This window comes from Chrysemys picta, chromosome 3, assembly GCF_011386835.1.
Source record: "Chrysemys picta bellii isolate R12L10 chromosome 3, ASM1138683v2, whole genome shotgun sequence".
In the NCBI taxonomy this organism is placed as follows: Eukaryota; Metazoa; Chordata; order Testudines; family Emydidae; genus Chrysemys; species Chrysemys picta.
In genome coordinates, this window is record NC_088793.1 from 58,830,399 (window position 1) to 59,983,831 (window position 1,153,433).

Here is a 1,153,433-nt window from a genome sequence, read left to right on the forward strand (position 1 = left end):
CTCTCATCCTTAATTTTTAAAAAATGTTTGTGCAGCTCTTATGAGGTTTAACTCTCATGATTACGGTATACATGTAACATTACAGTTTCTGTAGTGCTGGTATTCACTTTCTGCTTAAGAGCACCTACATTTATGCCATAGTCTGTTTTGCCTTGCCTTGGAAATATTGCCACCAACTTTAGTGGGAACACTAATTGGCTTTTAGTTATACCTGGTTTCCATTTCTGTGTGCAATAGTATGTTTTTAAATTATCACATGAAGTTTTTTTTATTCCAAAACTGACTCCATCTTGCAGTCACTGCATACCTAAACATTTCATTGACTGTAGTACTGGGTCCAATGTGATCTCTGTTTTTGTATTTTGATACTTCCAAAAGGACATTATCAGCAAAGATAGAACAATTAGTAAACATAGTCCATATTTATGTAACCTACTGGAAGGTTTAGGTAAAGAATTAAGTAGAAGTTAGGGCTTAAGTTAGCCTAAGTATAGAGGAGTATGGAAAATTGGAGTTGCTAGTGTGAGAAAGTTGGAGATAAGTTGGAGACAGCAAGACAGGAAATTTGAATTTAGCAAGGACATGATCTAGGGTTATGTTGCTGCGATGTTTTGGTTATAACTGGTTTGAGCAAGGTTTTTAATAAGTGTTTTGAGAATTTTGGAATGTTGTATTAACATGCTATCTATATTGATAGTATAGGAAGGATATTCATGTAGAAGTGAATTTAAATAATGTGTGAGGTAAGGAGCCAATAAGGAAATGGTGGAAATATAATTATGGTAACGGGTAGTTTAATGTTAATTAATATTATAATAGATTGAAAAAGACATAGCCTTGCAACATTGCAGGGGAACGTCAATTAACTGTTAGATTTCAGGATTATAAAGCTGTACTTCACGCTGTTGTCAGTGGACTAATTACCCACTGATATACACTATTTCATCTTTGAACATATGTATAATTGTAGTATTGTGTAAGTAGTAATTGCATGCCTGTTTGCTTACCTAATCATTTTCCTTTTGAATAAAGTCTGCTTGTATTATTTAAAGTGTTGCCCAATGGTCCTCTACTAAACAAATTTTCTGTAATTACAGAATTTTCTATAGCCTGAAAACTCCCTGAAAACTAAGTTGGGGTTTATTACACCCTTATCTTTAGCAACTTAATATTAATTTGGAGTATTTCAAAATAAAGGTTACAAAAGGTTACACTTTCTAAACGATGGGCATTTTTGAGCAACACTTTCCTCTCATTATAATAGCCCTTTGAAGTCCATGAAAAATCTCTCATTGACTTTGGTGGATCAGGCCCATCCTGTGTAGGGCTCCTGGGAGAAATCCTGACCCCATTAACATCACTGGTAGTTTTGCCACTGACTTCAGTGGAGCCAGCATTTCACCCTAATACTACAATCCTTACTTAATCATCTTTATTCTTGTTGTCATTGGGACAATGCCTGAGGACTTCAGGATTGTAACCATAGAGTGTACTCCTGTCATCTGTTTTTCCATCTTTGTTATAATCAGTATATTACATTAAACTGTCTGCATAAGAGGAAAATTGTTAAAAGCTTTTAAATCATAAAAAAATTGTAGTTTAATTCTCAGTTTGAGATGAGTGTCTTTCTATAGACATTGTAAGAAACAGTAAGAAGAAACATTTTTGTTTCTTTTCCTGTATGTCTAGCTGGTGTGATTTCCTGGCTGAGGTGCAGAAAAAGGCGCGCATTAATGCCATACCCTTTTGCTACTCAGATGCTGCTCATTTACACTCTCTTCTGTCTCCATGACAGACAGAAGTTACAGCAGCTTAGGCTCTTTTACACATCCAGTAGAGTGTGGATGTCCAACAAGTAGGTGAGGAGTCCAATTTACACAGCCTACTCATCACCTCTGAATTTGGCCCTAAGAATTTAAAGTGGTTTAACTTCCTTATTTGGGATAAAATATGTTTATTCAGTACTTAGGGGTAGATGAACCTTGGGGTACTTGACTAGTTTCTTGTAACTGAAACCCTTTCCTGATGTGTTCCCAAGAGTTATTCAGTTTTTAAATACACCGCACTTCCTTGCCCATTAAGCAGGAGACTTTTGGTGCAAAGGAGTGGGACTGAGTATGGTGATACTCTGCTTATGTAGTTGAGCCACAATCCCAGGGCAACTGTATATTTCTGCTAGAATGATCAACAGTGAAATAGTTAGAGCTAACATTTTAAATAAGCCAGTATTCCTTTTAGTTCTTTTTCTTTTCTATTCAGCTCATTTTGTGTATAATGTAAAAGAGAAAACCAAAGCCAAATTACATTTATACAATTGGAATTCTCTTACATTTTGTACTAATTATTGCCCTTAAAAATCTGTTTCACAAGCAATTCTGTATATTAGCTAGTACCATTCAGTACTAGCCTTTGCCTTTCTTTGGTATGCTTCTGTGAAGGCTTGTCAAAATAAGAACTGATGATTGAGGGGAGGCTGTGCATGACACACTGAGTTACTTTACTAGCTTTTCATACCCTGACTTCACAGATAAATTGAATTTGACAGCTGTCATGTCAGACTCCATTTGGGTACATCCCAGAATTGGACCAATTTGCATTCTGTGCTCGAGATATACAGAGGACTGGACCAGTAAGAGCTATTTCTGTATAAATATAAATATGACTTATGAGTGTGTAATTTCTTATTTTTGATCATTTAACTCTGATATTAGCAACATTGCGTTTTTTATACTCATTCAGATAAAAGATTTCAGCAAGCATTTTAGAAAGATTTTTGTTGTTCTGGAAATGATTGAAATGTCATAGCAGAAAAATTACTTCACAGTATATTTAGAGAAATGAATAAATAGATTACTTTTCATTTTAAATATTGACTCAAAAATGTTAAAAAATCATGAGTTTGTTTTCCTTTTTTGCTTTTTTATGATATGTTATAAAGACGACCTCAACGTTTTTTTCCCCCTTGTTTGTTTTTCACATTAGAAATTCAGGTCCTGTCTAGGCTTCAAGATTTTATGGTTATAGTTAAACTATAACTAGAACTAGAACTAGAACTGGTGATATCACAAGTGATGAGAGGAGCCAAGTGAGTGAAAGTTGAGCAATTGACAATAGAAGGGACATTTATTCAGACTGCTTGCTTTTATTAACACTATATATTTAACTTCAATGGCTAAGTAACATTTTGGCTAAAACAAGCCTTTGTTAAAATTCAACAGTCTTGTCCCTTTCAGTTAAAGTGTGAAAGCTCTCAGTAAGCCTCCCTGAGACCTTCTAGAAGTCTTTCACCAAAAGCAGGAAAAACCAAACTTGACATAGTTAAGGTAGAAATACAGAAAATAGTTTTAAAAGCTTTCACACTCCTTTAAAAATTATAAAGAAGCAAAGCAAAGCTAAATAAATAAATAAATCCACAAAAAAACAAAGGCCAGAAACCCATTTTTTAAAAATATCCTTTGAAAGTTTCCTTAAAATGAATACATTTTCTTTTGAAAGAAAATAATGACCTTATAAGGACCTGAATTTCTCATATAGGTTATACTTATAGCTACACTTTAAGATGACTTCAGGTTTGGGACACACAGAATCCTCACTTCCAAAATTTGAATAATCTGCCTGTATACTAGAATGGGCACCTCAATTAATTGCTGATTTGGAATTAGTTGCATCTGTATAAAACAAGCTAAGATGCTTTCAGAAATCTGATAGGGAATACAGACAAACAACATCAGAAACAGAGAGACAAGATGGGTCATATCTTGTATTGGACCAATTTCTATGAGTGAAAGAAACAAGCTTTTCAATCATACAGAGTTCTTCTTCAGGTCTGGTCTGAAGAAGAGCTCCCTGTGTCTCGAAAGCTTGTCTCTCTCACCAAAAGAAATTGGTTCAATAAAAGATATTACCTCACCCACCTTGTCTCTAATATCCTGGAACCAACATGGCTACGACTACACTGCATACATCAGAAACATGTTAACTATATCTGCATTTGTTATAAAATTATAATTTTCTTCAGCAAAATATGAGCAAAAAAATCCTCCCCCATTTTTTTAAACAGTAACATATAGATATGTTTTTCCCCAGAAGTTAAGTAAAACATTTTACTTTAAATAAATCAAGTTGTAAAACTCTTACTTCCAAACTAACGTCCACTTGTGAAAACATACAGTTAAGTTCCATAGAAGTAGGAGGGACCAGTGTCAACCTTTACTTTCTAGCCTGGGATGTGGCCTTTGTGATATCATCCACTTCCTGGAAGGCAAGAAAAGAAGAGTTGGAAGCTTATCTTCACCTAGGCAAGAATTAAGGGGTCATTCACAGTATGTATATATGGAATGCTGGGCAATCCTGTTTGAGGTGCCAATCATTACACTATGCCGACCTCACATTGAATTGTTGGGAAGGTTCAGCAGAAACAAGAATTCTTCACTACATAACTGCCCAGCTTGTATCTCTGGGACTTATTGTTCCTTTTGTTGTGGAGGCCCTTCTTCAAAGCACTTAGCTCACTGTTTTACACTGAAAGTAAGTTTAAGAATGTGAGAGATCTTGACCATCCCAGCTTCCTTCAGTCAACTTGCTGTGGAAACAGGATGGAGTAGGTAGATCACGTCCAGTTAATTTACAGGCTTCTCTACCTTTCAGGTCCTTATACCTAGTGAAGGAATTTTTCCCAGGAATAGAAGGGGCAGTCAAGAGAACATGCAACGTATTGCGTTCTCTTCCCTATTTTAGTATGGGCCAGAGGCCTTAGGTGAGCATGAATTGTTCTGTGCTCTTGACAGATGGTAAATGACAGGAGTTTCATCCATGCCATCAAAGTTTCTTAGGTGGGTGCAGCCTGCTGGAAATGCTACTATGGGGGAGGCTAAATTTAGGAGGAGAGACTCCACCACGCAGCCAGATGTCCCTATGTTAGGTGAAGAAAAAAAAATCAACAATTTGACACAAGGGAAGAGAACAGTCCTTCAATCCTCAGCTCCTGAGGGAAGGCCCAGGGGAAGGCAGGAACTTCCCTGACAATAATTGTCCGAAGGTCTCTCTCTGAGAGAAGAGAAGGCCTGATTCTAATACATCCTGAGAGGGAGGCACTTCCCGCTCTCTCTGTTACTAACTCTGTTGATTTGCATTAGTTCCCCTTGGTTTTTGTTTATGGACTATCCTGAAAGGGGAGAGACTTTGAAGGAACCTGGCTGGAGGGCCAAGTCACAGAAAGAGGCAGACCACCACAGCAGTGGAGAGAGAGCTGCCATGCCACACCCCACCTCAAGGAGGTGCGCGCGGTGAGCCAACCCATTCACACACCAGCTGATGCTGTGTTATGTTCACACATGGTAATCAGTGTGGCTACTAGCATGAGCACACTTACTCATGTCTGAGTTTGTAGAATCAGATCCAAACTGAGTATAGGACATTTTTTTCCAGTTTCTTAGAGGGGTCTGAAAATAATGAAGAATAAAAAATAAACATTTAAAACTATGAAAATTACTCAACTGTGTCTTCTAAAGTTAGATATATGGCCTTATAGCGAATCTTGCACTTTTCATTATATAGTGACAAGTAGTAATAACCACATAATTTTTCAGTCAGTTTGGCAATCACATTCAGGGGTCAAAGATGAACATCTTAATTTAACATTATAGCTGAAAGGCTGAGGTTATACTATAAAGCATTAGTAGATATCTTATTAAATCTGTATAGCTGAGTTTGGTACCTGGAAAAAACCTAGACCTACACATCGAGTCTGGAAAAAAATTCTCTTTTGTACAGCCTGCATGTGAAAACGACAGAACCGTTATATTTAAGTCAAATTGTGAGCTCTGGATAATTTGTAAAGATGTTAAAAGAGTTTAAGCATAAAATGAAAATAGTATGGAAATTACAAGAGACATATTTTGACCATCATTAGAAGAATGATTTTTTAAAATATTCTTGCTGGGTCAGTTTGCTGCCTTCATGTGATTATTGAGCAGTTATTTATCAAACCAGCAAAACATCTGGTAATTTTAGTATGGATATTTAGGAAAGTTTCCTTAAATGCAAATAGAATTTACTTGATTTTAATCAAGATAACTTGCCAGTACTTAATACCAAAATATTATTTTTCAAATACTATTTGAATTTTCATTTGGATTGAGGAAGAAGCATTTATCTATTATTCTAACTAACAAAATTTAGATTTATTCTCAATTAGGAAAATGGGAATTGGTGAGCTACAGTGCTGTAGTTCAATATAGATTTTACATTTTTCAGTCACTGATGTTTTACTTTCGTATTTACCATGGTGCGACAGATTTTTAAAATATCCCCCTTAAACATGTGAATAAAGGGGACATCAGAAATGCAGTTCGGTCAGTACTTAGTACCTGAATGCTATTGGTTTATATATTTTGACTGCATGTCTCCATCTTCACTGCATGTGACCATCTCTCTGTTTCTGTCCATTCTGTCCAATTCACTTCCATGTTTCCAAAATTTGTGAAGAACAAGGACGCTGGAGTCTTGCATTCCAAAACAAGACAGTATAAACCACCTAAGTGCTAAACCTGGAGCAACACAGAGGTATCCTTATTAAGTCAAATTTTAGTTCCAAGTAAATGAGTTATTGATTCTAATTTATGAACAGTGAACAATTTCCTTCCCTGACAACATGCTCTGTTATAAATATTTTATTTATTATGCTTTTTCATTCTCTTTATAGCTAAATATACATTATAGCTGTTTGTTTTTTCATACTAACATATTTAACCTCTTTATATAGAGTACACTAAGTGGCTAAATTTGCACATGGAGTAAGTGCCCACCGTACACCCCTGTGTGCACTCTGGACATTGGGTACAGGCATTAAAGTATAGGTCAGGTGCACAGCTCCCACTTATTTGCCCCAGGCAGTAGCTTATTCCTGTCTGTGTGCCCAGCACATAAACAGGTGGAACCAGGGCTCTTCCTATTCCCAGTCCTTCTCTTCCATCTTGTTTGTAGTGAGGAGAATCAGGCACTGATTCTGGGGGGCACTTCTCCCCCCCCACTCCCACCACCACACACACACACACACACACTGCACCAATAGTCACAATCTGAGCAGGGCCAGTTGGGAGTAAGAGGAAGGTAGTCTTACTCTGCTGCATAGTCCTCTAAGGGCTGAGACATCTAGCCCATGAGTAGCCCCATTGAACTAATTGAACTCAGTGGGGCTACTCAGATACTTAAAGAAAAACACATGCTTCCATGCTTTGGGGCCTTCAAAGACAACTGCAGCATCTGTAAAGAATCTTAACTACTAACACAGATCTCCTGATTTATGCTGCTTAACTTTGGCTGCATATAGGAGAGTAAAAGAATTATGTAAGGAAAATAAATGCAACAGAAGTTTAAAGTACAGAGCATGGTGGAGGAACAGGATTACACCTGTTAACTAACTAATTTTTTAGAGTATTTTTGTGTAAACCTACATGATTTTAGTTACTAGAATAAAACTGCTAACAAGATCTTCATGCATGCAAAATTATTTTGTTTAAGATGTGTTTCCATTTTCTGTTCCTACCTGTGAAACATACCATATAATGGTTTAATCCTAATCAAACATTGCAATAGCTTGAGGAGAACATGAAAATCATCTGTGATCAATTATTTTAATTATAATGTCATTTAGTTCTAATGTCTGTATACACAATTTCCAGTTCAGACACTGAGTTTCTTCTCATTTTCCCCAAGGTCTAAAATACAAATCTTGAAATGGTTCTTTCATCTTACTTTTATTTCTGCATTTTACCTGTCTAGCTTAGTGCATGAACTTGATTTTATCAACATCAATTCCTTGTGCATCTCTCCAAGTCTTATTTCCTATGTCACATAGAATTTGGGGTTTGTCAACATTCCTTGTGCAACAGTGGGCAAACAATCAATCTCTCCTTTTTTTTTTTTTTTACTACATTTGAATGGCAGTCTGCATTGGTTACCTCTCAGGGTATGTCTACACAGGATTTTGGAGCAAGTTGCCCAGCTCGGCTCAACCAACTCAGGTTAACACTGCTTGCACTAATGTTCTAAAAATAGCTGTATAGAGAGTGCTTTGAAGTTGTGGTCCTGTTGACCAGGGCTGAGAGGCTTACTCCCCACTCACTACAAGATGCCCTGAAGACTAACCTTTGTGTATTTAAGGGAACGCTGATGGCCACATCCTGTAGAGAGAGCTGGATATCAGATGTTTCCTGGCCTCATTCTGTAATAGCGTTAAAAATGCATACAACTCCACAAAAGCAAAGAGCGTTGAACCTATAAAATGTCTCTCACACACGTGTTTGAGAGGACCTTGCAGTATAGCAATAGAAATTAACAGGAGCTGACTTGTAAATACTGACACAAAGAATTATAAATAATAGTGAAAAGCGCGTTCCACAGATGCAGAGCCCATGTAGAGATTCCTGATAATATATTTGCAATCTCTGGATTATGATGGTGAAAACATGCACGGAAAATACTCTTCAGTTAATGGGCTTGCCTCCTCCTCCTCCTCCTCCTCCTCCTCTGTATTACAGTGGCACTTAGAGCCCTAGTCATGGACCAGCACCCCATTGTGCTACATGCTGTACAAACACAGAGCAAAAAGATGATCCCTGCCCACAAACAGCTTACAATCTATGTATAAGTCAAGAGACAACCAATAGATACAGACAGATGGGGGTGTACAATCATGTATATCAAATTGTACAGTCACATTTCTGCCTTTGACTCTAATAAAAGGGGGCAACAGATCAGCTGTTGATCTCTTTATGTCCTCAATTTGGCTATCAACTGCAAGTCCATAATTTTTATCTTGGGCTCAGCTGTATTTCCCCCTTCCTGGGGCAGTCCTTTTCATGGTGCCATAGTCTGCAATGAGATAACTTGCACATAGAAGGCCTGAATCTCTACTTAAACAGTTTTATGCTCTTGTAATTCACTGACTTCAGGCAAGTTATTCCTGATTGACACTGGTATCTGTGAGAGTAGCACCAGACCTTATCTACCTTCAAGGCTGAACTTTTTGTATAAGTTGCAGATAAATGGCAAGAAAGCTGAATTTGGTGATTTTCCCAGACACCCACTGCAATGTCTTGAATGAGAACAAGAAATCCCTCTTAACTTCATGAAAATATGGAGATATCTCATAGAACTGGAAGGGACCCTGAAAGGTCATTGAGTCCAGCCCCCTGCCTTCACTAGCAGGACCAAGTACTGATTTTGTCCCAGATCCCTCAGTGGCCCTCTCCAGGATTGGACTCACAACCCTGGATTTAGCAGGCCAATGCACAAACTGCTGAGCTATCCCCAGGGCCCACGTTTTGTCCTCAGTGACATTGCCATAACAGTGCAGAAATTGCCCTGGTATCTCCATATTCTTCTCTATAGAAGTATTTTTATTTTACACAAATTATAATAGCCAGGTCAGACACAAAGAATAGTACTAGTGTGCAGGAGAATTTTCCTGCAAACTTGATGTCATTTACATAATTTTGCAGGCTTGAAATGACTGTTCATTGGCCTGGACATCACAGGAAGAAAGGTAAAACACTAGGAATATGGTTTAATGATGGCAACTTTAGTAACACATCTGGGAAACTATCCTGCAGTAATTCATCCAGTGTCCATCCCCAAAACTTTAACCTGCTCCAAGCACTGTTGCTGGGACCCTATGGCGCTCTGCTCATATGAAGGTTGAGGGTGTGGAGGAAATCCTCACCCTACCAGATAGTAGGAAACCCAGCCTCCTTCCTCATCTTCTTTAAGGGACACTCTTTGCTAATACTAATTCCAAGTCAGGTTTATTAGGATCCCCTTACTGAACAAGTACCTGCACTGGACACTTATCAGATAGTGACAACATGAGCACCCTACAACCTACCCTGTTCACCAGCTCCCTCAGCTGCTGAGAGGAAGCCAAGCACAAACTACCCAGGTCAGTGATGGGAAAATTCTTTCCCAGCCCGAAAAGGTGACTAGTGTAATGCCCATAGCAAGGTCACTGAAAATCGGACCACCTCTACTGCTTAAGGAATAGCTGATCTAGCTTTCAGCTAGGTTAAGATAGACAAATTAAAATATGGCCCAGCAAATGCACGTTTTATATAATCAGGTCAAGAGTTGACTTTTGGAAACAAACACAATTTCAGTCTCAGGTCTCTTCTGGCTCTTTGTGAAAGATATATATGGAAAAGGTATAAGGAAGCTAACTAAATTTACATGACCCAATTACATATTTTAAAAAAATGGGTTTAGACATATGTTCTGATACCAACCAGTTAATATTTGATGGAGAGAGAGTATTATTAAATTGTTATAGAAGTTTTCCAAAAATTTGAGCGATGTTGGTACAGTAAAATAAGACAAGGTTTTACTAATATGCAGTTTAATTTATACTTGATCTTCATTACAATATTTTGTTTTCTTTGTTACTTGAAAAAGGGATTTTAAAACATTTTTCAGATTTACATTTGAGTCTTCTATTACTTCCCAGTCCTTTCTGCAACCGCTCTTTCTTGCAGCACTATTTTCTTGCCAAGGGAGGACCTAGGAGCTACTGTAGGTGTCATTTCTAATCCTCAAAAAGAAGAACAGGAGTACTTGTGGCTCCTTAGAGACTAACATTTCTAATCCTGTGAGAAGTCTTGTTAAAAAGTGATGCAACTAGCTACGTACCCCAAGAGTCTGAACTAATTATCTTTCTCTTCTCTAGCATTGAGTGAGGTCTCCTATTTGGCAGCCCACTGCCTCCACACCAGCAAGCCTGAACTAATTTAATGCAATAATAGAAAAGGATCTTGTGAATTAAACTACTAATTCAACAGCCCATTCATAAAGATAGCTATCATTTTTCCATCTGTCAACTACTTTTCATTATCATTATAATACATAATTAAAGCTTTATTCTTCATATTTCTGTATCTTTTCTTCTTTTTTTCATTTTTTGACATCTCATTTCACAGGCAATCCAGAAAAGTGGAAAGATATAACAGCCAAAAACAGACTAGGAAAGACTCCGCATCTGAAACAGAAAGGTAGGATTGATGCTACAATACGCAGCAATTTTCTCTCTTAGTCAAATTGATTCCAGTGCACCTGCTGCTACTTTAAATGTCACCTGTAAAACACTAAATGTATAAAATTACTAAAACAAATTTATGCTGCCTTAGTTTAAAGTACTGATAAACTCACATCTATGTTACAAGATTGTCATTGCCTGGTATGTTGGCCTCATATATGTTATGTCATAGTATAGACGTTTTCTGGCTTTCTTCATTTATGGATAAACTCATAGGCCAAGATCAAAAGTCACTTTTCTGTAAATTTAATTATTCAAACCCTTCACACATTAAGTCCTGGAAGTTTTGGCACTGGGTCTCTATGATCAGGATGTATAATATGTGGAAGCCGTGAAAGATTGCTTTGTTATTGTACTTCACCATTGATATTTCTTCCTGGTTTTTTACATTTTAAAAATAATTTTGACAGACAAATCTATGTACAAAATGTGAAGCTAACAATAAATAATTACAAAACAGATTCTCTTAATATAACGTAAAAGTTGCACAATTGAAGTTACAAAAATTAAAGAATTGCCACATTCAAATAGCAATGTTAATATGGACATGCTGTACATCCTTTATTTTCTAAGGTATCCATTTCACCTTGTAAATAGAAATATATTAAAAGACATGTATAGAAAATACTACAGTTTGTAATTATGCAATGTTAATATTGCTGCTGGAATTTTAACTTTTGCTTTTATTGAGTTTTACTGTGCATTTATTGTGATTTTAACTTTCACCTTCGATGCTATTATAATATAGGAGTTTGCACCCAGGTTCTTCATTTTAACAAAAAAAGGTCAAAGAAAAGCAATATATGTGCTTAATAATGGTAGTATTCTACTGATTCCAGTTAGGTTTAAGTGCACATCTTGATGAGATAGTGAAAGAGGGGTAAGATCCCACTTTTGCTGGAGACAGATTTCTGTAAGGCAGAGTCAACAGGGCAGCAGAACCCCTATTTACACTATGAGAGGTGAATACTGCATTAAAAAAAAGATAAAAAATTAATTTTGTTTTCAAACAAAAAGCTTATAATTTGTATAATGTAGTAAAAATTGCAGACAGATTGCAGATTCCACTGAATCTTTGATTTTTTTCCCCTGATGCCTATGATTTTCTATGCTTAGTCTAAAGGTAGGAGGTTTTTTGCTTTTTTTATTGTTTAATTTTATTTTATATTTTTTTTATTTTCCTGTCCCAGTAGCAGCTCCTTTGCCAGGACAAGCACAGATAATATGCATTGTAAATGGTACTATGGCCCTAATCAAGTCAATAGGCATTTTAGCATTAATTTCAGTGGGGCCAGGATTTAACACTATGTTTTGAAAAAGGTTCAGTGCTTTATTATGCTGAGCTAAAAAGCTTAATGGATGCCCACTGTGCATACTCAAAACTTGCTTATATGCTTATAAGTTGAGTTTTGGTTTTCCCCTGAAGATAGACGCATCATACAATCCTTAGTGAATAGAATGCCCTTGCTGAATTTCAAATTTCAGCCATTTTTGCTGTAGCCTTGTGCTTGATATGTTTGTGCTTTACAAGAGGGTATTTATATATTTTTACAATGGGGAAAATGTGTATGTCTCATGTATTGTAAGAAAGAGAGAGATTTGTCCCCATGCTTTAAAAAAAAATAATTCAAGCAAAGAGTAAGTACAGAAATTAGTAATGATAGCTATCATTTCCCATGGCTCTCAATAGGACTGAAGCCAGATTGTCCTCAGGGAAGATGGCCATCTCTTATGCTATATGGTTAAGAAACTGGACAGGAAACTGGGAGGAAAGACACTGTGGGAGAAATGATGGAGACTTAGGTTACAGGGGGAATAAAGGGTGCCAGAGAGGGAAAATAAGAGGGAAGGATAGGGAAGGATAATATGCAGAGTGAGCAAATGACCATAGGAGGCACATGGGGGAGAAGAGAATCTGAGGGAGCATGGAGAGGGGGATGGGAGTAGTCAAGGAGGTGTAATGGGAGTAAAGAGAGATAGGATGTCGCTAAGGGAATGAGATGGAGATAGAATGGCTTTTGCTATCACAACAGGGAATTAGACAGGGCAAGTGAAGTCCCTCTCTGCTCTAGCCATTGGGCAGGCCCGTATTTCTGAGTGTGTATTTAAAGGTGATTTTGAACCTGAAATGATCATACACAGATTGAGGGTGGGCTGCTTCCTTCTAAAGGATCAAAAATCATAACACAAAACAACTTCCCCACACCTCCCCCCACCACACCTGATTTTAAAACATCTAATGGTTTGTGTGTTAATCATGATTGGGGGATGGGTCTGACTCATGATTTTTGATCACTTGGGATTTGCAACTATTTCAAATGGAGAGAAACTGTTTTGCAGAGAATGTGAATCTGGTGTATTTTGCTGGACGTCTGAAAGCTACAAATGTAAGCTTATAAAATGCACTCTGCTTTTGCATTCTAAGAATGAACACACTTGTAATTATATTACATTAAGATATAATATATTCTATGTCTACAACAAGCTATTTTTCTCCCAATAAGGAATTAACCTATTTCTGAGATCCAAACTTTACTGACCACTTTAAAGTTTTGATAGCACTTGCACAAAACACAGGAAACATAAAATGTTTACACATTTAGTTAGCCTTCTTTTATGTTTTTGTGAGCAAATTTGAGACTGGGTATATCTGTGATATATATAATAGCTTTGCATTGATTTATAGATAAGGATTTAATGGATTTATAGCTTGGTACTGCAGTGTCATGGCCTCTGTTGTGTTAAAATCCCTTCCAATTATCCAGTAGTCAGTCTCCTTATAGCTACAACAATCACCACTTAAAGTGTCTGAGCGCTATTTTTTTACTAATGTGACGTTTGTTATTAGGGGAGGTCAGGAAGATTATAAAAACCATTCTGGACTTTTTAAAATATTTCTTTACCTTTTAAAAAGCATCCATGTCACTAAGTACTCCTTACGTCCTGGGAATGACAAAAGCATAGGCACCGACTCCGTGGGTGCTCCGGGGCAGTCACCTGGCATGGAAGATTTCAGCTGAAGTGATAGAAGCAGGCCAAGTTATAATGGGAAGTATCTGGCAGTCTTAATAATAAAATAAATAAATATTATTGTTGTTATTTATATTATTGAAGCACCTAGGAGCCCCAGTAGGACCCCATTGTACTGTACAAACATGTGCTTTCAAATTAAGTATAAGATGAGCGAAAACAGAGGGATGGCAACAAATTCGGGATTACGAGGAAACAGTGACCTAATATCGTCTAAGACAGACAGACAGACACAGGGTGGGGGAAGGTGTGTAACATACAAGCAGAGTGATCAATGTGATGGCAGCAAATGGGATACTAGTTCCACAATTATTATTTTGGGAGGAGACGGTTATTTAGTAGGGGAGTAGCTAAATGTAAAGAAAGGGGAAGGAATGGGTAAGGAGGACAGAAAAGGGAACAGGAGGAGGGACAGGTGCAGAATGAAGCTGAAGGGAAGGGATGGTGAGAAGGGAGGAGAGGGAGAGGGTTAGAACAAACAGCCAATTAGAACAGGACAGAGAAAATCACAGCAGATTCTACAATTCTGACTGGAATGTCCAGAGGTCCAAAGGTCCCTACTCCCCCCCCCAGTGGCGTTTGTATAGCCGGACTGAGGTGTTAGAGGAGGTTTTGGAAAAAATTAATAAATTAAACATTAATAAGTCACCAGTACCAGATGCTATTCACCCAAGAGTTCTGAAGGAACTGAACTGTGTAATTGGAGAATGGCTAATTTCAGCTTCTGTGCCAGATGACTGGAGGATAGGTAATGTGACTCCAATTTTTAAAAAAGGCTCCAGAGGTGATCCCAGCAATTACAGGTGGTGAGCCTAACTTCGGTACCAGGCAAATTGGTTGAAACTGTATTAGAGAACACAATTTGTTGGGGGTAGAGTCAGCATGGCTTTTGTAAAGGGAAATTATGCCTCACCAATCTACTAGAATTCTTTGAGTGGGTCAATACGCATGTGGACATGGGTGATCCAGTGGATATAGTGTACTTAGATTTTCAGAAAGCCTTTGACAAGGTCCCTCACTAAAGACTCTTAAGAAAAGTAAGCTGTTATGAGATAAGATGGAAGGTCCTCTCCTGGATCAATAACTGGTTAAAAGATAGGAAAGAAAGGGCAGAAATAAATGGTCAGTTTTCAGAATGGAGAGAAGTAAATAGTGGTGTCCCCAAGGGTCTGTACTGGGCCCAGTCCTATTTAACATATTCATAAATGATCTGGGGAAAAGGGTAAACAGTGAGGTGGCAAAATTTGCAGATGATACAAAACTACTCAAAATAGTTAAGTCCAAAGCAGACTGTGAAGAGTTACAAAGGGATCTCACAAAACTGGGTAACTGGGCAACAAAATGACAGATGAAATTCAATGTTGATAAATTCAAATGCACATACTGCACATTGGAAAACTTAATCCCAACTATACATATAAAATGATGGGGTCTAAATTAGCTGTTACCACTCAAGAAAGAGATCTTGGAGTCACTGTGGATAGTTCTCTGAAAACATCCACTCAGTATGTAGCGGCAGTCAAAAAAGCGAATAGAATGTTGGGAATCATTAAGAAAGAGATAAATAATAAGACAGAACATATCATATTCCCTCTATATAAATCCATGGTACACCCACATCTTGAATACTGCGTGCGGATGTGGTCGCCCCATTTCAAAAAAAGATATATTGGAATTGGAAAAGGTTCAGAAAAGGGCAACAAAAATGATTAGAGGTATTGAATGGCTTCCGTATGAGGAGAGATTAATAAGACTGACTTTTCAGCTTGGAAAAGGGACTACTAAGGGGGGATATGTTTGAGGTCTATAAAACCATTATTGGTGTGGAGAAAGTAAATAAGGGAGTGTTGTTTACTCCTCAAAACACAAGATCTAGGGGTTACCAAATGAAATTAATAGGCGGTAGGTTTAAAACAAACAAAAGGAAGTACTTTTTTATACAACGCACAGTCTGTGGAACTCTTTGTCAGAGGATGTTGTGAAGGGTTCAAAAAAGAACTAGATAAATTCATGGACAATAGGTCCATCAATCTCTATTAGCCAGGATGGGCAGGGATGGTGTCCCTAGCCTCTATTTGCCATAAGCTGGGAATGGGCGACAGGGAATGGATTATTTGATGATTACCTGTTCTGTTCATTCCCTCTGGGGCACCTGGCATTGGCTATTGTCAGAAGATAGGATACTGAGCTAGATGGACCATTGGTCTGACCCAATATAGCTGTTCTTATGTTCATATATCTGTCTCCTCTCTGCAGCCCACATGGTGGGAGGGAGGAAAGGTACTGCCTGGGTTCTAGTGCCCCCACAGTGTCAGGGTCTCCCCGGCTCAGTTTTGGGTCCAGCAGGGTGCTGGGAGGGGATGGGGGAGAAGAGTGGCCCTGGCTCGGCCTCATTTTACTCCCTGCAATCTGCTTCTACCAGATGGAGTCTCTGGCTAGAAATGCACAACTCAGTCACCCAAGTAACCTTAGCTCTGGCCTGTTGTTCCATCATGAAATAAGCATCTGATTATGATTAATGTGTTATTGTAGCTGTGTTGATCCCAGGATATTAGAGAAACAAGGTGAGTGAGGTAATATATTTTATTAGACCAACTTCTGTTGGTGAGAGAGACAAGCTATCAAGCTTACAAAGAACTCCTTTTCAGCTCTGTGCAAGATACTCAGAGTATCACAGCTAAATACAAGTTGGAACAGTAATTAATGCATATTGTAAGAAACTATTCAAGGTGAAGAGGCCAGTTAATACCAAGCTCATCAACAGAACCAAACTCCCCACAGACCAGAACCCACCAACGCAAAGTGGCACCAAACCCTTCCAGAACAACAGATGCAAAACCTGTAGACATGTCTCCACAGCAATGACAATCAATACTTACCAACAACACACCTTTCAAGATCTACACATGCCTATCACAATACATGGTACACCCCAGTAACAGCTATGTTGGTAAAATGAGACAATCACTACGCTCTTGAATGAACTCACAGAAAAATGATAAAAGACAAAAACACCATATTACCCATTCACAACGCTATCACTCCATATCTGACCTCTCAGCACTTAGCCTAAAAGGAAACCTGCAAAACCTTTGTGAGCCTATGAACTTAAATTCATAACTTTGCTAGACACTAAAAATCATGGACTCAATAAAGACACTGGACTTAATGCTTATTTCAACAACCTGAAACCCACTAACTCCCAGTTTTGTCCTTTAACGGCGGTAATGTTAATTGTCCACTTCATCTTGGTTTCTTTCACCAACAGCATGTGATCCAATAAAAGGACCCACCATGTCTTTTTGATTATGACACACATTTTAGTGTGTTTGATCCCATATTAGATTGAATTGATTGAATTGATACCGAATGGGACTGAGGCCACTGGCTACCCTCTGTTAACAAAATGGACATTGTCCCCCATTGTTCCCAATGAAAATAAAGCCAAGCTGCCCTCAGGAAAAATGGTAGCCCTTTATGATTTATAGAGGTGAAGATGAACAAGTGAATGGAGGCCGTGGCCATCTTTACAGTGGGTACTCAGTTACTTAAAGGATGATTTTTAATTAAAGTTTACCTCATAAATTCTCAGAAAATTCATTCTATACCCGAGAGCAAGTGGTATAATTTTGGGGAGGATATACTTTATTTTTCCTACATAAAGAAGCAGAATATCTGCATTAAGTGTAACTCAAGTTTAACTGTAGTTGGAGTTGTAACTGGGCTTCCATGAAATATATTGTTTCTCTAGAGGTGGCCCCAAAGCCAAACTATAAGTAGCATAGCATAGTACATTTTGGCACTACATAAATAATAGCAAAAAAATCTAGACCTAAAAAGATTATTAGTATATAGGATTCCACCAGAAATAAAAGGGAAACAGGTACGTGTGTATTAGAAGTGGGCAGGTGTATGGTCAGTCCTTTGTTTATGTTGGGATTTTTAACTTATGAATGGGTGCCAGTAGCTGTAGTTTAGAAATCTGAAAAAAATAAATTAATTAGCAAATAAAATATTGTAAACAGAAGTAGTGAGACGGCTCAATTCAAAAGTGTCCTAAACAACAATGCGTTTTATGGAATATCACACAGTTGTGAAAAGCAGAAAATAATTAAAAAGGCACAATTTGTTAATTTAAAAGTTAATTTTATTTGCTTACTTACTCATAGTTCAGGTGATTATATGTAACATTGCTATATTATATTTAACATTGTTATACTGAGGCCATTAAACAATTGTACTACAGTTTTCATTATCAGTCCTGAAGAATTGTATCTCTAATTTAGAACCCAGTTCAGCAAAATACTTCAGCACATATCTAATTTTAAGCATGAGTTGTCCCCAAGAGGCTAGTGAGATTATACATGTGCTTAGGTACCTTACTGAACTGGGACCTTCATGGGAATTCAGGTAAAATTTTAACACCAATAAAAATGTGCATTTTGAAAACACGTGTACTGTGGTTAAAAGTAGGCTTTGATTTTTTTTTCTGTAATGGTGGTACTTCATCAGAGTATTTTCCAGATGTGCATTAATCTTCATTTGCTATGGTTAAAGTAACTGAAGATGAAGCTAATATTTTTTGCCAACCAGCTGGTAAATTCAATGCAATTTATGAACTACACGTTTACATGGCATAGGTATCTGCAGTGAAGGTTTTTCTGTTTATCATTTTGAAAACAGAATTGTAGGTTGAATTAATCATATTTCAGAGTCTGAAAATGTGAGCATGTGTCTTATTAAGCAGGCTTTCGGTTGCTTTCACTGGTGGAGGGAGGCATGGGGAAGCTTATGTGGAGCTAATGACTGAACAATTTCTTTTTGGCCCTAATGTTTTAGGGTTCTGCTACCATGTCTTTCTAGAAGGGGACTTCCAACCCCAAGAACAACTGAGCAGCCAGTCATTAGGGGAAAACATCACACTCGCTCAAGGTCGAGTGAGCATTCTAGTATCAGACCATTATGCTCTGTACATCATCTAGTTCCAGGAGGGTCGGCGCCACCTTCTCCACTTCTGACAAGGTTCCTATTAAATGTACAGCACAGCATTCATGTCCTACCTCCCAGATGTCACTGTGGTGTTGTACTTTCCCGAGTATATACGGTGCATTCACTCTTTCTAGCACGCTGCTATAATCCTTTCTCCATGGTACTTACACTTCTCCCATATCCTCTACTCCGTCTATCTTCACTGTCCAGATGGTGCTTTTGACTGTTGAATTATACAGTTATGGAACATGAGAGTTAAAATTTGACTGTGTTTTGTCCTTCCATTGTTTTGTTTATGTACTCATATGAAAATTTGCAAAATATTTTGTTTTTAAAATGTGTTGTAAATAACACACAATTTCCACACAATTAACTCTTGCTTTACAGCAGCAGGTTAAGAGAAAGTAATTTGGCCTATGAAATGCTAATTGCTAATATTCACCATCTGTAATTTGTTTAACTTGTATTAATGTTTTTCAGATAATAGAAAAAATTGAGAAATTATATATGTGTAACTTCAATATATTAGATAAATGTAACATATTTAGAAAATATAATACTGTACCTGGCAATGAAGTTTAACAATTAAGCCCTGTCGGTAATCAAGCTTTTTCTCATCTATGTATTTTAGCTATAGTAATCCAGGTTACCAGCAATGGCCTTAGGAATTTTATATGTACATTTACTTGAACTTCATAGATATCTGGTGTGTTAAGCTCAGTGTGTCTAAAAGAAGCCAACCTATTTAGAAATTATGCTAGTTAAGTTAATCTATCCACACAGTCAAAGCAAATGAATTGAGAATATCTACTTCGGTAAGAGTATTAAAATTCTGTGGAACTGCTCTAAGAAGTTGCATCTATTATCAAACACACACACTACAAAAATTAACAGAAACAGTGCCAATAAAGATCTACACTTCTTCAAAAGAAATGTTCAGAAAAGCCACTTTACCTCTATAATATTAGATACTTGCAACTTAATTCTCTGTTGCCCTGCACCATGTTAAGTTTGACACTAATGCAAACTGGGTATAAAATATCAGAGGGGTAGCCGTGTTAGTCTGGATCTGTAAAAGCAGCAAAGAGTCCTGGGGCACCTTATAGACTAACAGACGTCATGACATGCATCTGACGAAGTGGGTATTCAGCCACGAAAGCTCATGCTTCAATACGTCTGTTAGACTATAAGGTGCCACAGGACTCTTTGCTGGGTATAAAATGTTACCAAATTAGAATGGTAATATTTTACACCCCTTTGCATTGGTGGAAATGACTGTACAAGGTGGGAGACAATGGTGAACCAGGCCCTTAGACTCCTGTCTGCGGTTTGCTGTTCCTGTCTAGAAACATTGAAGAAACATTGAGAAACTAAAGATGAAGCTCTGTTAACTCTCCAGGCATTGAGGACTGTATGAGTAGGACAATATGGCATACATAACATTTCTGCATCTTCCATATATGCATTTAATATAGGCATTAACTTTACCACTCAAAATATATTGATTCAGATTTTATTTGGATTATTTTATTTTATCTTCATTCCATCTGCAGAATACACCAACAAGGAAGTCCAACTCAGTCACCTCCTGCAGACACATCATTCAGCAGTCGTAGGGGAAGACAGCTTCCGCAAGTTCCAGTAAGAAGCAGCAGTGTAGAGCAAGGTATCAAATAACGAGTTTATCATAATTCAGAATCTTGGATTTCCTTCCTTACCTTATTTTACTTTGTCTTTCATAATAAAATGTTCAGTGCTTTATTTATTTCTACCCACAAAGGAATATATTTGAATGAAAGAATAATGGTAGATTGGAAAGTATTGTAGAATTTGATTGGTTGATTATTCTATAGTCTCCTGGCTTGGTTTGGTTTTTGATGTATACCTTAAAATTTCTATTGCAAACATTCCATTATCTTAGTACATACCTACCCATGACCACAGATTTAGTTAGTGTTCAGGTCACAGAGCTCAGTGATGTTACTTCTAATACCACTTTGCTCATGTTCTGTTAACTTGGATTTGTTGGATGAGATTAACTGTTGTACTTTGATGATAGAAACTGATGAAAGTCAGATAATGTCAATCTGTTTTTTGTTCCCTGAGTCAGACAAAGGCCTACTGAACAGAGTGAAAACACTTAGCTTAAAAATGTGAAAGCATGGGGTCATGAACTGGTGCATATTTAAGGAAACAGGTGGTCAAGCAAAGAGAATTTTTCCTTATTGAACAGTCCAAAGTTGAGCTAGGTTGCTGTGAGAGGTGCTGTATCCAAACATATCAAACAAGTGTTAACATAAGTGTTTCCTTTCCCATCAACATACTGCAGCTCAAGTGTTGGTTACTATATTAAAACAAAACAGATTTAAAATATGGTTTAATTTCACCTTGGAAAATACGTGTAAATTCAGTTCTCTATTATTCAGTGCATTGACTATATCTGACAACTCAAAACTCAAATTATACTGCAGATCTTTCTACTAAGCAGAAACTAATGCATGTAAGAACTTCTAATGTTTGTACTTCCTGTGTTTCCTGAAATATTGTCAGACACCTTCCAAAGCAGATGGTGTAGTTCGCTTTGACTTCTTTACCAAGCTAGGTATACCATATACTTTGAATGATAATGAATTAATTGACTGGTTACATGAGCTTTATGGGTGAGAGCCATCATTATAGTACATGCTCACTGACACATGAAAATGTTTTCCTGTTCACTATATTTATTTATTGTGAATATTCAGTATACGTTACTGAGTTTGACTGGTGGATTCGACTAACTCTGAATTTTATATTCAGTTCTTCTAATTATATCTCTGTAAGAGCTAAGGACTCTCTTGGTTTTAAACTGGTGGCAAACTACTTCTGCAGCTTAAATTTTTATGTTGCCCAGTGTATCTCTAAGTTGGGAGCTTTGTAAGAATGAAAGTATGATATGATTTCATACATTCTGTGCATCATAATTCTTATGTGATTCCTGCATTTGACACAATACATGAAAAGAATATACCTGATCTATCACTTTTATTTTGACTAAGTATTTTTCTCTAGTGGATATTCACTTATTATCATTATCGCTAGATAATGTGTAAGAAATAACATTCCAGTTTATATTATGTTGACAGAAATTTTAAATGTATGCAGAACTTTGTATGAGCTGTGAGACTGAAAGGAGGGAGCTGGCAGTTACATAGCTAACAAGAAAAAGTTAAACAATCAAAACTGAAGCTAAAATTAGCATATGTTCAGAGGATTAATGATATTACAAGTACATATGAATGGAGTATTGATATTTCAAGCTGTGACTACTTATTTACACTGGTGATTTATCCTCTCTCATCATAAGTATGCAAAGGTTAGCACATCCATTTTTCTTGCTATTACTCTAGGATTGCATGTTATATTGTTCATGTCAGTGAACTGACAATGTGGCTGGAGGTTGAAGAGAAGACCTCCTCCTTTACATACTGGTTTTCTTTTTGTTGTGTGATTGGGTTGCCATTTTATTGAAGATATCTTTTCCCATTTTTTCCCTCTATTTAACTTACGATTGTGGTTGATAGTGGTACTACTTTGCAAACACGCATGAAAAATGTTAGTTTAGATGTTGTTGGGTTAAATACAGACATGATTACATATACATTTCTCTGACATACAACTCGATGAAATGTAGGCTATAAAACCAAATACTTGCTTTGATTAATTGGATCAAATTCTGCCATCTGGTACAGCTGTCCAATCCACATCAAGCCAATTTCAGTATAAAATGGAGTAACTAAGAGTACAATTTGGACCTAATGTAGGGTGTAATCCAAAACATATTGAAATCAGTGGAAGATTTCCTATTAACTTTAATTGGGATTGGATAGGTCCATAATGACTTCAGTTCACAGTCAGCAGGGGTACATGAATGTAGATGATGGCAGGATCCAATGCAATCTGTTAATGTTAGGGGGAGCTGCACTTCTGGGTTCAATATTCTTTGTATTTCCTTCAGTTGTAAATAAAGCCAGGTTGTGTTGGGAAACACTACATCCTACATTTGAAGAGAATACTGTATGCTATGATGTTATGAGTTTATGGAAGGTCGTGTTAATTCTCCTGAACTAAGAGGGGTGAAAACAAATGGTTTTACAAAAAAATCCATTTTGTGGACTATATTAATCATTGTAGAAAGGTTATAGCAATATATATCAACTGTAAGTGATAATATTCATCATGATTTTGCATAGTCAGAAGACATACCAGCTTTCAGTAAAACAATTTTAGTATTGTGTAAAGCTCTTGCTGTCAGAGAGGGGAATGGATTTTGGAATGAGAGGTGGGTGGCGGTTTTATTTTTTGTCTTGACAAATAATGTTATTGTGGAGCTGTTTATTCTGTAGTAAATTATGATATCCATACTAATACCTCTTTTACAGGATTTACACAGTATCTCAGTATCCAATTTTGGTCATTATTAAGTTAGGACTGGAAAAAAAAGTAGTTCTGATTTATTGCCTGTATCAGACAATGACTGATAAGTTAACACTCCTGGAAACAGTTTCAATTTGAAGCTGATGGAAAGCCAACTTTTGAGCCAGTTTGTCAGTTTAGAAATGCCCATAATTGTAGAAATACTACATAGAAAATCCTATAGAAGAAACCTCAGAGTAAAGGATGGTGACAATCCCATTGCATCATAGAGGCAGGGTGATACCTGTGGTCAGGTACAGAGGAGTTCACAGAACACAATTTTACAGGTAAGGGGAAAATTCCAGTGTAAGATATCTTTTTATTCCTAAAATTCCAAAATGGCATAATTTTTTAAAAAATGAACTTTTGGGGGCCTTTAGTTCTAAATGGAGATCAATGCCTTCGTGTGTTTAAAAAAATAATTATCTAGCAAGTTGTTTATTTAGAAGAGCTATAAGACATGCAATAGTATTTTTCAACCCATTGCAGTATGTAAAAATTTTAGCACTTGGACTCAGGGCTATGGACTTCTCTCAAGCAACAGAAATTTGAGTGAAAGTCATGATAACATTTGAGTCAAGTGTTTGTATCTGTGCATTGAAATGCAAATATGGACCTTGATATGCAACTATGCCAGCAGTATCATGGCAAAAATTTCCAGACTCCCGTGATCAGGTGGGTCTCATTGCAGGATCAGGGCCTGAGAGGTCTGCAAGTGAAAACTACTCTCTACGGGTGTTTTTACATAATTCACATTTCTAAACATCTGTAAGTATTTGCAAATAAGCTACCATGCAGTGGTCATTACCCAGACTTGTAGTATTTTGAAATATATCATTTTTCTTTCCTTGTTTTAATTGGCAATATTAAAAAAGTATATAAAAATAGCATGGCGATTTTTTGACTCAATGGTTAAATTAATGAAATTCTAAGCCCTGGCAAAGAAAAGTGCGTGTGCTCAACTTGTCACATTGTGCTGAGCGATTGTAAAACGCTTGAATCACTCTTTGTTACTACAGTACACAATATTTAAGTGGCAAGTAAAGAGTGGAGTTTCTGTGTTAACTATGAATTTCTCTGCTGTTGTATCACAACTTTTTATACAGTTGCATAGATTTTGTTGTTAGAGTCTGTCTGTAGTCTTTACTCAGTCCTTTCTCTATTGATAACAAGAACTGACTTAATGGGAGTTTGACCTGAGTAAGGATTTCAGGTTGAGCCGATACATCGTTATTTGGTAACTATTCACCCTTATTGTTCAAGGAAATTCATACAGGTTGGTGTTCCACAGCAGTTTTTTTCTAAGGCCGTCTTTAGCTGAAGTAGGTTGTATTCTGACAAATGAATAACTGAGAGGCATGTGGTTAAGAAAAGGTGTATTAGAGCTTATCAAAATTTCTGAACCAATGAGACACATGGATGATTGTATTTATTATGTAAACTACTTTTCAAGAATCCTTTTAGACAAACCAGATCGCTGTCCCTGTCCTCACTCTCATTTGACTCTTGACAAAATGATTTATTTTTCATTTGGTTAACATGGTTTCACATTGCATAGTTCTTATAAGGATACAGTGTGTGATATTGGATATTAGATTTAATGGGGTTTTTTTTGTTTCTTCGTTGTTTTTACATTACTGACCTGTTGAGTTGTACCAGTTTACACTTCCATAAATAACTTTGTGCCTGACCCAGTAGCACTTAGAAAAATTTCCCACCGGAGAATGTGAGAACAGTGCATGAATAAATATTGCAAGAAATGACCCTGGTACTAACAGAAATCTAAACCAGTTGGCTTGAAATTTAGATTCAGGTCGGAAAGCAGGTTTTTATCCAGAAAGTGGGTACAAAAATTGTCTCTTGATATCTTCCTTTAAAATCAAAATAGTTCTTTTTTATACTGCATGAGAGAAAACTATTTTCCATGTCTGAAGTAAAACAGAGGAATGTACTTAAAGAAAAACAAATGAATTTTCTGACAGATGGTGGTATGCAATAATCAGAAATTAATTGTATTGTATATATTTTCAAGTTAACTCTTAAATAACTCCATCTAACCAAAGGGTCTCTTATTTGAAAAGAGTTTAATGTCGGTGTTAATATGATATGGGTACAATTTATATAAACTAGATTGAAAAAAAAATGATAAAATAGACTTATAAAGATCTCCATTGCATGGAGAAAGAATGTATACTGACAAGTTATTTTCATTGTTACCTGTGGACAAACAATCATAGAATTTCATATCAAAGAATCGCAATATTGTTAAATAATAAAATTGAGTTGCAACTATAGTTCTCAGAGAATACAGAATACTGGTTTCTGCAATGCCATTGCAGCCAATGGGCGTTTTGCTTGAGTAAGGGCTGCAAGATTGGACCCTCTCAATTAAGTTCTGCTCTGAAGTACACTGGTATAAATTCAGAGTAACTAAGAGCAGAGTATGAGCTTTCTAACAAGAGGCTAATAAAAGAGGATACTATTTCAGTTTTCAATTCCCGGCATTTAGCATTGTTTTTGTTTTGTCTTCATGTCCCTAGTTTCATTTAAAATTGTTAGATGGCATTGCATATTCGGTGCCAGATTGTGGAACCTTTACTCATGCTGAGGGACACTCACTCACATGAGTAGACCCTTTGACTAAAATCAGTGTTGCCAACTCCCACAATTTTATCACAAGTTTCATGATATTTGGTGTTTTCCTTAAAGCCCTGTTTTCTAGTGTCCAGTGATTTATTGAGAATTGCAGCTTTCAATTCAACAAGTAAGTTTCTAGCGCTCATTGTGGAGAAAATATGAAGTGAGTTCACCTTTGAAGCTCAGAAATCAGAAGACAAATAAACAGAATCCAAAATTTATTATTTTAAAACGTGTCTCCATTTTTGGGGGCCTGACTCATATTTTTTGGACACTTGGGATTGGCACTACTGCACTCAGCAGAAGAAACAAGGACTTCACAATCTGACCATCAGTAACTTCATTGTTACCCATAGTTTTAAATAAATATTCTGCATTCATAATTTGTCATGGTTTATCATCCTGGTTTTCCACATTACTTTTATGTATGCTCTGATACAGCCTATTGTATGTGCCATTGTCAAATGCAATACATTTCTTTGTCTAACTTTAAATTTGCTGATTTCTTTCTTTTGTTTCCATCATTCCGTGCATTTAATTCATTGAAGAACAAGAGAATTATAACTCTTCCTCAAAAGGTAAATATTCATGTACATTTTACAAACACTTGACAACTGTGAATTGTATCTTCCTTCTCCCTCCCCATTATTTTCCATGTTAATACATTTCATTCAGTCATCAATGAAAATCAACTAAAAAAAGGTTCCATCTCAAATATCTAGCTGTTATCTGGTTTATCCCTCTTTACGACTTGAAAATGATTTGATGTGTGATCTCAAATTTTTGATTAAAATGGGGCATAGCGTATTTAACCTGAGTCCCTTGCTATTATGTGCAGTAGAGAATGTGCTACTTTGGGTAGAAACTCAGTCCAGAGGCACCTCTCCCCAAGGTCCACAAGTTGGCTCTGTGCATGTGAAGGCACAGAGGAACAGCCATGGCACCATCCTGTCCTCTCCTCCAAAGCCCCTGGACAATTGGTCCCCAATTGGGGATTGGTCCTGCTTTGAGCAGGGGGTTGGACTAGATGACCTCCTGAGGTCCCTTCCAACCCTGATAGTCTATGAGTCTATGAATGCTTCATAGGTCTGAGGTGAGACAGGAGGAGTGGTTGGAGAGTCGGATGGCCAGAAGGACGACAAACATTATCCCTCTTTCAGATGCCAGGAGATTCTGAAGAAAGGATAGTACAGTTTGGGGTTGTGTTATATATTCTTGGTATAAGGCTCACCACCGCCTGGGAAGCCCTTAGTAGCACAGCTCCTATGCTGCCAGGAAGCTACCAGGGCAAGATGAAATGCAGAGGCACCCCATATGGTTTTGGCCTCCCATGGACCCACCATGATTCCTGTGGCTTATTCCAGGAAGTGGAAGTGGAATAATACTTTGCACCCAGGGCCGGCTCCAGGCACCAGCGCAGAAAGCAAGTGCTTGGGGCGGCCAATGGAAAGGGGCGGCATGTCTGGCTCTTCGGCAGCAATTCGGCGGCAGGTCCCTCAATCCCTCTCGGAGGGAAGGACCGGCCACCAAATTGCTGCCAAAGAATGAAGCGGCGTGGTAGAGCTGCCGCCAAAGTGCCACCGATCGCGGCTTTGTCTTTTTTTTTTTTTTTCCTTTGCCGCTTAGGGCGGCAAAAAAGCTGGAGCTGGCCCTGTTTGCACCTCCCCAAGTCAGGACTACGTGGGGGGCAATTCTGGCTTTTTTTGAAAGAAGAGATGATTCAAGACAAAGTCTGCTTGAGGAGACAAAGAAGAATTCAAATGAACCATATTTAACTCTGACAGTAAAACACTGCACTAAATAAACAATAATAGTAGTGATAAGCCCAAATTAGAACATCAGATTCAAGTGCTCCCAGATTCTGAAAAATTCTGATCTGAATCTAAACTTCATAGACTGTGGCCCAACCATCAGAGATCTGATCAGATTGGATATTGGATTTGAACCAGAACAGCAAATACCATCTGCTTTGAAGAAGTTTGGGTCTTAATCTGAATCCCATCTCCAAAGTTCTAGGCCATCTTGTACTAACAGTTCAGGACACAATGCTGTGCAGCAAGTTTTTAGTCTTTTCACGGCATATATTCAACTTTTATTTTTCACTATCTGAGAAAGTGCCATAAAAAGAGCAACCCCTTCTTTGTCCTGTGTTCACTTACTAGGTTTTCACAGAACATACTGTATATGGCCCAATCATGCAGAACTTATCTAGGCAAAATTCCCACTGTCTTCAATGGCAGTTTTATCTGGTAAGAACTCCGGCATCCATTCTCTTAGTCAGAGGCATATTTTCAGCATAATCTGAATAATTCAGTGTTAAAGGGACACTGTCTACTTTCTAAAGTCCCCAGGTGCAGACAGAAGTTACATCAAGATTTATATGTTAAGAGCAGGCTAGCGTTTCAGTATTGCCAATCCTGTGGCAAGATTGGCTTAAAAATCACGAGATTATTTTTTATGGCTCATGTTTTGGACTGTTTTCTGATTTGTAAGACAGAGGAAGTATCACCCCATTTCTGTGTATGTATATCCGGAAATTCGACCTAAAATGAACAATTGGAGGACTTCGTTCCTTTTTTTCTGGCTGATAGATGAGACACTTCATAATCTTCCCCTGATCGCTGGTACTGCCTTCAGCTCCCCCTCAAAGCCTCATGCCTCCTGCCTCACACTCTCTCCTTCTACTTGTGATTGCACCTGTCCAGCTCCCACTGTAGGTTTAGTTTGCAACTCTGCTCCTTCCATTTCTCTGGATATTAGAGCAGCCCCAGCCCAGTCAACCTCACCCCTTACACCCTACTGCTCTTGACCATCTCCCCTCCATACAGTAGCTCAGCAGCAGTGGGGAAATAATGGACTCCTGCAGGCTGGAGCAGGTGGGTGGACATGCTCCTGGAATCATTTCTTTCCCTCTTCTCCCAACTCCCTTCGCCCCCCGCTTCCCATAGCTCTTCTCCTAATCAGCACAACACTAAGTGAATGTAAGAAGGGGCAAGCGGGAGCTGCCTCTGCTCCCTTTTGTAACAGCTTCCGACTGCCTCATCTGCCCCAAGGGCTGCTGCTCCCATGATGCTCTGCACAGGCCGTGCAAACAGGGGAGAAGAGATTCCACAATAGATTGAGCAGTGGCCTTTGCTGGTGGCAGCCAGGCCTGCAGCCTAGTGCCTGTGATACAGGCTCCCAGTTATATTATCTGGTGACTGTGGCCAGAAATGCATCATCATTTATAGGTCAGTCAGAAATCCAGAGCTATGAGGAGCTTCTTACAAGATCAAGAGGAGACGATAGTACTGTTATAAAACCACAGGACTTGAAAAAAAAAATTACAACAGTTGGCGAGAGTGATGTTTTCCATGTGCTAGAGCGATTTTGCACTACCAGAAAAAGAGTTCTATAACCACAATGACTTTTTGAAGAGCACGGTTTCTCTTTCTGTCATATAAATGCAATAATATGCACTTGGGTGGAAGAAATGAGACATCTAGTGGCCAATGAGAATGGGAATTTTTTCAACCGATTGCAAAGAAACTCTCGTTTTCTTATATCAACTATATTCCTGGCCAACATAGGGAGTGAGTTATGGTACTGAACCCAGTGTATCTAAAAAAAACAAAAACAAAAAACACCATCATATTACTAGAAAGTACATTACAATTTTAGATTCACATACCTTCTTAGACCAAAATTGGCTATATTGTTATATAGTCCCTATAGATATAACAATATAATATTCTTCTTCAAACAATTAAAAGTTTTACCATGTTGGTAAATAGTAAAATTGAAACTTTCAATTAGTCTTAGACTCCTAAGTGCCTATGTTACTTTTGAAAATTGGATTTAACCTCTGAAGTAACTTAGGTGCTTTTGAAAATTTTACTCTAAGGTATAAAGGGTAAAAATCAAAGGGGAATATGTGATATCTACTAGGTAAGGTCTACAGCTCCCTGAATCTTGTGGCCAGTCTCTGCTAGTCCTAGCTTAGGTTGAAGCAGCCTAGGGCAGTTCTACCCTATGGTCAAAAAGAACTGTATACTCACCTAAGGGTTGCTGAAACATGCAGCGCAGCCACAGTTCCTTCCCTATCTCCTACACCACGGCCTGCAGATGGGCCAGCATAGGAGCTCTATATTGGTATGATGCCAGAAACCCCAGCTGTGGAGATACGAGCAGCAGAAATGAGATTGACCACAACAGCAAAGCTGGGGTGGAATTGGCCCCAAACTTCTTAGAGCAGTTCTGCCATTTTGATTCCACTATCTGTGACTTGGACTGCTTTCTACGCCACACAAAGGGAGAGTTAACCTGAAGTGAATGCAGAATAGATAAAAATAATCTTCAAATGGTTTCAGATTAGTCCATGCAGCACACTCAAGTCTTTGAGTACTGGTGTGGGTAGTAAATTTGCTTTGTGTTCATTATGTACACTCACCAGTGTTCCTGCATTGCTTTAATGACTCACAACATTTATTTATAGGAGCATAAAACTGAGTGCTAATACATAAGAAATTGAAAGCTTACACGTAGACTGGGGCAGAGACTGTCTTCTTGTGTACAGGTGGATGATCCCTAGCGTTTTTTCCACTGTTTGGATATACATGCTTTAGCTCCCTCCCTCCCAGATGGTTAATTAATTATGATTCTTAGTCCTATCCCAGCAGCTGCTGTTAGGACAGAAAGGGTAGATGTATACAAAAATCTGTAATTTCATTGGGGATCCTCTCTTTAATAGTTAAATTTGAATGCAAGATAACTGTATGAATCATCTGAGTCCAAAATTCTTAGTTTTACATTCTAAAAATATATGGAAGGCAATATAGTTTGTACAAGAAACTGAAGAATCCACAGGCCTGAATTTGTCCAAAATAACTCTTTTCAAATGTAAAATGAAAACCATTCAGAAAAAGTGAGGGTGAACAATGAGGGTAGTAAAATAGTAACTAAATATTTCATTAAATAAATTTCGCAACACTTTTCAATTGAAATATTTGTAAATTATTCACCCAGCTCTCATGAACATAAAACTGAATCTGATTTTGTTTTTCATGAACATCTTCAGTACATTCTCGTTATGTTAGTTGGCTGATTGAAGAACTCAAAGGAGACAAAATATCATGCAGAATTAAAATAGTAAATTGCTGATTATTTCTTTTGGGTCTGATAAAGAGTGAATTGGTTTATATTCTCCCAGTACCATTTGGGGCACTCTCACTAATGATATCCCACATTTTAAAGTGCTAGACCAACTTTTTCAATGGGCTAAATTACCCTTCAGAAATTGCCTACTCATTGTCTCTGTTCTTTCTTATATATATATATATATACTTTCCTTCAACAATTTGAATAGGAAATTGTCTAAACATTATTCATGGATTCATAGATTTTTACTCTAGAAGCTATTATGATTGTCTGGTGTGAGCTCCTGAATAACAAAGGCCAAATCATTTCACCCAGTGATTCTTTGCATCAAGCCCATATCTTGTGGCTGAGCTAAAGCATATTTTTAGAAAGATATCCTCTTTTGATTTGAATTAAAGACATCATGTGATGGAGATTTTCCACATCTCTTGGTAAGTTGTTCCAATGGTTAATTACCTGTTAAAAATGTACACCTAATCTCTGGCCTTAATTTATCTACCTTCAATTTCAAGATCTTGTGATACCTTTATCTGTTAAATTAAAGCGTCCTGTGTTATCAGAAATCTTCTCCTCATATGTAGGTAATTATAGACCATGGTCAAGTCACATCTTATCATTCTCTTTGATCATTCAGCTAGACTGAACTTCCCAAGACGGTCACTGTAAGGCAGCTTTTCCAGATCTGGAATAATTCTTTTAGCTTTTTCTGAACCCTTTCCAATTTTTCAACAACACTGAATCTGGAATACATAGACTCCCTGAAATAACTGCTCCTTTTGAAGTTAGATAAATTGAGTTGTGTGTGGTTTTCAATGTATTTTGAATGTCCTAAAACTGAAGGTCTGTTTTGCAATGTGTATTGAAGATTCCTGACACCTCCCTGGTGTCCTTGGCCAAAATTTCCCTTGCCCACTAGTGTTGTTCTGTTTGCTGGATGGCTGTTAGTCTCCACCCAAGAGATGATGCAATTTCAGTATTCTTGTATGTGTATAGTTGTGGAAAGTTCTTTAGTTTGGAATCTGGTGAAGGGCTTGAAGATGGCCACTCACCATCTCCTGAAATAGCAGTATCCTGTGTAGTGATGTCGTCTTTATAATAATTCACTGCTAAAATAATTGTAATTCCTCTTTCAGATAAATGTATGTGTGTTTTTTTAATGTTGCTCATTGCCAGGATTCCAAACCTGCAAAGTCTGCATAGTGTAGTCTGTCTATGTTGGTTATTGGTGTATGTGAAAGAGGTGCAGGAATAAAAGCATAAAGTAGGGAATCATAAGCTAGTGATAGAAAAGAACCACAGCATCTTCTCCATCCCTGCTAATGCGATATTGCTACCTACCATATATTCCTTAGTATTTAGATGGGGGTAGATCTCAATGCCTCACACATTGGGAAGACCACAGTTTTTCATGGGAGATTGGTCAGCCATCCAATGGGGTTTACAGTTAAATGGTTCTTGATACATAACACAAATTTTCTTCAGCTACATTTCAGCCTATTACTCTCACTTCTTGATATTTACACCCATTATATAGCTAATGGCTAATCAGTTTATATCTCTTCTTTGAATTCATTTTAATTTGTCAACACATTTCTTGCATTAAGGTTCTCTGAAACATAAGCAGTACTAGATATGGTCTCTTTAGCATTTGATACCAAGGAACTCTGCTGTCTCCTTGGTCAGTGATATGTGACCTGATATTTACAGCTCAAAACCTGCTTTGTTTTCTTGGTATTCACATAGCATTGCAAGCTCAAATTTAGATTGCTTTGCTTTATCATGTTTGGGAATATTTTTAAAAATATCTTTGTTTATATTTTTGCAAGAAGAATCTCGGTTTATTATTTCCTGCCCATTTTTTTACCCCTTTGTACTATTTTCATGTCAGCATTGGTGTTTGCAATATCCCTCAATTTAATAAAATCTGCAAATATAAATGTATATGTAGTTTACCCCCTCCAAATTGTTAGAGATGTTAAATAAATCCAGACACAAACCCAGGCTCCGGGGCACTGCTGATTATCATTACTGGCCTTCGTTTGCAGACCTCCCATAGTTTTCAACCTGTACTGTTCAGATTACTTCAATTTGAATTAATTTAAAAATAAGATTTCATGCACTATTATGTCCACATTTTTACTAAATTCCAGTATATTGCATCTACTGCATTCTGTCCATTTATTAATTTTATAACTTGGTTAAAAACAAATCTATTGAATTTATCTGCTGTGGTATATTTTATATATGACCATACAATTTATTGCTCATGGTTCTATTGTTCTGTAGAGGCACTGGGGCATTTGGAGGGCACTCCTCCAAAAATTCATAGCTGGCATAAGGTCCTTTAAGGACTGTCTTAAGTCATAACAATTCTTGGCCTGCTCTAATTTTTTCCAGGGCTGGGACTAGAGCAGTTGCAGCTTGAGAATAAGAGAGCTGTAACCAGCTCCCTAATGTGTCTTCATCTCTTCCCCTCCTGCACTGAGCAGATATTTGTGCCAGAAAGATTCCAGTCCATTGTGAATTTGGATTTAATTTTTGTTTTACACAAGCAATTTAAACATACAGATACTATAAATACCACAAAATAATAAATGAGACTTGTTTTTCTTGTGATGAAAATCTGAAACAAGAAGTATATTTAATTTTAATTGTAGCTTGTTTTGTAACAATAACAGAAGAAATATTTCCATCTTTCAAATTGCTATTTATAAACCATTACAAATTATTATGATGACTTACTCTTCCACTGCATACATACCACAGTTTGTTATTCTGTATACTCAAATTAGAAGTCCAGCTATATAGTTTTACTTCCAAAATCTGACAGGGTTCAATTCTGAATCTTCTCTGACACATTTAGATCACTCTGCTGTATTTGGGTCTCCCTCAGTGCAGAAGTCCACCCACCTGGATTTGACTGCATGATCAGGGCCTTATTTGTTAACTTATCTTAATAAAACAATTTCCAGTCATTTCCAGGTAAAAATGTACATAAACTAGGGAATGAACTTTACAATATAACTGCATGTCTTCACCTCCACTCAGTGAGCAGCACAACCCTGTGTAAAATATGGCCTAAAAATGTTAGGTAACAAAAGTTAATATAAATAACGAAAAGAGAAAATTCTTCAGGAAATCCTTGGGGTATACTGGCAGCACAGTGACCTTAACTCTTGTGGTTCAATCTGCCCTTGGATGGTTCATGTGACTTTAGGGGGAGCCAAATATTTAAACATGCAAATGCAGAATTTCTTTATGTTAATAGAAGACACATATATAATATCCTGTGCAACACATTAAATATATATCCTAAGGCTAATGTTTCCAAAAGAACTTAAGGGAGTTAGGTTCCAAACTTCCATTGAATTCCAGAGGGAGTTAAGCACTTAACTTGCTTAGGTGCTTTTGAAAATCCAAATCCAAATTTTTCTACAGGAATATATAAGCAGTAATCTATTAATACAGTATCATTTTACTGGTACTGGTTAGTTTAGGGCTTACATTAAATTCCACTTCCTGACTTAGTGGGATAAGACTGGCAGGGCAATTGCTACACCCCAAGGTCCAAGTTGGTGGAAGGATGTGCCTCCTTTTCCTCTTTCCCTGCTCAGAATATATGTAGAGATCATATGTCAGTAAAAAGAACAGGGGTACTTGTGGCATCTTAGAGACTAACAAATTTATTAGAGCATAAGCTTTCGTGGGCTACAGCCTACTTCATTGGATGCATCTGTAGCCCACAAAAGCTTACGCTCTAATAAATTTGTTAGGCTCTAAGGTGCCACAAGTACTCCTGTTCTTTTGGCGGATACAGACTAACACGGCTACTACTCTGAAACATATGTCAGTATGGTGTTGAGCATAGTTACACATTAGCTAATTCAGGTAGGTAGGGGAGGGAGCAAAAATTGGCCCCAGCAAACCTTCCTTCTTGTGTATTTAAGCATTCTGGGGCACAGAGCACCCATTCTTGCTACTTATAGCTGTCTTGCCCTGGTCCTTCAGTTGGTGTAGTTGTCAGAGCTGGGTTACCAGGTTTTCTCTGGATCTGATCCAATGGCCTTTTGAGATTAAAAAGCATTTTTTTTATCTCTTCTGGACAAGATCAGTAAAGGTATCTGGTGGGTTTTTCATCCTCCTAACAGCATCCTGGAGGTATGATACGTGGGGGTAAGAAAATAAGAGGATGAAGAAATGTATGTCACTAAATATTGTCACAAATTGCAGCCAGTGCCCAGCATTAGAGTTTCACAAGGCCAGCTCTTGGGGTGAACCTAACCACGGGACGCAGGAAAGGTATGAGAAGGTATTAAATCTTTGCAGACCAGGCTCTCTCTTGTCTGTACGGTCATTTCCACCTTCAGTAGGTGGTTAGTGGGACGGGACAGTGGGCTGAATCATGAAGTGAACAGGGGTATTTAGCAAAGGGAGTCTGGCTTCATTCCTTAGTGGTATGGTGAGAGGCCATTCAACCCCACACTGGACACAGTTAATGTCTGGCCATTTGAGGAAGTGGGGATTCATTGCGTTCTTGTATGTTAAAATTGATAAAGTTGAGGCTTGACATTTTAAATTCTTTCACCGGCCTTTGATTGGCTTTATGCTTCTTCATGTCCTGAATAATGTGAATCATTGCTCTTCAACTCTCACATAGTTTACCCAGGAAGAGCCTGAAAATCCCTTATAATACAAGCTCTGGGCCTAGACCTGCAACCCCATTGTGAGTAATCTACTTGACTTCATGAGTAAGGACTTTAGAATTTTCCCATAGCCATCTGGCTAAGAGAGTACCTCTGAGCTATACATCTATGGATTTTGACCTCTTCAGCTGCTGAAATGGGCCATGTAAAAAAATAAATAAATGCATAGGCCAAAAATAATTGTAATGCTCTTTGGGGGGGGGGGAATAAATGCATACATAAAAATAGGTTTCTCCAAAGCACATAAAAATCCTGATAAATGAGTATAATATTAAGAAGACATATAAACAATTAATGTAATTGACATTTTTAGACATATGAACAGTTGTCTGTGAAATACTACAACCAGAACTGTCAAACTGTGCTTCCTTTTGGGGAAAGTGAATGAGAACTAACCATAAAGTCCTGATGAAAGTTTCCTAGTGCAGTTCCCCTCTCCTAATATGTTATAATATTGACTTCTTGCCTGAGTCAGTGGGTGCTGATGAAACTTGGGATATGTCTACATGGCAAACAAAAGGTGTGTTCTTAACTCGGTGTAACTAACCCTTGTTAGCAAACTCAGGTCAAAATAACAGTGAAGACATAGCAACTCCCATTTAACTTGGGTTAGCAGCTTGAGTTTAACCTGCTCCCCTACCCCAGGCTCTCAATTAAAAGCCAAGTTGCTTTGTCTTTATTGCTATTTTAATCCTTGTTAGCTAATCCAAATTAAGAACACACCTTTTTTTGCAGTGTAGACCTACCCTTTGGCCTTGGCTACACTTACCCGGTAGTTCGACGGCTGGAAATCGAACTTCTGGGTTCGACTTATCGCGTCTAGTCTGGACGTGATAAGTCGAACCCGGAAGTGCTCGCCGTCGACTGCGGTACTCCAGCTCGCCGAGAGGAGTACCGCGGAGTCGACGGGGGAGCCTGCCTGCCGAGTGTGGACCAAGGTAAGTTCGAACTAATTCGAACTAAGGTACTTCGAACTTCAGCTACGTTATTCACGTAGCTGAAGTTGCGTACCTTAGTTCGAATTAGGGGGGGTAGTGTAGACCAAGCCTTAGTGTGGGAATTCTATCAGGTGTGGCTTACACCATTGAACACAGAGGGTGACATCTTGGCCCCATTGAAATTAATGGGAGTTTTGTCATTGACTTCAGTGTGGCCAGAATTTCACGCATAACATTGGAGTAGCACTTCTTATTTTGTGTAACTATTGCTGATGATGAGGTTAGAGGTCTGTGACTCTAATGCTTTAAAATGTAAATTAGTGTATACTCATAGTGCTCAAGATTGCTAAAAAAAAAAAAAAAATACCCCAAACCCCAACCCTTTGAACATGCACAAATTCTAAAAGGACATATACCATATTTCTCTTAGAAGCAGCTGTACATTAAATGTTCATATGAACTCTGGGTTACCTAACAGCACTTTTCCAATAGACTAGTTACATAATCAAGTAACATTTTTGAATCTTCACATCTGATTGAACCTCCTTTCAGAACATTCAGTTAGATGCATAACAGATATGTGTTTGTTTATGCATGGCAGACAAGGTACAAAGTATCATAGTTCTATTTTATGTATAAGATATGCATTTTACACATTTCCTGTTTAGGAATATAAGAATAATGAATCTGTGAGCTTAATACCATTTTCTTAAATTATAAACAAAGCCAAATTTATGAGACAATTTTAATTCAATTCACAATCCTCACTGGGTGGTTCTCATGTAAGCTTATATAACTATCAATTTCAGGCATAAATACTGGGATTAAGATGTCAGTCTTTGATGGCACATACAAAATAGGTAGGGTAGTGATCTAATTTAATCCTCTCATTTCTCCCCACAATTTATTGCAGATTGAGAATAAGATGCCATCTTTAAAAATTTAATGTAGAGAGCTCAATTTTGCCTCAGACACCTCCATGCAATTTCCATTTAAGTCAATTGGAGTTGTACTTGCATATCTGATGGTAAAACTGAACCCCTACAATTAAGGTACACATTTCCCAGCATAATTAGTAATCCAGAATACTCTGTGGGCCCAATGTGGCATTCTGCATGTCTAGGATTTGCCAGATTGGGCCCACCATAATGTGTGGATATTAAAGGTTACAACAACAACTTTGACTTTTGCATTTCTTGCCTTTAGAATTTAAAATTATAACTATATCAGATCAGTAATGTAATTTGTTTTATTTAATTTTCCCATTTTTAAAAAATAAAAGTAGAGGAAAAGGGATGTTCAAAATTGTGCACCTGTGCATTTGCTTGTACTCCGCCAGCGTATAGACATTCCATGATTTACACGCGCAAGTGCAATAGATAGGTAGGTGCACAATCATTGCTTGGGCAATTGCTCACAGTTTTGAACAGCTGACCCTAATCTTCATACTGATTTTTGTATATTTCTATACTTGCAAAGTCAAAAATGTAGGCATGTATAGAACTCCACAATAAAATAACACAAAGCCCAACAGCCTCAATATCTAGAGAGACAAGGTGGGTGAAGTAATATCTTTTATTGGACCAACTTCCGTTGGTGAGAGAGACAAGCTTACACAGATCTCTTCTGCTAGTTCACAGTGCAGACTTGTAAATTACCATAGTGTATTAATTTTGAACTTAGTTGACATTCTGAATTTTATGCTTGGAAAACTTATGTTTTTCAGTGACTTATAACTCGGTGCTTTTTGTTTTGATTTGTTTTGTTTTGTTTTCCCTCACTATCCTGGGTATTAACCCTCAGGGATTAATTACCTGAATTTTTTTCATTTTTAAAATTCATCTATATTTGAGAGATGCCTGTGTAAAAAAGAAATTAACATTTTGACATCAGAAAATAAATGTATAAAGCCATGTGTAACTCAAAAGTAGGAGAAAGGACTGTGCTCAGATTTTTCCAAATTAAAAAATCATCTTTGCTCTGAGACAAAGCAAGAATATTTCAGATGAAAAGGAGAATTTTTGCAGAAAGTTATGACCCTGTAAAAACTGACAGTCAGAATGGAAGTCTTAGTGTAACTTTAAGTATAGTGACCACTACAAGATTATTGGGGCCTAGTTCTACCACTTGTACTCATATTATGTAGTACTATATTCTGAGAGTAAACTCATTGATTCCAGTAGGACTACTTGTGGAGTAAGGTGCTACTTAATGTGAGTAACGATGGCAGAATATATAGCCCATTAAGAGAAATATATGTAGCAGTTAATTTCTTTTACTTTTTTTGACTGGAGAAACCTTTTTATACAAACAGCCACCAAATACTGAGCAAAAGTAATGGAATAAATGTGTTCTTTCACCCAAACCCACACAATCTTTCACATCTTGTCTCCTTTATTTTTTCAAAGGTATATCTGCAAATATATTCAGTACTATCTGTGCTAACTACTTTCAAGGAAAGAAGATAATGTTCTCTATAATACTACAGTTCTTAGTTTGTTTGTTTTTAAAAAGAACAGTAAATATTACAGTGGGAAAAAGTAAAAATGCAAGAAAACATTCTTCATTATTATTATTATATTATTTATTTGCAAAAAAAGGAAACATGGGAAAGCAAATACTATATTTCTAAGGTCCATGAGGCACAGCAAGCAAAAATTATGCAAATTATTTTTGTATGTTTTATAGTCAGAGAAAATTGTTCCTCCTTATAAATGTTTTAGTCATAGTAAACAATTACTGTGTTTGAAGATAATGGTAGGAATTAATAACTTCTTATTTAAATATTTTTAGTATTATCTGTTCAGTGTATTAACACTTAGAACACAACAACAACATTTTTCACAGTCAACAAATGTATGGTTAGAAGCATATGTATGCATATCCTCTGCATCCAGACGACTTAACAAGCTTATAGTTCAGCCTATCAATTTAAATTCTTTTCTCTTTTGACATCTGTTACACTAGCTTGATAGTGTATGGGAAATTTGGATATCTATCCATTTTCAGGTAAAGACTCTAGGCAGCTGAAGTGCTTGATTTATTAATATTAGCATTCCTCTGTTCAGTGTTTACACCCTGCTTGTTATTGTACTGTATGTATATTTCTTTGTTTTGTTGAGATGGAAATAAGATCAAAATTGCTGCTAAACCATTTATTTCTTTAGAAGTTTTTCACCACTTTTAATAAGCTTCCATTATGTGTTTTCACAGCAAGCTTAGTAGTGGAGGAACAAACGCGACAGATGAAAATGAAAGTGCATCGTTATAATCAGACAACAGGGTCTGGTTCTAGCCAAGAATATGAGCGTGAGCAATATACCAAGGTAAAGTTAGTAGTATTTAAACAATATTTTGTTTGGAAAGGTGAAGGAGTAACATGGCTTCTTAAAATATTATCCAATACTTAAGGATATAATGTTTTACATTTGAAGGAAGCTTTTTTGAATCGAAGCTTTATTATATCACTTTGACCCATAGTCAGAAAAGTGTATTAGACGTCAGTTTTTGTAGTAATCTAAAATGGGTTTGCACAATACAAAATGCTTTTGCAGATGCTTGTACAAGATAACATTTTTGCTTCCTAATATTGCTACAGACGTAATCTTTCCTGCTTGGAAATGCATGAAGGGATTTTGTTTTCACAGTGACTCAAACATCAGTTGAGTTTTGATCTTCTTTTCTAATTGAAATGTAAAATTTTCTTTTGAGACACAAATTTACATGATAAAAGTTGCATTAAAAAGTTTTAGTCCAAAGGTACCATGTGGCAAATTTTCTTTATTATACATATATGTGCTTCCACAGCCATTTGATCTTTCTGCTGAATAGGTCTCAATTAGAACACAGAAAATGACTTGTAGTGTTCTGTTATGCCTTTTACAAGCCAGGTCATAGAGGACAGAGTTGTCCATATGTGCATAATTGCTGAAGGCATATGGCCTCCTGGAGCACTGAGGCAGGAAGGATGCTTCTGGAGGTCCTGTGGGAGAGGTACTTAGAGGTAGATCCTATGATTCCTTTTTAGAGAGACAGTATTGTTTCTATTTAGTGTAAATAAAAGACCATCAAAGGCAGAACCAACCACTCTGCTGCTGTACTAGAAGCATTCTAACAACAAAAGCATTGAGACTATTGTATAACAATAATATGCTTACTATGAGCAGCCATAGGGTGACAGTATGAAGATAAAAGCATACTGTAGGAAGTTGTAAGTACACAGTATTACCAGCACCACCACTATAGACTAGTCAAAAATCATGAATAGGCGCCTCAGACTCATGAGATTGTAAATAATATATTTTGGGTTCCTTTTATTTGCTTTCTGGCTTTTGAGCCTTTACTGTTCACATTTTTAAGCTTTGATTCACATGGACTAGAACTTTAAAAAAAAAAAAAAACCAATAAAGCTGGGATTTTCACTCTCACTCCAGGCACTGGGGCTTCAAGAAAAATGCCAAACCTTGCAGTAAAATCACGTTGTCATCGCTAGAATGCTTCAAACATGTACTCCACAAGCACGGGTATCCAACTGCTAGACACATTCCCCCCACCCTCTCCAATCCAAAATACATCTCTCAGTGTTTCTGAGAACATAGCAACTTCCAGTTAAAATTAATGGGAGCTGCTGGGTCCTTAATACTTCAAAAATCAGGCCACACACTTAGGCTCCTAAGTCCATATTTAGGTTTGAAAACGTTGGTCTGAGTATAATTAAACTGGAGAGCATATCAAATATGGGAATATTTGTATAACTGGGATATAATTTGTCATCAAAAGTAGAGATAAATACAAATAATCCCAGGAAGAGGAACATAATATATTAGGCTACTGGTTGTCAAATTAATACAGATGCTGGTGCTATAGCACTTTTTGCTGAATATTTCCAGTCAAATCATCTGAAAAACAGCCCTACTTTTTGGGTAAAAGTAAAATAGCTCATTTTATGTTGGGTTTATATTGTAGATCACATGCAACAGATTCAGTCAACCAGATACATGGGAGAAATACACATGTCCCATGTGACCTATCTCAATCAATCACAAACTCAAAATACAGCATACGCAGTAGCTTGTTAAAAATTGTGGGTATCCAGATAAAAGGAAGAGAGTTCCCTCTAGCTTCTTTGGGCACTTCATAGACCTACAAAAAGTTTTGTCAAATCATTATTGGTTCACAGCTGCAAGTCAAACTTCAGTCATAGTTGGTTTGTTCTAACTACATATACAGTTGAAGCCAGAGGTTCACACTGCTCTAAATATACCCAATTTTCATAATATTTCAACACAGATATGATAGACATGTATTTCTCAATGACAGTGAAATACTTATTAGATTACCTACGTCTCAAAGAGGATCATGTGCTTTGGTTGGCGTTTGCTGTCAGCCCTTCAAATTCCTAGCTCTCCCGCCAGTATTGTATTTGTCACGGGGCTGATATACCCCATAATCCTTTGGTGGTTGGAGAGAGGTGCATTACAGCCCTGCAGTTGAATCGGTAGGACTGCCCACAGTCTCAGGGTGTGTGGCCCTGTGACCATAGTCAATAGCCTGGCCCTTGCGCTCAGGGCAGGGCAGCCTAGCAGCCAGAGTCAATAGTGTAGGTGAGCTGAGCCACCACCCCAGAGTGGGCGGTGGCCAGGTGACCGGGCCAGGTGACTGGGCCCACACTCTACACCAACTCCCAACCCAGGGCCCTGTCGGTGGCGGGGTTTCCCACCACCAGCTCGGCAGGGATCCTACCGAAACACACCAAGCCCGTCTCCAGTTCTACCACCGTTTCCCCAGGTCACTTCCTACCTGATTCTCTGCAGTTTGCCATCTCTGGGTCTCCACGGTCTCTCCCCTCTCTGTGGTGTCCCAACCCTATGTTTTGCCGTCTGTCTCTATCTGGCTGGCCTCCACGTCCTGTAGTGCAGGCATTCCTCCCCCAGGAGTCAGCAGTGCACCTCCTTCCTCACTGGCAGTCAGCGCAGATTGAGCTGCTCTGCTGCCTTTTATATCCTGTCTCCAGTGGGAGCATGCCCAGCAGAGCTGAGGGGGCGTGACCTCCTTGGCCAAGAGAGAAGGGTTAACCCCTGCTGCACCAGTGTGGGGCTGATACACCCCATCACAGTATTAATATGGGGAACTGAGGCCACAATTAAATGATCATATCTTAAAGGAAGCATGGTGTCCATCTATTGTATGACAGGGTTACTTTTTCTGGGCATCTTATGTCATTACAAAGAAGCTGAGCTTTTCAAGATAAAACAGTTGAATGTAAAATGAGTAACTTGTGATGAGCTTGAAATCCAAAATATCCTTAACGTGCACCTGTTTAATGTTCCACCTAATTAAAATCAGATATAACATCCAAGCTGATGATCATATGTCACCTGATTCGGATATATGGGTGGATAAAGTTTTACACTGTGACCCGTGATTTGAGGGTTTTTTTAATCTCAGTTATTTTTAACTTGTCACTACTATATTGTGGTTTTTGCTCCAGTAACTTTGTCATTTTATGCGTTAAGGTCATTATTGCACAGATAATATAATCCAGACTGTTATAAATGTTTAAGGTATAAGGTTTTAACCAAGTTCATTGTTCAACCACACCAGAAAAAAGACAGGAGGCAATGGATGTCATTTAATGAGGCTGCAACTTTATTCACTTATAATATGTGGGAGTGCCCAGCAAGAAATTTTACAGTGCAGGAAGAAGCAGGATCAGTTTCCTGCTTTTCCAGATGTAGGAGCCCCAAACCCCTTCCTCAGCTCCCATAAAGGAGTCTAGAATAAGGAGGGTGGTCGGTTCCCTGCTCATGAGATGTAGGAACTGCAAACCCCACTTACTCAGCTCCCTTAAGAGATGCTTTCCTTCAAACTCTTTTCCAACACATTATATCCAGTAACCATATCCATTCTATTCTGAGTACGCCCAGGACATCTGCCACAAGGAGGCACCAGCAAAATGCTTGGCTGCCTCCCCCACCTCTGCCTGGTTCCCAGATATTCACTGATTTCTACCTGTTTTTGTTTTTAACCAAAGTGAACCATATTTGTATCCGGTGTCTGCTCCCAAAGAGTGTACAACACACATCAGCAAGTCCAATAGCATGCCTCTGCTTCCATGCCAGCTCAGGCTTGCCTTACTCTCTAGGCCCAGATGTGAACTGCTCACCAACCTGGAAGTCCTGCCTGTGTGCCCAGTATACAATACTGTGCCTGCAGGGCCACACCACTGCTCACCTGGCCTGCTTGCATGATTCTGAAAGTGGAAGTACAAGAAAATTAACTCTGATTTTCTACCTGGGGTCTCACATACATCTTGTGTACACTTGAATGTCATTGCCTGAATTGCTGTGGCCCCTACCCTAGGTGGGACACAACCGTTGCATGCCCTATCCAGAAAAAGTGGGAACCAAATTCTTGCACCAGTAGCCCCAGCTTTGAAAGTCCCTTTTTGAAAACTGTAACAAAGTTGTGAAGAGCCTTCCATCACCAGGGATAAAGAGGGGTCTTACGAGTCTCTTTATTGTATAAGTCCTTAATGTTCTTACTGGGCAATTCCTTGCCTCAACCCACAGCTGTAGCAATATAGACTCACCTTGCCCCCTTGGAAATCCTCATGGTTTTGAAAACTGATTGCACTTCCCATTGTAAATCCTTCCATTCCAAAGTCCTTCCAAAAGTATCCCTTGCTAACTCAGGCATTAGTTCACTGACTTTAAAAGCTCCAAAAATTGCTACCAGGAATGCAGTTTTGAACAAGGCTGCCTCCTGGCTGCTTCTGCATATTTGATTGAGAACTTGCACCAAATCTCTAAGGGCATGTCTACACTTAAAATGCTGCATCAGTACAGCAGCACCGGTGTAGCTGCAGTGCTGTAGCGCTTTAATGAAAATGCTCTAAACTGATGGGAGAGAGCTCACCCATAGGCTGAGAGCTCACCGAGAGGTGGTAGCTATGCTGGTGAGATAAGCTCTCCCACTGACATAGCTCTGTCTATACACGGGATTAGGTCAGTATAACTACATTGTTCAGAGGTGTGGATTTTTCACAACCCTGAGCGACGTAGTTATACTGATATAGCTCTGTAATGTGGACCGACCTAAGTGTTTGAACAGTGATGGGAGAACGTGGATCTTTTCTAGGACCCATGTCCGGAGATTACTTCACTAAAAACCTCTGCACTGAGAACCTACCACAAGAATCTGGGTAACCCCTCATTCTATTGGCAATATAAGGCTCAATAGGCAACCAGAGATGGTAGATGACACTACTGGAGTACAGCAGAGTAGGCCATATCATTGGCAGACCTTCTAGCCTCTGAAATTTCACAAAATCATTAATATTCCTGTCACAGGCCCTAAACATTATGGCGCTACTGATCTCTGACTACCCTGAGAGCTGTAATACGTCAAAATTCCAGAGTGCTACCGGCATCTGTTCTGGTTCCTGATTGCTCCCTGGTGCTAGTCTCTGATATTTGCCCATCTGAAATCAAGACAACACATTGGCTATGTCATTAGCAATCCCGTGCATATACTTGGCAGAGAAACATATGTTAAGATTTAGCCACTAGACTCCAAATGCCCTTACCAACTTCATGGTCCTGGGAGATCTGGAGGACCGGTGATTGTTAACATGTACCACGGCAATGTTGTCATTACAAAACTGCACACTTTTGTTTCCAAAATATGTTCCTCAAATAGTTACTGCTACCAAAATGGGAAAGAATTCCAAGAATGGTATATCCTTCACTATACCTTTTTGTATCCAATCTGAGAGCCATTTCTGGGCATGCCACCTGTCTTGATAAAATACTCCAAAACCTATTCCTCATGATGCATCTGAATGTACCATTAAATTTGCCTCTGTCATCCTTTCCCCCCTCCAGAAAGACACTCTGTTGATACAGAAACTGCTCCAAAACCCTCAAATCCTCCTTCACCTCTTTATTAACCCTTATCGTTAAAATGGTTGGACTTTGCTATCCCCATGACAAAATGCCCTGGGGCCACCACTTGGCAGCCAGATCCTGGTAAAGAGGACCTATCCACGGCTGCATGGGGTATAAATACACCCCCACTCGTCTGGTCAGCAGGAAGGATAGTGCAGTGCCCTTCTGACCTGCCCCTACTGCTTCCTGCCTTTCTTGTCCATCCCTGTAAACTTTCCCCTTTCTCTCCACCTCTGGTAAGAAGCTCTTAAAGGGGCAATGCTCTTTTTCTTCCAGCTAACCCTTTGCATGCTGGTTGTGGAGGGCACATTCTCAGCATTTTAACTTTGTAGACATTCTTCGGTGATGAAATTCATTACCCTGAACTACTGTAATCTATCTGATATGTATATTGGTACAGGAAGCAGGTTGACTCTTAGTGCTATAATCTTTCCTTGTCTACAGCAGTTTTTATGAGACAAACAAGAAACCATAGACTAGACAATTTAATACCAGTTGTGATAAATATCTGATAAACCATATTAAGGGATATGATAGCTCTTAATTTAAGACTAGCTAGTGTGGTCTTTAGCAAGAGATGCCCATATTCAACAGTCTTACTAGACTTCTTTAAAAATCTTATTAACATGGTATAAAGTGAAAAACAATGAAAGCTATAGAAGATGGACTTATTTTTATGGGTAAAGACAAATTGTTGAGGTGATCTAATATAAATTTTAAAATTCTGAATGTGAGTGATGAAGTAGTAGATGTAAAGAAATTGTTCATATTAGTTGCAAGCATATAGTTTGCCATCCCAAAGCAAAACCAATTTCCCCCATCCTGCCACCAGTAGAGACAATGAGACATATGATTATTGCTTCAGAGAAAGATGAGCCACTCTCCCTAGTGAGCTCGTGGCCAATTATGAGGTGCTGTACATAGGGAAAATATTCCTTCCGGGGTCCTGTAGTAATCAGTTGACACCCCAAAGCATGAGATTTGATTATTCCCCTTTTACCATATGTAACTGTAAATGTTCTGTTGGGCACAGAATTATCTAAATGCTGTTAAAATCCTCAGTGTTCTGCTGCATCATTTTCTGCAGTAGTGAATTCCATATGTGAAGAAGTATTTCCCTATTTATTTAAAATATGCTTTGTATTATACATAAATTATTTTTCTTTCAAGCTGTCAGACTGCGACAAGGCTGTACAGCTTCCAAATTAGATATATTCATGGAGATATGTCCATCAAGGTCCATTAGCCAAGATGGTCAGGGACATAACCGCATTCTGTGGGTGTCCCTAAACCTCTGAGTGGCAGAAGCTGGGACTGAATGCCTGGGAATGGATCACTTGTTAATTGCATTGTTCTTTTCATTCCATCTGAAGCATCTGACACCAGCCCCTGTCAGAATACAGAATACTGGCCTAGATGGACCATTGGTCTGACCTAGTATGGCCGTTATTATGTTCTGAGCTAAAACTGGTACATTTTTTCCAAGCATGCAGTTCTCTTCATTCTGGTGTTGGGATTCTCATTCACTCTCACTATATGGTTATTTTGCATATTCGCAGTATTCAGCCATTAACCAGGCAGCGTGTTAGTATTTGAATAATCACAGTCCGGCTATTTTTCAGTAAACATACTGTGAATAAGCAAATCTCTGCATGAGGACTACTATAATCCTTCTCTTTGTGATTGTCTTTTGTACTCTGAATTTCAAGCTGTTTTGGAAGCCATGTAGATGCTGGTTCAGCTCCTTACTGGCTTCAGTTAAAATGGAAAAACTCCATAATTAACATGAAAGGATTAAATGAAAAAACAAAGAAAATGTTGCTGTGAATCTAACGAAAGGAAATTTTTTTAAAACAAAGTTTAAAGAATTATTTGACTCATTTCCCGCTTCACTATCTAAACATCAGTAGGGCTCTTGTCCCCAGAACAATAATAATATGTTTGTGTTAATGCTATGTTTTTGTTACATGTGGGAGACTCACAGGCCCTGCTATCATGTGATTCTGGATTTACACGGGTGTGAAAGAAGAATTTGATTCAGAATCTTAATATGCGTTTGTTACAAATATTACATACTCCACATATGCACAAACTCCAAAGCTGTTCTTGTTCCAGTCAACGCACAACACATTTTTAAAAGAGGTGTTTATTCCAGATGGCTACTGATGAGAGCTTTATAGTAATCATTTAAAAGGATGCCACTCTAGATTTAGGTACACTGCTAGCTCAGTTAACACTTGGAGTCTTTTGAAAGCATTTTGTTTAACATAAACTTATTTTTCATTGAAGCCATGGGTTAAGACTTAATCTTTAAGAAAGCTGCAGCACTTGTCATATCCAGCTCAAAAAAGGAGATATGACATTTAACAGGGGCTTTATTTTAGGACCAGGCTACATAGATTTTGGTCTACAGTTTAAGTCTTCCAGGAAAGGTGGATTGGCCGTTAGCTTGGGATTTGGCAGACCTGTGTGACCCTGGGCAAGTCACTTAGTTTTTCTGTGTCTCAGGTCCACATCTGTAAAATGGGGATAAAATGCTTTCCTACCTCACAGGGTTCTTGTGAGGATAAAGATTGTGAGGCACTCAGATACTATTGTAATGAGGACCATATAAGTCCCTATGATAGAGAGAAGCCTTACAGAAGGGCCGTGAACTGAGCAACTGTGTTCAGAGCTTTGCATGCCACACAGAGAGAGTCCATAGAGGCTGATGTATACAGTGAGCTTTATTGTGTGCTGCAGGAAAGCCACAGGATCTTGACTATGAAGCTAAATCCTAAGCCCCTTTATATTCCATAGTAGTAGGGAGAGTGGGGAGAAAGAAGTAGAAATGAGCTTTGAACCCACTAAAAGATTAATGAAATGATCTGTGAAATTTGCCCTTTAACCAAGAAAATATTAATATCCCAGTAACAGAACTGGAATAACCTCCAGCAAGAACATTCTTTTAGTTTGTGTCTCCATTATTTCTACTGAAGTTAGTGTGTCTGCAGTTCATCAACCCCCTTTTTCTACTTTCACTGACACAGTACAGGAGCGAGTACTCCATAGGTGGCAAGTGAACAGAATAACTGCAGTACAAGTTTACACTTCAGATAGTTATATTGAAAGAGTGCTATATTTTTGTAACCCAAAACAGGAGTTATAACTAATGCTGTTACACAGCAGAGGGAATAGACTTCCCATCCTTGTTACTATTAATGACTAAAAATAGACCTACTGCCTAGTAGTTGTTATCAGAACAAGTACCATATTCTGCTTTTGGAATGAGCAACACATTTTGGGAATAAAAACACCCTAAAGTACCACATATGGTTGGGAGAAAAATAATTGTTGCAAAAAATTCTCATGCTTTAGTTTATTGAAGCTTTACAAATATATTTCTTTGATTCTTTTTTTGCTTTTGTGGCCACTTAAAAATGTGAGAAGACAAAAATTGATTATATGAATTTTCTTAAAGAAGGTTCAGAGTCCACTCGGACAGCTGAAAGTGTATTGGGATTCTAGATGAATAAAAGCCTCCTTCAGACTTCTGCTGGAGAATGCTTCTGAGCATTACTAGGCATTATAAAATGTGTCTAAATTACTGTGTATTTACCCCCAGTGCTAACCCCTATTCTTTCTTTCTTTCTAAATAGCAGATTTATCCTAGCCCCTTGGGCCCTATTCGGGTTCTCTACCAAATTTTAAATAAGAGTAATAAGTGTGTCTCTTTCAGTCCATGGCACTTTTCTCTGTAGGGCAATGCCATGTGTCCTGCTCTAATATAATGTTATTGACCTAAATAGCATTGATTGATTGTTAAATGAAGTAATATAATATTCACAAACAACATTCCAATTAAATCTGTTGTTGGAAGTGCTATTTACTCCTGTTCCTAACTGAGAAAAATCACTTTTTAAAAATCATTGAAATTTGGCCTTTTTGGGTAGAATATGGCTTTTTCTGTCTTTCTTCCATTCATCTTGTTTATCCTACATTAGCAAAATACCCTTTCAAATACAATAAAAAGGGCATTTGATTGGCAACAACACAATTTACTCATTTTGTTTTTTCTGTGTGGGAAGTTCATTAAGAACAGGAAAAACGGAACACAGTGTTTTCACTTGCACAGCCCACTGGTTGCAATTCTGAATCCAGACTACTCCTTCCTGTGGGAAGTGGCCAAGGGAGGTAGAAAGCTTTGTGAGGGTCTCCCACAGAGTCTTCTGTGAATTTTCTCTTGGAGAGGATACCCATGTTTGCTTCTTTCCTTCATGCAGAAAATTCAATGACCATCAAGTATAATAAGGTATCCTCTCGAGGCAGTAAGCCATCTGTTTGGGGCCCTGTGCCTCTGCACTGGCTCTAAGGCCATTGGCTCCTCTTGGGCTCCTTGTCAACATAGGTGCTGGAACTAGGGGTGCTGCTGCACCCCCTGGTTTGAAGTGGTTCCCATGATATACAGGGTTTACAGTTTGGTTCAATGGCTCTCAGCACCCCCACTATATAAAATGTTCAAGCACCACTGCTTGGCAACAATTGCCTAGCCTGGAGCCACTCCTGGAAGCTCCATTTAAGGGGGCTTCCATAGTGCAGAGAGTATCTCACGTAGAAGCTAATCATTCTCGGGCAGAGTGTTTTCTAAAATGGCTTATGATTTCCTCTGGTGGGGCTTGAGTATTGGGGGGATATTTTTGGCTGTATGTGTTCTAATAAATCCGTATTTATTTAAACTATGTCCATGCAGCATAAGGAATAGAACCGTCTGCTTTAAAATGCAGGCCTCTCTCACTTGGGAATAGTAGAGGATCCTTATTAATGTCAGTAGCAGTATTTACACCTTTTTTGTAGGGCAGTCACTAGGAGGCAACAAGTACCACACTTCAGCTGGTCTGACATTCCATCCAGCCCTGGCCACTGTATACCTACATAATCATGCAACACTGAGATTCCTTAGGACTACTGTTAACAAAGCAAAGAAAGGAATGTAGTCAGTGTATATTAAGAGAGAAGCATACATGGCAAAAGAGGAAAGATGGACAAATCCCAAGGTTGAGAAAAGATACGTGATCACAACATTCCAGTGATGTGCACAAAGTACAATAAAGGTGTTGCAGTCCAGGAAACCAACACACTTGAGCCACTCCTGAGATCCTGCTGCTCTTTACTATATGGAAACATGGAATAAAAGAGACTTATTATGTTCAAAACACATTGAGAGACTTTGGATGAGCAGTGTGGGGTATCAGTGGTCACTGAGCAGCTAGACTAAGAATATGTGCTGGGAACTATGGAAAACTTATCTGGTATCAGGCAGAAGCAAGACTCTCATCCAAGTGAAAAGCAGAAAGACAGGGGACGGTTGTTGTGCTAGTGATAACTCATCAAATGTCTCAACCTGGGTTTCCTATTCCATCAGTCTAGAGAAGACACCAGTCTCCCTATTGAACAGAAATCAAAGTTTCAGTTTGCATAAGGGATCCACTGTCACATTGTAGCTAGTTACAAAAGTTTTCAAAGGACATGAAAAAGAACTTACTAACTTTAAACTTTATTTGCTCCTCAAAGTTCAATCCTGGGCAGAAAAATCATGATTGAGAGAACAGATTTGCCACTCCTACACTGGTAGGATTGCTTTGAGAAAATTGTAAAAGGCACTTGTGGGCTATTTATCCTATTGAAGATACTAAGAGTATAAATCCTTGGATTGGAGTGAGAATTTACATTTATATTTTAAACAAAAAATTTTATAGCATTGCCTGTTGGGAAATCACTCCTTGCTTTGGCTTAAACACACATGCAGGGTGAAATTCTAGCTCCATTGAAGTCAATGGGAATTTTGCCATTTATTTAAATAGGGTCAAGGTTTCACTTTCAGTTGAAGTCAGGAAGATTAGGGCACTCTATACTTTTTAGATGGTACCTGTTACATTCTATGGGAGTTTTGCCATGAATATCAATAAGAGCAGGCTGAGGACCTAAGTTTGTAACAGAAATTGGATTGGGGGAGTGGGGGGGCAGTTGTCCAATTTTTGAGCCTCCGTGAGTGTTACATTTAACTACAGTAAGAAGAGAATTCATTCCCACAACTTATTGCATTGAGCTTCTGCAAATGTGAGCGTGATGGGAGGAAAATGTAATGGTATTTAATGTTGTGTGATTCTTTGTGCTCCAAGCTATTACTCATCTCTTCCCATGTTTCCGCTCAGGGCCTTGCTGGTTTCACTACAGAATGGAGCTGAAAATTCACCTTTCCCAACCCAGTGCTTTTTCTGTCCTTTTTCATTTGCAGGAATTCACACACTCTCTCTCAGCTGTTTTTACACAAACCACCAACACCCTTCTCACAAACTCCAATTATAGACTGAAATTCCCAAGCAATTATGTAGCTGTCCCTAGATCACACAGTGGTCAGTATGAACCCTTCAGTGTTTGATTCATAAATTGGTTTGCAAACAGGATTGGTTCACAGTAGTGAAAATTCAGAAAGCTCTGACATTACAAGCACAGGATAAAAACCTTTAGATGTAACACATTTTATTTTTGGGTCAGGTGCTATTGAACATCTTTATTAATGACCTGGATGTAGATACAGAAAGCATACAGATCAAGTTTTTGGATGACACAAAGCTGGGGGAGAGCGTTGCCAATACTTTGGAGGATAGAGCTAAAATTCAGAGGGATCTCAATAAATTGGAGAACTGTGCTATAGACAACAAAATGAAATTCAACCAAGACAAATGTAAGGTGCTTCACTTAGGGAAGAAAAACCAAATGCACAAAACAGAATGGGGGGAAATGGCTTAGCAGCAGCACTGCTGAAAAAGATCTGAGATTTGTGATAGATCACAGCTTCAACATGAGTCAGCAATGTGATGCTGTTGCAAAAAAAGCAAAAGCAATTTTCAGTTGCATTAACAGCAGTATAGCATGCAAATCACGGCAGGTGACAGTACTGCTCTACTCAGCACTGATTAGGCCTCAGCTGGAGTACTGTGTCTGATTTTGGTCACCAATGTATAGAAAGGATGTGGAGAAACTGGAAAGGATCCAGAGTTGAGTGACAGAAATGATCAAAGGGATGGAATGCAAACCATATTAGCAAAGGCTGAAGGAACTGGGTATGTTTAGTTTGGAAAAGAGGAGATTAAGGGGGGACATGATAGTGGTCTTCAGATACTTGAAAGGCTGCCATAAAAAATATGGTGAAAAGTTGTTCTCTTTTGCCACAGAGAGCAGGACAAGAGGCAATGGGTTCAAACTACAGCATAGTAGATTTAGATTAACTCTCAGGAAAAACTTCCTAACTATAAGGACAGTAGGACAATGGAACAGATGCCTACGGAGGTTGTGGAAGCTCCTTCACTGAAAGTTTTCAAAAGGAGGCTGGATAGCCAACTGTCTTGGATGGTTTAAACACAACAAATCCTGCATCCTGGGCTTAGACTAGATGACCCTTGTGGTTCCTTCTAACCCTATGATTCTATTATTTTATTTTTATACTCTAACTAATGTTACTGATAGGCAAATACTTGTATGACTGAAAGAAAATCAGAGATTTATTTTCACTTCTCTCTTCACAATCAAAACAAAAAGAATATAAAAGTAAAATATGGCATGCTAAGGTGTGTGGGGGGGGCAATCCGCAATTTTTGAAGTCATCCCTCAATGCTAGATTTCTGTAGTTCTAACTGTATGCCTGTATACAACTTTGCTGTTATGAGTTGGCTCTCTAAAGGTATTTCACAGATATGGCATTTGGAAAGTTGTAGATAGTCAATTAGTTTGTATAAGTGTGTATGCATATGTGCACATACTTGAGAATGTGTACATGTCTGTTTATACATATATACACACATGCATAGTGTAGATCACAGATTATTGAAGAACAAGAGCCTAATAACAGACTTCAAATTTTCAAATGGAAGAAATCAGCATAAGGCAAAGAAAATTCAATCACTAAAATCCTCAAGCAGTTACCAGTTCCTTATACAGTATAACACCAGTAAGCGCTTAATATGAGGCACATGGGTTTAAAATACATAGGGTCTAATCTTGAAAAGTACTAAGGACTTGCAACTTCCATTGATACCTTTTGGAGTTGCTGGTCCTTAGCAACACTCAGGATGTGTGCAGTACAATTGAATATTGGTGAAAATGACACATCCTGATTGTCATCGGATTCATTGGACAATCTGATTCTAGTGCAGTAGTGTTATAAAGCATCTGAGAAATATGATACAAATATATTTAAGAAGTCTATCTTGTATCACAGAGGCTACAAGCAACAAATTATTATCTATTCTTCCTTCCCTTTCTTACCAGCAGATTTGTATGTGATTGACAGAGAATGAGGGGGAGGAGTTTCCTTCAGCCTTGCATTCTGGATTCCTGTTTACTCTTGCAACTCTGAGTCCTCTTTTTCCAATACCCACAAATGTACAGGAGAAGGTGCATTTAGTGCATGAGCTATTTACAGCCCACACAGACAGTGTCTGTCACCCACCATGATGCTTTTGACATCTAAAAGCAGAAACTACAAAGTCACTCCACAAACTGAGCTGGCCATCCCCACCCCCGGCCAACACCATGAATTTCTATCAGAAATCTAAAAAACGACATCCTTAAGTGCCCTGAGCTCAACAGATTGGATTTTCAAACTTGACTGAAACCCTGTGGATGTGCCATGTTGTAGTTTTTAAAAAGGAAGTCCTACTTTGGTAAAACCACATAATGAAAAGCAGGCAAGGGGTTTATTGGGTGGAAATTTCTTCATTGCTTTCCCATAAAGTCAGATGAGGTCTGACAATCAGAAGAGGGTGATATTTTTAACATAAAGTAGATGGAGCAACATGAAAATTCTAATTCAGAGCCTAAAAGAGGCTTCATCTTCCATTAGCATTCTTTGATCAAATATCTTCAATATCATTTTAAACACTATTTTTCTTGCCTGAGTTTTCTCAAAATAATAAATAAGTAGATCACAAAATGACATTGGTATGTATGTGTTACATTATTTTAGCTACTGTGCTCAACCAATGGACTTTCCAATTTATTCAAGTACCTTTTCTCAGAGTAAGGTTAAGGATTCAGATATCAAGTAATTTACCACTTACTATTTATTAGTGAGGATGGATTTGTCAATCCATAATCTTCTTTTGATACATTCCAATGTATCCATCTTTGGCACATATAGAAACTTCAAAAGAGCCCCTAGACAGTTTCACAGACACCACAGAAATTTCTAGAGGTAAATAAAACATTTTATTTGTACAAATCATAATTTGGTGCACTAAATAACAAGAAAATAATATTCTAGTGTTCCGTGCATCACAGTTTAGTTCTTTCATCTCAGCCATACAGACGGAGCCCATCTGCTTGAAGTAACCTATAGTATTTTCAGTTTTTTCAAGACATTATTATAAATATATGCACTTTTCTGAAGTTTTGGGGACTTTGTTGGCTATTTCAGGAGTTTAAAAGAATTGTCCTCATCATTTGTTGTCTACTATATTTCACATTTTGAAAAGAAACCTCACACTTTCTTTTTTTAATCTTTAGTATAACATACAAACAGATCAGTACAGAAGTTGTGATAACGTCTCTGCCAAATCATCAGATAGTGATGTGAGTGATGTGTCAGCCATTTCCCGTACCAGCAGTGCCTCACGCCTCAGCAGCACAAGCTTTATGTCAGAGCAATCTGAGCGCCCTAGGGGCAGAATCAGGTGAGTTTATGATGCTATTTTAAATGTATAACATTTTCTTGTTTAGTGTAAAAATAAAATATAAGAATAAAAATAAAACAAGAAATATAAATATTTATGATCTATATAATAGAATATATTTAAAATATCATATATATATATATATATATAAACACACACACATAAACATACACGTGATCATCCTAAGTCTTTTGTGAAATGAACATATTTTTCCACCTTGGCATCCAGCCATTTAAACAGGTAAATAAAAAATTCAGACAGGGCAACAACGAATTTTTATATTTGTGCAAGGAGAAACCCAAACTTGGAGCAAGTTGGAAATTAGTACTTTAAAGCTCTGATCCAGCAAAGCACTGAAGTGGCACTACTTACATGCTTAAAGTTGCACATGTGCTTAAACGCTATGGTGGACTGGGGCCTAATTCCTTAGTTTGTGTTGCCACAGAGGTCTTGATGCTGCCCAGATGCCCATACCGCCCTCTGTGCAATATCATGGCCAAAGGGCCTATTTCTATTAAGATCAAAGGCAGCTGAGAGAACTGTCTACCTAACAGGATCAGGGTTATTAGAGAGGAAAGTCAACTAGCTATAGTTTAAAGGGAAATTACATGGCCATCAAACAACTACATAAGTGAAGGGCTGTTTCTTGAGGTTGTGTAAAGGAAAAAAATTGTTCTTCAGAGTGCATATAAATGGTAATATGTCAGTTTGCTGCCCATAGTACTGTTGCTGCACTTCGCATGTTCCATAAAATGATTTAATTTTGCACAAAAAAACAATCGAAACGCAAATTAAAAATCATTAAATGTTGGCAGATTTACCTCCTTATTTTACCAATAAATCAATATGTTTGGTTAGCTTTTTCTCTCAGTGTGTCTTTGTTGTGAGTGTCCATGTGCATGTGGGCACGTGCAAACGCACACTGCCCCCTGCAGATAGGGAGGATTTTAGATGTAGCTGTGTAGTTTTAAGCATCAGTAATCTGCTTTGCTGTGATTTGGCCATAATTTAATCTCATTACTATACAAATAGGACTTGTCCAGAAGTATTGATAAATTCTTTCAGTTGTTAGGTTTCCACTTTGCGGAGTTCATATGGCAACCTAATCAGCGGTTCTGTTTCCTTTCATTTTATTCGATTTTTTCAAACACAGATCTCTTTGTAGTATTTTTATAACTACAAGTGCTAGAGCACTTTGGAAAACAAACCTTTAGTTTTCCCCAGCTTCTCCTGGGGGTGGGGCTAAATTCTGCTCACCTTTCTCGTGCAAGTAATTTCACTGGAGTCCATTGACTCCATTGTGACTTTTTGCTTACATAATATGAGTGGAGATTGGATCTGTTTAAGGAGACTAATTTTTACTTCCAGAAGCTGGTTTTCTTTCACAGTAGATTTTTTAAAATCTGATTACCTTTTTTGTAAATCTGTGATTTTAAGAGCCAGATTTAACTATTTGATACTACTTGGGGTGCAAGGTACTATTCAACATAGGGTAGTAGAATGTGGCCCTAAATGAGGAATAAATTTGGCTTCCTTATATTTACTTTCAGTCAGTGTCTCTTTTAGATTTCTGAACAACAAGTGTATCAATGGGATATGAATACACCTTTTGGTACAATAGGAATTACAACTCTACCCCGATATAATGCAACCCGATATAACACGAATTCAGATATAACGCAGTAAAGCAGCGCTCCGGGTGGATGGGGCTGTGCACTCTGGTAGATCAAAGCAAGTTTGATATAACGCGGTTTCACCAATAACGCAGTAAGGTATTTTGGCTCCCGAGGACAACGTTATATCAGGGTGGAGGTGTATAGGACAGGTTCATGCTATACTGAGCATGATTTGAATCTGAACCTGAGATTATTTTTAAACTAAACCCTTTTGATGTAAACACTGGTATATAACCAGAAATTGTCTGAGGAATAAATTATTATGTTAATATTATTGTTTTCATTATTTACATGTTAATGTTTTCCTTTCCTAATTCAAATGAAGGAGCACAGTCCTGGCTGGTTATGCCTGTGAAGCTATAGGGCATGTGAATAAGAATATTATTTCTGTATCTCAAAAATTATAGCCAACATGTTGTGGTATTGATTAGTTAAGATCTATTTTCAGTTGAAAAAATTAATAAAGTCTAAAATATCTTGCAAACACTGCATTTCCAACTTCCATAGAGCTCCTCACTACGGGGTTTGATCCAGCTGCACTGAAATCACTGGGAGCATTATGGTGTGCGTTCACCTTTAGCTCCCCCTTTCATGTCAGGAAGTGCCATTGCAGGGATTCTTCCTCTCTAGTAACCCTCCTGTGTTTTGGTTCTATAATGGTCTGCTCCTTCTCTGGCATAGCATGCCGGCCAGTCCCCTTGTGGGGCTAACCAAAAACAAATCTCAACTCAAAATAGCTACCTGGTGTTAAAGTCCATAATATAAGCACTAGTCCTTCATAGTGATCCAGGAAATATTGACCTCTGACCATGCCCAAGTTCCTTTGGGTACGGCAGGGAGATGGAGCCTTCCTTGTCCAGGCTTCACCCAGAACTGGTCTCTTCTTATATTATAGTACAATGAGCAAAACATAAAATCATTATAAGGCAACTATAATTATAGTGTTGTTCAGTAAAAAATATAGAATTTTTTTAAAAGCGTTTGAAAAAAATATTCTTAATCTGAACTGCTATTCTTCCAAACTGAGAATCAGATCTTCAGTATCTTGCACTCCTGAAACTCTCATTAAAATTAGTGGGAGGTATCAGAGGAAAATTCTTGCTCCACTGACTTGAGCAGGGCAGGATTTCATGCCAGAATTGCAGGATCGGACATTATGATTAGACTGAATTTTGTGATATTATCTATAATTATCACCCTTTTACCCTCTTCAACTCTTTGAGCCCAATCCTACAAGAATTTGCGCACATGACTAACTTTCCTGAGGTTAGCAAACCTATTCATTTTAGTGAGACTGCTCCCATGATTAAAGTTATTCACATGCACAAGTCTTTGCAGAGTCAGGTCCTTATTCATGTGAATGTTCCTTGTGCATATAAGCTCAATGAAGTCAATGAGACCAGTCACATGAGTAAACGTTGCAGGATCAGACACTTACTACTTAATTATTAATATTTTTAGAACAAACTGTATCACTTTTTCAGACTTTCCTCTTTCTCACATACTAATAATGAATCAGATCCTATGGTATGAAATCTTTAAAATTAAATAACCCATAATTCCTTTTCAGATGTAACTTACAGTTGGTTACTGTAGTCATTCAAAAAGTGTTTCTTACTGAAATTTAAAGTCATTTTAATTTAATGTTGAAAAGTGTTTCATCAGGTGAATCTAGAGTTAGCATCTGTAGTTCATTATTTTCAATTTGAGTTGTCTACATTTAATTTTGCATGCCTGCATGTTATGACTATGGAAAGGTCAAAGTCCTTAGAGATCTGCAAAAATGATGGCAAAAGAGAAAGAAGGATATCATGGGAATTAGATGACCAAACGGGGCACAGTGAAAAGAAATTGGATATGGAAGACAAGAAAAAGAGAAGGCATTCTGTTGCTGATTTGAGGTAAAGGTTAGCTTCCTGTCCTCATGTGTGTCTCCTAGCTGCCAGCTCCTTCTAGTTTTAATAGTTCAGCAGCCTGTGTGCTATACAAACCAACATTTTATGTGCAAAGCTTGCTTATCAAATGGAAGAGCAGAGGAAACTCATCCAAACCACGTTCCCACCCCCACCTTCATCAGTTAACATAATTTGCATCAACTTCTTCCCAGCGGCCATGTAAAGTGTGTTTTTGTAATGTTGTGTATGAGGGTAGAAAGTATAACACATCTAAATGATGTGAATGTAAGCATGAAGGAGGGAGGGGAATTTACAAATACAGCGGATGCCAACTGATTTTAGAGATAATGTAGCAAATTAGATTCCAGCTTCCTAAGGTCTCACAAGAATTAGCAACGATCCTGCAAGTTAACTTTTAAGATACTTATTTTAATCAAACTAAAGTTTTTAACTGTCTTGAAGTGAATTCTCACCACTCTTCCTTGTATAACCCTTTGATGAAGCGAGAGACTGTCCAAGGTGTGGCAATTCTGACTCTATGGATTCTGGAGCTCTTATTGGGGTCAGTGTCATCTCTAAAGGTTCCCATGGGATCTTAGCTTGTAAGTCCTTTTTCTGTGAGACAGTTTGGAGGGGAGCAGCCTACTGGATGCTTGTCAGATGAAAGCGCTGTTTTATACACAGGTTTTGTACCACTTTAACTATAAGGGCCTGTCTACATGGCAAGTTACCATGTGCCAAGCCAGGATGTGGTTCTACAGCTCACCAGCTTGCTGTGCAGCATGATCCTGTGTTGACTCTGTTACAGCACAGGTAAAGTCCCACGGTGCGGCTTGGTGTACAAAGCTTTCAAGTGTTATTCCAAGCTGCACTTGGGAATTTTCACTATACTGTAGCAATATTAGCATGGGACTGCATGAGCGTTGTAGATTCACACCGTGGCTTTCTGCACAGTAATTTCCTGGGTAGCTAAACTCTAACAGATTAGACAATTAAACTTACACTTACCAAAATAAGTTATACCAGTGGAAGCACCTTTATAATGGTATAACTGTGTCCAGAGTAGGGGGTTATACTGCTTTAACGACATCTGTTTTCTAAATTGATCTTGCTTTTTATCTGGATAGAACTAAACCTTTCCATTCCTCATTTTGTCTATTTGTTTCATATGTGGACTGAATGAAGGGGCAAGCAGCCTCTTCACAGACAAAGGTAATTACAAATCTGTATATTGCCTTTGTATTATAATATCCAGTATCATGATAGCATATGAAGTAGCCCAGGCTACACCTTCTCCAGCAGTATGAGCTCATTCCACAAAATCTCAGGCAATGTCAATGGCATTTCTAAGTGACATTCCTATATTAGAGATTTGGAGGGCGACCTTTTGGACCCATGTGCATACTTTGCAAACCATTACGCCATTACAGCTGCATCCAGATCAGATGGAAATTTGGGAAGGCAATCCTTCAGTCCTTCTTTAAATGGACTCAGAGCCTCACCTCCTGCGAGTACTTGCATGGAAGCCATCTGCATGGAATACAAGGCTGCATCTACTAGAGGAAGAAAAAATGCTTACCTACTAGTATCTGTTGTTCTTCATTATATGATGCAGACATGGGTTCCACAGCCCACCCTCTGTCCCCTCTGTATCAGAGTCTGTTCTTCTGACATTCGGTACAAAGGAACTGAGGTGGTCAGAGTAGCTCAGCCCTTATATGGCCAGGGACAGGGGCTAGGCAAAGTTCTCTGGTGCATGGGGCCGCTGCATCACATCTCAAAGAACAACAGTTACAGGTAGTTAAACTTTTTTTCTGCCTCCACCAGGTAGCATGGGCCAGGCCTGCTGCACCAAAACCAACTTTTGAACCAAACAATCACAGCTTTCTTAAAGCCTTACTTACAGGTGTTCCGGTTGGGTGCACAGGAGCCAATAGGCTTATGCTGCAACTTTCTGTCCAACAAATCAGCCACAGCACACAGCCCCCCAAGACAGGGAAAGGAGGGTTACAATTCTTAAAGGGGCCAAGTGTTTTCTTTCCCTTGCTAGCCAAGACAAAGCCCCCCACATCTGAGTCTGCAGACGGATTGGGGGTGATACTCTGGTTTCAGGTCACTGAGAAATGACCTGAGTGCTGACTGGCTGGCATTACACTTTTGGACAGGAAAGAGGAGTGAAAATTCACTCCGAAAAAATAAAACACAGGGAGTGCAAGGATAGAACGGTCTATTCCTGTGTATCATGGGTGTGAACATTCATTGTCGTCAACAGTAGAAGAGATAAAAATATTATTAATAGCTAAACAGGGCCTTCTATAAGAACTACTTGTGTGAGTAAGAGTTGCAGTATCTTTTAATACGTAGTTGATATCTAGGCCCCTAATATGTAATGGATGTGGCGACCTAGTCAGTGTCTAGATTTTTGCATTTAGGTGTGCGTTGTTTCAGTTCCCCATTTTGTTTCATACTGTTTATTGTACAGTTCTCATATATAAAATGCTCTGTGAGCCTGATCGTGCACCGTGGCAGTCAGTAGGGCTGTCACTCCAATTTGAACATGAATCAGATTCAATGGGAATGGGATCAGGTCTCCAGGAGCAATCTTATCTGATAAGATGTAACCACAATTGGACTCGTTGATTTGGAAATAGTTTTTCCCTTTTGGTTTTCCGCCCGCCCGTTGGGTGCTAGTGCTGTACTGCAATTAGTACAACAGGAATACTGCATTACAAAGCCTCAACATCTAAATTTCTCCTCAGGCTATGCCAGCCAAGGAAAACATAATGAACCAAAGGCATTTAAATATTTTTAAATTGATGAGGTTTTGCACTGTGTAGGTTTCAGAGTGGTAGCCGTGTTAGTCTGTATCAGCAAAAAGAAGGAGGAGTACTTGTGGCACCTTAGAGACTAACAATCATGCATCTGATGAAGTGGGCTTTAGCCCACGAAAGCTTATGCCCAAATAAATTTCTTAGTCTCTAAGGTACCACAAGTACTCCTGTTCTTTGTACTGTATAGTTTCACATTAATTACAAAGGTAATTACAAATCTGTATATTGACTTTGTATTATAATATCCGGATACACTATGGCTGTAGTTAATATTTTTCTCTGTGATTAATATAGAATAATTAAAATCTAAAACCTTTTAAATTTTTATTACAAGGACTTGTAGACAGCAATAGTAGAAGTGATAACAAAAGGAAGCTGTTATGAGAGTTTGTGAAAGCTGTTAAATTATTTATAAAGCAAACAAAAACAAATAATCGCTGGTGGGGAAAGGGAATAAATCCACAGCCATGATCAAACTGGAGTGACATTTTCAATGCATGGTCTAAGGTATTTGCCATCCACACCCACACCAACATATAAGTGGGAGTAATAGTTACTAAAATCCTGAGTAGTGTTATTGGCTAATGGGGACTCATCAGTATCACAGTTGGGCTCAATCCTGCATCCTTTGTGCATCTGGCTTTCACTGGGAGTTTGACCCACAAGCAGAAAAAGCAGGATTGGGCCCATTATATTAGCAACAGTATTCATCATTTAGATACTGTACTTCAGCACAGCAGGAACCATAGACTGAAAATGCAAGAGCTGGGCCAATTCCTACATATATGTGTACAGATTCTCAGTTTTTTACAGACTATCTTTTCTAGTGATGCTACATGCCCTCATCTCAGATTACTGTCAGTTGAACTGAGGGCTCTCAGTACCTCATAGTATATAAAATCATGAGTGATGTGGAGAAAGTAAATAAGGAAAAGTTATTTACTTATTCCCATAATACAAGAACTAGGGGTCACCAAATGAAATTAATAGGCATCAGGTTTAAAACAAATAAAAGGAAGTTCTTCTTCACACAGCGCACAGTCAACTTGTGGAACTCTTTACCTGAGGAGGTTGTGAAGGCTAGGACTATAACAGCATTTAAAAGAGAACTGGATAAATTCATGGAGGTTAAGTCCATTAATGGCTATCAGGAGTAAGGAATGGTGTCCCTAGACTCTATTTGTCAGAGGGTGGAGATGGATGGCAGGAGAGAGATCACTTGATGGTTACCTGTTAGGTTCACTCCCTCTTGGGCACCTGGCATTGGCCACTGTTGGTAGATAGGATACTGGGCTAGATGGACCTTTGGTCTGACCCAGTACGGTCGTTCTTATGTTCTTATGTTCTTACATAGTACAAGCTCAGGATCTTGAAGGTTCGTGATTTTTCTATCAATTAGGCCTTGATTCAGCAAGAGATGTGCTTAACATTGCATTAAATACATGAGTGGTCCCAGTGAAGTAATTAAGTATGTTCTCTGGTACATTGCTGGATCAGGATTTCAATAACTCCATTTGCAGGTTTGTGAAATACATGCCAGAACATCTCAAAATGTATACTTTATAGAAGCTATGCAAATTGCATATTAGACCATATTCTTTTGCTGAAATACCTCTGAAAAAGATTCTGTTTTAGTAGAAAATTCAGGGTGATAAATGTACTCTACAGGTAAAAAAATCACATTACATTTAAAGATTACATTGGTTCTTGACCTAGAGACTTGTGCATTAATCTGTGTTATTAATACTATTATAGAAATTGATAATTTTTTACTTTAACACATTTCACCTATGGTATTTTTGCTTTATATAAAGGATTATATCTGTACCAAACTGGTATCTTATACAAGATGGAAAAGTCCTGGGTCTAGAAAAATACACTTATTTTCTTTATTTGACCCAGGGTCCTTAGAGTTACAATCTGTTTGTTACAGCAATTGAACTTTTATTATATATTTTGTACAAAGCAGATTTCAGTAACCAATACATCTTTTAAACATAGCACAAAATCAAATAGTATAAAAGATAAAACAAACTAAAGTTAGGAAAACTGCCTTTTAAAATACATATAAACACTCTTGGAGGGTCATAAACAGTTTTATGACCAAGGAGGTGTTATCTTCCTGAATCTTAGCTAACTTTTGGATGACAGAAAGAAGCCTTCTGTAATTTCTTTGATTAGCTTGAACATTTTATAGCATAACCAACTAAAGTATAGACAAGTATTGTTACATTTTTGTAGATATATATTTTAATATTCAGTAAAGGACCGAACAAGTTTGTAATGGCCTAACATTATGAAAATAAGTTATAATAATGTTATTCATATTATTTTTGCATCAATATTGAGGTCTCTCTACCACACCTTGCTCAGTATGCTCGCTTCCATAAGTGGCAAAAATAAGCTTCTTTTCTATTCTGTTCATAGGACCACAGCAGATGTTAGTATTAATGTGTGGTTCATTCCTCTTTTGAGGACTCTGGGTGTTTGAAGGATGGCCCAGTTGCAAATGTAATATATGTGTCACCTGTAACATGGATATCATGTTGCTGTCATATCAATAATAAGCATATCTTGGAACTTGCATTTGTTCTCAGATGCTACCAGTGTGGTGCTCTGCTTTCTCCTATGTTGATATCACTTGGCTGCATGCGTCTGTTCCCTCTGTGTGCTGCCCCAGCTTTGCACAAGTAGCTGACACAGCAGACCTGAAGAGAACCCCCAATAACCACAGAGTCTAGTAAGATGCAAAGTCACGTTGACTACGTTTATTGCGACCTTGGACACAATTGCAGTTCCCCGTAGATTACTTAGTCTACCGGGCATACTACGAGAAAGTGCCTCTTGGCAATGGACCCGGCTCAGTGGCGGGACTTTCCACTGCCCCCGTGGCCGGACAAAGACACCACCCCAGGTATACATTCTTATACACAGGTACAAACAAGTTGCACATCACTCCTGACGTATTGAGGTGCAACCCCTCTACGTAGCAAGGTGCCGCCTCTCACCTTGTACAGATTGGTTCGATCAAAACAACTCTATCCATCATTTTACCCTTTTGCCCCTGTCATTGGGATGGGTCGGCCTGTTCCATGTTATCTGTGGAATGTTCCGGTATAGTGTATGTTCTGATATCTGGTGTCCAGTACCTTTTAGGTATGTCTCTTTGCAGCATCAGCCCTTTCCTTGCCAGCTTCTGTGAGCAGGGCCTGCCTCTGGCTCACAGCTTAACTTTGCTTTATGTTAGCAAAGTCTTGACCATTTCTTTAGTTCAGGCCTCAGGCATCATACTGGGCCTTTATTAGGGCCTTCACTTACTACAGCATGCATTTCATGCATGCCATTTAGTGTTTAGATCTATGTCCTCTAATTTGAGCATGGACTACTGGCCTCATGATAGATCTGTCTCTAAATGGTATTACGTGTCAATTATACACAAGGGACCAGATCTTCTACTGTAAATTGGCATATTTCCATTGAGTTCTGTGGAGCTATGCAAATTAATACCAACTAAAGATTTGGCCCTTGATCCATATTCATTTCATTGTGTTGCTAATTTACATGATTGAATGAACCCATATACAGGATTTCAATATGTGCATCAACAGAACTACATTTCAGAGTTCTCAGGCAGGCAGTACTACAGACCGGATAGTATATGTGCAGCAGTAATAAAACTGATACATACTGCTGGGTAAATATTCACATCTCTATCAGGTGAGATTTCATCTTGGACATGTTTAAGTCAATTCTTTTATTATCGGTTGGTATATTTCTTAGGATTCTGGACTGTGCTCCCATTAGCTATTTATCTTCATATTCTTACTGTCTTTCTATGAGCTTCTTTAGATTTGTGCTATACATGATAGAACATTCATATTTTACTTAATTGCTAGGACTATAGGCAATGAGCTAAATATTGGGTCTTCTAGAGTCATAAATTAAGGTGATTTTACTAACTGTTTTAGTACCTATAGCTACCCTCAATGAAACCATACTCATTTATTCTCACAAAGCAAATTGGCATGGATTTGAGAATGTTATAGTAAAGTTATACATTTCTATTTTGGAGAATCTTTTCCTTCTGAGTGATTATTTATATCCATGATGATGTGCAAATTCTCTATTTCTATTTCTAAGCTTGTGCTTCTTCCAATTTACTTTTACTGAAGACCTGAATATTTCTCCCCATTCCCCATGCCAGGTAGTAGGCCCTGTAATTTTCTCTTACTTGGTATTTTGAAAATTACCAGACTATCTCATTCAATTGTGAGTCTTCCACCAGGTCCATATTCTTCTCTTTACCAATCTACCATCCCACCACATTTGGGTTTTTTGTGTGTTTTTGAACTTGTTTTCTGCGTCTCAGCTTTCTACTGTTTCTGACATCACAACTGCGTACTGGAGGCTACTTCCTATGTTACTGTTCAATCTACTTGCTACAATTTAGTTTACCTCCTCAGATAACAGACAACTATTAATGACAGGTTTCAGAGTAGCAGCCGTGTTAGTCTGTATCCACAAAAAGAACAGGAGTACTTGTGGCACCTTAGAGACTAACAAATTTATTAGAGCATAAGCTTTCGTGGACTACAGCCCACTTCTTCGGATGCATACCGAAGAAGTGGGCTGTAGTCCACGAAAGCTTATGCTCTAATACATTTGTTAGTCTCTAAGGTGCCACAAGTACTCCTGTTCTTTTTGCAGACAACTATTACTTAGCCATCATCCCTGTTTCCTGTATGCACACAGGACTCAGTAAATCTGAATGAGCCCAGAGATGGTTCAGATCCGTAGGAAAATTCTAAATCCACAGTGTTGGCCTTAGTACAAAGACAATGTGAGTATGTAAACATGGCAAAAAGTTGCATTACATTTAAGAATTAGATTGTGATGATGATTGCATTGATTTGTTCATTTTAAACAGTTCAGTTTGGCCATATCAGTGGTCCAGTAATTAAACAGAAATAAAACAGTTTAACAGAGCATGGAGGATGGGACACCAATAAGAAAAGAATTGGAGTGAATACTGTGCTCTGCTGCTGTATTAGAAATGGTGTGTCAGAATGAGGCGTGTGACCCTGAGTTGTATATGAGTGTATTATGCTAGGAGTTAATCTAACTCCTGTGAGAGTTGTCTTTTACTATTTACAATCATTTATTCATTGCAATAAAAATGACCAAAAAAATCTCCTGCCCAAGGAAGCTTCCCAACAGGAGAGAAAGTTGTCAAATGGAATTCACTTCAAGATAACTAGTTTGGGGGGTGGTTCTTCTATATAGTTCAATAATCTGTCCAATTTACCATAAAATACACCAGTTGTAACCTAGAAGCTAAACAAAGTATGTTCTAGCAATAGAAAGTTAGTTTGTTAATTACACCAAATGAGTGAAGTTGGAACAATGTTAATTGTTCTCAGCAGCAAGATATATTTTTGTGAAGGAGCCAGCAAAAGTAATAATAGCATACTCCATCTAGTGTTAAAAGCATCCATTCACCGTGTGATATTATTTAGTGGGAAATCCATAGAATAGACAAGTTTGGGGCTAACTACCTTCACAGGTAGAAGATAAAGAGGACTGTAGTCTAATAGACAAAGGCATAAGAAGATCCAATTGCTGGAAGCTGAAATCAGGAAATAAGATGCAGATTTTTAACAGTGAGGATAATTAACCACTTGAACAGATTACCAAGGATTAAAACTTGTTAATCACTAGCTATTTATACCTTTTGGTCCAACCTTGAAATGGCAGCAGTTGAAGTCATTCAGCACTTTGCAAGGAAGCGCTGACTCAGCAACTGGCAAGCTTCCACTAATTGCTCTGGTGTACAATTGTCATTCCCCTGGCCAAAACTAATTTCAAAACAACTATTTGGGATTGAATATAGGATTAATAATTAAGTGCAAACTCTAAAGCTAAGTGTTGGGCCATTATTAGAACACAGAGTTACCCTTCAGAGACAATTATGACAAGGCTAATAAGCATTTTAATTGATAGTTTGAGTTTTTAATGCTGGAGTGAAGCTTCAGTTTGGTAACAAAGATTCTGTAAATACCAGCAAAAAAGACTGCAGTATTTATGACATGAAGTATATTACAGACAGTTTGTCTCCAATGCAGTTCTTATTTAGCTGGTTCTTTGTAGCCTAGGTTTTGTATTATAAACAGATAATAGAGCATTTAGGTTCATCCAGTGTGAGGTTCGCTTTTGACTTAAGGTAATAATCAATACTTGTGATGCCAGCAGTTCAGTTGTTTATAGCCTATCATTGACATAATGAGATTAATTAGCTGATATTTCTACAAAGAATGTACTGCATCCACAGCTGACTACGTCCACAGCTGCAACTAGTGGTGTTGACAGACTGCAGACTTTCCATGGCTCTTGTTATCATTACAAATAAAATAATAAAAAACCTGCATTGGACTCATAGGCCTGTGCCTTTGCCATGCCTTCAGAAGCTTCCTTTCCAGCTTGGAATTTTCCATTACATATTACTTTTGTAAAAATAGTATATTTAAGTTATATTTAAGTTTTTACTATGTACATTTTTTTCATTTATTCTATACACAAGATCTCTCAGTGTTAATTGATAGGGGGAATTGCATCTGGAGTATCACTGAGTCCATATTTTTTAAAAAACATAATATTCCTTGAGATAATTTGTAGAACTTAGCCCACACTTTCAAATTCATATTACTATAATAAAATAAGAGGATGTTAAAGGTGATAGAAACATTTTAGATTCAAACAAGCTCTAATAAAGCATTGCCGTACATTTATATATTATACATTTATTTATTTTGGCATGGGTTTTCAAAGCTGAGTGACTCTCATTTGCACTAAATCAGATGTTCATATGCATTTGCATGGATACACGTGCATAGATATGGGTGCATTGTAATCCATGATTTGTGTGTTATGCAAAAGATGTACATAACAAAATGTGGGTTGTCTTGTCAAAAACAAACAAAAGCCATCTTGAATATTTTACCCCAGTGATAACTTAATATAAAAGCTGAGTTTAAAGTGTGGTTCAGTACATTTTTACACATCCCATTCTACTGTGGAACGTTGTTAGCTGAAAAATAATTTCAGAGTAGACAAAGTTACATAGCACGCTAAACTTTTTAGAACCACCTTGTACTAAAAATAGTGATCTGTTTTTGTTAGGTACAGTTTTAGAAACTTTATTATATTATTTACAGTTATTCTCTCCAATTATTTAGAGCTTAAAGGTCTAGAAAAGCCTAGCATAGGATTTTATTTTTTCAGCTCATGTTACAACCTTGCACAAATTCAGTTGTTTTGGCTGAAAATTTTAACTATTTAAAATGGGTTTTGGCTCTAAAGATAAAGGAAAATATACCAGGAGTCAAAAAACAAAACAAAATATGTCTCACGTCACCTTTTTTTTTTTAATACCTGCAGTTATAACACGTTTGTCTGTTATTAAAAAACTTGTTCTTTTTCACTTTTATCCAGCTTCTTTCATGGAGGAAAGAAGTTAACTTACAAACATTTTCCAACAACTAGGAGTTTTTTAAAAGCAGTTTAAATAGTTTCCTGCTTTTAAATTTAACCAGCAAAAGTTCAAACTGATTGAAAAGTTAATCAGGTTTGAATATAATATAGCTGAATTCATATCCAGTAGTGGTGTTCATTCATAGTGTCTTGCAATGATTTAAAACGGAGAACTAAGAATAAAAGAAACAATAGTCTGAGCAGTGTTTAGCTGAAAGCCAAACTGCCAAGACGAGACTTGAATTTATTTGAATATAGCAGTGCATTCCACTGCCAAGGTGAAAAATGAAATAATGCCATACCTACAACCAAAGCATTTCAAATTAAATGGAGGAATTGTTAATAGTACATGACTAAGGAGTTGGGGGGAAAAAGATTAATGAATTAAATAAAAAATGTCCAATTTAAAAACTGATACAAAGAATTGTAAAATCAATATAAAATGCTATTATTGAATTACTGAAAATTTCAGGGGTTACATATATGGCAGGCCTATCATTAGCATGGAATATCTCAGATGCTGGAGATAAACCACAGCCTGTAAATACATTTTATTAAAGGCCCAGCAAAAGAGTGATGCTGTAATTGAGCTTCAGTCTAAGGTGTGATCTAAATTGGCCATGAGAAATAAAGGAGCATGCTGTGTCCAAGTCTGTGAGATGGTGGAAGATTTAATTCTGGCAAAGGAAGAACCCTCTCCAGTGGCCTTCCAAACCATATAGGCAGCAGAAGGCTGCAGCAGATGCTGGCTGCCTTCTACATAAAGCCCAATGGAATCAAACCCTGTCTGTTATGGAACTTCTAACTAAAAATGGTCTGCTTTAATAATAGGTCATCTCTTTGGCACCCCAATTACCTGGAAAGTGGTAGTGCATGCTCTTCTCTATCAGTTTTGAAGTGGAGGTGGGAGGTATATTTGAGACAACAGTATCTTTTCTTCTACTCCCTACCTCTCAGGTACAAAGCTGTTAGCTAATCAGAAGGGATTTCTTTACATTGTGTTGCCCTTTTAAAACTCTTTCCTATCTGAGTGACATTCTATTAGCTATGGAAAAGCCACTCTCATGTTGGGACTGGTTGGCTATTGCTTTCAAGAGCCAGTTCACCACAGGAGTAGACAAATGGGTTAGGTGGAATCTGAGGGCTGGTCTTCACTACCCGCCTGGATTGGCGGTAGAAAATTGATCTCTCGGGGATCGATTTATCGCGTCTCGTCGGGACGTGATAATCGATCCCTGAATCGACGCGCGTATTCCACCAGCCCAGGTAGGAGTAAGTGCCATCAATGGGGGAGCCGCTATTCGCGTAGCTGAATTTGCGTATCTGAAATCGACCCCCACCACCACCCCTGTAGTGTAGATGTAGCCTGAGTCTATCCCTGGAAAGGTGAAAGGTTTTGGTTAGCTTGTTTCATGAAATTCAATAAAGACAAATGCAAAATATGACACTTAGGAAATAAAAATCAAATGCACAACTGCAAAATGGGAAATAACTGTCTAGGTGGTAGTACTGCTGAAAAGGATATGGGGGTTATAGTGAACCACAAATTGAATATGAGTCATCAATGTGATGTAGCTGCAAAAAAGGCTAATATGATTCTAGAGTGTATTAACATGAGTGTAGAATGTAAGACACAGGAGGTTATTGTCCCACTCTACTCGGCGAGGCCCCAGTTGGAGTACTGTGTCAAATTCTGGGTGCCACAATTTAGGAAAGATGTGGTCAAATTGGAAAGAGTCCAGAGAAGAGCAACAAAAATGATAAAAGGTTTAGAAAACCTGACCTATGAGGAAAGATTAAAAAAGCTGGGCATGTTTAGCCTTGAGAAAAGATGACTGGGGGAGACTTGATAACAGTCTTCCAATATGTTAAGGGGTTTAGAAAGAGGATGGTAATCAATTGTTCTACACATCCATTGAAGGTAGGGCTTAATCTGCAGCAAGGGAGACTTAGCTTAGATATTAGGAAAAACTTTCTAACTATTAGGGTAGTTAAACTCTGGAATAGGCTTCCAATGGAGGTCATGGATTCCCAATCATTGGAAGCTTTTATAAACAAGTTGGACAAACACCTATCAGGGATGGTCTAGGTTTACTTGGTCCTGCCACAGTGAAGGAAGCTGGACTTGATGACTTCTCAAGGTCCCTTTTAGTCCTTCATTTCTGTGATTCTATGACAAAACCAAAATTGAGCATGTTCTACTGAGCGAGGAATAGACATTTGAAATAAGGAGAGGTCTCCACAGTTCTATGTAACCAAGGAGAACCATGTTATTTCTTGCTATTTATACTGGTTTACCCATCCAGATACTTATTTGGCCCTCATTGCCATAGTTTCTTCTATATAGCTGCAGAAGTGCTGAAACAATTTTTATAGTGGGGATGCTGAGGGCCATTGAACCAGAGTGCAAACCTTGTATATAATAGAAACCACTTTGAGCCAGCCCCCCTAGTTCCCACACCTATGTGTAGATGCACAAAAGGACTTAGGCATGGCAGCACTTGGTTTTGTGGCACCTAGAATCTCACAGGAACTGCACTGTGATTCACAAAGCCCGAGTTAGGTGCCTAGGTTCCTATACAATTAATGGGGGGAGATAGGTACCTTAGAATGCAACCCACAAAAGCCAGTATACTCGACAGGGAGCCTACTACACTAGCCACTGGAGATGCTAATGAAAGATGTGTGCTAAGCCCTGCCCCTCTCATGGAGATAGGTACCTAAGACTGGGTTGCAGGGAGGCACCTGTCTCTGCTTGCGATCCTCTCCTGAAGTTGGGGTGGGGAGAAGAGGAGGACCTCCCTCATATCTTTTAGCCCAGTATTTAGTGTACTTACCTGGGTATGTGGGAGACATCCTGCTCAAGCCCTCCTGATGGAGAGAAGAGATTTGAGCAGAGATCTGACATCTCTCTGGTGAGTTCCCTAATCACTGGATTATGGGATATTCTGATGTGAGGGTTCTCTCAGGCTGCAGAGTGTATGCCCAGTGGCAGAAACATAGGTGCCTAGGCACCTTCTACAGCAAAAAACATAGGTGTCTAGGAAACTTTTACAGTGGACATTTGAATGCTCAGTGAGTTTAGGCACCTACAGGATTGTGAATCACAGTGATGCCAAAAATAGGATTTAGGCTCCTAATTTCTTTTGTGTGTCTGGGTCTCAGCATTTCTGTGGCATCATTCATGAGAGCTACCTTCTATTCGGCAGGTGTTTTTTTTTTCTGAAATGAGAAATAGTATTTTAGTAGAGCTTGATATTTTTAAAAAATTAGTTATTCAGTTATTCACAGTTTGACCCCACGCCCCCTGAAAAGTTGACTTAAGGATATAGTTGGAGCTGGAATTCATAACTGAAGCGAAAGAATGAAGGCATCAGACAGAATAGAAAAGAGAAATCTATGTTGATCAGTATAAGTTATTAAGAAGTGGAAAGTCAGAAAAATATGTGTAATATGATACTCAGGATGGGTGGCCTAGCAATGCAATATTCTCAGACTGATAATGTCCAGGAATAGAGTAGAACAGGGGTCTCAAACTCAATTTACCTTAGGGCCAGTGCCAGTCCTCAAATCCTCCCAGCGGGCCAATAATGTCACTGAAGATGGTGTTCAGAAAAGAAACATTTATATTGTATTTTTTATTTTGAATTTCTTAGAAATAATAACGCTGCCATACAACTTTATACAATTCTTCACCTGCTAGAGAGTTTTTAGTGTTTGCCAGACACCTGGCAAAGCCGCAGTTCTGACAGTTTGTTGAGGTTTGGCCTCAGTGATTGAGCAGTTGAAACCTTCAGGATTGCAGTAAGGTGTGTATCAGAGAGTTGTGTTCAGTCCACTTTCCCACACTCCATGCTCTGCTGACAGCAGGACCTTGCTGGGCACAAAAGCAACTGAGGAGGAGGTACCGTTTCGGTCTGCCCAGTGGTCAGATGCAGGGGGTGAGGCGCATGGCTACTACCCTAAAGAGATGGGGCAGTGGGTGGTTCTACTCCTCGCTGTGTGTCTGGGATTATGCTTCCATCAGGTTCAAGTGCCTCCTGGTGCTCCAGCTGAGATGGCCCTCTCCTACACAGCCTACCAACATTACATGGGACAGTGGGTAAAAAAGTAAATAAAGGGCCTCATTTCATTACACAGAACTGCAGTGCTAACAGCTAGAAATAATCTCTTTCCGTTCTTCTTATCTTCAGTTTATTTTATCTGCAGGCACCAGGCAGTTGCCTCCGTGCAGGTTTCAGAGTGGTAGCCGCGTTAGCCTGTATCAGCAAAAACAATGAGTACCTTGTGGCATCTTAGAGACTATCAAATTTATTTGGGCATAAGCTCCATGCAGGCGCCGTCCCCCGGAGCGCCCATTGGCTACAGAGTCAGCGCTTGGGGAGGGGGGACGGAGGCAGCGTGCCCCCTCACTCTGTCATTGGAGCCTCCCAGCCCGTTTCCCACTCTTTTCCCTCCCGTTTCCCTTGGCATCATGCCACCCCAGCTGACTCTGCCTGGCAACTAATAATGCTGCCTCCATGGCTGACTCTGCCCAGCAACTAGTGATGCTGTCTCTGTCCCTCTCCCCCAGCCAATGGGAGCTGCGGGGGGCGGTACCTGAATCAGACAGAGCCCACAGCTTGGCTGCATCTCTCCTGCCCGCTCCCCTCCCGCCCCGCATCTCGGCCGACAGGCACATGAAAGAACTTTTAAGTTTCTGCGGGCCGCAGTGGGGAGGTTCTTGGGCCGCAGATGGCCCGCGGGCCGGGACTTTGAGACCCTTGGAATAGAGTGTCATGCAAAGGGATCTGAAAAGAAATCAAAATGAATTTAAATCACCAAGGATCCTCAAGCTCTAATACTCCACAGATAAACAAGAGTAAGGAAACATAGCTACCGGCAGCTTCAGCCCTTTATTAACTACTGGTTTTCCTACTCTTAATCCCCTTGCAATTCTCATTTTAGGTCAAATTCTTAATAAAATTTTACCAGGATTGCCTTGTATCTCACCTTTTTCATACATTAGGCTAAAAAAAGGAAACTAAAACATTCTATTGGTGTCTGAGACTGACGTGAATATGCATGCAAAAAAATCAGATAAATTATTTAACAAAAGTATTGTTCATTTAATACATTAATCAAATAATGGTATTTGACCAGTTTTATTGCCTATACATGAGTTCATATAAACAAATCACTGAAATATGATAAAACCCCAAATTAATACCATATCCCTACTTCAGAATTATATAACTTGGAGGAAGTGGATGGCTCATGTAATTATTAATGAAATACTGTACACAAAAAATTATGTTCAAAGAGCATTATAATTGCAAAGTCAAGCACTCAAAAGTTAGGGAATGCCAAAATTAAGGCTGCCTGTGCAATCTTAATTGAGGCCTCCTGGTGCATATGTATTATTACAGTCATGAATTACATGATTATATAGTATTTTCCCACAAGATCCATGCCTCATTCAGTACAAGATGGACTTGCTCTGGGAATGAATCAGGGTCTCATGTGTTGCAGAATCTGAAAGGTGTATAGCGATTGCACCGGCGGCTCCAAGCACCAGTGCTCCAAGCACGTGCCTGGGGCAGCAAGCCGCGGGGGGGGCGCCCTGTTGGTCCCTGTGAGGGCGGCAGTCAGGCCACCTTTGGCGGCATGCCTGCGGGAGGTCCGCCGGTCCCGCGGATTCGGCTGCAATTTGGCGGGGGGTACGCCGAAGCCACAGGACCGGCGGACCTCCTGCAGGCAAGCCGCCAAAGGCAGCTTGCCTGCCGTGCTTGGGGCGGCAAAAAAGCTAGAGCCGCCCCTGAGTGATTGAGGAAGTAGTTCAGGAAGAGAAAGGACTGTCTCATGGTTAAGGTAGTTGAATGCTGCTCTGAGGAACTGAATTTTGTCCCTGCCTTGGTCACAGAATTCCTGTGTGATTCTATGCAAGTCCCTTAAACCAAATTTTTGCAGTTCATCATTAATTGTCTATTCCTCATTTTCTGGGTGCCTGATTTGAGACCCTGGGGTCTGATTTGCAGAAGTGCTGGGCACTCACCCCTGCAACTGAAGGCAATGGGAGCTGTGCTGTGAACATATATATTACTATATAATGCTAAGTACTCTGTGCCTCAGGTCCCCATCTGTAAAATTAGATAATAATACCTAATTATCTCTGAGGGGTGTTGTGAAAATAATTATGTTTGTGAAGTATTCATCTATTATAGTGATGAACACCATAGAAAAGATCATGAGGAAGTTAATAATTCTGTCTTCAGTGTGGGGTTTGTATAGTGTACACTGGGGTCACATCTCGAACAATGAAGGCAGAACAAATGATTGAGTAGCTGCTCATTAACCTATCCATCTTGTGCACTGAATGAGGCCGGGGTCCTGTGGAAAAAATAGAATGTGATCATGTAATTACAGACAGTATCAGAATGCATATGCATGGAGATGGGTGTGTGTGTGTGTAGGGTGAATTAAAGTTATGGCTACATAATTAAATTTCCCTCATTGGGGCCCAGTATCAGTTTATGCCCCCCATCTCCCAGTTCCAGCTTCACTTCCCCCCCTCCACCCAGTCTCCAGGTATGTCTATACTAGAGCTGGACGGTGTACTTCTCCGCTCACGGAGACCTGTGTTAGCTGTGATTGAGCTAGTGTACTAAATATAGAGTGCAGCCATGTCAGTGCAAGGTGCTAGCTGCTCCAATTACATACATAATGTCTTGGATGGGTAGATATATGGGGCAGGTAGCCCCTCCCCCGCTCATGCTGCTCTGTTTTTAGCTCACTACCTCAGTATGTCTCCTTGAGCTGAGAATTACACCTTCTCAAACTGAAGTTTACACCTCCAGCTCAAAGTGAAGACATACCCTCAGCCTCCTTGCCCAACCATACCAGTTTTTGTCTCCCCACCTATTCCCAGTCAGCCCCCAACTATTTGTCAGTTTCTCTCCCTCTGCCAGTCCCAGTCTCACCAGGCTTCTTGCCCCAATCTATTTCTTTCCCTCTCCTTCCCCCTAGTCAAGCTCATACCCTCTGCATTTGAATCAGACAGCGTCCTCCTGCACTCTGCCTGGGCACCAATAGGAGGGTCACTGAGAGCACAGCAGCTACCGGCTCCCTGCTCTCAGTTCCAGTGCCTGATACCATGCCCACTGCCTCCAGCCCAGAGTAGCTGGGATCAGCAATTACAGGGAAAGCCTGGTTTTGTCCCTGTAACCGTGAGCTGGAGCATGCTCAGTCACCTCTGTGTGGACAGCACAAGCACAGCCTAGTTGTGAGGCCATGGAGGCCATTAAAATCTCCAAAGTTTCTGTCTCCACGGAGCTGTGAGGCCATGGAGTATGCTCCGTGGAGACAGAAACTTTGGAGATTTTAATGACTAAACTTCTCTGTCTCTACTGAGCACGTGCAAACTTCAAGCTTTCAAAGATTCATAACTTGGACAAATCTGGGCAGGTTTTCAAAGGAACAGCAAAAGGCACATCCCCAGCACAAAGGCCACCCCATCTGCAAAGTCCCTACTCCAAAGTTAGGGGGCACTAGGTTGAATTTTTTGACAGTGCAATACAATGTATTTTCCCTACTCTCCTTCTCAGAAATGACTGAATAATTGCAGCCGGAACTTTAAAAAAAAAATCACCTTAGGCAGACACCCAGTATGGAAAATTTCAGCCAAAATGGTAAAAGTTTGGCACAGTTATAAGCAACTGAAAACAGGGTCTTTATAATGGGCAGCCTTAATAGTAGGTGTCACTGACAGCCTCACCTATAATAAGATCTTTCTTCTCTAGTCCACCAGTTGGGATCTCCCATAGGTCAGTAGTAACTAAAAGTTCCTACCAGATAAAGGTTAACCAGACTATGTGAAACGAATTAGTGGTCTCAAGTTGATTCCTGTTGTCCACAAGTTACTGTAGTTCAAAAATCAACATCAGCATTGTGCTCACTACAACTGAATGCAGTGGGTCTTTGTCTGGCAGGGGAAAAGAAGAAGGAATCCTTGTTTCTTTAAGGATCGCCTCTGCGTTGGATTGTGAGGCAGGGAAGAGAACATACCCGAATGGAGCCAAGGGGGGGAACAAGAAGTGGCTGGTCCAGGTGGGAACAGCGCCCCTCCAGGTGCCCAAGATGGTCTAGGTGGTATTTTTACCCAGGCAGGTCCCTCTCTTTCATCAATCATGGGCTAGCAACATCTACCTTCCCACCCATGGGACCAGAGAAGGACTGGGTTTTATGATCTACTGTGGGCATTGTTCTAGTCTCCTTTTTCTTTGGGGCTGGGCAGGAATTTTTCCCTCACTGCCTGAATGGCTGAGATAGGGTGGGGTTTTTCGCATTCCCCACGGCAGATCATGAACCCAGTGAGTTAGGCAAGGAAATCAGGTCAAGATGCTGCAACTTAGTAGGTAACGTGTGGTAGATGTACAGTGCAGGATGTAGTTCCAGTGAGGATGTAGTTCCCTGATAAACAGGAGTTGAAAGGGGATTTAGGAGGAGGCATCTCCGAAGGAAGCTGGGTAAAGGGGTTTCAGGATCCTAACATCTGGTACAGCAGGAAGATGCATGCCCTCACTTCTTTTTCCACCTCTCCCCTTATCCCTCATACAAGGGGAAGGTGGCAAGGTCCCAGCTGACGACCACCTTCCCTAACAGGCAGAAATGATTAAGGAAAGAATGGTGACCTGCACTGTACAATTTATTGCCGTGTAGTCCTAGATCAATTAGTTGTGGTCTAGTTAAAAATCCATTGCATACATTAAGATCCATTGCATCTTGTCTTTGTTCTGGCATGGCTGGGACAATATTTCATTAACTGGCATCTTTGTTGTCAGTTTTATTGAACAGACTAAGAAATGAGTGGGCTTGGAGACTGACTAATTTACCCCTACCTCGTTGGGTTGGTTCACACATTGGTGGGGTGATGTGACTGTCACAGCTATTCCTGTCATAGGGAAAAATAGAAGATGTTAGTCTCCAAGATTACTAATGTGGCTGGCACCTTTAATAAAAAATAAATTTACCTCAGCCATTCTACCTCTGCCAAAATAGTTTATTATAGAAAAAATACAGCCTGGCTCTATGGTCATTTCCATATAAGACCCAAGGTGAAGCTAGGATAATTAATGCTCTAATTATTCATTATCTAAAGATAATGATTTTTACAAAATCCTTCAGTGTGAACTGTTTTATGTGACTGTCAGAGAGAGAGAGAGAGATGAAGTCTTTAATCCCTTCAGAACATCTTCACATGAAAAATCTAGGATCGGGCACTGCATGTGAATTTTAAATTATCTAATTACCTTTCTTCTTCTTAAGAAACGGCTACATTATAACATTTTTAAAATTGTAATTTATATTATTAGAATTAGCTAGTGTCCATGATATGTGACATCAGAAGTATTCCCTCTTCTCTTCTTCACCTCTATCCTTTCTATTTTTCTCCTTTTCTTCATCTCATCTCCCTTTCCTTCTCTCTCCCCTTCCTTTTCCCTACTCCTTTTCTATTTTGTGTCTGTTATCAGTACTATTATTGCTGTTGTTTATTGTTTAAAGACCAAAAAATAATGTGCTTGGCTTGGTACTGACGATGCATCTGTATTCCATAAAGAGCAATGAGATCACACACTCTATGTGCAGTTCATCTACTGGGGACAGACAGAAACAAACATAGGGTTTTATTATGGAGATACAAATCGGTTTTATTAGGGAGAATTATTCAAACAGCAAAGGAAAAAAATGTGATTTTAGTGCACTATTGGTACTGTTGAGCAAGTTTCCTCAGTTGTTTTGACAAGTAGTAGTGTTTAAGAGTTACTTTAGTTCTCACTGAAGGATGCTGGCCAGACTATTAATTTTTTAGGATCAGTGCTGAATTGAGCTTTATCTCTGTTCAAAAATTGTCCACAGAGTGATTTTTAAAAGTGAGTTTGTTCATCATTTGTTCAATATAGTATTAATATTAACACATTTCTGGATGTTTACAAACACTTCATTAAACTATTGCTTTATATGTTTCATACTTGTATTTCGTTAATTGGGCTGTGTGATTTGTCGCCTAACTCACATTGTATTGTAAGTATGGTTTCACTTCCTAATTGGATAGCTTCCAAACTCTCAAATAGCTTTCTAGATAGCATTTAAACATTTCTAGCATCAAACTCCTGCAAATATATATTCACGCGAGTTTTTGACTCAGTTTATGTGAACAAAATTTAATTTCTGGCAACAAAAACTAACTTATACAAGTATTCTTGGAAAGCATATTAAACGAGATTGCAAATATGCAATTCTTATGTAATGCCCATAAATACTTTTTGAATTATTTTCCCCATTTTACTGAAGACTGACAATTTCAGAAATCTAAAAACAAAAGAAGGTCGCAGTTAGTACAGACTGTACCAAAATTACTGAGTATTTCTTTGGTCCAGCTAACTTCCATCTGATGTGAAAAGAACTCCGTTTATTTTAGTCTTAGCTGGAAAAAATTTCAGGAAAGAAGGATATGTTATCCCCTGTGTTTTCTGAGAAACCAGAATATTTGAATTAATCTATTAAATGCTATATTTTGTAGAGGCATGAATCTTACAGCAAATATAATTTATCTTAGGTAAATATATTTCTAAAGTTGACAAAGCAATATAGACAGACACTTTATAGTTTGGAGATATTGAAATCTGAGAAACTTCTAATAAAAAGAGTTTATTTTTTTGAAATGTGATATTCGTTCTCATCTTTCCCTTTGGTCCAAAACTATTGTATGCTTAGATAGTTATTAGTATTAATGAGCTACTTCATTGTAAATGGTTGCCACGAGGGCTAAGAATTACTACATGATTCTGCATTCAGCAGAAAAGGCAAGAAGCTTACTAGCTTGTGCTGGTGCAGGCTGGTGATTCTAAGGATTCAAGTCATTACATCTATGTAAAGACAAGCCTTATCTTAATTTCTTCCATACTGCAAGGAATACTAGAGATTATTTACTTACTGATGGCTCTGTATATTGGAAAAACAAATGGAGTAAAGATTGGTGATTATGAACATATACATCTAAAACATCTCTTTATGAACCATCAATATGCCTAAGAGGATGAAAGAAACATGATTTTAGCTATGATCATGACTAATGACTAGCTTGAATTTTTAACAGAATTTATTTACATAGGTGATATTACATAGGTGAGTTTATTGGTGAAGCATGTTCTAATTAGCTATGCAATGTTTACTTTTCTTTTTCATGTGATATAAATGTATGTATGGCTGGTATGCATTTGATACAACTACAGAAAAATAGTCAGGGTATCACTAACTTGGGTTGAATGTGTGTTTCTAAATCGAAATTATTGCCTTATCTATGCAATATGTATTAAAACACTTTAAATATATGTAATTGATCTCTGCCTCTGGTTATATAGATTGTTTACATAGTGTCTGTTCAGTGTTCATTTTGCAGGATTTCCTTAAGGGTTATTTTTTATGCCAGTTGGTTAAGAACATACTATTCTCTGAATAGATATTTGGGTCCTCATGGTTTATTCTTCATTCAGGTAAATACCAGTGAAGTACAACTTTCAAATAAATACAATAGATTGCAAAAGTACTGTTTTCATATTTGCTTCTGGCTATTGAAATACAAGTTGATTTACCGGAGTTTGGTAGGGATCTCATTTTACTTACAATCCATTTCAGTTACATAAATTATTGTTTTTCATTCATCAAGTAAACATTCTGCTCCTGTTTGGCACTTAATATGACTAGAATTTAATAATCTGTCATGAGTGCATAGTGCTGAAGGACAACTCATATAGTGTGAATTAGGGCCCAATCCTGCTTTCATTGTAGTCAATTGGAGTTTTGTTATTCCATTTCAGTGGAAGAAGAATCAGATTCTTCATTTTCAATGCTAAAAATGTTTAAATGTTTAAAAGAAAAAAAAACAAGAATAAATAATAAAACAAAATTACAGTTATTTTTTGGTCTAGTTAAAAATGGTTTGTTTCTACATTTGGTGGATAAAATCTAATAAATATTTAAGTCAGTTGTCTGCCATTAAACCTATATTTTAATTTACATTTCTATGTAAGCCTTATTAACGATTCATATAAATACCAATCTGAAAAAGGCACGTAAAAGTACAAATCAAAGAACTAGACGTAACCAAAATGGTTACAAATTAAGACCGAGCTACTACTTATTTCATTCATTCACCTTCATTCATTTGTCATGTAAAGTGCAAAAACTATTACTAAAAAATCAGTATTTGAAGATATCTGAGGTCCAGTGTTTTTAAAGTAAATAATATGCAAATCCAAAGAAATCCTAGTATATGTGAACTGTAAGAAAATGGCTTGAATACAGGATTTTATCATTTTTTAGATCTATTATGGATGGCTTTTTAATAAAAGGTATTAAATTAAGTTATTACATAGTAAAATACCAAGATTTTCAAAACACAGAAGTTCTGTCTATAATACAGAAATACATTTAAACTATCTGTAACTGGAATTATTGTACACATTCATGATTTTTAGTTTGTTAATACTGTTTGTGAATCAATATTTAATCATTGTTAATTATACTGAATGGCTGTAGCCACTGTAGTAATGGTAACAGTGTTGCTATGGTGATAATTAGAAACAACTTCAGCTTGGTGCTGTAAAGATGTTCATCTGGAGTAGTAGTTACAGAGAAAAAGATGCTCAGAGAATCTTCAAGAGAAGGTTAGGTGACTTATGTCTCTGAAAATCAGTTAAGTATATTGGTCCAGACTCTGATCTCCATTACCCTTGTGTTAATCTGGAAAACTCTATTCACTTCAGTTAGATTTACACTTTGATAATTGAATCTGAATTGACATCTTAACTTCAGAATCTACCAATTTATGTTCCAATCCTGCAAAAGAATTCTGTACATGCTTAAATGTAAGTGTGAAAATAGTCCAACTGAGTCTTTCCAGAGTCATAGTATAGTAGTATCTAATATAAGCATTAAGGTGACATGCAAAGGGAAAAAATTGCACTTGTGTTATTTTTTGCTTCTTTATGATATATAAAGAAGGCTGGAAATGTGTTTCCAAAAACAAAATTGGGGGGGAGGGTTTATGTGTCTCTGGTCTCAGCTACAGCCTCTTTTGTGTCACTTTGACCTTTTCCTAGCTAGCTGTATACCACCTCTCCGTTGCCAATGGCAGCAAGCAATGTAGCAAGAGAGTACTGCACTCCAGTGATCCTCAAGGGACCATTGCAAGCTGGCAGAATTTAGAGCAGCCCTGCAGTCATGCTAAGTAACGCCGGGGTTGATTTAGCCAAGGCATTCGGAGAGCACAAAAAAGGCTTCAAACCACCCTTTCCCCTCCCTTTTCAGCAGTGCTGAGTAGAGGTCTGGTGCAGCTGAGGATCTGGCCCTAAAAACTTTGGGTCCTGTATCTTTATGTCCTTGCCTCCACTAGTCTCTGTCTAGTCTATTCTGACAGCTGTTCGCATTGGGGCCCAGCAGCTGTGGGACAGCAACAATGCCAGCATCATATTAGTGAGAATTTTTAGGAAAAATAAGTTAAGGTAGACAAGGTCGATGATGATGGAGTTTTAATGAAAGGTTGACACCACAAGAGTGAAAGTTGAGCAATTGATAGGGGATGATATTTTTAAGTGGACTGTTTAAAATTTTGTTTTTTGCTTATTTTTGTTAACACTTATTTAGCTTCAATAATTAACAAATGTTTTGGACAAATGCCATTTCTGTTAAAGATTTAGTAACCTAATCCCTGTAGTTAAGGTGTGAGAATTTATAAATATGCATCTCCTGAGACCTCCACAGATTCCTCCAGCCAGCCCAGGAAGACAAGACTTGAAATTTCTAAGATAAAACAAGCAGAACCCCAACACCAAACTTACCCCATTTTTCTCTTTAAGAAGAATCTTTGATGTTCTTTATATATCATAAAGAAGCAAAAAGAGGAACTACCCTAGTTTTTAATGAGGCTTTTACAGGTCACTAGGAAATGTAGTTATAAGTCTCGAATTGTTTAGGAAATATATATATGAGAAATATACAGGATTTCTTTTTAAAATTACTAAATTATAAAGCCACATTTCTTTATGAATTAGAGGAAATTATTTGCTAATAGATTTTATAGGAAAAGATAATGAGTCATAAAAATCAAAGCACAAAACAGTGGGAGTGTAGTAACAAAAACATATAGGCTTGCTCTAAAAAACCTGAAAAATCTTCAGATTCATGTTTGTTTACTTCAAAAACTTCTGGAAAATGGTAGTGCAAAGGTCACATTGAAATAAATGTGTTTCCTTACTTCAAGGATGAATTTTATAAATTAATACAATTAATCAGTTGATATTCATTATCAAAAATGACACATTCCTGTAAATTAGTATTTCAAGTAAATACATTTTAATGTGTTTGTAACATTTCAGCTAAATGTTAACAAACACTGTGAGCACAAGTATTTAAAATTTCTTAATTCTTTATTACATGAGATATTAATTTCACTCTATTTTAGACTATACTTATTTATAAACTAAGAGCTGTACAATTGTATGGGGCTGTATAGCGCACAGCAGAGATAAAAGTGCTACAGAACATTTCACCAGCAAGCATGATCTGCAGAAATTCTCACTAAAATTCAAACTGCAATGCTAGTGTAGATGAGGCTCAGGCATCTGGGCCCTAGATACACAATAACATGGAGCCCCCATGGCTCTGTCCCTATAGCCCCATCCCTGCAATGTGGCTACACCTCAGACATGAAATGACAGTAGTAAAGCTTCACCCTCCCAGAAAAGAAAAGCAAGGAACATTGGGTCCCCTTCTTGCCCCCACAAATGGCAACCAGGGCCTCTTCTCCCCAATAAAGGGGCAGTAGATGGACTCCTAGAAGCCTTGGTATATCTGTGTCTGTGGGTAAATGGGCCAGGCCTGCTGCACTGCCATAAACTACTTTCTGCTGGGGTACAGTGAGCCATGGGGTTAACACCCTATTTGAATGTGTGGGGCAGATCACACTACTCAGAACTATTGTGTCAGGGTCAGGCTGTCTGCAGACTCAGGCAGATAGTATTGCATTGGTTACACTTGGGTTCACATTCTCTGTCGTTTCTTTTATAACCGTGAGGGCTAGAAATTTACTTTTAAAAAACAAAATGAAAGAAGAGATCCTGAGATAATCACAGTAGCCTAGGAGCTGGGTCTCTGCCACAGGCCAATAGGGCATATCTCATTTCTAGCCTCATCTGGCACTTGGGAGCATTGTTAAAGCTTCTGGTGACTTTTTGGTGACCTGTGTAAAATGAGTTGCCCAGTTCAGTTCAGATCTTAATTGCACTAACTGGCAGCTGATTGTCGTTTTAGTAGAGAAACTAAAAACTGAGCTATCATAAGACTAACTACCCTCAACCAAGAACTTTGTCTGCACTAGAGAAATTTACCATCTCCCTAGAACATGTGTACAACATTTAATGTGCACCTCCCCGCAACTCATAATGATGATGTCTATGATTCAAAGAACAAGTTGGAATAGACTAGGCTTTCAGAAGGTTTAAAATATGGCTTACACTGAACCAATGTACAGCCAGTGTGATGTGGGTGTGCTGAAATGGCTCAACTAATTCTCTCGCCACTTTCCCCCAGTGCACCTTTCAAAATCTCCTCCAGGAACTGGGCTAAGATACCCAGAAAATATTGCGACAAAAATCGTTTAAAAGAGCTAGGGTGAACAAAGGGAAAACCTGTTATAGTTCCTCCACCAACTCAGCAAGCGTGATGCGGAGGCAGTGAACACTTTATGATTGACTTCAACCACTTCAGTTCCCTAGTATAGATACAGCAACAGAGGCAGTCCCTTGCAGGTCAGAGTCAAGGTAAAATGTTGCTGACGCAGTGTGGAGAAGCGTGCGCTGCCGCTGCCTAAGAGGTACATGTTCTATAAATAAATGGAAAGTTCAATGTGCCGTATTGACAGTCTGACACGTTTCATGAGCCCTGAATTCACTATTTTTTTTTAAATATGAAGTTTCAAAACTTCCAAATATAACCTTTAAAATGCTATATTTTACTGAAGTGGGCTAATTGTCCTGGCAACCTTCAGTTACAGAGCTAGAAAATATACACTTGCCTTCATGTTCTATAATTCAAGTCTCAGAGAAAATCCTAATTTGTATTCCCTGTTCACAAAAGAAGTTTCTAAGTGAATTTTGTAACTTTCATTAGAATATTTCTAATTGGTTGGTGTATGTATAGTAAATACAAAAAATGCATTAACTACTGAATTCCTATGGGTTGGGTAGTCCTGATTCACATTCATTTGGCACTGAAGTATTTGTGGGAAGGAAAAAAGGAACAAAATGTGTGTGTTATATGAAATAAAATATGACTGTTAGAAAAGATATTTTGAAAGGCTGGATTTTATGGCAGTGAAATAGATCTCATTACAGAGAGGTTGATCTAGCAATAAAATAGTAATAGCAAGTGAGGTAGAGTATTTAGTTTATGAAGCAATCAGCATGCTTGTAAAACAGTTTGCTTGGGTATTGAGTGCAAGAGGGAAAGTCTCTCTCTCCTCACACCACACACAAAGGTAATATTTTGGTTATGTGCACCTACCATCATGACTGGGGTAAAAAGGAAAAGAATGAATCTGTGTGCAGGTATGATGGCCTTCATGTATGCCAGCACCAGGCTTTGAAGTGGGGACATTTAGAGTATAGCTACACTGCAGTTGGAAGCATACCTCCCAGCCCGAGTAGACAGACTCACACTAACTCAAGCCAAACTAGAGGACTAAAAATTGCTATTTCGGGTGGCAGCTCAGGCTCTCACGCCCACCCAACCCCCTGGGTCTGAGCTAGGTTGGCTAGCCTGAGTCTCTGCCAATGCCATGACATCCACACTGCAACTTTAGCACGCTGGCTTAAGCCAAGTGAGTACAAGCTCGCCCCGAGTTGCAGTGTAGACATAACATCAGTACTGAACGCATGAGTCTACAGTTTCAGATTAAAAAACAGGCTCTGTAGGTTTAGAGCTGTATCATCTGTGAATTGGGTACAGAAGAGGACACCACTGACCACAACATTTTGGCACCTGAGGCGGGGAGCTCAAATGACGCCCCATGTCCCCTCGCTTGGGCCAAAACTTTGAAAGGTCTCAATTCTGCCTTCTTCCTGTTCTACTCCTCTCATGGTACTGCTCTGCTACCTACCCCCAATAAAGGAGAACTAACAACTTAAAATGCCTTGTTCAAAAATGTTAAGTAACACTTAACTTTCAAACGCCTGAACAGCAAATGTAACTTTTCTTGTCTGCATAGTAAACACTGGCATTTTTATCTGTTTGAATAATTAAAGTGGTGCTTTCCGTGCCTTCTTGGTTGCAAAGATTTGAACTGCTTCCTGAAGGTCCACAGTCTGGGCCAGCTCATGCTTTATTGAGATGGTTGCAAGGCCAACCAGCCTCTTCTGTGCCATTGTGGAGCGTAGATGTGTTTTTATTAACTTCAGCTTGGAGAAGCTGTGTTCTCCACTGGCAACTGTTACAGGAAATGTTAGAAGTATGCACAGAGCAACAAAAGCATTTGGAAAGAAGGTGGTCATCTTATTTGTGCGCATATATTCAAGAACAGCCTTTGGAGTTGATCCTGATGAAATGTATCTTGAAAGGGCTTTCAGTTCATCACCTAAATCACTCACATCAATATTGCACATGTCATCATGTGTCAACACTGTCTCTGGTGCCCTGCATTGCTGGTGTAGGTCTTCTTCAGGCATAGTGAGGAGTTTTGGAATATCATATAACATCCCAAATATACTGCTGTGTTCCTTGAGCTGCATGAAACGTTCTTCAACTGACTGTATTGCACAATCTAGCACCTGGTTAAAGAATTCAACTTTGAATTGTTGTTTGGGGTCTCTTATGGGATTATCCCGTGCCTTGTAATGAAAATGTCTTCTTCTTCGATGATTCTTGTATTCTTGAATGGGTGGGAAAATAGCTTCAGTGTGAAGTTCCTCTGCCAACTTCTGTGCACTCTTCAAAACATTTCGAAATCCCTCATCTGACTGGTAAGACTGTAGGTATGACTTTGCTTTGTCCAGTTGTTCCATTGCTCCAGATATATCAAGGTCAACACCTTGGAGTCTCTTGCTTACAACATTTATTTCAAACAGTATGTCATGCCACAACACTAAGCCACACAGAAATTTGAAGTTATGTATGTTTCTGGTGATTCCATTTTCCTTTGCCACTGTTCTCCCATGAACAGTTCCTGTCATAGCATTATCCTCCATAATGGCAACTATGGCATCATCTATCTTCCCATTTTGGTGTTTGATAGGCTTTATCGCCTCCACTCGACTTTCCCATTGTGTGGCACTCAGGGGTTTCAGTGTCAGAGAGGATGTTCCCAGATGTTGCTTCAAAATTTGCCATTGATGAGTTGATGCAGAGAAAAATACATAGATGCTTTGAATTATATTAAAAAATTCAGCAGCCTCACTAGAAGCTGATGCCGCATCACTGATCACCAAGTTCAATGAATGAGAACTGCATGGGACAAAAAAAGCTCAAGGGTTTAGCTCCTGGATCCGTGTCTGCACTCCTCTGTTCTTTCCTCTCATGTTGGCACCATTGTCGTAGCCCTGACCTTTTATGTCAGCTATCGCAATTCCCATATCTTCCAGCTTTTTAAGAAGCACATTTGTCATACCAGCTCCTGTAGTATCATCAATGTCAATACATTCTAGAAAATGCTCTCTGACAGTCACCATTGCAGGGACATTTTCACTAGGTTCTGTTGTTGTTACAAAATGCACCATTAAAGTTATTTGTTACGTATGGCTGATGTCAGGTTTGCAGTCCAAAATAACAGAGTAATATCTTGCTGACTTCAGATCTGCCACAATCTTCTGTTTGACTTTTGTTGCCAGTAACTGTATGATCTCATTTTGAATTGTTTTTCCAAGGTAGTGGTGTGTGTACATTTCTTGGGTGGTGATTCTTCTTAGCCCAGGTCTACACTAGCGGGGGGTCGACCTAAGATACGCAACTTCAGCTATGTGAATAGCGTAGCTGAAGTCGGCGTATCTTAGGTCAACTTACCTGGCCGTGAGGACGGCGGCATCTCACTGCCACTCCCCCATCGACTCCGCTTCCGCCTCTCGCGAGCTGGAGTTCCGGAGTCGATGGGGAGCGTGATCGAGGATCAATTTTATCGCATCTACACTAGACTAGACCTGCCCTGAGATGCTCCTGGAGTACAGCATCAAACTCAGCCATCAGCTCCACAATTTTAAGGAAGTTTCCATTGTTTGGCACATAAGCTGATCTGAAGTGCCACGCAGTGCTAGGTTTTGGGTAGCAAGCATTTTCACAATGGCAATGAGCCTTTTTAGAACATTTTGCCAGTAAAGAGACTCTGATGCAATCTTCTCTTGATGCTGATCATCTAGGGTGGCCTTTAACCTTAGTCTCATCTCAAGCTCTTTCCACCTATGGAATGCTCTCTGGTGATTTGCTGCCTTCTCATGGTAGACCAGATTTCTAGCCAGATTTTTCCAGTCCTTTGTTCCTGTAGAACCCAATGCGGCTGGAACATTAGACTGGAAGAGTTTACAACAAAAACAGTATGCAGCATTCTGGGTTTTTGAGTACATAAACCATGGCCTCTCCACTTCGTCACCATTGGGGATTTCATGCCAGTAATGTGTTGGATGGAAACTTCTATTTTCATTTTCTTTGGGGAACATGAAGTTTTTCACTTGCTGTGGCCCATGCAGTACAAGGAGGTTCCTCAGGTTACTGCTGAAGTGGGTCCACAGTCCTGGATCATCTAGACTTAAGGAACTAAACTGAGCAGCAGCTGTTTCTTGCGCCTCCACCACACTCTTCTCTGATCTACACTTTTTTTCGGAATGTGCATGATTACATCCATTTGAGATGGAGATATGGATGCTGCAGTAGCTGCCAGGTCACCTGCACTCTGACTAACTGGAAGATCAGGCATCTCCTCACCACTCACATCCTCACTGGGACTGGAAGGCTCACTGGGAACATTTGTGTCTATGTATCTCAGGAGAGCTCCTTCCTGCTTAATAGAAAAGCTTCCTTTGCTTTCTTTCTTTTTCTGAATGTTGCCCCAGAGGGGCGTTTTCTTCTTCCACTCATGACTGCTGTTCTGTGCCAGCTATAGTGGCTCTCAACACTCAATTGAAGGGGACAAATAAGCAGGCTGGTAGCAGGGCCTGAGTGAGGGAAGATATCAGCGTCTTAAGGGTCTAACTGGCTCCTGCTATTTCAGTTGACTGCCTGTTCTCCTCAAGTGGGTTCAGGGAAGCAGCAGGAAACAGGAAGCTCCCTGAGAAGCTGGTGTTAATCAGTCCCAGCTCCTGGGGTGCTAGAGAGGTACATAAGAGGCTCCTCCTCCTCTCTCTCCCTGCAACTCCTGCTGCTTTCTGTTATTCCCTCTCACCTTTTCTCCTGCCTGCCTGTTAAGTCTCTTGTGCCCTCCTTCCTCCAGCACAGCACTCCACCATCTCTGTGCATCTAGAGCAGAGAGAATACATATGCACCAGCAGCAGACACAATTTTCTACACTCTGGGTCCTAGTGGCACCCCCCCACCCAGTCTGGCACCTGAGGCAGCCACCTCAGTTCGCTTCATGGTAAGGCCAGCCCTGACTGGTTACACATTAGTTGAATTAATATTAGTTTGGCATATTGTGCTGAATTAATAAAGAGTGCCCTCCCCATATTGCAGGAAATTTAATTGTTTATAAAGTCTGATCTTGTCTGATCTTGTCTGAAAAAGTCATTTTATTTTTTAAAAAGTGCTGGTAACACAAATTCTTTGACAAAAGTAAGTTCCATTATTAGCAAATTTAAATAAATGATTAGATTGATACGAAGGAACATTTTCAAAGAACATATTTGTTTGTTCTCAGAGAAATATGCAGTCTGCCCAACTGCTTGAGAATTGTGTTGAGAATTGGATCCATGGTTGAGCCACATCTGTATTCCCACTATGAGCTGATAGGATATAAAGAGCTAATGTTTTAGGCATTCTTTTCTGACTATGAGACACAATGCTCTTAGAATCCTCCTTCCAGCTATTTCAAAAGTGCCGTGATTGAGGCTCGCTATGGGTGTGTTAAATGCCCCATCCTTACATCCAGTGTTAATGCATCGCACAATAGCGCATAGATCTAACAGTAAACCCAAAAAGTGCATACCCTGACCAGATTGGCCTAATGAAATAGAGATTGGTTTTGGCCATGGAGAAGTCCATGGCGTGGAGATGCCTGAGGTAATTTTTTAATTGTATTTATTTAGATGTATACAAACCATTGAAAAGCCAGGAGTCTTGTGTCTTGTCTCCTATCCAGGAGACTTGTGTCTTTCCTAGTGCACACATGCAGTCATTTGAAGGCAGGCATTATAGAATCCAGATAACTAATTACCTGATTTTCAATCACAAATGTTATTTATATTAAAAAATCAGGTAAGTAATTATCTTAATTTTGCTATTTGCACCAGCTGCAATTTGACTGTACATAAAACTGGGGGCACAAATTCAGAGTCTATTTTAGAAAATGTGGCTCTTTAAATTATTTTATTTGAGAGGTCCTTCCTGAATAGCAGATCCACCAAACTCTTACTCATTCAAGAAGTTTGAACTCCTGCATTGAAGCTGGTAGAACTTCTCCTATATGTAAGAACTACTCAAATGAGTAAGGGTTTGCAGACTCAAGCACTTATTCACAAATTTAACTTAATGGTACATATTCATTGCAGTAGTTACTTAAAAATAATAATAGTTCTTGTCAGTAATACTCAATCCATTGAATTTTAGAGTTTGTTACATGCTTTTATGAAGACAATATAATTGTAGTAACATCTTGTACATGGATCCTTTTCTCTGATGTTTATACATTTTCTGTAGAACATCTTTTTGTGCAATGAAAGTTTTGGAAAAAGAGAACAGTTTATTTGAAAGGGACAATGTTTTCTTGATAACTGCTGCAGGTTCTTAAGAATTCAGATTTGTTAAGGATTGAGGTTTTTATATACAGCATACTAAGAAATATAAAACAATGTTGTATTGGAAATATCAGAATGTATGTGTCCTTCCCATATAAAACAAAAGTGTTTGCTACATGGGGGAAAAGGGGACCTATTTTAAGCTCTTTGTGCCTCAGGTAGTCCACTAAAAAGTCTCTGTGAGTGCTGCAATGCAGCACAGCACATTGTCTAAGACAAGTGAATATATGTTTTAGTTTCCACATAAAGTTTCTTTCAAGCTTACAATAACAAGCTGCTGTGTGATAAAAGGTGATCAACAGAGAATCACTTTTTAATACAAAATAATAGTTTTCTTACAAATATTGCAAGATGTTATTTTTCCTGTTTCTTGTATCTCACAGTGACAGAGGTTATTATGTGTGCTATTTATATTGTGAGAGATTAACAAACCTGGATAAGTGGCAATAAAAACATTCTAGATTTGTATTTATTTTATACTTCTCTATGATCACTGTTTGGACAAAGATGGATTAAGGCTTAACGATGCCCAGATCCATGGAAACACCAAGGCCATCACAGAAGTCAGGTCCTCCCCACCTAGGAGGAAGACTCTTCTTCCCAGCCCAGCCCAGCCCCCTTCACTCCTGTCCTGACAAACTTTCTTGTCTATCTTATACTTCTTACTGCTTGTTCTTCCTGCCAAGTCAGGTAGAGAAGCCCACCTCTCCATCCAAAGGAGGCTGCCCTAATCAGCCCCTTCTTTAGGGTGCTGATATGTCATCATGTCTCCTTCTGAGGAGGCCCTAGCAAGTGAAAATCCAGTTCATCAATAAATTCCACTTTCCATTTCGAAATGGAGATTATAAAATACTCAATTAACCATCCTTCAGACTTATCCCACTGTGTTTTGTTTGTACGTTACAGTAAAGCTAATCAGTAGTAATACAACTAAGATCAAGAACCCAGACTGTGTTAGTCTAATTTAACAACTACAAAACATACATTTTAAAAATAAAAAATTAAAAATTTAATTTTAAATAAATTAAATAATTAATGGAGATATCCCATCTCCAGGAACTGGAAGGGACCTTCAAAAGGTCATAGAGCCAGCCCCCTGCCTTCACTAGCAGGACCAAGTACTGATTTTGCCCCAGATCCCTAAGTGGCCCCCCTCAAGGATTGAAGTTACAACCCTGGGTTTAACAGGCCAGTGCTCAAACCAGTGAGCCATCCCTCCCCCATAAAGTGGGTCAAGTTGCAGTTTAAATTCCTGAGTCTATATGGGGATGATTGCCAACTTAGCACTACCATTAGAGATAAGATAACACCTAGTATTAGGAATCTGAGATGTTAGCCTTTATTAAGTAACTTAGTCTGTCCCTTTGCTGAAGTGGGATTGTTCCCTAGAGTATAGTTCCCAATGCTCTGTCCAGTCCTTGTCTGCAGCATCAAACAGGAGGTTAATAAATTGAGAGCACTCAAATTCAAACAGGTTTTTGCTGTTTTATCAAATGAAAATGAAACAAACAAACCTGGCTATGTGCTTTGCTTTTTGAGTTAATTTAGTGAAAGACCCACTGGTTGATGGGCAAGCTGGAAAATAAAACTGACTCATTCAGCATCAAATGCCCCAGCAATAACTATATGGCTGAAACCAGACAATCATTATGCTCTCCAACGAACTCACACAGAAAAATGATAAAAGACAAAAACACCATATCACCAGTGGGCAAACACTTTTCACAAAGTGATCATTCCATATCTGACCTCTCAGTACTCATCTTTAAAGGAAACCTGCACAACATCTTCAAAAGACAAGCTTGGGAACTTAATTCATAACTTTGCTAGATACCAAAAACCCTGGATGCAACAGACACTGGGTTCATGGATCATTACAACAGTTTGTAACACACTCCACTGCTTGCTGACCCCTAATTGCCCACTTCATTTTAAGTGGTCTCCCACAACATGTCTTAATCCCTAATGGTTAACAATCTGTGTCCACTTGTATTTAGCTCAGACACTCTGGTTTCCTTCCTCAGACCCTAAGAAGAGCTCAGTGAAGCTTGAAAGCTTGTATGTTCCACAAACAGAAGTTGATCCCCCAAAAGATATTACCTCACCTACCTTATCTGACTCATTTATGACATTCTTAAGACTATACATTTTCCTCCATAGAAGGATTGTTGCATTTACCTGAGACAACCAATAGGAAGTCATAGAAAATACTCAGATAAATTACATCCTTGCTTACAAGGGAGCCGGTCACATTTGGCAAGCTACTCAATTGACCTTTGAGGTCCTTGGAATACATTGTCCTATAATAATGAATAGAGTTATTTTAATGGGGATCTGGTTATTTATTCTCCTCTTTTAGTAAAGTGTAGCAGGTAACAAATAGAGTGTCCTATGTCTAGTGACAGCCCAGTCCATTGCAAGCAATGCTTATAATATATGTATATTAACCTACCTGTGTTTTGTTTAATATATTTGTTTATGTTGGCAGTAAAAATTACTAGAGTATCACTGTATATATTCAGTGGTCACTGTATATATTCAATGGATGCATAGAGCAAGACTCCATGTAATTGATACATCTCTGTGTTTGTGTGTTTCCACCTCTTTGAAGAACCATCATGTTTATTTTTTTGTAGAAGAGGTGAAGGATAGATTACAATGTAGACAGCATATAGTTTGAGAGATGTCAAATCAATTATATATTTGGATACCAAATAAACAGAGTTATAATAAGATTTTACTTTAAAATGACTGTTGAATTAATTTGCTAATAAAATGAATTACGTTTTGGAGACACTGTTACACATACACTTAATTTAAATGTTTTTACTTTGTAAATATAGTACGTTTACCCCTAAAATGCAAGGCAGACGGATGGGGACTTCAGGGAGAACCATCACAAAAAGCACAAGTGTGAGTGGAGAGATGTACAAACTGGAACATAATGATGGGAGTCAATCAGACACTGCTGTCGGGACAGTTGGAACAGGTGGGAAGAAAAGACGATCCAGCCTCAGTGCCAAAGTGGTTGCCATAGTATCTCGAAGGAGCAGAAGCACATCCCAACTTAGCCAAACAGGTGAGTGACATATACTCAAATTGAAAACAGGTCCCTTTAAATATTTCAGCTTATACTTTACCCATGGCATATGGACTAATCATATGTGTATGTCAGAATGTAGTCCACTGAGAAAAATCTCTTTCCATCTCAGAAAGAGTTTTTGAGTCATTTAATTTTGTCTGATTTCTAAACTTGGCAAAGAATCCATACAGTGATGTTTTAAAAATACGTATTATAAATCTCTTCTGTCCTGATGAATGAATGTGTTTATCTCTCAGAAGCCTTGATTACATGTAGCAAGGAAATGCAAAGAGACATATGTGGGTATCAAGAGTTTATGGGTTAGACATGAATGACATACTGCATGTACAAAATCTTTTTTGACAGAACAATTCAGTACAAATGCAAGACTTGTAACCTGTAGCATATAAAGGTCAGTTATATAACAGGCATAATTTTAAGGTGTAGGTGTAGCACCTACAGTATCAACATGTTTAATATTATTTTTAAGAGATTACATCTCATTTCTCAATTAAGAGAAAACCTAGTGTTTTCTATTTAAAAACAACACTGGCAAAATGGGGTCAGTGAATTCAGATAAATTAGAGTGCAGCATGATGCTTCATTATGCGCTTTAGGGGTTCCAATTCTTTATTGCTACTTCAGAAATCTTAAAAGCCTTGTATCTGTGTGGCCTGAAGGGGAAACAGCTCATACAGAAAGAAGCAAAAGGAAGAAATGTTTTAAAGTCCCCAGTCCTTCTCCTGCTGAACTCACTGAGTTTTGCTATTGACTTCAGTAGGAATAGGATCAAGCCCTTAATGTCCTGTGTTGCTTAAAAAAAGGAAAGCTTCAGAATAGCCGAGCACTCGGGCGTACTGTAGTGTTTCTATCACACAGTTGGGATAATCCCAAAGTGAAGGTAAGTATCAATATTGTGTATTTGTATTATCAAGTCTCTGCTTTTCCTTGTTTTTCTTTTTCTCTTTTGTGAGCAGTAGAAGCAAGTTTGTTTTTATTGAGATTTCAGGCAGTTTCAATTAAAAATGTATCTATTCATCTACTTCTAGTCTCATGTTTTTAAACTGAACATGCATGCTAAATTATGCATTTGAGTCAAATGATAGTTGTAATGGGATCATTTGAAGTCCAGAATTAGAAGTTATGTTAATAGTCTGTTGTGCTGCTCAGAAATGCAATAGGGTCATTACCATTCAGTCTCATTAATCTAAGTAGCAAACAGATTGTTACTTAAAATAAACCATATTAGTTCAGATCAATCCAAATCAGCTACTGTAATTTAAAATTTAAAAGTGGTCTGGCAGTATTCAAAGTGTCTGTGCTGATATATTCCCCCTTTATTAAGAGCTACATATTTTAATTTTATTTATAATTATTATTTTATTTAAAGTTTATATAATTTGGTTTGAAGCTGCATTCCTTCTGGACTTCACCCCCCAATGAAACAGGAACTAACATACTGCATTAGACCTGTGATCCACTTAATAGTCTGGTACTCTGTCTTGGGCAGCGGCTGGAACAAGTTGCTTCAGAGAAGGGTACAGGAAACTCCCCAGAAAGCAGAGGTGGAGTAATTTGTCTGCCATGAAGGTCTTGCCCTGCTCCCTAATAATTATAGAGATTGGCTTAAACTCGGAACTCTGAAGTTTTATATCACTTCCCATAGGGTTTATCTTTGTCTGTTTAGGATTTTTTAACACATTAATTACTTGTAACTCTGGATATTTTTGTTATCCATAAAGTATACAATAACTCTTTGAATCTTGTTCAAATCAAGTTCAAATTTCAAATCAATTGGAGTTTTAGGTGTGTCAGGAATATAGCATCAGGCTGTTAATTAGTAAAGTTTTAAAAAGATAATATTAAATTCAGCCTGAGACTCATGTTATACTATAATTCTCTACAGTACACAATGTCTTCCACTGCAGTGGAGACCATTGCAGTGACTTTTGCTAGCAAAAATATGGTTGTGTAGTACTTTCAGCCCTAAAACAGTGTTTAATGTGATTCTTAGTTTCCCTTATTGTAAACTTAGCTAGTTCTACTGTAAGGTAAAATCTAAGCAAATTCTGTTTATTACCTGTGATTTCTCAAAATATTCCCAACAATACAGAAACTCAGTATCAGAATAAAAAGTAAGTCATTCCAAAAGGACAGGAATCAAATATTGACCTAGTAGACAGAATTGCTGACATTCCTTTGAAAAAATTCAATAGTGGAGTTCCAGGTTTCCTGAATGTGAAAGGACAGTGAAGAATAATGTCTAAATGTATACAGTTCAATAATGTAAAAATCCCAAAGTTCCTTGTTTGGGCACATATTTTAGGCCTATATAGAAATATAACTTTATGTGCTTTCAGTAAAATATATGTCAGAAACCACTGAGTTGAATTAATTGTATTTTATTGGATTAATTTAGGCACCTAGGTATAAAGCCTAATGTTCTCTTTCCAAGGAAAACCCATAGTAGGGGACTAAGTATTCAAACCCTGAGTCCTAACTCACAGAATTGTTGTCACATTTTCTCTCCAGAAAAAGGGGTTTGAGGCCACACACAGAGGATGGTGGAAGCAGGGGTTTCAGTAAACAAACCCTGAGGAGCTTGAGTGAACTGGGTGGCACCACTGCAGGTCTCAGTGCATTTGCAAGGAGAACTAGCCATTCTGTGTTGGTCCCTAAATTATTTCTTACCTTGATAGTCCACCAACCCTACGCTCAAGTATAAGATATGCTGTTCTAATGCCTAAGTACGTGTATATATTAAGACTATATAGTTCTTTATCTATCTATAGCATTATATATCCATCCTATACATATGTATTTTGAGTGACATCATTTAAATAAATGTAGGGTCATACAATATATAAAAAAATTACTACTTGTCTACAGGAAATAGGGTAATTCAGGCCAAATAAAGAAATCCACAAAGCATCCTTAATTTATTTTCGCACCTGTTATACTTTAATAACTCATTATTGGCTTCTCTATTTAAAATTAAAATGTATATGTTGCTGATTAAGTAATGTAAACTAGACCCTTTACAATACATGTATAAATATTTATCTGTTACTAATATTTGAAAATCAGCTTCAATAGATAGACTTTTTCACAAAAAGTTGTAAATTTACATCACTATTGATATTGTGCTGCCCTCTAAAAAAAAGTCAGATATGCGTTTATGCTGTAGATCTGTAATCAGCCAATTGATAAATGCACATTTATTAAATTAAATAAATGTAAAGATTTATTAGTAGCTTTGAATAGCCTCGCCTGTGCCACTCAGGTCAGTTTAATACAATGGTTGTGCTATTTACCAGAGAATATGCAATCTGAAGAAACTACTCATGACTTGCATATAAATTTGCTTCTAACCCCACGCCTTCAGGCACTGCCCCCACAGCTCCCAGTGGCCACAGTTCTCAGCCAATAGGAGCTGCAGAGCCGGGGCTCGGGGCGGGGGCAGCATGCGGAAACCCCTGGCATCCCCTGCACCTAGGAGCTGGATATGCTGGATGCTTCCAGGAGCCGCATGGAGTCAGGGCAGGTAGGGAGCTTGCTTTGGCCCCGCTACGCTGCCGACTGGACTTTTAGCAGCCTATTAAAATCTCCATGATTGCTTACAATAGTCACTGGGAGATCGATGCCGATTCTGGTAGATTCCCGGCCAATCTGGGAGGGTTGCCAACCCTAGCTCTATCTTTTAAAGCACTCACAATCATTACACAGCCATCTTGCCACTATCTCTGCTCCACTTTCCCTATACTTGAGGTATTGTCAAGCTGTATTTCCATGATGCTGGGCATCTGTCAGACTAGATCACATGTTTTTGTATCAAATAGGTGTTATTCTGGGCCAAATTGGCAGGGTGTTTGCCTTCCTCACAGCATCACGGAGGCCCAATTTTAGGTTAAAAGGAGTGTGAATAGGAATTTTTAATGTTAAGAAATAATGTTGAAATGATTGGTTCATCATTACTTGTATTCAGTGTTCACTGAGGATATTGGCTGAAAGGGCTGGTGCCCAGAGAAAAATATAAAAGATCTTGGATGTAGCTGATGGACCTTTCAGTAGGGAGAAGGGGAGACCTTAAATCTTTGCAGACTGAGGTATCCTTCAGAGATACCCTCATTCCCCATCATAGAGGGAGGGAAGAGAGGATCTTGAGGTAGGCTAAATCCTAGGAGTTTTTTTGTATTTGGGGGTGGAGGGAGAGGAGGGTCAGATACCACTTCCCACTATAGTTAAAGTTGTATCCTGCTCTTTAAAATCAGTCTCCTTATCTATGTTTTATTTGCCTAATTTTCAATATTTGAAATGTGTCAAAGTGTCAAAGATCTTGAGGCAAACACTTTATACTGCAGTAATTTCTAGCATCCTGTTTAAATGTGTATAGATTATGTATGGATATGTGTGTGCCTAATACCTAATCCAATCCCTTTAAGGTCAGTATAACTCCTATTGACTTCATTGAGAGTTGGAGCAGGCCCATAAAGAATACACCGTGCTGTGATGGTGATGGAATAAAGTTTCTACTGGTTTGAACTGGCAATAGCTATGTTACTCATAAGTGACACATCCAATAAAACCTTTTAATGAGTCCAACCATGGCACATATTTCACACAAAAAACTATTTCAGAAATGTTTTAGAGGTTTATTTAAACTTATAGGGTGATCTTCACCCTCTGTAAAGGGCCAATATTGGGCCTATACACACTTTGTTCCTATTTTCACCCATGAATATGTTGTGAAAATTGTGTAATGCAGAAAATGCCATTCTTTGTGCTACTCCATAATCCATGAGAGGCAAAGCTATGTTCATTGTGGAAGAATCGGGACGATGTGTTACAGCTGCATGCTTGCTGGTCAAGAACAAGAAATGGAAGAAATTAAATTGAATGGTTTATATAATGTAGCATATATTCTCCTCCATTCCTGCCAAACAGGTTCATGAGAACAATAAAATTCAAATTTTTTTTTAAAGGCCAGTTTCTGAGTGCCTTTCGATTAGAATGCCTAAGTAGAGATTTGTCTCCTAGGAGTCTGATTTGTCTGAGGTGCTGAGCAGCCGCACCTCCAAACATAAGAATCACGGCAGTACATGGCAGGGAATCATGAGGAGTTATTTCGTCATAAGAACCAAAGTTACCTATTGTCCCTGTTTCGGTTTGCAAAGTTGCCCTCTGGAAATAAATCAGACTTTATTTGAAAAGGAATCTTCCATCCTCCAGATGTGGAGGATGTACTGTGGGATGGAGCTGTAGTCCTGAATTTTCTGAAGACAAAAGCTTTGAAAACCTTTGTATACATGTTTTTTTGACAAAAATGAAGACACTGCTACAGAAAGACTCTGTAGACCTGAATATACACAGGATAGCTTTAAGATACTGGCATGAAACAAACATAGGTGAGGCATACCTATGTGTGCTCAGTCAAACCTAAGACTGTTCTGCAATTGAGAATTATTTCCATCAAGAAGTCACTATCAAATGTGAGCAAAAAGACTTGAGTAAGCTTGAGGGAATATCTACATTAGAACTGCAGGTGTGCAGCCTGTGTAGGTGTACTACTCTAGCTGTGCTCTAGCTAGCTAAAAATGGCACCATGGATGTCACAGCACTGGCTGCACAAGCTAGTACGTACGCAGTGGGGAGACAGGCAGTCTCATGCAGCCTGTGCTGAAGCCTGCACTGCAACGCCCTTGCTGCTGTTTTTAGCAAGCTAGATAGAGTACAACTAGCATGGGTATGTCTACACATGCTGCAAATCACACTCGCAGTTGTATGTCTACACTATGGTTAGACATAAGGGGCTGTTTAATTGTGTAGACATTCGGGTGGAGCCTGGGCTGTAGGATTCTGCAACATGGGAGAGTCCCAGAGCTCGGGCTGCAGCCTGAGTCCAATTATCTACACTGCAATTAAACAGCCCCGCAAGCCTGAGCCCCATAACCCCAAGCTAGCTGGCACGGGCCAGCCGTGGGTGTCTAATTGCAGTGTGGACATATCCCGCCTAGAGAATCATATGATCTAGTTCTCCCCCATAAGCTTTTAGTCTTCCCCACCACATAGCATGAGTAGAACCTTCCTATAGTCACCTGAAGTGTTTCCCTTAATTAAGGGATAAAGAGAATTCCCATACATCCTCAGGAATTCAGCTTTGATATCCAACATGTCAGTTTCAGAGGACAATCCAACAGTCCACTCCTAATAATATTGCACTATCCAGTTTAGCAAGCTATGTCAGTGGTCGTTTTCCATGCATGCTCACAGAAGCTGATGTGAAATTCCTGCTGCATCTGTTTGATCTGCAAGCAAAGCTGATTTCTGAGAATAATGCTGAGACCCATGGATACAGATGTCATTCTCTGGTTACTTTGTTGAATGACTGAAGTTGGGTAAAATTTAGAAAAGGCAAACCTATTCAGTAAATACATGTGCATGGGCTATAATCATCCATCGGTGCAAAGACAATAGCATACCCAGTCATTGACTGAATGCAAGTGGGCATTATTCTTCAGTGGTAAAAATAAGAGTGGTTGGGACACTTGAAAGGTAAATAAGCAGAGAATAGCAGTCTTCCAAACCTAGAGCCACATACTTTCACAACAGACACTGAAAAAGATGATGCCAGTACTTCATTTTCACAGTCCTCATGCCAGCCTGAGTGTAAATTACACCTGCAAAGAACATTCCAGGCAGAAAAGAAGGTCTATGGATAATGTTCCACCTGTCTTGGCAGCTGTACTGTGGCATACCAAGAGACGGCTTGCCAGACAAGATATTATTAGGGACAAATTTTAGGCTTTAATATTTTGGAAACAAAATATTATTTAATAAAGAATTTTGTCTAGTAAAACTCTACAATTCTTCTGACATTCCATCAGTGCCAGAGTCCCATTTAACTGTCAAACACACAAATAGCCTTGTGCTATTACCACTGCCTATCACATCGACCAATACTGTCCCACTGTTGCTTTGTACTCCCTTGTCAGTCTGTATCCATCTATTCTCTCCTCTTGTAATTAGGTTGTAAGCCCCTTGGGGGCAGGCACTGTCTTTTGTTCTGTGTTTGTACAGTGCCTAGCACAATAGGGTCCTGGTCAATAAATAAGAGTTCAAAACTGAAAGTGAAAAAGATTTCCCTACCCAATTTAAATTACAGAAGAGATCTAGGCAGGCAGCTGTAATTATCCAAACTGGAATTTTGCAAGAAAAAAGTGGACTAATATTCCCTCCTTTGCTAAGACTGCTGTTGCATCTTCGGTGATTACAAGTGACTCGAGAAACTCTGACAGCAAAGGGACACCATAACCTTTCCACTACTCCACCACACCAAACTCCCTACCTCTCTACTAGGATGTCAATTCAGTAATGACTCAAAGGGAAGAGTGCTATCTCCTTAACAGCATCCTGGCCTTTCCTTGACCAGTTCTCAACCAAGTACTGAACAGGCGCAACCTGCTTAGCAGAGGAATACATAAAACCCACAACTTCCCTCTATTTTACGGGCCGTTATTTTGCTATCATTGTTAATTTTTTTTAATTGTTTTAGTTTTGAATGGCTTTGTTTCTTAACCCCTCCCTTTGTGTATTTCTGGGCTGCTGTATTAAAGGACAGTTCATTAAAAATGTCAAATTGTCAAGCTGTATCAGGAATATTTGGTGGCCCAGGCAGTGAGATAGTTAATTTTCTTTTGTTCTACAGTTTGACAAGACACGGCATCATGTCTGTGTTTTTATAAAATTTCTAATATTTTTGTTCTCTTTCACGATCATCTTTTATTTGTCCAGATTTGTTACTGTAAGACCTTGACTGTTTTGATAGTAAAGTAGATTTGGGGAGGCTTCCAAGAAACAGAGTTACAAACTATAAAACAACCCTCCTGGACGAGCATTTCCTTACAGTTCACTTGTGGTTAATGTTACCGTATGGCATAGAAGAGCAATTCCAAAGTACTTGTTTGCGTTGTCTGCTCACCGCTGCAGGAAAGCCTGTTTAATACTAGTGTATATCCTCCTCTACCCCTAGTGTAACTCCATTTTGTTAGTCTAAGGATGCAAATTTCTGCCATAAAACTTCCATATATACTTTCATTATCTTGTGTACTTGTGGAATAATTCATGGTAACCTGGGGAGTAGTATCTCTTTCCTCAACATTTCCGCTCTCAGCCAACATTTAGCTCACTTTAATATTGCCCTAGCAGGAGCCTGCTTCCTCTGGTTATTGTTAATTTTCACAGACTTAGCCCTTTCAGGCTATTTCAGATAACTGAAGCAAATCTCTGAAGCTATTTACACTATCCAACAAAAGAAAGTATAGAGAATGAGGAAAGGGCATGACATCAATGTGGGTTTTCCTTTTCACCCAAACTGAAAAAAAAATGCTTCTAGAATACCAGCAATGGATGCTGATGGTGCCTTGGGAGAGCTGTCCAGAATGGGGCTCTAAACCTGACAACTAAATAGTAAAGAATATTTTGTTGAGAGGAACAAAACCTTCATTCAGATGTTGCTTTAACTCAAATAAATGCATGGAGGAAAAAACCACCACCATAAGCTAAAGAATGATATTAAAAGAAAAGGAAAAGAAGGGAAGGTAACACAAATTCAACACATCACCAGCTTATTTCTGTGAGATGAACACTTTGTTCTTGCGATGATTCTTAGTTCTTTGAAACTAATGACTGAATGTAAGCATGTTCTTTTTCATTTGCTGTTGCCATCTAGCTGAGGAATTCACTACCGTTAATAGAAACATAATTCAGTCTGAGTTACTCATCTTCCGAAAGATTTCCTAATAAGGGTTAGTATTTTCAAACAAAGTCCAGCCTGCTCTGTTGAATTAGTGTTACATATGGTTCTTTTCCTTTTTCCTGAACTATAAATTTTGAGTTTGATGATGTTTTGCACTTGGTTGAATCAACGTGAAGTACTGATTTGCGGTGGTATTTATTAGCACTTTTTTCCCCCTGGATTTTTTTTTTTACACAGATTCCTGCAGAAAGTGAACCCCCGTCATTATATTTTTCGTTATTACCAAACTATAATGCATTTGTTTTAAAATTCATGCAAGTTTAATGTCAGAAAATTAAATTATTGTGAAACAGTACAGCAATCCTTTTATCAGTGAGTTTGCATGCATGTAAAACAGCATTTTAATTAAAAATATTTAAAATGTATTTGTTTAAGGAAGGAAGGACTTTGTTCCTGTTCTGTTTCTATTTTGTTATCAAACAGTGAAAATTAAATCACTGTAAAATAGTTCTCATTCATTTATGAAATATAGTAAAAAGTGATCTTACTAGTAACGTTTGCTGTATTTTCATTCAGTTTTATTTAACCAGGACTATAATTTGCTTTATCATCTGACCAGTGAGCTCCTTTCATACTTTGGTCCCACATTCTATACAGTGTAAATATAAAAAGATGTATTGAGGTAATATCAAAGTTGTGACACAAATTGGCAGGAGATAGAATAATGACTAATTTCTGTCAATGGAGAAAAGGTTAGTACCATCTTTCGGTCAGGATTTTTTGACACAGATGGGTAACAGTGTGTCATCCTTAAGCTTGAATGTCATTGCTTGTCACATCCTTTGCACCTGAGCCTGCCCCAAATGCGTGGCTTTCTGAGACACTGAAATGTCTCAGAAGCTAGCTCTGCCTGCAATCACCAAAAGAAAAAGCACTGCAGTTCTGTGTCACAGAGTCGAATGGCTGCCTGGGGAAGAGAAAACGCATCCAGATAAACTTGCTGTTTCCCATGGCTATAAGCATCTGCCTATAGTTGGGAACATGTCCATCTCTCCACATGAAGCAGAGACCCTGCAGAATACCATGAAGCAGTCCAGCTGGAATAACTGCCCTGCACAGACTAACCAGTGCAACTCCCAGTTAGATAAAATGGGGCTTGCATTGGTATGACTTACTCCAGTAAGTTACCAATATAAGTTGCACCTGTGTAAGACCCATTCTGTGCCAGTGCAGTGTTTTTTTTGCACTTAAACCCAGGCCCGGATTTACACCTTACACCTAGGCACAGCATCCCTCCCTGCTATCCCCCCACCTACAGCTGACCTTCATGTTTTCCATAAAAAAAATGAAACTTTTAACACACTTTTAACTTTTAGGCACCCCAGACACATGCCAATGGTGCCTAATTGGAAATCTGGCCCTGTTTAAACCACCAATACAATTATACTGGTGCAAATTTGTCTAGTTTATATAAGCCCTTAGTGGTGAGACAAGCTAGCTGTGTGACCAACTTTTTAGAAGTTTCACGTGGTATCAAGAGAGATCTTCTTTCCTCTGCTACCTGCCTGGCTTCCCACGTAGGGTTCCCTTCATACGTTGGAGGAATTCTGAGTTGCATAGTTAAGGCAGTTTTGAAACAATCCTTGTGCCAGTGGAGCAGTGCAGAAGTGACTTAACCAGGCCACAAGGACCTAAATCTTTAGAAAAAGTCCTGGCCCACCTGCCTACACCCTTCCTCAGCAAATGTATCCCAAAGTTTTATAAAACAAAACAGTTTTGATCATAAGCAACTTTTGAGATCATGCCAATACATTGTGGTATTTCTTACAAACCACTTATAGTATTTTATGAGTAGTCTTTTCATGCTGCTGGGGAATATTCAAATTGCAGTAATTTATTGATTCTTTTGATGAATTGTAACTAGCATAATACTGTAACTATAAAGAAGTAGAAGCAGCAAAGAGTCCTGTGGCACCTTATAGACTAACAGACGTATTGGAGCATGAGTTTTTGTGGGTGCATGTAGTGGAAATAAAGAAGTAATAACTTAGACTAGTGAAGAATGATCAAAAACATGAGTGGATTGGGACATAGATATAATTATGGACGTCATATCTCTGGAGCTGTTCGGCCATGGGATTATTTAGCTCTGGATGTTTCAGAAAATACAACTGACAAATTTTCACCCTCCTTAAAAAAGTTGCAAATGAGAGCCAGAGAGAGAGAGAGAGAAGATTGGCTTGAAAAGAATCATATCTCTGACATTAGCTACATTAGGAAGGGTTTGCCAGTATAGCTGTACCAGCATAATTATCCTGGCAAACCCTCCTAGTGTAGATGTAACTTACCAAAAGGTGTTTTTTTGCTTGTTTGTTACTGGTAGCTTATACCAATCCTTTGAGCAAAATAAACTATACTGGGAAAAAGGACTTTTTTACTGTTATACCTGCGTCTACACTATAACATTATAGCTATGTCACATGCCTAGCAGAGCTCAGCCAGTGTACATTTTAAGCATAGTCTGGGTCTCCGGTGTAAAATTGGTATCTGTTTCTGTGAAAATAGACAGAAGTGCATTTTACTGAATAGAATTAGATATTTATGATGCAGAAGCTGTAGATATTTTAATCTCTCATTTAGTTCTGTTGCAGCTATGAATCTGAAGAGAGCTGTGAAGAAATCTTTGATACTATTCTCTGTTTTGGCCAGAAATAGTTCCAAAATCCCAGCAAAAAGCTCCATGACCACCTGAGACAATGTAACACAGTAATGCAAAGAAAAAAGCAGTAGACTTCTCTTCAATTATGGGGTGATATCACCTGCTACTTTCGTTGCTGCTAATGATGATGTCAATTTTCATTAAATTCTGAAATGCAGAGAATTTACAAGAGGCAGACTGGAGGTACTATGAATTTTCAAATCATGCAGTGTAGAGAGGGAACCAATAAGGGCAAAAAGAGAGCAGTACTGTGGAGGGGGAAAGCAGCTACTCAGTAGCATCTTCTCACCAGCTGCTGTGTGGGAGCTCAGCATGTGACTGGACAAGAGTCTGGGGAACAGCTACTCTGCACAGTATGTTTCCCTCTCTGAACACACTAAGGTACAGTGCAAAAAAGTAAATTCAGTAACTCCCTTCTCCATGGTTTTTACACATCTTGAAGAGGGTGTGGGAGTTCATCTGGCAGAGACGTAGATAATGGCAACACTGAAAAAATATGGTTGTGTGGTGAAAAGGCTGGAGAGGAGTAAGGACAGGCTGAGATCTACAAGAACTGGCCTTGTTCCCACATACCTCAGTCTGCCACTGTAACTGCTAACCATGGCCACTGACCATGATGTGCTGGCCTTGTTACCAAGAGGGAGAACTGCTGTAGAGCAGCAATCAAATAAAAACAGTGTGACAGTGAGATTTGGTGCTTCCTTTTGGTGCAGTTTTACGTGTAGTGGGGAGCTTACTGCCCAAAGTCAGCTACTGTGATTTAGAGGGGATGTAAATCAAATTAATAAAAAGTAATAACGATAATAATAAGCAGTAACACAGGAGGGGGCCAAATAACCCCCTCTGATGTTAAAAAAAAAAGCCAGTGGCTTTGAAGAGAATTTCTCTCCTGCCACCACCACCAAAGTGATCTGAGTATGGAACCCCTGCAGATTTGACCCCACCTTCCAAAACCCTGGATCCTGAGGGGATTTCCTAGAGGCCAGGTTCATCCTCATATTAACTTGCTGAACGTTTTACTATAATGTGACAATCTGTTTAGATTTTCAGGTTGCAATGGTAACTTTAATCAAATGATATTTAGGGCAATGCAATAGATTCTGAGTAAAATATTCAAATACTTCCTCAAGTGGGGGAGAAGAAATGTTATAATTAAAAAATATAGATATTTGTTGTGTTCTGCTGCCAGGTTATCTTGTTTGATGGATGTTTTGATACTATCTAATGCTCATTGATAGATACTTGTTCTCCTTTCTATGAGTTTATAAAATATGCAGTTTATTTTATTTTAAAATTACCAGATTATACTGCTTAGTATATGCATAAGTATTGATATGTCAGAAACCAAACTTCAGGAATGAAGATTTTTCTGAGACACAGAGACAACAGAAGCTGTGAATGTGACAATGGTACATGAGAAATCCACATATGCCAGAAATCCAAGAATTTAGGATTCTCCTGCTAGTTTTGCTGGATTCACATTTTTGGTTTTTCCCCAAAAAAGAAGAAAAAAGGCAGGTCAGTCACTAGCAGAAGGCATTGTGAGACATGGCTTCAGGTTGTCAGTACGGATGAGGTAAAACCTGCTTCTCTAGCCTCCAGCCTAGTGTGCGGTGCTGTGCTGCTGTCTTCTGTACAATTCCCTTCTTGGTGTCTCTCAGCCTCAGAACTTGGTGTGACAAGGAGGAAGCAAGGGCTAGAGCTTGGGGAAGTAACTGTCACTATGGTTTAGTTTGCTTGTTTTTGTGACTTGTGCAGGACAAAGGGGAAATGGCTAAGGATATGAGGTAAGCACAGCTGTTTACAGAGATCAGGATAGACTGCTTTGGTTTTAAATAGTGTCTTAACAATACTGATGTTGAATGGTTTTGAACATTTTTATATGGGTTTTTTTGTCTTTGGAGAATATTAAATTCATTTGGGGCCCTGTGGTTTTGGTGTGCGTATACTAGTATTAGAACAGAACATAATTTGCCACAAGTTGACACTGGATTCCAGATAAATGCAGAATAGACTATCATTTCTACTGACTTTTTTATAATATCTGAAAATCTTTTTCATTGTACCTGTTCAGTTTTTCCAGGGGAGGACCCCTGGTGCCACTGTTTTGCTTTGGTTTGCTTTCACCTCTGCACTAACTGACCAGAGGTCTCTTTATAGCTGTTTAGCTGAATGTAGATTTGATGCCACAAACTGTTCTTTCTCTCTGAGTTCAGGCAAACTGAAACAATGAGCTATATTCAGATGTGATCTAGGATTTGTATATGAAAATAGATAAACTTCAATCATCACTCTTCCTAAGAATGCTCCTCTGATGTCCATCTCCTCCCTGCCAATCCTGTCTTTCTCTTGGGGCCAGGGTTGTGGGGAGAGATTTCATTGGCAACCCATTCATCTCTCGTTAGTCTAACTGAAAAGCCACTGTGACATTAACAAAGATGTTGAAGCCCTAGTACTGAAAATAAACTGACAAGGTAAATATGCAATGGGATTGACCTATTCTGGTTACATACTAATACCACTTTGTTACAAGTTCAGTTTTTAGTGATAAAAGAAGGAATACATTAGAGAAACCATCTTGAGGGGCTTATCTATTTTTATAAATAAATCCCAGTCCCCATCTGCCTCTGACAGACCTCCCCAACAGTTCCAGGTTTCGTGGGACTGTTCCACTTTGACCCTCAAAACTCCCTGTCCCAGTTGAAACAGTGCCTGTCCCATGGGGCTGGCTGGGCTTGACTCCTTGCTTAGGTTGTTGCAACCTCGCCCTGGTGCCATGGGGTCACAACTCTGTGCAGGTTCGGCTCCGACCCCCTGACAGCGGGATGGCTGGGTGAAACTTGAGTGAGTTGATTGCAACTCTGTGTGCCAGGTTGCAACACTCCAATTTGGCCCAGCTGCCCCCAGACCCTGTTGAGGGGGCTGAGCCAAACGTGGGCAGAGCTGCAACCCTGTGTGCCGGGGTCAGGTTGCATTAGTTGGAACGAAGAGCTAAGCCCAGCCTGCCCTGCTATACAGGAGCCACTGATGTGCAGTGAGCTTGCTCTGCAACACCCTCGCCTGCGGACCTCCCCCCGGGGGCGGGACCTGTCCCACTTAGCCACTTTACATGTTGGGAGGTTAGCTATAAGCATATGTTAAGAGCCAGATTCTTCTATTCTCACTAGATATAGCTGCTTATGTGTCCCTCATCACCGTAGTGTCTGAATACCTTGTATTTAATGGATTTTCTCTTCACAATGCCCCTGTGAGGAAGGGAAGTATTATCCCCATTTTACAGCTAGTAACTCAGGCTAGTGACTCCGTTGAAACAACTAAGAGGACAATCGTTGCCTTTTCTCCCTCCCTCAAACTGCTGCCCAGGCGAGAGGCACAGCTTGGTTGTATTTTAGATACGTTTTGGTGTTCACTGTACTAAATGTTTTTTACTGTATGAACTTTCACAATGCTGGGCTAAGCAAAAGTGATGCTTCCTTCAAACTGCAGCTTGTCACTTAATAAGCCGTGAAGCTGCAGCAGGTTGTGTTTCACTTTTTCCTGAACAGTAGCAGAGTTCAGATTACACATTCGAGCCTTAAAGTGTTTCTGGCCAATAGTGACCAGACTCTCAGTACATCTTCATTACTCTTTTTCATTGTAGTGGAGCTGCCTCTATTTAAACAGGGACTTTTTTGTTTGTTGTGACCATTCTAAATTTCTGATAATACTTTCATAAGTAAAGTATTATGTCATATTATTAAATTAATTGGTGATTTCATTTCATTCTCTAATGAACAGGGGGGAGGGATAGCTCAGTGGTTTGAGCATTGGCCTGCTAAACCCAGGGTTGTGAGTTCAATCCTTGAGGGGTAAAAATCTGTTGGGGGATTGGTCCTGCTTTGAGGAGGGGGTTGGACTAGATGACCTCCTGAGGTGTCCTCCAACCCTGATAGTCTATGAACAGATATCCACATCATAACTCACACTACTTGCTTGGTAGAAATCTTACTAGTCAGGCTAAGGATTGAATGAGCATGCAGAATGAACTAATATTTAGCCTTATTAGTCCTGGTGAAATTTTAACCCATCTTTAAAGAGCTTTGTATATATTGTTATCATTAATCAAGCTTGGAGCATTATAAGAAGATGTTCCTATGGTTTTTGGTTTATGATGCTAATTTTAGGTAACTTAAGAATACCTTATTTACTGACAGCTTCCTTTGTCAGATCATTAGAGACACAAGGTGGGTGAAGTAATGTCTTTTATTGGACCAATATCTGTTGGTGAGAGAGACTAGCTTACCTAGAGCTTTCCTTCAGGTCATGTTAACCAGAATAATGGACTATTCTCTACAGAGCAAAATTAGACAGCAGTACTGTCACATTCTAGAAGATGGAAATTTCTCAATCTCAGTCTAATTTTCTAGTGATTATCGGACAGAGTTAGAAAATGTATGGTGGTATTATCTCTTTAGTGCTGGCAACATGCTTGGTGTTGTATGCTATACAAAATAAAGATGGCCTGCTTAGTGGCACTGTAGGAACCTTAACCTTAACTTTCTTGACTTTTTTAATTTGAAACAGTGCATCCATGATATTACATTAACGTCCATTTTGGTGTGTAATTTGCAATATTCTTTTTTTAAAGAAAGAGGAAAAACCACTCAGACAAAATGCACTTCAGTTGGCCCAAGTGGTGAAGGAAAACTTGAATCTCCTGCCAACGTCAATGACTGGTCACAACAAGAAGTGGGAATAATGCCATTTTAGAGTAACAGTTTGAAACCTGCTGATCTTCCTTATGGCTTACCTCACTTGTCTCTTTCTTTGGGCATGTCTACACTGCAAACTTTTGCCGATGCAAGTTATATTGGCATATTCCCGCCGCAGTTAGCATATTGCTTGTAGGCATGCATACTTGGCTCCTTGCATCAGTGCTATACTTACTCACCAGGAGTTCTTGTTTTGATGCACGGTGTGGTGCACCATGGGTAGGTATCCCAGTAAACAACTTGCCCATGTCCAGCACACTGTCATTTGGGAAGTTTTGGCAATGCATGGTGGGGCAGAAACAAGTCACGCAAGGATGACTGGGACTGCAGGGTCAGGTTTGCATCATGCAACATTCTCTACCCATAATGCAATCTTATCCCATAATTTTTGCTCCTGTTTTGGAAATTCCACAAATTTGTGCAGGACTTGTCACTGTCTTCTATCTCTGACAGAAACATGGAGACTGCATAGCTCTGCGCTATTGTCATGAGCATTGCAAGCACAGGACGCATGATCCTCCAGGATTTGCAGAGCCACAGGAATAGCCACGGGGAACATGATAGTTTCCTAGAAGTCAGATTGATGTGGACATAGCAAGAATTCAAGATTGCTGGTGGCATTCGCAGAGCAGGTGCAAATAGTGGAGCGCCACTTTGGGCCTCAAGAAATGAACACTGACTGGTGGAATCACATCATAATGCAGGGTTGGAATGACACGCTGCAGCCGCTGAACTTTCAAATGTGCAAGGCCACATTCCTGGATCTGTGTACCAAGCTCACCCCCGCCTTCCAGAGCAGGGGAGTCAGAGTGAGAGCAGCTCTGACAGTGGGAAAGCGGGTGGCAATTGCACTGCGGAATTGCAATACCAGATTGCTGCCAGTCATTGGGAAATCATTTTGGAACTGCGGGCCATTGTCATGCAAGTCTGCAGGGACATTAATTGTCTCCTGCTATGCAGCATTGTGACTCTCAGCAGTGTGCAGGACATCATAATGGATGGATTTGTAGCAGTGGAGTTCCTGAACTGTGGTGGAGCAATAGACAACACACATCCCACCTTGCCACAGAGTACATCAACACATTTTTCTATGGTTATGCAAGTGCTAGTGGATCACCAGGGATGCTTCACCAACATGTGTGTTGGCTGGTTAGGGAGCATAAGAACGGCCATACTGGGTCAGATCAAAGGTCCATCTAGCCCAGTATCCTGTCTTCCGACAGTGGCCAATGCCAGGTGCATGACTTTCACATCTTTAAGAACACAGGTCTGTTCAGAAAGCTACAATCAGGGACTTTCTTTCCCAACCAGGGGATTACCATTGGGAATGTTGAAATGCCAATAGTGATCCTGGGGGACCCAGCCTATTTCTTGCTGCCCTGGCTCATGGAGCCAGACGCTTGCCACCACAACAGCACCAAGGAACTTCCGGCTCGGCGGGTGCAGAATGCTAGCTGAATATGCTTTTGGTAGATTGTAGGAGTGCTGGTGCTGTTTACTCACAAGATTGGAGCTCAGTGAGAAACAATATCCCAATGGTTATAGCTGCCTGTTGTGTCCTGAATAATATCTGTGAAGCAAAGGGGAAAAACTTGCCGCAGGAGCGGAGGGGAGAGGTGAAGCGGCTGTCTGCTGAGTTTGAACAAGAGCTATCCAAAGAGCTCAACGCAGAGCTATATGGCTCAGGGAGGCTTTGAAAACACACTTTAACTGCAAGCCACAGTAATGTGTTGTGGTATACCGTGCTTTACCTGTTCCTACAGTTTGGATACCGATTAAGAACTGTATGGTACTTGGTGGACATCTATAAATATATACAGTGTAGTTGTCTCTGATCCTATGAGTTGTGTCATAGTGTACATAAAAAAAAGAATGCCTCACTACCACGAGGCATTCTGCAGCATATGCCGGGAACTAATAAAGATGAATTACTTTCCAAACAGTAGGCTTTTATTGAGTAACTAAAACACTTTTTAAAAAATTCTGTGCAAATTAAAAGGAAATACATTAAAACCTCAATAAATTTATGGAGAGAAGCTTAAAGAAGGGGAAAGAACATTCCTATCAATTTTAGCTACACATACATCAACAGTGGCTCTCACGGGTCAGTGTATGTGAAGCCGTGGATGGCATTAAGTTGTGAAGTGGTAGGAGTAGGGATGTGGCTCCTGGTGCCACATGGAATGTTGGGAGGGTGTTGGAAGGGGTTGTATTGGAGTTCTCCATGGACAGCAAAGGGAGGTGACCCCAGGATTGTTGAACCTGCAGGTCCACAAGAGTCTGCAGCATCTGTTTGCTGCCAGAGATTATATCCTGGTGCATCTCCCTCTCCGATTCCTGGGCCTTTCTCCTGTCCGTTCTGTCCTTCTCCAGACAGCCGCAGCATTCCTGTAGCATTGGTTTGCAGGATCTCTCTGAACATGTCATTCCCGGGCCCCTTCTTTGTTCTCCTTATCTGGCTCAAGTGTTCTGCAGGTGCAGAGGGGCAACCCCTCAAGGCTGTAACAGCAGCATCTGTAGATAAAATACACAGAGGTACCATTGTCATGGTCACAACAGAAGGCGAAAGTTAAGATTCAGAACTCCCTTCACTTGCTCCCCTACAGTTTTAAACAAGACATGCTTATTGGCATTTCTGCTTCAGAGTGTTTGTGCATGGCGCCACTCACAGCTCCAGCTGTGGTGAGTATGGTCCACCAGTGGCGAGGGAAATGAGGAGGGACTTGCTCGATTGCATGAAACTGAGCATAGGGCAATGGCACTGAATACTGGCACCATTTTCCACCAGCAGTGGTAATTGTAGCTAATATCTCACTCCTGAGGGTAACAAAGGCACAGAGCACGCAGCTGCTGCTGGCATCCTGAAGCCACTTGGGGCTATATGCTGGTCGCCTGTTTACTGCAATGGTGCCTGCAGAAGTTATCGCTGACTGGCATGGGAGAGTGTCCTGCTGGGGAGGAAGAAATAGGCTGCCATCCCTAGAAACATTTGGGAGAGGATTGCAGAGTACCTCCATGAAAGTGTCATCAAGATCTCTCAGGAAGATTCAAGGGACATGCTTGCGTACATAAACAAACTGCTCTGCATGGCTCCGCCCCGCCTAACTCTACAGAGTAATGAAAAGCAGAACTCTACCTTTATTTGCTGTACCGCTACTTCTACAAGTCTGAGTAAATTAATGAAAACTCAATAGCTGTGTCCTGCTGGGAGGGCAGGGGGCATTACTATAATGGGAAATAAATTTAGATACCTGAGGTTCCTTTCCCTGCATCTGGCTCACCCGTGCTCGACTGCTGGGACAGGTCCTAGCTTGCGGCATAGCTGGAGCCCCCAGTCACATATCCCCCCCCATCCTCTGCCTCTTCCTCCTCCACTTCCTTCTCATCCTTCCTGTCCACAGCAGGGGCCTGTGACTTGGACTCCTTGGAGGTACCCATGGTGTTGTGGACTGCACCAAGTATGACATGCAGCTCTTTGTAAAATCTGCAGGTCTGCAGCTCAGCACCGGACTGATATCTGATATGCCTGCAGCAGTTCTTTCGCTTTCGTGCAGCACTGCTGCTGATCCCGGTCATACCCCTTCTCCTGCATTCCCCGTGCAATCTGCTTGTAGATGTCCATGTTTCTATGGCTGGTCCGTACCTCTGTTTGCACAGCCTCTTCTCCTTACAGGCCCAGGAGTTTCAATATCTCCTGTCTAATCCAGGCCAGAGCATGTCTGGAGCATGTAGCTGGCATGGTCAGTGGGACTATTGTACACAAAAAGGGAGAGCTGCTAGGTATGCAGAGATCTGCTAGGTGTCCTCGCCAAGCTGGACAATCGGGATAAGACATTTCAAAAATTTGCAGGGCTTTAAAAGGCGGGGGGAGGCCCTCCAATCTCCTGGGCAGTGGAGTTCACAGTTGTGGCCAGAGCAGCAGTTTCAGGCATTGTGGGACAGCTGCTGCAGGACTGTTAGTGTCGACGTAAGTAACACTGTGTCTACATTTGTCCTGCGTTAACCTCAATACACTGGCCATACCTCAGTGCCGTTCAGGGAGGTGGTGTTACTATGTTGGCATAATGGAGAGCTTGCATCCGTGGGAGACAAATTTAAGTGTGGACACATGCAAAACTAAGTCAGTAGAAGGCAGCTTTGTAAACCTAACTTTGTAGTATAGACCAGGCCTTTGTATCTGTACTTGTGTGGCACCCATCACCATAGTATCTGTCCTCACAACACCCTAGTCGGGTAAGGAAATATTATGATCAGGTTTCACAAGTGTAGAGGTGAGACATTTACGAGATGGGCTTTGAAGTCTGTGACAGAGTAGGGATTTAAACACTGATCTCCTGAGTCCTAGTCTGTTGCCTCAATCACAAGACCATCTTTCCTTTCTGCTGTGTTTTCATCCAGCTTTACCATAGCCAGATACCAGACTTCTTGTCCTCCTGTTATTACACAGAATAATTATATGCAAAGTAAGAGAGCTTCTGGTTGTCAAAGAATGTTTAGTTTTTGATTGCTTGGCATCTGTAATTATAAATTATAAAGATATAAAAATAAATGTCAAGAAAGGGGTAGCTTGAAGACTTTGTCTTGAAGGTTTGGGGGCTGAATGCTGTTGATTTAAGGGTCTTCAAGGTTTTGGCACTTGATATGGCTGTTAGATTGAAGAAATGGGTGATCTCATTAGACTGTTTTTCTACTAGCCATATGAAGTCTTATTTTCCTTCTGACCTCACACTGACAGCAATTTGGATAACCATTTTGCATCCTTAACTGCCAGCAACTATGTACTGTGTATGAAAATATGTACTTTTGAATTTTGCTTGGTAGTGAAATTTATTTGATATTTTCTAAAATAACATTTTTACTTCTATAGTACCTGCCATTTGAGGCTCTCATAGCTCTTTAATTATAATAATAATATAATAAATAATGGTATTTTGTTTTTATATAAGGATTTTTATCCATAGGTCTCAAAGCACTTTACAAAGGAAGGGTAAGTATTATCATCCATATTTTACTGATGGAGAAATTGAAGTGCATGAAATGACTTGACGAAGGTCACACAGTCTACAGCAGAGTCAAGAATAGAAACCAGACCTCCTGACTCCCAATTCCATGTATTAACCATAGGAACATCCTTCCTCTTCTAAATGTAATTGCCTAATGAAAGTGCTTTGGGATTAATTTATTTTAAAGGATTCCAAGCATGTCCTAAATAATATATGCAGAACCACTGAAATGCTGCCAGCTCTGAAAGGGATGGCAACCACCAACTGGTGCCCAACATATTGTTCATCAATGCAGGAGAGAGTATCCTTAGCTAAGGACAACACTCTCTAAGCAAAAAGTGCCAGGGGTTCTCAAATGTCCATCCAGTAGAACTGTCCACACAGTAAACCTGCACAGAACTCAACTTGGGTTCAAGGACAGAGTCAACCCCTACTGGAATTTGGATTTGTGGCCAAAGGGAATGTAAGTGTTTAATACCTACAACTTGCATCACTAAAACACATCTCTGGCCCGGTGATATCTAGTGTAGTCTGTGCCTTTGAGCTTGGGTCAGGTTTTTTTATACCATTATTTTGTTTTCTGATATTTAATTAGTGAAAATGTGCGTGTGCTTATATTTAGCAACTATTCAGAGATTTAAACTCAAGTGTTTTGTTTATCAGAAAGGACTTCAATTTATAATGTGCTGAAGTAGATTACTCTCTGCATCATAGAGTTAGTTTAATTATGAACAATTCATGAGCAAATAGTGCTCCTTGCACTTCATTACTTGTAGTATTTTGTGATACTGACACAGTTTGTTAATTACAATCTGAATCAAGGTTCTACAAAGAAAGATCCTTAAAATCTTTCAATCTGGTCACTTTGTTGTACTGGTTAAGAAAAATCCTCATATACATGCATTATGCAAAACCTAAAGATGGTGTTTCAATGCCACCAAAAGTATTTGTTTGAACACTCAATTATTATTCAAAATTAATGGGAATTGGGCATCTAGTACCCTGGCAGCAATGAAAGTCTAAGTGTATACTCACATTCTATTGGTCATTTTTGCAGTTGATGTTTTGTGGTTAGAACAAAGAGTGGTTGCAGTTGTTATCTTCTTTGATATCATCTGCTTACACAACGATGGTCTCACTTAACAAGGTCTTTTTGTTCAGATTGCCAATACTTCCATCAAAATATTAGCTCACAGTTGCCCTGAGGAGCTCCTGAAAGCTACCTGAGCAGAACATGAATAATTACCCTTTCTATTGTAATGAACAGGAAAGCAGCATGGGGGTCACTTGCTGTCTGTTTTTGCTTAGGCAAGCACTCTGGAAAGGCTCTATAAAGCCAGGAAACTCAAAGCACCCAGGAAACAGCTTCCTTTCTCTTACAAACCTCCCCCCTTCTGCTTTCAGCCTCCTAGCTTTATAGTGCTGTCCCAGCCCTTCCCCAGCAGGGCTTCATTGTTAATTAATCCTGGCCCTCCATCTCCCAGGTGACTTAATTGGCCTATCAGGCCCTCGTTAACCCTTTCAGGGCTGGTGTGGGCTGCACACCCCATCACAGTATACCATATAGAAATACGAAGTTATATGAAATATTGTATAAGTGCTGTTACCAATGTATACTGCTAAATATAATCTCCATGTCCCTCTGTTAAAATACTGTCTGCATTACAGTGAAAACATGTCAGTATTTTTATTTAAATACACTCTGTTAAAGAATGGCATGGCCATGGGGCCAAACCCTATTTGTCTTCTCAATAAGTGGTCCCAGACGAAGTCATTGTGAGCAGGCTTTGGGTGACATGAAACTGAGAATGATTATATAAGAAATTAAACAAAAATCTCCTCCCTTTACAGACGGGGAGGATCTAGGCAGAAGAATGCAGTCACAGTCGGGCTGTAGGATTTGCTCTATGGTACACATGCACATTCAATTCTGCTGCAGGCACTGAGCTATGACACCTCAAGTTCCTCTCAAAAAGATAGGAAAAATAGTGAAAAGTTTTTGGTACTTTTAAAATGTTAACTCTCTTTATTACGTCTTTCATTCCCAAGGTAGGCAGACACAGAGTTGGGTCCTCAGAGAGAGAGAGAGAGAGAGAGAGAGAGAGAGATTTCTAGTTCTTCTAACAATAGCACTTCCAGTACAGGGATCAGAATTGGCACTTTTTATTTAAAACCTTTTATTTAAAAAACAGACTGTGTATTCCTTGTAAGAACTGCTTCGCTCATCTTAGTCTTATGGCCTGAGCAACATGGCTACAGTTTTCCTTTAAGAGGTGATTTTTGTTTTTAAAAATTGTATATTTGTATTAAAATGTATAATGAAGAGATCATTTGAACATGTGGGAGATTGAAAACTCCATGAGATCAGCTCTGTTTATATAACATAAAAATACATTAAACCGAGGAAAACATTTTTGGGGCTTCAAGCTCCTTGGAGTGGTATTGAGTCTTATCCTACACTGAAGTCCATGGCAAAACTCCTTTTGACATAAATGAGAGAACATCTACAATAAAAGAAGTATAGAAGGAATATAAACGTTCATGCTTCAGGCCAAACCACCATCCAGCTGGAGCTAGAAAGAAAGTTTGCCTCTGGGCAGGTTCATTTTTGACTAGTTTCCTCCTTTTTAAAAAATCGCCTTTCTAAGGATAAATGTCATCATGTTAGTTACTGGGGCAATACCTCCCCCAGGGATGTTGAACTTAATTACATGTGATGATTTTTATTTAATGGCTCAGGTGAAGTTACTTCTTGAACCAACTCCTGTGTGGTATTCAAGATTAAGTCTAATTGTTTTCTTATTCTAGCAATAGCTACTCCATTTAAGATGTCGAGAGATTGCTTCCCTTAACCTTGTTGTGCTGTGATGCTTGATGAGTTTCCATGCAAGTAGTTGATGTCACCAACTATTACTGTTTTATTAGCCTTTGTTGCTTGCCTGATCCTTGACCCTAAATATTGAGTATCTGTTATGCTTTACCTGATCAAGGGCTGGGAGAGGAAGCAATATATTTTTATATATATGACTTGAGATTTGTATCTATACACATTTTACTGTTACTCTCCACTCAAATCTTCTATCTCATTAGATTCTATGGAATCTTTTAGATACAGTGCTACTCTCCTACTTCTAAATCCTAATTTACTCTTCTTGTAGAGTTTATAGTAAGGAATTAGAATATCTCATTGATATTTTTGTCCATTCCACTGTTTCAGGAATAATTATAATGTCAATATTCTATTCCAATGCCAAACATTTTAGCTCATATATTTTTGCTTTTAAGCATCTCACATTATTATATAGACATTTATATTTGGCCAGTCATCTATTTTCACTTGTATCAGTCTGATATCCTGCTATTTGTGTGGAATTTACCTTTGTGTTATAAACTACTTCCACTTGTTCAGCTGGATATGGATACCTTTATATTACTGCTATCCCTTCTGTATAAATCTGACAGTTTGAACATACCCAAAAAGAAGCACTCTAATTAATGATAATAGTAATCCTGAGTAATGAGTAAGGCTTTATCTCCCATTTCCATGAAAAATTAAATGCTATTTGGAATAATAGGTAAAATATACAGATAATAAGAGATTAGCACATCTGTTCCATAGAACCTGACCTTCAAACTGTTAGCTCTGGTAAAAGATTCAAGCATCATGATATAATGCTTATATAAAAGGGCAAGTCTGTTCTACCATTGTATTTTCTGATCTCTATCATTGAATGTACATTAAATGAATTCCCTTGAAAGATGTAATGCTACTCAGTTTGGGTGACTCCATGCCAAGAGAACATAGCTGATTCAGATAAGAATTACTACAAAAGGCAATCCTGCCCAACAAGGGTTAGGACTGAGACCCTGGAGACAAGGTTTGTTTATTAATTATATGTTCATCTTGCACCCTTTTCCATTAGACCAGGCCACTGTGCCCATCTGCCTTTATGCCACATGCAAGCAAATTCAGAACTCTCAACATTTGCTTTGTTCTGTAATTGATTCCAGGAGCTCTTTGTGGCTCATTCATAATGGGTTGTTTGATATGTTGCTTCCCCTTTTCCTTTTCTTCAATTCAGATGTTGATATGAAATTGTCAGTTTCCTGTATATTTACAAAACTGTATTGTCTTGGTTTTTTTGTGATAGGTTTGCTGGTGCCTTCTACCTTAAAACTGCAAAAAAGCTTAAGATCAGTCCTAAATCTCTAGTTCTGCTTTTGCATAACACAAAAACATGAGAATTTGCCGTTAAACAGTTTTAAGCTATTGGAGTAACTCAGTTAGTTTTATACTGTAATCTCAATAATATAGCATATGTACAAGTAGGTGGGTATTGTATTGAATCAATAAGTGTGAGAATGGTAATTATTTTTAAAAAAATAATATACCTGCATTACATTTCCAAAGTACAGCACAGGCAGCCCTACTTTGGTAGTTCATATGGAGTCTTTGAAGTGTATTTACTTTAGAGGGCTAGACTTTCTTTAAGAAGAATAATCAATACAAAATAAGCGCCATTTCATTTTATTACAGGAAAATCTTATACCAGCTAGGAATGCCCATGTTTGGACTGGCTTTAAAACTTGATAAACAGTTGGTGCCTTGACTGGTCTGTTTTAATTTGTTGGCAGTAATCCAGACACTGTCAATATTTGTTTATAGTATACAGCTAATTTCTTCTCTTTCTTTTATTTTCATTAGTGTACCTTTCATATGTTTAACGATGTATTATACACAGAAACATTATCAGACAAGCCAAAGTCATAATAAGGAAATCTTGTTTTGCAATGAAAAAATAGCATAATTTACCTGGAGAAAGCCCAGAACCTCGTCTCTTCTGTGTATATTATTACCCTCTTTTCTCTGATGTTATCTGTTATCTTGGATAAAGGAGATGCTTCTTCAGTATGCAAGGTTTGCAACACAAACAGGAGTGCTGAGCTGAATGAAACATGATAAGCCAGGTGGAGTTACAAAAATAACCTGCATTTATTTGAATAGCAAAAGGAAAGGATGCCACATGAGCTCCTGCAATCTCAGGTCTTCACCTTCCATGCTGTAAGACAATGATGTTAATCAAAGCAATGTTGTTGCTGCAGCTATTTCTGATTGGTGTTTTGCATATCCAGCACAGTTGGAGTGCATGAGATTGTGTCTGAATGGTTTCCTTGAATGCACATCTGAGAATGGGAATAAAACAGCAATATTGCACATCCTCAAGTTATTCTTAAGCATCCATTTGGGAACTTTGGCAGAATTTGTTATCTTTGAACATGGTCTTTGGGCATAGTTGTCCACTTTGAATAATATAAGTAAAAATGGAACAGTGATACTATTTATACTACTACAGTATTTATAAAAACATGAGCCTTTTACCCAAGTCTTTAGGCATATTTACATATTTAAAATCATAATTAATACAAAAATGTACAAAACACTACCAACAGCCAACAACAGCAATCTTAAAATGAAATACCCAACATTATCTCCATGAAGTTTCTCCATGACTCATTTTCTATCCTAACCACTACCCAGACACAGGCCGCTTTAAACAGATGGGCTTTGCACCATAATCCTGAAATTCAACAGACTTGGTTTAGGGCTGACCAACAAAAGGAGTGAGTTTCAGAGTGTAAGTCCTTCCACTGGCATTTTGCAAAGTTTAAATTTTGTGACTGTAAGTTGTCTTGGCTGATTTCTAATGTCAGGAGGTTAACAGAGAAAAGGCAGTCTCTAATGTAGCCAGGACACAGAACATTACACTTCCACAGTTCAATTTGTATTCAAAAGCAAACCAGTACAGCATTCAGAGCACAAGTCTAACATGCTAACTTGGCTATTGCTGCTAAGCAAGAATGCTGTCATGTTTTATAGTAGCTGAAGTTTCAGTGTGATCTTCAGTGATAGTTCCAAAGCAGAGCGTTCATGGTTCCTAAACTACAGATAATAGAGCCAGTATCCAATCCCCTGAGTTTCGTAAAATTGGAGAGAAAAGTTCAGAGGACGTGGTCTCAGGACACAACCTGGTAGTTCAGAGGAGAAACCCAGACTTCTAACTCTATTTAGGGACTGAGATTGGAGTTCTAAGAACAGAATGGGTTGCAACTCCCTTTCGTCTCAGTGTTGAAGGATCCAGCCGAGCCTGTGTGCTTCTAACCAGCCTTTCTCTTACTGATCCAGAAGAGCAGGGCAAACTGGGACTTGAAATCCCCAGTGTGTCCTTGAGTGTAGTCACGTTTCTGGCAAGGATTTTAGAGAATGGAGGCAGGTATATAAGGAACTTCCTTCCCTCAAAATAGGGAGAGAGAACTGGAAGGCGCCAACCTGGGCTAATGGTCTCTCTGGGAACATAGGGCATGAAAGCCTCTCCCTCTGTGGGTTTGCTGTTTTCTTTAAAACCTTTGTTAATTTCCCCTTTGGTTGGCCAGCCTAAAGAGAGTCCACATTAGGAGGAAATTTGTTATACACTCAACATAGGGGTGTGTCCTTTTGTCTTGAGCTGCTACAGACAGGCTTAAAGAAATACCCCAGGCATGAACAGACCTTGCTTTTGATTGGTTTCCATACACATGCTAGAGGTGTGCATATTTTGTTTGGATGGCAGTGTGAACATTTCTTTCCTGGAAGGAGTATTGTACTGTCCTCCTAAAGACTGCTTTTTCTGTGGGGTTCTTTAATTTGGTTTTGTCTTAACAATTTGTTTTAAGTCAACAGAAAACCTCAAAGCACATCACTACAACAACAGTACTCTTTTACTCTTACACCCAAATCTGTTGATTTTTAGCAACTGGCACTGCAAAAGATTACCACTGATGTATTTATTAACAATTACAGTATTACAGTGCATCTGAAAGTATTATGTCCTATCAAAGGGTGTTCATCAGCAGAAAAAAATACTTTTTAGAAGTCTCTACACGGGCCTGACTTGAGATGCACCAGGCCTCCATCGTACATGAGATCTGAATCTGTTGGGTGCTCTTGTAACTTCAACTCCACTGCAGTCTTTAAGATCAGAAATCCTGCTAATCTCTGAAATGTACAGAATATTTTTCTCATCAACCATTTTAAGGCATTCTTTCTCCTTGTAGAAGATATCTATGCAGACAGGCAGGAGCATTTGAGCATAACTGAAACAACTTCCTGTAAGCAAAAATGACAATATCCTGTCCTTTTTCATAAAATCATGGAACCATAGGGTTAGAAGGAACCGCAAGGTCATCTAGTCTAACCCCCTTCCAAGATGAAGGATTTGTTGTGCCTAAACCATCCAAGACAGATGGCTATCCAGCCTCCTTTTGAAAATCTCCAGTGAAGGAGCTTCCACAACCTCCACAGGCAGTCTGTTTAAAGCTTTTGCTGTTCCTTTACTTCTTTTCCTTGTAGTACCTTCTAGAACATTGAAATATCTTTTTCTTCATCCCATTTGGTCTTTTTCCACTAGACAAATATTAACCAGTTGCTTTTTTTTTTTAATGGAAGAAACCAACCTAATATTGTTTGTTTATTTATTTTCTCTAAACCAACATCATCAATGACGACAGCAAAGTTCTGGGAATAGTTTAGTTTGTGTTCCCCCTACTTTCCCTGAAAAAGTGAAGCACAACATCTTAAATTATAGGCCCACTTAAATAATGTCTGTTTGTTTGTTTTTTAGTTTCTCAAAAACTGAGTGCTAGGCTTAATACTTATTAAAATTCTATATATTTAAATTCAGAAGCATTTTATACTGGGCTTTAATAATCAAGATAGTTCATATTTTGGCCCCAAAATATTTTGCAGTGACTCTTGATGCTAAAAGAAACAGTCTTTCAAGTACATTCTAAAATGTCAAATCTCTCAAAAGGAAGATTAAAGGTAAAATTTTCAAAAGTGACGTTAGAGACTTAGGCTACATCACCACTATGAGCTAGGGTGTAATTCCCCTGCTTGTGTTCACATACTCGTGTTAGCCCTCTTTGAGCTATCATGCGTATAAATAGCATTATAGCTGTGTTAGCTACAGGTAGTAGTGGCGCCGGAGGCATGGCTGATCCACACACCCACTGGTTTCAGGCAGGTTTGTACTTGGCAGGCTCAGCCGTGCTGCCGCTGCTACTACCATGGCTACGCTCCTATTTACATGCAAGCTAGCTCAGTGAGAACTAGTGCAGCTATGTGCACATGAGCAGGGGAATCAAACCTCTAGTATGTTGTGTCGCTTAGTCCCTAGGCGCTTAGGCGTCAATGGGATTTAGACTTTTAAGTTGCTTAGGCACTTCTGAAAATTTTACCCTAAATTACTTTTGACCGTGCTTTCCCAGTTCGGAATTCTTTAGATCCTGTTTATGCTAAAATTCATGGACAATGAGTCAAAATCCTCAAGGTTTGAGAATAATAGAGAAATTCATTTCTAAGGCCAGGTCTACACTACAGACTTATATTGGCATAACTACGTCATTCGGGTGTGAAAAATCCACACCCCTGAGCAATGTAGTTATACCGACCTAACCGCCTAGTGCAGACAGTGCTACTGCCTCTCCCAGAGGTGGATTAACTATGCTGACAGGAGAAGATGTACTGTTGGTGTAAAAGCACCTTCACTTAAGCCCTACAAACATTTTTAGTGTAGACCTGACCTAAGTTTGTTTGACTTACCTTGTCTAGATGGAGAACAACTTTAAAAAAAATCAAACCACCTGCTAAGAATATGTTGTGCTCTTCACAACTTACACATCACTAGAACTTACACTGCCAAGTGAATTTTTAAACCTTTCAGCAATATTTTATGAAATATTAGCTGACAGGTAGTTCAGTTCTTTTTCACTCCAAGGCCCCCTAATGTAATCAGTTGTAAAAAGAACTTGTGACTGAAGCAACTTGATCATTCCTTACAGTTGCCAAGTGGTTTTTTTCAAAAGCTACAGAGGAAGCTCAGAGATTATTCTACCCAGAAACAGCACAAGATATTTAAACAAGGTTGAAGCTTCCTTGGCTTCTTACTGCTCACTAAGGAATATATTACAGCTGATGTTTAATTTTGCTTAAACCTAAGAGGTAAGTCTGTATTTGGTGCATTTTGGTGTGATTAGCATACAGGTTAATTTGATTAGCAGTGTTTTAATATATACCTATAACTGTTCATAGCTACCATAGGTAAAAAACAGAAAACTAATTTACTCTGTTGATCTGATCTAGAGATAATTTCTAAAGAAGGTTCATTAACATTGTATTTTTTTTTAATCTGTTCTGGAGCTATTGGATATCCTACAACCAGAAGGGTTCAAAATCAGATGGATCAACCTACTGAATAAAACTTGTTCTGAGTAAGAAAAACTGAGTAAGAGTACTATTGTTGAAGCTATAATATTTTTGATTTGATCAATAATATGTTCATAAATTAGTATTGTGGTATTATTTGGAGATCTTGCAGCTGTACAAAAAAGGCATTTAAAATGTTTCCTTTTTCTCAAAACAATTGTTTCAGAACCATTTTAAGAGTATTGACTTTCAACATTTACGTATATTTTATAAAGAGTATATTTTGAACTTTTATTATTTATCTGTCATATACTTCTCAGCAAACATTGTAAGAAACATTAATATTATTAGGTATCTTATTAGTGCTCATGACATTGTTTTAATTTTCTAATTATGAATGACACTGTGTAATTGTGAAATTTGTTTAGTTGGATAATAATTATAGTTTCACTCCTGAATCTGCCAATGGGGGTCAGGGAAGTTAAAGAATTTTGGTAAGAACTAACCTTGAGCTTATTTTCATAACTCCCCTTCTTCTCATTAAAAAGACAATCTCAAAAAATACACCGAAAGAGAAAAGGAACTGATGTAATGGTCCATAAACAAAATATTTAAAACGAAGACTTCAGGATGTAACAAAACTAGTAGATGGATATTAGAAACCACTTAGCATTCTTCAACAAACAGGATAAATGATGTACTTCAATTCACTTCTTTATATAAATTATCTTATGCTTTCGTCTCCATTCTAATCCCAGCTCGCCCTCCTACACTGACTGGCAGCTGCAGCCCAACACCTTTCTGATGGGCAAATATCATGTCTGGACCCTATGCCAGTTTTGCTCTGAGAATCGTCTAGCAAAAGATTGTAGACCAATATCTAGCCAGCCTTCAGTCTAAACATGTCATCTGCAGAGTGAAATCAGTTTGCATCAGTTTCTCATCCCTCTCCACTTCATTACCTCCTTCCCATAAATCCTATGAGGCACCAAAGTATGAGAGAAAATAGGTGTTTGTAAAATGTTTAAAAATTTGTATACAGTAGATAATTTGTAGACAGTGTGGTCTCATTGTGTTTTTAATTCCTCCAAGAAAGTAAATATTTAGCACTATTTGAATATCACTGAAATAGGCATTAGGAGTTGGAAAAAATGTGCATTTGTATATGGTAGCAGTTTGCATCTTATTAATCTTAGATTTGCACAGCACTTTAAATGGCCAAGCAATTGATACCTGGTTATTTTCATATCAAGGTAAACTGCCTTTTTATTCCAGCAGTAAAAGCTCACTAGCATGCATCCTTAACACAAGGTTGTCTCTCTTTGGTTGACAAAATGTTGCTAGTTTCATTTAATACAGGGCAAGTGTTTTGGGGGAGGGGGGGTTAAGCTACAGAGGAAGCTCAGAGATTATTCTACCCAGAAACAGCACAGATTCCTGGAAATAATAAATCATTCAATGCTAATTATATTGAAATCTCAAGTAAATGGATTTGACACACTTTCTAGATGGTTTCTTCCTAACAGTTTATTGGCAGTGAATTTGTTATGCTACATTCAGTGTAGTTTATACATGTTGTGTATCAAAATGAACCCACTGTAACTATTGCTTTCTTCATAGTTGCTGGTGATATTTGGGTTTTGGGGGAGGGATATTTTAAGGATTATAGCAGTGGAGGGTTTATGCTAAATATTATGCTTAGACACTTTTCTTCATAAAGTGAAATAGCAAAAAGGTTGTGCAGCTTTACTAGAGGTTTTTAAACTTGGGGAATCTCATGTTTTCATTGAATGTGCTGTGTGGTCGCTATAAGAAACAGTCTGTTGGATTGATGAAGACCCATGATATGCTGCTTGAAAGTATCGCCTGGCTTAATCTAGCTAGTGTCTCACAGTCGGTGTGTGAACCACTGATGTGGTCGCACTCCCGGCAGATCCTGTCAGAGATGGCTTGGAGCTGTGGTCCTTTTAGGTTTTCTTCTCTGCATCCATGAGTATCTTTGGCAAGAAGAATCTTTGGTCCTTGAGCCATGCAGTGCTCCTCTGCATTATTGCCCTTCATTCATAGACTTAGCAATGTTGTATGTTTTAAGTTTTATTAAAGTGTTCATTTGACTTCTTTAGGTTACATTTCATTGACTTAGTTGTCCACAGAGAGATCTTAGGGAATCTTTAGTTGAACTTCCTGATGGTATGGACAGCTTAGTTGACTGTGTACCTTTATGTCTTAGCTTCAGTTCCAGTAGTAACAGCCCTTTTGATCCTGGCTCTTAAATCTCAAGATGGTTTGCAGGCAGGGGAAGTATCAATTCTCTTGCTGTTTTGTGCAAGTTTAAAATAAAGTAGTGAAGGCAAAATTATTACATGGTGAACTTTCTTTTTGGTCTGAAGCTTTATTCCTAACCTGTCTGTAAGAAAACCAAAGGCAATGTTTCCCCTTCAGCTCAACAGAGACATCACTGGAAAGGATATTGTCTTGATAGGTAAAATGGGATACAAGAGCCATCCAAGTTCCTTGGTAGGAATGGTTGGTGGATTGTAAGGGAGTTATATTACAGTAGCTAATAGTTTACACAAGCTAACTGTGTTATGCAGCTGCAGATGGCTGCTTTGTGATCTCTTGGAGATCCTTCTGGACCTGTTATTAAACCTGCAAAAAGTATTTATTATACTTGATCTTCACTCATCGTTGTTATGCTACTTGTGTAGATGCAATTTGTGCACACTAATCTGAGTTTTTGCAGATGGAAAGCCTTAGATGAAAGTGTTTATATAAGCTTGGAAGCCATTTTGAAGCACCTTTGAAAATTTGGCCTTACACGTCATTCAGGAATGAACCAATTTGTCCATGGTCTTCACAATGGATGTAATTTAATTCACACAACATAGGAAAATACCTATAACATGAAACTGAAATTAATTATCCATGTCAAATAATAATAAAAATCAGAAGCTGGCACCATAGCTTCTGAAATAAATTTCCAGGCAAAAGAAGAAAAACTTCTCAGTTATAACACTGCATAGGTATCTTTCTAAGCTATTTTAATAAGCCTGTACATTCATGTAGATGCAGTCTCAAAAGTGTATGTGCATAGGTGCCAGACCTCAAACACTCTTCTAAGAGGTGAAAATAAAAGCTTTAAACAAACCAACAAAAAGAAAAAAAACCAGCCCACCTGTTAACTGGCCAGATCCTGCAATTCATCAAGCAACTGATGCTTGATCCCAAGTATGTTTTATATCAGAGACCAACCTAAATTTCCAAAGGAGTTTCAAAAATACTAAAAGGCAATGCAATCCCACTTTAAAGTATCTTGTTAGAATTAGCTTTGCTGAGAATTTTTAAAGAACATGCCAGTAAAATAAAGCTTGATATCTTCTTTTTGGCAGTATGAGTGGAATAAATAAAGGGTAATGCATATAACTGGCTAGTGTAAGACTTGGAAAATATGTGAGGTATGTGTTTGAGCTTATTTATCTTGAGTGAAGACTATTCTCAGTATCTCAAAAAAATCTGTTATGTATCTTACCACACTATTTTAGGTTACTTGTATGGTATATTTCTGATTATATTGCAGAATATTTAGAATTTTGCAGGATCTTTAGAATGTAATTGTAAAACGCAATGGAGAGTGGTGACTGAGGGAAAAGGGAGGAAGCCAGAACAGTTATGCAAAGAATAGTGACTTAGAAAATGTTCTGAAAAAGTTCTTCACAAAGCGCACAGTCAACCTGTGGAACTCCTGGCCTGGGGAAGTTGTGAAGGGTAGGACTATAACAGGGTTTAAAAGAGAACTAGATAAATTCATGGAGATTGAGTCCATTGATGGCTATGAGTCAGGATGGGTAAGGAATGGTGTCCCTAGTCTCTGTTTGTCAGAGGATGGAGATGGATGGCAGGAGAGCGATCACTTGATCATTACCTGTAAGGTTCACTCCCTCTGGGGCACCTGGCTTTGGCCACTGTCGGCAGAGAGGATACTGGGCTGGATGGACCTTTGATCTGACCCAGTATGGCCATTCTTATGTTCTTATGTTCTTATGTCTCTTTAGCCAGTTCAATGCTCACAACTCAACAAGAAATCAAGCCTGTCAGAATCATATATGGCTGGGGCCAGGCATACTCCACAGTACAATGGGATCCCAGTCCATGGTGCACACCCTTAAATTCCATGGCAAAAATCACTACATTCAGTGGCAAGAACACCTGTATTCCATGGCAGTGGTAACTTATTCTATTCTATTAAATACTCTTCGTTCCCATCCAAGCCCATCCCTGAACAAACACAGCTATGGCTCATAGCTAGAATCCTCATTACTGTAATCAGTGGATATTTTCAACCATGATTATTTTCAAGGATGGTTTTATTCACTATACATTACATGCACCTTGACTCCACTCCCTAACCCTAACAACAGCATCCTCAGTCCTGGCAGTCCAGATTATAATCTCCTTCCGCCTTTTGTGCCATGGGTGGGAGGAGTTTGTACCTAGCTTCAGTGTTTCATCTGTCCTGTTTCCAGGGCCTTAGCTATTGCACTGTTCTCAGGGCAGCCCGGTTCACCAGCCTTCTTTTCTACCTGCAAATTGGTCTCCGGCGTCCCAGCCTGGCCAGCCCTGTAGAAGAGTGGTGGGAATATGCGGTGTAATGTAACTTCCCCATGTGGATACAGCTGGAGAGCGAGGGCAACTGCAGATCAATCCCAGCAGTGCAGGGAGAGAGGAAACACAGGGTACGTCTATACTTACCTCCGGGTTCGGCAGTAAGCAATCGATCTTCTGGGATCGATTTATCGCATCTTGTCTAGACGCGATAAATCGATCCCAGAAGTGCTCGCCGTCGACACCGGTACTCCTACTCCATGAGAGGAGTACGCGGAGTCAACGGGGGAGCCTTCCTGCCGCATGTGGACCCATGGTAAGTACCTTGTAGTTCGAACTAAGATACTTCGACTTCAGCTCCGTTATTCACGTAGCTGAAGTTGCGTATCTTAGTTCGAACTGGGGGGTTAGTGTGGACCAGCCCAAAGTATCAAGCTGTTGGCTGCAGCATATGGTGGAATTCTGCTGAGTCACAGGGCTGTTTATATCTCCCAGAGCTATGATTTCAGGCTCTCTGCAGACTCATTCCACCAGTTAATGTGGAAAACGTGAACCCAGTGTCATTTTTACAACTATAATGGCTAGAAACATCATTTATTTTAAAATGAAAATTGAGATTCTGGAGCATAATTCTGCAGAAAGGGGTAAATTCCCTGGCAGTAGACTCAGAGAACACACACAGTCCATATTGCTTCCAGAGCCACCTATGCACAACCCAGGAATGGAGTGTGTAGCTCTGCGTCACACAAACACTGATGGGTAATAGGGGATATTTTCTCAGCTAATGCATAGCCAGGCATATTAAATGGACTGCATTGCATTTAATTGGCAGGAACTTGCATCTGTTGGCTTTAAAATGGAGCAAAGAACTCCCACCCTAGTTGTGATCATTGGGGATAGCTGATTTCTTCTCGGCTGATGGATAGCCCAGGGTATTGAATGGCTCAGGTGGCCAATCCAAATTCGAGCAAAAACCTCCCCATTCTAGACAAGAAGCAGAGAAAATCAATTGTTTTGACCAGGGCCGGCTCCAGGGTTTTGGCCGCCCCAAGCAGCCAAAACCAAAAAAAATAAATAAATAGCCGCGATCGTGATCTGCGGCGGCAATTCGGCGGGAGGTCCTTCACTCCCAGGCGGAGTGAGGGACCGTCCGCCAAATTGCTGCCGAATACCTGGACCTGCCGCCCCTCTCCGGAGCGGCCGCCCCAAGCACCTGCTTGAGAAGCTGGTGCCTGGAGCCGGCCCTGGTTTTGACTCCAGTTCAACTTCCAAAACAGGTGCTTTTGGAACTGGTCCCCCCCTCCCCAGATACTGCCCTAAATTACAAACAGACTGAGAAATGGATGTGGTGAGGTGTGTTCCCCCATTTTGGCTTTGAATCAAGGTGCTGACCAAAAGTAAGAGCATTTACATATGAGGGAGAAGTACAGAAAAATGATTCTTCGTGCAGTCATATGAACGTTTGCCAAACATAGTACTTCATGAAAGAGAATAATGTTACCAGTGAAATCTGAGGCCTAGTAGAAGGCACATGAACTAACAGAACATTGCAAGTCTGTAGTCAACAAAAATTATCAGAGCAGCAAGAGACTTGTTAGAGGCATTTCTGATGAAAGATTTGTGAAGTCAAAAGTAATTAATTATGGAACTTTAATTATGGAATTGGTCTGAACCAGCCTCATTTTTCCAGCACTTGTCATAACTGTAGCAGAATACATTTAACATCAGTGACTGTATTGTCACCTTCAAAACCTGATGCTGGGGTAGACTCAACCATCATATTTTGGGACTCCAGTTGTTTAAATATGAAGAGTCATTCTTTGTTGTGAAATTCAAACTTCATTTTAAGTAACCTGTGATGGAAGCTCCTTTGAATGGGGCAATTCATAAAGGAAATATACAAGTACATAATATCTTTGTGTAACATGATGATCTCAGAGTTGCAGCCAGAAGGCTAGAGTGTTTCCATTATCTTTCAAGTGGATTCCATCTGAGAGAGACCACCAACTAGGGACTAGAAAAGAGAGATTATTTACATTTGATTAGAATAATCTGTTTCTGATGTCTTGTTTTGAATGGAAATGGGCAAATTGTGATCAGACAAAAATGTGCAAGAAAACACCTGATCCTAGAACGCAATGCTAATGCTTCCTTTTATTTTTCTACTTTCAGAGGCTGGCAACAAGAAGCTAAAAAGCACGATACAGAGAAGCACAGAAACAGGGATGGCAGCAGAAATGAGGAATCGTATGGTTCGGCAGCCAAGTCGGGAGTCCACTGACGGCAGCATAAACAGTTACAGCTCTGAAGGGAAGTAAGTGAAATTACAGATATGTAGCAGTGCAGAAATACATAGGATTTTCTTATCCTTACAAGAAAGCTGGTTGAATACTAGTAAAAAACAAACCACCTGATATTAAAGGTTCCAGATTTGGTTCCTTATGGAATTGCTATTTGTACAAAATCTTGCACTTGTGTAATTCTTCGCAAATCCCAAAACTTTCAGGCATTTACGTTAGAAAAGCGCTTTCTTTAGACTATTCTTCTGTTTAAAGTTTTTCCAGTCATCCAATCAGGCGGCAAAAATGATAACCTGTCCCTTAGGTGACCAATCACACAACACAAATAACAATGTGAATAATCGAAGGGAACAGTTTGAGAAAAACCCCGAGTCTGAAAATTCTGTGATTCAGATTATTCAGTAAATATTTATAAATAACAAAAGATGATTACAGAAATCAGGATTGCTTTACTAATCAAAAACGAAGCTACATTCATAACAAATATTATTTGAAACAAGACATTTGGCCACCTTTACTTTGCACTGGTGGTGGGCCTCTGCTTGGATCAATCCTGAATTAAACTTCAGATGTTTTATGTTAAACTCCTTGTTATATGAAACTGTGTTCAGTAACTGTGTATATAAAGAAAGTTTAGTTTGGAGGTGATCCAAGTACTGTTCTTATTGAAAACTATAAAGTCTTACTGCACATCAGCTAAAATCAAACATAGAAGCCTGAGTACTCAGACAGTTCTCTTCTTTCACCGTTGTCATTGCTAATGACTGCACCACAACTAAAGGTGGGGCAGAATTTGTGTGGGCTTACCCAAAGAAGGACAGCTCTGCTTTGTGGTTGGGGGGGGGGGAGAGAGAGAGAAAGAAGGTCAGAAACTGCTGCAAAAGGTGCTCGGTGGTCAACTTTGCAGCAATGACTCCCCCCTCTCCCCCCCCCCAGGAATGTGCATAAAGGTACGAAACCTGGGTGGGGCAAGTCTCTATATGAAAGCAGGGAGGAAGCTAGCAGAACAGGAACGGGCTAGGGCTCTAAGGTTTGCTGCAGGACCACGTGGAAGCAGCATGGCCCCAAGAAAGCATGGCTCCAGAAAAGCAGCAAACAGCATGGGAAACAGCATGGCTCCAGGGGCACGGAGAAGGGTGAGCTCAGGAAAACAGGGGGGCTATTACCCCCCTGCCCCAGCCCCAGAGACAGGGAAGGGCAGGCACAGGCAAATTACAAAGAAAGGGGACAGTGCAAAGAAGGGGAACTAGCGTCCCCTGCCCCAGGTACTTGATGTTCAGTTCAGGTACTCCATAGGGAGGGCAGCCAGTGACCAGATAAATGGCCTGGTAAAGAACTTAACAGAAGGTACTGGATAAAGAAACAGAATGGGGGAGGGGGTTCAGGGGCTCCCATGACTGGTACGGCAGGGAGCCAAACCCCCTCCCCCTTCTCATAGCCCTCTTTAAGCCTCTTGCGAGGCTGGTGGATGGTAAGGTCCAAGCCGTGGGTCGGCTCGGGGACCTGGATGGAAACAAAGGGCGTCTGGTGGAAGCCCTGAAGAATTGATTTGAATAAGCATGGATTTGCCTGCACTGTACACTTTATCTGCCAGCTAGTCCCAGACATCTATATAATAAAATTGTGGCCTGATTAAAACCCATAACAAGTCTCCTGTCCTTCTTGCGGTGTACCCAGACAATAAGTATGTAGGAAGAGAGAACAGAGGCAGACCCAACACAGAGCATACATTCATATGCCAGCCTCCTCAGAGGTCTTAGTGGGACTACTTTTATTGTTAACTGCTGAAACAGCACTGTCTTGGAGACAACCCAATCCTCCGACAATGAGGTCTAGTACTGAGAGGTGAGCAGAGATAGACCCAGCATAGCATACTTTCAGACTGCATACAAAAAAAGCTACATTAAAAGCATATGAAGATGGGATGCTGATGCCAGGGCTAAAGGGGTGAGAGGCCCTGTGGGGATGTTCCTGGTGAGCCATAGGGACCTGGAGCAATTGAAGAAGGGAGAGTGGGATTGGTGCAGCCAGGAGCTGGGGACATTTGGGCTGATCTGTATGGTAGATGGACTGGAAGGTTGGGGCAGCCTGCAGGGAGTAAGGAATTGTGGAGAGCAGAGGGAGTTTGCAGGGAGGGATGTGGTTTGGAGAATTTTGGCAGGGTGATGTTTTTGTGGAGGTTAATTTGGGGGTTGTGATATGGGTGATTTTGTTTGGGGAGATGGGGGTTGGTGTGGTGGGGAGGAGGGATGAGTGGGGGCTGTGGCAGGAGGAAGTTTTGTGGGGTTTGTGGGCTGTGGGTTTATTGGGTGGGAGGGGTTTGGGGTGTTTATTTGGGGTTGTGATAGCAGGGGGCTGGAGGGTTTAAGCAGGGTGGGGGCTGGATGGAGAGTTATTTGGGGGTTGGGTGGGGGCTGTAGCGGGGGGCTGTAGGAGGAGGGTTATTTGGGGTTCTATGGCAGAGGTTTGGGTGGAGATCTGTGGGATGGGGTTATTTGGGAGTCTGTGGCAGGGGGGTGGGTGGAGGGTTGTGGGGTAGGAGCTGGGAGCACAGAGAGCTGTGTGGCAGTGCCAGTGGCCGCAGCTGGCTGTAGTTGTATCTGGCTCCATTCTCCACAGCCCCTTCCTCTCTCCTCCCTCCCGCTCCATCCTCCCAGCACCAGGGAGGGATGGACTCGCTGCCACCACATCAAGGAAGGTCTCTGGGCACTGAAGGGATGGACTCTGCAAGAGCAAGCCTCAGGGTGGGGAGGGAAAAATTCCAAAGTGCTGGAGCATCGCTGTGTCCCGGACCACTCAGGAAGCACTATCCCCCCGAAATAGTGGATGTCTGTACTCAGTTAGTTTTAAGAGTTTTGCAGCATTTATAATAATTACTCATTACTTTAACAAACCTCAGCAAAACCCTGTCTTGTTCTTGATGATTCTACATATACCAAGAATAAAAGCTTTATGCACCATTTTTAATATATTTCCAGCACAAAGCATGCGGGAAGTAAAGACCCCGTTAACATAAGGCATAGCCTTTAATAATACATTAATTTTGACTAAATAGTTTTGGCTCACACACCTTTATGAGATATTACCTCCTGGTATAAGCTTCCACTGCAGACATCCTTTGGCAGAGCAGTCCTCTAAGTACCCCACTATTCCTTGCACCCTCCTCCTCCTCAATGAATACTGCTTGTGATTCCCCTCAAGTGCAATATACATATGGACCATCACTTGAAAAAGAAAGAAAGGTTACTTACCTGTACAATAACTGAGATGTGTGGTCGCTACATATACTCCATTACCCACCTTCCTTTCCCTCTGCTGTGGAGCCTTATCCTAGGACTATTCACAACAAAAAGGTAACTGGAGTGGCAGTCGGTCCTCTCCGCTCCTTATGCCCTCAGCTCAGAGCACAAGGAGGGGTGCAAACCAGTGGATAGTGCTAGCAAAAAAATCTTCCACTCTTAGGTGTACCCCAAGTGGAATACAGGCAGGGTTCACATATTCGCAGAGCTCCTGTTACTGTATAGTTTAGTAACCTTACTTTAAGATGACGAGGGCTGTTCACTCCCCTCCCGACTATTGTTACAGGAAGTCTGCAAACTCAAGCTGACATTGCTGAATCAGTTAACCTTGGCAATGGGAACAGAATTTTGCTTCACAACCATAACAGCTAGAGAGGCCTTTTTTTTTTTTTTTTTTTTTTTTTTTTTTTTTTTTTTAATGAAAGTTGAGATCCTGAAGAATAAGAAGATAGCTTTTAAAAGATGCCACTCTGCTGGATACCAACCCAGTTCGTGTCCTGAATACTTAGACTGACAGCTGATTTAGATCATATGAACATAAGAACAGCCATATTGGGTCAGACCAACAGTCCGTCTAGCCCACTATCCTGCCTTCTTACAGTGGCCAGTGCCAGATGCTTTAGAGAGAATGAACAGAACAGGGCAATTTATCGAGTGATCCACCCCTGTTGTCCTGTCCCAGCTTCTGTCAGTTAGAGGTTTTTTTAAGTTATGGTAGTGGAAAGTAGTGTCACAGGAATGTACCCAAAGACAGGTCATTCAGTGCAATAGCAGGTTTTGGTTTATTTGCTACACTCTATATTATCATTATATATGGGGCTCGGCACTGGATCAGATCAGGATCTGGTCAGAATAACAAGAATCTGGCCAACCAGTGGCATTAGGATTAAAACAACAGCACTATGATTATGGGCCAGTTTGCTAGTGTGGTAAGCAACTGCAACATATATAGTTGCTTTCCGTATATAGTCTAACTGTTTTGAAGGTGGTTGGATATAGACATAGATCAGCGTGAGGCAGATGCCTGGCATGGAAAATTTCAGCCCAAACAGTTGAAGTTCCGCAAAGTTATAAGCAGGGCTACAATTTTACCACACCAATTTGTAATAAATTTTATGGCAGAGGTACAGGAAAAGAACTATATGTCACAAAAAGGGGGGCAAGGAGTTGGTTGGGAGAGAGTTTTGGAGACTGAGCACACCCCGCATTCACCCTGCAGCAGCAACTCCTGTCCCACAGGGCTGGGCTCCAGGTGTTGTGACCTAGCTCATGCGGTTACAATGCCAATCAGAGGATAGAGACAGAGGGGGGCAGAGGGCCAAATTTGGTTGTCATTGAAACCTAGTGCACAAGGTCACAATGCCACACAGGTTTGCTGCATCCACTCCTTTGTCTCCATCTATGTAGGTGCGGATATACTAAACATGGGTGGTGTTGCGATCCTGAGGGCTAAGTCACAATGCTACTTGGTTTGGGTGCATTTCACAGACTTTATTCAAATTCATGGTTTCCGTGATCACCATGATGTCAAGCACAAAATTGTAGCCTCAGTTACAAGAAACTGAAAACAGGGTCTTATAATTAGACACGTTGGGCAACCATAATTTCCAGCCAGGGCCTAACCCCACAGATAGTGATAATATAAAGTCTAGCAAATAAAACCAAAAACTGTGATTATGTTAAATGACCTAGCTTTGGCACTTTTCTGTGGCACTACTTCCCACAAACATAACTTAAAAAGAAACTTCCCAAAATATTTGTAGATCGGACAGGCAGGTGCAAGACAAATTGACTGCAAGTAACAAAGATTAGCAATTCCAGACCATGGTTGGAAACATACTTCCTTAGGAATTATTTGTGATTTTTCATTCAAACTGATGCAGTATGATAAAACTAATTAAATTTTTTAATGACTGGAATTTAAAATTAATCATAGCGGGATAGGATCAGCCTCTGGATTTTTTTTTAATCACAATAGCTTGTCTCAGGAAACTCTTCTACTGTCACGTGGCATTGGTAATGGACTAATACATATTTATTTTTATTAGCTGTCTACTTCCTTGAATTTCTCTTTGGCGTAAAGATATCATGATGCTTCCCAGGGGTACCCTGCGTTGTGAGGCACCCCATTACCACCTGCCCTTAGTGTGAGGAAGTCTCGTGTGTGCCTGCTGGGGGTCAGCTCCCCAACTCCACCAGTCACATGCAACACAACCATTCCCCTCTAGGCCTAGATAGGCCCCCCTGTTTTTCTATAGGTTAGCGATAGGCACACTCCAAGCCTCAAGACTTCCAGGCATCTCCCTGGAGAGTCCAGCTCCTGTCCCACTGGAGACTTGCAGTATTCACGGATTCTCTGCTTCCAAAGAAACAGTTCACCCCAATTTACCAGGACTGGCTCCGCATAGCGCTTAGATATGTTTATAGTGAAATCAAGTATAAGTTTATTTAATAAAGCATAGAGAGTCAAGTAACAGTAAGTAGAAGTATTGGGGGGATGGAGGAAATGGTTACATATAAAACAAAATCATGACATGCATCCTAGAGCCTAACCCTAGAAAAGTCTAGCATTTGGCTCACCCAAAATCATTGAAATGAGTTTCATCTAGATGTGGCTGTGACCCTCCCTTCATGAGACAAGTACACTGACAGCTTGACTCCCTCGTGAAGAATTCATTGTGTTCCTTTGCCCCCAAGATATATAAGTCCTATCCTTTGTCTTCATTCACAGAGAGGACACCCCTGCTGTTTTGTTTCTTCCTGTACATTTTCTTTCTTGTAGATTTCACAATCTCTCACTGATACCTGGCTCATTATGCAAATAGGCCTCAATTGTGAGGCAGACAATACACATATGATCAGACAAAGAGATAAGCGTCTGTTACCTCCTGCTTGAAAAGAATCAATCTGAGGCATGTGACCTCCTGGTGACCTGAATTAACTCCAGCACCTTAAAAACATTATTATCAGTATATAAATACATAACTCCTTAAATATTATCCACACATGCATTTTGCAATGATTATGATGACCAGTGGACTACTGGCTCTCGGTAGATTAGGTCAGTAGAGACCTTACATGCCACCTATTGGTGAACTATTATGCATATTTCAGATCCAGGTGATCCCTTGTAAGCCATATGCACCCCCTGTGTCCTCTGCCAGTTGGCACCAAGAGGTCCCTGCATTACAAATGTGTATTTTAAAAGTCTCTTTTTAAAGAATGATTATTGAGCAAATAGCTGGCTTAGAGCAATGGAAAGAACCACAGAAACTTTCACCCCTGAAACATTTGCTAGGCAAACTTGAGAGGCAGAGGCAGCTAGCAGGAGAGTTTTGGAGGTAGCTAGAGACTTTGCGGTAACAGGACTTGGTGAGTGCTGCATTTGGTTCATCGGTACACTGTTTGTGTGACTATTCATTTGTTCTGTGTATGGGCTGTGTAGATGGGCGTTTGACCCCTGATAAGCAGCTAAGACAGGTCTCTTTGTTGGTACCTTGGTAAGGACCAGGTGGGTCTGATCTTTGGAGCTTTGATCAGACCCACTCTTTGAAGCCTATAGGTGGTTAATCACTCACTTGTGGAGCTGAACTGAGCTAAGCTAAGCAGGGGGAAATGATGTAAAAGTCATTTGCTAGGCAAACTCGAGAGCTGAGAACCAAGGAAGCTAACAGGAGAGTTTCTGAAGATATTTGGAAAGGGAGTGTAAGAGGCTTGCAGGTTCAGCTCTATGTGCGATTCCATGATGGCCAGTGATGGAACAGTGGAGGTGACCTGCAACAGCTGTGCCATGTTTTCTTTCCTGCCTGAGCCAAAAGTGCAAGTTGGGGGCTGTACTGGAGGAAAAGATTCTTGGATTGGAAAGGCAAGTAGAAACATTACAGCGAATCAGAGAAGCTGTACAGCCAGGTTCAGGAAATGTCAGTACCCCAGGTTCAAGGAAGAATGGAGCTGGAGAGAGAGAGGACATCAGAGAAGAGGCCTGGCAGTTCAGAATCACCATAGGCAAGAGGTCTTGGCAACATTCTACGTGGCTGGAGACAGACAAGGATGGGCATGCTGTGGCCACCAGAGAGAAGAGGACCAGGAGGATTGCAGCTTGGCCAAACTGAAAGAAAACCAAGTTTGCCCACAAAGAGATCAGAGAAATTCTGAATTTCTTGGCTCAGCCCAATTCTGTAAGATGAATCTGAACTAGAACAAATCCTCTCAAAATACAGGAAGATTCTGATCTGGACCCAATTTTTTCAAATCTGGCCCATCTCTAATCTCTATAGAGGAAAAATAGTAAATTAAAAATATTACTGGAAAATTAAGTATCAAATGATCACATGTAAATATAAAGAGTGTATTACACTTTTCAGTGCAGTATTTGTTTCAGAGCATACCATAATGAAGATCAATAGAAGACCTTACATAGTGGGTACAGTGAGAGGGGAATGCTGGGATTGTGGGCATCATAGGCATTTTCTCTTTGCCTTTGGGATTTGAGAAGAGCACCATTCTCCCCAGTCTGAGCCTGACCTTAATGGAATATAGAGGGGGGGAAAGTCCAGCATCTTTCACAAGTACTACAGTCATTTAAAACAAAACTAAAAACCACAACATACCACAATGACAAAGATTGCTGTTTTCTCATTAATAGGTCAGCTATCAGCATGTCAGCTGTCAGCTATCTCTCACATCCTGCATGGCCCAGAGGAGTCGGGTGATGTGGGCTCATTCAAATTCTATGTCCCAGATTTGGGCCCTAATTTCTTATTAGATCTCAGTGTCTGTTTTCTCTATTTGAAAACTTTCAGAGAAGGTACTAGTGGACTTAGTACTCTGTGGACTTGGAAGGTACTCTGAACTATGGTACTAGTGGCTTAAAGCAGGAGTGATACAAGAGATGCAGCAAAGGATGGGAAAATTATATCTGGGAATTTTAGTTACAAGAAAGTTATTACAAACCTTAACATTCTTTAGTTTACTTTCTTTGTTTGTTAATTGTAATACTTTAATTTTTAAATAAATGGAATCAGGTAGAAAATTGTTAACATCAACAGGTGACAGGGTATTAGATGCAGAACATTTCATGACCATTTGAAGCTTCATTCCATTTTAAAATGTCTCCATTGAACTAATCCCCTTCAAATGCAGCACTTAACACATACGTGAACTACAACAGGGTGAAATTTTTCATCCAAAACTTCTTTCAGCAGAAATGCCGATTCCACAACACTGAAACCTTTTACAAATTCATGTTGATTTTGCTGAATTGTTTGTTTAAAAAAATCCAAAAAATTGAAACATTTAGTTTTATCGTTTTCTAAACAAAATGTTTCAATTTCAGTTTGAAACAACTTTTCATTTAAAAGTTTCCTTTTCATTTTCATTTTAATAGTTTCAAACAAATCAAAATCTAAACAAAGCATCTTAGTTTTATCAAAATGAAACATTTGTTTGACCTGAAATGAACATTTTTTTAAACTTTTTAATTCACTGAAATTTTTCATTTTGGGCTGACCTGAAACAATTTTTTTACTTTTTGAAATTGCCAACAAATCAAAAATCCATTATTCACCCAGTTCAAATGTGAACCACATTCAGTGCCCTGGGGATTATGACCTTCACCACACTTCAGTTCTAGTTGAGTAGGGGAGGAGTAGAGAAATAACCACTTTTCCATGGAAGTGAGGTAAAAAGGCTATTGATCTTGCCACAGCTACATCCCATTGAAGAGATGGTGTTGCTACAACTATTCCCCACTGTACATGGCCTTCCAGAAGTCCACAAACATTGCTGCCTATAACCCTTTTAACTGTACCAGGTGGAGCGAGGACCTGCCGTCACAGTCAGGGTCAGCTGGAATGGTTTGTCAGACTCTTTAATGCTATAGCAAAACTCAAAGATGGCAAGTTGTTTGGGTGAACAAAACTACTTCCCAGTGAGATGGTTTCAGTATACCTATTTTGGGGTTCTGGTTTTGCAGTATAGTTTGCAGTTACATTCTCTGAGGCTGTGTATTGTGTCTGAGAAGCACTTCCATGTTAATTATTGTGGGCCACTATGAATTAATGTTGTATTTACATGTACTCGTGTTTTATATTTCTGTAGCCTAATATTCCCTGGAGTGCGGCTGGGTGCTGACAGTCAATTTAGTGATTTCCTTGATGGCCTTGGACCTGCACAGTTAGTAGGTCGACAGACACTAGCAACCCCTGCTATGGGTAAGAATAATTTATTCTCATGTATAAGACAAATGCTATCCCATTGACCAAAGTGAAGTTAAGGTGGCCAGAATGCAGCTCCTGGGCTACAGTCAGCCAAAGAGTTCTACCAAATGGCCTCCCCCATCTTTAACACAAAGGTGCTGTTTCAGAGGCAGTGCTAGCCCATTGGTGGGCCCAAACAGAAATATTTTGGAGGCCCTCCCCAGACCCACTGATGGAGTGAGGGGGGGGGGGGGCAAAGGGAACCCCAGACCCTTTTACATCGCCCAGTGTGTCGCAGGGCTCCTAGGCGTGTGTGGGGTGGTACTGGCAGCAGCAAAGGCAGCCAGGCGGGCATGTGGAAGTCCTGACTGTGCCAGGAAAGCATGCACAGCAGTGCAGCCAGCAGCAGCTCACTGGGCAACAGCCAGTGCAGGCGTAGCACCACCCAAATCTTAGGTGGACCTTTCTAGGGGACCCACTGACCGTTCTGACCTGGCCAGAGTCATCCCTAGGGCACGGTGAATCGGGGTGACTGCTCCGGGCCCTGCGCTTTGGGGGGGTCCTGCAGACCGGCATGATTGGCCAGAGCAGTCGGTCCTGGAAGTGACGGATTAGTCATTTCTGTCCCAGGCCCCGCAGACCCCAAGGGATGGCCCTGGCTCTGAGGCCTGGAATTGCTGTCAGCAGGCCTGGCCCTCCCACACAACACATAATAAACAGCAAATAGGTACCCCCTTGAGCTTCTTGGGGGCCTAAGCAATTGTTTAGTTTGCTTATGCCTAGCACTGGCTCTGCTGTCCATAAACAGAACTGATGCTCTGTTTCTTCCAAAAATCAAATGAAGATAGAGCATTTCATCCTGGGACCTGTGATGTCCACAGAGCTCACTTCTGTATCAAAGACGGTGGCCTCAATCTGTTCCTTTCTATGCAGAATAATTATGGTCCTTGGCTCCCGGCAAATTGCTAGTTCTCAGCTAGTTAGCGTTTCTACATGGTTGCCACTGATTATGTGGCCAATAACGGAATCTGACCCAGATTTAGCTGATTGAAAGATAATCCAAAAATCGGAAACTCTACTCCATATTTGCAACAAGTCTGACAACCAATTTACAAATGATGCCAGTAGATCGTTGCTGTTGGAACAGATTAAAATTTAAAGTCTAATTTCCAGCAGCCTCTCAAGAGCCACCTATGGTTTGCTCTGTAATCCGAAACATCTGAGAATCCCCTGGAGTACCAAGCGCTACAGGTTCGCCCCTGACACACCCACTTAGGGTGACCAGATAGCAAATGTGAAAAATCGGGACAGGGGGTGGGGGGTAATAGGCACCTATATAAGAAAAAGTCCTGAATATCAGGACTGTCCCTATAAAATCGAGACATCTGGTCCCCCAACACCCATTCCACACTCCCTGCATGGACACTTATGGAGAGCCTGCGTAGGGCTGTTTATGACGGCTTTATGCTCTGCCTGCAGTGGAGAAATTCTTCCCCGGGCCCTTGCAGGCTGTTTATAGTACATGTGAACCACCACAGCAGTGTGTAAGGGCAGGAGCAGGGGCAAAATCCCTTTAGTCTGCATCTGAGTGATTTGGTGACATATTTTGTGGCTGTGCATTGAGGATGAAAAATAAATAACCCTTGACATCTCTACCAGCCTTATCACGCTATGCAAGTTAAAAATCACATATAGCAAGTGCTTTGGCTGAGGAGTCTTAAGCCCTCCACAGGGGGGAGAGGATAGCTCAGTGGTTTGAGCATTGGCCTGCTAAACCCAAGGTTGTGAGTTCAATCCAGGGGTCATTTAGGGAACTGGGGTAAAAATCTGTCAGGGGGTTGGACTAGATGTTCTCCTGAGGTCCTGTCCAACCCTGATATTCTAAATGTGTTTTTTTCTAAGGAACTCAGGTCCAGGAGGCTACTCAGCTACTACTGAGGAGAAGTAGGGAACCAGGAGGAAAAATGGGAGAGGGTGCTCTCTTCTTTGCAGCTCATGAGCTCTACAAAAGAAGAAGTCTTGAGCTGCTGTATAAATCCAAACTTAATTATATTTTGTAATAGAAGTTATTGGGCTATAAGCTTATTGAGCATGCAGCCTGTACAATGTTATAACCCCTCTTAAAATATATCAGATTTCCTTCTTACAGGAAACAAGAAATGTCTGGGTTCTTCTGTTGTCCATTTTAAAATCAGGGTGATTCCAGTAGTGAATCCAGGTGCTAGCTTACATTCACCTCACTTTTTGCTTAAAAGTTGTTTTCCTCCCTAAACCTCTTCCAACAGGGCTCCTGAGTGCTAACAGTTTATTTCCACCTATTGGAGCCTTTATGTCTACAGGCTCAGAGAAGATTTTGGGCTACAAAATTCACTCAATCGTTCTACCTAACGCTTTCTTTTCAAGGGCTTATACCTAGTAGATAGTCGTCTCTGCTGGTTTGAAAATGTCTGTGTTTTGGCACCCCCTGCTGACTGCCGGTAGCATAGACTGGATTTGAATATACAGGCTTACAGCATTGAAAGGTAGCCCAAGAGCACAGTTTATGGAATTTTCCTCTAAACTATTTTTAGCTCAGTACAGAGCTGTGTTTGTTGAAGCAAAGTTTTGATAGATAACAAACCAGCCCTGCTTGGCTTGTCATATCTCGAATACTAGAGCAGTCCAGGGCACTGTGCTATAATGCTATAATATTCTGTTAGTGGAACAAGTGTGCTAAGGTCTCCTTTTCGGTTACGTTTGAACAATAATACTTTTATCATTATGAATACTGCAAATTCTGTAGCTCAGGTTTATTCACTATTCTTTGCTTAGAAACATGGACCTACATGTCAGACATCAGAAGGTCAGGGTCCTGCACAGGTGGGAATTCCATTTGCTTGCACAGTTACCACAATTGCACATGTCCAATGAGGTATTTGAGTGCCCAGATAGCCAGTTACGTGACTATCTACCCATTTGCATGATCAGTCTTGGTGACTTTTTTTATGCAGCCCTGAACGTCTCATGGTTTGAAAATCAGACCCATAATTACTAAGGCCCAAATCCACAAAGGGACTTAGGTATTGCAACATTCAGTGTCACAGAGACTAACTTGTAGGTGCCTAGCTACCCAATAGAATCCCAATAGAATCCATAAACCTTGGATTAGGTGCCTCATCTCCCTCTGTACTGAATGGTGACAAATAGGTGACTCAGAATGGGATCATCAAAACCCATCACACTAAGCAGGGAGTCACCTAAGCTAGCCAATAGCAGATGCAGAGGAGAGGGGTGGGAACCCTCTCCTGGAGTCAGGCACCTAAGCCACTTCTTGCAAGAACAGCAGTGGTACATGCCTAACTGCAGTGAGACCCACCCTTCTAGTGGTGGTGAGGGAACTCACCTGGGATGTGGCAGATCCTGGATCAATTAACCCTTTGACTGAGGAGAAGGGATTTGAACATAGGTTTCCCACTCTCAGAGGAACGCCCTAACCATTGCTCTAGAGTGTCATTCTCATGCTGTCTCTGGCTCAATGCATATTTAAATATTTATATACTGTGTAATGGCCTCAACCAGAGAGATTGAGAGAGACCAGCATCAGTGTGTCTCACTCTCCAGTGGATAGGGCACCCACCTCCTCCTCCCTCCGGACCATTTGATGTGTAGTTAGCATGCTCTGAGAACGCCTAGCATATCAAGCCCCACAGCACCTCATTTGAGCCCCATTTGAGGATCCCACTTGAGCTTAGGTATCAGGTATCTGGGTACCTAGACTGATGTGCACATGTCTGATGGCAGAAACTTAGGCATCACGGGGACTTGTGAAAATGCAGGCACTGAAGGATTTTAGGCAACCCAAGAGCTAGACAGCAGCTTAGCAGAGGGTTAGAGGATTTCAGTGGCACCTAAATTTTTGGACTTAGGCACCTAAAGTGGAAGTTAGGCACCTAAGTTCTTTTGTGGAGCTGCACTTAAGTGTCTTTTTTCATTTATAGTCTTTCTTTCCAAGTCAGAGCAGCACTTGGACCCCAACTCAGCATTTTTTTTTTGTCTGCAGCTGTAGCCAGAGTTGTCATTTGCCAGAACATTCAGAACCGAAGAAGCAGCTTGGAAATTTTGTTGTCTTAATATTCTGGTAGTCTGTTCAAGATGCTGTTTAGGAAGGGAACTGTCACCCTCTTGCACTCATTAAAAAACTTTTGTAAAAAAAAAAAAAAATTGTGAGCCTCAAAGAACTTAGTCGTTGGCTAGACAGACTGCAGTCTACTTGTCTGGCTTTCTTCTTTCTGAAGGACAGACCTGCAATGTTTACAGCCACACACTTACCTTGTAAAAACAATGAGGAGTCCTTGTGGCACCTTATAGACTAACAAATTTATTTGGGCATAAGCTTTCGTGAGCTAAAACCCACTTCATCATATGCATGGAGTGAAAAATACAGTAAGCAGAATATATATCATAGCACACAAAAGGATGGGAGTTGCCTTACCAAATTGGGGGTCAGTGCTAACAAGGCCAATTCGATTAAGGTGGAAGTGGCCTATTCTCAACATTGACAAGAAGGGGTGAACACTTACCTTGTGCTCCTTCCATCTCTTTGTGTATCCACTTGGTATCTCTCCTCTTATACATGGATCAAAGGCTCTTTGAGGAAGGGACCATCAACAGGATACAAATCCCTGACTGGAGACTCAAGATGGGGGAAGTTTAGGCTTGAAATTAGACGAAGGTTTCTGACCGTCAGAGGGGTGAAATATTGGAACGGCCTTCCGAGGGAAACGGTGGGGGCGAGGGACCTATCTGGTTTTAAGATTAAGTTAGATAAGTTTATGGAGGGAATGGTTTAATGGTAAAACATATTAGCTGAGGAATACCGAGCAATGGCAGGTAAATAGTATAATGGTTAACAAGGGTCAGGCTGGAGACTCTTGCCTACATGCTCGGGGTCTTACTGATCGCCATATTTGGGGTCGGGAAGGAATTTTCCTCCAGGGTAGATTGGCTGAGGCCCTGGAGGTTTTTCGCCTTCCTCCGCAGCATGGGGCAGGGATCGCTAGCAGGAGGGTTCTCTGCCAATTGAAGTCACTAAAACACAGGATTTGGGGACTTCATCAGCAGAGTCAAGGGAAGGGTAGGGACGGTTTTGTGGCCTGCAGCATGCAGGGGGTCAGACCAGATGATCATAATGGTCCCTTCTGACCTTAAAGTCTATGAGTCTATGAGTCTATGTTACCATAGTACAATAATAATAATGATAATCAAAAGAATTGCCTGAGTGATGACAATTGACTGTGGTGAGGTCTGCATTGAGGTCTGCATCTGAGTGAGGTCTGCATCTGAGCTGACCCAGATCATGGAATAAGCTTTTTCTTCTCCTTTCCTTTCAGGTGATATTCAGATTGGAATGGTGGATAAAAAAGGCCAGTTAGAAGTAGAAGTCATTAGAGCCCGAGGCCTCACGCAAAAACCTGGCTCCAAATCTACACCAGGTGAGGAAAACTGCAAATGATGGAGGATAGGAGAATACAAAATATGCAGGAAAGTGTGGACCAGAGGTCTCCAAAGAGACCTTCTCAGCTCTTTGTAGCAGTCACTATATTTACATGTATTCATTTTCTTTTTCGATAGAGATGTGTATTTAGAAATACCTACTCTGCCCATGTTCAATTCCTCTCTCTACACACCATTTAACTTCAGGGAGTGCTGCCTTCACACGAGCAAAATCAACATTTCTGAGGCTGAAAAATCCTTGCTAGAAGGAATGTCTCCAAGGAGTGTTCAGCATGTCTAGGGAAAATGTTACATTTTTGGCTTAGAGGGATTAGATTTTTATTGGTAAATGTTGATAAATGTCAATTTCATGGTACACACACAAATCTACAAAAAATCCATCAGTAATAATCACAATTTACATGTAGGTAAAATAAGAAAAATGCTGCTTGTAACTTATTAGACTTTGCTTTCAGGATAATTATTTTGTATATTATTACATGTGATATTGACAATTTGTATTGTAATGGTTTAAAGCTTTAACTTATTGAATCTCAGTGTCTACAGTAATTAGGTAATTATCATCTGATTCCTGCCCCCATTATTTCCTGCAACTGTGAAACTTTACATTGATAACCATTGGGAAAAAATGCTTAAAACCTATCATTTTTCACAACTGTGAACATTTAAAGTGATATAAATTGAGAAAAGGGCTTAAAAATAAACTGATATTATCCATCAAAATTATTAAAATAATCAAAATCTAGTTACATTTCACCATGGACCTGGTGATGCATATGGAGTCCCTTACATTATTATTTATGTATTTGTTTATTTCCATCTACAAAAGAGAAAGAGCAGGTGAAAGGGAATTGCAAGCAAGGAAGCTGGCAAGGTGGTGGAAACTGAGTATTGTGATCTTCAGTGACACAGCGGTATTTTGAATAAGTCAGCAAGCGGTATCAGTGCCTGTGAGCTCAAACATTTGAGCTTACTGGGAATAAATTAAATTATAGTTATAATAAAAATCTCATTATTTTAAGAAGTCTTTGCTGGAAAACATTTTTGTTTTCCAGGAGAAACACTGTTTATCATAATAATTAGAATATAGTTTCAGATTAACATTTGTTGAGATGTTACTTTAAAATTATTTGAGACACAAAGTAAATGAGGAACAACTGCCTCTTTATATGAATGTTTTCAGAAATGACTGTTCCAATTTTAAACACCCAGTTCATTGAAATGTCATAGGGAATGGCATATTTTGAAATGGCTTTGAACTCCTAACACATGGAACCATCAAACTGTCTATCAGTGACAACATAGTCTTGTTAATAATATCCAGTTCATGGGACACATAAGTTAAAAAATCATACTTTAACAGATAAATATAAGACATGTGTTACTAATAATAACTTATGCAATGTTGCTGTAACCATGCTGGTCCCAGGATATTAAAGAGACAAGGTGTGTGAGGTAATATCTTTTATTGGCCCAAGCTTGTCTTCTCACCAACATAAATTGGTCCAATAAAAAATATTACCTCACTCACCTTGTCTCTCTGATATTTTTGATTAAAACCAAAAACTAGTAAATATTTAATTGACTTTTCATCATCTAAAATGTTTGCTTATTGTTGAAAATTCAACTCAGTTTGGCCAATGAAAGTAATTATGTTCACTTTTCTTTCTAGTCAGTTTCCATTCATTGTTCTTGTCCTCCACCCCAAGGGTGCAGTACTGTGAAATGCTTAAGTCCAAACATAAAATTGGTGTTCGATTTTTGCAGCTCCCTATGTCAAAGTATACCTGTTGGAAAATGGAGCCTGTGTAGCCAAGAAAAAGACGAGAATTGCACGGAAAACACTTGATCCTCTGTACCAACAGACACTGGTTTTTGATGAAAGTCCACACGGTAAAGTCCTTCAGGTCAGTAATTACTTAATCTTGGTTTAGGCCCTGATTTGGTAAAGCACTTGAGTATTTGCTTAGCTGTAAGATTCTGAGTTGTCCCAGTCACAACCCACATAAGCACTTAATTTCAGAAATATCAGTTAATATACCTGAGCGATTTGTAATATCATCAGACTCCCAAAATGTACCGATGTGGCTTTATTAGAATTTTTTCTCTATTGCTGTCTATGGCCCTAACCCTACCTGAGATTTCCCATCAGGCCCCTTCTCTTCTCCTTTGAAAAAATACTCACCCTACCCCTGCAGGTAGGGAGTTGCCACATGAATGAACATATAAGTGTATATTCTTTGGACAGTGTTAAATCTGTATTTTATGTCCTTACAGGTGATAGTTTGGGGAGACTATGGCCGAATGGATCACAAATGCTTCATGGGTGTTGCACAGATCCTTCTGGAGGAACTTGATCTGTCCAGTGTAGTAATAGGATGGTATAAATTATTTCCACCCTCATCACTAGTGGATCCAACCTTGACTCCCCTGACCCGCAGGGCTTCCCAGTCATCTCTGGAAAGTTCAACTGGGCCTCCGTGCATTAGATCATAGTGAACTTATAGCAGATGCTGTCTAATAAAAATGTTACCACCCAAGATAACAATCAGAACCAGATTCTTATATGATCAAAAGCATTGTTGGAGAGAGACAATCACTTATGTTTTGCCTGTAGTAGTTATCCAAAAATATGTCTGAATTATTTGTTAAAAGATGGCTTAAATTAACAGAACAAAATAGTATATCAAATACAGTAAGTCAATCTACTAGTGATAGTCACTGATGCTTATTACAATTTTTAAAAAGAGCGGGACCTTTAGATTAGAATAAAATGAAAAAACAATACAAAACTGGAAGCTCTCACTCTGTTAAGTGTTGTATTTTTTCACATTTTGACAGAGCCCACAAGCAGTGTTAACTTCCTGGTGTTTCAGCAGTTTTTCTGTACTTGTTACTTCCACTAGTTTTTTTGCTGTGTGATTCTGCCAGTTTTGTAAAAGTCCTCACAATGCTAACAGAGACCCTTCCTTTCGTTTTCTAAACCAAACAAAAAAGGGCTGAAGTATATCTCTGTAAGTATCCCTTCAAGTGTTCAGCAGCCAGAATTACCATACATGATGCCACTAAGGTTCTCATTGTTTCTTAGTTCTGGTTCTTCCAAGTCTTTCAGATGAAAACCCAGAACAAATGACCAATCAAGATTATTTCATTAACAACAACAACAACAACAACAACAACAAAATCACAGTGCTAGTTTTTCTTTGTAAAAAGCAAATATGTTTGCATTAAATATAATGTTTTTTATGTTTTATGATGTTTTGCATGGAAGAGTTTTGAAGAAATCTATCTACAGCTCATGCTGGGGATTGATAAAAGCAGCTTTAGTCTTAATTTTGACACTGAAAATATTACTGGTAATGCAGTTTTCTTCTTAGACTCAGAGAGGAGATATTTACGTTCACGTGTATAAATGTATATTTGACTTCCCAAAATGTTGACCAGGAATGGGGTTGAGCATATGACACTTTCAGCTGTACCCAGGCTTCTCTGATATGTGTCACTTTAGACACACATGTCTGCCCTGGATAGAGCATGGTATGAGTTGTTCAGTATTTCACTGGAAATTCCAGTTGAAATATTCTGCACTTACTAATGTTTTTATCAAATTTTAGTTTACATTTCTTTGAGATTGATGCAAGCACAAAGCTTGATTTTTTAACGCAAGATATCTTACTTTTTTGGTAAAAAAAAAAAAAAAATCAAATTTCAATCTGCATTTTATTCATTTGAGTTCTTCTTGGCCTTGAAATCCCATGTGATTTACTGTAAATGTGCTAAAAACTGCAGACTCTGCTGGTTCAATGATATGTTTTCCCTCCTTTTACAGGCCATTCAATTTTGTGAGCACACACACAAATAGGGCAGCATGACTTGGAACTGTTCAAAGCTGCATGCACGTTTTGTAAAAAGAAGCAAAAAGATTATTTAATAATGTATGTTAGTTCCACATAGGCCAGCTTGTATGTTGCATGTACTTGTACAGTTTGCTCGTAATTACTATACTGAAGTAACCAAGAAATCTAAGCCATCCATTTTTCTTATAGACATTTTGCAGGTTTTAGCCAGGCAAGGTCTGTTAGTCTGGTGCTAAATGTCTATAGATGGACTTTATTTTTTACCCTATGGAAAACGTGATGTAGTATGGACCAAATTCCTTCTAATAAATATTTTGGTGTAGATTCCTACTGTGGGGCTGTAACACATGTAGAAACTCTGTGCACACTAGGTTTTAATTCATAGACATACTGCCTGCACCAAGTGAACTATTTATTATTATTTAACATGCCGGAACTATTCTGCCCAGGGTTCCATAGGGCACAGATTGATTACTGCTCGACCTGCTGAGCAGGAAGAACTGAAGCATTGGTGCACTACTACTAGATTCTGTTCTGTCTTAGTGGCCAAAAATCAACTAATTATAATTCGGTAGTATCTTTCTATTTTGACCACTTGTCTTAACACTCCCCTGTGCTTTTAAATGAACTCCCAAATCATGTTATGTAAACATGTTTAATAAAATTTCCTTTTCATGTCCAGAGTAGTTGTTGTGTTCAGTATGTTCTAAGGTTTGGATGCGACTCTTCTCACTACCAAATTGAATGAGATGTGTAACAGAAGTGAGCAAATAAGTGGTCCATTTAACTGATGTAGAAGCATGTGTTCAGCTGTAGTCTCAAGTCTAGACCTGGGGTAAGTGGGTGCAAGTCATGTGATTTCAATGATGTTGCATTCCCTTCCATGAAGGAGAGGGCCAAATTGTGCTCTCATATATATGCAGTGCAATTGTATTGAAGACATTGGACCAAACTGAGACTTGGTGTAAGCAGATGCAACTCATTTGAGTTCAGTGAGATTACATCTGCTTATACTGGGTTGGATTTTGGTCCTGTGGAGTTGCACAGATGCTGGTCTCAGGTCTGTATTTGGTGTAAAAAATGCTATGTAGGTACAAAGGGCAAATTCTGCTCTCTTGCAATCATTTAAATCCAGAATAACGCCATTGTTATTGACACCAATACATATATTATGAATAATTATTTATGCCAGTGTAGCTGAGAGCAGAATTTGGCACTAAATGTTGTTATTAGAGAAGCAAAGATGGTGTATTGTGTTTGATTTTTAGTTCTCCTTATCCTCTAGATATCATTTAATATAATTTAGAAATACCCTAAAGACTATCACATCACTTTGTACACATACATTTATTGCCTTGTTTAAATGAATACATAACTAAGCTTCAGCAAAATGAATTATTAAAAATGATAACTCTATTCACAAAAAAAGAACTTTGTTTCTACTTCTCTGGGGGGAGAATGATCTGTGAAATACAGAGGACATTATGATATCGTAAAATCTTCTTAAGTTAGGTGAATGAATGTTTCATGACTTCCATGGCTTTGGATATTGCATCCAAAAACTAGGATCTTTTTCTTACCCATCCTCAGAAATAAATTAAACAAAATTGTTTAGTATTCTGGATCCCCTCTATAACACAGAAAAGGTATCAGCAACATTTTAAACATTTTAACCTTATTTTCAAGCACAGTGTATCTAATGAATAAGCAATACATGAATGAAGCATTAGGGAGAGAAGTGACTTTTTAACCCCACTAGATGGTAGAATCTGTGAAGACAGACAAGACAGGTGTTGCTCCCCCTCTTCTGCTGCTGTTGCCTTTTGAATTGCTCATTGTTGAGTGGTGGGATTTTAGCATCACAGATAAGTCAAAAGAACAGGAGTAGTTGTGGCACCTTAGAGACTAATACATCTATTTGAGCATAAGCTTTCGTGGGCTACAGCCCACTTCTTCGGATGCACCCACGAGATGCACCTGTAGCCCATGAAAGCTTATGCTCAAAGGTGCCACAAGTACTCCTGTTCCTTTCACGGATACAGACTAACATGGCTGCTACTCTGAAACAGATAAGTCACTCCTCGCTTCACCCACCTACTTCTTCCCAGAGAGGAGGACACAGTATCACTTTACAGATAATGTACATCATAAAAGTAAAGATACTAAAAATCATAATCACTAAAATTTAAGCATACGACCTGACATTCATTTTCCTCATGACAAGAGTTTATTCAACTTTATATTGAAATCCCTTTATAATTTACTGCCTTATTACAGAATAAAAGCTGTTAGCCTACGTGGCATAGTGCTGGGACCTTAAGAACTGCTGAAGGCAGACAGGTAGAATGGGCTGCACATTTAACAGCCTCTTCTCCTTGTAAGGCACAAAAACCTTATATTTGCATTGCCCAGCTGACTAATCAGATACAGCACCTGAATGAAAGCCTGAAAACTGAGTGCTGTATATCCAAACTAAACTAGAAGAATTTTAAATGGATAAAATCCTCAACATCTGTTCACAAATGTTATGTATATACCAGGGTTTTATTTATATCCTGAAACGTTACATTTGATTAAGACTTACATTCCATCACAACCATTTCTGTTTTTCATTAGCTCCTTTAAGTAGTAGTAGCTAACCCATCTCTGGCAAGAAGACTATAGGCCACCTTTGCCTCTGTTGTAATGGTATTGATTCAATGTGTTTAAGTCCCATAATGCAGCTGAGCTGTCCTCCAATGTTATACTAGTATAATACTTAGGATATAGATGCATTTCCTCAACTCATCCTATGGTCTATTCAGACCATCTCTGGAGGTATCCAGGAGGAAATTAAACCTCCAATAGCACTTGTCAAGAAGAAGATAATACCAACATTCTTGACAATTATGCACTGGCAATTAAAAAAAAAAGTACTGATCTGTACAGTCATATGGTCAGTGCATTTCCTTAAACAGTTACTACATGACTGACCATGAGTACTCAGGGGTATGCACGGTCTGAAATATGTTACCTGTTCTACATGGAAAATACACACCAGACAGAGTAAATATTTTCTAGGCTTTATTGCCTACATGCAGCACTGAAAAAGAATGCATAACATGCAGCATTGTGCGAACTGAGTCATAAGGGGAAAAGAGTCAACAGTACCATCCTCTGTAGACAACAACATGGTAGTTCACCCCTGCCAAATCACTGGATTACCTACAGTACAGTGTTATCTGAAAACAGTTTCAGGTATTTAAGGAACACAATATCCTTAAATGAGGCCACAAAGAATTTGAAATATAAGGGTCCTTGCCAGGGGTATCCCTTAGAAGTATTTCCCCCAGTTTGTTTCTAGAAATAAATGGAGATATCCCATCTTCTAGAACTGGAAGGGACCTTGAAAGGTCATTGAGTCCAGCCCCCTGCCTTCACTAGCAGGACCAAGTACTGATTTTGCCCCAGATCCCTAAGTGGTCCCCTCAAGGATTGAACTCACAACCCTGGGTTTAGCAGGCCAATGCTCAAACCACTGAGCTATCCCTCCCCCCTTGACAATTATGCCCTGGCAATTAAAAAAAAAAATTCTTGGCCTTGTTTGATGGGCAGATACCTCCAGGATCACGCCATTGGAATACAGTCCTGTGGTCACATATGGAAAAGGACCTATAGGATTACCAGCCACCCTGTAACATTTTGGCTGATATCTGAATTGTGGTTCACCTGAGATGAGGTATCTCAACGGTCTGACAAAGTTCTATAACCATACACCAAGAAAGCTTCTCTGTGCGTGACATACAACAAGCTGTTTCTTAATTCTTCCCTATACAACCCACCGGTCATACCTGGGGAGAGAGAAAAGATAGTCCAGTGGGTAGGGTATTAGCCTAGAATTGGGAAGAGAGGGGTTCCGTTCCCTACTCCGGAATAGACTTCCTATGTGGTCGTGGGCAAGTCATTTAGGGCCAGACCTTTAGGAGCCCAACTCCTATCTTTTCAATCTGGCCCTGTCTCTTTGTGCCGCAGTTTCCCATCTGTAAAATGGGGATAATTGTACTTCCTACCTCAGTGGCGTGGTCTGAAGATCAATACAGTAGTGATTGGGCGATCCTCGGATTCTATGGTAATGACCATGTAAGTAGGTCCATAGTAATAGAGCTTATTCCTGGGGTTTATAGCATTTCTCCAATGCCTGAGAAATATCTTATAGTGATGTGTTTAATGTGGAGGAATGCCACTAAAGTCCCGCTCCAGAAAAATAAATTTGACATCCCATGATTCGTTAGCTCTTTCTCATCAATACCTGGTGCCACCAAAGCAGTGTTTAACACTGAAAGTATAGCATTGTCATGTTTTGTGCCCTCCAGGAAGGTCAAATCAACTACAGACGTTAACACTACCCCCAGTTCCAGCTGCATGTACCAAAAAATTTTCACCACTTTACCACCAATCGGTACTGTCTGTTCTGACTTGCCTGTCTGTTCCCTTCCATTGGTGGCAAAGGGGTCTTTTCAAATGCAACAGTATGTTACAAAAAATGCTTACATGCGTTTACTAGCACCCAACCATAGAAAAGCATGGAATAAATCCATATATCACACATTTCATATAGTTACACTAGGGTCCTAGCTAAGCCCTCAGTGTTTAAAGGACTCCTGTCAGTTAATTTAGTCCAAACATTCAGTGTTCACAAAATAAAGTTTTATGGGCTTTGAAACCAGAGGGAAAATAAGAGGCACCCAAATGCTGTAATTGTTTAATCATGATTTTAAACCAATCATATGACCAAGGGTGGAAGGGCTGCCTCATAATGTTTGAATGCTTGAGGTTGGCAATACCGTAGCTGCCACTGTGCCAGAAGGTCTCTGGCCAGTGGGAGTAGATCAGGATTTAGAGTGTGTCCCAAATGCCCCAGACAAAGACAATCTTTATGGAACAATCCATTTACTTATATGTGCTTAGCTAAGTCTGTGGGACTGAAGCTTGTGCTTAAACTGAAATACATGCTTATGTACTTCCCTGACTTAAGGCTGCACTGTTGACTTGGGCCCCAGACAGGAGGTCCCAGTACCTGGAGACACAGGCATGAATCCTAAAGTGGCTCTGTGGTGTGACTGGCAGAAGGTAGACTTCTGGAAAGATGCAAGGTCTGCTGAAACTCAGTGTGAGTAGGAAGGCAGCCAGGGAGGTTAGTACTGGGACAATGATGCACCTGCTGAGTTTAGGGGGAAACAGGAGAAAACGGATAGATCATGAGTTTATTTAGCTCCCATCCTTTGATTTAGAAACCTGAAAACAAGAATAGTGGCTATTATTTGGCCAACTCCTGCAGCCCTTGCTCAGGCCAAACTCCCACTGAAAGCAATCAGCGTTTTCCTGAGAGTAAATAAAACAAAAGCCTCCCCGATTTGGCCCAATATTATTAACTTAATATTAGAAATCCAATATACAGAACAAGAAAGCAACCAGTGCCTAACTTTTAGGTGCCTAGATGACCACAGGAACAGCACTGCAACCCACAAAGCCAAGTAACATGCATAGGCTCTCTATACACTGAATGGGAAGAGACTGGGGCCTAAGAATGCGATCCACAAAAGCTGATGGGAGATGCCAATGTGCTAAGACTCACCCCTTTCTTAGAGCTAGGTGCCTAGCTCTTCTCTAGTGATCCTAATTCCTTATACCTGGAATGGCTGCACTCCAGATCAAATGTAGTGATGCCTTCATTATAACTTTGAGCCCGATGGTTAGACCACTCACCTGGGATGTGGGAGAGCCAGGTTCAAATCCCTGCTGAGAGTGAGAAAGGCTTTGAACAGGAGTTGCCTCTTTCTTGGCATGGTGCTCTTCTCCTTGAGCCGTAGTCTTCTCATTGAGCTAGTCTGATGTAGTGCACTCTCAGTCTCTCCTGGTGAAACTGTGCCACTGTGGATACATAAAGAGGGACAGGGCCAGAGAGAGAGAAATGAGTGTGTAGTACAGTGGTTAGGGCACCCACTTATGGGCCAGAAGACCCTGGGTCAAGTTCCCTTGCTCCCTTCACTCTCTCTTTATCCATTCAGCGGGAGAGATGCGTGGAACCTTATGTCAGGATACACCCTAGCTCAATGGTCATCACAATCTCCTGAGAAGTAGGAGACCCCTGTTCAAACCTTTCCTCACTGCTCTGCTAAGGAGGGGAGGATTTAAACCTCAGTCTCCCATATTCCAGGTGATACTCTAACCACTGGGCTACAAGTGATAAGGTGGGCAGCAGCACCACTACTGCCTCCTCCTCTTGCTGGATTTTGAATGGGGCCAGATCCAGTGGGTTTTTTCAGAGAGCACGGTAGGCAGCCAAACACCCTGCATTGTAAATCACTCTGGGGATTAGGCAGGAGATTCCTAGAGGGAGGCAGCAGGGTATATGCCCAGAGGCATAACCATAGGTGCCTAGGGAATTCAGGTGCCTACAGGGTTCAGCAATAGCTTTTGGATTGTAGTGGGGGATTTAAGAACCTAAAAACAGGACTTAGGTGCCTACATCTGGGTTTAGGCACCTAAGTAGCTTTGTGAATTCCAGCCCTAGTGCTTTTCAACCGAATGTAAGTGGACTGTTGTCCCCTTACTAAAACTCAGTGGGGTGTTTTGGTTGGCTAGCTCCCAGAACCAAAAGGAAGGAGAAAGGTCGATGGCAAATCAGGACCCTGAGACTGACAGTCCCCAGGAACAATGGGGAGAGGCCAATGCTCCAGGTCAGCCTGATTGACAGGGCAGGCGGGCTAATCGGGGAGTCAGGAGGCGGGGGGGTCTTGTCCTCCGTGTGAGCTGGAGTTGCCTGGGTCAGACAGAGTGGAGCCGAGCTAAGGAGAGAACAGGGGCCCGAGCTGAGCTGGGGAGCAGAACTGTGCCAGAACCGGAGGGGCCAGAGAAGAAGCCCAGGAAGCAGGTCAGTACTGGGAGCAGAATCACAGAAGCAGCACACAGAGCAGACCAGTGCTGGGAGGGGAGCTGCAGCAACGAGAGCCAGAGGGGCAGAGAAGCAGCCCAGGGAGCTGGAGGCAGAGCAGCAGCAGTGCTGAGGCAGAGTGGAGCTGGAGCTGGGGCTGGAGAAGTCCAGAGTGGTGAGCAGCTGGGGAAAGCAAGGGGGACCCTGGGCAGTGGGCCCAGCACAGGGAGACACCCCCAGCCAAGAGCCCCTGCAGGCCAGACTTGGAGGGGGAATAGTAACCCCGAGGGGGCAGGGGCGACGTTGGGAAGAAGGGTCCCGCCACCTAAAACCTGAGAGCATGTGGCCACCGCCAGAGCAAGTGTCCAACCCGCAGCATCCCTGCAGCACAGCCAGGGCCTGAGAAGGAGCCTGGGACTTGTGAGGAACAGACTGAACTTCCCTTACATTCCAGAGATGCTGGTTGTGATGTTCCTGTGCCACAGAGCAGGGTTATGTGTTTTCTTTTAACTTTTCCCATTTTTTTCCTTAATTTTTTTAATTGATTGCTGTTTAATAAATTGTATTTGCTTTGAACTGTATGTAATGATCAATGGGTCAGGGAAGCATCCAGTGCAGAGCGAGCACTCCAGAGTGGGGACACCCTAGCCCCTGCCCTAAGTGACCACAACAAGGTTGAGCCCTCCAGGAATCCTGGGCCCAGCCTTGTTGGGGTTACGAGGACTTTGCCACACATGAGAATGGAAGAGGAGACCTCAAGGGCAGGGAGGCCACTGGGTTAAGGAAGTGGGAGCGAAGACTCAGATCCTTTCGCTAGCTCATTTCACTGGGGTAGTATATAAGCCAGGAAAGTTCCCCACAATAGTGGGACCATTCCCCCACTTACACATAGACTAAGGCCTTGTCTACACTACGAGAGTAGTTCGATTTTACTTGCATCGAATTTTTGGAATCGATATTGCAAAGTTGAACGTGTGTGTCCACACTAAGGACAGTAATTCGACTTTGTGCGTCCACACTAACGGTGAAAGCGTCGACATTCGAAGCGGTGCACTGTGGTCAGCTATCCCACAGTTCCCGCAGTCCCCTCTGCCCATTGGAATTCTGGGTGTAGCCGGCAATGCCTTCTGGGTAACAAAATGTGTCGAGGGTGCTTTTGGGTAACTGTCATCATCCGTCCATCACTCCCGCCCTCCCTCCCTGAAAGCGCCGGCGGGAAATCAGTTCGCGCACTTTTCCAGTCATTGACAGCGCGGATGCCACAGCATTGCGAGCATGGAGCACGCTGCGACCATCGCTGCAGTTGTGGCCGCTCTCAACGCCTCGTAGCTTATCATACAGGTTTCCCTGAGGCAGATGCAGAAAAGTCAGGCAAGGAGGCTACGGCACCGCGGTGATGTCCTGAAGTCTGAGAGTAGCACAGACCTCTCAGAAAGCAGGGGACCCAGCGCCGAGGACATCACGGTGGCAATGGGTCATGTTGATGCCGTGGAACGGCGATTCTGGGCACGGGAAACAAGCACTGAGTGGTGGGACCGCATAGTGCTGCAGGTCTGGGATGAATCCCAGTGGCTGCGAAATTTTCGCATGCGGAAGGGAACTTTCCTGGAACTTTGTGAGTTGCTGTCCCCTGCCCTGAAGCGCAGTGACACCCGGTTGCGAGCTGCACTGAGTGTACAGAAGCGAGTGGCCATAGCCCTCTGGAAGCTTGCAACGCCAGACAGCTACCGGTCAGTCGCGAACCAGTTTGGGGTGGGCAAATCTACCGTGGGGGTTGTTGTGATGCAAGTAGCGAAGGCAATCGTTGATGTACTGCTGCCAAAGGTAGTGACCCTGGGAAACGTGGAGGCGATCATAGATGGCTTCGCAGCGATGGGATTCCCAAACTGCGGTGGGGCCATAGATGGAACTCACATCCCTATCCTGGCACCGGACCACCAGACCACCCAGTACATTAACCGAAAGGGATACTTTTCCATGGTGCTGCAAGCACTGGTGGACCACAGGGGACGTTTTACCAACATCTACGTGGGATGGCCGGGCAAGGTTCATGACGCTCGTGTTTTCAGGAACTCTGGTCTGTTTAGACGGCTGCAACAAGGTATTTACTTCCCGGACCACAAAATAACTGTTGGGGATGTGGAGATGCCTATAGTCATCCTCGGGGACCCAGCCTACCCGCTAATGCCCTGGCTCATGAAGCCCTATACTGGCGCCCTGGACACTGAAAAAGAACTCTTCAACTACCGGCTGAGCAAGTGCAGAATGGTGGTGGAGTGTGCTTTTGGCCGTCTCAAGGGGAGATGGAGAAGCTTACTGACTCGCTGTGATCTCAGCGAAACCAATATCCCCATTGTTATAGCAGCTTGCTGTGTGCTCCACAATCTCTGTGAGAGCAAGGGGGAGACCTTTATGGCGGGGTGGGAGGTTGAGGAAAATAGCCTGGCTGCTGATTATGCACAGCCAGACAGCCGGGCGATTAGAAGAGACCAGCGGGAAGCGCTGTGCATCCGGGAGGCTTTGAAAGCAAAGTTCCTGAGTGAGCAGGGTAACCTGTGACTTTAAAGTTTGTGTACAGAGAAGCTAAACCTGCCCCCGTTTCTTTACCCAGTTAATGTTGACTATCCTATCCAGTTACATACTCCCTTCACCCCCCTTCCAACACACGTTTCGAAATAAAAATAGTTCTACTTTGTTAATGCACACCGTTTTCTTTAATACTGTTTTCACGGGAATTTTTTAAAACTGGGACGCAGACTGTGGTGCGGAGCGGGTGTAGTGTAGTGACGTGAATGCAGCTTCTAAACTCAAGGATTGACAGGCTCCGCTGCGGTGGGATGGTTGTTTCAACGGAGCCTGTCACCCCTCCTGATCGGGACTGTGTGTATGGGGGGTCTATGTGACTTTGTGGCAGGGGTAGGACGGTTACAGATCCCCTGCTGTGTTGCTCTGTGATTCTGCCTAAGGACCGCCGCTTAAGATCTGTAACTGCCCTCCCCCGCCACAAAGTCACAGAGCAACCCACCCCCCACCACATAACATGAAAACAACCTCCCAGACTAACCAGGGTAACTAGTCACTGCATCACTGCACTGTGTATGTGCCCTGCTGCTGTGCCTGCCCCCGCCTATGTACCCTGCCAAAGGTGACTGTCCTGTCCAATTACCAACCCCCTTTCCCCTCCTCCTCCAAAAGAACATGATTGAAACAGTAGTTAACAGAAACATATTTTTTATTATCAACTACACATGGAACTGGGAGGAGAAACTTGGACGGGGGCTTGTGTCAGGCGGGAAGGAAAGAACTTTTCAAATTCTGGGGAATGAGAGCCTTCTGCTACTAGAGCTCTCTGCAGGGGTGGAGTGAGAGTTAGCAGGGACTCTGCCGCCTCTCCTTCTTTGCACTTTGGGTGAGGTGGGTATGGGACTTGGTGGCGGGGGAGGGCGGTTAGAGATGGACTGCAGCGGGGCTCTGTCCTCCTGCCTCCGTTCCTGCAGAACATCCACAAGGTGCCGGAGCGTGTCTGTTTGCTCCCTCAGTAATCCAAGCAGCGTTTGAGTCGCCTGCTGGTCTTCCTGCCGCCACCTCTCCTCCCGATCCATGTTTGCTTGGTGCATTCGGGTCAAGTTCTTCCGCCACTGGGTCTGCTGTGCTGCCTGGGCTTGGGAACAGGCCATAAGCTCAGAGAACATGTCCTCCCGTGTCCTCGTCTTCCTACGCCTAATCCGCACTAGCCTCTGGGAGTGTGATGCCAGGCTAGGTTGTGAGACAGTCGCAGATGGGGCTGTGGAAATGGGAAAAAGGGAGTGAATTCCTCAGAAAGATAAATGTAGTTGTGAACAAAGAACATAGTCTTTCTCTGTGAACAAGACCATGCACAGCACCTATCACATGCGCACTCAGCACAAGGTCGAATTCTCGGCCTTCGCATTCAGTGCCTGGGGTCTTGCACAGCACATTTGAGAAGCGGGGCAGCACAACGGAATTTCTGTTGCAGGCAGACATGGTAAGCCGTAGACTTGTGGCAGTTTAAAACTTTTATATTACCACTGGCCTCATTTCACATTTAAAGCAATGTCAGTTCCTGCTGCCAGCAATCCGGCAAGTGGGAACTCTGCCCCTGTCCCACCCCCTTGCGGCTGTCCCCGGGAACGATCCCTTTCGGCTGCCCCTCTCCCGCCTCCACCGCGTGGCTACAAACCAGCGGTTACAGTTCTGTAAAGGAACGGGCAAGCAGTCCCAACACTAACATTCCCCTACCTAATTCAAAGCAGGTCACCATGGGCGACATCACCCTGATGAGGATCTCTGAGAGCGAGAGAGAGAGAATGCTCCGGGAAAGCCTCCAAAGACCAGGGCCGTATGCCGCCCTGCTGTGCAGAGCAATGATTCCCGAGTACTTGATAGTCTCGTGGCGCGGCAACGTGTCGTACTTCGGAGGACCCAATAAGGCCGCTCTTCCCAGGAACCTCATGCAACGGCTTTCCAATTACCTCCAGGAGAGCTTCATCGAGATGTCCCAGGAGGATTACTGCTCTATCCCCGGACATATAGACCGCATTTTACTGTAGCTGCAGTAGCAGGGAATAAACAGTAGAGCGGCTTGTGCAGGACAATCACGGAAAACCGGACATTGCTAGATTTTTTTTCAAAACTTGCACTGCCCATGACTAAACCGTTAAGTGCCTAGGGCACAGTAATCATGAACAACCCATTCTTTTAATTGTTAATATTCCTGTTCTGTTAAAAATAAATGTTTAGATGTTTACAACACTTACTGGCTGATCCTTCCCCAGATTCTGTGTCCGGGGTAACGGCTGGGGACGCTTCGTAGGGGATCTCTGTAAGGGTGATGAAGAGATCCTGGCTGTCGGGGAAATCAGCGTTGTGAGCGCTGCCGACTGCCTCGCCCTCCTCATCTCCTTCCTCATCTTCCCCGTCCCCTAACATGTCCGAGGAACCGGCCGTGGACACTATCCCATCCTCAGAGTCCACGGTCACTGGTGGGGTAGTGGTGGCGGCCGCACCGAGGATGGAATGCAGTGCCTCGTAGAAACGGGATGTCTGGGGATGGGATCCGGAGCGTCCGTTTGCCTCTTTGGTCTTCTGGTAGCCTTGTCTCAGCTCCTTGATTTTCATGCGGCACTGCGTTGCATCCCGGCTGTATCCTCTCTCTGACATGTCTTTAGGGATCTTCTCGTAGATCTTTGCATTCCGTTTCTTGGAGCGCAGCTCGGAAAGCACGGACTCATCGCCCCACACAGCGATGAGATCCAAGACTTCCCGATCAGTCCATGCTGGGGCTCTCTTTCTATTCACACACTGCACGGCCATCACTGCTGGAGAGCTCTGCATCGTTGCCAGTGCTGCTGTGCTCGCCACGATGTCCAGACAGGAAATGAGATTCAAACTGGCCAGACAGGAAAAGGAATTCAAATTCAAATTTTCCCAGGGCTTTTCCTGTGTGGCTGGTCAGAGCATCCGAGCTCGCACTGCTGTCCAGAGCGTCAACAGAGTGGTGCACTGTGGGATAGCTCCCAGAGCTATTAGCGTCGATTTCCATCCACACCTAGCCTAATTCGACATGGCCATGTCGAATTTAGCGCTACTCCCCTCGTCGGGGAGGAGTACAGAAGTCGAATTAAAGAGACCTCTATGTCAAACTAAATAGCATCGCAGTGTGGACGGGTGCAGGGTTAATTCGATGTAACGGCGCTAACTTCGACATAAACGCCTAGTGTAGACCAGGCCTAAGACACTTCCTGCCCTGATGAATAGTACTCTAATGATGGAATTACCCTACACTGAGTCACAAACACTCTGAGAGCTGCTAAGAGCCTACACTGTAACTGAAATCTCCTGACACATACTGAATAAGTCAGTGATTCTCAAACATTTTTTATTGGTGACCCCTTTCACACAGCAAGCCTCTGAGCGCAACCCCCCCAATCAATTAAAAATGCTTTTTCTAATATATTTAACACCATTATAAATGCTGGAAGCAACGCGGGGTTTGTGCCCCCCCCACACACACCCAATGTAAGAACCTTGCAACCTCCTGAGTGGTCCAGACCCCAATTTGAGAACCCCTGGAATAAGTAATCGCTGGGAATAATGAATATCAAATAGTGTATTTCAAGACAGTAATTCTTACAAGTAGCTTTGCTGACATTATGCACTGTGGAAAGGAGATTTGAGCAACTTCTCAGAGAACCCTTTAATGTTACATGATGGAATTGAAACTTTTGTATAGGAAAAAACCCAATGGGAACAAGTTAAAGGTAACTTTCAAAGTTTTGGGTTTGTTCCCATCTTTTATTTTCTTATGTTGTATAAGAAAGACCCCAAACATTGGGGGTCTAGGGGGAGGTTGGCATGGGGAAGATTCTGCTTGTTCTTTACCATGGAAATATCAGAGGTATTCCTTTGTTTCTCCTTGTTTTTTCTAAAGAACCTCCTAGATGTCTGAGAACAAATGATGCCCCCTAAGACCTGAATGGAAAGGTTGAGGGTGTTAGGTATTGAAGAAAGATTTCGTTGCTACAAAACATGACTTAGTCCATTGCAGTTAACAAAACCAGATATAAAACTGAGTTTTAAACAGTATGGCAAATGTCTCAATTGCTTAGTCTTTATTCTGCACTCTAGTGATTCACTCATTCCCTGCAGACTTCCAGGGCAGACAAGAGACCTAAATTTCTCATTTTCTAATGTTAAACCAAAACCTAACTGTAGGCTGGCAAACCCACTCCACAGCCTGGAACAGCCACAGCCAGTTCATTTTGGGGCTCTTTCTGTTTATTCTCTAACACAGAAAGAGAAACTATGGAATGGTAATACGATGTATTTGTCCTGTTCTCAGCCTAGATTGCAAGGTCTTCTGTTAGCTTAATAGTCAGGTCTGTCCTCAACCCAAGGGTGTCCACAGGATATGTTTGCGCTCTCACAGCCTTCTGCTACAACCACAAAGAATAAACTCTTTTCCCTCTCCTGCTTCCAGGCTCCCTCCTGCCTCTGAGGCCCTCATTTATATCTCCAAGCTGGGACTCATCAGTCCCAATCACTTAAAGCTCTTCAGCTGGTTTGGATGATTCCCAGCAGCTCCTCTCCAGAACATGGCTGGCTGCTCTTTTGCCCCCTTGACCCTTAAAGGGACAGATCACCCTGTTACACTAATCTTGCCAGTTGTTCTTATCCATCATAAAAAAGAGAAAGGGCAGAGGCCCATTTTATTTTCCTTTGCAGGTCATCTTGAATAAGAGTTTAACAACAGTCATGTCAGAATTCTTTGCTCTGGTATCTGTATAATCGTCCATCCTCTCAATATATTAAGGCTCTTCATTAGATTGGTTATACCCATTCAAATTTTCCATAAAGCATGTCCCACAACATAAATCTCAGCAGAGAAGGAGAGGGAGACAAACATCCCATGGTAGGGAGTAACTTTTCAGGGCTAAGCGTTTGCCTTGTTTTGTTTTCTAGACCTTTATTCACTGCTTTTCAGTACTAACCTTAGCCGCCTTCTTCTTCCATCAGCCACTTGCCTGAAAAGTGTTTTCTGGACTGTAGCTTTTTCCAGTGAAAACCTGTTGGGTGCGATAACATTGAGGTTCCTTCAGAGTTTGACAGTAAATGGAAACATATTAAGACCTTCTGAATACTTTTTCTCTCTGGAACTGACCTTCACTTTCTATGTGCCCATTTAAAGGGTAATACGAAAGGACAGATTTTTTTTTCTGTTCCATAAAATTTGAGACACATAGTATATTACACACAGATATGGGATTAGAGTATATAGAGAACCTCACACAAGGCCAAATCCAAACATTTTCACTCAGTTTTCCTGCAGTCTCTATTCTGGCAACTTCCCATTAACTTCAGTATAAGTTTGACTTAGTAAAGACCTGATGATTTTGCTCCTTATAAATACATTATAATTAAAACTGATAGTATTGTGAGAACCAGTTAAAAGCCAATGTTTATGAAGCATTACCACACGCAGGCATGGGAGGTACAATTATTATTTCCTGTTCAAAGTACTCTGTCATGTTCAAGGTCTAATTTCAGATGTGTGAAAGTGAAATATCCTGTTTTTGAGCTAGGCAGCAATCTTAGGGTGACTAGATGTCCTGATTTTATAGTGACAGTCCCAATTTTTGAGTCTTTTTCTTATATAGTCTCCTATTATCCCCCCACACACACACACCTCTTGTCCCGATTTTTACACTTGCTGTCTGGTCACTGAGGTTGTTTGAGCTGAAGATCAACAAAGCGCCCAGGGCCGGCTCCAGGGTTTTGGCTGCCCCAAGCACCCAAAAAAAAAAAAAAAAGCCACGATCGTAATCTGCGGCAGCAATTCGGCGGGAGGTCCTTCACTCCGAGCCGGAGTGAGGGACCGTCCGCCGAATTGCTGCCGAATAGCTGGACGTGCCGCCTCTCTCTCTGGAGTGGCCGCCCCAAGCACCTGCTTGACAAGGTGGTGCCTGGAGCCGGCCCTGAAAGCGCCCATAAATATTCACGACAATAAAAAATGGGATTCGTTTCGCCTGTATTTGTGCCTCTTTTGTGGTCAGTTTCCATGGCTATGCTCTAACACAGGAGCTCACTGGTAGGAATGTTCATAGAAACAATATATTTTAAGTGTGTATTCACAGAAAGCAAATTCTGAACTAAAAATGTAAAGGTTCAAACCAGAAACTTGATTATTTGCTTGCAAATTCTTTGGAGCAGGGACTGTGTCTTGTGCAGTACCTAGAACAATGGGGCCCTGATTCTGATCGGTGCTACAGTCATATAAATATTAACAAGTTATCCAACCGTGGAACAGAAACAATACTAGGTGATCTAACCAGTACAGCTCCAATATTCGCGATCCGATGCTCCAAGGCTTTGCAGGACTGAACCCCGAGTTCCATGGCAAAACACCCCAGCTTTATAGTTGTAAATTTCCATTTGAGTCCATGCATTTTGCAATGTCATCCTGTCATCATTAGTCCTTAAGTGGTGTTATCATTTGATGGTTATTGTCGGGCTTCCCATCGTTATCTCTTATTTGTTGTCTCGCCTTCAGGGGTGCCTGCCTCACCTCTGAGGTCGTCAATGCTGCTAACATGTTTAACATCGGATACAATGGATGTTTTCTGATTGTCTCCTGGTCTTTCCAAGTCTCTCACTTTTTCTTGACCATCTGGACATTTGTGATGGCTTTCACACCTTATCTTTTTCTGATGCATGCATGCCTCATTCACATAAACAATCTCTTACAGAAACCTTCAAAGGTATACAGACAGCAGTATTGTATATTCGGCAGAATACATTGTAAATCAAGCCTTGCTAAATCTTATAACTAAAGCAATTCACATTGGGGCTTCAGGCCCTCAACATTCCTCTAATCTTCTTAACATAGATACAATAGAGAATCCTGTCTCTTACTTCCTAATTTGTAATACATATAGGAAACCATAGTAGCTTTATAACTTATTCTAAAACAAAAGGGTGACCATAATCACTCATAAGGATTGTTCTGGTCTGTCATTCCTTTCTGCTATTCAAAAAGGGTGGCTGACAGGATGAAATTAAATCATACATTAATTCTCATAGTACATTATAAAATCCAGCTCCTACATGATATCACAACAAACTGCAGATAAATAATCTGAACACCACTAATTATATGTAGAAATTATTTAACAAATAATTAATACATTTGAAAAGGTGGTAAACTCCTCTCAGACTATTTACAAACAGCAAAAATGCTAAATTTAATCAAATAAATTATTAGTTATGAATTTTTCATTCAGTCCTAGGGGTTAGATTAGAGGTGGGCAAACTACAGCCTGCGGGCCACATCCGGGCCGTGGAACCATCCTGCCTGGCCCCGAACTCCTGTCCCGGGAGGCTAGCCCCTGGTCCCTCCCCTGCTGTTCCCTGTCCAGCAGCCTCAGCTCACCTCGCCGCCGGCACAATGCTCTAGGTGGCAGGGCTGTGAGCTCCTGGGGCAGCGCAGCTGCAGAGCCAGGGCCTGACCCAGTCTCTGTGCTGCACGGTGGTGTGGTGGCGGTTTGGCCCAGCTCCAGCCGGGCAGCGCGGCTGTAGCGCCGCCAGCCACCAGTGCTCCTCGGTAAGGGGGCAGGGTGTGTGTGGGGGTGTTGGATAGAGAGCAGGGGAGTTTGGGAGGTGGTCAGGGGGTGGGGGAGCAGATAGGGGTCGGGACAGTCGGAGGGGGGAACAGGGGATTGAATGGGGGCAGGGGTACTGGGGGGCAGTCAGGAAGGAGGGGTGGTTGATGGGGCAGGAGTCCCTAGGGGGCCATCAGGAATGAGAGGAGGGGTTGGATAGGGTGGCAGAGGTCTGGAGGCGGTCAGGGGACAGGAGGGTTGGATGGGGCAGGAGTCCTGGGGGGGGGAGATAGGAGGTGGGGGCCGGGCCTCTACCTCCTCCCCTAACAATTTACGAAACCTGATGCGGCTCTCAGGCCAAAAAGTTTATCCACCCCTGGGTTAGATGCTAGCCTTGTGTGTGTAACAGGATGTTGGAGCGTGTGGTTAACTCAGTAAGCCACAAGATGTCACTGATGTTTCAAACGACCATAGCTGAAACTGCATTATGAAATGTGAAGACTTTGCTTCATTAAAATCAATGACAAAACTCCCACGGACTTCAGTGGGGTCAGGATAATCATCCAGTCTGAGTCTGAATTTAATCTGTGCCATTGGATTGGGGTATTGCAGTGATCGAGATTAGACATGGCTGCCCATGTAAAGATTTGGTTAAATTCAGAAAAGCAACAAAAATTTCTCGCTGAACCTCATCCTAACATCCTTGAGTTGGAAAATTTACTAGAGTGTTTTCTCATTAGATTTCCAGTGCTGCTTGGTTTTGTCTGGGTCACAAAAGCTGCTAGCATTGCATTGTTAATATTCTCTCCTCCTGTACTGGATGTCAATATAAAGGGAAGAGAAGTTTGGGGTGAAGAAAAAAAATGCTACTGAAACTTTTTTCAGTTTCAATAGATGAAGCTAGGAGCAGTGCATCTTATAGTGTTTTCCCATGTGTTGCATGTATATTTATAAGTGTAGTGAAATTTATGATTATTGACTATCTTAGTCTCATGTTACCATGATACAACATGTACTGCTTTCACTATAACAGCAATATCCACTATTTTGATAGAAGATCTCCAAGAAAACCCCAGGATGCAAAAAGAAACTGTATTCATGATTCAGCAGGAGACACATTTTTCTCTGAGACAGTATAGATTATGGGCTAGACTCACCCCCCCATTGGTATAAATCAGTGTAGTTCCATGGACTTCATTGGAAATAAGCCAGTGTACCCTCACTAATAAGGTTCTGGCCCTTAATCTCCAAGTATCATGTTCGGCAGAAGTCCTGTGGTATCAGAAATGCTTTCAGCTCAAGATAAAACTGAAGGAATTAAAGGTTCCAAAATATAGTTGGTGAGGCATATTCACCCGCATATCAGGGATAATTTATGCTGCCTTCCTACATATAGCCTGCAGCGTCAATAGGAGAGAACATTCTCCATTTCCTATTCCAAAGTGCTGTGTTTTATTGCTGTGTGCTACTAAAACAGCTGTCATGCCTTGACAGCCCTCCAGTGAAAGTGCCAGTTGGGCAACAGAGAGAGAGACTTATTATTGACAGATAGAGGGGAGTGCAATACTTGCTTTATATAGTTATAAAGTGCTTTAGGATCCTTCAGGATGAAAAGTGCTCTGCAACTGTACAATGTTATATTATCAACTGACACAACGGGCCAGATCCTACTCTGTGGAGGTGTGGTGCTAGTCCCTGGCATAAAGCTGTCCTAAACCCTGCCCATCTGACTTTAGAGGCTCCTCACATCTTGCAAAGGAAGATCCTGGGGTGATACTGATCCACCACAGTGGGTTCTTTATGATGCCCTCCTCCCAGCTGCTGGTATTGGAGGTCATGGCTAGGGAAAGGAGGAGGCTGGCATGTCCTTATGTCCTGGTGATTCTTGGCCGCCAAAATAGCCCCTTGGGACCATTGGAGATGGACATAGATTACAGCTGATCTGACAATGCTCTAATTTGCACTGGGACGGGGCCAGGTGCAGGCAATACTTACAGCTATATTTCAGCTATATGTAGCTATACACCCCTTCAACAAAATACTACAATTATCACTAATGAGGGAAGGGTCTGCACCTGTAAAGCCTCTAATTATGCAGCTCCATCTCTCTCCTATTAGCAGAGGTGGGTGAGGCCTGAAGGGTTTGGTTCATGTGAGCTACATGAAACTAGGGTGACCAGATGTCCCGATTTTATAGGGACAGTCCCGATTTTTGGGTCTTTTTCTTATATAGGCTCCTATTACCTCCCCACCCCCTGTCCCGATTTTTCACACTTGCTGTCTGGTCACCCTACATGAAACAGATTTTGCTCAGAGAGACTGACATTAGACCAATCCCTTCTAATTGACATTCCTGAACCATCAAGAAACCTCCCCCTTCCAATAGGGCACTTTGCACCAGCCCCTTCTCTTCCCCCCCCCCCAACCCCACCCACTACAATTTCCCCATCTCCTTATTTATCTTATTTAGCCTACACCCAGTACGAGCTCTATTGACAAAGCACTTTTTTGCTGGTATAAACTGTCTGCACAAGAAGGATTTGCTGGTGTTGCCATATTGACAAATCCTTTCCAGTGTAGACTAGGTCTAATGCTTCCCCTTCCCCCAGCCCATGCACAATCCACACAAGAGGTCGTATGGGATGGCAGGAATCTGCTGTCCCCTTCTCACTCGCACAGAATATAAAAGCAAGAGAAGGGAAATACTCTGCCACTGCTAGCTCTGCTTCTGAGCTGGCTACAGATATGGGCCCATAATTCCTAGCCAGGTAACAAGGGAAATCATAACTACCACCCTTTCCTCTCTACTCCTCCCCCACACTGATCTCCCATATACACATTCTCCCCAGGGTCCCTTAGCAATCATGAACTAAGGATTACACGTTCTCTCTTCCTTGGTGTGTAGTTGGCAGTTCTACCTGCACACCCAGCTCTGAAAATCACAGGATCAGAGGAGCTTCTCACATCAATGCAAGAGCTGCTCCTGCAGGCTCCAAAATCCCATGACCCATGATGAGTTGTTGAGCATAAGCAATTCTGCTGTAGAAATCTTTTTAAGGGCTGGTCTATGTGGGTAAACACTGCTGCTTCCCCCAGAAACCCACCTATAGACAAAGGACAACAGCCCCTCCCAGGTAACCCTGTGAAGACACTGCTGGAGATTGGCTATCTTCTGCCCTCTGAAGAAACTGGGGGAGAGGAAATCAAAATATCAGCTCCCACCATACCCCAGAATCCATCTATGTTATGGTCCAGATCCAGAACTTGAAGAGAGATGAGGTTAGGGCACCTGAAAGGAAGGCAAAAGTAAAAAGGTGCTACATTCAAAAACATCTGAAGTCACAGATCACACTAGAAATCAACCCTATCCTAATTTCAGGTGAGCTCACAGTTCTGTCGATGAAGTTTAATAGTAATGGCGATGAATGTAATTTCCCACTGGCATTTATGTCATTTTTTTTTAATTCTTTAGTAGCTTTTGTATCTTTGCATGCTTTGAAAAGATGGAAAATAATACCATAGTTAAAGTGTGTTTTAAGTCATTCTGTTGTGTAGAGTGTTTTTCTGCCGATGTGCTGGTTACCTAGGAAACTGCTGTAGGGTGGAATTTGGATAGATACGTTGTCAATAACTAATGTGAATTGTAAGTGGATTTTCAAGTGGTGGAAAGGGAATAAAATGGTATTGAACAAGTAAATGCTTGAAATATGAGGATTGTGGGCCAGATTTTCTGACTCCTCAGGGTTTAAATGTATCTAATTTGCATGTGCAAATATTAGCATTATGCATGCAATCTGGTAGTTGAAATGACAAAAATGCATTTGTGTGAACTGGTAAATGAACTGCAAGTGCAATTGTGTGCACAAAGTGGGCAAGCATCTACTCTAGATGTGCAAGAGGAAAAGAACTGCATTGATGTTTTAAACTAGGGTTACCATACGTCCGAATTTTCCCGGACATGTCCGGCTTTTTGGTCCTCAAATCCCCGTCCGGGAGGAAATTCCAAAAAGCCGGGCATGTCCGGGAAAATAGGGAGGGGTCGCGGGGCTTGGATCCAGGCTGGAGCCGCTGGGGCTGGAGCCTGAGCCGCTGGGGCCGGCGGTGCTCGGCCGCCAGCTGGCGCTGCTCGGCCAGGGCCGGGCCGGAGCGGCTCGGCCGGAACCGGGGCCCGGGCCAGAGCCGCTGGGACTGGGGCTAGGGTTGCTCGGCCGGCGCTGCTCAGCCAGGGACGGGCCGGAGCTGCTCAGCCGGAACCGGGGCCCAAGCCAAGCCGGGCCAGAGCTGCTGGGACCGGGGCTGGGGGTGCTCGGCTGCCGGCCGGCGCCGCTCGGCCAGGGCCGGTGCCCCAGTGCCCGAGCCGAGCTGGAGTCGCCAGGGCCGGGGCGGGCCGGAGCCGCTCGGCTGGATCCAGGGCCAGCGCCCCAGGGCCCGAGCCGAGCTGGGCCGGGCCAGAGACACCAGGGCCACAGCCACTCGGCCAGGGAGGCCGGACTGGGCCACGCCTTCTCGCGCCCCCCTGCCACCGCCCCAGCCCCAGCTTACCTGCTGCCTGCCTGTTTCAGGCTTCCCACGAAAAAGCAGGGGAGGGGGAGGAGCAGGGGGCGGAGCGTTCAGGGAAGGAGGGGGTTGTGGGGGGACTTTGGAGAAGGGGTGGAGTTGGGGTGGGGCCTGGGCCGTGGCATGTCCTCTTTTTTGTTTTTTTTAAATATGGTAACCCTATTTAAACAATATGTGTATTCACATATAGTGTGGAGACTTTAAAAAACATGGCTGCCTGTTGTGTAGACTTGAGCTGCAACATTGGGTGTCTAGAAAAAAATGCATTATTAAAAAAAATGTTATGAAGCACTTGATGATCTCAGGACCTGTCCATGAAGGGTTGTGGAGTCATTTATGTAAGGAAACATTATTGTTCATTGAATATTTTCAGGGAACTGTTCAAGTTTTCTAGTAGGCACTTGTAATATGTTAAAAGACATGAGACAGCAAATGGATGATTCTGAGGGAGTTTTACCAGGGGTTTTATCTTCATAGCTATACTGCAATCAGCAATCCATTCAAATATCTACTTATCTAAGGCAGCGGTTCTCAAACTTATTTGATTGGGCCCTACTTCTTTGTATCTGTAGTCATTTATGCCCCGCCTACTCCACAAATATATATTGCCACAAGTTCTGAAAGAAAAGTGGAGAAAGTAGCTGCTGGCTGGGTGCCCAGCTCTGAAGGCAGCATTGTGCCAGCAGTCGCATAATGGGTGGCGATTTGAGAAGTGATATTTGTCATCACTTTTCACAGCAGACTTAGCACCCCATTGCTACCATTACTTCTGTGCTGCAGCCCTGGGTCTGACAGCCAGAAACTTACTGCCTCCAGGTGAGGGATTGCAGCGGAAGGAGATCCTGAGCCAGGCTACCTCTCGGTGAAGGACTGAGGGGGGGGAAGGATAGCCCAAACCCGGGCTGCCTCCTAGTGAGGGATAGTTTGAGATCTACTGATCTAAGGTACTTATATGGCCCCCGTCGCCATGGTAGCTGAGTTTCTCACAAACTTATTAATATATTTATCTTCACAACCCCCCTGTGAGATAGGGAAGCACCATTATCCCCCATCACCGGAAGGAGATGCTCCCTAGCACCCACTACTAAGCCTTACATGGCTCTGAAGGCACTTCCAGCCTTGATCTACAATTTTTGATCTTTTGCTTGGCATAGGATGGTTCATGCTGTAAGCTCAGAGTGAGACTCTAAGTCTATACAGTTACATAAACAAACAGACCTCAGAATTTGGCTCTCGGCACTTTTAAATAAACAAAACCTCAAAGGCAATGGGTTAGTTGCAGCACTTGAGACAAGTCCCTGACCTGGCCTGGGGTTCTGAGATGGCACTGAAGAGTTCCTCTGCCACAATCTGACCCCTATGCCCCTGAGAAGAAGCAGGCAAGCCTTCTTAACTGGCCTGCTAGCTCCAGATTGGTCCGCAGCTTCTCCTGGCCCTTCTAGGCTTCTGGAGGACTAAATCTTGTTGGTAGCCCAGCCTGAGCAAAGTGGTGTCAGGGCACCAGTGCCTCCAGCAGGGGCAAGAAAGGCCTGATCGATCACCCCTTTTTACAGAGAGAAAATGTAGGTACAGATTCTATAGTTTGAGTGGTGAGTGGCTGGAGAGGAGCTAATGAATGAGTGTTTCACTTGTCTAGAGTTGCCTGACATGGTAAGTGGCACAGAAACATTTTTTGTTGGTTTCATTTCTGTGCCTGTAGTCACAGATCTCCCAACACGCCAATGTCTTGGAAGATATGTGATGCCAGCAATTAGTTTTGCATCCTGTCTGAAAGTGCACTGAACCACAACTTCCTGGAATTTCAGTTGCACAATACACTTAAATGAGCAAATGCAAACTTTTTGTAGCTCAGTCTCATTATGGCAGGTGTTACCAGGCGAAGTTGTCACACTGTCTTTCAATTTCCTTTTCCCAAGTATGTGAGCAAATTTTGACTTTTGGAAAGACATGCCCTATTGTCAGTCTTGGGTTATGTAAGCATAATGGGCCAGGTGGTAATATTATGCATAACTAATTATGCATTTCAGCATACTTCTCTGTGGAAGCTCAGGCCAGAGCTCAGACTTTTCAGGGCTTTAATTAAATTAAAAAAACATATTACACAGCATTAAACCACTGAGCATGACATATAAACATCTGCAGCCAGCGCTTGGAACACTCATGAAAACTTTTCTTGAACAACTATTATGTGGTAACTCTATTGGTGTTGCCCTCCCAGGCTTGCCCACTTTGATGCTGTTACATAGGTATGCCTTGGCGCACACACGTGCACCTACACACACGTGAACACACATACACAGCCATGCTCCTTGTGATGCTTCTCGGGGCATCCAGGGCTGTGACCCACTTTGGTGCCCCCTGCCTCCAGCCCAAGGGAGTCTTGCCTGTGCCAGCTGAGTGTCAGCTCCCTAACACTACCAGCCTGTCAACCGCTCTAGCACTCCTTTCTAGGCTATACCACACTTGCTTTTGCCCTGCACCCCAGGCCCTAAGTCCTTTACAAAACATCCATCCCGGTTGTATCCAAATCCTGATCACTGGATACCCACCGAAATCCCAGCCCCTCCATTCCCAAAGGAACAGTGTACCCCACTTTACCTGCTTTGCCTTAGCCCACCGCTCCTGTGTCACACACACAACACTGGAGTTCAATTACAGTTAAACAAAAGGAAATTTATTTAAGACAGAAAAGAGATTCAAATAGAAACAAATGGTGTGATGGAAACAAATGGTTACACTACAGAACAAAATCAAAATGTGAACTAAGGCCTACACTTAACAGTTACCTTTCCTACAGTGCTTAATTTTTAATGAAAGAGGAGCCGGGGCTCAAGCAATTATTTTACATTCATTGGTGAGTGGGGCAAGTCCAGACATGCAGGGGCTATGAACTGCCAAGCCTAGAGGTACCAGGGCTCAGCCCTGGCAAGCCCTGGCACAAATTAAACACTGTTTTCCTAGCTACTAAATTAGATGCTCTCCCCACAGTTCAGTCTTTTGCAGTGCTGGCTAGCCCCAAGGAGCAAGGCCCAGTCTTTCATGAAGGACCCCCACTCACCAAGGTATCTCCTCAGTGAATGGACCCAGAATGTCTTTTTCCACCCTGTGATAGACGGAATCAGTTTTTCATCACTCTTCATAGACAGAGCGATCCTCTCACTGTCATACTGTTCCTTTTAATTTCCAAGTAGTTCTGATGTTTATAGTTTTTCTATTGACTTTTCTGGGTTGTTGCAATGGTGGACAATTGAGCAATACACTGCATAATCGGCTAGCCAGGGCGGGGTGACAGCCCCCTTTCATTTGACTGGGCCATCACCAAGACCTCTGAGTCCCTAGTGACTCACTTTCATGCCAAGACCATAAGGGCACAGTTTTCAATATAGTTACATTATTCCTTATATATTATCCATATATACATCTCACAATGATTATGAGTTTTGAATTAATTACAAGCTTTCAGTAGAGATCTCACATGCTACCCTTTGTGGATAAATACCATGAAAGTAGTGTATTAGGTGTAGTGAGTTCGTCAGGTCTGAGGCAGAACTTGCTTTTAAATCGTGAACCTCCTGCCAGTTGGCACTCATGGCCACTATGTCACACTCCCTTCTGATCTTTTCCTGGAGAGGAATTCTCAGTTCCTTCAGCATGGCATCAGAAGTGCATGTGTGTCACCTGGTTTCCTCAGCATGAGAGAAGAATGACAGCCCCACAGTTCCCCTCCAAACTTCGCAAAATCTCCTCAGCAAAGTGGTCTGAAAATCCTCAAAGCCAGCAGCAGCCATTCCAGTCCCATCCAGTCTGTAGTCTGGATCCAGTGGCACAGGCTCTGAGATGCAGCTCTCACAGCAGATACATCTGAGCCCTGCATTGTTCAGCTGCTGAGTCCCTACGGAGCTCCAGTTGGCTCAGCTCTCAGATGATGCATGTGAGGAACCTGTTCTGCTGCCCTGTTTGCCCTTAATGGAAACTCTCTGCATAGTTTGGAGACAGCTGCTGAGCGGATTCAATAACTACCACTCTCCCACTTCTCTAGATGCCTCTTGGCCATTCTAACTAAATGTCCTACGCTGCCTTCTGCCAGTGTGTAGAAACACACAATATTAAACAAAAAATCCATATCTCTTCCCCACTGCTTCTCTCCCAAAATAATAATAATAATAATAAATTAATGTATTATTATAATAAATTGCGGCACTGTAAGCGTGTGAGTTACACAAACTTTTTTGCATAGAGGCAGTTTGGGGAGAGAAGGAGCTGTGTGAGCAGCAGGAGTGTTTGCTCTTTGCCCTGGCCTCTGATTAGAGTCAAATCTTGAGGTAGAGTTGCTCTCTGGGAATAGGGCATTGATGTTAGGCTTGAATTCCTGGTTGAAGGGGTCGTCCTGCTTGCTGTTTGACTATCTCATTTCACGACTGGCATATGTGTGTAAATATTCTTACAGTATATGCACACTGTGCATCACTGATTTCTCCTCCATTGGAGGCCATCCTGAAAGGCCACAGACATCTGCTACCACTCAGCATAGGGGTGACACTGGTGTCAAAAGAAGCAGAACAATATTTTGAATATCTCGCCCATTGTTTGTATCTAAACAGCTACTTATGGCCATGATACATTCAATGGGTGTTTTCACTTTTTAACAGCATTTAAATCAGAGAAGGGCCTGAGCCAAAATTCTGGAACATGGCTGAACTTTGAAATAGTTCCAAACTTCACAGCTGGCCCCTCTCTGCATAAACTGAGCTGAATGAGTGCCCTGGATCTGAAACCACCACCACCACCTTGAAAACTTTCAGATCTGGATCCAGACTTTCCACTTGGGGCCCATCTGTAATCTGTAAAGGATGTGCAATGATTGGGAGTCTATATGTTTAATAAGCAACTGCCTCAATATTTTCAATGTACATGCTTCACACATGTTGCAAGAAACCACTCATCCTGCTTTTGTAATTCCCAGCAGCAGTAAGCAATAATATATTAAACAACGGCAGATGATGGTAAATATATAAAAAAACAGTAACAATTTTCAGTGTGTGTTTAAAGTTTCATTTATCAGTAGTACAAATTCTGAGAAAGGAACTTGGGGAGTATTGCTGCTGTGATTAGATACCTGTACTGAGACTTGCGCTGTAGCCCAAGCCTTGCAAAATATATGGTTACTGAACATTCCTCCTACTGTGTACCATCATTTTTACCTAGATTATGTGAGGCATGTACTTTGGAGAAGGAGATTAACGTAATTTGGACTATAGGGACTGCTCTAATTTGTCAGTGGACAAGAAAACCAGAACGTAGAGTGAGTCTTTGCTCATGGAATTCAAGCCTACTTCTAATTTGATTGCATACATACAAACACATTCATATTGACCCACAAACAAGGGATTGTAATAAAACATCAATCAACCACAGAGTTATGTTCAAGTTGCCTCCAGAAACAAAAATATCCATTCTGTAAGTCACTCTGCTCCGAGTCTTTAAATTCAACAAATGGTCTAATTAATCATTTTTGTGAATGTCCCAGAGTTCTTGTACATGTCCATTATCTTTGGAATTCCCAAAAGGAATAGGGTTTATGTGTGTGTGTGTGTATGTGTGTGCGTGTATTTACATAATTTATGTAAATAAGTCTGGCCTTAAATATACATACATACACACACACACACACACACAAATAACATTGTATATGGATGTAAATCCCAGCTACACTAAAAAGTTAGGTCAACCCAGCTACATCTCTCCAGGGTTGTGAAAAATACAAACCCCTGAGCAATGTAGTTAAGCTGACCTGGTGTAGACAGGGCTAGGTCAGTGGAAGAATCTTCCGTTAACTCTAGCTACCTCCTCTCAGGGCGGTACATTGCCTATGCCAACATGAGAACCCCTCTCGTCTGCATAGGCAGTATCTACACTGTGCTGCTGTAACATTTCAAATGTAGACAGGCTCTTAGAGGGATGGAATGCTCTGCTCCCTCTATAGGGACAAGGGGAAAAGCCAGCTCTGGCCAGCCTCATTTACATAAATGATTATGTTGCATGCCCATAGTTCCACATCCTGTGTTTTGTTGTTTTAATTGGAATTTGTCTCTGAACGGATTGCATAAATGATAACAAGCCAGGGGAGAATTTAAATAAATATTCATCTTCACCTCTGGATTTCCCAGTGTCTCCTCTCTTCTAAGAATCAATCCTTTACACTGGACTCCTCTCCTGGTGGAGACTTCCTTTTGCTGTGTCCCCTTCCGCAGACTTTTACCAGAAGGCAAAGCAACCTGGGCCATGGAAAGCTGCCATTCGTTATTATAATTTTGCTAGGTGTAAGTTAATTAGGGTAGTGGGATATAATTCTTTAGAGAATTATGTTACAATATGTTAGGATTGGTTAGTTACATTTCAGTAAAATGATTGGTTAAGATATAGCTGAGAATATTGCAATATAAACTGGGGTCAAACAGGAAGTCGGGGGGGAAGGGAAATTGGAATCATGTTTGCTAAGGGGGGGAATGGGAATAGGGAACGGGGAACAAGGACACAGGCAAGGCTCTGCAGTGTCAGAGCTGGGAAGGGGGACACGGGGTAAACGCTCTGCGGCATCAGAGCTGGGAACGGAACACTGGGGAATAGACTCTATTGGCCTATAGAGAGAAACCCGACTGGTGTGACGGGCTTCGGAATATGCTTGCTTGGAAACTAACCCCAATAAATATTGCATTGACTGCGCTTCGGACTTCTAGTCTTCTGCTTTCTGTCTACATGACAAGAACTAGGGGAGAGGGTGAAGAGAAAGCCCTCCAACACGTGCTGTTAATATAACTTTAGACTGAGCTTCTCTATATAAACACGAGAGGAGATGAGCACATCCCACATTCAAAGCAGATTAAAAATGATTCCCCGTGTAACACTTATTGAATACTTGAGTCATTTTTATTTTGTTTTTCGTTCGAACAGGCTGTGATGTTCTGCTTATTTTATTGCTGTCTCTCTAATAAACCATCAGTCTCCCATTCCGAAGGACACAGAGCCCAGTTTTGCCGAGAAGAGACTTGATTTACTTTGTGGTGAGGACTATAAAGTTACAGTTCATTAATGTTTTTATGGTTTTATTATTCAGCAGCAGTTTTTATTTTTTCTTTCTTCCTGAATATTCGTTAACTTGCAAACACCTCTGAGTGCTCGTAATTGTAAGACTTACATTGTGTACAGCAAGTGGCACTTAAAGCAATTGGATATCCACAGATATTTTAATATGTTTTATTAGCTTCTTTCACAAGCACAACATGCCCAAAGCCATAGTAAAGGACACATGCTCAAACTACACATTGACTAGCAGCAGCCCTCGGTGCTGCCAGTACGGAGTAATTACTCCCACAGCTAGCCCTCCTAGTTTAGATTAGCTCTCTCCGTTCTTGCTGCTTGATAATGGCTTCCAGCTGAAGAATGGTCCTCAGGTTACTTGTGTTCTCTATCTCCAAGTAAAAACTGCCTTTCAGATGCTTAGTGGTGAATGTAATTTAAATTATTTTGCATTGTATGTAGGCGTCTATAGCCAATTATGGACTAACGTTCCTCTCTTCCCTAAATCTAATTCCTTTTAAGGTTGAAAGCTCCAGGAATTCACATTTGACTAAATTACAATGCACTGTATGAACAAAAGAAACAATGATCTGTAGGAATTAGCTTAAAATTGTTTCCAAGAATGTATTTCAGCTTCTCCATCATGATTTAATAACCCATAAGAAGTCACTTTATTATAATTATAGGGGAGAATTTAAATAAATATTCATCTTCACCTCTGGATTTCCCAGTGTCTCCTCTCTTCTAAGTATCCATCCTTTACACTGGACTCCTCTCCTGGTGGAGACTTCCTTTTGCTGTGTCCCCTTCCGCAGACTTTTACCAGAAGGCAAAGCAACCTGGGCCATGGAAAGCTGCCATTCGTTATTATAATAATGGCATGTAAATAGTCTCCATGCCAAGCCTCTCCTGTAAGTATAATTTTACATGTGATCTTTACCAGAACAAAGCTACATGTTATTAAGGCATCACACACAAAAGTACATATTAGTTTGCTTAGAGATGTCCATCTCCATCACTGGAGATTTGCAACCATTGTAGCCCATTCCATATGATCCTCTGCTTAGGTCTTTGTGGATGAACAGTCCTTTTGATCCACCCTGGCTGCCAAATCATCTGGCCAAGTTCTTCATTTTCTGCCTAATGTTCTTCTACCATCAGCCCTCACTTTCAGTCTCCATAAACATGCATCACCCTCTGAACCTCTTAAAATGTGCCCTGTAAATAAATTGAATCTTTCTGTTCATAAGATCTCTAAGTAGCATTTGCTAAATTCCAATCATCTCCAATATTTTTTGTTGGTTACGTAGTCTATCTACAATGTTTTCAGAACTCTTCTATAACTCCCTAATTTGAAGAATTGTAGTTTCTTTATTATTAATTGTTTGAATGTACATGTTTCACAGCTGTACTGTAACAGACCAAATGTAAAGTTAACACAGAACAAATGCATAACTAGCAGAACATAATTACTCAAGCTGGATATGGCCCAGTACATCAGGCTAACCACAGGAGAGGCTTCTGTAGTGAGTTAGTTGGGGTGTTTATTGCTCAGCCATTAACTGTTATCCCGCTCCATTCTAAATTGTAAAAATGCTCCCTCACATGGGATAGAGTAACTCATGAATGTTATGTCTAAATTTTTATTACTAAAGCACTGAGTGCTAGGATTGAGTCTAATTAGCACAGGGCATCTGAAATATCGTCTGCGTTCATCCTTGCTTGCTTTTCTTCAGAAACATTCAGCTTTCTACATAGAATAAAAGGGTCAGATATGACCATGATCTGCAAAATCATCAAGAGACTGGAGAATGACTGCACTGTCAGTTAAGATTTACCTGGGGAATAGTACGGCAGTACAGCTATCTCTAAATATATGAACTCCAAAATTCAATGACTGACTACACTGCTCCATGTCTGCTTATATCTGAAATTCTCCATCTCCCTTTTGACTAGGTTTATTCTACAGAACAAATGTCTACTGCCAGCACTGTGAATTCCCTCCATAGTCAAATCAACATTTGTGTAAAGAAATTGCACCTGAATTGCTTATCACACCTTAACTGCTCCTCAGCCTGTCTTTACATTCTTATTTTCAAATTAGTTTCATTCTCAAACACCCCATTGCTATCCAACTGTTCCTTTCCTTTCAGCAGCTTATATATCCCACTGACCTATTTTTCTAGGTTCAGATGGGCCACATCTTAAAACTAGTTCTTCATAATGTGCACCTCAAACCCGTCAGCGAATTGTGCTGCTCTCTCCTGTACCCATTCTAGCTCAGCAACGCCCCTTTTATAATCAGGTTTGCCAAATTGCATACACTAGTTCATCCTAATGTTGCCTTACTAGTGCCAAAATATTTGTCAAATTACCGGAAAATCTTAAGAGCTTAATGATAGCCTGTTTGCTTTTTTTTTAACACTACTGTCAAATATTGTAGAGACGGATTTAGTGATTTATGTCTGACCATCCCCAAATCCTTTTCCTGATTATTTTCTCCACCGTGCTGCCTTGTCAGTTATTTCTGTGATTATTTTTGTTCCCTATTTTCATTGTTACTTATGGGCCCATAAATAATATTGTACAGGCATCTGTCATCTGTCCAAGAATGACATTAAAAAACCTGTCTAGGCAGCACAGATCTATCTTTCCATTTATAATCTGTTTTACAAAGCCTGAGAAAGTAGAAAGACTTTACACAAGTCCTTCCTGTCTCCTAGGTGAAGATAATATTACATATCCTACTATTAAAGATGTGTTGTGATGGGGGAGGAAGAGGAGGGAAGGTTTCAAAGAGGAAATAAAGCATAGGGCTAGTATGAAACACCTTGCACTAGATTATGTCTTCAGGCACAGCCCTGAGTAACAGGGTGGTGTCTGCCCCAGGTACAGCTCAGAGCAGGATTATGCTTCAGATGGAGATTTTTACTATGATGCTATTGCAAGGCCTGACAGCTTTGACCAAACCTCACTAGACTATGCAGGCATGGGAGCTCCTAGGTGTGGAATGCTATCACAGAATACAATAATGTTTGCTGAATAACTGACATCATCAGAGGAACAGCTTTGTCTTGGTAAATTTTGTGAAGAATCCTGGGAATATTACCCTACGGCAACCTCTGCATCCAACTTGAGCAATAAAAAACAAGCAGATGAAAAATAGAGGACAAAGCTTCTTTTTAAAGGGTTTTACCCCCACACTACTTGATTCATGATACATAGGGAATCCTTTGAATTGCAGAATTTACCAGATCAAATGCTTCTTAGGGGTTCCTACATGGAAATGGGTCATGAGCCATTAGGCCTCAAATAAGGGACAGCCCTTAAAATGCAGGCAGGATGGCCCCTGTTGTAATAACTGAGATAATATAACACCCCTTAGAGGTCCCCCTATATTAAGCAGTACCGTGGAGCTCAGAGTAGACCTGTGGCAGAGTGTAGTGGTCCCTCACACTTGAGTAGGGAGGGAGGCCATTGAAGTTGCTGAATTTTGTACAGTTCTTATTAATAGTCCCATTGCTATGCCCTGTGTGAGCAATGCCCTCTGTTCCCCATGTGCGACCCCCTCCATTGTTTTACAGTCTGAGTCTGAAAACACGTTGTGACAGAGGCCTTTATCGGCTTGAAGAAAGTTGGCACCTACTTTAATGAGTGACTTAGGGTAACATAAAATGGTATGAAAAATTAGACCTGGGCTCAGCCAAACCCCAGGCCTGAACACCCCGTAACTGTGTGAAAGGAGGGAGAGATGTTCCAACTCTGATTTAAGGCCTCTTCTCTATGAAGTGAAACCCCAGCTCTAAGCATTTCTAAACCTGGGAGCCTTGAAAGTATGCCTCTGTGTCTTGCAGCTCAAAGTCTATTCATTCTATTCATATTGAACTAATCTTTCCCAAATGTGGTCAGCTCCATTGGCTGAAGCTTCCAGACCAACAAAAGTTTCTCTGGATTCATACTTCAGGAGTTACCGTCCCAGCTCACAAGACATACCAAGGCTCCAAGCATCCCTTGAGAATTTGTCATTCCTCATTACAAAGAGGACACAGATGTCCCATATACAAGCAGTCACCAAACTTGCTCCCAGTTAGAAGCAATGGAAATCATGGCAAGACTCATCACAAACATGTTTTATAGTAATCTGAGTTAGGCCTCAATCCATCATAAGAATGACTTTACTTAGGGTTACCATATGTCCGTTTTTTCCCGGACATGTCCGGCTTTTCGGCAATCAAACCCCCATCCGGGGGGAATTGCCGAAAAGCCGAACATATCCGGGAAAATGCCGGCCGGGCACTTCCCCTCCCGCGGCTGCTCTGCTCCGCTCCTCCCCTCTCAGACTTTAAGAGCCAAGCTGCCCGAGCCAGCGCTACCGGCTTCGGGCAGCCCCCCCTGCCTCCGGACCCCGAGCCGCTGGCCAGGCACTTCCCTTCCCGGGCTCCAGCTGCTCTGCTCCTCCCCTCTCAGACTTCGGCTCTGCTTAAGAGCCAAGCTGCCCAAGCCAGCTCTACCGGCTTCGGGCAGCCCCCCCTTGCCTCCGGACCCCGAGCCGCCGGCCAGGCACGTCCCTTCCCGGGCTCCAGCTGCTCTGCTCCTCCCCTCTCAGACTTCGGCTCTGTTTAAGAGCCAAGCTGCCCGAGCCAGCGCTACCGGCTTCGGGCAGCCCCCGTGCCTCCGGACCCCAGGCGCCGGCTGGGCACTTCTCCTCCCCGGCTCCAGCTGCTCTGCTCCGGCGGCTCAGGGTCCAGAGGCAAGGGGGGCTGCCTGAAGCCGGTAGCGCTGGCTTGAGCAGCTTGGCTCTTAAACAGAGCCGAAGTCTGAGAGGGGAGGAGCAGAGCAGCTGGAGCCCGGGAAGGGACGTGCCTGGCCGGCGGCTCGGGGTCCGGAGGCAAGGGGGGCTGCCCGAAGCCGGTAGCGCTGGCTTGGGCAGCTTGGCTCTTAAACAGAGCCGAAGTCTGAGAGGGGAGGAGCAGAGCAGCTGGAGCCGGGGAGGAGAAGTGCCCGGCCAGCAGCTGGGGTCCGGAGGCAAGGGGGGCTGCCCGAAGCCGGAGTGCTACTGGCTTCACGGGTTTGTCGGGCAGCCTCCAGACCCTGCGCCCCTGGCTGGGTGCTTCCCCTCCCGGGCTCCAGCTGCGCTGGGGAAGCGCCGGTCAGGGGCGCAGGGTCTGGGGGCTGCCCGGCAAACCGTGAAGCCGGTAGCACTTGGGCAGCCCTTTTCACGTGGCTGGGAGGGAGGAGGGGGAGTTAGGGCGGGGACGTTGGGGAATGGGCGGAGTTGGGGCAGGGAAGGGGTGGAGTTGGGGCGGGGCCGGGGTGGGAAAGGGGCGGGGCCAGGGCCCCGTGGAGTGTCCTCTTTTTTTATTTTTTAAATATGGTAACCCTACTTTACTGGGTCAGACCAATGGTCTCTCTACCCCAGTCTCTTGTCTTCTGATGCTTCTGGCAGTCAGAGGTTTAGGGACACCCAGAGCATGAGGTGCATCCCTGACCATCTTGCTAATAGCCATTGATGGACCTATCCTCCATGAACTTTTCTAATTCTTTTTTTAACCCAGTTATACTTTTGGCCTTCAATATATCCCTTTACAACAAGTTCCACAGGCCTTAATCTGATTGTTAAGATTTCTGGGGCTGGAATTGTATTTGACTCTTAGTTTGTGTGCAGCTCAGCACAGTAGATCCTGGTTGAGGTCTCTAGGTGTTGACATAATACAAATAATGACAGCTGCTGAAGAAACAAGATCAATAATTGATTAAATTTTTGAAAATTTTAGTTTCCCTTTTTCATTGATTTTGGTTTTGGTGATTTTTTTCCAACCAGTTCATCAAACAGTAAAATAATTACACTTTTACTATAAATCATACCAATATGTCTAATGTGCCAGGCCTCTGAACATTTTTTAATATATCTTAGGAGGTGCAAAGATACGTGATTTGTTACTTTCTCAGTTCTTACTTCTTTTTTACATTGAATCCTTATAGTTCTTTCATATGCCAACAAAAAAATATCCCAGCCTCCCCATAAATGATCCTAAAATATTAGGGGATGTGGTAGGACCATCTCGCTTCCATGACCTGATTGCCATATACAGCCCTGGGGGCCCCATCAGCGAATGTTCTCAAACACCTTCCTGTACAATACTAAGGGCTATTCTCTTAAGTTTCTCAGTTATGTTTATACAATGGTTTACCTGTTCTAATGTTAACCCAGCCACCAATGGTTATCCACCCATGTACATATCCTCACACACTGTTTCCAGTCACTTCCCCACCTAACCACCCTGTTCTCTGTTCACCTGCCCGCTCACATCCTAGAACAGTAAGCACACCTCAGCTGCTAACTCACCTCCCAAATGAAACATTCTCTAATGTGAGATACTCTGGACAGTCATTTAAAACATAAAGGATGGTAATCATAATGCCCATGCCAGTTGTAAGAACCACTCTTCCTTACATACCATCTATAGTACTTAACAGAAAGACAGAGAACCAAGAGCAATAGCAAATGGTTAGAAAGAAGGACAAAATAAGGTGATTCTTCAAACAAATGAATCCCTTTTTGTGTTAAGGACATCTTGTACACTGCAGTTTTCAACTTTCTTCCTGGCAACACTTGTATGTATTATGTTTCTTCTGTAAGAGACATGCAAAAATTGTTTGTTGTAAAATCTATTATGTTCTGTTTAAATTTACTTTTACAAACCTATAAATTATAGGCCATTCCTTTCTGGAGGGTTGAAAAAACATTGATTTTTTTTTTTTTGTTTTGTTTCTAACCTTACGTATTGGGGCAACTTGGACTAAAAAGGAAACAATTTAACATTTAACTGAAGAAAACATACATCTGTAGAAATTCTATAATTTTTCATTGACATATCTATATATTTCTCAAAATTTATGCCACATCTGTTACTGTGGGTAGCTTTGTGCTTTTCTATATAAATCGTTGGCGAGATTAATGTTAGCAATAACTTTCAGAGGAAATTGAGGAAATAGTAACACTGGCTAATAAAAAGGAAAAAATATGAAAAAGTAGAAACAAAGAGTACATTTTATGCAATTGCAGTGTACTCTTCTATCTAGTGAAACTGTGCTTTAAAACTGCAATGAACGCATTGCAGTATTATAAATCATGTCAGATAAATAGCACTTTCATAAAGATACCTCTTATAATAGAAGAAAGGCCAATAATATTCAGAGTTATCCTTAACCCTGAACTTTTCTCTACTTACATCTCTTTGAATATCTGCCTATCACCATCATGGCCATTGCCACCTTTTCATCTTAATCGTGATATTGTCTCTGTTGAATTCCTTATTGATGCCTTCATCTCTTTCCATTTTGACTATTACAGTTCCCTTTTTGCTATTCAGCCTAGATCCTTACCAGGGAAACATTAGGGAGTCCAGAATGTTGAGTCCAGACTATTTTCTTATTATTAAAAGTAGGAACATATCACCTCCAGCCCACCTCATCTTCAGTGAGGCTGAATTCATCTTGGATTCCAATTCGAAATTATCCTCCTGGTGTTCAGGATTCACCATGGACTCAGTCAACAACTATATGACCTGATAAGAACAGCCATACTAGGTCAGACCAAAGGTACACTTAGCTCAGTATCCTATCTTCTGACAGTGGCCAATGCCAGGTTCTTCAGCAGGAATGAACAGAACAGGTAATGAATGAACAGATAACTGGTGACTTTCTATGGTGTCAGTTTGCAAGATTGTGTCTACGCTAGCATTTTTCTAAAACTTTCCTGGTATGGCACCATTACCAATGCAGCTACACAATGCTACCAGGAGCAGAAGTGCTATGACATGCCACCTCCCACCATTGTTTAACCACTATGTCAGACCCTATATTGGTTTACAGTGGATTCACTTTTTCAAGACTATTTTAGCAACCTTGAGAGCTAGAAAACATTAAGTGAAGGCTCAGATTTTGGAGAACAATTCTGTGGCAAGCAGTGCAGTTTATAGCAGACTTGCAGAATAGATGAGGCCCTGGATAGAGAGTATTAATATATTGCAGCAACTAACCTTTCTGGGCTGTATCTGAACAGTAAGTCACAATACTATTGCAATTTCTGAGCAGAAAACAAGGCCAAGATTTTTAAAAACAATAGCCTAAAGTCTGACTCCTACATCCTTATTTAGGCATTTCAGCAAGTGGTCTGACTTACAAAAGCACTGAGCAGCCAGCAGGTCCCATTGACTTCCAAATAAATGGAAGACACTCATCACTTTTAAAAATCACACCGTTCATTTAGGTGCCTAAATATGGATTTGAGATTACGCTGCTATTTTTGAAAATAGAGAGATTTCATTGAGAACTGAAGGTTCTCAATACCTCACAGGATTGGGCTCTTAGTTCTTAGTATGGTTCTGAGCACTGCCATTGCTGGTATCAGTAATAGCTCTAATCAATCCATTCATATGGCCTCTTTATTCTTTTTGTTGTGGCCAGTTAGTTATATTGAAGATAAGAAAGCTCTGCCTGAGATTGTCTGAAGAAAAATTTTGGGGAAGGTAATTCAATCTAAAGCTCCTTAACCTGGCTTCCTCTTCCTGACTAGATGAGCAAATAACTGACTGTGAGCTTTTCTGGAGCTCTTCCATCTATTTGGTAGAGAGCCAGGGTAGGCCGCATCTATAAAGGAGACAGTAAATCAGGTTTGAAACAATGTGAACTTATTTTAGTTCTATCCATTTTGGCAATATGACTTGGAAAATGCGTATATTCACAGATTTCAGCCTCTGAAATCAAGTGAGCCTTCTGACTCCAGCACACCCAGGCTTTAGAGGTAGACATTTCATCGATATCATTCTGAAGATCACCAATCGCATTTCTAACACAATAGATAGGGTTACCATTCGTCCGGATTTACCCGGACATGTCCTCCTTTTTGTTCTAAAAATAGCGTCCGGGGGGAATTTGTAAAGCACTCAAAATGTCCGGGATTTTCCCCCTCCCCCGCAGAGCAGAGCGAGCAGCTGGGAGGGCTGCAGGAAAGTCCCGGGCTGGACTCCGGAGCAGCTGTAGAGGAGCCAGATCCGCCCTGCATTCTGAGCCAGCAGCTCTCCCCTGCAGCCCGGTCCAGCAGCACTGTGCAGGGCCAGGGACTGGGTTTTGTTGTGCTGGGGAGCACAGCCACGTGTCCGGCTCAGCTCGCACAGAGCCCAACACCCTGTTCTGAGCAGCAGGGTAAGGGGGCCAGGGGGCAGGAGAAGGGGCAGGGAGGTTCTGGAGGGGGCAGTCAAGAAACGGGGGGGGCTTTTTGGGGGGAGTGGAGAAAGTTTTGGGCAGTCAGGGTACAGGTAGGGGGGGTCTTAGGAGGGGGCAGTTAGGGGACAAGGAACAGGGAGTCTTAGGTAGGGGGTGGGGTTCTGGAGGGCAGTTAGGAGCAGGGGTCCCAGGAGGGGGCAGTCAGGGGACAAGGAGCGGGGGGTGGGGGGCTGGGAGTTCGGGGGGGGGCTGTCAGGGGGCAGGAGTGGGGAGAGGGATCGGAGCAGTCAGGGGACAGGGAGCAGAGGGGTTTAGATGGGTTGCGAGTTCTGGGGGGGGCTGTCAGGGGGCAGGAGTGCGGAGAGGGATCGGAGCAGTCAGGGGACAGGGAGCAGAGGGGTTTAGATGGGTTGGGAGTTCTGGGGGGGGCTGTCAGGGGGTGGGGAGTGGTTGGATGGGGCGTGGGAGTCCCAGGGGTCTGTCTGGGGGTGGGTGTGTGGATAAGGGTTGGGGCAGTCAGGGGACAAGAGGCAGGGAGGCTTAGATAGGGAGTGGAGTCCTGGGGGGCAGTTAGGGGCAGGGGTCCCAGGAGGGGGCAGTCAGGGGACAAGGACCGGAGGGGAGGGTTGGAGGTCCTGGGGGGGCGGGAAGTGGGAGGGGCAGGGGCGGGGCTAGGGCGGGGCTCCTCCCGTCCTCTTTTTTGCTTGCTGAAATATGGTAACCCTAACAATAGATGGAGGTTATAATACAAGAGTAATTTTTGTTTAACCTAACATTTCTGAACTTAGGCCTGGTCTACACTAGGCGTTTATGTCGAAGTTGCGCCGTTACATCGAATTAACCCTGCACCCGTCCACACCGCGATGCTATTTAGTTTGACATAGAGGTCTCTTTAATTCGACTTCTGTACTCCTCCCCGACGAGGGGAGTAGCGCTAAATTCGACATGGCCATGTCGAATTAGGCTAGGTGTGGATGGAAATCGACGCTAATAGCTCCGGGAGCTATCCCACAGTGCACCACTCTATTGACGCTCTGGACAGCAGTACGAGCTCGGATGCTCTGACCAGCCACACAGGAAAAGCCCCGGGAAAATTTGAATTTGAATTCCTTTTCCTGTCTGGCCAGTTTGAATCTCATTTCCTGTCTGGACATCGTGGCGAGCTCAGCAGCACTGGCAACGATGCAGAGCTCTCCAGCAGTGATGGCCGTGCAATCTCAGAATAGAAAGAGGGCCCCAGCATGGACTGATCGGGAAGTCTTGGATCTCATCGCTGTGTGGGGCGATGAGTCCGTGCTTTCCGAGCTGCGCTCCAAGAAACGGAATGCAAAGATCTATGAGAAGATCTCTAAAGACATGTCAGAGAGAGGATACAGCCGGGATGCAACGCAGTGCCGCGTGAAAATCAAGGAGCTGAGACAAGGCTACCAGAAGACCAAAGAGGCAAACGGACGCTCCAGATCCCATCCCCAGACATCCCGTTTCTACAAGGCACTGCATTCCATCCTCGGTGCGGCCGCCACCACCACCCCACCAGTGACCGTGGACTCTGAGGATGGGATATTGTCCAGGGCCGGTTCCTTGGACATGTTAGGGGACGGGGAAGATGAGGAAGGAGATGAGGAGGACGAGGCAGTCGGCAGCGCTCACAACGCTGATTTCCCTGACAGCCAGGATCTCTTCATCACCCTTACAGAGATCCCCTACCAACCGTCCCCAGCCGTTACCCCGGACACAGAATCTGGGGAAGGATCAGCCAGTAAGTGTTGTAAACATCTAAACATTTATTTTTAACAGAACAGGAATATTAACAATTAAAAAAATTGGTTGTTCATGATTACTTTGCCCTAGGCGCTTAACGGTTCAGTCATGGGCAGTGCAACTATTGAAAAAAAATCTAGCAATGTCCGGTTTTGCATGATTGTCCTGCCCAAGCCGCTCTACTGTTTAGTCCCTGCTACTGCAGCTAGAGTAAAATGCGGTCTATATGTCCGGGGATAGAGCAGAAATCCTCCTGGGTCATCTCGATGAAGCTCTCCTGGAGGTAATTAGAAAGCCGTTGCATCAGGTTCCTGGGGAGAGCGGCCTTATTGGGTCCTCCGTAGTACGACACGTTGCCGCGCCACGAGACAATCAAGTACTCGGGAATCATTGCTCTGCACAGCAGGGCGGCATACGGCCCTGGTCTTTGGAGGCTTTCCCGGAGCATTCTCTCTTTCTCGCTGTCAGAGATCCTCATCAGGGTGAGGTCGCTCATGGTGACCTGCTTTGAATTAGGTAGGGGAATGTTAGTGTTGGGACTGCTTGCCCGTTCCTTTACAGAACTGTAACCGCTGGTTTGCAGCCACGCGGTGGAGGCGGGAGAGGGGCAGCCTACAGGGATTGTTCCCGGGGACAGCCGCAAGGGGGTGGGACAAGGGCAGAGTTCCTGCTTGCCGGATTGCTGGCAGCAGGGACTGACATTGCTTTCAATATGAAATGAGGCCAGTGCTAATATTAAAGTTTTAAACTGCCACAAGTCTACGGCTTACCATGTCTGCCTGCAACAGAAATTCCATTGTGCTGCCCCGCTTCTCAAATGTGCTGTGCAAGACCCCAGGCACTGAATGCGAAGGCCGAGAATTCGACCTTGTGCTGAGTGCGCATGTGATAGATGCTGTGCATGGTCTTGTTCACAGAGAAAGACTATGTTCTTTGTTCACAACTACATTTATCTTTCTGAGGAATTCACTCCCTTTTTCCCATTCCCGCAGCCACATCTGCGACTGTCTCACAACCTAGCCTGGCATCACACTCCCAGAGGCTAGCGCAGATTAGGCGTAGGAAGAAGAGGACACGGGAGGACATGTTCTCCGAGCTTATGGCCTGCTCCCGAGCCCAGGCAGCACAGCAGACCCAGTGGCGGGAGAACTTGTCCCAAATGCACCAAGCAAACATGGATCGGGAGGAGAGGTGGCGGCAGGAAGACCAGCAGGCGACTCAAACGCTGCTTGGACTACTGAGGGAGCAAACGGACATGCTCCGGCGCCTTGTGGATGTTCTGCAGGAACGGAGGCAGGAGGACAGAGCCCCGCTGCAGTCTATCTCTAACCGCCCTCCCCCGCCACCAAGTCCCATACCCACCTCACCGAAAGTGCAAAGAAGGAGGGGCGGCAGAGTCCGCGCTAACTCTCACTCCACCCCTGCAGAGAGCACTACTAGCAGAAGGCTCTCATTCCCCAAAATTTGACAAGTTCTTTCCTTCCCGCCTGACACAAGCCCCCGTCCAAGTTTCACCTCCCAGTTCCATGTGTAGTTGATAATAAAAAATACGTTTCTGTTAACTACTGTTTCCATCATGTTCTTTTGGAGGAGGAGGGGAAAGGCGGTTGGTAATTGGACAGGACAGTCACCTTTGGCAGGGTACATAGGCGGGGGCAGGTACAGTAGCAGGGCACATACACAGTGCAGTTACTAGTTACCCTGGTCAGTCTGGGAGGTGGTTTTCGTGTTATGTGGTGGGGGGTGGGTTGCTCTGTGACTTTGTGGCGGGGGAGGGCAGTTACAGATCGTAAGCGGCGGACCTTATGCAGGATCACAGAGCCACGCAGCAGGAGATCTGTAACCGTCCTCCCCCTGCCACAAAGTCACATAGCCCCCCATACACACAGTCCCGATCAGGAGGGGTGACAGGCTCCGTTGAAACAAGCAGCCCACCACAGCGGAGCCTGTCAATCCTTGAGTTTAGAAGCTTCATTTGCGTCACTACACTACACCCCCTCCCCACCACAGTCTGCATCCCAGTTTTAAAAAATTCCCGCGAAAACAGTAGTAAAGAAAACGGTGTTCATTAACAAAGTAGAACTGATTTTATTTCGAAACGTGTGTTGGAAGGGGGTGAAGGGGGTATGTAACTGGAGAGGATAGTCAACATTAACTGGGTAAAGAAACGGGGGCAGGTTCAGCTTCTCTGTACACAAACTTAAAAGTCACAGGTTACCCTGCTCACTCAGGAACCTAGCTTTCAAAGCCTCCCGGATGCACAGCGCTTCCCGCTGGTCTCTTCTAATCGCCCGGCTGTCTGGCTGTGCGTAATCAGAAGCCAGGCTATTTGCCTCAACCTCCCACCCCGCCATAAAGGTCTCCCCCTTGCTCTCACAGAGATTGTGGAGCACACAGCAAGCTGCTATAACAATGGGGATATTGGTTTCGCTGAGATCACAGCGAGTCAGTAAGCTTCTCCATCTCCCCTTGAGACGGCCAAAAGCACACTCCACCACCATTCTGCACTTGCTCAGCCGGTAGTTGAAGAGTTCTTTTTCACTGTCCAGGGCGCCAGTATAGGGCTTCATGAGCCAGGGCATTAGCGGGTAGGCTGGGTCCCCGAAGATGACTATAGGCATCTCCACATCCCCAACAGTTATTTTGTGGTCCGGGAAGTAAATACCTTGCTGCAGCCATCTAAACATACCAGAGTTCCTGAAAACACGAGCGTCATGAACCTTGCCCGGCCATCCGACGTAGATGTTGGTAAAACGTCCCCTGTGGTCCACCAGTGCTTGCAGCACCATGGAAAAGTAGCCCTTTCTGTTAATGTACTGGGTGGCCTGGTGGTCCAGTGCCAGGATAGGGATGTGAGTTCCATCTATGGCCCCACTGCAGTTTGGGAATCCCATCGCTGCGAAGCCATCTATGATCGCCTCCACGTTTCCCAGGGTCACTATCTTTGGCAGCAGTACATCAATGATTGCCTTGGCTACTTGCATCACAACAACCCCCACGGTAGATTTGCCCACCCCAAACTGGTTCGCGACTGACCGGTAGCTGTCTGGCGTTGCAAGCTTCCAGAGGGCTATGGCCACTCGCTTCTGGACAGTCAGGGCTGCTCGCATCCGGGTGTCATTGCGCTTGAGGGCAGGGGACAGCAACTCACAAAGTTCCAGGAAAGTTCCCTTCCGCATGCGAAAGTTTCGCAGCCACTGGGATTCATCCCAGACCTGCAGCACAATGCGGTCCCACCACTCAGTGCTTGTTTCCCGTGCCCAGAATCGCCGTTCCACGGCATCAACATGACCCATTGCCACCGTGATGTCCTCGGCGCTGGGTCGCGTGCTTTCTGAGAGGTCTGTGCTATTCTCAGACTTCAGGCCCTCACCGCGGTGCCGTAGCCTCCTCGCCTGACTTATCTGCATCTGCCTCAGGGAAAGGTGTATGATAAGCTGTGAGGCGTTGAGAGCGGCCACAACTGCAGCAATGGTCGCAGCATGCTCCATGCTCGCAGTGCTGTGGCGTCCGCACTGTCACTGACTAGAAAAGTGCGTGAACTGATTTCCCTCCGGCGCTTTCAGGGAGGGAGGGCGGGAGTGATGGACGGATGACGACAGTTACCCAAAAGCACCCTGGACACATTTTTTTTACCCAGAAGGCTTTTGCGGCTCCACCCAGAATTCCAATGGGTAGAGGGGACTGCGGGAACTGTGGGATGGCTGACCACAGTGCACCGCTTCGAATGTCGACGCTTTCAACGTTAGTGTGGACGCACAAAGTGAAATTACTGTCCTTAGTGTGGACACACACGTTCGACTTAGCAATATCGATTCCAAAAATTCGATGCAAGTAAAATCAAACTACTCTCGTAGTGTAGACATGGCCTCATTCAACCATACTCTTCCTAAAACTCAGGGCTGTTGTGCTAACCAGTGACTCCAAAAACTGGCTTGTTGGGTGCTTGAAGAATTGTCTAGAGCAGTGTTTCTCAACCTTTTTGATACCAGGAACTGGTTTGCTGCCATTCTATACTGTGTCAGGGAAATCTCAGGGACCAGCGTTGGTCCACAGATTGGTCATTGAGAAACACTGGTCTAGAGAAGGTTTCCACAAGCATATTCTAACATTACAGGGCATAACAACTGGGGTACCTCAGTGATTATTTCTTTTTTGTCTGTTTTTCTGTTTTACTCTTATCCATTGTAACAGGGTGCTGGCCAGGAGGTCCTGAGCCAGCCCTCTGTTAGTCCAGCTCCAATTAAGAAGCATTAATTGGTGCTGGCTGAGTATGCCACGCCTAACTGATAGAAGGGAAGCACCTGTGGGCCTTATTAGCCAGGGGGCTATATAGGGCTGGCAGGCAGGCAGGCAGGGTGTGTGTGGGTGGGTGGGGAAAGGGAGGAGCCAAGTGCTGTGCGTCCATGCTGGCTGGAGAAGCTAGCTGTCCCTCAGGTTGCTAGTCTGTAAATAGAAGGTGGTGGGAACTGACACGGTAAATAAAAGGCACTGGTGATTACTCCCAGAAGAGGTCTCTGGCTGATTTGTGGGCACAGGGGTCCCGTAGAGTGAGGGTGAACAGGAGAACCTCATTACATCCATCTTTTGTTCATAACTTTCCATTTCAGAGTGGTTTCTTCTCTTTGTGTATGCACACTGATGACAGAGGACTGTAATGCAGCCCCAGATTAGCAACAACCTGCAGTCTGACTTGAACAAGCTGGAAGATGATTCTTCTGTGCTGATTTGTGTTTAAATAAAGTGAAAACCAAAACCACGGGGCTTTGGTTCCTTTCCAAATCACACTAAGGAACAGACTGCTTCATTAAAGATTAAAATAGTTGTTGGCAACAAGAAATAGACCTGCACCAAAGCCCCAGATCCAATCACTCCTACACTTTGTGACTTGAGCCCGTCTCTAACAGTAATCTCTGGGGAAAGGTTAAACAGTTTAAATACCTTGGGATATAGCAACCCCTCTTGTAGTTTTAGCAAACCTGTGAACTGTATTCCCTCAATGGTGGGGACCAAGGTTGGGGGAACTGTGTAAGTCAATAAAGAGTCTGGACACGTTATCAAGAACACAGGTTGCTATCAGTAGCTCTCTAACAATCATCTGTCTTGGAATATTGTGCATCAAAATGCATCTGAAGTACTATTATTAATTTGCATTGCCATACTGCCTAGAAGCCAGGGCCATTGCTGTTCTAAACATTATACAAACATATAACCAGAAGACCTCTCCAGCCCAAAAGAGTTTACACTATAAGTTGAAAACAAGAGACAACAAATACATATGACAAACAGATGTGGGGGAGCACAAGTTAATAATGAGATGATTATAATCAGCATGATAAGCAATGGTCACAGCACACCGGTTGCCAACTCATCAGGTGGGATGGGAAAAGATGAAGTATTGTATGATGAAATCTACTGGTTTGTACTTTCCTGTTAACTTCATCATGCATCATTGCCACCTCAACAATTAACTTAAATGGACAACTTAATTGAATGGGGGCAGCAACACTGTGCTACCAAGTATACCCTATGTGGAAACTTACTCTAGTTCAGATTTAAAACAGTTTCATTTATAAGCCTGTTTTGTGTTGCTCAGGGCTATCAGAAATATTCTGTCTTGGGGCTAAAGTTTCCCATGTTTAGATTTTGCCAAAAGTGAATTTGGGGGGTTAAAACTTTAAGGAAAATCCCTTCAGCCATTTCTATGTTGCAGGAATTAAACTATATACTTTTCTTCCTTCACACCAATAATAGAAGAACCACTGATCTTTGAAACTTGAAGTTTGACTTTTAACTAGTCCTTTCAGAGGAGTCTGTCCAAGAATAGGGTCTTATCTATATAAACACCTGGTTCACAGCAAGTGGGAGTGTTAATCTGTCCTGCCCTAGTCTTCCCCCATTGATTATCCACGTGGACCCTGCTGTAACTCACTAGAAGTTCTGTGGTTTGCTTTGATCCACCCCGCTTTGAAACTACTTGAACTGAGTATTCATGTAGACAAGTCCCAAGTAATTAGCAATGTTAGGAAGAGTTAGAAAATCACTTCCCATAGGAGAAGTTCACCATGGGTTTGTCTACACAGCAAGTTAGTGTGCAGCAAGCGTGGATGTGACTCTGTGGTGCACAAGCTTGCCACACACTACCTGGCCGTGTGGACCCTGCTACCATGCAAAGTTCCATAGTTGACATGCTCATCCAAATGTGCTATGAAATTTATAGTGTATGGTAGCAGGGTCCACATGGCCAGTTACTGTCTGGCAAGGTAGTGCCCGGTTGAGTCAGACCTGCTGTGCTGCACCCTAACATGCCATGTAGAGGCCATAAGACTGCAATTTTAGATACAATTTTTTCAGAGCTGCACATTTTCAGTACATGAGATGCTGCTTTACACCTCTTAGCTAGGAAGTGACTGAGCACTTGGTAAGCAACTGAGCAAAATCCACTTGGCTCAGTGAACAATTTTAGTCCTGTGCCTTTAGACCAATGCCTCCATCTCATTATTCAGAGGGGAGGGAAGCAAAACCCAGCCCAGCTGGAGATTGTTGTATCAGAAGAGAGAGCTGAGCCTCAAGTTACATGCTCCCATCAACTTCCCTGGGAGCCTGTGGGTCCTTCTAGAACAATTCTGTCTGGTCAAGGCCCCACAGATTAGGAGGGCAAATTCTTTAGGAATAGTTTAAAAACTTTAAGGCTGTATTAGCAACATAGGACCTGCTTGTGCCCCAGAAACCCATAGGGACGAGTGCCCTCTGCATCTGGACTTCCCCCCCCCCCTTGCGGCTCAGCTGCCTCTGCAGCGTCATCCCCTCCTTCCCCTAGACCCTCTGAAGGGCTTTTGGTGGCTCCAATGAATGGTGTAGGAAGAGGTGTCACTGACACTCCTGAATACAACTCAGCGTCCCCCTATTCTTGATAAGGCATCTGCCACAACATTTTCTTTTCCCTTGATGTGCGTTATTTCTATGTCATACTCCTGTAGAGCCAGACTCCAACGTAGTAGTTTCAAATTGGTCCCTTTGGCCTGGTGCAACCATATTAGTGGGGCATGGATCAGCGTTCATGTCACGCTCTGTGTCAGTAATTGGCCTGGGCTGGGGAAGCTAATGATCCAACCAGCAACCCAAATTCTGTGATGAATCCTGGTCACATGCCACCTGAAGCATGTTGCGCATACACTTAAAAGAAGCAGGGAGTGGTCCTTCAGAACCTTAATTTTGCTATTATACAGATAAGTTGTTTAATAGCCTAAACTCGGACATAACATTCCCCCTCAATGACATCATAACTCTGTCTGGTGGGATGCAGCTGTTTACTCAAGAAGGCAATGGGGGGGCTCTTGTCCCCCACCCCAGCCTGCCCTGGCACTGCGCCTAGAACCCTCGGTGCACCGCACAAAGGGTTTGCTGAAATCCGGGCTAACTAAAACTGGCTCTTCAGACAAAGCCTCCTTTATGTTCTTGAAGCCTTTCTTACAGGCCTCTGTCCATATCACTCGTCTAGCTTCCCCTTTTTTGTAAGGTCCATTATGAGTGCCACAATGTTGCTAAGCCCCTTTACAAACCTCCAGTAATACAGTAACTCCTCACTTTAAGTTGTCCTGGTTAACATTGTTTCATTGTTACGTTGCTGATCAGTTAGGAAACATGCTCATTTAAAGTTGTGCAATGCTCCACTCTTAAGTTGTTTGGCTGCCTGCTTTCTCCACAGCTGGCAGCCTCCCTATGCCCCCCCTCCCCACAGTGCCTCCCGCCAGCAGACCCCATGGATCAGCGCCTTCACCCTCCTCCCCCGCCTCCTGCCCGCAGCAATCAGCTGGCTTGTGGCGTTTTGGGGGCAGGAGAGAGGGGGAGCCTGTGCGCCGAGTCCTCGCTCCTTCCCCCTCCCTCCTGCCCCCTAAACGCCCCAAGCCAGCTGATTGCCTCGGCAGGAGGGAGGGGGGAGGAGCGAGGACTCAGCGTGCCTCCCCCTCCCTCCACTGCCTCCTGCCCATGGCAATCATCGGGCTTGCGCGTTTTGGGAGCAGGAGGGAGGGGAGAGGAGCGAGGACTCAGTGTGCAGGCTTCCCCTACCCCTCCCTCCCCTGTCTCCCGAACCCCGGCAAGCCAGCTGATTGCCCCAGGCAGGAGGGAGGGGGGAGGAGTGAGGACACAGTGTGGGAAGTAAAGGGGGAGGAGGTGGGGGGGAGAAGAGGCAGGTCAAGGATGGGGGCTTGGGGGAAGCGGGGGTGGGCTAAGGGTTGAGCTCCCCGCCCCTGGTGCTTGCAGAGTAGGGGAAGCTGCAGCTTCTGTGCAACGTGTTTCTCCTAGCCTACAGCACCTTCAGCCTCCTTGCCTGCCTCATCTCCAGTGCCAGTGGGTTGTGCCTGTGTAGGATAAGGCAGGGGCGGACCCCCCGCCGCCGAAGTGCCACCGAAGACCTGGACCGCCGCCAGGTATTCGAATCAGGCCCCGCAGGTCCTGAAGTCGGCCCTGGACACCACCATCTGACAGCATTTCCCTGAGAAACCCTACTCTGCTAAAAATGGTAACTAGGGCAGTAACCATACTCTCAGCTTCTATATTAGACAGATCTATGGCTTCTGTATACCTGGTGGCCGAATCCATCACAACCAGTATATGTTTCTCTCCTTTTCTGGAAGGTCTGGGTAGGGTTCCCACAATAGCTACAGATGCTCTGGCAAATACCTCCTTAATGGAGATGGGGAATGGCTACAAAAGTGTCTTGCAGGGTCCTTTTAACCTATACACTTCTGATATAAGACTCAATTCTTACAATAATATTTTACTCTAAAACATGTGAGGCCAACAGAAATTCTGTCTGAGCCTATCACAGGTGCTCTCCACCCTTAAGTGTCCAGCAAAGGGACAATCATGAGCTATCTGAAGCAACTCTGTGCTGTACTTATCTGGCACAAGCACTTGCTTGCAAACCTCTCTAGGGCAATTCTTTTTCCTATGGGATCCTCCCTTCTAGAAAAATCTACCCTTTCCTTCCTCAGCCGGGAAACCATTCTGAGCTGCATTCCTGTCCTTGTCCAGGCAAGGATCAGCCTGTTGAGCTCAATAAACTCCTTTTGAATTACACTTCAGTTAAGAGCAGACGCTGGCAAAGCAATGGAATCTTCAAACTGCCCCTCCGGGGATAAACTGTTACTCTCAGCTGACAAAGGACTAAGGGAATCTCCCGCCCTCACCCCTGCAGCTCTCCCTGCTGTCCACAGACAATCCAGGCGAGGTAGAACCATACTGTCTGTGGCTGTAAGTTATGATGATTAACCTGCTTAGATGGGGCTAAATATCATTACCTATTAAAACATCAGCGGGAAGTAGATTCCTAATTCCCACAAAATCTCCTTTTAAATTGTCACACTCGTGGTAGACCTTGGCCAAAGATACAGGTACAGGGAATTCAACCAAAGCTAATATATTTAAGCTTTTACCAGGAGGTTTGTCTTCCTTCCTTATCAAACTTTCCATGACCAAAGCCACTTGGGTGCTGTGTCCCTCCCACTCTGACAATCTATGCCAGGTACCTTAGCATTTTTAATAAATGTTTCACTGCCCTCTCAAGGCTGTCCTAATGCAGTTCACTAGGGTTCTCCTGCTCTACTGCTTCCCCTGGAGTAGTGGTATGGGCATTCACTGAGGCAGGTGAGTGAGTGGATCATGGGGTTTCCCTCAAATTTTGGTCAATTTGGTTTTATATGGCCTGGGGCCCCACAGTGATGCCACATTACTGGCCTTCCCATTTTGGAGGGGGCTTTAATCCCTAGGCTCCCTTGGGTTTTATATCAAAGGTGGGATTAGGTTTATTTCCAGTCCCCTCCTCCCCCTTAAAGTAGGTGCCAGGTGGCATTTCCTTCCTCTGGGATTTGCGCCCCCCATGGGCTCTTGATTCAACATATTCATCAGCAATTTCTACAGCCTCTAAAACTGTGGAAGGTTGTTGTTATTTTTTGTCACAGATGGCTGCCTTCATCTAATCTCTAACTACCAATAATAATTGCTCCTGGGCCATCAGATCAAACAGCTTTCCATAATTACCTCCAGCCCAACCCCCCTGTGATGTTATCTGATTAAAATATGACCATATAGAGCATTGTTGCAACCACTGTTATATATTTGCAGAAAATATTGTACAAAGGCTGTCAAGTAAGATTTCTATGAAAAGGGTTATGATTTGCTGATTATGATTATGCTATCTGTATGCATGTATCATTTTTGTATTTAAAGTTGTAAGTATTGGCTCTATACCTGGATTTCAAATGTTTGCTCCTGGGGTAGTGCCCACGAAGTAATCAGTTAGATATGCCATGTAAGATATCTGCAAAAATGTTATAATTTGCTAGATATGATCATCTTGTTTATATGTTTGTATCACCTTTGTATTATGAGTTATAGATATGTATGTATGTCTGTTTTTCAAACTTGTGCTATGCTTCTGAGTGACACGCCAGACTGTTTGGCATCAGCACTGCCTAACCTGCTTGATGGCCTATTAAGGACCATCATCAGCTATACAACTGACCCATTGAGAGAAGGCAGATACACCTTATGACTCAGCAAGGCATGCAGGGACATGCCTATGGAGAGAACTCTAAGGCTTCCAAGCCATGTGCTGGGCAGCTTGTGTTTGAAACAAAGGAAAGCACAGGCCGCCTGGCAAGAGACTGTAAAAGGCAGCTTCATCTTCTACATTTTGTTTTCAATCCTGCGTCTTACCTCTGGAGGAACTTTGCTACAAACTGAAGCTCTGAACAATGGACTGAATGACCCATCCAAGCGGTGGATGTACTCCAGAGACTTGACTAAAGCCAACAGTTCATTCCATCACTGCTACAAGCCTGAGCCAAGGTATTTGCCATTACTGTATGTAATTGATTCCTTTAACTAATTTTAACTCTCATCTTTCTTTTTTTTCTTTTTATAAATAAACCTTTAGATTTTAGTTAATAAGAATTGGCTGTAGTGTGTAAGATCTGATTGGGTAAGATCTGAAACATCCATTAACCTGGGAAGTGATGTGTCTGATCCTTTGGGATTGGTAGAACCTTTTCTTTTATATGATGAAATAAGATTTACAGAAATTTTCATCATATTTGACGTGGGTACCTGGATGGAGGCCTGAGGCTGGATCACTTTAAGGGAACTGTGTTGTTTGGACTTCTGAGTAACCAGTAAGGTAATAAAGACAGGGCCGGCTCCAGGCACCAGCCCACCAAGCATGTGCTTGGGGCGGCACCTGGAGGGGGGTGGCGCGGCGGGGCGCTCCTGCCCGAGAGCGGGGCCGCGACTGGGCTCGCCGCCCTCCCCGCAGCGCTCCGGCCGCCGGGGGCTCTCCGCCCTCCCCCCAGCGCTCTGGCCGCCGGGGAGAGCGGAGAGCCCCGGCCGGGCTCACTGCCCTCCCCCCAGCGCTCTGGCCGCCGGGGAGAGCGGAGAGCCTCGGCCGGGCTCTCCGCCCTCCTCCCAGCGCTTTGGCCGCCGCGGGCTCTCCGCCTTCCCCCCAGCGCTCTGGCCACCGGAGGCTCTCTGCCTTCCCCCAGCGCTCTGGCCACTGGGGAGAGCGGAGAGCCCCAGCCAGGCTCTCCGCCCTGCTCCCGGCGCTCTGGCCGCCGGGGAGAGCGGAGAGCCCCGGCCGGGCTCCCCGCCCTCCTCCCAGCGCTCTGGCCGCCGGGGAGAGCAGAGCCGCGGCGGGCTCACCGCCCTCCACCTGGCGCTCCGGCCGGTCGGGGATTGCTCGGTGCCCTCCCCTGCCACGCTGGCCCGGGGGGGGCGGCGGGTGGCTTTTTTGCCTAGGGCGGCAAAAAAGCCAGAGCCGGCCCTGAATAAAGAAGCTGTTTTATGCTGGCTTGGTGAATCTAAGTATTGGAATATCCACCAGCTTTGGGGGATTTGGCTGTCCCATTCTTTGCAGTTCACCCTAACTGAGTGACCACAGCTGGATCCCCACTAGGGCCCCGGTAACACCCCCATTATGCATTTTCCTCATAAAATGTCACATTTTATGTAAATATTAAGCCTGAGTGATTGTCAAACATTTTGAGGTTTCTGCACTTCAATCAATATGTCTCAGGGTAATCTTAAATATATTCAATACATTTTCTTTAGCTGTGGTCCCAGGGGTAGCCCAGGGCTGTGAACTTTTGTTTATTGTCCATGAACTGTCCAAGACTTTTACTAAAAATACCCATGACTAAATCTTAGCCTTACTTATGAGCAAAGCTCTCAGCTCCTGAACTGGGACTTTCTTTTTATAGGCTATTCCCCTCTGCAAACATAAATGTTCAAGGTCTTTTCTCACAAGACCATCATATGACTGTGGTTGACTCTCAATATCAAGTTTAAATTTAACAGTGCTGAGGTTATGATCTATAAACTAAATTGACCTGTGGTATGTGAATTCTGTCATGACTACACCAGTGTCAAGCTGCCTGCAGTGACTCAAGAATGTGAGTATAAACTTCAAGGCAGATTGTTAGGAACCAGGGCACAAACTTCAAATTGGCTGTGAGGTCTATATTTTGATTTCACAAACCAAATCAAGTATAAACTCCTCAGGACTATAACAGCCTAACGATGGAGTCAGAGACAGTCCCCTTGGAAACTCCAACCTATCTTGTCACCTAGGCAAGCTTACCTTTGTGATAGATGGTCCCTTACACCAAGAATCACAGCAATATTCAGGTTACTCCCAGTCCCAAAGGACCAGTAACTTACCCCAGGTCAAGTGCTCCTTACATCTTACACCAAAGACAATGCTTGTAGCCCATGCTTTCCTATACTATTTAAGGATTTACTAACTAGGAAAACCAAATAAGAGAGTTATTTACAGATTAAAGCAGGTAAACATACACAGAAATGAGTTACAATCTTAAATTTCAAAAAAATTCAAAAAGAAACTTCTATAATAAGCAAGCTCTATATCCATGGTATGCCCACATCTTGAATACTGCGTGCACATTGGAAAAGGTTCAGAAAAATAATGAGGGGTATGGAACGGTTGCCATATGAGGAGAGATTAATAAGACTGGGACTTTTCAGCTTGGAAAAAAGATGACTAAGGGGGGGATATGATAGAGGTCTATAAAATCATGACTGGTGTGGAAAAAGTAAATACGGAAGTGTTATTTACTCCTTCTCAAAACAGAAGAACTAGGGGTCACCAAATGAAATTAATAGGTTGCAGGATTAAAACAAACAAAAGGAAGTATTTTTTCAAACAACACACAGTCAACCTGTGGAACTCCTTTCCAGAGGATGTTGTGAAGGCCAAGACTATAACAAAGTTCAATAAAGAACTAGATAAATTCATGGAGACTAGGGCCATCAATGACTATTAGCCAGGATGGGCAGGGATTGTGTCCCTAGCCTCTGTTTGCCTGAAGCCGGGAATGGGTGATAAGGAATGGATCACTTGATGATTACCTGTTCTGTTCATTCCCTCTGGGGCACTTGGCATTGGCCACTGTCGGAAGACAGTATACTGGACTAGATGGACCTTTGGTCTGACCCAATATGGCTGTTCTTATGTTCTTATATGTCCTATAGGGCTAACCCAGGCTAAGCAGGTGGGGACCTCTTGCTTATGTCTAGAAAACCTTGCACCCCTCCCTCTCCAGAGTCCAAGCAGCCCTGCAAAGAGTTCTTTCTTGTTAGAGGTTTTTTTGTCCCCCTCCACACTTGTGCTCTGAGCTCCAAACTCAGCTGACGAGGAATTCACTTGCATGACTCATCTTTACAGGGCACAGGAAAATAACATCTGTTGCCCTCTTTAATGTTCCATAATAGTCTGTCTAGTGTTGATGGAGCTTCCCTATTGGGCAGGATGTAACATCTTCTGTTGCAGACCAGCACGTCGAATTAGTTAATGTCTGTTTCCTGTCTGGTTATTTAAACAGCCACAGAGGTTCATAATACAACTGCTCAAATAAAACCTTACAATATGGGCTACAGATTTTTTAAGTGAGAGTAATGCATGCAGCAACTCACAAACATTCAATAAAGTCTAAACACATTCTTATAAAAACTAATAAAAAATAATAAAAATAATACCTATTTTTACAATATTAACACAAAGGTGATCCAAACTGACTCCAGCTATGTATCTGTCAGTGTTCAGTTGAATCCTGGGGACTTTGGCATGATCTGGTACCTGGTCTGCCATCATAACAGGTACTCTCTGCATTTTGACTTTTCCCTCCCACATGTAAATGGGGCTAAGTCACCTCTTCGGCATTGTTCCCTCCTTCGCCCAGACACTCTGAAGGGTTCCAGTGATCAACGTAGGAGAGGAAGGAGGGAGTGGGAAGGCCAGGCCAAGAGTGGACAGGCAAAAGTAATGCACTTCTACTTCTCCTTTCCTGCTGACCATGCCAGGATTGCAATACAACCAGAGGACTAGCCCCCCACCCCATTTTCTTTTCAGGGTGGGTCCTCCTGTTGTATAGTGGAGAGGCCCCTCTGCTGGTAGTAGATTCCATGAAGACCCCTCCTAACTCCAAAAATCACTCCAACACCATTATCAGTAACAAACACTCGGAGGAGTGCACCTAAAAGTTAGGTCAACCTAGCTACATTGCTAGCTTCACATTCCATGAGAGACATAGTCAACCTAAGCCCCGGCATAGACACCACTAGGTCAATGAAACAATTCTTCCATCGTTAGCTACCACCTCTTGAGAGGGTGAATTTACTACACTGATGGAAAAGCCCCTTCCATTGCTATACCAAGTATCTACACTACGGCACTTCAATGGTGTATCTTCAGTGCCATAGCTGGCCACTGTAGTGACTAGTGTGTAGACGTACCCTAAGCTTTATCAGCAGCAGTCACCCTGATCAGCAATAAACTGTGGCTGAACAGTATAATACAGTTTAGCATTCCATTACAACTACCAAGGACACAAATGGCACAGGATGCTGGGGTGGGATATCCTGCCCTTCTTTTATCCAACCAGAAATCTCAAAGGGTAAAGAGGCCAGTTTCTCTGTTTGCTTGCCCCCTGCCAATTAGAGCCTCAAGGGCAGGCTTTCACAGCACTTCTGCTGACGTGTGGGGTGACTGCTTGTGATAGAGTGCTGGGAACCAACAGCTAAGCCAGCACTCAGATCACTTAAACAAATTACTCCCTCCCCCCCCCCCCCATGTGGACCTACCTGTGCCTACTTAGAGGATTAGAACAGGCTGAGGAGGAGCAAATAGCTAGGTAGCCAATTATTGCAGAGGGTAGAAGAAGGCACAGGAAGGAAGTGTTGGGGGAAGAGAGGCAGCCTAGGGGAGCCAGAACCAAGAAGGCTCTCTGAATGGAGATGTCTCTTCCCTCCTCTCCCATCCCCTCCCCTCTTGGCAGAGGAGAAAAAAATGCTGTAAATAGTGTGATGTAAAGGATCAGTAAGGTGCTGGGCAAAGCAGTGGTTCTCAACCGGGGGTCCGCAAGCAGGTTTCAGGGGGTCCACCATGTAGGACTGACTTTAGACTTGCTGGGGCTCAGGGCAGAAACCCACCACATGGGGCTGAACCTTAGGACCCTGAGCCTTGCTACCTGGGGCTGAAGCCAAAGCCTGAGCAACTTAGCTTTATGGGGCTCTGGAGTATTGCCCTACTTGCTACCCCCTAATGCTCATTCTGGCTTTTATATGCAGAAAAGCAGTTGTTGTGGCACAGGGTGGGCCATGTAGTTTTTATAGCATATTGGTGGGGAGGGGGAAGCTCAGAAAGAAAAAGATTGAGAACCCCTGGGGTAGAGCAAGGTAACAAACCACATGGTGGTGTTACATGACTGAAGGTCTCTGAATGGTTTGTGTAGGCCGAGGAGTGGGATCTCCTCCTGTCACACTGCTCCACAGTTGATGCAGAAGCCCTACATTGCAGCTCCATGGGAGCCATGCACGTGGGAAGTGGAAGAATGTCAGTGAGACTCAGAGCCCGCATGGGATCTAGGGCATACGGGCCAGCTCCAAGCCTGTTCCACAGCTAAGCAAGGAACACACCCAGATAAATGCTCTGAGGAGCAAGGGGATTTCTAGCTGTGAGGGGTCAGCCTGCAGCAAAACCAATCTCCTTGCAACCTAATGACCACAGCTGGTCCTGCTAGAAGCTGTCTGATTGACTGAGCTCACTGATTGGCTTCAAGAGTCGGTAGACTGATACTTAAGCTCAGTAGCAGCAGAAGTTTGGTAGGTGCTCAATGTGCTCCTTCCCTGTTCCTAGCCCAGTTTACCCCTCACCTTTGGCTTTTGACTGCAACTGTGGTTTAGGCTTTGGACTCCTGGATCCCAGCTCTGACCTTTAGCTTTGCTTCAGGACCCTGCCCTGACTGGATTCAGCTCTAACTGGTAAGCCACAATTTGGTTGCCACTCCTTGATTTTGCCCTCAGTACTTGCCTGTCTCTTATCATTTGCTTTCTGTATTCATTAGCTCCTTCCATTTTCTTAGAAGCATAGAAGATTAGGGTTGCCAGAGACCTTAGGAGGTCATCTAGTCCAATCCCCTGCTTAAAGCAGAACAAACACCAACTAAATCATCCCAGGCAGGGCTTTGTCAAGCCAGGCCTTAAAAACCTCTAAGGATAGAGATTCCACCATCTCCCTAGGTAACCCATTCCAGTGCTTCACCACCCTCCCAGTGAAATAGTGTTTCCTAATATCCAACCTAGACCTCCCCCACTACAACTCGAGACCATTGCTTCTTGTTTTGTCATATGCCACCACTGAGATCAGCCTAGCTCCATCCTCTTTGGAACCCCCCTCCAGGTAGTTGAAGGCTGCTATCAAATCCCCCCTCACTCTTCTCTTCTGCAGACTAAATAAGCCTAGTTCCCTCAGCCTCTTCTCGTAAGTCATGTGCCCCAGCCCCCTGATCATTTTCACTGCTCTCTGCTGGATTATCTCCAATTTGCCCACATCCCTTCTGTAGTGGGGGGACCAAAACTAATAGAGGGGAATAATCATTCCCTCGATCTGCTGGCAATGCTCCTACTAATACAGACCAATATGTCATTGGCCTTCTTGGCAACAAGGGCACACTGCTGACTCATATCCAGCTTCTCGTACACTGTAATCCCCAGGTCCTTTTTCTGCAGAACTGCCACTTAGCCAGTCGGTCCCCAGCCTGTAGTGGTGCATGGGATTCTTCCTTCCTAAGTGCAGGACTTTGTACTTGTCCTTGTTGAACCTCATCAGATCTCTTTTGGCCCAATCCTCCAATTTGTCTAGGTCACTCTGGAGCCTATCCTTACCCTGCAGCGTATCTACCTCTCCCCCCAGCTTAGTGTCATCTGCGAACTTGCTGAAGGTGCAATTAATCCCATCATCCAGATAATTAATAAAGATATTGAACAAAACCGGCCCCAGGACCGACCCCCTGGGGCATTCCGCTTGATACCGGCTGCCAACTAGACATCAAGACGTTGATCACTACCTATTGAGCCCGACAATTTAGCCAGCTTTCTATCCACTTTATAGTCCATTCATCCAATCCATACTTCTTTAACTTGCTGGCAAGAATACTGTGGGAGACCATATCAAAAGCTTTGCTAAAGTCAAAATATCACATCCACCACTTTCTCCATATCCACAAAATCAGTTATCTCATCATAGAAGGTAATCAGGTTGGTCAGGCATGACTCGCCCTTGGTGAATTCATGTTGACTGTTCCTGATCACCCTTCTCTCCTCCAAGTGCTTCAAAATGGATTCCTTGAGGACCTGCTCCATGATTTTGCTGGGGACTGAACTGAGGCTGACTGGTCTGTAGTTCTCCGGGTTCTCTTTCTTCCCTATTTTAACGATGGGCACTATATTTGCCTCTTTTCAATCATCCAGGTTCTACCCCAATCACCATGAATTTTCAAAGATAATGGCCAATGGCTCTGCAATCACATTAGCCAACTCCCTCAGCACCCTTGGATGCATTAGTTCTGGACCGAGGGACTTGTGCATGTCCAGCTTTTCTAAATAGTCCTTAAGCTGTTCTTTCACCACTGAGGGCTGTTCACCTCCCCCTCATACTATGTTGCCCAGTTTCTTCCAAATTTTCTTTTGCCACTGTCCCAAAGAAATGGCCACTCAAGCCCAGAACACTCTCCAATGTTACATCTCTTTCCTGCACTTGCTGTGAGAGAAGGAGAGGCATCAAGCTGAAAATAGAGCTGGCAGACAAGTGAAAAGAAAAAACATGAACATTTTTATTCTTCATTGACATTTGGTTTGAAACAAAATTTTCTGGCCAGCTTTTATTAAGAACATAACTTTCTCATCAGTAAAAGTTTGTCACCAGATTTTAACATTTTCCCTATTAGCTTTTATTAAGAACATAACTTTCTCATCAGTAAAAGTTTGTCACCAGATTTTAACATTTTCCCTATTAATTTAAACCTTGATGCAGAACAAGGTGTGTGCTAGCCCCATGTGTCAATGTGAGAAAAAAGGCATGTATGCTATTAAACTTCTTCATGTTGTGTGAAATGGGGAGTGTTGTGATAACTGGACCTAAAAATTTACTCTGTGAGCTCAACTGTAAGGAGTGAGCATGAGGTCATAGGATGTCACAATAACCTATAATAAATGTTGGTGGGGAAAAGTATGAAAGGGAGACGGACTGAATTAGTCCAAAGAAAAAGTCATCCTGATATAACTCAAGCACTGTATTAAGATCATGCTTGGTAAAGTGTGGAACCAAAAGCCAGTGAACCAAAATTGGTGTGTCAGAAATTAGGCCTAATGTGTGAACAAAAATAATTAAGAGATGGGCTATTCTGCCGATCACTCCCTTTAGGTCCTTAAAGATAGAGACTTTGGGTAGAAAAATTAGCAACTGGAGCAACCTTCACCATCATAGCCGCCACTCCCACCATCCCCTGGGACCTGGGCCTTCATCATCCCAGTCATGAGAAATGTCCTGACCAGACTGGGTTGGAGAGAGGGTCCCAGATGACTTCACCACCCCTACCAGCTGCAGCTGAATCCCCATCACCACCGAGGATGAAACTGGATCAGACATTAGCAACAATAGTTCCAGCCCAGCTCAACTAACTTCTCTTTTCCCCATAAGGGCAGGTATTACCAACTTCAATACCATCTAAGAGATTGTCACAAAGGGTTTTTTTTCCTTCTTAAAAACTCTCACCAGTGAGAGTGGAACAAAGGATGTTGTTAAAATGAAAGCCATATTTAATATTTTACATTTCAAATTCTTCAACTGCTTTTCTTTATCTTTTGTGAAAGGTTAAAAGGATTTTTAATGGTGTGTTTGCCATGGTACTAAGCAGGCTGAGGTGTCTGTGTACCTAACCCCAAACTTTGTTCAGCACTGTCTAATGTTGGACAGTGACTGGGTTATGGCCTTTGGCCCATATAGTCCATCTAAATTAATACAACAGGAGGTATTTGTAGAATCAACATGAGTGAATGTGAGTGAGTGAATGACTCTTCACCCATTTCTGTGGGTAAATAATCAAACGGTGCCTTATAGCTGTGGTTCATAGCCATGGGAATATGAAATTGCCAAGCCATATTGATCAATAGTTCATCTAATCCAGTATGTGGTCTCTGACAGTGGCCAGTACCAAATGCTTCAGAGGAAGGTCCAAGAAAACCCCTAGTAGTCACTTATGGAAAAGTGTACAGAGGAGAAAGTTCTTCTTCCTTGTGTAGAGGAGAAAGTTCTTTCCAATTCCAATCAGTAAATGGTTGTCTTATGCCCTGAACCATTAGAGTTTATATCCCTTATTAAAAATACCTTATGTAATTGTGAATGTTCTCATTATTTACACAAGTGTCTAACACTTTATTGAACTCTCTTAAATTCTCAGCCTCCATGAATGAGTTACACAGCTTAATTGTGTTTTGTTTTTTAAAAAAGCTTGTTAAACTTTTGACAATTATGATGTAGATAAAAAAATGATTGTACATAAACTCCTTCTTGATTTTGCTTTTACTGCAAATGTTTCATGTTCTTTCACAATGCAAAAAGACTGAATTTCAGAGAGCTAAAAAAATGGTAGGTCCTTTGGCATTGCTGAAGTCCATCAAGCTACCTGGTGAAACCAGTTAGAATTCTGAGTGGAAGGACATAACTTTACAGTGTTCAGAAAGATAGAATCTAGGAAACAGTGGATATATCTTTGGGAAACTGTGCTTATCAGAAATGGTAGCAAAATAGATAAATCGTTAGATTTATTTCTGTTCTCAAAAACATGTTATGCGAATAGAGAAAACATTAAATCGGGAAAACAAAAAACACATTATCACTCTAAAATAACCCCATAGGGATGAAGTGTGTGTGTGTGTGTGTGTGTATTTCAGTTGTACTACGCTGAAATACACATATACCTCACTTATATTGGGACAAGTACCTTTAGCACATGGGAAATATGTTCTCAATATCTATGTATAAAGGCCCACCATGATGCTGTTCTTTTTAAACACATATTTTAGGTGGTTTCTTTAAAATGAACAAAAAGCTATCTTTAAAAAATCTTGGACTTTGTTCTGTACTTTTAGTTTTGTATAAAATATAGCTTCAGTAACTAGAGAAGATTAAAGTTTTAGTGTCTTAATGCAAATTACATTGATCCCTGTCTTCTGTAATGCATGGGTTCTGTTTTGCTCTTAGCTATACTGACCTTGTTACCACAGCACCATAAATATAGAGGCTGCTCTGAGACCAGCCATCTACTGTGCCATCCTTCTTCTGGACATTAGATGTCACAGCAGCAGCATGCAAGGAGTCTAGAAGCAGCAAGTAAAAGACTAACTAGTCAAAACACTGAAGATTAATATCCACTTGCACTGAGGGACCATAGAGTAACATCTTCAGCCTCAGCCCCATTGGCAAGAATTTCACCCCACTGGTGCTTGAGGGATCTCAGGTCTGGGGGACCTTCAGGAGCTGCTTTTGTCTTTCATTTTATTTTTAATACTCAGACAATATTGTTCTTTTGTGGAGAAGAGTAAGGCTCCTATACTCTTCCTCTGGTGCTTTTCACTCAGTATACACATCCCCATCACAGTTGCCAGTCCTGCAGGCCAAAAGAGTGAGCCCAGACATTACAGCTCCTCTTGCATCAGAGGCTGTGCATTAATTTATTTTCCTCTGTGTTCTTTTGCACAGGAGAGAAACATATGGCGAGTGTATTTAAGATATTTGTATTTCTATTGGAGTTTTCTCCCTTACAGTTTAGCTTCTGCTTCTGTATGATCCTGCATTTGTAGCATTGACTCAATGATGTTCTACTCTGTTATAGTAGAAATTATTGTGAGCTTACAATTTCAAGCAAAATGGGCCAAACTGAAATCTGCTTTAAGGCACTGACTCTATGATTTCAGTGCAGAATAGAAACAGAAGAAGATGGAATGCAGTAGAAAATAAAAGGTGTTCAGCTGAGTAAATGTACCTCTGATAAGTAATAAAATGACAAGGAATCTGAAAACTATGTAATTGGATTTATGCTAAATTGTGATATATTTAAATGATTTTTCTTAGGCTGAAAGCTACTCTTTAAGCAAAACCTTTATATCATGTATTAAGAGTCTCCATATGCTGGCTCCATTTCCTGTAATCATGAGCCATGACTTTATGAAAGCAATTAGAAAAAGATCTTTTGGCTTGAGGTAGGAGAATTTGGAACCCATCATGAGAACCTCTTACAACACCTTTTTAGTTTCATTATTCAGAACCTTTATTATTTGTTAGGTAAGAACAACATGTTCATCACTCTACAAGATGGAAAATAAACCCTATTGGAAAGTTTCTCTTTCTGTGTGTGTATAAGATGACTTTAAAAAGTCATCAGAATAGGTAGTTCTGGGGATTGAAAATGGACTATGGAATCCTTGGCCCTCGAATATATTAGTTCAAATTTTGCCAAGATCAGAAATTTTACCAAGATCTATCCTCTCTACATCTGACCAAATTTTCTTCTCTACCCTCTTTTGCCAATTTATTGTTTCATCAGTTCAGAACATCACAAAAGACTTTTGGGAAACGTCAAAGTTTGTGGGTGCAAAATATCTTCAACGAATCTGAGACTCCAGTGTGTCTTCAAAATTACCTTAATGCAAAATTATGACAACAGTGATCTCTTTGAAACTTTTAATTTTTTTCTCATTTTTCATCAGAAAATAAAATTTATTTGAAATCATTCTATCACTCTGCTTATCACTTCAAAATTAATGATTAACCCCTTCTACTTAATTTCAAGAGTAGAATATCCATCAGAAAGTACAACTACGTTGTATCAAAAACATCTGCAGTCACATGTCTTACACTAGCTATAGCTATTACTTGCGTTCATGATTTACAGTGATTGTCATTAACTTTAAACAATTTCCAAAACATGCCAGCTGTGTCATGCAGAAAAGTTTCATGAGAAGTTACCACGTAAGAAAAACACTGGATAAAAATTGATGCCTTTAATAAATTCTGATTTGGCAATTCAGTGTTTGATTTCCTTTTGCTTCTTGGATTGTTTGTTGACAAGCTAAGGTTTCCTCAACCAGGAAAGCAACAATGGACAAAAAATAGTTCATCGAATGAGGGATGTAAAGAATGAAAAGGTTCCATCAAGAAATGGGGGAAGAAAGATATTGCAGGAACATAGTTCATGAGTTAGGCAGAGGCCTAAAAATCTATTTCTGCATTCTATTTCCAGCTCTACTGCAGATTCCTAGGGGGATTTAAGACAAACCACATAATCCAGTTTCAGCCTCAGTTTCTGCAAAGAGGAGATAAATTTTGTTATCTACTTTACAGGGCTGTTGTGAAGCTAAATCTATGGATACTTGTAAAGTGCTTGAAGATCCATAACTGGAAGGCAATATAGGAGTGCAAAGCAAATATTAGTAAGTAAAACAAAATATAATCATTTTGCCTTCAAGCTTTTTCTATTGTATAAGGATGTTTAATCCCTATTTTGCTTCAGTCATCCATAAAAGGTTTATGGTGACCAGATATTGACCACAATTAATTGTAAGCAACAAGGGATAAGGACCACACGCCAAAATAGGGAAAGAACAAGTTAAATAATAACATAACGTAGATGTAGTCAAGTCAGCAGGGCCTGATTAAATTCATCCTAGGGTACTTAAAAACTAGCTGAAGTAATCTTGGAACCATTAGTAATTATCTTCAAGAATTTATGGATGACAGGGAGGCCCCAGAGGCCTAAAAAAAAGCAAACATAGTACCTATCCTTAAAAAGGGAGAAAAAAGAGGACCCAGGGGATTATAGATGAGTCAGCCTAACTTTGGTACATGGAGAGATACAGGAACAGATGATTAATTTGTAAGCACCTGGAGGATAATAGGGTGATGAGGAATAGCCAGCATGGATCTGTCAGAAATCATGCCAACCCAGCTTAACTTCCTTCTTTGACTAGGCCAAAGGGAATGGATGGGGAGGAATGGCAGTAGATGTGATGTATCTTGATTTTTAGTAAGGCTTTTGACACAGTCCCACACGACATTCTTGTAAGCAAAATTATGAAAATGTGGCCTAAATGAAATTACCAAAAGGTGGGTGAACAACTGGTTTTAAAGATTGACAGCAAACCAATGATAACTACAATTTGAATACAAATTGGTGGGGACATATTTAGTAGGATCCCACAGGGGTCTGTCCTGAATCTGGTACTTGTCAATATTTTCATTAAGGACTTGGATACTGGAGTGGAGAGTATGCTTATAAAATTTGTGGAAGAGTTGCAAGCACTTTAGAGGACAGGATTAGAATTCAAGAGCACCTCGACAAATTTGGAGAAGTGGGCTGAAATCAACATGGTGAAATTCAATAAAGTGCAAAGTACTTTTAGGAAGGAAAAATCAAATGCACAAATACAAAATGGGGCATAACTGGTTAAGTTGTAGTACTGCTCAAAATTATCTGGGGTTTATAGTGGATCACACATTGAATGAGTCGACAATGTGATGCAGTTGCAAAAAAGGCCAATGTTCTGGGGTATATTAACAGGAGTGTTGCATGTACGACATGAGAGGTAATTGTTCCATTCTACTCAGCGCTGGTGATGCCTTAGCTGAAGTATTATGTCCAATTCTGGGTGCCACACTTTAGGAACTACATGAAGAAATTGGAGAGTCCAGAGCAGAGTAATAAAAATGATAAAATGTTTAGAAAACCTGACCTATAAGGAAGTGTTCAAAAAAACTGGACTGAGGGGGGAACCTGATAAGAGTCTTCAAATATGTTAGGAGGAGGATTAATTGTTCTCTATGCCCACTGAAAGTAGGACAAGAAATAATTAGTTTAATCTTCCATAAAGAATTTAGGTTAAATATTAGAAAATATTTCTAATTATGGTAGCGACATTCTGGAATAGGCTTCCAAAGGAGGTTGTGGAACCTCCCCATCAATGAAGGTTCTTAGAACAGATTGGACAAACACCTGTCAGGTATGGTCTAGGTTTACTTGGTCCTGCCTCAGTGCAGGTGGCTGAACTTGCTGATCTCTTGTAGTCCCTTCCAGCCCTATGTCTGAGTTTTATGTTTTTATATAAGTCATTACTACACTTTATTCAAATTTTAGCTGTATTATATATTTTTTTCTTTTATAAAAGACCGATTAGAAACATTTGATGTTAAAAACTTTGTTTATCCCTACGTGCCTTTTATATAAATATAGAGAATAGCTATGACAGACACAATTGATGACTATAGTAAAATATATGTATCATCCCTGTTTGAAATATTCCATGTGTGCAACCTTTCCTGTTTTTTGTTTAAAAAAAAAAAAAAAGTTTGAGACCTTCTAATAAACCAAATATCACTTTAATTATAAGAACTAGGGCTGTAAATTAATCACAGTTAATTTGTGCAATTAACTCAAAAATTAATTGTGATTAATCGCGGTTATAATCGCATTGTTATACAATAGAATACCAATTGAAATTTAAATATTTTTGGATGGTTTTTCTACAATTTCAAAAATATTGATTTCAATTATAACACTAGAATGCAAAATGTACAATGCTTACTTTATATTTTTTATTACAAATATTTGCACTGTAAAATGATAAAGAAATCGTATTTTTTTCAATTCACCTCATACAAGTACTGTAGTGCAGTTTCTTTATCATGAAAGTGCAACTTACAAATGTAGATTTTTTTGTTTGTTATATAACTGCACTCAAAAACAAAATACTCTAAAACTTTAGAGCCTACAAGTCCACTCAGTTCTACTTCTTGTTCCACCAATTGCTAAGACAAACAAGTTTGTTTACATTTGAAGGAGATAATGCTGCCCACTTCTTATTTACAATGTCACCTGAAAGTGAGAACGGGCATTCTCATGGCACATTTGTAGCTGGCATTACAAGGTATTTATGTGCCAGATATGCTAAACATTCATATGCCCCTTCATGCTTGGGCCACCATTCCAGGGAAATGCTTCCATGCTAATGATACTCGTTTAAAAAAATAATGCATGAAATTTGTGACTGACCTCCTTGAGGGAGAATTATATGTCGCCTGCTCTGTTTTACCTGCCATATATTTCATGTTATAGCAATCTCAGATGATGACTCAGCACATGTTCATTTTAAGAACACTTTCACTGCAGATTTGACAAAACACAAAGAAGGTACCAATCTGAGATTTCTGAAGACAGCTACAACACTCAACCCAAGGTTTAAGCATCTGAAGTGCCTTCCAAAATCTGAGAATGACAAGGTGTGGAGCATGCTTTCAAAAGTCTTAAAAGAGCAATATTTGGATGCAGAAACTACAGAACCCGAACCACCAAAAAAAAAAAAATCAACCTTCTGCTGGTGGCATCTGCCTCAGATGATGAAAATGAACATGCGTCAGTCCACACTGCTTTGGATTGTTATCGAGCAGAACCCGTCATCAGCATGGACAGGTTCTCTGGAATGGTAGTTGGTTCATGAAGGAAAATATGAATCTTTAGTGAATCTGGCACATAAATATCTTGCAACGCTGGCTATAACAGTGCCATGCAAACGCCTGTTCTCACTTTCAGATGACGTAATCAAGAAGCGGGCAGCATTATCTCCTGCAAATGTAAACAAACTTGTTTGTCTGAGCAACTGGCTGAACAATAAGTAGAACTGAGTGGACTTGTAGGCTCTAAAGTTTTACATTGACTGCATTCAAAAATAAAACATTGTACATAATTCTCTATGAAAGTTCAACTTTCATGATAGAGTACTTTTATGAGGTGAATTGAAAAATACTATTTCTTTTGTTTTACAGTGCAAATATTTGTAATCAAATATAAAGTGAGCACTGTACACTTTGTATTCTGTTATACTAAAATCAATATATTTGAAAATGTAGAACACCCAAAAATATTTAAATAAATGGTATTCTATTGTTTAACAGCGCAATTAATCACAATTAATTTTTGTAATTGTTTGACAGCCATATTAAAAATAGATTAAAACTTTTATTAGGGAATATTTAAAATTATAGAACACAAGTTGTTGAATATACATATATGAATACTCCAGCCATATCCATTCCTGTTTATCAAAAAAGTTGATAAACATGAATTGCAAATGAAGAGAGAAAAGTGGTATGAGCTCACAATTCCCCACAGGGGGAAATTGGTCTGGACGTATTAGCCTCATATTGGCGGTGTCCAGTAACACATTCAATATCAATGTCCCTTGACCAACTGATATCGGAAACCATCAACCACCACATCAGCTTGGCATAACATCTGGGCACTTTACAGTCTCCGACCACAGTCTTGCTCCTGAGGTCCCGGGCACCCAGTGTTCCAATGATCAGCATGTGAACAACAGTGGAGTATCCCCAGTCTCTCACTGTATCAGCTGGGGGAGGGGAGGGTGTATTTCTCCAGTTTCCATTCCTCAACAAAGGCAGTGGTCTGGTTCTCAAAGTTTCTTCTAGTCCAAAGGTCCATTCTTTAAGAGTAGATCTCATAATCCACTCACTTTTTGCATATTCTGGCAAATCATTAAGCATTACTGATGATATTAGAGTTCTATTTTTATCATATACTAGTGTTTAATTCATGGTCCATACAATATATAACTATTACTGACTATAAGTCATCCACTGTTAAAAGCTTTCCCTGCAGGTAAGCCAGGGTTCTCCAACTTTTTCATAGAGTGAGCCACAGCTTAATAGCAGTAGATCTCATGGAATGTTTCCCCTTCCATACTGACTACCTCCTCTCCCATTTGCAATCACAAAACATCCCTATAGCAACTGCAGCAATTGCTTATGTGGAAAAGTAAGTTTAATGTATTTTCAGTTTCTTTTTAATGAGATTTAGCACCATGTGCCCTGCCAGCTCTTAGTAGAGCTTTGTGGGTCCCCAGTGGTCTATGCACCACAGCTGAGAACCACTCATTTTGTTTTGTTAACAAGCTAGATGAATTCTATGCAGTAGTTCCACTAAGATATTTGAAACTTCCTCATTTTCAGCCTTGCATTTAAGTGAGATAGAATATACTCCACGGGCTCTTACATTCAATTAAGTGATTTATTTTTAGTGGCTTCCTCTATTTAAAGGTATAGCTGACTCCCTTCTTGACACTTAGGATTTTGTCATTACATGGTGCAAAAGGAAATGAACTTTTACAAAATCTGGTTAAAGGATAATAGAGAGCCTGCTGGCCTAGGCTAATAGAGAACTCCCTGTAGATCAATGACAGAGCTCTTGCTCTGATAACTGAAGATCCTGGATTCCAGTGCCAGTAGCAACCTCTCCTCCTAATTAATTTTAGATGTACTGCAGTCTGTTAAGGGGATGTATGATGGCAACTGAATATTGATAACTGGCAACAAATACCCAACAGTTATAAAAGCTGAATTACTTATTTGGTTGTCTTAGTGTTGGAAAAAAGTGGGGAAATACCATCTGTTTTTAAACTTTTAATAGGTTTTAACACAAAAATGGCTTTTAGAAGTACTATTCTTTAAGCAATATTCCTGACTGATATATTCTTATCTTTTCCTTTAGACTAAATACATACAGTATTGTAGTGTAAATCATTTTAAAAGCTTTATTTAATAATCCTTAAAATTTAGAACAAAAATCAAGAAATCAATATTGTACATAGTAATTAAGAGATTTATACAAGGTAAGTAGACACCCCTGAAATAACTCTTACTAGGAAATTGTGTAGTATGTTGTATACCTCCCTGAGGAAAATAAAAACAAGTATAGAGAAGGTTCTATACAAGCAGTGTCAGAGTTTGACTACAGAGCCTGTCTGACTACTCAGTACAATTTATAAAAAGATTCAGCACCTAGATACAAGGGCGTTGGGTGTATTAGATCTGCCTATACAGCTAAGCAGGCAGACAGACTGATGTGGAGGTGTTTTGTGTAGATATGGCTTGTAAATCTTCATGTTAAAAACATAAATTAAGCTGAAAATGTTATATGGCTAAAATTTTACTGGTCAGCAGCTCTCAAGCATTGTGATCCAATTATAGGCAAGGCTTAATCCTATGCACAGTTAGTTTTATTATACAGGTATGTCTAAAACCACTCCCAGGGAACTGCATAGTTGGCAATCCCATTGGAGCTCCATGTTATTTATTTGTTTTATTTGGGTTAGTGTTGTTGTTGTTGTTTTTGTTTTGTTTTAAATGTGCTTATCCACCTTTTTGGGTGCATGTACATTTTTTTTTAAATGACAATCTTTAAGATAGTACAGTGGAGAATAACTGCTGACCAGCCATGGTTTTTGCAAGCAATGCACACTAGAAAAGTAATAAAAGGACCAACACAGACATATATCACTACTGTAGAAGCTTCCTTCTTATCAAGGGCAAGTTTATCCATAAATAATATCCAACAAACTGTTGCTGTCGAATGGAAACTACATAAGGAAGGAAAATACAAAGTTAAAATAGAAATAAACCCTTTGAAAGTGCTAATTCCATTTTTTCAAAATTCAAAAACTTCTGAAGAGCCAAGCCCTGGTCATAGCTTCTTCTCTTAGCCATAGATTAAATTAATCTTCTTCAGTGAGTCTTCACTGGGAGTGTTGGCTGTAGGCTATCTAAACCAACCATCGGTGGGCACATAGTAACCCAGATTATGGCCCTTATAAAGGATACTCATCTCCTACCCTCCACATTGAAGAGAGGCTCAATCACTTTGGCATTTGACACCCACTCTTCCCACACTGGTAATCAGTAGTCTGCCTTGAGGAAGAGACTGAGGGAGGCATGAAGGTAGCAAGGCCGGGATACTACATTGTTCCTATTTGGCTGTGTGGAAGTGAGTCAGAAAGGTAATACAACCCCAGTCTGTATTAGCTTTCCTGTGTAGCTCCTCTGGGCAGGTCCTAACAGTACCCTGGATGGGGAAGTCCATGATAGTGTAGCTCCATTGGTGCCCCTCTGCCAAGAAGTTGGCTTAGTGGCAGGTCCCTAGAGTGGATTACTATTAGAGATTTCAATACAGACGGCCTTTGCCTCCTATGCATCTCTGGGAATCTAACAAGTTGGGTTCTACTGCCTTTTCTGCAGTGCAGGAACAGACCACACATACCTGCCAGGCAGAGGTGAAAGCAAGCCAGTACGGTCCGGTACAGCATACCGGCAAGAGCCAGTCCACCGTGCCGGACTGGACCGGCTTCCGCAGCAGTGATTTAAAGGGCCCAGAGCTCCAGCCACTGCAGGGATCCCTGGGCCCTTTAAAGCGCCACCGGGGCTCCAGCAGTTGGGCTCGGGTGGGGATTTAAATGACCCAGTGCTCCTGCCACTGCGGGGAGCCCCGGGCCCTTTAAATCCCCGCCGGAGCTCTGGTAGCCGGGCTCCCACGGTGGCTCCCCGAGCCCTTTAATTTGCCCCGGGGCTCCCAGACGCCTCTGCAGCTGGTAGCTCCGGGGTGATTTAAAGGCCCTGGGGCTCCCAGCCACAGCCAGAGCCCCAGGGCCTTTAAATCTTGAAAGGCACCGCCTCTTCCGGTTGAGGCCACGCCTCTTCTGGTTGAGGCTACGCCCCTGCTCAGGACTCCATTGTACCGGTAAGTCCTTTAAGTTACTTTCACCCCTGCTGCCAGGACACAGTGAGAGATTTCCTTGATGGGATCGTTGTAGAAATTTCTTCCTTCAGTGGGTTTCTTTAAGGGAGGGAGATGATGTGGGACATTTGCATTTCAGCAGGCTTTGGCCAACCTTGTGTACTAGAGTGTGAATTTCAAACCTAGGCAGAAGGAAAGTAGTTATCGTGACCATATAAAGCTGTACAAATCTCACTACATTATATACTGTACATCTTATTCAACAAACAAAGAGCAGATTCAGTCAATAAACAGGATCTGTACCTCATGCCCCTACTCTCCTCTATGGGTCTGCATTGGACTACCTCTCCCATAATGCACCATAGCCAGTGACTTCCATGATGCAGTGCAGCAGCTCAGCAAAATGGAAGCATGATAGAGTGGCCATCCTCTTTAAGGGGAATCAGAGCCCAGTCCAGCTGTGATAGACTGGTTCTCAAAGATGCTCATCTTGACCCACCTGGAAGTAACTAACTGCCTAGATGACTGGTTAGCAGTTTATTGGCGTTGAACCCAGTAAAAAGCCGCCATACCTCAGTTGGGGAGGTGTGCTCCTAAAGACAGGAGGCTTCTACAAAGATGAGTTCCCCTAGAAAAGAGCATGAGAACTTCCGGGGGGGGGGGGGGGGGATTCTCAGATAGCATCAGGAGGTTGCAGCCTGTGAGGAGCAGTGTGCTGCCTAGAAAATAGCTGCAGTTAGCAGGGAGGCCCTCGCTCCAGGAAAGGAATTAAGGTTGAGTGTGTCTCGCGGGTCTGATAGACACTGCTGGGTATGATAAACTCAGATGGAGTCTGCCTCACTGCTGAGAAGCCTACTGAAGGTCTTTCTTGTGTTTCTGTTGAACTTTCTATCAATAAATGAGACCCCTGAGAAAGGGGCTGGAGAGGTACAGTTTAAGACATAAAAGCTTTGGTGACCTTATTGATGATCCAGTTGGGGGATATTAAGGGAGGGCAAACCCAAAGCACCCCATCTGGCTGCACAGGGGAATGTGGGGACGCCATGAGCCTTTTACAGGAAGATAGCACATCATTTAAAACTTATAAAATTCGCAGATGATACCAAGCTGGGAGGGGTTACAAGTGCTTTGGAGGATAGAATTAAAATTCAAAATGATCTGGACAAACTGGAGAAATGGTCTGAAGTTAATAGGATGAAATTCAATAAGGACAAATGCAAAATACTCCACTTAGGAAGGAACAATCAGTTAGACACATACAAAATGGGAAATAACTGCCTAGGAAAGAATACTGCAGAAAGGGATCTGGGGGCCATAGGGGTCACAAGCTAACTATGAGTCAACAGTGTAACACTGTTGCAAAAAAAGTAAACATCATTTTGGGATGTATTATCAGGAGTGTTGTAAGCAAGACACGAGAAGTAATTCTTCCGCTCTACTCGGTGCTGATTAGGCGTCAGCTGGAGTATTGTGTCTAGTTCTGGGCGCCACATTTCAGGAAATATGTGGACAAATTGGAAAAGGTCCAGAGAAGAGCAACAAAAATGATTAGAAAATATGACCTGTGAGAAGATTGAAAAAATTAGGTTTGTTTAATTTGGAGAAGAGAAGACTGGGGGCGGAGGGGGGACATCGTAACAGATTTCAAGTACATAAAAGGTTGTAACAAGGAGGAGGGAGAAAAAATGTTCTCCTTAACCTCTGAGGATAGGACAAGAAGCAATGGGCTTAAATTGCAACAAGGGCAGTTTTGGGTGATTAAGCACTGGAATAAATTGCCTTGGGAGGTTGTGGAATCTCTGTCATTGGAGATTTTTAAGAGCAGGTTAGACAAACACCTGTCAGGGTTGGTCTAGATAACAGCTAGTCCTGTCTTGAGGCTAGGGGACTGGATTAGATGATCTCTCGAGGTCTCTTCCAGTCCTATGATTCTATGGGAGATATAGTCTGGCCAGGAGCCTGGCCGATAGATGAAAATAGGAGCATGAGGCACCATGGCAGGATTTTTGGCTGAAAGTTTTCAGTTTTACTATTTTTCTCTGAAAAGCTGAAATTTTCCATAGGGAAAAATAACCCATTTTCCAACCAGCTCTGTTCTAAATTTGTGTTCATTTCAGTTGGAGCAGTGAACAAATCACCTCAATGCCATCAGCTCATAAGGCCTCTTACACAGATGCCTTAAAGCTTGTGCTCTCCCATGATTTGCCATTGCTTTTGCTATAGACTTTCATATGATGACACAAGGAAGCAGACCTTAAATTTCCACATAGCATGATCAACACAATTCCAAGAAATGACCTGTAAAGAGCTATATAGCTCTGCTTGATGATCAGTAAAACCGGGATCAAACAAACTGTAGCTAAAGAAGATTCCTTATTGTTTTCCTACCTCCTATGCTGTAATAGGGACAGCTGGAAAGTCAAAACCAAATGGCAGCTGGATCTTCCTTTCACTGAAAACATAAACCTACAAGGCTAGACTGTGCTGCACAGAATCATAATGGGGAGTATGAGCCATACATACAATGCCTTGTTCAGCCTCCAAGCATCTTGGCTGCAGGTGCAGGGATTGTGTATCTGATACCACTCCCTTCCACACACACACCAACACAAATGAGTGGAGCCTTGGGCCCAGATTTTTAAAGATATTCAGGTGTTGCTTTGATACTGTCCAGTGGAGATGACCCTGTGTGGAAGTAACTCCTCTGACTTCCTTCTCTGGGCTGTGCAGGCATGGTACAGCTGCACAGGGCAAGATGTAAAGGCACAATTGAGCTTTCACATTTTCATAATAGAAAAAAGGGACAGAAAATAATTTGAATGTATGGTGAAGTTCAAAAGTAGAGCTTTTAGCTAATATACCAGAGAGAGATGTGTGTTACCATATTGTTTTCTGTTTTCTTTATCCTCTGTCATGCTAGGTTTCCTCTCTTTCCCAACTGCCTATTGGCCATTTGTCCCACAGCACACGAAAAAAACTGTGCTGATTAAATACTATTTTCATTAAATTACATGCAAAAAATGAGGTGCTAAGAAAAATCATGTCACATTATAGCTTAACTGTGTCTCATTCATTCATGAATCTGTCATATAAGCCAAGTGGAACATGAAAGTCTAATTCTTCTGTCAGTTACACCAGTGCAATTCTACTGAAGTCAATGGAGTTGCACTGGTGTAAGTCTGAGGTGAATATAGCCCCTATTATAGACATTGGTGATTTTCATAACATGCTCTTTTTTCTCAGGTGTTTGACAATGTATTTAGTCCAACTGTCTATCCATATATCGATTAAAAGATAAGGTCTGGACAGTTATGAAAAAAAATCAGCTGAAGAAAACAATTTTAGTTTCTCCAGGATGTTTAGCAGAGAAGGACTAGATTAGAATACATCATCAGAAATGAGACACTCAGCAAAGTCATTCTGTCGAACGTTCAATTAAATCCCTCCCGTGGGGCATTAAACATCATTTGGGAAAAGACAGTACAGCATGAACAAGGAGCATATCAATCTTCTGCTGCTCATTCAGAAAATGTACAGTTAATATTTCCCATATATTGGTTGGTAGTTGGATAATGCTTACTGAACCACTGAATTTATAGCTTTGGCAAAACATCAAACCTATTAAAGGCCCATATAGTACCCAGTTTGGAAAATAACTCATGTAGGGGACAGGAAACTTCATACGATTCCCATCACCAAGAGCCCTTTGAATTCTTCAGTTAGGATTGTGTGTCTGGGAAATGAAACTTGGGAAGTAGGAGTTTGTCCCTGGAACCTGTCAATCTCCAGAGTCACATCAGTGGCCAGGGCTTTCTGCACAGAGGCCCAGTGCCTCCACATTGTTGTCCAGTTCCCAGCAGGCCTGTGGAGAAATGCTGACTTGGCTGCTTCTTCCAGCTGCTGCCTCTAGAACTCCCCTTTAAAACAGACCAGGTGTGGAGGGGGGCGGAGGTCCACTCAGGAGATAAGACAACCTGTGGTTGAGGATTATTTTGGAGTGGAAAGAAATGGTTGTGCAATGCTCCAGATGCAGCTGACTTCCCACTACTTCTTCCATGTGACCAGGGGGAGATCCAGTCCTTATCTTCTTCTAAGTTTTGTGTAGACTGACTTGTGCTGTGTTGCAATAACTGTTCTTAGAACTCTGATTAGCTAAGCAGATCTCTCCATTTCTCTTGGAGTCAGATCCTTCTCCCATTGAAACAATTACAAAAATGACTTTTACCCTCATAGGGGCTGTTAACTGATGAGACTCGTAAATGCTGAATGATTGTGAAATGTGGTGTATTCCAATCACCATCATAAAGTTATCATAATAAATGCTGTGGCTATAATAAGGATATAGAAAAATAACTTAATTAAATTTAATATACTGTGTATATTTTTCCAGAACTGGAGGGAGTGCATCAGAGGATCTTGAAGGAATTGCCTGAAGGCATCATGGAACCGTGAGTGATAATATATATCTTTTCTTAAACATCAGATGAGGTACCCATGCATTAGAGGAAAGGTATCTAATTACAGTTCTTAAAAAAATATATTGAAAGATGCAGATAATTACTCATTTGTTTAGCTGATTTCAATCCTAGATAGTATACTAGCAAAAATGGAGTTGATTTGTGAGCAACAGGAGAGGAGTTAATTATTGCAAAATAGTTGGCATTAGTGTTTGAAGCACAAGTTGTGCCAAACTAATATGATCACTTTTATGACATAAAGAAGAACAAGGTTGATAGGGGAATGTGGTAGATAAAAATCATCTGTTTTTAGAAAAATATTTGATTATGCAAAGTAATGCACATTGGAAAGTATAATCCCAACTATACATATGAAATGATGGGATCTAAATTTGCTGTTATCACTCAAGAAAGGTATCTTGGAGTCATTGTGGATAGTGCTCTGAAAACATCTACTCAATGCACAGAGGCAGTCAAAAAAGCTAACAGAATGTTGGGAATCATTAAGAAAGGAATAGGAAAAAGACGGAAAATATCATATTGCCTCTACATAAATCCATAGTACGCCCACACCTTGAATACTGAATGCAGATCTGGTCGCCCCATGTCAAAAAAGATATATTGGAATTGGAAAAGGTACAGAAAAGGGCAACAAAACTGACTAGGAATATGGAACAGCTTTGTTGGGGTTACTAGGCCTGCCTGAGCCAGAGTTCTTCCATGTTTAAACTCTGTCCTTCCATGTTTAACTCTAATCGACCTCAACAACCAAGGACAGGAATTGGAATGTGTAAGGGAGGGGGAGAGAGGGGGGGGGTTAGTTGTAAAATGTATAAAGAAGAGAGAAACTGTTTTTGCTGGTGTGCTTGATTTGAGACTTGCCTGTCTCCTTGCACCACTTTGAGATCTCAAATAAACTTTGATTGTTTCTCCACCCCGGTATGTGTATTGGCGCGAAGCACTCCGGGCAACGAACCCCACTGTTGCTGTCCTCGGGCCCCTGTGCCGGCAACAGCTTCCATATGAGGAGAGATTAATAAGACTGGGACTTTTCAGCTTGGAAAAGAGATGACTAAGGGGGGATATGATAGAGGTCTATAAAATCATGACTGGTATGGAGAAAATAAATAAGGAAGTGTTATTTACTCCTTCTCGTAACACAAGAACTAGGGGTCACCAAATGAAATTAATAGGCAGCAGGTTTAAAACAAACAAAAGGAAGTATTTCTTCACACAAGACACAGTCAACCTGTGGAACTCTTTGCAAGAAGATATTTGAAGGCCAAGACTATTACAGGATTCAAAAAAGAACTAGATATGTTCATGGAGAATAGGTCCATCAATGGCTATTAGCTGGTGAATGCTGAATCTATACATCAAGGCCTGAAACCTGGCTGAACTGCAGGATGGTGAAAGTATGCCTGTAAGCCATCTTCCCACTCCCCTGATCCTTGACCCCACCAGCACCCCAATATAACTTAGAGCAACCTAAGGGCTGCTCTAATTTAGGCCAGCTGGAGGACTGTTCCTTCAGCCAGGGGTCACCACAGTACAATGCAGTCTTGTTTCCCCTTCTTTATATCAGATGTGGAGCTTGCCAAGCCAATTTTCAGCAGCCTCATCAGTGAAGTACAGAGTCCTCAGATCACCATCAAATCTGGTCAGAGGGCCATCATCAATGATGTGTGACATTGCCTGTCTTTGACCACAGCCACATGTGGCACCCTCTTGATGGCCCCAGGTGGAAAGGCTGGCTGCACATTGACCTGGGCTTGTTCAAAGTTGGTTCAGAAGGGCCCATGAGCAGCGTGGCACATCAAAGCTGGGTACACACAAGGTCCGGTAAGTCATAAGAGACTGCTGTCTGACATCAGCTGCAGATCATTCTTCACACCACATCAACATTACAGAAAAACCTGGGCAGGGCAAGTGGGCCCACAATGGGTGCCTCAACTACAAGCGTATTCTTGCATGGTCAAAGAGATCTGTATATAGTTTGCCCTGATTTTCTCAACCATTTTGGCTGTAGCATCCTCATGACAGATGTGTGGAGGAGTGATGTTGGTTAACATGGGGAGCCACAGTTCTCAGAGCCGTCCCTAGGGTACTTTAGGGACGGCTCTGTGTGCGTGTCATGTGGAGGTGCTAGGCTGGCCCAGGGGGTGGGTTAGAGTGTGGGGGGACAGGCTGGCCCAGGGGATTAGCGGGGGGGGGGGAGGGGAGGCTGGCACTGGCAGCAGGGTTCAGGCCCACATTCACTGGCGGGAAGCGGCAGCAGTGACATCAGCCTGCCCCGCCGGCTCCTGGCGTCGCTCAGGGAATGGGGTGGAAGCTGTAAAGAGGTGGGGCAGGGGCGGGAAGAGGCGGGGCGGGGGCTTAGGGAAAGGGGTGGAGTGGGAATCAGGGGCAGGGCGTAGGGTGGATGAGGGGGGTTGTCCTGGGCCCCGTGCCCCCCTAGGGACAGCCCTGACAGTACTGGTGTGGGTCGAATTGATCTTATTAATGATGCACATGGTTGAGTGTAGTTGTGTGTCAGCCAACTTGATGTGAGCCAAATGGAGCCAGACTGAAGCACAGTATTCTACTGCAGAGTAACAGGGGGCTAACTGGATGATTGGAGAGTTTGAGCATTTGCTCCCATGAAGTGCTGGCCAATTTGCTTAGAAGGTTTTTTTACATGGACTCGCCTTAGCAACAGTTTTCCTCAGGTGATTAAGATATCTATTTAAGAGATGAATGTAGGGTTCCTCCGAGGTAGACTGAGTGTGTTAAGTGATGGCCAAAATATTGAGCTCTTGGTCTGCTCTGGCATTGTAAAGATGGAAAACACTTGAAACTGTCTTAGTTACACTTGGTTATAAATAGAATAACCCCGGTCGGGGCTCTAAGGGTATGTTGATTTGTTCCTGTGTTAGTGTAGGGAGTGTCCTGAGTAGATGGTGCAGTTTCTTAGGCCTAGTCTACACTACGGGTGTAGGTCGACTTTAGCAGCGTTAAACCGAATTAAGCCTGGACACGTCCACACAACGAGGCCCTTTCTTTCGACTTAAAGGGCCCTTTAAACCGGTTTCTTTACACCACCTCCGACGAGGGGATTAGCGATAAAACCGGCCTTTGCGGGTCGGAATTGGGGTAGTGTGGACGGAATTCGATGTTATTGGCCTCCGGGAGCTATCCCACAGTGCTTCATTGTGACCGCTCTGGACAGCGCTCTCAACTCAGATGCACTGACCAGGTAGACAGGAAAAGACCCGCGAAGGTTTGAATTTCATTTCCTGTTTGCCCAGCGTGGAGAGCACAGGTGACCACGCAGAGCTCATCAGCACAGGTAACCGTCATGGAGTCCTCCCAGGATCGCAAAAGAGCTCCAGCATGGACCGAACGGGAGGTACGAGATCTGCTCGCCATATGGGGAGATGAAGCAGTGATAGCTGAACTCCGTAGCAGTAAAAGAAATGGAAAAGTATTAGAAAAGATCTCCAAGGCCATGAAGGACCGAGGCCATAACAGGGACACACAGCAGTGCTGCGTGAAAATTAAGGAGCTACGGCAAGCCTACCACAAAGCCAGAGAAGCAAACGGAAGGTCCGGGGCAGAGCCGCAAACTTGCCGCTACTACGCGGAGCTGCATGCGATCCTAGGGGGTGCAGCCACCACTACCCCAACCGTGTGCTATGACTCTCTCACTGGAGAAACACACAGGGAAGACGGTTCAGGGAACGAGGAAGATGACGATGGAGGTACTGTAGGTAGCTCACAGCAGCAAGGAAGCGGAGAAACCGTTTTCCCCAACAGCCAGGATATGTTTGTGACCCTGGACCTGGAACCAGTAACCCCCGAACTCACCCAAGACCCTCAGGGCACACAGGAGACCTCTGGTGAGTGTAACTTTGTAAATATTTGTAAACATTACAAAAAAAAAGCAAGCAAGTCTGTTAACGTGTATGGGGATGGAGCGGAAATCCTCCAGGGACATCTCCAGAAAGCTCTCCTGGTTGAAATGGGGTGATTTTATTAAGGGGGACATTCAGAGGCGCCCGTTCCTGCTATTCTGACCAGAAATGTTCCCCGCTGTTAACCACGCGGTGGGGGGGAGGGGTGAAGTGATCATCCCAGAGAATCGTGTGTGTGTGTGGGGGGGGGGGCTTTACTTGTGTTTGTGCCGCATGTTAACCGGGAAACCGCAGCCTCCTTGATATGGGAAATGCGCTGCTGTTTGCAACCTTTCCCGCATGCTAAGAAGGTTAAAATAGCCAAAACACTGTGGCCTACGATGGCTGCCTGCAAGCCGAAATATGCGACCTTGTAATGAAAGAGTGTACCCATTGTTCCCTAAAATGTGTCTTTTTTAACCACCTCTCCCTTCTCCTCCACCAGCTGCAAATGTTTCTCCTTCGCAGAGGCTCGTGAACATTAGAAAGAGAAAACGTAAGACGAGGGACGAGATGTTCACGGAGCTGCAGATGTCCTCCCACGCTGATAGAGCACAGCAGAATGCGTGGAGGCAGTCAATGTCGGAGATGAGAAAAGCCCAACATGAACGAGAGGAGAGGTGGCGGGCTGAAGACGATAGGTGGCGTCAGCTTGCAGACAGACGGCAAGAGGCAATGCTCCGTCTGCTGGAGCATCAAAGTGATATGCTCGAGCGTATGGTTGAGTTGCAGGAAAGGCAGCAGGAGCAGAGACCGCCGCTACAGCCCCTGTGTAACCAACAGCCCTCCTCCCCAAGTTCCATAGCCTCCTCACCCAGACGCCCAAGAACACGGTGGGGGGGCCTCCGTCCACCCAGTCACTCCACCCCAGATGATCGCCCAAGCATCAGAAGGCTGGGCTTCAATAAGAGTTAAAGTTTTAAAATGCAGTGTGTCCTTTTCCATCCCTCCTCCCCCACCCATCCCAGCTACCTTGGCAATTATCCCCCTACCTCTGTAAGGAACTAATAAAGAATGCATGAATGTGAAAAAACAATGACTTTATTGCCTCTGCAAGCGGGAGGGGAGGGGAGGGTGGGGTGGGGTGGTTGGTTTACAGGGAAGTAGAGTGAACCGGGTCGGGGGGGGGGGGTTGGAGGGTTCATCAAGGAGAAACAAACAGAAGTTTCACACAGTAGCCTGGCCAGTCACAAAACTCGTTTTCAAAGCTTCTCTGATGCGCACCGCGCCCTGCTGTGCTCCTCTAACCGCCCTGGTGTCTGGCTGCGCGTAATCAGCGGCCAGGCGAGTTGCCTCAACCTCCCACCCCGCCATAAAGGTCTCCCCCTTACTCTCACAGATATTGTGGAGCGCACAGCAAGCAGCAATAACAATGGGGATATTCTTTTCGCTGAGGTCTGAGCGAGTCAGTAAGCTGCGCCAGCGCGCTTTTAAACGTCCAAATGCACATTCCACCACCATTCGGCACTTGCTCAGCCTGTAGTTGAACAGGTCCTGACTCCTGTCCAGGCTGCCTGTGTACGGCTTCATGAGCCATGGCATTAAGGGGTAGGCTGGGTCCCCAAGGATCACGATAGGCATTTCAACATCCCCAATGGTCACTTTCTGGTCCGGGAAGAAAGTCCCTTCCTCCAGCTTTCGAAACAGAGCAGAGTTCCTGAAGACGCGAGCATCATGTACCTTTCCCGGCCATCCCACGTTGATGTTGGTGAAACGTCCCTTGTGATCCACCAGGGCTTGCAGCAGCATTGAAAAGTACCCCTTGCGGTTTACGTAGTCGGTGGCTTGGTGCTCCGGTGACAAGATAGGGATATGGGTTCCGTCTATGGCCCCGCCACAGTTTGGGAATCCCATTTCAGCAAAACCATCCACTATTGACTGCACGTTGCCCAGAGTCACTACCCTTGCTATCTCCAGGTCTTTCATTGCCCTGGCAAATTGGATCACAGCAGCCCCCACAGTAGATTTGCCCACTCCAAATTGATTCCCGACTGACCGGTAGCTGTCTGGCGTTGCAAGCTTCCACAGGGCTATCGCCACTCGCTTCTGAACTGTGAGGGCTGCTCTCATCTTGGTATCCTGGCGTTTCAGGGCAGGGGAAAGCAAGTCACAAAGTTCCATGAAAGTGCCCTTACGCATGCGAAAGTTTCGCAGCCACTGGGAATCGTCCCATACCTGCAGCACGATGCGGTCCCACCAGTCTGTGCTTGTTTCCCGGGCCCAGAATCAGCGTTCCACGGTATCAACCTGCCCCAGTAACACCATGATTTCCACATTGCTGGGGCCTGTGCCTTGTGAGAGGTCTAGGGCCATGTCAATTTCCTCATCACTCTCGTCGCCGCGCTGCAATCGCCTCCTCACCTGGTCCGGGTTTCGCCTTGGCATGTTCTGGCTCTGCATATACTCCAGGACAATGCGCGTGGTGTTCATAGTGCTCATAATTGCCGCGGTGATCTGAGCGGGCTCCATGATCCCAGTGCTAGCTATGGCGCCTGGTCAGAAAAAAGGCGCGAAAGTAGTATCTGATGGACCAGGAGAAGGAGGGCAGGAGGGAGGGAGGGAGGGAGGGCCGAGTGACGACATGGCGTACAGGTACAGGAACAGGGAGAAACACAAACAACTGTCACACAGAATGGTGCCCCCAAAGATTAAACTGGAAACCCTGGGCTTAGCAGGCCGTTGATTTCACGGAGGAAGGGGAAGCAAATGAACACAGAACAAATCTATTTTTTACATCTTAAGGTGGCAGCCGACACTGCAGCATGAGTGACAGCCATACCAATATGACGATGATGGTTACCAATCATAAAATACCATCATCTGCCAAAAGGCAAGGGGCTGCTGCTGTGTAGCAATGCAGCCCCACGTCTGCCAGCCCCACGTCCGCCAGCACCCAGCATCGCCCTTGGCCTCTTCTGGGTGCTTAGCAGACAATACTGGGCAATTGGCAGAAAATAGTATATTATGACTGGTAACCGTCATCATCAAAACAGTAGCATGTCTGCCCAGGTGGCCATGATTGACAGCCATACCAGTATGACGACGATGGGTACCAGTCATAATATACCATCGCCTGGAAGGGGCTGGTGCAATGCAGCACTACGGCTGCCAGCCCCACGGCTATCACTCATGCTACACTGTCTACCGCCAAAAGGCAGTTAGCAGCTGCTGCTGTGTAGCAATGCAGTCCCACGTCTGCCGGCACCCAGAGGACATATGGTGACGGTGAGCTCAGCTGAGCTGAGCGGGCTCCATGCTTGCCGTGGTATGTTGTCTGCACAGGTAACCCAGGTAAATAGGCGCGAATCTATTGTCTGCCGTTGCTGTGACGAGGGGGGAGGGGCCTGACGACATGTACCCAGAACCGCCCGCGACACTGTTTTGCATCATCCGGGCATTGGGATCTCAACCCAGAATTCAAAGAAAAGGCGCGAACCGCTTCTCGGCTCGAGCTGTGGCGCAAACGTAGTATCTGACGGCCTAGGGGAAGGAGGGAGGGGGGCCGAGTGACGACATGGCGTACAGGCACAGGGAATTAAAATAAAGAACGGTGGCTGTGCATCAGGGAGAGACACAAACAACTGTCACAGACTGGTCCCCCCCAAAGATTAAACTGAAAACCCTGGGTTTAGCAGGCCGTTGATTTGACGGAGGGAGGGGGAAGCAAATGAATACAGAGAAAATCTATTTTTTTACATCTTAAGACGACGGTGCAGCGTGACTGATAGCCCTCGGCATCTTTCTGGGTGCTTGGCAGCAAATACGGGGCGGTGTATGACGATGGTCTTCAGGCCTATTGCACAATCGGCTGCTCGGGGAAGACTCTGCTAACGTGCGATGACCCGACTTGTAATAGGCCGGCTAACAGTCATAATACACCATTTACTGCCAAAAGGCAAGCCCCACGGCTGCCAGCACCCAGATCGCCGATGAAGGCTACCAGTCTACTGCACCGTCTACCGCCAAAAGGCAGTTAGCAGCTGCTGCTGTGTAGCAATGCAGTCCCACGTCTGCCGGCACCAAGAGGACATATGGTGACGGTGAGCTCAGCTGTGCTGAGCGGGCTCCATGTTGTCTGCACAGGTAACCCAGGTAACCCAGATAAAAAGGCGCGAATCTATTGTCTGCCGTTGCTGTGACGGGGGAGGGAGGGGCCTGACGACATGTACCCAGAACCGCCCGCGACACTGTTTTGCATCATCCGGGCATTGGGATCTCAACCCAGAATTCCAAGGGGCGGCGGAGACTGCGGGAACTGTGGGATAGCTGTGGGATAGCTACCCATAGTGCAATGCTCCGGAAGTCGACGCTAGCCTCGTACTGTGGACGCGGTCTGCCGACTAGAGCACCTAGAGCATTTTATGTGTGGACATACACAATCGGCTGTATACAACCGATTTCAATAAAACCGGCTTCTATAAATTTGAACTAATTTCGTAGTGTAGACATACCCTTAGTGTATTCCTGTCAAGGCTGCTTCCCCACTTTGAACTTTAGGGTACAAATGTTGGGGCCTGCATGAAAACTTCTAAGCTTAACTACCAGCTTAGATATGGTCCGCTGCCACCATCCCAAAGCTAGTTCCCTTCCCTGGGTAGCCTTGAGAGACCTTCACCAATTCCCTGGTGAATACAGATCCAAACCCCTTGGATCTTAAAACAAGGAGAAATTAACCATCCCCCCTCCTTCCTCCCACCAACTCCTGGTGGATCAAGATCCAACTCCCTTGGATCTAAAACCAAGGAAAAATCAATCAGGTTCTTAAAAAGAAGACTTTTAATTAAAGAAAAAGGTAAAAATCCTCTCTGTAAAATCAGGATGGAAAAATAACTTTACAGGGTAATCAAACTTAAAGAGCTCAGAGGACCCCCCTCTAGCCTTAAGTTCAGAGTACAGCAAACAGAGATAAACACTCTAGTAAAAGGTACATTTACAAGTTGAGAAAACAAAGATAAACTAACATGCCTTGCCTGGCTGTTTACTTACAAGTTTGAAATAGGAGAGACTTGTTCAGAAAGATTTGGAGAACCTGGATTGATGTCTGGTCCCTCTCAGTCCCAAGAGCGAACAACTTCCCAAACAAAGAGCACAAACAAAAGCCTTCCCCCCACCAAGATTTGAAAGTATCTTGTCCCCTTATTGGTCCTTTGGGTCAGATGCCAGCCAGGTTACCTGAACTTCTTAACCCCTTACAGGGAAAAAGATTTTGGAGTCTCTGGCCAGGAGGGATTTTATAGTACTGTACACAGGACAGCTGTTACCCTTCCCTTTATAGTTATGACAATTCCTCAGTGGGATTTGAGGGAAGTGACCTGTAGAATTTGGTATTGGAGAGTTGTCTGGCAGCCTCCTTTTGGTAGTCAGACCTGTTCATGATGACAACAGCACCTCCTTTATCAGCCTCTTTGATTATAATGTCAGGGTGGTTTCTGAGGCTGTGGATGGCATCGTGTTCTGCACGACTGAGGTTATGAGGCAAGCAATGTGGTTTTTCCACAATTTCTACCTGTGCACGTCGGCGGAAGTATTCTGTGTATAAGTCCAGACTGTCATTTCGACCCTCAGGAGGAGTCCATGTGGAGTTTTTCTTCTTGTGCTGTTGGTGGGAGGGTATCTGTGTATCAGTGCGCTGTTCAATGTTATCTTGAAAGTATTCTTTGAGTCGGAGATGGCAAAAGTAGGCTTCCAGGTTGCCGCAGAATTGTATCATGTTTGTAGAGGTGGCAGGGCAGAAAGAGAGTCCCTGAGATAGGACAGACTCTTCTGCCGGGCTGAGTGTGTAGTTGGATAGATTGACGATATTGCTGGGTGGATTAGGGGTACCACTGTTGTGGCCCCATGTAGCAGGTAGGATTTTAGACAGCTTACAGTCCTTTTTCCTTTGTAGAGAGGTGTGAAGTGTGTAATGTAGATCTCCTGTTTTATTTTAGAGAAATTCGTTTGTATGGAAGTTTGGTTATTTAGGAGAGTCTCCAGGTTGGAGAGCTCTTTTTTGATGTTTTCCTGTTTGCTGATCAGGTGGTTCCTCAGTTTCTTTGATAGAGTATGGCATAATCTCTCACTGTGGTCTGTGTAGTACGTAGATAGCAATGGATTTTTCACCTTCAGTCCATTTGGTATGATGTCCATCCATTTGCATTTGGAAAGGAAGATGATATCTGTCTGTGCAAGTTTCTTCATGAGGTTGAATGATTTCCACTCCATACGGCTAAATGCAGTACCTTGCATGGTGTCAAGTATCAGAGGGGTAGCCGGTTAGTCTGGATCTGTAAAAGCAGCAAAGAGTCCTGTGGCACCTTATAGACTAACAGACGTATTGGAGCATGAGCTTTCGTGGGTGAATACCCACTTCGTCGGATGCAACCAATACATCTGTTAGTCTATAAGGTGCCACAGGACTCTTTGCTGCTTTTACAGATCCAGACTAACACTGCTATCCCTCTTGGTTATAAATGCCACGGATGGAAGTATTTACCCATCTTAACCAAGTCAGCATTTATGGCATTTAAGTGCCCTGATAGGAAGTGAGTGGCAAGTGATTCTCTGGAGCCAAGTGGAAGCAGGCTGCACTAGGACAACAGATAGAGCACTAAGCACTGGGGTTTGGGCTGGGTCATTTGAAAGCAATAAAGGTTATAACACCCATTGCTAAGACTGTAATTTGAATAATGAACATACAGTGGGTGCCATTAAAAATCAATATTTACTGTGCCACAGTATTTTACTGTGTGGTGATTTTCCCTATAATTTTGATAGGAAACAGTATAATTAATGTAACTGCTGTGGGGGAGGGTAAATATGATTTTGTTTTTCAACGGCACCCACTGTAGTGCTGGTGAGAATGTCACTGGGAGTTGCATGAAGTACCAAGGGGCTATGGTGCACCCATAGTCTACATCAGTGAGATTATCACACCAATATTGTAATGAGCCTTCTAGCTAAGGTACCTTGGTATCTTAGTGTGGCTGTAATTGTATGTAATAGGAACATAACACCAATAGCAGAGCAGTGTTCTTTAGTGAGTTGCAGGCAATGGAAGAAGTTGAAATTGAGTTGAAGACTGTGCAGCTCATAGTAACATCACAACAGATCTCTTTATCGTCTTTGATTTTTGGGAGCAGTGTATGGGTCTAATTGCTGACGCAGGCCTTACTATCAATCCAAGTCTGAGTGAGACTTTATTCTCCATGGTCCACAGAAGTATTGCAGTGCTTGTAACTGGCAGTCTGACTGCAGTACTGTACCAGAAAGGAAAGCGCTTTCAAAAGATATCTTGACAGATTGCAGAACATGAATGGCTTTATTTACATAATGATATTTTAGACAACCTGACTTAAAGGTGGAACAGGGGATTTGTTTCTGTTCTTTTGATTTCCTTGTATTTCAGATGCAGACATCTATGTACCTTTTTTCCTGTTTCTTTATTGAGATTTCTATGAAATAAAGAAAAATAATTACCATGCAGCTTAGCCCAGAAACATCAAACCTCAAGGATGTATTTACTGCCCCATTTTTGTTTTGTTTTTTTCTGCTATGGAGGCAGCGCTAGCTCTTGGAAGATTTGTCACAACAATAACATGTTCCAGAGGATCCCTGAGGAGCAAAGCATTGCAGTGCACCAGGGGTGTAGACACTTCTACTCAGGCTTCCCACATCTTGCTTGTAGAGTGAGACAGCAGGTATCCTGTGTTTTGCGGGTACATGTCCATGTGGGGATGAGAGGAAGGACTTGCCACTAAGCGTGTTCTAGTTACAGTCCCCATGACACTCATTCTCTGACACTGGAGTCTTGCAGAAAAGAAGAAAAATAACCTTGTGCTACCGCTGCAGTCTGGAAGCGAATACATTTTGGTGCAGGTATCACATTAACAGTTTTTCAGAGACAAGTTGTTCCCTCTAATAAGCCTGAGGCAAGCAATCAGCTACTGCACCTTTTTTTCCCCCTATTCCTTCTTTACTGCCTTCCTCTTGCATTCTCAGTCTCCAAGTACCCCTCATGGTACTACATTAATAATAAAAGACCCAAAGATTTTGTAGGTTCTGTTTGTCAAACAAATCACCAACTCCCAATGATCTGTTGTACTATTCAGGAGCCACATTGCCCCAGGAATTCCCCAATGTGCAGAATCTGCACTGCTGCTCTGCAATCTTTAACGGAATGCAGCATGATTTCCCCACCCCATGCTGGTCAGTGCATGAGGAGGGCTGAACCTACCCCTTTGGGGACTCTATATGCCCCTGTGGCAGCTGGGAGACAGCAGCTCTTGCTGTGTCCAAAGCAGTGTCTGTCATTATCCCTGAGCTGTGTGAAGTGAGATCAGGTTCCACACATCCCCTGGGTGTGGTAGACAGCAGACTCTGGCACCGCATTAGTACAGAAAGTAATCTCCCTTTTTTCAACCATCTTTTTGTTTATTGACAAGTCAATTCAAATGACCTCACATAGAAAGGACAGTCTTATGGTCAAAGCACAGAACAGGATGTCAACAATGTTGGGTTCTGTCAAACTTTGCCTTTTGTTTCAGTTTCTCCCTATGTAAGAAGGACCTCAGCTGTCCATTGTCAGTGTAGGGATATTCAGGCCAGGGTGGAGATAGCTGTGGGCAGAGCCGGCTCCAGGGTTTTGGCCGCCCCAAGCAGCCAAAAAAAAAAAAAAAAGCCACGATCGCGATCTGCGGCGGCAATTCGGCGGAAGGTCCTTCGCTCCGAGCGGGAGTGAGGGACCGTCTGCCGAATTGCCACCAAATAACTGGACCTGCCGCCCTTCTCCGGAGTGGCCGCCCCAAGCACCTGCTTGCCAAGCTGGTGCCTGGAGCCAGCCCTGGCTGTGGGGAGGGGAAAAGGGTGTGTGAATTTAATTCAGTGAGGAACCCACGTGTTTCTTTGAACTCCCAGCAGGCCTGAAATCCAGGGGCAGTTTAGAAGGAGTGTTTGTCCTTGTTTTCTCCTGGGAACTTGGCTGAAGTAAGTGACGCTTTGCTTAAAACTATAGGCTGGGAAAAGCTGGGAAGTATTTTTTCTCCTGATTGGCACTTGAAAAGGTGAGATGCTGTTAGTTCTACGCAGTGTGTGTTAGATGGCAATGAAATCTATCCCTGGCAGTGGAATACTTGCCGGGTGTGATGACTCCTGTCTGTCCTTCCTCAGTGGACTCCCATATCATAGTGGCTTGTAGTTTATAAGGATGCAAAATTACTTCTTAAATTACAGCAAGATTCTTTACTTCAAAACCAATCTTCCTCATAGGGCTATAAACCCCTTCTTTAAGTTTTCTGTTGGCTAATACTTATCATTCAACTCAAATATTATAAAGTAATAAATATCTGATTCTAAATTGTAAGGCTTCCATAATCTCCAGTACTCGGTCTGTTTCATTCCAAGATTGCTCAACATTTTTAGTAGACCTTGTTGAAAAATTTCAAACTGTAAAATATTTCAATGGGGTGGGGGCGGGGAGAGGGAGAAAGGGGCAAAGTTTTTTGTGAAAAATTTTCCTGTTCTTTGATCAGTTGATTTCAGTGGGAGGCACTTTGAAAAGACCACTAGATGCTTATCTGCATATGTGCTGGAACTAGGATTGCTGGTTTGAAGTGATTTCCATCATATACAGCGTTTACAATTTGGTTCAATGGTTTTCAGTACCCCTATTATACAAATTGTTCCAGCACCCCGCCTATCTGTATATTTATATGCCTAAATACCTTTAAAAATCTGGTCCTCTGTACCAGCCTAGCAAGGGGTTCAGTTAAAAGGGTGCACAGGATGAGGGGGGTTGGCTGGCTGTTGCATCTCTGCTCTTATGGCTTCTGTTTCTATGCTGTTCCTGTTGATTAAGGCTATGCATCCATTGTTCCTCATGCTGTTGCACTGTGTCTATTCCTCCTCAACTGAAACTTAAAATAATAACATACCACACTATTCCTTCTCCCCTCTTTTTATTGTACCTTTATTCCACTCCACTTCCAAACAGATGGTGCTTTTTTCCTCCCACTATTAAGTAAACAAAGCACTCCCAATTTTCCTTGCGCTTTCCTTCACTGAACATTATTTTGAAAGCTCCCTTATTTCCCAGATACCCATTACACCATTCACATAATTTCCCCTCAATGACACTTTTAGTCTGAAATGTGACTGAAAATTAAGACTGGTTTACTTTGTGATCTGCTGTGTGTGGTCAATTCAGTCACATCTGTTTATTTTACTGACAACTATAAGCTATTCCTGATACCACTGCAGAATCAATACAGCTAAGAAAATGTGAAGTGGAGTCTATTCCTTCCTTGCGTCTGATGAAGTGGGCGTTCACCCACGAAAGCTTATGCTCCAATACTTCTGATAGTCTTAAAGGTGCCACAGGACCCTCTGTTGCTATTCCTTCCTGTACATCTGAAATTTTTTTTTATCTGCATAGGACCTCATTCTCCTCTGACTGAGATTAAAGTAATGCTATTGAGTTCAATTGAGTTACTCCTGAATTCCACTAAGAAACTCAGGCCTTAGGTTCAATCGGTCACACCTATATAAAATGCAGTCATAATATGGCCTGCAAAACTTTTACTGGTGATGATGAGATGACTGATGATGAAGACGAGAACTTGGCCTGACTTTCAAATCCTAGGCTGAATTTACAGGATTTCAGTCAGGAAAAAAATGGTCTGCGTGCTAATTGAGCACACTTGATCTGGAAATAATTAAGACCAAGATGGAATTCTTCAATATCATTTTTGTAGCTGCTTCACAGAGTAGAAACACATATCAAGGACCTGATCCAAAGCCCACTGAAAGGTATATAACTGATCCCCTTTTATAGAGCCTGGGGTCAAATTCCCCCATCTTAAGTGGAGCTACAATGGGATGAATTTGGCCCCTTGTCCTTACTTAATATGGATGTCTTTTTACAGGTGCATCACCTGCCCTGATATAGTTATGTCAGCCTTTGCAAAGTGCATGTGCCGTGTTATCTTATAGCAAGTAGAATAAATGGCTCAATTATAATTCATCATTTTAACTGTGCTTTTCACTTTTCAAATCTTTTTTTACAAATTAGAATAGAATAAGTGATGCTCTTAACTTGGGTTTCTTTAAATCATTCACTTTGGGTTCAAAGCATGAAGCTTACAGGCTTAATATGTTTGTTCCTGTTGATAACTTTTTTTTTTTAATATGGACCCATCTTCAAAACTCACTTTGCATCTTCCATTTTCAACGTAAACAGCAATGATTAGAGACTGTGGGGTTTGATTATGTGGCAGTATATTTGGGACCCCAATTATTCTGGTTTTACATTTAATAGAGGGTTATCTAGGGAGTACAGTTCTAATGTATGATTACATTTAGGAAAGTTAAGCAGAAAACTCAATTATGTCTCTTTTAAAAACAATATTGGGGAGCTGTGGGAAAGATTTTTTAGCCAGTCTGCTGTTTTGTGTATGGCTAACTTCTTGATCAAATTAAGAATTCTCCAAAAAGAAGCATGCCCTTTGCACTAGGGTTACCATACCTAATAAATAAAAAAAGAGGACCCTCCACGGGGTCCTGGCCCCGCCCATTTCCCCACCCCACCCCGCCCCAACTCCGCCCCTTCCCCGCCCCAACCCCACCCTAACTCCGCCCCTTCCTCCCTCCCACTCCCAGCCATGCGGAAAGGCCTGCCCGAGCGCTACCGGCTTCACGGTTTGCCGGGCAGCCCTCAGACCCTGCGCCCCCAGCCGGCGCTTCCCCAGCGCAGCTGGAGCCCGGGAGGGGAAGCGCCCAGCCGGGGGCGCAGGGTCTGGAGGCTGCCCGGCAAACTGTGAAGCCGGTAGTGCTTGGGCTTTGGGCAGCCCCCTTGCCTCCGGACCCTGCGCCCCCAGCCGGGCACTTCCCCTCCCGGGCTCTGGCGGCGCAGGGTCCGGAGATATGGGGGCTGCCCAAAGCCCATAGCGCTCGGCTCCGAAGAGTCGGGGAGGAGCAGAGCCGCCGCGGCCGGAGGCTCTGCTCCTCCCCTTACTCTTTGGCTCTGTTTAAGAGCCGAGCTGCCCCAGCGCTACCAGCTTCGGGCAGCCCCCATGCCTCCGGACCCTGCGCCGCCAGAGCCCGGGAGGGGAAGTGCCCGGCCGGCGGCTGGAGTCCGGAGGCAAGGGGGCTGCCTGAAGCCCATAGCGCTCGGGCAGCTCGGCTCTTAAACAGAGCCGAAGAGTCAGGGGAGGAGCAGAGCCGCCATTTTCCCGGACATATTCGGCTTTTTGGCAATTCCCCCCGGATGGGGGTTTGAGTGCCGAAAAGCCGGACATGTCCGGGAAAAAGAGGACGTATGGTAACCCTACTTTGCACAGGATAGGTGATGTGGTTAAAGTACAGATAATAGTTCCAGGCATTGGGGTTTCCTGTATCAGCTTGGCTGAATCACTGCAGCAAAGAGTTCAATGATATGAGGGAAATATTGTGTAAGAAGCTGAAGGAGAAAGAATAAAACCTTGGAGTCTGTAGCTCAGGGGAGGGAGCTAGAGAAGGAAAGATTGAATTTCTGTTAGGAAGTCGTAATGAAATTGAAATATTACTAGTGAGGCAATGGATTAGTTGCCATTAGTTAAGGAAGCACCTTTAGGACTTAATTAATGCCTTTATTTAAAGACTTGAAGACACTAGAATGTAAAGTGTAAATATCTTGTTTGCAGGAGAAAAGAGCTAAGAACATGTGTTAATTTATATAGCACATGTTTAGTGCTGGAGAATTTGAAAATATTTATATGAATGGTTTTAAAATGATTTGGAGATACATCTTGTTTAGCAGGCACAAGCATTTTCACAAAGATAAGATAACTACAGTACCTATCACCACAGGCAATGGGCTTCTTAGGCCCAGATCCACAAAAGGGACTTAGGCGTTGCAATGCTGAGCATCACAACACCTAACTTTTAGGCACAAAGAAAACCACAGGAAAAACACTCCCTGATCCACAAAGCCTGAGTTAGGCACCTGGTCTCCTAAACAATGAATGGGGAGAGATAGGTGTCTTTAGAATGTGATCCACACAGCCAGCATACGAGGTAAGCAGTGCCTAAGTTAGCCGAAGGGAGATGCTGATGAGAGGGCTTTGTGTTAAGCTCCCCACTGCCACGCTTTGGAGTCTGGGCTGTGGGGAAACGCCTATCTTTGCTTGTGATTCAAGAACTGGGGGAAGATAGGTGGCTGAATGCCTAAGTCACGTGCAGGGCCTGATCAGAGGCCACCTAACACCACACAAAACAGCTGGGGGCGAGGTGGGAAGAAAAGGTAGCATTGCCATCTGTTCAGGTTTTCCAGGATCATCCCTCTTCTGAGGTAGCTATCCGAGGAAATCTGTAAATCTTCCCGGGACATTTAATGTCCTGGTTTTTGTCACATAGAATAGTCATAGAAGATCAGGGTTGGAAGGGACCTCAGGAGGTCATCTAGTCCAACCCCCTGCTCAAAGCAGGGCTAATCCCCAACTAAATCCCCAAATGGGCCCCTCAAGGATTGAACTCATAACCATGGGTTTAGCAGGCCAATGCTCAAACCACTGAGCTATCCCTCCCCCTATCTGTCACCTCCCATTAGAAGGGGCAGCCCCTTTTACAGAGGCAAAATCTGGAGGGAAATGCAGGCTGAGGAATGGGAGGTGACAGACTCAGCAGGAACCAAGGGATGGGAGGGAGCATAACCAGCCTTGGAGCAGGATGGGGGGAATGGTGCCTGCAGGACAGGGCTGAGGAGACCAAGGTATTCTCAGGTCTGAGCTAATGGCTCTGCTGTGGTATGTGGGGCTGTACCCAGATGGCTTAATGCTCTCCTCTCACAGTCCTCAGTGCGTTGCCATTTTAAATGGTTGAACATGTGGAGCAAGCAGCACGGAGGGTGGGTGTGTGTGTGTGTGTAAACTGGCTGATGACTAATGATCTCTAAGGGCTCAGGTCAGTTTGAAATGTAAGTTGCCACTGTTGCAGTGATGCTAGAATTAATCAGTTAACCAGATTCTCAGTAACTGAAGTAAATAGGAGGCCTGATTAAATGAAAAGCTTCCTTTCTCCTCCTCTACTGAGTCCAGAAAATCATTCACTTGGCAAGAAGAGAGACAGCAGATAATTAGGGGTCTGCTTAAATCATGGAGAAATCACACATATTTTTGTGGGTTGGTCATGGGCATAAATAGCAAATTTCACAGATCCGATCATACAACAGCATTTCTCAAACTGGGGATCCTCACCCAAAAGGGGGTCACAAGATTATAGGAGGGGCAAGTCGCAAGAGTGGCAGCTGCTGGACGGGTGCCCATCTCGCAAGACAGTGTTGCTACCAGCAGCAGAGAAGTAAGGGTGGCAATGCCATACCATGCCACCCTTCCTTCTGCGCTGCTGCTGGCGGCAGTGCTGCCTTCTGGGCTCGGAGCCCAGCCAGCAGCCATTGTTCTCCAGCCATCCAGCTCTGAAAGCAACATGGAAGTATGGATGGCAATACTGACACCCCTCTACCCTAGCCAGATTTCATGGGGGAGGCTAGATTTTATGGTTCATGAATTTGGTAGGACCCTACCGATAATGGAATTGACCATGCTTCAGGGCTCAGACAAAGCAATATTCTACAGATTGCTGCATGTAACGAATTCTGGTGTCGAAAAAAAAGGTTGCTTTCTAAATTTCATATCCTCGAATTACCTGGCTTACAAATGCGATGCAAGTGTTATGGAAGGGTTTGAATGGACTAACTTGCAACAACATTCCTGATATCAATTTTCCTTTTAAGGACGTAATCACATGGACTAACACAGAGACAAACTTTTAGACATGCCACAATATGTTCAGCAAGATTTATTTCATTTACATTTGATGAATGCTTCTGAACCCTGCCCAGCAACTGCATGCTGTAGTCTGTCCTTAACTGAAATAAATATTTTTTTTGTGTTTTTAGGTATGTATATGGGCACTTCATGCTCTGCTTGATACAATGCATCATTAATCCGGTTATGACTACCCTTTTCTTTCAAGAATTACATATGCCTTTTTGTTACTATTCCCCTTGCCTTCCCTCCCCTCTCCTCCCAGTCTCCTGCTGCTTAACCTTCTTGCCCTGGTGGTTGCATGTGAAAATGTAATCCCTCCCATTGTGACTGGTCCGTGGATGTAAGCTGAAGAATAAAAGCAACCCAACCTCAGCCACGGGTCCCTATAAGAGGAAAACACATTTTGAGGAACACTTTGGGACTAGTCTGATCTCTTTCTCTCATGTCATCATGCATGTTTGATGGGAGAGATTTGAGAAGGTAACTGTTTGGGGTCTCCCTATATTTACTACTTAAATCCCCAAGAATGCTTTTCTCACCCCAGTGAGTCAAGGCTACTTCTTGTTATTCAGGTGATGGGAGCCACTAGGAATAGTTTCAAGGTGCTCTCTATCTGCTAGAGGTTTGAATATGCTTCCCTTCAGAAGGAGCAAGGGTTCTCACATGGTCACAATTCTTTTCTAAAAGTTTAGTCAAGTCTTTTGCTTTTGATCCCAAGACATTTTGTTGCTCTCTTGTATACACGTGTTAAATACACAGGATTGTCTTACTGCACCTGATCAATCTTCTTCTATAGGGAGATCCCCCAGCAAAAATGAGATCCTGCTGCTAATAACAGCTCAGAGTTACTCTATCTCCTGGTTAGGAATTATGCTTTGAAGGTCCGTGGTTTGATTTTGCCTGATGTATGAGTATAGTTCCATATAGGCAAGATGGTCCTATATTTGTTTCTACCAAATCAGAGGTATAAAACTGACCTTTTGGAGGTTAGCAAGTATCTAACATAACCAAAGCAAGTAAAAACTTCTGGAAAAGAGACTCAAATATCCTTTTTCTAACATAGTTTCCAGCATGGGTCAAGCATCAAGTAATCAAATGTCATTGCTAAGCATCCCTGCACTTTGTAGAATATATTAAAATATTAATGAGCTGGACACTACACTAGTTATCTGGGGGGTGGAGGAAATTGGACTAATATTTTACCCAGAAATCCTTCAGCTATCCAAAGTACCATAATGAGAACACTCAGATGCTATTGTATTTTGTCCGTATGTCTATGTTGTTTCAAGGATACTAGCATAGTGTACTGTGACTTCACTTCTACCCTTTCAGCCAAACTTTTTCTGTCACAAACAGTTGAAAACCTCTCTGTATTAACAAGGTGAGAAGCAACTTGATAATGAAAACAATACTTGCAGGGAAAAGCAAGAGGAGAAAATAGCATTAAAGTGAGCCTTTCCAAGAACGGCCAATAGCACAGTTCATACAGAAGACTATAACACTGTCAGAGTTAAAGGACTGGATTCTTTCCTGTGCTGAGCTTCACCTGGAGTGGGGGTTGGATGTCAGGAATCCACTTCAAACTGGCTGATTTTCAGGCCCAACTCCAGTCCCAGTGCAATTTAAAGCTGGTACCATGCCAGACAGCTTGAACATTCACCATTGACTTGGGATCCTTAATGAAGTTATGCTTTCGCACCTTTCACATGCCCCACTTCCCAGGAGTGGGAGTGACAGGTGCGGGACTTGGCTGAAGAGCAAATGCATCAGCAAGGACTTCCCCTAAGCCAGGTAAATTTTGTGTTGGACATTTATGGGTACATTACAGTTCCTTGGTGGCACAATGGGGCCATAACCCAGCTAACAATCTGTCCCAAAAGACCTAATGTTTGGATCATGGGGTAAAATTTAGAATGAAGAGTACTACAGAAGAGTTAAGGTTATTTATAGTACCATAAGTGTGCATGGCTATGCGCACGCACACACACACACACAAATGCAAGGAAAAACCACCAATTCTGTCCAAGAACAGAGTTCCTGTCCCAAAGAATTGTATATAGTCTATAGATACAAGTGTGTACAATACAGTACAGAACATAGAGTGTCTAGTGGTAACTGCTGCTGAAATGTTGCACCCAGCAAATGAGCTTCAAGAGTATTCTGAAGGAAATATCTCCAATTGCCGGTGATGGGACACTAGATGGGGAGGGCTCTGAGTTACTACAGAGAATTCTTTCCCAGGTGGCTGGCTGGTGGATCTTGCCCACATTCTCAGGGTCTAATTGCTTGCCATATTTGGGGTCGGGAAGTAATTTTCCTGAATCAGATTGGCAGAGCTTTTTGCCTTCCTCTGCAGCACGGGTCAATTGCAGCTCGAAACTAATGTAAATGGTGGACTCTCTGTAACTTGAAGTCTTTAAATCATAATTTAAGGATTTCAGTAACTCAGCCAGAGGTTAGGGGTCTATTACAGGAGAGGGTGGGTGAGTTTCTGTGGCCTGCAGTGTGCAGAAGGTCACACTAGATGATCATGATGTTCCCTTCTGGCCTTAAAGTCTATGGAGAAGGATGCAGCTGTTTGTTAAATAGGCTACACTAAGTATAAGGGATGGCATGGAAGAAAGCATGTAGTGAGCAGTGAACAAAAGAAACAAAGGGCCAAATCTTGAGAGATAATAGTACTTGAAGTCCAAAGTTACACTGTTGTTAAAAACTGGTGCTAGGTCAGAATCTGGCCTAATTATTAGCATTTGTCTTCATAGCACTTTGTTTGCAAATTCCAACATCCCTTTGAAGAAAGTGGGATTATCCCCATTTGACACAGGAGGAAATTAAATCACTGATGAAGTGTTACCCAAGCTCACAAGAGAAGCCAGTGTCAGAGCTGAGATGAGACTTCCAGCCCTAGAAATGGGCTATTAAGCTTATCTTCACATCTATTAAATGGATACCCTAGGCAGTTCACAGTATTCAGCTGCAGTCTTGCATAGGCTTGCCATCTGTCTAATCACAGAAACCCAAACACCCCGGCCCGCCCCTACCCCGCCCCTTCTCTGAGGCCCTGCCCCACTCACTCCATCCTTCATTACTCTCTCTCCCTCATCCTCACTCACTTTCACCGGGCTGGGGCAGGTAGTTGGGATGCAGGAGAGGGCTCTGGGCTGGGGGTGAGGGGTTTGGAGTGTGGGAGGGGGCTCTGGGATGAGCCAGGGAAGAGGGCTAGGGTGTAGGAGGGCGCTCAGGGTGCAGGCTATGGGAGGGTGTTTGGGTGCTGGAGGGGGCTCAGGGCAGGGGGTTGGGGTGCAGGAGGAGGTGAGGGCTCCGGCCGGGCAGCACTTACCTTGGGCAACTCCCAGGCGGTGGTGCAGTGGGGCTAAGGCAGGTTCCCCACTAGCCCTGGCCCCATGCCACTCCCGGAAGTGGTTGGCATGTCCCTGCGGCCCCTCGGCGGGGAGAGGGCTCTGCACACACTGCTCCTGCCTGCAGGCCTCATAGCTTCTAGGCCACAGTTCCTGGCCAATGGGAACTTCAGAGTCAGCACTCAGGGAGGGGTTAGGGCGCAGAGACCCCTTCCCCCTCCCCCCTAGGCACCACAGTGACAAGCCGGCCACTTCTGGAAGCGGCACGGGGCCAGGGCAGGCTGGGAGCCTGCCTTAGCCCCGCTGTGCCACTGGACTTTTAGCGCCTAAAATCTCCATAGCCTCCGGGAGATAGAGCCTGATTCCAAGAGATTCTCAGCAAAACTGGGAGGGTTGGCAACCATAGTCATGCAACCAGCTGGTCTCTTACAACTCTGCCTTTGTTCAACAGAAAAAAAATGCAATCAAATAAGCAGGATATATAGATAATATTTTCACCAAGCAGACAAACTCTATAATGCAGTGTATATCATCCACAAGTCACAAATCATGAAAGATTCAGTATCAAGGTTTTAAAATATTTCTCCTGACAACTTTCCTCTAGTTGCTGCTTTCAGAGTTAATAGGAATGCTTCTCCATGGGTGGCAGCAATGGTGTGCCAGCTCAGCAACTGGCTTCTTTCCCATCCTCCAGGACACATCTAACCTTTGCTCGCCTACTACTGGAAATCCCACAACTGATGTCCAGTTCAGTTCTCATAGTTCACAGCTTGTGTTCTTAATGTCTTTGAATCTCAACTAACAGTAAAGAAACTTCACTCTTTCTATTGGTGAGAGTGAAAAGCTCCTTTTCTGCTGAAAATCTTTTGAGGAGGATTTAATATTTACAAAAGTGTGACTTTTTGGGGGGAGAGGGGAGTTCATTTGCTAGAAAATCTCAGCATGAAAAGTGGCTCTGTAGTCTTCACTTCCTCTCAGAGAGAGAACTCTATCAACAGCAGTTTATGTTTGTACCATCTCAAAACTTTTTTACATTTTTAGCAATTACATTTTGTGCCACTATTCCATGTTTTAGATCTCTTTAGTGTCATTGTTGATCAGCAGAGCAGGAATACAATCTTATTCCTTTAATCTAAAATTGGACACTGAAAGGCTCTGGGCTGGGACCAAGGGGCTTGGGATCAGGTCTTGTTTGCCACATAGGAACGAATAGGTATCATTATATGCCAGCAACCCGAAGCACAGTAAAGGAATGTTTCTTCTTATAATGTGTGGGAGATGAAAGGAAAGCAGGAAATGAACTAGTAGTGGACATTAAAAATCTTTTCTTCCATTGGAAGTTGTGTGTTATGCATTATGTAGTAGCAAAAGGCATGCACAGATTTTATGCAAGGGGGCACACAAGAAATGTATGTGTAACAACTATAGGCTGTGTGGAAGCTAGAGGGTTTCCAGTCAGGCTGTTGTCAGAGAAATGGAGTGGCTTAGGAAGTTTATGGTGATTGAACCTGTGCTGCAGCCCTTTACCTAGGAGTATGAGTCCTACACTTGGTAGCTTTCAGGCCATGTGTGTTGGGCACGGGCTTTGATCTCTTTCTTCAGGGACTGCTTTTGGAAATTTTTCCCTGAAACCGAAATTTCTGACTTGAGTGCTCCAAAATCTTCAAGCTGTCTCTGATTTTACTTTAGAAGTACTGTCAAGTAAATTCTCATTAATTAAATAGAGGGAAGATGAAAGGCATTTAAGATAATGTGTCTTTGCACAATGGGTCTGAATCAAAGGAAAGCAAATGCCTTTGTCATTTGATCAAGGGGTTCCTGATACAAACTTCCCTTGCCATGAGCTGTTCATACATTTTTAGATTCTTATAATTTTCTTGGTGCAGCTCCAGTTGTGTGCCAGGGTCCAGAAAACCCTTCCACTATGGGAAATCAGAGCCCTTCTCCCTGCTCCCCGTATGCTAGCATCTGGGGGCCCCAGCCCCTCTGGGGGTGAGCTCCTCTCCCTCCCATCCCCATTTGTTAGGTGGGATACTAAATGCCAGAGGGAGGGGTGGGGAAGAGAAAATGCACTCCGATGATTGGAGCAGTTCACATGTCTCAAAACAATTATTGAAAGCTGTGTACATTTCCATGCGGCGCTTGTGACCAATTGTACCCCTGTATTCACCCCTTGCACACTACTGTCGTAATCTTTGTGCAAAGTATGCCTTGTGAGGTATCATTAGAAAACTCATAATTTGCTCATCACTATTGTCCTGGTAAAACATGTGTAATAACATTGTATGTAATGTTATAAGATTCCACTGTATGGTGTTACTAAAACATGTTCCAAGTCCAAGGAGTGGCCAAACCAGTTCCTCAGAGACATAAGGGCAAGCTGATGCCTCAGCTAGGTATAAACAAGGTCAGTGGGCCAATACCTTGATAAACAGCCATTCTTTGGCAGGAAAGGGGGGGGCATGGATGAAAAATCATCTACATTTAAGTGAAGAAACAGCTTGGGGTTCCCATCCACATAGACTTTTTGTCTCCTGCATCTCAACTGGAGACGCTTCTTAAAGGAGGGCGAGGACTATAAAAAGAAAGGGGAGATGCCCCGAGAGACCCCCTCCTCCTCTCTCTCCCTGTCCATCGATTCACAGCCCCAGAAGGAACAAAGGAAGCAGCCATTGAACTGAACAAAGAGCCTAAGAAGTTTGGCCAGTAAAACTGTTGAGCACATGTGGTGAGAAAAACTGCTTTGAATTTAATATAGTTTGTTAGGCATTAGGTGAGTTATTTTTATTTTTCTTGTAACCATCTCTGACTTTTATACCTCATTACTTGTACTCACTTAAAATCTATCTCTTTGTAGTTAATAAACTTGTTTTATTGTTTTATTTTATCTAAACCAGTGTGTTTGATTTGAAGTGTTTTGGAAACTCCATTTGGAATAATAGGATTTGTGCATATCATGTCTATTAATAAAATAATGATAGACTTTATATGAGCCGGTATTGTCCAGGAAAGGGCTGGGCAGTAGAAGAAATAAATGTATGGGGAAAAGTCTGGGAGTGTGCTGTGGTCACCCTGCAGTATAATTCAGGCTGATAAAAGCCTTGGTATGACTGGCAGGTTGCAAGTTCACACAGACTTACAAGATAGAGGCTGATTGTGAGCAGTCCAGGAGTGGAGGCAACAACAGCAAAGCAGTGTGAGGGCACCTCAGGTTAGAGGGCAGGGGTGACACAGCTACTCACTAGTCTACATTGTACACGGGGATGTCACAGTGTTCTGCTTCAGCTGAAAGCATCACATTGAGATGAATTGGTCACTTCACACCTCTCTGAGCCTCCTTTGCTGCAGGCCTGTAAGAAAATGGTTCTACACATCCACTAGGCTGAGATTTGAAGTGGGGTCTCTGCACCTGCACTCTCCTGCCCCTTCCTGCATTCAGCTGGTACATGCAGTCTTCACAGCCCCACCTCCTTCCCACTTCCCCATGGCCTCTTCAAGATTATTTAGGGTATGGAGTAGCAGGGAAAGAAGGTAAAGCTTAGGGGAAGGGTGATCCAAGCAGCATACACTTCATGCTTTGACTGCTGATAATTTGTTAGTCACAGAAATGTAGGCCTGAAAGGCTCTTGAGAAGTCTTCAAGTCCAGTCCCCTGCACTGAGGCTGGACCAAGTAAACCTAGACCATCCCTGAAAGTGTTTGTCCAACCTGTTCTGAAAAATGTCCAGTGTCGGGGATTATACAACCTCCCTTGAAAGCCTATTGCAGAGCGCAACTACCATTACAATTAGAAAAAAAATCCTAATATCAAACTTAAATCTTTCTTGCTGCAGATTAAGCCTCTTGCTTCTTGCTGTACTAGCTAGGATTTGTACTTTGGGCTCCTGTACGCATAGACCCTCAGGCATGGGCTGCAGCGCTGGAAACTATAGTCAAGCCCTTCACTTTTATATAGAAATCTGATAGCTAGGGCCTCCGCTACTACAAAGCTATACTAACTGATTTCCCAGGAGTCTGAGTATTCATAGTAAAACATCTGATTATTTAGCAATCTTAAAACAAAGACTAACAATTGAAAATGAAATTTGAGAAGTATGTCTTTAAAACAATCCAGAATGCCCACTTCCAAATTTTGAGTTTAGTTCTTTCTACTTCTGCAACATCAGGTGTGAATGGCATTTCCTATTGACTATCCTACAATTTTACACACAGCTCAATATTTAACTATAATCGTAATTAAACCAACAAAATAACCTATAAACTCCTAAAATTGAATTTTTCCTAGCAACAAAGGGAGTTCCTAAAGCAAGAGGAGCAACAACAACCAAATGTTCATAAATCCTCAGATCTCTCAATGGTATTAAGAAGACACAACTAGGCTTTTTTCATTAGATGTCAAAGCACAACTCAGAATATAGGACACAAAAATGTCACTGAGATAAAATAGGATTTAGTTGCTGAGGTGCTTTGTATGTTTCAAAAGCATTTTCTTATGCTACAGGAGATTTAATCAGGAGTCAGGGCAAGGATCGTACAGCTAGGGATTTATTTAAAATAAGTGGTTAGAGGTAAAAGCCCTGGCCACTGCATTCTGTACAAGTTACAATCTCTGCAGAGCAATGTAAGAAAGACCTTAAAGTAGACTGTTTCCGTCCTTAAATCTCAAAGTGACTCAAGCACGGATCACTGCTGAAATGTCAGAAGATAAGTCTGTCTATATAGATTTCTTAGTTGAGATAAAGATTTGATATTCTTAGAATGTTATTCCCAAACACAAAAGGGCAATGACAAGCAGCTCTAAACATTCTAAAGTATATTTAAGATATAACATTAGTAAAAAGTTAATGATGTGTGTATATTATAGGCAAAGCTAGCAGCAACACCTATTAAGTTACCTAACACTTCCCAGTATAAAAGACCCTGTTTTCAGTTGCTTATAACTTTGCAAAACTTTTAACAATTTAGACTGAGATTTTTTCCATCCTGGATGTCTGTCTCAGGCTGAATTTTTTGGAAAATTTCTGAGATGACGGATTGGCCGGGTTTCTCCTGGAATCTGAATCGATCCCCCAGTGACTACTGAAACCAATCTGGGAGATTTTTAATAGGCCGCTAAAAGTCCAGTTGGTGGCACCGCAGGGCTACCTGCTCTGGTTCCACACGGCTCCCGGAAGTGACTGGCATGTCCAGCTCCTAGGCGCAAGGGTCACTGTGTGCTGCCCCTGTCCCGAGCACTGCCCCCGCAGCTCCCATTGGCCAGGAACTGCGGCCAGTCGGAGCTGCGGGGGCAGTGCCTGCAGGCAGGGGCAGTGCTCAGAGCCTCCTGGTGGCCCTGAGCTTAGGAGATGGACATGCCAGTCGCTTCCGGGAGCCACCAGAGGTAAACATTGTCCAACTCCTCCCCGCTTCCCGCATCCCTGCCCCAGTCCTGATCCCCTTCCTGCAGCCAAACTCCCTCCTGGAGCCCACACCCTGAACCCTCTCCTGCATCCCAACTGCCTGCCCCAGGCTCAGCCCAGAGCTCCATCCCACACTCCAAACTCTCAGCCCCATCCCAGAGCCTGAACCCCCTCCCACACACCAACCACAGTTGGCAACCCTAATGGAATCCGGTGAAGTAAGAGATCCCAAGATCCGCTAACCCCATACCACGAGGCAGGGCTGCTGCCACAGACTAACTGCTAGGCAGGAACCCTCACCTAGCTCATAATGGGTGGAGAAATCAGGCATAACAGCCCAGTCCTGCTGAAGGACATAAGGCCATCAGAAGCAAGGAAGAAAATAAAAAGGGGGCAATCTGGATCTAGAGAAGCTGCTGAAGTGGGTAGTGGAGAGCCAGCAGCAACAGAGTCTATTACTGCAACAGCTGACCACCCAACTCAAGCAGCTCAAAAGCAACAGCAGCAGCAATTCATGCAGGAGCTGACCACTCAACTCCACCACCACCTGGTCCAGCAGATCACCCATTTAAGGCAGCACCAAACCTTGCCATAACACATGCAAAACCTGCAGATGTACCTCTGCTGCTCTGATCATTAATACCCCCCACAACATACCTGTCAGGATCCAGGAGTCCTACGCATACCTATCACAACATGTGGTGTACCTCAACCACAGCAATAAATGCCCCAATAACAACTATGTGAGTGAAACCAGACAATCACTGCACTCTCAAATTAACTCACACAGAACAAGGTTAAGAGATAAAAACACCATATCACGCAGGGGTAAACACTTATCACAAAGCGATCACTCCATATCTGACCTCTCAGTCCTCAATGGAAACCTGCACAACACCTTCAAAAGATGAGCCTGAGAGTACAAATTCATAAGTTTGCTAGACACTAAAAGTCATGGTCTTAACAAAGTCACTGGATTTATGGCTTATTACAGCAACAGTATTGCCAACTTCAAGAGATCAAAAATCATGAGTTAGACCCCCAAAACTCAAGAGAGGGGTTTTTTTAAGGTCAGCGTCTTGATTTTTTTTAACATCCCCTGCCCATCCCCAGGGTGTGTGCATATGACCATTAGTGTTGCCACACCGCCACATGTATTGGATAAGGTGATTTTGGTCCCTGCTGAAGGAGCTGTCATCCCTACATCTGCCCCCTCCTGCCCAGCAATTAATCCTGTCCCCCATCAGTTCTATCACCACCCCATCATGTCACCCCCGCACTCCATCAACCCACCCACTGCTTTCAGTTCACTCTCCCAGTACTCACTCCATCTTCCCAGAACCCACCATCAATACAGCCCTCCTCACTTCACCCCCAGGCCATAGTTCAGCTTTCCCAGCCTCACCCCTGCTCCTCTTAGGGTTCTTCACCCTCTCCAGGCCTCTCCCACTTCCACTTCCCAGGCTGGCAGGAGAATTCCAGCTTCCAGGGACTGGCTGAGGCTCCCATTGTGAGCCCCGGGCTGACTGACAGTGGGCAGTGGGAGCTCCAGCTGCCACAGCACTTTCTAAGCAAAATTAATTTTGACTTCTGATCTGGGGATACAACTCTCAAATGTCAGGATTTTTTTTCAGCCTCGGATGGGGAGGGGGAGGGAAAAACCCTGACATTTGAGAGCTCTATCCTTAAATCATGAGTCAGGCTTAATTTTATTTAGAAATCTCATCTCTCACAACTAATTCATGAGAGTTGGCATGTCTGCAACAAGTTGTAACCCATGATCCAGAGGTGTTAATTGGCCACTTCAACTTGAATGGTTTCTTACTGTACATGCTAACTGCTTACGCTAAACAATCTGTTACACCTTGTATTTAGCTGTGACTGAATACCTTTCCCAGACCTGAGGAGGAGCCCTTTGAAAGCTTGTCTCTTTCACCAACAGTAGTTGGTCCGATAAAATATATTACCTCATCCATCTGCTTGCTCTATTTTCTACATGATCAGTAGAGACTTGCTAATGTTTTAGTCCTAAATTGCTCAAAGATTCTGCCCTTTTGGACATGCGCCAGTCCAGGGCCGAACAGGACTTTCCCTGAAATTGCAACTCCGTGCTGCTGGCTGGGTGCCCAGGTCTGGGTCCGGGAACTGGAACTGAGAGCAAGGAGCTTGTCTCTTCTGTGCTCTCAGTGACGGGTCTCTCACCCCCGCTGACACCCGGGGAATGTGGAGGAGGAAGGTGCCTGCATCATATGCAGAGGGGGTAAGGGCTGGACCTGGTGGGAGGATGGGGAAAGTGGATTGGGACAAGGAGCCTGGGCGAGGGGGAGGAATGGGAGTGGGAGTTTTGGTGGGGGTAGACTGAGACTGAGAGCTAGTGGGAGAAGTGAAGATAGATTTGGTGAGGAGTCTGGGCGAGAGGGGAGAATTGGGACAAGGAGCCAGGGGTAGGGCTGAGACAGGACTGGAACAGGGACAGGAGATGGGAATGAGGCAGAAGAGGTCAAGTTGGGGGGAAGATGCAGAAGGTTCTTTGCCCACCAGAGCTCACTCCTCTCCAGACCCTGCATGATACTCCTTGATAATCGTGCTGTCACTTACTCCATCAACTCAAGTGGCTGAGGTCAGTGGAGCATGTCCCTTCTTTTCTCCCTTCCCTGTGAGGAAGTGGGTGTTGGGAAGGGCTGAGGTAGTGGTACTGTGAGACTTTTATGGGGAGGTTAATTAACTGTTGTCATATGTATGTCATCACAATCAATATTTCTCTGTATTTTCACCCTTCATTGCTGTGGCACACCATCCAAATGCTGCGCTGGGTACAGAATTAATAATTTTTCAATGCTTTTCTGTGATCTTCTCCCCATGGCATCAGAGCGCTTCACAGTCAGTAATGAATTTCTCTTCACAATACTCCTGTGAGGTAGGCTGGCATTACTATGTTTGCATTTTACAGATGGGATTACTGAGACTTGTAAGATTAAGGTGAAAATTGTCCAAAGTGTCCATTGATTTTTTGTTTTGTTTGTTTTTTGGGTGCCCAACCTGTGTCATGTAGGGCCTGATTTTTCCAACTACTTAGCATTTTTATAAGACTTTATATATTCAAGCACAGATCTCACTGATTTCAGCTGCAGCTGTGAGTGATCTGCTCTGCAAATCTGGCCCCAGGTGTCTCAAGTCAGGCACCCAGAAAATGAAGAACACACGGTTAGTGATCATCTGTGAAAATTCTGGCCTAAATAACTTGCTCAGTATTTCACAGCACTCTATGGCAGAGGCAGGCATAGAATCCAGTTCTCCAGGGTGGCATTTCCCTGGATGGAATTTCCCTGATGAGTCTTGTGGGGAAAAAATAGTAAGTGATCCTACAATTCAAGACTGTATTGGGCATGCACACAAGGTAGATGAATTAAGGTTGCATAAACCATCTTATTTCTGGCATTTCCTAACTTTCAAGTACTTGAATTTGTCACCTTAATGTTTTTAAACACAGATTTTTTTTATTGTAATTTAATATGCAGTGGTGTGTGTCTGTGTATAAACTCTTTACAAATAAAAGAAATGACTAAGTAATCTAGCTTCACAAATTTGGACATCTCTGGATGAGGGGTTGGAGTTCTAAAGGTACTTAGGTGCCCTGGCACAAGTCTTCTGCTATCACTTAAAATCTCATAAATTATATCCCGAAATTATATCCTCAAACTAGCTTTATCTATCTCCAAAACTTAGTGGTTCTTGACTATCCCTTTCATCCAAGGCTTAAAGTGGACTAAGTTTCATGAAGTCACAGATGTAAACAAAACGGGGCTGAGGAGAGTCATTCAATAGACAGAAGCTGTTTTAGCCTTAACATTTTGTTACTCTGATAAAATTTCAGCTCTGGGAAGCAATAAATGTAGTGCACGAAAATTCAAAGACCACTTTGTAAGCCTTTCCCATATCACTTCTGAAGGTTTGTCACCCACATCCATGTCCTCTGCATTTTTCTTTTGCCTGATGTGAACTTGGTTCCCACCCTGCAAATGTTTATGCACATTCTTAACTTTCTGTACTTGAATAGTTCCACTGAAGTCCATGTGTCCATTATTAGCAGTATTGGCTGAGTTGCTATAATATATATGTCAGCCTATAGGTGTTACCAAACTTTTACTGTTTCATGGTTTTTGATTGGCAACCTATGCCACATGGTGGTGGTGGTGGTGTTTTTGCTCCCTTGTATCAAGCACCCTTGTGTGCATGAGGAAACAAGTATTCATACAAAGACTAGCAATTTTCCAAATATTTGTGCAGTCATACTCACTGACATGAATATTGTGAAATAGCAAAGGATACAAACATAATCAAACTGAATTGCTTCTTGGATTCTGAACAAATGTTTCGGATATCTATTTTCAAATACTTGGGCAGCTCTACTTCCTTTAAGTAAGTATACTTCCTATTAGCTTTTGAAATTTTACACTAAGTTTGGGGTGAGGGAGGTTTGGAAAGAGAATTATGGTAATATACGATTATTTCATCTGAAATTTGGTTAATTAGCATTTAAAAAGTGGTGACAATTTGACGCCGTTCCATAAGAATGAGTTGGGGCAGTATTATTTTGCTTGAAATACCGTGTATATTTTCACTGACGTGAACCTCAGTCATATCTGCTGCCTTCTGATGTGAGTACTTGCTTTTCAAAATCACTAATACAGAGTATGTAAGCACTGAGAGGCTGAATCACTTTCTCTGTTGCATCCGAAGAAGTGGGTATTCACCCATGAAAGCTCATGGGTTCCTATACGTCTGTTAGTCTATAAAATGCCACAGGACTCTTTGCTGCTTTCTCTGTTAAAACTCTCTATTTTCATGGTTTATCCATTTGCTGTAAAGGAAAAAAACATGGAAAACAAGGTCCAGACAGCAGAGAAACAGTTTTTAACTGTTATAAATAGTCCAAATATTTCCTTTTGCTGTTTTAAAGTTTTTTACAGGTCTTGACTGTGTTCATTCTAAGAATCACAGTACCAGCTTCATAAGCAATATTTCCTGGTATGACACCGCAGTTATTTGACAACACTGATTGGTAATTAGGGCAGAGCAATAACCAGAATATTGTGTTCCAGAGTTGGTATTTCTGAGAATAGCCACATGTTCATACCAGCTTGTGACATTCATTGGCATGAATGGTGTTTTGAAAGTGAACACTTGTTTTCCTCATTTTGGCCCATCTCTAGTTTTCATTACTAGCTATATATCCTAGACAGAAGGAGAACTGGGATGGCAAGTGCTTGCTGACACACTTTTCCCTAAGCTAAATTAATATTAAACAGTAGGAAACTGAGTGAATGAACCAGCCAATGAGTCAGCAAAGTATTAAGTGAAGGAAGTGCAAGCCTAACAGTTGATGAGATGTGTTTTAGTATCTAAACTCTGCAAAGTGTTTGCTTTCTTGGATTGGAAATGTTAAATGTCTCTTAAAAAATTACTTCATAATTGCCCCAGCAAATAAAGAATGGCCTCTTTGACCATGTAAACTATTTGTGCATCAAAATATATCCATAAAAGTACATCCAGATAGAGCTTGATTATGGAAAGAAAAGAGTTCACACACACAGCTTTACATTACAATAGGTTTTTTTCTTATTCATAAGATTAAAAATACCAGAATGTTCATTTCATTCACATATTGACACTAATCTCACACAATTTACCTTCTTGGTCAAATACTATTGCACATTATAACATGAGTGCCCTGGACAGTCGTTCTTTAAAACTGCCCTTTTAACAGTTGCTTGTATGCAGCTCTGCTAGTATTAGGGTTGCCAGGTGTCTAGTTTTCGACCAGAATGCCCAGTCTAAAAGAGACCCTGACAGCTCCAGTCAGCATGCTGACCAGGCTGTTAGAAGTCCAGTTGACGGCACAGGGGGGCTAAGGCAGGCTTCCTGCCTGCCATGGCTCCATGCGGCTCCCAGAAGCAGCGGCATGTCCCCCCTCCAGCTCCTACGTGTAGGGGCAGCGTGCGGGCCCCCTGGCTGCCCCCGCCCCAAGTGCCAGTTCCATAGCTCCCATTGGCCAGGGTTCCTGGCCAATGGGAGCTGCAGGGGCGGCGCCTGCAGACGAGGCAACGGGGAGAGCTGCCTGGCTGCATTGCCGTGTATATGCCAGAAGAGGGACATGCCACTGCTTCTGGGAGCTGCCTGAGTTAGGCACCATGGGTAGCCTGCACTCCTGACCCCCTCCCATGCCCCAACCACCTGCCCCAACCCTGAGCCACCTCTAAGGTTGCCAACTTTCTACTTTGCACAAAACCAAACACCCTTGCCCTACCCCACTCCCACTCTGAGGCCCTGCCCTGGCTGCACTCCTTCTCCTAGGCTCTGGGCTGAGGGGTTCAGAGTATGGGAGGGGGCTCTGGGCTGAGGCAGGGGGTTGGGGTTTGGGAAGGGGTATGGGCTTTGGGCTGGGGTTTGGGTTCCAGGGTGGGTCCAGAAATGAGGGGTTCAGGAGCGGGGTCTAGGCAAGGGGTTGGAGTGCAGGGGGTGGGGGCTCTTGCTGTGGGGTGCTGGCTCTAGTGTGGGGCCAAGAATGAGGGATTTGGGATACAAGAGGGGGCTCCAGGCTGTGGATGAGGGGGTTCAGAGGGTGGAAGGGGGATTAGAACTGGGGGAGGGGGTTGGGGCATGGGGGGGGAGTGAGGGCTCCAGCTGGGGGTGCGGGCTCTGGGGTGGGGCTTGGGATGAGGAGTTTGGGGTGCAGCCGGGTGCTCTGAGCTGGGATTGAGGGGTTTGGAGGGCAGGAGGGGGCTTAGGTCTGGGGAAGGGGGTTGTGGCACGGAGGGGGTCAGGGGTGCAGGCTCTGGCAGCACTTACCTCAGGCAACTCCTGGAAGCAGTGGCATGTCCCCCTTCTAGCTCCTACATGGAGGCGTGGCCAGGTGACTCTGTGCGCTGCCCTGTCCACAGATGCCGCCCCATCTGCAGGCGCCACCCCCGCAGCTCCCATTGGCCACAGTTCCCGGCCAATGGGAGTTGTGGAATCGGCGCTTGGGGTGGGGGCAGTGTGCGGAGCGCCCTAGCTGCCCCTACACATAGGAACCGGAGTGGGGACGTGCTGCTGCTTCTGGGAGTTGTGCGTAGCTGCACCAGGCAAGGAGTCTGCCTTAGCCCCGCCGCGCCGCCTACCAGACTTCTAACGGCCCAAGTCAGTAGTGCTGACTGGAGCCGCCAGGGTCCCTTTTCGACCGGGCAATCTGGTCGAAAACCAGACGCCTGGCAACCCTAGCCACAGCAAAGCTTCACACTTGGAAATTTTACTTTTGTGTCACCCCTCACTCTGTCCCCTTACTCCAAAGATCCTGTCCCCAATAGCATGGTGCTTGCTGATAAATATGGTAAGTGGTGTTCGAGGGCCACTGCAGGAATACCCAGTATCCCCAGCTCCATTGCAGACTTAGTTAACTAACTGTTACTGTTTTAATTACAAGCTAACCCCTCAATGAACTCATCAGAGACCATTCCTGAAACCTTCAGCCAGGTCCCAGAACAACCCACTTCCAGCCGGGAAGCCTCAACTCTCCCTCCCAATGGTTCTCAGCCCAGTGCTGGAATTCAGACAAACGTTCCATGGTGGCTTGTCATGACCAAAAGGGCCTTTATAGTCTCCAGATGCTGCATCACTGACTCATGTACTACCACAGGTTTTACTTCCCCTACATACAATAACATTAACTGACACCTCACCATTTTCTCCACAGACTGAAATTTTCCACATTTAGTCTCTGTCTGAAGGTGAACATTGGAGCACACATTGTTCAGCCATTTTTTTTAACTGGAGAAAACAATGAGGAGTCTGGTGGCACCTTAAAGACTAACAGTTTTATTTGGGCATAAGCTTTTGTGGGTAAAAAAATAAAAAGCTTCTTCAGATGTATGGAGTGAAAATTACAGATACAGGCGTGTGTGAGTATGTATGTATGTATTAAAAAAATGGCACATGAAGAGAAGTGAGTTATCTTACAAGTGGAGAACCCGTGATGAATTGTAGCTCTGCAATTTCTCTTTGAAGTCTGTTTTTTTTTTTTTTGTTGAACCATTCCTTGTAACAAACCCCATTGCCTACTCTGTCCCCATATCTACTCTAGCGACACCATCATAGGACCCAATCACATCAGCCACACCATCAGGGGCTCATTCACCTGCACATCTACTAATGTGATATATGCCATCATGTGCCAGCAATGCCCCTCTGCCATGTACATTGGCCAAACCGGACAGTCTCCATCTAAAAGAAAAAATGGACACAAATCAGACATCAGGAATGGTAACATACAAGACCCAGTAGGAGAACACTTCAATCTCTCTGGACATTCCATAACAGATTTAAAAGTAGCCATCCTTCAACAAAAAAACCTTCAAAAACAGACTTCAAAAAGAAACGGCAGAGCTACAATTCATTTGCAAATTTAACATCATTAATTTGGGCTTGAATAGGGACTGGGAGTGGCTGGCTCACCACAAAAGCAATTTTCCCTCTCTTGGTATTGACACCTCCTCACCAATTATTGGGAATGGACCAAATCCAACCTGATTGAATTGGCCTTGTCATCACTGATTCTCCACTTGTAAGGTAACTCCCTTCTCTTTGTGCCAATATATATTTATGCCTCTATCTGTAATTTTCACTCCAGGCATCTGGAGAAGTGTTGTGTGTTTTTTTGTTTTGTTTTACCCACGAAAGCTTATGCCCAAATAAATGTTAGTCTTTAAGGTGCCACTGGACTCCTCGTTGTTTTTGTGGATACAGACTAACACGGCTCCTGTATCCCACCCCGATGCCATCTACCACAGGGTGTTCTGGGGTCAGGTTCAGCATCCCATGATGCAGTTTTCTCTGTCTCATCATTCAGTGCACATCCTAGTATGTTTCACTCCACTATTAAACAGTCCCGTAACCTGCACGCCCACCATATCTATCAGAAAGCCTGGATCCTGCACTGCTCTCCAATATTGTGTTGAGCATTATGAACACAACACACCTGATCCTGCAGTATTTCATGAACTGCAACACAGATGACGATACCTTGATGTCTACCTTGCTGTATGGCATGGAATGAAAAAATCCCTGATTGCTGTTGGCATTCGTGAAGCAGCTTTACATGGCGGCCTGTCAGTTCTGGGCTCAAGAAACAAGCACCAAGTGGTGGGATCACATCATTATGCAGGTACAGGATGACGACCAGTGGCTGCAGAACTTTTGGATGCAGAAGGTCACCTTCCTGGAACTGTGTGCAGAGCTCACCCCAGCCCTCCAGGGCAGACAGACTAAAATGAGAGCTGCACTCTACATCCCCAGTGATAATCCTCTGGTCTGGAAAGAAAGTCCATGCTTGCAACTTTCTGTATAGGCCTGTGTTCCTAAAGATGCATGTGTCATGCACCTTCCCTGATCAGCACCACCATCCCCACTGCTTCTTCCTCTTGGAGTGTGATGTGAAGTGAGGCAGGTGTCTAACTCATTCCTACCAGAAACACGCTAGGTGCCTAAACTGCCTGACTCCAGATGGTTGGTTCCCATTCATGGATTGCTAAGCAGAGAGGCACCTGTGTGCAGCTTAAATGCCAAACTCCAAGAAAGGGGGGTTTAGGACACATCCCTCCCTGCCTATTGTGGTGCCTTTGTGGATCACATTATAAGAGCCTATCTCTCCCCATTTGCTGTATAAGAACAGCACCTAAGTTGGCATTGTGGATTGCAGTCTTGTTCCTGTATTTCCTCTAGTAGCCTTAAAGTTAGGTGTTACAATGCTGAGTGTCACAGCTCCTTCAGGGATCCCACCCCTCACAACTGGCCCTGGGTGCATTAGGGATGTGGGGTTTTTTTTTTTTTTTCTTTCCAAGAGACAGTGCTAACATTCTAATAGCAAAAGCTCACTGGGAATTACAAATCATCTTCCATTTTACATTTGTGAATTTTTGACTATAAAATATTCCAATGCTCTAACTGTGTTGCCTAATCAGCAGGCACAAACACAGGAAGTATCCAGGAAGAAGCTCAGCGTTGGTGTGAATTACCGTCCTCATAAGACATCTCATTGAAGAAAAATACCGTTGTTGCTCAAGTTATTGTCTAGCCAGCTAGAACAACAACACAAGGAAATGGGCTCATTGTTTGTTTAAAATATCAATATTGTCCATATTTGTATTAATAGTAAGATGGTGACTGGGGTGATAGGGTTCCTGTAACAGCAGCATTCGTATTAGTATCATGGGTAACTCCGTGTGCAGTTCCCCATGACACTTTTAACATTGGTTTTCTTCATTTGCAGTTGCTTTCTATAACTTGAGCAAACAGCATTGCTATCCAGTCTCTCCACATGAACCCTACTAAAGCAGCGAGCTTAGAACAGCACTGTATCACCAACCCAATTTAGTTCTCCTTAGCTGAGCAAGGTAGGTATTTTAACTCCTAAACTTATTAAAATATGTATCTGAAAGGATCGTTTTATGGGAACCGTTTAGTCTTGTTTTCCCCTAAAAGTTTTATTTAAAAAAACACTTGTCTGAGGATGGCCTCCTTCTTTTCTCTTTAAGTCATCCTTTCAGAGTAGTACAACTTCATTTTCAGCCTCCCCTACACAGCTTCACCACTGCTACTTACTGTCTCCTCTAGTTCCCCCTTCACCTTGCCACTTGTCTCAGCACATACTTTGCTCTTTCCTGCACTTTCCATATGCTGCCTCCTTCAGCTGTTGTCCCCACCACTCCATCGCTCACTATTTGCCATGCATCTTCCAAAAATATGGTGATAGCAATAGTACTTTCCACTTCCAATTTTAATCTCATGATATTGAAGCACTTGGCAAAGAAGGGATCACATGCACCCAAGAAGCCAGTGGGAAAGATGGGAACAGAACTCATCTGCTCTCTCCCACTCAGATAGATGCCTTAGCCACTGGGCCACTGCACCTGCCCTGATAGCATCTGGAGCTCTGCTTTACTGGTACTGCAATTATTACTGCTTTAAACATACCTTATAAGTTCCTAAATAGCTCTTCATTCTATTAATACTTTTAAGTAAATACTGCAACACTTGCTTGGTTTTGCACACCTTTTTTTAAAAAATCAAGCTTTATTTAATTTTAGAGCAACTAGATTTTGTCACAATCTCTTTTTGGCAGGACTTTATCTCTTTCAATGTTCCCCAGATGCCATATGTAATGGAAACATTGTGGGTTTATGGCTTTGCAATATCTGTGCTGAACTTCAGTAACAATGTTTATGATGCCCTGTGCTGTTATGGCAACTGCAATCAGGTTCTAAAATGATACTCAGGAAATAAGGACTCCTATGTATCATGTTGCCATGGAAACACATTTTCTGTGTTTAGGAAACTCAATCTATAGTGTCACATGTCCCTTTTGAAACATCTGGACGACAGAGTATGGGCTATATGATGGCTAGAACACCACAGTTAAATGTCAGGGAACGCAGGGGTGCATCAACTGAGCAACAGAGTTCAAATGGAATCATTAAGCCTGACTCAACTGGGATAAGTTTTCCCACATGCCCCAGTGGGCCTTCTGCTCAAGGGACTGAGGGTATGTTCCAAGGGCTTCATATGGTCAAAGAGCAGCACTACTGAGCCATGGATGCTCCTGTATCCCACCCTGCCAGATGATCTGTACCAGGAGTGGCAGCAACAGTGGAGAAAAGAGACCCTGGTCATCAGAAGAAGAGAAGCAGAAGCAAATGCAGATGATTACCCTTCAGCTGGCAGAGTGTGTAACAGGTATAGAGTCCAGCAGCTGTGTCAGTAATACAAGACCCTATGAACCCATCACCTTGGTGCTCCTCTCTTTTTCCCTTGTTCCACATTGAATTATGCTCAAAGTACAAAGTGTGTCTCCTAATATTCAAAGCCCTCCATAGGATTGGCTGAAACTGCCAAAGTGATTGCCTCTCCCTCTGTGATGATGACTTCCTATAACAAGTATGTTTTACTGGAACTATGAAGCTGTTGACAATAGGAGGCAACTCAGGAGTTCCGAAGAATTAACTATTACAGAAGCTGAATCTAATTCGTTTTTTCAAAAAAATTTAGTTTTGGTTTGTGAAAATTTCCCACAATATTTTTATCAAAAAGAAATTCAACTGAAAAAAACAAAAACATCAATTAGTTCCAACATAATGCTAGGTGAGGTGGAGGAGGGGTAGAGGAAGCCATGGTGTAGGTTCAACTTCTGTGAAAGTTCAGCCTCCCACAGGATCTTCTTCTCCCCCTACCCCTTTCAGGCACTGGAGAGCCAGAAGAGATTTTCTCCACTCGCTCATCCATGTCCAGAGATGAGAACAACATCAGTTCATGGACGGGAGGAGGAGCAGAGGAAGCTGAGAAATAGGAGGGCTTACGCTGACTACCTGTGAAGGATGTGAATGCCCACATGCCAAACTGTGTACATTCTTGCTTTATTTGCAATGCATGTTCGTACACACTAAAAACTCTTTAAAATTGCTCCCTATTTCTTCACAACTGTGCCTTTCTGCACCTTCCTGCTCATCTACTGCATACCTCTCTCAAAATCTAGCTAGTAAATTTAACCAACTGTTTCAAGGTTGAATAATAAACTTTTAACACTCAGGAAATGTGAAAGTTAAAGTTGGATGTGTAACCTTAACTCTGACCCCCGTGTATGTAAGGATTATAGTAGTTAGCTTACAGGATCATATAATAATTGGCACTAATCCTGCAAACACTTTTGCACATGAATAGCACCAATGATCTTAGTGGAGCTACTCATGAGTGTAGGTGTTTGCAAGATTAGGGTCTTGTAATACTTACTCCATATTTCTCAATTTATGATAATCTTATTGTCACTGTCTTGACAACTTTATTGACTTAGGCTTGTTGTATGATAACACCTCTTCTCTCATGGTATTTACCAGAATAATTTTGTCAGTACCCAAGAAGTACTCTTGGGGGTGGTCCAAGACTGTGGAACAAACACCTTGTAAGAACTCAGCAATCACAGATTTCACCAAGTTCTGTCCCAAGTGCAAGGTGACTGTCTCTGATCTTTCCTTTTGAATAAAAACACACAGCATGTGTATATAAAATATATACTAATAGTTGAAAGCCTATGCTGTCACATGGGTGTAATTCATAAAGGCATGTGTGGTTTTTAAAAATGCCAAAAATTGCTGAGAACTTTCAAAACAGATGGTAACCAACTGTGAATGATTGAACCTGGTTATATTCTGAACAAAAAGAGCTCTAAACCATGTCTATAGCAGTTTCCATAACTTCACGCTGACAATACAAATAGGATAGCCTTCCAAATCGTGTTTGGGGTTATTGTGTATGTTGGTTGTCTTTTGTTGATTTGTATCTGAGGGGGTTGTGGTGCGACATTTATGGTGATTCATGCAGTAGAGAATGAGGGGTGTGTTTGCTGCCCTGAGGCACAAAGTTTATTTGGGTTATTGCATCTGGTGATTTGTGTTATATGGGTGGTTTTGGTATCTGGACCAAGTTATCTGCTGTCTGTGCAGTATCCAATTAAACTATTAGCTGTGGAGTAAGGGTGGTGATTGGTTGCGTTACCTCTGATACCACAATGGTCTAGGACTCTTGGCATGACATAGATATGTTTTACTATTGCTGTACATCACCCGGATATAATTTATGGCTGAAAACTTAAACATTGGACAATAACAGACTGCAAAACCCAGTGATGATTGAACCTGGTGATATTCTGAACAAAAAGAGCTCTCAAGCATACTTATAGCTGTTTCCATCACTTCATACTGACTCTACAGTTATAATAAGCTTCAGAATGACACACCGGGTGGCATTCCTGGAATTTTATTATATAGAAAGTAAAAAGATTATACATACACAATTTTTCCCAGGGAGAGGAAGGAAGAGAAACAGTCACACGTGACCGCTATTAGTCCTGGCATTTAAAGCGCTGGTTGAAAGCGCTCAGATATTGTATTTTTCCATTGACTGACTTTGGATCAGCTCTTCTTAACATTCTAAAATGTGTTCAGTACTGTATGACACACATTAAGAACAGTGCCTGCCCTTAGGAACTATTGATTTTTAAACATCAGATATTGAGGTGAGAAACAGCAGAGACCTAGATAAGGCAGATGATTTAGATTTCCTTTTGTTTGGTTGATCACCTTCCATGTAAAATTGAGGTTATATGATATGGATTAGCACTCGTGGGCACCTGAAAATGTGAATCTTTGAGAGGTATGACTGACTAGAAGCTGTGTGTGGCACTTGAATCTCTACTGCCCTGTATAAATTTAAGTACTTGCCTCTTTTAAATATGAGCCTATAAATCTTAAACTGACTGATTATTATATGTACTCTTAAATCTGATAAAAGATCATGGTTCTTGAGTTTTTGGTGCCATTATTCTCTCTTTGTGTTGCTTGCCAACACAGGAAAGTACTTTGAGGCCTTCAGGGTTTTGGTCAGTTTTAAAGGTCACTATTGCACTGGATAATCTTTCAATGAATCATCAGAAACACCGTCACTGTTTCTTTGGTCTCCTTATGTCTTCTAAAGTATTGCTGAAACTGAGCCACATCTCTCAACTCCCTAAGCTAATATAACTGTGTTTTGGCCATGTACTCTGCTGTATAGTTGATTGGATTCTGGACATCTCAGTTCAACAACATTTCTTACCCAAGCCCTCTGGCCTTTTCATGCAGTGCAGCCTGGAAGAGCTATTTAATGGGAATAGGAGGGCATATGAGGTAAACTTGTATGGGCAAGTTAGAAATTTTAAAAACAAAAATAGGTCTGTACATCTGCATAGCAATAACTTCATGACAGTTGCACAGTGCGGAGTGGAGGTGGGAGGTGGAGAGCAGTCCTGGTTCTACATTACAGTCACTAACGACAAAAAACGTGGATACCCAATGTTCCAATAGGCAATTAAAATCAATATCTTAGACTGGGGGTGGGGGGAGAGACACGGGTTAATGGGATTCATGAGTTCAGTTACTCAGGACATCTGAAAATCAGGTTACTAGTATGACAGGAGTACTTCTAAGAACTATGGTCAATAAGCATCAAACTAACTGAGTGTGTTTCTGTCTCTCTAAGAACAAAGATGATAAACCTGGCCACTGTTTTGCTCCCATCGCCTTACAATGACAATTAAAAGAGAATGTAGATTTCTTTGCTCCTGCAATTATATCCACATTAGGACATGCTGTCCCCAAGAATTGGGGTGGGGAGAAGCAGGAAGAAAGAATCTTTAATTTCTGAGATGTCTTGGTGAGGCAAAGAACCCTTAAGGTTAAAACCCAGCCCCTGCCACCTCTGCAGCTTTTGTAGGTCACCATGCAGCAGTACCAGGGCAGATGGGCTGCATAAAAGGGTTGGGGGGGAGGGGGAAGCACATCCCCCATGTGTTGTGTGTCAGGAATGGAGTGGTAGTACACAGGGAGCAGGTGGGGGTGGAACAAGTTTAAGCTAAGAGAGGAACCGGGCCAGGGGATACACTACTGTGCATTCTCTGTCCTGCCATTGTGTGTTTGGAGAGGGTGGGAGAAGAGGTTGGAGGGGAACTCTGAGCCTTATTTAGCTATTGGCCTGGAGTAAGCTCTATGGAGTGGCTGCATAGCTGTTTCATGGCCTGATCAGGGGATTTGCTTCTCACCTACCCTAATATATCTGCCCAGCACCTGGTCCAGCTACTTGGGTGGGCTGCTTGTCAAAATATTGTAGCCTAAGGGAAAACCCAGTGATATAAAATAACAATACATATTGCTGTGTGGTTCCCAAAAGGAGGTAGGAAATATCCTTTCATGAGAACAAATCTCTGTCATAAGTCCTTCATCTGGTTAGGGATTGCTACAATTGGTGGCGAACAGCAGAGGCTAACAGAGGGAGTTTGCCTGGGATCTGTCCGAGAGGAGGTACGCTAAGTGCTGCATTAGGGGGGCTGTGTTGGTGAGTACCTGAGTGTCTGTTGCTGGGACAGTTTGTCAGTTCGACTGTGTGCTTGATTGCTTGCTTGTTTGTTTGAAAAGTGTGAATTGGGAGTGCTTTGTTCCAGGTGGGCCTTGAGTGGGCCTGACTGGTATATAAGGGCAGTCAGCAGCGAACCAGCTGAGCGGCGAATAGCAGAGGCTAACAGAGGGAGTTTGCCTGGGGTGAGCTCACTGAGGCTTTCATCTGCGGGTTTCTCTGAGTAGTTACTGCAACAGCTGAGGAAGCTCTTAAGAGGAAGGTGATATGGAAGGTAAGTGATCAGCTATTGTAACCTGCACAGGTTGTGCCATGTTTGTCTTCTTTCACAGGACAGAAGCGACTTTGTCTGTACAAAGTGCAAGCTGGTCTCCATATTGGAAGAGAAGGTTTGAGGTCTGGAGAAACAAGTATCGACTCTGCGTTGCATAAGGGAAAATGAAGATTTCCTGGACAGATGTCAGGAGATGCTTCTACGGCCACAACGTTCTGAAGATTCAGAGCAGGCACAGCAGGGACAGAAGGATGGTGAAGAAGTTTGGCAGCATGTGACCTCCAGAAGGAGAAAGAGGAGCATCCATGTACCAGCAATGGAGATACAGGTGAGCAATCGTTTCCATATTTTCTCTACAGGTACTAATGCGGAGAGTGGACTAGATGACGCATCCGAGGGAAGGGAGCAGAAGGAGACTCCACCGATTGGAAGGCAAAAGATGCACTGTCCTAGGGATGAGAGTTCCAAAACCACCACTCCCAAGAGGAGGTGGTGGTCGGGGACTCCCTCCTCAGGGGGACTGAGTCATCTATCTGCCGCTCCGACCGGGAACACCGAGAGGTCTGCTGCTTGCCAGGAGCTAGGATACACAATGTGACAGAGAGACTGCCGAGACTCATCAAGCCCTCGGATCGCTACCCCTTCCTGCTATATCCACGTGGGCACCAATGATACTGCCAAGAATGACCTTGAGCGGATCACTGCAGACTATGTGGCTCTGGGAAGAAGGATAAAGGAGTTTGAGGCGCAAGTGGTGGTCTCGTCCATCCTCCCTGTGCAAGGAAAAGGCCTGGGTAGAGACTGTTGAATCGTGGAAGTCAACAAATGGCTACGCAGGTGGTGTCGGAGAGAAGGCTTTGGATTCTTCGACCATGGGATGGTGTTCCAAGAAGAAGGAGTGCTAGGCAAAGATGGGCTCCACCTAACGAAGAGAGGAAAGAGCATCTTCGCAAGCAGGCTGGCTAACCTAGTGAGGAGGGCTTTAAACTAGGTTCACCGGGGGGGAGGAGACCAAAGCCCTGAGGTAAGTGGGAAAATGGGATCCTGAGAGGAAGCACGAGCAGGAGAGCACAAGAGGGGAGGACTCCTGTCTCATACTGAGAAAGAGGGATGATCGATGAGTTATCTAAAGTGCCTATACACAAATGCAAGAAGCCTGGGAAACAAGCAGGGAGAACTGGAAATCCTGGCACAGTCAGGGAACTATGATATGATTGGAATAACAGAGACTTGGTGGGATAACTCACATGACTGGAGTACTGTCATGGATGGATATAAACTGTTCAGGAAGGACAGGCAGGGCAGAAAAGGTGGGGGAGTTGCGTTGTATGTAAGAGAGGAGTATGACTGCTCAGAGCTCCGGTATGAAACTGCAGAAAAACCTGAGAGTCTGTGGATAAAGTTGAGAAGTGTGAGCAACAAGGGAGATGTCGTGGTCGGAGTCTGCTATAGACCACCAGACCAGGGGGATGAGGTGGATGAGGCTTTCTTCCGGCAACTAACAGAAGTTGCTAGATCGCAGGCCCTGGTTCTCATGGGAGACTTTAATCACCCTGATATCTGCTGGGAGAGCAATACAGCGGTGCACAATCCAGGAAGTTTTTGGAAAATGTAGGGGACAATTTCCTGGTGCAAGTGCTGGAGGAACCAACTAGGGACAGAGGTTTTCTTGACCTGCTGCTCACAAACAGGGAAGAATTAGTAGGGGAAGCAAAAGTGGATGGGAACCTGGGAGGCAGTGACCATGAGATGGTCGAGTTCAGGATTCTGACACAAGGAAGAAAGGAGAGCAGCAGAATACGGACCCTGGACTTCAGAAAAGCAGACTTTGACTCCCTCAGGGAACAGATAGGCAGAATCCCCCTGGGAGAATAACATGAAGGGCAAAGGAGTCCAGGACAGCTGGCTGTATTTTAAAGAATCCTTATTGCGGTTGCAGGAACAAACCATCCCGGTGTGTAGAAAGAATAGTAAATATGGCAGGCGACCAGCTTGGCTTAACGGTGAAATCCTTGCTGACCTTAAACGCAAAAAAGAAGCTTACAAGAAGTGGAAGATTGGACAAATGACCAGGGAGGAGTATAAAAATATTGCTCAGGCATGCAAGAGTGAAATCAGGAAGGCCAAATCGCACTTGGAGTTGCAGCTAGCAAGAGATGTTAAGAGTAACAAGAAGGGTTTCTTCAGGTATGTAAGCAACAAGAAGAAAGTCAAGGAAAGTGTGGGCCCCTTACTGAATGAGGGAGGCAACCTAGTGACAGAGGATGTGGAAAAAGCTAATGTACTCAATGCTTTTTTTGCCTCTGTCTTCACAAACAAGGTCAGCTCCCAGACTGCTGGACTGGGCAATACAGTATGGGGAGGAGGTGACCAGCCCTCTGTGGGAAAAAGAAATGGTTCGGGACTATTTAGAAAAACAGGATGAGCACAAATCCATGGGGCCTGATGCGCTGCATCCGAGAGTGCTAAAGGAGTTGGCGGATGTGATTGCGAAGCCATTGGCCATCATCTTTGAAAACTCATGGCGATCGGGGGAGATCCCAGATGACTGGAAAAAGGCTAATGTAGTGCCCATCTTTAAAAAAGGGAAGAAGGAGGATCCGGGGAACTATAGGCCAGTCAGCCTCACCTCAGTCCCTGGAAAAATCATGGAGCAGGTCTTCAAGGAATCAATTATGAAACACTTAGAGGAGAGAAAAGTGATCAGGAACAGTCAGCATGGATTCACCAAGGGGAAGTCGTGCCTGACTAACCTAATTGCCTTCTATGATGAGATAACTGGCTCTGTGGATGAGGGAAAGCAGTGGATGTGTTATTCCTTGACTTTAGCAAAGCTTTTGATACGGTCTCCCACAGTATTCTTGCCGCCAAGTTAAAGAAGTATGGGCTGGATGAATGGACTGTAAGGTGGATAGAAAGCTGGCTAGATCGTCAGGCTTAACAGGTAGTGATCAATGGCTCCATGTCTAGTTGGCAGCCAGTTTCAAGCAGAGTGCCCCAAGGGTCGGTCCTGGGGCCGGTTTTGTTCAATATCTTTATTAATGATCTGGAGGATGGTGTGGACTGCACTCAGAGCAAGTTTGCAGATGACACTAAACTGGGAGGCGTGGTAGATACACTGGAGGGTAGGGATCGGATACAGAGGGACCTAGACAAATTAGAGGATTGGGCCAAAAAAACCCTGAGGTTCAACAAGGACAAGTGCAGAGTCCTGTACTTAGGACGGAAGAATCCCATGCACTGCTACAGACTAGGGACCGAATGGCTAGGTAGCAGTTCTGCAGAAAAGGACCTAGGGGTCACAGTGGATGAGAAGCTGGATATGAGTCAACAGTGTGCTCTTGTTGCCAAGAAGGCGAACGGCATTTTGGGCTGTATAAGTAGGGGCATTGCCAGCAGATCGAGGAACGTGATCGTTCCCCTTTATTCGACATTGGTGAGGCCTCATCTGGAATACTGTGTCCAGTTTTGGGCCCCACACTACAACAAGGATGTGGAAAAATTGGAAAGAGTCCAGCGGAGGGCAACAAAAATGTTTAGGGGTCTGGAGCACATGACTTATGAGGAGAGGCTGAGGGACCTGGGATTGTTTAGTCTCCAGAAGAGAAGAACAAGGGGGGATTTGATAGCTGCTTTCAACTACCTGAAGGGGGGTTCCAAAGAGGATGGAGCTCGGCTGTTCTCAGTGGTGGCAGATGACAGAACAAGGAGCAATGGTCTCAAGTTGCAGTGGGGGAGGTCTAGATTGGATATTAGGAAACACTATTTCACTAGGAGGGTGGTGAAGCACTGGAATGCGTTACCTAGGGAGGTGGTGGAATCTCCTTCCTTGGAGGTTTTTTAAGGCCCGGCTTGACAAAGCCCTGGCTGGGATGATTTAGTTGGGGCTGGTCCTGCTTTGAGCAGGGGGTTGGACTAGAGGACCTCCTGAGGTCCCTTCCAACCCTGATATTCTATGATTCTACAATAGCAGTATACTGGATAGTTTAGTTTCTAAGTTTTAAATCAGTTGATTTTGCAAAGAGGAAAAAAATTAAGGTGCTATTGAAACGTATGGGTGACAGTATCTGCCAAGCAGGGTATAATTCTTTTGGCCAACTGCAGAAGAAAAACCTAGATACTTAAAGGCTGTAAAAAGTTTTCAAAGCTGATGCTTTGGTGACGTATAGTATGGTGCTTACAGACTGCAATTTTTCCATAAGATGTTTTCATTTCCTTCCGATTAATGTCTGCCTGTTTGGTTTTTTCTACGTCATAATCAGTTGCAGATAATAAGCAACAGAAAAGTTGGATACGAGAGGACTTTACTCAAGAATATATATGTGGGGGTAAATGTTCCCCCCATTTATATTTCTTTTACACTCATGTGGTTTTAGAGAATAAAAATGTAGAAGCCTTCCTTGTGAAGTATGTGACGTCCAAAGAGTGTTAACTGAATGTTGGAAATAGCTGGGTCAGTGTCCTGCCCTGAGATTGATTTTTTTTTTCCCCAATAATGATGTGATTATTTGTATGGGTTTTGTTTTGGATTGTTTGGTGGTTTGTTTTGGTTGTTTGTTTTGGTCACTCCTGAATTGTGAAAGTGTAGTTGTAGAGTGATTCGTGACTTTCTATATCTTTCAACCTTGTTCATGTCGTTTAATTCAGCTTCTTAATAAAGCAGTTCTTAGCTTTTCCCTGCAGATTTTTCAAACTTAGGTGCCTAAAGTTAGGCATCTGAAGCCATGTTTATGCACCTGGAGAAGTGGTCTGATTGGTCAGAGGTGTTGAGCAAGCCCAGCTTCTACTGAAGTCAATGGGAGCTGCACGTGTTCAGCACCTTTGAAAATCAGGCTAAAATGTATATTTGGGAGCCTTGCTTTAGGCTCCCAGATTTTAAAATTTTGGCTTTCACTAGTATTATTTAGACACAACATTATCAATTTCTATGTTGGAATTCACTTGCAGTGAAGCCTTCAAATATGCTGTAGCACAGTTAATATATATTTAATATCATTAAGTAACAGAAGGGCAAAACCAAAACAGTATAATGGTTCCAAAGAGAGTTACTTGGTTTATTTCTAAAAGAGGACTGCATGGAGAGAACTTCAGAAATTAAAAACACAAATGGAAAGAGACAATGCAAAAAAAAAAAATCTACAGCTGAATTTGTGAGGAAAAATCAGAAAATCAAAGCAAGGGAACCAAGGATGGATGAAAAAGATCTTGTTAGATAATGCCTACTGTTCTGAAGGTCAAGAAAATTAAATCTAATGTGCAAAGTAAAAGTGGATAGTTGTTTCATAGACTCTCCAACCAAACAAATACAAGATAAGATAGAGTAGGTGTGAAGAACATTACAAATGATGACTTTGAAGGCCAACTCAGGTATTGGTAGTTTATACCAGATAATTGTGGTTCATTAAAGGGGATAATTTATCTAGTGGGACTAGAGGAACCTTTGTGTTGAAGATAAACAATTCCAAAAAGTCTCCGTTAGTGAGCATTGTTGAAGTTTTCCTAAGCCAATGGATTTTGTTCCTAATTAATGAAGGGAAAATGTTGATGTATTCACATTTAGAGCAGTAAATAGTTCGATTTTTATTGTGCCATAAATCCTCAAGTTAATTGGACCCAATGAATTCAGAATGTTCCTGATCTTATAAAGACTTCTCTCTTTGTCACATGATCATCCTCAGTACTGAGAGAACTGCAATGGCTGTTGCTCAGACACACACATCCATACTAACAATTTTTTTAAAAATCGTTCTAGCTACAGATCAGTCTCACTGTACTGATCATGTCAAAATTATGGAGGGGGTTTTAAATCTAACGAGCAATGTAGACCACAACAGTAAAGTCTACCAACTGCCAGAAACAGAGTGAAAGTCATAGAAAAAGTTAATAATTGATCCTTTATTCATATAAGTGGAAAGAAACAAGGAATCAAATGCTGAGGTTCCTTTTGTGGCATGTGACAAATTGCCAAAGAGTAAACCATTTTGTGTATCCTTCAGGGCTATAAATATTTAAGAAATATTGTATATAAATGCAACATAGCTAAAAGAAAAACAATAAATGAAATGTGCAGATCTCAAAATCCAGATTCAATAGGCATAAATTGTCACGTTGCGTTTTACACAATTAAGGACTTGTCTAGATGGCACCACAGCCTAGAGGCGTGTGAATTATAGAGCAGTCCAATGTGTGCTGGTGCAAAATAAAAAGTACCTAATGGGTGTTTACATAGTCCCATGATAGGCAAGAGGGTGGAGGACCTGCCTGCCTGATAGATGGAGCACAGATGATCTTCCAAGGGAAGGGTACTCTAGTGAGGGACGTTGCATTTAGGATGTTTTAATTATTTTGTATGATCTGTACTCTCCTGTGCTTTACATGATTAATATAAAGAGAATAAATATAAAGTTGATAGACTGAACAATGTGTGTGTATGTTAACTGCTTCACAAATACTATGTGCCCTTGAGAGAGTTAAACTGTAAACCAGAAGCTTCACACCTTTTGGGTGGAGTTCTGGGAGAGGGATCTGTTCTGAGTACTGGAGGTGCTTGCCAGATAAAAGATCTGGACCCTGAGATTTGCACAGTAGCTGGGCTTCATTCAGGCTCTAGGAGCTTGAAACACCTCTGGGAATTCAGAGCACAGAGGCTTGGATTTCCCTTGTAGTGGGTGGCCAGGAAGGGGCGTTCTCTAGGATCTATGATGGTACATTGTTGGGATTTCCTCTGAGACCTTATCCAGAACACCTCCAGTTCTGGGAGAACACTTCATCCAATTCTCTGCAATCCAAGAAATCACTTCAACTCCAGACTCATTACTGAGGTTTCTTTATTGGCATAGAGTCAAATTACACTTGAGTTGATCAGGATGTACTGCACATCCAACATACTTAATCATGAATCTATATATATATATATAGATAGATAGATATATTCGATCATAAGCAGATTCGTTTATAAGCTGACCCCCCCCCCCAAAATGGATAAGTAAAAATGGAAATTTTTTATGACCCATTCATAAGCCAACCCTATAATTCAGGGGTATGCAAACTTTGGCTCCCGGGCCATTAGGATAAGCCGCTGGTGGGCTGAGATGGTTTGTTTACCTCGAGCATCCACAGACACGGAGGTAAACCTAAGTAAACAAAGTGTCCCGGCGCGCCAGCTGCTTACCCTGGTGGGCCGGGACAGCAACTGGTGGGGAAATTATTTTTGTGGGGAGGGAGGAGAAGCTGGGGTCAGGGGAGTAACCCCTGTGACCACCCCTCACATGACCCCAACCCTAGCCCTGGACCCCCACACTCTCCCTTTCTCATCCCTTCCCTCCTTAGCTGGGGCGGGCCAGGGGAGAATGTCTCTGGCACGGCTGCAGCGTGCTCCGGCGGGCGGGGCTGAGCGGCACGGCTGCAGCCTGCCAGCCCCTGAGCTGCAGCTGCTTCGGAGGTTGGGGGGGAGCAGCATGGCCAGAAGAGGAGAGACTCTGCCCCCGCCTCTTCCCTTCTGGCTCTGCTGCCTCTCCTTGCCCCGTCTGTTGGGGAGAGGGGCTGTGTCCCACCTCTCCCTCTCTATACCCATTCATAAGCTGACCCCCTTCTCTGATGCTTCCCTTTTTTACTAAAAAAATTTGTCTTATGAACGAGTATATAGGGTACTTTTAATATTATTGGTTAATACATTGAATCTCACACTTTGATTGGTCTAGTAATTTTTGTAACCACTCCTTGTACAGATCGTGAGCTGTCCACAAGCTGGAAAGTATGCTAGTAAGCAAAGCAGCTGCTGCAAGCTTACCTCATATTACTCTTCTTACTATTTCTTTACTTACTAACTACATGTTATTTACAAGGCCACTTGTGAGGTTATGCTTTGTCCATTGTTAATCTCTGTTCCTTACTTCTGTTTTCTTTCATTGTTCACGCCAGGCCCATATACGTATGCTTAAAATGCACTTCTAATCATGACTTAACTACATCTTGCCTTTGTGGTACAGTCAGAAGGGAAAGGATGCAATTTTCTGTATTCCAGAATGTAATAAAGACCAACATTAATCAGTTCCAAGTTTCAAACTTAGGTACCCAACATTAGACACCCAAATCCATATTTAGAAACTTAAGTCAACACAAGTGTCTGATAAGAGTATTTGGGTGCCTAAAGTTAGACATCCATGTCTGAAAATTAAGCCTTATAAAAAGGCAATATACTTCATCTAATTCTTATCTCCTCTTCAGGGAACATTATCCCACTGAAATCAATGTTCAGTTTATTTATCCTGTTATCATATATTGAGCATAATAATTTCCCTGTAGTCCAAATCTGAAAGTTCCAGTTGATTTTGGGGAAAAAAACAAATCATATCAACAAATCATTACCTCAAAATCACTAAGTGTTGTTATAATTCTCTTCTATATAGTAGCTGCTTTTCTGGGAAAAGAGTTATAGAAAAATCATCCCTTCAAGTTCCTAATCTTCTTCATACATTAATGCATTGCTTTTTCACACGGCTAAGCATGATACCCTAATGAATTCCACAGAATACTTTCTCATACTAGCAGCAAAGCAGAATGAAAAGTATAAAATATGAGAATTCAAAATACAATATCAATGACTAGACTAAACATAAAGAAGAACAGGAATACTTGTGGCACCTTAGAGACTAACAAATTTATTAGAGCATAAGCTTTCGTGGACTACAGCCCACTTCTTCGGATGCATATAGAATGGAACATATATTGAGGAGATATATATACACACATACAGAGAGCATAAACAGGTGGGAGTTGTCTTACCAACTCTGAGAGGCCAATTAATTAAGAGAAAAAAAACTTTTGAAGTGGTAATCAAGCTAGCCCAGTACAGACAGTTTGATAATAAGTGTGAGAGTACTTACAAGGGGAGATAGAGTCAATGTTTGTAATGGCTCAGCCATTCCCAGTCCTTATTCAAACCGGAGTTGATTGTGTCTAGTTTGCATATCAATTCTAGCTCAGCAGTCTCTCTTTGGAGTCTGTTTTTGAAGTTTTTCTGTTGTAATATAGCCACCCGCAGGTCTGTCATAGACTAAACATAAAGGCCCAGACACCTCCCTGGTTTATTTCCATGGAAGTCAGTTGATTGTGGAGATGCACCAGGAGGGATCTGACCTACATCGTTTCCAAAAATCACTTTTATAGTATATTATTTAATGAAAGCAAACTTACAGTAAATTCCATTTACAGCTCAGAAGGAATTAAGCAAAGATGGTGGGAAACATTAAATGCATAGGTTGGTAGCACATTAAATATTTGAATAGTCTACCCTCTATATGTATTACTTGTTTAAGAGGCTGGATTAAAACAATCAAGATCCCTAAGAATCCCCATCTACTTCCCAGGGAGCATCTGAGATGTTGCCCTGCCCTTACGTGGGGAGTTAACGGTAGAGACTGCTGTGGAGCCCCTACCACAACCACTCCTCTTTGGGGAGGCCTATCCCTTCCACAAACCACCACTTCTTGTCTTCCTGAGGGCTCAGGACAATTCAGCCCCTACTCAACTGGGAAGAGGATTTGGAGGTGGTGAGGTGGAAGACCGAGTCCTGGTGATATCACCTATCAGAGAGACACTGGGTTGGCACCAGTGTGGTCCCCCATCCCTCCTCCATGCACACACAGAATCCTCAATTGGGGCAGTGTTGACAGGAGTGCACTGCCCCAGATAAGTGGTTTCAGAGTTAATTCATTGCAATAGATACATTGTTCACCCCCTCCCAGGGCTACTGTTTCAGGCTGTCTGCAGATCCAGGCAGACATCACTTCATTATGCTGGTTATGCTTTAGTTACATTTTCAAGCTTTTCTTTGCAATTGTGAGGGCTAATTTTTTTTTTTTAATGAAATCTGAGGTTGACTTCAGAAGCGGCGCCCCAGGTACATGCCTATATTACCTGTGCCTTCATCCAGCCCTGATAGTCTGCAGTGTGACACTTTACTAAAATGTATCCTTAAGCTAGTTTTACCTGTTCTGTTCTTCCAGGTATGTATCCCTTTAGTCTATCCACTTATTAGAAATATCGTCTGACAGAGTTCTCATACTAGTTCCACTCAAGTATATAATAGTTTAGTTTATCACATAGTCTATTTATTTAATGGTTTCCTTCTCTATATAATAAAGGGACATTAAAAATACACCCTATTAAATGGTCACCAAAACTACCTCTTATTATTCATCTCATAATCACAGAGAGAACGTTTGAAGTAGCACAGCCTGTGAAATTCAATTTCACAACAGGCTTTATCTCTGGATATGCTTCAATATGTCTTCCTGACACCTATTTAGTAACAGCACTAGTGAGGCAGAAAAGAATTGATTTTGTGAGAGGATTATAGGCTACAAGGACTCCTATCTTAGCTTGCAAGTGGGTATGGTGTGTTAACATGATTTTGAGGGAAGAATTTTACTTTAACAAATCTTTTCCCTGCGGACTAATTCACCAAGGCATCTAATTCAACCACATATCTTATGTCAATATCTTTTTTTTTCTTTCCTATACATAGAATATATTTTGAAGTGGTTACTTTCTCAGCTGACTAAAATCTGCAAGTCCTGCTTGAATTTAAATTTTAAAAGTGTGTGTGTGTGTTAACTTTTAAAATGTTAATTATTATATTTGTCATTCTGGGCTTGCAGCACTGGAAGACCATTATTAGAAGATTAATCTAAGCTATTGTGATTTGATTTTACATATCATCCAAACTCAAAACAAAGTGCTCGGTAGGAGAAATGGTCTTATTCAACACAGTTCATATTGTTTCAAATGATTTCATTTATGCAAATATATACATATGAGTGTTCAAAGCCATATATGGTTTGAGACATTTAATGTTTTAGGAGCTATCAGAACAATAGTAATGATTGATTTCTATCAGAAATATTGTCTACTAATAAGATGAAAGCCTATGAAATGTAGCATATATGGTTTGATGCTAATTTTGTGTCCAGGGCCTAATTACAGTGTTCAGAAAATGTTTCTTAGATTCAGTCTCTGTGGTTTTTGGTCCTGTTTGTGTTTTATGGTTTGTGTCACATACTGGAACTAGGGAAGTCTTGCCTAGTGGTCGGTGCAAAAGCAGAGAAGTCTAGTGCTCAGAGCTGGAGTCAGAAGGCAGGAACAGCATTAAAGATAAGAGGTGGATACAGAGCCATGGGTCAGGAACCAATAGTCAAGAACTGGGCAGGGCTGAAGGAGACTGGGCAAGACAGGAGTAAGGCACGCACAGGAGAGATTGCAGCTGCAGGCATGTTACTGAGCAGCCAGCGATGAGATGTAGCTGTTGGGCTTAAGAGAAGACTTGCTTATTTCCTCAGCCAATCGGGTGGAGAGATCGATCAGACGGCCCTGCTGTGGATCAGCTGTGCTCATAGGCTATGTGGACACTGGGCAGGTGCAGCTGCAAGCTGAGTCCTCATTCCTGACAGCTGGCAGGGCAAATGTAAAAAACTGGCAAATTGAAGGATTTAAGAGAATTGACTGGAGAGAAGAGAGGTTTGGATAATTACTAGATTGCATTTTTTTAAAAAGAACAATTGCCTTTTCCTACTCACCCCTTCAGCCCAGCAAGAACAAGCACCCGGAATGAGAAATCGCGGAAGTGCTTGATAGTGTGAAGATGGTCAGATGATGCAGGTCTATATGTAAATTAAAAAAAAAAAAAAAAAAAAAGTGGAGCCGGAACAAAGAAAGCTATCAGTAGTCGTTCCGCACCCTCCCTTTCTCCCTTTTACCAAGTGATGCAGGGAGTACAGCTGGCAGCCCATGGGTCACACTAGAAAATATTCTGTAAGTCTTTTTACTGCAATGGTTCTCCACTTTCTCCACCCTAGTACCTCCCTTTATACACCATATGAAACCCCAATGAACTTTGGGGTAGAAGAGCAGCTGTTGATTTGGAGTTCCCATTTCTTCACATAGAACAGCAAAGAGGCATTCACTGTCTTTCAGTTCGAAGTCTTGCCTTTATTAAAATTCACAACATTAACAGCTCTGCTCCCTGAGAAATGTGTACACCACCTCCTCCATCATGACAGGCTCATTCATGCCCCAGTCTCCTGGGACATATTAAGTCTGAGCAATTAAGGTTCCAGTCTGAAGGACCTGGTAAGATCTTTTGGATGAAGGCAGGCACCCATCCCCCTTAGAGAATGGCAGGAGGTTTGCCAGAGTGAACAGCTGCCTGCAAATCAAAATCTTCTCTTCTCAGGAAACTATGGATGCAAATGTTCCAGTCTTTGCTCTCATCCCTATTTCCAGCAGGAGGAAGGGAGAGGGGGAAGGCTGCAGGCAAAATTGCCTGAGAAGCCGATATTGTGGTTCCAGCATGAAGACCGCTTCTGTACTTGTGAACCGCTTAAGGTTCGTCAAAATAGAGCTCAGGTCCAACATGTGGCTAGTCTGTGCTAGTGGGACACCTACTGCCCAACCTTAGTGCACCCCAGGGAGGTTGGTAGGGCGGGGATGAAAGGCTGGAAAGAGCTGTAGATGCAGGACAAGTGGAGTTGTCAGGGAGCTAAGAAAACAGCAATGGAGAATGGAAGTAGCTGGTGGATGTTCGCCTGCTTTTCTTTTGTGCAGCTAATTTTGGTTGAGACAAATTAAGGGCATTATTCTTTTTGTGTCCATATGTTTATAATTTTAAAATGGCTTGGGACTGAAAACAGAAAGTGTATGTGTGAGAGAGAGAAACCTATTTGTGTTTCTTAAGTTAAAGGAAAATGAAACAACTTGAGAAGCTTAGGTACAAAACCCCCAAAAAGATTACTTTAAAATTTCCTTGAAAAAGTTGGTAAACATTTTAACAAAAATTGTGGGAAGTTTAAACTGTCCTCTGAAGAGCTATTGTGTTAGATCTGGAGTCTAAATTCAGATATTTGAAAGAGAGATTTCAATACCTCCCTCTCTAAAGGAGTCACTGCCAATGCCTCCATAATTCCAATAGCATGCTGCATAAGCAGTGTTTAGTAACTGGTAACCAAAGTCTGTAACAAATAAATGAAGATAAAGCCTTCAATATCTTTACATGTAGTGATACTTTCATCTAATATGCAAGACAATCTTCTTTGATGTATGTTGTGTTCTGTTCTGAATTGAGGCACTTTCCAAGCCATGGTAACAGAGCATGCTCTTAAATTACTTGGAGATAGTTGGCAGCTAGTGCATTTGAAGACCACCCTCATACTGGCCTTTACATTCAAACAATTGGTGCTAACTTTGGGCTAGATTTTAAACTATTCATTTATTACTGGGTAAAAACTTCCCTGGGGTTTAGGGAGGAAGGGCTAATTTATAATTTTCTGTTTGCTTTCCTAGCTCCTTGATGTTAGTAGGCATTACAAAGATGTCATTTCAAAAACACAGATTCTAAAACTGATGGTAGAACTGGTGGAGCCATATAAAGAACATAGAAATTGTGCCAGTTTCCCTAACTGCCCATTTTGCTTGGGTGTGGTTTTTTGTTTTTAAGCAACCTTTTGTTTCATAGCCTCCTCCAGTGGCCAACTGAACGCCATGAAAGCCTCTTACTTGGGTTCTCCCCATCTTGTGCTGAGGATGGCTTTCTCTCACTACACTACCAACAAACTGAAAGGTTCAAACCATCAGTAAACAGCACTGCTTCATGGCTCATAAAGCAGACCATCTGTGCATCAAACACATTCAGTTGTAGTGAATGCAAACATCACCCAGTGCTGATTCGTGATATGAAAAACACTCTGATCATACAATTTTCGAAGTTACTATATCTGAAATGGAGGTTGTCAAATGCGCTGTGGGATAGATCACCCTGTGATGATCTATAATAGGTTTTTTTTTTCAAATCATAAGCTGTTTCCAGTTATAAATTTTTTTCTTGAAAAAGCTATTTTCCCCTTGTCTTACTTGTGAACTAACTTACCCACTTTTATTTTTTTGCCTCACCTTTAACTAGACACCAAGCTAAAGGTGGGCCATTGAGTTAACACCGTAGGAAAGCACCAATTTCTTTTTTGCTTTTGTCAAGCTGCTGCTTCTGTTCTCTGCACTCACTTTGGCCCTGAAATTGGCAGAGATTAATGCTGTGCGCATGGTGTACTATATCAGTAGCAAGAGAGTGGTAGTAAATGCCAGGACTGATGATATCCTGAAAGCAGCTGGGGAGCAGGTCTTTAGGCAGTGAAAGTGTTATCCTGGGTATTAAAGTGACCACTGCAATAAAGAGCCTTCAAGCTTGCCTTTAAAATTATAGTTTTCCTAAAGCTTAGCTTACTAATTGACAGAAAATGTCTTAAGGAAGGATAGTAGCAATAAAAAAACACTATCTAATTTTATTTCTTTTTCTAAAGTTTAAAAAAAAAGGAAAGAAAAAGCCTAGTCTCTTGGAATTCACAGAAACTACAATGCCTTTGGGGTAGATCTTATAGATTCCAAAGCCAGAGGAGACAATTGTGATCATCTGTCTAATCTCCTGTATAACACAGGCCTTAGAATTTCTGCAAAATAATTCCTAGAGCATAGCTTTTAGAAAAACATCCCATCTTGATTTTAAAATTCAGTGATGGAGAATCCACCATGGTAAGTTGCTTCAACTTACTCTCACTGTTACCCTCACTGTGAAAAGTATGCACCTTCTTTCCAGTCTGAATTTTTCTAGCTTCAGCTTCCAGCCATTGGATCATATTTTATATCTCTCTCTGTTAGATTGAAGACATCATTATTAAAAATATGTGGGCACTTAGAGTGTAATCAAGTCACCTCTTATCTTTGTTGAGCTACATGGATTTAGTTCCTTGAGTCTATCACTTAGTATAAGGCATGATTAATCCCTGAATCATTCTTGTGGCTCTTCTCTGAACCCTCTCCAATTCATCAACATCCTTCTTCAATTATGGATCCCAGAACTGGACATAGTATTCCAGCAGTGGTAGCACCAGTGCCAAATACAGAGGTAAAATAACCAGTAGTGTAGCTAGGTGGGAAGCGGCTGCTCCCCCACTGAGCACAAGTGGCACCTTGTCAATTTCCTGGCGCCTTTGTACTCACCCAGGGGAGCGCGAGAGAAAAAAGGCACCACCCGCCCCGGCGCTTTTATTTTACTCACCCAGTGGTGCTCTGGGTCTTCAGCGGCATTTCGGCGGTGGGACCTTCAGTGCCGCCAAAGACCCGGAGCACCACCAGGTGAGTAAAAGCACCGCAGCGGTGGCACCTTTTTTTTTTTTTTCTTTGCTTCCCCCTGTTCCCTCCACCTGGCTATGCCACTGAAAATAACCTCTCTACTTCTACATAAGATTTCCCTTTTCTAAGAGTTCCTACACAGGTGTATGTCAAATATCCCAACCTTCTTTTTTCCTGGTCCAATTTGAAAATCCCCTTCCTCCACCCTCACCCCCCCAAAAATTGCATTTTTGCTTTGCACCCACAAGAATTAATTGTGGATGCTAATCTGAAAACTTGCAGTGGTAACTGCTTGATTGCAGACATGAATAGTAGAGAAATTTGTATTGGCGTATCCATTATGGGTGCACATTTAGTAGCTGTAAACTGTACCTTTAAAAAAAATTGTCCAAAAATATTTCAATAGGAGTTAAGTATCAGAGGGGTAGCCGTGTTAGTCTGTATCCACAAAAAGAAAGAGGAAACCGTTGGCACCTTAAAGACTAACAGATTTATTTGGGCATAAGCTTTTGTGGATAAAAAACCCACTTTTTCAGATGCATTTTTTTACCCACGAAAGCTTGTGCCCAAATAAATCTGTTAGTCTTTAAGGTGCCAACGGTTTCCTCATTGTTTCAATAGGAGTTAGGCATCTAAGAGCTTTTGAAAAGCCCAGTAAGTACTTAGATGCATACCTAAATACCTTAAAAAATATAAGACATGGGTACTTATAAGTCTTTTTTTTTTTTAAATGGGACTTAGGCACTTTTGAAAACTTTACCCTAGACCTAAAGGCAGACTTTGTAACGTATCATATATAGAAATACTAAAGACAAGAAATTGGCTTTTGGACTAATGATTTTTGGCTTTCTTTTGACATCTAGTTCAAAATCACTAATGTACAATTCAGAATATTTTTCAACTATCAATTTTGTACCTAGCATGTTTAAATGTAAGTGGGGGCTAAATTCTGCCCTTGAATGCACATACATACAACTTTCCCTGTCTCTAATGGAAATAATGTGTATCTGGCCACATGTATCACTTCAAATCTTATCACCAGTTGTAATTGTTAATACTATCATATTTTGTGATTACCACATCAAGAACTAGAACAAACCTCACATTCTGCAACAGACAGAAATTCTTAAAGTTCTGTTTGTTTGGGATATTATTGACTGAGAGTAAAAGCCCAAATTTCAAACCTGAGTATCTAACATTAGGCACCTTCTCTCCTCCCTTCCAAATTTTCCCCCCATTTCTTTACAGGGGAAAGCAGGATCTCCCAAATTCAACTCTTATTTTGGCTTCTGAGTTGGCAGGATGCAATGATACAGATTCCAGATGAAGAAGCTAGATATAATGAGTTTTCAAGGTAAACTGAAATCATGGTAATGTCAGTTTGGGACTAAATTAACACTCCTTTGCAGCCCTTTGGGATATGTGATTTCAGTGTTGGTGACACTGAACAGAGACAAGTCAGGGGCTAATAATTAGTAGTTAAAGCACTACTTGGAGGCCAGCTCAAACTAACTCAGTTACTGTGTTACTACTAGTACGCTACAGATTTTTTGTTAATATGCCTGAGTACAGTTTCTTTTTGTCAACACAGACTGGAGAATTAAGGACAGGAAAAACACAGGAGTAGTGATGGGATTGCATGTTCCAAAATGAAAAAGTTCGACAAGTAAAATAATATTGTAAAGGCAAGCAGAAAGTGTCCAGTTACATGAACAGTTGAGAGGCAGACAAATAACAGGATATGGCTGGTAGAATAAATAGAAGGAGACAAGTCTTAAGGAGTTTCCATGACTCATTGCTGGGCTACAGTAACCAAAGCGGCACAGAGAAATTATTCAAAGGGAGGTAAGGAAAATGGATGCAGAAGAAATAAAAAGGAGGATAAACGCTTTGTAGGGCTGAGGAGACAGGGAAATGGATGAGCTGGAATGATGTCATGGAGAGATACCTTTCTTGGCCAGACATGTGGAAAATTGAGGAACATAGATTATAGTTCTGTTTATGATCCTTTGCCAGCAACTTCTTGTTTACAGCACTGAGGGTTAAGAAAAGATGACAGCTGTACCTTAATGTGACAGGAAACCTTATTTCGCAGTAAGTCTGGTTGGCCTGGCAAGAGGTCAGGTCTGGTAGAAATGGAGGTATGTAAAGGTTTTAAAAATCCAGTAAGCATGTGCAGAGAGATTAGTTTCAGAAAATGAGATGGAATAAAATCTCTCTTCTTTTCCAGCCCTGTGACACAATAATGAGAGAGAGCTCTGCAAGGGATCAATGCTAAATGCCACTAGAAATATAAATTAAAATCAGCAACTAGGAAATCAAAGAGTATTTTAGAAAGGTATTTTGTTTTTATTCTCGCCAAGAGCAAAAGCCAGAATGAACCTGAGCTTACAGTAGCCATTTAAGTGAAATAAATAGTTTTCTGACTAAATAGATACCTTCATATTGCCATGGGGATATCTGGCACATTAAAGAGGTGAAAGGAATGAACAGATGATAAAGAAGCATAGTAGATCCTGACAGAACTCAAGATACAGTGTGTATCTTTAGAAATGATCTGTAAAGGACATACACAGGAGGAACAGTCCCAGCATTTCAGGATTCATCAGTAATGTGAGATGAGATTCATCTGGAAGTCAGATGAGGACAGAAGAAAACATTACCCTTGTTAATTTTAGAAACCCTAGGATTACTGTGTCTTTTGCAGTAAAAGAGCATTATTTAATGGGTATTCGAAAACTTTTATTAACTCATCCTCAATTATATTTATATTTTACTCCCTGGCCCAAATTCAGCCTTGGAGAGTAACCAGGTAAAATTTCCATTGAAGTCAGTAGGAGTTGTGTGCTTTCTCTGGGGCTGAATTTAGCTCTATGATTCCAGCTCCTAACTGGGTGACCCCTTACAAATTCAGGGCCAGATTGAGCCCTTGGTTTACCTGGCCACCAAAGTAAGCTCTCCTCAACCATCTTTTGTAGCTGGGTCTGGATTCAGTGTAGAATGCACCAGCTCTGCAAGAAAGTGAGTAAACTGGGGTTTCACAACTTACTGGCAGTAACTTGCCAGTCCCAGGCTTGCCCTCCACACCAGTCCTCAGCTGATCTCACTCACACCTCTCTGGGGCCCCATCAATTCCCATGTTGCAGCATGATGGTTTCCTCCAGCCAAGTAGTGTGTAAGGACTGGGCTAGGGGTAAACTTAAAAAGACCTGGAACTAGCCACATTCATATGCTGGCCACTATCATGATCGCTTTGCTTTTATATTGTATCCCCTTCCTCCATTCTTCATCTGCTTTCTCTTTTTAGTTTGTAAGTTTGCCCACTGCCTGCACCAGAAGATTTCTCTCCCAGATGAGGCTTTCATGTCTCCTATACACTGACACAGGCAATATGCAAAACAGTCTCCAGCTCGTATGTAGGGCCCTTCGCAAGCTGTAGCATAGGAGCTGGGGTTGGGTGAGGCTGTTGCAAACATTGGTACGCCTATCCTGAGCCCGTCAAGTTTGGCTTCTGAAAATGTACAGTGACACTCTGCTGGGTGTAAAATGTTTTTTTTCTGTTTTGATGAATTCAAAATCTGCTATTATTGCTCAGACTTTCTCGAAAGTGACATTCTTCGACATAGACCAAGCATGAATAACTTCAGCCCAAAATTCCAGAATCCTATGGAAAGTTGTGCTTTGTATTTGAAACTGTGGGTTGTTCTTTAGTGAAAATGTTTACAACCTTAATTGTTTGAGCATTACCATTACCTACTATAGTGACATACCTTGTATGTGACATTTCAATAAACTTTAACTTCAGGTGCAGCAAAATGGAAATAAAGTAGAATTCTCAGGCCAGCCAAAGAATAAGCTGCTTAAAGAATATGTTCCTCATCCATCAAATAATAAAAAAAATACAATTAAACCCTTGCCTATCATAGACATTCCTATTGCTGGAAATAGATCTGCTTTATTCATATAAATATCTAGCTCTTATAATGCTTCAGTTGATCTCAAAGCACTTTATAGAGGAGGAAAGTATCACTATTGCTGTTTCTCAGATGAGGAAACTGAGAAAAAGGGAGTGAAGTGAAAGTGACTTGTCCAAGGTCACGCTGAATCTCAGTGGCAGAGTTGGGAATAGAACCCAGTCTCCTGTGTATTAGTCCATTGATCTAGCCACTAGACCACATGGCAAATCCACAAAGCCCTCTGCCTTTAGCATCACATTATTAATGTTTTAGTTTTCACACAGTTTGTACGCTGTTGGCTCTTGGACCCCAAAGATTGAATTGGCAGCTGTTAGAAGAATGCCTTTTAATGGGTCATGCATTTAATATTTACATTAATAATTTGTATCCAGGCCTCACATTTGAAGAATACAATACTTATCTACTTTGCATTTGTTCACAAGGTTTTGAGTTGAGGGTCTGCCTGCTGGAATGATACAAGGGTATGTGAGAATACATCAATAGTATTACTAATATTCATAATAGCATTTTCCATCCTAAAATCTATGAGCACTGTGACAGTATTTTCCCCCTTACAGATGGAGAAAGTGAGATAAAAGCAGGACAATTGACTTGCCCAGCTCACATCGCAAACCAGTGGCAGAGCTGGGAATAGAACTCAGCTTTCTTGAGTCCTGGTATTGTGTTCCAGCCAGTAGATGACACTGCCTTCCATTGCTTTATTGGAGATGGTGCAGATTAATGGACTACTAGTTACACATCTAACATGAAGCCATGACACATGGAAATTTGCAGTGAGCTTTTCCAAATCCGTCGTAGCTTGAGGTGAAGCACCCACAACCAGTTTCATATAGCCCGTGTGTGCAAGGAAATCCATTGAAGCCATTTCATTATGCTGCACAAGTGCAGATATCTGTGCTTAATTTGCTATTATTTTTTCTTTAGTAATTGTTACTTTTTTTTCTAAGCATGTTTCCTCAGGGCCTGATTTCCAGGATCAACTGCCGACTACTCAGGACTCCAACTGACGTTCAGGGCGGCTGGAAGTATATCTGGTTTCTCCCTGTGGAATCACTCACTTGGGGGCCCTCCAATGCAAGAATTTGATCTCCCCAAACTCAGAATTGTAAGGAGGTGTGAAGGAAGGGTGGAATCATGCAAAAAGTGAGGACACCTAAAAATAGGGACTAGTAGCATTTAGGCATCTGCCAGCTGGAAAGAGAAAGTTTTCCTTCCTTCCACTCATCATTTCTCCTGCCCATATGTATCAGCAAGGCAGGTGGGCCAGCTCAAAAAATGTTCACACTCAACCTCCAGGGTGGTCAGGGTGTCTGTATTGCTCAACAGGCATAGATTGCTCAACAACGTCTCTCAAGATCTGCAAGAAGAGAAATTAGCAGTAACTTTCCCTATTTGCTTGAGAAGGAAGCATGCCAACCTGGGTGAAGATGCTTATACAGCCCACTCTCACACATGCATGTTTAATTTCCATTGCTGCTGCTTCACTCCCTCAGTAAACCAGTTCTGCCCTCTCAGTTAAGTCCATCTCTCCTCAATAAAATAATTCTGCCCTCAGTCAATTCTGTCCAGGGCCGGCTCTGACTTTTTTGCCCAAACAAAAAAACCCAGGGTACAGGGCGGCCGGACCCGGAGGCAAAGCAAACAACAAAAACAAACAAACAAAAACCCTGGGCGCAGGGTGGCCGGAGCAGCAAAGCAAAAAAAAAAATAATAATAGGGCAGCCATGCCTCCCTAAGATTGGACGGAATGCCGCTCCTTAGAATCTGCCACCCCAAGCACAAGCTTGCTCAGCTGGTGCCTGGAGCCAGCCCTGATTCTGTCCCATCACTTTGCAAGGCAGGGCTCCTCCTGCTGCTTTCTCTGTACTCAGCCCACTAGTTCCTCCAATAGCTTGGTCTTGGCTCCTCTCTCCGCCTCCTCTCCTGCCAAATGACTAGTGGTACAGGGGCCATTCTGCTCCTTCTTCTCCCCAAGCAGTATCACTTGTTCCCTGCCTCGCTCTCCCCACCAGAGAAGACCTAAATCACCCTTCATAACATGAAGCCTTCTGCCACTGTGGGTTTCAGAGCCTATGTGAACTGGCCTTGCTGAAGTCAGTGAGAAGTACAGCTGCTCAGAACCCATGAAAATCAGACATATGGTATTTAGGATGTGCCTGACTCTTCTTTGGCCATAGCCTTTCTTGTGGAGTTTGCAAATCTTCTGTATGGGACTAATTTTGTATTAATGGTAAGCATGGCAGCACACTAGCTAGGAGGTTTTGGCATGTGCATAGAATTCTGAGGCAGGCGTGTAGTATATTTTAACCCACAGGAGCATATGGCCCATAGACCTGATGCACAACGCACTGGTGAGCCCATATGAATATTGTGTGCTACAGCTTTCTCTGTACATTTCCCTCAAAGCTTAATTGTTTATATTTCTAACACCATCCAACATTTATGACATACACACAGAGGCTATTTGTCAGTCACCTATCACCTTAGTGCTTAATATTTATATTACAGTTACATCCAGAGATGTCTGTCAGGATTTGAGGCAGTTATACTAAGTGCAGTATTATCAATCTATCTAGATTCTTATATGGCCCCCAGGAGCATAATATCGGAATAGCTGCATAAACATTTATTTTATACTTTCTCTAACCACCGCCAACTCTGAGGCAATGTGACATTATACACCTTTGGGCTCATTGACTATTTTAACTGTCTGTATCTTTTGTGAGCAGGGCCGGCTCTAGTGTTTTTGCCGCCCCAAGCAGGGAAAAAAAAAAGCCGCGATCGCAAGCAGCAGCAGCTCTACTGTCGCTTCATTCTACAACGGCAATTCAGCGGCAGGTCCTTCGCTCCGAGAGGGAGTGACGGCCCCGGCACCGAATTGCCGGTGAACGGCCGGACATGCCATCCCCCTCTTCATTGACCGCCCCAGGCACCTGCTTGCTACGCTGGTGCCTGGAGCCGGCCCTGTTTGTGAGGCACTTCTGCCCACGTAAAACAGATGTAGTCTCCACTGCATGGGTCTCAATCATAAGCATCTGCTATGATAGGCACAATGAAAACCACAGGAACCAAAATGTGACTATGATATTCTCCCTCTTAAAGGTTTTTGACCAATCTCAGCTGCTGTAAATTGGTGTAGGTCCACTAAAATCAATGGAGAGACAGTGAATTACACCAGCTGTGAATCTGGCCCTGTGTTTTTGTATGTTTAAAATGTGTTGTTAAAACCACTGTGCCATGCAGAATCCACTCTATTCTTGGGCGTAAAGAACCTAATTTAATTTGTATTTTGACTTAAGAGAACAAAGGTTCAACACCTCCCATTTTGGGGGTCTTATGTGTAACGTTTATATAGACCAATTAGTTAATGTTCCAAGACCTTCAAAATTCTGGTTATTTGGAAGCTATGACCATGTCAAATATAGTGCCATACTAAATGCATGATAAATCTTGTATGTGGATAATTATTAATCTACGTGTTTGTTTGTTTGTTTATATGTTTTGTTGAATGTTTTGGACTTTAAAAAAATCCTATCACATGAAATATTTAATGATTTCCCTTAATTATTTTTTGTTTACTATTAAAATGTTTTATATTACATACGTACACAGACTGCTATGACTAAAAAGTTTTTCATTTAAAGCACTCTATTTTCTGCCATTTCTAGCTGTTAGTTGGTCTTATTTATGACTTTAATATAAATGTGTTCCTCAGTGTATTTATCACTGTAATCTTGTTGAAACTTTTGTTTTAAGCCATAAGAAATCCCTGTGTCTGGAGGAATTATTTGTATTGGAATTTTGTCTCTTATTCTATAAAATATTAAGCTGCTATTATATGTTAACATTCTCTCCACATTTACAATCCTTACTGATAGCAGTGGAATTCCTGAATTGTTACACTTTCACAATGTCTTGGCTTTGGGAAATTGCCCAGCTGTTATAGCCTCTAATCTAGGGCCAGCCTTAGGGGCAAACAGAGTGGCTGTCCTGGGCACCAACATTTGAGGGTGCCAAATCTTTCATTCCCCCAGATGCAAATCCCCATTTCTGGTTTATGGCGCAACCGTTTTGTTTGACAACTTTTTTTTTAAGCCTTTTTGGGGGAAGTGGAGCTGAAAACCTTTTCTGTCCTGACAGCAAAATACCTTAAATTGGCCCTGCTCCAATCCAGCAAAGATTTATGCACATACTTAATTTTACACACATTTTGTAATCCCATTGAAGCCAAAGGGTGAAATCCTGGCTCTGTTGAAGTTGGTGGCAATGAGTGACTTCAACGGGGCCAAGATTTCACCCAAAGCACATAGTTTAACCCAAGTGAAAGAATCAGGGGCATAGATATTGAAACCATTTAAAAATCTATTTTAGTATTAGGAATATTTATAACACTATTTATCTGGGTCATCACATTTGTTTTATTGTTACTACGGTAAATTTGCACATTAACAATTTGTGTCACTTCAGATTTAATTTTCCATTTGTTCTTCATTCTTTTTTGGAAACAAGTCATTTCTTTGGGGTCTATTTTGTGATCAGTTGTAGAAAGACTACAGATATGAAGCTACATTAATGCAGTAAAGAGTGGTAAAAGGGAATTGCCTGTACTGTCTGGACAGATTGTTCTGCTGTCTCTCTGTTTTGGAATCTGACTTTTTGGTGATCTTCCTGTGTCACTCCCACTTCCTCTGTGACAGGGCTCTTCCTCCTACTGGGTAAGTAGTAGGTTGCAGATAGGAATTATGCCAGAAGAAGTGTCCTTATTGCCTTACCTTGGCCACTAATAGACAATAATTTGAAAAGACTTATATTATCCCTTCCATGGGGCTCAGAGTCGTGGTTCAGGACCATCTCTGGGCATATATAGTTATAATTTGAAATAAAGCTATTCTAAACTCTGAAACTGTTTATCAAGCCCATCATTTGACCTAATAACACGCCTAAGGTAAAACAGGTCACCTTTTTGAAATTAAGATGATTTAATTCTATTTGTTTGGAGGCAATTACTTCCCCTCTCCCCCACCATTGTTTGTTCACCTGTCCTTTTAAAGCAAACAGTCATCAGAGAGTTTTTGATGCAGACTGACTTGGCGTTTGTGTAACAGATTTCTGCTTCCCTTAATCTGCTGATGCAGTATAACCATGACAGGCACTATACCACAATACCGTAAAACCTGGTCATCCAGACCTTGTGTAGTCATGTTAGGAGGTATGATTCTGGCCTGTCCATTAACTTTGGAAATATTACTTTGGACTTCTAGAAGAGGTGGGGAAATCAAGAGTAAACCCAGAAAATTGGGAATGCTTCCAATCCTACCACATTCCCAGTTCTCTGGATTTACTCCTGATTTCCCCTCTCTTCTAATAGTCTGGGTGCTCCCAGCTATTGGAGCCAGCACCACGGAGGAGGTGCCTTTTGAAGATCTTCTCTTGCTAGAACTTTCACACCAGTGTCAGGAAACTGTCAGAGCATCCATGAGGTGGCGGTGGACATTTTCAGTGACCGATTTCCTGATGAAGCTGCAGGAGGAGGAGAAGGCAGCAAAGGAGGAGGAGCACCCTAGCATGACAGACTCGCTCTGGCAGATGCTGCTCAGTACAATTGGCATAGCCACCAATGCCCACTATGTGGACCGCTGCTTCTGGCGCAGTGTCACAAGCACAGACTGGTGAGACCACATCATCACACAGACTTGGGATGACCAACAATGGGTCCCAAACTTTCGCATGAAGAAAGCCACATTTCTGGAGCTTTGTGAGCAGCTTGCCTCCACCCTCCAGCGTAAAGAGACACAACTGAGGTTACTCGTGCTGGACCAGAAGCAGGTTGCTATAACCGTCTGGAAGCTGTAGGTCCGTTGCCAACCAGTTTCGGGTTAGAAAGTCGACTGTGGGTAAAGTGGTGGCAGAGGTATCTGAGGCAATCAGGTGTGTGGTTTACCCCAAGGTGGTGGGCATTAAAGGTATTTTGGAGGTAACTGCTGACTATGAGAGAATGGGGTTTCCTAACTGCTCTGGGGCCATTGATGGGACTGATGTGCCCATAGTTTGCCCTCCTCAAGGACCACATGAGTATATAAAATGCAAAAGGTACCACTCCATTGTTAGAGCAGGCCCTCGTAGACTAGAGAGGCAGATTTATGAATGTCAGTATGGGCTGTACTGAAAAACTTCACAATGCCAGAGTTTTCTCCACTTGGGAGTCTACATTCATGGCAGGCCGGGACACTATTCCCACCAAATGACATTGACATAAATGGTGTTATTGTCCCCACTCTTATTCTGGGCAACCCCGCGTACTCCCTTTTGCCTTGGCTTGTGAAACTCTACCCTGATTTTCAGAGGCCCTGGCAAAAGAAGGTTTAGTTACACTCTTTCAGAAGGTGTAGAATGGTTCGATGTACTTTTGGCAGATTAAAATCACGTTGGAGATGTCTACAGATCTGTTTGGATGCCAGTGTCATCAATGCATTACTGTGACTTGCTGAGCTCTTCACAACCTTTGTGAAGCCAGAGGTGAGCCATTTCCCCCTTAATGGACCTAGGACAGCAAGGGGACTCTGGATTGGTACCCTCGTGCAGAAAGTGCAGCTACACTGAGGGAGCTGGTTGCACCTGGGCAGAAGAAGTCAGGGATGCTTTGTGTTCTCACATTATGGACTTGCATGGCCCAGTGGAAGAGGGGGAATAGTACCGGTATGAATGTGCTTGGGGGAGGGAAAAAGTGGCTCACTAATTTTTAGGGGGTGGGGCAGTGCTTGGGTGGGGTGTGGGTTTGATTGCCATGCAATGTAATTCTGAACAACATGATGAATAATGAATCTGGGTGTTGGGGGGAGGGGGAGCAACATGGGTTCACAGATGGAATTTATTGAAATGTGAATTGCTGTACCTAGCTAATTAGAGGAATAACATTTGCCTACTAAGGCGTAATTGCTCCTGAGCATGTGCTTAGCTTTATTATCTCAAATCATGATTGTTTGATGTGATGCAGTGACAACAATAAACTTTCTTGAAAATATAGCATGCTTTATTTGTAAACAGGTATTAAAATAGCACAACACTCTCACATTCTTGGGCAAGCCACCTGCATGACAAAACCACACACCCACAAAAATGGGCAGGAAATAGTTAATACGCCACACAAGCCCCACACTGCTATATGTCTCCTGGCCTCACAGTCTTCTCTCCTCACTTGGGAATGGGGGGAAGGCGGAAGGTTGTTTCCACAGGAGAGGGGTGGAAGAATGAAGGCTGTATGGGTTGCCCTGCCCAGTCACTCATGAGTCCTGAACGCTTGGGTCTCCCTGATATGGTGTTGTCCATGCTACTGCTGGACTGAGGGTATGTTGCAGGGTGATCATGTCATAGTATTGGACAGGAAGCAAGAGACGGTGCTCTTGCAGACATTATGAACAGGAGTTGCTGAAACAGTTCTGTCCTTTTCCCTTAGCTTCCGATCCTGTACCAGGAACTGCTTTGCAAGTGCCCATTCCCTCACTGAAACCTGTCCTCCACCTGGGCGGTGAGCCTCAGCATTTCCTCCCTGCCTGTCAGCAGGCAGTTGTTCCAGTCTTTTGTCCCTCTTCTTCTGGTACTTGACCTGCTGGTCTGCCCTCTCAAGAACGTCAACTATAACTTCATCACAGGAACGCTTCATTTTGGAACAGTCTGTGAGGGTATGTTGGGCCAGGGATCGAGTGCCTGAAGAACAGCAGGCAGTAGAGTTTGAGGGTTATTGTCTAAAGTAGCTCAATGGAGGAGCACAAAATTAATTATTGTGGCATCTCAAGGACAAGAATTGGAACATTTCTAAAGTGAACCAACACATATTGTGAAGTGGATATTTCAGTCTTCACACTGTCCCTGGACACAGACTTGTTAATTGCAGTTACAGAAGTGCAAAGACAATGGTGAGATTAAAATTATAAGCTTTTTTTCTGTTTCATAAACATTTCATAACGTATTGCCATATAGAGCAGGGTGTGTGGATAGCACCCTCACTGCAAAAGGCTTTTTCTGTCATTTCAGCCCTGTCACGTTTTGGAAGACATAACTGTTCTTGGTGGCTGGAGGGAAACCTTCAGTGTATGCAGCTGACCTATTCAAACATATAGTGACCAAACCGCACATTTGTGAGTAGGGTGGACTAGTCAGCTATACGGGCAGGGTGGGAGGCTCTGGAAAATATGCCCTTCCCTGCGGTTTAACTGGCTATCTGGAGTTCCTGCTTCAAGAAAAGTTTGCAGCTATTATCAATCAGGATTGGGTCAGAATCCATGGGGGAATTAACATGGTGCTGTGTTAGCTCACACATGGCTTACTCTGTTGTTGCTGCACACAAACTCCCTGAAATCTGCCGCTTTCTTCCACCCAACATGGTTCTTGGAAAAAACTGACACCTTGCTCGTACTTTGGGGAAATGATTTTGTGACCTGCAGACTGAATGGATTACCTCTATCTGAAATGGACTAGATTTGGAAATAGAAGACTGTTTACCAAACACACACACAGTTCACTGTTTACAGGCAGCTGCATAGACCTAGAAAGAGTGATAACAGAGTGGCAAATTTCTTATTACTAAAAGGAAAACATGAATGCCCTTAGCAAATATCTGTTACTTTACAGTTTAAAATAACCTTTGACATCTGTTTATGAATGTTTGAAATTCCAGATCACCATGTTGAACTTCACATGGTGGGGGAGAAAGGGAGGGGTGATGCTAAGGCACTGTGATACAATTGGCCATTAGTGTCTATACGCTGGTAGTCAGAGAGTATCATTTTTGCATTGCCAGTTACAGCAGAAATCCCTCCCATTACTGTAATAATAAACTGTAAATTGGAGTCATGCACCTATCGGGCTTCTGTCTCCACCATGTTTGCTGCAATCTTGGCAGTGGGCTGCGCCTTGGAAGGTGGGGGCTGATCAAACAGCTCTTCCACGTAGGGGCTGAGAATTTGCTGTTGATTCTGATCCACAGCCTGCTCAGGGATCAGTTTCATAAACAGTCACATCATGCTCCTCCCTGGGAGCCTGCTGCTGGCTCCCATCAGTCCCCATGCTAGATTCAGGGGCCAGCAGCAGGGCACCATCCCAGCTGAGCACATTGGCATGAAGGACAGGTGGCTCTGTGCTGGGTGCAGTGAACAGAACCCAGTCAAAGTCATCATAAAATGGGTATGTTGGCAAGTTGCCTGAGCTGTGATTCTTGTCCCCGGTCTTCTTGTACTTGCTCTTCAGCCTCTTAATACACTTCCTGCACTGATCACCTGTCTGGGAAATCTGCAGCGCTGCCAGCTTTTTTGCTAGCTGCTGGTATATGTGGTTGTTCCTGGTGCTTTTGCTCAAGTCCATGGTTTTATTGGTCTCGTGCCAGAGATTCACCAAAATCTGGCTGTGCTCCCATGAGCAGGAAGCAGCTTGCTTTGCCAAAGTCTTGTTCAGTTCTGTCTCTATTGCAAACTCAGGAGGCTCTCTGGCAGTGTGCTTGCAGACCAGTGATCAGAAGAGAATGGCTTAATGCTGACCTGAGCTTCTCTGTTTGCCAAGGAGGCTTCCATTTTCAAGAGTAGATTGGAGATTGTTGGGACAGAGAGGACTAAGGAAGTTGTCCCATGGAATTGTGGGATACTTTGGGAAGACTACTGGGACATGAATCAAGCAGGGCTGCGTCTACACTGCGAAGCAATAGTGTTTGAACCGTGCATCCCAGCTTGACTCATGCTCAGACACTGCAGAGTCCTGGGACCCTTAGTCCAAGCGCTGGTTAGCACAATTGCAGGGTAGACACAAGGGAAGGTTAGGCTTGATCCTAAGCTTAAGCACGGGCTTATGATGCAGTGTAGACATCCCTTGGTAAACTGTGAAGCGTTCCTACTTCTGTCATAATGGTGAAGCCTCTGTCAGTCTTCAAACAGTGATGTTTCCTGCTAATTGTAATCTAGTCCAGGCAGAGATGACATGTAACTCTCGAGGGGGGGGGCATAATTGAAAGGTTCTGGGGGGGGCACGTGACTGATCCCCGCATAGACTCTGGGCTGAGGAGCAGCAGCAGAGCCAGGAGCACCAGGGCAGTAGCGAGCTAGTGCCTAAGTGAGCATCTCCTGGCAGCCAGGCTCCACCGGCATGGTGCCAGCCAGTGCTGGGCTCCTTCAAGGGAGACGCAAGGGCACATCAGGGAGCAGCTCAGAGCTGTGCCACCCACCCTGCCTGGGGAGCACCTGGCCATGCAGCGGTGGCACCATAGGTGCCAACTTCTCCTGGCACCAGGGGTGCTCGACCTTCCCCCAGCCCCGTCCTGCCCTGCCAACCCCTGCCCTGTCCCCATTCCAACCCCTTCCCCAAAGTCCCCACCCCAACTCCGCCCCCTCCCTGCCCCTATTGGACTCCTTCCCCAAATCCCTTCCCTGGCCCCGCCTCTTCTCTGCCTCCTCCCCTGAGCATGCTGCGTTCCCGCTCCTCCCCCCTCCCTCCCACAGCTTGTTACGCCACGAAACAGCTGTTTTGCAGCGGCAAGTGCTGGGAGGAGAAGCGGGGACGTGGCGCGCTCAGAGGAGGAGATGGAGGTGAGGTGAGCTGGGGCAGGGAGCTTGGCTGCTGGTGGGTGCAGAGCACCCACCAATTTTTCCCCATGGGTGCTCCAGCCCTGGAGCACCCATGGAGTCAGTGCCTATAGGTGGCGCAGCTCAAAAATCAGGGCAGGAAGTGCTTCTGGGCAGCCAGCGCTCCAACTCCCACAGAGCAGAGAACCAGGGGCCCAAGTGGGCTGGGTGGCTCCCACCAGCTTCCGATCCACCAACTCCAGGCAGGAGGAGATGATTTTCAAACTGTGGGGTGTGCCCGTGTAGGGGAGTGTACCCACAGACTGAAAACCTCTGTGCTAAATGGAAGGTGGAAATATGGGGGTCATGTCCCCCCCACAGTCACCTCTGAGTCCAGGATTCTCATGTGCCAGTTAGACTTTTTGACTAATTAAAGTCAAAACCAAGCTCCTCATCTCATTAGTGTGGCTGTTTCAAGCATTTCTTTGGTGTAAATTAATCATGATCAAACTTGCAGAAGACTCCAAATTGGAGAAGAAAGCAAACACATTGGCAGGCAGGGCCAAACTACAAATGACCTGGAGAAACCAGGGAGTGTGGACTACATGAAACAAGGAGAGATTCCGCTACAATAAATAGAAAGCTCTATACCAAGGGAAGGAGATGAACAAAGATACAGAACAGAAGGATGTAACCAAACAGCCATACTCCTTTTACAAAAGCTCATTTTCACCTTGTGATCTTACTGTCCTGCTATTACTTTCTCATGTAACCAAGTGACTGCAGTGAAGTGTGCAATGAGAACTGGATGATGCCTTACTAAATATATCTATGGGGCTGGTCTAAACTTTCTGGAGTTTTGAAATTTCAATGACCACTTTCACTGAAACAATTTTGACAAAATAAAGAAAGGAGGGGACTACAGAGACACTTTCATGAAACACTTCTATTTTAAGCAATAAAGGGACAGACATTTTGTGACAGTGTACCCCATAAGGCTTTATGGGGGGGGGTGCTTATAAATGTAAGTATGTTATAACTGGAATAGGGTTTTGCTACATATGCCATGTAACATATCTATGTAAAAGTTATGTTCATACTAGTTGTATGCAGGCACCATTTGTGTGTTCAAAGTTATGAACATTGGTTGTATAATTGCTTGATTTCTAAGTGGCCTTAGAACATTTGGTCACTTCTTGGGAAAGGAATGTGCAAATTAAGTGCTCAGTCGGGAAGCACTTAGCAGACAAAAGAGCTTGGAAGACTCCAATCCACATAAGAAGTCTACCTGAGGACATTCAAGGTAGCATGTGAGTAATGGCTACTACCTGCAAGTCCTGAGTCATGCATGGGCATGTGATTTGCCCATGTGATTCCAAATCTCCATTTTGTGACTGGATTCTACACAGGGTGAGGAGGGGGTCTCCACACACAAGAGACAGTCTATTTAAACCCCTGGGAAACCCCCTCCATTTTGTCTTCAGCTGGCTAAAGAAGAGCCTCTCCACCCCCCAGGATACTTGAAGGAAATTGGAACAAAGGACAGTAACTACAGGGGGTGTGAGTGATTGCTGGACCCAGGCTAAAAGGAGATTAGCCTGTAAGAGGGAGCATTCTGGAACTGGTGAGGATCTTATCTGTATTTAGTTTGATTAAACATAGATTTGTGTATTTTATTTTATTTTGCTTGGTGACTTACTTTGATCTGTCTGTTACCACTTGGAACCACTTAAATTCTACTTTCTGTGTTTAATAAAATCACTTTTTACTTATTAATTAACTCTGAGTATGTATTAATACCTGGGGGAGCAAACAACTGTGCATATCTCTCTATCAGTGTTATAGAGGGCGAACGATTTATGAGTTTACCCTGTATACGCTTTATACAGGGTAAAACGGATTTATTTGGGTTTAGACCCCATTGGGAGTTGGGCATCTGAGTGCTAAAAACAAGCATGCTTCTGTGAGCTGTTTTCAGATAAACTTGCAGCTTTGGGGCAAGTAATTCAGACCCTGGGTCTGTATTGGAGCAGACGGCAGTGTCTGGCTCAGCAAGACAGGGTGCTGGAGTCCTGAGCTGGCAGGGAAAATAGCAACAGGAGTAGTCTTAGCACATCAGCTGGCAGCTCCCAAGGAGGTTTATGTGATCCAACCCATCACACATCTCTTCCTGAAACTTTAGTTATTAATTCCCTCTTATACTGTGCAGTGTTTAGGGCAAGAGCTGGGCTGATTACTGTGAAACCCATGCTATCTAACCTGGAAGTAGGTGTTCAAATAGAATAGTTTTTCTTGACAAGAAGCCCAAAGCTGTTAACAGATTAGCTGTGGCTGAGATATGCAGCTTCAGTATTTAACTCTGACTGCAGCAATCAAGATACCATCTAAGTAAAAACACATTTTTCCTCCCAGAGAATTTAGGAGATAAACAACTGCTCTCATTACCAAGGTAAATACACTTGGAGCAATGAACAGGCCACATACCTTCTATGGATACAGTTCCCTTTTCCAGGAAAACCATGGAAATTTCCTTTAAAAATCACCCACATAGAATTATATCTGTACAAGTTACCTGAAGGACAAACTTTATAACTGAATTAGCAGCATATGAAGATTTATTTCAAGAGAAATTATTCAGAAGAACAAGCCCTACAGGCTTAGCGTTTTCTTGTTCACATTCTGACATGTACTCTCTGCAAAGGTGTGAGTGGCTTGCTTGCTTGCTTGCATAATGACAGGTTTCAGAGTAGCAGCCCTGTTAGTCTGTATCCGCAAAAAGAACAGGAGTACTTGTGGCACCTTAGAGACTAACAAATGGAAATAAATAATATAAATTAATATAAATAATAAATTTGTTAGTCTCTAAGGTGCCACAAGCACTCCTGTTCTTTTTGCTTGCTTTCAGTCGCTGCGAACCGCAGCCACTGGGAGCTGCAGGGGGCCGTGCCTACAGCTGGTCAATGTAAACAAAATGTCTCGTGGCCCGCTGGTGGATTACCCTGATGGGCCACATGCCGAAGGTTGCCGACCCCTGGGATAGTCTATAAAATAATGACTGGTGTGGAGAAAGTGAATAAGGAAGTGTTATTTATCCCTTCATATAACACAAGAACTAGAAGTCACCAAACAAAATGAATAGTTAGTAGGTTTAAAATAAACAAAAGGAAGTACTACTTCACACAACAGCCAGTCAGCCTGTGGAACTCATTGCCAGGGGATGTTGTGAAGGCCAAATTATAACTGAGTTTAAAAATGAATTAGATAAATTCATGGAAGATAGGTCTATCAATGGCTATAAGCCAACGTGATCAGGGATGCAACCTCATGCTCTGGGTGTCCTAAGCCTCTAACTGCCAGAAGCTGGGAGTAGACAATAGGGGATGGATCACTCAATAATTGCCTTGTTCTGTTCATTCTGTCTGAAGCATCTGGATTGGCCACTGTCAGAAGACAGGATACTGGGCTAGATGGACCATTGGTCTGACCCATTAAGATTGTTCTTATGGCATCTAGTCCAGTCTCTTGCACTGAGGAAGGACAAAGTATTATCTAGACCATCCCCGACAGGTGTTTGTCTAATCCAGCTGTTTTCAAGCTGTGGGTTGGGACCCCAAAGAGGGTTGCAACCCCATTTTAATGAGGTTGCCAGGGCTGGCATTAGACTTGCTGGGGCCTGGGGCCGAAGCCTGAGCAGTGGGGCTCAGGCTTCGGCTTCGGCTTCAGCCCTGGGTGGCGGGGTTCAGCTTACAAGCCCCCGCCTGAGGCTGAAGCCCTTAGGCTTCAGCTTTAGCCCTCCTGCTCTGGGGAGCAGGGCTCGGTCTTCAGCTTTGGCTCCCCCTACCTGGAGAGGCAGGGCTCGGGGGGCTCAGGCTTCGGTCCCCCCTCCTGGGGTTATATAGTAATTTTTATTGTCAGAGGGGGTTGCGGTGCAATGAAGTTTAAGAACTCCTAGTCTAACCTGTTCTTAAAAGCTCCAATGACAGCGATCCCACAACTTCCCTAAGTAATTTGTTCCAGTGCTTAACATCCCTTACAGTTAGGAAGTTTTCCTAATGTCTAGCCTAAGTCTCCCTTCCTGCAATTTAAGCCCATTGCTTCTTGTCTTGTCATCAGTGGTTCTGGAGAACAGTTTATCACCCTCCTCTTTGTAACAACCTTCTACGTTCTTGAAGACAGTTATCATGCCTCTCCCCCCTCAGTGCTCTCTTCTCCAGGTTAAACAAACACATTTTTTTCAGTCTTTCCTCAAAGGTCATGTTTTCTAAACCTTTAATCATTTTTGTTGCTCTTCTCTGGACTTTCTCCAATTTGTCCACATCTTTCCCAAAGTGTGGTGACCGGAACTCGACACAGTACCCCAGTAAAGGCCGTATCATTGCCGAGTAGAGTGAAAGAATTATTTCTTGTATATTTTGCTTACAACACTCCTGCTAATACATCCCAGAATGATATTTGCTTTTTTTTTTTTTTTTGCAATAGTGTTACACTTTTCACTCATATTTAGCTGTGATCCACTGTAACCCCCAGATCCTTTTCTGCAGTACTCCTTCCTAGACAGTCATTTCTCATTTTCTACTTGTGCAATTGATTTTGCCTTCCTAAGTGTAGTATATTGCATTTGTCCTTATTGAATTTCATCCTATTTATTTCAGACCATTTCTCCAGCTTGTCAAGATCATTTTGAATTCTAACCCTGTCCTCCAAAGCACTCGCAACCCCTCCCACCTAGCTATCATCCGCAAGCTTTATAAGTGTATTCTCTATGCCATTGTCCAAATCATTTATGAAGATATTGACTAGAACCAGCCCCAGGACAGATCCCTGCAGAACCCCACTTGATATGCCCTTCCAGCTGAGTTGTGAACCATTGACAACTACTTTCTGAGTATGCTTTTCCAACCAGTTTTGCACCTACCGTATAGTAGCTTCATCTAGACCAGTAGTTCTTAACCAGGGGTCTGAGGCCTGGGGGAGCTGTGAGCATGTTTCAGGGGGTCTGCCAAGCAGGGCCAGCACTAAACTCACTGGGGCCCAGAGCAGAAAGCCAAAGCCCCACTGCCTCAAGCCCCGCCACCAGGGCTGAAACTGAAGCCTGAATAACTTATTTTCACAGCGCCCCCTGTGGCGTGGGGCCCAGGGCAATTTCCCTGTTTGCTACCCCCAAATGCTGGCCCTGGCTTTTATATGCAGAAAAACAGTTGTTGTGGCACAGGTGGGCCATGGAGTTTTTATAGCATATTGGTGGGGCTTCAGAAAGGAAAAAGTTGAGAACCCCTGGTCTAGGCTATATTGCCCTAGTTTGCGTATGAGAAGGTCATGTGAGAAACTATCAAAAGCCTCACTAAAGTCGAGATATACCACATCTATTGCTTTCCACCCTATCAACAAGGCTTGATATCTTGTCAAGGAAGGATATTAGCCTGTTTTGACATTATTTGTTCTGGACAAAATCATACTTTCTGTTACTTATCATCTTAGTATCTTCTAATTTCTTACAAATTGATTGTTTGCTCCATTATCTTTCCATTTACTGAAGTTAAGCTGAGAGGTCTATAATTCTCTGGGTTGTCTTTATTCCCCTTTTTATAGTTAGGTACTATATTTGTCCTTTTCCAGCCCTCTGGCATCTTTCCTATCCTGCATGAGTTCTCAAAGATGATTGCTAATGGCTCAGAGATCTCTTCAGCCAGTTCCTTAATTGTTCTAGGATGTATTTTGTCGGGCCCTGCTGACTTGAAGACTTCTAACTTATCTAAGTAATTCTTAATTTGTTCTTTCTCTAGTTTATCCTCAGATGCTACCCCATTTATATTGATATTGGTTATATTAGTTGTCCAATTACTGCTAAACTTTTTGGTAAAAACTAAAACAAAAAAAGACATTTAACACTTCAGCCACGGCTGATTTTTCTGCTATTGTCTTTCCCCTTCCTTGAATAAGGGGCCTACTCTGTCCTTGGTCTTCCTCTTGTTTCTAGTGTGTTCATAAAACCTTTTCTTGTTACCCTTTATGTCCGTAGCTAGTTTAATCTAATTGTATGCCTTGGCATTTCTAGTTTTGTCCCTATGTGCTTGTGTGTGGTTTTCTTTTAATATTCATCTTTTGTAATTTGACCTCGTTTCCACTTCTTGAATGACTCTTTCTTTTTTGGGTTTCAGGTCATTGAAGATCTCCTGGTTAAGCCAGGGTGGTATTTTACCATACTTCTGTCTTTCCTATGCAGTGAGATAGTTTGCTCTTGAACCTCAATAATGTCTCTTTAAAAAACTGCCAATTCTCCTGGACTCATTTTTCCCTTAGACTTGCTTCCCACCTATCAATTCTCTGAATTTGCTAAAATCTGCCTTCTTGAAGTCCATTGTCATTATTCTGCTGTTTGCCTTCCTATCATTCCTTAGAATCATGAACTCTATTTCATAATCACTTTTCACCCAAGCTGCCTTCCACCTTCAAATTCTCAATCAGTTCCTCCCTATTTGTCAGAATCAAATTAGGTAAGTTCTTGGAGGATAGGTCCATCAATGTCTATTAGCCAGGATAGTCAGGGATGCAACCCCATGCTCTGAGTGTCCCTAGCCTCTGATTGCCAGAAGCTGGGAGTGGAGGACAGGGGATGGGTCACTTGAGGATTGTCCTGTTCCGTTTATTCCCTCTGATGCACCTGGCACTTGCCACAGTTGGTAGACAGGATACTGGGCTGGATAGACCATAGGTCTGACCCAGTAAGGCAGTTCTTATGTTCTTAGAACATCCTCTCCTCTAGTTGTTTTATCCACTTTCTGCAATAACAAGTTGTCTACACTGCATTCCAAGAATTTGTTGGACAATCTATGCCCTGCTCTATTATTTTCCAAACAGATGTTTTGGTAGTTGAAGTCCCCTATCACCACCAAGTCCTGTGCTTTAGATGATTTTGTTAGTTGCTTAAAAAAAGCCTCGTCCACCTCTTCTTCCTGCTTAGGTAGTCTATAGTGGACCCCTACCATGACATCACCCTTGATTTTTACCTCTTTTATCCTTACCCAGAGACTTTGAACAAATCTGCCTCTCACTTCTATTTCAACCTCAGGACAAGTGCATACATCTTTAATATACAAGGCAACACCTCCCTTTTTTCCAGCCTGTCCTTCCTGAACAAGATGTACCCTTCTATATCAATAGTCCAGTCATGTGAATTATCCCACCAAGTCTCTGAGATGCCAATTATGTCACAACTATGATTATTCACTAGTATTTCTAGTTCTTCCTGTTTATTCCCCATACATTAGTATACAGATATTTAAGATGTTAATTAGATTTCCCCTCTATATTCCCTCTTGTCTCTCCTTTCTTCCTGCTCTTGCAGATTATTATTGAACATTAAGATTGTTTTTCATTCTGCTGAGACTGCTTCTAATTACAGTCTTATGGATGTGGGAGGAGGGACTTTGGTTAACTGAGCTACATCAGTCGGGCTAGCCCCCAGTGTAGAAAGCACTAGGTCAAAGGAAGAAGTTCTGAATCAACCTACCTATCTCCTCTCAGGGAGGTGGATTAACAATATCAATGGAAAAACCCCTCATGTTTCTGTTGTGAGTGTCTACACTGAAGCGCTGCAGCTGTGTTGCTGTAGCAGCTTAAGGGTAGACATAGCCTCAGGGTCTTTAGCATTTAGCTCTCCAAGAACAGGCTATGAACAGGGGATACAGTGCTTGGGAAAGAGAGTGGAAGTACCTACCAGGTTCACTAAGGCCCTGACCTTGCAGACATGCCCTTGCTTAATTTTACACAAATGAATTGTCCTACTCATGGGTGGCAGGTTTGTATAATTTTTGGTGGTGCCCAAGTGGATCCGTCCCATCCATAGGACAGACCGGGGCAACCGCCCCGTGCTTTGGGGGGCCCGGTGCTTCAGGGGGACGCGGGGTCTAGGGTGGCCTGCAGGGTTAGCGGGGTGCCTGGTGCCGACAGCAGCAAGCAACCCTGCTCCGCCCCACCTCTTCCCATCTGCCCCCACTCCACCTCTTCCCCGAAGCCCCCGCCCCTGAGCAATGCCGGGAGCCAGCAAGGTGGAGCGGAGTGGGCTAGGGCCAGGTCACTCGCTGCTGCCAGTGCCAGGCCCCCCGCTAACTCCCCAGGCTGCCCTGGATCCCGTGACCCCCTGAAGCACAAGGCAGGGGTAGGCACCACCATGTTGTGCGACGAACACTTGACAAAATCACCGGACTTAGTGATGGACACTGGGGGCGGGGGAGGTATTATGTCATTCAATCATTCAACCCATAAAACAGCACACATTTTGTCATACTGAAAAAACACCAAAACAGTAACCTAGCTAATAATAACAATAATAATAATAATAAATTCAACTCATATAATTAATGAAAAGTGTGTATACTGCATATGAGATTATATGAGAAATGAACATGAGCTTGCTTTGGGATTTTACAAGGCACTTATCATTTAAACACATTTGGTACCCTGAGTAATGATAACACTTCTTGCAAATCACATAAATAGGAGACCTATGGTCCCCTTCCCTCACCCCATTGCAAAGGCACAGGGATTATTGCTGGCTGCCCTAGATCTGCAGAAAACCCTATGGGCAAAACATATGGAAAGAAGACGATCAATTTATACAGAGGGCTGAAGGGGACTCCCATAGTGTATTAATTAACACTTAATATGTACATCAAAATTAAATACATTACAGAGCTAAGAACCTGTAATGACAGACTTTACTTCATGAGAAGCTCCAGAGAAAGAAGACCCAGAGGGAGTAATGGTAGGGGCAATCCTAGGGAGACCAAAGGGGCTGGTAGAGGGAGCAGACAGAGAACAAAGGTAGAGGCAGAGTCACTACAGGGTTGACCCAATCTTCTGCCTCTCCCCTGTAGTGGAAACACTGATCACTATCACTATAGGAGGGAACAATAGAATGGAATGCCCAGAAGAATGAATGGCTTGAGGACAATTTCCTGAGAGGACCCTTACCCTTGCAGAGCTTTTCTAGCTCCAACATTTACATTTCTACAGAGGGTGGTTTGGCCCACAGAAATAAAAATCTGCACATCTTCCATGTGTTTTTGGACCAATGGAAAAAAACAGGTACAACTCGACCTTTTGTACGACTTTTAAAATTGCCTATGAAACTGAGTTAACAAAATAAATGAGCTTATGAACAACCAAAAAATATACTTCTCAAGTGAAAAAACTATAAATGGACTTCTTTGCAAAGAAATAGTAAGTTTTCTTACAGGAAAAGGCACAAATTATCTGGAAAGGAAGATTCGATTGAATTACTTGCCTCAGTGAAATTAAATATCCAGAGAATTGCTGTGCCTGCGATGATGATGACTGGGGCTTGCTTACCTGTGGCTTCCCCTCCCTGTGCTGTGGAGGCACGGCCAGGCAGGTCTGCATCTGCAAGCAGGCGCAGCTCCCATTGGCCGTGCTGGCGGGGGGAAGGAGGCAAAGGGGGAGATTGTAGGGAGCTCTGGAGCAGGGTAGTTGTCTGGCACAAAGGGGGCTCTCTGGAGAGGGGTGACAGAGGGTTGTGTGGGTCTCTGTGGGGTAGGGGGGGAAGTGATAGACGGAGCCAGCCTCAGCCTGGGTCTGCTCTGCTGGGGAGGGAGGGTTGCTATAGCCCCCTCTGTACTTTATCCCAGCCCTGGGGTGCCCATTGCTGCTCCTTTCCCCTGCCCACAGCTCCATCTGTCTGTCCCCACAACCCTGGCTCACCAGCTGTGTCTATCATAGAATATCAGGGTTGGAGGAGACCTCAGGAGGTCATCTAGTCCAACCCCCTGCTCAAAGCAGGACCAATCCCCAGACAGATTTTTACCCCAGTTCCCTAAATGGCCTCCTCAAGGATTGAACTCACAACCCTGGGTTTAGCAGGGCAATGCTCAAACCACTGAGCTATCCCAATGGGCTGGGAGCCAGGTCAGCACTGGGGCCTCTCTGCAGCATGCAGCAACTCCGGGAGGGAGCTGCCCCTGAGTTGAGAGCACCCCATGTTGCTGACACATGGCGCGGGGCCCCCCAAAGCACGGGGTCTGGGGCCCAAACATTGGTGGAGCTGGGCCCACCTTCGTGAATATTGGTGGAGCATAGGCACCACAGGCCCATATAACTCGCTGCCTATGGTCCTACTGACTCCATGGGAGTACTCATGTGTAAAATTACTAATGCCTAAATGTTTGCAGGACTGGGGCCTTTATGCTTGTTTAGAGTAGAAGAGCAGAAACTGTGGAAGTGGAGGAAAGTACACTGTGTTAGGCAAGCTTACTATCAAGGCTAAGAAACAAACCTGAGTCTTGACCAGTCTCAGTCTGCTATTACAATCCTGGAGCTTTCTTGAGCACAGACTATCAAATTGTCTCCAGATTTTGCAACTCGATGAAAGTTAGCACAAATATGTGTACGTGATTAGGGGAATTAGGCCACTAGTTTGTATCATAGACATAGCCTTGAAGATGAACCCAAAACTCTTAAAGACAAAAGGGTATTCTACAAAGTCAGAGTGCTACCTTGCTCTCAACACCTGCATGTTACTCATGATACAGAAAAAAAAATAATGTAGGCCTGTGCCCTACAGAACCTGCATATTTAGTTTGAAATCTTTATACATCTAAATATTTATTTACCATTGAAAAACTGCCTAAGTTAGAGCATGTTTTAAAAGATTTAAATGTTTAAGGTACAGTGAAGGGGTATACCAACCCCACACTGATCCAGCAAGGGTTAATGAGCTGCTGTGGGCCCACTCAGCCCTGCCCTGCTACACCTGCACTCACTGTCAGGTAGGGGCAGTTAAACAGGGAAGAGAACAGCTCAGTAGTGGGCTGATTGAGGAGGAGTACAAGCCTCCTATCTGCTATTGCCTGGAAAAGGACCAGTCCAGAACCTCTGCAGAGACTGCTGACTGCCGGAGTCCTCCAGAGAAAGATAGGTAGGCCTGGCACCAGGACTACTGAGTTTGTTTTGGGACTATTTCTTTGCTTTATCGCAAAAAGGAATATTGGGCAGTCTGTGTTCTCTGAGACAGGCACATAGGCCCTAAAGACTATTGGGCTGTCTCTGCTGCCTGGGACAGGCCTAAGGAGACTGGCAGGGAATTCTGAGGTTGGCACATGTCATCATCCCATTTGCAGGGCATTTCAGTAAGGAAGAACCAAAAAACTTGAGCCAGTTTTTTTTGGACTGGAATATACAAAGAGGTAGCAGACTTTTATGCCTCTTGTCCCGAGTGCCAATGTATTATCCGAAATGGAGTTGCAAAGACTCCTTTAGTCCCCTTCCTGTTGGTGGATAACCTCTTTGAGAAGATAGGAGTGGACTCTGTAGGGCTCCTTGAGAAATATGCAGTTGGATACCTCTATATAATGGTAATTATACTACACAGAAGCGATTCCCTTACAATGGTGTTTTCTACCTGGAACAGACTTGCTTAACACAGCACCACATTCAGACTGAGCCAGAGCAACCCTCACCTACATCTCCAGAAAATGTGTGAAGTGGCAAAGCAAGAACTCCATACCATGCTAGAGCTGGGCGTTACTGAATAATCCTACAGCGAGTGGTGCAGCCCCATTGTGTTAGTTCCTAAATCAGATGGGACCACCAGGTTTTGTATCAATTTTTAAAAAGTAAATGCCATTTCCAAATTCAAAGCATACTTAATGTCCTGGATGGATGAACTAATTGACTGGCTGGGGGAAGCTAGATAGATTATTATACCAGACCTGACAAAGGGGTAGTGGCAGATTCCACTCACACAAGCATCCTGTGAGAAGATGGCTTTTGTCATGCTAATAGATTATACCATCTTCCTATGATGCTGTTTGGCCTACCTGAGGTACCCATGACTTTCCAATGGCTGATGGACCAATTCCTCCAGACCCATGGTGCATATGCCACTGCTTAAGTAGATGATGTTGTTATTGATAGCCAAGACTGGGAGACCCACCTTAGTCATGTATTGGATGTCCTCTAGTTGCTGGGAGAGGCAAGACTGATGGCAAAATACAAAATCAGAAAGGAGGAAACTACCTATTTTGGGTACACCTTAGGAGAGGGCCAAATTTGGCTGCTCATAGACAAGGTGCAGGCCTTAAAAGCCTGCCATGCTCCAACAATGAAAAAAATGGTTGCAAAGTTTCATGGGGCTCACAGAGTACTATCGCCAGTTTATACTGAGATTTTTCCATGGTAGCAGCCCCCTTCACAGAGATGACCAAAGAGAACACCCCAAGAAAGACCAGCTGCTTCAATGTTCGTAAAAGAGCTTTCCAGTCATTAAAGAAGTGCCTGTGTGAGGAACTGATCCTGTATAGGCCAGACTTCTCAAAGGTATTTATCTTGAAAAATCAATGCTGTGGAGGGCAGATTGGGAGCAGTATTGTCCCAATAGGTTCAGGGGGGAACATCCCAGAGCTACATATTAGGCTTGTTCCCAAGGAAACGTCTTTCATATGGCTTAAAACCAGCAATGTTGGCAGTACCTACAATCCATAAAGGATGGTTGTGTCAAAAGTGACTGAGCTGCCCACACTTGAAGAAATTGCCTTCAGGTAACGCTGCTGTCCGTCTCCCCTCCACTGAGGGTATCATGGCTTGGGGAGCGTTAGCTTTAGTGTTTGTCGGCTCCCTTAGCCTCTCTGTCCTTGTGATGACTGGGGGGAGATTGGCTTTCCTGCTTATTGCTTCCTGTTCTTGTTTGTTTCCTGATTCCTGCTCCCTGAACTCAGTGTTCCAGTTCCTGTGTGTATATACATAGCATTGGGTGTATGCGGTTACACAAGGCCTGCTGCTACATACCTGTCATTTGGACTGTTGTTATATGTTGTTCAGACTGTTGCTGACTTAACTGGTTCATGGTTATTACATGTATTTGACTGACCACCTACCTGCATGTTTTGCTTTGATTTCCTTGTGTTTGAGATGCATCAGAACATATCATTATGGTAACAAATTCTTCTATTCTACGACCATGCTGCCTGCATATCCTTTGGCTGTTGACTGGGAATGACTCCTAGAGTCCAAGTCTTCCTTTGATGTGGCTGTGCAGCATCTCAATGAGTATTTTAGGACTGGACATTCTTGTTCGGCTAAACAAGAAAATGTTTTTTGAAGCTCGCCAGCAGCCCAAGGAAACTATACAGGAGTATGCATGTCGTTTGCAGTGGTTGGCCCAGAAATGTGAATTTGGGGACATTTTGATGATCGTGCTCAGGGATATTTTTGTTATTGGCATAGCCAATGACCAGCTGAGTGAATGGTTACTGACTGAAGATGCTAGAACTCTAACTTTTGATGCTGTAGTTGCTGAGTGAGGCATTTGAGAGGGTTCAGATTGAAAGGGGTTCTGTGTCTCAGACTGCTGCTACCTTTTGTGCCTACACTTAAACCCTCAGCTGCTCCTCCTGCTTCCATCACTCAGTCACACAATGCTACCTAATCCCCATTCTACAACCTCAGGAGCAAAAGTTGCTAGCTCCTCACTGTTTCCGCTGTGGTAGGTAGTACGGGTCACTTGGTCAATTTCCCTGCCTGCCTGGCTAGAACTGCTATGTGTCAGGCTTGTGGGAAGGAAGGTCACTGGCTCACAATGACAGGAGGCCAGAAGTGCATACTGTAAATGTGGAGCCACATGAGACTACCCACCAGAGACCCTTTAGTACGATCTTCTCATGTGACAAAGGGCTGGAGCTGGTATTGCAGAAATTGATGGTACGCTGCTGAAATGCATGATGGATATGGGTGCTGAAGTTAACAATCTCCCCCTTCTGGGTTAGTTAATAATCTGGACATTTGCCCAACTATAGTGGTTATAAAAGCTTGGGATTTGTATGCTTTGCAGACAGTGGGTGAAGCTGTATTCTCTGGGCTTTACAAAGGCACAGCCTTGACAGCTAAGTTTCATATTGTGACAGGTACTGCTGTGAATGCTATTCTATTATTGTCCTATGATCGGTGCTTATTGTGCATGAACTCAGAGACACCATGGTGTTTCTAAGAGTGATCGTGTTCTGTCCCTGAGATATTGTACGCTCGGCAGTTGGATTCAAATGCCAAGCTCTTTACATTGCCTGCATGTCATGTACCTCCTGCACTTGTGGGCCTATAGATTGGGCCCACACACACTGATTATATACAAGAAGAATGACAACATTCTAGGGCACTTAATAAACATGTGAAACATGATCAGTTTCAATTGCCAAATTCAAAGAGGTGACATGCCAAGTAAGTAGATCCCAGATTTTCTGTTTTGGATTACCAGTCTGGTTATTGGTAGATACCTGTGGCTGAAAATTCATAGTTATTAACTTTCAGCAAACACAACTCCCTTTTAGTTTAGTTTCTGCTCCTGAGGTATTTCAGAGAGTTCTCTCAGCTCCTGGATAATATCCAGGGCATATGTTGCTATTTGGATGACATTCTCATCTTTGCTAAGACCCTTCCTGAGCATAATGCTATTCTGGACCGGATGCTAACCCAGGTCTAACAAGCTGGTATAAAGTTGAATGAGGTCAAGTATGGTTTAGCCAAAGATGCTGTAGAGTTTCTAGGGCATTCTCTGTTGGTCGATTATGGGAAACCGACACATGCACAGCTACAAGCTGTTGCTTCGCTACCATTACCCACCGATCATAGCAGTTTACATTCATTCCTTGGCCTAGTTCAATACATAGGTGGCCATGATCTGCGCCATTTTAGTATCCTTGCCAAGCCGCTGTGGGGTTTAATGCAGGGCCAGTTGGCTTGAACTAAAGAGGCAAAGCAGGGTTTTGAAACCCTGCATCAAGCCTTGTGTCAGGTCCAATTCTGTCCTTATTTTGATCCAAGGAAGCCCAATGCATACAATTGAGGCCTGGGCACATTTCTGCTCTAGGAGGGATGGCCAGTTGTATTTGCATCCCGTACTCTCACCCTGTTGGAAGTGAAGTATTCCCAGATTGAGCCAGAATTCTTGGCAATAGTTTTTGCTATTGTACATTCCAAAGTCTACATAGTGGGAAGGCATTTTACATTTACCTATTTTTGGCCTCTATCATAAAGCCATTGACCTGATCAGTGTGAGGCTGCAGTGTTTGCTTATTCAGTTGTAGTAGTATGATTTCAATGTGGTACATATCAAAGGAACATGTCATTTATTTGCCAATGATCTTTTGAAAACTTTTGCTGGCTTGATGCCCTCGTATGCAGAAATGGCAGAGTAGATCAAATGCTTTTTACTGAAATATATCCCAATTGATTTAAAGTAGACTACTGACTCCACCATAAGCAATGCATAGGGAGGGAATGCGGGGGTCAAGTGCCACCCCCCATATTTCTGCTTGGTCTGCCAGGGTGAGGGAGAGAGACTCTGTTCTTCTCCTTCTGTGGCTGCCCCCTGGCACACTCGGACTCTGTCCCTGGTAGCCAGGCCAAGGCGGGAAGCAAAAGGGGCAGGACCAGCTGCTTCTCAAACTGGCCACTCCAGGTTGCTGCTCTGTGCAGCACGATGGCTGCCTTTAAGAGCTTGGGTGGGGAGGCAGCAGTGGTGGGCTGTCTCCTGCCTGAGCCTGGCTGTGGGGAACAAGGGCCAAGCAAGCTGTGTGCCGTTATTCAGGGCCTACTACTACATACCTGCCATTTGGACTGTTATGTTTTGTTCAGATTGTGTTGCTGACTTAACTAGTTAATGATTATTACATGTTTTGATTGACCACCTACCCGTGTGTCTTGCTTTGATATTCTTTTGTTTGGGGACTGCTATTCTGGGGTGCATCAGAGTTTAGCAATCTTGGGGCTTTCTTGCTCAGGCTCATAGTGTCTGCCATGGAAGTGCCTTGAGCGTCACTACAACGGACAGTCTCCTGTGCCCCACTCCCTCCTCTGCACTCAGCCTTCCATGTTCAGCGATGGCCTAGCCTCAGGACCCCCATCCTTGAGAGTCTGGGTGGGAGGCACCCATTCATCTGCGAGGCAATTTTCCATGAGGCCTACTGTCTCTGCCTGGTCAGTATCTCTGTACCCACTCCCAGTCACTGACTGGGAGAACGTGGATATATTGTTCAAGAACAATATTCTCCACCACCTGCGCCCCAGTTCACTTCTCAGGGTTAGCCAATCCAGCAATAATCCTTGAGGCACTGGGCCCCATAGTGGGTTTTTTGTTTTTGTTTTTTCCTCTCTGTAAGGACTGGCTATATGTCTCTAGGGAGATATCAAAGTAGTCTAAAATGGCTGTCTTGATTTTCTGGTAACCTAGAGCATCCATGGGATCTAACACCTATAGGCTGCCTGGGCCAATTGTGCCAGATATTGGTCCACGAGTGTGGCCCAGTGATCCAGCAGCCATGCCACCAGAGTGACCACATGCTCAAATGTCACCAAGAAGGCTTTGGAGTCATCTTATAGGCAAATCTTCATCAGCTTCACTGGGATCCCTGGTATTGGAACCCTCCCAGAAGTCCCGGGCCCTAAGTTAGTAGCAGCTCCTGGGGACTGAAAGAGAGCTGCCATTCTGCTGGACCAGGTGTTGTTGCTGTCCTTGGTGTTGGGTGGTCAGTCCTTGAATGAATTGATGCTACTGTTGTTGATGTTGAGTCACTTGCTGGTGGTGTTTGACTCTGTTGCTGCTGCAGCTGGGTGGCCTGTTGTTGTTGGCTCTCCACCTCCCACTTCAGCAGCTTCTCCACATTCATATCAGTCCCTCTTTGTGCTTGTTGTTGGGCTCTTTTTTAGTCTTTTTCACTTCTCTGATGGTCTTATGTCTTTCAGTAGCAGTGCTGTTGGAACAATTTTTATAGTGGGGGTGCTGAAGGCGAAAAACATGTATTTGGGTTTGTTATTACTACTTCAAAGACGGGAGTTGCGGCACCCTTAGTTCCAGCACCTATGTACAGTAGCATTGGGCCATCTTTGCCCGCATTCTCACCAGCTGTGAGCAGATGAGCCCCTGCCTAGTGGTTAGGGACTGTGGTGGCAGCCCCGCATAGTGGTATGGGGTAGGGGAATCAGGCCCTTCCACTCCACTGGGTTCCAATGCCGTAGCTCTCTTAGGCACCATAATAAAGGTCTGCACTACTTGTGGTCCAGCTAAAACCCTTCCCTGGGTCTTTTCCTACCACTCTGTCCCTCCATGGGATACATCATGGCTTGCAGTTCTTCCTGGCAACCTGGCCCACAGGTCTCTGCAGGCGAGGAAGTCCAAGCTTCAAGCAGCAGCCCTCCTTGTGGCGATATTCTCTGGGGATAGTCCCACTGTAGCTGTGAGCACGGGTCTGTTTCTGTCCCACCTGCCACTCTGCTGTACTTAAGAGACTCCCTCTTAAGCCCCTCCTCCAACTGGAGCATGTACAGCAGGCCTGCCACTGTTCCTGCACCCCCTCTCTCCAGTGTGGGGTTATCCATCCTATCACATTGCTCTGATTACACAAGCATGGGATTTACCCAATGTCATCAGCATAGAAAAAATTCTGTGATGTTTGAGGAAAGTTGCTAATATAGATATTAAACACAATTGGTGCTAGGACTGATCCCTGCGGTAGGCCTCACTGAGAGTACTTGGCCTGCTGACCTGGTTATGAAGGAAAATGCTAAACCTAGAACTGGTCAAAATTTCTGGAAGAATTTCACTGTTGCATTGTATGGAATAATTTTGCTGGCTATCAGGAGAAGAACATTCTTCCATACTTGCTGTAGGCAGCAGATAAATCTAAGAAAGCTGCCCCAGTCTTCAGCGTTTGCTGCATTGTGTATTTTTAAGGCTAATACTTGGTGCAGCTGCTCCCTGGTCAGAAACCCATTTGTTCATTCTGTAACATTGTTTGTACAAGGGACACAATACTTCCCAGTAATATTCTCTCCAGAAGTTTGTATGATGTGCAGGGGAGTGATATGGGGCATAACAATGAGGAATTACTTGTTGGCTTTCCAGGGCTGGCAGTGGCAAAGACCATAGCCTCACACCAGATCCTTGAGACAAACCCTGTGGAATGGATATTAGAGATAAATGCTGCCAGCCATTTCCATCCCTTGACTTCAAGGTATTTAAGAAATTCTGGAAAGACCCCATAAGGTCCTGCAGCTTTCCCAGCTTTCATGAGTGAGAAGGCCTTGTTTGCCTTCTCAACAGGGAAGGGCAACTATAGGGAGGATGAGGCAGATACTGAGCTGACTATTTGTTGGAGTGCTGTGCACACTTCGCACTTTTGAGTTCACAAGGAGTTTTTGCTGGTGCTTTTGAGTTCATAAGGAGCATTCTTGCAATCACATCAGCTGAGACGATGTTTTCACTAGGTTTGCAGCCCCAAGCTAATGCAATAATACCCATGCTTTGTGGCTGAAGAGAGCAAAGTCCAGAATTTCAACTATGTGGATTCATCTTTGACATTGCTCTAAAATCAGTGACTCTAGTAGGGATGTTGCCGTGTTTGAGTCACCAGATGTTGGGTGCTCCTGTAACAGACTTTCTGTTTTTGGGTTTCCAGTATGGGGTGAATCCATTTTGATTGTTGCAGGAACTGTTTGTGGTTTTTTTTTTTTTTTTTTTTCTTGCGGCTATTCAGATGAGCCAGGCAAAACAACTGAAATTTTTGGGCCTCAGTGGAATTATGTCAATGGTGGCCTCAATTGTCACAGTGAATTCTAGCCAGTTTGCCTTTCAGAAGTCACCAGTCAATGCTGACTGCGTGGAGAGTTACCAAGAATGGTTTTGGAGGTGTTCTGAGGGATTCCTAACCGGTCTTTGCTGAAGAAGCAGAGATCTGGGCTGTTGTCTTTGTTCCATCAGACAGAATGAAAAGTGCCTCTGTCTTTTGCATCAATAAGAAGGTATATGTCTTCATCTGATGACCATTCCACAAGTGCCTCACCCACTGTATCTATTATACTATTATAACCCAACGTCGTGTGGTGGCTATAGAAATAAATGACATATCTAGTCAAGCGAGAAGTTGTGGGTAATGGGGGAGAAGGCCAATCTGTTTTCAGTGATTTATATGCATTACTACCTTTTGTCTTGATTCTTATTGAGATGGTAAGGATTCTGGAATTGCTCCTGGTGTCTGTCATGTTACAATCCTTAATGCCTTCCTTGATGTAGGTGGCAAAGCCATGACACTTGAGACTGTTGCAGGGAACCCCTGGCCAGGGTGCCTAATTGAGCCTATGTTGTAGTTTTGTCTTGGACAATGAAGAAAGTGTTCAGTTTTTTCATTTCAATATATGGCTAGGTTTGGGGTTTAAAAAAAAAAAAAAAAAAAAAATCTGACCTAAACGTTGGTTTACTTAATTGTTTATTTTATGGCATGGGATGACTTGGGTTTCAGTTTCAAGAGCTGACTACCTCCTTACTTCAGACCTGTGTCTCAAATCAAATTATCTGAAAAAATGCTTGAGGGGACTGCAGAATCTCTTTTCTTGCAAATAACTGCTGAAATATTATGAAAATGTGTGCTTATTGTCTGAAGAAATTGATGAGAACGAGCCATTGATTTTAGTACAAAGGTACAGAAATTACCAGGGGGGTTGGGTTTTGTGCTTTTTGTTTTGATTGCATTCATTTCTTAGCACGGAAAGAAACCTGCATAATAAGCCTAACTACTAGGGCATTTTTGAATCAATTATTATTTTGCTGAGTTCCTTGTAGCCTTTGGGAGCCTAAATAGTATCCAGTTTCAATTTATAGCACAGCTGCATCATGTCAAATTAAACAGTACATTTCTTTGTTCTCCAGCAAGTTGAGTCTACAGGTTGGTTTGTTTGTCTCTTATTTTTTTCACATTTAGGCATGTGGATGCCATAACTAATCTTCATTCCCTAATTTTAAAATTAAATTTGAAAAGCAATTTTCGTAGTGGACCTAATTAGATAAAGCAGATCACCTAGTGCAACCTGACACTCCATTTGGCAACTGGCTGTGTTTCTAAATCGCTACAGGTAATAGCTGTCTCTCTATGTAAGTATCAAAGGGGTAGCCGTGTTAGTCTGGAGCTGTAAAAGCAGCAAAGAGTCCTGTGGCACTTTATAGACTAACAGACGTATAGGAGCAAGAGCTTACGTGGATGAATACCCACTTCTCTATGTAAGGTTGTTTTTTAACTTTAAATGGAGAAAGAGGATCCATGTGAGGTAATTGCCTGCTACAGTCAGGCACTCTGGATGGATTCACAATGGGGATTTAGGCACCTAACATCCACTATAGAGGCCTAAATTCAACATTTAGGCACCTCTGGCATTCCAATATCCCTACTCAACTGCTGCCTAATCCTCTACACACCGAAAGTCTCTAGGCACCTAAGGGTACATCTCCACAACAACAAAACAGACCTAAGGCAGTGTGTCTCAGAGCTGGGTCAACTGTCTCGGTCTCATGGGGTTGGTGCTCATGAGGCTAAAAGGAGCAATGTAGGGATTCAGGCTTGCGCTGGAGCCCAAGCTCCAAGACACTCCCTCGTTGCCAGGTTTCAGAGCCCAGGTTCCAGGCCGAGCCCAAAGGTCTGCACTGCTATTTTTAGCACTATAGTAGAAGCCCAAGTCAGATGATCCAGGCTCTGAGACTCACTGCTGGGGGAGGGGGGTTGTTTTTGTTTTGCTGTGTAGACATATACAGTAAGTTTCTGCTGTTAAAGTCCCCTAGGCTTTATTTGGGCAGCTGGGTGCACATAATTTTTTTTTTTTTTTTTTTTTTTTTTTTTTAAAGGGCTGACCTACTTTAGGTGCTGAACTCTCGGGGAGGGTTTATGGCTCTAAAAGAGGGTTTATGAATCCGAGTGGAGATAAATGAATTAATCTATACCAAAAGCATCCACACAGGGATTTAATGCAGTTGAACAAATCCACTTCAAATTCACACCTTCGGTTAATTCAGATTTTCTTGACTGTTCCTGTTTAAAGAAGCTGTCAGAATTCAAAAGCAAATGCATTTCAGAGCCCTTCCATCACTAAGATCCCTATTCGACAAATACTTACACATGTGTATAAATCTAAACACTTGAGCAATTTCTTTAGTCAGTGGAAATACTTATGTATGTCACTGTTTGCAGGATCAGTAACTGATCTGTACTCTGCTAAGGAAGAAATAATGTAATTGAGCTATACTCCACTGAGGAAGATATTTTGCTTTCTAAACAATGGGAACAGCAGATATACTTCTAGGGGTTACCTAACAGGTTAGCCACTATTGAAGAGTGCCACAGGTATCTAGCTCTTGTCTTTGAAAAATCAGTAAATGATGTCTATCAAAAATAATTATCCAGGAACTAGATTTTGGAAGCTATACGATATTATTCCCCACTGTTGCACTTAGCTGAGTGCTACTGTACCATGAGATAACAGAAAATGCACTTTTGTTTTGTTTTAACTAAGACAATTTTGTAGTAATTTTGATTAGAGATGGTCAGAAAAACTTCAGTAAAACAGATTTCTGGTGGAAAATGCAGTTACATCAAAACTATTTCCAATTCACTGACATTTAATTTCAGAACGGGGAAAAAGGGAAAAGTTGTGACAACATTGAAAATCCTGTTTCAACACTTTTGTGTTCCCTGGATTGAGTTTTAACCAGCTCATAATAACCCAAGTCATTCTGTCAAGCAAGCACTGGGTCATCAAAGAAATGGTACCTTCTCTGTTGATGAAAAGGGGAACTGAACTTGCATGTCTTCCATATACTAAGGCCTTGGCTACACTTACCCGCTAGTTCGACGGCTGGAAATCGAACTTCTGGGTTCGACTTATCGCGTCTAGTCTGGACGCGATAAGTCGAACCCGGAAGTGCTCGCCGTCGACTGCGGTACTCCAGCTCGGCGAGAGGAGTACCGCGGAGTCGACGGGGGAGCCTGCCTGCCGAGTGTGGACCAAGGTAAGTTCGAACTAAGGTACTTCGACTTCAGCTACGTTATTCACGTAGCTGAAGTTGCGTACCTTAGTTCGAATTAGGGGGGTAGTGTAGACCAAGCCTAAGAGCTTCAGAGCCTAACTCTTCTTCCTAGCTTCTCCACCAGCCTCACACTCACACTGAATGGGGCATGATAGCATAAAATCCTGAGGAAGACATATGACCGAGACCTTAGGAGCTAATGAACAATTGTTTAACGAGACCTACTGTGATCTTCCTAAAAGAAAAGAACTACTTGAACAATCCTGACTATCCCAACCAGGCTCATGGTCAGTGGCATCAAAAGTTGCAGGAAGACCCTAGCATAGGCAGTTGAGCCAATATTTTCAAAAGTGGCTAGTGATTTTGGGTGCCTCTATTTTCTGATACCCACCTTAAGATACCTTTAAAAGTGCTTGATTTTCAGAGAGCAGGTACTCAGAACTTTCTGAAAATCAGCTGCCTCAAAATGTCTTGAATTAGGTACCCCAGATCACTAGTTACTTTTGAAAATCTTGACCATGATCTTTGTTCATCAGTAAAAGTACATCTTCAGTCAACAAAACTAATGCAGATTTGCCATATTTTGGCCTAAAACCAGACTGATATGGATGAAAGGAGTGAGAGGGTTCCCAACTTGCCCCCAGAAAGGAATACTTTAGGCAGATGCCAATTTGAGATTATCAGTATGGATATAGATGGCCACTTATTTGAGAGAAGCTGGCATCCTACCTTTCTGTGAAAGATGCTTCATGATCCTTACCAACAATGAATATAATACTGTACCTCCACACCAACTTGATTTTACAAGCTAGTATGAATACGGGTCCACAAAGCTCCTCAATATTTTTATAATGTAGTTTATGAAGCTATTCCTTGGAGTAACTTTCTATTTTACCAGCTACAATCTGGAGGGCTAAATTTTCAGTTTGTGCAAGTGCACTTTTTGAGTAGCAATATCTGTGCATGCAGTTGATTTTTGACATCTGAGTATTAAGATGTTAGTGCTCAGCCAATGTGTGCATTTGCTTGTGTGCACGTAGCATATATGGCATGGATAGGTCTGGGAATTTTTATTGTAAATAAGACAGTAGGAGTTTTGTCTGAGTAAGGACTGAGTAAAGACCATTTGGCCTTTGTTTTCTCAATATGCTCCAGTAGTCCCATTGCTAGTACCCAGAACTACATGGTGATGGCTTGAAATGTGAGTCTTTCTGCTTTTGTCCCAAAATAACACAGATTCAGGCTGAATATCAGCTTGGAGACACTTATGTTTCTGACCAGTGGAAAACACAGAATGATTTAAAATGTATTAATGAAACAAAATATATAAACAAATTGAGAACTCCCATGTTTTCCTTAGTTTCTGTTTATTATGAAGCATGTGGCCAATTTCTTTCCTTTCACTATTTCTCCCAATAAGCTAACTAAGTAAACATTTTTCTGACATTATTTATAATAATACATGTACATAGGCAAGAACCAGGATCTCACATCAATAACTCAAGTAACCTTTATGCACCAAAACAAAAAACATTTACAGAGCATATGAAATGGTTTCTCTCTTTCTTTCTTTCTTTCTTTCTTTTTAATGTGTGAGGGGATGTATTGCTCAGGCATGTGTGGAACTCTAATTGGTGCACTTAACATGCTTTTACTGGTTTGAAAGTTTGTCTGGTTTGAGAGAGGTTTCCTGCCCATATAACGGGGAACGAATCAAAATAATAATAAGCCAATAAATACTTTTATACTGGTAGTTTGCCTGTTGTAATAGCACTGTCCTGAACCAGCTGTTGAGCAATTTTCCACACATAGTTCTGCCAGTGAAATTGAATCCTGATTTGCAGTAATCATTCTTCTCCAATTTCAAGTTTTGCTGGAGCAGACAAAGTGAGAGAAGCTCATTCTGTGCCACTGCTTCCTCATCATCATCATAGCACTTCCCAGAGGGACATGGTCTCATGCAGATAGTGTCACATGGCTTTCCTTGGTATACATGCTTTAGAATTCAGTGGTTTGCAATTCTAATATGTCCATTCCAAGAAAGCCTCAGAAACCAGATCTAGAGGCAGTTGTTGGGTTTAGCTTCAAATATTCCTTATCTCTGATCTTGCCCTGCCATTTGATATAGAGTAGCTGACGAGGATGACAAGAATTGAAAACATCAGTGCGTTCTCTGCAGCCTTCCTCAACACCAGTGTTTCACTTCCATACAATAGAATCGGTACAACCATAGTTCTATACATCCATGGCTTCATAGCAAGCTTGATGCCACAATGTCCCCACAGAGGCAGCTGAAAGGCCCAAAATTTGGCAGCAGCTGCTGCTGCTATATGAGTGTCCACATCTTTCATCTATGATGCTTCCCGAATGTCTGACATTTGCCACCTGCTTGATGTCCGGTCTGGTGCTAGCCGTAATCTGGAGTTGGAGGCTGCCTGATGGTAATGGGCATGGGCTTGGTGGTCAACAGTCATGGATGTCTATATTTCAAGATTTGTATTAAAATTTTAGGAGAAATTGAGGGCTTAACTGGGCTATGTCCCCAATACAAATTTATAAGGGATTCAATCATCTATACAAGGCTGATTAATAGTATATAATTAGACTAGTAGTGGGTGTACTAATTAGATTTAGGTCATACAACAGCTAATAGTAGTACCTAGCTTTTTCAAAACACTTTTCACCAGTAGGTCTCAAAACACTTTCCATTTCAAGTTCACAGAGGTGCTGAACTTAACACTGATCATTGGCTTTTGCTGACAAAAGTGAGCTTCCAACTTTAAACACAGGCAGTTAATGGGCCGACATTAGTCCAATTCAACCAAAAGCTCTTATTACAACCACACTATCAGATGGCTTTTTGTTCTGAACTCCTTAAGGCCATCAAAGCATTAGAGACTGATGGCTCATGCTCCTGTCATCTGACAAGGAATGATATTGTTTCAGGTCATCAGTGCTGATTACTGCTAGTTCAGCACTGAGGCCTCTGCCCTTCAAACATCATCCATGATCAATGAGGAGACCCTCACTCTGGTGGGAACTAGTTATAAGGTAAGTCTCCAAATACACCTTTGTTGATAACAAAAGCAAAGACAATAGGTTTGTCATCTAGTCATTGTGTAAGAAAGATAAGGAATCCCGGTGGTTGACTCAGGCAACCAATTTAGAACAGGCTGCTGCCAGGCATGATCTCCACACACTCCGTTCAACTTTGTTGTGTTTTGCAGCAGAAGGTGTTTGTGGCTTGTCTAACAAAGAATTGGAATGGCTGCATCAGCCAGTCTGCAGGATCATTTGCAAACGATGCCTAAGGGCATGTCTACACTTACCTCTGGAGCGATCAATCCAACGGGTTGATTTTATCGCGTCTAGTAAAGACGTGATAAATTGACCGCTGAGTGCTCTCCCTGATACTCCACCGGAGCGAGCGGCGCAGGCGGAGTCAACAGGGGAGTATCAGCAGTCAACTTACCGCATTGAAGATACTGCGGTAAGTAGTTCTAAGTACTTCAACTTCAGCTACATTATTCACATAGCTGAAGTTGCATAACTTAGATCGATTTTTTTTTCTCCCCTCCCCCCCCCTCCCCCCCGCAGTATAGACCAGGCCTAAGTGTGGCCAGTTTTAGGTTTGTTGATGTTGATATATGGGGAGTAGGATACAATCAACAAACTAATTTTCTTGTGGTTTCACAAACAAGGGATTTGAATCAAGATCTGCAGACGTGAAAAGATGGGGTATTTTAACCCATTTCACTACTTAGGTTTGTGTCCGAATCCCTCTAAACTGAAATTTCTCTTAAGCATAACTACGAGTACAGTAGAAGAGTAGAGAATGGCAGGATACTGGAAAAGCAAAAATAAGAATGAGATTTAATATAAACTGTAGCTATGATGACTTGTAATTAAAATAATAGCTCATTTCCTACCATATTTTGCTTAAATCAGTACTCTTAGTTTCCAGTACTGTCCTGTAGCGAGGCGGTGGGATACCCCACCGCCCCGCTGAGGGCCGAACCTCCCCTAACACCAATGTGGGCGGAGCCACTGGGTCTGGCCCCCGCCCCTCAGAGATCACGGCACCGACCCGGAAGTATAAAAGCCCGCCTGCAGAGCTCAATGGAGAACAAGCCGCCGGAGAGAGTAGACGTCTGTGGTCGAGCTCCTGCTTGGGAGACAGCAGCAGGCCACGACCGGCCTGAGGACTCACCAGGCCAGCCGAGCCTACCCCTCACCCGTTACCCCAAGGAGGAGCCGAGCCTGCCCCTTTCCAGCTACCCCGAGGAGGAGCCAAACCTACCCTTCGCTACCTACCCGGAGAAACCGATGCTGGTGGAGACCACTGAGGACACTAGTACGGCCCAGGTACCCTACGAGGGGGAGTGTGGAAGTAGCCCGGGGGCAGCCGACCACAGTCTGGCTGCAACACTGCCAGAGCCTATGTCAGTGTGTTGCGGCCAGGATCCCCACTGACAGCAGCGAGTTTCCGCCGCTGCTAGGGCCCCAGGCTGGGACGCAGTGGAGTGGGAGGGGCTGGGACGCAGTGGAGTGGGAGGGTCTGCGTCCCCCCTGCCACCCACCCCTTGGGTGGCAGACTTCCCCCTTTTCCCTGGCCTAGGGAGGCTGGGACCTCTCGCTCATTGACTCAGCCCCTACTTAAGGGCCTGAGTTCCTGACTATTTGATTGCTGCCCCACCCTGACCTAGGGCCTGGGCCACTACAAACCCATTGACTCAGCCCTGCTTAAGAGCCTGAGCCCCTAACCGTGTGTTTGCTGTCCCACACTACCGCCGGACCAGGACTGAGGGCGGACCAGAGCGAGGCGGTAGTGTTACCCCACAGCCCCGCTGAGGGCCGAACCTCGGCCGAGACTTCTACATGTCCCAATAAACTTTGGCCCAATATTTCAAACTAGACTATCCAAATCAATTTTTTCATTTGGCTGGATTTCAGAGGCATTAATTACCTACCACCTCCCTCTAAAGTGAATGAAAATTAATCTTATGTGTTGAAATTTGAATGTATTTGACTTAATTGTAGGCATCCACGCTGGTAAATGTTAGCCTTGTATCTCTGATACAGTGGGCTAGTATGTTCAATGGCTACTCAAAATGTTGATTGTTGGAGCCCACTGAAGGACATTGGTACCTTGCCTTCTTAGCAGCTAGATACTATGGTGCACAATATCTTCTCTCTACATATATCTAGTGCTTTTCTGTATTCTGGCCCAAATCCTGAAATCAAGTACACAGGCTGAATATTGGTCTGTGTTGATAGCTCTGCAGGGGACTTGAGGAAAATAATCCTTCCCCCAGTCTATGGAGTGGCAACAGAACCACCCAGCTGCTTACAACTACAGCCCCATAGCACTAATGTGTTTCCTGGCTGGCTGGAAGGGACTAGAGGGGCAGAATAGAAGGATCCACATAAGCAGTGAAACTTCCAGAACTGACTTTCCTATGCACAGAGCCCTCATATTAACTACCTGTTTATATTCTTCCCATTGTTATATTAAATTAGACAATAAGCAGGTCATTTCTTCAGTTGATGGGACCATCAAGATTCATTTACAGGGCAGATAAATATTAATCAAGTGGACCTTTATCTGGAATGCTGCACATCAGACTGTAGCATCACCCACTGAAAGGAGCAAACAGCATAATTTTGTTTTAATGTGTGTCCAATCCACTTTTTTATCAATATTTTTCTATTTATTTTTAAAATGGAATAATGTTTCATTTGCTAAGCTTTTTTTAAAAAAATCAATGCAAAAAAATTTGTGTTAATGCGGTTAATGACTGAGATTTTAAATGCTGGGAAAATTTAACTATTTGCATGGCAACTGAGTCACATTGATTGCACATATGTAGTAGCATACGGTTAACAGCATGATATGTCAATACAAAATGTTACAACTGTGAAGCCTATGCAAAATGCCACACTTACTAGGCAACATTTTATATTACAAGCCTGGCCTCTGGGGCAATAAGTAGAACTCTGCTCCATCTTTAGTAGAACACCACCTCCAGGATGCAATTAGTTTTTGTTGGTCCCTTGAGTAACTGCTTGAGTGGATTTATTTATTTACAGGCTTAGGTATGGTGCTAAATGTGATTGCACCTGTCTTGCACTGAAAAACTTGTCCTCTCACCAACCCTGGAAAGTGGGGAAGTATCATCCCTATTTTACAGATGGGGGATATGAGGCACAGAGCTATCATGTGACTTGACTGGAGTACCACAGGAAGTCTATGGCAGAGCTACAAAGAGAACCCTGATCTTCTGCCAAGCCAGTGCCTTAGCAACACGACCATCACTATAGTACACACTATGTAGCTGCTGTGCTCTGCCAAAGAAAGTCAATAGGAGTTACATTTGCAAATTACCATTCGTCCATTACTTCACCATCACCTGAGCACCTCTTGCCTCTCTCCAGTCAAAGAAGTACAGTTCTACTGTTCCCCTGTATCAAAGCTTGAACTCTCCCAAGGTAACTTATTCCTCTGCAAGTTGAGTCATTAAGGCAAGTTTGGGCAAAGTCCTTCATTCTTTACGTAGTCCAGGCCCCCCTGACATCTAAGGAAGTTTGAGGCATGCAAGTTTTTGTATTACCTGTAAGCAAGGTATTGATATTTTTTCAGGTAACTCTCAAAGCTTGATGGGCTTTATTAAAATATACTATAGATATTGGATAAGACAGAACAAAAGATTACATTACACAGTTAACTAAATTTCTTTTAAAAGTTTCTCTAGAATTATTGATATAATTTTACTGCCATGCCAAATAAAGCAGTTAATAACAGTAGACAGAACTAAGAGTTTGCAGAAAAAAATTGAAACAATACCCAAAACAATAATTTATCCTTTCCAATAACTAGCTTAGATACATGTTTTTCCAATACAGAGCGTTTACTGACGTAATATAAAACTGTTTAATACCAATGCAAACCTTTCTTCATTGCTTTATTACAACTTTGTAAAACCTGCATCATTAAATGTTGTTATAACATACTGTAGAGAAGAGCTACTCTTAGGCAGAACTAAATAGTGATTGTTGTCATAAACTAATGTTTTAATATCATAGTAGAATACTGCTTACACTCCAGCTTAATCATTTTCTACTCTATGCAGGGCCGGTGCAACCTATTAGGTAACCTAGGCGATCAAATTAAGGCGCTAGCATTTGGGAGGCGGCATTTTCTTTGGCAGTGACCACAGCGGCCGGATCTTCGGCTGCCCCGGTCGTCGTCGGCATTTAGGCGGAGGGAGCTGGGGCAGGGGGGCACGGGGAGGGCCGCCTGCAGCAAGTAAGGGAGGGGGGTGGCACACAGAGGAACTCCCCGCTCCAGCTCACCTCTGCTTCGCTTCCTTCCCTGAGCACGCTGCCCTGCTCTGCTTCTCTCCCTCCCAGGCTTGCGGCGCCAAACAGCTGATTGGCGCCGCAAGCCTGGGAGGCGGGAGAAGTGGAGCAGCGACGGCATGCTTGGGGAGGAGGCGGAGCTGGGGTGGGGAGCTGCTGCATGGCTCCACGGGTGGGGGGGAGCACCTCTAGGGTGGAGAGGGGGTTGGGGAGCTGCCGCAGGGCTCGGGGCGGAACAGAAGTGAGCTGCACGGCTCCCCGGGTGGGGGGGGGGAGCTGCCACGGGGGAGGCGCTTCGGGGGGGGGGGAGCTGGCGCAGGGCTCAGGGAGGGGGCGGAGCAGAGGTGAGCTGGGATGGAGCGGGGAGGGCACAAGGTGGAAGATTCCCTTAGGGATCGAAACATCCTTGCACCAGCCCTGGCTCTGTGTGCCTTTACAAGGCATGGTGGTGCCTGTGAATGGGTACCATACCAGCTCCCATCCCCAGAGGCCAGTGGGCCTGTGCAGACAGGGAGCCAATCAGGGCCAGGCTCAGCCCTATAAGAAGGCTGCTCGGGAAAGAAGCAGGCAGTCTGTACCAGGCCTTCGACAAAGGAAGGTCTGTCTCCAGGCTGGGAGACTAGCACCCAGGACAGCACAGTGCTGGGCAGGCCCCGGGAGAGCAGAAGGTAACTCCAGCCCGGAGTCTGTCAGGCTGCAGGCCCTGAAGGGAAGGGCCTAGCCGGTGCTAGGGGCCGAAGGGGAAGCGGCCCAGGGACATGGACAGACGGAGGGAGAGAAGGAGGGCAGGACGGCTGCCACTAGAGGGTCCCTGGGTTGGGACCCTGAGTAGTGGGCTGGCCTGGGTCCCCCCCTTTTCCCCCTTGCCTTGCACCCGGCCAACGGAGCAGTCATCTAGAGCTGCACCAATCCCCTGCCAAGAGGGGAGTGACTTTGAGGGTGCAGTTGGCCACATCAGCCAGGTCGCAGAGAGGCAGCTGATTGACATCTCCCCCCAGAAGGGGGCGAGGATGGACTAAGGGGCACTGCCGGAGGGCAGTGGCTTGAAGAGGACACTGCGAGCTTGGGAGCAACGCGGGTCTGGACACGCCAACCAAGGGTGAGACGACGGATGGGACACCACCAGGAGGGGGCGCTCCACTAGACAGAGCTAATTCCCAAGACAACCAGTAGGAGGCACCAGGTGGTGAGTCCCAACCCCATCACACTTATCTCTAAGACTGACAGTTAAAATTGAATATGCTAATGAGGATTTTTGAAACCTGATTTCCAAGCTCTATAACAAGGAACTGAACTAATGGTTCCAGGAGACAAGAAAAGTTTTTCCCTCAGGGAAACATGAGGAAATATGTGCAAGTATCTGTTCCACAAAGGCTCAGCAGTTGTTTCTCAGACATGCCCCAAAAGTGAGTGTGTCCATGCTGTATACTCTGTTCCTCCTGGCCTTAGGGATGTATGTTGTCCATAGTTACAGAGACTGTGTGAAGGTCACAAATGGATGGATGATTTCCTGTGCACTATTGGGCTTGTCTACACGACACAGTTTTGTCGACACAAGTTACACCAACAATCAAAAACCAGTATAATTACTTCACTTGTACATGCTCACACAATGCTCCTTCTGTCGGCGGAGTGGGTCCTGCACTGTGGGTAGCTATCCCACTGTACTACTCACCACCTTCTGCAGCTAGGAGTTGTGCGAAGGCAAAGGTATCACAGTGCCTCATGGGTGCAGGCTTAACATCCTATGATGAAGTTTTTTCCATCCCATCATTCTGAGTTTCTGACGGTGTTTCACGGCATTTTCCAATGGCCCGTGTTTACTGTGCGCCTGCTATCTGTCTGAAAGGATGGATCCCGCACTACTCTCTATTGCTATGGTCACTGTTATGAACACATCGCGGATGGTCATGCAGTATATCATGAACTCCCAATCTGAACAGGAATCAGAGTTGCCTGACATTCTGTGTGTCATGGAAAGAAACACCAACAGATTACTTTCGCTATTCACAGAGCAATTGTACACTGTGGTCTGTCTCTTTTGGGCTCAGGAAACAAGTGGTGTGTGGTGGGATTGCATCATTATGTAGGTCTGGGATGATGAGCAGTGGCTGCAGAACTTTCAGAGGTGGAAAGCCACCTTCCTGGAACTGTGTGCAGAGCTCACCCCAGCCCTGCGATGCAAGAACACCCAACTGAGAGCTGCCCTTTCGGTAGAGAAGTGCATGGGAACTGCAGATTGCTACTGGGACATAAGAGTGCAGTGCATGTAAGCTCTCACAGCTGTGTGTAAGTCCAGCTTTCACTTTGGAAGCTGTCCGAAGTTGGTGAAGTGAACAGGATACTGAGACATTCTGGGAAGCTGCAAGGAATGTGTAGGAGGAGTTTGGGGAGGGCATGGAAAGCAATTCTGTATTAGCTGCAGGGAAGGGGGAGGTGAGCACACATATTCTGCCTGGAGCATGATAAAGGACTTCAACATCTCTGATTGCTCCTCCATCACTTTTATCATCTGCTCCTGGCCCTTTAGAATACGCTCCTCAATGTCTTTTCTGTCCTGCCTGTCTATTTTAAATTTTTCCTTCAGGGTTTCTGTCCACTCCCTGTGCTGCTCTTTTTTTTTTTTTTAATTAGGCCTCCTGAGGATTGGAGCACCTCTTGGAACATGTCCTTCTTGCTCTGCCTTGGTCACTTGCTTATCTGGCAGAGGTGCTCCGCCAGTGTGTGTGTGTGGGGGGGGGGGGCGTTCCTGTGAAGGCCACATCTGCAGAAGCACAAACAATAAACAGAAGCATTATTGTTAGTTCACACACAGCATTGAATCATTATAGTAAAATACACCTCTTTTTACATACGAATCACTTTCCCTTGGCAAGCACACATCTCAGTGAACACCCTAACCATGGTGAGTTCAGCCCAGGGGGAGAGGGAGCTGGGCGCTCAAAATGGGGCAAAGGATCTAGATTTTTTTTTTCCAGGGGATCACTGCAGGCAACCAGGGACAATATTGTAAATTTTGCTACCATTTTCCATAGGTGGGGGTCATTGAAGCAAAGATCTCACTCCTGAGGGTAAGCAAGGATGCGTCTCCTACAAGCGTGAAGTTTCAGGCCTGGTCCCTATGCTATTTGCTTGTGTACCACTTTGGTCCCTGCACAAGTGATTGCTGATTGGAGCAGGAAAGTTTCCTACAATGGGGGAAGGAACAAAGCAGGTCTGCCAAGGAACCATTGACAGAGGATTGGCGAGTACCTTCAGGAAAGCTTCCTAGAGAGCTTTATGGAGGATTCCCATGAAATCTCGGTATGCATTAACACACTGTTCTGCCACACTGCTTAGTTGCCAGGGGAATGTGGCACACACCCAAACACATCTAGTCTTGTACATTTCTATCCCTTCACCTACTTCTAGAATATACAAATCAAAGGACAACTTTACCTCATATAACAGAATAGCATCAACTCAGAAATAACACTTACCAGAGCTCTCCTCTCCTGCATCATACATGCCATACACAGACTGCTGGGACTGAACAAACCCTTCCGAAGTGGAAAAGAGTTCCTGCCTCGCTGTGCCACCAGATGACTTTGACGTGTACTCTGCATCGTCCTCCAATTCATCCGCCTCATCCACAACATCGTCTTCAGGGTTGAGTCCACAGTCCACCATCTCCAGCCCCACCATCCTGAAAGATGATCCCTCACTCTCACAGACCAGTCCTCGCTTACAGACAGCCTCCCAACCTGAAGCAAATACTCACCAGCAACCACACACCATACAACATACAACATAAATAACCCAGAAACCTATCCTTGCAACAAAGCCCGATGCCAGCTCTGTCCACATATCTATTCAAGTGACACCATCATAGGACCTGACCACATCAGCCACACCATAAGGGGCTTGTTCACCTGCACATCTACCAACGTGATATATGCCATCATGGGGCATTGCTGGCACCTCTGCCATGTACATTGGCCAAACCGGACAGTTGCTGCGCAAAAGAATAAATGGACACAAATCTGACATCAGGAATCCTAACATTCAAAAACCAGTGGGAGAACACTTCAACCTCTCTAACCACTCAGTGACAGACTTGAAGGTGACAATTTTGCAACAAAAAAACTTCAAAAACAGACTCCAAAGAGAAACGGCTGAACTCGAATTAATATGCAAATTAGATACAATTAACTTAAGTTTAAACAGACTGGGAATGGTTGGGTCATTACACTAATTGAATCTTTTTCCCCATGTTAAGTTCTCCTCACACCTTCTATGGGTCATCTCGATTATCACTTCAAAGGTTTTTTTTAATTCTGCTGCTGATAGCTCATCTCAATTGATTGGCCTCTTACAGTTGGTATGGCTACTCCACCTTTTCATGTTCTCTGTATATATAAATATCTTCTGTCTGTGTGTTCCATTCTATGCATCCAAAGAAGTGAGCTGTAGCCCACGAAAGCTTATGCTGGAATAAATATGTTAGTCTCTAAGGTGCCACAAGTTCTCCTGTTCTTTTAGCCCTTCCAAAGTATCCACAGGGCTCTTGGCAGTGGAGGTGGGGTCACTGCCGAAGATGGCGTCCAACTCCTTTATAGGAGCAGCAGGTCTTTGACACAGCACTAGAGCGATTGGTTTGCTTCCTTTGCCTTCTGGTATGCCTGCCTCAGCTCCTTTTATCTGCACATGGCACTGATGCATGTCCTGTTCATAGCCCTTATCCAACAAACCACAAGAAATCCTATTGCTGGAGCAGAGCTAGGACTGCAAAGCCTCCTCTCCCGACAGTGCCAGCAGATCCAACAACTCAGGTGTGCTCTAAGTGGGAGAGCTTTTGCTTCATGGAGCTGCCATTGTCAGATGGGTGAGATGCGATGTGAGCTGTCCACGCCAAGCAAACAGGAAGTGGAATTTCAAAAATTCCTGGGCCTTTAAAGGGCAAGGGGTGGATGCATGTGTACCTGGGTGCAGGACAGTGGAATTTGAACTGCTGACCAGAACGGTCAGGATGGGCATTGCGGGACACCTCCTGGAGGCCATATTCAGCAACATAACCAAGCGCAGTGTTTACACTAACATTTTGTTGATAAAACTTTGCTGCAAAAAGCTCTACACCTCTCGTAAAGGTAGCTTTATTTTGTCAGCAATGCACGAGATGTTTTGTCAACACAAGGCGAATTACAGTGTGTACACCTACGGTTTTGTTGACAAAACCTGACATATCTCAACAAAACTGTGTAGTGTAGACTTTAGCATGAGAAGGTTAAGCAAATGTGCTAATATATTTCAAATAAATACAATTCACTTGGGCCTTAATTCTTAGTTACACTTAGGCCCCTTTACACAATTCTGCCTTTACACCATTTTGGCAGCATAAAGAAGCCTAAATGTAACTGAGAATTCAGTAATTTAATAAGGGGTGGTCTACACACAAACTTGGATGGGTTTAGTTTTTTTGTTTTTTGTGTGTTGTTTTGTTGTTTTAGGGTTGGAAGAGACCTCAGGAGGTCATCTAGTCCAACCCCCTGCTCAAAGCAGGACCAACCCCAACTAAATTATCACAGCCAGGGCTTTGTCAAGCCGGGCCTTAAAAACTTCTAAGTAACCCATTCCAGTGCTTCACCACACTCCTAGTGAAATAGTTTTTCCTAATATCCAACCTAGACCTTCCCCACTGCAACTTGAGACCACTGTTCCTTGTTCTGTCATCTGCCACCAGTGAGAACAGCCTAGCTCCATCCTCTTTGGAACTCCCCTTCAGTTAATTGAACTAATGCAATCCACTGTGTAAACACTCTCATTTTGGTTTGAGTGGTTTATTTTGATTAAACTTAATCCTGTTCCTAAGCAACTTAAACTAAACCATAAAAGCTTGGTTTAAACTGTATGCATCAGTTTAACTAAGGGTATCTCTACATTGCAGCCAGAGATGTGGCTGTAACACATGTAGACATGCCCAAACTAGCTTAAATCTAGTTAGCATAAGTACCTTGCTGTGAAGCCGCATCAGCACAAGTTTCAGCATGAGCATGAGCTAGCTTACCGAGTAAGTACCTCGGGTCCTGGATGGGCTTGTTCATAGAGCCCTGCGAATATCTGCCTTATATACTTGCAGATGTGGATGCAGATATCTGTGGACCAAGTCTGAGGACGGTGGATTGGATGGGGATACAAATTTTGTATCTTGCAGGGTTCTACGTGAATAGCCCACACTGAAGCCCATGCTGCCTTGGCTTCACAGCAATTGATATTCACACTAGCAAAATTAAATCTAACCCAGCTATATTTACACATGCTGCAATCATACCTTCAGTCACAGTGCATACCTTAAATCAGTTTAACCTCACATCTAAAGTTAATCTGGTGCAAATCTGCATGTAGACAAATCCTAAGCAATGATACGCAGTTCCTCAAAGCTATTTAGGCTCCTAATTTCCATTTATTTCCACAAAGATGATTGACAAACAAGGGCTAGCCAAAGTGACATATGTTCAGAGCAAAGATCCAAGGAGCCTTGAATCAATTTAACTGTAGTTGACATTCAGGAGACTAAGGAATCAAAAGGTAGCTTTATCCATGAAAACTTTTATAAGGCAGCAGAAGCACATGACCTACTGAAAAAATGTGACTGATGACCAATGCACCCTGTAAAAGATATGGGGTCTTAGGCTATGCAATCACAACACCTGTCATAATTTTACTGCTCTGCTATATTTATTTAAGCTTCTCTTGTAGGAGTTTGCATGCTAATAAATAAAACATTACAATAATCAATTTGAGAGGACACTGCAATGAACCAGAAATTCTGCTTCAAAAAAGTATGAATTATTTGCAGCTGAGAAGTCAGTATACAGTATAGAAAAGAAAAGTGACGTGTTACTGAACCTTGTGAGAAATAAACCAAATACTGCAGTCATGGTAACTGACTTTTTTTTTTTTTTTTTACTTTTTTTTGTGTAGCTGGGAGCTCTGCAGAACCAGAAAACCTGCACCTCTTTTCCACCAACACCCTTTCCTTTTCTTTCCTGATATGAATCATTGTTATCTGTAGAAAGATGAACAGATACCTTCAATCAATACTCCTTTCCGCACTCAGGCGCTCTGCTTCTGAAGCTCTTGTCAATAGAGAAAAACTTGTCATCTCATGATGAAAAATGTATTCGTCTCTAGCTGCTTAAAGCCCAACACTGCAAGACCTTTTGTCTTTTCTTCTAAAAAAAAAAAAAAAAAAATCGAAGTCTCACTTGAGAGCAATGAGCCAGTATATGACAGTACCACTACAAAACAGTTCTAAATGTCAGCTACTCTGCTTCCTGGGACAAACTTCAAAAATTGACAGGAAACCTGTAAAGGTACAAAGGACAATAAATAAATAGACAGGATACTAGCTGATAAAAACAGTCACTAGCAAATAAATAGAGACAGACTTAATAAAAAAAATGGCAACTGAGGTGGTCTATTTTTCACCTATTCCCTGCCTCATTCATTAGAGGCATACATGCTGTACAGAAACCTTAGCTGAAAGAAAATGAGTCATATTCATCCCTGATGTAATTCCACTGAAGTTAATAGGGACACAGCTGGGAATTGAATTTGGCTCAATATGTCAAGTCCTAACTACCTTAGTTTATTTAAATTGGTACTCAACTAATCTCCATTCTACAATTATATCCATAAACATTAATCCTCTTAGTTTCTTAACATGATCAGATACTATTTTAAAAACCCAGTTGAATAAAACTTAAATATTTTAAAACAGCCTTAACATATAATACAAAAAATTGCATTCAAAGGACATGTAATATCCAAAAAAGGAAAATTTGGAAACAAAGCTATTGCACATACTATTTACCAATATGAGGCCACTTGTGTAAACTTAATGTATAAATATATCACCATAGAAATTAAATTTATTTCCTTTCAAAAAACAAACACAACTGATAACACTTTCAGCATTCAATTATATAGGAATCATCCTGTCAGTAATTAGAGAAGTAATTGCTTTAACATAATTTCAGTCATAATTTTATACCCTTTTATAAGTGTCTTTTTATACCCTTCATCTCTAGGGATATTCTGTGTTCAAAAACATTTTGAAATCATTGTATGAGTTGGTAGACAAGTATTGAATCACAGTGCTAAATTATATTGTCCAAATATAACAAGACCATGCAAATACCATAAGTGAAACACAAATCCAATAGCAGTAGTGATGACAATTAAAGGAATGGACTTCCCAGGGAACATATGGATATGGGAATACTATTTGTAATTTTTTCCTGATTGAGTGCATCCCTTTTCCTAGAACAAGAGCACATTTATTAAAAGAACCAAATTCGATGTGTGACTATAATAAAAATGATAAACAGCACAAATTCTTAATATGATAATCCATCCTAGATTTATTCTTTGGTCACCCAGTTGGAAAGTTTCATTTGAAAGGGTTGTGTTGCCATTGGTGGTGGAGTCTTATTTATTTTGTTATCTTTGTCTGATCCTCAGTTTCCCCAGGTGCGGGAAGGGAGCTAAAGGGCACTGCACAAAAAGTCAGACATTCCCTGTTGAGGAAGTGATTTCCTGGATGTTACATTTTTCTGTAAACAAGTTGCTAAAAATGCAGCCAGAGTGGCCACTGCTGCAGTACAAGGGGGTGCACTATCATACACCAAAGATAAATAAAGAAGATGTTTCCTTGGCTGTTTGCTGAATGTTCTTAGTGCCACCTGCTGAATAAATTTGGCTACTGTAGTTCTTAGTTTTTAAAGGAAGTTTGCAAAAATGGCAAGTCTTAGCATAGCATGAGTCTAAAGAACTGCATGAAAGAAATAATTCAGTAATATAAGATCTGATTCTGTCCCCATTGAAGTCACTGACTTCAGTTAGACCAGTGCTGGGTTTAAAATTCCTGGAACTTTGACATGATACCTGTATGTTTCAGCTATACTATGTAACTATGTTTGGGGCAGGACTACACAACTGATCCCACTTCTAGTATTGTATAAAGAATAACTTGAAGGCTGCTGTATTTTTAATGTACAATCTCTCAGATATACAGTATCATAGGACTTTAAACTTATGATAGTCTCACAGTTTGAAGTTCTAAATGAAGATAAAGTTATTATCCCCAGTATTGTCCCTTTACCCTTCCACAGTTTAGCTGTTTGTTCTATCACTTCTGCCCTTCCTCAACAATAGCTAATTTAAAGTTGCATTTCCAAAGTCATGACAGACAGACTAGTTAGTTCCTGAAGAGTTGTTTAACATAACATGCAGTATGCTGTAAATTTTTTTCCATCGCAAAACACAGTTTTCAAAAAATTATGCAGGAGGAGGTAATAGTACATTGTGGAAAATATTTCTTGTAACTAAAGTAGTACATTAAACCAAAACACCTTTGAGACACTCTTGAGCCAGAAACAGTATATAAAATTAATGCAATATTTGGCAAGCTAAGAAAATAAAAATATTTGCTCTGTAACCTGAATCAATGCTACTCAGGATCCTGTACTCCTGGGGGGATTCTGTGCCACTGCGCAAGCGCAGAATTAATGTCCCCTGCAGACTTTTTTTTCACCACAGAATAATTGATTCTGATGGGGAGGCAAAGGGAAGCTGCAATTACACCTTTCACCCACCAGGGGCTGATGTGGCACCAGAACAGAGGGCAAGAGACTCACAGGCCAGAGCAGCCAGCCATGGAGAGGTAGAGGGCAGACGCTGCCTTCCTCATGGCACCCTGCCTGTGATGTCAGGTGAGGAGGCCTGGAATGTGCGGGGATGGTCAGAGTAGAACACACTGGGCTACTGGCGAGGCGGGGGTGAGGATATCACAGACTGAGATTAAGAATGACTATTGGGGGTGAACAGACTGGAGCAGGGGAACAGGAGCTAGTGGGGTGACAACATTGAGCCAGGGGCTGAATGGGAGTGGGCGAATGGGGACAAATTGGGACAGAGAGTGGGGGTGTAGGGACACATGGGGAATAGGGGTGGCTATGCATGGCTAAATGAGTGTATAGGGACATATGCAGATATGCCTGGTTGAATGAGTAGAGGTTCAGGGGGACAGGGCAGATGTGTCTGATTGAATGAGGTCAGCCAGAGTCTGCATGGGGGAGGCTCCCCAACTCCCTAACAATCCCTCCCTCAAAATAAAACTGTTCCATACTTCTCCCACCCACACCCAACAACCCTTCAGGTTCACTCCCAGGCTCCTTCCCAGCAATTACTTCCTGCTCCCTCAGCTCCTACATTACCTCTGATTCCCCCAAGCCTTTGCAGTGCTTCTGAGGGGAGCAGGAAATATGTTTCTGTTGTGTAGTTTAAATGAATTATTACTCAACATTCTGTACTAATATGCCTGGTAAGGAATCTATTTGTCAAAAACCATTTCCTGAATCTTTTTTGTTATCTGTATTGTTACAGACATGCTTGCTGACAGGAATTTTTAAATAAATTACCAACATAATTGAAACCTGCATGATTATATTGTGTTATGTTAATAAATAAAATATGCAGAATTTTGCAGAATTTTAAAATATTGTTCACAGATTTTTTTTTTTTTTTTTGGCATAGAATTCCCCCAGGAATAGTCCTGAATGACTGTTCTTCTGAAGTTGCCATCATCAGCATTGCAAGTGCTCACCTCCTTAGAAAGGAATCTGACTCACTCCTCACCACTTAAACAAAATAAGAAAAAGTCCTATACTTTTCCTGCCTTGTTATTCCACATGTTCCTCTGACTTGGATCGTACAAATCTAAAAGATCAATAAACTAATGTCCTTCTGTATACTCTGACTCCCCTCTCAGTGGAGGGATCGTAGTTATTGCCACTCAATTATGTGAGCATCCTTCATGTTATCTAAAGGAGTGCTCTTAAGTATGCAGATATTCAAATACCTCACAGAGCTGGTCTCCTTTTGTTACCCTTTACTACATTTTATGGCTAGAGTACTGTCTGCCACTGCTCTTCTCAAACCTTTATGAAAAGATGCCTATGGCTGAAATCAGCCCCTGTGCAACCACATTGCCTTCCCCGAGGTTGCACCTACTTAAACCAGAGATGATTTTGCTTCCTACAATATCCGATATTTACTCATTATCAGGAGCGCTGCCAGCTTTTTTGCCGCCCTAGGCGGTGGAAGGTCCTGCCCCGAAATGCCACTCCCCACAAAGATGGCAGAAGGTCCCACCGCCGAAATACCGCCGTGGTCGCCACCCCCCAAATTGTAGCGCCCTAGGCGACCGCCTAGGTCGCCTAATGGGTTGCGCCGGCCCTGCCCATTACTAGTATTTTTAGTGTTGTGATGTTGAATGTGGAGAGCGAAGGTTTGGGCTTTTGACACTTACCGCTAATAAGGGCGGTTCAGCCATGTGTGTGTGTGTGCACGCGTGTGAAAGCTAGGCTCCATAGAACTCAGTGACAAAACTTCCATTGACTTCACTAGGGCCAGAATTTCACTCATGATTGTTTAAAATTGAGTTTGCGTAGATATCCCATTCACAGTACACTAGTCTTAAAATAGTTAATGATATTTTCTCCCCACCATTACATAATTCTGTACTTGTGACCAAAATGCATGTTCAGTCAAAATAGTGCATTTGAGATTGTTGATCAGATTCTTGTAATTGTTTTTCTTTTTGTATCTTTCTCGTCCTTAATTGATAAATGTCTCTGTTGATTTTGTTTGTTTGGTTTTCCTTCATGTTACTGGAGGCATTAGCAGTTAAAGAAGCATAGTAACGACTCAGCATAAAGGTTCAGAGAAGGGCAACTAAAATGATTAGGGGTTTGGAACGGGTCCCATATGAGGAGAGATTAAAGAGGCTAGGACTCTTCATCTTGGAAAAGAGGAGACTAAGGGGGGATATGATAGAGGTATATAAAATCATGAGTGGTGTGGAGAAAGTAAATAAGGAAAATTTACTTGTTCCCATAATATAAGAACTAGGGGCCACCAAATGAAATTAATGGGCAGCAAGTTTAAAACATATAAAGGGAAGTTCTTCTTCACACAGTGCACAGTCAACCCATGGAACTCCTTGCCTGAGGAGGTTGTGAAGGCTAGGACTATTACAGGGTTTAAAAGAGAACTAGATAAATTCATGGAGGTTAAGTCCATTAATGGCTATTAGCCAGGATGTGTAAGAAATGGTGTCCCTAGCCTCTGTTTGTCAGAGGGTGAAGATGGATGGCAGGAGAGAGATCACTTGATCATTACCTGTTAGGTTCACTCCCTCTGGGGCACCTGGCATTGGTCACGGTCAGTAGACAAGATACTAGGCTGGATGGACCTTTGGTCTGACCCAGAATGGCCGTTCTTATGTTCATTCCTGCTCTACTACTGACTGTAATAGTAGCCACTGGATACAGCCCTCTGCCAAAGATAGGGGTATAACCATGTGTAATCCTGACTCAAATAGAGTCGGGAAATCTTAACAGCATTCCTGTGACACCTTTATTACAGTGACCAAATCTCTGAGGGCCAAATTCTGGACCTCAGCGTTCAGCATAAATAGATGTACTATCTGTAGGCTTCTGTTTTTCGGGGTCTATTTTTGGCTATTTTTGAGTATTATGTAGATGTCCAAAAATGGGGGGGGGGGGCTGAGGCTTTCTCTTTGTATATGTTGGCAGTCCATCGCTGATGATGACAATGACAATATTGTCACAATCATCATCTTTGGCTGCGCATATGACTCTGAAGTCCAAATCCTTATGCACAGAGTTGGCCGCACTGAGGGCATAGGAAGTCCATATTTCTGATGTTTGATGATGTAGCTCTGTGGCACCTTTCACATGCAGCCTGGAGACGATTTTGTCACTCAAACCTGTTGCATGCTGACTTTGTCGGAGACCGCCGGTGAGACCTGGTCTGAGCCATTTGCTCACGTTCTTTGAGACTGATGCCAGCCCACTGGAGACTGCTCTTCAGGTTATCTTTGAAGTGCTTATACAGATGACACTTCTTTCTTTTGGCCTGCATCAGCTCCCCATAGAGGATCTGTTTTGGGAGGCAGTGGTCTTCTATTCTGACATGTCCATTCCACCTAAGTTGTGCTCTCAATAGCATTTCCTTGATGCTGGTTGTGTTTGCTCTCTCAAGGACCTTAATATTGGTCATTTTGTCTTGTCAACAAATGCTCATTGTTGAGTGGAGGGACTGCATGTGAAATTGCTCTAGCTGTTTAATGTGCCATTTATAAAGAATCTGTGTCTCAGATCCATACAGGAGAGGTGTTAGGACTTTATATACAGTGTAATGAATAATCTTTGTAACATTCCCTAGTGCGCTGTTAATGTAGTACTGTTTCAAACAGCACTATATTAAAGCTAACTAGGGAATCCTTAGCGCTCACCAGCAGGGTCTACACAGATGGCTAATGTGCAACACATAAGTGCAGTGTAGAAATTACACCCCTGTAGTCCATGTTATTGTTCTGTGTATGCCCTTTTCTTTCCTAGGAGTGTTTTATCAGTGTTCATCAGTTAAAACTTAAAAACAGAAGCCCTAAATATGTGCAAGGGATCACTGCAGGTATGAGGGGGAGCAGGAACCGAATAGTTTTCCACAGCCACAAAGCAGCAGTGATTGTGCTCCCGGCTCCTACATTGCTCCCCAAGCCTGTACATTACCATTGCGATGGTTGCACAGTCCCTAAATACTGCCTCACTTTCCACAGGAAAATTTCCAGAGCCGTAACTAGGCATTTTAGTGCCCGGAATGAGCAAGCATATTTGTGCCACCTACCAGAGGCAATGCATGTGGGGGCATGTGGGGTCACAACCGCCCCCCCCCCCCCGAATTTTTGGTTGTGCCCCACCAACCTAGACAGTGAGTTAGGGTGTCACTCCCTCCCTGACCCCTACCACGTGGAGCTAGCCTGACTGACCCCTGCTGCCCCGCAGCCAACTGTCAAGGAAAAAGACAGTCTCTGTCCCAAAGAGCTTACAATCTAAACAAGACAAACAGTGGTGGCTCTTCAAACAGCAAGTTTTACCTAAGATAATTAGGTATGGTTATTCAGTATCTCCAGTAGTTCTTCATACTTCTCTATATTTACTACAGAAATACTTTGGATACTGAAATCGGCTGCAAATGCTTGCTCTCGTTATCTAAGGCAATGGACAAGATTTTAACAATCATCTTCTAAGAGAAGATGTTATGACTGGGAATTCCAGAGTAGTCAATAACTTGTCATTTTTGTGTCAGGTTAATGATCACAAAAGGTGAAATTCAACACGGTGCAGAGGCCCAGCAAAATGCCTAGACATTGTTTAAGTCATTTTACATTACATAATTGGAAGGTGGTGGTAGTAGTAGTAGTAGTGTGTGAATTGAGATCTTCAGCCAGTCTGAAAACTATATTTTTAATTTTCTTCCAGTTCCAAAAAACCTATCACCTTCCCCAATTGAGGGCTGAAACATCACTATTTCAACTTTCTCCACAGTGGCTGTCTGTGAATAGCTAATTTATGTCTTTGGATTTCCTTGCAGTTGCACCCTCTGCTCTGCTGGACACTGCCAATCTTATCAACTGGGTGGGTATTGAAATATAGAAAATCCTCCTGCCTTACGTACTTGAAGAACTTGATTCTGGTATGTGTTGCTACACTTACTACTTCTAGAAGCAGAAAATGCTATAGATCAACAGAACAGAGACAGATGCAGTGCTCATGTGTGCCCACAAACCAAAACACAACTGGCTTGTCTAATTTTAGGCAGTCTTTTCAGCAGCTGAAAACAACTAATGTGAAAGGTTACACTGACAAGGAGGAACATGATAGGCAAGACTCTCTGCTCGCTTGCACCAGTGAAGTTATCCTGGATTCATAGCAGTGTAAAATGAGAGTCTAGGGCTAAGTCTTCAATAAGTAATTAATCCACTGTTTATGTTTTACATTTTAAATGGAATATGTATGCTTTGGCCCTGGAGGATGAGGAGGAGTAGCGTACAGATTAGCTCTGGAAAAACGGAGGGATTCTTATCTATATGAATTTAAATAGGGAGAGACACAGTAAATGGAAAGAACTGCTTCTTCAATCAGACACCATAATTGAGTTGTATGTATATGTACCCAGACAATGTGTTTTGTGAAATGTTCCAAAATGTTCATCTGCAAGCTTTCAGCCATTTCTCATTTCTGTGCCATGGAAGCATTTCAAGCAAAATTAATTTTGCTATTAGGGGTCAACACAAGGAATGTGGAATTATGGTGATAACTACTTCCAGCTGAATTATGGAGCAGCTGGAGATAAATTTGTTATTTTTATCATTCTCTATAATTATCTTCTAAGCCATAATTTTTTGTGAAATGTATAGGAGTTCCAGTATATAATCTGCACAATATGGAAAATCATATGGGAACTGGGCCATTTTAAATGCCTCACTTCTCCTCTCACCATTCCAGTGACAAGATAATTGGCTATGTAACCCACTAGCTATATATGCCACATCCCCCTCTAGTGGCTAATCTACATAGAGAATAAGAGCCTACTCCTGCTACCAGTAGTTCTTTTAGCTTAAATGGTGGAGATGTGTGCTGTGGTGCTCAAGTCCAGGTTTAAAACCCTGCTGATGATCCATTCTGGAAGTTGTTAATGCTAACTCTTTGTTGTCATTAAAAACATACCATCATGCAGGGCTATATTCTCTTAGGGTGAGTAGTTCATTATGCTGTGAGTAGCCCTATTGAGACCATTGGGATTATTTGCAGAGTAAACTACTGTACAGCATGACTAATGGAGGCAGAATCTGGCCCTTATTTCAATTAAACCATTTGAATGTCTTTAATATGAATTTTCTATCAATCGGAGACATAAAATCAGGCCAAGATTTTCAAAAGTGATTTAAATGTCTAAATTTTTGGGTGTCCAAATGGAGACACCTTAAAGAGACCTTATTTTCAGATTGGGAGTGCTCAGAACGTTCTAAAAATCATGCCTCTGTATGGCATCCCAAGTTGAGCACCCAAAAACTGAGGCATAGAAAATCACTAGTCCCTTCTGAAAAATCTTGACTCAGAAATGATGCGATTTTTATTGGAAAAAAAGGTTAGTAACTAAGCCCCAAGTATTCCCTCCCACAGAAAAATCCTTGGGGGTCTATGGCGTATGATGCTGGCAGACCAGATGCCAGCTCTTGCCCAGACTTAGGCATCAGATGAGCTCTGACTAATTCATAGCTAGAAACCAGACCAGATCACCCATGTGTTAGTATTGTTCAAGATAGGTATTAGACTTATAACTTGTATTTAGTCTCTATGGAATGCTTGTAAGTGGCTGCATGCATTAATTTCACTTATAATGTCTGTATCTCATGCTATAAGGTGATATGTAAGTTTTGTTTTATAATTGTAAAAATGCTTGCTCTGACCCTGTGAAACCAGTCAGGAGGAATGGTCCGCCGCCCATCAAGGAGGACAATCAAAACTAAATGTGCCATTGTGGAACATCACAATACAAAGATGTGGTTAATGGCCCTGTCATACCCATGAAGGTGCTACATGCAAGAAAGCTCATCCCATCAACTTGAATACTGGAAGAAGGGAATAAAAGAGGAACAAGAACATTTTCTGTTTCTTTTTTGCTGTTTGGACTCTACCAGGCCTGGATCTATGAAACAGAAACAGAGATGCCCAGAGTCAACCAGGGTTAGCCCTTAAAGAGATACAGTGCTGACAGATTACTAAAATTCTGTCACTTTTTGGAATCATAGACTATATAACTCATTTGTGCATATATGTTTCCTGTTTTAACCTGTAAATTAACTATCTCATTTATTTTTCCTAGTTAATAAATCCTTAGTTACTTTACTAGAGGATTGATACAAACGTTGTCTTTGGTGTGAGATCTAAGGTGACATGGGGGAAGTGACTGGTCTCTTGGGACTGGAAGCAACCTGAATCTTTTGTGATCTTCGGCACATATAGCAACCAACTATCACTAATTTCAGCTTGCCTGGGTGCCAAGATAGATGGGAATGCCCAAGGGACTCTCTGTGACTCCATGGTAAGACTGTTATAGTGCTTTAGGAGTTCACATTTGTTACTGGGGTGGTGAAATCTAATTAGAGAATAGACCACCAGTTTGGGGTGCCTGCCCTGCATTTTGACAGTCTGTCCTGAAGTTGGCACTCACGGTCGTGAACCACTCCAGACAGCGTGACAGGGGAGAACTGTTGCAAAAAGTCTAACAGGTTCAAATCATCTGAAATAGAAGAAAGGGGTTTGCAGCTCCACAAAGTAGGGGTGGAGAAAAGGAGGAGCATTGGCCTGCAAAGCCCACAAAACTGTAATATGTACAGGGAAGGCAGAATATAACTGCACGACTCTTATGCCACCCCCAGAGATTGCTTTTACATCTGTGCTAGCCTTAAGGGCTCCTCTGCCAGTGGAATTGATCCAGCTATGACTTCATGTGATGACTGGAGGGGTGCATGTGTGAGAATGTATTGCCTTTCTGCTCCCTGTTTTTGTTTCCTGCTTCTTGAACCCAGTGTTCCTGTTCCTATTTTTTTTAAGGGGGAAAAAAGCTGTGTCATTGCTTGGTGGCCAAGGCTACGCTCAGACACTGAGCGATATGTGAAGGCATGCTTGGCCTGCACAATGCATAGAACTACTGCTCTTCTGACCCCTTTGAAAGTGGTAGCCGTAGACAGACCATGGCAGAGAATTGCAGTGGATACTACTATTCCCTCAATTGCACTGCACAGCTATACTCTGAGTGATTTAGACTTATTCTCACCACAGGACCTTCCTCCTGGTGTCTGATAATGCTTGTGCTCCTCCCTCCCTCCCTCACAGCTCCTTACACCTCTTGCTCCCAGCTTCTCACACTCACACCACAAACTGAAGTGAGCTCCTTTTTAAAACCCAGGTCCCCTGATTAGCCTGCCTTAATTGATTCTAGCAGCTTCTTCTTAACTGGCTCCAGGTGTCCTAATTAGCCTGCCTGCCTTAACTGGTTCTAGCAGGTTCCTGATTACTCTAGTGCAGCCCCTGCTCTGGTCACTCGGGGAACAGAAAACTACTCATCCAGTGACCAGTATATTTGCCCTCTTCCAGACTCCTGTACCCCACTGATCTGGGTCTGTCACACTAACTATCCGGTCCATGGTTATTACATTATTAGATTGACAATCTACCTGCATGTCTTGCTTCATGTGTGGAGTGGGTGGGTGGGAGGGGTTGCTGTCCAGCAGTGCATCAGGGCATAACACTCTATTAGCTTCTTTCCCCATGTGTATGCATTGCCCCCTTTAGAAGATGTAGAGAGCAGATACTACTACAAATACACATCTTGCTGCTCCTCCTCTGTCTCTGGGCTCCCCCTGCATATACATACTTCCTCTCTCTCTCTCTCTCTCTCTGTCAGGGCCAGCTCCAGGCACCAGTGGAGGAAGTATGTGCCTGGGGCGGCACATGCTAAGGGGTGGCATTCCGGCCATTCTTGAGGCGGCACAGTCCTGGCATTAGTCCGAGCGGCATTTTAATTTTTTAATTTTTTGCTTGGGGCAGCAAAAATGGTAGAGCCAGCCCTGCTCTGTGTGTGTGTGACCTACTATACACTTACCTTCCCCTTTGTGGGTCTTGTCTTCCTTTCCCCTCACACACAACTTCCTCATCTAACTCTGTGCTCCTCCCCCATCTTTTTGGGGTCTCTCTCTTATACCTTCCCATCTGTCTCTGGGCCATGCCACACAATATGCCTTCTTTCTCCATTTTCCCCTACCATGCACTTTTTCTGTTCCTCTTTCAAGCCCTCCACAGCTTCCTTTTCTCGCTGCACACTCACATACCTCACTGTCTTTCTCTGGGCCACTCGCTATGTGCCTCCCATCCCTATATCTTCCTTGTCTCTCTATTCTTCTCTATATATACCCATACATTTCCCTCCTCTTTTTTTCTTTTCTTATTATCCACAGATGTATATACTCTTCTAAATCCATGTGAGTACACCCACCACTTCCCCTCAGTGTCTGGCTCACCCTCCATCACATACAGAGGTATAGACTTATTTCTCCGAGATTACAGACACACACCTACACATCTCTGAGACTCCTCTCACAACTCAGATCCTCACTTTATCTGAGTCCACTCTCTTCTCTGCTAATTACCTGGTAGTCTGTTCTGTTCTCTTCAGGCTCTTATACTGAGCACCCATCACTGTGCTGTCAAAATACTTTCTAGAAGTACATTAAATGATGTGACTACATCTGTCCAGCATGACTCTGGTTCTTTTTCTTCCTCCTGTCCACAGGTGGAAAGATATGCTTACCCTTGTGGTGGATAATTATATTGTGCAAACATATTCAAGGGGCCAATAAGAAAATAAAAAAAACAACAATCAAATAAGTGGCTAAATTAAAAGATCTTAATAATCACCATTAGTATGTACTATTGGCACCACAACATTGCCACCATATACAATGTTTTAGAAAACTTCATCTGACAATTTAATCATTTTGCTTTTACTCAGATGAGGAACAATATGGATAAGATTGATTGTGTTAAGTGCTGGGTGTTTACTTAACATAGCTCGGGCTCGAAAGTCTCTGCTTTTGTCTTAGTGGACAGGATATCATAAGTGATGGAGCTGAGTGGCCTCCTTCTCACTCAGATATATTCTTGTCTCAGATGCATTGGCTAGTTAAACTTATCTACTGAAGCTGTTGTATCATAGGGCAGGTCACTAGGTGTTCATTTCACAGGCCTATCTTTCTTGTTTCTCAGGTATTTGCTTCTCTGGTTGGCACCTTATGTCCTCCTGTCAGGTAACTCTGGCCTCTTCTACTTCAGGAAGCAGCACCCATTTCCCTCTCTCCAACCTCCCAGGATATTTAAAAATCCTTTTTGGCTAATAAGTTGTGTCTCAGACTATGGTGTATATGGAAACATAATACAAATAACAGCTGCCTTCCTCTTTAGATCTATTGCTATATTTTAATAAAAGAGCTATAAAACTGTGGGAAAGCCCTTTAAGGCTCCTTTCTGAATAAAATCTTTTCTCTATAAATAACTTATGCCCAGTTCTTATTATTTGTATTTGCCTGTTACAGATTTCTGTCTCATTGTTGCTGTTGTTACAGCATTACTGTTACTTCTGTACTCCCCTTGCCCCGTCTTCTCTCCTGACTGCTCATATCCTCCTGATGGGATGAGTTTTAAACAAAAGAGCTTTAGTATGAGTTTTTCAAAAATAAACAACTAAAGTGAAGCTCCTATAGACATATTTATGCACTGTCACAGAACAGAGTTCCCTCCTCCTGCATTCCTTGTTGCAAACCGTCCTCAATTTCAAAACCATGTGCTTTATTTACAGCATGCTATTCAAGTGCTTGTTCTCCATAGCATAAAGCTTTCCCCTTCACTCCAGACACTGCAGAAGGTGTAGTAAGAGCTCTCATTTCCATTAAATCCTGGGCTTCTCTGGCCATTCCTTCTAGCCTTCCACTCTCTCTCTCATCCCTTACTGGCTCTCTTTTATCTTTAGTTTACCAGCTGAATCACCTTAATTGGTTAATCACCTGGTGCTTAATGAATTACCTTGTCATTTTGGACCATGTGGGGACACTTAAAAAGTGCACAGAGAGGGAGTCAGCTTTAAGCTACTCATGCTCTATTACAGGTGAGGCACCCAAAGAAGTCATATCCTTTTCAAAAGTACTAAGCACCCAACAGCTGTTGCTGAGGTGAATTCCTCATCCAATGAAATGTAAGCCTTCAAAGGATCCTATTATCTCCCACTTTCACCACCCACCCTTCCCAGAGGATATGCGTTATTGAAGTCAATGGGAGTTTTTCAGTGGGAGATGGGGTTTCAAAGGGAATTTGAAATGCAAAGGACTTACAGAAAGTCTTCTCTGTTTATAGAAATATAAATTGTCAGAATTTTAGTATTCTGATCCAGTATTCTGTAATATATTGCAGTTCATTCATGAACTAGTGACATTACTTAAGGAGTACAAGGAGACATAGCTTGTTGAAATTCCCAAAGGTTAATTAATATTGCAAAGCTTTTTGAACAGGAAATGTGCTACAGAAAAGCCAAGTATTTTTATTTTATTATTTATTAAAGGACCAACTGTGAAGCACTTGTTTCAAAGTTTCTATATTAGCATATGGCTGTAGAATATATTAATTGCTTGATTAACAGACTCATTCAGTCACTTACAATGTAGTACAATAATAATGAAGCATTAGAATAGGGCTCAAATGCAATATTAATGGCTGATATTCATAATTTTGAGAATAGTGAATTATTTACCTCTGAAATTGTTTATAATACTTTGGGAATACAGTTTTACAAGGGTGTAACTTGACTGAAATGAGTAGGATTACACTGTCTTATTAATTTAAATATTAACTTCATGAGCTTAGAAGTGTTTGCCAGCAACTCTTAACAAAAGCATTGTTGAATGCAGTAAAATGGTGAGCTGGGCCCAGATCCTCAAAGGTGTGTAAATCTTGGATTTATGTACTTAAGTCCCAGTTTTAGGCTCTGCTGTGATCCTCAAGACTCCTATTCGGCTGCCACCTAACCTTTGCAAACCTAAACTCCCTCGGCACCTAAATTTCCTCTGTAAAATTTCCCTAGCTATGTTTCTGCTTCTGGGCAGGATCACAGCTTTCTCACTGGAGGCATCTGGGTGCCTATCTCCTTCCTAAGCCCCGATGTGATTTCTGAACTGGGAGAATATAGACACTCCTCCACCTATCACACATGCAGGAGCCAATACAACTGGTTGCCTCTAAGCATCTCTCAGGCAATTGCTCTAACTGCTGAGCTATGGGATATTCTGATATGGGTTTTCCTCAGTCTGTCCTGTTGAAGCTGTTCCACTGTGTATAAATACTTAAATAGTCACTGGGGCAGAGAGAGAGTGACTATAGTCTGGTGATTAGGACACTCACAGTGGTTCAGTCCCCCTTCTCCAGTCACTATTTAATTAGTTACCACAATAGAAGAGCTTCAACAGGAGAGAGTGAGAGTATCCCAAGCTCAGTGAACAGAGCACTCTCCTGAGATGTGTCAGAGACCCCTGTTCAAATCCTTTCTTCCCCTCAGGCAGAGGGGGGAATTGAACATGGGTCTTCCACATCCTGGATGAGTGCTCTGACCAGTGGGATAAAAGTGGCTAGATGGGCACCTCCTGCTCTAGCTGTTTTGTGTGGAGTGAGGTAAGTGTCTTATTCTCACAAGAAGCTACTTAGGCACCTAAGCCATCTGATTCCAGGAAAGGAGTTCCCAGCTCTGGGTCACAAGCAGAGATAGGCAGCTCCCTGCAGCCTTGACTTAGGCTCCCAACTCTGTGATGGGGAGGGGCTTAGCACACACCCCTCTCACCAGCATCTCCCAGAGGGTAGCTTAAGTGACTCCCCACCTAGCATGCTGTCCTCTTTATTATTTATTACTCCCCCAGTTGTTGTGTCATTTACAAACTTTAACAGTGATGATTTTATGTTTTCTTCCAGGTCCTTGATAAAAATATTAAATTAACTAAACAAAATGTTGCATGCTGCCAAATCAAACACCTTACAGTATGTAAGCATATTATGTCAACACTATTACCTTTATCAACCAAACCTCTACTTTCGTAAAAAAATGTCAAGTTAGTTTGACAGGATCTATTTTCCATAAACCCATGTTGATTTACATTAATTACATTATCCTCCTTTGATTCTTTATTAATAGAGTCTCATATCTGCTGCTCTATTCGCTGGGATCAATGTCAGGCTGACAGGCCTATAATCACCTGGGTCATCTCATTTACTTTTTTTTGAAAATCAACACAATATTGGCTTTCTTCCAGTCTTCTGGAACTTCCCTAGTGCCCCAAGCCTTATGGAAAATCAACATTAATGGTCCAGCAAACGCCTCAGACAGCTCTTTTAAATCTCTTGGATGCTAGTTATCTGGACCTGCTGATTCAAAAATGTCTGATTTTAGTAGTTTCTGTTTAACGTCCTCCAAAGACACTAGTGGAATGAAAAGAGCATCATCATCACCATGTGATGAGATTATATCATCTGTTTTTTCCCCAAATACAAAAATATTTATTGAACATTTCTGCTTTGTGGATCCCAGTGTTGTTTCAGTGATCTTTCTAGTCACTTGAAAGTTAGGTATTATGATGCTCAACATCTTCATAATAATTGTAACAAAGTGTTCCCTTTTAAGAGTGAGCAGGCACTATGGCCAGTAAAACTTTGGTCAGGTGATTTGGAACACATGCAGGGATAAAGTGGTCTCAGGCTGACTGTTAGCGTCTGGGTGTTTACAGGGGACTTTTTCTTTATTGGACCAGAACCAGGAGCCTTGTAGTGTCAAGTGGGACAAGGTTCCTCCCTCTCCCAACTAACCAGGTTGAGTCCTGGAAAAGAGGATGGCTGATTACCAGTCTCTTCCCTCATAATAGGAGAGAGACTTCTGTCATACTTTGGGGTGCAATCATATTGGTCAGTGTCACCTCTTACCCTGAGTTCCTCACAATGGTTTGCAACTATAGCTCTCTGCCTGGGACGCTCTCAGTCAGCAACAAGCATGCAGGTCACATCCTGAGTGTCTGTGTGCTATGCAGTAAGCCTGGTTCAGCAGCTGTGACCCAAGCACCCTGTCTGCAGCCCCACGGCCTCACTCTGACTTCCACTATCCTTGGTTACAACCAGCAAGGTGACCCCAAAACACTCCCAGCCCACAATTTTCCCAACCCATGTGCTCTGAAATGTCCAACCCTGTCATGGACCACTCAGAGAAATAATACGGATCATTTGCTCCTCTAAAGATACAATGTACACTGTACCACTTTAACTTTGTCACACCCCAATGGCCCCCTCCCTCAAGGGGTCCCCTGGGGAAGGCAGATCAGCATTGTATATTGCTAACGCTGTTGCAACCATCACAGGGCATTTTGGGGAGGGTCAAAGGTGTGAGTGTGGACTGGAAGATTCCTTTGTAGGGTACGAGAGGCCAAGAGGGGGAAGGAGGAAGAAAGCAGAGAACAGGTTAATTCGACACTCCAGCTCTCTCAGGCAGGAGATAAGGCACCAACTCCAGCCCAAGGCCACAGCTCACAGCCGACCCTTGGCTGCCTGCCGAGAAAGACGGGGGCCCGGAATCTATCGACCAGCCATGAGAAAGGAAGATTCAGCTGAACAGACCTCCAGAGGCAGCCCATAACAAGCGAGACAAGCGAAGGCCAGCACGGAGGAATACAAAGAGGACAACAAAGTCTAGCCGGTGTGTTTTTGGGAAAGTTGAGGAGACCACAGAAAGCCAGTTTTGACTGGTACAAAGAACATCAGGAGCAGAGGTCCCTGAACGGAACACCCCCAAAGGAACCCAGGACTTTAAAACCCTTCTGATAGCCAGAGCAACTTGGGATCATAGCAGACCCCGGACAACTTGGGCCCAGGACAAGAACACTCCCCCTTTCCCTTCCCCCCTTCTTCTTAAGTTACACTCAGGCTTGGCCAGCCTCAGGTAGTGCGTGTGTGAGTATGAAAGTGGGTTAGGTCTTGGGGCACTAACACTTTGCTTTTTTCCTTGAGTGACATGGGGGATCCCCAACACTCTCCGCTGTTATTTTATTAATAAAGCTTTAAAATTTAGACCTTAGTGTGCTCCTCCATCTCCTTCCCTAAAGATCCTGTGGCCTAAGCCTAATCACCTGACGCCCCGGGCAGATTGGTAATAAAAATCTGTCACAACCTGAGTTTAGTAATGCTTTAATTCAAACCCAACACAGTTTAAATTAAAAGTAAAAAGTTTCTTAACAAAAGAAAACGGGTTTTAAATGCGACTGAAATGATTACAAACAAATAAAAGTGAAAAACAATTTCTAGTGATTAAAATCTTAACCTAGCAAGATACAGACTTTGTCCAATATGGCTTTTCTCACCCACAATCTTCCAGAAAAATGACTGAATGCCCCCCCTCCCTGGGCCCCGGATTTCCTCCAGAAAGCCACAGTGCTGGTTCTTTTATTGTTTTAGGTGAAAGAGATAACTTGGAGTGTTCTGCCCCTTTCTTTTATAGTTCAGTGAAGCTTTTGAAGTGGATTCTTCTGGAGGTTACCCCACAACATAAAGTTTATTCAAACTGAGGAAGTATGGTGGTGAAGGAAGCTTCATGCTGTTGTTGTCCCCCACTAGGGTTTACTATAATCCAAATTGTTCTACCCCTGCTGTCCTGATGGTCCTGTTTACTGCTTCTATGTAAATTGAGGTAAACCCACATTCCTTTGTTTAGGACACACTTATTTAACACTTTTACCTAGACAGTGCCGTCTGGTCCTGAACATGTTCTAGTAACATCATTGTGACACTCTCTACTGCAAAGTAGCACCCTGGAACTCCCTATTCACCATGGTGATATGATTATATGTTTTGTACAAAGTATACCTTGTGAGGTATCATTTTAAAAGTCTTGACATGTTGAACATTAACTTCCTGTTGGATTGTATGTATTATCATTGTATGTGAAGTTATTAAGTATTGCTGTATGTGTTACTGAAATATGTTGTGAGGGTTGGGAACAGCCACAACCAATCTTTCAGTTACAACAAAGGAGTAGCTATCAATACCCAGACAGCATTAATGGCTCATCAACAACCATCAAGAAAAGACACCCCTATCCCAGAGATTCCCTAGAGAAGGCACATATGAAATGGAGACTGCTTGACCAATGGGGACTGCCTGATCTTCCCATCACAGCAAGGATCTTTCCAGCAAGCTGGAAGAAAATATAAAAGAGGGGATGTGACATCATCACTTGGCCTCTCCCCCGTCTCAACACCTGGAAGAACATCTGGAAGACAAAGACTTTGAACTGGGGAAGGGTGGTCCCAGGTTGGTAGGTAGTCCCAGCCTGTGTATTGAGGAACTGTAACCTGCCTGTACCATCTGTCAGGGTGAAAGATAGTTTGATTCAACTCTTGCTTAAATTAAAAGTTTAGGATTTAGAATGTGTGTTTACTTTTCATTTTCTTAAAGTAACTATTTATGACCTTTATGCCTACCACTTATACTCACTTAAAATCTGTCTTTTTGTAGTTAATAAATCTGTTTCATATTTTACCTAAAACAGTGTGTTTTGGTTGAATTGATTGGGAAATCTCAGCTCAGGTTAACAAGGGCCGTTGCGTGTTCACTACTTTTTTGTTGGAGTGGCGATCTAGGTAATGAACTTACACTGGGCAGGCTTCTGACTATTTCAAGATGGTACAGTTCTGGGGTGCAAGGCTGGGGAACTGGGGCCAATTGGCTGGGGCCTCTCTATTGATGGTTCATGAGTGACTGGGAAATCATTCATGTAAGTCAGTTGGGTGTGTCCCTGCTTGTGGATGTCTGTGTAAGTGCAGTGCCTGCCAGAGGTTTGTAGCTTGACATTAGCATCACAGTGTGAGGGCTACCCCAGATTGGTGGGTTTTGGAGGGCTCAGTGGTCCCACAGTTTAAGTTGCACCCCAGGGACTCCATCACAATCATACAGGCGGAATTCATAACTTTACATATAATGTTGCTATATACATGGCACCATGATATTGTTGACTGGCAAGTTATTAGTTTTTAAAATGATACGTCATAAGGCATATTTTGTACAAAGATTATCACAGTTGTCTGAATACCCGGCTGTTTTGGGCCACAACTTCCTCCTCAGGGAAGGAAGCCTGCCTGCTGACCTCTCTCATTCCACAGAGAAATAAAGAGTGAGAAGGAGTGGCCAGCTGAAAAAAAATCAGATACAAGTGGACACCATGATTAATGGTCAAACAGGAGAGGCAGTAGAAGAATTCAATTATCTGGGATCAGACATATCCAACCAAAAAGGCTGTTCCAAAGACATTGAAAGAAGAGTAGGAATGGCTTGCACAACTATGTCCTCCTTTATGAGAACCATAGCACCTGCAAATGTATGAAGATTCAATTGGTGAAAAGCTTTATTTTGGATTAAGTGGTTTATGGATGTGAATCATGAGAAATTAATGCTTTTAACGAGAAAAAATAGAAGCCTTTGAGATGTGGTGGTGGCAAAGATTCTTGCACATTTCCTGGATGAAAAGAAGATGAATGTTAGAAATATTATTGGAGAGATGCACACCCTGATGTCAGAAGTCAACAGGTGCAAACTAATGTACTTTGGTCACATTAGGCATAAAGATGGAAATATCCTTCAGAACATTATTATGGAAGGAATAGTGGTAGGTCAGATTAGCAGGGGATGACCAGCAAGGAGATGGATAGATGGTGTGTGACAGTTCACCAGGTGGTCAGCTGCAGAGTGTTCTGTGATAGCAATGGATAGGGAAGGCTTCCAAAAGTTCTGCTATGATATCGCCAATATTCAGACATGAATAAATGTATTTGACTTGCTTAATCTTTCGTATTATTTGTGTTGGGGCCCCATGGCCGTATCAGCTCCTTTTTGGTATTCTTGTTAAAATATTTATCTGCAAGTTTAACCAATATGTCCACATGCTGTACCACTCTTTGCCTGAGTGAAAGATAACTGCCTCAACTTCTAGCACTTTACATTTGTGCCTGAAGTTGTTGATAGTGAATAATGTCTCTCGTGAAGTATTTATAAATTCCTGTGGAAGTGGATCCTACTGGAATGAAGGGTATTTCTTCGTTGCTGAAGTAAAAAATTTTACTCTTTTATCCAAATGGAATCCAGAAATACCAATGAATTAAGCCAATATGCTATATAATTAATGTACTTTTACTCTTAGTTACTTAATATTATCTTGTAATTGGAAGCACAAGTAGTCCATATAATATGATCCTTTTATTATAAAAAATGTAGATGTGTAAATTGTACCCTTCCACAGACCAAGATCTGTAATGTTGGATGTACATAGTTGGGATAATGCAAGGTGCTCACAAAAACACTAGTTTATAATTTTAAAAGGTTATTTATAACCTTAACATAACATTGAATACTGGCCAGAACATACTAATATTTGAGTGCAAAACTTTCATGCAGGGACTAGGTACACCTCTACCTCGATATAACGCTGTCCTCGGGAGCCAAAAAATTTTACCGTGTTATAGGTGAAACCGCGTTATATTGAACTTGCTTTGATCCACTGGAGTGCGCAGCCCCCCCCTCCCAAACACTGCTTTACTGCGTTATATCTGAATTCGTGTTATATTGGGTCGCGTTATATCGAGGTAGTGGTGTATCATAACACCTGCAGGTACTTCTACAATCCATGAGTTGTCCAGGGCAGCACAGTCATCCAACATTCATTCAAATTTTCTTGTCTTCTCAGAAGTTATTTCAAGTAGCTCCTACTATTAGATTTCATGAACTTGGTACACTTGAACTGCACACAAGTCATCATTGCAGTTGTCATATAGCCTGAAGCTAAAATACCATGAGAATTTGTTGGTTTACAAATTTAGGCTCTCATCTCACATTGAGAACTACATGAGAACAGGGTATACCACACCTTTGAACAGCCTTACATCAGCTGAGGATGAAATTACTACAAAATATGTGTTTTGCCAAACACAGCACAATTGGATGCATTTGAATGCTGTCTAATCAGAGGACTGGAGGGGACCTTGAAAGATCATCTAGTCCAATCCCCTGCACTCATTGCAGGACTAAGTATTATCTATACCATCCCTGACAGGTATTTGTCTATCCTGCTCTTAAAAATCTCCAATGATGGAGATTCCACAACTTCCCTACACAATTTATTCCAATGTTTAACCACCCTGACAGTTAGGAAGTTTTTCCTAATGTCCAACCTAAACCTCTCTTGCTGCAATTTAAGCCCATTGCTTCTTGTCCTATCCTCAGAGGTTAAGAAGAACAAATTTTCTCCCTCCTCCTTGTAACAACCTTTTATGTCCTTGAAAACTGTTATGTTCCCTCTCAGTTTTCTCTTCTCCTGATTAAACAAACCTAATTTTTTCAATCTTCCCTCATAGGTCATGTTTTCTAGAGCTTTAATCATTTTTGTTGCTCTTCTCTGGACTTTCTCCAATATGTCCACATCTTTCCTGAAATGTGGCACCCAGAACTGGACACAATACTTCAGTTGAGGCCTAATCAGCACGGAGTAGAGTGGAAGAATTACTTCTCAAATCTTGCTTATGCTTCTGCTAATATATCCTAGAATGATGTCCGCTTTTCTGCAACAGTGTTACACTGTTGACTCATATTTAGCTTGTGGTCCACTATGACCCCCAGATCCCTTTCCACGGTACTCCTTCCTAGGCATTTTTTTCCCATTGGTATGTGTGCAACTGATTGTTCCTTCCTAAGTGAAGTACTTTGCATTTGTCCTTATTGAATTTCATCCTATTTACTTCAGACCATTTCTCCAGATCATTTTGAGTTATAATCCTATCCTCCAAAGCACTTGCAAATCCTATCCTCCCAGCTTGGTATCGTCTGAAAATGTTATAAGTGTACTCTCTATGTCATTATCTAAATCACTGATGAAGATATTGAACAGAACCGGACCCAGAACCAGTCCCTGTGGGTCCCCACTCGTTATGCCCTTCCAGCATGACTGTGAACCACTGATAATTACTCTCTGGGAACAGTTTTCCAACCAGTTTTGCATCCACCTTATAGAAGCTCCATCTAAGTTGCATTTCCCTAGTTTGTTTATGAGAACGTCATGCGAGACAGTATCAAAAGCTTTACTAAAGTCAAGATACACCACATCTACTGTCTCCCCACCTATCAACAAGGCTTGTTACCCTATTAAGGAAAGCTATCAGGTTGGTTTGACACGATTTGTTCTTGACAAATCCATGATGACTGTTACTTATCTTATTATCTTCTAGATGTTTGCAAATTGATTGCTTAATTATTCTCCACTATCTTTCCGGGTAAGAAACTAAGCTGACTGGTCTGTAATTACCCGGGTTGTCCATATTTCCCTTTTTATAGATTGGCATTATATTTGCCCTTTTCCAATCTTCTGGAATGTCTCCCGTCTTCCATGACTTTTAAAAGGTAATTGCTAACTGCTCAGATATCTCTTCAGTCAGCTCCTTGAGTATTGTAGGATGTATTTTGTCAGGCCCTGGTGACTTGAAGACATCTAACTTTGTCTAAGTAATTTTAACTTGTTCTTTCCCTATTTTAGCCTTTGATTCTACCTCATTTTCACTGGCAATTCATATGTTAGACATCCACCAACCTTCTTGGTGAAAATTGAAACATATAAGCACCTCTGCCATTTCCACATTTTCTGTTATTGTTTCCCCCCCGCTTTGTTGAGTAACGGGCCTACCCTGTCCTGGGTCTTCCTCTTGCTTCTAACGTATTTGTAGAATGTTTTCTTGTTACCCTTTATGTATCTAGCTAGTTTGATCTTGTTTTGTGCCTTGACCTTTCTAATTTTGTCCCTACATATTTGTGTTTATATTCATCCTTTGTAATTTGACCTAGTTTCTCCTTTTTGTAAGACTCTTACTTTTAGATCATTGAAGATCTCCTGGTTAAGCCAGGGTGATCTCTTGCCATACTTCCTATCTTTCCTATGCAGTGGAATAGTTTGCTCTTATGCCCTTAATAATGTCTCTTTGAAAAAGTGCCAACTGTCTTCGATTGTTTTTCCCCTTAGACTTGCTTCCCATGGGATCTTGCCGATCAACTTCCTGAGTTTGCTAAAGTCTGCCTTCTTGAAACCCACTGTCTTTATTTTGCTGTTCTCCCTCCTATCATTCCTTAGAATCATGAACTCTAGCATTTCATGATCACTTTCACCCAAGTTGCCTTCCACTTTCAAATTTTCAAACAGTTCCTCCCTATTTGTTAAAATCAAATCTAGAACAGCGTCTCCCCTAGTAGCTTTCTTCACCTGAAATAAAAAAGTATCCAATACATTCCAAGAATTTGTTGGATAATCTGTGCCCTGATGTGTTATTTTCCCAACAGATGTCTATCTAGTTGAAGTCCCCCATCACCACCAAGTCCTGTACTTTGAATGATTTTGTTAGTTATTTAAAAATAGCCTCATCCACCTCTTCTTCCTGGTTAGGTAGGTGGTCTGTAGTAGACCCCTACCATGACATCACCCTTGTTTTTGCCCCTTTTATCCTTACCCAGAGACTTTCAACAAGTCTGCCTCTTATTTCCATCTCAACCTCAGTTCAAGTAATTACATTTTTAATATATAAGGCAGCACCTCTTCCCTTTTTTCCCTGCCTGTCCTTCCTGAGCAAGCTGTACCCTTCTATACCAATATTCCAGTCATGCATATTATCCTACAAAGTCTCTGTGATGCCAACTATGTCATAGTTCTGTTTATTTACTAGCATTCTGAGTTCTTTCTGCTTATTCCCTGTACTTCTTGCATTAGTATACAGACATCTAAGACACTGATTATGTCTTTTCTCCCCCCCCCAGTTATGTTTTTTCTCTGCTCCCCCAAAATGGTCTCCCAGCCCATGCCCCCCGCCAAATTCTGACCTTTCTTCCAGATCTCCATGTTTTTAAATTACCTGTGGGCTTTGGTCATCTGCCCACTTCAAACCTTGTTTAAAGTCCTCCTCATTAGGTTATCCAGTCTGTATCCAAATATGCTCTTCCCCTTTCGTCAATAGGTGAACCGCATCTCTGCTTAGCAGTCCTTCCTGGAGTCAGCCACATGTCATGTCCTGAATGCCCATATTGTCCATCACATAGATAAGGAAGAATGAGATTAATTAATATTTGTCTTTTCATCCTACATGCTTTTTCTTAAAGCATTATTGGATCAAATAAAAGTACTAGCAAAGCATGATTGTTCACATAAAATGCAAATAAAATATTCAACTCATCAGTACCCATACTGCATTTTGCATGCTTCAGACTTACTATACTTGTGTGACTTCACTTGAATAACTGGGCTACCTTTTTGCTATTTCCCCAACTATTTCTTATATAATACATAATTTTCTGTACCACTAGGGGGCACAGAATTATTACAATATTTCCTACTAGCTCGCAAAAAGTTCATCAAGAACAGGACCTTGTGTCTGCTAACTTTAACAATTTTACATTTTTATTTCCCCAATTCTTAAGCCCTGATCCTGCAAATACTTATGCACATGCTTATACTACTACTGTAACTAACTAGTCCCAATGAAATCAATCCAAATAACCACAGAAATAAAATTAAGCACATCCAAAACAGAATTAATCTCCAAGGACACACAGCGCTGCAATGGGATCTATGTGGTGGACATTGGATGCAATCCACAAAGGTACTGAAGCACCTACATCCCATTTTTAGGGACCACTACTATCGGCAATATTCTCACTCGGCTGCTGTCTAACCCCGTAGGCATCTAAATTTACTCAGTGCCTAATTTACTGTCTCTGGGGCTATATGCTGCAGCCATACGTGCCGACTCCATGTGTGCTCCAGCCGTGGAGCACCCATGGAAAAAAAAATTGTGGGTGCTGAGCACCCACCACCAGAACCCCCGATCCGAGCTGCTTCCTCCCACACGGCAGTGATCAGCTGTTCAGCGGCATGCAGAAGGCGCTGGGGGAGGAGGAGCAAGGGCAGGGTGCTCTTGGGGAAGGGGGCGGAGCGGGGGCAGGAAGAGGTGGGGCAGGGTGGGAAGAGGCAGGACAGGATGGGACCTTGGGGAAAGGGGTGGAGTGGGGGCAGGACCTGGGGCAGAGTACCCCCTGGCACATTAGAAATTCAGCGCCTGTGGCTGCAGCCTCAGTCTAGGCATCTATACACTTATTCCCTGCCTAAGGGCTAGTCTACACTAAAAGTGCTACATGGGCACAGCTGCACCGCTGTAGCGCCTCTGGTGAAGACACTCTGCTTTCTCCTGTTGGCATAATAAATCCACCTCCGCCAGAGGCAGTAGCTATGTTGGCAGGAGAAGTTGTCCACACCAGCACTTAGGTTGATGTAACTTGCATTGCTCAGGGTGATGATTTATTCAGACCCCTGAGCGACATAAGTTATACTGAAGTAGGTGGTAGTGTGGACCTGGCCTAACCCCCTGAGCAATTCACAAACTGGGGAAGATAGGTGCTAAACTGCTTAAGTGATGTGGGGGGCTTGATTTAGTAGGTGTGCTCAGAGGCCCTCTATCAGATTGGGTACCTCACGCAACTTCCCACAAAACAGCTGAAGGGAGGGGGCAGGGAGAAGAAGACCACCTCTCTTTATAACCATTAGCCTAGTACTCACCCAGGCTGCAGGAGCCCCCCTTCTCCTTAAAGGGAGAAGAGATTTGAACAGGAAGCTGCTACTTCTTAGGTGAGTGCACTAACCACTAGGCTACAGAGTCAATCTACCTCCTTCACTGGCCCAACTAATACTCAATTATTTAAAATAGAACAATGTCAACAGAAGAGATTGAGAGAGTTTCCCATCAGAGCATTCCATAGCACAGTGGTTAGGGCACTCACCTGACCGGTGACCGATCCCTGCTCAAATCCTTTGTCCCCCTCAGGAGAAAGGGGGGACTTGAACCACAGGTCTCCCCTGTCCTAGTGAATCTCCTAGCCACTAGGCTAATGGGTATAAGAGAGGTATAGTCTTTCCCCTGGCTGTCTTGGTTCAGGGCATGCAATTTATGTTTTAGGCCATCTATCTTCCCCCATTTTTGTGGATCACAAGTGCAGCTAAGCGCCTCCCTGCAACCTGAACTTAGGCACCAAACTCTGTGAGGGGGTGAGGCTTAGCCCACAACCCTCTCAGTGGCAACTCGCATTGGCTAGCTTAAGCTGCTTCCCTACCTAGCATGCTGGCATTGTGAATCACAGTTTAAGGCACCTATTTCTCCCCATTCATTATATAGGAGCCTCCTTGTCTAATTTAGGCTCTGTGGATTGCAGTGTTGTTCCTGTGGTTTTCTATGACACTCAGAGTCACAACACCTACCGTAATTTCCTTTGTGGATCCCACCCCTTGTTCCTGCAGAGAGGTGACTGTACACTGAGGTTTTCTAGAATTTAGGGACCAACCCCCTGCCAACACTTTACTAATGTGAGTCAAAGAGACTTGTAACATATATGAAGTTATGTGTAAGCGTTTACAGCAGTGGTTTTCAAACTTTTTTTCTGGTGACCCAGTTGAAGAAAATTGTTGATGCCTACGACCCAATGGAGCTGGGGATGAGGGGTTTGGGAGGGGTTGTGGGAGGGGCTCAGGGCTGAGGCAAAGGGTTGGGGAGTGGGGGTGAGGGTGAGAGCTGTAGGGTGGGGCCAGGAATGAGGGGTTCGGGGTGTGGGAGGGGGTCTGTACTGGGGCAGAGGGTTGGGGTGAAGAAGGGGGTCAGGCTCTGGGGTGGAGCCAGGGATGAGGGGTTTAGGGTGCAGGAGGGGTCTCCGGGTTGGGGGGGACTCAGGGCTGGGGCAAGTGGTTGGGGTGTGGCCTTACCTCAGGCGGCTTCGGGTCAATGGTGCAGCAGGGCTGCTAAGGCAGGCTTCCTTCCTATGCTGGCACCGCGGACAAGGCTGCCCAGAGGGGAGGGCAAGTGGGGCAATTTGCCCCAGGCCCCCGGCCCCAGAGGGGCCCCAACCAGAATATAGTATTCTATAGTATTGCAACTTTTTTTTATGGAAGGGGCCCCCAAAATTGCTTTACCCCAGGCCCCTTGAATCCTCTGGGCGGCCCTGACCGCGGACCGCACTGCGTCCCAGAAACGGCCAACAGCAGGTCTGGCTCCCAGGTGGAGGTGCACAAGTGGCTCCGTGCAGCTCACCCCTCCCCCCCCCCCGATCGCATTGGTTGGTTCCCGGCCAATGGGAGTGCGGGGCCAGTGCTTGAGGCAGGGGCAGCATGCGGAGCCCTGGGCCTGCCCCCCCAGGATTTGGACCTACTGCTGGCTGCTTCCAGGATACAGCGCGGTGTCAGAATAGGTAGGAACTAGCCTGCCTTAGCTTGGCAGCACCACCGACGGGACTTTTAATGGCCTGGTTAGCAGTGCTGACCAGAGTTGCCGCGACCCAGTGCCTTACATTCCGCGACCAAGTACTGTGTTGCGACCTGCAGTTTGAAAACCACTGGTTTACAGGATCAGGTCTTTAGTAACTTAACACTTATTTTACATACCCATTGCTAAATGGGCACAAAGGGGAGGAAATAGGGAAATGAAATAATGACTTAAACACTTGCATCAATGCAAGGGGGAGTGCAAATAATTAGTAAATGGAGAATTTATTAAGCTCAATTTACAATTCAAATAGAGAGGAGTGAAATGAACTTGCAATGAATAAAGAACAGGAGTACTTGTGGCACCTTAGAGACTAACAAATTTATTTGAGCATAAGCTTTTGTGGGCTACAGCCCACTTCTTCGGATGCTGTAGCCCACGAAAGCTTATGCTCAAATAAATTTGTTAGTCTCTAAGGTGCCACAAGTACTCCTGTTCTTTTTGCGGATACAGACTAACACGGCTGCTACTCTGAAACTTGCAATGAATAAGTTGCATGAACTTCTTAATATTTGTGTGAGTGTGTTTTATTTCAGTGTATACTGTTTCCGTTCCCCTCTCAAGATCATTGTCTCACTTGCGTTTTTTAAAGTTCCTGTTTGCTTACAAGAGGAAATCTAGTGAAGAAATGAAGCAGATCAAATTCTCTGATTGAAGAGCTTTGGAGACATTTTGTAACACTAAATAAAATATTTGTTAGTTGCCTGTTCTTAACTTTTTAAACTTAAATTTCTCATAATTTATTTTAGCATCCATTTTGCTATAATTTTCAAAACAGTTAAAAAACAACAACAACCCCAAACTCCCAAACTTTAAACTGGCCTCCTAGACCTTACATTTTGATTTTCTTTGAAATATTTGATCAACTGAAAACAACTGTATTCTTGAAATATCAGTATCTGTGCTGGTTTTGCTGATTATAATAGACAGCAGAAGTTTTTCATTATCTCAATATTGATTTAGTTTTTCATATTAATTACTAAACTACCCTTATCTCATGCCAAAATATCACATCACCTAGTGGATAGGTAATCAAGCCCCACCTGCTTTATAATTAATGTGATGATGCAGAGCACAAATGCTCTGTCCATCTTTCTGTTATTTTATCCTGCACATGTGAAATTGTTTAATATACTGCATCTTCTCATCCAGCCACGGTAACGAAGTAAGGTAACATCCAAGGAAGCTGGTCATAACTAAGACCTTTTAACAGACGGTTTGCTTATGTAAAGACTACAGGAGCAATCTCTCAGTGATCTTTTAATCGCTTTGATATTAGTTAATTGTTCTCACATGCACATACTCTTTAACAGTATGTGGAACAAGTCAGTAAGGCCTAATTTTAGAGTTCCCAAACTAGTTAAAGTCAGTGGAAACACATTTGAAAATTAGCCCTAAACAATTAGATTCGAGAGAGACTGCTTTCAGGAGACGCTTGATTAAACATTTCTTAATTTAGGAACGAGATTTACAGGCGAATGCATGCATTTATTTTTGTTAGCATTTTTCTTAATACAGTGTTAACAGAACAGTCCCACAACTGCAGCAAATCAACACAACTATCGCAATTAATATTCAGTGATATGGACAAAGTGCCATCAAAGCACTAAAAGAAGGTTATGGAGATTAAGGATTTGAACAGGCTTGAGAATTAACTAAACCCGAAAGGAGTAGAACCACCCTAAACCAGAGGCGGCTTCGATTAGACTGGAAGTAGGCAGAAAGCCCTGTGCCCATTCTTAAGGCACGTGTCACGGTGCCCTTTTTGGAACTATTTATTTTCAAAACAGCCTGCGTGTATCGAGGGCGGGTGGCGAACAGTTGACTTTAGGAAATGGATACGATGAGTTTTAGCTGCAGTATGCAAAGCAGCAGCAGCTCCGGTTAAGAGGAAGTGAGTAATGTCTTCTGGTTTACTACAGTAGCAATACATGTGCTGCTTTAAAAAGAGAGAGAGAGGCAAGCGGTACGCTGGGGCTCTTGCAAATCAACACTGATCTAACGTGTAGCCAAGATGACAAGCCCTGCCCTCTCTCAGCGTGCGGATTCCCCGCTTCTTTATCCCTGGGCGAGTTGTGGCAGCCGGTGTGAGGTGACCGCCTGTTCTGAGCGACTCTCCCCGCCGGCCGGCCGGTGTGTTTAATAGCGTGGGTGGCGGTGGAGTTCTGGGGGGAGTCACGTGGGGTTCTTGCGGAGCGCACATTGCTTCAGCCCTTCACGAGAGCGCGTGTGTCTGTCTGGGCGAGAGACGCTCCAGCAAGGGACAGCTAAGGAGGGAGCCGCGGGCGCTGGAGCCTAGAGCACAGCTAATAAATAATAATCAGATAAATCCAGCCTGCGCAGCTCCCGGCGTAGCCGCCTGCCTCTGTGTGTGTGTGTGTGCGCGCGCGCCTCAGAGGAGAGGGACTCGGGCTAGAGCGGGGTAGCTGCGGGTGTGGTTTTCTGCACACTCACCTTGATACGCTGGGAGAGACCAGGAGCCAAACACCCACCCTCAGCAAGGGGAGCTTTATTTTCTTCCGTTCAGCTCGGACACCAAGCGCCGCCCATCAATACCTTCGCTTGCTGACTGACCATCCTTTCTTTTGGGGGTGCGAATCCCTGGCACTTGCTGGGAGTTTGCAAGCACGAGAGCGAGAAGGACTTTCTTTCCCTTTGGATTTAATCTCTTTCCTAGTTGTTAATGCCCAGCGCCCCAATCAACGAGGAACCGCCAGTGCAGTTTATTGGAGTCTGCAACGTGGGGGATTATTTGAGACTTCAAATCTGATACATATTTCTGTTTCTACAGATGTTTGCTGTATAAATCGTGCAACGATATACGATTGGGCGGAGGAGGGCAATCTGAAAAGCAGTTGGGTACCTACAAAGGGAGGCTGCTCCAGCTGACAGATCTCTCCTCCATATTCTCACAGGAGTTGCTGCTAGTGAGACTTCAGCTGTTTTATTACTTTCGCGACTTAAATGGACATTTCCCGGCAGTACATATAATCTCCAGGAGCTGCGTGTAATCAGCTGTTTACTGTTTTCATCACTATTGTCACTGGGCATGTTGTTTACCACTGAAAAGTGGTCACACTTTGGAGCAATTTTTCAAGGGATGTACAATTACTTGCTGACTTTCTCATGCATTTGGAATTAGAGCAACAGCTTGTTTGGTCGACTGAGGTGCCCGTGACAGCAAAATGTACTGGCCAAGCCAAGGGCAGGAGCCTTCTATGTTAATTTCCCCCCTAAAGCTGTCCTGGCTTTATTTTTTTCCTCACTTCCCTACATCCCAATAACTAAGAGGGCTTCTCCCACGGTGCATTTCCACTTTACTTCTTGATCCCCTTTTCGCCGGCTCGCTCGCTAACATATTGAGTTATCTGGGCTGCTGAGAGCCCATATTATTTCAAAGTTCTTTTTAAAAAAAGAAGGCTGAAGGGGCAGAGGGAGCCATTCCTGCCTTTTACGGGAAGGTGCGGGCACCACCAGGCTTGGGGAGCTGCTCAGGAGTCCTGCCTTTTGCCTTGGGACCCAAGGGGCGAGTCGGGGTGTTTTGGGGACCGCTGGGCTCCTTTCCTGCCAGAAGCTCAGCAGAAAGGACCCTGCTCGCACAAAGTGGCCCACACGGCTCCCCCTTTCCCGCTCCGCTTTGTTTCCCTCCGCCCGGGGAATCGTTTGGACACTGTGCCCCTCTCTCTCTTCTGCCTTCTCCCCTGCTCCGCAGGCCGCTTCCCTCCCGCCCCCGGGGAAGCTGATCGCACGGCGGCTGCCCGCGCCCTGTTCCGGTGCTGCTCTTGCCCCGCTTTCAGCGCCCGTGGTGATGCCATGCCCCGCAAGCACAGCGGAGGAGACGAGGGCAGCTCCGCCGGGCTCTGGATGAAGAGCAGCCGCGCGGGCAGCGGCATGAAGGATGTGGAGTCCGGCCGCAGCAGGGTGCTCATGAACTCGGCCCCCAGAGGGGACGGCTTGCTCCTGCTGGGCACCGGCAGCGCCATCGGCCGCGGCGGCTCGCGGGAGACCCGGCGGGGGAAGCAAGGGGGAGCCCGGATGAGTCTGCTGGGGAAGCCGCTGTCGTACAACAGCAGCCAGAGCTGCCGGAGGAACGTCAAGTACCGGAGGCTGCAAAACTATCTGTACAACGTACTGGAGAGACCCCGCAGCTGGGCGTTCATCTACCACGCGTTCGTGTGAGTACTGCCCCCCGCCCCTGCCGCAGCCCGCCCGCCCGCGGGGATGGAACCCGCCCGGCGCGCCAGCCCGCACCTGTCCCCGGGAGCCAGGCGCCGGCTCGGCCCGGCAGGGGGTGTGGGGTGAGGCGCGGAGCAGCAAAGAGGCATGAACTGTGGCACGGCCCCGCCCCGGCTCCTTAAGTTGGGCATCTCCCAAGAGCGCAAGGAAAGCCGGCTGTGGTTCGCCCGCAGCGTTTCTCCTGGGGGTGGGAGGCAAAGGGGGGGGGAGTCCAGGTGGAGAGCGGGGCTTGTTAGCCGGTGACAGCCCCCAGTGGCGGGCGGGAGAGAGGGAGTGGCGCTCCCCAAAAACCCGCCAAAAAGTGACTCAGAAACGTCAGCGTTTGGGGTGGTCTGTGCACGCTGTAGCCCCCACCACTCCGCGTAAACGCGGTGACAGCAGCCGGCAAAGGGAGTCACTGCCTTGGGAGATAGGGGCTCTGCCAGCCGGCTGTGCCGTGGGAAGCGCTCGGCCCTCTGGGAAAGGCCCACGTGTTGGCTGTCACTTCTGCAAGGGACCGCGCTGCGGCAGGGCTGCCTGGGCCAGCCCCATGCTCTTTGCACTCGAACGGTTGGCCCCGGCAGCCAGCAGGCATGCAAAGGCTGGTCTGGGCTCGCTCGTGGCGTTGTGGGAAGGTGGGAAAAGAGAGGCAGCCTAGACCTGACCATGAAGCGGAAAATGTCCAACGAGGAATTCATTGGGAAGCAAATGTTTACTTTTCCCTTCGGGCCTTTAAAACCTTTCCCTGGTTAAAGGGTTTTACTACTGTTTTCCCACCGCGTCCATTCACTCGCTCGTGTAGCCAGGCTTTTACTACAGTTCTGTCCCGTTGGTTATTTTTAGATACTTCTGTACGTGCTTCTTCCCAGAAACTAAATAAAAAGCAGAGTTACTGGAGGGAAAGAGGGCAGTGAGTTGGTACACAGCTTTTCGACCGTTTTCAGTCTGTTCTGAAAATGTAATTCTGCAGGTGTCTGTTCGTGTTAGAGGCAGGAAGCACCGAGCATCTGTTCACAGATGCGATTGCATCTATTGCTTGCGAATTGGAATTCTTGGCTGCAATAACTTGAAAAGGACAGTGGGGCGGTTGTAAAAGGCTAGGATGCAGAGATGGTTCATGAGCTACGCATGAACCACGCTCTAGTCAGTTCTCTTTAATATTACCCCTGTACTTAAATATCCGAGTATTTGATTCTTACAAACCAGAAATGATGTAGTTTGAGATGTTTACTCCATTTAATTATTATTACCCATTTTCTCATTTGCATCCTGCAATGCGTTGATCCCATCATTATGAATGCATTATGTATTATAAGTAATAGCTTTGATCATTATGAACTCATTTAATATTCATGCAAATTGCATCTGTATTTCCAGTTGAGTTCCATAGCACCAGTAGTTAATGGACATAGTGTTACTGTTATTTTTATTGAAATATTCAATATTTAGGATGAATTCCAAACTAATTCCTATTAGTAATGATCATGATAAATTAATTTGCGACTTCCAAGAAGTTCCTTACTATTTCTCTTATAGTTGGGCATTATTAAGAAACCACTTAGTAAACTGTTATCTTGTTATGTAGACTTAATTTATCTTGTCCCTTGAATGTTAATGTCATTTCCCTATGCATCTTGTATTAGCAAGTTACTCTTCTGTTTTGGATGTGTGCACAGTGTACATGGGTTTAGTAGAGGATATGACTAAAATGTTTCTTGTGATTCTAGGCATTATCCTTCAAAGAGAATTCAGGTGTATCTTGAATTGGCTCCTTAAGACAGGGTGTTGCTTATGTGAGGTAGGCTTTAACACCCTACCTTAAGCAACCACTTTAAAGTATCCCCAGGGGTTTCCAAAACAAGTTCGTTCAATATTAGTCCTCTTTTATTATTATGTATTCTGGCAGCATCCAAATACATGTCCCTACACCAAAGATCATTCAGTCTGAAGACAGTTTGTGAAGAAGTCATTGCAATACACCATATTCCTAACCCCAGAAAGCTGTAGTAAGACAGATGAAGTATGACTGATGTTAAGACCAGTCAAATAAATGTTTTTTCTTAAAATATTGTGCTTTACATTTGTAAAAGTACAGAAAATTGATCTTTGATATGATAAATGGTGTATGAGGATGGGTCACTATGTTTAATCGTAGAAAACTAACATACTGCACAGTATAGAGCAGATGCAAGGTTACTATTCTTTGAACAGTAGTTCCAGTAATTTCACTGAAAAGATCATTATGTATAGTGAGCAAATGTCAGTTGTAACACTTTCAGTAATAAAGCAACTATTTGTTAAAAGCTGTCTTTGGTAACCTATGATCAAGTAATGATCACCAGCATGGGAATCCCCAAATCCTACTTTAATAGTTTTTATAGCCATATAGAATATCTTGCCAAGAACCACTGCACTGTGATTAATGAGGTGCTTCAGGGATAGATTAACTTAGTAGACCAAAATTGCTATAGACAAAAAACAACAGAAACAGGTTTGAAGTGACATTTCATTTAGTTAAAGATTGCTGTCAACTAAGTAGAAATACTTATTCCCATCTAAATAGTTCATTATGAAAATCTACTGTTGTAGACTGAACTTTCGTTATTTTTGGTCATTTATTGGGTACACTTTGCTATTTGTGTTTTAATAGGAATCTCTTACCCTAGATCATATTCTGGCATAGACAGTACTTTATCAATACTCTGAAAATCACTTAAATACTTGTTAGGACACTTCTTATTGCAGTCATCATGTAAATACCAAGAAATCATACTTTGGTACTCTTCTTTTTAATTTGAGAGCATAATGATAATTATTAAATAATATCCAAGATGAAAATAAACTTGACAGTATTAAACCTATAAAAAAATAAATTTCCAAACAGAGTGAAGTCATGACACAGCAACACTGTAAACAAGGAATATTGCCAGATGCCTTTAGAAGATTGCCTGCATAGAATGAGTGCCAATTTTAGTTTTTAATTACAAATGGCAATTTTGGCAGCTGGAAATGCCAACATAGTATCTTTTTATCTGATCAAAGCTGTGTGAAGCATCTTGGAAACACTCTTGTATTATAGAAGCACCTAGTAGTACCACTAGTTTAAGGATTTGTCAATGTTTCTATTATAACTCCCATTTTAATAAGCTTTTTACCTTGGCCATTTGAAGCTCCATTGGGTGAAAATTTGGCAAAGAGCTGATTACTTTGGAGGCAATTTTTCTGTATAAATTATTTTTATCTATTGAGATTAAAAGAATATACACAATTTAAAGAATATATGCAATTCTCAGTATTTCAAATGCATCTTTTGCAACCATCTGATCAAACATAACTTAATCTTGGCAAATTTTCTACACAGATATTGTAATGTTAAAAATGACATCTTTTGGAAAAAATGTATAACAATCAAGTTATTGACTTGTTGAGATGCCATTTTTGAGCTTTGTTAATGCATATCTACATTACAGCAGAGTCTATTATAGCTGTTATAGTTAGGGGCTATAAATTGTTAAACCTTATTTTCAGGAGAATATAACTCTGGATGTAAATATCACTCTGATCTGCAAGATGGCATAACCACAAATTTTCAGTTTTCTTAATTTTTAGAATTAGAAGTTTGGTAGGTTGGGGGGAGGAGTGTATTATTTATAAGTGGCATTAGCTAATCAGGAACCAGTCCTGCAGTGGAACTCTCATGGAGTTTCTCCATGCAGAAGGACTTTAGATCAGGGTTTAATCTGTAATATTGTCAAATTTTAATGGAAAAACTTTTGCCATTGTAAATAAAGGAGTAAGGGGAGCTAGCCATTGAGGAACAAGTATAGTAAGTTAAAATTTAGAAATCAATGAGTTCTATTATTTGTGTTTCATTCCTAGAGTTTTGTAATTTTACACAGAAAGGGCACCATCCTGTGACCATCTACTGCTGGATTTAGTGTTTGTTATTGGGTAGAGACAGTCACTTAAATAGGATTATAGTGGGTAGTAAGGGTTTGCCAGATCAGACCCACAATTTACATGTTTCTTCACTTACAGATTACCTGTGTGCATTTTATTAGTACTTTATGACATAGAGGTCCTAGGTAAAATCTAAAACCTGTATTGTAAGTCTAGGGAAAATTGCCTTTCGAAAGGCACAATCTTCAACTTTTAATGGTTTAGGAATAGTTCAAATATGAACATTGATAAAATCAGAATGTCCAATACCAATTGTGAGTAACGAGGCTGGCCTCATAAACTCATGCTGGTAAAATCTTCATATCACACCACATAGTCATTTATGTTTGTGCTAATATTTAACATACAAATACATTAAAAACACTCTAATTTTTCTAAAAGTGTTTTCTCAGAGCCCCTAGAATGCTGATTCTTTTTTATTAGCTTGTGCAGAAATACAGTGAACTGTTGTTTGCTTGGTACACTACTGTAAGAGCTTCCAACATTATAGCTGAATATTGCTCAAAACTGTCTTCATGACATATTATTTACTTGTTTTTGTTAAGGTGATTATTGAGTACTGATTTAATGATTATCAGCGACAATAAATATAATCCAACACATGAAGTTACTGTGGAGGAGATTTTTCAAAAGCAACTAACTCCCACAAGTGCCTAAATGTCATTTGTGCCTTTTGAAAACATTCCCTATATCTATTTTTATATATGGGTTACATATCTGACTGTCTTTACCAGAAATATTTGGAAATCTCTCCATAATCTCTATGAATTTAAGAAGTGTAAGAGAGAGAGTGTGTGTGTTTGTGTTTAGTTGTCTTTCTGATGAGCAGCTAGAGTTAGAGGAGGGGGGAAAGCTTTGCCCTTTGAAATAATTATGGGTATGATGCAATTATTTGTATATATATATATATATATTTTTATTTAACCTTGTTTAATCTGTTGAGGTGTAAATATTCTATTTCTTATTAACTTGCTTGTGATATGGCAGTAGGGTTGCCACGTGTCCCGTTTTTGACCGGAACACCCGGTTGAAAAGGGACCCTGGTGGCTCCGGTCAGCACTGCTGACTGGGCCATTGAAAGTCTGGTTGGCGCAGGGCTGGCAGGCTCCCTACCTGGCTCTGCACAGCTCCCAGTAGTGGCGACATGTCCCTCCTGCTCCTACGCATAGGGGCGGGGGGGATCCGTGTGCCGTCCCCGCCCCAAGCGCCAGTTCTGCAGCTCCCAGTGGCCAGGAACCATGGCCACTGGGAGCTGTGGGGGCAGCACACAGAGCCACCACGGCTGCCCCGTTCCTAGAAGTCAGAGGGATATGCTGGCCGCTTCCTAGGCTGTTGCCTGAGGTAAGCGCCGATTGGAGCCTGCACCCCGAACTCCCTCCCATGCCCTAACCCCCTACCCCATCCCTGAGCCCCCTCCTGCACCCAAACTCCCTCCCGGAGCCTACACCCCTTACCCCAGCCCTGGGCCCTCTTCTGCACACTGAACCTCTCATTTCTGGCCAGTGGTAATTTTACCAGGAATTCTGTTCTTTCTGCTTTGTTCTCCAAACATGTTTGTTAATTGAATATTTTTCTCAAATGTCTATTGAGTAGTGATTTCTGTAGCTAATTACATTGGTCAAATGTCAAATATCATGCCACTGATATTTTAAGGAGAACTCCCCATTCTGATTATACATTGATGGCATGATATGGCCTAATGTTTTGGAATTAGACATTATGCACTTCTCCAACTCTTTGGCTGTATCATTTCTCTGATGAACTAGTCACAAAATCTGGTAAATATTATTTTATTTCTTTCTCCCCTTCTCATTGCTATTTTACTTGTTGGAGTTCTTGTTTCCTTTTTTCTAATTTTGAAGAAAAATTAGACCTAGACCTCTAGGGAGGGACAGTGTTTGGATTAGCTGTGGTGTTGCCTTATGTTAAAGTGATACAGATATTGTTGTATCAGCAATCAGAAGTTGATGTTGGAATTCTGTCTTATCTGTACTTCAGGGTATACAATGAACTACATGTGGCAGTCCCCTGGAGCTGTGTGCAGATACAGAGCTGTGCTTGTTCCAGTCCATGTCCACGTCCAGGTTCAGGGCCTGCATTTGTAAAGCAATGCAAATTTATGCAAAACTCAATTCTATTGAGACCTGAGGAGGAAAACAATGGAATCTCTATGACCTGTCATATAACTTTCAGCTAAATACAAGAAAGATTTTTTTCTTCTATATAACAATAAAAATGTAGAGGCATTTCAGCATCAATCTGCCATGGATGTATTGTGCTGGAAGCAAACTATACTTAAGCATGAATGCACAAACCTGGGAAAATTTGTTTTCATTATTAGGTTGTATAGTGTAATTATATGTTAAATATTCATCCAACTTAAATAGTGGCACACCAACAGTAATACCACAATAATTAAAAAGTGCCTTCATATAATTTATTACCTAATGATGGTGGAAGAGAAGGAGCAGACAACAATGCTTCATTCGCCCTCTTCCCTATGGTGTTCCATGGGCAACGTTTTTGCTGGAGAGCTACAGCATGAATTTTCAAGATGTTTTGTGATGAATGTTCTTATTATTTACACATCCAGAGAATAAATACAAGTGACTTTAACTTACCTTCATTTCAGTCTCTTTGGGACTGATCCAGCTTAGTATGGGCCTGATCCCACATGTTATATCTTCAGCTTTATGAGTTATGTAAGCTCCATAAGGCTGCAGATGCTGGCTCCACAGCAGATGGCCTATCCAGGGGAAACATTGTGTTGCCACAAAAAGCAGAACTGCTCCCCACGCTGTGGGGAAAAAAAGAACAAAAAACATTCCTCAGGAAAGAGTTACTGAGAGTCTTGGACCTGAACAACTGTGCAGATGAGCTGCATCCTGTTCGTTCCCTCACATGGGTGTGTAACCCGAAGGAATTATGAACCTTGCATGACCGCAGTAGAAAAGACAGTGTTCTGGGCCATTGTTTGGAATAGATTTTTAAAGTGAAGGTAATACCAGGAAGTACAGTATGTCTCCCATCTCCATTTACTGAGAAGTGGGTCAGGCCTCATCTTCTTCTTACTATTTTGCCATGAAGAGTCCTCTTCTCTCCCCTCCCCCCCCCGTACCCTCTGTGAAAGTGTACGTTAGCATTGTGTTGCAAGAAGTCCCATCTCCATTTTCCTCTGGTCAATCCTAGGTCCATTTTTCTTAATGTGTGAATTTTGAGCATGATTTGCCCTCTTTTTGTCTCCCTGTTTATGAAAGATTCTGGACTTTTTAAAATGTATCTCCTATTGACTGACATCCAATCAGCCAGATAAAACCCACACCCACATCCACATGGGGTCTCTTATATCAAGAAAGTTCAATAATTCCTAAGATTCCAAATGCTGTATTTGGTAAAAAGGCTGGGTGGAATAAAAGATATGATCCATGAGAAAGGACAGCCATGAATGCCTAGTGGAGCATGGGATGCTGATTATAACTTGGAAGAAGGAGCAGATGTGGTGGCTGCATAGGCCAGAGAGATTTTGGCTCACTTATGGGACAGCATTTGTGTGACACATTTTGATTGATCAGCTCTCTAATTCTTCGTGAGCTAAACATGATTTTTTTAATAGGATAAACATACTGGAAACTTAAATCCTCTATTTGAACAGGTTTATTTAAACAAGATTATCACTATGTCCTGGTGTACCTTCAACCTAACAGGGAAAAATATGACTAGTTTATTAATATGCATCAGCATTAAATTACTGCTGCTGTTTTGGATCTGAATTAAATATTATTTTTCCAATAGTAATTCAATGTGATTTATATCTAACATTAATTAAATTGGTGGCATTTTATGTTCAATATTCAATCATTATTGCGCTCAGTATTTGCTGTAATAATACTGATCATAATTAATATATTTTCTAGTATAAATAAAGAGTCGGTGAATTTTTCCACAGGAATTTCACTATAATGAGGAGATACTTTAATAATAAACTATGTAAGTAACATACCTTGTTTTTATATAAACAAACACATTGAAAACAAGCAGAATAATTTCCTTTTAAATAATATAAGCCACCAAAGTGTCACAATAAAACTTCAAATATTAGCTCTTTGGTGCTTAATGGGTAGTATCTTGCTGTATTTTAGTGACCCCTGACTAAGCTGGGAGATGTACTAGATGCCTAAAGTTTAATCATGCCCTGATTTTACTCTGGTTCATGTTTCCATTACTGTAGGTTTGGGGCCTGATTCTGCTCTACTGAAATTAAGGGAGTTTTGCCATTAATGGGAACAGAACTGGGCCCTTCATATGTGGGTAAAAGAGCTGAGATTTAAAAAAAACCCAATATTATCTAATGGCAAACCTATACCATATAAATACAGCAGACCTAGTTTCAATATCCCATTTTTCTAAACAAGACAAACATCTCTCTTTACAATATCAAATCTTTACTTTTCAGAGGGGAAGTCTTTCCCTTGTGCAGATGATTGAAATAAGCGACAAACTGATTCTCCATATTATTTTCTTGAGTATTAATGCTAGTATGTCCATCTAGATAACTTATCTGATAAGAGATATAGATTGCCTATGGGGTTACCACCACAGTTCAGTTACGAATGCAAATTCAGCTCCTAAGCCAGACTTCCTGCAACAATTGCAAAATGATCATAAAGCAGTCTCCTAGCTGAGGTCAGAACAAACTTCTTAACTCCCTTAAATGGTAGTCCAAAGGTTCTCGCACAGATTAGCTGTATGGTCAAGCAGTTTTTTCAACTTTCTGATAAGAGGTTGACTGTTTGCTGGTGCTAACTGCCTGAGTACAGTATGGCCAACATTTTCTAACTTGGTGCCTAAGTTAGCACCTAAATTCATATTTGGATACCCCTAGTAGGCCCTTATTCAGGAAAACACTTAAGCATATCTGTAAGTGCTTTCTTGAATAAGGATGGACTTCAACATGTTGTCTAAATGCTTTTCTAAATGAGGACGTGATTTTCAGAAGTGCTGAGCACCTGCAGCTTCTTTTGAAGTTAGTTGTTTTGTTGTGATTTTACACACTTTTTACAATGCTTTATAAAGAATAATTACAAGACAGTTAGCCTTTTTTCAAAGCTCGTATACAGTAGAAATTTACAAATGAATCACGCTCTTCATCCCATTAGAAAGAAGAAGGGCAGTTCTGTACCTGCCCACCTTTTCAATTCAGGCAGGATTCTCCTGTTTTCTATGCCATCCATCGTCTGCCTGATCAAGCACACATCATCTTGTGATACCCAGTTTAAAATGTAAAGACATGAAAATTTGGATTTCAAGGCTTTCATTGACTTTTAATGACTTTATTGTAACCATACTTGATATCATATTGTATCAAGACGTCTGTGCTGATTCTCAGGTATGATGAAAGCAAGAGGGAAAAATACTTTCCTGGTTCAAGAAAATGAAAAAGTTGGCAGTTATATGGTTCAGATCTCAAACTAGTGTACTAATGGGTTAGATAAGATAGTTTGGTAAGTGCCCTTCCTAGGTCAGATAGATTTGGACTGGTAGTTCTGACTAAGTTCTTCTAGTACCTTAATTTTAATTTTGTTATTTTTTTTTAAAGTCATGGATCACTGTGGAATCTGAGCACCACTAAGGAGAAGTAAATGCACAAATATCTCTTCCCGCCCTACCAGAAAAAAAAAGCTTAAAATTTTTGTTTGGATTTTTTTCTTAAATATCTGATGTGTGAGGATGCTGATGTTTCAGAGAGTTATTGTGGGAGACCTAAGATGCAGAGTTGGGTTTTGCATTCACTTCTGTAAGTGGTGAGGGTAGTGTACATTCTTATTTCACTTGGGAATGAGTTCCACAGTCTTGCTATGTCTCTTGTGTGAGATCTGTCCCTGAGGGTATAAGTCTTTCCTTATTAGTCAGCAGCTTCATTTTCCAAGTGGAACAAATTGTCATGTGATGTCATCACTGACGGGAGGTGAGCTTTCAGGTAGCTAGAGCCAATACTATACGTGGCTGATGGCTTTGAAAATTGGTGCAACAACTTCAAACTGGATTTTGTGTTCATTGAGGAACCTATGTAGGCTGCAGTGAATTGAGATGATGCATTTTCTGTAACTTAAGTTGGTGAACAGATGAGCTGATACATCCTTTTTATGATGCATCCACTGAATATGGAACATTATTTCATTGTTGGATAATCCTTAAAGAAAAACCCTCAATTTGAAAATCACATGTCCATCTGAAAATGGTGTACCTATTATTGATATTACTTGGGTTTTTTTTAGCTTGTTTTCTTTGCATAAGAACAGCACTTTGTGTATAATCAGTTTCACTGTTGTATTGGTGTTCATTTGCATCATTGTCATGTGCTGCTCTGGGAAAGCTCGCATTCATGTTCTTCACTAGTCTCTGCAAGACGGTGCTTACAAGTAGCAGCAAAGCTGACAAATCAAACTGCAGGGATTAACAGGCCACAGGCTATAGACAGAAGAAAATGGGGATTGTGGAGGAGGGATGTGCCAGAGTACATTGGATGGTGTTGATCGTAAACCTGCCCAAAAGACCCTTATAAATGCATCAGGGGAGCAGAAAAATTCTTAGCGGATTGGTCCTCCAAACCCCTCACCCCCGCCCCCCAAAAAATCCCAAACAACCACAAGCAAACAAACAACAACAGAACCAAGCAAAACAAAAACTAATTTTATTTTGACCAGAAGTGGTAATTAAATATCAGTTTCCTTGAGGCATTTTATGTGTGTTTTGTATATACAGTAGTTTGTAGTTAACAGCTGATTTTTACAAATTTATAGTGCACTTAAGTCAGTCACTGATCATTTGAGAAGTTTAATGTCATTTAATTGTGGGTGCTTCTTTGTGAAATAAGGCTGTCCTGTTAATAACGGGATCCATTCACCAAAGGTAAAGAAGGCATTTGAAGGCAAATATCGACAGCCTGTCCTTTTACCTGTAAGTGAAATAAATCTGTTAGTCATTACAACAATCTGAACATACTTAATTATTTCTAAGGCTATTGAAATACTGGAGTCAAGCCTTAGTGATAAGATATCGTATCTCTAGGGCATATACATATGTAGTCTGGACAGAAGGTGAACTTCCAAAGCTGAATTGTTAGCCATAATTTGGACTCCATAACTATTGTATGTGACAATGTACTGGGAATGAAACTTCATTCTCTTCAACATATGCAACAAAGTTAGGAGTGCATTTGTTAGACACTTAGCCTTTCATCCTGAAAACAAATACACCTCTACCTCAATATAACTGTCCTCGGGAGCCAAAAAATCTTACCGCATTATAGGTAAAACCACGTTATATTGAACTTGCTTTGATCCACCGGAGTGCGCAGCCCCGCCCCACCGGAGCACTGCTTTACCGTGTTATATCAGAATTCGTGTTATATCAGGTCGTGTTATATCGAGGTAGAGGTGTATGTGCTTAATTTTGATTTCCTTGGGACTGCTCATGTTCTTAAATACATGCCTAATTGCTAACATGATTGCGTTTTTATTCACCCGTATTAATATTGTGAAATAATCTATTGAAATGAACAGGGTGTTTCTGAAAGAAAGAGTCTATCCAGCTGTTAGAAAACTATGATTGCTTAGTTTTCTGCAAATACAGATGGGAAATCCTTATTGGGAGGGTTGGAGGCATAAATAGAGAAGATTTTAAAGGTAATGGGGTGTACATAAATCTGCCAGTTTCAGGCACTGCACATTTGACCTACATTTTTACAGGTAGTAGGTAGGCCAGATTTCTTATTGATACTTTTGTGGTACCAGAGCAAGTGCTATACAATATTTAAATACTTATCTGCCTTCACAAGAAACTAAATTAAAATGAGGTAGAATTTATGAAAATTTTCTGTCAGACTGATTTAATTGACTGTACCTTTAAAATAATTGTTTTTTTTAAAATGCATAATTTAAATTCTCTCTTGCTGTATGAATGCAGACTGAGAACTTGGATTCCTATGTGAATCAGTAAATTGGACTTCACTTAAAAATAATACACAATATTAATTTAATTTAATTTTTTTTAATCAAGGCCTTGGCCATATATACTGACTTGAGGAAATAACAGAGTTGGTCTTTCCCTAAACATCCATATACTAGACGTGTGTGTGCTCTGTCAGCTACTGAGAATGCAAGAATTTGCCAAATTTTGAGTTGAACAATACCTAGGTTTGTCATTGGACTTTAAACGATAATGTTGCAGTTTCTGATAAGAAACTGGCTTTTGCAATAAGATGGATATTTATTCATTCATTCATTTAATTTTATTTCAAGTTAGAATAAATAATAAAATGCCACCCATTCACATGATCTAAGTGGCCTGCTGATCATTTGAAATTACAAAACCAAAATTTAATATATTATTCCATACAGTCAACTTACCCGTTCTACTGAGCAGCAGCCTGTAAGCAAATACCAACGTCCCTATGTATCTGCCTGCACTTCAGCCTCCTTAGATTTTCCTCAAAGTCTAGATGAAACAAATAAGCTTTGCAGCCTGTCCTTAGAACATGTGCTGTCTGTAGGATGCTCTGCTTACCAAGTGGGTGGCCGCCTATATGCACCAGTTCCAGCTTCCAAATTGATTCAAGATGTAGCCCCATGTGGAATGCATTGAAATAATCAAACCTCGAGGAGACAAAGGTATGGATGATGATAGCAAGATCTGAACCTGAAAGATAAAGCTGTCTGGACGGGCCTAGGTGGTAAAATTACCTTTTAACTACTGCTGTTACCTGACCTTCTAAGTAGAGTTACCATATTTAGTGCCTCCGAAAGGAGGACACTCCACGGAGCCCCGGCCCCGCCCACGCCTCAACTCCGCCCCCTTCCCAAAGTCTCCGCCCCCTTCCCTGCTTCCCGCGAACATTTGATTCGCGGGAAGCCAGAAGCAGGTAAATAGGGGTGTGGGGGGGGGAGGAGGCGCGGCCCAGGCTGGCCCCCCTGGCGTTTCCAGCCTGGGTCGGCTCGGGCCCTGGGGTGCCGGCCCCGGGCCCGGCCGAGCACCCCCCGGCCCGCCCAGCACTGCCGGTTCCCGGCCCGGCCCCCGGGCCCCCGGACGAGCACCCCCGGCCCCGCACCGCCGGTCCCCAGCCCGGCCCTCGGCACCGCACCTCTGTCCCGGCCCGGCCTGGCACTGCCGGCCCGTCCCCCGAGCCCCCGGCCCGGCCTGGCACTGCCGGCCCGTCCCCCGAGCCCCCGGCCCGGCCTGGCACCGCCAGCCCATCCCCCGAGCCCCCGGCCCGGCCCCGGAGCCCCCGGCCGGGCCCCCGAGCCCCCGGCCCGGCACCGCTCCGCCGGCCCGTCCCGGCCCCTGAGCCCCCGGCACCGCTCCGCCGGCCTGGCCCCCGAGCCCCCGGCCCCCGGCACCGCACCGCCGGCCTGGCCCCCGAGCACCCGCACCGCCGACCCCGCATGTCCCGATTTTCCCGGACATGTCCGGCTTTTTGGGATTTCCCCCCGGACGGGGATTTGGAGCCCAAAAAGCCGGACATGTCCGGGAAAATCCGGAAGTATGGTAACCCTACTTCTAAGGCTGGATCCCACAGATCAAGGGAGGTGGGGGAAGTTGTCAGCAAGCTGTTCTGGGGAGAACAGACTGACAAGGACCCAGACGCAGGTCCTGCAGGAGTGTCTGAAGCAGCTGGGGCCTTCCCAAAATTCCAGGGGATGGTAATCCTCAAGGAAGCTAGCCATCCATATAGCCTGTTTATAATTTTAAGGTCTTTTTCTTGCTTTGGTGCTAAATAAACAATACTTTGATATAAGAAGGTTGTTTGGTCACTGGGTACAATTAGTCATTGCTCCTGGAGGAGAGTGTTCTGCAGGTGCCGAACTAAGTCGGACCTGCTGAGATACTTGTGATTATTACCAGGGCCTGGTTTGAGAATGTGAGAATCACTTGATTCCACCCTAAGAGAGTGAACAGCTCGAGGCCTGGAGCAGGAGGGGTTGCACTCAAAGAAATTAGGAGGGCTCAGAGGTGCTGTTTGCCTGGTGACTGACATTTATGCAAGTGAGAGACTTAAAGTAACTGTACAGCCAACCACACTTGGCTAGGTCATGTGCAATATTTTCCCACACAGAGCTGCTAAGGCACATCAGTTCTGAGTTACTACTTTGTTGAAATTCAAGCCTTTGCCCTCTGTGAGGCAGACTGCCAATTTTTCAAAGCAGTATAGTAGTTCTGTGGTGGTAAGAAATAGACTAAGAAGAGATTATATTTTTTTTTACTTGTGACCTAGGATAGATTTGGAACTCAGGTCTCCATAAATGAAAGACTATTTTACCCACTTTCCCAACTAGCCTATAGATGAGAAGGGATTCTTTTGTTTAAAAAAAATACCCAAAACACAACAAACAAACTTTTGTAGGTGAGGCACGCTCAATCTATTGGTCCAGTTCTGCATTGCAACACCACTACATTGTGCTTATTAAGATAAACTTAAAATATCTGTTTCACAAATCCATTTGTTTGTTTTATTTACAGTTTATGTAATTGTGTGTTTTCATTGCCAATTTAGTGCACTATGGAGCGACCTGAGGGAGATGGAAGTGTGTGGACATTCAGCTGAAGGAATTGTGGCAAATCAAGAGAAAATAAAAGTTCTTTTGAGGGCTTACCCTGTCTAATCTCAAGGTTCCCCTCACCAAGGTCAAGGCAAACAAGAGTCTCAACTGCCTTGTCTCAGGGCAAAACAACTAAGGTCTTGGGTTCCTCCTTTTCTTCAGGAAAGATAAATTGTATAGCCCATGCCCCCTATTCCTGTGTTTGTTACAATCAGATGCCTCTAACTTCCTCATCCTTCATGAAAGAGAAGTAAAAACATTTCAACCTGCTCTTAACAGGCTTTAAATGAAGTCTGTGGTCTCTCCTCAAGTTTTTAACAAAGTCATCTGTGGACATCTGATTTCCCTTAACATGGTTGCTCGGCTGTTCTACCCCCAGCAACAAACTTCTTCTTCCTTTTATGTGTGCCATGCAAGTCTAATGCTGGCCCTGTGTGGTAGACCGCCTGAAACCTGCTCATGGCCTCCCAGGGAGCCCCAGGCCCCTGGTTGAGAACCACTGCCATGCTCGATAGCTAAGAGGCTAATGAGCCCCATCTGCTTCTGTGCCCTGCCAGTTAACCCTTGTCTCCTTTCATAGAATCCTGGACTGGAACCTCAGGACTTCCTGATGAAGCCACCCTCGTGACTTTCCAGGGCCCCAAGTGGCCAGTATACCCCATCACAGGGTAGAGGTGATGAGTAGACCTCTCGTTATAGTATTTCATATCCTGGAAGGTTGTAATAATGTCAGGATAGTGGAGTTTGCATTATTTTGGCCTCATAAATAGCTGTCTGTGGCATTTAAGTATATTTAGGTTTACCTGAATACTGAGCTGTTTGGGCATTTGCAGAAAAAGAATATGTGGCCCTGTTTAATACTGGCATAAACATGTGCTGTCTACTGAATCACCAGCACCTTTCTGCGGCACTTAGAAAAGGGAGAAATATTCTACAAAAGGAATAACAGAAAGAAATAATGGTAAAACACCAGTGATTTACATGATATTCTCAGGTGGGCAGCTTCTGAGCAGGAGGCATAGCTTGACCATAGATGTGGAAAAGAATATGGAATGCCAGTAAATTAATGCACATGCATTTTTATTATGATTTCTGCAGCATATTTCAATTGAAAGAGTATGATTTAATGTTTGGTTGATTCAGATATTAATAGTAAATATATTTTTGGATAGAAAGATGTTTACTGTGCATTAGTAGCAGGCCAAATCTTAAGGACATTTACTGGCTTTTGGTATTGGGCTAAATCTTGAAGTCCTGACTCAGAATAAAACTTCGACTGATATAATAAGTAAGGTAAAGCATTTTTTTAATTCTTGGATTTACTGAGGGTTTTGAGTGTATGCAAAAGTAGTTTAAAATACATTCTGATTGGATTTTTGCCAGCAGTGTGTCATCCATTGCTGCCTATTTCAGTTTCACTTGTGCTAGATAAACTTCAGGTCCACTGCGTTTCTTAAAAAGGCAATCAAAAGGTTCCAGAATACACCTTAGACTGTATCTTTAGATCTTTTCTTCAGCAGGCAGCAATGAATAAAATGGGTTACAAATGGTGAAATTATTTAAAAGAAAAATAATCATAAAATTTACTGTTACAAAAGGAGCCTAGAGTTTCGAAAATACTGTGCACTAAATATTTGACAGGTAATTTACTACATAACATTTTATCCATAAATGAAACAATGGAACAGTTAGTTCCTTCTAAGACATGGAAACCTGGATATGTTCTTAATATAAAACCAATTGTAAATAATTCAATTTTTCAAGAAACTCTGATATTTCAGTTTAGTTTGAAAGCTGTTCATGTATTATGTTCCAGCACTAATGTGATTCAGTGTCTAATAGCATAGTTTTTCATGATAAATACTGAAAATGAATTCCGATTATGAATCTAAAATACAAACATTTCATTATTTTACATTTATATCTAGTGCAATGAATGTCAGACAGTCAGATTGCTAGTGGTTGAAGCTTAGCTACTGATTAAAATTAATACGCAGTTTAAAAGAAACCCCTCAAAAACGGACAGTCAACAAATGAGCAAATTAGCAAGAATATAGTAAATATTTTATGAAAACACAGATTTTGAAGAAAAATATTATGCACATAAGTCTACCGCTCTTCAAGTCCCTGTCAATTTATTTGATTTTTCTTGTAATCACAATTGCTGATATCATTGGCAGTACCTTTACTCCTCACCCTTAATCTCTCCTAATCTCTGTCATTTGTGGCTGGTTCTTCACTTGTTACAGATTATCTAAAATGTAGATAGTCTGTACTCCAGAGAGTTTACTTTTTTATCTTTCTTTTGCTTGAGTGCTTTATGTCACTAATAATGACTAAGCTGTTGCAATGAAAATATTTCAACATCATCATGTTTTCTATAAATGCCTAAATTTACCCTACATCATCTGTATTTTTATAGACGTGAAAGGAAGTAGCTAAGAAGTGTAATTGAGCTCCTTCAAAACCCACCATCAAAGGTATAGAGGAGGCATTTGGGGGTAAAATGTCATGGATAACATATTTTTGCTTTGGAGATCTGCTCTCTTACTCAGCTGTCCCACATCTCATACAAAATACTTCTGCCCCTGCAAGAATAATCTATTTAGGGATTTCCCCAAGTTTGAATACGAGCTCTTTTTACGTGCTGCTTTTGCAGCCCTCACATATGTTTGTCTGAGCCCAAAAATCATATAGGACCCAAATTTGGCCTGAGGCCTTTATTTTGTATTGGTGACATAAAAACATAAGAAGGGCCATACTGGGTCAGGCAAATGGAACATCTAGCCCAGTAACCTGTCTTTGACAGACACTTCTGGCAGTTGGAGGTTTAGGAACACCCAGAGCATGGGGAGCATCCCTGACCATCCTGGCTAATAGCCATTGATGGACTTATCCTCCATCAACTTATCTAATTCTTTTTGAACCCTCCCAGTTATACTTTTGGCCTTCACAGCAGCCAGTGGCAGTGAGTTCCGCTGGTTGACTGTGCATTGTGTGAAGAAATACTTCCTTTTGTTTGCTGAAACCTGCTGCCTATTAATTTCACTGGATGACCCCTGGTTCTTGTGTTATGTGAAAGGGTAAATAACACTTCCCTATTCATTTTCTCCACACCATTTATGGTTTTATAGACCTCTATCATATCCTCCCCCTTAGTTGTTTCTTTCCTAAACTGAACAGTCTCAGTCTTTTTAATCTCACCTCAGATTGAAGCTGTTCCATACTCTTAATAATTTTTGTTGCCCTTCTTTGTACTTTTTCCAATTCTAATATACCTTTTTTGAGATAGGGCATCCTGAACTGCACACTGTATTCAAGGTGTGGGTATGCCATAGATGTATATAGAGGCATTATGATATGTTCTATCTTCTTATCTATCCCTTTGCTAATGGTTCCTAATATTCTCTTAGCTTTTTTCACTGCTGCTGCACATTGAGGTGATATTTTCAGAGACTGTCCACAAAGACTCCAAGATCTCTTTCTTGAGTCATAACACATAATTTAGAACCCATCATTTTGCATATACAATTGGGGTTATTTTTTCCAATGTGCATTTCTTTGCACTTATCAACATTGAATTTCATCTGCCATTTTGTTGCCCAGTCACCCAGTTTTATCCCTTTGTAACTCTTTGGATTTAACTATTTTGTGTAATTATGTATCATCTGCAAATGTTGCCCCCCTCTGTTCACCTCCTTTTCCAGATCATTTATGAATATGTTGAACAGCACAGGTCATAGTACACTTTTTGGGGGGCCTCAGCTATTTACTTCTCTCCACTGAGAAAACTGACCATTTATTCCTATCCTTTATTTCCTTTCTTTTAACCAGCTACTGATGCATGAGTACCTTCTCTCTCATCCCATTATTAAGTCAAAGTGTTCACTTCCTAATCCTGCAGTGTGCTGAGAACTTGTCATATGATGAGTATCCTCCATCCACACTTAAACTGGCATAGCTGAAATTTAGCAAAAATGGTTGATGAATACATCAGGTTATGAATTGGGAATTTTTCCTCAGTGACCCATAATGAATGAGTGTACCAAACATAAAAATATGAGCTCAGTTTTTAAAGTTGGAAGTTGTGTTGCTTTAACTGGTACATTGCTGTTCCTTGAATAGTGATACATTCTTCTGTGAGTTTTTGAAGGGACCCCTCTCACATAGTTGTCTGATTATGAGTAGAATGGCATTTCCAGTCAAGCTACTAGAGAAATTCAGATGGGGGTTGGAGGGGTTATTTGAGGGAGGAGGGGAAAGGATTTTTAGAAATACTGAGCCATGTTCAGCCTGATTTTAAATGGACACAAATTCATTACTTTGGGAGCACAGTAAGAGAAACAGTTAAAAAATGTCTGAATCTTTAAACTTGAGATTATCAGTTATACAGTAATATACACTTAGAAGTTTGTAAACTTTGGCTATGCAATATGAAAGTTACAGTATGAATGTTTGAAAATATGTTAATGTGTGCATTGTATACCACAAACTTTTCAGCAGTGAATTTAATAGTGATTTGCATGTCTGGATAGTTTATTTAAATTTAGGTAGTAGAATTGCTATTCAACAGAGCTGCTCTGAAAAGCATAAAGTTTTAAAATAGTCAACATCCGCCTGTTAGACTATTTAGAATGTGAGTGCATTTAGTACCATAAGTCATACACTTTAAGGCCAGAAGTGACAACTGAGATCATCTAGTATGACCTCCTGTATAACACAGGCCACAGGACTTCACTGAATTAATTCATTGCTTCAAGTCCAGTAGCTGTGGTTGACGTAAAGCATAACTTTGAGAAAAAAACCCACTCTTGCTTTATAAATTTCTTGTGATGGTGAATTGTTTCAATGGTTCATTACCCTTACTGTTAAAAAAATTGTGACCTATTTCTAGTCTGAATTTGTCTAGCTTCAACTTCTACCCATTGGATGTTGTTACACCTTTGTTTGTTAGACTGAAGAACTCTTTGATATCAAAATTCTGTAATAAGAGCAAGTGCACAGTGTGGCCACTAGGAACTCACAGTGAGATTAGAATTCAAATCTTCCATTTCCAAATCCAGGCCCCTATTACATGAACTAAAATAACCTACTTTTCATTGTTATCAGTATGACACCCAGTTGAGCAGCTCTGATTCCATTCAGTAGCTGGTAGCAGTACACGTGAGACAATTACTTACACTCTCTCAGACAAAACAAATCTCTTCTTTAATACTATGATGTCTGAACTATTTCAAGTGTTGCTTCTGCTGAAACCAATATCACAACTCTGTGGCTACGCAGAATAGTTATCTCTGTGCTTTTGGACCTTCATGGAAGTAGTAGGGATAGAACTCAGATTTTCCAGCTGCAACAGTGCTGGTTCCTGACATTTGATCTCAAGGAGAATCTTTTTCAACTTTTAGTAGCACAGGTCTTAAGAAACACAGGCACGTTGTTCTTATTCTTGATACACATTCTCACTAGCCACTTAATTATAATATGTATATTTGAAATCAATAAAAATCTTAGCATTTGCCAAGGGTTACCACATGGTTACTGCTATCTCTTGCTCTAAGCATAGAGGAATATTGTCGTAAATTCAGATACCATTTGGTAACTTTTGGTAAATGCTGCTTTTTTTTTTTTAATGGCAAACCCCAGTATAGGGCATAAATACCTACGTAGTTATGATATCCATGCAATAGATTCCTTTGCTTTTACAGCTATGCAATAAACTACTGGGTTATGTGATAAACTGTATTTCTTTGGCAACCCTGAATACCTGCATTCTGCCCAGTGATTCATCTTAGCCTCAATTATTTTTAACATTCCAAACTTCTCAACCACCATTTAAACCAAACTAAATCAAATCCAACTCACCAACCATAAAACAAACAACCAAAAAATCAAAACCAAAGTACAAAAACAAACAACAAAAATGACAAAAAGAAAATAACTTGGCTCTTGGGCACCAAAATGTTTCCTTTTGCCCTGTAAAGGTAGTTTCCCTCCTGAAAATCATTCCTATTCAAGGCATAGGATAGGCAGTATTGAGTCCTGAACCTTGAAATGTTTAAGGTTTTCCATTTTGTTCAAAAATCAGACCTAGAAACACTTATCCTGAATTCCCAGCTCTTCAAAGGGAAAAAATATCTAATTTTAGAGAGTATTTGTATTTTGCTTTGGCACTTTGGGAGGTATCCAGTCTCTGACATATTTTAAATGTGTGAGATCATTTTTAGAAGTTATATATTACTATCACTGCAAGACCTGAAGATGGTACTTAAAACAACTTGGTTTTACAGGTGGGTGAATGTGATATAGTGCCAATAAATAAAATGTAGTTTTCAAAAATATTCAGGGCCATAGTCTGCACTTATTTAAATCTTTTGCGATCCACATAAATAATTTAAGTCATACTTAATAGAGTCAGCATGGAATTTGTCCCTCTTTAGGTAGCATAAGCAAAATATATTATGATGTGGTCTGAAGAGTTTATCAGCAGTAGTTTGGAATGACCTGCATAATTAGTTTATGGCTTTCCCACTAATAAGCAAGCAACCTTCCCAAACTCATGTTAATGATACCTTTAGATTACCATGTATTATTTCCATCCCCCTCCCCTGCCCTTTTCTGTAGCTATGCTGTACACAGTGAGAGACAGATTTTTTTTTTTGAAAAGCCTTAACTGTAGTTAAAATTATATTATTATTCTCAACTGGTATTTTGTCAAAATGAAGTATTTATAGGGTTAAAAATGTGATTGATTATAACAGACTATATAGTAGGTCTTTCACCAAGGATATTGATGTTTATTAAGATTGTTAAACAAAGCCTTTATCCTCACTTTATGCTTGATCCATTATTATAAAGTGTGGTTTGTTTTCTGACTGAATAAAATGAGTCCCAAGTAGTGATTTGTGAAGATATTCATAACAACATTAATTAATAGAATTACTATTGTAAACTTATGCTTCCTGATCTGGACCTCTTCCTTGCGTGAAGGTGTGCTGATAAATGTTCCAACTGGTGTCTTTTTGCTTAATTTAACTGTAGCCATTGTCTGATTGTTTGGTTAAGTACACAAAAACTCTGAGTCATGTGCACCTATTTCTGGATACGCTCAACATAATTAGGTGCAGCCCTGCAGCATCACATTCTAAACAACTTTCAAGCCAAACAAACTGCAAGAAATACAATTGATATATTTCTAGTCCTAAAATAACTTCAGAGAAGACACAATCATGTCTAATTTTCCATTGTATAGTGTATTTTTAATTATGATGAACCTATTGCTAAAGTTAACTAGAGATTAATGCATTTTCCTGCAGCTCCCTATTTCTAAATGATCAGAGAAGATTCTCTCTCTCTAACCTTTTTATCATGCATTTAGTTCCTATGGAATGTACTAGATGGGTATTCCTGGAAATCTGTATCCTATGTAACTACAGATCATATACAACATATATATCTTTGCGTACATTGTAAAATTCCATACATTGGTTTGCCATTGTTCTCTAGCCCTCTCCTGGGGCCTCTAGAGGTGATATGAACAGAACTATATATTGTGTGCTAATGAGTGACATTTGCGTTAGGTTTGTGATGTCCATTGGGAACAGGACCAAAGGCATCAATTCATGTCCCATGATGAGCCACAGTGCAGTAAAAAAATGGTAACAATTTTCTGTCTTTAATGACTGGATTTGAACCCACCAGCTAGATATGGAAATCAATGTATTTGACTATAAATGCTTGAATAAAATATTCTGCACAGAGTGGAATTATATGATCTTACATTTTCCCTTCTTGACAAAGATTATATTGGATGCATTGGTAACTGCATTAAATTCTTTTAAGTACACAATCACTTTTGCATACATAATAGGCCAAATTAATCTTGGATAATAATCGAGGGATTGATTGAATATAGAAGTTTGTTACAATATTTTGTTCCCTCAAAATACAATAAATAGAGTAGAAATGTATTTATTTTCACATAACATGACATGCTTATATACAGTAAAAATCCTTCACATTTGTCTCTTGGAAAACCCGGCAGCTGAAGAACTTAAAGTTGTTAAAAAATATATATATTTAGTTATGCAAACTTCAAAATTTTTGTAGGTATCATAAACCAAGAAGTCTCTTTTTAATACTTTCCAGAATTGTGTGAGATCTCCTATTATTTTCCCTTTCCCCTACTTTCAGAACTGATGCATTGCAGCAACTCCAACTTTGGATGGAAAAGGCTGGGCATGTTTCCCACCAGTGTCTGTCAGTGCAGTTCAGAACATTAGGGAGTGGGAAGTATGGAACTCAGTCTTAAATTCTAATCCCTTGCTTGGCCTCCTATTGTTCCATTAAACCTGACCTTTTAGTAAGAATTTGTTTCTAATTTGTATAGTCTATTCTGCTGTTTATGGTGGTGTAAATATTATGTTTGATTAGATAACTGTTAGGTTTGGAATTTCTGTCTTAGCCCTTTCTGCTGCATTATTCTCTCTCCCCTCTATTTTGAAAAACAATATACTTTTAAATTGGGATGATGTGTGAATCTGGGCTCTTTAATTGGTGGAGATTCCTTTTTCTTCATTAAAACTTGTCTGCAAGTGAAATTGTCAATATAAACCTCTGTCTACCTTAAAATTGCATAATTCTGCAACATAAACAGTAAGTTTCCTATTATATGAAAATGAACTACAGTATCTAGTTAAATAAAAATAGTATAAAAGTAAAAAGCACTTTCTAATATCTGCTAAATACCAAGGAATACATCTTTAAATTACCTAGAAAGGAAAATGCAGTAACACTGCAGACACAAGAGAATGCAAACATACAGCTGACACCTGGAATTCTGGGAAATACCTGTGGTATTTTCGTTCTTTTTAAAGGGAAGGAAATTTTTCTATTAAATTTTATTATAAAACATCCCAAAACTTTGAGAGAGATTTTTTACAGTATTGATATAAGAAATGAATGAAATGAACATTTATTTCTTGCTGTATTTATTTTGAAACTTCAGTATTTCTTTTCTTTTAACCTTGCCTTTCATTTCTCTCATTTGCTGCCTGCTTTTCACAGCTCCCTGCATACTGTTCATTATGTGAATGTAGGCAGTGCAGTATGGACCTGTTGAAGCAATTATTAGTGTATACACAAGTTTATCCTTCTAATTAGTATTTGCCAAAAGTGGGTTTCAGTATTAAAGATAAATAGTGTAAAAGAGGCTATTCTCAACTAGAGCTAGGCAGGAAATGATTTTCCTGCCCAGCAAAAATTTTGAGATTTTGTTGAAACTTTTTTCCCATCCTGAATCAGAGCAAAAGGTCAAAATCTTCAAAATTTTTGCCAACAAGGGAGATGGGTGGGGGATGGGTGGGGAATGGCTCAGGTCAATCAAAATGTTTTGTTTCAGTTTTTAACATTACAAAATATTCCCTAATTTCTAAATAAAAGTCACTTCAAAATGGACTTTTTGAAAATGTCAATGCAAAAAGTTTCAACAACTTCGAAACATTTTTCAACATGCTTTTGAGTTGAGAAATTTGTTGAAAATGACAAAAAAAAATCCATTTTAATGAATTGGCATTTTCTAATGAAGAAACATTTATCCAAAAAATCCCTGACCAGTTCTACTCTCAACCCATTTTCTATCTTTTCCCTCTTTCTCTCACACACAACCAACATTAGAAAACACTGATTAATCTTGCTAGAGAACCTATGTTCAAGAGATTTCCAGCCCAGTTTCCTTGCTACATTCTTGTTCTAGCTTGCCATTTCAGAATAGGATTCACAAAAGGAGGCTGATTCTCAGGATGTGGGTGGTCATATTACTTCCATTTCTGCAGCAACAGCACAGCTACTTAGCCTGAAAAGGGTGCCAGGCAGCAGAAAACTGCATTAAGAATATTTTAAGAAATTCAAGATAGAGGAGAAAGAGACAGAGAGACTGCAAGTATTGGTAAGCACTGCTTAAGAGCAACACAAGTTATTAAAGAGGCACTTGTGACAGGCACATTCAGCCCATACTCACCCATTCTTTCCCAGAAGGGAAATTTTAACTGAGGTTGGTTTTCCTCTCAAGGCCAAATCCAGAGAAGTGTTGAGTACCTGCTCTCCGCATTGAAGTCAATAGGAGTTTCAGATGTTGAACAAGTGTTCGGCATCTGTTGGGGTTTGGCTGAGTGTATTTTAAATTTATATTTCACAGTTTACTGTTTTTCTCTGTTAGGGAGACAAAGTTCAACTCAGAGTGCTCAATATACCATACTTAATCATCCTTCATGCTGGCTGCAGTGTGCAACACAGCTTGCACTGGACACAAACCAGAAAAGGCTAGCTTTTGTTTTTGTTGTTATGAAGGGCTCCATTGTGATCTCTCATCCTCACAAACATATCACTAAATAGTGGGATAACATGCAACTGCAAACTTCTAAGCTAGCAGCAGACTTCTGTACTGGCAGCCCCTGGTTATTGCTTTCTTATTAAAGATGGCTTAGAATAGATCCTAGAAAAAGGGATGGTTTGACTAAAAATGAGAGATTTAGCCCTGCATATATTAGTTATTTGCAGATTCCTTGAAACTTAGCATATCTGAGTAGTATTTCCTGAGTTTAACATGTTCTCTTACTATACAATATGGAAATAAATAGTTCATATAACTCTTGATATTAATTAGAATCTTTCTACATTTTTAAACATCTTTAATAGAAACTTAAAGATCCAAATACAAAATCCAACATTTGGGGACATTCTGTGGATATCCGATATCCTCGGCATGGATTTGGATGCATAACAAGGAATGGATGTCATTCATCCATATAGGCAAGTATTTTTAACCTGTGGTTGATACACTGTAAGATGAAACAGACTTTTTGTTTTGAAAGTAATCAAATTCAAAGTTTCTATTGTGAGTTAGAAATATTTCTTTAGTTTATTTAAACATTTCAGAACTCCATATTTGAAAGAACATAAATGAATGAGGCATGTCCCTCTGTGAAGAGAAGTTAATGTTACACTCTAGTATTGCTTACTTTTTTTGTTTCTCTCTCTCTCTTTTTTTTTTTTTTTTTTTTTTTTTTTGGTCTAAGGCATGAAGTAACAGCCAAAAATCAAGCTTTTGATATCCTTTCTCCTTCCTGAGAGGTAGAATGATTGCTGCAACCCTAACTGCAAAATGTTGTAATATAAGACAAAATTAAATACAATGAATATCTTTGGATCAAGTTAAAGCTGCATTTAGGACCCAGTTAACTCTGATTTATTTGTTTTGTTCATGAACATAGGCATGTGTTAAGCATAGTTAACAGAAACCTTGCCCAAAGTTGTACAGACAGAACTAACACAAGATCATAGTTTGTTGTAAGTTGTGCTACCCATTTGGCATGCATTTTTCTGAGATATTTAGGGTAACCATATTTTCACAATACAGAAACGCTTTTGTGGCATCATTTTCTATGTCACAATGTACTCATACAAAAGACAAACCTACAGCCTTTAAAACTGTGTTCTGGTGTTGTTACTGCCTGTTTCTGACTCAACAGTGGCGTGTGCGTATTTCTTGGACTGGAGGATTTTTTCCAGTAATTTAGGACTTGTCTACACCGTTTTGTATTCTGGACTACAGGCATGTGAATTGCAGAGCACACCAAAGAGTTACATTTGAATTACCCCATGAGGATGCTGCAGGTATGAACAAAAAGGTACCTAATTTGCCATAAAGTTTGAAAGAGGAGTATGTTTATGCAAACTAGGTACCTGTTAACTCGTGCCAGGAGTGTCCCCACGGGAAAGCTAGAATGCAACTCTTTGGTGAGTTCTGCAGTTCACATGCCCATCATCTGCACTATGGAGCAGGGTAGACATATGCTTAGTGTTCAGATTGAATTCATCATGAAACACTGAACAAGGGTCATCAAGTTTCACTCTGAGCAAAAGAGCGGTTTTGATAGTGTCTAAGCTCCTTTTGAGATTTCTCTTCGCTCCAGACACTGTTAATCTTGCTGAACATTCATTCTACTGAGTTAACCCAGGGAAATCTACTTGTAACAGCAACACGTCTTGCATTAAGCTGGTCATAAATTCTGATTTGATGGAATTGAAATTTTTAATGGGAATGTGTCAATTCTGTTAAAACTTTCCGTGGAAAGCAGGCAGGCTTCCTCCCAGCCTACCTGGGTCCCCCTCTCTCCACCTGCACAGCTGTCCAGCTCTTCTTCTGACCACCTGGCATGCTGATGAGCTCTCAGCTCCCTGGGATGCCTACTTCATATCCCCTTCTGTCGACCTAGTAAGCTGCCCTGCTATCTGAATTCCCTGGGTTGCCCATCTGGTGGGCTGCCCAGCTGCCTGCCTGCCTGCCTGGTTGCGGGGCTTCCAGGCTGTCCAACTTCCTGGGGTCCCTGTGCCTCCCTCTCTCTGCTTGGCAGGCTGGTGATCTGCCACATAGGCAGAAGGGAAGATAGGATAGCCTGCCAGCCTGTCAGCTGGGCAGCCCAACAGGCAAGAAGCAGGGGACTTCAGTGAGGATATTTTGTTTGATTTTTCCAAAACACAGTATTTTGGTATTTCAATCCCATGGGGAAAAATACATTTTCAACTTTTGTCTTGTTTTGGTACAGAAAAATATTTGAAAATGTGACATTTTTCATGGAATGGAAATTCTGTTTACTGCGCAGCTCTAATCTTGAGCAAATGTTCTGTAGTTATGTAAAAACCCAAATATTTTGACTGAAAAGAAGTCTTCGATGTTTCAGGTACCTCTGCAGAAGTTCCAGGGAGATCATATTTAAAAACTGGGACTGACCCAGTAAAACTGGTTCATTTGGTCTTTGCAGAGTGTCTGGGCTTGATTGTCCGTTATCGTTGAGTTCTGCTCAGACATGAGGCGACCACAAGGACTGCTTGGAGCAATCTGGTCCTCCGCCCCCCAGCTCTAGTGTAAGTTAAAAGTTCAGTGGAAGAGATCAGGGACCTTAAGCCATGGGAAAATCAGGCATGGGGGGAGCTTAACTTTGTCACACCTCCTCCCCTCCCTGCTACTGGAAAGCCCCTGACAAATCCCCCTTCCTCTCCTTATGCAGGGTGGCAGGAAGGTGGCCAAGGAGCTATCTCTGCCAAATTTCCATTAGTGGAGCATCCCACAACACACAGGTAATTCTCAGTTGGCTTTCTCTAGCTGTTTTAAGAATGCTTTGGACCTCTATTTTGTATACAATATATTTATAAATATATATCAATATAAATCAAAGATCAGAAACTAATGCTATGTCTCAGCACTGGCATTTCTGGATTCCTCTTTGGTGTGTCTCACAGAGATTGGGATTTTTAAAAAAGCACCCGTCTCCCATTGAAATTCACCGGATACTATGCAGTATCTTTGAAAATCCCATGCAAGACAAATAGTGTTGTTCTGTTTGTAAAGGACCTCTTGCTGATACAGTATGCTGGTTAATAGTTGTATCCAGTGAGCAGGCAAATGAGATTTCTATCATGCCAGCCACTGTAACTTAAATATAAGGTATGCTATTCTCTTCCCATCATCCCACTTCTTAATAAACCAAACACGTGCACACAAAGTAGCAGAACAAGGTGAATGTGATATTTGTATTTATTTTTGGATCCTACAGTTAAACCAGGATCAACTCCACCATCCTTGAAATCTGATTCCTTATGTTTAGAGTCAGAGTTACAAAAAAGAAAAGGGCAAGATGGTGGGTGGGAAGGGGGTATACAACCCCTAGTTTGGACCCAAAGGGGTTAAAAGGGAATACTGGGTCCAGGTAGCTCCCTGCCCCAGACCTACTGAGCATGCTCTGGCTGGATGAGTAGGTTAAAAGAAGCCGAGGTAAAGGATTGTGGACAGGCTGCAGGAGAGAGGAAGCCAGACAGAAGGTTGAGCCTGACAGGAAACACCTAGCAGATAAGGCCCACAGACAGAGCCTTCTCCAACCATACCCTGTTTGCAAACTTGCAAGTCTGGAAGGGCTCTGCTCCTTTGGACTCTTTTGTTGTACAATGATTGATTGTTTGGACTATAGAGGCCATGCCTCAAACTGAAGGGATCTACAGGTAGGAAGTAGCTCAGGGAAGCAAGTCAGACTCTCTGCAGAGAGGCCCCTGATAGTGTCGCTTCCCACAGGGCCCTGGGCTGGTGCCCAGTGGAGAGGGAGGGTCAGGGTCCCTCTACCACACCTTCCTAAGGGCCTAGACCCAGATGTGGATGGAAAGCTGAAGGTCCCTGGCTTAAGGTCAGGAACAGGTACCTCTACTTCCCTAACAGAGGCAAGAGGCTAGAAGTTGGGTGCACTAACCTCTGGGATGGATGGCCCTCCGAGTGGTCCCTATCACAGTGGGGTGAAGATTTAGTGTCTCCCCGCCCCCATATAAAAAGCACTAGATATGAGTTAGAAATGTGATACAGTACAGCATTAAAAAGGCGAATAAGATTCTAACTGTGTAGTGGAGGCATCATGTCTCTAAGCATTGAGTCTATATGGCACAGTCTGAGTCTATATGGCACTATTGAGAATTCACTTAGTTTTGCCTGAGTAAGGAGTGCTGAATAAGGACCTAAAAGGGTGGCAAAGATGGCGTTATTTCTCTTGTACCATAACTGTGCATGATCCTTTATAAAGAAAAGGAGATCCTGGCCCCAAAGAGTTTACAGTCTAAAACACAGTGCAAATTAGATTATTTTAGAATCATCTTGTCGTTTAGGTTTCATCCAACTGAAATTTTGGATGAAATAGAAAGAGATTTACTGTATAGAATACAGCATTGTTCTCTCCCTCCCCCCACCCCCTTTTTGTTCTATCCCAGCAATCAAAGGAGGGGTGGGGATAGAGAGATGAGAAATCACTCCCTCTTCCCATCCTGGAGAAGTGCTGATGTTATGTGATGATAATGTTGTGTGCATAGTTGTCAACATTTAGAAGTGTTATCTGGGGAAAATTCTCTAAATAAACTGTGTGCCTGCTGGAGCAGGGAGTGAGTGAACATAGGAAAACAACCAAGAATGCAGAGCATAGTGAACTCTGTAGCTGCTATTGGGTGAGCTCAGAGCTGTAGGCTGATGGATGAACTGCAGGAACAGGGGGCCCTGTGCCTCCCAAAAACAGCTCAGTGATGTCCCTGCTCCAAAAAAGCTTGGTAGAAGCCCCATCATTTGAAACATTTAAAATTACTCTCCAGTGCTTTGCTGAATCTATGCAGTAAGGAATTACCTTACACTGGATGTGCTACATAAATTAACAAGTGTTTTCTAACTCTACCTTGGCCCTTTTCCACTCCCCATTATTAAATAAAAGCTCTAAAAACAGTAAAACAAAGCCTGGGTAAAAATTTTCTCTGAACATCAAGAGCCCAGCCTAATGAAATCAGAAGCTTCTTAATTTTGTGTGCCTTCATTACTGAAATTTTTTTTAAATGAAGTTTTACTTAGTCTAGAATGTGCTCTGTGCTGTCCTGTAATTTTGTATAGAATAAATGTTTGAGTGATTAATGTTTGCAAACTGGCTATGCTTTATACTGAGTGAAATTGTTTTGCTGGTGGACATTTAAGTCATTTAATCTGCATATTTTATTGTAAATTGCTTAGAGTGCTTTTGTATATAGCCCTCTATAAAGAAAATGTATCATTCTCTGCACAACAGTAGGTAGTAATGTCTTTTCATGAGACTTTCAGCAGGCCTTTACAAATTATTTTAAATAAGTCTCCTTTATTATGAAACATTGGAGGTAGAGATGGACCAAACCAGATATTTGGTTTTGAATCCCTGGCTTACAGGAAAATTATATAATTTTTAAAAATATTTTTAATGTTCCATTTTCTCCTGCTAATTTGCAATTTTAATAATTTACAAAAAGGAGAAGGGAATTTCTGTCTTGCTTATAGGGCTACCAGATGAAAAAAATCCGCTGTCAATACTTCAGAAATACATGGGACAGCATGCTCAAAATCAGCATTTAATATTACAAAAATACATATAAATACTAGTGATGGAGGGTGCCTTTAAAAGGTCAGATTTATAAATGAGCACCCACAGTGGCTGAGTGTTTCTGAATGCATTGTAATTAACATGTTCGATACTTAGTCTGCCTGGCTTCTATGACTACAGTAACTAGGTGTATGTGCACAGTCATTCTGCCTGTATGTAACTGAGGCCTCAGCCTAGCAGAGTATTAAGCACATGGATATTTCTACTGACTTCCGCAGGACTGTTAAGATGCTTAAAGTTAGCAGATGCTTAACTGGATTATGCCCCAATCACATACATAACTGAAAGTGTGTGGGTGCAGGTGCTGGGTAGCTGAGGGAATTGGTGATGTGACTAAGGAGCTTTTCACGTCTGGTCTGCTTGTTGGAATCCAGCCCATGCAGTGACTGTAAGTTGTTATTATATGATGATGCCGTGTTCGCCTGTAAGAGTTGGATGATCTCTGCCTTTGGTCAGCTGTCTACATCATAAAAAAAAACCCCCTCATAGTTGTCACTCATGGACACCATTGCTGGTGTCTAAGCAGAGAGGCTAAGAACTCAATTTATATGGAGACCAAAATAGCCTTTCATCTTACAAATGGTCATTGTAGGGCCAGGATAGAGCTGATGTTATTGGGAGGGTGCCGTGTGGAAGCTTGCATTGGCACTACACATGCTATAGTTGTTCTTTGCACAATCAGAGGGATGTAGTTCTATCAGTCTGGTACAATTTACAATAAAAGACAAAAACAAAAGCTCACATCCTCATTATGCCTGAGAGAAAACCCCAAGCTTGTCTCTTTAGTTTGCATACATTTTCCTCCTTCTTGTTTTCTGCAGGAGACTATGGCCCTTTTAACAAGCCCTTTTGGGGTATTAAAGTGAATAAAGTAATGAGAAAGCATTCATTTTAATTAAGATAATAATTTAAATATTGATGATTGCTTGAAGGATGTAAACAAATTCTGAAAAGCTAAAGTGAGTGCCAAAGCTTCGTCAACTGAAAATGGGCAAAGCAGTTTAAATCTTCACCCCTTTTTCATTTCTAAGAAAATCTGTAGTGTTATAGACATTGTAGCATAATGGCAGAATGCCAACTGATTTCTATTAAAAATATTATTGTAAGTTTTTTACAAAAAATTTTGTTCCTAATTTATGTTTTTGCTGGCACTCAATAGGATATGGTTCATAACCCAGGCATAAGCAGTTACACTCTGAAATTAGAAATGGGAACAAAGCCATTTTTCCACAAGTTAGAGAGACCAGTCATTCTGTAAGTGCCAGCAAAAATGCAAATAATGGTTGTTTCTAAAAGATGCTAAATAGAAGTGATAAGGGGGATGAGGTAGTAATATTTGAAAATTTAGTTAGTATCTTGATTAGAGTATTTTAAGAAGCCTCTTTTACAAATATATTATAAATAAATGCAAGTTTAATTTCTGCAAGTTTTTAATGTCAGAAGTATTCACTATCTCCTTTAAATATAATATAAATGTAATATAAATATTTTCTGAAATAATAAAAACATTTCAGATATGAACCAAATATTAACATTTTAAATACTGTTATTTCTTGCAGTTTTTAATTTTTGTGCAATTCTAAAATAAGTTAAGAACAGATAGTAAGGGTTGTAGTTATGAAAAAGTAGTTGATTATTTCTGATTGTGACAGGATTTCCTCACCACAGCAACACCTCCTCCTGGCCATCCTGGGGATCAGCTCGGCCAAGTGCTTCGCCCTCCTCAGCAGTCTCTCTACCCATCGTCCTCTCTGTCTCCTAAGGTTGCCAACTTTCTAATCGCACAAAACCGAACCCTAGCCCTGCCCCTTCCCCGAGGCCCTGCCCCTGCTCACTACATTTCCCCCTTCCTTTGTGCCTCGCTCTCCCACACCCTCACTCACTGGGCACTGGGGCAGGGGCTTGGGGTGCGGGAGGGGCTGAGGGCTCTGGCTGGGCGTGCAGGCTCTGGGGTGGGGCCGAGGATGAGAGGTTTGGGGTGCAGGAGGGGGCTCCAGGCTGGGGCTGAAGGATTCGGAGTGTGTGAGGGGGCTGCAGGTTGAGGCAGGGAGTTGGGGTGTGGGAAGGGGTGAGGGCTCTGGGGTGGGGCCAGGGATAAGGGGTTCAGGCTGTGGGAGGAGGCTCTGGGTTAGGGCAGGGGGGTTGAGGTGCAGGGGGGGTGAGGCTCTGCGGTGGGGTTGGGGATGGAGGGGTCAGGGTGTGAGAGGGGGCTCTGAGGTGAGGCAGGGGGTTGGGGTGCAGGGGGGTGAGGGCTCTGGGCTGGGGGTGTGGGCTCTGGGGTGGATCCGGGGATGAGGGGTTTGGGATGCTGGAGGGGGCTCTGGGTTTGGAGGGGCTGGGGCAGGGGTTGGGGGGCAATGGCAGGCTGCCTGTCTGTCCTGTCACTGTGTTGCACACGTGCTGGAAGCGGGCAGCAGGTCTGGTGCTAGTGGGGGGGCAGGAGGCTCTGTGCATGCTGCTCTTGCCTGCAGGCACTGCCCCCTCTTGGCTAATGGGAGTGCAGAGCCAGTGCTTGGGGCAGGGGCAGCACGCGGAACCCCATGGGCCCTCCCCCCCGCCTAAGAGCCGGATCTTCTGGACACTTCCAAGGCGCAGCGCGGTGCTCCAGGACAGGTAGGCACTAGCCTGCCTTAGCGCCGCAGTACCGCCGACCAGACCTCTAATGGTCCAGTTGGTGGTGCTGACCAGAGCTGCCAGGATCTCTTTTCAACCTGGTGTTTTCCAGATACCTGCTCACCCTACTGTCTGCAGCCTCTCTCTCCTCCTTGGAGAAGCAGCTTCCAGTTTGTGGGTTGGCCCTCTGGCCAGGTCATTGTGTTCCTCCGCTTCCGGGGAAATCACAGTTCTTCAGGATCAGCTGTCCAGCTGATGCCGCCAACACCCTATTGGCTGGCAAGGGAACCCACGCCCACCCTCTACACTGGGTTCCAGCCCAGGGACCCTATAACATGCAGCTAAGGTCTGTACTTGCTGTTGTTTCCCTCGGCTTTTTCCTATCTAATTGGTTCCCCTCTCTCTTTGGGTTTGTCAGCCCACTCTCCCTCCCCTCAGGGAGTGACTGTGGACTCCTTCCCTGCCGCCCCTCCTCACTACTTGCAGCTCCTGGGCTTTTTATAGGCTTCTCCTGTTCCTGCCCAGCTGTGTCTGCCTCTAATTAGTGGCCTCCGTGTAGCATATCTTTCTCCTCTTCTGGCTACTTAATTAGTCAGTTAGTCTCACCTGGCCTAATTTATCCTCTCCGGCCAGTGTGGAGAATACACCCCATCACAATGATGCACAATGTAAGACCATACTTTCTACTTTTTATTCAGAAAGAAAATTTGGGAGACAAGTGAGCTATATAACAAGATGCAAAGGTGCATTCCTGGGTTGAATGTAGTAGGTAAGCCCTTATCCTGCAAATATTTACACATGTGCTTAACTTTACTACCATATATTAGTTACTCATGTGCATTAGTGTTTGCAAGATCAGAGTCTTCATGTAGAGTATACATTCAAAACAAAAAATCCATTTTCATTTTGTTGTGGATAAGACTAAAGAAAAGTGTAATGAGGGATTTTAATTTTAAACAAAGGAATTCTATTTTGGTTCTGATGCAAGTTTTAAATGAGACAAAATAAGAAAAGTATCCATTTCAGAATTGCGTTGGAAAAAAAAAACCTGATGAGAAATCATATATTTAATGCATAACTTATAAAATATTATAGGTAAGTATTTGTATTATAAAACATTGATTTTCCCATAAATCTATTTTAATCTAATATACATAATCTTACTGTGTTTTTTTTAATCTGTTTTGAAACATAGAAATGCTCAGGGTACAAAACTCAGTGGCCAACCATGTAAACCTTCCTCATATGAGTAGTCCCATTGAAGTCTTTAATGTAATACTTGCATTTTAGATTATTTTTAGTCCATAGGACTACGTTCTTCAGTCAGGCTTGTGGTCCTCGATCTAAAAACCATTCAAGTCAATAGGACAGCTCCCATGAATAGAATATGAAAGGTTGGGCCTTACATTCTTTATTTTGGATATGGATGATGCCATTTCTTTAAAGGAGCTATGTTGGAACAACCATTATGTAACATTACTCTTTCCAATACTGTGGATTCATATTAAAATAACATATTGCCTTTTAGTATATGAATATTCTATTTAAACAAGCATTGGGTAGCTTAATTCTCATTACAATAGAACCTCAAAGTTAAGAACACCAAAGTTAGGAACTGACCAGTCAACCACACACCTCATTTGGAATCAGAAGTACACCAAAAGCAGCAGAAGAGACTGGTCCTGGTCCCAGCTCTGGGGAGAGGGGGCACAGACAGAAGTAAAGGGGGTGCAAAGTAAAAAGTTTGGGGACCACTGGCGTTCAGCTCCTCCATTGTATGTTCCAGCACCATTGACTGCCATTGGATGTAGGGGAGACATCTATCCATGCTCCTCCTCCTGTGCCTTTCTTTAGCATTCAACAGTGTTGACTATGAGATATTGCTGTCCCCATCTGAGAGGTGGTAAGTGTCCATGGGAATATGCTAATAGGATTTGAGCCCTTTCTTGAAGGGATATACTCAGATGGTGTTAATGAGGAAACTACACATCTACCACTAGACCCGTCATTTGTAGAGTATCCCAAGGATCAATTCTCTATCCAGTCCTACTCAACATCTACATGCAGCCATTAGGAGAAAAGATGAGACGACTTGGCTTGAAGTACCAAGGATTATGCAGATGACACATCACTCTACTTATCCTTCACTACATATGACAACACCACCATCAGCAAGATGAATCGGTTCTTGGACAAAATCAGTGCATGGATGGACAACAGCTGGATTGAATCTGAAGAAGATGGAGGTTATTGCTGGTTGGTAGAGGAAAGCACTTTGGAGAGTTTGGAGCTGTAATACAGTCTCCTTTGGTTGATTACACACACCAACAAAAATTCAGTTCAGTCAGTAGAGTTTTCTTGGATTCCTCATGGATACTAAACTTTCATATAGCAGCATCCACAAATAACACTTTCTACTATCTCTGGTTGGTTAGGGAGACTCCTGGTGGACGATGACCTGGCCTCGATAAATAATAATGCATGCCTTTGTCACATCCTGTCTGGACTTCAGCAATGCAGTATATCTGGGCATAAAGCCATCAGTCCTTAGGAAACTCCAACAAGTACAGAACACAGCAGCATGTCACCTCAGCAGTGTGTGCTACTACAGTGCATAAGACCTGTCCTCTACACTCTTCCTGGCTTTCCATAGAATATAGACTCAGTTTTTTATCTTCAAGGCACTCAATGGCATGGACCCAGGATATGTAAAAGATTACCAGAATCTTTTATATATCCTGCTTTAGAATAAAGGCTGTTTCCAACAGCTCCACTCCTCCGGCATAATGGAACTTTCTACCACAAAGGTAAAGCTTATTTGTGTAAGAGACAAGCGCTTTCTTGGGGCCCAGTAAGAGAATGTGGAACAAGCTCCTACAGGAATTAAGAACCACCAGAAGTCTCATCTAATCCAAGTGCAAGGCACATTTCTTCTTACCTTGCCTTCTCTAAAATAAACACATAACACCTTGTACAGATAATTTATAATTAAAAACAAACAAAACTCAAAAAACCCACACCAAACAAAACACTACCTAACCTGCGTACACTATTTTCTCCCTCAGCAGAACACGAGAGACAGAATGAACCACACATAATGGATATTAATGACATCGCTTAATGGGCTACAGGACTGCACACAGATACTATGTTGATGAGGGCATATAAGAACCTGAACAGAGTAGTATATTAAAAAGTGCATATTACTACAATTACTGTTTGTCATAGCATTGTTATAATATTGAAAACCAGTTGCTCTTCACCCTGATAGTTTATTTTGATTTTACTTTTGATGCGCAGTACCACATGAAGCTCTCGATGAAACAATTTTTGGCTCTCTCCAGTCCCTACTGAACGAATGGCCAATTGGAAGCTTTGCTGGCTCTGCTTCGCTCCATAAGAGCCCAGAAAAAGATAATGCAGAACTTCTTAGCACTCCATTACTCATCAGGGGATTCTGCTGTTCTGTGGGTGTTCAGCTGCCTTTGTTCAGTGTTGCTAGCTTGAGAGAGGATAGCAACTCAGAAAGGAATGTCAGCAAGAGATAGGAAAACAGCAAGATGGCATCCAGCTATGCGGGAACCACTGGGCTTCCCAATTAAAAGATATGCCCAAGCCTAAATTAAAACCTAATACAAAAGAAAGATTAGTGAACCTCTCCTGAGGCCAGGAGCAGAGAAGAAAGATTAGTTTCTGCTACTTTAGTCATAGAAGATAATTTACATTGAGTAGTCAGAATGAATCCAAGATTACGTAATTTTCCCATTTCTGCTGCTTCTCTTCTCTGCCCTGTCTCATCCACACAGGAAGTCTTGTCCCCCACTTTGGAAAACCTCTGTAGATCTGGTAGTAGCTCCTTTGTGGGTATCCAGATCTCTGATTTAGGAGGAGGCAAAGGTGAAAGGCTGGCTGCTCTTCACAGTATGCTCTCTCCAAACTCATAGACCAAACAATAAAAATTAGTTCAGAACGAGTCTTCAATAACTGGTATTATTGGGTTGGTGGGTTTCCCTTTGGTGCTCTGGAATACTTTCCTTCCTCCACTGGGGAATGATTCTGTAGGGATGCAATTGGAGGCTTCTCTGGGATTACAACTCCTTCAAGGGACCACAGAGAACCAAATAGGGCTGGAAGAGTATTATGTAAGCAATGGACTTTTGAGCAAATGGTTCTGAGCTCAAGTAGATCTCAGATTCTTGGGAATGGACAGGAGCTGTGGATTTAGTGGATTGAACTCCGGCCTCCAACAGAAGAATGATGTTACCTTATGTTGAAACTGATGGAATTTCTAGTTCCTTGCATAAGAATAATTGCCACGAGGTTTTTTTGGGGGGGGAGCGGGGGGGCGCAATTTTTCATACATGACAGTTAAATCTCATTGACAGAATGTATTTGCTCTCAAATGTACTAAAGTAATTCAGTTAAGAGAATGCTTCAGGTGCCACTTCTGCACTAGATCATGTATGCATGAATTCTTGGAATCTTTATGAATATTTGCAAAGTATAAAGCAGCAGGAGGAACATTCTTTGCAGAGGAAGTTTAGTTTCTGGCATGTTCAGTGGGGATTATGAAGTCAAATTAGTAAATTTGCTTGTTAGGTTTGGGTGTGTCGCAGAGTGCATTATGAGTGCAGAGTATCAGATGGGTAGCCGTGTTAATCTGTATCCACAAAAACAACGAGGAGTCCGTTGGCACTTTAAAAACTAACAGATTTATTAGAGCCCAAATAAATCTGTTAGTCTTTAAAGTGCCACCGGACTCCTTGTTGTTTTTATGAGTGCAGATAGATTGTTGCATAATATTGGTCTATAACCCATTTGTTTCCAATGCATAGCTAGATATCAAATGCAAAGCATCCATTTAAAGATGCTTGATAGCCTATAATAATTCATATATTTATATGGAACAGTATTAGATCGTCTTGGAAGAAAAATAAATAATGTGATACTATGCACTGCATTTTGTGATGTCCAAAATCTACTCATGTTGAATTTATAACAAATTTTCAGATTTATCTCTCTTGGCTGTATTGGTCTTCTGGCACACTGGATGAAAGAAATTATTTCAGAATAGTCAAGAGAACCCCAGAAAGTTGAAATGGATTAAAGTCTTCACTAAATAATGACTAAAATCAGTTAAATTTTTGAACTGAGATCACAAATCTGACTCAAACCTCAAAATATGCCAAAATGTGAAAAATACCAGTAAGAAAGAGAGAGCTAATATGAATAAAAATATTAAGCATAATATAAGTATAGCAGCCAGAACTGGTACTAAAGTATAGAGAATCTTATTTATTTATTTACTTTTAAAGGTAGCAGATGTGTAGGTCATGGGCAGACAGCATCTTGTATTTGGGAGAAATATATTTGTTTGGTAATGGTTGGCAAATAGCTTTAAAAAAAAAAAAGTGAGTAACTTTAAATGGTGATCAGCATTCCTTAATACAGCTGTTCAGCATTCTGCATCTGAACTTCTTTGCTTGCTGGTGAGGGCGTCTTCCTGTAACCTCACCCAAATATGCACATTTCATGATAAAAGTTATTTCTTGATAGCAATAAAGTCAGTCTCTATTGTCTTTCCTAGTCCTAGTAACATTTTAAGACTTTTTGAAATGTTGCATGCCACATTACATGCCTGGAGTGCGTGGATGGGTGCATATGTGTGAGAGAAAGAGAGATCTTCTTATACTGCCAGAATATTTCCTCTTCCATTTTGTCTTATGCCATAAGAAAAACCTTCATATATTGTGATCATACTTTTAATATTGAAAGGTTGTGCAAATTCTACACCAGAAAGGAATAAAGGAAATAGAAGAATGTGTGTGAATATGAAGCAAATATCTGGCTAAAAATCTTCACCCAGAAGAATCATTGTTTACATCAATGGATTTCAAATCATGCCTTCTACTTGTAGGACCAGCATTATACTACTTATGCCCCAAATGAGACTACATTACAGGATAGATAGGTGTATTTGCACTTGGAACTATTGCATCTGCTCTGGTGTTCATTGCAGCTACTTGTTCCTAAAGCAAATTTTGTATGCTTCGTTATCTGCTGTCCTACAACAACCTCTCCTATCCCTGTCCTATCAAATTAGTTTGAACGTAATTGTTTTTCAGGAACGATTCCTCTTGGCAATAGTGATTTTTTCTTCTTCTTCTCATCAGTGTATGTGTATGTCTGTGTCCCTTTCAGCTATTTATTTCCTCTCCTTTGGTCACTCTCTAACCTCCCCTCCCCCATATTGTCTATTGACTATTTGATGCCCTTTTTCTCCTGTCTGTAATGTAATATCTTTTCTCACTACTTTTCTTATTTTCTCCTCCTCCCCCCCCGCCCCTTCAGGCTCCCTGTAGCACTAGTAGACAATGACTAGGGCTGTGTAATCCCAACTTTAAGCCACAAGTGCCCTGAGCACCATCCTCATAAATTTCTAACTGTCACAAAGAAACTCTCACCATTATAGGCACACACTGAATTCCAAGCACCCACTGCAAATGCATCTGAGAAATGAGTAGAAGTAGGGAAATAATGGAGGTGATCCCAATATGTTTGTTGTATTTGAATTTATATCATCTTTTGTTTGAGTCAGAGTTTGCAGAAGCTACCAAGATTGTTCTAGTTTTTTTAAACTGTATTGTTTGATCACCATAAATATAATGTCAAACTCCAAATTAGGTAATGAGGGTTAAAGGATTGCACAGCGCCTTTTGCTAACTAATGGGGTGCCAAAATATTTTTGAAATACTGTAAATCAAGTTAGGATTTCCAGTAACACTTCAGAGAAAACACCCATAGCAACTAGTTTTAGATCATTAATAAACCCGTAATGTTTTTGTCATTTAAAATGAAGAGGAGAGCATAAAATATATATTAACAGATATTAGATAAAATTAGTGGGACTTGCTTTGTTTTTCAAAACTCTTGCTCTATTTTTTCAGACAGGGTTCTGTGCAGCTGTGCAAACATGCTACCAGAAGTAGAATACTGCCAGCTTCACAAAAGTAGTGCTGACATCCTCCTTTATACAGTAAAAACGACTGCTTCTAATTACTGTTAAACACTGTTAAAGTTATTGAGTTACTGAGAAGTGCTAACCCAAGGATACTATAAAAGCAAAATAAGGTGGCATGATCTTGCTAATGTAACCCCTTGTGGTTACAATAAACATCCAGAAATGTGGCACTTATACAGAAATACTATACATTGTACAGAGTCCTCATTTTTTCCTTAACAGAAAATAATGTGGTTCCCCTAAATAATATAAAGGCTGTACCTATTTAAAACAAAAAGACCAGAAACACATACACAATGAGACACTGCACGCAAATTCACACCCTGCGGACTGGATCAGAGACAGATCAAACTGTACATGACAAATAGTAGTCATGTCACTTAATGCACGGCTGGAAGGTGCTCGGATTGTGTAGTGATGAAGGCAGCAAAAGACCCCACGTAGAATAGACTAAAACTGATACTCATAAAACTATTACCTGTCCAAAAAAAAAAAAAAACCCACCCAAAAAGAAAAACTTGCCTATAGTGAGTAGAAACTTTCAAGGCTGTTGTAATATATATACTCGAGGAAAAAAGATTTTCACAATAACAAATCTGTCATTGAACAAAAAAACTTCAGAAACAGACTTCAAAGAGAAACAGCAGAACTAAAATTCATTTGCAAATTTAACACCATTAATCTGGGCTTGAATAGGGACTGGGAGTGGCTGGTTCATTACAGAAGCAGCTTTTCCTCTCCTGGAATTGAAACCTCCTCATCTATTATTGGGAGTGGACTGCATCCACCCTGATTGAATTGGCCCTGTCAACACTGGTTCTCCACTTGCGAAGTAACTCCCTTCTCTCCATGTGTCAGTATATAATGCCTGCATCTGTAATTTTCACTCTATGCATCAGTGAGGTTTTTACGCATGAAAGCTTATGCCCAAATAAATCTGTTAGTCTTTAAGGTGCCACCAGACTCCTTGTTGTTTTTGTCAGGCAGGTGTGTTATTGCTTAGGATACATCTTATAATTATTTTTATTATTGCAAATGTCCCTCCCACAAAATGTCATAGTGAAACATTGGATTTTTTCTTTCCCCCCCTCCTCTTTCTGCTGTTTTTTAACATGACATGTTTACAAAACAAGCAATGAAATCATATTAAGAGATTTTTCTCTTATTTTAGCAGATATGAATTAAGTTAAAGGCAAAAAATGATGTTAATATAAGTTATGGTTGAGATTATTGATGCAGAAAAGTCAGGTGTTTCCAAGGTAAGGGGTCCTACAGCATCAATGACTGCCCCCTTTGAGCACTCATGACACTGTAATTTTGTACTGGTATGCATGATAATTTTATATGCAACATGGGTAAGTTACAGTTGCTGTAGGAAACGATAAGTGTGAAATGACCGGGCCTTATTCTGCTCACACTAGAAGTCATGTAAATAAGGAGTAATTGTATTGAAGTCAATATTGCAGTACAGTTACACAGTGCAATACAGGTGTAAGCAAGATTAGAATTAGAACTGCCAATTGCCATCTCGGTCAGAAACCTGCATCATTTTAGAACTAAAATTGAGCCTTTACGACCCAGTTCTCAATAGAAGAAGGTATGGTGGTGCCCTGTCCTTGCTGGAGCTCCCAGTGGCATTGTGCTTGGAGCAGAGCCTCCCGGAGCACAGGAGGAATGTCATTACTGCAGTACTACTTACAAGATTGTGGCATGTGCTCTTCCTTGCACACAGTCAGCTCTACCTGCTGATGCAAACTGTTTGTGAGAGCATAGTTCCACTCTTGGTCTGCCCCGCTATATTTTGAAGAGGCCACTTTGGAGCCTGGAGCAATTCTCTAGCCTTGAAAAATGGGATTGTGTTTGACCAGCGTTCAAAATTTAAAAGAGAGAATCTAGACATTTGTCACAATCACGTATTCTGGTGGTGTGCTTTTTTTTTTTTTTTTTCAAGTTTGAGATGTTATCTTTTGTAGGCTACCTTAGCAGTATCTCATCATAACTTCTTTTACACACTACTGTAACTTCATAAATATAACTGTGTGGCAGCTGGAAAGAAGAGTGATTTATTAAAATTACCAATGCCCATGTGCTTACCTGCAGTCCTTAGGACTAGGCTTGATGCAAAACATATCACACGACTAGGGTTGTGCCCGCTTCCCTTCCTACAAATACTTCCCACTGTCTCTTGGAACTCTCCCCATTGCCAGATATGCATCTGGCTGTTTTTCAGGAAGGAGATGGAATGTATTTGGAACTTTCTACCATGCACAGAATTTTTCCTCCTCACAAAAGGAAGTCACAAGACTGTAAAAGTATACAGGATCTGGTCCTAGAGTTAAGTGACGACTTGAGACATGTTGTTTGATTTCTGTATTTTGTAGCTGATTTAGGATTGTCTGCATCTTTACCATAATGAGTTATGTTTGAAGGATTTCATCATTAGAGATCAGATATAGCCATTTCACTACAGGGTATTATGTTCATCTTTGAGGATTACAAAGATGCTCCTTCCTTCCTGCATAATTAAACTTTATTAATCCATGGTGTCTTATGCATATCTGGAGCCAGATATTTTGAAATACAGATGACTCTGAAGGGTCAGTAGTGAAAGTTTTTTTTAAAGAGTACAAGTTCTGTTCAGACGATGCACGCTTTACATCCTGTGTACATGAATGAACAAGATTAAAGGAATACTGTCAAGCTATTACTAATAATGTGATTTACTCGCTGTTTTAAACCATTGAAGAATGAAACTGCAATTCTTACTTTTCTTTACCCCTTCCATTTACCCAATTTGTTAATTTGTTGTTTGGTGCTGTGTTTCCTGATTGGTGTGTTTTTAATATGGTGACATCTGTGGCTCAATCAGTCTGAATAATTTTTTGTTCTGGGAATCCAGAGTGCATCATTCTGTACATTTTTTAAAATTTACTGTTTTTTGTATTCCCATAGAGCTGGCTTCTTGAAACTTTCCCTTTATTAACATCTACAGCTTATATTACCATGTAAGAATAAGAATATTCCCTTGTTTTTTTTATAAGTTTTTGGCTTAGTTTGCTTGTGAGATGCTTGTTGGCTAGTTTGTGGCATATAGCTTGTTGCTTCTTTTTTTTGATCGGCTCCTGTCAAGCAGGGGAGAGAGTCGGGATGCACAGCGGGCCCACCACAGTCCCAGACTGCACGCCAGGGGGATCTAGTCACATAGAGTGTTGGGGTTCTTAGGGATTGGCTTGTTTTGGCCTTGTTTTGAAATAGAATTAGCTTGATTTTTGGTTTATTGTGAAAGTCGGGGTGCTTATTTACCACGTGAAAGTTGGCAACTGTGATTGTTAGCAGAAACAACAAGTTGTAAGTGACTATTGAAACTATTAGTAGAAAGCAAATTTTTAATTCATAATCATTAATTGCTACCTGTACTCCTGGGGAAGACCCCGTATGATGGGGGATTTTAGGATTACTTGGCATTTTCCATACACCCCATACTTTGTGGTTGGCTACCAGAGCCTGTGAAAGTGTTTTCTGACTGTATAAACCCAAGTGGTTTGATTTGTAGTATGCTCTGATCCTGGAGCCATACTTTGTGGTTGGCTACCAGAGCCTGTGAAAGTGTTTTCTGACTGTATAAACCCAAGTGGTTTGATTTGTAGTATGCTCTGATCCTGGAGCTAATGTGTTGATGTCACCTGATTAGTTCCTGTGGCATCTAGCAAAGCAAGGAATTTGGGGACTTATTTTAATGGGTCGCATCTCAAATATAAATACATAGTGGATGGGCTAGTAAGGTTAGTCAGATTTGTGAGTTAAATTTTCCATGGCCATAGCTAACAACTATATCCAGCAAACATATACCTGTTTGTCTCAATTTTCACTAAAGTCTGTTGTGGTTCTGTTTCTATTAAGATACAAATTATATGCTCTGATACAGTTTCTGATGTTCTGAGGCACTCAGTAGATCAATTCTGAGATAGTTTCTGAATGATATGTATTCATGAATGAGTAGTATTCAAGGTAGGAAATTCTGTGCAAATTTTTTTAGCTACAGTATCAATAAACAAGGGTTCTCAGATAAGATGGTTTACATTTTATAATATTTTACATTTGCGTGTGTATATAATAAAATATTAATTTGAAACAACAGATTTCATATAAACATTGGAGAATAATAATTCAAATAATTTCCAATTGTAAACCTTTAGTAGCAGGTGTGAGAGCATACTACAGAACAATAATTTGACATACATTTTATAAATTGAACAAAAACTTAATTTAGTACCATTCTTCTTATTTTGCACATGAATCAGAAGTCCCATTTCAATTAACAGAGCAGCTGAGGTGAAGGTATTGAGAGCTGCAAGGAGAAGTAGTAGACATGAATTGTTAAGAAAGATTACTTGTTACTAACATAACTCAATAAGTGAGCTCCCATGGAATTTAGACCTTAGTGAATTTTGGGAGATAAAATCACATATAGCTGAATTTAATATAATAGTTAGTAATTTTTTTTAACATCAACATGCTAGGAAATTAGATGAATGGTAGACATTTGTGTTTGTATTAGTTATAATACTTTTTTTAACCGTAGAACATTTTGCATTTAATTTTCTCAGTGTAACTAAGATAAATATGTGTTTAATGTGATAGTAGTTACAAGCCTGTTGCATCTTCTAGAATCACAGCTGGAAGAAGAATTAATTGTTTCATTTCAACATTGATCAAACTTTTCAATAAAAAGCAAAAGTTAGTACTAAGAACTGGCATAAAACATTACTAAAACACAGTATAGTAAATCTCTGTAGAACTGAAGTAAAGATATTTTTGTTGGTGTGGAGGTTAAAAACTGCACTAAAACTGCTCAAAATTATTTCATTTAATTTATTATTAATATTTGAGTTACATGGTGTTTGTTTTCATTTTGCAGTTTCTAATACAAAAATATTTATAATAGTTGCCCAAACTGTTTAACCCCTACTCTCACAAGTAGACTTTACTACAGGTGGTGTCCCATTGAAGTCAATGAATAAATAAGTCTTGTGAATAAGGACTATCTATTCAGGTGAGTATGGATTTGCAGAATTTTTCCCTAATCCTTTGCAACTTTGAACTCAGAGAAGCATTGCAGAAGTTTCCTTTGGGATGGTAAATTTACTCACATACAATACTGTGATTTCCTTATGTTGCAGTGTCATCATTGTCTTCAAATTGGTAAAGATACGGATATTCTAGGCTTTTGGGTTGCCACAGGTTTCTCAAATTGTATGGAATTTTATAAATATTTGGTAATTAAATACAGGGATACAATAATGATTGGATTCTTAAATGGTCAGTCATGTTAAGAATGAGCTGAATTATATGTTTATGCTAAAGATAAATACAAACGTGCTGGAAATCCTAGCCCTGTGAGGTCATACAAGCATAAAATTTTAAAATCTCCTTTATGTTTGCAGGGTAAATAAAACTAAAGCAGTTCTTTAAAATGTAATTACTGTAAATGAGAGGAATGTTACTTGGAAAGCTCCATTGAGAGACAGTATGCGACAATAAATTGAAAGCTTAGAGAAAGCATCACGCTCTCTAATTGATGAATTGGGGAAAATAAGATTTGTGAGAACCTGTGTGAGCTGAGTCTTGCTTTAATACTGATGACTAAAGGATAGGCTTATACATCAGGTGACAAATCAATGAAAGAGGTTATGCTGCCAGTAGGTCTTTTTTTGTTTCGCTTTAGGATTACCCTCTCACTCTTCTGTATTAGCAAACATAGAAATGTACAGGGGAAAGAGAGACAGATGTTGTTACCCTTAAATTAAGGATGGATGTGCACATTTATTTATGAGACTGTATGAACAGTGAGAATTTCTGAATGACATACTTTCTTTTAACTGTTCATTTCTGTAAATTTTAAATGCTTTAGTTTCATAACTCTAATGTTCCTTGCTATGCATATGGTCCAATTTACCTGTCAATGTGCAGCAGTAACTTTAACAAGTTTGTTTAATTTCCTTTTCATTATAGTAGGGATGTAAAATATTAAACGGTTTACTGGTAAGCATTAGTCTTACCAGTTACCTCACCTTAACCATTAACCCTGGGCCATCTGGAGCAGCCCCAGCCCCGGGCCAGCCAGCAGACCCCGATCCCAGCCCCAGCCGGCCGGAGCGGCCCCAGCTCCTGGCTGGCTGGCCAACCCCAGCCCCAGCCATGCCATAGAGGTATAGGGCTATGTCAGTGGAGTTAGACCGACGCAGTGTCTGGGTAGACACTGCATTCCATACATTGGCTGCTGTCCAGTCTCTGCTCCAAGCTGGGCTGCCACCCAGGCTCCCGGTTTGGGCTGCCACCTGAGGTCCCCACTGAGAGCTCTGCTACCCCCTCCCACCCCGGATCACTGCTCCGACCAGACTTCCATTGCGGATCTCCCTGCCAGAGATGAAAAGCCCCAAGCGGCTCTCACCTGCACCTCCCCTGCTCCCAGCTGGGAATGGGAAGGCAAGAAGCTCCAGGATGCATCTGGGCTCCTGGTGGGGAGCTGCATGGTGGTGAGAGCCCCGGCTCTCAGGCGCCCATACTGCCCCTCTTCAGTCGGTGGAAGCGCTCCTGATGAGGACACACCACCGACAGAAGGATAGCATGGACATCCGCCACTGCATTGATTACTGTGGGTGCTGAAGTCGACCTAAAATAGGTTGACTTGTCTTTGTAGTCAAGTGTCAGAGGGGTAGCCTGGATCTGTAAAAAGCAACAGAGAGTCCTGTGACACCTTTAAGACTAACAGATGTATTGGAGCATAAGCTTTCGTGGGTGAATACCCACGGCGTGTACCAGATGCAGTGGATATTCACCCACGAAAGCTTATGCTCCAATACATCTGTTAGTCTTAAAGGTGCCACAGGACTCTCTGTATCTTTGTAGTGTAGACATAGCCTAATAATAATTGCAGGAGTGGCTGAAACCTAATACACTCCATTGTGATGAAATGTTACCACACATAAGGGGCCCTTAACGAGTGTGTAAAGAAGATAGTGTGCAAAGAGCTTGCATCCACTCTCTCCTGCAGGCTGGACACATTGTGGTTTGACTAGCACTAATCCTTTCTCAAAAGTGTGGTCCCACTGCATTGGCCAATAGGAGTTGGCGAGGCACGGAATTCCATATCAAAGGACGTTGCCCCAAAGATATTCAGTGCTGTAGAAAAATTCCAGATATGGTTCTATGACATCAAGGAAGCTGGATTATGCCTTTTTTTTCTGGAGGCACTGTCTTTCATTTCCATACTTGAGAACTTGTCAGCAGTTTTATTTTTAAAGGCCTGTCTCAGAGGTTTATCCCTTGGTTGTGAAATATTGCTCAGACCTAAATATTTTGACTAAAATCCATTTTGCTTTAAATAATTTTAAAAGATGTTTGGTTCTTTTTAACTCTTTGGAGGTGGACAATACTGTGGTAAGTTATTAAATGGAATGCTAGGAGTTTGGATTCATTGTGGTTGCACATGTGTCTATGTTGGTCTCTCTGAATGTGCCCCCTCGGGTGAGAAGTCTCTTGCCCTGACCCATCTCGGTATGCAATCTTGTGATTATTCGTCTTTTAGATCAGGACCTGGATACACTACCTTATATGTAACAACTGCCTATCACTCTACAGGTCTGACAAGATTTCAGGCACCTACATTTCCTCCCTTCAGGAATCTGTGACAAATGAGATTGACCAACCCCCTTCTTAACATGAAGTATTTTTATTTAGCATTTGGAATAAAGAATTTTAAAACAAACAGCCAACATGCATATTTAGTCTCATGTAATCTTATACTTAACCACTAACTAAATTAAACAGGCTTTCCTCTGAAGATAGAGAAACAGGATTGAACCAACTTAAGTTCTCTTAGTAAAACCCAGATGCTCCTACGTATGTGGGGACTCTCAGTCTGGTACTCTGTCTAACCCATCCTGTTCAAACTGGCTTCAGTGCTCCACCAAGAACAGGATCGAGCCAATGAGGCCACTTGGTCTGTAAGCAGTTAAGAGACTATTAGCAAGGGCTTCTTCCCTCTTTCCCTGTGTGGCTAGGTTCTGCCACCCAAACAGACTGATCAAGTGAAATTTATATTACATGGAATAGAAACAACACACAAGGGACAGGTCCAGATACCATATTAATAGTTATTAAAGGGCACTCTAACAGTGGTTACAAAAGTATTCAGGGAATCACTCGGGATATGCTAAATGTAGCACAAAGTTTAAACTGTGAACCTGAATTTCTTTGTTTTTGTGACTTTAAATCAAAACTTTAACATAACTTGAGTGTGCATTTTTGTTATAGAATATCCTTTTAACTTTCAGTGAAGCATGAATACTTCCCAAAAGGACAGTAATAGTCATTAAGGTTTATTGTGTAATTATATAAAATACAGTTTGACAATGTGTTTAAAAATCACACCAAAAGAAACTGTGCAACATTAATAATGGTCTTTTAACAAAGTCAAGCACTCAAAAATTAGGAACTGTCAGAATTAATGTTGCCTGTGCAACCTTTATTTCCCCCCTCCTACGGATGCATTATGTTAGTCTTTAATTACATGACCATATGTTATTTTTTTCCACGTGCTCAGTGTGGATGGAGTACTGGGGAATTCAGCTGTGGCTCGCTAGCAAGTCTACTTAGTCAAAATCGGGCAAATTTTCATGGGGACTGTAAAAGGCATATCCCTGTCACACAGGGCCACCCTATGCCAAATGTCAGGTCCCTACTCCAAAGCAAAGTTGGCAAAGTTGTAAGTAAGGCTGCGAGTCTTTCACGGGAGTCACGGATTCCATGAATTTCCTGGACCTCCGTGAAATCTGCACCGGCCAGTGGGGTTGACCCTAGGGCCACCCGAGCAGCTGGGATGCTCCGGAGTCAGCCGCACTGGCAGCTCCTTGGGCAGCCACAGGCAGCTGGTCCCAGGCACTGCCCCCGAGCAGTGATCTGGGAGCAGCAGCGGTGGGGCCCCGGACCGCCCCCCTTCCGGAGCAGCAGCGGGGCCCTTGGACCCCTCTTCCCCCTCCAGCCGTGATGGGGCCCTGGGGCACCCCCACAAAAGTGGTGGTGGGGTCTTGGGCTGCCCCTCCCCAGCGGCGGCAGAGCCCAGGAGCCCCAGAAGCAGCTGCATCCCCCAGAACCCATCCGCCAGAGCAGCAGTGTCCATGGGAGCACCCTGCCCCCAGCACCTAAGATTTAGTTAGGGGTATTTTTAGTAAAAGTCATGGATAGGTCATGGGCTGTGACTTTTTGGTTAGTGCCCATACCTGTCCATGAATTTTACTAAATTGTAGCCTTAGTTATGAGCAACTGAACACAGGGTCTTCTAATGGGAAGTGACAGGCAACCTTAATGACAGATTCACAACTCAAGCGTGCCGCTGCACAATGACCTTTTTAAACCACCAGCTGCACGTTTGTTGTCACATCGCCACATTATGGTCTCATCCGCCACTCCAGGATGTTAGGAATGGATATCTGTTATAATCCCCAACCAGTCCCTCATTGCTGACCCACAATTTGCCTGCTTGGTTTTGACCTGCCCCATCAGCAATGGTCCCTGTTGAACAGGTTCCGGACTGGGCAAGTTCTCTATGCAGCCAATCAGTATCGCTGGGGCCTTTGTGCAGCTGCGGCTCAACACAGATAATGGCGCACATTGTCGATGAATGCCTGCTGACTAGGTTTAGCGGTGGCCTACAAGAACTGTATCACACCACTGAAGATGCCATCACCTGGCTAGACGACTATGCACACAATATATAAAATAATAAGATAGTGTTACAAGCCCCACTTAAAATACTGATCTACACTTAAAAACAAATTTGCAGAGTAACAGGCAGAAAAGAAATAGGGTATATACCATTATACAAATACAATAAAGGTATTGTAAACACTGAAAGGTATTATTTTGCAGCCATATAATAATGGAAAACATGGGGATTGTACAGACAGAGAAAACAGAAAATATTCAATATTGCATAATGGGGACAATACAGCAACAAAACTCCTGAATACTAAGAGTCTGCCATAAACACAGAAAGAATGACTGACACAAGAGGTAATGAAATAGAACGTGAGAGGCAGATAGCCTTTTCAATTTCAGTGAGAGGAAAGGGGCCTTTCTCCTTTTGGTATCACCTAAGGCAGTGGTTCCCAAATTTGTTCCGCCGCTTGTGCAGGGAAAGCCCCTGGCGGGCCGGGCCGGTTTGTTTACCTGCCGCATCCGCAGGTTCGGCCGATCGCGGTTTCCATGGGCTGTGGTTTGCTGCTCCAGGCCAATGGGAGCTGCTGCACAAGCGGTGGAACAAGTTTGGGAACCACTGACCTAAGGGATCATCTTAGGCCCACCGAACTGTCCCTTGTCCTGGTGCACATACCCATGTACTAGTGCCTACATTGTACTACACAAAGGAACTCCATAGGTGAATTTGGTTTTTAGTCCACAATGGGAAAGATAGGTTTCCATCATGGGCGGCGGGTGTGCCCTAGCACAGCCACACCTGCTGCCTGGGCTATGGTGTCCCCTCGTCCCCTCCCCCACCTCTTCACCTCCCTGTTCTGACCCTTCTCGGAGGTTCCCCCGGCCGGCTGCTGCTGCCTGGTGAGTCTTCCTCCTCTCCACAGGTTGACTGTGTGTTGTGTGAAAAAGTACTTCCTTTTGTTTGTTTTTAAAACTGCTGCCTATTAATTTCATTGGGTGACCTCTAGTTCTTGTTATGTGAAGGAGTAAATAACATTTCTCATTCACTTTCTCCACACCAGTCAAGATTTTATAGATCTCTATCATATTCCCTCTTAGTCATCTCTTTTCCAAGTTAAAAAGTCCTAATCTTTTTAATCTCTCCTCGTGCAGAAGCTGTTCAATACCCCTGATAATTTTTGTTGCCTTTTCTTTGTATTTCCAATTGTAATATGTCTTTTCTGAGATGCGGTGACCAGATCTGCCCACAGTATTCAAGATGTGGGCGTACTATGGATTTATATAGGGGCAATATGATATTTTCTAACTTATTATCTATCTCTTTCCTAACATTCTGTTACCTTCTTTGACTGCCTCTGCATATTGAGTGAACTATCCGCAATGACTCCAAGAGCTCTTTCTTGAGTGGTAACAGCTAATTTAGATCCCATCATTTTGTGGGTATAGTTGGGATTATGTTCTCCAATATGCAATACTTTTCATTTATCAACACTGAATTTCATCTGCCATTTTGTTGCCCAGTCACCCAGTTTACTGAGATCCATCCATAACTCTTCACAGTCTGCTTTGGACTTAGTAATTATCTTGAGTAATTTTGTATCATCTGCAAGTTTTCCACCTCACTGTTCACCCTCTTTTCTAGATCATTTATGATCTGCAGGGAAAGTTGTGCCAGTTTAACTTAAATCTTTACATTTTCAAACAGACTTAGGCCTGGTCTACTCTGAAAAGTTATATCTGCTTAGTTATGTCACTCAGGGGTGTAATGTAGCTATGCTGACATAGATGTGTCGACTGACGAGCGCTTCTGTCAACATATCTAACTTTGTTTGGGGAGGTGATGTTCCTACTTGGACAGAAAAAACATGTTCTGTCGGTGTAGACTGCTGGTAGCTATGCTGGTATAATCTCCATAGTGTAGATGTACTCTTAATTAAACCAGTGCACACGCCTGCATGGACTCTTATTCGGGGGGAGAGGGGGGAGGTGGTTATAGTTTAACCTGTTGCCTGTCGAATTAAATGACTCTTAAACCAGAATAAGAGAGTGCACACCCCTGTGTGGACAACTAATATAGCATCCACACAGAAATTTAATGGAATCAGTTTAAATTAACATTTTAGATTAAACTAGTACAGTTTATATGTTGTAAACCCTTACCCTCTGCAAAAGGCTTCTCTTTTGTTCCTTTTCTCTGCTGCAAAGAAACTCCCTGGTCATAGACTAGGTATTAGCCCATAAATCTTTGTTTAGGTGTTCTATTAAAGCCTTATCATTGAGTTGATAGACCGTAGTATCTCAGAATAATTACAGTTTATCATGCAAATTTGACACACAAATTTTAAGTTACTAAAAGCTCCAACACTGTACATTTTCCTTTTTAAAAGCCATTTTAATGTTTACCCCTTACCGCCAAATAAAAAACTCCAAACTTCTCATGTTGACAGTAATATAATTTATTCCTTAGAATACTAGCAGTTTTATAATGTGAGCCTAATATATGTATATAGGGATTTATATTGCCTCAAACCAGCTGCCAAATTTGTACCAACATTCATTTGTACAAACAAATTATAGCATTTTGTATGCAGTTGGGAACTGTGTGTAGACCTGGTAGCAAATCCAGTTTGCAGATGTAAACTGTGTTTTCACACAGAGATGATTTTGCACGCACAAAAGGTGATCTCTAAAAATGTGGCACTATGTGTTTACTGTATGTTGTCAATCTCTAAAGGGCTTGACAGGTTCAAATTTTAAAAAATATTTTTAAAAAAATCTAGATTTGAGTTTCTCTTTTAGGATGCCGTTCAGTTTTGCACAGCCAGCCAATAAATAAACCCTGAAAATAAGCTTTTAAAAAATTAAAAACTGCTGACAAATATAGTGGCACAAAATAGAGCCCCCAGAATAAATAAATAGATAGAACAGACTATAGCTTCAGTGCTAGTGTGAAAATCTATCTGTAACTTATCTGGGGAAATGCATATTTGGAAAGCAGTATGCTTTGACTTGGCCAGTTCAAATTACCAAGTGTGACAGACCCAGACCAGTGGGGTACAGGAGTCTAGTAGAGGGCAAATATACTGGTCACTGGATGAGTAGTTTTCTGTTCCCTGAGTGACCAGAGAAGGGGCTGCACTAGAGTAATCAGGAACCTGCTAGAACCAGTTAAGGCAGGCAGGTTAATTAGGACACCTGGAGCCAATTAAGAAGAAGCTGTTAGAATCAAATAAGGCAGGCTAATTAGGGCACCTGGGTTTTAAAAGGAGCTCACTTCAGTTTGTAGTGCGTAAGTGTGAGGAGCTGGGAGCAAGAGGCGCAAGGAGCTGAGAGGGTGTGCTGCTGGAGGACTGAGGAGCACAAGCGTTATCAGACACCAGGAGGAAGGTCCTGTGGTGAGAATAAGGAAGGTGTTTGGAAGAGGCCATGGGGAAGTAGCCCAGGGAATTGTAGCTGTCATGCAGCTGTTACAGGAGGCACTATAGACAGCTGCAGTCCACAGGGACCTGGGCTGGAACCCGGAGTAGAGGGCGGGCTCGGGTTCCTCCCAATTGACCTGGACTGTGGGTTCTTCCAGAGGGGAAGGTCTCTGGGCTGTTCCCCAACCCACATGGTGAATCTCTGAGGCAAGAAAATCCGCCAATAAGCGCAGGACCAACCAAGATAGAGGAGGAACTTTGTCACACAAGGCAAAACAATATTATACTGAATGTTCTTAGTGGCTCATATCACCAAGTACCCTGGACCTTGAACTCTTTATTGGTGTAGTTATTTCCAGATTCTGATAAAATGGAATCATTTAGAAGAACATTAGTAATCAAGTTAAGGACCTGTCACCACTGAATATAACAACAGTACAAAATCTTAATATATCATAACCAGCAATTTTATGTAGTACATAGGTGAAAGTAACTATACAATATTTTATTTTAAAATGCATCCATGTAACCATAACAGTCTTTGTTTCATGTATATTTACTTTTGCAAAGCATGTAAATTCTTACCTGCAGAAGATGGGGAAATACTATATAAAAACATGGAAAAGCAAATATGTTTTCATGTTAACCTGCAGTAAGAGATTAGGTGTGGTAGAAATGCACCATCTTAGTCAGAGGCTCCCAAACTTTTCTTATTGTCTACCCCCTTTCAGATCTACTAGCTGCATGCAAACCCCTATCCTTCTTATCACTGATACTTTGTGTGTTCTTATTAACACTACCTGTATTTAACCATCTGTCCCTACTTCACTGTTAAATACAGACATAGTGTGATATATACAATAGAAAAAAAAACCTGACTAAGTTCTGAATTCAGTTCTGGACAGTTGCTGGACAATTGAGCCCATGCTGCACAGTGATTGGAGGTGGGGGGTCTGTTTGTCAGCATCTCTGTGTATCTATGTTCTCATTGTACATCTTGAAGTAAATTAACTAACATATTTTATATAACAAATTCCCACAGAGTTGTAAAGCTTCATCTGAGTAGCCTATTATAGAAATGCACGAAATAAAATAATTAATAAATAAAATCCACCGTTACACAATTTCTTCTGTAAACCCCGAGAGAGATCTTGTGTACCGCCAGGTGTATGCATACCTCACTTTGGGAATCCCTGATCTAAGGGGTATTACCAGGGACATTGACTGAGATTTTGTTCTCAAAGACTTTGACACTTTTTGATTCACAAAGTTATATCCAATGTCCAAGTTTCAAAAGCTATCTTTTCCCTACATAATATATATTTAATCAGATATTTAAATAACAATACAGTGCATCAAAATCTGCCTTCAGTTATATGAATCTAATCAACAGCAAACTTTGGTCCTGGATGTCTTTTTATTTTTATATACAGTATAAGTTGTTATATTAATTTTACAAAGGTGATGTAGTTTTTTGAAAAAGAAGTAAAATGTTGAGACAGAACAAAAAAATGTTATGTTCTTCTACAGAGAATGTTTCCTGTCTAGTTTACACTGAATGCTTTGGTTTTAAGAAATAGCTTGAATTTTTCAAATTTAACTTAAAATGTTAAGTTGATACTATGCTTCAAAATAATAGTGACAATGATGAACCTAATAACAGAATTATTATTATTATTATTATTATTATTTGGTAGTGATAATAACTAGAGATACTGCATGTAGTCCCTAGAGAGAGATTTTAAAATGTGTTGACCGCAAACAATAAATAAATTAAACCTGTTCACATGAATCAAAATGATTCAGTGGCCAGCAAAGACAAGACATCACAGTATATTCTATACCAGAGGTAGGCAACCTATGGCACGCGTGCCGAAGGCGGCACGCGAACTGATTTTCAGTGGCACTCACACTGCACGGGTCCTGGCCACCGGTCCGGGGGGCTCTGCATTTTAATTTAATTTTAAATGAAGCTTCTTAAACATTTTAAAAACCTTATTTACTTTACATACAACAATAGTTTAGTTATATATTCTAGACTTTTAGAAAGAAACCTTCTAAAAACGTTAAAATGTATGACTGGCACGCGAAACCTTAAATCAGAGTGAATAAATGAAGACTCGGTACACCACTTCTGAAAGGTCGCCGACCCCGTTCTATACCATAGAAATGTGAAAAGATGGGAATTTCCAGCAGACAGACATGTTTTTGTATGTCAAAAGAGAGTCCTAACATACAGTAGAAGTGCCAGTAACACTGATCCTACAGAATGATTCTTCCACAGTCTTGCTGCGTGAGAAGCCTTTTGCCATTTTGGCATACTCTTTGCATAATAAATCTCCTTCGCTAGTTGGCAAATTATCAAAAACAATGTCCTATGAGTTCAAAAAACTCATCAGATTATTCCTTTACTATGCTGTGAAGTTTTTTCCATTGCTAACAAATAAAGTATTAAAACCAAAACAACTTGAGTGAGAAGTACTCTTAACTACACATTTCCTTCAGAGCAAGCCAGTAACAAGGATATTGTGTTGTTGGATTTTGTTTTTTCCTTGATTAAATGAGAAAAAAAATCATCTAAAAAGAAAACTAAAGAACAAACAATATCACTTTCCACTCCAGTAACAGACAGCATGAATCTGATGTAAAAAACAAATAGCTATGCCCAGAAGCAATGATAAGAAGATCTTAGTTTAAAGTGTTAAAACCACATACAAAAAATTGACTGCACTTTTTGTAGAAAAGAAATAGACATTTATAGTTTTTACTTATGTACAATATTGTCTCAGTCAAATTCTGCCCATCAAAAGTGTTGGTCCATGTTTATGCTGTTGTAAATGTGAAAGAATTTAGCCCTATATCTCTACACACAGATCTCAAAGATACCCTTAACACTGCATATTTAGGATTGCTATATAGCTCTTCTGTGTGTTTATTTTCATCGTATGTGGTTATTAATCTTTGCTTTCTTTTTTGCATTATAGTTTGTTTTATCTCATAACTCTCGTCATAGTGATTTTTGTATGGTAAATAGTACTTGTGATAGACATGTTTTTGTATTTATCAGACACTGTAGCTGGGGTATTTAACATAATTTAAAAGTGGATTCATTGCTTTGTATACTTCAGGACCATGAAAATTGTAAACACTTTATTATTGTTTGCATGACAGCTACTGGTTAAAATTAGAGAGGCCAAAAGTGGAATCCTTAATCTGACCCTTCCTTTCTACTCTGAATTTTGGGGTGTGGACCATTCCTCTCTAATATCCTTCATCTTGAAATATGTTGCTCTTTTTCGTCCCAAAGCTTCCACCATTTCACACAAATTTTATTTTCTCACTTTTATTATGTAAAACTGTCAGAAAAAAAATTATGAAATTAAGGTTACAAAAGTTAGCCACATAAAAGACATGAATCCCACAGCATTTTTAGATTCCTGTATGAATAATACTTTTGCATCCTTCGTTATGGGTCTCTGCCACACATTGCATCCCTTGTTTGGGACTTCGCAGGTTGAGAGGTATGGTTTACATAAAATGGGAGCGGCATCTGAACTGACCTTATGCAAAACAAAACCTAGACCCCAATTTGAATGTTTGCAAAAGTAAAATCACTTGTTTTTTGTCCTTCTCTTGTGAACTGGAAATAACTTGGTAACTTAGAAATAAGTCAGATTGCTGAAAGTGATCCCATTTCCCCCCATATCCATTATTATTAATTATTTATATTACAGTTGTGTTTAGAGGCCCCAGTCAGTGCTCCATTGTACTGTGCAAATGTGCTATGCAAATATAAAAACAGAGAACAAATATAGTATTATATTATTTTGCTTTCTTTTATTTCCCACATATGCCTTATAAATGGTAGATTTGGTCTTTCTCTTAATTTAGAGAGTAAGCTCCGGTGAAGAAAAGGTGGTGTATTCGTATGTATTTGCATAAAAGTGACTGAAATGGTTCAAATCTTGGGAAATGTCTCTATCACTACTTATGAAATAAATCGGATTTTGGGTCAAATCCCAAAGACATTGAATGTTGCAATCCATAATTCTCTAAAGTATTGTTCAGAGGTTCTTTGTTAGACTTGTTACCATTTACAATCAAGTAGCATACTGACCTTTTTGTGGGAACATGAGATTTGCCACATTACATCAAATTATTGGTTCATCTAATGTCCAGTTATCTTATCTCTAGAATTATTCAAAGTTTCTAAGGTAGAGCAAGCCCCACCTTCAAAAATTTATTTTGTTGTGTAATGTTGCAGTAAAGATGAAGGGCTTTTATGTATTGGTTGGTTGGTCCTTTTTTCATACTGTTTCTAAATATATTCCAGTCAGCGTTGTCAAATTAAGGTAGATTTAGAACTGTAAAACACATAGTAACTGTCTTGAAGAATTGAGTAAGCTGTCCTGTTCACCTTCATTAGATTTTTTGCAGGCCTGATTGATATTATATGTCTCTGTGAGTTTCATTTTGGGGGTGGAGGATAATTATTGCCATTGCTGTCAGTGATATAACAGAGTTTTTGATGCATGATATTCTGCTTACAATCAAATGAGTAAGATGTTATTTTTGGCTTTGTTTATGGAAAAAAAGACATTTTTGTGAAATTTGTGGACAGTCTGTGTAGCAAAAAGATGAATAGTTTCTTGGAATTGTAACTTTGATCCTAGAGAAAAATAGTCAGAGGGAATACCTCTGCAGTCTTATGACAGCCTATGAAGCTGGTGCCAGGTTTTGAAAAACCAGGCTGCCCTATGCAGTGTCTCACAGAACTTATTGCTTGGTGATAAATGAATGAAGGGGAAAGAATGCCTGGTAATGCCATGCCATTAGTCTTCCTCTGAGGCTTTAAATTGTGCATCTTTAAAAATTTCCCTTCCATCAAGAATAATACATAATCAAAATTATGACTTAATAGATGCCTGACCTAAATTTCTGAGGTATAAAAGATTTCACACATGAAAACTTCCAACACCAAGGGGAAATGCCAACTAGTTCCCTGCAAACAAGCAGCAGAAGGTAAAATAAGACAAGGGACAGTTAGGAACTCCACAAAAGCTTTCCTGAGCAAATCCTTATTAATGAGCTATCAAGTTCAGTGTTCAATACAATTTAATTAAAAAAAAAAAATCAGCCAGTTTACTGGCCAGGTCATAGAATCATAGAATATCAGGGTTGGAAGGGAACTCAAGAGTTCATCTAGTCCAACCCCCTGCTCAAAGCAGGACCAATTCCCAACTAAATCATCCCAGCCAGGGCTTTGTCAAGCCGGGCCTTAAAAACCTCCAAGGAAGGAGACTCCACCACCTCCCTAGGTAACGCATTCCAGTGCTTCACCACCCTCCTAGTGAAATAGTGTTTCCTAATATCCAACCTGGACCTCCCCCACTGCAACTTGAGACCATTGCTCCTTGTTCTGTCATCTGCCACCACTGAGAACAGCCGAGCTCCATCCTCTTTGGAACCACCCTTCAGGTAGTTGAAGGCTGCTATCAAATCCCCCCTCATTCTTCTCTTCTGGAGACTAAACAATCCCAGTTCCCTCAGCCTCTCCTCATAAGTCATGTGCTCCATACCCCTAATCATTTTTGTTGCCCTCCGCTGGACTCTTTCCAATTTTTCCACATCCTTCTTGTAGTGTGGGGCCCAAAACTGGACACAGTATTCCAGATGAGGCCTCACCCATGTCGAATAAAGGGGAACGATCACGTTCCTCGATCTGCTGGCAATGCCCCTACTTATACAGCCCAAAATGCCGTTAGCCTTCTTGGCAACAAGAGCACACTGTTGACTCATATCCAGCTTCTCGTCCACTGTGACCCCTATGTCCTTTTCTGCAGACCTGCTACCTAGCCATTCGGTCCCTAGTCTGTAGCAGTGCATGGGATTCTTCCGTCCCAAGTGCAGGACTCTGCACTTATCCTTGTTGAACCTCATCAGGTGTTTGTGTTGTGTTTTTTTTTTTTTTTTTGGCCCAATCCTCTAATTTGTCTAGGTACCTCTGTATCTGATCCCTACCCTCTAGTGTATCTACCGCGCCTCCTAGTTTAGTATCATCTGCAAACTTGCTGAGAGTGCAGTCCACACTATCCTCCAGATCATTAATAAAGATATTAAACAAAACCGGCCCCAGGACCGACCCTTGGGGCACTCCGCTTGAAACCGGCTGCCAACTAGACATGGAGCCGTTGATCACTACCCGTTGAGCCCGACGATCTAGCCAGCTTTCTGTCCACCTTACAGTCCATTCATCCAGCCCATACTTCTTTAACTTGGCGGCAAGAATACTGTGGGAGACCGTATCAAAAGCTTTGCTAAAGTCAAGGAATAACACATCCACTGCTTTCCCCTCATCCACAGAACCAGTTATCTCATCATAGAAGGCAATTAGGTTAGTCAGGCACGACTTCCCCTTGGTGAATCCATGCTGACTGTTCCTGATCACTTTCCTCTCCTCTAAGTGCTTCAGAATTGATTCCTTGAGGACCTGCTCCATGATTTTTCCAAGGACTGAGGTGAGGCTGACTGGCCTGTAGTTCCCCGGATCCTCCTTCTTCCCTTTTTTAAAGATGGGCACTACATTAGCCTTTTTCCAGTCATCTGGGACCTCCCCCGATCGCCATGAGTTTTCAAAAATAATAGCTAATGGCTCTGCAATCTCATCCGCCAACTCCTTTAGCACCCTCGGATGCAGCGCAAGGTCATGCAAGTCGAGACAATTCTGGAGAAAAAACAGAGGTGGTTACCTGCGCAGGTGGAGATAATATCAGAAACAAAGGTGTCCCCGAAGCAGAAGATAAAAGAAGCATATAATCTGTCTACAAGAAGCATATAATCTGTCTAAAATGTTACGAGTGTCCTGTTGGCATGCTGACAATACTTTATCACAAGTAGCAAATAAAACAGGGCAAAGAGATACCCATTTTGAATTTTTTGAAGTGTTGACCTTTTTTCAAAAATGGATTTTTTTTCAGTCCTTTCAAATTTCAAATGACAAACAAATTAGCCCACTTGCAGCATCTCATTTTGTCTCATTGTTAATAAATGTTTCTGGGAGTACATACTCCAGATCCCCTTATGTAGGATCACGCATGGAAATGGGGTTGACTTCCTTATGATGAGGAAGGGAAGACAGCGAGGGTTCCGGTACAATTTGTTTGAACAGAGTCTGGTTGAAGGTTGCTATGCTGATTTTCACAGTCCTTTATGGTGTTGGTTTAACTTCCTGCGAGATTGCCTCTCTTCCCGCGGTGGTGACCTCTTATATTCCACTGGAATATAATTCTATAAAAACAGGGAAGACTCTTATCTCCAGTAAGCAGCTATTATACCGGGGCCAAACCAAGACTGTGGAACTCAAAGCCAGATGAAATAGGAATAACCACCATGCTCACAATGGTTAGAATGATATATATTAAAAACAAAAAATAAACCTAACAAATTTAAGCTTGTTCCTGCCAGCAGGATGGGAAGAGAGATTTTTTGTGACTATTTCTTGTGGAAAGCACTCAGATATTGTGGTGATGGGCAACCTTATAAATACCAGGACAGGTGGAATGCATAGCATTTGCAAAGTGCTTTACAGCATCAAAATGTGGACAAATGTTACATTAATTTTAGCACTTTGCACTGTCGCAAACTTGGCAACTAGGAATAAGCCTTTTGGTTAAGGCGGTGGGCAGTGAACATGGTGTCAAACCACTTTCTAAGTGGCTGTCCCCCAAGGTAGCTGTTCCAAAAATGCCAGAAACAAAATCTGTTATGCCTTAGTATAAGTCCAGCTTTTGGCAACTTTTTTTTTTCTTTGACTTTAAGTTTCAGACTTCTTTGAAAAATGGTAAATCCGAACAAGAGGATAGGAATAATTTCCATGTCTCCATGTTCTCATTCCACTCACAATACAAATGACAAAAGTAATGGATGTTGTCCTCTCTGTTACACAATTCAAATGTACGCATGGAAATGGGGTTGACTTCCTTATGAGGAGGAAGGGAAGACAGCGTGGGTTCAGGTACAATTTATTTGCCTATTTGTTCCTTCCTTTAACAGGTTGGCGTTTCAATAGTAATTTACAGGGATAGTATAAACAGATTTTAAATCAATGGCAATACAGAATCTATTGACCAGCATCTAAAAAATTCTTTTAAAAGTGGAAGCAGCAGGTCATTGCATAGAAATCACATGCCTGTAGAAAATGGATCTTAGTAGGACAGATGAGGAAGAGCAGCATACTCTTTTAATAATAAAATTCTTAGGGCCAAATTTTGGCCTTCCATGTTGGTCTCTCACTGACTTAAATGGGAGCCCCATGCATGGATCTATAGCCAGAATTTGGATCTTCTGTATATTCCCTAAAAATATGTATAAACGTGTTCTCTTTCATATCCTATTCACAGAATGGAGTGAATTAGTTACCTGTTACTCTATTTTCAGCAACTCTGATAATGACTTCAAGATAATGACCTTTAAATCCCTCTTTTATGAGGCGTTGATGGGGTTGGTGAGGACAGGGGATCTTGTCTTAAGTATGGTTTCTCATTAAAATTACATCAAATTTATTATACAAGGTAAAAAGTATCAGTTTTGGGCCTTGGCTTGCATCTGTAATGAGACTTAAAAACACATTCGTAAAGTAACTGTGGCATCTTCATTGTGATGAAATGGATAATTATTGGTACAAGATAAATAATCAGTGGCCAAACGTATACAGATGCTTAAAAATAGCTTTGTGCTTTTAATCAGTAAGAATCTAAGAATATAACATGTTCGTAGTCAATCCTTTTCAGGTTACAACAAAAATGGAAATGTTAATACAAAATATTTTAATACTTTTGTTTTCTTCCTTGTCTTTTTCACTCTTCCTGGTCACAAACAAGAAAAAACTGTGCATGGATTTTTTTTTTTTTACTTTGTTTTTAAAGTGGGTGTTTAATGAGTGGCAATAGGAAAAACAGCACTAGACTGCAATTACTTACTGCAAATCACAAGTTGCTAGAAATACAGCTTACTAATTGGAGTACTAAAAAACTTGAGGGGGAAAAATCATGAAAATAAAATCTTCACATATCCTCTGTGACTTGCTTATGAAAACAATAATGTACAACATGGATCTGATTCTGCTTCCATTGAAATCAATGCCAAAACTCTAATGAAAGCAGGATCAAGTCCTGATTTGGTGTCATACACCTTGAATGTGGGGACTTCCCCAAAGTCTCCGCCCCTACCCCACCTCCTACCCTGAGCGCGCCACATTCCTGCTCTTCCCCTTCCCTTCCGGAGCATGCTAATGCTGCCAAACAACTGTTTGGTGGCTGCCGGGCGGGAAGCGCTGGGAGGTAGGCGGAGGAGTGGGGATGCAGTGCGCTCAGGGGAGGAGGTGGGGCGTGGGGATGAGGGGATCTTGGCTGCCAGGGGGTGCAGAACACCCACTAATTTTTCCCCGTCGATGCTCCAGCCCGTGGGAGTACCCACGGAGTCGGCGCCTATGCCTTAGGGTAGTGTCTTATTCCTTTTTTGACCTGCGATCTGACACAAAATAGCTGGGAAGATAGGACCAACGTTTATTTTAATGTTTTAATGTTTATTCTGCTTCAAGTCACAAGGACAGTTTGTCTATGCAAAATATTTAGAATGTACCCCAAAAATACTTCAGATATAATTTGGACACTCTAATAAGAAGAACATTGAACCATATTCATTACGTTACACATGCAGTTTTTAAAGTTTAATGTATTTTAATTCCCAGATTTTGGAATAGAATTAGAATATATGATTCTGCTATATACCAGTTGATGCTTTTCTCTCTTGCCTCCCCAGGGCCTCTGATTATATGGTTTTGTAAAATCTAGCACTGTGCAGTTGAAGTTTAGATTAAAATTGAGACTTGGTTATTGAGAACATATTCAGATACAATATTTTTAAAAGTACCTCTGAGATATTAACTATCCATACATTGTCATTGCCTACTTTTATGTCCCTCTTTTCACAGAGAATAGTAATTCCCCAGATAATTAATTTAATATGGCAAATGAATAGAACACATTGGTTAATTTATTTTATTATATCCACTTTTGCAAGCACATTGCTATTAAAAATAAAACTGTATTATTGCAACATTCAGGTTGCACAGTTAAAATCACATAGGGCTAAATTTTCCCTAGTGTTTTCTCAGCCACACAGGGGAGAAAAGAAAGTAAGGCTTTTCTTATGCCTCTTACTGAGCCAAGCAAGGCTGCTCACATTCTAACTTCAGCTGTGGGCATGGCAGGGGAGAGCAGAGACTGTTGGCCCAAGAGTCTGTCTGAAAACTAGTGTGCAGGTAGGGGGAATGGGAAGAGCTTTGGAGCATTTGATCCAGTGCACAGCGGGGAAGAGAGTGAGCTGGATTGCCAGAAGGTGTGAAATAAGTCCAGGTCTATACTACAACCTGTATCGGTATAACTATGTCACTCAGGGGTGTGAAAAACCCACACCCCTGAGCGACGTAAATATACTGGCCTAACCCACTGTGTAGACAGCGCTATGTTGATGGAAAAGCTGCTCCCATCGACATAGGTACCAGCTCTTGTGGAAGTTAATTAACTATGCTGATAGGATTCAGAGTAGCAGCTGTGTTAGTCTGTATCCGCAAAAAGAACAGGAGTACTTGTGGCACCTTAGAGACTAACGAATTTATTTGAGCATAAGCTTTCGTGGGCTACAGCCTACTTCATCGGATGCATAGAATGGAACACACAGAAGATATTTATACATACAGAGAACATGAAAAGGTGGGAGTAGCCATACCAACTGTCAGAGGCCAATCAATTGAGATGAGCTATCATCAGCAGGAGAGAGAAAATCGAGTGATAATCGAGATGACCCATAGAAGGTGTGAGGATATTTTAACATGAGGAAATAAATTCAATTAATGTAATGACCCAACCATTCCCAGTCTCTGTTCAAACCTAAGTTAATTGTATCTAATTTGCGTATTAATTCAAGTTCAGCACTCTCTCTTTGGAGCTTGTTTTTGAAGTTTTTTTTGTTGCAAAATTGCCATGTTCAGGTCTGTCACTGAGTGGTTAGAGAGATTGAAGTGTTCTCCCACTGGTTTATGAATGTTATGATGCCTGATGTCAGATTTGTGTTCATTTATTCTTTTGCATAGAGACTGTCCGGTTTGGCCAATGTATATGGCAGAGGGGCATTACTGGCACATGATGGCATATATCACGTTGGTAGATGTGCAGGTGAATGAGTCCCTGATGGCGTGGCTGATGTGATTAGGTCCTATGATGGTGTCACTTGAATAGATATGTGGACAGAGTTGCATCGAGCTTTGTTGCGAGGATAGGTTCCTGGGTTAGTGTTTGTTATATGATGTGTGGTTGCTGGTGAGTATTTGGTTCAGGTTGGGGGGCTGTCTGTAAGCGAGGACTGGTCTGTCTCCCAAGATCTGTGAGAGTGAGGGATCATCTTTCAGGATAGGTTGTAGATCTTTGATGCGCTGGAGAGGTTTCAGTTGGGGGCTGAAGGTGACGGCAGTGGTGTTCTGTTATTTTCTTTGTTGGGCCTGTCCTGTAGTAGGTGACTTCTGGGTACTCTTCTGGCTCTGTCCATCTGTTTTTTCACTTCAGCAGGTGGGTATTGTAGTTTTAAGAATGCTTGATAAAGATCTTGTAGGTGTTTGTCTCTTTCTGAGGGATTGGAGAAAATGTGGTTATATCTTAGAGCTTGGCTGTAGACAATGGATCCTGTGGTGTGTCCTGGATAGAAGCTGGAGGCATGTAGGTAAGTATAGCGGCCAGTAGGTTTCCAGTATAGGGTGGTGTTTATGTGACCATCACTTATTAGCACAGTAGTGTCTAGGAAATGGACCGCTTGTGTGGATTGGTCTAGGCTAAGGTTGATGGTGGGATGGAAATTGTTAAAATCATGGTGGAATTCCTCGAGGGCTTCTTTTCCATGGGTCCAGATGATGATGATGTCATCAATGTAGCACAAGTAGAGTAGGGGCATTAGGGGACGAGAGCTAAGGAAGCGTTGTTCTAAGTCACCCATAAAAATGTTGGCATACTGTGGGGCCACGCGGGTACCCATAGCAGTGCCGCTGACTTGAAGGTATATATTGACCCCAAATGTGAAATAGTTGTGGGTGAGGACAAAGTCACAAAGTTCAGCCACCAGGTTAGCCGTGATATTATTGGGGATACTGTTCCTGATGGCTTGTAGTCCATCTTTGTGTGGAATGTTGGTGTAGAGGGCTTCTACATCCATAGTGGCCAGGATGGTGTTTTCTGGAAGATCACCGATGGATTGTAGTTTCCTCAAGAAGTCAGTGGTTTCTCGAAGATAGTTGGGAGTGCTGGTAGCGTAGGGCCTGAGGAGAGAGTCCACATAGCCAGAGAATTCTGCTGATAGGGTGCCAATGCTTGAGATGATGGGGTGTCCAGGATTTCCAGATTTATGGATCTTGGGTAGCAAATAGAAAACCTCTGGTTGGGGTTCTAGGCATGTGTCTGTAAAGATCTGTTCCTGTGCTTTTTCAGGGAGTTTCTTGAGCAGATGGTGTAGTTTCTTTTTGTAATCATCAGTGGGATCAGAGGATAATGGCCTGTAGAATGTGGAGTTAGAGAGCTGCCTAGCAGTCTCTTGTTCATATTCCAACTTATTCATGATGACAACAGCACCTCCTTTGTCAGCCTTTTTGATTATGATGTCAGAGTTGATGGGAGAAGCTCTCCTGCTGCAGCAGCACTACTGTAGCACTGTATGTGAAGACAAGCCCTATGGCTTGGTCTGTGCTGCAGAGTTAGGTTGATGCAAGCCACTTACATCGACCTAACTATGTAAGTGTCTACACTAAAATTTCGCTCCTGCTGACGTAACTGCCCCGCTACACTGACTTAATAACACCACCTCTAATAGAGTCATAGAGTCACTGTTGATGTAGTTAGGTCGACACAGTGTCAGTGTAGACATTGTATTGCTTACATTGACACTTACTGACTTTCAGAAGCCATCCACAATACCCCACACTGAGAGTACGGTTGGTACAAGCGTTCCTGGTGAGGACGTGCACCGCCGACAAAAGAAGCAAAGTGTAGATATGCACTGTGATGTAATTATTGTGGCAGCTGTATGCCGACGTAAGTTAGGTCGATGTAATTTTGCAGTGTAGACATGCCCTAAGTAACCCCTTCCTGACACAAAGGATAGCAAGGCAGAATTGTGCCTCTCTCTATTTCTTCACAAAGCTTCTCCTGTGGCTGCGCAGCCACATGCTGCTCCTTACTATGGGTTGAGCCAAGTAGCTCAATCTAGCCTTAAGTCAGGAAAAGCAAAAGTGAAGGTTCAAATAGCAATGCTGCTGTCACACATCCTGTATATTTTACAATATACCTTTAACAATATGAACGGTAGTAAACTTCAAAGTTAGCCAGAAAATGCAGGATATTGCATTTATATTTCTTCATTAGCCATAGGATAGAAGAACTCTAATATACGGCCAGATTCTTTCGCTGTTAATTATGTCAAGTGGTGTCTTACTCTATAAACAATCAAGTTTTATTTCAGTAGGCATATTGTGGGGCTAGATACTACTTATTGTGAATGAGGGTGACAGAATTGGGCCCATGATACATTTTGTGTAAAGATTTCAAGGATCTTTCTCCCCAGTTCTCTCCATGTTGGCTTGGTGCCTGTAAAAATTTACTTTCATATGCCAAAAAGTAGGCTTTTTCATGTAACTTTTGCTTAGGAACAGATTTTTGTTCAATCATGTGACAAAACAAAATTAAAAATACATATCTTGCTTTGTCAATTGAATTGTTGTGTATTGAACATTTTGCAGACTTAAGACCTGCAATTTGCTACTGCTTTGCAGTTGACCCTTCAGGCCTATTTTGAATTACCAGAGGAAAATAAGGTTTCCCTTCAAGTGGTGGTTGCCAAGGGCAACTGGCACTGACGCTAAAAGATGAATACTCTACCTACTTAGTATAATGCCTACTTTGTGAGCTAAATAAAGAGCTAAATTGCAGAGCAGGAAGTCGGATAAATGTGAAATATCAAGGGAGCAAAACCCAAGATTATTAAGGACCCAGAATTGAGAGAGGATTATTGTCAGTGCATGGATAGGAACTGGCTGTCATACAGATTCTAGGCGCAGATCTGTTGCTAGGCACTTTGCTGTCTTGGCCCTACTGTTCAAGACCTGCTCCAGTGAGTAGTGCCAACACATTTTCTCTGTCTGGATACTAAACAAGGCTGTGGAAGTTTGGTGAGAGAAAGGAAACCTTTCCTGCAGTAGTTCTTTTAGCTTCTGTAGTAGAAATGAGTGTTGAGATTACAAGCAATTTAGCTTCTGTGAGCTTGCAGTTGATAAGGTCAGCTATCACTGACAGGTGTCATTGTGGTCACTCAGAATTCTTAGGTTGAGTTTATGAATAGTTTGTATAAATGACAGAAAAAAATTCGGCACCTAAAATTATACCAGAGAAAAACCCAATATTTCAATGGGTAAAAAAATCAGTAAGCAAGCTTAATGTCCTGTCAAAACAGAATAGCTAACTTTTTTGTGTGGGAAAGCTCTTATTGGTGGTTCAGTGATAAAATGATTATGGTAATATGTTCAGACTGGATGCCTCTTAATATTGTCTTATGTTTGGGCAACAGGAAAGTAATCATGAGACAAGCATAATTTAATATCAAAAGAGAAAAGCTGCTGGTATATTACAAATTAGGTTGGCATGTTAAAAATTCTTTTTAGTTAACCAAAAATAAATATCAATGGATACACTACACATGTCATACCTACAATTAGATACATATGTGATCCAAGGACTGTTTCTTACATGATGTTGCTATAGGAAATATACCTAGAACTGTGGCACATTTCTCTTTCAGTGATTCATCACATTGGGCAATCAGCTTTGTTTAATATAAGGGTGATCCAAAGCCCACTAAAGTCAGTAGGCATTTTTCAGTGACTTCATTAAGCTTTCCATCAATTCCATTGTGAAGACACAGAAATACTGCTTATAAGGGTAGTGCTTCCTATAGTGATATAATTCAAAATGGCTATGCAGAATGTATTAGAGGGTTGTTCAGGTACATGTTTGCCTGTGAACGTATATTACCTAACATTTTCCAAAATAAGATAGACACATTTGTAATAAACACTGTGTTTGTTTAACTACTAAAGGACAGTTTTCTGTGGTGGGGACAGTTGATTAGTCTCAGGCCACTGCTTGAAGCTATGAACTTTATAACTTTTATGAAAAGAAGGATGTTGATGAATGGGTGAGGGTTCAGAGAAGAGCCACAAGAATTATTAAACGGTTTGAAAGCATGGCCTTGTAGTGAGGAGGTCAATCTATTTAGCTTAACAAAGAGAAGGTTAAAGGGTGACTTAATTGCAATCACTAAGTACTTACATGGGGAATAAAAAAATTAATAATTGTTTCTTCAGTCTAGCAGGGAAAAGTATAACACGATTCAATGACTGGAAATTGAAGCCAGACAAAATCAGACAGGAAATGAGGTGTAAAATTTTAACAGTCAGGGTAATTAACCATTGGAACAACTTACCAAGAGTTGTGGTGGATTCTCCATCACTGACAATTTCTAAATCAAGATTTGATGTTTTTCTAAAAAATAATCTCTAGTTCAAATGGGAATTACATTAAGAAAAAATATGCTGGAGTAGATGATCACAGTGGACCCTTCTGGCCTTATCTATGAAAACTGATATCATATTAAAGTGTTGAGTCAATTCATTGATGCTTTCTAATACAGAAACAGATATAACATACAATCACTAAATAAGACTGCCAGCTTGTCAGTCATTCCTATTAGCAAGGTGACAACTCAAAGAAAAAGCCATCTGTTGTATGTCAGCCATGGAGTAAAATAATAAATGACAGCCTGGTAAAAATGAAAGGCATGTCAGTTATGCTTCTAAGCTCCGAATCTTAAGGCAGTATAATGTGAATATGCTGAAATCTTGTTCTCTGAATTTCACTAGCTATCCATTCATTTCAGAACATAATTCAAAAATTTGGTCTGAATCGATAAAACTCTTAACAGATTGGGACCTGGTTATCTTGAAATCCCACCTCTCCTATGCTCCACATAGTACAGTGCAGCTGGAGACAACCAGGTTCAGGTTATCTGGGGCAAAGCATTCTCAGAGGCAGGACCACAGCTCTGAACTCCTTGCCAGAAGAGATCAGACTGAGCCTGAGACAAGTACAACATGCAGTTCTTCAAAAGAGACTTTCCCCAGGATTGACAGCTGGCAATGCATTGTTTTAAAATCCATTGACATTTTAAATTATTCTTGAACACACAAACTTATCCACCCAGGTGATAAAATCATTTGCAATGATAAAACAAAATTTTAAATGACTAGAATGTGTCTGATCCTTGACAGTTATTTGTAAGTAACCAATGTTCTGGGCTTGCTGAGCAGAACGATCTAAAATTGTTGGAAACATTCAGAATTTTTCAATAGTTTGTGTAAAACAAATGGTACTACTGTATTTGGAATTTATTAAGTACTTCAGAAACTGATTTTTCAGGTATGCTAGAAATTGGATTTATTTTTATGTTAATTAAAAACTACTTTACAGGGGTACACTTTTAACATTAAAAGTGCCTTTTCCAAGTCCAGATTTCAAAGTTCAGTCTTCAGCTTCTTGAAGTCCAGATGCCAAATTATTAATTGTTTTCAGAAGTCTCTACTTTTCCACTTTCAGCTAATTTTGATCTTAACTTGGAAAATAGCGATCTAATAAAACAAATGTCCTTGACAACACATAGATTTATCAAATGTATGTACATCTCATTAAATAATCTACCAAAATATCATGCATTTAAAAATGAGAAAAACAAAATAGCTGTATAGTGTCTTTCTGCAATGAGACATTTTTAACTTAGTGTTATTCTACTACATACTAAGCAAACTCTTGACCTATACAAGATTTAACAGGATTCCCCCGTTTTGTGAGACTGTCTTTGTTCTAATGGGATTGTCAAGGGTTTGTAATGGATTGCAATTTCACATAATCATAAAAGTTTTTAACATATTTATAATGCAGGACATATCTGGTGAAAATTATAACTATAAGGCCTGTTGTCTTACTGATTTTGATAATGTATTTTGGCTGTAGGTTTGACAACTGCCTAACACACAAACCCAAACACTTCTGCCCTGCCCCGCCCTTCCTGTTCCCCGAGACTCCGCCCCTTCTCTGACACCCCGCCCCATTCACTCCATCCCTCCTTCCTCTGTTGTTCGCTCTCCCCCACCCTCACCGGGCTGGGATAGGGGTTGGGGTGAGGGAGGAGGTGCGGGCTCTGGGCTGGGGCCGAGGGGTTTGAAGTGTGGGACGGGGCTCTAGGATGACCCTGGGGCAGGAGGGGGTGCGGGGTGCAAGCTCTGGGAGGGAGTTTGGGTGCAGGAGGGGGCTCAGGGCTGGGGTAGCGGGTTGGGGTGCAGGAGGGGGTGAGGGGTGTGGGATCTGGGAGGGAGTTTTCTGGTAAGTAGAGGCCTACAGTTTCCTTCATTTTAATGCATTTAAAGAACCTCTTCTTATTGCCTTTTGTGTCTCTGCTATGTGTAATTCACTTTGTGCCTTAGCCTTTCTGATTTTATCCCTATATGCTTTTACTCTTCCTTAGCAATTTGTCCACATTTCCACTCTTTGCAGGATTCCTTTTTGATTTTCAAGTCATTAAAGAACTCTTGATGGAGCCATATTGGCCTCTTACTATTCTTCTTTCCTTTGCATCAGCATTGTCTGTAGTTGTGCCTTTAATATTGTCCCCTGGAGAAACTGCCAGCTCTCCTGAACTCAGGACTGGCTCTAGGCACCAGCAAAGCAAGCAAGTGCTTGGGGTGGCACACTTCCAGGGGCGGCATTCCGGGCTGTTGCACTCCCAAAGTGTTTTTTTTCTTCTTTCTTCTTCTTGGACAGTTGCGCCCTCGGAGCTTGGGGCAGCAAAAAACCTAGAGCCGGCCCTGCCTGAACTCCTGTACCCCTTAGATTTTCTTCTCATGGGACCTTATCTACCAACTCTGTGAGTTTAACGTCATTCTTTTTGAAATCCATTGTCCTGACTCTGCTGCTCTCACTCCTTCCTTTCCTTAGAATCATAAAATCTATCATTTCATGATTACTTTCACCCAAATGTCTTCTACTTTCAGATTCTCAACCAATTCTTCCCAGTTGATCTGAATCAAGTCTAAAATGGCTGTCCCCCGTTACTTCCTCCACTTTCTGAAACAAAAGCTTTTCCCCTATGCATTCCAAGAACTTAATGAAAACTTTGTCTTTTGCTGTATTATTTTTCCAACAGATGTCTGGGTAGTTCAAGTCCCCCATTACTACCAGGTGTTGTGTTTGGGATATTTTTGTTTGTTCTAGAAATGCCTCATCCTCCACCTCTTCCTGATTTAGTGTTTTATAGTAGACTCCTACCATGATGTCACCTCTTCCCTCCCCCCCTTTTATCTTTACCCAGAGACTTTCAATTGGTCTGCCTCTCACCTCGTTCTGTACCTCAGACCAAGTGTATATATTCTTAATGTATAATACAACACCCTCTTCCCTTTTTTCTGATTGTCCTTCCTGAACAAGCTATACCCTTTTATACAAGTGTTCCAGTCATAAGATTTATCCCACCAAGTCTCTGTGAGGCCAGTTAAGTCATAATTTAGCTTATGTACTAATACTGTCAGTTCTTCCTGTTTGTTCTCCATACTCCTACAAACAAATGCAAGACATTAAGCTGTTGAGCAGATTCCCGCACTGATTTCCCTCTTGTTGCTCCTATGATCCTACTGTAATTTTCCATGTCCCCACCTCCCCTGAACACGTAGCCCTCTGTTAAGGTTGCCTTTTTTATGCCTGCCTCTGGGCTTTTGTCACTTGCCTCTTTGAATCTAGTTTATAGCCCTCCTCACTAGGTTGGTGAGTCGATGAGTGAAGATGCTCTTTACTGTCTTGATCAGATGGACCACCTCACTTCAAGCAGACCTCCTTCCTGGAACAGCATGCCAAGGTCGAGAAAGCCGATTGATACCATATTTGCAACTGTATGCCCTTACTCTCAATTGTGAGGATGGATGAGAACACAACCTTGCTCCCAGAGCTTTGTAGACACTGCTGATCTGATCAGGTAGTATCAGTAGTGCCCACGTTGATGAGCAGCATGAGCTAATGGTCAGAGGGTTGGACCCTTTCTGTACTTGTTGGAAATGGGTTCCAGGCAGGCAGCATGCTTCCTGGGACATCATGTCAAGTCGGCAGATGTATGCCTCCCTCCCCCTCAGATGAGTCACTGACCACCACCACCCTACAACTTCTCCACTTGGGTGTCGTTGCTGTGAGCCTCCCAGATGTGGGGGCAGGTGATTCTTCCTCTTGAGCCACGGAGTCCTGCTCCTCATCACCTGTTGCCAGTACAGCATACCAGTTCTTGATGGTGATGGAGGAGTGACCTGGGGGAAGGAGCGCTGTCTACTGCCCAAGGTGGCCAGCAGCCAGTCTCCTCCCCTTAGAGCAGCCGGTTCTCTTTCCTCCTCTGGTGCTGCTGTAGTCATCTGTAATTGGCCGGCATCCTCTGTGCCAGATGTTTCCACATGTGTCCTGGATGCTATGCAGATGAGCCATCTCCTCCTGCAGGTCTCTTACCTGCTTCCTGAGGGGCTCGACCAACAGTTACCTCTTAGACTGAGTGGTTCCCCATGCCTGGCTTTTCTCAGTGGGGACATGGAGGCCACATTCCCAGCAAGTCAAGTGCAGGACCTGGGTGGAAGTCTCCAGGGTCAGGATGCCTGTCTGGTGGGAGGCACAAGTGCAGGCACAGAAAGAACTAGCAATGGTGTTGGCTACACACCGCTTTCGTCCCATTGTGGGCTCTTCCTTGTAGAGTACCTGCAATTTAAGTATAGGAGGGGGAGAAAAGCACTCAATCCTACCTCACTGCCTTCCTCTGCTGGTGAACTCCGCTGATTTAACTCCCTTAATCTCCCAGCTGCCTTCATATCAGCAATCACGTGACCCTTTAATGTATTCGTTTTATTATAACATCACGGCAACGACATTTTAGTTTAGCTGGAATACCTATTTCATCCTTAACATCTTTCTTTATCACCCATCACTTTCTGAAAAACTATGCAAGCTGAGAGAGTGGAACTCAGCTATATAATGTGCTTTATTTGATTGTTTGCTTTTTGGCAGAAGCATAATCTGTATAGAAAAAAAAAAGTGCCATCTGTTCATTGAGATTTGCCTGATTGCAATATGAAGGTTACATCGTGTTTTTTACGTTCACATCAGGTTGCTAACTATCAAGTGACAAGGCTGTTGCTTTATGGTATTGCTAAGGAGAAGATAATCTGCATATGTGTCTAATGTTACAGGATACTGAAATGTCAGCCACACTGCCTGTAATAACTTGATTGCTATTGTAACACTTTTTTCATTTCCTAATGTATGAATTAACAGGCATGATGACTCCCCCCCCATAAAAAGCTATTTGTATTAGCCTAAGAATATTTAGGCCCTGATCCTGCATATGCTAATGAACGTGCTTAATTTTAAGTATGCAAGTATTTTCATTATGCATAAATATTTTTGGGGTCAGACCCTAAAATTGTGAGCCTGGACCCCAACATCATGAGATTATGTTGTGCTTTCTGATCTGCCTTTTAATTTTTGAGCTACCCCTGCCTATCCCCTGTGTGTGTGGCAGTTAGTGTTGCCCACTCTCCCAAATGTATTGGATAAGATGATTTTTGGCATCTGCTGCAGGAACTCTGACCCCCACACCTGCTTGTCTCCTGCCCAGTGATTAATTCTTCTTCCAACCCCCATATCAATCCTGCCACCTCTCCCACCACGTCATCAGTTCTACCCCCAGCCTCACCTCTGCTCGTCTTGGGGTTCTTCACCTCCTTTCCCAGGCCTAGTGTTGCAGGAGAGAAGAGGAACTTCCCTGTCCCGATTGCTCACAGGAAGGGAGGGGGCAGGAGAGAGCAGAGCCACCCTGAACTGCTGGTTTCTTCAGCTCTCTTGTCCCCCCTCCACTCCTGTAGGAATAGCTTCGGGATACTGAGGGGTGGGAGGAGGAGCAGGAGAGAGCTCTTCCTGTAGCAGTTCTGGTTGGTTGCTTAGCTTCAGGAGGAGGGCCAGGCAGGCAGGCAGCAGTCAGTGGGGTTTTCCCCCAGGCAGGGTTCAAATTTGCTAGTGGGCTGGCGTTTCTCAGACATTGCCAGCTGGGCTCCAGCCCAGGCCAAAATCCCACCACTTGTGAACAAATAATGAGAGTTGGCATCACTGATTAATTGCTGATGAGATATAAAGTCATCCAGCACACTGGAGGTGAGTGAGAGCCAGGAAATAGTAGCAGCTTTACTTCTAATCCCTATTTAATATTAGCACAAAAACAGGAGCAGTAGTGGTGATGTGCTGGAAAAGGCTCTTGGAACCCATTGTTAAATGTCACCACCAAACTGAAGGAAGAGTAGAATTTAGTTCCTTGGCCTCTGATGGAGTTTACCCCTATCTCTCAGTAACTGACTGGCTGAGGTGAGTGGAAACTAAGGTAGTGGTGAAGGACCTGTTAAGTAGACCTGATACACCCTATAGACTTTAAACATGTTTTTAATTTAATTTGGGTTCCACAGATGCAATTTCCACATGTAAACATTTTCCCAAATAACATGGAGGGCTCAAAAGAATCCTGCCACCCTGTTACAAGACTCTGTGATTGTATAATCATTCTAGTAAAAAATGATTTACCTTTTGGCTTTTTGGCGAGCAATATTTTTGCCTTTTGGAATGTTTCAAATGACAAGACAAATGGAACACTGTTCTCTATTGTCAAAATACTCCAGGAATAAAATGTAGATAATTCTAGAAAATAGTCTTAATATAAGTTTCTTTGCCTGTTGATGCTGCCCTCTTTCTTTACATATATTTGTAACTTGACAACTTATAACGTGAGCCGTTGCTGTGCAGAGATCACTGCCTGCCACATGGACCAATATTGTCTCATTTTTTACTTGTGCTCTCATTCTGCTTGCATCCATCTGTTGCCTCTTGTCTTATACTTAGACTGTATAGACTGCCACTGAAGGCAGAGACCATCTTTTCATTCTGTGTTTGCATGGTGCCTAGCACAATGGGGTGCTGGTCCATGACTAGAATCTCTAGGTGCCATTGTAATACTAATAATAAATAATTATAATAAGTAATACAAATAATAGCATCCCTCACTCTCCTGTCTGCAACACACACACACACACCCACCCACCCACCCCTCTGGCACATAGGTCTGTGATAAACCTTTTGTTAAATAATGGCACAGTTGGACTGAAATGGAAAAATGGGTAGCCAGATTCAAGAATTTAGGGTGTGATCCAAAGCTGTAAAACCTCCCATTCACTTCACTGGACTTTGGATCAAGCCCTAAGCTGGGTCTTAACGTTTAGGACACTGAGGCTATGTCTAGACTGAAACACTACAGCAGCACAGCGGTCACTGAAGTGCGTCAGCGTAGACGCTCATTACAGCTAGAGGATGGGTTCTTCCATCCACCTCCCCAAAAGGCAGTAGTTAGGTCAATGGAAGAATTCTTCTGTCGATTTAGGCTATCGACCCCAGGGGTTAGTTCAGCTTAACTCCATGTCTCAGGAGGGTGGATTTTTCACATCCCTGCGAGACAAAGCTATGTCGATGTAACTTTTCAGTGTAGACCAGCCTGGAGACTCAACACTCCTTAACTTGTTTGTGCATGTAGGAAATAAATTGCATGTGTAATGTTTTACCAGATTCTACCTTCCATAATGATAAAAATGCTCTGGAAAAAGGAATTAAATGTTCTCACTACCTATTTGATTTCTAAGAAAATATATCATTCGGACTTGTGTTCCAATAATCAAAACAAATCCTGCCTAAAAATGGATCTGTGTATATCACATGTGTCTAATAGAGCTAGCCATGATGTAATCAGAGGGTAAAAGAATAGATTGTGCAAACTGTAAATTTATTAAGCTATGAAGGAGAGCATGAGAGGATCCAAAAAGGACTCTGGAAAAAATTGCTTGACTTGAACTAAACTATACCACTGTCCTAAGCACATGCATCAGGAATTGATATCACTGTCCAGAAAGGCTGTCAATAACTCATGTAAAAAACGTACAGCACAGCTGAGAGCAAGCAACACAAAATGCGGGTGTGGAGAAATCACATACCTACATGCAGAGGCAAGACAGCATATCCTGTGTCTGAGAGAGGATGCCAAAACTGCAACAACAACAAAAAAAAAAACCCTAATAATTTTGCAGCCTCTTGTAGCTCTAAGCTACAAAACAACGCAAAGGAGAGTGTAAAACATTGCCCATGCATAAACAAGGTATGCAGACAGCAAGATCAAACAAGTACTGATGAAGTGTGTGTGTTCACTATCTGCATTCATTTACAGAGGTGTCTTCAGTGCAGGCCTGGTCTGAGTAGCTGAGCTGGGAAAAGACTCGAGCCAGGCTATGTTAAGCATAAACTACAGTAGTCTCTGTGGCCTTCTGCTGGGGACTGAGAGGACAGTAGCATCCTAATAGAAACAGAATCTTTGCCACAAAACTGTGACATGTAGGGAGACAGCATGGAGATGATATCTGTACTATGCTGAGGTTAGATACCTCACGGTGAGCCCCCTGTTTCAAGTTCTGCCCCAGCTTTGAGCAGCTGAACTGTACTGTTCTAATGCAGAAGAACTTGTATTGGTTATATAAAACTAAGGAGCAATGCTACATATTCTCAAGTGCCAGCTACTGGCGCCTTATCTATTAACTATTTACATATATACACAGCGGGCTCTTGTACTCACATTTTAAGGTGAAAGTTGCTAATAACTAGTGATGAGACACCAGCCAAAACTTAATATAAAAAGAAGAACAGGAGTACTTGTGGCACCTTAGAGACTAACAAATTTATTTAGAGACTACAGCCACGAAAGCTTATGCTCTAATAAATTTGTTAGTCTCTAAGGTGCCACAAGTACTCCTGTTCTTCTTTTTGCGGATACAGACTAACACGGCTGCTACTCTGAAACCTGTTAATATAAAAAGGAACTCCTAATTCCAGGAGGGAGAGGCAGACTGAAATCTAAAGAATAGAGTAGCTGCAATTTTGGTTCTGAGTTGGCGCCAAATCAGAGAGAGATTTTCCAGATCCAGTTGAGATGCAGGCATAATGGCAGAAACCTAATGAGAACAGATAATCTTGTTCTATTTCCATTTCTGCAGGGACTAGACTTGAGACCATATTTTAGAGCCATCAAACCCAGTTCTAACCTTAGTTCTGCCTCAACATCCAAAATTGAAACCCTAGCTAAACCTAATCCAGATCTCTTCCTTCCTGGATCCAAACACTGTCACTTTGGTTCATTTGTACTAATAGTCTTGTAACCATCATAGCAAATTTTGGTTCCAGTATTAATGGGATAGTTGAATCAGATTATCTGAATATGATTCATCTGCTTCAAGAACAGTGTAAAGATGTTTCTGTGTAATTCTCAAGGCAAACCTTGCTGTGTTCTTCTGATAAAACTTCATGGCATCATTTGTCTTGTAATTTTGCTGGTTTCAGCCCTTTGCTCCAGGATAATTTTGTTTTTTAATTTTTAAAAAAATTAACTGTAAAGGACACAATATTTCTGTCTACCTCTAGTCCTGCAATAACCTATAGCACATGCAGATATGTTTTAAGTAACTATATAATCTGCTGCTGAACAAATTTCTCCTTGGCACCTCCTGCGTCGTACAATGCAGATGTTAGTGTGCATCTGCATTAACCTGTCTTGTTGGATTCCTTTATATTACAAACTATTTTGTGAGAAAATATTGTTTCTACTAAATGCTCTTTTAGGACTTGCTTTCAGAGGATGGTCTACCTTGTGGCTGGAAACAAGGGTATGTGGCTAAAGCTCTTTACTGCTTCAAAGTAATTTGGATTTATATTGCAAAATGCTCCTTTTCTTTCTGCTAGCTGTGTGTGTGTAATGCCATTAAGATGTTTGCATAATAATTATGCTTTAGTAATTCATTTTATGCTACAATAGTATACTATTCTGTATATATGTATTTTGTAATTGGTTGAGGTTTCTGGTAGCATCAACTCTGTTTTAGAAGATATTTGAAAAGGAACACCATCCCATAGCCGGTAGCCATACTACTTTGTGCTGTGATACCATCAAATCCTACAAATTAATTAGATTTGACCCTGCTCAGTACTTTGATTGGAGACTTTGATGAGAAACGAAGGAACAAGCTAGGTGCTGCAGGAAATAGTATTGTTGAACCTGTAGGTGGCTCAGTTAATTAGTAAAGCCTTTATAAATACTAAACGTTAATATATTACATGTGTGTGAATGTAAGATCTGATCATTATCAGCTGTTTTTCTTTTTGAAAAGAAAAACAATTAGCCAAATTATACTCTGTTAACCTGGTATATCTGGGAGCTGAATGGGTCCACTAACTTTATTACATAGTCCTGCCTTGAGTGCAGGGTACTGGACTAGATGACCTACTGAGGTCTCTTCCAGTTAGGGTGACCAGACAGCAACTGTGAAAAATCGGGACGGGGGTGGGGGGTAATAGGCTTCTATATAAGAAAAAGCCTCAAATATCGGGACTGTCCCTATAAAATCGGGACATCTGGTCACCCTACTTCCAGTCCTAAACTTCTACGATTGTATAGTAGCAGAAGAAAAAGTTAGATTTCAAGCTAAGCAGAAGTTCTTCAGCACATACTGAGCATATTCCTATTTGGAGGTGGGAGAAGCATTCTTTTTCTTCTATTAGCCCTACCCTGTAGTTTGCTACAAGTACAGTATGGCTCTTTTTCTGTCCTGAAGGAACCCAAGACTTGCATCAGGACTACTTGTTAGATTGGGTAAAAAAGGATGGTTAATGTAGCAACCATTGCCCTCCCTGGGAAAAACTACCTGTCACCTAAACAAAGCACCTGAGCTCTGCTAACCAAGTGGAACAAAACACTATTAATTGCTTCCATTATAGGTTTTAGGATTACAGGCCACAATGGTATTGCCAAATCCCAGAGCATATACAACTGTCTGCTTTACTTATGCCAGAATTCAGACCACCTTGAACAGTGATCTGCTGAGATCTCACAAGTCAGGTTAGATTTGACCCTACTCAGTACTTTTCTTGTACAAAGAAAAGTCATGTGGTGCAAAACTCAGAAGTGTACTACTGTTGGTTCTTCAATAAGTGGCTCTTTCCTATGAGGCAGCATTGAGACAAGTTCCTGACTACTTGTGGCACTTTTCACAAGTGTAGGTCAAGTTTTGCGGTTCAGATTCCAATTTGGATAATTATATTCTGTGAACGCAGTAGCTTGAGCTCAGAACTAGGTACCAGGAACTCTTGAATTCCAATCCAGTCTGGGACCCAGATTTCTGCTGTGCTCTTGGGCAAGTTGGTCTGCCTCAGCTTTCTCATGTACATTTCAGGAACAACCCCGAGTTAAGTTCCTGCTTTACCCCCATTCATAAAATTCTTCCCTCCATTCTCCCCTACTCCCCATCTGCCTTCTACTTGGCCTTCTTAGGAATCCTTTGTGTCTCCTGGTGCACTCTGCTTCTTCCTCCAATTGCCTCCCAGCTGTTGCTACCAATCAAACATCCTTTTCACTCCTGAACATCCTATGCACACCTGAAAATAATAATTAATAATCAGGAGTTGAAGGGGCAAAAGTTTAATAGCCTTTCCCCCCAGATATGAACAAGTGAACATATAAATTTTACCACCTAATCCCACTCTCTAATTAAAGAAGCTTTCTAAAAGTCTGTATGTGGTTCCAAAAGGCTGAGATACTCATGAGACAAAGCAATAGGGCCCAAATACATCCCACGGAGAAATCATTCTTGTCCTTCACTGATGTTATGTGAACTCTGCTTCCTGTGGCTTCTCTCTGTCTCTGGCTGTTGGGGGAGATAGAGTTGCTGCTTTACTGGTCTTCATGCCCTGATTAAAAAGCCTGTGGCTGCTTCCTGGACCTCAGGAATCCACAAGTTCTTCTCACCCAGGGGATGTGTTAAGTCAGTAGTGTGTAGCAGATGTTGCTGGGTATGTATATATCCATAGCTGGCCCTTGTCAGCTGGCTTGGGCTGTCAGGGCTTGGGCTCCGGTGATGTTTAATTGCAGTATAGAGAGAAAGTTACCACGGTTTGGGGAGAAATTGGCAAGACATCTGAGTGGCTCATTAATCCGCTGCAAACACTTGCACTGTGAAGTTGTATTTTTATAAGCATAGCCCTACTTACTGACTTATGCACACTGGTTTACTCATTCTAAAAATTACACTGCTATTGCAAGTCTTTTTAGGGTTCCCTGGATATTAGCTATTTAAATTATCTGGCAAATACTAGTGGCTACTTTTTGGTATTCTGACAAACACCAGAAAAGTGGATTTGACATATCACTAATAATGCGTCAGGAACTTTTTTTGGACAAATCAGATCCTTCCTTATGTCTTCCTGGCCAAAATATAAACTTATAGAAAAACCATGCAATACATAAAAAGAACAGGAGTACTTGTGGCACCTTACAGACTAACAAATTTATTTGAGCATAAGCTTTTGTGGGCTACAGCCCACTTCATCGGATGCATAGAATGGAACATGCTGAAAGAAGATATTTATACATACAGCGAACATGAAAAGGTGGAAGTAGCCATACCAACTGTAAGAGGCCAATCAATTGAGATGAGCTATCATCAGCAGGAGAAATAAAACCTTCGAAGTGATAATCGAGATGACCTATAGAAGGCGTGAGGATACTTAACATGGGGAAATAGATTCAATTAGTGTAATGACCCAACCATTCCCAGTCTCTGTTTATACCTAAGTTAATTGTATCTAATTAATTAGATACAATTTTCATGTTCTCTGTATGTATACATATCTTCTTTCAGTGTGTTCCATTCTATGCATCCGATGAAGTAGGCAGTAGCCTACGAAAGCTTATGCTTAAATAAATTCGTTAGTCTCTAAGGTGCCACAAGTACTCCTGTTCTTTTTGCGGATACAGACTAACATGGCTGCTACTCTGAAACATGCAATACATGATACTATTAAATTCCTCTGTGAAATGCAGTTCTGCTTACTTTTGCAGCAGTGGCCAAACTGTGGCTCTTTTACCATTAAAGGGCAGCTCGCGGAGCACCCCCTGTCCCCATTCTCCACCTACCAGACTGGGAAGGGGGAGCTCGGGACCTCTGCCTTGCAACGGGGTGATAGGGAAGGGCTTCTTCCCAGCAGGGAGGGGGGTCTTGGGGTTTCTGGAGCTCAGGGCTTCTGCAGGAATGGGGCTGAAGTCCCAAGCCCTGGCAGGTGTGCTCTGGCTCTTGAACTTTTGAAGATGATTGTATGCAGCTTGGAGGGTCAGTAAGTTTGGCCACCCCTGGTCTGTGGATACTACACTGCATTAGGATGCTTTAACTTGTCAAGTACATCAGAACCTATTTTCCCAGATGTGATCACTTCGTTTTAACATGTGCATCAGGTAAACTTGAATTATATACTGACAGCAAAGTAAAGTGAATGGACTGGACTCACTAGGTGAGCGTTTTTACAACATATCTGTGCTAAATTGTGTATTTAATGATAAACAAATCATAGGCTGTCAAGTAAAAATTTGGTAGGTCTAGAATATTCTCTAAATTTCTGCTGCCCACATTACTACTTTAATGAAAACACACAACATTAAAGAAGATTTCTGACTACTTTTTGAATAAGAAAAAAAAGGAATTTCAGACTCTAAACGACACTAATTTTAGAAATTAAATGTATTTTGTCCTTTAGAGTTTGCACTGCAAACCCATTTAATACTTTTATAATACTACCAACATTGCAAGTATTGGGGATTTCCCAAAATCAATCATTGGGGGATGGATAGCTCAGTGGTTTGAGCATTGGCCTGTTAAACCCAGGGTAGTGAGTTCAGTCCTTGAGGGGGCCACTTAGGGATCTGGGGCAAAATCAGTACTTGGTCCTGCTAGATAAGGCAGGGGGCTGCACTCAATTACTTTTCTGGGTCTCTTCCAGATCTATGAGGTATATCTCCATATATATTTACAACATAAATAAAAAAATGTCAGCTGTTCCAGCAGTCTGGTGAAACCACAATTCATTGTCACATGGGAATCCAATACTAAACTTAGAATTGAGCTCCCAAAATAAAGAGCTGGGAATACTAAGGAGACTGCATGCTCAGCTCAGACAGTCTGTAGTGACTGATTCTTCTAGTATTGGCAAGGAATGCGATTGACAGATTTTAGGAGAGAACTACAGCAAATCCGCTTCTCTCAGAAGGATGTTTTCTGTAATATTGATATTTGAGAAAAGTGACTATGAGTAAACAGGAGATCCATTAGGAGCAGGGCCACCGAGAGCGGGTTCAGGCCCAGGTGAAAAAAAATTTTCGGCCCCCCCAGCAAGGGCGGGGCCCCCTTCCGGAATTTTTTCGGGCCTCCCAGCAAGGGCGGACCGGCTAAACAGGGCCGACGAGAGGGCGGGAAGCCGGGCCCCAGGCCCCCTTCTGGACCGCCGGGCCCTGTAATTTGTACCGGCTTCCCCCGCCACCCCTTCGTCGGCCCTGAGAGTTAGGAGGTCAGAGTAATAAAATAGTGTAGTTAGTAAAATTTTTCCAAAAGTAGCATGTAGAATCTGAGAGTTGTCTGTGCTTATTGTATGTTGTTGTTAATATTCCCATAGCTGAAAGTAATATATTAACTGAATCATTCAGGATTACCACCAAAACATGGAAGGAGTGTGATTTACACTGAAAATATCCTTTCAGAATGAGATTTAATTCTGTTCCCTATTTTTCTCTGTGGGCTGGGTTTTAATGGTGTTCATCCACATATCATGCCCTGCACTGGCAGTGGTTTTCAGATAGTCCTTCACTGTGGTAGATAGCCATTCGCACTTTAACTTTCCCGCCAGATAACAACAATGCATAGTATACGTTGCCAAATCAGGGAAGAAAGCTGTTGATAAAGTGTATTGGGACCATGTGGGATATTATATCTGGCATGCAGGAATGGGAAGAAAGTTATTTTTTTCATAGATTCATAGATTCTAGGACTGGAAGGGACCTCGAGAGGTCATCGAGTCCAGTCCCCTGCCCGCATGGCAGGACCAAATACCATCTAGACCATCCCTGATAGACATTTATCTAACCTACTCTTAAATATCTCAAGAGATGGAGATTCCACAACCTCCCTAGGCAATTTATTCCAGTGTTTAACCACCCTGACAGTTAGGAACTTTTTCCTAATGTCCAACCTAGACCTCCCTTGCTGCAGTTTAAACCCATTGCTTCTGGTTCTATCCTTAGAGGCTAAGGTGAACAAGTTTTCTCCCTCCTCCTTATGACACCCTTTTAAATACCTGAAAACTGCTATCATGTCCCCTCTCAGTCTTCTCTTTTCTAAACTAAACAAACCCAATTCTTTCAGCCTTCCTTCATAGGTCATGTTCTCAAGACCTTTAATCATTCTTGTTGCTCTTCTCTGGACCCTTTCCAATTTCTCCACATCTTTTTTAAAATGCGGTGCCCAGAACTGGACACAATACTCCAGCTGAGGCCTAACCAGAGCAGAGTAGAGCAGAAGAATGACTTCTCGTGTCTTGCTCACAACACAGCTGTTAATACATCCCAGAATCATGTTTGCTTTTTTTGCAACAGCATCACACTGTTGACTCATATTTAGCTTGTGGTCCACTATAACCCCTAGATCCCTTTCTGCCGTACTCCTTCCTAGACAGTCTCTTCCCATTCTGTATGTGTGAAACTGATTTTTCCTTCCTAAGTGGAGCACTTTGCATTTGTCTTTGTTAAACTTCATCCTGTTTACCTCAGCCCATTTCTCCAATTTGTCCAGATCATTTTGAATTATGACCCTATCCTCCAAAGCAGTTGCAATCCCTCCCAATTTGGTATCATCCGCAAACTTAATAAGCGTACTTTCTATGCCAATATCCAAGTCGTTGATGAAGATATTGAACAGCGCCGGTCCCAAAACAGACCCCTGCGGTACCCCACTCGTTATGCCTTTCCAGCAGGATTGGGAACCATTAATAACAACTCTCTGAGTACGGTTATCCAGCCAGTTATGCACCCACCTTATAGTAGCCCCATCTAAATTGTATTTGCCTAGTTTATCGATAAGAATATCATGCGAGACCGTATCAAATGCCTTACTAAAGTCTAGGTATACCACATCCACAGCCTCACCCTTTTGTTCTTGTGTACGTGATCCTCTGTCATGGTTAAACATTTTCATAACATCCTGCAGTCTTACAGTACGTGAGATTAAGGGATTAATTCAGATAGAACTCAGTGGGGGAACTGATAGAAGTAATTTTGGTAAATGCTTTAAGGTATTACAAAGTACTTCAAATTGAATGTAAGATCATTTTATTTGCCTCTATCTCAGAGAAAAACAGTTGAAGTAAGGACAAAGGTTTGAAGGACAAAGAAAAGCTAGTAAACAGATGTCTATGATCCCAATCCTGCTGAGATTTAAGCATGTGTTTAACTTTACACAGAGGGAGCATTCCTATTGGCTAAAGTGGGATGGCTGCCTGTGTGTAAAATTATGTACATATCTAGATCTTTGCAAGATCGAGGCCTAAAATAAGTCATAAAGGAAAGCAGTCAAATTCTGTAGAAGTTAACTATATAGTGACTAGACATACATGAAAATCTAGATAATACAAATAGAGATGCAGAGGGCAATACCACCAGATAGCCAGGATCTTATCAGAGATTCATGGGAGATGCCAAGCTGTATGAGAGTCTCTTGAATAATCTAAACAAATTTTAAATACAACTTCTATAGGATAAAAAAACCATCTGCCTTAAAATATTCATTCTTAACAAATAGGTAATCCTGGGATTTATATTCACTGTGGAGATTTTGATTCAGTTTAGTAGGGATAGAGGGAGCTGTTGCTATCTTTCTGCAGCCTTTGCTGATTGTCTTATAATTGAAATTCAGAATTTTTTTTAGCTATGCATATTTTCATTTCTAGCTAAGTGATTTATTTACAGTCATGAAACTGGAATTGCTGGTAATGGTGGTCTGTATTTTTTGAGACATCCTTAAGTGAGAGTTGTCCCAGTTTACATGATAGCCTGACAGCATACCAAATCTATCAATCAGCCATAGAAGTAGATGGACCGAGTTGGTAGGATTTTTTGGTATGATAAGAGTGCCAGCAGCATACATATTCCATTTATCTATTTTTCTGCCATGCTTCTATTTTTTAAAATCTCTAGATGGTTGTTTTTCTTTGAAACACTTGACTGCGATGGAGCTTGATTTTTTGAATGCAAAGATAGGGTGTACTGGATACTCTATTTTTCATTCACTCCAGTAATAAATGTAATTATTTGTGAAAGTAATGCAGTTATTTTGACAGACCATAGTATTTTAATTTGCAATGCAAGGCTTTGATATTTCATACCAAACACTGAAAAAGTCTTTAAAATACACTTACCATATTAATAGATATTTCACACCATGCATGTCATGCATTGTTAGATATTTTTCAATGAAATGTTAGTTATACTTGTGTTAATTTATTAAATACAATTTGAGCTAAATTTTACCAAGATAACTCACAACATCATCCTGAATTGACAAGGAAAGATTATAGCTAAAAGCCCTGAATCTGAAGATCTTGCAGTGACCGCTAGAAGTCTGGAAATTTCATATGACCTCAGTGAACATCTTGGTACATAGGTTACAAGAGGATTAGTAAATGAAGGAAACCAAGCTGATACAATGACTTGTGTAGTACAGTAGAACCTCAGAATTACAAATACCAGAGTTACGAACTGACCAGTCAACCACACACCTCATTTGGAACTGGAAGTACACAATCAGGCAGCAACAGAGACGAAGGGAAAAAAAGCAAATACAGTATGATAGTGTGTTAAATGTAAGCTACTAAAAAAAAGTTTTTCTTCTGAATAGTAAAGTTCCAAAGCTGTATTAGGTCAATGTTTTGAAAGAGCCATAAGTTTTTGTTCAGAGTTACAAACATTTCAGAGTTACGAACAACCTCCATTCCTGAGGTGTTTGTAACTGAGGTTCTATTGTATATTAAAAGATCATTTTAAACTTGGGAATCCGGAACTGATGATAGAGCTTTAGTATTAGGAATACTAGCCAGATTTTGGCCTCTTATCAGTCTTCTTTGAGCTGCTCTCATTTATGCCTTGAAGTGTATAGTTAGCTGGACCCAGGAGTAGGAGATCTGGGGCCCCTACCTGAAGCAGAAGGAGCATTCTTGCATGTCTTCCATGGACTGCATGAAAGGAGGAGAGGGGGCCACAGTGCAGATTTCAGGAGAACAGTGAGGTGTGTGGGTGTGGGGTCCTGGGATGAGCCTATTATCATTTCTTTTCAGAATGCTATTAGTAGAGTGCACAGAGATTTTTTTCACCAGCAGGTGTTTTCAAAATCAATCAAGAACCTCCCAATCTCAGTATTGTTGTACCTGACTTTGTTGAGGGGGGAGATGAACCCAGTCCCCAGTATTCTCAAGTTGACTCCTCTTTCTGTAGGCCTATTGGAGCACCAACTGTCATTGGCTCCAATCTTCCTGGGACTGCCTCTTTCCTCTCCATGCAGTGGCCTTCACTTATGTGGGTATGGGCTGTTGCTGGGTAATTTCCCAGGCTGCCCTTCCTCCCACATATCACTGTGGCAATTGTGCTTTTGTTGAGGCAGACCACACCCTCCCCCTTTGCCAGTGGTTAGGTGAAGTGGCTTCCTCCTCCAGCTTTTTCGCTTATAAAAGACCAAGCAAATGAAGCTCTTTTCAGAAAAAGCTCCTCCTTTTCTGAGCTGGCTGACTTCCACCAAGCAAGGCCAAGTAGCTCTGTTAGCTCCCAAGGTGTCCAATTATTTCAAAGATGTCAGTGAGCATCTGGGGGCATATAAGTGAGAAGGGGTGCTGCAATTCTCACATCAGTGGATCGTGACATGCGCTAAGACCACCTTCTGGATCCTTGCCCTTACCATTTCTTCACCAATATCATGGTCCCATTTAAATTCATTGTGGATATTATCTAGACCAGGAGCCTTGTTAGGCTGCAGATGATGTATAGCCAGGTTGAGCTCTTCGTTTATACACATGGAGCCTACCATTTTAACTGCACAGCTGAAAGGCTTGTCTCAATTAGGGGCTCTGCCATTGCCCACCAGCTGGGATGCAAAGGAATTTGCTTTAACTGGCTGTTCCCTCTTGCCCAGATTAGAATCTTCACTCAGTCTCTCAGTAGTTTGCCAGGCTTTGTGACTGGAATGCATGAACCTGAATTTGGAAACAGTTTCTTTCTGTCACTCTTGCCTGGTTTGATTGAGAAGAAAGGTCTCATTTTGGACCAGACACCAAAAGCTGGATGCTTCAATTTCTGAATTGTTGTACACAGGATTGTAGCATCCCAAAAGCCGTATCTGTTCTCAAGCCAGGGAAACCATTGTAGCAGAGCCAAAGACCTACCAACTGGTTTACTTACAACTGATGTAACTGTGTTACTTACAAATTGATGAAAAGACTAATCCTGATGTGGATTAATGAGGTAGTTGAACCTCAGCTACCTCATGTTGTGGCTAGATTCCAGAAGGATGGTACACCCAAGATCAGGTACTTCATCTTACTCCAGACATAAAGACATATTTGAGGCAGGAAAGAAATTTATTGATCTGAGTGCTGCCTGTGATACTGTGTGTCATGTTGGGCTGACTGCCAAGCTGCTGCAAAAAATTTTCTGTAGGCCAGTGGTGTGGTTCATCCAAAACATAATTAGCAAGTGAAGCTTCTTCCAACAAGTTGGGGAGATAATCAGTCACCTTAAACATCTCCACAATGGCCTTCCATAAGAGTCATTTTTGGCTCCCCTTTTGTTCAGTATATATGGATAGGATCTTCTTGAAAAGCAAGCTGAGAAGTACTGGAAATGACTTCCACAGGATTGAAGGGAAACAAGAAGACTTTTTATCAATACATTAGAAGCAAGAAGACCAAGGACAGGGTAGGCCCACTGCTCAGTGAGGAGGGAGAAACAGTAACAGGAAACTTGGAAATGGCAGAGACGCTTAATGACTTCTTTGTTTCGGTCTTCACCAAGAAGTCTAAAGGAATGCCTAACATAGTGAATGCTAATGGGAAGGGGGTATGTTTAGAAGATAAAATAAAATAAAAAGTTAAAAATCACTTAGAAAAATTAGATGCCTGCAAGTCACCAGGGACTGATGAAATGCATCCTAGAATACTCAAGGAGCTAATAGAGGAGGTATCTGAGCCTCTAGCTATTATCTTTGGAAAATCATGGGAGACCAGAGAGATTCCAGAAGACTGGAAAAGGGCAAATATAGTGCCCATCTATAAAAAGGGAAATAAAAACCACCCAGGAAACTACAGACCAGTTAGTTTAACTTCTGTGCCAGGGAAGATAATGGAGCAAGTAATTAAGGAAATCATTTGCAAACACTTGGCAGGTGTAAGGTGATAGGGAATAGCCAGCATGGATTTGTAAAGAACAAATCATGTCAAACCAATCTGATAGCTTTCTTTGATAGGATAACAAGCCTTGTGGATAAGGGAGAAGCGGTGGTTGTGGTATACCTAGACTTTAGTAAGGCATTTGATACGGTCTTGTGTGATATTCTTATCAATAAACTAGGTAAATACAACTTAGATGGGGCTACTATAAGGTGGGTAATTCGTACTCAGAGTAGTTATTAATGTTCCCAATCCTGCTGGAAAGGTATAACAAGTGGGGTTCCGCAGGAGTCTGTTTTGGGACTGGCTCTGTTCAATATTTTCTTCAACGACTTAGCGTACTTTCTATGCCAATACCTTATTAAGTTTGCAGATTATACCAAACTTGGAGGGATTGCAACTGCTTTGGAGGATAGGATCATAATTCAAAATGATCTGGACTAATTGGAGAAATGGTCTGAGGTAAACAGGATGAAGTTTAATAAAGACAAATGCAAAGTGCTCCATTTAGGAAGGAAAAATCAGTTTCACACATACAGAATGGGACAAGACTGTCTAGGAAAGAGTACGGCAGAAAGGGATCTAGGGGTTATAGTGGACCGCAAGCTAAAAATGAGTCAACATTGTGATGCTGTTGCAAAAAAAGCAAACATGATTCTGGGATGCATTAACAGGTGTATTGTAAGCAAGACACAAGACGTCATTCTTCTGCTCTACTCTGCGCTGGTTTGGCCTCAACTGGAGTATTGTGTCCAGTTCTGGGCGCCGCATTTCAAAAAAGATCTGAAGAAATTGGAGAGGGTCCAGAGAAGAGCAACACGAATGATTAAAGGTCTAGAGAACATGACCTATGAAGGAAGGCTGAAAGAATTGGGTTTGTTTAGTTTGGAAAAGAGAAGACTGAGAAGGGACATGATAGCAGTTTTCAGGTATCTAAAAGGGTGTCATAAGGAGGAGGGAGAAAACGTGTTCATCTTAGCCTCTAAGGATAGAACAAGAAGCAATAGGCTTAAACTGCAGTAAGGGAGGTTTAGGTTGGACATTAGGAAAAAGTTCCTAACTGTCAGGGTGGTTAAACACTGGAATAAATTGCCTAGGGAGGTTGTGGAATCTCCATCTCTTGAGATATTTAAGAGTAGGTTAGATAAATGTCTATCAGGGATGGTCTAGACAGTATTTGGTCCTGCCATGCGGGCAGGGGACTGGACTCGGTGACCTCTCGATCCAAGATATGGATCTGTTGACCACTCACTTCCAGCTATGGAGATTAAATCTCAATGAAACCAAGAAAGTGGCAACTACTTTCCATCTAAACAATAGTCTTGCCAATCAACCCATCTTGATCTGTGCCAAGGACAGCTACTGCCGTTCCATCCAGTTGTCACATACTTGGGAGTAAAACTCAACAATAGCCTGACATACCGGCCTCACCTGGAGCACCTGAAAATGAAAATCTCTTCCTGTATTGCCTTGGTACAAAAACTATCAGGAACCTCCTGCAGAGCAGACCCCTCAGTCCTTTATATAGCTGTACTAGCCCTGGCATTTGCTCCTGCAGGATACTGTTCTGTGGTCTGGGGGTGCAGTGGCCACATTCAGCTACTTGCTATAGAGCTGAATTCGGTCACTTGTAATATTAGTGGCTGTTTGAACTATACACCAAGCTCCAGTCTCCACGTGCTCATATTCAGGGGAGGAATCTCACTCATGTGGTCCTGGTTGTGACACCACAGCTGATCTCTTGACACCCTGTCCTATAGCTGCTCATGTACTCTTTGGCACTACTGGGACTTCCCCATGCATGGATGATCAGCGCTGCCAGGGAACTGAAAATTGTCCTTACAGAGTGGAAACATTGGCAGGAAAGAGTCTAACATGCTATGTAAATTCAGATGTCCATCGCTGCACCTGCCTCCTTGTCCACTTGATTGTAGATCCTGGACCAGGCTCAACAGGCTACTCTCTGACTCGATCAGAGTTACCACAACCATGCACCAACTTAGTTTGTTTTTGTCCCCATGCTGTGACTGTGGGATAGCATCGCAGACAGTAACTCACATGGTTGGAGAATGCCCAACCCAACATCTGGAGGGCGGTTGAAAATGCCTACCCTCCCTTGATATAGAGGCCATCCCCTGTTAAGGGAACCTGGACATTGAGCTCTGACTTCTGCATATGAGAGAGAGAGAGAGAGAGATGCTTTCTGCTAAGCAGAAAGCACATAGTAAGAGAAAGTCCCTGCACTGAAGAGCTTACAGTGTAAATAGAGAAGACAGAGAAAGGGTGGGAGTGGAAACAGAAGCACAGAGAGGCAAAGTGACTTCCCCAAAGTCACACAGTAGGTCCCTTGCAGAGCAGGAATTAGAATCAAGATCTCCTAGTTCCCTGTCAAGTGTCTCATGCACTGACCTATGCAGCCTTGTCTAAACCTGCATAGAGTCAGAGTCTTTGAGAGTATGTCTACACTGCAGTGTAAGGCCAGGGTTAGTGGGACTCGAGTCAGCTGACCTGGGTTGAGCGACTGCATTGTATTTTAACCCTTGGTTAAGACTTTTCTGACCCATGCTTGAACCTAGGTCTCTGGTGTCCATGCTCCAGTGCACAGACCCAAGTCAAAGTAACCATATCCAGAGTCCCTGACGCCAGGGCCAGCTCCAGGCACCAGCCGAGCAAACTCGTGCTTGGGCCAGCAGATTCTAAGAGGTGGCATTCCGTCCAATCTTAAGGCAGCACGGCTGCCCCGGAGGCAAAGCAAAAAAAAAATATTATATATATAAAAAATAATATATATAATATATATATATTTTTTTGCTTTGCCTCCGGGTCCAGCCACCCTGCGCCCAGAGGTTTTGGGTTTTTTTGCTTTGCCTCCGGGTCCGGCCGCCTTGCGCCCTTGTTTTTTGGTTTTTTGCTTGGGATGGCAAAAAAGTCAGAGCTGGCCCTGCCTGATGCACCCGTCTCTCTCTCCACCCCCTGTCCCCCTCCCCCCCCACTGAATGTGGCTGCTCTAGCCCTAGGAACATGGTGCACTGTGGGAAAACTTTAGTGCCCAACCTCCACATTACAGAAAGTTTGAACAGGCCACCAACACAGCCTGCTGAACAGTCATTTTGGTCTGTGCGCTCCCAGCTACTGGAACCAGCAACATGGAGGTGCCTTTTGGCGAACTTCTCTTGCTTGTTCTTTCACTCCTATGTCAGGAAACCAGCAGAGCATCTGTGAGGCGCTGGTGGACATTTCAGCGGTGTTTTCTGTCCCAACAAAAGTACTTGACAGATTTCCTGATAGAGCTGCAGGAAGAGGAGGAGAAGGCAACAGAGGAGGAGGAGTGCCCTGGCATGGCAGACTCACACTGGCAGATTCTGCTCAGTACACTCAACATAGCTGCTGATGCCCCCTACGTGGCCCGCCACTTCTGACACAGGGCCATAAGTACAGACTGGTGGAATCACATCATCACACAGACTTGGGATGTCAGCAGTGGGTCCAAAACTTTTGCATGAAGAATGTCACTTTTCTGGAGCTTTGTGAGCAGGTTGCACTAACCTTCCAGTGTAAAGAGACACAACTGAGGTCACCATTTCAGGTTCAAAAGTGGTTTGATATATCTGTCTGGAAGCTGGCTGCCCTGGACTCCTGTAGGTCTGTTGCCAACCAGTTTGGGGTTGGAAAGTTGATCGTGGGTAAAGTGGTTGCAGAGATAGCTGAGGCAATCAGGTATGTGGTTTACCCCGAGGTGGTGAGCATTAAAGATATTCCACAAGTAATTGTTGGCTTTGAGAAAATGGGGTTTCCAAATTGTCTTGGGGCTATTGATGGGACTCATGTGCACACGAGTACATAACACAAAGGATACTACTCCATTGTTATGAAGGCATTAGTGGGCCACAGAGACAGATTTATGAATGTCAACGTGGGCTGCACAGGAAAAGTTAAGGATGCCAGAGTTTTTTGCCCCTCAGGAGTCTACATTTATGGACAGGCTGGGACACTATTTCCACCAATTGACACTGGTGTAAATGGTGTTACTGTTCCCATTGTTATTCTGCAGGACCATTCATATCCTCTTTTTTGACTTGGCTTATGAAACTGCACCCTGATTTCAGAGGCCCTGGCAAAAGAAGATTTAATTGCACACTCAGCAGAGCTTTGGGCAAATTAAAATCACATTGCAAGTGTCTACAAACACGTTTGGATGCCAGTGTAATCAATGCTGTCCACATTACTGTGGCTTGCTGTGCTCTTCACAACTGTTGTGAAGCCACAGGTGAGCCATTTCCCCCTGAATTGGACCTAGGACTGCGAGGGGACACTGGATCGGTACCCTCAGCCAGAAAGTGCAGCTATCACTGCAGGAGCTGGTTGCACCTGGGCAGCAGAAGTCAGGGATGCTTTGTGTTCTCACATTATATGTTTGGGAGAGAAAAGTGGCACATTTATTTTTGGGGGGAGCAGTGCTTGTATTGAAATGTGAATTGCTGTACCTAGCAAAATAGAGGAATACCATTTCCTTACTAATGCTTAATTGCTCCGAAACATGTTTTTAGCTTTATTATCTCAAATCATGATTGTATGATCTGATGCACTGATAGCAATAAACTTTCTTAAAAATATAAATGCTTTATTTGTAAACTGATCTTAAAACAATAAATACTCACACAGTCTTAGGCAGGCCAGCGGCCATTAGAAAACCACACACCCGAAAAGAAAGCGCAGGAAATAGTTAATACCCAACGTAGTCCCCCTACTGCTGTATGTCCCCTGTCTCCTTTCCTTTTCTTTGCATGCTTACTCCTCACTTGGCATGGGGGAGGGGAAAGGAGATTTGCACTGGAATGAGGTGGAAGAAGGGAGGCTGCACGGGGTTTAGTTGCCCTACCCAGTGCTCATGAGTTCTGAATGCATGGGCCCCCTGACATGCAGGTGTCCGAGCTACTGCTGGAATTGAGGATATATTGTAGTGTGATCGTGCCAGAGTGTGGGGAAGGCAGCGGTGCTCTTTCAGTCATTACAGAGGGAGTTGGTAAGCAGTTCTTTCTATTGGGCTCTGTCCTCCTTCCTTAGCCACCATTCCTATTCAAGGAACTGCTTTGCAAGTGCCTGTGCCCTCACTGAAACCTGTCCTCCAACTGGGCAGTGAGCATCAGCTTTTCCTCCTACCTGTCAGCATGTCATTGTTAGTCTTTTGCCCCTCTTCTTGTGGTACTGGACCTGCTAATCTGCCCTCTCAAGAACATCAATCATAAGTTCATCACGGAAATGCTGCCTTTTGGAACGGTCCATGAAGGTATGTTGGGCCAGGGATTGAGTTCCTGAAGGAACAGCAGGCAGTAGAGTTTGATTTGGATAAGAAACAGAAGGTTATTGTTTAAAGTAGCTCTGTGGATTATTATTTAATAATAATATAAATTATTATTTATAATAATTCATTATTGTGGAATCTCAAGTTCTAAAGTCAACCTACACACATCGTGAAGGGGATGCTTATCTAAACACAGCCTTGTTAATCGTAGTTACAGAAGTGCAGAGGCAATGTTAAGTTTAAAATTAAAACTTATCCTTCTGCTTCATAAAAATGTCCATTTCTAATTGCCATGGTGTGCATAAGCAAAAGGCTTGTCACTTCAGGCCTTTCATATTTTTGAAGACATAATATTTCTTTTGGTGCCCTATGGGCAGAGGGACATGTTATTCCAAACTGCTGGAGGGAAACCTGTAGTGTATGCAGCTGATGTATTTAAACGTTTAGTGACCAAAGAGCACATTTTGAGTGGAGTGGACTAGTCCGCTTTCCGGGGCGGGTAGTATGGAGAATATGCCCTTCCCTATAGTGTGACTGATCTGGAGTTCCTGCTTCGGGAAAAGTTTGAAGCTATCAGCAGCCAAGATTGGGACAGAATCCATTGGGGAATTAACATGATGCTGTGAGCTCACACATGGCTTTCCCTGTTAGTGCTGTATGCAAACTCACTGAAATCTGCAGTTTTCCTTCATTGTTGTGCGGATTACCTCTAACTGAAATGTACTAGATTTGGAAATAGAAGACTTTCCCAAATATACACACATAGTTCACAGTTTATAGGCAGCTGCATAGACCCAGGAGGAGTGATTACAGAGTTGCAAATTTATAATTACAATCATTCTTGTTTTCCTTTCAGTATCAAACCTCTGTGACTTAACAGTTAAAATAACCTTTACAGCTGTGTATGAATGTTTGAAATTCCAAGTCACCATTTTGAACTCCACGTGGTGGTCAGGGGGGGAGATGTCAAGGCGCTGTGATACAATCCGCCGTTAGTGGCCAAACAGTGGTAGCCGGGGATTACTAATTTTGCATTGCTTCTTAAAGCAGAAATCCCTCTCATTACTGTAAAATAAACTTTTAATGAGTCATATGCTTACCGGGCGTGATGCAGTAGGGAACGAGAGATGTGACACAGTAGGGAGCGGGGTGGATTGACCGGGGAATGTCGTTTAGTTTTACTGGGACTGTCTGCATTGGGGATGGGATAGCAGGGGATGAGCCTGTAACCTGAGCCAGGAAGGGGGTGGGGCCAGGTGACACCTTTGCCCGGGTAACTGGACAAAGGCTAGAGGAGGAGCTGGGGGAGGGGGAGAGAACCTGCTGGAGGGTTTTTGGTTTCAGTTTTGTGCTGGGTGGTGGAACGCAGGGAACCCCAAGGCTGGGGTCTAAGCTCCCTGCCCACCAGAAGGACTCGACTGAGGGGTCCTGGTTGTACCTACAAGCTCTGTTTTAGTCTACGTTCCTATTGTACAATAAATCTTCCATTTAACTGGCTGGCTGAGAGTCACAGTGAATCCCAGGAAGAGGGGTGCAGGGCCCTGACTGCCCACGCTCCGTGACACCGAGTTCTGGGGCGGCTTCTGCCTCCACTGAGTTTTCTGCAGGCTCAGCAGTGGGCTGTTCCAGAATGGGGGAGAGGGAGAATCAAACAGCACTTCCGAGTAGGGGCTGAGAATTTGCTGTTGATTCTGATCCACCATGGGACTAGTTTCATTAGGAGTCATTTCATGCTCCTCAATGGGAGCTGCTGCTGGCTCCCATCAGGCCCCAGGCTGGATTCAGGGACCAGCACGGCACTGTCCCAGCTAAGCATGTCATGAAACGCAGGGTGGCTCTGTGCTGAGCGCAGTGCCCAGAAACCAGTAATAGTTGTCAGAAAATAGGCATGTCGTTGGCAAGTTGCCTGAAGTGAGGTTCTTATCCCTGGTCTTCCTGTACTCACTCTTTAGCCCAGGGATGGGGAACCTTTTTTCTATCATGGGCCATTGACCCACAGAAAAAATAATCGTGGGTCACACACAAGTAAAAAGTAACTAAAATTAGGTTTTGGGGGGTTTTTTAAGAGAGGGAAATATAAAACGTTCAACTCACCCACCTTGGCGGGGGGGGGGGTCTAGGCTCAGGATTCTCTGCCAGTGGTGGAGCAAGGCAGTGCTCGCGGCTCCAGTCCCATCGGGGGGGGGAGGCGACGAGACTCCAGGATTCCTGCCTGCATGTGGGGCAAGCCAGCGCTCATGGCTCCAACCCCATGGGAGGGACTGGGGGGGAGCTGAGACATGCCGCAGGGCGGATGAAATTAAGCAATGGGCTGGGTCTAGCCTGTGGGTCGTAGGTTCCCCATCCCTGATTTAGCCTCTTAATATGTTTCCTGCACTGATCACCTATCTGGAAAATCTGCAGAACTGCCAGCTTTTTAGCTGTCTGCTGATATGCATGGTCATTCCTGGTGATTTTGGTGAAGTCCACAATTTTATTGGCCTTGCACTAAAGATTCACCAAAATCTGGCTCATGTGACCAAGACACAGCTCTCTCTGCAAAAGGCTTGATTGGTTCAGGCTGTTTTGCAAACGTAGGAGGCTCTTTATTAGTGTGCTTGCAGATCAGTGATCAGAAAGTAATGGCTTAATGCTGACCTGAGCTGCTGTCATTCCCAAAGGGAGAGTAGCTTCCATTTGCAATAGAGTGGATTGCAGATTGTTTTGATAGAGAGGACTAAGGAAGTTGTCCCAAGGAACTGTGGGGATACTTCTGGATGACTCCCAGGACCCAAGTCAAATGGGGCTGCGTCTACTATGCAAAGCAATAGGGCTCAGATCCCGGTTCCCAGCTTAACTTGAACTTGGACCATCCAGCCCTGCAGGGTCCTGGCACTCTGGGTTAGTGCAATTGCAGTGTGGACACAAGGTGGGGGGATAGGTTTGATCCCAGGCCCAAGCATGTGCTTACATTACAGTGTAGACATACTCTAAGACAACAATTCTCAAACTGTGGGTTGGGACCCCAAAGTGGGTCACAACCCCATTTTAATGGAGTTGCCAGGACTAGTTTAGACTTGCTGCGGCCCAGGGTCAAAGTCCAAAGACCCACCGTTTGGGTCGAAGCTAAAGTTCGAGCCCCACCACCTGGGGCCGAAGCCAGAGGCCTTCAGGCCTGGGCAGCAGAGCTCAGGTTACAGGCTCCCTGCATGGGGCTGAAGCACTTGGGCTTTGGCTTTGGCCCTCCCTGTCTAGGCACTGGGATTTGAGCTTTGACTTTACCCCCTCACCCCACCTGGGGCAGTGGAGCTTGGGCAGGCTCTGGTGTCAGTCACCCCTCTTGGGGTTGTGTAGTAATTTTTGTTGTCAGAAGGGGGTTGCGGTGCAGTGAAGTTTGAGAACCCCTGCTCCCAGATGTTCCTGGACCCAGGCCTTTATATGGCAACACATTTCCATGCACGTGCTTGCTGAAAATGTGCTGTTTTGCCTCTGTGACATGCTGCCTGCTGTATACACTAGTGAAACTACACAAACAGCATAACTTCCTTCAAGCGAATATCAGTGAATATGCAGTTGGTAAAAACAAGACAAGAAATCTTTCTGTGATACACATTTCATACATTCTAGATGGGCATTTTGCCTCTTCCAGCAATTGACAAAATTTTGCCATGTCATATTAAAGCCTGGGAAAATTGGGAGAACTTTTGCCTTTGTTCCACTAATTTGGGGAGTGTTTGTGGGCTGCAAGGAGTCTGTTTTTTTTTTTTTCCCCCTCATAGCCAAAAGCAATGCAGACTTCATCAGCATCTAGGACTTTCACCACAACTACTGACAGTGCCACAGTGTTTGTTTCTGTGGTCTTGATGGTTATTTTGTGGTGTCCTTAAACATGGAGAATGATGGAGGTATCTGCTCTTCTTGTGAACGTATTACTGTGGCTGGCATCTCTTGATGGTGAGATGAGCACAGTTCACCAACAGTTACCTAGTTCCAGGTTCTCACTGATACAATATTTTGTTCATTGTACAGTTTTACTGGCAGAGAATTTGTAGAAAGTACATTCTTATCAAAGCTGGCTGAAGTCAAAAATGGCAAAATTTTGAAATTAAAAAATGAAAAATCCTGCATTTTTGAGCAATTATAGAGTTGGTGGAATTTTTTGTAATGTTTAAAATTTCACATTTTCCAAATTTGAAAAAAAGGATTTTGTAACATTTCATGACTTTCTGTAATTATTTTATTCTATCAGTTCTAATGCCTACAGACACCCGAACCACATCTGTCTCTAATTGCTTGTTTCAGGTTTTCTGCAAGTGTCCTGAGCCACATTTAACCATTTTGCAGTTTCTAGTTGAAAGCAGAAACACTTCTTCATCCAAAAGTGCACTAATGATATTAATTGTGATAGCTAACAAACATATCGTTGAGGGACAGGAGCTACAGTATTCATGACTTGCTAAAAGTGTGCTTTTCTTTCCCCCAATCTCAGTGGTTGGTTCCCACACACAGCAGAGACAGAATGACTATTGCTTGCCCTGGTCCAGGTGCCTCTACTGAGGTTTAATCTATTACAGCATTTAAAAATGTCCTTTTTGTTGTGCCAGGAGCAATGTATAAATTCCACTAGAACAAGATGTTCTACATGGATTTGTCCAATACAATTGTAAACCAAGATCAAATACTGTAACAGGTTTCTCTCAGAACCTTTTGACTAGTTTATGGGAACAGATTTTTGAAGAATTCTTTATTTTTCAATTCATTTAAATACATACCAGTAAAATATATTCTCTGGCCATTCTTCAAAATTATAATGTGTTAATAAATGGTTAAAATATTCTTGTCAGTTATGATAAGCACATTTGATATGCAGCTAATCACAATATTTGTACTAAAGTATCTCGATAACTGTGGGTCTACAGGGTCTACATTGAACAGATCTAAAACTAATTTGTCTAAACACCTTGATTCATAATATAACATAGTAAAGGTCATAGAGTCAGACACCAGTAACCTTATCAAAGGTATTCTCAAACTTGTATAATAGGCCACAGGAATCACTCCTCTGTCAAAACACTTGTTCAACAATCTACCTACAACCTCTTGGGGACATTGTGGGACAAGGCTATGCTTGCTGCTATGTGTATGCAATATTCTGATGATACACAGTTCAATGCATCTTTCTCATGCTGCGGATATAGTGTCGTCTCCCAGATATTTCAGTGCACAGAGAACAGCTGCTTCAATTTGACTTTAGGAAATAACTGAGGTGATGTTAATTGGAAGAAGAAAAAGCTTTGAGGAAATGGTGAAATCCACCATCACTTTCCATTAAGGTCTCCTACGTCTCATGGTTTAAAATGTGTAGTCTTGAAGTCACACTGGACTCATTTCTGTCCCTGGACACTCAAAGAGCAGCATTTACAAGCAGTGCTTTCTTTTGTCTCCTGTTATCACGAGAACGCAAATAAAAACTATTGCACAGGTGACCAATAAAATCCTTTATGGCCAAAACTTTCAAATTTAGATACCTAAAGCTAAGCACCTACATCCATACTTCAGCACCTAAAAGAGTGGACAGATTGCTGGTGCTGAGCACCCACCGTTCCCGCTGGAGTTAACAGAAATTGTGACTTTTCCGAAAATCAGGTCAGTTATATAGAGCCCTCAATTAAATGTTTTAGTTGGTGGATTTCACAACTAAATTCCAACTAATTCCTCTTTCCTTCACAGAAGGACGCTTCTATGGAGGCTGCTGACCCTAGACCTTGAAACAGTTTATGCAGCATTCTTTTCCTCATTTATTTGGAAATCCAAACTCCCAGCAGTTTGGATGTCTTTCCTGCTCTCAGACAGGATTCCTCATCTCATCTTGAAGTGTTTTAATGGCAGAAATTAGGCCAGTTTTTCATTCTTCTTTAGGAGTAAAAGGGGTCTGACAAATCCTCCATAGTCTTGTTCTTATAATGCTGAGTCTCTTGTTTCTGGCTAATGGAAGATTCATAGATTTCAAGGCCAGAAGGGACCATTATGATTATCTAGTTTGACCTCCTGTAGAGGAGAAATTTGTGATATTTTTGAAGAGTTAAACCTTTTTTTCACAGCATACTGTAATCTGCAAATAAAATGGAAACTGTAAATTATTTAGCTTTGAAGCTTGGGTTAAGTAGAATTAGTCACTCACCACTTCTTTCATGTCTGATATCCTTAATCAAATCTATTGCCATTTAGAACAATAGGTGATTATTGTGAATGGTCATAAAAATTATTTAAGTACAAAGGAGATGAAGCTAGCAATTTTCTTCTATACTGAACTATTGTGAGAATACACTCAGAATGCCATTTTTTGTCATTATCTGGCCTCTTAAAGAAACAATGCTTTCACCCAATAGGCAATAACTTTTCATGTGAATTTTTGAATAAACAAACTTGAAGATTCGCATATCTCTGTTACACTCAGAATATACTTTTTTCATTGATGAATAGAGTTTAAGACCAGAAGGGATTGTTAGAGATCTTGTCTGACCTCCTGTATAACATAAGCTATTAAATTTCACCCATTTACGTCTTTGTGGATCCTGGTGTTTGGTTAAAGTATATCTTCCAGTATATATCCAGTCTTGATCTGAAGATGTCAAGAGATGGAGAATTCATCACTTTCCTTAGTTGTTTGTTCCAATGGTTAATCACCCTCGCTCTTTTTTTTTTTTTTTTTTATGCCTTATTTCTAATTTAAATGTGTCTGGCTTCAGATTCCAGGCATTGGTTCTTATTATGCTATTCTCCACTGTATTAGAGAGCCCTATAGCACCTATTTTCTCCTTGTGAAGGTAATTGTACACCATAATCTTTTTGATAAACTATAAACAGATCAAGCTCTTTAAGTCTCTCATTGTAAGGAATTTTCTCTAGCCCTCAAATAGCTTTTGTGCTTTTTTTCTGTACTCTCTCCTATTTTGCAACATCTTTTAAAGAATGTGGACGTCAGAACTGGACACAGTATTCCAGCATCAGTCTCACCAATGCCATATACTGGGATAAAATCACCTCCCTACTCCTACTTACCTGTTTATACATTCAAGGATCACATTAGCCCTTTTTGCCACAGCATTGCACTGATTGCTCATGTTCAGTTTGTTTTCCACTATGACCCCTAAATCTTTTTCAGTGTTACTGCTTCCCAGGGTACCCTGCTGGTATGGCCTATGTTCCTTGTTCCTAGATGTATAACTTTGCGTTTGGCTGTATTGATACACATTTTGTTTGATTGTCCCCAGTTACCAAGCAATCCAGATCAGTCTATATGATCCTTTAGCACCATAGCTTTGTGTCATTTCAAAGCATTTTTAATCTCTTATATCTCAGACTTTTTTTTTTATACTTACGGCTTTAATGTCAAGCATAACTTCTGATTTGATGTTACAAAACTCAACTGTATTATTCCAAGGTTACCTCCTCCCATTTGTGACAAAGTAACAGTCTTTAATCACAAAGAAGCCCAGAACTGATTCAGAATCAATGCATTTAACACCTTCTTTAGTAACTCAAGGATTGCATCCATATCATGCAAGGAGTGTTCATGGAATATATTCAAGAACCACCATCTCTGCATGTAACCTTGGCCTATGTTAGCATTCGGTGTGCCTTATGCCTCCTGGGTGTGGTGCTCTGTCCCATCTAGTGGCACTGAGACCGCTTAGAGAGAGAGATTAATAAGTCAGCTCTACAGCCTTAGCTAAGGGCCATATGGTGGTAGAGGCTCATGCACCCTGCTCCAGATGCCTCAGGTTCACTTCTGCCTGCTGACAACCGGGGTCTGTCGGTGTTACAACTTCATGAATGATTTTTGCACTACTATGAGGAGGGATAGCTCAGTGGTTTGAGCATTGGCCTGCTAAACCCAAGCTTGTGAGTTCAGTCCTTGAGGGTGGGCACTTAGAGATCTGGGGCAAAATCAGTACTTGGTCCTGCTAGTGAAGGCAGGGGGCTGGACTTGATGCTATGAGATAGGTATATCTCCATATATTATTATATTAAGCTCATGAGCAGGATGATAAGGGAAAGATTACAGGTACCTTTCTCATGCTAATTGCTAGTGGTTGCTTCAGCAGCCATTTTTTTAAGTGACCAGTGTCCTAAACTTATCATTAGAAAGTTGTCGTATTTTTTTTATATTGGATTTCTAGCCTTAATAGGGGAGGAAACAATAATTGTACGAGATTATGAGAAAAGAAATGTGAGTCATAAGAAATGTTTAGAACCATCCAAGACACACACAAACTTCAGATTACTTTTTAAATAAACTACGATTAAAATAAATTGTTTGAGAATGCTCAGGTGCCTTTTGTAACTCTGAATCTGCTTGAATTAAATTGTATATTAACTTCATGATACATTACATAAGATACACTGGGCATCAATTAGAGCTATAGTTTCTTGCATTTCAAAAGTTCATCTGGATTACTGAGCAACCTTGATGCACACTTTTATATAGCGCTGGGAAATACAGCTGAATCAACTAAGGTTTCATGTCATTTTTGCTCAGTTAGTAACCAGTTTTTTAATATCCTGAGTTTTACATATAGTAGTTCTGCGAGAGATTAAACTTGACGGCTCGTTAAAACCATGACTTAATGTTCATATATGGGTAACTTCATTAAAATGGTAGGTAAATAGTAGAAGCTTTGCTGATGAGCCACTCACAATATAGACATCTTTTTATAACTTTCTTCTGGTCACACTTTGTTGAGTTACTAGCTGAATTGCTTATACATTTATTCATGCAAAATGAACCATAAAACGTTTATGTGAAAGTAAGCTAGAATGTAATGTTTTATGATGTGTAATCACTGTATTTTTAGTATTTAAAAAAATGGAAATAGTCTGTGGAATTTTGGAAATTTACAAGTAGTGCACGTGGACAATCTTTTTAGTTTTCCAGCAACACAGTAACCATGTAGTGAAAAGAAAACATGAATTAGAGGATGTTTCCATTTATGATATGAAATAAGTGAAGGGTTTTTTCCCCCTGCCTTTAGCTGTAGAGGAATTTTGCTGGCAAGATCAATATAGTAACTATTGGTATAGTAATCACTTTGGCACATGTAGTTTTACCAAGTATCCTACCAGGACCCTTTGAAGGGAAAAGAATACCGACTAGAGTGCCTTTGCAGGCATTAAATTGATTATGCCTTACTAATGTGAATACTTAAATTTTCAGAAAGTTACAATACAATAAACCTTACAAAATAGCAGATTCCCCCCGCGCCCTTCTTTATGGGTTCTTTTCAATATAAATAAATCAGGCATTGAGCACAGGTCCAATAGTTTCAAAATACTTGTTTTGGACAGAAAGCCATTCTGAGACTGCAGTTTATTTCACCAGAAAGGCTTATTTCCAAAGTCCTTTTATTTCCAGTCACATAAAAAGGTACAAAAGACAAAAACACACTCTGTCACCTGGGGGGTTGGGTGACCATGTGTCCAGTTTTCGACCGGAACACCTGGTTGAAAAGGGATCCTGACGGCTCTGGTGACCGGGCTGTTGACTGTCCGGTTGGCGGCACCGTGCAGTGGGGCTGGTAGGTTCCCTGCTAGCTACTGCACTGCTCCTGGGAAGCAGCCGGCATATCCCCCTTCAAGCTCCTACGCGTAGGGACAGCCAGGGTGCAGCTCCCATTGGCCGGGGAAGGGCAGGGGACGAACTAGTGCGCCTAGTAGGCGGCTGTTGAGGGGTCGTGGTGCGCACCTCTCCCACTGCTGCCGGCCTGCTTTTCCTCCTCACGCTCCCCTTGTGGGTGGGCTTGAGCTGCGGCGCGTGCCCTCACTGCCCTGCGGCAGTCTGTTGCCCCATCGCCAGCACCCAGGAGTTGGAGGTATGTATCCCCATCTCCGAATGCTGGGAATGGGGCTGCACCCCCATCTCTCTCATACATCCCTCCCCGTCCCAACCCCCCCCTGCACCCTCACCCCCCTGTCATTGCATCCTTCCCCGTCCCAACCCCCCGCACTCCTATCCCCCTCACTGTGAAATTTCATTTTTTTTTAAAATTACCCTTTTTGACTATTTTGCTGCCAGCTATAGCATCCTGTAACAAATAAAACCTGAAATTAGCATAACACATGTCAAAAAAATAAATATGCCTGTTTGAGCCTTGCAGTGAAAATGAGCATGTGAGCGAGGGTGGGGGAGAGCAAGCGACGGAGGGAGGGGAAATGGAGTGAGTGGGGGTGGGGCCTTGAGAAGGGAAGGACTGTGGGCGGGCCAAGAGTGTTCAGTTTTCTGGAATTAGAAAGTTGGCAATCCTACCTTGGGGGCGAATACTTTTCACAAAGTGATCACTCCATATCTGATGACCTAGTCCTTGTACTCAAAGGAAACCTGCACAGTACCTTCAAAAGATGGACCTGAGAGCTTAAATTCGTAACTCTGCTAGACACCAAAAATCAGGGACTCCATAGGGACACTGGTTTCATATCTCATTACAACGACCTGTAAAACCACCCTACCTCTACACTATAATTTAAGTCAGCATAAATTGTCGCTCAGAGGTGTGAATAACCACCCCTCAAGCAACCTAAGTTACACCGACATAAGCACTCATGTGCACAGCACTATGTCGAGCGGAGAGCTTCTACCACCAACATAGCTTCTGCTGTTTGTGGAGGTGGTTTTAGAACATAAGAATGGCCGTACCGGGTCAGACCAAAGGTCCAGCCCAGTATCCTGTCTACCGACAGTGACCAATGCCAGGTGCCCAAGAAGTAGTGAACCTAACAGGTAATGATCAAGTGATCTCTCTCCTATCATCCATCTCCACCCTCTGACAAACAGAGGCTAGGGACACCATTCCTTACCCATCCTGGCTAATAGCCATTAATGGGCTTAACCTCCATGAATTTATCTAGTTCTCTTTTAAACCCTATTATAGTCCTAGGCTTCACAACATCCTCTGGCAAGGAGTTCCACAGGTTGACTGTGTGCAGTGTGAAGAAGAACTTCCTTTCTCCGAGGGGAGAGCTCTCTCTTGTTGGCATTGGTACAGCTGCATCACTGCAGTGGTGTACATGTAGACATGCCCTAACTCTCCTTTGTCTTATGACTGCCCACTTCATTTTGAATGGTTTCTTGCAACATGTGTCAACTTCTTATGTTTAACAATCTGGTCCACCTTGTATTTAGCTATGACACTCTGATTACCTTTCACAGACCTGAAAAAGAGCTTTGTGGAGCTTGAGAGCTTGTCTCTTTCACTAGCAGGAGTTAGTCCAATAAAAGATATTACCTCACCAACCTTGTCTCTCTAAAAGTTTTCAGCACAGTTCTGCTTTGTCCAATCAGTAATTTGCCACCTTGTAGTCATTACAGTCCCATCAAAGAGATGAATACCCTGGAAAACTGCAGCACTGCATTTGATAAACTTTACTATTGAATGTGCAGTTTTCTAATAATTGAAAAATATTGAGCCTATTGTTGGAGTCCATTCTTAGACAACACCTCCATCGAAGTCAGTGAATCAATTCTGACTTTGTTTAAAAGTATCTTAAAACTTTGAAAATAGAAAAAATTTATGAATGAATTTTGATGAGATTTTCCAGGGAAAGTTCATTTTGGGGATCAAACCAAGCATGGAAAATCTGAGCCCAAATGTTGCCTATATGAGAAAGTTTTATGTGCATTTGAAAACAGTGTGATATAATGCAAGTTACAACCAGTCACTACCAGGTGGTCACTATGGATATGTCTACACTGTAATAAAAGACTTGCAACATGTCCGTGGCTGACTCAAGCTGTGGGGCTCCAGCTGCAGGGCTAAAAATTGCAGTGTAGATATTTGGGCTCATGCTCAAGCAGAAGCCCAGGTTTTGAACCCCAGGGATGGGGGTGGGTTTCAGAGCCCAGGCTCCAGGCCAAGCCTAATGTCGATGCTGTCATTTTTAACCTCGCAGCCCCAGCCTAAGTCAACTGACTTGTGCTCTGAGAATCTATGAAACTATGTATGTATACAGAGATGATTGCGGTATTTATGATTTGGATTATATATTTAAGGAATTTGGATACAAACACCAAAGAAATTGCTACCATTACAATGTAAAATACATTATACTAATGATTACCTTCTGTATACAAACTAGTATATGTTATTTTTTTAAGCCACAAGGCAGATGTCTTTCTGGTTGAGTAATGGAAAAACGAGGCTGACAAGTTCATTGCTGTCTGTACTACCATTTCAATTTCAGATTGCAGCTGATGTATGTCAACAGTCCTTTGCAAGACTAGCTAATTTCTGTCACTAGGCAAATAACTGATAATGTTAAGACAGTTCAAAATAACATTTTTATTCCTCCCATGCCAATCATGTGCAGGAAGCCCAAGGTCTCCGACTGCAAACCAAATGGAATGTTGCCATCACATATATTGGTAAACAAAATGTTTCTAAAACCAACACTTCAGGAATAAGATTTAAAAAATAATAAAAGGAAAACAAAAGAAAGTAAAAGTGTGGTTAAGAGGAAAAGAATAGTAGAGAGTGGAATAAATACATTCAGTGAGCCAGATAACACTTTCAGAGTAATATACTGGAATGTACTCTTGATTTTACAGTTTATAAAAAAAATGTTAAAGCTAATCATGTAAAACACTATCCTACCAGTCAGTGTTATTTCTTCTCATTCTGGGCATGAAGACCTTTTTTTTTTTTTTTAACCAGATGATAGCTGAAAAATGGATCTCAGGGCCCAGTCAAAGAATAACTGGTTTATCTCGTACATTATATAGTACAGTATTTCAGATCAGAGAGTGAGAATTGGTTAGTACCTGTTTTTTTTTATACTAGAATAATAGTAATTTTCACTTTTCTTTATTGTAACTTTTATGCATCCCTCTTACACCAATCCTCATAAGCAGAACATCTTTTATTGATCTTGCTTCACGCACAGAAAACAAAAAACTGGATAGTCATTCATCCTTATCTTACTCCACTCTATTACTCACCTTTTCTGTTAGTCTTTTTGTTTTCTCTCTTTCAGAAGCACATTTCATATGCACTGTATGGTGGCACTAAACCTCTAGTGGACCTTGCGATTTCTGTCTTTCCCAAACTTCTTACTATCTCAGAAAGGAAGAGCAGAGGCACACAGGAGAAAAACAGAAAAGTCCTGATTCTCCTCTCACGTGACCTATTGTGATGTTGTTGTTGTTAAAAAAAACTCTCTTCTATTAGTTCTCTCAAACCCTCTTCCAGGTCCTCTGAGTGAGAAATGATAGAGAAGCTCCAGCTGCAGTTCTTCTGCGCTGTGGTGAAAAAGACAAGGAAAGATGACTTACAAATGAAGGTTTCAGAGTAGCAGCTGTGTTAGTCTGTATCCGCAAAAAGAAGAACAGGAGGACTTGTGGCACCTTAGAGACTAACAAATTTATTAGAGCATAAGCTTTCGTGGACTACAGCCCACTTCTTCGGATGCATATAGAATGGAACATATATTGAGGAGATATATATACACACATACAGAGAGCATAAACAGGTGGGAGTTGTCTTACCACCTCTGAGAGGCCAATTAATTAAGAGAAAAAAAACTTTTGAAGTGATAATCAAGCTAGCCCAGTACAGACAGACAGTTAGATAACAAGTGTGAGAATACTTACAAGGGGAGATAGATTCAATGTTTGTAATGGCTCAGCCATTCCCAGTCCTTATTCAAACCGGAGTTGATTGTGTCTAGTTTGCATATCAATTCTAGCTCAGCAGTTTCTCGTTGGAGTCTGTTTTTGAAGTTTTTCTGTTGTAATATAGCCACCCGCAGGTCTGTCACTGAATGACCAGACAGGTTAAAGTGTTCTCCCACTGGTTTTTGAGTATTTTGATTCCTGATGTCAGATTTGTGTCCATTAATTCTTTTGCGTAGAGACTGTCCGGTTTGGCCAATGTACATGGCAGAGGGGCATTGCTGGCACATGATGGCATATATCACATTGGTAGATGTGCAGGTGAACGAGCCCCTGATGGTATGGCTGATGTGATTAGGTCCTTTGATGATGTCACTGGAATAGATATGTGGACAGAGTTGACATCGGGGTTTGTTACAAGGATAGGTTCCTGGGTTAGTGGTTTTGTTCAGTGATGTGTGGTTGCTGGTGAGTATTTGCTTTAGGTTGGGGGGTTGTCTGTAAGCGAGGACAGGTCTGTCTCCCAAGATCTGTGAGAGTAAAGGATCATCTTTCAGGATAGGTTGTAGATCTCTGATGATGCGCTGGAGAGGTTTTAGTTGGGGGCTGAAGGTGACAGCTAGTGGTGTTCTGTTATTTTCTTTGTTGGGCCTGTCTTGTAGGAGGTGACTTCTGGGTACTCGTCTGGCTCTGTCAATCTGTTTTTTCACTTCAGCAGGTGGGTATTGTAGTTTTAAAAATGCTTGATAGAGATCTTGTAGGTGCTTGTCTCTATCCGAGGGATTGGAGCAAATGCGGTTATATCTTAGAGCTTGGCTGTAGACAATGGATCGTGTGGTGTGTCCTGGATGGAAGCTGGAGGCATGTAGGTAAGTGTAGCGGTCAGTAGGTTTCCGGTATAGGGTGGTATTTATGTGACCATTGCTTATTAGCACAGTAGTGTCCAGGAAATGGACCGCTTGTGTGGATTGATCTAGGCTGAGGTTGATGGTGGGATGGAAATTATTGAAATCATGGTGAAATTCCTCAAGGGCTTCTTTTCCATGGGTCCAGATGATGAAGATGTCATCAATGTAGCGCAAGTAGAGTAGGGGCGTTAGGGGACGAGAGCTAAGGAAGCGTTGTTCTAAGTCAAAGGACCTAATCACATCAGCCATAGCATCAGGGGCTCGTTCACCTGCACATCTACCAATGTGATATATGCCATCATGTGCCAGCAATGCCCCTCTGCCATGTACATTGGCCAAACCGGACGGTCTCTACGCAAAAGAATTAATGGACACAAATCTGACATCAGGAATCAAAATACTCAAAAACCAGTGGGAGAACACTTTAACCTGTCTGGTCATTCAGTGACAGACCTGCGGGTGGCTATATTACAACAGAAAAACTTCAAAAACAGACTCCAACGAGAAACTGCTGAGCTAGAATTGATATGCAAACTAGACACAATCAACTCCGGTTTGAATAAGGACTGGGAATGGCTGAGCCATTACAAACATTGAATCTATCTCCCCTTGTAAGTATTCTCACACTTGTTATCTAACTGTCTGTCTGTACTGGGCTAGCTTGATTATCACTTCAGAAGTTTTTTTTCTCTTAATTAATTGGCCTCTCAGAGGTGGTAAGACAACTCCCACCTGTTTATGCTCTCTGTATGTGTGTATATATATCTCCTCAATATATGTTCCATTCTATATGCATCTGAAGAAGTGGGCTGTAGTCCACGAAAGCTTATGCTCTAATAAATTTGTTAGTCTCTAAGGTGCCACAAGTCCTCCTGTTCTTCTTTTTACAAATGAAGGGTTCCTTTTGCTTAGGGATCGTTGGGCAGCATGGACCTTGTGTAGCAAGTTCTATGGTACCTACTCTGGGCCCTATTGCAGGGGGCATGTCCAGAGGTGTGGCTGGAGCATTGTGCACTCACGGTCCTCGAGCAGTGGAACAGCCTCTAGGGGCCACTGCAGGGAGCAAAGCCCCAAGGCTGCTCAAATGTATGCCTCTAGGGGCCCCTAGGATCAGGGAAGTGTGAAGGTGGCAAAAGAGTGCCATCATCGCCCTCTCCTCAGGTTCAGTCCTGGGTACAACTGAGTTAGACCCTGGGATGCAGCCATGCCTGTTAAATCACGCATTTTCCCTGGAAGACTCCCAATGTCGGTGCTCTCTCCTGGGATCCCAACTGGGAGTTTGCATCTCCCAGGGAAACAAGGAGACTTAAACAGGCAGTGGGGGTGAGGGTACCCACAAATACTACTGGGGTGAGATTCTGTGGTGAGCCTTTCAGAGCTGGTGGGCCTGTCTAACTCACAGCAGCCTCCCCATGTTGTCCTATGGACAGCAGCACTGCCAGGAATCTCCTGCTTGCTGCAGCCGTGCTCCAACAGACCTCTCTTGGCCCTTGCTCCCTTCCCCCCCATACACTGGGGCTTGTGAGGGGGGTTCTTGAGTGACAGTCTTAATAGCTGCCCCCCCCCCAATAGTGCCTGTGGTTATGGGGCTTTTGATACCTCTTTATGTCGCACCAGCCCTTTTACCCTGTATAAAGGGGCTGGAGCAGTGGTGAAGACTTTGCCCCTACTTTCTGTTGTCTCCACTAGGCTTCAGCTGTAAACTGGAGAAGCTTAGTTGAGACCATAGGGACTAGATGTGTGGGTAGAACATCTCTGTCAGTCTCAGAGCAGAGTTTATGGGGTAAGTTGATGGCAGAATGCCCTACAGCCCTAGTGTGTGGCAGGGAGACTTGGGAGGCAGCATCGGCAGGACTGGCAGTAGTGGCAGAGAAGGGCCAGGAGACAGTCTTTGTGATTCCAGCTCTTTGGGAGTAGTGCAAGCCCATGAAACAGCCCCTAAAGAGAGCCTCCCTCTGAAGGAATCAAGAGGCTCAGGGTGTCCAGGCACCTGATATACTAAAAAAAAAAAAAAATCAGACTGGGCATTTCTGGAGGCTAGCTTCAGGTAGTTGAGTTTTTCACTACCCATCTAGTGTCTTCACTAATGCCGTATAAAGGAGGAGAATAACTATACTCTTTATACTTCATGTTTCTATAAATAATCCAAATAATGGTATTTGCTTCTTTTATTGGTTCTAAATTGTGGTAATGGGCTTATGGGGTGAATTAATTGTTTTGATTTGCCTTTTCTTGGTTTGTATCTTTATAGCAAGCTGTCTCTTGAGAATCAAATGCTGCTTCATACTCTTCTAATGATACAATAATCTCTCTAACACACCTTATCTCTGTGCTTAAAGCAGGAGTGGGCAAACTTTTTGGCCTGAGGGCCACATCTGGGTATGGAAATTGTATGGTGGGCCATGAATGCTCACAAAATTGGGGGTCAGGGTGTTGGAGCGGGTGAGGGCTCTGGCTGGAGGTGCGGGCTCTGGGGTGGGGACAGAAATGAGGAGTTCGGGGTGCAGGAGGGAGCTCTGGGCTGGGGTTGGGATGCGGGAGGGGGTGAGGGCTCTGGCTGGGGGTGTGGGCTCTGGGGTGGGGCCATGGATGAGGAGTCTGGAGTGCAGGAGGGGGCTGCAGACTGGGGGTGGAGCAGAGGGATTCAGAGTATGAAGGGGGCTCTGGGCGGAATCAGGGGTTTGGGGTTTGGGGGGAGGTCGGGGTGCAGGCTCTGGGTGACGCTTCCATCAAGCAGCTCCTGGAAGCAGCGGCATGTCCCCTTTCCGGCTCCTACATGGAGCCATGACGCCAGGTGTCCCCGGCCAATGGGAGCTGCAGAGCCAGCGCTTGGGGTGGGGGCAGCGTGTGGAGCCCACTGGCTGATCTTATACATAGGAGCCGAGGGGGGGGTATGCTGCTGCTTCAGGGAGCTGTGCGGAGCTACGGCACGTGCGGAGTGGGGCAAGCCCCCAACCCCGCTCCCGCTCCCCAGCTAGAGCTCAAGGGCTGGATTAAAAGGTCGACGGGCCAGATGCGGGCCGTAGTTCGCCCACCCCTGGCTTAAAGGCTACTCCTTTATAGTTTTTAACTGTCATTAAAAAAATTGTCTTCTGGTTGTAGAAGTGAAAGTGAACCATTTGGGTATGCAATTATTTTGCAGTAAATATTTTATAGAATGTTAGTGTTTTCACAGGACTGGGTAAATATACTGTCTAGTAATTCTGCAGTTTCCTTTCATTTCTTGAAAACAAACACACAGAACTAGTAAACAAATAAAAGTGAATTTGAATCTCTTATTTTCCATCTCAATTTTTGCAGGAAATCCGTTTATGAACTAGATTTGGAAGTCTGGAACCAATCAATCTTGAGGAATAAAACAATAATTACATTCACTCTCAATTTATGTTGTGTATCTGCACTTTTCTTCATTAGAATTTTTGAAAATTCAATTGCATAGAACCTAATTTTAGATGACAAGTAGCAGGATCATGCAGACAAAGAATGGAAGAAGTTTTAATTTGTGTAATCAAATAAATACTCCTTAACTTACCTGAAGCAAGCTACCAGAAATACACTACAGCTTTGTCTTTTTAACCACAAATAACTAACTGGCTATAATTAAAAAGCCACTGCTACTGTGCTGAAAACACATTTTCTCCCACATTTTATAGCAGATTTAGAGCTATGGAGCTTTCTTCTGCTAATAGTGCAACAAACTCATGATGTTTACTATTAGTGTTAGCATGGTTCTTTCAGAATTGGAATTAAGGCTGTCTTAACCTTACTGCTAAGGTATTCAGATATTATGAGTCAGAATAATTTCATATAGTAGCATTTGCTCAGAATATATAGGACTTGTTATGCTCATACAAAGCACACGGGATCTTTATAGAGGAAGGTAAATACACACAGTGTTTATTGAGAATACCACAGTTAGCATATGCTTTTTAGACACACACACACTCACACACACACAATGGATTCTGCTGTGTCACTTTGTGACCAGTTACTTCTTAATTGGTGTAAACATTCCAATACACCTCCGAGAGGGTCATCCTGTTCTTTGTTCCGATTTAATCAATTGTCTTTAGGGGTGCCAGCCTTTACCTCAGGGTCCTCAATCTGCCCTTCATTATGGATGCGTGTTGATGATTCTTTGATGTCCTTTAAGTTTCTTCACTCCTTCTTCCTTGACTCTGGCTATAACAATGGCCTTCACACCGTATCTTTTTCTAATGCATACATTCCTCATTCACATAAACAGATTGAGAATACAAACAGTAGTATTTTATATTGAGCAAAAGGGCATTGCAAATTAAACCTTGCTAAGTTTTACAATCAATAACCAAGCCAATTTACATTGAGACCCAGGCCTTCAATGTTCCTCTAAGCTACTTAACATAGACACAATAGAGAATCCTGTCTCTTACTTCCTAATTTGTAATACATATAGGAAACCATAGTAGCTTTATAACTTATTCTAAAACAAAAGGATGACCATAATTAGTCATAAGGATTGTTCTGGTCTGTCATTCTTTTCTGCTATTCAAAAAGGGTGGCTGACAAGGTGAAATCAAATCATACATTAATTCTCATAGTACATTATAAAATCCAGCTCCCACATTGTAATAATCCAAATTTTTATGTTTTGGATGGAAGTAGCTTATGTTTTTAGACGAAAGAGCTCTGAAGTAAAAGTTCCCATGCATACATGTTGGCTCCATCCTCATTGCTGTGGATCAATTTGTCAAATTACTGAATAAGTTAAGGGACTCATAAGTTAATGGACTTATTTGTTGACCTTTTTCTTCTACAGTTATTTATTAAATGCGCAGTTGCAGATCTGTATTAAGGAAGGATTTCATATCTTCATGAATTTTACTTAGTCAAAATATTGCCATTAGGAATGTCTATATTTCCTCTTATATTGCCATGGCTTAAATTCAGTGACATATTTAATATGTTATGGAAATCATAATGTTTATCACTGACTGTATTTTGCTGCATGTTTAAACAGGAAAATCTCTGAGAAAGGTAAATATTTTCCCTTAGAAAGTCCAAACAGCATGCTGGGTTTTTTCCCCCTAATTAAGAGTTGAAGGGGAGCCTGGTGGTCCTGTGGGTAGTGCCTTGCTTTACCATATGACAGAGATGGATTTGATATCTATTTTTTCACCCACCCCATGGTCAGTCTCTTGTTCTCCAGGCTAGAAGCAGTACGCTCAAGCCTTACATGGTGAATGGTTTGTGTTGCTCTGCGTCAGTCTCTCTGGCTGATGGAGAGGTATTGACAGGCTCAGCAGTGTGCTGTTATTTTACGTTTGCTTCAAGATAGTCTGGTAATGCTGTTATGAATAGCATAAAAGTCCTTAGGAGCTTGCACTCTTTGAAGAATGGGATTGTTTGGAGGAGCTTTTTTTTTTTTTTTTTGGTTTTGTAAAGGTCTAGAAAGGGCTGGATCGATCAGGTGTAGCAGAACTGCATGGCTTAGTGGCTAGAGTAGCTCTTGGTCTGACTGTCAGTGGGTGTTCTATTGGTTATCTCATAACTTGGGAGATTTAAAGTGTTGTTTATTTTCTGGCAATCTCATTTCGTGAACTGAATCTGCAAAAATAGGTCTACTCCACTTTCATGATTTTTTTTTTTTACACTTTAGAAAAGAATTGGTTTGAGACCTTTAATAAGGACCTATCTTATACTTCTGCAGCTGTTGGAATTCAGACATTTGAATCTTGGCTCTGCCCCTGCACTCTTGACATTTTCCGGAAAATCGTAACTTTTGGAAGGTATTTAAGAGGGAGAAATTGCATTTTATTAAATGTAACCTTTCAAGAGCAGGTAGTAGTGTGTTCACAGATTTTTCTTTCAAAATTGTTGTAGAAATGCAATTGTGTTGTGCTATTTTTATTATCAGAAAAAAGTGGATTAAGGGAACAGTATTGTGCAGTTGGTAGTTTAACACCAGATTTAGCTTTGCTGTAGGATCAGTGTGGATGAATAATAAATGACACATAAATGTTAAACAGATCTTAAAAATACAGTATGCCAATCTACCATTCGTAATTATAAAAGGGTACAAGAAATGACATCATATACTTATTCTGAGATCCACTATTTATTGAATAAGATTCAAATCCTACCTTTTTTCCATGATGCAAAAGGCTGATTGGTGGGGGAACCCTGTGGGTTTTACCATGCAGGAGTGGAAGGCTGCATATGGAAGGGACACACTGAGAGGTACACACCTATGTGACTTGGAATTCAGTTCTGTGGAAGCAACTTGTGTGGTAGCAAACAGGAAATAATGGGGGAGTAGCCAAGGAAGGAGGAGAGCCTTAGGTTCTGCCATTGCATTGATGCTGTAGTCCTTCCTTACTGCTGTCTCTTGTCACTTCTTTCAGGTGTTAGATTCATGTCCTAGGGTCCATGTGGAAACGCTCTCCTTTCATGTCCCTAGGAAGAGTTATGATTAGAAGTATCCATGCAGTGCTCATCATGATAGTGTTAGTTTGGGTGTGGGGGAAAGGTGACTTTTGAAAAAGAAAAACTACTAGCACCTTGTTTGTAGAGAGGAAAGAGGACTTTGGTTAACAACAGTTCATATTTATTTCTGAAATTCTACTGTGCATGAAAGCACTCTGAAGTAAACTATGGTTTCAAAGGGATGTGGTCAATATTACACAGAGAATAACTTTCCTCTTGTATCAGAGGTGCAGTGATAAATTATAAATAGAGCTACTAATGCAGAGAGAGTAATACCTACAGTCTGTACTTTCTAGCAAGGTATTCTTTACAGCAAAATAAATTGCAAATAAAGGGGGTTGTATGCAATGAGATAAATGGAACTGTGAGCCTATACCCTGTAAGGTGACTTTTTTAGAAATGCTATTGCCTTGTCAGAGCAAATATGATGAGGTTGAATTTTATTTTAAGATGGCATTCTTAACTTTTACAGATTGCCATCAAAGAAATATGATACTTAAAGTAAGACAAATAGTTTTAATTGAATGGAAATGTGTGCATCAAGAGATATGCAGAGTTCCAGCAATTATTCACTATCCTGAGAGAAAATTGCAATATAATAGTAGTATATTGTAATTTAGTATCCCATACCTTTTTTTCTATTTATTTCAATTTTGATATTTCATGGGCAGGGTTAATCTTTCACGCAATGAAAAATATGTCAGTCCCATTAACCTTAGGAGTCAAAAAGTGAATATTCTGCATAATTAGCTATTTAATGTAGTTTCCAGAAAACCTGGGAATTGTTGTTCTTAATATTAAATGGTGCTAGACTACCTGGCTGATCTTAATGATCTTATTTTCTGCACTATAAAGGAAGAGTTACAGCACTTGATAGGCCAGAGAACTGTTAATGAGATAAAGATAATTTCTTCTTTGTATCACTGATTCAAGTACTACCCAGGTCAATAGTAATGGAAAGTAATTACCATATTTCGGGTATATGGTGGTCTGTATTAAGTGATTTGTTGGCCTCAGTTTTTTGTTCCTTGAGGACAGATATCCACATGACAGAAAACACCATTATAATAATTGTTGTTGACAGTCTCAACAGGCTAAAGACTAGGCATGAAGACTGAATTACCCGTTCACACCTAGAATTGGTCCACCCAGGTTAGGATTGACACAAAGAATGGGGCAATGTGCAGAAGCTTGAAATTCCACTGTCCCATGGATAAATCTGTTTCTCACTGTTTTTTTTAGTCACTCCTTTCATTTCCGTACAGATGCTCCTGATTTACAGTGGTGCAAGTGACATGGGAATCAAGCTTATTGTCTCCAGGACTGCTAATTGAGGAAAAATATTGTACTCTCTTATTGCTAAGGCATTTTCAAAAACCTTTGTCATCATTTCAATTATATGTTCGACACAGTTACTCTATATGTTTGGTCAGGTCTACTCTATAAATTTGCATCAGTATAACTGCGTCGCTCAGAGGTATCAAAAATCCACATCCCGAAATGATTGTAATTATACAGACCTTAAACCTCTCCCCGCTCCTGGGTATAGACAGCACTCCTGTTGACATAGCTCATCCATTGACATAGCTACCACCTCTTGTAAAGGTGGATTAATTACACTAATGGGAGAAGCTCTCTCGTTGGCGTAGTAGCTTCTTCACTAAAATGCTACAGCAGTGCAGCTGCATCACCGCAGCTTTTTAGGTGTAAATCTATCCTTTGTGCCTCTTATGGGGTTTGACTATCACTGGTGCCCAAAGTGACAGAAAACACAACAATGTAACAATGATATAACGAGTATTTAGTGCTGTCAACAGGCTTCAGTTAAAGGAAAATGATGAAAAGAAAACTGACTTTATTTTACTTTCACCATTTTGTCATTAATTTTTTTAGAGATCCAGCTAAATGGCCAGAAATTGCAGAAAAAAATCACTATCTTTGAATTGACTATCTCTGTTTTGTTCATTAGCATCTATCTCTAGTTCCATTTGAATGTTGAAGGAAAAAGTGTACAAATATAATTGATTTGTCGTATTATTATGGGCAAATGTTCCGGTTAGTCTACAGAGACTGTGTAATAATTCAAGGCTATCCAGAAAGACAGAACAGTGACTATTTCTTGAATTGAAATGGAATGATGTAAATACATTTTGAAAATAAAGTTTTTTAATTTTAATTGGCTTTTCAGAGTCAGCTGCTGATGACCAATAAATTGTCTTATAATAAGTAGTGTATAATACAGTAAAGGTATAATAGGGTCTCGATGTTAGGATTTTTCAAACTGGAAGAAAAAGCATAACCAACCAATGAATGCAGGATAGGGCCTTAAACGTGCTAATCTGTTTTTTTTCCTCCCAAACTATCCCTATTTATAGCTTTCCAGTGTTGGCAAGTATGTAAATTGCTACATCATTATTCAAAAGCACGCATGCTTAGTTATTTTTAATTTGTTTTCAAGCTTAGAAAAGTACTTGGAACAACATATCTTTGAAGTGTCTCTGCTCTGGAGTCTTTCATTAAGAGATATTTATGTAATTCTGACATAATAAAACCAGAAAGCTGATTTTATTCCTCTTTGTTGTAGCTGAAATACTTTCTCCAAAGAGAGTGCTTCAACAGCTCCTTCTGTTTCCAGGCAGAAATATTGTTCTTTAGCATCTCTTCTGCTGGGATCTTGTTTCTTATTCACAGTAAGGCTACGTGTACACTACACAGTTAAGTTGCCACAAGTTATGCCAACTATCATAAACTGTTATAATTAAATCGCTTGTACGTGTTCATACAACATTCCTCGTGTTGGCAGAGCATGTCCACAATTTGTGCTTTCGCATCAACAGAGAGAGCAATGGACTGTGGGTAGCTATCCTACTGTGCAACTCACCACCTTCTGCGGCTAGAAGTTGTGGGAATGGGGAATGGATCGCAGTGCATTATGGCTGTAGGTTCAGTGTCCCATGATGCATTATATTCTGTCCAGTCATTCCATGGACTTCCGACTATGTTTAGTAGCATTTTTCAGCAGCCCTTGTAAACTGTGCGTACGCCATCTCTGTCTGAAAGCATGGATCCTGCATTGATAATCTTGTGATAGGTGTTATGTATACAATGTGACTGATCATGCAGTATTTCATGAGCTGCTGTCTGCCATGGAAAGAAACAATTCCAGATTACTTTTAGCATTCACAGAGCAGCTGCACACAGTGGACCATTGATTTTCTGATTGGGATACAAGCACTGAGTTATGGGATCGCATCGTTATACAGGTCTGTGATGATGGCTGCAGAACTTTCGGATTCTGAAAGCCATCTTCCTGGAACTGTGTGTGGCACTCTCCCCTGCCTTGCGGTGCAAGGACACCAAAATGAGAGCTACCTTCTCGGTGGAGAAGTGCATGGCGATCATTGTATGGAAGTTGGCAACTCCAGACTTCAGTCCACCGTGAGGTTTGCGTTGATGCAAGTGTGCAGGGCCATTAATTTCATCCTACTACGAAGGATTTTTACTCTTGGAAATGTGTGTGAAATATTGGATGGCTTTGCGGCAATGGGATTCCCTAACTTCAGTGGGGTGATGGATGGCATGCATATCCCTATTTGGCCCTGGACTATCTTGCAATGGAGTATATCACTAGAAACGCTTCTTTATGGTATTGCAGGCGCCTGTGGATCACGGGGTTCATTTAACTGATATCAACACTGGGGCGGTCAGGGAAGGTGCGTGACACATGCATCTTGAGGAATGCTGGACTGTACAGAAAGCTGCAAGCAGGGGCTTGCTTTCCAGACCAGAAGATTCCAATGGGGGATGTTGAAATTCCCATAATGATCCTGGGAGACCCAGCATACCCCTTACTCCCATGGCTCATGAAGCCTTACACGGGAAACCTGGACAGCAACAAGAAGTGCTTCAACAATAAGCCAAGCAGGTGCAGAATGAGCACAGAATGTGCCTTTGGCAGATTAAAAACATGCAGGCACTCCCTTTATGGCAGGTTAGACCTCAATGAGGAAAATATTCCCATGGTCATAGCAGCGCTGCAGAATATTTGTGAGGCTGAAAAGTTTCCCCCAGGGTGGAGCACAGAGGCGGATAGCCTGTCAGCTGATTTTGAGCAGCCAGATACCAGGACTAGTAGAGGGGAAATTCGAATCAGGGAGCCTTTGAGACACCATTTTAACAATGAGCATCAGTAATGTCTCTTTCTATACAGCACTCTGCTATGCTTTAACTTGCCACCTTGTATGAAAATTTTGATGATTGCCTTCTGATTGTAATTTTTAGTCTTCAAGTGTGCCAGTTGCCATTATGTATTAATTCCCGCAGCAACCACCATGTGTAGGAGACAAATTAAGATTGATTATCTTTCAGAGAATATTTTTTTATTAAACAGCAATAACCAACACATACAAAACACTTTCTTGAAAGGCTCCCATAGCTGTGTGTAAGTCCAGCTATCATTGGGTAACGTGTCCAAAAGGGTGGAGTAAACAGGCTACTGCAACGGACCTGGAAAATGCAATAAATGTGTGGGTGAAGTTTGGGGAGGGCATGGTATGCAGTTTTGTATGGGCTGGAAGGCGGGGTCAAGCATGCATGTGTTCTGCCTGCAGCAAGATTAGGGACTTCAACATCTCTGTTTGCTCCTCCATCACTTTTAGCATCTGCTCCTGGCCCTGCTTCCTGGCTGTCTATTTTTAATTTTTCATTAATAGTGTCTCTCTGTGCCCTATGTTCTTGTTCATGTCCTTCCTTGCTCTTCACTTCCTTATCTGGCAGAGATGCTCTGCCGATGGGTACAGGGCTCCCCACATGTGCAGAAGCACAACAAATAATAAAGCCATGATTGTTAGTGCACTCACGGCATTGAATCATAATAGTAAAATACACCTCTTTCTCACTGTCACTTGGCAAGCACACATAAGAACATAAAAAAGGCTGTACTGGGTCAGACCAAAGGTCCATCTAGCCCAGTATCCTGTCTACCGACGGTGGCCAATGCCAGGTGCTCCAGAGGGAGTGGACCTAACAGGCAATGATCAAGTGATCTCTCTCCTGCCATCCATCTCCATCCTCTGACAAATAGAGGCTAGGGACACCATTCCTTACTCATCCTGGCTAATATCCATTAACGGACTTAACTTCCATGAATTTATCCAGTTCTCTTTTAAATGCTGTTATAGTCCTAGCCTTCACAACCTCCTCATGCAAGGAATTCCACAAGTTGACTGTGCACGGTGTGAAGAAGAACTTCCTTTTATTTGTTTTAAACCTGCTGCCCATTAATTTCATTTGGTGGCCCCTAGTTCTTGTATTAGGGGAACAAGTAAATAACCTTTCCTTATTTACTTTCTCTACATCACTCATGATTTTATATACCTCTATCATGAGTGATATAGTTTATATACCTCTATCACACCACTCTGCGAACGCCCTAAACTTGGCGAGTTAAGTCACGGGTGAAGATGGGGCTTTCAAGATATCACAAAAGGTCTAAGTGTTTTTTTTAAGGAGATCACTGCAAGCAATAAGGGAAAACATTGTAAATTCTGCCACCATTTTCCACGGGGGGGTCATTGAAGCCAATAGCTTACTCTTGAGGGTATGCAAGGATGCATCTCCTGCATGCTTGCGGCTTTAGACTGGGTCCTTATGTGGCTCGCCTGTGTGCCGCTTTGGTCCCTGCATGAGCGATTGCCAATTGGCGTGGGAAAGTTTCCTACAGCAGGTGAAGGTGCAAAGCAGCTCTGCCAAGGAACCCTTACAGCCCAATAATGACCAAGCTTCTTGGATGTAAACCCTGCGAGGATAAACTCTAGCAGACTTAGGCTCAGTTAAAATTCTAGGATCACTATGTGGAAATGGCTACTCCACATGACCCTGTAGTGAACCCAGCTCGTATGGCTGAACCTTGCTCTAAATAATGTTGAGCATTTATATAACATTTTATAAGCTTTAACTACTGAATTGTCAGGATCCTTATTTTAAAAATGGGGAAAATGAGGCACAGAGCATTAAGTGCCATGTCAGATAATAAGTCAATACCAGTGTCAGCACTGAAAGTTAGGAATTCTATGCTCCTAATTCTATGCTCATCTAGTTCTTAATACTACTTACAACACTAAAGGAAGGAAACTTCTAGTGAGGAAAATTAAGTCATTTTGTAGAAAGAATTCTCGTACTTGGTGTTAATGATAATGAAGAGCTGGTTTGCAGATGGTTCTTGTTCTAGATGAAAGACATTCTGCCCCCCCCCCCCTCAAAAGAGTACAGTACTTTCCTTTGCCTTCATCTGCCTCCTGTTGTGAAGTAGTCCATTTTTGTATGTGCAGGATCACTTCAATTTCCCTGCCTCTCATCAGCCCCCAGCACAATGACCTCTCAATCATGGTGGTAGCCTCTAGACACTATTGTACTTTAAGCATTTAAGCATTAATAATAAGCAAACTGCTGACTGCTAGTAATTTAAACACTGCTGATTTACCAATCTGGATTCCCTAGAATATCCTGCAAAAATATTTTTTCTTTAGATTGACCCTGTAGACTCACCAGTAGATTTCAGTAGTTAGTTATTTCGGGGAACATTTTTCCAAGTTTCTCAAATATTTGGCTATAGACTGCTTTGTGACATTTCTGAGGGGAACAAAGCTACTTTCAGGGTGAATTGACCCAGGGATTGTTTTTACTGTATTTTTTTTTTTTTAAAACCTAATGTATTTCTGTCTTGGAAGCCAATATCATCGGTCTTCTTTTAAATTTTAGAGCTCTCAGTGCTGTCTGAAACATAATTTGAGGGTATTTATTGGTAGGTGTGGCTTGTAAAAATCTGAATCCTGTTTGATAATTAACTTTTTCTCTCCTTAAGAAGGAGACAACTTTGAATAATATTTTATTAGAGTTCCAAATGAAAATGGCAAGAAACCTGATGGGCCAGATCCTGGACCACACCAGAGCACATTGGCACAGCTTGAGGAAGCAGGGGCAGTCCAGAAGTGGCTTAAGTCATCTCTACACCCTCCAGTCCTGAGCTGGCCCAACACAGGTCTCACTTCCCAACACAACTCTGGAGAGCATCAGGGCGGGCTGCTCAGAGTCCACAGGAGCTTCGCCAAAACCTGATGATCACTCCCTCCAGCCAGAACTCCTTTTCCCCAGCCATTCCCCATACTCCCAGGGTCAAGAGAGGGATGGCAAAGAAGAGTTATGTCAGCTCCACATTACCTAGCCATTGTCCTTACTCAAGTGGAGTTGTGCACCATCGGAGCCGTGCTAGGCAGATAAAGCATGGGGAAGAAATGTTTGGCTGTCAACTCCGGTCACTGTATAACCTTATTCTTACCACAAAAGCTCAGATATATAGGAACTTGCAATGCTCAGTACTTCTCAGGATTGGGCCCCTAATTTACAGATTGAGAATCTGCACTTGACATAATTTTGTCTGAACTGTATTGTATTCACAAAAGGAATTACAGTGACAGCTATGGATACTAAAGTTCTAACTTTGTCTGTAGCACAGGTATAATAAGATAGTTTGTAGGGGTGTGTAAAATTATGGAACAGGCATTTTTAGTGGAAATGTTATCATAGCAAAGAAGTTTTGCACTTTCATTTTGGATGATTTTTTGCTTACATGATGAAGTTTTTCCTTGAAACTTCATGGGAAAAGGGTTTTCACATTTTAACATGAAAATTTAGATGTTTGCTTGTTTCAATGTAAAAATTCAGCTTTGTCCAAATGAAATTTTTAAATGTTGTAGTTAATGCTTGAAAATAGAATAAATTGAGTGAAAATGTGTCCATTTTCATTTCTAATGATTCTGTTTTCAGATCATTTTTGTGAAATTGGAATGGAATATACAAGTTTCCTATTCTGAGGTTTTCAGATTTTGTTACAAATTCTTCACACAGCATTCACATCAACATCATGATCTTCCCACAGCATGCATCGTTCCTATACTACAGTGACCACATCTGCCTCTGCTGAGACTGCCAATGAAGTACTAAATTCACCAGTGGCAGGTCCACTGTTGTCACTGGAGTGGCATCTGCTTACACCAGTGGTGAATTTGGTTCAAGGTGCTGATTATTATATATTATGCTGGTTCAGATAACTGTCCCCAACAGTGTGTTTTGTGGCTATATTTGGAGTAGGAACTGGACTTGGGCAATAAACTCATTGTATGGTTTCACTGTCAGATAATAATTTCTAGTCATTATCAACATGGATAGATTTGAATCCAACCAGAAGTAAAAAAATAATAAAATAAAATACTAGAGTGATGATGTGGCATAAGAACTTAATGGTGAATAACCCGAATAGACTAGAATTGAAATGAGGCAGTAGTGCAAATCCTGTGATCATCCATTCCTTGAAAGCTATTTGAAGTTATGAATGTAAACAGACAATGGTGTAAGAGAAGGGAAAGGGGAACAAAGGAGAAGTACGTTAATTTTTATAATTCTCCAGAGCGAGCAAACCTATTAACTTTAGCATAAAAGGGGCATTTTCATCTGTGTATTTCCAGTGGCAAGGCTTAAAAGGCTATTAATAATGAAACTGTGGCTGTGGATGCTATTGCAAACATTATTTCATCTACAGCACTTCTGAAAACTTGATGATGGAGGTGAACTCCACTATTTTCTTGATAAATCTTTCACAGAAGGTTATGCAGTAAAATGCTGGATTAGGAGAAATGTGGCAAAATGTATAATTCACATTCCTCATGAAATAATATTAAGGTTATCTAAAGTAATAATGTTGTTAATAAAATCTTAATACATTTTTAATCTATGTGAATATAAGTAAAAGTCAGCAGAGCTTTGTTTCTGTGAAAGGAGCAAAGTACTAACACAATATCTCTCGCCCAAGACAAAAGTAATGGTGTTTTTCCTTCAGTCTACTTGGTGTTATTCTTATAATTTCAATAGTTAACCTTCATTTTCACATCCTGCTACGTATGTAACTAGTCAAGAAATGTTCCATCCCTACAGCATGCCAGCCCTGCCACCCTGCTCTTTCTTGCATGCTGATAATGCTAATAATGGGTGAATTTGTTTGGTGTATATCAGGGCAAGGAAAGACCATTCGGTGTAAATCTTCCCCTTCCTACATGGTGGGGCTCTGCTGCCTCTGCAGCACCTTCAGCCTCCCCATTTGCCTTGGGGTTTGAGGAGTTGGAGAGCTACACCAGAGGAAGGTGCCTGTTGGGGGCTAGGATGAGCACAAGGATTATGTGGGGGCAAGGCACCCCTCAAGGGTAGATAGATTCAATGTTTGTAATGGCTCAGCCATTCCCAGTCCTTATTCAATCCTGAGTTGATTGTATCTAGTTTGCATATCAATTCCAGCTCAGCAGTCTCTCGTTGGAGTCTGTTTTTGAAGTTTTTCTGTTGTAAGATAGCCACCCCCAGGTCTGTCATTGAATGGCCAGACAGGTTAAAGTGTTCTCCCACTGGTTTTTGAGTATTATAACACTTTAACCTGTCTGGCCATTCAATGACAGACCTGGGGGTGGCTATCTTACAACAGAAAAACTTCAAAAACAGACTCCAACGAGAGACTGCTGAGCTGGAATTGATATGCAAACTAGATACAATCAACTCAGGATTGAATAAGGACTGGGAATGGCTGAGCCATTACAAACATTGAATCTATCTACCCTTGTAAGTATTCTCACACTTCTTATCAAACTGTCTGTACTGAGCTATCTTGATTATCACTTCAAAAGTTTTTTTTTCTCTTACTTAATTGGCCTCATAGAGTTGGTAAGACAACTCCCACCTGTTCACACTCTCTGTATGTATATATATATATATATGTGTGTATGTGTGTGTGTGTGTGTGTGTGTGTGTATATATATATATATATATATCCTCAATATATGTTTCACTCTATATGCATCCAAAGAAGTGGGCTGTAGCCCACGAAAGCTTATGCTCTAATAAATTTGTTAGTCTCTAAGGCCTTGGCTACACTTACCTGGTAGTTCGGCGGCGAGCGATCGAACTTCTGGGTTCGACTTATCGCGTCTAGTCTGGACGCGATAAGTCGAACCCGGAAGTGCTCGCCGTCTACTGCGGTACTCCAGCTCGGCGAGAGGAGTACCGCGGAGTCGACGGGGGAGCCTGCCTGCCGAGTGTGGACCAAGGTAAGTTCGAACTAAGGTACTTCGAACTTCAGCTACGTTATTCACGTAGCTGAAGTTCCGTACCTTAGTTCGAATTAGGGGGTTAGTGTAGACCTGGCCTAAGGTGCCACAAGTACTCCTGTTCTTTTTACAACCCATTTGGTGATCTAGGCAGTCGCCTAGGGCGCTACAATTTGGAGGGCAGCGACCGCGGTGGTATTTCGGCGGTGGGACCTTCCGCTGCCTCTGTGGGGGGTGGCATTTCAGGGTGGGGCCTTCCACCGCCTAGGGCGGCAGAAAAGCTGGCGGCGCTCCTGCCTCCCGGGCTCCACACTGGGAGCCCGGCTGCACTGAGGCTCCTGGCTCTCGGTTCCCTGCCGCATGGCAGCTGACTGGACTCTAGGCGTGGATCTCCCCGCTGGAGATGAGAAGCACGGGGGGCACCTGGGCTCCCAGCGGGGAGCTGAGAGCCCTGGCTCTCAGCCTCTTATAGAGCGGATTTTTCACACTCATGAGCAACATAGTTATACTGAAGTGTGAGTGTGTGGCCTAAGTTTCCCAGACCTGAAGAAGAGCTCTGTGTAAACTCAAAAACTTGTTTCTCTCACCAATAGAAGTTTGTCCAATAAAAAATATTACCTCACCACCTTGTCTCTCTCATATCCTGGGACTGACACAGCTACAGCAACATTGCATACAGGATATTGTCAGTCTGTCACAAAGTGCATCTAAACTGCAATAAGGAAATCTTGATATGTAAATTGCAACAAAATGGCTCATTAATACATTTCATATTTCACATGAATATTTGAAATGTAAGATATTATTGGAAGATGGAATCATGCCCCTGTTTTAATAAGACCAGTTTTATTGGAAAATACAGTAAATAATTTTTCCAAATACTTACTAGTTATTGTTATTCAGCTTGAAATCGAACAGCTATTTCTGAAAATACTTTTTTATAAGTTTCTTCAGTGAAGGGGAGATAAGTGATTTGAATTAGGATTTACCTATGTGGTTTACATTTACATTCACATTTGCCACATTGTATTGATGTAAATCATGAGTGTTAGGTAGTTCACTGAAGGTGGAATGCTAGAGGCTCCTTTACCACTTCATTCTATCGAGTCTCATTTTTCCAGCAGAAACTTTTTGAGATGGATTAATTTATAGAACTCTTTCTCTGATTGAAAAGGTAGATGAGTGGCAGTCTCCTCCAAAGCCAAGCCCACAGCTGACTCAGTTCAGAAGAGTTGCCTGTGTATCAATCAACCATCTTCCCGTAGAAATCTGTGTGGTTCACCAGTCTAAAGCACAAGTGGACCTGGAAGCAAGTGATAAGTTTTTTAGAGTTGAGTGAATATTTTGTAACTATTTGATTAGATTTGCCTCTTTTTCAGCCTGTGGATTTACTAGGAAAAGATCATTATTTCCTGACATTTTATATATTTATGTATGCTGTTTGAACTTTTTCTTTTGCAGTTCGTTTTTAAACCTCTGTATTGACTGTGAATAGTTTATTGAGAGTATTCACTGTTTGAACTGTGAGGATTATTTGTGCTAGGTTAGATGTGTGATATAGTATTGTTCCCATCAATCAACTAAATGAGCACACAAGCCCCTCTGGTACTGATATTTTTGTATGCAAATATAAAATACACTTTCTGCTAATATTTGTGCCTGACACACACAATTACTGGAATGTTTGCAGAGATCACCAAAGGGGGAAAACTTGACTGAAGTGAATTTCAAAAAATTTGAACACATTCTTTGCACTACTCACTTAGCCCTTATTCTCTGAGCCCAAGCTGCCTACACTGCAGTACACAGAATTAATGCCAAATAATAGACATTACATGGACATATACACAGCACCACATCTCAGTCTTGTCTGAAGTGGTTTGGGTATTAAACTCCCATCCTGGAGTTCTTAATAAAAATTATGAGAGTTCTCAAGCACAACAGCATGAATAGTGCTGCTATCATTAAAAGGAAATAGTGCTTGCTGTATCATAGAATCATAGAATATCAGAGTTGGAAGGGACTTCAGGAGGTCATCTAGTCCAACCACCTTCGCAAAGCAGGACCAATTCCCAACTAAATCATCCCGGCCAGGGCTTTGTCAAGCCTGACCTTAAAAACCACTAAGGAAGGAGATTCCACCACCTCCCTAGGTAACCCATTCCAGTGCTTCACCACCCTCCTAGTGAAAAAGTTTTTCCTAATATCCAACCTAAACCTCCCCCACTGCAACTTGAGACGATTACTCCTTGTTCTGTCATCTGGTACCACTGAGAACAGTCTAGAGCCATCCTCTTTGGAACCCCCTTTTAGGTTGTTGAAAGCAGCGATCAACCCCCCCTCATTCTTTTCTTCTGCAGACTAAACAATCCCAGTTCCCTCAGCCTCTCCTCATAAGTCATGTGCTCCAGACCCCTAAACACTTTTGTTGTCCTCCGCTGGACTCGTTCCAATTTTTCCACATCCTTCTTGTAGTGTGGGGCCCAAAACTGGACACAGTACTTCAGATGAGGCCTCACCAATGTCGAATAGAGGGGAATGATCACGTCCCTCGATCTGCTGGCAATACTTATACAGCCCAAAATGCCGTTAGCCTTCTTGGCAACAAGGGCGCACTGTTGACTCATATCCAGTATTCAGGGCCGGCTCTAGGCACCAGCGTTCCAAGCATGTGCTTGGAGCAGCCCTTTTTGCTTTGGCAGCGGCACTCTGCCCCTTCCTCCCCCCCCCTTTTTTTGTTGTTGTGGTTTTTTTTTTGCTTGGGGTGGCAAAAAACCTGGAGCCAGCCCTGGCTGTATTTAACACACTTGTGTTATTTCCACATTTTCAGTGTAATTGAAAGAGCTAGAAAAAATCTGCCATTGCAGATTAGAGTTTATCATCTTGCTTGCTTCACTTTGCATTCAGCTGAAAAAGGACATAATTTATCACCTGGTATGTTCATTTACTTTCAAAAACTAAGTTAGGTAATGTCTGAATAAATTAACGGACATTCTGACTTTGAGTTCTGGGTCAGTCCAGGAATTAGAACTTAATTGTAAAATTCAGCTTGGGTCTTGATTTTTATCCCACATCTCACAAACTTGGAAGGTCACATGATTTATCTTTGTGGTTTAAACCCATCTCTGTTCAAATCCTACTCATTTTGTTCCCTAAACTTGTTGAGATTGTTTCTGTGAAGTATGGAATAGTGTTTTATATAAGCAAGAACTTTATCTAGCATGTCCGTGGTTTAAAAAGCCAGATAGTACCATCAAAAATACAGCATTGGTCAGCAGTTAAAAATGTTAGTTACTTAGTCACTTGTTAAAAGTGTACAGAACTATTAACTAATGCATTTGTGGTAGATGATGCCAACATGTAATTGTTGATATTGTTCATTGAAGATAGTGTAGTCTGCTGATAGGGGACTCCTTTTATCAATTGTATCTGTATGTATCACTCACTCATTCATACCAAAAACAAAGAATATCTGAATCCTAATTCCATGACATTGCAAGCTGCTTACGAAAACAAAACAAAACAAAAAACTAGACGACCTCCCTTAGTGACATGCTTACTATTAAATCTGTAACATTTTTATGGTAGGAATGCTATTGAGAAGTCTTGGAAAATAGGATAAGGTATAAGTGGTGGGAATAATGTTCCCACTATATTTGCATGGATCTTGCCAATCCTCCCTGCAAGGATAGGAGGAGAAAGGAGAAAGGCCTCAATTACCTCTGTGGCACTCTTCTCCCCTTGCCTGGACTCTCCAGTGCACACATTCTCCACTCGGATGTACCAGGAAGAGGGACAGGGACAGAAGGAGCGATCCTGAGATGGGTGGATGACGTTCACAGGGAACTCCTCAGAAGACTAAGTTTCTGTGGCCACTTCATAGAAGTCCTGAGGCCGTCTGTGGCAGAGACCTAGAGGGGCCGCATGTATACAAGGTCTCCATGTAGATTCTCCTGGTGTCCAGTGGATCCCCTGAGATCCTTGGGGTTTGAGCTGATCCTGGGGGAGTGGATGGGTTACCCATGTCCCATCCTATGGCAGAATTTGGAGAAAACTGTGTGTGGGAGTTTCAGCTCCCATTTGTCTGATTTAGGGTAGGAGGGCACAATCTAACCCTGAGTTCTTACAAAGATTTGTAACTAAATATAACATTGGTGGTTTATGGAGCTGGCAGTGAATGTTTGTATGATGATACTTTCATTTGGAGTATTACTGCTTCTAAGTGCTGTAGCTATTGAAATGTTGTAAGCTTTCAGTTTGTTGTTGAATGAATCTGTAAAGTATCATCAGACTCTCTTGGGTATTATCTCGTTAACTTATGTGTCTAGACAGTATTTTTTAAAGGTTGCCTTCTGTTGGGCTTCCTGATGATCTGGCCTGTGGTGTTAATAAATATTAAAAGTGCAAAAAAAATCTAGGGAAAAATGGTAATCTTCAATATGACTTGATGCAGCAGGATGTTAAAAAATATAATTTAGAAAATTCATTTCTACTCAGTCTGGAGCATCTTTGTTTTAACAGGCCAGTTCAGTTGCTTGGCCTGTGAGCTTAGAAAGAAGGCTTGACCTTCAACTGACATATTTTAACCACTAGGTCGGTGGTAGTGACTGAAAATGTATTACCATCATGAGATGGTATCCAATGGGCTACGTGGAATAAACTGATGCTTTCCGTTGTTAACAGTAGACAAGTGTCTCCACCAAAATGTCATTCTTTGCAGTATGAGCAGAGAGGCCAAGTGACCTTTCTGGGTATATATTGTACCTCCAGGTCAGGTTTGGTTTGAGACATATTCATGATGTGTTACTGGAAAGCTCTCAGCAATGCTACCTCTGATGTACATATTCAGTACATAAATAGGAGCCTTCGTTTTTCAGAACTGTCAGTTCAGCATATGCCCACCATCAAATGTTAGTTTAGCAGCACTTTGTAAAGTGTTGCTTAGTTTGCACATACGTTTGCCACAAAACAGTAATATTTATATTAATAGTCAAAATAATCTTCAGGGTTCTCTCATACACACTTGGTTTTCTTCAGAGGTATACAATGGGGGAAATGGGTTTTCATGTATGCAGTTTCAAAATCGGCATATTTAAGAAATACATTTACATTACTAATGCACACTTGGCACGTTCCCTCTCCTTCCTTGATACCTTTTTTGACATTTTCTCTCCTATTTGGCCAAGCTAAAAGTGTTTGTTTGTTTTGACCCTTTCCAATTAACTGATAATCTCTTGGGAGTGTAGGGAGAGTAGGAAAGAGAATGTTCCTTTTTGTCCTTTTGGTTTTGATGTAGGATGACTGCTTCATTGTCACAGATATTCTTGTTTTTTAAACCGACTGAGGAATCAGCATACAATTGTGGTAAGGGTGCTCTTTGCTTTATTTTTAAATGTGACATAGCCCTTCGGAAGATTTAAGCCCCAGAAGAATACTGATCCCTAGCTCTCTGTGGCCCATTGATTTTTTTTTTTGATTTTTTTTTTATTTCTAGATGGGTAATCAAAATATTACCCATCTTCTTCTGGCTATATTCCCAGGATGGAAAGAGACAAGTATAACTCTTCTAGAAGGTTTAATGTGCTTAGAAACTCCAAAGCAAACACATCTAAACTAGAATCCATAATTGAGATTTCTCCCACACTGAAATGTGGGAGCTGACATACAGTTCCTAATAACATTTTATTTCTATCTATGTAGCTATGCTTTTATAACTCATTACCTCAAAATAAAGCATGAAACATCAATTTAAACATCAGTTAGACTTCTGCTTAATTTGAGACAAATTCTAGTTCCATCCATCTACAATCACTCTTTTGCTTAGCTTGATGTAGAAATGCATAATGGCATCCCTGGTAACTCATCAAATGTCTTATTTGCCATTGGAAATCTATGGAAAAGTACTGAAAACAGAAATGATTATTCTAAACCCTTATGTTACCACTTTTATTCACAGCTTCTAGAGTGGTTGTATCTGCTAGCTACATGAGGAGTTTATCTATAAAGCTATGCATGTGGATTTTTACAGTTCAAGTGTTTTCTCCTAATCTAGATGAAAGATCCAAGAGAACAATGAGACCTACAGTTTCAATAATTCCATGTCCTGAAGAAGTTTAGACAGCTATTTAGGGAGGGAAATAGCAGTTTTATTACCTGTAGTCTTTTGAAGATGGCCAAACAATGGGCTATTGTTTCATTTGCTTCAGTTTTCTAAATAATCCTGTTTTTTCTCAAGACATGCAACCTTTGCTGCATCTGGTCTAGTTGATCTTCATTATTATCTGAGGTTCTTGTTCCTTCAGGTAGCTCAAGTTATCCTGTATGTTAGGTAAAATGTCATCTATTTTTAAAGTTGCCTGATCTGGCTATAAATAAAGTTAGATACAAATTATTTTACTAAATTTTCCCTTAGATACCAGATCATCACAGATGTGCAAGCTGGGATAAGATATTGGCCTCACTCATTGTCCTTCATCATTGCTGTTTATATATCTCACTTCTTTGCTTTCATTGCATTTTGATTATTTTACCTAATTTTAAAAGGACAATCTTTAAAGAATTGCTGGACATATTATTCTAAAATTTGGCATCTGTTAGATACATTGTCAATAAAGACAGTTAAAGGAGAACAAAGATATACCTTTGTTCTAGTACAACATGTGCCCAGACTTCCTACCCTATCCAACACAATGCTTACAAAGTAACTAAAAATTCTTCAAATTGCAAAAGATAGAAAGTGTTCCAGGACACCTCAACCTGCTAGTTATCTCCCTGTAACCTATCCAATATTTAAGAGAAAGTGCTACAGCAATTGAAGATAGCAGGATGCAAAGTTGTAATGGAAAAAGTTAATCTGGATCTCAACAATAACTATAACTGCACATATAAACTTGTCTGCTTGATTCCATATCACAGATAGAACAACATAACTAGAGCCCAGATCACAGGAACAATATCCAAGTGCAGAGACTTTAAAACAGAAGCCATGAAAATACAATCTAACGCAGAGGGCATCAAGACCTGGAACTGTCATATCCTTTCAACTCCCCTTTTTCCATTTGTATCTTCTTGTTTAGTTCACAATGTTTCCAAAGATTTTACTATAGTAACTAATGTACTATTTAATATCAGAGAGAAATATCCATTGCTGCCTCTTCATCGTATCACTTATGTTCTCAGACAGCTGTTTATTACCAGTCCTGGGCTGATAAAACTTAAGGAACAAATACTATCTACAGAATTATCAAACTTTTGTTTAAAATGATCATCAAGACACATAGTCATCTATTTTTTTCATTCATATTGAATCCATAGTGTTTTGATGCATGTAACATCACTTATCAGTCTTTAGGATGTGCACTCTTTGGGTTCTTAACAGTATTTTTGTATGCAAAGTAGAACCTCAGAATTATGAACCCCTTAGTAATGGAGGTTGTTAATAACTCTGAAATGTTCATAATTCTGAACAAAACATGATGCTTGTTCTTTTAAAAGTTTACAGCTGAACAATGACTTAATACAGCTGTGAAACTCTATTATGCAGAAGAAAAATGCTTCTTTTAACCATCTTAATTTAAATGAAACAAGCACAGAAACAGTTTCCTTTCCTTGTCATATCTTTTTTTTTTAACTTTCCCTTTACTTTTTTAGTGGTTTACATTTAACCCAGTACAGAGCATAACTAGGCATTTTAGTGCCTGGGGCAAGCAAGCATATTAGCGCCCCCTACTGGGGCGGCATGCAGGGTCATGTGTCCCCCTCCAGATTTTTTGATTGTGTCCCCCCAATCTAGACAGGCTGGGTGGCCTGCTAAGGTGAGTCAGGGGATGAAGGTGGGGCTCCCTCCCAGACCAAGCCCTGCCATGTGGGGCTGGCTTGACTGAGCCCTGCCACATGGAGCTAGCCCGACTGAGCTCCAGTGAACCCTGCTGCCCCACTGTGCGAAGCTGCCCTGCTCACTCCACCCTGGTTATGGCCCTACACTGGGGTGGTTTGAGTTGGATCCTGCCCCTATGGGGGTTGGGTCCTTCCCAGCACTTACCCCACTCGCCCTATTGCAGCTCCTGTGCTGTGGGGATGGCTGGGCTTGGCTCTCAGCTCTGGGCATTGCAACCTCCGGATTTGCAGCACTGCTCAGGTTTGGCCCCATCCTCTTGACTGGTCCAAATCTGTGTGAGTGGAGTTGTGACCTGTCTCATGGGGTTGTGGTGCCCCTCACTCATATTTGGCCTACTTGAACTCCCGTCGTCATGACTGTTGAGCCAAAGCTGAGTGGCTGTGGGACCCCAGAGATTGCAGTGCCTGGAGCAGGGAGGTGAGCCCAGCCTGCCCCATGGGACTGGAGCCATGCGACCATTTGAAACATTCTGGTGACTCAATTTTGGGTACTGACCCACGGGTTGGGAAACCCTGTTCTAAGTCATATATTTTGCTTCTTTGAGGAAAAAATGTCAGGAAAAATGCATTAAATGAAAGTTTCTTCTGGAAGAATAAGTGGATATGCATTTCCAGATTTCAGAGTTTCCCAAGTCAATTGATAGCACACTTTTACTGTTAAAATATGTCACCTTACTTAAGCATCTTCTTGATATGCATTGTTTTGATACAAAATAAAAAAATATAAGCTATAAGTATTTCTCTGGTCTTTAACAGAACTGGAAGATATGAACAGGAAAAAAAATAACCCTCTAAATAGATAATAGTCATACTGTTTTGCTGCCTGTCCAATTAAAGATGTTATATAGCTAAATGACTGGAGTGTAGTTTTACTGTTATGTAAGTTAGCCTTTGCTTAATTATACCATGACTGGAAAGTTCATTAATATAATCGGATTCTATTGTAAATAATATATTGATTTTGATTAATGTTTTACATAATTTGTTTTTGTAGCATTAATTCATAATTTCATGCATTTAGCCAATGTACTTTACAATTTATTTAATAAGATGCTCCCAGCTTTTAAATACATTTTTATTAACCCCCATTCTACTTATCTCTGAAGTTGTTCTAACTATTAAGGATATTAATACATTAGGATATTACGTAAGGATATTAGTTCATTATATCTAATTATATATAGGGCTCTACCAAATTCACAGTTCATTTTGGTCAATTTCATGGTCATAGGATTTTAAAAATCGTGAATTTCATGATTTCAGCTATTTAAATCTGAAATTTCACAGTGGTGTAATTGTAGGGGTTCTGACCCAAAAGGAGTTGGGGGGGGTCACAAGCTCATTGGAAGGGGACTGTTGGTACTGCTACCCTTACTTCTGCGCTGCTGCTGGCAGCAGCACTGCCTTCAGAGCTGGGCAGCTGGAGAGCAGCAGCTGCTGGCCGGACTCTGAAGGCAGAGCCACCGCCAGCAGCAGGGCAGAAGTAAGGATGGCATGGTATGGTATTGCCACCCTTACTTCTGCACTGCTGCGTGCACAGCTTGGTCCTCAGTCAGTAGCCACCACTATCCAGCCACCCATCTCTGGGGCAGCAGCGCAGAAGTAAGGGTGGCATGGTATAGTATTGCCACCCTTAACTTCTGCCCTGCTACTGGCGGGGCACTGCCTTCAGAGCTGGGCGTCCGACCAACAGCCGCTACTCTCCGGCTGCCGAGCTCTGAAGGCAGTGGAGAAGTAAGGGTGCCAATACTGTGATCCCCTAAAATAACCTTTTGACCCCCCTTCAACTCCCTTTTGGATCAGGACTCCTAACTGGAGAAACACTGGTCTCCTCTGTGAAATCTGTATAGTATAGGGTAAAAGCACACAAAAGACCAGATGTCACCAGGGAAGACCATATTTCACAGTCCATGATGTCTTTTTCATGGCTGTGAATTTGGTAGGGCCCTAATTATATATCAATAGAACCATTAACGTACTTAGTGCGTTACAAGAAATACAAGTAAAACATGCTTTTTTCAAACTCATTTAACTATTAATTAAAGGCTTTGAATTATCTGGACTCATTTGAAAGGGGATGTGAAGTACTAGGATATAAGATAATAGAAAAGAATAATGCATTTGAGAGGTCCACAAAGAGTTCAGGTCCAATTTTGATTTATGTAGATGATAGAATGTCATAAACAACTGCAGATTGAATGCTGTTGTACAGCATATTTAACAATTCAGAAGCCAAGTGAATTTTCATAAGATTCTTTTCATGTTCTTTTGAAAGTGAATGCCTACCCTCTATGGCAAGTGTATTTAAAAAAAAAATGCTCTTAGTTTCTGACAGCAGAAAAAACATCCCTTTTAATTCACAGCTTGGCCCTCATTCAGAAGCCGCCACTATCCGGCTGCCCAACTCTGAAGGCAGCAGCGCAGAAGTAAGGGTGGCATGGTATAGTATTGGAGATAATTCAGGATGAAAAATCTCAGTAAAAGGAAAACATTGTTTTCATCTTGGTTAAGATTTTTCTTTTAAAAATTGTAAACCACTAGAAAAAAATGTTCATATTGTGTTGTATTATCTGAATTTTCTTGCTCACTTCTTATTCTTTGCGTAAAATACAATATCTATACAAATGACATAGAAATATAGTGGACCCTCTACCTACTTTCATCTGTCAAACATATCTGCTGTGTCCTAGCAGCTTCCCTTTCTCACCTGGCATTAACTATGGTTCTGGTTACTTTAGTGAAATCTCATTTAAACACTGTGATATGGGAGAATGGTCCAGCAGTAAGCAAAGGATTCTTCTTTGTCCCTGTGGGTGCTCCACTGTAGGTGTGTTTGTGCCCTTGCACTGCCGATTGGAGAACTTTGGTAGCAATGTCTGTTCGGCCCACACATGCGCTGTCCCCTCCTTGTGGACTGCCATGAGGTTAACCAGCATGCATGGGTAAACCCCCCTCAGTTCCTTCTCAACCACCCTTGGCTAGAGATGGAGCTAGTTAGCAGTCTGTTCATCGGATCGTTCTCTCTCTCAGCACTTCAGTAGTTAGTTAATCCTTTTCTCTTAGTTGTAGAGCTTTTTTTAATTCCCCCCCCCCCACACACACACACATACATACACACACACAACCCCCCAACTTTTTATTTTTCCCTTTGTCTGGGATTGCCCCAGCATGGGTGTATGTCTGTACACCGGACTTTAAAAAGTGCCTCTCATGCAAAGAAGCCATCCCTGTAGCAGATAAGCATTCCTGCTGTATCCACTGCTTCCAGGAAAGCCACATTCCCCAAAAATGTGGTCTCTGCCAACAATTCAAACCCAGATCTTGGAAGGACAGAGAACTGAGACAAAAACTCCTCTTCATAAAGGCAGCTCTTCAGCCTTCCCTGGACCCGCACCAGGAGTCACCCAGACAGTGCAAATCTTTCCCACAGCCCTAGACAGCTAAGGGCCTGGGTTAAAAAAAACAACAACAAAAAATAGCTGCAGACTCCTCACGTAAGGCTTCAAAAAATAGAGCGTGATTCCCCAGAGTGAGCCCCAAGCTAACCGAAAAAGGTCACCAGCACATTCGGTATCATCAGTACTTGGATACCGAGACAGTCCAAACACAGTACTCGGAGCTCATGAGGTCTGAAGCGGCACGTACCATTGATGCACCTAAAGACCTGATGGTCACAGGCACAGAAGCAACGTTCATGACTAATAAAGGCAAGGACAGAGATTGTACCACCTCTAAAAAGATGCAGCCGGTACGAGCAGTACCATCTGCACTGTCAACAGTGAGCAATCCAGCCTCGGAGTGCTCGGTATGGCCAAGATCCCTGATCCCTTCCTTGCTGCTGGCCCATCAACAACCACCATCAGTACTGGTTAGGTCAGCACTGTAGGAATTCAGAAACTCTAGCTATGTCACAGTATCTGACATACCAAAGTCTCTCTTTTTTGGTATTTGGGATCCGGTACCAAGTTTATTTCGGACATGTGAATCTTCACCGGCACCGTGTCATGCACCTCCATTCTCCAGTGGTGAATTAGGTAACAAGGAGGAGGACATCATTTCTCACCACTCCTTTCATGCTCCTTATAATGTCTGCTATCAACCTGGGCCCTCTCAGTCATACCTTCCACCTGCTCCTCAACCACTGTGGTATGGCCAACTATGGGTGCCACCCTCAGGACTTCTTCCACTGCCCCAGTGGCCCTACTAGGATCCCTGGGCAGCGTACAGCCTCCATGCCTCCCAAGCATCCAGCGTGACCCACCATGAGTCCTTGAGGCACTCTCCCTCAGCCCTGGCATCCAGAGCTTCTGAACCCTCCAGAGGAGATCATGGAGAAACAGGAGGGCTGATTCGAGGAGGAAGTTACACCACAGACCAACATCTCTTCCTGCTCCCCAGATGAGGCAGTGATGCCCCCTTCACCATCCCTAGCTGATGACTTCAGGCTATTTCAGGATCTAGCTTAAAAAGGTGGCAAACACGCTGCGGGTACTCCTTAAGGAGTTAAAAGACACACATCATAAGCTCTTGGACATCTTGCACTCTTCTTCCTCCAGAATAGCTCTCCCCAACAACGAGGCCTTTCTGGACCCAGCCAAGCTTATATGGCAAACCCCAGCATGAGTCACGCCTACCTGCAAATGCGATGGTAAGAAATATTACAGCCCAGTTAGGGATACAGAATTTCTTTTTTTCCCACCTCCGCTCCCAATTCTACTGTTGTCGATGTAGTAAACTCCTGGGGTCGCCAACACCAAGTGAGGTCGACCCCCTATGATAAGGACTAGATGTGCCTCAATATAGTCAGGAGAAAGGCCTATTCCTCTGCCACTCTGCAATTCAGAGTTGCAAACTATTAAGCTCTGACAGCAAAATATGACTACATCAATTACACCAAGCTTTACGCTTTTATTGATCAGCTCCCAGAGTTGCACTATGAACAATTTTGGGCTATTGTTAGTGAAGGACAGCTGGTGGCCAAGACAGCACTCCAATCATCGTTTAATCCAGCCAACACAGCAGTCCAGTCCATCTCTACAGTAGTGCTTATGTGGTGAATGTTCTAGTTGCACTTCTGGCTTCCCTAAGGAAGTGCAGACTACAGTAGAGAACCTTCCCTTCTAAGGCACCAAATTGTTCACCAAGAAGACTGACTAGTCCCTCCATATGCTTAAAGACTGCAGGGCCACTCTCTGGTCATTAGGGATTTATACACCTGGACAAAAAAAGAAAATTTAGTCCACAACCTCAACATAAATCCCACACTCCGCATTTTCCAGCTCAGTGCTATTATGAGCCATTCAGGAAAAAAATCCAGATTTTCTAAACATAAGCCATCAGGCCCCCAGTCTTCCTTATCACAACTATCTACCTCAAAACATGAGTTTTGACATCTTGGTCAGGGTGCTGACAGACCACTGCCCTCAACACCAACTGCAGCTGACCAATCCGTCACACCCATCTGGGTACCACCTTGCTTTGTGCCACAACTGGGAACGAATAACATCTGACTGATGGGTTCTGGAAATCATCCACAATGGGTACTCCATCCACTTCAGCTCTCCCCCGCCCCCAATACCATTCCCCTTCCCTCTTCCAGGACTCTGCTCACGACAGTTTATTGTGACAAGAAATAGATCACCACCAACCTCCAGGAGCCATAGAAACTGTACTTCAACATCTATGAGGTTTCTACTCTTGTCACAGGCACCGGCTTCCGATCTTCCCTGAAGGTGCTCAACCCCCGCTCAGCCCCTGGCCCTGCCCCCACTTCACCTCTTCCCTAAAGCCTTCACCCTTGCACCGCCTCTTCCTGCCCCCGGGTACCCGATTCGAAGAAGAAGAGGAAGTTACTCACCTTGTGAAGTGTCAAGATGGGTGTCCCTGTGGGTGCTCCACAACCCACCCTCCTCCTCTCTACTTCAGAGTTCTTGTCAGGGACTCTGTGGTAGAAAAGGAACTGGGACGGGGGGGTTCGCCCACACATGCTGGTTAGCCTCATGGCAGAACACGAGAGGGGGACAGCGCATGTGCAGGCCAGACAGACACTGCTACCAAAGTTCTGTGATTGGTAGTGTAGGGATGCAAATGCACCCAAGTGGAGAACCTATAGGGGGACACATCTCAAAGAGCCAGTGTTATTGCACAAGATGAGTAACTTTCTCTTCAGTGCACACTTAACTAAAATGTAGTAGGGAGAAGCTATGGCTTGTATTGTCCTTCAGTACAGCGGCATATACATTGAATGAATACTTATATCCAAACCAAAAATAATAACCCACTTGTCTTCTGTGGTGCTGTGTTTTGCTTATCAGAAGCAATGATTTATGCGAGAACTAGAGCTGTGGTTGGTAGTGTCAATTTAACCTGAAGAAGAGACAGATAGCTGAGCCACATTAAAGTCCATACATGCTGTCTTACTGTTGGTTGTAAACTATACATTGCCTTATTAAAGGAGCTCTTCTATCAAGGGTTAGCAAGAAACTTTTAATCCATTCAGATAAGTCCTTCATCTGACAAAAAACATTTTCCTGGGACATGCCAGGTGAAGACTAGAAAAAAACATTTAGCTGTGGATATGTAAATACATAATCATCAGCTGGAGAACTCTGGGAAATGTGGTGTGGCACTGAGTGTACTCTTGTAAGCAATGCAGATAATATTATGGGATGGAGAAAACTGCATAATGGGATGCTGAAACCGTGTTCCCAGTCACCCCTGTGCAACTCTTTTGCCCCCATGAGGCTTTGCAAACCCTTCCCAAAACACCCTCCGCCAGGTGGTGGCGAGTTGCACAATGGGATAGCTACCCACGGTGCACTGCTCTCTGCATTAGTACAAGCACTGCTAGTGAGGATGGACACCACCGATAAGAAGAGCGTAACATAAATATGCAAAAGTGATTAATTACTGCAGCGGCTGTACATCGACGTAATTAGGTTGACTTAATTTTGTAGTGTAAAGATAATGGAAGAATTCTTCCATTGATCTAGTGCTGTCTACACTGGGGGTTAGGTCACTATAGCTACATCTCCCAGGGGTGTATATTTTTCATAACCCTGAGAGATGTAGCTACACTGATCTAAATTCTTAGTTTAGACCAGGCCAATATCTTTTATTGGACCAACTTCTGTGGTTGAGAGAGACAAGCTTACACAGACCTCTTCTTCTGGTCTGGGAAATATACTCCGAGCTAAATACAAGGCGGAACAGATTGTTTAGCATAAGTAGTTAACACATATTTCAAGAGACCATGCAAGATGAAGTGGCCCATTTAACCCCTCTCCAGTTATAGGGGAAAAGGATAACAAAAATCTGGGGGGAGGGGCTTAGTGGGTTATAGATTATTGTAATAAGTCCATAAATCCAGTGTCTCTAATCAGTCCATGAATTTTAGTGTCTAGCAAAGTTCTAGCTTAAATTCATAAACTCAGAGCCCCTAAGCACGCCGGGGGAAAACCAGAAGGGACTTAAAAGCTCTACAGACAGAGAGGCATGGGAGAAAGAAGAGAAACATTTATTTGTTGGACTTGTGGGACTTTGAGTTTTATTTTGAGTTTATTTTCTGTGAATAAACCTTCCAAGAAAAGGGGTATTTTGACCACAGAAAACGTGTGTGGAGTCTGTGTGGAGCCCTGAAGAGTGGGAAACAGAGACAGGGTGCTGCAGCATGACCTCTAGTCATGAGGGGTCACTAAGGAAGCAGTAGACCCCGTTACACGGCCCTTTAATTTGTTAATCACTTTTCTTATCCTCATTTCTCTGCATATAACAAAAATATGTTAACTTTTTGATGGCAAAGCAAGATAGAACATAGTATTGTTTGATTGTCGTGACATGTTGCCTGCATCAGAATCTTGAAATCAATTAATTGCTATTCTTTAAACTTGTATTGTCTCTATGTGGGGAAGGGAATGAACATTCTTGGGAAAATATGCACTGTTGGTGGTACAAGTATTATCTCTGTGCTGTCATGACTGTTAATCAGAGATAACAATGGGCCTGATTCTCCTCTGCCTTCATCTTGCTTATGATTGTGCAAGTGAGTAGAAAGTGGATTAAAATGCTACTATTCTGATTGTTAATAATTTCACGCCCACTTTACGAATGTAAATAACTATACATACAATATGCAAGGCAGTGGAGAATATTCATTTACACCTAGTCTTAGGCAAAGTGAGTGTAGAGTAGGTGTAAATTTCTATCACCGTATAAGTGAGTGAAGAATTCTGATTTAGTATTTTATATCCTCTATGTGTAACCATTTACACTGACATGCCTTCCCCTGTGTGCAGTTTGCTCATTGTAGAAACTTGGGCCTCTTATCCTTATGTGGCTTAGCTATCCTTTTTCTAGCTCAGCTGTTCTACGTGTATGGTATGTTTTAGTTCAGATAGCATTTAGTCCTAAAAAGCATGAATATATGAATACAAATATAGTTAATTCAGAAAAAGAAAAGAGGACTCCAGGACCAGATTTATAGAAAACATCTTAGAAACAGCTTTAAAATGATCTCTTGGAAAATACACTGGAGGAGGTTTGAGAGAGGTGGGGGTGGGATTTCTTTTTGAGGGAAAGCATGGCGAGTTTTAATTCATATTGGGTAGGCTGAGTGTTGGGATGTGGTTAGGGAGGAGGGAAGTAGAAACAAAAACAGTAGAGGTTATCGTGTTTAGGAGTAAGATAATGAACTTTTGGAACTATATTTGGGGCACAGATTAACCACCAGTTTTTCTTCAGTCTGTGAGGACAAGCTTGCCAGCAAGCTTGATCTTATGAAGGGGAGGATTTCAGCCAAGCTGGTTGAAAATCCTAGGCAAAGGACTTGGGGTAAGCTATCTCGTAGGAGATAGGGGAATACTTTGTGAGTTAAGTTTAGGCTCTGGAAAGCATGTTATGATTTTGTTTTATATGCAACAATTTGTTTCCAATATTCTTTTCTATCGCCTGACTCTTTGTTCTTTGATAGTAAGCGTATTCTTGTTTTCATTTTATATGTTATATATAAAAGTGCTGTGTCTTAAATAGAGTGGTGACCCTGACCTGAATGTTATAAACTGGTGTGAACTTTTCCTTCGGGAGTAGTGAATCTGAGAGAGGTGTGTGTGTGTGTGTGTGTGTGTGTGTGTGTGTGTGAGCAGTGGAACAGGGGCCGGGCAATCCAGAAGGAGGCTTGGAGGATTCAGGGATTGTTGTTTGCCTCTTGCTATCCTGTACAGAAAGAGGGAGGCCTGGAAGGCAGTGCTTGTGTTGCCAGAGGCTGGTAATATCAGGAAGCTGCTCCACAGCAGGCACAGAGCAGGGTTCCTCATGCTAAGGGCAGGTGGTAGTGAAGGTGCCACACAGCCCTAAGTATCCCTGGGAAGTATCACAGTGTATGGTTTCCTTTACATTCACTAGAGATGGGTCTGAATTTTGTTCTGCAGTAACCTTTGTTTGGCTGTGGCTTGCCTGGAGAGCTGTTACAGGCAAGGGTGAAGACTTCTCTTCCCCATTCCGTGGGGACGCATTGCTGTTCTTTGCTGGTAAGAGGCAGAGGCTTCTCCTCCCCCTCAGCTGCCTTTCCCTCATGCGAATTCAGGGACATACCCCTTTTGCTATAGGTCACAATATTAACAGCTTGGGGCAGTGATATGTCATTTCTAACCAGCACATCAGCCGGTAAATTCTTAAGAACTCCCACTTGCTAATCAGATATTCATGCTCAGATAGTGGATATGGGGGAGAGGGGGAAGCAAGAATGGGCATAAAACATGTTTGCTTCTTTTCATCAACTTCACAAAGGCATTTGATTCAATCTGATCTGAAGCCATACTGTTCTTCACCTACTACTTCCTCTAAAACTGGCCTTAATTTGTTGACAGGAAAAATCGTGATAAAAGTAATTAATTATCAACACATTAAGGCCAGTTTTAGAGGAAGTAGTAGGTGAAGAACAGCATGGCTTCAGATCAGGTGCATCCGAAGAAGTGGGCTGTAGCCCACGAAAGCTTATGCTCAAATAAATTTGTTAGTCTCTAAGATGCCACAAGTACTCCTGTTCTTTTTTCAGATCAGGTTGATAGTTTATTGATCAGATTTTCACACTCAGGCAGTGGATGAGGAAAAAAAAGCAAGAATAGGCACAAAAGACGTTTGCTATTTTCATCGAAATCACGGAGGTATTTGATTCAGTTTGGAGGAAGGCAGTATGGAAAGTAGTAAAATTATATGGCGTTTCAGACAGGATAATTGCAATTATAGAAGTTATGTGCAAAGACTCCTGTTGTGCTTTCAGAACTGATCGAAAATTAAGCAGCTGGTTAAAGTCTGATGGAAGACAAGGGGGCATGGAATCATTGTCACTTTTCATCATGTACTTAAATTGGATGGTAAGAAAGACAAGTTAGAGCAGTGGTTCTCAACCAGGAGAACGTGTCAACTCATCTAGATATTTGCTTAGTTTTACAACAGGCTACATAAAAAAGCACTAGTGAAGTCAGTACAAACTAAAATTTCATACAGACAATGGCTTCTTTATACTGCTGTATATATTATACACTGAAATGTAAGTACAATATTTATATTCCAATTGATTTATTTTATAATTATATAGTAAAAATGAGAAAGTAAGCAAAAAATTTTCCGTAGTAGTATGCTGTGACACTTTTTTGTATTTTTAGGTCCAATTTTGTAAGCATGTACTTTTTAAGTGAGGTGAAACTTGGGGATACGCAAAACAAATCAGACTCCCGAAAGGGGTGCAGTAGTCTGGAAAGGTTGAGTGTCACTGAGTTAGAGGGTATGACATTGGGTGATCTAGAGGGAAGCTCTTTAGCGTATGCTGATGACATTGTATAACTGAGAAACATTTTAGTTAAAGGTGATACACTTTGTTCCCTTGAAAATTGGTGTAGTGAACTTTGACTTATAATAAATGCCAACATGGAAAAGTGGTTGCATCTTGGAAAATGGACAATGGATAAAGTTTTGAAATGCAGCAGCAGTGAAGTCATAGAACAAGTAAAATCTTGAGTATCTAAGAAGCTTCATCACTGCCGCTGGTTCAGTCAAGGATGAGGTTAAAAGGAGATGTGCTTTAGCTATAAGTGCTGCACAGAAACAGATGAACTTATGAACTGATAATTTTTCACTATGGCATCAATGTTTTTTTTATCGAACCAGTGTACTAACAGTATTACTCTATGGCCTGGAAGCAGCTGCATTAAATGAAACAGATATCAGAAGGCTGGAGGCAATAGAGATGAGAGTTCTGTGGAAGATGGCAGGTGTAAAGTGAAATCATTTTACAATAAAGTAGGAAAGTAGGATGAGAAGTCAGGATACAAGATTGGCTGCAGATTAAAAGATTACGATGGTGGGGCCATTGTAGAAGATACACAGATGATAGGATGCCAAAGAAAGTAATGAAAACGCCACCAAGATCAGAGGCCAACCACCAACTAGATGGCAGGATATCATATGCAGGGTCATGATGAGGCTGGGTTAATGGAGGAACAAGCCATGGACAGGAATGAAAGGCATTGTTTTACTGCTTCCCGTGTCTATAACAATGCTTTGGGTGAGAAGAAGAATACCAGGCCCAATTTTGTGAAGTGCCAGCCCTGTGAAATGCTCAAAGTTTTCTCATCTTATTTATTGGGAGTTGAGGGTCCTTGGCACCTTGTAGAAAGTACCGAACTCCTTACAAGATCAGGCCCTTGGTTATAAATTATATGGGTTATGGGCAATGCCTTCTCTTATGTATGTTGGCTCCAAATACACTGATGATGTGCAGTAAATAATAATTGTTTCAAAATATTTGGTAATTAATTTCTGGTAAGCCACAGAAGTATTTTGGGACTGGAAAATAGCCTTGCATTCAAAAAGGAACGCCTTTTTCTTTTCAGGTTGGATTCCCTACTCAGAGTTCCAAAAATTGTTCTAAATTTATTTAATTAAATTTATTTACAAATTGTTGTTCTATACTTGATGTTGTTCCAAACTCCAAAAGTTATAGAGAGCCAGCTACTCAAAATTATTGAATAGAAAGTATGCCATCTCTTTTACAAATAGGTCTACTGCTCTGAGGTGAATTAAAATGGCATTTAGGTACAACATTTCAGGTAATAAAATGCCAGCAGTTTTGTACTTTCAGTTTACTGATGGCTAATTTGTAATGCTCCTTCCCTGACAAATTTACCATTGTGGGAGGTGGTGAAACTGACAAACAAAAATGTTTGTCACTAAGCTTTTGAGAATTTTGAAAAAAAAGTTATTTGATTTTTTTCCCCCTCTGTCTCTCCCTTTTCCCATTGCCTAGATCTCTTGCTTCTGTGAGTTTCTCTTATAGACAGAAAAGATGGAGAAACACAACTATTTTTCTCTCTCCAGACCTCTTGTGTACTCCTGCATCTCCCTTTGATGGCACTTTCAATTACATGAAAATATTTGAGGGCAGAATTTGGCCAGAGATGCATACCTGGAGTTTCCATTATCTCAGCAACAGGATCTAAATAAGGCCGTTGTTCTCAGGTGTTGAAAGTGAGTTTGCTTTTTTTTTTCCATAGACTCAAAGATATTAAGGCTAGAGGGACTATTCTGATCATTTTGCATAATACAGACCATAAAATTTCAACTAGTAATTCCTGCATCAAACCCAATAGCTTGTGGTTGAACTAGAGTATATCTTTTTGAATGACATCTATCTTGATACATTCTCCATCAATTGAAGGCTTTATATCTCATTCTTGCTGAGCTATACCAATGTTCCTCACTGATAAAAACTTGCATATTATTTCCAGCTTCCAGCCACTTGATCTTTTTATTCCTTTGTCTGTGGGATTAAAGAGCCTTCTGGTAGCAGATATATTCTCTCTGTGTAGGTACCTTATACTACATGATCAAGTCTCCTCTTAACCTTAGCCTTGGTAAACTAAATTGGTTGTGCTTCTTAAGTATCACATTGTAAAGTGTGTTTTCCAAACTTTAAATCATTATTGTAACACACTCTGAACCCTCTCAAAGATCTTTTTTAAGGTGTGGAGACCAAACTGCATCCAGGATTCCAGCAGTGTACATAGTGCTCAGTGCAAAGGTTATGCCACCATCCTTGTCCTTATTTACTACTCCACCAAGCTTTGTGTCATCTGCAATTTATCAGCAATATATTTTCTTTCAAATAATCCAATATTGAATATCATTGGTCTGAGAACCAATCCCTGGAGGGCCCCACTAGATATACTGCCACTTTTAAGATTTATCTGACATCTATCAGTTAGCCAGTTTTTAATCCACTTAAAATGAGCTATGTGTCATATAGTGTTATTTTAAAATGAGAATGTTGTGCATTACTAGGTTAAATGCCATACAGAAGCCTCAGCACATCAAAACAGTTTATCTTTATTAACCAAACTTATAATCTCATCAAAGAGTAAAATCAAGTTTATTTGGCAGGGCTTAGTTTCCATGAAACCATGTTGACTGTCATTAGTTATTGTTGTATATATTCATAATTTATTAATTGAGTTCTATATCAGCTGACCCATTATTTTTCCTGGGAGCCATATCAGGCTAAGAGGCCTATAATTACCCATGTCATCCTGTTTACTCTCTTAAAATATTTCCACAACACCAGCTTTTTTCCAGTCTTCTGGAACTTCCCCAATTTTCCAATATTTATTAAAAATTTACATCAACAGCCCAGAGATCTCTTCTGGGGTCCCAAGATTGCTTGGAAGTTTCAGTTTGCTGAATTCGAACATCTGAGAGGAACTCCTTGAAAACCATTCCCACTGATCCCCCACACTACTCCAACAATGAACCCTCTCTACTTCCACAGTGAATTCCTAAGTAACTCCTTCCTCCTCAAACACTGGGGAAGGAGAAAACTATTTGTGAGGAGTCTCTTCCTTGCTTGTGATAACCTCCAGTCCATTTTCACTGAAATTTCTCGAGGATGGGTTGAAATCCACAAGAACAATGAACTTTGAATCCAAATCTCAGCTTTGCCAAATAGTAAAGCTCTTTCAACTGGATTTTATTAACTAGAACTAGGGTTTTGAAAAATCAGTGTTTGGGCATTAGCGTGAATATTCAGCACAGCCATAGTTCTAAATCATTAAGGTACTGTTGAAATAGCATTACACATTTTGCTCAGCGCAGCATTGACCCTGAGATGAACTGGGACCACAGCTCCTGACCTCGGGATCTTATTTTGTTAAGTTCAATGATTAGATAAATTTATTGGAGACAAGGAATGAAAATAACTCTTTGTTCTTTGTTTTTTATAATTTCATGGTGATGGTGTGACTATTTGTGTGGGGACCTTTCTATGGAAGTAGGTGTTCAGGAGGGATTTGAATGAAGAGAGGGTGGATGCTGGCAAACTGAGATAGAGAGACAGATATAGGTTTACATGCGGAGTAAAATTTGGGACTATGATGAGGTGCAGAAGCCCAACCTGATTGGTAGTAACCGGGGAGTTACTTTGTATGTGGACCTCTCATGGCTGGTTACTGGTAAGTACCACAGCGATGCTGAGGACTGGAGGCCCTGTCACCTTCGCTGGGGATTAGGGCATTATGGGAAATGCTGTTAGAAAACCTCTTTGATATTATATGTGGAAGTGGAGTACTGTTTTTTGGGGGGAGGAAAAGTGTTTTCTCCATTGGTCACAGAGCTGGGTTGGATCTTGGTCCGCACTTTGGGCTTTTTCTGTCTTTTCCATAATGAGACATTTTTCATATTGTACCCCCATTGCATAGAAATAAAATTCACAGCCAGCTGATCCACTCTACCAGTTTATCTGACTTTTACTTAAGCAAGTAAAATCTTGGGACTTGAAAGGAAAAAAGTACTAGAGTGCCATGATCAGACAGTATTAAAAATGAAGGTTTCTCAAATTAGTTCATTTACTTACAAAGCAAAGGTTCATTTGAAACATTTTTATATTTACAAGATAAATCCTGGCCCTGCTTCTGTCTGCTCTGCTGGGGGCAGGGATTGGGAATTGCTTCACAGCCAGCTGAAGCTCCCCGAGTCATTCCATCTATGTGGCATTAAGGGCAGCATTGGGGATGTAAGCTGAAAATAGAAAAATTCACACTGGAATATGCGACTTTTTATCAGTGAGGATCATTGGAACAGCTCATCCAGGACTGGATAGATTATAAGTGGTTTTGTTTTAATATTGGTAATCTAGGTTATTTGAGAAATTAAAACGAAGTTGCCATAGCACAGTTCTTACTCAGATAATACAAAGATTGTTTTGTCACTGAGATGGTACTCTTTCATGAACCACGTTCATAGAATATCAGGGTTGGAAGGGACCTCAGGAGGTCATCTAGTCCAACCCCCTGCTCAAAGCAGGACCAATTCCTAACTAAATCACGTTAAATATATTTGATATGAGAGGATAGCATATGCAAGGAAGGGTATGAGGATCTTGGCTACAGGAGTTTAATTTGCCTAGTTGAAGAACAATTTACTCTTCCAAACAGTGGGATTACTTCTGGACAAATTGTTAGGAAGAACTTGAACAATGATAATAACATATCACTCTCTTTTATTCCCCTTCTTTATAAACATTAAGGGTGAAAAACTCCCATTGATTTTAATGGGGGCCAGGGTTTCCCCCTAGAAATTTAGGTACTTTTATGATCCACACTAGTATAGTATCTAAGAACCTCACAATCTTTCTTTCCTCACAACAAACCCCCTGTGAGATAGGGAAGTTACCCATTTTACAGACTTGACCAAGGTTGCACAGGGAATCTGTTACAGAGCAGGGAATTAAACACAGGTCTCCAGGGTTCCAAGCTAGCTCAAACCTCTGGCCCATCCCTCTGATCTGTGAATTAATACACATGGCTCTGTAATAGGTTATATAAACCTTACACTTTGTGGGACAGGCTAATATCCTGGCCTGCAGACAGGAGCTGTAATTAGAGCCATCTCTTAATTTCTGCCACAAATGTCAGGATTCTCCAGGAGAATAGAATAGTTTGGAGGACAACAGGATGTGAAACGAAGAAGCAAAGGGTGATGAACTGATAGAGGCGATCTTTCTCTCTCACGCCTGAGAGCAACAGCTTGCCTAATGAGAGAAAAGCCCCGCAATCCATGCAATCGGAGGGCACCCCAAGATAGTGAGGGTACCGCCTGACTTGGTGACTCAGTTATTTGTTCCTGTGATGACACAGTGAAATGCAAACCCTGCCCAGCGTGACAATACAGGGACACAAACACTGCCCTGCATGGGGGGCAGTAACATTGGCAGGGGTCCCAGGATAGAGCTTTGCACAAATGCCACCACTGGAGAGAAGGAACATCAAGGTTGCTCTTTCAAGAGAAAAATATTCTTTTCAGACTCAGAGGGAACTGAGGACTGCAGCTGGACAGTGAGACAAGGGGATTCCCTGGGGAAGGTCCATGACAAACAACCATAGGATACTTTGATAGCTGTCCTATTGCCAAGGAACCAGGGCCACTTCACTTTCCTTTAATCTTACAGACCTCAAACTCTGCAGAGTAAAACAATTTATATTGATCATTATCTTCTGTTTTTATATTAAACTATAATGGTATGGTAAAAACAAAAATCAGGCAAAGCACCATAGAAAAATAAGAAAAAACTGCATGAGGTGAATATAAACGTCTGGCACTTAAGAGAAGACCTGGTTGAGAACAATAATGAAAAGAGGTGTTTTTTAAAGTTAATCTTGAGGTTAAAAAATAAAATTGTATGGGCTCAGATTGTCCCCTCCATGGAAAGAGAGCAGGAAAACTTTATGGCCCCTGAGCTGAGCATATCCCCAAAGATCTACTTCTTTGGGAGATATAGGGGTGGCAGAACCTCCCCTGCTCATTCCGTGAACAGGTAACTCTTCACACCTTCAAAGAAATTATTCCAAGGAAATTCCCTCTAGCAAAACCCTTATGTGCCTAATTCTTGTGTGGGAGATGATTCATAAGCTTTAAGGCCAGAAGGGACCATTTGATCATCTAATATGACTTCCTGTATATCAACAGCCTATTAAATTTAACCCAGTTAGTTCTGTATTGAGCCTAATAACTTGTGTTTGATTAAAGCATAACTATGTTTGTTTAAAGCATATCTTCCAGTGTTGGCTTAAAGACCTTAAGAGATGAAGAATCCACCATTTCCCTTGATAGTGTTCCAATGCTAAACTCAGTCCTGGTTAAAAGTTTTGTGCCTTATTTATAATTTAAATTTGGATGGCTTCAGCTTCCAGCCATTGGTTCCTGTTATATCTTTCTTCACTATATTAAAGAGCCTTTGTGTGTCCAATATTTTCTCTCCATGAAAGCTTACTGTAATTCAGTCACCCCTCAATCTTCTTTTTGATAGGCTTCTTGAAATCTCTCACTGTAATGCATTTTCTCAAGCGCTCAAGAAATTGAGCACAACAAAAACACCAACCGAGGAACCAAACCCTGCAATAAACCCGGGTTCCAACTCTGTCTGCATATCTATTCGAGGGACACCATCATAGGACCTAACCACATCAGCCACACCATCAGGGGCTTGTTCACCTGCACATCTACCAATTTGATATATGCCATCATGTACCAGCAAAGCCCCTCTGCCATGTACATTGGCCAAACCGGACAGTTTCTACACAAAAGAATAAATGGACACAAATCTGACATCAGGAATTATAACATTCAAAAACCAGTAGGAGAACACTTCAGTCTCCCTGGTCACTCAATAACAGATCTAAAAGTGGCATTCTTTGACAAAAAAAAACCTTCAAAAACAGACTCCAACGTGAAACTGCAGAACTGGAATTAATTTGCAAACTGGACACCATCAAATTAGGCCTGAATAAAGACTGGGAATGGATGGGTCATTACAAAACCTAATTTCCCCCATACAAATTTCCCCCTACTGTTACTCACACCTTCTTGTCAATTGTTAGAAATGGGCCACTCTCATTAACACTACAAAAGTGATTTTTCCTCCCCTGGTATCATACTGTTAATTGAATTGTCTCATTAGACTGACCTCCCACTTGGTATGGAAACTCCCATCTTTTCATGTGCTGTGTATATTTTCCACTCCATGCATCTGATGAAGTGAGTTCTAGCCCACGAAAGCTTATGCCCAAATAAATTTGTTAGTCTCTAAGGTGTCAGAAGGACTTCTTGTTGTTTTTGCTGATACAGACTAACACGGCTACCACTCTGAAACCTGTCAAAAAATTTCTGTGGCTCTTTTTTGCACTGTTTCATATTTTTCAATATCCTTTTAAAAATGTGGAGAACAGACTTGTACATAGTATTCCAGTATTGGTTTCACCAATTCCATATACAGAGGTAAAATCATCACCTTATTCCTATTCACTATCCCCATTTATACTAGAGTTAGCTGAAACCTGGAATTCCCATTCCATGGGAAATTCTGGAATCATGATTATTTTAATCTAAATCAGAATGAAAAGTAAAACTTTCCTACAGAATAAAATTCTGAATTTTTTTTTAAATATTGAAATGATATTCCTTATTAGTCCAAATGAAAATGTTTATCAACTATAATATATATTCAAAACATTACAAATATATTCTGAAATGACATTGTTCAAGTGTTTAAACTTTTATATTTTAAATTAAAATATATTTTTATTTTTATATTTTATAAATTGCTAATTGGTATTCTAATTGGTAAGTGATATTCTAATTGGTACTTGGTAGTCTAGTTGATAATTGGTTTTGTAATTGGTGCCCTAACTTGTCTGGTAATTGGTGGTTGGTTTGCTCAAATGGTATTCTAACTGATCATTTGTAATTGTTATTCTAATTGATAGCAGGTATTTGGTTTAGTGATTTCTTTGTAATTGGTAATTTCCTATAGTAGTCGGTATAATGTAAAAAAATAGAAAAGTAATAAAAATATAAAATAAAAATAAAATGATAAAATTAAGGGAGCTGGCTAGCTGGGAAGCCCAAGGAGCCAGGTTGTCACTGAAAGTTTAGTCAGAATCCATGCGTTCTCGCAGAAAGATTCAATTCCATCAGTCACCATTTTCTTGGGGAAAACTGTTCCTTTGGAAAAATTTTGACCATCCTTTATGCATTGCACTTGTTGCCACATCACCACATTGGGAGCTCAGGTTGAGTTGCTTATCCATTATGATCTCTAAATCACGTTCAGAGTCACTGTCTTCCAAGATAGTCCCCCATTCCATAGGTGCAAGCAAACAATATATGCGAAACATAAATGTATACACCAGGAACAAAGAATGTAGGCCATACTTACAAAAATGGTAGATTCTATCCTGAGGGAAGCAGTGATTCTGAAGAAGATTTGGGTTTCATGGTGGATAATCATCTGAACATGAACTCTCAGTGACATGCTGTGGCCAACAGGGCAAATGGGTTACTTGGATGCATAAACAAGGGAATCTTGTATAGGAATAGAGGTTATTTTACCTCTATATTTGCCATTGGTTTAACTGCTGTCAGAATACTGTATCCCAGTTCTGGTGTCCACAATTCAGGAAAGATATTGATGATTGGAGAGCAGGTTCAGAGAATACCGCAAGAATGATTAGAAAAAAATGCCTTATAGTCATTGATTCAAGGGGAGCTCATTCTATTTAGGTTAACAAAGAAAAGGTTCCGGGTGACTAGATCACAGTCTATAAGTATCTGCATGGGGAGCAAATATTTGATCATTGATTCTTCAAATCTAGCAAAAAAAGGTGTAATAGGATCCAGAAACTGACGCTTGACAAATTCAGACTGGAAATAAGGTGTACATTTTTAAAGGTGAAGGTAATTAACCATTGGAACAATTTACCAAGGGTTGTGGTGGATTCCCAATCACTGGCAACGTTTAAATCAAGATGAGATTTTTTTAATTTTTTTAAAGATATGCTCTATTTCAAAAGAAATTATTTTGGGGAAGTTCTGTGTTATATAGGAGTCAGACTAGATGATCACAATACTGCCTTCTGACCTTGCTATGTTATTCCATGGGAAAGGAGGAAGAGAGGCAGTTAACATTAGATACGCTCCTAATTCCTAGGCAGCCAGTGAAGTGAAAACAATTCATTTTGGTTCTTTTCTTGAAAAATCTTCCCACCAAAAAAAAATTGTGATTTTTGACAGTTCATCCCAGTTTGGGGTGAATTTCTCCCCCCCTCGCCCCCCCCCCTGCGAAATGTGAGCTTTTTCATGGAAGGGGATATACATTTTCTGGCCAGGTCTATCCTGAAAGAGCATTGTTACTGGTTATTTGCCATGGGTATATCATATCAATCTATTAAACAGATTACTGAACTCCAGCCAAGTAAACTGGATGAATGAGTTTCCTCTGTGGAGGAAGGAGAGGTGTTAGGAGGAGTTATTTATAAGTCCCACTCCAGGGAAGTAGAAAATACAGTGCTTTGAAAGAACCTCTAGTTGCTAGTAATTAGAACTAACTAAAGAGATAGGTACAACTGCTACTCAGTGCTTGGATTGGTAGAGAAATTTTTTATTTAATATTAAAAACAACTAGTTGAAGATGAACACAAATCACTATTAAAAAAATCCAAATAAATTTCCTGTATATGAATTAAAATGACACCCTATAGAAACTTTTAAATTCTCCAAAAATAGCCCTAAGCCCAAAGATAGCATAGCCAGAATTCCTATTGAAAGCCTCTGGCATGAGGTACTTGCACAAGTTACTGTTTAAACTTGCCCTGCTATACAACTCTGTCATCTTGTATGAGGAGGCTGGTTTTACTTTTTTTAATTAAAAGATGGCATTCCTACGCCAGTATCAAATTTCTCTGAAAAAAGAAAAAAAAGAAAGAAAAAGAACACTTCTCTTAATAAAAACTGACACTAAAAAAATCTCCTGAGCAGTATGTCTATCTGACTTTTATTTCCAGTACCTGTCTCTATAGTGTCTACGGTACACCTACACTTGGAGCAGCATGTTGAGTACAGACACTGCACGCCCTGCTAGCAAAGGTATTAGTAGCAGTGTAGATGGTGAGGAAGGGCTTAGGTGAGTAGAGTTGAGTGCCCTACACACCTGAACACCCCTAGAGTATATATCCTACATCCTCGGCACATGCCCAAGCAGTGCCTTCTATGTCTCCACTTCTATTTTTAGCAGTGTAGTGCTTCGCTGCCTCCCTGCTTGTCAGAGTCTTTCACTGTAGCATGTGGCTATAGGTGTAGTGCCTGTACTCTATACTAGTGGTTTTCAAACTTTTTTTCTGGCAACCCAGTTGAAGAAAATTGTTGATGCCCATGACCCAATGGAGCTGGGGATGAGGGGTTTGTGGTGTGGGAGGGGCTCAGGACTGGGGCAGAGGGTTGGGGTGAGGGAGGGGGTCAGGGCTCTGGGCTGGGGGTGCAGGCTCTGGGGCCGGGGATGAGGGGTTTGGGGTTCAGGAAGGGGCTCCGGGTTTGGGGGGGGGTTCAGGGCTGGGGCAGGGGATTTGGGCGTGAGGTTGGGGCATGGGTTTACCTCAGGCAGCTCCCGGTCAGCGGTGCAATGGGGTGGAGGGCTAAGGCAGGCTTCCTGCCTGTCTGGGCACCGTGGACCGCACTGCGCCCCGGAAGCGGCCAGCAACAGGTCTGGCTCCTAGGTAGAGGCGTGCAAGTGACTCTGTGCGGCTCTCGTCCGCAGGCACCATCCCCTCCCCCCCCAGTGCGGAGATGGTGCTTGGGGCCTGGGCAGCATGCAGAGCCCTGTGGCCCTCCTGCCTAAGAGCCAGACCTGCTGCTGGCTGCTTCCAGGGCGCTGTTAGAACAGGGAGGGACTAGCCTGCCTTAGCTGGGCAGCATCACCGACAGGATTTTTAACGGCCTGGTCAGCTATGCTGACCAGAGTTGCCGCGACCCAGTGCCTTACAGTACCGGGTCGCGACACGCAGTTTCGAAACCACTGCTTTATACACTGCCTTAAGTGTAGTCACTGACTGTTTACAAAAAATGATCCAAGGAATCTTTTTCTCAGTGTTTGGCTTAATAGTCCTGAGTTCTTGTTTATTATTCTACAAATTTCTTTTCTATTGAGAATAGATTTTACCTCTATTTCTGCCCACATGCTTCCAACCTGTGTTACAAAACTTTATCAGGCCCCCCAATTTATATTTTTTATTTAACATCTCTTATCTTACTACCTGCCTAATTATGATATACAGTGCAAAACGGGCCAGTTTAGATATTATAACATGTAAATTGCAAAAATTGCTGGTTGTTTTTTTGTTTTTGTTTTGGTATTGCTCTAATTTGGTCTAACAACAGGCTATTGTTTGTTGTTGATGACTAGGTTGAATAAAGTTTAGTGCAAAATTTATGGGCCCTCCTCATTCAGAAGTGGAAGCTGCTCCTGGTGTGTGTAACTGCAGCTGGCTGGTGCAGTCTTTAAAGAAGGATGGAGACATATCTGCAAGGAAGAAGGGCAAACAAAGCCAGGAGATGTGCCAATTCATTGTTGGTCCTGGCAGCATCTGCTGGTGGTGCTCCTATTCCTCTCAACAAAGCCCCAATTGTGAGATATGGTGTGTATGACACAAGGTGAGATACAAACAAATATTCACATAGAAAACTTATAGCGATGTTGCATTCATTGCTTTAGTATAAATAACTCTTTATAACTTCATGTAACTCAACCTTCTGGGATTCCCTATTTCTGATGCAAAGAGAAATTATAAAAGTGAAGGGACACTAAGTTTGTGCTGAACATTGGTAACTGTAGGACTAAAATGAGTGATAGACCTCAAATTGAAGGCCATTTGAGAGGCATGGGTGATCCTATACAGCTGAGGCCAGAGCTTTAAAGCTGCCCTCCTAAAGTGGTGACTATGGTTGCTCAACCTCCTGCAGAGTGAATCCCCTCATGAGCACAGCTGCTTCTGCGGGTTGTTATGTTGTGCAGCCACAGCTTTTGCCCTGGGGGATTAATCTGTCTCTATATCGATATATTTTGCATGCCTTATGTTTTAATATTCCTTTTTATTAAGGGGATATGACATTCATGGATGGTACAGTAATTGGTTTCCATAACAGTTTGATTAGTACATAATAAGAATTGCATAAAATGAATATCTTGCAATTATGTGGAAGCAAAATACCATCTGGGTTCTTCCTCTATTTACCTTCAGTTTATTTTTAGCCACCTCTTGCTAAACGATTCATTAAGGCTTGTGTATAGTTGCCCAGATTGCATATTGCATGATGGACAAAGTGGGTGAGATAATATCTTCTATTGGACCAACTTCTGTTGGTGAGAGAAGCTTTCAGGTTTACTCTCCCTAATATCCTGGAACTGACATGGCTACAATACTGCATCCAATATTGCATGATGGTCAGATGCTAAACAGAATTAGTAAGACAAGGTGGGTGAGGCAATATCTTTTGTTGGACCAACTTGTGTTGTTGGTGAGAGACAAGTTTTCGAGCTTACATAAAGCTCTTCTGCAGGTCTTCTTCAACCAGCCTGCTTTGAACACTAATTTTTTCAAAGTAAATGCTTCGGACCCCCAGGACACTCAGTTAAGAGCATCAATTCCAATTACAGGGCCTAGAAAGAGTCCTGTATTGTTATTTTGCGTCACTACCTCCCCGGGTCGGGAGTGGGTAATTTGCGCGCCTGCTGCCTTCCTTGGATGTGGTAGCCATTTCTCAGGCTCCCTCTCCGGAATTGAACCCTGATTCCCCGTTACCCGTGGTCACCATGGTAGACACAGGAAGTACCATCGAAAGTTGATAGGGCAGACTTTCGAATGTATCGTCACCGCCCCAGGGGCTTGCGATCGGCCCGAGGTTATATAGAGTCACCAAAGGGGCTGGGCGAGCCCAGGTTGGTTTTGGTCTGATAAATGCATGCATCCCCAGAGGTCAGCACTCGTTGGCATGTATTAGCTCTAGAATTACCACAGTTATCCAAGTAAGGGTTGGAGCCACCAAAAGAACCATAACTGATTTAATGAGTCATTCTTAGTTTCACTGTACTGGCCGTGTGTACTTAGACATGCATGGCTTAATCTTTGAGACAAGGATATGCTACTGGCAGGAACAACCAGCCTGGAAATGATTAAATAAGGGGACATGCTGGATAACTCTCTGCAAAGACAGACATAATCCGTTGACACTAATGCAATTTACATTCTTATAAACGGAGTTAAATAATCTTATACATGGGGGTATAATCCTTTTATATATTATATAGAGCCCCTGAACAAAAACCCAGACCCTCCTCCATTTTGTCAAGTATTGTACTATCTTTGGGATACAAAGTGGTTTGATGAATTTAAGAAATCTTCATGCTACTTTTGTGTTATCACCTGATTTGTGGCTACTTTATCTAGATTAACAGAATGATAACTATCCTGTTTCGACAATAAGGTCACTGATTGAATTACACTTCCTTCATATAATGGAAAAATGATCTGTAATAATAATCTGCTTTTTGTTTCCCAAAATGTTTTGTAAAGAATGTGGAATTATCTTCCTGGACTCAGTAACCTCTGGTGACAAAGTAAAGTGGTACTGCACTGTAGATGGACACTAATCATTACTACAGTATACAAGAAGCTAACATTTATGCCAACAATCTCTTTTTGAAAAGGTGCACTTTTTCTATTTTTAGCAAAAATGTTACCATTTTTTCCACAATCACTCTTAAATAAATATACTGTCCATTTATGCAGATTTCCTTCAAAAGGCCGCCATAATTGCTTTCAAATGTTAGTAGCAATGGGTGCAGACAGCAACAGCAATGTAGAAATTTTAATATAGGACCTAATATATTAGATTAAAAATGTCAATCTCAGATATGCATCTTAAAGAAAGTATTAAGGGGTAACACTTAGTTGTGACAGATAAATGGGAATCCTTGAGATCATTCTGTTACAGACCCAGTCAAGCGCACCCCCTCTTGACCACTCACCAGATTGCTGAATCCAGACACTGGATCCCCATATGCTCGAAAATACCTTGGTCTCAGTAGGTTGCAGCATTATTTCCTCCTTTAGTCTGTCTGGCTCATTTCCTGGGGATTGATCCTCATTCTGTTACCCCTTCACAGAAATAGAGCCCCACAGGCTCCTAGGACCAGCACTAACCCCCAAGAAACTTCAGTACCTTATACACACCCTCTCCCAAGGTTTGAGCCTTCTTGTTTACCTCTCCAAGAGACCACATGACATGTGTAACATAAACACAAAGATACTTTGCACAAAATCCTTACACCTTATTGATCTTTACTTAATCACATAAGAGATGCACAGATCCATATACACATTTCCCTGCATTAGTTTCCTCACCCGGCAGAGCATTCTTTGTGCAAGGGTTAGGGTGTTCTAGGGTCATCCAGGGATTGTCCGTTGCAGTGCATGGTTTTAGTTCTGAAACACAGAACTACTTTCTTCGGCTTGCCTTCTGTGACCTTTGTGTCCCTTCCCCTCTCCGGCCCAAACTTCCTGTAGGGCTCTCCAAGAATCCTCTCCCTGTGAGTCCTCTTGAAACCCCTGCTTTGCATGTTTGTTGTGTTGCTTGTGGAACTGGAATCCCCTAGGATGCAGTTACTATTTTGTTCTCTCACTTAAGGCCTATTCAGGTGATAATTCTTGATGATTCAGTATTGTCCATGGTCTGGCAGAGAAGTATTTCCAGGCTTCTAAGCCATTGTCGATTGTCGTAAATGGGGCAGAATTCATAAGTGGTACAGACAGATCCTCCAGATCATCACTCCAGATCTTCCATACTCTATGCTGTGTGTTACATCAGATCTGCACCACCCAAAGGAGATGGCATACTACATTACACTGTTGATTATACCTGCCCATTGTAGTGAACAGTGTCTTAAGCTTCAGAATAAAGTGAACAAAAAGTAGGGCTAGCAGCTTTTCGCACAGTGCATAGTTTGGACAATTTTATACATTGGCATTTTGTTCATATATAAAAGTGCACCTTTTATTTGGATTATAATTTCTTCACTACCGGGATAAATCGACCTAAATTACACTACTCCAGCTATGTGAATAATATCAATTATTTTTATAGTTAGGTTCATCTACACATGGAATAAAAATAGGGTGCAGAAGGTACCGTCCTGGAGTTCCTTTCAGCTAAATATTTGAATACATAATATTACATAATATATCAGTTACATACATCAATTACACAATAGCATCAATTACAAACTATTTATAATTAGCTGAAATTTTGCATTTTTATTTGCCTTTTGTAAAAGAGTGCACTGAAAGTAGGCTGCAGATACAAGCATAATTGCTAATATATGCATACCTCATTTTTATTATGTACTTATAATGGATTTTTTCAGTATAAATGAACAGCTTGTTTTTCCTCTCAGAAACACCTCATGCATTCTGGACCTAGGAAAACAACAGACCATACCATATTAAATCTTGTATAATCTTGTATAAACATTGTACTGTTTTGTTTGCCACAGAAAACAAGCTTAATATTTACCCACACTGAGGATATATGGACCTTATATTATAAACATTATCGCTACAGACAATTGAAAGAAACAGTGTAGGAGTCACAATTACAGGTTCAAGAACCTATTTTTCTTCTTTCTCCCACGCACACTCATCTGTTGTCATATTCTCTTTCGATAGTTTGCAAATTTCCAGTGTTTTTCAGAATGTCCTTCTGTTAACTAGATTCATAACAACAACACAGCATCTTTTATCATCATCCACTCAAGCCTTCTTCACAAAATGGTACTGCAGTATTATTTACAGCTCAGATACATAGATGGGATTTAAGAACTGAAATGCTGATAGCATCATGAATCAATACATGAAAGGAGAGCTTAAATCAGAGGAGAAAATAGCTGTGGGTTTTAATTACTCTGTGGGTGTGTGGGTGTGGTGTTGGTAGTCCATTGCTGCTGCTGATATCGTTGCAATTATCATCTCCAGCTATGCATATGACTCTGAAGTCCAAACCCTGATGCACAGAGTTGGTCACGCTAAGAGCATGGGAAGTCTGTATCTATGATGCAGCTCCGTGGCGCCTTTCACACGCAGTCTGGAGACGGTTTTGTCGATCCCACTCAAACCCGTTTTATGCTGATCTTGTCAAAGACTGTCAGTGAGTCCTGTTCTGAGCCATTTGCTCAAGTGCTTTGAGATGGATGGTTGGACTAGACGACCTCCTGAGGTCCCTTCCAACCCTGATATTCTTTGATTCTATGAAGCCCACTAAAGACTACTCTTAAGGTTATCTTTGAAGCACTTATATGGACGACCCTTCTTTATTTTTGCAATGTAGACATACCCTAAAAGGAGAGAGAGGCACATTGCTCTCGGTTTCATTGTTAATTTATATGAGCAAGGCTTGCAGAATCTAGCCTAAAATATTAAAAAGGCCCCAGAACCAACAAAATTATTGTAATCTTTTGCAGGAGCCATAGCCATTCAGTGACTATGCCTGAAACCAAATTGAAATGTGTCATATCAACTATGATTACAATTATGGAGCAACAGGAGAGCCTTTTAAATTATACTGCTCTCTCTCTCTCCTCTCTAATTTCCCATTCCAATAAAAAACAGGATAATTCAACAACTCATCTAGAGGTAAAAGAATCAAGAGGAACAGCTGCTAATTTGATTGAAATGGGAATGCAGCCAGAGGCCTGGAGCAGTTATTCTGGCAATCTCTATACCCTTCTCCACAAACTGCTGAAGAAGCCATGAACAGAATGGTGACAAACCTCCAACCTTTTGCAAAATGAGATACAGTAACTAGTTAAAAATGGTGTATGAAACACAAAACTTAAATCAATATTATTTTACTTTTTATTTGAAAGCAACAGTGAGGTTGGATGATGCATATAGTTCAGTAACTAATTATTACAGGGTTTAGAATAAAACAGGTTAAAGTTATGTTGGCAAAAATTGGGTTTTCAGTTAAACAAAAGTTTTTGCAAAAATATCTGTTTTCTGTGAAATATTTTTATTTTTTTCCATTGAAAAACCATATGCTCAAAAGGCCAAAGCATTTCAGCCAAAACCTGAAACATTTTGATTTGGATATGCTGCCACAATGTCCCGTGGGAGTTGATTGCCCTTATGTTCCCATTGTCCTTTATGGACCAAACTCCCTGACCAGACTACATCTCCCATGATGCACTCTGGTCAGAGACTTCGATGATGCATCATGTCCACTCTTCAAGAGGGGAAACCATGATGCATCTGGAGATGTAGTCTGATCGGTGAGCCCAGCCTCCAGAGGATAATGGGAGCCTGAGGCACCTGGCTATAACACCCATGAGGCACTATGGCAGCATTTCTGAATTTAAATATTTAGGTTTTCAGCTAAAATTTTTCAGTATTAAAATTTTCACTGAAAAATCAAAATTTTCCATGGGGTCGGGGGAAAAAATAATTTTCCAATCAGCTCTAGTCATGACACATTGGGCTAGATTACACCTTGGCCTATGTGCTCAGGTAGAGGCATAAAGCAGAGGAAGAAATAACCTAACAGCTGTGTGCAGATTACGCAGGCTTGATTCCAAGTGTGCAGGGTTAATCAGGTGCTCTTCCACCAGAGCAGGTCATCAGGGAATGAGTGGAATTTTTGGTTTCACCTCCCAAAGCACTGGCTGGCGAGCCTGAGTTTGTGCTGGTATAGGCCAGCAGCAAATTACTACTCCTATAGACAAGGAAGAGCAGGGAGATAGCTGTGGCCCTTGGACCACATTTCCTTCCCTAGGATGCTCCTGGGGCAGCACAGGAATGCATTGTCTCTTATTCTGGGCTGTGTTTTGTGACACTATTTAGACCATTAACTTAAAATATTTAATGAGATTTTACATAACTTGATCCAAAAGTGAACATGCATTTCAGTTATTGGTAGAGGATGTGGTATTCCAAATATTGGAATGTTTTCTCCAATGAACAAAGTCAAACTTTAACTATATATGTCAGGGGTAGGCAACCTATGGCACCCGTGCCAAAGGCGGCACGCGAGCTGATTTTCAGTGGCACTCACAGTGCCCAGGTCCTGGCCACCAGTCCGGGGGGCTCTGCATTTTAATTCAATTTTAAATTAAGCTTCTTAAACATTTTAAAAACCTTATTTACTTTGCATACAACAATAGTCTAGTTATATATTCTAGACTTATTGAAAGAGACCTTCTAAAACTGTTAAAATGTATTACTGGCACGCGAAACCTTAAATTAGAGTGAATAAATGAAGACTCGACACACCACTTCTGAAAGGTTGCTGACCTCTGATATATGTTATGGTTTACCTTTTATTTCAAAAACCACAAGTAGAATTTGAGTTGCAACACAGGTTGTCTTTGAAAACCAGTAGCTTCCCCACGGGAAATGCATTAGTACTTCATAAAGAGAAATATGTGAGAAATTGGGATGTCAGAAGTACCAGGTTAGAAAGAACCTGGCTATAGAAATAAAGCTTAATTAGTGTTAACTTTTCTTTGATTGAAAGGTTTTTATGTATTATAGGTTAAAAAAAACATATATTGCAAATCTGTACATTTTTCACAAAATTGTGTTATCTATAATTACTCTTTGATGTGAAAAGCAACAGAGAGTCCTGTGGCACCTTTAAGACTAACAGATGTATTGAAGCATAAGCTTTCGTGGGTGAAAGCTTATGCTCCAATACATCTGTTAGTCTTAAAGGTGCCACAGGACTCTGTTGCTTTTTACAGATCCAGACTAACACGGCTACCCCTCTGATCTTTGATGTGAATGAGACTAAATATATTTTATTCTAGAGTATGGCATCATGATCTCTATGGCAAAAGAGCCAGTGTGTATATTAATGTCCTGAATAATTAAATGATGGAGATTCAAAGGAAGATTTTATTAAAAGCAAGATTCAAAGCAAGATTAGATCAAGAAAGTCACTGATTAAAAGACTAGAAACTAACAGTATACAAAAACCAGCTACATCAAATGATTGTGACAGTTAACTCCTTTTGTGGATTCAGATCAATTTCTAATCTCATGAATGCAGGCATATAGTGAATGTAGATTAAGAACCTAGTATAGAATAGAATGTACCTTTTAAAAATTGGCATGTGTGGCAAATTATTTTATAAGATACGTTGCGAAAATGCATCTGAAGAAGTGGGGATTTTTTTACCCACGAAAGCTTTTGCCCAAATAAATCTGTTAGTCTTTAAGGTGCCACCAGACTACATGTTGTTTTTGTGGATTAATACTGATACTTGAAGTGAACATGTAACTCAGTTTAGAATTTGATATATTAGAGGTCATTTCCAGCCTTATGAAAATCTACATCTTTCTTTGTAAATTTTACTTGAATTCATTCTATAATTATTTCTATTATATGTTCAAAGACCCCAGTTAGAAACAGGGCCCCTTTAAATTCCTTGGGCTTTCTGCTGAGACTGCCAACAAGAGTGTTAATTGTGGAAGTTTTGTGATGTGGGCATTTTCTACTATATGGACTGAGTCCATAAACTCACTTCACAGAGGCACCAAAAACTGGTCATTCAGTAAAATATTAGTGACTACTTACTTGAGCTGGCTTAGAACTGATTAGGCAATGATTATATTGTTGTACTATCTACACTATCTAGTTCCTTTGTAGATCTAAGGGAAAATATGGCTCTGGGATTAGTATTATATCCAAATTAAAATCAGTCATGGTTAGTGTTTAATTCATACTATACACAGGACTACATGTGGGTCTACATTTATTCTTTATAAAGTGCTTCATCTTGGCTTCTGAACATCAAATGTGAAACATAGTTATTTCTTCCTCAGACATACATGAACCATTTTATGAATTTGGAATTGCATTAGTTGAAGTGGGTCCTTATTTTTCTTATAGTGATTGTCTGGCACCATGTCCACAATGATTTCCTTATTGGCTGCACATCTGTGATGGCACACTCAGATAGGTTATTGCTCATAAAATTGGCTGTAGTTACTTTTACTATATTGGCTTATGATATGCCTGTTTCAAATAGAAGTTTGCAAGCAAATTATGCAGTTTTCTAAATCTGTTTAAATTGGTCTGATCATGCCATTCTTTTTGAGATCAACCATAAAGAAAGATGACAGGCTGCTCTGGCAAGGCATGATTTTCAGAGAAAGAGCAACTCTCAGAGGATCAGTAGGTTGATGCTGCCTGCAGTCCCTCTGTGACGTTGCACCCCATAATGCTTTATAGAAATATGCTTATGAGTGTAAATATGACATAACTGGAGTATGTTTTATGCTAGCTATGCCGTGTAACATATCTTTGCAAAGGTTATGTTCTACTGCATGTATTCATCCTATTCGTATGCATGTATCATTTTGATATCTGAAGTTATGAGCATTGGCTCTATGCTTGTATTTAAAGTGTTTGCTGTAGAAAGCACCTAGGGCAGATTTAGTCAACATAGTGTGAAGGGGTTATTCAAGTAATTGGGAGTACTTGGCTAACAGTGGACCTTGATAGACGTCAATCCACATCTGAGCTTTCCTGGGAATGTTCGGGCTAACGTCTGGGCAATGGCGTCAGCCTGTAAAGAACTGAGTCATGCATGGACATGTGACTTGCCCATGTGACTCCAAGATTAGGAGGAAGTCTAGTTTGTCAAAGAAGCTTATTGGAACATCTCTGAGGGTGAAATTTACCTGCATTTAGTTTCTTACCACTAATTAAAAGTCATAAGTTCAGTCAAGGGCATTCCATAAGAGTATTTAACTAAAACAAAGGGGGGAAAATTGTTACTCACCTTCTCGTAACTGTTGTTCTTTAAGATGTGTTGCTCATATCCATTCCAAACCCATCCGCCTTCCCCTCTGTCGAGAACAAGAAGGCAAGAAGGAACTGAGGAGGCGCCGGGTTGGCAGGGTCATATATTGAACGCCATGAAGGCGCCACTCCAGGGGGCTCCACAGCTAACCCCACGGGTGCTACTCGGGGAAGAACTTTCTGACGGCTGTACACACCTAATTGGAATGGATATGAACAATACATCTTGAAGAACAACAGTTACGAGAAGGTGAGTAATGATTCCCCCCCCCCTTTGTTTTAGTTAAATACTCTTATGAAATACCCTTGACTGAACTAATGCTTTTTAATTAGTGGTTTTTCAAAGTGGCTTAGTTTGTAGCAGATATTTTTAAGACTAAGCACTTGTTTTATATTTCATACAGCAAAGTTTTGAAGTGAAATAGAGACTGTTATTTTAAGTATTCAAACCAGGGAAAAAAATCATTCCATGTCATTTCTTTATCAAACATAGGTAATAACAATTTTTTGTACTTCGTGCCTTTCCTTTATCGGGCATAAATGCTGACAATTTTTAGCATTAACATAAAATAATGCCTCTTATACAGCATTTACTTTTTAAAATGATTGCATCTGGGTGTGTAGCTAATAAATTGGTATTCTACCTCCTCCCTACAGTTTTGATAAGGTAAAAATATATCTCTGTATTTTTTCAGAGGTTTACAACTCCCCATAAATATGGGCTCTAGGCTGAAGTCCATACACAAGATATCTGCCAAATCAAGGTTTTTGGAAGTGTTAAAAAATGCTGTTTTTCAGTTGGAAGGGCCCAGTCCTGCTGAAAATAGCGACAATGTGGAAGCCCTAGAAGGCTCTCAGATCCAGACTCATGACAAGATTATACTTTTCAAAGGAATACTAAAGAAGCTCATAAAATATTAAACCAGTTCTGTAGCCACAAGTTGAACTGTCACTTGGGAATTTAAAAATGCATACATATGAGTTCCCAATGTCGTGTGCTCTCTATCCGCAGTATCATCAAACCTCTCTGTCTTTGGCCACGAGGCAAGAGAGAATTAATTCTGTGGGAGGCTGGAGTTATTCACCTGGGCAGTCAGAATAACAGTCTCTCAGTAATTCAGTTCTTTCATCAGCTGTTTTTCCTTAATTAGCTAGGGACTGCTGAGAAGCAGGGTCGTACTGCTAGCCTTTCTGCTTCAGAAAGCCCCTATACTCTGTTTATAATAGTAGTTAGCAATTATATAGTGTTTTACATATTTAAAGCACTGTATAGACATTAACTAATCCTCACAATAACCCTGTGAGAAGTCATATTATCCTCATTTTTCATATGGGAAAACTGTCAAAGAAAGGACAAAAGGCTTTTTCAAGGCCTCACAGCGAGTAGTAGAAGAGCCAAGATTCGAAAGGAGGACCTCCTGATTCCCACTCCCATGCTCATTCTTCCAGATGACACTGCCGTCTGAGAAACTTTGTAGGAGGTCTCCAGAGATGGCAGTTGGGTTTGACATAATCAGACTGAGAGGAGAGATGCTGGGATAACACAGAAGAGGGATATTGTAAAATGCCTAATTTGTTTTTTCGTGGGTGTTAAAGATGAGCATTTTCCCGTTCATATTCAGATACAGACTCACAAATTAATAGCCTAAGGAATATGCAGAGCTTTCCTGACCAGTAGTCATGGAGATTACATTTATTGGGTTGTTCTTAGAAATACAAAAGAAATAAAAGTTTACTTGTTTTGGATGCATTTTTATCGTTGGAGGCTGTTAGAAGCAAAACTTTCCCCTTACAGCTAGGAAATGCAACAATAATCCCACCAAGGAAATGACAAGATAAGCAAGTTACCAAGACTATGATAATAAGAACTGAATACTTTAATTATTAATTATAATATGTTTTAATGAAAAATCATTTATTAATTACTATTATCTAAGCAGACAACCACTGAAGAAAACAACAATAGCTTATTTTGAATAAATCCCAGTAGGAAATTGTTTTGCTTGTTTGCTGCTGTTGAAATGATTGATTTGCTATTCACATACAGTAATGAAAGGAGTGAAATATTTATGAGTTTGCTGGTCTCTGACTAAAACAAATGCTGTGACCATATTATCATATTGTGAAAAACACGTATGGTGAATTATACAAACTTCAGAAAAAATCAAGCATACAATACTTTAAAATTCCTTGGGCTTCACAGCTTAATAGATTTCCTAACTCATACAGTATTTCTTAAGGAGTTTGAAATATACAGAAAATACAGTATATCAATAAAACACTTATCCTAAGCAAATGATGAGTGAGCTTGATGAAAATAGGCAGGAGGCAGAAAAATTACAATTCTAAGTAAAATGCTTTTAATAGATAATTAACTAAGTTTTTACTTATATATAACTGAGAAATTCACTACTATTTCTGCTAAGTTATCTGTAAAACTCTAATTTGTGTTTTTGTAACATTGGTGAGCCCAAACTTACATTCCTTGTGCACTCAGAGTTCCCAGTGAAATTGATGGGAGATTTGCGTACATATGGCTGTGATGTTGCACCCCATAATGCTTTATACAAATATGCTCATATTTATAGTGTAAATATGACATAACTGAAATATGTTTTATGCTAGATATGCAATGTAACATATCTCTGCAAAGGTTATGTTCTTTTGCATGTGTTCACCCTATTCATATGCATGTATCATTTTTATATCTGAAGTTATGAGCGTTGGCTCTATGCTTGTTTTTAAAGTGTTTGCTGTAGAAAGCACCTAAGGCAGATTTGGTCAGCATAGTGTGAAGGGGTTATTCAAGTAATTGGAAGTACTTGGCTAACAATGGATCTTGATAGACGTCAATCCACATCTGAGCTTTCCTGGGAATGTTTGGGCTAAGGTGAGCAATGGCTCGGCCTGTAAAGAACTGAGTCATGCATGGACATGTGACTTGGCCATGTGATTCCAAAACTCCATCTTGTAGCTGTAATTCTACACTGGGAGAGAGGGATTTCCACCCACAAGAGAGAGACTATATAAGCCCCTGGAAACCCCTCCATTTTGTCTTCAGCTGGCTCAAGAGATAGCCTCTCCACCCCAAAGAGATGCCTGAAAGAAACTGGAACAAAGGACAGTAACTACAGGGGTGTGAGTGTTTGCTGAACCCAGACTAGGAATGAGTCTAGTCTGTCAAAGAAGCTTATTGGTACATCTATGAGGGTGAGATTTACCTGCATTTAGTTTCTTACTGTATTAGGCTTAGACTTGCATGTTTTTGTTTTATTTTGCTTGATAATTTACTTCGTTCTGTCTGTTATTACTTGGAACCACTTAAATCCTATTTTTTATATTTAATAAAATCACTTTGTACTTATTAATTAACCCAGAGCAAGTATTAATACCTGGGGGAGCAAACAGCTGTGCATAACTCTCTATCAGTGTTATAGAGGGCAAACAATTTATGAGTTTACCCTGTTTAAGCTTTATACAGAGTAAAATGGATTTGTTTGGGGTTTGGACCCCATTGGGAGCTGGTATCTGGGTGCTGGAGACAGGAGCATTTCTTAAGCTGTTTTCAGTTAAGCCTGCAGTTTGTGGGGGACGTGGTTCAGACCTGGATCTGTGTTTGCAGCAGGCAAGCATGTCTGACTCAAACAATGCAAGGTACTGAAGTTTTGGCTTTCAAGTTGTAGCAATCATTGTTGCTAGATGGCACTATAAGGAGTTCAGAATCCTATCTTAATAATAGCAATAAAAAAACTTCAATGCATTTTAATATTATATTGCAGAGTCCATTGAACATGAAATATTCTGCTTGATTTAGTGAAAAAAATCAGTATTTGCAATTTTATTTTAATACCATCTCAAGATTAACTAACAGCGCTTCAAGCCATTAAACCAATACTGCCACGAAAGTAATCCTGATCAGAGCGCTTCTGAGAGGGATGCTATTAGAATAAATGGTTCTCATCTTTAAAGGAAGACAGGTGCCGCCTTTTTAGAAATCATTTTTTAAGATATCTACATTAATATCTAATACAAAAAAGTAAGTTGTTTTTTGGGAGTTTTTAAATTGTACATTGCAGTTAAATTGATAGGCATTGGAATAGCAATTATGCTTTATCTCCTGTGGCCAATGGCTCATTTTAGAAGGTTGCTATTTAATAAATAAAGCTCTAAATTCTGTATACATTTCCTGCCTGATAATGAAAATCCTTTTAGCTCCATGTTGAGAGAGAGAGATTAAATGGACTTCGTAATTGTTTGTGTAACCCACACACCTCCTGGGTGTAATGTTTTGTCCCATCTAGTGGCACCGAGACGAGGGGGGGGGAAACACACACGCTCTTCAGTATTAACTAACAGCCAGTTGGCTTTTACCTCATGGGGTAGAGGCTCATGCACTAAGCTCCAGAAGTCTGACAACAGTCAGCAGCCACCACTCTCCGGCTGCCCAGCTCTGAAGGCATTAGTGCAGAAATAATGGTGGCAATGCCACGATCCCCTCTAAAATAACCTTGTGACCCCCTACAATTCCCTTTTGGGTCAGGACCCCCAATTTGAGAAATGCTGGTCTCCCCCGTGAAGTATGTATAGCATAGAGTAGAAGCACACAGAAGACCAGATTTCACGGGAGGAGACCAGATTTCATGGTCCATTACGCGTTCTTCATGGCCCTGAATTTGGTAGGGTCCTAATGATAGGCCATGTTCATGATAGACCATGTTAATTAAAAAACCTGATAAATCTGAATGTCTTGCATCATGGCCTGAGAACCCAGAGATCTTGGCACCCTTTCACTAAGTCAGAATTTGGTCCTGTCATCTGTTTATCAAATGGTCTATGCTAGCACACTGGGCAGATGGATTTAGTGTATTTTATTTGGAAGGAGGTACAAATGCTGTACTATACAATGTTTTTTATTCCCGATTAATGAAGAAACTAAATTTTAGGGACTGACCGAGTGCTAATTGTAGCATAAACCTAAATGCAGTTTTGATATGAAACAGTGCATAATTGCTACAAGAGAGATCCAGCCCAAATCAAAGGAATCTACAGTATATGAGAACACCTTTGTGCACTATATTCCCTTTAAAATTTTTGCTCCTAAGTCCTCAGCTTCTCTTATCTTCTGCCAGAATCCTCTAACTAGAAACATAGTTCTGTGTCTTTTGACCAGGAATGAATACATTTTATTTGGATGTAATTTTATTTCTCTAATACATTTTTAAGTTAACTTTTATTTTTATAAACTAAGGGAGTGGAGAGGTGCCTGGGACTAGAATCTCCCAAAACAAAGTGTTCCCTTCAAGCATACATTAATGTGAGAGTCTTGCATAAAGAAATCATTCACAGATGCACTGCTATGCTAAAGTTCACTGAAATGACACTGTGCTACTGTAGCAGTTATATCCCACAGGCAAAACATTCTTTTTTTGGCAAAACGCTAACAATTTCCCACTGATTCTGCTCTGTTGAAGATCAGTTCATAAGTGCTGTGTTTTTAAATAAGCAGAAAAGCTGGCATTTTGAGATGTTCTGCACCAGGCGGGATAATGTGCTTCCCTCAAACAATATTGAGTCTGGCACCGGTTACTTTAATTTAGACTTTTTCAAAATATTTTTGTTGATAATAAAACATGCTGTGATATGAATTCTGTGTGTGAAAATTTTGCACAGTACTGGTTTAAAATATAAGCTAGCCTCTATGTGTGTCTGTGTGACCAGTTACCATATGAGGAAGAGCACACATAAGAGAACACAGCATGAGAGAACTCTCCCATAGATGGGCATTCATCCAGCCTGGTGACTGAATCAGAGAGATCCTGAGGGTTGGGTGCTCCTTCTCCCCACCCCACGCTTTCTGTCTATTGGATATTTGGGAACAAGTTTTTGTGTGCCTTTAAGCTCAGATTTGCATGACCAGAACATGTAGTTAAACATCTAACTACTCTGTTTACATTCACATGTGCTTGTATTCAAAAATCTTTGTGTGCAATTAACTTACTCTTGCAACTTGAGTGTGCAAAATTGTGGGTACAATTTAGAGATTGCTTTGGAGAATTTGGTCTCATAGGCTGGTATAAAAAAGGAGGTTAAATGATTTGAATTAATAAGTTTATTGTGGTTGTAATAGTGAATAGTGGAGAATTTTTATTTCAACTTTAATCCTAAAAGGCAATTCAATGTACCCTGTAATTTCGTTTAGAAAGCAACAAGGAGTGAAATGTTTACAAGTTTAAAAAGCTTGAATGAAGTAAAAGTGCCATAGAAATATCAATAGTATCTCAGCTTGGAGAGCGATAGCAAGGACATTCATATGGGAAAATTCATCAACGTTGTTTAGATTTTTTTTTTGCTTTTTTGCAACATCAGTTCCTAGGTCTTAATATCGAACTGTAACTCTCACAATTCCTTAGTTTTGTGCATTTAAATGTGTATCCTTTATGTTGCTTTAAAAAAAAATCAGCAGGTTGTAATATGTACAAAAAGACCACTGTTCCTATCATTTCTAATTAATTGACGCAACATATAAAACTATAAGATCATAGGCCCCAATCCAGCACTTCAGTACATGGCTAACTTTAAGCATGTGAGTAGTGCCACTGTAGTCTACCCAGATTTCCATTTACTTTAATGGGAGCTCTGTGTGCACATGCAAGAGTAGAATTTCATCCCCCAGTGTTTTAAACTCTTTTTTTTTGGTTACCTCTGAATATTTAATACATTTTGACAAAAGTCACAAATTTTAGCAAATGCAGGAAATAATCTGCGCTGAGCATACACATTGTAGTACAATATACATATAAGATTATATAAAATAAGTCTCCCTCAGTCACAGTAAAGTAAATCAGCACTTAAAGACTACAGTGATTGGAGTTATTAATAAAACCTAAGAGAGAAAATAGTCAAAGATTTCTTAGACTGCAGTTTACGTGTTCTATGAAAATGTTAGATTAGCCAGTTTGAGAGAAACTCACTTCCCGTTTCTGATTTCACACATTTTCTGCTTTATTCTGGGTTTCTTTTTACCTGTTTTATGCTGACTTTAAAGATAACGCTCTGGACCAAATTCTAATATGGTATAAATTAATATAGCTGCACTGAAATCTAGGGAGTTACTTTGACTTACTCTGCCCCTCAAAGAGCAGTGTTATGCTTTTTAGAGGTGATTTTATTACATTAAGATATTAAAACAAATTGTAAAGCAGTTTTGTCAAATATTTTGTCAAAATTTTATGGTGCTCTTCATAAAGTTTAAATATTAGTGAACATTCATCTTTAAGGACAGTATTTCCTCTCAGATTTGAATTGCAGGCCTCATATTGGCATATGCATTGCAGATTGCTTTCGTATATTCTGCAGTCATTCTGTATGTGAAACTTTCAGTGATGTGAAAAGAAGTTATTATGCATGCAACAAGTACAAAATATGGAACAGAAAAATACTGTGCAGATAAGGAATCCAGAGTGGACATACGAGAAGAAAATGTAGTGGCTTTAAATATGTTAAAGCCTGTGTTCTGCAGGAATGGTCTATGCTTCTATCAGATACCTCCTTCTATGATACTATGCAATTTATTAAAAGTTCCATCTTAGGAAAAAAAAGCGGGGTTGGAAAAAGAAAAAAGTGACCCCAGCTATGATTTTGCCATCTTTCACAAATGTAACTATGGGACAAAATACTTTGGAAAGTACTTGCTTTATGGTCATGAGGGTCATTGTAAGTACTTTTGTAGATAGAATTGTGACATAGCATTGCGGTAGAATCTTATTTTTAATGTTTTTGGGTCCTAGAAAAAAGCAGTTGACTTCAGTGGGGCCAGGATTTCACCCAAGGTCTCTGCCTCAGAAATCTTAAAGTCTAAAAAGAAAATCAACAGACAGGGAGCTAGAATGCAACAGAAGTTATAAGAAGTTCAAAGTATTTTTTAAAACAAAAAATATGGTGCTAGCAAGAGAGTCCTGAATATCACTATCTGCTCAGCTAGTTGTTTGTATTCCATTGCATTGTTGCTCAGAGTTGTTTATATTATGAGCTCCTTAAGGCAGGGACTGCCTACCCTCACTTATCTGTTACATACCTAGCACTCTTCATGGACCGTATCCATAATAACTCCACTTGCTACTCAAGGGGATAGTAGGAAATGAATAAATGGCTGGCTAAAAAGAGGATGTTTCAGGTAAAAAGTTCCACTAAACCTGTGCTGTGGTAGGGCTGCCAGGTGTCTGGTTTTTGACTGGAAAGGGACCCTAGTGACTCCGGTCAGCACCACTGACTGGGCTGTTAAAAGTCCAGTGGGCAGTGCAGTGGGGCTAAGGCAGGCTCCCTGTCTGCCGTGGCTCTGCGCGGCTTCTGGAAGCAGCAGCATGTCGAGATGCCCCTCCAGCACCTATGCGTAGGGGCAGCCGGGGGCTCCACACGCTGCCCCTGCCCCAAACGCCGGCTTTGCAGCTCCCATTGGCTGGGAACCAGGCCAATGGGAGCTGCGGGGGTGGTGCCTGCGGATGGGGCAGTGCGCAGAGCCACCTGGCCACGCCTCTGCATAGGAGCCGGAGGGGAGACATGCCGCTGCTTCTGAGAGCTGCCTGAGCCTGCACGTCTCACCCTCTCCTGCACCCTAAGCCCCTGCCCCAACCCTGATCCCCTTTCCACCCTCCAAGCCCCTGGGTCCCAGCCCGGAACACCCGCTGCACCCCATAGAGCCCGGCTCCCCTCTGCGACCAATCTGGCTGGTCTCTAAATTAATCCAGACTCTGGACTGATAACTACAAACATCGACTGGCAGGACTGTGTGTGTGGTGTGTGTGTGTGTGTGTGTGTGTGTGTGTGTGTATAACTAAAAAGCATATGCTAAGTGCTGTATTCTCAATAAATGTCGTGTTGCCTTTTTCCCCTATAAAAAGATCTCGTGTGCTTTTTATAAACATAACACAGGCTTCTGAAGGGACATGCTAAATCAGCACTACTCTTCCCTCTATGGTCATCTCATGGTCAATACCTGCCTCTTTTGGGCCTGCAGGTTGACTACAGGATCCCCCCCACTAGAAAGGAAAGTGTGCACCAATAACTCCTACACACTAGCTTTCCACTGCAGGGGCCTCTTTGATCTCTCAGTATTGTATTATTCCAAGTTAATATAGCGAACAAGATATGTTAGTGGAAATACATAATTCATGTATGCTCAACATATTTTATATGTTTTCCATATTATGAGGCTCCAATTCTATATGTTTAATGCATTTTCAGTAGACAATGCATTTCAAATAGACAATATTTATTTTCTGTATTTTTATATTAAATATATTTCTCCAGAATAAGGTCCTTTGTAGAGCTGATCAGGCAATTTTCTGATGAAACAATTTTTCATTGGAAAATGCCAGTTTGTCAAAACCAAAATTTCCCTTCTGTGGGAAATTTTGAAATTTCTACTTTTTGTTCCAAAATGGAACAATTGTTTCTTTGTTTTGTTTTGTTTGTTTGTTTTTTGAGAATTTCAGAATTTTCCATGGAACAGAAATTCTAACTTTTGACCAGCTCTAGTCCTATGATGTTTTAGGACTGGCGCTGACTCTGTGTGAGGTTTCTTTATTCAATAGCCTGAGCAGTAGGCATGGTTCCTATTTTGTAGAGTTGGTCAAAAACTTTCCAATAATGTGTTTCAATTTTAACAAAATTTTCAATGCAAACTTTCTGGAGGAATGTGTCAATTTCAACAAAATTTCATTTCAGAAAAAAAATTGAAAAAAGTGTTTAGGTTTACTTTATTTGAATGGAACATTTTGATTTGTTTGTTTCGAAACAAAAACTTTTTGTTTAGAAATTTGTTTATGTTATAACTTATAATATAAAAAGTCAGATTCAGAACAAAACAATTTGATTTTATCTGAACAGAACACTCAGTTGACCCATTTTTAAAATTTTATTTCATAGAAAATTTCAATTTTTTTTTGGTTTCTTTCCATTCAGAATGAAAACATGAAATGGAAATTTTAGTTTTCACAAGCTCTGCTTTGATTCCTATGAGTTTAGGTGCCTGCCAGATCTGATTACTGTGTCAGTGAGTAATTTTCCTCTTGTCCTCTGTAAAATAGGATGTGCAGAAGTATTAGCCTATTACTAATGTTCCAGCCTACCCACCTGTATTAATTTGTACATGTTGCACAACAGAATCTCAGTTTAGATTTACACCTGCCAAGCTATGTAATAAGCATGAATTAAACTTTCATCAGTTTTTGCATCTCCAAAAGAGAATTTGTCCTTAAGCTTTTTATCTTGATTTGAGGATTTGTGAACTTATTTGATTTTAGAGGCTGCTGTTATTATTTAATCTGTCCAGATTGTTTTATGTTCTTTAGCACTTGTTATAGTAGCAGAGTAATCAAAGAGTAGAGTTGCCGGGTTCCACTTGCTCTGGAATAGACACCTCATTAGATTGTCCCTAACTAACAGGGTCGGCTCCAGGCATCAGCTTACCAAGCAGGTGCTTGGGGCGGCCACTTCGGAGAGGGGCGGCACGTCCAGCTGTTCGGCAATTCGGCGGACAGTCCCTCACTCTTGCTCGGAGCGAAGTACCTCCCACCGAATTCCCGCCGCAGATCGCGATCACGGCTTTTGTTTTGTTTTTGGTTTTTTTTGTTTGGCTGCTTGGGGCGGCCAAAACCCTGGAGCCGGCCCTGCTAACTAAGCAGGTAATTAATGGGTTAAATTCAACCATAAGTTACACTGGGGTAGCCCCATTCAAATCAAAGGGTCTGCATTAGTGTAAATGAGAGAATAAGTTCGCCAGTGACTTTATTTCATGGCAGATTTGAAAAGAAAGGTATTATATGTAAGTGAGGAGAGTGGGGGAGTATGAGAAAAAGACAAGATAGAGAGATGAGTGATATAAGAAATATTTTCGCAGGTTAGAGATGACCTTTTAATAAAGCTGAGACTCCACATATGGTATATTTCAAAATATCTATTCATTAAATATTTATTTAAATGTATAAAACTCCTCTGTTAGGTGTTCATCTTGTGTCCTGGGTACCCATATATTAAAATACACCATATAAAATACAATATCACGGACTGCTTATCCCACCTGGACACTTACATAAATATTAGAACTGGTCAAAACTCAGAATTTTCATTCCATGTGAAATTTCCCACAGAATGAAAGTTCCAAAAAAAAATTTGTTTTAGAAATATTGAGATGACCATATTGAAATATTGTGTTTCAATAAGGCTAAAGCACTTCATTTCAATAAGGTTGAAGTGCTTTTTTTTACTTACTTACATAAACATAAAAGTGAAAATGAAAAAGTTGAAACGAAGCACTTCAACCTTATTGAAATGAAACGGTTTGACAAAATCAATACAATACCTTGAAATGTTTAGATTTCATTGATTCAGCATTTTCTGATGGAAAGCTATTCTGTAGGATTTTTTTCACCAATTTTAATAAATATCCATCTGCTAATATGCGAAAAAGAAACCCAACTTCCTCTAGGGCTCAGACCACTCTCTTTTCCAAAGGCCTGGGAAAAGATGAGCTTTGCAGCACACCTAAAAGGTTAACAAATCCAGGCTCTGGTATCCCAAGTAGAGGAGTAATTGAATAATGTCATCCCACCACCATGCTACCATTCCTAATGAGGAAGCATAAGAGCTTCCACCAATCTCAGTTGCAGCAATCTGGACAGGGGTGAGAAGGAATTCCTCAGGTAATGAGACACTAAACTGTTTAGGATTTTCTAGGTTAAAACCAACACTTGAAACTCAGAAATGTTTTGGAAGCCAGCGCTTATCCTGGAGCACTGGTATGTTTTGCTTCCAATATCACCCCCCCCCCCCCCCCCCGCCTAAGTGGTCATCATATTATGCACTAGCTTTTGTTATTGAGTGGTTTCAGTTTGTATTCATCTTCACAATATGGGGCAAGACAAATTCTTTTGGTCAAGCACTTGCTTGGTTTATAAGTGGTTGGTTGAATTGATACGGTCAAGAGAGCTATATGTGATATCTTAATTTAAAGAAATGCTACATTGAATCTGTGTAATGTGCCCAGAAATGACAGGCACATCAAAATAAATTAATTCTAAAATGAATATATACACACCTACATTATTTCTATTTATGTATAATGTATGTTATCCACATGGCTTGTGATTCTCTAGTTGTGATGATTTAAATGAGTTGCATGTTAAAAGTTTCCTTGGAATGCATAACAAAATACTTAATCTCAAGAGTGAAATGCTTTAAATTAATCCAAAATGAATTAGATGTACTCCTAAATGAATGAAGATATAAGGTCTGACATAAATATGATAGGTAAATACTATAATGATATGGAAGTATGTACATAATTAAATATTGCAAGCATATGCACATAGTATAGTTTATGTAGTTTGATAAATTCAATCTTAATTTATATAGCACCTGTTCTATTCTATTGACAAAGAAAATTCCTGTTTACAGAAATGTTTGCCTCAGTTTAGTATTTTTCCTTAATTGTGTTAGTTGGTCTCCTTAGCTTTTTATTCCAGTAACATTAATATGGACATGCTCCCATATATTGGTACATATATTGTTAATCATGTCTGGGCAGCATCTATCTAAATTATCATCCACCAGAAAACTGATGCTATAGGTATAGAAAAAGCACAGGCTTCTACTCTTCCATAAGTGGGCTATGCTTAATTACGAAAATGGTCACTTTTCAGCATTATGGAAATGCTCATTCTGAATCTGATGGATAGACCTGAAGAATGAGCAGTTTACTCACAGAGGGTCTGATTCTCAATTGCACTAACGTTACTTTACTCCACCCTGGTGGTGTAAATCAGCTTTAAAGTAGAAGTAAATTATATTTACACCTATTTCAAGGCCCCATTATGCTCCCAGAGTGGTGTGAAAATGAGAATCAAGTCCAGGTTTTTCACGTTCTCTTTTGACTCACCGCTGGACTTTAGGAGATGGAGCAATAATTTTATCATCATTATATATCAATGGTTGTTATCAGGCTGGGAGGGTGTAGCTAGGGGCGTGTCACAGGGGTCAGTCCTGGCTCTGGCTCAGGCTTCAGCCCCGAGACCCAGTAAGTCTAAGCCAGTCCTGGCGACCCCATTCAAGGTCAGTTTGTAACTCTGGTGTGCATAACTCTGAGGTTCTACTGCAGGGGTAGGCAACCTAGGGCACGCGTGCCAAAGGCAGCAAGCGAGCTGATTTTCAGTGGCATTCACACTGCCCGGGTCCTGGCCACTGGTCCGGGGGCTCTGCATTTTAATTTAATTTTAAATGAAGCTTCTTAAATATTTTAAAAACCTTATTTACTTTACATACAACAATAGTTTAGTTATATATTATAGACTTATAGAAAGAGACCTTCTAAAAACGTAAAAATGTATTACTGGCAGGCGAAACCTTAAATTAGAGTGAATAAATGAAGACTCGGCACACCACTTCTGAAAGGTTGCCAACCCCTGTTCTACTGTATGTGAGAAGCTGATAATTCTGCAATGCAGGTAATACTATACCCCTCCAGAGCAGATCGGGAGGAGAAATGAAGAACTGGGATTGGTGGGAGAGGAAAGAAAAGTTTTGTGGTTATGGCATTGGACTGGGACTCAGGAAATCTGGATACAATTCTTAGCTCTGCCACAGCTTTCCTATTTGACCATGATCAATTCAGTTATCTGTCTTTGCCTCAGTTCTCAATCTGTACACTTCACTACCTCTCACAGGTATTGTGTAGTACTCTTTTTTTTTTTTCTTTTCTTTTTAAGATAAAGGTTTTTAGAATTTTGAAGGCAAAGATTCCACCTGCTGCTAAGTCTAACAGACTATTGGTAAGTTAATGTGTTTTACAGAGGTTCTGCAAATATATTTGCTTAAGAACTAAAATTTAGTTTGCACTGAATATCTCAAATAATAAGGATAAGGGGCATGGAGAACCTAACTAATTAACTCCTATCTTTGTTTTGTTGTCACTAAAGTGCATGGAGGAGTTGTAGCAACAGTTATGATCTAACTGCATAGTCACCTGCTGCGATGATAAGCAAGATATCTCATTTACATTTGCTGGATCAAAATATTTTTCTTTCTACATTAAGACCAGAATTACATGTATGTACATCTGCCTTAAGTGTCAGAAGAAGTTAATCAAGACACGGAACAATAGTAAATGGAGATATCACAGTAATGAGCTGCAATTTTTTTCTAGAGGTACAAATATTGTATGCACAAGCAGGTACTGTAATAGGATTAAAGTGCCAGAAGGGCTAATACTAATACTGGATCTATTCAGTGGGCTGTAATGAGATTGTTCTCAGCCAGATAAGCTTTTGCAAAGACCCTGGATTACAAAGAGTGGATGTGTAGTATCAGTAGATTCTTTCAATTCACTGCTTCTCTGTGTCTTAGAGATACATGCTAATCCTGATTTGTCGTTGAATAACTAGTAAAAAGCTGCTTGTCACATACCTTCAGTGAAGCCTTTGTGGAAGAGATTGAATTTTGACGCGTCTGCCCTCTTAAAGCCTTAATGTATTTCTACGTATTAGCTCATTGAATAATGTGGTACCAGGTGGCATTCTTTACTGAACACCCTGGTGGAAGAATATGTAGGTGATTTTTTTCCCCTAAATCTACTTTTCTTCAGTAGCTGTTACTTGATCTTCTTCCTATGTGGATCTCCATAACAGGAGGTTTGCAACCATGGTAGACCATTCCGTGTGATCCTCTGCTAATTTCTTTGAATGAACAGTCCTTTTGATACACTCAGGATACCACGTCATCCATCCAAGATCTTCTTTTTCTGCCTTGTGTTCTTCTGCCATCAACTTTCCCTTCCATGTGCCCGTAAACATGCATCGCTCGCTGAACCCCTTAGAATGTGCCCTGCAAATCGAATTTTTCTTCATAGGGACCTTATAATGTATCCTCTGCATGTATGCATATCTATAACTCACATAGCTCTATTTTGTCTGGGGCAGGAGGGTTATAATGTGAATTTTTGTATATGTTTTTGTGACTAGGATATGGCACCTAGACTTGCAGATAAATCCTTTTTGGGAAATCTGTATAAATAATAAATTAATATTCAGGGCCAAATTTTGCCCTGACTTACACCCCATGCAACTTTGTTGAAGCCACTGACATTCTCCATCAGTTAGGATTCAGGGCAGAGTTTGATCTTGGATTTTAATAGGACAATAGGATAAATGAGAGGAAGCTATGCATTACAAAGCTATCATGATTTTCTGTTGACATTTATATACTACGTGTGGATTGTGAATTCTCTAGCAATCCCAGATGGAATTTGTTTCAAAGGATACTTGTTTTAGTGCATGGATTTTAATCTTCCCTTCACTTCCTTCTCCTGTCACTACACCCTCTATCTTCCATCTTCTCACACCTTCTCCACCTCTCAGACCTCACTGTTGTCTTCCTCCACCTCTTTGTGATTATTTTTCCTCCTCTATCTCCCCCTGACTTTCCTGTTCTCCTCTGCACGCTTACACTCACCCATTTCCTCTCCTTAGATTCAACTCCCCTAGTTCTGACCCTGTTCTGCAGCTGCCACCTTTTAATTTAAAAATCTCATTGTCTTTTTAATGCTCACTTTATTTTTTGTTTTAATTTTCCTCCACAAAAAAACTTTAATGTAAAGGTAGGGTTGTTTCAGTGATTAAATATTAAACTTTAATCAAACTGTGTGTCAAGAACATAATTACAAAAAATCCTAAGCATTAAAATGTCTGGAAGACCATTAAGAATTCAGTCATATTTGTAAGGTACAGCCCTGCATTGAGCTGATGTGACTCCAAGTAGATACCAGGAACATTCAGCTTCAGGGAGGCAGATACAGAATGCCACCTAAAGCTCCCAGGAGCACAGAGGCAATGTGCTTCAGGAGTGTGGGATACTTCTCCCTGTGCAGCTAATCATCTCTGCAAACTGGTGTTTTAAGGTGTCCCCCCTGCCCCCTTTCCAGGGGAATAGGCAAGGATCAAGCTTTCTCCTGACCTCAGAGCATACAGCCTTCCAGTGCTGTACGTTCCAAAGCAAGAAGAATAGATTCAGCTATTGCTGCCGTAAGTTACTTTGAATAAAAATCATTTCAGCTTCTATAAAGGAAAGCTATACACCTAATATACCTAAATTACAGTGAAAAATTCCCACAGGTTTCTAAGCTATTAACATTTAATAGAGATTGTTATACCATCCAAAATCACATGAACCTCTGTTTTTACAATTAAAATGCACAGATTTATCACAACTACAACTCCTGATTTTTAGTGATTTTACTCTTCAACTGCATCTTTTCCCCTTAATTGTGCTTACAAAGTATATTCTTAAATTGAAATAAGCAATTTTTTGTCAGTAGGGACTACTTTAGAGGATGATCTGTTACACATTGTTTTTGTTGTTCTAGGAAACCTAAATGTATTCCTATTTTTAACCTTTTAGCAAATTATATTTTATTAGATGCTTCCTAATTATCCCATTTGAACAGCAAACACTTAGAAGTAAGAAAGAAGACATGCAAGAAACATCAAGTAGATATCTGATAAATGTATAAACAGCTGACTTCATCACTTTTTAACAAGTGCAAGCTTCTGATCATGTAATCATACTAGCAACTGTAATTCTGAATTAATTAGTAGGAGACCTTGAATGCCCAAAGCTTAGGATCAAAAGCCTGATGAATGAACTGCCCTCTTCACTGAGTTTCAGTTGTGTAAGAGTTAATTCTATTGTCCATTCGCAGGAAATGGTTATTTGCCTTATCACTTACAAAAGAAAAAATGCTGGTTCTGTAGGGCTAGAGTTTTCTAGAAAATGCATGATTGATGCTCTTCTTACTCCATCTGCTGATGGAAGTAATGGGTGATTCAATTTCCTTGTGGAGACATAGTGACCCACTATCTAGCATAATTATTGTTAAGCAGGAGGCTTTCTGCTTATCTCAGCCTTCTGGTATAGTCATTTCAAGACACAAGATAAATAGCTGGGGAGATTTTTGAAGGTGGGCGGGTTTTTCCCCACACCCCAATTTGTTTGCTTACTACAGGTTTTGGGGGAACTCTTTCCTTTTTCACAGTCGGAGACCATTTTTATTACCGTGTAGTATAATTAATGCTAGACGCTAGGACACTTGCCTAATTGAACACAAACAGTTCTGTCCTTTTAATGTTTTTGTTGTTTTTGGCCAACCAGCTACAACAGACAGATGTTGTTTTCTCTACTGCAAACATCAGCTCAGATAACAGACAAGACCTACAGCATCTTAATAAAAAGAACAGGAATACTTGTGGCACCTTAGAGACTAACAAATTTATTAGAGCATAAGCTTTCGTGGACTACAGCCCACTTCTTCGGATGCAAGTGGGCTGTAGTCCACGAAAGCTTATGCTCTAATAAATTTTGTTAGTCTCTAAGGTGCCACAAGTACTCCTGTTCTTTTTGCGGATACAGACTAACACGGCTGCTACTCTGAAACCTAGCATCTTAATATACACTGTCACTGGAATCTTGCTTTTTCATCATTTTTCTTTACTCCAGTAAAACAGGAAAATATAAAGCAGCATAGAAAGATTTGTAGGTATACACCCAAGGGGAAAGTGTGTAAAAGACAGAATAATAAATAAAGAATAGGTGTGGGTAAACCCAGACTCTTTCATGTTTGGGAATTAGCTACAAAATCAATGAATTCTGAACCTATACCTGGTTGCAATACATTGCAATATAAACCTATAAACATCACATGTTGAATTGCCTTCCCAGTGAAACTTAGGTTCCAATGATGGACAGCAGGAGTCAAAAAAGGGGACGCATCCAGCCCTTTCCTCACTGGCTCCTGAAGCATGGGTCAATCTTGCCTAACTACTTCCCCAAGTAGCTGGCCCTCTTCTGTCAAAAGAGCTCTGAGGATTGGCTCATAGACCACAGACTCTGCGCTGGCAGCACTGCAGTGTGATATTGCAAGTCACAGTCTTCTGGAATCTGATCTGTGGCCCTTGGGATTTAGTTTTGCTGATACAAACTCATCCGTTTGGGTTAATCTGTATATTTGGCATGACAATATAATCGATCCCTAAAGACCCAAAGTGAAACAAACATTCAGGAGATGTTATATTGAGATATCTAAATACTGATGGAGGTACAGTATTTGGTGTTTTATGAAAAATCAAGTTTTGATGCATTTACTATAGGTAGTAAAAACAAGCCATTCCCCATAAATCAATAACTTTATTATACAGAAAATAAATTGTAAACTATTATTTGCATCAGTAAACAATTTTGGACATTCATTTTTCTAATTAGCATATGTGCCTTAAAATCTTCTTGACTCTCCACTTCCACCTAATCCCCCCCCACACACATTTTTTACTTCAAATGGCTAGTTTACTTTTGTTATAAATGCCATAGCATAATAAATGTGATTCTTATAAAATCATCTAAAACCTTTAAGTAACTTGGCCATGGTGCTAATAGCATAGGGAGCATGGACAAAAATATATATATACCTGTATGTCATTATTGAACCAACAGCAATAATTATGGGGTAAACAATACAGCCCATTCTTATTTCGTGAGATATAATAATTATAGATTCACTAATTCTACTCCCTCGCCAAAAAATGGAGTTTGACTGGAGGAGCAGGTCTGCAGCTCCCTTCAAGTATTAGCAAGTGCACACTGCTCTACCCCCTTCGTTCCACTCTCCTTCCACTCACATAAATGTAAAATTAGCGTCAAAGGAAATGAAGGCACATTGGGTGAAATTGTGGCCCAATTGAAGTAAATGACAACCCCCCCATTGACTTCAATAGGGCCACTATTTCACCCAATATGTCTGAAAATGGCAGTGCTTGAATGAAAGAAGCGATATATCTTCTCAAAAGGTGGAAAGTTTCAAGTCCTGCATATCAGTCCATCAAACACAAGGTGTTAACTGCATGCCAGATGTTTTCTTAGTGCAAGATACTTCATACTCTTGCTGGAATGACCCATAAAAAGCAGTCTCCTCCATTAGTAGAAAGCTCTCTGCTTAGTTGTGATTTTACACATCTTTCATCCTACCAGAGATCTAAATATAAAATCCCTCACTCAGGGACACCACATGGATTTTTTAGAGTAGCAGCCGTGTTAGTCTGTATCCGCAAAAAGAAGAACAGGAGTACTTGTGGCACCTTAGAGACTAACAAATTTATTAGAGCATAAGCTTTCGTGGACTACAGCCCACTTCTTCGGATGCATATAAAATGGAACATATATTGAGGAGATATATATACACACATACAGAGAGCATAAACAGGTGGGAGTTGTCTTACCACCTCTGAGAGGCCAATTAATTAAGAGAAAAAAAACTTTTGAAGTGATAATCAAGCTAGCTCAGTACAGACAGTTAGATAACAAGTGTGAGAATACTTACAAGGGGAGATAGATTCAATGTTTGTAATGGCTCAGCCATTCCCAGTCCTTATTCAAACCGGAGTTGATTGTGTCTAGTTTGCATATCAATTCTAGCTCAGCAGTTTCTCGTTGGAGTCTGTTTTTGAAGTTTTTCTGTAATATAGCCACCCGCAGGTCTGTCACTGAATGACCAGACAGGTTAAAGTGTTCTCCCACTGGTTTTTGAGTATTTTGATTCCTGATGTCAGATTTGTGTCCATTAATTCTTTTGCGTAGAGACTGTCCGGTTTGGCCAATGTACATGGCAGAGGGGCATTGCTGGCACATGATGGCATATATCACATTGGTAGATGTGCAGGTGAACGAGCCCCTGATGGTATGGCTGATGTGATTAGGTCCTATGATGATGTCACTGGAATAGATATGTGGACAGAGTTGGCATCGGGGTTTGTTACAAGGATAGGTTCCTGGGTTAGTGGTTTTGTTCAGTGATGTGTGGTTGCTGGTGAGTATTGCTTTAGGTTCGGGGGTTGTCTGTAAGCGAGGACAGGTCTGTCTCCCAAGATCTGTGAGAGTAAAGGATCATCTTTCAGGATAGGTTGTAGATCTCTGATGATGCGCTGGAGAGGTTTTAGTTGGGGGCTGAAGGTGACAGCTAGTGGTGTTCTGTTATTTTCTTTGTTGGGCCTGTCTTGTAGGAGGTGACTTCTGGGTACTCGTCTGGCTCTGTCAATCTGTTTTTTCACTTCAGCAGGTGGGTATTGTAGTTTTAAGAATGCTTGATAGAGATCTTGTAGGTGCTTGTCTCTATCCGAGGGATTGGAGCAAATGCGGTTATATCTTAGAGCTTGGCTGTAGACAATGGATCGTGTGGTGTGTCCTGGATGGAAGCTGGAGGCATGTAGGTAAGTGTAGCGGTCAGTAGGTTTCCGATATAGGGTGGTATTTATGTGACCATCGCTTATTAGCACAGTAGTGTCCAGGAAATGGACCGCTTGTGTGGATTGATCTAGGCTGAGGTTGATGGTGGGATGGAAATTATTGAAATCATGGTGAAATTCCTCAAGGGCTTCTTTTCCATGGGTCCAGATGATGAAGATGTCATCAATGTAGCGCAAGTAGAGTAGGGGCGTTAGGGGACGAGAGCTAAGGAAGCGTTGTTCTAAGTCAGCCATAAAAATGTTGGCATATTGTGGGGCCATGCAGGTACCCATAGCAGTGCCGCTGACTTGAAGGTATATATTGTCCCCAAATGTGAAATAGTTGTGGGTGAGGACAAAATCACAAAGTTCATAAAGCAAATACTCACCAGCAACCACACATCACTGAACAAAACCACTAACCCAGGAACCTATCCTTGTAACAAACCCCGATGCCAACTCTGTCCACATATCTATTCCAGTGACATCATCATAGGACCTAATCACATCAGCCATACCATCAGGGGCTCGTTCACCTGCACATCTACCAATGTGATATATGCCATCATGTGCCAGCAATGCCCCTCTGCCATGTACATTGGCCAAACCGGACAGTCTCTACGCAAAAGAATTAATGGACACAAATCTGACATCAGGAATCAAAATACTCAAAAACCAGTGGGAGAACACTTTAACCTGTCTGGTCATTCAGTGACAGACCTGCGGGTGGCTATATTACAACAGAAAAACTTCAAAAACAGACTCCAACGAGAAACTGCTGAGCTAGAATTGATATGCAAACTAGACACAATCAACTCCGGTTTGAATAAGGACTGGGAATGGCTGAGCCATTACAAACATTGAATCTATCTCCCCTTGTAAGTATTCTCACACTTGTTATCTAACTGTCTGTACTGAGCTAGCTTGATTATCACTTCAAAAGTTTTTTTTCTCTTAATTAATTGGCCTCTCAGAGGTGGTAAGACAACTCCCACCTGTTTATGCTCTCTGTATGTGTGTATATATATCTCCTCAATATATGTTCCATTTTATATGCATCCGAAGAAGTGGGCTGTAGTCCACGAAACCTTATGCTCTAATAAATTTGTTAGTCTCTAAGGTGCCACAAGTCCTCCTGTTCTTCTTTTCACATGGATTTGTGACACATACTAGAGGACTCTGTAGATCCATAAATGAATGAATGAATGACATGCTTGCATGTATAGAGATTTTATTCCTTGTGATAGCTGTAATTTTCATTTTATAAATGCTTATTATAATTATGTAGCTCAAGCTATTGATGTAAATTAGAAATATTCTTCTCTTCATTTTACTGTTTCAGACCCTCATGTACAAGAATACAGCTGAATGGCAATTGCTCATACAGAAATGTGTGAGGGGACTGCAGCATTTTGTAACATGTGGCATGCCACTGTTAGTGAATTGAAAAGCATGTCACACATTGATTTTTCTGCTCAGGCATGCATGCCACAGACAAAATGCTTGACAATGAAATGCTTTCTGTAAGAGACATGCCCTATGCTGTGAACCTCTGCCACATTAACAAACAGCAGCCATAAGGACATTGGTGGCAGAAAATCATGCCATTACATGTGATAAACAAATGGTTAGAAAGACATCTAATAAGGACTGGCCAAAAACAGGTAGAAAAAGGTTGTGTGGACATGGCTATTAACTGAACATTCACCATAATTTGCAGAAACATGGAGATGCATATATCTGCTCAGACAAACAAACATGTGGGGTACCCTCTGCTGCCCTTATGTCACCCAGTGAAACTGTTTGTGTTGTTTTGTTTGTTTTGATTTGATTTGTTTTCTTTAGCGCTTTCTCCCTCAATAAAATCCAGATGTTCAGACCTATACATTATGAACAGCTGGAAAATTTCACATAAACTAATGACTCCAATGAACACAACATACCTCTTCCAGAGAACATCTGGCAATAAGTGGTATTTTTATAGGCATATGTCACATTTGCTGTTTGCCTCTGTTGTGATGGTTAATGATCTTTGAATGGGTGGAGAAATAGCATTCCAATAAAAACCTTAGAGCACTACTTCATTATGTACTATATGCAATAAATGTTTACTAGAAGTATAGCTGAAGCTTACATATCATTATAACATTCTACAGTAATTAAATGATTTACTCTATATAACTCCCTTGTATATGTTTACTCTCATAAGAATTTGGCTTGATGCATTGTTTTCTTGTTCCGTAACACTGGCTGCTAGAGATAATGTTATTGTAAACAGAACTTGATTGATTGAACATTGTCACTAGTTGCTAATACCATCTACTTATATATTCTTGACATTGGACAAGAAGTACTTAAATGTTAGAACATCTATTTTATACATTTTCAATTAAAGCTGAGGTGGTATGTCATCCCATAATGGGGGAAACACTAAAAATGCTATAGGCCATGGGAGAGAAAATCTCTCTTCATACATTCAAGTTTTTTTCCCCCCACCTACCTCTTGCTTTCCATCTTTTTATTACACTGAATATAACATATTCCACTTCCTCTACGAAGTCAAATTGATACTGAATGTGTAACATGCTGGGTATTTGTTCTGCATTCTTCATTCTGACAAGACGTGAGAGGAAGAAATAAAAGGAAAGGGAGAGATCCAACACTATTTGATCAATTCTTGTATTTTGGCTCAAGGTGCATGTTTGTAAATAGCAACGTAAAAATGAAGCTTAGTGACTTATGAGGGAAACTCGTCCACCTTTATTGGCTGCTAGTTCACCTATTATCTTTGTGGTATATGTTATTTTTTTTTAAAGGTTAATGCTTGTAGCAACTAGCTGAACATAATCTTTTTCTTTCCTGTTGGGCACACTTGTTCCTATCTGACAGCTCTACAAAACAGACATTTATTATACAATTATAGAAAGCAATGGACAAGTTTGTTTTCACTAATCCAGAATCACTGGTAATTCCCAGTAACTAGCTAAATTTGAAATATGTATGAACACTGAGATATCACTGATACAGAAATTTTCATCTGAGGACTAGAAATGAATCCGACAGGAAGTGAATCTGTGATGATCTGATAACGACCCCTTTTTTTAATACTTAATGGGTGAGATTTTCAGATGTGCCTAAGTGATTTAGGAGCACAAATTCGACTGCAAATTGATTAGACTTGTTTCCTACATTATTTAGGTGCTTTTGAAAACCTGTTTGTGTTTCATACTATTTCAACCGTATGATTCATTCCTCCATGACTATTCAAAGACATTTCTACACAATCTTTACTATTTTTAAACAAAAATGGCACCTAATGATTCTTCTTCAGTTTTAAAAATAATTATACTGTACTGTATAGCACTTAAGATATATAGCATGTATCATCTTCAAGACACTTTCCACACATAAACTAATTAATCTTCACATCACAACTGAAAGGCAGGTAACTAAGAACTATTTATCCTCATTTTACAGAGGGGAAATTGAAGCAGAGAAGTTAAGTGATCTTCCCAAGACCACAGAACTAAGTAGTGTAAGATCTATGCGTAGGAGTCCCCAAATCTTAGTCCTATGCTCTAATAGTACATATCCCTCTTGAACTCTCCTTTTAATCTATAGCTCCTGTGAAACTGGATGTGAAAGTAATGACTTTCAAACCAGTTACGGGTAGGAGTATTTTTAGATATACGTCTCTATCAGTTTTTTGGATTGAGACTCACTACATGTCAACATAATCTGACTTCATTATTCAGAAACTTTAATATTTTCCTATTTTAGAAACTCTATTTCCTATTTAGATTTTTCTTAGTTTTTGTTGTTGTTTTTTTATTATTATTATCATGTATGCCAAGGGTAGGCAACCTATGGCATGCGTGCCAAAGGCAGCATGCGAGCTGATTTTCAGAGGCACTCATGCTGCCCGGGTCCTGGCCACCGGTCTGGGGAGCTCTGCATTTTAATTTAATTTTAAATGAAGCTTCTTAAACATTTTAAAAACCTTATTTACTTTACATACAACACTAGTTTAGTTATATATTATAGACTTATAGAAAGAAACCTTCTAAAAATGTTAGAAAGTATTTCTGGCAGGCGAAACCTTAAATTAGAGTGAATAAATGAAGATTCGGCACACCACTTCTGAAAGGTTGCCAACCCCTGATGTATGCAAACGTCTGTTAATGCTAAAGGCCATAACCACAGATGCTTTGCATCCTTTTTGCACCACTCTAGCAATGCATAGTTCTCCTACAGTCAGTTTACTTAGCTGCTTGAATAGAAGAGTTCTCAGATGGCACAGAGCAACTACAGTGACTCCTATATGACTCTGTCGCAGGCCCGGGTAAAGGAGGCATGGCTGGTAAAAGGGGGTGTGACATGGATGTCCTCGATCCCTTGGGGCCTACTGGCAGTCAGTGCCATTTACAACAGCTTGCAGGATGATCTGATCTCAGCAAGGACCCAAATCAGTGCTGAGCTGGCTGAAGACTGTTCTGTGCTGCACTATGTGCTCATCAGCCACAGCTCAGGGTCTGGCCCTAAGAGTTCCACATACCTATTTTAGGTCCTAGGACTACTAATTTGTAACTGAGGACAGTACCTGCTGATGAACTGAATCAGTGTATGGCAGTGGTCTCCAACCTTTTTACGCCCAAGATCACTTTTTGTATTTAAGGACAACCCAGGATCTACCCCGCCCCTTCCCCAAGGCCTCACCCATTCCCTGATGCCCCGTCCCACTCACTCCATCTCCTCTCTCTCTGTCACTTGCTCTCCCCCACTCTCACTTACTTTCACTGGGTTGGGGTAGGGGGTTAGGGTTCGGGAGGGGGTGTGGGCTCTGGACTGGGGCTAAGGGGTTCACAGTGTGGGAGGGGGTTCTGGGCTGAGCCTGGGGCAGGGGGTTGGGGCGCAGGAGGGAGTGACGGGTGCAAGCTCTAGGAGGGAGTTTGGGTGCAAGAGAGGGCTCTAGGCTGGGACAGAGTGTTGGGGTGCAGGAGGAGGTACAGGGTGCTGGCTCTGGGAGGAAGGTCAGGGCTGGGGCTTGGGGAAGAGGTTCAGTGTGCTGGCTCTGGGAGGAAGGTCAGGGCTGGGGCTTGGGGTGTGGCCTCCTGCTAGGCAGCACTTACCTCTGGCAGCTCCCGGTCAGCGGCGCAGAGTGGCTGCCGCTAAGACAGGCTCCCTGCCTACCCCAGCCCCGCGCTGCTCCCAGAAGGGGCCAACACACCCCTGCGGCTCCTGGCGGGGGGGGGGGGCAAAGGCATGTGGATCCACATGCTGCTCCTCTCTGCAAGCACCACCCTCGCAGTTCCCATTGGCCACAACTCCCCATTCCCAGTCAATGGGAGCTGCAGGGGCGGTGCTTGCAGGCAGGAGCAGCCTGTGGAGGGAGACCCTGCCCCCCCATCCCAGGGACCGCGCTGGCTGGTTCCAGGACAGGTAGGGAGCCTGTCTTAGCGGCAGCCACACTGTGCTGCCGGAGATTGCGATCGACTGGGAGATCCTCTAGGATCGCGATCAACTGGTTGGTGACCATACATACCAATGTATGGTATTACTATCGGCACTTGTTTCAAGAGGAATATCCATATTTGCTATAGAATAAGTCACTATTGAATTCAGAAAATAAAAACCCCTCACATCTCCTTGTTGAATGATTCCCAGTTTAACAGCAGTAACATTTGAACTAGAGGTCACCTCCTAAGTATAACCATGAATATATCATGCAGAGTCTGCTCTGAAGCAGATTATATCTGTATCGCATTACCTACTTCACTTGAAACTCACCTTACAAACTTTAGGTTTTATCTTGCAAAATGCTGAGCACTCTGGCCCCAATTCAGTAATGCGCTTATCCATGTGCTTAACTTTAAGCATGTTTGTAGTCACATTACGTATGCAAATTTGATGGCACAATTAAGCTTGCATTTATGTGCACTGCTGGTTTGGGGCCAAAGTACTCAATATGTTGCAGGTCAGAGCCCTATAGTCGTAACATTGCTTCAGTTCCCTTGTTACTTAAGGGAATAATTTCATGCACACAGTGTCGTGTTCAGAGAAGATCTGTTAATTAAGAGCCCCAGAGACCTGTGTCAAACCATTGCATCTAGTACAATAATCCAAATACTGCAAGTGACCCCACTTTACCAACATCTTGTATTGCTTTGTGGAAGGAAAAAGAAATGGGATTGTTTACAGACTCTTTTTTTATGTGATTGTATACCTCCTTCTTCAAGGGAGGGGAAGGACAAAGATCTCATTACAGTACTTGGTATATGCAATTGTTTGAGCACCTTGAGCATGAGAGGTGAAGTATGCATTTCTTATTGGAAGTCATAATATTGTTACAGAGGGAAAAAAACTGGAAAAATTATTTTTCTCCTTCTCTACTAATAATAATTTTATTATTTAGCATTTGTTCTTTACTGTCCTTTTCTGCTGGAGAAGCTTAGGAAATGTGAAGTATTTGTTACAAAGGCTAATGAATAAGTACTGTCTAATTATTAGAAAACAGAACTGTCATTGGGAAACTGGTTTTAGCTTGTATAGAGTCATGTGCAGTAGCTGCACGCTCCCAGCTAGGTAGTAAAATAAGGAATATGATGCATGCCCTATATTTCTCAGGAGCAAGGGCCACTACATTTGAGGTCAAGCATCTTATAGCTTAATTCTGAGAACAACGTATAATCTCTGCCTGTAATACAGCAGGTAAATATAGAAATTAAAAACAGAAAATACCCTTTAAATAGAGCTGGTAGGGAATTTTCTGATAAAACAGGTTTTCATTGGAAAAAAACAATTAATTAAAACCAAACTGTTATGGAGAAACGTTTAGATTTCAACAAACCCTCATTAGAAATCGGCCAGCTTTGCTGACTGGCTGTTGGGGACTACCCCAACAGTTGTAGGCCCTGGGGATTCCAGAGCTTCCAGGCTTCCTGCTGTGGAGATGGGAGCCTGGAAATCCGGGGGTTGTTGTGGCTTCCGGGCTCTTTGCTGTGAAGGCAGGAATCTTGGAAGAGGCTTCTGGCTCCACGTCAGTCAAATAGGGATGATAGGGAATTGGAAGCCTCGGAGCTTGGGCTTGCAGGCTCAATTTCATTGCAGTTTTCTGAATGAAACATTTTGATTATTCCAAAACAAATATTGTTTGGATTTTCTCTTCCAGGGGCGTTTTTATACTCTTCCTTCTTAAAAGGAATGATTTATTCCCCCCCCAGAATTTCCTGTGAATCAGACATTTCCACACTCGACCAGCTCTACTTCTGAGTCTCCACTCTCACCTACATGCTTTCTCGGGGTGCATTCCCCACTGCTTTCTCGGGTCTTGTTTTAAATCTTACAAGCAATGGACCCCCCCACCACTTCTCTTGGGATGCTATTCCACAGTTAAGGAGATTTCACTGTTCTCCTGATCGTCATCTTAAATGTATTTATTTACCTGTTCTTGCTTCCATCTTATTACTATTACCCTTTGCACCTCCCCAAACAATTGTTCTCCCTTTTTAATGTTCACACATCAAATACTTGCTGCTGTTAATATATCCTCTCTTAGTTGTTTCGCCAGACTATACAGATTTAGCTCATTTTATCCTTCCTTGTAAGCATTCTCCCCAGACACTTGATCATATTTGTTGTTTTTCTCTGAATTCCCTGCAGTTTGTCCACTGCTTTATTGTATTATTGTGCTTAGAGGTGGACACAGTATTCCAGCATCCAACTATTTATCTCAACAGCTTTGTATATAGAGGCATCATCGTCGCACTGGCCTGTGAGGTGATGCCTGTGCAATTTAGCCCAATCTCAAACTGATGAGATTTTGTTTTATTTTATGCCATATAAACTTCACTTTGCTGTCCACTGTCACCCCAAGTCTCTGTTTTTTTCATTGCTGCTTTCAAAGTACAGGTGCTGTCTTCTCATAAAATATGTGTTGTAATTTTCCATCTTAACTTGCCTTTGTCAATGTCAATCACCATTTTGTTGCTTTCTGCTGATGTCTCCAATGTCTCTTGCTCACTTTATGTTATTTCTCTGTCCTTGCTGCTCCTCACAACACCTTCCAATTTAGTATAATCTGTGAAATTCATCAATGTACTCTTTATTTCTTCTTCCCGATCATTTATGATAGAGATGCCACAAGTTCACAACTTTTGTATGTAATTATCTGCTGGCATATTGCTAGGTGGATATTACACACTAGAAACCAACCCAGTATTAATGGAGGTACAACTTGAGCAGGCTACTAATGTTTTGATCTTTTTTTGATGGCATGACTATTAACTATTCTGATGGATGAACTGTGCATGCAGTTGTATGCTCACAGTCTTTTAGTCTTTTCTTACTACGGCAGATTCTTCATTTGGTCTTGTGCCAGAATCTTGAATTTTTCAGTTCCTCAGCTACCAAAAAGCTGCAAAGTTATTAGTTTGCTGAGCTAGCCATTCTTGGCCTAGGAAAATAAAGAACAAATATGTATTCACCAGCTTTACTCATCATAGAGGAACCAGTGTTAATCATAGAATACTAACTCCAATGGTCCACTTAGACCAAACTCTAACTCAGTCATGCAGCGGTACATTTCAGTACAGAAAACAAATGTATATTGGAGAAAAAGAGAGAGGAGAGTGGGAGCCAATGGGACAGAAGGGAAAGGAGAGGAAGTTAAATGTTGTTCCTACATTGAAAATTGGATTTCTTTGAGTATTTCCCATAAACTAAGCACCAGAGTTTCTTCTTTTCTTCTGAATTTCATGTGGTGCAGTAGAAACCATAACAAAAACATTCACAGCTATTACCACCTGACATAGAAAGCTCTTGTTTTAAATGCAAGTATAAACCTGGTAATTTCAGTGACACCCCGTGTAGTAACCATTGGCACATGCTGCGTTGTTAATGGTAAGTACTGAATCTCCACCAGTCAGCTGATCAGACATTTTCATGTTCATCTGTCGCTCCCTGCAGCACTCTCTTGCTCTAATACGTTGAAGATTTCCTTAGCAGTCTTAGCTGTTGAAGTCTTATATGATCTAGGACAGAACTATATGCAGAACCCCAGAGGCTTTCAGAATATTGGTGACTCTTGCAGGAATCAAATTTTCAAGATAGAAAATAAAATCCTGTTTTTTCTTTTCTTCCTCCTTTCCCACAGGACAGAGACAGAATGTTGTCTCTTGTTTTTAAAACAAACAAAAAAAATGGTGATAGTAAATGAACACAAATGGTCACGACCTTTCTCTTTCAGCTCATTGCAAATACAGTCTCCAGCAGCATAGTCCAAGCTAATTTTTGTTACTGAATCCTGCTGAACCATCAACACTGCTAAAATCATCACTCGTGCTGTTTTTTTCTTGAAGATCTCCTAGCCAAGTAATGCTTCGGAGAGATTGCAGCTCAGTGTAGCAGCGCTCCAGAATGTTAGCAGCTGGAGTCTTTATTGATGAGCAAATTAAGCACTCCCTCTCATAAAGGGGGTGAATCTCTTACCTGAAGAGAGAGAATTTTGTTGTCTTACCCAGAAAAGGCAGGGAAGAGGAATGGTTAGCTGAAGTGCACATTTCCTATTGGTTTCCAGCTGTGTGACTGATCAGAATAACTGAGAGGAAAAGAAAATAGCTACTGGGATTTAGTTAAGTTCTGATAGCTGTGAATCTGGTAGCCAGCTGTTGCCACTATGCATATGGGGTCAACTCCCACTCCTTTTTTCCACCATGTTGGGCCCGAGAAACAGCAGAACTGTGCTGCAGTTTGCGTTAGGATTTGGGGATCCTGTGCACTGTAGGTCTCCCTATGTGGTTCTCAGTATTGAGGTTTGGTAGGCAGGGCCGGCTCCAAGCAGCCAAAAAAAAAAAGCCGCGATCATGATCTGCGGCGGCAATTCGGCGGGAGATCCTTCGCTCCGAGGCGGAGTGAGGGACCGTCCGCCGAATTGCCGCCGAATACCTGGATGTGCCGCTCCCTCCGGAGTGGATGCCCCAAGCACTTGCTTGACGAGCTGGTGCCTGGAGCTGGCCCTGTTGGTAGGTGAGCAGGGGTTGGCTGGGGGAAGAACTGGGCAGGACCAGCGTACCTGTTACCACACCAGCAGCCTTTGACCCCTGTAAATGGAGCGGAGTGAAGAGAGAAGCAGCAGGGGATAGTTATAGCATTAGGACTGCAACTGTGTCTGTGGAATGTAGCCTTCCTTCCCTCCCACCTAAACCCCTTGGGCCAAGCTTGGTTACTTGGCATGGCAGAAAGGTCCAGGGAGAAGATGTTAATTTGGTGAATCTAGGTAATATTTTAGACAAAGTATATTCAAATTACTGTTACATAAACCTGAGATGGTTTATTGGCTGCTTCATGTACTGCTGGTAACTATCGCTGCATGAGTATTTATATAGCACATGGATGAATAAAATCCACAGGCATCACTGGATATCAAATACAGTTTCATTTAGCATATTGATCTTTGCCTGCCTGTTAGATGAAATTGAAAATTTCTAAGTGGAATGGAAGCTTAATGGAAGTTGAGACATAAATATATAATCTGTCAGTATTCCTCATGAGAGCAAGAGTTTTTAATTTAACTTGCAAGGGATATATATTTAAATAGATTTCTCTGTATTAGCATTCAAATTCCTTTTAACAGGCAATTACAATTAATGGGGAGAATGGAGATGGAAAAAATCAGTTAACTTAAAGTTCAGGTTTTGTATACAAAGCTTTACAAACCTAAGAATGCTTCCATCTTTTAAAAAAATAATTCCAGTGAAAACTATATTCAAGTATACCCCTGTAGTGTATTTGCAAATTTAACATTGTAGCATTATACTTGTGCATGAACATTAACTCCAAACTGATTAAAAATTACGATTTTCATTGACCAAAATAGAGAAATTAAAAGAGAACTCAAACAGCATAAATAATGAAAAGTAAGACTCATAAAATTCTTTTAGTTATAATAATCAAAGGTGTTTGGTAACACAGGTAAGTAAAAGTTTTGTTTTTTAAATATATTTTGCCTAATGGTATTCATTTAGCACAGGATTTATTAAAAAAAAATATTTTTTCACTCTAAATTTACTTTGTAAAGATCTGGTATTTGAAATCCCTAGATACAGTTTGCAAGAGAAAGTTGAAGCATTATTTTGTATACTGATTTTTTTTTTAAAAGTAACTGCTTAACCTAAAAACCTTGTGGCACCTTAGAGACAAACAAATTTATTTGGGCATAAGCTTTTGTGGGCTAGAACCCACTTCATCAGATGCTTGTAGTGGAAAATACAGGAGCAGGTATAAATACATTAAAAGATGGTTTTACCAAGCGTGAAGTCAGTCTAATGAGACAATTCAATTAACAGTAGGATACCAAGGGAGGAAAAATAACTTTTGTAGTGGTAATGAGAGTGTCCCAACAGTTGACAAGAAGATGTGAGTAAGAAGTAGAAAGAAATTAGTATGGGGGAAATTAGGTTTAGGTCTTGTAATGACCCAACTACTCCCAGTTTTTATTCAGGCCTAATTTACACCATTATATTTTTTCAATAGAATAATTAGAATGAGTTTTTTATACAAACATTTGCACATCTTATTCTTTGGTACGGCATCTGTAAAATAGTTTTAGCTCTTGACTCGTAAAGTCTAAGACAAAAATAAAAAGACCATTAATACGTAACTGAATTTCTTTGTCTCATTTGCAATGAGGTGTTGTTGTGATTTAGCTGGTATTTTATCGAAGTGATAGTGTTATATTGTATGCTGTGGCCAAAAGGGCTAATGTGATCCTTGGGTGTATAAAATGGGGACTATCAAATAGGAGTAGAGAGGTTATATTACCTCTCTATTTGGCAGTGGTGTGATGGCTACTGGACTACTTTGTCCATTTCTGGTGCACACAATTCTAGAAGGGTATTTATAAATTGGAGAGAGTTCAGGGAAGAGCCATGAGATTGATTAAAGAATTAGAAAACATGCTTTATTGTAACAGACTGAAGGAGCTCAGTCTATGTAGTTGTCAAAGAGAAGGTGTGATGGTCATGGAACTGCTATGTAATAATCTGTGACTGCTGAGATGTAATTATGTGACCTCATCAGTGAGGTAAAGTTACTGTGTAACTGGAGTGGGTTATTAGAATTTCATGTATGATTCTGTATAGATCTAACTTATATTGGGGGTAGTGGAATGTTTTATTACATGCCTATAATCCTTTAATTCAATTGGGTCTGTGCATGAAGGCAAAACAATGGCTTCCCAGGTAAGGGCATGCAGGCACACACTTGAAAGAAAATAGCACATTCTTTAGCTTCAGGGATCCTGTATTTTGTCTCTAACAGCTGCAAGCCTGGAGATCAAAAGAATACTTAACAGTCAGGGGAAGAAGGTGGGGAGGTGTCAATTCTCAGAAGCTGGAGAGAGAGAAAGAGTCTGATGGAGGAGAGAGATGCTTCAGAGGAGTCTAGAAGAACTGGGCCTTCCCAGTTCCAGGGAATGTTAAGCTTTAGGGAAAAGCAGGCATGTAGATAGACTGGTTTATTGTTTTTATGATATGTATTCTCTGAAATGCTGTGCTAATAAATAATACTCTGCTTTAAAAGGCTGTCTAGTTACTGGTTACCACGGTTGTTGCTCGCAGAGGGAACAGATTTGCAGGATCTAAGTCCAAGTCAGACCTGCTATGGTAATCACAGTTCATCACAGAGGACGAAAGCCAGGTTCTGGTCTAACAGGGTGAGATTGTGTGATTCCAGCCCAAGAGAGGTGACAGCCAAAGGCCTGGGATGAAGCACAAAGAGATCAGGAGGGGACAGAGATGCAGTGAACCCAGTAACCATGACAGAAAGTGAAGCTAGACAAATTCAGACTAGAAATAAGGTGCAATTTTTTAAAAGTCAGTGTAATTAATCATTGGAACAATTTACCAACAGGTGTGGTGGAATCTCCATCACTGGAAATCTTTAACTCAAGTTTGGATGTTTTTCCAAAAGATACGCTCTAGTTCAAACGAGAGTTAATTCTGGGGAATCCTATGGTCTGTGTTATACAGGAAGTCAGGCTGCATGATCATAATGGTTCCTGCTAGCCTTATAATCTATGAAAATTTTACAAAAACATATTAGATCAGAAGTTCCTGAAGTGGGATGATGTGTGGATTGTTGGTGGTCCATGTAGCACTTGTTGGTCTATGGAGAGCTCACTGGCCACATTCTGCTGGCACCCCTCTTTGCTTGTATCTAAGAGGAAGAGAACAGATGGGAAGGGGAGATGAAATGAAGAGGAAAAATAGCTAGTAAAAAAATGTAAAAACTTACTGTAATTGACCCAAGAAAGTTGTGTGATTGATCCGGACCATCATATATGAGGGATTCATGCTGTGAAACAATTTGTGAATTTCTGTAGATGTATATGTGTGTATATTTGTCAGAGCTTAAAGTGTAGTTTTTCCCTTTCAAGATAGGGGGTTAATTTATTATACAGCACAATAAGTATCTCTTCTCAGGAGAGTCTTTTAATTCCCGCTGCTCTTCATTTGCATCAGAAACAAGAAGTAATTGGCAGTACACTTTTTGATACTGATGCTCTGGGCAATGAGGCAACTCACAGAGCAGTGACCCTTAGGAGAAGAAAAAGATAAGAATGTTAAAAAGAGCTAACCAACTGCACTGAGAGCTGTAGATTATAGAATGTAGAGATAAATATATCAAATCAAATAATCAGCTGTGCTTCCCTCGCCATGCAGGACTGTTCCCAAGAATATTTTTATTGTTGTTCAATCTATTTTTAAATGTCCAGGTGATGGAACTTCCCCTTCTTTCCTTAAGAAAGGACTTGCAGAGGTAGCAACGGTAACCAGGAAAAAGGCAACGCCTAATGACTACCTAACTAACTACTGACAGTTAACACACTGGCATCTGAGTGAAAAATACTATAATTACAGTATCTAAGGTAAATGTCTTTATAAAGGTGACCCTATACTTCTGTATCCCTAAACAATTGCTCTCCCTTTTTAATGTGCACACGTCAAATACTTGCCGCTGTTAATATATCCTCTCTTAGTTGTTTAGCCAGACTATACAGATTTAGTTCATTTTATCCTTCCTTGTATGAAACTATGAGCTGAGCAGTGTGTGTTTTGTGGTGTTGATATTTGGTCAGTTAAGTACAGAGAATTGATGTACTTGGTTGGGTGGGTCCTCTTTGGGCTTTGATTAGAACGTGATTGATATACTGAGCTTCCCACACACTGAGATGAGAATAAATGTCTTAACATTCAAATCAATAATAATTGTTATTTAAGAATGAGTGTGAGGAATTATTAAAGTTTAATGAACAGTTCACTATAAGATCCAGTGAATGTGCCTACTTCGGAAAACTTCTACTTCTGAATAACCCTTGCTCATACAAATAGCACCTATAAAGTGAAACTCTGACTTGGCGGTATTTTACAATTTGGTCTTGTGGCACTATCAGTACAACTTTAATTATATTGCAAATAAATGTTTTGTTCTTTCTGCTCCTTTATTTATTTATGGCAAATTGTTATTGCTGGATGACTTCTTCTTCTCACCATGTTTTCCACCAAGTACCATTATTCATTCTGCTCTCCCTCTGGAATAGAGACACTAATCTGATTTTGAATGACTCTCTGGACTGCAGTGCTAATCTGATATGCCAGTTCAGCAGTTCAAGGGCACACAAATGTGTAAAATGGAAAAAAATATTTTCTTTTAAGAATTAAACATGTGCGGTCAACCATTAAGCATTATAGGCTGATAGCACAATCAGAAAAACAGCTTTTTGTAAATCCTACACGGTGATTTGTTTGAAAATCAAGTTGAATTTACAGTAATTATTCCTGTGTTCTATTTTAAATATTATGATGTGTCACATGTTTTGGCATAAAAAGTAAGCTGTGCTTTTCATTGGATTAATCTTAATTTTTCCAAAAACTTGGTAGTGGGACGTAGATACAGTTTTAAATATCTTGTTCTATGTATCAGTCCTCTGTTTAGGACAGGGCTATTGTTTCAAAGGCTGTCTGTAGGCAGCAACTTGGGAATCAGAGGCTTGTTCACTTAAACTAGGTTTTAGGAAAAAATCTTTCATAATTTCTTTGTAATTATCTCTACTTGCTGATTATGAATCATAACATTTAATTGCTGGCTTTTCTGACTTGTGGGGGGTGGACTGTGCAACAGAACATGACCTTTCTGTTCAGCAATTAGTGGCCTCTTAGGAAGCAGTTGACTCAATATAGGCAGCTTTCTGAAACAGTAAAATAAAAGTAGAAAAAAGTTTCTTATATTAAATTTTTAAATGTTTCATTTTAAAAGGACATTGCTAAGTTATTTCTTTTAGTTTTTTAAAAATACATTTGTTCTCAGCATTTTAGTACTTTATTTGAGGCTTGAAAATAAAACCAAAAATATTCTACAGGCTCTTGCTTTAAATGGATCTGAAATTAACCTGACTTTTTTCCTCATATCTCTTTTTTTGTGGATCATAATCAGTTATTACAGTATTTGCTAGCAATGGTTGGAGTATAAATAGTAAGGTCTGAAAATTTCTTAGCAGTGGAGTAGTGTATTTTATAAAATAGATAACTGGGTCCAAATTTTCATAAACCCATGCCATAGGTGAGCACTACAATGTGTGTACATGCACACACAAAACCTTGTATTTATGAGACCAAACAGATGTCTAAACATTTAAATGAGATAATTGCACATGCAAACAGATAGTGTATCCATAGTTAAGGCTATGATTTAGTCACAGGGGTCGCGGAAGTCACGGAATCCAGGACTTCCAACGGCTTCCGTGACTTCAGCCTGTGGTGGTGGGAGCTGCAGGGTGGTGGGGGAACCCCCAGAGCTCCTGGCCACCGCGGGCAGCGGGGGGAACCCCAGAGTTCCCAGGTGGTGGGGGAACCCCCGAGCTCCCATCGGCCACGGACTGTGGGGGCCGCCGGAGCTGCCATGGGCCTCCGGAGCTCCGGACGGCAGAGGTACCCCACAGCTCCTGGCCCCCATAAGGGGGCATCCCACAGCTCCCAGCCACTCAGGCAGCAGGGTTACCCCTTAGCCCCAAGCTGCTGCAGGCAGCTTCTAGACCCTGCACAGCTGCCCCGCTTCAGGCAGTTTGGGGACCTGCAGATCCCCATTTTGTCATGGACAGGTCTCAACTTCCATTAATTTTTTTTTGCCTGTGACCTGTCTGTGACTTTTACTAAAAATATCCGTGACAAAATCTTAACCTTATCCGTAATACATATTGCATTATCTGATTTATGCATTCAAACCTTTTATATGCAAATGGGGAGACTTATGAGTTCACTGTGTGTGGTTTACTGTTGTTCAGGCCTTAAAAATTTGGCCTTTTAATTGAAAATTGATTCTGGACCAGAAGGTGTGGCAGAGTGAAATTGACTAGGAAAAAAGTGGGAAAATAGAAGGGGCAAAGGGTTGAGCAGAGTCACACAAACTGACAGCAGAGACTTAAAAAGAAGTCGAAAGAAGAGAGCAGAGATAGATGGGAAACCTGTTCGTAAGGAAGGGCACATAAAAAGAGAAAGGCAGCAAACAAGTGCACTCCTGAGTGGTGTGGTAGGACGTATAGTAAAACAAAAGGAAGGTAATGGCCTGCTGCTTGTCCAGACGCAGCATATCAGAGTTGCAAACCAAGCTTGGTCCTTTACTCCTCAAGTCAGGAGCTGGGAACATCATGGTGACAATGTAATCAAGTCCTTGAGAAAAGAGCACACTTTGGAGATCCTAAGTTAGCAGGTTAGGTTGTTATAATTCCCAAAATGGAAAATATCGGTTTGTGAGCACTTTGAATTTTATCCTGTATTTAGTCGGTGTCACTTGAAGTGTACCTCGTGAGATGTGCCTCATGTTGCTTACTCTCCAGTCACTGTCTGAAATGACTAGGAGTCATCTACAGATTCTAAAATGAGCAATCTCATGCCCCTTTTTTCAGAAAAAAACCTCCCTTTTAGAAATATAACAGGAAAAGGATTTTTATTTATATATGTGTATATAAGAGGGGAATGTGTGTCTATATAGCCATATAAAATATACGGAGAGTGTGTATTACATATATGTAGATATTAGTAATAATAAAATAATCAATTATTTTGCAGTGAGGTATGCTATATATTATTCAGGTTGCAAGTGATGGTATTAACAGTCTCCTCCCCTCTTCTTCCTCTTAATTAAAATATTCTAGTGCTGCATTTCTTTAGCCAAATCCTTCTTGTCTTACTTATGTGAGTAGTCCCAATGATTGAGCCTGAAGAGTAGGATTTTTTTTTTAATTTACTAGATAACAATAGCAGGTCATTTAATATATAATGTCATTCTTCTCTGCAACAATACCAAAGTTAAAGACTATTTCAGGACCACTTACAATCAAGTTAACTTCAATCAAGTTGTCTTTGAATGTCAGTAACTCTCTGCTGAGAAATGTGTACATTCATTTTACAAAATAATGTTCATAAATATAAAAGTGCTACTAGAATGCCAGTGAATTGTTTAATTGCAGTTTGTGAATGAGTGTAAATTGAAACGAAGCAGACTATTTTCTCATGCAATTGTGGGCAACTTTGTTGCAGAAATGAGCAAAAATAATTAACATATATGACAGTAGCATAATGAAACTGATAAATTGGTCACATGTATATGTATTACATATAGCATTTGGGAAATGTTTAGTCACTGGTCATTTTTTCCTCTAAGACTAGATCATTATTAGCTCTCTTATTATGATTAGCCTTTTTAAAGCAATAGGGAAAACCAGATAATTATCATATTCTAAATTTAGGCACCAGTCACTGTTAATGGATTATAACAGGGGTTCTCAAACTGGGGGTCATTACCCCTGAGGGGGTCACGAGGTTATTACATGGGGGGTCGTAAGATGTCAGCCTCCACCCCAAACCCCATTTCGCTTCCAGCATTTATAATGGTGTTAAATATATACAAAAGTGTTTTTAATTGATAAGGGGGGGTCGCACTCAGAAGCTTGCTATGTGAAAGGGTTCACCAGTACAAAAGTTTGAGAACTACCGGATTATAAGTAGTGAAAATTAGTTCATTTGTATTAGCCTTTTCACTTCAAAGATTACCAGTGAATGTGTTATGAAAAATCCGGCAGAGAAAAATATCTGAAAAGCTGAATCATTTTGAATTAAGCCTGTGTTTAAAAACTCGTCAATGGAAAATGTGACTAAATCCATTTTAAAGTGTGTGGGACAGCATTGATGTCAACGGTGTTGGACCTGTGTGTGGGTGTATGTGGTATTTCCTTCTAGTCTATCTGTGATCTTTAAAAGAGCAGCTGATTATCCATGTTAGCACAAGCCTAAATTATTCTTGTTTTAAAAGGAAACGAATAAACTGAAATACCTTTATATATTTTAAAATATTAATAAAATTCCTATGGTAGAGGATTTTACCAATTATAAGACTGGTCAGGGAGAGAGCTGCTGTCTGTGACATTGTCCCAACCAGACCTTCAAAGATGAATCAGTACTATGAGATTTGAATCTCATAAAATGTTACGATTCATAACCTCTGAGAAGGCGGTGGTTCCTCATTACAGCCCTGTAATAGAATGTCTCCATGGCCTGGCCAACCTGGCCTCCCTAGGACCTCTGCTCAGATGGCCCTGGTATTTGATGGTTGTCGAGAGATTCACAGGGATCCCAGGGCATCCATTAGCTTTGAGAACTGAACAGTCTTCACATCCCCAAAACTCATGATGAAATGGTTAGAAGGAAATTTTATGGGTAAGGCATTGTAGACTTTCTTGTCCCCTTTGCTGTTTTTGCCTCTGTGTGTGGCAGCCTGGCCCTAAATTAATGTTCCACTTGTATTTTAATGGGAAGAGTTATGAAAGTTAACATAATAAGATCATGTCATAGCTTGGATGAATAGTATATGTGTCTTAAATGCTGCATGTGGTTTTTGTTTGGTTGGGGTTTTGTTAATCCGTATGAGATTATATTTCTGTGTTTATGTGAAGAAGTACAGAGAGGCAGGAGCTGTTACATTTAAGAACATAACAATTAAAAGAAACAGTACATGAGTGAAACAATGAAAAAATAATTATGGTTCATCTATAAAACCTGAGACCTCAGAAACTGAGCTGCTACCTACTCTGAGGACATTCAAGATCTCATGGCACTTTATGGCTTTGTCCCAGTGTTCTTGGACACGTTTTCCAAAACTACCCACTATTATACATAGTGCCAAGTGACTTCTCTAGCAGGGATTGCATTTTTAAGAGTTGAAGAGCTTTGGGAGGAAAGGAAAGCCAGCCTGTCTGTCATAACACTGTTCTGCTGAGAGGTACTGGTGACTGCATGAATCACAAACCTTTTTGAGATTGGGTGTGAATGCACACTTCAATTAATATAACTGCCAGGATGAGTTAATCAGAAGCCCGTCTACTCCGCTAACCTAAAACTAAAGGGGGTTGTGAACCCCACCAGGAGTTTGGACTGAGTAGGCAGGGTCTTTTCCTCTCTGTGTGTGATATACACACATGTACTATCCTCTACATTTTAAAAAACCTTTATATTTAATCTTGGCAGAATTAGATTATTTTTTATAGTTTTGATGGATATTGATGGTTATTTTTAAACATTTATTTCTATTGCAATTTATTTCAATTTTCAGACTTGAGGGAAATTATGGGGTGTGTGTCAGACAATAATTATTTAATTACTGTAGTTATTGAGATTCACAAAGTTAAAGCTTTGTAACCATTAAAACACAGATTGGCAGCATCACATGTCCAAATACACAAAGTAAATAGACTTTAATCAACCTCTAATAAATTCTCACACATCATTCTTCTTATTTTGCCTATATGTAAATTCAGGTTATTTTCGATGGAAATAGTTTTTTGTTGGTTTGTGTGTGTGCAGTGAAATCGATGTTTATCATCAGTTACGGATAAAAATTATTTGATGGGATTTTTTTTAAATACTAAGCACCAGATGTGCCAACCCCATGCTGTACTTTATGTGTGAAGCAAATTACCAGTTAGGAGATGAGATGGAATTTTGAACATAACCATACTTGGCAGCTCAAAACTCACTGCTGAAAACCCCCCAGTCTCCTAAATAATACTTCACAATGACAAAAACAACCATTGCACGTCGCATTTTCTCTTTGGATAAAATGTTATTGCCTGGCAATACTCAGTATTTAGGCTTCCCTTTGTCTACAGCCCTCCTATGGTGCACTGCAGAATGAACAAGCATGTACCACAGACTCCTCTTCAGTCCAGAATGTGGGAAACTGAATCACAGCAGTGATGGCAGAATGTGCAGGAGGAACTGTAGTGGCGAGTGGATGGGCTATATAACATGATGCAGAGTGCTTTCTCATTCCTATAATTCAGATGCCCAACAGTTACGATAGTAGCTCCTCCTGTTTACTAGAATTCTAGTCTTGTCTTTTTCTATAGAAGTTTTTATACCATGCTCATCACCATAGTATCTGAGCATTTACAGTTGAGCTTATTTTCAGTACTGCTATGCAATATGGAGGGTTAATGGCTACTGTGTAGTAACCAGTTCTAACAAAGCCGAGAACACAGATAAATAGAGATAAATATATTTACTGTGCATCACAGAATTCATCGTTCCTTCTGCTCCTTTCTCCATCATTCCCCTTTAGAACTCTCTGGGCGTTGTATTTCTGTCCACTTGCTACCCAGTTAATACTCAATTCAGTTGCATGTGTCTGATTTTAAACCACTGCAGCTAACTGTATTGGCAAACACTACTTCATAAATGATTTGTCTCCCTGCCACTTTAGTGTAATGTGTTGCTCACTCAAATAATGTGCAAGATAACTCTTTCAGCCCTTATGTGCACCTAACTTCTATTGAAGTCAGTAGTAGATTTATTTGTGTGTTTAAAAATTGTGGCATGTTATCTTTTAAGAACCTCTTCATTATATACATATACATCCATAGCCTTTTCCCTTCCACCTTTGATTTGCAGAATTTTCATGCTTCTGATAGGTTTTATCTTAAGTTATATTTACCACATACTCAGTGTAGGAGTCCTATATCAAAGGCGTGACATATCAAAGAAGATACCTTAATATAATCATAGAGGCTTGAAGATCCAGATAGCTATACCCTTAGGTCTCATGTTTCCATATACCAAGGTCAGATGGTCCTTAGCATTATAAATAAAAGATTCATAGATTTATAAATTCCAAAGCCAGAATGGACCACTGTAATCATCTAGTGTGACCTCCCGTATTACACATAGACCTCCCCCCAAAATAATTCCCTTTGAATAGAGCATATCTTTAAAAATAAACAATCTTGATTTTAAAATTTCCAGTGATAGAGAATCCACCACAACCCTTGGTAAATTATTCTAGTAGTTAATTACCCTCACTGTTAAAAACGTATGTCTTATTACCAGTCTGAATTTGTCTAGCTTCAGAATGATAGGGCTCTCCAGTACGATGTGGCAGTTTGAAGGCAGACCATGCACTCAGCGCATCAACTCTCAGATCCTTTTGAAAATACATTGTAAATTTGAATAGTAAAACAACATTGTTTTATAGAAATTAACGTGGAAGCCTACAAAACTGACTAGGGTCTGGTATCCTTTTGATACATTTATTTTTCTACCCATCCTATAGAAATCTACAGCAGGGATATAGTTCTCTGTTACATGTTGTGGGCTATTTTACATCACTGGTTATTGAAGCAAAATCCCCATTATTTTCAGTGGAAGTTTTTACTTTTGTGACCCTAAACAATGATCAAAACACAAACAAAGAAAGCCAAGACTCTTCCATACGACTGTACAACAGTAGAGAGACAGAAAAAGAGACATATTTTCCCTATTACTATAAGATAACTCTCCAATTGAGTAGAATGCAGTATTATGAAAGGATAAGGGATAAAATTTTCAAAAGTAACTAATTGACATTTTCAAACAGGATTTAGGCACTTTGGAGCCCAAGGACCAGATTTTCAAAAGTATTTCATTTCCTAAAGATTCAGATAGGTGCCTAGTGGGATTTTGAAAAAAGGCTAAATAGGTTAGGTATCTAACAATGGGAGCTAGGTGCCTAACCTGCTTAGGTGCTTTTATAAATCCCAGTAAGCACCTGTCTGAATCTGTAGGTGTCTAGACACCTTTGAAAATCTGGCCCATAGGCACTTTTCAAAGTTTTAGCTCATATCTTTTCTTGAACTTTGTGTTTGCTAGTTTATAAAACACCTTTCAGCCCACAGAATCCCAAAGCACTGTACTAGCTACTATACTGTATGCACAAGGAATAATTCACCCACCATCAAAATGCAGTCACCCAAAATGGCAACTGTTTAACATGCTATACAACAAAGAGTGTCGGACATAAAGAGAAGACTCTCATCTCCAATTTAAACTACAGTTGAAATGTAGGTATGCAGAATGTAATTTCCAGTTTTTAAATTTGTCCAGATCATTAGGGCAAACACTTCTTTAGTACTCTTACTAACATGGGGTATTTCATGATTGCAAATGGTGAGGACCTTTTTTTAAAAAAAATCCTCATCTGAAAGGTAAAACAATCAATAATCTTCAATTCTGGATTAAAAGGGTGTGTAATTTACATTTTCCTCAACCTCAAGAGGATGAATCAAGCACATCAACTTCATTGAAATTACTCTGGATTCACTGAATGTGAGAGCAGATATGGACCAGTATAAATAGATATTTGGTCACCCACCCTTAAGATTGAACAGATTTTTGACAAGTGTCATATATACTTTTTCCCCAAAGAAAAAATTCCCTCTTCGTGGGAAATAAAAGTGAACACAATACTTAAAATGATATAGAAATATTCATTTAAAATGTTGATATTTAGGTAACAGTGATGGGAAAAAAATGATAAAATCAACAAATCAGTCTATCTGTAATAATCAATATACAGTAATTAGTATGTAATCGTAAATGCTTTACCTTACCAATGGATTCAGACTACATATCTTAGTCAGTGACTCTGAGGCTAGTCATGAAATGTACAGATGAGAGTGACAACATATTTATATAATAAAAACCAGCCTGAGAGCACTGAAAATCAACATTGAACTCAAAGAAATGTTATCTGCTCAGCATAATATATTGAAATGAGATTGAAATATAATGATGTGAGAATTTTACATTTAAAAAAGAAGAAAATACATTTATGAATTGATTACTAATGTTTGAGTAGTAAATGCATCCTATAAAACCTTCTTCCACAGGAATGGAAAAGTTCTCAGTCTAAGCTATGTTAATAATATTGGGTCAAACCTTTTCCACTATCTGTTCCAGGAGGTTTTGTCCTTGCAATTAGTGGGACTCCTTGTTTGTATAAGCAGCAGTTTGGCACCCATACTGAAAATAGATTTTGTCATAATATAGCTCTACCATGGGAATCACTGGCTGGTGACTTATTTAAAATTGGTGGGGAAAGGAAGGGCAAAAATAAGTTAGGTGTCTGTTTATGTATCAAAACTCCTTCAAAAAGTGGCTTAGTTTGTCTTACAATGTTTATGTAATGAAAATCCGTATAATCATTACCCCTTCCAAAAAAAAGTAGGCATTTGAGAGTCTAAGGGTGAGATTTTCAAAGGTTGTAACAAAGCCTAAAGGTGCGGATAGGCACGTAGTGGGACTCCACATAGATCTAGCTATGCAGAATCACTTGCAGGACCAGAGTCTTAGTGCTGAGTTCTGTTCTAGAATCCTGAACCACCTTGCCTTGGTCCTGAGGTCCTTCCCCCTCTCCCCCTCCCCCGAAATGATTGCCACTCATGGCAACACAAAAAATAACCAATGAGTTAGAACAGACAAATAAAACAAAAACTGACAAACTATTTGCTAGTTTCACCATTTATATCCATGTGAAGCTGCAATGTTGCATTCCTGCATCTCTGTGATGTGAGAGGGCATAAATCAGCAGTATTACCAAATCTATTTATGTGGTCAGAGATGGTGTCACCTAGCACGTACTGGATTATCCTGGATGCAGGGGAAACCCAGAATAGTTAAATGCAAGACACAAAAACCCAACCACTCCCCTGAGGGAAGGGTACCAAAGTATCTTTTTATATGCTGTACAATGTACCCTGCAGTTGATGTCTCTATTTTTTTTCTTCGGGGTTTCCTGTGAGATTTCAATGCAGGGTTTTAAAAAACAGGTTATCCTCCTGTATTTATCCTTTAAACGCTTTTTTCCTTTTGAGCTCCTTCTCATCCTCGCTGGTGAATTGCTCCAGCACACAGCTATAGAAATAGACAGTAGGTATAATGTCTGTAGAAAAGATGGTGGGCTAGATGGGGCTGCTCAGATTTACAACAGTTGAAGATCTAGCTCAATATATTTATCAGCATATTAAAATTAATAATCAGAGTAATATTAACCCCAGCTTCAATAATAGCAGTACCATACATACCTGCACTGCAAAATCATGCACACTAGCCACTCCACCATTTCTGGAAGAGAGAAACCACTTTTAGTAGGTGCAGTGTAGTAGCTCAGAAGACTGAGAGCAGATCATCTGAGAATTCAGATTAAATCCTCATAGGTTCTCCCATCACTGTAGTTAATCGACCTCCCCGATAGGCAGTAGCAAGGTTGACTGAAGAATTTCAGTGTAGACAAGCCGTTGGAATGTGAACTAGACAGAGGTCCTGCTCTGGGAGATCAGTTGTGTTAAAAGCTATTTATCTGAAGGAGAATTTATCATGATTTCTATTACTCAGGCCATGTCTACATTACAAAGTTAAGTCGACTTCTTGTAAGTTGACATCGAGCCTCTGATTTAAGCAAGTTGATCTTGCGTGTCCACACTACACTCATTGTGTCGGCGGAGTGCATCCTCACTAGCAGGGCTTGCATCGACGCACAGAGCACTGCACTGTGGGTAGCTATCCCACAGTGCACGTAGCCGAGTGGAATTTTGGGTTGGGCTTGCAATGCCTTATGGGACCAAAATATCAGTGTGGGTGGTTCTGGGACCATGGCGTTAGCCTCTCATGACGCACTTACCTCACTCACTCCCTTCCTCCTTCCCTCCCTCCCTGAAATCAATAGCAAACAAACCAAGCCTTTTTCGCACCTTTTTTCGTAAGCCTGGGTTATCCACGCAGACGCCCAGCGTGAAAAGCATGGACCCTGCTCAGCAGTACACTGTTGTTGGGAGCACTGCAAACACCTCATGCCTTATCCTGCAATATTTACACAGCCAATACTGGAGCTGCTGCATGGAACAATGTGATGCCACGCAACAGCCCTGCTGGAAGACATAGAGCGGAGCAATTCACAGTTGCTGGCGACAGTCATGCATCACCTTGACATGGTTGAGCGCCGTTTCTGGGCCCAGGAAACAAGTACTGACTGGTGGGACTGAATTATTATGCAGCTATGGGATGATGAGCAGTGGTTGCAGAACGTTTGAAAGCGTAAGGCCACTTTCCAGGAACAGTGTGAAGAGCTTTCCCCAGCCCTGAAGCACAGCAATACTAAAATGAGAGCTGCTCTGACAGTGGAGAAGCAAATGGTGATAGCTCTGTGGAAGCTTGCAACGCCAGATTGCTACCAGTCAGTGGGGCATCAATTTGGAGTGGGTAAATCTACCGTGAGATCTGTTGTGATCCAAGTTTCCAGGGCCATCAACAGACTTCTGCTAAGAAAGGTAGTGACTCTGGGCAATGTGCAGGACATAATGGGTGGTTTTGCCCTGATAGGGTTCCCTAACTGGGAGGGGCAATAGATGGAACACATATCCCTATCTTGGCACCTGAACACCTTGCCAAAGAGTACATAAACCAAAAGGGGCACTTCTCAAAGGTGTTGTAAGCGCTGGTGAATCACAGGGGCCATTTCACCGACATCAATGTGGGATGGTCAGGAAAGGTGCATGACACGCGCATCTTCAGGAACACAGGTCTGTTCAGAAAGCTGAAAACAGCAACTTTCTTTCCAGACTGCAAAATAACCATTGGTGATGTTGAAATGCCAATTGTGATCCTGGGAGACCCAGCCTATCCCTTGCTCCCATGGCTCATGAAGCCGTCCACAGGCAGCCTGGACAGCAGTAAGGACCAGTTCAACCATAGGCTGAGAAGTGCAGAATGGTGATGGAATGTGCCTTTGGATGTTTAAAAGGTCGCTGGCATTGTTTGCTACTAGGTTAGACCTCAGTGAAAGCAATATCCCCATTGTTATTGCTGCCTGCTGTGTCCTCCATAATATCTGTGAAACAAAGGGAGAAAAGTTTCCGCTGGACTGGGGGATTGTGGCAGATTGCCTAGCAGCCAGACACCGGGGCAATAAGAAGAGCACATCGAGGGGCTCTGCATCTCTGTGAGGCTTTGAAAACCAGTTTCAGCAAAGATCCAGAGTAATGTGAAACTTATCTGTGTTGTTCCTTACCAAATTGTCCCCTCATTGCATTTTCTCCCCTGCAAACTCCATCCCCACCAACTACCATGTGTTGTATGAATAAACTCAGTCCATTAAGTTTTATTATGCACATAAACACACAGAGACAACAAAGAAAAGTAAGATAACCTGAGGCAAAAAGACTGACAACACTGTGGGGGGAGAAACAAGGGAAGCTTGCTTACAGATGCACTGCAATAAAAATCAAAGGTGTGGGAATGGGCACCTTCTGGTCCTTGTATCCTCCCCTGGTGTTGAGTGCAAAGGACACCAAACTTCCTCTCCGTCCCCCGCTCCCTCTCGCCACCTCATAGGACATTTAGGGGAGGAGGACTGAGAACTGGGCGACGATGGCAGCAGGTTCAGTATATGCTGCAGCGGGACTCCAGCTGCCTTTCTTGAACCTCAACCAGATGCCTCAACATGTTGGATTGCTCCTTCATAATCTGCAGCATTTCTTCCTGTGTGCCACGCTCTTGTTCCATGCATGCTTTCCCGTCCTCCCTGTCCATGTCCTGGTTCTCAGATAGTGTAATCCTCCATGCTCTGAGCTCCAACTTGGCACCATTAACTCATTGAACATGTTCTCCCAAGTCTTCTTTTTCTGCCTTCTAATCTGGGAAAGTCTCTGTTCTGGTGTGGAAGATGCACCGACGGACAAGGTTTCAGCTGCAAGGAATGCAAAGCACGAGGGTAGCATTGGCAGTGCATGCATTGTTTCTGGTGCAAGGTTAATTTTTTTTTAAAAAGACACCCCTCAATACACTTCACTGCAAACCACAATGTTATCTCAACCACTGGCTATTGTAAGAATCAATTTGCTGCTCCAGCCATGGTGAGTAAGGCCACGAGGCATGGGCGAGAGATCTTGTGTGGCTGCTTTTGTGAAGACATCCTTGGGATCACAGGTTGGAACTTTAAAAAAGGCCCCTTTCCCTTAGCAACCTGGATGGTGCTTGAGGACAGGCACCAGTGTAAAGTCCTCCAAATCGTTTGTTTTTTACAAAAGCAGCACCAGGTGGTGGGGGAAGGGAGACAATCAGGAAGCCACCACCCCATCCCCCTGACACAAACACACTTTTTTTTTCAATGCTGTTTGCAATACATGCTGATCCCTTCCAATCACAACCACGGCACATTTGGGAAAGCGTGGTTGTGTGACCAAGATTTCACCAAATAGGGGGCGGATTACTTGTTCAATTGTTTGCAGTTTAAGGGCTAGCATTGAAAACTTCCCCCGTTCTCCTAGGTGACCCTATGCAATATCACTCTCCTTAGGGTAACAGAGGCAGCAAGGGAACAGATGCTGCAAGTGTCTGGGTACGGACCTGGACATTATGCTGCAATGCTGTGTGCTGCAATGATGCCAGCAGAGTTAATGCTGGAGTGGCGCGAGAAAGTGTCGTACCATGGTGAACGAAATAAGACAGCCCTTTCCAGAAATCTTCTGCAAAGGATTGCAGAGTACCTCCATGAAAGCTTCCTAGAGATCTCCAGGGAGGATTCCAGGGCCATCCCATGCACATAAACAGTCTTTCTCAGCGAGCACCCTCTGCGTAGCTGGAGTGGCCATTGATACCCACTACACCTACTTTTTTGTTCAGATTAAACATAAAAAATAATAGCTTGTAACCCCTACAGTTTGATTGGAAATGTGTACTCACCAGAGGTGCCTTCCCCAGCATCACACTCCTCCACCAACTGGTCCAGAGAAGGGATGGGCTCCAGGGTTAAAAACAGTTCTTGGCTGTCGGGGAGAATGGATCCTCCACTTGCCTGCCTCACATTCTCCTCCTCCTTCTCCTCCTCCTCAACATCCTAAACAATGTCCTCCTGGTTGTTGCCCGAGGTCACCCGGGCCTTCTGGGAGGTATCCACAAAGCAGTTTGGGATACTGGTGTGGTCACTGCAGAGAATCACATGCAGCTCCTCATAAAAGCAGCATGTCTGTAGGACAGAACCAGAATGACTGTTCACCTCCCTTGTCTTCTGGTACGCTTGCCGAAGCTTCTTTATTTTCATGCAGCACTGTCCCTGTGTAGCCCTTCACCCCCATGCCCCGCACAGTCTTGGCATAGATGTCAGCGTTTCTTCTGCTGGATTGGTGCTGCTAGCACAGACTCTTCTCCCCACACAGCAATAAGATTCACTAATTCCTGGGTACTCCATGCTGGAACACATTTGCAGCCTTGAGTCTCCATGATCAGCTGTGCTAGCGAGCTCTCCATGCTGATCAAACAGAAAATGAAAATTCAAAAGGTCCTGGGGCTTTAACAGGGGAGCGGCTGTTTCCTGTGTACTTGGCTGATGTGCAGTGGAGTTGAAAGTGCTCTCCAGAGCAGACCCAGTATAGCACCGTGGGACACCTCCTGGAGGCCAGTTCGTTCAAATTACACAACGTAGTGTCTTCACTATACCCATGTGGACCTTTGGATGTCGAATCAAGTGCTACACCTCTTGCAGAGGTGGAGTACAGAAGTCGACTTTACAGGCCACTTAGGTTGGTGGAAGGGATTCGGTAGTGTAGATTCGGTATTGTAGACACATCCATTATTAGATTGACTTAATGTGATTTTGTTGACCTAAGTTTGTTTTGTAGATCGGGCCTCAGATAATGCTGTCTTTTCTTACAAACCAAAAAAATCACTACATTATCAAGATAGGTGAAAACTTTTGAGGTTGCATTCAAAGGAGGGAAAAGATGCAATAGTTTCTCTAGAAACAAAAGAAATAATCTAAAGTTTTTAACCAGGGTCAAAAGTTATAGCTCTATCTCAAATTTGCATTATTCAAAACAGATTTGAGTTTTCAGTACTCACTGCTTCAAGCAATTTAGGAGAGTGTACACTTCTACTTAATCTGCACAGTCATATTCTCAATTGTGGTAGAGAATTGGCTAACAAGAACCTTATGTTATAATCCAAACCCTAATTTAAAGATTTTCCCATATGGGCAGATTAATTCTATTCCTTCCTAGTTGTTTGATATTATTGTCAAATATCATTTCTGTCAAAATCATGAGATGATAAAGTTAGAGGAATCCCCAGTAGTAATGATTCATCATCTCAGTGTCATTACTTGAATATATGGTCTGTGAGATGTCCTTATGTTTGAGCAGCTTTTCCTTCTCCAGCTGAATTCTGTAATTATACTTAATCCATACATTTTTTGAATGGAGAACCCTGTACAGAAGGGTTTTTTATGCTACCTGGAAATGTTGTATTATACTTTTTTTATTAAAAGGATTATTAAATGATTAATACATATTTTAATAATTGTTAAACATTGTTACACATAATTATAGAGTCGAGTAGGAGCTGATGGGCTTATGGCTCATACACTATGCTCCTCATATCTGTAACATTCTAATAACCTCTATCAATCACTTATAAACTATATATGTTTCCTTAGTATAAGGTTTGTCTTTGCAAATTCATTTAATGCCATCACAGAATATGAGCCAGTAAAATTTCTACTAAATCAACAGGATTCCTTGTATCAGTTAAGTAGTCAAAGGAACATGCATTTTGATGACGAGATTACTTTCTTCTGGTAATTCACTTACGTTTCTTTGTTGCTAAAAATAGGGACAGAAGCACCAAAAGGGCAGCAAATTTAGGCATCCATCCTGTAATGAAATCTGTTCAGGCTGACACCTGCATTCATATGAATCTCTTACTGGGGCCTTAATTATCAGTGGCACAAAATATATTTAATCATGCATTTGGAGCTGTTTGAATAATTGATTTTTTTTGGTTTACTAGCGATTCTGGAAAAAAATTAAAAAATAATTTTGGGTCAACCTGAAAGTAAAATTTTTGGTGAATTGAAAAGATGAAGGAAAAAAATAGTTTCAGATCAAATGAAACATTTCATTCAGTCCTGAAACAAAATGTTTTGCTTAGAGCATATTTTAAACTTTGTAGAAATAAAATTAATCAAAATTTTGAAACAAAACATTACTTAAAATTAAAATGTTTCATTTTCAAAATGTCAGAACAAAATGTTTTGATTTTCCAGAATTTTTTTCCCAACACAAAAACAATTTGGCAAAATCAACCGATGAAACATTTTAGTATTACCAAATCTGCATTTTCCGCCAAAAAAATTGGGTTGAATGTTTTTGCCCAGATCTGCACACATTACATTTCATAATCTATGACTTATGGTTGCACTGGTTATGTTCAGGTGATTTTTTGACCTAATGAACGTCACAGCGGCAGGCTTCGATGTGTAAGTCTTGATTACAAACTCCATTCTCAAATAGGTTTCACACAATGAAAGCTGGTGGAACTCAGGCAGTGAATCATGTTCCTGGTCTCCACCTGCTTGGAACTGTGAATTTTTTTTTTTTAATTGTGATTGATGTCAAGGGTGATATGTTAAAAGACTTACTTGCCACAGGACCCTCTGTTGCTTTTTGCCAAAGTTTATAGTTTATTTTCCTATTATTTTTTTTAAATGATGGATTTTTAAATGACAGTAATATGATTCCAGATATGGCTCTATAATTACCAAAAAAAATCATATTATGCAGTAGAGGCCCTTTGTCTACCTTAACAGAGAAGTTGAGTTGCCCCTTTAATTGTAAGGCTGGCTTTTCCAGCAGGCTGGAAGGAAAGGAGTGGTTACCCCTTAAGGAACCTCCTCCTCCCCCCGACAGGAAGCAGTCAGCCTGACCAGGTTGATTGGGAGGGACGTGGGACTGGAAGTAGGGGTGGTATAAATACAACCAGGGCAGTTCCAGGAAAGCACTCTTTAATCTGGACCAGGCTAGTGACTCCCACCCGTGGAAGTAGTTTCATCAAGATCCACTGCAGACATAGCGCTCCTTTGAAGGAGGCTGGGGAGGAATTTTTCCCTCACAGTCAGATTGGCTGAGACAAGGATGGTCTTATTTGCCTTCCTTCAGATTGGGCACCCAAAATTAGTGGAATCTTTTGACCTTAATCTCTGTGCCTCAGGTTCCCATTTATAAAATGGGGATAATACCCACTCATCTCACCGAGGTGCTTTGAAGATAGATTGATTAATGTTTATGAAGCACTCAGATTCTCTAGTGATGAGCACCTTAGAAAAGCCCATGAGGAAACTAATAATTCTGTCTTCAGAGCAGGGTTTGAGAACTGTGCAGTAAAGATGGCCTGGGGTCACACACTGAACAATGGGAAGAAACCAAAATATTGAACAGCTGATTGTTAAGTGAGCACCATCTTTCCTGTGCCCTGATTAAAGCAGGGGTCATGTGGAAAAAATAGTATGTGATCATGTACCATAATGCACACACAAAAGAGGATTGAAGTATGATTACACAGGCAACTTTTGAGTGCTTGACTTTGCAATACAATTTTTGTGTGTGTATAATTTACATATAATTCTAAAAGTATTATACAAGCAGTCAAAATAAAAATGTAACTGTAAGCTGCTGTAGAAGATAGTGTAGGCTGGTGTTTTACATATTGTAGAATTAATTTTGTATGATTTTAAATTTTATTAAATACATTGTCATTGTTTTCTAATTTTAACTAAACCAGACCTGTCCTCAGAAGATGACAATGTGTTGTAACAATCACATGGCCAGCAACTGTAATTAAGGAAAGTCAATCTGTGGCATAGCTTGTTATTTGTCTAGTGTGTTAATTAGAATAGAATTGCACAGTGAGTGGGAGTAGTTGGCTCTCCTTAGAGTCTAAGAGCTTTGTATATCACCAATCCTAATGAGCTGCGCAAATACTGTATGTTTCTTGTTCATTTGTAGTTAGCAAGTTACATGAGTATAATTCAGCAACATGTACACTTTATAGTAAGTAGCACAACATGTATTTTTTCTTCTACAGATTTGAAGGGAACAAGCAGTCTTATGCCTAGATAGGTTAAGTAAGACTGTTTTGTAACAACCTTAAAAATATATTCTCTATTTGTCCAGGAGACTATGAGAACTGCTGTCAGATACACTGGGACTGATTGTTACATGCATTATGGTCACCAGGGAAATGGATTTTAGGACATAATAGATGCAGTTAAGTTGTCATAAAGGAAGAAAAATTGGGAGCTATTAGAGTACACTACTGGGATAGTTAGTTGGAAGGCCAAATACAGCTTTACTGTAGGTAGCTTAATAAAAACAGAGCTTCTGTTAAATAGGTATCACCAAACCATAAATAGGGCTATATCAATGTGATTGTTAAAAATATTTAGCTTTATGTCATTTATCATAGTTACAGTTACACTGATGATTTATTTATTTGGTTTAGAACATCACTTCTTTTAAATAGCTTTGGGTCTAGCTAATCCCTCATCTCTAGATCACCGAAATAGAAATATCAATATCTTTTTAATTTATAATTCATCAGAGGCTGCTAGTGCCTATACTTTTTTTTAGGAATGTAGACATTCCAAGTCATGTTTTTATACCTTTTTTAGTAGCAGCTTCACTATTTTAATGACCAGCTGCTACCACGCCTTGCAAAACTAGGAAAACGTGAAGGAAAAAGAGAACTCAACTGAACATATTTAAAATAACTTGAATATGTTATTACTTTTGAATTCCTGCAAAAAAGGCACAATTCCTCAGTGAGGCAGTAATGCAATGAGAGTACTGTGATTTTACTCTTTCTAAAACCTGGAATGAAATTGTTTCGGCTCTGACCTAGAAGTCGAGCATAAATCTAAAAAGAGGAGTGAGCAGCCAGTGGAAGTGAAAGTGATGCTGTGATTCTTCGGAGTTCTGTGAAGATTTTAGTGCTATCAAATCTTAACCAAAAGAACAAGATTTATTGTGTGGTCTAGGAAACAAATTTTTTCAACTTGGGTTCCATACAAGTAAGTAGCTATAATCTGTTGGGAAAGGGATGGCTGTTTTGTCCCTCATCCTTGGCAAAATTGATGCACTTTTAATCCATGCAATGGTGCCCAGGTGTTGGGGAGATGAGTATTTTTTTGAATAAATAATAAATTATAACAATAAATAACTTATTTGGACTTATGAATACAAATTCTCTAAGACAAGAAATACCTTAAAGATCAACACATCTACAAATAACAACAATGACTTGCCAGAACTGACTCAGCATTCTCCACCAAGTACAGCATGGCCAGATGGACTGTTCGTTACAGACCGGCCTCCCACCAAAATACTTCAATGTTAAGTCAGATACTGTGGCAATATCCAGCAGGTGGACAGTATTCTGAGCAACAGAAGGTCAAATACATTATTACAGGAATTGAATCATACCCGCAGTTTTGGAAACACATGAAAGAATATCATCTGAATAGACCAGGGGTGGGCAAACTACGGCCCGTAGGCCGGATCCGGCCCTTCAGGGCTTTGGGGGGGGGGGGGCAGAGGGCTCCGTGCGTTGCCTTTGCCTCCAGTCACCGCCCCCTGCAGCTCCCATTGGCCAGGAACGGGGAACTGCGGCCAGTGGGAGCTTCGGGGGAGGTTCCTGGAGGTGCGACAAGGGCAGCGCACACAGAGCCCTCCGCCCCCCCACCCCCAGGGTCTGCAGCACTTCCTGGAGTGGTGCGGGCCAAGGGACAGGACAGGCATGCAGCGAGCCCGCCCTGGCCCCGGTGCGCGCCGCTGCCACCCAGGAGCCGCTTTAGGTAAGTGGTGCCGGCTGGAGCCCAAGCCCCTCCTGTACCCCGCCCCCCAACTCCCTGCCCTAAGCCCCCTGCCTGCACCTCACACCCCTCCTGCACCCCAACTTCCTGCCCTGAGCCCCCTCGTACCCCGCACCCCTCCTGCAGCCCAACCCCCTGTCCTGAGCTCCCTGCTGCACCCTGCACCCCTGTGCATCCCAGCCCCCTGCTGCACCCCGCACCCCTCCTGCACCCCAACCCCCTGCCCTGAGCCTCCTCCCGCAGTCTGCACCCCCTGTACCCCAACCCCCTTCTCTGAGCCCCCTCATACACTCTACACCCACCCGCCCCCCGCCCCAATCTCTTGCCCTGAGCCCAGGGCCAGCTCCAGGGTTTTTGCCGCCCCAAGCAGCGCAAAAAAAAAAAAAAAGCCACGATTGCGATCTGTGGCGGCAATTTGGCGGGAGGTCCTTGGCTCCGAGCAGGAGTGAGGGACCGCCCGCCAAATTGCCGCCGAATAGTTGGACCTGCCGCCCCTCTCCGGAGTGGCTGCCCCAAGCACCTGCTTGGCAAGCTGGTGCCTGGAGCCGGCCCTGCCTGAGCTTCTTCCTGCACCCGCTCCCACACCCCGCACTCCCTCCTGCACCCCAACCGTTTGCCCCGGCCCTGCATACAATTTCCCCACCCAGATGTGGCCCTCAGCCGAAAAAGTTTGCCCACCCCTGGAATAGACTGTATGCTGCAGCAAATAAACACCCCTAACAAAGGGCCTGATCCAAAGCCTATTGAAGTCTATAGGAAGATTCCCATTGACTTGAGCAGGCAGTGGATCAGCCCCTAAATACACAAATATGGAAACTCAAAAGCAAAAATCCATCTGTTGCTAGGCAGCAATGTAGCTAAGACATATTCTCAAGAAGGAATTTCCACCCCAGTGACTACTCTGCCTTGATGAAGATGAAGCCCAGGTCTAAATAATCTTGTAGGAAACAACGTTCATTCCAGACCCAGTTCCTTAAGACTTTGTTTCTCCTCCTCTTAGCAAACATGACTAAATCATCAAGATATAGCTCGGGTTTACAATATTTGTGAACCACAATTTCAGCAAAGTTGACAGCTTCATCATTTTATTTCAAAGTAAAGCTTAAGCGTAGGGCATCAGTTTTCTTGTAGTATTTTTTTCATTCTACTACTGCTTTAGAAAGTTTACAAGCAACAATACAGAGCTGAATGACAGAAGGGAGGTTTCAGGGCAGATCTCCTTATCTCTGATTGGTTTGCCCAGCTGGACTTGTAGCATCATTATGGTTAATTAGCTCAAAACCAAACTGAGATATATTTTCCCTCAGTGTTGTAAGTGTAACGTCCATTAACATATAACTCAAAGAAGGTTCCAGAGATGCTATTTTAGTTTGATAGTTGTTAAGTGGAATGTATAAGGGTAGCCAGGAATCTTGGTATTTTCATCGGATTCCAAGTTCACTTTAACTTTATATCATTTTCCAGCTGCAGTAAAAACATCAAATTATAATCTAAGAAATACTGCGGAATTAGGCACTTTATTTTGCTACTTGATTTAGAAAATGGTTTATGTTTTTATGTTTTCTCAGCTGTGAAGCTATAAAGTTATAATGGCCTTTTAACAGACCCATCTAACTAATTGACTAATAGATTTCAAAGTCAGTTTGAAAGCCCCAGACACAAAAATATGATCATATTGCCCTATTTTTAGTCTCAGTTAATGCCATCTGCCTGTGAAATAAAGAACTGACTTTAAAATTTTACTCCTAACATTCAAGGCTTTATACAGTTTGACTCCTGATTTTATTATGGATCATACCCAGAGTGACCTGCCTGCCTTTTATGCTGACAAACCTGGCTTTCTTTATTCCCAAAGTTAGAGTGAATCATTGGCAAGGTCTCCTGTTGTATTCCCTTTTCTCTAATACATTGACTTCTGATGTCTAGGAGGTGAATTTGCTCTGTGTTTTCAGTGGTGTCTCATTAAGTAATTTCTAATTTTATTGATTGACAGCTTCATTTGTAAGATTCTATTGAACATGTTATTTCATATTATTGCAGAGCATTGTGTAGGCCTGAGGTGCAGAGAAAATTCATTAAGATTATCATTGGAATTTTCATTATGGTAGTAAATTAGATTAGAATTAATGATGAATGAAGAGGGAACTCATTAGGGAGTCCACCTATTTTATAGGACATTTATATAAAACAAGATTCCTCTTCCCCCTCCCCCCCCCCAACTACATGCACAGGATTTTGTGGAAGAACAGAGCAGAAGAGTAAATTAGCCACTTTAATTCAGAAGTTGAGGTGAGAAAAAGAGCTGGCAAACAAGCCCGATAGGGTGGCCACAATATCAAATTGTTCTGGATATCCTGTCCTAGGAATCTGTTATCCCTTTGATTCACATGCATAACTCCTACTATGGTACAATTTGAGCACTGTGTTTGTGCAAAGCCATTTTCTGATTAGTCACAGTCACAACTGTGCCACAACTTGGAGCAAATACCCAGTTGGGACAGCATCACTCAGGGCCGGCTCTAGGCACCAGGCACCCAAGCACATGCTTGGGGCAGCACCTGGTAAGGGGCGGCAGGGGGAGCGCGGCGCGGCATTCTGCGGGGGGGGGCGCTCCGGCAGCGCAGCACTGGGGGGGCGGGCTCCGGTTGCGCGGGGCTCGGCGAGGGGGCGGCGCGGGCGCGGCGCTGGAAGGGGGTTCCGGCGGCACTCGGCGGGGGGGGTGGGGGCGGGCTCCGGCAGCGCGGGGCTTGGCGCTGGGGGGCAGCGCGGGGCTCGGCGCTCGGGGGGGGGGTGCGGCGCGGGTGTGGCACTGGAGGGGGTTTCCGGCGGCGCTTGGCAGGGGGCGGGGGGCGGGCTCCGGTGGCGGGGGGCGTTGCGGCGCTCAGGGGGGGGGTTACGGCGGCACTCGACGCAGGGGGGGGCTGGGCTCCGGCGCTCGGCGGGGGGGCGGCTCGGGGGGGGGCAGCGCTCTGGGGGGGTTCCGGTGGCGCTTGGCGGGGGGGCGGTGCGGCGCTCGGCTTGGGGGGGGCAGCGCGGCCCGGCAGGGGGCCTGGGGGGCGGCGCTTTTTTTTGCTGCTTGGGGCAGCAAAAAAGCTGGAGCCGGCCCTGGCATCACTGAAAAATTATGCAAGCAAACAGGAATCATTGCTTTTGTGTTTAAATTCAGCAGGAATGTTTAGCACACCTCTTCCCATCCCCCCCTTCAACCACACACACACACACACACACACACACACACACACACACACACACACACACACACACACACACACACACACACACACAGAGCCCACCTCCTACCCTTAGTTGTCTGGAGCCATTTGTTACACCACAAAAACACCCAGTTAAGAACTAGCAGCTTCTCATTACTGAATTGATAGCACGTATTGTATTCAAAGGTGACCTTTTCTCTTAAAAGTTCTAATTTATCTCTTTACCACAAATCTGACTAAAGGTAGAAATACTATTTTTTCAATCAAAAGTCTCATTTTGTTGCCTTTTATAATTGTAAGGGTAAAAACAATGCCACCGATAGGAGGATACTAACAAGATAACAGTCTTCTAAAAATATAGATATGAATTTAATGTATATATTACATAGAAAAAGATCACACAAATAAACTTTACTGAAATCTTTATCACTGGCATTTTCAATTATGGCTGTTACCAGTAGAGCATTGAAGTTAATTTTCAAACTGTGGGAACTGGTTGACCTCCTTCTTTAAGAAAATACTGAGTGTTACAAATGTAAAACACATACATTCTAAGTATACCACTGAGGTGGGTCAAATAACTTGTCTGAACTGGAATATGAGCAGATAAGCCAAAACATTGTAATGGACATCTCTGTTCTCTGATGCAGCTCAGCTGGTAGTTTTAGTAGTACATGTGTAGCTATGTGTACAGAAATAAATGGATCAGCTTTTCAAGTAATGATGGGTGCTTCGTTTTGGGGGTGTCTAACTTGAGATTCCTTATTGGATCTGATTTTCAGCATTTGCATGTTCAGTGCTTTCTGAAAATCAGAGCCATACAACATATCACAAGTTGAGGACCCCAAAATTGAGTCACCTCAAATCCCTAGTATTTTTAAAAATCTTGGTCGCTGACTATGTACAATCTACTTTACTCATGTAAATTGTTGTTTCTTACTATGTATATGGATGTTTTTTTTCTCAGAGGGTTTCAAAAATATAAATTAAAATGGCAAATTTAACTTAAGCAAGAGCAGACTAATAATCCCAAATTTATAGTTCAAATAGTGAAATATCTTATTCTGCTCTCCACCAAACCCTATCCTATTGAGCAGTGTCTGACCTCACATGCTTGGCTCACATCATACTGTATCTCAAACAACCCCACATTTTCTTTTGATCAGATTGGAACAGTCCTTTTCTGCTTAATTTCTCGTATAAAGTATGATAAAACCACTTGTCTTTAGTGTTAGATGTCAAAGCCTTGTCTATGTCCAAAGAGAAGTGTTCAGGATTTCCACTCTATTTGTTGTTCTAGAGTGGCAAATGAGACATTTTAAGAATGGCCTTATAATATCTCTGTGCAAAGCATTGAAGTTTACTGGCTTGGAGAGCTTTTCTGGTGAGCTCATCAGTGTAAGAGCTCAATTTGTTTAGTTCAAAGCCAACACAGCTCTTTTTAGTTTAATGTGAATGACCAGGGAAACAGACTGAGCAAATCAAGTGAGTCATGCTGGCAGAGGCTGAAATGATTGCAGGTATCCTAGGCTCATATAGCTGGAGTGCCAGATTCTTCTACAATACAACATTTTCTCTCTCCCCTGAGGTATCCCCTGCACACAATTTTGAATTTAGCTGTGTAAGCAGAATTGAAGATATTGCTAAAAACAAGGCAACATAAAAGGAATAAGAAAGGCCTCCCTTCCTAGATAACATGGTCACTTGGTTTACCAATAAAATCCTTTGGGGGTCAGATAGGTCTGTGTTTTTCCCAAATTTCCAATTCAATATTTTAATAACTGTGATTTAGCTAAGTAATGTTTTACTTTATAAACTCCACCTATAAAAAAGGATTAAGCATCACACCATTGCTAAGATTAACAGAATTAAGTACAACATCATTATAAAGGTAACATTAATTATAAGGAAATCTGCTATGTGTAGGAAAGATATTCTTAACCTTGTCCTAAATTGCATCATGCCTCTGACACATCTAAATAGAGGGCCAGATTGTCAGCTGGTGTAAATGATGTCAATTGATACCTGTCAATTGATACCAGCTGTAGATATGGTCCTAGTTTATTTTGTATTTTGCTTGCAGTGCTTTCGTTGGCTAGAACAATTAAAGAAATGTGTTTCCTTTGCAAAATTACAGTTCCATGCAGAATCAAGAAAGCCAACCGAGTACATTAGAAATTATTTTTGCTTGACAAACTCGCAGAAGACTTCTATTTAAACATTTAAATACAGCAAACTATGGGCTTGATATGGGCTCCCACTGAATGTCACTGGCAAGATTTCCATTCCCTTCAGTGGGAGAGGAATCAGGCCCATACTATAAATGCTAGTGCCACAATGACAGGAAATCAAACCTTTGGTTGGATGAGCAGAGGCACAAGTCTATATTAATCTTCACAGAAATTATTCTTTGCACAACAGTAAAGAGACTAAATTAACCTTAATGTTTCTGAACAAACATGTCTCCTAGTGTACTGGGTGTTGTGAAGGAAATAAGAGCTGTTAGAATTGTGCTTTGAGACATTAGTCATGTGAATTGGTAATTCGTTAGCACTAAAGAATTTTTTAAAAAAATCCTTAGAGTTAGTAATTTGAAGTGTATTTTTATATTTAAAAGTCAATAAATGTACATTACATTTTAGAGCAGTCTTATGATAAAGAACTGTAATGATCATGATTAGCAGATGGCACTGCTCTCGTTACTGAAGATTACTCACAAAGTAAGGATGGGGCTCTTATCAGGGCCGGTGCTACCATTAAGGCAAACTAGGTGGTTGCCTAGGGCGCCAAGATTTGGTGGCGCCAAAAAGCGGTGCCCCCAATTTTTTATTTTTTTTTACAGCGTTCCTGGGCTGGGCTGCCGGCGGCACGCTGACATGTGCGGCTCAGACTCCCTCTCCCAGCACAACGGCCGCTCCACTTCTCCTGCCTCCCAGGCTTGCTGCCGCAGGGCTCCCCACCCCAGCTCACCTCTGCTACGCCCCCTCCCCGAGCACGCTGTCACTGCTCCACTTCTCCCGCCTCCCAGGCTTGCGGCACCAATCAGCTGTTTGGTGCCGCAAGCCTGGGAGGGGAGGAGAATTAGAGCAGGGGCAGCGTGTTTGGGGAGGAGACGGAGCAGAGGTGAGTTGGGGTGGGGAGCTGCCGTGCATAGGGGCGCCTCAGGGCAGGGGGGGAGCTGCCACGGGGGGGCGCCTCAGGGCGGGGGAGGGGCGGGGAGCGCAAGGTGGAAGTTTCGCCTAGGGCGCGAAACTTCCTTGGACTGGCCCTGGCTCTTATAGATTTGTAGTTAAATTTAATCCATTTTTTACAATGCATATTTGGTGCATTTTCAGGAAGATCAGTAAAATTCACACTCTGTAACGTGCAGGGCTGGCTCCAGGGTTTTGGCCGCCCCAAGCAGCCAACCAAAAAAAAAAAAAAAAAGTCGCGATCTGCGGCGGCAATTCGGCGGGAGGTCCTTCACTCCCAGGCGAAGTGAGGGACCGTCCGCCGAATTGCCGCCGAATACCTGGACTTGCCGTCCCTCTCCGGAGCGGCCGCCCCAAGCACCTGCTTGAGAAGCTGGTGCCTGGAGCCGGCCCTGGTAACGTGGTTCTCTTTTTACAAAAGTACAAATGGTGCAAGTAGTTTTGGGATAGGATTGTCACATCGTCTTTTACCTCTCTAGGGCCCAGTTCCACAAGGTACTGGCACGTATGCCTAACTTTAAACACATGCTTATGTACCTTGCTTTAAATAAGCCAAAGAACAAACTGATCTTGCCGTTCTCAGTTAGAACTCTGTGTACACACAATTATTTTTTGTTAATGTGGTGAGAGCAAGTTTGATTTAAACTAGTCTGCGCCAACTAAGTAAGCTGTAGAGGAGTCTAATATTTTAAAGAATTTTCTGGTGAAGCCTATGTGGCCCACAAAAGCAAAAGAGTAACATTTTTGAAAATTCCTTCATCCTGATTATCTGCTGCTTCCATCTCAGAAATTCAAAGTCCCAGAGGTTCATTGAATCCTCGGTTCAGCCATGTACTAAAGCACATGCCTGATTTTAAGCACATGATTACTCTAATTGCAAAGCACATGAAATCAGTGGGATTACTCATTAAGTACCTGGCTTATTTGTGGCTCTATGACAGTTATTCTCCTCCAGTCAGGAAGCAGGAACAGTAAAATGTGCCATACTTGACTTACCACATCTCACCTAGATAGCACTGTCAAATGTGAAGTATTTAATACTCATGTCAAACTGTTCAAACTCAGTTCACAGAATTAAAAAAGAAGAAAATATTTACAGTGATTCATGTAGTCAGTTCTAAAATTTTCACTTTTTTTAAAAAAGAGCAAGTTGTTCCGTAGTTAAAGTTTAGAGGCTTTGGCAGGATTAGGTCTTTGTTTTTAATTCAATATTGAATACTTTTTGTTGCCTTTTGGACTCTATTGTAAAGCTGCGGAAAAACAGAAAAGAACCCAGATATAAAGTTTTTAATGGCCAAGAAATTCAGAAACCTCTCCTTTAAAGCTATGAGGCTTGGTTGAATTCAAAACAATAAAAAGAAGCAGTTCTCCCAAGCATGTGTCACTGCAGACAACATACGTATTAGTGTTATTAGCTTGAGTACTTAAATCATGACATAAAATAGCAAACCAGAGTGGAATGTAAAAATTCCCATGAGTACTATTGCAGAGAATAAAGTATGTCGCAGATTACCATCTACAATAAACCCTTTAAACTGCAATTCCAAAGTATGTAGCACACATATTAGCCATATATCTTAAGATAATAGATCTTAATATGTTTACATTTTAAATACACCACATTTTTGCATCAAACTTGCTGTAAATTTAACATTGGTGTTACCATTAACGTTCCAGATTTTGGAATAGAATACATCTGACGGAGTCTTTTTTAAAAGATTATGAACTGGGAAAACTGTTGCATTCGCCGCTAAAGATAATTAGTAGTAGTGATTCTCATTGCAGTTAACTTTAAGACATGTGGGTGACAGGGTGTGTTTGAGCTGTATAGGGAGTAAGGTGGAAGAAAGTGTTCCCAGACTATTGTGACAATTAGCTAGAACATTATATTACCATAGGTTCAGAATTTCACTCCCTCCTTTGAGCAACAGTAACACAATAGAGTTTTGTGCAAAGGCTGCAGCACCAATTTATTGATTATTTCAGTATTTAACCAATTTTAGCTAATTTATATGGATGGACAGAAAAAAGCCATCAAGGAGCTTCTTAGTGTGTGTGTCATCTCCTTCAGATCAGCTTCTTGTGGAGCACCTACTGTACATATTCCTATTGTAAAACAACCCCCTTGTCACAGATGGGGCTTGCTTACCAGCTCCTCTATAGTTCCTGGCACATGGCTGGCTAACCACCTACCCAGGATTGTGCACTGAACACAGGAATGGTGCGACTGAGAATTTTGTTGGTGCAGTTAGGCTAGCTTTAGTAAGATAATAGACTGATTGTTTGATGTTGATTATCGTAGAAATGGAAGGCGGGAAGGGACCTGAAGCGGTCATCTAGTCCAGCCACCTGAGCTGAGCCAGATTATAGTCCTGCGTGACTTCAACATTCATGCTGGCGATAGCTTTCCTGGGATTGCTTCAGATCCCATGGTTATGACCATTAACCTATCCCAGTTGCTTTCAGACTTCAAAAACACATGTGGACACTCTGGGTCTTGTCACTGGGCAGAATTTGGTGACTGAGAGAGTAAAGATTAGACTCTCCTCGTGGTGTTGTTACCCACAAAAAATCCAGGGCATCCCGCCTATACCCTACCGACGGCTCAAGGCATGACCCAATCAATTTAGGCACCTCTACCCTTTCCCTTCCAAGAGCTCAGGGTGGAAGGCACCTATACTTACCCACAGGGCTCAGGAAAAACCTGGTCAATTTAAGTACCTGCCCTTTTCCTCGAGGCTCAGGGCTTTATGGGTCTGCAGGACCTTTTCCCAGTGAGAGAGCCTTACACAGCTATGCTCTAAACATCTGTTTATTAGCAACACACATAGAATACGTATACCATGCAAATCTCTTATGCTCACCACTCCCAATATACAGACAAATTTCACCCGATGACCAGTCAGGATCTTCTCATCTGGGGGTTCCAGCAATGCCTGTGCACATCACGGTCATGCAAAAGGTCAGAGTTCTAGCAGCTTGATGTTAAATTTCAATCCGGAGATGGTTTCCCAAAGAGCATTGCTTTTTTGTTACATTATATGAGTAAAACTAGCTCCCTCCTTTAACTTCACTAAGCCTATCACATTATTCAGTACCTCTAGGTAACAGACTTTAACCAATCATGCAATGGCACCTATGTTTTCTCCTCCCTGCTCAACTCTTTTTACATTTTATCGCTCATGCCCAATTGTAACTAAGGACTTGTCTACACTACCGCACAGGGCCGAGCTAAGATACGCAACTTCAGCTACATGAATTGCGTAGCTGAAGTTGACATACTTAGATCTACTTACCATGGTGTCACTGACGCTCTCCTGTAGACTCCACTTGTGCTTCTTGTTCTGGTGGAGTACCAGAGTCGACGCGAGAGCGCTCAGCGGTCGATTTATCGCATCTATGCTAGATGCGATAAATCGACCCCCGCTGGATCGATCGCTGCCCACCAATTCGGCGATAGTGTAGACAAGCCCTTATTTATGACCTTCTTTGTTTGTTTGTGCAGATGGTCAGCATGAATTCACTGGTCAGAGCTTATCTTATCTAGTTTACCAATTTTGGGGGTCTTTTTGTTTCCTCCCTAGACTTCCCAGTGCCTGGATGTCTCTACTTTACAAGCCTTGATGTTATTACTCTTGTTAGGGGCATTCCTGATGTGGGGGCACCTTAGCAGCAGTGGAACATTTTTTTCTTAATTTTAGTGGTGAAATCCGAGAGTTTCACCCAAGGCTGGTTTAGTATTGGGGTGAGTTAAATATCAGGCCTACATGCCGCTCTTTGATGATGCTTTCATCAAAGCAGTCATCACCACCACAGGATACCCATGCTATATTATTTGGGTATGTTTCCCAGGTATAGTTAGTGGCAGTATCAGCTGAGCTCTCATGTTGTCCGTTTGTATCTTCCGAACAGTTCTTCTTACCCACACCCCAATACCACCATACCTAAAAGCAAATCCAATTGGATTCCAATTATCACCACAATGGGGTGAATCATTATATTTAAACTCCAGACACTGTAGGCGACCACTCCAGCAAAGTTTCCCACCAGGAGTGATATCTAATTTTAGCGATGGTTTTAAAAACTTTAGTCACCCGTTGGCTGTTGTGCTGAACTTATATGCAAATTTGTTCTTCTGTGCATTTTATCCATTGCAAAGGATCTTGCAGCATAGGGTGAATTAATAAATGTCAAACTAAACTCATATTTATACCTACATTAACAGGTCTTATGTCATAAATCACATGAACATTATACTGTAAGTGTTCTACAATCCAAAGGGATACATAATATTCAAAATCACCCTTAACATTACTAACATTACAAAAACATTTATTAATTAAATATGTCATAAGGTATACCTCATTATTATTTACAATGACCTCTGGACAATGAGTTCTAACACATACACAACCGTTACCTGCATAGATTACAGTTGATTTTTTGTTTTGTAAACACACTAAAGATGCACCTTTGAGTACCCTTGGTTTTAATGTAAAAGCATTCATCCCTTGTTTGCAAATTTTGGTCCTCACATACATATCCTAAATCTTCATGAGCTATACATTGGGATACATCTATGGTTGTCCATTGTTTATGTTATTGATATGTCCATGCATGGTGGTCTACCAAATGTATTACTAAATTGTTGGTTACCTGAATCGCTATAAGTAGTATTGGGTATATGTTAATGGCGGGGCTAGAGTAGACAGTTATGATATATGCTGAATAGCCATTTGATCCTTCTAAAAGATAAAATTTACCAGTTTCCACCAGGATACCAATTGTCTTTCTCCCTCAGTGACATTTTCCCACAGCAATGTTTTTATTTCTAATGGTAGTCTTCCTTGTATATCTTCACGAGCTACTTGAAAAACCAATTGCCGAGTTATTTCCTGGGCCTGTGTACAGGCTAATGCTAAGGACCTTTTCTTGTATTGATTCCATAGTCCCTGCTAAAAGTAACAAATCCTTTTCAACTTGCTGTTGTCATACTGGCAGCATTTTAGAAAATAATTGTTGCCCCATTCTAATTTTGACAAGGATGCCCTGATGAGCTTTCCCAATTCTTGTATTTCAGCTGTAACATAACATAGTTTGTTTGCTATTACCTCTATGTTATTAGCATTCAGAACCAATTTTACCCAAAGCAGTTTTCAGTACACTCCTTGGGAGTCTTTTTTTTTAGGCTACCTACCCCTCCTAGCTACCAAGCAAATCCAATAACCTTCAGTAGTTCACATGGAGATAGTGTTAGGACAGCTATACTTTCACTAGATCTTTACTGTGTCTCTTTTCCCCCTCTTCTTCTTCTGCTTTTTTTAACTTTATCTGTGTCTATTTGTTAACCACAATATTGACAGATCCACCAACAGATGCTGGACCATACCAGGGGTGGCTCCTGTAGCGACACAAGTACTGTTTCATGAATCAGTTGATCTTCCAGTAGCCACTGTCCTCTGAAGCCACTTAGCTAGGGGATTGTTTCTCTAATCTTGTCTGATTTCTGCTGTACTCGACCCAGGAATCTCACATGGTCTGCTGACATTTTCCTTCATCTCCAGTCAGAATTGTGACCCTGAATTGTGAATCAGATGCACTGTAATAGGAATGGTCCTTTGAAGTGGATTCAATCCAGTTTATTTCTTGTTTGTCTTGGTCTGTGTACGTTTTTAGGGGAGAGTTTAATAAAATTAGAATTGAACCAAACTGTCCATCTCAGATACCCCAAATCTGAAGGATCTTTGTGGCTCAGTCTTTTCAGCAAAAATAATAACGTGAGAACCAACATCATTTGTATGTGCTCTTAACCCACAGCAAATGAAAATAATGAACATTTTTGGGAAAAAAGTCAAAACTTCATGGAAATCTTGTTCATTTCTGATAGCTGGCAATGAAACAACAATATTATTATTTGAGAGACAAGGTGGGTGAGGCAATATCTTTTACTGGACCAACTTCTGTTAGTGGAAAGGACAAGCTTTCGAGTTTCACAGAGCTCTTCCTCGGGTCTGGAGAGGGTAACCAGAGTGTTCAAGCAAAATACGGATTGTTAAGTGTAAGTGCTGTAGGAAACCACTAAAATAAAGTGGGCAATTAACACGTCTGCAGTTGTAGGGTTGTCAGTTTACATCTAAAATTGTTAGTTTACTGACATTTTCTCTTCAGTATAATGCTCTGCCTCTTTAATGTATGTCACCAATTAGCAGCATGAACTAGCACTCAGCTGCTAATTTTCAGCCCTCTCATCAAATTATTGTATGATTTATTCAAATCCTGGCACATAATGTTGAGCGAGAAAGACTCATTAGATTCTCTTTTAACGTTCTGTGTACATCACAGTCTGTCACTTTTTTTCTATCATCACACACTTGTTTCCACAACTCTAAAATTATTGTAACTGCAAGTGGTAGGAATAGACTGATTCAGAGTGTAAACTGTGCATCTGGGGAATAGCAGTGAAAATAGAATGAGCACTGTCAGCAGCTTAGATATCTATGTGGCCTTTAAGGTTTTACTACATATCAAATGGAATTCAGCTCTTGTTGTAAACTCCCTAGATGGACAGAGCACATCTAAAAAATAACAGCTAATTTGCAGAACAGAAGAACATGTTGTTTATGCAAACCTTTAAAAGGTACTTACAGTTTTCAACAAAATTGGGAAACAGTTTTCTATATTTTAAACAATATATTTTTCTTGCAAGAAAGACCTTGGGGAAACTGCATCACTCTCTTCATTTTATTTTTACACAGAGTTGTCTTAAACAGGTTTTTAAACTTTGCAGTGTAATTTTTCTTTTAAAAAAACTGTACGTATGCAACATACACAAAGCAGCCCCTGGAGTTTTACACAGGCTTTGAGTGAATGGGGTTAGAAACCAGGAAACAGATTTCCACCATCATCCTTTCGATCTTTTCAGTAGAAATTCAGCTATATGGGGCCTTCGGTTTGGACTAAAAATGAAACCAAGGAAGTTTAGAGTGTCTAAGTAATGCAGGATCAGACCCCAAATGGCAAAATTAGCAGAAACGGGGAGTGTCATTACATTTAAATGAGCTTAGCATGTTAGTCATTAAAGGTGAACACTTTGAGATGTCAAGAGAACTGAGGTTGTAGGACTGAATAACGCTGTGGAAAGGAGCTTTGGTAAAATTGTGGATGATGCTCGGTAGTAATTTAAGATATCATCACAGAACTCCAGGGATGCAAATAATTGATTTCTGAATATAAATCATGTTAGGCTGCAGAAACCATGAAAGCAACAAATGGGATAATTATCTATCACTTTAATTCTTTTGGCTAAATTGTTTCCTCCCTACATGGAATCACAGGAGGAAAGAGCTAAACCACATAGAGGCCAGACACAATCGTTTTCAGCACTGGGAATAACAAGGCAAGAAATATTAGCTTATTAGTGGAAGCTTGCTTTGGAATGTAACATTTCTAGACTGTTTCTGCATTCCAGGACAGCACCTGTTATATTGCATAGGTGTCACGTGAGTGTGTTTTGGTATTTCCACACCTGTCATCTAGTAGTATTACGTTGCTGCGTGGACGGTGCACCTCTCTCTCTCTCTCTCTCTTTCTGTTACCATAATCAAAAGGCTGACTTCAGCCAGTTCTTCCTTCAGTGGAACTGTCAGCTCCAACTGAAATGAAATGAAAATGAACAGTGGCGTCATGAAATTGTTAACTGAAATACCTAAATTTAACTAAAATGTATAAATCACAATAAACATGAAATTGTGGGGTATGTATATCATGCTCTTGAGCCACATACATAACTCCCATTAATTATAGTAGAATTATTATACACTTTTCATCAAGACATCATTCCCGTAATGGTTTTATTTATTTATTGCAAGAAAAGATATACAGTAAAACAACAAACTTAATCCCTGTTGGATTATTTGCTTTCAGATTCTATTAATATTTAACATTATTCATGTAGGTTTCATTCCATTATTGTTTATTTTCTTTAGGGAACGAGCCTTCACAAAATGCACCTGAGATGTGTACGTATGTTTAAGTAGAATGAGAGTACATTTTAATGATTTAATTTGATACTGGTGTATGGTGATTCTCCCATGTGAGTTGAATTTTGTATTCCTTTTGAAAACTAAACAGGTTGACATTACTTGAAGTCTGTGAATCAGAAGGTGGATCTTGAGTTAACTACAGATTTAAGTTTCTGCTTTACACATATGACCTATGTGGGCAGAGGAGCTTGTATCTTGGCATGGCTGTATATTTACTTAGTAACTGAAGCACTCCTCGTTGGCGGAACAATGGGAGGGGAGCACTAACAGTCTCTTAACAACAGTGGGGAAAAATGTAAGGGATGAGAATGGATGCTACAATCTCAAGATCACATGGTTTGACATTTGGCTTTCTAATACACACACACACACACACACACACACAAAAGTGAGTTACTTGGAAATGAACTAACTTATGTCTGGATAGAACTGCAGCAAACTCTTCTTTCTATGACTTCTCCAGAGGAAGGCAGGGGATCAGGATTTAAATGATAATGCTGACACAAAAATGTCTCATAGGGAAGTTTCTTCTCAATGTATCTAACACTGAATGCAAATACATTCTAGTTTTACAATACTGAGTTCTTGCAAGGCCCCCATAGGCAAGGTCCCCATAGCATGCGCACTGAGATAGCCCTAAGGCCCTGTTACAGTCCTTAAGATTATTTTTATCTTTCTCTGTAACAAAGTTTCCCAAAAGCATAAATCATTCTATTACTGTTTTTAGTAATATGGTTTCTGTATGTTTCTTCTTTCATATATTATATAATTTTGTATTATATAAACAGGGTCAATAAAAACAATAACTATCATTATGTTTGACTGCATCATATTTACAAGTATACAGTGTCCATTTAGAACATCTCTCAGGCCTAGTCAACACTATGATTTTAGGTCAAATTTAGCAGCGTTACCTCGATTTAAGCCTGGACCCGTCCACACGACTAAACCCTTTTTTTCGACTTAAAGGGCTCTTTAAATCGATTTCTTTAACCCACCTCCGACGAGGGGATTAGCGCTGAAACCGGCCTTTCCGGGTCGGATTTGGGATAGTGGGGACGCAATTCGACGGCATTGGCCTCCAGGAGCTATCCCAGAGTGCTCCATTGTGACCGCTCTGGACAGCACTCTCAACTCAGATGCACTTGCTAGGTAGACAGGAAAAGGCCCGTGAAATGTTGAATTTCCTGTTTGCCCAGCGTGGTGGAAGGCCCAGGTGAACACTCAGAGCTCATCAGTACAGGTAACCATGATGGAGTCCCAGGATCGCAAAAGCGCTCCAGCATGGACTGAACGGGAGGTACGGGATCTGCTCGCCATATGGGGAGATTAATCAGTGCTAGCTGAACTCCATTGCAGTAAACGAAATGCCAAAACATTAGAAAAAGTCTCAAAGGGCATGAAGGACAGAGGCCATAACAGGGACGCACAGCAGTGCCGCGTGAAAATTAAGGAGCTAAGGCAAGCTTACCACAAAACCAGAGAGGCAAACGGAAGGTCTGGGGCAGAGCCGCAGACATGCCGCTTCTACGCTGAGCTGCATGCCATGCTAGGGGGTGCAGCCACCAGTACCCCAACCCTGTGCTTTGACTCCGTCAATGGAGAATCACGAAACACGGAAGCGGGTTTTGGGGACGAGGAAGATGATGATGAAGACATTGAAGATAGCTCACAGCAAGGAAGCGGAGAAACCAGTTTCCCCAACAGCCAGGATACGTTTTTCACCCTGGACCTGGAACCAGTAACCCCTGAACCCACCCAAGGCGTGCTCCCAGACCCTGAGGTCACACAAGGCACCTCTGGTGAGTGTACCTTTGTAAATATTACACATGGTTTAAAAGCAAGCGTGTTTAATGATTAATTTGCCCTGGCATTCGCGGCCAGTACAGCTACTGGAAAAGTCTGTTAATGTGTATGGGGATGGAGCGGAAATCCTCCAGGGACATCTCTAGAAGGCTCTCCTTCATGTACTCCCAAAGCCTTTGCAAAAGGTTTCTGGGGAGGGCTGCCTTATTCCGTCCTCCATGGTAGAATACTTTACCATGCCAGGCCAGTAGCACGTAGTCTGGAATCATTGCATAACAAAGCATGGCAGCGTATGGTCCCGGTGTTTGCTGGCATGCAGACAACATCCATTCCTTATCTCTCTTTGTTATCCTCAGGAGAGTGATATCATTCACGGTCACCTGGTTGAAATAGGGTGATTTTATTAAGGGGACGTTCAGAGGTGCTGTTCCTGCTCTTCTGAACAGAAATGTTCCCCGCTGTTAGTGATCATCCCAGAGAATTGGGTGTGGGGGGGAGGGGAAGGAGGTTAGTTGGGTTTGTGCTGCACGTTAACCAGGAAACCGCAGCCCCTCCTTTTAAATTGCAAACCCATTTTAAATGACCAACCCAACGGCCGCTTGGTATGGGAAATGAGGGTGCTGCTGTTTGAAACCATTCCCACATGTTATGAAGGTTAAAACAGCCAAAACACTGTGGCTTACCATGGCTGCCTGCAAGCCCAATTCTGTTGCCTGGCACTGTGTGAGTGATCTCTCACACCAAACCGGCAGGCCCCCAATATAAGAGGAAAAATGCGACCTTGTAACGAAAGCACATGTGCTGTGTAATGTGAACAGCAAGATTTAACGTGAAAGAGTGTACCCATTGTTCTCTAAAATGTGTCTTTTTACCTATCACCTCTCCCTTCTCCTCCACCAGCTGCAAATGTTTCTTCTTCGCAGAGGCTAGTGAGGATTAGAAGGCGAAAAAGGCGCACTCGGGATGACGTGTTCTCAGAGCTCCAGATGTCCTCCCACGCTGACAGAGCACAGCAGAATGCGTGGAGGCAGACAATGTCAGAGTGCAGAAAAGCACAATATGAACGCGAGGAGAGGTGGCGGGCTGAAGAGAGCAAGTGGCGGGCTGAAGAGGATAGGTGGCATCAGCTTGCTGACAGAAGGCAAGAGTCGATGCTCCGGCTGCTGGAGCATCAAACTGATATGCTCCAGCGTATGGTTGAGCTGCAGGAAAGACAGCAGGAGCACAGACCGCCGCTACAGCCCCTGTGTAACCAACAGCCCTCCTCCCCAAGTTCCATTGCCTCCTCACCCACACGCCCAAGAACGCGGTGGGGGGGCCTCCGGCCACCCAGCCACTCCACCCCAGAGGATTGCCCAAGCAACAGAAGGCTGGCCTTCAATAAGTTTTAAAGTTTTAAAGTGCAGTGTGTCCTTGTCTTAATCTCCTCCTCCACCCCTCCCTTGGGGCAGTATCCCCCTATTTGTGTGATGAATTAATCAAGAATGCATGAATGTGAAGTAACAATGACTGTATTGCCTCTGCAAGCGGTGATCGAAGGGGGGAGGGAAGGGTGGTTAGCTTACAGGGAAGTAGAGTGAACCGGGGGGAGGGGGGGTGGGGGGCTCATCAAGGAGAAACAAACAGAACTTTCACACCGTAGCCTGGCCAGTCATGAAAGTGGTTTTCAAAGCTTTCAAAGATGCTTTTCAAAGCATCGCGCCCTGTTGTGCTCTTCTAACCGCCCTGGTGTCTGGCTGCGTGTAATCAGCAGCCAGGTGATTTGCCTCAACCTCCCACCCCACAATAAATGTCTCCCTCTTACTCTCACAGATATTGTGGAGCGCACAGCAAGCAGTAATAACAATGGGAATATTGGTTTCGCCGAGGTCTATCTGAGTCAGTAAACTGCGCCAGCGCGCTTTTAAACGTCCAAATGTATATTCTACCACCATTCTGCACTTGCTCAGCCTATAGTTGAACAGATCCTGACTACTGTCCAGGCTGCCTGTGTATGGCTTCATGCATGGCACTAAGGGGTAGGCTGGGTCCCCAAGGATAACTATAGGCATTTCAACATCCCCAACGGTTATTTTCTGGTCTGGGAAGAAAGTCCCTTCCTGCAGCTTTTGAAACAGACCAGAGTTCCTGAAGACGCGAGCATCATGTATCTTTCCCGGCCATCCCACGTTGATGTTAGTGAAATGTCCCTTGTGATCCACCAGTGCTTGCAGCAGCATTGAAAAGTATCCCTTGCGGTTTATGTACTTGCTGACTTGGTGCTCCAGTGCCAAGATAGGGATATGGGTTCCATCTATTGTCCCACCGAAGTTAGAGAATCCCATTGCAGCAAAGCCATCCACTGTGACCTGCACGTTTCCCAGAGTCACTACCCTTGATAGCAGCAGCTCTTTGATTGCATTGGCTACTTGGATCACAGCAGCCCCCACAGTATATTTACCCACTCCAAATTGATTCCCGACTGACCGGTAGCTGTCTGGTGTTGCAAGCTTCCAGAGGGCTATCGCCACTCGCTTCTCAACTGTGAGGGCTGCTCTCATCTTGGTATTCTGGTGCTTCAGGGCAGGGGAAAGCAAGTCACAAAGTTCCATGAAAGTGCCCTTACGCATGCGAAAGTTTCGCAGTCACTGGGAATTGTCCCACACCTGCAACACTATGCGGTCCCACCAGTCTGTGCTTGTTTCCCTGCCCCAGAATCGGCATTCCACGGCATGAACCTGCCCCATTAACACCATGATTTGCACATTGCTGGGGCCCGTACTTTGTGAGAGGTCTATGTCCATGTCTATTTCCTCATCACTCTTGTCGCCACGCTGCCGTCGTCTCCTCGCCTGGTTTTTGCCTTGGCAGGTTCTGGTCCTGCATATACTCTAGGATAATGCACGTGGTGTTTAAAGTGCTCATAATTGCCGCGGTGATCTGAGAGGGCTCCATGATCCCAGTGCTATGGCATCTGGGCTGAAAAAAAGCACGAAACAATTGTCTGCCGTTGCTTTCACGGCAGGGAGGGAGGAAGGGTGGGGTCTGATGACATGTACCCAGAATCACCCGGGACATTGTATTTGCCCCATCAAGCATTGGGATCTCAACCCAGAATTCCAATGGGCGGCAGAGACTGCGGGAACTGTGGGATAGGTACCACAGTGCAATGCTCCGGAAGTCGACGCTAGCCTCGGTACTGTGGACGCAGTCCGCCGACTTAATGCACTTAGAGCATTTTGTGTGGGGACACACACAATCGACCTTATAAAAACTATTTCTAAACAACCGACTTCTATAAATTCGACCTAATTTCGTAGTGTAGATATACCCTCAGAGACATGTGACTCACAAGAAACTAATCCATTAGCTGACAAGGAAGGACACAGGAGCTCCCAGAGCTCGGGAAGCCAGATTGTCATTTCAATACAAAGTCAGAAGACTGTCCCAGAGGGGTGTCCTCCGAGCTTCAGGCCATTTCAAATAAGTATCCTTGAACTGACAAAGAATAGAGAGGCTAGGAGAACCATCTGTGATGGATCCATTGCAGCTAGAACAGCCAGAGCAGAAGGTTATGATAGTAGCCATTAGATTTTGCTCAATTAGGCAGATCCAAAGCTTCTCTAAGCAAATTTGGTTCATAAATATGTTAATTGTTTTTGCACAATCAAAAAAATTATAAAAAATATGATATTAAAAAGGAGCCCACTTGCTTTTTCCCCCTGGAATCTTGGCAGCACTATTTTAAGTAGCACTGTATTTTCTTAAAGAAAAAGACCGTAAGTAAGCACTAACAGCATGCTAGGGCAGTGTAATTAACAGAAAGAACGGCTTCTGACTCATACCTCCTTTTCACAAAAATATTATGGCAATAACTAGAACTTGCCGCATTACAATTATTACACGGAAGAAAAGTGCAATATAAAAGAATATATTTCGTTATAATTATTGTAAGACAGCGATCTTGTGGATAAAATTCTGTTTAAACTATACATCTTCAGTGTCCTGTGAATCCCAGTAATCCATATCTCCAGCTCTATAGTGCATATGCAAGTATATATGTACCATACAAGATTCTGGGGCACATTTTCCTCATTGACGAAATGGCTGAGTAGTTAAGCTTGGTGAGGGAGGAAGAGCAGGAAAGGAAGAAGGAGGGTTGGCAGGGTTCATAGTGCCCAGAGGGATGGCAGCAAAGCTATCAAATTAACTGTTGCAGGGTTAGCATCACCAGCAACCCCGTTCCTTGATTTTTGTACATTTTAGGAATTTCCTTCTGAACCCCAGAAGTTGTTCATGCATAGTGCAGGGAACACATGACTGTTGAGAATGCTAATCCTGTACAGAATTACATTGAGTAAGTCAGAACTGGTGAATTCCCCAAACATAAAGCGCCTTTTGTGGTCTCTTCTTTTCTTGGTCATCTCTTTAGTTGTGCCAACTAAGATTTCACTGGACTTTATCATCATTATTTTAGCATTCAGTGAATCTGGAAATCTACATGTAACACTGGAAGAAAAGAAACAGTAACTGGCCATGGGATAAGGGCTCAGCATATTGGATGCTAGTCGCATAAATTCAAGTGCTGAGAAGAAAGAGACTCCAGAAAGGGGGTTTCTTCATTCACATCAGGAATGAAAAGCCTTCAATAGAACCAGTGACATTTTTCTCCCACCCCCTGGGGATTATGTTAAATTAAATGAGTGTCACCTGACTTGACTGGAGCTTCTTAGAGAAATCGATGGAAACTGAGAAGGTCTGAGGGTTTAGAGAGAACTACGTTCTTGTTGTTTCTCATCATTCTGCAGAGGCCAGGACCTGTTAAATGAGATTTCAGAGAGATTGGGCTGTACCTGGTAGTAAAGTATCATTGCCGCATCCTTCAGTAAGCAAGCTTCCCGTCACATTGCCAAAACCTTTTGGCTTTTTGCCAGTAATACATTTGCTATGTGATTGGCTTATTGTGTATATTTATTTTATTTCCCAGTAAGCACAGTATAAATAAATCCCATCATGTCTGTTGTTATGAGAGTGCTCTTTCAGGGATTTCGCTCAGCACTTCATCACCTGAATGCTCAGTAGCAAGCGTGTCCGTTACAAATTGATCCATTTGCTCATTATTTGGGAGAAACAGGAGAGTGTTTGAATCACAGGCCTCATTTCTAGCTGTTTTATAAGGATGCACATGGAATAGATGTAGGATTCGGACATCTGGGAAAGAAGTTTGTGACAGTTGCCTTAAGATTGTCTCAATAGATGTGCTACAAATCCAAGAGAGACACAAATCTCAGAGGTGACAGCGTAGTGAAGCAGAAGTGATTATATTGTTGCTAGAGTGAACATAGAATTGCTTTCATGACTTAGCTTATTGATGTATAGGTGCTGAAAGACCAGATTCTAAACATCTCATCTCATCTCATCTCATCTCATCTTTTTACTCGTGTGTCCATAAAACGGCAAATAACTACAGCCATAATTAGGTACTTAGACATTCAAATGATATGGATTGCAGGCACAAATAATTAGAAATATGAATTTCTGAAAATGATAGGTTGTTAAAAGATACGTCCGAAGACTGTCAGTAGAATTCTTTTCCTGGAAATTATAAATAGTCTTTAACAGTCAGGGGTCACAAACATTTCAATACCGCATTCCCCTTATCCAACCCTACTAGAGACCTTCTTTCACCTGAACTGAGACTCTGACATTTTGAGACAAATAGCAGCCATCAGTTTTACACCCACCCCTTAATTCTATCTGTTTTCTTTTACTACTAAGGACAAACACATATTCAATTAATTCAACTTTTCAGCTGCATCTGTGCTGCGCAATGAATGATGACTATGAAGATGAGAGGACTAAAAATCCACCAAGAAGGTTGCCAACCATGCGCAATTTGGTGGCATTCTTCTGAGTCAGCACTGAGCCAATGCACCAACATTGAAAGTCTATATGCAGCTAGCGGTGAAGTATTTGACCAAGAAGTATAACCACAATTGCCCTTTGAATAGGTATCAGTGTGGATCTCACTACATGTATGCATGTACCTTGTGTGTGTGAGATCAGGTATTTTTGAATAGTAGTGTCCATCAGGCCTGCACCTGAGCCCTGTCTCCTTGGACTCCCTCAGTTCCCTCTTACCACCTTTGACAGAGAGACCGAATCCAGTAAGTGTCCGACTCACAAGTTCTTAAGCTTTAGGTAAACCATCTACAAATCTTCTAAATCCCTTCAGAACTCTTCTGATTATCTTGATTTATGACCCCTATGATTATACCTGCTTGTCTGGACTGAGTATTGATGGTTAGATCCCCTGCTATAGGGCTCTGTAACATGTTAGACTCAAAGACTGCGGGCTTCAAGCTCTGTGCATCCTGCGATTGTCTAATCCCTTCAAAAGATGAATACAACAAACACCTCTTCTGCCTCGGAGAGCCATGTAAACCAAGCACATGTTTGGTGTGCATATCATATTCCACTAGGACCTGTCACTTGTGAGATGCCAGACTATAGCGCCATCTTCTGGAACATTCCAGGATCTTGCTAGTGAACAACAGGGCTGCCCGGAGAATTCAGGGGGCCTGGAGCAAAGCAATTTTGGGGGCCCTTTCCATAAAAAAAAGTTGCAATACTATAGTAACATGTATTTGGAAATGTAAAAAATAACTAGTGAAATACATTCAAAAATTATTTTGTAATAATTTGAAAATATACTAAATATATTATTTAAAAACATTAAATGCTTTAATGGTATGTATACATTTGCAATTACATAATGGGCTGTTGCTGGGTGATGGTGATGGTTGGTGCCAATGGGCTGTCGCTGCCTGGGGGTGGTGCTGCTGTTGCCCAGGGCTGGGTGGGGAGCTGGGCTCTGGGTTGGGGGGTGCCCAGCTCACAGGGGCTGGACTCAGGGCTGTGGGGAGATGGGTCAGGGGGGTGTCCGGCTCAGAGGGGCTGGGCTCAGAGCTGGGAGTCAGGGCTGTGGGGGGAGGGGGTCAGGGGGATGTCCAGCTCAGAGGGGCTAGGCTCAGAGCTGGGGGTCAGGGCTGTGCGGGGGATGGGGTTGGGGGGTGTCCAGCTCAGAGGGGCTGGGCTTGGAGCTAGGGGTCAGGGCTGTGCGGGGGATGGGGTTGGGGGGTGTCCGGCTCAGAGGGGCTGGGCTTGGAGCTAGGGGTCAGGGCTGTGCGGGGGATGGGGTCCAGCTCAGAGGGGCTGGGCTCAGAGCTGGGGGTCAGGGCTGTGGGGGCGATGGGGTCGGGGGTGTCCGGCTCAGAGGGGCTGGGCTCGGAGCTGGGGGTCAGGGCTGTGAGGGATGGGGTTGGGGGGGGGTGCCCGGCTCAGAGCTGGGGTCAGGGCTGTGGGGGATGGGGTCGGGGGGGTGCCTGGCCCCAGCTCCTTACCATGCCGCTTACCCCCTCTCCCGGAGCCTCAGTGCACTGCGTCCAGTGCTGCAGCGGCGTGGTGTTTCCAGGGGGGCCTGAGCTCCCGCCGCTCGGCTGCAGCTCGCAGCCCCGCCCCCTTACCAGCTGAAACGCCAGGGGATGGGGGAAGATGGAGGCGGGGGAGCCTCCGACATACTCGTGGGGGCCCCTGCGGGGCCCGGGGCCTGGGGCAAATTGCCCCACTTGCTCCCCTCCCCTGGGCGGCCCTGGTGAACAAGTCAGAATCATCCAGTGTCCTGTTTAGCAGACAAGCTAGACACCAAATACTGGTGCAGAGAAGATGATGATAAGAAAAGACCCAGCACTGATGCTGCCAGTGCTGAAGTTGACCCCAACATAAACAGCACTGAAGCTGGCAATGACTCCTCTGACAGGCCCAGCGTTGCTGAGAGAGCAAAGTGGATGTTTGCTCTTCAGGAGGCTCCAAATTATTGTTAGAAAGGTCCAAATTCGTACAAAGTTATCCAGTGTGAAGCAGTGGAAGAGCAACAGATTGGCAACTCTTCATCCTTTATATAAATTATAAATCTCAGAAAAATACTGACAGAGTAGCCAAATTTTGCTTCTTTAAATTTTTAAAATCCAAGATTTTCAAGATGTCTAACTATCCTGTGGAGTCCTGGAAGTTTTTTTTTTTTAATAGTGACATCCAGGTCCCGCAAAATACCCACTTGCCCCACCCCCAAAACGGGGACCCTAGACTGAGCTGTGGTGTTGAAGTCTGGCACTAAAAGAGGCTGCTCGGAACACGGAGGCAGACACTCCAGGAGGAGTTCAGCATCCTCTGATAAGGTCAGAAAACATAAAACCTGTAGAGATAGATCCACCAGGCTGCCTGCACCATCAGGGACTGGGGAGAATGAAAAGGCTGCAGCATAAAGGATCCTGCCAGCACCAACCCCAGTAATGCACCCCTTGGCATTGATGCCTATCATGGAGGATGAGCCCAGGAGAGAACCAGAATAGTCATTGGTGCCAGAGTACCTACCAGTACCAGTACAGACCCCAGTACTAGGAGTGCCATACACTTCAGTGCCACCCTTAGAGGAGATCTACTCAGCCTCACCATCACTGGGGCGTACTTTCTCCTGTCTTCAAGTACAGAACCCTCCCTTCTGAAGTCTGTGGTTGACACCCAGAGAGATCTTCTGGCTTCCCCTACATCGCTCTGCACCACCACAGCTCATCAGAACTAGCACCAGTCTGGCCAATAGTCCATCCCCTTTGCAGCACAAAGGTGGGGAAGGGAAAAAGAGAAAGAAGCAGCTCTTGCTCCCCACACACACACACATGCTGAAAGGAAAGGGGAAGAGGGAGCATAAGAAACACCACCATCCTACCTGCTCTCATCATCCCACCTCCACTGAGGGTGTCTCCACTGCTCCTAGCCCCATCGAGCCTGCACCTTGGCTAAGGAGGTGAGCATTTTCATTAGAGCAGAGGTGTTAACCCTGGATCATCATCAAATTTAACTCAGATAAAATAATTCAATCAAATGATCCTTTTAGGATTTCAATTTAATCATTATTACCCTTCACCTCCTGATTTACAGTTCTGTGTGGTGTTACTATGTGCTGGTACACAGACGGCTGATTTTCAGGGGCTGGTGAAGGTATGCATGTCGACAGTTCAAATGTCAGTTTAAGTTTGTACAGTTTGATGGGATCTTTCAGGATAAAAGGTTCTCTATAAATACAGTTGTTGTTATTAGGCCCAGTCTAGAGGTTTTTATTTAATCATTATGTAGGCAAAACGTAATGCCCTCAATAAGAAAAGACTCTGGCATTTGGTCAATTATTATTTATTATCTCTACAGCCATGTCTCTCCTCCCCAGACCCACAAGTCACATCTTACCTTTGGAACCTGCCTCCTTGAGTGTGGGATTTCCAAAAGTGCTCAGGTCTAACTCTGCTCTCATTGGCCTCCCTTGCTAAGTGTCAGATTGGGACTGGCCCTACAAGAAGATACTGGGGATAAAGGGGTCCCAGGGATGACCCACGATCATAGTGCACAAGTGCTTTCAGCCCACGTGGACTCTGAGCCAGGTTCTCAGCTAGTGTAAATCAAAGCAAATCCATTGACTACCCCACTTGAGAATCTGGTCCTTTAAGTCTAGTGCTGGCTGTAGGAAGGGAGGAAGCAGCTGAGCATGCGTGATCTGTTTACCTGGAGATATATTTTTAACCAGTACGATGTCTCACTTTCTTATTCTCTTTGCTTGACATCTTGTCTGCAGTGGTTCACTAATATATTTGTAGGGCTGTTGATTAATCGCAGTTAACTCACGCAATTAACTAAAAAAAATTAATCGTGATAAAAAAATTAATCGTGATTAATCACAGTTTTAATCACACTGTTAAACAATAGAATATGAATTGAAATTTATTACATATTTTGGATGTTTTTCTACATTTTCATATATATTGTATTCTGGGTTGTAACTGAAATCAGTTGAGTATTTTATTACAAATATTTGCACTGTAAAAAAAAATATTTTTGAATTCACCTCATACAAGTACTGTAGTGCAATCTCTTTGCTGTGAAAGTGCAACTTACAAATGTAGATATTTTTTCGTTACATAACTGCACTCAAAAACAAAACAACGTAAAACTTCAGAGCCTACAAGTCCACTCAGTCCTATTTCTAGTTCAGCCAGTCGCTAAGACAAACAACTTTGTTTACATTTATAGGAGATAATGCTGCCCTCCTCTTATTTACAATATCACCAGAAAGTGAGAACAGGCATTTGCATGGCACTTTTGTAACCAGCATTGCAAGGTATTTACGTGCCAGATATGCTAAACATTCATATGCCCCTTCATGCTTCGGCCACCATTCCAGAGGACATGCTTCCATGCTGATGATGCTGGTTACAAAAATAATGTGTTAATTAAACTGACCTAGTGACTGAACTCCCTGGGGGAGAATTGTATGTCCCCTGCTCTGTTTTACTCGCATTCTGCCATATATTTCATGTTGTAGCAGTCTCGGATGATGACCCAGCACATGTTGTTCACTTTAAGAACACTTTCGCTGCAGATTGGTACCTTCTTTGCGTTTTGTCAATGTGAGATTTCTAAAGATAACTACAGCACTTGACCCAAGGTTTAAGAATCTGAAGTGGCTTCCAAAATCTGAGAGGGACAAGGTGTATAGCATGCTTTCAGAAGTCTTAAAAGAGCAACACTCCGTTGCGGAAACTACAGAACCCGAACCACCAAAAAAGAAAATCAACCTTCTGCTGGTGGCATCTGACTCAGATAATGAAAATGAACAGGTGTTGGGTCTGCATTGCTTTGGATTGTTATTGAGCAGAACCTGTCATCAGCATGAACACATGTCCCCTGGAATGGTGATTGGCGCATGAAGGGACATATGAATCTTTAGCGCATCTGGCACATAAATATCTTGCGACACCGGCTACAACAGTGCCATGAGTAAGTCTGTTCTGATTTTCAGGTGACATTGTAAGCAGGAAGCGGGTAGCATTATCTCCTGCAAATGTAAACAAACTTGTTTGTCTGAGCAATTAGCTGAACAAGATGTAGGACTGAGTGGACTTGCATGTGCTAAAATTTTATTGTTTTATTTTTGAATGCAGTATTTTTTTACATAATACTACATTTGTATGTTCAACTTTCATGATAAAGAGATTGCATGAGAGTACTTGCATTAGGTGAATTGAAAAATACTAATTCTTTTGTTTTTTTACAGTGCAAATACTTGTAATCAAAAATATAAAGTGAGCACTGTACACTTTGTATTCTGCATTGTAACTGAAATCAATATATTTGAAAATGTAGATCAGATCCAAAAATATTTAAATAAATGGTATTCTATTATTGCTTAAAAGTGCGATTAATTGCAATACATTTTTTAAATCGCTTGACAGCCCTAATATTTTGTAAACTGATTTGTCCTCTGTGGGCGAGTGGTAGGTAGATAGTCATCTCTGTGACTTACGCGGTTTGACATTACTACGTTAATTTTATCCTCCATAGATGGATGATGCAGAATCTATATACAAATCCCTACTGTTACAAGCCCAGGCCATTCTTATCACATTTTAATTGTATGTTGGATAGAAAGAGTACCCATCTTTCAGCTAGGAGAGTCTAATGTACAGGTAATATGCTAGAGGAGGTTACAGCTAGGAGAGTCTAATGTACAGGTAATATGCTAGATTTAGGAGTTGAGCTGGGTAAATTTTTTTTTTTTTTGGCGAATAGTTTATTTGCTGAAAATTAGTTTTGTTTGACCCAAAACTATTTGCAAATTCATGTCAAATTCATTGAATAGTTTCCACTGTTTGACTGAACCAAAAACCCAAACCATTTTGAAAATTTTGAAACAATATTTTGTTTTGACTGACTTGATGTTTTTCAGTCTTATTTTAGACAATTACCAAAAGCAAAGGAAGACTGGATTCACAAACAAGGGGGAGAGAGAGAAGTGGCCTTCCCCTATGATCTTCAGCCCAGTGCTTAGGGAGCTCATCTGATTTATGGGAGACTCAAGTTCAATTCCCTCCTCTGCCTGACGTGGCAAAGGGATTTGAGTTTGGGCTCCTACGTTGCAGGAGAGTGTGTTGCCACTGGAACACAGGAAATGATCTGGAGACATTTTTCTCAGTCTCTGTTTTTGAAACTCTTCAACTTTGCATAGAGGTTGAACAGCAGGTGCTGACTTTCCAATGTGCTGAGGGGGTGCTCAACCCCTGGATCTGCCCCAGGCCCTGCTCCCACTCCACGCCTTCCCCCAAGGCTTTACTCCCACCTGCCTCTTTCCTTCCCTGCCCTCACCCCTCCTCTTCCTGCCCCCGCTCCATCCCCGCCCTGCCTCTCCCCACCCCATTCTGCCCCCTCCCCCTGAGCGTGCTGCATCCTCGTTCCTCTCCCCCCCTCCTCCCCCCCGAGCCTTATGCATGCTGCGAAACAGCTGATTGTGGCAGGCGAGAGGTGCGGGGACGGAGGGAGAGGCACTGATTGGCAGGGCCTGCCGGTGGGCAGGAGGTACTGGGGGGAGGGGGAGGTTCTCATAGGGGGCTGCTGGTGGGTGCTCAGCACCCACCATTTTTCCCCCGTGGGTGCTTCAGCGCCTATGGATTGAACAGTTTCAAAACGAGAAACTGAGAAAGCCCCATACCAGAATATCCCATAGTCCAGTGGCTAGGGCCCTTTCTTGCAATGTGAGAGATCTAAATTCAAACCCCAACTCCATATCTAGTAGAGTGGGAACTGAACCTCAGTTTCCTACAAGCCCAGAAAGTACCCTAACCACTGGGCTACAGCTTATAAAGAAGCTTCTCCTCCAATTCATTATTTTTTGACTTGTTGATTCATTGGAAATTTTGGGGAAAAAATCATTTTTGGTTTCAACCTGAACCAAACTTTTTTTTCTGATGTTTTCAGAATTGTCAGTGAACAGAAAAATATATTCTTTGTCCCGCTCTGGCTGGGAGGCTTGTGATCCAGAGGGGTGGAGCTTTCCCAATGTACCTCTGAAATATTTGCATCAGGAACCAGTTCTCTAAGGGATATTTAATAGGACTGAGAGTTAGGAAACTTGGGTTCTAGTCTTGGCTCATCCAATAAGGTCACTGTCTGACCTGGGATAAGTCATTTAATCTCTCCTCTAAAAAAAGAAGAATGATACTTACTGAAAAACCCATCCAAGAAACAAATCAACCTTCAAAAAACTAAATTAGTGGAGAGGAGGGATAAAACCAACCAAAAAAACCCCCCAAACCTGTGCCAAGCAGAGCTCTTACCCCACAAAGGACAGAGTGCCAGAGATTTAATGAAATCCACTACAGCTTTTACATAGAAGGTGTTCAGATACTGTGGTGATAGAGAACTGTGTAGAGGCCTTAAAGGCATGTCTACACAGCAATAAAAGACCCGCGGGATGGCTATGGCTGGCCCAGGTCAGCTGACTTGGGCCTTGGCTACACTCGCTGATTCACAGCGTTGCCGCAGCAGCGGTGTGAAGCACGAGTGGTAGTCGCGCCGCCAGTGCTGCGAGAGCTCTCTCGCAGCGCTGCAAGTACTCCACCTCTCCGAGGGGAATAGCTTGCAGCGCTGCGAGAGAGCGTGCAACGCTGCAGGCGCTGATTACACTGGCGCTTTACAGCGTTGCACTCGCTGCGCTCGGGGGGGTGTTTTTTCACACCCCTGAGCGCAGCAAGTGCAGCGCTGTGAATTGCCAGTGTAGCCAAGGCCTTGGGCTCGTGGAGCTCAAGCTGCGGGGATATAAAATTTCAGTATATGCTTTTGGACTCAGGCTGGAGCCCAGGTTCTGAGACCCTACCCACTAGCTGGGTCTCAGACCCCGGTTCCAGCCTGACCCTGAACATCTACACTGCTATTTTTAGTTTCACAGCTCATGCCCCATGAGCCCTAATCAGCTGCCCTAGGCTCTGAAACTTGGTGCCACGGGTTTTTCATTGCAGTATAGACATACCCTGAGATAGATTACTGTACCCTCCTTTGTAAAGCTCTATGGTATCTATGCATGAAAAGCACTAAAAAAGCTAATGGTTGTGCTGAATCCCCACAACTCCTGTTGCAGACGAGGGCTCTGCGAGAGCAAACCCCTCTGAAAATTAGCCCAAAAGAAGTAGTACTATTATGGACTATACACATTGATTGCTTAATATTGGTAAGGAAGATTTTTATGCTCTAGTGACAAGTGAATTGCTCCTTTTCTATTCATCCTCCATTTTCTCTACTTCTCTTATGTTTCCCATTGTCTTAATTTACTATAGCATGGTGAATTTATATTAGGAAACATTCATCATACCTAGTTGCTTAATCTAAGTAATATAGAGTTAATGTATTTTTGATCTTCCTGAGAAGCTCAGCTTTCTCTCAGTTCATACAGTTATAAATTTTTTATCTGTTCTGTCTGTAATGAAGACATGAATCTGTATTTGTTTCTTATTACAAAATAAATACATTTCAGTGACAGGGAACAATATTCCATGGAATTGTCTTAAAATAGAAGTACTTATTGCAAAAGAATATTATCCAGAGTTTAAAACGCATTTAGTTTACAAAACAAAGTAATATTTACTGACTATATTGTTTCTCAATTTTCCAAGCTAGCAATATAGAGCAAAGAGAGCAAGACCACTGCTGTGATTTTAATAACATAATACGAGCTTTGAGGATTTCATAAGAAGGCACATTTTGTTGTTCATGCAAATTACAACTTTCAGCTAAACTGTTATCCCCATTTTGGGTGCGCAAAAACAGTGCCAAATACGCTATCTTTCTGTGGCAAAAGTAGTGAAGTTCCTGGCTTCCCTCCTGAGCAACCTTCTTTATTTTTGTGTTTTATAGGGTAATCAAAGTAGCAAAATTGTTGCCAATGCAGCAAACACCATGCTTATAGTATGGTCTATTTTAAATTATTTTGTTTGTAAAATCATGCAGAGAATCTATACTATGTAGCATAGGAACACAGAAGTTGCCCTATTAGATTCATAGAATATTAGGGTTGGAAGAGACCTCAGGAGGTTATCTAGTCCAATCCCCTGCTCAAAGAAGGGCCAACACCAACTAAATCATCCCAGCCAGGGCTTCGTCAAGCCAGGCCTTAAAAACCTCTAAGGATGGCGATTGCACCACCTCCCTAGGTAACCCAATCCAGTGCTTCACCACCCTCCTAGTGAAATAATGTTTCCTAATATCCAACCTAGACCTTGTTAGGTTGGGTCCATTTTTATATATGTTTTGTGACTACAGGAATCCATGTTGGTTCCAAAATGGAGTTTTGTGCCCACGTGAGTTCTCGGTTAATTTTTCCACTCCTCCTTTGCTTTGCAGTCTTTCTTTTTCATCTAACAACCTCCCCCATTGCAACTTGAGACCATTGCTTCTTGTTTTCTCATCTGCCACCAATGAGAACAGTCTAGCTCCATCCTCTTTGGAACCCCCCTTCAGGTTGTTGAAGGCTGCCATCAAATCCCCCCTCACTCTTCTCTTCTGCAGACTAAATAACTGCAGTTCCCTCAGCCTCTCCTTGTAAGTCATGTGCCCCAGCCCCCTAATCATTTTTGTTGCCATCCACTGGACTCTCCAATTTGTCCACATCCCTTCTGTAGTAGGGGAATCAAAACTGGACACAGTACTCCAGGTGTGGCCTCACCAGTGCCAAATAGAGGGAAATAATCACTTCCCTCAATCTGCTGGCAATGCTCCTACTAATACAGACCAATATGTTGTTGGCCTTTTTTGCAAGAAGGGTACACTGCTGACTCATATCCAGCTTCTCGTCCATTGTAATCCCTAGGTCCTTTTCTGCAGAACTGCTGCTTAGCCAGTCGGTCCCCAGCCAGTAGAGGTGCATGGGATTCTTACTTCCTAAGTGCAGGACTCTGGGCTTGTCGTTGTTGAACCTCCTCAGATTTCTTTTGGCCCAATCCTCCAATTTGTCTAGCTCACTCTGGATCCTATCCATACCCTCCAGCATATCTACCCTCCAGCTTAATGTCATCTGCGAACTTGCTGAGGGTACAATTCATCCCATCATCCGGATCATTAATAAAGATGTTGAACAGATGTTAGACCCATCTAGTTCATTATCCTGTCTCTCAGAGTGGCCAGTACCTGATGCTTCAGAGGAAGGTGCAGAAAACCTTGTAGTGGACAGCTCAGAAATAACTTGCCACAGGGATTTGTTTTTTAAAAAGTGTGAGTGGTAAGCTTCTGCCCTGAAACAAGATGGTTGATATCCTTTCTAAAAAAGGTTTATCCTGCCCAATGTAACTGTGGATGTTATCAGTATCCTCATGAATGCTGAAGCCTTTTTTGACTCCTATGAAGCTCTTAGCCTCAGTTATATCATGTGGCAATGAATTCCATAGGTTAATTATGAGTTATAGCCTTACTAGTGCCACAGACACAAAATGCTGTATATCAGCTTTATTCCTGACTCAGGGGCATTTGCATTCACAAGTATCTTCATCTTTACTAAACAAAACAGCCCAGCTAATTCTGTTATTCATGTAAATCTTATATCTTGGATATGTAGTCTCTTGGCTTATTGTGAATGGGTGGAGACAGCAACAGTGCTGATCTATGCTCCCCATTTTCTGAAAGGCTGCACTGTGTTTATTGGGCTTAAAATGGAATCCAGTTACATGTTTCTTTTCATAATGGAGCCACTTCATCACAATTCTGTTGGCTTCACTAAATTATATTATAAATGTGAGTTATTTTTCATTCAAACTGTGGCTCAGTTAAAAGTTTTCTCTGATAAAAGATTTATAGTGTGCTGTTTGTCATGAGATGAAAAATGATACCAATAGAGAGTAGAATTACTTTCTGGCAGAAAATGTTTAAAAAAGTGAAATAGTAAAAATATGCCATGGGCCCCTATTGCACTAAAAGTTCTTTGTTTATTCTAGGCATTTTATAACACTATCAGGTTATCTGGAGGTGCAAAATGCACTAATGCTTTCATTAAATGGTTCCTAAACTATGGTGTACAGGTGACCAGGGGTCCACAAAGCACTTGCTTGTGGTGCTTGGAGAGTTGGCTGGTCACATGTTGCTAAGTCTCCTCCTTGTTTCCAGCTGTTAAATCATATTCAAAGACACTAGAAATACATTAAATACTTTCCTAATATTACTTTCTGATGAAAACAACTGCTACAGGCATGGTATTTGACTGCTAGCCAGAGGGAACATAGTATACATGATCATGAATGAGAGGGGAGGTGCCCACAAAGTAATCTCGTTATTAAAATATGGCTCATGTTATAACAAGTGTGAGAACTCTGTTCCAGTCAAACCTGAGAGGTGCTAGGGAATTTTCCTACTAAACGGGATTTAATCAGAAAATGCTGATTTGCCAAACTGAAATGTTTTGCAGAAACATATTGGGTTTGATGAACTTTCAGTGAATAACAGGCAGGAGTCTGATGGAAGCCTACCTGATTTCAGCTCACCTGGCAGACTGCTGGAGACTCCAGGCACCAGGATCCATGGTTCTGGGGCACTCCTGCCATGCAGACTGCTCCAGGTACCTAGAACTTCTAGGCTCCCTGCCCTGGGACTGGAAACCCTGGGAGTCCTATTCTGGTCAGTTTCATAGCTGCTATTCAGTGGTGAGCAGCAGTGAAACTGACAAGAATCATGTCAGTTCCAAAAAGCAACTGCCAGGCATCCCAGGGAATGTATTTCATTGGGAAATGCCATGTTTCAGTGTTTCGAAACTTTTTTTTTCCAGAATCTCCAATTCTTGGGAAATTTCAAACAATTTGGTTTCCTTCCAAATCAGACCAAAACCAAATCCTGAAAACTTGAAATTTTCCACATACGGGAAATTCTGAGTTCAGCCAGTTTTATGTAATATGCAAGTATTTATATTTGTTACAAAAATATGAATCAAGATAAATAATTACCATAATGTTTGCTAAACTTCATAAGGACATTAACGATACAAACGGATCCCCGATATATCTTTGGCTTTCTAGCCTTTGAAATGAAATGCATTCTGGTAATTTTTTTAATGGCTTTTATCTTGGAACAAGCATTTTTGATCCTTTTTGTGAATTTTTATAGACGATTTTCATTACATAATCATTCACTGTAAATGCTGACACTATAAGGATAAAAATTTGCCAAAAAGCAATAGATGTTAATGGAGAAATTCTGTCTAGCTGTTTTGTGGAGTATAAGTATGAGCATAATTTAACTCACAATATTTTTATAATTTTAGGGCCAGTCCTGCGTTCTTACTTTACTTATATAAAAATCTAAATTTATTTATTGGAAATTTTGTCTGAAAAAGGAAACCAGAACTACGTCCTTTCTTTGCATTTTCCATATAGCCACAGTTATAGACTAGCAAACATCGAGCAAAAGTAGGTAAATATACATAGCACCTTTTGTTAATTTCAATATCTTTATAATATATGACTTGTACACATCCTGATAAAGCTTAAAAAAATTCTTGACAATATTTTTCCATCTTTTTGTCTCCTCTTTATGAATTCAATACACAGATTTTATATTCACCAGAATATTAATAATTTATTTTGAAAAATAAGCAGACCTGTCTGTTGGGATTAACAATCCCAACTCATTTAACAACCTGTCAACAAAAGTTGGAGATTTATCTGAGGTCCAGCATAATGTTCTATTCCTTATTAACCATGTTATTACAAAATGTTCTTGATATAAACTTAACTGATGGCCTTGGCTGTAATGATTGTGTTATCCAAAAAACTATATCCTAATGAGGTCATCTTCTGCCCTGAGATATGTGCATGCAACTCCTATTGAAATCAGTGGGAGTCCTGAACACAGAACTGTGGAGCAGAGATTTCGCCTTGATCTCTAAATTATTTTTAATTAATTAGGGGAAGAGGCAGTAAACCAGCACTTCAAATCCTGAGGTTCTTACTCAAGATTTATTTTGTGCTTATGCAGATCAAACTTGCATGCAAGTCCACAGTAATTTACCTGAGAGAGGACAGAGTAAAACACTTGCTACTAGGTATTCATAGTGCTGGGATTACACTCAGTAATAGTTTACTAGATGGGTACAGTGATTTAGGTGCCTAACCCTCCATTTTAAAAGTGATGTAGGCACTTAGGAGTCTAAGTCCCATAAAAAGCATCTAGGTGCCAAAGTCATTTTTTAAAATGGGGCTTAGACTCCTAAGTCAGTTAGGTGCTTTTGCAAATTTTACCCTACATCTGGTAATATGTACATGTGAGTATTTTAGCTATTATTTGTATTGCAGTAATGCCATTGTGCTAGATGCTACAGTCAAAAAAGAATGGTGAGAATCATTGAAAGGGATAGATAATAAGAGAGAAAATACCATATTGCCTCTATATAAATCCATGGTATGCCCACAACTTGAATACTGCATGCGGATGTGGTTTCCCCCTCTCAAAAAAATGCATTGGAATTGAAAAGGGTTCAGAAAAGGGCAACAAAAAATGATTAGGGGTATAGAACAGCTTCTATATGAGGAGAGATTAATAAGATTGGAACTTTTCATCTTGGAAAAGAGTTGACTGGGTGGGGGGAAGGTATGCTAGAGGTCTATAAAATCATGACTGGTGTGGAGAAAGTAAATAATTAAGTGTTATTTACTCCTTCTCATAACACAAGAACCAGGGGTCACCAAATGAAATTAATAGGCAGCAGGTTTAAAAAAAACAAAAGGAAGTTTTTCTTCAAACAATGCACAGTCCAACTCTGGAACTCTTTGCAAGAGGATGTTGTTAAGGCCAAGACTATAAGAGAATTAATAAAAGAACTAGATAAATTCATGGAGGATAGGTCCATCAGTGGTTATTAGCCAGGATGGGCAGGGATGCTGTCCCTAGCCTCTGTATTCCAGAAGCTGGAAATGGGTGACAGGGAATGGATCACTTGATGATGACCTGTTCTGTTCATTCCCTTTGGGGCATCTGGCATTAGACCCTGTCGGAAGACAGGATACTGGGCTAGATGGACCTTTGGTCTGACCCAGTATGGCCGTTCTTATGTTATGTTCTTATGTACATCTAAATAACATATAATCCCACATTTAATGATGCAGGAGGAGTGATCATTTAGTATATTAAATATTTTAGAATGTTTGGTGTTGTTTTCCTTTGTTTCTTGTCTGAATAATGTTGGGGTGGGTCAGGAGGGACTCACCTGTGGAGCCAGAGCTAGGAGCTGCAGCTGCCGGATTCAGGTAGGAGGCGGCCCCGGCTGAGTAGGGGCTGGCGTGGGTGATGACTTGGCACCTTCCCACCTGCACTAACCGGACTTTGGGTATCTGGTCAGTAGATCTGATCAGACACTGCCAGGTCCCCTTTTCGACCAGACTAGGTACCTGGCACCCCTAACAGAAAATCTTGTGCTGACTTTTTAAAAACATTTTTGGTTTTGCACTCATAGGCCTCGATTCTGCAATGCATGTCACATGAGCACAGGGACCTACTTGTAACCAACTCATTGCAGGTTCAGAGCCATCATTTACAGGAACAAATACATGCAGGCACTGTTCTGTGCCCACAATGAATTGCAGCTGCAAAATTGCAGTTGCTGTTATTTGTGTCCGGAAAATTGTGGGTGCAATTGGGTGGCCTGAGAGTGCTGAGCTGAAAAGGCAGCTAATAATATTTTCAAACAGTCAACTGCAGTAATAATCTCTGCAAGAATTGCATATGTTGATTTACCATTTTTACCATAAAAACTCTGGGAATAATGATAGACTGTAAGGTTTCAGAGTAGCAGCCGTGTTAGTCTGTATCCGCAAAAAGAAGAACAGGAGGACTTGTGGCACCTTAGAGACTAACAAATTTATTAGAGCATAAGCTTTCATGGACTACAGCCCACTTCTTCGGATGCATATAGAATGGAACATATATTGAGGAGATATATATACACACATACAGAGAGCATAAACAGGTGGGAGTTGTCTTACCACCTCTGAGAGGCCAATTAATTAAGAGAAAAAAAACTTTTGAAGTGATAATCAAGCTAGCCCAGTACAGACAGACAGTTAGATAACAAGTGTGAGAATACTTACAAGGGGAGACAGATTCAATGTCTGTAATGGCTCAGCCATTCCCAGTCCTTATTCAAACCGGAGTTGATTGTGTCTAGTTTGCATATCAATTCTAGCTCACCAGTCTCTCTTTGGAGTCTGTTTTTGAAGTTTTTCTGTTGTAATATAGCCACCCGCAGGTCTGTCACTGAATGACCAGACAGGTTAAAGTGTTCTCCCACTGGTTTTTGAGTATTTTGATTCCTGATGTCAGATTTGTGTCCATTAATTCTTTTGCGTAGAGACTGTCCGGTTTGGCCAATGTACATGGCAGAGGGGCATTGCTGGCACATGATGGCATATATCACATTGGTAGATGTGCAGGTGAACGAGCCCCTGATATGATAGACTGTAGATTATCTTCTCTCTTAATGCAGGAGGATACTCAGCTCACATATACTGTATGCCACAGTCATTAAAAAGGGTGAAGTCAGTGGCAGTTTTGCGTTGACTTTAATGGGGCCAGGACTTCACTCAAATTTCTTAAAAATCCGTAAAGTTCATGCCAGTCACCACTCCTGCAGTAATCTTAGATTGTCTGTGAAAGGGGCTGTCCGGTTAACTTTAGCAACACTTGCCTTTTTTTGAGAGAGCTCCCACTGAGCAAGAAATCAGAGTGCTTTTGACTATTTTGTACGTTAATTCATTTCACAGTATCACAAATATGAAGCATGATTGTTGTTATTTGCATTAAAGTAGTGCCTAGAAGCTCCAACTGAGATCAGATTCAGAACCCCATTGCACAAACACACAAAAAGTAACAGTCCCTGCCCCAAAGAGCTTACACTCTAGGAAAAGCAAAAGTGATGGGACTGTGTTGCTTTTTCTGCACTTGAAAGTGAAGTACCTCAATTAAAGGGAAGCTGGAAAGCTGGTTTAATGGTAAAAGCACAGCAGAGGGAGTCAAGAGATCTCGCATCTGTTTCTGGCTCTAATTCTTTCTTGCTATGGGAATTAAGTAACTAGAATCACCTCTTTTTGCCTCAGTTTCCCCATTTGCAAAATGGGAGTCATATTTGTGAGGCTTAACTTATTAATGTTTATCAAAGTGTATTAAGATCATTAGATTCCTCGCTAAATATATTCAAAAGGGCACAAATTCATGAACTACAGTGCAAATTTGGCTAGTTTAAAAGAACAGCAAAAATCAATGGTAATAAAAACAACCCACAAGAGGAAAAGTACAATTCTCCCATCAAGAGCCACATAAACAGACATCAATTAATTTTATTTTGTTAATGTTTCACTAAAAACAAAGGCACTTTTAAAATCAACAATAACCAATAAGGACTATAATATAAGAACATAAGAATGGCCATACTGGGTCAGACCAGAGGTCCATCCAGCCCAGTATCCTGTCTATCGACAGTGGCCAATGCCAGGTGTCCCAGAGGGAGTGAACCTAACAGGTAATGATCAAGAGATCTCTCTCCTGCCATCCATCTCCACCCTCTGACAGACAGAGCTAGGGACACCGTTCCTTACCCGTCCTGGCTAATAGCCATTAATGGACTTAACCTCTGTAACTTTTCCTTATTCACTTTTTCCTCACCACTCATGATTTTATATACCTCTAGCATATCCCCCCTTAGTCTCCCCTTTTCCAAGTTGAAAAGTCCTAGCCTCTTTAATCTCTCCTCATATGGGACCTGTTCCAAACCCCTAATCATTTTAGTTGCCCTCCTCTGAACCTTTCCTAATGCCAGTATAACTTTTTTGAGATGAGGAGACCACAACTCTACGCAGTATTCAAGATATGGGCGTACCATGGATTTATATAAGGGCAATAAGATATTCTCCGTCTTATTCTCTATCCCTTTTTTAATTATTCCTAACATCCTGTTTGCTTTTTTGACTGCCGCTGCACACTGCGTGGATGTCTTCAGAGAACTATCCACGATGACTCCAAGATCTCTTTCCTGATGAGTTGTAGCTAAATTAGCCACCATCGTATTGTATGTATAGTTTGGTGTTATTTTTTCCAATGTGCATTACTTTACATTTATCCACATTAAATTTCATTTGCCATTTTCTTGCCCATTCACTTAGTTTTGTGAGATCTTTTGGAAGTTCTTCACAGTCTGCTTTGATCTTAACTATCTTGAGCAGTTTAGTATCATCTGCAAACTTTGCCACCTTACTGTTTACCCTTTTCTCCAGATCATTTATGAATAAGTTGAATAGGATTGGTCCTAGGACTGACCCTTGGGGAACACCACTAGTTACCCCTCTCCATTCTGAAAATTTACCATTTATTCCTACCCTTTGTTCCCTGTCTTTTAACCAGTTCTCAATCCATGAAAGGATCTTCTCTCTCATCCCATGACAACTTAATTTACATAAGAGCCTTTGGTGAGGGACCTTGTCAGGCCTTCTGGAAATCTAAGTACACTATGTCCACTGGATCCCCCTCGTCCACATGTTTGTTGACCCCTTCAAAGAATTCTAATAGATTAATAAGACACGATTTCCCTTTACAGAAACCATGTTGACTATTGCTCAACAGTTTGTTTTTCTATGTGTCTGACAATTTTATTCTTTACTATTGTTTCAACTAATTTGTCCGGTACTGATGTTAGACTTACTGGTTTGTAATTGCTGGGATCACCTCTAGAGCCCTTTTAAAATATTGGCGTTACACTAGCTATCTTCCAGTCATTGGGTACAGAAGCTGATTTAAAGGACAGTTTACAAACCTTAGTTAATAGTTCTGCAATTTCACATTTGAGTTCTTTCAGAACTCTTGTGTGAATGCCATCTGGTCACGGTGACTTGTTAATGTTAAATTTATCAATTCATTCCAAAACCTCCTCTAATAACACTTCAAACTGTGACAATTCCTCAGATTTGTCACCTACAAAGGACGGCTCAGGTTTGGGAATCTCCCTAACATCCTCAGTCATGAAGACTGAAGCAAAGAATTCATTTAGTTTCTCCGCAATGACTTTATCATCTTTAAGTGCTCCTTTTGTATCTTAATCGTCCAGGGGTGCCACTGGTTGTTTAGCAGGCTTCTTGCTTCTGATGTACTTAAAAATCATTTTGTTATTACCTTTTGAGTTTTTGGCTAGCTGTTCTTCAAACTCCTTTTTGGCTTTTCTTATTACATTTTTACACTTAATTTGGCAGTGTTTATGCTCCTTTCTATTTACCTCACGACGATTTGACTTCCTCTTTTTAAAAGTTGCCTTTTTATCTCTCACTGCTTCTTTTACATGGTTGTTAAGCCACGGTGGCTCTTTTTAAATTCTTTTACTGTGTTTTTTAATTTGGAATATACATTTAAGTTGGGCCTCTATTATAGTGTCTTTGAAAAGTGTCCATGGAGCTTGCAGAGATTTCACTCTAGTCACTGTACCTTTTAATTTCTGTTTAACTAACCTGCTCATTTTTGCATAGTTCCCCTTTCTGAAATTAAATGCCACAGTGTTGGGCTGCTGAGGTGTTCTTCCCACCACAGGAATGTTAAATGTTATTATATTATGGTCACTATTTCCAAGCGGTCCTGTTATAGTTACCTCTTGGACCAGATCCTGCGCTTCACTCGGGACTAAATTGAGAATTGCCTTCTCTTTTGTGGATTCCCGTACCAGCTGCTCCAAGAAGGAGTCATTTAAAGTATTGAGCAATTTTGTCTCTGCATTTCGTCCTGAAGTGACATGTACCCAGCCAATATGGGGATAATTGAAATCCCCCACTATTATTGAGTTCTTTATTTTGATAGCCTCTCTAATGTCCGTTGGCATTTCATCGTCACTATCACTGTCCTGCTCAGGTGGTCAATAATAGATCCTGGTCAGGTGGTCGATAATAGATCCCTACTGTTATACTCTTATTAGAGCATGGACTTACTAACCATAGAGATTCTATGGAACATGTGGATTCATTTAAGATTTTTACTTCATTGGATTCTACATTTTCTTTCACATATAGTGCCACTCTCACCCCCACCCTCCGCCGCACGACCTGTTCTGTCCTTCTGATATATTTTGTACCCTGGAATGATTGTGTCCCATTGATTGTCCTAGTATATATACCTTTCTGTTGTATACTTTTTTCTGTACAATCAGTGAAGAGAGTGAGATAAGTTAACACTAAAAGAAAGGGAGGCAAACGGTTTTCAGAAACATTTTGAAAGTAGCTGGAATGTTGATGAGGCAGGAATCGAGGGCACGCTACTGCAGCAGTAACTATGGCAGTAATTCTGTCATATGCATCTTTACATATGCACTAACTCTTCACTTCCATAATTATAATACATGTTTTTTCCCTTCCACTGCTCAGTTGGAGATTTCCACTCATACCCAGGGTTACTTTCAAATTGTATTTAAAAATATTTCTCTCTAAGGCTGTTTTTTTTTTTCTTTATACAATATAAAGAAGACAAAATCCATTTTGTTTAGCTGTAACAGCCATTTGCTCAGAAGGCAAAGCAGAATTAAATTTCAAACAACAGTGAACTTAAAACCAAATCTAGAATAATTATTTTCTATTTAAAAAATAATAAAGGTTCTCTTCTCTGTGCTGTGGATCTTTGAGTTTCACAGTACTAGAGCTGTTGCCAGGAGACCATTCAAATGTCCATTGAAGTCAATGAAAAGATTCCCACTGACTGTATTGGGCATTGGATTAGGCCTGAAATCAACCACATATCCCAATCTAAGAGATCATCTGTCCTTAAATAAAAAATTACACTGCAGTACTTCAGTCAGTATTCTACAAATATATCTTATATGAACAAAATTACACATTACTTTTTGTGGTTTTACAGAATGATCGCATATTATATTGGCAAACAATTAATTCCTTCCATCCCTCTCAGGATCCCTAGTAGGCCACGTCAGAGAAGGGATAAGTAGCCTCAAGTGACATGTACTAGAGCTTAACTCGCAGCCTGACTCAGTTTTCTGATTTTAGAAATACAGCTTGCCAGAGGAACCTGAGTAACTATGGTATAGAAGGAAACAAATGTAGTAAGTGTCTTGCCTGTGTGCTAAGTTCACCGTTTGTCAGAAATCCATTATCTGATGATTAATTAATAACAAAGTGCGATGCTGCTGTGCCATTTGAGACTCCTGTGCTGCTGATTTTGAAACACATAATACTAGTTCAGTGGGTAGTATTTTTTAGGACTGAATTATTTTGGTACATTTTTGCTGGTAAACACAAAGCTTAAGTGCAACCACTGGAGTAAATGAGTGGAAAACTTCCCCACACACACACATTCTTTACTATCCTTTTAATATTCTTTTCTGCACAACTTCAGCATCGTGAGTTTTCTAGTCCTAGCTCACGCCCATAGCAGTTTCTCATGTAGTTGCATTTCCAACATAAAATATCAGAATCTTCTTCCCTTTTACCCTGTGCAATCCTATTATGGTCATCAGTAGCAGGCCAAAAAAGAAAGAATCTTATGGTTATTTCAGTCTTTCGAATTGCTGATTTAGGAACAAAAATGGTTTAATGTGCATTTCTAGTCTTAAAAGTGACTATAAAATAGCTTTTGGGAATTCTGTGTGTATTATCACTCAGTCATATCACACTTGTTCAATTTACACGCAAGAGATGTTTATTTCTAACTGCCAGCCCTACACATGTGACCTAGAATCTGAAAGTCAAGCTGGATCTTTTCTATTACCAGAACCCATCAACTTCTCCAACATCTTTGAACCTTTGACTTGTAAGGTCAACGGGAGTTCATGGGAGTAAGAGGACAAATTTTGGCCTGGCAATTTGGAACTCAGATAAAAGCAAATGTAAATTCTCTTGATGATGTGTATCCTGATAGAATTCAGCTCTCTCCCATGACTGTATTGGCTATGCGGCAGTGAGAAGAGTAAAACGTTACTTGAGTTAGTGAGGATGTGACTCTGACTGTACAGAGGGAGCAGGTCTATTGAGAAAAAAGCATTCAACAAAGGTTTGACAGAAGCTACTGACACAAAGGTACAATATCTTTCCATAGTCTCCTTTCTAACTATAACCCCTGTTTAAAAACATAGCATATTATCTTATAGTGTATGTTGATCCTGTGCACTGTGAGCCCAAGTATCAAACAAGCAAAACAGCAGTTGTGCCAACAGAGGCAGAGAGCTCAGGATTCCCTTGGGGGCCCAGAAGATTGGAAGCTTGGTTCACCTAGACTTTTCCTAGGTGAATCAAGCTGCCTGGTTCAGGTCCTGTCTATGTATGGTATATAATAGCTTTTACTAGCATGTTTTATAGAGAAGGAGAGAAAGATCAATGCAGTTCCTTTGACCCAGAGGTAGAGCTAAGAGATATCGTGCTGCAGGTTATAAATCTAAATTTAAGAATTATTCTCGGGACACTAAGCATTTTAGAGACTAAGAGCATCATGATGGTGATTATTTATTGGAATTTCTGTGGCACTTATTGTAGAATCTGAGCAGTTCACAATATTAAAAAATACATCCAAATGCCTCTACAAGGTAAAACTTTAACTTCTTGTAAACCAGTTCCTGCCGCTGCCAAATAATCACAGTATCACTTGGGAATACCCAACTCCCATAAATCATATTGCAAGGTCTGAATAACATAGGTTCAAGAAAAACAGAAAGAAAATAATCATTAATATTGACAGTGGCATTTCTTTATTATACTTCGTACTGCAAAGAGATTAGTAATAGCTGATTGAAATAGATAGATCTGCATATAATCCCAGGATTTAGAAAATAAGTTGTAAAAGTGGACATTTTTTTTTAACTGGAAGTAAGTTTGCTGTTGAGGGTTTTAATAGCAGCAGAACCTATGCTAAGCATATCTCTCAACTGTCGCCTATTGTATAAAATATCCCATATTTCAGACTGTATTGATAACATGTTCACTGTTCTCGGTAGCCCTTTATGGCTAGTGAGGTTTGCTTGTTGCAGCTACTGAATGCTAATTCCAGCTGACTGCATTTGGAATACAACTTATTTCTCGTGCTCCTGCTGCAAATATTGGGTTAACTGGCTGGTGCTGGGTTTCTGGTGCTTGCTCTGAGTGCTTACTCTGTGCTCCTCTTCCTCCCATCATCTTCATATGAGTACAGCTACTGTCCCCAATGGAGAGAGGAAGGCAAGATGGGGTGGGGGAGGGAATATTAGTGAGAAAGATGAAGGAAGAAAAAAAGGAACCGTGGGACACAATGGGGGAGGGAAGGAGATAACATTAGAGATGGTGTGGGAGAAATGACATCCTATAGACTCTCCTTCATTTCAGGGCTCGCTGCCTCACATTGCCACTTACTTTGAGAGTCTGTCTCTCACATTGCAATAGGGGGTTGAAAGTTCCCGCCTTGTCCAGTCCATCATTGTAGCCAGGAGTTTAAAATACACATCATCAGCTTGTTGGATGGTCAGTAAGTAAACTTGTTCATAAAGTGGTTTGGTTTTCTCAAGCTGCCAGACAATAAGATTGTTCGTAGCCTGCACTTGTTCTTTCATTCACCTGTGGCCCTCACCTACATTAAGGTGTTGAGAAAAAATAATTATTTCACTGCCACATATGGTGCTTCCAGACATCTTTGTTCAGTCTGTGTTGCTGTTGAGAGTTAGCCAGGTTAATCTATCCCTTTCTTGATGATTCCCAACATTCTATTCACAGCAGTCAAAAAAGTGAACAGAATGTTGGGAATCATTAAGAAAGGGATAGATAACAAGAGAGAAAATATCATATTGCCTCTATATAAATTCATGGTACATCCACATCTTGAATACTGCCTGTGGTTGCATCTTCATCAAATGAGAGACACTTGGTTCTGAAATTGTTGCCAGAAAGGTTTCCCATGTGGGATAGTAGCAGGATGCACACTGTATTTTTGAGAATGACTTCCCTGATTGTTTAACTGAATTGTAAAATAATAGTTTAGTTTGCAAGTTGTAGGGCCCAACTGTATGCTAGGAAATATACTAAGTGTAGGGGAGAAGTTTACAGATATTCAGCTTCCTAAAGATGATAGCCTTGCTGTGCTAGGCTCTGTACAAACAAGTAATATGACCATTATGCTACCACATAATGAGTTATTTCAGTCTAATTGGACAAAATGCAACATGTTGATGAAAGAAACAGGGATGGGGGTAGGTATAAAGGAGGCAGGGAGAAAGAGACAGTAACTGTACAACTAGGATGTTTTTCATAGTAAGCAGGAATATTGGCTCATTTTGTGATCATACTAATAAGAATATGCCTGCACGCGATTAAATGAGGATTTTTCTAGAAGCCCATTTAAGTATGGATCTATGTGGACTTTTCTCATATTTTGAATGACAGATATTTTGCACGGGGAAACTCCCTTCCCGTCTTAGTTTCTTTTTCTTTTTATTAACCATCTGACCCCCATTACCATAATATCTGAACACTTCACAAACATCAAGGACTTTAACCTCACGTTATCTTGGTGTGCAAAGAAGATGTTGTTATCCCCATTTTCTGTGGAACTGAGGCAGAGAGAGAGAAGGCTCATCAGTAAGTGTAAATTGTCATAGCCAGGAAATTAAACCAACTCTCAAGGGTCCCAGGCCAGGACCTTAACCACAAGATCACAATTCCTCTTTGGACCATTTTCCTTTTCACTAATAACTTTGTTAAAAATAAGGCAGCTGCATTTCCTTAAATTCCCTTGAAATTTAAGTCCTGTTCTAAAATAGGAACTGTGTCCAGAATTGTGATTAGATAGTCTCTTTATTTGTATGTGCTATGATACCTTAATTTTCAAACTGGTAGCAAAAACTGCAGAACAGATGTGTCCTTTTCTTTTTCTTTTTCTTTTTTTTAACGAAGTAGGCTCTGATCTGGGACATTTTTTCTTTAATAAACATAGTAAATCTGTCAATCTTTAGTGTGCACTTACATTTAAATAACTGAAAGCAGGGATTTAGAGCACCAGCAGGCAGTTCATCAGTGAGTTATAAAGTAAATCCACAAATGTATTTTTCTCACATAATGTTTCTAAATATACCTGATTACAGAAACCCACAAATTTATTCAAGCATAGTATATCCTCTGCTCATAGATTGTCAGCTATGTTGATAGATTTGGGTGTCCCATAGAAACAAACTTATTTCATTTCTAACCTAAGACACGTTTACACATAGGCTGTAAAGGTAAAATCCCAGTAGATCATTTCTTGCTTTTATTGTTGTGCTTTCAAATTATTTTTAGATCTCTGCCCTGTATCTCTCTTAGTAGCACATCTCTCAGCCATGTGTCATTGCAAGATATGTCACTCATGTTTGAGGAATCTACCCATGACACACATTACTGTAAATTGATAATTTATTGCTGATGCATGAAGTTGAGGTTTAAAAAAAATGTCCTTTATGTTAATGAAATGAACCCTCACATTACTCCAAGATTTCTCATTTGCTGTTTTCTTATTCACGCCTTTTTGAATCTTTGTCAGACACATTATAAAGGCCAGTGTCTTGTAAGCCTGTCTAGTGTCAGGTCAGCTTGGCTGTCCATGTGCCTCACCCAACTGACAGCACTATTGGAGAGGTAGGTTGTAAAACCCCAAAGCTCAAGCCATTGCAGTTTTATTCCCCCAGTTTATTTCTCTGAGGCACCCACAATGGTTAACCCCTAACCACAATAAATCAGCACATGCAGTTCCAGTTACCATAAATAAAAGCCAAGTTTATAGATTGAAAGGGAAGAAAAGAAAGAGAAAAGCATAAAAATAAAAGTTTTGTGCCTGTAAACAGATTGGGCCTGAATCTGATCTCACTTATTCTGATGTAAATCAGGTGAATTTAACAGAGTTGCAATGGTGTATAACAGCATTCGGCAACCTTTCAGAAGTGGTGTGCCAAGTCTTCATTTATTCGCAGTAATTTAAGGTTTCGCGTGCCAGTAATACATTTTACATTTACAGGGGCCGGCAGATGGAACCCCAGACTGGCAGTGGGCTGAGCGGACCAGTGGCTGGGACCCTAGGCTGGCAGCGGGCTGAGTGGCTCAGCCCGCTGCCGGTCTGGGTTCCCTCCACCGACTCCTGACAGTCACGGTCCCCATACTAATTTCCCCCTACCGTTACTCACTCCTTCTTGTCAACTGTTTGAAATGGGCCACTCTCATTACCACTACGAAAGTTATTTTTCCTCCCTTGGTATCCTTCTGTTAATTGAATGGTCTTGTTAGACTGACCTCACACTTGGTAAGGCAACTCCCATCTTTTCATGTATTTATACCTGCTCCTCTATTTTCCACTCCATGCATCCGATGAAGTGGTTCTAGCCCACAAAAGCTTATGCCTAAATAAATTTGTTAGTCTCTAAGGTGCCACAAGGACTCCTCGTTGTTTTTACTTTCAGGTGGTGAGCTTAAAAAACTCCAGAGTGTGTGTTCCTTGAATACCTCAAGGAAAACACCGTCTCATTACCATGAAAATGGAGCTTGTCCTTTTTACAGACTAGTTGTTTAGGTGCAAAACCGTATAGATTTTTAAATATTAACTTCATGTAGCAGATATAATTCCTATCATGTAGGCAAAGCACTGACTGTGCCACATTTGGACCCAGCTACATTGCGAGCTGTGCTAGATGATGAGGGACTAGAAACTTCTATTGGCAGTTTAGAAGCTGATGTATCAGACAGTCATATATACCTATCAAGTTTATTATAATCCCACGACAGCAAAGTGCACCTTCATGTTTTTCTACTTCAGATCAGCACACTTCACTTGGCAAAACCCTTTTCAGAAATGCCAGGATTCATTAGTTACCTCCATGTTTAAACTACTACTACCTTTTCTTGCCTTTAACCTGTGTGGATGCAGGTAGTAGTTGTCTTGGACAGCTAATTCAAATAATTGGTTACATCACATTCCTTCACAAACAGGTTTTTTTTTCTTTTGTTTCTTCTACTTTCCTCAGTGCTCACAATTACCAGGAAGTTCCTTACATCACTGAAACTTTATAGTGAGGTGCATATTTACCGATTTAATTAGTCATGTCTGGATTCTGTGACTATCCACTCAGCACTGACCAGTCTCCCAAAGCACTGCCTCAGCATACAATGGGCTCAGTCTAAAACCTGGGATTGGTTCACTTGGGACAGTCTCTTCTTGGTTATTCTGAAGTCCTGATGGGGAATTTGGAGGAAGGTTGCTGAACATTACACAACATATGCCTCTTTTAAAAATATTTTTCTCCTCTGAGTAAGTGTATGTGTGTGTGTGTGTGTGTGTGTGTGTGTGTGTGTGTGGTTCTTTTGTTTAATAAGCAAGGGGCTTGGTTGTAAATAGTGAGCATTAACTTAACACAGTCCCCCCTCAATTGCTGCAGTGACTAGGGCTTCTGGACTAAGCATATAGTCATAATGATAATGTATGTGGTAAGGATCTTTCCCAAAATGGAAAATAATCTGATTTTGAAATATTAGTAGCTGAAGAATTCAATAAATACATGGAACTAGAAACTTCAAATGATGACTTGTGCCAGCATGGTGAAAACAGCAAATGAGAAATCTTGGAGTAAACTACACTAAATCCTTCTATGACACAGGGCTACGGGGCCCATGTACAAGGTCTTTTTCTTGTGCTGAAAGGGTTGGAGGCATCACCGAGCCTTAGTCAGTTGGCATTGAAGAGTTCATCGATAGTCCTCTGTAGGTCTGGAGTCATGTCAGGGAAAGGGTGTGTGGACTGTGGCAAGAATTTGTGAGGGTTTGATGTAAAGGGCTTCCCTGGAGGAGGAATGCTTGTTATTGTCAGCGTAATTGTCTTTCTGATAACACATTTCTTTTTTATCACTTTAATATGCACTAACTTAACTTGCAGCTTCCAATAAACACAGCTTCATTGCTCCAGTGTTGCCCTAGTATAGATTCCTAGAGTAAGAGGTGAAGTAATGGTGATTAACACTATTTATGGAGCAAAATAAACACCTTTAATTTATAAGCAGCTGAAGTAAAAGACTCTTCATGGTTTTGTGTTAAGTAGATAGTAATTACTATCAATAGTAATGAAATCGGACTGCAAAGTACTGAGGTCAGGACTTAGGAGTCTGGCAAAGACCTGAATTTTATTAATGGAGGCACTGAATATACTGTTTATTATTATAAATTATTTGAAGTAAGAATCAGTTCATCTCACTTTATATTCACACCTTTTTTTCCTACTAGGCCTTTAAGACAATATTACTAAGAGTCAGTTTGACACATAAAACATTAACCTTCTGTCCTAATGGGCCACAAATGTGAAACGCTCACAAGGTGTCTTGTCACTGCAAATATTTACAGACAAACTACTTGATATCTTTTTCACTTCCTGTCCTCAACTTTTGTGAAGTGCTATTTCATGCTATTATCCAGCTGCCTGCATTCCACTGCAAAGTTAGCTGCACACCAGTGGTGGGTGAAGTGATTCCTGTATAATTTGGGAAGTGGTGTAGAATCCTTCTGGATAAGAGGTGTGCTATATCAATGTAAGATAGCATTGAGTATATTTATTACAGTGAAATATGCTAATAAATAGAGAAGGGTTCCAGGTGCGACATTCGGAACTAGAACTGGATTTTGAACACTTCAGAGCTCAGTCATACTTGGGTCTTTCAGTTTGATTCAGGCCTATTTTATTTATAAAAATCATTGATAAAGAAATAATGCATTTACAGGGATTAATTCAGTACTGCATATCCCAAACCATTGCATATAGCTCCTTATTAGACTGTTAAAAGAGGGGGGTTGATATATTGTTTGTATTCACCCTGTCAAACTCCCCATCTTGAGCGTGACCATTGAAGTTGTTTATCTATACAAAACTTTGTGGTGAGTGACTGGTTCTCAGGAGGTTCTAGAAGAGGTGGCAATAAAAGACCCTTTGTTCTGGGACAACAACCCTGGATTGCAGTGAGCAAAACAGAACCTGCGAGCCACTGGCACAGAAGGTCCCGGCCTCTGTTATTATTCAAACTTAGTACACTACTTAGGCTTGATTTTGCACCATTGAATTCAGTGAGCACAGGACCTGTGCCCCTTCATAGAAGTGGTAGAGCCAAGTGTCAAAGTTCAGGTTTGGAGCCAAACATTTTCAAAGTTAGGGTGCTGTTGGATCTAGAGTTCAGATTTGGGCCCATCTTGTAAATAAAAATATATGTTATAAAACATTGACTATAGATTGTATTCTTGCATTATTTTTTTACTGTACTGTCTAGGGTTGCCAGGTGTCCAGTTTTTGACTGGAACGCCCAGTCAAAAAGGGACCCTGGCGGCTCCGGTCAGCACTCGGGTCGTTAAAAGTCCGGTCAGCAGCACAGTGGGGCTAAGGCAGGCTCCCTGCCTGCCCTGGCTCCATGCAGCTTCCCTCTGGCTCCTAGGTGTAGGGGCACTGCCCCCACCCCAAGCGCCAGCTCCGCAGCTCCCATTGGCCAGAAACCATAGCCAATGGGACCTGTGGGGGCGGCGCCTGTGGAAGGGGCAGCGCGCAGAGCTGCCTGGCCATGCATGCACATAGGAGCAGGAGGGGGGACATACCGCTGCTTCCAGGAGCTGCTTGAGGTAAGCACCACCCAGAGCCTGCACCGCTGACCCCCTTCCGTGCCCCAATCCCCTGCCCCAGCCGTGATCCCCCTCCTACACCCTAAACCTCTTATCCCCAGCCCCATTCTAGAGCTCACACCCCCAATTGGAGCCCTCATCCCCCCTCCTACACCCCAAACCTCTCACCCCTTCCCGCACCCCAACTCCCTGAGCCAGCTCGGTGAAAATGAGCAAGTGAGTGAGGGTGGGGAGAGCAAGCAACATAGGGAGGGGGAATGGAGTGCGCTGGGGCGGTGCCTCATAGAAGAAGTAGGGCCTCGGAGGAGGGCAGGGCAGGGGGCAGGGCAAGGGTGTTCGGTTTTGTGCGAGTAGAAAGTTGGCAACCCTAGTACTGTTCACTGTACCTGTATATTTTATAGAATGAATGTAAAGAGAAAAAGAATCAGTTTCATTAATATTAATAGTCATGGAGTTAGATAAATGCATTGATCTGGCTATTTGAAATAATACTGTAAAGGGTCAGTAATAGTTTTCATATCACAGTCTCCTCGAATTAAGGGATTTTAAAAGTATTATTAGTAAGAAAGGTAAGTCCTACGAATTCAGATATCACTTTTGTGCCTGCCAATCCATATTCTGTGCATAAGCAGATATGATTATTTAATTGGGCTATGTCTGTTATAAAGACTGCTCTTTGTTGTAATCAGTATTGAATATGCAACAGAAACAATTGACTAGGTGATGTAGATATATCTATTGAAAAATAAAAACTCAGATTTATATCTATATGGAAACCCCATTCCAGCGTTATTTTCCCACTGCACAGGGAAATAGTAGAACTGCTTACGTGGTAATTCTGCTTCCAGAAATCAGATGTGATTTATTACTGAGCAGGACAGCACATGCAATGGCTTTAATAGGCTTAGTAATAACCTTATTGCATTTTCTTTTTAATCATGTTAGTAGTCATTTGAGTATTTAATTACATTTCCAGAGATTTTAATATGAGTACCAATGTTAGCTTATTACATTTAAATGAACCTAAAAAACTCAGATCATCTCTTTCCATGTGCAATTAAAATAAAATCTCACAGTTCTGACATCAGCTTTGACAATTATATCTCTACTGATTAAAGCTGCTTTCAGTATCACTGAGCATGTAAGTGTAGAACCTAATGAAAATGTACAATATATTGTAAAAATCTGAAAGGAGAACAGCATAAATCAAAAAAATAGGCATATTTTACAGTGTACTTCAGTTTTCATTCAGTAATATTTATCCATCTGATAGATACTAGGGAACATATTTGATATAACTCCATTGGAGTCGGAAGTCAGTGGAGTTATTCCAGATGAATCTCGCTGAGAGTGTCTAAAATTAAGGTTCCTTGATGGTTTATTTAATCATCAGAATGAGAGATTTTAATCATAGAGACAAGGTGGGTGAGGTAATATCTTTTTTGGACCAACTTCTGTTGGTGAGAGAGACAAGCTTTCAAGCTTACACAGCGCTCTTTTTCAGGTCCTGAATAAGCTTACACTGACCTGAAGAAGAGCTCTGCGTAATCTTGAAAGCTTGTCTCTCTTACCAACAGAAGTTGGCCCAATAAAACATGTTACCTCACCCCCTTGTCTCTCTAATATCTTGGGACCAACACAGCTACAACAACACTGCACACAACAATGGAAGATTTTAATCCTCACACTTGTCAGGAATTCCTGTCTATTATTGTCTCTGTGTTTTTAAAAAGGTGTTTTTTTCTTTAGTTTAAGTTAATAAATGCACTATGACTAAGCTCTAACTGAGGAATTCAGAGCCTTTCTTGTCAAAGTATCAAAACAAACAAATATGAATTCCACTGTTGATAGAAATACAAATTTCTGTTATTTAGACACTTCAAACTTTTCCAAAACAAAAATTCTCTCTAAGCTCTTGAATATGACCTTTGCTTAGTCTTAGTCTTGAATACCTGAATATTAGGGACTGATGAACAGGTCTAAGTAAATATGAACTGATCTGATACTCAATCTGAGTCTTAACCAAACCAATTTGAGGTTCAGAAAGGTATTTTATTTCATTTTATTGGTGTCCTTGCACTTCCTGGTTCTAGCTGCAGTCTGAAGCAGAAGTTCTATAATATATAAAAAATGTTTGTTCTCCTGATTCTAGAAGTTGGGTAAGTTTGGATAAAATCCAGATAGACATTCATATTTATCCAAATGGAACCTCATGAATCCTTTAGAGGTTCATGTAAACCTGCCATGAGACTTTGATTGTATTCTACTTGTGTATATGGACACTGATTTTTTTTATATTCATCTTCACTATTTAAAAAAAAGCAATTGGAAAACCTAGGGCTGTTGACTCAGCTGCTGTAAATTAATATATCTCCATTAAAATCAATGGAATTTACATCAGCTGAGAATCTGACCCAGAATGTCTAAGGGGAAAATATAGACCTCGAGCCCTTTGAGTATGAAAAATGAATGTGTCATGGAAATGATAGTCAAAGACCATAAAGTCTAATGGGACCCCTGGCAGTCAGTGATGAAAGCAGTGTTGGTGATAGACCATATGAAAGCTGGCTACTAGCCATAAATAAAAGATACCATAATAGATAGGCAAGAGGGGATAGATATGTAAGAAGACAAATGGATTTGTAAAGCAAAGTTTTAAATTAATAAAAGACAATAATAAAATGTAGTCAAGATTAAATTTTCTGATTATTTTAACACACACTGAGGCAATTCTGTCTTTCCTGAATACACCAGTGGTGTATGTGCTTTTACTGTTGCAGATCAGATAAAATATTCAAGCATAATTTCAAGGGCTTCATGTATGTAATTGATACTGTACTGTAATAAAATGACTATTATGTATGTATCCCACTGTCTCTCCTGAATAAAATCAGGATGGATCAACTGTGTGTCATAGGCCATATATGGCTAACTGCTGAAAATAGGGTTACCATATTTCCACATTCAAAAAAGAGGACACTTGGGGGGGGAAGCCCTAGCCCCACCCCACCCCCATCCACTCTCTCCCACTTCCCACCCCCTGACTGCCCCCCTCAGAACCCCAACCCCCCTGCTTCTTGTCCCCTGACTGCCCCCTGCTGAGAACCCCCCACCCTAACTGCCCCCCTAGGATCCTACCAGTCCCCTGACTGCCCCGACCCTTATCCACTCGCATGGGTGGCAGTATTGTAGAAATTTTGGTGGTGCCCAGAACCCACCCACCCCCCACCTGCCTAAGGCTCTGGGAGGGGGGTTGGGTGGGGGGAGGAGGTCCGGGGTGCAGGTCCTGGTCTGGGGATTAGGGTGCAGGAGGGGTGCAGGCTCTGGGATAGAGTTTGGGTGCTGGGTGCAGGCTCTGGGCTGGGGCAGGGGGTGGGTGTGCAGGAGGGGCTGAGGGGTGCAAGCTCTGGGATGGAGTTTGGGGGTGGGAGGCGGTGCAAAGGGAGGGGTGCAGGCTTTGGGAGGGAGTTTGAGGGCAGGAGGGCGTGTGTGGGAAGGGGGGAGAGGGTTTGGGAGGGAGTTTGGGGATAGGAGGGGAAGCAGGGGTGAGGGCTGTTGGTTCATGATGCAGGAGAGGGCTCGGGGATGGAGCAGAGGATTAGGGTGTGGGGGGATGAGGGCTCTGGCTGGGGATGAGGGGTTCATGATGCAGGAGGAGGCTCAGGGCTGGGGCAGAGGATTAGGGTGTGGGGGGATGAGGGCTGGGGATGAGGGGTTTGGGGCATTGGAGAGGCTCAGGGCTAGGGTGGAAGGGCAGGGTAAGGGCAGCCTGTCTTCCCATTAGTGGATGGGGACGCTAGGACCCGGGGGCAGCAGACAGCAGTTGCTACTGGCTCTGGCAGTACGAGCAGGCAAGGGAGAGGCAGGCAGGCAGGGAGGGTGGGTCCACGGCGGGCGGGAGGTGCAGAGGGGGTGGCAGGTGGAGGCCAGGGACCCATCCAACACTCCCCCGGCTCCCTGACTGCCCCCCCCCCCGGACTCCCCTTACCATTCTGGCTCCACGTGTAAGCAAAACACGCTGCCCGGTGGGTCGGTTTGTGTGTTATACAGGGCTGCAGGGAGAGGGAGGGGGGAGCAAGGGAGGGCTCTGGCTGCTGAAGGCCAATGGGAGTGGCTCAATCGGCCCAGCCGCCCAATCAGCAGCCGCACTCTGCATGGAAGGGAGGGAGGGAGGCGAGGGAGAAAAAAAACCCGGACATTTTAACTTTGTTACCAATTCCTCCCGGACGGCTATTTAGAGACGCAAAAGCCGGACATGTCCGGGGAAATACGGACGGATGGTAACCCTAGCTGAAAGAGATTCTCATTTCCTGTAGGGTAAGTGATAGAGGCCTTATAGCACAGGAGGATCTGAGTTTGATCTCTGCTGCCAATGTGAAGTTCTGAATAGCCATTGTGTGCAGCATAGTGATATCCATGAAGTTAGAATTAACTGTGGGTTTTATTACAGTATGATAGTAACAACTGTTTGTAGGATTAGAGCCTAATCTATCAGGAAATAGCAGCCTTGCAACTAGTAAACTTCTGAAGGCAAGGAGCCCTGGCTACATGACAGATTTGAGCTATCTAGAGGTCAGGTCAACCTTTCCTGGTTACTATTTTCTTCTACCCTTATCCCAAAAAGAAAACTCTTCTCCATGGCTGAGAATTGTAGAACCTCCCAGGTGTAAGAGAGTTTAAGCAAATGGATGTGGGTTTTTTAAATTATTCTCAATTGTTTTGTGTGCAGTAGTAGCCAAAGGTCCCAATCAGAGTTCAGGCTCCATTGTAGTAAGCACTGAGAGTATGTCTACACTTGGAGCTGGGGAGGGTGTGTGATTCCCAGCTTGAGGGGACATACTTGTGCTATCTCTCATTGAGCAAGTGCGCTAAAAATAGTAGGGTAGCTATGGCAGCCTGGGCAGCAGCTCAGTCTAGGCGCCCAAATACATGCCTACAGGGTTTGGATGGGTTTGTGCCAATGAGACATTTTTAATGACAATGTCCCAGTCCATTAAAAATAATGCTCTTGAAATATATATTTGCCACTTCTGCTCTCCTTATAGCCCAATTTAAATGTTTAAAAGGTTAGTGACACTTCAGATACATGTACGCACTACACAGGAGTTTTGTTTACAAAAAGAGTTCAGCCTTGTGAGTGGAATGTAGGTGGCTTCAAGGCTAGTTTGCATATTTGGCAGCAGGACCAAGTATGGGCATCAGGAAACACCCTTTAAAACAGCCTGTACTTTCCCGCAGAAATCACAGATGGCCTCATTTTTAAATAGACCGAGGACGCAAATTCCTTCGAAATAAACAGAAGAGCCAAATATAATGGTGTCTAGGAAACCAGACAGTGACACCCTCAGAGACAACACAAAATACCACCATACAACTGCCCATAAATTATGGATTCAGTATTATAGAGTCAGTTCCCCCTACTGGATTAATCTGTTTCTATCCATGGAGTCACACTTTTATTCGTGTTGAATATTTAATGTATATTTTTGAAATCTTGTTTCTGATTTGCTTGTTTTTTGTGTTGTGGAATAGTTCTATTTAAGGGATGTAAATTATTAAGCAAAGATGTATTGTAAACACATTCTTAATCATTGGTTGCCACAGTGGGCTGGAATCTGCAAAGTGCATGTATAAGAGATCCTTGATAAAAGGGCAGTGAAGAGCACAAAAATTCTGTAACATAGAAGATACTGCATTATTTCACCAGTTGTGTATATGTGCGTGGTGTTCAAAACTCTTGCCCTTCTGCATTTCTTATCGGTACCATCCCACCTCTTCTCCCCCATCTCAGCCCAGCAGCATGGAGTCCATGGCAAGTTTTAAAATAAGGTGAAATGCAGCTGTGTATAGGTGTACATACAGTTGCATATAGATGTGGCACAGGACTCAGCTTCAGGTAACCAAAAAGGGTGAAAAACAAAGAAAAATAAACCATATCTTTCAGCTTGCCACTTCAGGTGCATGCACCTCTGGGAAGACTTTTTCTTATAAAGAACAAAACAGCAAACAGAGTTTGTCTCGCTTCAGCTAGAGGGGACGGGACAATAGTTATTATATAAGAATCTTGTAAGCAGAGTAATACTTTTGTGTAAAATGGTTCCAGTTCCTCTGTGCTTCCTAACCCAGTTTCCTTTCTGGCTTCTTTATATCTCTGCTCTAATGACCTCTCAGTTAACTCCTCCCTGCCTACCTCACTGAGGGTGATGGATCCCCAAGTTCTTCATAATTCCTCAGTTAGCCCATCAGAAATACTGAAAGGTTCTTCTCAGCAAAACCAAAAAAAAAGAAAAAAACACTGTAGGCCAAGCTGTTTTGGAAGTATAATGAGCCAAGAAAACTTTCAGAAAAGTTTGAAAAAGTCATTGACATTGATCTTTTTTAAATTCCGTGATAGTAGGATAAGATTTCTGATTATTTTTTCCACACTTCCCAGAAAAATTCTACAGCAGGATGACATGCAGCATATGAAACATCAGGGGTAGAAATTACTTTTTGGACAGGTTACAACAGGGTTTGCAAGTCCCTGTGTTTAATAGGAATATAGTTTTGACCTCAGCTATGCAATGGTGGTACATTTTAATAAGAAATATTTGCAAGATAAACTTGCAAATATTAAGAAGATGTTTTGTGAACAGCCACTCCTAGTAATGGATAAAAATTAAAACCTAGTGAAGCAAAAAGTTTAGACAGAAGAAATGACAGAACATTTTCACAAAGCTAAAACCATTCTGAGCCAAATCAGCTGTGAAGAAGAATTTAATCAGAAAGATATGAACGATAATTGGTCATCATTTAAGAACCTCAGTAGATGCCCAAAAATTCACAATCAAACAGTTGAGGAAGAACACTTTGCTGGTTAAAAAACTAACCTGGTTTGGAGGGGTAGCTATAAAAATTTAAAAATAATGTTTAACAAATGGAAGAAAGGGGCAGTTGATAGAAATTAATATAAATAAGAAATTAGGAATTGTAGACATTTGAAAAGGAAAGCAAATGGTCACAGGAAAATTCTATGGCCCGAAGAGCTAAGGACAAGAAGAAGGAGTTTTTAAAATATATTAGAAATAAAAGAATCCTGACAATGGTATTGATCCATTACAGATGGAAATGGTAGAATATCAATAATAATGCAGAAAAGGTAGACATAAGAACATAAGAAAGGCCGTACCGGGTCAGACCAAAGGTCCATCTAGCCCAGTATCCTGTCTACTGACAGTGGCCAATGCCAGCTGCCCCAGAGGGAGTGAACCTAACAGGCAATGATCAAGTGATCTCTCTCCTGCCATCCATTTCCACCCTCTGACAGACAGAGTTAGGGACACCATTCCTTACCCGTCCTGGCTAATAGCCATTAATGGACTTAACCACCATGAATTTATCCAGTTCTCTTTTAAACTCTGTTATAGTCCTAGCCTTCACAACCTCCTCAGGAGTTCCACAAGTTGACTGTGCGCTGCGTGAAGAAGAACTTCCTTTTATTTGTTTCAAACCTGCTGCCTATTAATTTCATTTGATGACCTCTAGTTCTTGTATTATGGGAATAAGTAAATAACTTTTCCTTATTTACTTTCTCCACATCACTCATGATTTTATATACCTCTATCATATCCCCCCTTAGTCTCCTCTTTTCCAAGCTGAAGAGTCCTAGCCTCTTTAATCTCTCCTCATATGGGACCCATTCCAAACCCTTAATCATTTTAGTTGCCCTTTTCTGAACCTTTTCTAGTGCCAGTATATCTTTTTTGAGATGAGGAGACCACATCTGTACGCAGTATTCGAGATGAGGGTGTACCATGGATTTATATAAGGGCAATAATATATTCTCAGTCTTATTCTCTATCCCCTTTTTATTGATTCCTAACATCCTGTTTGCTTTTTTGACCGCCTCTGCACACTGAGTGAACATTTTCAGAGAACTATCCACGATGACTCCAAGATCTTTTTCCTGACTTGTTGTAGCTAAATTAGCCCCCATCCTATTGTATGTATAGTTGAGGTTATTTTTTCCAATGTGCATTACTTTACATTTATCCACATTAAATTTCATTTGCCATTTTGTTGCCCAATCACTTAGTTTTGTGAGATCTTTTGGAAGTTCTTCACAGTCTGCTTTGGACTTAACTATCTTGAGCAGTTTAGTATCATCTGCAAACTTTGCCACCTCACTGTTTACCCCTTTCTCCAGATCATTTATGAATAAGTTGAATAGGATCGGTCCGAGGACTGACCCTTGGGGAACACCACTAGTTACCCCTCTCCATTCTGAAAATTTACCATTAATTCCTACCCTTTGTTCCCTGTCTTTTAACCAGTTCTCAATCCATGAAAGGACCTTCCCTTTTATCCCATGGCGTTTACATAAGAGCCTTTGGTGAGGGACCTTGTCAAAGACTTTCTGGAAATCTAAGTACACTATGTCCACTGGATCCCCCTTGTCCACATGTTTGTTGACCCCTTCAAAGAATTCTAATAGATTAGTAAGACACGATTTCCCTTTACAGAAACCATGTTGACTATTGCTCAACAGTTTATGTTTTTCTATGTGTCAGACAATTTTATTCCTAACTATTGTTTCGACTAATTTGCCCGGTACAGACATTAGACCTACCGGTCTGTAATTGCCGGGATCACCTCTAGAGCCCTTTTTAAATATTGGCGTTACATTAGCTAACTTCCAGTCATTGGGAACAGAAGCCGATTTAAAGGACAGGTTACAAACCTTAGTTAACAGTTCCGCAACTTCACATTTGAGTTCTTTCAGAACTCTTGCGTGAATGCCATCTGGTCCCAGTGACTTGTTAATGTTAAGTTTATCAATTAATTCCAAATCCTCCTCTCGTGACACTTCAATCCGTGACAGTTCCTCAGATTTGTCACCTACAAAAGCCAGCTCAGGTTTGGGAATCTCCCTAACATCCTCAGCCGTGAAGACTGAAGCAAAGAATCCATTTAGTTTCTCCGCAATGACTTTATCGTCTTTAAGCGCTCCTTTTGTATCTCGATCATAAAGTGGCCCCACTGGTTGTTTAGCAGGCTTCCTGCTTCTGATGTACTTAAAAAACATTTTGTTATTAGCTTTGGAGTTTTTGGCTAGCCGTTCTTCAAACTCCTCTTTGGCTTTTCTTATTACATTCTTGCACTTAATTTGGCAGTGTTTATGCTCCTTTCTATTTGCCTCACTAGGATTTGACTTCCACTTTTTAAAGGAAGTCTTTTTATCTCTCACTGCTTCTTTTACATGGTTGTTAAGCCACAGTGGCTCTTTTTTAGTTCTTTTACTGTGTTTCTTAATTTGGGGTATACATTGAAGTTGGGCCTCTATTATGGTGTCTTTAAAAAGCGCCCATGCAGCTTGCAGGGATTTCACTTTAGTCTCTGTACCTTTCAACTTCAGTTTAACTAACCCCCTCATTTTTGCATAGTTCCCCCTTTTGAAATTAAATGCCACAGTGTTGGGCTGTTGAGATGGTCTTCCCACCATAGGGATGTTGAATGCTATTATATTATGGTCACTATTTCCAAGCGGTCCTGCTATAGTTACCTCTTGGACCAGCTCCTGCGCTCCACTCAGGACTAAATCGAGAGTTGCCTCTCCCCTTGTGGGTTCCCGTACCAGCTGCTCCATGAAGCAGTAATTTAAAGTATCGAGAAATTTTATCTCTGCATTTCATCCTGAAGTGAAATGTTCCCAGTCAATATGGGGATAATTGAAATCCCCCACTATTATTGAGTTCTTAATTTTGATAGCCTCTCTAATTTCCCTTAGCATTTCATCATCACTCTCACCGTCCTGGTCAGGTGGTCGATAATAGATCCCTAATGTTATATTCTTATTAGAGCATGAAATTTCTATCCATAGAGATTCTATGGAACATGCGGATTTGCTTAAGATTTTTACTTTTAGACATGTTCAATAAATATTTCTGTTCTGTATTTGGAAAAAAACAGCTAATATAGTAATGATAGCACTTTTTCCATTCCAACAGCATCTCTGGAGGATATTAAACAAGAGGTACTAAAGTTAGACATTTGAAAATCAGCAGATCCAGATAACTTATATGCAAGAGTTTTAAAAGAACTGGCTGAGGAGCAATTCTGAACCATTAATGTTGATTTTCAATAAGTCTTAGAGAGCTGGGGAAATTCAGAAAACTGGAAAAAAGCTAATGTTGTGCCAATTGTAAAAAAGTAAACAGGATAACATGGGTAATTGTAAGCTTGTCAGCCTGATATCAATCCATGGCAAGATAATGGAGGGTTGATATGAGACACGATAAATAAAGAACTAAAGGAAGGTAATGTAATTAATACAAATCAACATGGGTTTCTAGAAAATAGATCCTGTCAAACTAACTTGATATTTGTATTAATTTACAAGTTTGGTTGATAAAGATAATAGTGTTGACATAAAATACTTAGACTTCTGTAAGGCTTTTGACTTGTGCCACATGATATTTTTATTAAAAACTAGAATGATGTAAAATTCACATGGCACACATTAATAGATAAAAATTGGCTAAATGATAGGTCTCAAAATGTAATTATAAGTGGGGAATTGTCTTCAATGGGATTCCACAGGGACCAGATCTTGTCCCTAGGCTATTTAACTCTTTTACCAATAACCTGGAAGAAAACATAAAGTCATCACTGATAAAGTTTGAAGATGACACAACAATTGGAGGAGTGGTAAATAATGAAGAAAACAGGTCACTGAATCAGAGTGATCTGGATTGCTTGGTAAGCTGGAAATCAGTGACTGTGAAAAAGATTTGGGGGTTGTGGTTGATAATCAGCTGACCATGAGCTCCCAGTGTCATGCTGTGGCCAAAAAAAGGCCAAAAAACCTGAGATCCTGGGATGCATAAACAGTAGGAATAGAGAGGTTATTTTACTTCTGTATTTGGCACTGGTGTGACCATGACTGGAATACTGTGTCCAGTCCTGGTGTCCACAATCCAAAAAGGCTGTTGATAAATTGGAGAGGCTTTCATTGAAGTTGAAACTAGACAAATTCATACTGGAAATAAGATGTACATTTTTGACAGTGAGGGTAATTTTACCTTTGGAACAGTTTACCAAGGGCAGAGGTAGATTCTCCACTGGTGACAATTTTTAAATCCAGATTGAATGTTTTTCAAAAAGATCTGCTCTAGGAATTATTTTAGGGAAGTTCTATGAGCTGTGTTTTACAGGAGATCAGACTAGATGATCACAGTGATCCCTTCTGGCCTTGGAATGTATGGAATCTCTGAATCTATGAAGCCAGTTGATACACTATTGTGAAAGTGTTTGTTGCTGTAAATGAACACAGGGGAAGAGACAAGGAAATATTACTGGAACAGAAGTAGGGAATGATAAGGGAAGGACGAGTATTCTCTATGTGTGAAAACAGTGTTTAAGAGACAATTGGAATAGAGAGAGGCCTGTGACTTTCAACACAGCAAGTAATGAGTGAGAATGAGAGAGATGATGAGGTAATTTGAGGGACCATGAGGGAGATGACACTGCAGGAGACAAAACAAGCAATAAGACAAATCAAACCAAAAAATATCTACAATCACAGCTGGGGCTGAGGAATTGGAGCTGCCAAAAGATAACTCATGCTATTCAAACTTCTCAACTGGCAACTGTAATCCCATGCTGGAGAATCAGAGCTCAATGCGCATGAATGGGTCAGAACACCATTCCACCTCCATCATCCATCCCAATCAGCTTTTGCCTCAGACTCAAGCCAACTTCTTCCCCCATCCTCCTCCCTTCTAGCTCCCAAGTTCCTTTCTCATCTCAACCTATAGCTTGCATGTTTGTCTCAGTTCTCATCTGTTTGTAGTTTTCAGCATCCTACATAATTCAATGAAACACCTTTTAGAAAACAAAAAAAATCAGAAAGACTATGCATTAACTGATATGTTACAGTAATAGTAACAGTTACATCCGTTATTTGAAAGAGAAACCCAAATGCTGTAGCAAAGGGCTATGTATTTGGTTTAAATGCAAAGTTGTATAAGTGGCATATTTGGAGGGAGGCTACAGTAATATAACAGCAAGTGCCTCCTTTGTAAAATATATATATATTTTGAAATGTATCTGCTGTCCTGTGGCTTACGGGTGTTTTTCAGAAATGTTGAATATTTTTTGTGTAGCAAATTAAAACTAGAGTTTTAATCTAGTGAGTTATTTCCTTGTTCCCATAATATAAGAACTAGGGGCTACCAAATGAAATTAATGGGCAGCAGGTTTAAAACAAATAAAAGGAAGTTCTTCCTCTCACAGCGCACAGTCAACCTGTGGAACTCCTTGCCTAAAAGAGTTGTGAAGGCTAGGGCTATAACAGGGTTTAAAAGAGAACTAGATAAATTCATGGAGGTTAGTCCATTAATGGCTGTTAGCCAGGATGGGTAAGGAATGGTGTCCCTAGCCTCTGTTTGTCAGAGGGTGGAGATGGATGGCAGGAGAGAGATCACTTGATCATTACCTGTTAGATTCACTCCCTCTGGGGCACCTGGCATTGACCACTGTTGGTAGACAGGATACTGGGCTGGATGGACCTTTGGTTTGACCCAGTATGGTCATTCTTACGTTCTTATGACAAGAAAATAACATAGTGCACGTTGTAAAAGTTCTGGAGCTGCCCCTGGCTGAAAAGTTGCAATGAATTAATGCAGTTTTTGGACAGAAATTTAAGGCAGTACTCTGACCTAAAACTGTTCTATGAGCCTCAGACATGATTGCTTAATTTTTCAGGTTGCTGTTCATTTTCCTCAAAGAGTAAATCACAAAACCAGTTTATTGATAAAATACTGAAAGAGCTATTTCACCACTAGCTTTCATAATCACTACATGCTTTCTCACTCTTTGCTGATAACACCCTAGGTTCCCAATTAAGCCAAAGAAAGATAATATTTGATTGTGTTGTGTGATCTTTAGCAGATCTTTGTGTAAAGGGGAGGCTTATTTTAAAGAAGTCAAAAATAAATTTCATATAATTATACAAACAAGTGTCTCTGCTTTCAGTTGTTTGAGAAAATAATTGGTTTTTGAGACAGAGAAATGCTTGAAGACTCTGCTAAATAGGTTGCAGCTGAGCATGCTTCTTTGTTCAGTTTGTTGTTTTATATGAAATGATAGGCACAATGTGATGTTAGCCACTGAGTTTGATATATAATGTATACGGATGTCACTGGGAGCATGGCTTCATGGGACATGAGACCACTTGTTGAAAGGAATTAGACTCGTGCTTTATTATTCTTGCTTTAACAGGAAGGAAAATGTCAAAGTAGCAGAAACTCTGGCCGCTAAGATATTAACAATACATTGTACAATCTGTTGTACATTTCACAATAAAGTTAAACTTCTCTATATGTCAATCATGCAACTACAGTGCAGTGTGTTTTAAGTGTTAAGTGGAGTATTTTCATGAGACTCAAGAGCAAGTTTCAGTTTTTGAACTCCATACTCTTATTTAGTGATCCATTCATTAGTCCCCTTCCTTCTTCTTCATAGCCTTCCTCGCCTTTCACCTCAAAAGTAATGTCAAAGAAAAATCTGCAGGGAAGCAGTGCTGTAGTCCACAATAGACTAGTGTAATTGTCATTGTACAATGCTGTTGAAATGTCTGCTCAGAGAAGGACAGTCCAGCTAAAGAACCTCTGGTAGCATTTCCAACATGATGGCATTCTACCCGTGTTTGACTGTGCCTTAATAAACTATTAATCCCAGATAAATTATTATTCATGCATTATCTGGAAGGAAGAATGTTCTTGTGATTAGGACGCAGGGCTAGAAGTCAGGAAAACTGACTGGTTCTATAGCTATCTGTGCCAAAATCTTCTGTGTCACCTTGAGCAAGTACTTTATTTCCTCATCTGTAAAATGGATCTACGACTACCTACTTATTTCACAGAGTGGCTGACTTAATCAATTACTGTCTGTAAAGCATGCCATTTCCAACCACCTTGGTGGATGATGGTTGATGCTGCACATGTTCCTTTTATGCAGAATGCCCAGCAACTAATCCTGTCATTCCAAAACTAAACTGGTTATGACAGAAAATCATAGAATATCAGGATTAGAAGGGACCTCAGGAGGTCATCTAGTCCAACCCCCTGCTCAAAGCAGGACCAGTCCCCAGACAGATTTTTGCCCCGGATCCCTAAATAGCCCCCTCAAGGATTGAACTCACAACACTGAGTTTAGCAGGCCAATGCTCAAACCACTGAGTTATCCCTCCCCCCAGAGGTGGCCTTTGAGGCTCCCAGCAGGTCTCGAGGAGCAAGGAAGTAGCATGGGCTTACCGCCGTCCCTGGGCGGTCTCAAACCACCATCCTTTCAGTTAACAGCTGAACGCGCTGACCCATTGCGCCACAGAGACACGGCTTGAGTGTTAAAGTATAACTAATTTATGCATATTTTGTTTCCATAGCTGGATTTCTTCCTTTCTCTTTTATTTATTATTATGTATTTCTAAAATCTTTGTGAGGTTGTTAGTATGGACTTTTCCTTTTTCCTTGTGAAATGTTACATATGCATACTCTGCTATGGGAGAATTGATTATAGTGACCCTCAGAGCCATGGTGTATATGAAGGTTACTATAATGTTATTTTTTAACAGGTATCCTTAATAGTTTTCGGTTTAATCTATTTAAAGCATCACATCATGATAGTTCTTGGCCTCGGAGTTTCATTTTTATAGCACTGCTGAAGCTGATGGCATACTGGCACTGGTCCTGCCTTTTCAGGTCCTTATTCCACCACAGCATTATTATACAATTTTCAGGATATCATTTTGGACACTGAGATGAGCTTTTTTGTTGTATTAGAAAAGAAAATTGACCAGTCAAAGTCCAAGGCCAAATTCTGCTCCTGCTTACACTCAGTATTTATGAACTCAATGGAGTTACACTAGTGTCACTGAAAGCAAAGTTTAACTTGTTCCCGCGGCATAGTAAGAAAATTCTATCCCATTGATAAAAAGCTTTATAAATAACTGAACAATACTTCTTATAATTACACATTTCAAAATTTCAAGTCTTTCATTCTTCACGATGGAATTCAAGCATTCCTGAAGAATACCTTCACATAGCTGGATTTACTTAATCTTTTCACAAAAAGAACAGGAGTACTTGTGGCACCTTAGAGACTAACAAATTTGTTAGTCTCTAAGGTGCCACAACTACTCCTGTTCTTTTTGCGGATACAGACTAACACGGCTGCTACTCTGAAACCTGTCATTAATCTTTTCAAATTGTCCTCACTGAAATTAAAGAGGCTCACTTGTGGAGGCCTATGTAACTGGAGCTTTTAAAATTAAGAGAACTTCTGTGGGAATTTGAAGTGCGTGTGAATAGAGTACAACATTAGGTTATTGTGGAATAAATAATCCAGATTTCAGAGGTCAAAGGGGATGGGGAAAGGGTTTTATTGCTATCATCACTAAATTCAACAAAATAATAGGATGAACGATTTGGATTTATTGCTGTAACTAGATATGGTATAGTGTACGTGTAGATCAATTCAGCATGATCTTACATATCTACTGCTTTTTTATTTTTCAAACCAAACGAATCGTAAATTTTGAATTAAACATATGGATGCTGTAGTCATGGAAACATGTGTCTTCTGTTCTTTCTATGCTGGGTAGAAAATGTAACTTTAACCAGGGGATCGTAGGGACTGTACTAGCTGTGAGTTGGTTATTACACAGGAAAATATGATCAAGGACTCAAATATAAGCCAGCATTTTTTAATGTTTCATATTAAAAATAAAATAAGTGGGATAATGTAAGCTGAGGATCCAGAGACTATAAACAGTACAGATAATAATGAGTTCTGATAATATATAACAGTAAATCAGTGTAACTAGTAAGAAAGGGGTAAAAGAAAAGATTATAGACAGATGGGACTTAATGGGCATTGTAACTATTGGAGGAAAACGAATAGGGGCATCTGAGGCATGGCAACATACGAATGAAATCAGATGATCCAGAGTGAGGCTGGGGAAAGGAAATAGAACAAACATAATAGCACCGAAGAAATAAGGGGAAAAAAGAGGAGAAAACTGGAGGAGGAAAGAAGGGTTCACAAAACCCTTTTCTTGGCCAGAACTGTGGAAAATGGAAGCACAAAGAATAGTTTTTGCTTTAAGTGCAGTTTGTGATCTTCTGCCAGGATTGATTCACTTTCAGTGACAGTGGCTGAGAGAAAGTGACAGTTGAGGCTTATATGAGGAGATCTACAAGGCAGTGCACTTTTCAAGCTGCAACATGGCACTAGCCCAGGACTGGTATCACAGGAAACATGAGTGTAAAACAGCACTGGCGGATACATTAACCACTGTCACTTTTACTCCTTACCCTTGCCTCAACAAAAGGAAGTCAGATCATAAAAACTGTGAGCAAAAACAATCCCAGCAAAACAAGACCCTGGTTGAATTAGAAATAAAAACCAGCCACAAATAACAATATATTGTGTGTATATATAATAAAACATAAATTTTACTTAAATGCCAAGCTACCCGGCATTTTCTGCATAGCTATCCCTCTGCTTCATCCCTAACACATCAAAAGAAAGCACCAAATTAAACTGAACTTCTTAAGAGGAAGCATCTGACAGATTTAGTTAAAAGCCTCTTCATAGAAGAATCCTAGTTAACCCCTTCCTTATTGTCTCATTTCCCTGCAGTAGTACCCTGAGGAATGTCCACTGAGATTAATGGAATGTGAGAATATGCTGATCCATGTACCATGAGCTGATGGCATTTGTTGGATATACAATAAATGGTTATAACAACGAGGAGTCCTTGTGGCACCTTAGAGACTAACAAATTTATTTGGGCATAAGCTTTCATGGGCTAAAACCCATGTCATCAGATGCATGGAGTGAAAAATACAGTAAGCAGGTATAAATATTACAGCACATGAAAAGATGGGAGTTGCCTTACCAAGTGGGGGGTCAATGCTAATGAGGCCAGTTCAGTTAAGATGGAGGTGGCCTATTCTCAACAGTTGACAAGAAGGGGTGAATACCAAGGGAGGGAAAATTACTTTTGTAATGCTAACAAGGCCAATACAATCAAGGTGGACGTCGCCCATTTCCAACAGTTGACAAGAAGATGTGAGTATCAGCAAAGGGAAAATTACTTTTTGTAGTGACCCATCCACTCCCAGTCTTTATTCAGGCCTAATTTGATGGTGTCCAGTTTGCAAATTAATTCCAGTTCTGCAGTTTCTAGCTAAAGTCTGTTTTTGAAGGTTTTTTTTGTTGAAGAATTGCCACTTTTAAGTGTGGTTATGTAATCTATCTGTGAAGTGGTTAGGACTGGTTCTCCATTTTGAGCAGTATGAATAATTGTCCTCTGAATAATGGATATTCAGGTGTTTCTCTGAGTGATATAAAGGAAAAGCATTTGTATGCTATTTTAGTTTTATTGTTATCAAACTGTTGCTTGATTTTCATTCCCTTCCACCACCATCACTCCCGGTCTTATATAAACAAACATGGCTCCATTTGCCTTACCCAGGTGTCTGTGCCCAGACTGAACCCAATGTTTGGCACTTGCTTGCTTCTCTGAACCAACTCTTTTATTCCTCGTCTGCCAGCTGTCTGGCACTGTCTCTCTTGCCTTAAGGAGATGATCTAGATGCACAGGATAATTTAGTGGGCAGGACCACAAGGCTGGTTTCACAAACGAGTATGGAGCCAAGGGCATCAGGAGGGCTTCTGCTTACTGCCATTTTTAGTGAGCTAGCGTGGGTACATTTGCACAAGCTACAGATCACACCTGTGGCTGAAGTGTAGCCATAGCCTTATTCTGTGTGTAGCCTTATTCTCATTTTTTATTTGGCTGAAGCTATTTGAGGACTCTGAATGCAATTCTCAAATAGTTTTGGTTGCCCAAAACTGAATATTTCAGTGAAATTACTGTTCAGCCAAAAAATTTCAGCTCTGTTCCATATTTCATTTATGGCAACAACGTTTGATCTCAAGTTTGTTTTTCCATAAAGATTATGCACTAGTTCAACGTTACTTCTCTGGCAGTTTTGCTGATGGCTTCTGTGTTTTAAAAGTATTGCTTAAGCATTTTCCCCCTTGATTTTGGCAGTTTACAGTCCTGCTGTCATTCTTCATTGCAGAGAGCAAATATGTAAGTGTTCTAATTGCCTAATTGAAACCAGCAAAAGATAGGATAAGTTATAGAGAATAAAATGTAACAGTAAGCTGAAGTTTAGAGCCTCATGAATTATTGTAGGTAATTTCTATTATTAGAAGTTTAATACACTTGCCAACATTCTAATTAGAGATTGGCTGGAGGAGTTTAGAAAGTCTGGTAGTTCTAAAATTGAGGACTCAAGACTTAGATGGGTTCTTACTCAGTGGTTGGTGTCATGATCCTGCAGTTCTTGAACCTGGGTCTGCAGGGTTCCCAGTTGACTGTAACCACCCTGCTCCTACCCAGTGACTTGCTACTAACAAACTAAGTAGGAGAGACCGTGAAACCTGAAGTTATATCACGGAGGGCTTCCGTAGGCCTGATTGGAGGAACACCATGGGCTATGATTGGTCAGGGCTTCTTAAAGAGAGGCACAGGAAGTTATCCACACAACGAGGCTCTACCTGGCTGCTATGTTGGACCCTTCCTTCTTGCCTGACTCCTGGTTCCTGCTTTCCTAACACTTGCTCCTGGTATCAGACTCCAACTCAGACCCTTGGCTCAACTCTGACCCTTGGTTTCAGCCAGCCACCTACATCGCGGCCCTGACAGTTTGGTATTTTAAAACAATTCAAGGGACTATGTCTTGGAGGAGTATTGGCTTGGTAAAAGTTTCTCCTTATTTCAGAATCTAATTTTGCTAATCTTTAGACTTGTCCACACTATGGAAGTTTACTGGGAGGGTGCGGGGAGGGGAAACTCCTACAGGTTGTAACACCAGTTCAGTAGACCCGAGGATATCATTACTGTAGATAAGACTCCTTTAGATAGATCCAGTGACTCAATTTAGACTAGTTTTCAGCAGGTTTAACTGGAACAATAAGTAAAATTGGATCCATTTGCCAGAGCCTGGTCTACAATAGTGGATCCCTCAGTTTCAGAGGTACCAGACTTTTCTGGAAGTACTTTAGGTAGGGATCCATCCTCCTCAGCTAGGTCTTGATCATAGCACTATGGTCTGAACCCAGCAAAGCACCTAGCCACAGGCATACCTTTAGGCATGGCGATAGTCCCATGAAGATGAATGAGTCCTCAGCACACCACAAGATTGAATTCCTAAGCACTAACTAAAATGCTAGGAGTAGTGGCTTGGGTTTGGTGGGGTATTTTTTTTGGATGGGGCGGGGGGGGGGGGTTGTTTTGTTTTTTCTTTTCTCATGGTAAGTGTCTCCAGTGTAGAGAAGGCTATAGAGAGTGGGAACCAATTTCTGAAATAAAGAAAAACCTCACTGAACCCAAAATTCCACCAGGCTATGTTCACATGAGTTGTTTGACAATGCCCAGCCCATTGTGACTTGAATCTTCAGTGACATCCCAACACTCCTGGAAACAGTTTCATTTTATCTCTGGTTTAACAGAGTGGTAATAATGCAGCAGGGGTATCTGTAGAAAAAGAATGTAGATACTCATATATCCTTGAAGTGCTTGCTATTCACCGTTGGTGGTTGCGGGAGGGCAGATTGCAGAGTAAAACCAGAAAAAAAAAAACTTTAAAAACACAAAAATGTTGTTTCTGTGGAAGAGGAGTTGCTCCGTTTGCTTACCTGTGTGCCTTTAAATGAAATTGGACATTGTGTCCTGTGTACACAACAAATAGCACAGAACAGCAGTGAGTGCAGTACTGCCTCTATGAATGGGCAGTGGCTTTTCATTTCATACATCATTATTCATGTCCTGTCATCGTGGATCCACAGAATCAGGAGCACATGACTGTCCTCAGTGCAATGTAAAGAAGAAGAAACATTAATCAAAGCTTGAGCCTATGTATACTTATCAGGGTGTCAGTATCTCTCCGTTATTTATGTAGGACCCTACCTAACGGTTTTGCTATAAGTAATACTACCTATGTGTCTCTATCATGAACAGTAACAATGCACATTTTGGAGGGGGTTACAGAAAGTGAGAGTGATTAGAAGTATGGGAGTAAAGTCATAATGGAGACTCTGGAGGCAGAAAGGAGGCAGACCATTAATGGAGTGAGTGAATATGGGCTGCTCTCTTCATTTCAATAACAGTTGTGACCAAATGTGGGCTAGTACTGGCTCACAGGCAAATACAGAATAGAACATCTGTCTACCAGATACTTGTGTGTTTGTGTTCTATTGCTGATCCAAAGGAAGTAAATTCCACATACCAATTACTTTGGACTATTGGGGAAGAGTCCATGAGAGAGAAACCAACTCTATATTCCCCAGCATAACTGGAAAAGTTTTGCTCACCGAAAGTAGGTACAAATGGAAACATTAAACACCTGCTATGCTTCCCATGGCATTGAAAGCACTCACTATTTGTTTCCTTTGTGATAATTAGAATCTTAATCTATTAGGAGAGTGCCTTAGTTCCACTCACTCTAGACTTAAGTTACTAGAAACCTGCTGTCAAAGATCTGCATCCCATATTATCCTCACACTGTTCAATGTGTTCAATATAAATCTTTTGTTTCAATTTGCTTCAGCTATTGTCCATGGGACATTTTTCATTTGCATGATGTGGCTATTATTAGTGTTAACACCGTTCCTAGATCCCCGAATAAGACAATGATCCTGAACGCATACTTGGTCCATCCCCTTCATTTTTCCAGCCATTTCTCTGTGTAGTGAACACTCACATTTTGTTTTTTCTGACTCCAGTCAGGCATGATTATCAAACTTCATGCAGGAATCTTGATTGTTTCAAGACAGGTAGTGACTGCCAGTCACTATTTTTAATTTCATTTTTAGACATGGGAGCTTTTAAGGGTAATCCAACCTTGATTGCTTTCTATAGCACACGAGGCCAAAACATTTAAAGTGCAGCTTGTTGCCTGATGGAAAAAAAAAATCAAAAATGTTCCATTTAGAAACAATTCTGGCTCTACATCATGCATTTTCCATTTTTATCCTCTTGGGTTGTTATTTTTTTCCCTTCTCTTCTTTCCGTGGAGATAGATTTTCTTTAAAAGTTTATTTGCTCCTAGTTCTAATTCCTCACTTGAATTCAAAGTCCTTTCAGTAATAAAATTTTCACTGCAACCAACTACAGTGTTACAGAAAATCGTGCCTAGTTTAATAACAGATAAGAATAAACAGCTAAAGCAAAGCATAAAACATATCATTAGCAATGAAAAATTCAGGAAGGAGAAACAAGACCGATTTGATATGTAAGAGCATTATGGCTAGATCATCACTGCTGCGATCGATGCAGCGGTGTCGATTTAGTGCGTCTGCTGAAGACCCGCTAAGTCTATGGCAGAGCGTTCTCCTGTCGACTTCTGTACCCCAGCTCCCCGAGAAGAATAAGGTAAGTTGGCAGGAGAGCATCTCCCATCAACACAGTATGGTGTAGACAACGCTGTAAGTCAACCTAAGTTACGTCGACTTCAGTTACATAACTTACGTACCCGAAGTAGTGTAACTTAAGTTGACTTACAGCTATAGTGTAGGCACCGACTCTGTGGGTGCTTTGGGGCTGGAGCACCCATGGGGAAAAATTTGTGAGTGCTCTGCACCCACCGGCAGCCAAGCTCCCATCACCCCCCATCCCACCTCCTCCTCCCCCCCGAGCATGCCGCATCCCTGCTCCTCTGCCTACCTCCCAGCATTTCCCGCCCGGCCGCAACCAAACAGCTGTTTGGCAGCATTAGCACACTCGGGGAGGGAGGGAGGAGAGGAGCGGGAACGTGGCATGCTAAGGGGAGGAGGCTGGGAAAAGGCGGGACCAGGGCAGGGATTTGGGAAAGGAGTTGGAGTAGAGGCAGAGAGGGGGTGGAGTTGGGCTGGGGACTTTGGGGAAGGGGTTGGAATGGGGGCAGGGAAGGGGTGGGAAGAGGCGGGGAAGGGGCAGGGACTCATGTAAGGGGTGAAGTGGGGGCGGGGCCAGGGCAAAGAGGGGGGTCAAGCACCCAATGTAAAGTGGGGAAGTCGGCGCCTATGTGTAGACCAGCCCTAAGTGTAGTCATCATCTGCATCAGATATTATTTTATCCATCTGCATTCCTCAGTAGTGTAGTTCTGTTGGGGTTTTGTTATTCTTAAGTGACTCTCAAATTCCTTCTTAGTACCCAGAAAAGAAGATAACATCTTTTCTTCCTTTAGTACAGTGGGTACACAATTCCAGTGTTTTGGAACATAGGGCTGGCTTGAAAAGATTAACTAATTTTATTACACCAAGAAAACTATTGGTTTATGCATATCTGAACAACAGTAAAGAGTAACAAATGTTTAAATTGTTTATAAAAAGAATTAGTCCAGCAGTGTGCAAGCTGGCTCACTTTAAATCATGAGGAAAAATCTTTTAATGAGAAGTTATGGTGGTGTTGGGGTTCTGTGACGTGCAGGAGGTCAGAATAGATGATCCGGTGGTATCTTCTTGCCTTAAACTCTATGGGCTGATCTACAATGAAAAGTTACATTGGCACAGCTACATCTCTCAGGGTTGTGAAGAATCCAACCTGGAGTTGTAATTAAGCTGACCTAATTACCAGTGTAGACAGCACTAGGTCAACGGAAGAATTCTTCTGTCAACCTAGCTACTGCCTGTCAGGAGGTGAAATATCTACAGTGATGGGAGAACCTCTCCACTGAAGCGCTACAGCAGCACAGCTGCACCTGTACCACTGTAACGTTTTTAAGTGTAGACATAGTCTATGATTATGAACTATGCCCATAATACAGGTTTGGAAAGCATGATTAATGATCCTTTCAATTGACTCATTTAAATTACATTAATAAAAATAATCTTGCTTAAGGATCAGCTGATACCAACAACGTAGCTACTCACCACAATAAATTCATTGGATCACATTCTGAATGCATCTCTCAACTCTGTTGTCAGTACTGTCCATTTATATGTGCAGCACAATGGGGCATGGGTAGAGGGGTCACAAAAAGGTTGTTGTCATCCCAAAAATGCTGCCTGGACATGTTGTATCCCAGGAGCACTCTCATCAACTGTAGTGGTTAATTTTTTTTGAGAAATATTAACAAACTGCTTCAGAGTTTAAATTTAAAAAAAAAACCTCTAGCATAAGAAATAAAAGCTCTAGAAAGAGTTGAGCACTGGGACTCATGCCAGGTGAGAGAATTTTATGGCTGCTTTACTATGTTGTGAACCTCTGCTAGCTACATTGGGAAAATGCTAAACATCTTAAAAACTAAGCATTCTTGCTTTAGTAACGTGTCAGAAATCTTTGGCCAGAATCCCACTGCGATTCTCACGCACTGCTGCTATGACAAATGAGTTTAAGGAAAGTTTCTCCAAAGTCTGTCTTATTCACATCTTGCTTTTGCAAGCTAATTTTGGTTATATTTGCATTTTGGATTACATGGCCTGGTCTCAACCCCCACCCAATTGCCTCTAATATATATTTCTATATAAAATATAGGGTTATGAAAGCTGGATTTACCTATGCCCTAGAATATTATGGGTTTAAAATTTTGACTGAAATTCAAGCATTATTGAATTTGCATCCTACTTAGGAGAGGCTGTGCAAAAAGAAGCAGAGAAGGGGGAGAAGGAATTTCTAATAAAAAATACAGTCACAAAACTCTTGCATGCATCAGACTTATATAAGCAAAATCCAGATGCACATATGTATAATTACTTATGTACATACGTTAATATGTCCAATGCCCAATAGGTGACTTGCCAGCACACACATCATATTTGTATAGAGGCTACCCTTTTTTGCCAGTTTAACTTTTGAAGGGTGGTAGCACAGGACCCCCTTAAGATGAAAGGGGCTTATTTGAGTAAAAATAGTCAAATTACTGTTCTTTACAAGTTTTGTAAAGGAACATGCATCCTAGGCTGACTCTTATCTATAGAAGATCCATGGGAACTATTTTTGTATTTTGAAGTATCATGAAGTTTACTTTGTTGATCCTGCATCATGCTAAAGTGTAGGCATATGATCTAAGGTACTATGGTAATCGAGGCTATTTAAAGATCTGATGAGCACCTCACAGTCTTTTGTGATATATTTATCCTCACAGTATCCATATGCAGTAATTATGCCCATTTTAAGACAGGGCAGCAAGACCTAGTGGTCAGAGCCAGAATCCACAGTCAGGAGTTGAGAGTCAGCTGGGTCTGGATATTGGGAGATCAGAAGTAGGAGACAAACTTGGGATCAGAACTGCAAATCAGAGGTCAGGAGCCAAGCTGAGCCAAGTCAGGTAGGGAGTCAAGCTGGGGGAGTGGGAGAAGGGTAGATCCCAGTTGTTCGGACAGCTTCCTGTTCCTGTTGCTGGCTTACGTAAGGCCAGCGGGCCAATCAGTTGCTCTGGGACTCTGCCAATAGGATGTCAAACTGGGGCTGGGCTTCATGAGTCCTGGGTCAGCAGGTCGCCAAATGGAGAGTTGTAGCATGGCTGCTCCTGTGGACCGGGTTCGAGGCCTGTGGGTCAATAGGTCAGTAAAATAAAAGAGCTAGGTAAGATAAGAGGGGGAACACCTAGGAAACCATTTATTAAGAACAAGAACAAATTAATAAGAACAATGGACAAGAGTAGTTGGGATCATAAAGATGAAGTAAAGAGTAAAGTCAGTGGACAGCACATGGATAGAGCATGCTGTACAGGGATTTGTTCCTGCAAACTAATCAAGCCAATCCCAAAACATGGAATGCAATGTATAGCGAATGTAATAGGATGTGTAAATGTATATAAAGGAAGGGGGGTTCTGTGTAGCTTTGGATGTGTAGTATGTCCTGTATCCACCACCTACACTTGAGCCTGATCAACTCAAGTGTAGTTTGATTGTATGCCAATAAAAAAACCTCATTGATGAGTTCGCTGTTGAGCTGAGTGTGGACTCAAAAAACTAGTTCCAAGTTCCCAGACCTTTTATTTCAGTCACCTAAAACCCTGTTTTCTTCCAGAGGTGATTCGATTTTTTTTTTAAGTATTTGGATAATAAACTTAAATTTCAAAGCCTGCTATAATATGAAGGGCCGAATGATTGGCTTAACATAAGAACACAAGAACGGCCATACTGGGTCAGACCAAAGTTCCATCCAGCTTAGTATCCTGTCTACCGACAGTGGCCAATGCCAGGTGCCCAAGAAGTAGTAAACCTAACAGGTAATGATCAAGTTCTCTCTCTCCTATCATCCATCTCCACCCTCTGACAAACAGAGGCTAGGGACACCATTCCTTACCCGTCCTGGCTAATAGCCATTAATGGACTTAACTTCCATGAATTCTCTTTTAAACCCTGTTATAGTCCTAGCCTTCACAGTCTCCTCAGGCAAGGAGTTCCACCGGTTGACTGTGTGCTGTGTGAAGAACTACTTCCTTTTATTTGTTTTAAAACTGCTGCCCATTACTTTCACTTGGTGGCCTCTAGTTCTTATATTATGGGAACAAGTAAATAACTTTTCCTTATTCACTTTCTCCACACCACTCATGATTTTATATATCTCTATCATATCCCGCCTTAGTCTCCTCTTTTCCAAGCTGAAAAGTCCTAGCCTCTTTAATCTCTTCTCATATGGGACCCATTCCAAACCCCTAATCATTTTAGTTGCCCTCCTCTGAACCTTTTCTAATGCCAGTATATCTTTCTTGAGATGAGAAGACCACATCTGTATGCAGTATTCAAGATGTGGGCATACCATGCATTTATATAAGGGTAATAAGATATCCTCCATCTTATTCTCTATCCCTTTTTTAATTATTCCTAACATCCTGTTTGCTTTTTTGACTGACGGTGCACACTGCATGGACGTCTTCAGAGAACTATCCACGATGACTCCAAGATCTCTTTCCTGATGAGTTGTAGCTAAATTAGCCCCATCATATTGTATGTATAGTTGGGGTTATTTTTTCCAATGTGCATTACTTTACATTTATCCATATTAAATTTCATTTGCCATTTTCTTGCCCATTCACTTAGTTTTGTGAGATCTTTTGGAAGTTCTTCACAGTCTGCTTTGGTCTTAACTATCTCGAGCAGTTTAGTATCATCTGCAAACTTTGCCACCTCACTGTTTACCCCTTTCTCCAGATCATTTATGAATAAGTTGAATAGGATTGGTCCTAGGACTGACCCTTGAGTAACACCACTAGTTACCCCTCTTGAATAAATTGGCATGGCCCCATTTTACTTGAGTTGAGTATCTTGCCTCAAATCCTTCATGAGCATCCTGAAAAGAAAAATAAGATCCAATGAGTGTCTCTGATTGGGTGAAATTCACTTCAACATAAAATCCAAATAACCTTTACTCACATTGAGTAGCCACATGGCTCCTTGCTATCTTGGGCTACTCCTGCTGCAGCAGCACCAGACCTCCCCTCCTCTGGAAAAGGATACCTCCATCCAGTTTCTGCCCTTTCACCCACAGAAAAGCCATGGATTATTCATTCATTGATGAATTCAAACCTGGTGGGTTTTTTTTTATTCAGGGCAGGTACATTTAAACACGATTGCAAAAGGGAGTGCTGCGGAGCAATTTGACTTAATAACATTCAAATGAACGAAGTGGTGATAACTCCAACTTGTCTACTAGGAGAAATTCAAGCTTTTCAGTCTTGATTACCGTGGGAGAAACGGCATGTCATAGTGAAAGGAAAATTGTTCAATAAAAATCAAGCACCTTAGGCAGAACCTTCTCTACATTGAAGAAACCGTAATAGGTTCCAAGAAACCTGAGCTCCAATTTTTGAGCTTTGCATTTTAATAATCCTTGGCTTTCTACATTTATGCAAAAATAAACAGAGCATTAAAGGACATGTTCACTGTTCTCTAAACAGTAAATGCTGAACTTTTAAGCTGCTTTTTGATGTCATTGATAATATGCAGTTAATCACTGTAGTGAAGACATCTGGCCAACATATGGGAAACAGGTGCCAAATGGTAGTTAAAATAAAGTTAGATGGTCTAATTTAAGTGTAACCTAATAGGCCATGTGTGTTTCTAAATGGTAATACACATACTGCTTATGTTAATTGCTTTTTAAGGTAATGAGTGTGCCATTTAAATGACGTACAGAGATTCAGGTTTTGTGCTTCTGTTCAGTTCAATTTGAAGTTGGGCAGATGTTCCCTGCAACTGCATGAACGATTGAATACATTTAAGTGAGTGAGTAAATCAGCTATTTGCTTGTTTAAAATCATATCTGCTTGTTTCAAGCTGTAATATACTGTGCCTTAATAAAATCAAACTTTAAGCATCTGATTATGGTAATTGGATCAAAGGTACATTTTTAATAGCTGTTTAGTGATCATTATTGGCTGGGTCATGGAGTCAATGACCTGACATTTGATTACTGAGCTCTTTTCATTTGAGTATACTGGGTAATAATTGATTCTAGTTTATTCCCTTCTAGTGAAATTGATCTCTGCTTTTACATAGTCAAAGGTGGAATTGGCCCTTGTGCAAAAACATCTAGAATATATCTGTCCTGTTACTTTGTGTTCCCAGTGATGAAAAATCATGTACGGTTTTAGTTATCACTTTTCCTATAGCTTAAGAAAGTTCTGTGGTGTTAATACAAGGTTAAGAAAATGGAATGAATCAATCAGAACAGTAGAGACACTGCAATTATGTTGCATCTTCCCATTTTAATGTTCTTTGGAACTATAAGAGCTTATCTAGCTATATACTTATATGATCATCATAGTGCCCAAGTGCCACTAATGAGTTTATCCTCATATTATCCCCATTTTACAGATTAAGAGTTTAGTCATGGAAAGTGATTTATCCCAGGTGACACAGGAAGTTTGTGACAGTCAGAAGGTGAACTCGGATCACCAGAGTTGCAATCCAGTTATTTTAACAACAAAGCCATCCTTTCTTTTCTCTGAGATTATAAAAAGAAGTACATAAATTTGTGATGGCATGAGGGACATCAACTAGAAACTAAAAGAGGTGACAATTGTTAAGTTAAACAGCCTTGCTAGCAGCAGGAAGGTAAAAATGTAAAATTATTTTGTAAATTTAGTACTGACTGTTGCAGTTAAAGTTACTCAATTGTTTCTATTCCACACCTTGTTTTCATGTGGGGTGCAGCCAGACCAGTGAGGGGTTGTGTCACCGCCTGCCTGAAATGTGGGGTGCTTCATAATGCTTTGCTGTTGTAGCTCCCTACCTGGGCCACTCACAAACAGCCAAACAGCATGCAGATCACACCCTGAGTGTCTGTGTATAGCTAGTATGAGAGGGGTAGCCATGTTAGTCTGGATCTGTAAAAAGCAACAGTGAGTCCTGTGGCACCTTTAAGACTAACAGATGTATTGGAGCATAAGCTTTCGTGGGTGAATACCCACTTCGTCAGATGCTTATGCTCCAATACATCTGTTAGTCTTAAAGGTGCCACGGGACTCTCTGTTGCTTTGTGTATAGCTAGAGCCTAGTCTAGCAACTCTGATCCCAGCAGCTTGTCAGCAACACACCGGCCACACACTGACTTCCGGCAGCTGTGGTTACCGGTGTCGTACTCCATGGAGACTCCTGGCTCCAATTGTCTGGGTTCCCTAAGGAGGTCCAGATCACTTTCTTTGACAACCAAAAGCTCTTTAGTGACAAGACAAATGAATCCCTCCACTCCCTCAAGGATTCCCACGCCACTCTGCAGTCTGTTGGCATTTATACCCCGACCCGCAAGCAGCAGAGGTTGTCCTTTCACCACACTACACCCCCTACCAACCCTATTTCCAAAGACAACAGGAGCTGTCCTGGCGTCAGTACACTCAGCGATGCTGTTACTCCACCGCTACCACTTCCATCCCATTGATCCTCCAACCTGTCAATCAAAACAGCCATTTTGACTCCCCCATTGAGACCCATGAACCTCCTCCTACCCTTCCCACAGTGCCCCACGTCATCTTTGAGAGCTGTCTTGCCCTGTTCACCCACAATTCAGGAAAGATCACCACTGGACATCATTCACCAGGAGTACTCTACAGAATTCCTCTTGTTTCCCCCTTGTCACCCACCCCATGGTGGCCATGGAAATCCCTTTCATTGAGATCTCTTTTGAGAAGAAGCAGACACCCTTTTCCAGAAGGGCGCCAGAGAGTGCATCCTCCTCTGTTATCAGGGCTGCGGCTTTTATTCCCTGTATTTCCTTATTCTGAAAAAGGGAGACAATCACCCCCCCATTCTGGACCTCCAATTACCCAACAGGTTCACATGAAAATTCAAGTTCCAGATGGTCATGCTCCCCTCATTATCCTTTCCCTCCCCCCAGGGCCTGGTTTGCAGCTCTTGATATGAAAGATGCATATTTCCACATCAACATTGGAAATTTCTCCGTTTTATGATTGGTCATTCCCATTATCAGTTCCATGTCCTCCTTCAGTATCACCACCGCTCTCCACATATTCAAAAAAGTATTCACCCTCGTCACAGCTCACATGCTATGCCTCGGCCTCTCCATGTTTCCCTATCTGGATTACTGGCTCCTTGTTGTGTTGTCACTCAACCACCTCCTTTCAGTTATCCAGACCCGTCACAATCTCCTCGCCAACCTGGGAATTTGTGTCAGAGGACAAGTCAGTACTTGTCCATACCCAGCAGATCATCTTTATTGGTGTACACCTGTACTTTCTCGCAAACTGAACTTTCCTCCCAGCAGAACAGTTTGCCACCCTCACCTCTCTCATCACAATGTTACTTCACAAACTGCACACCTGTATCCACCGATGTCTTTCCCTCCTTGGCCACATGGTGGCTTGCACCTCCGTAACACCCTATGTCCACCTCATATGCACTGCCTTTAACTGTGGCTCAGGTCGATCTATAACCACAGACAGACTGCTTGGACAAGTCTCTCCTGCTCCCCCGGTTTGTCCTAGCCTCCGTCACGTGGTGGACCAACCCATCCAAAGCTTTGGTCAGCACCCCTTTTACACCTCCCCCGCCCCACACCATTCTCACTACAGATGCCTTCCTCACTGGTTGAGGCACCCACCTGGATGGTCACACTGCCCAGGGCTTCTGGACACAGAGAGAGGCTAGGATGCACATCAATATCCTGGGATTGTGAGCTGCCTGTCTTGCCTGTTAGGTGTTCCTCCCCCTCATACGATCACATCACATTCCACTGCTATCTGACAACGTAATGGCAGTTGTATATATCAATAAGCAAGGCAGCCCCGGGTCGCCCTCTCTACGTATGGAGGCTGTCCAACTCTGGATCTGGTGCATCAAGCATGATGTCATGCTACAGGCCACGTATCTTCTTGGTGCCAGCAACTCCCTAGTGAACACGCTCAGCAGGTCTTTCTATGCAATCCACGAGTGAGAATTACACAATCCCACACTACACTTCATTTTCCGCTGGTGAGGCACTCCACGCTGGTACCTCTTTGAGACCAGTGAGAACCACAAACTCCCCCTCTTCTGCTCCAGATGCGCACTGGAGATGGACGGTCTTACTGATGGCCTCCTTTTGGCCTCACCAATATCGATTCACAGACCTCTTCCACCTCTCTGCTCGCCCCCCGACCCGCCTCTGTCAGGATCCATCCGGATCTCCTGACAGAAGCACAGGGACGCATAGGCACTGACTTGTTTTTGCTGGTGGGTGCTTTTGAAGAGGTGTGTGTTTGCGGGGGAGGAGGCACTCTGCCAATTTTCGGGGGAGGCTATTTTCAGCATATTTATACAGTTTTTTCGTATTCTAGTTATTGAATGTGTCTATCATTTGTATCTTTACTATTTTAATAATTATTACATTGTTATGAACTACATAATTATATTATCATGAATTACAGTATATTAAAATCATTGTAATCACCTACAAGCTGTCTTTGAAGACATTAAAGGTTAAAAACATTATGTCTCACTGTAGCTTTCTGGATGAAACTATCAGCAGTCTTATTTACATCTAGTTCCCTGGTATTGTCTTGATGAACATTAAGGAAAGCTACATTATTCAGTTGTGTCTGTCCCATTGATGACTGGAGATAATTTTTAACTATTCTGAAGCTGGAGAACGAGCACAGGATGATACAGTGAGAAGAATTCTTATAAATTTGCAGTACTCTGGAAACATAGTGCTTCCAGAGTACTGCAAATGACTCCAAGATCTCTTTCTTGATGGGTAACAGCTAATTTAGGCACCATCATTTTGTATGTATAGTTGGGATTATGCTTTGCCATGTGCATTACTTTGCATTTAACATTGAATTTCATCTGCCATTTTGTTGCCAAGTCACCCAGTTTTATGAGATCCCTTTTAGCTCTTTTCAATCTGCTTTGGACTAAACTATCTTGAGTAATTTTGAATCATCTGCAAACTTTGCCACCTCACTATTTACCCCTTTTTGCAGATCATTTATGAATATGTTGAACAGCTCTGGTTCCAGTACAAGCCCCTGGGGGACACCACTATTTACTTCTCTTCATTCTGAAAACTGACCATTTATTCCTGCCTTTTGTTTCCTATCTTTTAACTGGAGTGCCTGGCAATGCTTTCAGGATCATCTAACTATTCTTCTAACTATTCTTAATTTAATTTAATGACAACCTTTTATCTTAACCACCCTGCCTCTGTTTATAAACACACTCCCTGCCCCAAGGGCAGAAGTTGTTAACAGCACCGAAATAATCAGATTCCACATTCAGGCTCCAACTCCTGGGTGCTGAGCACCCACTATTTTTTTTTCTGTGAGTGCTTAAGTCCCAGATCACCCACAGAGTCAGCGCCAATGCAGGGATGACTCCAACACCCCAACCTGGGCCCACTCTACCTCTCAACTTGGTATTTGGATAGGGCTGCAAGTAAACAATGCATGCTCCACCTCCGTGAGCGACGTTCTCACACACAACAGGAAGCCATCCACCAGAACCTGCTATCAGGCAAATTGGAAGTGTTTCACTACCTGGGCAGACCACCACCATTACCCATTAGACTCCATATCTATTCCTATCATCCTGGACTACCTCCTCCAACTTAAGCTCTTGGGCCTCACCCAGTCCTCCATCAGAGTTCACCTGGCAGCGCTCAGTGCCTTCCTCCCCCAGTAGACATTTTTTCCATCTTCACTCATCCAACCACTGTTCGCTTCCTCAAAGGTTTGTCAACGCCTTTCTACCAGTACAAAAAGCTATCCCCCTCTTGGGACCTGAATATCGCTCACTCTGCTCTTACTAAACTGCCGTTTGAACCCCTCGCAACCTGCTCTCTCGCCCATCTCTCCATGGAGGTGATCTTCTTGGTGGCTGTCACTTCGAACTGACACAGCAGCGAACTGACAGCCACGATGGCTGGCCCACCGTACTCCATCTTTCATAAAGACTAAGTTTCCTTGCACCTACACCACAAATGCATCCCCCAGGTGGGCTCACACCAAACTTCACACTGAACACTGCTTGCTAATCACCAGGGTTTGCAATCCATATAGGGACCGTCATTTGAAAAAGAAGAGGAGGTTGCTTCCTGTAACTGGAGGTTCTTTGAGATGTGTGGTCCCTATTTGGATTCCAATACCCACACTCCATCCCCTGTGCTACAGAGTCCATCGCTTGCTGGTAAGATGGATACTGAAGCAGCATGGACTCACATGGCCTCTTCTAGCCTTGGATGTGAGCATGAAGATGACGCACGATGCTTAGTATAGTCCTACCCCTATTGTGTCATAACTTCACATTCACTTTCTCTAGCTTGCTCCTATCAGGAAGCTGCTGGGATATAATCTGAATGAGTAATGTTATGTTACTGAAAAACACCCAACAAATTCCTCCATGAATATGACCGTCATCAAGAACAGGAGAAAGTCACAGGTGCAAAAGCAAATTCTGGCTTTGATTATTTTGTTTTTCTCCAAGTATCCTATAGATTCTGATCTTACATTCAGAAATAGGTTCAGAACATTTCCCATTGTACAGAAATACCTATCATGCTACAGCCCCATCCTGCAGAAAGTTATATATAGCCAATCAGAAGCAACATTATAGGTGGCAATCTACCTTTCCTGTACCCTAAACATCTCAGTTAGATGTGACCTTTATTCCTTAATTGGGATGACTTAAATATTAAATTATCAAGCCTAGACACTTTTTTCCATTTTTTTCTGTAAAATAAACCTACACAGTTATATGCAGCACTTCCCACTAGTGATCAGTGTAACATAATTGCACAGTTTATATTCACACAAGTCAAGAAATGCAAATATTAAAGTTCCATTAGCAATATTAATGTATCAGCAATTTTTCAGGATAAATATGAAGCTTATATACTTACTTATTGGTTATATTACAAAATGTGTATCATAAAATATATAAGAAGGGCAAATACTTTAATCTGTTATTTAGCATGTGTCATTAAACAATATTGAGCAATCCATTTGTCTGCTTTAACCACTTACTTGTTACTAGCTAGTCATTTATCTAAAATTCAAATGTGTATTAAAGCTATACAGTCAAGATTGACTGAGATGAAAATTGTTCATTTCTTCAGAGAGAAGTTTGTCAAGATTAACAACTTATATATATAAGCTGTTTGTATATATATTTGTTTATTTATTTATTTTAATTCGCATCCAGTGTCCTACTAATGCTACATAGAGCAGCCTTTAACATTACAACACAGCAATAACATATTTGCTGAGTGCTTATCTGTCATGGAGCATCATTTCAATCACATTATAGATACAAGAGAAAGAGAAAGAAATTTATCCTATTCCGTACAAGTTTTTATACCATGCTTATTGTGGTATCTGAGCACCTTCCAGTAGTACATTAAGCAATGTTACATGTTTGTTCTCTCATCCTCTCCCCAGAGAATCGTGTTCAGTGGTGTGTCTTGTTTTGGCATGGATTTTTGTTTGTTGAAAAATATACCAGTTGCTGTGTGTTTATATTAGAGCAGGCAAGGTCAAAGAAATGTGCCTTGTACTTGGAGTGGGAAGTGGTGAAGTTTGTGATAGTCCTTGGAACCTGGGGGATTTCATTCTGTCTCCCACGCAGATGAGCTTTGCTCTTTATTGTTGAGAGTTCTGTTGTGCCAGAGGAGCCCGTTGTGACGTTGCACTCTATATGATTTTATGAAAGTATGCTGATGAGTGTGAATATAATGTAACTAAAATATGCTTCATGCAAAAGGTCTCTTGTAAGGTGTCATTACAGAGCTTATAATCTACTGAGCCTGGTCATCCTATTTGTATAAATGTATCACTCTTGTATCTGAAACTAGAAATATGAAATATAACTCTGAGGTCCTATTGTAGTTATGCAAAGTGTAGGCCATTAATAGTGGTTTGGAATCTTAATGGCTCCCATTAACCAGGACAATTGACTGTAGATGACTCTGTTTTACTTGTAAGTCTTCCTGTATACATGTGTGCTGGCAAGTGAGTAATGAAGTCTTACAGTGACATGTGATCATGTCACCTGAACTGGAATCCATCTTTACCTGGTGCATTTCCATTGAGAAAGAGAGGTGGGAACCCAGAGGGACAAAGGATTCCCGCCTTATGCAAAAGATATATAAGTGGGTGAACAGAACAAATGGGCAGCTACCATGAGAAATCCCCTAGCTACCACCTGAGCTGGAACAAGGGCTGTACCAGGGAAAAGGATTGTGCCCAGACTAGGAAGGCGTCCAGTCTGTGAAAGAGACTTATTGAAACATCTCTGAGGGTGAGATTTTATCTGTATTCAGTTTTATTACTGTATTAGGCTTAGATTCGCGTGTTTTGTTTTATTTTAGTTGGTAATTCACTTTGTTCTGTCCGTCACTACTTGGAACCACTTAAATCCTACTTTCTGTATTTAATGAAATCACTTTTTACTTAATAATTAACCCAGAGTATGTATTAGTGTTATAGAGGGTGAACAATTTATGAATTTACCCTGTATAAGCTTTATGCAGGATAAAACGTATTTATTTGGGGTTTGGACCCCATTGGGAGTTGGGCATCTGAGTGTTAAAGACAGGAACACTTCTTAAGTTGCTTTCAGTTAAGTCTGCAGCTTTGGGGCATGTGGTTCAGACCATGGGTCTGTGCTGGAGCAGATTGTTGTGTCTGGCTCAACAAGACAGGGTGCTGGAGTCCCAAGCTGGGAAGGCAGGGACAGCAGGGGCAGAAGTAGTCTTGGCACATCAGTTGGCAGCTCCAAGGGGGTTTCTGTGATCCAACCCATCACACCCGTGTCTTATTGAAAGTCAATTGGGACGTAGGACAGGATTTTAAAATGCGGTGTAGTCGTAGCTTTGTCGGCCCCAGGATATTAGAGAGACAAGCTCGTAACTCTGACCAACAGAAGTTGGTCCAATAAAAGATTACCTCACTCACCTTGTCTCTCAGATTTTTAAAGGCGTTTAGGCACCTAGAGATGCCAATAGTTACAGTTTCAGCCAATTTATTGAAATCAATGGGATTTAGCACCTAGGTGTTTTTTTAAAATCCCACTAGGCACTTGAATATATTTAGACACCTAAAAATGCAGTTAAAAATCTGGCCCTTAGGTTCCTAAGTAATTTTTTTTTTAATGTATACAGAAGTATTATTTTTTCAAGAAGAGCAGTGGAATAGGTTTATTTAGACCTTGTCCAGCAGGTTGCTGTATCAATGTGCTCTCCAGTTAGTGAGCAGAGAAAGAGGAAGATTTAATGGCCTGTGAACATCAACATGTCTTCATTTCAAGGCAGAGCTCATAAAGGCAAGGATGCTTTGAGAATTTTTTTAGCTACAAATTTTCTTTTTTTTTTTTGAAACAAAAAAAGAAACTCTTAACAAAATTGAGTAAAGAACTGCTCAAATATAAGAGTCAACTTTTCTAATCTGTAGTTGTGAGAAAGGAAGTGAATTACAGAGAAGATGGGAGCAAGGAAAGGGATGATGAGGTGGGAAAGGAGAGAGAAACAGTGGTTTTGAGCACTGTAGTTCCCATGTAGTACCAAACTATCTCACTACCCTGGTTACAAAATGTAACTTGAAAGGATTTTCATCAACACCTCCCAATATCTATGGTGCTCAAATAGATGGTAAGTTAAATCAGCAGCTCTTTCAAAAATTTATATTTTAAGGAGAATTGCAAGGACTTTAATAGGACTATGTAGTCTAAAGAGTTTGGGCCAGATTCATCACCAGTGTGAAATTACACTAGGGATGATTTGGACACCTAGAGAGCAGTTCTACTATGATCACGTAAAATTGGCACCTTCTTACTCAACAGGTAAATCCATTTGTGTATTCAGAGACCCATCTGCTCACTGTACTGACAAATAAGTTTTTACTGCTAGCTTAGGGCCAGCATAACTAAGAGTGAGCAAACTGGTGATTCTCTTCTATTTTGTGCATTATCAAGAGACCAGTTTCCTGCGTTCCAGCCAGTTGAATAATAGGGCTGCAAAGGCCATAACTTGGCCTGTAAACCATCGGTTAGTGATGCTGACCTACAAGGTGAAAGGAACCTAGCTTAACTCTGAGCCAGATTCCAGTTACAGCCATGGCATTTAGAAATAACAAAGCACCTTGGATTTGGAAACAGAAACGTAAGTGTGGAGCCCCACCCTGCTACTTTTATAACATCTTATTCAAAGTAGAAGAGATGATTTCAGTGTGGCACTGGGATAGTTAACATGGGATCACAAAAAACTGGTCAAAGGTCCATTTATCTACTCTAAGCAGTAACAGGATGATGCATGGACACAATTACATAGGTAACAAAATAAAGCTGCAGTTGATTTCATGGAGGGGGAGGCATTTCGTCTCAGACCTTGGGACTTGGAAAATGTACTTTTGTAGAATTTATGAAAAATTTGACAGTGATTTGGACCTATTCAGCATAAAAAGTAACCCTATATAGTAATACAATACAAAACTACTGGTGTCCATAGAAGACTAGTGGGGATCATGTTATAGTTGTTGAACGTGCCATAATTTTGAGTTACTTTTATATAATAAAATCTTAACCGTATCATTTCGTTCATGGTTTTGCTGGGTTTTATATTAACTAGCTACTAAGGGACTGATTTTCTTCTCATTGAAGTCAATGCAAGTTTGTCATAATTGGGAGCAGATAAGGGTCTCAAACTAAATCTGACAAATTGGAACAAATTCTGCCCTGATTTATACCTTCTGCAGGGCCAGCATCTGACAATTGTTCCTAAAAAGTTTGTTAAATGTTTAAAGAAATAGAGTGAAATTTTACAAATATATCAAAAGTTCAAGATCTAATCCATATTAATTACAACAAATGATAGGTCTGGTTCAATCCCCTAATGTTTGGAAATTCAACAAACATACATCTGAAATATGGTATGGATTATAGTTTATTTCATCATTTTTAAATTTACTTTAATTTGTGAGGTAAAGAGCAAAATAGCTGCTAGTTGGGTGAAATAATTATCCCAGTAGAAGATGAAACCTGCTTACTATATACATATATGAGTATCTAGTTTTCTAGACATATCTAATAGTTTGAGCCTTTACCCAGCAAAACCTTATTAATTCAAATATTTCTTTAACCTAATGGACTATTTTATATGAGTGAAGGTTACAGGATCAGGCCCAGACATGGGACGTGTTTTGAACAGAGTTCCATTAAAGAATGAAATGATATTTTCTATATTTAGTGGGATTTAAATCAGAGGAGTCTATCCCATTCTTTCCAATAGCTACTATAATTTTGAATAACTAAATGGTTTCATACATTAATATTATGACACAAGCATATGAAAGTATTTGCTAAACTTCTGGGCAGTTTTATATTGATTCACAAATAGGTCCAAATTCAGCCCTAATGCAAGCAGGTGATAATTATACCAAGGTCCAATTTGTCCTATAATCTTCAGGTGTTGTGGTTTATTGTATCCTGCTCTAATTAATCTGTATTAGTTAATCTTGGTTTGCTTACTACTAATATTCTCTAGTCCAGGGGTTCCCAAACTTGGTTCACGGCTTGTTTAGGGTAAGCCCCTGGCAGGCCGCGAGACACTTTGTTTACCTGAGCATCCACAGGTACAGCCGCTTGTAATTCCCAGTGGCCGCGGTTCGCTGTTCCCGGCCAATGGGAGCTGCGGGAAGTGGCGTGGACCAGGCCATCGCTTCCCGCAGCGCCCATTGGCAAGGAACCGCGAACCACGGCCACTGGGAGCTGCGAGTGGCCGCACCTGTGGATGCTCAGGTAAACAAAGTGTCTCGCGGCCTGCCAGGGGCTTACCCTGAAGAAGCGGCGAACCAAGTTTGGGAACCCCTGTTCTAGTATAAATATATGAGGATTGCTAGAGACCCTTCCCTTTAGCTATTTTAGAATAAAATTAGTATTGGATAAACTTCTTATATATGATACACTCTAAATGGCTGGCAAAGGAGGTATTTTAAAACCAATATAAAATAAATGGTTGTATTAATTGGTGTGACCTGGGTCCTAGTGGGGAGCCAGCTGTGGTCACTCTATTAGGGTGAACTGCAAAGAATGGGGCAGACAATCTCCGTAAAGCTGGTGGATATTCCAATACTTAGATTCACCAAGCCAGCATAAAACAGCTTCTTTATTACCTTACTGGTACTCAGAAGTCCAAACAACACAGTTCCCTTAAAGTGATCCAGCCTCAGGCCTCCACCCAGGGTGGAGGCATTGGCAGCCCAGCCCCGTTCGTTCCCCTGCGGGACCCGAGCAGGACGGGGGGGCTGGGACCTGGGACCTGCTTCCCCCACTCCGGGGCTGCCGCGGGATAGCACCAGCTGGGCAGCAGCCCAGACGCGACTGGCCAGGGGCTGGGCGCAGCGTGCGCGCTGCTGGGTCCCCGCAGCAGGCCCGGGCTCGGGGTGTTCGGGCCTGGGCGCCAGAGCCGCAGCCGCCGAGCTTGGCCATCGGCCACTTCCTCCCCCCGCGGCAGTGGGAGCTGCAGCAGCGGCTGCTCCCGAGTCCCGCTGCCCAGGGGGGGAGAACAGCCGCCGCCTGGCCCCGCGGGCCGCCCCCCTACTCTCCCTACCGCCCGACTGAGTCCTGCCTGCTCAGGGCCAGGCCGGACTCTCACTCACCCTGGCCCCGCGCTCCCCTTGCGTCTCCTGGGCCTCCCTCCAGCGCTTGTGGAGGAAGGAGGAATGGTGAGCCTGTGGAAGAGGCGGGGATTCGGGGAGGGAGCCAATGGGGGAAGAAGGGGGCAAGCACTTCCGGGCTCCGGAGCATTTCCTTGTTTGTCCAGTGTCCCGACCGCACATCGGTCGGGATGCGGGACAAACAAGGAAATATTGGGATAAAATCGGGACGTCTGGTCACCCTACCTGATGAAGTTTAAGCAGATCTGAGATGACAGAATCAGGACCCAAGCATCTTTTATACAATTCCATGTCTTTTGACAAGTTGAAATTCCTCAGAGAACAAAAGGTGACTTTGAAGGAGGTCCATCACTTAGCTATATGAATTAACATAAGGCCATTTGCTTGTTCCTCCACCATTTACAGAACATTTCAAAGAGAGATGAATACAAAGATATCCCGTGTTTACAATTCATTTACATGATAGGATGTTCTTTTGACTTCTGAATTATCAGAGTACAGCATAGACAGGGACTGTTGATTACATTCATCACAATTGGGTTAACTATTTCATGATTACTGTCCCTTTTTTCTTGACTCTTAAATATCTGCATACCTTTCATGGGCCCTGGTCCTGCAAAGATCTATATCTCATATGTTCAACATTATGCACAGTGAGTAGTGCTGTTCACTTCAGTAGAACTATTCAGTGTGTAAAGTTAAGCATGTGCACAAATCTTCAAGGTTTCAGGACTATAGAGTGTAAATTTAATTCTTTATTAGCTCATTCCCATAGGTATTTTATTATTTCTCCCCCAGGCAAAAATACTAAATAGATCATGCAAAAAGAAGAATCCTCTTACCAAAGTGACTATGGAGATGACAGATTATTTTCTAATGGGGCATTTGCTTGATGAAAAAATGATTACTTTCAGACTTAGATGTGGTTTTCCACAAGTAGGCAGGATTTGTTCTGGGGGTACATTTATGGGTTATTTTTGTTTATCTACTTTGAAATCATCTTAATTATTGGCTTATTCAATAAAGGTTTTTTACTACTTTAATTTCTATGATAAACATTCTCTTCATTGTTTCATAATTGTATATGATAAACCTCAAATTACTGCTAAATAACTTAAAATAGGCCTTGGTACGGATTTTGATTTGTTCTAATAGGGAAAAAGTATTACACTACAGTATATACACTACATATATAGAATTGAGAAAATTATGGGGATTTTTTTAATCAGTAAAAGTGTTCTGAATTGGAAAATGCTTTGGTTTGTATTTTATGAGATGTCATGATCTAATTAAGTGCAGAGCTGCTAAAGGACAAACTGCCTAGCAGTGTTCTGAAGTCTCACAACTGTCAGGGGCCTCAGAGCACACAAGCAACTCTGAGTCATTAACAGAGGAGTTCCATAATAGTAGCTGCGAAAGAATTCTCTTCTTCTTAGGAGCCTTCTCTGCTTTTTGCAAAGACTTCTTCAATCTCTGTCTTGATTAAAAAGGATACCATCTGGAAAGAATTTCCATTTAATGTAGATTACACATGAATAAATTGGAGGTATTTAAATGTTATCCCTTTAAATTTACCTGTCTCAGAAAGAGAAATAAATTACTTAAGGTCCCACTTCGAGAGAGATTATTTGAAGCCTAATTCCTTCCAATCAGCCAAGGAAGACAGAGATCCTCTGGGATAGGGAAGAGGAATGTTAATGTATGCTGGGATTAAAAAGAAAAAGATAAGTAAACGAACTTTAGTTTGAACCAGGCCAAATCAAAAGTTTTATTTGAAAATATGGAGAAGAAACTATTGTTCTTGCAAGAAACAAGGGATGGATGACACACAATTTCCTTCAGGATAAAAGGCCCATTACAATATTGGATGAAATTTGAGTGGGCAGTAGACCACAATGTTCTCATGTGCACCTTTGCAAAGAGGTGAAAAAGAGGGTTTATCTGTTGCTGCCAAAACATCTGAACTTTCAAGGATTAGAATACATTTATGGGCTTGTATTCACTGACAAAGTGGTTTTTACTGAAGGATAACTAGTGTGCATTAGCAATCCCCACTGTAAAAACAAACTGGAGACAAGATACTGAAAGAACTGGTTGAGGTCAACTATTGGTGGGGTTATATGCCTACCTACTTCAGAGTAAACATAAGTGCTTATCTCCATGTAGGATCTGTAGGATTTTACACGGAGATAATGATTGTGCATTTGTTATCTTGCTATAAAAAAAAAACCACACATACATACTCCTTTTGAAGTAGTGAAGACAAAGTCTGTGAGAGTATAACAAGAGTAATTGGCTCAGGGGTTGAGGCTCTGAGTCCCTGGAAATCTGATTGATAGACAGACTCTGACCAGCCCAAATGCTAATATGAACATTTTCCATATTCTGTTTTCTCTGTGATGTAATTACAAGCTTACTCAGTGAAGAATAGATAAGTTAGGCTTTCCCACCATTTACATTAGCTCTGATATGATTTTTTTCTCAGGCATGGTCTAATAAGCCTTGTTTTCTTTATGTATGCAGCATAGTAGTAGCTGTGTTGGTCCGAGGATATTAGCGAGACAGGGTGGGTGAGGTAATATCTTTTATTGGATCAACTTCTGTTGATGAGAGAGACAAGCTTTTGAGCAACACAAAGATTGAAAGCTTATCTTTCTCACCAACAGAGGTTGGTCCAATAAAAGATATTACCTCACCCATCTTGTCTCTCATTTTCTTTATGACAATTGGGTCTCAAACTCTTTTGGGGAATCCAGAGCCATCCTGAAGAGTAAGAGAGCATCAGTCCCCAAGAGCAAAGTTAGAGTAATTGGAACAATTCAAATTCAGGAGAGATTGTTTGTCTCTCAGCTGCTGTTCACACTCTCAAGGGAGTTATCAGGCAGGTGTTACTGGGATGACAGTTATTTTTTCCAGTGTTTGTACAGCACCTAGCACAATACAGTCTTGGTCTATGACTAGGGCCCCTAGGCGCTACAATAATATAAACTATTAATACTACTGCTAATGTATTGGAAGGAGACTGGAATACCAAAATGCTTTGTACACTTACAAAGCACCTTCTCTTCACTAGAGATGCTGAATCATCTGCCCCCATATAATCAGGGAATATGACCTACTTAATATCTCATTTGGTTTCCAAATTATTACAGCAGCATATGAGCCTTCTTAGTAGGTATGCTAGATCCAGGCTTTAACAACTAATTAGTTTGTTTGTGGACATTCAAATAAGGTATTATTATTACTTCAGTTCAACTCAAAAAAAAAAAGAAATTTTCCAAAACTTTTGGTGAATCAGAAAGTCAAAAGTATCAGTGGACCTGAAAGGAAATGTTTTTTCAATTGAGTATTGTTAACATTTAACAAATTTATAAAATTGAAGGAAATTCATTTCAAATAAGAATTTCAAAACATTTCATTTTGAAAATGTCAAAGTGAAACATTGATTTTTTTTTTTTTTTTGGAATTGTGAGAGGGAGGGTTCAACGTGAACAATTTAGCCAAATTTACATGAATTTGCTAAGTGATGCCAAATCTGCATTTTTACCAAAAAAAAAAAAAAAAAGTTTGGATGAAAAATTTCACTCAGTCAGTTCTACCTGTAAGACATGGCAAAGTTCAGGATTAGAACAAAACAAGTATAGAGCAACATCTACAATTTTTCTAGTGGCCCATTCAAGTAAAGTCTGATCTGCTTTGTAACCTGTATTGATAGAAATTCCTAAATTGTGTTCTTTACCAAAATCTAGTAATGTCTCATTCAAATTAAATTTCTAAAAAAGATTAATCTCTATTAAAGTTTAAAACAGATCTGACAAGATCTTTGGAGGACAGGATTACAATTCAAAATGATCTGGACAAACTGAAGTATTGGTCTGAAATAAATCGAATGAAATTTAATAAGTACAAATGCAAAGTACTCAACTTAGAAAGGAAAAATCAATTGTACAAATATAAAATGGGAAATGACCACCTAGGAAGGAATACTGTAGAAAATGATTTAGGGATTATAGTGGATCACAAACTAAACATGACTCAACAATGTAATACTGTTGCAAAAAAAGTGAATATCATTCTGGTATGTAGGAGTGTTGTAAGCAAGACATATGAAGTAATTCTTCCACTCTATTCAGCACTCAAAAAGCCTAAACTGGAGTACTGTGTCTAGTTCTGGGCAGCACTCTTCAGAAACGATGTGGACAAGCTGGAGAAAGTCCAGAGGAGAGCAACAAAAATAATTAAAGGTCTAGAAAACATGACCTACGTGGAAAGATTGAAAAAACTGTGTTTGCTTACTCTAGAGAAGAGAAGACTGAGAGGGCACATGATAACAGTCTTCAAGTACGTAAAATGTTATTATAAAGAGGAGGAGGATAAATTGTTCTCCTTAACCACTGAGGACAGAACAAGAAGTTATGGGTTGAAATTGCAGCAAGGGAGATTTAGGTTAGACATTAGGAAAATCTTCCTAGAGTTAAGCACTGGAAAAAATTACCAAGGGAGGTTGTGAAAACTCCCGTAATTAGAGGTCTTTAAGAACAGGCTAGACAAACACCTGTCAGGGAAGGTCTAGATAATACTTAGTCCCCCTCAATGCAGGGGACAGGACTATGTGATCTAAACAGAGGTCCCTTCCAGTCCTACATTTCTATGATTCAATGATTCTAAGATTTCAGAGACTTATTTAAACAAACTCTTAAATGAAGTAATCAAGAGTTAATTGAAAGAAAAATAGGTTTTAAATATTGACTGAAATAGTACAATTTAATAAAGAGAAAACACATGCTGTTCTAAAGTTAACATGCCTTGTTAATGAAAACCATTAACTGGAATGGAGAATGTCAATATAAGAAATGGGTTAGCAAAAATAAATGAAGTGTCAGACTGACTGTTTTTTTATTAGTTGTCAACAATCTTCCAACAACATTATTATAGAATTTAGCTACAGTTTTCCAGTTCTTTGAAGTAAACAAACAAATAGAAGTCTTATTAATATTTTGTAGTAACACCTGTAATTATGTAGAGTAAGTCTCCGAGGGTACGTCTTCACTACTCTTACCCATATCGGCAGGTAGCTATCGATTTATCCGGGATCGATATATTGCATCTCGTTAAGACGCGATATATCGATCCCCGAACGTGCTCACCGTTGACTCCGGAACTCCACCAGAGCGAGCGGCGGTTGGCTTGTGCATTAGCAGTTAAGCATACCACTTCGATTCCTTATTAAAATTGGGCATAGTCCCTTAGATATAAATCTTCATTCTGCTGAACATTTTAAAAAATTCTAGATATGATCCTCTAAAATTAAAAATGAGTACCATACTGGAATTGCAATAAATGTCCAATTTTATAGACTAGAGAGTGCATGATTATATACTATAAAATAAATAGCAAAGATTCAATGTTTAATTCTGCATTATGTATCATGGACATAAATGGCCCAATTTTGCTTCCATTGAAGTCAGGAATTTTGCCATTTACATGGTGAGACCTAGACTGGACCCTACTAAATGTGTGCTTAGGAACTGAATTGAATACTACTTTGGAAATAGGGTGACCAGATGTCCCGATTTTATAGGGACAGTCCCGATTTTTGGGTCTTTTTCTTATATAGGCTCCTATTACCCTCCACCCCCGTCTGGTCACCCTATTTGGAAAACAAATATAACAAATATAGTCATACAATGCACATTTTCTATTCAAATGACAATTCTCAGTTTGGTACAGTTGGCTAAAGCAGTAGCTGCAGATGAGAGTGAGAGGGTTAAGTGAAAGGTCAGTATTTTTTCCAAAGGGATTATGTGCCTTGAATGCAGAGCAATAAACTACTTAGGCCTCTATATTATGTTCCATGTACTGTATTTACACAAAATGTAAGGTGGTAAATGTGATTCGATATTAATTGTACCACCCTACCATCTGAAACGTGAGATTGGGATTCAGCATTAGTCTATTGAGGTAAAATGCAGTGAGTCTGGGAGAAGGGACAGAAAGGACTTTCTTGCCTCTAAGAGGACAGGCTAGGGCCCTAGTTCTTTCTCCTTCTTGCATATGAAATCCAGAGACACCAAAAACATGAGTATAAAACCATCAAAATGTTTTGCATGAACCTGTATCAGGGTGGCTGATAGGGATAAATTTAATTTTGAAAGTTTCATCCAGGACTATTTGAGATCCGTCTGTGATAAGGGCTGCATAAGTGAGAAGTGCTTTAATTATCAATAGCAATTAGATTGTGTGTGTTTAAAGGAAGTAGTTTAATTGACAGTGGAAGGGGTTTACTTTTTATACTTACTATCTGGCAGTTTAGATCTTACATGTACTGTTTAACAAGCTCGTGCTGACTGGAAAAGAGCAGCAGTTCTATAGTAACTAAGATAGGCAAAAACACTTCACAGCTGCTCCATTGGAAAAAATGGCTAAGAAAGGATTTTTTCCCCCTTTATTGTGGATAAGCACTCGGGATGGAATAGGAACATTCGGGTCATCATGTTCTTAAGGTTTTTTCAATTATAATTATTAAAACCTTTTTGCACGCTCCATGAATGAACTATTTGTTTTTAAATGTAAATACACTTTTGAGGTAATCACCTTGATGAGAACAGCTTTGATTGTTGAGAGAACAGCTTTGTCCAGAATATTTTGTGGGTTGGATCTACAATGACAACTATGTACCGCAAAATGTGCCTTATTAAAAAGTACTGCCTCTCCAAAAAGGCTTAGCACAGAAAGATGGTTTGGATGATTGGCTCCACTAGTGCAGTAAAATCATGTCTGACGTCTGTTTAATACAACTACATGAAGCTTGAAAGTGAAGGGCAAGCCTGAGAATTAAAGCTGATAGAAACCTGCTGCCAATGCAGTGTGTGTGCTGGTGTAGTTTATTAATCTTGTCAGCTGTTATTACGTTTTATCTGGATCCTGTTAACTTAAGGATTTGTATTTAACTCATGGAAAAGATCCGCTTTTGTTTTCTTTGGTCAGATATGAAAAGTCTTTTGGCGTGCATCTTCAAAGGCATTTAAGTCAGTAGCATCATGGAAATTTGGCTATGATTTGAACACTTGAGCAGCTATAAAAATTAGGTTAGGTTATTTTAACAAGCAATTGTTTCATAATATATCTTTCTTTCAATTATTTTTTTACCTTTTAGCCAACTTCTTTAATAATATAAAATAATTTCTCTCATTCTGAAGTCTGTCAGAAGTCAATAATCATCAGTATTTGGTCTTTGGTGTTTTATGGGTAATTTCAACATTATATCTCAATTAGACCCATAAACACCAACCAGGAACGTAATCCAAATATCAGAGACCTATCCACATGCCAGAGAAAAACGCCCACTCTACTATACTTTGCTTAAACTCCATTTCTTAGCAAAAAATACAATAATGAAATATACTGATGCAACACAGCATGAATCAATGAAACAAGTTTGTTCATCACATCCCTAGTTATTTAATCACACACACTTGATTCTTATTGTATTGTTGGATGATCTCCTCTCAGCCATGGACAATAGACAAATGTCGGTGCAGGTATGAATGAGCAAAGGGAGTGAAGGAGCTGCCTGCAGGAGACTTGAAGCCTAGAGCAGGCTTGCTAAATGAGCCAACAAGAGACACCTCAACCAGCTGGTTCCTTATAAAGAGAGGTGAAGCAAGTCAGGAAGTCTGCTAGGGAGTCAACTACAGTATATTATTCTGATTATATAAGATGGAAGCTAATGGAAAGACATAAGAATGTGAATGACATGTTAAGACATTCATAACCTATTTAGAATTCAGGCAGCTGCAGTCTGAATTAGCTAGAGCTAATGGAAGGTATCTGAGTTGGCACCTTTTCACTCACCCAGGATCTGAGATACAGATTTTTGTGACTTTGCGTTTTACTTTTAAGTTTATTTTGTCTGAATAAACCCAGATCCCCATAAGGGTATTGTGACTGGATTAGAAAAGTTTGGAGTCTGTGTAAAAGGGCCTGGAAGAGGGAGAAAAAAGAGCAGAGCAGAGGAGAGGAGCCACTGCGGGGGCACACAAGGGGTAGCCAACTTATTTACAAAGAGACAGATGTGCCAGCTGCTTTTGATGCTGTTGATTATGACCAACCTGAAGGGGGTAGAGAGAAGCCTTAAGTATAGACCAGGCCTAAGTGTGTTCCTTTCTGGTAGGCCAGATAGTGTCATGATAAGCTTCTGCTCCCAGAGTTCTCACCTGTGGAGTCTCATTAGGTTTGATCTTGTCTCCATTCCTTTGTAAGGGGAAACTTGGAGACACAGTGGTCTCCGGTGCCAGCATCACAATAAACACTCTCCTGCTGTCTCATCAAATACAGATAGCACCATCTCACAGCTCCTCTGGTGCCTGAAATAAGAACCTAGATAAAGAACAAATGGTTTTAAACCTAGTCCAGGCTGGACAAAAAAGATGTTGCCTGGAGGAATCCAGATTGAAGTCATAACCATGATCTCTTTCAAGGGTACCTACCATCCAGCTGTGAAGATGGTGTGCAGTTTTGGAGTCTTATGGGACACCTTGCTGCTCCTGGATGCCCTCAGAACAGTAGCCAGAAATATCATCTTCTTTAGCTGGGCAAGAGGCTGCACTCCCTCCCATCAGGAAGGACTTAGCCATAGTGATTCACAAGATCATAGCCTCCAAGCTTGACTAATGTAATGTCTTTACCTGGGGAAGAAAACAGAGGCCACAAGAAAATTCCAACTCTTCATGCAGCTGCTTACTTTCTGAGTAGCACAGATCAGCAAGAGGACATCACTCCAGGGTTATAGGCCTTACAGTGCCCCTACTCTACAGTACTACAAGGTCCTGGTCATCATCTACAAAGCTTTCCAAGGATGTTATAGTACCATCAAACTTTCCTTTCTGTTATAGCTGTCATCCAGAGACTCATTATCATGCTGTCTTAGTTACTGCAACGTCCTCCTCTCTGGCCTCCATGACACTCACATTATCCCCCTGCTATACAAAATAAAAGACAAATATAGGTGGCTGAGACTATCCGCCCGCATCTTAGAAACCTTCCACTTGTTCACCCTTCACCAGAAATGAAGATAAAAGATTTTTTTCTCTCCTTCAAAACACTACATAACTCAGTCTCTGTATCCATAGCCACCTCTTCACCCCTCTCTCTCCACCCTGCCAGCCTTGATGCTCCATTTGTCCTCCATTAATTTTCTTTTAAAGTCATTATTCATAATGCTAGGTGCTAACTTTTGCTGAGTTACTGAATAATTTTCCTTTATTTCATCTCTTTCAGTCCCTCTGTCATTCTGTGCCCATGTCCAGTTGCGTCATGTCTGAAATTAGACTTTCAAGCTCTTCAGCACTGGGATCATGTCCTCTTGTATTCTGGAAACATATTCTGGAGCTCTGTAAAATATTTTTTTTGTTACCTCTAGTGTGTGACACTTGGAGATATCACCACATTCTAGGCAGATAAAGTGTCACTTTGATATGTGTTATCATGTGTCAGGTTAACTGAGTGAGACCAACTTGACTTGAGTTTCCCAGATTTGAGAACTTCTGTTAGACTAAAAGGCAGATTCTGTGGTAGTCTAATATTTTGAATTTTTTTAAAAAATTATACATTATGCACCTGTAGATTGTTGTTACTATCATGTATTGTTTTACCAAACTAGGAACCTGGGGCCCAAGTCAGGATCAGGGCCACATGATGTGTTCACATCAGTTTCCTTCAGTTTAAGTTTTTCAGGCTGTTTTCACAAGGATATGGCCCAGGGACTTTTTTTTTTTTAAGTGAAAACTGAGATGGTTCTTTACATGGCCCAACTGGTGTTTCGGTTAACAAAGGGGCTTGCCCTATCCCCCTGCAAGCCATCTCCAGCTTATCAGTGCTTTTAAAGTTTTGAGTGTTCCCATGCAAATTTCCTCTCCAAGATAATAGTCACAATGTTCTGGCAAATCCATTTCCCAGCTGCACTGTTTTACTCTCTTAATAGCTTGGATAGGAGCCAGTAAGATAAATGCATTTCTGTGGCCCATTTTCTAATTAGCACTATTAAATGTTTTAGGATTCAGGATACAATTAGAGTTTTCTGATTGGCTGTTAATCATGAATGTCTTGTCTAAGATGTCCAGTCTGTACACAGTTCCGTAGTGCCTATGACGTGTGAAGCATTTTACAATTGTATATAAAGAAATAGTCCCCATGCCAATGAGTTTACAATCCAATGTCTAGCTTCTCTTCCATAATTCTACATAAAAATTCCATTTCTTAATACTGAAAAGATATGCTGAGCAATACATTTTACTGCCCTTCTTGGGGGTTATGGTAACTTGACTTCAGACCAGTGTCAATGGTGTATCACTGTTCAAAACGTTAGTTAAATAATGAGTATATATTTGAATATCATTACAACCCAGCATGTTGTGTTCAAGGGCAAAATTTTCAAAAGTGCCTGTGTGACTTGATAGTCAATGGGACTCAGGCTCCGATAAAGTTATTTAGAGCCAGATATTTAAAAGTATTTAGGTATGTAAAGATGTAAATAGGTGCCAGGCAGGATTTTCAAAATCCCATTAGGTGCTTATCTGCATCTTTAGGCACCTAATTATCTTTAAAAAAAATTGACCTCTTTGGCTTTGAAAATGTTTCCTTTAGTTCTTTAACACGTTATGCAACCATCATAACAGGAAGTTTGGTTTCTATAATAATGTCTGGTTCTGCAAGTTCTCTGTGCACAGAACTTCCCCTGACTTTAGGGGTTTCCTTACATAGATGGGGCCCATGTACACAAGTACTTGGTATTTCAAACTGTAGAGAATTCTCAGAAGAGAATAGAAACGTTACTGAGGAAGTTGCTTCCCTTCTAAACAAAAGTTGATTAGTGCTGTGTTATCTTTAATTCAGCTCCTGTGTTATTCATCCCAACTAACACAACAGACATGCTAACAGTAAGAGGAAAACATTTGGAGGAGCATGCTGAGACTGAGACTGTTCCCCATCTGTGGAAGGCATTTGCTCTCTGATCATCAAGGTGTGTAGTATACAGTCTTTGGTTCCTTTTGGATTCATCACTTCTTCTGGACTCACAAGGAACAACAGTGGTGTGAAATGCCTCCTTCCATATCTGGCTAGACAAATGATTTCATTTGTTCCTCTTGGATAAAGATCTGGCCCCTGATCTCTCCTTTTTTTCACCTCCAGGTTGGGTCGAGATTGTTGATGATTCAGTTTTTCATTATTAAAAAAATCAAATAACACCAACTCTATGCAGAAGCCAATACAATTACAGCTCACATTATCTGGGAATGATTGAAGAAGCTACATGGAAGCTCCAGTCTAGAGATCTTTTGCATAAGATTTTATTATGTGGTGCCTAGTTTCCATGGTGATCTGCACATAGAAGAGAGACACTAAAGGCAGAAGAGATTAAATAATATCACTACAGAGAAAAGGAAAAATTATATCTTTGTTTTTACAAGTAAAGGGCCCTACTCTGCTGTTCTCAAAATGAGAAGCACTAAAACCAGTAAAGGTGCACTTATGGATTTTTTTTCCCCTAAACTGATCTTGCAGCCCAGTGTCTCCACAAAAGAAATAGAAAAAGTGTGGGAAGGTGTGGTGGAAAGCCACAAAGGTATATATTTTTTAAGATTGCTGATGATTCAGTTTTTCATTATTAAAAATTCAAATAACTCCAACTCTATGCAGAAAACTATACAATTACAGGAATAACATCCCAACAATGGGGCAGTGGAGTTTGGCCTGGAGGATGGTGGTTGTTACTAAACTCCGTCTCTCAGTAGCAAGTTTTCGTCATCTAATACTGAAAGAAAAATAAAAATAATATTTTGTGCCCCTTTAGAATTTGCTGACAGTTTTGAAAATATGCTAGTGTACACTAGACTACAGCTGCAGGCCGAAGGATGTGAGATGCCACAATGTACAGAATTTTGTAACGTTTCAGGATTTAAAATTCTGCTTGTGCTTAGCCTATGATATGTATAAGACTTCCTGAACCCCTATTCCAAAGAAACGTAAAAGTTGTTCAAACTGAAGAGACACCAGCAACTTTTTAAAGCCCAAATCTCACATACCTTATGTGAAATTTTCTGTGTGGGGCTGAAGGTGAAGATTCACCTGGTGTTCATTTGTAACCAGTTAGTGGGGAATAATGTTATCTTGAAAATAATATAAAGTCAAATTTTGACACCCTAATTCAGTTTTTACTCGGTTCTGACTCAGGCAATATCTCATATGAAATCAATGCGAGATTGCTTGAGTAAGGACTGAGGGAAAATTGAATGCCATCAGAAATAGCCTATAGAAAGGCCAAGGATTGAATGAGCCTGAAGGAGGAATTAGCTTCTCACTCACTAGATGTGATATATCCAGGAAAAGGTTGAAACACACAGGATTCCCAAACCCAAGTGTTCAAAAATCATGGGTCAGACCTGCAAAATGATGGGATTGTCTTAAAATCATTAGATTTAACAAATTAAAATTTGAGGTTCTTTTTATTTGCCTTTTGGGTTTTGAGTTTTTAGGACTCATAATATTAAGTTTTTCTTAGCAGCCAGGAAGGCTAGAAACTGACTTTCTTTTTTTAATGAAATCTGAGATTCTCACATGTCTCCAAGAGTTCCAGTTTTACCTGAAACTCCAAACATTGTAGTACAATTGCAGAAGTTGGAAACAATAAGGAGAAGCTTACACTGCTGCTGCCTTCACTTGATCTGACCTCTGGCTGTAAATCCAGCACCTTTCACAAACACCAAATGTGCTTCACAGAAAAAATAAATGTTAAGGGTGAAGTGCGGGTCCCATTGAAGTAAATGGCAAAACTTCACCCTAAATATGTATAACCTTGCCTTTCTGTGCACCCTAACAAGCAGAGCACGTAAGCAAACCTGCACACCCATGTTCTGTGTACCATAATACTACATAGGGATGGATTTGCTTACGTGCAGACCACAAAAGGTATTACTTTCCATGCTACACCAGTAGGGTTGAAAAGGGGATAAGCACTGAGAAATCCATGCTGTGACAGATCTGACCATCAGGCATCTGTTTGAGATTATTGGATCAACTGTATAAAGGTTATCTGTAACTTTTGTGAGTCAGGCTTTGGAAGCATGAAAACTTCAGTCTAGTATATTGAGATGTGCCAGATGCTATGGGCCCGCAGATTATTCATAAACTTTTGTACCAATAAGTTTTGTGTGTTGCTGGCTTACTGGGTGGGTCTCCTGTGGCATGTGGGATGAGGGGATGACTAAAGCTAAATCCCAATGCTCATTATGCGGATACCAAGTCTTTGAAGCTTCACCCTGGGGGAAAGGGGTATTGGCTGGTTTTACCTGTCTCAGGAGTCCTGAGAACCAGTGGCCCAAAAGTCTATATAAAGAGTCAACCCAAATTCACTGAGAGGCTCTCGTTCTGTCCAATCAATGGACATGAACCTTTAACCAAGAGGACAACCTCTGCTGAAGGGTCTGGAATCCCCCAGGGTCTTAATTGGAAGGATGTGGGACCTCTGGCTTAATTATGCTTTTAGTGCTTTAGCTGTTTTATTATATGTAATGCTTTCATCTTAAAATGAATGTGTTATGATTTGTGAAGGGTGTTTGGTCACTGGTAAACCACCCTCTTTATCCCCCGAGAAATAAAGTGAAACTGGGGGTCCTGAGCTGGGTCAGACCTGCTGGGATAATCACAGTGAGGTGCAGGGGAGCTGCAGCTTAAACCACTGGTATGGAGGGAGGTGGATTTGGTTCCTTGCCAAAGTGAGGTGACTGCTAGAGGCCTAAGACCTAAGAGGGCATTCACAAAGGGGGTCAGAAGTGCAGTTACCCTGAAACTATGACACGTGCCTCTGTGCTTGATAGGAAAATAACCTTTAAAGGAAGAGGTTGTGTGGGCCTAAAAGGTTAAGTTTTCCTGTAACTCTTCTAGCATGAGTAAGCTCCCAGTTCCACGCGCAGGGCCAGGTAGACAGGCAGAGCTTCAGAGTCTCAATGCGTGGATGAGACGATGGTGTAGAGAGGAGGGGTTTACATTCATTAGGAACTGGGGAAACTTCTGGGATGGGGGGAGCCTATACAGGAGAGATGGGCTCCACCTAAACCAAAGTGGAACCAGACTGCTGGCACTAAACATTAAAAAGGTTGTAGACTAGGAGATGGGGGAAAGCCGACTGCTGCAGAGGAGCATGTGGATCGGATAGAGACTTCTCTTAGGGGAGAGTCTAATGATAGAGAGTCTCCAGGAGCAGAGGATGGAGGAGGATAATGTACGGGCCAGATCAGATGATAAACATTCACATAAAAAAGAATCTAACACATCAGAAAAGGGCAGACAAATAAACAGTGACACGTTTTTAAAGTGCTTGTACACAAATGCTAGAAGTCTAAATAATAAGATGGGTGAACTAGAGTGCCTCGTGATAAAGGAGGATATTGACATAATAGGCATCACAGAAACCTGGTGGACTGAGAGCAATCAATGGGACACAGTCATTCTGGGGTACAAAATATATCGGAAGGACAGAACAGGTCGTGCGGGGGGCGGAGGGGCTGGAGTGGCACTATATGTGAAAGAAAATCTCTATGGATAGAAATTTCATGCTCTAATAAGAATATAACATTAGGGATCTATTATAGACCACCTGACCAGGACAGTGATAGTGATGATGAAATGCTAAGGGAAATTAGGGAGGCTATCAAAATTAAGAACCCAATAATAGTGGGGGATTTCAATTATCCCCATATTGACTGGGAACATTTCACTTCAGGACGAAATGCAGAGATAAAATTTCTCGATACTTTAAATGACTGCTTCATGGAGCAGCTGGTATGGGAACTCACAAGGGGAGAGGCAACTCTCGATTTAGTCCTGAGTGGAGCGCAGGAGCTGGTCCAAGAGGTAACTATAACAGGACCACTTGGAAATAGTGACCATAATACAATAGCATTCAACATCCCTGTGATGGGAAGAACATCTCAACAGCCCAACACTGTGGCATGTAATTTTAAAAGGGGGAACTATGCAAAAACGAGGGGGTTAGTTAAACAGAAGTTAAAAGGTACAGTCACTAAAGTGAAATCCCTGCAAGCTGCATGGGCACTTTTTAAAGACACCATAAGAGAGGCCCAACTTCAATGTATACCCCAAATTAAGAAACACAGTAAAAGAACTAAAAAAGAGCCACTGTGGCTTAACAACCATGTAAAAGAAGCAGTGAGAGATAAAAAGACTTCCTTTAAAAAGTTGAAGTCAAATCCTAGTGAGGCAAATAGAAAGGAGCATAAACGCTGCCAAATTAAGTGCAAGAATGTAATAAGAAAAGCCAAAGAGGAGTTTGAAGAACGGCTATCCAAAAACTCCAAAGGTAATAACAAAATGTTTTTTTAAGTATATCAGAAGCAGGAAGCCTGTTAAACAACCAGTGGGGCCACTTGATGATCGAGATACAAAAGGAGCGCTTAAAGACGATAAAGTCATTGCGGAGAAACTAAATGGATTCTTTGCTTCAGTCTTCACGGCTGAGGATGTTAGGGAGATTCCCAAACCTGAGCCGGCTTTTGTAGGTGACAAATCTGAGGAACTGTCACAGATTGAAGTGTCACTAGAGGAGGTTGATAAACTTAACAGTAACAAGTCACCGGGACCAGATGGCATTCACCCAAGAGTTCTGAAAGAACTCAAATGTGAAGTTGCAGAACTATTAACTAAGGTTTGTAACCTGTCCTTTAAATCGGCTTCTGTACCCAATGACTGGAAGTTAGCTAATGTATCGCCAATATTTAAAAAGGGCTCTAGAGGTGATCCCGGCAATTACAGACCGGTAAGTCTAACGTCGGTACCAGGCAAATTAGTCGAAACAATAGTTAAGAATAAAATTGTCAGACACATAGAAAAACATAAACTGTTGAGCAATAGTCAACATGGTTTCTGTAAAGGGAAATCGTGTCTTACTAATCTATTAGAGTTCTTTGAAGGGGTCAACAAACATGTGGACAAGGGGGATCCAGTGAACATAGTGTACTTAGATTTCCAGAAAGCCTTTGACAAGGTCCCTCACCAAAGGCTCTTAAGTAAAGTAAGTTGTCATGGGATAAAAGGGAAGGTCCTTTCATGGATTGAGATCTGGTTAAAAGACAGGGAACAAAGGGTAGGAATTAATGGTAAATTCTCAGAATGGAGAGGGGTAACTAGTGGTGTTCCCCAAGGGTCAGTCCTCGGACCAATCCTATTCAACTTATTTATAAATGATCTGGAGAAAGGGGTAAACAGTGAGGTGGCAAAGTTTGCAGATGATACTAAACTGCTCAAGATAGTTAAGACCAAAGCAGACTGTGATGAACTTCCAAAAGATCTCACAAAACTAAGTGATTGGGCAACAAAATAGCAAATGAAATTTAATGTGGATAAATGTAAAGTAATGCACATTGGAAAAAATAACCCCAACTATAGATACAATATGATGGGGGCTAATTTAGCTACAACAAGTCAGGAAAAAGATCTTGGAGTCATCATGGATAGTTCTCTGAAGATGTCCGCGCAGTGTGCAGAGGCAGTCAAAAAAGCAAACAGGATGTTAGGGATCATTAAAAAGGAGATAGAGAATAAGACTGAGAATATATTATTGCCCTTATATAAATCGATGGTAAGCCCTCATCTCGAATACTGCGTACAGATGTGGTCTCCTCATCTCAAAAAAGATATACTGGCACTAGAAAAGGTTCAGAAAAGGGCAACTAAAATGATTAGGGGTTTGGAACGGGTCCCATATAAGGAGAGATTAAAGAGGCTAGGACTCTTCAGTTTGGAAAAGAGGAGACTAAGGGGGGATCTGATAGAGGTATATAAAATCATGAGTGATGTGGAGAAAGTGGATAAGGAAAAGTTATTTACTTATTCCCATAATACAAGAACATGGGGTCACCAAATGAAATTAATAGGCAGCAGGTTTAAAACAAATACAAGGAAATTCTTCTTCACGCAGCGCACAGTCAACTCCTTACCTGAGGAGGTTGTGAAGGCTAGGACTATAACAGTGTTTAAAAGAGAACTGGTAAATTCATGGTGGTTAAGTCCATTAATGGCTATTAGCCAGGATGGGTAAGGAATGGTGTCCGTAGCCTCTGTTTGTCAGAGGATGGAGATGGATGGCAGGAGAGAGATCACTTGATCATTGCCTGTTGGTCCACTCCCTCTGGGGCACCTGGCATTGGCCACTGTCGGTAGACAGGATACTGCGCTAGATGGACCTTTGGTCTGACCCGGTACGGCCGTTCTTATGTTCTTACTTATGGAAAGGGTATCTCTGGTTGATTGATTAATACATATCGCTTACAGTATCTTCATAGGAAAATATTCAAGGACCTACTTTAGTATGGACCATGCTGTGTCAGTTTCTGGAAACATGGCTGTTTCTTCAGTCAAAAGTGAAATGCATCCAGCAGCTGATGAGTTACAGAACTCAAATTGATGGCTTGTTTATCCAGATGTTACAAAATCTCTGATTTTCATTTTTCCTTTTGTGGTGATTATTGCCTCAGCTATGTAAGCATGGCTTCCAAACTGTGGTAATTATAAATGAGGGATCGAGCCTTTGGTGATACTAATGCAAAATATGCAAACAGCTTCAACTAAACGTAGTTGAATTTAAATGTTATGAAAACATGAGCTTTATCATTATGGATTATAGTGGCTGCACAGTTACAGTTTTCTCAAGTACAATTTACTTTTATGATATTGTTTAAATGTATTTCATCCACACTATGACCTACATGCATAAATGATTTTTTTTTTAAAGCAAGCTGTTTAAGGTACTTTGCATAAACTCAGGGTCCAAAAGCTACTTTCACATATTCATGTTGAGTTCCTGTTGATGTCAGTGAGCTGGACATGTAGAAATTGGCACTAAAGACTTGATCTTGCAAAGGTGCTGAGTATCTTTTATGAGGGAAATGTTCAGCAGGCTACAGAATTCAACATGATGAAAGAATCATTATTTTGTACATCATGACCCAATTTCATTGTACAATACCAGATTGGGTAGCTCTATTTCCATTAGATATTTTGCACTGCATGTAGCACTTATAGGAATTGGACATTTCCCTTCATTTTCTCTAAGCACCAGCAAAAAATGATCTTGGCTTCCTTTGATTGTGGCAAAAGACATAGTCTGGAACCTGTATACTTAGAAAGTATAATCCAAGGGTTTGTAATTTCCCTCCCTCCCTTAGTTGCCTATATTCTTTCAGATTGGGTTGAATTTTGACGTTTTTATTGTATTACATCCTGCAGCTATTTTGCTATTGCTTGACGACAACAGAATTCACTTACATTTAACCTAAAGACACATCAAGGCCATGAAGCCATAACCACAAAACATGATGTGCTCCCATTATGCAGAGAGCATGGGGAATATATACAATATGGAGAATCATGATAATGACTTAATAATAATGATGTCTTGTCTAATGTGGACTCTGTGTGTGGGAATTGTATAGGCCTTTTGCCTGGGCTGCTTATAACATTGATATAATCTGCTTTCATTAAAATACCTAGAAGCCTTCAGGCACTTTTATTTATTTGTTTGTTTGTTTATGCATGTATTTATTTATTTATTTATTATGTACATGATCCAATTTGATGGAGAGTGTGGCTTATTACCTTGACATTACCAACCATTGAAACTTTTTTCTTTGTGTTTTTTGCATAATCCAGTGACTAAGAGAACATACAAAAAAGTTATTGACAAGTGCCCTACTTTTGAGATGTTTATTTCCAAAACATAAGGAATTTTTTTCTTATTTGTTTAGAAGCATATTATATCACTATATTTTTTAAATGATCATTTATGCATGTAGGTCACAGTGTGCATTAAGGATGCACTTTGTGCTCTTAACCACGTGTTATATTCACAATTTTTTTTCCAGTGTAGTATTAGAAAAATGAAGGCTCTCTGGTGGCCAAAATAATGTGCCGGATTTGTGTGTGTTATCGTTTTAAACCCTTGGGGTAGACTAGAGTTCATTCTAGGTTTATTCTGCAAAAACCTGGTGGAGGTTCCTGTCCTTGGAAAGCCCACCAGGGGACCAGACTCTGTGGGGCAAAGTGACCACTAGCTCCCTCAAGCCCAGGTCAATGTAATGGTCAGCACACAAAAAAGGCAGTTTTGAGTGAAAACGGCCATAGACATTGTGGTTGGATGATTCAATGTTTTGAGGTTAAGGCACTGGACTGAAACTCAGGAGATCTGTGGTGGAGATGGCCACCAGTCTCAGATTTCCTGTGACCTTGAGCTGAAACTCCTTGCGTTTGTTTTAGTTACATTATAAATGCTTTCACCATTTAATCAGTCGATTGCAGATTTTGCTTTGGATCCTTTTACCAAAGCAAAATTAAAATAACAACAAAAAAACTGAACGATTTAAAAACATTAATGAATGAAAGATATTTCTGATCATGGTGCGTGATTTCAAATGGTTTTTAATGGCAATTAGTAAGGGCTTAATTGTGGCTCTTTGCTACCGCCCCATGTTGTGAGTGGTGGCATACCTGGAAACACTGTCCCTCGGGGGAGATGGTTAGGACAATAGGACACCTGGGTCCAATTCCCTGATCTGCCACAGATTTCCAGAGTGATCTTGGGCAAGTCACTTAAGGGTCAGATTTTTAAAGTTATTTAGTTACCTAAAGATTCATATAGGTGCCTAATGGGATTTTCAAAAACACATAGGTGCCTAACTGTTCTTTACCCCTCCACACAATCTGTGGGTGGCTGTTGCAGCCAGGGTCACTAGAAGGGAGCAGTCCCAGTGTTCAGGGTGATGCAAAGTGGTGAAGGCTCCCTGTGCCTTGCCCCCTTGTCCACCCATGCAAAGGGTATCCATAATCGATCCCTACAGTATATGAATCATAAAGAGAAGTTAATAACTATCAAATTGTGATGGTATCAGTTTATGGTATATTTTTCTAGAAATACTGAAGTATCATTCTTTGTTTACAGTAGCATCAGAAAAGTGAGTTGACAAGTATAAAGAGTCTACTAAAGGATCCCAAAACATGACACCAGCTGTGGCCCACCTACAACTCTGCATCATACAAACAATCCTCACAAGTGCATGTGGTTCCATTGCCTTCAATAGGACTACTCTGATGAGGAAGGGCTGCACAATCAGGAGCTATATACATATATCATGCACCCAGAAAAACCTCAAATTGAGCGGTATGGGGACAGCAACTAGCCAGTAAATAATGTAATGCACAGCAATGGGTGGAGCAGAAACTTTAGCAAATTCACTGGAACAACCTCCAACTCTTATTAAATGTTCCACAGAATCTTTAATGTCCATGCAGTGTAGACAGAACCATAGTTTTTGTGATCTCATCTGAGAGGCCATGTCTGTACGTACAGCGCTGCAGTGGAGCCACAAGGACTCCTCATTGTTTTTACACAATTAACAGGCAGGCACACACGCAAACTCTAAAGTGTCTGCGCATCTGAACGTACTGATGAACCTCAGGCCTACTGCAAACATATTTCAAGCTATTAGCAGATAACAGTTTAAAGATTTGACACACTAAAATGGGAAGAAAACAAAAATCTGTATCAAATACATTTCAGAACAAAGGGAAGTAATTGAAAGTTTAAAAACAACAGAAACAGGAGAAAAGGATGAAGTTGAGTGTATGCGCTGCAAATCATGTGGCCCAATTATTAAATGTAAATATTTATAGGCTAATATCTCTAGAGTTACAACAGTAAACTGTTTATTCAAATGAAAAGTTTTATTTGGGAATGAGAGATATATTGTTTTCTTAATCTCAGTGGTGGCATTGTGTTTTGGTTGTGTTTTAGTTCTGCACCAAACCACATTGATTAACGGAATTCAAAGCATTAATCTACTGAGTACTCCCCCCCTCCCCCTCCTGCGTCTTTCCGTCCACCAAAATAAGCCCTGATATTAGCCCAGAAAAATTATGAATCGTTTTTTGTACTGATTTTCACCTGTTTTTGTTTTTGTAATTATAAACACTGATAAATTCCCAGGAAAAATTAAATACAATAAAAACTGAAAACTAAAATATCTCAACATTGTGGGGGTTTTGTCAGACAAGTACAAAATCATTAAAGATTGTATCATTTGCCATAATCATTTTGAAGCTTGAGGACACTTAAATTGTTCTGTATTTTGCTAACACATTCAGATGATGGGGGTGGTGAATACTTCTTTACAAAGTTGTTAAGCTCACCTGGATAGCTTTATTTACTGGAAAAAGCTATATAACACCTATTCGAGAAAATAGTACCTTTTGTCTCACTTCTTAGCTATCTTCCTTCTATTCTGTTTTTACCATAAGTAATGTTAAATTGAAAGAAGAGAGGCTATAATACTGATTTGCTAGTCATGCACTGATTCTGTTTGGTATAATTAATTTTTATGCATTGATAAAAATCATAGAATCATAGAATCATAGAATATCAGAGTTGGAAGGGACCTCAAGAGGTCATCTAGTCCAACCCCCTGCTCAAAGCAGGACCAATTCCCAGCTAAATCATCCCAGCCAGGGCTTTGTCAAGCCGGGCCTTAAAAACCTCCAAGGAAGGAGACTCCACCACCTCCCTAGGTAACGCATTCCAGTGTTTCACCACCCTCCTAGTGAAATAGTTTTTCCTGATATCCAACCTGGACCTCCCCCACCGCAACTTGAGACCATTGCTCCTTGTTCTGTCATCTGCCACCACTGAGAACAGCCGAGCTCCATCCTCTTTGGAACCCCCCTTCAGGTAGTTGAAGGCTGCTATCAAATCCCCCCTCATTCTTCTCTTCTGGAGACTAAACAATCCCAGTTCTCTCAGCCTCTCCTCATAAGTCATGTGCTCCAGACCCCTAATCATTTTTGTTGCCCTCCGCTGGACTCTTTCCAATTTTTCCACATCCTTCTTGTAGTGTGGGGCCCAAAACTGGACACAGTATTCCAGATGAGGCCTCACCAATGTCGAATAAAGGGGAACGATCACGTTCCTCGATCTGCTGGCAATGCCCCTACTTATACAGCCCAAAATGCCGTTAGCCTTCTTGGCAACAAGAGCACACTGTTGACTCATATCCAGCTTCTCGTCCACTGTGACCCCTAGGTCCTTTTCAGCAGAACTGCTACCTAGCCATTCGGTCCCTAGTCTGTAGCAGTGCATGGGATTCTTCCGTCCTAAGTGCAGGACTCTGCACTTGTCCTTGTTGAACCTCATCAGGTTTTTTTCTGCCCAATCCTCTAATTTGTCTAGGTCCCTCTGTATCCGATCCCTACCCTCTAGTGTATCTACCACGCCTCCTAGTTTAGTGTCATCTGCAAACTTGCTGAGAGTGCAGTCCACACCATCCTCCAGATCATTAATAAAGATATTAAACAAAACCGGCCCCAGGACCGACCCTTGGGGCACTCCACTTGAAACCGGCTGCCAACTAGACATGGAGCCATTGATCACTACCCGTTGAGCCCGACGATCTAGCCAGCTTTCTATCCACCTTACAGTCCATTCATCCAGCCCATACTTCTTTAATTTGGTGACAAGAATACTGTGGGAGACAGTATCAAAAGCTTTGCTAAAGTCAAGAAATAACACATCCACTGCTTTCCCCTCATCCACAGAGCCAGTTATCTCATCATAGAAGGCAATTAGGTTAGTCAGGCACGACTTCCCCTTCGTGAATCCATGCTGACTGTTCCTGATCACTTTCCTTTCCTCTAAATGTTTCATAAAAATGTTCAAAAAGGGGTAAAATCTTGCTCCTACTGAATGCTGAAAGTCCCTTGACTTTTGCAATAATAAATATCTAGCTCTTATAACACCAGTCATCACTGATTCTCCAAATGTTTTAGAATGGAGGTAAGTATCATTATTCCCTTTTTACAGATAGGGAAACTGAGGCACAGAGCGGCAAAGTGATTTGTCACTCACCAGGCCCCTGGTAGAGCAGAAACTAGAACCCAGGTCAGGTTCCAGTCCTGTGTCTATCCAATAGGCTAGGATTTTACCAGAGATGCTACCTAACAGTCTAAGCACCATTGATGTGCATTAGGAAACACAAATCGCTGAAAATAGTAGCTAACACCAATAGCCTCCCCCCGCAAAAAAACTTGACCTACAGCACAATTGCCACAAACCTTAGCTCCCTTCACAAGACCCTGGGAAATCGAAACGCATGACAGTGTATTGAAATATAGAATTGTCTTTTTATAACTCTCTGCTCTGGAGAATGAGGCTGAAGGTGAAGTTTGTTCCTGAATGAACAATGACAATTGGCTAATGAACATAAAGGGTAAAGAAAGTGTTTTCTGAAAAGCCCATACAGGTTACACTCTTGTGGCTGCTCCCTGCAGCAGTGACAAAATAGAAAGTGTCCTGCTACACCGGAAGAAAGACAGGGATGTGGTTTAAATTACGCCACAACTTTATTCACTTAATATCACTAGGATTGCCTATCTGTACATTTTAGAGTGCAGTCATCATCATTTCTACCAAATACTCAACCTGTCTTAGCCATGCTGTTGCTGGGCCCCCAACATCCTCTCCTAGTATGAGGGCTAAGAGGGCAATAAAAGGAAGGAGCTCCCCACTGTACCAGACATAGGAGCCCTGACACCCCCTTCCTCACCTTCTTTATGGAATACTTTCCTTTAAATCCTTTTCCAATCCATTTATCTGATAACTGTATTCCTTCCAGACGACTACCTGCTCTGGAAATCTGCCACAAGTTTTACATACTAAGTTGTGAGGTTAGGCACTAATCCCCTGCCATATTCCACCGGGTCTGAAACCCATCCCACCTCGGGCAATCAGACAGTGAGGGGAAAATTCCTTCCCAGACCCCAAGGGGACAGAAGACAACTAGTATAATGCCCATAGCAGGTAACAAGGATATCCGGTCCTTTTTCAGATTGGGTGGATGGGTGCTGCCAGCCCAATCCAGGTAAAAGAGGGCTTCTCTAGGGCTGCACATGGTATAAATTCCCTCCAACTCTTCTGATCAGCAGGATGGGCAGTGCCCTTCTCTCCTGACCTGTTCCAGCTACTTCCTGCTCCTACCCTCTCCATCCAGGTAAATTTTCCTCCCCCTCTGCTACCAGTTGTACAGGAATCCCTTAAAGGGGCAACAATGCCTTTTCTGCCAGCCAGACAGGCAAGGACCCACTATACTGTGTAGTGAGCACATTTGTATTAACATTTAGTATGTTTAAAAAAATTAAGATATCTTAATGACACTGTCAACAGAATGGGCATGTTTACTGTAGGGCAAGGTTAGATGCTGTGGTAACTGAGTATGTTATAAAGCCCCCCATACAGCAGAGTACTTAAGCATGTACCTAACTTTAAGCCCATGCTTATGTGTTCTGCTGAATCAAGGCCTATATAGGTAGGGGCAGATCCTCAGCTGGTGTAAATTTTCCCCATAGATACATACCCATTCAGAGAACACAGTCTACTAATGCTATTGCACTTGATGCAGCTGTTTCCTTCTGCTGTCTGAAATGCTTCTGCCATAACAGCTTCTTCGGTGATTGCCACTGCATAACATCAATAGATGGGGTTACACATTTCAATCAGCAGAAAATCAATTTAGATTCCTAAAAGACAAGACTACTGCTGTGGAATATAACCAAACACCTTGAGTGACTGTGTGACATTGGATTTTTAAGACTAATAATTTAGTATATTGGAAAATTATTCTATATTCCATTTATATCCATTTTTGCTATAAGAGAAGTAGTGGAGAACTCATGCAAATTAAGAACAAGAGTTTCCTTGCACTGGCAACATTAATGGACAAATTCAATATTCCCAACACAGGCCAAACTTCTATTGTATTCAGTAGTAATTTTGCAGCAAGGATTGGAACCTGACTATTTGTTAAAATAAGAAAAATAAAGCTAGAGAAAGAAGACCGGCATCCTGGTACAATAGAGAAATTTTCAGTAACCATTTATCTTTCAATAGAGACTATGCCTTTATTCTGGCCAGTATGAATCCTTGAATTTTGTGGCCACTTAGATTGCTGCTGCCGCCAAGAGGAATGGTGGGGCTCTAAAGGGTAGTGGCCTTTTAAAAAACACTATTGTCTTTACATTTTTAAAACCATTAATCAATGTACATTGTTTTGTTCAGGACAAAATTTCACCTGTATCCTCATTCTCCAGAGCAGAGTGTTTAAAAAAAAAAATATTGTGTATTTTAATATACTCAAAAGACGATGGATTGTCCTTTTCCTAGTAAAGCTGCAGTATAAAAGCAACATAAAGTTCATAGATTAACTGGGTTTGTTACTTTACATGTGATCATCGTATCAGTTTTATACCACCACTGCTACAGCAGTCATTTACCAGGATATAGCAAAGTGATGTACAATACACAATTTAAAACCAGTTACACTCTGGTTACAAGTCCTAAAATGTTTGGTTAAATTTGTTACTCAGTATTCTATATGTTACTAATGTTACACTATTCAGCTAAAACAAATGAAGTGGAATCCCTGTACCTAGGCTGTATTTCCTACTGAATCTTATGCTGTCTTAATTATTATTAATTATTGTAACTCCTAGAAGTCCTAGCAATGACCAGGACCCAGTTGTGCTAGGCAAACACAGAACAACAGAACAAAAAAGTAGTCCCTACCCCACAGAACTTACAATCTAAGTATAAGACAAGAGATGACAGGGAGATATAGGTGAGGGAGTACAAGGAAACAATGAGACAATATTGGTCAATACTGAGAGGCTGTGGTCTCAGTACACTGGAGGCCTAAGAGTTGTCAATTTTTGTGTAGACATCATGGCAGGAGAGAGATTTATGGAGGGATTTGAAGAAGGATGATGAGGTAGCTTTTCTCCCAAGCTGTGGGGCAGTCAGGGCCGGCTCCAGGGTTTTGGCCGCCCCAAGCAGCCAAACAAACAATCAAACAAACAAAAGCAAGCTGCGATCGCAATCTGCGGCAGCAATTCAGCGGGAGGTCCTTCGCTCTGAGCAGGAGTGAGGGACCGTCCGCCGAATTGCCGCCGAACAGCTGGACATGCCGCCCCTCTCCGAAGTGGCCGCCCCAAGCACCTGCTTGGTGCCTGGGGGCAGTATGGGAGAAAGCACAAAAGTAGTTGTGTTTTGCCCCAAGCAGAAACTCAGCATATGAGGTTTCCTCTAGGAACCAGGTTTTTAAAATCAGTTTTCAATATGATTGGCTTCCTTGTCTTAAGTTAAATTAAGTTAAAAACAAAATTGAAATGTACTAGTTTTGACAAGGTTTTGTTACACCATTTCAGTTCAGGCTTGAAATATCCTAGCTTGGTAGTGCTTCAAACCTGGGTTTGTGTGTAATAAAGAACTCTGACCCCTCCTTAACTGGTGCAGAGAGTCTGCTGCATCCCTATAGACAGTGGAGGGAAAAGGGGTCTTCAATCCTAGGGCTAGTAGTACATCTATAGGAGAAGCCAAATACTGGCAATGTTGCAAAAGAGGTGTCTGCTTTGACTCCATCCACAGCCATGAGCATTCTGGCCACCTGAATCACCAACTCAGGGCATCAAACATCTCCCAGACCAGGAGTAGATGTATCTGTGTCTCCTACTGAGTAGCCACATGTCACGGTCCTCCATGACCTACTCGGGGTCCTCCAGTGTCCATTCATGCTGAGTGGGAGTCACTCCAAAAGTCTCATCTAGGTCAACATCTTTTCTGATTCAGCACAGCTACCACTGTCTCAATACCTCAGCTTGGCCCTCTGCAATTGCTGGATCATGGGATGCAGGTAATAGAAACAGAGGGTGAAATCCTGGCCCTGTGAAGTCAGTGGCAAAACTTCCAATAACTTCACTGGAGTCAGGATTTGACATATAATTACCTAGAAGAGAATCCTGGGTCACTTCTGATTAATATAATGTATTATCAATGTGAGTGTGATTGTTCCTCGTTCCCTTCTTGTTTCCTTTCCTTAAGGTTACAATTGTCAATGATAGTTACTGTGACACTATGCACCCTAGTATATGCACCCTACACACTACTGTAATAATCTTTGTACAAAATATGCCTTTGAAAAATAACACACTGATCATTAATATTCTTGCATGATGTATGTATGTGACAGGTATTCAGTTATAATTCCAACATGTATTCCTAGCTCTTAAGGGTGTGTGAACCAAGGTGGGAGCTACAACAGCAAAGCATTGTGAGGCTCCCAAGGTTAGAGAGCAAGTACAGCCCCTTGCAGGGTTGGATTGCACCCCGAACTGACCAGAACGTGACTGTGGTGTAGTTATGCAGGATTTACACACAGTTTGCTATTTTAATAGAGGTTTACCCTTTAAGCACTGGTGAAATAGTGATTCTCAAGTGCAAAGGCTGAGAACCATCAAAGAAAGGTTACAGTTTGATGATTTTCTGTTTGTTTATTTTGGGCAAGGGAAATAGAAGAAAAGAAAGTGTACAAATGAGTAAGAAGCAGACAGGAGGAACAAAGAAGCAGATGCTGAGCTCATGAAGCAGCAGTTAGAAGAGCTGTGAGCACAGTGTAGTCTGTCAGCAGCTGATCATAAGCAATTGGAGCTAGTGGCCATGTTGTCCACATATGCCATGAGGCAGGATGGGGCACCTGCTCCAAACCTAGGGGCTAGAAAGGGTCCCTCTTTCTCCTATGGGGCGCATCCAGGAGACCAAGCAGATGGTTCCTCAGATGATCCAGCAGAGACAGTGGCAATGGTGAGAAATCCAGAGCTGTGGAGGCTGGAGTGGAAACGGCTCCTGGTGGAGGGAAGACAGATAGAGCTGGAAGCCAGAGTGGGGCTGTAGAGTGGCTGCGGGGTTCAGAGCTGCCGAACCAGGGAGGTCTAGCGCACAGATATTCAAGGTGTGACCTGCATGCTGGAAGGCTGGTTGGGAGCCACCCAGGTTGGGACCTACAGCAGCAAAGCATTGTGAGACATGCAGGGTTACAGAGCAGGCGGTGACACAACCCCTCACTAATTTGAATTGCACCCCAGAATGTCACAGTGACCAGGGTCATATTTCCATATTAAATTGTAAAGCGTGACATTCTGAGCTAGAAGTGAATTTAGCTGATCATCTACTTTTTATGTATTCATGAAATTTGCAGTATACAAAAACAAGTAAAATGAACTAGTAAAAAATGTACACGTTTTTTAATCTGTTTCTCCTCGCACTAGGCTGAGGGACAACATTAGTAGAATTAACTGAAAATGGAAAAATCATTCTACAAAAAATGTCTCAATGAGGGCTATTAAAATTACGCACTGAGAGGCTGGGGTAGAAGGTACAGTGGTGCAGCACCAGGCAAGAAAAAATCCCTATGGCCTTTAAAAGTGAGTTAGCTGTCTAGGCAGAGAAATGGTTCAGCCATACCCAAAGGTGTCTAATCATTTAATGAACTGAGGCCAACATTTCCAAACGTGGATAGCTAAAATTAGGCACCTAAATCCATATTTTGTCACTTACGTGGCCTTAAAGATAGAATAGAGGTTTCCTTTTGAACAGAGCTCCCACAGGTCACCTTGGAGGCTAAGGCTAAATATAGATTTTGGTACCTAACTTTAGGAACCCCCATTTGAAAATTTTGGCCTGCATATTCACCTCTCTTTGGGTCTGGTACAATGAAATGTCTGGCAGCTTCCATAGATTTTAGGAGGCAGTGGGTGCAAAGTTACATGGAGTTCTATCAAACCTGGCTCTTAGTGAAAATGGACATTGATTCTAGTATGTAAAAATTATAACATTCCTGTTCTTACTAGGCTTTTTGAAAGCACCTACAGTCTGGAGGAAAAACCCACGCTTCCAAACAAGTGCATCCTAATGGGATGATTGTAAACAACAGTTTCAAATGAAACCATTTGACTCAATCCAAAGAAATCTTTAAACGCGCTCTCATTGTTTTGTTAACACTTGGACATGTGCAACATATGCCATTAAAGGCTAATTCCAAAGGGGTTTCTTTTAGCTTTTGTACATGTTTGACAGAGAATGGTGTTTGTGCTTACTGTTCCCTGGAGAAATTTATCTTGGTGCTTTATTTTCTCTCTGTGGTGAACCAGATCATGAAATCTGCTGCCAATAACACAAACACTTTACTTGGTGTCTCAAGAGCTCTGCTGCTTTAGCCACTTTACTGCTTTACCTCTGTAGGCCAAATACAATAAGCTAATCCTGGAACACAGTCAGTTGGCAGACACTGACTGTTCATTTTCTCACTAAAAATATAACAAAGATGATCGATTTAGGTCTACAAACATTTGTGTCACTGCTAATTTAAACCCTTTCATATCATGTGAATTGTTGTTCTGTTCTGTTCTAATGTTTAGAGCAGTGAATGCACAATATATAAATTAACAAGGAAATATTGTCTGAATAAAACTGTATGTCAGAGCCCTAACAAAAACAAGAACAACTTTTCAACTCAGTTTATCGTGATGAGTTCAATCGGCAGCAAAACCTTGTTTTTCGGCATAAGGTTAATATTCTCAAAAGTTCTGTGTTTCTACAAAAGTTCACAGTTAATTAACCAGAAAACCAAGCTTCTAAAATAGGATTTTGTCACAATTTTATTTTTTTCATAACACACACAAAAACCATTTAAAGTGTCCTAGTATATGTATTTTCATGTTTTAAGGGAGTTAAGAGCCCCATCCTATAGATCTTCCATGCACAAGCTCAGTGGACTTTCCATACAGAGAGGGTGTGCAGAATCAGGTCTTTATAGTCATAGAAAGGTTAAAGAGCAAGTCATTTTAAATGAAAGTTTACAGGATAAATTTATGAGCCTTTTTCTATGGGAGAGCGCTTATGCTCTACACAACTCTTGTCAAACAATTTTAATAAATTGTCATAACCTTTGTCATATCTCATTTTCTTGCATAAACAAGTCACATTGAAACTATAAATGATGGAAAATTTAATCCACATGGCTTGCATTATCAAAACTGTTAAACTGTATTATTTTCCACCATGTCAGCAGTTGCATTATCTGTTTTAAAGAAACATTGAAAAGATTACTTTTTAAGGGAGATACCGTAGGACCTGGGTAAATATCTCCCCCCTCCCAGGTCTGTACTAGTTGATGTTTTCACTTTCAATTATTTCTGAATACCCTGGAGCTTGTTATTCCATATCATTATTATTGGAGACATTCTTTCAACTGACCTCAGAGAATTTACTAGTCAGTGATATTAGAAAGTGTAGTGGGACTCACTGGTACTGTTAAGATTCTCCCGTCATCCCTACGTTGACTGTGTACATTTGCTCCAGGATCTAATTTGGCTCCCAGCCTGAGAGCATTTTTTTTCCTATACACAAGCCAGTTGGGAGTTTAATGGTGTGCGTGTGAGGGGGGTGTATGCTTGCATCTGTGTTTGCGTGCACACTCCTGTGACTATATAAAATGAGAAATTTCAGGCCAGAAATTAAATGGAATTCCTTATGAAAAGTAATTTCCTTAAATCATATAAAAGTTAAAGCTGTTGAACTTTCTGCTGATACTGGCTAGTATTGCTTATCAAACTAGGGGTCGACTATTTGTATTTTAGCCATGTCTTCCCCACTGTTCTGTTTGCATGTCTGTCCATCTCTTACTCGTCACCTGGCATGTTCTCTGGGATATTTGTTCTGACAAATGAGCTGCTGCTCTAGCCCTGAAAATGTTCTTCTGTCTTATTCTCAGCTTCACAATATACTAAAGCCATAAACTAAAATTGCCCCCCCCCCCTTTCCTGTGGGCATCAGTCCCAAACCCAATGGCCAAATGAAAAAATAAAATAAAATGTATTAATGACATCCTTCCTTCCAGTGTTTTTATTAGCTGTGTGAAAGGGATCCTGATATGCTCATTCAGTGTAGAGGGAGAACATCCTATATGTTTAGTATGATTTAAATCTGATTTTCTTGAATCTGCTGGTTGTCCAACATCCTCACCTTTTTCAAGCTATTTGATACAGTGATCACTTACTAAGCTTCTTTTCATGAGTTTTTTAGAAAGCGTATATTGTTCTAGTCCATGACACGTCAGAGTCTGCAAGTTAGTTTGTTTTCTCTGCTTACTTTTTTTCATCTAGTCCAGATCTTTAATAAATTAACGTTCAAGGATATTCTTTTCATTGTGGAGTGCAGTGAGGACATGGTGCTTTGTATGTGTTTATTTGCTCAAGGATTGCATATGGAGAATGAATGGCTGGTTGTGTACAATGGGAGAGAGAGATTTAGGCTTCATGAATTCCATTGTGATTGATTGTATCACCTTTGCTTTAAGAATGAGGAATACTTGTGGCACCTTAGAGACTAACAAATTTATGTGGGCATAAGCTTTCGTGGGCTAAAACCCGGTAGTCCTCGTTCTTTTTGCTGATTCAGACTAACACGGCTACCACTCTGAAACTTGTCACCTTTGCTTTACTGTCTCCCATTAACCATACATTTTTTTCCAGTATTTCAAAAAGTAATTGTTAAGTTACAAAAAAGCAGATTGAGAAAGAATTATAAAATATTCTTGAGCTTGTAGGCTGCCCATCCATTTGATATCCTGGACAAGAGTTACTTTTGATTTGAAAACAACACAATGCATTAAAACTAAAAGCATTTATCTGAGAATTTTCCTTATACCCCAGTAAGATAGCTCCATGTCTACTTTAGACCCATTATATCAATTGCAGCACCAACAACTACATAAAATTAGCCATTTAGGAGATCCATTTGGTAACATCTTCTCCCAACCAGTCCCCAAAATAATAGTCACACACTCCTGAGTGCATCATTCAACAGAGCCCTTGCTAAGTAACTGTGCAACCTTTATCTTCCCTTACTGTTGTCTTGCTTATCCCTCATTACATCATGTTACCTCTGTGTACAAGGTGATAATTGGAGATGGGTTGGATGTGGCAAACTTATAGGGCCATATATTCAAACATTGTTGTCTGATCTGCTATTATACCATTTGCATGTGTAACAAAACCCACATTTGCATGCACTAAATTAGTTATTGTGTAACTAAGGAGGTACGTGCATGTGCAGTTATCCATCAGATGCCAGAAAGTGTGGGTTTTGTGCATCCAACAAATACCAAACCATATTCTAAAAGTGCCATTTGGAGGGCAAATCCTGCAAGATGCTGAGCCCCTCCTTGGAAGCACTCAGCACCCTTTGTTGACTTTGGTAGAAGCAGGTATTGGAGGCCCTCAACTCAGCACTTTGCAGGATCAGGTCCTAGGGTATCCACATTTAAAAATCTGGATCATATACAGAATTGATCTAATAATTAATAGATTCCTGGCTAGTTGGGTACTGCATACATATTACAAGGCTAGAGGGAATTAAAATATATATATTTGCAGGTGATAATTTAAGGTCTCATTTAAACCCTCAAAGAAAGGACATTCAGAATTAGGGCCAGAACTCCATTCTTCAATCCACTGGTCAAACTCTGCTCTAAGTTACTTTTGTGTATTCTCTGAACAATGGAATTAGCTCTGAATTTATACCAATGTAACTGAGACCAGAATTTAACACTTTGTTATAGCTAAGGATTGCTGGAGTTTTCAAACTTTTGTTCATCTTGCATACCACATACAATATGCGGCACCACCTAAGAAAATAGAGTGATTTAAAAATAGTTACAACCATAATTCTGAGTATCCTCACTTTTATAGGGTTTATATAAGACCCTGAATAATAATTGAACATAAACTTTGGTGATCTAATTATGTCGCTTTAACAGATATATTTTTATTGTTTCAAAAAAGAGGTAGTAAAGCTGTTTACAGATGTTTTATTTTCTGATTATTTTAATGTTAGTTCTAAATTATGCAGCGAATTAGCTTTTAAAGGTCTACACGGAGTACCCATTTCATTTATATGGTGATGTTACCTGGCTAATGTTTAAGCATATTTTTAAGTTGAGCATGGGTGGATTTACAAACCACCAATAATATGTCAAGATAAAGTAGGGAGCTCTATTGAAAATTACATAAATGCAGAATTACTGGTTCCTAATAAGCCAACACAAAAAGTTTGAGAGGTCGCTTGAACAAATATGAACACATTTGAGATTCTATTATGTTTCATAAGTTGCCCCTTTTTCCATTTAGTATGTACTTTCAGAAGAAAGGAAATAAAATGAAAGGGTCTACATGAAAACTTATTCTGCTGAAACAAAATGGAAGTGGCTGCTTTTGATAAAATACAACACTATAGCCGTGGCTGAATAATTTTACGGTAACTTGCTGCCTAAGGCATATGTTTTACTGTCTGAAAGTAAATGCATGAGAGACTAGACCATCTGTTTCCTTCAGCTTGAATCAATATATGGTCCAGATTGAACCACTAGAGGCTTAATATAATTACAGTGCATTTTGGTCTGTCTGTCCTGCACCTGCAATAGCATTCTCTAGCATAACCTCGCTATTCCAGCTCCATGTATTACAGAACACAATTCAAATACTGGCATTTGAAAGTTCCTTTTTCATCATATAAGGTGTACAAGATGATTGTGCAAGTCCTCATGCAGATCCATTATTCTGTACTTCATCCATCAATGTAAAAATGGGGTATGTCAATGCATAGTAAATGAAAACAAGTTCTTATACATTCTGATTATTGCAAGGTTCTGAATACTTCTACCTTACCTGGCCTTAAAGTGACTCTTTTGCTGTTTCCTGTTGTTGGGAACACTGCGAAGACTTCATCAGACATTCTCTCTAAGTTTCACCTAGGTAATGTATCATGGTCAGTGGAACTGGAGTCAGAGGACCCAGGTTCCCTGGAGGGACTGTTTATTGAGGGGACACCAGTGGCACAGGGAATGTAGGGACATTAGCCTGGTGGCAAGTCAGCCACATAGACAGAGCAGTGCACAGCTGAGTCAGTAGTAAAGATTGGGTTGCCAGGTGTCCAGTTTTCGACCAGACCGCCTGGTTGAAAAGGGAACCTGACGGCTCCAGTCAGCGCTGCTGACCAGGCCATTAAAAGTCCAGTCTGTGGCACAGTGGGACTAAGGCAGGCTCCCTGCCTGCCCTGGCTCCACACGGTTCCCGGAAGCAGACGGCATGTCTGGTTCCTAGGCGTAGGGGCCACTGGGGCTCCATGTGCTACCCCCACCCTGAGTGCTGGCTCCGCAGCTCCCATTGGCCAGGAACTGCGTCCAATGGGAGCTGCGGGGGCAGCACCTGTGGACGCAGGCAGCGCACAGAGCCACCTGGCCACGCCTCCGCCTAGGAGCCGGACATGCCGGCCGCTTCTGGGAGCAGCGTGAGATAAGTGTCCACCGTGAGCCCTCTCCTGCACCTAAAGCCCCTGCCCAAGCCCTGAGCTCCCTCCCGCACCCAAACTCCCTCTCAGAGCCCGCAAATGGAGATCACATCCTATTACCATAAGTCCTCAGTCCATTTTATTTTGCCTTCCCTGACGTGTCTTAGGTTTGGTCTAAGCAACTTATATTACTACATCTCTCAGGGTTGTAGAAAATCCATTTCCCTGAGTGACACAGTTATACTGACCTAACTAACTCCCGGTGTAGATCACGCTATGTCGATGGGAGGGCTTCTCTTGTCAACATAGCTACCGCCTCTTGGGGAGGTACCTACGACAGGAGAAGCCGCTGCAGCTCTTAAGTGTAGATATTACCAAAGAGTGCTATTAGCAAAGAGAACCAATGCTTCCGCAGCTCAGAGAATAGTCTTGTCAGCTGTGGGATGTAATTACAGTGGGTTCACATTTGAAATGCTTACTCAGGCAAAACTTCCATTGATATCAGTGGGAGATTTACCTAAATAAAGACAGCAAGAAGGGCATGTAGTAGATTTTTGCCTCTTGAATGTCACTCTCTGTAGGTTGAAATATATATCTGTTATTGGTTTGGGGTGGTTGTGTGGTGGCTGGAAAACTGCCTGCTGGCTGAGTGTGTGAAATGGGCTATTTTGCCCTTCTGCATGTCTAATAAAATTCTATTGCTTCTCAAATATTTGCTTTTTCTATACTTCGGAAAACAGTTTATGTGCAGGTTCCTCTTGGAATTGATCTTCAGAGTGGAATTTGTTTTCAGTGAGTGTATTAAATGCTATAAAAAGGTGTTTCCTCATATTTGATGAACAAATATGAAAAAAATCCCAGCGTGTATCATGCTTGCACACCAGGTTTTCTTAATATCAGTAAACACAGGACACAGTGTAGCAGAAGAGCAGTGAAGTGGTTAATTAAAAACGATTTTCAGTGTGAAAAGATGCATAGTGTGGCATTATTGTTTATATCCTTCATTTCTATTACTTTAGAATGCCGGTACAGCTTGTGTAGTCCAGAAAAGTCGCATACCTCTGCCTATACTCTCTAGAGTCCAAACAAACATGTATTTTCTTCCTTGGGTTTGGCTTTATTTGTAACTCAAACAACAATTAAATATATATATATATATATATAAGACTATCTGCTAAGCTTATTTTCCCAGTAGAACATCCTCTGTCCCAGGCCCTGTTTCTCTCTGCCCAGAGAGAGGCTGTAAGCCCCTTCATGCCCTGGGGGAATTGACTGAATCTTCCTGCCTGTGTAACTCAGTATTAATTGCACTGTATCTTCATGCAGGGTTAAAGCACCTGACAGCAGGATGAGTCAGCAAAATAACCCTGCATCCCTATGCAGGGTCCTTTTTCAGAGTGCAGTAATACAATGTGATTGACAAATGTTCACAGAAGAGTGGGATATCAATAGTATTGAGGATGATAACTTAGCAAAACAGTATAAGCACTAGTACGTGTAATGCCCAAATGTCTGTCATTTTAAATTATGGCTGTAGCTAGTTTATGGTTGTACGAAGTGAGCTGTTGTCTTGATGCATTTTTTTAGGGCTTGTCTACGTGATTGGGTAGTGAGCTGCACAGAAGTGTGATTCCTAAAGTGCACTAACATGTTGTGCATTGATTGGTGTGCTTCAAGCACTGTTTCAAACAGCACTATGATAAAGTGCATTAGAGAACTTTTAGTGTTCTCCAGCAGGGTTAACGTGGACCAATTAGTGCAGAGCACATTAGTGTGCTTTAGAAATCACATCCCTACAGAGCACACTGCTGCACCATGTAAACAAGTCCTTAGAGAACAGGTGTTTGCATAACAAAAAATACCTGCCTAATTAGCACGCTTAGTAGCAAAGTAAGGATCACAGAGAATAAACTTCCTCATCATTCCTGGCAGAGGTCCCTCGGGCCAATGCTGACCCTTTCATGTACCGTATGTTTTAAGGAAAACACCTGGAATATGCAAGAATTTCCTTAACTACATATGATCATTACATCTTCCTTGCATCTTGAGTAATTGATTTGTCCCTGCCTTGCACCCTCCATGCACTCTCATTGGTATAACAAAACACGTAAGCTGGGTGTCGCAGGCTGGACTGGGCCCTTTAAGAGGGAACTGGTCCAGGCCACCTGTGCCTCACTAACAGCCTCTCCAGGGGGCCTGATAGAGAGCTGTTGGTCTCTATAAAGAGCCCGAAGGGACCTGGAGATACAGGGAGGAAGCTGGGGCAGAGGCTGAGAGAGCTTCAATGAGCAGAAGGCTTCTTCAGGAGACCCTTGATCAGGGGAAAACTTTAAAGAGAAAGCTATAAATACAAAACACATAGTAAGAAGCCCGCAAGTAGGGGGACAGGGCTCTTTATGGGACCCTGAAACAACAGGGGAGCAGCAGATGGGAGGTTTTGCCTGCTGATGTCTCAGAGCCAGACTCTAAGTAGGAGAGGCCTAGGAGTGGCAGCTTGAATTATTTTGGGACTTTCAGGACAGCGTGAATTATTTGGAACTTTATTTTAATAACCCAGACCCCCAGAAGGGCTGTTTTTGTTGGACCTGTGAAAGCTTTTTGTGAGTTATTGAGGAGTCTGAGGGGAAACTGAGGCAGGGTGCAGCAGAGCCATCCCTGGTCATGAAGGGGTGCTTGGGAGGCAGCTGGCCCTGGTACATCGGTCAATCTGCAGAACTGATGTTTTTTACCAGTGCTGAACTAGTTCTGGGTATAAATAGAGGGCTTGTGTTTCTAGTCCTGTCAATCTCGTAACTCATCTAGATTCCCTTATTTGTTTTCACAGATAGGCTTAAAATCATACAATACCCAAAATGGAAACTGGTCATTTAAGAAAGTAATGCCCTAAAGGTCTTTACAGTATTTTATTTGGACCATGTTCAGGAATTGCATCTGTACTTGAGGTTTGTTGCTTTAAAGGAAAACATTTAATACAACAAATGGTCACAATTATCAATTTGCAACCAAAGATCAGAAATGAGGTGTTCAGTATAGGTGAATATAGACTAACCAGGGCCGGCTGCAGGCTTTTTGCGACCCCAAGCAGGGGGAAAAAAAAATTGCCGCCAAAGAGCCGGACGTGCTGTCCCTCTCTGTTGGCCGCCCCAAGCACCTGCTTGCTGGGCTGGTTCCTGGAGCCGGCCCTGAGACTAACATGGGGACTACAGTGCTAAGCGTAGCGGAAAAATACTCCTAATTCAGAACTACAGTTTAGCCTGTTGCCTACCAAATATCTAGTAACTGCCATCAGAGTAAAAGGGAAAAGTTGCTCCAGCAGCAACTGCGTCAGTAGCAAAGACCAGGCCCCTAGAGAAGGAGCAAAGGAGAAGTACATAGAAATGGAGAGGTAGACCACAAGAGGAAAATGAAGGTGGAAAATTGACAACAGGAAGGTGAGGCTGAGGGCAGCAGTAACAGATAAAGTGAAGGAGAAGTGCATTTCCAACAAGGGGAAGGGAAGTAAAACCAATATAGGAATGTAGAAAGCAATAGCTGGGGTATATTCATAGATATACAGTTAGGCAAATTTTGAAGCAGAGGCAGGGGACTTGATTCTCCACTCACTCACATTAGGTTTATGCAGTGAGTGTAATTCAACTGATGAGCAGACATTACAGAGATGATAGCCAGTGCCATATAAACATCTATACAGACAGATGTCTGGTAGATTTCAATGACGTTATTCCTGATTACACTGCTTGGAGGGAGAATCTGACCCTATAAATTCTACTGTGGGGCTACACAAACTACTTGAACTTTATTCTTCTGGGTTATTACATCCCCAGAACATCCAATACAACCCCATCTGTCATATGCAATGTAGTTGTAGCTGTGTCCGTCCCAGGATATTAGAGAGATAAGGTGGGTGAGGTAATATCTTGTATTGGACCAACTTCTATTGGTGAGGGGGACAGAAAGCTCGTCTCTCCCACTCAGAGAAGTTGGTCCAATGAAAGATATTACCTCACCCACCTTGTCTCTCCATGAATCATAGTTATGTTATTTATTCTGCTTCTACAGAGCCAAATCCTGACGTTCTTACTCTGTAATAATCAGACTGTATTCAGGCAAAACTCCATAGAAATTCTTCTGGAATAGGGTCTGAGTATTAACATAGTAAGGACTTCAGAATTTGACTCTTATTCAATATCTACTTAAAATGCAATACAAAATTTCATATTAGAAATACTAATACAGCATTTTGCTTAAAAATATCAATTGCAAAGAAAAATATAGCAAATTATTTTTGTGAATCAACCAGTTTATAAAAAAGTCATCTTATTGTTATACTTTGGATACATTTTGTAGAGAGTTTTCTATCTCATTAAGATCATACTGGCTCAGACATACTACATCATTAGCTTCTTATACATTAATTTGATATGACATATAACTCAATTAAACATATACTCTAACTTTTTCCTGTATCATCTGCAATAAAAAAAATCTCCAGAATATACTGCTATTCAAAATTTCATAATGTACAGTAAGCAGGGCCTGCCTGATTTGTCCACTAGAAATCCATGTCTTGGAAATGGCAATCCAAATTTCCCCTGCAATTTTGCCATCATTTTGTTATACTATTAAATGTAATAGTTTTCTTCATTGAATCTTGGTCTGTGAATACTCAGCTCTGACTTGAATAGTCAGCTTGTGGCCAAGACAGATCTTTCCTTTCTTTGAGTGGAAAAATACTTAGTGAGGATTTTGCATCAGGTTTTATTTTCTCTTTTCAAAATGTGATAATTTTTAAAATGACACCTTACAGTCATAGCATCAGGGGATGTGCCCAATTGCCATACATGGCAGTTAGACACAGAGTCTGTGACTTTGCTTTCTTTCACCTACCTTAGGTGGCAATGGAGAAGTCTTGTGGCAAACATTAAGGGATCTTTCAGATTATGGAAAAGCCTAATTGATGGTTGTTCTTCGAAACCCCTAAGACTAGTAGAGCTGTGTGAATAAATGATTTTTTTTTTTTTGGATACAGTGGCTGAACTGGAAAAAAATGTTTTGGTTAAACAAACAAAATGTTTGGTTTCGTTTGGGGGTGGTTTTTTACCTTACCAAAAATAAAAATAAAATGGAAGTAAAATTTGAAACAAAAAGTCATTTAGAATCAAAGTAGAAATATTCAGGTTCAAAAATGTTTGTCTGACTTTTTCAGAATTGTTTTTTTCGACCAAAACAATTCAGGGTCGCCCAAAGGGGGGGGGGCAAATAGGGCAATTTGCCCCAGGCCCCCGGCCCTGCAGGGGCCCCCGCGACAATATAGTATTCTATAGTATTGCAACTTTTTTTTTATGGAAGGGGCCCCCGAAATTGCTTTGCCCCAGGCCCCCTGAATCCTCTGGGCGGTCCTGAAACAATTTGGCAAATTTAACCCACATTTCTAAAATATTTTGATCAACCCAAATCTCTGGGGGGGGTTCCCATTAAAAAAAACATTTTGTCCAAAAAAAAAAAATATCGCCCAGCATTAGGCACTAGTTTAGAATGGATATATTTCCCAGATTGGAGCACCAAGAGACAGCTCATGCATATACAGTCATCTCACTGAGAAAGATTCTTGTGTTATTTCCTTTAATTCTATTACCCTTTATTGTATTACTGTTTAGAAACTTGTAAATACTATATATAATTCTACTAAAATTCCTTTGTTACTTAAGATAATATAGTGCCATTTTCTTAAATGTGCCTATTTGTGAAATGTAGAATCGATGGACATATTTATTCAGTGTTCTTAATTCTTTAATATTCTTTTCTTTTTCAGTTTTCTTCTTGTATTTGGTTGCTTGATTTTGTCAGTGTTTTCTACCATTCCTGAGCACGCAAAACTTGCCTCTCGTTGCCTCTTCATTCTGGTAAGTGAAACTTATGAATACAGGACAATTTCACAGCCATATTAAGTATGTTAAACTCCATCTCACTTTAGACAGAGTAAGGTAATTTATGCTTTAAAAACAAAATTCATCAACAAGGTAAAAGAATCAAAATAGGCCCATCATAAACAAAAAATTGACAGGATCGCCATTTCCTTTGGGACTTATTCTACATAAGGAAATGTTAACGAACACATGATTGTATCTTTTTTCTCCTCTTGAGAATTGCCATACTTCACTACTAATAGTTCTTCTGCAGGTTGGTTGATAAAGCATGAAAGACCTTTGATACTGCTGTTGTCACTTAAAGTCAGTTTGTGACAAGAGATTCTGAGCTACTACAATCTTTATACTTAAAACAAGAAATAATTTTGGTATTTTAGATACCAGTGTGTTAACCAATGTGTTAACTGTTGGTAAATACTGACTTTTTAATGGCAATTTTTCTGTAGAGTAGGGTAGCTTCATGACTTTCTCATTAAGTGCTTTTCTATTGTATTTTCCTCTTGTTTCCTTTTCCTTGTGATTTAAGTGTAGTGAATCTAATCTAGAAAACTGCTTAATATTATTATGTTTGGTAAACTGGTGCAAGCAAATAATGTTTTAATATGTCCAAATGTAAACTTATACATCTAGGGACAAAGAATATAGGCCATACTTACAAGATGGGAGACTCTATCCTGGAAAGCAATGATATTGAAAAAGATTTGGGGGTGATGGTGGATAATCAGCTGAACAGGAGCAACCAGTGCAATGCTGTGGCCAAAAGATTGAATATGTGTAATGGATGCATAAAGAGGTGACTCTGTAGAGAGGTTATTTTATCTCTGTATTTGGCACTAGTGTGACCGCTTCTGGAATGTTGGGTTCAGTTCTGGTGTCCACAGTTCACGAAGAATATTGATAAAACTGGAGAGTGTTCAGAGAAGAGCCACAGGAATGATGAAAGGATTAGAAAACAGACTCACAGAGCAAAATCTATTTTGTTTAACAAGGAGAGGGTTAAGGGGATGACTTGATCACAGTCTGTAAGAAGCTACAGGGGAGCATATAATCCATAAAATGCTCTTCAAACTAGAAGTTAAACATATAACAAGATTCAGTGGCTGGAAGCGGATGCTAGACAAATTCGGACTGGAAATAAGGTACACATTTTTTACGGTGAGGGTAATTAACTATTGGAACAACTTACCAAGGGTAGTGGAGGATTCTCCATAACTGGCAATTTTTAAATCAAGATAGGATATTTTTCTAAAAGATATGCTCTATCTTAAACAAGCATCATTTTGAGAAAATTATATGGCCTGTGTTATACAGGAGGTCAAACTAGATTATCACAATGTTCCCTTCTGGCCTCTAAACCCTTCGTGCTGAGCCAATGATAGCCAATGGGGGTACAATGGTGTTAATTTAAAAAGTCACCAGACATCACAGAGTTACCATGGATATTTTGTATTCCAAGAACACACACTGCAGCATGTTAGGTAGGCTCCACTGCATAGCGACTGTTGACGAATGTCGACTTTTTGATGGCAATGACTGTATGTGCTAATTACCGATTCTCATCATAACAATTCCTAAGTAGTTAAGGACTGGGCAGGCTAATTGATGCATGGTAATTTCCAGTGCAGTTACTTTAGTGATTTCAGATAGCATTCCGATCCTGTTCCCTTATTTACTGATTTGAGCAACACCTTTGTAATGAGTTTGTTTGGGCATCCTATAATTGATTTTGTTAATGTAACTATTCAACTACTCTTAAAAACCAGGGATCAGCAACCTTTGGCCCACGGCCCGCCAGGGTAAGCACCCTGGCGGGCTGGGCCAGTTTGTTTACCTGCCGCGTCCGCAAGTTCGGCCGATCGCGGCTCCCACTGGCTGCGGTTCACTGCTCCAGGCCAATGGGGGCGGCGGGAAGCGGCGGCCAGCACCTCCCTTGGCCCGCGCCGCTTCCCGCAGCCCCCATTGGCCTGGAACGGCGAACCACGGCCAGTGGGAGCTGTAATCGGCCGAACTTGCGGACGCGGCAGGTAAACAAACTGGCCCAGCCCGCCAGGGTGCTTACCCTGGCGGGCCGTGGGCCAAAGGTTGCCGATCCCTGCTTAAGTCAGTCTCTGTTTGCAATGAGTTCACCCTGAAATGTCACTGTAAAACACCCTTGTGGGGTCCATTTACTCTCAGCGATCTGTTTAGGTCCACTGAGATCTGTACATAAGCTTTAAGCATATAGGCCAGATCCTCACTGGTGTAAATTATCACAGCTTCACTGATTTGGACTACTGTGTGTAGCTGTCCAACCCTGCAACCCCTTCTATTGTTTGGATTTTAGAGTTTCTCTGTCTCTCGTATGATCCTGAACAATTCAGAATGTAGAAATTATGACAGCTGTATATTAGAGTGATGATCTTAATAGAAGTGGATGGATAATCTGTGAGGCATTAATACTAGTTGTAGTAGTCCGAGCCAACATTTCTATAGAATATCCCTATGTGTTTGTAGCAAGAATAGGTCCTGTGATAAGAAATTTTTACAGTTCCTGCTGTGGCTCTCTAATGGAGAATGTATAAGGTCCAGGAGCAAACTGAAACTTAAACTGGTTCATTCCTGTTTGCTGGACCACATGTTCTTTCCTTCATTTGCTGACTCGTTAGTTAAAGTTTGCAATGACATAAAAAATTGCAATGACATAAAAATAATACAACTCAACACTGTTTCAGCAATCATTTTGACTACGTAAATGCACTGATTGCGGTGTTTAGTGCCACCAATTCTCACAACCCCTTTACATGTAATGATTCACACGGTTTTTGCAAATGTTCTGCTTACACAATTTACCACAGACAGTTATATTAAATATCAAAGAACTGTTTATTTCATACTGAAGAGATACAGCATCACATATTTCTTTTCTAATAACCACAACACTCTGTGAAGCTGCCTGCTGGAATTCCATGAACAAACTGCTTCATGGACTTATTCCAGATGGGACTGAAGAGCCATCCTAATTTGCTACCATAAAACAAAACCAATAATGTTCCTCACACTCATATCTATGTTATTTGCCTTATTTTGCCTTGCTCTGGCACCTTTTTTTTTTTACTTTATTTTAGCTGCTATTAGCAAGGTGAAAGAGAAGAGGTAAATGTAGGTAATCTAGGGCTTGTCTACACTGGCAAGTTTTGTCGCCAAAAACTGCCTTTTGGCGACAAAACAGCAAGAGTGTACACACTACAATGGGACTTTTGTCGCGAAAAACGCCCAGGTTTGGTAACAAAAAACTTCCACCCCTTCGAGAGACTTGTGTCTTTTCCCCTCCCTTTATTGTCGACAAAGAGCCAGTGTAGACACTGCTGATTGTTTTGTCCACAGAACTGGCTTCCGCCAGTATCCCACAATCCCTGCCCTGATTGCTCTGCTCAGTGTTGTGATCTCTGCTGCCCTGCAGGCATGCGCCCCTCCCCTTTCCAAGCTCCGGGAAGTATCTATGTGCTGCTCCTTTTGGGGAACAAACAAAGAGCAAATCATTGGAATTCTCCTGTTCTGCCCTGCACTAGGAACACAGCAGGAGGCAGACTGCTGCTGCAGAGGGAGGGGGACAAACTGCTGTGCTGCTTTGCCACTCCTCAGCATAGAGAGCTCACAGAGCTGCTCATGATAATGCTCTGGGCAGCTGAGGGGGCTGTGGGAGAACTCTGAAAGAATCCCAAGATGCGCAGCGATACATACCCACAGTGCATTGCTCACCCTGTCGATGACATGATATGATCTGTCGAAAGAGGAAGCAAGTGTGAACACCCTTTAGCAATTTTTGTTTTGTCAACTTTTGGGTGTCGACATAAGTTTTGTCAACAAAACTTGGTAGTGTAGACAAGTCCCTAGTCTCCACCTCCTCACTACAAGGGCCAGAGATGCTGAGGGGCTTGTCTTCTTTCCCACTCCTCCTACATGGCTGGGATGGTATGACTATCTGCTAGGCAGGGGTAGGAGCAAGTCGACATCTGTCACAGACAAGAAATAGCAAGAGGAGCATTGCTATATACATTTATACACACACACTCTCTCTCTTAATTTGAGACTCCTGAAAGCAGCAGCTGGGTTGGGTGGGCTGAAGATTTAAAACATCTCCACTCACATCAAGCTTCAAAAACTTTTCAAGAGAATTGAAAATCTAAAATAAACAAGTCTCCCCAAACAGCTCTATTTACTTAACTTTCTGGAAATAATAAGCCTAAACAAAGGGAAAGAAAGCATCAGACATCTCCTTATACCTACTTATCACAATTATCCTTTAATCTCTTCTCTGCACAGTTTATGGCACTTGGATCTGACTACTGATGTATTCCACACAGACAATAGAATAAATTCTCCTCCAACATCAAAAAAGCCACAAGCAATTTAAGAATCCAACCAACACAGCAGAAAAATAATCCTTGGTGTATTACTAGTCTCCTACAAGCACAACAACTACTGGCACTGTATCAAATAGTAAAAGTTGAAGAAGTAAAACCGAGCATGGGAAGGCAAAAGTCAAATCTTTTGGGGAAGCAAGCCAAGAAGATAAATCTGGCACAGGGAATTGTTCTCTCTCATGACCAAACTCTATATATTTTAAGAAATCTTACAACACACAGCAAGATTTTGTCACCGGTATTTGTAGAGCCAGTGGTCGATTTTCTGTGTGAATGACTTTTCAGCAGAAAATGAAGTTTCCACTCTAAAGCTGGACTACATCTCCCATGATACAATGCAGTCTCCCCTCTAATTGAGCAGCGTGGTGCATCATGGGAGTCACAAAGCTGTGGGGACATCCTGGGAGATGTAGTAGCTGGGGAGGCCAACCCCTAGGGGACAACAGGGACATCAGGCACCTGAACTGCTACTACCTATGAGGCAATGTGCATTATCAGGAAATGCAATTTAATGTTTAACTTACCTGAAACTAAATGTTTTGGGTTAGTTCAACAAACCAAAATGAAATATTTCTATTCCAGAATATCAAAATGGATGGTCTAGACATTATTTTGTCCTGCCATGTGGGCAGGGGACTGGACTCGATGACCTCTCGAGGTCCATTCCAATCCTAGAATCTATGAATCTATTAATCTATAAAATGTTTTGATTGAAGATGTCATAATGAAATGTTTAATAACTTATACATCGAAATTTTGTAACGTTTCATTCTGCCAAAAATTTCAATATTTCAACTCTTATCCCAATTCTGGACAAAAACAAATGTTGAAATATCAAAATTTCTCATGCAATGGATATTCCAATTTGCACTCGGCTCTACTTAGTCACTTTCATTAGCACCTTCCTACAAAAGTAGCCCCATTCATGTCAACGAAAGGGACTGAGCAATCAGAGCAACAAAAATATTTTTTTAGAAGTTTTAGTGGAAAATAATGTTGCAAAAATTGTAAATCTGTATCTACGCCCAAAAATATATACAGGACCACTGCACTGAGTGCACCTCTGGATGAAATATCATTTGCTATAGTATAGAATTCATTACTTGTACTTATCTTCTTTCTGTGACCTGTAGTATATAACTAATACGCCAACACAAAACCATTATTAAACCATAATGTGATATTTGATCTGAATATTAAACTCTTAACTCCCATTACATTTCCTATGCATGATAAAATAAATCATCTTGTATTAGTGTTTTCATTCTATATGTACATATTGTTTGATTCTTTTGTTGTTGTTATATAAGGCAAAATCATCTCTAGCCCTAATGTGGCCATGCCAGGGCCTCATTCTGCCTCTCTGAATGGGCACAGTACTGCTACAGAGATCACAGCTGTTAGTCCCCTGTAGAATGTAGCTTCTGCCCTTTCACAGCCCTCCCCCTGAGAGCCAGTGGGCAAAAGGAGGCAGATGTTGTGGATTGTGATGTAGGCAGTCAAACCTAGTGGTCAGGGCAGTGATGGTCAGAGCAGGAGTTGGAAACCAGGAACCAGAGCTAGGGTTCAAAGCCAGAGACAGAGTCTGGTCTGAGCCAGAGTCAGTAGCCACGGGTGTGGGTACAGAAGCAGGGATCTGAAGCAAGGCAGATGGGCAGGAACTAGACACAAGACAGAGGTCTGGGACAAGACAGGGCTCAGGAGTTGGGTGGAAAGTCAGAGTCCAATGTAGTAACCAGCCCAGGATATTAACTAGTTGCTCATACAAGTTCCGGTGCCTCCTTCTGGCTTAATAGTAAGTTTGAGCCAATCAAAGAGGCTGGATATCTCCTCCAATAGTGGGTGGTGCCTCTGGTGAGCTAGGGTAAAACAGCTCAAACTCTTTGCTGCTGCCAGCGAGCTGGTAGCTTCTCTTTGAGGACTGCTTGGGGACCTGGCTTGAGACCCACAGTCCTTCACAGCAGAGAGCCAGGGCGCAACCCCCATTACACTCCTGTCACTGGAGTGGGATAGGCACAAATGGAGAAGTTCATTTACTGTAGTTCTGAAGAGTAGGTATTTACTCCACTAAAGTAAGAGCTGAGGAGGAGAGGAATTGTGAGCTGGAGTCATAATCCCTACTCAGTGTTCCTTCTGGGGTGGCACAATGATGGGCTGCCCCATATTTAGGGCTAAGCCTAAAGACGACATCTACAGTCCCTGTCTAGAAGTGCTTGCAGTCTGACTTGTGTACAGGAAGTTTTAAATGAAGATCAAATGTTAAGCATAAGGCTAAAAAAAATTCCCCATTCTTGCATGTTCACAAAGACAAGCAGCATTCCACAGGGCAAAGATAATGATGGGCAGGAGAGCCAGGAGTCTTGTGTTTGGGCTCTTGCACTAACCTGAAATTACTTTACGTAACTTCCCCTCAGCAGAGAGCCTGATAATGCTTATTAGTGAGGTAAAAAAGTCTTCTGATTTAGCAAGGCTGAAATGATGCCCAGAAATAGTACATCTGTTAAAGAGGAATGTAGGTAATTTTTCCAGGTTTGTTTTTACTAACTCTGTTTAGTTGGATATTTGGTAGATTTTTATATATAGCACATCACAAGCCTCCTTCCACATTTAAAATTCCTATAAATTTAGTTTACAGTTACAGTACAAGAAATGCTAGCTCAGGCCTGTCTTTTGCATTGTTTGTCATACCTTACCTTACAGTGATATCCATCTGGATTTTCCAGGTGGATCTGTATAAGAAATTAATTTGAATCTGTTTCTAGTGGTGTCTGTATTTTGCATTTATCACAAATGAGGTGTATTTATACATCATACAATGTTAGAATTAGAGTTCCAAATTAAGACCACAGTCCTTCAAAGACTTAGTATGTGTATAACTTTGCAAATGTGAGTAGTCCCACTAATTTTAGTGGGGATACACATGTGCTTATGTGTTTGTAAGATCAGGGCCTAAGAAAATGATTCTGTGTCCTATACACAAATTCTCCAGGCAGAAATAGCTCCACAAGAGATGAAAGGGAAGCTGGCAGATACAGGTTGTGTTTGAGGCCACCTTCTTCTCAGACCAAGGTCACTTTATGTCAGTCCTAAAGGAAAGTCAAGTAAATGCTTCTGATATTGTGGCTTATGCTATTAGATGCTAGTAGAGATTGTTTGTCTGTCATGGGAAAGTACAAAAAGGATGAGCATTGATTAAGTAATGGTAGAAGCACTGACTACAAACTATTTAAGATGGAAGAGTGGGTAAAAAGGGGAGAAGGATGGTATTACATACGAAAGATACCATTACCTCGTTTAGATTTATTGCCAGCTCAGAAGCGATGGATATTGAATGCTTATAGATCAATGTGCTAACTGATAAAGTACAAGATGGGGTTTGTTACAGGCCACCAAATCTGCCTAGAAATCAGGACGAGTGGCTCTGTTAGTATCTATAATGTGCAGAAAGAAAACATGAATTATCATGTTTCAGAGTAGCAGCCGTGTTAGTCTGTATCCGCAAAAAGTCTGTATCCATGAATTATCATGGAAGTCTTCATCCTGCGGAACATACATTTGAGATCACATGTTGTGACTAGTAAAATGTCCTTGGACTTTCTAACAGGGAAGGTATTGTACAGAACATAGGGTAATTAAATATTAAACCTGCTTCTGTCAGATAAAGATGAAATTGATCCCTGGACTAAAAATTAGTCATCTGTATACAAAAAAATTAGTCATCTGTATACAAACAAGGATGACATAAACGGGTTGAAATTCACAATTTCCTGCAGAACACAGATTCCAATATTTGCTTTTGTCCCAAATTAGAGTGAAAAGTTGAAGATTCAAAATTGCCCACAAAACAACTTTTCTGAAAAAATGTTTTAGAAATATCAAAAGGACCTTATCAAAATATTTTGTTTTGATAAGGTCAGAGCACTTCATTTAACTTTATAATATGCCAGCCAAAATAAAACACTTCAACATTATTGAAAAGAAGCATTTTGATAACTTTTTGTCAAAAATATTGAGGAAATCAACACACTTATGAAATGTTTAGATTTCAGCAAATTAGCATTTTCCAGTGCAAAAAAATGTTCCATCCGAAAATTTTCGACAAGCTTTAATCCTGATTTCATTACGGCCATTGTATGCAAATAGAATACAGGCCCCATTATTAATATAGACTTAAAAGGGCCAATTTCTCCAAACTAAAAATTAGAAGCAATGTAGAGTAGGAGAAAAAAATTTAACAGAGAAGTGTAAATGAAAATTTGGAGTTCTCTAATAGATGCCTCACAAGCCACAGTTCCTCAGTCATGATAAAAAGGCTGCTTTGGGGAAAAAACTATCAACGTGGTTAACAAGGGATGCAAAATCATCAATTAATTAATAATAATAATAAAATAAATCCATATATAGAAAATAGAAAAAAGGGGAGGTTGATGGTGCGACATCATTGATGCCAGTTGGCAAAGGGGTCTCATTGTTCTTTACAAGCAACTGCTGTCTCAGACCTGACAAACTCACCACATTTAATACACTGCTTTCATGATATTTTCCATAAAGTGTAGCATGTGAGGTCTTTACTGAAAGCTTGTAACTTATCAATACTCATAATTAAGGCTATGATTTAGTCATGGGTATTTTTAGTAAAAGTCATGGACATGGGCAATAAACAAAAATTCACGGTGCATGACCTGTCCATGACTTATACCATAAATACCACTAACTAAATTGTAGGGGGAGGGCAGTACTGCTGGGAGGAGGTGGCGGGAACGCTGTTGGCAGGGGTGCCCTGGGGGGCCCGCTGGTCGGGGGCGGCCGCACCCCAGGGAGCCTGCAGCTTAGGGTGGGGGCTGCACCCTGAGGCCAGTGGCACCAGCTACTGGGGGCAACCGAACAACGGCTGCTCCAGCTGCCCCGGGACCACTGCTCAGGCAGTCCCGAGGGTCAGCTGCATTGGCCACTGCTCGAGCAGTCCCCAGGGCCACCTGAGCAGCTTGGGCAGCCCTGGGGTCATCACCTTGGCCACTGTACAAGTCACAGAGGTCATGGAAAGTCACAGAATCTGTGACTTCTGCAACCTCTGTGACAGACACAGTCCTACTCATAATCATTGCAAGATGTGTACAGGTAATATTTAAGAAATAATGTAACTATGTTGAAAACTGTGCCTTATGGTCTTGGAGTAGAAATTGGTCACCAGGAAATCATATGTCTCAGTGATGGCCCATTCAAGTGGGAGGGAGCTGTTGCCCCTCCCTAGTTAGCTGGTGATATAGTGCAAGGTTCAATTGTCTACCCTGGTCCCATCCCAGAACACTCAATAGAAAACCATCAAAGACAACTGCAAACAATTGAAACCACTTGGAGGTAAAAAGGAAAATTACAAAGGACAGGGGATCGCTCTGTCTATGAATAAAGACAAAAGACTGATTCAGTTTATCACAGGGTGGAGAAAGACATTCTGCATCCATTTCACTCAGAAGATATCTTGCTGGGTGGGAGTGTTTCATGAATAATTGGAGAACCAGGCTCCTGTGAAGCTAGCCAGCTCTACAACAGGCTGAACTTTGGTATGGAAGGGGGGAACCTACTTTATTGGTAACTATCAATAAGTGTCAAGTATCAGAGGGGTAGCCGTGTTAGTCTGAATCTGTAAAAAGCAACAGAGGGTCCTGTGGCACCTTTGAGACTAACAGAAGTATTGGGAGCATAACCTCACTTCTTCAGATGCAAGTCTTGCATCTGAAGAAGTGAGGTTCTTACCCACGAAAGCTTATGCTCCCAATACTTCTGTTAATCTCAAAGGTGCCACAGGACCCTCTGCTTTTATCAATAAGTGTAGGCCCTAGTTACATTTTATGATTTTATTTTGTATTGTAACCATTTGTTTCCATCACTCTTGCTTGTTTCTAGTTGGAACCTCTGTTTTTTCTTAAATAAACCTTTTGTGTTGTTATAAATGCTCATAAGTGCTGTGCGTTTTACAAGAGCAGGAATTTAAGGTAAAACTGGTAAACTGGGGTACCTTGTTCCTTTGGGAGCAGAGGATCTGAGATTTCGGTGAGTAGCCAGTGTCAGGGGCTGAATATCACAGGGAATGCTTCAAAGGGACTTGGGGACTGTTGGGGTGCACCTCTTTTTAATCTGCAAGGCAAAGACAAGGCTGGCATAACCCAGAGGTGAGTGCTCAAGTGGCTGAAAAGCTGCTGGTGGTACAGAGCTAACACCCATCACGGGCAAGACTCCCTCTCACTGGAGGCAGGGGTAACAAGAGGACTTACAGTCCTGGGTACCCGGGAATCATCAGATGGCAGTGACTATAAATTATCATTAAAGAAACTCAGTTGATAAGGGGAGCTAAAGGTACCAGTAAAAAAAAAAAAAATCTATGGCCAATAAGGTTAAGGATAATAAGAATAAATTTTAAAACATATCAAAGAACAAAAGAAATCGTAACAAAAGTATTGGTCTGTTACTAAATGGAATTCATTACATTGTCAATAATGATACCTTTCTCTTTGGTAGACTTTGTCCTTTCTTTTCTTTCACGTCTCCATTCAACATAAATAGCATTTGTAAAAAGAGGGCTGAAAAAGAAAAATATCTACATCTGAATAAGAACATTTTTCTTTTGTAAATAGGAAATTGAATGTAGTTGTATTGTACATGTGTAATTAGAGATTTCTGTGTGACTAAATGGCATTCTCACTTATGTTCTATGAGCAATACAGAGTAAATTTCCACCTACTATAAGTGATCAGGGTACAACATAGATATGAAAAGGGCCCCTAAAATGCCATAAAATTTCAGGAACAATTTCTGTAAAAAGCAAAAGAGAAATCTGGGGCTACAGTTAGAGCATTTCCCAGGCAGTGAGATCTATCTGTAATTCTTCTTCTGTGAGAAATCTCTATGTATTGTATAATGTCAGGATCACTGAGGTTGTCACATTTCACTGCCTGTGGGATCACACATCATCCATGAAATTATTCCACTTGTGCCCACTGGATCTACTTAAAAGGGATTTTTTTTAATTGTTAGTTTTAAAAGGTGACACCCCCTTACCCTCCAAGGAAATATTTATATTTAAGGTGGAACCCTTGGCGGAACGCCACCAAGTCCAAGATAAGCCAGGTGACATTATTTGTACTGTTGGAATCAACCATTTGACAATAAATAGATGATAGAAACCGAACACAGTATTGACTTGGACTTGGTGGTGTTATTCACACACAAAGTAAAAAGTAATCAGACATGTTGGAGTCCTGAATACGATTCTTGGTCACACTCCTAAACACTTTCTTCACAAATCAGGAAGGAGTAGGAGTGCTGTGTGGGCAAGATGCATGTCCCTGAGAATGAAGGGGCTGTCATGTGTTACACAACAGAAAATTTTCCAGCCGATCAAGGAGTGGTTTTGAGGGAAGACTTATCCTTCTTTGTCCAGACAGATGGTGGCCATAATATGAGGATTTAAGGTGGTAATGTAAAGGGACAGAATTAGGTGGCAGAGGTAGAAATATAAGGGTTCCACCTTGGATATAAATATTGCCTTGGAGGGTAAGGGGGTGTCACCTTTTAAAACTAACAATTTAAAAAAATCCCTTTTAAGTAAAGCTGGCCAAAACTCAGGATTTCTACTTTGTAAGAAATTTTGGGTTTGTTCCAAATCAGAACAAACGCAAATTTCAAAATACAGACATTTCTTTTGAAATTTGGGTTCATTCCAATTTGGTACAAACCCAAATTTTCTCATGAACCAGGGATTCTTAAAAAAACCCTTCATTTCAGAAACACCAACACACATCAGCATTGTGTTTCTGAAAGAAAATTTGCTCCCCAGGACTGGCAGCTGCTGAGTGAAATTGACATTCTTGTGAGACTGATGAGAATGTAAATTTCAGTCGCAGCTCTGAAGCAGCCGCGCAATGAGGACTGTCCCAGGGTCAAGAACCCAGAGGTTCCTGACCCAAGGACCCAGAGCTTCCAGACCTCTGGCCAGTGAGAGAAAAGACTACAAAAAATAAAATAGCAAAGGGAAAAAACATGTCAAATAAGGCAAAACATAAGTTATATGAAAGTTTAGTATGAGCACAGAAAAAGTCCAGCATCCGGACAACATGCAGAAACAGAAATAAGCCCAGCCACATAGCAAAGATATACAGACAAACCATGAAAACACACAGATAGTTACAGACACAATGTGGTGAAATCAATAAAAAATAAGCTGTAAATCCAAAAGGATGGCTAATAAAAATATGCATAAATGACCTGTGTATGTGTCATACAAAATAGACAAGGCCATAAGTGTCTGAAATACAGCAATCCAAAGAGATTATAAAGCTCAGTGGATCAGACTAAAATCATGTAGTGAGAGAAAAATTCCAGTCTTGAGAAAAAACATGAACTGTTACTCAGATGCAGAGGTAAAACAGCCAACCAAGAAGTTATGATATAGCACATTGAGGGACACAAATCACACACAAAATACCCTGACCTTATTAAAAGGGTGTTATGCCATAGAGTGTCAGAATAATGGTATCAAACCTGAACTAAACATGAATTATCTGATCTATATAAAAATATGATCATATGACATGGATGTATATACATTTGGGGGTGGGGGATGCAAAGTCCGTTTTACATGACACTTATAGTTAGGGCCCTACCAAATTCATGGCCATGAAAAACATATCACTGACTGTGAAATCTGGTCTCTTCTGTACTTTTACCCTATACTATACAGATTTCACAGGAGAGACCAGTGTTTCTCAAATTGGGGGTCCTGACCCAAAAGGGAGTTGCAAGCAGGGGGGTCACAAGGTTATTTTATGGGGGTCATGGTATTGCCACCCTTACTTCTGTGCTGACTTCAGAGCTGGGCAGCTGGAGAGGGATGGCGGTTGGCCAGGCCCTCGGTTCTGAAGGCAGAGTCCCACCAGCATCAGCACAGGAATAAGGGTGGCAATAACATACCATGCCATCCTTACATCTGAACTGCTGCTGGCGGTGGCTCTGCCTTCAGAGCTGGGCTCCCTGCCAGCAGCCATGGCTGTCCAGCTGCCCAGCTCTGAAGGCAGCAGCAGCACAGAAGTATGGGTAGCAGTACCACAAGACCCTTCAAATGAACTTGCGACCCCCTCCCCCAACAACTCCTTTTTGGGTCAGGACCCCTACAATTACAACATCATGAAATTTCAGATTTAAATAGCTGAAATAATGACATTTACAATATTTAAAATCCTATGACCGTGAAATTAACCAAAATGGACCATGAATTTGGTAGGGCCCTACTCATAGTATTCCGTAAGCCTTGAAAAAGAGATGATAGCTGCAAAACATGATAGCAGATGGCATCATTCATAGAGTAGATAACCCAATAGACTGGCTTCATTCCTTAGTTGTTGTAGTGAAAAAAAAAGGGGAAATGTCACAGGTGCAGCACCTCCTGCTGGTCATCCAGGGAATTAGCGTTTCCAGCTCCGGAGCGCCCTCTGCAGGCCAGTGTCCCGCTTGCCACTGGGCCCGAGTCCCTCCTGGACGCCAGTGCCCCTTTCAGGCCGGGGTGCTGCCCCCTGGCAGTACCCCCACAGATCTGGGTCTCCCCCCTCCCTGGGGAACCCCTACCCTCTATCCCCACCTAGCCTCAGTCTATGGCCACTGCCAGTCATCACCTAGCCCCCGTTCCCTGGGGCAGACTGCAGTGTAAGTGCCACTCATCACCGGCAAGGGGGGTTTGGACCTGCTGCCTCTGCCTACCTTGGGCTACCTTCTGCAACCCCAGTACCTTTCTTTGGCCTTTAACAAGGGCTGCAGCCTGGGGGTTTCTATGCCGGAGCTCCCCAGCTCCTCTGGCCTTCCCCCAGCCCTGCTCCAGTCTGGGTACCATGCCTAGCTCCTAGTAGCCAGGCCCATCCCTCTCCACATCTAGAGAGAGACTCTGTATGCTCCTGCCCCACTGCCCTCTTATAAGGGCCAGCTGGGCCCAGATTGGGGCATGGCCGCATCTGTGGCTGGTTCCCCAATCAGCCGAGGTTTGCTGCTTTTCCTAGCAACAGCCCTCTTGCATCCTCAGCCCTCTCCCAGGGCTGATTTAAGCCTTTTAAGGCAGGAGCAGGTGACCACCCCACTACACACACCCCACTTCAAGTTCCCCTTCACCAGGGGGAAGGGGGAGGTAGTTCCTATCTCCCCAGCTTCCCTCTCAGCTGGGCCCATAGGAGGTCCCTCTCCTGCCACAGGTTTTCGATCAAGAGGAGCCACCGGCTTCCCTCTTCTGCAATCTGGGTCCCCACCATAGGTCGTCCCGCTCCCGCATGGGTTCCACTCTTGATCTGGGGCCTCTCTGCCCCAGACCCTCTCTCTTCTGGGCCCCTGGTCTTCCCCACCCCCTCCTTTGGGGTAGTCTCAGACCGAGCCCGATCCTCTGGCCTCCCCCTCCTTCCCTGGGGGCAAGGCCATCTTTCTTGGCCGCCCTTGTGGCATAGGAAGCACAGCCAGTGCCTTCCTCTGGCCACCTCTGGGCTAGGCCTGGCCCTGTCAGTCCCATGAGAGCACTCCCTACTTATGTGCCCGGGCTCCCTACAGACCCAACATGTTGGGGGTCCCCCGTTGGCTTCACAGGGGACACCCTAGTCTCTCCACTGTTTGTCCCTGGCGTAGCCCTTCCTTCAGGGCTCGCCTGGGCCCTGCGAGTCCTGTAGGGACACTCCCTCTTCATGTGCCCTGGTTCCCCACAGGCCCAACAGTTCCTCTGCCTTGGCACCGGCCTCCTGCCCAAGGTGCCTGGCCCCGATTAAACCTATGTGCCCTCCCCCGCAACAGCTGTAACAGCCTTGCTTGCTGCTTGGCGAGACAGGCCACACAGGCTCTCCAATAGTAGTCCCTCATTCTGGGTCCACCTTCTGTTCGCTCAAGTCTTGGATCTGGGCAATAGTCCACAGTCCTTGCCCTTGCCCCTTGTATCAGAGGCAGACCATCTATGCCCGTGTTCTCCACCACGATGTCACGGGGCGGGACTCACCGGTGCGGCACCTCCTGCTGGTCATCCAGGGAATTAGCGTTTCCAGCTCCGGAGCGCCCTCTGCAGGCCAGTGTCCCGCTTGCTGCTGGGCCCGAGTCCCTCCTGGCCCCTGATGTCCCTTTCAAGCCGGGGTGCTGCCCCCTGGCAGTACCCCCACAGATCTGGGTCTCCCCTCCCCGGGGAACCCCCAACCTCTATCCCCACCTTGCCTCAGTCTGTGGCCACTGCCAGTGATTACCTAGCCCCCGTTCCCTGGGGCAGACTGGAGTGTAAGTGCCACTCATCACTGGCAAGGGGGGGTTGGACCTGCTGCCTCTGCCTACCTTGGGCTGCCCTCTGCAACCCCAGTAACTTTTTTTGGCCTTTAACAAGGCCTGCAGCCTGGGGGCGTTTCTATGCCAGAGCTCCACAGCGCCTCTGGCCTTCCCCCAGCCCTGCTCCAGTCTCGGTACCATGCTTAGCTCCTAGCAGCCAGGCGCATCCCTCTCCACATCTAGAGAGAGACTCCGTATGCTCCGGCCCCACTGCCCTCTTACAAGGGCCAGCTGGGCCCAGACTGGGGCGTGGCCACATCTGTGGCTGGTTCCCCAATCAGTCGAGGCTTGCTGCTTTTCCTAGCAACAGCCCTCTTGCATCCTCAGCCCTCTCCCAGGGCTGATTTAAGCCTTTTAAGGCAGGAGCGGGTGACCACCCCGCTACAGGCAGTCAGACTTTTCACTGACCCCAAAGAGTTGAACAAAAATATCCAAGGAACATTTCTTCTTGCCAACAAGTAACAAAAGTGTTTGAGATTACAGGAGCTAAATTCTTCAACAAACTAGATGTATCAGCAGTGTTTTGGCAGTTTGCATAGAGAGAGCTCCAATACTTGCTCTTTAAATTTACTGTTTGACAAATACTGCTTTCTTGAGTGCGCCTTTCTGAATATGTTTGGCACTGGAAGTATTTCAGTGGACAATGTCCCGACTCCCAGATGCTAGAAGGTCTCACAGGAGTCAAGATGAATCTTGATAATATGATAGTCTAGGGCAGTGGTTCTCAACCATTTTGGGCTCAGGACCCATTTGTAAATGTTTATGGCCTGTCATAACCGAGTAAATAGTCTGGGATGGTTTTGGTCAGGTCTTGCCTCCCTGGGAGGGAGGGGTCCTGCCCAGCACTCACCCCACGGTGGCAGCTCCTGAGCTATAGGGCTGGCAGAGCTTGGCTCTCAGCTCCAGGCACTGCAACCTCCAGGGTTGCAGAGCTGCTCATGTTTGGCCCTGACCCCCAACTGGACCAGATTTGTGTAAGTGGAGTTCTGTCCTGGCTCATGAGGTTGCAGTGCCACTCATTCAAATTTGGCCTACTTGGACTCCTGTCATCATTACAGTTGGGACAAACCTGAGTGCTGCTGGGGCCCCAGAGATTACAGTGCCTGAAGCAGGGAGGCGAGCCCAGTCAGCCCCATGGGACTGGAGCTGCCACGTGACCCTTTGAAACATTCTGGTGACCCAATTTTGGGTCCTGACCCACAGGTTGGGAAACCCTGGTCTAGGGCAGCACTGCTAATATACATGAGGAATGATTGCAGAGAGAACTGGTAGAATAAAAACTTAAATCTGAACAAGGCAAATGTCATTTTCAAAACAAATGAAATCACCTAGCTAGGAGAGAAATTAACCACAAAGTGAATATGTCTGATATTGCTAAGATCCAGGCAATTCCAAACATGCTGAGCCCCAAAGATTAAGAAAAAAAGATTGCAAGCATATCAGGTTGTGTCCATTTATGCAGACCTATCTGTGCAACTCGAACAATTAGCCTAAGTAAACTTCTTCACAAAGATACAGAATGGACTTGGATTCCAGAGCATGAAAGAAATTTAAAGGATTTGAAGCATGTACAGGCCTTGGCATCAGTGCCTTGTTTCTTTTGGACACAGTAAAAGAGATCAGACTCTCCATAAATGCGTCAAAAGGAGGGTTGGAAGCTGTATTGCTACAGACACACGGGGCTGATTGTCTGCCTGTAGTATATGACTTCAGTGCTTTGACTGCAGCAAAAAAAAAAAAAAAAATGTGTAAACAAATAATAAAAGAAAGCTCAGCCTTGCATATATGGCTGTACAAAACACCATGATTTTCTTTATGGTCATAATTTCAAAGCTGAAACACATAAACTACTGATTTTTTACTACATAAGGAAAGGACTTGGAGGAGTCCCAAGCAGGATACAGAGATTACTTTGGAAAGAAGAAAATTATGATATCACAATGATCCCTTCTGGCCTTGGAATCTACTAATATGATCTTGGTCTTATGGACATCATCTTATCATTGCATTGCATTGTGAAGAGCATACGTTGCATTTCTCATATATTCTAGATCACTTCTTCATGCAGTATAAGTAAATGTAAACATAATAAAAGCTATCATGTGCTGTGTCACTGGGAATATGGGATGAATTGGAAAGGGAAACAATTAAGGATGACACACCATATGCAGTAATACAACTGATAAGTAATGGATGGAGAAATCACCACTTCCCACCTGCATGTTGCCAGTATTAAAGGGAGCTTTCAGTGATTTCAGGACTAATCATGAATGGTACAAAAATAGTAGTCCCATATCTATCAAAATCTTGGGGGGGAAGCAAATAGATTTTAAACTTGCATAAATTTAGATATATTTTCACATTTGCATAAAGCTACTTAAATTCTATCCTGTAGTGTATGCCTATGGTGGTCCAGCTCCTCCCAAAACACACACATGCCAATTAATTCCGCATCCTTCAGCCCTACATCTTTTGCAGCGCCCTGCCCTCCATTAGTCATTCTGCATACCTCCAACCCTACATCTGTCCCTGCCTTCCAGCACATCTCAGCTCTGTCTGCAGCTGTGGAAGTTCTTTTTCTTTCCCCACCTCAGATGGGGATGGGAGCAGCTCCAGAGATTCTTCACTGTCTCCCCCACCTCCCAACCTGCAGGCTGGCAGGAAAGCACAAGAGCTCCAAGATCAAAGGGCTGAGTGCTCCAGCCCTTTGTGTAGAAAGGTGAAGAAGAGAGTTAGATGCCTGGTCACATGCAGAGAGAAGGAGATGCCTCTCAGTGTAGGAGCACTTTTTGGTTGCAATTACTACAAAGTGGAATAATGGTGAAAAACAGTCACTCAGAAGGGGAGTTTCCCTGTAAGCTGATGGGTTTTCCCCACAGACTCATAGGAAGGTTGGGAAATCCAGTCAGTGGGGAAAACTCATAGAGTTGGCAGGTCTGTAGTCCCCACAGAGATAAGGAAAATGTTGTAAAGAATACACTAAGGGCACCTAGGAATGATTAAGTCAAAAGTGGAGCTGGAGAAATTGTATTCTGGCCAGAGATGAACAGTGACATTGATAGAATGGAGAGCAGCTGTGGACATAGTTGAAATACAGAAATACAGACTGGAAAGAATATCTGATAATGTATGGGACAAAATCAGAACGGATGTGTTTGCTCTGGAAAAACATGATGATAATGCACTCTTTTAGCAACTTGCTATAAGTAGTGACATAGAAAGGTACCACAGCAGCAGCTATGATCCGGCATGTTAAATCCATTGTTGCTTATCATAGAAATCCAAGAATTGTAATAACAGACAGTAGATCACAGGTCATGAACAGGGAATTCCTGGACTCAGCTGAAGCTTACAAATTTCATCATAGGAAGTCCAGTCCTAGATACCATCAATAAAACCGACTAGCAGACTATGCAGTCTATGTAGCAAAGAACTTGCTAAAATTGATGTAGGCATTTACAGGACATTCATCACTGAAGTATCTGACTCCTATGCAATTGTACCAGCAGCACCCTCCACAGACAAGGGTGGATACCAGAACCATGGTGGCTGTGAAGTGGGTTGTCTGATGCTGTGTGCCCTGATTTGAGGAGGGAGGAAGGGATTCTGATCTTTTTCATGACAGCTGGGGAACCTTATCTCAGGCCTGCTGCAAGAAATCATGATTTGGTTCACAGCCTAAATACTTGATTCAAATACAATGTAGTAAAAATTAAATTGTCAAAGAAACAAAAGAAATACAGTATGTGTGTTAGGTGTCAGTATAGTGCTTCTTGAGTCAAGGTCACTGGCACTTAGGGGTCTGCTTCTTGTGTGATAAATGATTTATGATGCATGACCAACTGATCGTATGCCATTTCCGTTTATTATCACAAAAATATTAGAGAGATTGAGATATAAAAAATCCAGTAGAGAACATATTCAGAGACATATAGATAACAGCTGAAACTGAGCATCTACCTGGGATTTAAATGTTATGCTAATAAAATTGTAGCAATATTTAGAAATAGTAGTTTGGTATGTAATTTGTCTTTAAATAATTCATCTATTAACACAAAATCAAGATGCAAAATCTCAGTCATGATTTGAAAAAATAAACTTAAAAATAAAAGAAGCATATCTATTATACAACTGATGGATGGACATTTTTGGCATTTATTTCCATGTTTATCAGGTATTCAACTGGGAGCAGATTGAAAGTCTCAGATTTTTTCCCCCATTAATAAGGTCTATTCCAGATTGTTTTTTCACATTTATGACTCTACATCTCACATCTCCCTATTAAAAAAAAACAGTGTGTGTGTGTGTGTGTGTATATATATATGTAATTTGTCTGCTTCTAAAATGTTAGTTCCTAAAGTTGATGCAGGGATCATACTTACGTATCCAAGTTATAACTTCACTTTGAATAGTAAAGTGCACACATTATATTACCTGTGTCCACTGATTTTAATCTGGAAATTGGAAATAGTAGCAAAAGTGTTAAAATTATACAGCTCATAAATATTTGAAATAAACTTCTTAATTAAAAAAGGAAAGTTGAAATCAATAAAAAAGTGGTGAAATAAGTTATATATGATATGGAGAAGAATGTCCTGTAAAGGGAAGTACATTTAAAATAATTACAGGAGACCACATCAGCACAATAACGTTAGCTAGCACTTAAATAGAAAATTTTCCAAATTTTCTTGTCTGAAAAGAAGTTCAGGACACATGTCTCAAAAGCAGAGGTTCTTTTGACATTCAAGCACTTGAAATGGGACTGTAATTGGCTTAGTTTTATTTAACAAGGCAAAATCTGACGCTTAGCACTAGCACAGAGATGGTTTTGACTGATGCCTGTGGGTAGATAGGGGTGTTCCTAAGGCAGGGATGGGCAAACCTTTTGGCCCGAGGGCCACATCTGGGTATGGAAATTGTATGGCGGGCCATGAATACTCACAAAATTGGGGGCTGTGGTGTGGGAGGGCTCTGGCTGGGGGTGCGGGCTCTGGGGTGGGGCTGGGGCTGGGGAGTTGGGAGTGCAGGAGGGTGCTCTGGGCTGGGACCGAGAGGTTCAGAGGGCGGGAGGGGGATCAGGGCTGGGGCACAGGAGAGGGTCGGGGGGCAGGATCTGGGCAGCGCTTACCTCAAGCAGCTCCCAGAAACAGCGGCATGTCTACGCTCCGGCTCCTACGCAGAGATGCGGCCAGGCGGCTCTGCGTGCTGCCTTGTCTGCAGGCGCCACTCCTGCAGCTCCCATTGGCTGCGGTTCCCAGTCAATGGGAGCTGCGGGTGCAGCGCGTGCACCCTGGCTGCCCTTATGTGTAGGAACCGGAGGGAGGGACATGCCACTGCTTTTGGGAGCCATGCGGAGTGGGGCAAGACCCTGACCCTACTCTCCAGCTGGAGTGCTATAGCGGGACAAGCCCCGGACCCCGCTTCCTGGCAGGAGCTCGAGGGCCAGATTAAAACATCTGGAGGGCCAGATGTGGCCCCCGGGCCGTAGTTTGCTGACCGCTGTCCTAAGGTGTCAAATGCCAGGTAGTTTTATTCCAGAAATAACTAATAATGTATAGTTTATAGAAAAAAGAAATGGGGACACTTCTTTAAGTATATTATTTTCCAAAGTCAGTAATGAGATCTGTCTGTGTATCATAGCTAACTAAAACATTTTATAGATGGTCAAGGGAATTTTGTTTAAGGATTGGTGAATCTTGTTTGTTTTATCAAGGATAACATAAGCAGTTTATAAATGGGCAGTAGTAAGTGATATTTGTGATAATTACCGGGTGAACTGCACATCTGACTCCCCACCCTTTGGTTTCTCTGAGTGCATTTGCTCTCAGTAGTCCTAAATTAAATTAATGGAGATATCCCATCTCCTAGAACTGGAAGGGACCTTGAAAGGTCATCAAGTCCAGCCCCCTGCCTTCACTAGCAGGACCAAGTACTGATTTTGCCCCAGATCCCTAAGTGGCCCCCTCAAGGATTGAACTCACAACCCTGGGTTTAGCAGGCCAATGCTCAAACCACTGAGCTATCCCTCCCCCCTAAATTATTACATAGCAGTTCCATAACCATGAGAAACTTAATTAAGGCAATGGGTGCACTTAAAACACTACAGAGGGTACAGCTGCAGCTGCACCACTGTAGTGCTTCAGTGTAGACACTTACTACAATGATGGAAGGGGTTCTTCTGTTGCTGTAGGTAATCCACCTCCCAAGAGGGGGTAGCTAGGTCGACAGAAGAATTCTTCCATCAACCTAGTGCTGTCTTCACTGGAGGTTAAGTCAGCTTAACTACATCTCATGGGTGTGGATTTTTCACACCTCAAGAGATCTAACTATACCAATATAACTTTTCAGTGTAGGCCAGTCCAAAGTTCTATGAAGTGACAATAGTATTAAACTTAGGTACGTAAAGAAAAAAATGAAATAGTTTCTTATACACCCACTATAAGGGACCAGAGCATAGGTGATCTGGCCTAGTGTTCACAGCTGGGCTGGTGTCCACATGTCAAGGACGACCACAAGACATTAGTCCATGAGTGGAGGTCAAAGGAATCACTAGAACTAGGTTCAATAAGCAAGAGTCAGGGTCAGAGTCGGAGACCAGAGGTAGTTCCAGGCTGGAATCCGGAGGCAAGAGTCACAGTCAGGCTAGGGTTGTAGACTGGCGATCAGAAGACAAGATGTGATCAGGAGTCACAGCAGGCCAGAAGTCCAGGGTACTTGACCAATCAGAGGCTGCAGGGTACTGTCACTCTAGACCCTTTGGGCATTACTTCCTGCGTGCCCAGTCTCTGCAGTGTTCCCTGGATGTGGCTGTGCCTGCCCTTCCAGTGGCAATGTGGGAATATCAGCCATTCTAGACTTTGCAGATCTGACTTCTAATCCCATGGATCCTTACTCACGAACTCGCTTTAAGGCAGGGTCCCCAAACTTTTCATGTCATATCTCCCTTACCTCTGTATGCACCCTCCCCTCCTCCGGGTGCCGTGGTCGGGAACCGGGGATGGGGGCGGGGGGCTGTGGTTCTCGGGGGTGGGGAATGTGGATGGGTAAGGGGGCCAAGGCTGGGGCCAGAGCTGCAGCTAGGCTGGGAGCCAGGGGCTGTAGCTGGGGACGGGTCTGGGGACGAGAGTGGGGTCAGGGCTGGGAGTGGGGCTGTGACCGGGGGCCTGCTTAGGGGCAGGACTGGGGCCAGGCTGTAGTTGGGGCCAGCAGCCAAGGCTGTGGAGCCGGGCCAGGAACCATGGAGAGATGCCAGGGCTGTAGCTGGGGGCATGGCCAGGGCCGGGAGTGGAGCCACAGCCAGGAGGTGGGGCCGCTGCTTGGGACGGGCCAGAGCAGAGCTGGGGGCAGGGCTGGGTGGTGCTCCCTTCTTACCCCCGCTGGGGGCTGGCACAGGCCCCACTGCACCCCCCACCCCCAATGTCCTCTGCACCCCCCTGGGGGCCGTGCCCCACAGTTTGGGGACCACTGCTTTAAGGAATGGTTTTGAGACAGGCATATTAATGAATACTAAGAATCCGAAATTCAAAGTAATTCCCATTAGTTCTCTGTTTAGTTTGTTTCCTTTCCAGGAGAATGCAATCAGTACAATCTGGTGCTAACATGAGAAATTTTAAGTGCCTAACAGTGTTTCAATATCCAATTAAAATTATTGCATGAATTGATTAAATGTAATCCCTTTGTAATGCTTTTGCAAACATCATGTCACTAATGGTGCTGAAGTTTTGGTAGTGACATGTGGCAGAAGCAACGTTGGCCTGGAAGAATGCTTCTTCTCAGTACCGGGTTTACAATGGTGGCAATGGTACTCCAGTGCTGGCCCCACACTCAGAAGGGGCCCTGGCACCTGGACTGTGCCCGCCCCCCCCCCACACTTCACCCCAAGGCCCCATCCCACCTAACCTCTTCTCCGAGGCCCAGCCTGCTGCTCACTCCTCTCCGCCCCCTTCCCTCGTGCGAACGGTGGGTGGCGCTTACGGGGGGAAAGGCCAAGTGGGGTGAGGCCTCGGGGCAGACCATGGGCAGGGCCTCATGGGGAAGCAGCCAAGTAGGGGCGGGGCCTTGGGCAAAGTGCAGCTGGAGCCTGGGGCGGGGCCACAGTCCAGGTGCTGGGGCTAGGGTGACCAGATGTTCTGATTTTATAGGGACAGTCCCGATTTTGGGGTCTTTTTCTTATATAGAATCCTATTATCTCCTCCTCCCGATTTTTCACCTTAGCTGGGGCCTACAACAGATTAATCTGGCCCTGCTTCTTCTTGGTGTTATTTTGTGGCTTCTTTGTTTTTTGCCTTTTGTTGCTGTTTACTTACTTGGGTGAGATGAGATTAACAGGCTCAGAAGAGATCAGAGTGCTAAATTGGTATGTCAGTTTAGAGAGAGAGAGAGACGTTTTTTTCATCCATAATCTCTGAAGGTGGAAGATGGACCTCTTTCATCAGAGGCTTAGCAAGATCCAAATATCAGCTGTTGTCACCCTTTCGTTGGTTGAGTACCTTCGTGGAAAGATCTTGGTAGCATCTTTAGCTCCTGAATATGCTCCTAATAATTCATATGCCGCAGGGTTGTAAATCTTCAACTTCATGATCTTCAGTGCCCCTCACTCAAATTCAGCCCCTGCCACGTGAGCGCAGGACAAGTGATGGGGTGGCCGGGATTGGGAGTGCTGAGCCAGGAGGGGGGTGCTGCTGAGCAGCCAGGAAGGACTCGGGGGCAGTGGGCGAGAACCTGGGGTTGAGGATCCCGTCATAAAAACAACTAAGCTAAGTGGGGAGTGTTGGGGGGCTGCAGGGTGAGGGGTTGTGGGAGCTATGGTGGGGAGGATGTTGGTGAGAGTGGAGCATGTTGGGGACTGTGGCCTATGGGGCTGAGATATTGGGAGCTGCTGTGAATGAGAAGTACATGAGGGCTCCTGGGATGTGTGAGGGGAGGACTGTCAGGGTAAGAGGGTGGCTGGTGAAGGGTTGTTGGGGTATATGTGGGATGGAATGAGCATTCAGGGAGGAGTGCAGGATGAGGAATGTATGGGGTGGAGGTGCTTTGCTGAACAGCCCCTATTCATCCCATACAGGGCTGACAGCAGCTGGAGCAGAACTGGAGCAAGGTCGAGTGCTGCTCAGGTTTGGCCCAGTAGCCCCTTCATCATGACAGAGGGACAGTTGGACCAAATTTGAGTGAAAGTGGGGGGCTCCCAATTTCCACAGTGCATAGGCCCCAAAATTCTTTAATCACCATTAAGTGGTTACATTGATGCTTTGTGGCTATCTTACCATGAATTTGGCCTGATCCTGCAAACAGTTCCCGGTGGGCAGACCTCTGCACCCTCCCAGAGCCTCACAAAGTGATTGGGGCTTAACACCTTACTGAGTCGGTGAGCAAAAGCTATGCTGTGTTCTTGCCAACTAGTATATTTGTTCAAAAATGTACATATTGTAAATAACTCAGTAGTAGCCTGTGTCTGCACCCACTCATTTCCCTCCCACTAAGAAATAAAGAGATGTCTTGGGTGAAATTCTGAAATTGTCGGGATTTTTTTCATTGACATCCACAGCGCCAGGATTTCATCCCGGGGTTCAAATTTGTTGCTATATTTATTATAATCATTATTTATTTATTTATTATAGCACTTAGGAGACCCAGTCATGGACTAGGACCCCATTGTGCTAGGTGCTGTACAAACACAGAACAAAATGATGGCCTCTGCCCCAAGGAGCTTACAATCTAACTATAAGACAACAGATGGATACAGACAGATGGGGGAGCACAATACTGGTGAGCACGTTAGGTAGTGGTCTGAGCAAAGCAGCAGCCTAACCGTTGTCAAGTTTTTTGTGGGCATCACAGAGGATATTATTATTTATAGTCGCACTGCCACCCGCTCACCCCAATCTGGAATCTTTTGTGCTAACTGCTGAAAAAACAGAGGTAGACACAGACCTTTCCCACAAGAGTAATTATATAGTGTAACATCATAAAAATAATCCTTTATTTACCATAACTGTTGTATAGAAATAGGGTATATATTAATAACTGAGCAATTGGTAACAAAAGGAGCAAATGATGTCATAAAAAACATATAGTAACACAATATAGTTTCTGTTATTAGAATTGATAGCACACGAGTTGTACATCTAAATCAAAATGTATTAGGCTGGGGGGGTTGGGGAACTAACTGTTTCCATGATATTCCATTAATTGATGCATTAAAATTAGTATTTATTGTTAAAATTTCGGATGTTTCAGCATTAAGCACAGCCATATTTTTGCCTTGAACCTGAATTTCTATGTGAATTCTCTGATTTTCTAAGTACTTAGCAATCACTGAAATCATTTTAATAGAAAATGTAGGGCATTGTCACAGGAATTTAGCATGTGTTGAATACAAAGTAGTAGAAACGGTGCTTTTTACTTGAATTCCTTGTATTGATTTGTGAAAATGGAATGACGAACAGATGCAAGATCTAAAGGCTATAGGATATTATGAACAGATAAATGGATAACGAATATGTAAAAGAACAACTCACAAGGAAACAAGTAAGGCTTTATACAGTAAAGATTTAAATTAAAGGAAAAATATCCAAATAAGGCAGAGTTTTCTACTTCACCTGGTTTTACACAAGTTGGAATTTGCATTAATTTTAAGGGTTAAGAAAAATGTCTCCAAAAAAGATAACTGTTCTTAACATCATCTCTCTTCAATATTAACAAGCATATGGATGATGTAACTGTAGTAACTTGGGACAGTAGAAACCAATATTAATGTTAAGATCTGAATATCTATCAATTGGACTAATATCATGGCATCAGATTTTAAGTTGTGTTCCCCACTGCCGGGCAGATTCAGGGATTGGACTGACTTGTGATGCAGAGGGAGGCCACCTGAAAATTCTGATCTGGCATTTGGACTTTCCTTTCCTCTGGGTGGTAGTTGTGACAGTTTGGGAATATATCTGTATCAAATTAGGAATTTCATTGTGTCTTGTGGATGCCATTCTGTGTTTGTAACCTTCATTGTGGATGAAAGCATCCATTTTGTACCCGAGGCCTGATGCCTAGTGAACAGATGATGTCTGAGGAGCTATCACCAAGCAATCAAGGGCCATTATTATTGAAGGGCACTTGCGTAAAGGAACAGTGGGCATCTGTTGGGAGATCCTTTGACTTTGAATGACTATTACACAGAATCGGACAAGAGGTAGGGGACTGGAGCCTTGACCTCCCCGCAGCTTGCAGTGCATGGGAAAGAGGAGACAGAGTCAGTTTTAAAAGAGGTGCTTCTCTAAAGCCAGAGTTACACTACAAACTTTTGCCAGTTTCACAGGGTGTGATCCCTGATTGACATAGCTGTGCTGGCCAAAGCCCCTAGCGAAGACACCGTTATAATGGCAAAACTGCACTTTGCTGATGTAGTTTACTTCCATCAGGGGGCTGGAATAAGCTACACTGTCAAAAGCAGTTTTGTGGTGTAAATTGCCTCCACTTTAGGAGCACTTTGCCAGTAAAGTATGCTAGTATAGCTATACTGGAAAAGTGATCTTAGTGTAAACCTGACTGAAGCAAGAGAGGCCAACCAATGCCAGAAGTAAGAAAACCAGCCCAGCAGGTAAAGGAGAGCAGCCTGGCCTGAGGTCTTGGATCAAACCCGGGACTCACAGAGGTGGTGACATCAGCCTGAGGGGGTTGCATTGAGGAGTTTATTGTTTGCCATAAATCTGTAATTCTCTTGGGCTTTGTATGAGTAAAGTATCAAAGGGGTAGCAGTGTTAGTCTGAATCTGTAAAAAACAACAGAGAGTCCTGTGGCACTTTTAAGACTAACAGATGTATTGGAGCATAAGCTTTTGTGGGTGAATATGACAAAGTGGGTATTCACCCACGAAAGCTTATGCTCCAATACATCTGTTAGTCTTAAAGGTGCCACAGGACTCTCTGTTGCTTTGATGAGTAAAGTGTTTGTGGATAAGAAATTCCTTTGCTACGCCCATGTTTCTTTGCTTTACTGCCCACATGGTCCCTGAGGGGTGTAAGTATAAGAGCTTCCATTGCCAGGTGGAGTCTAGGGGCCAGTGTATAAACAACTGGAGGCTCAGGTGGGCTATGGCCCTGGTTCCAGAGTCTAGGTGGCCATACTGCAGGGTCTCAGAGCCAAAGAAGGGTGTCATTCATGCGGTCTACACCTGGGTGTGCACCTGAGAGCTAGGAACAGTGAGCAATCATTGCCCAAACCCAGGTGGCATAGCAACCCGTGGGATTCAGTGGTTGGATCCAATCACAGCAGACTGGTGTCAATGTAGATATGAGGGTGGAGCCATGTTGTAACAGTTGGAACCTTTACACTCCTCTTTGTCAAAGCGTTGCACGTGGCTGATCCAAAAAGGTCAAAGAGGGTGTGGGGCATATTTTCCACTTATCCCTAAAGCAGTCAGCTGTAAAGGGGAAGGGTAGAGTTCACCCTCTTAAAGGGGAGATGCAGTAGCAGTGATCCCCTGGAACTCTGGTTGCCATTGGATTGTTTGAGGCACAGCGCCTCCCAGATTTTCAGAGATGGGGCAGCGCAGCATTCAGGGGGCAATGGATTAATGACACAATTTTATGTCATTCTGAAAACAAGAACTATTAATTGTAGGACCCAATCCTGTACTCATCGCTCAGGAATCAGTAGTGCAGGGGTTTTCAAACTTCATTGCACCGTGCCCCCCCTTCTGGCAACAAAAATTACTACAGGACCCCAGGAGTGGGGACCGAAGCCTGGGCCTGCCCAAGCCCCACCACCCCGGGTGTGAGGGGGCAAAGCCAAAGGCCCACCACCCCAGGCCGGGGGCCAAAACCCAAGCCCAAGGGCTTCAGCCCCAGGCAGGGGGCCTGTAACCTGAGCCCTGCTGCCTAGGACTGAAGCGCTTAGGCTTGGGCTTTAGCCCCAGGCCCCAGCAAGTCTAAGCCAGCCCTGACGACCCCATTAAAATGGGGTCACGACCCACTTTGGGATCCCGGCCCACAGTTTGAGAACGACTGCTAGAATTTTACCTGACAAGGGGTGCAGGGCATGGTCCTGGAACCAAGATAAACTGTTATGTTCTTCTTTTAATTGAATGAGCAAACATTTTAACTTCCAATAAACTGAATCATAAAGCACTATTATTATTATTGTATTTGCCTTACAGTAGCACCTAGCCATTATTATTTGGATGATGCCATTTATGTGTCATAGACGTTTTACAGGTTACCAAACTGAAATTGCAGAAGCTGCTGCCAAGTCATCAGTTGTCAAAGATGTGAGAAAAATTTTGTTCTTTCTTTTTCTGATAGCTTGAAAATAATAAATAAATTTGTTTTCAAGACTTTCTGGACCAGAGCTGGTGTAAATTGGCATAGCTCCATCTGACCCATTGGAGTTAAGCTAATTTACACCAGCTGAGAATCTGGCTCTGTGTATTTCCAATAATATAGAGATACTGGTTTTATCTGAAGTTTATATTAAAGCTTATTTTATAGGACTATTTTGATAAATTCTGCTTCACTTTCTGAGTTCCTGGAAATATTAACTGTTGGCATAGAGACCCCAATCTACAATGAGCTCTGTACGGACAGGACCTATACCCATTAAAAGTCCCATTGCAGACCATGTCATAGTTTAGTGCTCTACATAATATTATGAAACGTTATTTCAAGTACAAAAAATATAAGTAAAATAAGAGAAGAGCTATGGTTTTGTATGCAAATCTCTTGTATGCAATAGCTAGTGTAACTAATTAACCATGACTCTCTTATGACTGGGAAAAATAACCCAGAATTTACAATATCAGCATTTTTTCTTTACTTAAATACCATCTGATTCTGTAAAATAATGGTCTGGAATCAAGGGAACCTGATGGCCACAGCAGGTATGCAGCAAATTAACCAAAGGTTATTTAGAGTTTTAATGAATAATTATATTAATTAATGCAGAAACTCAAATAGTTTTTAGCCATTTGAATGTTATATTAAGGGAAATTTCTTATTACAGAAAAGCATCTGAGAAGCATGCTAATTTAACAACTAATTACAGTTTGAATCCTAATTAGACAGACAAGAACAAACAAAAAGCACTAACAATATCTGGATTTTGCTTACCCTGTTTGATTTCATTATCAGCCCAGTTCATTGGAGCCCTATATAATCTTTTGTTAATTTCATATTTGATCTGCTCTCCTGGGTCATAGATCAGATACATTATATATGCGCAAGGACTGCAAGACTGAAACACACACACTTATCTCCTACTGATGTTAATGGGAATTTTGAACGCAAAAAAATGTCAGTTCAGATGGAGCTGATACTATTGTGTCCTGTTGAGCAGAATTTATAGCACTCCTGGAAGCAGTGAAAACTTTTTTCCCACCCAAATCAACCAAACAATCTGTTTTATCAATTATGGGGAAAACTTGGGCTTGGTTACTCATCCCCTTCTACAAAAGACTACGGTTTGTGGTGTATATGTAGTCACGGGTGCAGTCTGCCCTGATGAGTTCCTTAAGGAGGCCAGATTAAAGAACAATGAAGTCTTACTCTGATTTACTTGTGTGTGTGTGTTGCTTAGAATGACATATTTACAATATCTTTTAAAATAATAGGAAGTCACTATAAGGAATCCAATAACTGTCCAAATTGTTAGGTGTATTTCCAGTTATGTTTGGTCCTTTTGTCTCCATCACTGAGGGACAAAACAAAAAACCAACAATATTCAAAGTATTTAAAAGTCTGGATTTTGTTCTCATTTTAGTAGTAAGTAGGAATTTTCTGTAGGCTCATAGCTTCACCCGCTTTCATATATAAAATAAAAATCCTAAATTTGATTTGTTTTACACAGGAGTAACTCCATTGACCTCAGGGAAGTTAATCTAGGCTCACACTGGTGTAAGGGAAATCAGAATCAGGTGAATGGTGTCTAAGTAGGTGAGCAGCCACACACAAAAAACATTTAGTAAAGTATCCATATGAGTCTGATCCTGCTCACTCTTGCCAAAAGTACCATTAAAGTCAATGGTTTGGGAGGAGTAAGGACAGTGTAAGTGGGTCCCGGAAGTCCTGCCTGTCCTGTAGGACAGAAAATGGAAAGGGAAATCTGAAATTCTATATCCAACTCCCTCAGTTGCTCCCTTGGTATTGAAGTACCTGTAGCCTTTAAAGTCTTCCAGTGGTTTGAGGCATCTAACAGTAGTAGCTCGTGCCAGCTGTAATAACTGGGTTTCATTCTTGACTCTGATTTTCCTGTCTTGTGGTCTAAGACAGAATTTCAAATTTATTCAAGTGTAGCTTATGACCTATGAGTTTCTTATACCCTTTAAATGATGAATTTAAAAAAAAAATCTCATATAGAAATATAGGTTGAAAAATATGACTCTTCCATTCACTTAGCTACAGCAATGGCCACTGGAGACCTGATCCTGCATACCTGTGCAAGGTAATAGGATCATTTGCCAAGTGGTTGCACTTAAAATTTATTTTATTTGTGAAAAATTCTGCTGGCTTGAGAGAGATTCTCTATGCTTAAATGGGCAATACTGCTAGAAATGGTGATGTCTCTCAGAATAAAACTGAGATGTTTCAATCTATGTATCCAGTCAAAAAAATTCATACTCTTGCGAAGAATGTCTGAAAGCAAATTCTTTATCTCTTTTACTCCCTTGACTTAAATATGCCCAAATGGATTTTTTTCTTCAAAATGTGTGTGTGAAAGAGAGAAATTGTGCTTCTGACAGAAAAGACCTTGTACCACAGGACACCTTGAATCACATACAAGATTTCAACACATAATGAATTCTCCCCCTCTTCCACAGACACACTTACTATAGCTATGAAAACAATGAGAACAGTCATTCCTAATGGTAATATTGGAAATGAACTCTAAACAAAATGGGCAGTAACAGGCACCAGTGTGATGTTACATAAAGTTTAATACACTTTACCTTATTCATTATATCAGCAATATATGCTATGAGTTTCAGCCAAATGGTTAATCCCGTAAAATAATACTTCCATATGGTATTCATGAATGAATTTCATTCTTGCCTATTCTAGCTCAGAAGCATTAGAGGGGCCTGGACAATTAAGGAGAGCATATTTCTATGTGTATGAATCAGATTCAGTACATGGGATGAAGAGATTATGACAGTTTCAGCGTGCTTCCCATGCATATGCATACCCAGTTTGTCATACAAACTGGTTTTGTAGTAATTCATTCAAAATGTGACTAGATTTTAACAAGCAGGAGATTTTAATGGGAATCAAGACAATGACTGGAGATCTGCAATGTGCCCCTCCTTCCACCACTCCCAAAGAAAAAGTAAACTTCACCAATGGAATCAATCGTAAAATGACCTAGATCTCTTCCATGAACACACAAAAAGTCGGAAACCTCATCTGACCACATGTAAGCCAGATTTAGCCATTTACAATATAAAAGTGATAGCTAAATAACTAAAATACCATTTCTCTAATTTTTCCAACCAGATTGTATTTCCTTTTTTCATTCTTGGCCTACAGGGAATTGACCTACAGGGAATATGCTACATATTAAACCACTATTGGGAATTATTACAAAAAGGAGGTATTTTGCAATATAGTTAATGAATTTAATAAGGAACATAAATACTCTAGAGTGTTGTGCAGTAATTCTGTCCATAGAATTACCTTAGTGATTGCTGAAATAGTGTAATTAAAAACTCCACTAACCTATCATATTAATTGTTCTTTGGATTTTTTTAAAACAAATCAGTGCTAGGCCTTTTCTGTTACTGTGTTATGATTAAGGAGCTCTCATCTTAGGTTTATATGTGATTTATTAATTTAAATACAAGGATTTACAAAGGTGAAAAAGGAAGCTTCCAGAGGGGCTTGTAAGTACAGTTTAATAAATGTAATAAATTTAAATCAAGCTGACACATCATTTTAAAAAGGAATTGCATGTTTGGAAAAAGCTGTACACAAGGATAGGCAAACACAATACAGAATATATCAATATAAGGCCATTAATTATAAGTTAAGTGGACATTACTACACACCACAAAACTATTTATGCCATTAGTTCATGTAAACGAGGCCCTGAGTTAACCACAGGAGCTGTCTGCAACTGACTTGCTTTCGGGAGTGTTAGGCTCTTACTGTGTAAAAAAAAAAAAAACGTATGAATGATTTACTGGAAAAAAATCAAAGGTGGGTCAACCCTTTTCCTGCAAATATTCCTCTGTTTAATTTATTTGTAATGCTTGCTTACTGGTACCATACTAGTCCTCATCCTGTAAAGATAACATTAATTGGTTGACACAGAACAGCTTTATTCTGAACAGAGAAATGTTTTCACCTGCCAAATAAAATATAACTTTCATCCTTCATTTCTTGATAAACTGTTTAATAAGTTCCTTCAAGTACTTTTCTCTTCCCTTTGCAAGTTAACCAAACTCTCATTTAATCATTTTAAAACCAGTATACCATATCAATGACTTTTTGCGAGTAAATCTAAATGAAGATTATAATATCATGCCTGAATTTAATGCACTATTTCACATCATGTCTTTGAATTCAGGTCACTTTAAGAAATAGTGGGCCAAACTGCTGCAACTCCACTGACTTCACTGGTGTAACTGAAAGCAGAATTTGGCCTGCTGCCGTATGTGCTGCAAATATAGGCTGAAACTTTTGAAATGTGTAGACAATTGAAAGACAATTTCAACTTGAAAGTAAAGAAAGCAAGGCCAGATTTTCAAAGGTTTTACACACACAGTTGTATGTGGAAAACTTACACACAATTTGCACATGCATTTACTGGGACACAAACTGTATATGCCATTGGCCAGTTATGGTCACTTCCCTTACCTGACTTTAATGAGAGCAGGAACCAGCCCTAAATCAGCAGGACAATACTGCTAACACATGCTGCACCAGATGAGCACATGGGGGGTTTAATCTCAGACTGGTACAGAATAAAACTGTGTTTCCTGAATTCCTATGTGTGTCCTAAATTATTTCACATGCATATCATTACCATGGAGTAAAATGAGAACATGCCTGCCAGAATACTAAGCTTTCAAAATCAGAGCCCAGTTTTGAATATGTATATGATTGGGTAACTTGTAAAATCACCTGGGGCCTGATTGTGGAACTTTGAAAGTCACTGAGAGTTTTGCCATTGACATTTATGGTGCAGGACTGGACACTTAATTCTTTCACATGAAATAGCTGACTTTAGAAGATATTTAGTGATGCACAGATCAGGATTGTGCCCTTAATAGGGAAACTTTTGGGTGTTCGTATTTACTGTATGGACGTGCAAGTCCTAGTCTTTTGATGCCATACAGAGCCAGTTTGGTTTGATTCAGGAAAAGGAATACAGTTGCATTAGATGAATTGACTCGTCAGGCATAATTGTCAAGTATTTCTTGCTATTTTGTTTCTGGAGCCTGCAACAGACATGTCTCTTATTTTCCCTTTCCAGGAGTTTGTCATGATTGTTGTGTTTGGTTTTGAATATATCATTCGCATCTGGTCAGCTGGCTGCTGTTGTCGCTACCGAGGATGGCAAGGAAGATTGCGATTTGCGAGGAAACCATTCTGTGTAATAGGTGAGTTTCCCAATTAATTTCAATGTAAATTCCAAAAGTTACAACCTAGCCATCACAGGTGATTTCTTGCACACATCATAGCAGATTCAGTTTATTTACTTGATTTTACTGTAATTCTTTAAAAAATGTCTGATTTGGAACCAACAAGTTGGTGCAATAGTGAACCTGTGTAACAGCAGGATCTGAGCTTCATTACCCTCATCCTCTGACCTCATCATTCTCTCCAGTTGCTATTTGCAGGGCCGGTGCAACCACTAGGCAAACTAGGCGGGCGCCTAGGGCGCCTAGTGGTTGAGGGCGCCTAAAAGCCCGCTCAGGCGAGGAGGTGGAGTGGAGGTGAGCTGGGGCGGGGGGGGGGGCGCAGGGAGGGCCACCCGCAGTAACGGAGGGGCGCATAGGGGAACTGCTCCCCACCCCAGATCACCTCTGCTCCGCCTCCTCCGCTGAGCACGCCGGTGCCGCTCTAAATCTCCTCCCAGGCTTGCAGTGCCGATTGGAGGAGAATTAGAGCGGGGGCTGTGTGCTCAGCGGAGCTCGGGCGGGCTCCCTGGACGGGGTTAGCTGCCATGGAGGGGGGCGCTCCCCAGGTGGGGTTAGCTGTAGAGAGGGGGGTAGCTGCTGTGGGGGTGGCTGCCCGGGCGGGGGGGCGGCGGACTTAGCTGCTGCGGTGGGCGGGGTTAGCTGCCGTGGTGGGGGGCTCCTCTGGTGGGAGGGGCAGGAGAGCGTGGTTAGCTGCCAGGGGAGGGAGGGGGTTATCTAGGTGGGGGGGTGGCGCCTAGGGCGCGGAACTTCCTTGCACCGGCTCTGGCTATTTGCACTCACTTGTTGCATCACATTTAAATTAGATTATAAACAGGAGACATACCTGCCTGTGTTTGTACAGCACCTGACACCAGGGTTCCCCAACCTGATTGCAGTAGCACCCAAATGCCCCAATACAAATAACAAATAATTTCACCATCAGTTGCAGTGGGGCTGTAATGAGGGAAATATGAGTAGGTGGCATTCCCAAAACCTTCCCAAAAGAGTCATTTTTGTTGAAGCTGTGATGTTTAGAATGCGAGAGCAGCCAATATTAACCATGCTGCAGGTTCCTTACAAATACACTAACCAAGATAAGTGTGGGTGTGTCAGGTAAAAGTTGATTGGGAGTGTATAGAGAAGGTCACAGTGGGTTTCCACCATTTTGCATTACTCAGAGGTGTATCATCTATAAAAACATCATTATTAAGCATTTTATGTAATTCCTGTAATTATCAATTGTAAGGGCTGTTTTTCCAATAATTACAGTAGAACTTTGAGTCCCATTCCAAACCATGGTTAGCCAGATCTAATGTGACCTTAGGGAACAACATGTCCCCTGAGGCTTACAGCACAGTTGGCTAAAGAGGAAAGTAGGGAGAGGAAGTTACCTGTTTCCCTAAGGCCAACTGGCTGAAGAGGAGACAGAAGGTACTTGTGCAGGGCCGGCTCCAGGCACCAGCTTAACAAGCAGGTGCTTGGGGCAGCCAAGGGAGAGGGGCGGCACCTGCGGCAATTCGGGGGCGGCAGGTCCCTCACTCCCTCTAGGAGCGAAGGACCTGCCGCTGAACTGCCGCCGCCGATGCGGGTTTTTTTTTTTCCAATTGCCGACGCTGATCGCGATTGCGATCCTGGGTTTTGGTTTTTTTTTTTTTTTTTTTTGCTTGGGGCAGCAGAAATGCTGGAGCCGGCCCTGTACTTGAGTGTAGAAACTCCACTCTCTCCTGCCTTCACCAGGCAGCCTTCATTGGGGAAGCCAGCCCCTCAGACATTCCCTCTCCCTGTGTTCAGCCATATGACTCCCCTGATTAATCAAACCCAGGGGTATTTGCAGGTTTTTGGTGCACTCAATTCTTTCTAGTCATCAAGGTTCTACTGTACATAATTCAAGATAACAGAACCAGACAGTTCAGCATAGGTGGTTTATTAACCATAAAATAAGTCAAACATTTAAATAGCAGAAACATGTAACGTTCCAGATTACTTGCTGCTGTCCTAAAACTCTTTGTTTGGAGATAGCCACAATTTGTTCAATCCAGCTTCAATTTATCTTCAGTTTCTTTCCTCCTACTGTGTGCAAGCCTTTTGCTGGTAACTAACTTCATTTTGGAGGTGTTAATTCCTTGCATAAAAGAAGTTAGTTAAGGGACACAATCATGCTCAAAGTTATATATCCAAACCTGTGTTACTTATGAACCTGTCAATAATTAAAGAAGGCCAGATCATGGCCCATTCTGGGCACTAACCCAAAAGAGTAAGGGGGCCATAAAGCACCCCATGTACCCATGCACCATAACGCAGCTTCCAGTTCCTGGTGGGTAGCATGCTCCACAGTGCTGCTGTGTCCCCCCTGCGTGCCAAAGAGCAGGAAGGAGTGGGGAGTGAATATAGCTTTGACTCCGACCCCTGGCGGTGTATCTACACCAGCATATCAGGGAGCACACTCTGGCAGTCAGTCTCCTGGGCCATTCTAGGAGCAACACTACAACATACACCTCATTGCGTAGGGCTAGGTCACAATCTAGACCAGAATTTTAAGCAATTGTTATAGACTTTTCACTGTTTTCACTGGTTGTTTCTTGCTCTTCACTTGTTTCTAACTATTAAACTGGCCCCATTTGTTCCTATCTCTGCTTTTTCTCATGGTCTGCAGTATTCTCATGCTTCATTCCTCATGCTGTAGCATTTAAAAAATGAACTAATGGAAAAAAAATGTAATGAATACCTTTCTATTTGTTAGCATTTGTAAAATGTTTTTCCTGGGGAGGGACTCTAAATATTCAGCCTAAACTATTTGACAGTATTGCTCTAAATACTTAGCAGTTTTCCTTTATGGGTTATTTTATTTTTACTTTTTGGATCACTTGAAAACTAGAATTCTTTTCTATTTTTTTTAAATAGGTCTAATTATGTTGAGTCATATAGCTTTATAAGCTGAACTCCCCATTAAAGTCAATGTAGAGTTCCTCTAAAATCCCATGACCAGATTTGGCTTTTTGTTATTTAATCCTTATTTACAGTTTATTCATTCTACTTCCCATTTCAATGTAATAGTGATATCTTTACAGCCATAGTCTGTTTGCCCTTAATTTAACTTGCCGGTATATCCTCAGCAGATCTAACTATTTTTGCAGTCAAACACAATTACTTAGGTCAGTGGCCTAAGAGGTGGAAATAAATGTTTGAATTACCAAAAAGGTCAAGTTCAAAGAGCCTTTGTTTTTTTCAGGTTTCATTAATGACCTATCAGTGTGTAAGGCCAATACTTACAATAATAAGCCTATGATGTCAGTAAGTCTGACAAGTTAGTTTACGAACAACTCTGTGTGCTCCTTGGTAAGAAAAGATACATCAGTACATGTTGGCTAGCTTTGCACCCTACTTGTTGTCTCAGAGGAAATGGGAAATAGAATTGTGCTATTCATCCTGGCTTTGTATTTTGTGTTAGATTGAGAGCTGCCTGCTATCCCTTATTTTACCTAATTACTCCTTGGCCAGCATATCTCATCCACAGAGCACACAAGCGCTGACCCATGTACTAGGCATATCAATTTGAAGCTGGAATTTCAGCACTGCAAAGGAATGTTGCCATGTTGTTCTGTAGAGATATGGAAGCTGTTCCATACCACTGATCATTTTTGTTGTCCTTTTCTGTACCTTTTTCAATTCCAATATATCTTTTTTGAGATGGGGCATCCAGATCTGCATGCAGTATTCAAGATGTGGGCATATCTAGGACACATTTACCCTAGGATGTTGCAGCGCCACCAAACAGAAAAATCTTAGCCACTGCAAAATTACATAATTTTCATTAAAAGTCAATAGGAACAAATCTGTGTTTGTGCAGCACCTGGCACAATAGAGTCTTGTCCATGACTGGGGCTCCTAGGTGCTATTGCAATATTTAAAAAAAGAAATAAGAATAATAGCAAGAAACTATCAGTTCTGTTAGACAATTTATTGACATTCCAAAACAAAAAGTGCACTTGAATGGCAAAAATACACTTCTTCCTTTAAAAAGGCATTGGCTTTGTAGCTAGCATAGGGAAGGATGGCGTAGTTATTAGAGCTGGGTGAAATGTTTTTTGGAAAAATAATTTACTTGTTGAAAAATGCAGTTTCAGTCAACCCAAAACTATTTGTAAATTTGATCCTATAAATTCATCTGGGAAAAACTTTTCCAGGGCCAGATTCAGAGTGTGAGCATCCCCATTCCTCCCTTTAACCTTTAGCACAGTGATTAAGGCACTTGGGATGTGGAAGACCCAGGGTTTGAATCCCCATTCTGGAACAGGAACTTGAACACAGATCATCTACTCCCATATGAATACCCCCACCACTAGCCTATAGGGTATTCTGTGGGGGTTGCTCTCAGTCTCTCTTGTTGAAACCATTTCACTTTGAGTACATATTAGAGCAGAGACTTGAACTCAGCCTCCACCCCTCAAGGCAGTGCCCTAACCACCAGGGTAAAGGCTAGTCTGCATTCGGTCTGTCCTGTTGCAGCTGTTCTAATTTGAATAAACACACAAAAATTCGTAAGGCCAAAGACAGAGCGTGAGAACAACTCTTTAGCTTGGTGATTAAGGCACTCACCTGGGAGGTAGGAAACATGGATTTAAATCTTCTCTCTGCCTGATTCAGAGTAGCCATTTGAATCCACGTCTACCTCCAATTGAAAAATCAATTATTTGCCCATCTTTGATAGTTATCCATTGTGATGGGGAGAGGAGGACTTGGGGGTTCTGTTTTAGGTGGAGCTGGGACATCCAGGCAGCTTCAGAAACAAACTGGAGGGATGGATTTATGACTCGTGAGTATAAAGATGATAGCTGAAGCCATGACAGCCGATGAGGTCACCCAGGTCTGGAAAGAGTAAAGGAAGGGACATGTCCCTTTTGGTACAGGTTGAAAAGTAGGAGAGAGAAGAAGCTAGAACTGCCCAGGAAGAGGACACTATTATTATTTTTAAAGAACTTTCATAGACATCTTACAGAAACACATGGCTATAAAGCCGCTCTGATACTGGGGTGTTTTAATTATTGGTCTAATCATCACTGCTCTTAGAATCTGTCTGCAGTGTTTGTGGTCATATGCTTCTGTGTTTGAGGTATGAAAATTATGTGTTCCATCATAGAGTAACCATAGCCACAGATATCACTTGATACATGGAGTGAGGAACAGGAAATTAATCACCTAAACTTATGGCCAAACTCAAAGATCTGCCTTGTAAAATTTCCCAAACTTCTTGAGTTCCTGCCAGTTTTCCTTCATTTTTTGGCCTTCCAGTGTGCCTAGTCCCATGAAATACCACCCTCTCCTACCTAGAGAAGCTACCATCTGATCAACTATGGGTCACTAGCCACTGAGCTTCCTCCCCAGCAGTCACCAGTGTCTCTAACAGCCCCTGAACCTAGAGTTGCAGTGTGTGATCTATCTAGCTCTGCCTTGAAGGAAAGTTGTTCCTCAGTAGTTCTTACGAAACTATGGTTGTGGCAGTAGAGTTTTCCATTGAATCTGACTGCCCCAACCTTGTGCAAAGTCCAGATTCGAATCTGGGTTTCCAGCCCCTTGTTTTGGAATGTTTTGACCTAGAGTTTTGGTTTGAGCCCATTGTGACAGAATATACCCCTGTGTTCATACTCTACACACCATTGTAATAATCTTTATAGAAAGGATGCTTTGTAAGGTATCATTTCAAAACTCATAATTTGCTGGTCAGTATTGTCCTGATTAAAATATGTGTGGCAACATTGTATGTGAAGTTATAAGACCTCCTCCCCCCCCCCCCCAGTATGGTGTATGTTCCAAACCTCACAGCCCTGCCCCAACAGAAGGCAAACAGGGCTGTCCTAATCAAAGGGATGTGTGCTCTGCTTAATTTGCATTTAAGTATTAAACAGAGGCATCAAGCAGGAAGGGAAGACCAAGGAAGTTCAAACAGGTGAAAAAAACAGCAGGCAATATCCTTCCCATAGACTCTTAATCTCCAGGGTTTTAGCTGGAAATGTATTTCAAAGGGGGACTGAAACTATAAAAAGGAGGGACAAACACCCCAAGAGACACCCCCGCCTCTCTGCCTATCACATTCACCACACCCAAAGAGACAAAGAAAGCAGGCATTGGACTCTGGGGGAAGGGGTCCTGACCTGAGAGTTTGGTCAGTAATCTGCTGAAGCATCTGGTGAGAAACTTTGCTTGAATCCAAAATAGTTTAAGTTAGACAATAGTAAATGTTTCATCTTTATTTTTCTTGTAACCATTTCTGATTTTATGCCTCATTACTTATACTCACTTAAAATCTTTTTGTAGTTAACTTACTTTACTGTTTTATCTAATCCAGTGTGTTTAAATGAAGTGTCTGAACAACTATTTGAGAAATAAAATGGCATGTTATTTTGCTAAAGGAATAACAGACTTAATATATGTGGATTGTCCAGGAGAGGGCTGGGCAGTACAGGGCATATGTTTCTGGGGGGGAAATCTGAGTCATGGGTGTGTTGGGGTCACCCTCCAGTATAAGAAAGGCTGATGGGAGCTAGAGTGTAACCCAAGTCTGGCTGGCAGTTACACACAGACACTCGGGGAATCACTTGCATTCTGAAAGACTGTTTGTGAGTGGCCCAGGTTGGAGCTACTTCAGCAAAGCACTGTAAGGCACTCAGGGTTGCAGGACAGTGGTGACACAGCCCCCACTGGTCTGGACTGTACCCTGGTATGTCATACCCATCTCTAGTGATATAAGATGTTTCCAGTGCAGGGCAGCTCTGTCCATGCTTTCAGATGGTGTATTTCTCCAGTCCAGTAATGCTTTTCATGCATCTCGGTTAGTCCATTAGTAGTTTCCTTACAGCTGCTCCTACTTTATCACTACACTAGCTGTAGTACGATGAAAGTTATACAAGTTCAAATTCTGCTGATGTTTCAACTGTGCAAATTCCCAACTGGGAAACTTAAGTCCATTCTCCATAATCAGTTTCTTGGATGTCATGCTTGGCAAACCTTGCTTTGGAGCATTCAGTGATAGCAGCGGCTATCATGTGTTACAGGATCTATTTCTCATTAATCAAAGTAGTAATTACCATCACAGGATATTTTTGTCAGCCCACTATAAACAACTCTACATCTAGGTTGTTGCAAGGTCAGTTGGGGGTTTAATTTATTTATGAAATGATATGTTATGTGCCCATCACCATAGTATTTAGGCACATTACATAGATTAAATGCAACTAGACAGTAAATCTACTGCCCTCAATAAACAGCATAAATAGCCCCATTCCTGTACCCCCAGAACTATACATAGTCTAATTATGGTACATAGTTAAGTATATGCTTAACCAAAGAGATGTGCCTTGAATTACATTCTAAAGGTTGGCAAAATTGAGATCTGGAAGGATCCAGCTTCACAGTTCGGGGCCATCTGCTAAAAATGCCCTGTTACAAACTTCAAGCAAACACATTCAGAGCCAAACCCTGTTCACCTTACTCCAGAGAGTAGTCTAGTTATAGTCAACCAGATTACTCACTTGAGCAAGATGAACAGGATTTGTCCCTTAGTGACTGTTAGTGAAAGTGCCTCGGATGATCTCAGTTGGCACAGTGAGAGGCAGAGAAAGAGTGATGTTTTTTTAAGGTAAATAGGTCCCAAACCCTGTAGGGCTTTTTTCACAAATGTTTAGTGGCATCTCTTCATGTCTGGCAGTCCTGACAAAACAATTGTTTGGCGTGTGTGAAGCAGTTACCTACTTAGCAGGTAACAGGCCTACTGGCAGACTAAGGTACTGCTTACTGTGAGTAAGGATGACAAAGTCTGGTCGTCTATTTTTAGAAGCTACTTACCCACCATTCAAAGGAAATCTGCTTGGTTGATACACTCCAAGTCCTGGTTACATCTTTTTGGCATGAGCTGAGATCTCAGTAGTTTGGTGATCTGATTCTGCTCTGTGTATGTTCTTATAGCAGCCTCATCACTATCGTATCTCAGCACCTTCCAGTACTGCATTAAGTGACATGATTAACATCTGTCAAATGTGGTTCATTCTCCCGCTCTCATTCTCTCTCTAGGGAAAAAATTGTGTGTGCAGCATCATATTTTGTTTTGGTGTGGTTACTTTTAAGTCCACACTGCTGTGTGTTTATATTAGAGCAGGCAAGATTGAAGACGTGCACTTTAAGTGGAAGGTGGTGAGGTTTGTAGTGGTAGTTAGCTCCTGTGGAAGTTTGTTCCACTCTAGGATTGGCCTCCAAGAAAGCTCTGTTTCCTGCACAGATGAGCTTTACCCTTGTGGTAGAAAGTTCTATTGTGCCTGAGGAGTGGAGTTGTTGGGATTAGGACCAGGGCCAGAGTATTAGTTGATCTTTTACCTATGCTGGGCCCAGACCTTTGAGCACCTTAAAGGTATTCAATGGGAAGCAAATGGACAGAGCAGAGGACAGGTTTGCAATAGAAAGTCCATGATAAATGTCAGAGATCCTTTTCTGCATTGTCTATCCAAGTGATATTTTTAATTACTTTATTTGAAGGCCTTTGGGAGCTAATAGAAACTATTGAAGCTCGTTTTCAAAGCATTATGTACTGTGTCCACATGTGTGGTCTCATACCAGATGATATCAGTCAAACTTGGTACATGCAAAAACAAAACTAGACATTCTTTACACATTTGAGCATAGATTTTACTTTGCTAGAAAAAATGTCCTAAAGTCAAAAGCCACAGGCTGGCCATTTAGCAGTCTTAATCCATATTCACCCTGTAATTGAGTTGCAGATTCCTTTCCCATCATATTTTAGGGCTGGATGGTTGGTCACTAACCTTTGAAACTCTTTGAAAACATTTTGATGCTAGAATTCCCAGCAGCATCCCTGAGCCTTCAACACATCAAGAAGTTCATTGACCTTGCAGAGGAGGTGATAGGAATTGGACAGATAGTCGACAGCCCTGAGGAATACTGTACACTTTGTGCACTTTTAGACAGGGCATGTCCAAAATTGCTAAAATGTTTTTAGGGGCTGGCTCTAAACCTTCTGCTATTAGCGGTCTCCAGTATATGAAATTGCTAACAGAATTGGCCTCTGTTCCTCTCCCTCCCCCCGACCTTCCTTTATTCAATCTGAGATTTACATACTGTGCTCAATTGGGCTGTGTTATCGGATTACAATCTTGATCTCTTTTGAAATTCATAAGATATTTACCATACCCCAACCTAAATAGTCATTGACAGTAACATCTGCCCCTTACAGAACTTTTAGGATTTAATGTTTATGTTTTAGTCACTCATCTAGAGCAGGATTATGCCAAATATACACAGCCATCTATGTCAACTGAATGGAGTCCACAAAGTAGTAAAATAGCTCCTACATCAAAATAATTGTCAATCCCATTTTAGCTTCTTTAAAAAAAAAAAAGAATTGCTTCAAATATTGGTTGCTGTGCAAGTTTCCCCTCGATATGATAGCCAGTGAAATGCTTCAGGCGGAGAGTTGAATCATTTAAAACCTTCCCATATTGATCCACCACTGGTTCCTTTGCTGGATGTATATTATTGTATGCTTTTGCACCTGACTGTTATATTGCCCTAATTGTGCAATGCCCAACCTTTCACTAGATTCTGGTCGATGAAGGTGCACCTGCCTGGTGGCAGTTTATGTTAAAGTCCAATTTATGGCATTTCCCATTATGAGCATGCCAGTGTGCATTTATCTGCAAGGTGCCCATATGTGCCATTGTTAGTTTAGAGTTTCTGTACCTGAGTTTGTGCAGTCTGTCTAGAATGACATTAGAGTAATTGTTAAAACTTATTACATTGAAGACAGGACAATTGTCAGTCTGATATCTGGGTATATGAACTCTGTGTGGTGAGGCTTGCAGGTTTAGTTGTGCAAACGGCTTTTTCTCTTTGTTTGTCACAGCCCCAACCCAGTGGGTGATGGTATAGATAAACTCATTTGAAGAAATGTGATTGGTATATATTATAGGATCTTTCTATAACTACCTTGCAACTTTCTTGATTTTTATTTTTAGTGTCAGTAATCACATTAATCTCCTTTGGCACTGATGGTGGGCATTTGCCTCATTCATGTTGTTCCCCCCCCCTCCCCATAAATACATTTTTGCTGTTCTCTGCCTACAGATAGTTTTGTTCTTTTCAGTTTAACCTATGATGTTTGAAGCTATCTTGTGTGTATTGTATATCTTCCACTCTGTCTGATGCTTTTAGTTTTTGTAGCTATGATTATTATTATTATTTATTTTGTTTGTTTCCTGCTGTGGCTTCATCATAATTTGTCCCTAAGACTAGACTGTTTCTAATAAATTCATCTGTAAGCGAGGGGAGGTAGTGTAGGGTAGAGGGTATATCAGCATGAGGGTAGATGATGCAGTCGTGTTAGTACTGGTCTGTAATTGCTGTTTCATTTTGATCACGTGTTGTAATTTAAAAAAGATGCATTCTCATTTCTTTTAGATAGCATGTGTTTTTCAGAAGTGATTAAGATTTCTGTTATATCTTGCCAGCCTTAATTTGTTAATGGCAAGTTAAAATGCAGGCCTGGCCCATTGTTATGTTCAGTGTGGCCAGTCTGATTGCCAAATCTTGTTTTTAATCCAGACTTACAAGTACAGTACTTCATAATTGATCACAATGTCAGAAGAAGCTCCATTTTCCACAGATGTTTCCATTCATTTGCATTGCTGCAGAGAATGGAATGTTGCTCATCGCCATTGCTGAAGTAACTAAAACCCTGACCTTCAGAGTAATGCAATGGGAGTGTCAGGATCAGGCCCCAAATGGCTATCCACAAACCTATTTCTGACACCATAATAAGTGGAGTAAGGAGAAACATTCTGTAGCACAACAACAAATGTATTTATATCACACACTTAACAATATTAGATATTATTATATGCCAGTAAATGATGCTTTGTGTATTAACTTTCTATCTACAAATACTACTTATAAGGGATCAAATCTGGCCAGCTTGCAACAGTTCTGCCAGTTGGTACTTTTCCCTAGTGGCTATAGCTTGTGCTCCAGAATCTAAACTCCAATTTTTAAGAAAATATAACTTTTTAACCTTTATGATTGTGGCAATAACCCTAAAAATATAAAGCAAATGTAATAATGCAGGGATAACTATCTGATTTTGCAGGCAGGCTGAAGTAACAGGTCTAAGAAAGATGTTAGTGACCGTATTTGTTGCAAATGTATGTTAACTCTGAAGCCTAATTATAACCATTTAAATGTCTACATTTTTGTTTAAAGCATGAAAGAGACATGAGGAATGACTGTTTGCTATGGCCTTATTGGTCCCAGGATATTAGAGAGACAAGATGAGTGAGATGATATCTTTAACTGGACCAGCTTCTGGTGGTGAAAGAGACAAGCTTTTGAACTTACACAGAGCTCTTCTTTGGGTCTGGGAAACATACTCAGAGTGTCTCAGCTAAATACGAGATGGAACAGATTGTTTAGCATAATAATATATGGAGATATACCTATCTCATAGAGCTGGAAGGGACCCTAAAAGGTCATTGAGTCCAGCCCCCTGCCTTCACTAGCAGAACTAAGTACTTGTCCCAGATTCCTAAGTGGCCCCCTCAAGGATTGAACTCATAACCCTGGGTTTAGTAGGCCAATGCTCAAACCACTGAGCTATACCTCCCCCTGATATAAGTAGTTAACATATATTGTAAGAGACCATTCAAGGTGAAGTAAGCAGTTAACTCCTCTGAAGTCATAGGACAAAAGAGGGTTAGTGGGTTATAGATTGTTGTAATGAACTATAAATCCAGTGTCTTTACTAAGTCCATGATTTTTAGTGTCTAACAAAATTACAAATTTAAGCTCCCAGGCTTGTCTTTTAAAGGTGTTATGCAGGTTTCCTTTGAGGACAAGAAGTGAGAGGTCAGATATGGAGTGATTTTTTTGTGAAAAGTATTTGCCCAAATGTGATATGCTGGTTTTGTCTCTTACCATTTTCCTGTGTGAGTTCATTCAAGAGCATAGGGATTGTCTTGTTTCACCCTCCTAGTTATTATGTGGGCAGTTAGTGCATTGGACCACATGTTGAGACAGGCATGTGTAGGACCCATGGATCTTGAAAGGTGTGTTGTGGGGGGTATTGATCATGGTAGCAGTGGAGATATGTCTGAAGGTTTTGCATCTTTTGTTATGGCAGGGTCCAGTGCTGCTTTGAGTTGGTATGTCCTGGTCTGTGGGGAGCTTGCTTCTGATCATGAACTTGGCAACATTGTTGTTTGAAGACCAGAAGAGGATGTTTAGGAAATATTTCTTTCAGGATGTAGTCACCATTGAGTATGTATTGTTACTGTGACGTCTCTGGTGCCAAGAATGGTGTTCTGAGGAAGGTTGTTAATATTGTAGAGTTTCTGGAGGAAGTCGGTTGTGTCATATTTCAAAGATCTGCATAACCTGTGTGACTGATATCTCATTGTGGGGTCAACTGTGTGAGGCTTGGCAGAGTATCACCACTTATTTTTCCCATCTGACCTCGACTTGCATTTCAAAACATTCTCCTAACATTCAGACTTTACAGTGCATCCAGAGCAGGGCTTTGTAACCTGTGTGGTATGACAGGCAGGTGGATGCAAGAGAGACCCCACTGGGTCACACTCCGCTAATAGAGAAACAAAATGCAGCAAAATCCTGAGGTTGCTAAAACCAAATGGGACTCAGGGTTAGGGAAGGAAGTAAATGATCTTTTCTCTTCATCCTCCTCCTGCTACTGTTGCTCTCTCTGCTTTTTCCCTGCCCCACCCATTTGAAGAGTGGCTTCTCTCCCCCACACTTCCCTCCAGCACAGTGCTCATTTATAAGGTAAGTGGTACTTCATGAGGCCCTGGAGCTGTCTTCACAGCTTCTTGAAGTGGTGCTGCCCCACAGCTGACAATTGTGTGACCAAGGAGAGGAAAACAATCCCCATCCCGCACTCCATACCAGTCCCCCAGTGCAGCTACAGCATCTTCACCAACAAGGAGTAAATTGGTCTCAAGTTGCAGTGGGGGAGGTTTAGGTTGGATACTAGGAAAAACTTTTTCACTGGGAGGGTGGTGAAGAACTGGAGTGGGTTACCTAGGGAGGTGGTGGAATCTCCTTCCTTAGAGGTTTTTAAGGTCAGCCTTGACAAAGCCCTGGCTGGGATGATTTAGTTGGGGATTGGTCCTGCTTTGAGCAGGGGGTTGGACTAGATGACCTCCTGAGGTCCCTTCCAAACCTGACATTCTATGATTCTATGAACTCTATTCAAGAACCACTACCTCATATCTAGTACACCCACCCATCTCCCAGCAACCCCATTCCCAGCCAGAACCCCCAGCATTCACTGGATCTTATCACCCACCCAACAGTATGACCAGTATCCACAGCCCCAACACCCCACACCCAGCACCCCCACAAAAAATAACCCACAGCTTCTTGCTGATACCCTAAACCCACAATCTTTTGTAGTCGTGGTGAGTGGATTAAGACAAAGAAATAGGTGGTTTGGGAGTCCTGGGTAAAGAATGGTTGGAACCTCCGATTGGGTCTCTCTCTGTACAGTATATATCTACAGTATATAATGACACCTGTGCCCCCAGACCTCCCCTCCCCTCAGAGACCTGCTCCCTCACACACCATCCCCTTCGTCCCTCTTCCCCAGAGCTACTGTCCCCCAAAGACCTGCTCCCTGATTCCCTTCCCATCTCTCCAGTCCCATTTATTGCAGTACTGACCAACTTCCATACCGAAGGCTGGTCATATTTTCCTACTCTTTTTTTTTTATGTCTTAATCAATTTGTAATCCAATAGATCTTGACATTTAATCTATTTATAATTTATGCCAGTGTAATATGAAGTTCACTCACTCCATTTAAAAAGGTTGAACAGACGACCCATGTAATTATAGGCATTTCATCCTGACTTTGATCCTGGGCAAAATAATGGAACAGCTGATACGGGACTCAATTAATAAAGAATTAAAGGAGGGCAATATAATAAATGCCAGTCAACATGGGGTTTTGGAAAATAGATCCTGTCAAACTAACTTGATATCATTTTTGGTAAGATTACAAGTTTGGTTGAGAAAGGTAATAGGGTTGATGTAATATACTTAGACTTCTTTACGGCATTTGACTTAGTACTGCACAACATTTTGATTGAAAAAACAGAATGATTCAAAATGAACACGGTACACATTAAATGGATTAAAAACTCATCGAAACTCCCCTCCACATCCCAATCGAGAAAGGCGTAAAGCAAGGAGATACTATTTCACCAAAACTATTTACTGCCTGCCTTGAAATGGTTATGAACAAGATCAATTGGAGGAGTGGTGTTAATATAAATGGAGAATGATTATCTCATCTCAGATTCGCGGACGGCATTGTACTAATTGCCGAAATCACCAACCAACTGCAGAGCATGCTACGAAGACTCGACAAGAAAAGCAGTCAGGTCGGTCTGAAAATGAACCGTTGCAAAACGAAATACATGCGATCAGACGTCTTACAAAAAGCCCGAATAACAGTAACAGGAGAAGAAATTGAAGAAGTGGGGCCAAGAAGTTAATATGCGCCCAGACATGAACGTAGAACTCTCGTGAAGGATTCGGGCAGGATGGTGTGCGTTTAATTCCATCAAGGACATCCTCAAAGGAAAAATCGACAAGACCACACGTACAAATATCTTCAATTCAACAGTGCTGCCAGCCATGCTGTATGGCAGTGAAACGTGGGCACTGATGAAGAGAGAAGAACAGCGGCTGTTGGTAGCTGAAAGGGCAATGGAATGAGCTATGTTGGGAATTTCCCTTCTGGATCGTATCCCAGATGAAACAATTAGAGAACGCGTATGTGAAAGATACTGTTGTGGAAAGCAGATATAATATGGGTGGGCCACATAGCACGGTTCACGGACAATAGGTGAACCGCAATCATTACTGAGTGGTACCCGGGCGAACAGAAAAGACCACCTGATCGGCCTCCAAGAAGGTGGGAAGATGACATTGTAAAATGTTTCAGACGAACGTGGAGAAGAAAGGCAAGAATGCGAGAAGAATGGCAGACGTGTTGTGATCGGCTCAGTCTTAACGACAGCTGAAGACTGATCGATCCAGGTGATCCAGGTGAAAAACTGGCTTACTGATAGGTCTCACTGTAACTGTAAATGGGGAATCATCATTGAGCAGGTGAGTTTCTAGTGGGGTATGTTGTGATAAATGGACCTAAAAATTTACCTTAAGCTCAACTGTGAAAAGTATGTGAAAATTCATAAGATGTCACAATAACCTTTGACTTTTTGCCTACCTACGAATTAACCATAAAAAACAGATTAGCGAAAGGAAACAAGAAATGTTAAAATAAAAGCCTTTCTTAATACTTTACATTTCAAATGCTTTAACTGTTTTTTTCCTTCTTTTCTATCTCTTTATTAAAAGATTGTAATCGTGTTTCTGCCATGGTAAAAAGCAGGCTGAGGTCTCTATATACCAAGCCCCGGACCTTGTTTAACACTAAGGTTGGACAATGACTGAGTTATGTTAACACCTTTGGCCCATATATTCCGTCTAAATTAATACAACAGTTCTTGGCCCTATAACATTTTTATCAGTGACCTCGAAGAAAACATAAAATCAAGTTTGCAAATGACAAAGACTGGGGGAGTGGCTAATATGAAGAGGACAGGTCACTGATGCAGAGTGATCACTTGGTAAACTGGGCTCAAGCAAGCAATATGCCTTTTAATATGGGCAATGGAAAGTAGTACTCTAGGCAAAAAGAATGTAGGCCATACAAATCGGGGACTCTATCCGGGGAAACAGATTTGGGATTCATGGTGGATAATCACCTGAACATGAGCTCCCAGTGTGACGTTGTGAACAAAAGGGCTAATATGATCCTTGGATGTATAAACAGGGGACTATCAAATAGGAGTAGGGAGGTTATATTACCTCTAATTGGCTCTAGTGTGAGTGCTACTGGAATACTCTGTCCAGCTCAAGAAGGAGGTTGATAAATTAGCAAGGTTTCAGAGAAGAGCCACAAGAGTGATTGACGGATTGGAAAACATGCCTTATAGGGAAGGAGTCAAGGAGCTCAATGTACTTAGCTTAACAAAGAGAAGGTTGGGGTAATTTAAGTACCAACATGGGGAATAAAAATTTGATAACGGGATCTTCAGTCTACCAGACAAAGGTATAACAAGATCCAATTGGTGGAAGTTGAAGCTAAAACCAAGTTAAACTGGAAATAAGGTGCACATTTTTAACAGTCAGGGTAATTAGCCACTGGAACAAAGGGTTGTGGTGGATTCTCCACCACTGGCAATTTTTTCATCAAGATTGGATGTTTTTCTAAAATATATGCTCTAGCTCAAACAGGAATTAATTCAGACTACATGATCACAGTGGTCCTTTTTTGCCTTAAAATGAATAAATCTCATTCTTAAAATGAACTCACATCTTACATCTTAAGTATCTCAGTGTCGTGTTTCTGATCATCAGGTACATTTCACTAAAGCTTAGTTTTGTTAAAGATTATTCCTATTAAAGTGAGGAGATGTCCCATTTCACCTGAGAGAGCCAATCTGATCATTAAATTTACACAATCCGAGAGTGTCATTAGTTTGATGTTATGTGATAAATTTTTAAAGCAATTCATGAAGATTTAACAGTGTGACTCTTATTAATTTCAATGGGAGTCGTGCAGCTAAATCACTGCACACAGCTATGAAAATTTACCCTTGCATGCCTCCATTTTTTAGTGTAAAAGCTCTGCTGTGACTCATTCTCCTAGTTAACAGTGTGTTTTGAAAAAGTAGATAATGTTGTGTGTGATGGGTGATGCTTTACAAGTAGATTATAAAGATAATTAGGTGTTAATCCTCTGAAGTATTAATGTATAAATCATTGATAAAGGCAGGTTACCATCTCCACTAGTGGACAATAATTCTAAATATTTAATATTTAAAACTGGGTGAAATATTCATAACAAAATATTTTTAAATGAAAATTGCCTGATTTCAAGTTATGGAATATCCACAAAATGCATGTAATTTTATTAAATTTTAAGTTGGCTGATCAAATTTTGTATTTTTCTTTCATGCAAAAATCATGTGACAAATTTTCATGTCACTTTTTTAGATTTCAAACTGGGTTAATTGCTTGTAACTGATAATAAAAGTCATGTGATATTAGTCTGGTTCCCTGATTGGTTGGGGCTGCATGGGTAGTTCACAGAAACCAGACTGGCTCACTTTTCTCAGAAGAGAGGTTGCTTTTTTGTGTTCTGTCTAAAACAACCATGAAAAGCAGACTTAGAGCACAGCATATTTGCACTGTGCTTTCACATGTAGTTCAGCTATGCACATCACAGTATTAACATTTCTTGTAAAGTTTTATTTTATTCCTCTTGAAATCATAACATATTGGTCATAAGATTCAAGAATGCTCTGGTAAACAGATTCTGGTGGGAAACAGGATGAAACTGCTGCAACACAACCTAGCACACACCTCCATACCACTTCTGAGTATGGAACCAGAGTGCATAAATTACACCTCTGCCTGAGCTCATGAGTGTCCATGTATATCCTGTATGTGTGAGAAAGAGAAACACTGTCTCTTCATCCTTGTCTTCTTTCCACTAGCCAGTTTCAAACACTTCTCATTTCTCAGGCACTTTTCCCCTGAGATTTAGGTAAACAGCTCTGACACCACCCACTAGAAGGCAGCAGATACAGTTAAGTGGCCTGCCAATACTGCACATTTACATTGCCCGTTACTTTTTCTCCTTGTCTAATAGATTAAATAATTCCCTTTAAAATGTAGATGAAAGTCTTTGAGAATTATCTTCTAGTCTACCCAATGCTACAAGGCAGTCATGGCTTGTTTCTTTGCTTCATTGCTTTGCTGCAGAAGACTTTTTATACACTTTACCAGATAGCAATGATACATAGGCTTCTTCAGTTTCTGTGTTAGAGACTCGTAGTCTATTCCAAAGATTTACTGTTGAAAGCCATAGATTCTGTCTGCTGTCTAAAAAGCCAGATTAAAGTGCTATTTAAAGCACAGTGGTTTGTTATGGTAGGTGTATATGAATTTGATCAGATTAAATGTTTAGAGACCAATTAGTGGAAAAGACTAGTAATGCATGAATCCCTGAAGAGCTTCTACTTGAATCTAATCTTACTTCGGAAAAAGCTTGCAAAAGTAAGGGCTGTCTTGAGTTGGCTATTAATAATGCAAAGATGCTTGCAATCAAGAATAAGGCCCTGCAGGTATAATCGCGCTCCATCTCCTGATGGTGTAATCATAGAATTGTAAATCTGGAAGGGACCTCGAGAGGTCATCTAATCCAGTCCCCTGCACCCATGGCAGGACTAAATTAGACCATCCCTGACAAGTGTTTGTCTAACCTGCTCTTAAAAATCTCTAAGGATGGAGATTCCACAACCTCCCTAGGAAATTTATTCCAATGCTTAACTACCCTGACAGTTAGGAATTTTTTCCTAATGTCCAACTTAAACCGCCCTTGCTGCAATTTAAGCCCGTTGCTTCTTGTCCTATCCTCGGAGGTTAATGAGAACAATTTTTCTCCCTCCTTCTTGTAAAAACCTTTTATTTACTTGAAAACTGTTAGCATGTCCCCCTTTCAGTCTTCTCTTCTCCAGACTAAACAATCCAATTTTTTTTTTCAATCTTCCCTCATAGGTCATGTTTTCTAGACCTTTAATCATTTTGTTGCTCTTCTCTGGACTTTATCCAATTTGTCCACATGTTTCCTGAAATGTGGCACCCAGAACTGGACACAATACTCCAGTTGAGGCCTAATCAGCGCAGAGTAGAGTAAAAGAATTACTTCTTATGTCTTGCTTACAAAACTCCTGCTAATATATCCCAGAATGATGTTTGCTTTTTTTGAAACAGTGTTACACTGTTGACTTATATTTAGCTTGTGATCTACTATGACTAAGGCTACGTTTTAATCACGGGTATTTTTAGTAAAAGTCATGGACAGGTCACGGGCAGTAAACGAAAAAAATCTTCTTCAAGTGTTTGCTCATGTCCATTCCATTCTAGGTGTATGTGCATCCATGTGCACAGTTGTTGGAGATTTATGCCTTAGCAGTATCGGTAGGGTTGGCTGCGATGCCCCCTTGAGTGCTGCGTTCATGCGTCGGTATATTAGGTGCCACCAATCCTATGCCCTCTTAGTTCCTTCTTACCGCCCATGATGGTTGTTTGGAGCGCCTTGTCTTGCAGATTGCAAGAGCATTACCGGTTCTTTATAGCCTTTTTTTCTCTTATCTGTATATAGTTTGTAGGTAGATAGTTAGCCTTTAGAAGAGTTAGGTTAGTGTACTTACAGTCCTGGCTGGGACTCCGTCCCTGAGGAGGCCCTGCCCCGTTCACCTGGCTTCAAGGCATGCTCGACATGCAGCAGGCTGATGCCTATCAGTGATCCCCATAACAGCTGCCTGAAGTGTTTGGGGGAATCCCATAGGAAACATAAGTGTCAGATCTGTAAAAACTTTCGACCTCAAACACAGAAGGAGCAGGATATCTGCTTGAGGGCCCTCCTCATGGAGGCTGCGTTTCGCCCCGCGTCAGAGCCCTCCACTGTGGACCCCATGCCAAGTACTTGGGCTTCAGTGTGGAGCCAACCGCCAGCACTGTGCTGTGCCCAGCACCGTTCCCCTTCACCGGTGCCAAAGAAGCAGCAAAAGAAGAGGCGCCCCTTGGCACCGAAAGACAAGGGGGCTTTGGGCAAAGGACCTACTTCAGGCCATGCACCCACTTCGGGGTTTTACGGGGGTAAAACTGAGGTCAGACCCCAAGCATGGCCAAGGATCCTCCTCCAACTTCAGGAAGTGGCAGGGGACCCTGGCCTCTTCTAGGACCATCAATGCCCAAAGCATCCCCGGCAGCTAAAGACCAAGTTAGCCAACAGGAGCTGCACTAGCTGGCAGACTCGGCTAAGACCCTGCTACCTAAGGGCAAGCTGATTGTTGTGCAGCCTCATAGGGTGGCGGAACACCCCCAGTCACTGGATCGCAGGCGCAGATCTCCATCTCCGTGACCTCGGACCCTGGCACCATACCCTAGCTCTCCAGCTAAAAGACCCAGGTCCTCAATGCACTCCCTGCCTACTAGGCATGGGACTCTGGAGTCAAGGCGCTATTCTCCATACCATTGATACTGGCAACCTTCCAGCCTCAGGTCACCGAGGCCCCGGTCACCCTCACCCAGGCGGTCTCCTAGATGTCGGTCTGCCCAGGAGGGACCGTTCATCGTCACGGCACCGGTCCTGGTCCCCCCGGTACCGTTCCTCTGGCAGGCATAGTTACTCACCCTTGCCTCGCCAGTCGCCGACCGGAGTCAGCCAGCAGACTCAGGCCTCGACGGTCTGAATTGGACTGGTAGTTCAGCCCTTCGCCTTGAAAGCGGGATTCATCACCAGTGCGGGAGCCGGTACGGCTCCTGCTATGGCTGCTTCGCAGCAGAGGCAGTGGCCCTTCCAGTGACCGTATTGGAACCCATGGGGTGTGCCAATGATGCTGGTCCCATATTCCCACCAGCTCTACCTGGTCACTTCAGACAAACCGGCCACAGCACCAGAGTGAAGCGCGGGGACGAATCCAATGTAGGGGCAGACCCACCCCTGGACAAGGAAAGGGAACACGCTCCCCCATAGGAGGTGCAGTCGTCATCATCGTCCCCGGACAAGACAGTGGCCAGGCCATCCCACACAAGCAGTACCCCAGATGACATTAAGGAGCACTGGGCCCTCCTTAAAAGGGTGGCTGCAAACTTGTGTGACATTATACTCCATATTCTTTATGAAATATGCTTGTGGTAGGAATATGACATAACTAAGATATGCTTTATGCATGATAACTCTTGTAAGGCATCATTGGAAAGGTTATGATTTACTGAATATGATTATACTATTTGTATGCATGTATCATTTCTGTATCTGAAATTAGGAATATTAACTATGTAGCTATATTTCAATTATGTTATTTTGGGTGATGCCCCTGCTAACACTTCAGGTACAACAATGGAAAAGCCAGACAGGGCGGATGGGCCATCAGCGTTGACAATGAACTGTAAAAGAGCTTAGTCTTCCTGTGAACATGTGGGTCAGCCTGTGAAGAATGGCTACAGGGGCCCTACAGAGGCAGGTGACCATGTCACCTGATACTGGAACCCATCTTGAATTCTGTACTTTTCCATGAGAAGCTGCGGGGTCAAACTAGGAAACAAAGGACTCCCACCTTATGCAAATCCTATTTAAGGGTGGGGAGTGAGGTAATCCAGGTCGTAAATTCTGCCAAAAATAAGTTTCTGTACTCAGTGATGAGCTAGTTCTCCAAACAGACCAGACTTGGCTACTTAAAAGTAATTGCCAGGCTAGAACGAACAAGTCAGTGTTTTCAGTGAATCATTCTTACTTTTTAAAATAACTTACGGATCATAGTATTATCTATTCCGATGATTCCAGATACATGGAGGATGAGGAAAGGAAAGGAAGAAGAGAACTCAAGATAGAACTTGTATTATTTGGTCTTTTCACAGGAGTTTCTGAAGACCAGCTTTGCACAGTTTAGGAGCATGAAAGGCCAAATTTCTGTGCAAATATCACTTTTATTTGCTTCCAAGTAACTGCAGTCAGTAACTAAAGTAGTAATTTGCCACCCTGGTAGAGGAGAAACTCAAGACAACAGGATAAGTAAGATTAAAGAATGAAAATCTTCAGTGCCCAATCATTGTTACACATTTGCGCATGCCATCTTTTTTCTGTAATCCACTACCTCATAGCACCATCGTTCTGTTTTTCAATAGTAATAAACCTGCTCAGGTATGAATATTTACTTTCCTCTCTAATGATTATCTTGATGTCTAAGCCATTTTGCTTTCTTATTTCTGAAAATACCATGTTATTTTGCACCTTGAACGGGACTGTAAAAGTAAGTTAAACCAATGATTCTTTGAATGACAATTAATATGGTTCCCATTCAGAGGGCATTATATACTTGAGAACTCAGAGACCTTTTGGCTAGAGTGATGGCAACATCTGTGAATATCAAACAGCACCATGTATCCAAAGAATTTCCTGAAGGGAACCTGCCAATTACTTTTACTACGAGGTGATGATTAATCATAACCTGTCTGGCATCTGAGCAGAGAGATCAGGTTTCTTAAGCCGGGAGAAATGCTGTATGCAAACACTGCTGAAAACAAGTTTTGCCAGGACTCTAGAGCCTAAGTACTGTTCAGATATTTTTAGTCAATGCAAAATCAGAGTATTTGCGTGTGCTTGGTTTTTATTTTGCAAAATTGTGCCTGATCCTGCCAGGTAGCTGAGCACTTTCTGGGAGGGCTGAGCCCCCTTCACTCTCAGATTGGACAGTCATGCTAAAATAATATCATCTGACAGATGACATTGAACTAGGTAGTTATGACACACTAATATTTGAGAATATCATATTTCACTGGGCGGTGCTAGAGGATCTTGAATGACTATGTCGCTCATAATTAATTTGTAAGACTCCAATTTGAGCCAGATTCTGTCACTGTAATTCATATTGAGGAGCACTGTATTCCACGAATAGTTCTACTAATTCCAATGGGACTACTTACAGAGTAAGGTACTGTGAAACACCTGGCATTGGCCACTGTCAGAAAACAGGATACCTTTGGTCTGACCCAGTATGGCTGTTCTTATGTTCATCATAAGGGTATCAGACTGTGGCCTTTAATTAAAGAACCAAGATTTTTTTTCAGTCCTGTAAATTAGTGAGGTTTAGGATAGTTTTAAAGATTCAAAATATTGAAAAAACTTCCATCATTTGAGCTTAAAAAACCATTTAATGTTACCAGGAACTCCTGCCTAATATTGGACCAGGTTCCTTACTATCCTTACTGTATGAGACATCTCATTGATTTAAGATGAGTGGGACTATTCACAGAAGAAGGTAATGCCCAGTGTTGTAAAAGCATCAGAATCTGCCTCTCTTTAAATCATTGCAATATATTATAGTGATTGGTTTTACTCTTCCCCATTTTAAACTAATGTTTCTGCCAGTGAAGGGGCCCTTATTTGAAGTCGAAAGCATTTTCATGTACAGCCATGGTTTGATGTTTCCCATTTTCTGACTTCCCAAGAAATGCTCAAGGAATAATGAGACCATTGTGCTGTCTACTGAGAAGTTATGACGTTTTTAAACTGTTTTGAAGCCCTCTTTTTTAGCTAGCCAAAAGAAGCAGAGAGCAAAATGCAGCTGGAATTCAGTGACTTACAAGGTTGTGTCAAAAGGCTTCTATTTGTGCAAGCATTTTTAAAGTATCTATGTGAACAGACCTCTTCTGTTAGAAATCTGAACACCCTAAAACACATGCTTAGAGACTCAAACTTCATTTTGATATACTGGTAGCTTGACCACCTCAGCAGTAAAACAGGCATATCTTATAGTCATTAAGCCAGTTCCTATTATAGTGTAAATTAGTTATTTTACCCCAGCTTAGGTTCTAGCTCATTAAATATATTTTAAGTGTTGTGATCATGTACAGTGCTCTGTTAAATATGTATTTAAAAAAACATTGTGCATTTGTCTAATAAAAATCCTAAATACATGTATATGCAAATTAAGTGAAGCCCTCAGTCCCCTGCCAACTTGTCTTCGGGGCCATTGGTCTCCAAAAGATTGTGCATCTATCATAAACAAATTGGAGGGAGTTCCAAGAAAAGCAGCAAAGATGAAGAGGGATTGACATGTGAGGAAAGATTAGAAAAACTAAAGACCAGATTCTGCCCCAAATTAAACCCCCCTGCAATCCTGTGGACTTTGGAGATGTGGGAGTAGTTTTAAGTAAAGGTAGACTGTAGCCAAATTATTATATTTATTTAGGTCCAATGCACTGTGAAGGAAAGTATATAACTATCCTTACAGAGCTGAATGATGAATTGTATAAAATGTTAAAGTAAGAGGAATTGCTTAGCATGCTACAGGGCACGTGCAGACATGCCAGTACAGCAAATAGGCCCCCGGGTATCCATGTCTACTTGGCTCTCCTGATTGCTCATGGAGTCCCATAGCTTCTCCACAGAATCATGATCCAAAACTATGTAGTGTTTTTCTTGGTGTGTATCTTTCAGTTTTTCAGAGATTGAATTGTTGGTTCTATTGTTTGTTTGTTTGTTTTTCTGGAAGAGAGATGACCAGAGTAAAAGAAAAGCCTTCCCTTTGCCTTGTTTTTAGGCCCACATCTGATAAAAACAAAGAGTGCTGAGCTTTGCCTGATCCAAAAGTTCCTTCCTGTTTTCCATTTACCAGCATTGTGTCCCCGTGTCTCTCATCCATTAACGGCACAGATATAGGGTAAAAAATTTTAAAAGTGTCTAAGTGACATAGGAGCCTAAGTCCAATTTTCAGAAGTGAATTTAGGCACTTAGGCCCAGATTTGTAAAGGCATGTAGGCACCTAATTCCCATAGAAATCAATGGGCGTTAGGTGCCTAAATACCTTTAAAATCTAGGCTTTAGGATCCAATGTTTCATTGAAAACCTTAAGTGTTCCTAAACCCTAGTCATAAATCCTAAGCCTTAGGATTTAGGCTTTTTAAATACTTAGGTAAAATTTTCAGTAGTGCCTATGTTTTTTCACCTTCTAGGCACTGGCTTTTTAAAGGTTATCCATTTGGGCCCCTTTGGTTTTACAGGTGGACTTAAAGCTCAGGGAATCCTTTTTATAAAAACTGTAGCACATATTAACTTTCATTTTGTGTGTACATTTTATAGTATCTTCTTTACATATAGTCTAATTTTAATAGTATTTAAAGAAACTATAATGCAATAGTAAAATACAACGACCATATGTATTTTGTCTGCGTGACAGACTGACAAGATCCTGCAGTATCCTGAATACTGAATTAAGTTAAACCTTATTGAAATGGAGTTAATACCTTCTATTAGAAATGCAAATGTTTATGTACTACCATGACATTGTATGGAAGCTCTTTAGCAGAAAGGCAAGATTAGGCAATCTCTAGATGTTATGAGGAAGTTTAAAGGTCTTTGGCACAATACATGTGAATTACCAAGAAGTACCTTGAGGTGAGGGGAATGCAAATTCTCCCCTATGAAGCCAACCTTATGAAGATGTGTCCTGGGCAGAGAGGCCCATTGTATACTAATTACCTGCTTCTGGAAACTCCAGATCAAAGACTCCTGATCTGTATTAAAGGGTGGACTAAATTTGTCATGCATGTGCTTGTTCTGAACTGAAGCTGTGATGAACTAGTAACCACAAAGAAACCCCCTAGGGTGGGTGACTAAGTGAAAGACTGCTCTGCCAGAGCTCATGATGGAATTAGGGTGAACTTTGGTAAGCTTATTAGCATGCGTGTAGGTTCTTTTATTGTTTTTAATATGTTTTCTGTGTAATGCTGTTTATCTTAAGAATGAAGTAGGCTTGAATAGAAAGAGCTGTGTGGTAATTTATATCGGTAGCAATCACTCTGTTATCAGACTTTGAAGACAAAGCAAGGAGGTCTGTTTAGGCAGATTTTCTTTGCTGGGATTAACATAGTGAAGGCAGGGAACTGTGCAGCTTGGAAATACCCCAGTGATAAGAAAGGCAACAGCTGCGGTGCTGGAAGCCTGAGGTTGGGTCTTCTTGCTGGACCACTGAAGGGGAAATACAGGTACAGTTGCTCTGAACTGTGACAATCTGAATCCACTATGAACATCAAGCCAGGGCTGGAGGAAAGCACCCAACCTCTCACAGACTAATGTATCCCAAATCGGTATATTAAGAGGAAAATAATCATAGTTCTTCATTTGTTATATGTTGAATAAACTATTTTGTGTAGGGCTGTCAAATTATTAAAAAAATTAATCACAAGGTTAAAAACACTATTCATTGTAATGTTAATGGCACTATTAAACAATATTAGAATACCATTTATTTAAATATTTTTGGATGTTTTCTACATTTTCAAATATATTGATTTCAATTACAACATAGAATACAAAGTGTACAGTGCTCACTTTACATTATTATTTTTATTACAAATACTTGCACTATAAAAAAATAAAAGAAATAATATTTTTCAGTTCACCTCATACAAGTACGGTAGCGCAATCTCTTTATCATGAAAGTGCAACTTACAAATGTCGAATTTTTTTTTTTACATAACTGCACTCAAAAACCAAACAATGTCAGATGCCTGGCTCTCTCAGGCAGAAGCAGCTCTGTCCTGCTCCCCGCCCAGTTGCCAGGGAGAGCAGCCAAATGTGCGGTGGGGAGGCACAGGGAAAGGAGGACAGAAAGCTTCCCCCCTGCAGATAACATGGGGCAGGGAGAGCACTGCGGCCCCAGGTTGGGCTCAGGGCAGAAGGCGTTACTGAGACATGTGGGGTGGTCACGTGTCCTCCCCTTTAGCTTGTGCCTCCCACTGTGCCACACTAGTCGTCTGTGGGGGGGAGTAAGGCAGGAGCTGGGAATAAGGTAGGAGTCAGGAACAGAGCAGGAATCAGGAACAGGTTAGGACACAGGAAGCAGAGTCTAGTGCAGCCACAACAGAAAATCTCCTTGTTGCTCAGACAATTTCCTGTGCTGCCTCCTGGCTTAAACAGAGTGATTGGACCAATCGGTGAGCTGGTCAATCCTCCAATCAGGACTCCTGTGGGCGGTGCCTTAGCTGAAGCTGTAGTCCTACTAGCTTCTAAGCTCACCTGGTTTCTTCAGCTATTGAGTGGAGGCCAGGATGCAGCACCTGTTTTGGAACACCCAAGTCTGGGTTCAAGACTGGGAATATCACAGTCTGGTTCACTGATAAACAGGAATTAAAATTAGGATTAGTCCTGCTCAAGAACGTGGGAGAAGGGCATAAAGCTCTTAATGCCTGGAAGAGCAAAGGGTCAGTCCCTTTTCCCCATACGAAGGGAGTGTGGTAGTAGGATCCTAGCTATAGTTGTCAGACCAGGTTAAAGGGTGGCGGAATGTGGGCAACCCTCCCCCATCTGGTATGGATTTACAGAAGGGAGGTTGGCTTGCACTGGGTAAGTTGTTACTGGCTAGTTTCCTTGATGTGTTCAGTTAATAAAGTTGCAGCCTAATTAAATCACATTCTTGCTGTCTTGTCTTTTCTCCTACTCTGGGATAAATAGTTCCGTGGGCCCGGCCTGGAGCAACTACGCATCACCCTCACTCACAGCAAATTAACTGACAGTCTGTCCTCCATGTTTACCTATACATCTTTAAAAATATTATAAACAGGAATAATTTTAATGTAATGTGCACAATAATTATGTCAGTGATCAAAAATGAATTAATAAGATGAAATTTGTTCTCTGTTCTATCCAGATAAAAAATAGAAGATGAACACAGCAGAATTCATATCAATCCACCATGTCATTTTATTTGGAATAATAACATATTCTAACACATCAGTGTGAACATGGGCAATAAGAATAGCTATCTGTTAAATTTCGGATATACCTGAAATGTGAGTAGTATCAAACAAGCATAGATAGCACAGACCTGACTGACACCAGCGCTATAGTTTAAGCATGCTCAAGTCAGGTGAGAGACAATCATTAACCATAGTTCCTGATCACATTTTGACACGCCTCCTGTAATTCGTATTTAAAGAAAAAACGCATTAGTAGCATATCAGCTATTTTATTCTATACTCTAGAGACATGATTGCATTCATCCATTTCCCTGTTCTAGACAGGTTCTTAGACTGCACCCATCAACATGGTACCTTTGAAGCTTTTAGAATCTCACAGCATCCAAAGCATTCATAATAGAGACATTACAATGAAAAAGTCTTTCTAAGTAAACCAATCCATTAAGGTGATTTGCAATACCTCATTTTTCATTATTATGGAGCTTTTAGTATTAAATAATCCACTATTATATTGTCACCATTTGAAGCACTTATAGTTTAGGTGTGCCAACAGCATTTTATTATAAACTCCTGTCTCCAGGAGTTTATAAATAAACTGTAAAAATTTGCTTTGGCCTGAACAGTGAAAAAGGCAGCCTGCAATCAGCTTACATCTGTTTGACTGTTAAATTCAGGTTGGCATATCTCACATGAATAATTTCCTGAGTTTGCAGGTGGCTGGCATTGCTGGCCCTCAATCACTCATCTCTATTTCCATGATTCTATTTTAGAGGTTTGTGACATTATACCAGGTATGCTGAGTCACACACGTTTCCTGGGCTTATCTGTTGTATTTTTCAGCCTCCAATGTGTTAGTCCTGGTTGTCAACTAACAGCAAGCTGCTGTTTCCAGTGCCTAAGGCCATGTCTACCCTACCACTTATGTTGGCAAAACACACCCATGAGCAACATAAATTTTGCCAGCATAAGTGGCAGTGTGCACAGCGCTATGTTGGCGGGAGAGCTTCTCCCGCCGACATAGCTACCGCCACGCATTGAGGTGGCTTCATTATGTCAATGGAAGAGGTCTCTCCTGTCTGCATAGAGTGGCTGCACAAGCGATCTTACAGCGTCACAGCTGCACTGAGACAGCTGTGCTACTATAAGCTCACTAGTGTAGACGTGGCCTAAGATCTATCTTCACTTCAGCTCACTTTTCCATGAGACGTACTGGAGTCTCTACCTCCAAAATGGAAGAACCCATTGTTTGAAATTAAATTTGAAATCGTGTATTCAAAAGTTAACATTGCACAAGGTTTTTTAGGAGATTTATAATCTCTCTTGGAGCTCACAAGGGAACACAATACGTGCAGGGAAAGTAAAATGGGAACATTTTCTAAAAAGCTGGCTAAACCCATCATCATATTTGAGGGGCATCTTGAAGTTTTGGATAAACAAATACATATGCAGGATATTGGCTGGAATGAAGCTGTGTGGAAAAAAAAATTCCTGGAAGCAGATAAAGGATCCCATCTATGTAAAACGTTAACTATCAGTTACTAGAGAGAATGGAAGTACCTAATAGTAAACCAGGGAGCAATATAATTACAACCCTTTCTGGTATTTCAGAGCAAGATGTAGGGATAAATCTTAGCTCCATTGAAGTAAATGGGAATTTTGCCATTCACTTCAAAGGAGTTGGGATTTCACCCATAATCTCTAAAGCAACTAGCGAAAAGACACAAGGCAACACAACCCTCTATCTGTTATTTTCCTTCTGATCTAAGTTTCACCACTGAGAATAGGGGGAAAAACTTGGCAGAACTTTGTTAAATCTTTTAAGAAGAAAAAATCCAGGTGGAACAGAAAAAACAATTCAAGAAAATACTCCACTACTCCCATTTAAATAAGAGAAGTAATGACGTGAGTATAAAACCTGGGTTAAGAGAGTGGAGAATGAGGCCTTTAGAGTTTAAGGGTTCTACTAAGAACTTGTCAACATGATAAAATTGTACTAGGTTAACATAAGGTGTGATTTTTTTTTTTTTATGGTGAGACAGTTAAACCAGTGCAAAAGGCTGTGTGGACACTCTTATTTCTCTTTAAGTGTGACTTATTTCTGAAACCTGTTCCTGATTAACTTAATCTAGTGTATGGGTATGTCTACACTACGAAATTAGTTCGAATTTATAGAAGCCGGTTTTATAGAAATCGGTTGTATACAGCCGATTGTGTGTGTCCCCACATAAAATGCTCTAAGTGCTGTAGTCGGCGGACAGTACGACACAGTACGAGGCTAGCGTCGACTTCCGGAGCATTGCACTATGGGTAGCTATCCCACAGCTATCCCACAGTTCCCGCAGTCTCCGCCGCCCCTTGGAATTCTGGGTTGAGATCCCAATGCCCGGATGATGCAAAACAGTGTCGCGGGAGGTTCTGGGTACATGTCGTCAGGCCCCTCGCCCCCCCCCGTCACAGCAACAGCAGACAATAGATTCGCGCCTTTTTACATGGGTTACCTGTGCAGACAACATACCACGGCAAGCATGGAGCCCGCTCAGCTCACCGTCACCATATGTCCTCTGGGTGCCGGCAGATGTGGGACTGCATTGCTACACAGCAGCAGCTGCTAACTGCCTTTTGGCGGTAGACGGTGCAGTAGACTGGTAGCCTTCATCAGCGATCTGGGTGCTGGCAGCCGTGGGGCTGCATTGCACCAGCCCCTTGCCTTTTGGCAGTAGATGGTGTATTACGACTGTTAACCGTCCTATTACAAGTTGGGTCATCGCACATTAGCAGAGTCTTCCCTGAGCAGCAGATTGTGCAATAGGCCTGAAGGCCATCGTAATACACTAACTGCCAAGCGCCCAGTATTTGCTGCCAAGCACCCAGAAAGATGCCGAGGGCTATCAGTCACGCTGCACCGTCGTCTTAAGATGTAAAAAATAGATTTGCTCTGTATTCATTTGCTTCCCCCTCCCTCCGTCAAATCAACGGCCTGCTAAACCCAGGGTTTTCAGTTTAATCTTTGGGGGGACCATTCTGTGTGACAGTTGTTTCTGTTTCTCCCTGATGCACAGCCACCGTTCTTGATTTTAATTCCCTGTACCTGTACGCCATGTCGTCACTCGGCCCGCCCTCCCTCCTTCCCCTAGTCCGTCAGATACTACTTTCGCACCTTTTTTTTTAATTCTGGGTTGAGATCCCAATGCCCGGATGATGCAAAACAGTGTCGCGGGCGGTTCTGGGTGCATGTCGTCAGGCCCCTCCCCCCCCGTCACAGCAACGGCAGACAATAGATTCGCGCCTTTTTACCTGGGTTACCTGTGCAGACAACATACCATGGCAAGCATGGAGCCCGCTCAGCTCAGCTGAGCTCACCGTCACCATATGTCCTCTGGGTGCCGGCAGACGTGGGACTGCATTGCTACACAGCAGCAGCTGCTAACTGCCTTTTGGCGGTAGACGGTGTAGCATGAGTAATAGCCGTGGGGCTGGCAGCCGTAGGGCTGCATTGCACCAGCCCCTTGCCCTTTGGTAGGAGATGGTATATTATGACTGGTATCCATCGTCGTCGTACTGGAGTGGCTGTCAATCATGGCCACCTGGGCAGACATGCTACTGTTTCGATGATGATGGCTACCAGTCGTAGTATACTATTTTCTGCCAATTGCCCAGTATTGTCTGCTAAGCACCCAGAAGAGGCCGAGGGCGATGCTGGGTGCTGGCGGACGTGGGGCTGGCAGACGTGGGGCTGCATTGCTACACAGCAGCAGCCCCTTGCCTTTTGGTAGACGATGGTATATTACGATTGGTAACCGTCGTCATCGTACTGCAGAGGCTATCACTCATGCTGCACCGTCGGCTGCCAGCTTAAGATGTAAAAAATAGATTTGTTCTGTATTCATTTGCTTCCCCTTCCTCCGTGAAATCAACGGCCTGCTAAGCCCAGGGTTTTCAGTTTAATCTTTGGGGGGACCATTCTGTGTGACAGTTGTTTGTGTTTCTCCCTGATGCACAGCCACCTTTCTTGATTTTAATTCCCTGTTCCTGTACCTGTACGCCATGTCGTCACTCAGCCCTCCCTCCCTCCCGCCCTCCCTCCTTCTCCTGGTCCATCAGATACTAGTTTCGCGCCTTTTTTCTGACCAGGCGCCATAGCTAGCACTGGGATCATGGAGCCCGCTCAGATCACCGCAGCAATTATGAGCACTATGAACACCACGCGCATTGTCCTGGAGTATATGCAGAGCCAGGACATGCCAAGGCGAAACCTGGACCAGCCGAGGAGGCGATTGCAGCGCGGCGAAGAGAGTGATGAGGAAATTGACATGGACATAGACCTCTCACAAGGCACAGGCCCCAGCAATGTGGAAATCATGGTGTCACTGGGGCAGGTTCATGCCGTGGAACACCGATTCTGGGCCCGGGAAACAAGCACAGACTGGTGGGACCGCATCATGCTGCAGGTATGGGACGATTCCCAGTGGCTGCGAAACTTTCGCATGCGTAAGGGCACTTTCATGGAACTTTGTGACTTGCTTTCCCCTGCCCTGAAACGCCAGGATACCAAGATGAGAGCAGCCCTCACAGTTCAGAAGCAAGTGGCGATAGCCCTGTGGAAGCTTGCAACGCCAGACAGCTACCGGTCAGTCGGGAATCAATTTGAAGTGGGCAAATCTACGGTGGGGGCTGCTGTGATCCAATTTGCCAGGGCAATGAAAGACCTGGTGATATCAAGGGCAGTGACTCTGGGCAACGTGCAGTCAATAGTGGATGGTTTTGCTGAAATGGGATTCCCAAACTGTGGCGGGGCCATAGACGGAACCCATATCCCTATCTTGTCACCGGAGCACCAAGCCACCGACTACGTAAACCGCAAGGGGTACTTTTCAATGCTGCTGCAAGCCCTGGTGGATCACAAGGGACGTTTCACCAACATCAACGTGGGATGGCCGGGAAAGGTACATGATGCTCGCGTCTTCAGGAACTCTGGTCTGTTTCGACAGCTGGAGGAAGGGACTTTCTTCCCGGACCAGAAAATAACCGTTGGGGATGTTGAAATGCCTATCGTGATCCTTGGGGACCCAGCCTACCCCTTAATGCCATGGCTCATGAAGCCGTACACAGGCAGCCTGGACAGGAGTCAGGACCTGTTCAACTACAGGCTGAGCAAGTGCCGAATGGTGGTGGAATGTGCATTTGGACGTTTAAAAGCACGCTGGCGCAGCTTACTGACTCGCTCAGACCTCAGCGAAAAGAATATCCCCATTGTTATTGCTGCTTGCTGTGCGCTCCACAATATCTGTGAGAGTAAGGGGGAGACCTTTATGGCGGGGTGGGAGGTTGAGGCAACTCGCCTGGCCGCTGATTACGCGCAGCCAGACACCAGGGCGGTTAGAGGAGCACAGCAGGGCGCGGTGCGCATCAGAGAAGCTTTGAAAACGAGTTTTGTGACTGGCCAGGCTACTGTGTGAAACTTCTGTTTGTTTCTCCTTGATGAACCCTCCAACCCCCCCCCCCCGACCCGGTTCACTCTACTTCCCTGTAAACCAACCACCCCACCCCACCCTCCCCTCCCCAATTCGAGCACCGCTTGCAGAGGCAATAAAGTCATTGTTTTTTCACATTCATGCATTCTTTATTAGTTCCTCACAGAAGTAGGGGGATAATTGCCAAGGTAGCCTGCGATGGGTGGGGGAGGAGGGATGGAAAAGGACACACTGCTGTGCTCTATCAGCGTGGGAGGACATCTGCAGCTCCGTGAACATATCGTCCCGCGTCCTACGTTTTCTCTTTCTAATGTTCACTAGCCTCTGCGAAGGAGAAACATTTGCAGCTGGTGGAGGAGAAGGGAGAGGTGGTTAAAAAAGACACATTTTAGAGAACAATGGGTACACTCTTTCATTACAAGGTCGCATATTTCGGCTTGCAGGCAGCCATGGTAGGTAGGCCACAGTGTTTTGGCTTTTTTAACCTTCTTAACATGCGGGAAAGGTTTCAAACAGCAGTGCATTTCCCATATCAAGGATGAATTGGGTTGTCCATTTAAAATGGGTTTTCAATGTAAAAGGAGGGGCTGCGGTTTCCCGGTTAACATGCAGCACAAACCCAAGTAAACCACCCCACACACACACACATGATTCTCTGGGATGATCACTTCACCCCTCTCCCCACCGCGTGGTTAACAGCGGGGAACATTTCTGTTCAGAAGAGCAGGAACGGGCGCCTCTGAATGTCCCCTTAATAAAATCACCCCATTTCAACCAGGTGACCGTGAATGATATCACTCTCCTGAGGATAACAAAGAGAGATAAGGAATGAATATTGTCTGCATGCCAGCAAACACCGGGACCATACGCTGCCATGCTTTGTTATGCAGTGATTCCAGACTACATGCTACTGGCCTGGAGTACATGAAGGAGAGCTTTCTGGAGATGTCCCTGGAGGATTTCCGCTCCATCCCCATACACGTTAACAGACTTTTCCAGTAGATGTACTGGCCACGATTGCCAGGGAAAATTAATCATTAAACACGCTTGCTTTTAAACCATATGTAATGTTTACAAATATTTACAAAGGTACACTCACCAGAGGTCTCCTGTGTGCCCTGAGGGTCTTGGGTGAGTTCGGGGGTTACTGGTTCCAGGTCCAGGGTCACAAACATATCCTGGCTGTTGGGGAAACTGGTTTCTCCGCTTTCTTGCTGCTGTGAGCTACCTACAGTACCTCCATCCTCATCTTCCTCGTTCCCCGAACTGTCATCCCTGTGTGTTTCTCCATTGATGGAGTCAAAGCACACGGTTGGGGTAGTGGTGGCTGCACCCCCTAGAATGGCATGCAGCTCCACGTAGAAGCGGCAAGTTTGCAGCTCTGCCCCGGACCTTCCGTTTGCTTCTCTGGCTTTGTGGTAGGCTTGCCGTAGCTCCTTAATTTTCACGCGGCACTGCTGTGTGTCCCTGTTATGACCTCGGTCCTTCATGGTCTTGGAGACCTTTTCTAATACTTTGCCATTTCTTTTACTGCTACGGAGTTCAGCTAGCACTGATTCATCTCCCCATATGGCGAGCAGATCCCTTACCTCCCGTTCGGTCCATGCTGGAGCTCTTTTGCGATCCTGGGACTCCATCACGGTTACCTGTGCTGATGAGCTCTGCATGGTCACCTGTGCTCTCCACGCTGAGCAAACAGGAAATGAAATTCAAACGTTCGCGGGTCTTTTCCTGTCTACCTGGTCAGTGCATCTGAGTTGAGAGTGCTGTCCAGAGCGGTCACAATGAAGCACTGTGGGATAGCTCCCGGAGGCCAATAACGTCGAATTCCGTCCACACTCCCCCAATTCCGACCCGCAAAGGCCGGTTTTGTCGCTAATCCTCTCGTCGGAGGTGGTGTAAAGAAACCGGTTTAAAGGACCCTTTAAGTCGAAAGAAAGGGCTTCGTCGTGTGGACGTGTCCAGGCTTAATTCGATTTAACGCTGCTAAAGTCGACCTAAACCCGTAGTGTAGACCAGGCCTATGTCTATGCTACAGAGACTATACCAACCTAGCTATGTCGGCACAGGGCCCTATTGTAGACACAGCCTATACCAACAGGAGTTTTTCCTTTTGGTGTAGGAACACCAATACCACCTTCCTGAATGATGTTAACTATGTCACATTCTTCCATTGACACAGCTGCTTCTATACTGGGGGGCTTGTCGACATAATTATGTGCCTCAACGGTGTGTTTTTTTTCACACCCCTGACTGATGTAACTATGCCGCTGTAACTTTTCAGTGTAGACCAAGCCCTAGGCTAAACTAAGTTTAGTTAAACTGAAATAGGAGTGCCTACGCAGCCTTTTTCACCAGTATAACTATTTAGGTTGAAAATCACACCTTATGTTAAATCTGTGTGTAGACATGGCCTCAGTCTTTAGACAGAGTGATAATGGAGACTTCTCGTGATCTAATAAAAGACAAATTGTGTGTGAATTTACTCACTGTTTTCAATTTGGTTGCTCATCTTGGATTTAATTTCACTGAAATCTGACTGTCCTGACCAGATTCACAATGAGATTATTATTCATAATTTTACATATTTCTGTGGCATTTCATAGAATCATAGAAGATTAGGGATGACGTCCAACCCTAGTCCAAAACAGAACCAATCCCAACTAAATCATCCCAGCCAGGGCTTGTCAAGCTGGGCCTTAAAAACCTCTAAGGACGGAGATCCCACCACCTCTTTAGGTAACCCTTTCCAGTGCTTCACCACCCTCCTAGTGAAATAGCTTTTCCTAATATCCAACCTAGACCTCCCCCATTGCAACTTGAGACCATTGCTTCTTGTTCTGTCATCTGCCACCACTGAGAACATCCTAGCTCCATCCTCTTTGGAACCCCCCTTCAGATAGTTGAAGGCTGCTATCAAATCCCCCCTCATTCTTCTTTTCTGCAGACTAAATAAGCCCAGTTCCCTCAGCAGCAGGTCAAGAGGAGCACGGCCCCTAGTTGGTTCCTTCAGTACTTTGCACCAGGAAATTGTCCCCAACACTCTCCAAAAACTTCCAGATTGTCTGTGCACTGCTGTATTGCTCTCCCAGTAAATGTCAGGGTGATTGAAGTCCCCCATGAGAACCAGGGCATATAAACATATAGATTGAATAGCATTTGCATAGATCTGTCTTTTAAATTGTAATGGTGCTCCTTTGTGGTAGTTCTTCCTTATTCTGTTAGAATTGGAATATGCCCTGTCCTTGCACAACTATTCAAGGAGACGGAGGCAACAGAGAGTCTCTTCCTTTATGTCCCGATGCAGGGATTCACCAGAATCAGTCCTTCCACTCACCTGATGGAAAGGACTCTGTGAGGCAGCACTAGGAAGGAGGGAAGCAGACACTTGGGGTTGCCGACTCTCACCATGGCAAGTAACATGATTTTGGTCCCAGCTGGAGCTGATCTGGCAATGACTTTATAAGCTCCAGCCTTGGTGAAAATTTTAGCCCTGGCTGAGGAAAACCCCTCTCACTGGCTGCCTGCCCACCCCTCTTCCACCTTCTGGAGAGAGCAACCAATCAGGGCTGTGGCAGGAAGCTGGTAAAGTGCTCTTTCTCCCTCCCCCAGGCATTTTCAAGTGAGGGGGGAAGACAGGAGAGGGAACAGCCAACATTATTCTTACAGAGGGAAGGAGGGAGCAGAAAGCGTCTGGCAGCTCTACTTCTTCCTCCCCTCCTGTGAAAAATGGGTCAGTCTGCTCGTCCCCCTTTCCATCCCAGCAACATCAGGCCTTGGAAGGGGGAAGGTGTGAAGAACTGCTGGAACTGCCCTCACTAAGGCCTGGGAAAAGGGAGAGTGGACCCCACTGCAGCTGCTTCCCCAGGCCTGGGAGAGGGGGTGTAGAACCCCTGGAGCTGCAGGAGGAGCAGAGGGGAAAGGGGAAGGTGTGGTGACCGCCTGCATAAGGAAAGGCAAGGCTGGGGGACAGGCAGATGTGGTAATAGGAGGTGCAGAACTGATGTGAGGCTGTATGGAATGAAGCAAAGTTGATTTGCAGGCTGCATAATTAATGGCTGAGTGATGGGCAGATGTTCGGATTGGTGGGAAAGCTGATGTGGGTCTTTGGGAAGTACATAATTGCTGGGCTGGGGGACAGGCAGATATGTGCTGGTGGGACACAGAACTAATTAGCATTTGGGATTTGTAAAGAAGCTGAAATCTCTGCACTGAAAGGCAGCCAGCAGAAGCCCCTGTAGTGAACACCAAAATCACCATACCCTAATGGTTTGGGAGAGCTAGCAAGACATGAGGAGGAGCACAGAGTGTTAGAAAGTAAAAGACAGACCAAAAACACAATATAAACTTTGTCCCCAAAATTGAGATTTAAAAAAAAAAATCTCATCTTTTGGGGGGGCATCTTACTTACGATTTTTTGAACTTTTGGGGTCAGAAATGCTGCACACTGTACCTTCTTAAAGGGTGCTAGAATGTCTTAGCAGAGCTCCACCTCCCAAAGGGACCCACTGGGGTCAGTGCTGCCCCAATCCAGGATAATGCACAATTGTGCCCTAAATGCACAGCAACATGAACATATTTTTGTACTCTCATCCAATGATATTCTTTGTTGAACATAGTTCATGTTTGCCTAGGGTGACCAGATGTCCTGTTTTTAAAGGGACAGTCCTGTTTTTTGGGACTTTTTCTTATATGGGTGCCTATTACCCCCCATCCCGTTTTTCTCACAGTTGCTATGTGGTAACCCTATGTTTGCCCCCAACCTTCCATACCTCTTAACACTCTCCATCTCTTTTTCTGATCTCCATCAGAATTTGTGATACCCTTCACATCTCCTTGAACTCAAGCACTACTCCTCTGATCACTAGGTTCTTCTTCCAAACCTCAACACGCTCTCTGCCTCCCAGATTTCTCTCATTCAACTGAAACAGGCCTTCTACTTTGTGCCATGTTTCCTCTGAGGGGAATATTTCCTCTAACACCATATCTGCAGATCTGGATCAGTTGTATCCAGCTCTTGTGAATTTGGGGGCTTGTATTGTTCAGAGGTGCTCCAAGATGCATTGCCACACTCTGCCTTCTGTAAAGCTCTAGAACTTGTTGGAATTTTAGAGCACAAGTGATCCAGGAAATGTAGTCAATCCTAAGGAGATTGAAATGAATTGAGTAAAGGTAGGAAGCCTGTGGGCAATTGAGAAACATTGTCCATGTTGTTTGTAATATAATAATGCTTTTCAATTTGGTTCCGTTTGAGATTTGGGCTACTTCTTAATTTTGCCAAACTAATCCATGGTAATTATGTGGTCACTGGGTGCATATATTTGGGAATGGATTAAACATATAGAGGGAGTGGGCCCTATACCATCCATACACAAAAAAATGTGTGGGAAAAGTTGGCAATATATACAAAATTTTGCAAGCAATGATACCTGGAACTATTCTCCCCTTGACTTACTGGCTGTGCAAAAGGAACCAGGGCTAGGTCTTCAAAATTGTGCTATATACTGGTGGCGCTGAGGAAACTGGGGCCGTGCTTATAGATATAGGGGTTTACAATGAAAGGGTCTGCCACTACTTTTCTCTGTAGGCCCCTGTACTCTTTGGAGCATGGTTCACTTTTTTAGCTGTGCTGCCACTGGGTGCCGAGACACAAACTCACAGAGCTGCAGAATAGAAGCTGTGCATAGGATTCTGTGTAAGTTAATGCTAAATGCAAAACTAATTGCTTCAATGTAGCTTTTCTTAGTAAATTCTTAACATACACATAGAGAGACATACAACCTACTCACATACACATAAATATACCCACAAAACAAACCCCTTATAAACTACCCAAGCGATTTCTTCTATAAGATGTGAAGGAAGAAAAATAGAGAAAGCTAATGTTAGTTATTTCTGTTTTAAAATACTTGGGAAGCACACTCAGATGCTACAGTAATGAGTGGCATATCCTAGATTGATAGACTGGAAGGTAGGGTAGCAAATATTATGTCTGTCTTTAAAAAGGATGAACATGGAACTTGCTAGGGTGACCAGATGTCCCGATTTTATAGGGACAGTCCCGATTTTTGGGTCTTTTTCTTATATAGGCTCCTATTACCCCCCACCCCCTGTCCCGATTTTTCACACTTGCTGTCTGGTCACCCTAGAACTTGCAGACCAGGGAGCCTTACTACAGTACCAGGAAAAGGGGTAGAAGTGATCATTCAAAATAGAGTAATAAAACACCTAGATAAACAAGATGATATTAGCGGCAAGGGGAAACTGCAGGGAGAGCCGTGCTTGAAAAGACCAGTACTGCTTAATTTAGAAAGGATACAAATGAGAGGACACTTGATAGAGGAATATAAACTAACAAATAAATGAAACTGGAAGATTACAAATTTAAAACTGAAAAAAGGAAATGTTTGTTTACATAATGCATAATTAACCTGTGGAATTCATTGCCACAAGATGGCATTGATGGAAAGAGTTTAGTAGGGTTTTTAAAAATCAGTATTCCGTAGGTGAGAACATCTGCAATTAGATACAACTACAAAAAAAAACCCAAACTCTTTTAAGGCATATAAACCCTTATGCTTTTTCTGAAGGGATATAAACCCTCTAGCACAAGCCAGCCACTAAGTGAATGGGGAATGAGGAAGAAACTTCCCCAATAGGCCCTTTATTCCATAATTATCCACTATGGGTTTCTTACTCCATCCTCTGAAGCATCTGGTACTGACCACAGACATAGATAGGATATGGAGTACACAGACTTTGTTTGACCTGGCATGGCAATTCATACATTCCTATACATAAATTTAATCTGAGAATCCCTGTGGTGTTGGGGAATGATACCCCTGATAGCAGATGAAAGATACCCTTTCATCTGCAGACCCCACCATGGAGGACCTTCTGTTGTGTCACAAAGTAGAGGAGAGAATGCTATGAAACTGACACACATCTATACACACACTTTTGTGTCTCTTCTTCCCAGAATCATTAGCTTCCCCTGAATAAAGAATGCATGTCTGTGTAACATAGGGTCTGCCTTATGCTTTAAAGGTACAATACAGAGTTCAAATCCTATTGGGGACTGTGTTTTTAATATTTTTAAACTCCCCTCTTTTCTGTCAGTGCCGTAAAGAACACTGCATTTTCACCATTTAATTATCTGTTCCATGCCAAAATACTCTGGGCCAAATTATGACAGCTTCAAATCAGGTGCATTAGGGAATGGGTACCAGGGAGGGGGAGTTGGCTGGATGAGGGGAAGGATGGTCTCTAGTGGTTAGGACACTAAGCTAGGACAGGAGAGACATGGCTTCAATCCCCTGCTCTACTATGAACTTACTGTATGACCTTTGGCAAGTCACTTAGTCTCTCTGTGTCTCAGTTCCCCATTTGCAAAATGGGGCTAACAGCATCTCCCTATTTCACAGGTATTGTGAGACTAAATATATACATTAAAGACTATAAGGCACTAGATTCCATGCTGAGGGGAGTTATATGGGTACTTCAGATAGAGCACTGATAGTCTATTGCTGACACCTGCATAGAAAGCAGCCCTTATACTGCTGCCTTGTGCTCCCTTCCCACAACGGAGCTAATGCTAGTCCTAGCAGCATTGCTCAATGTCCTGTGGGTCATGTCCAGATGAGGTGATGGAGTGACTATGGCTCAGCTCACCCCTCCACACGAGCTGCTAGGCTGTGCTTGGGAGAGTACAAGCTACACTTTTTAGAAACAAGTAGCAAAGACCACTGGTGTGTATACCGGCCCCAATGTTTCTGAATGTACTGTGCCTTCCTCTGGTGGAGAGACCTCAATATCAATGCAGAAATGATAGTTATAAAATTATCACTTTTTTAAAATATTAGGTCGTTGCAAACTTGTTTGCACTTTTACTGAGTATTATTAAGATATATCTACAAGTATGTTATAGCCAGGGTGCTTGAGGATATAACAAAACCTGTGTATGTTTTAGTTAGTTATGATACAAAATGTTCAGGCTGGTTAAAGAAATTGCAGGAGGTTTCTACTTTCTGTCTCCCAAGGAGGAGCAAATGTAAGGAAGATAACCCCTCCTTAGCCATAAAACCATGTTGATTACCCCAAAGTGTGTTATACAAACTCCAAAAAGCTGCATTTTAAACTTTACCTTGCTTTAATTTTTACTCTCTTTTCTTTTGTGCTGTGTTTAAAGATGTGTTGGTTATTGAAATTTTTACTTTGTACAAAATATCTAATAGAAGTTTAATTGCTATAACAAACAGATTGTAACTCTAAAGAGCGTGGGTCAAGAGACAAACAAATCAAAAGAGTGTCTTATCTAGGCCAGCACACCTCTCTTTATATAAGATACCAGTGTGGGACAAATGTAATCCTTATCTCAAGAAAACAAGCCATGTAAAGCATTCATATTTTTGGAAAAAACCTGATCATGTGCACAAAAAAAAGTGAGGATGTTCCTTATGCAGGATACCTCAAAAAGGAATGTAGGAATGTGTTATCAGAGCAATAAATCTAGGTGTTAAAGTGGGCTATACCACCTCCCCACACACACACACACACATTTTTTCCCCCAAAGAACAACCTCTGCTTGTGTCTTTGAAACTCCAGGAAAATGTGTTAGCTGGACATGTTTTTAACTTTTTGTTTCTTAAATGCTGAAATGGCAAATACCTTTGTGAAATGCGTACTTGCAAATATGTCAGCTCAATGCAAAGCTCCTAATATAATTTCCTAATATCGCTGCTTGTAAAGGATAAAATGCTTTATGTACCAACATCAAATCTACTGAGCTTGCTAAACTTATTACTAATGTAAGAAGCCATTTAAGAATAGAATATTTATATTATTGGGGAATTAATTATTTACTGGCAGTGCTCAAGCAATTTCCTCATCCAAATCAGGAAGACAAGAAGAATCATCTTTCCAAAAATTGCCATGTAGAATCAACAACTTCTTTAATAACTATTTAAGCTGAAGACTCTCTTTAAGAATGACTTAATTTTAAAAAGACGGTTTTGAGAACTAAAAATCTTTCTATAAAGAACAAGCGTGTTTAGTTTTTTTCAAAACAGAATTTCATTTCCTGTTGAAGTCTAGTAAAACTGAAGAAATAGCTCCATAATGTATTGAATAAAAAGGAGTTAAACCTCTAACTTTAAAGAGGTTCTGAGAATCTTCTGCCACAAAGATAAAGGAAATGTAATCATCAAGAAAGAACTAAAGCTCTAACACATATGTGCATTAACAAACTGCATATTCATAAGATGAAGAGGCACCTAAAGACAACCCATGATGATACTGAGCCAGTGAAAGAAGGACAGCAATCAACTTGAATTTAGAAAAGCCTGAAAGAGGTGTGTTTTCTTGTAACTTCATGAAACTAAGAAGGAGAGGAGTATAAAAAACTCTCAAGTAAGCACCCCTCACACACACACTCCCTGCTACTCTGCTCAGCGAACACACAGCACTCATCAGCTTATCCTGCCCATCTCTACGAGCAAGCTACCACACAGAGCTAAGAAAAACAGAGAAGGCTCAGGAAGAAACCAACCCAAGAAAAACGTCTTGGCTTCCACATGAATTAGTGAGAGGAAGTTAACTAAGGCCCTGCGGCGATGCAGCTGTACCGATAGAGCTGAGCCGCTGCAGTGCGTCTGGTGAAGATGCTCTATGCCGACGGAAGAGAGCTCTCCCTTCAGCATAATAAAACCACCTCCGCGAGCAGCAGAAGCTATGTCGCGTATGTCAGTGTAACTTATGTCACTCGAGGGGGTGGTTCTGATGTGCCTCCGCTGCTGATACCACTGCTACTGCACTAGCTCAATGAGAGCTAATGTGAGTATGTGTACGCAAACAGGAGAATCACATTCCAAGCTCATAGTATAGACATAGTCTAAAACAGTGGGAGTCACATCCCTCATTTGGTGACAAGAGAAATAATTAGTAAGAGCTAGCCTACTGTTTCTTGTTTCTCTGGGGTAAATATTTTTAGTAATTTTTTAAATAAAATTACTTGGCATCCAGCAATTTAAAATTACCCCTTTCTATTCCATACTACTCATAGCTACTGCAGGCCATAATGCATCTAGCTGTCTCTGCTTGAACAGTGTTTCTTCTCCTCATCCTCTCCTAAGCATGGCACTGGCTCCACGAGTTATAAACAAGCACTCTGCACTTAACAAAAAATTTTAAATCTTTGTCGTGAAGAAACAAACTCTTATGCAAAGTATTAACACTCGGAGTTCTGGAACTTTCCAGACTGCCAGCTAAATGAATGCTTAGGAGGGCATTTATGCAACCAAGTTTATTTTTGTTTTTCCCCCAGGAAATTGTATATAAGGGGACTTTGTATCCAGAAGCTCATTACTGCACAATTGCATCACATAGTATTTGCACTCATAGGAAAATAAAATGTATATTTATAAGTCTAAATACTTCCATTTGATTCATGTAACTGAGAGGGCTCTGTTTGCTCTTACTGGGTTTTTTTATGCCTTTTCATAGGAATGTTGCTATGGGGGAAAGTAACACCGCAGTTTTAAACCATCAGATGATGTATACAGTTCTACACACAGGGCTTGAAAATACCTTCCACAAGGCAACTAGTTCCTTCAGTACTACTCGCCTTATCAGTATATGTTTTTAATATTTCTAATGTAGCTAATGATTTTCATCCTGAAGGGTCTCTAAGCACTTTTTAGACTCTAGACTTGATCCCACAATCCTATCTCAGACAAAATTCCTAAGGAATTGAATAGGAGTAAGGACAACTCCCTTCACTCAGCATATGTACGTCTATGTTCATGATCACTTTATGTACATTAATATCTTCTGTAATGTATTTCTTTCAGACACCATTGTTCTCATCGCTTCAATAGCAGTTGTTTCTGCAAAAACTCAGGGTAACATTTTTGCAACATCAGCACTGAGAAGTCTTCGTTTCCTACAGATCCTTCGTATGGTGCGCATGGACCGAAGAGGAGGGACTTGGAAATTATTAGGTTCAGTAGTTTATGCACATAGCAAGGTAACTGTCATGGCAGTTCATTTCATTTAATTCTTCAGTGGATTCAACAAAACTCTATGAATCAACATCACCTTATATATTTATCAGATTCCAGTGAATACCTAAAACTTCCTAAAGTAATGTTGGCTATGTAATGCATTATCAAAAATACATCTTTTCATGTTCATTCAGATTTCGGAAAATATGCTAAAAATATTGGCCCTGATTCACCACCAGTTGGATGCTGGTGTAATTCCATTGAAATCAGTGGATTACACAAGTGTCAAACTGAACTGGGAAATCAGACCAATTGTTCAGAGAACAAGAGAACAAGAATTCTTTTTTCATGAAAAAAATCTGAGATTTCAAAATTTGTTTTTGTTCCACATTGGAATGAAAATGAAGCCTTTGAAAACCTTTGGCAAAAAAACATGAGAGAGAAAGAGAGAGAAAAGAGAAAGAGAGCCACCCCACAATAGAATAGTCCAGTAGTGGATATTTGAGTCCAAAATACAGAACACTATCACATAAGGTAAAAGAGAAGCTCTATTAGCTGCAATAGCATTAAAGCATATACTCTCTGGGGACCAATGACTAGACAGTGGGTAGCATACTTGAAAAAATGTCAGAATATGTGACCAGCTAGGAGAGGGAAGGGGTAAGTACACACATTAGCCATTTAATTGCATACTCCCTTCATTTAGACAAAGCTCCTGAATTCTATCCTTGTTTACAACTTTGAGGTCCATGTAGTATAGTTAATGACCATGAAGTCAGTTTGTTGATGCAATCACAGGCATGAGCTGTTCAGAAAGAGATAGTGTAAATGAAAGGAAAATATCCCTCTGGCACAACAAATATTTAATGATCTGTACTAAGTGGAACAGCTTCAACAGGAAAGACTGAGAAAGAATGACACTGTAGCCCACTGGTTGGGGCCCTCACCTGGGATGTGGGACACCCAGCTTCAAGTCTCTCTTCCAAATCACGCTGTGCAGGAGCTTCAACCTCAGGCTCCCACATCACAGATGAGTGCCCTAATCACAAGTCTATTGGCTGTTCTGTGTTAGCTCTTTCCCCATCCTGGACCTGAGAAATCTTTTTGATGAATCAGCATTTTCCAGCAGTCTGTTGAAAAATTCCCAATCACTTCTACCCATTGTTTAGAGACAATTTATGTGACCTGAGAAGCATTTGATGTTTAACTGCTAAAATGCCAAAAAATATGGACTGTTTAATTATTTTTTCTTCAAATGCCACTCCACTCTATGTTTAATCTTTTTAATACAGATTGATCTTTATTTTCTTTTATCTAGGAATTAATCACAGCCTGGTACATAGGATTTTTAGTACTTATCTTTTCCTCTTTCCTTGTCTATCTGGTGGAAAAAGATGCAAATACCCAGTTTTCTACGTATGCAGATGCTCTCTGGTGGGGCACAGTAAGTATAGAAAGATCATTTGAACTATTTAACTAATACTGTAGAATATTTTGTATTACACGAATGCACATATTAAAAGATGTAAACTTATAGTGGTCCTGAGTATCCCAGTGCTTGTGTCTTGAATAGGCATGTACCTCTGTGAAAAATGATTATGAATGCTACCCTTCCATCCTAATTTGGTAGCATTTTTACACCTGCTTTACACAGATGTAAAGCCCCAATTCAGCAAGATTCTATAAGGTGGATAGAAAGCTGGCTAGATTGTCGGGCTCAACGGGTAGTGATCCACGGCTCGATGTCTAGTTGGCAGCCGGTATCAAGCGGAGTCGGTCCTGTCAGTTTTGTTCAAGATATTTTGTTCAAGATTTTCTTATGGCTGGAGCTCCCACAGTTCTGGTTTATGTATGCCAGCCAAGATTAATGGAGAAGCAAGGTGGGTGAAGTAATATCTTTTATTGGACCAACTCCTGTTGGTGAGAGAGACAAGCTTTTGAACTACATAGAGCTCTTCTTCAGGACTTAGACCCCACCCACCTAGTTTCTCTAATATCCTGGGACCAGCATGGCTATAACAACACGGCATACAACTAATGATCTGGATGATGGGATGAATTGCACCCTCAGCAAGTTTGCAGATGACACTAAGCTTGGGGGGGAGAGGTAGATACGCTGGAAGGTAGGGATAGGGTCCAGAGTGACCTAGACATATTGGAGGATTGGGCTAAAAGAAATCTGAGGTTCAATAAGGACAAGTGCAGAGTCCTGCACTTAGGAAGGAACAATCCCATGCTACGACTGGCTAAGCAGCAGTTCTGCAGAAAAGGACCTCGGGATTACAGTAGATGAGAAGCTGGATATGAGTCAGCAGTGTGCCCTTGTTGCCAAGAAGGCCAATGGCATATTGGGCTGTATTAGTAGTAGCATTGCCAGCAGAATAGGGGAAGTGATTATTCCCCTCTATTCGGCACTGGTGAGGCCAAACCTTGAGTACTGTGTCCAGTTTTGGTCCCCTGACTACAGAAGGGATTTGGACAAATTGGAGAGAGTCCAGCGGAGGGCAACGAAAATGATCAGGGGGCTGGGGCACATGACTTACAAGGAGAGGCTGAGTGAACTGGGCTTATTTAGTCTGCAGAAGAGAAGAGTGAGGGGGGATTTGATAGCAGCCTTCAACTATCTGAAGGGGGGTTCCAAAGAGGATGGAGCTAGGATGTTCTCAATGGTGGCAGATGACAGAACAAGAAGCAATGGTCTCAAGTTGCAATGGGGGAGGTCTAGGTTGGATATTAGGAAACACTATTTCACTAGGAAGGTGGTGAAGCATTGGAATGGGTTACCTAGGGAGGTGGTGGAATCTCCATCCTTAGAAGTTTTTAAGGCCCGGTTTGACAAAGCCATAGCTAGGATGATTTAGTTGGTGTTGATCCTGCTTTGAGCAGGGGATTGGACTAGATGACGTCCTGAGGTATCTTCCAACCCTAATCTTCTATGATTCTATGATTCTAAGACCTTTAAGCACATGCTTAACTTCAAACTTCGGTGCAGCTGCATTGTTGAAGTCCATGGGACTTGAGAACATGCTTGCGTGCTTCGCTGAAAGGGATAGGGTTATTCACATGCTTAATAGTAATCATGTGCATAAGTGCTTTGCCAAATTGGGGATTAAATAACTATACATGGTATAAGAAAATGGAGAATCAGTTCTAGATGTTTGAAGTTTATTCAAAGTTCTCTTTTGATCTTGAAATCTGGTTAAAAATCTCACCAGAACAAACTTTCTTACAAGATTCTGAGTTTTTCTGTTTTCAGTGGGAATAGAAATACTATACAAATAGTGAGATAGATCCTTGGCCCATGTTCAGCTGCACTGTGCTGCTCAGGTAACTGGAAGGCTGCCCTAACAGGGAAGCTGCTTATTCACCTCCTATAGGTGTATCCCCCTCCAGGGGATAAAGCAGAACTCCTGTTCCCACTGGCATAGTAGAACACCTTGTACTCCAGCAATCCCAGCCGGTCAATGGTGCCATTAGTGTCAACATAACTTAGAGTATCACTTAGACTGATCAGGGGACTAAAAAGATAACTTCCCCACCTCAGGTGTTGCGTTGACAGGAGCAGAACCAGACCCAAGTCTTTCTTGTACTTCCACTCCCAGACTAGTCAAAACCTGAACTTGCTTAGAGAAACAACGAAAAACAAAATAAACTCCCGGACACTACTGAACCCCAAAAGGATGTGCATTTGGGGTTTTGTTTACTTTTTGGGCAAAAGGTAGGTTTCCCAAACCTTTTTATTTGAACCAGTTCATTCATTCTTAGGCCCCAGGTTATCCTTCCTCCCTATGGGTTGTATTTTTGAATGATCAGTGAGTAGAAATGTGAGCTTTGAACATGCAGAACCCAAAGTATCTGTTGGTTGCACAGCAACAGTTATAAAAAATACAGAAGTATTTTGCCTAATGAGACTTGTTTTAAAATATCAACAAAAAATGTCTCATAAAATATTTAGTATTTGATCCTTTAATCCTAATGCAGGTAAGACTTCCATTGACTTAAAGTTAAACCATCATATCAAACTCTGCTCTCAGTTACACCAATGTAAATTGCTCTGGATTTACTGCAGTGTAACTGCGAGCAGTTACTGCTGGACTGAAGTTAGTAAGAGTTTGACTGCTTCACAGTTGCAGGACTGGGTTCATAGTTGAACAGTGGGGCTTTGATAAAGTCAGGCCTTGACCCTGTAGTCATATCCACAGATCCAAGCAGATCTAATTGCATGAACAAGAGCTTAGTTTTATAATTTGCTTCTCCCCTTCTTGATATTTTAGAAGGAAAAGCCCTGCTAGGAAGCAATCATTTTATAAAATGGTGGCTTAAAATACTTTGTATACAGTGAAAATGAAAATGTATGACTCATAGGTCAGATAATTTGTGCTAACTGAGAAAACAGGAATTTTTTCTTGCTATCAACAGAAAAACAAATTATAATCAAAAACCTGAAAACAATTTTTTTTACTCTTTAGTTAACCTGAATATACTTAAATTCTTAATATATTCAGGTGCATAAAATTACTGAAAATCAGCATATCCCCCTAATTCATTCTTTTTGTTGTTTCCCTCTTAATAATGATAATTGCTGTATTATCTGTAAAACAGTATGTGGGAAATGTAGTCTTGCTTGTTTTGATTGCCAGAATAACCCACATGCAGATTTTGAAAAGGTCAGGTCACATGGCATTCTAGGGGGCGTCTACGCTTAGTCTCATTGATTTGTTTATTTGCAGCAGTAATTCTAATTTACATTCCACTGTATACACCAAGTCCCAGAATGGTTTTGTGATGTTCCTGTTTTAAAAAAAGGGGGACTAGCCATGAATAATCCTCTGAAGTTCCAAGCTTCTAGAAACACTCATAATGCCTTCTCATCATACCCAGCATGCTGTAATTAATTGACACTAGCACACTCATTCAATCAAATTATCTGAGGGCCATATCCTGCCATCATTCCATGCAAAGAGTGGATACTTTTATTGAGGTCAATGGATGTTTTTCACTGAAATCAAAGGCAGGATATGACCTGTTAGTTTAAACTCCAATCTGCAACTCTAACATAACATAAATGCCATCAATGTGGATTTTCTTGTGGCTGGAGCTCCCACAGTTCTGGTTTATGTATGCCAACCAAGATTAATAGAGAAACAAGGTGGGTGAGGTAATATCTTTTATTGGACCAACTCCTGTTGGTGAGAGAGACAAGCTTTTGAACTACATAGAGCTCTTCTTCAGGACTTAGACCCCACCCACCTAGTTTCTCTAATATCCTGGGACCAGCATGACTATAACAACACTGCATACAACCAAGATTAACGGGTGCCAGGCAGGGCTCAAATGGCAAGAATACTTGGAGAGGATGGCAAATTAATTAAATAAAATAATTATTTTAATAGACGATATATAATGTGGGAACAGGAAGGGGAAGCATTCCTTGGCTTAAATATCTGTTATTCAAGCCCCGTGGGAGTTCCCTATCACTTCAATGCTATACTTAAGTGTGTGCTTTTTGCAATTATCATATATGGTAATTTGTTTTACCTGAAAACATAATTTAGTACGGTATATAAAAGATTCTTGTATGGCTGGCATCTTTTCAGAGTTTCTTTCACTAATATTGTCTTTTCCTTTTCTAATAATACATTGTCATTACAATGGAATAATGGAATATCTACGGACAACTATGTGAATACCAAATGAATTCATTATGGATAATGTTATTACAATAAATATGAAATAGTGATGATAGTTTCCAATTCAACACTATCAGAACTTGAACAAATTTAATTATTTCAATTAATCTCAAAGTATGTGGAGATTCAAAAGGGAATTGTTTATTAAGAAACGTGTAAATGCATCTGATTAAAGAACAAACTATTGTAATGTGAATTAAACAGAAAGGAAATTCTATCCTTGGGACTCTTGCTTTAATATGATCCTGTTTTTTCTTCAGAGAAATTCTGTGCTGAGTGACTTCTCTTCTCTCCAGAGGGCTTTCATGTGTCAAGATTCATGGGGCTCAAAGTTTGTCTAATTTTTTGGGAAGATTGTTACCCTACAATATCAATAATATGCAGACATCACTAAGTTTGACGTCTCCTTTTCCGCAGCCCTACCAGAGACATCTCCTCATTCTCCAGTTTCTGGCAGAGACAGGAAAATAGATGAAAGCCAGTTGATTTAGGTTCAATCCTGAAAAAAGAGGTTGATGCTAATTGGCAGGGGGAAGCACTTTGAGGAATTAGCAAAGTCAATAATCATTCTGTCAGTGGAAGGCATCTGCCCACCTTTTGTCAAAATGGTTTAGAATTTCAGGGTCTTACAAGCTTTGTAGCTGCTTCTGGCTTCCCATATGGCAACAGTCATTTGTCAGGTCAAGAAGCCATTCCTTTTGGAGGTAGACCCCATCACAGGCATGCTAACATTACTATGGATCACTCTCCCAGAGGCTAGCCTTGACAGCCACTTGAATATTTCAGCTAGTGTAGTGAATGACTGCCTCCTTTTTAGCTAGCCTGCCTTTCTCTAAGACATCACACCTGCACTTTGTCCTCAACAATGGAAGCAGTCATGGTACTGCTTACTATCTATGAGCCCTAAATAGCTTACATCCCATTTACTTAACTCAGTGGTTTGAGCATTGGCCTGCTAAACCCAGGGTTCTGAGTTCAGTCCTTGAGGGGGCCACTTGGGGATCTGGGGCAAAATCAGTACTTGGTCCTGCTAGTGAAGGCAGGGGGCTGGACTCGATGACCTTTCAAGGTCCCTTCCAGTTCTAGGAGATGGGATATCTCTATTAATTATTATTATTATTTCACCACCTTTGTCCAGTGATGACCACTGCATTGAGCTGCACTGCTCTGGCCACCTTTCCCAAGAGTTCTGAGAGAATAGTAGGCATTTTCCTTGGAAATTCACTTCTGCCAGACAACTGTCTAAGCCTGAACTTGGCCATATTTAGAACATTAAGTAAAGTAGTTCTTTTTGTCCAAGCTTTCCACTAATCGCAAGCTCTGGAATCCTTGGTATTTAGCCTATTCTTGTCCATCTTACCCTTTAAAATTCAGTTTGCTCTTTTCTGGTTGTGAGCCATTCGGTGTTCCATTTGGAGTTAATAAATCCACTCGGTCCATAAGTGAGTGACATTCACTCTACCTGCCTAAAGCTGCAGTATTCATTCCTCTATGCAGAGGAAATGCAGTGAGGCAAAATCCCCCCAACCCAACCCAGTCCCAGGGTGCAGGACTGCTACACAACCCCTCTCACACTCCTTTGCCATGGGTTTTATTCCAGTGCTGGAATAACCTTTCCGTGCTGGTTTCCTGGGTACTGGAGCACTGTAAATAGGTACCTGTGACCCCTCCTCTGGCCATAGCTCCAAAGTAGCTTTTTGTGACAGGGTATGGAGAGCTGGCATGGAGGCCATTTCCTTGGCATGGTAGAAACCCGTCCCCCCTACAGTTCCTAATGCAGAGGTGCTGTCGCAAGACATTCTGCACTGGGATGAACTCTTCCCAGAGTGAGCAATACGTCTCTTCTGGAAATGATTTCTGTGATCTATTATCTCTGATGGATATTAAATAATCTTTTCCTGATAGTGTGCCCCACAGTGCAAATCTGTTCCTCATGCTCCATACTTAAGATACTACAATCTTTTGGCTTGTTCTGCCTTTGAGACATCTTAATAAACTGCATTAGACAGTGGGGCAACATCTGGGATACATACTGTAGTCAGAGGTGGCATGAGTTCAGTGAGTGGTGGTAGCAGCTGACTTACATAGGCAGAACCTTCCAGCTCATACTGACTGAGCACTGCCATGATCTGTATTTGTGCTACATGACAGTGACCCCGGCCTCTACAATACAACTTGTTCTGCGTATATACACTGGCTTTGATTACCCTTTCACATTAAGGGGAGTTATGAAGAGTGTTTTACAAATGTCTCACGGAGCGGTAATACATGTTTTTACTTTAATTTTGACTTTCCCTATGCAATCTTTGCATTCAGAAAAGCTATAGCCAATGATCAGTGTTCAGGGGCGGCTCTAGGTACCAGCAAAGCAAGCACGTGCTTGGGGCAGCCCATTTGCAGGGGCGGCAGGGATCCAGCATGGGAGCTGAGAACCAACAGGGGGCCCTGGGAACTGTAGTTCCTTGGTTAACTCCCTGCCTATAGAGCCAGCCCTGGAGCAGGGAAAGAACTACATTTCCCAGCATTCCCTTGGCCACTACCAACAGGAAAGAGGGAGAGGGAGTGAGGTAGCTGAGACCTCATGCTGCAGCCTGCTATGAATGGAGAGCTGCACTCTGAAGGGTAGGGATACCATATTTTAACATTCAAAAAATAGGACACTCCACAGGGAGGGAGGGTAGCCCCACTCTGCCCCCATCCACTCCCTCCGACTGCCCCCCACAGAAACCCTAACCCATCCAACCCCTCCTGCTCCCTGTCCCCTGATCACCCCCTCCCGGGACCCCTGCCCCTAACTGCCCCCCAGGACCCCACCCCCTATCTAAGCCTCCCTTCTCCTTGTCCCCAACTGCCCCCTCCTGAGACCGCCCCAACTTCCCCCCTAGGACCCCACCCCCTACCTGTCCCCTGACAAATCCCCAGGACTCCCATGCCTATCCAACCACTGCCTGTCCCCTGACTGCCACCCCAAACCCTGACCCATCTAACCCCCCCTTCTCCCTGCCCCTGACTGCCCCTCCCCCCCCCCGAACCTCCGCCCCATGCAACCCCCCAGCCCCCTTATCGTGCCACTCAGACCAGCATGTCTGGCTCCACGCAGCGCCAGACACACTGCTGCATACGTGCTGCCGTGCTCCCCCGTGGAGCCACAGCCCCCCCAGCACCTGCCTTCCAGATTTGAACACCTCAAAATTCAGGAGTGCTCAAGCTCAGTTTGGGCAGCCGTTACTTCATTTCTCCCAAATCAAATATACTGATCCACTGTAACTTGCTGTAGAAAAAGTAGGATAAAATTGAGCAAGAAATGCTTCCCGGTGGTTATTAGGACTGGAATTGTTATTTTCAACAGTCATTGCCTTTTTGTTTGTTTGTTTGTTTGTTTGTTTAAAAGGAAGACAGTGATATTGCATTGGCAAATTCCCCATAGAAAGAAAGAGTGGAAGAAAAGAATAATAAAGGCACCTCAACTTTTCCTCATTTATGTAGGACAGTCTTATAATATGCATCCAGATATCCTCCAATCACAAAAGCTGAAAATTGTTCCACTTTACTGCGGTTCTGTAACCATATGGGAACCAATCCTGTCTGTGTTCTGTGAACATGTAAAATTCATGCTGAATGACCTACCGTGGGAGCGAGTTACCAGTGACCCAGGGCTGCAGTGGAAGGAGGGTGCAGGTGGCGGAGGTGGGGAGAGAGCCCAGGGCTGGGGCGGCAGGAGGTGTGTGTGTGGGGCAATGAGGGGGGGAATGAGGGAGCCCAGAGCTGGGGCGGCAGGGGGGGTGGGTGGGTGGGGAGAGCCCAAAGCTGGTGCAGCAGGGGGGTGCGGCGAGGAGCCCAGGGCTGGGACGGGGGGCAGCCAACGTTTTTTTTGCTTGGGGCGGCAAAATACCTAGAGCCGGCCCTGTCAGTGTTGATGTGACAAATTCCTCTGAAGTCATTGGGACACTAAGGCCAGTGTCTACACTAAAAACTTAAGTTGATCAAGCACTGCAGCCATGCTGCTGCCATGTTTCTAGTGAAGAAACACCTGTGGTTCTTTTTACACTGCCTTGTTGCCATTCGTTTTCAGTGGATCTTTTCACCCTATGTGTTTGGGGTTTTTATGCTGCAACAGATGACTCAGCTCTAATTGTCCAAATATGTTCACAGAAAATATGACTTCTTTCTGCACTTCCTTTGACCTTGTCCTTATCTATGAACTTTTAATCACTGGAGTATTAAATCTTTGCATTGTAGTCTTTGGCACACGTGTAGTCTGTTGTGCAAATTCCTGCAGTGTACTCCTGATTGTTACACTAAATAGTACAATTACATATGCACAAAAAATGACAATGCCTTCTGCATGATTTCCACTTGCTCAGATACACTACTAACATCTTCATTGTCAGAGACGACGCATAACTCTTGATGGGGAGACCCAATTTAAAGATTCTAAGGGGGCACATGACTGCCCCACACATTGCCTCTGGGCTGAGGAGCAGCAGCAGAAAGAGAAGTGCCAGGGCTGTGGCAAGCGAGCGCCTCAGGGACCATGTCAGGGCAGCCAGGCTCTACAGGCAGGGGCCAGCTCCAGAGTGCATCACCAGCTGGCGCCGGGCTCCTTTGGGGGAGAGGCCCAAGCGGGCTGGGTGGCGCCCACCAGCTTCCAATCCACTGGCTCTTGGCAGGAGGCGATGGTTTTCAAACTGAGGGGGTGGGGGGCATGACCTCCAGTTTGAAAACCTCTGGCTTAATGCAAGGCAAAAATCTGGGGGGGCCACATGACCCTGCATGCCCCCCACACACATTGCCTCTGTTCATTGTTACAAAGTTATTCATATCCATTTATTTAAATAACGTTTTTCCTTTACAGATGTGTTCTAAAATAGAAGATTGTGTTATAAGAGAAACATATAGATTTTCATGTGTCTTGGTGAATGATTATTTACTGGAAAAGTTCTTGCATACTGTGTATCTGAGCTGTAGCTTTTCTCTCAGGTACTTCTATTGCACATGATATTTTTTCATTGCTTTTTTAGATCACATTGACAACAATTGGCTATGGAGACAAAACTCCTCTTACTTGGCTTGGAAGGCTGCTTTCTGCTGGGTTTGCTTTACTTGGAATTTCTTTCTTTGCACTACCTGCTGTGAGTATCTTTACAAAAATAAAAAAAAGGTAATAGGATCTTCAATAACTCCTAAGGCTGACATGATGTGAGAAGCTGCATGAAGCTTTCAACATAAAGAGTCATTATTTGAATATGTAAAGCTCCTTCACTAATGTTAAAACGTTTCTAGAGTGCCTTTTCGTAGAGTAAGGAAATCTGATCATGCAGTTGGATCATCTACATAAAGCCCCTTTTCCTGTGGTGTTAGCCTGGAACACTGGGTTATTATGACTCCAATGTTTCTAAAACTGTACAGTTACTCACTTATGAGCTGGTACGACAGATGTGGCCATCTATTACCTAACCACAGAGTTTAAGTAGTACATTATTCAGTTCAAAAAAAGTATAGGCCCGTATGGTCAGTTTTGAAGCAGAATTCTTCATTGGTTTAATTTATTCAATGCCAAAAATGTTGGGATGATATGGCCCAAATGAAAGTGTCATTGCAAAGACTTATCGTTGTATTTGTGTGGGGGTTTGGGCTTGAACGAAGATGGAAAATATCTTTTTTCCAGGATTTACTCCTGTTGCATTTTAAAAAACAGAAATTCCTTTCTCTGCCTGTGAATTGTGCCTCATACCCTAGCAATACATTTCTCTCCGAGCTTTGAAATGATTGAGCAGATATATTCTTCTGGATTTATTGCAGTTGGAAAAATTAGGACATTGCGAGTGGGTGGTCTACAATGACCATGTCAGATCTATCAATTGACTGTAGTAGAATGCATTAAATCAGGCAGAAGTTGTAAACCATATTGCACACAAGGGCTCCAAGCTGCTTTTTATCCATTGCGTCCAAGGATTCTAATTTTCCTCTTGTCTTGTTCTATTTCCCTTAACCCGAAATAAGCAGAAGAAAATAATAAACCATACGCTTATACTTTGCTCACTCATATTTGAATCTGTCATAGAGGAGATCCAACATTTAACATACAGCTTCCAACTTAGAGGCTGCCCCTCATTTTTCATAAAAACTTGAGTTTCAAACCTCCTTTTTAAGGGCTCCTCACCCCTTATTTTTTCCCTTTTCTCCTTGCATGGTGACTCTCAGTTATTTAGGGTGGGAAAATTTGAGCTGGGATGTCTTAATATTTTCCCATTAACCCTAATGGCCCATCATTTGTCTTGTCCTGGGTTGTACCATTCTCGGTGCATGGAGCTAGTCTCATCCAGTGGGGAGGCAGCCTCCCCTTGCCTGGCTGACTACTACCTTGTGATAGACTCATAGACTTTAAGGTCAGAAGGGACCATCATGAACTTCTAGTCCAGCGGTTGTCAAACTGTGGGTTGGGACCACAAAGTGTGTTGGGACCCTGTTTTAATGGGGTCGCCAGGGCTGGCGTTAGACTTGCTGGGGCCCAGGTCCAAAACCTGAGCCCCACCATCTGGGGCTGAAGCTGAAGTCTAAGGGGAAGAGCCCTGGGCAGCAGGACTCAGGTTACAGGCCCCTCCACCTGGGGCTGAAGTCTTGAACTTTGGCTTTGCCCCGCCGCCACTGCCCCAGGTGGCGGGGCTTGGGCTTTGGCCCTCCGCCCAGGGTGGCAGGGCTTAGGCGGGCTCAGGCTTTGGTCCCCCCCTCCTGGGATCAGATAATAATTTTTGTTGTCAGAAGGGGGTCATGGTGCAATGAAGTTTGAGAACCCCTGATCTAGTCTGACCTCCCGCACATTGCAGGCCACAGAACCTCACCCACCCACTTCTGTAATAGACCCCTAATCTCCGGCTGAGTTACTGAAGTCCTCAAATCATGATTTAAAGACTTCAGATTACAGAGAATTTCAGATGGAGCTGAATGTTGTAGCACAAATTATCAGCACAGTTTTATAGCTGCAGAAATACATAAATTCATAACCACAGTCGGTATACATATCTCATAATGACAATCAAGTTCAGAATATTACAAGTTCTCATAGAAGGACTTACTAGACATACTTTTATACACAATAACATTGCACAACCGCTTGATTCAATGACTTACTCTTGGGGGTTCAGCCCTCCTGTTCTCCCCTGAGGGTGTCTGCCCCCTGATTGTAATAGAAGTTAATTCCGTTAAATGCAAAAGTACATTTTATTCTATAAATGACTACTTGATAAGAAAGACATGAGAACTTATGAGATTTACAGACATTAAAGAGACTTTAATGGAAATGAGAGTAATCTAATGAGTACTGGAGCTGGTAGAAATATCATAACATTTAACGTGTGTATACAAATGGCGCATTTAATAAGCTTGAATCCAAAGGGCACATTTACTTCCTCTTGTATTACACCTGCCACTGTACAGATGAAACATCAATATTAAAAAAATTATTCACTTGCATATAGATCATTTTAAAAATTATTTTAATTGGTATTAGAATACTTTTATATTTAACTATATAGACTGACCAACATTAAAAAGTCAGCATTTACCAAAAACATTACAGCATCTGAGATTCAACAGTTTTAATGTTTTTAAATTTGTTTAAATACAGAGCACTACTGCATTATCTCAGATATTACAGTGAAATACCTATTGGCAAATGTTGACATCAATGGTACCCACTGTATTTGAATCAATGTGTTATATAATGATCCCTAGCAGAAAACATACTCTTAGAGATGACTAGGGAGTAAGATATTTATATCTGCAGATGAGTATATGAAAAATGAATACAACCTTAAAATATTTGAGATATCAGAAAATTTATTCCTCATGGCATATCCATGTAGCCATTCATTTTCTTCATCAGCAACATTTGTGTTTAGTCAGACTATGGAAAATATATTAAGATGTGTTTAACTTTCATGGATTTTCTTTTATTTTTCTTGCATAAGAGTCAAGTGGAATCTTTCCTCCTTATACTGCAAAATTATTCAGATTTATTTATAAACTTTGTTTCAAACCTGGTATTCCCAACCCCAAATGTTCAAAAATCATGAGAGTGGCTTTATAAATATGGAGATATACCTATCTCATCTTGCTGGAAGGGACCTTGAAAGATCATCAAGTCCAGCCCCCTGTCTTCACTAGCAGGACCAAGTACTGATTTTGCCCCAGCTCCCTAAATGGCCCCCTCAAGGATTGAACTCACAACCCTGGGTCTAGCAAGCCAATGCTCAAACCACTGAGCTATCCCTCCCCTTATAATCATGAGATTATGTAAAAACAATAGATTTTGTGTTCTTTTTATTTACCTTCTGCTTTTTGAGCCTTTAGGGTTCACTGAGCTCACATTTTGAAGCTTTTTCCACAGCCACAAGGACTAGAAACATACTTTTTCATTAAAAATGAAGACTGAAATCATCACATAGCCACTTGACTCTAGGAGCTGGGGCTTTAAGGAAAACAATAATTATCATGAGACTCATGACAAAATCATGAGAGTTGGCAACACTGCAAACTCCATAAAATTAATACTACAAATTAATTAATTAAACTGAAAAACTTGCCGTATGCAAGCTATTTTTGAATTTTCTAAATTCAAAAGTTACAACACAGGGTTGTGACTATAAGTGAAGTATATAAATGATTGTTTGGCTGCCTATACAGATACCTTATTTGGAATATCAGTAGCACACAGTAGCCTATAGCAACGCATGGTTTAGATGAGCAGCCATTCATAACACTGCAAATGTTATTTCTTATGTGGGGATTCTCATGTCTTCCTTAACAGTGAATGGACATTGTCTTATTGTTAAACTTTGTACTGTAGTAAATGTTGTTGTTTAAAACAATCAGACAAAACAATGCCTGTTGTGAATGGTGGTGCTTTATTTTTTATCATCACAATAACTTCAGAGCTGATATATTTACACTATTTTTTACAATTACCTTCCTAATGGTAAAAACTTTTGTGTTGTATTTTACTCTAGGGCATTCTTGGCTCAGGCTTTGCATTGAAAGTGCAAGAACAGCACCGTCAGAAACATTTTGAGAAAAGAAGGAATCCAGCTGCCAGTTTAATTCAGGTAAATATCAAAGCAGTGAGAGGATAAAAATAGATTTCTAAGTGCTTGTTAGGTAAATTTTACCTCCTGTATTATGCAAAGTTCTGCAGAAATATTGTTTAATTGCCACAAGTTGAACATTTTGTTAAAATGAACTGCGTTCAATAAACACCATGCGTTTGTATAATGTTATATTCCGCTTTTCAGTGCATGGTTCATGCATTGTTGAATTTCAGATTAATATCCATGCCAAAATCGCCATGCAAGGATGCAAATTATGTGCAGTCCTGCTTGACATTTGATTATATAAATTACTTGGAAAAACAGATTTGATCACTAAAGGACAGGATTAAGAGATAGCACAGCACTCTGGCCCGGATTCAATTGCTTTTCACTACTAGAGAGTTCACAGTGCTCAGATGAGTAATACATTCCTTTAGAATGTAGAGTTTTCTGTCCAGAGAATTGCTTTCGATATCACCCAATCTAGGAACTGGAAATATGGAATTGATTAATTCAGTGTCTTGAAATGTTGAGCATCTTTTTACCTGTTGTATTGAGGTGATGGTGCAGATCAATGTTTTAAAAGAGATAAAAGTAAATGAAAAATTTTAGTATATTTGATCATTTAAACTGTAATTTTGTACAATTATTTTAACTTTCTATCATAGTGGATTGAAATGCTTGCTAATGACTCTCATACCATAGGTCTCTAGCTCTAAACATACAAAAAAAGAAAGAACGAAATCAGTTTCCTACTGAACTTTATTGTATTTGATATACTGGACTGAAATGCAGATATCATCTTCATTTACTTGTTTTGGAAACCAGCTCTTTTAAATGTGTACCATATATTGTCTCTTTCATACTGGTGTGGCAAGTGAAAACAAAAATCCTGAGCAGTTCATATAACATTGTTTCGCTAAGCTGAAGAAGATGACAAAGGTATCTTTGGAATGTTCAGGCAGTTAATAAATTATTAATTGACAGCATAAATAAGTACTTTGTCATTCCTTTTGCACCTACTGTAGGATGAGTGAAACTCTCCAAGATATATCCATTCTGATTGCATTCTTTGATGAGATTACAAGTTTGGTTGATCAAGGTAACTGCATAGATGTAATATACTTAGACTTTCATAAGGCATCTGACTTACTACCGATGTGTCAGGGCCAGGTCATGGACAGACAGCCTAGTGGCTAGAGCCAGAGTCAGACATCAGGAATTGGAGTCAGGAGGGATCAATCCAAGGTTAGGAGCTAGAGGTCAGCATCAGGAGTGGAGGCTAAGTCAGGAACCAGGAGTCAGAAGGAGGAGATAAAGCCAAGTCAGAAACCGGATATCAGCGGTAGGAGGTAAAGCCAAGATCAGGAACCAGAGATCAGAAGCAGAAGACACGCCTACCCAGAAACCTGATATCAGAGCCAGAAAGAAAAGCCAAGGTCAGGAATCAGGGAGCAGAAGCAGGATGAGGAAGCAGGGTCTGTAGCAGCAGCTGGCTGAGGTTCCACATAATTGCAAACTTACTGAATCCTCCCCAGGAGATGTTAATTAGTATGTCTGGACCAATCAGGAATCGGGAATGTCCTTCCAATCATACCCTCTATGGGGGGATGTCCTGTGATGTGTGTGTGCCCGTGAGGCTCATGACCTGCTGAGTGTTTGTACTACCAGAGCTGTTACGTGGTGGCAAGGAGATGGCTGCTGTCCAGGGAGTTTGCAAGCCTAGGCTGTAGTCCTGCTGCTCTTAAAATCACCTCCCTGCCCAAGAGAAAATCTGTGGCATCACCTGCCAAGGCTTTTTGGGGTTGCCTTTGTGGAAAGCCTCTATAAGGTTGGGAGCTTGTACATGGTGGGCTGGTTCCCAGGACTGCTCCTTGGGGCCATACTCCTCCCACAAGGTACCCTGCTTGATCCTGGAATCCAGTATGGTCTGGACTAGGTGTTCTTCATGGCACTGGACATGGATGGGTGGCAGAGGTGGTTGCCTTCGGCCCAGAAATGGGCCATTCTGGGAATGGCTTCAAAAGAGAGATTGGAAAACAGAGTGTATTTTGAGTGACCTCGGCAGGCAGAGCTTAATGGTGGCAGAGTTAATTAGTTGGCAGATCTGAAATGGTCCAACATATCAGTGATCTAGTTTATGGGGTGGTCTGGCGTGGAGATGTTTGGTTGTGAGCCAAACCTTCTGGCTTACCTTGAATTCCAGGTCATGCTGTCTCCAGTGATTCACATGTTGCTTGTAGGCATCTGCCATGGAGTCCACTCACCGCCTCCTCCTGACCACTATGAGGATTAACTCCTTTCAGGTGGTGCGCCCTCTTCTGGCAGCATGTCCACCTGTCTCTGCAACGCCAGGTGCTCCTTTGTGACTTGGCCCTCCGGTCAGGTCACTATGCATGTTTCTCCCTTACAGTGTATCACAGTCTTTCGGGGCAAACTGTCCCAGGCAGTCCACTCTTTACTGGCTGGTCTGTGCCATTTCCCCAGTGGCTGGTAGGGGAACCAGAGCACACATGAAGTCGGTGCCTATGTGTGTGGGTGCCTGTGACTCATGACCTGCCAAGTATTTCTGCTGCCAGAGCTGTTAGCTGGTGGCATAGGGACAGTTGCTGCCCAGGGAGCCTGCAGGCTCAGGTTCTGGACCTGCTGCTCCTAACACAATGATATTCTAATTAAAAGATTAGCACTATACAGTATCAATAAGGAACCCATTAAATGGATTAGGAACTGGCTAACTGACGGATCTCAAAAAGTAGTTGTCAGTGGAGAATAACCCTGAATGCAGATGTTTCTAGAGTGGTTCCACAGGGATCAGCACTAGGCCTGACACTATTCAACATTTTCATCAATGATCTAGACGTAAATATAAAATTACATCAGATAAGATTGGTGATGACACAAAGATTGGCAGAGTGGTAAATATCGATGAGGAAGGGGAAGTCATGTAGCGTAGTCTAGACTTTTTTGGTAAAATGGGCCCATTCAAACAAAACGTGTTTTAATGCAGCCAAATGCAAATATTCATCTATGAAGAATAAATGCAGGCCATATGTGTATGTAACAGGGTGTTGGCCAAAAGGCAGTGACTCAGCCCCTGTTAGCTCAGAGCCTGCTAGCTCAGCTCCCAGTAAGGGGAAGTGATTGGAGCTGACAGGCTGTGGCTGATTAAAGCCCTAAAAGAGAGACACCCGTGAGCTTGATGTGGGAAGGCCTATAAAGCTAGCAGGAAGGAAGTTGAAGGGGAGAAACAGGAAAGTGAGGAGTGAAGGCCTGTTGCTCCCAGCTAGCTGTAAGAGCAAGCTGTTCCCTAAGGGGCTACCTGACTGATAGTTAACTGTAAAAAGCTGTATATACATGGTGGTGGGAAAATACAGGGAAATAAAAGGGCACTGGTGTGTGAAAGTGTGGTCTCCAGCGAATTTGTACCGCGAGCAAGGAAGCGAACGTCTATAGTGTAGAATGGGAACTGTATCCTGGAAAGCAGTGACTCTGAAAAGGACTTAGTGAACAAGTAACCCAGTGCGATGCTATGGCAAAAAAGGATAATGTGATCCTTGGATTTTACCTCTGTATACAGTAATGGTGAGAATGGTACTGGAATAATGCATCCAGTTCTAGTGTCCACATTTTAACAAGGATACTGATAAATTGCAGAGAGTGAGGAAAAGAGTCACAAAAATTATTCAAGCACTAGAGATAATGCTTTACAGTAAGAGACTCAGTCTGTTTAGTTTATCAAAAAGAAGACTGAGAGGTAACTTGATTGCAGAATATAAGTCAGGGGTGCCGGAATGGGGGAGGTTTCAGGGGTCCAGGATCCTCCCAATTCTTATGAGCCGTGACTTCCGCGACCTCTGTGCGACAATCGCAGCCTTAATAATAAGGTATTCAAAAGATATTTATTTTTTCGCACATTCAGTAGCAATAAAAAATGCACATTTGCAACTGAATAGCTGCAAAACCTGTTGTTACTTTCAAGAGCCCTGATTTTTCAAGTGTGATGGCATTGGAATTAGCATACAGCAATGCAGGATTCAGATCCTCCACTGTCATGCCCCGATGTAGTAATTTACACATATGCAAAGCAGGTGCAAAATGCTACCAAATGAGAATGGTAGCATGTTACACCTATTTTGCATTCTCTTCATACAGACTTAAATCTCTAGATGGGATGCAGAACCATGGAAAATCAGGCTTAATATTTCTATTCTTTCACTCCAGTTGGTACTAAACATGTCTAGGCAAAGGGCATTGAAAGGACCATATAGACATAGATTCTAAGCTGGTGTAAATTGGTGTCTCTCCACTGATATCAGTGGAGACTGGGCCCATATTAGTATGGCATGACAGTACGTATTGGAAATGATGGAACAATATCTAGGAAACCTTTTAACCTAACTGGCTAGATCCTCAGCTTGTGTAAGTTGGTGAAGCCAATGTAGCTACAATTTAACTACATCACCTTACACCAGCTGAAGATCTGGCTCCCCATTTTTGTCCAATTATAAATCTAAGAGTTGAAAATACTTTTGATATTGTATGTTTGCTTTCCACCCTCCAAATTATTTGTTTCATAGCTTTAAACAGTCAAAAATGCCTGAACCAAGGAGAATATTCTACCTTTCCTCTAATTTTTTTATGGTTGGTTTTCATTATCATTTGCATACTATATTATGACTAGAGCTGGGTGAATATTTTTCAGTGAAAGTAAAACAAAACTATTTGCACATTTGGATTCTATTGGGCAAATAGTTTCAGCGGAATGAAAAATATTGGAAAAAGTCTCAATGGTTCATTTTGATATTTTCAAAATAAAACATTTTGACTTAATTTTGAAACAAGGTTTCATTTCTGAATTTCGCTAGGTTTGTTTAAAAAACATTTTAAAGGGTAAAAAAACACCCAAACCAAAACATTCCTCTCCCCCCCCCCAAAAATATCAGGTTGAATGATTATTTTGTTTGTTTGTTTGTTTTTTGTTTTTTTTTTGTTTTGGTGAGAAAAACTAAAACAACTACATGAATTTTTGAAACTGAAACGATTTTTTCTCATTTTTCAGTTTGGCCCCAAACCAAAAAAATATTTATTTGCTCAACTCTAATTCTTACACCCTTCTCACTTCAGTCTGCAACTTTGTGTAAGTTTCTCCTGTGGGATTTTTACAAATAAATCACTGCACTGCTTACTATGCACCTTCTATTTACTAGTTGTACTGTGATATTTACCCAGAGATTATTAGCCATATTTTACCATGTCCTGATTAGCAATTTTCGCTAGATTTTGTTGGTATTAATGTTTATTTAGACAGCCTAACAGGTAATGTTCTTGGTTTGAACAAAGTCCAGACTTTCCATAAACAATATGGTGGCATTTTCATTTCACATATTGTTGGTTCCTTTGTGCTTTTCTATTGTTTCCTCATACCAGGCTGCTTGGCGGTTTTATTCCACTGATTCCAGCCGAACAAACCTGACAGCCACCTGGCGATATTATGAAAGTATTCTTCCACCCCTCAGGCATGTATCAGTGCTATGAATGATAAAAAAAATCCATGACTTGTATTGGTTTACTAATCTGCTTTTCAATTTTTGTTTCATCCCCTGCTCCCTCTTGCCTTGTTTTTCTTTTTATCATATATCCTGCACGTAGTGTGTATGGCGTAGTTATGCGGCTGATGAGAAATCGGTTTCCATTGCTACCTGGAAGCCTCATTTGAAGGCCTTGCATACCTGCAGCCCTACAAAGTAGGTACAAATATGGCAGCTGGTGCTGTTCTTGATGTCTGTTCAAGCTTATAGAAAATTAGTATTTCTGTTTTGTTTGTCTCTCTCTCTCTCTCTAATTCCTTTCATTAAGGTCTCAACTAACAAATCTAGCTAGTATTATAGAGACTCCAAACATAGTGGGGATAAATAGAATCCATTTCCATTTAGCTATGAAATATTACTGTGCTAAAGTATTCGAAGCATTTTCTCACAAACCCTCATCGATCAAGGTTAATATTTTACTAGTATCCATGCACCGTGCCAGCTATGTTTAACTGTAATCAATACACACATTAATAATCACAGCCTCCATTTCCAAGTCACACTAATTCATCCTACTTACCAGGGCTGGCTCTAACTTTTTTGCTGCCCCAAGCAGCAAAAGAAAGCGCTGCCCCACCGAGCCCCCCCCCCACCCCGCCGAGCGCCGCCAGAACCCCTCCCTGAGCGCCGCGCCGCTGGAGCGCCCCCCCCCCGCCCCCCCAAGATTGCTTGGTTGCCTGGTGCCTGGAGCCGGTCCTGCTACTTACTATAGTAAAGACGTGTTAGTATTTATAGGGCTCAGACCTATTGGTTTCCACAGAATGTGCTTTCTTCACAACTCAGCGAATGGTGCTTACTGATTGACTGAAGAACAAACAGCTACCCTGGATCTTGGAATTTGGGATTATGTACCAGCTCCTCAACTGGTGTAAATCAGGTTAGCTCCACTTAAGTCAATGGAGCTGTGCCACACCAGTTGCGGATCGGGCCCATAGAATTTTTGAGACCAGAATCAGATATATTTGAAAGCTCATGTAATCATTTATCCACTACAAGCATTGCCTGTTTCTCTAATGACATTGTTTTGTACATAAACTACATTTCTCTGAGTAGAAATTTAAATTTCAGTTTGTTATCCATATTAATCTTTGAAATCAGCATGTTTACTTCTCCAGTGGCAAATCCTCTGTAAGGGAGCACAGGCAATATAATTAATGCAGTGACTGCTCTTTATTCTCATGGGCAGTATTATTCTACATTGTACTATGAGGCTTTAGAAACATCTGTGCTTCCAAAGTGGCAAATAACTATGACATTCCACCTCTTGGGAATGTAGCTTTTAGTCATAACTTCAGATACACTAAGAGTTTAGTTAGGGGATATTATGTCCTTGGATATACACACATGTAATCAATAGAATAAAATCATATACTGTACCTCTAATGTAAGAATTTGGCCAATAGAGAGTACATTGATGTCACAACTTGGATGAAAATTCTCAGTGCTTTGGCAGAAATTCATCTTTTAAGAGGAATGGTCCAAGATTGTTCAGTAGTTCTGAAAAATTTAACACAAGGCAATAAGCCACTGCCCCAAATTTGGGGCATATACTTTGGAATGGAGGGTACTAAGTACAGCTTTGAAAGGAACACAATGATAGCCTTGCATGAAAGGTGCAATAAAAGTCCTAAGTATTACTATTGTTGCTATTATGGCCAGTGCAAGAGACCAGCTGTTCATCTCAAACTAGTGTGATGAACACCCACACAACAATAAAGAGAAGATTATGTGCCAGATAAATTTAGCCAAAAAGGGTTGGCTGACTACAGAAAGCTGATCTGTGAATTTCAAAGAGTTGACAAGAACTGAGCCATAAGTGATCCATTACCACAAGTATTCATCCTGAATACTTCAAACTAAAAGTAGCTTTCAGATTAAAAGTTATCACCGAGTTCACAAATATTGATTTTAATGAATGTGAAATATTGTTTGCGACAAATAGATATTCAGGTATAGGGCGACTTTTGATTAGATGAATTAATATGAAGCTATATAAATAAGCTATATCCTATCTGAAATAGTTTTGAATGCAATTATAGCCCAAGAAAAATAAGCATAATAATCATGATTTTAAATAAATCCATTGCTGTGATCAGTCAAACATGTTTCATTACTGCAGATAACTTTATCAAATAAAAAGTCTACAGCTTTCTGTTATATATGTGTCACCAATGCATTTTGCCTAAGTACGTGCTTTGCCAACTCAGTCTGCAGTGGTATGTATTAAGCACGTTATGCATGTATTAAGGTGACTGAGAAGTTTATTTTTCAGAAATATTGTAGTTCTGAATGTTGCTTGAATGTTTTGTGCTTGCACTATAACCTGTGGATTTCACATTAATTTAATTAACACATCCATTTACAATTTAGCATTTATCTAACACCATCTGTAACTGAGTATTAACAATTACTATCTGCATAACAAATTTGTTTTTTCTTCCCATATCCTGACACCTGAAGGAAAGAACAAGGGGAAACTTCTAACAGGTTTGTGGTTTCCCTATTTGTTATATATTTTTAAATCTCCAAATTTTATAACGGGGTTTTGAATGTCTTTTGTACTATTGGTTCAAAATATGTTGGCTAACACGAAGTTGTAATAGTTGGAAAATCATTTCTGTAAACTTCTATTAGTATTGTCTGAAATCTCATTTTTGTCCTACCTTAGCAGCCTAATTTAGCAGAAATTTGCCTTCTTGTCTCCGTTTTCCCATGGGAAAATCTAGGGCACTACTAATCTTCATAGCCACAGAGCACACCCCTATTCTGAGGAAAGATCTCAGTTCTAGTTACTGCAGAATAATGACTTAAGCATTTTCTCCAGTTCAGAGTCTGTGGGCCAGATTCTGCCATAAGATAGATGGGCACAACTCCCATTGATTTTGGTGGAGTTGTAGCTGCATCTTTGAATCTGGCCTTCTAATTTCAGAGAATCCATCATCATTCTAACACCAAGGAGGGATCGTCCCTGGCTCAGTTGTATGTTAGTCAGCAGACACAACCTGTAAATACTGGTCTTCCCCTTACTGACAGCTCAGATCCAGAGAGCAGAGTCAGAAAAGGGCCAGGTGGCTGGAAGAGTAATTACATGAGTGGTTCTCAACCTGCAGCCAAATCAGCACAGAGCTGCGGCCCATGTGATATCCTCAGGGCCATAGAGGTAGTATTGGCTGCAGCCCACATAACACATTGCGGGCCCCATATGCGGCCCACAATGGTAAGTAGGTTGAGAACCACTGAACCACACCGTCCCAAAAACTAGAAATAGGGTGTTCAGGATTCAATTCTCCAGCACAAAAGTGACTGAGGAAGGAATGGTGGAGCTTATCTCAACACCTGCATGACACCCAAAAACATTTTTTAAAAGAAATAAAATATAGTCCAGAGCCAAACCAGCCCACAAGTGCAGCTGCACATGGGACATATTACAGTCCTGTAATACTTATGGACTGTGGAGCCACATTTGAGGAGTTTGGACATCCCAATAGTCTAAAGCATGAAAGTTAGGTGAACTTGTTTACATGGTCTTGCCATCTCCCTAGTGGCCTTGCAACTTGCCACTTTTCTTTCTCGCTTTTGAAGCTACAGAATTCTGATTCTTCTCTTGATGTGCATGTAACTCCTATTACCGTTACACACATCCCTCTTGAGGTCACTAGATCCATTCTAAGATATCCATTACATCCACTTTATTTAGTCTGTCTTTCACACATAACCAGCTTGATATTGTTGTCAAGCTTGTGTCTTTTCATATATAAATGTATTCCCGCATTGAGCCCGCTTACAATTTACTCTTTTTACACTGAACAGTATAACATGTCATCAAAACTCTACAAACACTATTCATACTTCCTTTTTATTTTTAACAACAGTATTCAAAAACTGATTTCAGATTTTATAAAAAGACCTTAGTAGGTGTGGCTGCTCATTACTTATCCCCTTACATTATTTTCTCAAAAAGAATGATTTAGACAAAAGAGAAGGGAATTATTCCCACCTTGACAGGTGAGCATTTATACACACAGTTCCCTTTACCATAAATAGAAGTTACACATATAAATCCCTAAACATCAAGATAATAGTATATCCTCTGATTAAGATAATGGTTCATATTTTTAAAGTAGTCTAGGGGATTTAACCATGTATCTTCAATGACTTTTCATTGAATTAATACTAATGGAAGATGTGTGGCCATATCCCCTTTGAAAATCTCAACCAATGTTTTCTGTTATTCCTATTGAGTAGGTTTCAAAATGCACTTTTTTGCGTGGCATTAAAAGACTTTGCAACAGCTTAGGCCTGGTCCCCACTAAGCCCCCACTTCGGACTAAGGTACGCAAATTCAGCTACGTTAATAACGTAGCTGAATTCGAAGTACCTTAGTCCGAACTTACCGCGGGTCCAGACGCGGCAGGAAGGCTCCCCCGTCGATGCCGCGTACTCCTCTCGGCGAGCTGGAGTACCGGCGTCGACGGCGAGCACTTCCGGGATCGATCCCAGAACATCGATTGCCTGCCGCCGGACCCTCCAGTAAGTGAAGACATACCCTTATACACAATAGCATGTCAAAACTGAATTTTCCCAAAGAAAAAGAAATACAATTGAAAACTTTTAAAGATTATCAATCATTTTTAATTTTTAACTGATATCTTTGACTTTAGTGTAAACCCTGACCATTTAGTGCCTTTTTAAGTGAAGTTAAGTACTATGTTGTTGTCAGTGGCTGTTAATAGTTCTTACAGTGTTGTATGGCTGTATGTTTACATCAGTTAAAATATATGTAATGAATGTGGTGTTTTGCATTAAATATGTAAATGCAGTGTTCTGCAATGCACTTTCTAGAGTTAACTATCCTCTCTAGTCTTTAACTTCTTTTTACTGTGATGCTGAGTGACTTGCATGTGATGCTATGTGAACTAAATAAATGGTGTCTTTCTTTATATTAAAATGTATTTGTATTCGCACTGCATTGGATTGCTTTGTGAACATGCTCTTTCTTCTTAATTCTGTTTTAATAAAACAAACAAGAAATGTTTGTCCGTTTATCTGAAAATTATTTTAATTTCTTACCTATTAAAATTAATTTTGGACATTTTTCATTCATTAACTCTGTTTGGACCTAGAACCTTTCAGTGTGTGGCTAAGTTGTCACTCTGTGTTTGGAGGATAGAATTGAGCCTTTGAGCTATACATGAACATTAATTTTGCTAAGGAAATGCACAACAGTTTATATTTAGTATTTCTAAATATTATATAGAAGTGCTGTTTTGCTTTTTCTCTTTTATAAAATTAGACTATATTTTTTCTAGTATTTTCTGTAAAATAAATTATTCTGTAAATTAGTGTTAGAATTCTGCAAGCCGTTTTAAATCTGAATTCCTATACACTGCATTCATATATATGTGTAACAATTTATTCATCATGAGTGAAATTCACCCCTGAGCAGAGGACTAGCACAAGGTCAGTGCAGAACATTTCACTTAAGCCCTATATTCAGACCTTACAGGAGCCTCAAGTTGTGCATAGGCCTTCTGATGATTCTCTCTGCAGGAAAGTAAATTTCACCCAAGTAGTGTAGGTTTTTATTATTCTTTTAAATAGAAGTACTAAATAGTGGGCCTGATCCTGCATCCATTACTCTAGCAATAGTCTCCATTACAGTCATGGGAGTTTTGCCTGCATAGGAGTTCAAGAAAAAGACCTATTATTACTACTCATTTTGATTGGTTCTTTCAAATGTATTATATTTTGGAATCTCCATATACAATATTGTATTTGTTTCTCATAGCAGATTTAAAATTAAGCAATTACCTTGTTTATTAGTTTTGCCTCCACCATTGTGAAAAAAGAATTGTCAGTGATCTGGAACCTGTCTTGGCTTAAATGGAAAACCTAACTCCTTTCCTAGTAGTGGAATGCTTAGTAATACAAACCTCTATTTCCCCTCACTCCTAGTAAGCTTTGTAGTAATAAACAGAAGCTCTTCAGGATGTACAGCTCTCGGAAACATAGGTATCCAGCATCCTATCTATTCACATGATATTTGAGAATGCCACTAACATCAGGTGCATGATCAGTTTACTTCCCCTTCTTAGTGCTTTACAATTTCTTACTTCTCCTAGGGTCCTTTCTTGATTTTTTTTAAGTGCTTGTAATTTTCCCTGTTGCTTGTTGCCTGCCGTGCTGTATTAATACAATGGCGATAAAGTGTTGTATATTATAGTATAGTGTGTCAGCACCTCAAAATTCATGCAATTGACAACTGCAGAGTGCAGCACACATTGGCTTTTCTAAGCCTGGGTACCCTCTTCCGCCTGAGACTTGAACTTTTGGAATGTTTGATCCTATAAAGAGCTAAACCAGTTTTTGGATATTTGGATAACTACATTTTCCTAAATCCAAGAGGATTACTGCAACAGTGGAGGCTGTGTTCCCATGTCAAATAAATGTTAATTAGTGGGGAATACTAAGGTATCACACACTAGGCTATTTCAATAACTTAAATTTACAGTTGCTACTGAGAAGAATTCCCTTGGAGACAGTGCCTGAATCAGTGCATTATCTACAGTGTAGAGGACTGCAGGCTAAAACAATGGTTTGCTTCAACTGGACTCTGTTGACCTTTTTATCTCTTGCCAAACATGGTAATTTCTCAGGGGAGAATCCTCTGCTCTATGCCAAAAATTTGCTACATCAATTTTTTTTAAGTTTTTTTTTTTTAATGATTTCAAAAAGTCATTATAATCTCAGACTGAAATTATAAAATGAGCAAAAATATAGTTTCTATTTGTCCAGAGACTAATTTGAAATAAATGCACTATTTTTCAACACCATTCACTAAAAGCTTCAAATGTATTCTTTTAGAATTCCATTACTGCATAGAAATCTAAACTAAAATTACTTCTTGGAATTCTTGCCTACGCTCATAGAAGGTACAAGGTATAACATCACCATTCTTGGGTTCACACTTCTAGCATGAGGCTGGTGGAGAAGTCTTACATCTTAAACTTCTAGGGCTGGGTTATCAAATATATGTTTGGGCCTCAGGTTGATTTCAATAGGAGTCATCAGGCTCATAAAGTAATTTGGTCCATTAGAGAACATTGCTCACTACCCCTCCAGTGAAGTCACAGTGACCCCTAGTGACTTCCCCCAAGCAGTTCCGTCATAAGTGAAGGATAGAAAATAAAGAATTTGGGAAAAATTAAAAGGACTACAAAGCCCTATGCAAGAGAACAGTTCATGTGTATGTTGAGCTGTATGTATGGGACTAAGTGGGTGAGATGTTATAACTAATACCTTCAGAGTACAAAAATTAAAGAGAAGTCATTTTCTTTTGTCCAAAGGTTCCATTTGTAACTGATCCCCTCTCTTAGGGCAGGTCTATATTACCGCTTAAGGGCTTGTCTTCACTGTGGGGGTAAGTTGACCTAAATTACACTACTCCAGCTACATGAATAACGTAGCTGGAGTCGACATAGCTTAGGTTGACTTACCCCAGTGTCTTTGCTGCACTGCATCGAAGGGAGACGCTCTCCTGTCAACTTACCTTAATCATCTCAGGGAGCTGGAGTACTGGGGTTGACTGGAGAGTGCTCTGCTATCGATTTAGCGGGTCTTCACTAAACTCGCTAAATTGACACCCTCTGCATTGATTGCAACAGCGTCGATATCCCTGTTGTGAAGACCAGCCCTGAGTCAATCTAACTCAAAGGTGTGAAAAAGCCTCTCCCCCCGAGCAATGCAAGTTTTGCACTGTCCACACTAGCACTATGTCGGCGGGAGATGCTCTCCCGCCAACATAGCTTATGCTTCTTGCCGAGGTGCCGTCAGCATAGCACATCTTCACCAGACACGATACCATGGTGAAGCTGCATCAGTGCAGCTGCGCCAATGTAGCGCTGTAGTGTAGACTTGCCCTCCAAGACTTTAAAGCTCCAGTACTATAGCTAGAGAAATATACAGAATTCTGCAACGGGCAGCAAACGAACACAGTAGGTCCAAGAAGATTACCATTGTCAAAGTCAACAAATAGAAAGGCATAAAAGATTGCACAGATAAAATATAAGCAACAAAGAACAGAGTCATCCCCCCAAAAAGAACAAAATTGCTATAGGGTAGGGGATAATGGGGCTCATTCAGGTTCTGGACACTTGGACCCTGATTCAAAAGACCACGCCTCTTCAGGACAGCACTTAACCATTTGCTTCCCTGAATCAGTGCCTTAAAGTTTTTGCCATCTGAGTCAGCATTCAGGTTACAAGAACCCTTACATGGAGGCTAAGAGGGCCCTCAAGCACTAATCCCAGAAAACTGACAGTCCACAGCAATGTGTGAGCACACGCCACAGTCTATCCCATCCAGTTTCATGATGTCATGTTTGTCTCTACTGGACATCAACAGGATGGCTTTCATTCAAGGTACTACATCCATGACATCTTTTAAAAAAATGAGAGAAAAGAGATTTGTATTAGTATAAATGAGTTGATTTAGCAGCAGTAATACATACTCTTCATCCAATTATTTTTTGCTTGCATTTACTGGGGTAATAAAATATAGGCCTTATCAATCCTTGTTATGGCTACCTGATCAATTTTCTGATCATTTAAATTAATGTAGGCCAAAGTGACATGTCCAGAAAGTTTTTGCTTTATAGGGTTTCTCTAGAAAATAATGATTTGATTTTCTTGCTTGAGTAATAATTAATTTTTTTTACTTCTGAGTACAGCAAATGCCGTATATGAGGAGCACATGTACAGAGATAGTACCCATAATAAGAAATACATTTGCATTATGTAATTCATTCACGCTAGTGTGAATACACTGTGGCTATTAAATGACTGCCTCCTAGATTACATTCTCATGACAGTTTATAAACAAAAGTTACTGAGAGTTGAACAGAGCCTTGAACTGTAACTGTTACTGTAAAACAAACCTTAGAACTTGCTTTTCTTTCAGATTATAGGTTCTGAGGGTCTTTTGTATTCAATACACTACAGGATTTAGTGTTCCAGGTGTGATTAATATTTTGCAATGGAAAGAGATGACATTTCCAGTATCATCCCATGTTTGTTTCAAAAATTGCTTACTTTGGGCAGGGGGAGAAGGGATTAGATTGAGAAATTTCAGAAACAAGTATTCTTTAAAGGGATATAACATGCCATATTTGTCTAATGAAGATCTTTCTACTGATGTTTTATAGCATTCTTGAAACTGACCTCATTATAAGCTGCTCAGCATGTGCTTTGCTTGCCGCCTACTGCCTCTCAGCCAGTCTCAGCTGTATGAGACATAGTACGATGCATGGACAAAGATTGTCTGATTATCTGAAAATTTCATAACCTCAGAAGCTCATGATTCCATTTCATATAGTTACATATGAGAACTCTGTCTTTTCAGAATATAGTTTGTTAAACAGGTAGACATGGAACAGTACATTTTAATATTTCTTTTTAGTTGCAAAATACATTTCTGTTCAAAACACTTCTTTTTAGTGTCTTACAGTAAAATACAGGAACCACAAGGAAGCAGAGCAGGCTGCATCTCAGTGTAATGAACAACAAGCAGATAGTCTTTGCCATGACCCCAAAAAGGTTTATTGCCACTGGAGCACCATGTCCCTTTTGCTAGAGTCAATACATTCACACAAGGCTCTCCGATGAGTGACCTGTCATGGATTCGCAGGGTCTGGTCTATGTCCCAGCCTTTAACTGGTCTCCTTAGGAAAATCCCATTAGTGTGCTTGACTCCAAGGATTCCTACTGTTCCACAGGAACAGGACAGTGGCCTCCACAACTCCAAAACTAGGCCTTCAAACCCCACCAATCCCTGTCTCTCGATGGCTGCCTGCAGCAATCCAGCTGAGCCAGACTCCTGCAAGGTACTTTCCCCCTGCTCCAGGGCACAGTGCTCTTCAGTAAATATCTACAGCAGCACCAGGCCGACTTTTCAAAATAAAATAACAATTTATTAGTGACCTGGAATACAGAGGCTGAAAGTCTTTTGGGTTACTCTGAGAGATGCAGATTTAGGACAAGTTTCACACTGGGGGGAGACAAGCTTTTGCCAGGCCCTATTTCCCTAAGGAGTCCTCCTATCTCCTCTGTCCCATTCCCTTTGTCTCTAAGTCCCCAGTGAGCTTCCCTGTGTCTGTGAACCCTGCTTTTCTTAACATAAACACCTGACACCTTTGTGTCTTTGTTCTCCAGACACAGCCATGCTGTGTTCACACGTTCAGCTACTTCTGCAGCTAGGAGTTAATCTTTGGTTGTTGAGATTCCCTTGCCTCAGGAGGATCTTCCATTCATCTGGGTTGAGTCCAGCCCAGTTCCTAATGGTGCATTCCTACTACCCCAGATGGCTACATGGCCCAAACACCTCATACCTCCTGCTCAATTCCAGGAAAAGCAATTTAACCGCTCTATATCCAGTAGGTAACAATAGAAAAACAGATGGGGACACACACATTGTTCATAAAAATATTACAGAAAACTCCCACATTTGTTATATAGCCACAATACAATTGTGTCTGTCAACCCCTTCCCTTGCAAGAATAGGATCACTGTGCAGGAAAACTTTCCCCTTGTATAGATTATTGAACTTAATCACGTATATACAACATATCTTCATGCCTCCAAACTACATACACAGGTTCAAAGAGGATTACTCCATTCCGTTTCCTATTTGTGTCCCAGATGTAAAATAGTGACAATGAATAGTTCAAATTATAAATAAATAAATAAATAAATATAGAAAAGTGTTACATGAAAACAGCCAGAGTGATCGAATCAAGTACATTACATAGCACATACAAACATGAACAAAGCTGGATTGTACATTTTGTAAATTAGGAGCTCCCAAAAACTTACCCATGGGTAAGTAGAAGGGAAAAGTCACTGGCGCATGAAGAAAAGCATTCTTCCTGTAGCTCTCCCAATGTACAGGCCACCTTAGATCAAGCAGTCACAATCACTAACATGGCCAGGCTATTGCAGCTGACTAGTCCTAAAGTACCATCTGCTAGTGGCTGTTCCAGCTGATCAGTTCCCAGCTCAAAGACAGGAAATTACTTTATTAAACATACAGTATAATATCACATTTTTGTGAATCAGCCATCACATCAATAACATTTCTGTGGGGAGGGTTGTTCATTTTGGTTTTTGTCTTGTCCAAATGAATGCTGTAACAAAGACTTCTAAATTTATGTGATCATTAATAATGTGTATGAAATGTTGGAAAATGTCATGACTTGAAAATGCATGAACATAACAATAACATTAATCTTGCCTGTTTAAAAAACAAAAACTACATGGCATGCAGAAATAATAGAACAATTTGTCTTGTTTATCTGTAGAGATGATCAGAAATGCACTGAGCTGGGCTGTCTTACATGGAAATATATTTGTAATCATCTCAAATTTAAGTCCTAACCTTAAAAGTATGTCTGTAAGGTTAAACCATTATTACTGGATTACATTTTGTTAGATTTACTATACACTATCACTGCGATCACTATACACTATCAATGATAATGTCTCTATAGAATTATACTATTTCAAATGAGCGTTATCCCAATGAATGAATATATTCCATGAAACACTGGTTAAAAATCTACATTGTGCTATCTTTAGTTTAGTTGCTGGAAATAAATATATCTATATGTCTATGGCATTACAAAGGAAATTGGAATGAATTAAATATGAAATAATATATCTTTCTCTCTTTCACAGCCAGAAGTTAAGTTTTAAAGAGCGGGTACGGATGGCTAGCCCAAGAGGGCAGAGTATTAAGAACAGGCAGGCATCAGTTGGAGATCGACGGTCACCAGGTACTGACGTTACTGCAGAGAGCAGCCCAACCAAAGTGCAAAAGAGCTGGAGCTTCAATGACCGAACTCGTTTCAGACCTTCACTGCGTCTGAAGAGTTCTCAGCCAAAACCAGTGGCAGATGGTAAGATATTTTTCATGCGTATTTTCCATTATGCCTTGTCCCCATGTCCCCTTTACCACAAACCAGCCAGACTTCCACAACCATCCATTCTCCACAGTTCTAGGAAACCACTGCAGATACTCGAGTTTGGAGAGGGGGTACTGGAAAGCTGGCTTCCCGACTAGGTTAGAGTTCAAGCTGTTGTGCTTTTTCTGTGGTGTACTGTTTGGTGGCGGTGCTAGTGGTGAGCTTTGTGTCTCTGAGCAGAGGAGGGAGATGTACTATTATATGCTTTAACTTTTCATTTCCTTATTTTTGTGGTTTTATCTTAGGTAAATTATGTATAGACCAACCTTAACAAATAAAAGATAAACAAGATCAAGGTTTTGTGTAAGGACATTTTGAAGTGTCAGAATTTCCCACAGAATGGAGATTCCAAGTTTCGTCCACATTGACTCCTGTTTTAGGGAAGGTATAGGAGAGTCATAGGACTTGAGGTTATGCCTCTCCCCTTCTCCTTCAACAGCTAAGCACTTTCACAAAGATCCCGTTTTTCCACTAATGTAACCCTCACTTCATCAAAGATCTTCCTCTATGATGCTGCATCAACATGGACCCAGTGGCCCCTCTAGTCCAGGAGAACCAAGGATGCGGAGACCAGATGCAATGCTAGAGGACTGAGATAGCAAGGGAGCCTAGTGACAGCCAAGAATAGGGAGAGCCAAGCAACTTGTAGTCTGTCAAAGTTCAACTTGAAATATAATCAATTTAAAAAAAATGAGTTAAAAGTAGTTTTTGGTATTGCAGTTGCCTGAGTGTTCCCTGGCAATTTTAGGTTTCTATAATCACATTTTCCTATTTTATAAAGATTTGACTTCCCCCTGAAAGGCCCATATGTAAACAATAGGATAGGGGAATACAAGGGAAGCAGCAAAATAGAGACATCGCTAATCTCTTTTCATGACAGTAATCATGTACTGTATGTAATTTCTAATAATTGTGGGTAATAAAAATAATCAGACGAGTGTGATTCAGGTATCTGCATCCCTTTAAGAGCACATATTAGCACATACATAGAACTGAAATACACCGTAGACCACAACTAAGAGCCTCCTACTCAACAGACCTCTTCAGGAAGAGCCTCAGTAAATAATCAGGGTTAGCAACATTCCCTGCATGGCTGAAAACAAAACAAGCGGACCATCTGAGGATCAGCAATCCAGAGACTAGGGTCCTTCTCTGAGAATCTTCAGATGTACAAATCCTGAGACTTTCAGATTGGGGGTTGAACAGCCCCGGCTGATCTCAACGGCTATGATAGAACAATGAAACAGAAAGTGGTCAGTAAGATACAAACCAGAAAGGTCTTTATAGGTTAAAAAAAATCAGTACCACTAGTACTGCATCTAGACATAAACTGACAACTAATGCAGTTTGCTGAGCACAGTTGTAATATTCCTTTTAATTTTTACCACTTATTTTATACTCCTCTAGCCACATCACATTGACGGATTCATTTCCTCTCCATGCTCATTGAACAAACTTTGCAAAGATTGCCATTATTTTCCCCTAGACATACTGTAACTTATGGTCTTGAAGCCTCATCAAAATAAGTAGGAACTTCCCGTGCAGTCTTTGTTTTAGGGAAAAGGTGCCATGAATTGCATCTGCAGGAATCTCTACTGATAAAAACTAAATATAGTTTATAATTCTTCACAATACACTTAAATACTTTCCAGTTCCTCAGAGTAACCACAGACTGTATGCATGTCAGCAGTTTCCAGCTGCACATCCACCATTATGTAAAACAGCCAATAGATACATCCATTTCTCTTCTGCAGCAGAAGGAGCAACAGCTTTAAGTGACTCCAGCTTTTTGGTAAAGTTTCCATTGTAGGACTCAGTCCAGCAACCTCTGGGATCAGTGTCATCAAACTGATGTCCAGCTTGCTTACTACTTATAGGCAACACTTAGCAACCTCTCACAGTACATTCTTCAGCCTTGCTTTTATCCCTCAGATATGCACTACCAACCTTGGTGTGTTCAAAATTTTTCCTCACTTGCTATGGATTCCACAGTTATTAAATGCTGTCTCCAGGTGGATGTTCAATAGACTGTGTATAAACTGCATGTTTAGCTTAGAACATTTTTTCTTCTTACTGAATGGAACGACAGCATTTTATTTGTTGTAGTAATGTATTCTTACCTCAATTTCCTTCCTTATGATGATCTTCCACTGACTATTTGGCCGGGTGATTTTGGTACTTTGGCCCTCCAACCAAAGCAAAAACCCTCTCTTTCTGGGATAAACAAACATCCAAACACAAAACACCACGCATATTTGACCCTCCTTGAGCCATGCCTTTTGTCACCTATTAGTGTAGGAGCTCAGTGGTCCATTTCTTGTATCAGGGTTCATCTCTTTTGGTGAAAGGCAGGTACCAATGATTGACTGACCTCCCCAGGCTAAGGAATTTCTTCATCCTTCCAGAACCAAACAACTCAATAGTCCTTTCCTACCTTGCTCTTCCATCCTTAACACAGGGGAGTGAAAAGGGCTTCCTCTCACATTTTCTTGCAAGCTCTAGCCTGGCATCACTAGATAAAGGCAGGTGCTAACAACAGGCCTCCAGCCCACTGAACTACTGCATTGCTTCAGGCTTTTCCTTCACTTACTTTCCCACACATCTGAGTCTTCATCCCCTTAGTGCAGGACTCACTAACAGTCTCTGATTCTACTGAAAATCTTATCCCTCATAGGAATGAGAAGCTCTGTTCTCTCCTGCCTCATCAGGCCTTGAACAACTTATCCTTCCCTATGTTTCCTGTCTCTTCACAGAACCTTTCCACAGACTCTCCAAGGCTGCTTCCCCAGCTCTCCTGGTGGAAAGCCCTACTCCAGGTCTTGCTGCGTCTTTGGTTTCTGAGGAACAGGACCTATTCCTAAATAGTCTAATAATCACCCTTTTGCCCATTCTGAGATGAAATTAGGAACAGGCTGTAGCCTTCTATAAGGGCCAACACACCCTGTTACGTTGTATTCCACCATTTTATTCCACCATTGTATTCCACCATTTTCGAGCCTTTGCAGGAGATATTTAGCATTCTCTATAACCTAAAGATGTTGCTCAGTTTATTGAATAAAACATCAAAGTGTTCAACACTTGAGAAATTACAGACTTATTTCATTTGATTAATTGAAAAGGCCTCTCCAAGGAAATAGTTGATTTCTGTTCTTATCTCTAAACTTAACGGCAGAAAGTTATAAACTCACATGAACTCTCTGCCCTTCCATTCCCCTGAGAGTACTTACATTGAATCCTCAGGGTGAGTAGATTATAAAAATCATGGAAAGAATGCAAATGTATACTTCATCCCCCATATACTTAGTTATTACCATGTAATTTATGTATTATAAAAATGATAGTTTTTCTTTCAATAACACACACAACTTTCCCTCATCTAGAGTTCATTTGATCTGGGGCAGGTCCTTAGTTTAGTTGTTTTTAAGCCCTCATTAGTTAGCAATTACTGGTTAAGAGTTAACCCGTTTGGTGTCTTTAGTCTCCTTATTGGATTTGTATGATCTAATACCTTGGGATAAAAAGCTGTAGTACTGTTAGCAATATGTTAATTGATGTCAGTCAATAGGGTAATATTTCTGTGACTGTTTAAACCGATAACATATCTCCTCTAATTTTCATATAGTTAACACTGTAATTAATTAGTAAGATCTTATAAAACATAATCCACCATTCTAATTTAAACTCTATGAGCCAGATCTTCTTCTGCTGTTAATTAGCATAGCTCCATTGGTTTTAATAGAGTTATTTCAATTTACATCAACTGATGGTCTGGCCCTATGATTCTGTCATTCAATGTGAATATCTACAATACATATTGAGGGTCTGATTGGGCAAACTTTACTCATATAGATGAGTACTCAATGACGTCAAAGGAACTGTTTAGCAGTATGAATAAGGGTTGCACAATTGGGCTCTGAGAGAGAGAGAGAGAGAATGCAATGTGGTGTGGTACAAAGGTTTTACCTGAATTAATTTCACATGACCACACATACATGAGCGGTGAAACCATGAATTGAGTTTAGCCATTATATCATACTGCCAATTTAGCCATTATAACATACTGCACAGCATGTATTCTGCATATGCCAAATATATTGCTATTTTAGGAATGCATTAGAGTTTTTAAAAATGTTGTTGGTACTGTCCTTCATAACCTTCTGAGGTTAAAGCTAAGTACTCTCATTGCCATTACCCAGCAGCTGGAGTCTCTGCTTTTTTAATAGAAAGGGAGAGGGAGCCAAGGCCAGGACGAAGTTGGCCCTAATGGGGTGAGTGCTTGCAGGGGTGAAGTCATTGCTACTGCTAACCCTGACCAAAACTGGGCATTTGGGCTGAAGACTCTCCTGTGGTGACCTCACCCCCAAGGACAAGGGGTTTGGAATTTCAGAGCTCACACCAACAGAGCGGTTTTGTGGGCAGAGTACAGCAAATGATGCAGTCAAAGATGCATGATATTTCCCCCATAGCTCTTCACTTTATCACATAGCCTGCACTTTCTTACATGGCTATACCTTAACATGTGTGCTGTTTACATAGGTATGAGATATGTTTGTGTGTATAGCTATATCGATACATATCAGTTAGAAATAGATTTTTAAAATGTTAGAATTTTAAAAGTTGAAAAGAATCCAAACAAAATCATCCTTCTTTCTTACTCTCCTTTTAGGGCAAGTTAATAACAGATCAGTTAGTGATTCACTATTATGATGTGATCAGCAATTTTAACTGTAGAATTATGGTGTATATAATTAACTGTTTTTAGAAAAAATTCTGATTCTATCATCACTAAACACGGAGCAACTCCTTTTTAATTAAGTAACGGGAGCCATTCTATGAAATATTGCCAGTATTTCTACAGGGCATTTTTTGGAAGTTTAATAGCAACTAAAAGCTAACTGATAATTATTAGATAGGAATCTTTATGCAATGTTCATTATACATGCAGAATTTTAGATTTTAGGATCATGCATGAATTATTTGATAACCAATAAAAACAAGGCTTCTTATCTTAAAGAAATATTGCCTAAGCCCCTCCCCTCAAAGGGAGTTAGGCATTTATGAGGAGGTATCTCCCTCTACAAGGATTCACAGCTGTGAACTGTCAGCTGGAGTTAAGCACTGAAGCCAGGACAGTCCTTTCTCACAAAAACTGGCGATGGCCCTCTTTTACCCAATAGGCCAGTGGCTAGCACACTCAGCAAGAATATGGGAGACCTAGGTTCAGATTCCCACTCTTCATGATGTGGAACACGGACTTGAACCCAGTTCTCCAAACTGTCAGGTGAGTGCCCTAACCACTGGGCTAAGGGCTTTTCTGGGATGGGTCTCCCTCAGCCTCCCCTGTTGAAGGTTCCACTTTGTATAAAATACTGAAATGTTCATTGGAGTAGGGACTTGAAATCAGTTCTTACACATTCTAGGTGAGTGCCCTAACCACTAGACTATGGAGTCAAAAACTCTCTTTCCTGCTTGCACTCTCCCTTCCTCAATACGCCTACTGAATTAAGCCCCACAGGTGAGACAGGTGGACAGTGTCCAATCTGAGGCTCCCGCTGGGGTTTAGGCATGAGCTGGGCATCAGGACTGAGGCTGCTTTGAGCCTGTCCTCCAGCAGAAATGTTGGCACCTAGGAGACATGACCAGCAGAAACTAAGGCATCTAGGGAATTTAGGGTTACGGGGTTTGCCTACAGGGTTAGGTGGCAACTGAGCAGAGAGTTTGATTTTCTAAACATTTGGACATAGGTGCCTAACGTGGCACCTAAATCCCTTTGTGGAGCTAGCCCTAAGAGTTAAGCATGTAAGGGGAAAATAATCAGACCACCTTAGAATGTACAAATGAATTCAGCAACATTGTAAAACTTTTGAAGGTAAAATTCACCGAAGTGTCATATGACAATGAGAGAATCAGAGAAAAAGTTGTTGTTCTAACACTGAAAAAAGAATGGTTAACACTGAAACATTATTTGTCTTTCTGTCTAGCGATACAACTTTTGCCTAAAACCTTCCCCAGACCTAATACTGCTTCACGCCTGCTTCGTGTTTGAGAAATAAAACAATAGCCACATACTTGCACACATGTGCATGCACGCACACATACACACACACAGAGGTTTTAATTAAGTTTAAAATATTAAACCATATTTTTGCAATTTAATTTCTATATTAAATATTGATTACCTCCATAATATATAGTCAAAAGCCTGGTTTAAACTGATAGGAAAGAGTTTCAATAATTTATGTAAATATTCGGAACACATATTATGTTGTACAGTTGTGTGTGTGTGTGTTTATTTGATCTGAGCATACAATATCTAGAGTAGTCTAACATAGTATCTAAGTGCAACATTGTGTAGTATTTGTCCTGGTGCTTTCAGAAACAAGATCAGACTTTACTGTTCATATTATTTTAGGGGTTCAGAGCTAGACAGACTGAGTTTCTAGACTTTGATCAATACTGGAATATTGTTGCTAGCACCTGGCTGTTCCCAGGAAACAAATGAAAGGGAATAGGATAAAAGCTTTTCATTTCTCTTGAACAGGCAGATATGCTTTGGATGTCACTAACATTGTTAATATAGTGCTGTGAGGAAGATCAGAGCAGTGTCAGTTTTACTGTAGCCAAAGTACATTGCTAAACTACAGAAAACACATATGGCATTTGGAAAATATAAATCAAAACCAAGGCATAACTTGTGCACCAAACCATATGACATACAGTTATGAACTCATACATTTTTATTTGCAATTTGTGGGGTTTCACATCATAATTTTATCCCATATATCTCTGCATAATCATAAATGGCAGTGAAATTCATAAATGGAATGCATACATGTCCATAAAATTCCACTGGAAAGTTAATCAGAGCATAAACTTTTATTTCATCAGGAATGCAAATTGGAAAATTTTCCAAATTCTTCTTAATACATGCTTCCCAAACTTTTTTGGACACAGCAGCAAAATGAGAACAGACATATGCATGGGATTACAATTTTATTAAATTTTAACACGGGGAGGGGCTCTACCTGCCCATCACCTATATTCTCTTATACCAGGCATTTAATTGGTTCCAATGTGGGGATAACAGAGTTCCTTACCAAAGAACCCATTAACAGGCCCAGGGTTACAGGGCTTGTTACCATATAATCCATAACTAGCATCAGGTTTACAGGGCTACTTAACATAGAACTCATAACACAGGGTGGCTCTCCTCATCTTACACCCCAGGACTCAGCTCTCTCTGAGTCCTAGCATCCTCTTCCTCCTTTCCCCCGCAAGGGGCACAGAGGGTGCAGCATGGTGGGGCCTCGGTCCACAAGGGCTACAAGGTCTGACCTCTGCCCATGAAGGCCACAAGGACTCACCCAGTCACATGAGTCTAAGGCTCATCACCAAAATCCCAGGTCTTTTACCTCTGGGCACCATTAATTTTATTCTCTTAACTGCACTGGAAACCAGCCACAAGTTCTGACGAATAAACACCATCACCCGAGTACCTTAGCTAGGTACCAAGCGTGTTCCTACTCAGACCACTGTGGGTTGAAGGTGCTGTGAGGAAGGCAAAAAACTCCCTAGTCCTTTGCCAATTGGCCCATGGGAGAAGAAATTCCTTCCTGATCCTGTAAATAGGCGATTGGTTAGACCTGCAGTATCTGTCAGACCAGGTTCCCATTCCTAGTTCAAGTGGGTAAGGTGGGCAGCTGGAACAGAGCCGAAAGAGGCTCCACAAGGCCCCTGCACTGACTAAATCCTGGGAGCTGGGAATGCTGGCCAATCAGCACCCTTCTCCCACAACTGGCAATGGCTGCCAGAGACTCCCGGGGGGAGGAGCTACCTATTGTCCATTGGCAAACGTCTCCCTCCCTTGCTACTATGGCTGTTTCCCTTTCACCAACGGCCCCATCAATTTCTCCCACCCGTTGCTGTGGGTGGATGGCATTTCCAAGTCTCGAAGTATTATAAAGAAATATGCACATTTCTCATATAAATCAAATAAGGTTTATAGCTTTTCCTCAGCAGCATCATTGACATATTGTGTTGAGCTCCTACCCTACTGAGGGAAACTTATGCTAATGGAAATATTAGAAAGAAAGAAGGCAATTTATTAAGAAAAGTGCCTCTTTTTTGTGTTGGCTTAAATTTACAAGAACTTTTTGTTGTGTATCTATAAATGTATTTTGAAGATATTTGTGTCTGTGAACTGCCTGGAGAATTTCATAGATTGCATGAGTCTCATTCAACACCAGCTTTATGCAGATTTTTCTTTGCAATGTTCCACTAAAGGAGCTCTTTCATTAATTAAGCTACACTTAGAACAAGATCCAAGAATTGTATCATAGAGGCCACCATTTAGAAATGCGCTTTATTTTAAACTGCAGAAGCCAGAATCTCCTCTTTCACTGGTTTTATACAGTTGTAATTTTACTGACTTCAACAGGGTGACTCCTGATTTACACCAGTGTAAGTGAGAAGAATCAGCTTTTTAGTGAAAATACCACTAGAATAAAGGGAGACTCATTTAGTATGGTATTTAGGGATAAAGCAGGAAATTCCAGAAATGGGGGAAGTTATTGGAAAGACTAAATCAGGGACAGAAGTGTGAGACACCTGGAAAGTACAGCATTTATGTACAGTTTTCAGTTATTATTTTAATTATTAGTAGCTTTGGTGAACTTAAAATAATATAGCAGGATAATTACATAGTTTATTAAAACTAATCAATAATTTTGGCAGGCATCCAAGCTTTCATTAGGGAGGGGACGGGGCATAAATATTTTATGCATAAAATAAGCAGATTTCTTCTACATCGTAAGACTAGCTACTACAGAGAGCTCCCTCAACTCCCACTATGGCAGGCAAAGGCAATTCTTAAATGGCTTAGAGGCAGAAGGCTTATGTGGACCAACTGAACTGGGATGTATTTCATCCTATATCTTTCTTCTGTTAAACACAGTTTTTACCTGAAATGGAATATTTGGTCATTCAGCTGTCCTCACACAGAATAAATCTGCTTTTTGGAAGAGGGAGTAAATCCTTTATTTTTCTGTTAAATGCTATGTACATTTATGGTGCTATATAAATAATAACTAATAATTCATCATTACAATATCAGTGTCTTTTATCTATATTGTGGTTCTGCCACGGTTTCTGTTACCCTGTTGCTTCTTTCTAAAATAGAGAACATGATGTGATATACTCAGATGCCACGCAGACCTGCATTATAAATGTATTGGTATTACAGTATCTATTTGGACTATAGAGAACAATCCTGCACTAGCAGGGAGATCGATTGATGATCTAACAGGTCTCAGGCCTTTTTCTGTCTCTCATTACTAAAATTCTGTTTTCCTCTCTGCTTTTAGGTTTAGACTAGACAGCAGAACTTGGTTCCCTTAATGTAGTTTTATTTCCCAATATAGACAGCATGAGAGGAAAGCTACCTAAATGTACACGGGTATTGTCTTGAAGTGCTTGTTATTTAGCTTGCAAATGTATCCTGTAGCTGACACCACTCTTGGAACAGACGATGTTTATGATGAGAGAGGATGCCAATGTGATGTATCAGTAGAAGATCTCACGCCAGCACTTAAAACCATCATTAGAGCTATCAGGTGGGTGAGAAATACTTAGTGAAGAAATATTTGAGAGCTCTGTTATTGACTATTGAAATTATTGTATGGCTATGTTTTTACATCACCAGTAAACATGCTAGTATAATTCTCTCCCCACTGCTATTCAGCAGTATGCTGAAATATTTCCACAGTTCTAAGTTATCCTCTTTTCAACATTTCAAAAACATATTATACAATATGGGTCTTAATTGAATGGGAAGAGAAAGAGAAAAGTGAAGCTTGATTTACAATATACATTCTGTAATTCAAAATACACTCAACATACAGATGCAGCTTTACTGAATGTATGTCACCAGGTCTGGAAAAGTTATAATATTTCTCATTTTGCAGTGCTGTAGCTGTGCTGGTCCCAGAATATGAGAGAGTCAGGGGAGGATGACATAATATATTTCATTGGACCAACTTCTGTTGGTGAGAGAGACAAGGTTTCGAGCTAACAGAAAAGAAGAGTTCTGTGTAGCTTGAAAGCTTGTTTCTTCCACCAACAGAAGTTGGTCCAGTAAAATATATTACCTCATCTACCTTGTGTCTCTAATATTTCTCACTGTCAAATTGACATTGTGTATTGAATTTACTTACTCCCAAATCTTTCTGCAATAGCATATTTTTTATGGTATAAGTTTCTTCTGGTAAGTTCAGAACAGTTATAGTCCTGCAGCTAAGCAGAGCCTTGTCGATGACAATTCATTGATCTAGTTATGACTCCAACAGTTTTAAACTAATCTCAAGTTCCGTCTCTTTTATCAAAGTGGCAAGCCGCACAAAATTACTTAAAGAGAAATATGTTCATGTAATGGTGAGTTTGGGAAGAAAAGAAAGTGACCTAAACACCAGTGGCCACATTTTGATATCATGCTCACACCTTATTTCTCAGGTAGCCCCATTAATTTCAGTAACAGTATCAGAATACGACCCTAAAAAAATGTATATAACCCATGTTAACTAAGTGTGGGCCTTTGGCCCCCTCAAGTAGCTGGACCATGTGTGAGATTTATAGTCTTCAAACTAATAGGCCTGATCCTTTCACCCAAGCAGTAAAGACTCATACATTTAGATCCAGAAATTCAGTCACTGCAGCTTCCACAACTATGGGTACTGTTACAGTCGCACAGAGCTTCATACTTCCTTTACCAAATCAATTTTTATAGACAAGCACTGCCACTGAAAGATAAATTAGTAGGGGAAATGCTATCATGAACTGACTGCAGTGTTTCTGAACAATGCACAGAGCTTATAATTTGCTATAAAACATGCTTCAGCCAATATAAGAAGTGGACAAAAATTAAGTAGGATACCCATAATTGATTTTATTTCACTCACTCCGTCATCAGCAAGTTGCAAAAGTTACATGAATACTTTTTAGATATTTTGGAAATTGGAAGTATTTCCCCTACAGATTGTATTATTTCATGTGGTATTAGTAGAAAAGAATTTCTGCAGGGGGACAAAACTATATATCACACTAACCATCCAGTGTGTGACTGACCCATTTCTATTATCTAAGTAGTATTTACATGTGAATACATAGGGACAATCACATCCTTGAATGAGTGCTCCCACAGCTCCCATCTTGTGCATCTCCATGTCAGAATCTATCACTTTAGAGAAGAACATACCTCTGGCAGCAGAGGAGAGCTATTGCTGTTTTTCAAAAGGCTATCCTCAGAAAGACAAAGTCACACCTCAAGTTTGTGCCCAAACTGCTGTAAAATGACAAAAAAATTAAATTTGTTTTAAAATCCTCTGGAAGTTTTATCAAAATGGGAGAGGTAGTGCTGGTGCGCTGCAGAGGCAGTGGCTGGAGGCAGAAAGAACTAATGTGTTCTTCAGTGAAAGGGCCTTAGCCTGCACCCATTGCTCATAGGTCTGACTGCCTCCAAGTAGCAAGGGAGACTGAAGACTCGCTCAATGGATCTGTTCAATAACAGTTCAAGCAAACTGGGCTCTCTTCAAAGTCATATACTTGAACTTTGGCTACAAGGGACGCGGCTTCCTCTGCCCCACCTCTTCCAAGCTCCTATGCCAGGCCAGCTGAGGGAGGGAGTTACATGGGAAGACAGGGAAAGTTCTCCATAATGGTTGTATGTGTTTGAGGAGAGTGTTAGAGCCATAGTGAAGTAAGAGAAATGGTGCCATGTGCCTCAGTCAGGGCCAAAATAAAGAAATCAGCGTCCTGATTCCCCAGGGGATCATGCTCTCACCATGGAGCTCTCAGCACGAAACAGTTCATAATCCACACCAAGCATCAGCAGAGCAAGAGCAGTACACGTATAACTAATATTTCAACCTGTGCATAGTGTACACCCCTCTGTGGTGGCAGGATGGGCAGTATTATCTGAACCAGTCCTGGATCCCTGGACAGCAATTAGCCGTTAGTATCCTGCACTGAGAGACCTGCAGGCTCGACAGAAAGCACTGCAGTTTTTAGCTATGTCCATTAACTCACATTTACCAAGCATGTAAAATAGAGTCAAAAGGAGAAACTAATAAAAATTTTTACCATATAGTACAACATATCTGACTGTTTCCTGACAGTGAGAGCAACTAGGCTGTGTAATATTGTCCCAATGGAAATGGTGGGATTCCTCCATTTCTTAGGACTTATAAAATCAGCGCTAAGAAATGTGCAGTAGAGAATAACTATCCAGTGTGGCAGTGAAGTAAACTAGCTGACTTAGGAGGTCTTTTCTATCTCTAATTGCTGTATGTTTTTATACATATATTTTCATTTTGTGTTAATATGAAATTCAAATAATGTAGCTAAATGTCATGCAAAAAATAACAAAACATTTATAGGCATTTGATCAAGATACTTACAAACTGGCTAACCCAGGGGTGCTCAGACCCATATTGGTAGACTCCAGCATAATCAGGCAGGTATTAGCAATGATCCCTTTAAGAATTTACTTTTTATACCCTTTAACAAACACGTGATATCACTGCTAATTACTGACTTCAGCCAAAAATCAAATTGAGTCAATTCACCCTTATTTCCAGTCTTAAGCCCGATAAGATTTGCAGCCTCCTTTCTTCCCAAGACCTTGCCTTTCTTATCCCACCCCCCACCCCCCCATTCCTTGCTTACCAGCAGAACAGTGAGAAGATTTGGGCATGTTTCTTTTAAGACTTTCTTTGTCTTGTTACTGCAGTTCGTTATTTTATTAGCTAATTTTGAAACCACACAGCCTTCCCACACTACAAGTAATGCTACTTATTATTCTCATGGCCTTCTTTTACTTGCTGATTGGAGCCTTCTTTACAAACACACATATATATCCTTAACCAAATGTAAGCTAACTTTAATTCTTTAATTTTATACTTACCCATTTATGAATTTGGTTTAATTTCATTTTCGTTAAACTCCATCTCTGCTATAATTTGAAATGTATTTCTCTTTTACTATCATTAGAACAGGGGTGGCCAACCTGAGCCTGAGAAGGAGCCAGAATTTACCAATGTACATTACCAAAGAGCCACAGTAATACGTCAGCGGCCCCCCATCAGCTCCCTACCCTACACTCCCAGCACCTCCCACCCACTGGCAGTCCCGTCGATCAGCATCTCCCCCTCCCTCCCCACACTTCCAGGTCAGCTGTTTCATGGCATTCAGGAGGCTCTGGGAGGGGGGAGGAGTGAGGGCACAGCAGGCTCAGGAGAGGGGACGGGAAGGGATGGAGTGGCGGCAGGGCCTGTGGCAGAGCCAGGAGTTGAGCAGTTAGCACCCCCCCGGCACATTGGAAAGTTGGTGCCTGTAGCTCCAGCCCCGGAGTCAGTGCCTATACAAGGAGCTGTATATTAACTTCTGAAGAGCTGCATGTGCCTCCGGAGCCATAGGTTGGCCACCCCTGCATTAGAACTTTGTCCCATGGTGTTCTGTTTCAGATTCCTATATATTTTAACCCATAACACACTATTTCCCCCACCTCTACATGGTTCTAGAATCTCAGCCAGACTGTCTAGGCATATATAAAAAGACTACCTGGGAGAAAAGATGATTTCTGGCTCCTGGGAATGGGGCAGGTTAGTATTCTAGGGAGGAGTCAGTGTTAGCCCTAGCTACCTACACCTGGAACACCCCTCCTTCCGTGGCTTGCACTTCCCACATGATCTGCCTCCCTGCTTTTAGTTCCTGACCTCTTCTGCAGGCAGAAAACCAGGAGGGGTTGCGGAGGTTGGGGATGGGAAAAAACAGTCATGGAACCAGCTGTGTAGAAGAGCACTGTGGTAGAGCCAGCACCCTGGGGCTGCTGAATTGCTGGAAGTGGTGGGGCATGTTTTCACACTCAACAGTGAAGTTGTGGGAGTCTTATTTAGTTAAGAGGAAAGTAGTCTTCCTAGATTGTAATCTTCAAAGCAGGGACTATGTCATGATGCCTCTGAGACTAGGGCTCCAGTCCTTATTGAGGCTTCTTGGTGCTATGGCAATATAAACATTTTTTTAAATAATGACATGAGTGCATCAGGGTCATTAAAGGAACTGACGATGCATTTTTTCATCCCCAGATTCAATAAAGAGCACAGACTAGAGCCCTACGTGGATACAAAATTTGTATCTGCATCCAATCTGCAAAAATGGTCTGTGGATATCTGCAGATTTGTAGGCTCTACTAATGACAAGCGTACTTGTACGTAACACTATAACTGGCAACATGAATGGGGAGGGAAATGCAACATGTGCAGGGAAAGAAATACAAAACAAATGGGAAGCAAAACCTTGTACAAGAAGAATCTTCATATCCCTGTAATCCTGATTTTTGCTGCTCTTGCATTTGATGTTATTGACATGAGGTGACGGTGCTAATATTGTTCTGTTTGGGCCTGATGTGCAGTCCTTGCTCATGCAAAACTTGTCTGAGCTTCAGGAGGAGTTTTGCCTCAGTAAAGATGCAGAGCAAGTCGTGTAGAGATTCTTGGAGTGTAAGTGACGCAGTTTGATACAAACTTGTCTGAAATCATTTGGAGCTCAATTCAATACAAAATAATTTAGCTTCTGTTCTCTACTGGATGATGAATTGGGCCATTATTTATGACTAATTCTTATGGTAAAGTTGCCTTACACCAGTTGTTTTATTAGGTGAGTTTAGTATACAGGGTATCATTCATCACATTATATTTAAATTATAGAAAAATGACTCTGTTATATTTAATACAGTTACTCTGAGAAAAAATAATTAGCCTTTCAAATAGACAGGGGACTGCACTGTTTTGTTCATTTTTGTTTGTTTTACTTTCTGCTTAGTCAGAATTTGTTGTGAGTGGACTCCGTATGGTCTACTCAGTTTACATACAGTCAAGGTTTATGGTGAGTCTTTTTTGCCCTCTTGTGGTACAAGTAGAAAACAAGCACTAAGCTGTACTTAGTGTGCCATATATCTGTTGTGTGCTTTAAGGCCCAATTCTTCAAATACTTTAGCATATGAGTAACTTGACTTGTGGGAGTAGTGCCATTACATGCAAGTAAAGTCACCCAATGTGTAAGTGTTTGCAGGGTCAGACCCTTAGTTTGTAGCACACGTGAACACACAAAAATAGTTTAACATTTTGATTTTTAAAACTAACAAATACAAGGAAATTCAAAGTTTTTGGATTTGTGACATAATTCTTTTATTTTGAAAAAAAGTCCATAAAATTGCTATCATTAACCATAATCGGTGTTTTTGTTTATTCAAATCTATTATATAAATAGTTATTTCAGGACTTTTTAAAAAAAAACAGATTGACTTATTTTTTAATTGAGAATTACTGAATCAATAGAATTTAACAACTATCAAAGGAATCCCTCAATTCCATCATTTAAATAATCCCTGCATTTTTATGTTTCATAGTGACTGACAGGTTTTAATAACTCCATTCTTTTTACTTCTTTATTATTTGTATAGCTCATATATCTCCTCCTTCTCCTCCCTCCTGTAAGATATTTTACATGTATTCTTGGAATCCAGAAGAAAACTTCACACATCTGAGGCACAAGGGAATAAGGGCCTAATCCAAAACCCATTGAAATTAGTGGGAAAATTCCCATTGACTTCAATGAGCTCTGGATCCAGGCCCTAACTACTGACATTTTTGAGAACAGGGCTCTACCGAAATTGACTCATTAAGAGCAGGTGCAATTCTATACAACCTCATGTCTGGAAAGAAATGGAAACAGTCATCAAGGGTAGAATTTTTCAAAGTGTTAGACTAATTCTGTTCCAACTGAAGTCAATGAAAAACCTTTAGGCTCAGAGGACTCCTAGTTCAGAGGAGGCAAGGAAAAAGACCCTTGTTACATTAGGAAACATAGATATATCAGAAGAGATTCTCCCCAAATAGCTAGAATCATCCTGAGTTCCAAAACAACATAGTCCCTTGGATAAGCTAGGAAAAATGTTAAAACAGCCTTGAATAACCAAAGCCCTGGTCTGAGCCAGTGAATTTAAGAACTTACTGCTTCCAGACAAGGTGCTGATCTACACTTCAGATTTTTGTGTATGCTGATTAACCAGGTTTATGGCCCAATAATGAAAACTGACCTTCTGCCTCAATTTTCTTGTACATGCCACCCCGTAGTAGGAAATTTGATTATTTCCCCATATAACGTACTACTTCCCTGACTCCACACTTCCTGTTGAGTCTCATATTGCACTTCAGGAGGAGTGTGCATGGCAATTATGTACGGCTACCAAAACAAAGAAAAAAAGGACAACTATATTTTTTCTAAATAAACCACCTTTGTAATGCAAGTTGTTTTGGAACAAGTCACATTAATTTTTTCTTCATAACCTGAACGAAGAATTGGATACACAGGGATTAGATAGTCTATCAGACTTTTAGGAATAGAACATATTGGAGTCATTTGACAACTATATGAAAAAATTCCATTTCCAACATTTTCCCTGCTTCAGGTGCCTCCGTGTTAGAAATGACAGTGAGATATATTAGCTTGTAGAATTAGTCTCCCAATGGAAGTTTGTCCCTTGGCATATTTAAAGCTACATGTCCACTGTGCACAATGGAGATCAATCCTGAACTGGCAGGGAGATGGAGTAGTTGTCCTAATAAGTTTCTTCCATTTCTAGACTCTCTGACCAAGATTATGCTTCATCCATTATACCAGTGACACTCCACCTTATCTGAATTCACCATTTAACTTCATACTTACAATAATGCGACAAATCAAGAAACTAAGCCTTGTGGGGAAAGATCAATACTACTTAGAATAACAGGCTTATACATAATCAATAGGGGTCCATTATAAATTTCAACTCTGATGGCATACTTTTTATAATAATGTGGTAAAGAAATAATACAAAGTACGGTTTTCATGTAATTCCATTTAAAATAATACTAATCTCTAGTTATCACAGAGTGATAACCATGGCTTTTTATCTGCTTGTTGGCTGTCTTGCAGGTGAATTATGTAGTATAATAAAAATTGAATTAGCTAATATTATAGCATGAAATATTAGGATTAGAGATGGTGTGATGGGATCTACAAACCCCACACTGGTGAGTAAGGGGTTTGCCAGGTGACCCTGCCCAGTCACGCCTGCAGGGCCTGCACAAGCTGGAGGTAGGGCTTTAAAAAGGGGAGAGCAGCAGTTCAGGGCAGTGGAAGGGAGCAGACAGCTGCGCAGAGGGGAAAGTACTGCCCAGGAGCCCATTGCCTGAGACCTGACAATACAGACCTGTGCAAACCCACATAGGATAGGCAAGTGACTGAGTGAGCAGGTCAGAGACTTGATTGGAGTAATTTATTCTGGGGAGCTAAAAGGAGCTGGGGATAGGAAGTTGTCCGAGGGTAGCAGTTTAGCACCCGGGATTGGAGCCTAGTGGAGAGAGCAGGCCCAGGATCCCCACCCACCTCAAGAGGACACTACAACACTAGGAATCTTCATCAAGATGAGAGACCAGCTGGAAAAGGCATTGACTGTTCAAGGGCCCAGCCCCCTGACCCTCAAAAAATCTCTGGGCTAAAGGGGAGGACTGGAAACCATTGGGGCCAGGGCACTGAAGGACCAGACTGTGCTTTCAATGGGGAGATGCCCTGCTAAAACCCTGCCTGACCACTAGGCAACACTATTGGTGATTGTGCACATTCTACAGATGGCCCAACAGTTTTGTGTTCCCTACCTGCTTACATGCACTAGAGTGTAGATCTTACCAAGTTATGACTAGTGTCCTCGTTTTACCTCTCTTCAACACAAAGCAGTATGGCCAAACTTTTCAGACTCCCAAATATGCTGAGCTTCCACAACTCCCGTTTAAATCAGTGGAAGTTACAGGAGCTCATGTCACCTTTGAAAAACCTGATCACTTTTATTTAGGTGCCTAAAGATATATTCAAAATCTTTGGTCTGTATTTCTTCACATTTATGACTTAACACAAAGTTTCCTGTTCTTAAAAAATACCCATTGAACATCTGATTGCCACACAAATTACACAAAATTGTGCAAAATGCTCTTTATGTGAAATTTACATTTCATCATTAATTATTTGCTGTTGAATGGCACCTTTGATTGCTTTGCAGTAAAATCCAACAGTCATATCCCACAATCCTTATTCAACCATTGATTTCAATTGGGAAAATGCCATAATTGTACCTGAATAGGAACTGTGCCTCAGTCAGATCTCTGGACTGCAGTGTTTGGTCCCAAAGCAGCAAAAGAAAGAATTAAAAATGGAGAATACTGGCCTGCATGAAGAGACACCGTTAATCAACAAGTGAAAAATTAATGAGAAACAAATTGGATGCACAATTAAAGATACTTACAAAATGGGAAGTGTGGTACTGTACTTATAAGGAACAGAAGAAAGTGAATACTTATAATTAAATTAATTATTATGGTTTTATCATCCTCCCACTAAAATCATTGGGGAGTTTGCAGCTGACTGCAGTGGGAGCAGAATCAAGGCCTTTAATCTGCATGCAAAATTGTTTGGTTTGATTCAAAATACAGCCATCCACAGCTATATATTTATCTTTAGGTATTAGAGAGACAATGCGGGTGATGTAATATCTTTTATTGGATCAACTTGTGTTGGTGAGAGAGACAGGCATTCGAACCACACAGAGCTCTTCTCCACTGTGGCTCAAAAGCTTGTCTCTCTTACCAATAGAAGTTGGTCCAGTAAAAGATATAACTTAACCCACCTTCTCTCTCTAATATCCTGGGACCAACATGGCTACAACTACACTGCATATACGTCTAGATATAGCTACCTAAATATAGATGGATATACCCTACTACTTTTTCAGTAGAAAATAACAGCACACCCTTTTACGTGCCCAGATTTGCTTATATAAAGGAGAGTACAATTAGCATGGCAATTTTTATCATTTAAGTTATTCGGCACTGGAGTGAGTTAGATTAAAATCATACACACATAACTAGGAGGGCATTTGCTAACAAAACGTGAAGCTTTGAAAGGAACCAATCTAGCAACAAAACAAAACTTCTGAATCATTGAGATTTAGCTATGAAAGTTCCCTCAACATTAAGGTCCTGGTTCAAGAAGTTGCTGACGCACAAGCCTAACTTTGAGGACCTGAGTAGCCTCATTGACCTCAATGAGACTAGTCACATGTTTAAGTACCTTGTTGAATTTGCACCTAACAGAAGAGAACACTTTGATGGGCACACATTTATAACTTTAAACAAGCTATATAAAATCCCATGGAACAGGTCTTTAAGATGACAATTCTACACTTGCAAAATGCTGACTTCAGTGGAGTTGTGCTTATAAGCTCCACGAATCACCTTGAAAAAGAAGGGTTTCGCTGAGTATAACTCAGCAGTTCAGAAGAAAATATCATCAGCTTAGCTTAGGCCTTGTCTACACTAACAAGTTTTGTCGACAAAAGTGATGTCAACACTCAGAAATCAACATAGTAAAAATCGAAATGTCATGTTCACAATCGCTCCCTCTGTCGGCAGAGTGTGTCCACAGTTGGGGCACTATCATCAACAGTGTGAGCAGTGGACTGTGGGTACCTATCCCACAGTCCAGCTCAACACTTTCTGTCATTAGGTGTTGTGGGAAGGCGGAGCGGATTGCAGTATATCTTGGGACCGGGCTCAATGTCCCGTGATGCATTGCTTTCTGTCGGCTTTCTTTTGCGGCATTTTTTCAAGGCCATTCTTTGCTGTGCACCCCGGTATCTTTGTGAGAAGGGATGGATCCTGCACTGCTCTCCTTTGCTCTGTTAGCTGTCATGAAGACATTGCGGATGGCAATGCAGTTAATCGCAAAGTTCCTAACTGAAGAAGCTCCCAGTTGTGTGACATGCTGTGTGATATGGATAGGAGCAACTTTAGATTGCTTTTGGCATTCATAGAACAGCTGCATAGGGTAGACCATCACTTTTGGGCTCAGGAAACAAGCATTGAATGGTGGGATCGTATCGTCATGCAGGTGTGGGATAATGAGCAGTGGCTACAGAACTTTCAGATGTGGAAAGCCATCTTCCTGGAACTGTGTGTGGAGCTTGCCCCAGCACGGCAGGGCAAGGACACCACAATGAGAGCTGCCCTATCGGTAGAGAAGCGTATGGCAATTGCTGTGTGGAAGGTGACAACTCCGGTTGGTCGCGAATCAATTTGGAGTCGGGAAATGGACCGTTGGGGCTGCGTTAATGCAAGTGTGCAGAGCAAGTAATCGCATCCTGCTACGAAGGACCCTGACTTTTGGAAATGTGCGTGAAATAGCGGATGGCTTTGCAGAAATGGGTTTCCCTAACTGTGGAGGGGCAATGGATGGCATACATATTCCAATTTTGCCACCCAACCACCTTGCAATGGAGTACATCAATAGGAAAGGGATACTTCTCCATAGTGTTGCGCAGGCACTTGTGGAAAGTGCATCACTATGGGTGTTTCACTGACATCAACGTGGGATGGTCCAGGAAGGTGCATGATGCATGCATCTTCAGGAACACCGGCCTGTATAGAAAGTTATAAGCGGGGACTCTGTTTCCAAACCAGAAGATTACAGTGATCCTCGGAGATCTGGCGTACCCCTTACAGCCGTGGATCATGAAACCTTGCATGGGAAACCTGGACAGCAGTAAGGAGCGTTTCAACAACAGGCTGAGTAGGTGCTGGATGACAGTGGAATGTGCCTTTGGCAGATTAAAGGCACACTGGCGATGCCTTTATGGCAGGTTAGACCTTAATGAGGATAATATTCCCATGGTGATAGCCAAATGTTGTACGTTGCATAATCTTTGTGAAGCTAAGGGTGAAAGGTTTGCTCGGGGTGGAATGTGGAGGCAGACCACTTGGCTGCTAATTTTGAGCAGCCAGATACGAGGGCTATGAGTTGCCCAGGGGGGCCGATTCGAATGAGGGAGGCTTTGAGGCAACACTTTGAAAATGAGAACCAGTAATGTCTATCTCTGTGATTAGTGCTGCAATGTTACGTTACATGTAGTTTTCCTAGGAAGTAATGGTTATATTTGGCGCCTTACATTCCAGCAAGCACATGAATAAACTGCCTATGTATGTATTGGTAGCCTGCTATCTCAATTTGTAGAAAACAAATAAAGATGAGTTACCACTCAAAAACTTTGCTTTTATTGCACAAGAAACAACACACCCAAACACCCAAGGATGCTTGGTGGGAAAGGAGGTACCAGGGAAGGGCAGACTTTCAGAGCTGTGTGTAGGTCCAGCTATCATTATGAAAGTTGTCCGAGGGGGTGGAGTGAAGGAGAAACCGAGAAGTCCCGGAAAGTGGAAAGGACTGTGCAGGCAGAGTTGGAAGGAAGGTGGGGACATGGAAAATAGTTCTGAATGTGCTGCAGTAGAGGGCGGGTACTGATCTACTCAGTTTTCAGCATTATTAAGGACTTCAACTTTTCGTTTGCTCCTCCATTACTTTAATCATCCACTCAGTAGCGTCCTTAACAAACTCCTGATTTGCTTTTCTGTCCTGCCTTTCAATTTCCACCACTCCTTGCATTCCCTTTTCTCTGCATGAGAGGAGTGCAGTGCCTCCCAGAACATGTTTTCTTTGCTCCATCTTGGGCGCTTTCTTATCTGGCGCAGACGCTTGGCCAGTGTGTGGGGGGTGTTCCTGATGGTCACATCTGCCGAAGCACAAGTAACAATGCACAGAAGCATGATTATTACATTCATGCACAGCATTAAAACATTTCAGTAAAATACACCTTTTGCAACATAACAAGCAACATGGCAAGCACACATCTCTGAGAATACCCAAAGCCTGGTGAGTGTTGGCGGGGGGGAGGAGGGGCACTCCACGTTGGGAAAAGAGCAGTCACTCTGCAAGGGTTGTGACGCAGCCGACTAGGGAAAAAATTCTAATATTCTCCCACACTTTTCCAAAGGTGGGGGTCATTCTAACACAGATCTCACTGCTAAGGATAAGCAGGGAAATGAGTGGTAGCGAGGTTGGCACCCGCCTCTCGCAAGTACCCCTTTCTGATTGGGTGAGTCTGCGTTCTTTAGTTCTGGTGACTCCTTTTGGTGGTCTGAGGCAGGTTTGTCAGTGACACAGAGCTCCCGCTGAGTTACACTGTCTGCATATTAACTAGCACAAACCCCTTCTGGGGTATACAGTCCACTGGGGCCTATCTCAGTAGCCTTGTGGTGGTGTCTCTCTCTTGCCCTCCCTGGGCGTTGGTCTTTAAGAAGTCCATCCCTGGTATAGGGCTGTATCTCCAGGGCTTCCTCACTGGAGACACTATCTTCCTGCAGCCCTCCCAGGCTCAGTCCCTACTCAGTCCTAGCAACCAGCCAGGAGCTCCCTCAATGCCCCCCAGCGTCCTGCTGCTCTTCCAGGCAGTCAGGCCTGCAGTCCTTTCTTCTCCTGCTCCAAGCAGCAACTGACTACTGCTCTGCTCTGCAACATCTTTTATATGGCCCTCTTGAGCCCTGATTGGCTGCTTCCCCTGCAGCTACTCTAGCCTGCTTGGAGGACCTCTCCAATGCACCTTCCCTGGAATGGGTGTGGCTGAACCGTGAGGCCTCCAGCAGGGGGCTTTTGAACCTAGTCCACCCCATCACATGAGGGTACATCTACTCAGGGGCGTCTCTATGTATTTTGCTGCCCCAAGCACGGCAGACAGGCAGCCTTCAGCGGCATGCCTGCAGGAGGTCCACCGGTCCTGCGCCTTCGGCGTACCCACTGCCAAATTGCCGCTGAAATCGTGGGACCGGCAGACCTCCCGCAGGCATGCCACTGAAGGCAGCCTGACTGCCGCCCTCACGGCGACCAGCAGGCCACCCCTCGCTGCTTGCCTCCCCAGGCACGCGCTTGATGCGCTGGTGCCTGGAGCCACCCCTGCATCTACTACATGCTTGTGACTTCCGCCCTGCTCTCTATGTTGCTCACCTGTGTGCTGCTTTGATCCTGCACAAGTGATTGCCGAATGATGCGGGAAAGTTCCCTATAATGGGGGAAGGAACAAAGCTGCTCTGCCAAGGAGCCTTCCACAGAGGATTGCCGAGTACCTCCAGGAAACTTTCCTGGAGATCTCTCTGGAGGATTCCTGTATGACCTTGGTGTGCATCAACACCCTGTTTCGCCATACTGATTAGCTACACAGGGAAATGTCCAGCTCACAGAAACACAGCCAGACTTGTACATTTCTATATCCTGAACCCACCTCTGCACTTACCAGGTATCTCCTCTCCTGCTTCTTGCTTGCTGGAGAGCAACTGCTGAGACTGGCTAAACACCTTTGGCGTGGTGAACAGTTCCTGGATGCCTGCCTCACAGGACAACCCCATTGGGAGCGCCACATCATTGTCTAACTCCACCTCTTCATCAATGACTTTGTCCTTCGGATTAGGTCCTCTTTCCACCGCCTCCAGGCCCACCAAAGTATCCACGGGGCTCTTGGCAGTGGAGGTGGGGTCGCCACCAAAGTTAGAGTTCAGCTCCTTATAGAACCGGTAGGTCTTAGGTGCAGCATCGGCGCGACGGTTTGCCTCCCTCACCTTATGGTATGCCTGCCTCAGCTCTTTTATCTTCACTCTGCACTGCAGCGTGTCCCAATCATAGCCCTTTTCACACAAGCCTTGAGAAATGTGCCTGTAGGTATCCCAATTCCTACGGCTCAAGTGCAGCTGGGACTGCACAGCCTCCTCTCCCCATATACTGAGCAGATCCAGCAGCTCTGCAGTGCTCCAAGCAGGAGAGTGTTTGCTGCAATTACCTGCCATGGTCACCTGGGAAAGTGCAATGAGATCTCTCCATGCCGAGCAAACAGGAAATGGAATTTCAAAAATTTGGGGGGCTTCTAAGGGGGAGGGGCGGATAGTTATTTACCTGACTGCAGGGCAGTGGAGTTCAAACTGCTGACCAGAGTGATCACGATGGGCATTGTGGGACACCTCTGGGAGGCCAATTAAAGCAATAAAATCAAGCATGGTGTCTACACTGGCACTTTGTTGACAAAAATTTAGAGAAAAAAAACTTATGTCTCTCTTTGGGGTGATTGTATTTTGTCACCAAAACAGGGCATTTTTGCCACCAAAAGTCACATCACAGTGTGTATGCATTCACTGTTTTGTTGACAAAAGCTACCTTTTGTTGACCAAACTTTATAGTGTAGACAAGTCCTTAGTTTAGCTTAGCTGATGTAACACTAAGCTGTCCGAATTATGAAAAGATAGACAGAGCTAACATTTGAATCAGTGTTGATGACTTTATTGTTTTACAAAAATGTATAAGGATTAATCTGGAAAAATATTTCTTCCACAGAATCATGAAATTTCATGTTGCAAAGCGAAAGTTTAAAGAGACATTACGTCCATATGATGTAAAAGATGTAATTGAACAGTATTCAGCTGGTCACCTTGATATGTTGTGCAGAATAAAAAGTCTTCAGTCCCGGTAAGGAAAGAATAATCCTTCATCATTGAAGAACCTTCCTGTGTAAAAATACCTTGAGCTGTTTTGTCATTTAGCACCAGAAGAATTGTGTGTCTTTTACATTACCAATTTTTTTTTTGACCCAAGTTTTCACCTGTGCTGTAGCTTGGTCTTCCTTTTTGTGAATGCAGTTAGGCCTGCAATTAAATTGTGGGTGGAAAAAATATGGATGTAAATTGGGCCCAGAAAATTTGAAAACGTAACCCCCCCCCCTTTTTTTTTTTAAAGTGCACTCATAAACTGACGGAATATTTAATACAGTGACTGTTAATAGAAGCTGAGGGCCGTTAGCACCACAATGGCCCGGATCCTATATTTTAATATTCTGGACTCCATACAGTAATAAACAGACAAATCTATGATACATATAGAGCCCTCCTTATATTTGCATTTGAGAAGCACTTCCTGGATTTAAATGCCCAAGCTCTCTGTTTGTGCCCAACCTTTCCAAAGCAGAGTTTTGCAGTTCCCTCCACCTCTGATTGCTATTACTGTATGCCAGTTGGCCACTATGAAATGACATCTGAAGAACCTCCAGAGGTGCAGGGCTCAATACTGCTCATTAGTTCTCTGAGACATTGATTCAAAGCCTATAACCTTTATTGCTGAACATTACTTTTTTTAAACCTTCTCTTAAGCAACTTTCCCCTGCTTGATGTCACTCACTGATTAGAGTAAGAGCACACATTACAATAAATCTCTCTATACCACTCTCAACACCTACTTATTTTTTTTAAATTCTATGTTATGCTGGTTTAATACAGATACAACTAAGATGAGATATACGTGTTGGGCCCCATGCTTTAAACACTTTTGGTCATACAGTACAGACCCATTTACACACGGATATCGGGAGTCAAGCCATCGCAACCGCGGGTTAAGAGGGCCATGCTGAAATATCTTAAGATATATACATGTATAATTATCTAGGATTACATACGTATTCACAGTGTCCCAAATACTGCAGGCCTATCTGTTAACGATGCTTTGCAAGAATATAAATTCAAATGTGTAATCTAATAAAAACATTATTATTACTACATAGGGGTGAAAGTAACTCAGGACACTTACCGGTACAGGGCGGGGGTGACTCTGGCCCCCAGAAGGGGCAGGGCCTTGGGCAGAAGGGGCGGCACTAGGGGTCACATCCCCCAGCCAGCCCTTCCAGGTTGCCTGGTCCACGCCACCCAGGGTTCCCGTGGCAATTTAAAGGGCCCGGGGCCCCGGACGCCACTGCTGCGATAGCAGCGTCCGGAGCCCCGAGCCCCTTTAAATTGCTGGCCCCGGGGCAGCTGCTCCCTTCCCCCTCCCCCCGCCTCTTGGCGGCCGACGGGGGGTAAAAGGGACAGGGACCTTAAAGCGCTGCAGGGTCCTTTGCCGCGGCAGCGCTTTAATGTCCCTGCCCTTTTTGCCTCTCCCGTCAGCGGCCCTGCTGGTAGGGTTCCTACTGGCAGGGCTGCCGACGGGGGGGGAGAGGGAGAGCAGCAGCGCTTTAAGGATGGTCCTTTGCCGCGGCAGCACTTCAACGTTGCTGCCCCTTCCCCACCTCTCCCCCACCTCCCCCGCCGTCGGCGGTAAGACGTACAACACATTTCCGCTCCGCACTTCCTGTTGATTTCAGTGTCAGTGAGTTAGTGAGCAAATCTGTAGTGCTACATAGCAAGTTCCTGTACTGCGTGTTAACAAGTCTCGTGTGTTAAATAGGTAGCACTGGGAGGAATGGCGCTACCACGCGTTAAGCGGATTCCCGCGTAAATGGGTCTGTACTGTATTTGACCAATGGGACTACTAATAGTAGTAAGCAATGTACCCAGTAGTAAGTGTTTGGAGGATTGAGCCAATAACTCGAGACTAAACTATCCCTCACAAATATGTATCTGTTATCATTTATTTCTATGTGTAACAAATCTCAAAAGTAACAGTAAATATAACTCCATTGCCATTTAACTTCACATTTTGCTCTCCCCAGATGCTTTAAACATCATTCTATGCTCTTTTATAGTATTTTTGTGAACTTTGATTACTATTATTTTAACAAAAATAAATCTATCCTTTTTCTTAGGCATTTTTCAGAAACTGTTAAATAGTTATTGTAATTGTAATTTTCCATAGATGTGAATAGTGGATACTTCCACAATTTCACCATTTTCAGGGATCATTATAGTCTCTAATTTCTTTCACAGCGTTGACCAGATTCTTGGAAAAGGACAAATCACAACAGATAAGAAAAGTCGAGAAAAGAATCCTGCAGAGAATGAGACAACTGATGACCTTAGTATGTTAGGGCGTGTAGTCAAGGTGGAGAAGCAGGTAGAGTGACTATATGAAACCATGATTTTGTTTTATTGCTTATAACTTTCTGCAATGAATAATGGATATTTTCAATTTACAACAATTTGGTAAAATAACTTTATTTGGTGTCTGCACTGTTTTAAATGTTGAAGAAAAACACACACAAATTATATTACATTAAATGTGCTTTGTATACAGAAATGGAAAAACATACACTACTGAAATCTGCAGCCTTTAATAGCTAAAACATTAACTTGATCATGAAGCATCTGTAAATACACTGCTTTTAATAGCTTTCTTTTTTTGATGAGTAGCTCTTTTATACAGAGAAACACGTTTCCCTTATATGTGGATTGTTCCTATTATCTGTTACATTTTCTCTTTGCTTAGATTCTAGAGAGGCTCTAGGGAGGCAAATGTTTTTAAATAATATTTTGTACTTACTTTAACCTTTTTTTTCCCAATCTGCAGGTACAATCCATAGAGTCAAAACTGGACAGCCTGTTAGATATTTATCAACAGGTCTTAAGGAAAGGATCTGCATCAGCGCTCACTTTGGCTTCATTTCAAATGCCATCTTTTGAATGTGACCAGACCTCTGATTATCAAAGTCCTGTAGACAGCAAAGATTTATCTAGTTCTGCACAAACTAGTGGATGTATATCCAGATCAGCTAGTGCCAACATGACTCGTGGCCTACAGCTTATACTGACACCAAATGAATTTAGCACTCAGGCTTACTATGCTTTTAGTCCAACTATGCATAGTCAAGCAACACAGGTGCCAAATGATGGACCAGCAACAGTAATAACTAATAATACATCAAACCAAATAAACCAGGCAACTAAGCCAACAACCCCAACAACGTTACAAATACCACCTTTCTCCTCAGTCAAGCATGCCAACTGGCCTGAGCCTCTTCATATTATTCCTGCAACCACACAGGAAAATATTTCTGATGTCACCGCTTGCCTTGTTGCTTTAAAGGATAATGGACAAGTTGCACAGTCCAAAGTGACAAAGGATCTTTCCTGGAGAAAAAACCTTGATACAGAAGGAGAACCCTTGGTCTCAGTTAAACCAGTAGTGCAAATGGATTTAGGAAAATCTTTATCTGTACAAAACCTTATACAATCATCCGAAGAACTGAATGTACAGATTGCTGGGAATGACTCCAGTGGCTCAAGAGGGAGCCAAGAAGTGTACTCCAAATGGAGGGAGTCAAAATTATTTATAACAGATGAAGAGTTGGAAGCAGAGACAAAAACAGAGGCTTTTGAAAGCATCTCTCGCTCATTAGTGGAAACAGCTCTCTCTACTGACTCTCTAAGGACTGGAATATCAAGATCATCTCAAAGCATTTGCAAGCCAGGGGACAGTACAGATGCACTCAGCTTGCCTCATGTCAAACTTAAATAACAATTTATGGGTTTTCTTCATTGGCTGAGTAATTCCTTTAGTCATACATATCATAGCATGAACTCTTTTGAAAGCCTTTTTAATAAGATAAAATTGCAAGAATCAGGAAGAATCTGAAAGGCAGTTGTATGAGCCCATATCTTCTAGTTGCATGACAATGCATGCTTAAGTGACAGCTAAAATTCAGATTTATACCTAATGTACATCACTTTTATGTAGTACAGTAGGTGTAAATAATGAGTAATCTACGAAGTTAATACTGCAGACTGTGTAAGAAAGCAAAGATCTGAGCATTTAGAAATAGTGTTGTTTCTACAATACAGAAGTAAAAATCGTAAGATTTAAAGCACTTTGCTTCTGGATTAATTACAAATATATATGTCCTGAATTAGACAATAGTTTATGTTTACAAGAAAAATATTATCTACAGCTGCTAGCAAGGTACCAAGGAAACTAGTAATATGGGACTAGAAATGGCTGCTAGTTGCAAGATATAGAAATTAACTCATCATTAATCAGTTATTTTAACACTCTCAGCTTTAGAATGTTAATTTCTGTAATATTTTTGGTGATTTAGTGCTGTGGCAAAGTACTTTGCACACCACTTTCAGGTTGTTCTTTATGATAAGAACCGTCTTTTGCTATGAAATGTACAAATTCAAAGGATAAGGGCTGGCCTTAGAGATGGATAATCTGGACTACTGCACCAAAAATTCAGGGGCAGCTTTCCTTACCAAACTTGCTGGTATCACTGATGTGCCCTTCCCGTGGATCTGAAGCATTCTGGAAGCAGAATCAGCAGGAGAGGAAAGGGCACTGCCGTTATTGTAGAAGCAATTCTTCTTTCTGCCCTGAAGGTGGCACTATGCTTCACAATTGCACCCTGATACTCCATGATTCTGTGTCAGAAGTCTGTGAGGAAGTGAAAGTGGTAACATATGGGGTATTGAAATCAGAGGGAAAAACAAAGGGGATAAGGGAAGAGAGAGAGACTACAGAAGGGGTGAAGAGGAAAAAAAGAGAGACAATATGATAAGCAAAGGAGAAGGAGAATATGAATTTGGAGAAGAAAAAAAGGGATGGGGAAAAAATGGAAAATAACAGCAGGGAGGCAGGGACAGTGAAAAAGATCTTTAAAATCCCTGCCTGTTGGTCCCAGACAGCTAGTGTTTCTTCCAAAAAGCCATGTCAGGAATTAGGAAATAGGAGAGGTAATAGAGAAAAACAGCTGAATTGTCCAAATTGAAGAATACTGAATGTTTAAAAACGAGGGGATGAGAAGGAGAGAGGGAAGGGGGTCACATTCTTATTAGTTCTATAATGCCATTTAACAAAGGTGCCAAGAAAGGACCCTCAGACTCCTTTCCCATACCACCTCCCACCAAGTTTGGGGATTCAAAACCTGCAGCATATTGAGCATTCTCCCCGAGACCTCCTCTTGCTCTCATAGCCTTTCTACAGTTCACTTCTGCAGAGATGCAGTAGCAGAACTAGTGTCTACCTATGGGTCCTTACCAGGGCTTTGCCATGGAACCCTGTGGGAGCCTCCACCCTTTCCCACTGAACAAGATTTCTATTTGTTGCCTTCCCCCAAATTACAGCCTGCATGTACCACGGACTCATGGGCAGCCTGTTCTGAGCCTGGCCACCTCTAGCAACAAGAACTCCAAATGTATGGGAGTGCCAGTTCCAGCTCACTCAGAGCACTGTTTGATCAAAGCCCAGCCCTGCTGAGGATTTATTATACATCAAAAATGTCACAGCAGTCTTAATCATGGCTAAATGCTGTAGATTGTATTGTGAAGGACTTGAACTGTTTACTATGAATCCATTGTAATTTCTGCCTCCATATTTCTTTTACAGAAATATTTGTGGATGTTACATGATAACCTTATTATGTGAAAGTACATGCATACTGTAGAGTGTATATATTGTGTCAGTGATACAGGATCTATGGATGATAAGCTGCGTTCTATGGCTTGTGCCAGAACAAAGCTCAGGTGGTAAATTCTGAAAGATGTCTTGAAGCACAATTAGCTATCACTGATTTGCCATCGCATTCAACCTTTACTACATTCTTTATGTGCTGCCTGATCATATTAAAGCCTAATTGCGAAGATATTTTTGTGATGATAAATAGGTTTTTCAACATCTGAGAACATTTAAATATTGACTTATTTGAATGTCTGCAGTTTGTCCAGCCAAATCTGTAAATTTAAAGTATTGTACAATATCTAAAAATGATACAATTTTTAGGATTTTCTTTTCTTTTTTCCTAATGTTTTATGGTGCCTTTCTTGCATTTATATAAAATCTCATAATGTTCTAGATGTAAGTCTGTACTTAGGTCTCATGTAGGGGCAAGAGCTTGGGCACAGGACAGCTAACAGATGTGTCAGTAATTTGACTCGCCTCCCCTTTTTCATTAAATATGAACACAGCGGCATCCTGAATTGGGCCCTGATCTTGCAACTGCATCTGCTTGAGCAGACCTTTGCCTCCACATTGAGTCTTACTGTGAAATCAGCGCGGTTCCACATGGGCACAGGCTCTGCCTGCACAGATGCAGTTCCAGAATCAGGATTTTGGTTTTTACTGCTAATGTATCTCGCTGAACTTGGTATTTTGGGCTTAAATGACATGCCTGAGTTTTCCTAATTTTAAATTAATTTATTTAATACAATTCTGTGCACATAAATGAATTCTATACATTATATATGAAAATTTAAATGTCTTTACAAAGATCGGATAAATCAGGAAGACCTTATCTTTTTTTAAGTTGAAATTACTGATTTTTTTTTCTTTTATTGTCACCATTACATCCTTCTTTTTGTAGCTACAGTTCTTATCATATAGGAATTTTCTTAACATTATATTGATGGAAAACTGCGAGAATAATTAATGAATCTGTGGAGATCTGGAGAGGGTTTATTATGTGTTTTGATTTTTACAAAGTGGGCTGTTCTGTCCTTTCCTCACCAGGAGTTTCCTGTGTCCACATTATATCTTCAATTATATTATAAGGACCAAGCCTGCTCTCACCGAAATCAGTATCAATAATTTGTCGATGTCAGTGGGAACAGCATTTGGCCTTAAGGGTCTTGTCCTGAACTACTTACTAAGTCAAAGCTCCCATTTTAGTCAATAGGAGTTTTACATGAGTAGGCAATAAGGACCAAATTCTGCCCTAATATACACTCCATTGGAGGCTTGCACAGGGTGTCAAACAGGACAGAATCTGGCCCTAAGTAAGGGTTTCAGGACTGGGCCTTACACAAAAAACTGTTTTCTGATCAGCATGTTTGTTGTACCCTGATTGAAGAGACGACTTAAAAGAATAGTTTTTGATGATTATTTGTTTTACAAACTCTATATACTCCTGATTTATGTGAGCTATACTTTTTATTTCAGTATGGATATAGTGTTTTAGCCTAGAGTTCAAGATTGCAAGGATCATACACTTTTATTCACATGCCCACAGCTGTTACATGTGTTTTTGAGATAATCCTACTTAAATGACTGCTCTCATTACAGTCTGCTGATAGGTAATTCACCTACTCTTCTGTGATAAGTCAAGTCATACTGAATTATTGCTGTATTGAGGAACACCTGATATACAGTACTATTTATGGGTGGGGGCCTGCAGTTCTTACTCAAGCAAAAATCCCATGGACTTCAGCAAGAGCTCTGCCTGAGTCCAGAATCAAACCCTTATTTTGTTGGGCATCTGTATAAAGTGAAAATGATAATATTCCAGTTATTTCCTGAGGAAACTAATGCTTAGCTGAATTAACCCATATGTCACATTGACTATATAAAAAGTAACGCACAAAGTAGTATAAAAAGGGATGAAGAGAAGGGAAATTTTTTAAAAGCACAGAGAAAAGTAGGTCAGTAAGAAAACAGAACAAAGCAGAAAAAGAAAATGTAAGAGCAAAGGAATGAAAAAAGTGATTAAACATCTGAGGACAAATTCATCCCTGTGTGGCTCCATTGACTTCAAAGGACAGCATAAGTGGGCCAAATTCAGCCTTCTTTGGTGTAATCAGGCTCAACTCTATTGATCTCAATGGGATTACACCCACCTACACCAGGAGTGAATTTGTCCCACTGGGACAATTTTTGTCCAGACTCAGACCTTGTGCAATCCCATGGAGTTCAGTAGGATTGAAGGAGGTGTACGTCCAGAGAGAATTTGGCCGTCATATTTCTGCTTCATATTTTTTTCAAGCATGTTAATCAATTTAGTTCAAATGAATTGCAACATCAAACAAATTGCTATAATTATCCAAAAAGGTGAATCAGTTTTTAAATCTAAACCAACTCCTGGAATGTCAAAGGAAGCATATGAGGTGTTGCCATTAACTCAGATACATATGGGACACTTCCATAGGCACCAAACATTATCTGCTATTGAATGTGTTCTGAGACATTTCTGCTAGCCAATATAGGAGGGAGCAGTGTTAAAATATCAGTTTTATAATGGTTATGGAAAGTATAAGGGACACTTCCACTGACGCTGCAATGGCTTTAGCCATTACATTATAATACAATGTTAATTGTAACTTCATGACAAAGGTAAATCCATATTGTTGTTAATAAACATGGTTAAAAAGTAGCTACTATGTATACTTGAAGTTTTTTTGTTTGTTGGTTGATTTTTTTGTTTTGTTTTTGATTAAAGATTAATATTGGTGTTGAATGTCAATACAGCTCAGGCAGGACTGGGCAGAATTGTGCACCTGAAAAATTCCCATGATGTGCTTTTTTTTTTCTTTAACGTTTTATATGGCTTTGATTCAACTTGACCAAGGTATCACAAAGCAAGTTTATTTGACCAAAAAGTCCATACAACATAGGCCAGTGTAACACCTTCTGATGATTTCTAATGATGGTTTATCCAAACCCACTTCACCTTCACAGAATACAAACCCTCTATGAAAGTGATTTTGGAAGCTATTAAGAGCAGTGCTAAGGAATTTCAAACATCAATTGCTGCACTCGGTTTTAATTTTGACCAGTGATTAAACAGGGATTTTTGAGGAGAGGGGAAACCATAGTTCTTATACACCTGTGTGGGACTAAATACACCATGGAGCAGGATTTTTAGGAGGAGGCTACTAGCAGAACTGTATCTAGTGCTGTGCTATCAATTCATATGGCCTGGTTTAGGACTTCTGTTCTGCCCACAGAAACCCACATGGGTGGATCCCTGCTCCCATGTGGAACCCTTCTGAAGTTATTTTCAGACTTGGTGACTAAGGGTATGTCTACACTAAGAAATTAGGTCGATTTTATAGAAGTCAATTTTTTAGAAATTGATTTTATACAGTTGATTGTGTGTGTCCCCACTAAGCGCATTAAATCGGTGGAGTGCCTCCACAGTACCGAGGGTAGCGTCGACTTTCGGAGCGTTGCACTGTGGGTAACTATCCCACAGTTCCCGCAGTCTCCGCCGCCCATTGGAATTCTGGGTTGAGCTCCCAATGCCTGATGGGGCAAAAACATTGTCACAGGTGGTTTTGGGTACATGTCATCAGGCCCCCTCCCTCCCTCCCTTTCTCCCTCCATGAGAGCAACGGCAAACAATCATTTCTCGCCTTTTCTCCTGCAGATGACATACCACAGCAGGCATGGAGCCCGCTCAGCTCACTGTCACCATACATCTCTTGGGTGCTGCTGGCAGACATGGTACTGCATTGCTACACAGCAGCAGCTCCTTGCCTTCGCGGCAGCAGATGGTGCAATACGACTGCTAGCTGTCGACATTGTCTCCTGGGTGCTCCTGGCCGACCTCGGTGAGGTTGGTCATGGCACCTGGGCAGACATGGGTGCTCCTGGCCGACCTCGGTGAGGTCGGTAAGGGGCGCCTGGACATAAATGGGAGTGACTCCAGGTCATTCTCTTCTTTAAGTTTCGTCTCATGGAAATTCAGTCCAGCCTGGAATATCATGTGAGCTGGAGGCTTCTGCCTCAGGCTGCTCTCCCAGCCGGCAGCACTGCGTGGTCGCACCTACCACAGCTTATCCCTTGCTCCCATGGCTCATGAAGCCTGGACAGTAGTAAGGAGCAGTTCAACTATAGGCTAAGCAAGTGCAGAATGGTGGTAGAATGTGCCTTTGGACGTTTAAAAGCTCGCTGGCGCTGTTTGCTGACTAGGCTGTTTGTGATTAGAAGAGCACAGCAAGGCGCGCTGCTCCTCACAGGGGCTTTGAAAACCATTTTCATGACTGGCCAGGCTTCAGTGTGACAGTTGTGTGTGTTTCTCCTTGATGCAAACCCACCCCTTTTGTTGATTTTAATTCCTTGTAATCCAACCCTGTAAGCCATGTTGTCAATCGCCCCTGCCTCCGTCAGAGCAATGGCAGACAATCATTTTGCACCTTTTTTCCACGCAGACGCCATACCACAGTAAGCGTACAGCCCGCTCAGCTCAGCCACTTCTGTTATGTCCTGAGTGCTGCTGGCAGCAGACAGCGCAGTAGGACTACAAACTGTATTCGTCGAATGACCACTTCCGCTGCCACTGTGCTCTCCTGCTCTCCTGCAGACGCCATACCACGGCAAGCATGGAGCCCGCTCAGATCACCACGGCAGTTATGAGCACTGTAAACACCACGTGCATTATCCTGCAGTATATGAAGCACCAGAAACTTCAAAAGCAGGCAAGGAGGCAACGGCAGTGCAGTGACGAGAGTGATGAGGACATAGATTCATATAGATTCATAGATTCTAGGACTGGAAGGGAACTCGAGAGGTCATCGAGTCCAGTCCCCTGCCCACATGGCAGGACCAAATACTGTCTAGACCATCCCTGATAGACATTTATCTAACCTACTCTTAAATATCTCCAGAGATGGAGATTCCACAACCTCCCTAGGCAATTTATTCCAGTGTTTAACCACCCTGACAGTTAGGAACTTTTTCCTAATGTCCAACCTAGACCTCCCTTGCTGCAGTTTAAGCACATTGCTTCTTGTTCTATCCTTAGAGGCTAAGGTGAACAAGTTTCCTCCCTCCTCCTTATGACACCCTTTTAGATACCTGAAAACTGCTATCATGTCCCCTCTCAGTCTCCTCTTTTCCAAACTAAACAAACACAATTCTTTCAGCCTTCTTTCATAGGTCATGTTCTCAAGACCTTTAATCATTCTTGTTGCTCTTCTCTGGACCCTTTCCAATTTCTCCACATCTTTCTTGAAATGCGGTGCCCAGAACTGGACACAATACTCCAGCTGAGGCCTAACCAGAGCAGAGTAGAGCGGAAGAATGACTTCTCGTGTTTTGCTCACAACACACCTTTTAATACATCCCAGAATCATGTTTGCTTTTTTTGCAACAGCATCACACTGTTGACTCATATTTAGCTTGTGGTCCACTATAACCCCTAGATCCCTTTCTGCCGTACTCCTTCCTAGACAGTCTCTTCCCATTCTGTATGTGTGAAACTGATTTTTTTTCCTAAGTGGAGCACTTTGCATTTGTCTTTGTTAAATTTCATCCTGTTTAACTCAGACCATTTCTCCAATTTGTCCAGATCATTTTGAATTATGACCCTGTCCTCCAAAGCAGTTGCAATCCCTCCCAGTTTGGTATCATCCGCAAACTTAATAAGCGTACTTTCTATGCCAATATCTAAGTCGTTAATGAAGATATTGAACAGAGCCGGTCCCAAAACAGACCCCTGCGGAACCCCACTCGTTATGCCTTTCCAGCAGGATTGGGAACCATTAATAACAACATGGACACAGACTTCTCTCAAAACACGGGCCCTGGCAATTTGGACATCATGGTGGCAATGGGGCAGGTTCATGCTGTGGAACGATGATTCTGGGCCTGGGAAACAAGCACAGACTGGTGTGACGGCGTAGTGTTGAAGGTCTGGGATGATTCTCAGTGGCTGCGAAACTTTCGCATGCGTAAGGGCACTTTCATGGAACTTTGTGACTTGCTTTCCCCTGCCCTGAAGCGCAAGAATACCAAGATGAGAGCAGCCCTCACAGTTCACAAGCGAGTGGCGATAGCCCTGTGGAAGCTTGCAACACCAGACAACTACCGGTCAGTCGGGAATCAATTTGGAGTGGGCAAATCTACTGTGGGGGCTGCTGTGATGCAAGTAGCCAACGCGATCACTGACCTGCTACTATCAAGGGTAGTGACTCTGGGAAATGTGCAGGTCATAGTGGATGGCTCTGCTGCAATGGGATTCCCTAACTGTGGTGGGGCGATAGATGGAACGCATATCCCTCTCTTGGGACCGGAGCACCAAGGCAGCCAGTACATAAACTGCAAGGGGTACTTTTCAATGGTGCTGCAAGCACTGGTGGATCACAAGGAACGTTTCACCAACATCAACGTGGGATGGCCGGGAAAGGTACATGACGCTCGCATCTTTAGGAACTCTGGTCTGTGTGAACGGCTGCAGCAAGGGACTTACTTTCCAGACCAGAAAATAACCGTTGAGGATGTTGAAATGCCTATAGTTATCCTTGGGGACCCAGCCTACCCCTTAATGCCATGGCTCATGAAGCCATACACAGGCACCCTGGACACTAGTCAGGAGCTGTTCAACTATAGGTTGAGCAAGTGCAGAATGGTGGTAGAATGTGCCTTTGGACATTTAAAAGCGCACTGGCGCAGTTTACTGACTCGGTTAGACCTCAGTGAAACCAATATTCTCATCATTATTACTGCTTGCTGTGTGCTCCACAATATCTATGAGAGTAAGAGATGTTTATGGTGGGTGGGAGGCTGAGGCAAATCACCTGGCCGCTGATTATGACCAGACACCAGGGCGGTTAGAAGAGCACAGCAGAGCACGCTGCGCATCAGAGAAGTTTTGAAAACCAGTTTCATGACTGGACAGGCTACGGTATGAAAGTTCTGTTTGTTTCTCCTTGATGAAAACCCTCCCCCTTGGTTCACTCTACTTCCCTGTAAGCCAATCGCCCTCTCCTCCCCTCTTTGATCACCACTTGCAGAGGCAATAAAGTAATTGTTGTTTCAAATTCATGCATTCTTTATTAATTCGTCACCAGGGGCGGCTCTAGCTTTTTTGCTGCCCAAGCACGGCAGGCAGGCTGCCTTTAGTGGCATGCCTGTGGGAGGTCCCCGGTCCCACGGCTTCGGTGTATCCACCGCCTAATTGCCCGGGAGGGGTGGGGGAGGAGGGAAGCACCAGGTGGGGTAGGGGAGGAGGGAAAGACAAGGCCACACTGCACTTCAAAACGTATTGAATGCCAGCTTTCTCTTGCTTGGGCAGTCCTCTGGGGTGGAGTGGTTGGGTGCCCGGAGGCCCCCCCCACCGCATTCTTGGGCGTCTGGGTGAGGAGACTATGAAACTTGGGGAGGAGGGCGGTTGGTTACACAGGGGCTTCAGCGGCGGTCTGTGCTCCTGCTGCCTTTCCTGCACCTCAACCATTCGCTGGAGCATATCAGTTTGATCCTCCAGTAGCCTCAGCATTGCTTCCTACCTCCTCTCATCATGCTGATGCCACCTATCATCTTGATCCCACCACCTCTCCTCTTGCTCCTGCCACCTGTCCTCTCGCGCATCCCTCCTGTCCTCGCATTCATTTTGTGCTTTCCTGCACTCTGACATTGTCTGCCTCCACGCATTCTGCTGGGCTCTTTCAGTGTAGGACGACTGCATGAGCTCAGAGAACATGTGGGGGAGGGATAGTTCAGTGGTTTGAGCATTGGCCTACTAAATCCAGGATTGTGAGTTTCATCCTTGAGGGGACCACTTAGGGATCTGGGGCAAAAATCAGTATTTGGTCCTGTTAGTGAAGGCAGGGGTCTGGACTCGATGACCTTTCAGGGTCCCTTCCAGTTCTATGAGATGGGTATATCTCCATATATTAAAAATATATATATATATATTATATTATTAACATTTCATCGCGAGTGCGTTTTTTCGCCTTCTAATCTTCACCACCCTCTGGGATGGAGATGATAGGGCGAGCATTGAAACATTTGCAGGTGTGGGAGGAAAAAAAGGGAGAGTAGTATTTAAAAAGACACATTTTAGAGAACAATGGGTAGACTCTTTCACAGTGAACCAAGCTGTTAACATTACATAGCACGTGTGCTTTCTTTACAAGGTCGCATTTTGCCTCTTATATTGAGGGCCTGCCGGTTTGGTGGGAGAGATCACACATGCAGGGCCGGCGGGCAACAGAATTCGGCTTGCGGGCAGACATGGTAAGCCACAGTCTTTTGGCTTCTTTAACCTTCATAACATGTGGGAATGGTTTCAAACAGCAGCGCCCTCATTTCCCATACCAAAAACCCGTTGGGTTGGCCATTTAAAATGGGTTGGCCATTTAAAAGGAGGGGCTGCAGTTTTCGGGTTAACGTGCAGCACAAACCCAACTGAAACCCCCCCACACACACACACACACACACACCCAATTCTCTGGGATGATTGCTTCACCCCTCCCCCCCTTCTCCCCCCCCCCCTTCCTCGCGTGGCTAACGGTGGGGATGATTTCTGTTCAGCCACAGGCAAACAGCCCAGCAGGAATGGCCACCTCTGAATGTCCTCTTAATAAAATTCCCCTATTTCAACCAGGTGACCATGAATGATATCACTCTCCTGAGGATAACACAGATAGATAAAGAGGATTTCCGCTCCATCCCCATACATGTTAACAGACTTTTCCAGTAGCTGTTCTGGCCGCAAATGCATCCCAAGTCTTCAGGATAAATTAATCATTAAACACGCTTACTTTTAAACCACGTATTATATTTACAAAGGTACACTCACCAGAAGTCCCTTCTCCACCTTCAAGGTCTGGGAGCCTGCCTTTGGTGGGTTGGGAGGGTACTGGCTCCAGGGTGATAAACAGTTCCTGGCTGTCGGGGAAAATGGTTTCTTTGCTTGCTTGCTGTATGCTATCTTCAACCTCCTCATCATTATCTTCCTCATCCCCAAAATCTGCATCCCTATTGCGTGAGAATGCATTGACAGAGGGGTGGGGTAGTTGTAGGGGCACCCCCTAGAATGGCATGCAGCTCATGATAGAAGCAGCATGTCTGGGCCTCTGACCCGGAGTGGCCGTTTGCCTCTCTGGTTCTTTGGGAGGCTTGTCTGAGCTCCTTAAGTTTCACGCGGCACTGCTGCAGGTCCCTTTTGTAGCCTCTGTCCTTCATACCCTTGGAGATTTTTTCAAATATTTGGGCATTTTGTCTTTTGGAACGGAGTTCTGATAGCACGGATTCCTCTCCTCATATAGCAATCAGATCCAGTACCTCCCGTTCGGTCCATGCTGGAGCTCTTTTGCGATTCTGGGACTCCATGGTCACCTGTGATGATGAGCTTTGCATGGTCACCTGTGCTGATCAGCTCACAACGCTGGCCAAACAGGAAATGAAATTCAAAGGTTCACAGGACTTTTCCTGTCTACCTGGCCAGTGCATCTGAGTTGAGAGCGCTGTCCAGAGCAGTCACAATGGAGCACTCTGGGATAGCTCCCAGAGGCCAATACCGTCGAATTGCATCCACACTACTCCAAATTCGACCCAGCAAGGTCAATTTTAGCACTAATCCCTTCGTTGGGGAGGAGTACAGAAATCGATTTTAAGAGCCCTTTAAGTCGACAAAAATGGCTTCATCGTGTGGATGGGTGCAGGGTTAAATCGATCTAACTCTGCTAAGTTTGACCTAAACTTGTAGTGTAGACCAGGGCTAAGTATATAAATATATGGGGCCTGATTCTCTTGCGTAATCATTAACATCTGTGCAAAGGGAGCAGAAAACATCATTCTGATTTGGTAGGCTTTTATACCCACTTTGCACAGATATCAATGACTACAGAAGGTGCAAGGGAGGGGAGAATTGAGCTGCAGATATTTTACTATTTTTCTTTGCATAATTGTTTCATAATTTCTTGAAGAGTATTAATTTAAATTAATTTCCTCCTATATTTTATGAAATTATTTAGTGATTTTTACTGTAACAGGGACTACAAAACTTGAAGTAAAGTCCTTTATGATAAGTGTAAAAATATAAGGGCCAAGTTGCCTCCCCTGAATACCTTTCATTCATACTCCTAAATCATGAACTTTTAGAAGAACAGTATCTTTTACCATAGTCTGTCCCCTTAGGATTAGATTTGTCTCAACCTTATGTGAGTACACAAGGGGAAGCGGGAATGTGCAAGGAGATACACACAGTTTGTGCAGCCAGGCAAGTGGTGCCCCAAAAGAGGTTGGGAGGGGGCAGAAGAAGACAGGGTAAATTGCTTCCCTCATGCTGCACTTGCTGTAGATCAGGCTGGCTATACAAGGATAGTAATCTGCACCCATAAATAGCTGCATACGTGTTTCCCCCTTCATTCCAGGGAGCTGAGAATGCCCTTTGGGGCAGTGCTACTCCATTCTGCCTCTAGTGCTGGGCTGTGTCTACAAGGCACATTTAAACCCTCAAATACTTTGCAGAATTGCACTGTTGACTGAAAGGTTTGTAATACTGTGTCTGCTTCAGTACAGTGGGCCAAATCAAAATCTTCATTACATTAATGTGAAAGTATCAGGGTTATAATTTAAGATTGACAACCCTCCAAAATTCCTATTAAAACAAACTAGTCTGACTAAAAATACAGTAGCCTGACAAAATTAATCAGTTCTATCTCCATCCCCAAGTCTATTCAGTTCTCTGTTCCCTTCCTTTCAGTGATCCATTTCTGGTCTCCTCTCCCCCAGTCTATCAGTTCTCCGCTCCCCATTCCTGCATCCCTGCGCTGCTGATCGCAGAACTTTACTGGTAGCAGTATCAGTCTAGCCCCCGCATGCATTGCTCCCCACCTGCCATGAGGCTAGCCAGCATGCGCAGGCAATCCTTCCTCAGCAACTTCTCTACCGCAGAGTCAGCTACTAGAACTCCGAAATATAAGTACTCACTCCTGGTGGAATTCTGTGCCAAAAAATTAAAAATTCTGCAACAAAAAATTAAAAATTCTGAGCACAATATTTTAAAATTCTGCAAAATTGTGCATATTTTATTTGTCAAAATAACACAATATAATCACACCAGTTTCAATTATTTTTGGTAATTTATTTCAAAATACCTGTCAGAAAGTATGTCTGTAACAATACAAACAACAAAAAAGATTCAGGAAATGTTTTTTGACAAATAGATTCCTTACTAGGCATATTAATACAGAACTCTGAGTAATAATTCATTTAAACTACAATACAGAACCATATTTCCCGCACCCCTCAGAAGCAGTGCAAAGACTTGGGGGAGTCAAGGGTAAAGGAGGAGCTGAGGGAGAGGGAAGTAAATTGCTGGGAAGGAGCCTGGGTATGGACTTGGAAGGTTAATGGGTATGGGTGGGAAAAGTATGGAACCGTTTTTTTTGGTGGGGCAGGAAGGGATTATTAGGGAGCTTCCCCCATGCAGACCCTGGCTGACCCCTAGCCTCTCCCATGCAGTCAGGCACATCTGCCCCTGTCCCCATGTGTCTCTGTGCCCCCACCCAACCACTCCGCTGCCCCTATGTCTCCCTGTATCCCCTCCCCATGTGTCTGTGCCCCCATGCAGACACTCCCCCGTCTCTGTCTCCCTGTTCACCCTCCCCCATTCCCATGTGTCTCTGCACCTCCCTCCCCACTGTGGTCCTGTGTCTCCACTCCCATTCAGCATCTGCCCCAGTCTGTCCTCCCCCACTAGCCCTTATGAGCACCTGTCTGACCCCCCTCTCCCCAGCACCCTATGCTGTCTGTCTCCTCATAGCCCCATCTCCTGACTTGGCCACAAGCGCTGTGAAGAAGGCAGTCTTTCTCTTCCTTAGCTGCAGCTTTGTTCTATCACCACAGCACCCTTTGTTCTATCACCACAGCACCCACAGAGCAAAAGGTGGAACTGCAGAAGTTATTTTCTGCTGAGAGCTGCTGCTGTTCTTGCGCCACAGCACCCTCTGATGGGCAAAAGAACAGCAGCATTTTGGCAGAATGTTTTTCTGCGCAAAAAAATAGAAATCTGTAGGGGTCATTAATTATGCACGCAGTATTCCCCCAGGAGTATATAGGGGAGGAGGGTGGGCCATGGCACCCATAGGGGGACACATATCAAAGAACCATTGTTACTGCACAAAGTGAATAACTTCTTTCTTGCTGCTCCATAACCCCGAACAGTCTCCTCCTCACCATTCTGTGGATGTCTGCTCAGCTCTTTTCTGATCCTGCCCTCCTGTCAAGCTCTATTTACAGTGCTGGAGGCTGCTGCTACTTTAAACTACTGCTTCTGAGAGTGACAGAGCAGAGAAAGCAGGAAGAAGAGGGGATGGGAACTAGAGAATCTGCCCCCCTATGTGGCATGTATAGAGAGAACTCTGGGGAGCATCTGGGAGATGGAAGAAACAGGGTGACAGAGAGGCTCTGGAGGAGTAGCTAGTAGGTGTCATACGTTTGAAGCCGTCCTCTCCCCGCAGCCATCTCCAGTTTGGAGAAGGAGATTCTCTGTGGTTCTTTCCTCCCAGAGCATCCCAGCTGCTGTGAAGACTACTTTACATCTTCCCAGGCCTCCTGTCTGTAGTGATGGGTGTTTGTTACTTTGCTACTCTACTCCTCTCTTAGCTTTCTAGGTGGTGCAACAAGAGTATTTCTGCCATTCTACCTTCTCCCCAGCCCTTACTGGGAAATAGATTCAGTGCTTGAAGGTGCTGTTGATCATAGCCTTCCCCGGGTGCAACAGAGTGCCATTTATATAATTCTTCCCAGTTTCCCTGCTGCCCACAGGAATCTGAAAATCAGCAGTGAAAACAATCAAAACTGGCTGGTTTTCACTACCCGGGCTGGCTTTAGGCCAATTCCCCCGATTCTCCGGAATCTGGCCCCGTGGGTAAGAGGGCCCAGCGTTCGCGCCTAAGAGGGCCCCGTGCCTTAGGCACACCCGGCGGCGGTCCGCTCCGACGGCATTTCGGCAGTGGGGGGAAGCCGCTCTGGGGTCTTCGGCGGCATTTCAGCAGCAGGGGGTCCTTCAGTGCTGCGGAAGACACGGCGCAGACCCCCCGCCGCCGAAGTGCCGCAGAAGGCCCGGACCGCGGAATCGGGCCCCGTAGGTCCTAAAACCGGCCCTGTTCACTACTGCCACTGGTGGAAGCTCCAAGTGCAGCAGAGATGAGTGAATCTGTCTGATGATTTAAGAAGATAGCACTGCATAGACTTAGTCTTGTTTGCATTTGGAAAGCTAATCGCAATCATTCAAGCTAAAAACATACAGTAGCACCTTGCTTAACGTTGTAGTTATGTTCCTGAAAAATGCAACTTTAAGTGAAATGATGTTAAGCGAATCCAATTTCCCCATAAGAATGAATGTAAATGAGGGTGTTAGGTTCCAGGGACATTTTTTTTTGCCATACAGTACAGTACAGTACTATAGTTGGGAGGTTCCCCCGCCTTACCGCACATAGGCACAGTCCACTGGCACTGGAGACAATGAGGCAGGCAAGGAGGCTGAAGGTGCCTATAGGCTAGGAGAAGCACAATGTGCAGCAGCAGCGGCAGCTTCCTCTACTCTGAAAGCACCAGGGTGGGGGGCTCAATCCTCGGCCCGCCCACGCCCCCACCCTTAACCCACCTCTTCTTCCCCATCTCCTCTCCCTTTACTCCGCACGCGGCGTCCTCACTCCTCCCCCCTCCCTCCCCTGCCTCCTGCCTGTAGCAATCAGCTGGCTTGCAGAGTTCAGGAGGCAGGAGGGAGGGGGGAGGATCGAGGACACGGCGCGCAAGCTCCCCCTACCTCCCCTGCCTCCTGAACATTGCAAGCCAGCTGATTGCCGCGGGCAGGAGGGAGGTGCGCTATGTCCTTGCTTCTCCCCCTCCCTCCTGCCCGCAGCAATCAGCTGGCTTGCGGCATTCGAGGGAGGGCGGGGCAGCCTGCACACCGAGTCCTCGCTCCTTCCCATTCCCTCTTGAACGCTGCAAGTCAGCTGATTGCCACGGGCAGGAGGCAGGGGGAGGAGGGAGAAGGCGCTGATCCACGGGGTCTGCCAGCAGGCGGGAGGCACTGGGGCGGTGTAGGGGAGCTGATGGGGGGCTGCCAGCTGTGAACAAGCAGGCAGCCACATTGCACAACTTTAAATGGAGCATGTTCTGTAATTGAGCAGGGACGTAAGATCTAAACAACGTTAAGCGAGAGGACATTAAGTGGGGAGTTACTGTACTTTTTTCTTAATGAGCAACGGCACTCACCTGGAAAATATTTGCCCTGGCCATATGTGAGACTGGATTTTGTCAACCCCAATAAGCCTAGTGCCTTGAGTAAGAATCACTGAATAAATCAGACCTTAAAGGTTGGTTCAAGCAAGAAATACATTATTTATTTATTTGTATTACTGTAGCACCCAGGAGTCTGAGTATGGAATAGGATCTCCCTGAGGAATTAGGTTAAAAATATTTATCTAAACTGCTCCCTAATGTCTCCACTTCTCTGCTGTGCCAAACAGAAGCTCAAATTTGACCCAAAGTTAGTAGTTATGACAGTAGAAGTTGGTTGTTTTTGTGGGGACACTTCCCAATTGGGAATTGGGCTGATGCCACCCAATTCATTTCAAATAACAGGTGCACCACTATACTAGCAGCACCTGGCAGCATGTACAGACCCACACATTAAATGAACATGCGGTGTATCTTGCTTAGTGACCGACCACATAGCATGTTCTGTGGGGATGTGACACAAACGGGGGCTGTTGCACAGATGGGACTCCTGTTAATTAACACCTGACATGACAATGGGGCTTCATGTGTTGTGACTGCACAGAACAGATCGATTGCACATCCAGTGGCCCTGGGGCATGCACGTGCTCTTCAGGCGCGATGCAGATTTGCTCCTTGGCGACTACACGGCCTGTGCGTGACACTCCATAGTTAGAGACTGGGTGGTGCACAGCCAACTCCTCAGATGCGATGCGCGTGAGCAGCAGGGCTCGGCTGCCAGTCGCACCTGGCCCATGGTACCATTAGCCCGCGGCAATGACTGTGGTCAGCGTCACCCCACGAGCAGGCTGCTGGGACGTTCTGGGCTCCCTGCCTGGGGGGGGGGCAAAACCCGCAGGAGGGATGCGCTGAGGCGTAGCCAAGGCTCAGCTCCGCGGCTCGCAGCCGAGCCCCAGGGCCTGCCCCCGACCCCCGGCAGAATGCCCGTCGCTTCCAGAGGCCAATGGACAATCACTCAGAGGCCTAGGCTAGCCAGCCAATCATTTCGTAGAGGCGAAATGCTGTGGCCAATCAGAGCGCTTCCCGGCCTAAAACTCTTGGGCGGGGCTCTGCACGCGCGTGGTGACAGTTGGAGAGCACGCGCTAGGTAGCGCGAGCCCGACAGGCCTGTTCTCGTTCACCGGGCACCTGGCGTTGCCATGTCGGACTGGGAAGCGGACAGCGACGAGGAGTTCCGCTCTGGGAGCCGGCCGCCGGCGCCCCCGCTGCCGGAGTGGCAGCCGGCGATGGCCCCCGCCCAGGGCCGGAGGAGCCCAGCGTCCCCGGTAGGCGGCAGAGGGCGAAGCGGAGCCACCGGGCTCTGGGCTGAGGACCAGGAGAAGAGTTCGGCCCGGAGAGGCAGCGGCTGTAGGAGGCTGGAGGGTTCGCGGCCGTTCCCGTTGCACGCACCCCGGGATCCCTGGCTGTCGGGCCCTCTGGAATATCGGCCCCGCGGCCCCCCCAGGGATCGGGGCTTGGGGGTGCCGCTCTGCTTCCACCTGGACAACGCCATGATCGGGACCATCATCGGTAACTACCGGGCCCTGCCCGAGTGCCTGCCCCTGGCGCTGGTAGACCCGAGTCGTTCCGAGCAGGGGGGGCTGTGAGGCGTGCCAGGGGGGTGGGCATGACACAGGCATAGTTTAATTTCTGCATTGGTGGGGGGGACAGAGGCAACGTAAGGGAGCATGTGAAGGTCTTGTGCCCCCCTCCCCCCGATTTCTGCCTCCCATTTAGCATAGAGGTTTTCAAATTGTGTGGTGTGCCCCTGCCCCAAGGACATGGAGGAACATGGGGGGCGGGGTGCCACCCTCCCTTCCTGACTCTCCTCACTGAGACACGCTATGCAGGACTGGCTCAGTGTTCCTCTGTGCTCACATAGTTTGAAAACCTCTTTGCTAAATGGAAGGTAGAAATCTGGGGGAGGAGGGTGCATGACCCTGCGTACCCACCCATGTCTTGCCCTTGGTTGGGAGGGGGGCAAACACTCCCTGTGCCTTCCCAATCTCCACCCCCTGCCAGACAAGCTCAAGGCACTTAGCGGGCTGCTGAGGTGGAGGGTGTTGATGGGGGCTGGCTGGGGTGTACCTGCTTGGCCCCTTAGATCTCTCATTGGCCCTTGTCCCTGTTGAGGCAGGGGGCCGGACACATTCTGCAGTGCCTCTCTCCCCGATGAAAGCACAGAAGCCTGGGGAGACCAGGACGTGTGCACGGTAGCTGCTTGCCTGATTTTCCATTTGATCACCTTGAGGGGACGATTGCTTGCCTGCATGGCAGGGGTGAAAGTAACTTAGAAGTCTTATCGGTACGGGGGCTTGGGCAGAAGGAGGGGGGCTGGGGGGTCAGTCTCCCCCAGCCAGTCCTTCAGCACCACCCGGGGCTCCAGCGGTGATTTAAAGGGCCCTCAGCTCCAGTCGCTGCCAAATTAAATTGCCGGGCCCCAGGGCAGCTGCCCCTTTTGCACACGCTCCCCCTCTGCGGCCCTGGGGGGCGAGGGGGCAGTGGTGTTAACGGGCTGTGTACAGGCCCGGTACTGGTAGCCACTTCTTACTGGTATGCCATACTGGCCCACTTTCACCGCTGCTGCATGGGAGGGGTTCACCACAAAAGGCTCACTCAGGTTCTGTTGGCCAGCCCCAGTGGATGTGTGAGCATGCCTTTTAGCTAGAAGAAGGAGAGATAGGGACAAAAGTCTTGCTTGCCGGGGAAGGAACCTGAATTATCTTCCTGGTACCATGATTTCTCAGTGAGGTTCCCCCCCCCCCCCCCCCTGCACTTTTTTCTGTCTTGGTTTTGAATGATCATAAATAAGCCACCTATTTTTTTCTACGTTTTTCAAGCCATGATTTCTTGTTAAATGCTCCAACCTTTTTGAAGAAAGCAAAGGCTTTATTTGATGACTGTAAATAATGATCAACAGTAGTTTATTTCCATCTCTTGGCACAAGTTGGTCTGTGGTCAGGATTTGTATAATATCTACAGTGCATTTTGTAACAGGTCGGGCTGGAAGTAAAATAAGAGAACTTGAGGATTCTTCAGGTTCTAAAATACAGGTAAAGTGCACTACATTTTGTCAAGAGGTTATTGCTCCGTACTCTCTCCAGGACTAGCTACTTCTGCTTCTATATATTCCAGTGATTGCTACACTGATATGAGCGATTCTCTCCTTTCATCTGTCATTTCTTTATCTTGAGGTTGCATGTGATGCCTTTACATTCTCCTAGTCCCTGTATACATGGAGAGTAACTAAACAGAACTAGGATGTGAACATAGTTTGCTTGGGGTGTAAGACAACAGTTTGGTGATGTAGGGTTTTCTTTTTAAAAAAAAATGGTAAGAACATACAAACTTTTCCTTTTTTTTTTTTTTTTTTTTTAAATGTAACACAAGGGCTCAGAGCCACAAAGATACTTGGGTGCCAGCCTAAACCCCAGATTTAAGCACCTAAATGCTAGATTTGTCTCCACTGCAATCCACAGAACTCCCACCAAGGTATTTAAGAAGCCAACTCAAATTGTTCTTCCTACACAAGCATTCAGGTCTTGAGCAGTCCAGACAAAAACGCACATTACACCAAAGCTTAAACTTGTTCTTCATAATATAATAGCTGCCTATTTAATTTTAAAAACAGCAACAAATATCCATCTTCCTTTCCATTTCTTATAAGGAGTCTTGAAGTTTAAATCTTCTCAGTGTGATAGATATGCTTGCTTTGATCTGCTTAGCTCTTGGAAGTCCAGGGGCTCCGGGCTGCCCACCCGGTGCTGTCCTAGGGACAGCTCTGTCCACCATTAGGGAATTTTTTCCCCGAGAACCCTCTAACATTTCACAAACCCCTGTTTGGGAACCACTGCCTTAAGTGTATACATACTCTTAGGCGTTTAGCTCTCCCCATTCATTGTACAGGGAAGCTGATGCACTTAACTGTGGCTTTGTGGATTGCAGTGTTCTTGTGACTTTTCTAGGTGCCCAAAAATTAGGCATTATGATGTCTAAGTCCTTTTGGGTAGCACACCGTAGGGCCTATGTTAGGCAGAGAAATTGAGACTGCATAAAGGAAAAAATCAAGGAGTGGGATACCTGTGTATATTCTAGTATATGAAGCTTGTGCTATATAAAAATTTAATTAGGCTTTCTAAATTTAGGTTATAAGAGGAACATATGAAGCTGAAGTAAAGATTTTTGGCAGTAATGATACACAGAACAAAGCCAAAATGTTGATAGATGATCTTGTTAAGAGGTATGGCCAAAATTACCCTGGAGACAGGACTGAGAAAGGTAAGAAATTTACCGTGGGGGAATTGTTGGGTCTTTGTCTCATGTTCTTTTATAACATTTGACTTGTACTTAACATTTTAACATGTACAATATGCCTCTGTATATATGCTGTACCACAGAGAGAGAACTTTGTAAAAAAAAACAGTTAAAATTGCTTCAGGAGAATACCACATACAAATCCTTAAAGAAATAGAAGAGGATACATTTACCACTTGCACTGACAGACTTAGTGCCCCTCTGTAAATACATACCATATTCCTCCAAATGCATCAAAACAATATACATCATATTACTCACTTTATTGAACTACAGCTCTCACCTCAACATACCCTATAATTTGCCTGTTCACTGATGCTTAACAGAAATGTATTTTTCCCATGAAGAGAGTAAGAGTTCTGTCAAGTTTGCACATAATAAAGTGTGGAATGTAATGGGTATTGTTACTGTATATGTTGTAGGGATACATAAGCAATGACTACATTTTGCTTGTGTTGTCTGTTATTATTTGTTTGGTCTATTTGTATTGAAAGCCCTTTGGGGCAAGGACTATGTATGTCTTCAGGTCTGGACTAAGGCACTAAAAGGGAAGAAAGAAATTAAACTCCGAACTGAGAGTTAGGTTCCACATTTCCAAGAGAGGAGGAATGGAACATGGAGTGTACCACTGTGGTGGCAGGGGCAGCTGTGAGATTCCTAGCATGGTGGACTAGCAGGTATCTTTGAGGAAGGAGTAAAGCTGCAGCGAGGAATACTCAATAGTGGATATCTTAATATACTTTCTGAACGTATCATACCTAAGGGGGAACTGAAAGCTGTTATTTAGATGCACAAACAGACCAGAGCAGCATGAGAATGAGGTACACCACTACATTTCCTCTTGTGCTATCCCAGTTTATCATTGGGACTCACTTAATCACTGTCATCACGTGTCGTATGTATTGCCTTTGTGTCATGGTTAAATCTGCTTTCTGAGAGATCCTAATTTAATGAATCTCTTTTAAATGTACTGTACTATCTATGCATTTGGTATGTGTTTTAACTTTTATATTATCATCTTGTGCTGTAGAAATACCCCTTCTCTCTTTACAGTTGTTGAAAATAGTTTTCTGCTTGATTCTTGGGGCTCTGAGAATTTACCTCCCATTTTCCCCCAATTTACACCCAGTCCCTGAAGAACCCATGTCACAGCATGCCTTCCTTCTAGTTGAGAGAGCTGCTTGGAGTTCCCTTTAGAACCTGACAGTACTACTCCTTAAGTAACCAGAAATTGCTGAAAGCACTCTTTCTCTCCTTTTCCCAACAATGCATCCACACAGTTTTTGTAGATCTTTCTGGTCTAGAATAAGATTGGATCTGGAGATCAAACCAGGCCTCTACCAATAAGCCCAAAGAAAGAAATTTCTATTTAAACATAACATCTCTTCAGAATTCAAATGGAAAAGGTTTTGTTTGTTAAAAATAAAGCAAAGTTACTGTTTCCCAACAGGTTCCCTCCAACACCAGGATTTTGGCACTAGTTATTCCACTGAAAGTCATCGTGATCTTGTCAAGTCTGGAAATGACCCACAGAAATCAGTGATTAACTGGGCATCTCTTCGAGAAAATAAAGCTAAATATGAAGCTATGAAGTGGGCAGGTTTGTATACAGGCTTTGAAAAAGTGTAGTGTGCTAGTCTTGAATATAAAGTCTTGATAGCCTGTTACAGATTTTTAGAATGCAGAATAGAATATTTTTAGATCCACGTCTGTGTTGAAATGAATGTGTATTTTTCACTGTCTGAATTAATAATTCCTAGTAGACTCTTACTCTCTTTAGAAAATTACAGAGCCTAAGCAGGTATATTTAATTGAATCTAAAGTATAACTGTCTGCATCATATGATCTCTGTTAATGGAATAATTCCAATTAGTTTAGACTGAACATTTGGTGAGGTGGATTATTTAGCAAATACTTGGAAAAAAAATTGGGTTTTATCTCTTCTTCAGCTTTTAGTTGTATACATGCTTCCAACAAGGAATCTTCACACTACTTATAATAATTTTTTTTACTGGGGAGTGATGTGAGGATTCACAATGTTATGTGGGTTTTGGGCTCTTCCATCTTAAATCCTGATCATAATTTTGGCAGGCTTCTACCAGTAACTGTTTCTGTTTAAACTATATGTTGTAATTCTCAATAAGCACATCTCTCACCAATTTGGAAAATTTTAATTTTTCTAACAGCTTACTTTTTTTCCTAATTGTTTAAGATTTGCCTCCAATGGAGAGAAACTTTTACAAAGAATCACAAAAGATTGCTTCCATGCCACAAGAAGAAGTGGAGAAGTGGCGGTAAGATCTTTGTATAAGTAACTGCTTGTTTTGGAATGGTAAATTCTTTTATTGTTACATAGGGGTTGTATAAATGTTAAACTGTTAATCTACAAAAATTTTATTTTTATTTTCTTTTTTTTATTTGGGCTGGAGCCAGGGTGAATTGATTTTTAAATCAAAGCGATTTAAATCACCAATTTTAATAATGATTTAAATCAGTAGGCAGGAATCCTTGATTTAAATATCAGTTTTCATTATGTTTTGCATTGTTTGTGTGCATCCGTTATTTTCACGAAGAAAGATTGGTTCTCGTTGGTTGGTAACCATTAAAATATATTTTTCCTAAATTTGGTGTGGCTTTTTGCTAACCAGGACGAAACACTATATCCTTATGCACTTAAGCAGTTATATAGCTTATCTTATATTTATTCAGATTCTTAATTTTTATACTTATTATGTTGGACAATGATAAATGATGCAGTTTCTATTTACTGGATTAATTTTTTACTGATTGTGTCACGCTCTATTTGGCTGGAAATTATTCAATTAAAATGCACAAAAACAATTTTTTATTTTTTTTATTCAATAAAACTACCTTAAAGATGCTGGATACGTAAGAAGAAAAAGTTCATCAAGACATGCTTTGCATTTAAAACGCATTTATTAAACAAAAGTATTATCTGTAGTTAGTGAATTAAACTAATTGTCTCTGATCACCAGGTCCTTCAAAATTTTTAGGATTAGCAGATCTCATTCTCTCACACATAGCTTTTATTCATAGATTGGAAGACAAAAACAAGCTTTCCTGTTTTTCAACTCCCAGTTGGGTTCTTTACTTAACTCATTGAACTGAACTGGTCTGAAATTAAGAAAACTGTCTCTCATGCAGAAGAAGTTACTACTGTCAAAAGCTGGTTTAGCACTTCAACAAGCTCTGGAGGCAAGTGCTTAGCCAGTGCCTTCCACCAGTTATGGGTCTGATTTTCTTTAAAACTTGGCAGCAAATGAACTGCTTAAATTTTTTTGTTTAATTTAAATAATTTTAATACATCATAGTAAGTTTAGGCCTTAGCATAGGTTGTCAATTACATTTTTAATTTTAAATAGGTTTCTTTTATTTAAAAAAAACTTATTTAATTAAAAAAATTTAAATATCTTTTTTTTTTTTTATTAAATCATTGATTTTTATCCAACATGGTTTGAGCATTATGCAAGCAGACTGCTTTTTTCAAGCTGGTAGCAAATGGTGGCAGTAAACTCTGTAAAAGGCAAATGGCCAGTCTTTTTTTTTCCCCCTTAAATTCAGAATCTCTCCTGTCATATTACAAAAAGATGGTTTGGCAGTGTAGTTGGTGCACAAAACCCTTCAGTGTGTCTACCTACTGGAATTGAGCATATTGTGAGATAGTGGATTGGAGTTTATTAATTCCTTCAAGCTATAATCTTCTGAACATAGTGTCCAGCTTAAATGCCCCCTGAACTCCCCTTTTTTTCATCGAAGCCTTACTCAGACATCTTTCAAGCAGTTAGAACTTTGATTCACTGCCATCCTATCCTGTCCTTGCCCATAGATCCTGGTAAGTTCCAACCTGGTTAATCACTAAGTTCCAATCACTTTGAGTCAAGTACGCAGATCATCCTACTTTTCACCTTATGTTAACTCTAGTATTCTCTCTCCAGTAGTAGTAATGGATTTTACAGCCCTCCCTTGCTGCCCTGGCTACTATAATTTTTCCACATGTGCTGCCCCAGCAGCTTTATCAGTGTCTCTAACATATGTCTCTCTGTGTCTGTTAGGAAATAGAACCTGTAATCTGAACTGGGATTCTAGTTATTGTCTTTTGGAAGTATGTGCGCATGCTTTTACTTGCCAATTTTCCATGCTGTATGGAACTTTTCACAGGATAAGAAAAGAGAATGTATGAGACAACAGCTATGGGCGAATAAAAATATTCTGTAGTGTTTCCTCTTCTCCCTTCTCATCTTCTATATGCTTATCCATAATTACTATTTCTGTAATTTTGTTCATTACCTTTTAAAATAAGTATAACTGACGGAAAGGGGGAGATTGAAAGTGCTTTTTTCTTCCTCTTCTCTGGTTGAAGCAAAGATGTTGGTTGAATGGAATCTTGTATTTAGGCTGGGAAGAGGGGGGGAAAAAAAAACTAAGACAAACCATTGATACATATATTTTTTTTTTAAAATAGTCCCTTTAAATATCTCGGTGTTTGAGTGTGGTATAAAGACTGTTAAAGTAGGTTGCATATCCTTAAACTGTAGACCTTTCTGTTTGTTAATATGGCATAGGTTGTTCTCTTATGCTTTTTGTTTTACTCTAAATTTGTTACCTTTGTGGTTGTTTTGTTCATATGGAATGCTATGGACCTACACTGTCACAACCACTATTCTGGTGAAGGCCTAGATAGGAAGCCATTTAAAACTAGTCAGTGGCACTCTCCAATTACTTTTGGATTGCAATAGGACACAAATGTTCTCAGCAAATGTATAGTTCCTTCAGGTAGAGTGCAATCAAGGTCAGATGTATGCATAGTCATATCCATTTAGAGCATCTAATTGTGGAGGGGAATATCCAAAAGTGAGAACTGAAGGATGTGGAAGGGTGTCTCGCAAGCAACACCCTTTGTGAACATAAGAGTGGTTATGGCTCTCTTTTTCCCAAGAAATCTGTACTCATTTCTTACAGGCCACACAGTTTTTCTCAATTTCTAGAATATTTTTCTGTTTTGGTTTTAAAATTATTTGATTTTTTTCAAGCTACTACATTAATATTTTTAAATTGTATACAGAAAAGAAAATAATAATATAATTTGTGATGACTTGAAAGAGGGTGAGAAGCGCCATGTTCCCAATCCTGTTTGTAAATTTGAAGATGCATTTCAATATTATCCTGATGTTATGGCAAATATCAGAAAAGTTGGCTTTGAGAATCCTACGCCAATTCAGGTACTGTGTGGTATCAGTTCTGGTAAGTTTCATATTTTAAAGAGAAATTTTCAGTCCATATGTTTAGCACTTATGTTGCTTTATTTCAGTCACAGGCTTGGCCAATCATACTTCAAGGAATTGATCTCATTGGTATAGCACAGACTGGTACTGGGAAGACATTAGCTTATTTAATGCCTGGATTCATTCATTTGGATTCACAACCAATGTAAGGGCTTGATGGAGCGAAACTTTGAGTTTTGTATTGCCTTGCTAAGTGGGTGGGTTTTTTTTTTTTACTCTAAATTGGCATTCAAACACAACTTGAAAAAGTGCAATCAATAGTTGTAAAATTAACTGTATTGGTTTAAAAAACTGGTAGCCCTGATCTGTCTGAATAACACAATGTGGCAGTATATTGAGAAACTCTAGAGCAATATTGCATTAAAACATTTTAATATCTAATGTGGGTGTACTCAATATCATGTTTTTCTGTAGCCTAATAGAACTACTGTATGAAGCATTTTTTAAAATTTTGTTTAATTCTATCTTAAAGCCCAAGAGATCAGCGTGGTGGGCCAGGTATGTTGGTCCTCGCTCCCACTCGAGAACTAGCTCTTCAAGTGGAGGCAGAGTGCTCAAAGTATACATACAAAGGAATTAAAAGGTAATCTTTATTCTCACCAGTTTCTTAATATTAAAGACACAAATGTTGGCAGAAGTCTTGTATTACAGCAAGTCCTGTCACTAAAATGCTAAAGTGTTATAACAAATGCAAAAAAAAAGAATTATCCTGTAGCCTTTAAGATATCTGGTATTCTATTTGTTCTGTCAATAGAAGGCAGCATACGTGTTGTCCACTTTGTTTGGGCCATAGATTGCCTTCTATGATGACATAACTGGCCCTGTGGGAAAAGGGTGGACATATGATATACCAGGGGTCGGCAACCTTTCAGAAGTGGTGTGCCGAGTCTTCATTTATTCACTCTGATTTAAGGTTTTGCATGCCAGTAATACGTTTTAACATTTTTAGAAGGTTTCTTTCTATAAGTCTATAATATATAACTGAACTATTGTATGTAAAGTAAATAAGGTTTTAAAAATGTTTAAGAAGCTTCATTTAAAATTTAAATTAAACTGCAGAGCCCCCCAGACCGGTGGCCAGGACCCGGGCAGTGTGAGTGCCACTGAAAATCAGCTCACGTACCGCCTTCGGCACATGTGCCATAGGTTGCCTATCCCTGTGATATATCTTGACTTAAGCAAAGCTTTTGATATGGTCTTCAACTTGCTGGCAAGAATACTGTGGGAGAAGTATGGATTGGATGAATGGACTATAAGGCGGATAGAAAGCTGGCTAGACCATCAGGCTCAACAGGTAGTGATCAACGGCTCGATGTCTAGTTGGCAGCCAGTATCAAGTGGAGTGCCCCAGGGGTCTGTCCTGGGGCCGGTTTTGTTCAACATCTTCATTAATGATCTGGATAATGGGATGGATTGCACCCTCAGCAAGTCTGCGGATGACACTAAGCTGGAGGAAGGGGTAGATATGCTGGAGGGTAGGGATAGGATCCAGAGTGACCTAGACAAACTGGAGGATTGGGCCAAAAGAAATCTGATGAGGTTCAACAAGGACAAGTACAGAGTCCTGCACTTAAGACAGAAGAATCCCGTGCACTGCTACAGGCTGGGAACTGACTGGCTAAGTGGCAGTTCTGCAGAAAAGGACCTGGGATTACAGTGGACGAGAAGCTGAATATGAGTCAGTGTGCCCTTGTTGCCAAGAAGGCCAACGGCATATTGGGCTGCATTAATAGGAGCATTGCCAGCAGATCCAAGGAAGTGGTTATTTCCCTCTATTCAGCAGTGGTGAGGCCACATCTGGAGAATTGCATCCAGTTTTGGGGCCCCCACTACAGAAAGGATGTGGACCAATTGGAGAGAGTCCAGCGGAGGGCAATGAAAATGATTGGGGGGGTGGGGCACATAACTTATGTGGAGGAAGCTGAGGGAGCTGGGCTTAGTTAGTCTGTAGAAAAGAAAAGTGAGGGGAGATTTGATAGCAGCCTTCAACTACCTGAACGGGGGTTGCAAAGAAGATGGAGCTAGGCTGTTCTCAGTGGTGGCAGATGACAGAACAAGGAGCAATGCTCTCAAGTTGCAGTGCGGAAGGTCTAGGTTGGATATTAAATACTATTTCACTAGGAGAGTGGTGACTCACTGGAATGAGTTACCTAGGGAGGTGGTGGAATCTCCATCTTTAGAGGTTTTTCAGGCCCAGCTTGACAAAGCCCTGCCTGGGATGATTTAGTTGGTATTGGTCCTGCTTTGAGCAGGGGGTTGGACGAGATGACCTCCTGAAGTCTCTTCCAACCCTAATCTTCTATGATTCTATGTCTGCCATATTCTTCATTATGAAGTCACTAAATAGGACTCCTTGTCTTTTCCTCTGGGCTCCATTTCAGTACTTGGTCAATAGTTAAGCTTTCCATTGACTGACTAAACTCTTTCTCCTGTGTATTCTGAAGGCAAGATATTTTGTTGTTGGTGTAAAGTCTAAAGAGGTCCTTAATTTGTACCTTTTTATATTTACAGCTTTTCCTTCTGGCTTGAGTCTTTGAGGCCATATTTCTCCATCTTTCTTACTTTTCTTCCTTTATCCAGTCTGTGGCTTCAGATTGCTATCGGTTATTCTTTCTTGACTGCCTTTGTACTTCATAGTAGTTCTGAATTGACATCCAGGCTCCACCACCTGTTCCTCCAGAGGTGAAACAAAATTATAATTTCCTTTATTCTTCACAAAATTCTCTTTATAAAATAGGATACTGTGCATGCTCCACATTCTGTCAGTAGTTTGTCTTGCAGTTTACTTCAGAATCTCTTCTCACATGTTGAAATGTGTGAATGCTAAAGTGCGGTGGTACCCGAAGAATTCTAATTCCCTTGTTCGCTGCTAGGTTTCCTCTGCAAACGTTATGTATTTCCTTCTCTGATAATGCTTCTATGTGCTGTAATAGGTGGTCACGTAACTTGTGCTCATACCTAAAATCCTTTTTCATATCTATTCCGTGTCTTTTGTCATTAGATTGGCCTCCCACTACCTGTTGGTTGCTTTAGATAGCTTCTCTCTCTGCCTGTCTGGATATGAGTTGAGAAACTGAAGCAGCACATTCAGTGACAAATTGTTAGCAATGTGGTTTAATGTAGTCAACTTCCCCATGACCATTTTATTGTTAAAATTTGTGTCCCGCTTAGTGTATCTGAACTTAAACACATTAGTTGTAGCAGATAATGTAAAATAACAAATATTTATTTAAAGTAGAAAAATGTAAATCATTTGTGCTTTTTGATCTATTCTGTGACTATAATCTTTCCTTTTGATAGCTTAATACAAAAAATATTCTTTAAATATTATGAGACAATGTGATGGTATTGTTTTCAATTTTGAAATATTGGTTTTAATTGATCTATACGCCTCAAGTTCTGAAAAACTTTTATTTTTATAGTATTTGCATATATGGTGGTGGGGACCGAAAAGGACAGATAAACATGGTTACCAAAGGTGTGGATATTGTTATTGCTACTCCTGGTAGACTGAATGACCTTCAAATGAACAACTTCATAAATCTGAAGAGCATAACATACTTGGCAAGTAGTCAACATTTGAAAAGTAATGCACTTATTGGGGTGGAAGTGGATTAATCTGAACCAAATCTTTATTTAATTTGTTAAAAAAACAAAACAATTTTAATTGAATTGAGATTTTTAAGGCTAAAATCTGGAAATCTTAGTACTGTTAACTGAGTATCTCTGCTGAAGACACTGAACACCACCCTGAGAAAACTAGACTCCTGGTACATGTAATCCGTTTTCTTAAAATGAAAAATAGCTTGTGGCCCATGTTTCTAAAGGTCACTTGAAGAAAAAAAAAAACTTTATATAGCTATTGTGATGTTAATAATATGTACTGAAAGCCTTAAGTCTTCCTGGCCATTTTTGACAAATAGTGAGCTAACAGTCTGATTTCAGGACATAAAAAAGTTAAGTAAGAAATTTTGTTAGATTACTTAAGTGCATAATGTCCTTATTACCCTTATAACCTATTTACTATTGTGGGCTGCATATGAGCTCTCTGTTATGTAGGCTGCATCCACACAATACATATACTACCTGTATGGCCCTGAAGATGTCACATGGGCCGCAACTGTGTGCTGATTGGGAACCATTGCTATAGGTATTCTGTTCTCTCATGTTTACAAATTGTCAGTGGCCTTTTAACCCTTAGGACACTGGTTAATCACTAGGGATAACAATTTAAACTGGCCCTGTCCCAGGTGAAACCTATGAAATACTTTCAATGAGTAAACTAGGACTGTTAAGAAGATCCAATCCTGAGCACCTGGAAAAGTATCATAGCATGCCTCCCCTGATGCCAGTACCTGCCTATACTCCAGGTTTAGAAATAATAATGGACTTGCAGACCCCAAATATGGAAGGATGGTAATAGACAGCAAAGAGAGATGAGCATCACCAGGATTTTGACCAGCTGAGAAAGAGAATAGTAGTGAAATAGTATTTGATTGTAAAATAGGAATGAAGGCGCCTGCTTGGGGGAAGAGAAGTCATCCTGGAGAAGTTTATTTTTCTTTACTTTCTGTAGTAAAGAAAAGAATTGCTAGTTTTAGTGCACTAACAGCTAAATATTGTATTCAGCCTCATGCACTTTTGCTGTCCTTAGAAAATAAGGCTATCCATGCTGAAAATAACTTGATAATTATGTTGCATGTTAATCAAAAGGCCTTAACCATCATCTTTCTGAATCACATACAAAGGGAGAAAATGGTTCTCCTTGAACTTTAGTTGTCAGTCCAGACACTTAAGTAAAGTTCCACTTTTCCAGTAGATGGGAGACATGCACATAGGACTGAATTTTGAAAGTGATCAACTATTTTAAGTACCTGTAGACTGACTTTTTTCCCAGAAGTGCTGCACACCCTCTACTCCAGTCCATAAGTATCTAAAGTTGGACCCAAAACTGAGATCATGTCTTAAAATTTGCACCTGTATATTTCTGTCCCCACCCTCACCCCCCAAATGTGCAAGAGGCTAACTACTTCCCAGAGCTCAGTTGTGTCTTCAGCAGGCAGAGAACACAATACCTTTGCTGGAGAGAAGATCAAAGAGCATTGAACCTCAGATTCCCATCATTTTTTTTGTATGTAGCTACGCACACAGTTTCCATGTAAGATGCCGAAGAACTTTGTGGATTTTCTCCCAAATACACTGGACTGTCTGCTTCCTGGCCCTGCTGCAGATCTCTGCTTTGGGCTCATCCTCCCTAACCAAGTAGAGGAACCTGAGATAGGAAATGGTAAGAAGAAAACAGAAAACTCTCTCCATAAAACACACAGCGCTGCCCACTTCAGCATGGTGCACAAGATGGATCAGCACCTCCAGATGGATCAGATGTGCACAAAATGAATTAACACCATCCTCTGAGCACAGCCACATCTACTTTTGGTTTCTCTACAGCCTAGATCCAGCTCCATTCTTATTTAGTAACCCGGCCATCCCAATTAGCCTTCCACACTTCAAGACTTTAACGGAAACAAGCAATTTTATCACAGATGGCTTCTATACTAGTCAGATGCATGTCCTCAGTTATAAAACAATTGTATGCTGTTACGTGGAATTCGGCATTCACTTTTGACCATGCCATATCAAAAACTGTATAGCAGAAATAGAAGGTAATTTAGAGACCTATGATGAGCATGATTAGGAACATCAAAGAAACCTATAGAGAGAAGGCAAAAGAGGACACAAAGGTATACAGATTAGTCAGTTACCTTCACTATTCCATTCAAGTGCTTCTATTACCCTCTCTCAGAATACAAGAACAAGGAAACATATAGTAAAACAGAAGAGAGACAAAGTTAAAACTGATAAAAGTTGAGACTTCTCACACAGTGCCCAACTGGCCTGTGAAACTCTGTACCACAAGGTATAACTTCGACAAAGATCTTTGTAGTATTCAAAAAAGGAGTGGACGTTTATATGGATAGAATGTCCAGGAGGTGGTGTAGTGAATATTTATTAATGTTTTGGAAGTACTAAAGCATATTAAATCTTATGCTTAAGGGAATAAACAGATATCCAACTGTTTGGAGGTTTGGAAGAAACATTAATAGGAGGTTGGTTATCTTATCTGGGAGATGGGATACTGAACTTAGACAGACCACTGGTCTGATCCAGTATGGCTATTCATATGTTCTCTCCCCTCCTTCCAGCTACAGGAATAGTTCATTTTCTAGCAAAGGAAGAACCTTCTGTACTATCAGGAAGGACACTGACATACAAATAGCTAGCGGCTCTCTGTAACCCACAATAGAGATTCTAGCCTTTACACTCCATTGGAATATGTATAATTCGTGAAGAACAACCTTAATTAAGTCTTTTGGAAATGAAGGGTTAATCAGATTGAATTCCCCTCCTCAATCTCTCAGATGAGAGATTATTATGTTCATACTTATGTTTCAGCGAATTCCAATGGCACTTCAGTTTTGATGAGTCGCAACTAGACTAGGATGTCTAAAAAGGAGAAAACGGGGATGAAGATAATCAAAGAAATGGCCAGAAAATCTCTGATCCTCCAGGATAAGAGAAGAGCAAAGTTGGCCTTTTTTTTTTTTTTTAAACCTCTATAACTGAGTCTGTAACTCAAACCTGAAAATTAAAGGAGGAAAGTCCAGTGGACCTGGTTCTGGTTGGCTTAATATTTTTACATTTGTATAGGATTCCGAAATTATCACAATGTGCCTACATTTCAGAAATGGAGTGGATCAGAGTGGAACTCGGATTACAAAACCATTCCAATGAATTGAAAATCTTGTGCCGTCTTTCCAAAGACAGATTTTAAAAGCAAGTTGTTAGGTAGATGAAGTCACTTCTCAGTTGGCCAAACTAATTCCAATTCCCATGCTAGGGGGTGTATCCCTAAAGGACTCCTTATTTCAGTGCAACACTTAAAAACATCATCAGGTCTCTGTTTCCAGAGCAGATTAAATGATTAAGGGCGAGGAGATTATAAAATATTTCCAAGTCTTTGAAAGTCAAAGATGTCCAGTTAGCACTTACCATACTGCTCTGTGTAGGATCATCAGTTTCACTTCTGTGTGGCAGAAGATTGCTGGGGCTCAAATGATGGTCAGCTAGCCATATGTCCAAGGTGTAAAGCCTCTCTACTTTTCTGTGAGGAATCACACCTAACTTCAACCTCAGTACCATTCTTTCACTGTAATTACGATATTACTTTGGAGCCTTGACTCTTTGCAGGTGACCTGGTTTGACCATTTTTTGGCCATTACAAGTTCTGACTCAGAGACTTAAGCCTCAAAAACTAGTAACTTTTCAGGAGTACTAGGAAGGATCAAATGGTGGTCAAGTGCACTTTATCTAGTGGTTAAGAGAAGGCTGAGCTCTGAGAACTGGCAGGCCCCTTGAAAATGTTGTGATGAAATGTCTTTCTGCTCATAGTGAAGAACAAAATTAATATTTCTGGACTGGTGTAGAAAAGCTCTAACAAGTAAAATAAGAAACCCCACTTTAAAGTTTCCGAAGAAACCCTCTTGACGGAAATGGTTGCAGGGTTGTTGGTTTGTTTTCTGTTTTCTGATATAAATTCAAATAGAAGTTTTGATTATTTATGCCAAACAAATGGGGGGGGGGATATAGGCAAGTGAAAACTATTCAAAATCCTGGTGTTCTCTGGCTTTTGTTCTTGGGTGTCTGGTTAAAAGCATTTTTCTCAGAATTTTCCTGTCTAGAAATGTGCAAGGTTTGCCTTTTTTCATCAAGGAGTAACACCAGAAACAATTTCGATGGTGAAAACTCAAAAAGGAGTTAATCGTTTTTGGAGTGGAAATAAATAGATTCTAAAATGGGTTTTAAGGGTGGAGTGTGAGAAATACCTCTTAAGGAAAGTCTGCTGTGTAGTGTCTTGCTGAAAACTTAACTAAAGAATCATAGCAACTAACCTTGTATTGCACAGGTTTTAGATGAGGCTGATAGGATGTTGGATATGGGATTTGAACCTCAAATAATGAAGATCTTACTAGATGTACGCCCTGACAGACAAACAGTCATGACTAGGTATGTAAATATTTTCAGTAGCTTAGAATTAAGGTTGGTGTCATTGTAAACTGTTATAATTGTACTTAGGTTTTAATGGTTCGTGTTAGCACTTTTTAATATAAAGCTCCTAAATAATTACTGTGCTCATATTTATGGGACAGTGGATACCTGCTATAATTTTGATTTATCCTCTTGATGTCAAATTGGTTACTTTTGTTGAAATTTCAGATACTCTTGAATACTAACTAGTTGGATAACAATTGGTAACTACTTGGATCTTAGACTTCAGACAGTCTGATAGATTGAAGAACTCCCATAGGCCTCTCTGTCTAACTTAATCAGTGATAAATCTTGGACTGAAGAATTTGAGGGTATTTAAAGAGAGCCTGCACATTTGGATTTTTTAATTATGTACTATATGTCTCCAATTATGTACTATATGTCTCCAGGTAGGCTAGGAGAGACATTCAGTACACTAGTAACTTGAAATTTTAATTTATCTGTTTGTTTTTGCAAGCTTGTGATGCACATATCCACTGCAGATTGCCAGCTGCCTCTCAGTGTGATATATGAGTATACGCTCTGCTTATATCAGCCTCCCCTACCCCTTAGCTATACCAAAGGTCTTCAGTGGTAAGTCTCATTCTTCTCCAGTATTTGACTTCAGAAAGAAAAATATTGTATCATGTAGGGCACTGATGCAGAATCTTTGCAACATAGAGGACTTCATGGTAACCTAACAAGATTCCAAAAGCTGTAAATAATTTTATGTAGGATTTAGTCAGTAAAAAAGAAATATAAGTGTGAGTTGCACAGCATCACTGAATGTATGCTTTGTGGGCTTCAGGGGAAGGCATATCAACTAGAAAACTGGCACTGCTTTGAAACCAAATTCTTGATGTCTGACTTAGAAGTGGTTGTGCACATAATGATATGGAGACTTGCCCGTTGTTCAGTGTGTGGCATTTTGATCTATTCCAGTGCATAGATCTTTTTCATAAATAAGTACTTCAGAGAAGATCTTTTGTATAACTAAATAAGTCACGTGGAAAGCATTTATAGAAATTCATTGTTTCCTTCATGACATTTGGACCGAAGCTTAGTAAATCAGTCAGTTCTAACTGAATTTGACATCTCTTTGGGGTCAGGTGAAAAATGGGTCTGCAAATAACTTAGAACTCTTGTTTTATCTTGAAAGTTTCTTAGCTGAAGCTCAAACGTAGCTTGAAGATTTTTGATCCTTGCACTCTAAATAGAACTGTCACTCGCTTTTTGAGAACTGTGGTATTGAGTGAGATGGAATAAATGGGCAGAAGGTGTTAACATAACCTTGTCACTGTCCAACACTAAATAGTGGGTTTGGTATGCAGAGACCTCAGTCTGCTTAGTACCCTTGCACAAACACCATTAAAAATCTTTTCAACCTTTTATTAAAGATACAGAAAAGAAGGAAAAACAGTTAACGTAATTGAAATGTAAAACATTAAGGCTTTTATTTTAACATCCCATTTTCCCTTTAGCTGGATAGAGTTTTAGAAGGAAAACAGCTCCTTGTTTGATAGTCTCTTGGATGGTGGTAACTGTACTTTTGGGGAAAAGAAGTTAACTGAGATGAGCTAGAGCTGCTGTTGCTGTTAAAGTCCAATCTCATTTAATTTCAGGTGGTGGTTGGGATTCAGCTGGATTTGGTAGAGATGGTGGTGATATCCAAGTTCTCTGTGGCCTGGTCTGGTCAAGACGTTTCTCAGTATCAGGGTGATGAAAGCCTAGGTCCCAAGAGATGGTAGGGGTGGAAGCCGTGATGGTGACTGTTCTTAGGCCCATTGCTACTGAAATCTCAGATCACCTTAGCTAGCAACAAGAGCGTTCTAGTCTCTGCTTCTTATGCCCTTGGTCGGCTCTTGCTATGCTGCCTAACACCAGAAAGAGCACAAACTTGGCAATAACATGGATGTTTCCTACATTGCACAACACATATTCACTGGGTCTCATCTAATTTTAGTTATATCCAATTTGCTTGGATATTTAAACTAAGATGAGTTGGGAGTAAACTAAATGTTGTTTAAACTGTTAATGTTACATGCTGGAGTGACTACCTGGTGAGAGAAATGAAGGTAGCTTACACTTGTGTTAAAGCATTTGTTTTCACCTAGAGTATTTCCTATCTGAAGAAAACCTTTTGATTATCAAAGTTTTTCTTTGCAGTCATGTGGAAGAAACCATTCTTAAGTAAAAGTTTAAATTCTGCAGAACTGAAATCACCAGAGGGCCACAAAAAACATTGGACTGCATACCCAGAAGTTGTGCACTACAGCCTTAGGGTATAAAGCAGGGGTGGGCAAACTTTTTGGCCTGAGGGCCACATCCGGGACTAGAAATTGTATGGCGGGCCATGAATACTCACATAATTTGGGTTGGGGTGTGGGAGGGGGTGAGGGCTGTGGTTGGGGGTGCGGGATCTGGGGTGGAGCCAGAAATGAGGAGCTCAGGGTATGGGAGAGGGCTCCAGGCTGGGATTGGAGGGTGGGGTGGTGAGGGCTCTGGGGTGGGGCTGGGGGTGAGGAGTTTGGGGTGTAAGAGGGTGCTCTGGGCTGGGACTGAGGGGTTCTGAGGACAGGAGGGGGATCAGTGTTGGGGCAGGGAGTTTGGGTGCAGGCTCTGGGCGGTGTTTACCTCGACTGGCTCCAGGAAGCAACGGCATGTCCCTTCTCTGGGTCCTACACGGAAGCACAAGGTCCTACATGGAGGCACAAGGTCCTACACGGAGGCTCTGCACACTGCCCCGTCTGCAGGCACTGCCCCTGCACCTCCCATTGGCTGCAGTTCCCGGTCAATGTGAGCTGCTGGGGCAGTGTGCAGAGCAGAGCCCCCTGGCTGTCCCTAGGCATAGGTGCCAGAGAGGGGCCATGCCACTGCTTCTGGGAGCCACATGGAGTGGCCCTGACCCCGCTCCCCGGTGGGAGCTCAAGATTTGGATTTAAACGGCTGGCGGGCCTTATCCAGCGTGCAGGCTGTAGTTTGCTCACCTCTGATATAAAGTATTAAGTGTCATTGAAGAAACTGGATTTACCTATAGACAAACTCCCCTTTCCAGCAGTCTTCAATTGACTGTAATATCCTTGAGAGTGCCTACTGGGACATCACATTGAGTAGGAACTGACAATCTGCAGCAAATATGTACTTGGTACTTTTGTGTTCTGTGGATTTATCAATAGGTAATGAACGGAATGTCCTCTTAACCTTGTTATTGAGACAATTCTAGAATTCTGGTATTAAGTGCTGAATGAACTTCTAAAGGTGATCCAAGAATCCAGTTTCTGCATAAAAAATTTGGTACCTTCTGCACAATGTTAAATACTTGTACTATGCTTTTTCTTTATACCTGAAAGCTGGTTCACAGTAGATCAAATGTGAAAATAACTTAAACAACCTACATCCCTTGATATTTAGGTGAACACACAACTCAATTGTAGTCTGACTTTTCCACGCTACCAGTATTTTAATAAGTTCTTATTGTCCCCTTCTGTCCCATTTCCATACTTTCTGTGTGCTGTCATCACCTTCCATTTGCTCACAGGAAGGCCTGCCACTGCAGTAAACCATGGCACCAGCAGAAATCTCACAGCCATTTTGGCATCACTTTAAAATCTGGGTCTAGTTTTTAAAGATGGGTTATTACACAAATAATTCAAAGCTGTGAACTGGTATTTTATGATAATTATAGTTAAGTAGTAATCAGATATTTAACTTTTAAAAGCTGTCTCTTTTAGCAATGTACTTGCTTATACATTATCTGCTGTTTTAAATAGCATATAACATAAATCTCTTAAATTGATAGAATTGGTTGAGACTGGGGTTTCTGGGGACTGTTGCATGCACCTTCCCTCTGTTGCCTCAAACCACTGTTTGTTTATTCTTTAGGTTCCCTGTGCACGTTTGCTTAGCAATTTCTGTCGATAACGTCCCCAGGTTTGCATCTGCACCCTATGCTTCCTCATGCTCTGGACTGAGAGTATATAAGGCGGGGTGGACCTGTTGCCACTGCAGTTCCTTTTCAGCTTCCTCTGACTAGTGATGGAGTGTCTCAGTGTATACCTGACTAGCTTGCTGTTTTTCTTTGTTTTATTCCTTGGTGGTTCGTTCTGCCTTGGGACCTAGTTCTCAATGTCTTGAGGAAACCACCTTTTGAACCCATGGGTAGCTGTCATTTTCTCCGTTTAACCTTTAAAACTTCATCTTTCATAGCCATCGCTTTGGCCAAGAGAGTAAGGGAATTGGGAGCATTTATGGCTGATCTACCATACCCAATTAATCTACTGAGAAAAAATGACTCTGACCACCAGCCCCTTGCTTCTGTGAATTCTGGCCATTGCATGCCACACCATAACTAGCCACAGGAAGATAACCCTATTGTAGGAGGATCCTCTGATGTAGAGCAAACGTGACTGCTTCTGTGTTACCCTACTGTCTGTGGCTAGTCAAGGTTTGTGAAAGGGAAAATGGGGACATGGCTGGGATTTTTCTTTGCCTCAGATCTCTAGATACATTAGTAACACCTTAAGGCTGTTAACAGCCTGTGTACTTCAATGAGACAAGGTGAATGAGGTAATATCTATTATTGGACCAACTTCTGTTGGTGAGAGCAACAAGCTTACACAGAGGTGCTCTTCAGATATTGCCTCACCTATCTCGTGTCTCCAATATCCTGGGACCAACACAGCTACCACACTGCATACATGGTGCCCAGAAAAGTGCAAATTTGGCTAAGGATTTGGGAGTTCACAGCCACTTTTACAGACTGACCCATCTTCTCCCCCTGGAGCTCTGTTGTGCACTGCTCAGTCATAGCCAAAGTACTGGACTTACTAGTGTACACAGGCAAAATTCAGAACACATGTTTCATGCTAGGAGTACAAGCAAGTGTGTAGTTCTTTTACTGAAGAACATACTTGCAGTTCATATATGGAGTGATAGGCCAGAAGGAAACACTGTGATCATCTATTCTGACCTTGTGTATAAAGGTCATAAACCTTTCCCAAAATAATTCCTAAAGCATACCTTTTAGAGAGATTAAATCTTAATTTAAAAATTGTCAGTAGTGGAGAATCCGCCATGACCTTTGGTAAATTGATCCAATGATTAATTACTCTCACCATTAAAAATGTACATCTTATTTCCAGTCTGAATTTGTCTAGCTTCAGCTTCCAGCCACTGGATCATGTTATACCTTTCTCTATTAGATTGAAGAGACCAATATTAAATATTTGTTCCCTGTATAGACTGTAGTCAAGTCACCCCTTAATCTTCTTTGTTAATCTTCAATTGATTAAGCTCCTTGATTCTGGTCACCCCATCTCAAAAATCTATTTTAGAATTGGAAAGATACAGAGAAGGGCAACAAAAATGATTAGGGGTATGGAACAGCTTCCATATGAAGAGAGAGTAAAAAGACTGGGATTTTTCAGTTTGGAGGAAAGACAACCGAGAGGATCTGATAGAGATCTATAAAATCGTGACTGGCATGGAGAAAGTGAATAAGAATGTTGTTTACTGCTTCGTGTAAGACAAGAACCAGGGGTCACCCAATGAAATGAATAAGCAGCAGGTTTAAAACAAAAGGAAGTACTTCTTCACACAATGCCCAGTCAACTTGTGGAACTCCTTGTCAGGGGATGTTGTGAAGGCCAAAAGTATAATGTGGTTCAAAGAATTAGATAAGTTCATGGAGGATAGGTCCATCAGTGGCTGTTGGCCAAGATGGTCATGGATGCAACCCCATGCACTGTGTCCCTAGTGTCTGCTGGAAGCTGGGAGTGGATGACGGGATGGATCACTTGATTACCTGTTCTGTTCATTCCTTCTGAAGCACCTGGCATTGGCCAGTGTCGGAAGACTGGATACTGGGCTAGATGGACCATTGGTCTGACCCAGTATGGCCATGCTTTTGTTCTTAGTCTGTCACTATAAAGCATGTTTTCTAATTCTTTAATCATTCTCGTAGCTCTTTTAACCCTCTCCAATTTGTCAATATCCTTTTTGAATTGTGGGTACCAGTACTGGACACACTGTTCCAGCAGCGGTCACACCAGTACCAAACATCGAGGTAAAATAACCTCTCTACTCTTATTTGAGATTCCATTCTTTATCCATCCCAGGATTGCATTAGCCCTTTATAATGACAGGTTTCAGAGTAGCAGCCGTGTTAGTCTGTATCCGCAAAAAGAACAGGAGTACTTGTGGCACCTTAGAGACTAACAAATTTATTAGAGCATAAGCTTTCGTGGACTACAGCCCACTTCTTCGGATGCATATAGAATGGAACATATATTGAGGAGATGTATATACACACATACAGAGAGCATAAACAGGTGGGAGTTGTCTTACCAACTCTGAGAGGCCAATTAATTAAGAGAAAAAAAAACTTTTGAAGTGATAATCAAGCTAGCCCAGTACAGACAGTTTGATACCAGTGGGAGAACACTTTAACCTGTCTGGTCATTCAGTGACAGACCTGCGGGTAGCTATATTACAACAGAAAAACTTCAAAAACAGACTCCAACGAGAGACTGCTGAGCTGGAATTGATATGCAAACTAGACACTATCAACTCTGGTTTGAATAAGGACTGGGAATGGCTGAGCCATTACAAACATTGACTCTATCTCCCCTTGTAAGTATTCTCACACTTCTTATCAAACTGTCTGTACTGGGCTATCTTGATTATCACTTCAAAAGTTTTTTTTTCTCTTAATTAATTGGCCTCTCAGAGTTGGTAAGACAACTCCCACCTGTTTATGCTCTCTGTATGTGTGTATATACATCTCCTCAATATATGTTCCATTCTATATGCATCCGAAGAAGTAGGCTGTAGTCCACGAAAGCTTATGCTCTAATAAATTTGTTAGTCTCTAAGGTGCCACAAGTACTCCTCCTGTTCTTCATTTGTAAGTGTTTATCAATGATGATTTTGTTTTCTTGTCAGTCATTGACAAGAGTTAAATAGCATAGGAGCAAGCATGGGATCCCCTGTGGGACTCCACCAGAAACACACCTGGTTTCCCTTTCATAATTACATTTTGAGACCTGTCAGCCAGCTTTTAATCCATTTCATGTGTGCAGTGTTAATTTTGTCTTTCTAGTTTTTAAACAAAATGTCATATGATACCAAGTCAAATGCCTTACAGAATCTTAAGTATATTACATCAACAATATTACCTTTATCCTTTATCAAACTTGTAATCTCAAAAAAAAAAAATCAGGTTAGTTTGACAGGATCTATCTTCCATAAACCCATGTTGATTGGCAGTAATTATATTACCCTCCTTTTATTTTTTCTAATTGAGTCCTGTATCAGCCACTCCATTATCTTATCTGGGGTCATTGTCGGGCTGACAGGCCTACAATTACCTGGATCATTCCATTTACCTTTTTAAAAGTGGCACAACATCTCTTCCAGTCTTCTGGAAATTCCCTGGTGCCCAAGATCTATTGAAAATCAACCTTCGAGTGATGGTCCCTATTGTATTCTGCTATGGGTGACGTATGTGCACCCTACCTCTGGAGCCAGAGAATTTGAAAGTAGCATTCGTTGGTCTGCACATGCGCCTTGCTTCCCTCGTTCCTCCAACAAAGGGGATAAAGGACAGGATGGTTTGACCACCTCTCCAGTTCCTTCTCATCACTGCATGATTCAGGTTGGAACCTTTAGTGTCCAAAGTTTTGTTTGTTCTTTGGCAACAGAACAAGAATAATCTAATTGTAAAGAGTTTAATAGGTTTTAAAAGTTTTACTGTTTAGCATTAGATTAGTCTCCTGGGGGAACAAACCCACCCCCCTCCAATGCCTCATTTGGGTACCGGACTGTGCCCAAGACTCCAGGTTTCCTGCCTGCAATCCTTCTTGGTCAGTGACAACCACCAGCCCCCTCACAGGAGATGTTTGAGGAGCGGGAGGCCAACCCTCAAACACACATTTCATCCTCCTCTCCAGTCGAGGTAGTTATGCCTCAACCCCTTCCATAGCTGATGACTTCTGTCAATTTCAAGACCTCATAAAGTGGGTAACTAGTGCTCTTCAGATTCCACTCAGAGGTCAAGGATTCACAGCATAAACTGTTTGATCTCCTGCAGTCAGTAACAACTCCAGGATGGCCTCTAGGGCTTCTTTGAGATCCCTGGGCATATACATACAATAAGAGAAGATTTAGTAGGTCACCAACTGCCCAGAGATTGCATCCTTCTAAATTATCTGAATTCCGTAGATCCACCAAAACCCCTAAAAAAAAAAAAAAAAAAAAAAAAGACATACATTCCCAAGAGAGAGGGCCACTCATCTGCCCTCCACGACCACCCAGACATCTTCAAAGCAACAGTGTTGATGAGTTGGTCAGGGGTTCTATCCTCCCACACCTCTAGTTTTACAGCTGTCCATTTGCTCACCTCCGCACCTTTGAAGACCCTCTTTCCCATTTCCAACATGATTGGTGTGGGATCCCTACAGACAAGTGGGTCATAGATGTCACAAACAGGCTATACCATCCATTTTACATCACTCCCTCCCTTCCGGCCCCCTTCTCTATCCCTCTTAATAGACCCCTCTCTTAAGCTTTTGAGACAAAAAGTGAATATGCTCTTTGATTAGGAATGATAGAACTGGTCCCATCTCCTCACAAGGGCAAAGGGTTTTACTCAAGATATTTCCTTGTGCCAAAGAAGGGCAGAGTGTGGAGACTGACCTTGGATCGAAGACAAGTTTGTAAAGTCTCAAGCTTACAATAACTACTCTGGCAGCAACTACTCCTTCACTGGAGGAAGGGGATTGGTTTTCAGCCCTCAACCTACAAGATTCCTATTTCCATGTAAAGATACACCCATCCTGCAGGAATTACCTATATGTCACAATAGGTTAAGATCATTTCCAATACCAAGTGCTTCCCTTTAGCCTTTTTTTTTTTTTTTTTTTTAAACCCTAAGGATGTTCTCAAAGGTCCTTACCTGCAACAAGAAGCAATCCTAGTCTTCCTGTACCTTCACAACTAACTACTCAAGGAACTTTCCTACAAAATAGTGCTGTCTTCCACCCACACAGCCTTTGATCTGTACCAGGAGTTGAATCTTCAGGTAAAGATACAAAAATCCATGTTAACTCCCTGTACGGAAGATATAGTTTATAGGGGCATCACTGATAGCCAGGGCCTACTTTACATTAGACAGATTCTTAACTCTGTCAAGTCTGGCACATGCAATTCAGGGAGCTCTTGGACCACAATTAGGAACTGTCTTCAGCTCTGGAGACCCATGGAAGCTTGCGCCTGACCACACAAGGCACAAGCCTATGTCTACTCTGCTTCCAGGGTTGGTTCAGAATGACCTGTTCAAGTGATGGTCCCATGTGTATTCCACACATGGGTGCACATGCACTGAGTCGAAGTGTTTTCTCCAAGCAGCGTCTATTGACCCATACATGCTCAGTATGTCTCCTTGTGCTCCCAACCGAGGGTATATGGGATGGTGCAGCTTGATGTTACTCCAGTTCCCTCTTACCATCTCATGGCCTGAGTCAAAACCCCTATTCCTCCAACAACTCTCTTATTGAAAGAAGAGTGAAGTTGTATAATTGTGTAAATAAATTGTTTTTCATAGTTTAATATAGACCCTCCCCAGTTCAGGGGGACATCCCCTCGCTATCCAGGGACTATGCCCAGGATCCCAGGCATCAAGAACTATCTCCTGCCCTCATTCCTTTTTCATCAGCATCGACCATCAACGGTGTCTCTACTCTCTGGGCGAGGCGCACATCTTGGTGAAGTGTGGCATCTATAAGTCCTTCCTGCCCAGAACTCAAGACTCCTGTGAGCTACAACTCCACAAGTTCCTGAGGAAGAGTCAGTAAGGCCCTGGATGCACTCTGATCCTGGCCAGGGAGACTCCCCCCGACCCATCCACTGTATAGCAGCCTCTACTAACCAGTAGTGCCCCTCTGAGCATGAGCTATGGTGCAGAGCTGCCAGCACCGAAGGCCCACTACGAGAGTAAGAAACACTCCTGGGAATAAGAGCAGATCCCCTCATCGGACTGCTCATATAAACCCATTCCGTCTGCCATGCCAGGTTGGGTAAGCTGTTGCTTGTGGATCCAGCGGAAACACTCTCAAAGGCTGGAGGGTAAGGCAAAGAAGAAGCGGGATCCATCCCTACCACCTGGTGACCTTGGTACCGGGAATGTGTAGAGTGTCCCTCTACAACTGCAGCTCTGGATGCGCTGTTGCTTCCACCTCACCAATATGCAGACCAGTTGGCTCTGACTACTGAATCAGGTATCTCTGGAGTCTCAGTGGGCACCCCATAGACTCCAGGACATACGGATACGTTCCTGACACCAGAGAATGTGTTCCTGCCATATCTACAGTCTCTGCTCCTCTCGGACCTGTCTATTCTCCAGGACATCCCCACACCTGAGGATGAACTGCTGCTCCTGTTGCAGGAGAGGCCCCTTCCCCATTCATTGGATTGGGGCCTGCTGTTTCCAACAGAACCATTGTCCGACTCGGAGGAGTCCCAGGACAGACAGCCAACATATCTGCCGCTGCACAGGAGCCCAGCCAAGGCACCCTTATCCACATATCTATAATATTTAGAAATTCCAAGAATGTTTTAGTTCTGGCAGCATGAGCCCTTCAGCATATGTCACTCCAGTTGAAGTCCCTCATGATCACACTCTTTTTTTCCTGCACATTGTAGATAATCATGTAAGGAAGTGTTCACCTTCCCTAGTTTGATTTTTGTGGTCTGTAGCAGACACTAGCTAGTACCCCATCTCATGTTTTGTCTGTTAGGACATAGATCCAGAAGCCTTCAAGATGACTTTTTTCCGAGTTATCAAGGACTCGGAAACAGGTAATGCCATTTTTGTCAGAGTGCCACTTCTCGTCCCCTTTTGCCCATTCAGTCCTTCCTAAATAAGTTCTAACCATTGATTTTTAACATTTCAGTTGTATAAATCATCCCACCAGGTTTCAGTAATACCAACTGGATTGAATTTATGCTCATAAATGAGCAATTCTAGTTTTTCTTGTTAAGGTTAGTACATATGCATGACAGCTATTGTGGATGTAAGACCTTGCTGAAATGTATTGGGAGTGTGGGATGGATGAGAGGAGCGAATTGGAGACCTCTTGCACTTTTAAAAATGTATTTTTTTTCTTCCCTCTCACCAGTGCTACTTGGCCAGATGGTGTTCGCCGCCTTGCAAAATCTTATTTGAAAGATCCTATGATCGTATATGTTGGCACTCTTGATTTAGCGGTAGGTTAATTTTTAAGTCCCATTACTTCTTGTAGTTGCACATAACTTTGAATGTTTTGGAACATTCAGATAATACTTTCAGTTAAAAGCATACCCAGTCTGGTCTTTCACAACATGCTCCAAGTAGGCAAAAATCAGTGGTATTTTAAAAGCTTCAGTAAAAGCCCAGAATGCATCTTAGAACTGTAAATGGAAAAAAAACTTTGTGATAAGAATATAGTGAGACATGCCAAAGAGCATTTAGTCTCAGCTTTGGTAATGGACAAATGATTAAATAAATTGTATGAAGTCTCTAAAGCATTGATTTGGTTAATAATAATGTATTTCTCCACCCATAAGCAGATGACTTCAATAGTAAATATTTCATCCAAATATACCTAATGGCCAAGGGCCCATGTATAATATTGTGTAGCCACACATTGCTATGCAAGGTCCCTTTTTGATTATGCTATATAATCTTCATCCAGAATTGAAGTTTTTTTTTTTAATGCTAGCTCTTTTGGTTACAAAAATAACCTTTAAAATGTGAAACAGATGTAAACGCATTGCTCGGAGTATACAGACAACCTGTCATTAGCTCTCAGAGGTGTAAAGTTCCCCCCTTATCTCTGTTTTTGTATTGACCTTGAAACCCAACAAATTTAAAAGTCAACTGCATGAGTGCTTATTTTAGCAGAAACATCAAACTGGAGTATTTAGACCTATTTGGATGTAGCATCAGATATTAGGTTGGGGTAAAATGCATTCAAGGTTTGATATGGGAGAACAAGGAAGAAATTTATACGCCATCTTCCTAAATGTGAAGTCACCTCTACCCCTGTCAAAAAGCGAGAGGGAAAGATGTACTATTTCCCCAATATCGAAAGCCTCAACTGGATGCCTCAAAAAAAAAAAATTAATTACCCCTTGTATAGTTGCTATGTCTTCCAAAAGTTTCTACAATGCATTTTTAATTTTTGGACTGACTGGGTATAGATTGAAATAACATTTTACTGAAATGTTGTAGCAGCTAATGTGGTGGAGTTTTTTTACTCCTGTTTTATAACTTCACTATAACTAATGAGAAATTTTGTTCAAAAGCATTTTACTCACAATTTTATAGAAAATGAGTGTTCTGAAATTTATCCAAACTTACAAATAGTGCATATGCTGTTTCACCCCTGCTTCAGCCTGCATGCATTGGTGCCATAAAGAAATTAGTATTTCTCTTTCACAACCAGATTTGTTATTCTGACAATGAGCTTTACCTTCTGTAGATCAGACTCTAGGCAGGACCTGGATATTTTGTCCGTCAGAACAAGACTTGGTTCTGTTCTTTGTGATTCCACTAGTTCCTTCCTGCTTCCAGGCAGTTTTTTCAGCCCTCCTCCTTCTACAATACAAAAAAGCTGTCTTCCTCAGTGGTCTGCCAACTTTGTTTTAATGAGTGAAGCCCCCTTTTATCTTTTAAAGGTTCAACAACGGCAACTCAATGTCTGATCTCTGTGTAGCAGATTTTGCTCTCTAGTTACCATGTAAATATCATCGTAGCACAGTCATAAGGTAAAAGGACAAAAAAAAAGGGTTTGTCAATAAACCTTTATTATAAAGTAAGTGAATTTTGTATTACCACCTGGCTACCTCTGGTTTGTTTGCATTTCTCTATCCTGTCATCGTTGTTGTTGTTGTTGTTAGTATAATTAGTATTAGTCATGCCTACTGGCCCCCAAACAAGATTGGGACTTGCATGCGCTAGTCACTATGCAAATACATAGTAAGAAAAGTCCCTGCTTCAAAGAGTTAAGAATCCAAAGAGAATACAGAGAAAGGGAGAGAGTATTATCGCTGCCAGTTTACAAGCAGAGAACTGAGTCACAGAGTTTAAGTGATTGTAAACCTGTGGGCTAATCCACTAGCCCAGTGAGATCATGCTCCAAACAACTTCACTATTTCAGTTCCTCTGCTCAGGACTTTTCTTAACTTAGAAAAAGACTTAAAACAAAGCACCGAAAAGATCTCAAAGCTCCTCGGGGTATTCACTTAGGCCTGGGCTCCACTGGGGAGAGAGCGGGGAATCAACTTAAGATACGTCAACTTCAGCTACGCTATTCTCGTAGCTGAAGTTGCGTTTCTTAGGTAGACTTAACTCACGTCCTCACGGCGTGGGGTCTACTGCCGCTGCTCCTCCGTCGACTCCGCTTCCGCCTCTTGCCATGGTGGAGTACAGGAGTCAACGGCAGAGCAATCGGAGATCGATTTATCGTGTCTACACTAGAAGCAATAAATCTATCCCCGATAGATCGATCACAACCCGCCAAGGCGGTGGGTAGTGTAGACGTACCCTTAGTCTTTGTCTAGGGATTCACGACCTTCTCTAGCTGAGGCTTCCTAACAGCCAGCTCAGGTCAGCTCTTAGCAGATGTTTCCTATTCTGGGCCTTCTTTCTGATAAATGCAGAGATATCCCTCCAGTGTCCTTCCTTTACCCTGTGTCTCTCCTGTCTGGTCTTGCTGAAGGAGCAGGAATTCCCTATATGAAATTTCCTGTAGGATACATGACTAGAGTGAAGCATGTGACAGGGCTCATGACTGTAACAGGGTCAGTAGGATGCATGCATGTTCCCAGAGGTCCAGTACCCTATTACATTGATTTGCTCAAGGTCATACAGGAAGTATGTGGAAGAAGTGGGAACTGAACACAGGTCTGAGTCCAAATCCAGTGTTTTAATCACAGGATTGTTTTCTCTTTGCCATGTCTTTTTTCAGAACATAGTATCTTTGGGTAGGGAATGTGTCTTTCCACTTGTATAACAATTAGCACAATTTGGGTGCAACCAGAAACTAATAATAATTACAAAGGTAATGTGGCAATCACCACTTTCCCCTATGAAAGGACATTCCTTCCCAAAGACAGCAGACTGAAATCTGTACTCTCTTAATGTTACCAAACTTCTATTGTATCTCTACTGGCCTCAAATATTCATCTCCTTTGCAAGAACCTTTCTTGTTTGGAAAGTTAGCCTCCTAGACAGTGTTCCCATATGGAGAAAGGACTTAATGTCAGTACTACAAAAGAGATCATTTAGCAACTGTCTTTGTGTTTGGCTTCCCTCTTAGACTCTAAATTTTCTGTCGAGCTATGGTTTATAAAGCAGTGGCCTGAAGACATATTTGCGTAGCAGCATGGACTACAGCTGTCCAGATCAGCCATTTTATGGCAACCTCCATATTTGTTGGAGGAAAGTTTTGGTTGGTTTTGGTGGGTGGTTTTTGGGTTTTTTTGCGCAGGCTTTCAAAGCAGTGTTAGAGGGGGCAGGTCTTTTCCCTCTCCTCTTCAGTCAAATGACACTTAAGTCATCCTTTTGGAAATACTTTTTTTCCCCCCAAGATTTATCAGCTGAGACAATTAGTCAAAAGGATGTTGAAACAATACAGAAGTAGATCTAGAGCAGACTCCTCCAGACTGCCTCTCACTAACAAGACATTAGCATGTGCCTGCCATTTGAAGCTTACAGTTAACTTGCTTCTTCCCAGTTCTGCTTAGAGAAGAATAGCAAACTTATCTTTCTAGAATTTGACATAATCACCTCATAGGAAAATGGACTATTTAAGATTCTCTCCTGGTGTCATTTATTGACAAAATCAAGCATATCAGTTTTGAAGTCTGTGGCCTGAGGTATTGGAATGTGAGTATTAACTGGAGTGAAATAATTTTTGTTCAGATTTTGTTTTTACTTACCATCATTTTTTCTTATTTCACAGGCAGTAAATACAGTAGAGCAGAAAGTTGTTATTATCCCAGAAGAAGAAAAGAGAGTTTTTACACGCTACTTCATTGATACTCTGAAGCCTAAAGATAAAGTCATCATATTTGTGGGAAAGAAACTTACGTATGTAATTGTTTAACCAATATTACATTTGTCTAGTTTGCTATCAACTCATTATTTAGAAATTAATCAGTTATTCTCAGATCAAAATTACTAACTATGACACTCTTAATTACTTTCAACCACATTGTAGTGTTAATACTGACTTACTGTATTTCCCCAGCACTTTACATGACAATTACATGTTATGCAAATTCTCTAGTATCATAAAACTAATATGCATTGGAATGTGTCTGCACTGTGTTTACTTAAAATGGGCTTTAAGATTTTCTATACTAAGAATGTTAAAATTAAAGAAAAATGAGATGTTTTGAAATTATTGAAATGAAACATTTTGATTTACCTGATCTGAATTTTTATTTATTTATTTCATGAAAATTTGAAATTTTGACTTTGTCCCATTTTGGATGGGAAACGTTTTCGAAAACTCTTGTGAGACAGGAAAACAGTTTTCAACTTGATTATCTTCCCCAATACTGTCAGAAAGGAAGTTGAAGCGTCCTATTTGTTACTGTGTCTCAGTACCCCCTTCAAAGCCTGATCTGCACTATGGTTCAGCTGTCCCGCCTGATGCATGTTCTTTGGCACTGGCAATCAAGTGCCAATTGAGCTTGGTTACCAATCCTTCTGTATTGGCTACATCCACACTGATGACATTGCAACAAAGTGGGAGATGAGCCCCTCATTGGCACTTATCCTTGCAGAATTGTTGCCTTTGGCACCACCTTCCTTGATGCATACAACCTTGGAATCATTTACATTTACATCTTCTAGAAACTTGGCTAATTACACCTGAACCAGAAGCTCCTCGTCTCAACATGAGACTGATAACATCTGCAAGACCTATATCAGTAGTGGAACCAAGATACCAAAGATGAAAAGTGTGCTAAATTAACCTTCATAGTCACTGGTATCCATATTTCATGGAACATCATCTCAACCTAACTTTTTCAGCAATCAGCCTCTTCTCAAAGAAGTTTACTCTTCTACTTCTTCCTTTTCAGGGGATAGTAGAAACCCTTCTCTCTGAGTTCACACAATCTGAGTGGGAGCCATAGAAGGGGACCTCAGGACACTCTTCCACTGACTGTAAGACACAAATTGGTCTGGGTCCAAACTGCCTGGATCCTTTCACTTGGCCTTACGTACCATATCCCTACAGTATGCAGACCTGGCCTTATTGACCACCCTGGAATCCTTGAGCTCAGTTTCCAGGACCTGATAGATATTCCACCCCCCTTCATCTAGGTGTAAATTGACCGCTCTGGCTAGGTCTCCAAGAACGATGCAGGCCCCTCTGCAGGGTGAAGTTCTCAAACTGGAGCAGAACATGCAGAGTGGTGGTGATCATCAGGAGGAATATTCAGTTCCTCATGCATCTATGGTAATTTGCCAGATGAAATTGTACTGTCTGATGGTGACTTTGAGACCTTTCTAGATATCTTGATACTAATGGCAGACACCTTTTAGAGATCCCTTTAGCAATTGTCCAAGAAAAATCATGGAAACTGGCATTTTACACCCTTTGATTCTTGGCAGATAAGTGATGCCCCTTAATGAGTGAATCTTTAAGATGGCCAATGATCTGTGGCACATTCTGGCCTCTATCTCTGCCACTCCTAAAAGAGCAGACTGCTGTTAAGTCCCTCCAAAGAGACTTGAGTATGGGTGTGTTTTTTGTACTCATCCCATTTCCGGATCTCTAGTAGTGGTTGTAATATAAGAGAACACATCCTGGCCGCCTTAACTAAATGCCTAAAAGTTTGACAGTGTTGCAAACATCTATTAGTAAAATTCCATTAAAACTTTAGAAATTACAGAATAGTTACTTATGAACATTTTGGCATGTAAAGATCAAAGGAATGTTGTAGTGAACTGGTCATTCAAAAAAAGTGATCATAGCTAATAGAACAAGAGAAAAATTAGTTCAAGTGATGTCCCTTTGGGTGCTCAACTGTAAGTGTAGCAGCACCCTCTGTGGCTGGGATCGGAGCTCTTCACCAGCAGTGCCCGTTGGACCACACATGCACACGTCCCCTCTCTGATACTGTATGCAGAACGTACATATAGCACTGTAAGGTCTGACTGCCCCCAGTTCTTTCTCTACTGTCTTTGGTCTGGGATGGAATCCGCTAGCGGAGTCCACTTTTCCCAAGGTTCGTCTTTGAGTGATTGCTCATATCCATTCAACTTAGGGGTGTTTGCTCGCCACATGCACCAGTGCCGGAAGCCTTTCACTCAGCAGTATCCATAGGGGATGGGCTCTGGCACCCCCTGGAGTAGTGTGAGTATGCTATGGCATATAGGGCGCCGCCTGCCCCCCACCCCCGTCCCAGTTCCTTCTTGCCACCAGTGACCGTGCATGGAACTGTTGCAGATTCAGCTAGTGCTGTTTCTTCTCGTTCATTTGAACTCATTTACCTCTTGTATATTGTATATAGTTGCCCTATCTGCTATTTTGAGACTTAGTAGGTCCCGAATGGGACTTTGCCTCAGGAATGGGCATGGCCCAGTCCCCAGGCTTTAAGCCCTGTGATCGCTATAAAAAGCCCATGCCCATTAGTGATCCACATAAGTTGTTTACAGTGCCTGGGCGAAGGTCACATTAGTGATAAGTGCAGAATTTGCAAGTCCTTCAAGCCCAGGATGAAGGAGGAGCATGACATTGGCTTGAAAGCGCTCCTTATGGAGTCTGCCCTTACCCCGATGCCAGAGCAGCGCTCCGATTCAGTGCCGAGTACCGTGACATCAGTGCGCTGCGCCCCACCAGCACAGTCTGTGAGCCGACACTGGTCCCCTTCCGTGGCACCAGCCAAGAAGCCCAAGAAGATGGGACAAGGAAGGTCTCCAGCTTCCCGCAAGGGAAAGGACAAGTCTGGGATGGACCAAGGCACTGTCTCAGGCACCTCTTCACCCCCTTTGGGAGCTCGGGCCCCAGCTAAAGTCAAGCGGTGTAGCTCAGCCCACTCCCTGCCGCCAACCCCAGATAGCGAGACAGGTCCTCGTCGGCTACAGGTGCTGTTCACACCGGAGGCCCTACAAGCAGCACAAGAGATTGTTCCTCCCAGTGCCGCCCACTCTCGCCCCGTGGGATCCTGGTCACAGGGTAACCCATATTTGGACCACCACAGTCCTCACCTCTATGGCAACACTCCCTGTCGCAGGGGACATCCCACCAATGGCCACCCTCTCGCAGACAACACGTTTCTGACCATGATAGGCAGAAGCTTTGTAGCCCCATCTGGTCTCTGGACCTTGGACAAGGGCAGAGAGGCTCGGGTTTGGAGCGAGGTTCCCTAGCTGTGGGACAAGCTCTAGTACCTATGGTGCAGGCTATGGCGACGACATCACAGCCAGCCCCATGGCCTCAGACTCCGTGGCCGGTACCCATAGTACCCATGTGTGACGTTATTGATATAATCTGGGACCATAAGATCATTGTTGCAACCAAGGTCCTGTAGTGGCACGCAAATCTTGTATAAAGGGGGTCAAATGGGGTGTCTAAGACAAGGTTATGGTTTACTGGTTATGATTATGCTGTCTATATGTGTGTATCACTTTTGTAGTTGAAGTTATGAATATTGGCTCTATACTGTCTGTATGGCAAACTTATGCTATGCTTCTGGGTGACATCCCAGACAAGCTGAGATTAGCTCTGCCTAGCCTGCTTGATGGCCCATTAAGGACCATCAGCTATACAATGGACCCATTGAGAGAAGGCAGATACGCCTTGTACCTCAGCAAAGTTTTGCTGTAATTTTCCACAGTAAGAACAAAGAGGTGATCTTACACCTGGAAAAGACTATATAAGGCTGATGCCAAATCTCCATCTTGTCTTCAATCCTGCTTCATACCTCTGGAGGAACTTTGCTACAAGCTGAAGCTTTGAACAAAGGACTGAGGACCCATCCCAGCGGGGGATGTATTCCAGAGACTTGATTTGAACCTGCAGTTTATTCCATCGCTGCTGCAAGCCTGAACCAAGAACTTTGCCATTACTGTATGTAATTGATTCCATTTAACCAATTCTAACTCTCATCTCTATCTTTTTCCTTTTATGAATAAACCTTTAGATTTTAGATTCTAAAGGATTGGCAGTAGCGTGATTTGTGGATAAGATCTGATTTGTATATTGACCTGGGTCTGGGGCTTGGTCCTTTGGGATCAGGAGAACCTTTTTCTTTTACTGGGGTATTGGTTTTCATAATCATTTGTCCCCATAACGAGTGGTACTGGTGGTAATACTGGGAAACTGGAGTGTCTAAGGAGATTGCTTGTGAGACTTGCAGTTAGCCAGTGGGGTGAGACTGGAGTCCTCTTAGTCTGGCTGGTTTGGTTTGCCTTAGAGGTGGAAAAAACCCCAGCCTTGGGCTCTAACTGCCCTATTTGAGCAATTTGTCCTGAGTTGGCACTCTCAGTTGGGTTCCGCCAGAACCGCATTGTCACAGTGGCGTAGTCGTGCTTGGATCCACAGAACCAGGTCAATTAAGCTTTGGATCAGAACCCCACGTTATCCAAATTTGAATTTTGGGATTGAGAGTTTGGTTGGTTAAAGAGCAGTTGCAATGGGTGAGCAAAGAGCATATGAGGGCCTTGACAAAAAAGCCCTGAAAGATTTGTGTTCAGAAAAGGGGATAAGCTTTAGAAAGAAAGCTACAAATCAAGAACTGAGAGATCTGTTAATGGCCAGTGATCAGAAGGCAGAAGCAATTGAAAAGCAAAAGGCAGCAAGTAAACTTCAACTTGAACATGAACAAAGACTGGCAGAAATTCGATTGCAGGAACTAGAAGCTGAGGCAAAAGTGCAAAGATTTCAGCTCCAAGTCAAAAAAGCAAGGGAAGAAAAGCAGAAATTGTATCCTCTTGAAAGTCCAGTTTATAACAATGTTGGTATGTTGTATAACTCTGAGCAGTTGTCTGGGTGTAACCAAATGTACCCCAATTCTGCCACCTTTTATGTAAATGCTTTTACTGTGTGTTCAGTAAAGGGTGACTCCATAACTGGTGCCAATGCTCTGTATGGGAGTGGTAATGAAAGATTCACAGAGAATGTAAAAGTCAATGGTAAAAGCTGTGTAGGGCAAATTATGGCTTCTAACATCACTCTTGTTAAAGCAGATCTTGTCAAAGAGGAAGATTATTTACCAAATCAGAGTGTGAATGTTGTAGTCCTCTATGAGTTTACTGTCCGTGTGCCTTTAGCCAGAATCCACCTTGAATGGAATGGTGCTAAGCATGAGGTTATAGCTGGTGTAAGGAAGTTATTGCCTAAGGATCTTTTGATTGGGGAAAATGTTAAAGCTTTGTTCAGTCCAGGTGGTCAGTCACAGGACAGGAATGATCTTAAACCTGTGTCTATTGTGGGCAATGATTTGCCTGGGGAGGGTTGCTCCAAAGGTTTGTCTGAGAAGAGCTATTTGTCTGTAAATGAAGTTTCTGAATGTCGGTCTAGTGTCTCAGAAGTGAATCTGGAGTTAAATCAAGAGCAGCAAAATCTTATTGGGCAGGAAAATGTTTCTCTGGAGCAGACTAAAGAGGATGGTCAGGTGGAAGCCCTAACTGAGGAAGGAAAGGGTGGATTTTTGATGGGTGATGCTTTGGTGGCTAGTACAGCTTGTAAAAGTGAATCTGAAAAGGGTAACTGTGGTTTGCTGGCAGTGGCTCAGTGTAGTAAAAAGAGCAGTTTATCTGCTGGGAGTGGCAAGGTGCCTGGTAAGGAAGCTGCCCCACTCTCCCAGTCTTTGTCTGTAATCAGCCCTGTGTGCTGGGACAAAGGAGAGGAAGGCAGGAAAAGTTTGGAGGAGCCAAGGCGGACTTGTGAGCTGATGGTTTTGTCTAGTCAGCAGTTTGGGAAGGCAAGGAGAGGGGAAGATAAATGTCCCTATACCTTACCTGTTTCCTGTGTGGAGAATAGTGACAGTGAAGGAAATGTGCCTGTGTCTGTCAGGGGTATTGACTTGCCTATGGAGGAAGCTACCTCAGTCTCCAAGCAGTTGTCTGTGAACAGCCCTGTGTGCTGGGACAAGGGAAATGAAATCCCGAGCTGTGTGTCTGGTAAAAAAGGTGTCTCCAGCTCTTCTTTGTCTGTGGAGCAGACAGAAGGTGCCTTTCGGCCTGTGATGGTTGAGGTTAGTGCAGTTGTCTCAAAGTTGGTTCTGAATTCAACTAAAGCCCAGGAAGGGAATGGTCCTAAGTCTGTGTCTGCTGGGGAGAATGGCACTGGAACTAAGTTGCATCCAGTTAGTGTCTTAGCAAAATCCCAGAGACCAGACAATTCTGGTGCTTGTATTTTGCCTATGGCTAGTGTGTGGTTGGTAAAGGGTGTAGCAACACTGTCTAATCAGGGTAATACCCTAGCCGGGGCACACGGAGAGCATGCAGGTGATTTGGTTGTGTTACCTGCTGATGGTGTGAAAACTTGTAGCAAGAAGGAAAGGATTCCTAAACTTGTGTGTGGCAAAGGAAAGGGAAATGTTTCTAACCTTTCATCTAGGAAGTCTATGGGTTTGCCTGAAAGGGGATTGTGTAGAAATCTGCCTAATGGGCCAAAGGAGATCCTGGATGTAAGTAAGACCCAGAAAAAGTCTGTTGTTGCTCAGGAAAGTGTTCCTTTAGAGCAAGCCCTAGGTGAAGAGGGTAAGGGCAGAATTTCTGTGAGGGGTGATTTGCTGCTTAAAAAAGCTCCTGGGGAAAGGAATCCTCATGGTAATTTGTGCAAGCAGTTCCCTGCAAATGAAGGGTGTGAGAGTGATTTAATCAAGGAAGTTTCAGTTCCTAACAGCCAGAAATTTTCTGTTGTGAATGGATCCACTGACTTTCCTTTCGAAAGATCCAGTGTGGGTAGCTTTGAGAAGGTCTCAGATGGAGTAAGAGCTGTTAAGAAAGTTGAGCAGCCCTATAACCGAGTGGCTGTGTGTGGCCAGCTTGTTGGGAAGACAATGGTGTTGGAACAGGAATGTCTCCATTCTAATTCTTTAAGCGAGCAGTCTGTGCTTCAGGGTCTGAGGACAGATTTGGTTACTGGTGTTTCAAAGCAGAACAGTTTTATGGCTAAATGCTTGAGGATGCAGGGGAGAGCAAGCAAACTCTCACCCTCAGACTCTTTGGATTTGTGTGGTATCTCTTTAAGACAGAGTCCAGCCTTGGAAATGATAACCGTTAAGGATATGAAAACTGGTGGACTGGCTTCTGTCTGTGGTAATGCAAATTACTTGTCTGGCTGGGAGGGGAAGGACTTGCTAATAGCTGTTAGCACAGAGAGCCCACCCCATCAGCCAGTAAATTCTGTTAAGCAAGAAAAATCAGGGTGTGATCCTGCAGGACAAGGAGGAAAGAGAAAACCGAATTTTGCAAAGGAAAGCCACAGGTTAACCCTAAAATGCCCAAACTCCAATGGTATTGAGCCAAAGGTGTGGCATGACAACCATGATTGTAGATGGACACTTGCAATGGATTTGTTGTTAATGCTAATGGTAATTTTGTAACTGATGTGTTGCTATTGCCAAGAACTGTAAGAATGTACAATGTTCCTAATCTGTTGGAAAATCCCTTAAACATGTTAAAAGGAATACATGAGAACACACTTTATGTTAAAAGGCCTTGCTATACTAATGTTTCACAGTTGATGCCTGTAAACAGTATTGGAACTTTTCACAGGAGAAAAGACATTCCAGACCTAATGTACTGTATGAGAAGGGAAACTAAGGCACACTACCATATTGCCTTCATGGCTAAATGCCAAGATTCCTGTACTATGAACATCATTAATATCTGCATTTATTTGATGTTAATTGGGTTCCAAACATTTGCCCGAGCTTGTATGGATAAAGTAGCTGTTTTCTTTAGCTCTTGGCAAGGTCACATGAGACATACAGAAACCATGCTGCAAGAGCAGATCCAATCCACTATTGTTCTAACCAAGTTTTACCTTGTTTGTAAAGAGGTTCAATCATGTTGTTGAACACAATTTTGATAAACCATTTCGGTTGTTCTTTAGCCAGCTAAGCCATAGTGAGATAAACCCAAGGATGGGGAGCTCTTGGGATGCAGTCAGTGATGTTTGTGTCATCCCTTCCTGCATCAATTTTGCGTTGGGGGTGTGACGTTATTGATATAATCTGGGACCATAAGATCATTGTTGCAACCAAGGTCCTGTAGTGGCACGCAAATCTTGTATAAAGGGGGTCAAATGGGGTGTCTAAGACAAGGTTATGGTTTACTGGTTATGATTATGCTGTCTATATGTGTGTATCACTTTTGTAGTTGAAGTTATGAATATTGGCTCTATACTGTCTGTATGGCAAACTTATGCTATGCTTCTGGGTGACATCCCAGACAAGCTGAGATTAGCTCTGCCTAGCCTGCTTGATGGCCCATTAAGGACCATCAGCTATACAATGGACCCATTGAGAGAAGGCAGATACGCCTTGTACCTCAGCAAAGTTTTGCTGTAATTTTCCACAGTAAGAACAAAGAGGTGATCTTACACCTGGAAAAGACTATATAAGGCTGATGCCAAATCTCCATCTTGTCTTCAATCCTGCTTCATACCTCTGGAGGAACTTTGCTACAAGCTGAAGCTTTGAACAAAGGACTGAGGACCCATCCCAGCGGGGGATGTATTCCAGAGACTTGATTTGAACCTGCAGTTTATTCCATCGCTGCTGCAAGCCTGAACCAAGAACTTTGCCATTACTGTATGTAATTGATTCCATTTAACCAATTCTAACTCTCATCTCTATCTTTTTCCTTTTATGAATAAACCTTTAGATTTTAGATTCTAAAGGATTGGCAGTAGCGTGATTTGTGGATAAGATCTGATTTGTATATTGACCTGGGTCTGGGGCTTGGTCCTTTGGGATCAGGAGAACCTTTTTCTTTTACTGGGGTATTGGTTTTCATAATCATTTGTCCCCATAACGAGTGGTACTGGTGGTAATACTGGGAAACTGGAGTGTCTAAGGAGATTGCTTGTGAGACTTGCAGTTAGCCAGTGGGGTGAGACTGGAGTCCTCTTAGTCTGGCTGGTTTGGTTTGCCTTAGAGGTGGAAAAAACCCCAGCCTTGGGCTCTAACTGCCCTATTTGAGCAATTTGTCCTGAGTTGGCACTCTCAGTTGGGTTCCGCCAGAACCGCATTGTCACACCATGGAACCCAGGGGAGTTCACTCAGCCCTACCAGGCCACCTGTTCAGTATCCGGAGCTTCGGAGAGATTGGCTACCTCCCTCTCCTGTCCCCCTCTGGTATAAGAGGCCTCGGCTGCAGAAACCCTGCAGGCGCAGGAAGTTGGCGAGCAAGCTCCTAGACCGGCTGTGGAGGACTCCTTGGTACCAGCTTTCTCCTTATCACCTGATGAGGCTATAGTGGGGCTCCCATCACCGGTTCCCCAGGATGACACTAAGTCACATCAGGAGCTGTTAAAGAGGGTCGCCAAGAGTTCAGAAGGAACTCAAATGTGAAATTGTAAGACTACTAACTTTAGTCTGTAACCTAGCATTTAAATCCGCTTTTGTACCACATGACTGGAGGATCGCTAATGTGACGCCAATTTTTAAAAAGGGGCTCCAGAGGTGATCCCTGCAATTGCAGGCCTGTAAGCCTGACTTCAGTACCGGGCAGACTGCTTGAAACTATAATAAAGAACAATATTGTCAGACATATAGATTAACGTAATTTGTTGAGGAAGAAATCAGTAAAGGGAAATCCTGCCTCGCCAATCTACTAGAATTCTTTGAGGGGGTCAACAAGCATGTGGACCAAGTGGCTATAGCGTACTTAGATTTTCAGAAAGCCTTTGTCAAGGTCCCTCACCAAAGGCTCTTAAGGAAAATAAGCTGCCACGAGATAAGAGAGAAGGTGCTCTCATGGAATGGTAACTGGTTAAAAGTTAGGAAACAAAGGGTAGGTATAAATGGTCAGCTCTCAGAATGGAGAGAGGTAAATAGTGGTGTCCCACACAGGTCTGTTCTGGGACCAGTCCTGTTGAACATATTCATAAATTATCTGGGAAAAGGGGTGAACAGTGAGGTGGCAAAACTTGCAGATGACACAAAACTACTCAAGATAGTTACGTCTCAGGCAGACTGCAAAGAGCTACCAAAGATCTCTCAAAACTGGGTGACTGGGCAACAAAATGGCAGATGAAATTAAACGTTGATAAATGCTTTCCAATGTGCATTACTTTGCATAATCCCAACTATACGTATAAAACAATGGGGTCTAAATTAGCTCTTACCACTCAAGAAAGATCTTGGAGTCATTGTGGATAGTTCTCTGAAAACATGCACTCAGTGCAGTCAAAAAAGCAAACAGAATGCTGGGAATAATTAAGAAAGGGATAAATAATAGGACAGAAAATATCATGGTGCCTCTATATAAATCCATGGTACATCCACATCTTGAATACTGTGTGCAGACGTGGTTGCTCCATCTCAAAAAAAAAAAAAAAAAAAAAAAAAGTATTGGAATTGGAAAAAGTTCAGAAAAGGGCAACAAAAATGATTAGGGGTATAGAATAGCTTCCGCATGAGGAGAGATTAATAAGACTGGGACTTTTTAGCTTGGAAAAGAGATGGCTGAGGGGGGAGATGATTGAGGTCTATAAAATCATGACTGGTGTAGAGAGAGTAGATAAGGAAGTCTTCTCATAACACAAGAACTAGGGGTCATGAAATGAATAGGCATCAGGTTTAAAACAGGTACAAGGAAGTATTTCTTCACACAATGCACAGTCAACCTGTGGAACTCCTGGCCAGAGGATGCTGTGAAGGCCAAGACTATAACAGAGTTCAAAAAAGAACTAGATAAATTCATGGAGGATAGGTCCATCAATTGCTATTAGCCAGAATGGGCAGGAATGGTGTCCCTAGCTTCTGTTAGCCAGAAGCTGGGAATGAGTGACTGGGGATGGATCACTTGATGTTTACTTGTTCTGTTCATTCCCTCTGGGGCACCTGCCATTGACCACTGTCGGAAGACAGGGTACTGGGCTAGATGGACCTTTGGCCTGACCCAGTAGGGCCGTTCTTTTGTCGCCGCCAATCTGGTCCCACAGACTCCCTCTTCCATGTTCTCTGCCCCATAGCCCAGGCCAGGGTAGCTTTGCCCCTACATGATGGGGTCGCGAAATTACAAAAACCCTCTGGCAAACCCCCTCCTTCTTGCGCTCTGCCCTCTTGGAGATTGGAGGCAAGTGCTTTGTGCCATCCAAGGGTCACAAGTACCTTTATAGGCACCCTGCTCCCAATTTCCTAGTGGTAGAGGTGGTCAACCACAGGGAGAGACAGGGTCAACTGGGGGCTACTCCTAAGAGTAAAGACTTAATGAGACTAGACTTATTTGGGCATAAAGTTTATTCGTCCTCTAGTCCACTGTTGCGGGTGGCCAACCATCAGGCTCTCCTGGTCTGTTATGATTTTAATATGTGGCAGACCATGACCTGAGGCCTCGAGGAAGGAGTTCCGGGCGATCCTGGATGAGGGCGCGACTGCGCCCAGAGCAACTCTCCAAGCAGCAACAGATGCAGCGGACACCGCCGCCTGTACCATGGCATTGGCCATTTCAATGCGCAGGGCTTGTTGGCTGCTCCTCTCTGGTCTTTACTCGGAGGCTCAACAGTCTATACAAGATCTGTCTTTTGATGTGCATGCCCTGTTTGCAGAATAGATGGACAATATACTCCCTGGCCTCAAAGATTCCTGCACGACCTTAAAAGACTGGACCCGTATGTCCCCGGCCCTTCCTGCAAGCAGTTTAAGCCACAACAGCCTCCGAGCCAGGGGAGCCACCTGCGCCAGGAACCTCCCAATAAAAAATCCAGGGGCTACAAGAGGCACCTTGGCCACCAACCCCTGTCTACATCCCAGTCAGTTTCAACCCGCAGTAAGCAGACTGGCAAGCATCCGTTTTGAGAGTAGGCCTGAGGGCGACCTACCAGACTGTTTCATGGATCCTTCCTCTCCTCTGTTTGCCAACCGCCTTTCTTCTTTCTTACGTTGGCATCTATAACATCAGACCGATAGGTCCTCAAGACGGGGGCGCAGGGTTACACCCTTCAGTTACTTTCTACCACCGCCCTTCCTACCTACCTCCCTCCCTCCCTGTCCCTCTTCAGGGATACTCATCATAAGAGTCTTCTCACACAGGAGGTAGAGGCTGCTGCTGGGTGCGTTGGAAGTAATTCCTGTGGAGTACAGGAACAAGGGGTTCTATTCCTGATACCTTTTAATACCCAAGGCCAAGGGCGGTTTGCAGCCCATACTAGATCTGCAGGATTTGAACCACTACTTAGCGAAACTGAAGTTCCATGTGGTCTCCCTGGCCTCCATCATCCCCTCCCTGGATCCGGGAGACTGGTACGCTGCCCTCGATCTGAAAGATGCGTACTTCCACATTGCTATCTTCGAGGGACACAGACACTTCCTCCAGTTCCCAATAAGTCCTGACCATTATCAGTTCATGTCCTTCAGTTTGGCCTAGCGACAGCACCACGGGTATTTACCAAATGTAAGCTGCCACCACTGACATACCTCAAACGTTGGGGTATCCAGATCTACCTGTACCTCGACGACTGGCTCATCAAAAGCAACTCCAGGTCCAAGGGCACGTTGCGGTGCTGCTGGCCACGTTCCGTCGCCTCAGCCTGTTGGTGAATGACATAAAATCCACATTAGTTTCGGTACAGAGGATAGCATTCATCGGAGCGGTGCTCGACTCAACCTCTGCCAGAGTGTTCCTGCCGCTGGAGAGGTTCAGGGCACTAGCGGACCTCATCGCAGAAGTCTGTGAGTTTCCCCTGACCATGGCCAGGGTTTGCCTGTGCCTCCTAGGTCACATGGTCGTGCGCATGTATGTAGTGCGCCATGTCAGGCTCCGGAGGCAACCCCTGCAGCAATGGTTGGCAACTGTCTACTCCCAGTCCAGGCACCACCTAGAAAAGGTTGTCACCATTCCCACAACGATACTCACCTCACTCTGATGGTGGTCCGACCCCAGGAATGTCCTGGAAGGAGTCCCCTTCGACAGCACTTCCCACTTGGTCGGGTTGTCTCAGATGTCTCGGATCTCAAATGGGGGGCACACCTCAACGATCTCCAGAGCCAGAGTATGTGGTCCCCGGAAGAGATGACGTTACACATAAACGTCAGAGAGCTCAGAGCGGTCCACAGGGCATGCATGGTCTTCCTTCCTCACCTGTTGGGCAGAGTGGTCAGAGTCTTGACGGACAACACAGCCTCGAAGTTCTATATCAACAGACAGAGAGGAACTCTATCCTCGGTCCTATGCATCGACCACAGAATCCATCTAGAAGCATCTCTTTCCAGGGGTCAAGAACACGTTAGCGGATCACCTAAGCAGGGACTTCTCTCACCATGAGTGGGCGCTCCACCCAGAGGTAGCCTGCGCGATCTTCCAGAGGTGGGGATCTCCCCAAGTGGATCTGTTCGCCACTAGGCAGAACAGGAAGTTCCACCTCTTTTGCTCCAGATGAGGTCTGGGCAAGGGCTCCCTCTCCAATGCCTTCATCCTGTCCTGGGCGGGAAGCCTCATGTTCCTTCCGATCCTGCTCATCAGCAGGGTCCTGGCAAAAGTCAAGAGAGACACAGCCCAAGTTATCATGCTCGCCCCAGCGTGGTTGGTTCGGCATGCTGTTGAGCTTGGCAGCAGTCCCCCTGTGGGCCCTGCTGGACTGACCAGACCTGCTGTCACAGGACCACAGTTGCCTCTTGCACCCCAACCTTACATCTCTCCACCTCATGGCATGGATGCTGTGTGGCTGAACCCTGAAGAACAGACCTGTTCACAGGGGGTCCTGCAGGTCCTCCTTCGGAGTAGAAAACCCTCGACTAGACGGACCTACTTGGCAAAGTGGGCAACGTTTTCCCACTGGGCAGCTGAACGGGGCATTTCCCCCTCGCATTCTTTGGTTCAGTCGATTTTTGGATTACACTGGTCTACAATTTTTGAGAAGTCGTTTGCTTCAGAGATAAAATGTGCTATTTATTATGTATTTTAATATGCTGAATTCAAATATGACAATTAAAACTGGCTACTGTTTCTAAGATATTTAAGTTTTTTTACATTTTATGTCTATGTATATTGTGAAGATAGAGTTTTAATCATAAATTGTAAATCTAGGTCTTTTCATGTGTTTATGGTTGCTTTACATGATGATATTTCACCTGTCCTGTTTATGTAACACTTTAAAAATCAGCAAAAGGGTTATATAAATAAAATTTATTATGAAACAAAAGGCAAAAAACTATTATGTACATAGTTTAGTCCTATTCAGTGTCTACTCGGCGCTTCTTGTCTTAAATGGAGCATCCCTTGTCACTGTCCAGCAATAGTCTGCAAGCATTGATGGGCTCCATTTGCCCTGATAGCGTTTCTCCATTGTTGCAATGTCCTGGTAAAATCGCTCGTCGCTCACTGCTCCGCAGTTAGGTGGAAAAAAATCTAGATGAGAGTGCAAAAAATGTATCTTCAGTGACATGTTGCAACCAAGGCTTTTGTATGCCTTGAGGAGGTTTTCCACCAACAACCTGTAGTTGTCTGCCTTGTTGTTTCTGAGAAAATTTATCGCCACTAACTGGAAGGCTTTCCATGCCGTCTTTTCCTTGCCACGCAGTGCATGGTCAAATGCATCATCTCGAAGTTCACGAATCTGAGGACCAACAAAGACACCTTCCTTTATCTTAGCTTCATTTAACATTGGAAATTTTCCACGGAGGTACTTGAAAGCTGCTTGTGTTTTGTCAATGGCCTTGACAAAGTTCTTCATCAGACGCAGCTTGATGTGTAAGGGCGGTAAGAAAATCTTCCTTAATTCAACAAGTGGTGGATGCTGAACACTTTTCCTCCCAGGCTCCAATGACTGTCGGAGTGGCCAATCTTTCTTGATGTAGTGGGAATCTCTTGCACGACTATCCCATTTGCAGAGAAAACAGCAGTACTTTGTGTATCCAGTCTGCAGACCAAGCAAGAGAGCAACAACCTTCAAATCGCCACAAAGCTGCCACTGATGTTGGTCATAGTTTATGCACCTCAAAAGTTGTTTCATGTTGTCATAGGTTTCCTTCATATGGACTGCATGACCAACTGGAATTGATGGCGAAACATTGCCATTATGCAGTAAAACAGCTTTAAGACTCGTCTTCGATGAATCAATGAACAGTCTCCACTCATCTGCATAGTGAACAATGTTGAGGGCTGCCATCACACCATCAATGTTGTTGCAGGCTACAAGATCACCTTCCATGAAGAAGAATGGGACAAGATCCTTTTGACGGTCACGGAACATGGAAACCCTAACATCACTTGCCAGGAGATTCCACTGCTGTAGTCTGGAGTCCAACAGCTCTGCCTTACTCTTGGGTAGTTCCAAATCCCTGACAAGGTCATTCAGTTCACCTTGTGTTATGAGGTGTGGTTCAGAGAAGGAGGATGGGAGAAAATGTGGGTCCTGTGACATTGATGGTTCAGGACCAGAAGTTTCATCCTCTTCCTCTTCCTTGTCTGACTCAAGCGAGACTGATTCTGGTGCATCAGGAACCGGCAGTCCTTCTCTGTGGGGTACTGGGCGTATAGCTGATGGAATGTTGGATAATGCACAGTCCACTTTTTCTTCTTTGACACATCTTTCCCAACTGGAGGCACCATGCAGAAGTAACAATTGCTGGTATGATCTGTTGGCTCTCTCCAAATCATTGGCACTGCAAAAGGCATAGATTTCCTTTTCCTGTTCAACCACTGGCGAAGATTTGTTGCACAAGTGTTGCAGCATGTGTGGGGCCCACCTCTTGTCCTGATCTCCAATTTTGCAGCCAAAATAAAGGTGATAGGCTTTCTTAACCATAGTGGTTATACTGCGCTTTTGTGATGCAAAAGTCACTTCACCACAAACATAGCACACATTATCTGCACTGTTCACACAAGTGCGAGGCATCTCTGCTCACTTTGGCTAAACAGAAATGTGTCCCTTTGCAAAATCAAACACTGACAAATAAGAGAGCACGACACTGTCTGATTTCTAGAGCTGATATAGGGCAATTTGTTCAGCAGCAGAGTGATGTAAGCTTTGTTATGATTGCATCATCCATGACTTCTAGGAATAACATGATGCAATTCATATCATGTATGACACAATACCAGCTTCAGATTGCATCATTCATTGTTTTGCCTAAAAAGCAAGTCCTGTCCAAACCCAGTCATAGATTTATTCATAGATCCAGTCAAAGATGTATTTTAGTCATTTCTGGTTTAAATTGAGATCCCTTCCCTTTATAACTCACTTATCCTCCGCCATTCCCAAGTCAAGGGTCGTATATACTGACCCAATAGCATATCTTGAAAACTAGAGCCAATCAACAATTTTAAGCATCATTTTCGTTCTCAGTGACCCAGAATTAGTAAAGTTTGACTACATTTATTTCAGAAGCATTTTGGCTGTAGAGCAGTGTTACCTGCTTCATCTGAAGTACCATCAGAGTGTATAAACTGCTGGATATCCTCCATACATCCTCTTCCTCAAAGATCACACTAGCAATCGATGAAGCTCTTTTTGAACCTTCAAAGGTTCTGTGGCAGACCCCGACTTCCATCCCTCTGACTTGCAGACACACCAACAGAAAATATTATGTTCTGGCGAAGGATGCTGAATTTTTATTTCCATGCCCCACCCCCAAATTCTTTGGTGGTCAATGTGGTGCAGGAGAAAAGCTGCCGGTACCAATATCCATTTAGTCATCCAGACAGATTAGAAACACCTGGACCTATTTGGACGCAAGACAGCCTCATCAGCCGCGCTCCAATTTAGGATTTCAAATTTTGAAGCTCTCATGGCCAACTATAATTATCTGAACTACTCCAAATTGGAGGAACTCTCCCATGATTTAACAGACTAAAAAGTAGTTGTTCCAGTCCTTGATATTGGAGGGATGCCTCCTAGCCTGTACAGCACTATAAGCCTCTTTAGACTCTGCAGACACCTCTCCTCGATCCATTGTGACCGCTGTAGTTACAAAGCGTGCATCATGGCTCCACCTCTCGGCATTTCCTATGGAGGTACAAACCACAGTAGAGGACTTGCCATCAGGAGCTGTTCAGTTCTGCACACCAGAAGTGCAGTTCCTTAACTTGAAACCATTTGAAGGCCAGAAACTATTCTCGCAGCACACAGAAATCTCCGCACTCCCTTAAAGACTTCAGAGCTACATTTCATTCCCTTGGGATATACGACCGTGCCAAAGAGATGCTCAGGGAAGTACCAGTGCCTCCCGCGATCCAGATCTCAACAGTACACCCTGCAATGGCACTACGACACCCAATGCCATTGACAAAGGCCTCCAACTAAATGTAGACATCCCACTCCTCAAGGAGCTACATCTCATGCACCAGCACCAAAGCAACAATTTTGAAGGTTTGGTCAAGGCCCCCGAGAAACTTTCTGTTGTTCCAGTCATCCCCACCATCTCTGCTGTTCCAAAAATTTGGCGACTGACTAGCTACATTTTTCCCATCTTAGTCTTATCACCTCAGACAAGTGGGTTCTAGAGATAGGAAGGGGATGCGGTATCCTTCCTTGACTAGCTGTCCTGCCCTGCCACCCGCCCTCCCCATCCCTCTTCAGGGACCCATCTGACGAGTCCATTCTATGGGGAGAAATAAGTCATCTTCTGCAACTGGGAGCCATAGCACAGCTCCCTCCCCAGCACATGGGACAGGGTTTGTACTCCCACTATTTCCTGATGCAGAAAAAGTTGTGCGGCTGGCATCCTATCCTGGATCTTTGCAATCTAAACAAATTCCCTCAAGGACACAACGGGCAGAGCAGTCCCAACTGCATCTGTTACTTCACCAATACAGAAAGAAACTAGACCTGTTTTTATAGCAGTTTGTTTGTTCTTTTGCCTCCAGGTTTACATAGCAAATTGCTATTGAAGTATCATTACCTCGGATGACTGGGGCTCCTAAGCTCATAGGAATACATTTCTTTATAAAAGCTGAGTAAACCAAATTGAGTCAAATCTTTCTTTTATAGTTAAGGTACAAAGAATAAGTGTTGAGAATGCAATTAATACAGGTAACTTAAGTTATAAGTGTGTGGCTCTAACAGCATTCCAATGTAAGGGCTTGTCTACACTGGCCCTTTACAGCGCTGCAACTGTCTCGCTCAGGGGTATGAAAAAACACACCCCTGAGCGCAGCAGGTTTCAGTGCTGTAAACAATGCACCAGTGCTGGGAGCCGCGCCTCCCATGGAGGTGGGTTTTTTAGCGCACTGGGGGAGCTCTCCCCCACTGCTCTGCCGCGACCACACAAGCCACGTTAAAGCGCTTGAGCAGCAGTGCCTCAGCGTTGCCAGTGTAGAATAACCCTAAGTGGGCAGGGGGCTCACTTGTATCTAGTATTGAGTTTCAGCTGGCCTGACCAATTCAATGGGCCCCAGTTCATTAATGTCATAAATTGTATCTGATGTGTGTCATGCTAGGTATTCCAATGATACCTTATAATACACTGCTCATTAATATTCTTGCCTGGTGTACATATGGTAAATGCCCAAGGGACAATACAAATGTGAAGGAAATGTGGAACTTAAAATGTGTTTACTAGACAATTCTGGGTGTGGGTAAACAGGTTTCTCCTAGACAAAAGACAGGCCACCTCCAACCAGGTGTCATCAGAATCAATTAGCAATCACATGTCAAGTGGCCATTCATTTGCATTTTAGCAAGCACAAGCAGGGAAAGAAACCATCATGGAATTTTCTTCACCATCAGACTGTCTCCTTCCTCTCAGCTTGAATGAACTTTACTTTTGGGTGTAACCTTCAGAAGAATCCATTTCAGAGGTTCACAGCATTATAAAAGAGAGTGAAAGATACCTCTTTGCCCCTAGGAAGATACAGGAACTAAGCACTTTGAGAAGGATCCTGATCAAATGGGTGGTCAGCCATCTTACAGGAAGTTAATGTGTTAAAACTTTTACCTTTTACCAAGACTGTAGTTTTGTTAACTCTTAGCATCTAATCTCTTATTTGCTTGCAACCGTTTCTATCTCTGTCCTTTGTACCTGGACTCACTCAAAATCCTGTCTCCTTTTGTTAAACTTAAATCGACCCAGTGCTATTTGAATTGAAGTGATTGTTCACTTGGGTTAAAGTATTGAGCTGTGTAGTTTGTCTCTCTACAGGTCCAAACAAATCTTATTTTTTGAATGGTCCAGGAACATAAGAACGGCCATACTGGGTCAGACGAAAGGTCATCAAGCCCAGTATTCTGTCCTTGTGACAGTGGCCAATGGCAGGTGCCCCAAAGGGAATGAACAGACAGGTTATCATCAAGTGATCCATGCCCTGTCACGCAATCCCAGCTTCTGGCAAACAGAGGCTAGGAACACCATTCCTGCCAATCCATACCACTCATGATTTTATAGACCTCAATCATATCCCCCCTTAGTCGCCTCTTCCAAGCTAAAAAGTCCCAATCTTATTAATCTCTCCTCATGCGGAAGCTATTCTATACCCCTAATCGTTTTTGTTGCCCTTTTCTGAAGCTTTTCCAGTTCCAGAATCTTTTTTTGAGATGGGGCGACCACATCTTCATGCAGTATTCAACGTGTGGGCATACCATGGATTTCTATAGAGGCACCATGATATTTTCTGTCTTATTATCTATCCCTTTCTTGATGATTCCCAACATTCTGGTCACTTTTTTGACTGCTGCTGCACATTGAGTGGATGATTTCAGAGAACTATCCACAATAACTCCAAGATATCTTTCATGAGTGGTAACAGCTAATTTAGACCCCATCGTCGTATATGTATAGTTAGGATTATGTTTTCCAATGTGCATTACTTTGCATTTATCAACATTAAATTTAATCTGCCATTTTGTTGCACAGTCACCCAGTTTTGTAGCTCTTCGCAGTCTGCCTGGGACTTAACTATCTTGAGTAGTTTTGTATCATCTGCAAATTTTGCCACCTCACTCTTCCCCCTTTTTCTAGATCGTTTATGAATATGTTAAAGTACAGATCCCTGTATTTACCTCTATCCATTCTGAAAACTGACTATTTATTCCTACCCTTTGTTTCCTATCTTTTAACCAGTTACCAATCCATGAGAGAACCTTTCCTCTTATCCCATGATGGCTTATTTTGCTTAAGAACCTTTGGTGAGGGACCTTGTCAAAGGCTTTCTAAAAATCCAAATACACTATATCCACTGGATCTCCTTTGTCCATATGCTTGCTGACCCACTCAAAGAATTCTAGTAGATTGGTGAGGCATGATTTCCCTTAACAAAAATCATGTTGACTATTTCCCAACAAAGTATGTTCATCAATGTGTCTGACAATTTTGTTCTTTACTATAGTTTCAACCAATTTGCCCGATACTGAAGTGAGGCTCACTGGCCTGTAGGTGCCAGGGTCACCTCTGGAGCCCTTTTTAAAAATGGGTGTCACATTAGCTATCCTCCAGTCATTTGGTACAGAAGCTGATTTAAATGATAGTAGTCCTGCAATTTCACATTTGAGTTCCTTCAGAACTCTTGGGTGAATACCATCAGGTCCTGGAGACTTATTACTGTTTAGTATCAGAGGGATAGCAGTGTTAGTCTGAATCTGTAAAAAGTAACAGAGGGTCCTGTGGCACCTTTAAGACTAACAGAAGTATTGGGAGCATAAGCTTTCGTGGGTAAGAACCTCACTTCATCTCACAGACTTGCATCTGAAGAAGTGAGGTTCTTACCCATGAAAGCTTATGCTCCCAATACTTCTGTTAGTCTTAAAGGTGCCACAGGACCCTCTGTTACTTATTACTGTTTAGTTTACCAATTTTGTTCCAAAACTTCCTCTAATGACACCTCAATTTGGGACAGTTCCTCAGATCTGTCACCCAAAAAGAATGGCTCAGTTTTGGGAATCTCCCTCACATCCTCAGCAGTGAAGATCAATGCAAAGAATTCATTTAGTTTCTCTGCAATGGCCTTATAGTCTTTGAGTGCTCCTTTAGCATCTTGATCGTCCAGTGGCCCCACTGGTTGGTTAGCAGACTTTGTTTCTGATGTATTTAAAACAAATTTTGGTTCTTACTTTTGGAGTCTTTGGCTAGCTGTTCCTCAAATTCTTTTTTGCTCTTTCTAATTATATTTTTATACTTAATTTGCCAGAGTTTATCCTCTTTTCTAACCCTGGTATTCTAATATGGTTAGATGTGGCTTCATCAAAGGAGGAAAAAACACAATTATGGAGGGATAGCTCAGTGGTTTGAGCGTTGGCCTGCTAAATCTAGGGTTATGAGTTCAATCCTTGAGGGGGCCATTTAGGGATCGGAGGCAAAAATCTGTCTCGGGATTGGTCCTGCTTTAAGCAGGGCGTTGGACTAGATGACCTCCTGAGGTCCCTTCCAACCCTGGTATTCTATGATTCCTTATTAGGATTTATCTTCCACTTTTTAAAGGATGCCTTTTTGCCTCTCACTGCTTCTTTCACTTTGTTGTTTAACCATGGTGGCTCTCTTTTGGATCTCTTACTATGTTTTCTAAATTAGGGTATACATTTAAGTTGAGCCTCTTATGGCGTCTTTAAAAAGTTTCCATGCAGCTTGGAGGGATTTTATTTTTGGTACTGTTCCTTTTAATTTCTGTTTCACTAATCTCATTTTTGTGTAGTTCCCCTTTCTGAAATTAAATGCTACGGTGTTCGGCCGTGAGTTTTCCCCACCACAAGGATATTAAATTTAATTATATTTTGGTCACTATTACCAAGGAAAGGGTTGGACATTGCAAAGCACATGGTTTTGGGAAAATACAGCACTGGGGAGTGTTGGGCCCATTTTTCCAATCATAACCAAAGCTGATAGAAGCTGGAGTGTGGCTGTGGTATAACAAGTGGGCTGCTGGAGTCAGAACTGCTAAACCAGGGTGGTTTATCACGCAGACACTCATTGCATGCTTGTGCGCTGTGCGGGAGCATCCAGACAAGGGAGGTACAGCTGTGGAGCATTTTAAGGCACTCATGTTTTCAGGGCAACTGATGACACAACCCCTCACTGGTCAGGGTTGCACCCCAGAACATGACAATGTATGACAACTATTTATCTGTTGTAGCATGTAACACCCAAGACTACTATAACAAAATTAATGAAAAACGTTTCTCTTCATATTATGTGCATTGACAGCATTTTCTAGATGCAGTAAAAATGACTATGGTCCGTTTCCTATTAAGCTAAATCTTTTACAGAATAATAGGGGAGAGGAATATTTTCAGGCATCAGAATATGTGGTTGTTAAACTACTAATTGACTGGACTGTGCCGGGCAAAATAGTTGAAACTACTTCTAATTTTTTAATTGAAATAGATCTCAAATTGATATACCTCCTAAAATAATAAAATCTTAAATAATTTCCAATACTTTTAGTCTGTTCAGATATTTTTGTTTCTTTTTGTATGTTATCACAATTTTGCTTACATATTACTAAAGTATCACTTTTAAATGTGTTAAAAATCTGATTTCCCTTTTTAGGATAATCTGTTAATGTAGTCAGATTTACTATTATAAGACTATACTTTCTCCCTTGACTGATGTACACTAGAATCAATATTGAATGTAGACATGACAAACCTTTTTATCCAACTCTAACAGGATGAGATATTTACTGGGGAATACTATATGAAGATCCTGTCCTAACTGAACATCATAACTAAGGCTAAGATTGTCACAGATTCTGTGACCTCCAGAGACATCCATGACCTTTTCCGTCACAGCCCGTGGCAGTGGGGCCGGAGCTGTCAGCCAGCAGGGGAAACTCTCAGCCACTGGGGGTGGAGGCCCCTGCAGCTCTCAACCACCCCCGCGGCAGGGCTCAGGCTCTCATTTTCCTGCCCTCTCGGGCTTCAGTCAGACCCCCTCTTCCTTTCCCCCCACCCCATTATTTTTAGTAAAAGTCAAACAGGTCATGGGCTTCCATGAATTTTTGTTTATTGCCTGCAACCTGTCCGTGACTTTTACTAAAAATAACTATGACAAAATCTTAACCTTAGTCATAACTAGTTTTCTTGGCGCAGTTTTACCTTGTTCAGAAGCTGTTCAGTTCTCCATACCAGAAGTGCAGTTTCTTATCTCGAAACAAAGCTAGAGGTGTAAGTCATTTTTTAAAAGACTGTATGAATTTTCTTTAAATTGGGTTTAGCACAACCTTTGTTATAAAACAATGTATAATGTAGAATGTTGACTGAAGGAAGTAAAAATGGGGCATGAGCTTTCCTCAATATATGTTCATTTAGAAGTAGAAAACATTTCACTTGCACATATTCTTTGCTCTGTTATGATTAATTGATAGGGGAAGTATCCTGAGTAAGATACAATATCAGTTAGTTAGATCTCTTCATTAATTGGTAGCATTTTAGAGCTGAAACCACTTTATTGAAAGCAAGTTCTGTTATAAGCAGAAGTCTATGGTTTATGTTTACTCTCTACATAAAGGTGTGCGGCAGTGCATATAGCACTTCCAGTTCATAATAAATGACTTGTAATAAGACTAAAAGTATTTAGTCTTGTTTTTCCTGAATTCTGTGAGAAGGAATTTTGGGGTGAGAAATATTCTCTGACCAGGGCTTTCTATTTGGGGGAAAAGCCTCCTTCCCTGATTAAAAGTTAGTAAAATCTATCCAATTGATGTATGTGGTATGAGTGTACATAAAAGATTTTTCAGTAATAGACCACTTTCCTAATGTACGTGCCATTGAACTAGAGCTACACTCCTGGACTGGTATAGAAAACACCCCTGGCCAGTGAGTTCTCTTAAGGATGCTCACTTGGAATTGAGTTATTGGAAATTATGAAACTGTTTTATCCCATGAGGAATATCCCAATAGTTATCCTTCAAATACTGATAATAAAGGTACCTTCTGTTAAACATATTCTAAATACTTTGAAACTTTTCCATTATTTAACAAGATAGTAAGCTGAAAGTAGCAAAAGACCTTCACAATATGTGTTCATGAAGTACATTGTAGAAAGAATATTAGTCCCTCTACCCTCTGGGCCACAGAAGCATTTTCTACCATTAAAGGATCAGGGAACCCATTAAATGGTCTGCATGTGTGCCAAAAGTGAGAGAAATCTTGAAATGGTATCTGCTTGTTTTTAATATGCTCTTGAGCTACTAAAGGTGTGAAGTAGGCTTCATTAGTTTAGTTTTTTTCTTTCCACACGTTCTCTGAAGGTGATCACAATTGGAATTCTGTTGTGGTTCTGCAACAGACTTCCTGTGTAGTATTCAGAGAGTCCCTAAATCCCTAGATACAGTTCTTTTCTGTCTTCCAAGGGTATTGTAAGGATAAATCTATACATACACGGGAGGTTTCAAATGCTACTGAGATAGGGACCATACGAGTATCTACAGTCAGACTCTAGTTTGTCTCCCAAGCTGCCCCTCAAAACTTAGGCAACAATTCTGATCTGAATGAGCATTCCGATATTGACATTTGAAAGAGTTCACCAAATGTATATTTGCTTAGGTGTGCTCATTTCCAGTACTGTCACAATAAGTGTCTTCTTAACTAGAGCAGACTTTTGTCTAAGATAGTTATGAACATAAGCATTCCTATTTTCTAGTGGTTCATTCCTCATACGTTTTAAAGTATTCAAAGGTACCTCTATCTAATTTTAGAGCTGATGACTTATCAAGTGATCTTAGTCTCCAAGGAATTCCAGTTCAGTCTCTTCATGGCAACAGAGAACAGTGTGATCGAGAACAAGCTTTGGATGACTTTAAGAAAGGCAAGTATTGCCCTTGAATGCTATTCTGTTGAGCCTGGCAGTTTCAGAATATACTGTATAAAACTTAATATCCACACCAGTAGCATAATGGTTTTTGTAACACGGAGCAGTTAAAAGTAAAATAACTTCAATGTTAAATGTGTGGGAGTAAGACTCCCAATATTTTTAATTGTATTAATGTACCAAATACTAGTGCTAGAAAAACATGGTACGAAGAGGAGATAAGTTGTTGCTTTATCCGTTGAAAATTGAAATGGCCATGAGTGAAAATGAGATGACAGTTTAAAGTACTGCTGATTTCTCTTATTTTGGAATTTAAAAACAAACCAACAGTATTTTGTTAGAATGAAGGATATCTGAGTATGACATGTTTGTTGGGTGGTGGTTTTCGTGTAGTAAACCCCACCTGGTCCATGATTGTGTCCTGCTAAGGAGAATGGCATTAAGATGAAGGCTAGTCCAGTCATTGGGATGTTGACTTGAGACTTGGAAGATCTGGGTTCAATTTGCTGATCAACTAGATTTCTTGTGTGATGGGCAAGTCTTTCTGTGCCTCAGCTCCCAATCTGTAAAATGTTGGTAGTAATAGGAATTACTTTCATCACTTGGTGCTGCGAGGCTAAAAAGGTTGGATTGTGTGGTGCTCCAATACTAGGATAATGGAGGCCATATAAGCATGGAAGGTGGATAGATTGTGTATTGTACATTAGCAAGATAAAAGACCAATGTATATTTTCCATACATGCTTATTGCAGGAAGAGTGAGAATACTGATAGCTACAGATTTAGCATCCCGTGGGCTTGATGTACAGGATATTACTCATGTTTTCAATTTTGATTTCCCTCGGAACATTGAAGAGTACGTTCATAGAGTAGGTCGTACTGGACGAGCAGGGTAAGTGGTTTTTCTACATATAAACTAAATTCTCTCATCATTTTAAAAATGACAGTAAAGCTTGCTACTGAGGATTACTCACATTTTTATTTAATGTACATTTTTAATATATGGTTTCTAAGTTGTTAGAGCAACAGATAATATAAATCTTACTGCTGATGCAATGTGAGATCAACAGTAAATGATGCTTCCAGAATATGATGTGTATACCAAGATACATTTCAAATATTAATGTTCCATTTCTGGCATTGTGTGTTTTGAAATCAGTTAGCAAAAGGCACATCAGAGTTCTGGTGTGAGGTTGGTAATTACTTGGGTTATAAACAAAAAATGAAAATGGGTTTAAACCTGAGTAGAGTCATATTTTTGAAGATGTTCTAGATTAATATTTCCTTATCTTAAATCTATTCTACATTATAACTATTGTATAAAATTCTCAGTCAGCTCCCTAGGAATTCCATCAACAAGCACACTTTGAATGTCAAGAGTTTCACCTTACTACAGTCATACAGCTTGTTGGCTTCAAAGAAAGGTTTGAATGCCAGATTAACTCCAGAAATTTAACAAAAGAAATAAGATGATGAAAAAACATACTTTCTATATAGCCTTCTGTCAGCATTTGGTGATATATGGTATTTGTGATATAAAGACTGCAGCTAGTTTCTGATTTCTTCTTAGCCTTGAGCCATAAAAAGTGTGCCAATAATGCCTATAAAACAAGTGCCATTTAAAACTCTGTATGCAGGAAGTGATTAAGTTCATAGGGAAACTCTCTCTCCATTAAAGATATAATTATGATTTTGAAGTATGTTTAAAATTAAGATGTCAATTGTTCTTACTGCAAATGATACTCCTTAGGGATTTTTGCGCATCTGCGGACGTGCAGCAGTCCTCTGTCTTGCTAAAAAAAAACATTTTGCCTAAGAAGTGCAGCAGTTCTGCTTTTTCCCACCTGAGGCCGCTGTGGCGCCAGAACAAACTGCTGCATTCATGCTGGCTCTTCTAGTGCCACAGCAGCCTCTGGTGGGCAAAAGGCAGAACTGCAGCACTTCTTAGGCAAAATGTATTTTATGCAGGAAAATACAAAATTCCATGCCCAGTGCTGCAGAATTCCCCCAGGAGTAGAAGTTCATCGCAGCACCCTGCCTGTGGAGCCAGGTTAGGACAGAGTGGGGCACACAGAGCTGCTGGGGGATCACAGATTGAGGTTGAGAATGGCTAGTGGGAGGGCACAGACTGGAGCATGGGCTCAGGAGCTAGTGGGGTGACAGTGTTGAGCCTGGGGACGGGGAAGTGGGGCTGCAGAGACCCATGGGGATAAGGGGTGCGGGGACAGGGGCAGATGTGCCTGACCGAATAGGAGAGGCTTGTGGTCAGCCAGGATCTGCATGGGGTAGGCTTCCCAACACCCTAACAATCCCACACACACCCCAAAGAAAAACCTCCCACCCACAGCTAACACCCTCCAAGTTCACTCCTAGGCCCCTCCCCTCTCCCTCAGCTCCTCTGTTATTTCTGACTCCCCCAAACCTTTGCACTGCTTTTGACAGGTGCAGGAAATACAGTTCTGTATTGTAATTTAAATGAATTATACAGAGTTCTGTATTAATACGCCTAATCTATTTGGCATCTATTTGTCAAAAAAACATTACCAGAATCTTTTTTTTTTTTTTTTTGCTCTGTATTGTTAGACATACTTGCTGACAGATATTTTGAAATAAATTACCAAGATAATTGAAACAGGCATGATTATATTGTGTTTATTTTGACAAAATGTGCAGAATTTTGCAGAATTTTTAATTTTTTTGGTGTGGAATTCCCCCAGAAGTCAAATGAAAGATCAGAGTAAGTATTTGTCCCCATAGTAAACTGGGAGATGGAATTTGAAAACATACTTGGTATTTCTGAACTTCTTGCAGGTAGTTGTAGCCATTTTGCTCCAGTTTCATGACGGTCACTGGCAGTACAGTGGGGCTCTAAACCTGTTCCCATTCTACCTTAATCAAATAATAATGGCGGAAGAGAATATTATAACTTTACATTTATATAGTATTATTCATCCCAAAAGAAATCATAAGCATTATGGGGTGGTGACCCTCATTATGGCAGTTATCCCATTTTCCCTACATGACCTCGTTTTCACGTGTATTGCTTCCCCAGACAACATGGAGGATGCCATTTAAAAACTGCATCCTCTGTGCAGTGTGACCTCATGCACACGTGCAAGATCACATCACATAGAGGAGGTCACACTATGGAGGATGCCATTTTGCGGAGCTAAAAACATCCTCTATGTGGCGTGACCTTGCATGTGTGGTGTCCTGCTGTGCGGTGGGCACCATTTTGCAAAACTGCAACCCTTGCATACTTGGGATTACCACAACCCCATCTGCTGATGGAGTTACTCCATTTGGGGTTGTGATCCAGTTTGGGAATTTCTGATTTAACAAAAAGGAACAGCCGTTGCTAATGAAGATGCTTTACTGAGGCAACATAAGACAGGTGCGGTTTGCCTAAGAAGGCTGTACTGAGCCTCTAATGGGTTGGAGCTTTGTTGATAGGCGTTTTCCTAATGCTTCTATATTAGTATGTTTCTTGGATTTTATTCTAGGGAGTTCATTTTAATGCATTGTACAGATTTGTTCTTACAGATATGGAATATATATTTATTTTAGATCTCTTTATTTATGGAAATTGCACTGCTTTTAAGCTATTGATGGATATGGTTACAATATTTCAATGTCAGAAAAAACACTTTACTATGTAAACTTCATCCTTTTTAAAGTAGTATTAAGCAGAATGAGAACTGGCTGTAAAGACTTTCTTATTGATTTTCATACTTCAAATTTCATAAATGACATTCTCCAGCAATAAGAGGAAGTAAAGAAATTTGACAGTGGTCAACGTGTCTTGCAGCACGGTCCAGTGGATGAGACATGGACTAGAAATCATAGGACCAGATTTCTGATTTCAGTTCTGACATTCAGTTGCTCTTTAATGTAGGGCAAGTCACTTAACCTTTGTGCCTCCATTTTCACATTTGTAAAATGGTGATGATCTACCTGGTTAATTAGTGCTGTAAGATCTACAGATGAAACACATAAGTGGTTAGTAGTAAGAGTGTTTAGGGAACATTTAATGCAGCACTACTGTTGTAACCCGTAAAGGTATGGTCTTTTTGCAAATTGTTTATGGACAGAACATAAGAATGTAAAATGTCTGTTAACTCATTTGTGCCTAATGTGGATGAGACTTAGGAGTGAGCTCTTTTAAATGTGTATATATGTTTCTGCTCTGTACAGCTGAATCTGAAGAGGTTTAAAAGTCTAGAAGCAGGACAGAGGATTCAGCAGCAGATTGCCAAAACTGATTGCATAGCTGCTGACTTTTTTTTTTTTTTTTAAATGTACCAATTCATTGCTGTTGCTGCAGAGGAGTAACTATGAAGCTAGAAAACATTTTCTAGGATCTACAGGTGAAGCAGAGAGAAGTCCAGTCTCTTCCTAGCCCAGGCAGTGTGACAGTAATTGTCTGCTTTGGAATTTTTGTGCACAAAAATTCCATTCTGTGAGGAAAAACCATACAGGAGACATAGACAATGGGCCAAATTCTGAAAACCAGTGACCAGCAGCACGAGAAGACACCAATCACTGGTAGTGCCTTGGAGCTATTGTAAATTGCTCAGAGAAATTGTCTGCTCTCTTCTTTGGCTTTAGGCCAGTAGAGAGGGTACTTCATCAAGTAATAGCGCTGACAGGAGCAGGACAGAGGCCGGGTTGTAGTACCCCTGTTTATGGGTTTATTACCATGTTTCACCCCTAGGATTGTCACTAAACACTTCATTTTCCCCAATAGATTATTCCTGCTTCTGACTGGAATAATTCGTTGGGAGAAGGGAAGAGATCATTTCAGGCTACACAGAATATGAACATGCAGGCTGCTCTTGCAATGTGTGCATTCACCCAACCACTTGTGGGTCCATTTTGTGCTTTTCTGAGTTTGGCTTAATGTGCTCAATGTTTAGTTTTCTAGAAGACTTCAGATTAGTGTTTGTTAGTGTTGTACTAAATGTTAACCTTTTTCAAAGTGGTCCATTATAGGTATAGACATACCATATTCAGAAATGAATTGTTAAATGAGTTTTCTACGCGAATGAATGAAGTACCAGGCCTAAAGATGTTAATGGGGCAGAAATAAATCAGTTTACATAGTAAAAGCAACACCATTGAGGAGTCTAGCCTTTTCCACCAGTTCTGTTAATAAAAACTTAATTTACAAATTGCAAAGTTATTTCTGAAATCTCAATACTTTGCGCTTCTGACTTTCTCCTCTCCTTGAACAAGGTTAGCTTCTTATGCCTTTATTCTAGTTAGCTGAAGTTCTACACTCGGTTTCTAAACAGACATCTAGTCTCCTTCAAAATGGATTGGCATCAGATTTTTTTTTTTGGCTTGGCTTGGCTTTGCTGTAGGAACAGGTGTATCCTCTGAAGTTAATTCTGTTACTGTTTCAAGCATATACTGGTAGGAAGTGTCCAACAATGTAGTTTTCTCTTCTCTTGAAGAGTAAGAATATTTTTTTTTTTCTTAGACGCACAGGGGAGGCTGTAACGCTTGTCACTAGGAATGACTGGAGGATTGCATCTGAGCTGATCAGCATTCTTGAAAGAGCAAATCAAGTAAGAATATTTACCTTAGCAGGGCAATGTGTACATAGCTCTCAATTGTTTAAATATGACTAGATCCCATTTGAAATGGTATTTTAGTATAGGGGAGAAGCTTACTGAGAAGCCCGTTCTTAACCGTATCGTTTGTAGTTTCACTGGGAAAATTGGGAGCTTGGGCCCTCCAGCCTTCAAAAAAAAAAAAAAAAATCTGAGATTGGACATTCTGGCAATGGTATTTTACCTCAGTTGTAAAAAGAGAAGCCAAAAGACAGAGGCTGTTGCTATTCAGTATGGCAGAGTCTGCCTAACTTCAATTAAGCCCTTCAGCTGAGCAGTGAAAAAGGACTATACAAGGGAGTGGACTGGGTTTTCCGAAAAGGATTTCTTACATGATTGTCCATAGGTAATCCACTCTTGGTATGCGTGTGCCCTGTCTTTTGGCCAGCAGCATCCACTAGGGCCGTGCATACCTGAGTGTCCTTCTGTTTAGTTCACAGGCTTAAAGGGTGGAGCGGGCTCAGCTGTCCCTAATTTCCTTCTTATTACTTGTGGCTCTGAGATGAAACCTTGGCAGTGTCCAGGCCTCAATGCACTTGTGTAAACTGTTTTCCTTGTAGGTACTTGTAAATATGTGTGCAAGGATTAGGATTATGGTGAGGAATATTAGGTATAATTATTTTTCTTCTTCAAGGGAAAATATTTTTTCCCTTGATACAGGGAATTATAACTGAACTAAGTCTCCTGACTTTAAAACCTGCCCCTCCTCTCCCATGCTGCTTAATGATGGCCACACAAGATGTTTATTTTGTCTCAGAGAAAGGACAAACTAAGTTTTTTTTCCATCTGTAGTCCTTTTCAAAAAAGGACCAGAAGTTGAGAGAGGCTCACCTCAAACTTCCTTTTAGACTGCTCTGTAGCTTGCCGTAGATCTGTGCAAGCAAAGAAACTTCCCTGTCCCCCCCACCCCCAAAAAGCTCACCCTAGGTCCAGAAGTGCTCTAGTAAAGCTTTAGATCAGCAGCTAATTCCTGAGTCCCATCCTCCAAGAGAATCCTGGCTGTGGACTCTGGTAGGACTGTTTAGATCCCCAAGTAAACTTTGGATGGGGTAGAAAAGATCATCACTTCTCTGAGAAGCATAAAGGTAGATCACCTGCTGCAGACCTGAGTAAAGTGGTTGAAATTGCCTTACTACTCCCTGTCTAAGGGGGCTTCATTGCCTGGATCAGGTACTACTGGACCCCCAAGGGAGCAATACTGGACCCTTTGCACCATCATTGGGTGGTACAGAGAGTGCAGTACTGATGATTCATCAGCAGAGTACACTGTGATGCTATACCTTGAGAAGTGGAGAAGAGGGTTAATATTTTTTTGAACTGAGATCATTTGCACTAGTGGGAGACCACCAAGTATCAGCTGAACCAGAGTCACTGTTGCTGTCCTTGGTCCTGCATGTCTCTTCTACAATGCCAGCTACTACTGCTGCTGCTGTGGTTCTGAGTACCTCTTCAACACAGGTGGAGCCACATTTGGGGGTGGATTCTAAGATACCCAAACAAGGTGTAACCCCTCTTTTGGATGAGGAGTGCTTCGTCTCTTTATTCTTTATTTTGATTTGAATCAGATAATCTCCTGATTATTCCCTAAAGTCATATTCATATGACCCTTAAGACTCAGTTTTGAGAGCCTCTGTCAAGATCTAGGGGTTACAGAGACAGGCAGTCTTTTTTTGGTGACATCCACCTTGGCTCTGGGCCTTTTCCCCTCTAACAGACTGCTGGTCCTACTGGAATGCCGGGTTCACAACAATTGGGACAACCTGCATCTGCACCCGCTCAGAATTAGGACCATTTCTCCTGTATTTTCTTAAGGTATTGTTTCTCAAACTGCACTGCAACACACTGAGCACCTATCAGAGATATCAAAAGAAAAGCATCCTTCCATGGGCGCTCAGTCAGTCTGTGGCTGCTGCTTCTTCATCACCAGGTGAGGCAATGGTTCCTTCAGCTCCCTCTCAACCAATTATAAAAGTTTCAGGACTTGGTCCACCATATAGAAAATTGGATAGAAACTCCTGTGGAGTGGTACTGGAGAGCTCCTGCAAGCTCTTGCGTAATCCCTGGCGACTGTGCATGGAGTATATCTATCAATGAAGCCTTGTTGGAACTGGCAAGGACATCTGGAACACTCAAACATCAGTTGCACTGACATCTAAGAAGGCAGATAAACTGTATTAGATACTCTCAGAGGGAGGATGGTACCCATAATATCTTGTGTACCAGATTCACTTTCTTGAGAGAAATAGAAAGTCCTGGTGGCCAATGAGAGAAATAGAAAGTAGCAACCAAAAATTACACCAAAAGGCAGGAGGCCAAAGTGTCTGTAATTACTGATCAATTAGCCTGCAATTAAAAATTGCCATTACCCTTTGTTAGTAAGATACAATTACTTGAACTGGTGCAGGGTCTTAGACTTTGCTAATAACGGTCTTCAGGAGAACAAGAAAAAGTGCAAGTCAAAAAATTTCTGAGGGGCAGTTGGTAGCCCTAACATCTTTCCAGGCCACTTTAGATGCCTCCAGTACAATGGCTAGATACATAGCAATTTCTGTCACCATAAGGATAGCATCCTAGTTATAGTCTTTGACATTGCATGGTTGAGAGGTGCAGACAGCAATTGAAGATCTCCCTTTCAAAGACTCTGCACTCTTCATCACAAAGGCAGCTGGTGCTCTGCACTTTAGAATCCCAGCCCAGGCTCCAATTGCTAGGCATATACACACCAGCTGCTAGAGGAAACAGGGAAGACCGCAATCTTATACCACACAAAGATCATGGCCAAGCTTCTTTTTCAGGCAAAAATGCTTGGAATCTTGGAAGAAGAGACATCTTCCAGAAAAGGAGACCTTCAGCTTCTACATACCCTGAACCTGATCTTTGTCCTGGATATAAAGAACATTACAGTTCAGCCACAATCTTGGACAGAGCATCACCTTATTATGGGCATGGTCCGAGACTTTCCAGCATCCAGGCAATAAGAAAGACAAATGATCCTGATTCAACCACAAAGACTTGTGGACTCCAAATTCTAAAGCAGTTGTCCCCCAACTTTTCATGGTTATGGCTCCCCCTTACTCCTATCCACACCCTTCTCAGGGGTCGGGAGCAGGACCACAGCACACAAGGGAGGGGTGCCGGCAGGAGTAAGGGGGCCAAGGCTGAGGCTGCAGCTGGGGTGGGTCTGGGACTGAGAACTGAGCCGTGACTAGGGTGGGGCAGGACCGGGGCCAAGAATGGACCTGCAGCTGGGGGACAGAAACGGGCCAGGGCTGTGGTCGGGTGGGGGGGGAGCAAGGCTGGTGCTGGGAGTGGAGCCAGGATCACAGCTGGGGCTGGAGCAGAGTTGGGGGTGTAGAACCGGGCTGGTTGGTGACTCACCCCGCCCCTCATGGGAGCTGGCCTGGGCCCCTCCATGGCCCCCTGAACATTCCTTCCTTCCCCCCTGGGGGGCACACCCTGCATTTTGGGGACCTATGTTATAAAGCTTGGTGAGGGGCAACAGTACCCCGCTCACAGGAAGAGGAACTGAGGATTTGATGAATCATTACTAAGGCTAAAATTTAGTCACCGCAGTCACGGATTCTGTGACTTTACTGGACCTCTGTGACTTCTTCGGCATCAATTGTCAGGGGCTGAAGCCGGAGCTGGAGGCAGGACTGTGCCTCTGCATTGCAACTGGGGCTGGAACCAGGACCGTGCAGCTCCTGCCCTGTGGCTTGCGGCGGGGGCTATCGCCGGGGCGGCGGATGCGGCCATGCGCCTGTGCCCCACGGCTTGCAGCCAGCTTGAGCTGGGGGGCGCTGTGTCCCCGCTGGGGCTGAGCTCCCCACCATGCCAGGGGGCTCTGCCTGTCAGTCCCCCCCACCCCATGGGACTACAGCTATCATTCCTTCCCCCTACCTAGCCCTGCCCTCCCCCGCCCCCCATTTATTTTTAGTAAAGTCATAGACAGGCCACAGGCTTCCATACATTTTTTTTCTTTATTGCCCGTGACCTAACAAATTCTTAAAGCTTATGTTTAGGCTATAGTACAGGTCAAAAAACCTTCATATCAGCCTCCATTGAGACTGCCAAACCCTACCGAGCAACAATTGCTGCAAAGAATGATCATCTGAATTTCCAGAAAAGATCTCTCACATTTAGGAAGCCTTCTCAAACCGCATGGATCCACTCTGCCTGCACCCACCAACGAACATTCCCAGCTACATTCCCAGAGTTCATTACACTCACTCTTCAAGAAGTTCTAGGTACCCTAGAGAAGTCCCAGCTCAAGATTTGTGAATCCCAACCCCCAACTCTTGAGAGAGTCATAAACACCTGGTGCCACTCTTGTCTAAAAGTGCTGACACCTCATCAGAGATACTCTTCTCTCAAACACTCAATCAGACCAACACTGAAGAAACCCACCCTGGATACTTCAGTCCTTGCCAACTATTGCCAAGTGTCAAACCTCCCATTCATGAGCAAGCTCATAGAGAAGCTGGCAAAAGGCCAACTACAAGCTCATTTAACTGAAGCTAACATTCTAGACATATCTGTGTGGATTAAAGCTGGGACATGAAACTCAAACTTATTGGCACTAATGGATGATCTGCTGTTAGTGGACAAACATGCATTCTCATCCTGGACCTCTCTACAGCATTTGATGCTGTTGATCATGAGATACTGCTGTCTCACCTGAGAATTGTGGCAGGAGTCCAGGATAATGCACTAAAATTGTTGGAGTCCTTCCTGGAGGGACACACCCAAAAAGTAGTGATGCTTCTCCACCACTAAACCCCTCACTTACAGGGTTCCACAAGGATCAATTCTCTCTGCTGTCCTTTTCATTATCTACATTTTTCTACTAGGTGAACTAGTCTGACATCAACTTAAGTGCCAGCAATATGCAGATGAAACACTGCTCTACTTATCCTTCACAACATGAACATACCACTACAACCAAGATGGTTCAGTGCTTGGATGAAGAATACCTGGATGAAGCTGAACCTGAGCAGAACAGAGATGATGCTGGTGGACAGAGGAAAGTATTTTGAGGAATTTGCAGTATAGTGCAGTCTCTCTTTGGTTGAAGGTTCACATTCATAACACTGCTCTACAGCCAGAATGCTTCTGAAATAAATGTAGTCAAACTTTACTAATTCTGGGTCACTGAGAACGAAAATGATGCTTAAAATTGTTGATTGGCTCTAGTTTTCAAGATATGCTATTGGGTCAGTATATACGACCCTTGACTTGGGAATGGCGGAGGATAAGTGAGTTATAAAGGGAAGGGATCTCAATTTAAACCAGAAATAACTGACTAAAATACAACTTTGACTGGATCTATGAATAAATCTGACTGGGTTTGGACAGTACTTGCTTTTTAGGCAAAACAATGAATGATGCAATCTGAAGCCGGTATTGCGTCATACATGATATGAATTGCATCAGGTTAATCCTAGAAGCCATGGATGATGCAATCATAACGAAGCTTACATCACTCTGCTGAACAAATTGCCGTATATCAGCTCTAGAAATCAGACAGTGTCATGCTCTCTTATTTGTCAGTGTTTGATTTTGCAAAGGGACACATTTCTGTTTAGCCAAAGTGAGCAGAGATGCCTCGCACTTGTGTGAACAGTGCAGATAATGTGTGCTATGTTTGTGATGAAGTGACTTTTGCATCACAAAAGCGCAGTATAACCACTATGGTTAAGAGAGCCTATCACCTTTATTTTGGCTGCAAAATTGGAGATCAGGACAAGAGGTGGGCCCCACACATATGCTGCAACACTTGTGCAACAAATCTTCGCCAGTGGTTGAACAGGAAAAGGAATTCTATGCCTTTTGCAGTGCCAATGATTTGGAGAGAGCCAACAGATCATACCAGCAATTGTTACTTCTGCATGGTGCCTCCAGTTGGGAAAGATGTGTCAAAGAAGAAAAAGTGGACTGTGCATTATCCAAACATTCCATCAGCTATACGCCCAGTACCCCACTGAGAAGGACTGCCAGTTCCTGATGCACCAGAATCAGTCTCGCTTGAGTCAGACAAGGAAGAGGAAGAGGATGAAACTTCTGGTCCTGAACCATCAATGTCACAGGACCCACATTTTCTCCCATCCTCCTCCTCTGAACCACACCTCATAACACAAGGTGAACTGAATGACCTTGTCAGGGATTTGGAACTACCCAAGAGTAAGGCAGAGCTGTTGGACTCCAGACTACAGCAGTGGAATCTCCTGGCAAGTGATGTTAGGGTTTCCATGTTCCGTGACCGTCAAAAGGATCTTGTCCCATTCTTCTTCATGGAAGGTGATCTTGTAGCCTGCAACAACATCGATGGTGTGATGGCAGCCCTCAACATCGTTCATGATCCAGATGAGTAGAGACTGTTCATTGAGTCATCGAAGACTAGTCTTAAAGCTGTTTTACTGCATAATGGCAATGTTTTGCCATCAATTCCAGTTGGTCATGCAGTCCATATGAAGGAAACCTATGACAACATGAAACAACTTTTGAGGTGCATAAACTATGACCAACATCAGTGGCAGCTTTGTGGCGATTTGAAGGTTGTTGCTCTCTTGCTTGGTCTGCAGACTGGATACACAAAGTACTGCTGTTTTCTCTGCAAATGGGATAGTCGTGCAAGAGATTCCCACTACATCAAGAAAGATTGGCCACTCCGACAGTCATTGGAGCCTGGGAGGAAAAGCCACTTGTTGAATCAAGGAAAATTTTGTTACCACCCTTACACATCAAGCTGGGTCTGATGAAGAATTTTGTCAAGGCCATTGACAAAACACAAGTAGCTTTCAAGTACTTCCGTGGAAAATTTCCAAGGTTAAGTGAAGCTAAGATAAAGGAAGGTGTCTTTGTTGTTCCTCAGATTCGTGAACTTCTTTGAGATGATGCATTTGACCATGCACTGCGTGGCAAGGAAAAGACGGCATGGAAAGCCTTCCAGTTAGTGGCAATAAATTTTCTCGGAAACAACAAGGCAGACAACTACAGGTTGTTGGTGGAAAACCTCCTCAAGGCATACAAAAGCCTTGGTTGCAACATGTCACTAAAGATACATTTTTTGCACTCTCATCTAGTTTTTTTTTTTTTTCCACCTAACTGCGGAGCAGTGAGCGACGAGCACGGCGAGCAATTTCACCAGGACATTGCAACAATGGAGAAACGCTATCAGGGGAAATGGAGTCCATAATTGCTTGCAGACTATTGCTGGACAGTGACGAGATGCTCCATTTAATGAATACAAGAGACAAGACAAGAAGCGCCGAATAGACACTGAATAGGACTAAACTATGTACATAATAGTTTTTTGCCTTTTGTTTCATAATAAATTTTATTTATATAACCCTTTTGTTGATTTTTAAAGTGTTACATAAACAGGACAGGTGAAATATTATCATGTAAAGCAACCATAAACACGTGAAAAGACCTAGGTTTACAATTTATGATTAAAACTCTATCTACACCATATACGTAGACATAAAATGTAAAAACTTAAATATCTTAAACAATAGCCAATCAGTTGTTTTAATTGTCATATTTGAATTCAGCACCTCAAAATACATAATAAATAGCATATTTTATCTCTGAAGCAGACGACTTCTCAAAAATTGTAGACCAGTGTAATTGGTCAATTCAGTCTATAGTCTGTCAGTGGACACCAACCGGTTGATCGCAATCGACTGGTTGATCCTAGAGGATCTCCCAGTCGATTGCGGTCTCCGGCAGCACAGCGGGGCTGCCACTAAGACAGGCTCCCTGCCTGCCCCGGCCTCATGCCACTCCCAGAAGTGGACAGCGAGCCCCGGTGGCGGACGAGCAGGGATCTCCCTCTGCACGCTGCTTCTGCCTGTAAGCACTGCCCCCACAGCTCCCATTGGCCAGGAACGGGGAGTTATGGCCAGTGGAAGCTGCGGGGGCTTGAGTGCTTGAAGAGGAGAGGGGCAGCGCACTGAGCCACATGCTGCCCACCCTCACGGGCTGCTGGGGCACATTGGCCCCTTCTGGGAACTGCGTGGGGCCGGGGTCATCAGGTAGCCTGCCTTAATGGCAGACACGCTGCGCCGTCAACCGGGAGCTGCTGGAAGTGCGTGCTGCCTGGCGGAAGGCTGCACCCCAACTCCTGAGCCCCCTCCTGGAGCTAGCACCCCAAACCCCCTCCTGCATTGCAAGCCCCAGCCCTGACCCCCCTCCCAGAGCCAGCACCCCCACCCCCTCCTGCACCCCAACACTCTGCCCCAGCCCGGAGCCCCCTCCTGCACCCAAATTTCCTCCCAGAACTTGCACTCCAACCCCCTTCCCCAGGCTCAGCCCAGAGCCCTTTCCCACACTGCAAACCCCTCAGCCCCAGCCTACACCTCCTCCCGAACCCCAATCTGGTGAAAGTGAGTGAGGGTGAGGGAGAGCGAGTGACGAGAGGGAGGAATGGAGTGAGTGGGGCGGGACTTTGGGGAAGGGGCAGGGTAGATCCTGGGTTGCCCTTAAATTCAAAAATGATCTTGGGCATAAAAAAGTTGAAGTCCACTGGTCGAAGTATTATTGGATTCGTTGCTGAGGCTGAGCTCTCGCCCAACAGCTGTGAGTAATGCTTTCTACCATCTCCAGTTGGCTAGGAGACTCCATCTCATCCTGGAAAACTAAGAGTTGGCCTCAGTCATTCATACCTTCATCACCTTGGCTGGCCTACATCAGTGTGATTTACCTGGGCATGAAACCTTCAGCACTTAAACTCCAACTAATACGAAGTGCTGCAACATGTCTCCTCAGCAACACAGGCTACCATGAGCACATCACGCTGGCTTCCTATAGAATTTTGAATCAAGTTCAAGGTCTTGGTCTTCTCTTCAGAGCATTCTATGGCCTGGGCTCAGGATACCTAAAAGACCATCTAACGCCTGGGTACAAAGACCAAGGTTGATGACTTTGCTCCTCTGGCACAGTGGAACTCTCAACAATAAGAGTAAAGCACATCTGTGAGGGAGATTCAACTTTCACCAGTGAAAGCTCAAGACTTTGAGCTCCCCCAGGAACTAAGGACCGTCACAAACCTCACCACTTTCCACTTCAAGGGCAAGATGCATTTTTTTACCTTCCTTTCTCTAATATAAGCACAGCAACAATATAGTTGTGGTTTGTTTGTTTGTTTAAGACACCCTGCCAGAATAGCATACTCCACTGCACATACTTCTCTCTCTGGAGGGACAATGAGAGAACACACATATGATAGATGGGTAGTCACGTTGCTTAATGCACTACTGGAAGGCATTTAGATACTACAGTTATCAGCACAGTATAAAAACTTATATAGAATAGAATACATTGTATGCCTGTCATGTTGCAATCATCTTGAAGTAATTGTTTTGACATGTTGTGGGAGAGTTGCCTTCCAGGCAGTCCATGGGATCTTTATCCTTCCTTTCCCCATTTGGGGATTGCCTTTATTTTGGGGGAGAAGCATGGACCTTTATAATGTGAAATAGTTGGTTTCTGGACCATCTCTATTCAGGGACCCCTCTCAGGAGTGTCTGGAATTGCTTCTTTCTCTAGGGGTAGTAGAAGTTCCACTACAAAACAGAGAGAAGGGGATTATTCCATGTATTTCCTAATCCTGAAGAAAATGTGGGATTGCATCCTATTTTGGATTTGACAGGCTCAGTGACTTCATCTGCCACTTCAAGTTCACTTGCATCACTAGATCCACAGGACTAGTTTATGGCTCTCAGCCCAAAGAATTGGGAAAATACAGGCACTTACGCAGGCTCTCATTATATAGTATTCCACCCAAAATCACCCTTAGCTCCTATCCTATATTTTTGCATAAAGTAGTCTTAGATATTCATTTGAAGCAAATGATTAATTTGCTGGTGACTTTCCTTACACCATATTCTAATTGGGGGGGTGGGGGAGAAGAGTGAGAGAAAATACTCTAGATGGCCTCAGCCTTATTTTATCTTCATAGGATCAAGTCATTTAGAGTCTTGGAGAGACTCTTTGTAGCATTTGCAGACAGTTCAAAAGGATGGCTGTATCAATGTAGAGGTAGTTATCTAAATGGGTGTCTAATCTCATTAAAATCTGTTATGATCTGTTTAGCTCTCCGAGAAGAAGATTAGAACACATTTCAGTAAGGCTTAAGCAGCTTTTGTGACTTCCTTGAGAAGTGTACCCATCTCATAAATATGCAGGACAGCTATGTAGGGTTGAGTCCATGCTTCCAAAACATTATTCCATGGTAGAAACATCAAGTTCTTCGTTGATTGCTTGCTCATGTCTATTCCATTCTAGGTATGTGCGCTAAGGCAAAAGTCTCCCGCGGTATCCGTAGCATTGGCTGTGGTGCCCTCTGGAGTGCTACGCTAATGCATCGGCATATCACGCGCCGCTGGCCCTACGCCCTCTCAGTTCTTTCTTACCGCCCATGATTGTTGGTCAGAGCGCACCTCTCCCTTGCCTCGCAAGTGGTCAGCAGTTTTTCCCTTTCGACTTCGCTTGGCCTGTCCATCTTTTTGGTCCCACTTATAAGGCAAAGTGGTTCAAGTCCTGACGGACAACACCACCACAATGTTTTATATCAACAAGCAATGCAGAGCCAGGTCATCAGCCTTCTGCCAGGAAGCCCTCCAGCTTTGGGACTTCTGTGTGCAGCATGCCATTCATCTGATGGCAGCACACCTCCCTGGAACTAGGAATGTATTAGCAGCTCGCCTCAGCAGAGACTTCTTGTCTCGCCATGAATGGTCACTCCACTCCAAAGTGGTCAACAGGATTTTTCAAAAGTGGGGAATCTCCCCAGATGGACTTATTCACAACTTGCCAGAACAGGAAATGTCATCTGTTCTGCTCATTTCGGGGGATTGAAAGGAGCTCCTTGTCAGACACCTTCCTACTCCCGTGATCAGGGACTCTGATGTACATTTTCCCATGAGTGCCATTGCTGCACAAAGTCCTTATGAAGATCAAGCAGGGAAAAGCCAAAGTAATCCTGATAGCCCCACCTTGGCCTCACCAACACTGGTTTGGCACGCTGATGGTTACCTGTCCTATCAGCCTTTCACCCTCTGTCTTTCACCACTCTGCAGGGCAGTCTTTGCTCATAACATGACGGGCCGGTTCTTAAGAGGTCTGGAGCAGCTCTACCTCCAAGTCCAGGACTTAGTCCCTCTGTGGGACCTGAATCTGGTGATCACATTGCTCATGAAAGCCCCCTTCGAGCCCTTGTTCTGCTCTCCTGGAAGGCATCCTTCTTGGTGGTGAAAACTTCTGCCCGAAGGGTTTCTAAGATTAGGGCACTTACATCGGAGCCACCCTATATGATGGTGTTCAAAGACAATGTCCAGCTGCAGCTGCATCTGGCTTTCCTACCCAAAGTGGTTTAGCAATTTCACATGAGCCAGGACACATTCTTGCCAGTCTTCTTCCCAAAGCCTCATAAATCTGAGGAGGAATGTAGGTTGCACTCCCTGGATGTCAGGAGAGCGTTAGCCTTCTACATTGAGAGGACCAAGCCATTTCGCAAGTCAACGCAGTTTGTCATGATAGCAGATAGGATGAAAGGTAGTCCAGTGTCCACCCAGAGAATCTCATCTTGGATCACTGCCTGCATCCGATTTTGCTATCATCAGGCGAAAGTGCCTCCACCAGCAATTGTAACCACCCACTCAACTAGAGCACAAGCCTCATCAGCGGCCTTCCTGGCCCAGGTACCAGATATCTCCAGGGCCGCCACCTGGTTGTCCATTCACACATTCACGTCTCACTATGCGCTTACCCAGCAAGCCCGGGACAATGCTCGCTTCAGTAGAGCAGTATTACAAGCCACATGTCTGTGAACTCAGAGCCGACCTCCAGGGATACTACTTGTGAGTCATCTAGAATGGAATCCACATGAGCAAGCACTTGAAGGGGAAAAAAAGTTACCTACCTTTCATAACTGTTGTTCTTCAAGATGTGTTGCTCATGTCCATTCCATTACCCACTTTCCTACCCCTCTGTCGGAGTTGTTAGCAAGAAGGAACTGAGGGTGGGGGGGCCGACGGCGCCTGATATACCAACGCTTGAGTGCGGCACTCCAGAGGGAGCCATAGCCAACCCTATGGATACCGCTAAGGCAAAAGTCTCCAACAGCTGTGCACATGGGCACACACACACCTAGAATGGAATGGACGTGAGTAACACATCTCAAAGAACAGTTGCGAAAGGTAGGTAACAGTTTTATCTGATGCTGCTTCTAGCAGAGCAGTGCTGTGTTTCTTTAAGTAGACTCCAAGCACCTGTCTGTCTTCAGCTCACTGTTTGTTTTTTGAGCCACCAAGAATGGAATATATATGGAGTACTCGAAGAAGAAAGTCACCTTATAGAAACTTGAGTTCTTCGAGATGTGGTGGTATATATATTTCACCACCTGCCCTCCTTCCCCTCTACAATGGTGTCTTCCATATCTTAAAACAAAAACAAAAAACCCTTAAAAACAATGTCCATTTGAAAAGGAAAAATCAACCATTTCATATTCTGAAGATATTGAAATGGAACACTTCAAGATTGGGAGAAAAAAGGAAAAAGTTCTAATAAACAAAATTTTAGTGAAATTGACACTATTTAACAAAGTTTAATTTTAGTTTAGCCAGACTTGCCTTTTTCTGACGGAAAACTGTTCCATCAAAGATGTGAACCATTTTCATTCATGTAGGGCAAAATATATTGTGGATAGGAAAGTTAAGATTTCCTCTATCCTGCAATTGCATCAGAATGAGGTTGACGATCTTCACTAAACAAAAATACTAAAGTGTGGTGTTTCTTTTTTAACAACTTGAATTCTTGATCTTTTCATAACCAAAGTTCAATGAACTCTAACCTGGTGGTCTGGTACTTGAATTAAAAATCCTAAGAGAATTCCAGTCACCTTAAAAACATTTTAAGAACTAAACATGTATAGATAAGGAATTTAGCTAACCAAATTGCAGGTGTAAAATTTGGTTGCAGAAATGGAGAAAACAGCATAAAATTCAAGTAGATTATTTAGGGCCAGATTTTAATCTACTTGAATTTTGTCTTTTTCCCATAACTTTTTTTCTCAGAAGTTTAACTCCAAGGCAGAAGTCTTTGAAATACATCATAGAATTTTTTTAGCTGAAGATATGGTATTGGTTCATCTACATACACTGGAAATCCAGTGATATAGCACCAAAGAATTTATCACAAGCTACAAAAGACTTTTCCTAATTTTTAGATAAAAAGATATCTTCCCTTGGCTTTTTCTTGTTGGTGTGCTGCTATAGTATTCAGCTGCAAAGCCATAAGAGTCCTAGAATAATAGAAAACATTCTGGATAAATACTTATTTGTTGACTTCATGGGCATATGACTGCAAAGCTTAGAGAATCACTTAGAATAAACTTTCTCCATAACATAACTTTCTAATTATCAGGCAGTTCCTGAAGAGCTTATTTCAATGGCAGAAAGATTCAAGCAATTTCAGATGACAAAAGAAATCAAAAAGGATTTAGGAAGACCTCGTGGAAAGTCCCGGAAAGGTTTTTAATTGCCTGGGAGATATTTAAACAAAGTAAGTAAATTCTTACAGTAATAGTGGTATAGATTTGAATTTAGGGCCAGATTTTTCAAGCATGGGTACTTTTGTGCATGTTTGTCTTGCATACACTAATTATGTCTGCGAACTTTTTGAAAATCTGGTTCTCCTTACATTTAATGATGTGTTGCTATGTTTAGATGTCACTCTCAATTATTCTTTAATCCACACTTAAGGCGGAAAAAAGTGTGTGTCAAGGTTAGTAATTGCAATGACATCATTTTTAAAAACTATAAAAATGCCAAAGAAAATTAAAATTCTGCTTTTAATTTGACAAACTGCAGAATTTTTTAATATACAAGAATTTAAAAATTAACTTCTCCCTTATATTTTCAGGGAATCCGATGGGTGCATACACCCAACACCTGTCAACATTGTTTCAAAATAACTTACATGCCTGATGTTACCACCATTGTCAGTGGAGTGCAAGGAGGATGTTACATCTGTGGTTTGGGACAGACAAGGCATGGAATACTGATGGGTATCTTTCATTGTTGGAAAATGAAGCATATTCTTACAGTAATAGCTGAATAAATCTCTGAACTAATATTTCTTCAAGTCTGTCATACTGAGTGGATGGAAACCCAACCAAATGATAAAACAGTATACAAATTTTGAGAGGCCCCAATCTTTTTTTCTAATAAGGTTATATGTTTTCTATTTTGATTCTTCTGGGCCTCTTATTTTCTTTTACATTAAGCTTATATACTTGTATACAAAACTCCTGTTGACTTCAGTAGGACTAAGATTTCACCTTTCCTATTTATTTTGATGTTTTTGACCTTTTTAAAGAGAATAAAGGACTCTAGTTTTGTACAGCACAAGTTTTCAAATGCTGTAAGATTTTTGCATTTGCTAAATAAAAAACTTGAAAATGTAATAGCTTTTCCAGTGGCTGTACCTTTCCTATGTGCTCTTGTTTCATAGTCTCTTCAAGAAAGAAGAATCAAGTTAAGTTCCGTCTGAGCAGATATAATAGTCTGCTGCTGTTGCTGCTTGTACTCTGACATCCAAAAATAAAGTGCAACTATAGTTGTTATCACTTAAAAGCAGGATCAGTAAAAAGTATAATTATCCTTAAGCACATTTTATTTTGGAATATTCAATATTCAAGTATCCCTCAAAATACCTCAACGTGAGCAAAGTAATGGATGAAAGAAAATCAGAACTATGATTTTGGTTTTTTGCAAGCTATTATGCAGTGTTGCCTCTTCGGGATAAATATAGAGGTAAGTTATGATTGTTGTCTGTAAATACATATGGAGGATACTCAGCAGTGTTTATACTGGTGCAACTCCATTGACTTCAGAACTGCACCACTATAACTAGGAGTATAATATGGCCATTTGTCTGTAAATTTGTTTGTCTGGCATTGTTCTGCGTCAAATCTGTATTTTGTTTTTACTACTGAATCACTGCTGCCTTCTTAGAAGCATAGAGCTTGTCTATAGTGTGTGGCACTGTGCACTACAAGGGGCGTAATTTGTAAAGCGCACTGTTTTGCGCACTAATTGGTCCACATAGACCCTGTTGGTTCACACTAAAAGTTTCCTAGCACTTTAGGGTAGAACTGTATTGTGTTACAGTGCATGAGGGAGTTTTTAGTGTACACCAGCAGGGACTATGCAGACCAGTTAATGTGTAACATGCAAGTGCACTTGAGAAATCACACCTCCATAGGATACATTGCTGCACTGTGTAGATCAGGAAAGTATAGATTATAGCTAATTCTTCCCCCCCCACACCCACTCACCCTCCCGTTGAAAGTAGCCTGGCACCAATCAGACTTAAAATTGTGAAAAACTTGTCCTGATATCCCTTCTCCTCTACCACTAAGAAGCATAATTTAATTTAAATGTGTAAGTCTCATTTATTGACCACAATTACTTTACTTCCACTTTTCATAGCACCAGAAATTCCCAAGGAATAACTTCAAATGTTGATTCTTTATTAGATATTCTGATCTATAAAATGTAAATGAAAATTTTGACAAACATCATAGAATATTTCCTTAATTCTGCAGTTCAAATATTGGAAATCTATTGTTTATTTCATATTTAATTTCCTTTGAAAGGAAATCACTGCTTGCCTTATCAATCAGTTGTCTACTAAAAAGGTTGTGTGTAGGAATAAAAAAGTGTGGAAGGTATGCGTTGTTGAGGCAATCCAGAAAGTAATCCAAAAATTTTTGAAAACAGCTCTCAAGGTCTGTGAACAGCCATTGTTTGTCATCTGGCCAAAGGACACATGCTTGGAAAAAGGCAGTTTTGGCATGGTAGGAACAGAATTTGTCCAGCCCCCGTCTGTTTCCATCTTTTGTTTTAAGCTGATCCAGAAGATGCTTCAGAAGTTTCAGACAGCTTTTCCTGTTGAACAATAAGATGTTATTACTGGGAAATGTCTTATGTATGCTAAATAAGTGTTTCTGGAAATATTTTGCTTTCATGAGGCATTTGATGCTGACCCCAACAAGTGGGATAAAGAATCTTGCCAATAATATTTTCCTATGAAGTATGAAAACCCATTGCATTTTTGTAGGCCAGATTCATCCCAGGATTACATTAGCTTTTCCACAGGGCTCCCCAGATTGAAGGACTGTGCCCAAGGGAAGTTTCAGTGATGCATTATAGTAGAAACTTCCTTCCAGTGGGAGCCATCATAACCCAGAAACTGAGTAATGTTGGACAGTCATATGCTTCATTTAGTGCACTCCCCACAGCAGTTACCACCAGTGGGCAGTTTCGGAGACTGCTGCAAATTAAAGCTGCCCTTTTCTGACAAACTGAGGGATATATCACTGCCTTCCCTCAGACAGAAGGAGCCAATGGGTATGGGAAGATGCAATTTACATGTGCTTTCACCAACAGCAGTGAATCCAAAAATAAAACGATTCTCCTAATAATTTGATGTCTTGTGTCGAATCTAGAGAACTGACAAACACGAGGTAGACTGTGAAGGAATTAGCTTTGTCTTTATGTACACACCTACTTGATGACTGTCTGTTTTCTCTCTCTTCCTATGCTTAGAATTGTTAATGAAATTCAGAAGTGTTCATGATTTGTAAAACTACAGAATGCAAAATGGATCATCTGTCAAAATCAGTTCCTTAAATTGTACCAAGTGATTTTTCATGTATTTCCCCTTCCCCCACCCCACCCCCAACCACACACAAAACACACTTATTAATGAATTGCCTCAAATAGCTAATTTATTTAGTCTATACAGTGGCTAAATTCCTAATGGCTGAGTCAATTGACTTCCCAATCTAACAAATGGGCTAACTTTTTTTTATCAGGCTTAGGAAGTCGGGGGGCAGGGCTTGTTTTGTTTTTTGACAGATTTCATCTGTTTGCTTTATATTGCAAAAATGGGATGTGAACCTGTGATGTAGTATGCCCCCATCTTCCTTAGACTTCAGTGGAAGCCAGACATATTCAGCACTGCACAAAATTGTATTTGCCTGCAGCAGAAGGGTGTTGTGACGATTAGGTGATATGCGTGAAGTGTTTTTCAAATAAAAAGGCTTCATAGTGGCTCACTATTATTCCTTAGTATGGGTTCTTGTTCTCTCAGACCACAGATAAAATTATAAATTTAGAAAGAATTAAAACACTTGCTAGACTGGTATAGTGGCTAAAGGAGACTTAAAAAAAAACATATAAAGTACTAACCTACAACACTTTACTCCCTTAGATTCACAACATGTCTTTGTGTTGCCATGGTTCTTTATCATGTCCTTTTCAATGTGTGAGAAAGAGAGTCGCCAGGTGTCTTCTAAAGATGTATTAAATGAATACAAACATTTTATTAACACTTTTTTTATCCACTTATAATATGAGTCTTACACAGTTTCTGTAGCTAAAGAAAAGTCATCCTGAAGTGAACTTATTTGGAAATGTCTGCAACTTTTTTTTTTAAAATATCAATTTAATAATCTAATCCACAAAATGCTAAAATCCCCTAATTGTATGTTTTTTGCATGATTTTCCCTACAAGACAGAGTTACAGTTGTCTGGATACTTTAACTGCATTTCCATACCTAAATATGTTTGGATTTCTTTGAAGTGTAAACTTAACTCTTAATTTCCTGGGTTTATAATGTGTGGTTTTGGGATAATTACAATACCCCAGAAAGTCTTCCATCTTTAAAATTACTTGATATGTACTTTCAATCTTAAAACAGTTTTTTGTTTTGGAATAAGATAATTGTGGTGGTATTTGGCATAACTTATTTTTAAGACTTTTTTTCCCCACTGTCTATTGATTCTGACATGATATTGTTTTAGGAGTATGCCTCTGTTACTCTTGCAATAGTACCCTGTTATCCACCCAAGACAAGGCATTGAGTTTGAGTAAATTAGCACCCAAGAAGAATTAAATAAATAAACTTAAGCCACATTATTTTTATAGCACCGACACAGGGCTATATGCTTCCCACACAGCTATAGATCAGCTTTCTGCCCCACGAAGCACATAGTCACTGTTTAAATTTAATTTTCTTATTACAGGAGATCAACAGGACAAGGTGTAAGACTACTCTCAAATAGCATTAGGTAAAATCTGTGCTGAGTTTAAAAAAAAAAAAAAAAAAAACTTTAGCAAAGCCTTTCTTTAGCATAACACTTTCTTTTGCTGAAATATAATAGAAAAAAATGTCAGTTTCCCCCTAGATGTACTCTACTGCCACAGATCATGATTGTGACAGCCAAGTTAAATAAAAATAATGGTAATGGTGCACTTATGAAGACCTGAACTTGATGGCGAAATCTAGTAAATTGCCCTGGCAATGTAAAACATTGAGGTTTTAGATGTATTTTTGTGTAGACTAAATCACTCAACTTCACATACAGAAACTCATTTTGATGTTCTATTGCAGAAGCATACTTTCCTTCAGTCTCAATAGGTTTCTATTATATAACAGAAAAAGGTGGTAAAAATACCTCTACATGGCCTTGGTTGGAAAGTAGCACAATGTTCTAATATCTCAAATTACTTCAGTGTCAGACACATTGATGTAAGAGCTTCAGGGTAGAGACGGCTTTGTACAGAGCCTCCACAATATGAAGAATAGGACATGTTTAATAATTCAAAGATAGGGTTTTTTTAGATGATGGCTCTGATCCACATGTAGCCACGGACAAGACAGACAGAAGAATAACAAGGAGCCCGGTGGCACCTTAAAGACTAGGATTTATTTGGGCATAAGCTTCTGTGAGTAAAAAAACTCCCTTCTTCAGATGCCTGGAATGATTACAGACATAAATATATATTGGCACATGAAGAGAAGGAAGTTACCTTACAAGGGGAGAACCAATGTTGAAGGCCAATTCAGTCAGGGTGTGGTCCATTCCCAATAATTGGTGAGGAGGTGTCAATACCAAGAGAGGGAAAATTGCTTTTGTGGTGAGCCAGCCACTTCCAGTCCCTATTTAAGCCCAAATTGATGGTGTTAAATTTGCAAATTAATTGTAGCTCTGCAGTTTCTCTTGGAAGTCTGTTTTTTGTTTTAAATCTGTTGTTGAATGTCCAGGTAGATTGAAGTGTTCTCCTACTGGCTTTTGTATGTTACCATTCCTGATGTCTGATTTGTGTCCATTTATCCTTTTACATATTGGTTTACAACACTGGTTCTCCACTTGTAAAGTAACTCCCTTCTCTTCATGTGCCAATATATATTTATGCCTGTATCTATAATTTTCACTCTATGCATCTGAAGAAGTGTTTTTTTTTTTTTAACCCGCAAAAGCTTATGCCCAAATAAATCTGTTAGTGTTTAAGGTGCCACCGGACTCCTCGTTGTTTTTGTCGATACAGACTAACAGGGCTACCCCTCTGATAAGGGAAGAATACTGCATGCCCTGCTGACTAACAAAAACAAAAAGTAATCTGTAGTTTCCCCTTACAGCAGTTGGGTAATTACTAGTTGAGCAGAAGACCCCTCTCACATTTAATTTAAAAAAAAAAGTTAGTTTGTGTTCAAAATAAAAACAATACCTTTTAGCACTCTTCCATCCTTGGCATGTTTGGGTACTAGGTATATTGGCTTCCATTTATATTCTTGTTTGACTTTGCTTCCTAGCCATTTTTCAATTTTTAGGCCCTCCTGTGTACTGGCAGGCCAGCTCTGACTTCGAACTTCCAAAGCCAAGATTATATCCACTGATATCTCCATTGGAGGATTCCCAATGCGAAGTGTTATTGCAGGGCTTCCAGCCTTTTTTTTATCCACAGTCACTTTCATTTCTGTTCCTATCAAAAAAATAACCTTATTAAAGAAAACTCAACTTTTTAATATTGGAGGAAACCATTTTTTTAATGTTTTTTGTTTACTTAACTAGAATTTGCAGCTATATCATGTCCTATACAAAGCTTCAGTCATTCTATATTAGAGAATATATGAAGAGACAGTATTTTTAAATCAGTTTGTATAATGCAAGTAGTTCATTTTATTAAGGTATGTGCAGAAAATTGACCAAGTAAACAAAGGAAAATGCATGAAACTACTTAGAACTCCATGAAGGACAAATAATTGCAGCTTGCCCTATCGAGAACAAATAACCAAGCCATTTTTGTAAGTAGCTTATGTAAAATCTTAACATCAGATTTCAGTATTTGACTAGCTGCATTAATATGCTACAATGTAATGAAAAGAAAGTGCCTTTCGAGGTAACATAACTGAAATTAACGTGCTTTGGCGAGATCTTGTATTTGCAATGAGAACTGATTGTAAAAGTGGAATGTTCTTGTCTTGTTGAGGAATATTTTTGTGTGTGGATGCATTAGACCTATAGAACCCAATGTATTTTTATATTTAATATTGTAAATGTTAGTTGAAAATTGTGGCCACAATTTTTAACACACATAGCTGTCAGCTAAAGGGACTATATTTTCTCAGTTAGAGTATATTGTTAGTGTTAAATATGACAATTTATTTCCAAAACAAATAAAACATTTAATGAATGACGGCCATATTCTCCCCTAATCTCTACATAACCCCCCTTCTGATATCAATGGACATTCCATTATTTATAGTGCTTACTTTATATCTTGGTCTACAGACCATAATTCAACATAGATTCACCTCTCTTCACCATATTCTTGAGCAAAAAATACACTGAAAAGCAAGACACTGCATTTTTCAAAAACCATATCAGTCATTTCAGCGCTACAACAAGCAGTCTTTTGAGTTATTTTACAAACTCATACGATTTAATGTTTCTAGCACCTTGCTGGAAGAAAATACTGCTTTGTTTTAAGGGGAGTGTGATAAGTTTAGAAACTACGGAAAGCTTACTACCAGTAAATTTAAGAACACTTGGTATAAAGCAGAAGAAATTGAGTCAGTATGTGGGATAAGGATTTTTTTCAAATACTTCTACAAACTTGTTTAAGCCATCTATCATTTTCATAATATGACTGGCCTGACTTAAACCTGGCTTTAGACCGTACCCTGAATGTTCTTTGTTTCAATTTGCAAAAACAGCTTGTTGCATAAGAATGAAGTCATGCAGAACCCTTCCACGCTCTGTGGATTGAATCAGGCCCTGTATGTTTGTGGTTGCTCTTCTCTTGTTGCTCAGACATATATAGGTTTTTCTAGCATTTTATGCACACATCTATGAAGGCACTGCTAACAGGAACCTAAGTTGTATGTACAACACTACTTCCAGGGATTTATATGTACAGACATTAATGTGAACAGTAACACCTGTAAGTGAAAATATTTTCCACTGAATACTTACGTGTCATGCTCTTTACAATTTCTTTAACAATGTTCCTCAGGGCAAAAAGCATCTTACAGGCTGCTAATGTTCCATCTTCTTGTAAAAATTTGTCCAGATTGTTTCCTTGAGGATTTCTTTTAAGTCTCACATAATAAAAGGCACCAGAGCTATCACATTGTTCCAGTTCAACTCTAGGAGCTGGCATCTTAAACATGATATCAAACTCATTTGGTGCAGAAATCTGTGAATCACAGAAATACAAAGCTTACTGTTTTGTTATTACAGGTAAGGTTTTAGCCTGCATTTCCATTATAAATGCCTCTATGGACTTTATTCTCCCATCCACTTCCATGTGCAGAGATATGGGGAACAAATGTATGGTAATTTGCAATAAATTAAGACCAGGGAACTCTCAATAGGAGCAAGACACTACAACCCTGTCAGGCAGATACTCTTATCAACTCTTACTGGAAGTTTTATTTTTGGATGGCTGTAGATTAGAAGTGATTTAATCATCCTGTTAAAGAGTGGGGTAAGCTACATATTTCATAAAGTGAAACTGGAACAACTTACACAACATGGATATAGAAGTCTCAGTGCAGCAAGACAGACCCACATTATGCTGCTCAATTCTCCCTCCACTGACAGGTCCGACTCTTACTGAAGTTAGTAGTAATTGTTCCTCACGTGGGTACTTACAGACTGTAATCAAGTCACCCCCTATACCTCTGCTTTGTTAAGATTAATACATTCAAGGAGCTCTATCAGAACTATAAAGGGAAAGGTAACAGCCCTCCTGTGTACAGTACTATAAAATCCCTCCTGGCCAGAGACTCCAAAATCCTTTTATCTGTAAAGGGTTAAGAAGCTCAGGTAACTTGGCTGACACCTGACCCAAAGAACCAGTAAGGGGACAAGATACTTTCAAATCTTGGTGGGGGGAAGGATTTTGTTTGTGCTCTTTGTTTTGGGGGTTGTTTGCTCTTGGGACTAAGAGGGACCGGCCATCAATCCATGCTCTCCAAATCTTCTGAACAAGTCTCTCATATTTCAAACTTGTAAGTAACAGCCAGGCAAGGTGTGTTAGGTTTATCTTTGTTTTCTCAACTTGTAAATGTTCCTTTTGCTAGAGGGTTTACCTCTGTTTGCTGTAATTTTGAACTTAAGGCTAGAGGGGGTTCCTCTGGGCTCTTTGAATCAGATTACCCGGTAAAGTTATTTTCCAGCCTGATTTTACAGAGATGATTTTTACCTTTCTTTAATTAAAAGCCTTCTTTTTAAGAACCTGATTGATTTTTCCTTGTGTTAAGATCCAAGGGGATTGGATCTGGACACACCAGGAATTGGTGGGGGAAAGGAGGGCGAATGGTTAAATTCTCCTTGTGTTAAGATCCAAGGGTTTGCATTGGTATTCACCAGGAAATTAGTGAAGAAGTCTCTCAAGGCTACCCAGGGAAGGGAGTTAGTACTTGGGAGTGGTGGCAGCAAAACCAGATCTAAGCTGGTAATTCAGTTTAGAGGTTCACATGCAGGTCCCCGTATCTGTACTCTAAAGTTCAGAGTGGGGAAGGAACCTTGACAGCTCAATCTCTGAGGCATATTTTTCTAATCCTTTAATCATTCCCATGGTTCTCCTCTGAATCCTCTTCAATTTATCAACATTCTTCTTGAATTCTGATAACATCTACAGAATTAAACTTCCCCAGTGCAATGCTGAACATCTTACTTCACAGCAGAAAGCCACCAACCAGACTCATCTATGGAGCCAAATGGAGAAAGTTTTCAGTATGGGCCACATAGTTCATACCAGGTACTATCTATAGTCCTTAAAACACTGCAGCCTCTCAATACAGGTGCACCTGATGGCTGTATCCTTTAATCACCCTCCAGTCCAGGAATATGCAGTCTTCTTAAACCCTCTGGGATCAAGGTTCCTTAAGGAGTTTCCTCCCAGTTTTATACCCACATGCATCTGACAAAGTGGGTATTCACCCACGACAGCTTATGCTCCAATACACCTGTTAGTCTTAAAGGTGCCACAGGACTCTCTGTTGCTTTTTACAGATCCAGACTAACACGGCTACCCCTCTGATACCTCCCAGTTTGGGAATCCTCTTTGTTGTGGGACCTTAACCTGGTGTGGTCAAGCCTGATTTTCTGGGAAGGGGGGAAGAGGGCATTTGAACTCCTGACCACCTCTTTTCTATCATTTGTCAGTGAAAACTGCCTTCCTTGTGGCCATCACATTGCCTAAAAAAATTGAGTAGACTCACGCTCTGAATGGGCCTATCATGTAAAATTTTCCAACAGGACAGTCACCTTTAGGCCTTACCCCAAGTTGGAACCCTCCTTCCAGATGATGTGGTATCCTCTCACACTGAGGATACCTCTCTGGGGGAGGGAACTCCAGTTATTAGGATGAGACAGGTTATGGGGTATTTGATCATTAGAAACATAGATAGCTAGGTTTATGATGACCGGGAGAACCGCGTGGTGACTTGTGTGCCTGGTGTGAAAGTTGCGGATCTCTCAAGACATCTAGATAGACTTGTGTAGTGCTGGGGAGAAGCTGGTGGTCGTGGTACATGTAGATACCAATGACGTAGGAAAGGATAGGAGAGAGGTCCTGGAGCCCAAATTTAGGCTGCTAGGTAAGAGACTGAAGTCTAAAACCTTCATGCACATTGGAAAACATAATCCCAACTATACATATAAAATGATGGGATCTAAATTGGCTGTTACTACTCAAGAAGGAGATCTTGGAATCATTGTGGATAGTTCTCTGAAAACATCAACTTAATGTGCAGCAGCAGTAAAAAAAAGCTAACAATGTTGGGAATTATTAAGAAAGGGATAGTTAATAAGACAGAGAATATCATATTGCCTCTATCTAAATCCATGGTATGCCCACAATTTGAATACTGTGTGGAGATGTGGTTGCCCTGTCTCAAAAAAGATATATTGGAATTGGAAAAGGTTCAGAAAAGGGCAACATAAATGATATGGGGTATGGAATGGCTTCTGTATGAGGAAAGATTAATAAGGCTGGGGCTTTTCAGCTTGGAAAAGAGATGACTAAATGGGGATATGATAGAGATCTATAAAATCATGACTGGTGTGGAAAAAGTAAATAAGGAAGTGTTATTTACTTTTCCTCATAACACAAGAACTATGGGTCATCAAATGAAATCAATAGTCAGCAAATTTAAAACAAACAAAAGTATTTATTCACACAACGCACAGTCAGCCTTGGAACTCTTTGCGGAGGATGTTGTGAAGGACTATTACAAGGTTAAAAAAAAACTAGATAAGTTCATGGAGGATAGGTCCATCAATGGCTATTAGCCAGGATGGGCAGGAATGGTGTCCCTAGCCTCTGTTTGCCAGAAGCTGGGAATGGGTGATGGGATGGATCACTTGGTGATTATCTGTTCTGTTCATTCCCTCTGGGGCACCTGGCATTGGCTACTGTAGGAAGACAGGATACTGGGTTAGATGGACCTTTGGTCTGACCCAGTATGGCCATTCATATGTTCTCTGACCTCCATGTAATCTGTTTATCTCATGGTCCTCTGAAATCGCACTCCACCCCAAGACAAGTGAGACTCCATACCCTGGATGTTGTAAGAACATGCTTTTTATTTAGACAGAACTAAACCATTTGGATACACGCACAGACTGTTTGTGGTGTGTGCTGGAAGAATTAAGGGATAACTAGTGTCAGTCTGTGTTAAGACTTGTTATCCCCCAGCCATGAAGGATCCATCTCGACATGTTAGAGTTTATTCTATCTGTCCCCACCACGCCCGGCTTTCTCATATATAAAGACTAGCCACAATGATCAATACTCCTGTCATCTGCAACCTGGATAATTGTAACAGATTGTATCTACACTTGAACATCAGAACAATGTAAAGACTTCAGCTAGTACAAACCACAGCTATCCACTGCCTGTGTGTTTTAGGTCACCATGAGTAAATCAAGCCTGTGCTCCAGTTTCTCCACTTGCTCCCAGCCTAAATTGACTAATGGAGCTGGTCTCAGCTACATTATCTTAATCTATATAAACCATCAGGACAACTATGTTCCTCTAGAACAATGCAGAGCACAACCTGTATGAGATCTGGAGCTGTCTCTTAATCAACAGGAACTAATTCAACAAACTTCCTGAGGAAATTAGAGTAAAGCAGTTTGAATATCTTTTGTAAAAGCTGGATAATTTTATTAAGGAGGAACGCCTCCCCACCCCATAACCAAATTGTTTTTACAACATCAATCTCCCTCCCAACTAGCCCCCACTATCCCTGTAACCCCAAAGGGAGACAAAACAGATTTCTTGGAACCTGGGGGTACTCAAATCTATGGTTATGGTAACCAATACAAACTGCAGAGCTAGAACGACTATAATTAGCCATTATGGGAAAGAGAGTGCAGTGAAAATGTCCCTGTAAAATAATGTGCTGTACCCAGCGGGTGCCTGGGGCGGCAAGCCGCGGGGGGCGCCCTGCCGGTCCCTGCTAGGTCGGCAGTCAGGCAGCCTTCAGCGGCTTGCCTGCGGAGGTCCCCGTCCCGCGGCTTCAGTGGCAATTAGGCGGCGGGTACGCCGAAGCCGCGGGACCGGGGACCTGCCGAAGGCGGCCTGCCTGCAGTGCTTGGGGCAGCAAAAAAGCTAGAGCTGCCCCTACCTGTACCTGAAAGGCACAAAGAGCTTGAGCCACGCCCACTATAGTTTCAGAAGCTGCTGCAGCAGAGGCAAGGGCTGTGCCATGCTGGGACAATTTGAATGGAGACAATTTTAAATAAGAATCAGGGACAGAAAAGGACCCGGCAGATTGTCTGAAAATCAGTTCCAGGGAGGGAGGCTGGAGGTGGCAGACGATAATGAGTCACATCACAGCTGGAAGTACCCCAGTCATGCTAGGTCCTACATTAACAGTGTCCGATGGAGATGAAGTGCTTAAGCCCCTGCCCGCTTCTCCTCACCTTGACATGCTCGTAGTAGCTACCGGTGCCCAGAATATCAATTGAGCTGAAACTGTTCTCCCGGGCTCTGATCGCTGACACCAACGTGCGGATGAGCAGGTTCACATTCTCCGAGGCCTCGGACGTGTCCTGCCGGCCCAGGCTCAGTGTCTTCAGCACATCCCTGAGCCGCCGGGCTCCCACGCCACCAGACTTGACCCCGACGCTGCTCTCTGTCCCCGTGCAGCAGTAGGAAGCTACAGCGGGCGGCCCTCTGGCGGGAGACTCTTTTGTTTTAGGGACAGCTCCCTTCTCTCTGCGGGCAGAGTCTTTCCGAGTGGGGACTGCTCCCTTCCTACTGGGGACAGCATTACTCTCTCCCGGGGCAGATCCCTTCCCGTTATGGACAGATCCCTTCTCGCTGGGAGCGGGTCCCTTCTCTGTGCGGGATCTGGCAGCTGTGGCGCCCTTTGGGTCAATGGGCGAAGGGGAGTCCCGGGGGTTAATGGCTTTAGCATGCTCACCAGGAGGCCGAGCGTCCCCTCTTCCTGCCCCAGCTCTCCCCCCGCCGCGGGCAGGGGGCTTGGCGGCGGCGCTATGGCTCCGAGGGGGCTCAGGAGCGCTGCTCTGACTCGGTGCCTTTCTCGACCCTCTCGCTCTCCTGGCTGCAGCGCACTGGTCCCCCATGGCTCAGCTCCCACCGCCTTCCGCGCCTCCCTGGCTCCGGGCACTGAGGCGCTAAGCGCGAAACCAGGCTCAGGCAACTTCCTTTCCGGGACCAGGGCGCGCAGCTGGAGAAACGAAACTCAGGGACGGGCATGACCCTGTTCCCGCCCGCTGGGCCACAACCCGGGCGCAGTAGCAGCGAGGCCAGCCGCAGGGCAAGGTGTTGTGACTGAGGGGAGTTTGTAAAAGCCGGCCATTCCGAACCCTTGGCCCCCAACCTCCAGCCCAGAGTCCCTTCCTGCACCCCAAGCCCCTCAGCCCCAGCCCAGAGCCTGCACCCCCAGCCCAGAGCCGATACCCCCCCTACACCTCAATGCCCTGCCCCAGCCTGGAGCCCCCTCCCATTCCGAACCTCTTGGCCCCAACCTCCAGCCCAGAGCTCCCTCCTGCACCCCAAAACCTGCATCTCCAGCCCCACCCTGGAGCCCGCATCCCCAGCCCGAACCCTCACTCCCCAACTCCCTGCCCCAGCCCGGTGAAAATGAGCGCCTGAACAAGGGTTGGAGAGAGGGAGCAATGGATGGAGTGAATGGGAGTAGGGCCTCAGTGAAGGGGTGGGGCAAGGGTGTTTGCTTTTCTACAAATAGAAAGTTGGCAACCCTAGAGCCCCCGACCCCCTCTGCCCGGGAGGGCAAGAGGTGTATCCTTAAACACTGTGGCTCATCAGCATTGGCTGTGGGCTGGACAGACCCTGTGCAGCAGGGATACTGATTGCACAGGAGGGTCAAACAGGTGGAGGCAGGAGAGGGGCCAAATCAGGGAGGAGCCTGGTCCAGAACGGGGTTGAGGCACTCTCAAAGAGGGGCAGAGGAGAACCCCTGGGCTAGGACAGGGGTAAGCAATGGCGGATTACTGTTTTGTGGGCCCCTAGGCCAGAGCAAGTGGGGGGTCCCTCCCCCCCTTCCATTGGCAGTCCCCCCCGTACTCCTGCCAGGGAGCAGGGCTGGGGAGCAGGGTCTTGCAGGAGCACCAGGCAGAGCGGGGGTGCCCATTTTTCCAGGACCCTCAAGTTGGCTGGGGCCCCTGGGCACAGTGCCATTGGCCCAGTGGGCTAATCTGCCACTGGGTAACAGTCTCCTCATACACCGTGACCCACATGCACTGACTGCCAAAATAGGGTGTTGAGGGGGCAGAAGGGCTTTTCTTCTCTACCCACTCAACACCCATTTCCCAGGGCTGTGTTGTTAGAGGCACAGTGCAGCCAAGTGTCTAGACAAGACCCCGCTTCCCTGTGGGTTGTGCTGAGCTGCTAAAGGAGACTTGATTCAGAAATGTGTCTGTTTAAAAGAATCCCTTATCACTTTATACTTCCGTATAAAGACTCATAGCCAATTTGTCTTAGCTCCTGTTCTCATTGCCTGATCTGGACTGCATTTTTCTTGCCATCCATGGTAAATGGAGTTTCACGCCTTTACATTAGTTACTTCTTTAAGTGTTATTTTTATTACTCTTCGTACTTCATCATTTACCTTTGTTATCATTGTGCACATGGATGCCATTGTGCTATTTAATTGGGTTTTTTTTAAATAACAAATGTCATTGAAAACATTAATAGTTGCAACCATCTTCAGCAATCACATCTCAAAGTGTTCCTAGTAGAGCACTTCCTGTTTGTATGGCAGCATTAGTTTTTAATTCAAAATTTTTGTTGTTTTTTTATTTTTTTAATACACACATTTAGTCGTTGGTCTCTTGTATCTTTAAGGCTGACTGATTTCCTGGGTTGGTGTCAAAACTTCTTCAGTTTCCTTTGCTCCACCAATGGCGATTGCCTTTGTCAACAGTTAACTTGCCTCTCTATCCAGCACCCTAGTGCTTTTTCACGTCACCACTTGTGTGTAGAACTTTGTTCCCAAATATTCATCACAAGCCAGATTTTTAAAGAGTGAAAGCACATAGATGCTTTTGAAAATGCCATTAGTTGCCTAGATACCTTTATAAATCTGGCCCAAAGGGCACTATACTATCTTGTAGGAAATCCTTCTCAAAGGCAAATGTCTCCTGTATTATTTACTAAATATAAATATATAATCCCGAGATAGAGTGACAACCACAAGTATTCAAATATCATGTTTTACACCCAAAAGTAATTAAATATAAATAAATAAATACAAACATTTGGGGTTCTTCTAATTTGCCTTTTTGTTCTTGAGCCTTTAGAGTGTACTAGCTTCATAATTTTACTGTTACCTCTCTCAAAGACTCCATATACATAAAATGATTATACATTCCTATAACATTCACTAGTTTTCGACTTCCAGTAATATGTGATTCCCCTTTCCCTGCGTCACTGAAAACTTATTAAAAATCCTCGTTTCTGTAAGTAATTCCCCAGCCTGCAAACTCTGAAGTGCATGCTTTGATTTTCTACTACTTACTTCATTTGTTGCATACATAAATGTTGATTTTTTTACTGAATTGTTTATACTTCTAATTGCATATTTTGTTATGATACATTTCAGTGATGTACTTCATTTTAACAAGTTTACTGCTCTGTACTGCCAAAATCAAGGATTTTTTAAGCTGAATTAAGCTGTTATTCCTTTGTCTTAGTTGCCTTTCAGATAAATTAAAGTGCCTTGTCGCCATTATGTTTTCACAGGGAGATAGCTAATGCTAGTTATCCCATGGTAAAAACAAATGTTTTCTTAACACTGAGGACACAGATTATAATGCTGACTCAGATGTTAAATTAACCATTATCATTTAGAGCTTGACAACCCTGATTATTGATTGTGTGGCTAAAACTGCTCCTTTGCCATCAGAGGTACTTGCAACGGAATGTCTGCAGCCTCCTCCCTCACCTTCCATTGTGTGGGAGTCAGTTAAAAATAGTTAAAGCATTTTAAACTAAAGGAATGAATAGGGGCTCCCACCCCCACCATTTCCCTTATTCCCATCCCTTATGAAGGGCATGTGCAGATGGTGTGACACTAGAGGTGTGAAGTTAATGCACACACACTACAGCACCTTAAACCCCTGTGTGGACACTTTCACTCAAAAGTAAAGTGGCCTTATTTTTGACAAAGTCAGTCAGGGCAACCATAGGAGATTGCAAGAGTTTTTCCCCAACACACTATTAATCATCAGGCCTTTTACCTGTGTTGAACATTTTAAAAATTTTATATAGTCCAGGTGTAGCCCACTTTTGATTTTTGAAGTCCAAAGAGAAGACGTGAAGTAATGGAGTACTCGTAAAATCATAGAATTATAGGACTGGCAGGGACCTTGACAGGTCATCTTGTCCAGTCCCCTGCACTGAGGCAGGATTAAGTATTATCTAAACCATTGGTCTCCTATCTTTTTATGCACAAGATCACTTTTTTTATTAAGTGCAACCCAGGATCTACCCTGTCCCTTCCCCAAAGCCCCCCCGCACTTCATCCCCCACCCATCGCTCGCTCTCCCCCACCCTCACTCATTTTCACTGGACTGGGGCAAGGGGTTGGGGTTCTGGAGGGGGTGTGGGCTCTGGGCTGGGGCTGAGGGGTTAGGAGTGTGGGAGGGGGCTCCGGGCTGAGCCTGGGGCAGGGGATTGGGGTGCAAGTGGGGGCTCAGGGTGCGAGCTCTGGGAGGGAGTTTGGGGGCAGGAGGGTCTCCGGGCTGGGGCAGGAGAGGGTATGGAGTGCTGGCTCCCAGAGGGGGCTCAGGGCTGGGGGTTGGGGTGCAGGCTCCCACCGGGCGGCACTTACTGCGGGCAGCTGCCAGGCAGTGGCACAGAGGGGCTAAGGCAGGCTCTCTGCCTGCCCACGCCACTCCTGGAAGGGCCAAAGCGCCCCAGCAGTCCCGGGGGGGGGGGGGGGGCACATGGCTCTGCGCACTGCCCCTCTCTGCAGGCACCACTTCCGCAGCTCCCATTGGCCACAGTTCCCCATTCCCAGCCAATGGGAGCTGAAGAGGCGCTGCTTGCAAGCATGAGCTGCACGCAGAGACCCCTGCCCTCCTCCACCTCCAGGGCCGCAGGAGTGTGCTGGCCACTTCCAGGAGCAGCGTGGGGCCAGGGCAGGCAGGGAGCCTGCCTTAGCCCCGCTGCATCGCTGGACTTTTACTGGCCGGGGATTGTGATTGACTTGGAAAGTCTCCAGGATCGTGATCGACTGGTTGGTGACCACTGATCTAAGCCATCCCTGACAGGTGTTTGTCTAACCTGTTCTTAAAAACCTATAGTGACAGAGATTCCACAACCTCCTGAGGTAATTTTTTCCAGTGCTTACCTACCCTTACAGTTAGGACAGTTTTCCAAATATCTAATCTAAGGATATGTCTTCACTACCAACGTTAAAACTACTTTAACGTAGCTGCGTAGTCGTGGCACCAGCGCTGGGAGAGAGCTGGTGCCATCCCCACGAGGCGAGTAGCTACCAGCGCTGAAACTTGCATCACTCAGGGGGGGGGGGATTCACCCTCCTGGATGAGAAAGTTTCAGCGCTGTAAAGTGGCAGAGTAGACAAGGCCTAAATCTCCCTTGCTGCAATTTAAGTCCACTACTTCTTGTCCTATTCTCAGTGGATAAAGAGAACAATTTATCACACTCCTCTTTATAACAACATTTTATGTACTTGAAGATGGTTATCATGCCCTTCCTCCACATCTCCATCTTTTCTTCTCCAGACTAAACAATCCCAATTTATTCAGTCTTTCCTCATAGGTTATATTTTCTTGACCTTTCATCATTTTTGTTATTCTCTCTGGATTTTCTCCAATATGTTCACATCTTTCCCGACGTGTGGTGCCCAGAACCGGACATAATACCAGTTAAGGCCTTATCAGTGCTGAGTAGAGTGGAAGAATTACTTTTTGTGTCTTGCTTACAACACTCCTGCTAATACATCCCAGAATGATGTTCACTTCTTTTGCAACAGTATTACATTGCTGACTCATTTAATTTGTGATCCACTATAATCCGCAGATCCTTTTTTGAAGATCTCACAAAACTAAGTGATTGGGCAACAAAAAGGCAAATGAAATTTATATGTGGATAAATGTAAAGTAATGCACATTGGAAAAAATAACCCCAAATATACATACAATATGATGGGGGCTAATTTAGCTACAACGAATCAGGAAAAAGATCTTGGAGTCATTGTGGATAGTTCTCTGAAGACATCCACGCAGTGTGCAGAGGCGGTCAAAAAAGCAAACAGGATGTTAGGAATCATTAAAAAGGGGATAGAGAATAAGACGGAGAATATATTATTGCCCTTATATAAATTGATGGTACGCCCACATCTTGAATACTGCGTACAGATGTGGTCTCCTCATCTCAAAAAAGATATACTGGCACTAGAAAAGGTTCAGAGAAGGGCAACTAAAATGATTAGGGGTTTGGAATGGGTCCCATATGAAGAGAGATTAAAGAGGCTAGGACTTTTCAGCTTGGAAAAGAGGAGACTAAGGGGGAATATGATAAAGGTATATAAAATCATGAGTGATGTGGAGAAAGTAGATAAGGAAAAGTTATTTACTTAGTCCCATAATTCAAGAACTAGGGGGTCACCAAATGAAATTAATGGGCAGCGGGTTTAAAACAAATAAAAGGAAGTTCTTCTTCACACAGCGCACAGTCAACTTGTGGAACTCCTTGCCTGGGGAGGTTATGAAGGCTAGTACTATAACAACGTTTAAAAGAGAATTGGATAAATTCATGGAAGTTAAGTCCATTAATGGCTATTAGCCAGGGTGGGTAAGGAATGGTGTCCCTAGCCTCTGTTTGTCAGAGGGTGGAGATGGATGGCAGGAGAGAGATCACTTGATCATTACCTGTTAGGTTCACTCCCTCTGGGGCACCTGGCATTGGCCACTGTCAGTAGACAGGATACTGGGCTAGATGGACCTTTGGTCTGACCCAGTACGGCTGTTCTTATGTTCTTATGAAGTACAGTACTTCTTTCTAGGCAGTCATTTCCCATTGTCCTCCTCCTCTTCCTCATCCAAGAATCACATTCTCATCCATCTCCTTGTAGAAGTGGCATGTCTGCAGTGCTGCAAAAGAGCAACTGTCCACCTCCCTTGCCTTCTGGTACGCTTGCTGCAGTTCCTTGATTTTCACATGGCACGGTTGCATGTCTCTGGTGTGGCCCTTCTCCCTCATGCCGTGTGCAATCTGCTCATAGATGTCTACGTTTCTATGGCTGGATTGGAGCTGTGCCTGCACAGCCTCTTCTCCCCACAGACTAAGAAGATCCACCACCTCTTGTGTACTCCAGGCTACAGTACATTTACATTGTGGAGCCACCATGATCAGTTGTGCAGGTGAGCTCTTGGAAATTTAAAAGTTCACAGTCCTTTAACAGGAAGGTGTTTCCTGTGTACCTGGCTGCTGTGCAGCAGAGTTGAAAATGTTTCCCAGAGCGGTCACCGTGGAGCATTGTGGGACGCTTCCAGTTAGGTCGACATAAGCAACGCAGTGTCTATACTGCTTCTAAGTCGACCTAACAACATCGAATTAAGCACTAAACCTCTTGTGAAGGTGGAGTAATTCATTCGATGTAGCAGGCAAGTTACTGCAGTGGGATTTGGTAGTGTAGATACAGACATTATTAGCTTGACATAAGCTGCCTTATGGACGTAACTCCATAAGGACTTGTGAAGGAAAAATCAATTTCACACATACAGAATGGGAAAAGACTGTCTAGGAAGGAGTACGGCAGAAAGGGATCTAGGGGTTATAGTGGACCACAAGCTAAATATGAGTCAACAGTGTGATGCTGTTGCAAAAAAAGCAAACATGATTCTGGGATGTATTAACAGGTGTGTTGTGAGCAAGACACGAGAAGTCATTCTTCCGCTCTACTCTGCTCTGGTTAGGCCTCAGCTGGAGTATTGTGTCCAGTTCTGGGCGCCGCATTTTAAAAAAGATGTGGAGAAATTGGAAAGGGTCCAAAGAAGAGCAACAAGAATGATTAAAGGTCTTGAGAACATGACCTATGAAGGAAGGCTGAAAGAATTGGGTTTGTTTAGTTTGGAAAAGAGAAGACTGAGAGGGGACATGATAGCAGTTTTCAGGTATCTAAAAGGGTGTCATAAGGAGGAGGGAGAGAACTTGTTCACCTTAGCCTCTAAGGATAGAACCAGAAACAATGGGTTTAAACTGCAGCAAGGGAGGTCTAGGTTGGACATTAGGAAAAAGTTCCTAACTGTCAGGGTGGTTAAACACTGGAAAAAATTGCCTAGGGAGGTTGTGGAATCTCCGTCTCTGGAGATATTTAAGAGTAGGTTAGATAAATGTCTATCAGGGATGGTCTAGACAGTATTTGGTCCTGCCATGCGGGCAGGGGACTGGACTCGATGACCTCTCAAGGTCCCTTCCAGTCCTATAATCTATGAATCTATGAATATGAATATATGAACTCCATAGCGTACTCTAGGCCACAGAGAGGAGAAGGCCTGAGAAAACGTCCCTGGAATAGGATCAGCAGGCAATAGACTGATCTGTTTGTGCTGAAGTGGAGAAGTGCAAATTTTGTTTTGAAAACATGTTTGCTATGTGTAACCGTGACAACAGGGCTGAGGATGGGGAGGCGCTATGCGGAACAATGGTAGAGTTTCTGCCTAATAGCTTGCATTCATAAATATTGCAAATACCGTTTACAATGCTTTGTGCTAGTTTCAGTGTTTTGCATACACTAAGTTGTTGTTTATGGTAGGCCCTACAATTTCTAATCTGCTAAGGAAAGAGACCATGCCAGCAACCAACAAAGCAACAGCTTCCCTCAGTGCTCGGCAGAGAGCGGCCCCGCAGCTGAATTCTGTACAGCGCTTTTCCAAATTACAAAAACACCTGGCTGTTTGTGTGCCCATTTAACGCAGAGACACACACCTGCCCATGGGGACAGCCCGGGGCGGGCGCCCCCCCGCCATCGCAGCTCCATTGCTCCTCCGGGGGTAGGAGACGAGGCGCGGCAGGCTAACCACCGCCCCCAATGAGCTACCCCTGGGCCTCAGACTGGGAAATCGTGACGGGCCAGCGACAAACACCAGCCACTGACGTCACTCACGGCCAGCAGGGCAGCCACTGCGTGAAAGGGGCGGGGCTCGGCTCTTCTCCCTCCCCGGGGCCGCACGCAGGCGGGGCCGGGCACGTGACTCGCAGCCTCGGAAATTCCGCGGTGCCTATCCCCTCAGTCCTCCAGTGCAGACGGGACGCGCTTGCTGCGCCTCGGTCGCCGCGATGGTGCTGACTTCGTGCTCCGCCCTCTCGTTGTCGGCGACCTTCCAGGGGCGGGGTCAGGAGACCGCAGACATGGCGGCGACCAGGGGGCGCGTGGAATGCCGGGTCCGCGGTTCATTCTTCCGCTGACCCCGGGCCCCGCCGCCTCCCACCCGCGACGTGACAGCGGGGAAGCCCCCGAGGTCTCAGAACCGCCCCCATGTTCCTGCTCCGCCGCCGCCGCGCGCTGCCGTCCGCCCCGATGCCCTGGCGCCGGCGCGCGGGGAGCGACAGCACCGCGCCTCGCTGGGATGTCCTCGTTATCGGCGGGGGCCACGCCGGGACCGAGGCGGCGGCAGCGGCGGCTCGGAGCGGGGTCCGGACGCTGCTCGTCACGCACAAGGCCGACACCATCGGTAACCGCGTCCTCCGGAGCCCGTCAGCCGCTCCCGCTGCGCTGTGCCCACCTCTGTGCGTCGTGTGGGCTCGCGGGTAGCGCCCGGCGCAGAGACTCGCAGCCCCCGACTGATCGTAGGGCGCCTAAAGGGTCACAGCCACCGAGCCGGGGAGAGCATTCCTGGCCACCGGTGCTGTGGGACAGCTGGGCACATCTAGGGTCCAGCCGGACTCGTCCATTACAAGCCCTAGGCCTGGTTTACACGCAGGGCCGGCTCTAGGCACCAGCAAAACAAGCTGGTGCTTGGGGCGGCACATTTTTAGTGGCGGCATAGCCAGCGCCAGAATGCCGCCCCTAAAAATGTGCCCCGGCTGCCCTAGCTCACCTCCGCTGCTGCTGCCACGGCGTGCGAAACAGCTGATTCGCGCGCCGCTACTCGCCCTCCCTCCCAGGTTCTCAAACCCGAGCGGCCGTTTCGCGCCGCTGCTCCCTCTCCCTCCCAGTCTTGAGAGCCTGGGAGGGAGGGGGAGAAGCGGCGCCTGCGCTGCGGCCACTCGGAGTCTCCCCCTCCCTCCCGGGCTCTCAAACCTGGGGGGGGGAGACTCCGAGTGGCCGCGGCGCGGGCGCCGCTTCTCCCCCTCCCTCCTAGGCTTGAGAGCCTGGGGGGAGGAGGCAGGGCTGGGGATTTGGAGAAGGGGTGGAGTTGAGGCGGGGCCGGGGGTGGGATAATTATAGAACGGGTGGGGGCGGCCAAAATTGTGTTTGCTTTGGGTGGCAAAAATCCTAGAGCCGGCCCTATTTACACGTAAAACTTAGATCGACATAGCTGCATCGCTTGGGGGTGGAAAATTCACACCCCGAGGCTGATCTATGCCCCCCTCGCCCTTTCCCCCAGACGCTCCAAGGTGGAAGGAAGAATGCTTCCAAAAACTAGCTACCACTGCTTGGGAGGTGGAGTTCGTAAAGCACTGGAAAAAACCCTTTCATCAGTCTCTAGGATGTATCTACTCTATACTGCTATAATGGCATAGCTACAGTGCTGTAGCACCCATAACGTAGATGTGGCCATAATCACAAAAGGTCGATGCCTCTCCTTGCTCTGAGATGTCCCTCTTATGTCCTTCACTCAACTAGAATTACTTCTGTCTTAGGAGCAGGCAGGTCTACACTTAAAACTCTGCACTGATGCAGCTGTGCTCCTGTAATGCTAATATGAAGACGCTCTTACTCTGACTGAAGAGAGCTCTACCATCGGTGTAGTTTAATTTACCTCCCCAAGAGGTGGCAGCTATATCAACAAGAGAAGCTTTCTGCTGACAGCGCTGTCTACACCAGTCGGGCGGGGGGGAGGGGTTGGTATAACAAACGTTGCACATGGGGTGTGGATTTTTCACACCCCTGAGCGACACAGTCATACCAATGTAAATCTGTAGTGTAGACCAGAGCTCAGGTTGAGTGTCTAACTAGCTAGCTGTCATTGAAACACTGTCCTTGGCTTGAAGCTTCAGTGACTACATTGTCTTTCTATGATGTATATGAGAAACAGCTGAGCTTCACCGCCATACTTGTGGCGCACACAGTCCGTTTCCCCTAGCAGCTTTGCATGTGTGGCAGAACCCAGTGGATTCTGTGGCCACACAGCGATATGTAACTAACCTTTTAGTAGTTTCTGTGATGTCTCAGAAGCAGCATAGACGTATAGAATGAGTATGAGGCTAGGAGCCAAGATCCCTGGTCTAATGGCCAGTTCTGATATTGTGGCCTTGAGCTACCTTCTTGTTAAACAGTAGTAATAAATGCTAGGGTTCAGAAAATGTAAGGCTGCCATTAGCTGATGATAAAAGGCTCTCTTGTGTTTTATCTAGGGCAAATGTCATGTAACCCTTCCTTCGGTGGCATTGGAAAGGGGCATCTCATGAGAGAGGTAGATGCCCTGGACGGGCTGTGCGCTCGGATCTGTGATCAGTCTGGAGTTCATTACAAGGTGCTAAACCGGCGTAAGGGGCCTGCTGTGTGGGGTCTCCGAGCCCAGATTGATAGGAAACTCTATAAAGAAAACATGCAGGTGAGAATGACATGGCGGGGGAGAAGAGAAGTAATGGGGCAAAATGGGACGGGGAAATTTTTGACTGGGTCAAGGGAAATGGGAGAGAAGTAAAACTTGGGTCTAATTAGAGAAACAAATAACCCACTATGGTTCTGGTGTCCACATTTTTTAAAGGATGTTGAAAAATTGAGAGGGTGCAGAGAAAAGACAAAACTAATTTGAGGCTGGAAACCGTGTCTTACAATGTGAGACTGAAAGAGCTCAGTTTGTTTAGCTTATAAAAAAAATAAATCTAGAGGCGACTTAATTATGGTGTACAAGTAGCTTTGTGGGGAGAAAATACTAGGTACTAAATGGCTCTTTAATCTAGCTGGGAAAGACATGACAAGAATCAATGGCTGGAAACTGAAACCAGACAAATTCAAATTGGAAATAAGGCACAGTTTTTTAACAGTGAACGTGATTAACCACTAGGGAATGGGAAATGATGGGTTCTCCATCTCTTAAGTCTTCGAGACTGGAAGCCTTTCTGCAAGATACTTTTGTCAAACACAAGTTATTGAGCTCAATGCAAGGTAACTGGCTAAAAAATGTATGACCTGTGTTGTACAGGAGATCTGAATAGATGATCTAATTGTTTCTTCTGGACTTAAAATCTATTAGTCCTTCATTTCCATTTAATAAATCCCAAACAGTGCAGTAATTGGATGTCCTGGACAGCGAGTTGGATCACAAGTACAGTGAAATGACCTGATGACAGAGTGGGAAAGCAATGGGGTGAAGGAAAGGAAGCTCTGTGTATGCAGGAGGGAGGCTGTTGCTGAATGTTTTGGGGAAGAGGTTCTGAGATATTATTTTGAGGGGACGGTAGGCCCATCTTAGTGATGTATGGACACTCAATACTTCCTTTTTTCGTGGCAGAAAGAAATCCTTAACACTCCACTGCTGACTGTTCATGAGGCATCTGTGGAGGATCTTCTCCTGATGGAACCAGAGCCAGACCGTCCTGGGAAATGCCAAGTCAGTGGAGTCATTCTAGGTACGTACTGGAAGCTCAATGTGCTTCACTGGGTTGGTTATGTCTTGGTCCTAAGTGGGACCATGAGAGTAAACATGTCTGATTCCTCAAGCTGACTTGTGCTCGAAGTCGGGACTGGTAAAAGGATAAGGAGTCTTTCGTTAATCTGCTTTAGGTTGAGTATGTGCGAAACAAACCAGCTGTCACTGTGGCGGGTGTGAGAACTAGGTGATTTGGGGAACAGATTTGCAAAGGTTTATCTCTAGACCAGTCGTTCAGAATATGTCCGAGGCTATATGAGAAGATTTTTGTTGGGTTAATCAGGTGTGCCGAATACAAACTCCTTTCCGTCTAACTAGTGTTTGACTTGTGAAAAAGAGTATATTTTTCTTAGTACAGTTTCTAGTGAGTGTTATCCACATTACAGCCATCACCATCACACGTAGCACCAACTGACTCCCTTGCTGACAGTCTCATGAAGATGGAGAACTGCATGGAACTTGTCCCTAGAAGTGGGCTTTTCAGGGTAGCCATCAGGCATGAGAGAAGTGTAGAAGAAATTGTTCGTAATGCTTATTTTGTGGTTATCTGGTTGTCATCCTATCTCAGTAGAAGAACTTCAGACACCATTGCTGCCAGACCAACACCTTTCCCTATAGTAACACGAAAATAAGCAGCTTTGCACTGATGAGGCCTTTTACTTTAACTGTTTCATGTTTGTAAGTTCTTGTGTTTCTTCTGTCACTTTACTGATGAGGACCTAAAATCTGTAGATAAAATCTTAATTCTTCCTATCAAAAAGAAATTCTAAACACTCAAGGACCCTCCAGCTGTCTCTGTCATTAGTTCTTGGTGGGGAAGGAAAGGGTCTCTTTCATTTCATTGTCACACGTCATTGAAATGTGGGTCCGCAACGTATTGTGTTGTAGGAGCGGCAGTGATCTATATGCTCTGTATAACTATGCTCTGTATAACCTGTATACTCAAAATACTGTTGAGTATTTTGTTATATGTTATACTTCCCTTTCCCCGCCCCCCCTTTTTTTTTGTCTCCTCTTCCTCTCTGAATACCTGTGAAGTGGCTTTCCCCCTCCCCCTCCCTCCTGGAATGTTTGTGGGATGAATGGGCTGGTTGAACACCTGGAAGATCAGAAGAGCTTCCAGGTAGATAAGGTGTCTGGGACTCTGATTAGGCAGCGATCACACACCCAGTGCATGGACACTGCCCGAGGTTGAGTGTGACCAACCAGATGCGGCCAAGTCATCTCTAGTCTCAGGCCATGAGAAGCAGGTCCTTAAAAGGGGAAGGGGCCATGTGCTCAAGGAGGCACTCACAAGGTTGTACCTCCCGTGAAGGCCCTTCGCCCGGGACCGCCTGGCCAGTGGTTCACTGCGTTGCATTTCATTATGCCTCGGGAAGACTTCTCTCAGTCGCACCGTCCACCGTTGCACTGTGGGGCACTTATCTTCAAGGATCCTGACATCTCCAGTGCCGTGCCTGTCCTGGGAGCGTGAGTATGCGAGTGTGAGTGTAACCACTCCCCCTTCCTTTGAGCTTAGCTATCAGTATAATAAACGTGCTGCTTTCTGCCAAACTCTGGTGGGTCATTAGTCCTCCCTAAGCTTACTAGCTGGCCCAATTTCGGGTAACAATTGGGCTTTGCTCTGGTCACTGGCACTCACTCTTGTCCCCTCAGATGAGGATGAGACAGAGTACTGGGAAGGTTAAATTGCACCTGGTTTTGTCTCCATTAGTTTTCTCTGTATTGACAAGAGGCACACGGAAATTCAGTGGAGAATGTGGGCTGGTGCTAGATAACAGCACCAGAAACATGATTGTATTCCAGGGGATGGAAGCAGAGTCCACGCTGGGAGTGTCATCCTGACTACAGGCACGTTTCTGAGGGGGATGGTCTTCATCGGATTAAAGATGCATCCCGCTGGGCGATTAGGGGATCAGCCCTCCATTGGGCTGGCTCAGACCTTGGAGAAACTGGGATTTGCTGTGGGAAGGCTGAAGACTGGGACCCCACCTCGACTGGCCAAAGACTCTATTGACTTCAGCGTTCTGCAGAGACACACGGCTGACAACCCTCCTGTGCCATTCAGCTTCCTCAGTGAGGCTGTGTGGATCAAGGTGGGATTGAATGCTGACAATACACATGCAGTTGGGGTGAGCTGGGAGAGTGCTCTCAGTGATCCCTATATTGCTGTGATCAGTACCATCAAGGCAGTGTGTGGGTGGGGTCTGCTGGCTGAGGAAGTGGTCTTGTCAGTGTTTGACCCATGCAATCAGAGGGTATCGAGTTACCTCACCTTGATGGCTCAGAATTCAGCTTCTCTGAATTAGCTAGGAAGGCTAAGGCCACGAACCACCACCCCATATCTATCACCTTCCTTGGGATATCTGTGCTGTAATTGGGTGGATAGTGTATTGATTAGAGCAGAGAACATGGTTTCAAGGCTCCCAAGGTTTTACTACTCTCTGCCACTGACTCACTCTTCAGCTTGTTATTTAACATCACTGAACATCTGTGCAGTGGGGATGACAACACTACCCCCCTTTCAGTGCTATTATGAATGTTAGATAATGTTTGTAGAACCTTTTGAGATCTTTAGATAAAAAGTGCTAAATAAGTGCAAAGTATTATTGTTGGATTAAATCCAAGTGATTCTTGACCTCTGTCAGCCAGAAGATCAGCTCTCGTGCTACCAAACTCTCACCAATGCCAAAGTGGAGCAAATCATCCACGATAACCTTCACCTGAACAACCATGTACGGGAGACAACAAGAGGGCCCCGGTGAGTATGGGCATCCTGGAGAGATCTGTGTGTAGTGATCTGACTGCGCATCTGAAGCCCTCTGGGTCTCCCTTTTATAGCTTCTAGGAGGGCTGTTGTCAGAGATTGCTTCTCTCCAGGTCAGCACTCTTGTTCTGATGGATATTCCCTGTTGCAGATACTGTCCCTCGCTTGAATCCAAAGTTCTGCGCTTTCCAAACCGCATTCATCAGCTGTGGCTGGAGCCTGAGGGTCTGGATTCCAACATCATCTACCCCCAAGGGATGTCAATGACTCTGCCGCCGGAGCTCCAGGAGCAGGTGATTGCGTGCATCCCAGGCTTGGAGAAAGCCAAGATGGTGCAGCCAGGTGAGTGAGGACCAGATCACTCCAACCAGTGTGAGCTGGCCCTTTCCAGACCAGCTTTCCATTGAAGGGGGTGGAGGGGAGTCTACATTCCATCTACATTGCAAAGGCATCTGGAAATATGACCCCTATTGTACCCGGAGGCTGAGGGTGTGAAAAAACCTACATGCCGTTGCACTTGTGGGTGGGGGGGTGTTGTATCATGCTGAGCTGTCAGTGGGAATTCTGACACCTTTATTCTGTGGAATGAGGCAGGGGTGTTTGAATTTCTTCCCCTGATGGATGACTGATTTTTGTCTGTCTGGTTTGCTTGTAATAGGCTATGGGGTTCAGTATGACTTTCTGGACCCCCGTCAGCTCAGTGCTTCCCTTGAGTCCCGTCTTGTTCAGCGACTCTTCTTTGCAGGACAGATAAATGGCACCACGGGCTATGAAGAAGCTGCAGCCCAGGTGAGTAGATCTGGGAGTGCATGTTCCACACTCAGAAGGGGAATGGATATAACCTGAAAGGCCTTCTCTGAACTAGCAAGCCTGGTAGATGTAATTCACCTCCAGTGCAGCCCCCAATAGCAGTAACAGTGTAGTGCAGACAGAGAACAGCTTTGCCACTGTGTCATCCAACACTACTCACAGCTTGCCTGCATCCTGCCTGCAACCTTGATTACCACTGCTGGAGTCGCATCAGTGATGCATTACAGCTACAAAGTCTGTTAATTTAAATAAATAATATTAAATAAATAAATAAATAAATAAAAATATTAGTTAGTGTAGACACCGCCAAATGGGCAGTGTGGAGACTGCACTCCTGATGGGCATGACTGGAAGCACATGTGAAAAGTCTCCAATGGTTACATTGACTGACGATGTCTTAGAACTCTAACCCCAATCAGCAACTGCAGCACTGGACTATGAGTGGAGAAGCACTGACATTAAAAAAACAAAACAATCTAGGTGGTACTGAACAGCACTGCAAACCATATATTACTGTGTCAGACAGTGGCTGCCTTGTCGCTCTTCTTCCTCCTGCACATGATCCCAGTGCTGTTCCCAGCTGGGCACTGCCTGAGTTGTGGATATGATCTGGGATTATGTGCACATGGCCGTCAGAGCATTCAGTAGTAAAGGCCCTGCTATTCTCAGGAACAGCTTTCCTACAACTTAGTTTTTAAAAATACCAAGGAATCCTAATGTCCCCTGGTGCCAGGTGTGATTATTGGTAGCAAGGACTAACTAATCTGGAAGATCTGCAGAAAAAGAATTCTTCTCAGGGGACAGACAGACAGACATACAGACAGGTAGGATAGCATCGCTCACCAGCTAGCCCCTCTGAATTGATTAAGTAACAATGATGACTAGTTTCAAGCAGTCTGGCCTAGCATTCAGGTTGAAAGATAGTCACTATGACACACTGCTTTCAGTTGGGGGAGAAGAAGGAGGGGATCCTCAGAGCTCTGGAAGGGATGTGGAGAGCCTCTTTTTTCCCAGTGTGGGAATAAAACCACTAGGGCTGTTAAAGCATCACAGACCGTCACACACCTCATGTGACACGGAGTGTGCTACACAGATCTAGTGGCTTATATTTGGCCACATGTGTGGATCAGGGAAGCACCATTGTGCTGGCTTCGCAGCAGCTCCTGTGACCATTTTGCTCTCTGGCAGGGAGTGATCGCTGGGATCAACGCTGGCCTGCGTGTCAGTGGCAAGCCCCCTTTTATCATTAGCCGCACAGAGGGCTACATCGGAGTCTTGATTGATGACCTCACCACCCTGGGCACCAACGAACCATACCGCATGTTCACCAGCCGAGTGGAATTCCGCATGTCTCTACGGCCCGACAACGCAGACAGCAGGCTCACCCTCCGAGGTAGGCAGTTGCTTCTCCTGGTGATGTTCACAGCCCTGTCTGTGCACCTTCTCTCGCTCACACACACTCTCTCTATGAAGGTTTTGAGGAAGCTGGCTGTGTGTCCCAACAGCGATATGCACAGACATCTCAGATGAAGGTTACTTTAGAGGAGGCAATAGCAGTGCTAAAATCTCTTCAGTTCGCCGCCACCAAATGGGCCAGGCTGATTCCAGAGGCTTCCATAAGCACCAGTCGAAGCTCCCTTGCCAGGTAAAGGCTACAGCTGATCCTTTCTTGTCTGTCCAGTGTGTACTTCTGCAGAAGAGGTCTTTGCTTTTCTCTCCTCTGTTTTCTAAAACTCAGTTAGTAAATCTAATTCTGGGAGGTGGTGTAGTGGCAGACGGACAGCCTGTCTTTAGCCACTGGCTGCGGCAAAGTAGCACTTTCTATGCAATGTGCCTCAGCCCTGTGCTGGAGCGACTGTCTCCCTGGTTATGTGAAGGCACTCCACTCTTTAGCACTGGTCAGCCCTTGGAGCCTCTACTGAGACTGCTGACAAGGGAGGTGATAGTTGGACAATGTGGGCCTAGGAACTAGACTGAGACCACCAACTCATTTCAGCTAGGCCAGATGGTAGCAGTTCTTGGTCACGGTGGCCCTAGTCTCTCCATCTCTCCTCGTCTCCCCTCTCTTTACCTTCCCTTTTGTTGTTTTACAGGTCAATACCTGAAAACTCCCTTGCGAGGTACTTTCCAGTTTCAAGGTTCCTCAGATGCCATTATCTAGCCACCTTCTCCCTATTTGCCTACCCAAATGTGCCCTCCTCTCAACAAAGACCTGCTCTCCCTTACTCATCTGGTGGTGGCAGCAAAAGGGGATAGGTTCTGTGATCATTCATCTCTGAACTGACCTTGCCAAAGCTAAATTCAGCGGATCTCACTAGGAACAGCTGTTAACCTGTTCTGGGTAATTCGCTGGCCTTGCTACCATGTTCTTGTTTTCACAGTGCCCTTGACATCCTTCAATATCCAGAGGTCACCATGGAGCATTTGGCAAGAGCTATCCCAGAGCCCCTGAGAAAGTTTGCTGAATGGAGAGAACTGGCAGAGAGGCTGAAAATAGAAGGTATAGGAGTCTGCTAGTCCTCTGTAACCAGATCTGCTCAATGACTTTAGAGCTCATTCAGTGGTGAAGGAGCACAGAGCAGAAACCCCAGTCATCTCTGCATGGACTTGAGTGGGGAAAGAATTATTGTCACCAGAGCATAGACCCATTCATCTCTGGCCCCCAACCCTCTCCTGGAGAGGCCCCTATTCTCCTACTCTTGGGATGCAAGAGAAATTGTCTCATTGTTCATTCTGTCCTGTTTTTTCCCACCATACCACTCCACCAGTGGCTTGCAAGCTGCCCCAGAGGACCAGGCTCTCCTCGAGGGAGAGGAGCATTGTCTGTGTTTATTCATTCCCATTGCAAGCTGAGTTGGTGAAACTTTCCAAAGCACCTACAGGTGTTAAGCTCCCTAGTCCCTGGTAGTTAGAGGCTTAATTCTCTTAGGTACTTTTGAAAATCCCACCCAGAAGTCCTAGTTTTGGGGGCAAGAGCACCTGTGCTGTAAATGTATTGTATCTTTATTATTATTTTCTCTGTGCCCCCCCACAACTCCCACTGCAGCTGTTTATGAGTGCCATGTAGCCAGCCAGCAGCAGGAAATGGAGGAAGTACGTCGAGATGAAGCTCTCCAGCTGCCGGAGGACCTAGATTACTTTGCCATTGATGCATCGTTGTCCCAGGAAGTGCGAGAGAAACTAGATTCCAACCGCCCCCAGACGGTGAGGCACTGGGTCAGGGATGGGGATGGAACAGTGATGGAATCCCATCTAAGCACCAAAATGCTTCCATATCTGTCCAAGGGACTCTTTGTACGGGTGTCTAGTCTCTATCTGGAGTTGGAGATCAATGGCTGGAATAAGGCTCATTGGAAGGCTTCAGAGACTCGGGTATTCTCCAGTTGATCTGTTACTGTTTCTGTCTACAGATCGGAGCAGTCAGTCGCATTCCTGGAATTACACCAGCCGCCATTGTTAACCTGCTGACATTTGTGAAGACCAATCAGCAAAGGACAGAGCACATAAAGCACTCTAGGACTGGCAGATCCTTACCAGAGGGAAATAGGTTTGGGAAGAGTACATTTCAGAACTCAAGCTTGAGCTGTACTTCATGAGGAGGAACCAGAAAATGGCTTTGTTAAAATGCCTTCACGAAGGAGGGTATAAGTCATTAGACAGTACACCGATGGATATGCTACACCTGAAGCCAAAAACCATTCTATGACTTATGTCATCAGTTTAATCTGAAGTCAGCATACCCAGGAGCTTTTGTAGAGTGACCAGGAGTCTAAGTAGCTAATCAGTGTGTCTTGCTCCTCTTAAGTTAAAATAAAATGATGATGGGGATATCAGTCAACCAAGCACCTATTAAAAAGCATTGCTGAAAAAACATCCCTTCTATCAAAGGTGTTGACTAAGGAGGAACATATCGCCCTGTTGAGCAGCATGAGATGCTAGTGAGAACTAGAAAGCCAAGAGCCCAGTAACTCTCTGCTTATTGTCTTCAGTAGGACGTGGATTTGTCCCCAGCTCTGCAGTGGCTGGTGCTGCCTTTCTTTTTATGTGATTTCAGCCAGCTGGAAACATTCCTGATTATGGAAAGAATTTATAAATACTTGCCTTATGGTAACTCTTTAATGAGCTGAGGGTAATGTTAAGATACAACCTCCTGCGCCTCAAATTTTAAAATTAACTTTGGAAGGTAACTCAATTGGGAGGGCTGCCTTCCAATCTGATCAGGAAGAAAAGTTAACTTTCAATTTAGATGAACCTTTAGTATTGTTTTTGTTTATTTATTTAGTTTCCAGAAGCCGTTAACTTATGCCCAGCATATAGAGTGAGAAATGGTTACCCCAGAACATGGGAGGATGGGAAGATTGAATGTTTGGTTGTACTTGATTAATTGTTATTACTCAGAAAAGTGATACTACAGAATGCTACCTTCCCTCAACAAACTTGCTCATTTTAGTGACAAAAATAAGCGCTCTACTCCTGTTAGCCCTGCAGAGTCAACACAGCTAAGGCTGTGGGACCTGGAGTCTGTTTCTTCTTATGCACCATCAACAGAGTTGTGTATTAATTTCCTGTCAGTTACACCTGTACAACCCAGCAAGACAATGAGTTTGTATGGGCATCACTGAAGGACTGATTTGACTTTAATACGGGCGGGCAGGCATGAGAAAGAGAAAGAACCCAGCTTTACTCTGCCTCTAGGTTGAGATTGCAGGGCTGGCATTTAGGAGAAAAAACATCTTTTTACTTTGAGACAAACGCACAATCCCCAATGCCATTTTTACACGCATCTTTCAGAGCAGAACTCCATTTCTAGGCCACATGTGGAACAGCTTTGGCGTGACTGCTCTTTTATTTATTTATTTTTAAATGGAGATATCCTATCTCCTAGAACTGGAAGGGACCTTGAAAGGTCATCGAGTCCAGCCCCCTGCCTTCACTAGCAGGACCAAGTACTGATTTTGCCTCAGATCCCTAAGTGGCCCCCTCAAGGATTGAACTCACAAGCCTGGGTTTAGCAGGCTAATGCTCAAACCACTGAGCTAGCCCTCCCCGCTAGGTTCTTGGGAAGCTGAGTGTAGTTGCTAGCCCTCTGTCATAAGCCTGAATTCACTGATGTCAAAACAATAGCACAAATGTGTCTTTTTGCCTGTTTGAAAACATAGAGGTAGATCACTTACTTACTGCAAAAACTAAATGCTGGGAATGGAGAATATACTTATAATGTTGTTTTGGGGGATTGCAATTAATTTTAGAATGCTGCAACACACACTTCTAATAGATAAACATAGCTTAAAATATTCATTATCCATTGAACATAATACAGAATTAATAGTGCTACAGAGACGCATGTAAGAGGAACTGAATGCCAACAATGATTTCCTGTATGCCAGTCCACTTAGTTGTTTTACCATATAAGTCTTGGAAGGACGTAAATGTTCTCTAACAAAAAACAGTTAGCACTGGTATATATCCCATGATGGAACTGACTTTGCTGGACATTTCTGGCTCTAGGCCTTTCTCCTTTCCCCTTCCCTCCATGTTAAAAAGATTGTGTCTTTTAAGAAAAAAAAAAATTGCTTAAATTTCAGGAAGTATCTTAGGGATTGATTACCAGTCCTTGGAATTAACCAGGATATCTGTGCCTGTGGGTAGGAGGAGAAGTCTGAAATGGCATTTCCTTTCAAGTATGAAAGCAGTGAGTGAGCAGGCTTGCCTAACTATCTCTGGTATCCAACACTCTTGTCAGCTCTTCAGAGGAGACTCACCCCTCTCAGTTGCCACAAGAGATGAGAAAAGGTAAGCTGCACAGTCCTAGGTAATATGAAGAAACTCCTAGGTCTCTTCTAAACTCTAGCCATCCAGCAGTGGGATAGTCTGCATCACAAATATTTTACTCTGATATTAACAACTCAAAATAGTAGTATGTAATAAAGTACATCATAGCTGTAGCTCACTTAAAAGCTGAGATTGACATTTCCTTCAAACTTATTGTAGTTTTTAAAAAGATTAAATGTGAGCAAATGCAAACAAACATATGAAAAAGCAAATATTGCAGCTTTGTCCGGCCCAGGGGCTTGTACGAGGTTTATAAGGGTACAGAACCCACTACAGATTGAGGTTGTGTGTATTACTTAATCTGTAAACTGTTCAGGGTAGGACTGTCTCTATCTATATGTACAGGGCCTAGCCCAATGGGGTTCCCATCTCTGTTGGCATCTCTAGGTGCTATAATAATACAAAGTAATAATGTGTAATAAATAAACTTATTCTATATTATTGCAGCCTCAGCTGGTGAGAATAGGTCAGTGTGGCCTGGATATCCTTTATAATGGGTGAGCAAACTACGGCCCTGGGGCCACATCCCACCCTCCAGCCAGTTTAAACCGGCCCTCGGGCTCCTACTGGGAAGTGGGGTCTGGGGCTTGCCCCGCTCCCGCACTCCAGCTGGGGAACGGGGTCGGAGGCTGTTCTACGCACTTCTGTCAAGGCTCCTGGAAGCAGCGGCATGTCCCCTCTCCGCCTCCTATGTTTAGGGGCAGCCAGGGGGCTCCGTGTGCTGCCCCAGCCCCAAGCGCCACCCCCGCATGTCCCATTGGCCAGGAACTGCAGTTAATGGGAGCTGCAGGGACGGTGCCTGCGGATGGGGCAGTGCGCAGAGCCGCCTGGCCCCACCTCCGTGTAGGAGCCGGAGGGGGGACATACCGCTGCTTCCAGGAGCTGCTTCAGGTAAGCGGCGCCTGGAGCCTGCACCCCTGACCTCCTCCCATACCCCAACCCCCTGCCCCAGCCCTGATCCCTCTCCTGCACCCCAGCTCGGAGCTGCCTCCTGCACCCTGAACTCATTTCTGGCCCTACCCCAGAGCCCACATCCCCAGCCAGGGCCCTCGCCCCCCCCCATTCCCCAACCCCAATTTCATGAGCATTCATGGCCCACCATACAATTTCCATACCAAGATGTGGCCCTCGGGCCAAAAAGTTTGACCAGCACTGCTTTATAAAGACTAGAAGTCCAATGGCTAGGGCACTAGTCTGGAACTCTATGACACTAAGCTGGGGGCAGAGGTAGATACGCTGGAGAGTAGGGATAGGGTCCAGAGTGACCTAGACAAATTGGAGGAGTGAGACAAAAGAAATCTGATGAAGTTCAACAAGAACAAGTGCAGAGTCCTGCACTTAGGAAGGAAGAATCCCATGCACCGCTACAGGATGGCAACCGACTGCCTAAGCGGCAGTTCTGCAGAAAATGACCTGGGGATTACTGTTGGACTAGATGACCTCCTGAGGTCTCTTCCAACCCTAATCTTCTATGATTCTGTGACTCAGGGGAAGCTGGATTCAATTCCTTGTGCTGCCACAGATTTATTGTGACTTATGGCTTGTCTACACTGGCAATTTACAGTGCTGCAATTTTCTGGTTTGGGTGTGAACCCCCCACCCAGCCCGAGTGCAGCAAGTTTCAACGCTGTAAAGCGCTAGTGTAAACTGCACCAGCGCTGGGAGCTGCGCCCCTGGTGGAGGTGGGTTTTTTAGAGCACTGGGAGAGCTCTCTCCCAGCACTGCGCCGTGACCCCACAAGGGTACGGTAAAGCGCTGCTGTAGCATTGCCAGTGTAGACTAGCCCTTAGACCAGGGGTAGGCAACCTATGGCACGCGTGCCGAAAGCGGCACACAAGCTGATTTTCAGTGCCACTCACACTGCCCGGGTCCTGGCCATGGGTCCGGGGGCCTCTGCATTTTAATTTAATTTTAAATGAAGCTTCTTAAACATTTTAAAAACCTTATTTACTTTACATACAACACTAGTTTAGTTAAATATTCTAGACTTATAGAAAGAGACCTTCTAAAAACGTTAAAATGTATTACTGGCAGGTGAAACCTTAAATTAGAGTGAATAAATGAAGACTCGGCACACCACTTCTGAAAGGTTGCTGACCCCTGCCTTAGACTATGGCCTTGGCTACACTCGGGACTTCACAGCGCTGCCGCTGCGCTGAGAGTTCTCGCAGCGCTGTATGTACTCCACCTCTCAGAGGGGAATAGCTTGCAGCGCTGCGAGCGAGCATGTAGCGCTGCAGGCTCTGATTACACTGGCGCTTTACAGCGCTGCACTCGCTGCACTCGGCGGGGGGTGTTTTTTCACACCCCTGAGCGCAGCAAGTTGCAGCACTGTACACCGCCAGTGTAGCCAAGGCCTATGTGAATTACCTATCTCACAGCAGTGCTGCGAAGCTGGCTAAAGACTGTGAGGTGCTCAGCAATTATGGTAATGAAGGGGGGCATAGAAGTACTTGAGAGAGGTGACAAAATACCCAACCACTCACTGATTTAAATGAAGTAGCGTCTATAAAGTGCCGGAGAATACACCAGAAATAGTGACTGACTGATTTATAATCTACACACTAATTAATGCATGACAACTGGGGACACGGGGGTTGTGTGCATGGAATCGAAGGCAGAATTTGGAAGCAAGGTGTTCAGAAATAAGCTGCTGTGAGAACTGAGACTTGGCAAGCAGGCAACCTTCATGAGAAAACTAGTAATCAAAGATCTGCTATTGCGGACACTGTTATCCATATGTTTAGTAATAGAATGAAATTACATTAGAATGGGTTTTAGGTACTAGGAAATATCCCTTCTAATATGTCCCAAAAATAGGGAGTGAAGAGACTTGAATCCTGTCTGCACTAGGATTGGGTGGAAACCCGGGTGCTCTGCAGTTGAGTATTTTTATACAGAATCTGAATTTAGTAAATCATTATTTTGCACTAAACTATAAACACACTTTCTAAATGCTTTTTCTAAGCCAGTGCAGAGTGGCTCTTGATCTAACATTGCAGGGAATGTTTGTTTCCCTTCCAGCACAGTCAGTCACATCAGAGCAGATCCTTGTCCTCTCCATTTACAGTAAGAGCCAAGTCAGGGGCCAGGAGGGCAATAGTAGGGTTCGTAGGCTGTCAGCTTGTGTGGGTTAGTATTTTGGACAGCCCAACTGTAGACTGGTCCTTCATTCCCAATGGTTTGGAAGGTTTAGAGGTTTCTGCACCTCTACTTGTAAGACTGCTGTTCAGTGCATAGTCCTGGCAAGCATCTCTTTGAACTTCATTGTTATAATATCAGTTTCAATATCAGCTTGAGAGTCTTAAGTTTTAACCTTTTCTTGTGTAAGTTGCATGCTGTTCTCTCAGCACTTATAGAAATTGACCAGAAACTAGATTGGCATGAAACCAAAGGGCTTTGTTGTTGACTTCATTGGCACTATACCAATTTACACCAGCTGAGTTTTGCTGTTCTGTGGTTCGCTGGAGAAGGAACACGTCAGTTCCCTGCTACTGCTCTCTTTTTAATAAACAGTTTAGCTAAAGCTATTTTAAAGTTCAAAGGAACTCCTGTTGATATCTTCACCCTCTCTCTCTTTTTTGTTCCTGGCGGATAACATATGCTTCTCTGAGTTCTTTCTTGTTAGTTGTCATTCAGTAAGAGAATTCTTTGTATCCCCTTCCTTCAATAGAGTACATATTAAGGGCAAACTACTGCTACAAAGGCAAACAAGAATGTTTGCCAATAAAATAGCTAGAGACCAGAAGAGGTGAGATGGACTATAATGCCACAGCATGGAGCTCCTATATTTTCTTATGGGGTGCAGACAATTCAGTTTCCTAGAAGAAAATTGGAACCTCTAGACAAGATGTTGCCCCAAACTGAATTTGGAATGGATTGATGGTAAAAGGAAGGGGGGGAAACATCTACAAACTGAAAGGTTTCAGAGTAGCAGCCGTGTTAGTCTGTATCCGCAAAAAGAAGAACAGGAGGACTTGTGGCACCTTAGAGACTAACAAATTTATTAGAGCATAAGCTTTCGTGGACTATAGCCCACTTCTTCGGATGCATATAGAATGGAACATATATTGAGGAGATATATATACACACATACAGAGAGCATAAACAGGTGGGAGTTGTCTTACCACCTCTGAGAGGCCAATTAATTAAGAGAAAAAAACTTTTGAAGTGATAATCAAGCTAGCCCAGCACAGACAGACAGTTAGATAACAAGTGTGAGAATACTTACAAGGGGAGATAGATTTCAATGTTTGTAATGGCCCAACCATTCCCAGTCCTTATTTAAACCGGAGTTGATTGTGTCTAGTTTGCATATCAATTCTAGCTCAGCAGTTTCTAAACTGCTGAGCTAGAATTGATATGCAAACTAGACACAATCAACTCCGGTTTAAATAAGGACTGGGAATGGTTGGGCCATTACAAACATTGAAATCTATCTCCCCTTGTAAGTATTCTCACACTTGTTATCTAACTGTCTGTCTGTGCTGGGCTAGCTTGATTATCACTTCAAAAGTTTTTTTCTCTTAATTAATTGGCCTCTCAGAGGTGGTAAGACAACTCCCACCTGTTTATGCTCTCTGTATGTGTGTATATATATCTCCTCAATATATGTTCCATTCTATATGCATCCGAAGAAGTGGGCTATAGTCCACGAAAGCTTATGCTCTAATAAATTTGTTAGTCTCTAAGGTGCCACAAGTCCTCCTGTTCTTCTATCTACAAACTGGCAGGTACTGTGGCTTATCAAGGTGATCTGGCAATGAAGGTTGTGCACAGCTTGAATGTTTTGTCATACCTGTAACCATTGAAACAACGGTTCAGCTATGAAGGAGATGCTGCCCTTTCAACAATACTGTTTGCTCTCCTCCTGTCCACACTGCTGCAGCATGCTCTATTTTGGGGAGAGGGAAAGCCATGCAGAAGCTGTGCAGGATGACGCAGATGGGGGAGAAGTGAAGGCAGCATGCCATGTATCACATTTGGTCAGTACTGGCTCCCCATTCAATTTCAGTTCCATTTTAATATCCTTCCCCTAGCCTGAACACCCTCAATGAGCCACGCCCGTGGCATCTCAGAGCCCCGCCTCTTACTCCAGCCTGGCAGCTCTAATTGATTGTCCCCTGGCTAAAACTATTGGTGCCTGGCAGAATGGCCTTTTTGAGGACAGGCCCTAAGCCATGGAACTTCTCTGCCAATTGCAATAAAGGAGCATCAGCTGTGTGCTTTGGGTTAGTTTGCTCCGAAATGTCCGTAAGATAGCAGAAAGAGAAGCTGCTATTCCGCATTCCACGTTTTATTACACACACGTCTAGTGAATGCATTCTTGCTGCAAGGTCCTGGCCGCCCTTTGTTCTGCAGTTATACTCTGTAATCAAGTGTCTGTTTCACAAAGCTCTGAGACGTGCCACGGGGGGGAGCTGAATAACCACTTTGCTCTCCGAGCAGGAGCAATAGCTCCAAAGTCTTACTCAGCATTTGTCCAGTGATTCCTTGTGTAAATATAACAGCAGCTGTATAGCGAACCAGGCTGGACTGGTAACAGATTCCAACCCAGATCCCTCAATAAAACCTCACCTGTTTTTCATGCCGCTCTTAATGTAAGACCATGTAAAACTGATTTTATTTTTTAACATTGTTTTAAACATGTCACCCTCCTATGGGCTTGCTAAGAAAACTTAAAAAAAAAAATTATTATAAGCAGGGACTGGAGACTGTCAAAAATGGATTATTTTGGGTAAATATTTTAATAATTAAAAAGCCCAAGATTTAAAAACAGGAATTGGGAAACTGGATAACATCGGATGACAGAAATGCAGGTGGGAAAAGCAAACTCATTACAGCAAAACTCCTTGGCATTATTGAGTTTGTTAAAGGCAGAGGTGGAAGTGACGGTGAGGCACAAGGGTGGACGGATCCTTCAGAAAGCAATCGCTGGCCTTGTGAGAACGCACCTTCTAACTTAGCCAAACAACAGGCTTCCTGTTAGTTCTTTTGCCTCCTGTATGCAGTGGCGGATTAGCTACCCAGCACCAGGCGGGACAAGGACCCCACACACACACGTCCCCCAGCAGCCCCGATCCTGGCAGAAGCCGCAGCATGGGATGAGAGAAGCCCCAGCGCCCTGACCCTGGCTCCCCACAGAAGCATGGGCGGGGGGCTGTCAGGGGAAGACCCCGGCTCCCCACTGCAGCCCTGGGACTCGCAGCGCTCTCAGTCCCTGCTGCAGCCTGGGGCCATGGCATGGGGACAGAGCTTTTCCAGTCTTGGGGCTGCGGGGGGGAGGGGAGGGGAAGGCACAGAAAGGAGCAAAAGGGGTTGGAGATGCAATGGGGGGGGAACCCTGTGTGGAACAGGGTCGAGCCAGAGGGAAGGGGCAGAAAGGGGTGGGGCTGTGGGTGAGGCTGCAGGCAGAAGGGTTGGAAAGGGGGCAGCCCCACCCTGGCCCAGGGCCCCAGGAAACCTTAATCTGCCTGCGTGGTGGAGGCAAGTGTCACAGCCCTCGTCTAGGTGCGAGAGGCAAGTGAGGGAGCAAATGAAGGGATGAGAAGCAGCCCGCAGCATAGACACACACAATGAGACATGGAAAACGGTGCCAGCTTTGTGCTCAAGGAAGCAGAACCGTATCTCACCCCGCCCTTTCGCAGGGCTCCAGCCTTTTGCCACCATTCAGAGCTGTGCTTGTTTGGAGTGAGTTTCTCTTTCTAGGACTGAGATCAGTTTCTGTGCCCTGCATTTGACTCCTCCCTTATATATTACGTGTGTGTCCATCCCCTGCCAGGGCAGTCTTGCCAATGGGGAAATGGCTCTGTGCTGTGTCTGAACTTACGTTTAATGTGAACCCTGTGTAGAAGGGCAGTTGTAATGGATGGGCCCCTGGGCTTCAATCAGTCATCTGAAGCACTGAGGCTTCAAGACAAGCTTTTTCTTAGTCTCGCTCCTCCTATAACGTCTCCTCAGACAAAGCGGCTTGTCTCCCCCTATGCAAAGTTTGTCATCCTTACAGCCTCTTGGCTGCCTGCAGGTATGTAGGCCCAGCTTCACAGGGGCTGCTTCTATTCAGCAGCCCAGAACACAAGCCAAAGGGAAAGCAGGGCTAATGCTTAGCTGGGGGGGGGGGGGTGGGGTGGTGGGGGGGGAGCTGTGCCACAGCCTCAGGCTGCCTCACAAGTAGCATTTAACATGCTACTCATCCAGTTAACATCCACGCACACACCCAGCTTAGGCCAGGGAGGTTCTGAGAAAACCAGATGTCACCTTTCACAGCAAAATGACTTTTTAATTAACTGGATGGAGAAAAGGCACCAACGTTCGTGCTCATGTTAATACTTCCACCCGCTCACTTTGAGGAGAACAGACATACTCAGGCGACAGAGAAGCGACAAAGAGGGAAAGAAAGGACACAACAGTCCAGCCAACAACTATGTCGCCTCCACGATTACACCTATCATGTCTGTGGGAAAAATCTGCAGGGCACCACTTGGGCTCCTCAGCCACCTAAAACCCCACCAATGCACTCCTTGGCAGGCATCATCCTTGTACGAAGGGATAGCCGAAGACTATAACTTTCCTCATTTACCATCCATCAGCAAAAGGTGACACATTTATACACTCAGCCACTGGCCAAGCCCATCAGCAAAAAGGTTACCTGGTCTCTGGAAAGTTTACATCTCCCCTCAATCTTCCTTGGATCTTACACTTGCGAGCTTATCCTGTGACCTAGAATATTATGGTAAGGCAGCCACTTTCAAACTTTTTGAGCCGAGCCCTCCCTCCCCCCATTTGAGTTACAATTTTTGGTTGTGCCCCCCGCCATACCCATCCCTCCCCCCTCAGGATTTGAGGGTGGAGACAGGCACATGAGCGATGGTCCCTAGGGGCAGAGCCAGTATTAGATGCAGAAGCTGCCAGGAGTGAAAATCAGCATGGCCATGGCGGATGTTGACACTGACCCACAGCACCACCTCTACCGCTGAGGTGAGTTGGGGTAGAGGTGGTGAGCCCGCCCCCAGCCGCCTGGCATCACCCCTTGCCACCCTGAACATTGTGCTGAGTCCCCTCGCCCCCATAGTTAGAAAACCTCTGCTGTAAGAACTATATTGGGAAAAAGTTAATCTGAGCCTTTGACTATAACAGTGGTGGGCAATCTGCGGCCTGTCAGGGTAATCCATTGGCAGGCTGCGAGACAGTTTGTTTACAATGACCATCCGCAGGTAGGGCCACTAACAGCTCCCAGTGGCCATGGCTGTTCACCGTTCCTGGCCAATGGGAGCTGCGGGAAGCGGCATGGGCTGGCCATTTAACAGACTTGTTCCTAACTGTATTAAACTAAACTTTCAGTTTAAACCACTTACTTTAGCCTGTCACTAAAATCTGTTTCAAATAACACCTTCAGTTAAATAGCTGCAACTCAGCTCGCAGTCAAGCCCTAACAAAGATAATTGCTAGTTGCCTGCCATAAGTGGAGAGAAATTTAAAGCACCCTTACCAGATCAGCATCCCACTCACAAGTTTTCTAACAATGACCTGTTTTCCCATTTTTTGGTGCTTCATGCCCACATTAGTTAAAACTGTTTCATAGGGTTATGGTAGTTAGGGAAGCACCAGCCTGAGGTTAAACACAACACCTGATGCATAGCTTTGGGGATTTTAAAAAAATATTTACATGGTTATAAGTTTATCTATTAAAAACTAGAAATCTCGGATGTGCAACAGAAATTAGAGAGAGCCTAGGTCTCCTAACTTCATCTCTAGTTTCACACTTTGTAGGTCAGTATCCAAGAGTTATTTATGACTCTGACCATTCCAATTTAAAATAAATCTGATAGGGGGCTTCTACTACTTTCCCCATAGGCTATTGCAGGGGTCAGCAACCTACGGCACGCATGCCAAAGGCAGCACGCAAGCTGATTTTGCCTGGCATGCAGCTGCCAGCCAGGGTCCCGGCCGCCGGCCCTGCTCAGCCCAGGCCGGCAGGAGGCTGAGCAGGGCCGGGACCCCAGACTGGCAGCAGGTGTGCCCCCCCGGCACTCCCCTCACTACGCTTGGGTTCTGCAGCTTCCGGGAGCGTGAGCCGCCGCTGCCCCTCCTGGAGCTCCCCCCCTCCTGCTGCCTCAGCACTCTGCCAGCATCTGACCGGCATGGGCATGGTAAGGGGAGTCCTCGGGGGCAGTCAGGGAGCAGGGGGAGGATTGGAAGGGTCGAAAGTTCTGGGGATCCTGTCAGAGGGTGGGGAGTGGTTGGATGGGGCATGGGAGTCCTGGGGGTCTGTCTGTCTGGGGGTGGGGGGATGGATAAGGCTCGGGGCAGTCAGGGGACAGGTAGGGGGGTACGGTCCTGGGGGCAGTTAGGGTGGGGGGGCAGTTAGGGTGGGGGGGGTCTCAGGAGGGGGCAGTCAGGGGACAAGGAACAGGGAGGCTTAGGTAGGAGGTGGGGTTCTGGGGGGCAGCTAGGGGCAGGGGTCCCAGGAGGGGTCAGTCAGCGGACAAGGATCAGGGGAGAGTTGGGGGTTCTGAGGGGGCAGTCAGGGAGTGGGAAGGAGTGGATGGGGGTGGGGCTCTCCCCCTCCCCCCCATCCTCTCTTTTGATTGTTGAAATATGGTAACCCTAGGCGAGAAGGGAGCCGGGGGGCGCATGAGGGCTGGTGCCCGCATGCATCTGTTGCAGCCTGCAGGAGCCTCCGGAGGGGTGGGGGGGTGGCGCCAGGCCGCAGCCTTTGCAGGACTGCTGCCCCCCTGCACTGCGCTGGCTCCACCATGGCTGGGGCTCGCTGCTGCCGCAAGCGGGACACTCTGGCTCTCTGGTGCCTCTGGAAGGCGGCTTCTCCCTGCTGAGCTGCTGCAGCGGCCCAAGCCCGGCAAAGCCAGTGAGTGGACTTGGAGCAGGGTGGGAAGGTCTCGCGGGGATGCTGTGCACCCTCCAGGGGAGTTCATGGGGTGGGGAGGGGGGAACCTGGTCTGGGGAGCAGCCCCTGGGCATGACTCACCCCTGGGGTCTATAAAGGCTCGTTGGGATTTGCCCCTCAATGAACCGATGGGGGGGGGGGGGGAGAGAGAAGGTGGAAGTTTCACCTCAGGCACAAAATATCCTTGCACCGGCCCTGCCCCAGGGGGTACGTGCACCCCTGGTTAAGATCCACTGCACTAAAGTGTTATGGTCTGAATTTTAAGTTTAAATGAAGCTTCTTAAACATTTTAAAAAACTTGTTTACTTTACATACAACAATAGTTTATAGACTTATAGAGATCTTCTAAAAACGTTAAAATGTATTACTGGCACACGAAACCTTAAATTAGAGTGAATAAATGAAGACTTGGCACACCACTTCTGAAAGGTTGCTGACCCTTGGGCTATTGTAATAATGTTTACCATTCAAGTAGGGTTATCAAAACATTGCACACTAACAAATCTCAAATACTGAGGGATAATTTGAATATTAAGTTATTTATATTAAGGACAGCATGACAGCTGGGAAGAACACATCCTGGGAAATAAAGAATCAGAGATCAGATGCAGTTCTCACCTATGGAATTTATTAGGTTGACTAAAGTAGTCTTTAAGCCCAAAATTTTGCTTATAAAATCTGAGATGCTTTTACATATGTTCTTAGATTTTTAAGTGTCCCTCACAGTAGTGTATTAGATCATAAAAACCAGAAAGCAAAACTAGCCTAGTTACACTGCCAAATCTGAAAGTACTCAAAAATAAAGTCCCAGCATAAATGGTGAAAAGTTAAACCGTAAATTGTTTTTAATAATCAAAGGTGGCATTTTAGCAACACAGGCAGAAGGGTCTACAGTTAGAGTTTGGAGAATTCAGACAATACAAAAATGTTACTAGGCTCTTGCCTTTTGACCTAAGATTGTTCTGAAGTTTCTCTCCCCACCCATACACAAAAAACCCCAAACAATTAACATTTAACCAACTTTGGGATTTATTTTTGCCAGTTTTTAGCTTGTCAGATCTTTTCTCATTCGAGTCTCTGGTCAGCTAGGTTTTAGGTCTGAATTCTCCTCCCTGCATTTCCCTCATGCTGCAGCATTCTTTCTATTTGAGGGAAATGACTTTTATTTCAGAATTTACAGATCATGTGAAAATAGCATCCAAAAAATAAATAAATAAAAGGTTCTACAGCAAGCATCCATCTTTCTGTCCTCCTCCTCTGCCAGTTGTTCATCAGCTAGCCACATTTAATCTGCCAGCAACTGCTACGCTACAAGCTAAATCTCTTGGCAGTCTTTTTGCCTCTAGAAACTTTTGATGTTGAATCACCTCCTTCCTACAAACTCATTTCCAAGCCACTAGAGAGCAAGGACTCAGTTTTTAAGGGCAAGGTTTGTAATGAAAAACTTAGCTTGGTGGAAACTAAGCTTTCAACATACAGAGAAAGGTGATCGGACAACAGAGTGACATATTATATCTGTACTTTGTCCTAAAGTGGTATCAATGCAAAAACCAGCAGCTACTCCCTAAAGGCTAGTTGCATATTCATATTATAAATTCATATCAAGATCTTCCCTCAGAAGTCTACCAAGACAAACTTTAAAGAGAGTACACTCGAGCTGTGGTGGTTTTACTAGGCTTTTCATTCTAATTGAACAGGACCCTATTTCTACCAGCATGGATATTTTTCTTTTATCAAATTAATTACAATTCCTAAAGTGTCATGGTTGGAGAACAATTCAGAAAAGTTTTATTTTAGCCAGAATTTGCACAGCATTATCTTTTTAAATATTGCAACAGCTTATGGGACATGTATACGCAATCTAGAATTTTACATGTGTTAAAATTATCTTTCAGCTATTAGCAATACATAAACCTAAGTCAACACTGAAAATTTAAACTTTCATTATTCCTTTTAAAATACTATCTTCCTGAAGGAGGAAGAAATAAAAGATTCCTCACCTCTGCAATGTATGTCAAAGGTCCCCCTCCCCACCACTAGTGAACTGGTTTATTGAATTAACAACTATGTGGAAACATAACTGAGGTTGGCCAGAAGGGATGGCTTAAAACAAAAAGGTATGAATAGTTTGGTATTATCCAGGAAATGTATCTTAAGGTATGTAACTAATTGTTTTTGTAACAATTTGATTAACTGAGGGATGGGTGTGGAAAATGAAGTCCGTACAGAAATACACTAGCCTTTCACTAGCTGCAGTGGGCCGTAAGTGAAGGGAAAAGGTATGTTGCAGATGAAAATACAGGTCTGACTACAAAGTTGGTGCTAATCTTTTAGCAATAACCACACCATGCAGCCAAAGTTTAATAATCTTTGCTACCTTGTTTGCAGAGGCTGTGGAAAGAATGTATGCGAAAGATTGATAGTAATTTTGCATCATTGTGCAACTGAAACCTTTTGATTAGCTTAAGTACTGAGTGATGCGTCTGCTTTACAGGTACTCTGGCCCCTGCCAAACTAATTGTAACTTGAATGTCGTTGCCAGTTTGACAAAGTGGGTATTCACCCACCAAAGCTTATGCTCCAATACCTCTGTTAGTTGTTAAGGTGTCACAGGACTCTTTGTTACCAGTTTGTATTTCATACAGAATTTTTTTTTTTGGGGGACTGGTAATGGATTATACAGCTACTAGTTAAAAGTTGTCATCACAGTGCTATCAGGAAAACTTTTAAACAGAACTGGGCCAGATTCAGACCTTATGTAAACAAGTCCATTGACATCAATGAAGTTCTTCCCCAGGTTTAAATTTGGTTTCTTTGGCATTCTAATATCCACTTCAAACAGACAGAAAATCAGTTCTCTCAAGCTTTGTTGAAGACTTCCAAGCCCCAGTAGGCCTAACCTTATTTAAGTATAGATGTACCTTCAACCATTTAAGTTTGTTACTTGGTTTAAAACTAAATACTAGTTCTATTCTCCAAATTTACTCATGAGTAAGATTTCGTAAGTAGTAGTTTTCAGTGCTTTTATGTCAAACCTCAGTATGTTAAGTGTAACTAACAAATAAAAAAGTTATTTGAATAGAGTTTGACTAGTGTCATCTGAGACGTGAAACAGGCTCATAGCTTTCAAAGCAACCTCCATGACAGTCTTTGGCTCTAGATTCCAAGTGTGCCAATCTATGGTACTAAAATTAAAAAATATTCTAGCAATTGGAATAGTATTTCTTGGAAATTCAACAATTAAACAGTTACTTAAATTTAAAATCTGTCATTTACACAGGTTTATTTCAGCAACAAAATTTAGATAAGTCTGAAAGCTGCAGTAAACTTAACTATGCGAGTCATCTGGAATACATTGAATTCAAACTATTAAGTAAATGCATGGGTGTACTGTTTACACACCTATCCATTTAAGTTATGGACAACTAGAAAACAAAGTGGAAATTGAGCTCAAGTGTGTGCAAGATGTCCCAACTAATCTAGCTGTACTTGACAAAGAAAACAAGTTTACCCTTTGAAGTTACTGTCCATCCCACCTTCCTCAGTTTAAAAAAAAAAGTCTTGGTTTACTGAATGCATTGTAGAATGCACCACTCTGCAATACACTGGACAAATTGGATGCAGTAATGTAACAGATCTTCAGTCAGTCAATGAGGAAGTGTTTAAGGACTTGTAAAATGGATACAAAATTTGAAGCTGAATCCCACTATACTGTTAAGGGACATTCAGCAGTTCACCTTTAACTCAAGCAAATATAAAATATTTGAATTTTACTCTAATAAATTGGATATAGCTTTCCTACAGAGTCAACATTAATCCAAAGAACACACAAACTTAGCATTAAACTTTGTTTTTAATGGTCTCAAATTTTGTGACAGATTTTTGGTCAAGTTGTTTCCATTAAAAAAATTTACTGGTTTAAAAACTAATAACTTAAACTGCCACGAAACAAATGGTCCACAAACATTCCTTTCCTTCTGAAGCTTTTACGATGCATTGTAATCATTAACCAGTCTTTTACTATTAAACTTAAATGGCCAATTGAGACAAACAGTTCTGAGACCGTTCTTCCACCGATTAAGACTGAGGTGGCAGCTGATGTACAGAATTTTCATTTAGCCTTCTGAGCCTTCTGGGCGGACTTTGTGACCTTGCCAGCTCCAGCAGCTTTCTTATCAACTGCCTTGATGACACCAACAGCAACAGTCTGTCTCATGTCACGCACAGCAAAACGACCTGGAAACAAAATGACAACATTTTATAATTTTGTATGGGAGTATACAGATTCAAACCCTGAATGAGGCAACCTCTGCACAGCACCACCACACAGGGTATGTCAGGAAGTAAAAATATAAAACTGAAACTGCAGGCATCTGAATGTAAAATGGAATTTGGCCTCCACCCATTTTAAAAGGGTTATGGAGCACTGGGCAAAATCTTATAGCAAGCTTAAAAGTTTCAATGACACCTCACAAAGTAAGTGGATGTCACCCATGAAACAACTAAGATTTCTAAAAGCATGGCACTAACATGCCATGAATTTACAAGTAGTTATTTTAGTGGACCACTTACCCAGAGGAGGGTAGTCCGAGAAGCTCTCAACACACATGGGTTTGCCTGGGACCATGTCAACGATGGCAGCATCTCCAGATTTCAGGAATTTAGGACCATCTTCCAATTTCTTACCAGAACGACGATCAATTTTCTCTTTCAGTTCAGCAAATTTGCAAGCAATGTGAGCAGTGTGGCAATCCAGCACAGGGGCATAACCAGCACTAATTTGGCCTGGGTGGTTCAGGATGATGACCTGTAAGGAAAAAACCAGTAACTTTTCAAGCATAACTGATGGTTATTTGTTGGGTTAAGCTGTTTAAAAAAACAGAGATGAACTTCAAAATATTCACTCCAAAAAAGATGACCAGCCAATATTTGCATCAATCCATAACCAAGTTTCAAAGATCTTCAAGTGATTCTGAAAAGTACCTGGGCAGTGAAGCCAGCAGCTTCCATTGGGGGGTCATTCTTGCTGTCACCAGCAACATTACCACGGCGAACATCTTTCACAGACACGTTCTTGACATTGAAGCCAACATTGTCACCAGGCAGAGCTTCACTCAAAGCCTCATGATGCATCTCAACAGATTTTACTTCAGTTGTTACATTGACAGGGGCAAATGTTACCACCATGCCTGGCTTCAGGATGCCAGTTTCCACACGACCAACTGGAACAGTACCAATACCTGAAAAGAAAAAAGAAGAAAAAAAGAACTCTAGGATGTTTACTCCTTTCAATTTAACTATGGTCTTATACAAACAGGTAGGACACTTCACAAAAACACATTCTCCCGCTAAAGAATAAAAAGAAACATTCTGGCAAGTGTTGCAATTTCTGCTTTTTAAAGAGATAGTGACAGCCTATCAATCTGACAGATTGTTGTATTTTAAAAAAGCTTACTACTGGAGGAAAAGTTACATAACTATTCTTCACACAAAATACTTACCACCAATTTTGTAGACATCTTGCAGAGGTAAACGCAGTGGCTTGTCAGTTGGACGAGTTGGTGGCAGTATACTATCCAAAGCTTCTAGCAGGGTAGTTCCACTGGCATTGCCATCCTTACGGGTAACCTTCCATCCCTTAAACCAGGGCATCTAACAAAAAGCAGCACAAATGTAACTTGTATTTAGAAATACTGGAATGTAGAAATAGGAAGGACAAATACATTTAATCCTTGATAGCTTTAGGTAATTTGTGAAACATGATCTTGATCAGAGTTTTAAACAGATATAAACTCCATTCAAATGCATTGTTTCTTAACCCTGACAATTCACCCTGGCTGTCCCTCCAACTTAATTCTAATATACAAGGTAAACAAACTTACATTAGAGCTAGGCTCCAACATATTGTCTCCGTTCCAACCAGAAATTGGTACAAAAGCTACAGTGTCTGGATTGTAGCCAATTTTCTTAATGTAAGTGCTGACTTCTTTGACAATTTCTTCGTATCTCTTCTGGCTGTACGGTGGCTCAGTGGAATCCATCTTGTTCACACCAACAATCAGCTGTTTTACACCCAGTGTGTAGGCCAGAAGGGCATGTTCACGAGTCTGCCCATTCTTGGAGATACCAGCTTCAAACTCACCAACACCAGCAGCAACAATAAGGACAGCACAGTCAGCCTTTGGGGAAAAAGATAAGTTATATTATTTGTGGTCTATGCAAAAAAATCAGAAAATACTAAAACCCTCAACTGAATTCATAGTGTTTACATACTTGGGAGGTGCCAGTAATCATGTTTTTGATGAAATCTCTGTGTCCAGGAGCATCAATGATGGTGACATAGTACTTGCTTGTTTCAAATTTCCACAAAGAAATATCAATTGTGATACCACGCTCACGCTCAGCCTTCAGCTTGTCCAAAACCCAGGCATATTTGAAGGAACCTTTGCCCATCTACAAAAAGAAGTGTAACATTAATTGGCTTTCTAAATGACAGTTTAAAACAATTTGTATGCAGTGAACAGAGAAAATTTCTAATATAGTACAAGGCATCTTTTGCAGCTAGTTTTCTGTAATGCCAATACAGCTTTGTCTTAAACACACTTGGCACAACTGGTGAGAGATTCCATCTCTTTTCTCAGTTATTTAACCTATGACACTTTAGCCTTCAGTCTGTTAATTATAGACAACCGATCTTTTGAAGTTAGACCTTGCAAAGACAAGCCCTCATATCAAGTGTCCACTGCAAGTTCTTGTTTTCATACCACTGTAATCTCTTCTACATTTAGAGTATGTGCTATTCACCCACAGACTATTTCTATAGCTAGTATAATGTTGTCACTCAATGCATCTTTTGAGATGCAGTCTCTTCTACTACATAGAAACGAAAGTACACCAATGAACATATGGAGCAGGCACATGCAGTAACAAATGTTTTTCAACGGGATATAGGAAGAGCCATGTATTCCTCTACCTTTAGAGAAAAAGACTGAATGCAGCAGTTGCTTACACAGAACTGTTTAGCATTGCCTGTCTGATTGAACACCCAGCCTGAAGCTGGGAACTCTGAAAATTCCTGCTGTTGCTGAAGTCACTGGATAAATCAGGTATTATTTTCTCCCTGTCCTGACAGATGGGTGTAGAGCTACTGTCTGCAGAGTAGTTGAAAAGCGCTGCTTAAGTAACGAGCATGGTGCTATTTCACCAACCCAGGCTGCTCTCAGAGCCTCCATTTTGCATTTAACAGGCTACTGGGCTAATTAAATCTTCGGTACCTCCGCAGCTTCCTTCTCGAACTTCTCGATGGTCCTCTTGTCGATGCCCCCGCACTTGTAGATGAGGTGCCCGGTGGTGGTGGACTTGCCGGAGTCGACATGGCCGATGACGACGATGTTGATGTGGGTTTTCTCCTTGCCCATGATGGGTGGCTCGCGGCGTCCGGCTCTTTCGGTACAAAATCAACACCTACGGAGGAGGAAAAGTGTCAGGGATGATCCCGGGCCAGAGCCTCGCTAACGGGGGGCGGCGCCCGGCCTAGGGCGGGGCGGCCTCGAGGCCGTGAGTAGGCCCGGGCGGTACTCTAGGGCCACGGCTCCGCCCACCGCGGGGGGGCTCCACACGCGAGAAGCGCTGCCCCCCCCCCCCGCCGGCTCAGTCCCCCGAGCTGGCCGCGGGCTCGAGGCGCTGCCATGCGGCCGGGGCGCGCAGAGCCGGGGCCAGGCCCGGACGGCGGGGCGCGGCTCCTTTGTGTAGCTAACACTCCGCCCGGCCGCCGCGTCCTCCATTTTGTGGAGCTCGCGGAGGAGGGGAGGGAAAGGAAGCGGCCATCTTCGCTGAGCGGGCGGCGGGGAATGGGAGCGGCCCCTACTCCCCACCCAACCCTTCCCGCGCCGCTGGCCGTCCCGCACCACCAGGCCGGGGGGAGAGAATCCCCCCAGAGTGGCGATGGGGATTCCAGGGCCCCGCATGTAGCGGCCACTCCCCTCCCTGGGGCCCAGACCCCGCAAACAAGGAGTAGCGCGGGGGACACGTCGCCATTTTGTGGGGTCCTCTTTCCCCCTCCCCCACCCACGGGGGGCCGCGGGGCGCGTTCCCCCTCCCCCCCCCGCGCGTCCCTTCGCCATCACCAGCCCCGGACCCCCGCACGCACCGCAGCTTCCCCGCGCGGGCCCGCACTCAGCCACCCTTACCCTCGGGCCCGACTGTTCCAGCCACATGGGCCCGGCCCGGCCTGCCCCTCCCCCACCAGGCCTGCGCCACGCGGCCACCGCTTACCTGCAAGGCGTCGGCAAACCCGTTGCGAAAAAGACCGACAACGTGAGCCGCTGCGCTTATATATCCTGCGCGGGGGCGGGGCGTGCGGGACACGTCACCGCCCCAGCGTTCCACTCGCTCCTCCCCGCCGCTCCCACCGCCCCTAGCGTCGGGCCCGGCAGGGAGCGGGGACAAAGTGCTGTGCTCGCCCCGAAACGGGGGGCGGTGCTGCTCGTCACAGCCCCGCTACCGGCCGCAGGAGGGGCAATCCCTGCGCTGCACCGCTGCGTCTCCCTTCGGGGAGTTTGGTGACGGCCCCGCCTGCCCAGAGGCCGGACTCCGGCCTTCGCCTGAATCGCGGCAGAGCCTCCCCACCCGCTCGGCGCTGAGCGTGGCTCACTCGCTCCACCCCCGGCCGCCGGGGGCAGCGGTAGAGTCACCGCCGGGCGGCGAGACCTAGAGCTCTCTGCCCCTCCCATCCGCTCCCCATACACTGCCCCTTGCCCATCCCCCACACCCTTCCCCTCCCCCATACAGCTGCACACTCTATGTACCCCCCCCCGCTCCATGTACCTGTCCCTCCCCCTACAGTCAGCCCCCCAGCCGCCCTGCATCTCTTCCATACAGCCACATAGCTGCCCATCCCCCATACAGCCACACACCCTCATCCCAGACCGTCCCTCACATACAGTCAGCCAGGCCCTGGGCACTCTGCCTCTCCCCCATCCATCCCTCCTCCTGCCTCCACCCCACACTCTTCCTCAACAAGCCTGCCTCTTTCTCACACCACACAAACTCATGGACCCTTTTCCTTTCAGGAGCTCAGTCCTCTTGTCTAAGCACCATAGATGCTGGCTTTCCCCTTAAAATGTTCTCTATTTCTCCCACCCAGCATGTGTATGTACAACCTACCCCTCATTTCCCACCTTCCTTAAGTTCCCACCTACTGCCCCATCCCCCCAAACTGCCCTATGCCCTTAGCTACTCACACAGCCGACCCCCATCCCACACATAATTCCTGGTCCCTATTGATCCTGTTACTTCCTCCCATGTTTTCAAATCATCTCCACCACCACCTGTGCCACTCTATCATTCTTTCTTTACACATCTGATGCAAACACCATATGCCTTTAGCCCCCCCATGCACCTGTGTGCACACACCTTCTTCTCCCCCACAAGCTCACACAAACTGCCTTTGACATCCCAAGTGCTCAGGGAGCAGGAGGTGAATTTTTGGTATCTGTAAGCCAATGCCAGCTCTTGCCCTGCTGTTTGGCCCACAGAGAGTAACCCTCAGTCTAATCCAGGCACACACACTTCAGTTACTGGTAACTGTTTTTGTCCCCAGTCATTCATTGTAGCTGTGCTATCAGAGTGTTACTCATTTGGAAGACAGTGAACAACTTGGTTTAAATGACAGGTTTCAGAGTAGCAGCCGTGTTAGTCTGTATCCGCAAAAAGAACAGGAGTACTTGTGGCACCTTAGAGACTAACACATTTATTAGAGCATAAGCTTTTGTGGACTACAGCCGAAGAAGTGGGCTGTAGTCCACGAAAGCTTATGCTCTAATAAATGTGTTAGTCGCTAAGGTGCCACAAGTACTCCTGTTCTTTTTGGTTTAAATGGGCTATCTTGAGTTTAAAGTGTGATTCTCTTCTGAAAAGCATTTCTGTAAAAGGAGAAACAAGGTGGGTGAGGTAATTTTATTTTATTGGACCAACTTCTATTGGTGAAAGAGAGACAAGCTTTCAAGCTTACACACACTTACCAACAGAAGTTGGTCCAATAAGAGATATTACCTCTTCTCTCTACTATCTTGGGTCCAACATGGCTACCATGCATCCGAAGAAGTGGGTATTCACCCACGAAAGCTCATGCTCCTATACGTCTGTTAGTCTATAAGGTGCCACAGGACTCTGCTGCTTTTACAGATCCAGACTAACACGGCTACGCCTTTGATACATGGCTACCACAACATTTCTATAAAAAGGACATCTTAAGGTTCCATGTTAATTGTCTCTCTATCAAATGCGCCTACTGTAGGGCTTGTCAACATTTGAAAATTAATTTGTATTAATAGAAGGTGTAAATTTAAAACCCAATTTCTGAGTAAAATCATGCTTGCACACGCTTACTCCAGAATACATGTGTCTTGTTTCTGGTTAGTGCATGAATTGAGCTAAACTAGAATTTCAGAAATTCAAGTGTCCGCATGTGGAATTACTCTTTCAAAATATCAGAGGGGTAGCCGTGTTAGTCTGGATCTGTAAAAAGCAACAGAGAGTCCTTTGGCACCTTTAAGGCTAACAGATGTATTGGAGCATAAGCTTTCGTGGGTGAATGCCCACTTCGTCGGATGCAATTTCAAAATAGTAATTTCTGAACAACTCCATGTGTAGACAAGCTCTTACAAATGAAGAGATTTTTTTCTTATCAGTCTCCCCTCATTCAGAGTCAAGCTGGGCTTTTCTCATGCATCACCATCAGTAATAAGATTCTGTAGAGAACATTATACTCTGTGGTGCTGCATCCATGTCATTCTCTTCAGTGGGGTTCCACAGGTGGAATTTAATTGGAACTTAGCTGGACCCTATATATAATATCAAGAGAACTGTTTACTAACTCTCTCTTAGCTATCAAGGCATTTATACAACTTTACCAGGGTATCTGAGCACCTAGATGTTACAAATTTGCAGTGCTACTTGGAGCAAAGATTTAATTTGCTCACTAAAATGAACAGATGTGACTGAATACTCATCAGGTCTGCTCCCCATGTTTAATGTAGGGTCATTTTTATATACCCACACTTTAGATTGGAATTTGGCTCTAATATGGTTGTGAAAGCTGTTCAAGAGTGTTCTTATTACCCCAGGGAATCAGACGATACACTTCACAGTATATGGAATTCTGAGACTGATGTACATTGCATTATAATTAGGATTCCCTGACTACAAAAGTAAAGCAGATTAGAAATTAGCAGAGCACATGTTGAAATAAAGGTGCAGCTTCAATACTATACACAACCCTAATAAGCCTCATGTCACTGAGGACAGTCAACAAATGGATAGTTAAGGTTTTGGGTAATCACAGGAATTTTCCATGTACTTACAGATATTAAAAGACATGACCATATTTTGGATGATAGATTTTTAGATGATTGACTTGCATGGTATATGTACAGGAGTATATTTGAATAATTATGGTTTAATTTAATAAAACTGAGGTGTGTAACATTGGATTATCCCACATTCAAGAGTATGCAGTCATTTGAACTGAATTTGTGATCACTGAGATTATGACCAGTGTATATATTTCAGGGTCTGTTATACTAAAACTCTGCATTTAATTAGTTTGGAAACACACTATTCAACACTCACAATGTTGGTGCTGTGCTTAGTTGTGCTTGGAATGATCACAATGCATGGATCTGCAGAAGATTGCTCATGTCCACACTACAAGATAATTTTCTAAACAAACCTGGGGAAGGGGGTAAAACAACTAGGCTTTCTCCATACTTGTCTTTGTTTTTCCTTAAGATTTCCCATGGTTGTCACCATCAGTTCAGTTCCACAAGAGCTTGAAACTGCAAGAGCGCTAGCATAAACAGCTGCTGGCTTTTTAACTACAGGCATCTAGACAGTCTCCAAGTGGGGCTAGATGACATGGTGGTAAAAAATGCCATTGGCATTACACTAGAGTTCCTCCCATTACTACTGCCGGTGGAAATTCTACAAAAAAAAAAAAAAAAAACGTAGGCCAAGATTTTTCAAAAATGAGTTTTAAAGTCCATAGTTAGGCACCCAAATAAGTGACCTAATTTTCAAAATTAGTCAGCACCGGGTAGTCCCACATAGTGTTGGCAAAAATAATTAAGTTTCAAGAAAGCCTACCCAACTTATTTCCACACAAGCCAAATAATAGACAATATTTTCTGAATACTCTCAACCATCAGTCTGGAGATGAAACACACTCACAAAGGCCTCTCACACTATTCAACACTCACATTGGCTGGGAACGGTGAACCATGGCTACAGGGAGCTGCGGGCAGCTGTGCAAATGTAAACAAACTGGCGGCCTGCCACCAGATTACCCTGATGGGCTGCAGGTTGCCCACCATTGGTCTAAAATGTAAGAAATCACATTTACAAAACTATGGACTAATACTATATTCTATTTACAGGTCAAAATTTATCTTGGCCAAGAGAACTATTGAATGCATTGATAACCCTGACAAATTAGTTCTCAAATTATGTCAACTGGGAGGTGTAAAACAGCTCCCAAAAGAGGATATTGCTAGGGATAAAACCTTCATGTTTTACATGGATTGAATTATTTTCTGGCCTATTCACTTGAGTAATCTGAGTAAGAAATCAGAAGGAATATAAGAAATTTTAGGAATATTTCAAAATTCATATAAATGAAAGAGAGGGAAATTCAGTTTCAACAGAAGCTACTTAAAAGGGTGTGATAAGGAGGAAGGAGAAAACTTGTTCATTTTAGCCTCTAAGGATAGAACAAGAAGCAGTAGGCTTAAACTGCAGCAAGGGAGGTTTAGGTTGGACATTAGGAAAAAGTTCCTAACTGTTAGGGTGGTTAAACACTGGAATAAATTGCCTATGGAGGTTGTGGAATCTCCATCTCTGGAAAGATTTAAGAGTAGGTTAGATAAATGTCTATCAGGGATGGTCTAGACAGTATTTGGTCCTGCCATGAGGGCAGGGGACTGGACTCGATGACCTCTTTAGGTCCCTTCCAGTCCTAGAGTCTATGAATCTATGAAAGCAACAACAAATATTTTTCTATTTGTCACTTTTAAAGGTGCCCTGCAAATGAGGGGGAGGGGGGAAGCTTGTGCCCTATTTCCTTCTTCATGCTGTACAGAGAAGGCCTTGAAGTGTTACGGTCTCTGTGTGTGGTGCACACACAAATATACATATATGTACACACAGTCTAAATACCCTAGTCACGGTGAGAAAGCTTTCACTTGACGTCCAATACTCACACTGCAGCCTTCCAGGACTCCAATAGAGCTGAACTGCCTGTGATTCCTTATAGATTCATAGAATATCAGGGTTGGAAGGGACCTCAGGAGGTCATCTAGTTCAACCCCCTGCTCAAAGCAGGACCAATCCCCAACTAAATCATCCCAGCCAGGGCTTTGTCAAGCCTGATCTTAAAAACCCCTAAGAAAGGAGATTCCACCACCTCCCTAGGTAACCCATTCCAGTGCTTCACCACCCTCCTAGTGAAAAAGTTTTTCCTACTATCCAACCTAACCTCACAGACTGCAACTTGAGACCATTACTCTTTGTTCTGCCATCTGATACCATTGAGAACAGTCTAGATCAGTGGTTCCCAAACTTGTTCCACTGCTTGTGCAGGGAAAGCCCCTGGCGGGCCGGGCCAGTTTGTTTACCTGCCACGTCCGCAGGTTCGGCCGATCGCGGCTCCCAGTGGCTGAGGTTCGCTGCTCCAGGCCAATGGGAGCTGCTGGAAGTGGCGGCCAGTATGTCCCTCGGTACACATAGAAGAAGACTCAGAAATTGCTTTGTGTACAAGGGCAACCAGGAATTGTGACACTGTAGGTTTTGATAGGCATACTTATGTTTCCTGGATGTTACTGGATGTTTTCCAGGCTTAATGGGATACCACAATGGAAGGAAAGAATGTTAATGCTGGGATGCTTTGATAGCTCTTATGTGACTCTGAATTTGCCAGTGAATAAATCCATGAACTTTAAAACCAATTCTGAGCATTGGCTGAAGCTCTGGGATTAGCAGCAGAACACATTTTTTAGAAGTAGCTTTGAAGCCGCTTTTTGGGACGTCTGCAGAAGGTTTAGCAACACATGCAATGTATTACCAGCACTGCTTTGGGTGACCTTTGTGTTCTGGAGCATCATCATATGGACAATTGCTTGGGCAAGACTAGAGGTGGAGATGAGCAGTTCTCATCTTGCATCATTTAACTGAGAATAGTATGAACAGACGTAGTACAGAATTACACAGGAGGTGGTTTTCTACATATAAATTATAAAACATCCAACCATCCCAGAAAGGAGATAATGGGCAGATATGACATATGTCCAGTCTAAGGCACCCCAAAATGTTTGCCCCCTGCTTAACATGCATCTAAAAATCCATCTAAGCCAGGGGTTCTCAGACTTTTGTACTGGTGACCCCTTTACCACAGCAAGCCTCTGAGTGCGACCCCCCTTATACATTAAAAACACTTTTTTATATATTTAACATCATTAAATCCTGTCACCCCTTTGCTGCCCTTCTCTAGGAACAGGCAGAATCCCACTGAAGATGATCTGAGCCTCGATTTCCTTAAGTGTCTTCCCCAGCCTGGCATAATCTCCCTTCATTCGCTCTAGCGAGAACCTAGCCGTGTCATTCGTTCCTACGTGAAGGATGATCAAGGAGTTCTTACCTGCTCCTTTTAGGATCCTTTTCAGTCGCAGGTCCACATCCTGTATCTTAGCTCCCAGTAGACAGCACACCCTTCTGTTCTCTGGGTCTGCCCTGGTCACAGGCCTGTCTAACCTCCTCAGTAAGGAGTCCCCAATCATGTAAACCTGCCTTTGCCTGGTGACAGTGCGATCTACTAATCTATCCCCTGTTCCCTCTAGTTGCAACCCCTGTCCATTCCTATTTTCCCTTATAATCCCCCTTATGCCATCCTGTATCCTCCCGGGGCCCAGATTTGGTGCTGTCTCCGTCAACTCCTCTACTCTTTCTATGGGACTAGCCGCTCTTCTCTTTTTCCTCACCCTGCCCACTTCAGTTACCACCTGCTGCACCCCTTCCTCGTTTTCCAAAACCCCAAACCTGTACCTGAGCTCTATTTCTCCTTCACTGGCCCTCCTTTTCCTTGGCCTGCTTCTCACGGTCACATGCTTCCACTGCCCTTGTTCTCCCCCCGGCATTCCCCTCTCACAGGTCTTTGCCCCTGCTTCCACCTGAACCCCTGAGTATTCCCCTTCAGCCCCTCCTTGCCTTTGCTCCATCAGCTGCTCGAACTCCCTTCTAAACTCTACCAGGGTATCTACCTGCATCTCCAACCCTCGGATCTTTTCCTCCAGCAGCTCTGTTAGGCGGCATTTCATGCACACATACCTCTGTTCAGGACCATGTACATACCGCAGCTTCCACAGGCAATCATCTGCATTGTGTTCCCTGCTGCTTGGCTCATGGCTGCTGTTGTCTGAGTCCGCCTACTCAGCTGTGCCCTCTGCACCTAGGGAAACACAGCACACAGGGTGCCACGCCCTCCTGCCTCCCTTTTCACCTCCCCCTGTAAAACCCCACTCAAACTCCCCTGTTAGCAGCCATGTTCGCTGCCTTCTGTGCCACTGCCTGGCTGGGTGGCCACTTTTATAGGCCCTCTCCTCAGCCAAGTTCCGCCCCCTAATCAGGGCTCAGCTGCCCGCCCAGCACGCTGCCCCTACAGGCCTCTACACATACAAGCAATACAAAGACAGGTACCTTCTCCTCCAATGGAACTCCACTCAAACAGGATTGTGATGATAAATAGTTGGCTAAGGGAGTGGTGCTATAAAGAGGGCTTTGGGATGTATGGCCACTGGGAGGCTTTCGGGGACAGAAAACTGTTCTCACGGGACAGACTTCACCTGAGTAGGGAAGGAAATAGACTTCTGGGAGGAAGGCTGGCTCATCTCATCAAAAAAGCTTTAAACTAGGAATTTGGGGGAGACGGTTGGGAGATGTCCAGTTAATCTCCACACCAGATTATAACATTGAGAGGGAGGACGATGAGATAAGAACGGATATAGCTGGGGGGACGAGATTGGACATATGGAGGAGGGGGGGGGGGATGGATACTAGACTAATAGGTCATACTAGCAGTACGGTGTCCATACCAAATGGGATAACTAATGTGAGAGAGGCCAAACGGCATAAATTAAGATGTTTATACACCAATGAGAGAAGCCTAGGTAACAAAATGGAGGAATTAGAGCTCCTGGTCCAAGAAATGAAACCAAATATCATAGGAATAACTGAAACATGGTGGAACGGTAGTCATGACTGGAGTACAGGTATGGAAGGGTATGTGCTGTTTAGGAAAAACCGGATCAAAGGTAAAGGTGGGGGAGTAGCACTGTATGTCAATAATGAGGTAAACTGTAAAGAAATAATAAGTGATGGAATGGATAATACGGAGTCTGTCTAGGCAATACTCACATTGGGTAAAAGAACTACTAGAGCCTCCCCTGGGATAGTGCTTGGGGTGTGCTATAGACCGCTGGGATCTAGCCTGGATATGGACAGAGAACTCTAACATTTTTAGGGAAGTAAATACTAATAGGAACTGTGTAATCATGGGAGACTTTAACTTCCCGGATATAGATTGGGGAACAAATGCTAGTAACAATAATAGGGCTCAGATTTTCCTAGACGTGATAGCTGATGAATTCCTTCATCAAGTAGTTGCTGAACCGACGAAGGGGGATGCCATTTTAGATTTGGTTTTGGTGAGTAGTGAGGACCTCGTTGAGGAAATGGTTATAGGGGACAACTTTGGCTCGAGTGATCATGAGCTAATTCAGTTTAAACTAAATGGAAAGATTAACAGAATTAAATCGGAGACTAAGATTTACGATTTCAAAAGGGCTAACTTTAATAAATTAAGGGGACTAGTTAGGGAAGTGGATTGGACTAACATATTTAGGGATCTAAAGGCGGAAGGCGCTGGGATTATTTCAAGTTGAAGTTGCAGGAGCTGTCGGAGGCCTGTATCCCGAGAAAGGGAAAACGGTTCGCAGGCAGGAGATTTAGACCGAGCTGGATGTGCAAGCGTCTCAGAGGGGTCATTAAAAAAAAACAGAAAGCTACAGGGAGTGGAAGATGGGAGGGATCAGCTAAGAAACCTACCTTATTGAGGTCAGAGCATGTAGAGATGGAGTGAGAAAAGCCAAAAGTCGTGTAGAGTTGGACCTTGCAAGGGGAATTAAAACCAATAGCAAGAGCTTTTATAGCCATGTAAATAGGAAGAAAAGAAAGAAAGAAGAAGTGGGACCACTTAAGCCTGTAGATGGAGTGGAGATTAAGGATAATCTAGGCATGGCACAATATCTAAATGAATATTTTGCATCGGTATTTAATGAGGCTAATGAAAAGCTGAGGAATAGTAGAAGCGAGACGGATGGGAATAAAGGAGTGGGGCTTGACATTACCGTATCCGAGGTAGAAGCCAAACTAGAACAGCTTAACGGGACTAAATCGGGTGGACCGGATGATCTTCATCCGAGAATATTAAAGGAACTGGCACGAGAAATTGCAAGCCCGTTAGCGATCATTTTTAATTAATCTGTAAACTTGGGGGTGATACCTTTTGACTGGAGAATAGCTAATGTGGTTCCTATTTTCAAGAAGGGGAAAAAAGGTGACCCAGGTAACTACAGGGCTGTTAGTTTAACATCTATAATATGCAAGGTCTTGGAAAAATTTTTGAAGGAGAAAGTAGTTAAGGACCTTGAGGACAATGCCAATTGGGACAAATTACAACACGGTTTTACGAAAGGTAGATCGTGCCAAACCAACCTGATCTCCTTCTTTGAGAAAGTAACAGATTATTTAGATAAAGGAAATGCGGTGGATCTAATATACCTCGATTTCAGTAAAGCGTTTGATACGGTACCGCATGAGGACTTATTGGTTAAATTGGAAAAGATGGGGATCGATATGAAAATCCAGAGGTGGATAAGGAACTGGTTAAAGGGGAGACTGCAGCGGGTCGTACTAAAAGGTGAACTGTCAGGCTGGACGGAGGTTACCAGTGGAGTTCCTCAAGGTTCGGTTTTGGGTCCGATTTTATTTAATCTATTCATTACTGACCTCGGAACCAAATGTAGGAGTGGGCTGATAAAGTTTGCGGATGACACAATGTTGGGAGGTATTGCCAATTCGGAGAAGGATTGGGATATCCTGCAGGGAGATTTGGATGACCTTGTAAACTGGAGTAATAGTAATAGGATGAAATTTAATAGTGAGAAGTGTAAGGTTATGCATTTAGGGATAAATAACAAGAATTTTAGTTATAAGCTAGGGACGCATCAGTTGGAAGTAACGGAAGAGGAGAAGGACCTCGGAGTCCTGGTTGATCGCAGGATGACTATGAGTCGGCAATGTGACGTGGCCGTGAAAAAAGCTAATGCGGTCTTGGGATGCATTAGGCGAGGTATTTCTAGTAGGGATAAAGGAGGTGCTGGTTCCGTTATACAAGGCACTGGTGAGACCTCATTTGGAGTACTGTGTGCAATTCTGGTTTCCCATGTTTAAAAAGGATGAAATCAAACTGGAACGGGTACAGAGAAGGGCCACTAGGATGATCTGATGAATGGAAAATCTGTCGTATGAAAGGAGACTCGAGGAGCTCGGTTTGTTTACCTTAACCAAAAGAAGGCTGAGGGGGGATATGATTGCTCTCTTTAAATATATCAGAGGGATAAATACCAGGGAAGGAGAGGAATTATTTCAGCTCAGTACTAATGTGGACACGAGAACAAATGGATATAAACTGGCCGTCGGGAAGTTTAGGCTTGAAATTAGACGAAGGTTTCTAACCATCAGAGGGGTGAAATTTTGGAACAGCCTTCCGAGGGAAACAGTGGGGGTGAAAGACCTCTCTGGCTTTAAGATTAAGCTTGATAAGTTTATGGAGGGGATGGCTTGATGGGATACAGTGATTTTAGTCAATAGGTCAATAACGTGCCATCACTGGTAATTAGCAACAATGGTCAATGATGGGATATTAAAAGTTACTACAGAGAACTTTTTCCAGAGGGTCTGGCTAGAGAATCTTGCCCGCATGCTCGGGGTTCAGCTGATTGCCATATTTGGGGTCGGGAAGGAATTTTCCTCCAGGGTAGATTGGCAGAGGCCCTGGAGGTTTTTCGCCTTCCTCCGCAGCATGGGGCAGGGGTCGCTTGCTGGAGGATTCTCAGCGATTTGAAGTCTTTAAATCATGATTTAGGGACTTCAACAGCTGAGTCAAGGGAGAGAATTCTTCCGGGAGTGGGTGGGTCAGCTTTTGTGGCCCGCATCATGCGGGAGGTCAGACTAGATGATCATAATGGTCCCTTCTGACCTTAGAGTCTATGAGTCTATTATTAATGCTGGAGGCCAAGCGGGGTTTGGGGTAGAGGCTGACAGCTCGCAACCCCCCATGTAATAACCTCGTGACCCCCTGAGGGGTCCTGACCCTCAGTTTGAGAACCCCTGATCTAAGCACTTCTATGGCCCACATCACTGTGGTATCGGAGCACTCACAAACATTAATGGTTCATCCCCTCACATTACCCCTAATCTTCATAATAGAGAGGTGAAATGAATTGCCCACAATCACACAGGAAACCTATGGCAGAGTCAGAAACCAAACCCACATCTCAGGAGTTCCCATCCAGTGCCTTAACCACAAAAACATCTTCTCTACATTTTTGTTAGCTGCATTATTTCAATTACAGAAAATATTTTATTTTAGAGTATTAGCTCTTTGGGAAAGGACCTTGTATTGCATGTCTACAGAGTACCTTGCACACTTACAGCACTGCACGTGACATACTATGAAACTGATAAAAATTAAGTGGGTTTTGCCATTCCTTCTCTTTCTCCCCCAACACTCTTATTAAAGTCTCTCAGCTACCCTTGGATCTTCCATTGCCCAAAGCGCTACCAGATCTTCCCTATTAAGGACTCCATCTTGCAAGGATTTGGGGACTTCAACAGCAGAGTCAAGGGAAAGGATAGGGACGGCTTTGTGGCCTGCATCATGCGGGAGGTCAGACTAGATGATCATGATGGCCCCTTCTGACCTTAAAGTCTATGAGTCTATAAATATTTTTGTAACTGGGTAGTTTCAGGCAGACGAGTAGCCTCACAGAAGTGTCGGAGAATAACAGAGTTCTCACTTTTTGTTTGGGTACAGCAAGTCAGACGCTTTATTTTCTCTCTATCAATTGCATAGAGGGAGAGAGCTAAACAGGTCTCTCAACAGGTAAACAATTACAGCAATTATACCAGCATTTATACCTTTTGTTACAGACAATAATGAGCAACAGCTGCATTTTGTTTATACATAGGTCATTCTGATATCTTGTTTTGCTCACTAATGTAGACTCTTAGTCTACATTCCATATTATCTACACATTATCTACACAAGGTCGCAACAACTTCTCACACAGTTCTTTCCCACTTGCCTCACACATTCCTCGCTTCTACAAATCTCACGTCATTAGGGTTACAGTTAGCCTAACTCTTGCTAACGAACTGTCATGCATTGCATCCCCTTCCTGTCAGTTCTTTCTCTGCTTCCACAACCCCCCCTTTTGTACTACTAGTACAACAAACATTTTTAAATCTCTATTTGCATTAAGTCTTGGAATTCAGATTCTACATCAGATGCTTCAACCTTAGGGGTTTTGATTGGATGTAATGACAATGCATGATGAGCATGGACATGAAAGGTATTACTATTATGTTCTTTATAACAACAATAACATACTCCTAACAACAACACAAGCAATAACATTCCCATAGCGATAATATGATGGGGTTGTTGTACAGTCTTAGTCATAAAACACAATACATCATACTTAGTACATAAGGTGGACACTCTATAAGCTGTATGAAAGGCTTACTTTTCAACTTGATATATATATATTGAAGCATGTGAATTTGCCCTTGTATTTCAGAGATTTTCTGAACCTCTGGTAACAGTGAAAGCAAATTTTGAAACCGATCAGGTACTAAACTAGTCCAATTAAAGGGTATCTGGAACCTAAGGACTACTTGCAAAATTCTATTTGCAGGCCAGTAAATAATATGATTGCCTGCAGTGGTAATGAGATTAAAATGTATGTCTTGCAAATGTGGTGGCTTTAACATACACACAGCTATCATTAGCTTGAAAAAGTAAGTGTCCTGTCAGGGTAGTTCCTTGTCTCCTACCCTCCCAGCAAACGTAGTCATGTAGAGTAACAACTGCTCCTGGCTTCAGTTTACGGATACACTGAAGCTGTGGGGGTTCTAACATCCATTGACTCCCTAACCCCATCCAAATGTCAGATGTAATCCTAGGAGCACTGACTAAAAATCGATTGGGCATACCAGGAGGTCTAATTTCCCAGATGTCTCGGTGAATTACCCACATGCATCCTCCCCCTGGATCCGGCAGGATTCGGTATGTGGGAGCCCACACACACCCCCAACCGGTCCATATGCTTGGAAGGAGCATTGAGAATGTTTGCACTTCCACCCAGAAAGTCTCCAAGTATGTCTCCATGGCCACAGATCAGATGGTACTCCTGATGTGTCTGTAAGGGCAGTGGGCCAAGCCTGATGCTCTAGATCATTCTGAATGGCCATTAGCTGGTCATTCAGGAAATCCTAGATTTGGATTAGATCAGGAATGCTAGATCCCACTGCAATGCCTTCCCAGCCTCAGTGATATTCAATACCATCTCTGTCAGCAACTTCTGGGTCATAGAACTAAGGGCGGAAATAACATGTAACTCACCAACTCCAGCCTATACCTGGGTTAGTTGTGCTCCAGAAACAAGGCCAATGGCCTTCTCTAGTTGCCCCAATTTCTCATCATGTTCTTGGTTTTTAAAAATATTCCAAACTGCTGCTGCACTATTGGCCCCATCCCACAGGGATCCGGTCAAGTCTCTCTTCCTAGAAGAAATAACCCAAGGCCTCTGTTGTGCTAATCTAATGGCAGCCCCCCATGAGTAATTTGGGTATGTAGAGGTAATCTGGAAACTGGATAAGGGCAATGAAAATTTAACAGTCCCTAGTGTAGTGTTAATCACAGTCCATTGATATCCTAATACATCTCTCTTTGGTGTAGTACTATACCACATCTGTTGGTTGAACACCTTTAGTACTTCCGGGAGGCACTGATATTAATGGCATAAGAAGGGGTGTATTGCAATAAGGTACAGGTCACATTATTAGTCACTGGAATAATTTCTATGCAGGTAAAATTTCCAGTGGCAAAACAAACTCTGGGTATTCGTTTAATTGTTCACTAATTGGGTGACCAAATAACAATAAGGGCCTCTCTCATTTAACACAGTGCAAATTTCAGGAACATTCGCTATAGAACCCATCAATTGCAATTACAGATTCTTGGGGTTCACTGGTAGTGATATCATATACTTTTATCTCCACTGATCCATTCAATTGTTCGCTTATATGGGATATCCTGAACCTTAAAAATATTTTTTAAACAATATTTAAATAAATCACTGAAGTGTGAAGGCCTTAGTCATTGGTTTTATCAAATATATGACATTGTCTGTATTTGGATGTGTTACGGGGTAATAGTGTAATGGAGGAGATGGCAGGGGCAATGGCAACAAGGTGCCTTTGGTACTTATAATTTAAAATCCAGTTAGGGAGGGCAATACATGCTGAAGGACTTATCCAAAACACAGGGCGCAGCCTGTAGAATAAACCCCAAAATCCAATCAATACCACGTTCCCAAGCATGGGTCCCACAAGTTTCTTCCTGCCAGTGTATAATTCTTTGTTTCTTCACCAGGGTCAGTTCTTAATGTCTCTTGTAGTCAGGAATCCCTGGACTTTGTGGTTTCAATGAAGCAAGTGTTCCTTCTTCTCTTTTCCTGAAACAGTGTGGTTTAGCATCATACAAGGGAGAGGTTACTAGCACATCACCCTGTAATGGTTTTGCTTCTTCTAGAAAAATCCAAAGGCACAGTAGGTCTGTCAGTGGACAAGGGAGAGGTTATTAGCACTTCACCTTATCTTTTTTTTCTTTTTCCTGCTGTCCAGAAGACACAGCAGTGCTAGAAGGAGAAATAGGCTTATCATCAGTTGGAGAGTTCTCCCGAGGTGGAGGGGTCTTTTTACAGTGAGAAGCATGGGTCCAGGCAGGTAGTCCTTGGCACTTCACAGCCGTGTTGGTGGTTAACAGGACTTGGAAAGGGCCTTTCCAGTGTGGAGCCAAAGCAGTCTTTCGTTGATGGACTTTACATAGACTCAGTCTCCTTCTTTCAATGAATGGCAGGGCTGCTAGGGTCTTTGGGTAGCACTTCTTTTATCTGTGAGAAAAGAAACCTAACACATTTCATTAATGCCTGGCAGTGTTTTGCAGATCTCATAGTTGCTTGGGCACATTCAGGCCCCCACTTTTCTTGGCTGTCGGCCAAGTCTTAGCTCTGGGCAGTGTCCTTGGATTGGGCCAGTGTCTTATCTTTGGACTGAGCTTGCTAGCTATTTTTTCAGTTAACTCATTCTGTTCTTTTTCCTTTTTCCCTTCTTGGCTTCTTTTAACCTACAAAGGAAACTTCCACTTTTCACTCATACACCTTTTCCCAACAATGAACACATACACATTGACAATATACAGTACATTAGTCTTATTATTCAATGTATGCCATATACACCCTTCCAGTAAAATAACTTCTATACAGAGATTTGGAGCAACAAACCAGGACAAGCACACACACTTTTGAGGAGTCCACTCGGTACAACCTCTGGTGTTCAATAGCTTTCCTCCCTCCCCAGCCCTCTGGCTAGAAATCTGAGGTAGCCAGAAGGATCCCATGAGCAATATGGGAGTGGGTTAACCTTCCATGTCCTTGCTTCCAAAGACTGTTGGTATGCAAATTTTAACAATTTTTCAATTAAAAAAATCTGGCCAATGAAGTTTCTTTTTCTTACTTAAGCAAATGTATTAGACTTTAGTATATCACATTTTCCTGATTTATCCAAACACTTTGTATTCCAAGTTGAATAAAAAAAAAGTATCTGCTTTTTGATTTAACTCTTCTATTTAATTTTGAACTAGACTGTCTTATGAAAATATTAAACGCAACAATTCTGGCCACAAGTCAAACACCACAAGACAGGACATTGAACACAAAAATAATTCCTATTGTACCAGTAAATGCATGGCACACTGAATGCTGTTCAGCTGGCATCCGTTTTCTCTGATGATCTGAAAGACAAAAGAACAGAGGTCTACCCCTTCTGGGTAGTCAGTCATTGCTTAAAATATTTCCTTTATATACACATACTCTTGTTGATTTTAGACAAAACAGAGGAATTATCCCATATTTCCTTGTATTTGTTTCATAGGCAGCCCAGATTTCAGTGGCTTCTACCTTATTAGTTAGAAAATTGCATTAATACAGATGCTTTCTGGCTTGCTTCCAGATCCAAAGCTATCCACAGCTTAAAAATTCTTACTTAAAAAGGGACAAAATTAACTTTCCCAGACTTTTGATTGCCTTTTACTTCTAACTTCTGCTTTCAAACACACAGTGATCTGAAAAAAACAACACAATCTATATTGGTAGGTTTGCATTTCTTTTACCTCTGCTACAATATACACTGCACATGTTCTGGGGAAAATGCACATCCTATCCACAATTCAATTTCCACAACACTAGCCATATCAATTTCTACACAAGATGTAACTGTTTCTTTTGTGCTTACAAAATCTCCATGCACACCTAGTAAAGTGACAGCTCGACCACACAGAGCCAGGGGCACTGTCCTTCTCTCTCTTTACCAGCTCTTTTATCTGCTATTTTGTTACCCAAAAACAAATTCAAATCTTTTATTCTCCTGGATTTGACTACCCTGCTGCAGCCACAACCTTTGGTCTTTAGTTAAAACATTTTAAATCTTGTAAAGCATTAAGTCACCTTAAGGATTAAATCCTAAATACCATATTAAACACCACTAGTTTACTTTTGCCAGACACAGGATTCTCGGTTTTTGCAACTTTAAACAATACCAATTCATCTCAAACTTATAAAACACAGATCCCACAAAAACCAATAATTTATTTGTCCCGGTGCCTGGTTTTCCAGTACCAGGTGCAAGGGAGTTAAGTAAGTCGGAATGTCAAAAGATCCAGATTCGGGCCAATCAGTGCCCAGGACTGGTCAATCCTGGGTGCAAAGCTGCAACAAGCGTCTCTTCGACATTCTTTTCTGAACACCGGGTAAAGGCCATTTACTTAACATATAATTCAAAGGGCTATCCTTAGAGGGTTTTACCAGAGACCCACCCATCTGCCTGCTGACACTCTAACAGAGAATTACACAGAGAACAGAGGGAATTATGGCCTAATAGGATCCTATTACAGGAATTTCTACTAATACTGACCGCTACAGGGGACGGGACAGAAGGATCCCAATTCGACCTCAGAGCTTCATCGCACGCGATGGCTTCCACTCTGAGGAATTACGAATGAGAGGCTCAGTTCCATCCACACACCTAACGCCCAAATGTATAAGACAGAAATTCATTAACCAGAGTCGCCAGTAACTGTGACCGAAATATCGGGTCCACCTAGCTGAGAGCCAATAACAGACAGACAGGGATAAGGAAGAGTTGCTTTATTCTGCAGAAGAAAGGAGAGCCTTGCACCTTGGTACAAAGACTCTGTCTTACACACATTTTACCATTCCAATTATTATCCTGGGGATTTGAAATCCCCATGCTTATAATTACTTACTCCTTTCCTTCCACTATGCCCTCTAAGTTTCCAATCTGTTTTCCAATCTCTCTATCTGTTGCCTGCCAGCTTGGGCCCGATCCTGCTTTTCTCGCTGAACCGTCCCTTCCATGGGCACCGGCTTTTTCACTACCAATTTAGCTAGGAGGGTGGGCTTCTCAACTAGCCCCCACCCTTCCTGGTCTCTTCCCTTAAACATTCTTACTCACAAGGCTACCCGAGTCCTTCCTCGTGAGGCTTGCCACTTGGGCAAAATGCATGGCCCATTGGCGTTTAACTATTCAATTTTCTCTTGTGGCAAACACACTGCTGTTACAGCATATGCAAACACAAATGGTTAAATTCTGACAAGTCCCTGAAGGACCGGTACTTGCTTAGCCAGTGCTTCCTTTTCTGCCTGGAAGTCCTGTCTCAAGGCTTGCAACTTGCCCTGGGCATAGGTTTGAGTTGCTGCCTGGTTCATGATCTATGCTCTTAATTGCTCAATTCTAGTTATCAAGTACACAACTCTTCCCTTTTCTCCAACTTATCTATTGCCTGCTACGACTGGGGTAGATCCACCTGACACCCTTCCCGGTCAACCGGGGTGGAGAGAGGAATGCTAAATCCCTCTCCGGTTCTCAGACTTACTGCGGCTGAGAGTAGGCACACTTTCATACTCACACACGTATGTCCAGACTGGCCACGTCTGTGTATAACGTTCAGAGAAGGTGCTGTGCAATCTCCAACTTGCTTCATCTCTTGGGAGGGCAGTTCTTTTACACCCTGAGGTCTTCTGGGGCGTCTTTTCAGTGATTCCAGTCCAGGCCGGCTGCCTGTGGCTTCTTCAGCATCCCCAAACCACGCCGGCTCCAGGGTCGCAAAGGCAGACTGTTGGATCTCACTGGACAGTTAAGCTTTGCAAATGTAATCTCAGCACTGTAACTTGTATTGCCTTTGGTTTGACTATGTCTATATTTTTTCACAGCCAGCTGGGGCCGAAAGCAGTTTTTCTTTGTACTTAGCCTGGTCTGCATTGATTCTTGACCTTGAATGCAGATTAACTTTCTCTTTATCTCTGGACCAAGCTGAATTTCAAATTAACCCGTTCCTTTCCTCAATAGACAAATTGCTCCCATTGTGTGTCAGAGGCTTTTTGGTGATTAAAAGCTCCTCTGAGATGTATGATCTTATCTAGATTGAAGGTACCTTCTAGTGGGCATTGTTTAGATGAATTTTCGCGCATGTAATGATTCCAATTCTCTAAATACCTGCAGGTTTTAGGACCATAATGTACGTACATGAAATAAGCTGGGGTACCCTTAGGGGGTGAGAGGGAATCCTTAGGCTGTCCCCCACCCATTTTCCAATCACACACACAGGGAGGATGCCCTGTCCGCTCTAGCGGCACATAAACTAAGGATCTCTCCCTACAGGTACTCACACAGGAGAGGCTAACGAGGATGGCCTCCTACACCTCCCTTCAGCAAAGAGCATCGGCTAGTCTCTGAGAGACGGCACCGCTTACTCTGTTGCATCCAGTGAGATGGTCAGACTGTCAGTGGCTCACACGGAGAGGAAGAGGGGAGGGAAGATGGGTTCACACACTCCTAGACCCAGATAGCATCCTCGCCGGATGATGCCAGGCCGAGTTAGCCCACCATGGGTCGGATCTTCTAAAAGATCCTCTAGTTACCGGGCTTGCGTTAGAGTAGTTCTGGTCACGAGCCAAAAGACTTCGCAGAGTACTCTGGGCGTCTTCCGGTAACTCTCAATTCACACTGGTGTACACACACACACCCACACACACACCCACCCCCCAAGGCCTGTATTCCAGGTACTATTCCCAAGTACCTCGATGCATCACTCGAGGCGGTAACAACCCCTCAGCACTGGTGCATACCTATGCACCTCGCATATGCATACAGGGGGCGGCAAACAATTCCCCTAAGCCGCTCTGCATCTGACCTTGCTGCACAGTCAATAAGTTCGGATGGCGTGAGCCCAACAGGGACAGACGGCCCCACGGACAGTCCTCCGCCGACACCCCAATAGAGATTTCAAAAGGTCTCCTACCTCTATTGTGGCACCATGGGGTTCGAAGGGGAACAATCCGTAGCAGCTGCCGGTACCTCTGCGGGTGTTGCCATCCCGGACGAGCCCCCAAATTGTCGGAGAATAACAGAGTTCTCACTTTTTGTTTGGGTACAGCAAGTCAGACGCTTTATTTTCTCTCTATCAATTGCATAGAGGGAGAGAGCTAAACAGGTCTCTCAACAGGTAAACAATTACAGCAATTATACCAGCATTTATACCTTTTGTTACAGACAATAATGAGCAACAGCTGCATTTTGTTTATACATAGGTCATTCTGATATCTTGTTTTGCTCACTAATGTAGACTCTTAGTCTACATTCCATATTATCTACACAAGGTCGCAACAACTTCTCACACAGTTCTTTCCCACTTGCCTCACACATTCCTCGCTTCTACAAATCTCACGTTATTAGGGTTACAGTTAGCCTAACTCTTGCTAACGAACTGTCATGCATTGCATCCCCTTCCTGTCAGTTCTTTCTCTGCTTCCACAGAAGTCAATGGGACTACTCACATGAGTGAGCTTATTCCTGTTGCAAATAGCCTCAGGATGAGATCTTAAGTGATGGACACTGGCAGGTGTTGACAAGACTAATTCCTTTGTCTATAAACCTGACTAGTAAAAGTTACTGCAAAGTTTTAAACCTTGTTTATTAAGTAAGAGATGAATTTGTAGAATTACTTTATTGGCAGGCTGTCTTTAAACATCTAGTTTATTCCTTGATAGAGTGAAGAGATTTTGAAGTATAACTTTGTAAAATCCAGTTTGATCTCCAAAGCAGTGAGATTTTATTTTGCAAGAACAGTTAGTCCTCCATTGTGCACCTGTGAGAGTGCACATGTAAGGTATACGTATGTGAACAGTGTAAGAGAACACAGATACATACATCTTAGAAAATGTTTCTGTGTTCTGGAACATTTTACAAGAGATCTTTCCTTTCCTATCAGATCAACCATTTTTATTTAAAGTGACATTGTCAACCTGAGGTGACACGTCGGAGGGAGTCATGAGGGAGGATATGTGGGCCCCCCCCCGCCCGGATTTGCTTCTTGGCTTGGTATGAGCATGCTCACATGAACTGACCATACTCAGTAACACTGCTGAAGCTACCCTCACTCTACCCCGCCACTCTCCCCCCCCCCACTGTTGGCAGGCACGGGTTGTCTCTGCTGTCGACATATCTAGACCAAATATTTGACTGACCTTAAAATTTAAAATCAGGCTAGTCTTCCCCTTCCCCCCACACCAGTTCCTGCAGTTGCACTTTTAAATTCATGAGAGAGTGTCATTGTAAAATAAAGCAATTGATTTTATATAAAAATCCACCCCAGCTCTAAACACATTAAATTATCAGACACACACCAGATGATAAAGATGAATTCACATATTCTGCCATCCTCACCACTCTTCCCCCCCCCCCACCAAAATTACCACCATACTCCATTCCACCATGTATGTAAATATGGCATAAGTTTAGGGTCCATCCAGTAAACACTTATGCATTTAAATTTTACACATGGCAAGTCCCTTTGAAGTTAACAGGGCCACTCACATGCATAAGGGCAAATACAGTCTTCACATGCTCAGGGCCTCAGTAAACTATATTTACCCAATCCAATCCAATTGCCAGAGGTTCCCCTTACCCCCTCCTGTATGTAAATATGTTAGTTTAAGTGTTAGTATTGACTGAGAATGGCTAAACTTGCATTAAAAATATAGCTAATACTACATGTTCAAGTCAGAAATGTATTTTAATTTGTTAGTTCCTAGGAGAAATTAAAAACTTCACACAAATGGATGAACGGTTATAACAATCCCTCTTGTCCCTTACAGGCACATATCTTTGAAAATTGCACATTCTAATGAACAGTGTTTATCAAATGTGTGGATCTTTTAATAGACTCATTGGAGCTATGCAAGGATCAAGAGAGTAGATAAAGAGAACTTGCTTCTGACAACTGGTTTAATTTAACATGGTTAAATAATTTAAGCTACTTTAAAAAACTAACTGATTTTGTTAACTTGTTATTGTTTAGCATTATGCTAGTGTGGACAGGATTTATCTAAAGGTCCTTTCTCTGAACAAAGGACTAGAAATTACATTTTAAAATGACTTCTGCGATATTGCAGATCTGGTCAAAATGGCAGACACACCCAAGTTATGATGAAATACCCAGGACTAGGCCAAGTGAGTTAAGGTAATGTGGAGTGATATTTATGGAAAAGAACCAACAACTTATATATTTTTAGATGCAAAGTGGGAGGCATCACAAAATAAAGCCACCTAAAAATATTGTAAAATATTTTTAAATAAGTCCTGAATTTTTTTTTTCCAAAGCACTTTAAATTTAAATAACTTCACTTTGGTGCATATAATTTTATGCATTGGCCATGTACAGTACCAACAATGCTATAGGTATTCACCAATTTGGGCTCATTCTTGACATAAAATATTAAGAAAAAAGTCATTTCTAGAAAATGAGAGTCAGATTTCCAGATGTGCTGAGCTCTTGTAAATCCTATTGAAGTCTGTAGAAACTGTGCATGCCCAATGCCTCTAGAAACCAGGCCCTTAATCACAGGACTGCAAGGGACCTTGATAGGTCATCTAGTCCAGTCCCCTACAGTGAGGCAGGACTGAGTATTATCTAGACCATCCCGAACAGGTGTTTGTCTAACCAGTTCATAAAAATCTCCAGTGATGGGGACTCCACAACCTCCCTAAGCAATTTATTCCAGTGCTTAACTACCCTGACTGCTAGGACGTTTTTCCAAATGTGTAACTTAAATCTTCCTTGCTACAATTTAAGCCGATTGCTTCTTGTCCTGTCCTCAATGGTTAAGAAGAATAATTTATCACCCTCCTCTTTATAACAATCTTGTATATACTTGAAAACTGTTTTCATGTCCCCCCTCAGTTTTCTCTTCTCTAGACTAAACAAAACCCAATTTTTTCAATCTTTCCTCATAGCAGAGCTGAAACTAGGCATTTTAGAGCCTGAGGCGAGCAAATATATATGCACCCGCTACCATTTTTTTCATCATCCCATTCAGAGGCAACACAATGATAGCAGGGTAGGGGGGCAAAATTTAAAGGCTCTGGGAGGGGCACATGACCGCTCCATGGAAATTTTAAAACTGTGAGGAGCACACCTCTGGATGGGTAAGGAGGGACGTTTGGGGATGGGGGCAGCCCCTCCTGGAGGCGCTCAGGAAGGGAGGGCAACCTCCACTCCCTGACTCACCTCAGGAGGCCACCCAGCTGTTAATCATTTTTGTTCTTCCTCTGTGAACTTTCTCCATTTTGTCAACATCTTTCTCAAAGTGTGGTGCTCAGAACTGGACACAGTACTCCAGGCCTTATCAGTGCTGAGTAGAATGAAAGAATTACTTCTTGTATCTTGCTTATAACACTCCTGCTAATACAACCCAGAATGTGTTTGCTTTTTTTGGCAACAGTATTACATTGTTGATCCATATTTAGTTTGTGATGCATTACAACCCCCAGATCCTTTTCTGCAATACTCCTTCCTAGGCAGTCATTTCCCACTTTGTATTTGTGCAATTGATTATTCCTGCCAAAATGTAGTATTTTGCATTTGTCCTTATTGAATTGCATCCTATTTATTTCAGACCATTTCTCCAGTTTGCTGAAATCATTTTGAATTTTAATCCTAACCTCCAAAGCGCTTGCAATCCCTTCCAGCTTGGTATCATCTGCAAACTTTATAAATGTACTCTCTATGCTATTATGAAAATCATCTATGAAGATATTGAATAGAACCAGACTCAGGTTAGACCTCTGTGGGACCCCTCAATATGCCCTTCTAGCTTGATTGTGAACCACTGATAACTACTCTGAGTACTGTTTTCAATCAATTGTGTTTCCTCCCCCAGTTTAGTAGGTTTATCTAGGCTGTATTTCCCTATTTTGTTTATGAGAAGGTCTTGAGAGACAGTATCAAAAGCCTTACTAAAGTTGAGATGTGCTATATCTACTGCTTCCCTTCTATCCACAAGGCATATTACCCAAATAACCCAAGAAGGATATGAGGTTGATTTGACATGATTTGTTCTTGACAAATACATGTTGACTGTTACTTATCACCTATCTTCTAGGTGCTTACAAATTGATTGTTTAATTATTTGCTCCATTATCTTTCTGGGTACCGAAGTTAAGCTCACTAGGGTATAATTCCATGGGTTTTCCTACCCCATTTACACTGATGTTCACCATGTTAGTTGTCTTTTTGGTTAAATTTCAGAGTAGCAGCCGTGTTAGTCTGTATCCGCAAAAAGAACAGGAGTACTTGTGGCACCTTAGAGACTAACAAATTTATTAGAGCATAAGCTTTTGTGGAAGAAGTGGGCTGTAGTCCACGAAAGTTTATGCTCTAATAAATTTGTTAGTCTCTAAGGTGCCACAAGTACTCCTGTTCTTTTTTTGGTTAAAGCAAACAAAAGGGGCATTTAACACTTTACCTGTTGCTGTGTTTTCTGTTCATATTTTCCCCTCTTCATTGAGTATTGGGCCTACCTTGTTCTTCCTCTTGCTTCTAATGTATTTGTAAATACTAATGCTTTAGCCAAACATATCTGAAGAACCATTTTCTTCTTTTTATTCAATATATTGTTGCAGCCAATGAAAGCTAATAATGCTTTGAGGCAAAAGATCCCTTCACATGTTGGCAGTGTACAAGAAAAGCAGACTTTCTATAAACTACATTTTTCTATTTATTCTGACTTGAACACAAAACAATGGACTGAACAGAGACTAATTTTTAATGAGTCATAAGAAAACCATATCTTATAGCGATCTTTCATTTACCATAACCACATGTAAACCAAATGTTAAATATGGGAGCATCTACCACAATAGCTAAGTGCTATTACATACAGAACAATTTAACCATATTTTAACATTGAATAAAAAAAGATCATTAAAAGAATGTTATGGTTGCAAAATAAAGCACTAAAATAAAATGCCAGAATTAAAGTTGTCTGTGCAATCTTAATTCTGCCCCTTTGAGAGCATGCATTATGGTACAGCCTTTGAGTACATGATCACATACTATTATTCCAGAGGACCCTGCCTCTGTCTGAGGCAGGTACCCAGTATAGCAAGTTTCAGCTCAAATGGTTCAAGTTTGGTGACTGAAAACAGGATTTTATAGTGGGAAGTGTCAGGCAACCTTAACTATGGACAGCATTACCAGCTCTGCATATAATAAATTAGTTTTGACAGCTGCAGGACTAATGTTAAATCTTTGGAAAACATCCTACTATGAAGTTCCCCTGACAAACTTCTGTTGCCTATTCACAGAATGACATTACTGTGGTCAGGGAACCACGTAACAACACAGTTAGTGCGCCCACCATTTTACAATATGGTTCAGTCTTGCTTGGATGAACTGGACTAAATCATACTCTAATCACGGTACAGCCTGGTCAGAAGTGCAAGTCTCTACAGAATTGCAACATAATACAGTATTCCTCCCATCCCCATACACATAGCTAAGATCAAAGAGTTTCATAACACAATATGGATACTAATATAATTATTATTTGTCATCTAGCAGCACAAGGGTTGTCAGGTGTCCGGTTCTTGACTGAAACGCCCAGTCGAAAAGGGACCCTAGCGGCTCCAGTCAGCACCTCTGATCAGGCCATTAAAAGTCTGATTGGTCACAGCAGCCAACTCTGCATGGCTCCCGGAAGCAGCAACATGTCCTCCTGACTCGTAGGCTCAGGGGCTGCCATGGGGCTCCATGCGCTGCCCCTGCCCAGGGCACAGGCTCTGCCCCAAGTGCCAACGCCGCAGCTCCCATTGGCCGTGGTTCCTGGCCAATGGGAGCTGCAGGGGCAGCACCTGTGGACAGGGCAGTGCGCAGAGCTCCCTGGCTGCCCATGCACCTAAGAACCAGAGAGACATGTTGCCACTTCCAGGAGCCGCCTGAGGTAAGCACTGCCTAGAGCCCGCATGGTGAACCCCCTCCCATGCTCCAACCCCCTGCCCCAGCCCTGAGCCCCCCCCAACCAGACTCCCTCCCAGAGCCCACACCCCCTCCTGCACCCCAACTCCCTGCTCCAGCCCTGAGCCCCCTCCTCCCTTACCCAAACTCCTTCCCAGAGCCGGCACTCCCTCCGGCACGACAAACCCCTGGGCTCCAGCCCAGTGCCCCCTCCTACTCTCCAAACCCTTCATTTCTATCCCCCCCCATAGCCCACACCCCCAGATGAAGCCCTCATAAGAACAGGTATACTGGGTCAGACCAAAGGTCCATCTAGCTCAGCATCCGGTCTTCCAACACTGGCTAATGCCAGGTGCTCCAGAGGGAATGAATAGAGCAGGTAATCATCACGTAATCCATCCCCTTTCACCCATTCCCTGCTTCTGGCAAACAGAGGCTAGGGACACCATACCTGCCCATCCTGGCTAATAGCCATTGATAGACCTTCCTCCATTAATTTATCTAGTTCTTTTTTGAACCTTGTTATAGTCTTGGCCTTCACAACATCCTCTGGCAAAGAGTTCCACGGGTTGACTGTGTGTTGTACGAAGAAATACTTCCTTTTGTTTGTTTTAAACCTGCTTCCTATTAATTTCATTTGTTGACCCTTAGTTCTTGTGTTATGAGAAGGAGTAAACAACACTTCTTTATTTACTTTCTCCACACCAGTCATGATTTTTTAGACCTCAATCATATCTCACCTTAGCCATCTCTTTTCCAAGCTGAAGAGACCCAGTCTGATTAATCTCTCCTCATACGGAAGCTGTTCCATACCCCTAATCATTTTTGTTGCTTTTTTCTGAACCTTTTCAAGATGTGGGCGTACCATGGATTTATATAGAGACAATATGATATTTTTGGTCTTATTATCTATCCCTTTCTTAATGATTCCCAATGAGCCCTCACCCCCTCCCACACCCCAACTCCAGCCTGGTGAAAATGAGCGAGTGAGTGGGAGAGTGAGCTACAGAGGGAGGGGTGGATGGAGTGAGCCGGGGACAGGGCCTTGGGGAAGGGGCAGGGATGTTCGGTTTTCTGCAATCAGAAAATTGGCAACCCTAAGTAGCACCACTTTAAGACTCCAACTGAGACCGTGGCTCCATTGTAGACCCAGAGTAAGAGACTGTAAATCGGTAAGGGGAGGGGCTATCTAAATAGACAAGCAAAAGGACACAAGGGAAACAGAGGCAGAGAAATTGACTCATCCAAGGTCCTAAAGCAGATTGGTGGTGGAACTAGGATGAGAATCCATATCTCCTGACTCCTAGTCCAATGCCATATCCACTGACCCATGCTGCATCTCTCAAATTATGGCCATAGGTCACCATGTGGTGTTGTGCAGATAGGACCTCATCTGCACAGGCCGTTTAATTGTATTTAAATGTTGCTAATGAATATGATTCCAGTTAACCCAGCCCTTGCAAGCTTGGCTAAAGCATAATCAAGTTAAAACACTATGAATGAAACTAGGACCACAGTGGCTAGTCAAGCTGTTAAGAAACTGATTTGGCACAAACTATGTTTAAACAGTTCCTAACTGGGGTAAAAATCTTAGTGCGTATGTTTCTCTTCTATTGTATATGTTTAAGCACTATTGCCGAGTCATTCTGCACATACGTTTTGAAGATTATTCACACTTCTTAAACAAAATCAGCATTAATCTGCTTCATGACATGCAGTCCCCAGTTCCTACAGTGTATGTGAAGAGCATGTGTTAGAATGGTGATCCTTTACATCCTATGTTTATGTCACGGTGAAAGTCTTACCATTGAAACCAAGGTGCTCATATTTTGGGGATGTGGCTGTAGGGTACATTACAAACAAAAGTGGATTGAACAAATCAAGAAGGAAGCAGTTCTGTTTCTACTTGAGATAAACTCTTTCTGTTAAATCATTGACATAGAAAATTAAAGATCAGATATTTTATTATGCTAATGGCATTGCCAGGGCTGCCATGGAGACAAAAAACCTAGACTGCAAGATCAGCTGAACATTTATGTATTTTAGGAGATTAGTAAATTCATTTTCCATACAGTCTATCAATGCCAGAATAAGTAAATCTATTAGGAGCAAAATGAAAATGTGTGTTGATAACCTCACATTTAACACCAGCTCTGTTACACAGTACCTACTACATTAAATCTCTTGGTCTTCTCCCCATGCCACTCCCTCCACTTCTGCTGCCAGAAATTTCAGAATGGGAAGCAAAGTGACAGTGGCAAAGGCCAAGCTTTCCAAGAATGATGAGTAATTTTAGGTGTCTCAATTTTTCAGTGTCCAACTAAAGAGACCATGAAGAGGCCCAAAGTCCAGATAAATATGTTATTTGCATGGCAAGTCTACTTGAAGTTACAATTACCTGTCCCCAGTTACATGTTCCTCTATGAGACATCTTTGTAATTACTCAAGGTAGGTGTTGCAAGATTGAGAAAAAAAAAAAAAGTCACAGGAACATCATTGTGCTCCATAAATTCTAAGTTAAGTGCTTAGGCTCCCTGTACAATGAATGGGGAGAGATGGACACCTTAGAATGCAATCCACAAAGCTAGTATGTTATCAGTGAGGTGCCTAAGCTAGCCAATGGGAGATGCTGACAAGAGGAGTATGTGCTAAACCCCACCCCCTCACAGAGATAGGTGCCTAGGTCTGCTTGTGATCAATGAACCAAGGGAAGAGGCATTGACAACTACCTAAGCTGCATGTGGAGCCCAAAACAAACAGCTGGAGAAGCAGCAGCCTCCCTTACCACCTTTAGTTTAGCCCTGTGCTTATCAACCTGTGATCCACAGACCCTGGGGCTCCACAGAATATGTATAAAATTTCCAAAGGGGTCCGCACCTCCATTTGAAATTTTTTAGGGTTCTGCAAATGTAAAAAGGTTGAAAACTATTGGTCAGGATACTCACCCAAGATACAGGAGACCTCCAGTTCAAGTTCCCACTACTCTGGAGTGGGAGAAGGGATCTGAACAGGGATCTACAGTCTCTCAGGTGAGTACCCCAACCACCAGGGAATAGAGCCAGTCTAACTCTCTCTGGCAGAATTGGAATATGCGGGCCATCTATCACCCCTCTGCAGTTAGGGAAGCCCATCTGTGAAAAGCTATCCACAATGTCACACACGTTGCCCAGAGTCATGGTCTTTTGGAGCAGGATACGATTAATGGCCCTGCACACTTCCGTCAACACAAGTCCAACAGTCGACTTTCCCACTCCGAACTGGTTAGCTATCGATCAGTAACAGTCTGGAGTAGCCAGCTTCCAAAGTGCATACACCACACGCTTTTCCAATGACAGGGCAGCTCTCATTCTCATGTCCTTGCATCACAGGCAGGGCCCGCTCTAGGCACCAGCAAAACAAGCTGATGCTTGGGGTGGCACATTTTTAGGGGTAGCATGGCCGGCGCCAAAATGCCGCCCCTAAAAATGTGCCCTGGCCGCCCTAGCTCACCTAGACTGCTGCTGCCACGGCGCGTGAAACAGCTGATTCGCGCGCCGCTACTCGCCCTCCCTCCCAGGCTCTCAAACCTGGGAGGGAGGGGGAGATCCCGAGTGGCCGCGGCGCGGGCGCCGCTTCTCCCCCTCCATCCCTCCCTCCTAGGCTTGAGAGCCTGGGGGGAGGAGGCAGGGCTGGGGATTTGGGGAAGGGGCGTAGTTGAGGCGGGGCCGGGGGTGGGGTAATTAAAGAAGGGCGGGGGGGGACCAAAATTGTTTTTGCTTTGGGCCGCAAAAATCCTAGAGCCGGCCCTGATCACAGGGTTGGGGTGAGCTCATCACACAGTCCCATGAGTGTGGCTTTCCTCATCTGAAATTTCTGCAGCCACTGCTCGTCATCCCAGACGTGCATGATGATGTGATCCCACCACTCAGTGCTTGTTTCCCGAGCCCAAAAGCTGCGTTCCATTGTTGTCAGCACTTCCGTGAATGTCACAAGCAATCTCTTGTTGTAGCTACTATGTGGGGTGAGATCAATGTCGAACTCCTATTGCCTTTATAGTTTAATGAATAATTCAACTGCCACTCGTGACATGTTAGTCAGACTGAGCAGCATACTGGTCAACAGTGCCGGATCCGTTCTTGCAGACCAAAGAGGCAGAGCGTGCAGTACACAAACCGTTGAAAGATGGCGCCAAATGTGGAAAGCAGCACAGGGATTGCTGGGATGTAAAGCAATGCATCAGGGGTCATTGGGACAGGACCCAGGATGCCCCGCAACACCTGCCACTAAGAGTTGTGGGAAGGCGGAGGAAGAGGAAGAGATGCTCTGTGGGATAGTTGCCCAGAGTGCACCGCTCCAAATACTGCTGCAAGTGCTGCAAGTGTGAACACGCTATTGCGCAGGCAGATGACAGTGTGAACACACAACAGCGGTTTCCCTTCAGCATTCTCTGAGCGGTGCTGTAACTCTGCCAGTGTAGACATACCTTAAGCAAGTAGGTTAAGGCTAGGTCTACACTGGGGAGGGGAAAATCGATTTAAGATATGCAAATTCAGCTATGCGAATAGCAGAGCTGAATTTGACATATCCTATTTGACTTACCCCGCTGTGAGGACGGTGGCAAATCAACCGCCGCGGCTCCCCCATCGACGGCGCTTACTCCTCTTGACGAGGTGGGAGTACGCACGTCGATTTGGGGATCGATTTATCCATCTAGATGAGACGCGATAAATCTATCCCTGAGCGATCGATTTCTACCCGCCGATCCGGGTGGGTAGTGTAGACTAGCCCTAAACTAAACAGGTACAAGGCACTCTTGTTCTGGAATAAGAGTGTCCACACATGAAGTTATTCAGGAACAGCTGTTCCTGAATAACTCCATGTGTAGACAAGCACGTAGATTGATGAATAGTGGGGAATATAGGTGAAAGAGATTGGAAATTTTTTTTTTCCAAAGACTTAAAAGGGACTTTACTACCTAGTGCTTTGGAAAACACAAGAGCCATACATACATTATATTGATTCTTGAGATTTTCAGCTCAGTTATGGAGTGATTTATTCTTCATTATTAAACTATTAAGCCAACCAGCAAGTCCATTTTAGTCAGAGACAGAAGCTACCCATTCTACCTGCTCATAAAACTCAGAAGTATGAATTCCAGGTCATGCTTATATATCTACTATCAAATCACAGGGATGTTTAAGATCCGTGAGAACAGCCTCTAGCTGAGCAACTTATTAATAAATCCCAGCAGTTATCAGACCAAGGCATCCTGACTTGATTAGTGACATAGCAGCAGGGCATAGAATGTCTATACTGCCCAATAAACAGGATTTTACATATGTGAATGTTTTATTGTTCATAAAAGTGGACTAATACTGGTTTAAATAAGAGACAGTAGGTGCAGGTATGCACAAGCTTCCCACATAACTCTTCCCTGATTAACAGCTGTTTCCAAGTCTTCTTTACTTTTCTGAACTACTCCTATAAAGCTGTGTTTTGGGGAGTTGTGAATTACAGAGTTAGAAGAGGGAAATATGTGCGTAAGCTACTTGATGGGAGCGTCTTAGACTGTCAATCCCTGGTATGATCAAAAGGCAAAAGCCAGTGACTAGGAAAAATAGGGCAAGGAATGTGTGTGTATGTGGAATGACACTCATTGATGCTGAACTTCTTTCAATGTTTCTATAGCTCACCTATGCTGGAGAGAATAGTGCCGGAGGGTGGGGAGGGGGGGTAAGGGGACAGCTTGTCTACTCCCATTTTAAAAGGAAAATAACGGGCTTGCTCGTAGCTTGTCTCTACTACATGTCCCAAGTCAGCATGGGAACTAGAATTCCTGCCTAGAGGTGGCCATTTTGAGCTCTGGTCAAGTGAAAAATTCTCTAAGTTAGCTCTTTTGGAGCAGGATAGAGAATCGGGAAGAGACCAGGGATCGCTATAGGTTACTTTACTAGAACCTCTTATGTCCCAGCATAGTGGACCAGCCCCGAGATCTTCCACTGCTATAAACTGACAGAGCTTCATTTACTTCAGTGTTGCTAAATCCGCTGTCCACATGGCCCCAGGCATTCAAAGAATGATCAACCACCAATGCTCAGAGTTTTAGGGAGGTAAAGAGGAGGGGAAGTTGAGGAATAACCACTACAGTATAATTTGTTAGTGTTAAACTGTTCTGTGGTTTTGCCTGAATGTTTTTGGTGTGTGTGTTACAGCATTCTCCTGTCTCACTCTCTGGGGGATATATTTTGTTGGGAAATAAACATTGATATTTTATTTTACCACTTTCTATGGAAATCATAAAGGGACCCCAAAATACACATACTGCATGCACTCCTTATTCACTGTAAAGAATATCCAAGGCACTCATCATAAAGATATGTGCATTCACTGTGCAGTGAAAGTGTACAGAAATCTGCTGGGTGGGGTCAGTCTGTCTGGCTGATTTTTCAGTTTTTTAATCATGCATTTTCTCACCCCTGAAGTGCATTTTAAACAAAATGTTTAACTCTCTTGCCTCTGATGTTGTTAAGTGATAATTAGGGCTGTCAAGTAATCACAGTTAACTTATGTGATTAACTCAAAAAAATTAACTGTGATTAAAAAAATCAATCATGATTAATTGCACTGTTAAACAATAGAATACCGATTGAAATTTATTAAATATTTTTGGATGTTTTTCTACATTTTCAAATATATTGATTTCTTTTACAACACAGAATACAAAGTGTACAGTGCTCACTTTATCTTATTTTTGATTATTATTTTTACAGTGCAAATATTTGTAAACAAAATAAATAGTATTTTTCAATTCACCTCATACAAGTACTGTAGTGCAATCTCTGTTGTGAAAGTGCAACTTTAAAATTTAGATTTTTTTGTTACATAGCTGCACTCAAAAACAAAACAATGTAAAACTTTAGACACTATAAATCCACTCAGTCCTACTTCTTCTTCAGCCAGTCACTAAGACAAGCAAGTTTGTTTACATTTGCAGGAGATAATGATGCCTGCTTCTTATTTACAATGTCACCTGAAAGTGAGAAGAGGCGTTCGTATGGCACTTTTGCAGCCAGTATTGCAAGGTATTTACGTGCCAGATGTGCTAAACATTCACATGCCCCTTCCATGCTTCGGCCACCATTCCAGAGGACATGCTTCCATGCTGATGAGGTTCATTTAAAAAAAAAAAAAAAGTGCGTTAATTACATTTGTGACTGAATTCCTTGGGGGAGAATTGTATGTCCCCTGCTCTGTTTTACCTGTTTTCTGCCACATATTTCTTATTCTAGCAGTCTCAGATGATGACCCAGCACATGTTTGATTTACAAACACTGTCACTACAGATTCGAGGTGTGGAGCATGCTTTCAGAAGTCTTAAAAGAGAAACACTCCGATGTGGAAACTACAGAACCTGAACCACACAAAAAAAAATCAACCGTCTACTGGTGGCATCTGACTCAGATGATGAAAATGAATATGCATTGGTCCTCACTGCTTTGGATTGTTATCGAGCAGAACCTGTCATCAGCATGTATGCTGGAATGGTGGTTGAAGCATGAAGGGACATATGAATCTTTAGCACATCTGGCACATAAATATCTTGCAACGCCAGTTACAACAGTGCCATGCGAACGCCTGTTCTCATTTTTAGGTGACATTGTAAACAGGCAGCGGGCACCACTATCTCCTGCAAATGTAACCAAACTTGTTTGTCTGAGTGATTGGCTGAAGTAGGACTGAATGGACTTGTAAAACTTTAGAGCCTACATAGTTTTATTTTTGTACATAATTCGACATTTGTAAGTTCAGCTTCCATGATAAATAGACTGCACTACAGTACTTGTATTAGGTGAATTGAAATATACTATTTCTTGTTTTTTACAGTGCAAATATTTGTATTCAAAAATAAATAGAAAGTGAGCACTGTACACTTTGTATTGTGTTGTAATTGAAATCAATATATTTGAAAATGTAGAAAACATCCAAAAATATTTAAATAAATGGTATTCTATTATTGTTTAACAGTACAATTAATCACAATTAATTTTTTTAATCGCTTGACAGCCCTAGTGATAATTTAACCAAGTGATTAACCTTTTCCTTCCAGGAAAGTCTGGTAAGGAAACACTATGCCAAGCAGCTTGCTCAACTCCAGTATTACCTCTTAGCTTCATTCAGCCTGTCTTGAGGCTGTGGCACTGTATAACATTATGTCTGCCAATCGAATACTATTGCAATTCCACTGCCTGCCTGCCACCTGCATCACTTTAGTAACCATGGTTACCACATCAAGCCATTTGCAAACATCTAAGAGGATGCTGTAAAATGGAAAAGGATTCAGAGAGCCATTGTGGGAATAGGTCAAGGTCTGGAAAACATGCCTTACAGTGACTTGAGGTGCTCAATCCATCTAGTTTAGTAAAGAGAAGATTAAGAGGTAACCCAATTATAGGGTACAACTACGCTACAGAGGCATAGTTATAGCACTGCAGCTTCACAGCAAAATTTTTCACAGCCCTGAGTGATGTAGCTGGGTCGACCTAAGTTTTAGGTGTAGATCAGGCCACAGTCTATAGCAGGGATAGGCAACTTATGGCACGTGTGCCAAAGGCGGCACACGAGCTGATTTTCACTGGCACTCACACTGCCCGGGTCCGGGCCACCGGTCCGGGGGGCTCTGCATTTTAATTTAATTTTAAATGAAGCTTCTTAAACATTTTAAAAACCTTATTTGCTTTACATACAACAATAGTTTAGTTATATATTATAGACTTATAGAAAGAGACTTTCTAAAAATCTTAAAATGTATTACTGGCACGTGAAACCTTAAATTAGAGTGAATAAATGAAGACTCAGCACATCACTTCTGAAAGGTTGCCAACCCCTAGTCTATAGGGACCTACACAGGCAGACTGCACCCTATACTAGAAGAATCTCATCTAGAGACAAAAGGATAAGAAGATCCAATGACTTGAAGTAGAAGCTAGAATAATTCAAACCCGAAATAAGGGCCAAGTTTTTAACAGCGAGTAATTAAACCACTCCAACAGCTTATCGGGGGAAGTGGTAGCTTTTCCATCACTTGGAATTTTAAAATCAGGAATGAATGTCTTTCTAAAAGTCATGCCATAGTTCATCCAGAAGTTATTGAGCTTGAAGCAGGAATTCCTGGGAGAAATTCAATGGCCTGCCTTCTGCAGGACATTAGACTAGATGATCATAAGGGTTCCTTCTGACCTTAAAAACTATGAATTTATAACATGCTGGAACAACACAAAAGTCACTAATAGTGTAGAGGAACCCCAGGCTGTTGTAAAAACTGTCTTGCCCCCTGCGTGCTCCCCATTTTTTGCCATATAATGCAGCAGCAGCAGCATCTCACCAGCATGTAACACTATTCAGAATCAAAAGAATTGACTCTACATAAACATAAGATATGGAAGGGAACCCCAGTTATTCTGTTTCAAGCTCTACCAAAGGAAAGGTTAGGACTGTACTTTAGAATGGGGTAAAGGAGATGAGGAAAAGTCTGTGCCAGGAGTAGCTTATTCCACAATTATCTATTATGGAGTTCCTTGCATCTTCCTCTGAAGCATCTGGTACTGATCACTGTGAAGAAAGGGATACTCGACTAGATGGACAACTATAATAATACATGATAACTCATCTGGCAATTCCTATGTTCCTGACTGAGGATCAAAAATGTGTTCACAACAATATGTGTTATTTCCCACAGAAGGTAGTAAATAGACATGGCTGTTGGCAAAGTGTTTTAAACTGTTAAATAACGTAGCATCATGGGAGTGGATTCATATATACTACTTGCCTGCCTGGCAGTGTTTTCCCCAGGAATTGAAATTAGGGAGGGAGGGGGCTCAAATTTACGGGGGGGGGAAGGGTCAGGGCCAATGAGGGGTGAGACCGTTAGGGTGCAGGTAGGCTGTATGGCACCATAGTAAAAACTGAAAAAATGTTTCATGACCATTTTATTAGATTTAACTCATGTTTTAAAATCATCACACAAATTAAAGTTGGCTACTCAAGCCTTCTATGAAGCACTACGTCTACATTCTTCTTGGTTTCTTGTTATAATTTTGCACAACTCTGTTAATGAACTTCTTGAATGCAATGTATTCATCTTTGGTGGCTTCTCGTGTGTCCAGTACCTTCAATTCCTTCAATTGATATGCTCATTAATTCATTCACATGATCAGGCAGAAGACTACTTCTTTCAGAACACAAAATTCTATTCAATGATGAAAAAGAACACTCAACTGTAGCTGTTGTGACTGGGAGTAGCAAGAGATGAATTCCTACTTCTTTCATCCCAGGAAATATAGCATAAAGATCAGATCGAGCCGCTAGTGATGATAAAAAAGAAGCTAAATTCAAATCTTCATTTATTTGTCATAGGATATTCCAGTCTGCGTTCAAATTCTCTATTCTGTCCTGAGCACATGGCAGCCCCCTTGCTGGTAGTACCTCACTCCACTCAACTGTCTGTGTTTTACAGGATAGGGATCTGTAAAAGCTACGTAGAGGTTGAGTAGAATCTAGAAGTCACTGTTGTAGATTTTTAAGAACCAAGTCTGTGTATTTTTTCAGTTGTCTTAACAAACACTTCTTGTCTTCTTCACTTAAGGATTCAATATAAATGCCTTCATTGGTCAACTTCTGGACTGAAGTGTTTGGTTCTTCCAGTACTTTTTCAATGGCTAGCTCTCTGATTATCCACCAATAGAAGCTACATTTGGATCAAAGATCTACTACTATTGTAGTAGATGCCTGGATGGCATTGTTTAATGACCCAAGTGGTTTCAACAGTAGACTTGAGAGAGAGAGAATGGCAATAGTCTTCTCTGAACATAGTAGCAAAAGTAACCCACCAGCCTCACTACTTGGAAGATACTTTCCAAAGTCAGTACTAACGGCTGGAGTAATTTTAAGACAACAGCCAAGGATTGCTCATGAGAAAGCCAGAGGGTTTTTCCAGGTTGGAAAAATTTGAACTTCAGTCCCAGTGTATCATCTATATTTTCCAAGATATTCAGTCTTTTTGGACTCTTGTTGAAAAAAGAATATAATGAAGACATTAAATTTATAGCTTTTTAAATGTCTTTTGAAGAGTCTGCAGCTTGTACTAGTGCTAGTTGGAGTAGATGGCCTCTGCAGTGTGTGTAGGAGAGACCAGGGTTACACTTTTTTTCTGAGCAAAGCTTCAGGAGAAGTTTGCAGCTCCATCAAATGCACAAGCAGCCATCTGTCTGGGGTCCAATTGACAAGCATTTAACTCTTCTAAGATGTGGGTTGTCACAGATGCAGCCGATGTGTTTCCTATAACTTGAACATCTAGAAATGCATCTACTGGCCTACCACTGACATCAAGATAACGTACACAATGACTTAATATTGATGCCCATTTGTATCGGTGCATTCATCAGCCATGTATGCAAATTTTTTGAATGTGGTGAGAGAGTTCTTCACTTTTTTAACTGTTGAGTCTTTCACTACATGCTTCTCGCCAGTGAGTTGAGTTTCTTGTGGAAATATAGTGAGCATTTGCTGGTCTTGTTCAGAACCAGTGTTCAATTTTAGGATGAACAAGTGACAATGCACTTAACATTGGCCTCCAGTTTGTAGTGTGTGGTATCTCTTGCTTAAATAGAAAGTATGATGCCACAGCCATGTTTGTTCGCATGAACTGTGTTGTGTCTCCAGCATTCTTAACAGCCTCATTAACACTCACAAGTTTTGTCCTTGGTGAGTGGAGACTCAGAGTTCAGAGGTGCTTTCACGTGAGTTCACCTTCCAGGTCGGGGGCAAGAAGACACCTTGCTCGTTCCTTCAGCTGCTCACTGTTCGCTCTGGCTGCTGTTGTTCACTGTACCACCGTTCACTCCATCGCTCCGTTGCCAATGGCCCTGTGCCGTCACCTTCTGCTGCCACCTGCCACTGTGACCTCTGCAAGTTGGTCTCTTGAGGTTCCACCCAGCTCTCAGTGATTTCCGCTGATCTCTCAGTGGGGGAACCTTGCTGCTAGTGCAGACTGGGCCATATCTTCCACAGAAACACTGTCCCACAGCAGGTCTAAGCACTTAGACTGGATTATCAGTGATTTCAGCTGTAGTGGTCACGTAACAAAACAAAAGACTATCTATGGAGCCTAATCAGATCTGTCTTTAAACTGTGGAGAGGGGCAGGTCAAATAGTACTTGTGGCTCAGGCAGACTATCAATCAAAACACCTGTTCCCACCCTCTCTCCTGATGCCCTCAATCAGCACAGGCTAAGTACAGTTCTACTGCCCTTTACTCAGACAATAAGAACAACATTTCATTACCCCCTCCCCCGCATTCAAGTGATTTGTAACCCAACCCCAGCCAAAATCTATCACTTGGGCAATACAGCTCTGTTTGCTGGATACCTAGGTAGATTATATATGCATCCGAAGAAGTGGGCTGTAGTCCACGAAAGCTTATGCTCTAATAAATTTGTTAGTCTCTAAGGTGCCACAAGTACTCCTGTTCTTCTTTTTGCGGATACAGACTAACACGGCTGCTACTCTGAAACTAGGTAGATTAGGTGTTAATGTAAATACAATCTGGTCCTGAAGCCATTTCCCCCAGTCCCCAGCTCATCACTAGCTGTCAGGGAGGGCTCATTTAGACTTTGCCTAGAAATCATAATTTGAAATTATTAGGTTTGCCAACATCACCGAAATGAATGCACTGACATGGTCATAAAAATAAAAGCTGTATAAGGAAGCTAGTCTATGTTCATACTTTTCAAATCTATTATACTTTTTCAGATACACATATTTTATCATTCATTTTATATGCTTTTAAAGTGTGTATTAATGTTTCAATTTCAATTCAAATTTCCAAACAATCGCTAAATTGGCAACACTGCATGTAACCAGTTCACAAAACTGTGGGGGGGGGAGGTGTTGGGAAAATTCAGGGGGGGTGTAGGGAAATCCCTGCTGCCTGGTCTATTTGGTTTTAATACTTGTGGAAAATAACAGTCATGCTTGCATGGAGGAATGGCACTTCAGAAGTGAAAAGTCTGTATTAAAGGTTGCAAAAAGTAGACTTCAGCCGCTTTAAACTGTGAAATCACGTGAGTCAGCTCCATGGCATTCAAGCGGAATTCAAGAATGAATGTCAGCCAAGCCTGACATGCTGAACTGTCAGACTCTGCCAAGCTCTAATGCCACAGGGAGAGAGGATTTAGAAGTTGGGTGAAGGAGGAAGTGGGAGAAATGAGCAGTGCTGAGAGAGACACGGAATCGTTACACAAATCAAACATGCCCAAGGGCAGTGGTTTAGAAAGAGGCCAGCTGATAATAAACTGCCTAGTGAGTCATGTGTTATTACCCTCTACTGGCTGGAATTGGAACTATTCCGCTGTGTATAGTACTAATGCTGCTATCTAGAATCAAGGCTCTACTTAATAAATGGTAGGGACAGCAGGAGGTTATAAGTTCTATCCTTGCTGGATACTCAAATGTGACACTTTTTGCAGCACAGTGAAAACTGAAGTCCTAAAGCAATCATAGCTTTAAGCTCCTTGATGCATATTGTTGAAGCTTCCGAGGTACAAATAATTAGTAATCAAAGTAATACTTTGTTCCATTACTAACACAATTATTTTTAAGGTGACTGCAAATGGTTAGGCTTAGAACTGATTGAATTCTTTTATTCAAAGCTCCCACCGCCTGTTAATTAAAACAGGACTTTTTATTTATTTATGTTTTTGAGGTAAGAGGTTGCATTGAAAAGCCAAACACTCCAAAAATTGTCAGTTTTTGGCAAGTGAAAAATTTCATCTTGTGTGCTGTAAGTTTTCAGTAAAACCAAAAACTTTTACCAGATGGGCCAAAGTGTTTTGTTTGCTGAAAAATGTTTCCTTTTTGGATGAAAACAAATTGTTGAAAAAAAATTCAGCAAAAACTCTTATAAAGCTTTTGTCAAAATTGTTTGCGGGGGTGAAGGGGGGAAACAACATTTCCTGATCAGCTCTGTTTAAGATCACAGAGCACATTGAAACTTAAAAAAAAAAAAAAAGTATGATGTACCAAAGTGTGAAATATATTTAGAAATTTTAAGTTACACAAATCTCTTGACTGATTTATGAGCATAAAAAATTTAAACTTTAGACATGTTTTACAGTTCAGCTTTAAACCCACAGATTGCACTATTTTTCTATTATGTATGCACTAAAATTAGAATGATTCTTTGGTGCGAAAAAGGGGAGAAACTGATACAGTAAGTGAATACTTTGATACAAAACATTACCCTACCTCAGTGGTCTCCAACTTTTTTACGCCCAAGATCACTTTTTGAATTTAAGGGCAACCCAGCAAGATCTACCCCAAGGCCTCACCTCTTCTCCAAAGTCCTGTCCCACTCACTCCACTCCCCCCATCACTTGCTCTCCCCCACCCTCACTCACTTTCACCGGGCTGGGGTAGGGGCTTGGGGTTCAGGAAGGGGTGTGGGCTCTGGGCTGGGGCTGAGGGGTTCACAGTGTGGGAGGGGGCTCTGGACTGAGCCTGTGGCAGGGGGGTGGGGTGCAGGAGGGGGTGCGGGGTGTGGCTCTGGGAGGGGGCTCCAGGCTGGGGCAGAGGGTTGGGGTACAGGAGGGGGTGGAGGTGCTGGCTCTGGGATGGGGATCAGGGCTTGGGTGCGGCTTCCTGCCAGACAGCACTTACTTCCGGTGGCTCTTGGTCGGCAGTGCAGCATGGCTGCCACTAAGGCAGTCTCCCTGCCTACCCTGACCTCACACCACTCCAAGAAGGGGCCAATGCGCCCCTGTGGCCCCTGGGGGGGGGGGCGCAAGTGGTATGTGCGTCCGCATGCTGCCCATCTCTGCAAGCACCACCCCTGCAGCTCCCATTGGTCACAGATCCCCATTCCCGGCCAATGGGAGCTGTGGGGATGGTCCTTGCAGGCAGGAGCAGCGCGCGGAGGGAGACCCCTATCCCTCGCCTCCAGGGACCCGGGGCATGCTGGCCGCTCCCAAAGTGGCATGGGGCTGGGGAAGGCAGGGAGCCTGTCATAGTGGCAGCCCCACTGCGCTGCCAGAGAGCGCGATCGACCGGGAGATCCTCTAGGATCGACCAGCCGATCTTGATCGACCGGCTGGTGATCACTGCCCTACATACTATTTTAAGATACTTTAGACTTCATCACTAAATTCAACATTTCAGAGTCATAAAAGATGAACTGAAAGGAAATGGCTTATATTTAATTTGTAGGCTACCACATTCCCAAATATTTACTTCATAGTGCTGTACAGAGAGTCACGTAGCCTAGCTATGCTTTCACTCCTAAATAAGACAGCGAAGTAGAAACTGTTTCTCACTTGCCATCATCATATAAAGAGGGGGGAAACTTTCTGGGAAGCAGTGTTGTCCAGCAATAGCTCAGAATAAAGACAGTCCCAATGAAGTACTCTGTAGAGTGTTTCGAGGTTTAATTTTTTAAGGGGGAAACTAGTTGCAAAGATTATGTACAACAATTTATAATTGATTACTTTCACCCCGTCAAAGGAATACTATCAACCACCCTCTTCCCCAACCATTAACACTACATTCAATAAAAGTTGTAGTAGGTGATTCCCATTTTCAACTACGGGGCAGGAGCTGTTGTATATTGGCTATATCTCCCAGGATTAGTATAGTGTGGTAACTGTAAGCCAATACAAAGAGGAAAGACAGCAGAATTAGCAAAGGTAAAAGTGACAGTGCTATTTGGGGTGTGTTTTGTAGACAACACACTGCAGGTTATGTTATGTCATAAGGGTGTGGTGTTCATAAGAAGGATCTTTCTTTCTCCCTATTCCCCCACTTTCTGGCTCCTCACTCACACTTTGCATGGTCAGTTCTGCATGACCAGGAATGGACTGACACATCAGCCACATTTCTGATCCATTAAATTGTTCCAAAAATGCATTTGTATCTAATTAGTGTTTATTTTTGGCTGTTTTCCATGCATGCATTGGTTTATTTCCATATAGTGAGATTTCAGGGTTGTTTTTTACTGATTATATGTAATGTCCTGACTAGACAGCCACATTATGTTCCTCAAGTATCCCTGTTAATAATTGTGGTTTGACCCGTGAACTTAATTTGCTGACAAAATTCTCTTGGGATAGTAGATAGCCCTTCCCAGTGAATGGGTTATACCACTAAAAATGGAGTGTAGCTGCTCAAGAGGTAAGGTGCTTGTTTACAAAAAGCCTGACAGGGTAAACTTGATCGTGAACCTAGGTTGGCCTGATTTCATGTAAAACAGACCTCTTAATTTTAGAGAGGGCACAGGATTGGTCCTGCTTTCAGCAGGAGGTTGGACTACTAGATGACCTCCTGAGGTCCCTTCCAACCCTGATATTCTATGATTCTATGTCACTCAGGGGTATCAGTAAGTCACCCCCCCGAGCGATGCAAGTTACACAGACCTAAGCATCACTGTGGACAGCGCTATCAGACAGCTTCTCCCACCGCCATAGCTACCGCCTCTCACGGAGGTGGTTTTATTATGGTGTGATGGGGCAGAGCGGCCCCTCACTGGCGTCGCGGGGGTTAACCCTTCCTTCCTGGCAGAGGAAGCCCCTACCCGGAAGCCCTGCTGGGCATACTCCAACTGGAGACTAAGTATAAAAGCCTGCAAAACTGCTCAGTCAGGGCTGACCACGGGAGGAGAAGGACGCACACAGCCAGCTCCGGAGGAGGAACAGCCCACGTTCCAGGATCCAGCAGCCAGCCCAGCCGGCATGTACCCTGCATCCCAGACGGAGGACTCGACAGAGGGAAATGGACTGGTAACCCCCCCCCCGGAGTGGAGAATACGACGTTGAGGGTAGGAAGTGACCCAGGGGAACTTTAGGGACAAGCTGTGTTAAAGCAGCACTGACGCTCGGTGTGTTGCAGGCGGATCCCCACCGAGTCAACGGCAAGGGGAACCCCGCCACTAGGAGAGCCCTGGGTCAGGACCCAGTGGAGAGGGTGGGCCTACTCCTCTGACCATTAGGCAACACTTCCCCGCCTGAGAGAGGGAAATATGGACTCTGGCCATTGGGCCACACTGCCCTGATACTTGAGGTGAATTATGTGGACTCTGGCCATTGGGCCATGCTGCCCTGACACTCGGGTCGAGCTTGTGGGAACCTGCCATTAGGCCCCATCGGGACTCACTTAAAGAAGGCAGGCTGGGAAACTTGAGAGGCGAGGCCCTGGCACCCCACCCTCCCCTGCCACAAAGGGGCGCTGCGGTGCCAAACCCATCACATATGGCGATGGGAGCGCTTTCTCCTGTCGGCATAGAGCGTCTTCACCAGACACGCTACAGTGGTGCAGCTGCATAGGTGTAGTGTAGACTAGCCCTAAGACTGCCTCAAGGATGATGGGTTTGGCTGAATTTCCACTGTATTGATCCTGCAGTTACTCTTATAGTTTCCAAAAAGGGATCTCTTAGCAACTGATTACATACTATGAACTACTTAATTTAATGAATATAATTTACTGTGTAAATTCTGCAGGGAAAAAACTCATCTTCTTTGCTTATAAAACATGGGGCAAAGGGAAAGGGGAAAAAAGTGATCTGGGGAACTACAGTCCTGTTAGTTAGTCCTGTCTGTTAAGGACAAAGGAAAATGGGAATTGGAATACAACGCAACATGATTTTACAAAAGATAGATCAGGTTGGTCTGGCATGATCTCTTTCTTTAAGAAGATAACTGATATTTTAGACAAAGGAAATGCCATAGAGCTAATCTACTGGATTTCAGTAAGGCATTTGATAAAGTTTCACATGGGAAACTATTAGTGAAAATGGATAAGATGGGGATTAATATGAGAATTGAAAGGTGGACAAGGAACTGGTTAAAGGGGCAACTACAATGGGCCTTACTGAAAGGTGAACTGTCAGGCTGGAAGGAGGTTCCTAGTAGACTTCCTCAAGGATCAGTCTTGGGACCAATCTTATTTAACATTTTTCTTAATGACCTTGGCACAAAAAGTGGGAGTGGGCTATTGTATTGGCAATTCAGAGGAAGATTGGAGTATCATACAAGAAGATCTGGACACCTTGAAAACTGGAGTAATAGAAATGGGATGAAATTTAATAGTGTAAAGTCATGCCCTTAGGGATTAACAAGAATTTTTGCTATAAACTGGGGACGTACCAGTTGGAAGTGACAGAGGAGTAGAAAGACCTAGATGTATTGGTTGATCACAGGATGACTGAGCCGCCAGTGTGATGTGACCATGAAAAAGGCTAATGCAGTCCTAGGATGCATCAGGCACAGTATTTCTAGTAGAGTTAAGGAATTTTTAGTACCATTATACAAGGCACTTGTGAGACCTCATCTGGAATACTGTGTGCAACTCTGGTCTCCTGTGTTTAAGAAAGACTATTTCAAACTGGGACAGGTGCAGACAAGGGCTACTAGGAGGGTCAGACAAATGCAAAACCTACCTTATGAGAGGAAACTCATTGTTTAGCTTAACCCAGGGATCAGCAACCTTTGGCACACGGCCTGCCAGGGAAATCCACTGGCAGGCCAGGACAGTTTGTTTACCTGCAGAGTCCGCAGGTTTGGCTGATTGCAGCTCCTGTTTGCTGATTGGCTCCGGTTTGCCGTTCCAGGCCAATGGGGGCTGCGGGAAGCGGCGTGGGATGAGGGATATGCTAGCCGCCACTGAGGAAAGATATGATTGCTCTCTATAAATACTTCAGAGGGATAGATGCCATGGAGAGAGAGGAGTTATTCAAGTTTAGTGTCAGTGTGGACACATGAACAAATGGATATAAACTGTCCATCAATAAGTTTAGGCTTGAAATTAGACAAAGGTTTTCTAACCATCAGAGTAACAAAATTCTGGAACAGCCTTCCAAGGGGAGCAGTGGGGGCAAAAAACCTAACTGGCTTCAAGACCAAGCATGATAAATTTATGGAGGAGATGGTGTGACGAGACTGCGTAGAATGGCACGATCTGTAATTGCTAGTAGCAAATTTCCCCGACAGCTGGTGATGGGACACTAGATGGGGAGAGCTCCTACTTACTACAGAGAATTCATTTCCTGGTAGCTGGCTGGCGTGTCTTGCCAAAATGCTCAGGGTCTAACTGACTGCCATATTTGTGGTCACAAAGGAATTTTCCCCTGGGTCAGATTGGGAGAGACCCTGGGTTTTTTTGCCTTCACCTTCAGCTGCAGCATGGAGCATGGGTCACTTGCAGATTTAAACTAGTGGAAATGGTGGGTTCTCTGTAGCTTAAAGACTTTAAACCATGATTTGAGGACTTTAGTAACTCAGCCAGAGGTTATGGGTCTTCTACAGGACTGGGAAGGTGAGGTTTTGTGGCCTGTGATGTGCAGGAGGTCAGACTAGATGATTATGATGGTCCCTTCTGGCCTTAAAGATACCTGCCTCTGGAAATTTCATTACTTGTGTCTGATGAAGTGGGCATTCACCCACGAAAGCTTATGCTCCAATACTTCTGTTAGTCTTAAAGGTGCCACAGGACCCTCTGTTGCTTTTTACAGATTCAGACTAACACGGCTACCCCTCTGATACTTGACAAGAATAGATAAATGTCCTTTTTGTAAGCAGGAGCGATGTCTGATTCTTCCCTCCCCGGGCTCCCCATCATTTCTCTGCTTACTTCTCCCTTAACACTTATGCAACCAAACTACAAGATGACTTAGTCCAAAGAAAGTGGAATGGACCAGCAAGCTTATAGGATAACACTCCATCTTCCTACCCACCAGTCATGACCTGACCTGAAAGTTAACATACTCACCTCAAAAATGCAACATAGTGAGCTGTTCTGACAGTATAGTGCAGACAATCCAGTAATCCGCATCACAAAACAATACAGTAAAGGTACCCCGAGGTACCCCAAAGTAAACTTTTTGATGTCACTTTCTTTGGACCTAAATCTGCAAATTCCATAGCATTTTTTGTATCAGCTTTTGAAGTGAAAATGAACTCTTATGATCATCTGACCTGTGTGTCACCCCCCTGATTACCGCCTGTCATCCACAGGTCAGACAGAAACAGGTTTCTGTAAAAAAAAAAAAAAAAAAAAAAAAAGTCAGGCCAGTTCATAACTGAATGCTTGTATCTTGCAAAAATTTATTCACTTTTTCAAAGGTCTTAAAATTATAACAACTCTGCAGAATTTCACTGGATCCCCACTGCCACACCTTATGTAGTCATTTCACCTGTGCAAAGTGGATGCGTGACATGTCAGTTGAGGATTCTAATTTGATAGTTTTTACACTCACTTCTCCCAGTGTAAGTGGCTGAACAATGTGCAAGGCACCATAATCTTTACTGCTACCCTGCGCTGACACCCTCACCTTGTCCTTTGACAGTTAGCTCTTTGAGGCAGGGACCTTCTTTTTGTTATATGCCTTTACAGTGCCTCGCACAATGGGGCTGGGACTTACAAGCACTACCACAATACAAATAAGTAACAAAAGGGAGTAGAGAGTTGAACCTTTGAATTTATTGGTGCCAAAATGCAACATAATCATAGTGATGTCCAATGGTTAGGGCATTCACCAGAGACATGGGGAAACCCCTGTTCAAATCTCTTCTCCTCAGGCAGAGAGGGGGAAATTGAGCCAGGGTCTCCTACATCCTGGGTGAGTTCCCTAGTCACTGGGCTAAAGGTTACGAGGGATAACTCTGGTGCCACCATCTCTTCCTCCTCTCCTCGCTCATCACACCATGGGCTGTTTTATGTCAAGTTCGGCGCACATGGCCACTGATCTTGCAAGAAATAGCTTTGACAAGAAACACAAAAAGTGGCTGTGGACCCCATGTGGAGATAGAGGCCTAAATCCAGCCTAGAAGGAGACACCTAACTCCCTGGAAGTGGTGGGGCTTAGGACAGACCTCTTTTCTTAGCATCTGCTGTTGGTTAGTTTATGCGGCTGGCCACTTAGCATGCTGGCTTTTGTGAATCCCATTCTAAGATGCCTCTCTCTCTTCTCCCTACCCCCGGTGCATTGTAAGTTGTGGATTCCACTGGGTGACTGGGTGCCTAAGGGCTTGTCTACATGTGCTGCTATAGCATTTCATAGCTGCTGCTGCACTGCTGTAGCACTTCAGTGTAGACACTATCTGCACCGATGGGAGCGGTTTCTCATCAGTGTGGGTAATCCACCTCCTGAGAGGTGGTAGCTAGGTCGATGAAAGAATTCTTCCATTGACGTAGCACTGTCCACACAGGGACAGTGGTTGGCTTAACTGTGTCACTCAAGGATTTTTAACACCCCGGAGTGACATAACTGGGTCAATCTAATTTTAAAGGCTGGCCTACACTAGAAAGTTAGGTTGGCAATGATGAGCATTGTAATGCTTAAGTCCCTTTGAGAATCCTGGCCCAGGGAACTGGGTATTCTGGTGTGTGGCCCTCTCAATCTCTCCTGTTGAAGCTGTTCCACTCTGCCATTAATAAAATATATATTGGAGCAAGGATTTGAACCTGACTTTGCACAGCTCAGGTGCATGCCCTAATCACTGGGCTCTAGTGTCACTCACTCCCCCTGCTCCCCCCCGCCCAATGAATACACCTCTACCCCGATATATCTGAATTTGTGTTATATCAGGTCGTGTTATAACGGGGTAAAGCAGTGCTCCAGGGGGGCAGGGCTGTGCACTCCAGCGGATCAAAGCAAGTTTGATATAATGCAGTAAGATTTTTTTGGCTCCCGAGGACAGCGTTATATCGGGCTAGAGGTGTATTTAATTATTCATACAAAGTGGAGCAGTTTCAACAGGAGAGACTCCCCCTCCGTAATATACAATTGCCCTAACCACACCAGGGTATCACCTGGGATGTGGGTTTGAGTTCTTGCTCCAAATCAGGTAGAGCAGAATTTGAACTTGGGTCTCCTACATGCCAGGTGAGTGCCCCAATCACTGGGCTATTGGCTATAATAGAGTTAGTTATGGGACAACTTACTCCAGTTTTTCACAAGAAAAGGCTGACCTGGCTGAATAGCCTAATTCCAGGAGATGGGTTACAGCTGAGAAACCCAACCAGAGGGATGTTCCACCCTCCAGCCAGTCAATCAGGGACCTTCTAACTCTCCCCATACAACACATGGGGAGCCCACCTAGCTCTGAGGAAGGAATTTTGCTAGACAGCAGGGCACCTAAGAGTTAAGCATTTTAAATGCTGAGCTTTGCAATGCATAATCCCCTTTGTGAACCTAGCCCTAAGTCCCACTACATTTCACTTAGGGGCTTTTGAAAGTGTTACCCACATGCTATAAGGTGTCTGTATACAGAATTCTAGAATAATAAGAGTAGGCTTTGGGATTGCAAAGAGACAGAGCTAATAATTTATGTATCCATGAAGCAATACATTCATTGTCTTTGAAGAGGGTATTCATTATATCAGCTACCACCCTACCACATCATCCCCTTTTCTTTTGAACATCGCTCCTTTCTCCATGATTAGTCTCTCTGTCATAGGAGATGGTTTGATATGCAAGGCCAATAGAGAATCTTGGCAAGGAAATTCTATCCCCATCCTCAAACACACACACATCAGAGCTTGAAAAGTGAAAGAATTGATTGCCTTGTCCCTTCTTTCTGAGGCATGAAGATTAAGACTGTCCTTAGTTAATCAATTATTCCTCACTTAACCTCTGAAGACCTCATGCAATAATCTTAATGAAACTGACCAAAGAACATACTAAAGTTAGACAATAACCAGATTGCTATGGTTATGGCAAGTCTCCTAGCAGGGCTGTTGTTGCCTGAGGTCTAAAAGGAAACAGTTTGGATACAAAATATTTAATGTACTTCACAAGCAATGGCTGGCTGTGTAACTCTTATCCCCATTTTTAGTTTCCTTGCCTTATTGAGTGCATTGTCCAGACGGATACATTTTGAGGCCCAACGACAGTGCCTAAAATAAGCTGGAGAGTCACTGCATGGAAGAATATAGCAGTGATGGCTCTGGACATCACCACTAGGAGCTTCAGGGCTACTTTAAAACACGATGTGAAAATGCCTAATTAAAACACATGGCACTTCAAAGCCTTGTCTATTACAGGGAAATTTTGCAATAATTTCACAGTAGTACTAGTACCACTCCAGTTCCTCCAGTGTAAACAACATCACAAATGCTGGCATTTCAAGCACTGTCATCTAGGTGTGCTCAGCGCAGGTCTAACTGACTCAGTGCTTTAAACAATGCCAGTTAGGGTGACCAAATGTCCCGAATTTATAGGGACAGTCCTGATATTTGGGGCTCTGTCTTACATAGGCGCCTAACACACCCCACACCCTTTTTGGATGTTTCACACTTGCTGTCTGGTCACCCTAATGCCAGCAGTTAGTGGCCCATTTATGCAAGGGCTCCCAGAATCGTCAACTCCAGTGGAGTTGAATCAGTATTAGCTACAGTGGGAAATCCCTGCAATTTTTTTCCAGTGTGGACAAGGGAAATGCTTTTCATAGCATAGAGAGGGAGTATGCCATAGAGTAGAAAGATGCATTTGTGATTAAAACTGTACGTCTGGTAAGAACCAGGGTCTTATTCCAGACTACCATAGACGTCCTACATGTCCTCGGGCAAGCCACCCATCTTCACTTCAGTTTTCAGATGAGGATAATGATTTCTATCTCACACTAATTGTTACTGTTTGTAAAGTGCTATGGAAGCACAAAATATTATTTTCAACTTCAAAACTACAGATGCCTGTGAGGTAGACACCTACCATTCTTGTTTGAAATATGGGAAGACAAAAGGCAGAGAGGTTAGTGACTCTACCAAAGCCACAGAATCAATGTGAAAACCGGGATTGGAACGAAGAAATTTCTGGCTCCTAGTCTCTGCTCTGAATACACCTCTCTCCAAACCAGTGCACAATTTGGAAGTGTTTTGTTTCATGTGATTGTACTGAAATCTCTGCTTACTGGTGACTAATAACAGCACATATGATAATGTAGTATAATCCATTTAACGGTGACAGACATTGTTTTTAGACTAAATCAATTCTCCAAGAGAACGAATAGCAAGAATTTTTGCTAATTCAGCACAGAATTAACACAAGTTTTGCTTAACAGGGATGCATTGAACCAGTGCCAAGGGGTTAAGAGGCATGTAACCAATTATTAAAGAGGTATGTTGTTCTAAAGTCTGTATATTAATACAGAAGCTGCTAGAGAGAAGAGGAACAAACAAGGCAAAAGGCAGTGACCATTATAATATCAGCATGTTATGCAGTACGATTTTAATGTCCTTTTAATATTTTTTCTATTTTTTCTATTTAGAAGCTCCTCCTCCCCCATCACCATAGTATTTGAGCATCTTCCAGACACGAATGTATTTATTCTCATATTACAGGCAGAGAACTGAGGCACAGAGACACCAAGGACATACAATACCAGAACTGAACACAGCTCTCCTGAGACCTAGTCCAGCGCTTTAACTGCAAGAAAATCCTTCCACCTCTTTGTGAAAAAGGGCAGCAGCTTGACTCACCATCCACCAGCGTATGTCAATTAAGAAGACTCTGCTGTATTGCCAAGTGTACCATGATACCAAGAAGTTATCACCAAAGTGCTTACTACCTTGCATCCAAATCATCCCTTCTTGGGCAAAGACAGAATAAATTGACCTTTTGTGTAGTGGAACTCTGGATGGGCCATGGAACTCCAGCAAAGCAACTCCATAGCAGTTACTATAGCCCATTGCCAGCAATAGCCTCTGCAGACAGTGTCCCTCCCTACAGCAGAGTCTGGGAGATTTGGCTAGTGGCTCTACTGAGTTAGACTTTCTTATGACCATCTTCCCTGAGGCACCACTCTATGACATGCAGGGCACTGTAGCTGTCCATATGAAGGCTCTCCTACCTCAATCCACTCAACAGACCTGAACCACTTCCACTTCAGCTACCGTACAGCACCCAGGCACTCACAGGTCAGGCTTCCAGGGGTATGACTAAGCCTTGTTAATGAAATATTGGATCATGATTTATAATTGAGTAATAGTGACTGTCCCCACCCAGCTCTGCCCCAAAGAGTTCACCTTCTTTGGAAAGTGAACCCCTCCCTATCTTTACTAGTCCACCGAGTCTAACAAGTGCTCTGCACCATTCTTGTTTCTCTTCTAATTATTTCAAAATAAACAAAATTCCCAGTGGATAAAATAAGCAGACCCCATATTATAGCAGCTGAGGTTCTACAAATGCTTCATTTGTAGGGATATTAAAGAAGGTACTAACAGTGATTCCCCCAAGTGACAGTGACCCCCTCATAATTTGGCCCCCACACTTTAAAATCCAACAGTTTCACCAAGTACAAAAATCTTTTGGGTCTTCTGTTAAAACTTGTAAGCTACTGTCTGTAGAAACCATTGATTATATCTATCCTGTGACTACTATGTAAAACTTACAAACAAGTTAACTGACTTTGTTATACAATGTAAACAAACACTATAAGCTGTTAAGTGTCTTTCACTTCATTCAACTGCTCCTAGGACAGACCCCCACCCTCTGTGATTAAAGGGCCGGGAGTCTCAAATGAATTAGCACACACTCTGAAAGTGGTGGAGACAGTAAATTAAAATATGGTTAAGGGATGGAATGTATGCTGATGAATGCTTGATATACATGGATGGTTAGGGAGGTGCCAGCCTAGAAAAGGAGTATCCATCGGCCGAAGAATGTGTCAAGTGGATGACCAGAAACCCCCGGAGGGTAAACTGGGACCCACCCCATCACCTGGAAGGATGAGAAACACAAACTTTGGACAGTGTGGAGCCACCAGGAATGTGCCACTTTGGACAGAAATGTGCCATCTGCTGATTGAGTCAGCAACAGCAGGATGAAACAGCTCCCATAGACTAACATAGGAATTAATTCCTATAAGAAGGGACTCTAAAGACTGATGACTTTGAGTCTCTGGTTCTGCTGCCAGCCTCCAGGAGCATCAGGTGCACCTGACACAGACTCGGCTCCATCCTCATGACCAAGATACCTGGCCAGTAACTTGGCATGAGCAACTTCTAGGCTGGTAACTATAACACCTATACAGAACTTGAATGAATGATTGTGTGAATGAATCTCTCTCTCTCTCTCTCTCTCTATATGTATGTGTGTATGTATAAGAAATAAGTAGTCAAACAACGTTGTTTACTTTTATCTTTTGCTTTATCAGTATATTTACAATAAATGTGGCATCTTTGCCTTATCCCTCTTAATAAGATCCTGCTGGTTTTTATTCTATTGGTATAACATTTTGGTGGAGAATTGCGAAAGGGGGAATATTGGTAAAATGCCTCAGTTATTGTGAACATTGGTGTGCACACAGCCGGCTCTATAGAGAGCGGTTCTATTTTTGGTTAACCAAAGCCTACTGACCTCCGGTGGGTAGAGGCTTCATAAAAGAGCTCATAGAAACTTTAAGCTACAATTAATCTTATCCAAAGTGTTCACTGAGAAATCAGGGGTAACAAGAGCCTATAGGGCAAGGTAAAGCTGCTCGCTGAACGAGATCAGGGGTAGCAGGATAAGATAATTTAGGCTGTGTCACTCGCTGCAAGGGTTCAGGGGTGACAAAGGAAACTATACACGTGTTAAAAATGTTTAAGAAAAGACAAGGGAGAACAGTCTCAGAGACAGGAATGGAGTTTGAAGGAGCTCCAACCTCACCTTTTGTAAAAGAAATAACACCCTTTAAACAAATCCTTCAGAGATATGGGCACAGTCCTTGGACTGAACAAGCCCTTGCAGATGCTTGCTCTATTTCAGACCTGGAGGATAGATTGGCCCACTATATCCTCATATGTAAACCCCCAAATGCAGCAAAAAGAGACGCTGCAGGGATCTGGCTGCTGTGGGAGGCTTGTAATGACAGCTACCTCCGCCTAACAGCCTGTACAGAGGAAAACTTACTGTTTCTCGCTCTGATCCTGGGAAGGATTTTTATATTTGGTGGATGAATCCTCGGTGGTAAAAGCCCGAGCAATACAGAGGGAAGTTTAGCGTCTCTCCCTCTGGCCCAAAGTGGGTTAAAATCATAAGATACAAATCTTGTTCTGTTAAATCAAACTCTGAAGAATATAGGAGTTTGGGCAGTGTAGTGTGGTTTATGTTTGTTTGTTTGTTTTGCTTTGTTTTGTTTTTCTTGTGAGTGATATTGTGGTCATTTCACAATATTGAAAGAAATGTTTAAGGAAAGGGACCAGGAAGGGTGGGGGCTGGTTGAGAAGCCCACCCTCCTTGCTAAATTGGTAGTGGAACAAAGCTTGTGCCCATGGAAAGGAAAGGTTCTTTGGAAAAAGCAGGATCAGGCCCAGACAAGCAGGCAAGAAATTGGTTGGAAGCCTTAAGGGCATAGTGGCAGGAGTAAGAAAGCAATAAGTGCAGGCATGAATCCCTGGAACAATACTTAAAATGGTAAAATCTAATTGATAAAGGTGTCATTTTGGGAGATAAACAGTAATTTAAGGAAAGACCCTGAAAAGTTAACTCTACCGAGGCTGAACAGAATTAAGCAGTTAAACTTTGTGAAAATGCTAAAAAGTAGCATGTTAAAGAGAAAAGGAATTCTTGGTTTCTTTACAGCCATCCTGAAGGAAAAATGGGCCCTTTTCTAAAGGAATGTCTGTAAATAATCCAGGTATTTGAAATAATTTGACTATGAACAATTTAGTCAAATTTGTTAAAAACATGAGGGGATTCTATTGAAATTTAACTGACCCAAATGTATGAAGGGAATATAATCTATGTACAGCTATGTAAAAACAGCAATGTAGAAAAGATGTTAAGGGAAAGAAAATGTGTATGTATCTATTTGTCTGTGGAAATATGTAAAGTTCTAAGAACCTAAACCAACACATCTGGTTTGTAAAACTCCTGTTTTGTAAGTTTAAGATAAATTACTTTTGTTTTGTTTTAAATAATGCCACTAAAAATCCATTTAACTATTTGATTCAAAGTTGCAAAACTGACAGACCTTTTTGCCAGACACAGCTAATCAGTGTTGGCTGGCTTTTGGGATTTGGCATTTAACCCATAAGGGGTAACTCGGTGCTTTACAAAATTTAAAATGTTTTTAATAAAAACCAAAGTTGTGACTGCAGCAGGGCAGTCAAAATCAGGAGAATAGGAAAAGATTCTGGATTCTTCTTGTTTGTTTGTTTAGTTGTTTTTGTGTGTGTAACAAAATAGCAAATGAGAGCTGTAGTAAAAGAATAAGAAATTAACAGTGCCCCTCTGAAGCAACAGCAGGGGTGAGGTGCACAAAACAAAAAGAAGCACTGCTAGAAACACTGAGCCTTAAGATGGCTCTGTGTAATCAGACTGTCACTTTGACAAGGGTACATGAAAACTCTGTAAAAACAAAAGGAAGCAGCTGCAGTTTGGCTTCTATGGAAGACCTGTAACAAGGTATTCCTTCAACTGGCTACATGCAAAAATAAAAAACTGCACCAAGATTTACAAGCCTCTGCTGCAAAAGCAGAGAAATAAAATGTATGTCCAGCAGTCACACTAGAACAGAGGATAGCACAAGCCCAAGCACCCCTCCCCCCCCCTGGAAGAATTGGATACCATGGGCCAGGAGAGACATATTTGGTACACCGATGGTAGTTCCATGGTGGTGCACGGTAAAAAGAGAATCAGATATGCAGCCATCATTTTAGAAGAGGAGGTACTAAAGGGGTATTTGGATCATGGCTCAGCACAACATGCTGAACTCCATGCCATATACCCAGTCCTAAAACAGTATGAAACAGAGAACTGCCCCAAGACTGTATACATCTATGCTGACAGCAATTACTGTGTAAATGGGGTGCAATATTGGATGTTTGATTGGCAGAGGAACAATTGGAAAGCCACAGATGGGGGGAAAATAGCATATATAGATGAATGGAAATGGATTTATGCCTGGGTTACCTCTCATCCCAACCAGCTTAAAATCAAACATGTTAAGGCACATGGAAAAGGCTCTGCAGCTGAAACAGTCTGATGCCATAGCCAGAGATTATGAAGGGATAGCAGCGGTGACCCGAAGGCAGGAAAAGAAGGTATTAGAAGCAGTCTGCGTCCCAGGAAGGATTGAAAGGCAGGAACTGGTCATAGCTCATCAGTTCATGCATGAAGGAGTGGAAGGGATGCTGGGAAGGTGAAAGCAAGTGGCAGAATGGAAGGGGATGAGAGATGATGTGGATACATGGGTCAGGAATTATATACAGTGTGCCAAAAATAAAGCTTGTCCTCCACACCAGCCTCAGATGCTACATCAAAGAAGGCTGGGACCCTGGCATAGAATCCAAATTGACTTCATTGATAAATTGCCAAGGAGTAAAGAAGGATTTTGATATCTACTTGTAATCACAGATTCCTTTTCAGGTTGGGTGGAAGCTTTCCCTACTAGGAACAATAGCGCCCGCACAGCCGCTAAGAAACTATTCTCTGAAGTGGTTTGCAGATATGGGACTCCCGAGATTATCGACTCAGACAAGGGAGGATCCTTTGTGGAAGACATATTTACTCTACTGCTTAAAGCATTAGGGGTTTCACACAAACTCCATGTCCCATACAGACCGCAGTCTTCAGGACAAGTATTTCCAGGCCATGGCAAAATGGCTGGAGATTTTAAAACAGAAATTTTTTTCTAGATGGAGTGTTAACGCCCTTTTACTGAGAGAAAGGGAGGATTTACACTCACAAGAAATGCACCACTTAATTAGCATTTGTGCAGCCCCAAGTACCAAACACACTGTGGCAGAGACCAAGCAGGTTCTGCCAGGGTGAAAGCACTGTGCTAATTTGTTTCCAAGCTTCTATCTTTCAGGCTCTGAACCAGAACATCAGGAGAGCTGGTACCAGCTGAAGAGTTATAAAAGACCATGGTTATAGTGTCATGACAAAGTCTGTGTTCAGTGTTGTGTGTTGCATGTTCTGTGTCTGTCTCTAGTGGTGTCCTGTGCTAGCACTGGGTCTAGAAAAAGAGGGAATACTACACTAGACAGGGTAAATGTCTTTTCCTCTCTCTACTTCCCCCATCTCCATTCAACTTATCAATCACCACTTGTGTCCAAAAAAAAACTTTGGTTCCCCAATGCATCAGGTTTATTTTTTGTTAGGTTCTCTAATAGTCATTTTGTTGTTAATTTTTGTTATTAATACATTTGTATTGTTAGCTACATTTGCTTGTATTATTATTATTAATTCCACACTTTCCTCTATGCACTCTGTATTCTAGTTCCCCAAGCCCTGAAGGGTAGTTCTTGGGCCCCCATAACCTGTAAGACCTTGGCCCATAATTGTATGGCCCCATCTTTCAGGTCCCCAAAAACCTCTTAAGAACAACTGTTAAAAATAGGGGATTCTGCATTAAAAAGGTCCTAACCTCAGTAACTTTTATTGTTTGATGACTATTGCAGCATCAAAATTGGACCTCATTTTATTTGTCAATGTACCTAATTATTGTAATGGTTTCAGGTTTTATTGTATTCCCAATTATTATACTTAATTGTTTGCATTTCTGTTTATATTATATCTGGTGTTTGGTCAATTGTAATGATTTTAGTTATACTCACCTGCTTATAATTGTTTGGTTTGTTTACAACAGATCACCTGTGCCCTACAACGACAACTACTGTACTGTAATGATCATAGATCAAGGGGCGGAGTGTTGTAGGAGCAGCACTGATCTGTATGCAAACGGCTATAGCTATGGGATGCACTGAAATGCAGATACTTGCCCTATCTACTTTGGAACACAAAATGTTTTGGGTAACTTTGGGTAATATTAAGGTTTTAATGCATTTGTTAAAACAAAGGAAATGATCTCTGTTTGATACTTACCAATATGACTGGATGCAGTATGTTTCCAGCACTGTGAAACCAGACTTGTTAATTGGGGAAATAATTGTAAAAATAGCACATCAACAGTCTCTGGAGGCAAAGGTATGGAAGGTTAGCCCACTCCCCATATTACACATGGGATCATTCTGGCTGCCTCGGACCTCGAGCCAGTGGGCTGGGGAGGGAGGAAAACTATTGGACACTAGAGGTTGTACCGAATGGACTCCTCAAAAGTGGGTATGCCTCACCTTACCGGTTGCCCCAGAGCCTTGTAGTAAAGATGTTTCATTGGAATCATGTATGTGGGATGAATTGGATAATGACACCAAAGTATTGTACAATGGACAATGTGTCTGTATCCACTCATGGGAGGAAGTATTTTGGGAGGATGGGAGTGTTAGCAACCCCCCCAGTAGATGAATGTAAATGATTCTCTGGATGGTCCCCGACTACCACTGGCATCCTACCAGTAATGCTACACCCCTTGATAGTAGTCTTGATATTAAATTGTATTTGTATAATTGGTATGTATGGCATGTGTTTTCAGATAAACAGAATGTATGCTAAATTGGAATCACAAACACATGTTGCCTCACAGTACCTTCTCTCAAACAGGTTAAAAAGAAAGTGACACTAACGGTTATATAAATATCGTAGTGTCAAAAGGGGGATTATGTAGGGATATTAAAGAAGGTACTAACAGTGATTCCCCCAAGTGACAGTGACCCCCTCATAATTTGGCCCCCACACTTTAAAATCCAACAGTTTCACCAAGTACAAAAATCTTTTGGGTCTTCTGTTAAAACTTGTAAGCTACTGTCTGTAGAAACCATTGATTATATCTATCCTGTGACTACTATGTAAAACTTACAAACAAGTTAACTGACTTTGTTATACAATGTAAACAAACACTATAAGCTGTTAAGTGTCTTTCACTTCATTCAACTGCTCCTAGGACAGACCCCCACCCTCTGTGATTAAAGGGCCGGGAGTCTCAAATGAATTAGCACACACTCTGAAAGTGGTGGAGACAGTAAATTAAAATATGGTTAAGGGATGGAATGTATGCTGATGAATGCTTGATATACATGGATGGTTAGGGAGGTGCCAGCCTAGAAAAGGAGTATCCATCGGCCGAAGAATGTGTCAAGTGGATGACCAGAAACCCCCGGAGGGTAAACTGGGACCCACCCCATCACCTGGAAGGATGAGAAACACAAACTTTGGACAGTGTGGAGCCACCAGGAATGTGCCACTTTGGACAGAAATGTGCCATCTGCTGATTGAGTCAGCAACAGCAGGATGAAACAGCTCCCATAGACTAACATAGGAATTAATTCCTATAAGAAGGGACTCTAAAGACTGATGACTTTGAGTCTCTGGTTCTGCTGCCAGCCTCCAGGAGCATCAGGTGCACCTGACACAGACTCGGCTCCATCCTCATGACCAAGATACCTGGCCAGTAACTTGGCATGAGCAACTTCTAGGCTGGTAACTATAACACCTATACAGAACTTGAATGAATGATTGTGTGAATGAATCTCTCTCTCTCTCTCTCTCTCTATATGTATGTGTGTATGTATAAGAAATAAGTAGTCAAACAACGTTGTTTACTTTTATCTTTTGCTTTATCAGTATATTTACAATAAATGTGGCATCTTTGCCTTATCCCTCTTAATAAGATCCTGCTGGTTTTTATTCTATTGGTATAACACATTTATAGAAGTACAGAACACTCGCCTTCTTTTGTTAATTTGCAGTCTATGTAGAACACAGAAGTGGTAATCATGTTTGTCATGTACATAAGCTACAGAGTTATAGAACCTTTTTTATTTGGCTAAGAAACCTGAATAACCAAACTTTCTGAACATCAGTCTCTTCCATTAGAAAAAAAAAAGAAAAGAATGCAGAGCAATGTGGGAAGCATGGGCTGCCAGAAAGTCATTAATTTCAGTGAATGTGAGATCAAAGGGAGAAGATATAAAAATAGAGGCAGCTGCAGGTGTGGTGGCATGAAGTTTCTCAAATGAGTAGTTCTGTCTGGATTGGACTGACAGCAGGTTTGATCACTGGGACTAGATAGCAAAAGAAGATGAAATGAGATAAATATGCAGTAGAAACTCATTCCTCAGCTCTTGAATTCAGAAATCTACACAAACTCCCCAAACAACTCATCATGCATTGTGTAGGTGGTTTCTACATTTGGAGCAATTCAGCCTACAGTCAGTGTAATGCACACACTCACCAGTGTCCTTTCTTCCCCCTCCTTGTTAATGAGAAAGTTCAGTCTACCACAATTGTACCTGGCTTTTTCTAAACCTCCTTGCCTTTGATCTCTGAACTTCATTATGAAGTCTGCACCCAGCATGCAGGCAATCTGCTCCAGAGACTGCCCCTCAGGACCTTGCCTTTACAAACCTGTCTTTAAAAAAGAAAATCTAGTAAAATTCTCAGTTGCAACTGTGAAAGTTATTATACAGATGCCTTTTGCCAAAGAATTGCTCCACATACTTAGATTCATAGATTCTAGTACTGGAAGGGACCTCGAGAGGTCATCGAGTCCAGTCCCCTGCCCGCATGGCAGGACCAAATACTGTCTAGACCATCCCTGATAGACATTTATCTAACCTACTCTTAAATATCTCCAGAGATGGAGATTCCACAACCTCCCTAGGCAATTTGTTCCAGTGTTTAACCACCCTGACAGTTAGGAACTTTTTCCTAATGTCCAACCTAGACCTCCCTTGCTGCAGTTTAAACCCATTGTTTCTGGTTCTATCCTTAGAGGCGAAGGTGAACAAGTTTTTTCCCTCCTCCTTATGACACCCTTTTAGATACCTGAAAACTGCTATCATGTCCCCTCTTAGTCTTCTCTTTTCCAAACTAAACAAACCCAATTCTTTCAGCCTTCCTTCATAGGTCATGTTCTCAAGACCTTTAATCATTCTTGTTGCTCTTCTTTGGACCCTTTCCAATTTCTCCACATCTTTTTTAAAATGTGGCGCCCAGAACTGGACACAATACTCCAGCTGAGGCCTAACCAGAGCAGAGTAGAGCGGAAGAATGACTTCTCGTGTCTTGCTCACAACACACCTGTTAATACATCCCAGAATCATGTTTGCTTTTTTTGCAACAGCATCACACTGTTGACTCATATTTAGCTTGTGGTCCACTATAACCCCTAGATCCCTTTCTGCCGTACTCCTTCCTAGACAGTCTCTTCCCATTCTGTATGTGTGAAATTGATTTTTCCTTCCTAAGTGGAGCACTTTGCATTTGTCTTTGTTAAACTTCATCCTGTTTAACTCAGACCATTTCTCCAATTTGTCCAGATCATTTTGAATTATGACCCTGTCCTCCAAAGTAGTTGCAATCCCTCCCAGTTTGGTATCATCCGCAAACTTAATAAGCGTACTTTCTATGCCAATATCTAAGTCGTTGATGAAGATATTGAACAGAGCCGGTCCCAAAACAGACCCCTGCGGTACCCCACTCGTTACGCCTTTCCAGCAGGATTGGGAACCATTAATAACAACTCTCTGAGTACGGTTATCCAGCCACTTATGCACCCACCTTATAGTAGCCCCATCTAAATTGTATTTGCCTAGTTTATCGATAAGAATATCATGCGAGACCGTATCAAATGCCTTACTAAAGTCTAGGTATACCACATCCACAGCTTCACCCTTATCCACAAGGCTACTTAAATATGTCCTTTTCAAAGTATCAAGCAGAACTAGACCTATATTAGGGATTCAATAGTTGCCAATTTCTCTCTCTCTCTTTTTTTAAACAACATCATACCAGTATCTTCACTAATACATCTTCTTTAGCTCAGCTACAAAGAGCATGAAGTCATTTTGGCACTTCAAATAGCGTTGCAAACTATCACAGCCTTTGTTGGGGAGACAGCGTTGTCTGGTGGCTTGAACCTAGGGTCTACTTCCAGCTCAGTCACTGACTTAGTTTTGAGCATATCCTTTTGTGTCTGTGTGCCTCAGTTTTCCTCTCAGTAAAATGGGTTCAGGATTCAGCCTTTGCGGCATACAGGTTTTCCAAGCTGTAGAACCCTTTAGTGTCCATACTTACCATAGCTCTGAAAAAGTGGAAAGCTTCTAACAGTTTTCACTGCACAGACTATCTTCAAAACCTGAGCTGATGGCTGAAACCGGAAATGTACGTGCCTCCTGCCAATCAGGAACTGGTCACAGTCCTTACTAAAGCTTTTTGGGGCAAGGAACCCAAGAAAACCATTTTGTTGGGCTGTGTTTGCATTTAGAGGGGTGTTAAATAAGTATCATATTAGCCTTCCCCAAACTCCAAAGGCCAGCCTTGCCAGTTAGGGTATGCCTACACTGTAGTTAGACACTGGCAGTTGGCCTTAGCCAGCTGACTCAGGCTCACAGGGCTTGGGGTAAGGGGCTCTTTAATTAACATAAGAGTTGCCATACTGGGTCAGACCAAAGGTCCATCAAGCCCAGTATCCTGTCTTCCGACAGTGGCTAATGCCAGGTGCCCCAGACAGAATGAACAGAACAGACAATTGCCAAGTGATCCTTCCCCTGTTGCCCACTCCCAGCCTGCCCCTGCTCAGGTTGCAGCCCATGCTTGGGGACTAGGATGACCAGATGTCCTGATTTTATAGGGACAGTCCCAATTTTGGGGTCTTTTTCTTATATAGGCTCCTATTACCCCCCACCTCCGGCCCCATTTTTCACATTTGCTGTCTGGTCACCCTATTGGGGACCCTCAACACTTGCGGGGTCCTGGAGTCCAAGCTTCAGCCCGAGCGCAAACATCTACACTGCAATTAAACAGACTCTTCGCTGAAGCCCTAGTCAGTTGGTAGGTGTTAGATTGCAGTGTAAACATACACTAAGACTTCCCTTCCTAACAGAAAGAAGAACAGGAGGACTTGTGGCACCTTAGAGACTAACAAATTTATTAGAGCATAAGCTTTCGTGGACTATAGCCCACTTCTTCGGATGCATATAGAATGGAACATATATTGAGGAGATATATATACACACATACAGAGAGCATAAACAGGTGGGAGTTGTCTTACCACCTCTGAGAGGCCAATTAATTAAGAGAAAAAAACTTTTGAAGTGATAATCAAGCTAGCCCAGCACAGACAGACAGTTAGATAACAAGTGTGAGAATACTTACAAGGGGAGATAGATTTCAATGTTTGTAATGGCCCAACCATTCCCAGTCCTTATTTAAACCGGAGTTGATTGTGTCTAGTTTGCATATCAATTCTAGCTCAGCAGTTTCTCGTTGGAGTCTGTTTTTGAAGTTTTTCTGTTGTAATATAGCCACCCGCAGGTCTGTCACTGAATGACCAGACAGGTTAAAGTGTTCTCCCACTGGTTTTTGAGTATTTTGATTCCTGATGTCAGATTTGTGTCCATTAATTCTTTTGCGTAGAGACTGTCCGGTTTGGCCAATGTACATGGCAGAGGGGCATTGCTGGCACATGATGGCATATATCACATTGGTAGATGTGCAGGTGAACGAGCCCCTGATGGTATGGCTGATGTGATTAGGTCCTATGATGATGTCACTGGAATAGATATGTGGACAGAGTTGACATCGGGGTTTGTTACAAGGATAGGTTCCTGGGTTAGTGGTTTTGTTCAGTGATGTGTGGTTGCTGGTGAGTATTTGCTTTAGGTTGGGGGGTTGTCTGTAAGCGAGGACAGGTCTGTCTCCCAAGATCTGTGAGAGTAAAGGATCATCTTTCAGGATAGGTTGTAGATCTCTGATGATGCGCTGGAGAGGTTTTAGTTGGGGGCTGAAGGTGACAGCTAGTGGTGTTCTGTTATTTTCTTTGTTGGGCCTGTCTTGTAGGAGGTGACTTCTGGGTACTCGTCTGGCTCTGTCAATCTGTTTTTTCACTTCAGCAGGTGGGTATTGTAGTTTTAAGAATGCTTGATAGAGATCTTGTAGGTGCTTGTCTCTATCCAAGGGATTGGAGCAAATGCGGTTATATCTTAGAGCTTGGCTGTAGACAATGGATCGTGTGGTGTGTCCTGGATGGAAGCTGGAGGCATGTAGGTAAGTGTAGCGGTCAGTAGGTTTCCGGTATAGGGTGGTATTTATGTGACCATCGCTTATTAGCACAGTAGTGTCCAGGAAATGGACCGCTTGTGTGGATTGATCTAGGCTGAGGTTGATGGTGGGATGGAAATTATTGAAATCATGGTGAAATTCCTCAAGGGCTTCTTTTCCATGGGTCCAGATGATGAAGATGTCATCAATGTAGCGCAAGTAGAGTAGGGGCGTTAGGGGACGAGAGCTAAGGAAGCGTTGTTCTAAGTCAGCCATAAAAATGTTGGCATATTGTGGGGCCATGCGGGTACCCATAGCAGTGCCGCTGACTTGAAGGTATATATTGTCCCCAAATGTGAAATAGTTGTGGGTGAGGACAAAATCACAAAGTTCAGCCACCAGGTTAGCTGTGATATTATCAGGGATACTGTTCCTGATAGCTTGTAGTCCATCTTTGTGTGGAATATTGGTGTAGAGGGCTTCTACGTCCATAGTGGCCAGGATGGTGTTTTCTGGAAGATCACCGATGGATTGTAGTTTCCTCAGGAAGTCAGTGGTGTCTCGAAGATAGCTGGGAGTGCTGGTAGCGTAGGGTCTGAGGAGAGAGTCTACATAACCAGACAAGCCTGATGTTAGGGTGCCAATGCCTGAGATGATGGGGCGTCCAGGATATCCAGGTTTATGGATCTTGGGTAGCAAATAGAATACCCCTGGTCGGGGTTCTAGGCATGTGTCTGTACAGATTTGTTCCTGTGCTTTGTCAGGGAGTTTTTTTAGCAGATGGTGTAGTTCCCTTAACCCACCCAGCAATATTGTTAATCTTTCCAGCTATACTCTTAGCCCAGCAGAAGAGTCTGTCCTATCTCGGGGCCTCTCCTTTTGTCCCTCCAGACCCATGAATATGATACAGTTCTGCGGTGACCTAGAATCCTACTTTCGACGTCTCCGACTCAAAGAATATTTCCAACATACCTCTGAACAGCATACTAACCCACAGAATCCTCCCTACCAGCACTACAAAAAAAAGGATTCTGCGTGGACTCCTCCGGACGGTCGAAACAACAGACTGGATTTCTACATAGAGTGCTTCCGTCGACGTGCAAAGGCTGAAATTGTGGAAAAGCAACATCACTTGCCACATAACCTCAGCCATGCAGAACACAACGCCATCTACAGCCTCAGAAACAACCCTGACATCATAATCAAAAAGGCTGACAAAGGAGGTGCTGTCGTCATCATGAATAAATTGGAATATGACCAGGAGGCTGCTAGACAGCTCTCTAACACCACATTCTACAGGCCATTATCCTCTGATCCCACTGAGGATTACCTAAAGAAACTACACCATCTGCTAAAAAAACTCCCTGACAAAGCACAGGAACAAATCTGTACAGACACATGCCTAGAACCCCGACCAGGGGTATTCTATTTGCTACCCAAGATCCATAAACCTGGATATCCTGGACGCCCCATCATCTCAGGCATTGGCACCCTAACATCAGGCTTGTCTGGTTATGTAGACTCTCTCCTCAGACCCTACGCTACCAGCACTCCCAGCTATCTTCGAGACACCACTGACTTCCTGAGGAAACTACAATCCATCGGTGATCTTCCAGAAAACACCATCCTGGCCACTATGGACGTAGAAGCCCTCTACACCAATATTCCACACAAAGATGGACTACAAGCTATCAGGAACAGTATCCCTGATAATATCACAGCTAACCTGGTGGCTGAACTTTGTGATTTTGTCCTCACCCACAACTATTTCACATTTGGGGACAATATATACCTTCAAGTCAGCGGCACTGCTATGGGTACCCGCATGGCCCCACAATATGCCAACATTTTTATGGCTGACTTAGAACAACGCTTCCTTAGCTCTCGTCCCCTAACGCCCCTACTCTACTTGCGCTACATTGATGACATCTTCATCATCTGGACCCATGGAAAAGAAGCCCTTGAGGAATTTCACCATGATTTCAATAATTTCCATCCCACCATCAACCTCAGCCTAGATCAATCCACACAAGCGGTCCATTTCCTGGACACTACTGTGCTAATAAGCGATGGTCACATAAATACCACCCTATACCGGAAACCTACTGACCGCTACACTTACCTACATGCCTCCAGCTTCCATCCAGGACACACCACACGATCCATTGTCTACAGCCAAGCTCTAAGATATAACCGCATTTGCTCCAATCCCTTGGATAGAGACAAGCACCTACAAGATCTCTATCAAGCATTCTTAAAACTACAATACCCACCTGCTGAAGTGAAAAAACAGATTGACAGAGCCAGACGAGTACCCAGAAGTCACCTCCTACAAGACAGGCCCAACAAAGAAAATAACAGAACACCACTAGCTGTCACCTTCAGCCCCCAACTAAAACCTCTCCAGCGCATCATCAGAGATCTACAACCTATCCTGAAAGATGATCCTTTACTCTCACAGATCTTGGGAGACAGACCTGTCCTCGCTTACAGACAACCCCCCAACCTAAAGCAAATACTCACCAGCAACCACACATCACTGAACAAAACCACTAACCCAGGAACCTATCCTTGTAACAAACCCCGATGTCAACTCTGTCCACATATCTATTCCAGTGACATCATCATAGGACCTAATCACATCAGCCATACCATCAGGGGCTCGTTCACCTGCACATCTACCAATGTGATATATGCCATCATGTGCCAGCAATGCCCCTCTGCCATGTACATTGGCCAAACCGGACAGTCTCTACGCAAAAGAATTAATGGACACAAATCTGACATCAGGAATCAAAATACTCAAAAACCAGTGGGAGAACACTTTAACCTGTCTGGTCATTCAGTGACAGACCTGCGGGTGGCTATATTACAACAGAAAAACTTCAAAAACAGACTCCAACGAGAAACTGCTGAGCTAGAATTGATATGCAAACTAGACACAATCAACTCCGGTTTAAATAAGGACTGGGAATGGTTGGGCCATTACAAACATTGAAATCTATCTCCCCTTGTAAGTATTCTCACACTTGTTATCTAACTGTCTGTCTGTGCTGGGCTAGCTTGATTATCACTTCAAAAGTTTTTTTCTCTTAATTAATTGGCCTCTCAGAGGTGGTAAGACAACTCCCACCTGTTTATGCTCTCTGTATGTGTGTATATATATCTCCTCAATATATGTTCCATTCTATATGCATCCGAAGAAGTGGGCTATAGTCCACGAAAGCTTATGCTCTAATAAATTTGTTAGTCTCTAAGGTGCCACAAGTCCTCCTGTTCTTCTTTTTGCGGATACAGACTAACACGGCTGCTACTCTGAAACCTTCCTAACAGAAGTGATGTCAGCCTGGATGTTTGTAACGTGCTTTAAGACCTTCAGACAGAAAGCACTAGATGAGTATAAAGCATGGCTATTCATGCTTTATTATCACACTATTAATAAGAGTTATACTTTACCAACGATTAAATTCCTGGTCACTGCCTTTCTCAGAGAATCAAGTAGTATTTAGTCAAACTTTTGCAGACCAGGCGCAAAGGGTTTTTGTCAAGTCTTACATAGCCTTTTCCCCTTTGATCTTGAAGGAAGGGGTGTTAAAATCCAGCCTGAAGCCATTATGCTTTAAAACCTAACAGTGTAAGGTGCTAATCATGCAATGGGCTGCATGTGGGTACAGGGGCCCTCCTAAGGAGAGGATTGAGACCTGTCTTGAACATTCTTTTAAGGATAGCACTGAAATGAAAATCAAGTGCTGTTATGGTGCTATACACATCATGAGCTACAACTAATAATACATTGTTATTATGGAACTAATGTATGATCTGCTGTGCTGTTTCATTTGGACTCAGATCCAAAAATCCTTTAATGGATCAGTGTTTTAACAGCCCTTGTAATTAGGTCCACATGTTTTGCACCTTGAACATGCCTTAAATTCCTATAATTCTCCACCATATACCTTCTTCTTCTTTGCCTTCGCCAATCTATCATAACATAATGCCATTCTGAGGGAGGGGGAGGGGCACTGAGTGTACTGCAAGCTTTTCTATATAGCATGGGGCACCGGCCAGCTCTCTCTATTGTTCCACAGGCATGCACCAGCTCAGCAATGTGGTTTCAGTCATTCTAAATCCCTTCCTTTGTGTTTTCCAGCAAACAGGGACAGTGGCTCTAAACAGTAACCTCCTTGCCTAGTGCATTGAGACAAAGAAACGTACAACTACATAGTTATGACTCATGACTCAGCTAAAAAGATATGAATCAAACGGAACTCTCCTGAGAGAAACAGGAGCTGCACATTAACCGTGATATATGGAAAAAAACCCTCTTGTTTGATTCCTGAATCATACATTATGATTCAGAAGAGTTCAAATAGGGGTGTGTGTGTGTGTGGGGGTGGGGTGGGGGGGTGGGGATGGGAAGGGGATTTGCAAAGAGATTGTTTTGCTCTCCATAGAAAAACATCCGCCCTTGTAAAAGTGTGTTTATTCAGCATGCCTAAGTTGCACATGCTCTGAAATAGTTCATCTTTGAAGCCTAGATAGAAGTGACGTACTTTCACGGAGCAGAAACAGACAGCAGGGCCTAGTTTTGACTTTTGTTGGGCATGTTTGTGTTTTTCCAATAGGTCCTCAGTCAGAAGTGAAGCCAGCTGCTCCTTATAATTAAATGTCAGCGATTCAAACTGGATGTTGGTGGTTTGACCACTTGCTTAACAGAGTTGGCCTTTCAATGGCCAAAAGGAAGTTTTAAAGTTAGCACCCTGTGAAGAAGGAGTGTGGGGGGAAAACCACTGTTCCGTGTCCTTGTGGTTTCAGTCTGTTCTTATGAAGCTGAAACAAGACTGATGTGCATTGATTTTCTATTTTTGCAACAAGAAGGTACCCTAAGCACTTGTAGAATGAAAATGATGAACCTGCAGAATGTAGCCAACATCTGCAAAAAATATTTGTTTTGATTGTGTCTCAATCTGAGCTAACAGCATTTCATGCCATTTTTGCCTCTCCATGACTCTCATAAAACCAAGATTTTTTTTCAAGGAGTGAGGAATGGACCAGTTTCTGGTAGCATACTGCTAGCTTCCTTACTGAAATTGCTATGCTTATCAGTACTGCAAACATTCAAAATCTTGAGCTTTTTAAAACTAACATTTGGGCCTTTTATTTTTCTGGCTTCTTTGATTTTTGAACCATTAAGGTGATAAAAACTGGACAGGGACTTATAACACCTGGTTTTTATTCTACCGGCCTGCTGAGTGACCTTGGGCAAGTCATCCAGGGCTCTGTTCCTCAGTTTACCCATCTGTGAAATGTGCATAATGATATGGACCTCCTTAGTAAAGTGCTTTGAGCTCTACTGATGAACAGCACTCTGTAAGAGCTAGGTGATATTATAGCATTATTATTAATGATTTCCTTCACAACCACAAGGGCTAGAAACTTTTAAAACTGATATACTCAGATAATCCAAGGATTCCAGGAACTGGGACTTTAAGAAAAATACCAAATATCACAATACTGGCAATATAACTGTACAATTGTTGTTGTATGTGATATTTTATCTGAAACCTGATAAAGAGCAAAGCCTGACAGTTCTGATTTTGCAAGCACTTAACCACATGAATAAATGTATTCACATGAGCAGTCCCATAGGAGTAAATGGCTAAGCAAGTAGTCTGGGGCTTGCTTACATGAGAAGGTTGCACTGGTTTAAGCTAATGTATGATTTTAAATTGATTTAATTAAACTGGTGCAAACCCCTTTGTGGACAGTCTTATTTCAGTTTAATTTCCGTTGCTTTGGAGCAGGTTTAAGCTAAACCAAAAATGCCTCTTTGAAACTGATGCAGGGGTGTCCACACAGGGGTGTGCACCAAGTAAACTACGTTCAAATAAAAACTGATTTAAGTTAAACTGATGAAACTTTCCTGTTTAGACAAGGCCTAGGATTCAAGAGATCTGGGTCTGATTTCCAGCTCTCCCATAATTTCCTATGTGACCTTTCCTCACGGGGCTGGAGTAGTTAAGCCAATGGGACAGTTCTCTTCCATTGGCTTAGAGCAGCTACATTAGAGAGCTTGCAGCAGCAAGTGTAGCCATGCCCTTATCTTTTGTGAAGGGCTCTGAGGAGCGGGAGGGGGCTGCACAAGTAGCTAGAGAGACTGGCTTACCTACAGCTGATGCTCTTTAAAGCACTTTGGGACTACTGAGTCATATCTGTCCTTCCATAGTTTAGAGCAGGGGTTGGCAACCTTTCAGAAATGGTGTGCTGAGCAGGGCCGGCTCCAGGCACCAGCTTCTCAAGCAGGTGCTTGGGGCGGCCGTTCCGGACAGGGGCGGCCGTTCCGGACAGGGGCGGCAGTTCCAGGTATTCGGCGGCAATTCGGCGGACGGTCCCTCACTCCGCCTGGGAGTGAAGGACCTCCCGCCGAATTGCCGCCGCAGATCGTGATCGCGGCTTTTTTTTTTTTTTTTTTTTTTTGGTTTTGGCTGCTTGGGGCGGCCAAAACCCTGGAGCCGGCCCTGGTGCTGAGTCTTCATTTATTAATTCATTCTAATGTAAGGTTTTGCAGGCCGGTAATACATTTTAATGTTTTTAGAAGGTCTCTTTCTATAAGTCTATAATATATAACTAAACTATTGTTGTGTGTAAAGTAAACAAGGTTTTTAAAATGTTTAAGAAGCTTCATTTAAAATTAAATTAAAATGCAGAGTCCCCCAAACCGGTGGCCAGGACTCGGGCAGTGTGAGTGCCACTGAAAATCAGCTCGTGTGCCGCCTTCAGCACACGTGCCCTAGGTTGCTTGCCTCTGGTTTAGAGAGACAAGGTGAGTGACGTAATAATTTTTATTGGACCAACTTCTGTTGGTGAGAGAGACAAGCTTTCAAGCTTACACAGAGCTCTTCTTCAGGTCTGCATAAGCTTGAAAGCTGGTCTCTTTCACCAACACAAGTTGGTCCAGTAAAAGATATTACCTCACCTACCTTGTCTCTCTAATAGTCTGGGACCAACACAGCTGCAACAACACTGCAGACTTCCATACATTTGATAATTACCATCAGCCCTGTGTGAATATTTCTGTACATTTGACTCTTTTCTACTAATATTTCTTCAGTTCTGTATTGGCACTTGTACATTTCCTGTGCTTCACTTCCCCGCTCCCCCACCAAAAGTATTCAGCAATCCCATCTGCTATGTAATCATATAGCTGAAAGCAATTGCGTGACATATTTTAGTCTCCCACTCTTTACCCGAAGAGGTTTTTTTAACAGAAACAGGGTTTTTTGTAGGCTCGTATAACCATGAATGGAATATTAATAAAGATTATGTAAAAATACCCACATTATGTAACTAAACTTCATGATACAAAAGCCAAAAAACACTAACAAAAATATTCTGGACAGTGAGTTATGCATTTTCATGAACATTTGCAAAGGATTTAGAGAACAAATTACAGACTGTGAGAGTCTCTTTTTAGTCTAAATCCTCAGTCGTGTGCACAGGCAGACCCTATGCAGAACTCCACTGACTTTAATTATCAGGGGGTAGCCGTGTTAGTCTGTATCCACAAAAACAATGAGGAGTCCAATGACACCTTAAAGACTAACAGATTTATTTGGGCATAACCTTTCGTGGGTAAAAAACCCACTTCTTCAGACTTTAATGGGACTCTGGGTGCACATAAGGGTCTACCCATTGGAGGATCAGGGCCTAAATGTACAAAAACTGTTACTGACAGTAGTGGTGAAAGGCAGTGAGTGACATAGACTTGAGGTAAACCAAGAGGAAATTGGATTCTAGTAAGTAACCAATTTCTCATTACTCCAGGGGCTGATTTGGGCTGTCTTAATTATGTCAAGTAGTGCCCTACTCTCTGAATATTTCCTTTGGTGAATGTAACTCTTTTTTAATGTATGTACTTTTCCAGCCGAGCAAAAACAAAACAACCTATGCAAAGTGTACTGCACATGCAAATTTGAAAGTGTCAGATCTTGGTCAGATAAAAACCAAATTTTACTTGAAGAGTTCTTTCTTTACCAAATTTCAGTTTTTATTCCTAGCCATTTTCCCTTTAGAGCTGTTCAAAAAAAATATATTTTTTTAAATAATGCAAAAAGGAGGTTGTTTTTTAACTCCCAGTCCCCTTTACTCAAAATAGCTGAAGTGTTTTTGCTTAATCTTTCAAAACAAAACAAAAAAAGCACCCTTGGATCGCTTAGGCAGTTTGAGTAAGAATGGCAGAATGAGGCCTGGAATTCAAACAAGTACTCAAAAGCTCAAATGTGCTTCATTTCATTTCCCTTTTAAATCTGCAGTTTATAAACAGAGTTCATCATAGCAGCAATTCTTTGCCCATTGTCCTTTCAGATGTGAATTGTAATAAGCAATAAAGGAAACATTTAGTAATCATTGGCTTCTCACTTGAAGCAGGATTGTCCCTTGGCCTCACACCTTTACATGGATGGGTAAACCCCCTTGTGCCCCTTCTTACACCCCACATAGACTTTGGGGCTGGGCTTGCAGAGGTAAGTAGGAACTATTCACTGACTAGTCCCTATGGGTGTCAGGGGGATGGGGAATGAGCAGAGTCCTAGTTCTGCCCAATAGGTATTGGCCAGTACAGCTGAGCCAGCAGGGGAAGGTTAGTGATTTGCTTCTGGTACAGATCAGCAGAAGAGTTGGCTGAAGCCTTTGATGGAACCATATTCTATTGGAATGCACAGTTCCATCAAAACTGAAATCCTTCATGACATCGGGTTGCTTGGGCCAGAATTTCATTTTGGCAGGAACCCCCCGCCTCCAAATTCCAACAATGTTCCCTTTCATCATTGTTGGAACAAAAGGTTTGTATTGTTTTTAATTATTTCTCAATTGTTTTATTGTTGCTTCTATTATATAGAAGAAATAAAAAAAAAAAAAGTCAAAATCAAAACAAAACATTTCAACTGACCTATTTTTTAAAATTTCCTTTGCCGAGATTTTAAACATTTTTAGTTTTTGTTCCAATTTGGAGCTAAGCCAAATTTCAAAACCTTTCCCAAAATGGAACTTATATCCTTTGCACAGTTCTAGTCAGCAGCAAATTACCGTCCCTTGGAGGAAGGTGGGTGCAGGAAGGAAATTCTGGCTTTTGAAACCACACTTCATTTCCAGAGATGCTCCTCGGGTGACACAGCAAGTGCTGCTCCGATGATAGGCATATTCCAGCGGTCCAATTCCTCCCATACCATTAAAGCTAAGGTCACACACTTGCATTAACCCTGCTTTCAGTAACTCACACCTACTTGATTTTTCACCTTTCAGGCTGAAGTTTTCCAGGCTTGGACACTGCCAATGTGAATATTTTTTGTGCGCATACACTTGTGGGAAAATTTAAGCAAACGATTCAGCAATTTTTAAGTTCCAGACGAGTAAGGGGGAAAAATGTTTCTCATTATAAAGTAATTCTTATGACTTTTTTTTAAGCAGCCCTTCTGTTGAAATGGCTGGAAATAAACAATTGAAATTCACCATGGAAATAATTCTCCCAATGAAATTTGGTTGTACTAAGTTACAATCCTTTGAAGATTGAATTAGCCAGGTGTGTAGGAGTGTTAGTGGGGGGAAGGTTACTGAGTGTTGTATTAGACCTGACCCATTGTTTTAAACATGATAAAGAGCTAATTTTTTCATCTCTCATTTCTGTACCTAGAGTTGTATAAAATACCCACTGACAATTGTAAATTCTTTGAGACAGGGAATGTATCTCACTATAGAATTACATTTTATTCCATAAGCGTATTTGCCTGAAAGGAAGAATGAAGATGCCTTCATGGTCCTAGTTCATCAGCAAGCTAGTACATTGATATTGTACATAGTATACATGTACTTAGTACATTACATGCAAACAAGCAAATAAACATTGAAATAATCCACACTAAATTCAGTGCCAGTGTAGAGGCCTTTGGTGAGCATTGTATGAAGCAAACCACTTTAAGCGAGGGGCTAATGCAATCAGTTGCCTCTAAGCTGTTTTCTTCTCGAACTTCCTTCTTCTTTGGCTGTTTGATTCTAATAAGATGTTAATTTTTAACACTATGACCAATCAGACCTAGATCAATTATTGGGGTTATAATTTTTTCTTTACTGGAGAAGGCTAAGTAGTCTCATGTCATTTTGGTTTTATATTAAAACTGGGAGCACCTTGTACATAGCACCATGTAAACCAGGAAAGTTAACCTCTTACATAACAATCAAAACAATCTTTGGTGTTAATAAATGATTAAATAGCCTGGTCACACTAAGGCCATGTCTACACTATCACTTTGTCTGCAAAAACTTACATCACCCAGGGGGTGTGAAAAAACACACCCCTCTGAGCAACGTAAGTTTTGCGCAAGTGGCAGCGTGCACAGCACTATGTGGGTGGAAGAGCTTCTCCCGCTGACATAGCTACCGCCACTTGTGGTTAGAGTGCCCAGATAGCAAGAGTGAAAAATCGGGACAGAGTGTGGGGGGTAATAGGTGCCCATATAAGAGAGAGCCCCAAATATCTGGACTGTCCCTGTAAAATCAGGACATCTGGTCACCCTACTTGTGGTGGTGGTTTGATATCAATGGAAGAGTTCTCTCCCAGAGCGGCTACACGAGCGATCTTACAGCAGCGCAGCTGCATCGGTACAGCTGTAAGCTCGCTAGTGTAGTCATAAACTAAGGCTATGGCTACACTGGCGCTTTACAGCACAGCAACTTTCTCGCTCAGGGGTGTGAAAAAACACCCCCGAGTGCAGCAAGTTACAGCGCTGTAAAGTGCCAGTGTAAACCGTGCTCCCAGCGCTGTAAGCTAATCCCCTCGGGGAGGTGGAGTACCTGCAGTGCTGGGAGAGCTCTCACTCGTAACCACGCTCGCACTTCAAAGCGCTGCTGCGGGAGCGCTCCCGCATCAGCGCTTTGGAGTTCCGAGTGTAGCCAAGCCCTAAGAAAGCAATGACATTCCAACTTAAGTCTGCCATGCACCCATTTTCTCTTCCTTCGGTGGCTTTTTAAAGTAAAGCTTTTTGTACAGTATGAGCGTGCTGAGGCCGAACGCCAGCTCGCACTGTTTTACTGAGACATCTCACAAGCTGAGTAGAATTAGGCCAACTCAGATCCAGGCTGGGAGAATTCCAAGAAAAAGCCCCAGAAAGCTGTTTGCAGTGGTGCGGCTGAGGCAGTATAGCCAGTCCTTTCCCCAAGGCACAGTCTTTTTGTTTGTGTTTGCATGGTGCAGAACGCAAAGGGGCCCCAGGCACTCTTGCAATACAACTGATAAACAATAACATTATTGCTGTGCTAGAGCATTAGTTCAAAGAAGAATGTGTTGCTCAAACTGCCATCTCGAGGGTGTGATGGAAAGCCTTCAGCCAAAGCACCTGCAGCTGTTGCAAAGTCTCCAGTGCCTTTTGTTAAGATAGGGGCATCAATGCTGGGACATGGCTGAATCGCAGATATTCTGTATGTCTCAAATTTCCCCTGTAGCTTCAGTTGTTATTACATGTCTCTTTATTCTTTCCCTAGCTACTGGTCTGGTGGCTACACTCAAGTGGTGATGGGTAAGGGATGTCTAGAGAGATTATATATTTCCTTTAGAAGCAGTTTGAGTTACTTTGGTGTTAAAGACACATTTCAAAATTAACAGCATGTTCAGCATTGTACAAAACACAGAGGAAGACAAGGTCCCTGCATACGGGAGCATCCAAATGAAACAGACTGCCAAAATAATTCAGACGCAAAGCAGCAGTTTTTTTGCTCTGGTGCAAGAGCTGGTAGGTTGTTGGTGGGTTAAAAGGAAACTTAAAAGAATTATTGGTTATGGTGGGTGGGATCCTCAAAGGGACTGAGGTGTTGTGAGGCTCAGCGTGACAACACCTAACTTTTAGGCACCTAGAAAAAAACACCACCACAGGGACATCACTGTGACTCACAAAGTCTGTTAGGCATGTAGGTCCCCCCATACAATGAATAGGGAGAACAAGGTGTCTTCGGCAGCTCCCTGCTTAGCATGCTGTTTTTGTGGATCGTGGTCTATTAGTGAATGGGAGACAGTGACCAGAAGCGTGTGTGTTAAGCCCCATACCTCTGATGGAGATAGGTGCCTAGCTCTGCTTGCGATCCAGAAACCAAAAAAACATAGGCATTCAATGGCCTAGTTGCATGCAGGGCCCAGAACAAAACCATCAGGGAGCTGGGAGGGGTAGGAGAGGCCCCTCCTTGTAATCTTTAGCCTAGTGGCTAGGATACTCACCCAGAATGTGCAAGACTCCCCCCCCCAGTTCAAGTTCCTCCTCCTCCTGAGGGGGGAGATGGGATTTGAACAGGGATCGCTCTCATCACTAGGCTATGGGATATTCTGAGGTGGGGCTCCCTCATTCTCTCCCATTGAAGTTGTTCCACTTTTACTAATTGAATAATTAAATATTAATTGAGCCAGAGAAAGAATTGGACTGACTCTGTAGCCTAGTGGTTAGGAGTGTGTCACACATCCCGGGTGAGTTCCCTTTCCACTAGGCTAAAGATTACAAGGGAGGTTCTCTTCCTTCTCCTGCCCCCCAGCTGTTTTGTGTGAACTTACCGGAGGGACCTGAACCAGGAGCTGGCCTGTGCACACGCCTACCCGATCAGGCCACACATGCAAGTTAGGCAGCCAAATGTCCATCTTTCCCACTTTGTGAGCTCTCTAGAGGTCAGGTGGGAGATAGGTGTCCTGACACCTGGCAGCAGTGCACATCCCAGAGACTGAAACATAGGCACCTAGGGAACTTTTACCACAAAAAACTTAGATGCCAAGTGAATTTAGGTACTTGCAGGGTGAGGTGGCAGCCAAGCAGGAGTTTTGTGGCATGCAGTGGTGCCTAAAAACAGGATTAAGGTGCCTAAGTACCTTCATGGACCACCTGCTTGGTCATTACCATGCAGGCTGACTAAGTTATCCAACTTTACTTTCTTAAATGTTTATCTGTATTTTGGACAACTCTTTGCAGTATTTCCCAAGATTTCCTTAGGGGCCTCTGGTCTTTGATCATGAAGGCATGATTCTGAGTGGTACTGTACATCGGAAGGAAAAGGATGGGCTGGCTGGCATGGACAGAAACACACTTTTGTAATCTCTCCTTGGAAGCAACCAGCATCCTGAACTAGCCCAGTTGTGATATCCTGCAGCACAGGATCCTGGAGGTGGTGAGGGAAGAGGACGGGAAGTTTCCAGCGCTGGTGAGAAGTATGTACTAACTCTTGTACATCCTTTTAAAAATGTCTATCACTAATCTGCATATTAGGAAAGACATTACAGAAGGCTGTTTCTGCCACTTGAATATTTTGCCAAGGGAGTAGGTTCTATCCTGGACCATTTAATTCATTGTTGCTAAACTTGGTACTGATGGAGTGTTAACTTCTTGCCGGCATAATGTTCTAATTTATTTAACACTTATCAATTTGGTAGTGGTTGGCATTGTCACAGTACAGCAGAAATAGTATATCATTGATATATCCTTGCAAGTGTAGCCTGGCTATTAAATTAGCTGCCTTTACAAAGAGAGTTTTTGTTTATCCTATTGCTCCCAGAATAGGACATGGCCAACCAACTACAGCTGTTTATAGATGTGACTTTGAAAACACATGAAAGAGAGAATAGTGGACAGTAGACCTTTCCAGTACAGAAGTGTTTATATGGAGGAAAAACATTTAAGTTGTAAAGGTAGCCTGATTAGGTCACAATATCCAGGTCTTGTTTCATATCGTGTTCCCTTCATGACAAATTCTGAAAATAGTTAGCTATCAATTAGACTCAATTACCAGTTATACAAGGTGGAAACAAACTATTCCAGCAAAATCAGGATCGGAAGGAAAAAATATCTTTTGAGAATAGGAGCTACAGCCTGAGAGTAACTGTTCAGCCCCTGGGAAAGTGATCAACTTAGATAGTCTGGTGACTAGCTACTAGGGGAAGACACAGGGAAGCATAGAAGCCATTAGTTCTATTTTTAATATAAGCTGACAAAATGAAGTAAGGAACCAGTTACAAAGGATAAGGAGGAAAATGAATAAATACAAAATTTAAACAGATACAATTTTTAAAATTAATTTTTAATTTTGGGTGTTCAACTTGAAACTTCTTAACAGGGCCTGATTGGATGTTTCAGAAAGTGCTGGACACTCAAAGACCCTTTAAGGTATCAAGCTGGGCACCCAAAACATTCTGAAACAATACAAGGAAGCAAGAAAACAGATAAATTGAGACGGGAGAGCGAGCAGCAGCATGGTGAAGAGGCAGAAGTGCAATAATGATTTGAATTATTTTTGACATTTTAATATAGTTTTTCTATTCTATGGGCTTGAGCCTGCAAAATAAAGTTAAGCATACGCTGAAGTGCTTTGCTCGATTGGGGCCAGAGTGCTTAACGCCTTGTGGGTCAAACTATCATCAAATGTTCTGGTTCCTACAGAATAAGAATCCCAGTTAGCCTTGGTCTGCTTTCTAGAAATAAACATGAGGACCTACTGTAATTTTTTGTCCCTGCTTTCCAGCCAAGCTTTTCGCTTAAAAATTAATGGAACACAGAGCACCTGTGTGAATTATGCATGAGATTAGAAGAAAAAAATAGGTCTGAAAATCTGAAATTCCAAGACTCCTCAGTCTGGCCTGGATAACTCAAATAGAATCAGTGACATTGGATCTATTTAATGTTTACTGTCTTAACTCAGATAAAAAAAACAATCAAAATAATGCTCTGATTCCATTTCTCTTCTGAAAATTCAGTGTTAGTGGTCACCAAAATGCCAGACTGACAACACTGGAATCTAAAGCTCTGTCTACAGACCAGTCGTCAATTAAAAAAAAAAAAAAAAAAGTAGTGGTCATGCAAGCCTCTTCTCATCCTGCCACACCTCTGACCTGGAGCACAGTCCCAAGGTGGCAGGGGAAGTGGCTAGTTCAGTCTATGTCCAAACAATCCTTTGGACTCTTTGGCTGAGACCAGTAAAAAGCCCAATTGCTTTGTGAACAGAAAATGCAGCTACCTCTTTTCATAGAGACAGTACTCACCCGTCTCTGCTAGATTTGAAACTGCTGCAGTGGTTAAGGGTTCAGAAGCCCAATCACAATCCTCTAATCCATCCACCACCCACAGTTGGTACATTCTCTGTTTAATTGGAGGCTACAATTCTAATTTGTGGGAAGTGATCATTTCCAATAACAGTCACATGTGCAAATATTAATTCCATATGAATCTGGCACCATTTATTGTAGAAACAAATTGATGATACAGCACAGCTTTAACATACTTCCATAGTAAGACAACATGACACTTCAATGCAGGTGAAAACACAAAGGTTCTTAAAGCTGGTAAAGAGAGGCAGTAGCCATTTCCTAGAAATGAAGTCAGCCAGACTCCCCTGGAGCACCAGTAGGCAGGTGTGCCAGGCTTCTCTTTGTAGTGTTGGTAGGTGGAAAAAACAAAGCAAAGTGACCTTCACCAACCTGCTCCTATCCAGGAATCTTTGGAAAGGGGATTTTTACCTGCTCTACATGATGAATACTCTAAGTTGAGTCCCTCTGATTTTCAATCACCCATTCCTTCTAGACCAGTGGTTCCCAAACTGGGTTTCGTGAACCTCTGGGGTTCACAAAATGTTATAGGGGGTTCTCAGGAAAAAATTCCCTAATGGTGGACAGAGCTGTCACTAGGGACTCCGGGCAGCATGGGGCCAGCAGCCCAGAGCCCCTGGACTTCCAAGAGCTAAGCAGATCAAAGCAAGCATATCTGTCACACTGAGGAGATTTAAACTTCAAGACTCCTTATAAGAAATGGAAAGGGAGTTGGATATTTTTTGCTGTTTTTAAAATTAAATAGGCAGCTAGTATTGTTTTTAAAATTATTATGAAGAACAAGTTTAAGCTTTGTTGTAATGTGTGGTGCTTTCCTGGACGACTCAAGACCTGAATGCTTGTGTAGGAGGAACTCTGAGTTGGCTTCTTAAATACCTTCATGCTGTTTCACATTTGATACTCCTTGATGAAACATAAGAGCCTTGTCTTATAACTGGCTTATTCAAGTGATACAAGCTACGAAAGTGAGATTTTGGAAGAGTGTTGCCATTTTCATAATGTAATAATACTGTAATGATAAGTAGTAATTAATAATAAATAGTGTGTAACAAACATGTCATAAAAACAAATTTTATATTTCCAAGATCACTGCTTTTATAATTTATACTCAGGTAAAGGAGAAAATCCCTCGGAATATTCATTTTTAGGAGGGGGTTCGTGAGACGACATTTTAGTGAAAGGAGTTCACAGGTTGTTAAAGTTTGGGAACCACTGTTCTAGACTATAATTTTCACTCACAATTGGGTTTAATCGGGTGTGTAGCATCCAAGTGTACATTTATAGTAAAAGAAAGCTCCAAGTGTGAATTCTGTACTAACAGCACAATTCTCTCAGACTCCGAACAGCAAGCGCCTGGGGCAACTTCCAAAAATGAAGTTGCAGTGGTTCTTTTCCCAATATCACTGATTTTTAACCTGTGAACAGGGCTAGAGTAACTGTAGAAGAGAACTAAAAAGTATTATCCTTACTCTCTGCACTGGCCTCATTTTAGTACATTTCTACTGGCAAATTTACAACATGAGCAGAAGAATTTGAGAGTTCCATTGCTTTGAATGCTTATTGTCATGAAAAAAAAAAAAAAAGGTTGTCAGACTGAAAATCATTTTAATACATACACTCAGCCATTGTGTTTCTAGTGCAATCTTCACATTGCTTAGAATTCAAACCATAGCAACGTACTCCTTTGTCGATGCATAGGACACTGAACGTATGGTATGTCAATATCTTACCCCACTGAGAAGAGGGGGCGGGGGGAGGGGAAGGACTCCTTCTGTCTGTTTGTCTCATATGTAAGCTGCTTGTTGTAAATTTGCTCTGTAATTACGCTGTATTAATTGTGAAGCCATGTTCTTGAACATGGAACATTTACATATTGGAAACGTGTGTAGTAGAACAGAGCCCTATAACACCAATTAAAATATTGGTAAAAAGAAAAATTAAAATATAATAAAAACCTCTAGAAAACCAGGACGTTCCTGGACATTAAAATTGTAGAAGCATGTCAATTTCATCATAAAAATTAAAAAAAGGTTCCTTATTACATACCATTCCTCCTCCTCCCCGCACCACCACACACAATCCCTTCTCTCCCCTGCGCCCTGTCAATGATAGACATCTTCCTACCCGTTTTAATTCAGAAAATATTAAGAGGTGACAGATAATGGTGCCCAGCACAGTGAGTTAAAATTCTAGGTTTTAGATCAAGTATCTGATGAAGTCCTAGCATGAGGCTATTCTACTAGAGCTAAGTAGTTTCTTGTTACAGATATAACATACATGCACTGTCAAGTGACTTCCAGTACAAACAGTACACAGAGAAAATGGTTAAACTGAAAAGCTTTTGTAGCTTTCTGGGCATCAATAGGAAAGGCACTTTTCAGGTCACATGACTTTAGTACAGTGATTCAGTATAGCCTTGATATCTCAATAACTCCTTCAGTTTCTATGCAAGTGGCGGCCATTGACTGCCCAGTCCTGCACGTCTCCACTGCCAAATAATGCAAAGAAAATTGCTCCAAATAAGTTAATAGAAGCAGCAATATAGAAAACAGTCTGCCACTCTCCCACAGTATTCTGCCAAGAGAAAAAAATAAAAGCAATCAGTTTACAGCATCAGATCTTAGAATGAAGAGTTGCTAAAAAGACATTCCACATGCTCTTTCTTGTTAAATGAAAATTCTACCCAGTTCAGTTTCACGTTGACATCAAAAGCATTACAAACACAAAAGGTCAACTTAAATAGCAGTCTGAGTCAAATGCATTTTAAAACCATGCAATTTAACATTGTGATAAGGGCAGTTCCATCCAGTTTGTCATTTAACAAAGTGAGACAAAGTCCAAATGTATTGTCTCAAAATTGTATTTGGGCTAAACCAATGCATGGAAAATGAACCTAATGGAAAGGACTATTCAATTTTCAGAGCAGCACAAATCTTTCCTATGCTTTATCGGTAATCAGTTTTATTATTTGTTACTCTATTATTATTCCAGCCATAGGTTGTACATCAACATTTCAGCCCTGGATTGATTTTGGCCCACAGAAAAGTTAACTATTGGCAGTGAAGGGATGTCACTGAAACCAGGATGAAGGTTTATAGTCTAAAAAATGTCTCGGATGCATGCATGGCATTGGCTAATACTTTTCTAAGAAAATAAAAATAAATACTGAGGTTTACGTATATGTAGATGTTTTAAGGTTAAAAAGCCATCTTTAAAATAGCAGGTGACTATTCAAACAAGCTTGCAAAGTGTCTTTACTGGTAAAGAAAGGAAAAGCGCAGCTGAACGAGAATGTATTAACACCAGACTAAACAGTATAAGAGAATTTTTGTTAAGCTGTTCAGACAAAGCTGATCTGTTTGGACCCACAGCATTAAATAATACTTCAGTGTTTTTCAAAGCAACGGTTGGAGCGATTTATTATTAGGTTACTCAATTCACCAATTGTACTAGTAAAGTCACTCATCCCACTTGCCCTCCCTAAAGTATTCTTAAATAATTCTATCAATAATTCTAAAAGAAAAGCATTTTGGTTATGTACAGTAAAAGCTTTGTTATCCGGCACGTTAGGAGAATGGGAGGTGCCAGTAAGTGAAAAATTCCAGTTAACTAAGAGGGAGGGAGTTTGGGTGCGGGAGGGGGCTCTGGGCTAGGGGTTGAGGTGCAGGGGTGTGTGTGTGCATGCTCTGGGAGTTTGGGTGTGGGAGGGGGCTCTGGATGCCGGATCCGGGCGGCGCTCACCTTGGAAGGCTCCCCACAAGCGGCAACAAGTCCCTGCTGCTCCTAGGCAGAGGCATGACTAGGTGGCTCAGTGAGTTGCCTCCACCTGCAGGCGCCGCCCCTGTAGTTGCGGAGCCAGGGCAGTGTGCAGAGCCGCCTGGCCACACCTCTGCCTAGGAGCAGCAGGGACTTGTTGCTGCTTGCCAGGAGCTGCCAGAGGTGAGTGCCGCCCGGATCCAGCACCCTCTCCCACGCCCCAACCCCACACCTCCTCCTGCACTCGGAACCCCTCCTGGCCATTCCTCTGCCTAGGAGCAGCAGGGACATGTTGCTGCTTGCCAGGGAGCTGCGTGGAGCCAGGTAGGGAGCCTCGCCAACTGGACTATAAACCACTTTCAATGAAGATCAGAAATGCCAGTTTATAGAGCTTTCCGGCTGGTAAAGTGCCAGATAACACAGCTTTTACTGTACATGATTGTTTCTGATTTTATGACTAAGTAGTGCTGGGAATAAAAAGCCTCAGACTGGGTATCTAATTCAAGTCTTCGAGGAACTGTAAAGTGTTTTATAATAGACACTAAAATCCCAGGATACACATTACAAATAAATACAATTGAAAGGAGTTCCTTCATTGTTTACCTGACACGTTTTTAATTCAGGATTCAAACGCCATCATTCTTCCATAACTAACCAAGGCAGTGTTTACCTCAACCTGCTAACACGTGTTAAAATACACCCACCTTTTTTTTCCTTAGTGAAGACAAGGCCTAAGTCATTGACAGCCAAATAGCTAAAGCCCTATGCGGCTCTTTGAAATGCAACCTCACATTTTACTGCCAGTATAACAGCCACCAAAATAAAAGCCAGGGCACAGAGCTTTATCACAACTTAAGAGTAAGACTAGCATATACATCACGTTTTATTCTTATATAAAACAGCATCTCAGAATGGAGAGTGTCCATTAGAAGAGGGCATAGGAAATTTTATCAGTGAAACAACAAACTAGCAGTCTTACATGATGAGTCAGGCTTTTCGCAATGACTGGCCCCACCATTCCTGGGATAGTGGCAAATGAATTGGTGATTCCGAGCAGGATCCCAGCATACCTGTAGAAGAAATTGTTCACACTGCTTATTCAACTTATTCCCGTATTTGATGAAATTGCTTGTTATAGGAGCCAAACCATCTTCAGCTGTAGTCTCGTCAGATCACATGAGCTAAACAAAGCCAAGACAAGTACTTGCGTGGGAATGGCTCCCATTTATTTATTTTAAGAGCAACTCAGTGTCACCTTAAAATGAGTTACTGGTTTAGGTGCTTCATGCTGGCCAGTTATAGGGTTGCCACCTTTCAGCTAGGCCAAAACCAGTGAACTGCCAAGAGTCTCACCCAGCCTCTTACACCAAGCCATGCTCTCTTTGGGAAGCCCCAACTAATTTGTCTAGGATGGATCCATTGGAGAGGTGAGGAGAAAAAGGGGTTGGAAGGTAGAGGTGGTTAGCGTGTGGCGCATGACAGGGTAATGTGTGGGATAGACAAAGAAGACCAAGATGCCATTGCTAATAAGACAGGAGGCATTAAGGATTTCTCCATTTACCTTTTATTGCAAAGCATAAATTCCACCAACCCAGGGCTTTAGAATATGCTCCATTTGTTTCCTTCAGATTTGTATGGGTCACGGCTATAGCACACAAATGGTGGGTGGGTTTAACTTAGGCCACCCATCTTTCTGGTTGCCACACCCACTTTTGCAGGTCCATTTGCAGACATTTGGATCTCTCTGGGATCTCAGGGTGTGCTGCTAAACACACACAGCAGCAGTCTTACTTAGATGATGACTTGCTCTGTAATCTCAAGAAACTCATTTAGCCTCAGTTTCTCTTCCCTGTGCCTGTAAAATGAATATATTTACCTCTTATAGGGATGTTGCAAGGCATATGGACACCATGTTTGCAAAATGCTCTACCAGTGCAGAACATTAAAGCAAGTCAGTGGCAGAAGTGAGACTAGAACTAAGAATTTTAGTCTTCCAGTTCAGAACTCAAGGGATCGCAGAAGCAGAAAGGGGTAACAGGGCAAGATCTGCTGGTTGGATTTGCTGCCCCCAGAAGCCATATAAAAACCACTAAGGTCGGCCATGAGCTAATAAAAGGGAAAGGAGATATTCCTAATAGTTGTATTGGTTTAACTCACTGTTTAACACAAATGGGATGAAATCCTGCTCCCCCCCCCCACCCCCCCCCGAGTACAATGGCAGAATTCCTGTTGACTTCAGTATTTCACCCCATGGAACCTATAGCCTTCCTAAAGAGATATGCCCAGCCCTGGCATTTTACCTACTGAAATAGGAGACTCCAGAAGGAATCTCACACTGGAGATAAAAGGCGATGATGCATATGTATAATAGGGGTGTCAGAACATTTTGTATAGTGGGGGTGCTGACAGCAATTGAACCAAACTGTAAACCCTATATATAATGGAAACCACTTCAAGCTGGGGAGTGTGCAGCATTCTCCCCCGCCCCCCAGCACCCCTTGTTCCAGCACCTATGCATACAATCAGATGGGATTAGCAGCACGTGTGTGTGTGTGTGTTCTGAATAAAGCATTTACAAGGGAGCTACACATTCAAGCATCGAGCCTATTGGCTGATTTTTATTTAAAGTCAACACACTTACCAAGCTTTATTAAGGCAGTGCACTGTATTTTACTTTAAACTTTGAAATTTTGACTAAAGTGATACTTATTTCTTTTAAATAAGATATGTATTCATATTCCTTTGGCAACCTGAAAGTGCATAAAAATTAATATGGCATTCAGCTTCATAGAGCCCAAGGGTAAAAGCCTCTAGGGGCACATAAGTGTACATAACAAGACACTATGAAGCCCTTAATGGACCTACGTGCAGCATTTCTTCCTTAAAACATTTAAGCACTGCAACAATATTAATATGCACTTTCAAAGCTCATCTAGGCCCCAGAGAAGCATTTGCAACTCATTCCTGGCTAAATGTCTTTCATTTTTAGTGTTTCTGACATGGGTTGTGTACTTGATAACACACAGTCTGATGCACACAACTGTGGTTCAACTCCCTGTACAATGTAAAGAATCCAACATGAAACAGAAAGCTAAATATGACAAATCTGCAAAGCAAGACAGTCCAAATGACTAAGATCTTCTATAACATAGTAGGGGATGCATGAATACTATGGACTCACAGATTAAGTAAGGGGCAGAATGAGGAGACAAGGCAAGATATATGATGTGTTCAGCACATCAGAGAGCCATGGGAACAATATGAGGGCTCTCTGATGAGTGAGGTATTAAGAATCATCATCATTAAGGAAATATATTACTGTAATTGGTTGAATTAGCCAACACTTCAGGAAAGAAGCCAGAAGTGAATATATTTTCTCCACACTGACAATTTTTCCCCTTCCCCAATAATTTCAAATGTTTACAACATACTGGGAAGACACACCTACATTTTTATATTATAATTCATGTTTTCTACTTGGGTGTGAACATTTTTGTTTATTTATGGAAATATTTCTTGCAACTTAAATGTATTATACAAATTCCTGCTCTGGTGTGTTACAATTTTTTGAATAGCAAAAGGCCCTTATGGTAATAGCCAGCAAGCTCATCACTATGTTTTTTTCTATGCCCACAGTAATTCCACAATTCATTTTCTCCCCCTTCAATGGCGGGTGTCTGCTTCAGTCTGAAGGGGTTTGTTTTGGAAGATTTCAGTCAAAATGGTTCAGTTATTTCCAAACATGACTTGTTTTTCCTGGGTCTTATTTTGCCCATGTCAAAAAATTCTGGGAACCTTTTCTTTGAAAAGTGCTAGGGCCTCCCTGCTTTGGAGCAAGGTATTGAAGTGTGTGTGTGTGCGTGCGTGTGCGTGTCCCTCCCTCCCTGATTGATCATTTTGCCACCCCTAGGAATATCTGACCAAATATAACCTTTGGGTAAAAAGAGCAGTTTTCACATGCTCACTAAAGACTTCTTAGATAGCAGCTAAATTTCCTGAAGATTCCATCTACACTGGGCATATTCAGCAGGATGGGGAGTAGGGGGAAAAGTGAGACTGAGTGGGCAAGGACACTTGGAATGGAGAGTCCAGCGAACTGAGAACAGGATGTGCTGGGCAAAGAGATTGGGAACAGAAGCCTGAGGAATGGAGACTGGGGCTGGCTAGGTGAGGAAGTGAGATTGGGACAAGAATTCAGGGGTAGAAAGAGATAGGTTGGAGGGTATAGGGTGAAAGGGGTCATGCTTGGAGGGAAAATGAACAGAAGATTCTGTACCCATTAGTACCACTCCCTCCACTGTGCCTCGAATGGAAGCCAAGGTATCCTAAGTCTGATAATTCCTCTGCTCCAAGCAGATATCTGTGAAACCCACTGGCATCCCCCTCTAGTGCTGGTTATGCAGAGGATGACAACCTACTATTACTCTCTGTTACGCCATTAGCTCAAGTGGGAGATACCTGTGTGATTGATCTAACAGTTCCAATCCTGCTGATGGCCCAGGCCGGGGTCAATATGATGTTACTTGGGTTTTTTTTTCAGTTTGCTTTTTTAAAAAAACTTAGGAATTTACACATACAAAAGCTACGTTAAAAAACATTAAATTGCTAAGTCAAACACTCAAAAATTAGACAAAGCCAGAATTAAGAATGTCCGTGTAACCTTAATTCGGCCCTCTTGTATGCACTATAATACCGTCTCTCATTATCTGATTACATAATATATTTTGCAAAGGACTTATGACTTATTCACTGCACAGGATGGACCTGCTCTAGGGCTGAATCAGGACTGGGTAGGGAAGGAGATTGGTCTCCCGGACCCCAGCCTCACTTGTTGCAGAAATTGGAAGGTGTGTAGTGACAGAGGCAGGGGATTGCAGAAACAGAAAGAATGGCTCATGGTTAAGGCAGTTAAATGCTGCACCGAATACATGGATTCTATCCCTGCCTCTGCCACAGAGTACCTGTGAGATGCTGGGCAAGTCACTTAAGCTAAACTTTCCACACTGTCACTCACTATGATTTTAATTCCTCATTTTCTGGATATCCCTGGGGTCCGATTTGCAGAAGTGCTGTGCACTCACATTGAAGTCAACAAGAATTGTGCTTTCCACAAACAAAATGCTATATAATGACAAGTTCTTTGTAAAATCAGATCGTAGGTACCTCTAATTGGGTACCCAAAATTTTTAAGTATCGGGGTAGCTATGTTAGTCTGTATCCACAAAAACCACAAGGAGTCCGGTGGCACCTTAAAGACTAACAGATACTCTCTTTAGTCTTTAAGGTGCCACCGGACTCCTAAAAATTTTTAAATAAACACTTTAGACCTTATATCTCTGTGCCTCAGTTCTCCATCTGTAAAATGGAGTAATATCATGCCCTTACCCAGGGCCGGCTTCAGGTTTTCCCCTGCCCCCAGTGCAAAAAACAAAACAAAACAAAAGCCGATCGGCGGCACTTTGGCGGCAGCTCAATCGTGCCGCTCCATTCTTTGGTGGTAGTTTGGCGACGGGTCCTTCACTCCCTCTCTTCCTCTTCAGCAGCAATTCGGCAGCAGCTCAAAGAGGAATTCGCCGCTGAATTCCCGCCGAAGACACGGACGTGCCGTCCCAATAACGGACGGAGTGCCGCCCCTTTGTATTGGCCGCCCCAAACACCTGCTTCCTTCGCAGGTCCCTGGAGCCGGCCCTGCCCTTATCTCACAGAAGTTTTGCAAAGATAAAGTAATTAGCGTATGTGAAAAACTCAAACTATAGTGATGAGCACCACAGAAAAGCCCATGAGGAAATTAATAATTCTGTCTTTGGAGCAGAGTTTGAATGGTGTGCTGAATATAAGGCCTGGGATCTGAACAGTGGGGACAAAACAAAATATTGAATAGCTGCTCATTAAGTGAACACTGTCATTCTGTGGAATGAATGAGACAAGGGTCCTGTGAAAAAGATAGTATAGTGTTTAATGACATGATCACATATAATGCAAGAGGCCTGCACTATGGCGGTACAGGCAGCCTTAATTCAGTCATTGCCTATCCTGAGTGCCTTACTTTGCAATCCTAATATTTTTTAATGTCGTTTTTTGGTGTATATATATGGCAGCCAGCCATCTAGAAAGATGGGGGTGTAAGAGTGTGTGTGTGTGTGTGTGTGTGTGTATTACATACACACATCAATCAATACTAAGCCAATGATTCAGGGCAAGAGATGGGATTTATGGAGATTTTAGGAATTTGTCTGTTGTGTCTGTGAGGCAGTGTTCACAAGCAATATTTGTTAACAGTCCACAGCCTGTCTTCTGTGCTCCTCAGTCTCCTTTGTTCATAATGCCACTTCTCTCCAAGAGGTTTACACCAAATCTTTGACTTTTAAGAACGCAGAGAGCATCACTGAAATCTTTCTCCAATGGTAAACTGTGGAGCTGGTTTGAGGAGTTCAATGTGTAGCCCAGAATCCTGCACATCACCCGATTTCCTTTTGAACACTTAGATTAATTTTTTGTTTAAAAAGAAGGAAATTTCAGATTTTTTTTTTTATCTTGATCACCTCTCTTACAATTAATTCTCCACTTTGGGAAGCCAGGTGAATTGCATCTTTGAAGAACAACAGTAATACCACGTTAAAGTAATACCACCATACGGCCTACTGGAATCAGCCATGACCCTTCAATAGATTTCATGCATATAGTATTTATAAACATGTATAGCTGAGGATGACCCCATCAGAATCCAAGTCTCACCCTGCTGCTAAGTTAGAAGAAGCCAAAAGCATGGGGAAAAACACAAAACAAAAAACCCCTAAACAAACAACAACTGTGCAGTAGATTGTCAGAGAGGAAATTCCTTCCTGACACCTGCAATTAATCAGATGGTGCAGAGGAAGCAGAAACCACACACAAGTCCCCAGTGTGGGGAATCCCCAAGGGAGACAGAATCAGTACAGCTGTTAGCCTCCCTCCACTCAGCTACCAGCACAAAGGCTGGGGTGGCAGAGTGACCAGAATCTGGCTATGCTTCCTGTGGCAGACATTGGAATAGAAACTAAAACTACAAGACTCCAAGTACAGTGCTCAAACCATTAATCCACAGCTCCCTGAAGGTGGGGGGGTCACAGACAGCTGGCACAAGCTAGAGCAGCCCATTCAGTTCATCCCCTTCTGCTTTGCTGTGCCCAGAGGCCTTGCACAGCAGAGAATCTGCCCTGATAAGTGTAGAAATCCTGTACTTCACTAGTGTCCTGCGTATGAGGGTAAATCGAACAGAGCTGCCTATTTCTTCAACTGGTCATTATTCGGTATGTATGTGGACATCTAAAGAGTACAGATAAATCTTTTAGGAAGGGAGATCTGCCAGGCTCCGGTCTTGTACAAGTCACAGAAACACAGATTAGAACAAACTTGGGGTGGGCAAACTTTTTTGGCCCAAGGGCCACATTGGGGTGGCAAAACTGTGTGGAGGGCCAGGTAAGGAAGGCGGTGCCTGCCCAAACAGCCTGGCCCCCACCCCCTATCTGCCCCCTCCCACTTCCTGCCCCCCGACTGCCCCTCTCAGAACACCCGACCCATCCAACCCTCCCGCTACTTGTCCCCTAACTGCCGCCTCTCGGGACCCCCCACCCCTAACCGCCCCCCGGGAGCCCACCCCCTATCCAACCCCCCTGCTCCCAGTCCCCTGACTCCCCGATCCCATCCACACCCCTGTCCCCGGACAGGTCCCCGGACAGGCCCCCCGGGACCCCACGCCTATCCAACCCCCCCCCGTTCCCCATCCCCTGACCGCCCCCCCCAAACCTCCACCCCATCCAACCACCCCCTGCTCCCTGACTGCCCCCCCGGCATCTCCCGCCCCTTATATAACCCCCCAGCCCCAGCCCCAGCCACGCCAAGCAGAGCAGCATGTCTGGCTGCCGCGCTGCCCAGAGCTAGAGATGCTGCCACTCTGCTTCGCAGGAGCGCGCAGCTCCACCGCCCAGAGTGCTGCCCGCACGGTGGAGTGGCTGCGGGAGAGGGGGGCCAGTGGGGGAGGGGCCGGGGGCTAGCCTCCCTGGCTGGGAGCTCAGGGGCCGGGCAGGACGGTCCCGTGGGCCGTAGTTTGCCCACCTCTGGATTAGAATCTAGCCTTCTATTTTGAAAAATTACACAATTACTGAAAAATAATTGTACATATGGATTGATCTGCTCATAGCCAGTGACTACACACTGCCTGCTTATGACACAGTAACATCTGACCAATTTATACAGCATGTTTTTCAAATGCAAATAACCTTTCTAAAAGGTTATAATGCTTCACCATTGTTAATATTTAATACTAAAGGGAACACATCACTCAGCTTTAGTGTTAATTCATGATGAAGATCATCAAAATGTCATCTGTATTAAAACCAGCTTTAGCAATACTTACGACGGTGCTATGTCCAGGTGGTTGATGCCAAAACCAGACGTACAAAAGCCTCCTAGTGTTGTTGATATGGTTAGGAATGCAACAGCCAATGTGTAGTCACAGCCAATGAATCCAGCTGCTACTAAAAATACTGCAGGTCCAATCATTCCTAAAAACAACAACATCATTTAGAAACCTCCAGACTCTTATCACCACAGAGATGCTTAAATGTTATTTATCATACAAAGAACCTAAAACTAAGTTATGTACTTAGGTGTATTTTCTATATATTACTACTGCCACCTAGTGCACAAAACATAGCATGGTACTATTTAAATTAAAATGGAGATTTGCATTTTTATGGCTCCATTAGAAGAGAATCCAGGATGTCTGTGCTGCATGAACCCATTGAAGTCCATACCGGTGGCGGTTAGGAGAGCAAACTTTAATTGGATGAAAGGTCATCAGAAATTATACTGATCAGTCCAGTCTTATCAGATCTGGTCAATTTTATGTATATACTATGATAAAATTAACAAAGGCTGCAATAGCAGATAAAATGGGGGAAGACTAGAGCTGTGTGAATTATATGTGATGAATAAGTTATCCAAATTGAACACTTTTCTTTTTGATGAACTGATCCTGACTTCTGCAAGTGTATTCATTATCTGTAATTGTGTAAACAGATGATTTGACCAACTTTCAGCCTGTGGGTGTTTGTCAGCTGTTTAGTTTGACTGGTCACTTAAGTCACATGTATTGTTTCTGCTCCCTCAGGGGTGACAAACTTTTTAAGACAGGAGAATAACGAACAACGAAAGGTGAATAATGAATACAGATGTTTGGGCACAAATACCCCCATTCAAATGCCAATACAGCATTGTTCTCTTCATGTGGAGAACAGCAATTCCTCAACCATTTGAGTGACCAGAAACTCATTTGCATGAATATTTGCAAATAGGAAATAAGGGTGAACCAAACCACCATTCAAATTCAAAGGAACGTCTGCAAATACTTTCTGGTCTTCAAGCAACTATATGTAATTAGTCAAAATAGTCTGAGCTTTGCAAACCATCAGATACCAAGCAGGAACAAGAGATTATGAATTCTGTAGTGGGATTCAGACATTATACTATCTGTAAGTACACTCTAATGGAACAGCTTGCTATTACAAGACATTACTTTAGATAGTCAGTTTCAAATGGTAACCCCATATGTTCCTCAAAAGTGTTAGCTTTAGAAAATTTTGATGCAGTATTTTGTCAGCTCTTTCCAATGGGCTCTTTACAATAGGTAAGTTCTGGAGCATCTTGAGACATACAAGCATGCAACCAAATCACAAGTTTCCGGATTTATGTGAGTTTTGTCAATGTACTGATATGCCACAACACTTGGATACTGAAAAGATGGCAGTCAGTTGTAAAAAAGTTAAAGACACATGCTCTAGCAATACATTTGGAAACTATGAATCATTCCTTGCCCTCTTTACCACAGATAGATGTGGTTGCATAAAAGGATGAAGATATGTCTTAATGATGTCTTTTTCAAGCCAAACGTATCTTGTTAAGGAATCTCAGGGAAAGCAGAGAATTTCTTTTTAAAATGTCAAGTATCAGGGGGTAGCCGTGTTAGTCTGTATCTACAAAAACAACAAGGAGTCTGGTGGCACCTTAAAGACTAACAGATTTATTTGGGCATAAGCTTTCGTGAGTAAAAACCTCACTTCTTCGGATGCATCCGAAGAAGTGAGGTTTTTACTCACGAAAGCTTATGCCCAAATAAATCTGTTAGTCTTTAAGGTGCCACCAGACTCCTTGTTGTTTTTTAAAATGTGTATTTCTGGATTTTTCATTTTGAGTTTTGCTGGCCTGGATTTCAAAATGTCCTGTCAGAATTTTTACTCTTTCCTCAGCTTTGTTAATTAGCTGTTTTTCCTCTAATTTACAGGCACTTACAAAAATTGCAACAATTAGAGAGTTTCTTGGGCATGGGTGACTAAAATCAGCCAGGTACTGCAACCTGGAAGATACCAAGATTAGTCTATGATACCCACTTCATAACATTCTAAAGAGCATTGAATTACAGATAGTAATTTACGAGTCTAAGGGCTGGTTTACACTAGGGTGACCAGATGTCCCGATTTTATCGGGACTGTCCCGATATTTGCTTCTTTGTCCCGCGTCCCGACCAATGTTCGGTCGGGACACTGGACAAAAAAAGCACATTTGCCCTCCGCTCCGGCACTCACACCCCGCCTGCCCCGACTCCGCCCCCCCTTCCCTCATTGGATCCCTCCCCAAATCCCCTCCCTGGCCATGCCACTTCCCCAAGCAGGCAGCCCGCATTCCCCTCCCTCCAAGGCTTGCACGCCGCTGATCAGCTGTATGGTGGCTCTGCAAGAGCTGGAGGGAGGCCGCCAGACACCAGTGTGCGGTGCTGCGTGGGATGTGAGGGGGATGGAGGGAGGTGGTTAGGAGGAGGGATGTGTGGAGGGGGGATGAAGGAAGGAGGGTTGGGTATCTACCAGGAGCGCAGGAGGGGAAGGAAAAGTTGCTGCGGCTGCCGGGGGCTAGCTGGGCATGGCCCGGGCTGCATGCAGGCAGCAGCCCGGGCTGGCTCTGGCCCAGGTGGGCGGCGCGGCCTGGGGGCGTGGGTCGCCGGAGACACGCGGGGGAGAGGAGCTGCGGGGACGAGACTTGTCTCAGGCGGGGCGGCTGGCGGACAGGGGCGAGGAGCCGGCCGGGGTCCCCGGAACCCATGAACTTCCCCGCCGCTGCTGGGGAGCCCCGCACCTCTCCTGCTCGGCTGCGCTCCAGCGGCTCGCCCTGTTGAGAAGGAGCTGCTGGAGCGCAGCTGAGCGGGAGAGGCGTGGGGCTCCCTGCCGGCGGCGGGACGCGCTGCATGTGCCCAGGGCGGGCCGGGAGGCTCCGCGGGACCGGGAAAAGCCCCGGCTCCCGCCCGCTGCCCAGCCCGGAGCCCCAGGGAGCTGCTCGGGAGACTGGCCACTGCTGCGGCTCGGCTGTGCCAGTCCCGGCCCCCTGCACGCCCGCACCGCGCCGCCCCCGGGGTCCCCGGCTCCTAGGCACCGACGCTGCCCCGCGCCCAGCCCCGGGCTCAGGGGCTCCTGCAGCCGCTTCCAGGGGAGAGATAGCTTTGTCCCCGCCCGGTCCCGCTACGGGGCTCTGCCTCCTTGTGCCCATCCAGCCTGTGCCCTGCCCGGGGCCCTGCTGGAGCCGTACGCCCTTGCCCACCCGGACTCCTGTGCTTCCCAGCGCCTCCTCTTGGTCCCCCCCGATGCCCTCTTTATCCCCAGCCCCCTCTGCATCGGGGCCACCTTTTGCCCTGGGGTGGGCAGCGCATGCGGCTGGGGCGCTGTGTACGATCCGGCAGCGTGGCTGGGGCCTGCTAATGCCTCCCACCCCTGCGAAACTGCTTTTTTTTTTAATGCTCCCCCCACCCCCGCGTCCCGATATTTCATCCCTGTGATCTGGTCACCCTAGTTTACACTTACAGCACTGCAGCGTCGCAGATTAGCTTAGTGAAGATGCTACCTATGGGCACTCCACCTTCCTGGGAGGCGGTAGCTCTGTTGATGGGAGAAGCCCTCCCATCAGCATAGTGCTGTCTACCCCAGGAGTTCAGTTGGTGAAACTGCATAACTCAGGGGTGTGGATTTTCCATATCCTTGAGCAACGTAGTTATACTCATGTAAGTTCGTACTGTAGACCAGGGTTAAGGTCTACATGTCTTCACTAGCAACGTTAAAGCACTGCCGCAGCAGCGCTTTAACATGACTGTGTAGTTGTGGCACCAGCGACTATACCCCCCCCCCCCCCCATGAGGGGAATAGCTTCTAGCGCTGGTGCACTGTCTACACTGGCACTTTACAGCACTGAAACTTGCAGTGCTCAGGGGGGTGTTTTTTCACTGAAAGTTGCAGCGCTGTGAAGTGCCAGTGTAGACAAGCCCTTAGTCTCACTGATTTTTAATGATTTCCTCAGTCACTTAGGCGACTTTGAAAATTTCACCCTTTGATGCAAGCACTGTAAAAGAAATTTCTGCTCCAGCGGAATCTGTTTTTCTGAGAAATCAGATGACAAAAGTTGCTTTAAATAGATATGTTCATCTTTGCTTGTTAGAGATAACATAGTGGAATGATAAACTTTTTTCCCAGAAGACATTTCAGTGCAGATCGGTGGGAAAAAAACAGCAGGTTTATTATTATTTAGAAAAAAAGGTCTGACATTTAATTTCTTCAGTTATGTATATATAACGTACCCTCATCAGCGCGGCAGACAAGAGTTTAGATTCGTAAACTTAAAATATGCCAAACACACTTCTTAACCCATCCATTGCTGGGGACAATAAGCACATCCAATAGTTGAAGGAATTACTAAAAACATTTGCAGCTCACCTTTTAAGAGCAGAGTAGGAATTTAAAATAGGAAGGGGGATTTTTATTTTAAAGCTAGATAGAAAAAGACAAGGCAAACCAAGCTAAAGTGACCAATGTATGATTGATGCACAGAGCTGTCCCTAGAGATTGTGGTGCCCTATGCAGCCTCCCTGCTCGGGGGCTGGCCCGGGCTTCCAAGGGGTGTGTGTGTGTGTGTGTGTCTCAGGCCTCTGCAGGGAGTAGGGCTGCGCCTAAGGGCTTTGGGAGGCAGGAACAGCCAGTGTAGGAAGGCAGCAAGGGTTGGGCCCAACCCCAGACTCACGGGGTGGCGGGAAGTGGAGCGACCCGGCCCCAGCCTGCTCTGCTCTGCTCCCCCAGCTCCCAGGCTTGGGGGAAAGAGGAGAACCTCCCCCCAACACTCACCGGCGGCATGGCTGTGAGCCGGTATGGCGTAGCGGAGTGGGCTGGGGCCGGTCGCTCCACTTCCCGCAGGGGGAGTGCAGGGCGGGCCCGACCCCTGCTGCAGTCCCCCGGGATGCATAGCTTAGGGGACGGAGTTTGAGGGGGGAAGGGGCGGGGCTGGGGCAGAGCAGGGGCAGAGGGGAAGGGGTGGGATAGGGCGGAGGCAGCTTTCCTGGGCCCTGCTGTGCGCAGCCCACGGGGGGCCGGCTCAGCCGTCCAGGCGATTGGGCCGGCTGCTGACGCTGGATGCAGCACGCAGCTGCATAGGGCACCAGGAAATCTGGGGCAATTTGGTGCCCCACATTTCCTGGTGCCCTACGCAGCTGCGTAGTTTGCGTATGGGTAGGGACGGTGCTGTTGGTGCATATCAAACCAGTCAAACATAAGATACATAGGTCCAAAGGAATCCTAGGAAATAGCGTAATATTAATGATTAGTCCAGCAAGCAAACACATACATTTTGGTACAACTTCTGCATGTGCCCTGCAACTCTCGGAGATCACTACGATTACCAGCATTGAAGAACAGCACCCCACCCCAAACACACATATACTTGGACCGACGGCAGACCATTTGTAAGGAGTCAAACTCATGATGCCTAAGTTATCCCTAACAAGGCACCATTAAGTGTTCTAAACTGAAGAAAAAGCATGCACGTTATTCACCTAATTTACCTACCTATTAGGGTAAATGTTTTGCGCACGCAGACAGTGGACAAGTTCTGTTTGTCCCTTAAGTAATCAGCAATTTGACCAGACATGATTATACACAGCCAACACCCAAAATAAGGCAGTGCAGATAAAAATCCATTCTGGAGAGGAGATAAAAAGGTTAGGGTTATTTTAAGTTAAAATACCGAAACAAACATAAAATATTCGGAAAAAGCACTTGTGCTCCAGCGATAAGAAGATACTTCGCTCTACTAAAAATGTCAAGTGAGCCAACAGGATAGCCATCTGTTCTTTCATCAGATATCTGGTGATAAGGTAGGCAGATCATTAAATTTTTTACACAATTATTTTATTACATTTTAGAACGCATGAGTGCATGAATACTGCTCAGAGGCCACCACATACAGTTAGTCTGATCAGTATTCCGTTTAACAAAAATGGGGTTGGAAATAATTGTCAGATGAAAGCCAACAACTCAATTTAAGGGACAAAAGAGAAAAGAAGTAGAAAAACTCTATATAGTCAGGTTAACATACACCAAATGGCCAAGTCACAATTTTTAAGGCTAATAAAAATTTTGAAAGTTATATTAAACCTCATGGTTCAGAGTTTAATCCAATATCTATTAGAGAGCCACTTGAGACCTAATGTGGGCGGGTCAGATTATCGCAAATCTGCCTTTTGTGGGGTTTCTTATCCAGTATGGCAATTCCTACATCCTTGCAGGCCCTTACAGTGTTGCCACTAAACAAACTGCAACACACACATATTGACTTCCACAGAAGCAGGATTGGATCCTTAGTGTGCCCTTGTACTATTCCAAGTGGTTCATCTGATGTAGGAAATCTAAACTACTGAACTGTGTTATATGATTCCCAAATTAACTCAACCTTTTTGCCTTTTCATTTAACTTGAGGGCTGATTATCTGTAGTGGCAGGGTAAGTTGCTAGGCTTTGACTTAAAGAAGTGTTTGGATGTCCACTGGATGGGGGTACATCTCTTAGGCACAAAAATATTATGTTACTCATTAAATGTAAAATAAATCAGGGAAGAAGAGAAACTTCTGCATTACATTTAATTTTAAATTAGAGCTTATTGCTATATTTGAAAACTAAAGCACAAGTCTCATCCCAACAGGATTCCTCCTAATCAACACTCAAAAATGATGCCCATTGTTTTTTAAACTTCCGCTTTTCAGAAGAGCAATAAGTAAAAACACCTAAAATCAAGAGACAGTCTCAGCAATAAAGATCCCCCTTTTGAAGTGCCTTTCAAATACCTATCAGCATTTTAACAAATTCCCTTTTATTAGGTGGACAACTAATCTGATACCGGAATAGTGTTGAAACTATGTGGCAGCTTTGCATTTTAAATGTTAATGTAATTCCCAACGGAAAGTGTGGCAATAGGCTAAAACGACACTCTTATGCAAGTGATTTTTTTTTTTAAACGTCAAACATATGGCAGTCTGAAGTCAACTCGCTTTAAAAAACGCCAGGGATACAGGAAAGCTGCACTCAACACATTACTTGCTAACATTTAAGCAACAGTTTTATACAAAGTAGCAAAATTAAAGGCTGTGGTGGCAAACACCTCTGTCATGGGCTTGCTTGAACAGCTCCCGAGTCCTCTGATCCAATGGCCTGTGTTAAATAGGAAGGACACTAAGCTATGCTTTCCAAGCTCTTATTTAACTCTGAGCACCTCTGAATTTGTTCCCTGTTTACTTCTCCTGGCAAACTATTTCAGCTGTGATGCTGGAACTTTCTTCTTAATATAAGCATCGCAGTCAAGTGGCTTGGGCACCTACCTAGGAATCAGGACACCTGGGTGCTGAGCTCAGTCACTGACCTGCTGCGTGAATACGGGCAAGCCACTTCACCTGTTTCCCTTGGTCTGTCTCATCTGTTTAGATTCTGAGAGACATTTTTCAAAGGTGCTAGGCTCCCATTTGTGGCTTTGAAAATTTCCCTCTGTAAGCAAAGTAGGCCTCAAATCACAATTGGAACCTTTAGGTGCTACTGTAATACAAATAAATGAAATCTAAATCAAGGGTTCTCAACCTTTTTCTTTCTGAGGCCCCTCACAACAAGCTATAAAAACTCCATGGCACATCTGGGCCACAACAACTCATTTTCTGCATATAAAAGCCAGGGCCGGCGTTAGGGGGTAGCAAGCAGGGCAATTGCATGGGGGCCCCGCGAAATTAAGCTGCTCAGGCTTCGCCTTCAGCCCCAGCTGGTGGGGCTCAGGGCCCTGGGCTTCAGCACCATGCACTGGGGGTTTGGCTTTCTACCCTGGGCTCCAGCAAGTCTAACACTGGCCCTGCTTGGCAGCCCCCCAGGTGTCCCGGATCCCCAGTTGAGCACCACTGATCTAAACTATATTTTCCTTTTGTTCAACTTCAGCCAGTCAGTCTTGTTTTATGATGTGTCTAACTGTTTTCCCTCTCATATCATCCTCATTTAAGTATTTACATAGCATAAGCATGTTTCCCCCTTTCAGGCTAAATAATTTCAATTACTTTATAATTTTCTCTTATGTCCTGTCATCATATTCCTGAATTATGTTACATTTTTGGACTTGTAGCACAACTAAATCCTGTATTACAACAGTGATTTGTATTTTACTTCTGCTGAGGAGGAAAAAAGGAAAGGGAATACCATGTTTTAAAAGGGATCCCATCAGATTAAAAAACATTGCCTAGATTTCAAATAAAAGAGTTAAAACTAATTTAAGATTATAAGAACAGCCATACTGTACAGGTCAGACTAAGGCCTGGTCCCCACTAACCCCCCACTTTGGACTAAGGTACGCAAATTCAGCTAGGTTAATAACGTAGCTGAATTCGAAGTACCTTAGTCGGAACTTACCGCGGGTCCAGACGCGGCAGGGAGGCTCCCCCGTCGATGCCGCGTACTCCTCTCGCCGAGCTGGAGTACCGGCGTCGACGGCGAGCACTTCCGGGATCGATCCGGGATTGATTTATTGCGTCTAAACCAGACGCGATAAATCGATCCCAGAACATCGATTGCCTGCCGCCGGACCCTCCGGTAAGTGTAGACGTACCCTAATGGTCCATCTAGCCTCGTATCTTGTCTTCCAACAGTGGCCAGTGCTAGGTGCTTCAGAAGGAATGAACAGTTTCAAATACTATACCTGCACATCAACCCCAATATTTTTGGTTTTACCATTTCTCTCCCTTTTTTTTTTGGTTGCCAGGTGGAATACCCATCAACCCCTCTCCCCCCCCACCCCAAAAAAACCCCCTGCCAACTAGACAAACAAGAAAACCAATCCCACCTCAAAGAGAAACTGACTATGCTGGGGAAACCATGAAACCGACTGCACACAAAGCACTAACAAATGCACAACAAAAATAAACTCCAAAGAATTCAGAGAAAATGTATTTTCCCACCTACTCTTTCAGTTAAAGTAATCTTAGACGTTCTAGTAACAGGTAAAAAATTCCAACAGAAAAAGTGATTTGGTAGTAGGTGCCTAAGGTCCTACCAAATTCACAGTCCATTTTGGTCAATTTCAGAGTCATAGGATTTTAATAATCGTAAATTTCATGATTTCAGCTATTTAAACCTGAAATTTCATGGTGTTGTAATTGTAGGGGTCGTGACCTGAAAAAGGGATGTTATGGGGCCCACAAGGTTATTGTAGAGGGGGTTATGGTACTGCTGCTGGCAGCAGTGTTGCTTTCAGAGCGGGGCAGTTGGAGAGCAGCGACTGCTGGCCGGGAACCCAGCTCTGAAGGTGGTGCAGAAATAAGGGTGGCAATACTGCAACCCCCTGAAATAACCTTGCAACCTCCTTGCAATTCCCTTTTGGGTCAGGATCCCCAATGTGAGAAACGCTGGTCTCCCCTGTGAAATCTGTATAGTATAGGGTAAAAGCACACAAGAGACCAGATTTCATGGGGGGAGACCAGATTCCATGGTCTGTGATGAGTTTTTCATGACCATGAATTTGATAGGGCCCTATAGATGCCCCTTGAACCAAGTCCCTTGGCACAGAAAATATTACAGTGTAGACAGGATCTCAGATGTATCCATTTAGTCTCGGAGATACACATTTTATTAGCTGATACTTTACTATTTTCTAACTGCACTTGTAGCCTCTTCTTGTTCCTCAAATTCATGCCACTTTCAGTGCACTGATTCTTCCTTCTGGGCTAATAAGTAATGAGAAGTATTTATTTAGGAATTCTATTTTCTCCCCTTCCCTGTTCCACTGGGCTCCTACTTTGTTCTTTTCTTACATTTTTTTTTCCAGAACACAAACAAAAACAAAAAGAACAGTGCAGAGAGGAGACAGTGCAATTAAACAATGTTAGTAGCTATGGAATAATTTAATGGATATCAGCAGGAAAAATTCAATGTGTGGAGACTAGTGATGACAGGTCAATGACAATCTGGGGTAGAATCCAAGCTTCCCGACTGAGTACCCTGTTCTAAACACTAGACCATATCACCACTCTACTACACAGAGAAAAACTAAGTCATGAACTATAACCGGAAATGGATTGGAATATTTTCATTTTATCTCACCTCTTGTGCATCAAACCGCAAGATCTCCTTCATGTACGTAGGCAATAGTGTGAGAAGAGTGTAGAAAGTCCAGTTATAAGAAAAGTGTGCCACTACAATAGCCCAGAGTGGAATGGATTTCAGCATGGGTTCCCATGGTACAGACTTCTGAGTAGAAAGCTAGGAAAATGGAGGGGAATAATAAGGACAACTCCTAGGAATATTTATTCAAGATATTTTGAACCTTACCTAAATCTGATTATTTTGCATTCTGAAGAGCACATTCAAACTCAGCCCGAATCCTTAAATGTGTGTTCTTTATAGTTAATATAGTAACTGAACTAAACAAAACCTGACAAATTAGGAAGCAAATGGAAAGTCAGAAATCTATTATGGAGTCAATTATTAGGCCATATTTTTTGCCTTTTTATTTAAAAAGCTACTGCAGATGAAACCCTACCGAAACCAATAATACAAAAGTGGGTTTATTCCCTCAATTACTTTGGTATGTAGGTGTGACATTATCTGATTAAATTATGACCACGTAGATCGTTGCTACCACTGGTATACAAGTGCAACAAATCTTGTTCAAAATGTGGCATGTAAGAAGTCAATGGAAACGTTCTGATTCACTGAATATGATTATGCTATTTGTATGCATGTATCATTTTTGTAGCTGAAGTTAGGAATATTAACTATGTATTTCTAAGGTGTTTGCTTCTGGGTAACACCAACAAGGTGTTTAGCCAGCACATTGTTAAGGAACTATTCAAGTAGAATGGCCCATTAAAGAACACTTAACTTACAATGGAAGATGTCCATCTACTCTTAATGGACTCCCCCCATCACTAAGTGAAGTCATGCATGGACATGTGACTTGCCCACGTGACTCCAAACTCCATCTTTTACCTGTAATTTTCCACAGTAAGAACAATGGGATTCCCTTCCCTTGAGAGAAGTTATAAAAGGTGCCGGAAAGATCTCCATTTTGCCTCTTTCCTGCTCAAGCCTCTGGACTATGGACTTATACAAATGGGAGCATTCTAACCAAGGGATTGAGGACCTTCCAATGATTTGGAAGCTACCAGAGACTTGATTTAAGCCAACAGTTTATTCCATCACTGCTATAAGCCTGAAAGAAGAACGTTGCAATTATTGTATGTACTGGATTCCTTTAACCAATTTTAACTCTCTTTCTTTTTATAAATAAACCTTTAGATTTTAGATACTAAAGGATTGGCAACAGTGTGATTATTGTGTAAGATCTGAGTTATATATTGACCTGGGTGTGTGGCTGGTCCTTTGGGATCAGAAGAACCTTTTATTTGATGAAATTGGTTTTAAAGAACCACTCATCTTTAAGTCTAGTGTTTTTGGTAGTGATACAAGGACTGGAATGCCTAAGGAAACTGCTTTTCTGACTTCTTGTTAGCCAAGTGTGGTGAAACAGAAGTTTACTTTTGTTGCTGGTCTGGTATATCTTAGGGGAGAAAACCACCAGTTTTGGGGTGTGTAGGTGTGACATTATCTGATTAATCCTATTTCTCAGCAGTTTGTCCTGAATTTGGTGTCCATTTATTCTTTTGCGTAGAGACTGTCCGGTTTGGCCAATGTACATGGCAGAGGGGCATTGCTGGCACAGATCACATTGGTAGATGTGCAGGTGAATGAGCCCCTGAATAAATGGACACAAATCTGACATCAGGAATCATAACATTCGAAAACCAGTAGGAGAACACTTCAACTTCTCTGGTCACTCAGTAGCAGACTTAAAGGTGGCAATTTTGCAACAGAAAAGCTTCAAAAACAGACTCCAATGAGAAACTGCTGAACTTGAATTAATATGCAAACTAGATACCATTAATTTAGGCTTGAATAGAGACTGGGAATGGCGGAGTCATTACACAAATTGAATCTATTTCCCTATGTTAAACATCCTCACACCTCTTGTCAACTGTCTGAAATGAGCCATCTTGATTATCACTACAAGTTTTTTTTCTCCTGCTGATTATAGTTCATCTGAATTAATTAGCCTCTTAGAGTTGATATGGCTACTTCCACCTGTATGTTCTGTATGTATATATATCTCCTTACTATATGTTCCATTCTATGCATCTGAAGAAGTGGGCTGTAGCCCACAAAAGCTTATGTTCAAATAAATTTGTTAGTCTCTAAGGTGCCACAAGTACTCCTGTTCTTTTTATAATAACTCAATTACTCCCTCCTTACTATTATCAACAATTAGGGACTTAAAGTCACTCCTCAAACACATGTGAACTGAATCTCTCCTATTCTGAGATCTTGAGCAGTGAGAGCACCATAGACACTCAACGTATAATGCTTGCATGTCTTGTAGTTAATAATCATTTGAGTCCATTCATGTTCTGAATTATGTAAGTGTTCCTGTATGCACCCAAATCACTTATCAAAATGTGACATCATATGCCAACAGGCCTGTAGTGGAGTGGTTACCCGCTCCTGCCCTGCGGGGCTTGAAACAGCCCAGGAGAGGGGCTGGGGCAAGAAGCCTGGGCTGATTGGGGAAAGTAGGCTCAGCTGTGGCCATGCCCCAATCAGGCCCAGCTGACCCCTATAGGAGGCTCTGAGCCAGAAGCCCAGTAAGTCTCCCTCTGCTTGTAGAGGGAGAAGGGCCTGGCTGCAGGGACCTAAGCAAGACACCTAGATTGGGAGCAGGGGAGCTGGGAGCTCCGGCCTGGAAAGCCCCAGGCTACAGGCCTGACTATAGGCCGAATAGGTGCAGGGTTGCAACGGGGCAGCCCATGGGTAGGCAGAGGAAGCAGGTCCGAACCCCTTTGCCTGTGATGAGTGGCTTATACTGCAGTCTGCCTCAGTGAACGGGGGATAGATGGAGACTGGGCAGTAGCCAAAACTGAGGCGAAGTGGGGATAGCGGGTGGGAGTTCCCCTGGGAGAGGGAGACCCAGAACTTTGGGGGTACTGCCAGGGGGCAGCACCCAGTTAAAGGGGCACTGGGGTCCTGGGAGGGACATGGGGGCCAGCAGTGGCAGCAAGATACTGGCCTGAAGAGGGCACTCTAGAGGCTGAATGCTAATTCACCGAGGACAACCAGCAGGAGGCGCCGCCGGGGAGTCTGCGCACACTTACAAGGCCAAACAAAGCTTTTTTTAAAATGCCAAACATTGTGATTCCGGTATCTCAGGTCACTGATCTGCAAATAAGAGCTCCACTTTTTTTATTTTAAATCCATTTTAGTATGAAGTATTTTTGTCGATCACAGTATCTTTTATGCAAAATTAGACACAGAAGCAAACTCAATTTCTAGAGTCTGCATTTCCAAATAACTCTCTTTTAATTATACATCCCTACACTGTCCAGGCAGAAAAAGGTATGTTGTAATGCAAATCAATGCATTAACAGGAGACCCATGTTGCTAGAAAATGTGGATGGCATGCACCTGTGTATGTTGTCATACTGCATTCACCTTTTGGGGATATTTACAAAATGAACATGCATTCACATTACTTTTTGATTAAACATATTCAAGGGTAAACTTGCTTTCTTTTTACCAGGTATATCTCTTTTCATGACTAATGATTGTTTCTCACTGATCTAACAGTCCAGTATCTTAACATCCTTTGTTTTATTTGATTTTTTTATTATTATTAAAGTTTACTCAGTTGCTTCAGATTAAGAATGTTGATCTAAGCTTCAATTTTTCTTTCAACATTATGGCAGGTTTGTCCCTCAGTAGCTCCTACTCTTATTTAAATAAGAAAAGCTGCATCAAAGCTACATACCTGATCTTTGAGGGAAGAAAGAATATATTCCCTTTCAATGGGAGAGATTCTTCTGTGAGTTTCCGGAGTATCACTCACCAACCAGATCCAGAAGAGGAACCAGAATACTCCAAGTGCACCTTCCATTGAAAATAAATAAATAAAAGTTGCACATTAAATTGAAGAAAGCCCTGAGGTACTACACAGATACAAACACTTAGAACCACAAAGGGAGGAAATGATTCTCTCAAGCAAATAAAAATGGCATTAGAATATTTGGGCCAAACTCTATCCTCATACCAACAGTGCCTCAGCTGTAGGTGAGGACAGAGAATGACCTTAACATTTAGTGTGGGCAAGGATTCATATGAAGGACCTAGCATGGAGACATCTTCAAAGTGACCTTATTTGCAATAATGGTAAATAATGAATCTGTTATCAGTCCACTACATGGAACAGCTACAGGACAAGGTATCTGGAGGACACAGGAAGTAAGTAACATATACATATACAAAATTTTAATCTAAAAATTCACAAGATGCACAATTATGAAAAGCCCAAGTGATTGTGGTATATCTATTTTTTAAATATAAAAATAGTAAACTTGGGCTGTGTTAAAAATGTTATTTAACAACAATAATAAAACTGTCAGTAGCAGCAATAAATACTATACTATAAATTATGGAAAACCGTTTCTGTGGTGGAATACCAGATCACAGCAGTACTACTCAATTGTATTTGTTTTTATATAATAAAAATGGTCTTCTCTTTCCACTAGTTTATCCATGTTTTTCTGCTTTTAACCCTTTGTTTTGCTTGGAGGTTAGGGTTGGTTTTGTTTTTTAGGAACATGAAATCGGGAGCTATTTAATACTTCATAATTTATTCCTGGTCTCCTCTCTCAAATATAAGGTAGATTTGGAAGTAGGCCAGATGCAGGGGAAGGGTTGTGGAAAGCAGCAGTTGAACCTGTGGTGGTCATTTCAAATACATTCTCTCTTTCCTTGAGGTGTGTAAACTGAGCTGCTATCACCTTTTAAGATGTGATTCTCAGTAAGACGACATCATCTCACTTTTCAATGCACTCTTTAGTGAATCCCTAGCTCAACTCCTGTGGCTTTGCTAGTGAAATATTGTAAATGGAGAACACATGCAAGTTACTTTTGAGAAGGTCTTCAGATAAGAAGAGCATGTTAATTCCAGGGAAATTCAAGTCCTAGGTTTTTCTACATTGATTGACCTCAGAATATTTGATGGGTAATAGCATTTAGCCCAATTTAAGGGCAAATTTGCTTACTGAAGGCATAGTTTACAACCTCCTACAGGAATTTACCTTCTATTGAAAGCAGCAGTTTCTCTGAAGAATCAAGCAACAAAGGAAGCAATGTTTTAATGTTTTGGGAAGTCTGGATCAGAATAAAACAATAAACCTTATATTTCTCCTGGGAAATTTATATTTATTTTATATATATAAATATATAAAATATAATTAATTATATTTTCCTTCAGGTAGTCCTTGTGAATCACTGTTCTCGTAAAGCAGGGGAAAGTGCCTTTTAGATTTTCCATGACAGAAAATGTCTCTTCATCAGCAGCTTCAGAATATGGAAGAGCACATCTTTAGAAGTATTTGATCACTTATTTGCAATCCTAAGGTAAGAGGTGTCACAGAAATGCAAAAGGAAATCTTCACTAGAGGAGTACGTTTGGAATTTAAAAAACCCAAATACTTACCAAACATGTAGAATACATAAATCCAGTTCACGTAGTAGCAAATTAAGCCAGACAATGGAAGAGACACAACTGTTCCTAACTGTGCACCTAGAAGAAAAGAGTTTGTTTTTCCATTTACCAATACACATTTAAGTGGCATATGGGTTGATCCAAGAAAACATACAATGGCTGGAATTACTAGTTGGATTTTGTTGTTGCTGCTGTTGTTGATTTACCATAAAGAAGTGTGCAGATAAACATTTTTCACCACCACTAGAGGGCTGTCATTTCAGCTACTGGGAACAACAATGAAGTTCAACAGTAGTACTGTAACTGCTTTGATAGAATGAAAAAATGGAATTGCAAAGTCTCATAACATTCAACAATGAAAGATCTATGAAAGAGTGAGAAACACAGGGGAGTTCTTGGCCTATTACCAATCTCTGATAAACTGGGGGTTCCAAATGTGAAATGGAGGCATACTAAAAACACACTTCGACTCTGAAAAGTGACAGCATAAAAAGAAGGGCACTTTTTTTTAGTCAAAGATATGTTCCCTACAAATCTTCTGACTCACATCTACTGACTCCCACACTCAGTTTTTACTGCTCTTAACTGCTGATAGCCATGCAAAGGCAGCACAGCTATGACTGTGAAAGCTGGATAGTATTCCCATAATCAACAGAACTGTTAACTAGGTTCCATTTGTAGGGCCACCGTCTGCTCTCAGTTATGCAAGGCAAATCCTATTAACCTCAGTGGGATTGTGTAGGTAACAGAAGAATTTCATGTGCAAAGCTATTACTGGTGATGCTTCATGAGCAGGAAAGAACCTTTCTTGACTTTCCAATCCAAGATTCAGGTCGAGGAGACGGCAGTTAGGGGGGAAAAAAGCCATCATAGTGCTTGTAAACTAAGGAAATCTAACCTGGGAATCATTTAAACACAATCAGTACAGAACCTCAAAATGTCATTTTACAAAATCACTTTCCAAACCTAGTCTGAAACCAGCAGATATCACTGTGTTGATCTGTTGGTCAGACAGGTTCAAAAAGTCAGAACAGACTAAGGTGTCTGAACTGTATTCTGGCTGAAATAGGGCAATATGAAGAGATGTGATCAAGTTCACTTTGGGAGAAAGCTTCAACCACAAATTGGCTAATTAAACAAAACACAATGTTCACATAAAACACACATCAAAATAATAATTCCATGGATATTTAAATGGGAACTATATATTACATTAACATTAAGTGTTGACAAAAGAAAATAAGCCCAAAAATCACAGGACTGCTAAGAATGAAAACATGAGCAAAGAAGAAAAAAAGATTGTTCTCTGAATTTACATTTAAGATGTCTTATCCAGCATAGTTCCTGCCCACTGAACAGGGTTTGGAATGGATAGACTGATTCTCCTCTCACTTATATACCTAGCTTATGCCATTGTAACTTTATTAACTTTTTTGGACTCTATTGGCTCTCAAAAATTCTCTTTTTACTCTTGCCTGTGACTATCTTTCCTCCTTGGTTTCTAAGTGTTTTAGTTTATTTACTATACAGCATCTTTGCAGCATAATTTTCAGTAATTTGTTGCACCATTGTATATAACATAACTCCGTCAGAGTGTTTTAGGACCACAGAGACAAATTGTACTGCACTGCACTTTCATGTGTGGAGCAGATAGTAAGGAGAGTCTTTATCTTGTTATTATGGGCTATTTTTCTAAGTCATTATCCTGAAGAGACATTTGAGAACAGACACTGAAACAGTAAACAATAGCTTGCAGGGTAAATTATGTTTTTAACTAGATACATGAATAGTTTTTAAAAGTGTTAATAGACTAAACATAATCCTGTTATCAATCTGGACAGTTCATTCTCTTTCACCTGCATATGAAATGCTAAGGAGCTTGCTGCGTTCCAGTGGTGGAGCCCAAGACGACCACATGGCATGCATAGCAGGAAAGGTGACACCCTGGAAAACAATTTTTTATTCTGTTGAAATATATGGTAATTCCAGAATTATCTACTCAAACTTTCATGTGTCATATACTTCAGAACAGCAGCACAACCTATTAGTCTCATGAATCAACGAGAAGCTGTTTGACAAAAAATGCACATGGGCAGTTAGGCAGAATTAATCTTTTGCTTGCAAATATGCCTTGTGCATGAAGAGGATGCAAAAGAACAAATAAAATACCTCTTTTTAACTCTTGATTTCCCATATGCTAGACAGGGGTTCTCAAACTTCATTGTACTGCAACCGCCTTCTGACAACAAAAATTACTACACAACTCCACAAGGGGGGGGGGGTAGGGCCGAAGCCTAAGCCCGCCCAAGCCCCGCCGCCTGGGCAGGGGGGCCAAATCCAAATCCCAAGAGCTTCAGCCCGAGGCAGGAGGCCTGTAACCTGAAGCCCTTGGGCTTCGGCCCTGGGCAGCCGGGCTCAGCCTTCAGCCCCAGCCAGGCTAACACCAGCCCTGGCGACCCCATTAAAATAGGGTCCTGACCCACAGTTTGAGAACTGCTGTGCTAGAAGAACAAAACTATTTTGATACAGGAAATTACTCCAATTTGGATTAAGGATAATACAAGACAATGTGGTGTACCTCTCCGAGCCCCTCCAAGACTCTGACTGCTATGAGGTATCCAACCCCCAAGTCTGCCGCTAAGGGGGTGAACAGAGTGAAGACAGCGGTACCCAGGATGCCAAACCCCAGCAACAGCTTCGCTCCTATTTTACGTGCAAAATATCCACCAGGAATCTGAGTAATGATGTAGCCGTAGAAAAAGGAACCAAGGATCCATCCTTGAGTATCCGCATCCCAAGAATACTTTTTCCCCTGAGGAAGGAAAATAGAAAAAGACTTAACTAGAATTCTTTCTGCATCATGCAATACTAATGTCAGACAAAGAATGTAATTAAACCATGGTTCATTATTTAGTCCTGATGGCTAAACTTTGAGGGTCTCACTGCATTTCATCTTGGCTTTTACTCACTTGGCCTTTACTTAGGCAGATAGTTTTTGGAATAGGCATAGCCTGATGCAAGCCAAAATGCAAAGAGAAAGAAGAAAAGGAAAGTAGAGGTGAGACGAAAAGATTATTTGGGGCAGGATAAGCAGTAGATGGAAAAGCAGACAAATGTATACGGGAGCAGCAAGGTTATGGAAAGGAGAATGTTGTGATTACATTAAATTCAAGAAGAGACAGGGATGCACTAGTGGGTGAGAGAGAGATCAGAGTAATCGCATGGGCAGACAACCTTAGTAGAAGACTGGAGGACAGAGTGGTAAAAGAAGAGATCAGAGAGGCGAAGTTTTCAATTATAAAGGTAAGAGATAGAAGGGCACTGACAGATGCAGAGGTGGTGGTTTTGGAGAGCATGAGACATAGAAGTTCTGAATCATCATTAATTATTTTCTGAGAATCCAAGTGTGTGTCAGGCACTTCACATGATCAAGGAGGGATCTGGTCCCTGCCCCCTGCCCCAAACAGCTTCTTCTAAATCCAGACACAACTCAACAAGCAAGTCCTAAATGAGCCAAAAAGGTGAGTCAGGATGAGTTTTACACTAATAAGATGCATAGTTGTCAGTTAAGACATGCACACATTTTCATGGGCACTCAACTTTTTTATTTTTTTAAATCATCAACTCATTTCTCATAGGCAGTATGACAAAGATTCTAGGAAGAGCTTCAGTGAAGAGAGATGGCTTTGCAAATCGGTTTTCCAGGGGAGAATGGAAAAAAGAGTAGGAAACAGAAAGGAAAAATCAATGTGTTTGTTAGAAATAGATCAGAGAAGGTAGTTTCAAAGGTCAGAGAGAGGGGAGGAAAGAAAGAGGATGGATATGAAGGACCAACCAGAATTGTGAGAGAGATCACAAGTGAGGGGATAAAGAATATTATATATGCAGTAAAGATATAATGAAACATGTCCCTTTCATTACAACAAAATTTCATACCAAGTCAAGACTATGAAAAACAGATGTAACTTAATATGGCAGAGACACGGAATTCTCAATTGCTCTGACGCAGATACAACAACAGGAAATGTCCACTTCACACATACAATTCAGAGTGAGTCATATTAGATCTACAAGGTCAGTGTAGCCATTTTGCTAAGTACAATTTAGAAAGGATGTAATACAGTCTGTCCATTAGGACAGCGCATTATTCACCTAAGGTCTCAGAATAACTCTAAAAGAGCCAATCTATATTCTGAGAAGGTCTGTTGGTAAAAAAACAAATAAAACAGTGCACCGCTCCTCTACTGTTAATAGAGCAGTTAAAAATGAAACATCAAACTCAATCGCAGCATGCTGTTGAAAATAACATCACCTATTTTAGAAAATATATATTAAATCCTACCGTTGTATTCCGAGGTATGTTTAGGGCTGAAGAATGTTCTGGACACACTTTGGAAGTTGTATTCTTTGCTAAACTTGTATTAGGTTCTACCATGTCTACAAGAGCAACACTTAGATTCACACGTAACGCATACAACAGGAAGAATCCAAAAAAGGCCAGTAATGCTAAATTGTAGCGAGCGGAGCAGCACGTAGGCACTGAAACAAGAAATTTTTAAAAGTTAGATGCTGCAAAAAAGGATAAAAAGCATTTTGGTCAGTATAACAGATATTTATGTATAAAAAGTGAGAAAACAAGTTTATTTACCCTGAAAAACATATTTTAGATATTGAGTGACTCAGTGGGAGTGGGAAGAAAAGTTTTTGATCTAGTTCCCTGCGGACATGCAAATCATACAAGTGTAGCAACTCTCCCAAACATATTGGCAGTTAAGAGCATATATACCTATTGGTCAAAGGGCTGATCCTCAAGCATAAATGTAGTGCATGATTTTTACAAAGGGGATTTAACAGTATGGTTACAAAGGTTTCAAGAGGTCTTCTGAAACATGGTTATTCAAAATGAAACTTCACAATAAAAATTAAAAAAAAAACAAGATTAGTGGCAGGTATGTTATACACTTGAAAATGCGTGCAGTAGCCTGCTTCCCTTTGTGACTTAAGAGATTCTCCTAAGGTGATGCTATAGAATGCCCACCATGGGGTTCCATGTTTGTCACATCTCTATAGCTTCCAGGACAAATTTTGTTCTGGATGTTACTCTATAACAAGATGAGATTTCTAACTCTCCAATGAACTCAGCCTTAGATCTGGAAGTCAAGCGGGTTCTGCGTTTCACATCATCAGCACGAATATAGATTCTGTAGATAGAACATGGCATCATCAACAGAATTGAAAATGTGAGCCATGAAAGTCCAGCTCACATTCTCAATGCTGATGGGACTGAAGAGCAGTAAAAATGTATCTTTTGGCTCAGTAAAGTGACTAGATCTGATTGCTACACCTGGAAAAGAAAAATCTTGCCCTCTCCTTTACAGCTAGCGAGATCTCTCCAGCAGCTCAAATAGTGCAACTCCTATACACTCAGCGTTAGATAAAAGAATGTTTTGGCTCTGTACACTATGGAAATTGGGGACTACTCACCTTCCTTAAGCCAGACAGATACTCCTAGGGGAATTCTGAGCTACTGCGTGCATACACAATTAATGAGCTGTGCATATTTTTATTTTTTTGTGCAGGAAAAAGCTTCTGCTGAAATGTTGATGCAGTTCCGCCTTATGCCCACCTGGGGGCGCTGTGGCACAAGAACAAAGTAGCAGCTCCCAGCAGAAAATAACTTCTGCAGTTCTGCCCTTTGCCCATCTGAGGGCACTATGGTGATAGAACAGAGCAGCAGCTCCTGGCCAGCTAGGGAAGAGAAAGGGCCTGCCCTCATCACAGCACCTGTCAGGCCAGGTCAAGAGATGGGGGCTATGGGGAGAGAGACAGCGTGGGGTGTTGGGGGGGGGGGTGTCAGACAGGGGCTTATAAGGGCTAGTGGGGGAGGACAGACTGGGCAGGGGCTGAATGGCAATGGAGGCGCATGGCCAAATGGTGACAGAGGAAGGGGTGCAGAGCTACATAAAGACAGGGTGACTAAGTGGGGGAACAGAGACACATGGGGACAAAATGAGGGGGTACAGGGACAGGGGGTGGCTGAGTAGGGGCATAGAGACACATGGGGAAGAGGTTCAGGGCCACATGGGGATGCAGGGGTATCTGAGTGGGGGTGGAGGGACACATATGGACAGGTGGTACAAGGAAACACGGAGGTGCAGGAACACATGGGGACCGGGACTGATGTGCCTGACTGAATGGGAGAGGCTAGGGATCAGCCAGCATGGGGGAAGGCCCCTAACAATCCCTCCCTGCCCCCACAAAAACCTGTTCCATATTTTTCCCACCCATACCCAACAACCCTACAAGTTCACACCCCAGGCTCTTTCCCAGCAATTTACTTCCCTCTCCCATAGCTCCTGATTCCTCCAAGCCTTTGCACTGCTTCTGAGAGGTGCGGGAAATATGGCTCTGTATTGTAGTTTAAATGAATTATTACTCAGAGTTTTGAATTTGTGACGTTGTGCAGTCTATATGGTTTTATAAAAACTTGATAATAAGTCAATATAATGTAACTGAGATAGTTTTAGAGAAAATACGGTAATAAGTGAATGTAAGTAACTGGGATATGCCTCACGCAAAAGGTCTCTTGTAAGGTATCATTACAAAGCTTATAATCTACTGAGTGTGATCATCTGATTTGTATAAATGTACCACTCTTGTATCTAAAACTAGAAATATAAAATGTAACTCTGAGGGCCTATTGTAATCGTGTAAAGTGTGGACCATTAATGATGGTTTGGAATCTTGATGACTCCCATTGTCTGCAGATGGCTGTATTTACCTGTGAGTCTTCCTGTATATGTGTGTGCTGGCAAGTGAGTAATGAAGTCTTGCAGTGACATGTGATCATGTCACCTGAACTGGAATCCAGCTTTAACCTGGTGCTTTTCCAGTGAGGGGGGGTGGAAACCCAGAGAGACAAAGGATTCCCGCCTTATGCAAAAGATATATAAAGGGGGGGAAGAGAAGAGAGAGAGAAGCCATCATGAAGAATCCCCTAGCTACCACCTGAGCTGCAACAAGAGCTGTACCAGGGGAAAGAATTGGGCCCAGGCCTGGAAGGTGTCCAGTCTGAGAAAAACTTACTGAAACATCTCTGAGGGTGAGATTATCTGTATTTAGTTTGATTAGGCATAGATTTGCGCATTTTATTTTATTTTGCTTGGTGACTTACTTTGTTCTGTCGGTTACTACTTTGAACCACTTAAATCCTACTGTCTGTATTTAATAAAATCACTTTTTATTTAGTAATTTACTCAGAGTATGTATTAATACCTGGGGGAGCAAACAACTGTGCATATCTCTCTATCAGTGTTATAGAGGGCGAACAATTTATGAGTTTGCCTTGCATAAGCTTTATGCAGGGTAAAACGGATTTATCTGGGTTTAGACCCCATTGGGAGTTGGGCATCTGAGTGCTAAAGACAAGCTGTGAGCTGTTTTCAGGTAAACTTGCAGCTTTGGGACAGGAGATTCAGATCCTGGGTCTGTGTCTGGAGCCAGACGGGAGTGTCTGGCTCAGCAAGACAGGGTGCTGGAGTCCTGAGCTGGCAGGGAAAACAGAAGCAGGGGTAGTCTTTGCACATCGGGTGGCAGCTCCCAAGGGGGTTTCTGTGATCCAACCCGTCACACACACCCCAGGCTCTTTCCCAGCAATTTACTTCCCTCTCCCATAGCTCCTGATTCCTCCAAGCCTTTGCACTGCTTCTGAGAGGTGCAGGAAATATGGCTCTGTATTGTAGTTTAAATGAATTATTACTCAGAGTTTTGAATTAATATGCCTAGTAAGGACTCTATTTGTCAAAAATTTTTTCCTGAATCTTTTTTGTTGACTGTATTGTTACAAAAATAATTAAAACTAGTGTGATTATATGGTGTTATTTTGACAAATAAAATATGCAAAATTTTAAAATAGTGTGCAGAATTTTTAATTTTTTGGCAGCACAGAATTCCCCCAGGAGTAGACAGACCAAATGATATAGTTATAAATATGAGAACATCTCCAATTAATAGTTATTAGATTAAATATTCTAGCTTTATTAGTATATATTTAATATAATAAAAATATTTCATACTATATTTTAAAATATTCAATTTCAATATACCTGGCAATTTGATTTTTAAAATAAATCTAATATTCACGCTCTCATTTTGTTCTGAGAACATTTGCTAAGTAGGCTAACTGCCTGGGTGTATTTATGAAATGTGACTTAGAAATGAACTTGAACAAGTCCAGCTGATTCCCCAGCTCTAGGGGAAAGGGTTCCTGATGAAAGCAGAACTTGCTGGAGACCATACAAATCAGAAAACAGCAAGTGCATTGGATATCTGAGCCAGAGATGCTTTGCTGCCTTTTGAAAAATAGGTAGGGCTAAGAGAGGAACTTTACCAGCTCCTAAGGGAAAGGGACACTGAGTCTTCGATTGAGCTGGACACAAATTTGAGCTGAATCAAGTGACTGACGCTGAGACACCAATTCCAGCATTTGGCATCAGCAGCCAAAGCAAGCAGGAAAGCTGGTTCTTGTCCCTGTGGAAGACTGGTGGACTTGGATCCCATGATGGACAACTACCAGGACGCTGAAGAGGACACCATGGCTCTGACGGTTCATGACACCAATACCAGCAAGGTAGCAGAATGACCAAAGATGAGCTGAACCCCAAAAAAGGAACCTGAGAAGCCAGGCCTCTCCCAGAAGCCCCACTCCACCCCGATCCCTCTCTCCCCCATCCAGGTGTCCCCCCCCTCACCCCACCTAACCCCCCCGACACTTTTCTTCCCAGCAATCCCACCACCACCATCAGTCAGAACCGCTCCTTTCCCTCCTGGGTTCCCCACCACCACCAGCAGCCTGACCTGACAGGTTTATTTTTTCCATTTGTAGCTTACAAATTTTAAAAAAATCACCAGCACCCTACAACTGGCAATGCAGAAAATTGGCCAGGTAGTCAGGTGCCTTGTGCAAGTGCAACCAGTGTACAATGGTTAATTCAGGTCTGCTACACACCGTGGACCCTTGCTTTGTGAGGATTCCATGCCTGGTAGCAGGCAACCCATAGGATTCCCTGTGATGGGGATCCTTCCCACACTGGAAGGCAGAACATTAGTAGTGGACGTGTTAGTGAAGTCTCAGGGGCGGGATAGCAGTTGAGGAGCAGCTCTGAAGCCTGCGCATATATATTAAGTTGCAATAACTGTACTAGGGCAAGCTGCGGCTCTAGTGTAGAGGAGTCCTAAAAAACAAGTGGCCCGAGTGGGAGCATGTGTGGAAATTACAGGGATTCTTAAAAGCAAACACTGAATCTTTGGCCTTCTGGAGTTGGCCCTACACCTAACTCCTGGCTAGTCAAGCTATAATCCAATCTGTACTTTCCCAATTTGTCGTTTATTTTAAGGTGAAAGCAATACCTGTTCTACATAGTTTGATTCCCAAACATGGACAAGTTGTAGTTAGAAAAATAAGATTTTAAGACTCCAGACAATGCAACAAAAATACTCTCTCAATTTATGAACTGGACAACTACAGTAATAACAGCGCTAGACACAAAACAGCTGATAAATGCTGAGATAAAAGACAAGAATGAATACAATTTAAAGCATTCCCATGACAAGAAAACACATTCAAACAAGTATTTTTTGGTAAGAAATCCAGAAGAGACAACATTTGTGAACAACTGAATTATGGACCAACTAAAAACATATCTGATACAGGGTAGAATAAATGTTAAGAATGAATTCTAAGATATACATCTAACACAGTAAGTCAAACTTATGCCTCCTGCCAAAATCACTAACATTCAAAATCATGGCCACTAGGCCAGAACACGGATTAATCAATCAGAGAGAATGGGGAATACAGGTAAGAGTTGAAAAATCAACTGTTGTGTGCCTAAACCTTCAAAGCAACATTTGCAGTATTAAAGGTAAAAGAGGAAGATCAGGAACTGCACACCTGCTTACTCAAAAGCAATGGATTATAGTAGTCAATAACTAAAATTATACAATGAGCATGACACAAGGAGAAAATAATCTTCTCTGCAGACATACCAGAGTGTACACTGCTTCGTGGGCAGCGTTTAGTGTATTATAAGACAGGCTCATCAAAGAAATCTGAAAACACACCAGGGAAATATAATGCTACGTTGCTAGAGGAATCTGAACGGATGCCCGATTTTATAGATAGAAGTTTCAAGGAGTTTAAAAAAAAAAAAAAAGGATTATGCTGAATTTGTAAAAGGTTGTAGGACAATGGGATTTCCACTACTGAGCTAAGTCTGGAGCTAATGGAAATTTTACCAACAGTGCACATGAAATGTAAGTGTAGATTGGTAACCACCACCTCAAAATGCTGTGCCGGTGTATACTGATCACTTCTTTTTCTGCATATATTAAAAATTTAAATACAAAAGCAAAATCTAAAACTTCAGTGCAAAAGATAAACACAGGTCCATCTTTACCAGGATGTGATAATTCTGAAAATCTTGTTTCTAAACAGTATTTGAGAGAGGCACATCTCATTTTTAAGTGAGATCAAGGGGTACAATTGAAATGTATTGGGTATTTAAAAAATAATTCTTCAGGAAGTTCTCAGTGTGCAAAACAAGTCAAGCAACTTTATCCTCTCTCAAGTTGCTTTGGAAGCAATAGGTTCTTAATATAAATTGATCGATCATGACAGTTTCCAAAGAATGAGTACAATTATGGCTAAATCTGTTTAGACATCATGGTTAATAGAAAGGTTAAACAAATGAAGCTTCACATTTTTATGATCTAAAACTCCCTTGGAAATGTAGATTAATTGGAATTTCTATTACTCTTCCTTTAGAAATAAAGTCTGGAAAACGAATGCACTATACAAAAATCTAATCAGAATATGACTCCACCATACAGTTTTAAGTTGTAAACTTCTCACCATATATTTTGCTTAATGCATCTACCTATTGATCTATATGTTATTTGAGAATGCTCGATCAGTCAAAGTACAGAAAGCTCCAGATTTACTTTTTTAAGATAGATCTCACTCTCCTCCCACCTTTTAAAATGATTATGAATAGGAAGAAGGCCACTGCAGGGTCCAACACAGTCAGACACAAGGTTCAATTCCTTACCTTGAACAGTGCCTTCTGCTCGTACTTCTGTTGCTTTCAAAAACATGCTTTCCTGTCTTTCTGTTAGAACTGTAAATAGTCTTCCACCCCCCGCTTTCTTTTTTTCCCTTTTTTTTTATTATTAAGACAAAGTCTGTACTGAAAGTTCCCTGATACTGTACTTTTGCAGTTTAAGGATGTTGTTCTCTTGTATTTGTTCTTGTGGCCACTCAAACTAGAGCATGGCACATTGTGCAATCTTAAGAATGTATTGCTTTAACAACTGACAAATAGAAAGCCGCAGTGGCGTTCGTGGGAGCACCAGACATCATGCCTTCTTCCACACACCCCTTATGGGTGGAACCACCATCACCCCTTGTTCCCCAGAAGCTGTAAAGCAACTACCAATCCTCCTTACAACTAACTTCTACCATGACTACTGTGGAACACTGTCAGCTAATAATAGTTTAGGCAGAAAAAAGTGTTAGGACTCTTCATTTGCCTCAATTAGTAAGCAAACCTATGCCTCCCCCACCTATATATCTACTTTGTACTTACAGGTTGTCTACACAGCTCAGCTATTAAAAGACATGGTTGTATTAGTATTACTATAACTGTTTCAAAAATCCCTTTAGTTTGTTTTAAAAATCAAAGATATTTAAAAATGTTCAAAACTGGAACATTGATTTTTGTCAAAATCAAATGTTTTGTTCAACCCAAAACAATTTTTCTTCCACTTTCTGAAACTGCCAACAAACTGAAAAAATCTATTTTTTTGCCCAGTTCTGTTAACTTCCTCTTCTCTTGAAATCCATTTGCTCGCTTTTCCTACCAGTTAGTGTTTAGGTCAAGACCTGATCCTGCAAAGACTTAACTTTAAATCAACAGGACCACCCTTGTACTTAAAATTATGCACATGTTTAAGGGTACGCAATCGATTTATCCAGGATTGATATATTGCATCTCATTAAGACGCGATATATCGATCCCCGAATGCGCTCACCGTCGACTCCGGAACTCCACCAGAGCGAGCGGCAGTAGCGCAGTCGATGGGGGAGCCATGGCCATCGATCCCGCGCTGTGTGGACCCCAGGTAATTCGATCTAAGATACTTCGACTTCAACTACGCTATTCGCGTAGCTGAAGTTGCATTTCTTAGATCAATCCCCCCCCCAGTGTAGACCAGTCCTAAGTCTGTACAGGATCAGGGTCCAAGATTGTATACTCTTTGGAATAGAGACGGTCTTGTACCATTTACTCGTACAATGCATAACACAAAGGCTGGGGCCTCTAGTGTGCTGTGGTAATATTCATTTTAAATAAAAATGAGAAATAATAATGAAAATGTGCCTCAAAAGGTCAGAACTGATTTATTTCTCTTGCCTCATTCTTTAAAATGACCTGTGTTTTAGAGTTTCCTCTGCCCTATTGATTTTTCTTCACCTGTATGCACAACTCACAACACAATGCTCCCATAGCAACTAGTTAATAGTGCATAAAGGACCACAGATTTAGATGAAGATTAAAATACCGAGTGGAGAAATGCTCAAACCTTTACAAAGATTTGGGACACCGTGGAAAATTTCAGTTCCCTGAAACTGGCTTTACAGAGCACGGACCCCACGTGATCCAGGACGTTCATCCATCCCCGTGATCATCCGTGTAGCCGGGAGGAGGTTTAGAAGAGGAGCCCCACTCCGCAAAGACTCCTGATCCGGGCAGAGCGCCTCGCAATACCCTGAAGCGCCCAGCCCGGAACACCCAGGCCAGCCGCGAGAGGACGCCCTGTCCCGGTGCACTGGGGCTGGGAGAGGGGACAGGGCATCCCAGCGGCGGTTCTCAGGAGTGCAGGGGCCGGCACAGCAGGCTCAGAGGGACCCCTCAGTCCCTGCCAGGAGCGCTGGGCTCGCAGCCCCGCTGGGCCAAGCTGCTCCCGCTGCCACAGCCTTGCCGGGGCGCTCTGACCCCTGCACCCCGCCCGCCCTGGGGTGCCCGCTCCATAGCAACGCGGGGGGGGGGGGCGGCTCGCCCGGGGCAGCTGCTGGCCCATCCCTCCGCCCCGGCTCTCACCTGTGCCCGGCTGGGACTCGCCCAGCAGCGGGGTGCGGTCCGCCCCGTCTTCGGGCTCCTCCTCGCGGCCCGCCGGGGCCTGCATCGCGCCCAGCGTCAGCCCGCCCGTAGCCACCGCGAAGCGGACCCACGTCCCGGCCAGGGCTCTGCAGCCAGCCCGGCGCGGCCAAGGTGGGCTAGGGGCGGGCGGCAGCGGCCACGTGACTGCAGCCGGGCGGAAGCTGCCTCCGCCGCGGCGCCGCCCGGCCCTGAGCTAGCCCTCAGCCGCCATCTTTGGTGCTGGCAGCGACTCGGGTTGGGGCTGACAGAGTCTCTCCCCCTGAGCGTGGGGAGGATTGTGCTGCATCCATCTCACTCACACCATTTGCAAGTCTCTCCTCTTCAGGCCCACGTGAAAGTGGTGTGTGTGTGTGTGTGGGGGGGGATTAGGCTGAAATTTCCAAAACACCCCTATATTTACATGCACCAAGGGGCCCAAATCCCAGCCCCTTCTGACCTGCGGACACGGATCACAGGACCCCCCCCCCCCCCATCTGACTTCAGTTGCAGACAGACATTTAACTTCTCTGTTTTATTGCTTTGGATTCATAAATAACTAAAATGCCTAATTCAAGGAAATAAAGGACAACCACGTGAAAACTAATAGACAAAACTTGTAAGAGATGCTTCTTATTTAGACCTTAATTACCACAATTTATATCTACTAAGCAGCGGCGGCTCCAAGCGCGTGCCTGGGGCACCCAGTCACGGGGGGCGCCCTGCTGGTCCCTGCGAGGGCGGCAGTCAGGCAGCCTTCTGCGGCATGCCTGCGGGAGGTCTGCTGGTCCTGTGGATTTGGCAGCGGGTACGCTGAAGCCACGGGACCGGCGGACCTCCCGCAGGCACGCCGCTGAAGGCAGCCTGCCTGCCGTGCTTGGGACGGCAAAAAAGCTAGAGCCGCATCTGCCACTAAGCAGCTAGTGGGAAGCATTTCCTCCAGCAAAATAAACGCTAGCAGTATTTAACTTTCCCAACTTTGTAAAAAATAGTCTGCTATATTTTTCTTGTGCTCATACTGATAAATTAATTTTACATTAGGTTTGATAAGTACAGTTAGGGACCATCGAATTGTGGAGGTAAATGCTTGGTTACGCAGGTGGTGTGGGAGAGAGGGCTTTGGATTCCTTGACCATGGAATGTTGGTCCGTGAAGAAGGATTGATAGGAAGAGATGGGATCCACCTAAGGAAGAGAGGGAAGAGTATCTTTGCAGGCAGGCTTGCTAACTAGGTTCACCAGGCAATGGTGACCTAAGCACTGAGGTACGTGGGGAAATGGGACACTGGGAAAAAACACAAGGAGGCGGGTGCAACAGGGAGGCCTCCTGATTCATACTGAGAAAGTAGGGCAATCGGCTAGTTATCTTACGTGCATGTACACGAAAGCAAGAAGCCTAGGAAACAAGCAGGAAGAATTGGAAGTCCTGGTACAGTCAAAGAACTATGATGTGATTGGAGACTTGGTGGGGTAGTTCACATGACTGGAGCACTGTAATGGATGGGTATAAACTGTTTAGGAAGGACAGGCAAGGGAGGAAAGATGGAGGAGTTGCACTGTACGTAAGTGAGCAGTATGATTGCTCAGATCTTCAGTATGAAACTGGAGAAAAGCCTGCTGACAGAGAGTCTTTGGATAGGGTTACCGTTCGTCCGGATTCTCCCGGACATGTCCGGCTTTTCTGAGTTAAAAATAGCGTCTAGGGGGAATTTGTAAATGTCCGAATTTCCCCCCCCCATGCAGAGCGCGCGGGGCTGACAGGGCAGCCGGCCGGATCGTGCCACTCACACGGGGCTCCGGCAGCCAGAGCCCCTCCTCCGCTTCCACCTTCTCTCCCCTGCAACTTGAGATCACTCCCCTCCTCTCGCTCTCTCCTTCCCCCTCCCTGCATTCGCAGATCGCAGGACATTCGCATCGGGCCTCCGGCAGTCTGGAGCTCCTCCCCCTGCTCCCCCCCCCCGCTGCCCAGCGCGCCACTCAGCAGCAGTCTGCGTGGGCGGGGACTGGGCTGTGCGCTCCGCTGGGGAGCGTGGCAGTGTGTCCGGCTCCACGCGGACCCCAAAACGCTGTTCTGAGCGGCACGGTAAGGGGGCCAGGGGGTCGGAAAAAGGGCAGGGAGGTTCTGGAGGGGGCAGTCAAGAGACAGGGAGCAGGGTTGGATGGGTTGGGAGTTCTGGGGGGGGTGTCTGGGGGTGCGGGTGTGGATAAGGTTTTGGACAGTCAGGGTACAGGTAGGGGGTAGGGTCTCAGGAGGGGACAATTAGGGTACAAGGAACAGGGAGGCTTAGGTAGGAGGTGGGGTTCTGGAGGGCAGTTAGGAGAAGGGGTCCCAGGGGGTGGCAGTCAGGGGACAAGGAGAGGGGGGGTTGGAGGTTCTGAGGGGGGCTATCAGGGGGCAGGGGTGGGGAGAGGGATCGGAGCAGTCAGGGGACATAAAGCAGAGGGGTTTAGATGGGTCGGGAGTTCTGGGGGGGGCTGTCAGGGGGTGGGGAGTGGTTGGATGGGGCGTGGGAGTCCCGGGGGTCTGTCTGGGTGTGGGGGGGTGGATAAGGGTTGGGGCAGTCAGGGGACAGGTAGGGGGTAAGGTCCTAGGGGGCCAGTTAGGATGGGGGAAGGGTCTCAGGAGGGGGCAGTCAGGGGACAAGGAGCAGGGAGGCTTAGGTAGGGGGTGGAGTCCTGGGGATCAGTTAGGGGTAGGGGTCCCAGGAAGGGGCAGTCAGGGGACAATAGTGCTGTCCACACCAGCGCTTCTGTCGGTGTAACTTATATGTTGCTCAGGGGGATGTTTTTTTCACACCCCAAGCGACATAAGTTATACTGACAAAAGTGGTAGTGTAGACATAGCCTTAGCCCTGGTCTACACTACGAGTTTAGGTAAAATTTAGCAGCGTTAGATCGATTTAACCCTGCACCCGTCCACACGACGAAGCCAATTTTGTCGACTTAAAGGGCTCTTAAAATCGATTTCAGTACTCCTCCCCGACAAGGGGATTAGCGCTGAAATTGACCTTGCTGCGTCAAATTTGGGGTAGTGTGGACGCAATTCGACAGTATTGGCCTCCGGGAGCTATCCCAGAGTGCTCCATTGTGACCGATCTGGACAGCGCTCTCAACTCAGATGCACTGGCCAGGTAGACAGGAAAAGCCCCGCAAACTTTTGAATTTCATTTCCTGTTTGGCCAGCGTGGCGAGCTCAGAGGTGACCGTGCAGATCTCATCAGCAGAGGTGACCATGCAATCCCAGAATCGCAAAAGAGCTCCAGCATGGACCGAACGGGAGGTACTGGACCTGATCGCTATATATGGAGAGGAATCCTTGCTATCAGAACTCCGTTCCAAAAGACGAAATGCCCAAATATTTGAAAAAAAATCTCCAACGGCATGAAGGACAGAGGCCATAATAGGGACCTGCAGCAGTGCCGTGGGAAACTTAAAGAGCTGAGGCAAGCCTACCAAAGAACCAGAGAGGCAAATGGCCACTCCGGTTCAGAGCCCCAGACATGCCGCTTCTCCGATGAGCTGCATGCCATTCTAGGGGGTGCCCCTACAACTACCCCACTCTTGTGTGTGGACTCCGTCAATGGATTCTCACGCAACAGGGATGCGGATTTTGGGGATGAGGAAGATGATGATGAGGAGGAGGTTGAAGATAGCGCACAGCAAGCAAGCGGAGAAACAGTTTTCCCCGACAGTCCCAAGGTGGGCTCCCAGACCTTGAAGGTGGAGAAGGGACCTCTGGTGAGTGTACCTTTGTAAATATAATATATGGTTTAAAAGCAAGCGTGTTTAATGATTAATTTGCCCTGAAGACTTGGGATGCATTCACGGCCAGTACAGCTACTGGAAAAGTCTGCTAATGTGTATGGGGATGGAGCGGAAATCCTCCAGGGACATCTCAATGAAGTTCTCTTGGATGTACTCCCAAAGCCTTTGCAAAAGGTTTCTGGGACGGGCAGCCTTATTCCGTCCTCCATGGTAGGACACTTTACCATGCCCGGCCAGTAGCACGTAGTCTGGAATCATTGCATAACAAAGCATGGCGGTGTATGGTCCTGGTGTTTGCTGGATTCAAGCAACATCCGTTCTTTATTTCTCTGTGTTATCCTCAGGAGAGTGATTTAATTCATGGTCACCTGGTTGAAATAGGGTGATTTTATTAAGGGGACATTCAGAGGTGGCCATTCCTGCTGGGCTGTTTGCCTGTGGCTGAACAGAAAACATCCCCACTGTTAGACACGCAGTGGGGGTGTGTGTGTGTGAAGCAATCATCCCAGAGAATTGTGTGTGTGTGTGTGGGTTTAGTTGGGTTTATGCTGCACGTTAACCGGAAAACCGCAGCCCCTCCTTTTAAATGGCCAACCCATTTTAAATGGCCAACCCAATGGGTGCTTGGTATGAGAAATGAGGGCGCTACTGTTTGAAACCATTCCCACATGTTATGAAGGTTAAAGAAGCCAAAAGACTGTGGCTTACCATGTCTGCCTGCAAGCCGAATTCTGTTGCCCGCCGGCCCTGCGTGTGTGATCTCTCACACCAAACCGGCAGGCCCTCAATATAAGAGGCTACGTAATGTTAACAGCTTGGTTCACTGTGAAAGAGTCTACCCATTGTTCTCTAAAATGTGTCTTTTTAAATACTACTCTCTCTTCCCCCCCCGCACCTGCAAATGTTTCAACGCTCCCCCTATCATCTCCATCCCAGAGGCTAACGAAGATTAGAAGGCGAAAAAACGCACTCGCGATGAAATGTTCTCTGAGCTCATGCAGTTCTCCCACACTGAAAGAGCCCAGAAGAATGCATGGAGGAGACAATGTCAGAGTGCAGGAAAGCACAAAATGAACATGAGGACAGGTGGTGGGAGCAAGATGATAGGTGGCGTCAGCATGATGAGAGGAGGTAGGAAGCAATGCTGAGGCTACTGGAGGATCAAACTGATATGCTTTGGCACATGGTTGAGATGCAGGAAAGGCAGCAGGAGCACAGATTGCTGCTGCAGCCCCTGTGTAACCAACTGCCCTCCTCCCCAAGTTCCATAGCCTCCTCACCCAGACTCCCAAGAACGCGGTGGGGGGGCCTCCGGGAACCTAACCACTCCACTCCAGAGGACTGCCCAAGCAACAGAAAGCTGGCATTCAATAAGTTTTGAAATGCAGTGTGGCCTTGTCCTTCCCTCCTCCACCACCCCGCCTGGTGCTTCCCTCCTCCCCCACCCCTCCCGGGGTACCTTGGCAGCTATCCCCCCCATTTGTGTGACAAATTAATAAAGAATACATGAATTTGAAATAACAATGACTTTATTGCCTCTGTAAGCATGATCAAAGGGGGGAGGGGAGGGCGGTTGGCATACAGGGAAGTAGAGTGAACCAAGGGGGTGGGTTTTCATCAAGGAGAAACAAACAGAACTTTCACACCATAGCCTGGCCAGTCATGAAACTGGTTTTCAATGCTTCTCTGATGCGCGGTGCGCCCTCTGTGCTCTTCTAACCACCCTGGTGTCTGGCTGCACGTAATCAGTGGCCAGGCGATTTGCCTTAACCTCCCATCCCACCATAAACGTCTCCCCCTTACTCTCACAGATATTGTGGAGCACATAGCAAGCAGTAATAACGATGGGAATATTGGTTTCGCTAAGGTCTAACCGAGTCAGTAAACTGCGCAAGCGTGCTTTAAAATGTCCAAATGCATATTCTACCACCATTCTGCACTTTCTCAGCCTGCACTTTGAACAGCTCCTGACTAGTGTCCAGGGTGCCTGTGTATGGCTTCATGAGCCATGGCATTAAGGGGTAGGCTGGGTCCCCAAGGATAACTATAGGCATTTCAACATCCCCAACAGTTATTTTCTGGTCTAGAAAGTAAGTCCCTTGCTGCAGCCGTTCACACAGACCAGAGTTCCTGAAGATGCGAGCGTCATGTACCTTACCCGGCCATCCCACATTGATGTTGTTGAAACGTCCCTTGTGATCCACCAGTGCTTGCAGCACCATTGAAAAGTACCCCTTTCGGTTTATGTACTGGCTGCCTTGGTGCTCTGATCCCAAGATAGATGGAACGCATAACACTATCGCCCCACCACAGTTAGGGAATCCCCTTGCAGCAAGCCATCCACTATGACCTACACATTTCCCAGAGTCACTACCCTTGATTGCAGCAGGTCAGTGATCGCGTTGGCTACTTGGATCACAGCAGCTCCCACAGTAGATTTGCCCACTCCAAATTGATTCCCGACAGACCGGTAGCTGTCTGGAGTTGCAAGCTTCCAGAGGGCTATCGCCACTTGCTTGTGAACTGTGAGGGCTGCTCCCATCTTGGTATTCTTGCGCTTCAGGGCAGGGGAAAGCAAGTCACAAAGTTCCATGAAAGTGCCCTTATGCATGCAAAAGTTTTGCAGCCACTGGGAATCATCCCAGACCTACAACACTATGCGGTCCCACCAGTCTGTGCTTGTTTCCCGGGCCCAGAATCGGCGTTCCATGGCATGAACCTGCCCCATTACCACCATGATGTCCAAATTGCCAGGGCCCGTGCTTTGAGAGAAGTCTGTGTCCATGTCCTCATCACTCTTGTCACCGCGCTGCCGTCGCCTTTTCGCCTGCTTTTGAAGTTTCTGGTGCTGCATATACTGCAGGATAATACACGTGGTGTTTACAGTGCTCATAACTGCCGTGGTGATCTGAGCGGGCTCCATGCTTGCCACGGTATGGTGTCTGCAGGAGAGCCGAGTGGCAGCGGAAGCGGTCGTTCGATGACAATGGTTTGCAGCCCTACTGCACCGTCTGCTGCCAGAGCAGGAGAGCAGAGTGGCAGCGGAAGCGGTCATTCAATGACGACAGTTTGCAGTCCTACTGCACCATCTGTTGCCAGCAGCACCTGACACAACAGCGGCAGCTGAGCGGGCTGCACGCTTGCCGTGGTATGGCGTCGGTGCAGAAAAAAGGCGTGAAACAATTGTCTGCCGTTGCTTTCACGGAGGGAGGGAGGGATGGGGGGCCTGACGACATGTACCCAAAACCCACCCGTGACAATGTTTTTTCCCCCATTAGGCATTGGGAGCTCAACCCAGAATTCCAATGGGCAGCGGAGACTGTGGGAACTGTGGGATAGCTACCCACAGTGCAACGCTCCGAAAGTCGACGCTAGCCTTGGTACTGTGGACACACTCCGCTGACTTAATGCGCTTAGTGGGGACACACACAATCGACTGTATACACTCAATTTCTAAAAAATCAACTTCTATAAAATTGACCTAATTTTGTAGTGTAGACATACCCTCAGATTGTTTTCTAGCAAAAAAACAGAAAACATCCATCATTTGCGGTCAGATAGCCGGATCTGTTTTGTCGAAATCAAAATTCTGCCACATACTTTCAATAGTTGAACCTTTTTCAGCATGCACGTCCATGACAATTACACTAGCACCCAACAGACAACTCTCTGTCCTGGAATCAGAGACGCCAGGACCCAACAATTCAGCACCAAGCTTTGTGCCAGAATCAGATTTCGGCACCCAACAAGACTGACGAACCCAAATCAACATCCTCACTTGTTAAGGAAGGCTCAGAAGTGTGAGTACAGAACCATCTGCAGGTTGTTCACTAGAAACATGGTCAAATTTCTCACGTTTCAAGAAACTTTGTAGATCACTCGCATTTTTCTGATCCTGTTTTTCATGGGCTTGGTGCAGCTTGCACTTTTGAGCACCACTTGTGTGCTTGTAGGCACTCAGGGTGGAAGTCACAGTTGACTACAAGAATTCGTCTACCAAGTTCTTCACAAATGATTCCGAGGTTTGGAATGACTGTGGTAGCATGTGGAAGAACTAACTAATAAGTCCTGGAAACTGAGAGAAATCAGATGAAAGGTCATAATATCTCACTGAAATTCAGAGCTATAGCCGGTGCTTAAAGTGGGGAGGCCATGTGTGGGAGAGTGGTGACGCCCCCAATTATCTTTTTTTTTTGAAGCTCAAGAAGGGTTGCTGAAGCCCATACAGAACTTCTAGAGCTGCTGCCTCATACAACTCCCTGGGCTCCTGCTCCACTGCCCAATCATTGGCCCATCCCTCAGCACATAGGGAATGGGTGATGCCTGTGGAGCAACACAGGTAGCAGCTTGGAGTGGGGGTGGGGGCGCAGTGCAGCCTAGAAGCTGGGGAGGGGCCAGTAGAAGCTGCAGGGGACATTGACCCTCCTGTGACAGCTGCCCAGCACCATGAGACAGTCTCTGAGCCAGGCCTTGAGCAAGGCCCGCATGTATGAGGCCAGCACAGAGGGCCAGAGCCGGGAGAGCAAAGACAGGGTTGCCAAGGATCCTTAATGATAAGGGACATCCCTTATTTCTTCATCTCTGTATAACAAGACTGGGAGTTGCTGAATGCTGCAAAAAGCAGCAAGAAATATGCCCTGGTGAATGTAGGTGAGTACTGCTTTTTATTATTTATTATTAGTATTGTTAATAATAATGATAATAATAGTATTGGGAGAAGGAGTGGGGCAGGGGTGCTAAGAAAACAGTCCCCTATTTTTGAAACACAATGTTGGCCACCCTACATGGCACTAGGGTTGCCAACTTTCTACTCACACAAAACCGAACACCCTTGCCCTGCCCCTCCTCGGAGACCCTGCCCTTGCTCCACCCCTTCTCAGAGGCCACACCCCCACTCACTCCATCCTCCCCCGTTGCTCGCTCCCCCCACCCTCACTCACTCATTTTCACCTGGCTGACTCAGGGAGCTGTGCCTCCAATACCAGAGAGACTCCAACCTCACTGAATCTCACTGCAGTCTCATCTGCAGAGAGAGACTCTGCTGTTTTGGGGTGAATATCAGTGACATCTATAAAGCACTAAGCAGAGGCTGCTGAATACATCATTCAGGGTACTAAGTGGGAGCTTCCAAATGGTCCATTTGTGGCACTAAATAGAGAATCTAGGGCCCCATGACAGAAGGAAATAGTGAGAAATAACCTTCCCCTCCAAAAGGGCCTGTAATAGGTCCTAGCCGGGGCTCGACCCTTCCAGGCAGGAGGGGGAGCCACACCGACTCACTACTGTGGGAACAAGCAGTCAGTTAGTCCCGAAACTCCGGCTCTTTGGTGCAGGGTCGGAGCAACCACAGTTAAAGCTCAGCCCCTTGTTTGCAGGGGCTGAGCGAGCAAGCAGTTCAGGAGCCCAGGCCCTGGTTCAGGGCAGGGCAAACACAGTTAGCTCAGGCCCTTGTTTGCAGGGGCTGAGCGAGCAGACAGTTCAGAGCCCAGGCCCTGGATCAGGGCGGGGCAAACACAGTGAGCTCAGGCCCTTGTTTGCAGGGGCTGAGCGGATAAACAGTTCAGGTAAGGCACGCCTAGGCTTCTGTAGTCGAGCGTTGGGTGAGGGGGAAGCCTGCCACCCGTGCGGAGGGTGGCAGGGGGGAACGCAGGCCCACCCACTCCACTGCGTTCCAGCCCGGGGCCCTAACAGCGGTTGCTGCCGCTGCTGGTCAGTGGGGTATCCAGACCGCAACACACTGACATAGGCTCACACTCGGTTACAGCCGGACCGGGGTCGGCTACCCCCGGGCTGCTTCCATGATCCCCCTCAAAGCCTACCTCGTTCGTCGCGCCGGGATCGGGCCAGTCCATCTGCATGGGCTCCTCTCTGCCCGGGCTAGGCGGCAAGTCCGGTAGCTCTGCCGGGAAGTCCGGCCAATGGTCCTCAGGCGGCTCCTCTGGATAGCAGCAGGGGCGAAGGGGTTCGGGTCCAGTCTCACCCTCAGGGTTGGTGGGGTGGGGTTCCCAGGGATTCTCCCAGTGGCGGGCGTGAACGGGCTCCGGCGGCTCCTCCTCGTAGCGGGCCCGGGGTAGCTCAGGCCAGCTAGGGTCCAGGCCTCGGTCTTCGACGGTCTCCTGGCCGGGAGCTCCCGGCCGCACGTCTGCTCCCTGTGGTGGCTGGCCGCCGACTGAGCTCTGGCGGCCGGCCTTTATACTTCCTGTCCCGCCCCTTGACTTCCGGGGGGCGGGGACAGGCGGTGGTGGTCCCACCCACTCTTCTCTCGCCCCAGGTGCCCGGCGGCTGGCACATCATGGGCCAACTTCATCACCGCCCGCCGGTGACACAGGGGCACTAACAGTTGGGTTTGTGGTTCCTGGGTGCGGGGGTCACGGTCCACGCGGTAGAGCCGGTCCCGGCGCAGCTCAAAGTGGGGCCATAGGGTGGCCCGCTGGGGGTCCACAACACTCCCGTCTACTGCCGCGAGCTGCTCATAGAAGCGGCTAAGGGTGGGATCCTCTCGCTGGTCCCGACAGAAATCGGTATCGAAGCGGGGCTGAGGGGCCGGCTCCGGCGGCGGTCCCGCTGCGTCCGTGTCGTCTATCTCGGTCGCCGGGCCCTGCTCCGGGGTCTCGGATGAGGACCCCAGCCGATCAGCCTCCAGGGCCGGCGTGGACCGTAGGACTTCCTCGAAGGCCGGCCAGTCCCGACCGAGGATCACAGGGTATGCAAGATGGGGAGCTACCCCAACCACCAGGTGTCGGGTGATCCCCGCGATGGTTAGGGGGACCCGGGCGCTGGGGTATGGTCGGACATCCCCATGGATGCATTGTAGATGAATACACCCGAGGCGGGTATCACCCGGCGGTACCAGGTCCTTACGGACCAACGTCTGGCCACAGCCTGAGTCGATCAAGGCCCGCGTAGTCCGTCCTCCGACGGCCGCCGGGACGGTCAGCTTGGGGTTCCTGGCTGGCCGGGCTCGGGTGTGGCCTGCCCACACTTGCCCATAGCTGCAATCCGTCCCCGGACAGTCTCGCTGGAGGTGCCCCACCTTTCCACAACCGAAGCAGGGACCGAGTTCAGGTCGTCTGCTCCTGGGGCCCTCTCGGCTTGGGCTCCGGGGGGGCTTTGCCGAGCCCTTGGGGGCCCCTGGCCCGGGGCCATTGGTCCGGTCCGAGGAGCCGGGTCCGTGTGCCGGTTCCGGGTCTCGCGGCGGGGGTCGGGCCTCAGTGCGGGGTGTCGTGGTCCGCTCGGGGGTTCCCCTTTCTTTTCGCCACGGGCTGGTTCGGGTCCAGAGCGTCGGAAGGTGGGCCCTACCGCATCTTCGGCGGCTAGGAAGTCCTCCATAAGCGACACTGCCTGGGCCAGCGTCGTCGGCCGGTGGCGAAGCACCCAGGCGCGTCCTCGGGAGGGTAGGGTGTGCACGAACTGTTCTAACACCACCTGCTCGGTTATCTCCTCCGCCGTCCGGGTGCCGGGCTGTAGCCACCGTCGGCAAGCCTCTTTTAAGGTTTGGGCCACTACCCGCGGTCGGGCCCCAGTGGGGTAAGTCTGGCCCTGAAACCTTTGTCGGAAAGTCTCGGGACTGACGTCAAGGGCGTCCAATATCGCGGCCTTCACCAGGTCGTAGTCCCGTGCTTCCTCAGCCGCCAACCCACGATAGGCCACCTGGGCCGCCCCCGTCAGGTAGGGGGCTAAGAGGGTAGCCCACTGGTCCCTAGGCCACCCGGCGACGAGGGCTACCCGCTCGAACGTGACCAGGAATGCCTCAGGGTCGTCGTCTGGGCTCATCTTAGTCAACCGAAGGGGGGCAGCTAACCGCGGCATCTCCGCAGCCTCCCCCGCCGGCCCCGGCGCGGGGCGAGGGAGCGTGACCAGCAGCTGCTGCAGCTGGACTCCCAACTGCCGCACCAGCTGCTGCTGTTGCTCGAGCTGGGCCGTGTGCTGCTCCTGCTGCAACTGGAGTTGGGCGGCATCTCGCTGCTGTTGCTGCGCGAGCTGAGCGGCCTGCTGTTGCGGTTGCTGCTGCAACTGGGCCGTCTGCTGCTGCTCCTGGCTCTCCGCGAGCAGCTGGAACAACCGCTCCATATCCATTCCTTCGAACGGGGGGGGGGGGTGGGCAACGGCCACTCCCCCTCTAGCCCCTTCTCACAGGGGCAGGGGCTCGTGCCCCACGTTGGGCGCCAAATGTAATAGGTCCTAGCCGGGGCTCGACCCTTCCGGGCAGGAGGGGGAGCCACACCGACTCACTACTGTGGGAACAAGCAGTCAGTTAGTCCCGAAACTCCGGCTCTTTGGTGCAGGGTCGGAGCAACCACAGTTAAAGCTCAGCCCCTTGTTTGCAGGGGCTGAGCGAGCAAGCAGTTCAGGAGCCCAGGCCCTGGTTCAGGGCGGGGCAAACACAGTTAGCTCAGGCCCTTGTTTGCAGGGGCTGAGCGAGCAAGCAGTTCAGAGCCCAGGCCCTGGATCAGGGCGGGGCAAACACAGTTCAAGCTCAGGCCCTTGTTTGCAGGGGCTGAGCGAGCAGACAGTTCAGAGCCCAGGCCCTGGATCAGGGCGGGGCAAACACAGTGAGCTCAGGCCCTTGTTTGCAGGGGCTGAGCGGATAAACAGTTCAGGTAAGGCACGCCTAGGCTTCTGTAGCCGAGCGTTGGGTGAGGGGGAAGCCTGCCACCCGTGCAGAGGGTGGCAGGGGGGAACGCAGGCCCACCCACTCCACTGCGTTCCAGCCCGGGGCCCTAACAGCGGTTGCTGCCGCTGCTGGTCAGTGGGGTATCCAGACCGCAACACACTGACATAGGCTCACACTCGGTTACAGCCGGACCGGGGTCGGCTACCCCCGGGCTGCTTCCATGATCCCCCTCAAAGCCTACCTCGTTCGTCGCGCCGGGATCGGGCCAGTCCACCTGCATGGGCTCCTCTCTGCCCGGACTCGGCGGCAAGTCCGGTAGCTCTGCCGGGAAGTCCGGCCAATGGTCCTCAGGCGGCTCCTCTGGATAGCAGCAGGGGCGAAGGGGTTCGGGTCCAGTCTCACCCTCAGGGTTGGTGGGGTGGGGTTCCCAGGGATTCTCCCAGTGGCGGGCGTGAACGGGCTCCGGCGGCTCCTCCTCGTAGCGGGCCCGGGGTAGCTCAGGCCACCTAGGGTCCAGGCCTTGGTCTTCGGCGGTCTCCTGGCCGGGAGCTCCCAGCCGCACATCTGCTCCCTGTGGTGGCTGGCCGCCGACTGAGCTCTGGCGGCCGGCCTTTATACTTCCTGTCCCGCCCCTTGACTTCCGGGGGGCGGGGACAGGCGGTGGTGGTCCCACCCACTCTGGGGTCTGCATGTGGGCTCCCTCTTCTGGGCAGGAGGGGCGCCACACCGACTCACTACAGGGCCCTGTATGGGGCCAGGGTTTGTTTCACTGGAACTGTTTGAACCTCCCTTAGCACAGCCCTGTTGTGGCCTTCAATCTCTTTCCATAGGTTTGGGGAAAGGCAGGTCGCACTGCCACCTTCCTCCTTCTGTGGCAGCTTCTTCTGACTCTCCATATCCTCCACTCACTCCCCCACAGAATACCTTTTGAGTCAGAGTTTGGCTGCACTAAGGAATGTGTTTTGTAGATCGGGCTTCAATATTGTATTTCAAAAATAAGGGACTATTTTCTTAGCACTCCCGTCCCACCTCTCCTCCCAACATTAATTATTATTATTATCAATCTTCATCATTATTATTATAAATCATAAGTACTGCTAATGAGTACTGCTTATTATTACTATTATTAATAATAATAATAAGCAGTACTCACCTACATTCGCCAGGGTGTATTTCTTGTTGCTTTTTTGCAGCACTCAGCAACTCCCGATCTTGTTGTACAGAGATGAAGAAATAGGGATGTCCCTTCTAATACAGGGGTGGGGAAACTTTTTGGCCCGAGGCCCACATCTGGGTGGGGAAATTGAATGCAGGGCCATGAATGTAGGGCTGGGGCAGGGGGTTGGGGTGCAGGGTGCAGGAGGGGTTTGGGGAGCAGGCTCCGGGGTGGCAGTGGCATGCAGCAGGGCCACTCCTGGAAGTGACCAGCACCACGTCCCTGTGGCCCCTGGGGGAGGGGAGGCACAGGGCTCCGCACTCTGCCCCCGCTTGTGGGTATCTCCCCTGAAGCTCCCATTGGCCATGGTTCCCCGTTCCCGGCCAATGGGAGCTGTGGGGGGCAGCGCCTGCAGGTGAGGGCAGTGTGCAGAGCCCTCTGCCCCCCCTCCCCTACCCCAGGGGCCGCAGGGACGTAGTGCCGGCCGCTTCCAGGAGTGGCGCGGGACCCACAGGCCACTCGGGTGGCAATCCCGCAGGCTGGATCCAAAGACCTGATGGGTAGTTTGTCCACCCCTGTTCTAATAGGTACTGTTGGCAACATGGGTGCATGACTTCCACATTTGGGGAGGCTGGGGCTGAGTGCCAGAAGCACCTAGAAGTGTGTGTGGGGGCCACCGGTGCCTAGACTGTGGCCCCACCCCCTGCTCCGTCCCAAGGCCCGTCCCCGCTCACCCCTCCTGAGCCTTCCCTGCCAATGCCTAGGCCTCTCTGCCTCTCAGGGGGTGAAGAGGCGCAAGAGGTGGGTGGAAGGGCTGTGGGGGAAAGGGGTGGAGAAGTGCGAGCGGTGGGCGGGGAGTGGCTCTTCGGGGAAGAGACAGAGCGGGGACGGGAAGAGGAGCAGCGTGGGTGGGGCCACGGGGTAAGAGTGGGACCGGGAGTCGGACCTCGAGGCGGAGCCAAAGGGAGGTGTGCTGCATCCTGTTTGGGGAGGCTTAGTCTCCCCAGGCCTATTATATCCGCTGCCCATGGTTGGCAACCCAATGGTATAAGTACCTGATACCTTGTTCAGCTCAGAAAGATCTAATTGGGTGAGAAAGGTTCTTTATATCTCCCTCTGCTCAGCACAAGCACACAGTCTTATGGGGCCTTAATAAGCCAAGTCCTTTCATTCCTCCCCTAAGGAATAGGGCCCTCTGTGGACTAGAGGGTCCTGTCCGTTTGCTGGATCAGGAAGAAGGCCCCGAGTCAGTTTAAAATCCAAGCTTTTATCCAAAAATCTTTTCTTTGTCTGTTGGTATCTGGAGAATCCAGTTTGAGCTAATATATGCATATCTTTCCCCCCCCCGGGGAGGGGGGGCGCAAAAGCTAATAATGGAGAAAGTTCATTATATACAATGCACCAATATGCACATAACTGCATTTTTAATACAACATACCTCAAAGTATTAATCATAATTCAATAAAATGTATCTTAATTCCATAGGTTTGTTCAAGATACTACAGGATATTGTCAGTCTGTCTCATCTGCCCCATACAGAAGTGACCAGCACACTACGGGAACCCATTGACTTATTGCTCGGACAGGTTTATTCCCTGGATGTCAGTTTTGCCATTACTTTTCACAATTCACATTCCCCCTGTTCAGAAAACAAATTTCCTGCTAGCAAGCCTTTAAAACTGTGTACTGAATTGTTTGACAAACGTTGTGTAAAAAAAGTTCTTCTTTAGAACCTATGGAGCTGAGCTTTCACATGCCCCTTCTTACCCTTGTTACCCAAAATCTCAGGGTGTAAACTTGAGACTTGATTCTCCCACGTCCACTTCCCATGTGGTTTCTAGACAGTGTGTATGGTATCCTGTGGTTCCCCAATGTGTTTGTCGCTTCAAGTCTGGACTGAGAGTCCCCATTCCCCCGGGAATATTACAAGCAGCCATTCTTTGGACCAAAGGGAGAAATATCAGGGCTGCCTCCCTGTGCAATGGCTCTCAAGCACACACTGCTTTTGACAGCAGAAGAGTCAGGCCAGGGAGAGTCTTCAAGCCTCCCTGTGGTGGGGCATTGACTCACCAGCGTGGCACCTCCTGCTGGTTGTCCAGGTAATTAGCTCTTCCAGCCTCTGGAACGCCCTCTGCAGGCTGGTGTCTCACCTAATGCTGGCCTCCTGTATCCCTCCTGGATCCCGGTGCCCTTTACATCAGGATTCTGCCCCCTAGCAACAACCCACAGTCTGGATCTCCCCACCCAGGGGAACCCCCAACCCCCTATCCCCACCTTGCCTCAGTGGCTACTGTCAGTCATCATCTAGACCCCACTTCCTGGGGCAGACTACAGTCTATAAACCACTCATCATCGGCAAGGGGGGTGGACCAGCTGCCTCTGCCTATATTTGGGCTGCCCCTCTGCAGCCCTGGTACCCTTTTGTGGGCCCTTAACTAGGCCTGCAGCCTGGGACTTTGCTAGGCCGGAGCTCCCCAGCTCCCTCTGCCCTTCCCCAGCACTGCTCCACCCTAGGTACCCTCCTCAGCTTCCCAGGCAGCCAGGTCCTTCTCTCTCAAAAGGCTAGAGAGAGAGTGTCTCTGTTTCTGGTGCACAGCCCTCTTATAAGGGCCAGCTGGGCCCTGATTAAGCTGACCACAGCTGTGGCTGCTTTCCCAATCAGCCTAGCTTTCCCCCCTGCAGCCCTCTCCAGGGCTGCTTTATCCCCTTCAGGCAGGAGCGGGGTGACCACCCCGCTACACTCCCCCATAGCCAAATTCCTTTCTCTGCTCCACATCCCCTGAGGTCAGCACCCAGGGACTCCGTTGGCCTAACCTCAGGTTGTCTGGAGGAGGAGTATTGATCCCCACCTCATTGGGCTGGCCTTTTGTTCTCCACACACAGAGTCAAGGTGAGCAGAATTCCCTCTTCATGAGAACATAAGTATGGCCGTACTGGGTCAGACCAAAGGCCCATCTAGCCCAGTATCTTGTCTTCCGACAGTGGCCAATGCCAGGTGCCCCACAGGGAATGAACAGAACAGATAATCATCAAGTGATCCATCCCGTCGCCCATTCCCAGCTTCTGGCAAACAGAAGGTAAGGACACCATCCCTGCCCATCCTGGCTAATAGCCAGGGCCAGGGCCGGCTCTAGGCACTAGCAAAACAAGCTGGTGCTTGGGGCGGCACATTTTTAGGGGCGGCATTCTGGCCCGGGCCATGCCGCCCCTAAAAATGTGCCCCGGCCGCCCTAACTCACCTCCGCTGGTGCCGCTCGTGCGCCATGGCGCGTGAAACAGCTGATTCGCGCGCCGCTGCTCGCCCTCCCTCCCAGGATCTCAAACCCGGGAGGGAGGGGGAGATCCCGAGCAGCTGCGGCACGCGAAATAGCTGATTTGCGCGCCGCGGCCGCTCGGGAGCGCCCCCTCCCTCCCAGGTTTGAGAGCCTGGGAGGGAGGGGGAGCAGCGGCGCGCGAATCAGCTGTTTCGTGTGCCGCGGCCGCTCGGGATCTCCCTCTCCCTCCCAGGTTTGAGAGCCTGGGAGGGAGGGGGAGACCCCGAGTGGCCGTGGCACACATGCTGCTTCTCCTTCTCCTTCTCCCTCCCTCCCTCCTAGGCTTGAGAGCCTGGGGGGAGGAGGCAGGGCTGGGGATTTGGGGAAGGGGCGGAGTTGAGGCAGGGCTGGGGGTGGGGTAAGAAAAAAATGGGGGGGGGGGGCGGCCAAAATCCTAGAGCTGGCCCTGGCCAGGGCTGGCTTCAGGGTTTTTGCCATCCCAAGCAGCAAAAAAAAAAAAAAAAAGAAAAGCCGCAATCGCGATCTGTCCTACCGCCGCTGCTTCAGTCTTCAGCGGCAATTCGGCGGCGGGTCCTTCACTCTGAGAGGGAGCGAGGGACCAGCTGCCAAATTGCCGCCAAAGAGCCGGACGTGCCGCCCCTCTCCATTGGCCACCCCAAGCAGCTGCTTGCTGGGCTGGTGCCGGGAGCTGGCCCTGCTAATAGCCATTGATGGACCTAATCCCCATGAATTTATCTAGTTCTTTTTTGAACCCTGTTATAATCTTGGGCTTCCCAACATCCTCTGGCAAAGAGTTCCAGAGGTTGACTGTGTTGTGTGAAGAAATACTTCCTTTTGTTTGTTTTAAACCTGCTGCCTATTAATTTCATTTGGTGACCCCTAGTTCTTGTGTTATGAGAGGGGGTAAATAACACTTCCTTATTTACTGGTACTTTCTCCATACCAGTCATGATTTTATAGACCTCTATCATATTCTCCCTTAGTCATCTCTTTTCCAAGCTGAAAAGTCCCAGTCTTATTAATCTCTCCTCATATGGAAGCTGTTCCATGCCCCTAATCATTTTTGTTGCCCTTTTCTGAACTTTTTCCAATTCCAATATATCTTTTCTGAGATGGGGCAACCACATCTGCACGCAGTATTCAAGATGTGGGCATACCATAAATTTATATAGAGGCAATATGATATTTTCTGTCTTATTATCTGTTCCTTTCCTAATGATTCCGAACATTCTGTTAGCTAACATTCTGTTAGCTGTCATCTTTCCTCATCTCTCTTTTTGCTATTCTTTTCCCCAAAAAGACTATTGAGACTTTTTTCTCTGTGCTTTTTATTCTATAGTACTTACTTTTACTGCTGTTGGCACTTACACCATACATGTCATAGTTAAGGGCAACTGCACTCGTATTTCCCATCAGTGATTAAGCAGGGGTGCCCAACTCTTGGCTTCTAGCTCCCCAACTGTTGCCTTTCTGGGTGGAGACCCACATGTCTCTCTCTCTCTGACCTTCCTGACCAGGCTCTGTGTACTTAGGGCTGGAGAGGTGAGAAACATTTCAAACATCTTTATTGTGCAGAGGGAAGATGTTCAATTTAAGAGATTCAATTTCTAGATCAGGTTTAATATTTATTCACTCTTGACTAGCCCCTATAGTCCTTACCCAGCCAAAACTCCCAGTGAAATGGGAGTTTTGCCTGAGTAAAGGGCCTGGGACTGGGCCCTATAATAGCAATCTTTAAACAACTGCTTACAATCCTATTACCTCATGTGAAAATGTCCTCACAGAAAGCCATAGACATGTCACGCTTTAAATATGCCTTATGTCATCTGACAAGACAGTTTGGTCTCTCCACATTTCTAAGATGGTATCATGTCATTGACCACGGTCATAGCCCAGCAATTATATTTTGCCAGTTGCAGTTGACAGCTTGAGCCTCAGTAACAAACCGTATACATATAAATCCTGCAAAATCCCAAAACTAAAATAGTTGTTTTAAGAACGCTTTCTTTAAAATGATGTGTTAGATTGATGAGCCATACTATGGTCTCTAGTCTGCGAACATACCCAGCACTCGCATGGGTTGCCATTGAAGTCAGTGGAACTCAATCATAGGGATCTGAACTAGAACAGCAATTTAGAGGATTGGGGCCTCTAACTGCAAACAAGTCATGTGCACTGTTGTAGCTTCTTGCTATAACGTCACTTATCCAGATAGTTGCAGGCAAAGCTCCTCTGTGGTGGTTCAAACAACTTAAAGCAGCTCTCCATCTTTAAGGGCTAGATTCTGCCATCTTTACTCTCAGTGAGTAGTACCTTATGCAAGTAATCACACTGAAATCACTGGGACTATGTTCACCGTAAATTACTATTCCACATGAGTAAAGGTGGCATAATCTGGTGCTGTCATTTCTTTCTTTTATTTTTTAGAGCTGTAGACTTGATCCTGAAAGATGTTTAGCATCCACAGCTCCCACTGAAGACCAGGGGCAAAATACATCAATGGCATAAACCTGCGCAATTCCATTGATTTCAGGATATTTATTCCAGGGGTGTATATAGCCCAATGGGAGTTGTGGGTGATCAGCACTTCAAAAAATTAGGCTCTTTGTGAACACTGAAATATGTATGCAAATATGAGAGTAATCCTTATTGAAGAAACATCTGTGACTATTAAGATTTAAATTTCAGGGGTAGACAAAAAAAAAACATACACCAACACAATCCAAAAAACCTTTTAGAGGACTGTGCCCCAAACCTCTCAGGCTTTATAAAAATCTGACTGGAGCAAGTCACTTTGCTTGCCAAAGTTGCATAATTTCAAGTGGATAAGAAAATAGCATGAGATCATGAAAATGCACGAGCCACACTTCTCCCCCTTTGGAAAGGAAAAAGAGCTTGCTCAGAAACCTGTGGCTGAATACATCACACAAGACTGCAGATTGCAAGAGGAAGCTGATGAGATCACATCTGTTCTTCTGTGCCCTTTGCAAGGCTGGAGTGCTGCTGAGTCAGACTAATCACCCCTCTGGTAATCCTTTTAGAACATCCTGCTCTGCCGGCTGCCAAATGCCCTTATCTTCATAGCTACGTAAAAAATAACTGCCTGGAAGATCTGCAGCACTAGCAAGTGCAGGGTGGAATCAGAAGAATCCTGATATTGCTGCCAACTGCATCATCACATACAGAGTTCAGCTTGCAAGTGTCAGTGGAATAACAACAATTCTGTTCCACATTGGTGTTAGAGTAGTCCAAGAGCATGAAGCAAACTAGAAACACATTTGGGATTTGTTCTAGATCTTGTGCTTAGGACAAGAGGAGCAATTATACTTCTATAGTTATAGAATCCTTCCTGTCAGTTTATTTAGGGAGACCAATCACCATGCTACCAAAGCATTAGACGCTGTTGATTGCTCCTGTCCCAGTGCGTGCCTGCCTTGTAGCACCCCCTAGTGACATAGTGCTGCAAGGGGCCTTCTCAGAGAAGGGACTCCACACAGTCCAATAGCGTATAAGACAAAATTCCCTTGCTGGGGTTGTACTTTAATAAATACAGATAAACTTGAAGAAAGAACCCATCTCTGCACAGCTCTCATCCTTGGAGCCTTTGGTTTCTGGAGCTCCTCTTCCTTTACAGAGCTTCTCTTTCTGTGAGCAGCACCACCATCCTCCAACTGAGCCCCAATGGCCTTTTAGCAGGCCCAGGGACTTGTTGCTCAATTAGCTGCCTAAATAAGCTCCTTCCCCTTAAGTTAGCTCAACATGGGTAGGTTGAGCTCAGACTCCCCTTAAAGGGGCCTCCTGCAACCTGTGACAATTCCACATTGTTGCCGTAGTATGCACTTGTATATAGTGCTCACCTCCTAAGTAAGAACAAGTTATGAACACACTGTATCAGTGATCTGTAAAGGCTACTCATTTGCTTCTGGATGCAGTTCAAAATATTGGTTATGCTCTAAAAAGCCCTAAAAGGTCCAGGACACATCTATATGACCCCACTATGTGCATTCATTGCCGTTGAGACTGACTTGTTTCCTATTGTGAGTTTCTTGAGCTGAATTCTCCAGGAGCAGTGGCAGGGCATTCCCATTAGCGCTCTTACTAGTGGTCTGCCAGAACCTGAGTTTGATGAGTTTAAGGTCAGAGTACAAGACTTTTATCTGGGTAGGTATTTGGTTAACTCATGAATAAGCACTACAGCTATTTACATGACGTATAAACACTTTTTTTTTTATTATTGAAGACCACTAATTATTATTGGACCACTGGGTTAGGCACCATTTACAAACTCAAATATGTAAATATAATAGTATCACATGAGACCCGTTAAACTTGTGTGCCAGTCAAGAAAATAAATTCAAAGACAGTGGGAAGGTTTCGTTTTGTTTCGTTTTGTTTCTTTTCTTTTCTATTCTATTCTATTCACCTGGGGGCAAAGGGAGGGATAGCTCAGTGGTTTGAGCATTGGCCTGCTAAACCCAGGGTTGAGAGTTCAGCCCTTGAGGGGGCCACTTAGGGATCTAGGGCAAAATCAGTACTTGGTCCTGCTAGTGAAGACAGGTGGCTGGACTCAGCTCAACTCAATGACCTTTCAGGGTCCCTTCTTGCTCTATGAGATACACCTTTACCTCAATATAACACTGTCCTCAGGAGCCAAAAAATCTTACCACGTTATATCAAACTTACTTTGATCCACCAGAGTGCACAGCCCCGCCCCCCCTGGAGCACTGCTTTACCATGTTATATAGGGTTGCATTATATCAGGGTAGAGGTGTAAGTATATCTCCATATTAAAAAAAAATTCTTATACTGCCTTCATCACCATAGTATGTGACTGTTCTCCAGTAATGGATTAAGCAACATGACTAACATCTATCTCCCATGTATGTGTAACCCACACACCTTCTGGTGTTCTGTCCCATCTAGTGGCATCGAGACCACTTAGGGCATGTCTACATTACCTGCTGAATCAACAAGCAGTGATCAATCCAGTGGGGGTCGATTTATCACGTCTAGTCTAGATGCAGTAAATCGACCGCTGAGTGCTCTCCCATAGACACCAGGGGGAGAGGCGCAGGCAGAGTTGACAGGAGAGCATCAGCAGTCAACTTACCGCAGTGAAGACACTGCGGTAAGTAGATCTAAGTACGTCGATTTCAGCTACGTTATTCACATAGCTGAAGTTGCGTAACTTGGATTGATCCCCCTAGCGTAGACCAGGCCTTAGAGAGAGTTAAATGAGTCTGCTCTACAGCTTTAGCTAAGAGCCAGTTGGCTTTTAGCTTATGTAATAGAGACTCATGTATTTAGCTCCAGAGATCCCAGGTTCAATCTCTCCTGCTGACGACCTGGGTCTGTCGGTGTTACAAGTGGGGGCTCATCCAGGATTTCAACTGGGAAGTCTCTGAAGTTCAGTACGTGCTTCCTCAGCTAGGGGAAGTATGTAACCCACACACCTTCTGGGTGTGGTGTTCTGTCCCACCTAGTGGCACCAAGACCACTTAGAGAGAGTTAAATGAGTCTGTTCTACAGCCTTAGCTAAGAAGCAGTTGGCTTTTAGCTTATGCAGTAGAGGCGCATGTATTTAGCTCCAGAGGTTTGATCCTGCCTGCCGACGACAGGAGTCTGTCGGTGTTACATATGCAGTGTAGTTATAGCTGTGTCAGTCTCAGGATATTAGAGAGACAAGGTGGGTGAGGTAATACCTTTTATTGGACCAACTTCTGTTGGCGAGAGAGGCTTTTTAGCCATGTAGAGCTCTTCTTCAGGTCTTCTGTCAGGTACACCTGGATCCATTGTTGGCACAAGATATTTTAGTTTCCAAATTTTTCTGTCTATTTCTTTGTAATGCTGTGAAGATTATTTAACATCATTCATATTTAAGGTTTCCTATCACAATTGCATTATACTTCTACATAAGACTAAAAAGACATACGTTATTGACATACCTTAGATAGAGCAGCAGGTGGCACTGTTTCATTTAAAGTTCTAATTGGAAAAAAGGATTGCATATTTGAGTCTTTCCTGGGCCAGAGAAAACATGTGAAATTGTTGCTGTGTTGTCTTGTATCCTGTTGGTCTCACCTTAAGAAGAGCTCTGTGCAGTTGTGTAGTTACACATCATGAACAAGTCTCCCTTGCATTCATCTGTCATAGGCAGATGAGTGCTTGTTTTCCTTTTCAAAAAACATGTTAAGCACTGCCTGTTTTAACTACAGTATATTGTACAGACGGTGCAGAAGTGGGTAAAATTTCAACTTTAGGCCAGGGAGGATGTCTTATCAGAGACAAGCAGTGCCAATCTAATTTACAAATTGTATATATTACTGTAATAGCTTTCTCTCAGGCTCTGGAGTTTTATGAGGACATAATTTAAAATGGTCTGTCTCTTAGGATTTTCCATGTATCCACAAGTCTCTTTATTTTGATCTTCAGGCACTCATATTACAGAATAGTCATGTTTACTATGTCCTTAGAGAGAACTTAACTTTTGGGGTCAGATTTAATCAAGGAAAAGGACAGGAAAACATTGTGTATTTGAATAAAGTTACAAAACTTATGAAAAGAACAGGAGTACTTGTGGCACCTTAGAGACTAACAAATTTATTTGAGCATAAGCTTTTGTGGGCTACAGCCCACTTCTTCGGATGTATAGAATGGAACACACAGACAGAAGATATTTATATATACAGAGAACATGAAAAGGTGGGAGTAGCCATACCAACTGTAAGAGGCCAATCAATTGAGATGAGCTATCATCAGCAGGAGAGAGAAAAAAACCTCTGAAGTGATAATCAAGATGACCCATAGAACTTATGACTTTGCAGTAATGGAAACAGCCAGATATCTCAGAAGAACCAGATAAATAGTGAAAAGATATGAGACCAAATAAAGATTAGTATATTTGCTAGTAAGACTATTTAAATGTACCTCATGTTAGGATGATTATACAGTTTTGCAGATTAGACAGACAGTTACCTCCTTTGCTCAGCATTGGGGGTGGGGAAGGAAGAGTCGAGATAGTAAGATCATTAGGAGAAGAAAGGCAGTTATGAACAGGGCTGAATTTCCAAGTATGCACAGCAGGCACATGCCTAGGGGCGCTGGTGTGCTCAGAAGTTGCCAAGTATGTGATTCTAGCTCAATTGGACTATTTTTAGCTGTCAGTTGCCAGGTTTGTTTTTTTTAGCAGTTGCGAGTTGCGGTATTTTGGGCTATTTTGATGCCCTGCTGCAGACTTCACTGCTTGGGAGTTCTTGGGAGGGAGGAAGCCTCCTGATCTGCCCCACCCCCTACCGAGATGCCCCACATGCTACTTGTCTCACGTTGTGCCCTCCTCCCATTATGTGACATTTGCATCATGCTCAGAATTCTTGTCTGAGGGAGGCAGAATTTTTTTTTCTGCAGAAAATGTGCTGCAGTTCTGCCTTTTGCCCACCAGAGGCTGCTGTAGCACTAGAACAGCCTGAGCTAGCTGAGGCTGACTAAAAGAACAGGAGTACTTGTGGCACCTTAGAGACTAACACATTTATTTGAGCATAAGCTTTCATGGGCTACAGCCCACTTTTTCGGATGCATAGAATGGAACATATATTGAGGAGATATATACACACACATACAGAGAGCATGAACAGGTGGGAGTTGTCTTACCAACTCTGAGAGGCCAATTAAGTAAGAAAAAAAAAACTTTTGAAGTGATAATCAAGATAGCCCAGTACAGACAGTTTGATAAGAAGTGTGAGAATACTTACATGGGGAGATAGATTCAATGTTTGTAATGGCTCAGCCATTCCCAGTCTTTATTCAAACCTAAATTGATTGTGTCTAGGCTGACTAGTGTGGCGGGCAGTGGCAAACAGGTAGCAGGAGGGTGGCGGACGCATTTTTTCCTCAAGTGAAAAAATCACAGCAGCCTTCTTGGAACTAGGTTAGGAAGCAGAGTGGGCCATGCAGGGCTGCTGGGGGGCCACATGGAGACGTGGAAGGGGGGCTCCAGGCAAGCCCATATGGGAGGCGGGGAGGGGGGGATGCGCTGAAGATGCTGTGCCTAGGGGCGTGTAAGGTGTAAATCCGGTCCTGGTTATGAGGCATGTTCCCTATGTAGGTGCCAGCAGTCCCTGTGCTCCAACAGTGATGGTGGGGTTAAGGGAAAGGAAGAGCAGCAGCAATCAAAAGGAGAGCAGTGTTTGAAAGCAATTGTCCAGTGCAGCCTGCTCACATCAGAAAGCAGCATACAAAATATTACTAAATCATGCGTAAGGTAATGCTGACCAAGTTAGAATTGGCTTATGTGGCTCTGGCAGTACAATGTGTTTTCCAGCTGTCTGGAGGCATTCTGTCTGCTCCAGATGACTCAGCGCTCCCTATCACCATAGATTTTGTTGCTTGTGGATCTAGGCTGGGAAGGGAGAGGATGCCCGCAGAACCATTCTCTCTGCTCTTTGATTGCAGATTCCGTGTCAATGTTGTCTTCTATAAAGTGCTGAGGCAGAGTCACCTGGTTCTTCCAACGGCTCGTTAGAAGGAAGCCTGTCTCAGAAGTTATGTGGCCATCATGGTGTGCCTACCTTTTTGTGCTTCATGTACTCTCTACAGCTCATTTTAATGGCACTCCTTGCATTCCTCTTCATGCAGGGAGTAGCAGAAACGTTAGTGGCATTGCTTGGGGTGTCAGAAAGCTTGGAAAAGAGCCCCCTGCCCTTTCCCCAGTCAGCAATGCTGGGATGCGGGATAGGGGAACATACACAGCACCCTCTCCAAGATGGTGCAGCAGCAGTGCTCACCTGGGGTCCCTGGAGACATTGTGCTACCTGAAGCACAACACTTTCAGGAGTTACCACTGAAGCACTGCATCTCCTAACTATCCCCAATGCATTAGTGCCTTATTTGAACCTACTACGTAACACTGATGTCTCTGCAAGCCTATGGCAAAACAAAATAAGAGTAAGTCACAGTAGAATACATTTTATTATAATTAAAAACAAGAGTGTGGGGACAGTGGGGCAGCCCTGCGAGTTCTGGAGCACTGACGTGCTGCTGAGTGCCTCACAAGGCATCTGAATAGATTTTCTCTTTCTTCTTGCTGGGAAAGCCTGATGGGAGCTGGGATAGGAAAGTGAAGATGCCAAGGACTGAAAATGTCCAACAACAAGTTGCAGCTGCCACTTAAGGACACTTATTTTGCTACTAAAAAAGCAACTCTGCTGAAGGTAGAATCTTCAGTGGGAGTGGCTGTTGCTATTTTGAATTCTCCCAGCTGAGAGACAGTTCTGTTTGATCTCAAAAGAGCTGTTATGTAGAATATGGCCATAGTGCAGAAGAAGTGACACTCTGGGTCTGCTATTGCTAAGAAGAATCCTTTTTACAGAGACTACAGGAGGATGAATAAAAGTTAACAGCTGTAAATCTGCCCCTCAGGGCAGGATGGCACATCTAACTATCTCAAGGAAGACAAAACAATGCTGTATATGAAGGATTAATTTGTGAATTAGGAATCTAAGCACTGTTTCATTCCTAGACAATGCTGAATCCAGGAAACTTGAAGTCCTAGTGCAGTGGTGTCAGGATCTCAAACTGGCTGGAGGAATGGAAACCTCTTTCTTTAATCTCTACCAGGAGACTTCCAGGGAAAAAGTTTTCAGATTTGAAGATTCTATAATCATCTGCAAGAGTCTAGCAAGCAGAAACAATCTTCTTTCAATTGTAAAAGAGATTATTCATTTGATTATTTTTATTTCAAAATTGGGATTTACCCTGAATATTCTGCACTTTCAGTCGAGAGATGTAATGGCTTTTACAACAGATGCAAGTCTCAGGCCCTCTCACAGGTCCAGAGAGGCCTGGGCCACTACCAGCTTTTGAGGCCCCTAGCCATAATAATTAAAAAAAATGATGACACATGGTCTATTCTTGTGTCATCAGAACCAATATATTTTTATTAATATTTATGAACATTTTAAACTCTTTAAAATGACGAAATCTATATCAGTTAACAAAAATATTATGTCTTTTACCAAATCACATCTCTTATTTGCTTAAATTTGCAGCTCTAAGCTGAGAGAGAGTGTCACATTTTGGTCTGATAGGGATGCGCATAGAAACAAGTTGCGAAACTTATCCAAATGCCAAAAAATTAACAAGTGTCTAAATTTGAGGCCCCCTTTGAGCTTGAGGCCCAGGCCGAATGGCCCTTCTGGCCCCCCCCCCCGATTGGCCCTGGCAAGACTTACAATTCCAGTTTAGCATGTTGCACTCAGAACTTAAGCATGGTTTCTGGTAATAACACTGCTCTACAGCCAAAATGCTTCTGAAATAAATGTAGTCAAACTTTACTAATTCTGGGTCACTGAGAAAGAAAATGATGCTTAAAATTGTTGATTGGCTCTAGTTTTCAAGATATGCTATTGGGTCAGTAGATACGACCCTTGACTTGGGAATGGCGGAGGATAAGTGAGTTATAAAGGGAAGGGATCTCAATTTAAACCAGAAATGACTAAAATACATCTTTGACTGGATCTATGAATAAATCTATGACTGGGTTTGGACAGGACTTGCTTTTTAGGCAAAACAATGAATGATGCAATCTGAAGCTGGTATTGCGTCATACATGATATGAATTGCATCATGTTATTCCTAGAAGTCATGGATGATGCAATCATAACGAAGCTTACATCACTCTGCTGAACAAATTGCCCTATGTCAGCTCTAGAAATCAGACAGTGTCGTGCTCTCTTATTTGTCAGTGTTTGATTTTGGAAAGGGACACATTTCTGTTTAGCCAAAGTGAGCAGAGATGCCTCGCACTTGTGTGAACAGTGCAGATAACTTCTGCTATGTTTGTGGTGAAGTTACTTTTGCATCACTAAAGCGCAGTATAACCACTATGGTTAAGAAAGCCTATCACCTTTATTTTGGCTGCAAAATTGGAGATCAGGACAAGAGGTGGGCCCCACACATATGCTGCAACACTTGTGCAACAAATCTTCGCCAGTGGTTGAACAGGAAAAGGAAATCTATGCCTTTTGCAGTTCCAATGATTTGGAGAGAGCCAACAGATCATACCAGCAATTGTTCCTTCTGCATGGTGCCTCCAGTTGGGAAAGGTGTGTCAAAGAAGAAAAAATGGACTGTGCATTATCCAAACATTCCATCAGCTATATGCCCAGTACCCCACGGAGAAGGACTGCTGGTTCCTGATGCACCAGAATCATTCTCATTTGAGGAGGAGGAAGAGGAAGAGGATGAAACTTCTGGTCCTGAACCATCAGTGTCACAGGACCCACATTTTCTCCCATCCTCCTCCTCTGAACCACACCTCATAACACAAGGTGAACTGAATGACCTTGTCAGGGATTTGGAACTACCCAAGAGTAAGGCAGAGCTGCTGGGCTCCAGACTACAGCAGTGGAATCTCCTGGCAGGTGATGTTAGGGTTTCCATGTTCCGTGACCGTCAAAAGGATCTTGTCCCATTCTTCTTCATGGAAGGTGATCTTGTAGCCTGCAACAACATCGATGGTGTGATGGCAGCCCTCAACATCGTTCACGATCCAGATGAGTGGAGACTGTTCATTGATTCATCGAAGACGAGTCTTAAAGCTGTTTTACTGCATAATGGCAATGTTTTGCCATCAATTCCAGTTGGTCATGCAGTCCATATGAAGGAAACCTATGACAACATGAAACAACTTTTGAGGTGCATAAACTATGACCAACATCAGTGGCAGCTTTGTGGAGATGTTGCTCTCTTGCTTGGTCTGCGGACTGGATACACAAAGTACTGCTGCTTTCTCTGCGAATGGGATAGTCATGCAAGAGATTCCCACTACATCAAGAAAGATTGGCCACTTCGACAGTCATTGGAGCCTGGGAGGAAAAGTGTTCAGCATCCACCACTTGTTGAATCAAGGAAGATTTTGTTACCACCCTTACACATCAAGCTGGGTCTGATGAAGAACTTTGTCAAGGCCATTGACAAAACACAAGCAGCTTTCAAGTACCTCCGTGGAAAATTTCCAAGGTTAAATGAAGCTAAGATAAAGGAAGGTGTCTTTGTTGGTCCTCAGATTCGTAAACTTCTTCGAGATGATGCATTTGACCATGCACTGCGTGGCAAGGAAAAGACGGCATGGAAAGCCTTCCAGTTAGTGGTAATAAATTTTCTCGGAAACAACAAGGCAGACAACTACAGGTTGTTGGTGGAAAACCTCCTCAAGGCATACAAAAGCCTTGGTTGCAACATGTCACTAAAGATACATTTTTTGCACTCTCATCTAGATTTTCTTCCACTGAACTGCAGAGCAGTGAGCGACGAGCACGGTGAACGATTTCACCAGGACATTGCAACAATGGAGAAACGCTATCAGGGCAAATGGAGTCCATCAATGCTTGCAGACTATTGCTGTACAGTGACAAGAGATGCTCCATTTAATGAATACAAGAGACAAGCCAAGAAGCGCCGAGTAGACACTGAATAGGACTCAACTATGTACATAATAGTTTTTTGCCTTTTGTTTCATAATAAATTTTATTTATATAACCCTTTTGCTGATTTTTAAAGTGTTACATAAACAGGACAGGTGAAATATTATCATGTAAAGCAACCATAAACACATGAAAAGACCTAGGTTTACAATTTATGATTAAAACTCTACTATCTACACAATATACATAGACATAAAATGTAAAAACTTAAATATCTTAGAAACAGTAGCCAATCAGTTGTTTTAATTGTCATATTTGAATTCAGCACATCAAAATACATAATAAATAGCACATTTTATCTCTGAAGCAGACGACTTCTCAAAAATTGTAGACCAGTGTAATAATACTTAGCTCTTGTATAGCACTTTTCATCCATAGATTTCAAACCACTTTGCAAATGTAGGTAGTTATCACCCCCTTTTTACAGATGGGAAAACAGACAGATAGGTAACTGATCTGCTCAAGGTTACATAGCAAGCCTCTGGATAAAACCCACCTTTCTTGACTTTCAGTCTAGTGTTCTATCCACAAGACCACATTAGAGTCAGAGGGGTTTTCTGGGCAACCATGAGGAAGTTAGAATCCATTTCAGAATCACTGCTTGAAAGTTTAGCCTTTGACACAGCCTGATACAGGAACTCTGATGGGAATGTTTTTATTTAGGACCTGTGGCTCAATCTGACTTCATTCAGCATCAGAGCCTTCCACTGCCTCAGGTTACAGCTTTCCAGAGGCAAACAAAATGGTCACAACCGGTGCTGTGCAATGACTGGTTTACTAACAAAGGGGACAATTTAACTCAGAACTAGAAATTACCAGCCTCCTTATACAGGCCGGCAATGCATCAAGCCCCTCATGGGCTCCTAATTCCCTTCTAAATGTTTTTGCTCCAGGTGCAGGTAGTTCCAGCCAGGCAGGGGTGAAAATAAGTTAAAGAACTTACCAGTACGCCGGAGTCCTGAGCAGGGGCATGGCCTCAACCGGAAGAGGCGTGGCCTCAACCAGAAGAGGCGTGGCCTTTAAATCAAGATTTAAAGACCCCGGGGCTCCGTTTGCGTCTAGGAGCCCCGGGCCCTTTAAATCACCCCTGGAGCTCCCAGTTGCAGAGGCAGCTGGGAGCCCGGGGCTCAGCGGCGATTTAAAGGGCCCAGGGCTCTTGCCACTGCTACCACAGTGGAACTTCGGGCCTTTTAAAGTGCCGCCGGAGCCCTGCCACTGCTACCCTGGGGCTCTGGCAGCGGGGCTGAGGAGGCGATTTAAAGGGCCCTGGGCTCCGGCTGCTGCAGGGAGCGCCAGGCCCTTTAAATCACCAGGCTGGGGAAGCCGGTCCGGTCCGGTCCGGCGTACCAACTCTTGCCGGCTTACTTTCACCTCTGCAGCCAGGTCTTTTCCTCTAGCTGGTAGAGAGAGCTTCTTCCCCAGTCCTTCTTCACTCCAGGTACCATCTGGATTCCCCACAGATTTCTGTCCTTCTTCCTCTTGTTTCAGGGCATCAGGGTCCAGGTTTCTCTCCAGTCTGCAGAGCCCACTCTAAGGGAAACAGTGGCAGTCAAATGCCAGGTTTTGGACCTTTCCTAGCCCTGGGGCTCCCTCTCACTCTGAGAGCAGACACCCTCTTATGGAAGGCCCTGCCCAGGCTATTATGTGACATCTGGTCACCTAACTCAACCCCTGCCTGTTCCCAGGCCTAAACCGAAATCCAACTCCTGGGAGGTGGTAACTAGTCACAAAAGGTGCTGAGTCCAACCCACTTTAAAAAGCCAACTTTCCCTCCCCACAGAGGGTCATTAGCTTTGTTCCCACTCTTTTATATCTTGATAAGATTTGCATTATCTTAAGTTTCCTTTGTTTAAGATTTTTACTATTGCACTGATAACTATGTTTAGATAATTATTTATTTGCTTTATAAACCTGTAGAACTTAAGATGGCACTTTTGTAATACAGGTGCATTGGGAGAGAGACTGTGGATCTGATTGTGACTTCACTTACACCAATGTAAATCAGGAATAACTCCAGTGAAGTAAGTGGAGTTACACTAGTATGAAACAGATGTGAGAGCAGAATCAGCCCCATAGTTTTCTTTTACAAGCAATTAGGTATTTGAGCAATCAATTTGATTGCAGTAGAGCAGAGTGAAGAACTGATTTTTTGGTTTACTGGCAATTGCAAAACATTGAAAAAGTTTTTGGTTCCGGTCAAATTGAAACAGAAATATTCTGGAATATTTCAGCAAATTGACCAACAACTTTTTCAAAGCTGTTCCACGATGTATAAATTATTAAATCATCAGTGGACTTGAGCCTCCCCACTCAGTGCCCTAGTCACCAGGTTGTTGAGTTATTCACACTCATTTGCTACTACAGTGAATATTCAGGTATTTTATACAAAGTGAAATTGCTTCAACAACAGAGATTGAGAGGGCCCTGCCCTAGAATATCCTATAGCCCAGTGGCTATGGCATTAACTTAAGAGTCAGAAGACCTAGGTTACAGTCTCTGTTCTACATCAGCTAAAGGTGGGAATTGAACCCATGTCTCTTACATTGAAGGTGAATACCTTATCTGCAAGGCAGGGGGACAACCCACCTCCTCCAGCAGTTTTCTGAATAGCTGGAGAATCCCCTTGTGAATGACCCTCTCCTTCCCAATTTTTTTTGGCAGAAACGATTTGGCAAATTAGTGTCAAATTTGCCAATAGTTTTGGGTCTACCGAAGCTGCATATTTTGGCAAATAAATGATTTGAGTGAAAAATTTCACCCAGCTCTAGAATGATGCAGAAAGGGCTGATGTGTTCAATACATTTCTGTTCTGCATTTGAGAGAAGCAGGATGATGCATTCTTATCATATGAAGATGATGAACTACTTTACAGACCTTTAATAACAAAGGAGGATGTTAAATATCATCTGCCAAGGATAAACATTTTAAAATCCACATGCCTGGATAACTTGCGCCCATGAGTCCTAGAAAGAGTTGGCTGAGGAGATTTCTGGCCCACTGATATTAATTTTTAATAATTCTAGGAATAATATGAGAATTCCAGAAGATGGGAAGAGTGCTAACGATGTGCTAATATTAAAAAAAAAAAAAAGCAAGCAGGATGACCTGGGTAATTATAGGCCAATTAGCCTGATATCCATCCCAGGCAAAATACTGGAAAGCTGATAAGAGATTCAGCCAATAAAGAATTAAAGGACAGGAATATAATGCCAGTCAACATGGTTTTATGGAAAATAGGCCTTGTCAAACAAACCTGATTTAATATTTTTGATGAGATTATAAATTTGGTTGATAAAGGTAACTGCATAGATGTAATATATTTAGACTTTTGTAAGGCATTTGACTTAGCAGCACATGTATTCTGATTAAACAACCAGCACTATACAATATCAAGAAAGCCCATATTAAATGGATTAAGAACTGACTAACTGACAGATATCAAAAAGTAGTTGTCAACAGGGAATCATCACTGATTGAGGGTGTTTATGGTGGGGTTCCTCAGGGATTGGTTTTAGGCCTGATGCTATTCAAGGCTTTAATCAACGATCTGGTATACAAAATCACAGCTGATAAAATTTGCAGATGACACAAAGATTGGTGAAATGGTAGGCCAGTCATACAGTGTAATCTGAATCACTTGGTACACTGGGCCCATTCAAACAAAATGCATATAATGAAAGGTCATGTCTTTAGGAACAATGAATGCAGACCATACCTACAGAATGGGGGACTGCATCCTGGAAAGCAGCAATTCTGAAGAGGATTTAGGTATAATCCTGGACAAGCAACTGAACATGAACTTCCAGTGCAATGCTGTGCAAAAAGGGCTACTGAGATCCTTGGATAGATAAACAGGGGAGTAGTGAGTAGAAGCAGGGAGGTCATTTTACCACTGTATACAGCACTGGCGAGACCACTGCTGGAATACATAGAGTGTTGCTGTCCACATTTTAAAAAGGATGTTGAAAAGCTGGAGAGGATGCAGAAAAGAGCCACACAAATGGTTCGAGGGCTAGACAAAGTGCCTTCCAGTAAGAGACTCAATCTGTTTAGTTTATCAAAAAGAAGAATGAGAGAACACATAATTACAGTCGTATAAGTACCTTTCTGGAGAGACTATATGGGGTACAAAAGAGCTTGTAGAAGAGTGGACTCACTGCTGGAATGTCCCCTCATGGGTGGGTGTGGCATCACTCTCCTCTCTAGGAACCCTGGCTGGTGATCACTCCAGCCCAAGGTGATCTGCCTCTTCTTGTGAGTCATCCTTGTAGTCAGGTCACACTTTCCCCCCACAACCTTTCAGGGTAACAAATTCCAGTAAAAACAAATGTCCAACCTCTCCATCCAGTGTGAATCCCTCAGTTCTGAGCCTAGTGGTTTTGTACACCCCTTTCTCAGGGCTTCCAGTAGTCCATATCCCCTTCTCAGGGGCTTCATGCCATCTTGCCAATGGCTGGCAGGGGAACCCAGGCTCACCCTCTACAATGGGTTCCAGTCCAAGGACCTAGGACAGGCAGTTAAGATTCACTCCATCAGACTCCTTCCTGTCACCAAGCTGGACTACTTCTTACCAAACCTAGAAGAGCAACTAGAAAGTTCTTCTCTACATCACCCTTCTGCTCCCAACATCCTCTGTTTATAATATCACCTGGCCCCTCTCCAGATGGGTTGCATCATTAATTAGGTCTGGCCCACCATCCAGGAGCTCTCTACTTCTGTTTACCCTTTGTTCACCTGTGTGGGGTAGATACCTCATCATAGGGCTCTTTAATCTAGCAGAGAAAGGCATATGAAGAGCCAATAGCTGGAAGTTAAAGCAGACAATTCAAATTAGAAAGAAGGTACACATTTTTAACAATGATGGTAATTAACCACTGGGACAAACCACCAAGTGAAGTGGTGGGTTCTCCATCTCCTGTTGTCTTCAGATCAAGACTAGATGCCTTTCTGGAAGATATGCTTTAGCCAAACACAAGTTATTGGGCTCAATACAGGGGTC

General features: G+C 42.3%; 9 protein-coding genes, 1 long non-coding RNA gene and 1 other non-coding gene across 58 annotated transcripts in view; 5 read left to right on the forward strand and 6 right to left on the reverse strand.

Moving 5' to 3' along the window:
• The window catches only part of RIMS1 (regulating synaptic membrane exocytosis 1), a 515,627-nt gene extending 364,066 nt beyond the window's left edge, over positions 1-151,561 (forward strand). For 8 of the 45 annotated variants that reach the window (XM_065588001.1, XM_065587986.1, XM_065587990.1 and 5 more), the window contains 7 exons: positions 10,968-11,039; positions 20,656-20,768; positions 131,909-132,050; positions 141,435-141,547; positions 146,902-147,003; positions 148,793-148,932; positions 149,303-151,561. In XM_065588001.1, the coding sequence (XP_065444073.1) occupies positions 10,968-11,039; positions 20,656-20,768; positions 131,909-132,050; positions 141,435-141,547; positions 146,902-147,003; positions 148,793-148,932; positions 149,303-149,521 (901 nt within the window). In that variant the 3' untranslated portion in view covers positions 149,522-151,561. Of the gene's footprint in view, positions 1-4,069; positions 5,286-6,486; positions 6,565-10,967; positions 11,040-18,952; positions 19,136-20,655; positions 20,769-26,742; positions 26,773-40,184; positions 40,298-55,462; positions 55,630-59,062; positions 59,207-94,426; positions 94,663-107,900; positions 107,927-124,794; positions 124,931-131,908; positions 132,051-141,434; positions 141,548-146,901; positions 147,004-148,792; positions 148,933-149,302 lie in introns of those variants that run through there. The other 37 variants (XM_065587970.1, XM_065587971.1, XM_065587977.1 and 34 more) reach the window with 12 other exon arrangements.
• A 9,477-nt stretch (positions 151,562-161,038) lies between these two features.
• Positions 161,039-163,282, reverse strand: LOC135982246 (uncharacterized). The gene is made up of 2 exons (XM_065588014.1): positions 162,574-163,282; positions 161,039-161,579 (listed from the first exon to the last, which is right to left on the reverse strand). Exons 1-2 carry the CDS (start codon positions 163,148-163,150, stop codon positions 161,104-161,106), a joined length of 1,053 nt encoding a protein of 350 aa, XP_065444086.1. The 5' UTR covers positions 163,151-163,282; the 3' UTR covers positions 161,039-161,103.
• Positions 163,283-227,951: 64,669 nt separating this feature from the next.
• LOC135982245 (uncharacterized) lies at positions 227,952-229,963 on the forward strand. The gene is made up of 2 exons (XM_065588013.1): positions 227,952-228,858; positions 229,358-229,963. The coding sequence occupies exons 1-2, from the start codon at positions 228,318-228,320 to the stop codon at positions 229,825-229,827; spliced, it is 1,011 nt and encodes a 336-aa protein (XP_065444085.1). The 5' UTR covers positions 227,952-228,317; the 3' UTR covers positions 229,828-229,963.
• A 134,736-nt stretch (positions 229,964-364,699) lies between these two features.
• KCNQ5 (potassium voltage-gated channel subfamily Q member 5) lies at positions 364,700-855,457 on the forward strand. Its single transcript, XM_005308869.5, has 14 exons — positions 364,700-366,701; positions 716,091-716,181; positions 750,399-750,525; positions 794,277-794,452; positions 795,748-795,873; positions 805,141-805,251; positions 809,128-809,223; positions 814,855-814,949; positions 817,254-817,280; positions 826,523-826,743; positions 836,312-836,420; positions 851,158-851,289; positions 853,512-853,638; positions 854,092-855,457. Exons 1-14 carry the CDS (start codon positions 366,340-366,342, stop codon positions 855,037-855,039), a joined length of 2,748 nt encoding a protein of 915 aa, XP_005308926.2. The 5' UTR covers positions 364,700-366,339; the 3' UTR covers positions 855,040-855,457.
• Positions 651,145-651,218, reverse strand: TRNAN-GUU (transfer RNA asparagine (anticodon GUU)). The gene has a single exon. It is a non-coding gene; the product is annotated as a tRNA-Asn (tRNA).
• Positions 855,458-872,299: 16,842 nt separating the features above from the next.
• On the forward strand, positions 872,300-948,937 carry DDX43 (DEAD-box helicase 43). Of its 3 annotated transcripts, none has more exons than XM_065588016.1 (17): positions 872,300-872,769; positions 874,237-874,292; positions 875,385-875,517; positions 877,004-877,153; positions 877,766-877,847; positions 880,637-880,793; positions 880,889-881,001; positions 881,329-881,439; positions 884,279-884,420; positions 888,820-888,920; positions 900,116-900,203; positions 903,944-904,071; positions 928,744-928,857; positions 929,613-929,747; positions 934,338-934,425; positions 947,896-948,033; positions 948,394-948,937. In XM_065588016.1, the coding sequence occupies exons 1-16, from the start codon at positions 872,400-872,402 to the stop codon at positions 948,007-948,009; spliced, it is 2,082 nt and encodes a 693-aa protein (XP_065444088.1). In that variant the 5' UTR covers positions 872,300-872,399; the 3' UTR covers positions 948,010-948,033; positions 948,394-948,937. The 3 variants fall into 3 exon arrangements, with proteins under 3 accessions (XP_065444088.1, XP_065444089.1, XP_065444087.1); XM_065588015.1 differs by having other exon boundaries at positions 872,302-872,769; positions 880,883-881,001; XM_065588017.1 differs by lacking the exons at positions 884,279-884,420; positions 888,820-888,920 and having other exon boundaries at positions 872,301-872,769; positions 880,883-881,001.
• A 1,047-nt stretch (positions 948,938-949,984) lies between these two features.
• On the reverse strand, positions 949,985-961,564 carry CGAS (cyclic GMP-AMP synthase). The gene is made up of 5 exons (XM_005301224.5): positions 960,765-961,564; positions 955,800-956,022; positions 954,052-954,306; positions 951,729-951,831; positions 949,985-950,423 (listed from the first exon to the last, which is right to left on the reverse strand). Exons 1-5 carry the CDS (start codon positions 961,428-961,430, stop codon positions 950,069-950,071), a joined length of 1,602 nt encoding a protein of 533 aa, XP_005301281.2. The 5' UTR covers positions 961,431-961,564; the 3' UTR covers positions 949,985-950,068.
• An 8,137-nt stretch (positions 961,565-969,701) lies between these two features.
• On the forward strand, positions 969,702-982,971 carry MTO1 (mitochondrial tRNA translation optimization 1). 2 transcript variants are annotated; one of them, XM_008170797.4, is made up of 12 exons: positions 969,702-970,034; positions 971,881-972,080; positions 972,984-973,101; positions 974,928-975,217; positions 975,770-975,882; positions 976,040-976,230; positions 976,547-976,677; positions 977,887-978,091; positions 978,172-978,343; positions 979,080-979,198; positions 979,745-979,902; positions 980,109-982,971. In XM_008170797.4, the coding sequence occupies exons 1-12, from the start codon at positions 969,839-969,841 to the stop codon at positions 980,292-980,294; spliced, it is 2,079 nt and encodes a 692-aa protein (XP_008169019.2). In that variant the 5' UTR covers positions 969,702-969,838; the 3' UTR covers positions 980,295-982,971. The 2 variants fall into 2 exon arrangements, with proteins under 2 accessions (XP_008169019.2, XP_065444090.1); XM_065588018.1 differs by lacking the exons at positions 979,080-979,198; positions 979,745-979,902; positions 980,109-982,971 and adding an exon at positions 978,792-979,007.
• Positions 982,972-996,268: 13,297 nt separating this feature from the next.
• On the reverse strand, positions 996,269-1,001,186 carry EEF1A1 (eukaryotic translation elongation factor 1 alpha 1). The gene is made up of 8 exons (XM_005301212.5): positions 1,000,709-1,001,186; positions 999,709-999,898; positions 998,708-998,887; positions 998,317-998,613; positions 997,936-998,086; positions 997,418-997,674; positions 997,007-997,241; positions 996,269-996,670 (listed from the first exon to the last, which is right to left on the reverse strand). The coding sequence occupies exons 2-8, from the start codon at positions 999,850-999,852 to the stop codon at positions 996,546-996,548; spliced, it is 1,389 nt and encodes a 462-aa protein (XP_005301269.1). The 5' UTR covers positions 999,853-999,898; positions 1,000,709-1,001,186; the 3' UTR covers positions 996,269-996,545.
• Positions 1,001,187-1,012,620: 11,434 nt separating this feature from the next.
• Positions 1,012,621-1,016,759, reverse strand: LOC135982250 (uncharacterized). Its single transcript, XR_010599490.1, has 2 exons — positions 1,016,622-1,016,759; positions 1,012,621-1,016,012 (listed from the first exon to the last, which is right to left on the reverse strand). It is a non-coding gene; the product is annotated as an uncharacterized LOC135982250 (long non-coding RNA).
• A 61,602-nt stretch (positions 1,016,760-1,078,361) lies between these two features.
• Positions 1,078,362-1,119,314, reverse strand: SLC17A5 (solute carrier family 17 member 5). Its single transcript, XM_005312518.5, has 11 exons — positions 1,119,111-1,119,314; positions 1,110,296-1,110,492; positions 1,108,532-1,108,765; positions 1,107,810-1,107,897; positions 1,105,945-1,106,031; positions 1,104,232-1,104,350; positions 1,100,475-1,100,633; positions 1,095,922-1,096,054; positions 1,090,407-1,090,554; positions 1,082,991-1,083,081; positions 1,078,362-1,080,829 (listed from the first exon to the last, which is right to left on the reverse strand). Exons 1-11 carry the CDS (start codon positions 1,119,193-1,119,195, stop codon positions 1,080,692-1,080,694), a joined length of 1,479 nt encoding a protein of 492 aa, XP_005312575.1. The 5' UTR covers positions 1,119,196-1,119,314; the 3' UTR covers positions 1,078,362-1,080,691.
• Between the last annotated feature and the right edge of the window lie 34,119 nt (positions 1,119,315-1,153,433).

Coding starts and splice junctions, on each gene's coding strand:
- LOC135982246 (XM_065588014.1), bottom strand. CDS start 163,150: ATGCAGAGCTCTCCAGCAGTGATGGCCGTGCAGTGTGTGAATAGAAAG. Junction 161,580..162,573: donor ATCTGGGGAAGGATCAGCCA/GTAAGTGTTGTA, acceptor CCATTTCCACAG/CCCCATCTGCGACTGTCTCA.
- LOC135982245 (XM_065588013.1), top strand. CDS start 228,318: ATGGAGTCCTCCCAGGATCGCAAAAGAGCTCCAGCATGGACCGAACGG. Junction 228,859..229,357: donor GGGCACACAGGAGACCTCTG/GTGAGTGTAACT, acceptor CTCCTCCACCAG/CTGCAAATGTTTCTCCTTCG.
- KCNQ5 (XM_005308869.5), top strand. CDS start 366,340: ATGCCCCGCAAGCACAGCGGAGGAGACGAGGGCAGCTCCGCCGGGCTC. Junction 814,950..817,253: donor CATACCTGCAGCCCTACAAA/GTAGGTACAAAT, acceptor TGACACCTGAAG/GAAAGAACAAGGGGAAACTT. Junction 836,421..851,157: donor ACCATCATTAGAGCTATCAG/GTGGGTGAGAAA, acceptor TTTCTTCCACAG/AATCATGAAATTTCATGTTG.
- DDX43 (XM_065588015.1), top strand. CDS start 872,400: ATGTCGGACTGGGAAGCGGACAGCGACGAGGAGTTCCGCTCTGGGAGC. Junction 929,748..934,337: donor GGTCGTACTGGACGAGCAGG/GTAAGTGGTTTT, acceptor TTTTTTTCTTAG/ACGCACAGGGGAGGCTGTAA. Junction 934,426..947,895: donor TTCTTGAAAGAGCAAATCAA/GTAAGAATATTT, acceptor TCTAATTATCAG/GCAGTTCCTGAAGAGCTTAT.
- CGAS (XM_005301224.5), bottom strand. CDS start 961,430: ATGGGGGACCAGTGCGCTGCAGCCAGGAGAGCGAGAGGGTCGAGAAAG. Junction 956,023..960,764: donor GCTACTACGAGCATGTCAAG/GTGAGGAGAAGC, acceptor TGTGATTCACAG/ATTTCTGCACCAAATGAGTT. Junction 950,424..951,728: donor AAGGGAGTAAAGTGTTGTAG/GTTAGTACTTTA, acceptor ATTGTTCAACAG/GAAAAGCTGTCTGAAACTTC.
- MTO1 (XM_008170797.4), top strand. CDS start 969,839: ATGTTCCTGCTCCGCCGCCGCCGCGCGCTGCCGTCCGCCCCGATGCCC. Junction 976,231..976,546: donor AGCCAAGATGGTGCAGCCAG/GTGAGTGAGGAC, acceptor TGCTTGTAATAG/GCTATGGGGTTCAGTATGAC. Junction 978,092..978,171: donor CAGCAGGCTCACCCTCCGAG/GTAGGCAGTTGC, acceptor CTCTCTATGAAG/GTTTTGAGGAAGCTGGCTGT.
- EEF1A1 (XM_005301212.5), bottom strand. CDS start 999,852: ATGGGCAAGGAGAAAACCCACATCAACATCGTCGTCATCGGCCATGTC. Junction 998,087..998,316: donor TGTTGGAGCCTAGCTCTAAT/GTAAGTTTGTTT, acceptor GCTTTTTGTTAG/ATGCCCTGGTTTAAGGGATG. Junction 996,671..997,006: donor CTCGGACTACCCTCCTCTGG/GTAAGTGGTCCA, acceptor TTTTGTTTCCAG/GTCGTTTTGCTGTGCGTGAC.
- SLC17A5 (XM_005312518.5), bottom strand. CDS start 1,119,195: ATGCAGGCCCCGGCGGGCCGCGAGGAGGAGCCCGAAGACGGGGCGGAC. Junction 1,107,898..1,108,531: donor TCTTGGAGGGGCTCGGAGAG/GTACACCACATT, acceptor ATTGTTTTCCAG/GGTGTCACCTTTCCTGCTAT. Junction 1,106,032..1,107,809: donor CCTTAGCATTTCATATGCAG/GTGAAAGAGAAT, acceptor CTTTTCTTCTAG/GTGCACAGTTAGGAACAGTT.